The sequence below is a fragment of the Balaenoptera physalus genome (assembly GCF_965194825.1).
Source record: "Balaenoptera physalus genome assembly, chromosome: 1".
In the NCBI taxonomy this organism is placed as follows: Eukaryota; Metazoa; Chordata; class Mammalia; order Artiodactyla; family Balaenopteridae; genus Balaenoptera; species Balaenoptera physalus.
This window is the reverse complement of record NC_138882.1, coordinates 49,562,027-50,715,459: the sequence shown is the minus strand read 5'-3', so window position 1 is coordinate 50,715,459 and position 1,153,433 is coordinate 49,562,027. Positions and strand designations below refer to the sequence as shown.

Genomic DNA, 1,153,433 nt, shown 5'->3' with positions numbered 1-1,153,433 from the left:
GTGATTGCTTCCCAAGGGGTTTTGGTGGGAAGGTAGAGATAGAATTCAGATTGCAGTGAGTTTTAAAGTGAAGGTGGACTAAAGAAGTAGAGCAGTGCTCATTGATTATCCTTTTAAGGAGACTGACAGAGGAGGAAAATTGTCCAGGCTTGGCACCCTTAATTGCTCCCTCTCCACCCATGGGCAAGGCCACAGGTCCCCTATAAATGGAGGCCAGGCTAGGTATCTGCACCTTGAGAAATCTCTCTGCTCTGGCTCCCTTCCAATTTCCTGCAACTTTTGGCTCTATCTTCCTATTTCTAGTCATAGATCCTTTAACTCCCATCCATTTTTTTCCCCTCTCTGCCCAATGTATTTTGGATTGATACAGTGTTTGACCATCTCTTTTGTTCTCACCCTATTTCACCTGATGCTGCCCTCAGTTCCCTTTTTGTTCCATGTCCTGGGGCTCTACTCCAGCCCCTCCCCATCTGGGTACCCAGACCCTGACTCCTGGCCTCCCTGAGCCTCCCACCTTGTCTCGATTGGAGCAGAACTGGTTCAGAAGGAGAGAGAAAGGCACAAAATAGAGGAGGATAAAGTCAAGGAAAGGAGTGTCAGTTGGTTTCACTCTCGGAGAGACTGGGAAAGGAGAAAGGACGAGCAGCAGAGAGCAAAGGTAGGAAAGAGGAGAGAAGCTGAGGAGGCAAGTCTTCTGAGTGAGTACGAGGGGGTTAAGGACATGGGTGGAGGCCTTGACAGAGGAAGGGAAACTTCAGCCAGCCTCTGAGATAAGAGAGAGTAGCTGACATTAAGGATGGGTGTGGTTAAATTCATAGGCAGCAAGGATTCTGCTCACAGTGAGGGGTATGGAGGTTGGGCAGGAGGTTTGAACTTGTGAGCGTTTGGATGGTCACTCAGGGGAAAGGGAAGGTGAACAAAGCAAGGAACAGCACTTTACGTACTGTGAGACCAGCAGAAGCTGGGGACCCAGCACTTGTAGTGGCGCCTGCTGCACCCTTGTGTCATTTTCTCCAGAAGTGCTTTAGCCCATGAAGACCATCTCTTAAGAGCCAGGCTGCGTATCAGTCCTGGTGACTAAGGCCAGCATTCCTAGGGCCTGACTTAGTTCTAGCCCAAGGGTCTGATGCATTGTCCTTAAGACACTGGAGGACTCAGAATGAAAGAACCTTGATGTCCTTTCAACTGACCTCTTGGCTCTACAAAGGAAGTGAGTGCCCTGCAGGCAACATATATGAATTTGACAGGGGAATAGCAGACTATACGGAGAAAATAGTATTTTGCAGGATCAAGGCCAGTTTCCCTTCTTGCTGTACACTGACCCTGCCCTGACTGAGGCTCAACGGAGACCCAGCCTGCTTGCCAGTTTTCCTGCTACAACTGGAAATTCTCATGACCCTCATTGCCCATTTTCCAGAGGAGACTGAGCATATGACTTTCCCGGTCTCTTTGCCACATAGAACAGGGGAGTATCCTGGGTTAAAAACTCTGAGGGATTCTGAAGCAAGCCATATTTTATGTATGAAGTTTGGTCAAAGGAAGGGTACCCGCTAGGCCATTCACAAGCTCCAGCAGGGTTACCATCTTGTCAGCACTTTGTAGCAGGGCTCTGAGCCTGGCCCATGACCTGCCTGGAACAATACTACTCTGGGTGGCCTTTCCAACAGACTGCCCAGCTCCTCCATGATGAACTGTCTGAGAATGCTCAAGGGCAAAAGGCACAGCTGTGGTTGTTCTCTGGAATGAAGAACCACTCTGTACAGGGGCGCCCTGCCAGGAGAAACCCACCTCCATCACCGGGAAATCACGTGTTCTCTCAGCCGGGAAGGAAGCCAGCCAGGACTGAAGGGATCTCCCCTCCTTTCCTTGCTGGTCCATCTATCTTCCTGGGAATGTTTTTGGCACCCTTGTGGTTACAGGGAGCTAAAGCTCCCTTGCAGTCCAGGCCGTTATAGTGCCAGTGTCAAGGTTCCAAATGCAAAGGACAAAAAAATAAGTGCCAAGCATCCACACATTCCAAAACCAAGTGCTAAACCACCTATACAGGAGCTGCTGGCCTATCCATCACCCATCTCTACTCTACTCTCTACCATAAAAGAATGAAGGGAAAGAAGCTGGTAGAGGATTGACTCAGAGATGGTGGTGTGATCTTCCCTCACCCATGAGGAACGGGGAATTGGGGTTTCCTCCTCACCTCAGGCCGAGGGAAGGGGATTCAAGGGAACACAGTGTCTGACACAACCTCAGAGCTGGCTAACTAATCTGTGGGACCCAGTGCAAAATACAAATGGGGAGGCCCTTGTTCAAAAAGCAGGGTAAAATGACATTAAAAGTACTAAATTAAAAAAAATAAGAGAGTGGATTATATCCTTGCTCTCAGAAACACATCCTATTGAAGCAGATCTCAAGGTCTGCTTTGGGCAAAACTTTAGGCCTGGGTCCTTTAAGCATTAAGAGATGAGAAACAGTTATGTGTTTCATTAATTACCTATTGTGTGCCAGGCACTGTGGTAGGCATTTTACATCTGTTTTCTTGTTTAACCTTCATGACAATCCTGTAGTTTTCACAGTTGTCCAAGTTCACACAGATAGTCAGTGGCAGAGATAGGATGTGGGCCCAGGTTTTCCAGGCTCCAAAGTCTGGGTTCTTTCTATTCTCCTTCAATGTCTCCCATGGAAGATGGGAAAGCGTAGAATGCTGGTACTTTGGGGGCATCTACTTGTGCTAGCACTGTGCTTGGTGGAGTTGGTCCAGCTCTTTGAGGATGAGCTTCTGCTTCTGGAGGACCCTCTTCCAGGCCCTTCAGATAGGCACATAATCTCCACTGTTCGCTGCAGCAATCTAGCCACCAGGCAGAGGAGCTGGAACACTGATGGAGAAGGAAACAGAAATGTCTCTCATTCTCTCATACATTCTTTTGTTCACTCATGTACAGTGTTTCACTGAGCCCTCCTCTTTTGCACCCCTGAGTTCCCAGGGCAATTGTGACTCTCTCTCTTTCTTTTGACCTTCTTTTTGTCTGTCCAGGGCCAGGAAAATTTAATGAAAAGACAACTGAGAGGTTATGTACATGATGAAAGGAAAATAAGTTATTTTAGAGTTGCATGCTTCTTAAATGAGATTTCAATGTATTAAACAACAACAACAAAATGACCTGTCTGGCCAATTATCTTGTTTGTCCAAGAATTATTACTTGACTCAGCCCTAAGTCCGTGAAATTAACTGCCATCAGATAAAACAAAAAGGGTCATAATTAAGCAGAAGCTGGACAAGGGGGTTGATGATCCTTTTCTTGTAAGGTTATGATCTTGGAATATGTGTAAATGCATGACTGTATTTAATGCCTTGTCTAAAACATGGTCTGAAAGGCTGGAGCTGCGAGTAACCTTGGCAACAGAGCAAGAAGAGAGGATGACCTATAGTGGAATCCAGATTCTAGAGCTAAAAGTTCCATGGTGGTCATCTAGTCTGTCTTGTTTGACAAACAAGTGAACTGAGACTTAGAGATGCTAGATGAACTTTTTAATGACCCACAAGTCATTAAGGCGGAGTTGAGCCAGAAAACCAAGTCTCCTGGCTATAAGTTCAGGGCTTTGCCATTACATCGTATTATTTTGCCTATGGTTTATTTCTGGAGGTTATTTTTATTTACTAGCTTAATTATGTTTAAATGCTTTTATTTTCATATATTATTGTTTTAAAAATTATAAAAGTAATATATGCTTATAGTAAAGAAATTCAAAACATAAATATATACAGTAAAAATGTGTCTGCCTTTCACTTCTCTCTCCCAAATACATTTTCTCTCTAGAGGAAGGCTGTTAACAGACTAACATGTATTTTTGTTGACTTTTTCCTATGCATTTACAAACACATGTATTGTTTCCTTTTTCATAAATGGAAACATGCTATTCATATTGTTTTGAGGTTTGCTTTTTTCATTTAACATTTTTCTGTACTAGTACAAAGATACCTATCTCATTCTCTTTTTCAAATTGAGATATAATTCACATAATATAAAATTCCATCCTTTTAGAGTATATAACTCAATCATTTTTATTATATTCACCATGTTGTGCAATCATCACCACTATCTAATTCCAGAATGTTTCCATCACCCCAAAAGAAGCCCTGTATCTATTAGCCGTTAGACCTATTCCCCTGTCCCCTCATTCCCCTGGCAACCATAATCTATTTTCTGAATCTCTAGATTTGCCTATTCTGGACATTTCATATAAATGGAATCATGCAAAATATGGCTGTTTGTGTCTTTTTTCACTTAGCATGTTTTCAATGTTCATCCATGTTGTAGCATGTGTCAGAGCTTCATTCCTTTTTTAGGGCTGAATAATTTTCCATTGTATGGATAGACCATGTTCTGTTTTTCTGTTTATCAGTTCATGGCCATTTGGGTTATTCCTGCTTTTTGACTATCATGGATAATGTTACTATGAATATTCTACATGTTTTGCATGACTAAATGTTTTCAGTTCTCTTGGGCTCATTCTTTTGAATTACTGCGTAATATTCTATAATTTGAATTTGCTGTGTAACCATCTCTCCTATTGTTGAACATTCATCTTTCATTCATTTTTTTAAAAAAATTACAAATAATGGGGCAATATACATTCCTATGCATATTTCTTTGAGAGAGGCAGCATAGTACTGCAGAGTCACACAGAAGTGAGTGTCTAGATGCCTGCACTGCCACTTATTAATTGTTAACTTAGTCTCTCTGCTTCCGTTTCCTCTCCTGTAAAATGGGGTAAGAATAGAACTTACCTCACAGGTTCTAAATGACTAATATAAATAAAGCAGTTAGACAGGGCTTGACACATGGTATGTGTTTAACGAATGTTGTTAGTATCACATGCAAATATTTTTGTAGGTTAAGTTCCTAGAAATAGAATTTTGGGGTCAAAATATTCATTGTTATAATTTTGAAAGATATTGCTAATTGCCCTCCAATAACATTATACCAGCAAGAATGAGAATGCCTTTTTCCCCACACTTGCTGATTCTGTAAATTATTAAAATTTTGAGTTTTTAATTTGAATTTTGTCTATCTCATAGATAAGAATGTAATATTGTCGCTATAACTTGTATTTCCCTAATTCCAACTGAGATTAAGTATCATTTAGTATGTTTATTGGCTACTTATATCTCTCCTACTGTGAAATGCCTGTTTTTATATCTGCCTGTGTATTTTGATTTGTAGACTCTCTTTGTATATGGTTACTAACCTTTTGTTACATATTTCAAAAGTATTTTCTCTCAGTTTGGTTCTTACCATCTAATTTTGTTAATGATATCTTTTGTCATATTGAAGTTCTGAATTTTTATGAAGTCTAATATATCAATATTTTCCTCTAGAAGCTCTTCCATAGACAATTAAAAGCTCAACCTGGAAATGATACAAATTACTTCCACTCATTGATCAGAACTGGTCACACAGCCCCACCTAACCACAGAGGGACCAGGAAGTAGAATCCCAGCCCAAGCCCAGAAGATGAAGAGCAGCCTGAATAACTACCACAGTGGTCTGAGTCAGAAATAGACTGACAGAAGTGAGGAAAGGACAATAGAGTGGTAAGGGAAGTGTTAACATGCCTCCAAATGTTGGGAGAGAAGACTGTGACCAAGAAATGCAGAATTAATTCCAGTTGAGTTAGGAAGATGGGGCTTCAGGAAGTTGTTTCATGTGAAGTAAGCCTGGAATAGGATTCCAAGAGGGCCACATTTTCTGAAAAAGCTGACAGAGTTCTTAGCATTCAAAGAGTGAGCAGAGGAATACTGGTTTTGCTCATCGGCCATCAATTTCATCTTGATGTGAGGAGTTTATATAGATCATCCGAATATTAAGTCACCAAGCCAGAGGGTATTTGGAATGCGTCTGGGGAATGGCAGAGCTGCCTGTTCTTGAATAAATGCCTGCCCAGCCCCCATCCTCTGTAAGCGCTCTTAGTATGTGTGTGTGCACTTCCGTGAGTGGAAAATCAATACCTTCTTGGACAGATGGAAATTGAGCTATGTCAAGGCATACATGCATTGTCTGATAGCATCTTTCTGCCAGGAATCTAATATATTGATCAAATTTCCCTAGCAGAGCATCTGTGCAATATCGAATAGCAAGACAGGCTAATGGTAGGAATGTTGGCTATACATTTTTCTGAAATGTCGCCTTTAACTAAAAAAATCAAAGCTGGAGATTTTCATGCAGGGCACTGCCTCTCCTGATGAGCGTCCTAATCTTCTTTGAATTTTCTGGCGGGGGTCAGGAACAACACTCTCTCCTGTTTCTGTGGCTCACCTGCTCCTCACCGCGGGTGAGAAATGATTTTCTCAGTTGGAACACCCCTGTCAAAGACAGGGTTCTTCCTCCTCCTCTCCTTTGCCTCCGCCTATTCCCCTCCTTTCTTTGAGCCAAAGCAACATTCCTTTTTCCCCCCAGTAACAGCAGCAAATGTGTGGGGTGGCTATTCGGCTGAAGCTCTATTTAGCTACAGAAGTTGTACCTTTGCATTGTGCACATGTTGTTTGGATTGTTGTTCATAAGTTTTGTTATTATTGTTGTTGTTTAAAGGTCAGAGTGATGATGGGGAAAAAGGAGGACGGACTCTCCGCTTGGCTTTTTAGGACACGCTCATTCCTAGCTCGGAACGATGACACAGAAGCACAGGGGCATTGGCTGCTGACGCTGTTCATCGTGGATGCGCCTGCCTTCAGCTGCTAAAGAGGAAGGGACACACAGAAGCAGAGAAGAGGATGTGCCTGTATTTTTAAATAAACTGCCTTGTGATGCAGAAGGCCTATGAAACATTTTAGATATTGAACCCGAGATACATGGAAAATTACTCACATGGTTTTATTTTTTCCCCCCTAATGACTCTAGTAATCTGAAGGGAAATTACTCTGGTTGAATGACTCATCTAAAACACGTTTTTTGACTGTATCTTGGGCAAGGAAGAATCTATTCAGAGATAACAATTTATTATTTAACATTTCGACAGGTCCACAGAAGTACAAGTCAGCTGAGTCCAAATAAAGAAATGTGCTATTTTTTAACAACTTCTAGATGTTCTTGGCAGAACGCAGGCTAGACTTTGTTAGAGGAAAGAACAGGTATTTATGATCTTTTTCCTTCAGGTTTTCAATTAAAATTTGATAATCACAATAATATTTTAAAAGCCAAGAAATAGCGTTAGAAATGTTTATGAAGGTATGATGAAAGGTTAGCAAGGGAAAAAGAAAGAAAGAAAGAAAGGAAGAAAGAAAAAAAGAAAGAAAGAAAGAAGGAAAAATGCAGAAACAAACTGTACCCTGGAACTAGAAATAGATGGGCCTGAAATAGAGAAATTGGAATATTTCTATTACTTCATTCCTATTATTGCATAGATTGTGAGAGAGATCTCCTATGTTATAATATGTTTTTATTTCCCTATAATAAAGTTATTTCATCCTTTATACATGAAAAATACCATTCTGTTGGAACTCTATCATCCCAATGGCAACAAATCTAATATGGGATTTTTATATTTTCACAATGTTTTCAAACATCTCATACATTTTACGCTTTTTAAGAAGCATGAATTCTCATCAGATAGGTAGAGCATGCATTACTATCCCTGTTTTACTGGTGAGGCAACGACAGCCAAGGTCATATAGCAAAATAATACAGTTGGAATGCACCTCCACAATAACAAATCTATTACAACATAATGCCTCTTTAGACCAAAATTTACCATATTTTTTGGCACATACTTATTGTCATTTTCTTTCTTTCTCCTGAGCCCCTAGAGTCCTTGAAAAGTTCTGTTTGATGTATAAAAGTTTCTTCTTTCTTCTGAGGGAGTCACAAATGAGGGTTTTGTTCCCTTTGCAGTGAAAATGGGTATTATGTTGCACTTCAAAGGCCCAAAGGAGGAGAATTGACCCAACTTTACCTTATACCACTTTCTAGTACCTTCACTTGTAGTGACTTATGCTCTGGTTAATTGCAGCAACATTGGAAATATTAACATAGGTATGTCATGATGATTGGATATAGACATTCATAAATCCAAAATAAAAGTTTGAATAATCATACCATTATGTGACGATCTGACTCCTATCTCTCTTACTTTTCCCGTATTTTGCAGTTTAGTTCTTTATTATCATGTGTTTTGTGTTTAAGTCTGGATTTACCGACATGTAAATAAATTGAAGGTAGGACTTCTCATTTCTTTTGTAACCCGACAGCTAAAATCTTCACTCTTTTGCATCCTCTTGAAACTTTCTTCATTTAAAAATACTCCATGCTCCATTTTTGCTGAATATTATATGTTTATTGCCTGCTTCCATGCTGAATTTATTATACTCCCTAAATATCCTTGCTAGTTCATTCCTTCATTAATTCCTTCATTTATACATCTATACATCAAGTACAGCTAACATGTATTGTACTCCAATAATATTTACCATGTTATGTTGTACTTATCTGTTTCTCCTTCTAGATTTGAACTATCTGAGGGCAAAGACTGTGTGTTTCTAATCTTTTCCTTTTGGGAGTTACCTGGTACATAGTAGGTATACAATGAATGTATTTAGATGAATAGTATCTGGTAAAATTCCACGTACTTGGCCAGTAGCGACTAAATGTTATCGTGGTAAAGACAATACTGATTTCTTTTACTTTGCTTTAATCATTTTTCTTATAAATGAAAGGTTTGAAATATTTGAAAGAATAAGACTCTATCTTTTGTACAGAGTTCAAAATTTCACTACCATGCAAAATTCTCTAAACAAATAAACAACCTATCTTTTGGGTGACTGGATATTGAATGCCCCTGAAACTATTAAATATTTTATCAATATGCATAATTTTTTCAGTAGGTTGATATATGCATGTTACAATGGCAAGAAACCTTATTTGGGATCAATATATACTATATTTTAAATCCTGGTAGAATAAACAGAAAATAATGAAACAAATGGATATTTATTTCTTTGTTCATTTGAAATTCTGCCTTGGGTTAAACCAAGCAGCCTTTCCAAAATCATCGTAACTGTAATAACATGCCACTAAATGCTTTTGCTTGTTCAATTTTTCATTTGCAAAGGTAATCCATGCTTTAAAACCTGGAAAACTTTGAAATATGCATCAGGCAGGAGGCCGGTGTGGAGATTGCCTTGAGGTCAGGGCTTTCAGTTCCTTGGTTGCCGAGTCTGAGGTTTCTGTCAAAGGCCACGAAATATCCCTTCATTACTGGTTCTTCACGGCAAATATAATTAAGAGCTTGCCATAGACCTGAATGTTGTAAAAGGATAGATGTCTCCTGTGGTGTGAAAATAGGGCCAAAGACACTGATCCCATGACAAGAGTCCCGTACAGTCGCTGCCCTGTAGTTGGTGGGGATGTGATTTAACAAAATGATTTGGAATAAAGCAGCTCTGTAATGCGGGTGGTTTCTGACAGCGCGATCTTTTGTGGTGCTGGCACGTGCAGAGCACGGACGCTTGATTTCACATGTTGGCAATTCCTCTGGTTTACGAAAGCCCTTCCCCCAAGGACTCTCATGTCAGGCCAGTTAGATGCATGTTTGTACAGGTGGTGGATCAGCTGTTTTCCCTGGAAGTCATCCCCTTTTGGTTCCAGTTTTCCCATTGAGGGTCACTCAAGGGTGACAAGAAGTTTACTGCTCCTTGAAGGCTGAACCTACTGTTGCTGTGGCTGCCAAAACACAGCCTCAAAGAGACAATGATTTGAACCTGGCTTGCTGACTGCTTGTCTCTAGACTCCCTGGCACCACTCAGTTTGGGGAAGAACAAAACATACCCGGTAGCATTCAAGTCTAGAATTGTAATGAAGTTAGGGTGTCCAGATGTATCCCTTTAAAGGGATTAACCCAGTGTTCCAGGAAGCCTTTTGAGGTTAATAAATTATTTACTTTTTCCAAAGGAGATAGGAATAGGAAATCTTCAATTGTGCTCATAGAGATTAGAATTTGAGATAGACCTTTTTCTAGCAGGGAGGAGGTAGCTATTTGTGTTACACAGATGCACAGCGGCTCTTTGTTTCCACCTGGGTCATTAGTGCACGCTTCTGATCCCACCAAGGTCCCAAGAGCACACCAATCACATTTTGCTAAGTCTGCTATAAGGAGATTGGGTGATGTGGTTAAAAGAAAAATCCAAAACCATCCTGGGCTGGGAAGGAGGGATTTTGAAATGCTAAGATTTGCCTTTGCAACATTACATACTGATAACCCCTTCCATCATGCAATTCTCTCTTCTGGCTCACTAAACGGGCTTGAACCATTTGCCAAAACCTCTCTTCACACCCTTCACACACTAGTCAAACCAGACTCCTTACCATTTCCTGAACACAGTATCAAATATTTATCAAGTCCATGCTATGTGCCAGGTACTGTGTTATGTGTTCTATATACGTAGAAGTTTTTCATGGTGACTAGTAACTGGTCATTCTTTTATTCAGTCAACAAATACTTAGTGCACACCTGCTATACGTCAGGCATAAGCTAAGTGGTGAGGGTGTGGCTGTGAATAAAGTAGACATGTTCCCTGTCCCTACAGAGCTTACAGTCTAGCAGATGAGACAGGTGTTAAATAATAACAAGAAGGGAAAGATCGGAAGACATGAAGACATGGAGCAAGGAGGTTTGACCCTCAGGAATGGATGTTTACCCTGAGAAATGAAGACATTGTCAGAATCAGCCAAATTAAGAGGGTGAGGACGAATGCTGGGGCTGAGGGAAGAGTCTGAAGGAGTGGGAACAAGGTCAGAGAATGGCACAGTGGTGTGGACTGCATAGCCAATATTCCTGGTTCAAAGCCTGCTGACTTACCACTTATTTTCATTGTAACTTTGGGCAAGTCGCTTAACTTCCGTGCCTCTATTTCCTTATCTTTATTTATTTTTTAACAGTTTTCTTTCTTTTTTTTAATTTATTTTTTAAAATTCTTATTTTATTTATTTATATTTTGGCTGTGTTGGGTCTTCATTGCTGCATGCGGGCTTTCTCTAGCTGCAGTGAGCAGGGGCTACTCTTCGTTGCAGTGTGCAGGCTTCTCATTGCAGTGGCTTCTCTTGTTGTGGAGCACGGGCTCTAGGCCACGGGCTTCAGTAGTTGTGGCTCACGGACTCTAGAGCGCAGGCTCAGTAGTTGCTGCGCACGGGCTTGGTTGCTCCGCCGCATGTGGGATCTTCCCGGACCAGGGATTGAACCCGTGTCCCCTGCATTGGCAGGCAGATTCTTATCCATGGCACCACCAGGGAAGCCCCCTATTTCCTTATCTTTAAATGTGGATAGTAACAGTACTAAGCTGATAGTTTTGTTGCCCTGACAACTTGCTGTGTGCCCAGCACATAGTGAGCATGTAAGTGTTAGTCATTTTAACAAGGAAGTGAAGGTATTTTGAGTTACTCGCTAACCTGGAGTATACAGTGTAAATACAAAAAGAAGGGAGGTTAGAAAAACTGATAGAGCTTGGATTAAGAGGGACTGGGGCATGGGGAGGTCTGGTAAACACGTGAAGGACTTTCTTGATGTGAGAGGTGTAGAAAGTCATTGAGAGGATTTAAGCGGGACAATGACACAATCAGCTTATCTGAGCCAAGCTGGTGGCCATGGAGATAAACCGAAGTGTGTGGATTGGCAAGATACCTAGGAGGCAGAATGAACAACACTGGGTTACACACTGAAAGTGTAAATTAGGAAGAGGGAAGAATGAAGAATGATTACCTGGACCAGAAAGCAGCCAGGGTACCTCTTATGTGCAAATAACAGGGGCAAGTCCAGGATAGCTATGGATACACGTGGGTTCGTAGGTTTGGTGGTAAGAACTGAGGAGAAATGGAGGGTGGTGGAGGTCTGAGGAAGTATGATTTGAAATACAAGTTGCAGAGAATGAGAAAGAGCATTAACTAGGGAAACCAAGGCAGGGTAAGGGACTCCGGTGAGCTTGGTGCTGTTTAATTTTCAGTGGTGCCCGACTGCCTAGGTGTGAGGTTTTCTCAGCAGTTTTCGGCAGCTCTCAGATGCAGAGGAGACATGAAGAGTTGAGAGTTCTAGGATCAGGATAATCAGATGATGATAATAATCTTGTCTAACATTTATGAAGGTTTACTAGGTGCCAGGTGCTGTTTTAAGAGCTTTACATACATTATTTTATTTGATTAGATGCAGGCATGTCTTAGGGTTGCATGAAATGTACTAAATCATGGCATGTTAACTGACTAAATTGAAGTCAGCAACTAAATGCTTAGCTGTTTGGCATGTTATTTATATAATTGTCCTGTATGATTGTGTTTCTCTGGCCTCACAAATCTATGGGGAAAATTAGGGTCAAAATAACAGCAATGAAACAATGTCTCTTTCTTTGGCTCTGTCTTATTCACTCTGAAAAACTCCTTTCCTCAAATTCTGTATTAATTTCCTAGGGCTGCTGTAACAAAGTACCACTCCCGAGTGGCTTAAAACAACAGAAATTTATTGTCTCACTGTTCTGGAGGCTAGAAGTCCAAAATTAAGTTGTTGGCAGGGCCGTGCTCCCTCTGAAACCCGCAGGGGAGAATCCTTCCTTGCCTCTTCCTAGCTTCTGATGGCGGCCGTCAATACTTGGCCTCTCCAAGATGGGAATAAAGACAGAGACCTACTAAAGAATGGACTTGAGGCTATGGGGAGGGGGAGGGGTGAGATGTGACAGGGTGAGAGAGCGTCATGGACATATATACACTACCAAATGTAAAATAGATAGCTAGTGGGAAGCAGCCGCAGAGCACAGGGAGATCAGCTCTGTGCTTTGTGACCGCCTGGGGGGGTGGGATGGGGAGGGTGGGAGGGAGGGAGATACGGGAGGGAGGAGATATGGGAACGTGTGTATATGTGTAGCTGATTCACTTTGTTATAAAGCAGAAACTAACACACCAAAAAAAAAAAAAGAATAAAAAAAAAATACTTGGCCTCCCTTGGTTTGCTGCTGCATCCCTCCAATCTTTGCTTCTTTGTCCCTTGGCATTCTCCTGGTATGTCTGTGTCTTCACCTAGCATTTTCCTTTTCTTATAAGGACACCAGTCATATTGGATTAGAGCCCACCCAAAGGACCATATCTTGACTTGGTTATATCTCCAGTGACCCTATTGCCAATAAGGTCACATTCTGAGGAGGTACTGGGGGACAGGACGCTAACATGGTTTTCTAGAGGACACAATTCACCTCATAACAAATTCCTTCCAAGTAGCTCTGAAAGTGCCCAGGGGTGCCCCTGGGTGGTCATGATCTTGTACTCTTTGCTTCCACACATTTTTCTCCTCTCCTGTTTTGGTTTGATCCAGTGATGTCTCTCATGCTGCCACCAAGGTCAGTATGCTTCTGCAAAATACTTCCAAACCTGCAAAGAAGCACCAGAGGGACATTGCCCACTGAAGGTGCCGGCGTTCCCTTGATGCCACTGCAGTCTGGTGTCCTGTCCCGTGCCCTCTCTGATCCAGCTGTAGGTTGGTCTCCTGTGTCCATTCTGAGTCCTCACATGTCCCACATTGTGACCTGACTCCTAACTGTACCTCCTCTCGCACTGTTTGTAGACTGTACTACCTTACGCTTTGCTTTTGTCCATCCCTCTGCAGGTCCTGCTCCCTAAGCTCAGCTGGGCTGGAGGACAATCACAGTGACAGATGCTGTTTGGGATTCAATCATCCCTCTCACTGACATTGACCTTGAACTAGAGTCCTTGAACTAAATTTGTGAGCCTCACCTCTCTCTTCTACCGGTCCAATGGCTGTTACGATGCCCTTTGGTACAAATAAAACCTCAGGCATATAAAAATATGCCTGGACATATCAACATAAATCCTAGAGTGAATGCAGCTTAGCTTCTCAAGCCAAGACCGTGGCTCCCTATGATATATATTTAAACTAATTTTATACAAAAATTTATCCACAGCATAATGCTTAACATCGATAACTGTTAGGTTGGGCTATCGGCTGGATCTGCTGCTCAAGATTTGAAACATATCTTCTACCCTATGAGAAAGGGCTTTCTCCATACACTCCACATTTAGTCTGTACTCTCCTCTTTCCAAGCCTACTGAATCCAGCATGATGTTTGATTTCAGTCCTCAGCCCCCTACAGCCAATCATAGCCTCTCCCTACAGATAACACAACCATGCCCAGTAATATTCAGCTATAGTACCTCTTGATTTCTTTTTTTTTTTAAAGAGGCCCTATCATTAAAGTAATTATAAATGTTTGTACCTAATCTTCACTTTAACAGTTTTCACTTTCACCACAGTAAGAAAAGGGTTGACTGTAATTATATCTGGGTGTCTTTGATTCTAGCCTGTCTCCAGGTGTGATACCTTTCTTCCCTACTAAAATATCAATCCAAAGTTAGTTAATCAATTAATCAATCAACAAATATTTGTTGGGTATTTCTTATGTGTCCTGCATTAGCAAAAAACAAACACAAGGAAATTATCTTTTTGGTAATTATTATTTTAAACTCTTCAAACCCAAAAGATGTAAAATCATTCATTCCAGAAGTCCTGAGCATCTACTACGTACCAGGTACTGTGCCAGGCACTAGGGGATACAGCAGAGCAAAACACACATAATCTCTATCTTCTTAGAATCTACCATCTGTTGGGGAAACTGGATCTCAAAAATCTTACAACTAAATATATATATTCACAAATTTTAATAAGAACTGTAAAGGAAATGTATGGAGTACTATGTATAGAGGAAGAACCTAAATTAGATTGGGTGTGGATGGTCAATGAAGTTGAAGTTCATTTCAACCTTTAAGCTGAAGTTCAAAGGATGAGTGAGAAGGGAGGAAAATATCTCATGCAGGATAGAACATGGAAAGGCTCTAAGGTAGAAAAGAGCTTGGTGCCTCAAAGAAACTGAAAAAAAGACTAGTGAAGCTGGAGCACAGTGAATTAGGAAGAAAGTGAGACCAGATGAAGGAGAGGAAGGTCAAGGACAGATCCTGTTTGGCCGTGGTAAGGATTCTGGATTCTATCATATACGCCATGGGAAGCATTGAAGGGTTTTTTTTTTTTTGGCTGCGTTGGGTCTTTGTTGCTGCACGTGGGCTTTCTCTAGTTGCAGCGAGTGGGGCTACTCTTCGTTGCGGTGCGCGGGCTTCTCATCGCGGTGGCTTCTCTTGCTGCGGAGCATGGGCTCTAGGCGCTGCGGGCTTCAGTAGTTGTGGCACACAGGCTCAGTAGCTGTGGTGCATGGGCTTAGTTGCTCCATGGCATGTGGGATCTTCCCGGACCAGGGCTCGAACCCGTGTCCCCTGCATTGGCCGGCAGATTCTTAACCACTGTGCCACCAGGGAATTCCCACATTGAAGGGTTTTAAGCAAGAAAAAGGCGTGATGGGATTATGTTTTAAAAGCCTGCTCTGACTGTTGTGTGGACAATGGAGTAGGGCCAGAAGGGGAGACCAGCTAGGAAGCTATTAAATATTACAGTTAAGGTGCGAGAATATGGTGACCGGTGCTATGGAGACAGGAAGAAGTGAACTGATTCAGGAGATATTTTGGAGATAGAATTAACAAATTTCTTTTTAGGGCAGTATGAAGAGGAAGCATTAACCAGTATAGATCACGGAATTATTCAGGTCCTAGTCCAAATAATCGGGAAGTTAATCATCCGCTCAGCACTGGAGTCACCACTGAAAATCTGTCTGAGTGCGTTTCAGGGAATATACCATTGAACAAGACCCAAACCTCCAATTCACGAAGAGATAGAAAAATTGACTTTCATTTTAGTGCATGCTTTGCCTGGGGCTGTGCGGTTCATTTCAGGATTTCAGGAAGTGAACAAATGAAAGGTGGTTTTGTGTTTTTTTTTTTTAAAGGCCGTCATCAGAAGCCAGCTTTCAGAGATACACAGAGAGCAGGAGCAGGAAATGATGAATGTTTCTCTTAATGCGGTAGGCAGTGTCCTGCTTTATGTCTCCTCCCCCGTTTCGCTTTTTCCTTGACGTTCACTAGCAAGAGCCCATAAGAGTTTTCTTCAAAATACACCTGCCCAACAGACATCCAGATCTTACTCCTGGCCCACTTCCAATCATACTGACATACTCAGCTTTCTACAGACACACCCTATCTCCTCAGATCTAACTGATGCTTCTCATGGCCCTCTTTGCCCTCCTTCCACCCAGATCCTGGCTCTCAGAAGACAGCTGGAAAGACATGAGATGAAATGTACTGTCAACTGGTGGGAAGAACATGCTGGGCTTCCCTAACTGGTTTTTCTTAATATCAATCTGTCACACAAAGAGTAACCCCTTCCCTCAGAGTCAAGACAAAACACCTCTTTGTTTTAATGGCCAAGTCAGAGGTTTTCGGTAGCTTGCGGATCATGCCTCAGGGACAGGTACCCTGATGTCAGGGACACTGAAGAGTTACAAGAGAGGGATACATTTCTGCTCCACCTCTCACTTTCTCTAACCTCTCAACTATGCTAACTTAAAAAGAAAAAAAGTAATATAAATGTGGATAGTAGTTTCTCCTGGGTGATGAGGTGGGGGGATTTTTTTTTCTGCTTCTTTATACCTTCCTGTGCTTTCTAAATTCTCTATGATTAGTGGGTATTAATTTGATAATTAAGAAAAAACTTACAATGAAAATCAAACTTCCTTGAGGTTGGGAATATTTTGATTGGAGGTACCGGCAACCGAACAGAATACCAAAAGACTCTTATGTACTCCAGTAGGACTTTTGGTATACATGATAACAAGACCCCCCCAATCCCTGAATGCTTCAGGTTTCTCACTTTTCTGAATATATCACCCCTTGCTTACAAGTCTCTGATTCTAGCTTAAGTTTTCAACCATTCCAGGTGTTGGGGAAAGAGCCTAGATTCTAATGACATGTTTTTATAATAAGAATGGATCTGCAAGGACCCCAAAATTGTCGTGCTTATCACTCCTGGATGGGCGGGTGGAAGCATATATTAAAGAATCAATTTACATGACTTTGTGGAGTCTACTGTGTTAAGTGCCATTACAAGTGAATAAGATAGGAGTGGTTCCTGTCCCTCAGGAACCAGCTGCACTCTGGGAAAGGTAATTTCTCTGACTTTAAAGATGTAAGTGTCGGCAGAAAACAGCAATTCTTCTCCTTGATCAAGACATCTGTGAGACTCATAAAAAGACAAAGCCATGTCAAAGTGAGCTACACTGTGGCCTAAAGCAATTTTTATAGCCTGAATAGAAATGAAAAAGCTCTTTTAAGTAACCAAAACAAATAATCTAAAGCACTATTCCATAATCGTTTTGATTCCATAATAATATAAACATTGCTTATACTTTTTCATTCTTTGCAGTGTTGTTTGTTTTGCTTTTCGGTCAGGGCTTAAGTACAGATAACAGAAAACCACTGGTGCAGTTTTAGTCAGGATGGACTGAATTCAGGGAACTAGTGTCATTGAAAGGCCCGGAGGAGTGGGCTACTGTCTGGAAATCAGGAAGGCCCTAGAGGAACTCCTGGCTCCAAGGGGATGTTCATTCCTCTTCTAGTTTGGTCACAATACCACCTTCATATCCTCTGACTCAAAGTCTAACTTATAAAGTTCACCACCTCTAACACAGCCATATGAAATACTAGAGAAAAAGGAAAGAGTAAGCAAAGGAAATTGGTTACTACATGCATTACAAAGCCAGGAAGAAAACAGGGTAGCCAGTACAGACCTTATTTCTGCTTATTTCTGCATCTGGTCCCAAGCCCATAGTTGGTATTTATAACTTTCTTCCACTCCCCTCTCACGTTCTTTTCTTTTCTTTCTTTTCTTTTTAATCTTCAGCTAACACCTCAGCTAGTCATGCTACTTTATCTGATGGGGTAACTTAAACTTTCATTCTAAGGGGTCTGAACCGTTGGTGATCTTGCCTGGATTGGGCTGGTACATCTTCAATTAACTTTTATCACTGGACAGAACAACACAAGGGGTTACCCTGAAGGTTACCCTTGGTTTTAGACCCACTCCTACCCAGCCATTTCATTTGTATGGGAACTCTTGGTTCTTTGTGAAAATCAGGACCAATCATTCCAGCAATATAGGAAACCCTGATCTTTTAACATCATGAAGAGCCCATATAGGTCAAAGGGTTATCTCAACTTCTCCTTTAATGGAATCATTGTTGAGTCTTCGGGTGGAAGCAATTTTTTTCTGGGTTTTAAGCCTTCGAAACCAGCAGAGAGCCAAGCACTATGAGAAACTGATACAAAAACTTTTTGACTGGGTTCTTATATGTAATAATGAGAAGTGATACTATCATTCCACTCCTTGGTTTCTGGACTCATGTCTGCCTGGGAGAAGCAGCAACATATATTGGCTACTGGTTAGAACATTATCTCATTCTATAGCACAGCACTCCAACTATTTGGCGTGGTGTCTCCTAGCTGGTACCATAACTGAGTCTTTAATAGGTTATAATACCATTCTGTAAGGGCATGTGCTTATAGGTGATGGGATACGTGGTGAGACCAGTGAAATCCATAGACATCTTTCCTTTCTGTCACTTCTTTCTTTCGTAGAAGCAATATTAAATGGGACACTGTGATAGTAAATAAAAATGTTCACAGACGGTATTGCTGGCAAAAACATAGCTGGCAGAAAAGACAAATCCATATCTAGAATTATTACCTACTCTAGTGAGAATAAATTAATTCCTCTGTCCCCAACTCCCATGATGGAAAAAGATCAATGTAATCAGTCTTGCACCAGGTATTTGACTGGTCTATCCCTACTCCAAATACGGGACTCATCCCAAATTATATTAGGGACTCAGCATTGTTCCCTATAAGCAGTTGACAGATCAGCCTTGGTGAGGGAAAGACAATATTTTTGAGCCCCTGCATATCCTCCATCCCTGCTACTATGACCTTTTGATCCATGAGCCCATTAAACAAGCCCCATTCATAAAAATTCTTATGTGTATCTGATTATTGAGTACCTCCTTGGCAACAGCTGTAGGCAAAGTTCTTAATCCCTATGACCCATCCAGGGTGCTTGGTTATAAACAGGAAAATCTGACTCCGGATAACTTAAACAGAAATAGATTTTATTGGATTGCTTTGGGTTGCTCACAGTATCTATGTGAAGGCTTGTAAACAAGTCTAAGAAAAGACTTCTTGGCAGAAGCCAGAAAAGCTTATAGCCAAGAACAGAACAGAGGTCATGCCAGAGAAACAATCAGGTCAGGACCCTGCGTTTGACAGTCCAGTTTTTGGATGCTTGATGCCATTTTCACTGCTAGACTTGAAATCTGCTGCAGCCTCTGAGAATATGCTCTACCTGTTGCCATGTCTCTGATTACTTCCACATGAGACAAAATTCCTGGCAGAAGCATCTGTTTGGACAAACATGAGCCACATACTTCCTGCCAAAGAGCTGGGATAGGGATATCTGCCCACTTTACACCTAGTGGGAGCTGGGGTCTTGCCTCTTATCAAGTCCTAAGGGATGGGGGTATCCCACCATCTAGGAAGGTAGCTCCCAAACCTGGCAACAAATCGGCCATACCTTCCAAACCTCAGTTTTCTCATCTGTACAATGAAAAATATCCCTTTTTTACTGTTATCCTTTGCTATGTTTTAACCTAATATACTTTTAATCCTTATCCATTGCTATGAGGATTAAATTAAATAATGCATGTGAAATACAACAAATCTTAGTTGTTGTTATTTTGTTTCCATTTGTACCTCAATATCTTTATCTCCTTGTCCTAAGGTGTTTTCTGCAATTCCTAATCTTGGAACTGTCCTTTCCTTCGATTCCTGCTCCTAGACTGCTGAACACTGCTGGAAAATTTGACAAAATCACTCTAGTTGATTTTGTTGCAAGTGAATAGTTTCTAAACTCAGTGCTACTTGCATACCTCTTGTCCAACTCTGCTCCCGTTTTCCCAAGCAAATGAACTTGTCTCCTTAGAGACAATTCCTTCCCCTCCAACTACAAAGTTATGTATGTTTACCCCAATCATTACTATCACCCCCAACCCCAAGTCTCAAATGATGTCAAGTGTCTCCTCCCTTTAAGGGTTAATCCTTTGTCTACACTCTTCTGCTTTCTCTGGGCCCTTGCTTGAGTTTTCTTCCCCTGGATTTTCTCTATCTCTCAGTCCACTGGTTTCTTTCTTGTGGCTTGCAGTATCAAATGCTGCAGAGATACTTTTTTGTACTTATTGGACATCACTTGTTCTGGAATTATTTAAACAGAGCACTTACTGTTTTTGTAGGTTTGATAAATGCACTTTGTAAAAATTGAAAGCAACATAGAAAAATATGAGTAAAAATCCCTTGAAATCTCTAACCCAGAGGTAACCATTCTGAACATCCTTCTTGAACCTGTATCACTATTCAAACATGTGTATTTTATGTCTGGTTTTACACAGAGAAAATTTTTGTGCACTTTCTTTCCTGTATAATCATTTTTTCTTTCTACACTGAATCACCTCCACCAGAATACATACATGCTGTTATTTTACTGTTATTTCTCCCATTAAAAAACCCCCTTTGTTATCACATTCCAATTCAACTATTACCTTATTACTCTATCCCCCTTTATAGAAACATTTCCTGAAAGAATGATCAATTCTCACTGTATTGGCTTCTTCTCATCCTAATTTCTTCTTGTCAGTTTCCTTTGTGGCTTCCTCCTCATCTTCCCAGCCTTTATGCATTGGAGTATCCCAGGTGTCTGTCTTTAGATCTCTCCTCTTTTCTATCTACACTCATTTTCTGGGCAATCCCATAGGTTGCTTTGCATATCATTTTTATTCTGTTGACTCACAAACTTATATCTTGACCCAGGGCCCCTCTGATGACCTCCAAACTCTAAATTGCCTGTTGGACATTTCCACCTCTGTGTCTGACAGGCATAGCACACCCCGAACTGAACTTCTGAGTTTCACCCTCCACCCCAACCCTGCTTCTTCTGCAATATCCTCCAATCCCATTCTAATTACTCAGGCAGAAGACCTTGGAGTCATCCTTGATGCCTCTTTTTTGCTCACATCCCACATCTAAACCACCAGTAAATCCTGTTGACTCTATCTTCAAAATACATTCAATTTCCAACCACTCCTCATCCTCTCCACTGCTAACCTCCTGATCCAAACCACCATCATATCTCCCTTGGGTTATCACAATACCATCTTTACCAGTGTTCCCATGTTGTGGGTTGACTTGTGTCCCCCCAAAAAAGATATGTTGAAATTCTAACCCCCCAGTACATGTGAATGTGTTCTTATTCGGAAATAGGGTCTTTGCAGATGTAATCAATTTATGATGAGGTCATAACTCAATTAGGGTGGACCCTAATCCGATAAGACCGTTGTCCTTATAAGAAGAGAAAACAGACACCAGGAGGGCGAACAGCTCTGTGAAGAGTCAGAGGCACATTGGGAGAACATCATTTGATGATGGAGGCAGAGACTGGAGTTAAGTGGTTGCAAGCCAAGGAACACCAAGGATTGCCAGCCACAGGAGAAACTAGAAGAAAGGCACAGAAGAGATTCACCACCTTTAAGAGCTGCTGACAGAGAGTAAGCCTGCTGAAACCTTGATTTTGGACTTCTAACTTCCAGTACTGTGAGAGAATAATTTTCTGTTGTTTTAAGCCACCCAGTTTGTGGTAATTTGTTACAACAGCCCTAGGAAACTTATCCACCTTGCTTTTTCTTCTTCTCCTCTGAAGCAAAAAATATATATAATTTATCTGATTGATGATGTCACACAAAAACCTACATTTCCTCATAAAGTTAAACATAGAATTACCATATGATTCAGCAATTCCACTGCTACATGTATGCCCCAAAGAATTTAAAGCAAGGATTCAAGTTATACTTGTACACCAGTGTTCACAGCAGCATTATTCAGAAGATTCAAAAGGTGGAAACAACCCAAATGTCCATCAACAGATGAATGGTATATTTTGTTTACCGCTAACAAATGGTAACAATGGAATATTATTCAGACTTAAAAAGGAAGTGCTGATGCACGCTACAACATGGATGAACCCTGAAAAGATTATGCTAAGTGAAATAAGCCAAACACAGAAGGACAAATATTGTATGATTCCACATATACGAGGTACCTAGAATAGGAAAATTCATAGAGACAGAAAGTAAAATAGAATTTACCAGGGGCTGGAGGGAGGGGGGAATAGGAATTATTATTTAATGGGTATAGAGTTTCCATTTGGGATTATGCAAATGTTCTGGAAATAGATAGTGATGATGGTTGTACAATATTGTGAATGAATTTAATGACACTGAATTGTACACTTAAAATATGGTTAAAATGGAAAATTTTATGTTCTGTATATTTTACCACGATTTTTAGAAATTCATGAAGAAAAGGTGGTTATTACTACGTGTAAAGGAAAACAAACAAACACACAAACTCAAAACAAAAGAAACAAAAAAATCTCCAAAGTCCTCAATTCACTCAGAGCCCAAGTCTTTATCTTGGCCCTAAGCCTTCTCAAGGCCCTAAGCAATTTGGCTCCTGACTACCTCTCTGACCTTCTTTCTCCCTGAAACACTCTTTAACCACATTGGCATCTTTGTTTCTCAGCACATTTTAACCTCAGGGCCTTTGCACCTGCCGATTCCTCTGCTTTGACTCCTACTCTCCTATCCAACTCCCATCTTCAACCCATATCTACATAGTTCTCTCCTTCCTTCCCTTCAGAACTCTGATTAAAAATCACCTCATCAGTAAGGCCTTTCCTGACTCCCGTATATAAAATTACATAACAATGTTTCTATCTCTTACTCTGCTTTATTTTTCTCCATGCACTTCTCTCTGCATACTTGTTTATTGTCTGTATCCTCTCATTTGACAGCAAGCTCCAGGAAGCCAAGGACTTTGTTTTATTCACTGCTCTATCTAGAGCAGTGATAGTAGTAGCTGCTCATTAAGTATTTGTTGAATGAATGAATGACTATTATAATGTTCTTTTGTAACTTGCAAAATACACTTCTCGCTCCTTAAAAAAAAAAAAAAAACAAAACCTCAAGGTGTACTTAATCAAAATTGTGTTGAAATAAAGGTATTTATAGAAATAAATGAATTGGATCATTTGAAACTTCATTTATAAATTCTTTATGTCAGTTTTTTTTTTCGGGGGGGAGAGAGGGGTGTTTAGTGCCCTGGTGCTATTGTTTTAAATGTTTTCAGGTTGTGAAAACTTTTGAGAAATGATGTTGATCCTTTCTCCAGAAAAATATTCAAATAACACACAAAGTTTTGCGTGTAATTTTATGGGGGCTATGGGCCATTTGAAGCCCATCTATTGAACCCTTTTAGATCTATAAACCTATCATATTTTACAGTTAGACTGGACCTCCTATAATTCAGAGCCTGAGCTGTACTGAGAACATCATCTTCACTGCTAGGCCATCTTCGCTTATTCAGCTTCAGTGGGAAGTGTAGCTAAGATTTGATCTCTCTGCAGGTCAGTTCTTCACCTTTCAGCATGATCACTAGCCTCATTTGCTCAAGCAACAGTTTGACTTTATATTTATCACACATAATTCTAAGTTTTAGAAGAGTTACTTTGTGGTAAGTATAACTGTTCCCAAACTTAGAATTACATGTGATAAATTTAAAGTGTTCAGACTCAGCACTTGTGAATTTCTAGATAAACTGCTGAGTACACTGGTAAATTCTCACTCATGGTCCTACACCATGCACACAGAGTAAAGACAATTTAGGATATACAAAAACCAAATGCTGTACACTGCTCAGCCTTCTGTAGCCCTTCATGCTATGGAAGCTACTTTCTCTGAGGTCACTAGTGAGTCTTTAATTGCTAAACCCAATGGCTTAGAAGTCATCCTACTCAACCTCTCTATAACATCTGACAATGTTGATCACTGCTTCCTTGACACAACTTTCATCGTTTTATGGCTTCCTTGACACTTGCCTCTCCTTATTGTTTTGCTGCCCACTCTGGCCTCACCCCAGCCTCTTTCCTTGTCCCATCTTCTTTATCAGGCTCATACCAGGATGTTCCCTTGGACCCCTTTCCATTTCAGTGTATACTCTCTCCCTGGGCAGACTTACCAGGACTTAATCATCATCTAAAGGTGAATGGCTCCCCAGGCTTCAATGCTACCTTCTTCTTCCAGAGCTCTAGATCTGTATTTCCAACTGGAGTACTGTGTGTCTCACAAATTGTAACTATTTAACACATCCAACAATGCCCCAAACCTGCCCTCCACTTCCTTATCTCAGTTCGTGGCAGCAGCATCTACCCTGTCACTAGGCTTAGAGTCACACATCACACCTCTTTCTGTCCATCACTACGGCTGGCTTGGGTTGTTGCATCAACAGTCAGCATAACATGGTGCTTAAGAGTAAGGACTCTGGAGCTGGATTGCCAGGGTTCAAACCTAGCTCTACTACTTACTAAGTGGTTGACCTTGAGCAAGATTCTTAACTGCTCTGTCTCAGTTTACTCATCTCTAAAATGAGATGAGTGAGAGTAGCTACCTCCTGGGGTCTCTGTGGGGATTAAATAAGTTTGTATTTGTGAAGCATTTAGAACAGTGTCTGTCACAGAGTAAATGCTACATAGGTGCTTGTTAGTAAATTGGTCGCTGGTTTGTCCCTACTCTAGTCCATCCTTCACACCGCTAACAGAGGTTTTTGAGGGGCTGCCAGTTACTGAGTCGTCAACCAGAGGTCAGTCATTATGCTAAGTGCTTTATGTACAGAATTTCATTTAATCTTCGTAACTACCTGTCAAGGAAGTGCTATTATTCCCATTTGAGAGATGAGGAAACTGAGGCATTAAGCACTAATGTACTTGGCCCAAAGTCACACACTATAAATGCCAGAGTTGGGATTTTGATTCAGGTCTATTCTCACAGCTATAGTTCAAAACCAGGAAGCCATACTACACTGCTTTCCCAAGGCAGAGTTAGTCACTGCATAGACTTCAAAGATCCCGCACTGTCTATGCTGTCATGATCTATTCCTTTACAATCTTATTCCAGCTTAACTTTATTTCCTGCAACTTCCCTCGATGTGGCTGTCCTTTCTTTCCTTCTCTCCTTCCCTTCTTTCCTTCCTTCTTTCTTTTCTTCGTTACATCAACATTTATTGAATGCTTGAATGCCAGGCACCACGCTAAATCAGAGAAAACGAGAGAAAAGAGCAATTTGTCTTCAAGGAGCTCATAGTCTGACGCAAATTATTATTGACAATACAGTGAGGAGAGTGCACCAGGGGGATGCGGGAGCCAGAATGCGTAAGGGAGGTAAGGGGATGGGGACAGTTTCTTTGAGGCAGGGACATTTAGCTGCCTTAAAGGATATTCTGGTCAGACAACTTCTTGCCATTCTCTAACAGCCCTGAATTCTCTTTGCTTTTTGTCTTTGAGATCTTTGGAGGTGTCTTTCTCCCTGTCAGATAGTTGTTTAAGACTGTATTTAGGGCTTCCCTGGTGGCACAGTGGATAAGAATCTGCCTGCTAATGCAGGGGACACGGGTTCGAGCCCTGGTCTGGGAAGATCCCACATGCCGCAGAGCAGCTAGGCCCGTGAGCCACAATTACTGAGCCTGCGCGTCTGGAGCCTGTGCTCCGCAACAAGAGAAGCCGTGATAGTGAGAGGCCCGCGCATCGCGATGAAGAGTGGCCCCCACTTGCTGCAACTGGAGAAAGCCCTCGCACAGAAACGAAGACCCAGCACAGCCATATATAAATAAATAAATAAACATAAATAATTAAAAAAAAAAAAAGACTGTATTTGAAAGCCACTTTTTCTGGGATACCCTCCTCCCTTCCTAGTCGACTGAATGTGTCCTTGTAGATACCTCAGTTACAGTGCACATCACATTGTAATCTAGATATTGGCCTATCTGCCTGTCTATCTGACTGGATTTTGATGTCCTCCAAGGAAAAGACAGAGTCTTACTTATTTATTTATTTATTTTTATAAATTTCTTTATTTACTTATTTATTTTTGGCTGCGTTGGGTCTTTGTTCCTGCACGCGGGCTTTCTCTAGTTGAGGTGAGCAGGGGCTACTATTGGTTGTGGTGCGCAGGCTCAGTAGTTGTGGCTCACGGGCTTAGTTGCTCCGTGGCATGTGGGATCTTCCCGGACCAGGGCTCGAACCCGTGTCCCCTGCATTGACTGGCGGACTCTTAACCACCGCGTCACCAGGGAAGCCCTATTTTTGAACTGTCCTTCATTCCCAAAGTGGCATGGCTGGCATATCATAGTGTTCAGTAAAATTTTGATGAATGAAGAGTTATTTGCCTATTTACAAAAGAAAGTGTAAGAGTTACTTCTGATTCAGACTAAAACTGTTCAGATTATCATTCTTAGTGCCTTAGCACAGTACTCTGTAGAAAGTAGGTTTTCAATAAATACTAAGTATTTGATTGTTCTGTCAGTGAACTATCTGAACTAATGCTAGGAATAGGAAACTTATTATTAAATTTAATTCTGTAGATAAACTAAGATTTTCAGGTCCAACTGAGTCTTGGGGCTCTGGATCCAGCATAAGAAAAATTAAGAATTATTGGTTATAGTATTGAGGATTTCCTGTCTTCTCTGGGTTGAGTCATGGTTCCAGAATCTTGTGCACAGTTAAGGTACCAAGGTATGGTGCTGTTGGGAGCCGGATGCCACGGTCTACAGGAGTTGCTGCCAAGAGTCTACCATTCTTCCATCATCAAAAAGTCTACAAATAATAAATGCTGGAGAGGGTGTGGAGTAAAGAGAACCCTCCTACACTGTTGGTGGGAATGTAAATTGGTGCAGCCACTATGGAGAACAGTATGGAGGTTCCTTAAAAAACTAAAAATAGAACTACCATATGATCCTGTTATCCCACTTCCCACTCCTGGGCATATATCTGGAGAAAACCATAATTTGAAAAGATACATGCACCCCAATGTTCCCAGCAGCATTATTTACAATAGTCGAGACATGGAAGCAACCTAAATGTCCATCAACAGATGAATAAAGATGTGGTGTGTGCATATATATATATATATATATATATATATATATATATATATATATATAAAATGGAATATTACTCAGCCATAGAAAAGAATGAAATAATGCTATTTGCAGCAACATGGATGGAGCTAGAGATTATCATACGAAGTGAAGTAAGTCAGACAGAGAAAGACAAATACCATATGATATCACTTATATGCAGAATCTAAAAAAATGATACAAAGGAACTTATTTACAAAACAGAAATAGACTCACAGACGTAGAAAACAAACTTATATAAGCAAAGGGGAAAGGGGGGGAGGGATAAATTAGGGATTTGGAATTAACAGATACATACTACTATACATAAAATAGATAAACAAGGACCTACTGTATAGCACAGGGAACTATATTCAATAGCTTACTATAACCTATAATGGAAAAGAATCTGAAAAAGAAGAGATATCTATCTATCTATCTATCTATCTATATCTGAATCACTTTGCTGTACACTTGAAACATTGTGAATCAACTCTATTTCAATTAAAAAAAAAGAGTCTACCATTCTAGTCTATACTTGGTAAAGGCCCAGCGATCTCTCTTGCAGCTGCTCCTGGTTCTGTCTTCCTAGGCACACCATGCAATTATTTCCTCTCTGTGGTTGTGCCTCCTTCCTGGGAGCATAGCCCTCTCTTGCTGTCTTTTTTCTCCTGACAACATTTACCTCCAGTAGAGGGGAATTGTTATGGAGGGCAGCAGGGTATAGTGCGGAGCTGAGAGAAGTCCTCACTCCTTCTCCTATTCTTCTTCTTTTTTTGACCCTGATTACCCTTTCACCCAAGGTTGAGGCTTTTTTGGTCCAATAAAAGTCAGAAAGACTCATAGCCTATGCCTGTTTTCCATCATGCATCACCCCTGTCCTGAGGAAATAATTGCAGAATCCCTACTGGCATGAATTAAGAGGAAGGGAAAAGGGGAAAAAACATATGGAAAAAAAAAAAAAGCCAACAGTAGATGTTGATAACTAAGAATACTGTCTCGGTCATGGTAGTCCCCTAGTCTTTGGGCATCATCAAAATTGTGAGAATTAAAGGACAAGGTACTGTACGTGTAAGGGGTTTAGAATAGTGTTTGTTACATGGACAGTGAGTGCTTAACAAATGTTAGTTATTATTATCCAGGGCTCCTCTACTCAGGGAAGGACCTTGGTTACTGTCCAAAAATCAGGTCCTCCAGGACAATCACTCTCACACTCAAAGCAGTGCCAAGCTGTGTGTGTGATCTATTCTCCATTCTCCTCGAGGACAGTCAGCCTGGATGCTGGATCCATGTCTGGTCTCCCTGAGGGTAGGGATCCAACCGTATCTCTAGAGGATTCTCTTTCCTCCCAACATTGGTTACCCTCTCAACCCCGCTCCTAAACTCCAGGAAGCTCAGTCACAAGTCCAGCTGGTACCCACAATCCTGGTTTGGGCCCAGGTGTTGTTGCTGGCCTTTCTGGTAGCCCCGGGACTAGATAATTACATTGAAATTCAGAAGCAGCATGCAATTCTTGGCACTGACGTCTTTAATTAAATTCAACAAGCATTTATTGAGCACCTAGAGCATGTAAAATGGGGTTCCTTTAAATACATGTGGCCCTTAACTATTTAGTCTGTTTTAGTTACTCAATTTGGATTAATGTTGATCCATCATTAAGGGTTTTATGAAGAATAAATATCAAAATGGAAAAACGTTTGCACAAATCTTTTTTTTTTTAAATAAAGTTATTTATTTTATTTATCTTTGGTTGCCTTGGGTCTTCGTTGCTGCGCGTGGGCTTTCTCTATTTGTGGCGAGCGGGTGCTACTCTTCGTTGTGGTGTGTGGGCTTCTCATTGTGGTGGCTTCTCTTGTTGCAGAGCACGGGCTCTAGGTGCGTAGGCTTCAGTAGTTGTGGCACGCGGGCTCTAGAGCGCAGGCTCAGTAGTTGCCGCCCACGGGCTTAGTTGCTCTGAGGCTTGGGGAATCTTCCTGGACCAGGGCTCGAACCTGTGTCTCCTGCATTGGCAGGCAGATTCTTAACCACTGCGCCACCACGGAAGCCCTGCACAAATCTTTGAAAATATAAACGTCTTGTGTGGATTATTGTTGCTACAGTATTAATATTAATTGCAATAACAACACTGTTGCTTCCCAGGCTGGCGGTAAAGAGCAGCTGTAAGGCCCACAGGAGCCAGACGTAAGAGGTCATGGGAGGTGCCTTCAGCACGTCCGGCCCAGAAGGGGCGGAGCCTTAAGGAATGTACGCAAATCCCGCCCCTTACTCCGCCCCTTTCGTCGGTGCGCGTAGGCGGTTACCATGGCGATGACGTATAGAGGGCGGGGCGGGGCGGGGCTATGGAGAGGAGGAGGAAGATGGCGGGAGGGCGGCTCTGAGGAGACCTCGGCGGCGGCGGAGGAGGAGAGAAGCGCATCGCCGCGCCGCGCCGGGGCCCATGTGGGGAGGAGTCGGAGTCGCTGTTGCCGCCGCCGCCGCCGCCGCCTGTAACTGCTGGATCCGAGTGGGAGTGAGGGGGAGACGGCAGGATGAAGTTCGCCGAGCACCTCTCCGCGCACATCACTCCCGAGTGGAGGAAGCAATACATCCAGTATGAGGTACCGGCAGCGGCCGGGTAGTGGGAGGACTCGGAGGGGCCACCATCTCGCCAGTCCCGACCTCCACCGCCGCCTTCCGCTCCTGCTGCTTACCCGCGGCCGGGCGGACTTTGACCCGGTGCGGCGGGGAGCCACTGCGGCATCCCCGCCGCGGCCGGCCCCCTCCGGGCCCCGCTGACCTTCCCCTCCCCCGCAGCCCCGCTGCCGCCGGGGTAACGGATATGCGGGCGGCGGACCGGGAGGGACTGCACAGCCGGTCGGGGCTGGGGAATGGTGGTGGGAGGGCGAGCCGCAGGTGGGGGAGTCGGGGTGTGAGGGTAGCCCGGGGTCGCGGCGGTTCCGCGGTAATCCCCTCCTCCCGCTCACCCTGACCTCTGGTCCCCACCCTGGGCGAGCGCCCCCTCGCCAAGGTTAGGTCTTGTTTCTGTCTGCTCACCTCTCACCAAGGAATCCTTCTCTTCCCAGATAAGCCCCTCCAGTGATTTCCTTCATTCCACAGAGCCCTTCAGCTTTCCCCCACTTGCACACTGTTGACAAAGGCTTTGTAACAGGGTTGAAACTTGATTTAAATGTGTATCACACATGCGGTGGTTACAGTATGCAAACGTATCGTAATCAACTATCTTGTTTTGATAAAAAGACGGTGACTCGTTTTTTCACTAATTTAATGAAGTATATAAAGTAATCATATCTTTGGTTTTGGCTCTTCAGTTGTTTTGGAATGGAGTGAAGGGGAAGAGGAAGGAAGAAAGAGAAGGGAATTATTAAAATTTTCAGGTTTTCTTTCCTAAAATTTTGTTAGCTAGGGAGAAAAGTACTATCTTGTAAACAATGTACTTTGAAAACATACCTGTGTTATTACAGAAATCATGGCCCTCCTGACCCTTAATTTCTGTGATAACAGCTCCTGAAGGGTATTTAATAGATAGTGATAAGGAACCTTACATTAATAAAAAGAAAAGTGAAGATAATGAGCTCATTTATATTTTCATAAGCCAAGATACCTGAAGGGCTTTAAGCATTGCAATAGGTTATTCTCAGTGGCTGGCAGTTCAGCTCCTGGATAGAGAAAGACTTAATCTGTAACCTCCAGGAATTCACATCTATGTTATGTGCAGGAACAAAGAGTATAAAATCAATATGAACACAGATATTCTAGCTAGATTTTATAAATTGAGATATTTCGATTTTCTATTTAATTTCTGTTCTAAGTTCATTGATAGGATGTTTAGGCAACAGCGCGGGTTTATTTATTCGTATAACAGTTGTAATAATTGAAGAAAAGGAAAGGGATGTAAGTTGGTTAAACAACCTTGAAGATTGTAAAATAAATTCACCTTGTAACATACAGTATTTGAGTATTGCCAGAAATGAAAGGCCTAAAATTATGAATGCTTTCTTTTCACTTAATTTTCTTGTAGTGTTTTGTGGCTACATTTTGTAAGAATGAAATAAGGGATTAGCTTTTCAGCCTGTAGAGTTTTTGATTTATTGTTTCTAATAACATTTGGTCAGTTTTAAAACCTTGGCTAGAGTCCAGATGATGGTTTTTATTGAAAGGAAGGTATTGGTCTTTCATCTTTCTAGTAGTAATTTTCAGCACCACTGCTAGTTCTTCATAGAACACAGCATGCTGAGGCAACATCTTATACTTGTTATTATAGTATGGAATGCTTCATTTGGGGAGAAGTAATAGTGGCTGATTATATGCTATGATTCATTTTAAGTATTACAGCACTTAACTGTTTCATAGAATTGTATTAATCTGAAATACAGTTTCTGGGGCTGGAAGGAGAAGCATAAGATTTAGTTTGAAGATGAAATTACCTCTTGATTTATAATGTCAGCTTTGTGGCTGGAGTCATTCTGGGACTCTTCATTCACATACTCCATTTGGACATTAGTCCTAAATGGTTACTTTAGGTTGGTCAGAGAGGAGAGGAACACATTTCATATGTGTGACTGCATTATCTTTCCTAGGCCAATTAGAAATTATTTTTTGAAAAATTCATTAATTGTTGAAATTTTATTCTGCAGAGGGTCCCTACTATGTGACTCCTGTCGTGGAAAAGCTCATTGTTTGGTAGGCAAAATTAATAAGGAGCACTTTTCTTTGTGAATTGGAGCCATTAAAGACATTTTTTATAGGGTTGGGATCCGTGTGTTGTATACTATTTCTCAAGAGCTGGTGCTGTTCCTTTAAAAATAGTTAAAGGGGCATAAATAAGAGTCTTTAGAGTCTAGGAATTTTGGCAGCTTAAAACTTTTGGGGGTTCCCTGGTGGTGCAGTGGTTGAGAATCTGCCTGCCAATGCAGGGGACACGGGTTCGAGCCCTGGTCTGGGAGTATCCCACATGCCGCGGAGCAACTAGGCCCGTGAGCCACAACTGCTGAGCCTGCGCGTCTGGAGCCTGTGCTCCGCAACAAGAGAGGCCGCGATAGTGAGAGGCCCGCGCACCGCGATGAAGAGTGACCCCCGCTTGCCGCAACTAGAGAAAGCCCTTGCACAGAAACGAAGACCCAGCACAGCCAAAAATAAATAAATAAAAAAAAAAAAAAAAAAAAAAAACTTTGGGGAAAAAAGGACATCATAAAAGATGTTAGCATTTGCTAGAGAAAAGAACCTTCTCATAATGCAGTAACATATAGTTTCTCATATATGAAGATGATGCTCTTGAAACACTTAGTAGAACAGACACTTGAATTTATTTTTCAAGTACTGGTGATGAAATTTGGGTGTATTACTCCTGATTTCTTGTGTAGGCTGCTTTCTAGTGCTGTGAACGACTATGAACTGTTCAGCTTCTTTGGTTTTATGTCATTTTGCTATATTAAATTTTACTTGAAATAAGCAGAGAATTAGATTGAAGCTGCAAATGTTTTACATCTCTGATTATATGTATTATTGTGTACACACGGTCATACAATAAGTGCTAGTTCTTGTATATGTTCGTCATGAGGCCATGGGGACAGTCTTTTTGCCTTTCCAGGGTTCTTTCCTCTTTCATAAAATAAGAATATAGAGCCAGAGCTTTTCAAGTTCTGTTGTAGTTCATAGGTTTTTTGTATTTTTAAAAATTAATTAATTAATTAATTGGCTGCGTTGGGTCTTCACCTCTGTGTGCGGGCTTTTTCTAGTTGCGAGGTGCAGGGGCCACTCTTCGTTGCGGTGCATGAGCCTTTCATTGTGGTGGCTTCTCTTGTTGCGGAGCACGGGCTCCAGGCACGTGGCCTCAGTAGTTGTGGCTTGCGGGCTCCAGAGAGCAGACTCCGCAGTTGCGGTGCACGGCCTCAGTTGTTCCGCGGCATGTGGTGTCTTCCCAGACCAGGGCTCGAACCTGTGTCCCCTGCATTGGCAGGCGGATTCTTAACCACTGCACCACCAGGAAAGTACCAGTTCATAGGTTTTTGATTTAACTTGTAGTGGATTTCATTTTTTGGATTGTTAAAATTATTGTTAGTGATCCATCAATATCCTGAAAATTATCAGTTTCTAATTTAAAAATGAATTGTGGCGTTCACAGACTTGGTCTTCAGAAGCAGAATAATAGAGCATAAAAGAATAGAGCAACATGGAGAAACCATATAAAGAAAATCAGTTTGATCCATTTGTGAATAGTTTTTACAAACAACAAACACAAATGGGAAGAGACTATCCCTGTTTCCAGTAATCTATTTGAGTGTAAATCTTGGCATATAATATAAAACATCAATAAAGCTTTATAAGAGTACTTTTTAAAATTTAGTATCAGTGATTGTATATTTTAGAGTTCTGTAATTGATTAATCAAAATTAATTTAGACCAGTTTCAACCAAATAGGCTAGTATGACCATGTTAATATTTTACAGAATATTAGCAAAAGAAGCAAATATATTTGGTGCCTTAGGCTGCTGACTTGTGTTTTCTTCCCTAGGGTCCTGTGCTGCTTTGGTTTCTCAGGAACCAGGAATGGTTTTTTCAGTGTACGCTGTAGTTTTGTAAGGTACTAAAATAATGAGGTATCTAAATTTCAGGACTTTAGAGTTAAAAGGGAATTGAGAGATTATCTGTCTCCTTGTTTTTTTTCAGGCAAGGGAACTAAGGTCCAGAAAGGTTAAGTTATTTATTTGTCCAGGATCATATATAGATAGCTAGTCTCTTGAGCACAGATGTGTAAGCATTGGGAGTCAGGTCACCCAGACTGTGTGACCCTGACGAAATCACTTCCTCTTTCTGGGCTTTAGGTTCTTCATCTGTAAAGTGAGAGAACTGGACTTGATGGTTTCTAAGCTCACAGCCCTCTATTTTCTAAGGACCCATATAGCTCCAAATTTCTGTACATTTTTATGGTTTCATTATGTTTTACATATGAAGAGGACAGAACTTAAAGCATTACTATTAATAGCATCCTTTTAAATTAATAGTCTCCTTTCAAATAATTTTAATGATATTTTAATCTGTGACTGGAAAGCTGACCCAGTGAAGCTTTTATTTAACTTAGGTAAAAAGTGATGGTCATAGTTTAATTTTTTGTTGCAAGATTTGGGAAGGGATTTTCCATAAACTGCATATCCCTTATTTTCAAGTGTAAGGAAACATTGCCATAACATTATTGTGATTTTCATTTATAGAACTCTCCCATGAGAACACTTGTGTTGCAGGCTTCAATTTCCCAAAGGTATTATGTTGATTAGTTACGGTTAACTTGCCTTGCTGGAACTTGTTTGAAATTTCCAGTTTGGCCACCCGATGGGGCACAAACCACACTTTTTCTTTTAGGCACTTCGGCAAATGAAAAGTACAGTATAGCATATTTAAAATAACATTTGTAAATGAGTATGGCAGTAAGATGCCTGGCATTTACAAATGTTTCTTAAGTGAGTGAATGAATGTTGTATAAAACAGGAAGTTATTACTGTTCTTTATTATCTTTGTATAATAAAGTGTGTTAGGTTAACTTGTCCTGGAAAGATTATACTTGTCCATCCATCCCTGAAGGTTGCTTTTGGATCAGTTTTTGAGTGAAGGCCCAGATCATAAGAACATAAGACTCTTATTTGACCCGAGGTGACCATGGAAAATCAGTCCTGGCTTCAAATCCAGTCCTAATCTGAAAAACATTTGAGACTGATTGAGTTGTGCCGGCTAGGTGTTGCAAGTATATTTGCATCATAGTCCCCAAGGAGAGTACCCAACACTCCCATGGAGTAAGAGAAGGTAGTTTTAGAAGTCTTAATTATATTCACTTTTATGCATAAGACAGGAAGAATGAAATTTTACTAATATTGAATAAATGGATTGATGCAATGACCTTGTTTAGGAGGTAGTCTGATGGAAAGAGAGACAAGAATTGCTAATAGTTTTCTCAGTTGTTTGTTCACTTTCAGCAAATAGCAATTAATCCAGTTTATGGGTGCATAGTTAAGATGAGTTTATGGATATTATTTAGTTTTGACTAAACTAACCCTTATAAAATGGATGTGACTTAAAAAGACTCTTGTAAAGAAGCCTCAACAGCAGTACCAGCCTTAACAGCATAATGCAAACACATGCAAACAACAAGGAAATGGCAGAGCTGACAATTCTACTTCTAGTACTAGCTTTTTGTCAGCCAAATTGCAGAAAAAACAATGGTACTCTAATAGACCTGACACGACGTTTGCCAAAAAGTTTCAAAATAATTAAGATAATTCTTTGAAATAAGATTTTACATCCGTTGTCATCCACAGTGAACACCCTAAATATATGTTATGTATTAGAGTATTCTGCCTTTGTGAGGTCTGTTTTCCAGCTTATAGCCATCATAATCAAGTTTCAAAATTAACTGAATCCTGAAGTTTGAACTAGGCCTTTGAAATACTAAAAACTAAGATTTTAAAAAGTAATGAACTTTTTCTGTTAGGTTGTTCTTTAGAAGTATTGCTATTGATAATTTCTTAAGAGAGATTAAAAATATTTTCACATTATTCACAAATGAAAGTTTAAATTATTTATTTTATTATTGTCTCATCTTTTAAAACTTCCACTTAAAAAAATTCTGTGTTTTATAATGTACACAGTTGTAGAAGGAGATAATTTATAAACAAAGGTACATATATTGGAGGTGCATAGTAAACTTTTTTTTTTTTTTTTTTTTTAAATTTATTTTTGGCTGTGTTGGGTCTTCATTTCTGTGCGAGGGCTTTCTCTAGTTGCGGCAAGCGGGGGCCACTCTTCATCGCGGTGCGTGGGCCTCTCAATATCGTGGCTTCTCTTGTTGCGGAGCACAGGCTCCAGACGCGCAGGCTCAGTAGTTGTGGCTCACGGGCCCAGTTGCTCCGCGGCATGTGGGATCTTCCCAGACCAGGGCTCGAACCTGCGTCCCCTGCATTAGCAGGCAGATTCTCAACCACTGCCCCACCAGGGAAGCCCTAAACTTTTTTTTTTAATAGTGATATGACATAAAAAAAGTTTGGAAGATTTTGCTCAAGTTGCGTAGCTTAACTGCAGGTGGTTTGTGGGTTGCTTGGTATTTAATTGGCCTTTGGGATTGAGAGATTGTCAGAATTCACTAGGATTCTTGCCCAGTTGTATTTTCCTTTTTCAGGTCTTCCCCTTACCTAGTAAATGCTAAAAGAAGCCAAGCAGGGCCTTCCCTTGCGGTCCAGTGGTTGAGACTTCACCTTCCAGTGCAGGGGGTGTGGGTTCCATCCCTGGTCAGGGAGCTAAGGTCCCACATGCCTCGTGGCCAAAAAACCAAAACATAAAACAGAAGCAATATTGTAACAAATTCAATAAAGACTTTTAAAAAAATGGTCCACATTAAAAAAAAAAATCTTTAAAAGAAGCCAAGTAGACAATGCTCATGAACAAATGCCTTAAAAAATTATTCATTCATTCAACAAATATTTATAGGGGCTCTATTATGTCCTATAGGCTGATAGATTTGTCATTAAATTCTAGCTCTTTTGTTATCTTAAAAATAGAAAAAACCAAAAAGCAGTATTTTATTTTTTATAAATTTATTTATTTTTGGCTGCATTGGGTCTTCATTGCTGCACGCGATTTCTCTAGTTGCGGTGAGCGGGGGCTACTCTTCGTTGCGGTGTGCGGGCTTCTCATTGCGGTGGCTTCTCTTGTTGTGGAGCGTGGGCTCGAGGTGTGCGGGCTTCAGTAGTTGTGGCACACGGGCTCAGTAGTTGTGGCTTACGGGCTCTAGAGTGCAGACTCAGTAGTTGTGGTGCACGGGCTTACTTGTTCTGTGGCATGTGGGATCTTCCTAGACCAGGGATCGAACTCGTGTCCCTTGCATTGGCAGGCAGATTCTTATCCACTGTGCCACCAGGGAAGTCCCAAAAAACAGTATTCCTGTGTGTGTGTGTGCGTGTGTGTGTTTGGTTTTATATTTTAGTCAGCATAGTGCTTTCAAAATTAAAAATGTTGTAGAAAGGGAAAATTGTAGATTGAGGACTTGGAACATGGTTATAAATTTGGATCACTTGTGTAAATAATATGGATGAATTCTCCCTGGCTTTTCAAACTTTTTATGTTATACGCCTTTAAATTTAATTTGTTTATAGGAAGAAATTTGGTTACCTGTTTCTTCCCATCACTAGGCAGGTGTGGTATCTATGGGGACTGATCAGAAAATCCTTAAAAAGTTGTTTATTTATTATAGGTCAGAGGAAAGTTTAATTAACCTGCTGTAAGCATAACTTACAATTTTCATATTCTCTGTAACAAGAGGGACAGTATGTTGATTAAGAAAACATAGTCATTCCTTATTGAAGATGACCTGCAGTATTTGGAAAGACTGTAGACCATGAATAAGGAGATGTAAGTCCTTAGACCCAGTTCTTTCACTGAAGAGTCATAAATAATCAGTGAACAAGTGATTTTTTTGAAGATTGAAGGGTGAAATATAATCATACAGGAAAATGAGAAGCTTTTAGATTATTGTGTGAATTACTTATTTAAGCTAAATTGGTAAAGTTGTAATTCACAGTAATCCAAGTGCTTTGTGAGCTTTTTCTATACCTAAGAGAAGTCCTTTAACTTTTTGGTCTTGGGACCATTTGAAACTCTTAAAAATTATTGAGGATTTCAATGTCTATTGATAATATGCTATATTAGAAATTAAAACTAAGAAATGTCTGAAACACAAGAGTATGCAAGCACACCTCTACTAGCCATCAGAGACATGACATCACATTTCATCTAGCCTCTGGAAAACTCCACTGTGTACTCATGAAAGAATGAGAGTGAAAAAAGCACATGAAGTTGTAGTATTATTATGAAAATAGTTTTGGCCTTTTGGGTTCCCTGAAAGGGTTTCTGAGAGTTGCTGCCTTAGAGCACAGGACTCCTTTCAGAACGTTTGGAGATGGCCTGAGAAAAAACTCTCTAGTCTTAGGAAGCACATAAGAGGATAAAGGAAATCCCATGAGTGAGGATTCTCTGGTATATCCCCCCTGCACAGGATGATAGAGAAAAGAAAGTTGTCTTTCCTGGGATTCCCACTTCCATTCTCTCTTCGTTGAATTGAATTAGTGGAAATGTGGTCATTTTGTCATTAAAGAGAAAGGAATTAACATTTATTGACCAGTTAGGAACCAGGTGTCATCAGTATGTTACTTCATTTAATCTTCACAACAGTTTTGTGAGATAGATGATTTATTATCTCCATTTTACTGATGAGGAAACCCAGGCTTAGAGAGACTAGTCAGTTTGTTCATGCCACACATCTGGTAAGTAGTAGAGCCAGAATTTGAAATCAAATTTGTCACACTTTGGAACTCTTGCTTTTATATGCGAATTGTAAATAACAGTGGTGGCAGTAACAGTGCCAGTAACAGTAGCAGTAGCAGGAACAACAGCTGTTATTTTTTGAGTGCTTACTTTGTCAGTCACTGTGACATTACTTTAAAAACATTTTCTCTTTATAGCAAGCTGTTTAGGTAGGTTGTTATGTTAGTTCTGTTTGTAGATGGGGAACCTGAGTCTTAGAGCCATTAAGTAACTGATTATGTTGAAACTGCTAATTGTGGTTAGCAGAGATGAGACTGAAAGAGCCCCTGCTTTTAATTCCTATATCATACTGCTTTATGAAAAATAAATAAATCCATCCATTTATATATAAGTACATTTAGGCGTAGTCTGACCTGTTCTCCAGCACCTGCTGAAGTAATGGCTGGTCTATTTTTAGTCCCAGGTCTCAGTATGCATGGTTTGGAAGTAGTAGAGTGTGGTCTGGAGGTCAGAGTTCACCTGGGTTAATTTATTTTTTCCTCAAGATTATCAGTGTAACTGTTATGAGGTAGGCAGCTGTTAAATAGAGGACCTTATAAAGATGAGCCGTAAGAAAAAAATAATGAGATATAATGATAAGTGTAAGAAGAGGAAGATAAAGAACAGTGGATATAGCTGTTGCTATGCCACAGTCGTGGCTTTTGGCTTTTAGATCATTCCATAGATCATGGAACGTTAGACCTGTAAGGAATTTCAGATATTAATTAAGTCCAATTCCCTTTTTCACTTGAGTGGGAAATGAGGTCCAGAGAGGTTGTGATTCAAGGACACATGGCTTGGTTAGTGGCTGAGTGAACACAATCACCCTGATTCATTTTATTGTTTAACTATTTTGCATCATATGCTTATACGTCAATAACGCACACAGAGAACAAACTCTGAAGCCAGACTGCCTAGGTTCATATTCCATCTGGACAGTTTACTAGCTGAGTGACCTCAGGCAAGTCATTCTACCTCTCTGTGCTTCAGTTTCCTCATTTGTATAATCGGGACAGTAATAGTAGTTACAGGACTTTTTTTAAAACATCTTTATTGGAGTATAATTGCTTTACAATGTTGTGTTAGTTTCTGCTGTATAACAAAGTGAATCAGCTATACATATACATATATCCCCATATCCCCTCCCTCTTGCGTCTCCCTCCCACCCTCCCTATCCCACCCCTCTAGGTGGTCACAAAGCACTGAGCTGATCTCCCTGTGCTATGTGGCTGCTTCCCACTAGCTATCTGTTTTACATTTGGTAGAGTATATATGTCCATGCCACTCTCTCACTTTGTCCCAGCTTCCCCTTCCCCCTCCCCGTGTCCTCAAGTCCATTCTCTGCATCTGCGTCTTTATTCCTGTCCTGCCCCTACGTTCTTCAGAACCATTTTTTTTAGATTCCATATATATGTGTTAGTATACGGTATTTGTTTTTCTCTTTCTGACTTACTTCACTCTAGTTACAGGACTTTTGTGAGGATTATAGGAGTTAAAATATGAAAAGTGCTTAGACAATGCCTATATTTGCTATTAAAATTATTTAGTTAATGCTAGGTTAACAGTATCTTTGTGAGGGAAACCGAGCCTCAAATTTTGTCCTTCTGGGCTTGTCCAGTTCAGATTTTCTTGGAAAATGGCTTTGTTGATTTTAGGTATTACTCCTGTTATCTGTGATATTTTTATTAATAAATTGTCCTTTTTTATATACAGTAAGAAATTCAGGTGGGAACAATTATATGGTTTTGAAATAAATTAGTTCTCCTTGTTTACTTGTAACTTGCATTCATTTCAGTTATAGACTGTGCCTTCATATTCTTTTCTTTTTTTAAAAATTGGGGTGAAATTCACATGTGCATTCCTAAGTATGTCTGAATAGCTTAAGTGAATCCTTTGCGTTTTCAGAGACAATCTAGTTTTAGTTCTTTCCAATTCTGTAATGGAATTTTAATTTTTAATACTAGAATTAGTTTTAGAGTTGAAAAAGACCTTCTCAAGCCCTCTGTTTCACAGATGAATAAATCGAGGACAGAAAGGCCAAGATATGTGGTCAGTCTCACAACTAGCTGATAGGAGAGCCTGGAATAAAAGTATTGACCTCCTGCTCACTGCTATACCTTGCTGAGGCTTATCACTGCCATATAAACATTTCTTTACTTTTAATTTTAAGAATAAATTTTCTTTGTAAGAGCCCATATGAATTTAAATGTTCTTGTTAATGATTACTTAAATACTCAGTGTTAATAACATTTATCTGAACCTAATCTATTAGTTCACATTAACAACCTCAAATAGTTCATGTGTGTGTCAATTAAAAGACTACGTAAGTTAAGAGACTCAAACCTTAAAAATGTTGTTTACTCAACTACAGAAAATTAGCCATTGCCCCATCTAGGTAGAAACCTATTGTAGGTGAGGAGACAGGACTGAGGAATTATGGTAAGGCTTGAGGAGTTAGGTAAGGATGAGAGCAAGACTCAGGAAAGTTGAAAAATCATTTGGGCATTTCTCTGTAACATATCTGTTTGAATGTTAACACAGGTTACATGTACATGAAGAGCACCTCCCCTGCCCCCCGCCCGCCATCTCTTATAACATGCTGCCAAGCCAAAGTCAGGGCACATCTGACTAGAGGAGATTAGAATATGTATTAAACCAATTCGTTAAGTATTCATGAGTGTCTCCTTCCTTTTTTAAAAAAAAATAATAAAACAATGATGATGATAATAACAGCTAATGTTTATTGAGTGTTTCCATTGTGCCAGGCATTTTACATTTAATCCTTACCCTCTAAGGTAGGTTTTGTTATCCCTGTTTTAAGAAGTCGCTGAGTTTTAGATTGAGTAGATTGCCCAAGGTCACATAGCTAGTGAATGGTTAAAACCAGAATTCAGACACAGGTTTGTCTTATTTCAGAACCTGGATTCTTTTTTTTTTTTTTAGTAAGTTTATTTATTTATTTTTGGCTGCGTTGGGTCTTCGTTGCTGCGTGCGGGCTTTCTCTAGTTTCAGCGAGCAGGGGCTACTCTTCGATGAGGTGCGCGGGGTTCTCATTGCGGCGGCTTCCCTTGTTGTGGAGCACGGGCTCTAGGTGTGTGGGCTTCCATAGTTGTGGCTCTCGCCTTTGTCCCCTGCATTGGCAGGCAGATTTTTTTTTTTTTTTTTTAAAAGAAGGATATTTATTTTACTTTTTTTTTTTTTAAAGGAATTCCTTTATTTTTATTATTTATTTATTTATTTATTTATTTTTGGCTGTGTTGGGTCTTCGTTTCTGTGCGAGGGCTTTCTCTAGTTGCGGCAAGCGGGGGCCACTCTTCATCGCGGTGCGCGGGCCTCTCACTATCGCGGCCTCTCTTGTTGGGGAGCACAGGCTCCAGAAGCGCAGGCTCAGCAGTTGTAGCTCACGGGCCTAGTTGCTCCGCGGCATGTGGGATCTTCCCAGACCAGGGCTCGAACCCGTGTCCCCTGCATTAGCAGGCAGATTCTCAACCACTGCGCCACCAGGGAAGCCCCAGAACCTGGATTCTTAACATGATGTTACATGGTCAGGATCACGCAAGGGGCTGGTGAGGTAAAAATAGGTAAGCCCCTGTCCTAGAGGAGCTCATAACTTGGGTGGTCTCCTAATCGTAGTATATTGTGATTATGTTGCAGAGGAATGGCCAATTGATTTTGCTCTGGAGATCAAAGGTATTTATCTTAAAAACTTTCACAGAGGTAGTGTTTGTACTTAGAGATTGAGTAGGGTTTGATGACATGGTGAAGAGGGGACAGGGCACTGGCGTCATTCCAGGCGGATAGGGTAATATTGAACAAAGGCATAGATGGGTGGAAGTATCCAAGCATATTAGTGAAATCTGGTTTAGTGGGTATGTTGGAGAGGTGATAGTGTGATTTGGAAAGGTGGACTGGGAGGGATCAAGGGGTGAAGGGCCTCAAATACCATGCTGAGGTGTTTAAATGTTTCTTGTTGTGAACCATTAAGGATTTTAAAGAAGAGACTGGGGAGAAGGATCAGTGCAAAGTGAGAGTGTAGTTTAGATCCTAGAGGATGCGTTGGAGAGACCAAGACCAAAGACAGGAAAACCAAATAGTATAGCCAAAAATAGTGAGAGCTTGAATTAATACCTTATTTAATCAATTTTCCCACACTTTAATGTCTGAAATCAGGATAGGTCTCATAATTAATTGTCATAGATTAATTGGTGGACTTTTTTTTCATTCTTAGAAGCACATAAAATAATGGTGTATATTACTGTTAGTGGCATCTTAGATTTGATTGATTGATCATCTTAGATTTATTGAAAGCCTACTGTGTGTCAGGCAGAGTCATAGATAACCTGTTAGTATCCAGCATCTGGCAGTGTCTGGCATATTTAGAAACTTTAAAAGCAAGAACAAAACAAAATGTAACTGAAAGGCTATGGGATCTGCCTGAGATGTCATTAAGGGATAAAAAAGAGAGATTCAGAGGAGCATGATTGACGGCAGTGAATGGAGAAAATAAGAAAAGTTCATGTTTATCCCTTCAGAGTGTGGCTAAAGCTCTGGAAATGAATTACTTTGGTATCAATTTAGAGAAGTTGGTCTTATTCTTTTAGTTTTGTTTATTCAGTGAATGCAGAGTTAGGCCTTTTACTTAGTTTTATGTAATACGCTCAAATGTGATCATTGATGACAAAATTGAGATGATATTCTTTCTCCTGTCTTTCCAGTATTTGTATAATAGCAGGTAACAAAACTGTTGATAAGCAGATGAGTCACCATCTCTCATCACAGAGTTCAAACATTTTTTGATTAAGCCTTTCTTTTTGAGTAGAATAAGCTTGTTTGAAATATGAGTAATTTCAAATTATGCTGCCATTAGTTATTTGCTAAAAAGGATTGCAAAATCTTTTTTCTAAGATTTGTTTGCTTAGTATCATGGACTTTCAAAAATTCAGTTACTGATAGATTCAGAAATTAGAAAATGGATTGATTCAGAGACCACTGAAATTGAAATTGTAATAATCCCATGAGCTTGGGCAAGTCATTTAGCCTTTCTGTGCCACAATTCTCTTATCCTTAAACTGGGGATAATGATAATTTTTACTTTGGAGGATCATGTGAAATGAAATGAGTCCATCATTGGAAAACAGGACAGAAGGTGTAATAGTTACTACACATAGTAAGTATTATATAAGTATTAGCCATTATTACATAGCTGTCCCTAGGGGTTTGAAACTAACAGTTGAGCAGCATCTTACTTGATTTATTTACTCTTGACACAGGTGGGGGGAAGGGGTCAGTGAAACTGTAACTAGGAAAAGACAACTTAGACTGTTTATTCAATTACTGGACAAATGGAAGTTGAAAGAATTTTACCTTTTTAAAAAAGGCTAGGGGCTTCCCTGGTGGCGCAGTGGTTGGGAATCCGCCTGCCAATGCAGGGCACACGGGTTCGTGCCCCGGTCCGGGAAGATCCCACATGCCGTGGAGCGGCTGGGCCCGTGAGCCACAACTACTGAGCCTGCGCGTCTGGAGCCTGTGCTCCGCAGCGGGAGAGGCCGCGACAGTGAGAGGCCCGCACACCGCGATGAAGAGTGGCCCCCGCTCGCCACAACTAGAGAAAGCCCTCGCACAGAAACGAAGACCCAACACAGCCAAAAATAAATAAATAAATCTATAAAAAAAAAAAAAAGGGCTAGTATTTCATAGAACAGAAAGTTTATGTTACTACTTGTTAATGGTTATTGATGAAAGAAAAAAAGTTAATGTGTACATTTTTGAAAGTTTCTTTGGTTTTGGTAGAGATGAAAAACTGGGAAGAAAATTGGTAACTTTTTCCTTTTTCTTTTGCACTTTTGTTGTAGAGCCTTATTAGAATTTCTGAATTGATTTGTAAGCATAATGTATTAGAGAAGAAAATGTTTTAGGGAAAGAAATTACTATCAAATGCAGAAATTTGAAATTCCTCCTTGACCTTTCTTACTTCCATTTTAGAGACAATGTTATTTAATGTGATAGGTTTTATGTAAGGAAAATTTATTAAACCATTGTTTTTTGTTTTTTTTAAATAAATATATTATTTATTTATTTTTGGCTGCACTGGGTCTTTGTTGCTGCGTGCGGGCTTTCTCTAGTTGTGGCGAGTGGGGGCTACTCTTCGTTGTGGTGTGCGGGCTTTTCATTGCAGTGGCTTCTCTTGTTGTGGAGCACGGGCTCTAGGCGTGCAGGCTTCAGTAGTTGTGGCACGCGGGCTCAGTAGTTGTGGCTCGGGGGCTCTAGAGTGCAGGCTCAGTAGTTGTGGCGCATGGGCTTAGTTGCTCCGCGGCATGTGGGATCTTCCCGGACCAGGGCTCGAACCCGTGTCCCCTGCATTGCCAGGTGGATTCTTAACCACTGTGCCACCAGGGAAGCCCTAAACCATTGTTTAACCAACTTTATGTTTAAAAAATTTTAACAATGATATCAATAATTAATAATAATAATTTAATGCATATTTTGTGAACCTGCCCTGTTAAACACAAAGTGTCCTAATAAAGTAACATCTCTCTTCTTGGAATTGACCTATATACACTAATATGTATAAAGTGGATAACTAATAAGAACCTGCTGTATAAAAAAAATCAATAAAATAAAATTCAAAAATTCAAAAAAAAAAAGTAACACCTCCCTTCCAAGTTGTGTAATTGCAAGCATACACAATATTTTAGTAGTTAGATCTTTTTTTTTCTCATTAGTATCTGAAATTAAATAAAGATATTATTGGTAAAGGTAAAGTAACACCATTAAACTTTTTTTGTTGTTGTTGGCTGCGCTGTGCGGCATATGGGATCTTAGTTCCCTGACCAGGGATCAAACCTGTGCCCCCTGCGTTGGGAGTACGGAGTCTTAACCGCTGGACCACCAGGGAAGTCCCTATTAAACATGTTTTAACGTATCACTTTTTATTGCTTAGCACAGTGATTTATGTAGGTGCTTTGATATTTATACTTTAAATAACAGAAGTTGGATGAATAGCCAGATATAGGGGTTGAAGGAGGGAAGAATTTAATATTGATATAATGGTTTAAACCTAGGGAAACTGGTAGAGGATAGCTACTTATGGGGATGGTAAATTCATGAAATTAGATCTTAAGTATGCTGATTTCATACACAAAATGTCTATATGTAGAGATAAGTACTAGCTGGAATTTGAAAAATTGTATCAAAGATAAGATTTATTATAATTGAGATAGTAATTAAAGAATTAATTCACTAAGGGAAAGTATGTAATGCAGAAAAATAGAGACATAGAGGAAATCTTGGAAAAAACGTTGTTATAGGAGTTAAGGGTCTTAAGGGTAAATGGAGTATCAGCAGTGACATACTTTGTAGACAGGTTCATGAGAATGAGGATTAAGTATAGGCCTTTGGATTTCACAAAAGTTGCTCATTAGTGAATTCTGAACATAAATTGTCTTCTGCTAACTTTATTCCAGGTTTTAAGAGGTTAAAGTCATTGAGACAACATATGTGTACTTTTCATTTGAGAAATTTGTCTGTTAACAGAGTGAGGAAAATAGGATAGAACCTTTAGGAATGAGTAGGATAAAGTAAGATTCTTTGAAGGATATATGGGATCCATTCATCTTGAAGGCAGTAGAGGAAGTAGCTTTAATTTTATCTAAATTTTTTGCTTTAATTGCATTTCCCTCATTTATTGGCTGTGGACTTATAAACAGTTATTTTATTTCTCTGAACCTCAGTTTTCTTGCGTGCAAAATGGGGATAATATTTACCTTTCAAGATTATTATGAGAATTAGCTATAATAATATATGAAAGTGCCAGCAAGGGCCTGACCTATAGAAGATACTTTTCAATAAAGTATAGCTGTTAATTTTTGTCTTCATTAAAAATAAGCCATAGGAGTAACTTTTATTCATTTATTCAGCAGACATTTATTTTAGGGTGTTGGTACTCAATCTTTTAGTATAACAAGACTCTTTCAATGTCATGAAATTTCTTGGAAACCAAATGATGGTAGCTGGACTTCTAGAATCCATTGCTTGAGAAACTACATTTTGACCAAATGAACTACTGCATTTTATAGATTCTAAGATGCACATTCCTTGTTCCACATTCCTACACCTTTGAAATTGAGATTCATTTTACAGATGTCACATAGTTAATTGGTAATGTTTTTCTTTCTTAATGGTATGTAAAATAATGGTGCAGTGATACATAAATTAATGGTGTGTCTTAACAATGGATGGTATCTTAGACTCGATGAAATATGGTAGTATTTTATTAAGTACAAATACCTTCATATATTTTGACAAGTAGTAATATATTTGTGGGAAACATTATTTAGCCTACAGAGAATACCTAGTTCATAAGGTTTTACAGTATTGAAATTGGAGCTATGAAGTGGTCTGAGACTGATGGATTAGAAACCATTTTTATAAGTGTATAGGTGTATTGCAGAACCTTTGGGTTCCTTTTTTTGTTTTCTTTCAGATAAACGGACAAACTAAGAACAGAGTGAGAATTTTATGTTGCCATACTATTATATTTGGTCAAAATTCGACGTTTTACCAACCTGTATAAACCTTATATATTAAAGAGGGCTGGAAGCCAAACACACTAAGAACTTTTCTTGTGGCTAGTAAATGAAAGAGGTTTGAATCTTGTGTAGAAATAAAAGATAATGAAAATTAGAAAAAATAAGAAATGACTTTGCATTTTGATATTTCATGAAACTGGAAATGCTATAAAATAATTCAATAAAAGTAACATAGTTAACACTTAAAAAATTAACTGATGTGCTGATTTTGGATATTTAGGCTTTGTGTTACAAAGTCTGTGCAATTGACAAATGTATTTTGAACTTGTACTGTGCAAGATGCTGTGGCCCATAAGACTTGAAGTGAGACTGCTCTCTGCCCTCAGAGAATTTACAGTTATTACCACAGTAAATGTAAGAATGAGCCATACAGATTTAATTAGTTATAAAAGAGCATTTGTTATCAGCTTTATTTTATTGTCAGAATAGGATCCTTAGACAAGGAGGATGCTGATTTAATCTGTCAGATTTATTCCGTCCCAGCTCAGAAGTGCAGCTATGTGACTTCTCAAGGGCATTCAAGGGTATAAGTTAAATTACAGTATTGGTGGCTGTGACTTATGGGAATGCAGTTTTGCTTATTATTGCTAAATAAATCACTTACTTGAAATTGTCATAGTTTTCCTTTCCATAGTTTTTGTATCTTTATAGGAATAAAAATTTTAGGTACTTTGATCAAGACAAGCCAAAGATGTTGGTTATGATCTAATAACATTACATTCTGTGATATAAAAATGTGTTTCAAATCTAGCTTCATATATTAATTCTCTATTGCTCTATAACAAGCTACCTAAAACTACTGAAACAATAAGAAACATTTATTGTCTTACAATCTTGCTGTGTGTAAAGAGTTTGGAAGCAGCTTAACTGGGTGATTCTGGCTAAGGATATTTTGTGAGGTTGTCATCAAGATGCCAGTCAAGGCTGCAGACATCTCAAGGCTTGCCTGGGGCTGGATCCGATTCTAGAATGGCACACTCGAGTGGCTGACAAATTTGTGCTGGCTTTTTTCAGGAGGCCTCAGTTCCTTACCACTTGGACCTCTCCATAGGGCTGCTTCAGTTTTTTCATGGCTGGCTTTCCCCAGAGTGGGGAATCCAAGAGAGAATAAGATGAAAACCACAGTGCCTTTTATGACCTAGCCTTGGAAGTAGTACTCTGTCATTTATGCAATATTCTATTGGTTATAGAGGTCAGTCCTATTTAGTATGGGAGGGGATTGCACAAGAGCATTACTACCAGGAGTTAAGAATCATTGGGAGTTATTTCAGAGGCTAGTTACCACACCTGATATAAAAATCTAATGGTTTAGAAAAGTTTTGGAAATGAAAGGAAGAGTATCAGAAAATTGAGAGGCCAAAATTAGAGGTAAATCTTAGAAAATAAGATTTCACTCCAAATAGTGGGCTATGTGCCTTTTTCTCAAAGAAGCGTGGATTACAGAATGAGCAATACTTGGGCAAGATAATACTTTAATAACCTTTCTGAATTTCAGATCTTAAGTGGTAAAATGAAAATCATATTTACATTAAGGAGTTGTGGGCCTCTGTTAAAGTAGTGTGTTTAAAATACTCAAAACGATATCTGATAGTAGGCATTCAGTAAAGGTAACTATAATTACTTTTATTATTGATCAGTATTTGTGGTCATCATCCTCAGCTCTCGTGTACTCAAAGCAATCTAATCTAGTTTCTGCCCCATTACTCTACTGAAACCATTTTTTGAAGGTCACCAGAGAGCTCCTGATCCTCAGACCTAATTATATCTCTTCTTAGTCTCTTCCTTCTTGATCTCTAAGCAGCTTTTAATTTTTCTTTCCTTTAACTTAAGGATATATTTTATTAATCTTACATATGAATAGTTTAAGTTATAGGCTCTAAAGTCAGAGTCTAGGCATTCTAATGTTAGCTATTTTTCTTTCTTTATAATTCAGTTGCAACGTTCCAATTAGATAGATAGATAGACAGACAGACAGACAGACAGATGGATAGGTAGGTAAATAGGCATCTGTATTCACCTTCCAGCTGAAGAAACACAATAATTGTTAGTATACTGAACCCTTCCTTGATAGCTGTTTTATTTAACTCAAATGTTCTCAGTTTTCTTTAAAATTTTTCTTCCAGTTTTACTGAGATATAATTGACATATGGTGTAAATTTAAGGTGTGCAGTGTGTTGATATGATACATTTATAGATTGCAGATGATTACCACTATAGCACTAGCTAACGCCTCCATTCCATCACATAATTACCATTTCATTTTTTTGGTGAAAACATTTAAGATCCATTGTTTTTGCAATTTTCCAGTATATAATTCAGTATTATTAGCTATAATCACCATGCTGTACATTAGATGCTCAGAACTTGTTAATCTTATAACTGGAAGTTTGTACCCTTTTACCAGTATCTTCCCATTTCCCCCACACCCCCAGCCCTGGGTAACCATCATTCTACTCTTTGTTTCTTTGAGTTGGGCATTTTTCAATTCCACATTTCAGTGATATCATATAGTATTTGTCTTTCTCTGACTTCACTTAGCATAATGCCCTCAAGGTTTATGCAAGTTATTGCAAATGGCTGGATTTCCTTCTTTCTCACAGCTGGATAATATTCCATTGTGTGTTTGTGTGTGTGTGTGTATCTCACATCTTCTTTACCCGTTCATCTGTTGACAGACACTTAGGTTGTTTCCATGTTTTGGCTATTGTGAATAATGCTGCAGAAAACATGGAGGTGCAGATATGTCTTCTCTAAGCAGCTTTTGATAATTTTTAATATATCTTCCTTCTTGAAATGCCCCTTTAATTCCTGTGGCACTCTATACATCTGGTGTTTTCCTTATTGTCTTCTCTGTTGCTTTGTATTCCAAAAGATTCTGTCCTTGGTCCACTTACTTTCTGAAAAATTTCATTTACTTAGGGCATAGGCAGTTTCAAATCACCTTATACAGATAATTTCCAACTCTTAACCACTAGCTCTGACCTGTCTTCCAAATTGTAGATCTCTTGTTTTCATCTGTCTGTTGACCATCTCAGTTGTCCTGTGGATACCTGAAGTGGTTTGTTAACCCAAACTCCCATCTTTTCTTTGCCCAAGTTTTTTCTTTGGTGTTTTTACAGCTCGGTTAATAGTATCACTAAGCATCCTTCTCTTTACCTAGGCTCAAAATCTTAGAGATCTTTAATTCCCTTAGTTCGTGTTTAGTTGTTTGTCTAATCTTCCTATTTTGCTTCTTGGTATCCCCCCTCTTTCCCATATATCACCTCCTTTTTTTTAATTGCTACTATGTTAGGCCTTCAATATGCTTTGATCATTTTTTAAAGTATTTAACATATTATATTAAAATGTATCTATTTATATGACTGTCTTTTCCTTGCTTGATCCACCATTATTTCTTTAGAGCCTGGCATAGTGCACAGAGTAGACATCCAGTAATGTTCATTTAATGACTAAAACTTAGTAACTTCTTTAACGATGATATTAAGTAATCTAGAAATATTTATGATGAGCCTTTCTTATACAAGTACAAGCAAGGTGGCTAAAACCCTGACTTTACAGTCAAATGGGGAACAAGTGGCACAGATAAATAATTAAAACATAAGGTGGAAATATTAAGTGCTATAAATGGTTTCAAATAGAGTACTACAGGATTTCAGAGGAATGAGTAAAGACTTCCAGCTGGAGGAATCAGGACAAAACATAAAAGAGGTTAAATTTGATCTGGACCTTGAAGGATGGTTAAGATTTGGAAATTAGATTGAAAAGATGGGAGTAGGGATAGGGGATTCCAGGTAGAGGTAATAGTTGTAAACAAAAGGCAAAGATGGAGGAAATATTGAAATAGGTAATTCATTTTGACTTGAGGGTCAGGTTGTGAAAATGAAATTGGCTTTCTTCAGTTTGGAAGATAAGCCTAGAAACAGAGATTGGATCATTCTGGGTGCCTCATAGGCCAGCAGAGGAATATGGGCTTTATTTTGTGGCCATTGGGAAATCCTTGTAAGTTTGTAAGAGGAGAGTCAGACTGGTGCTTTGGAAAGATTGATATGGCAGTTTGTGAGATGTGTTAGAGAGATGAAAACCTAAAGGTTGGTAAATCAGTGAAGAGGCCGTTGAAATAGTTCAGGTGAATGGATAGGAGAGAATGAATGTGAAAGAGGTTGTGCTGGTGGCATTGACGAGTCAGATCACTAAACTTAGGAGTGGAAAGGAGCAGAATATAAGAATGTTCATTCAGCTAGGACAGGGATTTTTATTTTCCTTGTGATGTATCCCAGGTGCCTAGAACAGCCCTGGCACATAGCAGATACGCAAATATTTGTTGAATGAGTGAGACAATAGCTGAGATTGTGAATCTGTGTGCTGTGGATACTGGCAGTGACATTAACAGAAATAAAGACATGAGAAGAGTAGGCTTTGGGAAGAAAATGAATTTTGGACATTTTGAGTATGTGTTAGCAGAAGTGTGGCTGAGGATACAGATTTGGGAGATATCCACATAGAAATAGTAAAAGCCACGTCAGTGGATATCAGAGTATGTTAGTGAGGAGATTTATAAATGTGAATATAACGGGACGTATTCCAAATTAGTTCTTCCTATTATAAATTATATACATTTTATACATTTAACAAATTCAATAATAATTTAATGTTGTAACAACTTCTGTATATTGAATTGCCTTTGCTGATGGGGTACATTTAAATTCCATGAAGATTTTGAGTCATGCATAATGCTTCTAATATACTACAGCCTTTGGATTGTTAAGTATGTACGAGAATACATTAATTTTAAATTTTAACATATTAGATTTTAAAAATTTGTATAAGAGTTTCTCTTTACAGATCATTTCTATCATCAAAAACAGAGCTAGGTTATTTTATTTGGGGATAGAAATGAAGATTAATTAGATGGTCATTCTTTGTACAGGACACATGAGAATGCTCAGTGCCCTCTTTTGAGGTTTATAATTTGATTTACAGAACTGTTCTTAGCACTTTAGTATCAGGAAAACATGACTGATTTCTAGATGACGAGACAAAGAAACCAGGTCAGATATAACTCACTTGCACATTATTCACAGACTACTCAATATTTCTGATGAAAAAATTAAAAAGGGAATACAAAAAGAAGAAGAAAAGAGATAATTGGAGAATTGTCCCAAACAGTTGTCCCTGTTTCTGGGGTATGTAGATCAGGCATAGTGTACATATTTTTAAGTATATATCAAAATTATAATAGTACCATTTGGAAAAGCCTTCAGAATAAAAAAAAGTCTGATGTAAATCTTATCGAATTATTAAACACTGTTAACAGGGATTATGATTCCTTTAAAGGTTTATAATAAATATTCCTTGTCCTTCCTCTTCAAATGCCTGTGTTTATATTATTCATTAATCCAATAATTAGATTGCAATATACTGACTTTGAATGAATATTGAAGCAGATGAGAACAACATAGATTAGATATTTTGTTGATGGAGATGGTAATATTTATAGTATGTTATATGTGCGGCTAATAGTGAGTTGATAGGAAGTAGGAATCTTTCTAGCTTCTGATCCTTGTTCTGTGAAATGGTCTGTGAAACCCATGTGTTTGGAAAGGAGATTAGAGATGATCTACTGTGGGTTATTAAAAATTAACAGCATAAGAAATGTTTACTGGCGGTATTATTGAACATACATGTTAAGTTTGAACTATACCCTATTTATACACTAGATACGTTGTAGAAAGTTTAAGTAATAAAATTAGGAGTCTTTGTTATTTAATGCGTACGCAGATTGGGACTGCCTATATTTTCTTGGGAATCTATAGGTTTCTTACAAGAATTAAAAACTGTGTGTGCTCATGTCAGCTATCATCAGAAAATATAATAGCATATTCTAAATCATCTGGTTGACCATCTTTTAAACTGGTAATGCCAGGAGATTGCAGTGCCTCTATTTATGTTTGTTCGGTCATGTTGGCTCCAGGTAGTATTGTACTACTTTGTGAAGAGTTAGTTAAGAACTGAGGCATACCTAATGCATAAATGATGTATTCATGTCTAGTAGACCGCCAAATGATGCTACAGCCCACTGCATGATATAAGTTTTTTGGTAGTTCACATTCTATTAGCTAACATTCTTTGAGCATCTTCTATGTTCTAGGCACTGTTCAAAGTACTCTTCATGTATAATAATGAATCAATTAATATAAGGATTTGTGTTTTAAGTTTTTAATTCATACAGTAGACCTGTGAGGTATGTGTAATTACTATTCCTGTTTTACAGATGAAGGTACTGAAGTATAGAGAAGTTAATTTTCCTAAGGTTACACAGCTAATAAGTGGTAGAGTTGGTTTTCATACACGTTGTCTGACTCCATAGCTTCTAGCCACTGACTGTACTGCCTTACAGTAGATCCCATCTGAGGCAGAGTTATCTGGGCATTCCAAACTCAGAACAGGTAAATTGGCATTGTATTCGTGTTACCAATTGAGATTTTGTTTCAGCAAACATCTTGTTTTCTGTCATGTTAATGTTGATTGAATAATACTGGTTTTATGGTTGTATTTGGATTTAATTTGTAAGATTTTACTGTCATATGCATTGTTATAAACACTAAGAGTTTTGTCCTAGTTTATATATATTTCAATAACATTATAACAAAAATAACTTAATTTTTGTAACTCAGAGATTACAGTAGAGATGCTGATGTAAGAATTGCTTTGAATCTTTGTTTGTTTGTTTTTTGTTTTTTGCTTTTTTTGGCTGTGCCATTCAGCTTGTGGGATCTTAGTTCCCTGACCGGGGATTGAACCCTGGGCCCTTGGCAGTGATCAAAGAAATCTTTTGTAATGCACATGAATACATACTGATTTTATTTATTATACAAATTCAGAGTTTTATGTAGAGTATTGGATTTTCTTGAAGTAAAACAGCATGAATTGAGGAAACTTTGAATTTGTTGTTTTATGCATTTGGAGGTACTGCTCCCAACCCAGGTGACTCATATTACAGACAAACAATCCATAGGTATTAATATAGACAATACTTTGTAGGATTTTCCCCCACTGGTTCCCAGTTGGGGGCTATTCTCTAGTCACAGACAGGGAATGGTAGGTATCCTATAGAGTTCTTATAGAGCTCTCTAGAGTCTATTACTATCAAAAACATAGAGGGGCTCTTATTCAGAGGAAAACTGAAGTAGTAAGAAGCAAAAAAAGAGTTGTCCCTGATTTTACCGAGAGTTATCTTGACTTAAATGAAATTATGATTTAGTTTTATAATCAAAATGAAGACTATCATAATTTTTCTCTTTATAAAATTTAAATCGCTTTTTAAACCTTAATTTGATAAGCTTTCCTTTTGCAAATTTAACTCATTTTTATTATGTGCCAGAGATTCTACTTAGTGTGCTTTTTTCAGTGTGCTGAGAAACCCTTTTGAATTCAAGAACTGTTTATTGAGCTCCTACTGCATACAAGCTACTCTGCTAGTCATTGGTGGTTTATTTGGTTACTGATAACTTCATTTGATTTTGGTACACATGCCTATCATACTTCAGAAGTAGAAAAACTTCATTCAGATGTTTGAGTCTCTGATATTACCTGCTTCCATGATAGCTTTATTTCCTTAAGTATTCTCTGGCTGGATTTTTTTGTTCCTTTCTTCTTATATTTTTCTATTTCTAGAGATTTACTCTGCTCTAAGCAATCTATCCATTTACCCTCTTAAAATATTCTGTGGAAGAACCGTAACATAACTACTACTCGGCACTTGTTTTTTTTTTAATTTATATATGTATGTATGTATGTATGTATGTATTGGCTGCGTTGGGTCTTCATTGCTGCCCATGGGCTTTCTCTAGTTCCGGAGAGCGGGGGCTACTCTTCGTTGCGGTGCGCGGGCTTCTCAGAGCGCAGGCTCAGTAGTTGTGGCACACGGGCCCAGTTGCTCCGTGGCATGTGGGATCTTTCTGGACCAGGGGTTGAACCTGTGTCCCCTGCATTGGCAGGCGGATTCTTAACCACTGTGCCACCAGGGAAGCCCCCTACTCTGCACTTGTATAGGACTTTAATATAAAATTCCAGTCTGTGAACTGAAATAAAGACTTTCTGATGTTTGATAAGATCTGAGCTAATTTCTTTTTTTAGACTGGACGTTAGTGGTTCCTGAGACATCTGAAATTGTAAAGAAAATAGTGAGCGTATATATATTTTTTCTTAAAAGAAGTTCTAGATCTTTGTCTTATTCACTTAGGGCTTTTGTATATTATCAGACTGGTTAGGGTTAGTCATGGAACTGACAGGTTGGTCACTAATTTAAAGTAAATGGTAAATTCATCTGGGAAGAATATAATTTACTAGACTTGAATACACAGTGGGTTACCTTGTAGGTTTATTTCTTCTTTTTTGGTTTTTATATGCTTGAATGACTCTAGGCCGGTGGTTCTGGGGAGGGGTGATTTTTGTTCTCTAGGGGCATTTGGTAGTGTCTGGAGACATTTTTGGTTGGTTGCTGCTGGTATCTAGTGAATCTCTAGATACCAGGGATAGTGCCAAAAATCCTAATATGCACAGAACAGCCCCCCACAACAAAGAATTATCTGGCCCCAAATGTCAGTTGTACCGAGGCTGAGGAATGCTGGAGGCCAATTTGGGAATCACCAATGGTTGGTTAGATGGTATTTGAAGCTATGGGATAGGTAGAGTCACCTAAGCTTATGACCAGTTCTTCTGCTCTGGAGTTTATCCACTTAATTGATTCTACCATTTTGGTAGGTATGAAGAAATACTTTTCATTCCTGTCCCAAAACCACTTATCAAGAGACCAAACTGCAACCATCTAAATTACCTAAATATGATTGTTAGTTAACTTACTGGTTTGGAAAAAACAATAAAACCTCTACTATCTTTATAGTCCTGAACTCTTTTAACGGAGGACTTTCCAGACTTCCACTGAAAAGTATTTGTATCCAGGGTGAAAAGAATTCTGGAGATTGTCTACACAACAGTGTAACTTTACTTAACACTATGAACTGTACACTTAAAACTGATTAAGATAGTGAATTTTATGTTCATGTATATGATACCACAATTTAAAAAAATTTGTATCCAGCGTTTTATATCTTCTTATGTAATGTTCCATTGTATTCCTCTAGGACTGTTCTCAGTTTCTATCACTATTTTTTTTTTTTTTTTTAGTCAAGAGATTTTATGATCTCTCAGGTGATTTTTCATTCTTTTCCAAATGCCCCTTAATTTTTAAAGTATACACATTAGCCCTTATCTTAAAGATGGGACAATACTGGGTTGATAGGAAAGTATAGTATTTGGGTTTTAGCTTATTAAAGTATTTCACTAAATTCTCAATTTAGGGAACCATATGTAGTCATTGTCTGGATATTGAAAAAGAAGTAATTGTTTAGCTCAAAATGCTTTTAATGTAAAGATTACTCATGATTCCATGTATGTCTTTTCTTTCTTTCTAATAGGCTTTTAAGGATATGCTGTACTCAGCTCAGGACCAGGCACCTTCTGTGGAAGGTAAGATGCATTAATCTCTACATTTAGCCACATAAAACTTTTTAAGAAAAGATATTTTAAACTGAACAGTATAAAACTAATATAACCTGCCCTACTATATAAATCTTTTTTGTTTTTTGTAATATATATTATGATTACTTTATGTTTCAATGAAACTTTTTTTGTTGTTTAGCTCACATTTACTTTATGATGGATCTCTTATAATGTCCTCAAATCACCTTAGCATTGTGAATCACAGATATTGGTTTAGAGTTAAAGTTCTTATCTGTGTCATGCTCCCTCCCCCAAACAATGTATTTTTATATTTGTCTCTATTGTCTATTCATCCATCCATCCATCATTCAGTGAATCCTTAGTTCATAATTAGTCTGGGCAACACAGCTTTTTCTATTTATGTCATGTCTTTAGACTGGGACTAGTAAAACAACGAAACATATTTGTATGTGTGTGTGTGTGTGTGTGTGTGTGTGTGTGTGTTTATAAGCATGTATATGTATGCCTGTGCACAGTTTGGCAGTCATAAAATGACTGACCTAAGGGTAGTGGTTATCTTTCCAATTATCTTTATTGATCCTTTCTTTTCTGTTACCTCAGCTTCTACTCACCAGCTCATTCTTTATGGGTTTAACCTTTGATAGGTTTGGAGAGTTGTAAGTTAAAGTTGTAGTTCTTGTGTCAGTGAATAATTAGCTAATTCAACAACTATTTCTTGAGGGAGTGTTCCTTCTGAGGCTGGATAGTCTTTTAAAATTTTGCATCACATATTTTCAGGAGAGATGAATATGAAGTTGTTTATTAAAACTACAGATCTGTAATTAAAAATCTCATTGTCTTTAATGACACAGAAGTGTATATCTTTCACCTCTAACTGTTCTGAGTTCAAAATGTGTTTCCTTCAGCATCTCAAAATCTTTGCTAGGGTATTGGCCCCTGGGTATTAGTTTTATAATATGTCACTAAATTTTGGATTATATTTAATATATTATATTTAATATAGTTAATATAATTCTCTAATATTTAACTTAAGACAAATGTTTAGTTCTTTATTAGGTTATTATCTCTTATTTTATGTGTCTTAAAGAGTACCTCCTCAAAATATTTTAAGAATGTAAGAAAAATGAAATTACATGGAAGTTAAGCTGATTTCCTCACCCTGTGTAACTTGCTTTAATATTGGTTCTTTTAATTTTATTCTCAAAGTTGGACTACTTATCCTTAATTTTTTTTTAAAGTTTTACCATCTGGTTTGTAACAAAGATATTCTGAGATATGTTGAAAGTTATGATCTTTATTCTTCCCTCCATGCTGGATCATGTTGCTAGTAATTCTCATATACTTTTAGCTGTTATGGGAGAAAAACTGAATTCTGTCAAAGTATGCTAAAATGACAAATATTTATAGTTAATAACTTTTTCTTTATCTCACTGCCCAGAGGCATTAACTTCTTTGGACCCTGTTATAAAGGGAGTACTCTAGGCTGATCATGCAGATATATGTGCTGCTTTCATAAGGGAAATATTCTGCACTTGTTCATTCTTTCCATTCTCAGATAAACAAACTAAACCCACCTAGTTTTTGTCTTCTTAAAATGAATTTTTCTCTTTAGAGACACTGGGGAATTGAAGGTATTGGAAAGTAGATTAAGGAAACATTATTCTGTGTAGTATTGAGGTTAGAAAAAGTTATTTAAAGGGACTATAATTTTGTGTCTCATTTGCACTGTGATACTATATTAATTTACTCTCTTTTATATGGTTTTAAATTTATATGATAATCATTTCTGTCATTCCTTTATTCTTGCTATTGGGTTTGTATTTCTAGATTTTTATTTAGCAGTTATCTATAAAATAATGCAATGTCAGCAGATTTATCACAAAGTCCAAGATAGGACTTTCAACTTTTAACAATTTTTAAAAAAAATATAAATTTATTTATTTTTTAATTTATTGCTGCGTTGGGTGTTCGTTGCTGCGCACGGGCTTTCTCTAGTTGTGGCGAGCGGGGGCCACTCCTCGTTGCGGTGCGTGGGCCTCTCATTGCGGTGGCTTCTCCTGCCGTGGAGCAGGGCTCTAGGCGCGTGGGCTTCCGTAGTTGTGGCACGTGGGCTCAGTAGTTGTGGCGCACGGGCCCAGCTGCTCTGTGGCATGTGGGATCTTCCCAGACCAGGGCTCGAACCCGTGTCCCCTGCATTGGCAGGCAGACTCACAACCACTGCACCACCAGGGAAGTCCCAACTTTTAACATTTTTAAAGGAAAAAAATGTTTGATTGGCCTTGATTATTTTTTTGAATATTGTCTTTCTCTCTGCATTCTCCTCTTTTTCTATACCTTAAGTTTTAGTAGACTTAAGACTTTTGGTGCCAGTAAGCAAGTTTTTTTTTTTTAATCTTAAAACTGGAGTATACCATAAATTGGTGATTTTCAAATCTGTTGCACAATTAACTCAATTTACTTGTGTTTTGTTTGTATGTTTGTTTTACAAATACTGATACTTAGTACCCTTCTCAGGCCAATTAAAATAGGATATGGGGAGTGGAGCCCAGGCATTGATAGTTTTATAGTCTCTCTTGGTGATTCTAATAAACAGCCAAAGTTGAGAACCCTTGCCATAAATAATCTTTTTTAAATTTTATTTATTTATTTATTTATGGCTGCATTGGGTCTTTTGTTGCTGCATGCGGGCTTTCTCTAGTTGCGGCGAGCAGGAGCCACTCTTCGTAGCGGTGCACAGGCTTCTCATTGCGGTGGCTTCTCTTGTTGCAGAGCATGGCTCTAGGTGCACAGGCTTCAGTAGTTGTGGCACACGGGCTCAGTAGTTGTGGCTTGCGGGCTCTAGAGTGCAGGCTCAGTAGTTGTCGCACAGGGGCTTGGTTGCTCCGTGGCATGTGGCATTTTCCCGGACCAGGGCTCGGACCTGTGTCCCCTGCGTTGGCAGGCGGATTCTTAACCACTGCGCCACTAGGGAAGTCCCCAGCCATAAATAATCTTAAAGAATTTTAGACCAGTATTGTTAATGCTAAGGTTTTTAGGCAATAACTAGCCAGTAGGTTTATAGGCTTCTTAAGTTCATCTATAGTCTGATTATTCTATTAGCATTTATAGGATGTTTTTTTTTTAAATGTTTATTGCATTGAATTGAATATAAGTAATAGCTGTACTGATTATTTACATATATTAAATGGTTATAACTTAACATTGTTATTAGAATTAAAAAACATTTTTGTTGAATTATTACTTAAGATTAGTTATAGTGAAATAAGTAGCTTCGTATTTTCACAGTACTTTTATTTAAGATGGAATGGATTTCTGATTATAGTGAAAGAAAGGTAACTTGAAATGGATTCTTAAAGAGTGAAGTGGTTTATTTGATAAAAGTATATTAGATGAAAAAGCACAGTATATGAAAGTTTTTATTGATAAGAAGTTGACTACTATTTTTTACACTAGTGGATTATTTTCTTCTAATTTCAAGATAGTGCCTTTATTCTTCATATATAAGGTGGCTTTTTTTCCCATTTAAAAGTAAGCCAACCAAACAAAATAATTTCAGTGTATTAAGATATCAAGGAGCATTTACTTCAAGTTGCTTTTATTATTCAAATAAATAAACATTCAGATTCTTGGTTATTTTGCTTGGTTATTTTGCTTCATTCATCCTTTGAGAGTGAATTTCATGAATCATTCATACATTGATTCATGAAAAATAAAGGGTCTCTACTTTTATTTAAAATAAATGTCTTATGGTTATAACTAGGAAATGCTCATATTCTGAAGTGATATATTTAAAATGCTAACATGCATTCCTTATCAGTTTATATCTAATCTCCTTTGATATATATCATTACCTACTCTTCTGTGTAATCTTTGTTATTTTTGGTAGGCATTTACATTTAGAAATATGACTGAGAAGGTGACTTAAAATTCTATGTTAAAACTAACATAATGCATTGATTTTTAAATAATGGCATAGATAATTAAGAATTTTACTGTTTATTTTATCTTTTTCTGCAGAAAGAATTGTAGAGCATATGTGACAGTAGAATAAGGGTATTAAAGTGACTAAAATTGTGGATATATATTTTTTTATGTGGAGGAGCAGACACACTTAGGACCCTTAGAGTCAGTCTTTAATGGAATAATGTTTTGAGGAATTTTTGGAAATAGATGCTAAAAACCTTTAAACTATATTGTGTTTTTACAATTCCTACTGTCAATGTGGTATTTGGGTATTTGGGGCAGATTAAATTAAGCTGCAAACTGAAAGTCCCAGCATCAGTGAATCAGTCACATCTTGACAATCAGAATTGTTTCGAGGCAAGACAATTTATTATAGATATGACAACAGAACTCCTAACTGTGGTACCCATTTGACGTAGTCAAATTCTGTCAAATTTACTTGGGTAAATATTCACACCTGTTTTTGGGGAAACTTCCTCCTTCCTCAGGATACTTTTGATACATATGATTTTCATATATATATATATATATATATATATATATATATATATATATATATAAACTTATACACTTCATATAATTTATATACTAAATTTATTTTAGTTTGTACTCTGAATTATTTTCAAGTAAAACTTAAAACTTTATTTTACCATCTTCTTTTTAAAATGTAGTATCTTTTGTTTAGAAGCATTAATGTTTTCCACTCTTGTGATAGAAAAATATGAGAATCTGACAGTCAGCCTAGGTCACAGAATTAAGAAATTGACACGTCTAATTGAAAGGGACATTAAAAGATCATTTTGCTTCACCCTTGTACAGTCAGAGACCATGTTAAGGTTGCATGGATCAGTAAGAACAATCAGGATTACTAATGCTATATGTGACAACAAAAGGAGAGAGAATTCGAGAGATTAGACTAATACTGAAACATAAAAATACTTTTTTTATATTGACTTTATATTTTTATCCAAACGATATCTTTGAGTAACATTTTTAATTGGACATTTCCTTGAGTCTCTGTATTTTTAAAAGATTTATAAAACATTACCTACTTTGAATAATTCTGAACTATTTGATTTGTTGGGCAAAAGCTAATTGTGTCTTTCAAGAAATCTCTTTCTACTAATTTTTTTATTACTCCACATAATTCCTAGAAGTTTTGGGAAAGGTTTATAGAATTAGATAAAATAATTAGATAACAGTAGTTATAGAGGTTAGAATAAGGGGAAAATAAAGATAAAATAGTGATATAAAGCTCCAGTAAATTTAATATATAGAATAGATACCATAAAGATCCTGGAAGAAAAAGCACATCAGGTAAAAATTAAGGAAATCTGAGTAAAATATGGACTTTAGTTAATAATAATGTATCATTATTGGCTCATTAATTGTGAAAAATATACCATACTCATCATGTAAGATGTTAATGACAGAGGAAACCGGGGGGTCGGGGGAGTATATGGGAATCCTCTGTACTACTTTTGTAACTTTTCTGTAAATATAAAACTATTCTAAAATAAAAAGTTTATTAAAAAAATAGATGCCATAAGATTTATACAGTTGCCAGAAGCTAATTGTAAATTCAACCCTGACTTTGCTGGAGTTCAGAGGATAGAGGAGAGCATGATTAATTTCAGAATTCACATAAGGTAAATTTATACCAGTTACTCAGAAAAAGATCAGCTCTTACTGAACATGAGATTTGAGAGAAATTCTTCCTTTGCACCTTTGTGAAGAGTATTTTGTTTGGTGTGGTGGATAGTATCCCCAACAGCTATTTTACAAAAAGCATGACAATAAGTTTCATGAGGCTGCTTCTTACAGTCCAAGGGTATAATGTAAAAATTTATTACTCTGACCTACAAGGCCCTAAATAATCTGGTCCTATGTCTGTGACCTCACCTTCTGCCATTTTCCCCCTTCTTTACTAGGCTCCAGTCACATTGCCTTTTTTTTTTTTTTAACGTCTTTATTGGAGTATAGTTGCTTTACAGTGGTGTGTTAGTTTCTGCTTTATAACAAAGTGAATCAGTTATACATATACATACGTTCCCATATCTCTTCCCTCTTGCGTCTCCCTCCCTCCCACCCTCCCTAAATCAGCCCAAGCTTGCTGTTACAATAGGGCCTAAGCTCTTGCCTTTTGTTTTGTTAGATCGTTCTATAGTTGTGTCCTTCAAGAGGCCTTCTGAATACCCAATCTTATGTAGCCATGCAGTCACTTTGTATTACATCACCCTGTTTTATTTATTTATTTTTGCATACAGTTTTTTGATATCTTGTGTTTTTCATTGATTTATTAATCTTGAGATGATATAAGTCCCTTGAGACCAGAGATTTTGTCTTTTTTTTAACCATTTTATACTTAGTATCTAAAATAGGCACATACCTTACATATTTACTAAGCACATCAATGAGTAGGAATAAAAATGAATCCTTTCTCTCAATCTTCCTTAAAGCCAAAGTACCATTTATTTTAAAATTCACCTAGTTTGCTCCTTTGTTTTTATTTTTGTTTTTTAATTTTTAACTTCTCTTGATTTTTAGATGCAGAATTTTACCTGCTGGTTAGATGGCTAAGCATACTGTTTGTTGTTGTCTTATAATGCTGACTGTAATTTCATAAGATATAGTCTGAGGTGACGCACATAGCATTTCTTTAAAACCGGCCGAGAAGCAGATGATATGAGATCTTAGTTTATAAAGATTTTTTGGCATTGAGTTGTCTTGATGCCAAGCATAGAGTTTCCTTTGATTGCTGAGAAATCATATTTTATAAGTTACTGGGTGACTGTATATTTTTTGTAAGACACTAAACCACTTCTTTTTGTTTTGGTATGTTTCCTTTCAAAGGTACATGAAATAGGCATAGATTTGAAAAATACATATATGAATTGTTGGAGAATTTTTTCCATATATGTCTACTTAGTGGAATATATGTTTTAGATTATTTGAATTAAATGGAAAGACCTAGAGGTGCTTTGGTTGTTTTCCTTTCACATTTTGCCTCTTTTGTTATTTTATAAAGTATTCCTTTTGATGGGGAGTATATAGCTAATGTTAGCCTAATATAGCTCTCTGATTCAGTTAGCTTAATACAACTATCTGACTTTCTAAAATGGAATGAATAAGATATAGTTAAGGATATAAGTCACTGACCACTGCTGCATTAGTCTCTGGTTTTCTGCCAGTTCTTTTTAGTCCCCCATCCCCTTCCCCAATCTTATTAACAGGTTTGTTGGATCATTTTTGCTTAGGTCTCCTCTGCATATTCAACTTGGTTAGCAGATGTGGTACAGTCTCCCTAAGCTCCTTAGAATTCAGCTCTTAGTGGCACTGAAGATGAAAGTATGCTTGTAAATTATTCATTCTGATTATACGCTTGAATGGACCGAGTCCACTTCAGGCATCTTCTTCCACCTCACCTCTCTCCACAGGTCTTTGTTGTTTTAACAGATGTGAGCTTCAAGAGGATGGAAGACCAAATTGCATTTCTAAAATACATGAAGTAGTTTTCGCATGTATAGGATTACTGTTAAATCTATGCATTCATAATACATTACTTTTCTTATGTTTTTAATCTTGTGTCTCCCCTCCCCCCAGTTTTCCTTTTTGCTATCCTGTATCACTGTCTCTTTAAAAAATTTTTTTCTGACCTAGAAATAAAACCTTTTGATATTTGTAATAGGGAGAACTATATCTAATTTGTTACATTTTCAGCTGGGCAGTGGCAGGAGAGTATCTTTTCTAAGTTCCAGTTTTCTATTAGTGTTGTTTTGTTTAGTCATTTATTGTCAACTTTCAGAAGTCCTTCTGCTAGTAGTAGGTTTATATTGCATGAGAAGACTATAGATGAGTAGAGAGTTTAACCTCCAGAATGAAATGCTGGATTCATTTGTAGCCACTTCAACCTTGTTTTGAAATAAAGAAATACAGATGACAAAGGAGTGGAAGTTGAGACAGGAGCCAAGCCAAAAAAATAATTGTCATCTCTTTAAGAATGATATATTTTCTATTCCGCATTAACTTCTTTTAGAAAGGATCAAAAGACCTGATTGATATTCAGAGACATATAATGGAGTTTTTGCTTCTGAAGGATGTGCTTATTTCATGTTTACATTGGAAAAGGATTGCATATTCATTTGTACTGTGGAAATGACAACTTCTAGGTAAAAAATATTATCACCTTCAAAAATATACTTGTGTATTCTTTAAAGATGTCCCTAACCTCAAACTAGCTCATGCATAGGAAAGATGTGCTTCTGGATAATAAATAGCATTACTATTCGAGTTGACAAAATATCTACTTCTCTTTCACAGAGAATTAAACATAATTTAATGCTCATTGTTAGGACATAAGATGACGATATAAATAGGTAGTAAATTATGTGATTAAAAATATGTATCAACTTTGAGTAGCATATAGGTAGGAAGCTAGAAGAAATGAAGAAGTGCTTTGAACAGGCTTTTAATCCTTTCTTTGCAACACTGCAGAGTATTTAAAATATTTTCAGTGTTTAAAATTTTCCTTTGCGTATAAAAGTCAATAACACATAAGGGCACTGTGTCATTTGTCACATAGTGCTATTTCTTTTTTTATTGGTAAGTTTGAGGGAAGGTCATAAAGTAGAGAAGGAATAAATATAAAACATTAAGTCATGAAACAGAAATGTTCTGGGAATTATTGGTGTATACTCTACATTGTATATGAAAGGGTACTATAACACAGGAGTATTGAATATGATGATTTCAGATAGAATTTTCTAAACTAGTGTTAGAAAACTGGAATAATTGTTAAGGCTTAAAGTTGGCAGAATTTAAAGTTAAGGGAAGTTTTTCTTTATGCTCTTTTTTCTTTAGGTAGGACCACCTTAGGTGTTTAGTGAAAGAACACCAATGAGAAAGGTAGAAAGAAGCATAAAAAGTTATGATCAGAGAGTAGTTTTCCAGCACTAGGTTACATCATTGAATAAAAGAAACAAAAATTCTTGACCTCAAAATGGAAAAGATGCTCTAAAAATCATTTAGATTCTCAATAATGTTTAATTATTGAGGCAGTATGAAGAAGGAATAAGGTATTCAATGGTTGAAAGAGTAGATAATCCCCTTTGTTAGTTTTCTGTGTCTACTGTAACAATTTATCACAAACTTGGTGGCTTAAAGTAAGAGAAATTTGTTCTCTCACAGTTCTGGAGGCCACACTGTGAATCAAGGTATTGGCAGGGCTGCACTTCTGGAATTTTGGGGGGATAATCTACCTTTTCCAGCCTCTGGTGGTTGCTGGCTTCCTTGGCTTGTGGCCACTTCAGTCCAGTCTCTGCCTCGTCACTTTGTTTTCTCCTCCATCTATTCTCTGTGTATCTAAGGACATTTCTCATTGGATTTAAGGCCATCTAGGTAATTCAGGATGATTTCATCTCATGATCCTTAATTACATTGCAAAGACCCTTTTTCCAAATAAGATAACATCACAGGTTCCAGAGGTTTGACAAGGATAGCTTTTGCCTCCGGTGGGGGTGGTTGTGGTCAGTTTTGGCCTACCATATCCCTAATCCAAATTGAAAAAAAAATACATTGTAATTAATGTTCTTCCTTCAAATTTTGTGCTAGAGCTAGAGCTACAACTGAGGCATTTGCATTCACATTCTGATCTACCCATGTTGAAAGGAGCAGTCAAATGATGTCAAAGAAGAATTCAAGTATGATACCCAAAAAGTGAAAAGCTGTCCAATAGATAGTCAGGCTTGAGTGTATAAAATATAGTATAGGACAGTTTATCTGCCTTAACCAAACTATCTTTCTTAAGAATTTCTTTTATATTTCTGGTATCCTTCCTGGGGGAAACAAAAAGGCAAACCACTTCCTAGCATGCAGGTTAAGTGTCCTCTCCTCCCCCCAAAATTTTTATTATGGAAAATTTCAAAGATATACAAAAGCAGAGAGAATGTATACAGAATCCCAGTTATCCATCACCCATCTTCAGTCCTTATCAATTCAATGCCTAGTCTTGTTTTATCCCCCTTGATTATTTTGAAGCAAATTCCAGAAATTATATCATTTCTCTGTAAATATTTCTTTCTTTTTTTAAGGTACATTTTAAAAAATTGAAGTATAGTTTATTTACAATGTTGTGTTTCAGGTGTACAGCAAAGTGATTCAGATATACATATATGTATGTACATATATATATATTCTTTTTCAGATTCTTTTCCCTTATAGGTTATTACAAAATATTAAGTATAGTTCCCTGTGCTCTACAGTAGGTCCTTCTTAGTTATCTATTTTATACATAGTTGTGTGTATATGTTAATCCCAAACTCCTAATTTATCCCCCTGCTTCCCTGTTGGTAATCATCAGTTTGTTTTCTATGTCTGTGGGTCTATCTTTGTTTTGTATATAAGTTCATTTGTATCTTTTTTTTTTTTTTTTAGATTCCACATATAAGTGATATCTGACTTATTTCACTCAGTATATTAATCTCTAGGTCCATCCATGTTGCTGCAAATGGCCTTGTTTCATTCTTTTTTATGGCTAATATTCCATTGTGCATATATGTGTGTGTGTATGTACGTATGTATGTGTGTGTGTGAATACACACACACACACACACACACACAGACATATATACAGCACCGCTTTATCTATTCATCTGTTGATGAACATTTAGGTTGCCTCCATGTCTTGGCTATTGTAAATAGTGCTGCTATGAACATTGGAGTGCGTGTATCTTTTCGAATTATGGTTTTCTCTGGTGTAAATATTTCTAAAGGATAGTTTCTGTCCTAATTACCAAAATACAGTTATCACATAAAAAATATTAATAGTAATTTCTTAATATTATTAAGAATATCAGGCAGATATTTAATACTATTAAGAAATTTCTATTAATATATATTTTAAAAGATTTATTACTTTGACTAGAGACACAAATAAGATCAATCATATGATATACTGTGATTGATTAATAAGTCTCTTAATTCTCCATTGATCAATAGTGGTACCATCCAATATGGTAGCCACTAGTCACAAGTAGCTATTTAAATTTAAATTAATTACAATTAAAATGAAATAGTCTGATCTTCAGTCACACTGCCTACATATCAAGTGCTCAGGAGCCACATGAGGTTAGGGGCTACCATACTGGACAGCATAGAGCAATTCACTCATTGAAGAATGTTTTATTGGTTAGAGCTGATCTATAGGTTTCCCCTCCAACTCTTTTATTTTTCTTGTGTTTTCTATTTTCTTTAAAAAATGTTTATTGTCATTATTACTTGATGGAACAAACTGGCTTGCTTGGTTTTTTTGGTCTCCCAGAGTCTGGATTTTACTGATTGTTCTGTGGTATACCTTAACATGGTGTCTGTTTTCTGTATTTCCTGTAAATTTGTAGTTAAATCTAGAGACTTGATCTAAATCAGGTTAAATATTATGTATATATACTTTTTCCCAAGAACACTTTATAGGTGCTGGTGTGTACCTCTTTTAGGAGGGATATATAATACCAGATTGTTTCTCTTTGTAATCTTACTAGCTATTGATGATCATTGCCTAGCCCTGGATCCATGAATTTGTTAAGGTTTACAAAATGGTGATATATATATTTTTAAATTTTATTATTATTTATTTTATTTATGTATTTTTGTCTGCATTGGGTCTTTGTTGCTGTGCGCAGGCTTTCTCTAGTTGCTGTGAGCGGGGACTACTCTTCGTTGTGGTGCACGGGCTTCTCATTACGGTGGCTTCTCTTGTTGCAGAGCACGGGCTCCAGGAGTTGTGGCTCGCAGGCTCTGGAGCGCAGGCTCAGTAGTTGTGGCGCACGGGCTTAGTTGCTCCGCGGCATGTGGGATCTTCCCGGACCAGGGCTCAAACCCGTGTCCCCTGCATTGGCAGGCGGATTCTTAACCACTGGCCACCAGGGAAGCCCAGTGGTGATATTTTAATGCTCTTGTGTTTATTAGCCAGCCTTCTATAAAGAGAAACTTACCTTTGTTAATTCTTTGCATAGGAAAGGTAGGATGATGGCCTAATTCTTTTATTTTATAGTTTGCAAAATAATATTGCTGCTCTAACATTTTCCAAAGATGACCAATGAAATGTTTTTAAGTGTTTTAATGAATTAATATGTTTAAACCTGTTTAGTATGTTTTGGTCCATTGTAGTTTTTATCCATATTAATGATCTGATTTTTAACTTTGACCCAGTAGGAGCCTTTTCAAGTGGTTTCCTCCTTCCTTTTGATATGACCCTCATAGTCTTTGATAGCTTCCTTTCTGTCTGATATGACAAAACTTTCCAGAGTCATCTAACATATTTCCAGCCTGGGAGCTGGAATCAGCCATTTTGCCAAGGAGTCTTGATTCTTTTCGTGATAACCAAGGAGTCTTAATTCCTTTAGAAGCCACATACTAGCACTTCTTTCAAAGTATCATTGCTACTGAGTTATTCATTGTTTTAGACTTTGTTTTTCAGTGGGGAGAAATATATACATACATACCCACATATGCATAAATACATACATGTATGTATATATTTATATTTTAAGATAAAATGCCTCATTCATTAAAGCTTAGATTCTTAGTATACTTTAGACTTGAAAGTGTCTGCTACAGCTGAAAAGGTGAACTGTGATGAATTTTAGGATTGAGTAATACTCTTTAGGTATGGTAACCACAAGTCCACTTCTTTGGGATTAGAGTGTTGGGGGTAGGGAATCTGCCTATACAGATTAAATTTTCATTTTCTTTATTGAAGTTTGAGAGGGAAAACATAGTTTATCACTACGAGACTGAGTGCCAATTTGTGGTTCCTGATGAGAAATTGATCAGCTATGTTCTTGTTACAAAAGGTGCAATCAGTGAGATTGGAAAAGGAAATTGAATTTATATTGGTGTGTTATCACATGCAATTAACTTTGCATATACTCCCGAGGCACATGAATCTTGAGGTTGAAATATCTATACTTTGAATCAGGGCATTGCAAATCTAGTGTGATTAAATATATTTAAGAGTTTCTATTGTTCCACAATTGGTGTGCAATTCTAAAGTATGTTCTTATTAGGCTATTCAAAAAGGAATCTTTTGGTCATTATAATGAGAAAGTGAAATAGCTGAATTTGTGCATTTCTTTTATAAAGGATGGAACAGAATAACGTAATTTATATTGTAAGATTTATTATTTTTATACTCTTATTTTTTCTATATGACATCTCTGTCATCTTAGTAGAACGAGGTTGTTATCCTTTTAGAAGACTACGACTAGTCTTTCTACTTAAGGAAAAATATGATCCCACTCACTCATGACGTGGTAAATAAGTTGGGGTATTTATAGCAGAGAGGAACTTTAAACAATACAAGAATAGCACAGCATATTAGGTAGATATCCTTAGGAACAGTTTATCTACAATGTACACACAATAATCTTCATAAATGAAGTAGTAAGAGAATGATTAATGGAGGAGTTGAGATTTGATTTGGGTCTTGAAGCATAGTTATAGCTGTAGGAGAGGGCTTTCTAGGCACAGAGAAGCAACAGGACAAAACCGAAGGGGTGCAAGTATATAAGACATTCAGGGGGATTCAGTAGAACACTTTAAATGAAGCTGAGGGTTATTACAGGAGAATAGTGAACTCTAAGGATGAGGCCAAATTTCCAAGGGGCTTAAATTTTTTAAAAAGTTGGACTTTATTTGGGAGACCAGTATACCTTAACATTTGGGGCTGTTAGTCTAATGCAGATGAAAATTTAGAGATCATTGTGAATGCTTTGTTCTAGTTTAGCAGTATCCAAAAATAGATAGTTAGAAGTCCAGAGGAATGCAGGCTTTAGGTATGGTACCATCCAGTCTTCAGCTCTGCTAAATAATTTTATGATTCCTGTAATTGTGTCCTCTTCCATGTTGGGAGTCTTCCAGCTGTCTGCCATCAACAATTAGGGTCAGGCTTCCCTGGTGGCTCAGTGGTTAGGAATCCGCCTGCCAATGCAGGGGACACAGGTTCAAGCCCTAGTCCAGGAAGATCCCACATGCCGCGGAGCAACTAAGCCCATGCACCACAACTACTGAGCCCACGTGCCACAATTACTGAAGCCCGCATGCCTAGAGCCCGTGCTCTGCAACAAGAGAAGCCACGGCAATGAGAAGCCTGTGCACCGCAATGAAGAGTAGCCCCCCCCACCACAACTAGAGAAAGCCCACGTGCATCAGTGAAGACCCAAGGCAGCCAAAAATAAGTAATAAAATAAAATAAATAAATTTATAAAAACAAAAACAAAAAACAGTTAGGGTCACGTGCTCCCTTCAAGATATTGGAAAAAGCAGATTCATAATTTTTAAAAAATTATTATTGAAATATAGTGGTTTACAATATTGTTAGTTTCAGGTGTACAGCATAGTGATTCAGTATTTTTGCAGATTATATTCTGTTATACATTATTACAAGGTAATGGGTATAATTCCCCATGCTATACAGTATATCCTTGTTGCTTGTCTATTTTGTATATAGTAGTTTGTATCTGTTAATCCCATACACTAATTTGTCCCTCCCCCTTCCCTCTCCCCTTTGGTAACCACAGGTTTGTTTTCTATAGCAGATTCATAATTTTTAATTAGCTACATGACCCAGAATATGCACAGAAGCATTCTTTTTTTCCTGAGATAAATTGACATAAGATAAAATTAACCATTTTAAAGTGTACTGTCATCCAGTGGCATTTAATACGTTCACAGTGTTGTTCAACCATCACCTTTATCAAGACACAGAGCATTTTAAAATGGAATTTACATAAACTGAAAACGAGGTTTACTACAAAGTAATTTTTGGCATATGTTTTTGCTTGCTAGTTCTTCAGTCAGTCTATATTACTTGTAGAAATATATTTCTTTTTAAATTCTCCCTTGCATTCATATTTAAGATTATAATTTGGGGGAATCAAAGAATTAACTGTAAGGATAGAATTTTTCTTGTTTTGATAGTAGTTAGAAAATAAAGAAGGTCAGAAAACCTGAATAGAATTTTTGTTCACTTTTGAATAGAACGAAGTAGTTTAACTTAGACTTGTTTTTTCAAATTAGAACTATGCAGAGAGGCATTTAGAGTTGGTAAATTCTAGTTTTTAAAGTGCCTACACAACACCATCTGAATAGGGCTTGGGGATATAGGACCTCATTCTTCTCTGTTCTTACTTATACATTGTGTGTTATGGACCTAGAAAGGTAAAGGTTGTGCTTCCTGATTTTAGTTTTCTTTTTCTTGTTCTTACCCTAACTCTCCAAAAACTCTATACAATGTTAATTTGGAACATCCCAGTAGAAGCAGTGTGTTGATTGTTGCAAACATAAATTCTGGGCATTCATGCAAAATATTTTAGATTTTAACTTTTATTTCTTAGAAGAGATCTTTCGGGGTTCTGATTTTGCTCATGAATGTCTTTAATCTGTATACTAATTTTTTCTCATGGTCACTTGTTCCTTCTGTGGAGGTGGTAGTGTTGGTGCTAAAGTAGTAACATGAGGAGGATGGCAGTGATATTTCTAATTAGTGTTTCCTAGTTAGTTCTTTTAGAACCCCTAGTGAGAAACAATTAGGTCAAATTAATTTAGAAAAGCTAAGAAGACTATTTAAGGCACTATATTCAGTCAATATGATACTATGCAGCTTAATTGAACATGTATTACAAATATGAATTTTCAGAATTATCAGATGGGTTTAATAATTAGCCAATAGTTTTTGCCTGCTGTTCCTATAAACAGTAGCATCTCAGTTGCACATCTTTTATGATTTAAAAGACTGAGTCTAAAGAAGTATCTTTAATTTCTTGCTTTTGTTTCACTTAACAAACACTTAGTGATTATGTACTGTGTTCATTTGAGGTAGTGCAAAGGATTGGAAATAGATATTGGTGATGGTTGCACAACATTGTAAATATACTTAATACCACTGAATTGTACACTTAAAATTGGTTAGAATGGTAAATTTTAGGTTACCATATAAAGAAAAGAAAGAAAAATCTCATCAGTAAATATATATTTCTGGAATGATTTCTTTGTAGTTATGAAATTTTTTTTTTAAATTAATTAATTAATTTATTTATGGTTGTGTTGGGTCTTCGTTTCTGTGCGAGGGCTTCCTCTAGTTGTGGCAAGCGAGGTCCACTCTTCATCGCGGTGCGCGGGCCTCTCACTATCGCGGCCTCCCTTGTTGGGGAGCACAGGCTCCAGACGCGCAGGCTCAGCAATTGTGGCTCACGGGCCTAGTCGCTCCACGGCATGTGGGATCTTCCCAGACCAGGGCTCGAACCCGTGTCCCCTGCATTGGCAGGCAGATTCTCAACCACTGCGCCACCAGGGAAGCCCTATGAAATTTTTTAGTGAAGATTTTGTTACAAGATTATTTTTAATCCTATACTCCTGGTGTAACTGATTCCTACTTTTAGCCATAAGTATTTAGAAGAAGAACAGGAAAATATAACCTCGTTATGACTTTTCTTAGTTTTGAAAGTCCTAGCCATGGCAATCAGAGAAGAAAAAGAAATAAAAGGAATCCAAATTGGAAAGAAGAAGTAAAACTGTCACTGTTTGCAGATGACATGATACTATACATAGAAAACCCTAAAGATGCCACCAGAAAACTACTACAGCTAATCAATGAATTTAGTAAAGTCACAGTATACAAAATTAATACACAGAAATCTCTTGCATTCCTATACACTAACAATGAAAAATCAGAAAGAGAAATTAAGGAAACAATCCCATTTACCACTGCAACAAAAAAAATAAAATACCTAGGAATAAACCTACCTAAGGAGGCAAAAGACACTGATGAAAGAAATCAAAGATGACACAAACAGATGGAGAGATATACCATGTTCTTGGATTGGAAGAATCAACATTGTGAAAATGATGATCTACCCAAAGCAATCTACAGATTCAATGCAATCCCTATCAAACTACCAGTGACATTTTTCACAGCACTAGAACAAAAAGTTTTACAATTTGTATGGAAACACAAAAGACCCCAAAGAGCCAAAACAATCTTGAGAAAGAAAAATGGAGCTGGAGGAATCAGGCTCCCAGACTTCAGACTATTTTACAAAGCTACAGTAATCAAGGCAGAATGGTACTGGCACAAAAACAGAAATATAGATCAATGGAACAGGATAGAAAGCCTAGAGATAAACCCACACACCTACGGTCATCTTATCTTTGACAAAGGAGGCAAGAATATACAATGGAGAAAAGACAGCCTCTTCAATAAGTGGTGCTGGGAAAACTGGACAGCTACACGTAAAAGAATGAAATTAGAACACTTCCTAACACCATACACAAAAACAAACTCAAAATGGATTAAAGACCTAAATGTAAGGCCAGACACTATAAAACTCTTAGAAGAAAACATAGGCAGAACACTCTTTGACATAAATCACAGCAAGATCCTATTTGACCCACCTCCTAGAGTAATGAAAATAAAAATAAATAAATGGGACCTAATGAAACTTAAAAGCTTTTGCACAGCAAAGGAAACCATAAACAAGACAAAAAGACAACCCTGAGAATGGGAGAAAATATTTGCAAAGGAAGCAACTGATAAAGGATTAATCCCCCAAATATACAAGCAGCTCATGCAGCTCAATATCAAAGAAAACAACCCAATCAAAAAATGGGTGGAAGACCTAAATAGACATTTCTCCAGGGAAGACACACAGATTGCCAACAAACACATGAAAAGATGCTCAGCATCACTAATTATTAGAGAAAAGGAAATCAAAACCACAATGAGGTATCACCTCACACCAATCAGAATGGCCATCATCAAAAAATCTACAAACAATAAATGCTGGAGAGGGCATGGAGAAAAGGGAACCCTTTTGCCCTGTTGGTGGGAATGTAAATTGATACAGCCACTATGGAGAACAATATGGAGGTTCCTTAAAAAACAAAAAATAGAACTACCATATGACCCAGCAGTCCCACTACTGGGCATATACCCTGAGAAAAACATAGTTCAAAATGATACATGTACCCCAGTGTTCATTGCAGCACTATTTACAATAGCCAGGACATGGAAGCAACCTCAGTGTTTGACAGATGAATGGATAAAGAAGATGTGGTACATATATACAGTGGAATATTAGCCATAAAAAGGAACGAAATTGGGTCATTTGTAGTGATGTGGATGAACCTAGAGTCTGTCATACAGAGTGAAGTAAGTCAGAAAGAGAACAACAAATATTGTCCATTAACGCGTATATATGGAATCTAGAAAAATGGTACTGATGAACTTATTTGCAGGGCAGGAAAAGAGACACAGAAGTAGAGAACGGACTTGTGGACACAGGGTGGGAAGGGGAGGGTGGGACGAATTGAGAGAGTAGCATTGACATATATACACTACCATGTGTAAAACAGATAGCTAGTGGGTAGCTTCTGTATAGCACAGGGAGCTCAGCTCCGTGCTCTGTGATGATCTAGAGGGGTGGGATGGGGACTGGGAAGGAGGCTCAAGAGGGAGGGGATATATGTATACATACAGCTGATTCACTTTGTTCTACAGCAGAAACTAACACAACATTGTAAAGCAATTATACTCCAATAAAGAAAAAAAGATTATTGAGAAGTATAAAAAATTTTTTTAAATGAATGTATTATTTAAAATATCATGCCATTAAAAATTACAAACTATTTCATAAAGATAACATTTAATTTTCTAAGGGTAAAATTAAACATTTTGTTTTTATACAAAAAGTTTCCCCCCAAATGAAATGAAGTCTAATTTGCATTTACAAGAAATCTTCAAATACCTGTAGTCTTACCAGCATGTAAACTGACAAGAAAAGCAGTTTTTCTCTTTTTTTCCCCCTGGTTAATATATGTTTTTAAAAGCTTTATTGTGGTATAATTGATATTCAAGAAACTGTACATATTTAAAGTGTAGAGTTGATGTAATGATATTTGTATACACTGATGAAACCACCACTTAATCAAGATAGTGAACTATTACTCCCAAAAGTTTCCTCATACCTTTTTATAATCCCTCTTTCCCACTCCACCCCATCCTACCCCTCCTCAATCAGTGATCTGCTTTTTTCCACTATCAATCAGTTGCATTTTCTAAAGTTTAATGTAATTGTATTTATTTATATAGCATGTACCCTTGTTTGGCTTTTTTCATTCAGCCTAATTATTTTGAGATCTACAGTGATTGTTCCATCTTACATTCCCTCTTACAGTGTATAAACATTCTGTTTTTCCTGTGTCCTCACCAATACTTGGTATAGTCAGTCTAATGTTAACTATTTTAATAGGAACATAGCGGTATTTCATTGCAGTTTAATTTACATTTCTCTAATGACTAACGATATTGAACATTTTCCTTGTGCTTATTTGCCATTTGTATATCTTCTTTGATGAAGTGTCTGTTCAAATCTTTTGCCCATTTTTAAAATTAGGTTGTTCGTTTTCTTATTCGTTAGTTTTGAGAATTCTTTTTATATTCTGTATACCAGATCTTTATCAGATGTAACCTTTGCAGAAGTTATCTCCCAGTCTGTAGCTTGTCTTTTCATTCTCTTAAAAGTGTCTTCTCCAGAGTGGAAGTTTTAAAATTTTGATGTAGTCTAATTCATCAGCTTGTTCTTATATGGATCAGGCTTTTGGTCAACTCTAAGAATTCTTTGTTTAATTCAAGGTACTGTGGACCGAATGTTTGTATTCCTCCCAATTCTTATGTTTAAGCCTAATCCTTAGTGTGATGACATTTGGGGTGAGGCCTTTGGGAGGTAATAGGTCTTGAGAGAAGAGCCCTCATGAGTTAGATTATTGCCTTTATAAGAAGAGACATGAGAGAGCTTGCTTCCTTTCTCTACTCTCTGCTTTGTGAAGATGCAACAAGAAGGCACCCTACTGCAAGCCAGAAATAGTCTCACCAGAATCTGAGCATGCTGGCACCAAGATCTCAGACTTCCCAGCTTCCAGAACTGTAAGAAATAAATTTCTGCTGTTTAAGCCACCCATTCTATGGCACTTTGTTATAGTAGTCCAAACTGAGACACAAGGTCACAAATATTTTCTTCTATCTTTTCATAACTAAAAGCGTTATAATTTTAGGCTTTGCATTTAGGTCTGTGGTCCATTTTTTTTTTTTTTTTTTTTTTAAATTTTTATTTATTATGTTTATTTTTGGCTGTGTTGGGTCTTCGTTTCTGTGCAAGGGCTTTCTCTAGTTGTGGCAAGTGGGGGCCACTCCTCATCGCGGTGCGCGGGCCTCTCACTATCGCGGCCTCTCTTGTTGCGGAGCAGAGGCTCCAGACGCTCAGGCTCAGTAGTTGTGGCTCACGGGCCCAGTTGCTCCGCGGCACGTGGGATCCTCCCAGACCAGGGCTCGAACCCGTGTCCCCTGCACTGGCAGGCAGACTCCCAACCACTGCGCCACCAGGGAAGCCCCTGTGGTCCATTTTGAATTAATTTTTTGTATATGATATGATTTATGGGAAAAAAAATTAACTTTTGCGTACTGCTGTCAATTATTCCAATACCATTTGTTGAAAAAGCTATCCTTTTCTTCAGTATATTGTCTTTGCATGTTTGTCAAAAATGTGTGGGTCCATTTCTTGATTACCAAAGCTTTAATAAGTCTTGAAATCAGATCGTGTTAGTCCTCCAGTTTGTTCTTTTCCAAAGTTGTTTTGGTTATTCTAGGTCTTTTGCAATTCCATGTGAATTTTATAACAAGGTGTATATTTCTATTAAAAAAAAAAAAGCCTGCTGGGATTTGTGAATATGTTGAATCTTTAAATTTGGGGAAAATTGACATCTTAACTATATGCTGTCAATTCTGTTTAATCTTCCATATGATGAATAAAGTATATCTCTTCATTTAGGTGTTCTTTAATTTCTTTCAGCAGTGTTTTGTAGTTTTCAGTGCACAGGTTTTTTACATCTTCAGTCAGATTTATCCCTAAGTATTTAACATTTTTTGATGCTACTGTAATGGTTTTGTCTTTCCATTTCAGTTCCTAATTATTTGCTTTTAGTATACAGAAGTACAGTTGATTTGTATATATTGATCTTGTATCCTGCAACTTGGCTAAACCCACTTCTTAGTTCTGGTAGCTTTTTTGTAGATTCCATCAGATTTTCTATACAGACCATCATGCCATCTGCTAGTAAAAACAGTTTTACCTCTACCTTGCCAATCTGGATGTCTTTTGTTTCTTTTTCTTGACTGATTACACCGGGTAGAATCACTAATATAATGTTGGATAGAAGTGGTGAGATTGGACATCTCTTCTACTGCTCATTTGCTGAGAGTTTTTATCAGAGTAAGTAATGTTACTATTGGTGGGAATGTAAGTTGGTGCAGCCACTATGGAAAACAGTATGGAAGTTCCTCAAAAAAAATAAAAATAGAGTTGCCATATGATCCAACAATCCCACCCCTGGGCATATATCCAGACAGAACTATAATTCAAAAAGATACATGCACCTGTATGTTCATAGTAGCACTATTCACAATAGCCAAGTCATGGAAACAACCTAAAGGTCCATCGACAGATGAATGGATAAAGAAGTTGTGGTACATATATACAATGGAATACTACTCAGCCATAAAAAAGAATGAGGGGCTTCCCTGGTGGTGCAGTGGTTAAGAATCCGCCTGCCAATGCAGGGAACACAGGTTCAAGCCCTGGTCTGGGAAGATCCCACATGCCACGGAGCAACTAAGCCCGTGCGCCACAACTACCGAGCCTGCACTCTAGAGCCCATGAGCCACAACTACTGAGCCCACATGCCACAACTACTGAAGCCTGTGTGCCTGGAGCCCATGCTCTGCAACAAGAGAAGCCACTGCAATGAGAAGCCTGCGCACTGCAACGAAGAGTAACCCCCACTCGCCACAGCTAGAGAAAGCCTGCGCACAGCAACAAAGACCCAACACGGCCAAAAATAAAAACAAGTAAAAAAAAAAAAAAAAAAGAACGAAACAATGTCTTTTGCAGCAACATGGATGGAACTAGAGATTATCATACTAGGTGGAGAAAGTCAGACAGAAAGACAAATGCCATGATATCACTTATATGTGGAATCTAAAATCTGACACAAATGACCTTATCTATGAAATGGAAACAGATTCACAGACATAGAGAACAGACTTGTGGTTGCCAAGCGGGAGGGGAAGTGGGGGAGAGATGGACTGGGAGTTTGGGATTAGCAGATGCAAACTATTATATATAGAATGGATAAACAACAAGGTCCTACTATATAGCACAGGGAACATATTCAATATCCAGTGATAAACCATAACGGAAAAAGAATATAAAAAAGAATATGTATATGTATAACCAGAACACTTTTCTGTACAGCAGAAATTAACACAACATTGTAAATCAACTATACTTCAATAAAACTTTTTAAAAGTAAGTAGTGTTAGACTTCATCAAGTGCTTTTTCCACATCTGTTGAGATGATCATATAACTTTTGTTTTTTTAGTTTGTTAATATGGTGAATTAAATCGCTTGATTTTCAAATGTTAAATCAACCACTCATTCCCAGGATAAACCCCATGTCTTAGTCTGTTTAGGCTGCTGTACCAAAATATTATAAACTGAGTGGCTTCTAAACAACAATTTTTCACAGTTCTGGGGCCTGGGAAGTCCAAAATCAGTGAGCTGACAGATTTGGTGTCTGTTGAAGACCCACTTCCTCTTTGACAGTCATTTTCTTACCATAACCTCATGTGGTGGAAGGGATGAGGGATCTCTGTGGGATCTCTTTTATAAGAGCACTGATCCCATTCATGAGGGCTCAACCGTTAGGACCTAAGCACTCCCCAAAGACCCCACCTCCTAATATCATCACATTGGGCATTAGGAATCATATGAATTTGGGGGGGGACACAAATATTCAGTCTATAGCACCCCACTTTGTCACCACATACCTTTTTTATATATTGCTGAATTAGATTCACTAAAATTTCATTAGAACTGTTACATCTGGGACTTCCCTGGTGGTCCAGTAGTAAAGAATCTGCCTTCCAATGCGGGGAACGCAGTTTTGATCCCCGGTCTGGGAACTAAGATCCCACATGCCGCGGGGCAGCTAAGCCCATGTGCCACAACTACTGAGCTTGCGTGCCTCAACAGAGAGCCCGCGTGCTGCAAACTACAGAGCCCGTGCATCCTGGAACCCACACGCTGCAACTAGGGAGAGAAAATCCACGCATCACAGCAGAGAGCCCCGCACGCCGCAACAAAGAAAAACATCTCGCATGCCTCAACGAAGATCCCACGTGCTGCAACTAAGACCTGACTCAGCCAAAAATAAATAAATAAATAAATAAATAAAAGTAGAATTTTTACATCTATATTCATATAGGATATTTGTCTATAGATATCTTTTCTGGTAATGTCTTTGTCATGTTTTGGCATCAGGGTAATGTTGGCATCATAGAATGAGTTGGGAAAAATTCTTTCCTCTTTAATTTTCTGGAAGGGTTTGTATTGAATTGGGATTATTCTTCCTTAAATGTTCGATAAAATTCAACAATGAAGTCATTTGGGCCTGCAGTTTTCTCTGTGCAAAGGTTTAAATAAGGATATTTAGATTATCCGTTCTTCTTGAGTGAACTTTGGTAGTTGATGTCTTTTAAGGAATTAGCATATTTAAATTGTTGAACTTATAGGTATGAAGTTACTTATAATATTTCCATATTATTATTTTACTAGCTGTAGAATCTGTAGCTGTGTTACCTTGTTCATTCCTGTTATTGGCAATTTGTGTCCTCTTTTTTATTAACTTAACAGTCTGGCTAGAGGTTTATCAATTTTATTGTTCTCCTCAAAGAACCAGCCTTCGGTTTCATTGATTTTTCTTGCTCTGTTTTGTTTTGTTTTGTTTTGTTTGTTTTTCTATTTTATTGCTTTCCTCGTTGATCTTTATTATTTCCTTTTTTTCTGTTTACTTTGAGTTTAATTTGCTCTTCTTTTTCTAGTTTTTTAAGGTGAAAGCTTTATTTCCAGTGTTACCCTTTTCTGTTGATCAGCCCTTCTAATCAGCATTTTAATCAGTGTCTTTGTTGATAATGCTAGTAATAGTATTTCAACCACTTCTTGAGTTGGAAAGAATAGCTAATATTCTGAAGTATCAATTTGAACCCATCTTAGGCTAAGATGGTGGCCTAAACAAATCAAGATGCAGGCTAATTAAGAAAAATCTCAAATCTTATATTCAGTGCCAAAAAATCAATTTGGAAAGTATGGGATAAGGGAGATCAACTTTATGCAGTATTGGTTAAGCATAGTCAGTAGGATCCACAGTGCTGGATAACCAGGTATAGTTATCTGAATGTAATGTGGCCACAGAAAATCTAATTTGATCAAAGTCTTTATTAATGTAAATACAGTGTTTAGAAAAAAGAAGGTAATAAACCCACTCTTCTTTACTGAATTGACCATTTCTAGAATCTCGTATTTAATTCTGAGCACCACACTAAAGGATTTAGACACATTAGAACTCTTGGACAGAGTAAGCAGATTTGTAAGTGGACAAACCATGCCATAATGAGTCTTGGAATCGTAAGATGTTAAGAGTGTTTATGGATCTTGGAGACTGCTTTATTTTTCAGTTTAAGAAATCAAAGCTAGGAGCTGTCTTTTGGTTAACTCAATGTCACACACATAATCAGTACCAAGTGTTGGATTTTCAGTTTCCAGAGATCATTTCAGCATTCTTTCCACTGACCCATCCTGTCATCAAAATATGGTCAGAAGAGGTGTGTGGGAGGTTTTGAAATGAGGAAAGATCAATGATCAACAATAAAATGTTGTAATAAACTTGTTTTAATCTTAACAAAAAAGATTGAGCTATCTGTGTGGTTCCCAGTTCCTGTAGGTAGTCAGTGGGAGACTGGACTGGGCATCCCTAGTGTGAAATATTGTAGATGGATTCATGTGTCAGGTAAACTATAGGCCATATCAGCTGCAGAATTCTTTCTGAGTCCATTTCTTCTTTTGGTAGCTGCCATAGTCACTCTTATGAGCATTCTCATACTGCTGCCATTTCCCCCAATACTAAAGTAGTGCTGCCACCAGCTTGGAATTCCTACGGGTGACTTGTGAAAGACAGGCACTTTTTTCAGTTCTAAGGCAGGCTTATCTCTTCCTGTCCATATTAGGGCCATTTTCTTTTCCTTTTTTTGGGGTGTCAGGCATGATCTTTGGGAAGTTTCGTTACTTCTACTTTATAAGAAGAAACAGGTTTTTCTCTCTGCTTTGTTCAGAAGATGACTTCCTTTCTTCCAGAGCATTTGTGCTTCTACCCTAGCCCTGTTTCCCAAGTTGGAGTCTCAATTTCATTGCTCTTTATATGTATTTGAGTGCTAAAATCAGTACTTTCTAATGGTGACATTTAGCGGCATATATGATAAATATAAACCAACTCATAGATGTAAGTAATGACATTTTAGATGTTTCATAAAGAGTGTTCTCTGATCTGTTGAATTATTTTACGACTTATGAGCAGAAAGTGTTTTGTGGCCAAATAAGGTTGTAAAACATTTAATAAAACAAAAATAGAATTTTCTACTATTCTTTATTAATATTATTATTATTTTTAATTCTAGGGCATTTTAGGGCTTTTCTTACTTACTATTTAGTTTACATTGTGACCATCAAAGAGGAAGAGATATAGTATTTAATGTTTCACAAATTTATTTGACCATGAAACCCTTTTTTCTTTTTAGGGACTAAAGTTCTGTGAGGCACTTTGGGAAAAGTTGACCTTGTCTGTTTCCCTTAATTTAGAAGATGAGGTTACTAGGACCTAGAGAGATGAACCAAATTTCAAATTTCCAGGGTCACTAGTTAGTGATTAAGAAATTACAGTTCTTCTGATCAATTTTAGGACTCTTGCAACTAAAAGGTAATGTACCATCTTTTTATATTTGATATATTTCTCATTGTTATTTTTTCCCCTACCTCTTACCCATTCTTTTTCCTTCTTCCTTACTTTTTTGCTCTCTTGTCAGTCCTCTCTCATTCCCTTACATGGTCAAAACATTTGAAATTGTGGTTTTATATGGCTTTGCAAATCATTCTTTTTCTCTTAGAATTAAGCTTTCCTTTTTGTTGGTTGAAACCTAAATATATTGTTTTTCAAAAGCAACCTCCATTGTGCAATTTTTAAAAAGTATCCTCAGAATTGTAGAAATCTTCAAATGTATATGAATAATTTTAATTTTCTGTAACTTCTAACTGTGCAAAGTGTGACTCTAAGGTTACTTTCATTCTAACATTTAATGTAGGGGCTAAATATGGAAGTTTTCATTGATTGCTAAGGTAAGTAGGTATATGAAGTAATTTGGGAGCATGAGTTGCTTTGAGGAGTGTAAGTCTGAGTGAAGGGTGGATCTTATTTACATTTAAAATTAGTTAACTTGGGAGGCTGTCTTTTCTCCTTGCCATTTACAATGAGAAAAATGAAATAAAATGTACTTTGTTTTACTAAAATAGTAATGCTGATGTATGTAAAAATATTTTTAATGTGAATAATTTTTATTTTCTGGGTATTATAAATTACACTTGTTTAGTTTTTTTATGGTGAAATATAAGTATCTATATACCTCCTCAAGGTACAGTTCCAACTTTATAACTGTGGAACACTGAGTAGGCTCAGATGCTTATTGTGGTTACTTTTTAATTTAATGAAGTCTTTGACAAGTAATTAAAATTCGGGGTGCACTGGATGTTGCTTGTCAATACTTGTTTCTTGGTATCTTTGGCCTGTAGACACTGTCCAACTTGTCGGTTTTTATGAGAATTTAAGTTACAGTAAACATGAGTTAGTTAATTTAGTGGATGGTGACAAATTCATAGGATATTGGGGAATAGTGAGCCAGTGTTTGGAAGAAAAGGAGTTGAGATTAATTTCAGTTCAGAGGCACAATTGTTAGTGCCATTAATGGGTTAAAAACTATTAAAGAGGGGCTTCCCTGGTGGCGCAGTGGTTGAGAATCTGCCTGCTAATGCAGGGGACACGGGTTCGAGCCCTGGTCTGGGAAGATCCCACATGCCATGGAGCAACTAGGCCCGTGAGCCACAACTACTGAGCCTGCGCGTCTGGAGCCTGTGCTCCGCAACAAGAGAGGCCGCGATAGTGAGAGGCCCGTGCACTGCGATGAAGAGTGGCCTCCGCTTGCCACAACTAGAGAAAGCCCTCGCACAGAAACGAAAACCCAACACAGCCAAAAATAAATAAATAAATTAATTAATTTTAAAAAATTTAAAAAATGTCATGTATTAAAAAACATTTTTAAAAAACTATTAAAGAATAAAATACTTTGTTCCATAGGTATAAATAAAAGCTGTCTATTGATAAATGTAATGAAGTGAATTTGTAACTTTTTGCAGAACTTGTTAACTTGTTTTGTTACCTTACAAATTCAGTTCTGTGAGTTGTGCTTTTTTATGCCTTGTTAAAGTATGTTTGTGTTTATTTAATAATAATTGCACAGGGAGCTCAGTTCAGTGCTCTGTGATGACCTAGATGAGCAGGATGGGACGGGGGGTGGGTGGTGTCGGAGGGAGGTTCAAGAGCGAGGGGATATATGTATGCATATAGCTGATTCACTTCATGTACAGCAGAAACTAACACAACATTGTAAAGCGATTATAGTCCAATTTTAAAAAAATGTATAGAACAACCTAAAAAAAAAAATTGTGCTTTTAGCATAGTTACTCCAATGCTTGGCTTCTTTTCTGCTGTCGTATAGATTGTGAATGTAGTCGACACTTTAAAGATTATAGAGTAGGATTCCAGATTATTTTAGGTGAATTGATAAAGTACTTATCGTGAATATTTCTCAAATTTTATTTCTGTTATGGTCAATAGTTACAGATGTTAATCATATAAACTGAGCTTTTTGTGGGTCTTTAATAATTTTTAAGAGTGTGTAAGAGATTGTGAGACTAAAACAGTTTTTAAATTATTGGTCTAGGCCACTGTTTGATTTAGGAATGAGCTTGTGACCATTTTGCCAAATAAAACCTGAGGTGAGGATTTCTACAATATGGATTTTGTGTAGGTTTCCTTGCTTTTATAAAAAGAGATAGAAGAGAAGTAGTAAATTCTTTTCCACCTAGATATTTGTTGTGTGGTGATATTATGCCTGAAACTGCTGCAGCCATCTTCTGATTATGAGGGGAACAGCTGACATGCTGAGGGTGGCTGAGCAAAAAGATGGAAAGAATCTGAATCCTTGATGATGTGATGATGTTGACCTGAAATTAATCCTGGAATTGCCCTACTTCCAGACTTCTTGTTATGTGAGATAATGAATTTCTTTCTTGTTTAAGCCATTTCTTCTTTAAGTCTTATTTGCAGTGAAAAGCATTTATCTGAAATAGCTTCATTCTGACCCAACAAATTCACTAGTATTTCTATTTATAGCATGTATGTTTTTACCTGAGACATATTTCTGTGTCAGAAACTTTATTTTCAGAGAGAGGAATAGGGATGCGGATATCTGGACAACGAGTTACTTTTGCCTTTTTGATTTTGTGCATCCTAGTTCTATGGTTTTGGAATGCCTTTTGTCTTGAAATGTAACCAAAAAACTCCTACTCCCAGCTAAATGTCATGTCTTTTTCTGATCTTTCTTCATTTGTCTTCTCATGAAACTTTTATGCATAATTTTCTTATAGTACTGATAATATCATTATAATTATTTTTGTACTTTCTTCTAATAATTCAAGAATTCCTCAAAGGTAGGGCTTTATTTTATTCAGCTTCATATTATGGTTTCCGATACATAGTAGATAGACCATTGTAGAAAATGTTTTAGTAAAATTGTGGGGTACTGTTGGGCAACTGGCTTGGCCACATCTCACTGAACCAATTAGATTAATCCTTAAATAAAGTGACAAAGGCCAGAGAGTTTGAAACCATTGCCTGAAGTTTTGTATTGGATTATCTCAGAAAAATCCTGAGGGGTATACTCACATGTATGTCCTTAAACACGTAGAGGGAGATATGAGTGGTCAGTCATGGGTAGACAAACATTATAGAGGAAGATGTAGGGAGATTTGAGCATATGTGAGAATACAGAATTTATAAACATAATCAACATTACGAAAAAGGGTAAAATAATAGTATGGAGAAAATTTGTAGACTGATAGATAAGAGAGTTAGTAGGAGGCATCGAGTGATATAGGCAGTGTGGTATAAGCAATTTTGTCTAAGAAATAGGAATAAAGAGAGTGAGCCAGGTTTGAAATAAGTCAAATAATAAATTTGGCTTTGTGTAACATGTATGTAACTGATTAAGATGAACTTTTGATAGTTCTTTATTTGTTGTTAAAGTTTAAAATAGTTTAAAGTTTAAAACCTCATGTTTATGTAAATGTTTATATTTGTCTCTCTAAATAGATTATTAGCTTATTGAGACTGGCAGCATTGCAACTTAAACTTCATTATGTCTCCTTTGCTTTGCTTTGAGGATTTAGTGAATGCCAACTGATTAATTTTGTTGATCAGCAAAACACCTGATAGATTTAGAGGCCCTTTCACTCAGAGGCTAGTAAGTACGCTTGGCCTCCCAAACGTCTTGTTAAGAGTGGAATCAGACTCAGTTTAGTTTCAGAATCTCAGAACGTTTTTAAAAAGAGGTGTGAGCCAATAAGAAGGAAAAGAAGAAATTTATGAGGAGGCTTACTTGTTATCAAGCCCTTATAATGAGCTTGCTCCACAAATAAGGTAATGATACAGTTTGCAAAGTAAAACAGTATAATTCTAATTTATTGTTATAGTTACTACTGTTGCCGTTACACCCATTTTTAGATCTGTTGTAAACCTCCTGAATATCACTCTGAAGAAGTAATTCTTTTCTTTTTTTTTTTTTCCAGAAAATCTTGAATTATTTTGTGTGTGTCCTCATGAAATGTGTAATACTTTGTGTGCTGTATGTTTTTTATAATGTATTTTATTTTTTTATTATTGGGGTATAGTTGTTTTACAATGTTGTGTTAGTTTCTACTGTACAGCGAAGTGGAGTTCCCTGTGCTATACAGTAGGTTCTTATTAATTATCTGTTTTATACATATTAGTGTATATATGTCAATCCCAACCTCCCAATTCATCCCACTGACACCCCCCCCACCCCCAGCTTTCAATAAGTTTTCTTTTCTTTTCAATAAGTTTTAGAAGTAAGTATGGAGACAGTGGTGGAATGGGTTGCTGTAGATGTTTGTTGATATTCTAGTGTACTGAGAAAGTAGCCTTCCATTCCTAATTTACTGAGTGATTTTTATCAGCAATGAGTGTTAGAGTTTGTCAAATTTTTTTCTGCATCAATTGAGATAATTGTACTTTTTTTCTTTTTTCTTTTGTTAATATGGTGAACTACATTGATTTATTTTTAAATGTTAAACCCAACCTTGCATTCCTGGGATAATCCTACTTTGTCATGGCATTATTTTTTAATATATTGCTGAATTAGATTTGCTAATATTTAGTGAAAGATTTTTGTGTCTGTGTTCATAAGGTATGTTGGTCTATAGTTTTCTTTTTTTGTAATATCTTTGGTTTGGGGATCAGATAATGTTGGCCTCATAGAATGAATTGAGACTTGTTTCCTCCTCTTTTATGTTGTAGAAGAGTTTGTATAGAATTGTTTTTTTTTTTGTTTTTTTTTTTTTCCTTAAATGTTTGGTAAAATTTACCAATGAAACTATCTAGCCCTATAGTGTTCTGTATGAGAAAATTTTTTCTTTTTTTACTATAAGTTCAATTTTTTGCATAGGTATTATAGATATATTTCTTCTTGAGTGAGCTTTGGTAGTTTTTGTCTTTCAAGGAATTTGATCATTGCCTCTAAGTGGTCAGATTTATTTACAAAAGGTGTTCACAATATTCCCCTTAGTAACATTTTAATGGTTCCAGGATCTGTAGTTACAACTCCTCTTTAATTTTGATATTGGAAATTTGTATATTATCTTTTTTCCTGATCAGTATGAATAAAGGTTTATCAATTTTATTGATGTCTTCAAAGTACCACATTTTTTTTTTTTTTAATAAATTTATTTATTTATTTATTTATTTTTGGCTGTGTTGGGTCTTCGTTTCTGTGCGAGGGCTTTCTCCAGTTGTGGCAAGCGGGGGCCACTCTTCATCGCGGTGCGCGGGCCTCTCACTGTCGCGGCCTCTCCCGTTGCGGAGCACAGGCTCCAGACGCGCAGGCTCAGTAGTTGTGGCTCACGGGCCTAGCTGCTGCGCGGCATGTGGGATCTTCCCGGCCCGGGGCACGAACCCGTGTCCCCTGCATTGGCAGGCGGATTCCTAACCACTGCACCACCAGGGAAGCCCCCAAAGTACCACATTTTGGTTTCATTGATTGTCTTTATTGTTTGCCTGATTGTATTTTGTTGATTTCTGCTCTTTATTTTCTTCCTTCTTCCCTGTTTGGGTTTAATGTATTCTTCTTTTCTTAGTTTCTTGAAGTGTAAGCTTTTGTCTGCTAAAAACTTTGTTGCTTTATTTGGCTCCCAGAAGCAGTCCTCTGCATGTGTGAAGTCCAGGTTCTTGGCTTCATGCATGGAACATCAAATAACAAATGTACAAGGCTCAGCGGCTACAGAAGGTAAACTCACCTCTCTAAGGTTCTTCCCTCTCTGGAATTAGGTCCTTTTCCTATAGTTTTTGCTTTTTCAGCAGCTGTTTGCTCCCTTGATAGTGATTACTTATGTATATTATTCAGTTTACCAGTTTAATGTGAGGGTGCTAGTTGGCCTCCAGCTACTCTTCCAGCCCAGAAGTGGACCTTCCTTAAGTGGATTATGTTTGAGTGTTCAGTAATTTGGTCATCTTCTAGGAGTGCATATTGGTTCACAAAAGCAAGTTATTCCAAGCTCACCTAATTTTCTTTTGAAGTTAGTTCTCATAATTGAATAGCAGAATGCCATAGGCATACAATCTCAGGAAGACAGTTTTTTAAACCTTTTATGCTATGCCTGTGGACAGGATGGAAAAATATAAGATGAATGATAATATATTTAGGGGGATTTGTAGCTGATTGAAATACTTACAATAAAGAGTATTGGCAGATTTGTGCCAGTTGTAAGGGAAAGTTTTAGTTTAATATTTTTAGTAATTATTTTAATGAAAACAAGGCATGGTTTAAAATTTTTGTTTTGTGAAGGAATTTAAAAAGTCTGTTTCTCTTGATGGAAGACACCTAAAAAAAGATCTTGATGAGTTAAAAAGATCTTGATTGTTTTTACCTGACTGTGTACTTCAGAACTACCTGAAGATTGTTTAAAACAGGGGTCCCCAACCCCCGGGCCGCGGACCGGTACCAGTCCGCACAGCAGGAGGTGAGTGGCTGGTGAGTGAGTGAAGCTTCATCTGCCTTTCCCCATGGCTCGCATTACCGCCTGCACCATCCACCCCACCCCCACCCCCCGTGGAAAAGGTGTCTTCCAAGAAACTGACGAAACTGGTACCTGGTGCCAAAAAGGTTGGGGACCGCTGGTTTAAAATATAGAAATACCTGGATTCCAGTCTGTATACATACTGCATCAAAATGTTAAGGATGGACTGGGTTGGGAAGAAGTTTTTCAAAACAGGATTCTAAAGATTGTGATGGAGGGACTTCCCTGGTGGTCCAGTGGTTAAGAATCCTCCTTCCAATGCAGGGGACACGGGTTCAATCCCTGGTCTGGGAACTAAGATCCCACATGCTGTGGGGCAACTAAGCCCGTGTGCCACAACTGCAGAGCCCATGCACTCTGGACCTGAGTGCCACAGCTAGAGAGAAGACTACGTGCCACAACAAGAGATCCTGTGTGCCACAACTAAGACCCGATGCAGCCATAAATAAATATTTAAAAATGAACAAAAAAATAATATTGTTTTTCCATTGTTGCTTTTAATAATTTTTCTTTGTCTTTAATTTTTGTCAATTTGATTACTATGTGTCTTGGTGTGTTTCTCCTTGGGTTTATCCTGCCTGGGACTCTCTGTGCTTCCTGGACTTGGGTGGCTATTTCCTTTCCCACGTTAGGGAAGTTTTCGACTATAATCTCTTCAAACATTTTCTTGGGTCCTTTCTCTCTCTCTTCTCCTTCTGGGACCCCTATAATGTGAATGTTGTTGCGTTTAGTGTTGTCCCAGAGGTCTCTTAGGCTGTCTTCATTTATTTTCATTCTTTTTTCTTTATTTTGTTCCACGGCAGTGAAATCCACCATTCTGTCTTCCAGGTCACTTACCCGTTCTTCTGCCTCAGTTATTCTGCTATTGATTCCTTCTTGTGTATTTTTCATTTCAGTTATTGTATTGTTCATCTCTGATTGTTCTTTTATTCTTCTAGGTCTTTGTCAGACATTTCTTGCATCTTCTTGATCTTTCCCTCCATTCTTTTTCCGAGGTCCTGGATCATCTTCACTATCATTATTCTGAATTCTTTTTCTGGAAGGTTGCCTGTCTTCACTTCATTTAGTTGTTTTTCTGGGGTTTTATCTTGTTCCTTCATCTGGTATATAGTCCTCTGCCTTTTCATTTTGTCTATCTTTCTGTGAATGTGGTTTTTGTTCCACAGGCTGCAGGATTGTAGTTATTCTTGCTTCTGCTGTCTGCCCTCTGGTGGATGAGGCTATCTCAAAAAAATAATAAAGATTGTGATGGAAACTTCCAGTTAAGAATTATGAGTTATATTTAGTGGTATGCTGAAGCTGTCTCACATAGGCTTGTGACGATTATCTGCATCTCTTCCCAATCCTGTGTTCAGTGTTGGTAGCTTGAAATTGGCCATGATGGGAGTATTTACATTATAGAAATCGGCAAATGCTACAGATTAGTCCCATCAAATTGGAGAACATTTACCAACACACTACTAGTTAAATGTAATAGAATGGGTTAGATGTGAAGTTTAAAAAACCTGTAGGATGGAAGAATGGGAGCATAATTACAGTTAATATAAAAAAAAGACCCTAGGGATTTACCTGTTTCTTTGATTTGAGCCAGGAGTAAGATATAACTTTCACAAAACGTTAATGCTCTGTATTAAGTTGTGTAGAACAAAAAAAAGTGATAATACTACTATGCAAAGCCCTAATCAGACCATCCTTTTCCTGGAGTATGAGGAATGATTGATTATAGGTGCTATGTTTTTAAATGGATATTGAACTTTTCTAGAAATGAACCACTAGTATATGGAAATGAGTTTGAAAACTGTTGTAGGGGTAAATGAATGAAGAAAAGTTGAGCATAGAGTACTTAGAGTAGCTCTGATGATGAACAAGAATAAGAATTATTTTATATGACCTAGATAAGTTAGAACTTGGATTGGTGGGTATGGAGTGGCATATTTTGCTTGTTAGAACTTTCAAATAATTAAAATTACCCTAAAGTTAAACTGATTGAGATATAGTGAGTTGGGAATTGGTTGTCAGGTGGTTACTACACACAGTTATTGGAGGGAATTTTTGCATTTGGTAGGAAGCTGGACTAGTTCAGTAATTTTTAACCATGGTTGCATATTAGAATCACCTGGGGAACATTAAAAACAGAACAAAAAGACCCTCAGTATACAGGCTGTATCCCAAATTGACTAAATCAGAATCTTGGGACTTGGGCATCTGTATATTTTAAAGCTCTTCAGGTCATTATGATGTGAAGCCAAGTGTGAGAATCCCTGTATTAGGCAAACTGTAATATATTTTCCAACTTAATTTTCCAACATAATTTTGACCATTGGATGGTAACACTTTGTTTTCCTGGACTAGATTGTGAATAATCTACGTTTATAAAATACTTAGAAGACCTGGGATATATAGGTATCTGGGAAATGTGTAGACATAGACTTATTGAATCTAAGAACAGAGGGTCTAATTCTGGAAGCACTAGTGAAACATTTGTATGATAATTTCATAATGATTAGTATTAAAATAATTGATTTAAAGTCTAACATGTTTAAGTCAAAATGCATTTAAAAATTTTGGAACAATAAAGAAAAAAGTTGAATATATTTAGAGTTTTATTTCCTATTTCACATTTTTAAATGTGAAGACAATATTAGCAAGATGTTAATCATTGTTGAAGCTGGGCTTTGGGCATGTTGGGGCTTATATTATTCTCTACTTTCTGCTTTATTAATTTTGAAATTTCAATAAATAGTTTTTAAAAACCCAGACTAATGCTAGTCTTATAATACATTGAAAGGGTATGCATAGCTGGTTTGTCCTGAAAACATTACACATTAGAATTCAGTAGTTTCCTCTTTTAAAATTGCTTCCTATGTAATTTTATGCTGTTACAGTCTTTCTAGGAAAAACGAATTATTGGTACATTAGATTGGTTGATTGGAGCAGAGACCCTTGGAAGCTCACAAAGCTCCATGAAATTCTGTCAATCAGAATATTAATATCTGAAGTAAGAGAGTGTAGATTATATTAGCTAATAATATGCAGAGAGAGAATGTTTCCCCTATGGCCAGAAAAACCTCTGGAGTGCAGAGCTCAGCATTAAGAATGGTTGTGCTAATTCCTGCTTCTTTTTTATGCACTAGTAGACTGTAAGGATCATGCTTAAAGTAATGAATGAACTGATGAATAAAATCCCTGTTCCCCTGGGTGGGGATGGTGTGAGGGGAAGCCTCTTTTTCCTTCCCCTTCCACCCTCTCTGAGTTCCTTTCTTCGTTTCCTTTTTCCTCTACTTCTGTGCCCACTGCCTCTCTGTATCTCTCTTTCTTAGTCTTTTTCCCTTTTACCTGCCCCTTCTCTGTCCTGATATCTGGGTCTATCCTTGCCTGTCTTTCTCTTTCTTCCTGACAGTTTCTCCTTGTCTCTCTGACTCACTCTTTCCCCCTTTCTCTCTCCCTTTCTTTCTAATGCTGTCGTACCCTTTCTGATCCTCTCTTCTGTGTTTACCCCCATCTGTCCATCTATTTCTGTCTGTTTCTCTCTCCCCCCATCAGTATCTCCCTGTCCTTGACTGTTCATCAGTCTGTTTTTCTGTCTGTCTGCCTTTTGGTCTTTCTCTTCATTTGACAGTTTGTCTCTTGTTCATCATTTTGTCTCTCCTTATTTGTCTTTCTCTCTTTGTGCATCTGTCTTCCTCTCACCATCTGTCTCTGTCTCTTCCTGTCTTTGTGGTTTTCTTTTTATTGTTCTCTCTGCTGTGTTCTGTTCTAAGCTCTCCTTGTTGCTCATGCTTGCTCTCCCAAACCTCCTGTCTGTCCCTCACTCTCTTTCTCTCCATTGCTCATTATCTGTTACTTGTTCACTCTCTATTAATAACTTTTTACTCATTCTTTTATAGAGTAGTCATTGTTAATATTTTATGTACCTGAGGTGCCCAAACTGTGCACAGAGATATTTTACATTTCTGAGGGAAATACAGCATTACTTGACATCTGTTGGAAACTGCTCAAACTACTAGCACTAAGTAGTTCACAATTTCATTGTTAGATCTCACTACCTTCCTTTTGATGTTATATATTTGTGAAGATGAATTTTCAGTGGCTTTTGAGATAAAATGCAAGTACTGTACGAAAACTACTGAAATCAGGGAATGAAGATGGTGGTGTCCAATGTGATATCAGTGTTTGAGAAGGTAGGTAGTGCCCAACACGACACAAATACTTATTAACTTATTTTGACCTAACTATTTAGTGAATGGAAAGTATTAGGTGTTTTCCTGGGTCTGAGGTCACCATGATAAAATTACTGGGACAGATTGTGGTGTGATTCAAGTAGATTCTGAAACTGTTTTCAAAGTGGATACAAACCGAGGTATATTATGTGACCCATGGTTATAATGGGGGACTTGATAAAAGCACAGATTCCTTGTATGGAACACACTTCAAGTTAGAGGTGAGTGTAATTCCTGAATATAGTTCCTGAGTAGGAAAAACTCACTTCTCCTGTGTGTCTCTCCTTTACTACTTGCCCAGAACTTCATTTCTGACGCTTCTGGTCACCAAATGTATGCCCCCCACCCCCCAGCAGTTCTCTGTGATACCAGCTAGTTGTCCTATAATTCCATTCAATTCTGGCACTATCTATTTGGAGTTAGTGTCAGATCCTACAAGTTAAGGACTCAGTCCCATGAGACTGGCCCAACATTCCCCCCACTTCAGACGCCAATCCCAGGTTGTCATCTGTACTTCTGACTGAATGGCTATAAATCAGGGTTTCCACAACCCCCTCCTTGGGTCCTGTAATTTGCTAGAGTAGCTCACAGAACTCAGGGAAACACTTAATGTTTACTGTTTATTATAAAAGGATATGATAAAGGATACAGATGAACATCTAGATGGAAGAGATACATAGGGCAAGGTATGTGAGAAGAAGTGCAGAGCTTCCATGCCTTCTCCAAGCACACCAGTCTCCTAGCAACCTGGAAGCCTTCTGAACCTTGTACCTTTGGGATTTTTATACAGACTTCCTATCATGTAGGCATGATCCATCACTGACTCAATTTCCAGCACTTCTCCCTTTCCTGAAGGGGAGGGAATGGGGCTGAAAATTCCAAGCTTCTAATCACAGCTTGGTCTTTCTGGTGATCAGTTGCCATCCAGGAGCCCACAGAACATGTCATCATCGACAGAAAAGATGTTCCCATCACCCAGGAAATTCCAAGGGATTTAGGAGCTCTGTGTCAGGAACCAGGATCAAAGACCAAACATTAGAACAGAAGATGCTCCTAATGCTCTTATCACTTAAGAGATTGCAAGGGTTTTAGGAGCTCTGTGCTAAGAACCAGGGAAAGATCTGTGTGTGTATGTATGTATGTATATATATTTTTTCTATTATTTCACAGTTCCCAAAATGTATCATCTTAAAATTTTCCTATTGACTTAGAGTAGAACTTTGGTAATTCTGTGACTCAAATCACTCTTAGTTCTTAGAGTACATCTCTTTTTTTGGTTCTGTGTGCAATTTACTACCCTGTATGCCCAAAGACTTACAGCCACTTTTCTCCAGTAATTGTCCTGGTATACTAACCATCAGCTGTAGGTCTCCTTGGATCAGCTGTAATCAGAGACCAAATTTAGGGATATCACAGTGCCTGTGTGACTGTGGAATAAATATGTCTTACCACCATCCTTTCCTCTTGATTATAGTGTTAGACTGTCTTTGTTCAGGTGACCCTGCCAACTTATGTTCTATCTTTTTATGGCTGTCAGCCTGAGTACATCTATGTTGTATTTATAGCAGTTCTTTAGCTTTATATCTGAAATCTTTCTCTCAGGATAAAAGGTTTCTACTGGACTTTTACTCCATCAAATTTTGTTAATTTTTGCAAATTCACATCAACAATCATTTGTTTGGCTTTGAGATTATGCTTTATGTATTATAATTAACTCTGAGATGCTTTCCAGTTATATAATTTATGGTTTTATGATGGCAGATCTATAACGTTTGCATTTTTCTAGAAACTGATGCATATTAAATTCTTTTAACACTGGCAATTATAAAATACATTCTTGAATTATTAACTCTATTACAAAGTATTACTTTTATTCCCCAGTAGAACCTTAGGACCTTTATCTTTCACCCTCCACTTTTTATATGGTTGTTGCACATTTTGGTTCTACACATATTTTATAGATTTATTTATTTATTTATTATTTATTTTTGGCTGCATTGGGTCTTCTTTGCTGTGCACTGGCTTTCTCTAGTTACGGTGAGTGGGGGCTACTCTTGGTTGTGGTGCGTGAGCTTCTCATTGTGGTGGCTTCTCTTGTTGCGGAGCACAGGCTCAGTAGTTGTGGCTCGTGGGCTCTAGAGCGCAGACTCAGTAGTTGTGGCGCACGGGCTTACTTGCTCCACGGCATGTGGGATCATCCCGGACCAGGGCTCGAACCCGTGTCCCCTGCATTGGCAGGCGGATTCTTAACCACTGTGCCACCAGGGAACTCCTACCTTGATATTCTTAAAAGGGTATTTAAAAGTCAAAATAATCCTTCCGAATACTTACTGTTTCATTATCAATTCAAAAATGAAAGGATCTTTAAAATAGATTATAAAGTCCTTGACTTATAAATCCAATATCTGAATGATCAGTGAGTCTGCTTTATGGTTTGTTTTTTTTCTCTTGGTTATCATGTTTTCTTCCCTATTTCATTATATGCAGAACATTGTATTGATATATATAATAGAAGCTTAGAGAATTCAGATGATATCATCCTTGACTAGAGAGGATTCTCCCTTTTCTCTGTTAGGCAGATAGGTGAGTGGCTGAGTACCTCAATCCAGTCGGGGTTGAGCCAGGTTTGGGCTTCGGTGCACTTTTCATAGTTTCGCTAAAACGATAGTTGGTCTTTTTCCTAAGCCCTGGTGATTTTGATTGAGAACGTGGCTTATCTCTGTCCCCTCTGCCCTGAAATGCTGTAGGAAGTCAGCTCTGCTTTTCAGAGGTTCTCAGCCCTCCTGCCACCCATGTACCTTTAAAACCTGGCAGTTGTCTTGAGGAGCAAGTGTACTGATGAGTTACGTACTTGAGGCAAGACCCCTCCCTCTATCAGGCTTTTGTGTCCTAAACTACTATACCCTCAAGTTTTATGATCCCATATAACTACTAGAAGCTTTGTGAGTTTCTTTTTCCCCCATCACAGATTCCCTGTCTGGGTCAAACCCAATCCATAGCCCATGCCTAAGTCAGAAATTAGTGAGTTTGGAAACAAAAAAGCAACTGGTGATCATCAGCTCTACTCTGAACAGTTCTCCTTGGTCTATAAGTCTTTATGGCTCCCACAGCTCTCTGTTACTTCTACAAATAAGATTTTAAAACTTATCCAGCCTTTTCTAGTTGTTGCATTGTAAGTGTTTGTTTTGACCTACTACATTCTTTTTTTTTTTTCACACACACACACTGTATTTTATTTTTACAAGAGATAAGTAGACTGACACCAAGCATTGTACGTGGATGACCACAACAAAAGCAACAATGATTGCAATTACCAAACATGAAACACACTCATACTATGTCATAATATTGACATTCAGTCCAGTAATCCTCCACTGTAACAGCTCCTTTACTTTGCAGTGAAAATTGATTTGTATATTCTTTGCCTCTGAGTCCTTGTGGGATTTTTTTTTTTTTAATTCAAACAGAAAGTCACAAAAATTACACTCATCCTCATCAGTTCACTCAGTCCCATGTAATTAATTTTTTTTTTATCTTGATCTTTTGTTAGCACTTTTATGAGTTCATCAGTTTTTCATTAGAGTTCTGAAAATGCTTATTCATTCAGTTCAGCAGTACAGTCAGTTACCAGAAACCTGTACTTGTCAGAGTCTTTTCCATGAATTTCTTGAAGATGAAACCCTTTTATAGGAACATATTTGCAAAAGCATCAGAGTACACCCAGAACTGTCTGTAAATGACAAAAGACTTAAAAATGACCACGGTTAAAGATTTGATGAAAGTTCATAATAATGCAGTTGACAAGAAAATTAGTTATTTCTGAGATATACATTTTAAAGTAATAACTAGGATTATGACTTATAACATTATACCAGAACATATAAGATTTTTAGAAATTTCATGTAATGTCTGAAACATTTATATTAACATATTTCCATACAAATAACCCAATGAAAGTTTAGTATTAGTTGTTTTGTTTGTTTGTTTTTTTATACTGCAGGTTCTTATTAGTCATCAGTTTCATACACATCAGTTTATACATGTCAATCCCAATCGCCCAATTCAGCACACCACCATCCCCACCCCACCGTGGTTTTCCCCCCTTGGTGTCCATACGTTTGTTCTCTACATCTGTGGCTCAACTTCTGTCCTGCAAACTGGTTCATCTGTACCATTTTTCTAGGTTCCACATACACAGCTCTCTGTTACTCCTACAAATAAGATTTTAAAACTTATCCAGCCTTTTCTAGTTGTTGCATTGTAAGTGTTTGTTTTGACCTACTACATTCTTATTGAAAGTAGGAGTTTGTAATTATTTTTTTGAATTAAAAGGATGCTATAATGAGTCATTTTTCAAAATATAAGCTTATTTCTCACATATAATATGATTTAGATGAATCATTTATCTGTCCTCACATACATCTTTTGACCTTTACTCTTGTAAAATCAGTCATTTTTGTTCAAGATACAGAATATATTAATGATGGCCGAGATGACTTCAGTAGGGAAAGGTAGCAGCAGATGTAACATAAATTTTGCAAAGGAGCTGTTGGACAGATATGATGAGAAAAGACAAGGGAATTGAAGATTGTGGTCACTGTAAAGTAAGCATTTTTGAAGATTTTTGAAGTCAGAATATTCTAAAGAATCAAAAGTTCCAGTAAGGCATAGTTTCTCTCCTCCAGATGCTTTATTCTAATTGGGAGATTTGAGTTTAGGACTGAGTATATTTTAAGTGCCATTTGAAAAAAGGACATGCAACAGGTAAGTTTATTGATAAGAAGATGGTAGGGAGAAACAGTATATATAATTGGTCTGGCTGAAAGGTCAAAAAATTATATTTTCTTATACTAGTTCTTTCTTAGTAGTTAAATCATTTTATTAGTTTTTCATTCTTTTAGCAGTATTTATTGAGTACTTGTCCTATGCAAGGAGATAAAATTGTAAGCAAGACAGATACCGTCCCTGTAATTGTGGAGTTTATAGTCTAATAGAGAAGCATCAGACTGGTACTCAACTTTGTTTGTAATAAGGAATCTGAGAAAGTACAGGATTCTTTGTGAGTGTATGGTGGGAAATTTGATGAATTGGGGGGTGGATAAGTTGAGAGGGTTTCTTTGAGGAAGTGGCCTTTGAATTGAGGGATGTAGAGGAATTAACTGGCAAGGGGTATAACTAAGGAGTTTTTATACATTGTAGGACTGGGTTCAAAGATATATCCCAAATGTGAGAATACCTAAAAATGCAGTCTAAACTAATAAAAACCTGCTGTATAAAAAAAAAAAAAATGCAGTCTAGACATCTCTCACAAAAGTCTCTGCTATGGAATTTAATCAAATAATTAATTTACATTATTCTTGCATACTACAAAAATGTGTACATTTCTTAAGTAGAGTATGTCACATGATTTTCATTGCAGCAGGCAATCTTGTGGGACATACACCTTTCTTTAGGTGTTTAACAAATTTCTTAGTAACTGGAAAAACAATGTAAAAATTTGACTTTAGCAATTTACTCATTTATCGAATACATAATGCATATTATAAATTTGATACCATCTATTGCAAAAGTTAAAATTTATTAGGATCTACACAGGTAGGCCTTAATATTGGCAGCCATCAGTTAATTAGTCATCAAAATAAACATAGATTCCACTGGAGTTTTGGAAATTTATTTTGGTTCTAGCTCTACCTTGTAGAAACTTTCCCATATTAGGGAAAGTTTAGATTGTTAAATTTACTTTTTTTTGGTTTTGTTTTATTTGGCTCAGCAAAGGAAGTAGCTATAAACTTTTCTGCAGAAATAATTAAATAAACCTTTAGAAATCAAGATTAACCCATTCAGTAGGCATTCTAGTACAAATTCTGTTGACTTTTATACCAACTTTTTTTCTGCCACCCTTGTAAATCACCTCGAATTGTATCCTGTTGGAGGTCCTGGGTTCCTTTGTTTTTTTACTTGATGTTGGCTACGTGTAAGCTTAATAGCATTGATGCTCTATGTGATTTTTATGACTGCTTAAGAATTGTATAATGAATTGATATTTTATAGATAGTCAACTAATATGCCCAGAAGAGGCAAGAGAAATATACAAATGATAGACATAAGATTAACTGATGTACAGTAGAAGCCTTATTCATCGTTAACAGATAGATGGTACTGTTTAAATATTAATCAAAAATATTTGTTGAGTGCCAGACATTTGGATGTTAGTTCTCCCTTCAAGGATCTGTTTATTTCTTCAGAGAGATAAGGCTGTGTAATTAGATGATTACTTGGGCACTCCATGTTTTTGTAGTTCTCTGCCCCGAATGACCTATCAACATGGATATACAAATAGTAGTATTAAATCAGATTGAATACAGTGACTTATTTTCTTTAACTCTAATTTTTCCTTTTTATTCTGCTACATTCTTTCATTGTGCAGAAAAATTTGAAATATTCCTCCTTGTTTCATAACTTGACTCTTCCCCTCTGTGAGCACCCCAGAATTTATCTTCTAATTGCCATGTTTACCTTTACCACAACATTGTATTATAATTAGGTTTGATCATGTAAGATAATTCTATAAGACATCTCTGTGTAAGATAATTTTGGATGTATTTTGCTTCTTTTATCTATAACACAATAATATAATATAATATTAATGATCGATTAATTTGATCAGATGCCTTTTCAGTATCTATTAATATCATATGGGTTTTCTATTTTAATTTGTTAGTATAATTGATTATTGATAGATTTATTGATGTTTTACTTGCCCCCCTTTACATTTCTAGAATAAACCATGCCTGGTAATAGTATATTAATTACTCTTTTGAACGTCTCTAGTTTTATTTTATGTGGGTTTTTGTACCTGTATATGTAAGCAGCACACAAGTTACTTAGGCTCTCTGTGCCTCGGTTTCTTCACCTATAAAATATAGATTATAGTAGTTACTATTTCTAGTTTTGTATGAAGATTAATTGAGGTAACATATGAAAGTCCTTAGAACAGTGCCATGCCGATAACATGCTCAGATAAGTTTCAGCTATCATAACTATCATTTTTTTCCCTAAGTGGGGGGTGAATGAGATGGTGAAGCCATCTGATCTTGAATGGTAACTTTCCAGTCATCTTTTCAATCATTTCTATAGTAATTTGACTATTCAAATTTACTACTTATTATTGAATCATTTTGGTGATTCATATTTTGCTGGAAAATTATTCATATTGTTTAAGTTGACAAATAATGCCATACAGTCACTTGGGGTATATGTTTTATGTCTTTTAAACTCTCCTCTATCTGTGCTTATGTGTCCTTTCTTCTTCTTCGTCTGTTTTGCTATCCCTGTTTTCCTAATAAGTCTTTTGGATTTATTTAACACCCCCTACACCTTTTTTTTGTTTTTTTATTGGATTAATTTTACCTTTTATCTTTATTGTTTAGGCTTAATAGGTTTTGGTCCAAATTAGTCTCTTTTGCTTTTTATTGCTTTCTACATTCTTTGAAATTTCCTTGTGGTACCTTCTTTTAACCAAGGGTTACCCAAGAGTATGTTTCTTTTTTTTTTTAAAGATTTAATTTTATTTATTTTTGGCTTTGTTGGGTCTTTGTTGCTGCGCACGGGCTTTCTCTGGTTGTGGCGAGCGGGGGCTACTCTTTGTTGTGGTGCGCCAGCTTCTCATTGCGGTGGCTTCTCTTGTTGTGGAGCATGGGCTCTAGACGTGCGGGCTTCAGTAGTTGTGGTGCCAGGGCTCAGTAGTTGTGGCATGCGGGCTCTAGAGCGCAGGCTCAGTAGTTGTGGTGCACGGACTTAGTTGCTCTGTGGCATGTGGGGTCTTCCCAGACCAGGGATTGAACCCATGTCCCCTGCATTGACAGGCAGATGCTTAACCACTGTGCCATCAGGGAAGTCTGAAGAGTATGTTTCTTAATTTCTAAGTAGTTAGGATTTTTTAAAAAATCACTTTGCTTTCAAGTATGTTTTTTTATTGCTTTTAAGCCTTTTTTTTTTGTCTATTTCTTTTATTTGTTTGTCTTTTGCTCTATTAGCTCCTGATGTAGAGAGCAGGAATTTTACAGGATATGTTCATGTGTGGGATTTTTTTCTCGTTAATAGTGAGTCCTTTCAGTCTGGACATCTAGGTCTTTATATAATTTGTTTAAATTTGTTTATATGTATATGTGTGTGTATATATATATATATATATATATACACATATATATGTGTTTAGATCTGTTTAAATTGTCTCTCCCTTTAGACACCTACCATTTGCATTTTAGGTTTCCTGGATATGTCCTTAAAGTGTCATGTTTTTACTCATGTTTTCTGCTTCAAACTTTTTGTTCTGGGCTTAGAGATATTTTTTCCACTGTCTCTTCCAAGATACACGTTTGGGTTTGAGTGGTGAACATCAACTGAATCATTAATTAGGAAATCATGGGGTTTTTTTTTTTTTTTTTACGGATTGAGAGAATTTATTATTCCTTATACAGAATTTAGTTGTCTAATTATGTTATTCATTGTTTTATCTTTCTCCTCCAGCATTTTATTTCACTGAGTCTTCTTATTATTCTATATGCTGATTATTCTACTTGTTATTTGCTCTACTGGATCCCTTTGTCTTTGTTGGACCTTTTGAATTTGGGTCTAGTGGTTAGACAGTATGAATTGGTGGGAATCCTGTGGGTGGTTGAAAGCAAATGAGTTCCTACCCCCATGGATCTATAGAGGTATAGACAGGCAAGTTATTGTCAGTTTTCTTCTGATGCAACTAGAGGAATACTTCTATTTGCTGTTCTCTCTGTATTCTCTGTAGGGATACTCAATCCACCCATTTATTTTTATGAGGTTAAGGAGGTGTGGACCACTAATACTAGGCTGATGTTGATCTTCTCTTAGGTTTCCACAGTGTTCTAAATGCTGAGGGCCTCCCAGAGCGGCCTAATTTTTCTTCCTCTTCCTAAACTCCAGTGTTCTTCAACAATTGCATATCCAGCCCATGAGGGAGAAGACCACACCAGTTATCTCTGCAAGGATCTCAACAGTTATCAAGTCCTCAGTTACACTCAGTTGCCCATGGGTGACAACAGTCATATGTTTCGGGAAGGTCAAATTACTTGGAGTTAGTAGGGAGCAGAAGGAAGCCTGCATTCAGGTTATCCCTGTTCCCAGAATCAAATTGGCTAAAGTCTTGATTGCTGAAATCATCACTATCCATTCAGCTTCCCCACTCCCCACCTACCAAGGAGAAAATGACTTAACAGTGACCATAATACAAGTTTGGAAAGTTGAAAGTATCTTTCTTGAAAAGTATTTTATGTTTTCCAAAAGGTATGGCCTTGGATTGTCCAACTTACAAATACTTTTTTGATGTTCTTCCACCTTACTTAAAGTACCGATATATTGATAGTTACCATGTTTTCTCAGTGACAGACCTACATATATGTAGTTATGTGTATGTTTTTACTCACAGGAACTGACAGGCAGACTATGGCCTGTCAACTTGTATCAGAAATAAGTGTATTAGCTCTGTTCTGTAACTTGATGCATTCCCATGTTCATTCTCTGGTCTTAATAGGTGACCGGAGTTTTACTCTCACCTCCTAAATGTCGTAAAAACTTAAGTATGTATCAGCTATTACTCTTACTAGCTTTTCATGTTGAAGATGCTGTCATTCTTCTTTTGTTTTGTAAGGGGTTTTGTAACTAAAGGGGTTTAGTTAGGTTTAGCTAGTTTGAAGACAATAAATCAAGAATTACATTATGGTCAAAAAGAATCCTTAGTTTAATCTCAGCTTTGCCTTGAACTAGCTATATGATTATCCTTGGGCCTCAGTTGCTTTATCTGTAAAATAAGAGAAATGGATTTGATGCTTGATAAAGTCCATTCTAGGTTCAAAATCTTATGTTTTGACTGTTCCACCAGAAGAGTTGTGAGGGTTGTGAATGTGTAGTTCTAGACGTAAGCCTTGAAACTCTCAATCTGTAATAATTATAATGAGGACCCTTATTAAGACTGATTAGCTGTCTGCTAGCAGTGCACTGGCAAATACACACGTGGGCATAACATCTTATAATGGCCCGTATAAATTAGCCATAATTTAGAGAAAATGATAAGATAATAATAGTAGTAATCCTAGCTTATATATTTAGTCATTCCATCACTTTGAGTTATTATAAATATTCTTCTCTGATGAGATAAAATAGGTTTATAAAAGACTGACAGGTCTATAAAGATTTGTTAAGGTTATTGTTTTTTATCCCCTTCCCATATACATATTTTTTTTTGAATTTTAGAATTTTATTTATTTTTTATACAGCAGGTTCTTATTAGTTATCCATTTTATACATATTTCTTTCTCCTAAATTTATTTTAAGAATAGTTTTCTCTTAGCCCTTAGATGACTTATCTGCCATGTACACCCTTAAATCAGTCATCCAAAACTAACCGAAGTACAGTATCACAAATTTTGCTCTAAGGCTATTTCTTAGGTTTTAGTTAGCCAGTAGATGGTAGGACTTAACAAGTTTCCTGAATACATTCCGGATTTCTTCACCAACACTAATGTAATGGTTTTCATTAAAGTCTTTAACCATTATTTTCACTATTAGTATTAACTAACTGTTATGTAATAGATTATGGGGGTAAAAGTTTTGGGGAGGTGAAGCCCATTTTGAGACATGCTCTACCTATTTAATAGAGCTTTATAGTTTTCTTTGCAGTAGGAAGTGACCTGTTAATTTTTAATTTCTTTACCTTGAGAAAGGCACATTTTGTTAGGAACATTTTATCTTGGTGATAACATTTATAAGGCCAGGCAGCTAATAAAACTGAGGGCTGTAACAAAAAAAGAAAGACACAAAACTAGGAAAAAATTTTTTTCTTTTAAATTAAAAAATAGATGCACTCACTGAGCAGAAAGTAACACAGGGAAAAATTTGGACTTTACATAAGATGCTGTGTTAGGATATCTTCCTGGTTTCCTTGCTGATACTTATACATCTTAAATAGTGTTTTAATTTTTTTACTCCAGGTGGTTTGTATATTTGAAAGTATTTTCCCTTTGGGGGAAGTTTTTTTTTAAACCAAGAGATTAAATAATTTTGATGGTTTGAATTAGAATTCAATTGGAATTGTTCTTAGTTCAGTTTTTCTGTTATCTGTAACAAATGGTATGTATGTGTGTTTGTGTGTGTGTTAGTGTAATATAATTTTCAACAGTGGTACTCAGATGACTATTAAAGTGTTTTGACTATTACTTTATTTTGGATCAGGATAGTATGATGGAACATGGTGACACAGGTAAATGTGGCTTAAAAGTTAAGACTTGTTCTCTGCTAAATGGAATCAACCTATTCTGGTCACAGTATTAGTTGTTTTTGTCGCTTTTATAATTGAAAAATTTACTTTGTCTGCATAGATCTTAAAAGTAAAGCCCTCATGAGGGGTTCAGATATAGTGTAGTTCTGTTTCTAAGATGAATGAAATAAGTGCTCTCTCTAGTAATAAATATTGTGTAAGAAATGATTTTCAAATAAATTTTAAATGTCACAACATATCATCTACTTCGTTATACTGTACATATCTACTGTAATATTGAATATAGTGAAGGAACATTGATGAATGAATAAAGGCTATTAATACTCTCATGTTGTACTTAGGACAATGTACAGTTTAGTTAAATTGCTGGGAAATTGTAAAAAAGGATTTCTTTAATTTCCTAAACATTCTTGTCCATGTTAATATCAGTAGTGCTAGTTTTGTATCAAATCAGTCCAAATTTCAGTATAACATAATGAAGGTTAATTCTCATTCACACAAAATCTAATATGGGTATGCCTGATCAGGACATTCTCCTAGATAAGTTTTTTCCAAAAAGTGATTTAAGGATCCAGGCTTCTTCATACGTATTTCTACCATTTTCAGTCTATGATTTCAGATGTCACCACAGAAACAGAGAGTGTAGGATATTGTGTGGGAGATTTTAATTGCCCAGGCCTAGAGGTAGAATATATCACTCTCACCTGCATTCTCCTGACCAGAACTCTGTTAAGTGGCCCTACCTAATTGCAGAGGAACTCACAAATATTCTTTATTTGTGTGCCAGGCAGAAGAGAAGAGAGTTTATTGGGAAGCACTAACATTCTCTTCCACACTGATATTTAGTAAACTTGTTTATTTGTCAAAGTTGTGGTATTTAGTAAGCATTTATTGCATGCCATCTTATATGGAATATAGTTTTCTTTAAATGAAGGAATCAAAAGAAATCAAAGAACTTCACAGTTTTTTGGGAACAAGAAAATACACACTGAATGATTAGAAAAAGCAGTTTTTTGAAAGGTACAAAACAATATAGTTCAAACATAATGTGTGTTTGCCGATCAAAAATGATTAGAATGAATTGAATGCAGTCAGGGAAAAATGAATTAATACCTGATTCACACTGGTTTTAAAGGTGATATGAATTGAAAGAGGAGAACATAGAGCTTTACAGTTGAGAAGGATGAAATCTGGTGGAAAGTTAGCAGATAGACTTGCAAGAACAGGGATTGTGTAAGAGAATCTGAGTTGGAGAGGTATGTTAGGGTCTTGTCTAGTGGATCACAATGTTTGATTTTGATATTTAATAAATATTGATGTGTTTTAGCATATTTCTAACAGTTTTATTTCTTAGAAGTCAATAGAGCCAGTGTATGGTTTATGAAATGATAAGTGGTTCTGACAGAGAGGAGAGAGTGCTAGGAGATAGGAGAGAAGCTGCTTTTTTATATGGTAATAAAGTTTTATTAGATTATCTTTCAAGAAATATTAAAAGGAAAACAAATTTAGTTATCTAAAGCAAACCAAAGCATAGTGTCTTAGAGAATAAACCTGATTAATGACGAATGGCAAATGTAATTATGCAGTGACATAGGACAGAATTTCTGAAGCCTTTCAAGTTCCATTGTATTAAAGCAGTAGGTAGTACGATAGCCCTTTAGCCTTCTTGGAAGCTTTTCTTTTTTGATAGATGTAAAACATAAAAAAGACTTGAGGAAATAGGCCACCATGGTGATTATTTATCATCTAATAAAAGAAATTTGAAAACTGTTCACATAAAGTAACTTTTAAAAATTAATGAATTAGAGCAATCTGAGGTATGATTTTGTGTGTAGGATATGAAAATGCATATTATAATTTAACATTATTAGATCAGTGATTTTCAAGTGTGGTCCCTGGGCTAATAGCATCAGTATCACCTAGGCACTTGTTAGAAATGTATATTCTTGGACCTCACCTCAGACCTATTGAATCAGGAGGTGGGGCCTGGCCATCTGTGTTTTAATAAGCTCTTCATGGGATTCTGATGCATGCTAAAGTTTAAAAACCACACACTTAGAATGTTATTGTCCTTTTTTGTACTAGCCAGTGAGCAAAATTGTGTACATGTTATTCTGTTCAAGAGTTGTACCCTTCTAGAGTGCCTTATTAATCAGTTATACTATCCATTTCAGAATATTTGAAAGGTGGAATTGATCAGAGAGTAAAACCAGAGCATGTGGTAGTTGGATGTCATTAGAATTTAGAAGGAAATTACTCCATTTCAGTGCTGACACTGGAGAAATCTAGGTTGTAAGATTTCTTTGTTTTCTGTGTTTTTTCTTTTTGGTACCATTTGTTGACATTTAGCCAAGAAGTATGAGAGTGTTGAGTTTGCCAGACTGAGGGTAGACTTAGGTAGTTGTTAGTAATTGGTCTGGAATGTTACTTAGGACAGTATCAAAGTGGGTCTTTGAGAGGTTAGGAAAGAAGTTGTGCCTGTCTTGAGTTTGAGCAGGGATTGGAACAGTCATTTTGCTATTGGTTATGTATGTCATAGTTTGAAAGTCATTGTCTTAATAAATTATGTCTTTCTAAGACACATTATTAGGGCTTAGGTTTTTTTTTGTTTTTTTGTTTTATTTTTTTTAATATACAATGAGCATTTGAATAGAAACATTTAGAGAAGAGAGTTAAGCCTGAAACTAGAAACATTTAAATTAAATTTATACATTCAGTTATATGTTTCAAATTATTTTAGAACTCTCATTTTAAGAAAGGACTAAAAAAATTGTAGAAATTAGTTGGGAAATTGGCCAATGGTGAAAATGATCTGATGTATAATGTAACTTAATTGAACAAAAATGTAATTTTATTGTTTCTAACTGATAAATTCATTTATGCTTATTAATCTGGGATTTAACTGTTCTTTGAAAAATCCTGCCTGAGAAAGCAAAAAGTTTGACCATCAGAACACTGGTCCCAAAATAGAGTTCAGACTGTTTTTCAACTTGACACAGTTGTCTCTCTTGCTTTGCTTTCCTCCTGAAATGATGTTTCCATTTTGGGGATGGGAAGAGCTATGATTATTTATAGACTAGTGTGTTTTGGACAGGTGGTGTGCTTACACACATCAGTGGAATTATCAAGTATCCCCCAAGGCCTTTAATGTGAATACCTTTCATTTTATCATCACTCTTTGTATTTTTAAGAACAAAATAATTATGTTGGGTGGGGAGAACATTCTCTTAATTTTATATTTTAACACAGCAGTTGTCCTCTATATATTAGGGATTTTTCAGTTTTGGAATGATAAAGTTTCTGGTAAACCATAAAGCTTTTTCATTGAAAAATTTTAAAGGCTGCTTTGTATTTTCTTAAAGAGCATATAAATTATAAACATCTTTCCCCCTTTTCCAGTTTCTGCTATTTGACAGGAGTTTTTTAGGGAGTCAGACCCTGTAGGAACCTAAAGCATTAATAAATTATTGAAGCTTTTCATATCATATAATTCCAAAATTATAATAAAGTATCTGTTGGCAATACTACATAACAAAAATGTTACAACTTAAAAAACTGAAGTTTAGCATGTGGACATATTTTTCATCTCTAAAACCATCGTTATATCAATTAAGTAACCGTAGAGTCAATATTCCAATTATTGTACTAGGGCCATTTTGCCACAAAAGCACCAAAGAAAATTCTTTCAGTCAATGTGTATATGATAGCTGTCTTCTCTAGTAAGAGTGCACATAAGGAACTGCTTTCACTTCCTCCTTGTAGTAGGCCAGGACTACTTTCATTTTATTCCTTTCTGAGACTCCCTGCCTCTTGAGAACCTACTCCTATCTGCTTAGGGACTGGATGGTATAATATAGTCCCGTTCAGAAAACTACTGATAGTAAAATAGTCTCCTCTGCTTTTCTTCCCCTTACCTGTCTTCAGCTCCTTTCTGGAATCTCTTTGTTCTCTATCCTTTAAGCCCTGGTCATTTAAAACCATGTTTAAATGCAGTTTTCTGCATTCTTCATTATACTGAATTAACAACTCATTGTAGGATCATCCAGATACTTTGACTAGAGGTATTTAGCATGCCTCATGAGACATTTGGCTATTTCATGACTTGCATCACATGGTTAAAAACCTCTTTCTATCTGGATATTGTATGTGACCATAGTGTTTAACAGTCTTTTCTGTTCTTACAGTGCCTATTTTACCCTTCTTTCTACAAACAAAAGTGGAAAGAAGAGTGGATTCTTTCCTGAGTATGTTAACACTTAGTTTAATAAAAAACCAGAATTGTCTGCTAAATTTGGTGGTGTGGAGTGGTGGTGGAAAAAAATGAGTAAGCCATGGTAGGTGAGAAGATTCTTAAGTGTCTAACTTAATAAGATAAATATTATAAGAGAAAAGAGAACCAAGTGCTGTGAGAGTAAGAAGGTGACATTCTGCCTTGAGCCAAGTTTGAGAGGAGATCAAAGAATATCTAGAAGAGGTGACGTTGGAGCAGGGCCTTGAAACAAGGCTGATTTATCCATTAAGCACTGTAAGTACAGTGCCTAGGGCCCACAGTTCTCTTAGGAGCCCACAAAAAAGTGTTTCCATTTTAATTTACTTTAAAATCAGAAGAAAAAACAGTATAAGAATAATGAGGAACTTCCCTGGTGGCTCAGGAGTTAAGACTCCACCTGCCAATGCAGGGGACACAGGTTCGAGCCCTGGTCCGGGAAGATCCCACATGCCGTGGAGCAGCTAAGCCTGTGCGCCACAACTACTGAGCCTGCGCTCTAGAGCCCGCGAGCCACAACTGCTGAAGCCTGCACGCCCTAGAGCCCGCACGCTGCAACTACTGAGCCCACGCGCCGTGACTACTGAGCCCACATGCTGCAACTACTGAAGGCCACGTGCATAGAGCCCATGCTCCACAACTAGAGAAGCCACCGCAATGAGAAGCCCGCACACTGCAACAGAGTAGCCCCCACTCACTGCAACTAGAGAAAGCCCGTTCGCAGCAACGAAGACCCAATGCAGACAAAAATAAACTAAAAAAAGAAAAAAAAAAGAATAATGAATATGTAATAATAAATCCAGCCTGGATTATATTCCTCTTTATACTAATGCAATTGTAAAATATAATTTTCAATATTTTTTTAAATAGAGGTAGTGGCTTACCAAGGCAGAAGTGCCTGGGTGGGATTTGGAAAAATTAAAATGCGGCCTTCCTTGAAGGGTAAGTAAGAGTTTGTGGGTGCTAGAGGCTGAGATTAGCAAAATCCTGAGTAAGAAGTTGAATTAGCCACAGATTCACTTTAAGGAACTTTAATAAATATGGTATCTCTTACACATGCTGCTACTAGTTGAAGTGCAGTGATGACTAGAGAAATAAACAGTACTTAGCTAGAATAAACACCACTTGGTATGCTAAACCCCAAATAAAGATGCCATTAATTAGTCAAAGAAATAATCATTATGTTGAGGGCAATATCTGCTTTAATATTTCCTTAGTTATCAATTTAATGTCAGTTTTTCAAAAAAAATATTTTAAGATGTACACATCATTGGTAACAGAAATGTGGTTAAAATGTGGTGGTATGGAAAATACATCTTTGATTCTAAGAAGCACTGTAGTTTTTTGGTTTCACAAACACATTGTCATGAAACTCACATCTCAACATAACATGAACCTCCATGGTGAAACAAGGATTGACCGTTTCAGACCTTGATTTTATTCACTGTCATAAACTATAACCTGTCGGTGTGGGATAGTTTTAATTATTATTTCTATTTTACAGATGAGAGAAACAGTCAAAGAAAGATTGGAGTATCTTTTCCAGGGTCAGACATTTAATAAGAAAGAGGCAGGGCCAGGATTTCAACCCAGGTAGTCTTCATTCCAGAACATTTGGCTCCTAACCATTATACTTCCAAGTTGCTAAATTCAGTTTTGGACATGTTGAGTTCAAGGTGTTTGTGGGAGGGCCAATGGCAGATATTCAGTATGGTGTATAAGTTTGGAGCTCAATAAGTAGTGAAATTGTTGTCGAACCCAAGTTCGTGTGCCCAACCCACAGTGAGGCCAAACAAACCAAAACGTGGAATTGGGAGCGGAGAAAGGTTTATTGCAAGGGCCATGCAAGGAGAACAGGGCAGCTCGTGCTCAAAAGACCTGAACTCCCCAAAGGGTCTCAGGGAAGAGTTTTTAAGGGGAAGGTGAAGGAGGGGAGTTGCAGGGTGTGTGATCAGCTTGTGCACAGTTCTCTGATTGGTTGATGGTGAGGTAACAGGGCAGCGTCACAGGGGTTAACATTATTAATTCTCAGACTCCAGTAGGTCTGCTGTGTGCTCATGGTCATCAAGTAGTTAACTTCTTCCATTTGGTGGAGGTTTTAGCATCTGTGAAACAACAGTTCTCCTGGCCCAACTGCTATTTTTTGTCACTACATGTTCATATCCTTTCAATCAATTCTTGAGCCAGGCTTATGTGACTCAGGGAAGGCCTGAGAGACTACAGCTTTTCTACAAACAAGAGGCAGGCAGAGGATATGCGAGACAGGGGTCTGTTGCAGGAAGGCCCCACAGGGTCCTGCTGGGTGACAATATGGGCCAGAGATGAAGATTTTGGTGTCTTAATCACATAGGTGGTGGACTTTTAGTAGGAAGAACCAACCATGAAGATTAGTACCTTGGAAACCAAGATGGAGGGATAGGGTGTCAAGAACTATGAGTGGTCAGTATTGTGAAATGCAGTGGAGGGGGTCTCATAAGATAAGGACTGAAAAGTCTATTGCCTTAGCAGCAACAAGGATATCATTGGCGTCTGTGGAAAAAGTTAACATTTTATTTAATCAGCACTACCTCTTTCATATTAGAGGGGAAGTTGGAGCACAAAAAGATTAACTTCAGAGTGTGACCTTATTTGAAAATAGGGTCTTTGCAGATGTAATTAGTTAAGGATCTCGAGAATCTTGTCTATAGTGAGCCAGTGAGGAATGACAGAGATGCAGCTTAGTTCCCTTGACTACTCATAAGGGAGAGTTGATCTTTAATGTGTTTTTATTGTGGCTTCATTGAATAATGCCTGTTGAAGTGCAGAAACACACTTAAATTTGGAAGTACATGTTGTCAGACAGAATGTGTCTGTTCTGTATTTAGTAGTCCAAGTCTGTTTGAAAACTAATCAAATAGTGTCTTTTTAAATGGTTTTAAACAGATTTGGGTATTGCATTATGGCTCTCTCTAGACATTAACTTGTTGAAACTTAAGAAAAATTGATTTCCAATTAACACCAGATTTCATAAGAAAGAAAATATTAACTAAATAATTAATTCCATGAAATGACATGTATTCCAAACAAAAACAGGCAACATCTGTTAATTCAGTTGGGAGGACAAGATTGAGTTTGGTCCTTTAATTTTTAAGTTAAGTATTGTTCAGAATTTTTATTTCAAGCATCTTTTAAGGACATTTAGTGATCAATACTGTGTCACACCAGAACTTGAATAGTATAGAATAGATTATGCTCAGAATAGTTCAATTGTATTCTAATTATTTGAAATTTTGTAATTCACAAATATTTCAGAGGATTTTGAAGGTCCTCTAGTTTCAACTCCCATCCTTTGTGTGAATCTCTTTTACATTATTACTGAGAGGGTCCTATAACCTTCTTTCTACACCTCCAGGGATAGGGAGATTATTACCTCTGAGAGGCATACAGCAACCAGTCATGTGTGTCTACCATATACTAGACGCCAGAGATATGATATGGCAGTGAACAAAATAGACACTTGCCCTGTCTTCATGGAGTCTGTAACCTAGCAGTGATTTCAAATAAGTCATTAGAAGTACGTAAGCGCTGCAAAGAAGAAATACAGAGTGCTAGAAGAACTTAACATAATCTGGGAGGGTCAGAGGATGTTGCCTTAAGTTATTAATGTTTTAGCTGACACTTGTAGGATGAATTAGCTAGGAAAAAGGTGGGGAAGTTTTTCAAGTTGAGGAAACAGCATGCACCAAGATCTTGAGTTGAGAACATGGCACAGTCAAGGAACCTGAAATAATTACGAGAGGGCATTCTCCTCATCTCTGCAAGAACCTAGCATGCCTCTTATGTATTGAGGACTAAAGGAATTCTTTAAGGATTTGCAGCTTTGGAAGGTCACCATGAGCAATGGTGAAGCGCTTCTGTTAAATGAATTTGTAAGAGTCAGACCTCAACAAAATAGGGACAGGATGTGGAGAACATAAGAACACCTGTGAGACATCTGTGGCCTCCCATAAATAACTGGGGTTGGGGATGGGGTGGGGAGTGGAGGCCAAAAAGAGATATGAGACATTATGCAAGTGAGGGCAACAAGCAGTAAATAGTGGAGTTAACACTAATACACTTCAAGCTGGTAAGGCTGGAGAAAATTTAGGTTATATATTACCTAACATAGCATTTTCTAAAACAAACGATTTGATTTAAGCTATTTTCTTTGTCTTTGTTTCATTTCCCTCTTGCAGTAGTGATAATATAAATTGATATTGTTATTTGATTGCTTAACATTTTTTTTTAAAAAATTATTTATTTATTTATTTATTTAGGACCGTGTCGGGTCTTTGCTGCTGTGCACGGGCTTCTCGTTGTGGTGGCTTCTCTTGTTGCAGAGCACAGGCTCTAGGCGCACGGGCTTTAGTAGTTGTGGCTCGCAGGCTCTAGAGCGCAGGCTCAGTAGTTGTGGCGCACGGGCTTAGTTGCTCTGCAGCATGTGGGATCTTCCTGGACCAGGGATCGATCTCGTGTCCCCTGCATTGGCAGGCGGATTCTTAACCACTGCGCCACCAGGGAAGCCCTGATTGCTTAACATTTTAAATTTATTTTTTAAGTTAACATACATAAGGGTGTATGTATGTTTTTGGGGTGTACAGTTCTACGAATTTTAACACGTATAAATCCATGTAACTACCACCACAATCAGGGTACAGAACAGCTCCATCACCCCCAAAAAACTCCTTGAGCTATACCTTTGTAGTCACACTCTCCTCCTACACATTACCCTCATCAACCACTGATCTGTTTCCATCACTATATTTTTGTCTTTTTGAGGATGTCATATAAATAGAATAATACAGTATATAATTTTTGATACTGGCTCCTTTCATACAGCATAATTCCTTTGAGATTCATGCAAGTTGTCACTTGTATCAATAATTCATTCCTTTTTATTGCTGAATAGTATTCCACTGTAATGGATATACTACAGCTTGTTTCCATTCACCTGCTGAAGGAAGTTAGGGTTGTTTCCAGTTTTTGGTGACTATGGAAAAAAGCTGCTTTAAACATTTGTGTACAGGTTTTTGTGTGAATGTAAGTTTTTATTTCTCTGGATACTCAGGAGTGGGTTTGCTGGGTCATTTGGTAAGTCTGCATTTAATTTTATAAGAAACTATGAAGCTGTTTTCCAGAGTGGCTGCACCATTCTACATTCCTGCCAGCAGCACATGAGGTCGAATTGTTCTGCATCCTCACCAACGCTTGACATTGTTAGTATTTTTTATTTTTACATTTGAATACGTATGTAAATGGTATCTCGTGGTTTTATTTTTTAGTGTCTTTATTATAATTTATATAACATAAAATTTACTCATGTAAAGTGTATAATTTAGTGGTTTTTAGTATATTCATAGAGTTGTGCAACCATTACCATAGTCTTAAGTTTAGAACATTTTCATCACTGTGGTTTTATTTTGCATTTCTCTAATGGCTAATGGTGTTGAACATCTTTTTATGTGTTGTTTGCCATCTTTTCCTAGTCTTTTGCCCATTTTTTATTTGTATCGTTTATATTCTTACTATTGAGTTTTGAGAGTTCCTTATACGTGTATTCTGGATACAAGTCCTTTGTTGATTATGTGACTTGCAAATATTCTCTCCCAGTCTATAGCTTGTCTCTTTTTTAAATTCTCTTAACAGTATCCTTCGCACGGTAAAAGTGTTTAATTTTGTTGAAGTTCATTTTATCAGTTTTTTCATTTTTGGTATCGTGCCTAATATCTTTTTGCCAAACCTCTGGTCACAAATATTTCCTCCTTTGTTTTCTTCTGAAAGATTTATACTTTTATATTTAGTTCTGTTATCCTTTTGAGTTTATTTTTGTAGAAAGTGTGAGTTTTAGGCCAGTTCATTTTCTTATGTATGGATGTCCAATTGTTCTAATATGATTTGTTGGAAAGACTCTCTTTTCTCTTTCGAATTGCCTTTGTACCTTTGTCAAGAAATCAATTGGCCATATTTGTTTGGGTCTATTTCTGGACTCTATTCTGTTTCCTTGTTCTGTGTGTGTATCCTTTTGCCAATACCACACTGTCAACATTGTATTGATTATGTCTTAAAATTAATGTGATTTCTCTGACTTTGTTATTCTTTTTCAAAAATTTAATGCTTGTTTCAATCCTTTGACCTTTCCATATAAATTTTAGACTCAATTTATCTGTATTTATCTATCTACCAAGAAAGTCTCCTGGCATATTGATCGGAAGTGTGTTAAATCTATGGGTCAATTTAGGGAGAGTTGACATCTTTACTGTTTAGTCTTTCAATCCATGATCAATGGTAAGTCTCTCCATTTAGGTCTTTTACATATTTTATCAGTGGTTTATAGTTGTCAGGATACAGATCCTATACATACTTTGTTATGTTTATGCCTAATTATTTCCTTTTGTTAAAGCTATTGTAAATGGTATTGGTTTTTTAATTTAATTTTACAGTTCATTGCTGGTGTATAAAGATATACTTGATTTTTAAAAAGTGTTGACCTTGTATCTTGTGTCCTTGAAAACTCATTCTCTAGGGGTTTTGGTAGATTCTTTGGCATTGTCTATATAAGCAGTTATGTTATCTGAGAATAGGGGTAGTTTTATGTCTTCCTTTCCAATTTGTATGCCTATTCTTTTTTTTTTTTTTTTTTTTACATTATTACATTGATCAGGACTTCTAATATGATGTCGAATAAGCGTGAGAGTGACCATCCTTTTTCCTTGTTCCCATCTTAGTCTTCACCATTAAGTATACTGGTATAATGTTAGCTGCAGTTCACCTCTGCTCCACACCCCTCTGCCCCCCAGATGCCTTTTATTAGGTTGTGGAAGTTCCCTTCCATTTCTAGTTTGCTAGGAATTTTATTGTTGAAGGACATGAAATTTTGTCAGTTGCTTTTTCTGAATAAAATTATATGATCGTGTGGTTTTTATTTTTTATATTGTTAATATGGTGGACTACATTGCTTGATTTTCAGATGTTGAGCTAGTTTTGCATTCTTGGTATCTACCCTACTTGGTCATGGTCTTTCTGTATATTGCTAGATTCAATTATCTAATATTTTGTTGAGGGTTTTTTATATCTCTATCCAAGAGAGAGATTGATCTGTAGTTTTCTTTGCTAAATGTTTTGTAGAATCCACCATTGAAACTATTTGGGTCTAGAGAATTCTTTTTTGGAAGGTTTTTAGTGATGATTCAATTTCTTTAGACGTTAGAAGAGTCTTTAGGTTATCTGATTCCTTTAGGGTGAATTTTGGTAGTTTGTGATTTTTCAGGAATTGGTCCATTTCATATAAGTTGTTGAATTTACGTGCATGTAGTTATTTGTATTATTCCTCTGTTAGCTTTTTAATGTTTGGGGTCTTTAGTTATATCCTTCATTTTATTTTAAATCTTGGTAATTTATCTTCTTTTTTCTGTTAGTCTTGCTTGAGGTGTTTTTGTTTTTTAATCGGTTTTATTACTCTTTACAAAGAGCTAGCTTTTGATTTTACTCAGTATTTCTGTTGAGTTTTTTGTTTTCAGTTTCAGTGACTTCTGCTTTTCTTTTTTCTGATTGCTTTCGGTTTATTTTGTTCATTTTTAAAGTTAGTTAATGTGGAAGTTTAGATTATTGATTTGAGACCTTTCTTCTTTTCTCATATAAACATTTTATATCATAAATTTCCCTCTAAGCACTACTTTGCTGTATCCCAGAAACTTTGATATGTTGTATTTTCATTTTCATTCACTTCAAAATATTTTCTAATTTCCTTTGATACTCCTTTTAGACCTGTGAGTTATCTAGAAATATGTTTAATTTCTAAGTGTTTGGAGATTTTACTGTTATCTTTTTATTATTGATTTCTAATTCTTTTACAGTTTAGAGGAATATATGTCATATAATTTCATTTCTTTTCAATTTGCTAAGGCTTATTTTATAACCCAGGATATGATCTATCTTGGTGAATGTTACATGTGCATTTTGAAAAGAATAAAAATGTATATTTTGATGTTGTTGGGTAGAGTGTTCTTTAAATTTCAAAGACCCAGTTGGTTGATGCTATTGTTCAGTTCTTCCATATTCTTTTTTTTTTTTTAATAAATTTATTTATTTTATGTATTTTTATTTTTGGCTGCATTGGGTCTTCGTTGCTGTGTGTGGGCTTTCTCTGGTTGCAGCGAGCGGGGGCTACTCTTCGTTGCAGCGTGCGGGCTTTTCATTGCAGTGGCTTCTGTTATTGCGGAGCACAGGCTCTAGGCGCGCAGGCTTCAGTAGTTGTGGCACGCGGGCTCAGTAGTTGTGGCACACAGGCTTAGTTGCTCTGTGGCATGTGGGATCTTCCCAGGCCAGGGCTCGAACCCATGTCCCCTGCATTGGCAGGTGGATTCTGAACCACTGTGCCACCAGGGAAGCCCAGTTCTTCCATATTCTTGCTGATTTTCTATCTGCTCATTTTATTGATTACTGAAAGAGATCTGTTGAAGCCTCCAGCTATAATTGTGGATTTGTCTATTTCTCCTTTCAGTTCTGTAAGTGTTTGCTTCATGTATTTTGAAGCTCTCTTGTTAGGTGTGTACACATTTAGGAATTGATGAATTGACTCATTTTTCTTTATATGGTGTCTCTTTTTGTCCCTGGTAATTTTCTTTGCTCTGAATTTTACTTTGATATAGAAACTTAATCTTCCTTTTGATTAGTGTTTGCATGGTTTATCTTTTTCTATCCTTTTACTTTAAAACTATATCATTATATTTAAGGTGAGTTTCTTGTAGACAGCATATAGTTGGATCACTTTTCAAAACCCATTTTGACAATCTGTCTTTTAACTGATGTGTTTTAGATAGGTCATTTACACTTAATGGGATCATTGTTATGTTTGGATTTTGATCTCCCATTTTATTGTTTGATTTTTGGTTTTTCCCATGCTTTCCATTCATTTTCCCTTTGCTGTTTTTTTGGGGGGGGGGGTGGGTAAGGGGCAGGTTATTTGAATATTTTTAGTATTTTATTTTAATTTATCTATTGTATTTTGTACTATATATTTCTACAGTTTTGGTTTTTTAAAAATGATTGCTCTATGAATTACAATATATAAACTTCACTTTTCACAGTCTACTTAGAATCAGTATTTTACAATTTTATTTGGAATGTAGAAACCTCAACACCAAATAGGTCTCTTTCCCTTTTCCCCTTTATGCTGTAGTTGTTTTATTTATTACATCAACATGCATTGAAAACTCCTTCTGACAAGGTTATAATTTTTTCTTTCAACTATCAAACATTTTAAGGAACTCAAGAGAAGAATAATTCATTACGTGTATCCAGGTACTTATCACGTCTGTCCCTTTTTCTTCATTCCTGAGTTTCCCATTTTCCTGATGGTATTATTTATCTTCTATCCAAAGAACTCTCTTTAGCAATTTTTTTAAAGAGTAGTCTGCTGCTGACAAATTCTCTTAGGTTTTCTCCTGTTGATATTAATTTTATTCCACCTTCATTCCTAAAGGATATATTTGCTAGATATATTTTCTGAGTTGACAGATCTCTTCTTGGTGTATTTGAAAATATTACTCCCTCTCCATGGCTGGTCTCTCTGATTTCTGATAAGAAATCTGCAGTCATTAAAATTATTGTTACACTCTAAGTAATAAGTTGTTTTTTCTCTTGCTACTTTCAGGAGTTTATTTTAATCTTTAGTTTTCTGCAGTTTGATTATGGTCTGTCTGGGCATGAATTTGTTTGGATTTATCCCATTTGGGGTTAAAGGAAAACTTTTTCTACTCATAACTCTTCTGACACCAAATGTTTGGGTTTTCCACATCAAGCAATTTTCTAATTCTTTGTGAACACCAACTGGTTTCCTACAGTTGAATTAAGTTCTAACACTACCTTCGTGGAGTTAGCACAAAACCCATCCATTGGTTAAGGCCTTAGTCCCACAAGACTGTCCCACTTTAGATATCAATAGCAAGTAGTGGGTCCCCAGGTTACCCACACTTCTGTCTGATTTGACTACAAATCAGGGGTCTCCACAATCCCCTCCTCAAGTTCAATTATTTGCTATAACAGCTTACAGAACTCAGGGAAACACTACTTACTACCACCAGTTTATTATAAAGGGTACAGATGAACAGCCAGATGAAGTGGTATATATAAGCAAGGTCTGGAAGCATCCTGAGCACAGGAATTCCCATGGGATAGGGGTGCACTGCTCTCTTGGCATGTGGATGCACTCACCAATCTGAAGCTTGCTGAACCCCTTCATTTGGGTTTTTTTAAGGAGGTTCCATTATGATGACATGTTTAATTAAATCATTGGCCGTTGGTGATGAGTACCCAGTCTCTTCCCATCTTGGAGGTTGGGGGTGGGGTGGAGTGTGACTGAAAGTTATAACCCTCTAATCACATGGTTGGTTCCTTTGGCAACCAGCCCTAATCCTTAAGCTATCTGGGGTCTTCCAGCCACCAGTCATTTAAAGTGGTTTGTTATATATATACACTAATATGTATAAAATAGATAGCTAATAAGAACCTGCTGTATAGCACAGGGACCTCTACTTCACTTCGCTGTACAGTAGAAACTAACACAACATTGTAAAACAACTATACCCCAATTAAAAAAAAATAAAAGAGAGATGGGGGACATGGTGGGGAGCTGGGGGTGTGTTCCCAGGAAGGCCCCACAGGGTTCTGCTCAGTTTCAATATCACCCCTCTCTAGCCATGGGACTCTCCTTACTGATGCTTCTTTCATTAACCACAACATAAAGGAAAACTTACAATCCTTATTGTCAAGAAAAACTCAATTCATCTGGACTCTTGATATTATTTTAATATGTCTGTGGTGTTATTTTATAATGATTTCTGAAGATATTTTCTCTTGATTATATATTTTTGTTTTGTTATCCAACTTTATTAGTTTATCTACAGTTTTACCATTGAATGAGAAAATAAGATGACATTGTTAAATGCACACCCAGGGAAATTCTCTATGCTAGATGTTCATATTGTATTCCTTTTAATCCTCTAAACAACCCTGTGAGGTCAATATTATTATCTCTGAATTGTATCTGAAGAAACTTATATCTATAGATTAATAAATTGCCTAGGTTCACACAGGGAATCATTGTGGCACTGAAATTTTATATAGACCTATATGACTTAATAGTCTGAAGTGGAAAAGACAAAGAATTCACCTTGGATATCAGGAGAAATGATGGGACAAGGTCAATATTGGATTTTATAGGGGTAAAAGACTTATTTGGGCAGCAAAAATGGAGGCACTGAGGCAAGATATATATTACCAAATCTATAGGAAAAGTGGGTCATGACTATATCACAAAAAACATTTAATTTCACATACAATATTAACACTAGACTACTTACTAAAATAGGAAAGTGACTACATAGGGGATAGACAACAAAAGTAATAACACTGTGGCAAAGAAAATAAGATGTAGCTATCCATTCCCCCCCCACCCCGGCCCCCCGCGCCCCAAGTATCCTACCCCAGAGGCTTAAGTGGACAAAGAGAAGAGGTTGGGGCTATCAAAAAATAAAGTGGTTTGTTATAAATTACAAAAGATGCTCCTCTCACCCCTATCACTCAGGAAATTACAAGGGTTTTAGGAGCTCTGTGCCAGGAACAAGGAAGGAAGACTAAATATATTTTTCTTAGTTATATCACAACATCATATATTTGTTTTTGTAACATAATTTCAACATCTGTGTCATCTTGGAGTTGATGTCTGTTGTCTTTCTTATGAGTATTGAGATTTTCCTGGTTATTTATATGCAAGGTAATTTTGGATTGTTTCTTCGGCATTTTGAATATTATGTTATAAGATGCAGGATCATGCTTACATCCTGTGTGCGTGCGTGTGTGTGTGCATGTGTGTGTGTGTGTGTGTGTGTGTGTGTGTGTGTGTGTTTTTAAGATTACTGGTAATCTTAACAATTTATTCTCATGGGGTTATTGTTGTAGCCTATAAAGAGCTTTTATCTTAGTTTTTGTCTTCACTGACTATTAGGATATGCACTGATTTTTACGAGATGTTAAGAGTATAGGGGAAAAAAGGAAACTGATTTTAAGGCTCTTATTGTTCAAAGCTCTTAACCGTTAATTTGTTAATGAATTGCTTATTTGTACTTTTTAGCCTATAAAAGTTCACAGGTGAATCCACTGTTTAGTTTGTAATTTACTTTGCTTTAATTGTATTTTTAATGTTCTTAAATATAGGGATTATTTGCTGTTTCTTTAGTATTGATACATACTATTTCACACTCAGTAAATACTCAGTGAATAAGTTATCTAGAATTTGGGTAGTGAAGGGGTTTTTTTTTAAAGGTAATAGGGGAAGCTTTATTACTAATTAAATATGATGCAATACAGAAATACTCTGATTTTAATTGAACTCTACAAAGCAGAAACAATGAGCAGATGTACCCAGAAAAATAAAGACCATATAGCCATAAGAGATAAGAAAACTGGCCAGTCCCTCAGTTGCCATGACTTTCCAATTCCCATGAGGCACACCTCTATCAAGATTTTTATGGGTGGGTCCCTAGCTTTTCAACCCAAATCCTTATGTCCATGCAGCAAACCTTCCCTTATTTAAAGTTATGAGACTCTCTGTTCTTCCAAATCAGAAGAGCATACCAAAACCAGGTTTCCACTTAAAATTTGCAAAGAAAAACATCCTTGTTTGAATTTTAATATTAAAGTTTGATATAAAGTGTATCTCTGATAACCTAGTATAATAGAGCACAGGTTTAGAGTCAGTCATACCCCAGCTTGGAACACAGTATTACCATTTACCAACTGTGGGATCTTTTTTTTTTTTTTTAATTTTTTTCAAATTTGTTTATTTTCTTTTTGGCTGCATCAGGTCTTAGTTGCGGCATGTGAGATCTTTCGTTGCGGCACAGGGGCTCCTCTCTAGTTGTGGTGCATGGGCTCCAGAGTGCGTGGGCTCTGTAGTTTGCAGCATGTGAGCTCTCTAGTTGAGGCGCACGTGCTCAGTAGTTGTGGCACGTGGGCTTAGTTGCCCCACAGCATGTGAAATATTAGTTCACTGACCAGGGATTGAACCCGCATCCCCTGCATTGGAAGGCGGATTCCCAACCACTGGACCACCAGGGAAGTCCCTAACTGTGGGATCTTGAATGAACCACTGCTGAATTTCAGTTCCTTTGTCTGTGAAACATTTATATGGTGTCCAGCCAATACTCTACTGGAGCTGGCTTGTACCAGCTCATAAGAGCTGATTACGTTTTTAAAAATCTTATGAGCTGATTGTTAAATACAATCATCATTAAAAATTAAATTATGTAAACTTATAATTAAATAACTTATGTTAAAAGCAATGTCATATAAATGCTCAAAACTCATCACTTCCTAATTATTTTGCTACACTGTGCTATTATTTATGTCTGCTGTATCGGTATGGTGAAATATATAATGATGTGCTATTGCATATCTCTTCCCAGCTTTGTGTTTGGTGCTTTCACATTGGTAGCTTGACAGAAATCTGTCACAGTAGTATTTATACCATGGAAATTGGTAAATACTATAAATCAGAGCTTGGTTTATTGTTTTGTTGATTGTCTGGATTTAAGAAAGTGACAGAGAAAATGCCAGTAAAGCAGATTAAACTTAAACAGTCTGTTGCCTGTTGTTGTGAGTAGCACAAAAAGAAATTAAGGAAATATTCTAAATTACTATCTAATTCAGCAAAGAAGTTGCTCATTTCATTGATGGACAAGTGTGAGGTTACGACCTACGTCTTTGTTGTTTTACTTTCCTCTTATTCTTTCACATAAATGAAAATATGAAACAACATTAAGGTTGGAACTACACTCATTCATAAGTTGCAACCCTAGGTTGGCTTCTCATGACATTTGCAAAAATCAACAAGAGCATTTTGTCAGAATCACTTGGCTCCATGGAATTTATAATAAAGAGTATTGCATATTTTATTGATATTATAATTGTAAATTGTGTCCTATACATCCTTTATATTGGTTAAGTTTATAGTAAACACATATACATTTCACACACATACACGCACACATTGAGAACTGATTATTAGATATTTATTAGTGAAACACTGTGTCTGGCACAGAGCAGACATTCATTAAATACTTTCCCCTTTCCTTTTCTCCCCTTTGGCCTTTTCAAACAAAATACCTACCATAATTAGAGTAAACAGGGTTGGTGAAAGAAAATCTTAACACTGGCTTTAACTTCAAGGTTAGTATATCCTCCGGTATTTTCACTTTCACCATTATTAAAAACATACTTTAGTTTGAAGGAAAAATGAGGGGTGAGGGAGTATGGTTTTCTTTTGAATTCCATATCCTGGGAGCTTTCAGGTCTAAAAATACCAATACTTCATTTTATTTCAAAGAGGGACATTAGAAGCTTAAAGAATATAATATTTACTGAATATTGAAAAGCAACTATGAATTGTAGCACTTATCAACATTTGCTTGAAAATGTTTTCCCAAGAAATGGGAATAATTTAAATTTTGGTTTTAATTTTGAAACTTTTCATTCTTTTTCATCCTTTGTCCCCCTTCCAGTATTAATAAGGAAATGATTTTATAAAAAGCATTTCAGCATTGGGTACAACACAGACTGATTCTCATTTTCAATCACTCCAAAGATATATTATGGATTCTTTGACAACATTACATTTTCCATCATTATGATGGCTTTTCTTCCCATTTTTAATCTGGAATAAAACATTTTTTTAAGGCTCCTGTTTTTGTGTTTGTTTTTGTATGCATTCAGAATATATTCTAAGAGTCATGTAGTCAGTGTTCTCACTTCTGTCACTTCATCTAGTTTAAATAAGAGAAAAGCAGCTGTATTTCTGTAGTGCATAGCTGATTGTGTTCCAGCTCCCAAAGGAGAGGAACTAATTGCTGAACATAGAGAAGATAAAACATTGAGATACCTTTCTGTATGTATTTAATATGCTACTAATCAGGGAAAAGTAAGCTTTTACACCTTTTAATCCTATTATTTCCAAAAGAATAACATGGAGTAATAGTGTTTCCTCCTCACGTATGTTTGAAAATATATACAGGAAGGGTTGAATTATATTGGTATCTTTATGGAAAACCAATTAACCATGCATATGTGGGTCTGTTTCTGGGCTCTCTATTGTATTCCATAGGGTTTATCCTTATGCCAGTGTAACACTTGTTTTCATGATTATAGCTTCATAGTAAGTCCTCAGAAGTGGACAGTATAGGGCTTTCCTGGTGGTGCAGTGGTTAAGAATCTGCCTGCCAATGCAGGGGACACAGGTTCGATCCCTGGTCCGGGAAGATCCCACATGCCACGGAGCAACTAAGCCCGAGTGCCACAGCTACTGAGCCTGCGCTCTAAAGCCTGTGAGCCACAACTACTGAAGCCCGTGTGCCTAGAGCCTGTGCTCCGCAATAAGAGAAGCCACCACAATGAGAAGCCCGCACACTGCAACAAAGAGTAGCCCCTGCTCGCCACAACTAGAGAAAGCCCACGCACAGCAACAAAGACCCAACACAGCCAAAAATAAATAAATGAATAAATAAATAAAAATTTTAAAAATTAAAAAAAAATTGGACAGTATAAATCTTCCAGCTTTTTTCTTCATTTTCAAAATTGTTTGGCTATTCTAGGTTTTTTGGCACTCCCAAATAAATTTTAAAACCTACTTGTCAAGTTTTGCAAAACAGCCTCCAGGGATTTTGTTTGGGATTGCATTGAATCTGTAAGTCATTTTGGTGAGAATTGACATATTAACAGTGTTGAATATTGTAATCAATGAACATGATACAGTTCTCCACTTACTTAGGTCTTCTTTACTTAGTCTTTGAGGTGTTTTTAGTTTTCCATGTAGTTTTAGTTTTCCATATTTGTATGTACAGGTCTTGCATGTATTTCACTAAATTTATCCCTAAGTATTTCATGTTTTTGATGCTATCATAGAGAGTAATGTTTTAAAATTTTATTTTCTAACCATTTGTTGCTAGTATATAGAGATATAGTTAAATTTTGTATATTGTCCTTATAATCTGAAACCTAGTTCAGTGCAGTTATTAGTTCTAGCAGTGCTTTTGTAGATTTCTTAGGATGTGGTACATACACATTGTGTTGTCTGTGAATAAGAACAGTTTTAAGTTTTTTTCATTTCTGATCCATATGCTTTATATTTTTAAATTGTTAACCCACAGTTACAAGGCATTTCTTACTCATTTATGTATCTTTTGTCTAATCATTGGTAACTTCCTTAATTTGAAAGCATATGACCAAATTTTCTTGATGTTAGTAACTAGAGGAACTCTGGTATAGCTTTTCTAATGAGACCAATCATTCAAAACATGCCTTTCATATCAGTACCTAATAAATAATACTTGGAATGAATTTATTAGAAAATGAGAGTTTCTAATTTTTACAGAAAACTGAGGCTCTTTTAAGCTATATCTTTTACCTGCTACTGTTTAAAAAATTAAGACATTTTATATTAGATTTACTTTGTGAGCATTAACATTAGTTTTATATATAAAATAGCAATAAAAGGGAAGCCAAATCTGCTGATAGCATTTAAAATTTTTGTGTGTTCTTCCATGGTATTATAGTTGTCAGAATGCATTACTGTTTTATACATTCCCTAGAAAATTAAATATAGGTCACTTTCAGAGGTAGAATAATTTAAATGAACCAGTAGTTCAATTTGTAGTGGCAGACCCTCTTTCCTGTAGAATAGAAAGAGCAGATGGCAATAATCATTGAAATAAATCTTACCAACTTGTCTACAATTTTAAGTGTGTAAGGGATGGTGAGCTCATCTTTCACATAGACCGTTGAAAATTGTTTCCATCAAGAGGAAGAAGAAAGGAAGAGTTAATGTCTAAAGGGAATAAATGTGTCGCCCATAAGTCTGGGGATATGAGCTTGGACGCTTATAAATACAGAAAGCAATGTAATGATAGCATCATCTATGACACTTAGTAATGGAAAAAGAGGAAGGAGATAGTATGAGTGAAAATAAGATTGAAGCTTCAAGTGAAAGTTGAATGTTTATGACATTAACTAATATTTACTTGCAGATTCAATTGCTAACCGTGGATGGCAGAAGATACAATGGATTGGAAAAGGAACTTTGGTTATAAATAAGAACAGAATAAATGTGACAAAATAAAGGGTAGTAGTTAGCTTAGAAGATGACAAAATTTTTTAAAGGATTATTTATTCTTTTCTCTTTGGAATTATATGGCTAAATTTGTTGTTCTCTTTGGTATACTTCTATTTAGATGCTAAAATTATTTGGATATTGAAACTTTACCATAAAACATTAGACGATATTGGTATTTCCCTATTCTTATCTTGATCTTTTCGGAGGGTTTTAGAAATAACAGTTTTTACCAAAGTCTTATGTGCTTGATTTTTGGCATTTGAAACTTGCCTGATTTTCATCTTCTGTAGTAACTATTACTGTCATTTTTCTTTGAAGACTTTAGGAATTTCCCCATTGCTTGACCATACACCTTGGTTAAACAACTAGATTGTGGTGAAGACGCTTGATTGACTATAATTTTAACTGAAGATTAACCAATTTTGATTTAACAGATCCCAGAGGAAGAGTGTTCTTCCACAGACTGCCTCTGAAATGTCTGATTGTGTAGGAGAATTGAACATTCAGTAATTATATTTTTTAGAAATATAACAATTTCCAAATCACAGATCTTCTGGCTTGTCACTGGATCATCATAGACAGTATCAATGTACTTTTAAAGAGTACTCGAATATGTAAAGATAAGGTTACTGATAATGATCTTAAATAGGCACAGTGAATCATAGAACTAAAAATTAGTTCTCCAATTTGGTATTGAAACACTAAGTTTTAGAAGTTGATAGGCGTGCCACATAGAAAAGAAGTAGCAGGTATCTAAACGTTGCTTTTAATGATTTAAAAAACAAAAGTAGGAGATAGTTTAGCTGTGCCTTACTTAGAAAGAATACTGTGGTTAGCAGCAGAATCTGAGTTTGAATCCAAACTCTGCTACTTAGTTGACTTTTGGCAGATCTCTTTGAACCTAACTTTGCTCTGTACAAAATAGTAATTGGAGTTCTGACAGTTCAAGATTGCTGTGTGCACAGGACCTAGCAAATTGTAGACACTGGAAAATTATAGTTGAATCTCTCCTGAAAAAAAGTAGAACAATTAGAACATGTAAAGGTAATCAACTTTAAAGAGGCAGGATTGAAAATGTTAGAACTGTCACTTCAGTTGTACTACTAATAAATAAGCTCAGAGGAAAACTAATTGCCTTCTTTATTTTGTAGTAACGTAGTATTCATTTCATCACTTAATTTTATATCATCTTGTATTGTTATCAATTTTTGATACATCTGTAAAATCAACATAACCGTATTTTGGCTGAGAGAAAGTAATGTCTTCTTCTTTTAGTTTAGTTCTAGCTAGCACAGTCCTAAGTGTATGTTCATATGTGTGGTTAACAAATGGGTGAATATGTATTTGAAATTGCACTATTATTTCCTCAAATTGCACGTTATTTCCTCAACTTTTATTGTGGTTCCTGTAGTTGTCTTACAGTACTGTTTCCCACCACTGAAATCTGTCTGTCCTCAAATCTGTCTGCCACTTTTGCTTTAGAGCCTTTGTCTTTTCTATTCCCTTTGTTCTCACATCCTTGCAAGGTTAACTCCTTTTGTCATTCAGGTCTCAACTCAAATGCCACCTCTTCAGAAAGGTATTCTCTCACCATCCATTGTAAAGTCATTCTCCTTGCATGTGTTACACTATCATATTACTCAGTTTCATTTTCCTCATAACCATTACAGTATTCTGAAAGTATCTTTTTAAATTTAATTACTTACTTATCCTTTGTATAGAATATGAGTTCCATAAGAGCAGGGCCCTAGTATGTCTTACACTATGTCAGTGACCCCTTGTGGAAAAGTTAATATCATTTATTTTGACTATTAGTTTCTTTATGTCCAATATACTTGTTGTATTCCTGTTAATTGATAGGTCTATAAGGGCTTGTTTTATATACTGTTCTCTCTTGTTTTGTATACATTTGAAATTTTCTACAATATAAAGTGTTATAAAGGATAAAGCATATTTATATTACAGAAAAATACTTAATGTTATGGAACCCAAGTTTGTCCTTTACTCTTCTCCTTTCTTAATATTTTAAAATAACTTTGTAAGAGTAGGCTCTTCTCCTCCCTCAAAATTTTTCAGGGCTCTTTTTTCTTTAAAAAGTCTTTTGTTTTTTCCTCCTCTCCCATACTCCCCATCTCCCCAATATTTTAGTCCAAAAGTCCAGTGCATGGTATTGGAGCCTGAATGGGATGAGGAGGACAACTGCATGGACAGGAGTGGATTGCTGTAGCCGTAGAATACTGGTTACACACAGGGGATTGATCAAATAATATGTTGAAGGTAATAGGAGCCAGGTATCTAACTTATAGGGAAGGAAATTTCAGATATGGAGAAGAATGAAACTAGAATGAACCTTATGGTTTTGGGTTGGCGTTGGCGATATTATGATGAACTCATGGTTTTCAGCATATATAGATAGACATGGTGTGTGGATGTGTATCCATGTATACCTTAGTTCTGTCTACTGAGAGGGCCTGGAAACCAACACCCCAATAACGGTGAGCACACTGAGCGTCCAGATGTTAGTTTCTAAGTATAATTAGTTCTACTCTAACACTTGTTTTGAAATTATGCATTTGTTCCAATGCAGTTAATGTATTAGGGAACAGGTAGAAAACAAAGTGAATTTTGTGTTTATTTATGTATGATTTTGCCTTAGGTGAACTCACAATACTACACACAGCTGAACCAAGCTGTGTAGAGATACACAAGATGCACGCATGTTGCACACCTCAAACATTTACCAGCTATCTCATTTTACCACTTGTGTTATCCACCACACCAGTCCACATCTGTTATAAACTTTCCCTGATTTCATACAGCTAGCCCTCTTCACCAGTTCACAATAATTCAAAAACTATAGCCCTTCAGACAACCACTTCCACGAGCAAATTTGAGATCTTTTTTTCTAGGTAAAATGCCACGTTTACTGCGGAATTTATGTATTTCTTAGCCATTTAACATATATAAAACTGTGATACTACTTTTATTAGGTTCCTGTTTTTTAAATGTGCCCTGATGAAGGTTTTGAGTTTTGTGCTCCTAATCCCACTTTACCCATCAGCCTTGTGGTTGTTACTGAACAACTTTGCATAGTGAAGTGATTTTGGGGAACTTGTATATCACCCTGCAGAAGTGTCTAAACCTTTCTTCACTAAGACAAACCAGAATTCCTTGGGGAAGTGGTTGATTCCAAGGCTGGGAGAGAGAGTGTACAAGATGAGCCTAGAATACCTTGTTGTGCCAGAAAGTAAGGAAGTGCTTGAAGAATGATGGGGACATGTCAAAGTGACAGAGAAGCCTGGTCCAAGAGGTTTCCACTGGCCAAATCTAGGACATTTTAGGCGTCAAAGTGAATAACGATAGTAACAAATAGAGATCCATAAGTGCATACTGATATAAATTTTAGATTGAATACATTTGATTCTGATGAAGAATAGGATATTTACACGGTCTCAAACTACCACTCTATAAAATACTTATTGATTACAAAGGGGGAAAATGAAAATAAATCAGTAAATTTAAATTTTGATTAGGAATAGGATATTAATATAGTCTCAAAGTACGTGCTTCACAAAATGCTTATTAATTACAAAGGGGAAAAAGAATTCGTTTACAATGGAGAAGCCTACCACTTAAGGCACCACCTTAAGTAATCAACATTACCCGTAATTGGACAAACCTAAGTCATGTGCCATCTGATCAAATGCAATAAGAAGAACACAGCATCAGTTCTGTGAGGTTCCTGCTGAAGATGCATAACTTGAATCTAATCATGAGGAATTACCAGATAAACCCAAATTGAGAGACATTTTATAAAATAACTGCCTGCAATCTTCTAAAATGTAAAGGTCATTGAAGTCCAGGAAAGAGTGAAGAGTTGTTTCAGATCAAAGGAATCTTAAGAGACATGGCAACTAAATGTAATTCTGGACTGGATCTTTGGAGAAACTTGAATAGGATCTGAGGATTAAATGGTAGTATGTATCAGTATTAACTTTCTGATTTTGTTGTTTACATTGTGGTTATGCAGGCAATGGTATTGTTAATAGAAATACATTCTAAATTATTTGAGGACGATATCATCATTTTGAAACTTATTCTCAGATGGTTCAGGGAAATAAATCATTTTTCTATTTGTTTGTTTTTTTTTAGTATATTCACAGAGTTGTACAGCCAGCACCATAGTCAATTTTGGAACATTTTCATCACTCCCCCCAAATCCCTGTACCATTAGCAGTCACTCTTCCCTCCTCTTCATCTCTGTCAGTCGTAGATAACACTAATCTGCTTTCTGTCTCTGGATTTGCCCGTTCTGGACATTTAATATAAATGCAGTCATACACTATGTGGTCTTTTGTGACTAGCTTCTTTCACTTAGCAAAACGTTTTCCTACTTCATACATGTTGTAGCATGTATCAATACTTCATTCCTTTTAATTGCCAAATAATATTCTATCAGTTGATGAACATTTGGGTTGCTTCCACCTTTTGACCATTATAAATAATGCTGCTATGAACATTTGCATACAAATTTTTGTATGCCTTTAAGTTTTCAGTTCTCTTGCATATATGCCTAGATGTGGAATATTTCTGGGTCATAAGGTAACTCTGTGTTTAAGCAGCTGTAACATTCTACATTCCCATCAGCAGCATATGAAGGTTCCAATTTCTCATATCCTTGCCACTTGTTGTTTTCCAAATTTTTGATTATCACCATCCCAGAGATGTGAAGTAGTATATGTCATTGTGGGGTGTTTTCTGTACAGGTCGGTGCTGATGGGAAGGATTGAAATTTAAATTAGCAAGAATGAGATAGTTTTGGTAAATCACATTACTTTTCTGATACACACAGTATATTATGATGTCATTAAGGAAAGGAACACTGAACCTGGTGTGTAATAAACATGCACTAGTTGGATATGTTTAGTTGTCAAATATAATTCTAAGTAGGAGATAAACTTTTGTGCTTCTGGTCCAGGTTTGGGATGTAAACTTAAAGGAAATGAAATATACTTTAAAAAAATTTTTTTAAAGAAATTACACTCAGAAGTGAGTTGTTGTAAAGTATTTCCAGCAGTTAAAAAAAAAACTTTAGTGAAATTGTTATCTGAAAATAAGCTGTGGTAAATAGGTTTACAGTGCTGGTGGCTTAAAACTAAGAACACATTTGTTCTGGAGGGAGGAAGTGATTTCAGGGGGAAAAATGTAAGTAAAAATTACCAGTAAGTTTTCATTTTGTATCCCCAAATTAACATGTTTATATCTTATGCCTTTTATTTCTTATTTTGGGGTGAAAAAATGAAGGAATGAACAATGATCTACAAATTTATTGGCTACTTTTATTTCCTGATAGACTTTAACAAAAGTTTTATTTGTAGCCCTGTTTAATATAGGTTTTATTTGTTATCAAATAAATTTGTCCCCTATACATGGTGGCCCAAGAGTCATGACGCTCTAAATAGTTTCTAATAGTTTCTATGTTCTAAGGAAAGTGTGTATATTATCTCCCTTAACATTTACAAACACAGGGCAGGTAATATTTTTATTCCCAGTTTAAAAATGGGGAAACAAGCCTAAAGAAGTTGGGAAATTTGTACGTGGGCACAAGGCTAACAAGGGGCAGAGCTAGGATTAGAGCCTAGGTCTTGAGCCCAAACTTTTAACTGCTACAATAACCTGTTTCTCAGTGTTCTTAATGAGTTGATGAATGTAAAAGCATTTTTTATCACAAGAAACTTAAAAAAAATTTTTTTCATCTAAACTGAGTGTGTAGAGGTTTGGCCTAAGACTCAGGTTTACCTATGAAGTTTTATTTAATTTGAGTACTGCATAAACACTAGAGATTGTACATTATGTTTTGTTCATAGTTTTCTAGGAGGATCTGCTTCATTCATAGAAGATTCATAGGTCTGTTTCTGGATTCTATGTGCCAAAAATAAATGGTCAGAATTGATGTTTCTTTATGAAACCCTCAAGCCCTATAATTCTGTTACAACCTTCTTTTGGGGAATGCCACCTGAGTTTAGATTGGAAACATGACCAAGATTATATTTGTGGAATTCCTTGTGACTCTGAGGACAAAAGATGAAGAGGATATTGCACAATTAAATCATAATCAGGTATTTACCTCTGCAGGATTTACACACATTACCCTTTAACAGAATTAAACAGAAAATATTAAATGTAAGTCTGAAGCGCATATAAACTTTGCTACAAGAATTAAAGGCTTCTCATTTCACTGAATATATTCCAGCCTATTAGACATTTCAGATTCCTTCCTTTAGTAACTAGAGCCATTTCTCACTGTCCTTAAGGCTCTAAGCTGTTATTGTTCATAATGATTCTCAGAATATTGCCCAACAAAAGAACTTTATTTCCCTCTGTGTGAATAAAAATTCTATGACTAAAGATTTCAGTAAGTTCAGAAAAAAGCAGTGCTTTTCACTGTCTAACATTCAGTAAGCTCAGTCAACTGCAGTCTACTTGGACTAATTTGTTCCAAGCATCCTGGGACAGGGACGAATTGCTGCTGTATTCTCTTCTCTTCTTTATAAAATGTTAGTGTATACATGTCAATCCCAATCTCCCAGTTCATCCCACCACCCCACCCCCTGCCACTTTCCCCGCTTGGCGTCCATACGTTTGTTCTTTACATCTGTATCTCTGTTTCTGCCCTGCAAACCGGATACACAACATTTAAATTTGCTGCCTTATATGGGTGCGGTTCATAGTGCCCCAAAACAATTACAACAGTAACATCAAACATCACAGATCACCATAACAAATATAATAATACTGAAAAAGTTTGAAATATTGTGAGAATTACCAAAATGTGACACAGAAACATGAAGTGAGCAAATGCTGTTGGAAAAATGGTGCCAATAGACTTGCTCAATGCAAGGTTGCCACAAACTTTCAATCTGTAAAAATGAACTATCTGCAAAGTGCAGTAAAGCTAAAATGAGGTATGCCTGTATTCTGCTGCTGTTGGATGGGATGTTCTGTAAGTCTGGTTTGACTTGTTCAAATCCAGTGTTTCCTTCTTGATGTTGTCTGGATGACCTGTGCATTGTTGGAAGTGAGTTATTGAAGTACCCTACTGTTATTGTATTGCTTTCTAGTTCTCCCTTAGATGTGGGGTCCAACCCCTTCTCTCCTCTGGGTGAAGCTGGGAATTGGAGTTGGGAGTTCCCTCCCCATTGTCTGGTGCTTGACCAGGGGTGGGGTTTATGGCAAGAGTGTGTCTCAGCCTTTCCTAACGATTTCAAGTGGGTGATGTGGGCATTTTCTCCTTCATTTGGTATGTAAGAGTCACTCAACTAGTTTCTGGATTTCTTTCAGAGGAAATTGCTCTGTGAGTAGCTATAGATTCAGTGTGTCTGTGGGAGGAGGTGAATTCAAGAGTTGCCTATGTTGCCGTCTTGGACTAGAACCCTCAATCCATGTTTTCTTTTAAGACAGATGCAGCTATAAAGTATGCTTTAGTTGTTTAGGTGGTAAATTTGTCTATATGTAATTAAGAGCCCAAACTGTGATTTTTGGATCACAAATTAGTTAAGGGATGTTTCTTTAATTGAATTGAATATGTTCTTTTCTCCTCAAGAAAATAGAAACTTTACCACCTTCTATTACCAAGTCTTCTATTTAAACATATAAAATCACTAAGCTTTTTAAAAAATTGATTTTAGTAGCCAGTTTATTTCCTTAATTTAATTGCTTTATATACTTTTCCTTTGTTATCTCATCTTTCTCAGTGTGATTCTGGGGTGCATTTTTAAAAAATTTTCTATCAGTCATTGGAAGAGTCTTTATCAGTGGCTATTTTTCTGTTCTAATTTGAAGAATACTAAACAGTCTCAGAATATAGAGGAGGAGGGAAGCATATAAAATTCTGGCTTTGAGTTAATTGGAGCTAAGAATTTAATTTTTTTTAGTTGATATGTTGCTATGAAATCAGAATAAAATTTGGGAATATTAGGGAAGTTTTTCAACAAAGATGTAGTTTACGGATCTTAAAAAATTAACAAAGAGTACAACATACTTGATTTTTCAATAATTTTTTGTTAGAAAGCTGTGTGGCCTAGCTTTTTATATCTGACTGGAATATTGATGTTATGTCATTATAAATGCATTCTGTCTTTAGCTACCTGCCTGCCACTTCAGAGAGAAATGAGATAGCTACATAACTGTCATTCTTTGAAAGCTTTATTCTTGGAATAAGTAACCAGAGTGGTTATAACTCTTATGGTTCATTCTTGTATTCATCTTTGCAAAAAAAAAAAAAGAAGACTGAAAATTCAGTTAAACTAATACTTCTCAGGTAATCATCAATCATCAGATATCTTGTATTTGGTTTGTTTATAGTAAACCCAGTCTTAATAATATATATGACCTGTTGCTTTACAGAAGTGAAAAAACTATGATTAGTAATAATTCAGCTAAAGGTAGATTTAAACTCCATAGATTTGATTAACAAAGTGGCTTTAAATAATGGCATATACTTTCTAGTTATGTGAAATAATTAGGCTAACAGAATTAGCAAATGGAAGTCCTTCAGTAAAGAATAGATAATTCTCTTAAAAATATCGTCTGTATACAAATTAGCATTTTGTCATGTTGGTTAAATGAAGGAACAGTGCTGGAAAAAAGTTATTGTTTATAGTCTTTTAGGGGAATCCATTTCCAGATCTTCCATATATACTAATTCCTGAAGTTGATTTGCCTAGTAATTGCCAGGCAATTGTCCAGGATTTCCCTTTCAAATGGTCTTTCTCTGATTTTATAAAAGAAAGGCTTGTTTATTATTAAATCTGAATAGCCTCTCTGGCCCCCAAACAAAGGAATAGTCTGAAATACTCAAATGGTGTAGATGTTGAGAAAGTGAGTGATTAACAGGGAAACAAATCTTTTTGAACTCAAATTGTTTTCATTGAAATTGAAGAATGACTTATTTGTTACCTTATATATTATTAAAACTAATTTTTAACAATAGATCCCTGTGCAGTTTTTGGAAAACACTTGGAAGGAGTTCAAGAATTGACATTGCTACAACATACTTTTATTCCAGTCTACTTATTTATGTGAACAAGATTTCTCAGAATTTATATCTGTAAGATGAAGAATAAGGAAAGCAATGCCTCTTAATTGTCTCACTCTACAATATTCTTAATATTCTAGCAAATAATGTAATAGTCATCATTTTAGCAAATAATGTAATATTTATCTTTCTAGCAATGAAGTAACATTTATCAATGGATATGTGAACTAATTGGGAGAAAAGCTTCATCCAATTAAAGATGAAATTTATTTTCAAATTGCCAGTAACATTTTACTTTTTATATCTAATGTTTACCAAGCTTATTACATGTTTATGTTGTATTGATGTAGTATGTTCTAATAATAGTAATAATAGCCCAATCCAGAAGAAATTTTAATATTTGAGCTTTATGGTTCAGAAAGTTTTTGTATTTAAATTTTCATTTATATACATTTAACGGCTAGGAACTATAATAAGATAATCAATAAATGACTTTCAAATCCAAAAATATATTAGAATAAATTTTGTAATCTAAATAGAATGGAAATACAAGTTCAAGAAGAAAACGAAATGGTATAAAATTTCCAAATGTTAAAGAAGAGCTTATTTATGTTTTTGATAATGAATGGATGATAGTTATCATATTGCTATGGCATTTAAATCCTATTAGCTATATTTAAAACAATGTCATATTAATTTAAAATGCAAATAATTATAATGCATCAGAAATGTCATTGTTTATAACTATTTAAATGTGTTCAAAATCTTTCATCGTAACTTTAAAATATTCAAGGCAGTTTTTCAAAAAAGTTTTGCTTTACCACTGAATTATGCCCTTGTTGGAATTATTTATTGCTATTTCATATATTGGTGTTTTTTGACTAGCAGACATTAGGTAAGCATTCATTGGGGGTGATAAATAGTTCCAATTATATCAAAGCTAGTGCTAATGAGATTAATTTCATCTCAATTATATGTCACTAATGTGAATTAAACGAATTTTTTGTTGTTGTTCTACCAGGACTATTTAAAGAGCACATTTAGTTAGATCTTATATGATGAAATGTCAAGGTAGCTCAGAAAATCTTGTTTAGGACCACTTCAGCTTAGTGGGATTCAGAATCATTTTGCAGAAATTAACAGCTTTAATTGCAGAATATGAAATTTGGAACTTGAGGATGACTTAGAGATTTCCTATTGAAATGCCCTCATTTGTCAAAGAGAAAACACAGAGCCAGAGAGTCACTTACTCAAGCTAATACAGGGAGTATGCAACAGAACCATATCCAATCTGTCAGTAAAACCTATAGATTTTATCTCCAGTATCTCTACTGAGCTTCTGTACTTCTTCTCAGGCTCCAGTGCCCTCACCCTTGTTCAGGCAATCATGATCTCCCATTTGATACTACTGTACTAGATCTGATTAGTCTCCCCACATCACCTCATTTACAAAACATATCTGATCACAGTTATTCCTCTGCTTAAAATCCTTCAAAGATGTCTCATTGGTCATAGGAGGAAGACTAGTCCTTTGTTCTGCAAGGCCTGACTGATCAGGCCCCTGCTTGCCTGTCTAGCCTTAACTGCCACCACTGTCCCCTTTGCTCCCTGGATTCCAGTCACACAGGTCTCTTCAGTTTCTCAAAGGTACCATGCTCGTTTCTTTTTACAGTATCATGTTATATGCTGTTCCTGCTGCTTGGAGTGCTTCTGCTGCTCTAGCGAATGCTTACTTATCTGTCACATTTCATCTCAAGTGACACTTTCAGAGACTCCCACACTGCCCCTCCCCAAGTCCTTGCAGACTAGATTGGTCCCACTGCTGTTTTTTTCTCATCTTTACTTTTTTCTTCAAAACCCATATTACACTTTGTATATTTGTGTGAGTATTTGATTAAAGTCTGTTTCCTTGGGTAGAGTGAGGGCAGAGTTTATGTGTATTTTGCTTATCATTATATCCCTAGCACCTGCCTCATTGCCTGGTGCATGCGAGGAACTTAATGCTTGTTGAATGAATGATGCCCGATTAGTTCTATTTCTACTTCACCAATGATTTTAGAGTAACATTTTAATGTTTGAAATCTTCTTTGCCGTATGCTTTATATAACTTACCCATCTGTTGATGAAGTAGCATTTGGGAAAAAATAGAATTTCAAGTTATTTATTCCTAATTTGTAAATCACACTTTAAAAAAAGAACTCAGAACACCTTTTTTTTTTTCTTAAAAGCATGAAACCAATAGTGCTAAATGTTCTTCCTATATTTGATGGAACCTAGTCACATGTTAATTTTTATTTATCAGCTGTCTTCATTTATGTGTAGTTTTTGAGAAACTAAGAAGCCATAGAAACTATTGCATATGGAGTGTAATAAAAATGCAGAGAGATGGTGGTAATATTAAAGTTCGTGCCTCTCAACCACAGAATCATATTACTGGAAATTGTAATAGATATTCTTCACCCCCTTCCCCATCCTCCCCCAGCCATTCCCCCTCCACCCCCAAGAAGGATTGTGTTCTTGTAAATAACTTTAGAAACACAGTATACTACTTCTCCTTCTTGAAGAATAATAACAATGTTTGTTAGCATAGTAAAGCTTCTTTTGCCTTAAAGCAAAGTTTCTCAACTTTGGTGGCGGTGACATTTTGGGTTGGATAATTCTTTGTTGAGGAAAAGGGGAGAGAGAAGATGATATACTGAGCATTATAGGGTGTTTAGCAGCATCCATGGCCTCTATCCACTAGACTCCAGTAACACCCTCTCAGTTTTGACAACCAAAAATGCCTCCAGACATTGCCAGATGACCCCCAGGAGACAAAATCATCCCCAGTTGAGAACTACTACATTAAAGGGATCAGTTTAACTCTAGACTCATATTTCCCAAACTTATTTGAATTCCTTGAAATTCTTCTCCTTCCTTTCCTTCATCTACATACCTAATGTCCTGGAAAATGCTATTTTAAATTATCTTTTAGTAAAGCTAAACTAATTCTACCTTTTTCTTCTACTTTTTAGACTCCCCCTTAAAACTCTTCAAAACTTTCCATTGCACTTTGAATAAAATTCAAACTCCTTAACGTGGCCTCCTGCATGTAAAGGCCTTTGCCTACTTCCCTAACCTTACTTCCTGTCACATCATGCTGTCAGTCCCATTGTGACCTGCTTTCAGGTCCTCAGGCACCCGAGTTTCTTTCCTAAGGTGCTGTTCCTTTTGTTGATAATCATTTTGCCCTTGCTCTTCCTTATCTTTCAGGTTCAGGTTTCAGATTAAATGTCATCTCCTATGGAGAGGTCTTTTCTGACCATCTCTTACCCTGCCAAAAAGGATAGTCATCCATCCCAATACCTACCTTCTATCTCAATACCCTGTTTGTTGCCTTCACAATACTTTACAGTTTGTAATTATTTGTTTATTTGTGTGGATTATTTTTTTCTGCCTTAGTCATTAGAATGCAAACTCTTTGAGGTCAGGAACCACGTCTATCTTGTTCATCATTATATCTCCAGCATTTAGCACAGAGCCTGTCATCTAACAGGCACAATAATTATTTGTTGAATAAATAAATAAATATGCTTTCATTTATCAGTGTGTTTCTTTTATAGGGTTAAACTTGGAGTTAAATTATTTTTATTGAGATATAATTCAGATACCATAAAATTTCACCCTTCGAAAGTGTATAATTTAGTGGTTTCTAATGTATTCTAATATATTCACAAGGTTGCACAACCATCACCACTATCTAATTCCAAGGCATTTTCATCACTCCCCATCCCCCCTTCCTCCAGCCCCTGCCAACCACTAGTCTACTTTCTGTCTTTATGGATTTGCCTGTTCTGGACATACCATATAAGTGGAATTTTATAATATGTGGTCTTTAGTGTCTAGCTTCTTTTCCTTTACATAATATTTTCAAGGTTCATCCATGCTGTAGCATGTAATACTGCTACATTCTATCTTACGGCTGAATAATATTTTATTATATGGATATGCCATGTTTTGTTTATCCGTTCATCAGTTGCTAGACACTTGGATTGTTTCCACTTTTTGGCTATTATGAATAATGCTGCCATGGGCATTCATGTATAAGTTTTTGTTTTCACTTCTCTTGGGTATATACCTAGAAGCGGAATTGCTGGATCATATGGTAGCTGTATATTTAATTGTATGAGGAACTCCCAGATTGTTTTCCCAAGTGCCTGCACCATTTTACATTCCTACCAGCAGTATATGAGGGTTCCAATTTCTCTTCACCCTTGCCAACACATATTATTGTCTTTTATTATAGCCATCCTACTGGGTATGAAGTGGCATTTTGGTTTTGATTTGCATTTCCCCAATGACTGATGATGTTGAAATGTGCTATTGGTCATTTGTATACCTTTTTTTGAGAAATGTCTATTCAGATCCTTTGCCTATTTTTTAATTGGGTTCTTTGTCTTTTAATTGTTGAGTTCTAAGAGTTCTTTATATATTCTGGGTATTAGATTCTTATCTGACATATGGTTTGCACATATTTTCTCCCATTCTGTGGTTGTCTTTTCACTTTCTTGATAGTGCCCTTTTATACACAAAAGTTTTTAATTTTGATGAACTCCAATTTAATCAATATTTTCTTTTATCACTTATGCTTTAGGTGTTTTATCTAAGAAACCATTGCCTCATCTAAGGACATGAAGATTTATGCCTGTTTTCCCTTGAGAGTTTTAATACTTTTCAATTTTATATTTAAATCTTTGATCCATTCAGACAGTTTTTGTATATGATGTGAGGTAGGGGTGCAACTTCATTCTTTTGTGTACAAATATTTAATTGTTGGAGTTTTGTCTTTTTAAACTTTAATAAAGAATCATAATTTTCTCAAAATTATTATGAAACAAATATGTTTCATTTTTACAATTAAAAAAAGTAATGTATGGAGCACATACTGTGTACCAGACATTATGTTGGGCATAGGATCTGTAAAGATAAAAAAGATAATTCTTACCTTCAGTCTCTCACAGATCTGGAAATTAAGAAACTTGAAAGTATTGATAGTAATAAAAATTTGAATGGAACATATAAGATATTTGAAGAAGTTACTAGTGGTTTTAAAGAATTGGTTTTTGAGAGATTGCATGTGAAAATAAGATGACATGGTAAAAAATAAAAATATTCCTGAAAATTGCTGTAAAAAGCACTTGATGGTGGTTGCTATGCAGTAGGAATATTTTACCTTGATTAGTACTCTTAGAGTCATTTGCTATTAACTTAGTAATTTGGGGGGTGGTCGGTGAGAAAGAAATTGTCTGTCATCCATAAATGCAAGGTAAAGATAAGACCATAACAGAAATGACAAAGAAATCTCTCACTCATTCTCTCTCTCCCTCCTCTCTCTCTCTCTTTAGTATAACTGAATGAATTAATATTTATTTAACTAAGAGCAAAGGGTTCTTTACAGCAGTGCTCTCTGAGTCATTCTTTGCCAATTCTGGGGTTTTTTTCACCCCTTTGTCTTCCTTTTTTTCCCTCTTGATGCTAATCTTATATTTGTTGATATATCTTGCTAAGATTTGCACTTATTTACAACAGCTTTCTTTGAACTGAGTTTAGTCTTTTGTGACTAATTATTGAGTTAATAGTTTTGTGACTAATTGACATTAGGACATGTTAGATTCATTGTATTAGTCTGCACGGGCTACCATAACAGAATACCAAAGACTGGGGGCTTTAAACAACAGAAATTTATGTTCTTAAAGTTCTAGAGGCTTGAAATGCAAGATCAAGGTTCCAGCTCTTCTGGTAAGGCCCTTCCTGGCTTGCAGAGGGCCTTTTCGCTGTTTCTCACATGGCCTTTACTCAGTGTGCACGTGCAGGGGAGAGAGGTGGGGAGGGAGGGAGAGGGACATCTCTGATGTCTCTTCCTCTTCTTATAAGGACACGAGTCCTTTTGGAATAAAGCCCCACCCTTATGACCTCATTTAACCTTAATTACCTCCTCAGTGTCCTATCTCCATATCCAGTCATATTGGGATAATTTGGGTGGAGAGCACAATTCAGTTCATAACACCCATGTAACACATTGTAGTCACTTTGATATGCTTTATTTTACAATAAGAAAGTACAGTTAGTCTCTGTAAAACTTACATTGTTGCTGGAGGGGGTGAAAAAAAAACCTTACATTATCTAGGCTCTCTACACCTATATTTCCTCACCTATACAACAAGAAACTTGGACTAGTTGATTTCTGAATGCTGAAATTCTCTGTTCCTTCAACTTAGTTACTGATTTCTCATATTATTCAGCAGATAGGTTTTAGGAAGCATCTTATAATAGAAATTCATGTTCTGTAAATCAGCATTCTACCAACTCGTTACTGAAGTGAAAGTCTTAGTCATTCTATGTACCTCTAAATTCTGACATAGATATTTTTTTCAACAAGCTATGCTGGTTAGGTTTTTACTATGTTCTTTTAAACTAGCTATGCTGGTTAGGTATAATTTAAAGAATTGGATGCGACATGTTTCTTTTTTCTTCCGGTTAATAATACCTTTTATTTATACAATAAAGTTTATCCTTCATAAATACATTTCATTGTAATGGATACAATAAATACAACATAATAAGTGTAGACAGCAAAATGTGAGAATCCTTCTCATACTTACTCCTCTTTCAAAGGAGTTAACCACAATTAACAGCTTGGTATGCATCCTTCTAATCTTCTTTCTATGAATGTACATATGAATATTAATTTATATTTTTTCATAAATGAGATCATGCTGTATATATTCTGTTATTTAAATTTTTTCCTCAGCATTGTGTCTTGGGATTTTCATAAATACCAAGGTATATGCATATCATTTTTAAAATGGCTGCATGGTGTTATATAATGTTATTGTAATTTATGTAACTATTCCCCTTTTGTTGGATATCACTTTGTTTTCTTTATCACTATTAAAAGTAATGTGCAGAGATTCCTTCAGAATATACTTCCTACATGTGGGATTAAACACATTGAAAATTTTGATAGTTACTATCTGTCTTCCTAAAAGGCTTTACAGATTTACATTCCACCAACAGGGAGTGATAGTGTTCATTTACTTTCACCACTGCCAAAATAATACCACTATTTTAAAATTGCTTCCAATCCAATGGTTGAAAAATTATATTTCTTTGTTTTAAAGTTGCATTTATCTGATATCTGGGATGTTGAACATCCTTTCACTTGTACACTGTGTATTTTTCTATAAATTGCTGTAGTTTACCCATTTTTCTTATGGAGTATCTTTTTAATATTGATTTGTAAGAGTTTTGTAAAATATATTTTGCATGTGAATTCTTTATTTTAAATGTTGCAGATATGTTTTCCCTGTCTGTTGCTCATCTTTTAACTTTGCTTGTGGTATCTTTTGGAATGGAGATTTTTCATTTTGTGAGAATGTCAGTCATTCTCTTTATCGTCTCTGTTTTGTGTACTGTGTAGGAAGGCCTTCTTCATGTAGAGTTATTTAATTTTTTGTAGTATTTTATAATGTTTCTTTAACTCCATTTGGAGTTTAAGTGGGTAGCCAATTCACCCAACCTTACTTGCTATGTAGTCCATTTTTACTGATTTGATACCATTTTATCTCAATCTAAATTTCTGTGTTATGCAGATCTATTTCTGGACTCTCTGTTCTCTTCTTTTTGTTGTGTTTTTCTAATTTCTTTACCAATAGTGTACTTCTAATTACAGTAGATTACTGTGTCTTTTGAAATCTGAGATGACAAGAACATTTTCCTTCATTTAATTTATTTTACACAGCTATTCTTGCTACTTTTATGTATGGTTTTTTTCCTCTTCTCTCTCTGTTTGCTATTACTTCTTAGTGTTGCTGTAATCTTACTCTACCCTCTTCTGATTTGTGGCTATTAAGTTATATGCGAACTAGAAAACTAGATAACAGACTGCTGGTATTTTAGATAAAATAGTCTCTAGATCGAGGAAATAAAGAATTCATATGACATTGATTCGTGGGTAGAATGTTCATGCTTTAATACATAAAGTTTATTGCATGCATTTTAGTTTCTCAGAGGCTTAGATTTTTTGTTGTTTCTAGGTTCTTAGTAATATTTTGAATAGTTGATGTTGCTGAATATGCAACCTATATAAAAACATTCATATATGTTAAAATTATTTTTTTAATTGAAGTATATAGTTGATTTACAATACTGTGTTACTTTCAGGGATACAGCAAAGTAATTTAGTTATATATACGTATATTCTTTTTCAGATTCTTTTCCATTATAGGTTATTACAAGATATTGACTATAGTTCCCTGTGCTATACAGTAAATCTTTGTTGTTTATCTATTTTATATATAGTAGTGTGTATCTGTTAAGCCCATACTCCTAATTTATTCCTCACCTGCAAAATTATTTTTTAAACAGAAACTACATTTAAATCACGTTGAGGGACAGCTTTCTTTATTTCCATCATTTTATGGTAATCAAAGTTGTCTGTTAATAGGGAAACAAAGTAAATATGACCAAGCCCACTTTTTGCTTTGGGGTTTTCTTCTCTAACAACACAATAGAGAATAAAATTAAAATTAAAAAAAAAGAGTAGGTAAAGTAGAGTAAGATTTACTCTTATTCTATATCAGCTATAACCAGATGTATTATAAGAGCAGCATCTGGAGAATTCCCTGGCTCTCCAGTTGTTAGGACTCAGTGCTTTCTCTGTGGGGGCCCGAGTTCAATCCCTGGTCTGGGAACGAAGATCCTGCAAGCCACACAGCGTGGTCCCCCAGCCCCACCCTGCCACCAAAAAACAAGAGCAGCATATGTAACCATGGAGCATCTTTAACTCAAGGTCAGCTTTAAAAAAAGCTTTGACCTGCTTTATGGTTTGGACAAATAATTCTCACTGGCCTTGGGCAATTATAGCCTTTATTGTACCTAAATTGCTAAGCTTACATGAGGTACTTAAAAGTAGCTGTCCCTTCTTTACTTCACAATCAGTAGAATCCTGCATTAGCTGTTCAGTTCTAAAGCATAAGAAATAGAGAAGTAGTAGTGCTATTTTTTTTTTACATTTGTATATTCAAATTAAATGAATAGATTCAACATGTTTTTTTAAACTTCATTTTAAGCTTTTGTTTTCTTTAAAATATCTCTGGTATTATGAGTTTGTGTGTGTGTGTTACATATTACTTAGGGAAATACTGTTTCTCTTATTACTGGACAGGTGAATTATTTAAGGGTTTCCAGGATTGCACTAAGATTAGGAGCATCTGAGGGTCGTAAAAGAACCTGTACTTTTTCTAGACGTTTCAAGCTTAGAGTGCCCCAGAGATCCAGAAATAGGGTAGTTCTAAATTATGATTAGCATCTGGAGTCTAGTCAGAGCTCACTTGGGCAAGAAACATACCCTTTTTAGGCTTGGGGTTCCTGAAGCTGTATGTATCTATACTACGAAATTCAGTAAATCAATATGCTATATGACAGCTCACAAAGTGGATCCTGCCTGCAAAGACATATATTGATTGGCCCACACAGTGTTTTTAAAATACCTAGATTTATGGCTTCTGACTGAAAAATTGGAAGATCTGACAACCTTGGGGCAGCAACTAGCTAGATGGACTTGTGCTCTCCAGTTCACCAGAATCCATACCACTACTTATCCTGAATGTGTCAGTTGCCGCTTATCACCATACTTGTACAATTACCCACTTACTTAACTCATTTATGTTCCTACCCAGCAACTGAAGGTTTGGAATATCTAATTTATAACCATCAGTCTACATCTCTTTCTCTGTGTCTGGTGCAGCTAAGGTAAAAATGAGTAGATAGCAATTTAATATAGTTAGAACAATCAACTCATTTTTTCCAGAAACACATTACATATTTATGTCTTCATTATCTGTTGCATTTTGTGAATGCAGTACTTAATCCTGAGATACTTAATTTACTCTCTGCTGAATCCTACTCACTTCACCTCCCAGCACCTAGTCTGCCTTGATCACCTCTGCAGTAGTGTCTTCTGAAGTCTTATGAACACATATTTTGTCCACCACTGTAAGTTTATTATAGTAGAGATTTAGAAAACTTCATTCAATTAAAAAATAATTGTGTTCCTGTGAAGAGGCCTTTGATTAGCCTTTTCTTAATATAGTTCACAGTTCATTTTGTTCAAAGAAATACATATATTGTTGTCATTCGAAGACTAAGAAAGTAGTAATTTAAATTTTTATTTCCCTAGTTTTCCTAGTTGGCCTTTGGACACTAAATTTTAGTATTGTTTTCCTTGCTTTCAGTTACAGATGAGGACACAGTAAAGAGATATTTTGCCAAGTTTGAAGAAAAATTTTTCCAAACCTGTGAAAAAGAACTTGCCAAAATCAACACATTTTATTCAGGTAAGTAGTTGTTTGGTACAAGAGACAATTTCTGCTGCTAAGGAAGTAGGAACTCTACCGTGTCATTGTTGAAACTTCTGATCATTTTAAAATTGGGGCTTTTCTTACTATATTGCAATTAAAGGATATTTTCTTTAGCTGAGGTAGGAATGCATCTGGTACTTCACCGTTTGAGCCTTATATTGCCTAGTTCTCTTGCAGTTGCAAGGATTTCAGGACCTCATTATGACTCAATACCTTGAGCTTCACTGTGGCCCAGTCCAAAGCATTAAAGAGTCAGAAACTTGGTTTTATCATTTCTCTCAGAGCTGAATGACACAGTTGCAGCTTATTAATTATGTCACTTTTATGCCTTTCCGTTGTGTGGAACACTCATATCTGTCTCTCTAGGGCATGGTCTCCAGAGTAGCATCTACAAGAAGCTCTTGAGAAGAAAAGAAAATATTAGAACTTCTATTTATTTATGTCTGACCCTTTAAATTGTTGTTTTTTATATATGTTTACTCCCCTACTCCTTTAACATCTGTTTTTTCATTTCATAGAACTCAAATTTTTTGACTACCTCATTCTGTTCCATTTGACCAGGCCCCTCCCAGAATTACTTTCATTTCCATCAGTCCTTGAGCTTTTAATCCCTTTACCCTCATTGCCTTGCATTGATTGCCTCTGCCTGACAAAACTCCCAACTGTGGACCAATCCAGCCTTTTACCTTCTTCATGCCTACCCCCAGGCTGCTTAGGACAGCCGGGGGGGAAAAAAAAGTCACAGCAGAACAAATTTGAACCACTGTAAATTCATTGTTGCATTCTTAACTATGTTCTCAAAGCTGCCTGTGGATACTGATCAGTGCCCTTTTTCATATTCCAAAGTGCTTTTCTAAACCCTATGCCATTCTCTTGAATTCTCTGACCCAAGCATCTTCCCCATCATGTTCATTATACCTCCTACTTTACAAATAAATATAAAGGCCTTCAATTCCTGTTGGTGTGTAATACTTATGCAGATCTGTGCCACTCCCCTCCTCCCAAATACCTATAGATATTCTTACCCTTATTTATTTTCCTCCAATATTTGTAGAAAAGATATACCTCTTCAGTCTATGGCAAATTCTATAACTACTGACTGAATTTCAGCTCCTGGAGACCTTGTTCCAGAAATTATTTCCTCTAAGAAAATAACTTTCCTCTAACTTCCCTTTTCACTGGTTTAGTTTCCTTAGCAAGTCACTCCCTTTAAACAGAAAATAAATAAATAAATAAGGAAGCAGGGACTTCCCTGGTGGTGTAGTGGTTAAGAATCCGCCTGCCAATGCAGGGGGACATGGGTTCGAGCCCTGGTCCAGGAAGGTCCCACATGGCGCGGAGCAGCTAAGCCCGTGCGCCGCAACTACTGAGCCTGCACTCTAGAGCCCGCAAGCCGCAACTACTGAGCCTGCACTCTAGAGCCCGCAAGCCACAACTACTGAGCCCGCATGCCACAACTACCGAAGCCTGCGCACCTAGAGCCTGTGCTCCGCAACAAGAAAAGTCACCGCAGTGAAGAGTAACCCCTGCTCGCCACAACTAGAGAAAGCCCACACGCAGCACCAAAGACCCAACGTGGCCAAAAATAAATAAATAAATAAATTTTTAAAAAATAAAAAAAATAAATGGGATCACCTCATCTTGAAAAAAAGGGAAGCAAATATCTTAACTCTGTGTTCTCCTTCTCATCTTTCATTTATGGCTGGATTTCTTCCTAGGCAGAGGAAGTAGTTTATGCAAAGGCACAGAGCTGTGAAAGGGCATAGCGTATATGCACGTCCTTTTCACTAGGTTGCAAACATCTAGAAGGCAGAGACAAAACAGAAATACTATTTGAAACCATGCAAATGCATAGATTTTCAGCAAGGGAAAAATGTACAGAAGGAATTACAGTGTTCAAGGACAAAAGTAATTTCGACAATTAGGAGGTAAGAGGATGAAGAGGAACCAGCAATGTAGACAGAGGAGAGGGCAGCCATATAATGTAGAATGAGGAAGAGGAGACTGAAAGAGGAAGGCATTTGCAAGAAAGAGTATTTCGACTGAGAAAAGTCTATTGGGTATGATCTAAGGTTGTAAATGAGAAATATAAAGGTCAAGTTTATTAGCATTTTTCTTTTACTATGATTGTTCTGGGAAGGATCTCTGAACCCAACTCTAATTGGATAAATTAGATTACAAAAAGTAGATAAAGCTTCTTGATTTACAAAGAAAAATAAATATCTGCTCTTAACAATAGATACATACTTTATATATTTTCAGTTAACAGTAAAAAATACATACAAATTATGACCTCATTACACAGACAGATGTGTGTGTTTTATGTGTTTGCATGCATCTGTATATGTGTGTATGTGCAATATATTTGATTAAAAATATTTTCTCATGAAACAATACTTATTCTTACTACTTATAATATATTCTATATTCTCTAATTGTTTCTATTTGATTTTTTAAATGCTGATATATGATACACTAAATTGCTTTCATGATCTCATATTGGGTTACAACCCTCAGTTTGCAAAATGGTATTTTAGACTTGGTTACTTTTCAAAGATAATTTTAGGCTTTCTACTATTAAAAATTTGGGGGCTATGATTTAATGACTTCCTTTCTCTGTGTGTATTGGCAGAGCCATTAGGGCATGTCTCTTGATGTCATCAAGGAGTAGGTACAAATTGATAGTCTTCAGGCTGACTTTTTGCCAGGTCAGGAAATGATGGGTAATATGAAGACATGATTGACAGAAGTAGAATTGGTGCTTGTCCTAGATAGTGTCATTTTTCTCCTTATTTAGCCACCTTCTCCATGGCAGATTGTCTTGTATACTACAATCCTCAGATACTAGGGCACATGAAGAACTATAAATAATATAGGGGTGAGTTCATCTTATAAACCCTACCTCCACCCAGTTACATCTCACAAATTATTTAATGGTCAGTTAAAAATGGTTATTTTTTAGGTGAGATATAGTATTGCCTGAAACCTTGAAGTACCCCCTGCCCAAATGCTATAAAAGCTAAACCAACAAAACAGAATGAATACTACTAAAATATGAATGTATTTATTTTCATAAAAGTCTATTACCTATCAATTACATTTTGGATTTTTGAACCTTATTATTTTTTTTGAAGACATTTACCATGTAACCTTCCTTGGCCTCTACGTACTTACTTGTAAAATGAGCAAATTGATTCCCAACCCTCTGGGATTTCACACGTAAGGAGTCAGAAGCTATTTTCAATATTTCACAAAACCTAATGTAAGTTATTTTATTCTTTTTTTATTACATATTTTTTGGCTAATAAGATATGGGTATTTATTTAGATTTATAGATAAAATCTTCAAACATTCGAAGACCATGGGAAGAGAGGGAAATTTTTTAAAGGAGGTATCCTTTTGGTGATAACATTGCTGATCACTGACCTAGAGTTCTCCCAGGTGTCTTCTCGCACTGAAAATGGTATCAGTCAATACAAACTGAAGGTTGTAGTGCTAGAAACTTTTTTTTATGATGACCAGTAATGTCCTTTTCCATTGGGAGTATAAATTACTTCATGTCACATCTTTCTCTTTTCTCGAACCAGTTTGCTTTCTCCCTCCATTCAAAATACTTGGCTTCTAAGCAGTATTTCTAGGCACCTACATTTTAAAAAAATCTTAGACTACATCTGTTGCTTTTAATATTCCACAATTAAAACAGGCAAGCCCTTTTGATTGGTTGGAGTATTTTAAATATCTAAATGCTTTTTCCTTTGTTTCTAAAGGAAACAATTTCAGGGTTTTTATCTGGCTTGTCCTAATTTTTGACTTCAGTTTTTATGTTAGGAACTCACAACACTGTTATGTGCTTTTCCTTTCTTTACCAAAAAGGAGGGAAGAAAGGAAGGAAATCACAGTAGTGTTATTTATAAGTAGGAAAATAATGGTAATAGAAACAGATTTATTTCTTGGCTGTAAAATATTTTCAGTCTCCATGTAAATGTAAGACCAATTGGATAATAGTTACTCAAATCTATTCTTATTATACAGTTATTCCTATAATCCTATTATACAGTATCTTGCTATATGTTTACTTTTCTTTATTCTTTTTGAATTTGAGGCACTGTATAACCACTGAGTATGTGTAATGAAACATAAGAAACTCTCTCACTGAAATACTAAATGTTCATTTCACAAGTGATTATATGTATCTAGTACCCACAACTGTGGCTTAATGGCTAGTTTTGTTCTTTGCTTATTCATGTGTTAAAATGAGGATTAAATATATCTAGTTAAGTAGGGTGACCATAGGTTTGTAATATTGTTTAAAATTCTGTTGTCTTAGCGTTTCTTCCTACATCATTACAACAGAATCAGTTACATTTTTTTTTTATTTTTAAAAAGTATTTATTTATTTATTTGGCTGCATCGGGTCTTAGTTGCGGCGTGTGGGATCTTCATTGCGGCATATGGGATCCTCTGCTGTGGTGCCTGGGCTCCTCTCTAGTTGTGGCGCGTGGGCTCCAGAGTGTGCGGGCTCAGTAGTTGTGGTGCGCAGGCACTCTAGTTGTGGCATGCGGGCGGCATGTAGGATCTTAGTTCCCCAACCAGGGATCGAACCCACGTCCCCTGCATTGGAAGGTGGATTCCCAGCCACTGGACCATCAGGGAAGTCCCCAGAATAAGTTACTTAAAAGCTCTTAAAGGATGGGAGGTTAGGGGAAGTTGGGGAAGTGAATTAAAGCAGCTAGAGTGGCTTGCTTTCTTCCTAACACATCTGATGAAAATTAAAATTACAATTATTTACATTCTATGCACAATAAGTGTTGCTTTCTTCATTTTCTTTAAAAAAGTGATTGATAGGCTTCTATTAAAAACAAGCCATGGGGAACCAACCTTTTCTTTGTCTTTTCTTCTTTCTTTCCTCCTCCTTCCCTCCTAGCTTTTGTTTTCATTTCTTTCTTTCTAAGACTGAAAGCATAGGCAATGCCCATAGTAATGGGGTAACAGGTTTTTAGGATGGCATCTTCACAAAAAAGCAGACTATCATCTAAGTTAGTGTTCTTTTAAACAATTGTAGGTTGCAACCCAATAAATGACCCACAGGGGTCAGCACATTTTTTAAAGATATGAATAAAATATAGTAGAATAGAAAATATCAGAGTACATCTAATATATTTCTTTACTAATTATATCTTTAAAAAAAATTTATGATATTTGTTATTGTAGAGTTGTACAACGTACTGTGGAAGCGAACATGAAGAAGCATAAATGGAAACTTTTAAATTTGCCAGATCCTCTTGGAGGAGTGTGTTCAGGAATGGCTGTGTGGGGAGTGGGGAGAGCTGGAGTACGGTGTTCTAGGGCAAGGGGAAACCTATCCAGATGTGTAATGCATTAACGTCCATGACATATTTGGGGGTGAGGAGGATAACGACTAGTCAGCTGAGGCTGGAGTTGTAAGAGAATAAGGAGTGTTATTGATTAGAGAGAAAAGTGGAATGGAAGAATAGGATGCTATTTTCACACATGGAGGTTTTAGACTTAAGTATTTGAGGTTGTCAGAATTTCAGGTAGTAAGAACTCCAGATAAAAGCAGTGCAAAAATTGGACGTAATGCAACAAGATTAACTATCCTGAATCACCTATAATGGGTCAGCATTCTTATAAACTTACTTTGTATTTCAGGTAACAGTGAAATCCATAAATTGAATCAGCAAGATGATAACATTGAAAGACAAACAATAAAAGTATTCTAAGGCATTAACTTTATCAAGAAATATTCTTCAGTTGCATAAACATAATAGCTTTGCTACTTTGAAGATACCTTGTATTTCTAAAGTAACTTTTCTCAAAGTAAAAATATGTATACAAATCTCGTTAAAACTAAAAAAGATCTTGATAATCTTTTTTTAGCTCTTTGAGGGACACATAGGTACTTTGAAAGTTCTTGAACAGCTATTGGAAATTTTTATCAAATATTTTATTATCAATGTATGAGAGCTTATGGCATTAAGCAAATATTATTAAGATAATAATCTGTTCATATTTAGAGTGACTTGATTCACTGGCATGAATAGAAATTGGAATTTATTGCCAAAATAGGCTGTTTTCATCAGTATTTATAAAATTGCTTAGGAATATTCATTTTTATTTTTTATAACTGTATTTGTAGATTTTCATTCATAGACCAAAATATGTTTTATATACACATTTAATACCTCTTTTTAGGTTCTGTGCTGTTCCATGTATTTGAGCTTTTTGGAGATCTAACTTTAGAAAGCTGAGGTATCATTGCAAAATAGACTTGGACACTTGGTGTCAAAAGCAGTGTTTCTCATCCTTTTTAAACCTATGCCCCTTTGATAAGTTAAAAAATCTCACATCATAACTGTAGTAATATTGAATTTTTTTTTCAAGTAACATATGCTTTATCCTCAACACTCCCATGTAGGGATTCTCTCTCATTATGCTCTTCTAGACAGTCGTGCCCTTAAGGAAGAGAATCACTAGTTTAAAGAAAGTAGCAAAATACCCTTGAAATTTTTATTTTTCCTTATTTCTACATAGGAACTTGGATTACTAGAGAGAACTCTTTTCCTACATATCCATTCATTCATTCATTCAACAAACATGGATTGAACCTGCTATTGCAAAGATGAAAATGATAGTCCACACAAAAAAAGTGTATGTGAATGTTAATAGCAGCATAATTTGGGCTTCCCTGGTGGCACAGTGGTTGAGAATCTGCCTGCCAATGCAGGGGACACGGGTTCGAGCCCTGGTCTGGGAAGATCCCACATGCCGCGGAGCAACTAGGCCCGTGAGCCACAATTACTGAGCCTGCGCGTCTGGAGCCTGTGCTCTGCCACAGGAGAGGCCGCGATAGTGAGAGGCCAGTGCACCGCGATGAAGAGTGGCCTCCGCTCGCCGCAACAAGAGAAAGCCCTCGCACAGAAACGAAGACCCAACACAACCAAAAAAATATTAAATAAATAAATAAATAAATAAATAAATAAGTGGATACATGTATTAAAAAAAAAAAAGTCTTCCCACGAGGTCACATTTGAAAAAAAAAATAGCAGCATAATTTATATAGTAAAAAGACTAAAAACAATCCAAATGTCCATGAACTGATGAATATTTAAACAAAATGTGGTGTATCCATACAGTGAAATACAGTTCATCAGTGAAAGGAAGAAACTACCGATACATGCTACAAAATGTATGAACCTCAAAATCATGCTAAGTTAAAGAAGCCAGAGAGACACATAAGACTACATATTGTATGACTCCTTTATATAAGGTGTCCAGAAGAAGCAAATCTGTAGACACAGAAAGCAGATCAGTGGTTACCTGGGGGTGGGAGTGAGGATCAACAGCCAGCAGCCATGACAGAAGTGTACGAGGTAATGGAAATGTTCCAAAATTGGATTGTGGTGATGACTGTACAACCCTACAAATTTACTAAAAAATCAGCAAACTTTATGCTTACAGTGGGTGAATTTTATGGTATGTAAAACATACATGAAAAAAAGATATTAAAAAAAATTGTTCATCATAAAAGATGAGGATTATAGAACCATTGCCCTCAGAGAGCTCACAGTTAGTAAATAAAGGAAACATATAAACAAAGAATTATATGCAGTGTTCTATGTATGCATATATGTAGTCCCATGAGAGCCTTAAGGAGGGAGCTTCAAATTGTGACTGAGAGTTGTTAGACAAGAAGAATTTTACATAGAAAATGATATATATGATTAGCCGTGTAAAATGAGTAAGGAGTTTGCCAGATGGAGAAGCTGTTTGTTGACTTATTGCTGGCATACAGGTTCTTTTTCTATCCATTTTTTGGGACTTCTTACATTTTTAATATCCTTGTACTGAAAGATGTAAATAATTACAAAATTTGTGTATTGACAACTCTGGCTAAGGAAGCTAAACAAATAGCAAACTCATGTATTAATGTTTTAACAACAAAAGTTGATCATTCATGCTACTTAGGATATTCTGGCTTTTGGATCTTACTAATTACCTGAAGCTTTTAATTAGCATAGTAATTTCAAGTGGACTTTGGATAAATCTTCACATTCTTTCATTATATATGTGTTTGTATTTGTGTATAATATTTTTTCAAATAGCTATTAAGTGGTTGGGACATATTGTTTGAACTTAACTACTTACTAAAAGTGTCTGGTCTATTTTTTGGCCTAGGAGCATCACGAAAAAATTGCTGAGACGTAAAGTGCACTGTGAACCAAGAAGTTCTATACTGTTTTTGATCATGAGGATAATAAGACGAACACATATGCAATAGAAATGCTTAACTTGTATTTTAAAAAAACCCTAGATTCATTTTCCCTTTGATTTAAATGTGAAATTTGAATATAGGTGAATAGTTCCATTTCTTACAATATGGAAGACTACAAAACACTTAAAAGCTGTATAGCAGTGGTCCCCAACCTTTTTGGCACCAGGGACTGGTTTCACGGAAGACAATTTTTCCGTGGCGCTGGGGTGCAGGGGATGGTTTGGGGATGTTTCAAGCATATTACATTTATTGTGCACTTTATTTCATTATATATTACAACATAATAATAATAGAAATAATTATACAACTCACCATAATGCAGAATCAGTGGGGAGCCCTGAGCTTGTTTTCACTTGCCACTCACTGATAGGGTTTTGATATGAGTCTGCAAGCAGTGGATTTATTATGGTCTCTGTGCAGTCAAACCTCTCTGCTAGTGATAATCTGTATTTGCAGTCACTCCGCAACGCTAGCATCACCGCCTCAGCTCCACCTCAGATTGTCAGGCATTAGATTCTCATAAGGAGCTTGCAACCTAGATCCCTCGCGTGTGTAGTTCACAGTAGGGTTCGCACTCCTATGAGAATCTAATGCCACCGCTGGTCTGACAGGAGGTGCAGATCAGGCAGTAATGCGAGCGATGGGGAGCAGCTGTAAATACAGATGAAGCTTCGCTGGCTCCCTCGCTGCTCACCTCCTGCTGTGTGGCCCAGTTCCCCGGGGGTTGGAGACTCCTGCTGTATAGGATATGCAAATTTTCAGGTGCAAAATAAAACATATACTTAATATGGCTATAGACATAAAAGAAAGTATCAAAACCATGAGCAAAGAATAAGAGACTATCAAAATTGACTTTTAAAAATAACCAATTAGAAATTTTTAAATGACAATATAATTACTTAAATTAATATCTTAATCAATTAAACTGTAAACTAGTTAGACCTTAAGAGAGAATTTATAAACTAGTAGAGTTGAAATAGTTACTCAGCATGCAGCACAGAGATAGAGAGGAAAATATAAGGTATGTAAAAGACAGAATAAGAAGGTCAAGAAGTGATAGTTGATATCTATGATTTGCTTTTTCCACTACCCATTCCATATTTCCTTTGCCCTCAGCCAGTACCTTAGCTGGTGAGGGTTCTTTACTGGATGGCATAACCGAAACTTTAATTCCTGAAGGGGCTGAATCCTTAGTAATTCTGTCTTTTTTTGATTGCTTTAGTTTTCCATTAACTTCTGTTATTGGTCATGGAAGTACTAGGATGTGTTCCAGGGAGTCTCCTGGATGGCAGACACAGTCCTCCTTGCTACTGTTGTGTTATCTATTCCCCTTGGTAATCAGAATCACTTTAACAAGTAAACACCTTCTTTGCCTACTGGTTCAATGGTATGATGAGTCCAAAAAAGGCCAGGTGGCAGTCTCATCTTCCAATTCAACAGAACCATTGTTGTATTCCTATGAAAGAAGCATTTCCCCTTGAGGACTAACCAATAGGCAGAGCTCAAGTTGCAGGTTGAGTGGATTATTAGATATAATAGTGAAAGGAGCCACTCCTACTTCCACCCCTTCTTTCCTAGACTGTGAATTTTGGCTGTGGTTAGGATAGAACCAGATAATGGTCTCAATACTGCATTCTGAAAGACAGAACCCCAGCCTGTGAGAGTTTTGTCTCCCAACTCATTTCAGTAAGCCTTTATGTTAGGCCAGCTATTTCTAGGTATGTGATAAAACCATTTTATTCCATAGATATGCTCATTGCTTTACCACCGTGAAAATGGATAAGGCATTCCAGTTGATAGTGGTAGCAAGCAGAAGCATTATAAGCAGGGAAGGCATATCCATATCAAGAAAGCACTTGTTCCAAAGAGGACAAATCTCTGCCCCCTGCATCTAGTGCATGCAACCTGCCACTAGGTGGTTGGTCAGTTCCAATGAGGAATGGTGTCATTTCTGGGGCTCATTGCTAGTCTCTGCTGCCAGGTAAGTAGCTGCATTATTCGATGCATAGTTTCATACCAGGTGCTAGAGGCTGTGTTGATTTGCACCAGTGATAATACCACATCTAGAATAGCAGCTGCCTTCAGGGTGACCACTTGATTAAGTTTAACAATAATCCACACTCATTCTTCAAGATTCGTCCAACTTCTGCACAGACTAACCAGATGAAGTAAATGGAGATGTGATAGATAACATCATCCCTGGTGGTGGCACTAACCTCTGAAGTTCCCCTAGGGATATGTTTGTGCTTCTGGCTTACTATCTTGATAGGGAGAAATTCCAGAACTTCCACGAGCCCTTCCTCCCCTGGGTCAGAGTCAATGTTGAGATTCCACCAGTAGCCCAGTATTTCTATGCCAGTTATACATTCCAGAACTGGAAATATAATCATAGTATGAGCCTGTGAACCAGCTGGGTCCACTAAGTTAAACCTGGGCTAATATTCCATCTATCACTTGAACAACTGTAAATCTCCATTTTGACTGCTGGACCAAATGGCATTTGGAGTCTTCAGAAATTTGCATCAGTTCAAAGTATGTGGTAGGCATAATTCTAAGGTGCCCTCCAAAATCCCTTCCCCCTGCTATACACATACTTTCTCTCAGTTATTCAATCAAACACTAACCTAGGTGCTGCTATAAAGGATTTTGCAGGTATAATTAAGGTCTCAAATCAGTTGACTTTAAGAAAGTGAGATTATTCCAGGTAAGCCTGACTTATTCATGTGAGCCCTTAAAAGGGAATGAGCTATTCATGAGGAGAGAGATTCAAAGCATAAATACTCACAAGGTTGTACAACCATCACCACTATCTAATTCCAGAACATTCATCACCCCAAAAAGACCCTGTACCCATTAGCAGTCACTCCCCGTTCCTCCCTCCCCCCAGGCCCTGCCAACCACTAATCTACTTTCTTTCTCTGTGGACTTGTCTGTTCTAGACATTTCATATAAATGGAATCACACAATTTTGTGGCATTTTATGTCTGGCGTCTTTCACTTAGAGCATTATATCTTCAATATTTATCCATGTTGTAGCATGTATCAATACTTCATTCTTTTTTTATGGCTGAACAATATTCCATTGTACATATATACCATATTTTGCTTATCCATTCATCAGTTAATGGACATTGGGTTTGTTTCCACTTTTTTGACTATTATGAGTCCCAGTTTGTGTATGTGTACAAGTTTTTGTGTGCATGTATATTTTCAGTTTTCTTGGTTTTATATACCTAGGAGTGGAATTGCTGGATCGTAAGGTAACTCTATGTTTAACTTTTTGCGAACTGCCAGACTGTTTTCCAAATTACAGTGCGGCTGTACCATTTTGTATTCTCACTCTTCACGGCTTTTAAATTCTGTGTCTTCAATCTTCATCTGTAAAAAGAAAGGGTACGCTTGAGGTTTTGCTGGGGGGAAGTGTGGGGTAGAATGAAAGGAGGGTATTACACTGAAACATGTTTTTCCTATCTAGTTCTAAATATTAAATGTAGCATTTTTTTCCCTAGAAATTTTAGGGAAACAGACTAATTAGTAAAAATTCAGACTTCAGTGAGAACTTTTACCAGCTTTTTTATCTTGATGATTTGACAGTTCTGTTTTACTTCTTATAGAAAAGCTCGCAGAGGCTCAGCGCAGGTTTGCTACACTTCAGAATGAACTTCAGTCATCACTGGATGCGCAGAAAGAAAGCACTGGTGTTACTACACTGCGACAACGCAGAAAGCCAGTCTTCCACCTGTCCCATGAGGAACGTGTCCAACATAGGAATCTTAAAGACCTTAAACTGGCCTTCAGCGAGTTCTACCTCAGTCTTATCCTGCTGCAGAACTATCAGGTACTTCAGTTCTTACCGTGGAGGATAGAACCTTTAAATGATTGAGAAATTATAATAAATGGAATTACCTTGAGCTTAATACTAATGGGTCAATCCAAAAAGGGAAATTCTTAGCATGTCATTATTGTTTCTGTTCTTATTGGGATTTCAAATGTTCTTATTGGCTAAAAATCAGGTTATCAGAGATGGTAAAATAATGTTAACAAAACTTCTGTTTTTGAAGATCAGTTTTCCAAAACCTTTTTGTACAGTATTCAGGAGTAGCCCTTGACTCAAAGAGTAATAGTTTGCTTCCTATTTTTAGAGGCATCTCTAAGCAATGAGTAGAAATAAGAAATAATATATGTCTACCCAACCACTGCTGGCTGTGTAAGAACTTTTATATTCCACCTACAGCAAAATTTCCGTGAAAGCAGCTGTATAGTTAACTTTCCTGCAACTAACACTAATAGTGTAAAAGATACTGACTTTTCAACTTTCTACTTTCAGTTTTATTATCCACAGGCTGCAATATGACTGTATTTAAAACAAAAACAAAAAAAAACTTGCGAAAGAAAAGAAATTTTAAAACCCAACCTAAGAAGTTGAACTACCATGTATGCTAAATTATGGACATGCTTGGCATTTATTCATTTGTAATTCTTTATAGATTTGTTCACATAGTTAAATCTATAAAGAATATATTGAAAAACAGATTATTCGTTAAATAATAAACATTTAAATAGGCAAAAGCATCTCCCTAATCTTTAAAGAGACCTTATGTGCTATTATTTTTCCATTTTATTCTTTTGATTATTACTTCTAATCTGGTTAAGATCATCACAGGATCATACACTATATAAAAACTAGAGGTTATACAATACAAGTATTACCATGGGTAAATATTGGAATTTTAAAATAAAAAGTAATTATAGTGTCGTATCTGTAGTAATCTAAGTTTAATGCATGTACTTATTTCCATTTTTCCCTTTCATAATTCTGCTTTCTTTTTTGGTGATTTAATATTTTAACATTCAAAGAAGAACTCAGAAAATAACTTTAGAAGAATAGGAAAGTAATTATATAAGGTATATATGATGGGAAATTCCTTTCCTTTGAAATTTATCCATAGCTTTATAAATTATCTTTAAAAAGAAACAAAAATGTGTTTCTTCTTGCTTATAGTGATATAAAATATTAACATTTCATATTTTATTAATTATGCTTATGCATTACAGGGAAATACCCTTGTTAAATTTTACTTTATTAACTTTGCCAGAAGTTTTTGTTTTGGGTCATTATAAAAAGCTTCTTGAAAATAATTGTTAATTATAAAAGTTCTGATCTGTCCTTTATCCTTTGAGACTTTCTATCCAGTAAGAATACATTTATTTTGCAAATGATGAGAAAGGAAAATGAATTGAAAGCAGTCTCCAAATCATGGTGTATACACCCAAGGAGAGTTTAAGATGATCCATTAAAGTATGAAAAAAAATATTAACAAACAGGCAAGCAAGCAAAACCTAATTTGGAGTGACTGCTCAATTTTTTTTTTTTTACTGATGGGGATATATGATCAGCAAATTTGGGAGACCTGTGATTTAAAGAACCTTGCAAATCCACAATTTCGTGCTTTTTTGTCTGTTGATTAAAGAACAACAGGATTTGAGAATATAGAAAAGTATAGTATTTTGATATTGTAGAAATGGAGGAAAAGTACAAGCTCCTACCCATTATCAGCAAAACCCTGTAAGTATGATCACTTCTTCTTTTCCACTGACTCTTTGCACACCCATCCCCAAACAGAATGGATGGAAACAAAATAAAAGTTAAGAAAAATAGATGAGTATCCATTTTCTGTGCTTGTTCGTACATGCTTGCATAGCAGGGGGAAATACATAGCTATACCAGGCCTGCAAAAAGCAAAGAACTAATAAATGTATTCAGTTCATGATAAATCCAGAGTATTTTCTGAATATATTCTTTTGATCAAAGAAGCAAAATAACGTAAATTAGCTATTTTGAAAACAGTTGTACATAGGAAAATGGAAATAAAAATGTTTTGAGTTTAGGACTTCCATTAATTTACATGAAATAGAAATAATAGGGTTCATAATCCAGAGTTTCTTTGTATTACTGATAGCATACTACCTTGAAATGAATAAATGAAATAAGAAAGAAGAGCCTTATCTTTTTATAGTACATGCTTTTATGAAAGCATTGCCATTTCCCTTGGTACTCAATCTTCAGTGAACTCAGTCAACACAAAGTGCTTGTTATTTTTCATCTTCTCTCATGGTGGTGGAAATTATAGTAGTGTTTCTCATTTCTTTCTGTAGAATCTGAATTTTACAGGGTTCCGAAAAATCCTTAAAAAGCATGACAAGATCCTGGAAACATCTCGTGGAGCAGATTGGCGAGTGGCTCATGTAGAAGTAGCCCCATTTTATACATGCAAGAAAATCAACCAGCTCATCTCTGAAACTGAGGTATGGGAATCTCACTTATATACCACATATTTTCAATAACGTTAATGTCTTATTTTTAATGAAATAATTCCTCATTTTTATTCTCCTTTTGTTATTAGTTGCTTGCTTTAAATACATATATTCTTACTCATGATTTTTTCTTTTGTTTTATTCAGTATATATTCACCAGGGGGTTATCAGAATACCATATGTATAAATGGTTCAGAATTATTTATGCAATACTCAAGTTCAGTATAACCTGTGTCAAAAGTTAACAATGTGTCTTTTAGGCTGTAGTGACCAATGAACTTGAAGATGGTGACAGACAAAAAGCTATGAAGCGTTTACGTGTTCCCCCTTTGGGAGCTGCTCAGGTTCGTATTTGTTTCCAGTTGTTTGGTTGGTTCGTTTTACCTGTTTAATAATCAACATGATCTGTTAGCTGATAAAATATACTAGTTTCATTACTTTAAAAAATGTTTCAGCCAAAGTTTATAAGTATTTATTACTATTGCTATTTTCACTTTAAAAAATTAGTTGCCAGACAGATCTCACTTCATAATAAATTGTAATGTCTTCCCACCTTTCTCTTCTTATCTTGTACTACTTCTCTTGTTTATTCTTACTGACATGCTAGCTTGGTCAGACCAAATGATTAAGATGAGATATTTATTTGATGATATGGGAGTGGGAGGGCTTCAGATAGTCTGGGCTACTACATACTTTCCTCTAAAATGCAATAGTTGTGCTTAAAAAAGCATTTATTAAATGATATCTACATAGTAGTTATACCAAAAGACATTTAAGTGATATCTTCTGCATCATAAACTAAATCTCAGTAAATTTAAAAGGATTTAAATCATAGAAAATATGTTCTGTGACCAGAATGGAATGGAAATCAATAACAGAAAGATCTTCCTCATCCCAATAAAAGGTATTTATGAAAAACCTAAAACTAATATCATACTTAATGATGAAACACTGAATGCTTTCTCCCTAACTAGGGACAAAAAAGTGTATTCACTCTTACCACTTCTATTCAGCATTGTACTGGAGATTATGGCCAGTGTAGTAAGGTAAGAAAAAGAAATAAAAGGCATTTAGATTAGAAACAAAGAAGTAAAACTGGTGGGGTTTGTTTCGTTTGTTTTTTTTTTTTTTTTTTGCCGATGACATGATGACCTATTTAGAAAATCCAGTGACTCTATAGAATAGCTACTAGAGCTAATTAGTGAGTTTATTAGCAAGGTTGCAGAATACAAGATCAATACATAGATATTTAGGGTTAAATCTGACAAAAGATGTGCAATACTTTTACATTGAAAACTATAAAACATTATTGAGAGAAATTAAAGAAGACAGATACATGAGAGAAGTTAGAAAACCCAGTATTTTTAAAATATCATTTCTTCCTAAATGGATTCATAGATACAACACAAACTAACTCAAAATCTCAACAGGGCTTTTAAAAAATCATTATTAAGCATATTTTTAAATTTATATGAAAGTACAAAGGACCAAGAATAGCCAGAACAACTTTGGAACAACTAAGTTGAAGGATTAACACTGTGTGGTATCAATCTTATTAAAACTACAGTAATCAAGACAGTGTGTTATTAGTGTCAGGATAGGCAGATAGATTAATGGAACAGAATAGAGAATCCAAAAATAGACCAATAAATATGTGAACAATTAATTTGCAATAAATATGCAAAGGCAGTTCACTGGAGAAAGGATAGTCTTTTCAACAAATGGGGCTGGAGCAATTGGCTTTCATATGCCAAAAAAAAAAACAAACCCACAACTTCCATACATTCTTCATACCATGTACAGAAATTAATTTTACATTTACCATTGACCTAAATGAAAACCTAAAACGACAAATTTTTGAAGAAAATATAGGAGAAAGTCCTGGTGACTTTGGGTTATGCAAAGATTTTTTAGAAATGACACCAAAAGCACTTCACCAAGATTAAAAACTCCTGCTCTTCAAAAGACAATGTTAAGAGAATGAAAAGCAACAGACTAGGAGAAAATATTTTAAAAATATATCTGATAAAAGACTTGTACCCAGAACATATAAAGAACTCTAGTACTCAATAATAAGAAAACAAACAACCCAACTTAAAAATGGGCAAAAGATCTTAATCAAAGATGTCTGGGTGGTAGATAAGCATGTGAATAGATGCTTAGTATCATTAGTAGGGAAATGCAAATTAAAACCGCAATGGGATAACACACACCTATTAGGATGACTGAAATTAAAAAGATTGACGTGCTAAACCTTGAAGGACCAAGAACTCTGATATTGTATATGCTGCTGGTGGAGTATAAAATGATATAACCGCACTGGAAAATAATTTGGCAGTTTCTTAAAAAGTTAAACGTTCACCTGCAATAAGATCTAGCCATTACACTCCTTGGTATTTACCCAAGACAAATGAAGCATATGTTCATATAAAGACAAACGTTCATAGCAGCTTTATTCATAATAGCCTAGAACTGGTAACAACCCAAATGTCTATCAGTAGGTAAATAGGTAAACAATGTGGTATATCCATACAATGGAATACTACTCAGCAATAAAAAGAATAAACCTTGATATATGGAACAACATGATGCATCTCGAAATAATTATTCTGAAAAAATAAGCCAGACCAAAAAAGAATATATACATTATGGTTTTGTTTACCTAAAACTCTGGAAAATGCCAACTAACATATAGCAGCAGAAAGCAGGTTTTTTTTTTTTTTTAAGAAATTCACGGTCTTTTATTTATTTATTTATTTATTTATTTATTTATTTATTTATTTATTTATTTATGACTGTGTTGGGTCTTCGTTTCTGTGCGAGGGCTTTCTCTAGTTGCAGCAAGTGGGGACCACTCTTCATCGCGGTACGCGGGCCTCTCACCATCGCGGCCTCTCTTGTTGCGGAGCACAGGCTCCAGACGCGCAGGCTCAGTAATTGTGGCTCACGGGCCCAGTTGCTCCGTGGCATGTGGGATCTTCCCAGACCAGGGCTCGAACCCGTGTCCCCTGCATTGGCAGGCACATTCTCAACCACTGCGCCACCAGGGAAGCCCAGAAAGCAGGTTTGCAGTTGCCTGGAGGTGGGATGGGATGTGGTAAGAGGAAAAGAATTACAGAAGGGCAAGAGGAAACTCTTGGGGATGATAGACAATGTTCATTGCCTTGGTTATGGTGATAGTTTCATAGGCGCTTACATATGTCAAAATATCAGATCTTGTGCACCTTAAATATGTACAGTTTATTGTATGTCAATTTAGTCAAAAAAACAGTTAAAATAAAAAACACAGGCATATTATAGTCACACTGCTTGAAAATTAAAGAAAAATCTTAAAAGCATCCAGAGAGGAAAGACACAAATTGTATACTTTAAATATGTGCAGTTCATTGTATGTCAGTTATATTTCAATAAAGCTGTTAAAAATAAGGAAATTAATTTTGAAAAATTAAGTCTTTAGGACTGCATGTAGAAGGGATAGAGCCAAAGAAACATGGAAATGGTTATCTCTGGTGAGGAGGGAAGGATTTTGGATCTGGAAGGGATAAGGATTTCAAAGTAATGGAAATGTGCTCTCCTAAAGATGGGTGATAGGTTTAGGTACCTTTTATTATTGTCTCTAATAGTCCAAATACATTATTTATATGTATATGTGTGTGTGTATGTACACACACACATCCTTTTGTAAATATGATAAATTACACAATTTAAAACTTTGTTTTGGGACTTCCCTGGTGGCGCAGTGGTTGAGAGTCTGCCTGCTGATGCAGGGGACACGGGTTCGAGCCCTGGTCTGGGAGGATCCCACATGCCGCGGAGCAACTGGGCCCGTGAGCCACAACTACTGAGCCTGCGCGTCTGGAGCCGTGCTCCGCAACGAGAGGCCGCAACAGTGAGAGGCCCGCGCGCCGCAATGAAGAGTGGCCCCCGCTCGCCACAACTGGAGAAAGCCCTTTCACAGAAACGAAGACCCAACACAGCCAAAAATAAATAAATAAATTTATTAAAGAAAAAAATTTGTTTTGAAAAAGACAGATGACCATCTTCCTTCTGAATGCTTTCAGTCCTAAACTAACATACAGTTATCTATTACTGATGAATAATAAGTAAGTCAGAGGAAGTCTCAGTGTTTTTTTTCATTTAAAGGTTTTTAGAAAACATTCGAAGAATCTCAAATGTAATATCACCTCTAACAATTTCTTTTATAACATTCATAGCAAATATTTAAATCGATAAGATCATCTCTCCATGTTTCTTATCTATTTATGTTTAAAGTATCAGGCACTTTATTTTAGAAAGCAGTAGATTTCTTTTTATTATTTTCTAAATTTAAAATTACATTTATAATAGAGAAAAATAATTTTTGCATGTACACATCCTGGAGATTCTTTTTTTTTTTTTTTGGCTGCATTGGGTCTTTGTTGCTGCACGTGTGCTTTCTCCAGTTGGGGCGATCGGGGGCTATTCTTCATTGCGGTGTGTGGGCTTCTTATTACGGTGGTTTCTCTTGTTGCGGAACACGGGCTCTAAGCGTGTGGGCTTCAGTAGTTGCAGCACGTGGGCTCAGTAGTTGGGGCATGCAGGCCCTAGGGGGTGTGGGCTTCAGTAGTTGTGGTGTGAGGGCTCTAGAGCACAGGCTCAGTAGTTGTGGCGCATGGGCTTAGTTGCTCCACGGCACGTGGATTCTTCCCAGACCAGGGCTCAAACCCATGTCCCCTGCATTGGCAGGCGGATTCTTAACACTGTGCCACCAGGAAAGCCCCCATCCTGGAGATTCTGACATGAGTGTATGTTTAAAAATTCACTTTAAGTTACTCCAATATAATACTGTAAGTACTCAAAAAATGAGTATTCTTATTTTTATCGTTGTCTCTAATTATATAGTACCAAATATGTGAACTCTAATTGAGTAATACTGACTTAGAAAATTTAAATATGTACACACTGTAAAAGTGAAATTGCACTTAAATCTCTCCTATAAGAAAACTCAGTATATATGTAATTTGATGCCTGAGATTGTAATTCTCTTTATTTAGTGACTCAGATTTCTATAAAATAATTAGAATAAACTGGCAACTCAATTCTAGTATTATTGGATAATGAAGGATGATTCTCTGGTCCAGATTTATAAAAATTCAGATCATAAAATATGTTTGTTTTCATGGTAGAACTTTGAGGCTTATAGTGCTAATTTATTACACTGTATACTAAATGTATTCAATATTTTACCCTTTACTCAAAATGCTGTTTTTCTGTCCACAGCCTGCACCAGCATGGACTACTTTTAGAGTTGGCCTATTTTGTGGAATATTCATTGTACTGAATATTACCCTTGTGCTTGCCGGTGAGTAGTTTAAATTTTGAATTAAATTATTACTAATCTGCTTATGTCATATTCTGTCCCTCTCCCAAAGTTACTACCAAACTACCAAAGCTACTGAAAGAGAAATCTGTCAGGGCTGTTTTTTGTTTTTATAAATGATGGGAGGGTGGGTGTTGGTTATTTTGGTTTGTTTTCCCCTTTGGATATAATTATCCCTTTAAACATTGCTAGACTGTGACTCCTTATTCTCTATCATTTTCAGCGTTTAGTTATCAATAACCTCAGCTCCCTTGATCAGAGATGAGAGTAAATAAGATTTTACAAAATTTGTGCACTAAGCTCATTTACTTTGCTTTTTGGAGACTCTCTCACATCCTTTCCAGAACCTATTTACAATTACTTTGCATATAATTTAAAGAAAATTAGTTATATAATATTCTATTCTATAGCAGTTAAAAATTATAAAGAGGTAGGAGGAATTGCTGGAAACAAGTGCATTCCCAACATCAAGAAATGATGTAAGAACAAGGGAGGCATAATCTTACTAAACCTCCCAACAGAATTTGACTTACCTCTCGGCAGTATTTTGACATTGTGGATCATTCCTTCTTGAAACTCTTCAGTTGATTTTGCTGGGAAAACTACACTCTGCTGGTTTTCTTATTAAACTTGGCTGGTAGTTTTTTCCCAGACTCCTTTCTAGCTATTCTTTTCTTTTGGCATCTAAATGTTGGGGAGTACCACTGGGTTCAGTCCTCAGATCTTTCTCTGTCTACATTCATTTCCTAGCTAGGCAGTCTTATTGAAGCCTACGGCTATAAATATCATCTATATGCTAATAACTCCCAAATTATATACTGTTTCCTCTGAATGATATCTAAATGGATACTTATATGTCTAATAGGCATCTTAAACTTATGTGGACAAATTTTTTTTATCACTAAATATGCTTTCTCTTCTGTATAGCTTCACCTCTCATCAGTTTCTCAGGCCAGAAACCTTTAGCCTCTCTTTTCCCTCATACCTCATCTCCAGTCCATCAGCAAGTCCTGTTGCTCTGTCTTCAAAATATGCTCTGAATCTGACCACCTCCACCAGTGCCATCCTTGTCTAAGCAACCATTTCTTGCTTAGTACACTGCAGCAGCCTCCTGAACTTGTCTCCATACAACCACTCTTGCCTCTCTACAGTCACCAGTGTCTTTTTGATGCAAGTTAGATCATGTCACTCTCCTCTTCAAAATCCATTAAATGGCTTCTCTTACAATAAAATGGAAAATTCCTACCATGGTGTGCAAGATCTCGTCCCTTTGGGCCTTTCTAACTTCATATTCTGTCATCCCCCCCCACACTCAGTTTCACTTGGTTTCACTGTTTCCATCCACATTTGTTTTGTTACTATTTCTCGAACACACCAAGCTCATTTCCATCTATGAGCCCTTTCAATTGCCTAAAAGGCCCTTCCCCAAGATGTCTACATAGCTTACTCCCTCACTTCATGTAGTCTCTACTCAAATGCCACCTCCTTAGTAAGGCCTTCCCTGCTCAGCCTACCCTAAAATAGCCTGTTCTATCCCTTTAGCCTACATTAGTTTTCTTTGGAGCACTTGTGACATATTTTGTTTCTTATTATCTGCTTTCCCATTGGAATATAAATTCCTTAATGCTTTGGCTTTTGTCTCTCCTGTTCACCATTGTATCTCCAGCACCTAAAACATTGCCTGGGATATAGCAGGGTTCAAAAAATGTTGGTTGAAGTTTGAATGGATGGAAGAGAAGGACAGAGATGAAATTAAATGATATACAGAAAGCACACAAACAGCAAAAAAACACAAATCTCAAAGATTCTTGAATTTGAGGACTTTTACTTTAAGGGCAGATAATCCTGGTATACCTCAAGAGTCTGTGTACTTGGGGCTTCCCTGGTGGTGCAGTGGTTAAGAATTTGCCTGCCAATATAGGGGACACGGGTTCGAGCCCTGGTCCGGGAGGATCCCACATGCCGCGGAGCATCTAAGCCCGTGCGCCACAGCTACTGAGCCTGCGCTCTAGAGCCCGCGAGCCACAACTGCTGAGCCCGCATTGCCACAACTACTGAAGCCCGCATGCCTACAGCACGTGCTCCACAAGAGAAGCCACCGCAATGAGAAGCCCTTGCACCTCAACAAAGAGTAGACCCCGCTCGCTGCAACTAGAGAAAGCCTGCACGCAGCAATGAAGACCCAATGCAGCCAAAAATAAATAAAAATAAAAATAAATAAATTCATTAAAAAAAAAGAGTCTGTGTACTTGTGCTTATAATAACTGTGAGTCATTAATAAAGGATTAAATTCTGTTCAGTGAAGTCTGCACAGAAAATGACTTAGAAATAGATGTTATTGTATAAATATCCATTATAATCTGTTTTGGACTTTTAGTAATTATAATGCTGCCTGAACAAGGAAGGTTTATATCACTGTCACACTTAAACTATTCTCGATTCCAGGGTCTATGTGTTTTTCATTTTTGTATTTCAAGTTCCTAACGCAGTGCCAGACACATAGATGTTCAAGAAATAATTTACTGAATTCATTATTCCTCATAAACATTCTTCTTGATTAAGATTGTCAAATTGCATATTACGAAATTATAGCCCAAGTTGTAATGGCTTTTAGATAGTGTGTGAACTTTACCTATTAACAGTGTGTTTTCATTTGTATGTTTAGAGTTCTCCTTCCCACCAATTTTACTAAAAATTAACTCTATTATTGTCTACTGTAAGCTCATGTTTTAATATTGGTATAATTTATGTTCATATTTAAATCTAGCTCTGTGTCTTCAGGGATGAATGCAGTTTACTTATATAGAATGCATGGATATACTACAATAAAAAGCCTAGCCCTAGATTATCCAGCTAGCTGTTATGGAAAGAACACTGACTTACCTCCAAAAGGCCTTGCCTGGTTGCAGTCCCAGCTCAACTGTTTCTTAATTGTTTTGGCTTTAAAGACATGACTTAACTTCTCTGAAACAATTTCCTCATTTGTTAAATGAGCTTAATACCTTAAAAGAACAGGGTTGTATTAGAATTCATTCAACAAGTAAATTTTATGTATCTGTGATTATGCTTGATAATCTTGAGTCTTAAGATAGATAAGAGAATTCCTTTCCTTATGAAGCTTATTGTTACACAAAGGAGATTAAGACATATTAAAACAATAATAATACACTACAAAATAGAAGTGTTTTCTAAGCAGGTCAAGAGAACAAGTGATTACTTTCAAATGAGAGCGTCAGGGAAGACCTTACTCATCTGTGTGTGAAATCTTTTTCTTTTCTTTCCAAGATGAGCATGGTGTTATCATCATCACTGTCATTAAGTAAGACATAAGAATAGATAAATAAACTTCATTCTTTTTATGTGAATGAATTGAAGTTTTCTTAAATTCAGGGGCAAGTTGGGGTTTTGTTTTCTTTTGTATGTATAGCCTACGTTTTTGTGAGACGGTCTGATTTATTTTCTAATGTGAGTGCTTTATACATTTAGTGTTGTGCATTTATGTTCTCTCACCTCAGAACCCGTCTTTGTTTAATCTTTGTGTGTCTATGGGGGAGGCAGGGTAAATACAGTTAAAGCCAGCTGTCTATCCTTATTTATCTCCCAGTGGTTGCGTTAACGATAAGAGTTGAAAATTGAGAGAGAAACACAGCAGTAGTAACGCATGTACAAGCATGATTCTTTTTTTCAAACATTCACATAAAAAAAATAATGTACATAATTGCTATGGTTTCTCAAGGGGACATGACCTGATATTTAATAATTTGTCTGAAATTCACGTATTCCAGATATTTAGTGTTATGAAGATGAAAAGCTACCTGTTCAGATTTTTTAAAACTTGTTCTTATAGTTTCCTAGTAACCTGTACTTAATTGATATAATAATAATATATCATATTTCACTTCCTGGTTTGACAAAGACAAGAGGTTGACCATTTAAACTGCGTATAAGGGAACCCTTCTACATTGTTGGTGGGAATGTAAATTGGTACAGCCACTATGGAGAACAGTATGGAGGTTCCTTAAAAACTGAAAATAGAGCTACCATATGATCCAGCAATCCCACTGCTGGGCATATACACAGAGAAAACCATAATTAGAAAAGATACATGCACCCCAATGTTCATTGCAGCACTGTTTACAATAGCCAGGACATGGAAGCAACCTAATGTCCATCAACAGAGGAATGGATAAAGAAGATGTGGTACATATATATACAATGGAATATTACTCAGCCATAAAAAAGAATGAAATAATGCCATTTGCAATAACATGGATGGACCTAGATATTGTCATACTGAGTGAAGTAAGTCAGACAGAGAAGGACAAATATCGTATGATATTGCTTATATGTGAAATCTAAAAAATTGGTACAAATGAACTTATTTACAGTACAGAAATAGAGTTACAGATGTAGAAAACAATCTTATGGTTACCGGGGGGATTGACATGTACACACTACTATATATAAAATAGATAGCTAATAAGTACCTACTGTATAGAACAGGAAACTCTACTCAGTACTCTGTAATGAGCTATATGGGAAAAGAATCTAAAAAAGAGTGGATATGTGTATATGTATAACTGAGTCACTTTGCTGTACAGCAGAAAGTAACACAACATTGTAAATCAACTATACTCCATTAAAAATATTTTTAAAAAGTGCGTATAAGAGTGTGAAATAACAAGCACTCATACACTAGTGGTAAAGTATTAATTGTTGCAGTCTCTTTAGAGGATAATTTGGCAGCATATGTAAAAAATTTTTAATACAATCACTTTGATTAAGCAATTTTATTTCTAGAAGTTTATCGTATAAACATACTTGTACATGGGTGCAAAGACATATATGAAAGGGGGGTATTCACCGCTATTTTGTTTATAATAGCAAAATCCTAGGAACAGCTCAAATGTCTATCAGTTAGGAACTGTTTAAGAAAATAAATGATATTACCCCTATACAATGGCATACCATGAAGATATGAAAGTGAATGAGTGGAAATGGGTATAGTACTTTGGAGAACTGTTTGGTAGTATCTACCAAAACTGAATGTAACTATGCTGTGTTGTTTCTACCTTTTGGCTAATGTGAGTTTTGCTGCTGTGAACATGCATATACATGGATTTGTTTGGGTACCCGTTTTCAGTTTTTTCAGATATATACCTAGGAGTGGAATTGCTTAATTATATGATAATGCTTTTTAACCTTCTGAGGTTCCACAAAATTGTTTTCCACAGAGGCTCCACCATTTTCTGTTTCCACCAGCAATTTATGAGGGTTCCGTTTTCTCCACATTCTCATCAACACTTGTGATTTCCCTTTTTTTTTTCTTAATTATAGCCATCCTAGTGGGTTTGAAGTAGTATCTTGTTATGGTTTTGATTTGCATTTTTCTAATGACATTGAGTATCTTTTCATGTGCTTATTGGCTATTTGTATATTTTCTTTGGAAAAATGTCTATCCAAGTCTCTGCCCATTTTTAAATTGAGTTGTCTTCTTATTGCTAAGTTACTAGAGTTCTTTATATATTCTGGATACTAGACCCTTATCAGATATATAATTTGCAAATATTTTCTCCCATTCTATAGATTGTCATTTTACTTTCTTGATAATGTCCTTTGATGCACAAAATTTTTTAACTTGGTGAAATCCAGTTTATCTGTTTTTGTTGTTGTGTTATTCATGCTTTTGGTGTCATATCTAAGACTTCCATTGCCAAATCCAAGGTCCTGAAGGTTTACCCTTATATTTTCTTCTAAGAGTTTTATGGTTTTAGCTCTTATATTTAGCTCATTGATCCATTTTGAACTACTTTTTGTACATGCTGTGAAGTATGGATTCAGCTTCATTCTTTTGCATGTGAGTATCCAAATGTCTCAGCACCATTTGTTGAAGAGAATATTCCTTTTCATTGAATAGTCTTGGTTCTCTTATTGAAAATCAATCAGCCATAGATGTATAAATTTATTTCTGAGCTCTCAATCTATTCCATTTGTCTATATGTCTTTTTTTATGCCAGTACCACACTATTTTGTAGTACAATTTGAAATCATGAATTGTGAGTTCTCCAACTTTGTTCTTTTTTCAATATTGTTTTGGCTATCTGGGGCCTCTTACAATTCCATATGAATTTGAGTATCGATTTGACATTTCTGCAAAAAAAGGCCATTAGAATTTTTATATGGATTGTATTGAATCTGTAGAATACTTTGGGTAACATTGCCATTTGAACAAGTCTTCCAATCTATGAACATGGGATTTCTTTCAGCAGTGTTTTGTAGTTTTCAATGTACAAGTCTTTCACCTCCTTGGTTAGATTTATTCCTTGGTGTTCTATTCTTTTGTTTGCTATTGTAATTGGAATTGTTTTCTTAATTTCATTTCAGATTGTTCATTGGTGGTTTATATAAGGACAGCTGAATCTTGTGTGTTGATCTTTTTTTTTTTGGCTGCGTTGGGTCTTCATTGCTACGTGCGGGCTTTCTCTAGTTGCGGCGAGCGGGGGCTACTCTTTGAGTGGGGGCTACTCTTCGTTGCAATGCTCGGGCTTCTCATTGTGGTGGCTTCTCTTATTGCGGAGCACAAGCTCTAGGCGTGCGGGCTTCAATAGTTGTGGCACATGGGCTCAGTAGTTGTGGCTCACAGGCTCTAGAGCACCGGCTCAGTAGTTGTGGCACACAGGCTTAGTTGCTCCATGGCATGTGGGATCTTCCTGGACCAGGGCTCGAACGCGTGTCCCCTGCATTGGCAGACAGATTCTTAACCACTGCACCACCAGGGAAGTCCCTGTGTGTTGATCTTGTACTCTGCAACTTTGTTGACTTTATAAGCTCTAGTAGTTTAATTGTGTATTCTTTGGGATTTATACTTATTATTTTTGTTTCCTGACTGTTGTAATATATATGTAGTCTTTGGTTGGGAATCAGGATGTAAAACCATGTATATATATTTTTATTTTCAACCTCCTAACTAATCTTCTTGCTACCGTACTTGTTCCTTTGCAGTCTGTTCTTCACATGACAGCTAGAGTAGTCCTTTAAAATTATTAATCTGGTCATACCAATTATGTGAAAAACCTTTCATTGGCTTTATACATCTGAGTAAAAGCTTAAGTCTTGACAAAGTCCTACCTGATCTGCCTCTAGGTAACTTTTTGCCACTTTACCTCTCATTCATTCCAGTCATAGCGGCCTGGCCTTCTTCCTGTTCCTGGACTACACAAGGCTTATACCTATCTTAAGGCCCTTTGTACTTTCCCTCTACTTGGAGCCCTGTTCCTCCAGATAGTCACATGATTAAGTCTCTATTTCCTTAAGGTTCCTGCAAATGTCATCTTCTGAGAGGTTTTCTTGACCACCCTACCTAAAATAGCACCTAACATTCTTTATCTCTTTACTTTTTTTCCTTCGAAATACTTATCTCACTATCTGACATTATACAGAATAGAAGTTGCCTGAAGACAGGTATTTTGTTTGTTGTTCATTACTGAATCTCCAGCTTTTAGAATGGTGTCAAACATAATGGGCACCCAATAAATATTTGTCAAATTAATGAAAAAATGAATTTTCATAAAGTAAAAGGAAAAAGAAACTGATATATACTGAATATTCAAAAATGGACCAAACGTACTGTTTTAGGCATTTAATGTATGTTGTTCAGATTTAATCTTCTTAACAAACTTATGAGAATAGATATTCTCCCCATTGACCAACAAGGAAAGTGAGACTTAGAAAAATTTAATAATTTGCCCTAGTAAAGCTAGGATTTGAAATCTGGTCTGTAGTATTTGGCCCCAAAGCAAAGGCTTTCTGTACCCTGTTATTTTTAAATTATTAAATGTGCTATGTGCTATAGAGAATACAAAGATAAATAATAAATGGTTATTTAAGTATATAAGATGTATATAATTAAATTTCAAATGAGTAGTGCTAACAGTAAATTTTATAGTTATTTGGAAAATTGAGAAATTGGTAGCCAAATTGAAATGTTTGGCACAGAATAGGCTCAAAATGAAACATATTGATTCAATAAATTTATGAACAGATGAGAATCTGACTCTTAAGTAATAAGTACAAATAGAATTTGTCAAAAGAAAGAGCAAGGCCATTTTAGGTACAGGGGACAACTTAAGCAAAAAAGTGAATTTGTTAAAAGGATAATAAAATTTATCAGGAGATAAGAATTTAGGGGCACTATGAGATAAGTTTGGGAAACTTAATTGGAGATCAGATTGTGAAGAACATGAATTGCGAGGCTGAAACGTTTGAATGTTATAATTATTGGAGATCTATAGGATAGTAGTGATACTGAACGGTTGTATGGGCATATGAGCAATTGAATGTAGTAATTAAGAGTATGGGCTTTGGAGCAAAACTGTCTGAGTTAAAATCCTGGCTCTGCTTTATCCTAGCTTGGTAAACCTGAGCAAATTACTTAACTTCTCTGCTGTAGTTTTCTCATCAATCAAATGGAGATAATAGTTTTTAATTCACAGAGCCATTGTGAAGATTAGATGAATTGTTATATGTAAAAATACAATCCTTAGCACATAGTAATAAGCATTCTATAAATACTAATTGTTGTCATTTATATGACATTTCAGTTTTCACATTGCTTTCATATATACTCTTCCTTATAATTTTCATAGTAACGCTGTGAGCTAGGCATCACTATATCCAGTTCAGTGATGGACAAAACAGCCAAAGAAGTTGTGTCATGACAGAAATCCCCAGCTGACAGAACTGATCTGATCGTTCTAAACTATTTCACCATGGACTAATATGCTGAAAGTCAAATTTTAGGAAAATTTTTCTGGTGGAATTTTGCAGAGTGAAATGAAGAAGACAAAGAACCTCGAAGCAAGTTTATCAGGCTCTTGAGATAACCTAGGTTTACGTTTTATTTATTAAAAATTCTTATGCCAGGGTTATATCCTTGAGAATTAAGAGAAAAGACAATTAAAGGAGACATTATAAATTTTCTAACTAACCAATTAGTTGATATTCTTTCAGCTGTATTTAAACTTGAAACAGATAGAAGTATTTGGCCCTTGATAAGAATCTATCGCGGTGGCTTTCTTCTGATTGAATTCCTTTTTCTACTGGGCATCAACACGTATGGTTGGAGACAGGCTGGAGTAAATCATGTGCTCATCTTTGAACTTAATCCAAGAAGCAATTTATCTCATCAGCATCTCTTTGAGGTAATCAAAGCAAGACATAAAATCCCATGAATATAGTTTACATTAGCTATATAGATGGTTTAGTGGGTACTAAAATCTATTTTCTATTTGAAGAGGATTGTTGATGTAATAATTAAACATTTTTCTTACCTCTGTTTTATAAAAGATTTTTTAAGTAATGGTAGAAATAAAAATAATTTTCTTTCTTTTTGTCTTTCCCATCCTTTATCAGATTGCTGGATTCCTCGGGATATTGTGGTGCCTGAGCCTTCTGGCATGCTTCTTTGCTCCAGTTAGTGTCATCCCCACATATGTGTACCCACTTGTCCTTTATGGGTTTATGGTTTTCTTTCTCATCAACCCCACCAAAACTTTCTATTATAAATCCCGGTTTTGGCTGCTTAAACTGCTGGTAAGTCCAGAAATTTGTGTATCATTTTTAGAGTGGTATATTGGTCATTGGCTTCCTCCAGAATGAAAACAAAACTCCTGTATTGCACAACTTCAGAAAGCATGTTCACATTGTAGTCTAAATGAGTGGTACCCCAGCTCCAGGGGCAAAGAACACAGTATGACTGGTTCACCTGATGTTGTGCAGTAAGAGTGGCCCTGGGAAAAGCACTCATGCATTTTTTCCTCCAAAATGGACTATGAAGTGTCAAGATACTGAAATGACTTTAAAAATTAATAATAATTCATAATTAATTACTTTACAGATTATTTAATCAACTGTGATAACATGTAGAATTTTCCTTTTTTTTAAGTGGTGCAACTATTCCTTTCCTGTTAAATTGCTATAAGTAGTCAATCAAACATTTTTATTTTATGAAGTATTGGTTCTCTAGAAGCAGTAGGAATATCTTGTCAGATCACCAAGTTTAACTTGAGAAATTGACTTTATAAATTCCATTTCTTCTTCCACTTTACCTATTTCTTAATGATCTCAAAATCAAGCAGTCTCAGCATTAGGATATAGAATTTCCTGCAAAAATGGTAGCTGTATTTTTTGGGATATTGTAGACTGCTCTGGAAAGGAACTTCTGCTTACTCCCAGATTTAACCAGCTCTATTTTGAAAATCAATTGGGAATGCTTTCATATAATTATTTCTTAGATTACAAATTACAACTAACAGTAGAGTGAAGGTTAGTAATTGACCAATCTCCACAGACTTCCAGAATTCTCATAATTATCATCTCACTTTTTTTTTCACCTTATAAAGTATATTGCCTTGAAAACTATAGTTTTTATTTCTTTTTCCTTTTGTATGCCCCTTAGGTTTAGGAGAATTTTTGTTGTTGTTCTTAGCAATATGCTCTCTTTAGCATTCACTAAATTTTTAAAATCTGAAGAAATAAAATATGACCTTCCAATTAAAAAAACATAGTAAGCAGTCAACAAATAAAAGCAGCCTATGTTCCAATATAGGCAGGTATTTATAGCAATCTGAAAAAGAAAATGGCCCAAATCTTGACTTTTTTTCCCCCCAAAGTTAATTGTTCATTTATTTGTATTTCTTCTTTCTTCCACTAGGATTTTTATCACAAACTGAGAATCTCCCTCTTTTCCACCAACTTCATTAAATATAAATAAATAAATAAGCAAGCAAGCAAGCAAGGAAGCAAATCATTCCCTTAAAGTATAGCACCACTAGGCCTAATTTTGAGTTTGAATTCTGAGTGTGGAACTTAGATGTTCAAGCATATTTTAATAAGTCATAAGTTATCCCATCACCTTTAATGTGTTTTGTCATCATCTAGAAAACATGCTTTTTAGAAGATTTTTTTTTAAATATAAGACAAAAGAAAAATTTGAACCATTTTTCTCTCGAAATTTATACTAAAAATAAATCATTTCCAGTTAGTACAACAATATTATATTACCTCTCTTATTTTGAGATTGTCATTTTATTTCTAGATTTTATGGAGTTTTTAAACTGTGTTATTTGCATAAAAAATATAATATTCTTCTGGTTACAAGGAAATAACTACAAGATTATAAACACCTATTTTTCCTTCCTAAATTATTGTGAAATCTCTATAAAGTTATTTTCAAATGAGATTTGAAAGACTTAGAAAACTCAGGTGTTAATATGATTGCATCATTACAATAATAAAGTAATACAGTTGTGTACATTATGTGCTAAGTGAACATTTCCCCAGTGCATCCTTCTTTGTTTAAATGGGAAGCTGGTATGATTCATGAATGACCAGTTATTCTTATTAGCAGAACGATTCCCCATTGAGTAGACATTTATCTGTGCATCTGTTGTGTGTTAATAAATGAGAACTGTTGATGGTATGGGTTGGCAGGGGTGTAATAAGAAATAAGAGAATAGTAAAATATACTCTCAGAAGCAGTGAAATACAGAAGGAAGCATTGTGATTTGGTATATTTGTAATAATTGTAAATAGTAAAAATGTTATTTTTAGATTATTTTAATATTAATTGACCTATTGACTTATTTTAATTCAAATCTCACTGAGAAAATTTACCCTTAGAGTTATTTCTAGTGATTTAACAAGAATGTTTCTACCCTATTTATGTTTCTCTGATACAGCTTTTTTTAAAGCTTCATCCTAAAGTAAACTACATTTCCCTTTTTCTTTTTTACTTTAATTTTTAGTGGAAAAAGAACGTGTGTCACTTGGCCATAGTGGTAGGCACTGGGCACCACTTATATTCATATTTAAATTTGAATCTATGGAATTGATATGTTACTCCTCTCCCCAAAAGAAGCTAAAAAAATTTTTTTAAGAAATTGATTTGTTTTGATATTAGTATTATATATCAAATTAATACAGTTTATTTACATTCATTAGGTCATATATCCTCTCTCCAGATCTGTATTTGTCCTACTTGGAAATCCAGTTAGGAAGCATAAACAATGCCTCAGATTTTCTGAACAAAAGTATCAAGTTATTCTTATAGAAGGCTGCATAAAGTTTTTAAATTAGAGTGTTTTGCCATATTATTTTGGAATTGGTTTTTCCAATATTTTCTTTAGTTGTATAATAAAATTTTTACACGTGTCTATTATAAGAATAGATTAGAGAAATATTCTCATTTAATAATGTACTATTCTGGACATTTTATATGTGTCAATTTATTTAATCCTTTTAATAAACCATGAGGTTGGAGCTACTATTAATCCACAGTTTATAAATGAGGAAACCTAGGTTCAGGGGAATTAAATAAGGTCACAAAGCCAGGATGTAATGGAGATGGGATATGAGCTCAGGCATTCTGACTCCATAATCTGTGTTCTTAAACACTACCATTTAACAGTTAGACCTGGTGGTCACTTTATCTACATGTTTAACTTTGAGTAGTGGATCAACTAACGGAATCTTAAAATCAGATTTGGAAAGAATGTGATTATCCACAAGTAGAAATTAAGACTTCATCTCCTTAACTGTTTATCTCCTTAACTTCATCATCTTAACTTAGAAGATGATAACATATAATCTTTGTAATAACTTGTTAGTGGCCTTTTTGTGTATGTGGGTAAAACATCAGATATCCAGGTTGTCTGTAGCTTTCTTAATACAGTTACTCAGTGAATTGTTATCATTTTAATTTAAATCACAGCAAAGTAGAAGTTGAAAGACCTTCGCCAGAATAAGAAAGGAAGGAGAATTCTCACTCCAAAAGGGGAATTCAGATAAATCTAAGATGAATTTGACTATGTGTTAATGTCAGGGAGTTAAGTATGATCTGTTTATTTTCATTTCCACTCACCCTACCTCTGACCAAACTACTTGTTCCCTTCTTTGTATTTCCAGGGTATTTTGTATGCCTATCTGTAATAGCAGTTACCACATGGTGCTGTCATTATTTCTTTAGGTACTTATTATTTGCCCAAAGGGATTGTGGGTCTTTGAGGGTACAGGCCATGTTTTATTTATTTAGTACCTCCACAATGCCTGACATATAGTAAATACTTAATAAATCTTTGTTAAATGCATGAATGACTATAATTATGTTCTTTCCTTCATTAGTTGTCTTATACCAATATTTACCACTCCCTTCTTTCTTTCTTTTTTCATCTTCTCTCTTCTGTCAATTTTCCCTTCCTTCCAATTTTTATTTTATGTCACTCCTTTCCTTTTCTAGTGCATCCCTCTATCTCTTTGTTTCTTATTTAATACACTGTCTTCCCCTTCTGCTCTTACAGAGGTTTTCTGTAATAGCCAGGTTTTGAGGCTGGATGTGGCAGGTTGTGACAGTAATGGTAGTCTGTCTAATGTCAGTGAGAAATGAGAAATTTGCCCTAGGCTGCCAGTTTCACAAAAGTCCATGACTAGAGACTGAGTAAGACTTCCTGATCCTTTGTTGTTATATCCTAAATTATTCTCTTGTTTCTGTCTCTTTGAATCTTTTAAATCCATTCTGTATCTAGAGTTTCTTAAAATATTATATAAACTGGTACCAGAACCTCTTTGTGCATAAATGATTAACATCTCAATCCCTAATACCTCCTACCCCACCCTACCCTGCCAAAAAAAAAAAAGTTTACTGTATCTGGAGCTTATGGTTGCAAATGATAATATCTCATCTGGCTTACTGAACAACTTTCTGAAAGAGTAAGCGAGTGATCAGAGATTGAACCGTGGACACAAAATATATCAGCTCCAGAAAGTAATGTCTTAAAGCCTGTATTGTATCCTGCAGACCCCTGGTCTAAATTCCAAAGCTCCAAGACAATACCTGTCATAGATAGTTGACACCCAGGATTGATTTGTAATATAGTCATTTATTATTTCCCTGAAATAATCAAGGGAATTATTTAGAGAAAGAATAGAAAGAACCAGCCAAGTCTGAGAGAAGAGAGCCATAGTCTCCCTGGCTGGATATGTCCATTAAATGAATATACCTAGATGGCAGGAGAGCTATAGCTTTAGACTCATTTTCTCAAAACGGTTGCTTATGGGCTTCCCTGGTGGCGCAGTGGTTGAGAATCTGCCTGCCAATGCAGGGGACACGAGTTCGAGCCCTGGTCCGGGAAGATCCCACATGCCACGGAGCAACTAAGCCCGTGAGCCACAACTACTGAGCCTGCGCGTCTGGAGCCTGTGCTCCGCAACAAGAGAGGCCACGATAGTGAGAGGCCCGCGCACCGCGATGAAGAGTGGCCCCTGCTCGTCGCAACTAGAGAAAGCCCTCGCACAGAAACGAAGACCCAGCACAGCCAAAAATAAATAAATAAATTTTAAAAAAATGTCTTTGAAATCAATAAAAAGAGGCCCTGTCAATAGACAATAAACCAAGAAAGAATAGTCAACATTTCTAACAATCAAATGCAAATTAAAGTAACATACTATTTTTTTAAAAAAACTGTTGCTTAGTCAGAATTCCTTGTTTTAGGAGTCCATTTTCACCTGTGTAAGATAGAAAGGGTCTAACAGGGTGAGGAGGAAAGCTGCCTTCATCCCATCTTCACTTCACTCAAGGCCTTTCAAGGCAGTCTGTACAATTTGAGCTTATTTCTGGTGATTAGTGTCTAATTCTTTCTCTCTCTGCAATGCCAGGATTTTCCTTTGCAGTGGTAAACAGGCTTCCACAGAATAGAGTTAGGAGGAGTTATTGTTATAGGTCTTCTGTAAAATGGGGATATGGATAACACCTAGCTCATAGAATTGTTATAATTAATGGATTATAAGAAATGCATTATGAGAAAAATACACAGAGTGGATTAATGCTCAAGGCATATAACCTGAATTTATTTATCATTGTTTTGTAACAGTGGGATGTGGGCTGATTTTTGTGGCATAATTTGAAGACAAATGCAATTATCACCAAGGCATTAGTGAAATGAAAGTGACTTTGGTTAGAGAATAATACATACTTCAGACGAGGTGCTATCCTCCCCTTCCTATCCTGTGTAGGCAAAGAAGAGCTTTGTATTCAGTTAGCTAAGATGGGAAAATAGTCCAGAAACTATCATAGCACATGGGTCTCCAGCAAAATTTAATTTAGACCCTAACGCTAAATGTCCTCTCGATGCATTTGTGCCATTCTCTCTGCTTTCCACTTCAGCTCTTCCCACCTCTCTGCTTTCTGTTTTCTGACTGTAGCTATTCCTGCCTTCCCCCTGCCCCACCCTTTTAATTCCTTTCTTAGCTATCCATTCAATCCCTTCATTACTAATTCTCAACCTAGCCACTGTTGCCAGGTCCCTGTGTTTGTGATTGGTTCATTGATTTCCGTTTTATCAACTAAAGTAATCATGCTGCAGGGTCAGACATGAATTAGAGAAATTTAATATGAATTTTCTTGTTTCTGTGTTTTCTGATTTTTTTCTTTCTCCCAGTTTCGAGTATTTACAGCCCCCTTCCATAAGGTAGGCTTTGCTGATTTCTGGCTGGCCGATCAGCTGAACAGCCTGTCAGTGATACTGATGGACCTGGAATATATGATCTGCTTCTACAGTTTTGAGCTCAAATGGGATGAAAGTGGGGGCCTGTTGCCAAATGATTCAGAAGGTAGGGTATGAATGTGCATCCACACTACTGAACTGCCAGTGTAAACCAAGAAATACTGGGAATGATAACTGAGGAATTTAAGATCATCCAATAATATTACAAATTTAATTAAATGTACTTGGCACTCCTTTAGCAATCTCTTTATCTGATATAATTTGGCTCTTAAATTATATATTATAATTTTAGCCATTCATTTGCCAGGAGATTTACAACTTAAAGAATTCTAAAACTAAAAAACTTCTAATACATTGGTAATTAAATCACAGATGCTTTAGTGTCAACAATTGCCATCACAGTATTGCTTTACTATGATCAAAAATACTGATAATTTAGAAATTAGATCAAGTGCTTTGAGAAAGTCATTATAGATGTTTTTAAATTCTTCTTGGGTACCTTATTTTTCTTTTGGCTCTTTTTATCACTCTTTGTTTATGCCAGGTGTTCAAGTTACTAAGGAATTTTGCCTTAATGACAAAGACCAACTTTAGACAGATTATGTAACATCTGACTAACAAAAGTTAATGAAGCCAGTGCCAACACATTTTCATTGATTGCCAGCAGATCACAATTCTGTTGTATGTTGAACCACTCTGATACATTTCCAGAATTTGAAGAAAACTGATTTACGAACTCTATTCTTCTCATTTTAAAAGTATAAACTCTGCTGTTTGTTTTCTTTGTTCGTTTTATTTTTTTTTAAAGAACAAGAGTGTGAACAACCTATAGTGGGCATATTGTAGTGGTTTGGAGTTCATGAAATTGACTGGAGTCACCAGTGATATATATAGGTTTTCCAGATGTTTCAGAGCTAATTTTTTTCTCTTTGATTAAGGTATTCATCTTCTAATTGTCTTATAGTTTTACCACACTCCAAAGAAGGTGATTCCAGAATAGATAGTCAGAAATCTGAGCCGGCAGATTTTTCTAAGTTCCCACTGTGTATTTTACCTTCTCTCCGCAGCTTATCAACCACTAAAAAGTTTAAGAATATAATAGTTGCAAAGAAAAAAGTGATTCTGAAACCCAGGGTCCTTGCTTTTATGGACTTCCTAGTGGTTATGATATATGACTCTAAATGATGTGAACAAGTTATTTTTTTTTTAATTGTAGTCTTTTCTTCTTTGAAATCTTCACAGAACCAGAAATTTGCCACAAATACTCATATGGTGTGCGGGCTATTGTTCAGTGCATTCCTGCTTGGCTTCGCTTTATCCAGTGCCTGCGCCGATACCGAGACACAAAAAGGGCCTTTCCTCATTTAGTTAATGCTGGGAAATACTCCACGACTTTCTTCACGGTGACGTTTGCAGCCCTTTACAGCACTCACAAAGGTATTCATTGATTGTGAAAAGATTTTTCAAAATCTGGATTTTCACCACTTGAATCTATTTCTTACTCTGGTTACCTTTCCATTTGTCATGCTTCTTTTTTTTCCATTGAAGCTCCAGTCCCCTCAGGTATACTACTTTGTTTTTGAACACAATTTTAGTCTCATTCCAGTATTTACTAACAAGTACCATTAAAAAGAATCAAAGTCATCTGGAAGAGAAAGGATTTGTGATAACGTTTGAAATCCTGAATTATGTTTAATGGGTTCAATCCAAGACACCTTGGGTTTTCATTTGGTTTTTTAGACTTCTTGTTCATTAATGAGGTTAGGAAATGCTAGGTGAAAAAGATTCCTTCTGGCAATCATGTATATTTTTAATCGCTTTCCTTCACCACGTAGTAAAGATTGTTTCCAGCCTATTTAACTGCAAATTGAGTTCTCTGATCTCTCTAGTTTCTTGTCTCCATGGCAACCAGTTATTACTTGAGACTGTTCTTCTGTTGGGAGGAGAAAAAGGCTTTTAGGTTCTGAGCCATATACAGGCACTCCTTTTGAATTTTTAACCTTCTCCTAAGAACTGTCAATCAAAGATCTCACTTCCTTTTACTAAAATGCCTTCCTTCTTTGTCTATTTAAATCAGTGTCAGCCTACACCTTAGAGGCTGCACTCTCATCTGTGAGTGGTAAAGAAATGTTACCAATTGAAATTATTACAGTTATTTTTAGATACTTTGATAAAAAGTTCATTTTCTGTGATTTTTTTTTTTTTAATTGAGATGCTGTATTTAGGAGCCTTAGCTAGTGCTCCAGAACTGCTGCTGTGTGTCTGATGGTCTTGAAAGATTAGGGTGGTTGTTTTTTGTAAAGCTTGTGATTTGGTCCAGCAGAACACTTTATAATGTACTTCCACTTTTTGCAGTAGATTCTGTGATTGCAGTAATATTGATAATGCAGTCAATAATTTTACCACTATGGAGCCACTCTTGTTAAATGATATAATTTAACTAGGTACCTCAGTGAAAGAAATACCTCCTGAAGCTCCCTTAATTTTTTTTTTTTAACTGCTCTCTCATGTGCACCTACTGTTTGGCTAGCTCCTCAGACTCTCCATTGTACATGCTTACCCGTTGGTCAGCCTGGGATACTGGTAGATTTTGTACTCAGATTTTGCATTTTACCCTTTCTGCAGGTCTTTCCCTTCAAGGATTACCCCTCTAAATTTCTAGCTGTTCCATCAACCCTGACTCTGTCCTGGAGCAAGTAAGATTGATTTTTCTGTGACTGGAGTAGAAAGCGGGTATTGGGAGCACCCTCAGGCAAAAAGCCACAAACTCACAGTTCTTACTCTTTATGCCAACATCTTTCCAAAGTAAGCTCAGGCTTTTTGCCTGCCTTTGGTGACTTTCCAGTGCCTTCTAATAGTTATTCTTTTTTTTTTTTTTCCTTGAAGTATAATTGACTTAACAATATTATATTAGTTTCAGGTGTGCAACATAGTGACTCAATATTTTTATATAATACAAAGTGATCATGATAAGTCTAGTCACTGTCTGTCACCATAAGAAGTTATCACAATATTATTGACTATAATTACTATGCTGTACATTAGATCCCCGTGACTTATTTATTTTATAACTAGAATTTTATACCTCTTAATCTCCCTCACCTATTTCACTCATCCCCTATCCTGTCTCCCTTCTGGCAACCACCAGTTTGTTCTCTGTATGTATGTCTGCTTCTGTTTTGTTATGTTTGTTCTTTTTTTGGTTTGTTTTTTAGATTCCACTTATAAGTGAAATCATACACTATCTGTCTTTCTCTGTCTGACTTATTTCACTTAGCATAATACCCTCTAGGTCCATTCATGTTGTGGCAAATAGCAAGATTTCATTCTTTTTTTATGGCTGAGTAATATTCCATTGTGTGTGTGTGTGTGTGTGTGTGTGTGTGTGTGTGTGTGTGTGTGTGTGTATACCCCCCAAATCTTTATCCATTCATCTATCAATGGACACTTAGATTGCTTTCATACCTTGGGTGTTATAAATAATGCTGCAGTAAACACAGTGGTGCATATGTCTTTTCAAATTAGTGCTTTTATTTTCTTCAGAAAAATTCCCAGAAGTGGAATTGCTGGATTGTGTGGTAGTCCTATTTTTAATTTTTTGAGGAATCTCCATACTGTTTTCCATAGTGGCTGCACCAATTTAAATTCCCACCTACAGTGCACAAGGGCTCCCTTTTCTCCACACCCTCTCCAACACTTGTTTTTTGTTGTCTTTTTGATAATAGTCATTCTGACAGGTGTGAGGTGATATATCATTGTGGTTTTGATTTGCATTTCCATGACGATTAGTGATGTTGAGCATCTTTTCATGTGCCTGATATCCATCTGAATGTCTTCTTTGGAAAAATTTCTGTTCAGGTCCTCTGCCCATTTTTTAATCAGGTTGGGTTTTTCTGCGTGTTGAGGTGTATGAGTTACTTGTAGATTTTGGATATTAACCCCTTACCTCATATATCCTTTGCAAATATCTTGTCCCATTCAATAGGCAGCCCTTTCGTTTTGTTGATAGTTTCCTTCCCTGTGCAAATGCTTTTTAGTTTGATTAGGTCTCATTTGTTTATTTGTTTATCTCCCTTTCTAAGGAGACATATCCAAAAAAATATTGCTAAGACTGATGTCAAGAGCATACTGCCTATGTTTTCTTTTAGGAGTTTTAATGTTTCGGGTTTTACATTTAAGTCTTTAATTCATTTTGGGTGTATTTTTGTATGTGATGTGAAAAGGTAGTATGGTTTGATTCTTTTGCCTGTAGCTGTCCAGTTTTCCCAGCACCATTTATTGAAGAGGCTTTCTTTTCCCCATTGAATATTCTTGCCTCCTTTGTCATAGTTTAATTGATCATAAGTATTGGGTTGGCCAAAAAGTTCGTTCAGGTTTTTCATAAGCTGTTATGGAAAACCCGAACGAACTTTTTGGCCAAACCAGTACATGGGTTTATTTCTGGGCTCTCTGTTCTACTAATCATGTGTCTGTTTTTGTGCCAGTACCATATTGTTTTGATTATTGTAGCTTTATAGTATAGTTTGAAATCAGGGAGCGTGTTATCTCCAGCTTTGCTCTTTCTCAAGATTGTTTTGGCTATTTGGGGGGGGTTCTTTTGTGTTTCCGTACAAATTTGGGGTTTTTTTTTTCTAGCTTTGCAGAAAATGCCGTTGGTATTTTGTTAGGGATTGCATCTAATCTGTAGATTGCCTTGGGTAATATGGTCATTTTAACAATATTAATTCTTCCTATCCATGAAAGCTCCCCAAATTTTAACTCTTGGTGAAGAATGCTATTTTTCAGTCCAGGCGTGCATCATGATTCAGAAGGTTGTTAATAGAGAATTTCTAAATCAGGCAATTAATTTGATACATGCTACCCTGTGACTTAATAACGCTTTACTTTTCTCCCATCCTGGGTAAAATTGAGTACTGGTTTTTCTTTTCTTTTTTTTTTTGGTTGAATATTTTAGGATATAAAGTATCTTTAACTATACTGATACCATTCAGTAAGAAGCTGAAAATCTGAATTCCTCGAATCTGCAAACACTCCAAATCTGAACACCTAAAGCTAGAAGCAGTGGTTTGGATAGTATTGTCTTTAGATTTTTTTGTTGTTGTTCATGTACCCATTAAAATAACCTTTTAAACTATTGATATATTATTACTTTATTATCTTTATTTTATTATTTTAAACTATATTACTTCTCAGACATTTTTAAGTTTATGTCTGAAATTTTTTGTCTTAAATTTAAATAATTACAAAAAAGTCTTTTCCCTTAAATTTTAAATATTCACATTTTAAAACAAAGCTGCTAAGTGTTTCTACTAAGTGTACCCAGGTAATCTAAATATAAAGGCATGGTACCATGATTTAATTTTTTTTAATGAAGCAATTCTACAATAGTCAGAAATTTTACATCTCTGTCCCATTTAACTTTATTTTAGTATAATACACATTTGTTTTAATGACTTTTGTCTGATACATAGTATGTAAATTGAAATTAAATTATTAATTTCCTATTAGTAGGAAAATTAGTTACTAGGAAGATAAATTCCTATTATTAGGAAAAATACTTGTTAGAATAATTTTTTTCTTTCTGTGTTGTAATTATCATTACTATGATTTTATCTATAGTTGTCAAAATAACATTACAAATTTTAATAATTATTACACATAAATATTTCTTTTTTTAAAAAATAAATTTATTTAAATATTTATTTTTGGCTGTGTTGGGTCTTCATTGCTGCGCACAGGCTTTCTCTAGTTGAGGCGAGTGGGGGCTACTCTTCGTTGCGGTGCGCAGGCTTCTCATTGCAGTGGCTTCTCTTACTGCAGAGCACAGGCTCTAGGTGCACGGGCTTCAGTAGTTGTGGCTCGCGGGCTCTACAGCGCAGGCTCAGTAGTTGTGGTGCACAGGCTCTAGAGCACAGGCTCAGTAGCTGTGGTGCATGGGCTTAGGTCGCTCTGCGGCATGTGGAATCTTCCCGGACCAGGGCTCGAACCTGTGTCCCCTGCATTGGCAGGCGGATTCTTAACCACTGTGCCACCAGGGAATTCCCAATATTTCTTAATGAGATAAATTTATATTACTTATTACTCTTCCATTTTTCAGTTTTTATGTAAGTAAATCCTGAGAAACTTTGTTAGCATTGCTATATACGTAAGCATGGAAGTTTTGTTGTTGCATTGTCCCTCAGTTTTTTGGACAAATCCTGAATTATATGCCCCCCAAAATTGCATAGTAATCTATTATTAATAATTATTTTTAGTGATCTATCAAGTTTTCTTTGTTGAAAGCAAAGAGTTGAAAATAAACTGAGTAAAGAATTGAACATAAACTGAATGAAAAATGATTTGTTAACTAGTCACTAGAGTCATTCACTTTCTCTGTTTCTGGACAGTATACCAAAAAGCTTGAGTAGGACCAATCATATATTTAGTTTTAAAGGCTCCTTGTTTAGTTCAACATACTCAAGAAACAATTAGGAAAATTAAAATATTGTTAATTTTAATACATTTTTCAATGCAGTGTTTTTGATGAAATGCTTTAACACATTTTTTAAATGTATTTTTGAAAAAAAATTTTGGAACTGCAGATTACACTCATCCAATTTATAGAGAATATCTGCTATATACCCTAATTAGAAAACCAGTCAGCCAAATCAGAAAAAGTTCTGACTTTACATACCTTAATTTAAAATACTTTACTGTTAGGGGGTATCTGTATGTGTATGGCTGATTCATTTTGTTGTGCAGTGGAGGCTAACACAACATTGTAAAGCAACCGTATTCCAATAAAAATTAAAAAATAATAATAATAAAAAATAAAATAAAATACCTTACTGTTAAAAATGCTAACCATCATCTGAGACTTCAGTGAGTCTTCTCATGCTTTTGCATTAGAAACATCAAAGATCACTGATCATCATAACAATTATTATAATAATGAAAAAGTTTGAAATATTGCAAGAATTAACAAAATTTGACAGAAATACGAAGTAAGCAAAAGGAAAAATAGCGCCCGTAGACTTGCTCAACACAATTTGTAAAAAAAACTGTGTCTGCAAAGCGCAATAAATCGATACATGACAACAACAAAGTTTTGACTGAAATTAGTATACTTATGTATACCCCTGTGTAAACACCTTACTTTTTAGTTTTAATTCTGAATTAGGTAGGGAGGTGAGTGGGTAAGTAGATGCACAGATAGATTAAGAATTATTGAGAATATTCTATGTATCAGGCTGAGCCAGGCAGTAAAAAAAAAGAGCAACAAACCAGACACGATTCTTGCCCTTAAGAATTTATAATCTAGTCGGAGAAATAGGTAAAAAGGCATTCATTGGTTGCACAACAATGTGAATATAATTAAAACTTCTGAACTGTACACTGAGAAATGGTTAAGGTGGTAAATTTTATGCTGTGCTTTTTAGCACAATTTAAAAAAGAGAGAAGTTAAAATAGAGGGTAAAGAGATAGCAGGGTTACCAGAACAGCCTACATACAGCTTAAGTTCCTCACCCAGCCTCTAGGCATCAGGAAGAGAAGCGTAGAGAAGACTTCCCAGAGGTGATGGTTAAGCTATATCTTATTGTCTATATTAAGTTAGGGAGGATTCCACTTATACCGTTATGTGTCAAAACACAAGTCCGTGGAATTTATGAGTGATAGAAGTGTTACAAGTGTTACTGTTTCCCAGTTTTGTTCATCTTTATCCCTAGGGCGTTCCCCCACCCCCACCCCAGATAAAACCCTACCTTCAAAGCGGAGATCATAGTATCTGTTCTGTTTATGTCACAGATTTGTTGTAAGCATCAAATAAGGCAGCGCACATGAAATCAAGAAATTCTAACTTGCTGTACAAGTGGAATTTATCTTTAAATGAAATATAATTCTCTTTACTGTCTAGAGCTAGTATATGTGTGTCTTCCTTTATGGAAAGTCTTTTCACAAGGAACACTTACGATCACCTTGAGTGTGTGTGTGGATGAGGGTGTTGTACTGGATAAGGATCAATTAGGAATGTGTTTGTTTTTTTATTCAAGTAACACAGCTGTTTACTGACTGAACTTGATTCATGTGCCCACAGTCAAATTTTTAAAAACACAAGCATTTTTTAGAGGGACCATTGGTTGTATAGTTTAACGATATCCCTAAAATTAAAAAAAAAAAAAACACTTTTTGTAGTTGCTACATATTAAATATTTATATCACTAAATTTTTTTTACCAAAAAAGACAAAGGAACCCATGACAGAAAATTTGACATTGAATGGTGATCAAAAGCAGAATTTGATTTCTATTGTTTTCTTGGACAATATTCCAAGAGGAAAGGTATCAGAAAACATAGACTAGAAATGATCATTGAGTTAAAAGAATAGATTCTGCATGGTTAATGAGGTTGATCTTTTTCTATTGAATGTGTATGTGCTATTGCAAAGGATAAATTTTCTCTGGGGAGAAGTGTAGAAAATGGTGAGGTAACTTTGTTCAGACTCAGGAATCTGAGTCTTTTCAGAGAACTAGCCTACAGGAGTTACCATGGTAACAGCATTATTGGGGCATTTTCAAGATTGTTTCAAAGGTTATGTCTTATGCCTCATGATTTGTAAAAATGGAAGTGCAAGGGTTAACTCTATACTTAGAATCACTTTTTAAAAGGTGAGGGAGGGGGGTTAGGCCCATTATTGGGAGAATAAGTATGATAATATTGCAGCTAGTCCTTATTGTAGTAAGAAGGAAACACTTTAAACATTTCAGTATATTTTATTTTCTATCTTTGATTTTAGAAACAAAGGATTTAGCTCTCAGCCAATCTTATTTTAAGAATTTGCATTTCGTTACAAGCCTAAATTAGAAGCCAATTCCTACAAGTTTTTTGTTGGAATTGCGAGTGGAGGAGACAGGAAAGTACTTTAAATGGTTTTTGTGTGTCCTTGAGGTTTCTTGGCCTTGGCAAGGAAAAGCCTGTGGGAGGTACAATAATAAAAAAGCCATTGTGTTATTATTTCTAATCCATTGATGGGGAGAGAGTAGGGGAGAGTACTTCATTAGATTTTCTGTTTTTCATTTACAGTTTCTAACATTCTAAAATATTTATAAATTCTTAGTGGATTTTGCTCTTTGCTGTTCTCTGAATACATAGAAGAAAAAAAAACTTCTCTTAAAAACTACTTCATGTTTTACTTTAGACTCCTTTGTTAGCATTTGTTAGCATTTACTATTAGACATTTTTAAATACTTGGAAAAAAAGAGATACTTTCTACTCACTTAAAAGCCGAGTTCATTTGTATTTCTTTGCTTGGTTGTTTTCCAGTGCCCAGATCTCGTATATCTTCTAGATCCCTCCTTGTTTAACATTCTGTAAGGGGAGCTGTGTCCCCTAATGAGGATTCCTCAGCAGTAGTTCAGTGCCTTCAGTGCAAATAGGCATTTCATTGTTTTGGGTGAGCACACATAGTCCTGAAGTGCTTCCTCTCTGGGGGTATGGCCAGTTTGTTACGCTGTTTCTACCCTGAATAATGAGCTTCTATGCCAGAATTTCCAAATTTTTGTCTTGTTATACTATAGTAGAAATGCTTTTTTTTTTTTTTTTAATCTCTAGGGAAACTTTTGTTCCATTAACTTTTTAAAGACATACACAAAATTTTTTAAAACAACTTATTCAAATAAATGCTTTCATTTTGGACTTAGTATTGAAAGTAGCTCTAATCTTTAACCCTTTTGAAATTTGATACATTTTGCTGTAATTTTTCTAGCCTAACTAATAATGCAGACAAGAGATAGATTATTTTAGAATTCACCATTTGTCAGTATTGGCTTAAATCCTGCTGATGCTATAAAATCAAATGTGAGGTATTGTTTCTTTCTGATTATTAAATTGACTTTAATAGTATTTCTTGAATAACTTGTATCTACTTGGCATTGTGCTGATTTTAAATGGTTTTATAAATATTACACTAACAATCCCATTTATATTTCACCTTAAGTTGCTTTTAAAACATTAATTATAGCTTTGAATAAATTATATTTTTGTATCATCTTTGTCATATAAAAGAAAAAGCTTTTTAAAAAAACACTTGTGGGGGCTTCCCTGGTGGCGCAGTGGTTGAGAGTCTGCCTGCCAATTCAGGGGACACGGGTTCGAGCCCTGGTCTGGGAAGATCCCACATGCCGCGGAGCAACTGGGCCCGTGAGCCATAATTACTGAGCCTGCGCGTCTGGAGCCTGTGCTCCGCAACAAGAGAGGCCGCGATAGTGAGAGGCCCGCGCACCGCGATGAAGAGTAGCCCCCGCTTGCCGCAACTAGAGAAAGCCCTCGCACAGAAACGAAGACCCAACACAGCCATAAATAAATAAATAAATAAATAAACAAACTCCAATCTCTTTAAAAAAAAAAAAAAAAAAAAAACTTGTCCTTATACCCTGAAGCTTTTTGTTGACTTTTGTCTAATCACCTTTGTTTTCTTAATTGCTCTTATAACTGACAGATGTAATTTGTTAACATTTCTATGTAAATTGTGTTGCTTTTGAAACACTCATGCACAAAAATTTAAAGTTTAAAAACAATCTCTATTATTGTTTAGATACTGCTGGAGAATCTGTGATGTTTAAAAGAACAAGGTCAAAATTATTTATGAACTCAACTTATGGAGCAATTTGTCTAATTGAAAAAGAATTTAAAGACAAGTACTTGCAAATAAAATTTTTAATTTTAATTTATATATTATTTTATATTATATATAATTTTACATGAGACTCTTATTGGTGAAAAGTATAAACATCAAGAAAAGGTATAGTGTCTAGGTGTTTTCAGCAAAAAGAAAAGAAAAAAAGAGAAAAACTGAGCAGGTGAATGAATTATGAGGCCTTAAGTTCCTGCTAGGTATATGTTACTCCAGGGAATATAAGTAGTAGATTATATACGAATCTCTTTCTTTCACAGTTTCATAATATAATACAATAAGCGTACTAATCAGATATTGCTACATAATAAACCACCCCAAAACTCAGCAGCTTAAAACAGCAGTAATTTATTCTCCTTTATATATGTGTATATATTTATTCTCCTTTATGTTTGTGGGTCAGCTGGGAATTGGTGGAACTAGGCTGGGGTCAGCTGAATAGCACGGCTTTAGGCCGCTGTTCCCATTGGGTTTTTGGCTCTTTCCTGAAAGTTGGGTTTGAGTTTGTTACATGTTTGTTCGTTTTGGGGTCCCAGCCGAAGGGGCAGCAGTTATCCAAGGAAAAACTCTTTATGTGGTACTAGCAGAAACAATTACTATTGCACAAACACTTTTTAAGTCTGCTTGTCTCACATCTGCTAACCTCCCACTGGCCAAAAGAAGTAATATAGCCGAGCCTAAAGGAAGTCTGCCCACCCTGAGCAGCCAAAGCAAATTATTAAACCCAACATGAATGGAGTAAGAGTCACAGAAGAAAGGAGTGGATATTTTTAAACTGTAATCTAATCACCACAAAACAATTTAATTTTAACTGATTTTTTTTTAATTGGAAAAGGATATAAACATAATCTTGTAGAATAAACATGGCTAATAAACATGAAAAATGTTCTACTTTACTAGTAGCAAAAGAAATGCAAATTAAAATCATATTTAATCAAGGAAGTGATGATACAAATTGCTGGCAAGGATGTAGAGAGATGAACACTCATTCTGTTGATTGAGTATAAATTGGTAAGCAATTTGGTAATTCTATCGAGTATTAAAATCATTCATACCTTTTGACTTAGTAACTCCCTTTCCGTAACTTTTTCCTAAGGAAGTGATTAGAGAAGTGGGTATAAATGAATATATGTTCACAGCACTATATAGTAAAAAACGAAAATAATCTTATGAATGTCCAGCAGTAGGAGAGTAATTTAATTACAATGAGTTTATGGTACATGGAATATTATACAGTGGCTGGTCAAAAGTGACCCAAAGTACCTGCAAATAGTAGATGAAGAATAATGATATTATTTAAAGCTAATAATTATTGAATACTTCTATGAGCTAACATTCTTTTAAGCATTTAACATGTATTAACTCATTTAATCTTTGTAGCAACATTATGAGGTATTAGAATCAGAGCTGAATGGTAGTTAAAGTGGCAAAAGCAAATTTTATTCAGGAACTGTTGCAATAGAGGAAAAGTGATCTCAGTACAGAACTGGGCTCATTATTCTCCATTATTCACTTGCTGTGGAAATACACATGTACTAAATGGCACTTTCGGAGAGGAGAGAGAAATCCGAGTCCTCAGTCTCCAAGATGGTTTCTAAAACTACAGGGTTTTTGCCTTCCAATAACCCCCTATGCCCAAGATTCATATCACAACCACCAGAAACCCTCTGGTTATTTTAAGAAAGATTTATTTAAAGGATGTTGAGTAGCTTACAGAAATCCCAACAGGCAGTGAAGACATCACAGCTTGTATGCCCAACACTACCAATGCTGGACACCAGTGTTATCTCTAGAACTGCAACTATGAGTACCTCTAGAATGAGGATGTGGCTGCTTCTCTTTGCCAGAATAAATTCTGTATGGTCCAAAAAAAAAAAAAGGAGAGTCTTTGTTGGAGGTAATCACTTGATCGTCATTTTTCAGGCGAGGAAATTGAAAACAGAGAGGTTAAGTTACTTGCCAAAGTCATACAGCTATGAAGTGGAAGAACGTAGGTTGTGAATCTGAATACAAACGATATAGCTCCAAAGTCAAGTAGCAAGTAGGTGACAATGCTAGAATTCACACCCAGGTCTTGTGATTATTTTTCTCTACCATACTGCCTTCTAATGTTATAGAATGACCTGAGCTCTTCCCAAAGGTGAAATGTTAAACTCATAGTAAACAAAGGAAGATCAGATAGGGTAGGGTGCTATCCCTCCAAGTGCCAAATAAATTTGTGTTTGGGGAAGCACAAAGGTACATTGGGAGAGAATAATTAGACTGTACCTTTATATGGTTAAGCCCACTTTGTGATCCCTTTGTCCTAATGGCCACATTCGTGGAAAACCAAAGACATTGCCAGGAACTAGCTATCTCACATTAACAGTCACACACTTTTATTAGTAAGAGCAATGTGGAGTCAGCTCAACTATATAAATAATTTCTCTCTGGAAGAAAATTGAAAGTCTTTCTTGAAGGGAAACAAACACTAACATATTGATGTTGTTGCAAGTGATGGGAGAATGGATTGACATGAATAATTTGCTTAGAGTTTTATTCTTTGTTAGGGTCATGAAATTCACTTCCTAAGAAATACCAGAGATAATTAGGTATTTGTTAAAGCTGGCTGGCTATTTCCTTAATATATATTGTTAATAAACATTCTAGCATGCTTCCTAGAATGCAGCGAGTAAAATACGGAAACAAAGACCAGTAAGCTAATACTTAGTTTCATTGGTAGTATTTTGAATGAGGTATAAGATGTGATTTTAATTGAAATGTTTAGAGTGAAATTTTTCTTATATTAAAAGTATTTTCTTCACATATTAAAAAAAATAGTGCTGCTACTTAATAAGAGGGAAAATAAAGCATCTACCTACTGCTTAAATATCACATTGATGTGTTGTATTTCTGTTGTTTCCTCATGTGGGATTCTCAGGGCTCTGTAAATACTTTTTGGTTGCCTCTGAATAATACCCTAGAGCATATTTCTTTTAAAAGTAGAATTGTACTGCTTGCAGCTGTTTTAATTTTACCAGGAAGTCTTTTCAAAAGAAATGAACATCCACCAAAGTGGAATATTGAAGCTTACACAACGTTTCATAGCTGGTGTAGAAAAGACTGAATCACTGAAGAAGGATGAGCTGAAAGTTAAGGATCCGTTGTATAATCTTCCTCTTCCTTCTCAGTTATGAATATATGACCAACTATGTTTCCTTCCTCAACTAAAAAAAATTTGATATTTGAAATCAATGTATAAAATTAATCCTTCATTTAACCTTCTGTTGCAGAAAGTGGAATGTCTTTGCCTAGAAAGCCAGGTCCATCTCTCTGCTCAATTTAATCAAATCCTCTGCCAATAAGAATTTTAAAAGCACCATCTTAATGAAAGGCACTATTTCATGTTGAGAGAAAGAACATGGGCTTTGGAGTTACCATGACTAATATAATTTAGGAATGTTTTACCATATCACTAGACAGAAGGAGAAAAGCTATGTGATTGATCATCTAGATAGATGCCAGAGACATTCATTAATTAAAAATATACATAAGGATACTTCTTAAATATAGCAAGTACTGTGTATACATATAGGATTAGTATATACACACATATATACATACATATGTATACACACACACACACAATCTATCGATCAGCGTCCCAGACCAACCACTAGAATCATGACTAGAGGGGAAATGTTAGAGACATTCTCATTAAAATCTGGACTAACATGAGGATATCTGCAATCATCACTATTATTTAACATTCTTCTGATTATAATTATTATATAAGAAAATGAAAAGTAAGAATATTAAAATTTTAAATGAATAAAATAACATTTATAGGTAATATGATTGCCCAGTGCTCTCACTTTGTTTGCCCTTTTATGAACTTTTTATGGTGAATGTACAGTTCTTTTATAAACAGGAAAATAGTTATTTTCATTAAAAAAATTAAAAGGGAGTTGGCCTAGACTATCTTTCTAAGGCTCCTTCAGCTCTTTATATTCTATTATTCTAATAGAGCTATTTGCCAATATGTAGCATCTTGGCACACATTATTTCATTTTGAACCTGATATTAACCCTGAGAGAAAGTAGATGTTATTATCATTTTAATATATCAGGAAGGTTAAATTGCCTGCCCTCGGTCACATGGCAGTAAGTAGCAAAACCATAATTGTCAGTCTCTGAATCCATTCCCTTTTCTACTTTAAAAAGTTATTTCCAACAAGGCAGCATGATGTAATGCTGGGATCCTCAAACTTTGGTATATGTGTGAATCACCATGGATTATTACTTTAAAATGCATAATATTGGGCCCACCTTCAGTCTAATTCACTAGGATTAGGGTGATGATCCAGAAATTTATACATTTTTAACATGCACCTCATGGTGCTTCTACTAAAGATGACTCATTGGCCACACTTAAGTAAACATTAGTGGGCCATAAGTTTGTTTTCTACATCTGTAACTCTGTTTCTGTTTTGTAGATAAGTTCATTTGTACCCTTTTTTTAGATTCCACATATAACGATATCATACGATATTTGTCTTTCTCTGTCTGACTTACTTCACTCAGTATGACAGTCTCTAGGTCCATCCATGTTGCTGCAAATGACATTATTTCATTCTTTTCTATGAATGAGTAATATTGCATTGTATATATGTACCACATCTTCTTTATCCATTCCTCTGTCGATTGACATTTAGGTTGCTTCCATGTCCTGGCTATTGTAAATAGTACTGCAGTGAACATTGGAGTGCATGTATGTTTTTGAATTATGGTTTTCTCCGGATATATGCCCAGGAGTGGGATTGCTGGATCATATGGTAGGTCTATTTTTGGTTTTTCAAGGAACCTCCATACTGTTCTCCATAGTGGCTGTACCAGTTTACATTCCCACCAGTAGTGTAGGAGGGTTCCCTTTTCTTCACACCCTCTCCAGCATTTATTGTTTGTAGATTTTTTGATGATGGCCATTCTGGATGGTGGAGGTGATACCTCATGGTAGTTTTGATTTGCATTTCTCTAATAATTCATGATGTTGAACATCTTTTCATGTGCTTTGCCATCTGTATGTCTTCTTTGGAGAAATGTCTATTTAGATCTTACACCCATTTTTTGATTGGGTTGTTTGTTTTTTTGATACTGAGCTTCATGAGCTGTTTGTATATTTTGGAGATTAATCCCTTGTCGGTTGCTTTGTTTGCAGATATTTTCTCCCCTTCTGAGGGTTGTCTTTTCGTTTTGTTATTTTTAATTAAATCTCAAAGTGAATTGATACCATGATTGATGAGATGGTTCCTAGGTTAAATATTTGAATAGATATTTCAGAAATCCTGGTAAAGTTTGGGATAATTTAACTTTTACTCTATTTCTGATACCCAATTTGAAAGAAAAGGCGTCAAATGAAGGTTTCTATAAAAAGGCATCACAGTCTTGGACTCTGAGATTAAGAATTGTTTCAGATGGCTTTTTTAGATCTGATGTGTTATACTAGTTTAGAGTATTGGCAGGTTGTGTGGAAAATGGTGGAAGAGATTTTGGCATTCCATCTTTCTCTGTGCATACCTCCTATTATATATACTCTCACTTCCTTCTTAGATCTGTTAATTAATCATAATGTAGAATATATATTGTCATCTTTTGCTAACATTTATTTTTTTGATCTATATTTTTATTCAACTCTTATTGCTGTATACTGCTATTATGACTACTTAAATGTTATACAGTCTTTTTTGTTTGTTTTTGTTAATATTGGTATTCTTTAATAGACATTTGTTTTTTAAGTAAATAAAATAAATACTTCAACATTAGTAACAAATTACAATTGATCACAATGCACAAATGTATAGCAACACTGTGTTTGACAACACATACTTAGAAGAGCTTAGGATGCCAGGAAGGGGGAAAAAAGAAAAAAACACATGGTTATCTAAAAAACAAAATCAGATCAATTGATTTTTTTTTTTTTTTTTTTTACTTTGATTTAAGCGGTAGGCTGTAGGCATGGGGGATGTAGAAGTTCTTATCTACTTTGTTTTAAGTAAATTTTGAACTATTTCACAGTTCATTCTTTTTTTTTTCTTTTTAACATCTTTATTGGAGTATAATTGCTTTACGATGTTGTGTTGGTTTCTGCTTTATAACAAAGTGAATCAGCTATACATATACATATATCCCCATATCTCCTCACTCTTGCGTCTCCCTCCCACCCTCTCTATCCCACCCCTCTAGGTGGTCACAAAGCACTAAGCTGATCTCCCTGTGCTATGGGCTGCTTCCCACTAGCTATCTGTTTTACATTTGGTAGTATATATAAGTCCGTGCCACTCTCTCACTTCGTCCCAGCTTACCCTTCCCCCTCCCCGTTCCCTCAAATCCATTCTCTACGTCTGTGTCTTTATTCGTGTCCTGCCCCTAGGTTCTTTATAACCTTTTTTTTAGATTCCATATATATGTGTTAGCATACTGTGTTTGTTTTTCTCTTTCTGACTTACTTCACTCTGTATGACAGACTCTAGGTCCATCCTCACTACAAATAACTCAATTTTGTTTCTTTTTATGGCTGAGTAATATTCCATTGTATATATGTGCCACATCTTCTTTATCCATTCATCTGTCGATGGACACTTAGGTTGCTTCCATGTCCTGGCTATTGTAAATAGAGCTGCAATGAACATTGTGGTACGTGACTCTTTTTGAATTATGGTTTTCTCAGGGTATATGCCCAGTAGTGGGATTGCTGGGTCATATGGTAGTTCTATTTTTAGTTTTTTAAGGAAGCTCCACACTGTTCTCCATAGTGGCTGTATCAATTTACATTCCCACCAACAGTGCAAGAGGGTTCCCTTTTCTGCACACCCTCTCCAGCATTTATTGTTTCTAGATTTTTTGATGATGGCCATTCTGACTAGAGTGAGGTGATACCTCATTGTAGTTTTGATTTACATTTCTCTAATGATTAGTGGTGTTGAGCATCCTTTCATGTGTTTGTTGGCAATCTGTATATCTTCTTTGGAGAAATGTCTGTTTAGGTCTTCTGCCCATTTTTGGATTGGGTTGTTTGTTTCTTTGATATTGAGCTGCATGAGCTGCTTGTAAATTTTGGAGATTAATCCTTTGTCAGTTGCTTCATTTGCAAATGTTTTCTCCCATTCTGAGGGTTGTCTTTTCGTCTTGTTTATGGTTTCCTTTGCTGTGCAAAAGCTTTTAAGTTTCATTAGGACCCATTTGTTTATTTTAGTTTTTATTTCCATTTTTCTAGGAGGTGGGTCAAAAAGGATCTTGCTGTGTTAAATCTTACACAATCTTATTTCCATTTTTAATTGGCTATAATTTTAGCTTGTGTCTGTGGCTTAATTTTTTTCAGTTTAACTAAGAAAAAAGTTTCTACCCTTATGAATGTAGTGCCTGAAGCATTTTTACAGCTTCATAAAGTAAGCACTTCAAACGGTGTCAAAAACTTTTAGGATCCTTGTATTTCTTTGTAAAATAATTATGGTCAATAGCATTCCGTTTAGTTAAAGAAATGACACTGTGTCTTTTTGCAGGAGAGGAGGCAAAAACACATAATTTTATCCATTCCAGAATTATTATTATTTAGTTATATTACTAAAGGAGTGAGGAAGGGCAGAAGTCAATCTTTAATAAAAATCACTGAAGAGATCATTTTGTTATTGAAGAGCCAGTAAATAAGGATCTAAACAGATGATAAGTTGAATATAAGTACAATTTAATAATTGAATTGCCTTGTTCATTACATCTGTCACATCTATTTTATTCAACAAACATTTACAAAACATCTGAAGTGTGTCAGGCTGTGCAAGATGCTAGGCATGCATAGATGAACACCACATATCTTTTTTTTTTTTTAATTGAAGTATAGTTGATTTACAATGTTTCAGGTATACAGCATTGGATAATCCCATCATACGTTCCTTGTGATTATCCACATAGGCAATAGTGTCATCTGCAAAAAGGGATGGTTTTATTTCTTCCTTTCCAATCTCTGTACCTTTTGCTTCTTTTCATTTTTGTTTTTTTTCCTTTACCTTACTGCACTGGCTTGAGCTTCCAGTATTATGTTGAGTAAGAATGGTAAGAGCAGATATCCTTGCCTTCTTTGTAATCTTAGGGGGGAAGCATTCAGTTTTTTACCATTAAGTATAATAAATAAAACTTCCTCACCTAATGCTGTAGGGTTTTTGCTGAGGAAGCTTTATCAAGTTGAAGAAGTTACTCTCTATTCCTATTTTTCTGAGAGATTTTGTTTTTAATCATGAATGAGTGTTGGATTTTTTTCAGATGATTTACCTAGATCTTTTGATATGATCCTGTCATTTTTTCTCTAAGTTTTAACCCATTAAAATGGTGAATTACATTATTGAGTTTTGAATATTGAAATAGTGTAGCATATCTGGAATAAACCCCACTTGGTCATGGTGTATAATTCTTCTTATATGTTGCTGAATTCTATTTGCCGATATATTGTTAAGTATTTTTGTGTCTGTGTTCATAAGGGATATTGGTCTGTACTTCTCGTTTTGTGTACTATCTTTGGTTTTGGCATAGGTGTAAAACTTATTTCATAAAATAAATTGGGATGTTTTGTTTCTTCTAATTTGTGGAAGTTTTCTTCTTTAACAGCTTGGTAGAATTCTGCAGTGAAACAGTCTGGGCCTGGAGATGTATTTTGGGATAGTTTTTAAATACAAATTCAATTTCCTTATTAATTATAAGGCTATTCAAATTATATATTTCATGTTCAGTGAGTTGTAATAGTCTTTGTTTTTTGAGGAATTTGGTCCTTGTCATCTAAGTTGTGAAAAATTATGGGTGTAGAGTTAAATATAGTATTCCCTTATTATCCTTTTGATGTCTCTAGAGTTGGTAGTGATAATCCCGTTTCATTCCTGATACTGGTAATTTGTGTTTTCTCTCTTTTTTCTTTCTCAGCTATGCTAGAGGTTTGTCGTTTTATTGATCTTTTCAAGGAATCGGCTTTTTGTTTCATTGATTGTTTTTCCTCTATTTTTCATTTCAATTTCATTGATTTGTGTGTTTATCTTGAATATTTCCTTCCTTCTGCTTGCTTTGGATTTATTTTGCTTTTCATTTTCTAGGTTCTTGAGGTGGGTTCTTAGACTATTTATTAGATATTTTTTCTCTTTTTCTAATGTACACAGTTGTATGTATAATTATATGTATAATGCTATGCATTTTCCTCTCAGCACTGCTTTAGCCAAGTCCCACAAATATTGATATGTTACGTTTTCATTTTCATTTAGTTCAGTGTATTCTTTAAATTTCCCTTGAGACTTTGTCTTTGATCCATGAATTATTTAGTAGTGTGTTGTTTAGTTTCCAAGTGTTTGAAGATTTTTCTGTTATTAATTTTTTTGGCCTATCTTGCTATATGTTCATTGGGCACTTGAAAAGAATGTATGTTCTGCTATTGTAGGGTGGAGTGATTATTAGATCCTATCAGTTAATGATGTTGTTGAATTCTATATTGTTGCTTATTTTCTGTCTACTTGTTCGATTAGTTGTTGAGAAGGAGAGTTGAAATCTCTATAATTGTGGATTTGTCTATTTTTCTTTTCAATTCTATCAGCTTTTGCTTCACGTATTTTGCTACTCTGGTTGTTTGATGTAGACACAGTGAGGATTGATACATCTTCTTGGTGGATCGACTCTAATATACTTATATAATGGCCCTGTCTGTTTACACTAATTTTCTTTGCTCTGAAATCTACTTTATTTGATAGTAAAATAGCCACCCTGCTTTCCTTTGATTATTGTTTACATGATGCATATCTTTCCATACTTTTACTTTCAACGTAGTTATATTATTATATTTGAAGCGAGTCCTTGTAGACAGGGTGTAATTGGGTCATAGTTTTTAATCCCCTCTGCCAATCTCTTTTAAGTGATGTATTTACACCATTGACATTTAATGTAATTATTGATATGTTAGAACTTAAATTAAGTATGCCATTTTCTTTTTTGGTTTTCTGCTCTCTCTGCTTTTTATTTCTCTGTATTTACTTGAATATTTTTAAAGTTCCATTTTGATTTATCTATAACATTTTTGAGTGTCTCTCTTTGTATAGGTTTTTTAGTAGTTCTCAGTATTACATTATATATACATAACTTATCACAGTGTCCTAGAGTCATCATTTTACCAGTTTGAGTGACTTATAGAAACCTTACCTCCCTTTACATCTCTTTACCCTACCCCATTTATAATGTAATGGTCTTAAATATTTCCTCCATACATTTAGCACCATATCAGACAGTGTTATAATTTTTGCTTCAGCTATCAAGCATACTTTGGAAAACTCAAGAGGAAAAGTACAGCCTATCATATTTACCCATATTTTTGCTTCCTTGGTTCTTTCTTCCTTCTTGAAGTTCTAAGGTTCCTTCTTTTATTATTTTCTTCCTGTTTAGGGAATTCAACAATTCTTTCAGGGTAGATCTGCTAATATATTCTGTTAGTTTTCATTTATCTGAGAATGTCTTGATTTCCCCTTCATTTCCTGAAGGATAATGAGTATAAGAATTTGTGTACATTGAGTATAAAAATCTGGGTTTACAGTTCTTTTTTTTCCAGCTCTTGATAAATTTCATGCTACTTTCTTCTGGCCTCCAGAAGATTTCTGATGAGAAATCCACTGTCAATCATATTTTTTTAACCCTGGCCGTTAAGGTATTGGGTTTTTCTTGACTGCTTTCAAGGTTTTTATCTTTGTCTTTAGTTTTGAAAAGTTTAATTTTAACGTGTTTTGGCTTTAGATTTATTTTATTTGAGGTTTGTGCAACTTCTTGAATCTGTAGGTTTATGTATCTTACCAAATTTGAGGAGTTGTCAGCCATTATTTCTTTAAGTACTTTTTCAGCCCCTCCCTATTCTTTCCTTCTGGGCTCCGATGACACAAATGTTAGATCATTTTTATGGTTCCACAGGTCCCTGAATCTCTTTTCTTTCTTTCTTTTTCTTTTTCTTTTTTAAAATATATTTTCATTCCACTGTTCACCTTTGCTAGTTTCTATTCTCCTGTTTTCCAGTTTGCGGACTATTTCCTCTGTCTTCTCTATTCTGCTGTTAACACCATTCACTGAGGTTTTTAGTTTCGTTATTATATTTTTCAGTTCTAATATTTCCATGTGGTTTTTCTTTATGTCTTCTATTTCTTTGCTGAGACTTCCTATTTTTTCATTGTTTCAAGCATTTCATAATTGTTCATAAAAGCATTTTCATCAAATAATTCCAGCAGCTCTCATCTCATTTTTGGCATCTACTGATGGACTTTTTTCACTCAGTTTGAGATCTTCCTGGTTCTTGGTATGACTAGTGATTTTCAGTTGAAAGCTGGACATTTTGGGTATTATGTTATAAGACTTTGCAGATACTCACACACACCTTAGTTATCCTTTGGATTCAGAATGTTTCCTGCTTTCACATGGTAGCACTAGCTGCCGACTAACAGCTTTGGCAGCATCACCTTCTTTGTCACAAATACTAGTGTATTTGTGTGATTATTTGAATATTTTGTTCTGTTTTGTACATTTTTATTAAAATGAGTGGGAATTATATGTGATAGTACACTTCATTATTGAAAAGAAATGTCTCAAATTTAATACTGTTAAAGCAAAGATGGAAATCATCAGGCATACTGAAAGCAGCAACGTTTAAACGTCATTGCCAACACTCATTCGATTTGAAGAGATTATCTGTGTTCTGTTGTAAAGAGTAAAAACGAAAAATGTCTGTAAGATGTTGGGAATAATGTCATTAAATATTATGTCTAAAAGACAAGGAAGATATAATAATGGGTTTTATTTTCTTATTTTTAGTTATCAGGAAACAAAATCCTCATATAACATGTACATCTGTTACTTGTCTTTTTCATATTCAGCTATATACAACTTTTTAGGGACACATTGTATGTGTAGGCTACCAGAAACCATGTTGCCTTCCCCAAGTGTTTGTTGGAATGTAAGGCATTGTACAGAAAGTTTAAAAATGAGTGAAACGGGCTTCCCTGGTGGCGCAGTGGTTGAGAATCTGCCTGCCAATGCAGGGGACACGGGTTCGAGCCCTGGTCTGGGAAGATCCCACATGCCGCGGAGCAACTGGGCCCGTGAGCCACAACTACTGAGCCTGCGCGTCTGGAGCCTGTGCTCCGCAACAAGAGAGGCCACGACAGTGAGAGGCCCGTGCACCGCGATGAAGAGTGGACCCCGCTCGCCGCAACTAGAGAAAACCCTCGCACAGAAACGAAGACCCAACACAGCCAAAAATAAATAAATAAATAAAATAAATTAAAAAAAAAAAATGAGTGAAACACAGGGCTTGCCCTCAATTCAATTTGGCAAAAATTAATTGAGTTCCTGCTGTGTGGAGTGGAGTACATAGGCCTTGGAAAAATGCTGGCATGAGATCGTTCCCTAAAAGACATTACAATTTAATGGAAAATGCAAACACATATACAGTTTACTCCATTGTAAAGTTAAATTCTTTTTAAAATGCTAGATAGGGTACAGTCTTGTAGGAAAGAGAGAAAAAGTATGTTTATATCATAATAAAAGACAGTATAAGCACAAACAAAATGTTTTATAAAAAGAATATCATAGGAAGGAGAGATTACCCTCTTTCTAAACTTACATGTGTTAATTTTTCCTTTGCTAACTTTTATTATTAAATTTTTGTCATCTCAGAAAAGGGTATTAACTTGAAAAGGGCTTTTATGATAACTCTCATTGCTTTTCTCAAAGCCTCCAACTCAGTCTTTCCCTCTTTACTTTTACAGACTACCTTTGTCTCCTATACCCTGAAAAACTTGAACCTATCAGGTGTCATTTTCCTGCAGCTGTCTTCTACCTATATACATACTTATTTAATCCAAATCCATTCTCACCGTATTTTTCCCAGACTTGGGAACAAGGTTTCCCACCTTAGTGCTCTGACCTCATTTCCTCTTCTCTCTTTCGTGATCTTGCTCTGGCAGTCACCCCTTTTTGTTCCTAAATCTTCAATCTCTTCGTCACTACTGGCCCCTTCCCTTCAACCTGTATATACGCTCAGCAGTCTCTCACCCTAAAAAGGCTTTCCTTATCTCAGTAAGCCACCTGGTCTAATCTGTTTCCTTTTCTCATTCCTGTATCTCAAAACAGTACTCTGCCTTTCCTCACTGTCTCTATTCTGATAGCCACAATGACTTTATATAATAATTTATTATATACATTAATTATACATTAAAGTAACATTTTAGATATATTAGATTAACAAAATATATTATTAAAATTAATTTTACCTGTTTCTTTTTACCTTTTAAATTATGGTTACTAGAAAATGTAATATTATATATGTAAGTCTTCCTCCAGCTTTTCATGTAGCTGGCTCCTTCTCATTACTCACATATCAACTTAGAGACCTTCTCTGCCTGAACACTATCTAAAGGAATTCTGCCAGTCTCAATCATGTCACCATGTCCTGTTTTCTTTTCTTTTTTAAATTAATTAATTAATTTATTTTTGGCTGCACTGGGTCTTTGTTGCTGCTTGCATGCTTTCTCTAGTTGTGGCGAGCAGGGACTACTCTTCATTGCGGTGTGCGGTGTCTTCTCTTGTTGCAGAGCACAGGCTACAGGCACACAGGCTTCAGTAGTTGTGGCTCGCAGGCTCTAGAGCGCAGACTCAGTAGTTGTGGTGCACGGGCTTAGCTGCTCCACGGCATGTGGGATCTTCCCAGACCAGGGCTTGAACCCATGTCCCCTGCATTGGCAGGTGGATTCTTAACCACTGTGCCACCAGGGAAGTCCCCATGTTCTGTTTCCTTCTTGGCATTTTTCACTGTCTGAAATTGTCTTGTTTACTTGTATATCTGATAATTGTTTACCCCAACTAAGTAGTAAGCTTCATTAGGGTAGGAAATTTGCCCATTGGTGAATAAGATTCACTACTGTGTACCTGGTATCTAGAATAATATCTGGTATATAGTAAGTAGGTGTTCATTTGTTGAATGAATGGTTTCTGTTCTTTGATATGGCTCTCTCTGCCTCACAAACCTGGTTAACTCAAGACTGTTAACTTTCAAGACTCAGCTCAAGTAGCACCCCCTCCAGGAAGCCTTTCCTGGGTGTTCCCATCCTGAAAGCCTAACGTATTGATTCCTCCTCTATGCACAGTTCCACAGTTGCACTTTCACATTGTGCTTTTGTTTATTTTACATCTCTCCTCTTTCACACTTAGTCCTTAATAGTTCTTCAGTACCTTTCTGTTCTCTAAAATATACCTGGTTACCTGGTAGACATTCAGCACATGTTTGTTGAATGTAGAAGTAAACAGATTTTTCTTTGCAGCTGATCTTAAGTATTATAGCTATATAATAAATAACACAGCTTATAGTAGTAGACACTCAGTAAGCATTTGTTGAATGAATAAATGAACTCCTGTGTACTTTTTATTATAAAAACAATATAGCAACATTAAACTCTTGTTTAAATCATTTATAAAATATCATCACCCTGATGGTAACTGTTTTCTTTAGCCCACTTTCTTCCTTTTTCTTTTAGTTTAATTATACAAATAAAACATGGATATGTATATATCACTGTAAAAACAAAATTCAAATAATACATAAATACATAAAGTTAAAATGAATCCCTTTAATAATCTTACTTTCCTCATCAGGGTTAGCTCCCTCTGTATTTCTATAAACATAAAGTTATATACAGTCTGAAACAATAATATGTGTATACTTTTTAAATTCTGTTTTCCACATACCTTAGAAATATTTTTAATGTTACTTAATAGTTTTATGGAACTATTATTTCAAGTTGAGATGGACTTAGAGAAACAGTGCTGTCTAGTACAAAAAAAGTTCCTTGGTTAAAGATTCCTATCACTAGTTTCCTCATTTATCCTTAGGCCTAATGATTTCCATTTTTGTCTCAATCATTTTAAGATTATGAATTTTCTATAATCACAGAGTTGGAAAGAGGCAGAGTCTGGATTCAAACCCAGATCTTGTGACTTCAAATCCAGTTATCTTTCCACTTACTCACTGTCTCGCTGAACTTCAGCTTCCTTAACTGTAAAATGGGAATATAATGTCTGTCTTGCCTGTCCTAGGATAAATTGATAGCCAAACTCACTCATAACTCAGCTTACCTATATAGGTTTGGGCTTTGAAAACAGTGTCCCCAGTCTATTTTATTTGTTTCCTTATTTAATTTCGATTAAAACCTGGTAAACTCTTACCAGAGTAGAAAGATTTTGGTTGAAAGAAAACTGTTCGCTTTGTTTTTACACAGTGCCACTTTTTCATATTTAAAATATCCTTCCTGAAATATGACTTGCAATGATGTACATACGTAATTTTTCTGGTTTCTCTCTCAGCACTTTTCCCAACATATTTTTTTGCTTTATCCTTCCTATGATGGTTAATGTGTACAAAACTCTAGGAAGCTTATTTTATTTGTTTTAGATTCACTAGATACCAATTACCATACATTTGTCTGGTATTAATTACGCTTCTAACATGGCCGGTGTGTAATAGAAGCTTTGTGTAGAATACCAATGACTTGATTTTCTGTTACTCTGAACATTACTAAAGTGGGCTACCAGAGTTAGCCAACAGAGAATTAGATGTAATTGCTTGCCTAAAGTGATAATATCTTCCTGATACAACCTCTGAATACCAATGAAGGCGGATGATTTCAGGGAGAAGCACTCCTCATTTGGGAGATGGAAATGATCAAGTAGGGTAATTTAAAAATACCAAAATGTAGCATATGTAGACCAGGTGCTTGTTAATCATTGTTTGAAGAAGTTCATAAGATAAAAATTACTTATTATAAAATATTCTGTTAAAATATTTTTTTTTAAGTCAGTAAGTCCTTGTGTATGTTTCATAGCAATTTCATAGAAATAATATGGGCTTAGAGGAAGGCAGTTTAGCCCATTGTCCCATTTTAAGAATTATATTCTGAGGATAGAACTTGTATTTAAAATCTAGAAGAAATAACAAAATTAACACATTACTTTTAGTTTCATTATCAATTCCTTTTAGGTCTTTATCTCTGTGTTGATCTTGTTTTGAAAATACGACAAGAGTGAATATTATTACTTTGCTAAATTTCCTTTATTCTTTGCAAACCTTAGTAGATGAGTTACGGAATTTTTTTGAATGCAACCATGATGCTAATTATTGAACAGTACAACTCGGCTAGATTCTATATCTGTGTATAGAATGAAGTGAACAGGTATGTTAGAACACATCCAACTAAACCTAGATAATAAGTAAATATTTTGTTAGACCTTTTAAATGATAATTCATATGGCACAATATTATAGTATAATATTAACCCAATTTGCTCTTGATGAAGAAGTTTTTGTGAAAATAGTTTAAACCTGAAAATGTGTTTATATCCAAGCTTGACTGTTCATTAGAATCAATTGTGGACCATTTTTAAAACTTTTGTTTCTGTTCCCTACCACCGACTTTCCAGGAGAAGAAGGTGAACAGTGGTGTACTGGTATATATTTAAAAACTAGCTCTCGGGTGGGAGTGGGGATGGGAGCACTGATTTGCAGTGTTTGATGATTTCCATGGTATAAATACGGACTGCTACCATAGCCAATTTCAAGCTACTAAGACGATTAACATGGAATGCTGGAAAAAGATGTATAGTATTTCCATTATATAGATACAATAAACATATATACCTAAAAGAATAAATAATATCAAAATTTAGTAAAGTAATTAGGAAGTGATGAATTTGAGTTTTCATTACCTTTGTTTTTAATATAGCTAATTATAAGTTTATGTAATTTAATTTTTAATAATGACTATGTTTAACAACCAGTTTGCAAAGTTTTTGAAAATTTGACAATCGGTTCATAAAGCTGGTACAGACTGATGCTAACACAACACTGGAGCTCAGAGATATCTGTATTTTTTTAACCAACTAAGTAATTCTGATGAAAGCAACCTGCCAACCCATTATTTTTCTGAAACACAGATCTAATCCTAAGGCCCAAGAAGGCATTCCACAGTCAGACCCAAAATGTCTTCTCCAACTTCATTTCAAATCATACCCACTCCCTCACATCCTCTGTGTTTCACCCACACTAGACTTAGATTACTTGCAGCTTCTCAAAAATACCTTGCAGTTTCCCACCCTCATGCCTTTTCATTATCTTCTTTTAGCCTTGAGTAGCCTTGCCTCATCTGCCTGACTTTTGCAACACTATTTATCCTTCTAGAAATAACTCAAATGCTGCTTCCTCTTATTTCCTACTACTGGAAACAGTCCCATTCTCCTTGATGTTCTCATAGTCCTTTGTTTATTTTATTTTGAGCTCAAATTTATCATCAATAACAAATGGCTGTTTCAACTTACTAGATTATAAATGTCTAAAGGGTGCCTTTGAATAATACTGTACTTAACATTTTACTATCTAAAAATGATTAGTAAGCACTTGTTTTTTTGTTTGTTTGGCCGCACCGCATGGCTTGCGGGATCTTAGTTCCCCGACCAAAGGTTGAACCCAAGCCCCAGCAGTGAAAGCACCAAGTTCTAACCACTGGACCACCAGGAAATTCCCAGCACTTGTTTATTTTAATAGGACGGATTATGAATAATGCATGATACATTCTTTACTTTCTAAGCCTTTGGGAAGCTAACCACAATTGAAACTTTTTTTGAATTAGATGACACCTTTTTTTCCTGATGATTGAGGACCATATTAGTAGTAGTTATATACTTATATCCTACACCCAGAAAATACAAAGAACATCACGATGACTTTCAAACTTGTCAAAGAAAAGCTTCATAGAGAATATACAGAGCACTTGAGAGTGAAAAAGACTAGGTTGTGTAACTACCTTTGCAAATTATTTTTATTCTGATTTAGTGCACTTTATAGTGTTCTCAGCATAAAGCCCAAAGTTACATTATAGTGTTCCCAGCATAAAGTCACATTAAGCCTTTGTATCATTAAATAACATCCAAAAGAAGCAAACATATCATTCTTTGCTTTGTGATTTGAGAGAAATTTGCTTTCATATATGTTCTTAAGGATACATTCCTCATCAATCTGTTGCTTTCTGGCATTTTACCTAGAATTAAAATTATCCGATTGCTTTTGCAATAAGTATTAAGATCTACATATATGAAGGAAATGTTGTTCTAAAGTAAAAACAATCCAAGAATTTCTTAAAGCAAATGCAGCACATTCCTTGTTAGTGGTGTTTCATAAATTTTTTTCATCTTTGACCCTAAGCTGCCACCTGATGGCAAAAACTAAAATGACAACTTTTGTAATATTCAAAACCTCCATTGCAGTTATTTGAAATTTTATGTTTTCAGCATAAAGCCTCTAAACTCTAAATGCACATTTGTACAGATTTTGTATATTTGATGAATGTTTGATAATTATTTGAACTTCAGAAGAATCAGATTTATTGTTTAACTTTTGTTAGACAATGATCCTACTAAGGAGATTTCTTTTAAAATCGTATTTCCTTTATGGAGCTGGAGAAAGAATCTGTTGTTAAATTAGTTTTATTTAATGAAGAATTTTACCTGAATCTAGTAATTTTCTCTTTCCCTTTTCTTTCTTCAGAACGAGGTCACTCAGACACCATAGTGTTCTTTTACCTGTGGATCGTCTTTTGTATCATCAGTTCCTGTTACACCCTCATCTGGGATCTGAAGATGGACTGGGGTCTTTTTGATAAGAATGCAGGAGAAAACACTTTCCTCCGGGAAGAGATTGTATACCCCCAAAAAGTATGTACAAAGAGTCCTTGGGTTTATTTAAAAAAGAAAAACAAAACAACAACTCAGGTGTACCTATTACAATATATACCCAATCCCAACCTAATATAATTAGAGAAAATACTTACCAAAAAATACTAATCCATTCAGTCAGCAAAAATGTATCAGATGTTTACTATATGCTAGATGCTATAGGAAATAAAAACAAAGTAAAATTCTGGTTCTCAAGGAGGCCTTAATCTATATTCTAAACAGATAAGTAAACAGATTGCAATACAATGTGATAAAGACTAGAATAGAGGAATAAATAACTTACTATCGTTTATGATTTATTTTGACCATGCAATTCCCTCCGTCTCAAATGCCCTCTTTCCCCATTGTTTACCTTGCAAACTCTTGTTCCTTCTTTTTAAGTCAGTTTTTTACTTTCTCTAAGAAGCCTTTCTTATCTCTCCAAGCATAATTAGCCATTCGTACTAATCCCGTTTTACCCTATACAAACTTCCATTATGGCAATCGTCACACTGTATTTTAATTACCTGTTTAGGTATCTATATCCCTCACTCTCCAGCATGGTCCCTGGCATACAGGGACTTAATGTTTGTGGAATGAATGAATGAGCAGCGCTATGAAAGCACGAAGGAAAGGGGAGTGCCTGACTTTGCTTGGGTGCATCAAGAAGGCTTCTCCTTTCATTTATTTCAATCAGTTTTCCTAAAGTTCCAATTTAATCCAAAAACATATGGATAATTACGTGGGAATTATTTTAGCATCATATATATATATATATATATATGAATAAAAGGATGAGAGAGGCTGAGTTAAAAAGTCAAAAGGCCAAGAGTATCTTTACTCAGATATTGAAAGAAATTAAACAATGAACTGGGAATCCTTATAAGTGAATTCTAATCCCAGCTGTCTCACTAACTAGCTGTATAACTTCAGGCAACCAGACTACAGTGTATTCTTTTCTATAAGGTAGGGTGTTATACTAGATTATCTCTTGATCCTTTCCCAGTCCTAAAATTCTGTGATGTGTGGAGGAGATTATAAATTGGGTCACTAATACTTTACACTATGTCAGAATGTCACCAGTACCTCAAAATTGCACTTTGAAAATGCGTGAATGTGTAATATTTAATTGGTGATTAGGGAAGGCTGTTTTCAAGTGTGAGGATTAAAAATAAATGATAGGAGAGTGAATACGAAGAATAGTATATTAGGGTAACTTTGTATAAACAAATGAAGGCAGAAAAGGAGATGTTTACTGACAGTGATTTTTTTTTTTTTAACATAAGCTGTAGCGATAATCCCAATGTGCGAATTTGGAATGTATGACCAAGATACTAGATATATCTTTATAAGTCTCATTTGAAAAGAAAATCAAAAAAAGTAATAGTAAGCACAAGTCAGACAGCAGACATGCATTCAAGTAAAGATGGCCTTTTGTGTTCACCAAATGTATGTGCCTTATTGCTCTTTGAACTGTTCTTACCTTACTGAGAGAGATAATACATTTATTTCTTATTACAATGGTTGCTTTGATGAACTGTTTATATCTTTATATAAATATTCATTCCTCCGTTTAAATAGTTCTAACTTTTTGATTTCTATGTAATAAAACTAGTTAATAGAATCAGTTTTTTTGTTATTATATATTTTCATGACCCTAGAAAATAAAGTATATGCTTTTGTACATTATGCTTTGCAAATGTATAAGAAAAATGTTCTGGGGGATCACCATACCCCTTTCAATTTTAAAAAGGGCAAATATTGGAATAAAATTTATTCTTCTTAAAAAGGGAAGAAGCTATTTGCTGAGTCCAGTGGTACTTCATTTAAAAATTAACACAGCTATATGTACCTTAAAATCAGTTCCTTGGCATTAACAATGCATACTATTGAGCACCATACCCAGGTCCAGGAAGCATTTTTGTTATCTCCGTATTAAAACTTAACTTTTCTGCGTCTCTAGACCTCAAGTTAAGTGTATTCCTCCCAAAAGACCTTCAATTTTTGGTAACATCAGCTCCCACATCAGTGAAATGTGGATCCACTTGACTGGCTCTTAAAGACACATGAAATTGCAGCTCTTCACTGAGAGGCCTAATAATGAGTTCACTGCATGTGGATTTATCCAAACATTACATTATCGCTCTATTGGATTGATGGGGGAGGGAACAGGGAGATATGTTAATGTGTTAAAAATCTTCATAAAATTCATCATAGTAAGCAGTGGATAATGTCTAAAATTGATTAATCAAGATATAGCAATATACACACATTATTTAGAAATGTGGAAGATAAATAATAGAAGAAATAGCTACAAATTTTGAAAATGTTTGTCTCTAGAGAATGGGACAAGAAGGGGACTGCTATTTCTTTTGTTTAATAGGCTTCTGACATGACTAGTATTCCTTTGTTAAATTTTTTTAAATAAAATAAGTGCTATGGCTTAATACATATCAGTTCTAGTTCCCATAAGATGTCATAACCTTTAAATACATATTTTTAAAGAGCTAGATATCCAGAGATTAATAGTGAGAAAATCCGTGAATTACAGTTCTGGTCTATTGGCAGTTTGTTTACTTAAGACTTTTGTGCAGGTAAGCGTGGACTCTCAAATACTGGGTACTAGTACCTGGAAAGATTAGCTGAGTGCTGTCTTCCTCATGTGAAAATGGAACATTCCTTAAATTTAACTATGTATGTGAAATCCAAGCTTAATTTTATTTACTGACATCAAAAAGCAAGGCAAAATTTTTTCAGATGGAGGGTAAAGCAATTTGAGAATAAAAGTGCAAGTAACAGGGTTAATAAATCTGCTAATATTTTCTAATATTAACTATTGAGTCATTAGTGTGTCACATACATATTAGAGTATAATTTCAATCAGATCAAGGATTTCATCTGGTTTGTATTTCTGGGGTCTAGAAGAGAGCCTGGTATACATTATGGGAATGAAGTTTATTTGTTAAATGATTACTGAAATTCAGTAAAACTTCATTTTAAATATTGTACCATTTAAGAAAAAAAAACTAAATTGGTGAAAACTTTCTAAAATATAAAACTCTTTAACCTGTGCTTGTCAGTAGGATATGTGACTCTTGTTACTGTGCTAGGTGTGCTTATTTGTAAGAAACATGATGGTAAGTGTACTCAATTTGCTTATTATTCCTCAGGCCTATTATTACTGTGCCATCATAGAGGATGTGATCCTGCGCTTTGCTTGGACTATCCAAATCTCAATTACCTCCATGACTTTGTTGCCTCATTCTGGGGACATCATTGCTACTGTCTTTGCTCCCCTTGAGGTTTTCCGGTAAGCAAACTACTGAAAAGTTTATCGAAGATTGTTTTTACCTAAGAAGTTGCTCAATACTTATAAATCAGAATTTATTAAAACTTATACTTGAAAAGCTTAAATTTTCCAACTTTTCTCAGACTTCTCATCAGCCTCAGAGTTGGAAAATCCTGGTTGAAGGACTAAGAGATTAATTCTTACAAAGTTAAAGTAACTGCTGATGATGACTTGGAAGCTTTTTTAGAATTGGGCTCCATTTGAACATCCAAATGGCTAATGAACATACGAAAAGGTTCTTAACATGCTTAGTCACCAGGGAAATACAAATTAAACCTACATTTGGGATGTAGCTACTCACCTATGAGGGCTAAAATGAAAAATACAGACACACCAAGTATTGATGAGCATGTAGAACAATGGGAACAATTGGAATTCTCATACACTGCAGGTAGGAGGAAACTAGTACAACAGCCACTTTGGAAAACTCTTTGTCAGTATCTACCAAAGCTGTGCATGAACACCTGGGTATATAGTAAACAGGAGTGCTAACCTAAGGCCACCAAGACCCACATACAAGAATGTTCACAATAATACTATTTATAACAGACCAAAATGGAGACTACCCAAGTGCCCAGCAATATAGAGTGGATAGATAAATTGTGGTATTTGCACACATGCAAATCTATCCAGTAATGAGAACCAAAGACTAAATAACAACATGAATGAATCTCACAAAGCAAAATATTGAGCAAAAGAAGTTAGACACAAGAGTATGTCCCTGTATGATTCCAAATTTATAAAGTTCAAAAGCAGGCTAAACTCATCTATGGTATTAGAAGTCAAAATAGTATTTGCCCTTGTGGGACAGTGACTGGAAGTGGCACCAGGAGAACCTCCTTGGGTGGGGGGGTGGAGTAATGTTCTGTTTTTTGATCTGTGTGCTGGTTACATGATGGGTTCACTTTGTTAAAATTCATCATGCTGTGCCCATCAGATTTGTTCACTTCTCTGAATGTGTGTTATACTTAATAAAAGGTTTTTAAATCAAAAAAAAAAAAAGGAAAGAAAGAATTGGGCTCCATTGGAAGGGTCATGAGTGGAAATAAGGAGGTAAAAAGTCAGAACAGGAATTAGAATTAAAATCTTTTGAGAATCATTTTTTGCAATTTAGCAGTCTGGGTTATTCAGCCCAACCTTCTCAGTAGAAACAATAAAAAATGTTTTTTTAATCTTCCTAAAAACATTAGTGATCTGACAAGATAGCCCAAACACTAAGTGAAGGCAGATATCCCAGGATAAGCAGAACACTAAAGCCAATTTTGCGCTAAAGAAATTTGCCAGACCTGGACACTTTGAGATTCATTTGTGATAGCCAATTCAAATTTGTATGCACCTAATAACATAGCTTGAAAATATGTAAAGCAAAAGTTGACACTGCTAAAAAGTAAAAGTAGATAAATTTACAATTTTAGAGAAAGATTTTAACATACTTTTCTCAGTAATAAACAAGTAGTCAATTAACCAACTTGACCTAATTGACATATTTAGAGGACTGCATACAACAAGTACTAAATACAAATGCTACACATGGAACATTTACCAAAATTAACCATATTCTGGGCTGTAAAGGAAGTCTTAACAAACTTCAGAGGAGTAAAATCACAAAAAGATATCTGAAAATTCACAAATGTTTAGAAATTAAGCAGCACATGTATAAATAACCCATGATTGAAGTTGAAATTGCAATGAAAATTTTAAAATATTTTGAATAGAATGAAATTGAAAATGTAACAAAAGAAAAGGTGAAATATAGCTAAAGCCATGCTTAGAGGGAAGTGTATAGCCTTAAATGTACATATTAGAAAAGTATACAGCTCAAGATATTAGAAAAAGGATTTAAATAGCAAATCAAACCTCAAAAAAAGTAGAAGGAAGAAAATATAAAGAACAGAAATTAATGGAATAGAAAACAGACATAGAGAAAATTAACAAAGCTAGTTAGTTCTTTTAAAAGACTAATAAAATTGTTAAAATGTCTAAATAGTACTGATCGAGGAAAAAAGGAAAGAAGGCACAAATTACAAATATCAAAAATCCTAAAGATGTTTTTTAAAAGAGCATGACAATATTATGAGCAACTTTGTGCCAATAAATTTAGAAATTTAAGTGAAGTGAACAAATTCCTCAAAAAAGCACAATTTACCAAAACCAATAAAGAGGAAATAAAAAATCTGATAGGTTTATATGTAGTAAAGAAATTAAATCCATATTAAAATTCTTCCTACAAAGAAAACTGCAGGGAATTCTTCCACATATATGAGGAGGAAATATTATCAGTTTTACACAAAACTCTTTTAGGGAAATGAGACAATGAAAGGAACACCTCCCAGTTCATTTTGTGCAACCAGTATGACTTTGATGTCTGAACCTACAAGGATATTTCTCATGTCCAGGGATGCAAAAATCCTAAACAAAATATTGGGTAATGAATCCAACAATATATAAAAAGGATAATACATCACAACCAAGTTAGGTTCATTCCCAGAATGTAAGATGTAATATTCAAAAATCATTTAACATTTAAAAATCAATCTGTGTAACTCACCACATTAATGAATAAAGGGGAAAACAACCCTCAACAAATATAGAAAATGCCATTGAGAAAAGTCAATACCTGTTTATGAAAAAAATAAACACTACAAAAAAAATAAACAAGATCATATTTAATGGTAAAACACTGTAAGTTCTCCCTTGAGATCAGGAATGAGATAAGTATGCGTGCTGTCACCACTTCTGTTTAACATCATACTGCAGGTATAGCTAGTGCAATAAGGAGAGAAAAAGCATAAGGATTAGAAAGGAAGAAATAAAACTATGATCATTCATTGGTGACATGACTGTATATGCAGAAAATTCAAAAGAATTTACAAATAAGCTATTAGAATTAATGTAGCTTTGTCCCTGAGTATAAGGTTGACATAAATTAATGTTCTAAAAAACTCACGAACAACTAGAAAATGAAATTTTAAAAAAACATACCGTTTTGAATAACCCTGCAATGTATCAAATGCCTAAAGGAATAAATTTAATGAAAGATGTATGTATGTGAAAATTGACAAGCCAGTTCTAGAATTTATATGGTAACAGTAAGGATCAAGAATATCCAAGACTATCCTGAAAAAAACGAAGTAAAGGACTTATACTCTCAAATATCAAAACCTATTATATAACTACCATAATTAAGACAGTGTCTGACGAGACAAATAGGCCACTGCAATAGAATAGGGAGTCCAGAAACAGATCCACACATTCATTGACACTACCTGATTTATGACAAAGGTGACTATATAACAGTGGAGAAAAAAAGCTTCTTTAATAAATGATATTGAGTCAACTGGATATCCATATGGGCGAAAAAATAAATCTCAACTTCCACTGCATAATGTATGCAAAATCAATTCCAGGTGGATTGCAGAGCTAAATATGAAAGGTAAATCAATAAACTCTCTAGAAGATAACATAGGGGGGCCATAAAGGCAGCTTTAAGTATACGGTAATTTTTTATTTCTTGTTTCTGAGTGATAATTACACATTGTGATCACTTTATAATAATTAACCAACCTGCACACTTAAAATTTGCACACTTTTATATATTTATGTTGTGCTTTAGTTAAAATGCTTATTTAAAAAAAAAAAAAAGGCAGCCCAAAAGAAAGGATTATCTTTAAAGAAATGGCTGTTAGATTGACAGCTGACTTCTCAACAGTTAACAATGAAAGTCAGAAGTCATTAAAATGGTATCTTAAGTGTGCTGAACAAAAATAACTGCCTACCTAGAACTCTTTACCCAGTAAAAATATCTTTCACAAATGAAGATGAAATAAAGATATTTTTAGACAGGTGTATAGCTTTCCTCCGAGTCAGGATGGGCACATATATCAGGATGGCCTGATAAAATAAGATTGAATCTGGAAACAGTATACTTGTTGCTGTCAGTGCTCTCTCCAAACCATTTGTCAACCCTCCTTCCCCTCTTCACTTTCTCAGATGTCTAGGTTTGGGACCTGAAATTCTCCATCACGAATAACGCCTCCCCCCAAATACTTCTTTCTCTTTCATGTATGCTGCTTTATACATTAAAAAAAAATTGTTTTCTAGTAAAAAGAGGGAGCTCAATTACTTTTTTATTCTTGATTTTTTTCTCTTTAAAAAATTATCTGCTTAATAATAGAATCAGATGTTCTATCACCCATTTAAAGCAAAAGCAAAAAATCTCCTTTGAATCTTCCTTCCTCCAACTACCCATTTTTCTGCTCTCCTTTACAACAAAACTCTTCAAGAGATGTCTGTACTTGCTGTCTCTGCTCTCTGACTCCTCCCCCATTCTCCCTTTAGTTCAACTCAAGTCTTCTTTTCCCAATACTCAAACTAAATTGCTTTTGTTAATAATCAATAATAATAATAGCAAACACTTATGTATTGCCTTCTATGTACCTGGCACTGTTCTAAGCCCTTTACATGTATTAACTTAGTGAATCCTCACAACAGTCTTGTGAGGTAGGTACTGTTACTGTCTCATTTTACTAATGAAGCATAGGTTAAGTAAATCATCCAAGGTTATTCCACCTAGTAAGTGGCAGCATCCATGATTTGAATCTAGACAGTCTCCCAGAATCTGTGCTCTTAGATCATACTGCCTCTTTATCCTCTTTATCTAAATCCAGTGGTTAGTTCTCTGTACTTATCTTACTTTACCTCTCAGCAAAGCACTTTCTTCACTTGATTTCTCAGAAACTACACTCTTCTGTCTCACTATCTATTCCATCTCAGTTCCTTTACTGGTTCTTCTTCCTCTTCCCAAATTGTAAATATTGGAGTGCTCCAGGGCTTAATCCTCTTTAATCTTCTCTCCTCCACTTATATTATTCCTAAGCCCATGACTTGAAATACTGTTCTTATGCTGTCTATAGTCCTAGACTCTCTTGAACTGCAAACTCATGTCCATGTAGCTACTGAATTTTCCTCTTGGATATCTAATGGCTCTGGCCTAATAGGAACAACCCAGATCTCTAGTAAATGGTGTCACCATTCAATGAGAACAAAAACCTGAGACCACTCACATCCCATGTCAGTAAGTCCTGTCAGCTTCATCTTCATAAATAAATCCCTAGTCTGTCTGCTTCTCGTCACCTCTGTTATCCCCAGCTGTATCTAAGTCTCCATCATCTCTTTCCTGGACTACTGCAGCAGCTTCTAATTGGTCTTCCTTCAGGTGTTCTCGTCTTCCTTTGATCTGTTCACAGTTCAGCAGATAGAATGATCTTTTTAAAACAAATCACATCATTCTCCAGCTCAGAACTCTCCTTGTTTTCTATCACACTTAAAAATCTAAACTCTCTACTATGGCTCATAAGGCCCTCTGTGGATCAGGCCCCTTTCTTTTCTACCTCTCCATCTTCATCTGCCATTTTAACCTTCCTGTTCCTCTCCAGCCCCACTGACCTTGCTGTTGTTTTAACACACCAAAGTCCTGTCCAGCTTGGGAGCTTTTGTACTTACTGTTTCCTCTGCCTGGGATACTTTTCTGTAGGATTTTACCTGACTTGCTTCCTTGCTAGATGCCATCTCTTCAAAGAAACACGTTCTATACCCTTGCCCTGCTTTATTTTCTTCAGAGCACTTACCGTTAGCTAATTGTTTACTTGTTTATTATCTGTCTCTGTCATTAGAAATCACACTTATACAGGCAGAGGCTTTGTCTCATTCAGTGCCTTCTCCTGTCATATTGTAGGCATTCAATAAATATTTGTTCAATAAAGGGAAAGAATGAGCACTCTGAAACTGCACATTCCATGAGTCCCTTTCCTTTGCCTACTCCTTTCTTGTCGCCTTCCCCCACCACCACCACACCATCTTTTTTCTATTTTATTTTAGTATTCTAGTCCTTAATTCCTTTTTTTGTTTCCATAAGTGGAAACCTGTTATACTGGGAGGTCTACAGGTGATAGTAGTAGTATGTTCAAATTTTATAAGTAATTTGCCTATTCTACCCCATTTTGCTAAGGCGATTTGTGTGGAACTTCTTCCGCCTGGAGAATGAACATCTGAATAACTGTGGTGAATTCCGTGCTGTGAGGGACATCTCTGTGGCCCCTCTGAATGCAGATGATCAGACGCTTCTAGAGCAGATGATGGACCAGGAAGACGGGGTACGAAACCGCCAGAAGAATCGGCCATGGAAGTACAGCCAGAGCATATCCCTGCGCCGGCCTCGCCTCGCTTCTCAGTATGTATAGCTTCCGCTTCTGTGAGATGAATTCCCTTCAGGTTTTAGTACTGGATAACGTTTAAGTTAAGAAGCTATCAGGTTGAACCAGGTGAAATTGCTGGCGTTCAACCATCTCTCACCACAAAAACCAGCAATAACAGCAGTTCCATATGATCCAACCTTTATATAGAATGTCTTAATGAACACATAGTGTAAAATGTCATTAATATGTTAATTAATACATTAATTAATGCTTACTAATTTGGCATTAAAAGTACACTGGGGAAAATTTGTTGGAAAATAATTTACTTAACTCTTCAGTGTATCTTGTATAAAAATCATTTCCAAGTTATAAACTTTAGGAATCCTGGTTCTGCCACTTGCCATCTATGTCATCTTGGCCAAATCACTTAATTTCTCTGTATTATCCCTCATTTCTCAATTGGGATTAATATGGTCCTGCTCATAGGGTGGCTGGTTAGATTAAATTTGTTATGATATGGGATTTAGACCAGTTTCCTCACAGAAAGAGCTCAATAAGTGTAAGCTATTATTATTTTTACTTTTTTACTAAATACCTACAACAGTATTTTTATCAGTCATTTACTTTGTATATTCCTAAAAGTAACAATAAATGTAGGGTATATTGTGGCTGCATTTGAAATTTAGAGACAGTGGATAGCACAGTGGATTGGAGTGAAGGAGGAGACAGGTTGAGCATGAGCAGTTTTCTAAAGGATAAGGGAGTGTTTGAATAGGCTAGAGGCACAGTAACGACATGAAGGTGGAAATGAGGGGCAGAAAGAAAAGCCATGTGACTAAAACTAGTAACAAATAGTAAGAAAATTTAGCTGAATAAATGAAGTATGATTGTAAAATGCTGAAAAGTACAAGCTTGATCTTGTAAGCAGGAAGGAGTCACAGAATTTTTTCATAGAATGACATTATGAAAGTAATATTTTCCTAAGTTTTAATGGCACTGTGCAACATATATTGGGAAAGGGAAAACTCAAGGCCAGCTCAACTAAAAGACCATTGGTATTCTTAAGTATGGAACATTAAAGACTTGAATTAGGATGCTTACAATAGGACTGAAAAGAAAATAAGGAAACATTTTAAAGGAAGTAAAAAAAAAAAAAAATAGGAGGTGGTAATAACCCACAGGGGCGCAGAGTAGAAATTGCCTGAGCTTTAGATAGAATTTAGAAGTTCTCTGAAGAGGAGAAGGTAGAGAAAAGAAAAGCAGAGCAAGGAACTGAGTCTTAGGGAACAAACACAGGCAAGGGAAAAAAAGAACCAACAAAAGGGGCAGGAAAGGAATGGTCAGGGAGGTCAGCAGGAAGAACATCAAAACAAAGCATGATATTATTATATATAGCAGGAAGCAGAGTTTGAAGAAGCAAGAGGAGGGGATGTGGAGGCTGGTGGAGTCAGCAAGATAAGGGCTATAAAGGGCTAGAAGGCAGTGCTGTGGGTGGTCGTCTCATTGAGCTCCTAAATTGGAAAGTCTAATCCTTGTTAGTTACCAGCAGAGGGCAAGCTAAACATACACTCTTTTTGCTTCAGAAACAAGGAAGCTCTTTGGCAATAGATCTTTATGTTCAATTTCAGGTGTTCAGTGGAAGAACGCTGGGATACTAGATTGCCACCAGAGGAAGACATTTAGAACAATGGAGCAGGTTATATGTAACGGAGAGAGCAGGGAATCTAAAATAAGAAGATCTGAGATTGAGTACTGACTTTGTGACTCATGCAACCTTTAGCACATCCTTAACCTTTTGAATGTCTGTTTCCACCTCTGTCGAGTAATAATAATAATATCCACTTCACCTCATGGGGCTTGTGAGTTGCAGAGCATTTTGACATTATCTAATCCCATTTTTCATCCCATGCAGGAATGTCTTTTACAACATCCTGAATAGTTGGTCATCTTATGCTGATTGACAGTCATCAGTGATAGTGAAGTTTATAACTATACGAGGCACCTGCTTTTATTGTTGGATAGTTATTGTGGTAGATAGCTTATGTTGAAATATGCTTCACTATAATTTCAACCAGTTGATCGTGATTGGGCTTTCTAACATAACTTAGTTTTCTGCCTCTTCTATGTATACTTTGTTAACTGTTTGAAGACAACTGTCATGTCTCTCCTTAGGTCGTATCACCTGCTGGCCAACTCTCCTGGTTTTTCATGTGTACCTCAAATGATTCTTCTATCATCCTCATCGTAATTCCTTATATTTGTTTAATGCTTTACTGATGTTTTTTATATCCATTTTCTCACTTGATATTCATACTATCTCCATGAGGTGAAAGCAGTATTTTGTAAAACAGGTATTATTATTCCTGCTTTACAGAGATGAAAATTGTCACTCAAAGAGGTTAAAGAGATACATCATAAAATCAAAGTCCCTCCGTTGCACATGACCTGGCATTGTTTTTGTTTCCTTCCTCTGGTTGCAATCTAGTTTCTTAGTGTTTTTCCAGTAATACCTGCAATTGAATACGAAACTACAGGAACAGTCCATCTGGTATCCAACAGTGTATGGTGCCTGTGCCTGGTATTTTTAATGGTAGTAAGATTGGAAATGTACCTAATACTTTGGATGTGTTTGTATTTTAGTACAGACTAAGTATTTTTTTTCCTCTTATTACCACTAGATCCAAGGCTCGTGACACTAAGGTATTGATAGAAGACACAGATGATGAAGCTAACACTTGAATCCTCTGAAGTCTAGATTAACATCCTTGGTTTTCCTACTCTACAGTTCTTTCCTCGACCAACGCAACCTCTAGTACCTTTCCAGCCGAAAACAGGAGAAGACATATAACACATTTTCCGAGCTCTTCCAGATCGGATCCTATGGACTCCAAACAAGCTCACTGTGTTTCTTTTCTTTTCTTCTGGTTTAATTTTCATTTTCTACTTTTAAAACAAATATTTACTTCATTTTGCCAATCGGAGGACATTTTAAGGAACAAAAACATAGTATCTTATGGATTGTTTACAATCACAAGGACACAGATACCTGTCAGGATGAAGAACAAGAATTGCAAGGACCCTCTGATGGGACGGTACCGAGATATCTCGGCTTCCGCTTGGCCCGGTTTTGACTGGTTGAAACCGGACATTGGTTTTTAAATTTTTTGTCTGTTTATGTGGAGAATTTTTTCCTTTCCTTCATACCCAGCGCAAAAGCACTGGCCGCACTTGCAGGGAAAGTGCAACTTCGAGCAGTACCTTCATTCACGAAGCTACTTTTTAATTTGATGTAACTTTTCTTATTTTGGGAGGGTTGCTGGGTGGGTGGGAAATATGATGTATTTGTTACATATGGTTTTCTCATTATTTATGAAACTTAACCATAAAAGAATGATACAACTCCTGTACAATGAAGGTGATAACAGTGAAAGAAGACAGGGGAAACTAATGTTGGACAGCATTTATGAGGGTTTAGTCCACAATACCTCTTTCATGAGACAACTTGCACCAGTTTGACTTTTTCTTTCCTTTCTTTTTAATTTTAAGCCAAAGTTTTATTACTCATTTTTTAAGTTGCTGCTGCTTTAGAATCCTGAGCATGTCTCTCATAACAAAGCATCCACACACTTCCACACAACCAGTTGAAATTTCTTTAAGAGCTCTGATACTTTTTTCTTTAAAGGAACAGATGTGGAATACATTTGCCCATATTCCAACCATAACAACTGAAGTTATGCCTTATTAAGCTTCAGCATGTAGGGTAATTGAAGCACAGCCTTTACTAACTCAGAATTAGAAGACAGAGCTATTTCAGAGACTCTCTGCACCCTCATTGGATAGTTTTTCTTCTGGGCCCTCTTACTTTAGCCAGAATTTGATCAAATTAAAAGTCTGTCTTGGGGAAACCATGCTTTTGAGAGCATAGAACAAATTATCCTTCCTCTTTTACATTACAGTGATAAAACAGACCTTGGCAGCCATTTCTCCCAGCAGTTTTAAAGGATGAACATTGGATTTCATGCCCCTCCTATGATAGAAAAACTGCTTTTAAAATTTGGGGGGCTTAAACTTGGTTATACACAAAAAGTATTTCTTAGAAATTTCAGACTATCATGGTCTGTACATAATGCTCATTTTCACTTCTTTGTCTAATTTCTTTCCTCTTTCCTAAGTCATCCAGATAAACCCAAAAGCCATAAGGGATTTTACTTTCTTGAATGTGGTTGGCATTAAATTTAGTATTATCACTTACTTAGTATTAAAAACATATGGTTACTACCCCTTAGTATACCCTTTTGTCATTAGCTCCTCTCCCATGTATCACAAGTCTTTACTCATCCCTGTCGTAATTCCAGTAGATTAATTAAAGTTCCTGTTACTACCAAAATTCTTCCAATTAACTGACAAATAGTTTCTTTTTAAAGGAGGTTTTTTTTTCATCTTTATTCTGACAAGTTCCCAAAATCTGTTCCCTTCCTGAATCGAGATTTTTTTTTTTTCTGAAAAAATCATAAAACTTTGTGGCCTTTATTGCTTTTTTTGTTTTGCCAAGCATGTTCCTTGGCCCAAAACTGAAGAAGAGAAGTTTAATTTTGGGTTTTTTTTTTTTTTAGTTTAAATAAATTGAATCATTTATAATAATCAGTGGTAACAATTTAGTGACCCTTAATAGTTTAAAGGTTGCATTATTTATACTTGGGATTTTTTTCTAACTATTCTGGTTTTGTACTTTAAAACTATGGGGGAAATATCACTGGTCTGTCAAAAAGTAGCAGTAATTATTCCTGAATTACATAGATAAGTCCAGTGGACCAGTCATTTCCTGTACAAATAAAATTGGTGGTACTAATGTGTATCCAGAGCAATTTGAGTTGTCAACTTCATTCTTATTAGTAAACCTATATAGTGACACACATAAAATCTTACAGTTGACTTCTGGTATTTGAATTCTCCAGTGTTTTTACTTCAGTGTATCCTATGACCAATTTGGTCTTTCTTCAACTATTATGATTCTAGGCCCTAGTCAGTTATTTTTTCATAGGTAATACAATGTTAGAATGTATTCTTTTTCTGATGTTCATCCTATCAGCATAGTCTATTCAAGAATGATAAGGCTTATGTAACTTTCAGCTTACTATGACAGTTACTCAAATATGTATTTAAACACAACAGCTTTATGTTCCTCCTAAAGCTGTAAAGCGAAAAGAGGGCTTTTCCTCATCAGGAGAAAATGGTTTGGGAGACAGAATGTATATTTAATTTTTTTCCTCCAAAAAAGACATTGTGCATTTTTCTCTCCTAAGTTCTATATGCCCTAGCCGTTGTGAACGCTATATCCTACCTAAAATTTTATTGGAGCTTCTTGTACACTGAAACTCTCATTAGAACTCTTAGGAAATGAATATCACAGAGTCATTTTAAAGGAGCAGCAATCTAACCAAAGGTAAAACTTCATCTGATTTTAGGTTTAGAAATTCTAGTTTTATTTTATTTGAGAATCACTCAATTTGATAGTTAAAATACTCCCCAAATGAATGAAAAGGAAGTATAAAAAAAGAATAAAATTCCTTTTTCATTTTATGAAAGAAAGTATGGAAAGCATTGATTTGTGTAGAGAAAGTAAAAGACAAAAGTGGCTTATTTTCTATGCACAAATATGCACCTATTATTAAGGCTGCCTATACTATTAAAATGGAGTAATTGAGGAGGATTTCATACCAATACAGAGAGACAATAAAATGATCAAACATTAAGTCATCATTAATTAGGTTATAATAGTTATTTCTAAGATTGGAAAGAAGTTGAAAATCTATGTGCAACTTTCTTTTCCAACGTCAGCCATTTTTCTCCTTAAGAAACCTGCTTAACTTCAGATTCAGAAGCAATGATGTGAGAGGAGAATGCCAATCACCTTAGCAGTAACATGTATGAACCCTTAAAGAAAGAAAATGGAGCCCAGCCCCTAGGATTTGTGACATCCCAATATTCTCAACATAAGAGTTCTAAGATTTTAACAGATTTTACTAGAAGTAACTTGTTGCTATATGGTATCCTTCTACCATGATTTGACCAAAGTACATTCATGATAACTAGAGAAAGCAGTTCATCATTTCTTAACTAAGGCAAGTTAAGAATAGAAAAAAGTAGCCTATTACTGAGCATACAAGCATCAGATTAACAGACATTTAGTTGAAGAGAAATAAAATAATTGTGGAGATAGCAGAGAAGAGCAAAAGGATGTTGGACCTTGGCAGCAGGGCAGTTAGGAAAGTATATGAGCTTGATGGCATGGAGGTGACGATGCCTTGCTGTCTCTCCTTTCAGTGGTTATACAGCTGGTAAGAGACCTGCCTTTGTTTTCCTACCATCTTTCTCCACTACTTTGCTTTATTCAGGAAATAGTTCTTTATGCCCAAGTGCAATTTTCTAAGCAATGACTAGAAAAATTTCTTAGTCTAAGAAAAGTAATTTAGAATATAACTCTATCCATGACATTATTTTATTCAAAAACTTAGGTTTCTCTGAAGTGATTGCACTTTATTTGGTAAGCGAATTTCAGATTATTGTTTTCTGTAATAGTTTGCATGAAGTTTTCTAGCTCGCTCAAAAAAATAAGTACTTCTTGCTATACAACATTGAAATTTTTAAAATTAAGATAGCTTCTCAGATTGAAAAAAGTTATGTTGAATCTAAGGCTTTCTCAACTACAAAATCACCATACTTCTAACAAATGTAATTTTAAAAGCCAACAATAAATAAGATCAATGTCACTAGGTTAAGACAGTAAAAGTTCTGGTAGAACTTCAGGAAAAGTTATGTAAAGAGGAGTAAATCAAATTTATGAGCTTAATTCATTTTATGACGCATCTAACTTTTATTTCTTGCTTTGGATGATTAGCTGAAGCAAGGAAAATTAAAGAGATTTTGTAAATTACTTGAACACACTTCATTTCTGCATTTCAGGTATCAGTCTTGATAGTAAATCTTAAAAGCTAACTCTCTGCATTGTATTTTCAGTCTATACAATGTCAGAGCACAGTGGTAATGTGGGATAGAGTTGATTATATTAGAGCATAAGAAATTTCTGCTGGCCAATGCTACAGACCATTAATTCAACCAGCATTAAGCCACACTACTCACCAAATATGGAAAAGTAAAAGCATTTCATTAGATTTGGAAGAGCTTAGTTTAAATGATACGAGAAGTTTGCCTGGGAATGGAGAGGAGTCTGCTGATGGGAATGGCTCATAATGCCTTTCTGGTATGAATCAGCAAAACTCTGATATTGAGTTGCCCCTTAAAAACAACCTTCCAGAATGAATTTGCTTACTTACTGTGGAAGAGGAAGTCAGAGGGACAAGATGAGAGTTTCCCCTGAAGAGAAGAAAATCATTATACTGCTTTTCATCTAAAGCATCTAAAGCATGTTTCCTTGTAGCAGACCTTTGGTTTATTTTATTATTAAATCAAAGCCACCTTCAGTTTTGTTTGTTTGTTTTTGTTTTTGTTTTTTTATGGTGCCATCAACCTAAGGAGGACAATCAAATAACCAACTGTTTGCCTTGGATTCAGTGTGTCTGCTAATTACACAGTCTCATCTTGTATACCTTGCATACCTTCAAACCAGTTACTTCTACCATATTACCTTAGTTCTTCCTATGCCCTTTCCTCTGTACCACGACACATCAGAGGGAAGACTTACTACCAGAAAGATGTGGACTTCTAAAAAAGAACAAGGATTCCATCTCACTATCCCTTTATCATTATCTCTGAAGTCCCTACCCACACTTCCCTGATTGTCCTGTAGCAACACCAGCGTGATGGGAATAGGGAGGAAGATTGTGGGGAATCCTGAATGATCATGATGTTGTTATTCTTTTGAACTGTAAAGTGAAATTGTGAGCCACTCACGTTTGCAAAAAGAGCAGAACTCTTAAGCTTTATCACGTTGTGAAGATTAATATCTTGCTGTTTTCCAGATTAACACAGAAGCTTGTATCCATGAAGAGTATTTAGGAGGGCAATAGGGTGTAAAAGGTACCTGTCTTTTTTAATCCTCTCCCTCTACTCATGTTTCCTTCACCCCCCCGCCCCACCATGTTGTGTTGGTCAAATGATAGTATTCTATGAAACTCTGAACTATAGTTGTCAAAAGTAACTATGGAATGTGAATAGTCCTCTGTGGGTGCTGCTTCCCCTCTTTTTTTCTCCCTTGCTTTCTTTCTTACTCTCTCCACTCTGGTAAATGGAAAAGGTGACGTCAAAGAATTGATGCTTGCTTGGACTCATGTTGTATCTGTGACTATGCTATTATCTGTCTCCTTTTTCCTTCTTTCTTACATGGGTAGAATTCTTACGAAGTGTGGAGTTCCCTTCTTGAAAGTAGGTTAAATGCACAATGTGGTACTGTTTTATAGTTTGTAGATGGTTGTATAAAACAAAAAGTTAATGTGGTTATGTGTTTTTAAAAGAAAATAAGTGATTGGTTAAAAAAACTCTGTCCTTTTTTCAGTATTACAAGCTTTCTCTGTTTTCCAACAGTTTGCTGACTCCTTTGTCACTGGCGAATGGTTTGTGTGACTGTCTGTTTTTCTCTCTGGGTTTCTTGGATCCTGAACATGATTCCTCTTAGGACTAACTTGTATAAGCATTTAGGGCAAACAGACTTCAAGGGTGAACATTTTTTTTAACTCTTTTACTAAATGGAAAAATAATCTTAAATGGACTTTTTTCTTTATGTAATATATGAAGTGTGACTCTAAAGCAATGGATTGATGCAACAGGTCTTTTTTTTTTAACTCACACAAAGAATCTCAAATACCAGATGAAGTGACCTGTTCAGTTGTATCTTGGCAATCCGGACACCTGTTATCACTGCATACCCAGACCCTGTATGGGAACATAGAATCTTCTGTGGAATTCCTGGATTAGTTATTACTCCTTATATCTGTCTAGGAAAAGTTATGAAATTAACCGACCCTAGGATGAGTATACTCAAAATGGAAAGAGAAAAATATTTTATTGACTAAGCCAAAAAGCCTTTTCATTTTATTTTAATATCACAAGTTCTATTCTTACTATGTTTATATCTAGGCTAATATGATAATGTGCAGTTACCAGGTTAAAGTCAAGATAAGCTGTGAGGGACTTCCCTGGTGGTGCAGTGGTTAAGAATACACCTGCCAATGCAGGGGACATGGGTTCGATCCCTGGTCCGGGAAGATCCCACATGCCACGGAGCAACTAAGCCCATGCGCCACAACTACTGATCCTGCGCTCTAGAGCCCACGAGCCTAGAGCCCACATGCTGCAACTACTGAAGCCTACGTGCCTAGAGCCCTGCTCCGCAACAAAAGAAGCCACCGCAATGAGAAGCCCACGCATGGCAACTAAGAGTAGCCCCACTTGCTGCAACTAGAGAAACCCAGCACACAGCAACGAAGACCCAATGCAGACAAAAAAAAATTTTTTTTTAATAATTAAATTTTTTTTAAAAAGGTAAGCTGTGAATATATATGAATCACTGGATACTCAGCACTCTTTTCTATAATCTGATGATAATAATACTGCTCAACATTTGTATGCCTATAGGCATATAAATACACTATAGTATTTTACATTTTCCAAACATGTATTCAGTAGCATCTCAGATATGTGGGTTAACAAGTCATCTGTGTTTGTAAACGAAGAGACAAAGACCTAGAGCAGCTGGGTCTGTAATCCCAGATGATTCGAGGAGGCCGCTGTCTTCTATCCATCCTAGACACGTCCAGAATCCTTGGACTTTGTTTAGTGACCTCTAGCTGTATATGGACAATTTTGGTTAGATTTTTTTCTCAGTTTATGAGAATAATGATGATTAATTTTATACTTTTTTGTTTTGCTTTTACTTAAATACGTACATTTTATTAAATATTCATGAAGTTATTTTTCAAAAACTGATTGGAGGAATTTCTATAATTTTACAGTTTCTGACTCACTTCTTTTTCTACTTTCCCACCATTTCCCTAAGGAAATTAAGGAATTTTTGAATTCTTAAAAAATTAATTTAGTATGTGTTTATTGAGTTCCTATCATATACTAGGCATTACTTTGATACTTAATTTTAGTTAAAATTGGTTTAATAACTATTATAGTTTTATGGAGACAAGCAGGGAAAGATGATAAAATTACTTCTAAACTACTTATCTGAAACCACTGCCAAAAAAGCCAGACTGTCATGTTACTAGGTATCAGCACCCCAGGATAAGCTGAATTTTCTATCACCAAGTTAGAGATTCTTTTTTACCACTTCCCAGGCAGACATCAAATCCTATTATTTTGGGTTTTTTTTAACTCATCCTTTTAAAAATAAAAGTATTAGAACTGTCAAGATTTGTTTCTTCAGAACTTTCTATTGCCAAAAAACTGTCCTTATAATTCATCTTATAATTCACTTAGGAATGTCTTATCTGAACGGATGTAGTTCTTTTTTAACAACTGGGAGCAGCTTCCCACACAGGAAACAAATTTAAGTGATGCCATTAAGTAACGCATTAACATCAAAGTCTGGTGTTTACATTTATGAAATGAAGTTTTTCCCCAAATATTAATATATTTTTTATAGACTGCATAGCTGAATGAGAATGAGGATGATAAAAGCATTCTGCCTTGCTCCAACTAGGGCAGCCCTGTGGCTTCTTTTCTGCATAAGTGAATAGAATAACCAAAATCAAATGATTTTTGGCAGTAGATTTACTATGCTACTCTTCTTAAGGTAAGTTTCTAGGGTAAGGAGAAAACCAAGCAACTCAAGAGAAACAGGCAAGAGAATCCAGGAAAAGCATATTAATAATGTTAACTCCCAAATACATTGCCACTTTACTAAATTTCAAAATTGCTATATTTGTGGTTTCTCAAACACTACCCTCTGACCTGAGGAGCCAACAAAACTTAAAATTTTAGTCAATCAGGGCTCCTGTAGCACTTCTACAAGGAAGTATCAAAGATAGCTTAGAAACTTCAGTTTGCCAAAGATTGTTCCTGTCAATTATTGAATTTAGACATTTTTTTCTGCAGTTTCATAGATTCCTTAGAAAACTTTAAGCCCCTCCCTGGCAGCCTTCATCAAAAGACTTGCTGGATAGGGTATGTGCCCTGCTTCCAGCTATTGTCAGTGTCCATGAGGACATACGCTGATTTCCTTCTGTGGCCATGCCCCAATCTTGACTAGTCTGGGGCTCTAGCAGTAATACAATTCAGGGAAGAGGAGACATTCTTTTTCCAAGTGCTCTGTTGTCACCAGGAAGTCACACAAAATCATATTTACTGAAATGTGTCAAGTACCTAGTAGATAGTAAAGGCTTAATAAATATTTGTTAAACTGAAAGGTAACTTCTAGTTACAACGGACACTGCAGAAATACAAAGCATCATAAGAGACTACTACAAGCAACTCTATGCCAATAAAATGGACAACCTGGAAGAAACAGGCAAATTCTTAGAAAGGTATAACCTTCCAAGACTGAACCAGGAGGAAATGGAAAACATGAACAGACCAATCACAAGTAATGAAATTGAAACTGTGATTAAAAATCTTCCAACAAAAAGTCCAGGACCAGATGGCTTCACAGGCGAATTCTATCAAACATTTAGAGAAGAGCTAACAGCCAACCTTCTCAGAAGAAGCAGAGGAAGGAACACTCCCAAACTCATTCTATGAGGCCACCATCACTCTGACACCAAAACCAGACAAAGATACTACAAAAAAAGAAAATTACAGACCAATACCACTGATGAATATATATGCAAAAATCCTCAACAAAATACTAGCAAACAGAATCCAACAACACATTAAAAGGATCATACACCATGATCAAGTGGGATTTATCCCAGGGATGCAAGGATTCTTCAATATACGCAAATCAATCAATGTGATACACCATATTAACAAATTGAAGGATAAAAACCATATGATCATCTCAATAGATGCAGAAAATAGATGCACAAAATTCAACACCCATTTATGATAAAAACGCTCCAGAAGGTGGACATAGAGGGAACCTACCTCAACATAATAAAGGCCATGTATGACAAACCCACAGCAAACATCATTGTCAATGGTGAGAAACTGACAGCATTTCCTCTAAGATCAGGAACAAGACAAGGATGTCCACTGTGTCCACTATTATTCAACATACTTTTGGAAGTCCTAGCCATGGCAATCAGAGAAGAAAAAGAAATAAAAGGAATCCAAATTGGAAAAGAAGAAACAAAACTGTCACTCTTTGCAGATGACATGATACTATACATAGAGAATCCTAAAGATGCCACCAGAAAACTACTAGAGCTAATCAATGAATTTGGTAAAGTTGCAGGATACACAATTAATGCACAGAAATCTGTTGCATTCCTATACACTAACAATGAAAGACCAGAAAGAGAAATTAAGGAAACAATCCCATTCACCATTGCAATGAAGAATAAAATACCTAGGAATAAACCTACCTAAGGAGGTAAAAGACCTGTACTCAGAAAACTATAAGACAGTGATGAAAGAAATCAGAGATGACACAAACAGATGGAGAGATATACCATGTTCTTGGATTGGAAGAATCAATATTATGAAAATGACTATACTACCCAAAGCAATCTACAGATTCAATGCAATCCCTATCAAATCACCAATGGCATTTTTTACAGAACTAGAACAAAAAATCTTAAAATTTGTATGGAGACACAAAAGACCCCGAATAGCCAAAGCAATCTTGAGGGGAAAAAAACGGAGCTGGAAGTATCCGGCTCCCTGACTTCAGACTATACTACAAAGCTACAGTGATCAAGACAATGTGGTACTGGCACAAAAACAGAAATATTTATCCATGGAACAGGATAGAAAGCCCAGAGATAAACCCACACACCTCTAGTCAACTAATCTGTAACAAAGGAGGCAAGGATATACAATGGAGAAAAGACAATCTCTTCAATAAGTGATGCTGGGAAAACTGGGCAGCTACATGTAAAAGAATGAAATTAGAACACTCCCTAACACCATACACAAAAATAAACTCAAAATGGATTAAAGACCTAAATGCAAGACCAGACACTATAAAACTCTTAGAAGAAAACATAGGAAGAACACTCTTTGACATAAATCATGGCAAAATCTTTTTTGACCCACCTCCTAGAGTAATGGAAATAAAAACAAAAATAAACAAGTGGGACCTAATGAAACTTCAAAGCTTTTGCACAGCAAAGGAAATTATAAACAAGACGAAAAGACAACCCTCAGAATGGGAGAAAATATTTGCAAACAAATCAATGGACAAAGGATTTATCTCCAAAATATATAAACAGCTCATGCAGCTCAATATTAAAAAAAACAAACAACCCAATCAAAAAATGGGCAGAAGACCTAAATAGACGTTTCTCCAAAGAAGACATACAGATGGCCAAGAGGCACATGAAAAGCTGCTCAACATCACTAATTATTAGAGAAATGCAAATCAAAACTACAATGAGGTATCACCTCACACCAGTTAGAATGGGCATCGTCAGAAAATCTACAAACAACAAATGCTGGAGAGGGTGTGGAGAAAAGGGAACCCTCTTGCACTGTTGGTGGGAATGTAAATTGATACAGCCACTATGGAGAACAGTATGGAGGTTCCTTGAAAAACTAAAAATAGAATTACCATATGATCCAGCAATCCCACTACTGGCCATATACCCAGAGAAAACCATAATTCAAAAAGGCACATGCACCCCAATGTTCATTGCAGCACTATTTACAGTAACCAGGTGATGGAAGCACCCTAAATGCCCATCGACAGACAAATGGATAAAGAAGATGTGGTACATATATACAATGGAATATTACTCAGCCATAAAAGGGACCGAAATTGGGTCATTTGTAGAGACCCGGATGGATCTAGAGACTGTTATACAGAGTGAAGTAAGTCAGAAAGAGAAAAACAAATATCGTATATTAACGCATATATGTGGAATCTAGAAAAATGGTACAGATGAACAGGTTTGCAAGGCAGAAATAGAGACACAGATGTAGAGAACAAAAGTATGGACACCAAGGGGGAAAGCGGCAGGGGGGGTGGGGGGGTGTGATGAATTGGGCGATTGGGATTGACATATATACACTGATGTGTATAAAATTGATGACTAATAAGAATCTGCTGTATAAAAAAAAAATTAAATTAAAAAAAAAAACACCAAAAACTGAAAGGTAACTTCTACAGCCTATTAGTAGATAAGCTAGTGAGTACGTTTAGGAGGTAACTGGCTTTTTTTTAATCGATTGCTACAGAGGCTGTGCCTCTTAGGAATGCTTGCTTACTGGCACACTAGTCAGTGTTCTCACTTTGATCCTGTGCTGAGAAGTTGTGTGAAAACTTGATCCCGATGCTCCCTCACTGATAATTAGCAGATGCTTCTTCATCCTGTGGACTTTCTATTCCACCCCACAGAGAACAGACCAGGTCCCTCAAGGGCAGAGTAGTCACTGCTGACCCTCATTGCCCGCCACAGGAAAGGCCCATCTCACATCAGTGTACATCGAGTAGTGTTAGCACCATTTATAGAGGAGAAAGTGTTCAGTGACTGGCTGTGGACACTGCAGTAATTACTGAACCTGGGATTAGGTCTCCGATCTGACTGGCTCGATAACCCACATTCTCTCTGTTTCTCAGAGGAAAAGAAAGAAGAAGAAAAAAAAAACTTTCCTGCTTGGCAGGAGCTAGGAAGTGGCTTGTGAATTACTGCTTCTTTGCAAAGCTCTGCCTGATCAGATAACAACATAACCATTTTAAAGAAGATCAGAGAACACTCTCCTCCCTCCCACAAAACACACACACACAACTATAGGTTCTTCAACAAGCTGGGTTCCCCTGATTGTTGCTGAGAATTTGTCCTCTGCCCCTCCAGGGACGACAACTCTTGGGACTGTTTTTTAACTAAATAGTAACAACAAATGAGCTCCCTAATCCACTGCTTTTCACAGGAGTCCTCTCCCTCGAGCCAGCCACCTTCCTTCCCTCCCTTCCCTTCCTTCCAATTTTTAAAAGCTTTATCCATGGTGAATTGGGATGGTATACTGTGGAAGGCATGAACTTGCAATGTATGAGGCACTGGAGATGTAGAGAGAGTAGCTATAGCACAATGAGATTGGATGGCTATTGCTAAGTGCCATTGATGTCTACAGAAGGATCATGAACAGCTGAGGACAAGTACCAGGCAATTGAAAGCCAGATGTGGAACCAGAGGGCCTCTTTGTTTGCATACAAAGAAGCTCTCATCTCCTACAGTAAGAGGGAAGAGGAAGGTCCAAGCCCAGGACTTAATAGAGTAGCAGACCTTCAAAGACAGTTAAACACCCAACAAAGGCAGGTCTGTTATGCTAGGTCAGGGCCCCTATTGGGAAAACCCGACACATCAGATGCAACATCTGGTTATTTTGACTCCTCAAACCCCTGAGAACAGTCTGAGCCTATAGACATACCTCCCCATAATCCTCACTAGCCCTCCCCATCCCCATTCCATGATTCCATAGGAGCTGGAGGAGATCCTGAGGGTGCTGGAAGAAAGGGACCAAATATAAGATTGAATAGAGAAGAATTTTTGACTTGGAAGTGCTCCCCAGGATACAGAATTTAATTCGCTAGCAAGAATTCCAGGAGTCAGTACAAACTTGCTACTAGCATGGCTCCTAGAAACATGGAAAAAGTGATAGTCTATGTTGAGCAAAGTAAAAATTCCAGAATTGCTACAGTGGACAGTGAAGGCAGTGGCTACAAGGCTCAGGGAAGTGGGCATGCTGGATACACAGTGGCTGGAAGCCCAAGAGGACATACCATGGACAAAGGTCATGAAGAATGTACTGGTCAGAGCTACACCAGCCTCACTAAAAGTTCAAGGTGACTCTCTGCTATGAAGACACCATTACAGAGCTGTGTAAACTGATAGCAATAGGGATGATAGGACTCTGAAACAACAGAGGCCAGGTGGCAGCACAAAACCATCCAAAGTCGGTCATGATTACTGTAATGACTGGCAAGATCAGACAGAGTGGCAGCCAAGAAGGTCAGAACCACGGAAAGTTATAAGAATGGTTACTAGAATAGTGTCCCTAGAGAAGAAATAGATGGGCAGTTACCCAAATTGTACTACTCAGCTTACTAGTGGAAGAAATGAAAGATGGATGACCAGGAAGCTGAGGGCAGTTGCCTGATAAAAAGGCACATCGCTTGCCCAATTTCTGAACCTGAGCCAGTTTTCAAACCCAGAACTATTGACGGAAGTGGCTGGGTCCACAGGAGGAAAAACACTGCAATATCATGGCACATATACACAGCACTGATTCCCCTAGGTCTTCCCCACAGGCACCTATGGCTATTTACTCAGGTAACTGTGCACTAGGGAAAAGGGAATAATACCCAGACATTCTGAAGACTGTTGGACATAAGAACTGAGTTATCACTGATGCGCAAAGACCTGATTCATCATGGCCCCCCCGTTAGCGTGGGTCCTATGGGTGGGGGCCAGATGGTAACTGTAGTCCTGACCGATGTCCAGCTTACAGAGATCCACAGCATCCCTGGGCCCACCCAGTGGTCCATTACCCAGTCCTCAAATATATTATTGGGGTCACCTATTTACCAGCTGGGCCAACACCCACATTGCATGGTTGGTCTGCAGAATAAGAGCTATCATATGGGGAAAGACCAAATGAAGTCTCAGATTAACCCTCTCCCCAGGCATAAATAAATAGATAAATGTAAAGTCATATTGTGGGAGACAGGGGAATGGAGATTCTTGCCACATTCTATCCCTCTGCTCCTCCTCTCCATCCTTGTTTGTTTGACCAAGCTGGTCCCTGAAGAAACTGGATGAATTAGGAAGGGTCATTGTAGACCCCCGCCAGCTCAATCAAATATAACGACAGACACAGGCACAGTGCCAGATGTGGTATCTTCATTAGATCAACTCAATACCACCTCAAGTATATGGTATATAGCTAGTGACTTGGTGAAGGCATTCTTTTCTCTTCCAATAAAAACAGAGGATCAAAACAATTCACATTTCTGAGAAAATGACAGTATACATTAACAGTTTTGTTCCAAGGCCATATGAAGTCCAAAGAGATCCAGATCTGCTGGACAACCACAGTACATCACATTGATCCACTGCATCGACTACATTATATTGATTGGGTCAGATGAGCAAGAGGTGGCTAGCACACTGGAGACCTTTGTAAGACGTGTGTTCCAGAGGGTCGGAGCTAAACCCTGAGAAGGTTCAGGAGCCTGCCACATCTGTAACATTTTTAGGAGTCCAGTCATCAGGTCCAGTAACCAGGACCTCTTCTCCAAAGTTAAAGACAAATTATTGCATCTTGTACCTCCTACCATGAAGAAGGAAACATTCCAGGTAAACCTCTTCAAGTTCTTGAGTCAGTATATTCTACACCCAGAGATACTGCTCTGACTCATGTACCAGGTGATGTGAAAGGCTGCGAACTTTGAATGAGTCCCGGAGCAGCAAAGCGCTCTGCAGCCAGCCCAGGATGCCATGCAAGCAATCCTGCTGCTTGAGCCTTATGACCTGATAGACCCTATGGTGTTGTTGGAGATATCAGTGGTGAGGAAAGATACCATGTGGAGTTTGTGGCAAACTCCAATGCGAGCCCCAGGCTCTGGAGTAAGACCATGCCTTCTGCAGTGAAGAATTATATGCCTTTGAAAAACAAGTTCTAACCTGCTAGTGGGCCCTGATAGAGAAAGAATGTCTAATCATGGGTCACCAACCAACCTTGTGGCTAGAACTGCCCATCAAATGCTGGGTCCTATCAGACCCAATGAGTCAGATTGGGTGGAAGTGGTAGCTCCAGGACTGAGCATAAGGAGGGTCAGAGGGCACAAGCAGGCTGCATGAACAGGTAACCCAGACCCCCCGTCACCTACCATGATTGCGTGAGAGCTCCTCCCTCAGGGCACACATATGGCTGTATGGGACACCCTGTAAGACCAACTGAAAGAGGAGAAAAAAGCCTGAGCTCGTTTCATGGATGGGTCAGCTCCATATGTGGGTGCAAGCTGCAACTGGACAGTAGGTGCACTGCAGCCTCACACAGGGGTAACCTTGAAAGACAGTAATGAAGGAAAATCCTCCCAACTGTCAGAGCTTTGAGCAGTGTACTGGTCATCCACTTGGTGTAGAAAGGAGAAGCGACCCAAGGTTAGACTATATCGTGGCAAGTGGCCTGGCTAGCTGATTAGGAAAAACAGGAAGATCAGGGGTAACGGGTCTGGGGTAGAGGTATGTGGATGGACTTATGGAAATGGGGGTGAAGTGGGAAAATCTTTGAATCACATGTTAACATCCTCAGAGAGCATCCACCATTGATGAAGAACTAAACAACCAAGCAGACAGATGACTCAGCCCACTGACCTCAGCCAGCCTCTGTCATCAGCCGCTCCCGTGTTGGCATGACGGAAACATGAACAAAGTGGCTACGGGGGCAAAGATGGAGGCTATTCATGGGCCACAAATGTAGACTATCACTTACCAAAGATAATTTGGCTTCTGCTGCCACCAAAGTCATCCTGCCTGCAACAGAGACCAAAACGGAGTCCCCATTATGGCACCATATTAGTTACTCTTCCTCAAGAGACAAAACCAGCCAGTTGGTAACAAGTTGACTACATTAGGCCCTTTTCATCCTGGAAGGTCCAGAAGTTTGTTCTTTACCCTCAGAGGAATAGATACATATTCAGGTTATGGGTTTGCCTTTTCCTGACCACAGAGGGTCTCAATTAGCACGATCATCTGAAACCTTTCAGAGTACTTTATCCACTGGTATGGGATTCTATATAATATCACCTCAGACCAGAGGGCTAACTATAGCATGGGGGGTGTGAGAGTCAGCTCATGACCATGGAATTCACCACATAGAAGCTGCCAGCCTGAAAGAGCTGTGGAATGGTATACTGAAAGCATAGCTGAAGTGCCATAGCAGAGGTAGTACTCTGTGAGTATGGGTGTCACCCTCCAGGACTCCATACATGCATTGAATCAAAACCCTGTATATGGTACTGGGCCCCCAAAGGGAAGGACACAGAGTCTGAGTACCAAGGTGTGGAAGCAAGAATAGCTCCACTTAGCATCAAGCTCATTAATCCACTTTCTGCTTTGTGTCCCCTGACTCTGAGCTCTGCAGGACTGGAAGTCCTGGTCCCACTGAATTATGAGCTAGGGCACTTCGGGCTTCCTCTGTCCAGGCACCAGCAGGCCAAAAGAGGAGTCACGGTTTGGTAGAGTAATTGATCTCGATCATCAGGAAGAGGAAGGGCTGCTATTATTAGCAGTGGGGACTGGGAGGAGTATCTTTGGCACCCAGGTGTAGAAAACAGATGTTTCAAAGAACACGGTATATCATTTATAGCCTACCCTTCAGGATTATCGGATTCTAGTCTTATTCCTCGACTCAAGCTGTTTTGCAACTCTTTGTTAAGTTGTAGGAAATGTAAATTCTGTCTTGTCTGGTAGTGATTTGAATGGACTTTCTTCCCATTGTAGAGAAAAACTTTGTCTCTACCTGCAATTCATCCCAACTTTCATTTATGCCATAAATGTCTGTGCTTTTTGACTTCCCTGAAATTTTGTATATATACACATATCTCATTCATCTTTGTATCTGTTGAAGAGTCATGCTTTTTTTTCTGGAAAGAAAATTATTTTTTAACACAGGTGACCTGGGCACCCTTGATACTCCCTTGATACTCCCAATTGTGCCTGTAAACGGAGAGATACAGAAACCTCAGCCCAAGGACACAGTGACCAGGGCCCAGGCCCCTTGGGGGTAAGGTCTGGGTCATATCATCAGACTAGCCTCTGAAGCTGGGAGAGCTGATAACTGACGAGGAGAGGCATCTAGAATGAAGGAGAATCGACTGTGGCCCAGAGACCCACTGCATCAGTGGGGGGCTGGCTTGTCCTACTAACCTCCCTCGGGCAGAAAAGCTCACCACAATCCTGGAAGAACTGCTATCTGGACATGTGTGGAAAAGTGAGCCGAATGACACAAAGGGTGGACTAAGGTGGACACAGAAGCACCCCGCCCAGATCTCTGTCCAAGGAAGGACTTGCTTCACAGGTGTCGGGGCACAGGTACGGGGGCTGCTGGGAGCAGTGTCTCTGGTTGACAGCTCCTCCAGGGTCTGCCTCAGTGGCAGACAGCTACCTCGCTCCAAACCATGCCCTTTCTGGGGCAATCAATGTCCAGTGACTAGACGAATCCACGTGGAGTGACTGTTCTTTATGCCGGGCATATAAATGCTCAGCCATCTTGTCCCAGCACATTACAACTCTGAGGGGCAATATTCACCCCAGAGCCTCATGCTGGATTGGCCAAGGGTTTGTCGGCCCCCCAATGTGGTTCAACTTCTTCCTCCACCCACCCTGCTTCTCCCTTTAATTTCTACAGGTGTAGCTCTCTAACAAATATGGTATACCCCATGCTTCCTCTCAGCACCTTCTACTGGAGAGCCTACCCTGGGGCACTAGTCCCCTTGCTTCTAATCTATCTTCCCTCTGCAATCCGGAACTTTGTTTTGTTTTTGTAAACACACATCCAGCCATGTCATTTCATCAGTGACTCAAAATCATCAGTGACTTCTCAGACCACGGTATTTGTTCCCTTAGACATGCCAGGAGATATGAGAAGCCAAAAAGTTTACTCTTCTGAAATTTTAAATGTTACCTACAGTCTGTCCTATATATTGTAGGACACGAGGATCTTAAGAATCCGACCTCCATCTGCTATTCCCCCTTCATTTCTACCCATCCTTGGAATGGAAGCTTCAGGAAGGCCTGTCTCCCTGCCTCCATGCGTGAGGCTGATTCTCCAGAGCATTTCCCCTCCTGCCCTTCACCTGCCCAGGAAAAGCCAGCAAGCACTTTCACTTTCCTTCAGGAAAACTAACATGCCCCTGTTCTTACATTCCACCAGTGCCCCCTTTAGAACACTCCTTATCTCTATCAAGTCTGGTCATTTGTCAGTCTCTACCCACCACCCCAGATTTTCCCCCCATTCTAGACTGTTCTTGAGGGCAAGGGTGCTATCTAATTTTCTCTCCTCAGTGTCCAACCATAATGCCTGGTTTACGCTAAGAAGTATCAGCGTAATTGAAAACATGAGTTGAATAAATCTGGCCAAAGATAATTCGTGTATATGAATGTTAATAGCAGCTTTATTCACAATGCAAGAAAACTGGAAACAACCAAATGTCCATCAACAGGTGAATGGATAAACAACTTGGGTAAATTGTCTTGGCCTGCTAGGGCTACCATAACAAAATACCGCACACTGGGTAGCTTAAATAACAGAAATATATTTCTCGTTGTCCTGAAGGCTGGTAGTAGAGATCAAGGTGTTAGCGGATTTGGTTTCTCTGGAAGCCTAACTGCTTGGCTTGCAGATGGCTGCCTTCTCGCTGTCCTCACATGGCCCCTTCTCTGTGGACACATCAAAAGGTAATTTTAAAAGAGGATATAGTCATGCCTTTCATAGAATTATAGATTTTATTTGTCATTAATTAATAAGAGAACCCATACAGTGTTACAACCTGTTCAGAAGAGAATCTGAAACGCAGGCAAATATATAGACATCTGGAATGGTGAGAAAAATTTACAAATAAATGCAAAATCAGCAAAACTGGTCAATATCCATGGGTCAATTCCACCGACTATAACTGGCATTCGTATGGACGAAAATAATTTGCATTACTGTCAGTTTTTCTACAATTTATAGAATTGTGAAATAACTCAGATAACCTGAAAGGATGCAGTAGACAGTACATCCAATAATGTTTTTTGGACCATTTCAAAGTTTTTTGCATTTTCCCCTATACTTTAACTCCTCCAGCCCAAATTATGCAGTTATTTATCAGGTCATTTGACATGATTAAACACACACACACACACACACCCCAAAATGTTTTGTTCTCAACACCCTGGAGAAAAATCCTTTTCAGCTTTCACCAGTTAGCTAAAGCCAGAAGCCTGGCTCAGGTCCTGGGGCAGATGGAATCCACCTCAGTTCTCCTCTTATTTCCTCTAAATCTTCACAGAAATGGCCCAAACTCAGTAAGAGATATTATTAACAGTATCAACATTAGCAAGAGAAAGATTGTTTTTGTCTTAGATGCTCCATACTGAAGAAGTTTTAAAAGCTAAGCACCTTTTTGGTGACTTAGAGGGATGTACCAACCATGATTTTCACCGCTGCTCTCCTGGGGGCAGAAACAAGTCCCCAGGGCCCAGCTCCTAAGACTGCTGCAGAAATGGAGCCGGACGTTGCTGGGGAGACGTTGGTGAAGAGGCCCAAGAGAGAGAAAGGGGAGGAGGAGAGTAGAGAGGTGATTCTGGGTGAACAGCATCTTGGGGGGAAAAGAAAACAGCCATGGACCATGCCAGAGAAACTTTCCAAATGTGGCTGCTTATGAAGGGGTTATGTGGGGCTCAATGGGGCAGGACTTTGCACGTACAAAATCAGAGCTTTCAAGGGATGGCAAACCCTCAGACACTGGCACTCCCAGAAGCCTTTCTAAGAAGTTATAGAGAATCCACTTTAGCCTGACCCCTGAGCCCACTGGCCATAGGGGGACTCTTCTCTCCTCAGCTCAGTAAAGGTAGCACCTCACACCCTTCCCCAGCAAGCTCTGAAAAGGGCCACCGTGTCACAGCCCTCTACACACTAAACATACCTCTGCAGGCAACCCTAGATTCTCCTTGGGGCGGTATCTTCTCTTTGAACACCCTAACCTCCTTCAGACCCCATCCACCCCCCTTCACTCTCCACCATAGCTCTTAAAACTGGTTTTGGACCCAACCTCTTCTTAGTTTTTGTTACCAGCTGATCCTTTTATTACTTCTATGGCCCTTAAGTCTGTAAAGATTTTGTCCAACAAGCCAACCATATTTATTGCATAATAATCCTTGTCCCCATGACAACCCACGTTGTCATACTGACTTGATACAATACCCGTCAAAAGCAAAGACACTTCTCATGGTAAATGTATAATTTCCTTTAGACTTCTTTAAATATGGGATATAGCTTAAGCTCCCCTCCCCAACAGGTGTCTAGGGACCCCAGGCTGGGAAACCCCGCTCTGAGGATTAATGTTGAGTGAGTGCAACCAAGCGTCCCTTGCTCTCCCTTTTCTCAGATGGGCAAAGTGAGGCTGTTAGTTTTAAGGTGAATTGACTTAGTCAAATTGACAAAGAATCAGAATGGAAATTGAGGGGTTTTTTTTTTAAGTCTTACCTTTTTTGGTCTCTAACTCCTCTTAGCATTAGATTTCCTTAAAAAATAAAATAAAATTTAGCTGGGATGGGCTGCCACTTGCCCCCAAGGGAGCCTTTTCTGCTTGCAGCCTGGCCCTCTCTATGGGATCCTAGAATTTGCTGCACAGCAGCTGCCTTCTCCTCCCCTCTGGGTCAAGAGACCTAGACCACCCCGACAAGAAGGAACCTGAGAGATTGTCTGGTCCAGGTTGTCCCAAAGTGTGTTCCTTAAGATGTTAATTGCTATTTGGGGGGAAACAGTTTCTGTGGTCAATTACTTTTGAGAAAGGCAAAGTTAAGCAAAGGTAAACTGGTTTAGTTTTGTTTTGTTTTCACTTCAGGACTTGGCCGAGCCTTTGAAATGCCTTTGGCCCTAATGACCTGCCAGGAGGATGAGATGGCATGTATTATCACCCAAATTTATCAGACTTGAAATCTCTTTTTCACAAGAGACCTACTCATACCCCACAGGGCCCTGGGGTTCTGAGAAGCTTAGTTTGGGACCTGTTAGTCCAGCCCAGCATTTCCAGATGAAGAAACTGAACTCCTCGGAGTGACCAGTCCTTGGACCCACAGGTAGATGTGGTCCCGCCAGAGCTGAACCCAGGTTGCCAGAGTCTAATCCTGAACTTTTCAAATTGGGGTCTTTTCCTCTATACCTCACCCACCACATATTCAACCCAGGAAAAAAACTTTCCAATGGCCCCCGGAAGTGGAGGGAATTTGCTCAGAGAGAGGCTGCTTCTTTGGCTCGTTTGTGTCCGGAGAAAAACCTGCCAGGCTCGTGGGGGCAGGAGGGAATGGCGAGGCAAGAACCCCCGCAGGACGAGGTGCTGCACAGCCTGGGGCTAGAAACGGCTCCCCGAGGCTTTCATAGACTCTCATATGTCTTAATCCAGTTATTGAATAGTACTGAGCACTTTCTGTCTTTTCTCAAGATCAAAAACTGTCACAAACATGACTCCAGCTCTCAGTCAACCTCCAATACCTTTCTCCCTGCATCTGCTCTCATTTTGTTAATGAGAAAATTGACTTGGCCAAGATGACCGTGGTTACTGACAGACAGGTGAAAGCTAGGTGTCCTCTCCTTATATTGATGACGGCCTCCCACAGGCCAGGCATGGGAGAGTGGGAGAGAGAGTGTTAAAATATTTGCCTAAGCCCAGTCATTTCCTTGTGATTAGGATTATGAAATGAAAAGCTACAGTTCGGGCTCACACGGGAACGGATGCCCAGCAGAGTCAGGGTGGGTACAGGGTGAGTGGCCCTCAAGTGCAGTGAAGTCTGGAGTCCGTCTCTCCAGGGAAGGTCCTGTCCCATCCCAGCAGCTCCCTGCCTGCCCGCTTGCGGGAGCAGTGCAGGCTGACCCTGACCAGGTAGGAACCACGCCTTTGTCCTTCTTGGGTCTTAGTCAATTCAGGCACGCGTGGCAAAGGATAGCATGGCATACGTGTATTCACACTTGTGTGTTGGTGTGTGCCGAGCGGCTGCTCTCTGGAGGTGCCCAGTTGTCGTGTCGCCTGTTATGTACCTGGTGTCTTCTCTCAACATATTTTTGCATGCTTCTCTCTTGTTATTTTCTCCTCTCCCCTTCCCCATCTATTTCTTCTTCTGAGAGCTATTTTATCTCCAAGTTTCCAGGCTCATTCAGAATTGAAGTGTAAGGTCCACACCACTGTCTGTGATCAATGGCCATTTTGGGGAAAGAGAGGAGGGGCAGGTGCAAGGAGGCCTGAGCATCAGGCGTAAATGGCAGTCACCAGGAAGCCCAGATGCCGGTCCTCGCCCTGTCAGTGACCGACTTTCTCACAGGCCCTGGGGCAGGATGGGCCATACTGAGGGAATGAACCAAATCCTCTGAAATGACCTTGATCCTCTTAGCAGCAGTGGCCCCCTCTTCTCCTCTTAGGCATCCTTACCTGATAGGGACTTTTTCTTTCATTTAACCATGTGGCATCTAGTCAATAGCTTTTATGTGCCGGGCATGTGTTGGGGCCAGGAACGCGCATGTGGATCAGGAAGCACTCTGTGACGTGTCAGATGTTGACAACTCAGTGTGATAAGTGCTTTGGCAGAAGCGAGCCCAGGATGCCCTAACCCAGGTTGGGAGGACTGCAGAGGATGTTGGGAAGGTGTCCCTGAAGAGGACATTTGAGCTGAGTGTGGAAGGTCTAGGAGGAGACATCCAAGTTGGGATGGGATGTATATGTGTGTGGAGTGAAGCAGTGTGTTTCAGGCTGAAGGAAAGGTGGGCAAAGGCGAGGAGATGTGAACCACTGTGGCCAGTCTGGGGAACTAGAAACAATTCAATATGGTGGGTGTGCAGGACAGGCTGTCGGGGTAGTGAGAGCGAGGCTGGAGGGACCCCTGTGCCACAAGAAGGAGTTTGACTTTTAACCTGAGGACCTGGGCTTCTTGAAACTGGGCCTCAAAATCACCTGGGAAGCTTATTAGGAAACAGATTGCTGGCCTAACTCCAGCTGAGGAATCAGAATCTTCAAGGGTGAGACCTGAGCAACAGCTTTTCGAGCAGAGTCCCAGGAGAGTCTACACAGGCACCGGTCAGATTAAACCCTGGGCAATAGTGGGAAGGTTCCAAGCAGGGGAGAGGCAGGCACATGGGAGACCAGTCCCGACACTCTCGAGCCTCTGCTGGAAGGGAATGATGAGGGCCCGATGGGAGGCCCTGGGCGGTGAACAGCGTCCCCAGGAGCTGCTGCCAGGATCAGTTGCCTGAGTGCTCCTCCAACCACGTGCCCCATGACCAGGACAGGAGTGACCAGGAAATTCTGCTTTCCAGCTGGACGAGCTCCTTCAGGCAGTACAGCGGAGGGATGGCAGAGGCGTCCCTCCCACCCATTCCCACCCCACCTGCTCTAACGCAGTGACCTCGAAGGACTATTTCACCCTTTCCCTCCATCCTAAGTGAAACCCCATTTCCACATCCCACAAGGCTCCTTATTCAAGCTGAGTGCTCAGAGCACACCGGGGGAGGGTGGGGAGGAGGAGTGAGGCTTGTGTTTTCAGCCAGGCTAAGGGGAAGGAGGCTTCCTGGCATGGTGGGTTTCCCCAGGTGATTCCAACGCAGCAAGGGGACTACGTGACGGCTATTTACTATATATTCGTGTTCCTCCTAGATTTCTCTCCAAAGGTTGGTAATGAAAGTGTCTGATACACAAGGAAATAAGGCAGTTCCCCAGCCCAGAAACGCGCCATGCTCAGGGCTAAGGCCTGATGCAGACCACCCTCTAGGGCCTCCCACCTCAAAGGACGGGGTCCAAACTCCTCACCCCGGGCCTAGAGGCCCTCAACCAGGGGCCAGTGCAAGCCCTGCGCTGCAGCCTCACCCCGGCCCCCAGGCTTTCCCAGATTAACTTTTACACTTAACGCTTAAACCAGGGAGTTTCACACCTCAGTGCCTGTGTTTATGCTAATCCCCCCCTCTGACGGGCCTCTCCCACCCCCTCCCCCTCCGTCTGGCTAATTCCTGCTCATGCTGCAAGACCCAGCTCTCTGTGATACACCCCTCCCACCCAACACGCATCTCAATCTTGCTATTCCTGTGAACGACCCACACCTCTATGCTATGCTAACCTTGATGGGACCACTTACACGGCAAGTTTAAGCACCTGCCCCTCCCCCACTCCACCTTGACCGGAAATTCCTCAAGGGCAGGGTCTGTGGTACTACATTTTGTCTCCCCAGTGCCTGGCACATAGTAGGAGCTCAAGAGATATTTGGTGAACCAAATAGAATCCAGATGAATGAGAAGTGCCCTCAGACATGTGAATGCCATGATAATTTAAGCGCATTCTAAGGATTTGCTTATTGGTGTTTTTAGGACAGGTGCCTCTGTATAGCTATGACACCCCATCCCCCTGTTAAGTGCAAAATAACAAACTTAATGAGTAAATTGAAGGTGATTATTTGCATCTTAAAAGGTTGAGGGCAGGTCTCCTTTAAATATTAAGCCCTTGCTAGAACTTTCAGAAACTTGCCTTACAGATCATTAACGTCTAGGGGAGGGGTGGGAGCAGGAGTCATGGAGCTGGAACCTCTAAGGGGCTGAGCTCCAAAGTTGTGCCTCTGAAAGGAGGAAGCAAGGCAGAAGGTCTTGGACCCAGACAGAATTGGGCTCAGACTCTGGCTATACTAGCTGTGTGGCCTTGGGCAAGTCCCTTAACCTCTCTGTACCCCGATTTCCGTATTCCTAAAGTGGGGATACACCATACCTACTTTGCAGGGTTGTTGTAAAGATCTAAAAGGTCCTACGTAGAATGCCTTCCCTCATAGGAGGTTCCCAATAATAGTAATAGTATCGTTGTTGGTAGGGTTGACATGGCACATGGAGGGGAAGAAGGAGTCTTTTGAGGTTTACAGGATTTTACCTGGGCTGGCAGAATAGGAAGGCAGAAAGGATCCAGAAATGTAAGGGCCAGACCATCATGGCAACATAATTTGACTATCACAGCACTTCGCAATTATTTTTACTTCTTTAAACAGAATCTTTCCATGTTGAACACGCAGAATGCTGGCAACAGCACTGTACTGTGTGGTTAATGTGTGGGTCTTGGACTTATTAGCTCTGTGACCTTGGGCAGATCACCTAACTCAGTTTCCTCGTCTGTAGAAAGGAGACAGTAAACAGTACTCATCTCTTAAGGCTGCAGTATGAGATAAGGAATGTAAGGCACTTAACCCAATGCCAGGTGCACAGGGCACCCTCCATAAATGGTACCAGTTACTGTATTATGAAGTGATCAGTACTAACAAGCACAGAATGGTAAGTGCCCTGTTGGAGGAACCGCTTGCTCTGGGAATATGGAGGGGGGGAGGGGTTAACTGCAAGAGCACTACCCACGACTCTGGAGACCACCCGTCCCAGAGCTGTGTGACCTTGGGCCTGTTCTGTAACACAGGGGCTTTTTGCCCTAGATAATCTCCCAGGTTCCTAAATTAGCCCAAGGTTAGTCCACCCACAGCTCCCCAAACAGCTGCTCTCAGACCTGGATGATTTTGCCCTGCCCACATGCCCCCTTCCCCCTCTTCTGCAGGGTAACTCCTACTCACTCAAGGGCAGGCCTCCTTACCATCCTTCCCTGCCACCCTTCCTGGCTCTGCGCAGCAGTTAGCCCACTGCGTGGTCCTTACTGTTGCTAGGTCTGTCATCTAGATGGTGACTGTAGTGCCTCAGTGCAAATAGAGAGCAACCGCGCTTGAGAGTGAAGCTTGTTGGCAGAAGGAAACATCAGCACTTTTCCCTTGTAGAGATTTCCAGAACCTCCTGGGTCCTAATTCTCTTACTGTTTCCCGTTTGTTGTGGAAAAATAGGTTTGGAAATAGTTGGGGATCTGTCCCCTCCCTCTGGGCGGAAAGAGGAAGCAAGCCCCGTTGGTTGGGGCCACAGCTGCTGGTAAAGTCCTTTGCAGCTACTTCATCCCAGGTCTGGAAAAAGTGACAAGGTGTCTTCAGGAGTGCCCAGAACCCCCGAGAATCGGTCCCCATTCAAGGCGACTGCCAATGCAGGCACCTGGCTCTCCCCTTAGCAGGACAGGATGAGGGAACTCGCGTCCACTACGGGTCCCCTCGCGCTGCTGGAAAGCGGAAACAAATGACCTTGACCTCCAAGGAGACGGCCCCTCGGAGAGGGCGACTCCTCCGGAAAAGTTGTCTAAACAAAGGGCATTCCTCAGCTTCCACCCAGACAGCCCACAGCCGAGCCTCCTCCCTACGCCCCGGGTGTAGGGTTACACTCTTTCCCGCGAAGCTCTGGGAGAAAGTCGTGTTTCCGCAGCTTTGGCTCGCGTGGAGCCGCGTCCCACGGCCGCGCTCTCCCAGAAGCCTCGGCTGCGGGCGCTCGCCGGGCGGACTGGGCGAGCCGGGCCGCGAGAGGTTAGGTCCGGCGGCCCGGAAGGCAGCCCCCGCCCCGTCCGAGTCCCCAAACTCGCGGGCGTGCTCGCCGCTTAGACGTCTGGAGGGCATCGCTCGCCGCCGCCGGGAGGGGCAGCTCCGCAGGGCGCGGGCGGCCGGGACCGGGGCCGCGGCGAGCGCGGAGGGCGGCGGGGCAGGGTGGGGGCGAGGGCCGCTCCTCTAGCCCCTTCCGCCGCCCCTCCTTTCTGCTCTCCCGCTCTCTCTTCCCGTCCCGGCCGGGAAGGCGCCGGGCTTGGCCTCTCTCTCCTTCGTGGCCGAACCATGAGCTAGCAGCCCATGCCGCTTCCTCCCCGCCCGACCCCGCGTCCCCTCCCCGGACCCGGAGGGAGGCCGCGGCCCGCGGGTCGGCTGCTCCGGCCCGACCCCACTCGGAGCCCCGGGGCGGCCCGCAGAGCCGGGAGCCGAGCCGGGAGCGCCCCGAGGGCCGAGGCCTGCGGGCCGCACTCTCGGAGCCCCGGCCGAGCCCGCGCGCCCCCGGTCCCCGAAGCGGGCCCAGGAGGGAGAGGGGGGGAGAGGAGGCCCTGGCTTCTCCGGGGATGGAAGGGATGGAGGCGGCGGCCCGACCTGCTGGCGGCAGCCTTCAGTGAGTACGGAGGAGGCGAGGCGACGGGCGGGCCGGGGGTGGCGGGACCGCCAGTGGGGAGCGGGAAGGGAGGGTCGCAGGGGAGGCCCGTCCGTCACGTCCGTCTTCATTTCAGCGTCTGCGGCTTAGAGAAGTACAGCACCTGGGCCGTAGACTTCGGCGGTGCCGAGCCGCACAAGTCGATACCCACTGTTCCCCAGGGGAAGGTCGCATCCTTCCAGGTCTCCGGAGATGGATGATCTCTGGAATGCTGTTCGAGTTTACCCGAAAGAAAGTTATTGTAATGTGACTGAAATTGCTCCCATTACCTTCACATCCCCTGCTTTCTGGATTGAACCTTAGAAGAGAGGAACGGGTGGCTGGGCTGCCAAGACAAAGCTGGTAACTTCTAGATTAACTGGTGTAGTAAATGATCTCTTCCTCCCAAAGATAGGCCTTAAACTTCACAGGCTTAAAACTGAGGTAACATACACACTGTGTGTGTATTTTGCTTGGTGAAATATGTGTATTCCTGAAACGTAAAAATTGAATTGTAGTAAGTGACTATAGAGGGACTTGGCATTTAAGAGAATTCGTGGTGAATCGTTGGTCAATATATGAGGTGAATAACTCCTTGTTTGTAATTTGTGTCAATATGGACGCATGTATTCATGTAAATACATGCAGTTTACTTCAAGTGGGACATATCTAGATGTATGATGGAGAAGGAGCATGTTCTCAGAGAGCAGGATAAATATTAAGACATTGTGGCATGTATGTGTGCACAGAACAACTTGGTGAGTAAAATCTCGCGCTCACTTTTGTTCCCTCTGAAGACATTGACATCAACCGTGCCACCAAGGGGCTGTGTAATTTGGGCAAGTCACTTAACCTGTCTAGACCAATATTCTCATAGGAGTAGGGGGTTCGGTACACGGTCACTGAGTGCTTTGGAAGAGCCCTGGCCTTGGGAGGAGAAGCTTTGCATTCCCAACTGGGCCTCCCTTAGTTCCCATGTCACCTAATCTCTCTGTGCCTCAGCTTCTCTGTCTGTAAAAATGAGGATAATAATCCTGTCCTGGCAGAACTGCGTGAGGATTATTTGCGAGAGCGTGTTTGAAAGTGCTTGCAGGCCTGCCTGGCACAGAGCAGATGCTGATAGGCACTGGTGCCTGATCCTGGCCGCCCTGTGGGCACAGCCCCATGCTGCGCTCCTGTGGTTTGAGCACAGGGGGCCCCTTCCGCCAGAGGGTCAGATCCTGGGTGGTATCTTCCTGAAGTCCATCCTCTGCATTGGCTCCCCTTGGAAAGGGAAGAGCTTGTTGGCCCTTAGCAGATGTTGCCACCCTCCTCTGAGGCCTGACACCTATCAGGAAAGTAAGAGGCCAGGGACTGGGAAATCTGGCCCCCATTTTCACTCTGGCCCACATTGGGCAGAAGATTGGTTGTTGTTTGACTCTCCACTGTGCCCCAGGTGTAAAATGGGGGTAGAAAAACGAGAACACTACTTAGACTTGGAAGAAAAAGCTCAGTAATAACTTATGTGTACCATCCAATGATTTGTACTCTTCGAGGTGCTTTCACATTGTCTAGGGGGCATCCCCTGCTCTGACCCCAAGTTATTTTTCTCTGGACAGGGCTCTATCCAGGGCACTTTGGGGACCCAGGAGGTTGTTGGAGCTAGCCAGGTGCTGGGTCTGAGGAGCTCTGTCTGTTTTCTCCTCCAGAGGACCCAAAATAGGGAGCAGAACAGCCAGCTCCATGGAGGTGACCTCAGCTGTGGAGGGAAGTGGCCCTGAGCCACAGCCGGAGAATGGACACCTCCCAAGACACTGGCCCTGTCCTCGAGAAGACAGAACACCCAGCCTGATGGCCCCCCAGCCTCCTGGGGCACAGGGGATACAGCTCCAAGGCCCCTCCGTGCTGGAGTCCAAGGTGAGGGCCTTGAAGGAGAAGATGACAGCAGGCAAACAGGGGGCAAGCCCCTGCCTCACTTCTCACGAGCGGCCATCCCTCAAGAAACCCAAATGCCGACGAGTCAAGGTGGGTGGAACCAGGACTCCATCAGAGAGGTCTTCCCTACCTGATGCCGTGGTGGTCCATCATGCTCAGAACCCAAACGACGGGCTGCTGGACAGCAGCGTCACTGAGGAGGAGTCCGCCAGGAACGGGGCCCCCGGGCCTCCCAGGTCGCCTGCCTCTGGGCTCCAGAGCTGGAACAGGAGGAGCCCGTGGCCTCCAGAAGCGGTACGGACACTGCCTGACCACGACAGGGCTCTGCCGCCAGGGCCCAGCTCTTTGCAAGAGAGCCCCATGCACAGAGTCACTCCAAGCCAGCCTGAGGGCTCTGGTCCTTGTAACAAAACCACCCACAGGCCCAGCCTGAGGAAAGGAAGGTCATACCCCCTGCAGGATGGTCTCGTCTCACAGGAAGACCTGGACAGCTTGTCTCTGACGTCCGAGGAGGACTTCGTCCCCAGGCCAGCCCTGCTGGGGGAGCTCTGGAGAGCTGGAGACCTGGGGGCCCTGGGCACCGGGGGCAGCACCTTGTCCCTGTCTGACCGCGTGGAGAGGAACCGCCTTCTGCTGCAGGAGATGCTAAGTGTTGGGGGGCAAGTCCCCTCGAAGGTGGGAAGCCCAGCCTGGACTTCATCCCGGGACAGAGCTGTGCCAGGTAAGGCCCACTCTGTGGGTGTGGTGGTGGAGGCACAGGAGGGAGTCCAGGAGAAGGAAAGGGGTAAGGGGGTTACCGCGGAAGGGTGGGGCGGGAAAGTGGGAGAGCACGGCCGGCTGTCGCCAAATTCATCAGGATATCCGCTTAGTCTTGGCTTTGACAGAGATTCTTTACCACCTCACAGCCAGCCCCATCTGCTAAAGTCCCCCCAGATCCCCCAGACCGATGGGAGGCCATCCTCTATCCTTGGGGTGGAGGCTACCACAGTTTCTTCCCTGCGGCTTGTAGCACTCTCTAGAGTAGCTTTTTGCACCTCCCTCAGATGACGCATCCTCCCCCCACAGTGGACCTCACTGTCCTCTTGGTAGGAGCCCTTCTCCACAAACAGGGTTAGCGTCCTGTCAGTCTGAGCTCAGCGTTCAGCCCTCAGAGACAGCTTTGTCCCTTCCTCCTTCCCTCACCCAGCGCCTGAGGGGACCCTGGTGCGCCCCTCAGCTCATGCATGACAGTGCCCACCAGCAGTCACCACGACAGGCTATGCCTCCGCCTTGGGGGTCAGAGTAATCTGGGGAGCAAATGGCTTCTGGAGGAAACTTTCTCCTCCCTGCTCCTCAAGTGGCAGCTGAGAGCCCAGTTTCCGGCTCTGCCCTGACCTCTGCTTCTGTTCTGGGTCCTAGAGCGCCCGGCAGGGGACGTGGACTGGGACTCGGGCATCTCCCTGCAGGACGCCGACCAGAGCAGGTAAGAGCCCAGAGCGCACGTTTCCTGTCTCTCCCTCCCTCCGGCAGTTGTCCCTGTACCTTCATTTACGCAGCATCAGGAGAGCAGGAGACCTCGAGAGAGCGAGAGGGCAGGCAGACCCTGCAGCACAGATGGCCATGGCTCCTCCCGGAGACCTCTTAGAAGGCACCAGTCACCCCCGTGGCCCAGGCTGTGCCCCTGCTACTTGCGCAAAACCATGGGGCACGGAGCACAGTGAAGAGAACTTTGCAAACGACCTGCTCTGCGACTTGGGACTCATTTCCCTGCCCCAGCCTCTGTCTCTTTATCTTTAAAGTGGGCCAGATAATACTTGTGTGATGTATTGATACTTCTCAGGACTGTTGTGAGGCTGAACACAAGATAATGGATGCGAGAATCCTTAGGGAAAATATCCGAATGCAAGGCTTTTACTCCACCAGTACCTTTCCCAATCAAGGGGTGTGTTGGGTTGTGTAAAGGCCTTCACTGCTCCCAGCCTCCCTGACTTTGCTCTAGCCCCTCCACCAATGTCTCTGGGAAGCTGGGCCTGGGATGGGGCAGTGTCCTGACCAGGCAGGTGAGAAGACTACCCCCCGGGCGGGGTGAGGAGCCATCTGTGGGCCTGAGCTGGTGGCCGCCCAGGCCTCGGCCTCCTCCGCAGTCTTTGCTGCGCACCTGGCACGTGAAGCTGAGGGAGGTCCCGGAGCTGGGAGCGGCCCCATTTCCTCAGCTGTGCAGTGACGTCACCCTCCTGAGGGTCTCGTGGTTTCTGCTGAGGGCAGAGGTCAGCAGTGTCACTTCTCCATTATCAGGCCCCTCCCTGCCTGATAAATTCCACTTATTGACCTCCCTCCCCTTCGGAACACGTGGACAGGGCCCCCCAGTCCTGCTTTCACAAAGCGAGGGCTGCCCAGGTTCAGGGGGTTCAGCCTCTGCCTGGCCACCGGCCTTCTCAGTGGCGTCGGCTGAGGGCCTGGCGGAGGGGGGGCTCTCTGGCTCCTTCCGCCCTCGTTATTTATAATTTGGAGTCGTGGCTGCCCCCCTCCCGCCAGGGGTCTCTGCCCGCCTCCACGGCCGCCGCGGTCAGCCTCTGCTCATATCCCCTCCTAGCCCGGCCGCGATATGGAGGGGTGTGACTGTGGTCCTCGGCGCACCCTGGCCCCCGCCCTGTCCCCTCGTCCTTCCCTGGGGAGCCGTAAAGGAGGCAGCCTGGCCCACAGACCTTGTGCCCAGAGGCGGTGGGGCCTCTTCTTCTGCAGCTGCTCTCCCCCGCCACTCCCACCCTTTCTTACCTGGGGAGGGGAAGGACGTCTCAGCTGCAAGATGGCCACGGGGGATTTGTCCAGAGGTCACTATTGAAAGGAGAAGCCAAAGCTCCTGACTCGCATGTTGGATAATAAATAATAAAAACACGCATCTTAAAGGAAAAGAACCTCAACCATGGGGTTGGGAGGGCCTTTCCCCCAGTCCTGCGAGGAGATGGCGTTTGTGTAGAACCCTCAGGGTAGGGATTTCTGGACTATTGTTTCACCTTCCAGACCATCTGCAGCAGGTTAGGGTTTGGATAAGGTATGTGGGTGTCGGCGTAGGATGTGTAGGTGTGTGCATATGTGTATTGTATGATGATCTCACATGTCTATGTATGAAGGGAGAGAATGTGTGTGTGGAATGAGGTTGGTGCCCAGCATATATCCGGGCATAGAGTTGGCATGGGAAAAACTGTCTTCTGGCTTGTTTGGAAGGTCATTCATTCACAGTGCCCCATGGACCTTTATTGGTGATCTATACTCAGGCCCCTGCTGAGTAGATACCCAGGCTGAAGGGCCAGAGAGCATTCCTCTAGAGCCAGATGAGGAGCCCTGTCCCAGGAGGGCTCTACACATGGCTGACCTTTGTCCCATCTCCTCTAGTTCCAGGATGGCAGAAAGGTCAGCCATGTGTAGAACCCTCCTGGGACAGGGCTCCTCATTTGGCTCTATTCCTGAGTCTCCTGGTCAGATACTAAAGTGGTCCCTAAGACACTGCAGGCTCCATCTCTCCCCTAAGCAGGATGGATTTATTGACGCTCCTTCTGTATAGCTGAACTTCCCGAGAGACCTTTGAAATAAGGCACACTTCCCTCAGCTCTTTACCCCTGGCCACATGGGACCAGGGTCCTGGGGCTTTGTGTACTGAGGGGCTGAGGACACTGGGCAGTGTAGACTCTGAGACTGTGGTCACCATCATGATGGCCGTCCTGAAGGGGCCAGGACATCAGTCAGGATGTGCTCGGGCAGTGAGCCCCTCAGATCTTCTCAGTGTTTGAGGCATAAAAGGTCCAGTTTCACACTCAGTCAAATTTAGCATCAGTGTAGTTCAGTGTTGCAACCAAGTAACCCCCGTGACCAAGTTAACCCAACACGTATTTAATTATGTCCTCAATTGCTACTGCTCTGCATGGTGATAAGACAAGAAGCCCTGAAATGATGGTGAGAGCAGAGACCAAGACAGTAGTCACTGTCTGACTGGGGGGCTGGCCCAGCTCATTGCAGTGGTCACAGGGAGAGTCGACCATGGAGGCGAGACCCCCGCGATGCTGAGGGAACACCAGAAATGCCCCAGGACCAAATGGTTGTCCCCTCTACTGAGGGGCAAGAGGAGACAACGTCCCAGAGGACCGGAACAACCTGGTGGTCCTTCCCTCCAGAGGCCCGTGCTGACACTCAATTCCCAGACCTTGTGCTGTACCACATCCTCACTTTATCCTGATAACGAACCCTATCGATTGTTCCTGTTTCACTGACAGAGACCCCTCTGCGGGGAGGCTAAGTGACTTGCCCAGTCATACAGCTGTTAAGTATTGGCGTCAGGGTTCGCAGTCAAAGCTGCTTGGTGCCAAGGGCTGTGCTCTAACCATGAAGCAGTACTGGCACAAGCTCTCTCCACAGGCCACGCCTTGGGTTAGGGATCCGGGGATCCTCGGCCTCCCCCAGCCTGGTATTCTCAAGTATAGACAAAGAAGGGTAGATGGCAGGCTCCACGGGATAATCTTGTTTCTCTCCTAAGTCACTGTTGACATGATTCAGGAAATGGGCTTTTGACTGGGGGTGGGGAGAGGATGAGGTGAGATGTAAGCACTTCAAAGGTGGCCAGCGAGGTCAGTGCTGTCAGTGACCTTGCTCATGGCCGTGTCTGGGCACTGGACTTATTAGAGATGGGGTGGGGGGGAAGTGAAGGATCCTCTGCTCAGGGCCGGCTGTGCCCTCATCCGTTCTTAGCAGCCCATGGTGTCCCGTCCCTGCTCTCTGTAAAATGGCCAGGATCCACTCGGCCTCTCCCCTGTCTTGAGCCTCTGAGAGGGCATATCAGGATTACAGATTGCCCCGCTCGTGCAAAAAGTACGTGAAACCAGAGGAGCCGCAGCAGTCAGTGCAATGCTCACCCCAGGCCCCGCACCGAAAGGGAGTCAGCTTTTTACAAAAAGGCACTCAGCCTTGGGCTGCTGCACGCACCCTGAGGCCCAGGGCCTTCCTTGGCAGTCTCATTGGAGAGGCAGTGCTATGTGACCCAGGCCCACTCTGCTTCAAATCAGGGCCTTCCATGTGTGTGATCTTGGGGGGGCCCAGATCCTGAAGTGTGTCTGCAGGGGCTTTAACTACTGCTCCTCTGTGGGATAAATGGAGAGGGTCTCTGGGGTTGTTTGATTTGTGCTGTAATGATGAAGGAAGCTCAGAGGATTTCCTAGGTTGTTGATTTACCCCCATCCCCGTGGTGGAATCGTGCCCATTTCTATCAACAGATACAGAAACTGAGCCTCATAACAGTGAGCCCAGTCTCTGTGTACACACCTCGCCACAAGAAAAGAAGGAACAGGGTGCCAGCCGGCAGCAACTCAGACTTTGGTGGGTCCCAATTTTCAGGCCCCTGTTGAGATGGCTAGTGGTCAAAACTCCCTGCTCCAAAGCTGTTTGTAGACTCCAGTTTAAAGAAGGGGCAGACAGGGAACCCTCAAGAATTTCAGAGGCCTGGCCTGTGGCTCAAGTGGTCAGGCCCACAGCTGTGAGAAAATCTTGGGCTTTTAAAACTTAATTTATTACCTAGCATTTTGGAAGACTCTCCTGTGGCCCTACTACTGTGTGTAATTTCAGAAGGAATTCCCATTTTGCCCTCACTGCCCACTCTGCTTACACCAACTTTGGCCATAGCTGTTGCTGGTGGATCTCCTTCTGGAGCTCCTTAGGGCCAAAGACCACGCTGTTCTTATCTCTGGGACCCGGCACCTGCCAAGTATCAGCACGGAACAGGCACTCAGAAAATGTTCGGCAGAAGCATGCATGCATGGGTGTAAGTGAGGGCTCACCAAGGGCTGGACGCCCCTGTGGGCTTGATAGGATCTGGATGGAACCAGGAGAGGACATTCCAGATGGGTAAGGCTTGCAGAAATGCATGGGAGAGGTGTGAGGTGGGTCGCGTGGAAGATGCTATCAGGACACAGGGTGGGAATGTGGGCTGAGGCCACTTATGGAGAGCCTTGGAATTTAGGTTTTAGGTAAAAGGCAGTAGGAAATGGAGGGACATTTGCTGTCTCCCTCTTGCCACATCCACTCCCTCCCTGGTAGGATGACCCCGTCTTCTGGCGGTGCTGGGATGTTGCTGTGTGCTGTGGCCTGGTACATGGGTAGCCTGGTGAGGGGGTCTGGAGATCATTCTGGCTCCCTGGTTGGGTTCTGGATCTTCTGGTCCTAGTCTCAGGGGGTCATGAGGAGCCCTGGGGGCGAGCTTGGGAGAAGAAACTCTACTGCATCTCCCCAGGATTTGCAGGGCTGCAGATGTAACTAAGGACTCCCCCTGGCAAGGGTGTAACAAAGACTAGCCAAGCCCTTGTCCGTCCTGCATACCCCCCGCCACTCCCCATCCTGCCCACCAACTAAGATATACAGACACAAAGGAAAACTAGAGGGAACCCCTCGCCACTCCCAAACCTGCCAAGACTACAACTAAAAAGAAAAAATTTTCGTTTAACCACTCACCAGTGTTTTCAACTACGTACCGTGCTCCTGAAGTATCTAGGGTTCTAAGTCCTGGTGGAGAAGGAAGGATGCTAACACTTCAAGCCCTACCTCACAGCTAGTGCTGCCTGCAATCGTCATGCATGTCATTGTCACACTCACATACACCCTACACAGGAAAATCTCATTATGGTACCAATCTTTGTGAACAAAGAGGCTCAAGAAAGTTAATTTGCTCAAGACCATTCATCTTTGAGGAGTTGGGCTGAAATTCAAGAAGAGGAAGCCCTCCTCCGTGGCCTCCAGAGTGGGGCAGGCCACTGTCCCCCTAGATGGGGGTGTCTTGGTCACCTGCCTCCACACATGCAGTGCTAGCAGAGCGAAAGCCAGCAAGGATTTTTTCGTCCTCCTTCTTCAGGAAGGCAAGGACAGAGCCTTTTTGCTCTCTCTGTAAGGAGTCGACGTCCTAGGGAAGCTCTGCACACTTCCACCCAGATCTTTTCAAAGGTGTTCAATGAGGCATATCCCACAGCAGCCATTCTTTTTTTAAAAAAATTATTTTATTGAAGTATAGTTGATATACAATGTTGTGTTAATTTCTGCTATACAGCAAAGTGATTCAGTTATACATATATATATTCTTTTTCATATTCTTTTCCATTATGGTTTATCACAGGATATTGAATATAGTTCCCTGTGCTATATAGTCGGATCTTGTTGTTTATCCATTCTGTATATAATAGCAATAGTTTGCATCTGCTAATCCAAAACTCCCAATCCTTCCCTCCCCCACCCCCCTTCCCCCTTGGCAACCACAAGTCTGTTCTCTCTGTCTGTAAGTCTGTTTCTGTTTCATAGATAAGTTCATTTGTGTCATATTTTAGATTCCACATATAAGTGATATCATATGGTATTTGTCTTTCTGACTTACTTCACTTAGTATGATAATCTCTAGTTGCATCCATGTTGCTGCAAATGGCATTATTTCATTCTTTTTTATGGCTGAGTAGTATTCCATTGTATATATGTACCACATCTTCTTTATCCATTCATCTGTTGATGGACATTTAGCTTGTTTCCATGTCTTGGCTGTTGTGAATAGCACTGCTGTGAACATAGGGGTGCATGTATCTTTTCGAATTAGAGTTTTGTCCAGGTATATGCCATTCTTAAATAGCTCTCCCTTCTCTGTTGAGAGAAGCGCCTGTTTATTGTCTGGGCAGCAGTGTCCCTCCGCTACCAAACAGCCTCCTTCCATTACCCATTCTATGGAAATTGCCTTTTCTGTGGAGCCCTGTCAAGGGCTCTGAAGGTCTAGAACAAAACCCACCAAGCCCTCTCTAGCTTCAAGATAGCCTGTCTCTTCTAAACACGCCTTCCTGGCAGATGAACAGGGGATCTCTTCGGCAGGTGATTTTAGTTCATGTTCAGGGATTCCATCCTTTGCTCAGTAAGGGGGTGAGAGTCACTTAACAAAATAATGGTGCAAATAGTAAAAGCAATAATAATAAATGCTAATATCGATGGAATCTCACCAAGTGCCTGGCTCTGTGCTCAGCTCTTATAAGGGGATCAGTCTCACTTAACAACTGAGCCCCTATTTAGGAGAGGAGGAAGCTGAGCCTTGACCCCTGAGTGACCTGCCAGGGTGACACAGCTGGTAAGTGGCAGCCCAGAATTAGAACCTGGGCAGGCTGCCCCAGAGCCACGCTTCTAACCACCACTCTAGGCTCTGTCCTGTCCGTGTCCCGCAGCCCTGGGAAGAAGGTGTCTGTGGTAATGAGCCCAGACAGGCCCCTGCCTTCATGGAGCACGTGTTCCAGAATTGGTTCCGGGCCCACCTTTCCTATTCCCCTCACTTGGGGAACCGCACACAGTGTGACAGCAGGAGCGCTCTATCCTTGGTCATCAAAAAGCTTTCTAATATACAAAAATGGCACAAATGCCGGGCAGAAAGGCTTACATGTGTTCTGTACACTATATTTTCCCTCTACTTGCTGCATCCTGGAATCTGGGAAATGTCAGATCTCTTTACATTCCAAATTGTTTCCCTAATTCATATTCCTGGGATGAAAGAGTTAAAGCTGGACTTGCTGGAGCTTATTATTTTAATCTAGGATTATGATGGCTGCAGAAGGAGGCCACTCTGTCCCCCTGACCCCTCTGACTGGGAGACAGTGGTGGTTGTCCTGACTGGAGAGCCTGACCTGGCTGTGCCTGGGTGGGAGGGGAGCTGCAGTCAGAGCTAAGCCTGTCTCTCTGCTAGGAAACGGGCTTAGGTAGAGAGACCAGAGCGGGAGGGGGCTGCATGCTTCCCTTTGTCCTGGGAAGCAGCTTAGGGTGCTGGTGGTTGGAGGGGCAGATGGGAGGGCCAGAATACTCACGTGGAAGTCCCGTTGTCCCCAGCCAGTAGCTCTTTTAGGTGTTGCTGCTTCTTGAGGGCCAAACATCTGTGAACCCCCAGCAGAGGACGTCAGGGTCTCCCACCCCACCTTGTGGTATGGCAGGCTACCTGGCCAAAGGCCCTGTCTTACAGGGTAGCAATGTGAGTTCTGTCCCCCGTGTAACTCCCGCTGTCTACAGATGGGGAAACAGGCCTGGGGGAAGCACTCAGCCACTTTCTCCCTGTGCCTCACCCGCTGAGCTCATGAGCCCTCGATGTGCGAGCTTTCATGGCCGTGACAAAAGCTCTCTGTGCTCAGATGGAGTTGTCTTTGCCAAGCCACACAGGGACCACCCCAGTCTTTCCAGGAGATCTCTAAAGGAACCGTGACAGCTGGGACGGTGGGTTATAGTCTGTGATGGGAAGGGGTTGGCTCCAGGGCTGTGGTCAGATTAGAGTGGAGAGTCTCCCTTCTCAGAGGAGTCAGAACCTGTCTGTCGGGCAGGGCTGTTGCCCCTTGGGTGGACCAAGACAATGCCGTGATGGGGGGTGGGCAGTTAGACTGGGACAGGCTCACAGCACTGCACCTGTCTGCCCCCTGCCGCTTGGGAGAAAGACCCCCTTCCTGCCACGGGGCCGTCAGGGCCTGCCCTCTCCAGGGTGCACCGTGACCAAGAGTTGCCTGCCCTGCTGACCCTGGCTGCTCCCCTCCCTGCTCAGTTTGCTACTGCATGGATGCCTCCAGGCGCCTAAAAACCCTGCTTTTCTAATCAGTGGAGAAACCAGCTTTGTCTGCCAGGAACCAAAGCAGGGCAGCTGATGAAAAAAAAAAATTAACAGCGCCAAGTAGAGGGAGCAGAAAGGAAACAGCAAAGCTGGAAAATGGTCTGAAAACCTGGGGGGAAGGGAGATCTTGGCAGCATCTGGCCAGCTGCCTGGAGCCCTCCTGCCTGCCCACGAGGTCTTGTGACAAATGCCCTCCGACAGCCGGGGAACCACAGCTGTCACCGGAAGGCTCCGAGCGCGCGGGCTGGCAGCCAGGGGCCTGCGGCTGCAGATGCGTCTCTCCCCGGGCTGGTAACCTCATTATCTCCGCTGGCGGAGCCGGAGCCTCGGGGAGCACAGCTGCTCTCGGCAGTGCGTTGGAGGCCCTGCCTGCCCGGGAAGCTGTGCAAAGGGAGGCCTCTCCTCACAGGGCAGCAGGCCTGGAGACTCACTTTCATTCTCTGCCGTAAGCCCTCCTGGTTCCCGAACTGTGCCTGGGCCCTGCCAGGGTTCATAGGCACAGATGGTGCCTTTGTTCTGGCAGTTCTTATTTTTTATCTTGGCCCCAATTGCAGGATTAGGTGCAAATAATGAGAAAAAAAAAAAAAGAAAAAGAAAAAAGAAGGAAAAAAAAAATCATAGACTGCCCAGAGCTTGTCTAAGGTTGTCCCAAGGAGGCCTCAGGGTTGTGCCATTTCCCACTCACATCTCTGTCATCTGTCACCTAGGAAACTACCTGGTACCTTCCCCGTGTCAAGACAAGGCCCCTTTCTCCAGGTGACAGACGGGGTGGGTAAGGCACGGGATTTGGCGGGCTGCAGTCTGAGATGCAGGCCGGGCTGAGCCTCTACCTGCCCAGGTCCTCTTTCTGCGGACCCTCCCTAGTGAGGACAGCCCAACGTGTGTGCAGTGAGGACAGGAGCAGCCGCGGGGCTGCGGAAGTCACTCCGCCTCGGCCTGCTCTGGGACCGGGGGCGGGGAGGGGACGGAGGACGTGGAGGCGCTGGGGCTGGCTGACGCCTGCTCTGCTTCACTTGATGTCTGACCTTGAGCGACGACGCACCACGTGCTCCTCTGTGCTCCGGAGCCCTCATCATCTGTCAAGTGGAGAGCGCACCTGTCCCCAGCCAGCCTGGCTGGGGAGGGGGGCTCCGGTCAGGGGGAGGCCGGCGCTGGCTGCATGTCATTGTCTGGGAGGTGGCTTCGAAAAAGAGCTGCTATCATTTTCTGCAGCTCTGGACTGGCTGGGGAGGAGGCAGCACACGTGGGAGGCGGAGAGGACTGCTAGAGGACCTTTATTATTATGAACCCGAGCCACTGCTGACCTGATGTTGGTCCAGCATAATGTCTCTCAGCCCGGGACTGATGCCTGCCAGGTTGGGATTGGGACTGAGGCCTTATGAAAATGTCATTCCCTCAGAGGAGCAGCACGGTGACGGGCAGAGTGCTGGTTCCTTGTGTCTGCGGTGGGAGCTCAGGATGGTGCGGTGGGCGCTCCAGTGGGTACGTGTGGGTGCAGAGAGAGACAGAAGGAGAGAGGGAGGGGACACGTGTGAAGACCATCTGGCTGGCTGGGCACAAGCCCAGCCCGACAACCCCAGGCCCTTTTCTCCCCCTCCTCCCAGATAACTCCCGCTGTCTGCCCAGGGAAGGAACAATAGAATAATCTGGAGACTCCCCTACCCTTTTCTAGATCCTCCTGGGCTCTCTGCCTCCGGTCTCTGAGCAGATGTCCAAGGTGGGCCAGCTCCCTGGTCCCATCCAGAGTCGCTCAGGGCCAGGCCCCAGGCCCCAGGCTAGGTGCCCTCCGTGTGGGAGCTGGACAAGGAAGGCTGCACACGCAGGGCTGTTTCTGGCAGAGCCACACTCGACACTGTTAAAGCCCTCCTAATCCGTGTTATTTTCTTCTAATCCCTCCCCCGCCCGCTCTGGCCCATGTGCCACCCTGCAGGACCTTTAGTCCCAAGCCGGAGCCCATGCTGAGCCCCAGGCATGAGGAAGCCAAGCATCTGCTTCAGCGAGCCCGCATGAAGGCCAGGACCCGGCCCGTCCGTGCCAGCCACGATATTGTGCCCACCCTTGCCCAGGGCAGCCGGTGAGTGGGGCCCGGCTCACACTGGCCTGGGAGGGCTGTGGCAGAAGAAGAGATGGGATCCAGCCACTGCAGGCCGCTGCTCACTCCTCCCTCCTGTCTGTGTGTGAGTTTTTCCTGTGTCAGGCATTGCTTTCATTCTTTTAGTCAGTCAGCACACCTTCATTGAGGGCCTGCTCGTGTTATGTTATGGAACATAATCCGAGCTCCCTGGAGGACAGAGGTCACAGTCTCCAGGGAAAAAGACGGGCAAACGGATCAATACGGTTCTGTGGGCAGTGGTGTAGGAGAGGAAAGATGCGTGTGCAGGGCAGGAAACCTACTGTAACTCCGCTGGAAAGGACAGGGGAGGCTCTGGAGGAGGTGGCTTGTAAGTTGGGGCTTGAAGGAGACGTAGATATTCAGTGGGCAGATGAGGGAGGCGGGGGTGAGCATCCCGGGGCAAGAACTGAGCAGAAGCACATGCTCAGGAGTATGGCCAGGCTGGAGCCTGAGGACATGCTGGGGGGTGCATGGCGTGAAGGCCGGAAAGCTCAGCGGAGGCCAGTCACGGAGGCCTCCAGGCCTGCTGAGCAATTTGGATGCCTCCCGTAATAGCTAGGAGCCACCAGAGGATTTGAGGCAGGTGGGTAGCACCATCACATTTGCATTTCAGGAAAGCTGTTCTGACTGCAGGGACGGGTTGGATCTGGGGGACTCAGGGGCAGTGAGGAGGCTGCACCGTGGTCCTGGTGAGCAGTGATGGGGGCAGGGGGGCAGGGTGTGGGGACAAGGGATTGCCAGGAGACAGAGCAAGCAGGCTTAATGAGGCAACAGAGAAGCGGTTAAGACTCTGGGACCAGACCACTGAATTCTGGCTCTGCCACTTACTAGCTGTGTGCTCTTAGGGAAGTCTGTGTGCCTCAGTTTCCTCATCTGCAAAATGGGAATCATACAAGTGCCTATCTTAACAGGGTTGTTGTGAGGGTTATATGAGTTAATATATGTAAAGTGTTTAGAACAGCACCCAGCGTATAGTGAGTACGATACGAGTGTTACCTCTGACTGTTAATCATTTAATCAACTGGAGGAGGGGAGCATGAGAAGGGGAGGCATCCAGGATGCAGCCCCGGGTTCTGACTTGGTGTCTGGAGGTTTGGTGGGGCCTTAGCCGAGAGCTGAAGCCTAGGTGCAGGATCAGGCTTTGGAGGGGTTGCCCACAGAACACCCACTGGAGATGCTTATCAGGCAGTTGGATACAGGAGCTGTAGAGGAGGAGAGAAGTCAGAACTGCGGATTTGGGCGTTACCCTGATTTCACGACGCTGGAGCTATGAGGGAGGCTGAGCTCATCAGGGATGAAGAGATGGGAAAAGTACAAGTTCAAGGACGTTCAGACCAGCATTCCACATATGTGGCTACTCCTTGCATGACATCCCATCCCCGTCATTGTGCCTGTTCCGTGTACGGTGCACCCCAAGCAATCACTTACATGTGGCATTTGCTGGTGCAGCTGGCCTGCGATGAGGCTGCCAGCCCATGCCAGAGTGGCCCAGGCCCCAGCAGGACCATGGCACAGTGGGCACTAGAGGGAGAGAGGATTCTCAGAGGAACTGGATCACGTGCTCTTTGAGGGGATGCTGAGCCCTCTCATTACAGGCTGAGGACCTTCCTGGCACCTTTGAGATGACTCCAGCAGGGGCAGAAGGCTGCAGCCTACCTCTGTGTTCAGTGTCACTGTGACCCCGGGGAGAGGGGCTCAGGAGACCCTAAATCCTGGCAAGAGGTACCAAACAGGCTACTCTTTATCTCCACATTTTGTACCTTGTCCCCCTCTGGCTGGAGGACACTAGTTAGGAATGGGAGTGGCTCCTTTGAAGCATCCTAACTGTTCTACTCTGCATGTATATGAGGCCCAGAGCCTTAGACTTCCACGGAAACCTCCTGTTCCACTTTCTTTAGGTACTTAGGTGGAGTTGGGGAGCCTCAAAACAGGCAAGACTATCTGCAAAACAGACTGGATGGTGTACATGTACTTTGGACACTTCCTCTTCCCCAAATCACGTCAGTATCTCACGACAACCCCAGTCACTAAGCTTAAAGTAGGTTCCCTTTCACCAGGCTCTTCTCCAGCAGTAGAAATGCTACTGAAATGCAAGGTGACCCACTTTAGCAGCTGCTGTGTCCAGAAAAGAATTACTTTGACTTGGCAGCACTGGTGAATCCTCAGAGGGTATAGCTGAAAAATCAACACCAGATGGCTTGCTGCAAATGCTTCTGAAGGGTACTCTTGTCAGATTGCCCTGGAGAGCCGTGCTGAGCTAACTTGGAGGTGCCACACAGGCCTGGGGCCTCATTAGATGCAGGAGCCCCCCTCGTGCACCCGCCGAGCCCAGAGGCATCACTCCTTCCAAAGAGCAGCCTGATGAAAAATGATGGAAGAGTGGGGCAGGCAGAGCAGTCTCCAGAAGGTCTTCTTTGTCTCGGGTCTAGCTGGAGGTAGCTGGGGCAATCCTGAACAGACTGGCTTTTCCAGGAGGTGAAGAGGTAGTAAGCAGCAGCCGCATTTTCTGGAAGCAAATCAATGTAGAAATTGAGCAGCTCTTGGAAGCACAACCTCTTGCCATTTGGGGGACATGAACACCTATGTTGGTGTTCCTAATCCCAGGAGGGAAGAGCACGTGAGCAAGAGGCAGGGCCTGGGAAGGTGACACCGTAAGTGCTGTTGTCCTGTGTCAGATGGTGACCATGTAGGACTGCATGGAGCTTGTGTGGTTAGGACAGCATTGTCGTAGAAAGGGACCTTCCCAAGGAGGCCGTTCAACTCCAGAGTCTGAGCAGACAGAATCCTCTCCGAGAGGGATGGTTGAGGCATCTGCTGTGCCTAATCTTGAGAAGCTTGGCAGGTATGGTGTTTGCTTGCTGCTCTAGTGCCTTATTCGCTCTGTACTTGTCTCCAGAATCTTCACCGTACCTTTATGCACTGGTCCCAGCACTACTGCTGGAGGCCTCTGGGATTCAGTAACTGAGTTGAAGGTACCTTATGTGATCAAGCTCTCCCGCATCTCTCCATTTCTTCTTTTAGAACAAAAATATTGTTTGTACCTTTGGCATGAATTCCAGGATGGCTCGCTTCTCCATCTTGAATGTAAAAGTTAAGGTTGCTGATGTGGCTGACAGGACCTGCACTTCCTTATTAGATTAGGAACGTACCGCCTCCAAAGCTGAGCTTTATTTTTCCCTCCTCAGAAAGTAGAGCCCACATCCTGTCAGCAGAGCAGGGCATCGCCCTCTGGGGCTTGGAGGGGGTTGTTGTGTCTAAGCCCGTGTACTGAATCTCCCAGTGGGTCTTTCCTCCACCGGCCGGGCCTGGCTGACCAGGGCGCCCTGCCTGTGCCGCAGGGGCAGAGCCTCTGCTCAGTGGGGCTCCTCTTGTTTCTGGGGGGTGAGGTGAAGGCTAGAGCCTGCCTTTACTGGGCAAAAATGCTCTGGAGAGCCGACCCAGGAGCCCCACACGGACAGTGAGCCCACCGGGGTGATTATCTCACAGCCCCTTCTGAGATCCTGACAGGCTCAAGAGGTGCAGGTGCAGACGGGGTCCTAGGTGGCAAGGGCGCTGCAGTGCTTCACAGTCACTTAAAGAGAATTGTCACAAGCAGGGGGATCAGAGGGACTTCCCCAGCCGTGCTGAGACAAGCAGAGAGACACTGTACCCTCCTTACCAGGCGTGAGCCTACTCAGGAGCTTTACATCTCAGCCACAAATCCCTCTCCAAATGCAAGCCCACGGTATGACTTTTGGGAGCCCTAGGCACTCTTGCCTTCGTGGGCTCCTTCCTCCATAAACAAAGTGAAAAATTATATTTTATGACCACACTGGCTTAAAGGTGAATATATTAATATTACATCGGAGAATGTTTTCTTTGATTTAAAAGTGCATTTATTTATCCTCTTTTGACATTAAAAGAAACTAACAAACACATTTTCGTGGGCCCTGAAATAATCGTGGTCCTCACGTACTGCAGCTGTTGTGCCTAATGATAAGATGGCCTTGTGTGCATATGGGTTCCAGAAAACAGGATGACTGACAACGCCTCAGTATTCCTCAGAGCCGCCCTTTCAAGCATAGCATCTGCTCAGATCTCAAAGCAGGCAGACCCACTTGCTTAGCAGTAGTTCTTTAAAAAAAAATTCTCCTGGAGGAGCACCTATTGGGAAATGCTGGAGCCAGGAGTGGTGGCAGGTATGCAGCCCCCCACCGCCCACTGCATCCCAGGGCAGGGTAAACACCTAGTGAACACCTAGTGTCAGGCTCCAAGAAGGCCCCCAGAGCTTGCACTGTGGCACTTTTCAGCTGCCTGACTTAAGAAGTACTCACCCCGCTCCTTGGTGTGAATCGGGGCCTAGGGTACAATGCAGTATGACACAGCAGGACCTTGGCTCTAGCTTTATTCTGCGGGCTCAGCATTCACAGTTGGGTGAGCACCAGCCCCTCTCCTGGTGTGACCAGAGGCCTGGGGTCCAAGATTTGAGGTTGTAGTGATCTGACATGGCACAGGTGAGTGAGTGCCTTGAGCTCTCAGCCCTAGCTGGTTGCCACGGAGCTTTGCAGGGAATCAGTCTTGGACAACTTAACTCTGACCTCTCAGTCTATCCCATGACCCCCAAGGGTAGCCTCTATACATCATACTCCACGCCATCTGCAATCCAGACCATTCCAACCCATCAGGGCTATGAGACTAGTCAGTGGCTTGGCTATCGAGGCAGCCAGGGAGGGGGATGATTAGGAATGGCCAGTGACACCCTCAGAGCCCAGGCGATCACATGTTCACCTGAGTCAGACAGGCAAGACCATTTATCCATACAGCAAGCACAGCCTGGAAGAACACACTGTCCAGTCCAGTCAATGCCATGTATAGTTAGAGAAGTCAACCAGTTCAGTGGCTGCTCTCCCCACTGGTTGGCATGTTTTAACAGTAATTGTTAAACGTGGATGTTTTCTTCCTGCTATTGTCTGAACACTTTTCCTTTTAATTGCATACCACATCTGTCTTTCTGTTGCAGCTGTGAATTTGGTGAGGGAGGAACTCACGTTAAGGCAGCCTTTTTGAGAGCATTGGCATCCTTCCTCCAGGATCACTGAAGCATCCAGTTAGAGGCAGGATTAGTAAATCAACCAATCACTCACATACATTTCATTTATAAGAAGTTGGAGTGTCAAGACAGGCTTGAACAAAATGTGCTAGGAATAGGGTATAGTTAGGGAAGACTTTGTAGGCGCTTTGAGGACGAAAAGCAGTAACATAACACGTAAAGTATGCCGGCACAGATAGCTGTCTACATGGGTACTCTTCTCGGTAATTGGAAAGAAGTAGCAGGTCTCTAAAATCCAGGCCCCTGTCTCCAGACAGCACTTGACCATTAGCATGGTCAATGTCTAGTTCTATTTTCGTGGCTCCGTGAGGGAGAAAAGATTCCTGCAACTTGCCTTTCCCAGCTGTTCAGGTGCCGGTCAGCCCAGGAACTGGTCCTGTGTGGCCTCTCCTTTGTAGAAACGAGAAGGGGGTCACGTGGTCATGGCAGTCCCTTCCAGCCCTGACATCTTCTGAGTCTCTGATGACAAATGAATGGCATGGGTATTCAGAGGAGGAGACATCATCAAGATGTATTAGTCAGGGTTCTCCAGAGAAAGAATCAACACGATGGGTGTTTATATTTGGAGAGAAAAATTTATTTTAAAAAAATTGGCTCATGGTATCATGGAAGCTTGTTAAGTCCAAAGTCTGTAGGGTAGGCTGTCAGGCTTGAGACCCAGGCAAGAGTTGCAGCTCAAATCCAAAGGCAGTCGGCTGGCAGAATTCCTTCTTGCTCAGGGGAGATCAGTCTTTGTTCTATTAAGACCTTCAACTGATTGGATGAGGCCCATCGAACCACGGAGGGTGATCAGCTTTATTTGAAGTCCACCAGTTTAAATATTAATCTTATCCAAAAAAACATCTTCACAAAAACATCAAGAATAATGTTTGATCGAGTATAATAATGTTTGACCATGGCCCAGCCAAGCTGACACATAAAATGAACCATCACACATGGTATCTGTACACAGGTAAGATTTAATACCTAGGAATCAAATGCAGGCAGGTTAAGAAGAAAGATTCCAGGAGACAGTGGCAGGAGGGTTGCATGAGGTAGATGGGGTGGAGGCCTTACAAAGTGGGTGGTGGGGGACAGAGCTGGAGAGGAAGGCAGAGAGGAATGTGGAGGGCCTGTATTTTTACCCCAAAGACTGTGAACTTGATCCTGTGTCCCCCTTGAGAGATGGTGTGATGAAGCTTTGCTCCGGGAGGACCATTGAATAAGACGCCACTGCAGTGGTCCAATGTGAGTGACAAAGAAGTGATAAATGTCAGAAATGATGTGAATCCCAGCCACTCAGCAGTAGATTGGTGGGGAGGTGCTGCTGGGAAAGGAAGGGAGGAGCATTGTCTTTACTTAGGTGGCCTCTGATGGGAAATGACCTGTAGGCCTGGGTCCATTTGCACAGGGGTCTGAAACTCAGGTTACCTGGCTCTAAGAGGCCCAGTGTGAGATTTGTGCAGGTGTCTTCTTGAGCTGAGCAGGACTTGACCACCAGCCACACTGTCTCCCAGAGCAAAGGTTGATGACAGACTGCGAGGAGTCTTCCTAGCACAGTAATCGTCATCACAGCTTTTCGGGGCGAAGCGTGTATGTGAGGGGCTGGGGAGGGGCAGGTACAGGAGGGGGTGTTGGAGCAGACACGGTGGAGAGACCAAGAAGAAACACCAGTGTCACTCTGTCTAAATTTTGTCCAAGCAAGGTGATTAGGAACCCTGAGTAGATCCTTTTGAGAGCAGAAATGTTTAGAAACACTGACCGCAGGTCCTACACAGTCTCCATGGAGACTTAAAATATGCTCTTCCCATTAAACCTTTATAAAAAATACAGTATTGCCACAATTCATCACAATTCACCAGATGCCCATGATGGCCAGGCTCTCTTCTTCTCCTAAACACACACACACACACACACACACACACACACACACACACACACGCGCGAGGACATCGGTATCATCCTTCTGTACAATCCTGAGTTTAATAGTGTTTCATCTTAACTCAGGCTGAGCCAGGCAACAGAGGGAAAGCCGAAAGTAAAGACGGTTGTATTCATCTTGTTTAGCGCTAGGTTCAGAATCAGGATGCACCTGTAAGCTGCTCTGCTTTGCTGCCCGACTCTGGAGGAACCTGACTGGGGGCAACTTTGGGTTGTAGTTCCACCGAGCACTGTGGGAGACTGTACCCCAGGGTGGAGGGGGCTGGTGGGTTCCCAGTGGGGAGTCTGTACTTTCCTCCCCTCTTTCTGCACGTGACCTGTCTCCTCCTGCCTCCCCATCAGAGATGGGCGGAAAAGCCCAGCCTTGGACCCGAGGATGACCCTTGCCTGCAGAGACAACCTCCAGAACGGGAACACGAGTGACTCCTCCAGCGGGGAGTCCAGCAGCGGGCAGTGGCCGAAGCGGGCCGCCTCCCCGTCCCACGTCCGCTTTGAGGATGAATCAGCCCGCGACGCCGAGTCCCGCTACCTCGAGCGGCTGCAGCAGCGTCAGCGCCAGGTGCTGAGCACCGCGCTGCAGCCGGCGGACCAGGGCCCCCTGCGCTCCAAGCCCGACCTCGCCGACTATGTCCACGGCGGCTGCCGGCGCCAGGACGCGGGCGCGGGGGCTCTCCACCCGCTGCTGGGCGGGCTGGAGCCCCGGGGCCTCCCCGCGCCGCCGCGCGCTCAGGGCAGCGAGAGGAGGTGCCGAGCCTGCGGCCACTGCATCGCCCCCGACCCGAGGGTCCTCCGGGAGCGCGAAGCCGCCTGCGGGATGGAGGGGGTGTTGGCGCAGCCCCGCAGCCCTCGGGGCCTGGGCGGCCCCCTCCGGCTCTTCCCTGCCGAGCCCGGACTCCACACCGAGTGGATCCGGGAGACGCACATCGGGGGCCAGGCGCGCCCAGAGGAGGTAGACTCGGCCCTGGACAGCACGGACACCTCCGACAGCTGCAGGACCGACAGTGAGGAGGCCGGGACCTCCCAGCCCAGTAGGGTCCGCGGCAGCAGCCCCCGCCTGCGGGCCTCCAGGCCTCGGGGAGGCCACAGGTGGTTCCAAAAGGCTGAAATGGGGCCGCTCCGGAGCCCTCAGGCCCCGCCCTACCTGCCTGGGCTGGAGCTAGTGGAGGTGTTGGATGAGGTGACAGAAGGCACGGGACAGACGCCTGAGGGGACTCTGCTCCCCAGAGAAGATGCTTTCTCTAAGCCTCTTGTCCAGGACTCTAACAGGGCTTCCCTGGGGTCCCAGCCTGGACCAGGGCCGGAAAATCACTGGGCTCAGCCTGTGGATTCCCGGACAGCCTATGCCATCGCTTTTTCCATGAAGGTGGGCTCCTCGGCGCCAGGCAGACAAGCCCAGGTTGTAGAGAGCCAAGAGTCTCTGGGAACTGACTCCCCGAATCAGAGCCACGCAGAGCCCTCTGCCCACCACCAGGCCCAGCAGCCAACCGCTTCCCTCTCCCCCGAAAGCTGGGTGCCGACCCCTCCCTCTTCAAAGAAAACCACCTCCCCTGTGTCTCACAGGAAGGCAGCCCTGGCTGGACTTCGCAGGCCGGGTGACCAGGGAGAGCCTATGGACGCCCCCGTGCCTTCTTCCAGAAGCGTAGTTCCCAGGGCCTGTGAGCTCACCCGGCCGCAGCCCCAGCCCCGCAGCCCCTGTGTCACCCCGTCCACCGGTCACTGCAACAACGGCACGCCCCAGGGGCTGCAGGAGCCCTGGGGAGGAGCCATCTTTGCGGGCAGTGGGGAGAAGGGCGCCTACAGCCAGAAGCCTGCAGCACCGCCGGAGGACCACGGAGATGGTAAGGGATTCCCCTGGGGCTAGGGCGGTCCTAGACCGGAGGCCACAGGCTGGGTCTGTGGCCCACCAGGCACTCCGAGTCGTCACTTACTGTTCATCTTAATAGATGACATACCCATGCACCGTTCCTATAGCAGCCCCGAGGAGCCCCCAGAGCCGCAGCGAATGTTGGGGAAGCTGGCGGGGTCCGTGGGCTGGTACAGGATTCCACATCAGCCTGGAGGCGGATTAGCCAGCTCCCCCTGGGGGCGGTGGTAGTGGGAACCCTGGAGTGTGTGCAGGAGCTCCAAGCTCTGTGGCTGCCAGAGGCCTGGGCTTTAAGAGAATTTTGCTACCAACAGAGCAGGAAGAAGCAGCAGCTCCAGGATTTACTAAGAGCAGCAAACGCCAAATAATCACACGGCTAAGGTCCTTCTGCTTGAACGTCGTCCTTTCATTCATTCACTCATTCATTCAGTACTGATTGAGCACCTGTTACAGGCCAGGCGCCCTCCTAGGCCCTGTGGGGGATGCATAAGTGAAGTAATTCAGCAGGAATCCAGCCCTCGAGACCTCCTCCATGTGGCGAAGCAGACGTGCTGTCCGGGTGCCCAGTGGGCAGAGCTCCTGCAAACAGTGCTGGGGTCGTTCTCTGGTGCCCGAGCCCTCCTAGACCCCCGAGCCTGCTGGGCAGGCTGTTAGGTTTCAGCAGGAAAGGCTGCTGAAGGATAGAGGGTATCACCTCTGCCCTTGGAAGGGGTCCTCATATCACGGGCAAATCCTGAGCACTGGCGGCCCCTGGGCTCTGATCCCCGATGTTGTGATCTGAGGTGAGCAGCTCGCAGCTCGCTCTTAGGCAGAGATAACAGGCCCAATGTGCACAGCCTTGCCTTCCTGTGCCCGCGGGCTCTGGCAGCCCTGGGGCTGTGATGGCTCGGGAGGAAACCAGGGCTTGGAAACAGAGTGGAGGAGAAGAGGGCAGAGAGGTGACAGGCCTTACTGACCTCATTGAGGATGTGGATGCCGAGCGCCCCCCTGCCCCGCCCCAGGTGTGCCGGCCACACGCTCCACTGCATGCGGGGAGCAAACACTCTCCCTTCCTTGCTCACACGAACCTTGAGGAAGCAGGCCCCACCCTGAGCTCCCGCCTGCCCTGTGCTGAGGTGTGGTTTTCTTCCCTCGGGCGGGCTCTAGGCTGGCTGCTGGCTGCCCCTACCCACTTGCTATGGGGCGTTTATTCTTTTTTTTTTTTTTAATAATTTCTTTTTTTTTAAATTAATTAATTTATTTTATTTATGGCTGTGTTGGGTCTTCGTTTCTGTGCAAGGGCTTTCTCTAGTTGTGGCAAGCGGGGGCCACTCCATCGCGATGCGCGGGCTTCTCACTATCGCGGCCTCTCTTGCTGCGGAGCACAGGCTCCAGACGCGCAGGCTCAGTAGTTGTGGCTCACGGGCCCAGTTGCTCCGCGGCATGTGGGATCTTCCCAGACCAGGGCTCGAACCCGTGTCCCCTGCATTGGCAGGCAGATTCTCAACCACTGCGCCACCAGGGAAGCCCCGGGGCGTTTATTCTGAGAGCTGCTGACCTTTCTGGGCAGCCTGGCCTCCACCTGCTGGAGACCTGGAGCAGAGGGCCGGGTGAGGCTCCTCCTCTCCTTAGCCGGGAGGTCCTGGGCTCCTCCTCTGTAACCTGAGAAGAATGATAGAACCCATCTCCTAGGAACCCATGAAATAATCTCTGTAGGGCATTTAACTCATTGTCTAGAACTTCACACGTGCTCCAAAAACGGTGGCTATCGTTTAGCTGTTAGATGTCACAGCCAGCAAGAGTGTGGTTTTTGTCCCAGGAATACAAAATCCACCCCCGCCCCCAACTATCTCTTGATATAGGAGGGACATGGCTTATCACAAGCAGCCCTTCATTTCACAGAGGTTTAGTTCTCATCTACTGTGCACGAGGTGCTGTGCTGGGGGTGATGGGGTTCAGCAGGAAATAAGACCCCTCCCTGCTTCGTGTGTGTCTCACCACTAACTCCACTGCTCTCGTGGGGCTCCCACTTCTCTCCATCTTCCTCTGGCTCTCCTGCCTCTGTCGTTGGGTTGGGAACGTACCCCCCCCCACCTCCCGCCGCCCATGACCCATGGGGATGGATCAGTGACACCGGAGGGATGCTGTGGCTATTGCAGGAGGACTCCAGGGCTGTCTCGCCTCAGCAGCTGTTGGCACCATCAGCTCCATGGGCATCACCTTCTCCCCGGCCTCAGAGGAGCCAGCGTCCAGCCAGGAACCAGAGGGCGGCCTGCAGAGGACAGAGCCGAGTTCTGTAGGGCATGTGTCATCCCGGTGAGTGACAGGAGCAAGAGCCCTGACGCAGGAGGTGGGGGATTAGGGCACTGGGGGGGGGGGGGGAAGAGACCCCCTGGAGTGGTAGCGTGATAAGCTGACTACTCCCCAGTCCTCGGGGGACTCCTAGACTAGGTGCAAGCGTGGCACCCCAGCACTCCTTTGCCAGCCCTGTTCAGTCTAGTGTACGTGGTTATTCGCTCACTGAGCTTTCACTGAATGGCCTGAAGCTCCAGGCACTGTGCTAGGCACAGCTGCGCGGACAGTCCCAGCCCTCGAGGTGCTCCCAGGATGGGCTCTCCATCTGAGAGGACTTGCTACTGACTCTGGGCTGGGAAACAGCCCGGCACGCATGTCTCCGTGCTCTCCTCCAGCACTGAGGGTCTGAGTGTTTGCTCTGGCGCCTCAGAGCCTTGGTGAGCTGGTCCTGTGGCCGGGCCTTCTCTTCTCCACTACGCACCATTCCTGGTGACATGTAGCCCGAGGCTTCACGTGCCACTGAAGCCAGATCTCTAGCCCCGTGTGCTCCCCAGAACTCCAGATTCGTGTATCCAGCTCCCCCGGCATCTCCGCTAGGATGCCTGAAAGGCCTAGTGGAAGTCTCGATCACTCTCGACAAAAGCTGCTTCCCCGGGCCCTCCTCCCGGCAAACACACAGCACACCGCCATCCACACAGAGCTCACGCCCCGACTCAGGGCGTCATCTTGGCTGCCCCCTCCCCCTTCTCTCCCACCCTCATCCACTGGCAAGTCCTCTTCGGCTCCTGCAGCCACCTGGACGGCATTTCTCCGGGTCTCAGTGCATTCCTTCTTTCTGTGCAAATCTAATTGTCCCTCCCTGCTCTCTGCCTTCCCTCTCGCCCCTGCAGTTCCTTCTCCATACAACAGTCCGAGGAATCTTTTTAAAACCTTAATTAAATGGTGTCATTTCTCCTGCTGAAACCCCCCAATGGTTTTTCCTCTCACTTGGAATAGAATTCAAACCCCTTACCTTGGCTTATAACACTCAGTGTAATCCGGCCTCGGCCCACCTGTCTGACCCCATCTGACCCCTCTTTCCCCCTTTGCTCATTATGTTGAAGTCCTGTGGACCTGGCCCCATTATGTCCTTGAACCCGCCACACACTGAGCCTCTTCCTGCCCAGAGCTGTGATTTCAGCTGTTCCCTTGCCCTGGAATTCTCACCTCCGGGCTCGACAGGACTGGCTCCTTCCTGCCATTCAGCCCTCGGTTTAAATGTCATCTTCTCAGAGAGACCTTCCCCAGCCACCGTGTCACTCTCTGCTTTACCCTGCTCATCGGTTGCTGGTGGGTTTTCTCCTTTGTTCACTAGTCTGTTGTTTGTAAGCTCCCAAGAGTAAGGGTCTTGCCTGTCATGTTTATCACATACCCCAGTTATCTGCCAAGAAGAGGCCTAGAAGAGGTTCTGAAGAAATATTGGATGGATGGACGATTGAGTGAACCCATAGTTGAGTGTGACACCAAGGGTCTTGTCTGAGCTGCTCCCTAAAGGCTACCCAAGCAGAGTATCCTGCAGAAGTCCGCGCGGCCTTTCTTTCTGCAGCCTGCCTGTCACTTTGTCTGTGCGGCAGTGGTGCGGGCCCTCCTGGGGCACACAGGATGGGCCCTTGCCTCCTCCAGCCCTCTCCCACCCACCTCATGTCCACCTTTGCGTTTCAGAGCATTGCCAGGGGTCAGTGTGGGACCCAGCCTGCCCTCAGCTGCCCCTTCTGACAAGAACAAGAAAAGCAGCGGCAGCATCTCCTCCACCCTGGGGCTGAAAAAGTTCTTCTTGGCCCTGACAAGTCAGGGCACAAGGCCCAAGCTGGGCAAGTCCCGCAGCTACAGTGTGGAGCAGCTGCAGCCCCCTGCGCCCAGCCCGGCTTCACACACCAGCGCCCCCAAAATGAAGAGAGCCCCATCGTTACAATCCCTGCATCCGGTGAGTCCCAAGGGCCCAGCCGAGGGGTGTGTGAGGCCAGCGGGGGTGTAGCCACCATTGGAATGAAAGGTGGAAGGAGGAAAGAAGTGCTGAGGGTGCTGCCCAAGGAGTCCCAGGTGGAGAAAGGGAAGCTACTGGCATCCCCACAGTCCATCCGTGAGACGTGGATTCCCTGGACGCAGTGGGGGTGGGCAGCGCCCAAGCTTCTGTCCTTCCACCCCGCGGCCCCAGCCTGGGCTCATCCTAGACCCCCGCCCTCACTCTGCCACCTCTGCCCAGTCCTGGTGTCGACTGCCTGATCGTTCTGGAACCTTTTCCGTGGCCACAGCCACTCTGTTAGCCTAGCACAGATCACTTCACACCTGGATCACCTCAACGGCCTCCTGACGAGCATCCCTGCCCTGTCTTTCCCCACGTGGTTTTTCAGAGTGGTCCTTCTGGTGTGCAAATCTGGCCTTGCCATCCCCTCGTTGAACACCTGCCGTTGGTCCCTTATCACCCCCAGGATAAAGTTCTGGTCACTCGACATTGCCAAAGGGTTTCTGTGATCTGACTGTGTTCATCTCATCACTCTTCTAACACTTGACCCCATTTATCCTTGACTTTGCAGTTCTGTAATCAGGCCACACAGTCTGACTTTGAACCTTCCCCGGAAATGCTCTTCTCTACCTGCTAACGTCTGCTCATCCATCAACACTGAAGGCACTGCCTTCTCCAGGAAGCCGCTTCCAGTCCCTCCTTGGGCTGAGCTGGGCACCTCTGCTCTGTCTTCCCTTCTCATCCTGTGCTTCCCTCCTTCACGGAACTTGTCACATAGTATTTTAACTTTTGTCTGTGTCCCCTCAGTGGAATGTGATTCCCTGTGGAGATACTACTTGATCTTTATATTCCAAATATTTAGTATGATGATTAGTATGGTAGACATACTCAATACACAGTGAATGAATGAGTGAGTGAGTGAGTGAATGCAGGGCAACCTGCTGAAGTTCCCCCTCCCACGTGCTAGAGGATAAACCAACAGCAAACCAACAGTAGCACCTAACTCTCAGCTATGTCTCTGAAAGTGCTGTTCTATTCCAGGTGTTTCCAGGTATTATATCTATTCTTCTCTTTCCTGCTCCCTCCTCTGGGCAGAACGAGGCAGGCGATTGCAGTTTGGGGCATTGGAGCCTTTCATTCTTCAGGCTGAAGTAGGGAAGAGAACGCAGGCTGAATGAAAATTCCATTGGTTGTCTTGCACCCCGTACAGAATAAATATTTGCTGGATGAATGAATGGAAGACAAAGAAACAAAAGCAAAGCCATGTCAAGCTGGGGACAAAAGCCTAGAGTGGCATTGTGCTCCAGAAATTTGCTGCTTTTCTCATGAAGTTAGATTTGTCCCCAGTGTGTCTGAGCCGTGGTGCCAGGATGTATGGCCATCAAAGCTTCAATCTCTGTAAACCCAAGGGAAATGAAAGCCCGTTAGTGTAGGAGAGGGGTTATGGGCAATGTAAGCCAAGTGGGCAAAGTTAGGAAGTAAGCTGGCCAAGAAAGAGTGGGAGCAAGTGCCAGGAGGACTGCGCAGCAGAAAGAATTGTTCAAGAACTGAAAAGAGAACATGAAAGAAGACTCCAGCTCACCCTGGTATATTCACGACATATCTCAGGGTGAACACCTTCCTGTTAGACTGTTGTGTTGACAAGTGTGTGTGGAGAGAGGGTGGATGGCTGCTGCCCTGGCTTGGTTTTCCTTTTGCCCTCCTGAGTGGGCAGTGGGCACCTTCGCCATTTGGGCTGCTCCCACGTCCTCTAGTGGCTATGGCTCTTTGACCTTTGCACCTGCATCTGGAAGGCTCCTCCCTTCTCCCCTCCCCCCGTTTCCCTGGGGAACGCTTGCTTGTCTTTCCGTTCTGAGTTGACTTCTCCCAGAAGGCCCTCTGGAACCCTGAGGCAAGGTCAGGGCCCCCTCTTAAGCTTCTTGATAATACATCTTCCTGAGAGCACGGATTTCCAATGTGATAAATAATGTGTGCGGTATTTGTTTAGAAGTCGGCCTCTCCCTGCCTCCCACCCCCACCCTTGGAATAGCCTCCTCACTGGGTCAGTTTCTAGAACACAGATCTGACCTTGTAACTCTTCTGATTAACATCACTCAGTGGCTCCTCAGCAGGTCATATAAGGTCCTGCCGGGTGTGGCCCCTCGGCTCCAGCCTTTCTCCCATCACCTCTGCAGGCCAGCCACCTAGACCATGAGTATGTTCCAGAACATCCATGCTTTCTCCCATCTCCCTCTGTCTGCATCTGCTATTTCTTCTGCCTGGAACACCCCACCTCCGTCTTCACCTGGAGAGCTCATACTTCAGGCCCCGCCCAGGCGTCAGCTCCTCCAGTGCCCTGGAGCCTCCTGAGCTGAGTCTGTCTCTGCTTCCCTGCACAGCGTTGTCCATGCTTCCAGCCTCACACTTACAACATGCATTTAGGGCTTTTGACCTGTCCATGCTCACCTCACCCCCATCATGGTGCGAACTCCTTGAGGGACTTCCGTCTTGTCCATCTTTTTAATGCACAGTGTTTTAAGGTGCATACTTGATAACATTTTTAACGTCAGCGATCATAAAAGGGATATTAAAGAATCACAAACTATTTAAGATTTTAACTCTACAATTGTGTTTATTATTCTGTGATTAATTTGATTTCACCCTTTTTTCATAATCAAGGAAGAAATTAGATTTTCTTAATAAGTGAGATAATTAGCCTTACCCTATTCAGTTGTTATTTCAGCCCCCAATTTTTTTTACTTTGAAGCTTCAAAACGCCTACATAGGCCCATCTCCTTAAGTAAGTTATGGTTATTCCTGTTAAGCACTTTGAAGTAATGACAAAAACTTGTGCCATTACTTTCTTAGCAGGCCCTCAGGTTCATGGTTGGGGTCCCCTCTCTGTCAACCCCTTGCCAGGTGGCTTTTCTCACCTGCAATATTGGGCCTTTCCCACTAGGTGTCACCCTCTCGCCAACGTCGGAAAGCTGCCTCTTTTCAGAACCTCCATTCTCTGCTGAGTGGCAAGGTGGACCGGTCCAACCTCTACCTGGTAGGGGAGCCAGGGGATCACAATGCAGCTGACAGGTAAGAGTGGGCAAGTGGTTTGGAGTGTAAACCCAGGGCATGGACAGTGGAGCTAGATGCTTAACTCCTTCCTGCCTTAGCAGCACGGCCCGAGGGGGGGGTCCCTTTAAAAGAGAAAGTGAGGCTGGCTACCTGTGCCTCAGTTGCCTCAGGGGTCTTGGAGGCCACTCCTCGGTGCCCTTGTCCTGTGCAACTGGACAGGGGTTGGGGTTTCTGTAGAGTTGGAAGGTTTGATTCCTCTGTCCCTCTACTATCTAATGACATTTTGAAATCAGAATGTTCAGGGAGCTTCCTTAGCCCAGCTAAAGATCTGACTGAAGATCCAGAGACAGGGCCCCCAAAGAGGCCCTCGCCCTGTGACCCTGTCTAGAGAAATCCACCCTCTCTGATGAGACCTGCTAGGCTAGCTGCTCTTACCCGGGGCTCCATGGAGGAACTTCAGGGGGTCCATTAACTCCTGGAAGTTTTATGTAAAATTAAAGCTTTCGCCAGATTCTCAGATCTCTGCACCTAAAAAGGTTAACAACCACTGCTCTTGGGGGAGGGGCTTCTGGGTCTGCAGCGGGCTCTGCGGAGCCTCAGATGGCTGTGGGAACCCGCCAGGCGCAGCCCTGGCTCGTGGCCTCCGCCGTCTTTCAGCCAGGGCGGGGCTGGGCCCCAGTGCTGGCCCTCTTTGCCCTCACTCGCCTGCGGCCCCTCACAGGCCAGCCAAGGCGCCGCCCCGGCGCTCCCTCAGCGTGGAGGACGTGAGTGCCCCGGGCCTGGCTCGTGCCGTGGGCCGCATGGTGGAGGTGTTCCCGGATGGCACGAGCCAGCTGCAGCTACAGCGCTCCCCGAAGGGCACTTTCGGCTTCTGTGTGGCCTCTGGGAATGGACGCCGGGACTCAGGTAGGACCCCCGCCTCCCTTTTCTGGCTCCACAGCCCCGGGGCCTTGGCAAACCACTGCAGTGCCTTCTGGCTGTGGTTGTTTTCCGCTTCCTGTCTTTGGCTGAACAATGAGCTCTGGACTCAGAGAGCCTCTCAGAGAAAGGACTGGAATTCTCCCCTCAAGGGGGTAGAGATGGCAGGCTTGCTCCACTGTCCCTCTGTCCATCTTGAAATCAGAATCTCGGTGCCATCTTTTCACTGGAGAGCCCGAGGGAGGTTGTCTGTGCTGCCTGGTTCTCTGGCTCCCTTTGACGTGGCTGGTGTGTTTAACTGGTTCCCCTCCTCTAGCTGTGGAGTATGTCTGGGCACGTGGACCGTGCCTGCCTGTCTGTGCATCCAGGCCCCTCCCTCAGGGCTGGCTCCTGCCGGGCCTGTTCGCATGTATCCTGGCTCCAGGCCCCTGGCTGGGCGGCCTGCTGGGTCTTGATTCAGTGCTGGCAGGATCAGGGAGGGGCTGTGAACATCCTTCTGCACTCCGGCCAGCTCTCAGCCCTGCCCCGTGAATCTTGCAGGGCAAAATGACTTCCCCAGGCCTTTACGCAAAGTCTGTGGGTCAGAATCCATCACAGGGCAAGGGACCTTGACATACATTTCTCAGATGAGATGAGTAAGGAAGGAAGACAGACGTGCAGGAGTGGGAAGGAGAGGAGAGAGAGGAGGAAGAAAGGGAGAGACAGACACAGAAAGACACGCTCAAAGCTGCCCTGGCTGGGCTGTGCCGCGGAGGGTTTAGTCCTCTGCTTTGATCTCCTAGGTCAAGATTATTTAGCTGGCTGAAATCTGCCTGCTGCCAGAGTTGCAGACCACAGCGAGTTCTTGCGTATGTTCCATCATTCATTTTTCAACAATATACGTTGAGCACCTACTGGGTGTTGTAGATACTGGGGATAGAGCAGTAAATGGAACAGAGAAAATCCTCATCCTCAGGAGGATGCATTCTCATGAGGAAGCTAGACTGTATCTACAAATATATATATATGTTTATTTATTTATTTATATTTATTTATATATTTTATATATACATATAATGTGTTATATGTATGTCAGATGGCGAAGAGTACTAAGAAACAAACACAAATAAAGCAGGATAAGGCCCAAGGGCAGTGAGTATGGGAGTACCGGTGGGGCAGCTTTTCTGAGAAGAGACCCCTGAGCAGACAGACACTGGAGTGAAGTGAGGGTGGGCCATGTGGTGTCTGGGGAAGTGTGTTCCAGGCAGAGGGAACAGCCAGTGCGAGGCCCTGAGGGCTGGGAATGAGCGTGGCCTGTGGGAGGAACTGCAAGGAGGTCAAGCTGGACAGAAAGGGGTGAAGGGGAGAGACTGAGCTGAGGGCAGAAAGGTGGGGAGATAGCTGAGCCCAGAAATGGGGGAGAGAGACTGAGCTGAGGGCAGAAGGGGCTTTCTTGCCAGTGAGACCGGAGCCACCAGGGGCTTGGAGCAGGGACTGACGTGCTCTGATTGAACACTTTAACAGGCTCACTGGCTGCTGTGTTGAGAATAGACCCTAGTGGGGTGACAGTGGAACCAGGAAGACCACTTTTAGGGCTATTTCAACAGTCCAGGAAAGACATGGTGGTGGCGGCTTAGACTGGGGTGGCTGTGGAGGTGGTGAGAAGTGGCCGGGGTCTGGTTGACTTGAAGGTAGTTTTGACTATTTGCTGATGGATTTTACATGACTGCGAGAGGAAGGGAGGACGAGTTTCTCCCCACTCTGGCCCTCAGGAGGGTGCCTGTCTGTCCTCACAGGGAGATGGCCATTGTGAGCATATGTTGACCATTGCAAAGTGCTCCACGGGCTGTTAGCCACTCTGCCTGTTCCTCCAGCTTCCTGTCTCCTTCGGTGAGGGAGACAGGCTCTCCCAGAGAGGCAGCATGCAGGCATAGTTAGACGACAGAGTGTGGTTTGTACTCCAGCGCCTCTGCTGGCTGTGTGACCTTGAGCAGGTTACTTACCCACTCTGAGCCTCAGGTCTCTAATTTGTAAAATGAAGCTAATGAAACCCTACCTGGAAGAGTCATAAGGAGCATTCAGTGAGGTACATGGGAAAGTGCCTGGCCCATTTCTTCCCTTCCCTCTTCAGAAAAAGAATGTGTATTGGGGGAGTAGAACTCCAGACGGGGGCAGACATGATCTGAGTCATCTGTCAATGTGAGATCATACCCAACTGGCCATTCTGCTATGCCCCCCATCCTCCCCAAAAGTCCCTTTAGGCCCCTTTGCAGGCAGTGGGACCCCCTCCCCCATCCCCTGTCATGGACTGCTGATGGGCAGGGGTCTCTAATGACCAAGAGCTTCTTGGGCTCTGCCCTGGCCCGCTCCCCAGGATGCCCCTCACCTGGTTGGTGCAAGCTCTTCCCTGTCGTGCCCAGCTGGTGCCCTGCTCCTGCTGCTGCAGTTGGCTGCTGGATGTCACGCAGAGCTCCCCTCACACATGGAACATGGCTGGTGCTGGTGCCTCCTTGCCACAGGCCGTGCTCCAGCAGCCAAGGGTCACTTCTCCTGGGCCTCAGAGGGGCCGTGAGCTGGGGCTGGTTTGCATTCCTCACTAAAACATCAAGATGCTGGTGTTACTTGCCGGCTATCACATCTGATTCTGTACAGGCATGTGAGAACAGCAGGCTTCGCCTTCTGCTTCTAATTGAATACAACACAGAGATCATACATCCTTAACAAAGGCCGTTTCCAGCAGACAGTAAATGCCTACGATAGCAGTCTCTCTGTCATATTTGTGTCGTGACTTTCAGTTGTGAAACCTACCCCAGGCATGACAGCAGTGTCTGGTCCTCCAGCTGCATTCTTTTGGGTTTTCTCATCACTCCCCACTGGCATGTTCTGTGGTACAGCAGCCGTTTCTGCCGGCTCCACCCCTGCCCTCCTTACCTGCCTCTCCCCATGCCACCAACACGCAGACAGGGCAGACAAGCTGTTAAAGGACCCAGAAAGAAGAGGGAAAGGATAGGGCAAGGGCTGAGAGAAAAGCCCTGTGCAGCCAAGATGGCAGACAGACCTTGTCAGGAGGGAGCCGGCCTTGCAGGAAAGGCTCAGCTCTGCCAAGAAGCACTGAGAGGCAGTTCCACAGGTCAGACCAGGGAGAAGGAGTATGTCAACAGATCCGATTTGCTACAGCCAGAGCTGCAAACCTTCAGGTGCCTTAGAGGAGGTTTCAATGCACTTTCAAACCCGAATTTCAGAGGGTGGGCTCTGAAAAGCTTGACTTCTGTTGGGGCCAGAAGCTCCTGCGGGGCTGGGCAGACAAGAAGATGACCTTCCACTCGTCCAAGACATCTTAAAAGGCTTCCAGCCGGAGACTGGGGGACCAGACGAGATGCTCTTTCGGGTCCCTTCTAAGGAAGCTGATTTTAGGAAGAGGAAGCAGGGAGTCAGGGGTGGACAGCTGCGTAATGTTTCTAATCAGCCAGCCAAGTCCAGGCTGGGGAGCAGCGAGGGTGCTTAAGGCAACGCTAACCTGACCCCGTGAGTCCTGCAGGGGCTGTCGCGGCATAGGGTCCCCACCCTGCAGTCCTCCCGCGCAAGGGGCTGAGCTCTGCACACCCGCGCTCACTCGGTGCGTCCGGATGGAGGGCACCCAGCTTTCCCTGGAAGAGCCTGTGCTCCCTTACTGTCAGGTGGAAGCAGCTGACGGACAGTTTGAAAGGTTTTCAGCAGAAGTTGAGGCAAGAGGGGCTCCCTCAGCTGGACCGTCCTGCACTGTGTAGCGAGGGAGCCCAGCCCAGCCAGCCCGAGGCTTCCAGAGCCTTCCAGAGCCTGCTCCACTGAGTTCCTCGAATTGAACCCCAGGAAAGGAGAAGCAGGTTCTTCCCAGGCTCACCCTACCTTAGAGACCCAGGGAATGGTCCCAGCCAGGTGGGGCCTCTTGGGGTCACTGAGGGGAGAGAGTATGTGTGAAGAAGGGAAAAGTGAGCCACGATGACTTTAAACACAGGGCCAGAATTTCTATGTTTCTTGGGCTTTTGCCCAGAAGCCTCTGAATCCTAAGTAAGGAACAGTATCCGAGGAAGACTGAGGCCAGGGCTGGTCCCAGACAATCCTGTGAAGCAAACCAGGTTTGGATTTGACCTCAGCCACGTTCGCTACTCCAGTGGTACCATCCACCACCCAGCTACTTGAGGGCAGCAGCTGGGTCTTATTTGTGAATCCCACCTAGCAGGGTGCCAGGCATGTAGTAGGTCTTTGTCTCAATTTTTCAACATTTTCCTCCTTATTTTACAATCAAAGCTTATCCCAGAAAAAGATAAGATTAGCTCATTCACACTGGGGTGTACATGAATAATAACAGCTTAAAGCATTATTTGTATTAGGAGGATTTTAAAAGAGGAGACAGAGAAATGAAGTCATACCATGGAGGTGGGCACACTGTATCTATTTATAAAGCCAGTTGCGGTTGTGAAGTGGAATAATGAGGGAGAGAGTGTGTGTGTGTGTGTGTGTGTGTGTGTGTGTGTGTGTGTAGTGCCCTGTATGAGCACCTGCCTCCCCTCCACCCCAAACAGCATCCACCTGAGCATTCCACAGAGCTGCATGTCTTTGATTTGGATTTCCTGTGTTCTCCTGTTTTCCTTTGCAGGGTTCTACGTGCAGGAGATGGCTGATGAGAGCACGGCCAAGCTGTACTCGGGGCTGCTGGGAGTGGGGGATGAGATCCTCGAGGTGAACGGGGCCAAGGTTGCAGGGCTGGGCTTGGCTCACATCAGGGAGCTCCTGGCCCACGCGGAGAGCTTGTCGATCCGTGTGCTGAGGCAGAGGCCTGTCCCACGGTGACCCAGAGGTGCCTTTGCCCTCACCGTCACCCCCTTGGAAACTCTGAGCCACCCCAGGGGGTGGCTGGGAATGCACTACATAAAGCTGCTTTGTCTACTGACAATGAACATGGTGGCACGTAACCCCTTGGGCCTTGGCAGGGCTTCTGTGACTGACCACTTTAGCAGAGGGAGGGAGCCTGTTTGTGTATTTTGTTTAAGGATGTTAATTTATGCAGAACTGGGGAAAAGATATGGGTCTTCTGCCCTGACCAGGCCTGAGGTGTTGTCAACATCTTCCTGCACCTTTGTTGGCAGGGGGAGGAGAGAGATTCAGTGGGTCCTTCGCTTGGTCCCTGAGCATCGCCTTACCCCCCAGGTCCCATCCCACACTGTCAAGGGCTCCCCCAGCCCTTCCCACTCCAGAGCCAAAGAAAGTACTTGGCCATATTGGCCTTGAGCCCGCCTTTTTCAGTCTCATTTCTCCCAGCTCCCATTCGACACCTTTGCTTTTTTTCCAGAAATGGACAAAGTGTCCTGGAGTAACAGCCTTACAGCCATTGACCATGTATTCCAAACCCAAAATTAGCACATGTGGTCTGGTGGGAGAACATCTGGGAGATGTTATCTGGTAGTCAGAATATTAGGAAGTTCTGGGAAATCTTTGTGATATAAGGTTGAAGGAACAAAACGAAACCAAGACCAATTTCAGGGAAGTGCAGCTGTGGCCAGTGGGACTGGCCAGACCAGCCCTGCCCCCCACCACAGCCTGGCCATGAGGACCTCTGTCTTCCTTCTCCTGTGACCTTGGACACGGGTTGCAGCTGGTGCCAAGCTGTCCCCAGCCACAAGCTCTCTGCCCAGACTCCCTGAGGGCAGCTGTAGGTGGGCCGCTGGCAGGGAGATGGCGGGGCACGAGCAGGGGGATGGGCTGTCCTGCCTGGGCACGTCCACTGCCCAAAGGGTTGGGACTCTCTGGGAGTAGATGGCTGTGTGTCAGTCTTAAATTATTAAAGAACAACGCTGAAACTTATCCTACTCTGAGTTGCTAAATTCTGGGCTGGATGCTCACTTGACCTTCACTAGCCCGGCAGGGGCCTGGGGTGGAGGAGGGGGAGGGGAGGGGAGGGGGAGGGAGGACACAAGCACAGCAGTGGGCAGTGTTGGCATGCCAGAGGGGGAGGGCTGGGGAGGCCCCTGGGGTTGGGGTGACGCCAGGGTTGAGGCAGAAGCCTCCAGAGATCATCCTTTGGCTGGTAGAGGAGCCTTGGGTAACGTGCATTTAGGAGCAGGAGACAGAATGGAGCTAAGGGGCCTCGGATAGGAGCAGTGGGGATGGGGGAGGCTTGGAGCGGGCAGCCCAGGGCTGCTTTACAACTGGCTGGGTGCAGGCTGTGGTAAAAACACAACAGAATCAGGTTAAAGTGAGTGTTGCTGCAGCTCTCAGCAGGCAAGGTCGCCGAGGGAGACATGTGGCCTGAGAGAAAGAGGATGGGGGAAGGGGTCAGGCAGCCCTGTGGAGTGTGTGTGCAGTGAGTGTTCTCCCCTCCCAGGGCCTTATCAGCAGGAGCCAGTTAAAACCTCTCTTTACTGTCCCTGGAGGGTAGGGGGAAAGCATGGCTCCCAGAGCCCCCAGCACTGCAGGATGGGGAGGCTGGGCTGGCCTGGGGGTGGGATGAAGGGGGGTTGGGGAGGCTCTAGCAGGTGAGCAGAGGGACCAATGGAACAAGTGCTTGGGCCTTGAGGATGTGAAGAGGGTGCTGGGACACCTCAGAGACCAGCCTGGGGCCCCCAAAGCATAGAAATAGCCCCACAGCAGAAACTACAGGAGTGGGGAAACCCTAGTGGCTCCCCTACCCCAGCTTGTGGCCTTGTGGTCATAAAACTTTGGGGAAATTTCATGTTGAAAAATGCTTCTGGGGCAAAAGTCACCTCTGTTTTCTCTGGTGAGGATAACGATACGGATACCGTGCCTCAGCTGAGAAGAAATGGAAGCGGGGGCGGGGTGCTAGGGCTGGGACTGGGCAGGGAAAGGTCTCTAAGAGGTACTGAGCAGCTGCATCTGTTACATCCCAGGTGGGGGGTCAGGCTCTTGACACATCTTATTTTGTCCTTAAAATAATCCTGCCTGGGATGTCCCATTTATTATCTTCATTTACACAGGTGGAGAGCCAAGTTCAGCAGCAATGAGAGGCCATCCAGACCCCGCACTCTGACTCAGCGACCACTCTTCCCACTGCAGCTCGCTCCCCCCATGCCAGAAAAGGCTGGATGGGAGGGGGAGGGAGGGAGGGAGGCACTCTGAGCTGTGTGTGAAGTAGACCTGCCTTGCTCTAATTCCACGGAGGCAGAAGGCCCTCCTTCCTGGGGTAAGATGCTGGGCCCCGACTTGTGCGGGTGGGAGGGGGCTTTGGGTTCTCCAGCCTCCTGTGTGACCTTCCCCATCTGCTCTGCCTGGGGAACTACTGACCTAGAAAGCTATGTCCAGCCCTGCGTCATCCGCGCCTCCCACAGGACCATCAGAACGCTCTTACTTAGAACCTCGTGTTAACTAGGCGCCAGGCAGGAGCTCAGAGAGATGAGAAAGACGGGCTCTACCTTACCAGGCCAGAGGCTAGGGGGAGATCAAACATTCCCACCTGGCCTGGTGGTGCAGTGAGAGGAAGCACCTGGTTAGCCCCGGGGGGACAGCCTGAGAGGGATCAGTGGTTAGTGGAGAGGGGCGGGGCGGGAGATGGGGGCGGGGCGGGGGGGAGGCAGGCTTAGGCAGGGGGAGGAAGTGCGTCCAAGCAGGGCTTTGTAAAAGGAGGAGGAACTCACGGGAAGGTAAGGGAAAGGACGCTCAGACACGGTGGCAGTGTAATGGTACGCTATGTGTCCAGACCTCGCTTCGCTCAGGTAGGCACCTGACACTGCGACAACACGGTACAGAAAGTGGCACCACCTTTAACCTCAGGCGTGACGTCAAATCCTTAGGATGACGGGAGCGGGGTGGGGTGGGATGGCAAGTTGCGAAGCCTCCAGCCGAAACCGCGGGCCCAGTGCTCGCCAGGCAGGCCTGGGAGGCCAGGGCGCCCCGACGCTGATTTTTTTTTTTTTTTTAAGGGGCGCCTCTTGTTGTTGGCGGAGGGGCAGGTGGGAGGCGAGAGCGCGTCTCCTCGGCAGGGTGTGGCCGGGTGTCCCCGGCGTGGGGACCGAGGTGTGTCGCGGGACAGCGACCAGGGGGCGACTGTGCGGGCTACTACCCGGCGCCCACAGCGCCCTCCCCGCGAGGCTACTTTGTTCCTCGGGTGTCGCGGGCAAGCCGGGTCGGCCGGGTGGGGCTCTGCGCCGGCTGCACCCTCCCCGCCCCTCCGCTGACCCGGAGGCCCCCGCCGCGCCGGCAGGAGGCTGGGGCCGGTCTGCGCTCCAGGCCGCCTGCCTCGGTCAGCGCCCGCCTGCGTCTCCGCGCCTCCGGCTGCTCGCCTCGGCGGGGCAAGGGATGCGCCCGGGCGCTGCCCCCTTGGGGACGTCCAGCCGGGCGCAGGCGCGCTCACAGCCGCAGGAGGGTTGGAGCCTGGAGTTTGACGGGGCTGGGTTCTTGGGGGTTTTACACGCCCCTCACCCCGCACACCCAGGACGCTTGGCTCGGCGCCCGGGGCCGGGAGGAAGACGACCCTCACTTTAGCCTCGAGGAACGCACCGTTGGGGGCGGGGGCGGGGGCGGGGGGAGAGGGCAGCCTGGAGAGTTGCACGGAGCGCGCGCCCGGCTCAAAGAAGGCGATGGTGGCGGCGTGCCGAGCGCGGCGGGGGGAACGAGCTGGAGCGGGCGGAACGGGCAGCGAGGCGACGCAGGGGCGGGCACGCGTGGCGGGGCGCAGGAATGGGGACCCGGTCCGCTCAGTGCCCCTAGGGCTGTCGCGTGGAGGAACAGCAGGCACCGCTCGAATTTTGGAAATCAAGGTGAACCTGGGAATTCAGAGACGCGCAGGCGCTGCGCCGTCTCCCACCCTGCTCTGCCTGCTCAAGTATTCCAGAGCTCTGCTGGGGACATAATGGTCACAATCCTGAATGCTTACGGCGACGCTGCGACGGAGGGACTACTTTATCTCCGTGTTATAAACTAGGAGTCCGAAACTCCGGGGTTAAATTACTTATCCAAGATGTGATCCAAGGTCACACAGCAAGTAATTAGCGGAGGGAGGATTTGAACCCGGCCCTCTGCAACTCCCCGCCTGCGTCCATGCACCTTCCTGGGACCCTGTGGGGCTCACCTCCGTCGGAGGCCCACAAGCATCCCCCGCACCGGCCCGAACGCCCGCGAGCAGCTCGCGAGCCCCGGCTCCGCAGTGACCTTCACCATGACGGCGTGGGGGGCTTGGCTTGGGTTTTCCTTCAGGGAAATGGAGCTGGCGCTCCCACCTCCCCGCGGGGGAGAGGAGTAGGGCGGGCAAATCATTTTACAGAACAGTGTTTCCCTAACTGCAGGCACAACCACTAGTGGGTCACAAAATCTATCTTTTAAAGAAAGACCAACATTAAAAAATAACAGGGCCACCTCGCACAAGGCAAGGGTAGGTTTTGTGTGGGAAACGCTTCTTTCAAATGTGTGTGTCCTGAGTTGTAATCTGAAGTGTGTTCTGGCCATGCTCTGAGGGTGGCATAGAACAGGCCCTGGGGCTGAGGCTGGGAGGCTGGCCCCTCCATTCTGCCCTCAGGGCCCAGCGCTGCCCAACTTGGAAGCTGCTGAACTGGCCTGGAGGCTGGTGTGAATGCACCTGGCCCCTGGGGGGAAGAGGCCTCCTTGCTCCTACATCCCTGTCATCTAGAGGAGGCCTGTGCCCTGGGGGTGGAATGCAGTGACTGGATGGGACTTCCTGGTCCTCCAGGCTGGCCCCTGGCAGCAGGAGTCTCACGTGAGCATTTATTGGTTTGAGCTTCAGTTGTTGGTTTCTTGGTTCCACCACACCCCAACTCCACGCATTCATTCATCCACCCATTCATTTAGCTTATTTGTGTGCCTTTGTTGGAGCGATCTTCCCCTTGTCCACCCACCAACCCCAGACAGCCTTCAAAAATGTCAGAGGTGCCTGCCCTGGGAAGCGTTCCTTGACACTGATGCTGAAAACTTGTGCACCAGTGCCGAATGGAATCTCGGAGACAGAGTTTTGAGTGAAGTAGAAAAGAACAGCTTTATTGCTTTGCCAGGCAAAGGGGGACACAGCAGGCTCGTGCCTTGAAAACTGTGTGTCCCAATCCGGGAGGATTTGGTGAGGAGTTTTATAGCAGTGGTTCAAGGGTGGGGTTGCTGATAAGATTAGGGTGTGTGCAGGGCCTGCACTCCTTTAATCTGGTCTCCGGTAATCTCCTGGTTCCTTTAATCTGGCCTCAGGGGGTCTTCTCTGGAATGAAGAATGCTAACATCTTCCATTTGTTAGGGGTTTTAGTTCTGTAGAAGAGCTCAAAGACATTGTTACTGTATCCCTTGAGGCGGAACCAGGACCTGCCCCAAGGCTGCACTACTGTTTCTTGGCTGCTCCTCCTCCCTTGTCTCTGCATCCCCTCCCCTCTCTGATTAGCAACTGTTCGAATCTGCCCTTTGGAACTCGGGGAAGGTCATGGAGGCTGGAGTCTGTTCCCTACAAACAAGAAATGGGGGACAGAAAGGCTTCTGTGCCCAGGAGCCCCACAGGGTCCTGCTCAGTTTCAACACCTGCATGCTGTGGCTCCCTCCCCTTAGCTCCCGTAGAATCTGGTACCAAGGGCTCTTCATTGTGGTTCTTTTCCCATAGAACTGCTTGTTTGTCCTCCACCAAACTTACCTGGCAACAATTGGACTTCCCTGGCTAATCTGCCCAACCTGTTTCCCACCCCAAGTCCCCAGGCTGCCTCCAGAGCTATTGAAAAGGCTGGGCTCTCACCTGGTCCCCTTCCTTCCCTCCCTCCCCATCATCCTCTCTGAAGTTTTCCTTTTCCTATAGAGCCAGAGCACCTGCTTAGAAATGGCAACAGCCTTCCTTGGCAAGCAGCTCTGCCCAGCTCTCTTAGGCTACGGGTTTGGCCAGGTCGGAGTGCTGGGCCCCGAGGAAGGGGCTGCTGGGATTGGCTCTGACACTCTGCCCACGGCGCCAGGGCTTAACAGCTGTCCTGCCAGGCCTGGAGGGTATCCGGGCTCTCCTGTGGATGCTGGGCTGCCTGCTGGGCCCGCCTTTGTCTTGTCCTTCTGCAATCTGGACTCAGGCCCCAACTCACAGTGTGAAGCTGCCCTTATGGGTCTGGCCAGATGCCGGGCACCGGGGAGAGGCCTGCCCTGCCCTTGCAATGCCCATATACCCAGGGTGGAGGCAGCTACAGCTGTGCAAAGAGACAAACCCATGTGCCAAGGGCTACAATGGGAGCCCCAGGCAGGAGGCCCCACTGCACCTGGTGAGCAGAAGCGCTTCCCAGGAGAGCCAGCCCCAGGCTCACTAGCCTCCCTCCAGCTCGGTGTTATCTCAGGAACAAGGAATGCTGGCAGCCATGGGAGCTCGCAGCAGCCTTCAGATGCCACAGCTTTCTCATCCTGTGCTCCCCAGACTGTCTCCAGGCTTTTCTGAGTTTATATAATGTTTGCCTCACTTATTTTTTGCACATTTCCAGCCAAATAAACAAAAGCTCCAGAACATTTCATCAGCAAGGCTGAACTGCTTGATTGAGGTCCTTGACCAGATTTCTTGACCTCTACAGTAGGCTTATAGGGTTCGAGTTATGGTGTAGTCCAAGGTGGCTGGTGTCCATCATTATCTTTGGCACTTCTAGTTCAATGCTTTCATCCGCTGCTAACTTGTACTGCAGGTTATTTGATCCCTCTTCCTCTCCTCAGCTGTACTCTACCATTTCTCTGGTTAGAACAATGGCTTGCTGAAAGAAACATCTGCTTGCCACCCCTGAAACCTGGATGGTGACTTTTCAGGGAGGCTGCATAATGGTCCAGTCAGACCTGGGTTCCCATTCTGACTCTACCACTTACTGATTGTAACCTTGGGCAAATTCCTGAATTGCTCCGTGCCTTAGTTTTCAGGTATAAAATGGGCCTCAACAGTATTTCCCTTGGGACTTCCCTGGTGGCGCAGTGGTTAAGAATCCGCCTGCCAATGCACGGGACACGGGTTTGAGCCCTGGTCTGGGAAGATCCCACATGCCACGGAGCGACTAAGCCCGCGTGCCACAACTACTGAGTCTGTGCTCTAGAGCCCGTGAGCCACAACTACTGAGCCCACATGCCACAACTACTGAAGCCCCTGCGCCTAGAGCCCATGCTGTGCAACAAGAGAAGCCACTGCAATGAGAAGCCCCCGCTCGCCACAACTAGGGAAAACTTGCGCACAGCAACGAAGACCCAAGGCAGCCATAAATAAATAAATAAACTTATAAAAACAAACAAAAACCAAAAAAACAGTGTTTCCCTCATGGGGTTGTGAGAATAAACAAAAAACAGTGTTTTACTTCCTCAACATGTCCCTAAGGCCTTGGTCAAAGACCTGCTGGCACATCAGATTCTCATCAAATATTGGCCAGAAGTATTAGCTTTATTAGCTACTAATGAGATACAAAGATTGAGAAATTTGCTCCTGGAGGAGTTGATGACCCCTTCCCAAAGGCTGGCCAATCCCATGAGCTTTTGTGAATGGAGACGAAGTATTTAACTGTGTCCCTAAGGGAGGACGGAGAACGGGAGGGAGGAAGCAGCAGTGCAGAGGTCAGGGAGGCTGGCCTTGCGAGTACATGTCCAAGTCCAAGGCGGCTTCTGGAGCCCATCACTCCCTCCCTGAGAGGTACTGGCGGGGACGTTTGTGCTCAGGCTCTGCCTGCACCAGACAGGAGCCGCCGCTGCGTTCTGGCTGTCGGCACCCTGGAGTGGGGGCCCTGTTCCCAGACAACTGACGCTCCAGTGTTCCAAGGATGGGGGCGCAGTGACTTGAAACGTGTCCTCTTGGACAGTGAAAACATTGTGGTGGCACGGATGGGTCTTCCTGTCCTGTGAGTTCCGTTTTTGCCTCGGGCCTCGGCCTCGTCTTTTAACACTTCCAACAGGAGTTCTGTGTAAGACTTGCAGCCAGTGGGACCTTGGGAACAACAGCACTCTTGCTCAGCCGTGGGGCTGCGCTTCTCCCCTTGTCCACGCCACGTGGTCCACGTTGCCCCCTGGGGTACAGGGAGGCGATCGGCTTTTATCAGGAGATACATGGAACCATTTCCTCCTCCTGAAATATTCACCGTAACTCTCAAAATAAGCACTCACTCCTCTGTCGAGGCTGGTTGGTATGTTGATTCGCCTCTGCCCCTTCTGGCTATTAGGTCAGGGGGACGTGAGGCTGAGGACTCGGGAAGCACTGCTGGGCCAATTTCTGTGTGAGGCAGCGGGGGCACAGTGTGTGGTCCAGTGGATGGGCCTTGAGAAACTACCTGTTCCCCAATTTCCCCATGTGCAGATTTGAGATATTAGATGAAGAAACCTCTCTGGTTCACACAGCCATTTCCAGTGCTATATGTGTTAACAGCAAGTACTTAGAACAGTGCCTGGCACACAGAAGGTGCTCAGTCAGTCTGGGCGAGGATGATGATGGCAAAAGGAATGATGACGATCCCTGCCCCTAAGGAGCTCACGTAGCCTGGTCGCCTTGTCCCCCAGAGCCACCGACTGGGATGGGCACTATCCTTGCTGGCTAACACTTCCGCGAGAGGGAAATACGGGACTCAGCTCCTTTGTGTTCTAGTCTCTCTGCCCCCCAGGTGCCTCATTCCAACTGAAACTGTGTCGTATGATGTTGTAAAGGGATAGTATGGCTGCTTGGGGGTTTAAGAATTCATAGAACGTGCTCAGCCAGAGAAAACAATTTAGAATCCACATCTTCCACCAGGCATAAACTTTTCCCACCCCAGACATATGCACGTGTCCGTGTTTACTAGTGGGGATGGAAGGAGGGGAGGGAGCTGTGTTTTGGTATGAAAAGAACTAAAAATAAAAACCAACCAAATCAAAAACCAAGACAAAGTTCATGGTCTCTCCATTTCTCTTTAATACTGAACAGTAGTCTTTATACAGTTGTAACATGATTTCAAGAGTAGAAGTAAGAAACATTATTGACAAACTTCAGGGTGTAAAAATATCACTTTTAAGGATGGCTAGTTGAGGCTTTTTTAAACACAAGTTTTTTTTTTTTAAAGTTTTCAAGTTTATAGTGTCATCAAATTTTGTTTGATGTCAGGATTACAATGAAGGCCATGAAGCTGTTTTATTTTACAGGGGTGGTTTACTGCAGCCTAAATTCCACGATGCAGGAGCATTGGTTCTCACACTTGACTGTGCATCAGAATCCCCTGGAGGGCTTGTTAAACAGCCCACTCACCCCACCCCAGTCTGTGAGTCTGGGGCGGGGCCCGTGAATCTGCATTTCTAGCAAGTTACCAGGGGATGCTGCCGCCGCTGGTCCCACACCACACTTGGAGACCCACTGCATACAGGAAGCAAGATCTACCCACAGCGGGGCTGTAAACTGCTGGCACCAGGGCTCTGGCACTGTTCTCGTGTTGGGGGGTGCGGGGAGAAAGCACCATCTGGAAATCACCACGGCGTTTGCATTTCTAATCCTTGATCTCACTTCTTTTGTTTGTACCTTCTAGTTAATTAAAAATAAAATGCCGTAAGGTTATTTATCCTTGAAAGAAAAAAACAGTGGTTTAGTCCTGCTGAGCACTGCCACGTATTACACTCTGTTTTTAATTACATTAATTTTTTATTACAAATGAGCCAGTGAAAGCTTACTTCCACTTACAAAAACCAAATCCATCATTTACAGCTTGCTTTCTTTGGCCTTTCCGGTTTCCAGGCCACCCCCCAACCCTGAGCGTTCTCCCGGCCTGGGTCAGCCAGGACGTCATAGCATGGCACTTAAGGCAGTTCCAATAACTTATTAGTGGGACACCTTGCCTGGCCTCTCCTCACCTCGCACAGACGCAGGGCACAGACGCACTATCTATCTTCCTGAGGATTAGGACGGCTGTCTCTCCCGGAACCGACTAACTGTGGCATCACAATTCCCATCCAGTAGCAGGGTCTCAGCCAGAACCTACTTTCTGCAGAGCAGGAAAGAACCGCCCTGAACTTGGTCCCACCCCGGGGCTGACGGAAAGCCGGGCTGGAGTGGAGTGCTGGGCTGCCGCCAGGGAGCAGGCCCAAGAGCTCTGGTGAGCGGACAGCAAAGCCAGGTGGTCTTGTTTCTAACACCCCTGGATAATCAAGTGGCTTCTGGGTTTGATAACTCATAACCTTTTAAAAAAAAATGGTAAAATATACTTTCTCACAAAGTGTCTGGCTGCAGCTGGCAAACCAGGACCATGAAATGTTCATGTGAAACCCCAGCAGTAGGGCAGGTGATTGGACAATCACTGTCTAAGCACAGCTCCCATCTGCACGGCCTCGGGGAAGGGCACTTCTGGACAAAGGTCACATCAGAAGGAAGACAACGCCAACACATTAGCTTATGCCAGAGGGAAACCAAGTTCTTCTTCTTTTTTCCTCACCTCCCCAAGCATCTGTCCTAGTAAAGAGACTATATAATATCATATAACAAAGAACTTTCAACGCATGGAGATTGCAGCAACGTGACCAGAGCGCCAGTGGTTGTCCAAAAGCAAAAGACATCAAGTGGCTGGGCTGAGGGGGGAGTGTGACAAGCCACTACCAGCCTACGTCACGTCACTGAGGTCAGCTTGGTCCAGACGGGGTGTAGGCTCCCCGGTGCCAAGTCTGGACTGCACCCCACCGACTCCCATGTCTGCTGCGGGAGCTGAAAGCGTTTCAACTCTGAAGCAAGAGGACTACTGAGCTAACTGACCATAAGTCCTTCTGAGGCTACCGTCAGGGATGCTAACACCCCAGAAGTCTGCTAGCTTGGAGCTTCGGCCCCAGCCTGGGGGACCCGGCACCTGGCTTCAGTCTCCAGGTTCACAGCAGTGCCGTCCTAGGCTCTGAAGGGCTGTCCTCTCTACTAAGAACTCTCCTGGGGTTCTGGACTCGACAGCAGACAGCAGCCTCCCTGTGAGCGTTATCAGGCAGACGTGGTGGGACGGCACCCATGTTTTATAGACAACAGACGGACACGGGCCTTGCAAGACAGGAGCTCCTTGTTTTCAGCACAAGCATATTCTGTGAAAGCTGGGAGCTGGGTACGGGCAGCTGGGCAGGACAGAGTCTTTACCTCCTCCTGCCAGGGCAGCCCAGGGGCTAAGTTGCCCCTCGAGCAGGAGCAGGGGCCCAGGAGGAAGAGGCCGCTGCACCTGACGGCCCCTCGGGGCCCTGTCCTCGTGCCCTGTGGTCGGGGACAGCACCACCTGACTGCGGGGCTGAGGACCCTTTGGCTTCACCTTTTCTCTGCTCTTGATGGACAAAGAACAGTCTTCAAAAAAAAAAATCTTAAAAAACCTGGGAGTGGAAGAAATGCCAACGAGAGTTAGACGAAGAGGGAGGACTGGCGGTAGTGCGTTCCGTATTTTAGAACTTTACCTTTCCAGACAGTCCGAATTTTGTTTTGTTTACAAATTTGTCCTGTGTACAGGTAACGCCAAATGGTCCAAATTCCAGAATGGGAAAGCAACTCATATTTATCAGTTGGTTTTAGATCTTCAAATGCTATGAATTCTCTAGAAAGGTGGTAATGGTCTCACTTGACAGGGAAATTACCAAAAGAAAAATCTTGGCTCTGCCACCTTCACTTACAGAAGGTAAAACACTTAGCAGAGACAGATTTCTGCTGGAGTTAAGACTACATTTTTCTTCGCAGCCCTTAATCTCACGAGGTGAGAAGGAGTGGAAGTTGCCAAGTTGTTGGCTACCAGACCCATCAGTCTGTTTAACTCTGGCTAAAAGCAGAGAATAATGGGCAAGTTACCAAGTTTCTCCCCCGGCTCTGGCGTGAAGATCCTCATGTAACATGCATGCTGCGACTTCCAATTGCCACACAGTAGCGGCACACAGAGCGCATTGTGATTTTTCACAGTTCTCACAAAGACAAGATCAAAAATCAGGACTAAAAACTAAAGGTATTTCGGTTTTCCAGCTGGAGTCCCACTCCGGCAAATGCTCTCCATGGTTCATTCCCCCATTCTACACCCCACCTCACCAAACCAGTGGATGAGAGATGCTCTTCCAATAAACAGAAATCGAGCTCTTTCTGTCATCCATCATATTCTGCCAGTTTTTTAGCAATGACGAGTACAGCACGAGGTACAGAGGCTGAAGGAGAGAAAAAGCCCCACGGCTACAGGAAGTGCCTCTAAGCCTTGTAGGGGTGTCGCGGGCATCCACTTCGCCCCCCCAGTCCACACTCAGGGTCAGGGGACCACTTTCAAGGAACCCAAAGCATGAGGATCACTGATGAGGAAACCTAAGCCCCTGGCATGCTCTCTCTGCCAGTCTGGAGTCTGACTGGGCGGTGGGCGTGGTCTTCAAGTGAACACTGGTCTGTAGTGACTGCTCAGTCCTGGTACAACAGGGTGGGTCCCAGGATCAGGCCACGTAGGCCGGAGGTTACACCTCGGGCCAAGCGGCTCCGACAAACACATGAAGAGGCGGCCTATCGGAGAACCAGAGGCCAGAAAGAGCAGTGGCCCTACAGGGAGAATGCCGTAGTGACGGGATTTTAAGCAACTTTTCTTTCTCAACAGATTGCTCTTCAGCTTCAGCTCAGTCTGGTCTACAACAGCCACTGTTTAGCAAACACCTTAAATCAGCGAGCCTGCTGACTCTAAATACCCCCACACATGTAGTAATTAAGCCTCGGCGTCACAAAACTTGGTCCCTGAAGCCTGGGGAGAATCTTACTCACTAATGGCCAGCGTGTTCCCAACAGGCCCTGCTGACGCACGTCAGTTTCGAGGGGCACAGTAAATCTGGTAACACCCAGATAATGGCATGGCATTTAAACAGGGCAATCCTGTAATTCATCAAGAAGCCAGCTGCTTCGTGTCACGTGGAAAGTGGGGATTACAGTACTGAGACAAGGTCCACGTGGATGTTTAAAAAGATGTGTATATTTTAATGCAAATCTAAGGACCAGCCCTGTCCTCAGTTTGTAGAAGACTATCTTAACAAAGTCTCAAAACTCTGTAAAACAAATAATCTAGTACCCTACACCTGAAGCCCTTTGTAATAATCACTTTTTTTCCTAATTTGAAAAGAAATAACTTATATATCATATAGAGTTGAGTGTAAACGTGGATGTCAATCACCCTTTTAGTTTTATAAACCTGCTTTTAGCTTTCATCAACAGGCAGATTTCCCTACCAACCATGATCCTAAACATAATACCCTTCTTTAAAAAATTGTTACAAATATTTATTAAAAAGTGCAATTCAAAGGTTAGCTAGGCAAGTACATCATTACAAACCACACACACACACACACACACACACACACACGGAAAACAAAAGCCCAACACACACAAAAAAACAAGATACAAACAAAACAAGAAAAAAAAGCGTGCTGAGGAATGGGCCCCAAGAGATGAGGAGATGGAAGTCAAAGCTAGAACTCTACCCAGATGTTGCTGTGCTTCCCAAGTGCAAAAAAGATAGTGAGGAGAGACCTGCAGCTTCCACTGCCAAGTGCTGGCTCTGCGTTCAGCTGCTACTTCAATATTAGGTTTTCATCAGGGAGGTTATAAAAATATCCTATATACATGTGTACACTGGAGGCATTTTAAAAGTCATCAGAAGCTTTAAGTGTATAGTGAGTGTCTCAGCAGTTTCAGCTACTAAAACCCAATTGAAGCGTCTGTCATTTAAATTTGGATTGGCTCAGTTATTTGAATGGATGATAAAATTGAATTGTCATCTCAGGGAAAAAGGAACCAAGTTCACCTACCCATCCTTGCAGTCACTCACAGGGTAAGAAAAATCTGGTCCAGAACTAGTCTTTTTGACATTATAGTTTATGAGTAAATGTAATCAACATGCTGCCCCCCCAGCCCCCAAGGCAGAGTGCTGCAGCAATAAAATAACTGCCAACGACACCACCTCAGGATCTCAGTTCACTCACATGAGCTGCTCATCTAAGGGTCACTCTAGAAATGCAACTTGCACCTCTAGGCAGGAGGCTGTCGGATAGCGGCATGAATCCAGCAAGGGCCTGACCCTGGCGACCCCACCCGCCCTCTGCAGCTGTGTCCTGCTGCCCTGTCCTCCCTTCAATTCAAGCCACAAGTTGCCAGCACCCCCAAAGCCCAGTGCTTTTCATTCTTCTCCATTGGTTATTCCTACCACAAAAAACTGTGCTCGGAGAAGCACCTTCACCCTAGCACTTATCCCTGAAAAACCAATCACTGCATCTTCTGTCACAAAGTACTTCTGAGCCCTCTGTCTCCACTAACTGCCAGCTTTCAGGGGCAAAGGGACGCTGCCGCGACAGGATGTGAAACCTACCCAGGAGCCCGCATCCCCGATGGATGCCTCTGGATGGGCCAGCACGTGCTGTCTGGCGGGGGAAGGGTGTGAGCGGGGGGAAAAAGAGCTGCCAAGACGGATGGAATGAGCAACAGCCAACACGAGCCGAGTCTGCGAATTTTTCTGGATTCCTCGAAGGCCCTCCAGGGGGAGCGAGGTCCAGGGGGGCAAAGCAGGGCCCGCTGTCCTCGGATCAGGGCCAGGGGGCACCGGGAGTGTGCAGTCGTCGACTTCCTCTTCCCGCCAGCCCCCCCCAAGCTGGGCTGAAGGACCTGTCTCCATGGTGAGGTCACAGAGAGAAAAGTCAGCGCAGGCTGTGTTTCCAGGAGAGGGATGCGAGGAGCGGGCACACCGTGCACTGCTTCTCCCTCTCCCCTCGGGCTCCTGTGCAGGAGGAAGCGACCTGGGGGCCCCGCTGTCACAGCACTAGGAAGAGGATCAGCACGACCAGGAGGACCACGAAGAGGACTGCGATGGCACACCACTGGCGCCGATCTGGAAGGCAGGACACGAGGATCAGCTCTCCCGGGACTCGACAGCCCCCAAGATACAGTTACAGGAAACTTAAGGCAACACCTGGATGCAGGCAGAACGGGCAGAGGCCCTGAACCTGCCCGGGCACCTGGGACTCTTACCGCCGCTCTTCCCGGCCTGCACTGCACATGCATTCACAACCCTGCTCGTCCCCTGAAAGCCAGCCTTGTAACAAGTACCTGCTTTGTGTCTCAAGTCTCTAATTAAAATCTGTGGATCACAGTTTTCTGCTACCACATCCCTGGAAAAGGTGTTGGCATTGGTATTACAGATCAAAGCTCCTCCGCTTTAATCTCCCACCAAAATCAAATCATTTAACTAAACAGTAATCATGTTCTTTTCTTAATGAGCACAATGGAAGGATAGAAAGGAGAAGAAAGCTACTGCTGGTCACTTCAGGAAACAATGAGCTGAAAAAGCAAGCTGCTGTGATCAAGGGGTGATGAACTTCACACCACCCCTGGGCAAGAAAGATCACTTAACCAGTAACTGTGTTAAAGTAACTGACACAGCTTATCTGTAAATGAAAGTGGAATGTCTTTTCTGAAGCTTTCTGCCCTACTCACGATTTAGAACAGGTGCAGTAAACAAAGTAGCCAGAATCCATCTAAATGGCCGAGAGCAAGGAGGCCCTGAGGGACAGAAGGGCCCACACAGGCTCCCGCCCACAATCCTGACTGTGTCCCCCTAACTCTCAGGGCTGCTGGGAAAACTACACAACACGAACACCCTTGCACACTCTGTGGGCCCACACTCGGGGCACAGGATGCTGTTTGTCGTCAGGATGCACCCTTCACTTGGGCAGATGTAGGAAGAGCAAGCCGTCTCTCCACAGAGGAGCCCTGCTGTTTTGCACAAAGGGTCAGGCTGAGATAAAGCCTGTGACAGTGCAGGTCAACTGCTGGAAGTAAGAGTTCCATTTAAGTAGAAATACAAAGGTACATATACTGATTCACCAAAAGTTTATTTGAAAGCCTGCAGATTTTAGCACACCAGAGCTATTGAGAATCACATTATAAAAAGGTCTGAATCTAAGAAAATACACTGCAGAACTTTCCACAAAGCAATGCCAAGTCCACAAAACATGTACTTAAGTTATACTTAAATGTCATGGAGAGCAAAGTCTTAGAACTGGCCAATAGAACTGCTACCAAACAATAGTAAGTAAAGCAAGTACCTTCCTAGTGGCTCATCCTGCTCTCCATCACACATGCTAGCAACTCACTTAGTAACTGGGGATTAGGGTCAAGACCTCAAGTCCATCTGTTCCTTTTCTGAAACAAGACTAGTCCAAAAGGCGTGGGGAAGCAGGGCTGGCCTACTCCAGATAATAATCTGTTTAACTACCACTTCAATGGTCCAGAAAACTCAAGTCCCTAGCATTCTTTCATCTATTTTAAAATGTTTACAACAATTTAAAAGCCCTCTCATTAAACTGATTAGTCTATATTCTAGGATGATACAGTCAAGGTAAATGCTTCCTGACAAGGCACCCCGCCATCTCAGACCTGGATTTCCAATACTGAACCAGCTTCCTGTCAGCCTCTACCCAACCCTCCTCCCACCTCCATTCACTTTCTCTTCTGCAGCTGCACTAAATAGGGGTTTTCATCAAGGAGGAGAGACATCACACAAGCTAGCACAACCCAGGAATGCTCTTTTAAATGCACTTCCCTCTGAAGTGTTAAGTTGCTTCTAGGAAGCATGAACTGGGCAACCCCACGGAGCTGTTACCCTAGCAGACTTCCCCCCAAAAGGGGCGGGTACTAACCCCAAGGGCTTTTGTGACCTCAAGTGAATAGTCCTAACCAGATTTTTGCAAGCTCAGGACCTGCCTCAAAAAGTCAGGGGGAACAAAGGGGACTCCACAGGTTTTTCCCCCTCCCAATATAGTCTCTTCCCCTAAAGAGAAAAGATGAACAACAGAATTTGGGAAAGTGAGGGGAAGAAAACCTTGGTATCCACACAAAATATACTTTTTGAGGGTAGGAGAATGACAAGATTAGTCTCTCTTGGGTCATTCAAAAAAGTAAGCATGGTGTCTTGGGTGATTTCTGCCCAGGAAGCAGCCAGCACTTGGCGGGGGGGGGGGGGGGGGGGGGCGGGCGGAGGTCTCGCCTCTGCAGGGCTGTGGAGGGAGAGCGTTCAGTCACTGCCTAATCAAACTTCAGCGCATCTTGACACTCTTTATGCACAGGCTTGGTTGAAAAGCAGTGAACTTTCCTAAAAGTTATGGAGGAAAACAGAGACAAACACAAATTGCCTCGTCGTCAAATTGGAGCCAACACGGCCAAGTAGGAGGCCCCGAGCAATCTCTCTGGGGAGCAAATAGAGATTAAAAGGAACCCCACAGGCAAGCTGTCCAAACCCAAGGGCCTTTCAGGCTAAACGCTCTGTTTCCTGGCTCTCTTTCTTAGACAAACATAACTGAAGTTCTTACTTTGCTCCCCAAACTTTTCTTCTGGGAGAAAGTAGGAGAAGGCATAAGCAGGCCTAGTGCTATTTATACACACTGAAACACTTATCACAATGCAAGTACTTTTCTAAATTATTCATACCCAGAATGCTGGGGACAAGGACACAGTGCATCTTTGTTCCGCTGCTCTTCTCCAAACAAAACTGGTGCTGAAGTAGCTACTAGACTTTGCGACTAATACATAAACTAGTGAGAGATCTGGTTGAAATTGGTTATATAATACTTCAGTAAAACGCTTTTTTTTTTTTTTTTTTTAAAGGGGTGGGGTGGAAGAGGAGAGAACAGAGGGAAGCAGGAAGAGGACTTTGCAAACCTCCCTCTAGGTGTGTGGAAGACGAACTAAGCTGGTGCCTGCCGCAGGCAATGAAGAGCCTGCCAGAAGCATGAAGATATTTGCCCCTGGAGAGAATGAAGGAAACCAGGAAGCTAGGAGCTTCCCTTTGTCTTGAATGTAACAGGTCCTTTGCCCCCAGGGCCATCTTCCACCTATCTTATCCTTTCTTTTTTTTCAAACAAACATTTACTATGTACTAATACATGAGAGACACCATTAAACACTTGTACACTAATTATTATTTCATTTAATCCTCACAATGACCTTGAGAGGTAGGCATCAACCTGTTTTTTTTTTATATATAAGAAACTGAGCCCAAGAGAGGTGTTATGTAACTTGACTATGAGTTAAACTGCTGAAAAGCAAATACACATGTATTTAAATCTTGCCTCAAAAGGCAAGATTAGACTATTAGACTCTGTAACATGTACGTGACAAGAGGAAACCAACAGAAAAACAAGGTGTCAAGAAACAGGGCATGTTCTGATGTGGGAGGGGGTGCTCTGGTTCAAGAACACTTACATGACCTTGAAGAATGTCTCAGTTCCTCCCTTCACCCCGAGACTCCCACAAATAAAGAGGAAAAAAGATACTAGATTTTCTTTTGACTTAAAAAGGTATTATTTCTCATATAATAGGGAAGATGGGTTGTAGTAACAAAAAAATAGTCACTGGAAAACATCTTCCTACATAGTAACTAATTTGAAAAATGTTGCCTCTTTATCCCCAGCCTGGTGCAAATTTGCTGGAATAGTTTACTACAAATTTAACTAAAAACAGTTTAAATGAGATCTGCAAGGCCATCTTATTCTGAAATGGTAGAGGCTTTTCTTTCAGTGAAAAGTCAGTCCAGGAGAAACAGTAACTGGCTCTTAATTACTGTTTTAAAATGAATTCCCTATTTTGGCAAGGAAAGAGGAAAAAAGGAAAAAGAAGGATTTTGTAATTGTAAAGAAAGTTACTCCACCAGAAGGAACGTCATCGGACACCATCAGCCTTGCACGGTGCGGAACACAAAGACTCTTCCCAGGTGAAGGCCACAAGCAGAAGACAAAGCCCGCGCGCGCTAGTCTTCTACTCTCTGACCCCAAAGCATGACAAAAATGTGCCAGAGGAAAGGGATCTGAATGGGCACACCTGTGAGAGACCCCCTAGACTGTGTCTCTAGAATTTAGTAAGAATTCTCGAGCTTAAAAGCGCATACATACCACTGGTCATGTGAGATACTTTTGCAAGTTTCTTCATCACATTGTCCAGCCGAGACTGAGTGCTCTCCAACTCGTGAGAGAAATCATCCAACATACTAGAAAGACAAGCAGACGCAGGAGGCAACTGGTCAGCACAGTCTCCAGATACACTGGCCATGGAGCCGGGCCTCAGTTTTAGCAAACATCAAACAGGCAACGTTGGGGTCAAGCCCCCAGCCTTTCATCCTTAGGACAAGATATGTTTTTGATTTCAGAATTTTGGAAATTTAAAAAAGTAGTAAGTTACATACACTGTGTTATTAGCCAAGCCCCCAGCAGGGTCTGGGACAGTCCCCATAATCAAACACACAAGTTAATACTTCTGCAAAGAAAACCATGAGGAGTCATAGCTGCGGTCAGTTCAGGTTAGGTTTTTCTGTAACATGAGCTTGCTGAAAATTTTTTTTTAATTTTGAATTTTTTAGAGCTTTCTAGAATTCAGAATTGCAGACAAGGCCAGTGTGGACCTGACCATACAATAATACAAACTCAGCAGCAGTGCAGTGTAGCAGAAAGAAGGCTGTGTGAAGTCAGACAACCAGGCTTTGCCACTTGCTACCTTGGACAAGGGACCCTGTTTGCTTATCTGTAAAACGGGGCAGTCCTATCAGCGCAGCTTCCCTGCCAGGATTCCTGTGATACCCAAAGCACTTTACAGCGATGTGAGTTAAGAAATACACTTTGATCAAATCATCACCTCCTTTCAGGCACCCTGTGCTTTATCATAAAGCTGGCGGCCTCAGGACTGAGTTCCTGACGGAGTGCGCGGCCCCTCCACACCCACAGAGAACCAGCTCCCTAAGGCTCACACTTGCTCGCTGTCCAAGGTGCAGGTGGGAAAGAAGACACCAAAATACTTATACCAACGGTGTTTATTTCATAAATTACTAAGCATTCCAGACTTTTCAGCTTAAGATTAATATATGATTGTCCTGAGGCTAGAATGGGACACACCAATTAGTACCGGAGGGCTTATTAACAAGGCTTTATTCCTCTGGCAGCATCAAGGGCAGCTAGAACTACTGGTCTGGGTCTGTGCCCACACGAGGCACCTGACAGCCCTGCAGGATTCCGGCAACCAACTCCTCATTGAGTCAATCATTAAATAAACTCCATGTTGACAACTAAATAAACAAGCCTTTGTCCCTTACCTGAATTTTCAAATTACAACATTTTTAGCTCATTTTAGATCCTGGTAGCATCTGGGCCCTGCAGCTGGCAGACCTATCCAGGCAGGGCCACATGCTGAGCTACCTGTGTGTGCTGGGTAGGACTTTTCTTACTGAAGACAAAAACGGGTAAGTCATCCAACCTCCGGCCCAAGTACACCCACTAACCAAGTCTCTAGCCCAGCTCTAACCAACTCAGCGCTGTCCAAAAGAAATATAATGTAAGTCACATATGCCACTTAATATTTTTTAGTAGCCACATTAAAAAAGGGGGGGGATTAATTTTAATCTATTTAGCCCAATATACCTAAAAATTATCATTTCGCCATGTAATTTTACATTTTATTCATACTAAGTCTTCAGAATCTGGTATGCATTTACATTCAGGGCCCTTCTCAGTTCAGACTGGCCACATTTCATGTACTTGATGGCTGGTGGCTATTGTACTGGACAGCACAGGTCTAAGTCCAAGACCCATGTTTTTTCCTTTCAATTTACTTAGTATTTTTATTACAGTATACACATACACGGTTTGTAGAGCTAAACAGACCTACAAGGCCTCATAAAAAAAACACAGTTGTCTCGCATCCCCGAGGGCCACCGCTTTCAGCCCCTTACACTATTCTCTCAGTGCTTTCTCCAGTTTTTGAAGCTACACGCCGGCACCTCAGTATCCCTATCCTGCTGACTCCGCACAATGAAAAGCTAGGGCTTAGCCCTCCTCTCATTCCATTCCCCACATCGGCATCCTTCCCACTTCTCTTCCCCCTTCCTTCCTTCCAATATAATTGGGTCACAGTTTGATAAGGTCAACATTCAGGGTTTACACTATCATAAGTGAGGAAACGCTCCTCTCCCAGCTGGGGGGTTTGGGGCATGAATCACACTGCTCCTTGGCTCTCCCCTCTGCTGGCCGAGGATTTGGCTTTCTCAGGTCTGTTGAGTCAGTAGCCATTCATCTATTTTGCAGGATCTAAAATGTTAAGGGCATTGCTTCTTATTCCAAGCTCTATGTCCCCATAGATTTTATGCCGTTAAAAAAAAATTCCCTCTGTTCCTGTTCTAGTGGACTTTAGAGAAGGGGCAGAGATAAGAGGTTGTGTTCAGTTCACCATCTGTAACTGGAAGTCTGCCAGGCTCTACCTCTACCCAACCAGGGAAACTGCTCAAGTAATTAGTCCTTTCCCATCCCCACAATACATTTGAGGGTAAGAATGCATTTTAGACAAATTAAACTGCATGCCTAGATTCTTGTTCTGCCAGCTTCCGACCTGGTCTCCCTGCTTCCAGTCTTTTCCACCGTGGTTCATCATCTAAACCACGGAACGATGGGCTTCCCCCAAAACATAAACCTGACCACGGCATTACTAACACAACCTTCGCTGGGGCTGTGTTTCCCACTGCCCTTTGAATAAAAAGTCCGAACTCCTTAACATGGCTTCTAGGGCCTTCCCTGATCTGTTCTCTGCCTCCCTGACTTGACTTCTGCAACCTCCCTCTCAATCCCCATGCTCTAGACACACTAAGCCTCTCTGTTCCGTGCACTTTTTCACCCTGAAATCGTCACAGGGCTCTTTCTTCCTTCCGGTAGGCCCTCCCCTCTCCCCGCTCCTCCCACCCAGTCTCACCCCACCTGGCTACCTTCTACTCATCCTTCTGGTCCCAGTTAAACCTCTCTTCTCTTCTCAGGGACTTCAGACCGAGTCAGGTCTGCAGTTTAGGCTATTAGGGCCCTCAAGGCACCACGCATCCCCTACCGCGGTAGCCCAGCCCTCCACTTGTCATCACTCAACGACTTGCACCATTTATGCAACATCTGTTCCACCCAGTGACCAGTCAACTCTGATGGCAGGGACACTGTCTATTCTCTTGGCTCCTCTGTGGATACCCAGGGGCCATCCAGTAGAACAAGATGCCCAGTTTGAATTTGTAACGAATGAATCCATAACGTTGAACACAAAATCGAGGTAGGAGAGTTTCTGAAATATCCTAGTGGAATGATTATTTTTTTCAGAAAAAATATTTGTGAAATGGTAAAGGTATTATATGGTAGCGTTTAAGAATGCTGTTTTTGGTGTCATGCTTCAGGAGTGCACAAAGAGATTGTTCTTAAGGAAAAACAAATCCAGTTATATTTTCTTGCGTTTTCTTCTTTTTCTTTTTGTGGGGGAAGAATTTTTTATCGGTTGGAATTAAACTGATACTTTTTTCCCCATAAAATTAAAATTTAAGATACAGAGCAGAAAGTCCTGTTGAATGTAGTGGGAGAGGCACGGGATGTTAAGTTAGCCCATGTCCTATCCTCTTTGGGACAAAAATCTCCACAGAGCTTACACAGCTATATCAGTTTTACATTCCCATTCATAACAATACTTCAAATAGCTGTTTGGAGGAATTTGTTCCTGTTTTTGCAGGTGTTTAAAAATATTAATAACTTTGCCTAAACCCTGTTGAAAATTGTATCTGACAGATTCGCTTCTTTTGGAGAGGCCATTCTGTAAAACAGAATAAAGATGCAGCTATAAACAAAATAGCTTTTGGTTTTACTAGCCGTGTAACTGTCAGGCTCTTTACGGGTCCTGTAAGAGGGCTTTTCCCGCCATTTCTCTGCAGCGAGAGGGGCATCTCGGTACTCACACTGCCTGCTCCTCCAGCTCCCCTCCGATGCGCTGGGACATGTTCTTCAGCACCCCGATGCTGCCAGAGACCAGCTCCAACTGCTCATCCTGCTGTTCCACGATCAGCTGGTGCCAGAGAAATGGGAAATAAGCAATTAAAATCCATCTTACCTGGTTCCAAGCCCAGCACTCTAGCAGCTGCTAGCTTCTTTGCCAACTCGGGACAATTCACATTCAGAAGCAAAGCCCAGAAATCAAAGGACCAGACCGTTGCCTCGGAGAACACGCTGCTCAAAGGGCTGGGTTGTAAAGCTACTGATCTCCCCTGCGGATCCAACTTGTGAACAGTCAGCGGGGCTTGAAACCACCCAGAGAGATTTACCCTGGTTGGCTGAAGTCCAACAAGGGACAGACAATGGCCGAAAGCACCTGTGCAGTGACCACAGACACATGCGGATGCTTGGGAAGAGGAAGCCCGCTGCCAGGGTCAAGGTCTCAATCCGCAACAGCCGGCCACAGCTTAACTACAAGAGGAAGTCTGGCAGATCTCTAGACGTGGGAAAACTACGCACACAGAGTCCTTTGCTCCCTCCTCAAGGACAACTAGAGGAGGCTCTGTGGCAGCAAGCAGACAACTTCAGAGCCATAGTTACTTTTAATTGTGTTGTAGTCACCTCACTTTTTATTAAAAAAAAAGAAAGTGTGCTTGGTTAATAGCAATGTAAGTAGACAAATGGTTAGGCAGACATGCTAATAGAAAAAGAACAAAAGAACACATAACCTACATGAATATATAAAACACAGTATTTAAGAACCAGTAGTTTTGATGGACAGATAATCCTCAAATCCCCAGATACTTTATTATTAGCTTCCTTTTATTAATACAACTACATATCAAAAGCAACAATACAAGTGTAATCAACCTCACCTTCCTTCTACCCCTTAGCCTCCACCAAAGCAATCATTTTTATATATAATGGAACCAAAAATTTCAATGAAAAAACAAGGACTCAATTTTTCTCGAAGTGCCTTTGTTGAAATGAACACAAAGCCGAGCACAGAAGTGGAGGCTGGGGAAGAGGCTGCTGTGTTTTTAAATCAATGGCCTCCTCTGTCAGTTTCGGGTGTCTGGTCTGCTTGTCCTAAGAAATCGAATCAAGATTGGTTCTCTGGAAACTGTCATGCTCTGAAGGACGTTTTAAACAGCCTTTCTATATGCAGTCATCACACAGGTAGACTCAGGCAGCTGCAGGGCGAGCTCTGGTCCATCCTGCCCGTCATTAGCAACAAAGCCCCCGGGGCGGGGGGGGGGGCAGAGGAGCGGGGAGGGAGGCGCCTGGCCTCCCACCTCCCTGTCCTCGGCTGGTGGTTCTCAGGTACCTGCTGCTGCGCCTGTTGCTCCTCGATGAAATGGGAGTTGGCCAACTGGAGCTCCCGGTCAAGGCGCCCATATTTATCCATCGTTCCAGTGCTCCAGTTCTGTCCGCCACTGTCTCCTAGCAGGGCCTGCGAGAGTGGGGCAGGGGGCAGAAGAAACAAACCATTACTACCTCTGAACAAATACCCCATCACCATGATATAAAGAGTTCTCCCAGTGCTCATAAGCTGGCCTCCCTGGGGTCAGCCTTTCATGTAGTGGTGTAGGGTAGTGCCTGTGGGGTACAATTTAAGGAATGCCAGGAAGGGTACTCTCTATTTCCAAGCTCTCCCAACGGGACTCACAAATGGGCTCTGTCCCATTAAAATGCCAATAAATGTCAACTTGAAATCAACAAACACCCATCTGTGTACTGCTCTGTGGATCTAAAGGCACTTGGTCTCTGTGGGCCAGCTCTTCCTAGCACCCTTGGAAGTTCACCAGAGACCTGTTGCAGGTTCTAGTCTCACTGATTCCAGACAGCTGGAGTCCTTTCTATTTAAGTATGACCCAGGGAAGTTTTGGTTTTTTGGAGGGCGGAGGAGAGAGTTCCCTAAAATGACAAGAAGCTAAGTCACAGCCCCTCACACACAGAAGGCACAAGAACCATCAATGTGTATTCAGTGTAACCCACAGATAAATCCCAATGCCCTTCAGGTGAACTAAAAGGCTACAGGTTTCCCAGACAGAACTGGGGGTTGCTTCACCAGGCAGCATGGCCACAGTGGGTACGTGACCCTGGTGACCCAGGCAAGCGTTGGCCCTGAAGTCAGTTCTTGACCTGGGCCCCCAGACGCCAGGGTCAGGTTTCTCAGTATGAATTTGAGGAAGTCTGTAGCCAGAAAAGGGTAAGTTTGCGAATGTCTTCCTTCCTTGAAGAGGCCAGCCAGCAATGTGAGCTGGCCCTGCCTGGAATGCCCACAAGCCTTTCTGACATGGCCAAAGTACTGCTCAAACCAGCCCTGCACAAAGAATCAGAAGAATCTGGCAAATAGGATTCTTCTTCCTTGTAGAGCTGTCAGATCTTCTTACCAGGTACTTTTTAGCTCTGGAACTGTTAAAAGCCTACCTGACTACTTGGTTCTGTCTGAAAAGCCCTCCAATAGCCCCTCAGTGTTGACATTAGCCTCACCTGACTTTCAGATGTGAATTCAGTCAAATGGCCACACTTGAGGCTAAGTTCAGGGAAGCTCAGGATGCATCTTAAGTTCTGAGGCAGTTACGAGAAGAAAATCAGGAGGCCTGAGAGCTTCCAGCAGCCCAGGGCCTCAGTCAAGAGTCTGGATGGTAACTGTCTCCGGTATAAGGCAGACCCAAGGCTCTCTGGGGATGGCTCTGCTCCAAACTGGTTGCAGGGCTGTCAAGATTTAAAAGGTCCTGCTCGTTCTGATGCGAAGACTCGAAGGACTCTATGGAGGACACTGGGGCCTAGTGATAATTTTTTCAAGGTCAGAGAAAGGCTACAGTGCATCATTAGGCTATGGGCAGAGAACTGGAGCTCCCGGGGTCACAGTCAGGGCTATTTTTTTCTAGCTTACCTATGGTCTACTCTTGGGTGGACGGACATATGTCATGCTGCTAAGAGTCATCTGTGCTTTACTGTGAAGCAGTTTAGATTTCCTCAGTCTGACCTCCAGGAGTCTGGTTAGTGGGAAAGAAGACAGAGGGCCGGGAGCACCAAGGACCAGCCTGTGTGCAGGTGCCAGAGCAGGAGGTCCTGGCTAAGCAAGGAGCACCTGGTGCTAGCTGAAGCATCGAGGCGGACTGCGCCTGTGTGAGTGCTTAGAGAACCCTGGCCCTGCTTTTCCTTGAAACCCTGTGACTCGGAGACATTCTACTCACCGCCAAAAACAAAATTCCCAGCCATACCTGGAAAGGCTACGTATAAACACACATTTTATTTATGTTAGTTCAAATATACTATCTAGAGAATAAAAATTCAAGTAGAAGTAATAGAGGATAGGTGTTACTATTCACTGTCGAAACTAGAGATACTTCAGGTACTGTCACTCAACTTCTGTAAGCTGAAGCAGAAACGAAAAGGGGACTCCAAAACTTGGCCAGCCTGTGGCTGTCACTAGCTTCTCCTAAGAGTTAGTGCCAGACGGGGTGACTAGCTAAAGGCTTTCCTAGGTGCACTGAGAAGAGCAAGGAGGGTAAGTGGGAAGAAAAAACCAATGACTTGGAAAATGAGATGCAGGGAAAGGAAACAGGATTAAGTTAGGTGATTTTGAGAGTACTGTCCCCTTTTCAAGCTTTTATAATACTAGTTTTCAAAATTAAGTGGGTCAAGAAACACCTACAGGTATAAAGTGAGCATTTACATCATAAACTACTGATTCCTAGTTAGTTAAAAATGCCGAGCTGATTTCTTGAGTTAACAGTCTACTAAATTCAAGGACTGGGTCTCCTGTAGCTTTTATTTTTGATGTGTCAATATCTGGGCTTTGGTTTCTGAAATTAGGTTTCATAATTTACTTGTCATAACTTATAAAAACTGGACCTCACATCAAAAAAAACAAAAGATACTTAAAATGGTGAAAGATTTAACACACATTAAATTAACACACATTTAAGTTTCCTCAAATGCTTTACATAAAATTTCAATCATTAAATGTCTAGTATTTATGTGAGTATAAATGTGAGTTCTATGCATAGGCAATGTAATAGCAGCTAGAAATAAAAAGAAAAAAAAAAGAAAGAAAAAAGACCATGACACCATCCCTCCTAACTCACAAAGGAGCTTGAGGTCCAGCAGAGAAAGTAAGCAATTACAGCTCTTAACAGAGCGCCTGGCACACGGAATATGCGCAACAGGTGCAGAATAAAAGGCCTGTGGCAAAGGCTCTAAGGTACGCAGGGGGTGCAACGCAGGGGGTGCAACGGGAGCCCAGAGGAGGGAACCAGAGGGTGTGAGGGAGGGGAGCGGAGGCGAGGCTGCCTGCCAGCATCACTACGGCCTCAGCACACAAGGTCTTCTGCTTGAATACATGATACACGAAGCCAGAATTTTTAAATTCCAAATATCTCTGTATTTTCTTTGATTGATACTGTATATTCTGATGTTTACTCACCTGTCTATTTTTCCTGTCAGCTAATGCCTGCACCGATGAGGTTGACATCTGATCCTTCATGTCCTAATGAGATAAGTAGAAGACCAGAAAACAAATGAACATCCTTAAACAAAATCATGGTTAGTATTTTGCACACTAGCAAAATATGCATAATTTATTATTAATTTTTAAACAAAAATACAGCATTCTTTGACTTCTATTTTCAGTCTCAAAAATAAAGGAAATAAAGAGAAGGACATGCCCTTAAAAAGAAGTAACCTGGACACTAAATTTAAATATGAGGAAAGAGAAAGTATTTCCTGGGTACCTACCATAGGCCGGAAACACTGTTAAACATGTACACATATGATCACTGACTTTCCACAATGCCCCTGTGAAGCTGGTATTACCTTCATTTTACAATTGAGGAGACTAAGATCTAGAAAGACTAAGATACTTTCTCAAGGTCACATACCCAGTAAATGGCAACCCTGAGGTATACACACAAAAGCTGTGTTCAGGGGCTAGCATCTTTAAGTATAATACATGTAAAAAAAAACCACGTGCTTTATGATAAAGTATATTTACCATTACACGCCAGAGAATATTTTCAAATAGTGATAAACAGGTCACTTATTTTATTTGAGTTGCGTTCATGTGAAGTATAGACTATTTCTAACACCAGTATTTTCCAGAGTGGTATCAAAAATAATTTTGTATGGAAAGAAAAATGAATTACTTAATCTAAAACAAAACACTTGGGGATTCCCTGGTGGCGCAGTGGTTAAGAATCCACCTGCCAATACAGGAGACACAGGTTCGAGCCCTGGTCCAGGAAGATCCCACATGCCGCGGAGCAACTAAGCCCGAGTGCCACAACTACTGAGCCTGTGCTCTAGAGCCCGTGAGCCACAACTACTGAGCCCATGTGCTGCAACTACTGAAGCCGTGCACCTAGAGCCCATGTTCCACAACAAGAGAAGCCACCACAATGAGAAGCCCGCGCACCACAACAAAGAGTAGTTCCCGCTCACTGCAACTAGAGAAAGCCCGCGCGCAGCAACGAAGACCCAATGCAGCCAAAAATTTAAAAAATAAAATAAATAAAACAAAACACTTTATTAAATATGAGCCATTTGCATCATATTTAACTACAACCCAATATACTTTAAAATGATTTCAGCTGAGTACATGATTATTATAATACAATTTTTCTTGAAAAAAAAAAAAGGATGCCAAAATACTTTATAATTTCCTGTTGGCAAGTAGGCTATTTTAGAGGTGCAAATGTTGAAGTATTAGGTTTTAAAAAACTTCTTCCAAGACCCACGACAAGTGAATGGTAGATGAGACAGTGCCACAGCTTTCCTGATTCCTACTATGAGAAGTCTGAATGACAACCACCTTGCTGCAACCTTCAAACTGCCTGATCCCTCGCTCAGCAAATACCGACTGATGCCCAGTGTGTGCCCGAGCACAGCAGTGACGATACAGACAGTGTCCTTGCCTGACGGAGCTCACATCGTGGTGGACAAGAGGCAAACAGCAGTCACACACACACTTCAACAGGGTGACCAGCATTTTGGGAAGGAAGGGAGTCAACGGGGCTGAAATCCAGTGGGTGAACGCCACTTTAGAAAGATGGGGGTGACACTTGGTCGAGACCTGAGGGCCAAGAACGAGCCCACCACAGAAAGAGCAAGGGCAGAGAATTCCAGGCAGAGGAAACAGCAAGCACAAAAGCCTGGAGGCAGGAAAGGCTCAATGCTTTAGCTTTTGAGAAGGAAGGCCCGATCGTCTGAAGGAGCCACTGTGTGCTGGGTGTCGGAAGGAGGATGTAAGACAAGGCTGGCCAAAACACGCAGGGCCTTCAGGCTGCTTAGATTTTATTCTGAGGCAGCGGTTGGCAAACTTTTTCTGTAAAGGAGTAGATATTAAATATTCAGCCTCTGTCCCTTTTTTTTTTTTTTAACCACCCTTTAAAAAATGTAAAACCATTCTTAGATCTCATAGGCCATAGACTGCAGGCCCCTGCTCTAAGGCAATGGAAAGCCCCTAAAATATTTTGAGCAGGGCCATGGAGTATTCTGGTTCATGTTTTAAAAGATCACTTTGGTTATTCTGTGGGGAAAATGCTGGCAATTAAGCAAAGCAGAAGTAAAGAGATCATTTTACCGCCACACATTAAAGTGCTACCCACGATGGGAAAGGGTGCCTCTAGGAACAAGTGCCCTGATGTTGGGGGGCCTTCAACAAGAGGGTACGTGAGCCCCTGGAAATGACACTGGGCAAGTAGGGTGTCGTTCACCCACTGGATTTCTGAGGGTGCTCTACCTGGGGTCCAGTTGACCCATAAATTCTAGGATTCTTTACCTATTTTATCTGTTCACAAACCTCAAAAGAAAAAAAAAAAATATATATATATATATAAGAATGCCACCCACAGAAACTGAGAAAAATCTGCTTAGTAAAAAAAGTATTCACCATAAAAATGGAGGTATTGGTACGTTTAAAACAAGGGAAACTTAGTGATATAAGCCATGTTTCTTAGATGTTTGAGATTTACCTGAGTCAGTCACCTGCAGGTGCTGTTAAAAATGCAGGTTCCTGGACCCCACCCAGCCCTACTAAGTCAGACTCTAAGGAACAGTTTAACAAGCCTCCCAGGTGAGAAGCTGTTTGAGAAGCTCTGATCCCCAAAAATTCTAGAAACCTTCAAAGGAGACCATTATGCTATTATCTCCTGGACTGTAGGATTCCTTTTCTAATTATCAATTTAATTGGAGTTTAAGATGACATTCTGATATTCAGTCAAACAATATGAATAGTACAATCCCATTTATTTAATATATATTAATAACTACACAAAGCAAATATCTGAATTGTTCACTGGTGGGATAATATATGCTTTTTTAAAATGCATTTAATACATTTTACAGTAGCCTTTTAAAAAATAATGAACATTACTTGCATAATAAAAATATCAGCACACATGTATGGAAAAAGTGACTTTGAAGTTCCAGTTGAACTCTGAACACTGTCTGTAGAATGCGTTTTTGCTATTAGAAGGTAGGACAGTGAGGGGGGCAGTAATGACTGTAAAAGCACACAAGGGGGGTTTCTGGGGGGTGCTGGGAATGCTCTGGAATGCTTCTGGGTCTGCTTCCATGGTTGTGATCAGTTTATAAACTCTTCAAGCTGTATAATTGGGGTACATGCACTTTTCTGTACTATTATAACTTAATAAAAATGTTAAAAAAAAAAAAACTACTGCTCTTGAACAATGGCTGAAAGGTAAACTGGACCAACCCTTTGAAAATAAATTTGGCATTCTTTATTAAGAGCTTTGATATCTGTAACAAATATCCACTGCCTTGACCCAGTAATTCTAATAGCATTTATTTTAAGGAAATGATAGAAAATATATACTGAAATAGATATGCAAAGATGTACACTGCAGTGTTATTTACAATATGAAAGAAAAGTAGAAATAAGCATCATATCCAAACAAGAGAATAGTAACTTATAGTAAACCTATACACAATGTAATATCATGTACTAGACATTACACTTAGGAAGAGAGTTCGGTGAACAGACAATTCACAGAAAAACACAAATGATCAAACATGAGAAGATGCACTAACCCATTAATAATCAAAGAAGTGCAAGTTAAGAGAGATTTTTCCCAGTTAGATTGGGAAAGATGAAAAAGATGAACACTACTTAGTGCTGATATAGGTATTAAGGAACGCGGAATCTGCACTCTGCTTTTAGAAATATCATTGATAAGGTCTCTTTGCAGGATACTTTGAAAATATTAACGAATGTTTTAAATGTGCATTTTCATTGAACTTTTTAGTACTTAAATATTCAGGATATGCTCACAAAGATGGTTCCTGAAGTATGGTTTGCAATTGCCAAAAATTAACAACCACCTAATATCTACCAATAGGGTCAGTGATCAAACAGATCATAATAGAACCAGGTGAGAGAAGAGGTTAAGAGCATAGTCTTTGATGTCAAAGACCTGGGTTCAAGCTTAGTTATGCTTTTTAGTAACTATGCAAAGTTGCGCAAATTACTCAATTTTTCTAAGTGCCTGTTTCTTCTGTATAATATTTTATAGGGTCATTGTGGGGATTGATAAAGTATGCAACCATTAAAAAGGATAATCTAAATCTACTCTATCCAATAGCTATTAGCCAATTATGGTTACTTATTGAGATCATGAAATGGAGTCAGTGCAGCTGAGGAATTAAATTTTTAATTTTATTTCATTTTAATTAATTTAGATTTAAATTCAATTACTGGAAAACTTTCACATGTCTGGAAAATACTGGGTATGCAAATCAACCTTTTCAACTGTATTATAAACTCTAAATGCAGATGAAGTATCCCCAATGAAAAGTTCACTTCTGAATTGAGATATCCTTAAGCGTAAAATATATGCCAGACTTAGAAGTTTTAGTAAAAAAAAGTTTTAAAAATTTAACAAAATATCTCTATTACTTTTATATTGATATATTTAAATAATAATCTTCTGGATATACTAAGTTAAAAAATACATTAAGTTCACCTGTTTCTTTTTACTTTTAAAATATGACTACTAGAAAATTAAAGATAGCTTGCATTTTAGTATTTCTGTTGGACAGCACTGGTCTAGATATATCTGTATTGATATAAGACTATGTCCACAATATTTTTTCATAGAAAAAAATTACAGACTAATGTCATTTCTTTTAAAAATGTACTTCAATGTCTATAAAATGGCTAGAAAAAATACTTAAAATTGTGATTTTTTTTTAGGGAGCAGAATTACGGAATGGAGGAGCATTTCACCTTTCTTAATCAAAATTATCTGCATTTTAAAAATAGTATGAATTACTTTTAATTTTAAAAATTAAAATAAAAAATGCTTATGACTGCATAACAGTATGATCACAACTATGTAAAAAACACAACAAAGTTTTGTGTTTATGTTTCTTATTTTGAGTTTAGGTTTCTTTTTCTATTTTTTCCTCTTGTTAAATTTTTCTAATTTTCTTTAAAATGAGCACGCATTACTTTAATGAAATACACGGTTTAAAGTTCCAGTTTTAAAATTTTCTGTTTAATAAAATATGTGTGTGTGGGTGTATGTTAGCTCTCATGGTCAGTGAACTCAACAGCTGTGTGGTGCACATCCTGTTTGGGGCCATGGCAGATGGTAAAGAGCTATGGCTTTCACTTTCAGGATGGCACTTCTTTTATGTAGTGTAAAAGTTGCCAGATACCATACCACAGATTACCTTCTTATTAGGATATGGAATTTTAAACTATGTCACTAAAGAGTTTTGAGCATTTTTTAACAACCTGTCATGCCAAAAACATAATTACTCATCTTTTTTAAAAAAATTAAAAAAAAAACAGTTATTTGTTGTTGTTTTGGCCACGCTGCGCAGCTTGTGGGTAGTTCCCCGACCAGGGATTGAACCCGGGCCCTTGGCAGTGACAGCGTGGAGTCCTAACCACTGGACCGCCAGGGAATTTCTGCATCTTATTTCTAATACAAGAAGTTTAGAACAAGCAGTCAAGTCAGCAGTTAGTACCGATAAAAAACGGTTCACCTGCCAAAAGAACAACAACAGTCCTAGCTGTTTATGCTCCTGTTCCCATTTTATGCCATCTTCCAAGCTGAGTGAACGGCACACTATAAATCCCAGTGCTTCCCACTCAGAGGACTCACATCCCAGTGTCATTTGTAACCACAGAGTATGACTCACCCTTTTTGATTAACCAAAGCCATTTCTATCTTGACTTATAACTGACTACAAACAATTCTTGGGTTTGAAGAGGCTGGATTTTGGGGAGGCGGTGCTACAGTTCTGACTGCGTTTGAAAGTTTAAACAAAGTTGGAGAATGTTAGTGAGGATCATTTAATTGATAAATAAAACTGAGATCCAGAGAGGCTAAATGACTTGCCACTCTGAAAATTTATTAAGGCCTCAGCTGAGCCTAGAACTCAGGTCTCCTCACCTCTCTCTCTGTTCTGCCGTTCACTGCAAAACCTTTCACTACTAAATTAACCCAACATCACTTCTGCAATAAATTTCCATAACACGAACACCTCACAAGCGAAAACTCTGATGTACAGGCGACTCCACAAACGTAAAAATGACCTCAAAAATACCAAGGTTATATAAACAAAAACAAGAATGTTTTGCTTTCTTTAGTAAAAACTGCCAGCAAAACTTAATAAAAACTGCACAAACTTAAAAGACATTTGGAAAAACATATACAAGACTTTTTAGACAAAAATGACTTATTAAAAAACAAAAACAGTGGACATTGAGAAGGTAAACAAAAATGACTTGTTAAAAAGCAAAAACAGTGGACGTTAATTGAGAACAAACACAAGATTTTAGTTCTTCAGGTAGAACAGCAACAAAAAATGTATAATGCCCTAAGAAGGAGAAAGCACAATTGGCATACACTGTGGATCAAAAGGTATTCCTTTAAGCAACTAAATGAAAAACCACTGATAATGGTAACAGAGGAGCTTACATAAACTTGTGATGTACAAATTCCTAATCTGAGCTTGGTCTTGTGTTTCATTTCCCAAAACTGCTAACTCTCTGATCCCACACTATCAATGTCCTCCAAGTGGAACCCAGAGAGTTCTGGATACAAATACTGTTCAGCTGAATGCAATAATACTGAATCAACACAATGCCTTTTTTTTTTTTTTTTTTTAAATCAAGTTAGCATCAATTACCACTTCTCTTCCACAAAACCTCAATTAGAATTTAGTAAACTCAGATGAGCAAAAACTCAGTTAGGTACTATTAACCCATCACCGACAAATAGTAACAGCTTCCAAAAAGGAGTAATAAATTAGAAGAATGATTAAAAACTCTAAAACATTCAGTTGAGTCACACAGTTGAGTACAGTTTAGATCTCAACTATAAAAGGACTGCAACATTATGAAGTATGGACTTGATTTAGAATACTTCTTTCAAAGAACGTACTTTAAAAAGCTTTTCAATTATTATAAAACGAACTTTGGATTATACTTCCAATTATACCAACTCACTTAACTCACTATGTTGACCTCTGAATTTCAATTTGCAGAATTTACAAGTACTACCTTGCAGAAAAACAAATATAATGATTAAAGTCAAGAACATACGCTTCACTACAAGGCACCATTTAAATACTAACATCTACAGAAGTCATTTTCAGAAAAATCTATCACAAAAAATTAAAAAAGCACACACTACATTCATAAAATAAGTAATTGGGAAATTATTTACCTTACCAAAAAAATACATCACCTAACAACAGGGCTTCCTTATCAGAATAGCCTCTGAACTGGCTAGAGACTAGGAGTGTCTAATCCAAATGTTCATTGTATAGATGGGGCACCTAGGTCTAAAAAGGTTACTGCCCCCATTACAATGTGGGTTTATTTCTAAACAATTTAGGTACGTGGTTACAGAAAGGCAACTAATGAGTAAAGGAACAAGAATATTTAAAGTGCAGTGATAACCTACCATCTGAAATAATTTCAAAAGGAAATCACATGACATGGAGTCTTTGGCAAGCACACACCAAGGTTCCCGCCTAAGATGACTCTTAAAAAGCCATATGTTAGCACTGGTATGATCCCAAGTCTTTTTATTCAAGGAAGCTGCTTTCTAGTACATATGTTAAAGACAGGTGGTTCTCCTACATCTAGTTATGCTAATCAACTGGCTTAGCCATATAGTTTCAAAATACAAACATATCTTAACGATACAAGATTTCACTTAAATGCTATTTTCTCTTAGGCTTTTTTAACAATAGGTTATTATCTAAGTAATTTGAGACTAAAGATTTGTTCCCTTGGATTGATTTTTTACACGCTGATAGATGCTTGCTTGCTCTGGATAACTCCCGAAAGGCTGTCAAGCAGTTGTATATGGAAATGTCAGTAAATGGGTTGCAAGAGTTCCAGAAGCAATTCAGATGGTGGAAGAGGCCGCCATCCAAACCCAGTAAGAGTACCCTTCACAATGCAAAGTGATTACCAATCAATCAGGAAAGCAAATGGTTTCTACAATAGCAGTTCTTCTTTTTGTCTAGAAATACAGTATACTAAGAAATAAAGAGGAAAAAAGATAACTGGTTTGGAGGAATGAGAGGTATGGACAGGAAGATTACAGTAACCTTCCCAAAGCCAGCAGTCTACGCTCTCATTTTTGCTCTGAGAAAAAAGCCTGACCGATACTAAAAACAGATTTCTTTTCAATCAGAGAAATATGTAGAAAATTGGCATTTAATTCATATTAAAAAGGGGTTTCAGAGTTGACCTATTAGTTTAAATTAAAGAGTTCGGAGAAGTCTGACTATTTCTTGCACAAATAACACAGTAAGATCACATCCCTTACTTACCCTGACGACTTGCCGAGTACTTGTGATGAAAGCTTTTCTTATACTCAATTCGGTTGCATCGAGGTTGAATTTCCTAGGATTTGCTTCGACTATGCGTGGGTCAAAAAGTCAAGGTAAAGCAATTTCATCATCGAAAACCTAACAACCAACATCATGTGAAACCACAGAATCTCTCACAGCAATAAAATCTGGCCCAGCGTTTCTGAACACATAGTCAACTTGACACTAATCATTCTCAAACTTTCTCTGCCCACAGCTAGATGGGGATCCTTGTGCCCCGAGGCAGAGATGACCTGCCTAGGTTCACTGCAAACCCATGGGTGTCTGACCACAGCTGAGCTGGGCTCTTCCAGATGCCTGCCAGCACTTTTTTGACTCCAGATCACCTTTCCCAGGACAGCTTTTGTCCTGGGAAACAGCAAGCTGTTTTCATTTGCCATTCCAACTCATTCCACTTCTGTCAAGAAGCAAACTCTGCTTCTTAACCTAGAGATCGAGGCTCTTCTGTGAAGCTTTCCTGCTCTCCTCACCCCCAGCTTGGTTCTGCTGTCCCGTGTCACTCACATGGCTCTCTGCACTTATCTTATCATCTGCAAGTATACACTTGTGCCAATATTTGACTAATGTCTGTTTCTCCCGCCCCCAAGTCCCTCTATACTCCCACGGTAAATTCTACAAGGGTTGGTACAGTTTTGCTTATCAATCCAATCTCAGTAACTAACGAAATGTCCAGCACATAGCACACTCAATAACTATTGCTGAATGACGGATATCTATTAAAACTTTTGTTCTCTTTATCTCACAATTTCTCTATCTCCCCCAATCTTTTTCTCTTCCCTCCTACCTTGAGGGAAGACATATCTCCCTGCAACTGTGCTTTTGATCCCACTCCCTCACACATTTTGTTCCACTAGTTTTAGAGAACACATTTGTCTTTTAATAATTTAAAAGATGCCCTGGGGTCACTGTGATTAATAGAAATTATACACTCCACACATCAACTGCATGTGAACCTGTGTGCTGACTGCAGAGTGATCCTGACAAAAGCTAGTTTCCTTTATGTTTTACCACACTTAGAAAAAAACAAAACAGAACTCAAAACATGCAAATGGCATATCTTCAATCTAAAGTTCTGATTAAATGGGATTTTTCCAGTTAAAAGAAAGGCCATATAATCCAGCTTTTACCATTCTCTGGTTCATCAGTCGGATCAGTGGACTTATTTAACATCGATAGCATGACTTAGCATAATAGATCTGCTTTAGTAAATGCAGTTTCATGGTACAAGATGCCTCTCTAATGGACACTGGCATTGAACAGGAAAAAGTCTAGAGAAGGATCTTCTTTTGATTTCCAATTACCAATGTATAACACTAGTCTGTATACACCTCTCTGAAATAATGATGGTTAACACTTTCATAGAAGTTCACTGTGTGTCAGACACCATTCTAAGCTCTTTACCTCATAAACTTTCAACAACCCTATGAGCTAGGTACAACTGCTATCCTAACGTTCTACTGAAGAGCAATGTGCCCAAAGTTACAGTTAGTAACTGGCGGAGCCAGGACTTGAACACCCAGTCTGACTCCAGGGTCCAAGCTCCAAATCACTGCACTATGCCACCTTCATGTTGCAGGATTTGACTACTCCACCTTAGATTACTGGTCAACGATTTTAAGTGTGTCATGGTACGAATAAGGGCAACATCAATCAACGATAAAAGGCAATATCTAATCTATGTACTTGAGACATCTGGATGAAACTTGTCCATTTGTCTGCTTGCCTCACGTGGCACAGACACTGCAGAAAAGGATATTGATGGTTTCGTCAAGGTCCTCTAGATCCCACTCTATGCTCCGGAGGTTGTTTCTCAGCTCGTTGGTGGTCCAGTCGATTTCTTCCCTCGTGGCTGTGGATGGGTCCTGGAGGAGCTCTGTCCATCTCTGAAACAATCCCTGTGCAGTGTTGACTGCTTTCTGTACCTCTCTGTATTCAGGTGAAGGGAAAGGAGAGATATGAGACAGTATGTTCCACGAACAACTTACAAGACTTAGGTGAACCTTTACGATCAGTCACCATCCTCAGCAACCACCATTCCCCAAAGTGTTTTTAAGTCGTTACAGAAGGCTCTTCATGGACAAATATCAAAGTTCAAAACTTTAAAATAATAGTCTGAGTATTATGTTCTCAGCTGATTTCAAAATAAAACAGCCACTACCTTAAGCAGCTATAATTACCAAGTTTGTTTGTGAAGGACAAAATTTAATTTTTCTAACGGACTGTACTTAAAAGTAGTCTAAGAAGCTATAATATAAATTAACTAAAGGGCCGTTAACATTCACACATGTTGCCAGTTGGAGTGAAGTAATTTATATTCAGAAGAAAAGGTTCTAAAACAACTTTCCTTTTCTTGGGGAGGTTCGTGTGGAAGGGGGGTAAAAAAGGGTAGAAGGAAGGGTTACTCTTACACAGCTAGTCTTTTAGAAGGCAAGTATTTTAATCTGAGACATTTTAAAATCCAACGTCTCATTAGAAGATTCCTAAACATTATTAGCTTTAAATGTATCTACTTTCCTGGATTAAGCAACTCTGTACAGCAGATTAGTGTGCTTCATGTTTAGGGAGTGAGACTAGGCCATTAAGAGCTATGGCCTATTTTGCTTTTAGATTAGATACAGTCACAGGGTCTTTAAAACTCCTCCCCTGCCCCTGCCATTGGGCCAATAGCCACCATTTAAATATTATAATCTAACACTACCACACGTAAAAGCCAAAAAGGACTCATTTTATAATCATGGTCTCCTTGTGTATAAAGATTACAATCTTCATGCTCCTAAACTAAGAGATCTCTTTTGATCCTTCTATGATTTCTTAACCAATTCTTCTGGGTGTTCAATCAGTGTGTTCGTTATCTATGGCTTTAAAACAGAAATTGCACGCATCCTATTCTCTCTGACATTTCAAGTACCACAGGAGACAGCACTAACAAAATGAAGAAAGGTGCCTTACAGTATCTTGGACTGTGAATACTGATGAGAGCTAAAAAGCTGAATGTTAAATAGAGAATACAGCCGTTGGGCCCGGCTGAATAAATCACTGAGCTACGCGGCCAACAATGAATCTACCAAGGTTATGTTCATAACCAGTTCACGGGTTAGGCAAGTCCCCTCATTTTTCCTCTCACATCAGTCGTATGCTTTTAGTGCTAAAGAGAAACTCTATTTGAGACAAAAAGAGGAAGGACTAAGTAAGTGAGATGTCAATCTGCTATTTTTACTCTTTATTGAGGTTTCTGGCTGATTTGGTAAAGAAAGAGGTATACATTTTGCCATAATATGAAGTACTTGGTTTATCTGTAAGTGTTGAATTTCCTCTATGACAACAGAAGACAGAGTTAAAAAGGTATCTAAAATGATATCTCATTCTAAAGAATATGAAAATTATCAGTTCTGTAAAGGAAATTTGAATTCCTTTTTGAGAACTAGAAGCCCCAGGCTAGGGCATACCACATTCTCCAAACGAGGAGACAACTAGGATGCCGGAATTAAACTCTTAAGCAGTGATTCATAAACGTTTTTGGTCTCAGGGCTCTTTTGCACTTTTCAAAATTATTGAAGACTCCAAAGAACTCAGATTGATGTGGACTCTTTAGCTATTGCCACTTACTGTACTAGAAATTCAAACTGATATTTAAAAATATTTACCAATTAATCAAACATAATGATGAAATTACGATATGTTAATGTTTTTGCCAAAAATTTCAAAAACAACAATATTTAGTAAGAACAGTGGCACTGATTCACGTTTTTGCAAATCTCTTTAATATCTGGTTTAACAGGAGACAGGTGGATTCTCACATCTGCTTCTACATTCAGTCTGTTGACATACGTTTTGGTTGAAGTATATGGTGGAAATCCAGCCTCATACAGATAGGTAGTTGGAAAAGGGAGGAGTATTTTAACAGTCTTTTCCGATAATCGTGGATATTCTTTCTTGACACAATACGAAAACTCGACAAGTGGCAGTTTCTTAAAGGTTAGCTGCAACTTGGAAGCTGAAACTGTACCAAAGACGTTGTGTATTCTCATACATTACAACCCATTGCTCCATCCTGTATTGTGAATGGATGTTTTACCCACATATGATTTTTTTTTTTTAAAGAAATCACGTTCGTTCGTTTGTTTGTTTGTTTGTTTGTTTATTTATTTATTTATTTATTTATTTATTTATGACTGTATTGGGTCTTCGTTTCTGTGCGAGGGCTTTCTCTAGTTGTGGCAAGTGGGGACCACTCTTCATTGCGGTGCGCAGGCCTCTCACCATCGCGGCCTCTCTTGTTGTGGAGCACAGGCTCCAGACGCGCAGGTTCAGTAATTGTGGCTCACGGGCCCAGTTGCTCCGTGGCATGTGGGATCTTCCCAGACCAGGGCTCGAACCCGTGTCCCCTGCATTGGCAGGCAGACTCTCAACCACTGCACCACCAGGGAAGCCCCCCACATATGATTTTACAGCATGACGTACCGGTCATTTTGTAAAGTATCAGTTTACTGAGCATCAAAGATCTTCCAAATGCTGACTCATTTCATTATACAATATCCAAAATCATATAATAATATCACCACCAATTCCATCAGAAAAACTTAACTACTGGGAATCTGTAAGATGATAGCAGTTGATACGAGCTTTCCAAAATTCTATTTTTTAAAAAAAGGCTCTAATTTCATCATCCACAAAAATACTGTCAGTTGTTTTCTGAGAAGTGACAGGTTCACCTCATTCATTTTTGAGAAAATGTCAAGTTTCTTTAAGATAATTTTGAGACTTGTGAACATATGCAAATCTCAATAACCAGTTTGCGAGTCATTCTTTGAAGGAAAAAATGAGATTCTGTGGAGGAAAAAACGAGCTATTTCAGCTCACAGCTGGATCACAGAAGTGCTTTCCCTGGAGTCACCATCTTAGCTCACAATACAGCAAAAGTGTTTCATGCACTCTCTCATTTTGTGACACAGAGTATTAAAATGTGTACTAAGGCTGGGAGAAAACATTTGTGCATTACATGTCTGATTAATGACATATCTACAATATATTTTTTTAAAAAAAACTCTCAAAACATAAGAAAACTCAATTTAAAAATGGACAAAAGATCTGAACAGTCACTTCACCAGAGACGACACACAAATGACAACTAAGCACATGAAAAGATGCCTAATATCATTAGTCATCAGAAAAATGCAAAGTAAATCCACAATGAGATACCACTACAAACTTAGAATGGCTTCACACAACTAACCAACCAATTGACAATGCCAAGTGCTGACCAGGTGGTGGAGTAACTGGAACTCTCATTCATTACTGGTGGAAATGCAAAACTGTACAGCTACTTTGGAAAACAGTGTGGCTGTTTCTTAAAATTAAACATAAAGGGGCTTCCCTGGTGGCGCAGTGGTTAAGCATCCTCCTGCCACTGCAGGGGACACGGGTTCAAGCCCTGGTCCGGGAAGACCCCACATGCCACGGAGCAACTAAGCCCGTGCGCCACAACTACTGAGCCTGCGCTCTAGAGCCCGTGAGCCACAACTACGGAAGCCCGCGCACCTAGAGCCTGTGCTCCACAACAAGAGAAGCCACCTCAATAAGAAGCCCACGCACCACAACAAAGAGTAGCCCCCGCCTGCAGCAACTAGAGAAGGCCCGTGCGCAGCAACGAAGACCCAACGCAGCCAAAAATAAAATAAATTTATAAAAAACAAAAACAAAAAAACATACAACACATATACACTTACCATTATGACCCAACAAGCCCACTTCAAGGTGATACAAAAACACACAGGTTCATACAACAACCTGCAAATTCTTACAGTAGCTTTAGTCGTAACAGCCAAAAATTGAAAACAACCCAAATGTCCTTCAACTAAGGAATGGACAAACTGTGGTACATCTGAACAATGGAATACTACTCAGCAATAAAAAGAAACAAACCACAAATACATGCAACAATATGGACAAATCTCAAATGCATTATGCAAAATGTGAGAAGTTAGATTCAGAAGGCCAAACATTGTATGATTCCATTTCTGTAACATTCTGGAGAAGGCACAACTATAGGGACAGAAAATAGATCAGTAGTTGCCAGATGCTGGGCATGGGGGAAGGGGGACACAGAAACTTTTAGGGGTGATGGATCTGTCCTGCAACTTATTTGTGGAGGTGGTCGTTACTGACTATATGCATTTGTCAAATTTCACAGAAGTATATACTAAAAAGGGTCAATTTTACTGTAGGTAAATTATAACTTTTAAAAAAATGAGGAAAGGTGTTCTTGGGACTCCAAGATTTGATAAAATAAATTTTTTTTTTTTTTTTTTTACTGTTTAATGAAGAACATTCTTGAAGGAATATGATTCTCATTTTTCTTTTTCACTGTGAGGGAGGAATACAATGACTACTAGTACTGTTTGGTGCCACTGCCTTGATTTAGGCTAAGGCACCAGCAGTTTGCACCATCAGTGTTATTGTCAACATGATGAAAAAAAGCAAATAACATCTGAGTAGTATCATGAAAAGCAGTTTAAGCTGAGGGGCTCTTCTATGAAAGGATCTTGAGACCCCCTTGGGATCCAAGGGCCACACTTTCAGATTTGAGGGGGAGGAGGGGCAGGTGGGTAGATTCAATTCTAGCAGCATAGAGTGAAATCGAGTCCTTAAGCATGCAAGAACTTGTGCATGTCCTAAAGAAGAAATGAAAGAAATGGCAGGAATTAGAAAAATGCTGCAAAGCAATCCCAGGATGACATTCAAAACCCAACAGGCCTGGCCAGTGACCTGGCTTATTCCACTCTCAATCTCTTATTTTTAAAAGAGGTTTCATTTTTAGTTTTCCTGTAGTAGCAGAGACATAAGAAAGTCAAAGTAGTCTTACTTTACATTTCTAAGACACGTGTTAAGGGATCACAAAGGTGGAACTGTTAGCAATGGTTCAGATCTTGAAAAGCCAGAACATGCAGTGTGTCAAGGAATCCTATCTTAAAAGCAACTAACGGGGTCCCTCAAAGTTTAAAACATCTCCAAATTTTTTTTCTTCCAGTATTAATTCAGCATAGTATTACCCTGAAAAAAGAAGGCATGAATGGAGAGAAAACGTGTGTCACAAACAAAACCTATTTTTAAGCCAAATATTAATGGTAACCAGAATATCCCAAAGAACTTAGAATTTCCGAATAGTTTCAAGAAATACAAGACACATGTAATAATGTACAAGACCCTACCTAGTGAGAAAACCTGCTCAATTCAGAACTATTTGTAAATACCTGGGGCTAAATATTTAGAATCACCTGTCATTCCAAGTAAATGGATGAACAGGACAGAGGAGTATATAACCACGACAGCTGTTTGATATTTGTGAGGGTTTCAACGGAGAAGAGCTGGTCGGATTTTCTTCACCTACTTTCTCAGGAAAGGTAAGGGAGTTGCTTCTGCATGAATTGGCTAGTGAGGCACTTCCCACACAGGCATGCCCAGCATCGTCTGCTCACCACACAGTGAGCCCCTGTGAGCACGCTGCACCCCGTGGGCAGCGCTGCAGCTGCCAACTCCTTAGTCAACAGTGATCCACTTTCATCTGTGCTCTCCAGAAAGGTCAAAATCACAAGACATTGCCTCTGTTTCCTGTAGAGTTAGGTGCAGCTCTTTTCAGGTTTTTCTTCCAAGTGCGTAATGGGAATGATTAAAGACTGACACCCACAACTTTCTATGAGGGGCCATGTATACCTTGAATTTTTGGAGCTCTTCAGTTTAGCAATCTTCTTGGTAAATAATAATCTGCTCACAGACAGCTTTGGGTATCATGTCTGAACACCATTTCACCAAAAACTTGCTAATTGCTTTCCTAGGAATTACAGGTTTAGCTCCTGACCCAGAGAAATCTTTCAATCCATTGAAGGAGAGAGATGGCTATCTCCTACAACAGTCAAGCAGATGTTCTGCTCCTATATCTGTTGCAGATGCGTCCAAAGTCAGTTTTGTCTTAACACGTTTCATGAGTCACAAGAGTCACAGCGTTGGAAATACTACAGATGAGCCTCTTTCCCTTGCTGTCCACCAAACGGCCCATCAAAACGAGGGGACCCATCATACCCTCATGGATATGAACTCCTTATGACCACCAGAATGAAGGTCCTTCACTGCAAGCCATGCCAGTGCCCATGGGACCACCTGTAACACAGAGCTGCTTTCCCAGTAAGCAACTGTCAGAAACGAAAACACAGTCCACATCTTTGAAAAATGTATCTTTCAGGCAAAAATAAAGCTTTCATCTAAGCTTTCAAAACCAGATTCTTCCATTCCTTATAAATAAAGAGTTGACACTGGCAGGACTAACCAATCCAGTTTTGTTTTTTTTCTTTTTTGCCACGCCATGTGTGGCATGTGGGATCTTAGTTCCCCGACCAGGAATCGAACCCGCATCCCCTGCATTGGAAGCACAGAATCTTAACCACTGGACCACCGTAGAAGTCCCCCAGTTTGTTTTTGAAGCCAGCCCAGCACTAACCCCTGGTCACTGCTAGTTGAGCCCCTCCCATATAACATTCCAGTCCGTTCCACCATGGTAAAAGGCTCACCATCCCAACCAACCCTTAGGGCTTCAGGCAATACATCCAGATGTCCATAAAATAATTTCTTATCTGGATCTCACTAAATTTGTTGGTAAGATGGGAGAAAGAAGTATTTTAGCCATTAGGGAGCTTTTGTTTCCCGGAGTCTGTCATTCAGTTGGGCCAACAAATTGCAGGATAACCACAGCTGCAGCCTCCATCAGCCTTTTGATTTCTCCTTCCTTCTTTGACCATGCTGATAAGGCTCTGAACTGGCATCCGTTCCATTTACTGTGGTTGTATAACAGTTACCCCAAAACTTAATGGCATCAAACGACCATTTCTTATGGGGAGTCTGTGGGACAGGAATTCTTGCCGAACGCAGAAGAGATGGCTTGTCCCTGCTCCACAATGTCTGGGGCCTCAGCTGAAAGACTGCCGGGCTGGGGCTGCAGAAGCAGGTCCTCCTCGGTGGTACCTCTGTGTCTGCGTAGTCTCTCCACATGAGTGCTCCAGCAGAGTGGCTTCAGTAGAGCTGGACTTGTGTCCCAAGTCAGAAAGATGCAGGTGGAAGCTGAATTGGTTGGTTGTCTTTTGTGACGAAGGCTTCAGGAGTCAAGCAGTGTCATTTCTGCCTCATTCTGTCAGTCGAGGCAGTTACAAAGGTCTGCCTGGGTTCAAAGAAAAGGAATGAGGACCCCAGCTTGATAGAAGAATGCCAGCTTCACAAGTTAAGAAAAGCAAATGGGACAGGATATATATTGGGGCGGCCACCTTTGGAAAAACACAATAAGCCACAACACCTGTATCTGGGGCAGCACCCATCCTGCATGTCTCTTTACAGTGGGGTCCCTGTTTCATCAACACCTGAGAGGCTAGTGAAGGCAGATGGTTTTCACTCTAGTAATGAAACCTGAAAAACCTAGGCTGGGCAAGCCTCTGCAACCGTATCACCCTTCTACCCCATATCCCACCAACCTGTTCTACCACCAACCCCTTGGGCTAGGTGAGAAGTTCTTTTTACTGCTTGACTTTCACACTCACGTCGTTTGTGTTTAAGGGGAAAAACACACATACCCTGCACTTGACCTTACTGCCATTTCCAAATTCAACTTCACTGTGATAATATCTTTCGCAATAATTCTCCTGGAGGGGAAAAAAAGAGTCTTTACTTAGTTTCCTATAGTTATATACAATTTTGACCTCAACCTGCTGCTGCTTCCACAATGCCCCCGGGATAGCACTACTGCCACCAATGACACTGCAGGTCAAAGTCATGGGTGACTTGAACTCGTCCTCATTTCCAGCGTACTTGACACTACAGCCTATTTTCTTGAAACTCTCACTTCCTTGTTTTTGTGACATTGTGCTCTTCTGGTTTCTACTAATTTTCTCTTTCCTCTTCCTCCACCTGGTCCCAGTATTTCTCAGCACTATTTTTATAGCTTCTAGGTGCTCATCAACACTAGCAGGTTCAAAAGATTCCTTGAAGCTGATGACTCCCCACTGCATTTCCAACCCTCACCTCTCACCCAGGACTAATTCCTATATTTTTAGCTGCCTACAGGATCATTCCATTTGCCTAAAACCAAACCAATCATATCCTCCCTACAAAACAGTAAATATTCATACAACAAAATGAAACAGAAAAAAAAAAGCTTCCTTCTCTAACTTCCTCATTTTAGTCAACAGTGACACTATTTTCCAAGATTTGAAACTTGTCTAGACAAACATCATCTCTGACTCTTCCTCTTACTTCTCACCTTGCACAACCTCTACTTAAGCTGCATCACTGGATTTTAGATCTAGAAGGAACTTTCACGATAACTAGTCTGCACTCATTAAACAAGTAAGAGAACGGGGGCTCAGACTTCTTGTCTTCTGGCCTCTAGTTCTGCTGACCGAGAGCATGAGGGGCCTTCCAGTACCAAGACCTATTCAATCCCATCTTTGCAAAGGCTCCAGACAAATCTATTTTCTTTGTGGAATCAGAAGACCCGGGTTTGAGCCCTCAGAAGTTGTTTGACCATAGGCAAGTGCATAGTAACTGCTAGTTAAAACCACCTCCTGATTAAGAATTTACAATAGGAAACATTAACTTTAAACTCCTCAGCTGGGTATTCCACGCCTCCTCCACCCCAAAACTGGCTGACTTTAATCTCCAACCTGATTTCTCACTGAAACAAAATCTGTTTCACTTGGCAGGTCTTCTTCCCATCCTCCCTTTCCTCATTCCTGGCTCTAGACTTTCACTCACTGCTTCCCCAGCTGGAAGAGTCCTTACACCTCTGCAAATGAAAAGCAGACATTTCCTTCAAGGCCCAGATTGAGGCCCTACTTGCTTCACTAAAGTGTCACTGACCAACATTCCCCCTGGGGGTCTTTCCAAGTTTTTTCAGTCTCCACAATACCTCAGCTCTATTCCAAACTCTTAGACACAAAGCATATTGTCTTTCACCTACACTGTTTCACATACCTGCATAGTGTTCTCCAAACCAGACTAGAATTTCAGGAGCCAAATAGAGTATTAGGCATTCAATAAATGCCTAATTCAATAGCCTGCAAAGTGGTTTTTATAGTGAAACATCTGATTGGGGAATTCCCTGGTGGTACAGTGGTCAGGACTTCCTGCTCTCACTGCTGACAACCCGGGTTCGATTCCTGGTCAGGGAACTAAGATCCCACGAGCCACACAGCACAGCCAAAAAAAAAAAAAAAAAGAAAGAAAGAAACATCTGGTTGATTTTTAAAAAGTAGAAAATGAGACCTGACTTACATTCAATTCTACTGGATAAAATTACTCTGTAAATAAGGATAATTTTTTCACAGTGACTACCAATAAACAGTTTTTTCAACAGTGTGACTAAAATGCACAATGCTTGCCTTCAAGGAGCTCATAATCTAGTGTTTGAAAGGCTGTATACACAGACCAGAGATGGTTAGAGAATAATACAATGTAACATACACTATCTTGCCCAACTGCTTACTTATGCCTTTATTTCAACACAGATCCACAGCCAAGAACCTGGAAATAAAACTGTCCTTGTTCCGGCACACAACGCCTCCAAATCAGCAAAATATTAAAGAACCACAACATTCGTGCCTTTTACCTATAGGAGAGGCTCACTTGGTACCAAAATACTCTCATATTCCACCGCTCAATTTCTTAGTGGCTTATTCTGATTAGAAGTTGCAAACAAGAGAGGGAAAAAAACTACAGAACCCAAAACTCAAAATGGGCTCACTCATCAAACAAATACTATGTAACACCTTACTGAACATAATGATGAAAACAACATGATTCAAATATGGTATGTTTCACCTAGGAAATTAGTCAAGATTTCTTAAAAGGAGACTCTCAGTACAGGCAAGGGGTCAAGGGAAATGGGCCCATCAAACTTTTGGGGGTGGGGTAGTGAGTCGAGTGGAGTTAGGGGTGTATCCTAGAGGGCAATTTGGCAACATGCATCAGAAGCTTTGAAAATGTGCACCCCCTCTGAATTAGCAAATCTTCTACAGGACTACAGGCTATGGAAATAATCAGGAGCAGCAATGAAGACCTGTGACAAGCAGGCTGGCAACTATATTAACTGTTAACAGTGAAAAATTTAGGTACATCATAAACCTTGTCCTAGGGCTTCCCTGGTGGCGCAGTGGTTGAGATCTGCCTGCCAATGCAGGGGACACGGGTTCGAGCCCTGGTCTCGGAAGATCCCACATGCCACGGAGCAACTGGGCCCGTGAGCCACAATTACTGAGCCTGCGCGTCTGGAGCCTGTGCTCCGCAACAAGAGAGGCCGCGATAGTGAGAGGCCCGCGCACCGCAATGAAGAGTGGCCCCGGCTTGCCACAACTAGAGAAAGCCCTCGCACAGAAACGAAGACCCAACACAACCATAAATAAATTAAAAAAATAAAAAATAAACCTCGTCCTGGGTAATAAGTTATATCACATTTATATAACAAAGTACAGTACAGTCATTAAAAAGCCTCCCCACCAAAGGCATTTTAAGGATATAAAAAAATACAGATGAAAAGATTATAAGATGAATCCCAATTTCTTAATGATTAATAACAACAATAATACCCATTTATATAAATCCTGGCCTTTCCAATTACAGGCTTATGAACTTGGAAGTTTTGTTTTTTTTTTTACTGTTTCATTTTCTTCATTTGTAAGATGATAATAATAATAGTACTAGTACCTACTTCATAAGAATTAAAAAGACAATCCCTGTCATGTTCCCAGGACAGTGACTGATATATTTATTATATATCAAAAAAAAAAAGAGAGATCAAAAACTGATGGATAGTATTACATAAAACTGTTAATAGAAACAGATTAAAAAAACACCAAAATTTTAACTAATTATTTCTGGATGGTGGTATTTCAATGAATTTTTAATCCTTTTTTATATTTTTATTTCCTAAGTTTTCTAAAATGAGCATATATCACTTTAAATGTTACTCCAAAAAAAAAAGCGCGGGCACACGCACACGTGCACACACACACACACACACAAAACCAGTAAGACATGGTCTTTCCTCTCAGAAAGGGCAGCCTCTTTGGATGGAGACATATAGACAGTTAAAAGAGAATGTTTACTGAGCACTTGATATATGCTCCAAACTGTGCTGAGGCAACTTACATGCATTAACTCATTTAATCCTCATAACCGATAAAGCAGGCATTGTTAAGCCAATTTTGTACATAAAGAAACAGGTTCAGAGAGGATAACTAATGTGCCAAAAGTTACACCAAGTAATTGACAGAAGTGAGATCCCAACCTTGGGTCAGCTTGATTAACAAAGCTCAGTTCTTTCACCAAACCTCACTGCCTCCGGAAGTCACATAAAAAGAAAAATTACACCCAGAACATGCATTTCCTTTCCCTTTACACCCAGCTTTGTTCTTCTTACAGAATTTATCACCACCTGACATACCATATATTCGTTCATTTGTTTACTGTCTGTCTCGAATATAAGCTTCATAAGGACAGGGATGTCATTTGTTCACGGCAGTACCCTTAGCCCCTGGCACACAGAAAACAGACACTCGGTATTTCAGAATGAAGGATTCCGAATAGAGCTGTGACCTGATCGTGTCTCCGAGGTCACGTCTGGCAGCGGTGCAAATGAAGCTTGCTGAAGAAGCTGCTTACAAGAGTTCAGGTGGGAGAGGACAAGGACATGAACTAGGGTGGAGGAACCAAAACCAGAGAGGAAGAGAAGATTCCAGAGATATCCAGGGGATGCACTGATAGGCCCCAGTGACCAGGTGGACATGGGACTGAAGGACTGTGCGGAGTCAGGAGTAAAGAGGGCTAAGAAGAGGAAGGCATTTTTAAGGAGGGGGAAGGAAAAGAAAAAAAGGGGAAGATATCTACCCCATAGTATGGGGGATGTCGAACAATTAGTAGAAAACACAGAAAAACAAACGGGAGAGAGTTGGGTCAGAGTGACTGGGGTGCAGGATGTGCACAGATACACAGGGACCACTTGACACAATGGGAATAATCAAACTCACCCAGTGAGAACACACAGGAGAGGGTCAACTAGACAAACTACAACTTAGGGGCAGGCCTGAGTTGATTCAGTAGAGCTAGGGGTTCTGGTAGTGAAAATACCACTGTGAATGTCTGTGCCAGGTAGGGCCACATCTGCCCAATTGTGGTAGTTTTCTCCCGTGTTCTGGGATTCTGCTCTGAACAAGAAGACATCGAGAGTGTCAAAACCTCACAAAACGATCTTTGAACACTCAGGCACTAATCATTGCATATTTAAATTAAAACAGCTTTCGAACTGGTCTCCTTTTTATTTTTATTTTTTATTTATTTAATTTATTTTTGGCTGCGTTGGGTCTTCATTGCAGTGGCTTCTCTTGCTGCGGAGCCCAGGCTCTAAGCCCACGGGCTTCAGTGGTTGTGGCTCGCACGCTCTAGAACGCAGGCTCAGCAGTTGTGGCGAATGGGCTTAGCTGCTCTGAGGCATGTGGGATCTTCCCGGACCAGGGCTTGAACCTGTGTCCCCTACATTGGCAGGCTGATTCTTAACCACTGCGCCACCAGGGAAGCCCTGGTCTCCTTTTTAATCTTTCTACACACTGATGCAACCAACACTACTACCAAATCAATATTCCCGAAACCCTAATCTCATGTCATTTCCCTGCTTAAAAAATCTCCAATGACCTCTTAGAGAGAGACTCTTCTCGACCCTCTTCTACCTGTACCTGTGGATGTACCTGTAGAAGTGTTAACAGTATGAGTAAAACTAGGCAGCTGAATTTTGAATCCTGGGTCCACTACCTATTAGCTGTGTGACCCTGGGGAAGTAACTCAACCCCTCTGTGCTCCCTCAGCTCCTCATGTATAAAATGGGGCTAATACCCACACCACAGAACTGTTCTTATAAAGTGAAAATTCTTATGAAGTGCTTACTTAGCATGCGACGCCTGACATAGAAGCTGCATCCCTTAAATGTTAGCTATTATTATTATTACTTCTCCAGATAAACTTCCTACTGCACCTGGGATGTGCTCCTTGATGATTTCTAAACACACAATGCCTGCCTTTGCTGGGAGTGTTCCCACCCACGAACCACCACTCCTTAACCACAACCACCAAAGAGAATTTATTCAACATTTATGCTATATATTCAAGGTGCTGGGCTGGAAATACAGGAAAAACAAACAGTTCCAACCTTCAGAGCTCACAGTCAAATAATGAAAGACAGCCAGAGGAAGAGTGCAATAACGTGTTACAGGTGCCAGGGGAAGCACTTCCTGTAGGCAGTGGAGGTGCTGACACTGAATCCTGAAAGCTGAGTGGGTGCATCAGGCAGAGTGGATGCATGTGGGGTAAGAGCATCCAGTCCTGCGGTCACTGTCACTGTACTGAGTCTGGTGAAGCTGGAGCTCTGTGCTAAGGGCAGGCAGAGTGAGCGGAGGGTTGAGGAAGGCCACGTCACGGAGGTCAGGAAGTGTTGAGCTTTTATTCTGTAGGCAACAGGCAGCCACTCAGTGATGTTAAGTAGGGAACTCCTGCTTGGGTTCTAGAAAAGCTACACCTGTGCTGCCCAATATGGATGCCACATGTGACTGAACCGTGCTAGTGTGACTGTGGGACTAAATTTTAATTTTAAATTTAAAAACTGATACGCAATTCCAGTTACCGAAAATTTTTAAAGTATATTTGGAACAATTTGGGTATGTGAATCTATTGAATACTTTTCCAGCTGTAAGTTTAATGAACTCTAAATACAGATCAAGTGTTCCTGATGAAAATTTAGCATCCAAATTGAGATGTGCTGTAAGTAAAAAATACACACCAGATTTTGAAGACAGTACAAAAAGGGTCAAATCTTCTTTAGTAATCTTTAGATTAATCACACGTTGAAACATTTTCACTACACTAGGTTAACGATGACATTAAAATTAACTTCACCTGTTTTTTACTTTTTACCGTGTCTACTAGGGAATGTCAAATGGAATGTGTGGCTCACGCTGCATTCTGGAGAGCACTCATCCAACAGAACCAAGGCAGATGCAAGAGGAAAGAGACTGGAAGCAGGAAGACCAATAAGAAAGAGACTCTTCTTGGTGAGTCCAGAAGAGACACAGGCCTGAATTATCTAAATGCTCCCCATCTTCGAAACTTAATTCAAGACCTACTACTACCTCCAAAGCTGTTCCAGTCGTAACTGTTTTCCTAATGAGATGCCTTTCTCTGAACTACTGGGGGAGTTAATCATCTGTAGGATTCACTTCGGCACTTAATCATATCCACCTGTCACTTCTACTTAATTCCGGAGTGAGCTGTTTCTCAGATTAGACTATCAGCTCCCAGGCTAAGGGCCACAATTTAGGCGTCTTTAATTTTTCCACATTGTGCAGTGCACTTTCAAAACTTTTAATAAACAGAACTACACGAATGGCTCCCCATATATTCCGTCGCATAATCTGGAGACACTCGTATAGCTAATTTTACTTTTCCTTAGCAGAAGGTTTTGACATCTTACCGACATGAGCTAAAACCATGTAAAAGTCAACCAACACTCCAGGCCAATGTTCCAATAAAGCAGTGATATCTAATCAGTGAGCAAGCCTTGGCAAACTGTATCGGATACTAGCAGGGAAAAAAAAGTCAAGATGGCAGAGCAATTTAGCATTTTCACAAATTCCATTAAAAATCAAACCCAAAATTCTGATTATCTGTGGCCTCCACTGCCAGAGATAACCTTTGCAACCTAAGCATTAAGGACATTCATTCAAGAGAAAAAACACACAGCTTTCACATTTAAAAATCAACCCCTAAAAATCAATCCTTCTAATAAGCAACACATTTTCCAGGTAGAGAGCCACATATTACTAATAATCTAAACTCAGCATTTTCCCATCTAAATTAAAGTCAGGTGAAGGAAAATCTTTTTAGGGAAATGTTAAAAAATATATATATCTTACTGTATCATTGATAATAAAGTATTTCACCTAAAGTACCACTTAAATTTTCTGAGAGGAACCCTTAAAACACATACACACACTCAAGCAACTGGTCAGCTTTTACCCTTACAAAAATAGGAAGCTAGCAGCAACTAGTTGAAAGCAAAGGGACACTTTATGGTTATCAGCACTGATCTTTCCAGAACTTTGCAGTTCTCAGAATTTTAATGTTTGTTTGACATTTAAAACAAAAGCTGACAAGTTATAACAACAACAGAATCCATCTTTCCTGAATTTGTTTAATGGCTATAAAGCCTACATAATAACAGTGCAAATAAAGTTTCTATCTCCAAACGACTGAGCAATCAAAGATGGAGTCACGACAGCTCACAGGGAAAAATAAGTTAAGGCTGTTCTAGTCTGAAAGGCAGAAGAAGAAATGGGGGAAACCTGTCAAATAGCCTGGATGAAATCAGGGAGTTAAAAAGAAAGCACTCATTTCCTTTAGCACTGTGGGAAAATCCCGGTGCTAACAGAAAGCTAAGGAAAGTTTGGTTTGGCTGATTTCATTTTGTTTTCCTTCCAACATCATCACCGAGTTTGAACGGCTGTTTTCCTCCCCTCCCATTACTCAGTAAAAACTCCCCCACTGAATTGAGTTGTCTTCCGGAGCCTCGCGCCCCCGCCTCCCAGCCTGCAAACGTGCTCAGACGCCTCTGGGTAGGTTGTGGTCTCACCAGTCTGCGGGCCAGCGCTCCGAACTCAATGGACAATGGGAGCTCACCCCCGTCCTCGCCAACTACAAAGCTCAGGAGGGCCATTTCCCTTTTCCTGCCCAGATGCTGTTTTTCCCCCTTCGAAGCAGGGCCCCGTGCTCCACTACAGCTGCAGTTTGGTCTGGGACGCCTGTCTCCCTTCCCACCTGCAGAGCTGCTGAACCCCTCCACCCCTCCAAATAAGTTGTAGGGCAGCGCACAGGCCAAAGGGAACCCCCTCCCCAGGGGCTTAATTGGGGGCACGGGTTTCAAAGTCCAGGTAGGACGGGGAGGGGATGTCTCTGGACGCTTGATCATGGCCCTCAAGGCTAAGCCGTCCCTACTGTCCCCCCGCCAGCCTCTGCTTGTCTCCCATCCCCCTACAGCGAGGAGAGCGGGGAGGTGCGGGCAGGCAGCACGGCCACCTCCTCCTCCAGTGGAGCCCTCGGCGACACTCACCCTTTCACCACAAAGAAGGGGTCCTCCATGGACATGGCGTCCCGGCCCCCGGCCGCCTCACGCCTGCTCCGCGCACAGCGCGCCCAGCGAACCTCCCTCTGCCCAACCCACCCGCCTCGCGCGGCTGCCGGCGCCTCGGCCTGGGGAACCCGGAGCCTCTGCGCGCGTAGGCCGGGGTGCACTGGCCCGCCGCGGGTCCAGCACTTCGTCGGCACGGCAGACCGAATCCCTGACTCTGGTGCCCGGCCCCGCGGCCGCCCCCTCCCCCGGCTCCTCCCAGCGCGTCCGGCCGCCTGGCTCCGCCCCCGGGTTGCTCAGCCTCCGCCAGTCACGAACGCCATCCGCCGCCCCACTTCCGCACCCATGCTCACGTGACCAGACTTGGCCCCGCCCCTTGTCATTGGGGCCTGGGCACCTTGTCACAAGACCCTGGAGACGGGGCTCTGGGGGTGGTGGGGGAGGGCGGGTCTTCTCTCGCCTCGCCCCTCAGGATTAAGGGGGAGGAGCTGCTTGTTCCCTTGTGGGAAAGGCCGTCGGGTTTCCTAGATACGCGTAGTACCTGCTTTGCAAGATCCTTGCACCTTTCCTCTACTTTTGATACTTGATTTTTGATAACATGTTGATTTAGAAATCCATCTCGTTCTCGACTTACAATAAAGCGTGCTCGTATACATTATCTGACTATGATAATATTGAACAACTCCTTTATGTAGGTCTTACTATATCCAGCAATGCGCTGAAGGCTGTATGTGCATTATCTCAATATTTTGGGGGGGGGGCGGTATTACTATTCCCATTTAGTAGATGGGAGAATTTCAGAGAGGTTTCAAGATTTCCTGTGCTCACACAACCTGGACAGGGCAGAGCCAGAGAATCTGTGCACCGTCTTCCAGACTGGGGTGTGTTTTCTTTTGCTGTGCGTTCTTTTCATACAGCATACGGTGCTTCCCAAGAGAGAGAACTTTTGAGGGACAAAGAAAGGGCCAGGTATAGCAACTTCTTCCAGCCTAAATGGTTCAAAAGCGATTCCAGAAAGCATTTTGGCCAGAACAGTTATCAAACTCATATGCTAGATATGCTGTGGGGTTTGTGAACTTTAATTGCTGATTATCATTGAGCACTTCCTGTATGTCAAGCACTGTGCTAAGTGTTATCTCAGTTGCTCTCACAATGAGGTAATTACTGTTGTTATCCCCATTTTACCAGTGAGAAGTTTGAGGCTCTTGGAATGTTAAGTGACTTGCTTAAAGTCACCAGTCTTTTTGGAGATGGGAGAGTCCTCAAAGCCAGACAAACCCTGTTTGAACCTGAGTTCTATTATTCAGTTCCTCATATATAAAACACGGATAATAATATTTAGCTCATGGATTGTTGTGAAGGTTAAATAAAAATGTATGGAAACCCCAAAGCCCCAGCGGAGTGAGGCAGTGAAGTCAGGGAAACCAGTCCAGAAGCTGCTGTGGTCATCTAGTCTGAACGGGTGAAGACCAGACTAGGATGACAGCAATTGTAAATAGAGAGGAAGGGGAGAATCTGATAGATGTTCCCAAGGAAAAACAAAACACCTAGACCTGACGAAAGATTGAATAGGGTTAAGGAGGAGAGAGGTGAAAGCCAAAGACTCCAGTCTTCTCTGAGACCCTGGAGGAGCAGTGGAGGTCAGGTATGGGGGAAAAAAGAAGCTGTTGGAAGAGAACTGTTTTGGTTCTGAACATATTGAGATGGGGAACTGAAAAGTGATCATCTTTCATTCATTCAATAAACACACAGAAATCGAGAAGATGAGAATCGTGATTAAGAGCCATAGTTGCAGCCAGATTACCTGAGTTCACATCCTAATTCTGCTACTTCCTGACTGTTGTGTCTTGGGCAAGCTGCTTAGTCTCTCATTGTCCTCAACTATGAAATGGATACTATAATAACACCTTCCTCATAGAGAGTGTCATCAGGATTAAATGAATCAGTGTCTAAGAAGTGCTTAGAACAGTGCTGGCACGTGTTGTATTCTTACTATGTGCTAGGCACTGAGGACACAGAGATGTACAGGCTTGGTCCTTGACTTCAAGGAACTCTCAGACTGGTGGGAGAGCCAGGCCAGTTACACAATGAAAGAAGGTCATGGGTTGTCATAGAAACAACCCAGCCTGGAGGCGGGGTGGGGGGGGGAGCCACAGCAGGGGGCATTGCCGGAATGGAAGGAATGGGACTGTGGCCGCAGGAACGAAGGCTGGAAAGGGGCAGGGCCAGTTTATTGGGGGGCCCTTGATTGTGCTGTCAAGAACTGTGGACACTCTGCTATAGATCATGGCAGCTGAGGGAATTGACAGGATAATACTGGCATTTGACACAGGTGCAGCAATGGCTGAAAGGTCAGCTAGGAGGTCATCATCCAGAGTAGGGATGAGGGTGTCCTGAAATAAGCTCACTGGAGGACGGAAAGGAGGGATACATTTGAGAAATACTTTAGAGGCAAAATCTGGAGACATGGTGAATTATTATCCCAATCTTTTAAAAGCCCTGAGATACATGTTCTTGTTCTGGAACACTCCAGAAGACACTTGCTCTTGTTGGCATCCATTGACTTGGCTATGGCTGTCTGCATTTTCCAGCACCAGCCACAGGAAATATCCACATACTGGTCATGTTTTCTTTCTTCTCCTTAGTTGTTACCATCACTTCCACCCTTATCTACACACTGATTAAAATAAACCAATTTTAGTCAGTCTATATATCCAACACAAGGAAGTGACTAAAAATTTATGGAACATTCATCTGATGGTCACTAAAAATGTTTAAAAGTGTGTAATGACATGTATTGAAAGTAGCAAGACAATACTGTATATATGATATGATTTCAATTCTGTTCACTTTTATATATAGAAACAGTTTTATGCATAGAAATTTTTTATACGTAGGAAAACGAAAATGTACTTAAAGTTTGGCAATTTTCTACAATGGACTATTTACTTGGATAATCAGAAATATAAAAAGAAAAGAAAAATTGAAGAAAGATAAGTGAGAAAGCCAAGTGAATACATATGCAAAAGTACATCAAAGGTTAGCAATTTTAAATCCTTTTTAGAATAACTCAAGTTAGAAGTGTATGAATGAATGGATATTAGTGAGTACTAAAAGTTAAAATACACTATTGGAATTCAGTGAACTTCTTGACATAACAGTGAATTTGAACCATCATAGAAGGGCAGGTATGACCTTTACCCTCCTCTATGAATTTGTTAGTGCACAGGGGAGGAAAAATCACAATTTCTCTTGGTAAACTAGTGAATAACAATAATAGTAATAGCAATTGCTAACATTTACTTACTATGTAAGTTTGTGCTAAGTAATATACACTGTGCTAAGTAACATACACTATGCTAAGTAATATACATGCATACTCTTCAAAAGTGGCTCCAAAATTTCTACATGGGGCAGGTTTTAGAATGTAACTTGTTTGGACAACAGGGCTAGGAGGCTTGAACTGAGGTTGCATGGCAGACCCACTGTATTTTCTTAAATTTGGGGCTTATTTGGGACCATGATTATATGTGCATAATAGTGGCGCTCTAAAGTCCCAAGAAGTGAAAAGTCACCTCTTGGTTCCACCACTGCTGATTTCATTGAATCCTCACAACAGCTCTGCTTATTACCCCAATTTTCCACAAAAGAAATCTGAGGCTTAGAGAGGTTAATAATTTGCCCAAGGTCTCACAGGTAGGAAGTGAGAGCCCCATTTGAAAATAAGTTTGTCTGACTCCTAAACCCATGTTCTTTGTTACAGTACTCTCCTGATGATTTGTATAAGGGCTAACCTTGCCCCAAAATTGGTGAATGGATTTTACCTAAGCACAGAAAGTGGCTCAAATCAGATTTCACAGACATGCATGTGCACACATGCACACACACACACACAAACACACACACATATTGAATTTTTTAAAACAGCCCGGAGGAAACTACTTACTGAACATGATAAAAAAAAATTACAGTATATTGAAAACAATATATTTAACAAATAAGACCCTTTTGCTAACTTAATAATTTGTCTTTTGGTTTTTGAGGATGACTTGTCCCATTTGCAAGTGGGTCAGATTCTTCAGAAGGGCCTTAAGATATATATAATAAAGCAGGTATTAAAAAGCCAAAGACATAATTAGAGGGATCCATAGTAAACAAGATAAACACAAGCCACTCTGAAAAATGAAACTTGAGATTCAAGGATAGACAGTTGGTCAGAGGTAGAGCTAGTTCCCAAGGAGAGTGCACAGCATGCTCCCCACTTCAGTGCTTCCCAGCTTAGTCAGGCAGTCTTCACTTGTCCTTTAAGATCTTGACTGTTATTAAATCTATTTATTTAAAAACTTAAGGACTATTAAAGCTATGCCATAAAAAATGCATGTTGGTATTGGGAAATTGTTAAGTGAAAAATAAATTACCAAATAATGTTAGGATGTGAAACCCTGTTTTGTTAAAATGAACCCCCCAAAGTGTGTTTGTATACATACATATATAGTCATAGCAAAAGCACTGAAAAGACATACACTAAAATGTTAACAGTGGCTTTCTCTGAGGAGTGATTTTTATCTTAGTACTCTGATTTTTTGGTGTATTTTGAAGTTTTCTGGATTTTGTTTGTTTTTTATTTATTATTATTATTATTTTATTTATTTATTTCTGGCCATGCAGCCCAGCTTGTGAGATCATACTTCCCCAACCAGGGATTGAACCGCGGCCCTCAGGAGTAAAAGGGCTGAGTCCTAATCACTGGACTGCCAGGGAATTCCCTTCTGGATGGTTTTTGCTAATTTGCACTTAAGATAAAATGACTTTAGGGCTTCCCTGGTGGCGCAGTGGTTGAGAATCTACCTGCCAATGCAGGGGACATGGGTTCGAGCCCTGGTCTGGGAAGATCCCACATGCCGCGGAGCAACTAGGCCCGTGAGCCACAATTACTGAGCCTGCGCGTCTGGAGCCTGTGCTCCGCAACAAGAGAGGCCGCGATAGTGAGAGGCCCGCGCACCGCGATGAAGAGTGGCCCCCGCTCGCCGCAACTAGAGAAAGCCCTCGCACAGAAACGAAGACCCAACACAGCCATAAATAAATAAATAAATAAAATTAAAAAAAAAAAAAAGATAAAATGACTTTAAAAAGTGTGGTCATCATGCCCACTTTTAAATGTAAATGCCTCAGACTGCAGTACAGTATGCAGTTTTGGAACAAGATACGAACAGAAATTCAAAGGAACAAATAAATACACTGCCATGGAACTCCAGTGCTAGTGAGAGATCTCTGGGACTATTGGGGGCTCTGGGAGTGGCACAAGGGTGCCCTACATTTGTTAAGTGAAGAGTTAAGGGAAGAACAAAGAAGTGAAGGAAGAAAGAAATACAAATATCTGAGAAGAGAAGGTGCTAGGAGATGCTGACAAGGTGTCAAATATTAATTTCATTATTATCTTCTTTTTTTTTCTTTTGGGAAATGGAAGACGTATAGTTTCCCGTTGCTGCTGTAACAAATTACTACAAACTAAGTGCCCTAAAACAACATAAATTTATTCTCTTATAATTCTGGGGGTCAGAAGTCCAAAAGTGGGTCTCATGGGCTAAAATTAATGTGATGGCAGGATAGCACAGGGAGATCAGCTCGGTGCTTTGTGACCACCTAGAGAGGTGGAATAGGCAGTGTGGGAGGGAGACGCAAGAGGGAGGGGATAAGGGGATATATGTATACATATAGCTGATTCAATTTGTTATAAAGCAGAAACTAACACACCATTGTAAAGCAATTATACTCCAATAAAGGTGTTTAAATAAATAAATAAATAAATAAAGTGATGGCAGGGTTGCATTCCTTCTGGAGGCTCTAGGGGAGAATCTTTTCCTTCTGTTTCCAGTTCTAGAGACTGTTTGCCTCCCTCTTATAAGATCCTTGTGATTGGACCCACCAGATAAGCCTGGATAATCTCCCCATCTCACGATTTTTAATTTAATCTTATCTGCTAAGTCCCTTTTGCCACGTAAGGTACGATATTCACACGTTCTGGAGATTAGGATGTGGATATCTTTGGGGTGAGGAAGGGGGCATTATTCAGCCTGCTGCAGAAGGAAACCAGTATGTTCTCCTACCTATCTGGTACATTGTAAACAGAGCCTCATCTAATTCTACAACAAGCCTTGTGAAATATATGCCAGGATTTGCTTTTAAAGTTGAGGAAACTGAGCCCTAGCACAATTTGGGATTCTGCGCAAGGTCCAGTAGCCGGGATGCGAACCCGGGTCCCTGAGCCGGAGCTCAAGCCAGCCTGCCTAGTGGCCTTGCCTCCACTCATCTCTCCCACTCACCTCTACTTCCTCTTTCTTGTCTGGGCCTGTCCTCCAACTCCCTGAACAAGCTTTAGCTTCTGTTTCCCAACTCGTCATGCTCTCGTGGCTTGGTGCTGAGGTTTGCTAATCAGCCAAGCCAGGCCAGCTGCCCCTCAGAATCTTCTATTAGGCTTTTTTCTACCTCTCCTTTATTCTCCTTTATTCAACGAGCATTTTTTGAGCTATTGGGCTGGGTGCTAGAGCAGCAGGGAAGATAGGCCTAAGCTAAAAACGTCAGGACAGTCTACATGATACATAGTATATCAGACGTAAGGACTGAAGCATTATAGGAAGCCAGAGCAAGTCCTGGGCACTTTGTGTGAATCTTCCTCATGGACCTTGGGAGAAATCTAAGCTCCAGGGAATAAGCAAAGACTTCTTTTTCTTTTGAGCCTCCTGGGGGACCAGATATGATTAATCTTTGTGTTCCCTGTGTCTTTCCCATAATTGTGTTCCATAAATATTCGAAAGTTGGGAACGGGGTCAAGACAGGAACAGCAAAAAGAGCAAGCAGTGTCTGAGACCAACAAAGGGTTAAAGGCCACTGCGGAAGGCAGGCAGTGCTTTTGTTTTCTTTCTCTCTCTCTATTCTACCTAGCAACTGATGACACTCACTATTTCCCCTGTTTTTATTGGGAGAGGACCCTGAGTGTCACTCAGTTGCTGAATCACTCAAGAGCCGGTAGAGTACTGGTTCTTGAAAGATCAGCAGGGACCTGTCAGTGTTTCGGTTAAAAGAATCGGGAAGAGAAGGATTTTAGAGGGGCTGATGGTGCTCCTGTTGCCCCTCATCACTGTATTAGCAGTGATGCACAGTGACGCTCGTGAGTACCCCAAGTTCTCTTTGCTCTGAACTCCTCAGCCGAGGCAGCCTCAGGGAAAGAGCTTGTCTTCCTAAAACTTCTGGTGAAATGATTAAGAAGCCAGGGGCAGGAAATTGTGTTTATTAAACCCAGGACTTGTCAGAGGGTTGGACTAGCTGTACAGTTTTCCAGTTCATGTGTGTAGGATTTTGATGTCACCTGCCTTCTGAGGGGTTGGAATCCATTCTGGAAAGACCCTCTGGGTAACTTCCTCACTTCCTACTTCCCTTCTGAGCATTTGCTCCCTTTCTTTTCTGCTCACATCTTTTCTTTTACTTTTGTTTTTCCTCTCTACTAGCTTGGTGGGTCTCATGAGGATGTGGTCAGAGTTTCAGGGCCATTGAACAGTAGAGCAGATCCATTGTTCAGGTTTACTTGTTTTTCCTCTTCACCACAAGCCCAACTTGTAACACAAGATCCCAGAAAGATAAAACCATGGTTCTGGACTTGTTTACTAGGTGTAAGAGATATCAACTGAGTAGAAGGAGTTTTTCATTGTTTAGGGAGCCTATGTTACTACGGAAGCAGTTGCTTTCTGTTGCCCCCAATACACAAAAAGACCTGTAGGCTGGAAGCACCAGGCTTCTCTGCCCTAAGCAACTGCTTTCCCAGCTAGGGGCCAGCACTCCCAGGTGGTTGCCGGGCAATGTCTCCATCTCAGTCTGGGCCACCACCATAGGCAGTGATTCATGAGCATGATAGGAAGGGGCTCTTTCAAATCATCTGTGTGTTAGTTATCCAAATGTTGGTTGATGACCAAAGTGCTGTTGGTGTGACAGCACTTTTGGGGGACATGACCATGAACAAGACAGACAAAGGTCCTGCTTCTATAGAAACTTAATCCAGAAAAAGTCCTACCATTCAAGTCAGAAATGGGAAAGATTGAGGGTGAGGGTAAGAGACAGAGGATAAAAAGAGGAAAGGAGTGATATTTCTAGAATGTGAAAAGCCTATATATTACCTGTATTTAATCCTCAAAGAACTCTCCAATAATATGACCACAATATCCCCTAAACATAGTCTTTCATGTGATGGTCTAACTGACCCTTGTGGCAGGCTAAGAAAATATCCCCATTTCCAGATGAGGAGACCCAGGCCTAGAGAGGTGGACTAGCTCACATAACGAGCAGAGTCTGAAGTACACGCGGGTCTTCTAGCCTACAGTCCGGGGCTTTCCCGCAATATCACCGCGCCTCTGGATGTGGACGCTTGGCACTTCGATAATAGGTGGAATGAGAAATAGAACCAGTCATATATAAAGGGCAGGGAAGGTCGCTTTGTGCTGGCTATTCTCCTTTTGACTCCTTCCACTCCATCCTTCTCTGGCCTGTCTTGTGCCCTGGGAGGCTGACTGCTACAGATGGCATCACCCAGTCTCTCCTGCAGGCTGATTTCTATTCGGGTTCACCCAATGGGAGATGCTGAAAGGAGAGCAGTCACAGAGGAAACAGAGGTTGGGGTATTTCCTTCTTCCTCTTTCCCCTCATTGTTTAACGTCTCTGGTGGTAGCTGTGTCCCCCTGCAATGTAGTTTTCTCTGAACAGCCCTTTCTTCATGGTTCTAGCTCCCATTAGGCCTCAGGAGCACTATTTGCTCCTCCAATCTCTACAGCCCTAAGGGTAGTAATGGCTTCCTATAGTTGCTAGCTTATGGGTGCCCTATCATCCCTCATCTGTTCCTGTAACTTTGCTCATACCCCTGCGTGAAGTCCCTTCATTAAAGTTTCTTCATGTGACTCATCTGGGATGAAGTTTGTTACCTGCCAGGATCCTGACTGAGTGTTCTGAGCATTGAGGGGTGCTGACAGGGAAGGGAAATGGGGTTATGAAAAAGGTCTTGGTCTACTTGATATTTGGGCCTAATGCTAGCCCTGAGTAGGAGCTTCTAGACATGGAAACGCAGAGAGGAGATACCAGAGTGTATGGGGGTCACAGCTCAATGACAAGATCACTCCAGCATCACTTCCAGTGTGTTGATTTCATTGACTCCATGGCCTGCAGTAGACTGTGCTTTCCTTTGTACTTCCATAGCTCCTGCTCACAGTTTTATAACTTTCTATTTACCAAAATCTTTCCTTCAAGGCTCTCCTTAAAGGCAGGGAGAGAGATCTTCTCATTTTCCTCTTCTTTATTTTCCTCATACTTCCTAGTGACCAATAGGCACTTAATAAATGCCTCCTGGAATTTAGGTTCCAAGGTGATGTCCCTAAGAAATTGAAGTGATCTGACCGTGTGCCATAGAGAACTTGGTCAGCAATAATGACTAAATTCACAGCTGTGGTTTATTCTAGTTGCAGAATTTGTATGAAAAAGAAAGATGTTTCATGCTTTACAGCTCCTCCTGTTCTTCATTTCAGCCTGTGGGAGACTGTGAGCTGGTGACGCGGGTGGGTGTAATCAGGGCAGGGGCATGCATGGGATCTCTCTTGCAGAGGCATATGTGGCTTGTGTGTTTCATCCTGAAAAAGCCAAGGTCAGTCTCTTGATATTACTCATAACTCTATGGATATTTCAATCTGCTATATCAATCTGCTTCATGAATGATGAAGTCCTTGACAGACAAGGAGTAATGATGGATAAGTCCCCTGAACTGTCAACTGGGCTAGTGTTAAAAGACAGATTTGCAAATTATCTGCTTAGAAATGACCTTGAGTTCAAAGAGTTAACATGAGAAAATATGGGCATTTGCTATAGACATTATTAGACTTCAATCTGTTTCCATGGAGCTGTTGCCAAGGCACATGCAGTAGAAATTTCTCCAAGATACTGTTTTACTCCCTTAAGGCCTTCTTCTTCTTGGTTGACATTGAATCTATCGAAATCTGAGAAATTCAACTAATTTGTAGATTTTCTTCTGACTAGTTGCAATATTTGTCTATTCTCACTAAAACGCATTGACCTCAGTCATCCTGTTACTCCAGAGGATTGCCAAGGACTTGAAGGAAGGGGCCTAGGTTAAAGACCAAGCAAGTGGCTCTTTAAACACTTGCTTTATGAAACCCAAATTGAGACAGATGACAAAGGACTTCCTTTCTGACAGCCAAATTTATATTTATTATGGAAAACCCTTCAAGAGTATAAGTACCAAATCACATTTTGTTACAACTTCAATGAATCATTTAAAAAGAATAAAATTCATAAAAATGTAATTCTTCTGGGAAATAGGAGAACATATGGTCATCATTGTATACAGAGAATACTGGGGAAAAAAAACCCCACCGGGGCACATTCTTTCATTCTCCAAAGCTCTACATGGCCCACAGTGATCTCCTTGTTATTCCTCAAATACATGGAACAGGCAACTTCCTTGAGGACTCCGGCTTCTTGTTCCATCTGAAAGGTTCTTCTCCTATGACTCACTTCCTCACTTCATTCACATCTCTGCTCAGATGCCACCTGCTCAGAAGGCCTTTCCTGGTCCCTCTACCTAAAAGGTCAGCCCTCTTCACACTCTACCTCCTTTCCTTGCTTTTTTTTCTTTTTCTTTTTTAAATTTGTTTTCCTCTTTTTAAACTTTTTTTTTCTTTCCATTATCTTTTTTTCTTTATTATTATTTGTGTGTGTGTGTGTGTATTTCCTTTCCCTGCTTTATTTCTCTTCACAACTCTTATCAGCAGCTGATCCTGTATTATATCTTCACCTACTGCCGCTCTTCCTTCTAGAAAGGAGCTCAGAGAGCTGGGATTTGATGTGTTCATTGCCGTATCCCTAGCAGCTAGGACTGTGCCTACTGGAAGTTCAGAAGAGGCTAAAACTTAGAAGAGACATTGGTAACCTCCAAAGGGTAGCCTCAAAAGAGTAGCTAAAGAGTCAAACTGTCGCATTCAGCACTTCCTGGCCCTCAACGACTTCCGGTAGTGAGAGGAGTTGCTAGGAGAGGGACTGGCAGTTCTTGATGCGTATAGAACTACCTACATCACTGCATAGTTTGAGAAGTGTCCAAAGGCCCTCTTAACTAAAAATATCGCCCTCCACTTCTCCCCCTCATTCCCACGATGCCTGAAATTCCAGAGAGTAGTTCCCAGGAATCATAATCATTTTGACTGTATTAAGGCATCGGGCTACTTGGGAGGGCCAACAAATAATTGGGACTTTGTTGAACTGGATATCCAATTGGGACCCACAGCCAATTGTAGGAAGGGCTGGAGCCCGGGTCCCCAGGGACTGGGAAATCCAGGACAGTGAGTCATCCTTGACACAAGGGGGCGGGAGAGAGCAATGGTGATCCGGGCGAGGAGCCTGAAACAGAGCCTGGGATGGGGAAGTGCCTCTGCTTCGGATCAGCTGGGCAGTCTAAGGCAAAGGGGCTTCTTGCCTGAGAGGTCAGAGTGTAATTCCTGGGTCCTCCACTTATGGATTCTAAGGATGATCTTGGGCAATTTTCTTCAACTCTCTGCACCCATTTTCTACCTGTGAAATGGGAATTTTAAGACCTTTAAGACTCAAAAGGTTGCAGTGAGGAATAAATGTAACTCATGCTTATCAGAGGCTTAGCATGGTAACTAACACATGGCGGCACGTGCTCAAGAAATAAGTGCGGTTCTGAGGGTTATGATTCAGATTTTGCTGCCCTCCATGGCTCGCGGAAGGCCTAACTTCATAGCAGGTTTTCTACCTCCTCCTTGTGGATCCCTTTGTGTGAGAGCAGGATCTCTCTCCTAGCTGCTGGAACACCCCATTGGTACCTCTTTTGTGGCACTTACTGCTTGCTGCCATGTCTTTGCCCCCATGGAGGAATACCTGAAAACACTTTATCAATTATTTTATAATCTAGTGATTTTCACAGCCTTTTGTCAAAACGGTCCAACTAGTTAATCTACAGGTTAAAGGGAACATAATATAGGATGTAAAGTCACCACTGCATTTGGTCTAATTGCTGTTAGGTTGTGTTGTTCAGGACTTCCAGCAATGTCTATCACAGGCTATTGGGACAGAGCAGCAAATGCTCTTTGAGAAGCAACTTGACTGGCCTGGACAGAAGACCAAATTCAAAATTGTAGATTTCAGTTCAATAAGTGGATTGATGTTCATGGAAAGGGAGAGAGAAACCTAATTTCATAATTATTGCAGCAAGAAGAAAGGATCAGAAGGTTAGATTGAATCATATGAAATTGCCATTTTGGTAGATCAAAAATAGTCAAGTACAGCTCTTTTCAAATGATTCAACCTTCACAGTTCTTGTAGAAATCTAATCATCCAGGCAACATATCCATAGGATATAACTTATGACAAGGTCTAATGCGACATGAGAGAAAGGGTACCACGGACTTTCCCCTATTTTTTCTGTGACTCAACATCTGTCAACCAACTTCCCATCACAGCTGAGGTAGCATTTTGGAAGCCCAACTGAGAAGCAAGTGTGACTCACACCTGTGGACGCACCAGGTGGGTAATTGTATCCATGGCAAACGAAGGGGAGAGGGCTGTGATGTTCTGGAGCAGAGCCATGCCACGGCTGCATGAGGCTGGACGGGCAGATGACTGGCAGATGGAGGCCAGCCTTTTGGGGCAGAGCAGCCTTTGAAGTCAGCGCTGGCTAGTGGAGAGAAACTGCTCCAAAACCAAGAATAAGGCTGAGATTGAGGTTGGAGAAAAGGGCGTTACACTGTCCTTGGACAGTATTGGCAACAGACCATGTGCCTCTCTATTTACCTCTTATAAACTCTGGATAATGCAAATCTTTATGAAGTTACATTTTTATAAGAAAGCGAAATTACATGAATTGTAAATATTATGTATGGAGATAATGTCAGTGATACTCATTTAGAAGAAATCCTCCCATTCATTGAGCAGTAATGCCCCAAGTTGGCAATACTTTTTTTTTTTTTTTTTTTTTTTTTGCTTGTTGGCATCTACTAGGCATGTAGACCCCAGATGTCATAAAAGGAAACCCAGATTCCAAGGGAAGTTCTATATGTCAATAACACAGCCTCTTCTTAAATCCCTTCTTCCTTGCTCTCTCCCATTCTTTGCCTGGAATTTGATTTCTATGAGGTTTTTTGCTATCAGTAACTGTGGAAGCCATTCCTAGCTATTTCTTTGCCTCTCATCCCCTCAGCTCCAGCCACAGGCCTTATTGCTGCTGGAATGTGTCAGCTTGACCTCTCCTCAGGGCCTTTGTACAGGCCCCCCTGCCTGCACTGTGGTCCCCACATGTCTGCCTGGCTCCCTCACTCCCTGCAGGTACTTGTTCAGAAGTCTCCTTCTCGGAGCAGTCTTCCCTAAGTATTGATGTTTAGAATTATATTGCTTAGTCCTCTTTGCAAATTTTTCTCCATTGCACTTTTTTTTTTAAATTTAATTAAATTTAATTGTTTTATACAGCAGGTTCTTATTAGTTATCCATTTTATACATATTAGTGTATATATGTCAATCCCAATCTCCCAATTCATCACACCACCACCACCACCCCCCTGCCGCTTTCCCCCCTTGGTGGCCATACGTTTGTTCTCTACATCTGTGTCTCTATTTCTGTCCTGCAAACCGGTTCATCTGTGCTATTTTTCTAGGTTCCACGTATATGCATTAATATACAATATTTGTATTTCTCTTTCTGACTTACTTCACTCTGTATGACAGTCTCTAGATCCATTGCACTTTTTAAACAACATGTTATATGTATTTATTTTATATTGTCTGCCTTCCTCCTCTCCTCCCGTTAGGATGTAGGCTCCAGAAGGGCAGACATTTTTATCTGTTTTGTCTGTGGTGTGCTCAGGGCCTGGAACAGCGCCTGGCACAGAGGCGGTACTCACATGTTTGTTGAATACTCAGATGGAGACTAAAAAAGTGTGAGAACTAATGTTCCTGACTTGCTCTTCCTTTAGCCTCCATCTTAAAACAGTTGCATATCTGCAAAACCTTTCTAGAGGTGGAGAAATAGAACCGTTTGCAAAATCGGTTGCAGATTCAACCATATTACACCTTTTGCAGACTCCAGGCTGGATGTAAATTAGATTTCAGCTCTGCTCCTTTTATGAAAAGTACTTTTTAAAGTATAAGTTCCTGGGAATTCCCCGGTGGTCCAGTGGTTAGGACTCGGTGCTCTCACTGCTGGGGCCCCAGGTTGGATCCCTGGTCGGGGAACTAAGATCCCACAAGCCATGTGGCGAGGCCAAAATAATTTTTTTAAATTAAGTATAAGTTCAAGTGAAATAGATTCATACTCATTCCAGCATACTTAATTGTTTTGAAGCAGAGAAATAAAGTGTTTTGCCAACAATTTAATTGACAAATATTTACGAAGCATCTACCATGGGCCAGGCTTCCTATGCTAGGCCTTGTAGGAAATACAGAGGGAAGAAAGTAAGTCCCAGTTCTTTTTTTTTTTTAAAGCTTTTTTTTTTTTGTATTGATTTATTAATTTATTATTTATTTATTTTTGGCTGCATCGGGTCTTAGTTGTGGCATGCAGGGCGGGATCTTTTGTTGCGGCACACGGGCTTCTCTCTAGTTGTGGTGTGCGGGCTCAGTAGTTGCGGTACGCGGGCTTAGTTGCCCTGCGGCATGTGGGATCTTAGTTCCCCAACCAGGGATGGAACCTGCGTCCCCTGCATTGGAAGGTGGATTCTTAACCACTGGACCACCAGGGAAGTCCTGTCCCAGTTCTTAAGTACCTTAGGATTGAGAAGAGGGTAGGAGGTGAACAAAGACAAAGAGAATAGAAGGCAGCATGTGGCAGCTGTTGTTCTGGGGATAGAATTTGTGCTTCTGCTTTACCCTGGCTCTTGTCTTCATAAGAACCAAGACTTCTATGATGATCTTATGTCCAACCTCAGAGGTTTCCACTGTGTTGCCTCCCCACCCACACAGGAAGGGAAAGGGGTGGGAAATAAAAGGTCAAAGCAGTGCAGAGGGGCACTGGGGCCCTTATGCTCTGCCCAGGCCTGGGGGAGACCAGCCTCCATCTTACCCAGCACCGCAGCTGACATGCAGGATACAACCTCCAGGGAGGGCCCACGGGGCAGGGGTGCCTGCTCTGAACCCTGCAAGCTGGCCCAACCCCAGCTAGAAGATCAGGGAGAAAGGGGGGTTTGCATTGCTTTAACAGAACTGGTGCAATCAGTCAGAAGGGACCCAGCAGGCCTGGTTCGGTCTCAGGGAATCCTGTCTCCCCTCATAATTGAGGTAAGAGTTCCCTGGCCTTGGGGTGATCAGTTCTAAAAGACAGTCTGCACGTTATGAATTCTTTCAGAAGCAGTTTTAGAAAAAAGAAAATTACAGACAGACTTGCATGCACAGAAGCTGATCCAACCATTTCGTGAACTGGTTTTCTTTTGATTTTTTTCCTTAAATATATATTTACAATGAAGAGGAAGGAGTAAACATTGTTAAGTGGCATTCAGGCTGGGGAATGGGGACCTGACTGCCATCTGAGGCTCTCCACAGTGACAAAGCTTATGCCCGAAGATCCGAGTGCTCAGGGAGCTCACAAAGGGGACAACAGCAATGGGATGGGCTACCTGGAAAAAACTGGGGGAAGTGGTGTCTAGTCCAGCTCTTAGACACAGGCAAGAGAAGCGTGGATACTGCCCCACCCTTTAGAGGGCCCCGCTCTGGCCCTCCCTTCTCCACATCCTTCTCCACAGAGCGAGGGGTCCATGAGGCCAAGGGGAGGTGCTCGCCCCATGTCTGTGCCACACCACAGGTATCTGGAACCTGTAGTTCGTTGCCCAGATGACTCGGGGCTGCTTGGGTTTACACAGGCTTCTTCCTTTGGTCCATCCTCCTAAGGATGAACTATGCTGCTGGTGAGGCCTCTGCGAGCCCAAGAGGTGGCAAAAAGGCAGTGTTTATGTATGGAGACTGAATGAGACAGCAGGGGTGTCTACATGTGGGCACAAAGCCCTTAGCAGGGCTAGGTAGAGCTGGGGTAGGTAGAGAAGGAGACCGGTCTCTCAGACCAAGGGCCGGAGGCCCACTTTCTCAGCACCACCACAAAGTCTGAGATTTTTAAATTTGAACTTGGCCTTTGAGGTCATATGAAGGAATATTTGTCGAGGTAGGAGGATAGAACATATTTAACAGTTTGTTAGCTTGATTTATTCCTTTAAAATATTTGGGTCTCTGGAATGTGGGCCTCCTTTGTCCTCTTGACTCAGCCAGGCAAATGTCAGTGCTGGTCCTGGGAGTGTCTTTGGAGATGGGTTTTGATGACTGGGGAGGATGTAGATGGGTCAGGATGGCAGGAAGCAACAAGATAAAAGGCTCAGAAGTGGGCATTTCCAGACAACAGCGAGCAGAGCAGGGGAAGAAAGCCACCATGCTGCATGCCTTCTCCCCTCCAGCTCTTCGGCAGGGCATGGGGGCCCTTGGCCTTCTCAGCCTTGGCTCTGCTTACCTCTTGGGCGTCATCTCTCCTCTCCTCTGTGACGCTCACTGTGCTCCAGCGTCCTAGGCCATTGGTTCCCACAGCGGGCCGCGCTCTTCTATCCCCTGTCTGCACACATGGTTTCTACTCTACTCCCACTGTCCTCTCTCCTATGTCCCTTCCCAGCCTTGTTGTCTGCTCACCTCCTACCTGTCCCAGGATCTCCCCTAAGACATACCTTCTCTGGAAAGTCTTCCCTGAGGGCCCATGCCCCGCACTGACCCCATCACAACACCCATCCCACTACCTCAAAACTGCCCTGTTGGGCTTCCCCGGTGGCACAGTGGTTGAGAATCTGCCCGCTAATGCAGGGGACACGGGTTCGAGCCCTGGTCTGGGAAGATCCCACATGCCGCGGAGCAACTAGGCCCGTGAGCCACAACTACTGAGCCTGCGCGTCTGGAGCCTGTGCTCTGCAGCAAGAGAGGCCATGATAGTGAGAGGCCCGCGCACCGCGATGAAGAGTGGCCCCCACTTGCCGCAACTGGAGAAAGCCCTCGCACAGAAACGAAGAGCCAACACAGCCAAAACAAAAAACAAAAAAAAAACACAAAAAACTGCCCTGTCTGTCTCTATCAGCCTAGGAGCTTCTTTGCTGAGCTGAGAGAAGTTCAGTGCAGAAGCGGCAAAGTCAAACATTTCATTTTGGCCTACTTTTGACGCTTAGTGATTATTGCAGCTCTTATAGTGATGTTCGGGCAGAAGAAAAAGTAGAGAAGGAATAGGAAAGCTGTTGATGGAGTTGGGTTGGTGTAATAGGAAAAGCATTATGCTTTGTAAACATTTTCCTCAGGAGGCCTGAGTCCTTATGTGGCTTCTCACTGTGGGTCAGTCAAGCAGACTGGCCTGGTGTGTGTGTGTGTGTGTACACACATGTGCAAGCACAGCAGTGAGATGGGGGCCCCTCATTTATCCACCTGGAGCCTCTGTTGGTGAAACATGAGGGTTGGGTTATCAGGGTTTTCAAACCCTCGGAGTCCCTCGGACAGCTCTCCCCCAGGGGCCCAGTGAGTGGTCCTGGGCCCTTCTCCCACAGACCAGAGCACTCTACTTCACTTACAAGTTGAGTTACCTGTAAAAGTTCATCCTAAGGTTTCCAAACCTGAAAAACCAGGCTGCAAGTCTTGGTGAAAGCTCTAAAGTCCTTTCCAGGTCCCAGTTCCTGGGGTTCTGTGATTCCATAAGAGGAAGTATCAGCTGGGTCCCAGGAAGAATGGGTGCAACTGAACATGGAGGACTAACATGGGGATTAAATGGAATCCAGCAGTTTATGGATCTCGATCAGCCGTGACTCTAAATATCTGCCTTCTTTGCCTCTCTCCCAGGGACTCACTCTCTGAGATATTTTCACCTGGGCGTCTCAGATCCCGGCTATGGGATTCCTGAATTTATTTCAGTTGGGTATGTGGACTCTCATCCCATCACCATGTATGACAGTGTCTCTCGGTAGAAGGAGCCACAGGCCCCGTGGATGGCGGAGAACCTGGCGTCTGATCGCTGGGAGAGGTACGCGCAGCTGCTGCGGGGCTGGCGGCAGACGTTCAAGCTGGAATTGGAGCGGCAGCAGCGTCACTACAATCACTCAGGTGGTGAAGGCAGCGGAGATGAATGCTTTCCGTCTCTAACCCCCAACCCGGTAGAGGTCCCCGGGCTGACAGTGAATGTGAGCAGTTGCTGAGTTGCATTCTTTTGGCAAAGCTTGGACAACCTGGTTGACAGGGTTCAGTGCCTGCCCTCTGTCCTGTGCATCTTTCAAATTGTCTGTTTCTCCCCCAGGAGCCCTTTACCCCCATATCCCTATCCCATTCGCATTTAGGCTGCTGACCTGTATCTTCTCCTTTCTCCTCCTAAATTTGGCCAGCACGCGTCTCATTTCCTAGTGGCCAGGCTTAGTGAGGTGCTTGCTTATGCGCAATGACTTACTAAATATATTAACTTTCCCGGGGATATTTCTGGCTCCCGCATATCTCTCCCTTCTCCATTGCACTAAAAACTTTATCAGTTAGTTGTTCCCAATATAGGATCACTCCCAAGGCGGGAATTATCATACTCCTTTTGTATGCAGTAGGTACTCCGCAGATATCTGTAGATAAATGGGCTTACATCACAGGAACTTCCTGGTGACTCAGTGATGCCATGGCAGGACAATGCCGTGATGTATTCTGGGGTAGAAGATGTTTCCAGTCATGCCCCCTGTCACATCACTGGGCACCCACCTCCGCATCCCCATGTCAACCCCTCCCTTCCTGCCTGCATGTGCATTCCAGGGCTTCCACACTTACCAGAGAATGATTGGCTGTGAGTTACTGGAGGATGGAAACACCACAGGGTTTCCCCAATATGCATATGACGGACAGGATTTCATTATCTTCAATAAAGATACCCTCTCCTGGATGGCTATGGATAATGTGGTTCACATCACCAAGCGGGCATGGGAGGCCGGTTGGCATGAGCTACAATATCAAAAGAATTGGCTGGAAGAACGTATTGCCTGGTTAAAGAGATTTCTGGAGTATGGGAAAGGTACCCTACAAAGGACAGGTAAAGAGGAGGGAGAACACCTTGTCCTCATATCCTCAGAACCCATGGTTTTATACGTAACTTCCTCTCATCTAAGTTATAGCGACCCTATTCTGAAATCCATTTTGTTACTATCGTGTTCTGTAACTCTCCATGAAAACTTTCCCTAGTTACTTTTTATCAGCATTTTGACAACATTCCGCAGTTCTTGTCTTGACAGAGTGGAGTACCTCCAGGGACACTTCCTTTTGGGGGGGATCCAGTGAGACAGATCCTTCCATCTCCTGTCAATGATAAGTTGGGAAATACTTTGGGAGGGGATGCAATTCTTCAAGTTGTGTAGTAACCAAGGGCTCACACAACACCAGGATGAGTGAAAATCTGAAATTACCAAGAAGACAAAGAGGGTCTTTGCTTTACTAAAGGAGTTAGGATAATATTCCTTTCAGTAAAACTCCTCTTATACATCAAAGATATGATTCAATTGGTCAACTTTTAGTTAACACAGAAATTTTCATGTACGATTTCATTATTCAAAACGAATTACGTCTGCATCATGCTGTGGGAAGCTCCCAGACAAAATGTGCCTTTTCCCGCAGGAGTGATTTTTGATAGTGGAGCTTTCCAGAGCTACGGCGGCCCCTCAGGGAGGCATCTGGGCCACAGGTATGAATATGGACTCTCTGTCCAAGTGCATCAGTTTTGGAGGCAGGTGACTGGAGTTTGTTTCAGTTGTCCCACTCACTAGCTGAATAACCATCTTAATTTTTTAAAGTATATTTATTTATGTATTTGTTTAATTTTGGCTGCATTGGGTCTTAGTTGCTGCTCGCGGGCTTTCTCTAGTTGTGGGACCAGGGACTACTCTTTGTTGTGGAGCACGGGCTCTAGGCGCACGGGCTTCAGTAGTTGTGGCACGTGGGCTCAGTAGTTGTGGCTCGTGGGCTCTAGAGCACAGGCTCAGTAGTTATGGTGCACGGGCTTAGTTGCTCCACGGCATGTGGGAATCTTCCTGGATCAGGGCTTGAACCTGTGTCCCCTGTATTGGCAGGTGGATTCTTAACCACTGCACCACCAGATAAGCCCCAACCATCTTAATTTTAATGGTTGCAGGTAACAGAAAACTACTCAAACTGGCTTTAGCACAAAGAATTTGTTGTTGTTGGCGAACCAGGGTTCTGGGTCGTTCTTGGTTTTAGATGTTTCCTGCAAAGAAGAAAATTAATTCTTCAGGGTTCCCAGGGTAAAGATGGGGTTGTGGCTGTCTGGGGAGTGAGACTGAGGCAAGGGGGTGAGCGGGAAGCATGGATCACTGCGTGCTTTAGAACGGGTCTGTTAAATCAGAGGTTCTCTCACTTTTCGGTCTCAAGCCTCCTTTATACTCTTAAAAAAATTATTGAGTAACCCAAAGAGCTTTTGTTTATTTAGGTTATATCTGTTTCTATTTACTGTATTACAAACTAAAAATTAAAAAAAAATTAAACACTAGAAAACAAAAGCACATATTCCATTTGCTATCAGAGTGATGATGTCATCTCATATCATGTGGCCTCTAGAAAACTCCACCGTGCCCATGTGAGAGATGGAGATTTAAAAAAAAGGGAGGGAAATCATGACTTAGATCTCATGGACACCTTGATTGGGTCTTGAGGACCCTTGGGGCATTCAGACTATACTTTGGGAACTGCTGTTCCTCTGTTTTAGACTATTCTCCACAGAGCTGTGAAGTAAGAAGTGACAGTACAAAGAATAGTGTTGGGCTTCCTGATGATTGCAGGGACAAAAGTTCCCAAACATTAACATAGAAGAGGAGGAGCACTTGTGGATTCTTCCTCATTTGCTTGCTTTTAGAATCGGAAACTATGCTTCTGGCGATGAAAGCTGTTGGGTTCATTGTCCTCGCCATTGCCCTCTCTGGAGTTGGTGTCGTAGCCTGGCAAAGGAAGCCCTGAGGTGAGAGTCCTGTGGAAGGATCCTAGGAGTTGACAGACTGTCTCTCCACAGCTCCATTGAGGTTTTTTTTCTTTTTTTAAATATTTATTTATTTATTTGGTTGCACCGGGTCTTAGTTGCAGCAGGCAGGCTCCTCAGCTGTGGCATTAGAACTCTTAGTTGCGGCATGCACGTGGGATCTAGTTCCCTGACCAGGGATCGAACCCCGGCCCCCTGCATTGGGAGTGCGGTGTCTTATCCACTGCGCCACAAGGGAAGTCCCCTCCATTGAGTTTTATTTTCTGCACCTGCCACTCTAAGCGCCATTTAGAAATGCATTGGGCCTCACTTTGCAATCACAGGACCTAGAACACCTCTCTCACCATATAGGGAACACACACCACGGATGATACTTGTAAGGAGAGTGGTCTGTTTCACAGGTGGTACCTGACATCGACAAAGTAGCACAATTCCTGTCCAGGTGGACAGTCCTCCTAGAACTTGGGTCAGAGAAGATACAGTGACATCGGTTTGTCTTTTTCCAAGCGATATTGTTATTATTAATTACTATCGACTTTTGAGGGAATTTTGTCCTTTGTTTCAAAACTTCAGTTAAGTTTTCCCATTTTGACAAACATTATTCTGCTTCAATCATATGGAAGTCACTTTTCTTCTAAATTCATCTTTCAACCCATGAAACGTGGAAGAGATACCTTTGGAAAATGGAATTCAGGGTAAGAAAAAGGGGAAGGAGAAATGGGAGCGATATAGGCTCTTAGTACCTTGGGGAAAAAACTTCATTCATTCAGTAAACATGTGTTAAATGCCTACTATGTTCTAAGCACTGTATTAAATGCTGGGATATAGCAATGCAAAAGACAGACATGGTCCCTGTTAGAGAGCTTACAGTCTAGTCTTGTAAGGTCATTCCCCACTTCTGGCCTCACTAGGTGCTCAAGTTGATCACAGCATAATATTGATGAGTCCTGGATAATGGGTTTGAAGCCAGTGTGGGCCAGGAATTTAGCTTTGTTTCATAGCCACAGACTTAAACCTCGATTCAGGTGATACCATGCAAAGCATGTTACTAGTTCAAAGTAAAACCAACCCTCTACTAGAAAATTAACTCAGAGTTAATGGGCCATTATGTTTTCTTTAGAAAGTATAGCACTAATCCCAATCCAGCAAGGGATAGCTACTGAAGCAAAAAAAGAATTTTTTTTTCTTTTTATACAGTGACACACCTCTCTCAAGAATGATACGCACCGTGAGTTCCTGCTTTTTATCTTGCGGAGTTTGTGAATTTGAGTTAAAGTTTGTCAAGTACTAAGAGAATCTTGACCAAGTAGGCTAAACATGTCAATGCCAGCTTCTCAGTCTTTGCTGAACATTGCATAATTTATTTTTGAGCTATAAGGAAAAATGCACATATCTGACTAAAAACTTTTCCTTTCAGAGCAAAATGGAGTTGTCTACCTTCCTACACCAGATCACTGATGGGAGATGGCTATTTTCCAGCTGTCTTTCCTCTAGGAACCATGGTGTCCTCTGTCCCATATGGACTCAAGTCCAGCGCTCAAAGCTCTTGACCACACCCACAACAGACATGGACATTATAGGATTAATTATTTATGGCAGACAGATAGGAGCTACAAAATGTTATTTGTTCTTTGGCTCCAAAAAGACTGTCAGCTATCAGGCTCTTTTGATGGACTCCTTCATTACATTTCCTCTAAATGTGAATGCTCTCATGGCACAACACTTCCTTAGGTCCCATTTGTCAACAGTGGTTTGCGGGTAGATTAGAGAATCTCAGGGCTGGGAGAAAACTTCAATCCAGGGCCGGAAATGTCTTCTCCAATGCCTTTGCCTTGAGCATCTAGCCTCCACTTGAATTCCACCAGTGCACATCACCTCGCTACGTCAAAAAAGGCCTTTCTCTTCTTTCATGAGAGTGTTGACTAGGCAAGAGCGGTGCGTGCCATGACTGTGACCCTACAGACAGGTTGGACCACCCCATGAGAGCAGTCAGCCAGTCTCTACGATGGCCTGTGCACTGGTGTGATCATTTTACACCTTCCCTGGCCCGAGAGAAAGCAAAAAGTGCCCTGTTCTTTTGCCAGGCAGCTCTGCCTGGTAGCTTGGCATCTTGGAAATATACCTGGTCAGATCTGTGGAGGTGATCTCATTCTGTCTTTTGTAAGAAAGTAAGATAAATAAGTATCGGACATTATCACCTTCAGGAGAAATACAGAGACTTGAACCCAATTGCTATCTTTTAATGTAAAAATGATAGTGTGTCTCAGAAGAGCGTCCAGTTCTAATTTCTGTCCTTCCTCTGCTGGCTTATTGTAGATGGGCCCGACTCCCCTTTATACATGTGCTTTTTCTCCATACATCTGCCCTGGGAATAAATAAAAGCCCCACCGTGAGAATTAGCATCCCCTTGATCCTCCTTACTCTTCCCAACCCCCAAAATCCTCACCATCATTTACCTCTTGTCCTGCCCTGTGTAGCCACTGGTCCTTGGGTTGACGATCAGTTATACATTCATCTGTCCCACTTCACTGACTCTGACCGCACACATCAGCTCTGATACTCGCTTCAGTGGCCCCAACTTTGACAACTGACTTTGAACATGTATGTCAGACTTGACCTTTGCTTTCCCTTGACCAATGCATTTGCCCTCTGGCTTTAATCATCACAGCCACAGGTGCAGACATTCTCAGCGTGCTAGGGCTATTCCTTGCTCCGCTGTCCCCACCACCTTCCATGGTTGAAGTTCCCACCCCGTGTCTCTTTACTGGCGCCCGCTGAGTTGCATAAGAGCACGATCGTGTTTGTTTATTTTGCTTTTAGGGTTGCCATGGGCAATTGCCATACCATCTTTTAAGCAGTGTTGCACTGTGCAGAGAGCAGCTATATTTCTGAAATGGTTTCTTCTTACAATTAGAATAGTTAGGACTTAAAATATTTTTGGATGGACACTTACGGTGATTCAGATGCTGTATCTATATAAATGTCTTCTCCAACTGCCTGGTACTCTCATCAAAGACGTGAACGGTCAAAGCCTTTTTGTGCTCCCAGGGCCTTGCCCTACACTTAACATGTAATAAAAATGTCCACATGGATGAAGAGGAGGAGGCAGAGGCAAGGGCAAGGATGTGGTGATGAGACCTTCTGTAGTGCAATTGCAGCATCTCTGTTTCTCCCTTGGGGATTTTATAATATAAAGAGAGTTATCATATAAATATAATATCAAGGGATGATTTTTCAATAATACCTAAAATTTTGCACCTTCATTTTACAAGGGGCTCAAGATTACATTATTTCTTAATAATTTTAGACTTGAAATTGAGTTATTTGTAGTGAGGTGGATGGACCTAGAGTCTGTCATACAGAGTGAAGTAAGTCAGAAAGAGAAAAATACCGTATGCTAACACATATATATGGAATCTAAGGGGAAAAAAAAAAAAAAAGGTCATGAAGAACCTAGGGACAAGACAGGAATAAAGACACAGACCTACTAGAGAATGGACTTGAGGATATGGGGAGGGGGAAGGGTAAGCTGTGACAAAGTGAGAGAGTGGCATGGACATGTATACACTACCAAATGTAAAACAGATAGCTAGTGGGAAGCAGCTGCACAGCACAGGGAGATCAGCTCGGTGCTTTGTGACCACCTAGAGGGGTGGGATAGGGAGGGTGGGAGGGAGGGAGACGCAAGAGGGAAGAGATATGGGAACATATGTATATGTATAACTGATTCACTTTGTTATAAAGCAGAAATTAACACACCATTGTAAAGCAATTATACTCCAATAAAGATGTTAAAAAAAAAAATAATAATAATTTTACACTTAAATTGCTTCATTAACTCGTGTTTGTTGATTACAGATGCTTGGTAATTGGAAACTATGAAATATTTGATAACGTAATCTAAACATTAAAAACAAAGGACTGTGCTATCACCACAATCATGTTTTGACTTTGGATTGTCTTTACTTAATATTTGGATTAAGAACACTGGATGAGAAATCTGTTCAACTCTCTTCTTCATCATATATATATTTTTAACTCTATTGTCTATTTTCTTTTTAAGCACATACAGACCAAAATATAGTATATTTAAGTGGCAGTGTAACAGGGAGGGAAGAAAAGCAGTTTGAAGAGCGGGGTGAAAGTCAGGCAAAGTTTTCCTGGACCAGGCTCCTCTGTTGTAGGGGTGAGCTGTCCCGTTGGAGGGCTGGCCTTCTCTGCCTCTTCCACTATTTTCAAGTTCTTCTGGGCCGTTCCTTATTTCTGAGGAACACGTAATTGGTTTTTCCTCTTCTGTCTACTTTTTTTTTTTAATAAATTTATTCATTTATTTTTGGCTGCGTTGGGTCTTTGTTGCCGCGAACAGCAGCTACTCTTCGTTGCAGTGCACGGGCTTCTCATTGCGGTGGATTCTCTTGTTGTGGAGCACGGGCTCTAGGCGCGCGGGCTTCAGTAGTTGTGGCACGTGGGCTCAGTAGTTGTGGTGCACAGGCTTAGTTGCTCCACGGCATGTGGGATCTTCCTGGACCAGGGCTCGAACCCGTGTCCCCTGCATTGGCAGGCGGATTCTTAACCACTGCGCCACCAGGGAAGCCCTTCTGTCTACTTTTGAGCTAAGAGGAGATTGTTCTCACAGTTGTGGCCATGAGGAATAGTCATTCACTAGGGAAGCCAGTTGATCGTTTTCTGGCAGGGTCCCTTTGAGAGGCCACACCTTATTTTGATTGCCCGTGTCTGGGGTCTTTGCCTTAACATGTGCAGGTCAAGCATCCCCACGGGTGCATAAACTGGAGTGCCAATGTATTCATTTACTGTGAGAAACACGATTGCCAAGTGGGTCAGATATTTGTCTCAGCTGGTCAGTACATCTTCTAGCAGCAGAGTCTACGTGAGAACAACTAATCACAGGCAGAGCTGGGTGTGGTGGTCCCACAACTGGTGCACGGGGTGGGGTGGCGGTGTGGGACAATTCTTGCTCTTTAGCTCCCCCTTTCCAGGGTTAGCTGTTCTTTCACACACTATTCATTCATGGAACATTCTCCAGGGAGAGCTGGCAGCAGCGCTGGAGGGGTTCAGGGTCGCTTGTGTCCCAGCCCAGGTGTTTTCCACTTGACTGCACTGCCCTTCTCAGAGGAAAAGTCTCCACTGCCCTTCCTGAAATGTCTTCACCACCTCTCTTCCTTTGGACATTTGCCATCTTTTAGCCTTTGATCTCGCTGTAACATCTCTACATCTCCCTTCACTCTGGGCTCCCTCTCTCCAAAGTCCTTTTATCTTCTGGTTGTCCCAAACCCTGCAGGCTGTGTAACAAATCTCAAACCCTGGTGGTTTAAAACAACAACAATCGCTTTATTACCTTTCGTAGTTTCTGTGGGTTGGGGATTTGGGTAGGGCTTGGTTAGGCAGTTCTGGCTTGGGGTTTCAAGTCAAATAGTGGCTGGAATTAAAACAGTGCAGTACTGGAGGAGCTGGGGGTGGGGGGTTGGTCAGGCATCTCTCTCTCTGTGGAGACTTGGGGGCTCTCCATGTGGTCTCTTTGTGTGGGTAAGATTGGGCTTCCTCACAGCATGGTGGCCTCAGGGCAGCGCGACCGCTTACATGGCAGCTAGCTTCCCCCAGAGCAAGTATCCCAAGAGATCAGGGCAGAAGTGCATAGCATTCCTCTGACCTAGCCTTGGAAGTCACATAATGTCACCTTTGCCCTACCCTAAGTAGTCAAAGAAATCACAAAATCCTGTTCAGGTTCAAGGGGCGGGTATAGAGATCCCAACACCCAGTGGGAAGACTGTCAAAGTCAGGTTGTGAGAAGAACATGTGGGTGGGAGGTATTGTTGTGGCCATTTTTGGAGAGATAGAACCCATCACAAGTGCCATGCCCCACCATCTGCTCCCCAATCCACCTTGTATTAGTGTCCTAGGGCTGCTGTAACAACGTACTGCAAACTGGGTGGCTTCTAGAACAACAAAAAGCTTTCGTCTCACTGTTCTGGAGACCAGAAGTCCAAAATCAAGGTGTTGGCAGAGCTGTGCTCCCTCTGAAGCTCTAGGGAAGTATCTGTCCCAGGCTTCTCTCCTAGCTTCTGGTAGTTCCTTGGTTCGTGGCTGTATAACTCCAGTCTTCAGATGGTGTTCTCCTGTGTGTGTGTCTCTGTGTCCAATTTCCCTTTTTATAAGGACACCAGTCATACTGGATTAGGGGGTCCCTGCTACTCCAGTAGGACCTCATCTTAACTAACTACATCTGCAACTACTCTATTTCCAAATAAGGTCACATTCTTATGTACTGGGGTTAGGACTTGAATCGGGGGTGTACACAATTCAACCCATGGCACACCTGTACCAAACCTCTGCAGGCTCCCCTCAATCCAGCAAAAGCTCCTTTTGCTCCAGTGAATCAGCTAGCACTTAGGAAATCAAACTAATTAAATGAATTCTCCCTATAGTGAGATTGACTAGTAATCAGTCCACCTTACCTTAACTCTCCATGAGAAGAGTTGGGTCAAATGAATCTGGCAGAATTTTCTATGGTTCTGGGGGAATTTGGGAGACAGCAATCCTTTCTTTAAATCAGGCTTAGTTGCTCCGCAGCACGTGGGATCTTCCCGGACCAGGGCACTTGGTTTTCCTCCATTTATAAGGCTCATCTCCCAACCTCTGCAGGACAAGGAAAGGTGTTCTTGACCTCCAACTTTTATCCCTGATGGTGAAGGCAGTTGCTCATTGATCTACTTGCCCAACAGCTTCTCCTCTAGAGCCTGAGGCTTCTGATGCCTGCTGTCTTTGATTCTCTTAATGAGGTCACATTCTGCCAGAGGGGGGATGCTTGTGTCTTTCAGTAGGTTAAATATGCTTTCAGACCCCTGGACATAAGATTTCTGGAAACACTTAGACCGTGGGCACCCCCTGCTGAGGAAGAAACCCAAACTGTGACTCCAGAGGAACTCACCAAGCTTACCAAGCTTTCACTGAGGTGTTCTTCTCCTTCTCTCTTGCTTCCCCATAGTCGGCTTGGCTGAGTAAAAAGAACACCAAATACCGCCACATACATGAGTGACTTAACCATGTAGCTAGATAGACACCATATCTGCCATTAAATATATCTTTGTTGTAAATCTTGTTTGATTACAACACTAAACTCTGCCCATTTATTCTATTTCTGGGGGTTAGGACCACAGCTAACCCATAAGGGACATCTGTGCAAATTAGAAAATTGTTCCCTTCCTCTGGGTGAACACTGACTAAGGCCGGGTCGCAGGGCTGAGCCAGCAGAACATAGAGTGGATTTCTGCCCTGTCTGCCCCCTTGGTGGGGTGTCCTTGTACAGAGCACAACTTTACATGGCAGCTCTGGTCCTACCCTTAGAAAATGGATGGAAATTGGCTGTAGACTAAGATGAATGAATCAGTTTGGAAGAGAGGGGTAATGATGGAAAAATACAGGTCAAGTCATTCAAAATGGTAGAACTAGAAGCCCTGTGTGTGGATACAAACAGCTAAAATTATCTGAAAGGTTTTACATAATCCTATCATCGAATTTATTTATGGCGATCTATTTTTAAATTTCTATGTCATATTAGACAGTCTGTTTGCACAAGGCCTTGTATGTAGTAGGAACTCAGTAAATACTTCTTGAATGAACCAGTACAGTATTTTAATTAGCTAGTCCTCATGTACTGGTGCAAAAGAACAGTGTCATGTTACAGCTGAAGTCATAGAGGGGAAATATCCCACACAGGACTGTATGACATTCGAGGGGCCCAGGATGGACACTCCAAGGATTCATCTGAATTCTTTAAAGGTTTCATCAGCGTTAACATTCTTTACTTAATACTTTATCGTGTTATTGCCTTGTCTGTGAGCTTAGGGATCCCAAACATTCTAACCACACTCCTCCTCCCCGACACACATGTTAGGGACAAGGACAGATTTCAGAGGTTCTTACATGAGGCACCTTTTTCTGGAAGGCTTTGAGAAGAGGCACTGAGAAATGAGTTCTCAACCATCTTGGGGGCCCAAATATCTGATACTTAACATATATCTTTTTATTCTTAAGGCCAGTAGAGCTGTTACATAATCTGAATTTTCTTTTCTATCATCACTTGGGTATTTAGCTAATGAAAGTTCTTAGGAATTCTCTGGCGGTCCAGCGGTTAGGACTCGGTACTTCCACTGCAGAAGGCCCGGGTTTGATCCCTGGTCTGGGAAATAAGATCCCACAAGCCACGTGGCACAGCCAAAAAAGAGAGAGAGACAGAGAGAGAGAGAAAGTTCTTGAAGTACAAATTCTATCAGTTCTTACCCATGACCTATGAAGTATAGGAAAGTGCTTGTTCTAAGGAGAATTGATCATGTATTTGTTCTCCTTTCCCCCTTCCTCCCATTCAGTGTTAGTTGAACCCAGCAGAAGCTTCTGCATTTGTTCCTTGGTGTGGGTTGGGTGTGAGAGAATGTTTGGGACCAGAAGGTTCTGAGTCGGTTGGAGCTGGACAGTTGGAGTGAACAGCTGAGGGGCAGCTGGAAGGCTGGGTTGGCCTGGAGCCCTGGCAAGCCGAGGCCGGGGCTGAGGCAAGTGCCGTGGCGGCAGCCAGACCTGCGAAGAAGCAAAACAGGGGCCAGAGAGTGGCAACAACTAAGGAGAAAAACAACTTCTGAGAAAATAGCTTCTTTCTTTTTTTTTTAAATTTAATTTTTTTTTATACAGCAGGTTCTTATTAGTTATCTATTTTATACATATTAGTGTATATATGTCAATCCCAATCTCCCAATTCATCCCAATACCATCACCCCACCCCCGCTGCTTTCCCCCCTTGGTATCCACACGTTAGTTCTCTACAACTGTGTCTTTATTTCTGCCTTGCAAACCGATTCATCTGTACCATTTTTCTAGATTCCACATATATGCATTAATATACGATATTTGTTTTCTGAGAAAATAGCTTTTTAAATGGAAAAGAAATTCAGGGAACAGCAGGCTCCAGAATGAAATGGGAAGCCACTAGAATGGAAAAGGAAGTGAAACCAAGGGAAAAATGAGACATTTAACCCCAAGCTAAAGCAGTCTTTGCTTTTTTCCCTTTTTGAAGAATCAGTGTGGATTCTAAGGTGCATTTGTTAGCTGAACTGAGTAAAAGCTCTCTATTTTTTTAAAGCAACATGACAGTAGCCTAAATAGAGAATTCTGGGAACACCGGAAAAGACACAAATTCTAAAAGGTGACAATTCCAGGAAAATCTGGAATAATAAAAAGTAAAACATTTGGAGTCCCATCATCTACTGAAATACAACCCCTTGATGTACTTAAAAGATCCCAACGCATATACTCTGCGTATTACATAACAGCTACAGATACATGGGCCCTGTATGATGTACCACAGGAAGTTGCCAGACCAGATGTAACCCTCAGAGGCTGAGAACTTGGGCTGCCTGCCCCCTGACTTTAAAAAAACTGAATTAGTCATTGATCCCTGAGGATCAAGGAGGGTTGAGGACGAAAGGCAAGCTGCTCTAACCCAATTTAGGCCTTTGCAACTGAAACTGCGATCAAATTTCAAAGATTTGTAAATTGCCCAGCTTCACAGACCTGTGATCGGTCTACAAGATGACATGTTTATAGGCCCAATGATGACATTTTCAAGGATTGGCCTCTGCCATACGAATTAGTCGTTTCTCTGTGTGGCACTGTAGACACTATACTTTCATTAAAGCCACAGGGTTTATTTACTCCAGTTTCTCACTAATAATCTGCCACAGACAGTGATATTCAAGTTAAATTCTTATGTCTTTCATTAGTTAACCAGCCATTCATAGAATGTATGTTCCATGAGGCCTGAGACTCCAGTGCCTGGCACATAGCAGGCACTCAATACATGTGCATATTGACTAAATGAATTTCTGTAATACCTACCACGAGCCAGACTATACAGGCAATAGTGCCCAATGACGTTCTGAAAATTAGCAAGTGCAGAGATGGCCCAGACCTGTGCTTGTAAGCAAGTCAAGCTCACATAATACAGAATGATTCTAGGGAAGGTAATCTGGAATGTATTTCTGTAAAATAGACCCTGGGCTTCATGTTAATAGAGGAAATACAATTCTGACAGTGACCTTGTGTGATAATGCTGAACAACACAAGTTGGATAAAACTTTAGAGTCTAATGGAGACAGGAAAGCCTGCATATGAATATTGCATTAATGAAGGGGAGGAGGGAGAAAGGGGAGGACTTGAAAAAACCAGGGCTGCCCCCCTCCCCGCAGCAGCTGGGCTGGGCTTCCAGGGCCAACAGGCAGTTGTGATGGTGACATCTAGGAACTCAGAGATGTCCAGTGAGACAGAGTAAGCTCTAATCCTCTTGTTTCCTTTTGCCTTCCCCAGCTGTCCAGTCCTCAGAATTAACTCCCTCTCTCAACCCCTCAGTGCTCTTTGGCTCTGCCCCACAATGGACACTGGCTACTCTGTGCTGGAATTTATCTGTTTCCACACAGCTTATCTGTCTGGCTAGACTGGACACCGCTTAGGGACACAATTTGAATTCTATCTCCTTCGCTTGGTATCAGGGTGACCTTAAGTTATTTAACTTCTTAGCCTCTATTTTATAAAAACAGGTAAGTACCTGTTTCCCAGTGCTGACGTGTGAGTTAAAGGAGATGTGAGTGTGTGAAAACACATGGCGCAGGGTGTGCCATGTGCTGTGTCTCTTCTTCTAGGTTTTCTCCAGGGACTACTCCCCATGTCCTGCATAATCATAGCTACCATTTATGGAGTGCTTACTATGAACTGGGCACTTCGCATGTATTATCTCTAATTCCTCATAACTTCAGCAGCAGGCATTCCCATTTCGCTGAAGTTCAGATAAGTTCTATTTCTTGACACGGTCACGGTTCATAAATGGCAGAGGCATGATTCAAACCCAAGTCCTTCTCCATATACAGCTGCGCTCTTTCCAGTACATCACCCTATCTGCACACAGTAGGCACTCAGTCGATGCTTGATGGAAATTATAAGGTATCATCTACCCTAAACTACGTTCCATAGTGAACCTCGGGAACAAATGAATAAAAACAACTTAACAATGAATCAGAAACTAATAAAGTCCCTTATAAATTGTGAAAGGCTGGATCTTTTTGCTCAGGCTTTGATGATGTGACTTAAATGCTGAATAGGGCCAAATGAAACACATAGGGAGCTGTCACACATTTCATGGAAATGTCAGTAAAGCCCATGGATAAGATTCATTCTTTGGCAATTGTTGGCAGATGGCAATAGCTGAGGCACAAAGGGAAAATTAAAAAAGCTCCTCACCTTGCAAACAAACTCACCCAAGGTAGATCCAGTGATACACAGAATTTTCGAACTGGGAGGTCATTTAGGGGTTATATAGTTAAATTCTCTCATTTTACAGATGAGAGAATTGAGGCTTGGAGAGAGTAAAATGATTTGCCAAAGGAGAATCTAAAACTAATTACAAACTTCATATCTTTATAACATAACGTCACTAGTCATTAGGGAAATGCAAATTAAGACCACAGATATCACTACATACCTATAAGAACAGCTAAAATAAAAAGTAGTGACAACACCAAATGCTGGCAAGGATGCAGAGAAACTAGATCACTCATCCATTGTTTGCAGGAACACAGAATGCTAAAAGCATTCTAGAAAATAGTTTGGCCATTTCTTTAAAAACTAAGTATATAGTTATCCAGAAATTATACTCCTGATAATTTACTCCAGAGAAACAACAACTTATGTCTACATAAAAATCTGTACACATTGCTCATTGCAGCTTTATTTGTAATAGCTAGAAATGGAAAACAACCAAAATGTCCCTCCATAAAACAATGGTACACCCATGCTATGGAATATTACTCAGCAATAAAAGAGAATAAACTATTTACACATGCAACAATTTGGATGAATCTCAAGGGCATTGTGCTGGTTGAAAAAAGCCAATTTCAGAAGGTCACATACTACATAATTCCATTTCTATAACACTCTCAAAATGACAAAATTTTGAGAGATGGAAAACAGATTAGTAGTTGCCAAGGTTAGGGATGGTTGCGGAGAAAAGGCTGGGTGTGATTATAAAGGGGTAGCATGTGAGAGATGGTAGACCTGTATCCTGATTGCAGTGGTGGTCACACAAATCTACACATGTGATAAAATGACACAGAACTCATGCAGCTCAATATTAAAAAAACAAACAACCCAATCAAAAAATGGACAGAAGACCTAAGTAGACATTTCTCCAAAGAAGACATACAGATGGCCAAGAGGCACACGAAAATCTGCTCAACAGCACTAATTATTAGAGAAATGCAAATCAAAACTACAATAAGGTATCACCTCACACTGGTTAGAATGGGTATCATCAGAAAATCTACAAACAACAAATGCTGGAGAGGGTGTGGAGAAAAGGGAACTGTTGGTGGGAATGTAAATTGATACAGCCACTATGGAGAACAGTATGGAGGGTCCTTAAAAAACTAAAAATAGAATTACCATATGATCCAGCAATCCCACTCCTGGGCATATACCCTGAGAAAACCATAATTCAAAAAGACACATGCACCCCAATGTTCATTGCAGCACTATTTACAATAGCCGGGTCATGGAAGCAAGCTAAATGCCCACTGACAGCCAAATGGTTAAAGAAGATGTGGTACATATATACAGTGGAATATTACTCAGCCATAAAAAGGAACAAAATTGGGTCATTTGTAGAGACATGGATGGACCTAGAGACTGTCATACAGAGTGAAGTCAGAAAGAGAAAAACAAATACCGTATATTAACGTGTATATGTGGAATTTAGAAAAATGGTACAGATGAACCGGTTTGCAGGGCAGAAATAGAGACACAGATGTAGAGAACTAATGTACGGACACCAAGGGGGGAAGCAGCGGCGGGGTGGGGATGGTGGTGTGATGACTTGGGAGATTGGGATTGACATGTATACACTAATATGTATAAAATAGGTAACTAATAAGAACCTGCTGTATAAAAAGTAAATAAAATAAAATTTAAAAGTATATCTATATATATATTAGGGGACTAAAAAAAAATTGCATAGAACTATAGGCACATATTGTATCAGTGTCAGTTTCTTGGTTTTGATATTGTACCATAATTATGTAAACTGTAACCATGGAAGAAACTTGGTGAAGGGTACCTGGGACCTCTCTGTACTATCTTTGCACTTTCCTGTGAATCTCTAGTTATTTAAAAATAAAATATTTCTTTTAACTGAAGGACAATGCAGCAACTCATTTCTTTTATGATACTTGTAATTATCTGGCTTATATGAGACGAGTTCCACGTAAAGATTGGCCAAATAATAGAACAGTCTGATAGTTCTAGCTTGTTAAAGTGATCTGTGCCTGTTATCACAGCTACCCCCGAACTCCTTTTTAGAAAAATCCCATTTCATTTGCAATCAGATTGTAAACTAAGATATTTAAGGGGGCCTGTTAACAATGGAATAATCTGAAAAGGCTGTCTTATTAGAGTTTGGTAATTTCATATTGTAATATTAAAATAATTTGTTTGGTGAGTGTTGGGAGCGTTTCCACTGTTTTAAAACCCTGTAGAAGACAAAGCGTAAGGTATTTGGTGCCGGGATCCTGCTACCGTCTTTTACGATTTGAAGGTGTCCCCACCTAAGGTAAGGTAAGCATCATCGACCTATGTGACCAGAAATGCTCATCACTTGGTGGTGAGTAGCTCAAGATGATTTGGATGTTAAGCCTCTTTTTGCAGAGGCAGGGAGGCTACCTCTTAAGACTGATTATACTTCAGCCATTCGGATTGTCGGGTTATCAAGCTGGTTCCCTTGCAGCCGCCGTTTTCTACTTGTTCACAGCTGTACCTTGAGTCTGGTACATCACCTGTTTTCTGGGGCTCTTAGTGACCTAAGGGGTGTGACTAATGCTTTCCGTTATGACTGTACTGGTCAACCTAATGATTGAACTTCAGTTAACTGCATAGTTCCTTAGGGGCCGTTCCTCATGGAATTGATCCACATGTGTGGTTAGGTGTGATGCAGCTCACCTCCTTGTAGGGGAGACAGACAGGTAAGAATACAATAGAAATTCATCGTGATCAGGACTACGTGCAAGGACAAAGGTGGGATCCAAGAGGGCAAAGGTAATTCTGTGATGAAGGGCGGGGGAGGGGTGGCAAGGGGAGCACTGAGGACCAAGGCTCACGGTGTCAGAGAAAGAGGCTTGAGCTACTTTTTCTTCTACTAGTTGCAGAAGAGGATAAGGTACAGAAAGATGGGAGTGAGTGGAAGAGCTCCAGCTATCAACCAACCTTTAATGAAGCAGCATCTGCCCCCGAAGCGTGCTAGGGCACCGCACGTGTCTGTGTTGTTCACTGAGGTATCTCTAGCACCCAGGACAGTAGCTGGCACGTAGTAGTGTTCAAAAAATAGCTGCTGAATGAACAAATAAAAAGAATACATTAAACACATCCTCTGTTCACTTTATCCCTAATGACTTTTTTGATCAGCTCAGAATGCTACACGGTGACATCCCAGAAGCCAAGGAAGGAGATTTCAACAAAGAAAGTGTATTCTGTGATGTTGGGTCTGGATGGGGCCAAACTCATCCAGGTGTTCCCAGGGCCCAGTCTGGGGCCCAGTGCAAGTGGACAGAGCATCTTCATTGGATAAATGACATCAAATAGTTTTTTTTAAAGAGTTAACTAGAATGTTGTGATGGCTGTTTCTGTCCTCTTATATTTTGTTGGTTTAGAGCCCAAACTGCAGAGATTTTAATAAACCCTGGAAACATTTAAGAAACATCTCAACTCCTTTTTCCTTAAAATATTTCTCCACTGCCACTAACGTGGCAAATAAAATTGGGCTACGCAAAGTCTTTTTCGTTCCTCTTTTTCTAGTGTGTTGGAGCTCGAAGGGACCTTAGATGAACCTCATCATTTCACAGATTAGGATCTTGTGAACCGTGAAGTCCCACAGCTTGCTCAGGCTCACCTGACTGGCTAGTGGCAGAACCCCGGGAGAATCTAATTCCTCATCCAGTGTTCTCTCCACTATCCCCTGCTCTCTCTCAAAAATTCAAAGCAACAGATGTTTGTGGGGTGCCTATTAGATACAAGACAGTAGGCTGGTTTCTACTGGAGAGACAGGGGTTGAAAAAAGGTCCCTATCTTGAACCATTTTATAATCAAGTAGAAAGGAAGACATGTATGTGGAAAATTCTAGAAAATACATGCAAAAATAAGTGACATGAAAAATCCATGCGGGAATGAACTTCAACTTGAAGGACTGGAGAAGACTCTGGGGCGAATGTGATATCTTAAGTGTGCCCACTCTGTTCCATAGGGAGAGTGGTGGTGGGTGTGTGGATATGGGGGCGGGGACGTCAAATCCTTCACTGGTCCCAGAGACCATTTCCCGCAAAGCTGGTGGGTTGGAACACTGCTCACCGCTCACTGTGTGCTCACAGGAGAGGCCAGGAACCATGACGATGCCCAGGCCAACCACAGGTTTTCTGAGCAGAGAAAAGAACCAGGCTCAGTATTTCAGGCACATACTTACTCCCTTATCTTTTGTTAATCTACAGTGTTCATAAACGAGGGCTTTCGAGCCAATAGTCTTAGTTTGAAATTCTAGTCAATACAACTTGATATTGTAAAACCACCTCCAGAAATGCCGAGGATATTAAGTGATACAGGACTGCAGAGAATAGTCAGTAGAATTAATGTGCTAATGAGGTAGTAACACAGCTTTGCTCAGGGTTAACACTTTCCGGAGCCAACCAATTAACTGCCCGTTCTAAAACCTCCCAGGCATATTCTGTGTTCAGAGCTGGGTAAAGCCCCTGGCCTATGTAAATCTCAGCCCTCCTATGCTTTTTGTTGTTTTTTGCAGGACTTGGGGAGTGGGAGAGGAATTGAAAATGAATGACCTAAAGCTAGATGAGTGATAAATCCCAGGTTGAGTTACCTTGTTGTTTTACCAAATATTGGTTATATATCAGCATAATCATGTACTTGTTTAGCATCATAGCGGTCCTTCGTGGATTCACACAGCCTTTCTCCAACCCCAATTTGGGTCAGGGCAGAAGTCATGCTCTCAGGGCTGCAAGTATTCTGACTGCTATTCTGCCACCAACCTTGCTCTCTAATTAACATCCCTCTACCATGCAGAGTCCTTGCCAAAACAAAAAGAATGAAAGCATCTCTGGATCCTAACGTCTAACATTTGAGTCAGCCACAGACGGCTTTGTGGGAGGGTCCTTTGGAAATAGTACAGCACATACACACACCCAATACTCTCTTTACTCTGAAAGCCCTTCTCTGGTCTCCAAAATATCCATTCTCTTCATGAGGTATTTTTCTTCTTTAAGATGTTTCACAAAGTCAAAGTTGGGAAAGATAATGTCATAAAACACTTCACATTTGTGGCGCTATATACCGCTCCTCCATTCTCTTTCTGGGAAAACTTTCCCTCAAGGAAGGATAACTGTTTTTCTCCTTTCTAAATCATTAATTCAACAAACATGTGCTGAGTGTAACCCTGTGCATGCCATGTACAGTGCTAGGTGCTGAAGAGGATATATTAGGAACAACTCTTGTTGGAACATCAAAGTGAATCATATCACTTCTCTATTTTGTTTATCTGTTAGAAGAGTTTGCCAATTGTATATTCCCTTTTCTAAAATATCAGGAGAAAAAGAGATAATTGATGAGTATTCTAAGTGTCTTCCTCTACTATATATTCTCCCATCCATCCATCCATCTATCCACTCACCCCAACACTTCCAACATTCTGTTGTCTCCTTTGGACCAAGTGCTGTGCTAGGCACTAAGGATGTACACCTATCTGCTGCCCTCAGGGAAGTCCCAGTCCAGAGGGACATGGTTGTATGATCAGACCATGAGCCAGAATGTTATTGTTAGAGTGGAAGCATGTACTCAATGCAAAAGGAACCAAGCCCATGGTTTCTAGCGGCTGAGGCTCATTGTGAGTTAATTCATGGAACAGGTTTCTGTTTTTGATAGCTGCTTTAATTCCCTTTGGGTATATTTTCAAGGAAATTTAAAAACAGCAAAACCTAGAATCCAATTTGATATGTATAATCTTTTAATCCTTTGGGGGCATATTTGGTCCTTCTGTTTCTCCGCCTCCCTCCTTTACCTTCAGGCTCCCGACCTTCTCGAAGTCAGGTCGCTGGTCTGTTCCCTTTGTTTAGTGCATCGTGTGCTTTCTCTTCCCATCCACATCCCTTCTCATGACAGGAGACATTTCAGGACCCCAGAGAGCCCTGGCTGGCAGAACAAATTGACATGTGGGAGTGTGAGATGCCGTCTTTCAGAAAAAAAGCAAGAGGAAGAGGTAAAAATGGCAGGCTGAGAGAGCAGAAAAAGGAAAAGAGAAAAAAGAAAGAGGACAAGGCAGAGAAGAAAAAAGAAAAAAATAGCAACGCCAGCCCTAATCAGATCTCTCCAGACCTGCTGTTGAGCAATTTCTGTAACTGAGAGTCAGGTTTAGAAAAAACCTGGCTGGAACGGTCTTTCCCAACACGGGGGCGAGGTGGGAGCAGAATTACAGGAATACCAGAAGACTTGACTCACTGAGTCGCATCTTAAACGGAGATTTTGTTTCAAAATTATGAACTGGGGGTGTGCGGTGGGGAGAAAACCTTCCCAGCATCCATCATGTGTTGCTTTCGAAAATTATTATTTTGGAGCACAAGCTGTTTCCTGTCTTTAAAGCCTATTATCTATTTCCCTTCCAGGTGGAGCCTGGGCTGCCTGCTAATTTAATCCCCTGGGCTTCCCCCTCTGCCTTCAAGATCTCACAGAGATTCAGGCTTCCTAAAGAGGGCACCTTTGTGTCTTCCTCCCCTGAAGGCTCCCATCTACCCTGGCAGCCAAGGAGATGCTATTTTGGGTAACAGCAGCTGAGTGGGAAGGATTGTTAATTGTTTGTCAAACCCATCCAGTCTAGTTAGATCTCAGGGAAGGAAAAAAAAAAAAGAACAAAGCCATACCCCTTCCTTCATTCTATTTTACTCTCCCAAAGCGGGGGAGGGGGGGTGGGGGTGGGGGTGGGGGTGGGATAACTGGCTTCCTTTCCGCCTCAAGCAAAAGCACACAAACTAATGTTTAAAAAAAAAACTAATTCTTCTAGCCAACTGGAAACACATAAACATAATATTGGCCCAAAACCAAAGTAGTTTTAAAATCATTTACAAGCCTCAAAACAAACAAACAAACAAAAAAACCCAAACAAACAAGCAAAAAAACCCCAAACAAACATAAATCCCATCACAACAAAAGAGACATCAGGGGCGCTGCCATCCAGTGGGACCACAGCATTTATTCAAACCACTGCGGCCAAAATGACTAAGCAGATCCCCCCACCCCGGCCAGCACCCACTGACACACTGGAAAACAATTCTACCCAGGCACACTAATCAGAACACCCACGGCGACACGCACTTACTCCATCACAGCGTGGACAAATTCAAAATCAAACAGAAAATGACCCACACTGAGAAAGGGCTCCTCGGGACTCTGACCTCAGGCAGGGTCCCCCACGTGACTCTGAAACTTCCTAAGCATTGCATCAGCCTACTAGGAAAGGGGACGAAAAGACTGGGAACCAAAATGTTACACTTCTTAAAAGGGCAATGCCACAAAAACATTTTGTAACTGTTTTTTCTTCCTTGACCAATTCTCCTAAGAATGATGTCTAGACTTACTTGACTTTTAAAGAACACTTGTTTTTTTCACAATGATCTTTTTGGTATTTTCCGGGAATGCCAAAAGGAATCATCTCAGTAAGAAAGGAGCTGAACTCAGAGAAATTTATAAGTGATGATGGTTCAGGGGATGGATATGAGAGTGCTGCCTATTTTACAATCGTTTTCCCTCAAAAGAGCTCAGACTGCCTTATAAACATAAATCTGCTAATCCACACACTAGCTCCTGGTTAGACAGCAGATCTGAAACTTCCTTTTACACTGGAGGAGGTGTCTGTATAAATACTTACTCAGAATTTGCTTAGTCAAAATGAGCATGAGATGGGTTAGTGATTTGGGGTTTTCTAACTGAATGAGCATTCATGTTGAAATTTAGATCAGTTGTGTTGATCTAAAATGGACTTGACTGATGAATTAGAATTTGTTCCATTAGCTACAGCAATTAGAAGGGGAGTGGGGAGATGAGGCAAGACTTTCTTATTGGCTGAAAGAGATATCGCTTGCCCATAAATGAGGTGCTGATAGCCAGTAGGGTTTTCAGTACATCATAACCAGTAATGTTTAATTAGAACAGAGTAGGCAAGCAACTACTCTCTTAGTAATAGTATCACATATTTGTAAATAGCATGGCAACAAAAGCAAACCATCTATCAAAAAAAAAAACCCCTTATTTTATGTGAAAAATGGCTTTTATAGGGAAATGGTAGAGCTTAGTGTCATGAATAATTATGAGCCACGGTAAGATAAAATGCATTTGTGGTGATAGTTTGGTTGTTGCCACTAGAATAATTTGTCAAGTACTCTTTTTTCCCCCTTCTAGTTGGCTGTGTTCAAATATGTTAGCCTCAAATTTTGGGAACCCATTAATTGGTTTATCAAATAGCTACTGATCCCTTGATATGTACATAGCGATACTCAGGGGTCTGGGTGTAGTGGAAACAGGATGCAAAACAGTGTAATGGAGCACCTCTCAGCAGTTTATATTGTTATTGGGAAATAAATACGTCCACATCAAAGTTAAATAACATGTGAGTAAATAAAATACAAAACAAAAACATAAGGGTATCATAAGATAACAAGTGGTATTGTGGTTTTAAGTAACAAATGAATGTTAGGTTATGAGAGTGTGTGTGCCCAAGTGAACACATTGTAAATACCAGTGGGCATGGAAGGCTTCCTGGAGGAAATGGTGGTGCAGCGTTTGGGCAGGAGGGGAGAGTGCATTCTGTTGAGGAAGCAGCAGATGAGACATATACTTTTGATTAGACCTGTCCAGCTGAGGAAGAGGTGGGGCATTTATGTTGCTCAGGGTAGTAGAAAGGTTGGAAAGACTTGCCTAGATTCATTGAATCAAAGAATTCTAGACCTGAAATGATCCTAAAACAATCAGCTAGGCCACTGGCTCTGAAACGTGGCTGCACATTGTAATCACCTACAGAGCTTTAAAAAATCCACTGCCTGGGTCTCACCCCAGAGATTCTGATTTTGAGTCATCTGGGGTGAGGTCTGGGAGACTCGATATTTAAGGTTCCCCAGGTGATTCTAATATGCAGCCATCTTCTGAGGACCACTGATTTAGTCCAACTGCCTAATTTTACAAGACAAGGACCACCTGCAAATCTGCCCATGCACAGCTGGTAAGAAGCCAGGCTCTGTTCCCCCATTCCATTCCAGGCTGTTTGTTTTTAACAATGTATGTAGTACTCTGAAGACCAGGCCAGAGGGTTGGATTTTTGCCATAAAGGTCATGGGGAACCACCGAAGGTTTTTGTGCAGGAAAATGGCCCATTGAAAACAAATGGTCCTGCAATTCCAGGTGGACTTCAGAATTGAAAAGAATCAATGCACCCTAAGAACGCCTGAGAATGAGGCTGTCCAAGTGAGTAGGCTTTCCTCTCTGAAATTTGTGTGCATGCTTGTATTTTGGATTTTAAAATAATATTGTGATAATTTATGTGTTATCACATTCAGATACGTAGAATTGGGCTTCTCTAACTTTGTGGCTACTTCTCAGTTCTAGAAAGAACTTTCTTCTGGCCGATTAGCTCTGTTTTTTACATTTTTCTTTGATTTTCTCCTCACCTCTACAACCATCTAAGTGTTTCATGTTTCACTTCCTTTTCACTCTGTCTTTCCTTTGCTCTCCCTCTTCACCAATCAAGGACATTTGTTAATTGCTCACAGTATGCTCATACATATTTATATGTCCACACCTCCCTATCCCTTTATTATCCCTAGGGCAGTGTTGTCCAATAGAAATATAATTAGAGCCACATATGTAAAAAGAAACGGGTTAAATTAATTTTAATAATTTTATTTAACCCAACATATTCAAAATGTTATCATTTCAACATGTAACCATTCTTAAAAACATTAATGAGATATTTCACATTCTCTTTTTGATACTAAGTCTTTGAAATCTGCTATGTGTTTTACAACTACAGCATCAGTTTGGATGCTAACCATTCAAACCTCAAAAATATGACACAGGTTGGGTTTCAGTAAAAGGATTTTATGTTGTTTCAGTTTTTAGATTTGAATGAAATAAAATGTAAAATTCAGTTCATCAGTTGCACTAGCCACATTGGCCTAGGGGCTACAGTATTGAACAGTGCAGGTCTAGGGTCTTCTGTAGTGGTGTTTTTTCATTCTGTGGCTTGAGAGGGTACCATGCTCATTTTAATGAGTTTGAATGCTCTACTTATTGAGGGAATTTGTTTTTCTTCGGAGTATTAAAGGAGATGAGGTATGACAAAGATGATCATAAAAACATCCTAAGTTTCTCTGAACCAACATACAAAATTTAGGACAAGACAGAGGGTGGGGCTGTAACAGTTTTGGAAGGGAAACGGGGAGGAGAAAAAAAAGGCAGGTTTTGGTGCCCACCCCTAGTTGAACGCTATTTTTTTTTAAATTTGTTTTATTTTTTTTATTTTTGGCTGCTTTGGGTGACTTCGTTGCTGTGTGCGGGCTTTCTCTAGTTGTGGTGAGCAGGGGCTTCTGTGTGGGCTTATCATCGTGGTGGCTTCTCTTGTTGTGGAGCACGGGCTCTAGGCGCACGGGCTTCGGTAGTTATGGCACGTGGGCTCAGGAGGTGTGGCTCACGGGCTTAGTTGCTCGCGGGATGTGGCATGTGGGATCTTCCCAGACCAGGGCTCGAACCCGTGTCCCCTGCACTGGTAGGTGGATTCTTAACCACTGCGCCACCAGGGAAGCCCCAAATGCTCTTTGACGATAAAGAAATTCTATAGTTGTCAAGCCGCCAAGAGAAAAAAAAAGATGTAAAATATGCCAGAAGAGCGAGAGAGAAAAAGTTGAAAGGTGGATTTGCCTGTTCTCAGAAGAGCAAGAGGACTATTATTTACATAAAAGTGCTTATAATATATTTCTGTGGAGCTTTCCTCCTGAAGAACTCAGGATGCCATGCAAATGATTATTCACTTACATAAGCAACTTTGACCAAAATAAATTTCCAAATGTCCTAACATTGAAAGGTAGGACAGAACGTTATTTCACTCACTCACTTCTCACCCACGGTTATTTCTCACAGAGCTGTTGTGTGCATGATCCCTAGTGGGTCTGCATTGTTCTTACACAGACTAGACGCCACTTAAGGCAATATAAGCTCTGTAATCATCTGATAGTAATACTTAGTCTTCAATTCGTCATGCAAACGAGAAAGTCAACAGCAGTGGGCAGACAGGCCCTGTGTTAAAAGGAATCCTCAGGCCAGAGCCTAGACAGTGCCTGAGTGGGGACAGCCGTGGCCAGCACTCAGAGCGCTAATCTGCTCGTGCCCCAGGGGAGAAGATGGGGCGTGGAAGGGCAGGACAGACTTGATGGACATCCTCTGGCCACTTCTTCCAGAGCAGTTGCTTCCTCTGTCCTTCTGATACCCCCAGTGTGTCTCATCGTGCTACCAACTTTTTTTTAACTGAGAGAATCCTAAAGATGGATGATGGCAAATTCTAACTCTGCTTTCTAAAGCTTAGAAGAGTACATTCTATACTTTCCCTTTTTTTTCCGATAGGCGGAGGTGAAGCTTGCTGATCATGAGAGCCTAGGTCCTCCAGAGATGAGTTCTCAAGGTTCTGTTTTGTTCTCAGGATTAGAGGAACTCCTGATAATAAGAGCAATCAGGCTCAGTTTCAAGTCAGCAAACATCTATTGACCATCTATTACTTGGTATAGCAGAAAAAGCATTCAAAATTCAACAAATGCTAACAGCACACCTACTATGTGCTTAGTACTGAGCTAGGCACTGGTATAATGATAACAATCACGATAAATAAATGCTTTAATGGCACTAGGAACTGTACTAAACACTGTAGGTATTCTTATGATTCCCATTTTACACAATAGGTGACTGAGGCACAGAAAGATGAAATAACTTGCCCGTGTTACAAAACATAATTTTCTTTTTTTTTTTCCCCTAAAACACAGATTTTGTCTTTTTTTTTTAAATTTATTTTTGGCTGCGTTGAGTCTTTGCTGCTGCACGCAGGCTTTCTCTAGTTGCAGCGAGTGGGGGCTACTCTTTGTTGCGGGTGCGGGCTTCTCATTGTGGTGGCTTCTCTTGTTGCGGAGCACAGGCTCTAGGCATGCGGGCTTCAGTACTTGCAGCACATGGGCTCAGTAGTTGTGGCTCACGGGTTCTAGAGTGCAGGCTCAGTAGTTGTGGCACACAGGCTTAGTTGCTCCGTGGCATGTGGGATCTTCCCGGACCAGGCCTCAAACCCGTGTTCCCTGCATTGGCAGGCAGATTCTTAACCACTGTGCCACCAGGGAAGCCCCATAATTTTCTTATTTCACCTAGATGTGAAATAACTTTCCAAAGGTCACACAACAGGTAAAAAGTGGAACAAGGTAATCTAGCCCCAGAACTTCGAGCTTTAGAGTTAAATAGGTTCGGAGTTGAAGCCCACCCTCTCCACCTACAGCTGTAAATTACTTAACCTTTCAGAGTCCTAGTTTCATCACCTGTAGATGGAGATAATGACATGGACTTTCAGAACTTTATAAGGATGATACATAATGCCTATATGTGATTAGCTCAGTGCCTGGTAGACAATATCATTATTAGGGATTCATTAGTTCAGGTGCATAACCACTCAGTATACACCTGGTATGGCCATCCCAAGTGTTAAAACCTTGAAATGCTTCCATGCCAGTTGGCAGAATCTCTTGAGTGCCCCCCTTCCAGGCCACGCAGCCCCTCCTGTAGGAGCCTGCCCATAACCCCCAGCACTGTAAAGGCCTCCAGGACTCTGTCCTGATGGTCAGTGCCTGTATCCTACAGTTGTTAAATATTTTCACTATCTCCTGGCTACAAATATGAGATGGGCTCCTGCCTTTGATGAGAGCACAGTTTGGGAGGGGCCCTGGGCATGACAGGAGAAAGTAATGAAGACAGTGATGAAGGAGTCTGCTTCCACCATGGAGGATGGAGCAATGCCCAGCTCAGGTGGGTCTGGAAGTCTTCCCCCGAGGCTTGCTCTATCAGTGACCTGTTTGGGTGGGTGAAGGCATCCCATATCATCACTAAAGTTCCTTTTGTCTCTCGGCTTTTTCATTCTTGCTACCTCCACCTGGTTCAGACCTTTATTACTCTTTGCCTAAACTCCCGCAAGAGCTTTATAATTAAGTGGTCCCCTTTATAATTAAGTGGTAATTAAGTGTACTGACCGTTCTAGAATGCATTCTGAGGTTCTCTTACTCAACAACTTTTAGTAGTTCCCTGTAGGTAGCCCCATCTCCTCACTGAGGCATCCACAACCCACTACCATGTAACCCCAGCTTCTATTCCCAGTCTTTTCCACTTACTATAGGTGCCTGGCATCTCTGCCAAATGAGGTGTTCCCTACAATGGACTCTGTTGCTCCTGCTGGTTGGAACTTGTGGAGCCCACCTCAGGGTTTTTCAACACCCACCTCAAATACAACTTCTTTCTCCCATCTATGTTCCTGCCTTCCCCAGCCTCTTTTTCCACCCCAAGTCATGTGAGGAGTGATGTGTTCTAATAGCTGGCGTCCATTGCTAGTTTATTATATGTCAGGCTGTTCTAAGAGCTTTGAATGTGTTACCTTGTTTTCTCCTCACAAAAGCTCTAAGAGGTAGACACTATTATTATCATCTCTATTTTAAGATAAAAAAGTCCAAGACAAGTGAAGTAATTTTCCAATTCAGAGAAGTGAAGTAATTTTCCAAAGGTCACACAGCAAGTAAAAAGTAAAGCTGGGATTCCAACTCAGGAAGCTTGTCTTCAGAGCCTGAGCTCTTAGTGTTTTATAGTGACGGCCAGCTCTCAAAGAAAGAGAAAACAGAAGAAAAAATTTCTCATGTTATTACTCAAAACACATGGCTTGGGCTTCCCTGGTGGCGCAGTGGTTGAGAGTCTGCCTGCCAATGCAGAGGACACGGGTTCGAGCCCTGGTCTGGGAAGATCCCACATGCCGTGGAGCAACTAGGCCCGTGAGCCACAATTGCTGAGCCTGCGCGTCTGGAGCCTGTGCTCCACAACAAGAGAGGCCGCGATAGTGAGAGGCCCGCGCACCGCGATGAAGAGTGGCCCCCACTTGCCGCAACTAGAGAAAGCCCTCGCACAGAAACGAAGACCCAACACAGCCATAAATAAATAAATTAATTAATTAAATTAAATTAAAAAAAAATACAAGGTGCTATAGAAGCACTTTAAAAAAAAAAACAAAAAAACACATGGCTTGCTTTTGTAATTACTTGTGTTGTTATTTTATCTCCTTCTTTACTCGAGCTGAAAATTCCTAGAGGGGAGAAATTCTGGGTCCCATGAACTGGTGTCTGTTATCGTCATTAAGTTGGGGGAATAGATAATTACTGAGCCATCACATCCTTTGGGGGCCTTCTGATTATGAATTAGCCATAATCAAGCCCACCTTTCACTAATATTTTTCCTAACTAAATACACTACTTGGCCAAACCCTGATACAAGATCAGGCCAGTGTTCCACGTGGACTCCAAGAAAACTGTGCTTAGTTTTATAACTCAGATTGTTGCTGAGAGTTGTCATTCATCAGAAGATGCTGCATAATACAGCAGATGTGTATGTGATTTCTCCTTTTTAGAGTTGGATAAATTAAAGCATCCTAAGGTTATTCACCAGAGTCATCAGGCAGGTTTGTGGTGGAGCTTAGGTTGGACTAACTCAAACTGACTCTCCAGGAACCCAGTCTAGGACCCTGGACAACCCTGTGCTGTAAGGCTCAGTAAATAGACTAAGTTGTTGATTGACCAGAAAATTCCGGAACACTCTTCCCCTATATTTTTACCTTGACACAAAATAAAATTATGACATCATGATGGGAATACAGGACTTCTCTATTTGTATTTTTAGAACTTGTTAGATTTTTCCAAGGATGGACTGGTCAGTCCTGTTGAAGAAAAATCACTGTGGAGAACGTGTACCACCTTTCATTGTAACTGATCTGACAACTGTGTTGGTTCTAGAATCTGGAGAACAAAGTGATAGATGCTAGCTTTAGTGGAGAACCAAAAACTTTGTACATAGACACAAAGCCTTCATAAGCAGTCAGAAACTTTGGAACTTTTAGAACTCCCTTTTTCTTTCTTCGGTGTTAAAATTGACAGGTGCTAACAAGTGTATGTGACTCTAGAAGGCAAGGGATTTATCCAAAATTAATATCTGCTAAATATCTTGTAGTAACACTATTTGTTATCCAAGGGTATCCTGTGCCACGTTTTGCCATCATCTCCATTTCTGTCGGGTTGCCCCGGAGCTTACGGGTGTGTGACGCCTTGCAAACGGTGGCGGGGGAGGGAGGAGTGTTGATCAGAGAAGGATCAGGACTTTATTGCAGAGCAAAGTCCACCACCATACTCGGATGAAAGTTCGAATGGTTTAGTTCGCTTTGCTTGCGGCAAGTAGCGCACAGGCCAGCAAGTTTAAGTACAAACAACACCGTGGCCATCCGGTCCCCCGCCGCTCGGAGCACTGGCCGCGACCCGCCGGTCAGCGGTCGCGCGCGTCGCCCCCTTTAAGAGCCTGCTCCGCGGGACCAACGTTCGAATGGCCCTGGCGCCCCTCCTCGGTCTCCGATTGGCCGCGCGAGGCGCACGAGGGCGCGCCGATCGGCCCCGGAACGGTTGGCGGCCCTTCGCTATTGGCTGTCGGGAGGCCTTTATAAGGCGCCCGGAGGCCAGACTGCCCTCAGTTAGCGACTCGACCCCAACCTGGCTGCGAAGCTAAGGTGGGGAGGGCGCAAGAGCTACCGAGCGCGTCGCCGGAGCCGTTTCTATTCGGAGTGTTCAGAGATCCAGAGTCCACCGCCGGGGCGGACTCGTTGACGCCTATCGTTCCCGTCTCAGCTTCGGAACGTGGGTTGGGGCTCACTCTCTCACCTCCGCGCCAGCCCTGGGAAGGCGAGGCAGGATGGAGTTCAAACTGGAGGCTCACCGCATCGTCAGCATCTCCCTGGGCAAGATCTACAACTCGCGGGTCCAGCGCGGCGGCATCAAGCTGCACAAGAACCTCCTGGTCTCGTTGGTGCTCCGCAGCGCCCGCCAGGTCTACCTGAGCGACCCGTGCCCCGGCCTCTACCTGGCCGGTCACCCGGGGGCTCCGGCGCTGCCGCAGCAGCCTGGGGAGTCGGTGGCCGGGCCACCCGCGGGCTGGGGGGAGCCACCTCCGCCGGCCGCCTGTGCCGCCTGGCCGGAGCCCGAGCCCCAGATGGAGCTCCCTGCCGTCCCAGAAGTGCCACGGGAGGGTGACGCGGAGCCTGCGGCCACGGTGACGGGCGCCGGGGACACCCTTCAGGGCGGAGAGGCGGAGGCGGCGGAAGCTGCCTGGCGCCGCGTGGAGGGATCGCGAGAGACGGCGGTCGGAGGAGCCGGGATTCCCGCCGGAGGCTCAGACGTCTTCCCCCAGGGACCTGGGGCAGCGCGCCGCCCCTGCGGCTGCCCCCCGGGGGACGAGGACAAGATGAGCGCATCTCCCCGCGTGAACGGCTGCCGCGCGCCGCGCCCCGCCGGGCCCGAGCCCCCCGTGCCGCCCCCCGTCTGCCCCAGGAAGCGCGGCGCGGAGGGGGTGGGCGGCGGCCCCGCGGACTGCCCGGCTCCAGGCTCGACCCCGCTCAAGAAACCCCGCCGGAACTCAGAAGAGCAGCCGGGCGGGGCGGCGGCGGGGGCGGCCGCGGAGGAGGAGGAGGAGATGGAGACCGGTAACGTGGCCAACCTCATTAGCATCTTCGGTTCCAGCTTCTCGGGACTTTTACGGAAAAGCCCCGGGGGCGGCCGGGAGGAAGCGGAGGGAGAGAAGAGCGGTCCGGAAGCCGCCGAGCCCGGGCAGATCTGCTGCGATAAGCCGGTGCTGAGAGACATCAACCCTTGGAGCACTGCCATCGTGGCCTTCTGAGCCCTCGGATCCCCGAGCGGGAAGAGGTTGAGCAGCGGGCGTCCCGACGTGAGGGCTGGGCCTCTCCGGCTGCGAGGACGCCCCAGAGGCCGTCGGCGCCGAGCGCGAGGAGGAGACCGGGTGCCGCCGGGCGGCACCGACTGCCCTCGGGCTTGGCGGCCGGCTGTGCGGAGCCTCTCGGGTCTCCTCTTGAGACTGGGGAGTGTGAGGCTTATCGGAAGAGTACGATCGTGGACTTTTGTGTCTGTGTGTGTCAGTTTGTGTCGTTGAATTAGGACTACTTTGTGTCTCTGGAGTGCATCCCCCCTTCCCCTGGGCTTGGGAGGTTGGGGGCAGACAGGGACTTTCCGCCGCCGGCAGCGCCGAGAAGGAAGCGGCGGGGAAGGCCGGGGCCGGGGAGTTCCCCGTTGGCTGGCGGGGGAGGAAGGGACTTCACACAGACCCCTCACGTGAAAGCTAGGACCGCACCGGGGCCAGGAGCGGCGCTTCCTCGCAGGATTTCCTCACACTAGAGGCATTTCGTCCGGACTAGGGGCTTGTGTGATTTCTCTCCCTCCCCACCTTTCTCTCTCCCTGAAGAAACGTTTATACTCTGTGATCGCTCTGGGAAAGGGGAACGTTAGCGGTCCTTGTCTTCCCGACAGGGAAGAAACTTGATGAACTTGACGACGGAGTTCAAGCTGGGAAATACGGAGTTTATAGATAAAAGATTTATTTTTTAAAAGCTCTAGATCAGACCTACTACACAGTGCTTTTAAAAACCGTTTAAGGAAACAAAGTTTACAGACAGAAGCCCTAAGTGGAAAGACCTTATGGGTTTGTAGATAGTGACTCCAGTCTTTGTTGTATAAAGGTTGGGGGAGCTGACAAGGTTTTTGTACAGTATTTTCTCCTTCGTTGTTTTGATTTTTGTATAAAAATGTAACTTTACGTGTCTGACACGTATTAAATATTTTGAAGCAACTTCACCGTCTCCTTGTCTGTAATCACCTGTCTGGGTTGGGAGGGAGGAAAGTGGGAGGAGGGGAAGTATGGTCCGCGTGGAAAATTGAAGGTGTGGTTCTTCATATCAGTTGTTCACAGACTGGGGACATTGTTTGCTGGCTTCACTAAGTATCCAGAGAGACACATTTAAGCTTTCTCCTGCACATCAAGAGGCGTGCTCTTAGATACTAATATCAGTGCTATGCCAGTTTCTTGAAACCTGCCACTGCAATTGCCTTTTCTAAAGTCTAGGCGATTTGATTTTTTACAGCCCAGTCTTACAGTGTCTAATATTAAATAACTTAAGTGCCAACTTCTGAAGCCCTTCCCATCCACGGAAGTGTTTTTCACTAAAAGTTTTAGTTTTCTGTTAGGTAACGTGGGTCATCTTTCAACTTTGTTACTGAACAAAACCTGACATATGAAGGAAGCCTGATGAGATTGACATGCCCAGCTGATCAGGTCTACCTCTGCATTCCAGTGGATGTCAGGATGGAATTTTCAGTGCTTTAAAAAAAAATTTTTTTTTAAATTGTATCTGTAGAAAGTAAATGCATCAGTGAAAGGAAATAGCTTGCGTCAAACTAGATAAGGACAGAGGCCAAGGAGGGCTAAACAAATTTATTTAGCAAAACCTCCTGATTTGCTTTTGTCACCCAAATGGTGACATCAGTGTTTGGGCCATGGTAAACACTTTGATGATGACAGCCAAGTCATCGATTGATTTTTTTTTTTAATACAATTACTGCATTTAAGAGCTTTTTGTCTAAGGCAAAATGTTCAATATTTGAAAGGTATTCAATAATCTATTTCAGAAGCAAATCAATTAGAGAATGGTGTCTTAAAATACGGTTGATAGGACTTTGAAAGATGGAATTGTTCTAAAATATGAATAAATTGGGTGTTTATGAGATGGGAGAAACTGAGGAAACATTAGACAAAGCTTTAAGAAAGGGTAATTTCCTTTGGGCAGAAGGAGCATATGAATGGTGCTTTGCCCTCCCTAGAGTCCTGACAGTATGAACTTCTGTCATAGCCAAGTAGGCCCATGTTTTGATATTTTTGCAAATTTATTAGTGATTCGTTAAGCCTAAGGAACTTTCTACTTTATGCTTCATCACCATAAATAATATATTCATAGAATTAAACATTCCCTAATCAGGGTCTTGTTAAAATTAGTTTGTTTTTCTTTCAGAGATTAGGCATAGTTCTGTTATAGCCACAAGAGATCCGTTGAGTGCTGGCTGCTTAAACTGAAGTTGTCCAAGGCCTTAATTCTGCAAACATTTCCTGTTGCTAGAAAGTAATTATTATGCTTGAACAGCTGTCTCAGTGCATTTTTATATTTGAAAGAGGGTAACATTCGGTGTGTTTGAGTTGATGTGTTTTGGTTGAGATGAAAATCCCCATTGATCCTTGTTCTCACATTAAGATGAACCATGGGACCATGTGTCTGCTTAATTTAGAGAAGGTAAATGGACATATTTGATAGTTAGGGAAATACAGCTTTGTAGGAAATCAGTAAAGATCATTATCTTTTTTACTATAGAAGCAGTATGTGGCATGCTTAGAGCTGGGATCTGGAGCCAGACTTCCTGGGTTCGTATCTTGGCTCTGCCCCTTATTAGCTGAGGGACCCTGGACAACTTACTTCATCTCTCTGTGCCTCAGTTTTGTTGGATATGAAACTGAGATAATTGTGCCTACCTCATAGGGTTGTGAAAATTAATGTTAATGCCCCTAAAGCTTTTAGAAAAGTACCTCATACATAGTATAGTAAGCATGCAATTGTTAGTTGTTAGCGTAAAAGTTCTGTGTATAACTCAGATCTATTATGGTCAAAGAACTGTGTATATTTGTAAGAAAGGAGGGGAAAGGAGAGTCTGTTTTTAAATTAATCCTATCTGTGAATTCTGGGTTCTTTTATTCTTGTTTTTCTCTGGACACTTGGCAGTCCACAAAGCTTAGAATAGTTTTGCTGTTCTCTATGTCTCACACCAACCCTGTGACTTTCCTGATTGTCTCAAACAACTCTATTTTCAGGCAGGAGTAAGCTGGAGTGAAAACACTCAAGGAACAAAGATCTTGTTGACACACAAATGCTTTCTGTGGATGAGTAGAGAAAAAAATAGCCCACAGGGTTATTTTTAGCCTGAATTGCTTGAGTATAGAATGTTTCTTAGGCCCGTTCATTGATAGGTCCTGGAAAAGAGCCTTCCCAGTGCCAGGATGGGGTTATCAGATTCAGTGTGACTAGAAACCATAGTTTTAGTACCTAACCACTTCTTGACAACTCTGGGAGGGAGTTTTTTGATCAATTTAACCTTAGGTCTGGTCCGGGAAAAAATTTTTTTCCCGATGTTTAAAGTGCTTTTTGACAAGTACTACAGGAAGATCACATCAATAGTGAATAAAGGTGATAAGTTTTAGTACAGTACTTCTCAACTGTGTCTCTTTAAGCCTGTCTTCCTTCTCAGAAACCACTGATTGTAGTTGGGGAAAGGAACTAATGATAGAAAGCTGGAAAGCTTGAACTGCCCCTTCGGAGTGACTGGCTTTGCTTTAAGGCACCTAACGGAGTAATAATAACTCTTGCGTTCCTACCATTCACCACTGATTCGATTTTGGGATGAGAAGTGGAAGGGAACGGGCCATCTAACAACTTTGGTAGAATGCGTCTCAGAATAAAGATAGAGTAAATATCGGGAACAGACTTCATGATGACAAAACTCTGTTTTATCACTGGATTAGTCTGAGCCTCTTCAACTTGCTAGGCATAACAGCTCAGCTTAGAGCCTGTGAGATGAGGTCGAAAGGCTAATACCCACTGTGACATGCAGTCTGATGGACGTTTACTTCCTTATACTTTTTTAAAGTAGAGTTAGTTCAGTTCACTGAATAACCAAAGAACTTCTGATCTCTTGCCCTAAATATTTTATTCTTGTCCTATTTGTGAATTTTTTATTCTCCTAGGCTTGCTTTTATCCCAGCAGTTCCTGAAAGAAGACGAGAATGAAAAGAAACACTGATCTAACCCTCCCGTGACTATGAAAGAAGCCTTTCCGATTAGGTACAGAACTCTGGTGGGGAGTGAGGTCTGCTTCCCAGGATTCCTGGCACTCTTTCCAGTAATGAGCAGTTTGTCTCTCAGCCTTTGAACCATTGTTCAAATTTAAAATTCTACCCAGTGGAAAGCCTTGGGAGGAAAAATAGAGTAGAAGCAGAGTTGATGTTAGGAATCATTGTGATCTTAACTCATGGCCCTAGGAGTTTTGCAGTAACAATTCTTGAGGGTACACTAGAGAAGAGAATATGTAAGAACAAAAAGTGTAAAAGGATACGCACATCTAGCAGAATGCCCCCTTCCTGATCCAAGCACAGTTTTCCCCAGTGCCTACCACCACCCCCTGCCCCAAGTGGGAATGAGGGTTTTAAAAATAAAATCTCTGTCTAGCTGTTGCTGTCTCCCGGAGGAATATAGCCTGACTGGGATATTGCTGGACTGTATCCTGGGGTTTATCTCAGACCTTTGGAATTCTACAAGCAGGGAGGGAGAAGCCTCCAGGGACTGGATTCCTGACAGCGCCTCTCCCGCTCCCCACTCTGCTGACCAGCAGCAGTCTCCAATGCTGGATGCTGCCGCTTCCCGGCAGGTGAGAAGGAGTCTTGGCTGTCAGCTTTGGGGAGCTGCAGAAAGAAGGGCTGGTCCCTGTCATCACCACCAAGCACCTCCAGCAGCAATTCTCTTAGGAGACTGGCATAAAATAGGCCTGTTGATATTTGTTGGTAGATCTACTCATTTTATATAATCAAGTTTTCTGGGACCTGGTCACACGAAGTCTCTGTGTGATAAGCCGCATCCCTAACTTAACAGGATGAAGGTGAGATGCAGCGTCCCCTTTTCGCCCCTTCTAGGCGCCAAGTCAGCCCTGATCCCAGCCCTCTGCTTTCTCGCTGGGCTTTCTCCATGGGCTTTCAGGACTGGGCTTCTGTCAGGCTGCTCCAGCCCAATCGTTCCCCTAGATGCCAAGGCAAGGCTCCTTTCAGTTTTTCTAGAACTCAGGGCTGTGCCAAAGCTATGTGCTCCCACCTGCTTGTTCTTCAACTCATTTGATCTCTCAAGTCTTGGGGCAGGGCAGCTGCTGGCAACTTGCTTTCTCTGAGGTAGAAAACCATTCTGTTCCCTCTGCTCAAAGCACTGAAGTTGTCTCTGAGGGCAGGATTTCCTTAGGCTACTCCCCACACTTGATGCCTTTCCTGAATCCGGGACACCACCCATTAAGAGTCTTTCTCCAAATTGATCCACAAGTGCATGGCTCTTTCCTTCTAGCCAATCGCAGCATCATCCTGCCCTTTGTGGCATAGATACTTTCTTCAGTGCTGTAGTTGTTTTGTTTTTCTGTCTCTGCTGGGTCTTTCTAAGATTCCCCTCCCTCCATCCTCTTCCGAGGGCACTCACATTTATTGTTTGCCTGGGGAAGGGTCTGAGGCACAGGGAAGAGCTGTGATTGGGAATGCTACCACCAGCTAAGAAGGAGCAGAGTTGCATTTCTTGACCTTGAGACTTGCAGTCTCCAGAGACTCTGCCCCCCAGGGATCAAGCCACAGCTGTGATTGCTGGTGGTCCAATCCCGGTGCCTCAGCAGACCCCAGATTCCAGCATAATAGGAGGGGGGGGTGGGTATGGGAGTATCCATCTTAGAGACAGGAGCAGCCACTGAAAACCGGCTTGGCTTGGACCAGGTGGGGGAAAGGAGAGGCAAAGTCAGGGGAGCCCAAATGTGGGCCACACAGATCCCCCTTCCCTTTGCCGGAACTCCCAGTGCTGCTTTCTAGAACAGAAAATGGATCCCCAGGCCTCCTGTGATGGAGAAGTCCCAAAGTGCTTCTTTGCTTTGTCTTTCCTCTCTAGGCTTTGATTGATTAATAGAAACTTTTTACAGTCAGTTAACAGAAGTGGGAGTGGGGAGTAGTTATAACCCACTGGAATCATGCAACAGAGGTGATGGGCAGCAAGTGAGCTGGAGATCGTGAAGAGGGACGGTGGGGTGGGAACAGTCATGGGCGGGGAGGAATCGCCGTGGTGGAGTCACGTTCTCCTGCAGCAGGTCGGCCGTGGGCTGAGGGAATCCAGGGCAGGAGCGCCCCACCCACTTTCTTCCCCCTGGCTTTTCTCAAGCTGCACCACAACCTCCTGTTTTCCTCAGACAATTTCCAAGTTTTTATTTTTGGTTTGGAAAAGGGTGAAAGTACCTTGACATCTGCATTTACCAGCATGAGCCTTCTCTCTCTCTCTAACTGCGTGACCTACTTTAGAGACTGGAGTTGCTTTTATTTTTATGGCCATGGGAGAAATCCCTGAACCCAAAGATTCAGTTTCAGAAGCTGAACTTAGACTACATGGGACGCTATGCTGAGGTCGTTATTACTCTGTGATTTCTGTGGTTTTCTCCCCACACGTCACTCACTCCCTCTTCAAAATGTCTTTTGAAAGGCGCTCCTAGTCTGCACTGCTGAGAGCAGCTGTAAAGATGCAGTGTGTGGACGATTCCGGAGCGTAGGCCGGCGCAGCTGTCTGCTTCTCAACCTTTTAGTCACCTCAGCATGAGGTGTCTGGCCTCCTAACATGGAGTTTGCCGCTCCTTAAGGCTCCTGAGCTCCTCTATGAGAGGGGGAGACAGAGAGGGGAGGGTCTCCTACGGATCAGTCAGGAAAGAGGAAACAAGGTCCAGAGAGTGAGTGGGGCATCTTGCCTGGGCAGGTGAGAAGCCAGGCAGAGGCAGTGTTGGAATTCACCCTGGACTGAGATCTCTCTGAGCCAGGGACTTGTAGGCCAGAATCTGAAAATGTGACTCACTACTTGGAGAGTCATTCATCTTTCTTGGTTTCTATCCGTAGTAAAAAAAAAAAAAAAAAAAAAAAGTAGCCACTTGCCTCACGATTGTGATTTGAAGATAAGTTAGTGTTTGTAAAGCAAAGCCCGAAGATATAAACAACTCAGCCCTGGGTTCCATCAATTAAGTATTTACAGGAACACCCAGAAGGAACTCAGAAGGAACTCATGTAGGGAATACAAAGATGCAAACAACAGGATCCTGGCCCTCAAGTTGGGTTACATTCCAGATGAGAGGCAAAAACAACACAGAACCCCCCTCCCCACAGAAAATCTGACCATAGGTAGGTGTGATCTAGCCCCTTGCTCCTCAAAGTATGGTCCTTGGACCAGCAGCATGGGTCATTTGGGAGTCTACCAGAAATGCAAAATCTCAGGCCCCACCCCAGACCTAGTGAATCTGCATTTAACAAGATCCCCAGGTGATCTGCATGCACATTAAGTAAAAAGCAGTTATCTCCACTGATGGGGGGTGGTGGTGGTGGCAGGGGGTGAGGTGGTGTCTAGTGTGAGCTTCTCACCTTGAGGTCACTCAAGCCTGGCTCCCTCTGGCCATTCCTTTCCTCATACACTGCCTCCTGCCACGTGGGACTGGCTGCAGGCTTCTGCACCTTTTCATATGCTGCTCTCCAGGGGGAGCATGGCCGAGTTTAGGGATGATCCTTAAAGCTGACAGCATAAAGAAACTCTGCAGGCAAGAGAGAAGGGCAGACGCTAAGGACCTAGTGAAGGGGAAGCATGAAGTTAGGGGCTGGAGTAGGAAGAAGGCTCTGTCAGCAGGATCACAGTTTGTGGAAAGGTGGGAATCAGGCTTCTACACAGGGAGATGGGCAACATAAAAGTTACGGAAAACAGGAACATTGAACTCAACATGGTCATTGGTGAATTTTGAGAGAGGTTCAGGTAGAAGATGGGAGAGAAAACTGGATCATAAAGGGAGTGGAAAGAAGGATGTGGAGGCTCCGGCTGTAGCTTCCTCCCCAAGAAATTTGGCATAAGAGGCAGAAGAGCACCAGGATGATAGCTAGAGAGGATGTTGCGTCAACTGAAAGGGCCTGTTGAAGTGAATGGGGTTTGAATATATAAACTACTAAGTAAGTGTCTCATCAGAAGGAATAAACAACTTTCGTTTCCTTCTCCTGTCAAATAAAAGGAGACTGGAGATGCTAATAAATCACTCCAGGGACCTTGTTAGTATCAGTCGCCTGCATTTTCTTCCTCACTCTCAGCCCAAGAAGACTCTTGCAGCTTCAACCCCAGCCTACCAGATGGCAAGGTAACAAAGTGCAAGAGGATCCCGGAGGATAAAGGATCGCTCCCCCAAACCCTAGCACCTGCCAGCTACTAATCTAAAGATGTATATTTCTAATGCTTTGTCCTCTTTATATTTTTGGAGTTTAAAACATCAGAATGCAGGCATGTGCTCTGAGGAAAGCAGGATTGGGGGTTTTGTCAGCAGAAAACACGCGCACACACACACACACACACACACACACACACACACACGTAGTCTGTTCTCATTTGGAAAGCCAGTTATGAATGAGCATGTTTTCCTGGGTAAGAAATTCGCCTTTCCTTCCCTCTCAAGCAAGTCTGACCTCATCTGTCATTCTCCGTGTTATGGAGGATTAGTCTGAGACTGAGAACAGGTTGAAACATGCCCAACAAAGAGGCCCTGGATGCTGAGAAGAGGGAGGGAAGCTGAGCAGTTTTAGGTCTCTTAAAGCAACTGATGAGAGGTTAAGGAGACGAGGGTAGGAGTGGGAGAGGAGAGAGGGGTGGACGGATGGTGAAGGCAGGAGCGACAGATGTCTGTGATGATTTCAAGAGAAACACAAGACTAAAATAAACTCAGAGTCAGAAAACAGGAAGAATGTGAGAAGGAGAAAAAAGGTAATGAACTGAGAACTGCTGTGTATTTGATAAAACATAGTGCCCTCCGGATGGAGAAACAGCATTATCCCCCAGCAAAGTCCTCTGGAACATGGGGGAAATGCAAAAGAATTAAATAGCTCTACTTGGTGTGGGATCATTTTGTGCTGAAGCTGGAGGAGAGATTTACCAAGCAGCACCATTCCTGAGCCTTCATCACAATTTTTGAAAGGACAAAAAGAAAAAAATAAAATGTAATTCCCTGGCGGTCCAGTGGTTAGGACTCCGTGCTATCACTGCTGAGGGCCCAGGGTTCAATCCCAGGTTAGGGAACTAAGATCCCACAAGCTGCGCAGCATGGCCAAAATAAATAAATAAATAAATAAGGACAAGATAAGGCCCTAGCTTGTTAGGCTTTCCACGCCTAGACCACCAAGAGACAAAAGCAACGCAGAGCTCAAAAGTCCTCCAGTCGGTTTGCTTTCTGTCCTAATTAGCTGAAGCTATTTCTAAAAACAAACAGGTCATCTCCTCTATCAGATTCCCACGAAGCCCTCTTCCCACTGCTACCTGCATCCAGTGCCTTCTCATGACTTTGGTCTGCTTCCTGGTCTGCTTCCTCTATTCGAGTTCCTTCCCCGGCACCAGGGCTGCAGACCTTGGCCTCACCTCATCCCGCCTCCCCCTCTTAAACACATCCAAACGTCTTGCTCAAGCTTCTAGCCCTACCTCCACCGTGAAGCTCATTTCCATCCCCTTTCCAGTCCCCACTGTAGCCTTCGTCATTCTCGACTTCCAGCCCTTACTACTTCAGTCGTCCTCCCCTTTCCCTCAACCTCCCTCCCCCCAGCACTACTGAATAACTAATGGATTACTCAGCTTACAATATAGTTTTCGGGTATTATCAGCCTCTGACTCAAAAGCCTCTAATGACTTCCCATATTCTCTATGAGCTCCTCTGCCTGCTGGGCAGCCTTTCATCCAACTGTCATTTAGTGTCTACTCTGTGCCGGGCTCTAGGTACAAAGATGAGTAAGGAACTTGATGTTTACAGGGGAGAGGGATGGAAAACTCATTATAATTCAGACTTCATACTGTGGTGATAAGGGGATATTGATGAGGGGTGCTTAACTCAGAGTATCAGGGAAAGGTTCCTGGGAGGAGGAAGTTATTTCTGTGCTGAGTCCCCAAAGGCAAATTGGAGTTAGCCAAGTGGCCAGTAAGAGGAAAAGCATTCCAGGCAGATAGAGCTGCCTGTGCAAAGGCCCTGAGGCCAGAGAGACGGTAGTATCTGCACATCACAAATGCTTCATTCCTGTTGGAGCGTGAGTGTGGAGTGGGAATGGCTTCGTGGATTAGAAGAGGTCAGACTACAAAAGGCTAGGGTGCCATGTTAGGAGCTTTGGTTTCATCTTGGAAGACGTGGGGGAGCCAACAAGGACGGCTTTTAAGTAGGGGTGGGACCCAATCGGATTTGCGTTTAGCTCCATCACCAGGCTATAGTGTGGAGACAAGATAGGGAGTGGAAGAAGAGGAAAGCCTGGAGGCAGGGTGAGGCAGGGCCAGTTACAGGGCCGTTCAATAATTCAGGTGAGAAATGACGGGACTATTAGCTGCAGTGGTCCTGCTGCTCGGCACATATTATACGTTGCCTTGTATTGTTATTTAGGTACATGGTTTTTTTTTAACATCCTGAAATTCATTCCTTCTCCCTTCCCCACAGGATTGTAAATTCTTTGAAGGTAAGTGCGGGACCTTAATCTTATCTATGTAGAGGCCTTTCAGTACCAGGATCTGAATTGATATCAGCTGAACCAGAGAAAGTGGGGGGTGGGGGGGAGGGGAAAAAAAAAAAAAGCGGACTAGCCCAGCAGCAGTAGGCAGGGGGAAGCTCACAGCCAAACAGAGAAAGGAATGTGAGGTTTCTTTCACTCAGACCCCACACTTCCTGCAGCCCAGCTGGGCTCCCACTCCGGTTTCTGAGAAGAAAATTCTGAGTCACCTCTTTCTTCCTAAATTCTCTTCCCCCAAAGGGTTTGAAGGCTGTAGGGGTATTGGAGCAGGGAGGGTAGCAGCACCCTCTGATTCTTTCCCCTTTTCCCAATATAGACAAAGAGCAGTGATGTTGACAATGGCCAAACCAAGAAGAATGTAGCCAGAACTGAGCCCTCTGTCTCTGAGCCCTGGGACCCTGCTTCCACTGAGGGTGGAATATCACTTGGAAAGTAGGCAGAGGGTGGTGAAATTAGCCTTGAGAAGCTGGGGAGGGGTGGGGTGCTTGAGGGAAGGCAGACATCCTCTCACAGAGTGAATAGAATCAAATCCTTTTGGCTGCTTCTCTGGTTACCAGGCTGTCTTGTAGGTAATTGCTTGTTTACTCACATCCAGATCTCAGGGGCCGTCGGACCCTTGATGCTCTGGGAGTTGTGGTTTTACCGACCCCCCTTCTCCCCTCACCTTCTCCACTGTACTGAACCCGCTGGGAAAGAACAAAGACCAGAGTTCAAGTTCTAATGAGATCTCCAGTGAGGCAGAGGTGATAGTCTTCATTTCGTCCCAGGCAGAGAGATGTTGAAATCCCAGAACCAGCCCTTGAACTGGCTGTTGGCCTGGTGTGCAGAATGAGAACCCTGGGGAGGTGGGCAGACCTGCGGAACCCAGTTTCTGGGAGAGGGGCTGGGAGTGCATATAGCCCTCTGGGTTCATTTCTTCCCCAACCTACAGTCTCTCCCCCAGAGAGGGCATTTGAGTGCTGCGATTTAATAAGTCCCTGAAAGTCAGATATCACAAGTCATACTTGTGATAAACACAAGTATGCAACTTGTAAAGAAAACAGTAGAAGGTAAGTGAATCCTCGTATCCAACTGGTAAGAACTTGGACTAATGCTCCCAAAACAGAGCAGACAGACGTTAGTCCCTTCATTAACTACGGTCCTTTTCTGCATTTCTATTGTGAGGGATGATCCTGTATTAGTTTAAGTAAGACTCTGTGCCTCTGGAAACCAGCCATTCTATATAAACATTGACACTTGCTAGTAAAAGGCATAGGTATGCAATTCATATCTTCTCTTAATTAAAGCACATTATCACTTATTTACAAATGGTTAGGGCTGTAATAAACTAACCCTTAGGAGACCCCCCCCCCCCCAGCTCAAACAATCAAACAAAGATAATTTACTATAGAATCTCAATGTGAACCTAATTGAAGAGTTTACTGCTGCATCTCCTTAGGGATATTAGGTCCCTTAAGGACTGCCTTGATCTCTGTTCAAGTTCAGTTCTCTCTTTTGGCCAGGGCCCCGGGGAGGCAATCAGAGTCCTTGGGCAGGAAGAAGAGGAACAGTATCTTCAATGGCCTGTGGAGCATCTCTGCCTCTTCCTTCCCTCCACTATACTCTGCTCTAAGCTGTACTTGTGGCTCCCCAAAAAGCCATGTTTTCCCAGGATTCCTCTGCCTGCAACGCTTTCCCCAAAAACCTGCTGGGCCAATTATCCTTGTAGACACTTTTCCTTGCTGTAATGATTTGTTTACATGTTTCTCTTCCTGACCAGACTGTGCCCTTCCCATCTCTAAATCACATTCATCTTTCTAGTCCCATAATCCAGATCAGAACCTAGCACATGGTAAGTACTTAGCATTAGTTGACTAGATGTTGTCTGGGGAGACTCAAGTGTTGGTTTGGCCCATTCACAATCTGTGTGACTTTCAGCAAGTCACTTAATCATTCTGAGTTTTAGCTCTTTCATTTAAAAATAAATCCTGCCAATTCCAACTCACACAGTTAGGAATTAAAAATGAGACAACTGTGGAAGTGCTGAACAAAATGCCAGGTGGCAGAGGTGGTAGGAAGGGTGTTCAGCTCCAAGCAAAGACATATTTGTCTTAGTCTGCTCATGCTGCCATAACAAAATGCTGCCGACTGGGTGGCTTAAACAACAGAAATTTATTTTCTCATAGTTTTGGAGGATGGAAGTCTGAGATTAGTGTGCCAGCATGGTTGGATTCCAGTGAGGGCTCTCTTCCTGGCTTGCAGACGGCTGCCTTCTCATTATATACACACTCTGGTGATGGTGATGGGGAGATCTCTCTTTTCCTTCTTCTTATAAGGCTACAATCCTTATGAACTCAATTTGAATTACCTCCTAAAGACCCTATCTCCAGGTGCACATTGGGAGTTAGGGCTTCAACATATGAATGCAGGGGCTGGTAGCACTATTCAGTCCATAGTAATATTAAAGGAGATTCAACAGCACATAGAGCCCTTCAGTCCTGCCCCCAACCCCCTCCCCCCCAGCTTGCACATCTGGCACCTCTCTGAGTCCATGCACCCTCTTGTCTTGTTCTCTGGACAACAGATTGTCTTTCTGGTCCTGGGTCAACATTTATTCTTTTATAACTCCTTTGTCTTCTGGGCTGGGGTTTTGGTGCCTACACTTGGAGTGTGTAGTAGTTGAAGCTATCTTATAGGTTAAGATGTAAAAAGGGAGTCATTGGGCGTTTTGATGCCAAACTGAGCCAAGGATACAGGAGTGGCCCTGGAAAAACAACTGAATTTCTTCCCCGATTCAGAGGTGACTGGAAAGAGGTTGTCTGTGTCTTACTAGTATATCTGGAGAAATAACCAGTAAGGTCTTGGGAAACTATTTTGCAGCTACAGTATATGAATTGTGACTTGTATACCAGTCCCAGTAACTGAAGCATTTATGTGGCATATCCTATGGCTTACGAAGAATACTTCATATTATCTCATCGTCACACTAATCATTTCTCAGACGAGGAAATTTAGGCCTAAATGGCCCAGCAAGTCTCATGCTTAGGTCCTCTGACTGTACATTCCCTAACTCTTTTGATCATACCAAGGTAACCCCACTATACCACTTCAAAGAAAACACAGGGCTTTAAGAATCAGTGAAGCTAACTTTTTATGCTCCTCCACTCTGACCATGGATAGCTGGAAACTTATTTGCCCCATATGAATCCTTTCTTCTGCTTTGGAATTTTATCCAACTTGAAGTAAAAAATATGTTTGGAATGAGGTAACATTCTTAGAGGAAAGGACTTTACAAATGCAGAGTATTAATTATTTTATTAGGTTCCTTTGATTTGGGGCCAAATTTCAAGGGACCCTGAACACTTTCTTAAGTGTATTTCCTTGGGATGCCCTGCCCACCCGGGACAACTGAATGACGGAGGCACTACTATATCTGGTTTTAATCATATCCCTTCATAAACGTTAATTTAGTTCAGAACCTTTTATGTGCCAGGGGCACTGCCCTGCAGGAACTCACCTTCCAAGAAGTCAGGGGTAGACTCTGCCCCTGAAGAAGGATGGTGGAAGTGAAACTCTCTGGTCTGCCCCTTTCTTTCCTCCACGCCTCCCTCCCCCCATTTGGTCGGTCAAAGTCTCAGTTCTGACCCAGTCACCCTGGAAGCTGAGACACTCTTTTCGAGATCCGCAACACTCCCTGCACACCACACCAGCAAACCAAAGCGCGAGGGTAACGCAGGGTGGAAATCTTCCTCTGGGAGGGGAGGTGTGGGGGCGTCAATCCCACCGAGGAGCTACAAGGACTTTTCACAGGGTGCAGTGCACTTGGGGAGGGGCTCCCTGGAACGCACGACCCCGGCGCCCGAGGGCGATTCCCCCTCCAGCCGAGTGCCCCCTCGGCCCACACTTCCCAGTTTTTCCCGGCCCCCCGCCGTCGGGCGGGAGAGAGCTTTATTTTTCCGGCCCCCCTTCCACGGGGCTGCGCAGGCCGGAGACCCTCCGCCAAGGCCTCCACCCATCGCCGGAGGAAGGGTGGGGAGATTCGGGGAGGATTTCGAGGGGCGGGAGGTCAGGCGGGGCCGGAGGAGGCTCCGAGGAGACAACGCGGTCGGCGCGGTGCTCCCGCAGGCTCAGCCGCCGCGGAGCTTCCTCCCCTGCTCCCGCCTTTCCGGGAGGGCAGGCGGCGGGGAGAGGAGATTTCCTGCGCCGGCTCCCGTGGCGCCTGAGGCCGGGCCCCTCGGCGGCCCCGCCCGAGAGCTGGCCGGGCCTGGGCCTGGGCTGGGGCGTCTGCGGGAGCCCGGGCCTAGCGCGCGGCGCCGCAGGCGGGAGGGAGGGGGCCAGCCGAGCGGCGTTCGGAGCTGCACCCCGCCTCCTTCCTCTCCCTCCCCGCCTCTCCCTCCCCCTCCCCTCCCCTCCCCTCCCCCCCGCCCCTCCCCTCCCCTCCCCTCCCCCCCCTGCCCCTCCCCTCCCTCCCCCGTTCCTTCCCACCGTGCGCCGCGGCCGCTGTTGCCAAGGTTACCGGGGGGGGGCGCGCCCAGGTGGGAGGGAGTCTGCCTGGGCGCTGGCCGGCGGACCTGCGCAGCGGGCGGGGCGGGGCGGGGCGGGGAGGGCCTGGGGCGGGCGGCGGGGGCGGGAGTCGCTGCCTGGTCGCCATGGGAACGGCGCAGCTATTTCCAACCCGCGGGTGGTGCCAGTGGCGCGGTGCCAGGGTGCGAGGGTATTGCAGGACAGCGGCAATCTGCTGCGGCCTGGGACTTGACAATGCGCCCCTTCTGTAGCGCGGGGCCCACCCCTCGCGCGTCGCGCCTCCTCCCCGGCGCTCCTCGGCGGGGAGCCCGGCCCCGGCGCGCCCCGGCGCTCCCCGGCTGCACGTGCTGACCCCGCCGCCGCCCTTGCCAGACAAAGCGGGACCCTCCCGGGAGAATTTCCTTGGTGCCTCCCTTCACTCGACGGACCCTTTGATTTCCTGCCACTCTCGTCTTCATCCCTCACTCGTCCCACCCCTCACAGCTGCCTCCTGGAGTGCCTTCTCTTTTGTGCTCGCCAGCTCAAGTTTGGCCCTCACTCCAGAGCTTTGCCTTAAAAAAGACTCCATTTGACCTTGCCCCTCCCGCACTCTGTCATCTCCTTTGCTAACTCAATGCTTTTGTTATGAGGGCGACTGCTCTGTCTTACCTTTTCTGTTGTCCGCTGGCTCCTCTACCTAACACAACCTACTTTCTGTCCTCAGCCTTTTCAAGACTTCCAGAAACCCTCTTGACATCTCTGCTTCTTTCCCAGTTTCCTTTCTGCCTTTTTCTCTAAGAGGACTGTGGACAGCAGAAGGGAGATTGCAGATGGCTACCTAGATTGAGGCCCCTTTGTATCTCGCTGACACCACCCTTTCTTCTGCGACCTGAAATCGCATTACTTGGGTACCATGGGTGACGCTCTGGTGGGAGTGTGGGAGTTCTGCTGCTGCCGCCACAATTACCCGTCTCTTCGATTGTAAGCTTAAGTAAAGGAAACTTCTGGGAACTGGCCAAAGACCCTTGAAATGCAACTTGAGGAGTAAACGTCTCTGGCTTGGTCACTCTTTGCTTCAGGTCATACATCAACTGCCTCTTCCCACCTCTAGACTCCCTTCACCCCGTCCACGCCCCTGCCCCCCTCAACATAGCATTGTTCATCCTTTTGGCACCAGCCCTAGAAGAGGAAAGGGCAGGTCCTCCTCCCCAGGAAGGAAGGTGGGGCAGAGTAGCTCCTGCAGGAAGGGAAGGAAAAAGGAGGGAAGGAAGGAAGTGGCCAACAGAAGAAGGTGGAATCCGGTGGGAGGGCTTTGCATTGTTTTAACTCCTTTCCTTTTTAGCCCTGCAAAGTCAAGCCCAAGGTCATCCCAGAATCAAGGTTCTGCTGCCATCTCCCAGAACCCTAGCTGGGACTGCCTGCCTGAACCTGAAGGGGACCATCAGAAGCTTTGGGGAACATATTAAAGGGAGGTGGGCAGAGTTCAATGTATGCTGCAGATTCTAAGCACTTACATTTTTTGTGTATCCATCTCCTTTTGTTTCTTTTCTGTCCAACAAAGTCAGCTTTTATTTTGCTTTTTGTCCCATAAAAAGCCCCAGGGTAGTACTATGCCTCAGGTGAGAAAAATGTATCTAACATTTTCTGAGGACCTTCTACCTGTGAATCTGCTCTTATAGTCTGTAATACTTCACGTTTACTATACCTGGGGCTTTACAGTTTATAAAGGTCTGCCACTTAACTCTACCTCATCTCAACCATTATTATTACCCTTACTTGGTCCCTTTCACCCACTAACTTTATAACTCAGCCTTTCAGGGCATAAATATTCATCAGTATTGCTCCCTAATATCCCCTCCTCTCTTTATCTGGCCAAGGCCCAAATTGCAGGCCCCAGGAACGCAGGTAAGGAAGAGCCTTGGTCCATTTTAGGCCTGTGGTCCAGAAACAGTTATAAACTAAAAGAGGTTTGTCATGTGACTATTATTTGCATAGTGTATCATCTTTGCATCTCCATTCACTTAACATCCAGATGCCTAGAAAACTGCCAGCCAGTTTTTTGGCTCTACAGGCATCTTGTTCTTTGAAAGCCTCAGAGTGAAAACAATTGATTTGTGTTTTGGAAGAGCTTGTCTGAAACCTAATCCAAAGTTATCCTGCTGTTTTCTTCCCATCTTCTGGATTAGTTAACAGTGTCCTGAACACTCAGCAGAAGGCAGAGGGAGTAGGGTTTTGTTTTTCTCAGTCTGAGAAAGCCCATCCTTGCTCTCTCTGTTAAGCATAGCCTTCTGAGAGGAAAGTGTTATCAATAACATTTCGATGTCCTGGGATGGGACTGAGGGTCAGGAACAGAGCCTAACAACCTAGGATCCTTTTGTGTTTCTTCTGGTTTTAAGTTGCTGTCTCCTTGGTGGAGGAAACTATGAAGAGGGGTGGCGGCCTGGCTATATGGAGTTGGGACACGTATGGGCAGAGCCATGGGTCTTGGCTTCCTTTTCTTCTGTCTTACTTACCCAGTGCTCTAGAGAGAGTTTGCTACCGCCTTCAATTAGCAAGCCAATCTGCAAGCCAATCTGCCCTGGGCACTCCCTCCGGGAACTTACACTCTTGCAGAAAACACAAGCTCTGCAAACAGTTCATGTGTGGAGGGGTGTGGGACTCAGCAGTGGGGAGGGGAGATTTCTAGTAAATAGTAGAAAAGATTTTTCTCATAACTAGAGATCTCAACTATGACAGGGGCTGGGCTGCCTTAGGTATTCATGGTCATGGAGATGGTCAAGGAGTCTAGGCTAGATGTCCACCTGTCAGAAATCCTGCAGTACATATTTCTGTGCTGGGTGGAGGGTGAATGGATGACCCCTATGGGTCCCTTCTAACTCCAAGAGCCTGTCATTTTGAAATATATTAATGATCCTAGGCAGCGTTCAATGAATGACTCGAACTTTATAGGGATTCCATTCATCGATTATTTATTGAGTGTGTACTTTGTGCTGCTGCTCTGCTAGATGCCGTGGGAGATTCAGAGATGTGAATGGTGGGGTTTAAGATCTTTGCAAAGGCCACTAACACTCAGAGCAAACTGAGGCAGGAAGGGTTCCAGGCCAGAGTGAGAGGTCCTGTCCCCCATTACCTCTTTTTTAAAAATTAATTAATTAATTAATTAATTAATTTTTGGCTGTGTTGGGTCTTCGTTTCTGTGCGAGGGCTTCCTCTAGTTGCGGCAAGCGGGGGCCACTCTTCATCGCGGTGCGCGGGCCTCTCACTATCGCGGCCTCTCTTGTTGCGGAGCATAGGCTCCAGACACGCAGGCTCAGTAGTTGTGGCTCACGGGCCCAGTTGCTCCGCGGCATGTGGGATCTTCCCAGACCAGGGCTCGAACCCGTGTCCCCTGCACTGGCAGGCGGATTCTCAACCACTGCACCACCAGGGAAGCCCCCCTCATTATTTCTTAATCAAAGCCCAGAGGACAGCATCCTCTTACACCATTGCCTTGTGATTTGTTTCTTCCTGAGATGCTGGATTGAAAGATTTCCAGGGCTTTTGATCTGGAGGAGAGGGGCAGAAAAGAGAACCCGTCTTAATCCAGAGAGAAGTGCCAAGGGAGTGAGGCCATGTCTGGAAGGGTGAAAGCTGGGTGAAGATAGACAACACCCCCTGCCCCCCAGTCAGGATATGCTGGGATGGGGACAGGCATGAGAACTGGGAGGAAAATGAGGTGGAAACGAATGGGCCCCCGTAGGAGGAGGTAATGAGGTGAATCAGAAAAATCTGTCACTGAGATCCAAGAAGAGACTGGGAGCTTTCATCTCTCTCGGTCTTTTTAAAAGATGAGATGTGTCAGTGAGAGGGCCGGGATTTATGAAGACATCTGTTTTGTTGGCTCCTACCAGGAGCCTGGGGATGGAGCAGGTGGGGGCTTGCTATGGCTGCTGAGAAAGATGATGATATCCCAGCACTTGGGCAGCTTGGAATCAGCTCTGGGGTCCATCTTTCTTTTCCCTTCTTTGGCAAGAGGAGTCCTGCTAAGCCCCAAGAACTCCTTCCCTGGCCGGTGCTCAGCACCCCATCCTCCCTCTCCCTAGGCAGCCTCCTCAGGAAGAGTCCGGGCACCTGTAAGCCAGGGAGAGTGGTGGGGTGGCGGTGGAGGGGATCACTGCAGGATGGTGGATGTCTGGGGAAAGGGAAGCGTCCCTCGCAAAGATTCTGATTTGCTTCTCTATTCAGGGGAGCAACTGGGAGTCCGTTTAATTAGAGTCCTTGGCATCCTTGGGGATGGAAACCTCTGCTTTGTTGGTTTACATTTGTGTGTGTCCTAAGTAGCCTCCCTCCACCACTGCCCTGGATACTCTCAGAATCTTATGCCCAGAATGTCCTTTAGGGGGTCATGTCTTACAGCTCCAGAAGCACCTGGGTGTGTGATTACAAGGGCCTTTCCGGGGGGAAGGGGGGCAGTCTCATGCCCTTAACCACGACTCCTACTAGCCTGCAGCTTCTGTTGGAATATTGGTCTACTTTGAAGCACAAGCTTCAGTTCTCACTGAAATGCCAGTGCTGCCTCTGTGGGAATGATGTCGCCCTGGATCACCATCTGCTGTAAGGAGCAGACTGGCAAGCACAGGAGGGCCACCCAGCACGGACCAGGAACTTGCAGGAATGGGATCTAGGACCAGGGAATTTTGCCGGGGGTAGGGACAAGTCAAGGGAGAAAAAAAAAAATCCCAAATACCAGCGCTACGGTTAGGAGCTGTTTTTGAGGTCTTCACTCCATCCCTGTGAGCGAAAGGACTCTGAAGCTGACCCCAGGTCCTGGCTGCAGGCTCAAGGTGTTCAACCACCTCTGAACTCTAAGTGGACCCTCGACTGTGGCCTAGGTCACCTCAGAACCTCTCTGGGTAGGAGGATACTGGCATGGAATTTCATTCTGCTCTGAATTTGAGAACAGGAAGGCTGCTGCTGGGAGTTTTGCTCTTGTCTGCATGCAGATCATCGCAGTGTTCTTTGCTTTGAAGAATGAACGGAAACCAGGGGCTCAGTTTGACAAGGACTCTGCAGGGAGATTGCTGGATGCCGTTGTGGGCTTCAGGAAGCTCTTCTCCTGCCCAGATGATGGATGTGATGGGCCTCTGCAAAGGAGGCAGCCAGATGCTGGTTGCTTTTCTGGTTTTAGCCTTTGGTGGTGGGGTTCTGCTGGAAAGCCCTGGTAAGTATTTCATGCAAACCAAAGGAGGGCCAGAGGCACCACGCCTGAGCTCAAAGTCCTCAATGTCACAGACCTCTGGACGGCAGCCCTTGGATTTCTGCCTGCAATGGGCAAGGCTGAAGAGGGGAGAGGCTGAGTTGGCAGCTGAAAGAGATGGGGTAGAGGATGGACTCTTCAGCCCCAGAGGAACTGACCTTGAGGCTGGTGCACTCAAGGTGCACTTACGCAACAAACACTCTTCAAGTGTTGAGAGCTGAGTTGTTGACATGTAACCCAGGCAATGCAGATCAGCCATCCTCAGGTGCTCCAAGGTCACTGGGGTCTATTTCTGTGTTGACTGGTTTTATCTCCCTTTTTGGCTGAGATGTTCGAGAGCTAATTGGGCTCAGAGGACTAAAAGAAGTTTGCCTTCACTTTCAGAATTAAATCCAAATGCTTCAGGATTAGGTACTCAGGTCTTTGTGGTTCACCCCCTGCCTATCTTTTCTGCCTCATCTTTTGACACTATCCTGCATATATAGCACCGTCTAGTCACACTGAATTATTTGCAGAGCATGGCATCCTCTCATTCCTCTCTGTCTTTGCCCATGCTGTTCCCTCCCCCTGGAGCACACCCTTCCCTTCCCCAACTCCAGAGATGCCTGGCCTTCCAAAGAACTTGCATCTCATCTTTTTCCGGAGAGCCTTTCCTGATGCCCCCGACCCCTCCTCAGTCTGGAGTAAGATGCCCCTTCTGTGTGCTCCAGAGGGTGTGCGTAACCCTAACCCTAATCACAGCAGTTACCATATGAGATTGTGGTGCTTTGCTCCTGTGTCTCAGTGACAAGAAAACAATTTCTTCTGGGGTTTCCCAGTGCTCAGCACAGTGCCTGATATACGATCAGCGCTTGTGTATTTGTTCAGTGGCTAATTGCCTGTGTCCCCTGTGCCCCCTCCCTTCCCCCACTAGAATTTAAGCTCCCTAAGAGCAAGGATCTTGCTTTCCTTGTTCACTGTTAAGCCCCTGTGTCCAGCACACAGTATGCCTGAGATAAATATTTGCTGAATGCATGGATGGGAGTCAGGGACTGTGATTCACATTTTGGCTCTTCCCCTGAGTGCCCTGGAGATCGCGTGTAAGTTACTCAGTGTATCTAGGATGGTGTGGGGGGATGTGCGGTGGACCAGAGCACTGCCCTTAGGCACCACTTCAAGCCTTCAGTGCCTGGGACCTTATTCCAGCCTTTGCTGCTGTGGCCAGTTCTGTGCAGAATTCCCAGCCTTGTGCATATGCAGCTCAGAAATACAGAGGAGTTAATCCTCTGTGGGACAACTCTTGGCCAATGGGGAACCATAGCCAATGGATAGATGCGTTCCCCTTTCTTCTGGTGGATGATTTTTTTTTTAACAATTTTTGTTGGACTACAGCTGATTTACAATGTTGTGTTAGTTTCAGGTGTACAGCAAAGTGAATCAGTTATACAGATATATATATATATATTCACTCTTTTTTAGATTCTTTTCCCATATAGGTCATTACAGAGCATTGAGTAGAGTTCCCTGTGCTATACAGTAGGTCCTTATTAGTTATCTAGTTTATGTATAGTAGTGTGTATATATCAATCCCAGTCTCCCAATTTATCCCTCCCCCCTTTCCCCCCTGGCAACCATAAGTCTGTTCTCTACACTGGTGGATGATTTTGAGATACATTTCAAAGTGTCCTTAGATGGTCCCATAGGACTGGTCAACCAGTTGACCCTTATGGACGGCTTCATAGTGTACTGTCTGTATTGGCGCTCTCTCCTGCCCTGTTTCTGCCTCCTTGGATCACGTTCTCAAATATACTACTCACGTATAATCAGGCTCTGCTCTTGGGGGATCCAGGTGAAGACAGGTTCCGCTCCTGGCTCTGCTACTTACTAACTTTGTCTTTGGGTCAAACCACTTAACCTCTCTGCTTCTGTTGCCTCAGCTGAAAAATGGGTGTTGTGATGTCACCCAAGGTTTGTAATATTGGATAACATATGCGAGAGTGTCTGCTTCAGTCCCTGCATATATTAGGCACTACAGGTCCCTTTCTTGTCCTCCTGCCTGTGTTTGTAAAAAGGCCTCTTTGTGAAGAAATGTGGCTAAGCGTGATCCCTGCTCCAGTGGGAGCAAAGGGTGATGAGACCGGATGACTCAGGCATTTGGCAACGGGATCATTCTTCTCTGGAGCATTCTGTAAACATTGGTCAATGGAGTCTTGCAACATTCCCGACAGGTGTGAAGTGGGAAGAGGCCAGGGTGTGGAGGCAGGGAGGGGCCCAGCGTGTTGCTCACAGGGCCAGAGGTGGTGCGTCTGAGATGCTCCTCTGGCACAAGCGGAGGCCCCATGTGCAGGGTAGTGACTTTCAAGTTCTCTTTCTGTTCCCCATTTGCCTTCCTATCGACCCCCTCGCCCTCTCCCGGATGACGTCCTTCTGCTGCAGAGAAGAATCCTGGTGTTTTTCATCCTTCCTCTCTGCCCCCCATCCCATGTTTTCCCTCCAAAAGAGCTTGAGTCCCAAAGCAATGAAAACTCATTTCTGGCCCTACCATAGGTGATGGGAGTCAGTTTGGGAGACAGGAAATCTGCTTGGCTGCCCCTTAAATTATACACTATATGCCCCTTTGGCCTACAGGTGAGGCAGGTCCTGGGCACATTAAGCCCATTGGCTACTGGGAAGCTCTTTGGGAAATGACTCAGGAGGGCTGGGTCAGCCTTCTTGGCATTTAGTCGTTACCTCTTTGAGCCACAAGGCCTCTGCTTCCCACCCTCCCTGGCGCTCTTGTGCTCCGCGAGCAGCCATGCGCACTGATGTGCAGAGAGATTGTCTCCCTCCTCCCAGGCCTCCTGGCCCTAAGGGACCATGCGGGAGGGAGGCTGGGCCAGGGTGAGTGTCTGGATGCCACCCCACCACAGAGGGGGCCCCTTTCCCCAGAGCCACCCCCCACCGCCTCCCAGGGGACTGGATTCCCGCTCTTCCGGAAATCTGGCACACATGCGGCTCTGGCTGGGCCCCCTGGAGGAGCCCAGGATGGGGAGGGCCAGTTGCCAGCAGAAGACAGGGGTGACTGGGGCTGCCCTGCCCCTGCCTCCTGCCTGTCCCGGACATTTGGAGCCCACTCCCAGCTGGCCAGCGAGTCCTGCCCTCTGAGCTGCTTACTGCGCCCAGCCTGTGCCCGGAGAGACCAGTGGCTCAGCTTCCTCTGCCTCCCCCCTCCCCCTTTCGCACCCCCCCGCCCCCCCCCCCCCCCCCCCCCCCCCCCCCGCCTATGAGTCACCAGGGAGCCAAAGCTCAGGGAACTTCCTCTGGAGGGAAGCCACTGAGAATGGAGAGGAGAGGGAGAGTGGTAACAGAAAGAGAACTGGCAACTAAGTTGCCAGGGCCTTTCACCCCTAGGCTCCCGATTCCGGAACTGCTACACTAATCCTGGCATGAGCATCTAAATCATCACACCTGTGTACACCACTTGTCTGTGCAAACTTCCAATGTAGGTAGCTGGTCCTCAGTCTAACTCCTTCCCAGCCCCAACCCTCCTTTCCGTGTTCTCCAGTCCTCTCCATACTCCAGACCCTCGTGGCTGATCAGATCGTGTGGGTCGTGGCCTTTTTCACGGGGGTTCTCAAAGTGTGGACCGACAGCATTGGCCTTGCTTGGGAACTTGAAATGCAAATTCCCAGGCTCACCCCAGACCTACTGAATAAGGAACTCTCGGGATGGGGCTCAGCAATCTGAATTTATCGCCCCCCCCGCCAAGCGATTCTGAAGTTTGAGAACCACTGATCACAATGGTGATCACAATGTCTGCAATAGTCCGAGCAGAGAAACCCTTGTCCAGAGCCGGGAGGCCAAGGCAGCAGCTGCCAACTGCTCTCACAAGCCAGGCTTCCTGGTGAACACCCTACAGCTCTCAGAAAGTGCTGGAGGCCCCCACCCACTGACAACAACCCCAGAGGCATGCAGGGATGCTGAGCAAGCACTTCTCCCTGACGTCTCTCCCGCTGGGAGTGGGAACCAAGAGAGAAGGAGACACGCTGTTCCCCCAAGGGCCTGAGGAAGCTGGGAGAGGGGCCGTGAAAGGAGCAAGGGGAGGTGGCTTCTCCTCGAGGATGACATTCGGGGGACGGTGACTTGAGTGAGGCAGCATGTGAGCTCAGAATTAAAATACTGTGGCGGTTCTGACTGTCTCTGGAAGGGGCACCTGTGATAGTAGTGTCTGGTGAGTTTGGTGAGTTGGGTGGCAATGCCTGATTTATGGAGGCGGAGAGTATAGTGGAAGGAGCACTGGATGAAGAGTCAGGAAACATGAACCCTTCTTCCCACTTTAGATACATCTTTGTCGTAACTTAGGGTAACTCTTTCTGGCCTCAGTTTCCCAACCTAGACAACAAGAGTAATATTGTCAACTTTCATTTACCTGAAAACAATGCCTTGAGGAAAGGCTAAGAAAGACCTTTATAAATTTTTTTTTGGAAAAAGTTCAGAGTGTTTAGTATCAAATCACACAATGCTAGGTTTAAAAAAATCTCTATTTCTGTGATCTGAACCCAAAGTACAAGCAGAATCAAGGGGTAGTTTGGTATACTGGAAAGAATAATTGTCAGGAAGCTTGGGCTCCAGTTTCAATTTTGCCATTAACCAGCTGTGTGATTGTGGGTCAGTCACTTTCTCTCTCTGGGCCTCAGTTTCCCCATCTGTAAAATGGGGATATTGGATTAGCTTATATCTAATGTCATGCCAAAATTTAACAGTCTATGAGTCCATGACTTTGATTAGTTAGTCCCCATGGTCTGGATTCCCAGGTGGGCGCCGTGAGGTTCTGGCCTTTGCCTCATGGAGGGAGAAAAACCAAAGAAAAGAGGTGGGCCACATCAGGATATCATTGCTAGAGCCAGGATTTTGGACCCAGGGCATGGAGGAAGGCAGAGTGGAAAGCTTTCTGGAAGGATGACATGTCATTCTCAGAGAGACAATTTGGTGAAAGCCTGGGTATTTTCTTTTCACCCGTGAAGCCTAAGTCGGCAGCTCATAAACAAGGCTTCCTGACATGGGATGGAATTTTCTTTTACTCTTCCCGACCACAGTTGACAAAGTTGACACATGGAGACCAGAAGGGGGAAGGGTGGGGGGTAGGGGGTGTGGCTTAACATCCTCAACTCTACAACTCTACAACTGTTCCTCATCTTTAGCCTGGCCTTGAGCGGGCCACTCAGAAAAGAGGGCAGAGAGCAGGCCACTGGCTTCAGGAAAGAAAAAGAGAGCCCAGCAACCCCTTAGCAAGACCGGCGCCCCTGCATCCCAAACATCACCTCTGGTTCTCTTGGCCATGGATGTTCCCTGCCCCGACCCAGGCCAAGGGGGTGTGCCCTGAGCCTCACTTCCAACCTTCCTCCTTCTTCTCTGGGGACCACTCACACCTTTGGGGAGCAGCATAAGGGGCAGGGCTGGTGTCAGAGCGCCCTGGGGCTCTCTCAGGCTATAGCTTCTACTCCTGGGAAGAGCCTGAGGCTACTTCTACTCCCTTAGTCAGCACTAGGCGGGAAGGGTGAGGGCCTGGGAAAGGCCAGTGGTGTGAGCTTCTGTGGCAATTGCTCCTCAGTAAACACAGTAATAGCAGGTTTGGGATTATGATTGTCACCCCTGATAATTATCAGCTGCAGCGCATTTCCTCCTATGCGGCCACACCAAGCTCATCACAGCATAGGGGGCTGTGGAGGAAGCTCCGGATTTCCCAGATCTCTTCCTACAGTTGCTAGGCAGCTGGGAGTCTATGTTGGAACAGGGGGGATCTCATTTAGGAAAGTCTCCCCAGGCCTCCCAAATCTCTGAAATCTAAATCAGTTGTTCTCCAAGTGGAGACCTTGGACGACTGACTGCTCACCTGGCCAGGGGGGAGGACGTCAGAGGCTGTCAATGAATAAGAGACCCAGCCAGCCCAGGGGTAACATGGGGGAAAGGAGGCTGGTCGGGGAGCCACCCTTCTGCTGAAATGCCATAGCTGCTGTGCAGGGCATGGGGCTGAGTTCACGTGTGCTACCGCTGTAGCTAGTTGGGATGAGAAGCAGCTCTGCGGTGGCTGCCTGGTACTGGCTGGCCAGAGGGGTCTAAGAGGTGACCCAGCAGAAGAGAAGATAAAGATGGGGAGGAAGGTGGGTTCGTGTAAGTTGGCTTGTTTTAGTGGCAAGTCCCCATGGGTGTGTTAGGTAGTAGGCCCTAGTGTCTTTTGCTCCATTCCAGTGCTCCATAGACCAGTTGTTTGTTTGTTTGTCCATGCCTCGCAGCATGTGGGATCTTAGTTCCCTGACCAGGGATTGAACCCGTGCCCCTTGCAGTGGAAGCACGGAGTCTTAATCACTGGATTGCCAGGGAATTCCCTCCATAGACCAGAGTTTGAGATCATAGGGGAGGAGAAAGCTCTTGGAGTTGCCTTAATTTCTTGCTAAAGGTGATGTAATTTGGTGGCCAGCAAACTGAATTTTCTATGTTAAACTACCTAATGCATTGTCTTTGGCATGACTTAGGAATCTACCTCCGAGACCCTCAGCATCATAGGCTGAGACAGGTGCAGAGTGGGGAAGGAGGGGAAGAAGCAGCAGGGACTATTGGCTCCCAACCCCTGTAACTTTGACCCAGTGTGCATGACATTTTCCTGTTGAATTCTGTGGAGTGCGTTTAACTCTGCTTACCTGGAGGGAGCCCCTGGCTCAGAAGCAGAAACAAATCACAAAGGAGTGAAAATTCAACGAACCTTCCTTGACCATGTGCTCAGATGGGAATGGTGCTGAGTACCAGGAGGAAATGGGGACCTGAGGGAGCCAGTTCCTTCCCCTCCAGGAGCTCACTGTCTAGCCAGGGAGGTGCCACATGCAGACTGCAACTAGAGGTGATTTTTTCTTCCTGGGAATGAAACCTCCTACAGCAGCGAGAGGTTGGGGCTTTGTCCTAAGGTGGAGGTAATAAAAACCTGTTTGTCTTCCCAGGGCAAGATGTGCCTCAGGGCCCCTGCATGTCAGTTTACCTGAGTCAGACAGGAGCACCTCCCTGTCTCTGGAATCTCGTTGGGGCAGGGAGGCTGTCAGGGCGCGAGAAGAGGCGAGGTGCATCCCTGGCGTGGGAGCTGATGAGGTAGATGCAAAGAGCTCCTCTCTCAGCAGCTGGTCTCCTGGAAACCCTGAACACGGTCCTCTCCACATAGCCAGAACTGCCCTGAGGAGACCATGATGAACACGTGCAGTAAAGGTATTCAAACAAAGAAACATCTATGGTCACCATCACCTCCAGGTTCAGCGAACATTCAAGGAATTCCCACTATGTGCCAGCTAGAGGGCTTGGCGCTTTCCCATGGCTATCTTATTTAGTGAACATTCTCTCAATAATTCTAGGAAGTAGGTATCAACCCCATTTTACAGATGAGAACACAGGACCTGGGAGACCTAGGAGTACTCACCAGACTCAGTGAACACAGTGTTGCTTACAAGTTCTATAGGACACCACCTAGATGTCCTTCAAGTATTTCAAACTCATTTTACCCAAAACCAAGTTCACTATTATCATCTCCTCCTGGGTTCCCTGCCTAAGTGAATTGCCACTGGTCTAGCTGCCTGAAATATGGAGGTTAGCCTAAATAACTCCCTTTCTCTCATCCCTAATGTCTGTATTCGTTTTTCTTACCATCTAAACATCTCTTCACCCCACTTCCTCTTTTTCATTCCTGGGTCCACTGTGCTCATCCAGGCTGTAATAATTCATCAGCCAGTTCATCACATTGGCCTCTGCCTGGAGCCATTCCCACCCTTTCTCGTCCAACCTTCTGCTGAAGTGTACCTCTCTGGAGCTTTCAGGATAAAGGCAAACCCATTATTTTGACTAAAAGGCCCTTTTGGACTGGACCTTGATCACCTGTGGTGCCACGTCTCCTCTCCAGGTCCCCAGGCCTGGGACCTGTTCGCAGTTCCCTCGTGTGCAACACGCTCTCCTGCCTGCAGGTTTTCTCAAGCTGGCCTTTCCCCCCGGACTGCCCTTTGTCTCAGCCATCTCCACTCACCGCCCCAACTCCCATTTACGTCTTCTGTCCTAACCCGAGCTTCCCCCGTTTTGGTTAGCGTTTCCAGATGCCCGGGGTGGAGACGGTTGCCCCTCCCTTCTGCTAACCTGTCCCCAGAATGGAGCTTGGGTCTCTGCTGCCCAGAAGCAGAACGATCTGGTGCTTGACCACCGTAGTGGGTATCTGACGAACGAACAGCCTTAGAAAATAATGTTTTAAGTGGGGGAGACACTGCAACATACCAATTACACAAAGAAGTTTTATAAAACTATCTGGATAAATCGTGGAGTTCATTATTCAAAGGAACAGCGTTAGCATTTGTTGAAGCCCCCTGTGGATGGTGCCGGGCCTTTGCGTATGTCATGTCATCTAATCAGCAGGGCTGGGATGGGGCACAGACAGCCTAGATGGCACAGCACAGTCACTCAGCGGTTCCCTGCCAAACCTGGGGTTCAAATCCAGGCAAATACTCTGCTCCTTCCACTGCCTCCTGTGGCCTCTGCTGTTTGGAGGCAGGTTTTCCAGTGTGGGGATTGTCTTTTGGCCATTCGGGGGCCTATCAGGACTGTCGCAAGGGAGGCGATAGGGATAGGGGACCAGGGATGAGAGGATCAGCAATGCCTGAGGCCCCACCACTCAACCTTCTGATTTTTCTCTTGTGTATTCATCACACCTCACCGAGTCTCCCCAGAAGCGCAGTTCCTACAGTGGGATTGTCACAGGTGGCCCCGAAGACTGAGGTTGCTGTGACTTATATGTCCGTATCAGGCACGTGGGGCACAGGCCTGAGTGGTGCATAATCAGCATGGAAGGAGGGAGAAACAGAGCAGAGCCCATGGGGGGTGGGGGGCGGGAGGGGGAGGGCCTCCTGGAGCCCTGGGGGAGGGGCCAGCCGCCCACCCCTGTCTCTTCACTCAGAAGAGTGCCTGGTGTCAGTGGGTGCTCAGCACAGGATTGTTGCATGAATGAAGGAATGATGGAGTGAGTTCCACGTTTGTCAGGTAGGAGGAGGAAGTATTTTCCCTCTTTCTTGGGCGTCTGCCCGTCAGCTGGGGCCATTTCTGCCATAAGCCATCCCAATGCTCCGCTGCTCTCCCCTTCTCCCCTCCTCCTCCCTCACTTCTCTCTTCTAGTCTCACTACCCGACCTGGGCGATTAGCATATTACTTTACCTTTGCCAGGCTTCAGGGTCTCCTCTAGAACGATTCCTTCAACCCTGATCCACCAGACATTCATTGTGTTCCTTCCCTTGCTCAGCAAGCGTGAGGCTCTGCCGGCGTAGAAAGGATGATGCGACGTGCCCGACCTTCTGGAGCGCAGGCCGGTGCGGGGGGCCGGCTGGTCAACAGGCGGTTGCAATGGAGTTTCATTAGAGGGGAGAGCAGTGAGGGACATCCAAGAAGACTTGGATGATGGTGTTCAGGCAGGGCTTCTTGGGGGACGTGATATCTGAACTGAGCCAGGAATGCTTGCACACCTCTGAGAGTGAGTCTCCTTAAATTTTGTACCCTAAGCCTCTACTTTGCCATATTTTAGTCCCAGCTCCAGCCCTGAGGAGTTAGTAGGAAAGGGAAGACAGTGACTGTGAATAGAGCACCTTGCAAGTAAGGGAATCACGCAGCAAGGGGCGGAGCCCTGAGGTGAGAGCCCCCCAGGATCCTCTCTGGAGGGGGCAGGGTATGGGGGAAAGTTGCTGGTGCCTGCACCTCATGGGTCATGCCCAGGAGCCAGATGACTGTCCCACTCCCAATGTTGCCAATGCTCTTGCTGGGGAGAGAAGGTAGTTCGAGGTGGCATGGAATCGAGTGTCCTGGGCAGTGAAACAGCTGACACTTACCTAGTGCTTACCCTGTGCACTTCACGCACATGTCCTACGAAGTAGGTACCGTTACTCTCAGCCCAGTTCCACAGATGGGGAAACTGAGGCACAGAGAGGTTGAGTAACTTGTTCAAGGTCACACAGGCAGCACCTGGATGTGAACTCTGGCAGTCTGGTGCTAGAGCCTGTGCCTTGAACCACTGACTGTTCTACCCTTCCTAGTGACACCTCTGAACAACGGGAGAGAGTAGACACCCCTTGGGCTGTTTATAAAGACGGCTACAGGTATGACATTTTTGAAAGACTCCCATTTTATCTTAAACATTCACATACATCTTGTACCTATTGCAAAATAAAATCCCTATGTGTTTAATCAAGCAATGCCTCCCACCAAATAATCGAGTAAGATCAATGCTCCAGAGAGATGTGCCACATTTATCCCAAATCACTGAGTATCCCCAGGGACACAGTCTGTAGTGGGAGAGGTACAGCCAGCACAAGTTTCAGAGCAGGAAGAGCTTGGCCCGGTTGGAGGAGCTGGACAAGGAGGAACTTAAGCATTTCCCAGCGGTGCTGCGCTGCTTCCCTCCCTCCACCTCTCACTGTCTGAAGTCAGGGCGCACCCTTGGACTTCCCCATGTGATCCTCACTGCCAAGGTCATCTGGGAACTGGCTACTCTTTGTGGTCACTGGGCTACCTTGTTTACAACTGCTGTTCCTCCTGTTCCTCCTCCTCCTCTCCCCCCTCCTCTTCCTCTCCCCCCTCCTCCTCCTCCCCCTCTCCCCCCTCCTCCTTCTCCTCCTCTCCCCCTCCTCCTCCTCTTCCTCTCCCCCCTCCTCCTCTCCCCCCTCCTCCTCCCCCTCCTCCTCCTCTCCCCCCCTCCTCCTCTCCCCCCTCCTCCTCCTCTCCCCCCTCCTCCTCCTCTTCCTCTCCCCCCTCCTCCTCCCCTCTCCTCCTCCTGCTCCTTCCTCTTCTTCTTTTTTCTTCTCTTCTGGAGGAGGCCTCCCTGAAGGTCACGTGAGCCCACGCACATGAGCACAAGCTCTGGGGAGCCTGTTCCATCTTAGTCCACAGCACTTAGTTCTCTCCATTCTCCCAGTTCCTTTCTTTTCTAGAAGTTTTCATGTTTGCTCATGGTGAACCACTGCAGGAACCCCCTTGTATGGCGTTAAAAAAAAAAATCACAGCTACCAGCACAAACCCAGCATTTCAGTTCTCCTTTCTTTACCCTCCCAATTTCCAAAGAGTTCTCCCTCCTTGGCCAAACAGTTGGCTGCCTTCTTTATGTTTCGGACCTGATGTGCTTCTTGCATGGCCGACGGCGAGGCTCTGTATAGGGCCATTTCTATACTGTGGAGGAAACTGCCCCAGCCTCCTCCCCTCTGATGGCCTGCCCCGCTGCCTGTCACCTCTGCAGCCTCCTTGGCGTTCACCTACTCAACCAGTGGAGACTTACTGATGAGGACCTGCTGCTGTTCGGGCGCTGTTCCAGCATGGGGCATGCTGTGGCAACCCTTTCGAAGCTTACATTGTTGGGGAGGGTTGGGCAGTAGAGGTGGATAAAAACAAAACCAAAAATCCCCATGAAGTAAATAAATAATATACTTTCAAATAGTTATAAGTGCTATGAAGAAACTAAAATAGGATAATAGATAGAGTGACAACAGGGGAGTGACAAGAAATGGCAAGTGCAAAGCCCCCAGGCCTTGGCAAAAGCTTGAGGACAGGAAAGGAGGCCAGTGTGTCTGGAAGGCAGAGTCCGAGGGGAAGGGGGCGGATGAGCCGGGAGCGGGTGGCAGGGCTGAGGTCACCGAGGGCCTCACGTGCCACAGTGAGGAGGTAGATTTTCTTTCACACGTGCTGGGGGAGTAACACAATCACTTCTTGAAAAGGACCACTCTACTCTGGCTGTTGTGGAAAGCGGATTTTAGGGACCAAGTATAGGAACGAGGAGACCAAGTTGGAGGCTGTTATCACGACCCAGGTGAGCTGGGTTGGTGGGTTCAGTTGAGGGCAGCAAAGGGGGAGAAAAATCAATAGATTCAAGATAGATTGCAGAGAGGTAGCCAACAGTGGAGTGGAAGATGCTCTGATCTGGGACTCAGAAGTCCTGGAATTGAATCCTGAGCCCACTACCCACGAGCGGTGAGAGCTCATGTGAATGCGCCTCGTCTGTACAGTGAGGAGAAAGGCAGCTGCCTCCCTCACTTCTCGGGTGGGAGGAGGAGAAGACGAATGCGCCCGGCGTGGCACCTGTGTGACAGGGCTCCTCCACGTGGCTTGCAATGCTGAAGGTTGGGTTGAGTAAAGTCTAGGGAGGTAGCTCACTATCCCTGGGAGTTCTCCCCTGTTAAAAGGGTGAAAAGGACAGATTCTCACCCAGGCTGCTGGCAGTAGGCCCACCCTCAAGGTAAGTCACAGCTAGCTCAGTGTCGACAGTGAAGGGAGTATTTGGGGATCGTCGCCTTTCAAAGTGGGAGAGTGGATCTGGGCAGGGGCTAGGAGGTGCCCAGGGCTGGCAGGAGAGAGTGGCCTGAGGGGCTGATGGTGGCAGGACAGGGTGGGAGGGCGGGACCTGGGGCGAGCCTGTCACTCTCCAGAGGGGGGCAGCCAGTGACAGTGGCTCTGGCCATATGTGCTTTGGTCGGTGAGAGAAGGAAGGCCCGGGAACACTTTGATGTTCTGACAGAAACTCTCAGCAAGGCTGGGTTTTGACCTTTCGTGGGTGGAGTAGGTCAGTTTTGAGCCCTTTCCGCGGAAGTTCTGAGAGCAGAGATCCCACCCTTGGAAATCACCTATCCCACGCTGGCTTGTTGTCAAGACTGCCTGCGGCCCTGTGGGAGCTGGCTGACCCGGGAGCAGGGAGCACGGACCTTTATTAAGGCACAGATCAAAGGTCAGGGTAACATGAGCAATATTCATGGGCTTCGCCCCTTTCTCTTGAGCCTTCTGAAGTCTGGACTCTGGAACCTCAGGTTTCTGGAGGGAAGTGGAAGGGAGCTGACATCAACTGTTCATCTACGGTATGCCTGGCACTAGGCCAGGCACCATACGCTACTCATGATGTGTTGGTGAAGTAAACATTATCTCTATGTTTTTTTATACCAGGAAACTGAGGCTCAGAGAGAGAAAAGCATCTTTTCCCAAAGTCACATGACTGGTAACAGGAACCCGAGGCTGCTTATTCCACAGCTCCTGCTCCTGCGCAAGTGTCTCCCGGAGAGGCTGGGATCTGTCCCCACCTCCGGAGGGGTCCTGGGATCTTGATTTTTTAAAAAAAGTCCCTTGGGCACTTGCCATGGCCAGCCAGGATTGGAAACTTCCGCCCTCCACCCCATGGCTTTCCTGAAGGCCTTAGTGGGGCAAATGGAGCAAAGAGAGAGAGTAGGTACCCATGTTTGGAACATTACCTTAGCAAGACTTACAGACTCTCAACTGGAAAAGAACCTAAGCGGTGTTAACTGGCTTTCTGGCTCTGCTTGGGAGGAGTCACTGAACTTCTCTGAGCCTCAGTTTCTTTGTCTGTAAAATGGGGATCCAAATACTTACCTTGCAGGACTACTGAAGGGCTTGGGATATTGCAGTAATGACTTAGCTTAATGCCTGGCTCAACTAACTATTGAATAAATGGTAGCCATTAACACTATTCACTGCATCATCAAAGCATTTTTTCGGGGGCAGTGAGTTGGGGGACAGTTAGCTCCTCTGCGGCCCACTCAGCCGTCGCTGAGGCCCCTCCTAGGCACAGCCTGTTCCACAGAAAGAGCAGACTGCCAGGCTGTCTTCCTCCCTCCTGGGAAACCCCTGTGTCCCTACAGGCCATTGGGCCCTGGGCCCTGGTATTGAGGCTCAGACACGTGGGGACGCTCTCTGCTTTTCAGCTGGTGAGGCTGCCCCCCCTTCGCGGGCTGGCCCAGGGGCAGGCTGGGCAGCGGGAGCTGGCAGGAGGAGCTGGCCTCGTGCTGAGGAGGCTGGCCCTGGGCCCTGCTCCTCTGCCAGCTGGGCGGCTGGGCCGGGCGGCAGCTTGGACTAGCTCGCAGGCCCAGCGGGGACCTCTGTGGGGCAGCAGCTTCCCTGAGCCCCTCTGCTAGCACCAGGCCATCTGGTGCCTCTGTTTCCTTTTGTGTGCCTGGGGGGCAGGGAGGGAGGCAAAGGGGAGGAGCCAGATTTCTCTGGTCAGCTTTCTTCAGAACTGGGGAGAAATGAGCTGGCGTGGAGTGGAGGTGGAAGAAGGGGAAGAAGGGAACAGAGGGAGACAGAGGCCTGAAAGGGGGTGGGGGGAGGAGGGAAGAAGCGCAGAAGGAATGGGTGCTCTCAGGGTCTTGGTAGGAAAGCTAAAAGGGGAAGAGAGAGGAGGAGAGAGAAAACTGTGTGGAGAGGAAGACCCGAGTGGTATGGAAGTGGGAATGAAAGTATGCAGAAAAGAATGAAGGCCGGGAGCAGGCAAAGGTGTACGGAATATCTCAATGTGTGAAGCTGTCGCCGTATTTCTGTTCTAGGAAAGAGGAAGTGAGAGTGTGTGGGCCGTAGGTGAAGGGAGGGGGTGGCTGAGAGAGCAGGCTGAGTTTCCGGTCACAGAAATCTGGGGTCCAGCCCAGCCCTGCCCAGCAGCTGTGAAGGTTGGGTCCCTGTCTGAACCGCCACCAACCGCAGACTTTTGGAAAGAAGTGTGATGGTTGGTCTCTAGAGCTGGGGAGAAAAGTTGTGTTGACAAATATGTCCTTTGACGTGGTGCACCTGGGGAGTACAAGTGTGCATTCCTGGAGCCATCATGGAAGTGAATTGAAAGAATCTCACATTGGGGAATTTATAGTGGCTTTGCTAGAACTGTCCCGTGTCAGGTGGCGGAATATCCCTCCTCCTCCGTGCAGCAGGGCATAAGTAGAGCAGACAGAAATAACAGTGATGAGTGTGTGGCTTTGCGTTTCTCTGGTGTTCCTTTGGACTCACATTCTGCACTCGGTGAAGTCACGAAGGACACAGAGAATGGTCTGTTTTCTCTTCTGGGGACAATACAAGCTGGCCTTGGGTTGGAAGCATCTCTCCCCCTGGCACTTCTCCTGTCAGACTCCGTTCCGGGAGCCCTCTCAGAATTCAGCTCGCGTCCCCTCCTGGGCTTCTTCCAGGCAACGCTGCCCCCTTCTCTGGACCCTGAGATGTGCATCCCCCCACTTGCTCTCCCAGAAATCTGTTCTGTCAGATTTCTGCGTAAGGCTTTATCAGCATCTGTCTTCCTGTCCCACCTGGAAAGTGGGACTAATCACCATTACCTCCTTGAAGTGGGAAATCTGCACGGAGCTAATTCCTGACTGAGGCACCGGGAGAGCATATTAGCTAAGTGTGATTGATTTAGTGCAAAGAGGTCCATTTAGCATCCACCAACGTGCCATGGTTTTTTCTCCTTGCTAAAGTCACTTGAAGATCACCCGCTGGCGGCTCTGGAAGCACTTTGCAGCTCTGTGGGGGGGTGGGTACCCCGAGTGGATGTGTGTGTCATAGAGCTGGCCCTGCTGGGCTCTGATGGGCTCGGTGAGGGGCTGTGAGGAACAGGGAGGGAGTACTCAAGCCAGAGAGGCTGGTGCCCCTCGAGGAAGCCCCCGGCCAGGAAGTCACCGGATGCCGCCGATGGACAGCTGAAACGAACGGAGTTCGATGGGAGATGCCCGTTCACGTGTATCTGCAGGCGGGCTCCCTCCCGCTGGCTCAGCTGAGCCCCCTGAAGAAAGAACAGAAGAGAGTTTGTATCCACCGCTATTTCCTGAGCGCTTATGATGTGCTGTCACAATTATGCTGTGCTGTCCTGGGCTCAGAGAGGCTAAGGGTCTTTCCCACCCTCACTCAGCTAGTACAGGGCAAAGCCACTGTTCAAGCTGTGGCCAGGGGACAGCAGAGGCCAAGGACCCACCCTCCCCACCGCCCCCTCGTCCCACTGCCCCCCCTCTCAGGGGCAGGAGGGGCTTTGTGGAGAAGGCTTTTGAAATGGCCCCAAAGAATGAGCAGGACTTGGACGTTTGGAAGGGTTATGCTTCTTCTAAATGGAGAAAATAGACAGAAGCACGCAGAAGTGTATTTGGAGATCTGGGCAGAGTGCAGACTATGGGGAGGCATTTGGAAGGACGTCTGGCCAGGGAGGCAAGTTGGGGCCATGCTGTGGAGCCTTAATGCCACCGTGGAGGGTGTGTTTTCTCCAGTAGAGGGTGGGGTCCCGTGAGAGTTTTGATGGGGGGCGTCACAGGGTCAGGGTTGTCCTGGCAGTGGTCTAAGGGGGGTAACTGAGGGGAAGGGAGAGCGGCAGGGGCCAAGGTAGGAGGCCTCTGTGTGGGCAGCGGGGAGGCTGCGTCTACAGGGAGGCTGGGTGAGGGGAGGGGAGACGTGTGGGCCAGAGAGTTGTGGGCTTGGGAGGAATAAAAAATGACCGAAATGTCAGCCAGGAGGATGGTGGGGTTATTTATAGAAATGGGGAAGTCACAGAGAGAAGGCGCTTTGGGGGTTGGGGGAGCGGACCGAAAGGAGATTTCATTTTGAACCCGGTGAGGTCAGTGGTTGGCTGGACCTCCAGGTGGCCACCGTGAACAGCGGGGGGCTTCCAGATAATCAACCCTAAAACCTCATCTGGAACGTTCAGCTTCTTAATTCTCCCCGGAGGCGCTGAGCTCACAGATTGGCTTTACATTTTGTGCCCTCCCAGGGGCACCAAAACACTGATGGCCTGGGAACTGTGCGGCCCAGTTGCCAGCTGGTGCTTAGGGTCAAAGCTCTGCAGTTCCTGCCCCGGCTGTGACCCCTCAGACCTTCAGGGAAGTTACAAATGAAGAATTTCCCTGGAGGGGTGTTCCTGCAAGGCCTAATCCCTCTGTTTTTTTCCAGGGAAGACCTTGCCCAGAAATACTTTTTTGCGGGAGCACGGAGCCTGGCAGCGTGGCAGGGGGCGGCACTTTGGCTCCAGGGCAATGACCCTGCCTGGATGAGGAGGGACGAGACGGCTTCCTTCTGCTGGCTTTACTTCTGCAGGAGCGGGAAAGGAGCAACCACACTGGCTGTTGACTCCTCCTTTTCCCTCATTTCAGCAATTCTTGGCCTCGTCTCAAACACTCCACCTGCGCGGGGGGCAGAAAACCTTCTGAACTCGAATTTTGGATTTGGGTTAATTCCAATTCTTAGTGAGAAGGTAGAGCTCCGTGAAGAGCAAATTATAATGTAAATAAGATCCATTCATTCATTTTTTTTTTTTTCATCCAATAAGTCTGTATCTAGGGTCTACTCTGAGTGAAATAAAGGATAGATGAGTTCAAGGCCCCACTCCTGAGGAGCTAAGAGTTGGGGGTATAGACGCACAAACGGGCAAGGACAGCACAGGAGGGGCCCATAACCCCGATTCAGGAGAATCAGGATGTCCTCACAGAGAAAGAACGTTTCATCTAAGACGGAGGTAAGCAGGAAACTGTCCAGTAAAGGGAGAAGGGAACCTGTTCTCTGAAATGGGCCCAGCAGGCGCACCCCCAGAGTTTCTAATTTTGTGGGTCTGGAGGTTGGCTTGGGCACTGGCATTTTAAAACCTCCCCAGGTGATTCTAACTCGAAGTCAGGGCTGAAGGCCACTGACCCACCAACTGGTTTGTTTGCAGAGCAGTGTGGGAATGAGGACACCTCCTGCAACCACAGGCCTTTGCTCCTGTGGGAGAGGAAACACTCTTTTTTTTCCTCTACCTGCCTTAGGTGCATTGACTTGAGCCATGCAAATTTGACTGACAAAGACAGATTAACTAGACGAAAACAAACGGAAGCTCATTAGGCCTCCTGCAGACACAGGGAGCACTCAGTGTTGAGGAACTCAAAGGGTGGTTAGACCTTGGACTTACACAGCATTTTAACAAAAGAACAATGCCTTTGTAGAAAAGTGCCAAGACAGAGGGAAGGGGCTGTAGGCTTCCCAAGATGGCAAACTGTGGGAATGTAAGTATATGGGGAAACCAATGGAAGATAAGGGCTGGTTAGTGGAGTTTTTGATGGAGATTGCTCTGGTGTCTTCTCTGGGCTGATAAGGGTCTAGAGTTGTCTCTGGTGATTAACTCCTGACCTTCCTGGTAGAGAGGGGAGGGGGAACATCTTTACAAATTTATGTCCTGCTTTTAGGTAAATAGGGGGAGGGCACAGAGCTTTTTTTGTATTTTCTTCTCAGTTGCCTTCAGCTCAAAATAGTCCTTATGCTGAAGTGGCATATTTTGGGGTGGTGTATTCTGCTACCCTTTACTCCCCAGGCCTAGTGGCCCCCAGCACACAGCAGGCTCTCAGAGAAGACGAAGGTGGGCCCACTGAGCAAAGTCCCGGTAAAGGTGATGGCAGTGGCCTCATAGCAGGCGGACATGCAACTTAGGTGGCTCTCCTAGTTTTATTTATTTATTTATTTATTTTAAATTAATTTATTTCATTTATTTTTTTTTTTTTGGCTGCGTTGGGTCTTCATTGCTGCGTGCGGGCTTTTTCTAGTTGCGGTGAGTCGGGGCTACTCTTCGTTGCGGTGCAAGGGCTTCTCATTGCAGTGGCTTCTCTTGTTGTGGAGCACGGGTTCCAGGTGCGCGGGCTTCAGTAGTTGTGGCACGCGGGCTCAGTAGTTGTGGCTCGCGGGCTCTAGAGCACAGGCTCAGTAGTTGTGGCATGTGGGCTCAGTAGCTGTGGCTCACTGGCTTAGTTGCTCCATGGCATGTGGGATGTTCCTGGACCAGGGCTCGAACCCGTGTCCCCTGCATTGGCAGGCAGACTCTTAACCACTGCGCCACCAGGGCAGCCCTGCTCTCCTAGTTTTAAATGAGGAAGTTGTGGTTCCCCCAGAAGATGTGAATCTTGTCAAAGGTCACTGTACACATGACAGAGTTGGCGTTTAACTCTCAGTTGGGGGAATGCTACCTCAGTGTTCTTCTGGCTTTGCGTTGACAATGCTGGGCTTTCGTGGGGGAGGAACTGGGGAAGCTGCTGTGTCACCCCTGCCTTTCCTCTGCTCCTCCAAGTGTCCTTGTGCCCCCAGCTATTTTCTCCCATTTGCCTGATTTTATCAGAGATGATTTACCTTTGGCTTTCACCATCGATGTCTCCGAGGGCCCACTGCCAATTTCAGACACTCTCTGGAAAGCGCTCGCTTTATTTGCATCCGTGCCAGGAGCCAGTTTCTTCAGAGCCTTGGTCTCCCTGGCCTGGGAGCCTGGGGTTGGCATTCCTTGCCGGGGAATTGGGGGGGGGGGCAGCCAGGGACTGGGAAGAGCGGGGTTGCTAGTGGTGTGTATCTGCCCATGTGTCCCTGGACCTCTGAGTTTGTGTGGCAGCACCTCAGCCTGAGGCTGAGGGGGAGGCAGACATGCCTGGGCATGTCTGGTGGGGCAGGCTGGCCAAGAGCCCGATTGCGGGAAGACTGCAGAGATCCTAGGGAACCTCGACTGGACTCTGAGGCATGGTTAAACCAGGCCTGGAAAGAATGCCTTAGTCAGGGGAGGGGAGGGGAGATCCGCTCTGGGGGAGGAGAGGTGGATATTGATGATGATGGTGTGATGATGGTGGTAGATGGAGGTGGGTGTCATTTTCTGAGCACTTCGTAGATGCTGGGTGCCGTGCTTTAGTCCTTTATAGGTATTAGATCATTTTCTCCTTAGAAATTACCTTGAGGCGAGAGTTACTCCCACTTTCAGATTTTACATTTTGCAGTTTTACAGATGAGAACACCGAGGCTCAAACCTCCAGCCACCAGTGGAGCCCCCGTCTGTCTGAGCTCCTGACCACTGCCCTCCCTGGAGCCCTTCTAGAGACATCCAGGAATACTGGGTGGGGGGTCGCAGGGGAGCCCAGAGCAGGTGTGGCTCAGAACCAACCCAATATGGGTTCCTCTTGTTCTTGCGTCTCAGACTGGCAGGGTCTGGGCAATCTTCGGTTACATTTATAGGTCTTCAAAAGCGGAATTATTTTCACCCTTGACTCTAAAATAATATACTTTCTCTAGCCTTTGCTCATAAGGAGGAATGGCTGTCTTTAAAAGACTCTTTTAAAAATGCTTCCTGCTGTGACTCCTCTGGGCCATTTTACTATGAATTGGCACAAAAACTAACAGCTTAAACCCTTCTGGGCAAAACTACAGAAGAAAATAAATCCTGGAGTGTCACAGTTGGCCACAAACTGAGCATGAGTAAGCAGCAGAGATACTGATTGGTGAGAAAAACCTGATTTGTGGCAGTGTGATGTGTGTTACCCTCCCTCAGTAGGGCAACTTCCTTGTGAGCTGTGCTCCAGGGATCTATTTATAGGTCACTTTTAGGAACTCGGAACCGCTTCCCTCGCAGAACAACTGTTATGCACGGAGGCGAAGTTCTGAAGCTAGTTTAGAAAGGCCCACCTATGACTCGACACCTCCTTCTTATGATGGAACAACAGGAGAAAGCAATTCGGCTGGGACGTGTAGTTGATTTTCACCATTCCTTTGTTATGACCGGTAAATACGCCATCGGATACTTTACGGGGGAAGCGATGACGTCACGGCCAGAAGCACAGCTTCTTTCAATTTTCAGGTTGTTAGTACTTGGTGCGCCTCCGCCTCTTCCTACCCCCACCCCACTGCATCTTTCTAGAAGGCTTTCAGCTCTCCCCCAAATCATTTGCAGGTGTGTGCCTGTGCGCTCATGCGCGCTCACACAGGTAGCAGGCTGCCTCTCGCAGTCCGGCCAGTGATGCACGTGTGTCCCGCCTCACCACAGCCTGTGTCTCCGACTCCCAGTGTGAGATGCTTCCTCATGCACTTTCCTAAAGTCTGACAACCACCACGTGACAAAGGTCAGTCCCGCCTCCAACACAGAGCTCCCTCCAGATTGTATCTCCATCCTTCTGTTGGCTCCATCCTCATTACCAACACCCTGGCCATCGTTTCTCAGGGAGACAAGGGCGATGGCCCAACTGGCTTCTTTACTTCCCACTGCCTCCCCTGCCCCAATCCCCGCTTCCATTTTCCACACTGCAGCGAGAGCGATCTTTGAAAACTGTCATCAGTTCATGTCACCTCCCAGCACACTGAGTGAAATCCACCTCCTACCCTGACCCTGCCAGGCCTGCTGTGGCCTCCCTGCCTCTCGCCTCCTTTCTGTTTTCTCAGCCACCCCCGCCCACCCGATTGCCGGCAGACACCAGGCTTGCCCCTAGGCTCTGGGCTTTTGCTCTTGCTTTCCCCTCAGTCTGGAACGCTTTTCCTCCCCCTGCCTCTTCTCATCTGGCAGGTGTCAACATAAATATTAGCCCCCCTGCTCAGAGAAGCCTTCCTTGATCTCCCTTTCTAAAGGGCTTCCTTCTTCTGTGCTCTCTTGCTTAATTCTATTTATTTCCTTCGAATGAAGGCAGTCACAATCTGCCGTGCTCATTTGTTTATGTGTGTTCTTGTACACTGTGTGTCTCCTCAACCAGAATGTCATTTTGAAAGCCCAGCTTTGTCCAGCCTTTTGATCACCATCGCTGCAGCACCCAGAACAGTGCCTGACAGTGAAGGTGTTCATAAATGTTTGATGAATGAATGAATGAATGAATCTAGAGTGCTTTAGAGAGGGCAAATGAAAAAATGTTCCCACAACAGGGAAATTTTACAGAAGGGATTTTGGAAGGTGGTCTCTGTGTAAACGCACAGAATCCTGCTGCTTGGGGACTGGCTCAAAGTCGAGGTCAAGGCAGAGTTGTGTGAGGCCTCAGTGGTTGGAGGGCATCTGCTGGGTTGGTGAGGATGAGGCTGAGAAGCACAGCCCCGGGGTCAGTGCCGGACTGGAGTGGTATAGGGACTGATGCTTCCAGGAGGGTCACGTGGGGAGGGCGTATAGTAGCCGCTGGTTAGGACATTGTTGCATCTATGCTTATAACGAATTGGGATATGTGGTTACACAAACAGCAAGCCCCATCCTCCCATCCATGTTAAGTGGATTGAGAGTGATAAGGCTGGGGTGAACATAATCGCAGTTTAATTGGCTTTAAGTATGCTAATACCTGCATTGGAAACACAGTGATGTGAGCACACCTTTGGGGGTGTGACCTTTATGCCACACGGTGGGATGACTGATGAGTGAGGCAGACACCGCATAGATAACTTAGGGATGTATTTATGAAGAGTCAAGTCCAGATCTGGGAGAAGAGAATTGGGGATGTGTGAAGAATTTGGTGGTGAGGAGAGCTGAATGTATGAAGAGAGGAGGCAAAAGAAGTAAGTTCTTTTAGATATTTGTCTTGGGCCATGAGAGAGAAGTGAGATATTATTTTTGAGATGTTAGAATAATGGATTGTCAGGCTCAGTAATCAAGATGCTCCTATCCACTGAATCAATGGGTTTGTGGCTTCAGGGGAGACTCACACATCCTAGGACAAAGAAGTCTTGCTCAGCTTTACATTTCTAATTAGAATATTACAAGTCCATTGGAAGCAAATAATCAATAATCTTGAAAGCCTCAGGAATTCCCTGGCAGTCCAGTGGTTTGGACTCCACACTTTCACTGCTGAGGGCCCAGGTTCAATCCCTGGTCGGGGAACTAAGATCCCACAAGCCACAAGGCATGGCCAAAAGAAAAAAAAAAAGCCTGGTTGTTGAAAGGGAGACAGTTTTCTACTTTCCAAGCAGATGCCTTTTCTGTAACTAGAGCACCGTGTGGGACTCTAAGCATAGACTGATGTGTTAAGCCGGGGTGCAGAGAACAGAGGGTTCAACACAAAGGAAGCTCTGGCCCCGCAGGATGGATGAGAAACCTATCTGGTGTTGGGAGAAGCTTGGAGTGAGACTCAGAGGGATGAGGACATAGGGTAAGATGCTGTGTGCCCTCCCACTACCCACAGATTCAGGGTGGAGCGGGCAAGATGGTAGAATCAGCCCAGGTTGGGTGACAGGAAGTGGGGAGGAGAGGGGCTTATGCCCACTTCTCTTTTGGATCACTGGGAGGAGAATCCCTTGCAGATGTCTGTATAGGGCAGTCACAGTACGGTAGAAATACTGTTGTGTTGTGTTTCAGCAGAGGGAGGGCCTGAGACAGTGGCCCTTGCTTCCACGAGCCCTGCGTGAGGGTGTGTCCAGAACCTCCCAGATGACCCCTGGAGATACATCAGGAAGCTGGGACTTAAGAGCCAGCATGCCTGGGAATTGAGAGCCTCACCCAAGTGACTGGGTCAGTGGGACCCGTGGAGAGAGTCTTGGTGTGTACAACCAGAGCTGGGACCAGAGGGAGGACGCGGCTGAGCCCTAGTGGGTCAGTGGTGCCAGGGAGCACAGAGTGGGGGTCCACGCAGCAGGAGGAGGGCCACACTGCCTGGGTACTTGTTAGGTCTAGCCTACTGGAGAGGATAGGACATGAGCATCCCAAACCCAGCCGGACAAGGGGCAGGAGAGGATGTGGCTTTGGGACAGCTCATGGGGAAAGCACTTACCGGTTTTCATTCATGATAAGATCAAAGTGAGTTCCCAGTGTGAAATAGTAAGACTCACGAAAAAAAAATGAAGGGGTTATATAGTCTGGTCTCATTCTTCTCCCGGCTGGTCAGCTCACTTCTGGAGCACCGTAGTCACCCTGGTGTCCCACCTTGAAACTGAAGAGACAAAGCAGACCGCCTTCTCAGGAGAGTGGCGAGAAACTGCCACGTGAGAGTAGGTTGAAAGGAATCAAGAATGTGTAGTTGGGAGAAAGACAGTTCAGGGGTGACTCACTGCTTAGTTCCTCTGTGGTCCCAAGGGCAGCCTTGATGTGTGGACATTACAGGGAGAGAGATTCCAGCTCTAAACCCGAAACAACTGTCCAGTGATTCTCAGCTGGCATGGCCTGAATCAGGACATAATGCCTTTCCTGGAGCTGGTGTATCTAAACCAAAGCCAAGACATCATGCAGGAGATTCAGACAACTGTCTGGGTCATAGGCCTGGACAACCTTCAAAATGTCTCCCAACCTTAAGATTTTGTGGATTGCTGAATGAAATTCTAATTTTATAATTTCTGGCTCAGAAGAGGCTCTTACTTTGGGTCAGAGTATCTGAGTGGAAGGATCCCAGCTCCTTGGCGTCAGACAGACCTGGTTTCCAAGACTGGCTCTGTCACTCACTAGCTGTGTGACCCTGGAGGATTTCCTTCACCTTTCTCAATCTCAGTTTTTTCATCTATAAGATGGCGATACTTACCTGGCAGGGTTTTGTTGGCGTTAAGTGAAACAATATAGTAAAAGATGAAAATAAAAATCAAAGCAGACTGTGTGTGTACGTGCGTGCGTGCGCGTGCGTGTGTGTGTGTGTGTGTGTGTGTGTGTGTATTAGTGGGAGCAGGGAGACTATAGGACCTTTGCAGTGCTGTAAAATTGCATTACTGCCTACGGGTTAATTTTCTTCTTCATAAGACCAGCTTACAGAGCATCAGGTTTAATGCCAAGATGAAATAGACTCTGACGTGGTGTGGACAGATTCTGGCTTGAATCCTCTTAACGGGGAAGGGAAGGGTCGGCCAAGGGGAGGAGGGGAGGGCTGTGACTGCGCTGGGGGAGGGGCAAGAGAAAGTCATCCTCTGAGGGCTACAGACAGACACCCTCTGGCCCTGTTCCTGGCTTTCTGGCTACGGATGAGTCTGACTGTGTGGGTACCCACTCTCTTTTGAACAAGGTGTGGTCTTGGACAAGACCCCCTGACTGTCTGTGGTGTGGCACCATCTGTGGCAACCTTCAGCTGTGACGGGACACAGGGTTTCTTTTAACCCTCCCACCTCAGCTAGCCCCAACTCCCTCTTACTTAATCCGTCTTGATTCCTCTGTCACAGTGTTTCCCCTTCACAAGGAGCTGTAAGTGACCCACAGAGCTAAACATGCTACCTCTCCCAGGGACACTGCATTTCAGCTCTAAGCCAGGTGTGACGTTCCACTGGGGGCCCCTTTCCATGGCACGGGAGTACTGGTGGGAGTACAGCTGGCACCAGGCGGTGTGTCTTCTTGCAAAGCTGACCTCCTCTTGAGTCCCAGTGGACGGTGATGAAGGAACAGGCCCAGCTTTGCCGGGGGTGGGGGACTGCTCCCCCTCTGACTAGTTGGAGGAAGTGAGTGGTCTTGCCTGAGGCCCCAAGCTGAGTCAGCGATTCCTGGAAGGAGGTCATCGTTTCCTGGAAGGAGGTGATGTCATGGTGACATAGCGGTTCCCCTCCCCAGCAAAGGCAATAGGAGAGTGAGGGACGAGTGTGTCTCCTGGGCACCAAGGCCTGAGGCGCTCTTAGGAGTGATCATGTCCCCTCGCAGGCCACTTCATGCTGCCTACATTGGTAGCTCCCTTCTCCAAATTCCCACAGCTTGGATCATCTGTCCCTACAGTGATCCCATATTCGGGGCAGTCTGGATTGATTTTAAACATTCTGCCTCTTTGTTTTCCCACGTAAACACATTCACAAATCATAGAAAATCATCCTAGGTCTGCGCATGCCTCCTGGGGCTTTGGGAACAGGAGCCACCAGGCTGGATCAAAACCAGAGCATGGGATCCTGGGTATCCTTGTGTCTTTCTCCGGTTTCACATCTGCATGTCTTTTCAACAATATTAATAGCTCCTAAGAGTCCGAGCTGTGTCCCTTTATTTCTTTTGTCTTCTCCGGACTCCCCCAGGGGGCTGAAGGTGTGGGGAACTAAAAAACGCTTGGCGGGGGAGGGGTGGTAAGCACCCCATGTTGCCCTTGTCAGGCGCTCCCTCCCTTTACCTCATGGAGGTTGGAGGTATCCGCAGCAGGGCCCCTGTGGGTGGGTAAGAGGCCCACGTCTTGCTTCTCCGAGGTCAGACCAGGGCTAAATTGAAAGGTAACGGTACTCAGTCCTGGTGTGGGCTTGGGAAAAACCCGGCTGCATTTGTCACGGGGCCGGGGATGCTTTCAGAAAAGCGCTGCCTGATCCCTTGTTCACCAAAGACCCGACTTTCCGGGAGGCCGCATGTCAGACCCACGTGGAATAACACGGGTCCTTTGTCAGCTGGAGTCTGAATTCAAAGCCGTCTCCGCGGTCCTTTCCCAGCATTTGACAAGGGATCCCCCCGGCGTGGCCGTACGCTGCCCGATGCTGCCCCCTGCAGGCGGTTAGGGGGCACAGCCCCTCACCATCGGGTTTGCAGGCTCTTGAGCCTGTGCCACCGGAAAGGTGGCTTTTCATCTCCTAAAGTTGTCAGAGCAGCTAATAGCCCATGAACATGGAGAAAAATAGGCTTCTCTAAGTGAATTGGGTGTCGAAAGACACTGAGATAAATGGTGGCGGTAACGAGAATGATGGATGGAGTCGTGTCTACTGCAGCCATCTCATTTAAATCCAAGCTCACAACCACCCCAGAGGAGAGGCAGGTGTTCCGAGGCCCTGTCTAATGAATGACAGAATCAGTCTTAGAAAGGTTAAATGATGTGGCCAAGGTTATATATCCAGTAAATGCTGGAACCAGGACTTGAACTCAGTGACCCCAGAGCTTCGTGACTGTCCATCACCCCATGCTAAGAGAACAGAATCCTGCCCAAGAGGAAGATCCCTTTATCTATGGTTTGAACAGGGTTCTGTGGAATGAAGGTGACATTTCAACAGCATTCTCTTCACTGAGAGTTTTAGCTGTAGCCTCTGTGATGTGATTTTAGGGATGCTGGGAAGATCTCCCTACCTGGAAATATGCCCCCAGCTTGCCCATCCCATTGCTTGGAATTTCACTATAGGAAAGCCATTCCCTTGATTAACATTGGCTAGGTGGTACTCTCTTGCTAACTAGCAATACGATTCCTAAGGGGAAGTCACATGTTTACCCTTACATTGTAATTCTACCTCAGTGAGGATGAGCTTGTTGGATTGCTTCATCCCTGTGATGGAGAATTAAGGATGTGGGGAAAGTGGCAGACTGGGGTGTCTCTGTTTGTGTTCCTGGATGTCCAGAGACTCCCCAAACTGAAACTGTCCCAAACTAAATGCTTCATCTTCTCCCCCACACTGCTCTTTCTTGGACATCAAACAGGACTAGAAATCTTCAAGTTCTCCGTCACTCCTCCAGCTAATTGGTCATGAAGTCCCACCTGGCCTGCCTCTAAAGTGGTGCTTGAATCTTTCCCGTGCACACCTCTGGTCTCTGGTCCTCTCAGGTCCTCATGAGCTGGCTTCTTTCGAACTCTGGGCCTTCACTGTTCAATCAAACCCCAGGGCAGCAGCAGAAGAAGACTTTCTAGAATGTAAACCAGATAATGCTGCATTTCCTCTTAAGATCTTCCTCATTGCTCAAGGAGTGCAGACTCCTTAGTATTTTATTACAGGTCCCTCAGGACCTCATTGCTACCCCTCTCTCTAGCTCCAACCCTGTCTCCCTCTGTACCTCCCTCCATCACCCTCCTCCATCCTATTCCCAGCCTGACTGGCAGACACTTTTCCTTTGTTATCTCAAATGTTCCTTCACATCTCCATGCCTTTGCCCATGTGTTGGTTTTGTCAGAAAAGTCCTTCCCTTCGGTGGTCAGTTGGCCACTCCTCGGTGAAGCCATTCCTGATTCCCACCTCCATCCTCCAAGGAGGAGGTAAAAATTTAAGTCTCTGTCTCCCCCGCTAAGCCTGGATGCATAAATGAATGAATGAAGGATGAGTAAATGAAGTCAGCTGATGAGTGGGCTATCTATTTCACAGGATGTGCTGCTGTTTTTTGAAATGAATGCAAACCAAACCGTGGCTGCATTTACAAATGGTGCTGTGATGCACCAAATGTGTATGTGTGTGCATTGGTGGGATATGCTGGCTCCGTTGTGATAAATAATTTGATGGGCCTTGAACTTACTCACACAAGCAGAATAGTTTCAGAATGTTGCCATGGAGACGAATGAGGAGTCAAGCAGCAGGGTACCACTTAGGCAGTGACAGATTTTACAGAAAAAGGGCTTAGACACACCCTGCTTGTCAAAAAATCCCCTAGCTAATAGGAAGAGTGCTTCAAGGCAGAATAAAACCTTGCACCCCCAATGAACAAAAAACCCTTGAAGTTAGGAAAACAGGAAGTAGCAGGTCAGGAAGAAGACAAATTCTTAGCGATGGACTGAAAGACAAAAGGAGAAAGAGGATGCTGGAGCCCTGACATGATGTTGGATATTATCAGAAAATAAGCAGAGGATGAAGATGTTTCAAATATATCATTACATTAAATAATGTGAGGAGGGAATCCCGTTGTGTGAAGTGATGGAATATCAAAAGGAATGTTCAGGGCTGGAGGAAACTGGACCCTTGGACCTTAGCAACGTGTTCATCATTTATTGCAGAACTAGAACTAAAATTTTCCAATTCTAATCTGCAGAGAATGACCTTCCCTGCCTGCTGAAAACCTATCCTTTCAAGGGCCAGTTCAAATGGCTCCACCAAGTGAATGAAGTCTTTCGCGACTCTCCACACGGGGATAACAATTTCCCCTTCCCTCTGCTCGGTACATCAGTCAACCGATCCTGGCTGTTCTCATGTCGGCCACGGCTGCACTGTGACCCACGTGAGGCTAGCGCCCTTGTCTTGCCATCTTTAAACCTCGACACCCAGTGTAGTGTCTGGCATAGAGCATATTAGGAGCTGAGTTGTGTCTCCCAGATTCATATGTGGAAGCCCTAACCTCCAGCACCTCAGAATGTGATGGTATTAGAGACAGGCTTTTTTTTTTTTTTTCATGGCTTGCGGGATCTTAGTTTCCCCACCAGGGACCGAACCTGGGCCCCTGGCAGTGAGAGTACTGAGTACTTACCATGGGATTGTCAGGGAATTCCTAGACAGGCCTTTTAAGAGGCGGTTAAGTTAAAAGGAGGCCGTTAGGGTGGGCCCTCATCCAACTTTACTGGTGTCCTTATAAAAAGAGGAAATCTGGACACACGAGAAACATCAGGGATTTGCATGCACAGAGGAAAGACCCTATGAGGACTCAGTGAGAAGGTACCATCGGCAAGCCAAGGAGAGAGGCCTCAGGAGAAGCCAACCCTTCTGACACCTTGACCTGGGACTTCCAGCCTCCAGAACTGTGGGAAAATAGATGTCTGTTGTTTAAGCCTCCCAGCCTGTGGCATTTTGCTGTGACGGCCCTGGCAAACCAGTACAGCACACTTCCTCAATAACTCTGTCAGAGGAAGACAGAGACACTGATTAGGAGAAGAGGTGGGAGCAGGTTTTGGTTGAAGATGTTAGGAATAGAACCTTCAGGAAGCCAGAACAGCCGTTCTCACTGCTGTAGAAAGAGCCACATGTCTGAATGGATGCCCTGGCCAGCTATAAAAGAGAGAGATGTGTGGCTTTATTATATATATTTATATTTATATATTTACATATATATATAACTTTTAATAATTTACTTTGAAATAATTTCAAACTTTTGGAAAAGTTGCAAGAACAGTATAATGAATTCCCATATCCCACACCCAAATTTCCCAATTCAACGTTTCACTGAATTTATCCTATTAACCTCTCTCTCTCAGTTTCTCTGTGTGTGCCTGCACATATATGTACATGTATATATATGTCTGAACCATTTATCTCTTTCTGAACCTTTTAAGAACAAGCTGTTGATACGATCCCCTACCATTTCTACATACTCCAGTGTATATTTCCACCAAACAAGGGTTTATGTACCCGCCATACAACCCTCCAAATTAGGGAATGAACTTTGACACATCATTACTGCCCAGTTCACAGACCCTCCACCCCCCTTCAACATTTTCAAGACATCCCAACAATGTCTCTTTTTCCTTTCTGGTCCAAGATTATATCCAGGAATACGTGTTGCATTGTTCTCATGCTTCTTTAGTCTTCTTCAACCTGGAAGATCCTTAGTCTTTCCTTGTCTTTTGTGTTCTCAGTTCTTTTTTTTTTTTTTTTAGAAATTCACATTCTTATTGATTGATTGATTGATTGATTGATTGCTGTGTTGGGTCTTCATTTCTGTGTGAGGGCTTTCTCTAGTTGTGGCAAACGGGGACCACTCTTCATCGCATTGCACGGGCCTCTCACTATCGCGGTTTCTCCTATTGCGGAGCACAGGCTCCAGATGCGCAGGCTCAGTAATTGTGGCTCACGGGCCCAGCTGCTCCGTGGCATGTGGGATCTTCCCAGACCAGGGCTCGAACCCGTGTCCCCTGCACTGGCAGGCAGACTCTCAACCACTGCGCCACCAGGGAAGCCCCTCAGTTCTTTTTGATTAAAGAGTACAGACCTTTCATTCTGTAGGATGTCCCTGGGTCTGTCTGGTGTCTTCTCATGACCAGACTTGGGTCATGCTTTCTTGATAAGAATACCACAGAATTGTGTTTTCTCAGTGGATTATATGGGGGTGGGCTGGGGGAAACATATGATGTCAGCCTATCCTACAACTGGTGATATTTATCTTTTTTTTTTTTTTTTGGTACCTTTTGACCACCTTCACCCATTTGGTGATATTTATCTTGATTACTAGTCATGTTGGTGTCTGTCAGGTTTCTCCCATATAAAGTTACCATTTCCCCCTTTTATACTGATTGGCATTTGAGGGGAGATATTCCTGTTCTTTATCAACCTTCCATCCATCAATCTTAGTCTCCATTGAAGTCTCCCGCTGGAAACAACCACCGCTCTGACAGTTGCCAAATGATTGTTTTCTGTTTTCATCATTCCGTCTTCTTTTATTAGTTGGCAGGCTACTGAAATAAAGAGCTTTCCCATTTTCTGTGTTTGTTTATATATTTAAGTGGTTCCTTCAAGGTAGTCCCTGCATCCTTCTGACATGTCCCCTTCATTCTTGACCCTTTCTTACTTTCTGGCACAACAATTTGTCCCAGCTTCACCTTGTACTTTTTCTGCCCCAGCTTGGAATTAGCCCTTTCTCCAAGGAGCCCTGCTATTTTTTCAGTGGAGGATGGTATTTAGAAATCAAGATCTGGGCACTTAGTGCGTTTATTGTTGCTGGAGTTCTAGGCCCTTTCATTGGAGAGATTTAGGAAATACATATATATACACACACCCCTGCATATACACACACTTAAATCTATAACTTTTTCTATATCTACCTGTGTCTATATATTAAAAAAACACATAAATTGGTACCTATACCTCCAATCCCAATCCTCCTTCAAGGCCCATTATAGCTCTCTTCCTCTCCATATATGTAACTCCCTTCTCCAACCTGACTCTCATTACCCTCAATATATGTACCAATTTGCTCAATAAGTTTACTTATTTGTTTAATGTAACCAATTCCACTCTCCCAATCACCCCAGCTGTGCCTTTTACCTCCACTCCCTGTTCCCACCCTCCGGCGCCCTGTGTACCTGGACGCCAGCAGGTGCACCATCAAAGCACCTCCACATGGCAGCCCTCTCTCCCTGTCAGTACCCCATGGGCGCCTGATGCCCACTCTTCCATGCCGGGAAGGAAAGGGAAAGAAAGAAGAAAGAAAGGGAAGAGGAAAAGAAGAAAGAAGAAGGCTGTGCAGATTGTTTTAATTAAAAGCTAAAAGGAAGGAAAAGGAGATGCCATTTCACCTAACCAGTAAGTGCTATATCAAGTATTGATTAATAAGAAAGTATAGATATATACATATGCAGGTATGAATTGGTAATTAATATTGTTTTAATAAATTATCCAGTGATTTATGTTTAAAATATAATGCATTGTCGATGTCCCTCTCTTCACAGATGCCATAAGGGGTAGGGTGGGAAATGTAAAATAGCAGTGATAGGGTCAAAGAAATGTCCAAAGGACAATTCACAGTTGATACATGCCTCACGATAGGGACACGTCTCAGAACTTTGCAAAGTTACAAAAAATTCATCCTTTGAAGTTGAAGCCAACAAAATCAGCCTCAAATGAATGAGATTAACCATTTGTGGGTGGAACCATCTTGAAAGATGACTTGTAATTGGCTACCGGATACAACCAGGGTGCTTTCCAAATTTCCATCAAGGCGACTGGTGAGCCTTCCAAAACCTATCTATACAGCCATTCATTCATTCAACCCTAGTCATGTTGGTGTCTGCCAGGTTTTTCCCCAGCAAAGTTATCATTTCTCTCTTTGAAATTATGTGTTAGTCCTCTAAGCACTGGAGGGATATAATGGAGGAGAAAACACCGTCCTCATATTCAGAAAGTTCGTAGTCTGGTTGGAGGGACGGACCGGTGACCAGGCTGTTTCAATACACATGCTAAGTGCCTTCGAGCGGAGCGAGTGCCCGGCCCTGACCTGATGTAGTGTGCATGGAAAGGATTCCCAGAAGAGGTGACATCTAAGCTGAGGCCTCAAGGACTAGTGAGAGTTAGGCAAGAGAAGAGGCATGGGAGAAAGGTAGAGAGGAGAGAATACTATAGGATGAGTGGCCACGTGTTCCAAGGTCTGGAAAAGTGAGAGAGCCTGGAGCACGCAGGGAGTGGCAAGCGGCTCGGTGTGGCTGGAATGGCACATCGGAAGGGGCCTGGGAGGATATGAGACTGGAGGCCTATGCAGGCCTGGATCATCACAGGTCTTGGATGCCATATTTAGTCATTTGGACTTCATCCTAGGGAGAGTGTTTTAGGCAGATGTGTGATATGACCACAGTCCCATTTTAGAAAACCCCTCTTGCTGCGTATAGTGAGTTAGCCAAAGTTGAGGCTAAGGGCACAGTATCCACAAGCCTGCCCTCACTTCAGACACCAGCCCCAAGTTTGGGGGTCCCCAGAATCACCCTCTCTTCAGAGCAGCTGGCTATGAATTCAGGGGTTCCCATGACTACCCTCAGACTTGATAATTTGCCAGAACAACCCATGGAATTCAGGAAAGTGTTATACTTAGGCGTAGAGTTTTATTATAATAAAAATATATAGATGGTATAAACTAGAATCAGTCAAAGATCAGTAGGGTGGAACCTGAGAAGGTTCCTAACAGGAAGCTTCTGTATCCCTAGGATGCATTTCCTTCCCAGCATCTCTATGTGACAATACACATGAGCCTTGCAACCAGGGAAGTTCATCCAAGCTTCAGTGTCCAGAGTTTTTACTGAGGTTTCCTTACCCAGGCACAACTGATTGAATAACTGCCCACATGTTTGAATTCATCTCCAGGCCCCCTCCCCTCCCTGGTGGTCAGGCTGATATCATGTGGCCCAAAGCCCCAACCCCAGTCATATGTGTCATGTTGGTCTTTTGGCATGGCAGCCCCCAGCCTGAATCATCTCATTAGCATAAGTGAAGGGCCCACCTTGAATAACAAAGGTACTCCTCTCAATGCAGAAATTGTAAGAGTTTAGAGGTTACCCCAGGGGCCCACACAAAGGCCAGATCTCGCCCTACGTGAGGCCAAATTTCTTACTATGCACTGTGGTATGGCAATTACACTGAATGAGAGTAAGTTTGGAAGCAGGAAAACCAATTTGATCGGTGCTGCAGAAATCCAAGAAGAGAACATGGAAATGGCAGAGGGAATGGAAAGAAGTAGAGGGGTTTTAGATGCATTCAGGGTAGAAGGTCAGGACTTGGTGGTTGACTGGATAAGGGGGTTGAGGGATGAGCTGGAGTAAAGGATGATGGGCAGGTGTCTGGCCTGGACAAATAGCTGGTTTAGGCCTGCCATATGCCAGCACACATTGCTGAACTGGGGAAAATACTACAGAGTAGAAGGAGGGGCTTAAATATTTAAAACTACAAGATGTTGTCGAAATTTTTACTTTGATCTAGGCTTTAGAATTCATCGCACCTTATCCCATGGTACTGGCAGGCAATATAAGGTCTATATATCTCCAAAGAATTTGCCAGCCACTCTGGGCAGCACCCTCTCTACTGGAGGGCCACAGCCATGGAATGAGAGCCCCGTTACTAGTTACAGACAGCCTAGGTCTGTTCTGGGAGCCAGATATAAGGGAGATCTTAGCAGTGCCAGGTGATAGAAGCAAGGACGTGGACTCTGGAGCAGGTAGAACTTGGTTTGAATTCTGCCTCTGCTGTGTGACTTTAGGCATATACCTTAACCTCTCTGAGCTTCTCTGAGCCACTGTTTTCTTATCTGTAAAACAGGAATGATAACACCACACAATGCTGTGGTCAGGATCAAAGAAGATGGTGTTCTTCCACCTGTACGAGCCCACACATTGCCTTGTTGACATAACACCTGAGACCCTTTCTCAGACTATCCTGGTTGCACTGGATACTACCAGGACTGGTGCCCGTTTACCAATTATATTTATTTCCTCCACGAGGCCCGCTCTGACCTCCAGAACCCAGAGGAAACTCTCTTCCAAACTCTCTACCCTATCACCTGCATGGGCCATATCCTGCTTTGCTGAGTGAGCTTTCTATTTCTGTAACTGCAGTTTACTTCCTCAACTAGACTGTAATCTCTTTCAGAGCAGAGGCTTTCATCTTTTTTAATGTTCCATTTTGGAATCTTAGCATAGTGCCTTTTTGCACCTAGTACTTGCTCAAAAAATAGAGATCAGCTGATATTTTACCTACTTTCGTCTCCTAAAAATTGCTCCAGAGTCATAAGCTGAACTCAGCCTACGTAAGGTCATTACTACAAAGAAATATGTTTATTCATTTATCTATTTATCCAGCTGCCCTACATTGACACACATCCAAATGAGGACAGTGCCTTATAAGGGGGCTCTCTGAAGGATTCCAAGGAGCCTATCACCTCTCGAAGCATTTGTGGAATTGCTGCTTTAAGTTGGGTGGCGAATCCTCACACCTGGGAAGAGTTGTTTTTGGACACAGTGAAAGTCATTCTGGCCAAATTTGGTAGGTGTGGTCATTCAAGGGCAGGTGGGTGTGGAGCAGGAGGCATGATAATCAGTAAATATTTAACTGGGCATTTTCAGTGTGTCAGGCACTTTACATTCACTGTTTTATTTTCATCTTAATATCATGTCTATGAGGCAGGTGCTATTATTATCCCCATTTTACAGACAAGGAGCCTGAGGCCCAAAGAGTGCAAAACACACTCTCTATAAGGGGCTCCCTTGCTCCTTCTTCCATTACTAAGCTACCGTTAGGGGCTGGGAAGTGCACAGGACAGATGTACCAAAGTGACCCTTCTGCACCCCAGCAGAGATGAGGGGCCTGGATGCTTTATCTAAAGACATCAAACCCAAGAACTGTGACACTTGAATTGATGGGGGCGGGGAGAGTATGAGGAACGCAGGAGCTGGGAAAACTGGTCCTTTCGTGCACCGTAGGCAAATGCAAGCACAGAGGAGGGCTCCTCCAAGAGAGACCAGAGAAGAGGGGAGGGGACTGGTCCATGATTAGGGGACCCATGAGCAGGGGAAAGATTCCCAACTGAAGGATTTCCTTCTGTGCCTCTCTTCTTTACTTTCTTTAAAATTGTATTCATATTTACTGACTATAAAAGGAGTTCAAGTTCACTGTAGAAAACTTGGAAAATAGAAGTATAAAAAAATTAAAATTATCTATAAATGACCCTCCTCCTGAGATCCCAGGCCTTGCTAAGACAAGGCTGCTGAGCAGATCAGTACACATGGGGTTATTTATAAGCTCCCTCATTCCTACCCACCCACTCCCCTCTCTGCCTGGGCTGGAGAAGGGCCTTCAGCCAGGACATTCCCTTGCAGCCTACTCAGGCTGCTATATAAAGCCCTGCCCTTCTAGGAGTCGGATCAGGCCATTCCTTATCTCTTTGCAGCAGGGTTCTGATAATGTGCCCGGTTGGCAGGCGCTCGGACATGTGCCAGCGGGCTCTGGCTGTTGCTGCCAGGGCCTCCAGCCCCCTTGGGGTCGTCTTCTCTTGTTCCCACTGAGACCTGGCCAATGACACTGAAACCTTCCCTATAGGAAATCGTTTGCTCATTTCATTAGAGGGCAGTTGCCAGACAGCTGAGGCAAACCTGATGGACCTGGCACGGGTGATGGCTGTGTGTGGCATGTGCAGGCGCCGCGGTCCGTGTTCCCCTCCTGAAGCAGCGCTGCCTGCCCCGTGCTCTCTCTGCCCCCACCCCGACTTCCCTCCCCTTTCTCTTTCTTAGTGCTTGGCTCAGTCTTCATCCATATGGCTTCAGCAGGCAAAGGCCTTCCCTGGCTGGTGGCCTGCTACGTCTCAGTTCCAGAATTCTGGGCTCGACTCTTCCTTAATCGACAGTGGACTGTAGCAGATGTATTCTCTCTGCCTGGAAAATAAGTTTTGCCAAGGGAGGCAGACCCACCTTATTGCTGCAAGTTAGGGCAGAGGAGAGACAAGAGAGGCATCCTGAAAAACATGCAAAGGCTTAAATCAGGCAGAGCCACTGTGAAGTCCTAGCTCCTCCACTTAAGAAGAGGTGTGATCTTAGCAAGTTATGTAACCCCTATGAGACTTAGTTTTCTCATCTTTAAGATGTAAAGAATGATATCTCAGAACTCACGCAAAAATTACAAAAGATGAAATATGTAAAGCACTGAAAACATATTATGGTAGCTATTATAATTTTCGTTAGTAATATTATTATTTATGATCATTTGGATGGGAGAGGGATGGTAGCTTCTTTTTTCCCTCTTGGATTTGAGATTTAACAGGGGAACTCTTGATGTTGGTTGTTAAGAATTTCGTCTAGGGAAGTAGGTGCATGTTCCATTGGTATTTAAATGCGAGGTTCTGAGAGAATCCTTTCAAAGCAACTTCTGGGCCCTGAGAAGGTCCTGGTTCACCTTCGCATTGGCCTCAAGAGAATCAGATCAACCTTATGTGAAAAGGCAACTGGTTGTACTTATTGCCTGGTCAAAATTTAGTAGTAAAACATTCCTTCTGTAAGCCACAAGGCACTTTCTAGACGGAATGATTACCTCTAAAGTAACAAAACATTTCTTATCTAAACTTAAGAGGTACGCTTAAAGCAGTGCCCAGAGAAAACAGTATAGTGAGATTTTATGTGTCAATTGGACTGGGCCACAGGGTGCCCAGATGCTTGGTCAAACATTATTCTGGGTGTGTCTGTGAAGGTGTTTCTGGATGGAATTAACATTTGGATTGGCAGACTGGGTAAAGCAGATTGCCCTCCCAGTGTGGGTGGGCCTCATCCAACCCGTTGAAGGCCTGACTAGGACAAAATCTGCGTAGGAAAGAATTCTTTCTCTCTGTCTTTGAGCTGGGACATTGGTCTTCTTCTGCCTTTGGACTTGCACTCAGACTAGAACTTACACCATTGACTCTCCTGGGTCTCCAGCCTGCTGTCTGCAGATCTTGGGGCCTCTCAGCATCCATAATCAAGTGTGCCATTTCCTTATAATAAATTTCTTTTTATATCCTATTGATTCTGCTTCTCTGGAGAACCCTGACTAATACAGATAGTCTTATAATGAACTAATAAAAAATTAAACAGGAATGACAGATGAGCTAAGCATCCAACTAAAGTAGTTAGAAAAAAGGTAATAAACATAAAAGCAGGAGGAAGGAATTAATAAATGTTAAAGCAAAAGTGGATGACTTGTAAAACAAAAAGTTTTATAATTAATAAATTACAAGTAAATAGTAAATCTAATTCTTTGAAAACAGAATAAGATTGATAAATTGTCCACTAACCTTGTCAAGAGAAAAGAAGCAGGAGGCACAAATAAGAAATGCCAAGGGGAAAATAACCACAGATGGAGGGAATTAAGAGAATCCTTAGAGACAATTTGGTCAACTCCATGCAAATAAATTTAAAAACTTAGGTAGTAAAATAATTAACCTTACCCCAAGAGAGATCTGGCCTTGGTCTTTGGCTCCTGGCAGGTAACTTCTAGGCCCTTGGATTTTCCTGCCTGGTAGGAGTGTCTTTGTTTACCTTGGGCAACACCCCACAGTCTAACAATATGGTTTCTGATGGGATCTTTGGGCCATACAGTATTTGCTCTATCTCTGGGGCACCTGGAGACTAAAAGTCAGCCATGTGGGCAGTCAGTGATGTCTATGTGATTGAACCCCCATAGAAACTCTGGACACTGAAGCTCAGGTGAGCTTCCCTGGTTGGCAATACTCTGTGCGTACCACTGCATATTGCTGTGGGGGATAGGAGCACTGTCTACGGCTCCACTGGGAGAGGACAAGTGAAACTCTGTGCTTGGACGTGCCCTGGACTCTGCCCTCTGCACCTCTTTCCTTGGCTGGTGCCAATCCATGTCCTTTCCCTGTAATAAACTGTAACCACAAATACAACAGCTTCTGGTGAGTTCTGTGAGTCCTTCTAGCAAATTTTTGAACCTGAGGGTGGTCTTGGGAACCCCCTAACTTTGCAAAACCTAATATATTGGATACTTCTCTGGGAAAATATAGTTCACCCAAAACTCACCCAACATCATATTCAATGTCAGCTTGCCTTAGTTAACTTATAAAAGAAATCCCAATAAAACTAACAGCTCATATGGAAAAAGAAGCTGAAAAATGAATAGTAACTAGCCCTATAAGATGTAATGCATATTATAAAACTTGAATAATTAAAATAGTGTAGGACATCTTGTAGCTGGAATAAAATAGGAAGTCCAGAAATAGACCAAAATTTATTGGGAATTTAGCTTATGATAATGATGGCATTGCAAATCACTGGGAAAAAAGATGAACTATTCAATAAATGGTGTTGAGACAACTGGGTAGCTATCTGGAAAAAAATTAAGTTGGATCCATACCTCATTTTTTTATATCAGATACATACCAGGAGAAATAAGTGATTTAAAATTTTAAAAATGCTAGAAGAAACTATGGGAGATTAAAAACTAATCTAATGACTATTTTTTAAGGGGAAGAACTTTCAAAGATGACACAAAATACAGACACCATGAAGAAAAAAATAACTTCTATTGCATTAAAACTATGTATGGCAATGGGACTTCCCTGGTGGTCCAGCAGTTAAGACTCCATGCTCCCAATGCAGGAGGCCTGGGTTCGATCCCTGGTCAGTAGATCCCGCATGCCGCAATGAAGATCCCACATGCTGCAACTAAGACCTGGCGCAGCCAAATAAATATTTAAAAGAAAATTATGTATGGCAAAACTAGTAAAAGGAAATTCTAGAGTACCATCAAACCAGGAAAAATATGGTAATATTCCTAACAACACATAGAGACCTTTTATGGATCAACAAGAAAAATGACTATGATAAAATTGGCAAAAGATATGAACGGCGAGTTCACAAAACAGGAAACACAAATGATTTATAAACATGCGAAGATGCTTCACATTGCTCATAATAAGAGAAATTGTAGAATAAAACTACAGAGAGATAGCATTTACCATTTTTCACTTACCAAACTGACAAAGATAAAAAATGTGTTTATAAACTGTTGGTAAACTATGGAGAACAGAAACTCTTACACGTTGCCAATGGAGCACTGAATCTGTACAGCCTCTCTGGAGGGCAAAAAGTAACAAACGCACATATCTGTTGACCAGCATTCTACTTCTAGGAATTTATCCTAGTCATTTTGGACAAAATATAGTATATCTATTTGGGGAGATGTTATTTAAGGGTACAAACTTGCACCCAGTAGGTAAATAAGTCCTGGAGACCTAATGCACAGCATAGCAATTAGAGACAACAATATTGTATTATAAACTTCAAAGGTGCTAAGAGACTAGATCTTAATCATTCTTATCACAAAAAAGATAATTATGTGGCATGATAGGGGTGTAAAAATTATATAGTATGTACAAAGTTTCCTGAGACTGGAAACTACCAAAATGTCTATTTAAAAAAGACTGGCTTAAATAAATTAGGTGCACTGAATGAGCTCCGAGATCCACTTGAAAGAGAAAGAAATTAGATGTAGAACAGTATGTGTGAAACAGTGTGATATCACTTCTATAAGACGGAAGAGAAAAGACCATCCATTACAGTGAGAGCTAATATGTGTTGTTTAACCTCGTCCCCATCCTATGAGGTAGGTACTGTGATTATATCCTACTGTGCAGCTGGGAGGAACCGGGGCACAGAGAAATGCTCAAAGTCCCCAGCTGGAAAGGGGCAGTACTGGGTCTTGAGCTCAGACAGACTGGCTCAGAGTTTGTACTCTTCCCACCATGCTGTGTTCCTTTGTTTGGTTACACATGCGTATTTGCTTGCAAATTCATAAACTATCTCTGGGTGGCTAAGGGAAAGGTATGGGAGAGCATATTTCACTGCATTCCCTTTTGCACATTTGATTATGGATCATGTGAAGTATTATCTATTAATACATTTAAAACAAACGTACATTTCTGACTGGGAGCAGGGTTCAGGAGACGGGTATATGGCGCAGGATGCAGATTCCCTGAGGCAGGTGTAAAACTCCGTCCTGGGTACCAGGACCCAAGGGTCTCTGCCTACCATGCTGGAGAAACCGTGGCCTCACCACAGCTCTGATCCACTCATGGGGACCTTGTAAGAGTGATGGGTGGAGGTGAGCTAGGAGATGCCCAGGCCTTGCCCATTGGAGGGCTGACCCAGCCCCCTGGCTTCATGCTGACTCCGGGTCCAGGGTCAAGGAGGTGGGCGTCAGGCCAGGCCCTCTGCTGTGATCTGTCTTCTCACCACGGCCCCCACTGCTTCCAGTAGAAGCCTGCTTGCTCGTTGCCCCCCAGGCTATAAGCACTGTCTGTCTGGCTTGCTTGGAGCATCTCAGGGCAGTGGGATGGGCAGGGTCCATTTTGGGTGAAAGGGTTTCTGCACGGGAGAGTGTGCTTGCAAACAGAGGTTGTGCTGCGCGCAGGAGAACCTTCAGGGTTTCAAGCACTTGGACGTGGCTCCAGCTCCAGATAAGCGGCCTACGCGGTCGTGCTGGGGGGTCCCTGACAGCCAAAGAGAGAGGGCTGTGGGGCTGGGGAAGCTCGTGCCCAGTCATCTGCACCCCAGCGATGCCCCCTCTCTCTGCCTGCCCTTTGTCTGTTTGCCTGGGCACCGCCTGAGAGGACACGGATCGGGAGGCCACCTCTCCCCAGCGGCTGGCCTGCTCCTCAGGCTGCGGTGCCGAAGGAGCTAGAATACCTGCAGTCACCACACAAGCACAGCAAGCACAAGCGCAGCAACTGTAGCAACCTCATGCCCATAACCACCACGCAATCGCAACGACCACAAACTCCACAACAAACACAGCTGTAACCACAGCAACCAGCACAGCCACAACGACCTGCAGCCGCCACAGCATCAGCTGCCCTTGATCCAACACGTGTTCTGCTCAGACCTCGTGAAACGGAGGTCTCCGAAGGCGGCGGGCACAGATCAGCCGAGGTCCGGAGGCTGGGTAACTTCTCTGGGCCGAGAGGTGGGAATGCGGGCGGGCCTTCAGATCGGGGGGTTTGGGCTCAGGACACTGCCTCCCCCTTCCCCGAGGGCAGGCGTGGTCTCTGAGGACGTGCGAGTGTCCTTGGCTCTAAGCCCCAGAGGACGGAGCGTCTTTCCAGCTTCCCTCCCGGGGGATGCCCTGTGATGCTCAGCGCGGGGCCCTGAGCCTAGATGACCCTCTCTGAGGATGGGACAGGCAGGCGGGCTTTCCTCTCATTCCAGCAGCCCGCTTGCTCTGGCTCGTCTGGGAAGGGAGGCTCTGGCCTTCTGAAAACCGCTTTCCTAAAGGGGGCTGGGGGCAGCAATTTCTTGAACAGAAAACCCTAAGTACTGTCAGCACATTCCTGTAGAATAAGCCTCGGCTGCTGGCCTGTGATTCTGTTCACATCAAAGGAAGAGAAATGTCCCCTCCTCCGCTCCGGGAGAATTATTACTTTTGCGGACAAGTACACTATGCTTCCTCTTTTCTGATTTCAGGGAAAGGGGAACCAGTTCCCAAAGCTGTCGGAACAGCTGCCTCTGAAGTTTGCCCAAGTGCTGGTGCTGGCTGTTGAGAGGGGCTACCAGGCCCCCGTCCCCAGGTTCAGCCTGTTGGGGCAGAAAGAATGTTTTCCTTCATCTTACCCTGTTCTAGGACAGGGAGTCTCAGCTGTGACTGAACAACAGTATTTCCCCAGGAGCTTTAAAAAATCCTATTGCCCGGGTAGCGGCTGAGGTCAGCTGAACACGAATAGGACTGGGGGAAGGGCATCTGTGTGCTTGAAAGCTCCCCGGGAGATTCCTGGGTGAAGCTGAGCTTGGGAACCTCGGTTCATGTGTGTGGTTCCTGTAAATGCCTCTTTATTTACAGCTTGTAACCCAGTCTGGCTAAAAGCTGGGCAGGTGTTCCGGATGTTATAGTGTTTAATGCTGAGGCAAACTCAACGTGGGCCTAGGGGAAAGGTGAGTAGGGCAAAGGGTAATCACCAGCATGAACCGCTTCTGAGTAGATTGCCATCTACCTCCTCACTGTCGAACAGCTGTTTGTACCTGACATAGGCCCCCTATTCTTGTTCCCAAGGGTCAGTAAAACTCCACCCACACCTCCCTCCTTGCTTCATTGGCTCCCTATCTTGTACAGACCCAGACTACCATGCATGTGTCTTGGTTGTCTTGGGTTACTAAGACTGGGTGGATTAAACAACAAACATTTATTTCTCACAGTTCTGGAGGCTGGGAAGTCTGAGATTAGGGTGCCAGCATGGCGGGGTTCTGGTGAGAGAACTCTTCCTGGTTTGCAGATGGTCACCTTCTTATTATAATCTCACAGGGCAGAGAGAGGAGGCTCTGGTGGCTCTTCCTCTTCTTATAAAGGCACTAATCCCATCATGGGGGCTCCACCCTCAGAACTTCATCTAAATCTAATTATCCCTCAAAGGGCCCACCTCTCATACTATCACATTGGGGATTAGGCCTTCACCATGTGAATTTTGGGGGGACATAAACATTTAGTCCAGAACAGCATGATTATCTTGTTCTACCAGAAAGTTTTCTCATCCTTACAAAAGAGTTAACAATGCCTAGGTCATAACCTGGCCTTGAGGGCTGAGAGATGTACTACTTATGAAATGTCTAATATAATTCCTGGCTTATTGCTGAAAGCAACATATCAAAGCTGTTATTGATATTACTGTTCAGATATGTTGTATTTTTGTTGCTTATTTCTTAATTTTTGTAATTTCCATTGTGATTTCACTCCTTTGTACTTTTTTTTTTAAATTTATTTATTTAGTTTTGGCTGCATTGGGTCTTTGTTGCTGTGCACGGGCTTTCTCTAGTTGCGGCGAGTAGGAGCTACTCTTCGTTGTGGTGCGCAGGCTTCTCATCGCGGTGGCTTCTCTTGTTGTGGAGCACAGGCTCTAGGCGTGCGGGCTTCTGTAGTTGTGGCACGCAGGCTCAGTAGTTGTGGTTCATGGGCTTAGTTGCTCCATGGCATGTGGGATCTTCCCAGACCGGGGCTCGAACCCGTGTCCCCTGCATTGGCAGGCGGATTCTTAACCACTGTGCCACCAGGGAAGCCCCTTAGTACTTCTTTTACCTGGGGCCCATGGGCTGTAATTTCTTTTATTACAGCCCATGGGCCCTAGGGCTGTACTAAAAGAATTATTATTGTGTGCCTGAAAATGTACATATATATAATTTTTCTTCTCGCTCTTGAATGAACAATGGTTAATCTGGGTATAGAATTCTATGTTGATTAGTAAGTTTCTCTCAGCACTTTTCAGGAGTTCCTCCCATGTCTTCTGGCATCTGTTGCTGACGTTGCTACCATCAGTTTTTCTTTCTTTTTTGTAGGTAGTCTTATTTTTTTGGTTATGATTTATTTCTCTATCCTTACGTGTGTTTCAGTTTCACTATGATGTATGGACACTTGGACACATCATTGTGAAAATACAAGTTCCTGTATATCCATATTTAGAGTTCTTAGTGAATTCTAACTTTAATACTGGAAAACTTCAGATGTTATCTCTTTGGACATCACTTTTCTCTCATTCCTTCTGTTCTTTTCTTCTAGAATCCCTATTAGCTGTATGTTGGTGCCTGTCGGTCCACCTTCCATGGCTGTTAACTGTTCTTTCATGTTTTTAAAAATACATTTTCTCTCTTTATGCTGTTTTATGGGTGATTTCTTCAGTACTGCCTTCTAATTAATCTCTCTTCCACTGTGACTTCATAGCATTTATCTACCGCTACTGAGTTTATGTATTTCAATGACTAAATTTTTCATTTTATTGGTTCTTTTTCCTAACTTGCTTTTGTTTAATTTTGCCTATTTGTTGTTTTATAATTTATGTTTTTATATATGGTTGTATGTTTATATATAGGATCTTTGAGGATCCTAAACATTTCTTCATAGCACTTGTTACTGCTTGGCATATTATGCAATTTTGAAAAATTGCCTGTCTCTTCCATTAGAATGTAGTCCATGAGGGCAGTTATTTTTTGTTTATTATTATATCTTCAACACTTAAAACAATATCTGAGAATTGTAGGTACTTAAAATATTTGCTGAATAAATAATGAATTCTTTTTTAAAAGTCAGTATCAGATTGCCCGACTAGTTTCACTTCACCTGAAGTGAATTCACTTCCTGCCGTTGCATTTTTAAAAAATTTTATTGACATGTAGTTGATTTACAATGTCGTGTTAATTTCTGCTGTACAGCAAAGTGACTCAGTTATACACATATATATTCTTTTTCATATTCTTTTCCATTATGGTTTATCACAGGATATTGAATATAGTTCCCTGTGCCATATAGTAGGAGCTTGTTGTTTATCCATCCTATGTATAATAGTTTGCATCTGCTAATCCCAAACTCCCAATACTTCCCTCTTCCACTCCCCTCCTCCTTGGCAACCACAAGTCTGTTCTCTATGTCTTTGAGTCTGTTTCTGTTTCATAGATATGTTCATTTGTGTCATATTTTATATTCCACATATAAGTGATATCATATGGTATTTGTCTTTCTCTTTCTGACTTATTTTGCTTAGTATGATATTCTCTAGGTCCCTCCATGTTGCTGCAAGTTGCATTATTTCATTCGTTTTATGGCTGAGTAATATTCCATTGTATATATGTACCGCATCTTCTTTAATTGCATTTTTTAATGCATTTTTTAATTGCAATTTTGGACTGCTTCTCTTAGTCTTTCTCTTGGGGGGACTTATTATTAGCAATTTTGATCTCTCTGGTGCTCACCCCTTCCCAACCTAGTGGTTTTGAAGTTACTTCCTCTTGGCCTCCATAGCCCCCAGTTCAGAACCAGATTTCTATCATCAGCTCAGATATCCATGCTGTCATGATTTGGGGATATTTCTGATCCTGTCACTGGGCCAGGGACCAGATTCCTCCTCATTTGGGGGTATGAAGCTTTGTATAAGCCTCAGCCCTGGAAGCAGTTTGTTATGTGTTTTATACCCCTGGTTGTTGGGTGTAAGAGCCCCACACAGTCCCTGATTTGGGGACCCCTCCTCATGTGGTATTCCCCGTCTCACCACAGGAGAAAACCTCCTCACCACCTCTGCCTGCTCCCCGCCCTGGAGCTTCACAATCCCAAGCATCATCCCAGTTTACAGCGCTGTGTCTCTGCTGTAACCCTTGGAGATGCTGATCTTTTTGAATAATTCTTTGACTTATATTTTTTTGTATTTTATCTGTTATTGTTAAGTGTTTGGAGCAGAGGGGACATTAAAGCATGAATTTACAGCACTATTGTGCCTGTGTGTAAGTCCTATAATTGCTACTCTTTTCACCAAGCCTGTGATAACACCAGACCCACAGGGTTTACACTTGAAAGTATGGAATGAATGCTGAGGTTGGAGCTTGCCTTAAAGTTCACCTCTCTCTGCCTCCTCATTTCACAGAGGAAGAAACTGAGGCCCAGTGCCTTGCTTTGGGCTCCAGACATTGTTAGTAGCAGAGCCAGGAAGGTAAACCTGACTATACAGCTTGGGTCTTGGAACACCTGCCCTTGAACATGATTTCTCTCATACAGAATGGCTTCTCTGCTTTGCTGCTGTCTGAACCTCACTCACGGTTTAAGGGCCAACTCAAGCTCTACCCAGTCCTCTGTGGCCTCTCGCTCCTCTAGAGGCATATGGTACTTAAGAGCAAGGGAAAGAGGATCAGCTCTAATTACTGTCTCCCTTGTAATGGCTTTGCCTGCAGCGTCTTCTCAGGTAATGTTTATGCGGAAGTTCACATTTTATATATGCTACTGCCCTCTAGTGGCCACAATGGGCATCAACTGTATAGACTGGAACAGCAAGTTTTTTTTTGTTTTTTTATAAATTTATTTATTTATTTTTGGCTGCGTTGGGTCTTCGTTGCTGCACGCGGGCCCCCTCTAGTTGTGGCGAGCGGGGGCCACTCTTCGTTGCGGTGCGCAGGCTTCTCATTGCAGTGGCCTCTCTTTGTCGCGGAGCGCGGGCCCTAGAGTGCGCGGGCTTCAGTAGTTGTGGCACGCGGGCTCAGTGGTTGTGGCTCGCAGGCTCTAGAGTGCAGGCTCAGTAGTTGTGGCGCATGGGCTTAGTCGCTCCGCGGCATGTGGGATCTTCCCGGACCAGGGCTCGAACCCACGTCCCCTGCATTGGCAGGCAGATTCCCAACCACTGCACCACCAGGGAAGTCCCCTGGAACGGCAAGTTTAAGTTGCCCCCAGACCAGTCAGTTCGTCTTGAACACATTAAGGTTCTCATAGTCATAACTTCCCTGCCCTGCATGGAAACATAAATTCAAGTCCTATTTATTTGGTATTTCAATGCCAAGTATATAAAATATATAAGAATATAATGAAAAGCTATAAACTACCTCGATGGCATCTAACATTTTCAGGTGGATGCTGCTCGTCTAAGCAACACTGTCCAGTAGAAATACAATGTGAGTCACAAAGTAATTAAAAATTTCCTAGTAGCATCATTTTTCAAAAAGTAAAAAAACTCTTAAATTCATTTTAATGATATATTAATATATCCAGAATATTATCATTTTAACACACATTCAATATAAAAATTACCAAGAGATATACTTTTTTTTTTCTTGTACCAAGTTTCTGAAATTTGGTGTGAATTTTACAATTACAGCACATCTAAGTTCAGACCAACCACACTGCAGGTGCTTAATAGCCACGTGTGACTAGTGGCCACTGAATTGGACAGCAAAGATCTGGGGCAGTGGTTTCCACACTGTCTGTCCTTGTTATTGCACTGATGTTTGTACGTCCGTGAGGAACATTTCCACCAATGTGCAGCAGAATGAGACAAATATGAATCATGTTTTTTAATATATAAAATCAATGTCAGATTATCACCTATCTTGCTTGAGGGAATGCTTGGAGGTTGTCCTTCTGACTTTGTTGCTGTTAATATATTCATTCTTTTATGGAATGATGGTCATAGCAAATGATAGATTATTGATTAAGTGTTCCTATTTCGTAAATAAAAATTCTCAATCCTCTCCAGGAGCCCACACTTTGTGTGCACATTTTACTGGTGTGTGATGTATTCAATTCTGGGAACCACATGCCAGGCAACCCCTTACCCTGCCCTGCCCGAGCCTGGACAATTGATGGTTACAAATTGGACACACGTCTGTGTGGCGAGGCTACTGGGCAATTCTCAGCGTGTCAACGCTACACCTTTCTCTCTGACTCACAAAAACATAAGGAAATGCAAGAGAGTGAGCGTGATGCTAATATAGGGGTGACCTTGAATTTACTCTAAAAACCACAACTAAAAGCGTAAGTCATTAGTCAAATCCAGACCTTAGCAATAATTAGCAACAGTTACTACTCAGTTGAGTCTACAGACTTGGTTGCCACACATCTGGAAGATGGCATTGCAATGTCACGTGGCTGGTTTTAAATGCAGAGCAATGGAGGTAATGAAATGCTAAGAGAAGCCACTGTTTTATGGGAAAGGTCTTTAATATTCTCCCAGGCTTTATAACAGGCAGTGTCTGAGGTGGTGCTGGGTAAATTTGTCTCACTGCGTGTGGCTGAGGGATGGAGGGGTAAGAGCTCCTTTTCCGGGAACCTGGGGCTTTACCGTCTGTACACACATAAAGAGCTTCTAATTGCAGTAGCTCCAAACTGCAGTCTGGTCTCTGGGTCTCCTCTTCTCTGACTGATGTTCCCTCTTTGGTTCACCTGTCTGCCTTGTGTGTCCTAGCAGGTCAGAGCCCTATCCCAGGCTTTGAGACATCTTCAAGGTGTCCTTAAAATATGCCTTCTGGCCACCCTGTTTATAAATGCAAGTGTTTCTTTCTTGCTCAGCTGTCTCTAGGGTACTCATTAGCAATTGTGTTTCTTTTTCAAATACAGCCTCTACACTCGAGTTATAATATGGAAAAGATGCTGGCAAATTGAAAATTTGTAAATCAAAGAATTTTTATTGCTCTGGGAACTCACTATTTAAGAAATCCTATAGTGAATTCTCTTGTAAGTTGAGTCATCACACGCTGTTTTAAAAATTCAAGTTTTAATATATTATCTTGCCCGAGGGAGGTAAGTCCATTCATATTAAAAAATTAAAAAGATGCAAAGATTAAGCCTTTAGTGCTCCTCCTCCATATTTAAATAGTGGTATGTAATCACAATCCTCCAGCTACAAGCAATTACGCTAGTATTAATGAAGGGACCCTAGTCAAAAACTGTGCCCAAGGGAAACTTATGCCTGAAAGTCAGGGTTAAGGGCCCAGCCATTGGTTTAACGGATTTTCAATGAGGTGTGAAGATGACGGACCAATAAGGGCGAAATTCTATGACGCAGCTAAATAGGCACAATTACTGTCTTGCCCTTAGTCTCCTGACCTTGTTTCCGCTTTTATTTCCTCACAGTCCTGGTGAACTGTTTCCCTGGATGTTTAATTATTAACGTATGTTTAACAGAATTCATAGAGCCTTTGCCAATTCAGAGTAAAGCTGTCCCATCTCAGCCGCTTTTGTGGGAGGGGTGTTAATAAGGACCCTCCCTAAAGACGTTTCAGGAGTGAGCCTGATGTCCATGACTCTAAGGGCCCGCACACTTCCGCTCGCCACCAGCTCCTTCCAGGCTCTCCGGCCCTTGTCATCTGGAGTAGCCAGGCCCCGCCCCCCCGGGAGGCGTGCGGTTACAAACTCAGCCTCCAATCAGAACCCCTGGGTTTGCTTCCCACCTCTAGTGGCTGTGAGGCAAGTCACTGGGTCTTTCTGCAAGATCTGGCCCTCTAGGGCTGGTGAGGGATCCTCCGGGGCCCTCTGCCGTCCCTCATTGTGAATCCAAGTCTCTTGAGCCCAGACTCTGGGCTAGACCTGCATTGACTCTACCCCTAGCGCTTCTGGGGACTCAAAATTTGCTCCCGACTTTTATTTCCTGGGCGGAATTCCCTCTTTCAGAAAGGCTGCACGAACCCTTTCTTTTTTTCTTATTTTGAAAATCTGTCTCCTAACTTAGGGGTTGGCAAACTATGGCCTGTGAGCCATGTCTGGCCCACTGCCTAGTTTGTTAATAAAGTTTTATTGGAACATAGCCATGCTCACTCATTTACCTATTGTCTGTGGCTGCTCTCCCGTGACAGTCTAAAACATTCACTATCTGGCCTTTTACTGAAAAAGTTTACTCTTCCTTGTCTGTATAGATTGAATTATGTCCTGTGAAGAAGATACGTTGAAGTCCTGACCCACAGTACCTCAGAATGTGGCCTTATTTGGAAATAGGGTCTTTATAGGTAATCAAGTTGTTAAAATGAGGTTATTAGGCTGAGCCCTAATCCAAGATAACTGTTGTCCTTATAAACGGGGGAAATTTGGACTCTGAGTATATTAACTCTATTTTCTTATTTTCTCTATTCTTTAATTTTTATTTTATATTGGAGTATAGTTGATTAACAATGTTGTGTTAGTTTCAGGTGTACAGCAAAGTGATTCAGTTATACATATACATGTATCTATTCTTTTTCAAATCCTTTTCCCATTTAGGTTATTACAGAATACTGAGCAGAGTTCCCCGTGCTATATACAGTAGGTCCTTGTTGGTTATTTATTTTCTGTATTCTTGATCCTCTGGTATCTGGGGCTTCAGTGACTGGAGTGAGACTGTCTCTCCCAGGGCTAAACAGTTCCCAGAAGTAGCAAAGGACCTGCACAGAAGCATGTCTTTCGTACGCAAACTAACCAATCCAGAGCCCACACTCCAAAGCATCTCCTCTATCTGGCTCTTCCACTCAGGAGGCAATATTCCTAATCAACGTAGGGCCACGTCCTGGACAACTAGGGACCACCCCACAGCCCAGAGCCTGCTGAAATTATTTGAACTATCCAGTCCTAAACCTACTCAGCTTGCTTACTATGCCTTCTTCATTCCTTCCCGTGAAAACCACAAGAAGGACCCCTGCCCACACTTTCTCCTCTCCTCTGCCTCCTGACCAATCCTGGTGCTTCCCTGTGTGGCCCTGTGTGATGTGGATCACCCCCTCCTCTTGAGAACTACGAGTAACAAACTCTCTTTTCAATGGCAATCATCTTCTGAGCGGTTGGTCTCACCATACCTGAAAAAAATGGAAATCCCAGGTGCGTTTTTTTTTTAAACATCTTTATTGGAGTATCATTGCTTTGCATTGTTGTGTTAGTTTCTGCTGTATAACAAAGTGAATCAGCTATACGTATACATATATCCCCATATCCCCTCCCTCTTGCGTCTCCCTCCCACGCTCCCTATCCCACCCCTCTAGGTAGTCACAAAGCACCAGGTGCATTTTAAAACACAGAGATAGACACACACAGAGGGAAAATAGTGTGAAGACATAGGGGAAGATGGAAGATTGGAGTGATGTATTTATAAGCCAAAGAACACCTGAGGCTACAGAAGGTAGAAGAAAGACTGGGAACAGTTCCCTCCCTGCTGACACCTCGATTTTGGACTTCGGGCTTTCAGAATGTGAGACAATAAATTTCTGTTGTTTTAAGTCACTCGGTTTGTGGGACTTTGTTATGACAGCCTAGGAAACTAATACACCACCTAGCCAATTATATTGTTTTGTTTCCTTTATTCCTCATTGTTCTTTTATGTAATGTATTTGTAGGTGTGTTCCAGTCATTTCAAGGTGACCCTCACACACATTACTGTGTTCGGGTCTCGTGAGGTAGTCAAGCCAGCGGGCAGCTCATTTAACCCGAGACTGAGGCTCAGAGACTTTGGGGGACCTGCACAAGGTCCCCCCACAAAGCAGTGAGGCGGGGGGTAGACTAGTGCTACCGAGGGCTTGTTGTGTGCTTTCCTCACATTACCTCAGGACAGCCCCCTACCCATAACCAACCTGAGGTTAGTTGCTGGACAGTTATTCTAATCAGGTAACTCTGGATGTAGGAAGGACGCTCTCTTCTCACCTTTCCCTCCAGTCTTTACTTAGCTTCTCAAGGCAGAACCACATGAAGGAGCTCAGACACCTACAGCTTTTCACGGCCCTGATTGGAACCAGCCTGCACTGACTGGACCGTCTGGGGAAGCTGTTTCCCCAAAGGACGAGGCTGGACCTACCGGTGCGTGGTGAAATGAGACGAGATTGCTCTAGAGACCCCTTCTGTTGCCCGTCTGGGCTGTATGGGGGCGAGGAGGGGAGGGCGGAGAGAGGCCTGGGACTGTTCAAGCGTGTAGTAGTGTCACGACAGCTGGAGCCAGTTCTGGTCAAGGCTTGGCTGGACGCTGTGGATCCCCGCGACCTCTGACACCAGGTGCCTAGGGCACCTCCTGAGGTTCCTGCAGCCATGATCTCTGTTTCTTCCTTGTTCAATTGTTACAAAGATTCTTCCACATCAAGGATATTTTGTAAAGTTATGCCAGGATTTTGGGGACCACGAATGGGAGGCCATCCCAAGAGGGCTGTTATACCCATTTTGTAGATGTGGACCTTGAGTGTCAGTGGGGTCAGGTCTCCCAGCCAGGCAGGGATGGCACTGGGGGCAGGCCCTCCTGGTTCCAAAGCTCCCGTCATCACACTGGGCTGAGGCGGGGCAGGGTCCGTGCCCTTGCCTCTTTAGTCATTAAGCGTTGTTTAGAAGGTGACTCAGAATGCGATCCCTGTGTGTGAGAGAGGGACACCCAGCAAAGGCTCAGTGAACTCTCCTGGCTGCACTGAGTATGGCAGGTGTGCCTGATGCCACTGGATGTCACCAGCTGAGGTGGGAAGGATGGAGAATAAGAGGCAGAAAAGTCAGAGTGTGGCCCGGGGGAGAGAAGAAGCAGGTGAAAGAACAGAAGGAAGGAAAAGTGCAGAAGAGACGGAGGGACACCCCCCAACACACACACCCTGCCTGTCCCCTCTAGCCTCTTCTCTCCCCAGAAAACAATTCAAAGAAGGTACCACTGTCCTGGCCCCAGTGACACTGGTTCCCAGGACTGCCCGGCCTTGTTGTGCCTTTAACAGGAGAAAGCAGGCGTGACCAGGGGCCTGCAGCTGGTCAGGGACGGTGTGAAAGCCTGGGGTGGGAGTGAGGGCATCCGGTCACAGGTCCCAGAAGCTGGGCTTGGGAGAGGCTGATGGAAGGAGTCTGGGAGGCGGGGCTCCACCTCAGGGGGGTGGGGCAGGTGGCCTGGCACTGCAGACATGGCAGCCGATGGATGTCATGACAACAGATGAGGAGCAGGCCTGCGTCGCCTGCCTGTGGGAGGCTGAATAACGGCCTCCACATACGTCCCCGTCCTAGCACCGTGAACCTGTGAATGCTGCCTTACACGCCAGAAGAGACTTCACAGATGCGATTAAGTTAAGGATCTTGGCGATTATCCTGGCTTATCCAGGTGGGCCCCAGCTAATCACAGAGGTCCTCTCCTTAGCTGCAAGTCTCCCCAAGCATGTAGTGTAGCAGAAGAAATTTCGTTCATCAGATGAAAAAAATTGTTTTTAATTTTTATTGGGGTATAACTGATTTACAATGTTGTGATAGTTTCTGCCATACAGCAAAGTGAATCAGTTATACATATACATACGTCCACTCGTTTTTAGATTCTTTTCCCATATAGGTCATTACAGAGTATTGAGTAGAGTTCCCTGTGCTATACAGCAGGTCCTTATTAGTGATCTTTTTTGCATATAGTAGTGTGTGTGTGTCAATCCCAATCTTGCGATTTATCCCTCTCCACCCTCAACCCCCAGTAACCATGAGTTTATTTTTTACATCTGTAACTCGATTTCTGTTTTGTAGATAATTCCATTTGTAGCCTTTTTTAAGATTCCGCATATAAGGGATATAGCTGATGAAAACTTATCGAACGCCTAATGCATGCCAGGGACTGCTCTGCAGACCCGGAATACAGCAGCGACTAACGCAAAACTCCCTGCCCTCATGGTGTTCATAGTCTAGCGGAGGAAGACAGGCAGGAAATAGGCCAATCCTTGTGTATCAGGTGGCGGTGAGCACTGTGGGGAAAACTAGCAAGGTGAGGGCATAGAAAGTGCTGGGTGGAGTGGGGATGGGGTGCTCAGGGGGTGCCTGGTAAGATGCAGTTTGAGCCACAGAGCTCTCTGAAGGAAGGGAATAGCCAGACCCAGGCTGGGGCAGGAGCATGCCAGGCACTTTCAAGGGCAGCAAGGAGCCCAGGGTGGCAGAGGGAACAGTGGGGCAGCGACAGCACGTCGAGTGTGTGCAGAAGCAGAGGGTGGATGGTGTGGGCCCTCGGGACAAGGGAGCCCCTGGAGGATTTTCAGCAGAGGAGTGAGCTGGTGTGAGTGTTAAAAGATTCCCTCTAGGAGACCTGAGACACCTCCTTTCCCTGTTCTGCTACTGGGCCCGCTGAAGGGTTGGCCCTCAGCTACATCACTAGAAAGACAAAGAAACCACTCTTCATGGCTCCGTCCTCCTCTTCCTTACCCCATTTCTCCTCATTAGTGGACCCACTGGTCCTCTCCTCTCTTCATTTGCACAACAGCTCCCTGCCCCCCAATACCTTATCAGTCATTTACACTTTAGTGAAATCAAGGATATGTATCCCGTTACCTTCTCCGAGGCTGTGGATTGAATTGTATCCCCCAAAAGACATGTTGAAGTCCTCATCTTCGGTGCCTCAGAATGTGATGCTATTTGGAAATAAGGTCATTGCAGATGTGATTATTTAAGATGAGGTCATACTGGAGCAGGGAGGGCCCTTAGTTCAATATGACTGGTGTCATAAGAAATTGATGCGAAGATATGAGAAAAGAATGCCAAGTGAAGACAGGGGCAGAGATTGGAGGGATGCAACTGTGAGCTAAAGACTGCCAAAGATTTCTGGAAACCACCCAAAGCTAGGAAGAGGCAAGGAAGGATCCTTCCCTAGAAACTTCAGAGGGAGAGTGGCCCTGCCAACACCTTGATTTCAGACTTCTAGCCTACAGAATTGTGAGAGAATAAATTTCCGTTTCCACTGTTTTAAGCCACCCAGTTTGTAGTACTTTGTCATGGCAGCCCTAGGAAACCAATACAGGGGTATTATCGTTTTTAGGATCTTATTCCTAATTGTGAATTTAAGATTTTATCCTATCCAAAGAAAATTTCTTCATTCTATTAGCCTACTAATCAGACCTTCCCTGAAGGCAATAAGGCTTTGTTTTTTGGGGGGATCCCAGGGCTCCATGAGAATTCAGAAGGGCCCATTTTTCTCGACTTCCTGGAGGTGCTTATGTTTGGGGAGTGGGGCAGCTGGACCCCTGCCCCACTGCTGGGTAGAGTTTGGCTCCAGGATACTGAGAGTGTGGGTTTGGGAAGAGGAAGACATGGGGGTCTCAGTCCTGCGCTGTTGCAGAGGCTGGATGAAGGGGGCCTGTAGCCCAAGGACATTAGATGCTCAAACCTTGACTACTATTTATTTGTCTGAGGATTAAACTATCCATAGCTGTTAATTACTGAGCCTTTCCCTGTGCAGGTCTGTTCACGGGCCAGAGATACAGAGTCATCAAAACAGGGTTCCCTTCAAACAAACACTCGTACGCAAATGTTCATTGCAGCATTATTCACGACAGCAAAAGGTACAAACAATCCAAATGTCCATCGGCTGACCAATGGACAAGCAAAACACGGCATATCCACACAATGGAATGTCATTCAGCCAGAAAAAAAAAAAAGAAGTACAGCTATCTGATGCGATGAGATGAACCGTAAAGACATCATGGTAAGTGAAAGCAGTCAGACACAAAAGGCCGCATATTGTACAATTGCATTTATATGAAACATTCAGAATAGGTAGATCCACAGTCACAGGCTGGAGGAGGGAAGAAAGGGAAGCAACTGCATAATGGGTATGGGCTTTCCTTTTGGGGTGATGTAAGTGTTCTGGAACTAGGTAGTGGTGATGGTTGCACAACATTGTGAATGTACTAAATGTCACTGAGTTGTACATTTTAAAACAGTAAATTTTATGTTATTGTACTACACAGACACACAAAACCCAGAGTCCCTGCCCTTCTGCATTCAAGTGAGAGGAGACAGACAATTAACAAAGAAATATACATTTAACACAAGTGCTGTGAAGACAAGACAGGCTAAGGGGACAGAGAGTGACGGGGAGGTGTTGTTTTACAGGGTGTTCACTGTTGGCCTTTCTGAGCAGGATGTGAGGGAGAGAGCCCAGGAGATGGCTGAGAGGGGACCCTTCCAGGAAGCGGGAGCAGAAAAGACCAAGACACTGAGGCAGAAGCAGGCTGGAGTGCTGGGGAACCGGCAAGAGGCCAGCGGGATGGAGCTGCGGGAAGAGGGCCTGCAGGAGAAGAGGTCAGGGCACAAGAGGCAGGAGGCTGCCCAGGGAGGCTCAGTGGACCAGGAGCCCTGGGAACCCCGAGGGGCGGGGCGGAGGAGCGCAGGGGACGGGAGCATGAGCAGAGGCGCGACCAGGAGGCTGTGGTCACAGGGATTCACGGCTGCCTAATGAACAGGTCGAGGAGACTGGACAGCCTGGCTTGGGCTGTGTCAAGTAATACTAACGAGAATTATTCAGACGACTTACCTCTGGTCTCGGTTACCATGCAACACGGTCAAGATTAAGCAGATGTGTAACTAGGTGAGGATTTTTGTCTTGCTTTTTTTTTTTTTTTAATTAATTAATTTATTTTTGGCTGTGTTGGGTCTCCGTTTCTGTGCGAGGGCTTTCTCTAGTTGGGGCAAGTGGCGGCCACTCTTCATCGCGGTGCGCGGGCCTCTCACTATCGCGGCCTCTCTTGTTGCGGAGCACAGGCTCCAGACGCGCAGGCTCAGTAATTGTGGCTCATGGGCCCAGCTGCTCCGCGGCATGTGGGATCTTCCCAGACCAGGGCTCGAACCCGTGTCCCCTGCATTGGCAGGCAGATTCTCAACCACTGTGCCACCAGGGAAACCCTGTCTTGCTTTTTGAGCGCAATGCCTAGGTATGTTCATTTATTTTTCATTTAGGTTGTATTGAATGACATACTGTATTTCACACAGGTGGGTCTCCTGTTGTTGTCCGCCTTCCACGGGGCTCCCTGATCCCCTCACCCTGCTTTCTTCTTTTCCATTGCGCTCACTTCTCACTACTCAGGCAGGTATATACCGCTGTGTGGTTAATTTCTGTGTCCTCTGGGCCAGGCTACAGTACCCAGTTATTCAATCACACACCAACTTCGTGCTGCTGTGAAGGTATTCTGAGGATATGGTAAACATCTACAATCAGTTGACTTTTAGGAAAGGAGCTTACTCTTGATAGCATCTAATCGGTGGAAAGGCCTTAACTGCAGAACTGAAGTTTCCCTGTGGAGGAAGAGATTCTGCCTCAAGACGGCAGCCTCGACTCCTGCCTGTTTCCAGGCTGCCTGCCAGCCCTGCAGACTTCAGACTTGCCAGTCCCCACAATCACATGCACCAATTCCTTGAAATAAATCTCTTTCTATATCTACTTCTATACATACACATATGTAGACACACACACACACCCACCCACATATATATTTCCTACGGGCTCTGTTCGTCTATTTACCATCCCCTCCCCCAGATGCAGGATCTTGCCTGTTTCCTTCACAGCGGTGTCCCAGGGCCTAGAACAGTGCCTGGCAGTGGTAGGGGCTCAGTCAGTATTGCCCAATGGATAGTTCTTTATAATTCTTGTTTATTTGTGTGGTTGTTGGCTCAGCTTGAAAATCAAGGGAAAAAAAAAAAAAGCCACAACAGTCTTATCTGAGCTGGGATTTCCCAGGGGAGCCTAGGGTTGTGGGTCCTACTCTTGAGTGTGTGTGTCAATTTGCAGCTGAGAAAAAGCTGTGGCAGTGAAGAAAGGTTGCAAATTTAAACTCAAGTTCAGGTTCTCCTAGCAACATGCCCAACCGCGGCTGCTGGCTCGTGTAATCCAAGCACCAAATACGCACAGCTGGGGCAGTTCGCGTTGCTAGGAGAACAGGGACTCCTGACTGCCGTGGTACTACCAGGGGCATGGATTGGGCGGTGCCTTTTGTTTCCCCAGTAATTGTTTTACAGCAAGGTGTGCAGGAGGAGCCTGGTGAGTGGGAGAACGAGGGGGAAAAGCATAAACCCTGATGTTTGTTTGTTTGTTAGTATGTTTGTTTAGGAGCTAGTGGTTAGTGCAGAGCCTCTTGTTTCAGAAAATGTCCCAAATGGGTTTGCAATTAGGGACAGAGTCTGTAGGAGCTTATGAAGCAACCAATTCCCCGTGCCGGTTGGCTTTCAGCATTCGTAGGCCATCTGGATCAGAGCGGAAAGTGTGTGGGTGGATTGGGGGTGGGGTCTAAACACCAACGGATCAAACTGGCATTGGTTGGGGCCGAGAGGGATTTGGGTTTCCAGATTTTACATTCACTTAATTACATTCACAGACCATTCTGACCTCCATCTTCTATCCAGTTGTTAGGGCCGAGTCAGTCAGGTTGTCGTGGCCCTGACTCTCACTTTGTTGGCTTGGAGGAACGTTAATTAGCCTGGAGAGGATGGTGTGGTGTTGGTTGGGGGATGGGAGAACAAGAGGAGGGCCAAAGAAAATTCCACTCGTGGCCGCCCTTTGTAAGTATCGTCTCCAATTGGTAACCACCGTGTGTTACCACTTCTACTTTGTAAAAAAGGAAGCTGACTCAGAGGGCTGAGCTGTCCTAGTCAGTGACAAAGCTGTGATTTAGGCCCAGCTCTGTCCCATTCTGAAGATCGCCTTCTTTCTCCCATGTCTGCTGCCCAGGTGGAATAAGACATCATCTGCTATAGGATTTGAGGGGAAGCACGAAACTCAAGTTCCCTCCTAGAGAAGCCTCAGAAAGAGTAGGTAGCAGAAAAAATACTATGTGATCATTGAATTGATTTTATTTTCCTCTTGAACACATGGAAAGACTATTTCAGAGCTTCTACTACAGTAGGGTGGTGTCATGGGACTGAGCTCCTGGCTAATGGATGTGGCTAAAGGAATAAACTCCCCCACCCTGTATGGTCCCCAAACCTGCATGTGATCTCCATGTGCTTTCTTCCCACCTGCTGGTTGGATGCAGAGGACCCAGGGTGGGGGTCCATGGCCCTGCAAGATAGTGGAGCCCATGGGAAGGAGCCTGGGTGCCTGAATGACTTTGTGGAGCAGAATATCTCCTACCCTTGATGATACTGGATCACGAGTGAGAAAAGTCTTTGTTGTGTCAAGCCCTTGGCTTTGGGGGTGTTTGTTACAGCAGTTAGGCTATGCTGACTTATACAGAGCATACATGAGGGTAGGTGATGAGATCCCTTTTGTTGGGGCTGAGAGAGGGATATTTGGCAGAGGTGTTTCCATGAGGAGGTGGGGAGGAGCCTCCTAGCGTCAGAGGGGTGAGGTTTCATTAGCCACCCTAAACTAGGAGAAAATGTGAAAAAACTGCAGTAAACACCCTCTAGTGGGGTCCTTCCTGAACTGTAGTTAAAGATAATAATAGTAATGATAATAAAAATAAAAGTTAATTTTTATTGCAGACTCACTTTTCTAAGTGCTTTACATGGATTATCTCATCTACTCTTCATAATATCCCAATGAGGTAGGAACTACTGATGTCATCCTCACCTGATAGGTGAGGAAACTGAGACAAGGACATTTCCCTGTCACCAGAAAGTCAATGGCAGAGCCGGGATTGGAGCGCAGTTATGTTGGCCATGAAGCCTGCCTCTTACCTACGATGTCTATCTCTGTGGAATGTGCATTGACCCTTTTTCATGAGGACAGGATTCAGCTCTCTTACTTTGTTGTCTGAAGCAAAGGCAGAAGTAATTTGGGTGGCTTAAATGTCCCAGATTGCTAAGGAAGCCATGCTATTTGAACTTCTCTGAAATGGTGCCAAATGTTCCTGGAAACATCCCGGAGGGAACAGGAGTGCTGGGGTGATGGGGAGGAAGACAGTGGGAAGCGGGGAGGCTGGCCTGTGTTCACTGTAGGTTTAAAGAGAGGGTCTTATGTAGACCTGTGCTCAGGCAGAGGGAGCCACAGGGGCTGGACATGTGTTCCTCTCGTTACCGAAAGTGGGGTCCAGCTGCTCGCCACTCAAAAGCCATTAAAGAGGCAAGGTTGGTGGAAAGGAGTTTGTTTTATTTTGGATGCCGGCAACTGCGGGGGCAGGGAGGGGAGGGTGGATTCCTGTCCAAAGGCTGACTCTCCCCCTCCCCCCACTGATAATCAGTGGGCAAGAGCTTTTATAGACAGAGGGAGGGGGCTACATGCAGAAACAGCACAGTCAGCTCTGACAGTCATCTTGCAATTGGTCATGCAGTGGTCTGACCAGTGTCATCTTAATTGTTTTAGGTACAGTTAATCTTCAGTTCCAGGATCGGTTTGTTCCTGTTTCCTTGAGGCCAATTCTTGGAATTGTGGCAGCTTATGTCATGGCTACAGTCTGGTCATCATGTAGTTAACTTCTTCTACCTGGTGGGGGTTTCAGTGTCTATAAGACAGCTCACAGGATATGGCTCAGAGTATTACCTATAGCCCTTGAGGAGGAACTAAAGGTCCTTGACTTTGCTTAATGACTAAACTATTATTTAGTCTTGTTGGACTGTTTTCTTTTGTTTCTGCATTTTCTCACTTCTCTCATTAAACTTAATCTTTGGCTAAAGTTTTTCCACAGACAAAAGGCAGGCAGAGGATGAGGGGGGGGAAGGACCATAGGGTCCTGGTCCGTTTCACTCCGACCCCGGGACCCCTCTGGAACATGCTGGCTCACCTGCAGAGGGGGCTCTTGGTGGGAAGAGCACTGGTCGCCCTTTCTGCTCTGTGTCCTGAGAAGAAGGACAGGCCTGAAGGTACCTTACACAGGAGAGGTGCCTGACCAAAGTTTATTGAATCTACATAACAAATACTTATAAAGGGCCTACTGTGTGCTAGGCAATGTCCTAGACCTGGGGATGCACTAGTGAGCAGAGGGACACGGCCCTGCCCACGTGGAGCTTTCAGTCTGGATTCTAGATGATGGATGTTTCATTGGAGGACCAGCTGGAGGTCACAGGCACCACAGAGTTGGGGTGGGGTGGGGAAAAACTCAGGATGGGGAGTCCAGCAGCCTGCAAAGCTAAGTCATACAGTGTGACTGGGACAGGCTTGTTTACCTGCAAGTGTTTCCAGACAGCTAGAAGCCATTGGTAGCAGTCATTTGTCGGCAGGACTTGATACAGTGCATTTCAGAGGTAAGGGAGGGAGGGGGAAGGAGCCCTTAATGGGCTGGCTGCCCTCAGGGAGCCAGAAGGGGAGCTCTTGGGTGGCAATGTGGATAATTCTTTTTTAGGACCAGCAGAAACCATGCCCAGAACAGGCTCTTTCCATTTTTGATGGCACTTTGGGATTTACGTTTGAGTTGCTCAGTGCCACAGGCATTCAGACGGAGCTGAAGTCTTGTGTCAGATGAGGAAAAACCTAATCATTGGTTGGTCTGGAGTCTGGGGACGTGACTTGCTGTCTGGGGCACTGCGCAGAGGAAGCCTCCCTTCTCCCCACTGACGCTGGCGCTTCCCTGAGTTAGGAGCATTCCACAGTGTAAGCGTTTTCTCTTTGATGGCTGTCTGGCCCTCCGGTGCAGGCGACCTCATGTCCCGCTTCCTTAAACGGGATGAGTTCTGAGTGGGAGCAGCCTCCATGGGCTCAAGGATGGGGCCCCTGTTAATCTAAGCTGTGTCAGGGGCGCAGAGCCTCCTCACTGTCTTCACGCTCCAGGTAAGCGCTTGGACCCCACATACTCTCCCCGTCAGGTTTAGTGAAGCTCGCGGTAACTTACAGGTGAGAGGGCAGAGCTCCAAAAATAGCCCTTTTCCGGTCATCTCTCCTGAGCTCCAGCCCCCCGCCACACACACCCCGTTCCCAGCTGCTCTCTGGACGTCCTGCCACACTTCAAAGTCAACGTGTCTCCCTTCCCTCAACCATCATTTCTAGAGTCTTCTCCGTGCCAGGCCCACTAGGGGTGGAGATAAAGAGTCAGAGAAGAGATGACCCCCCCTATCACGTGGCCAGTCTCTGTTTTTTTGGTTATTTATTTATTTATTTATTTACTTATTTATGGCTGTGTTGGGTCTTCGTTGCTGCGCGTGGGCTTTTCTTTAGTTGCGGCGAGTGGGGGCTATTCTTTGTTGCGGCACGCGGGCTTCTCATTGCAGTGGCTTCCCTTGTTGTGGAGCACGGGCTCTAGGCTCGCGGGCTTCAGTAGTTATGGCACACGGGCTCAGTAGTTGTGGCTCGGGGGCTCTAGAGCATAGGCTCAGTAGTTGTGGCGCACGGACTTGGTTGCTCTGCGGCATGTGGGATCTTCCCGGACCAGGGCTTGAACCCGTGTCCCCTGCGTTGGCAGGAGGATTCTTAACCTCTGCGCCACCAGGGAAGCCCTAGTCTCTGTTGATCTGGTCTCCTTCTTCCTCCACTGGACCAAGCATTCCTTGAGAGCAGGCTCTGCTTTTGCTCCCCGGGGTGTTCTCAGCACCTGGGGGTTAGCACATAGTAGGTGCTCAATAAACATTTGTTGCCTACCTGTCGAATAAATGAAACACCTGATGGGGGAAGCCAAGAAGGGAACCAGCAGTTGCAGTGCACCCCGCACACGTGTTAGGGTGGAGGGGAGCAGGAGGGGAGCAGGAGGGGGGCACTTAACTATGTCCCCGGGGTGGCGCTCAGGGACAGCTTGCAGGGGGAGGCGATCTTGAGCTGAGGACTGAAGAATAAGTGGGAGAAAGGGGAAGCAGAGAGAGGAGAAGACACTGACAAAGCAGCGCAGGGCACCAGCTGATGGTATTCTGGGGCAGTGGAAGGCGGCAGGGTAGCAGGCCCGGGGCAGGTGGAAGGCGGCAGGGTAGCAGGCCCGGGGCAGGTGGACAAGCTCATCTTTCTGCACATCAGACCCACCTGCCCTGACCTCCCAGTTTCCGTGGAGGCACCCGGAGACCTGTTCTCTCTGTTCTCCTGGAGACCTTTCCGGCAACCCTCCACAGCCCATCTTCTGTCTTCCTTGGGACTCTTGTTCTCTGGGTTCTGTGCTCGCCCTTCCCCCTGGGGCCTCCGTTCTGGTCCCACCGCCCTGCGTTTATGTTCTGCTTGCCTGGGTTACTGTGTAGGCCGCTGAACTGGTCCTCCTGCCCTTGTCTTGTTTGGCTCCAATCCACCCCCATACACTTCCGCCAAATTCTTCTTTCTAGAGCTCAGTCCTGATGGCAGTCCTCCCTGCTTAGTAGCTTTCCATGGCTCCCAGGTGTCTACTAAATTAGGTGAAAACTTCTTGACTGAGCATGCCGGGACTCCAACCTGTAGGTCTACCTAACCTTCTAGAATCTTCTTCCATTGTCCACATTCATGTGGCCAGCACCACACTGGACTCTTTACTCTTCTCCAAATGTGCCTGAGTTCCTTCTGCCCGGACTGTCTGTCCCCACGTCCCCAAATGTCAGTGGGATCCTATACATCTTTCAAGGCCAGTCTCCAGCTCCGCTCTCCCCGTGAAGCCTTTCGTCGCTCCCCAGTAAACCTGATTGTCTAGCTCTTACCTCGTGTCACAGCAAAGTTCTAAACTTCCTGCTGAACTGCTTCTCCTGGAGCATGAGGGGTCGTCACCAAGGTTGGCAGCAGTGAGGGGCTAATACGTGCCTAATGGCCAGAGGACCCAGGGAGACCCCAAACCCTAGCAACCACTACCCACAGAGTCCCAGAGGGACAGTTAGAGGAAGAGCAGAGAAGACAGAAGAGTCAAATTGGACGCAGCTGGGTTTGGGTCCCCACGCCTCACACAGCAAACTGGGGTCAGCTGGGCTGAGCCTGGGGGCCTTGTTCTCCCCGAATCTCTGCTCCTCCTGTGCTCTGGGCAGCTGCATGGAAGGGCAGGGAGAGGGCATCAGCCTGGGCCAGTGAACTGATCTGCTGCAGGAACAGAGGAGAGGGATGGGCCAGTCACCGCCCCGCCCCAGCCTATGTTCTAGGAACAGTGGCCACATCCACCTGCAAATATGGGCCAATCGGTGACCTGCAGTCTGACCAATCAGATGCATTCTCCCTCCTTGGGACAGAATGACGGGACGTATGCAGAGATGGGGAGCCCTGAGATGTCTCCTCTTACCTCTGGAGTCCTCCCCCCCAACACCCAGCATAGCACTGGAGACAGAGTGGGAACAACAGGGACCTGTTGGATGAATTTGAAACCAGTGCTGCCAGAGTGAGTGATGGTCTGGGTCTGCCCTCCCGTCAGGGTCCAGACCTGGAATCTCTAGACAGGGTGGAACTGACATCAGAGTGAGCCCTCTCCCTGCCTCCCCACGAGTACCCATACAGTGGTGCACAATAAGTGCTAATGGCCCCCTGGGCTAGGAGGATTCAGAAGAGGTGTATGTGAAGGTTTACACCCAGAGATCCTGGCTCTCTTTGGGAGACCATCACAGAGGAAATAGATATTGCATGACAACATGGAGCCAAGAGTAAGGAAAGTCTAAGAAGCAGAACAAGTCAGGACAAAACCACTGGGCAGTGGAAATACACGGGCTGTGAGAGTGAATGTGACCCTCTCTGGTTAGGGAGAGAGGACGGAGAGGAGGAAGGGGCCATGGGGACCTGCATAGGGACCCTGTATCAGAGGGAACTTTTAAGAGATGTGTCAACCAGGGAACTGAAATCCCAAACTCATGTCTGCCCTGCCCGGTGCTGGGGCTCTGGTCAACTTGCCCCAATCCTCTCTCCTAAAGCAGGTCTTCTGGCTCTGCCTACTGTGTGCAGGCAGTGGGTGACGCTGGTTGGCTCACTGCTTCGCTTGCGGGTGGGATTTGGGGTCAGGGCTGCCTCTTATTTCTCTCCCTTACTCTGCTGTCCACTCCCATCCTGTCTAGAGGTTCCCAGTCCTGGACTCTGAGGTGGGAACAGCCTTGTTCTCATGATACTGGGCCAGTGGTTGGGGGGCCTGGACTCCACATCTAGGGAGATCAGAATGGGACCAGCACACGGATTTGTTCTCCTACAAGGATGATGCGTCTGCAGGCAGACTAGTGGAGGTGTTCACTCAAGTTCTGAATAGAGGTGCCTGCAGCTGCCAGGGATGTCCCAGGCCAAGGTGAAAGCCAGGGCTTCTGTGATTCTGCCTTTGTGGTGGTTCTGAGTAGGATCCTAGATAACTCTCTTGGCTACTTCTTCATCCTCCAAATGTTTTGGGGGATCATAGTGTCTATTCCACAGGTTTCCTAAAGAGCAAGCTGCCTTCTAAATTCAATATGGAAAAATCCACCAGACATTCTTGATCATTTAAATTTCCCATATGGAACTTTGTGGTTTTGGATCTCAACTGCATGCTCCTTTCCTGCACCTCCAAATAAAAATCTCTTGTTTGAGGAGTTTTTAATAGTGAGGACTTGAGGGTCTTACTTTTGAAGCAAGCGTATTTGTATTTGCCTCTCGTCACATGGCTGCTAAAGTTATTAAGGATCAGAAACTCCGAATAGTGATGGCTTTTGTTCTTCCAAATGCTTTCCCCAGTGTTCTCTTGTTTGAGTCTCACAACCCCTGTGTGAGGGAAGTTGGGTAGGCGTTTATTTTTATCATCTTCTCTCCAGGCACTGGCTGATGGGGGCCCGAAAGGAACCAGGGCAGAGCTGCGGTTGGAATCTGGAGTCTCCCTGGGTCCTGTTCCCTAGATGCCACCCACAGGGCGAGGAGGCTGATCCTGGCCTCAGGGCTGCAGACGCCCTCTATCTTTGTCTCCTCATCAGCCCAGGGCAGTGCAGGGAGGTCAGGGATTTCATGGGACGGGAGCCTCCACCCCCAGCCAAATACTCTCTTATGGGAGGAGAAGCCTGGGGACCCCGGTACGGAACAGACAAGGGAGAAAAGAGCCCCTGCAGACGGCCCTGCTTTTCCAACTGAATTAATTTCCTGTGAGCTAGATTCTACCAGTCCTTTTGGTGATATTCTCTCCACCCAACAACCTTCCCTTTCTTTTGCCTTCTCTTCCCTTTGTCCCTGCAGAGGCCCAGGACAGCTAGACCCCGACGCTCTGGACCTTCAACTCCACTGGCCTCCCCACCGCCGATTCCTCAGGTCGCCACTGGGTGGCGCAGCCGCCCACGGTGTGCGGGCTCGGGTCACGGCTCTGGCTGCAGGTGGCGCATCCTGCCTTCCATCTCCTCCAACCCCAGCGGGGAGCCTGGCTCCTAGGGGCGCTGGAGAGAGGAGACAAAGGGAAGGGGGTGTCTTCCCGGAGCCTGGGCGCGGCTCCCAGGCTTTGGGGCCAGCTGGGGCTGAACAAGGCTCAGGGTCGTTTAAGGGGATGCCCAGGGCGGGGCAGGGTAGGGTAGGGAGGGGTAGGGAGAGGAGGACTTGCTGGAACTTCTTTTTCCCCAGGGAAGCCCTCTCAGGATTAGAATAGGCCAGAAAATTGCATTCCAAGAGCAGAGGAGAAAATATCAATGCACATGATTTGGGGAGGGGGGTTTCTTAACCTATTAACAAGCACACAGCACTTAACTATATGCCAGGCGCTTTACAAATGTTAATGCCTTTAATTCTCAGAACAACCCCACGACCTCATTTTGCAGCTGAGGACACTGAGGCACAGCTTCCCCAGTTAGTAAGTGGCGTAACGGGGGTCCCACCCAGGCAGCCTGGCTCTCCTGCAGTCTCCTCTCAGGGCTGGGGTGGACATCAGACCCCCTTCTCCTTGCAGACTGTAAGGAGGCATGCCTGGGCTCTGTGTATAGTTTAGCTCTGATGCCCTCCTGCTTTATTAATTCATTCTTTCAACCAGTGTGGATGTAGGGCTTTCTGCTTGCCAAGCATGCTGCTTGGCACTTGGGCTACAGTGGTCAGCAAAACCAGCCACAATCCTTGTCCTTGTGGAGACCTTATCCTTGTGGAGCTAGTCGGGGAGACAGAGATTAATTAAATAATCACACCAATGACAGTTACGGAGATCAGTGTTCTAGAGAAAGCTCCTTTTTCCTCCTGGCCCCCCTCCTTGCCCTCCTACCTGAGGCCTGCTGGGCATGTCTGAGCCCCTATGTGTCTGCTCAGGAGCTAAGGGGACAGATGGTGACTAAACTTAGTTGTACAGCCCTTTGTGACTTAGAAGGCAGCTCACATCCATTATCTTGTTTGGCCTTATCCAGGATTGCATGGCGTGATTCTCTTGGGGAGCCAGGCTTTTTGGAAAGGGATGCTTTAATCCAGAAAAAATTCTGGGCGAGACTGGAAAAAGTCTTTGGTTTCCGACTTGGGTTTGAATCCAGACTGTCACCTGATTTGTAGTGTTTGCCAATTTCTGTGGTCCATCTGTTAGTGGATTTCAAGTTACCAATGTGATGTCACTGAATAAGGAATTGGGAAGAGATGCACAAAACTGACTTTCACAGCCTGTGTGAGCATGCAGCAGGTCGTGGTGTCTCTTACTAGCTGTATGAACTGGGGCAAGTGATTTAACCACTGTAACTTCAATTTCCTCATCTGTAAAATGGGCTAGCAATACCTCTGCCAGAGTATTGGTGTGTAGATTAAGTGACTTACTGTTATCCCTACCTATCTCATCGAATCCTTATGATGCCCTTACTCATTCTACTTACTTGGGTCCATGTCTATTTTTCCAATAGACTATGAACTCCTTAAAAGTAGGGACCATGTCACACTCATTTTGTTGTTGTTGTTATTATAGTTGTTGTTTTGTCCTATTTTTTGCCTTTCAAAAAAAATCGAGGTATAACTGACTTACAATATTGTTTTAGTTTCAGGTGTACAACATAGTGAGTCAATAGTTTGTTTCTTTTTTAAAATTTTATTTATTTATTTATGGCTGTGTTGGGTCTTCGTTTCTGTGCGAGGGCTTTCTCTAGTTGCGGCAAGCGGGGGCCACTCTTCATCGCGGTGCGCGGGCCTCTCACTATCGCGGCCTCTCTTGTTGCGGAGCACAGGCTCCAGACGCGCAGGCTCAGCAATTGTGGCTCACGGGCCTAGTCGCTCCGCGGCATGTGGGATCTTCCCAGACCAGGGCTCGAACCTGTGTCCCCTGCATCAGCAGGCAGACTCTCAACCACTGCGCCACCAGGGAAGCCCGAGTCAATAGTTTTTATATATTACAAAGTAATCACCATGATAAGTATAGTTATCATCTATCATCATACAAAGTTATTACAATATTATTGACTATATTCCCTATGCTGTACTTTACATCCCTGTGACTTATTTATTTTGTAACTGGGAGTCTGTACTTAATCCCCTTCACCTATTTTGTCCACCCCTCCCTTCTGGCAGCCACCTGTTTGTTCTATGTGTCCATGAGTCTGTTTCTGTTTTATGTTTGTTCATTTATTTTGTTTTATAGATTCCACATGTAAGTGAAATCACGTGGTATTTGTCTTTCTTTGTCTGACTTATTTCACTTAACATAATTCCCTCTAGGTCCACCCTTGTTATTGCAAATGGCAAGATTCCATTCTTTTTTATGGTTGATTAATATTCTATTGTATATATATATACCACATTGTCTTTATCCATTCACCTATCTATGGACACTTAGGTTGCTTCCATATCTTGGCTATTGTAAATAATGCTGCAGTGAACATTGGGGTACATATATCTTTTTGACTTCGTGTTTTCATTTTCTTTGGAAAAATACCCAGAATTGGAATTGCTGAATCATATGGTAGTTCTTTTTTCTTTTAATTTTATTTGTTTATTTTTTTATACAGCAGGTTCTTATTAGTTACCTATTTTATACATATTAGTGTATACATGTCAATCCCAAACTCCCAATTCATACCTCCCCACCCCCGCCCCGCGCTTTCCCCATTTGGTGTCCATACATTTGTTCTCTACATCCGTGTCTCTATTTCTGCCTTGCAAACCGGTTCATCTTTACCATTTTTCTAGGTTCCACATATATGTGTTAATATGTGATATTTGTTTTTCTCTTTCTGACGTAGTCACTCTGTATGACAGTCTCTAGGTCCATCCACGTCTCTACAAATGACCCAATTTCATTCCTTTTTATGGCTGAGTAATATTCCATTGTATATATGTACCACATCTTCTTTATCCATTTGTCTGTCGATGGGTGTTTAGGTTGCTTCCATGATCTGGCTATTGTAAATAGTGCTGCAATGAACATTGGGGTGCATGTGTCTTTTTGAATTATGGTTTTCTCTGGGTATATGCCCACTAGTGGGATTACTGGGTCATATGGTAATTCTATTTTTAGTTTTTTAAGGAACCTCCAGACTGTTCTCCATGGTGGCTCTATCAGTTTACATTCCCACCAACAGTGCAAGAAGGTTCCGTTTTCTCCACACCCTCTCCAGCATCTGTTGTTTGTAGATTTTCTGATGATGCCCATTCTAACTGGTGTGAGATGATACCTCACTGTAGTTTTGATTTACATTTCTCTAATAATTAGTGATGTTGAGCAGCTTTTCATGTTCCTCTTGGCCATCTGTATATCTTCTTTGGAGAAATGTCTATTTAGGTCTTTGGCCCATTTTTGGATTGGGTTGTTTGTTTTTTTAATATTGAGGTGCATGAGCTGTTTATATATTTTGGAGATTAATCCTTTGTCCATTGATTCATTTGAAAATATTTTCTCCCATTCTGAGGGTTGTCTTTTCATCTTGTTTATAGTTTCCTTTGCTGTTCCAAAGCTTTTAAGTTTCATTAGGTCCCATTTGTTTATTTTTGCTTTTATTTCCATTACTCTAGGAGGTGGGTCATAAAAGACCTTGTTGTGATTTATGTCAAAGAGTGTTCTTCCTATGTTTTCCTCTAAGAGTTTTATAGTGTCTGGACTTACATTTAGGTCTTTAATCCATTTTGAGTTTATTTTTGTGTATGGTGTTAGGGAGTGTTCTAATGTCATTCTTTTACATGTAGCTGCCCAGTTTTCCCAGCACCACTTATTGAAGAGACTGTCTTTTCCCCATTGTATATCCTTGCCTCCTTTGTTATAGATTAGTTGACTATAGGTGCGTGGGCTTATCCCTGGGCTTTCTATCCTGTTGCATTGATCTATATTTCTGTTTTTGTGCCAGTACCATATTGTCTTGATTACTGTAGCTTTGTAGTATAGTCTGAAGTCAGAGAGTCTGATTCCTCCAGCTCCGTTTCTTTTCCCCCAAGATTGCTTTGGCTATTTGGGGTCTTTTGTGTCTCCATACAAATTTTAAGATTTTTGGGTTCTAGTTCTGTAAAAACTGCCATTGGTAATTTGATAGGGATTGCATTGAATCTGTAGATTGCTTTGGGTAGTATACTCATTTTCACAGTGTTGATTCTTCCAACCCAAGTACATGGTATATCTCTCCATCTGTTTGTGTCAAAGAAATCTTTGATTTCTTTCATCAGTGTCCTATAGTTTTCTGAGTACAGGTCTTTTACCTCCTTAGGTAGGTTTATTTCTAGGTATTTCATTCTTTTTGTTGCAATGGTGAATGGGATTGTTTCCTTAATTTCTCTTTCTGATCTTTTGTTGTTAGTATATAAGAATGCAAGAGATTTCTGTGCATTAATTTTGTATCCTGCAACTTTACCAAATTCATTGATTAGCTCTAGTAGTTTTCTGGTGGCATCTTTAGGATTATCTATGTATAGTATCATGTCATCTGCAAACAGTGACAGTCTTACTTCTTCTTTTCCAATTTGGATTCCTTTTATTTCTTTTTCTTCTCTGATTGCCATGGCTAGGACTTCCAAAACTATGTTGAATAATAGTGGCGAGAGTGGACATCCTTGTCTTGTTCCTGATCTTAGAGGAAATGCTTTCAGTTTTTAAGCATTGAGAATGATGTTTGCTGTGGGTTTGTCGTATATGGCCTTTATTATGTTGAGGTAGGTTCCCTCTATGCCCACATTCTGGAGAGTTTTTTATCATAAATGGGTATTGAATTTTGTCAAAAGCTTTTTCTGTATCTATTGAGTTGATCATATGGTTTTTATTCTTCAATTTGTTAATATGGTGTATCACATTGATTGATTTGTGTATATTGAAGGATCCTTGCATCCCTGGGATAAACCACTTGATCATGGTGTATGATCCATTTAATGTGCTGTTGGATTCTGTTTGCTAGTATTTTGTTGAGGACTTTTGCATCTATATTCATCAGTGATATTGGTCTGTAATTTTCTTTTTTTGTAGTATCTTTGTCTGGTTTTGGTATCAGGGTGATGGTGGCCTCGTAGAATGAGTTTGGGAGTGTTCCTTCCTCTGCAATTTTTGGGAAAAGTTTGAGAAGGATGTCTGTTAGCTCTTCTCTAAATATTTGATAGAATTCACCTGTGAAGCCATCTGGTCCTGGACTTTTGTTTGTTGGAAGAGTTTTACTCTCAGTTTCAATTTCATTACTTGTGATTGGTCTGTTCATATTTTCTATTTCTTCCTGGTTCAGTCTTGGAAGGTTATACCTTTCTAAGAATTTGTCCATTTCTTCCAGGTTGTCCATTTTATTGGCCTAGAGTTGCCTGTAGTAGTCTCTTACGATGCTTTGTATTTCTGTGGTGTCCATTGTAACTTCTCCTTTTTCATTTCTAATTTTACTGATTTGAGTCCTCTCCCTCTTTTTCTTGATGAGTCTGGCTAAAGGCTTATCAATTTTTTTATCTTCTCAAAGAACCAGCTTTTAGTTTTATTGATCTTTGCTATTGTTTTCTTTGTTTCTATTTCATTTATTTCTGCTCTGATCTTTATGATTTCTTTCCTTCCACTAACTTTGGGTTTTGTTTTTTCTTCTTTCTCGAGTTCCTTTAGTTGTAAGGTTAGATTGTTTGAGATTTTTCTTGTTTCTTGAGGAAGGATCGTATTGCTATAAACTTCCCTCTTAGAACTGCTTTTGCTGCATTCCATAGGTTTTGGATTGTCGTGTTTTCATTGTCATTTGTCTCTAGGTATGTTCTGATTTCTTGTTTGATTTCTTCAGTGATCTCTTGGTTATTTAGTAATGTATTGTTTAGCCTCCATATGTTTGTGTGTTTTATGTTATTTTCCCTGTAATTTATTTCTAATCTCATAACGTTGTGGTTGGAAAAGATGCTTGATATGATTTCAATTTTCTTAAATTTACTGAGGCTTGATTTGTGACCCAAGATGTGATCTATCCTGGAGAATGTTCTGTGTGCACTTGAGAGGAAAGTGTAGCCTGCTGTTTTTGGATAGAATGTCCTATAGATATCCATTAAATCTATCTGGTCTGTTGTGTCATTTAACGCTTGTGTTTCCTCATTAGTTTTCTGTCTGGATGATCTGTCCATTGGTGTAAGTGAGGTGTTAAAATCCCCCACTATTATTGTGTTACTGTCGATTTCCTCTTTTATAGCTGTTAGCATTTGCCTAATGTATTGAGGTGCTCCTGTGTTGGGTACATATATATTTATAATTGTTATATCTTATTCTTGGATTGATCCCTTGATCATTATGTAGTGTCCTTTCTTGTCCCTTGTAACATTCTCTATTTTAAAGTCTATTTTATCTGTTATGAGTATTGCTACTCCAGCTTTCTTTTGATTTCCATTTGCATGGAATATCTTTTTCCATCCCCTCACTTTCAGTCTGTTGTGTCCCTAAGTCTGAAGTGGGTCTCTTGTAGACAGCATATAGATAGGTTTTGTTTTTGTATCCATTCAACCAGCCTGTGTCTTTTGGTTGGAACATTTAATTCATTCACATTTAAGGCAATTATCGATATGTATGTTCCTATTACCATTTTCTTAATTGTTTTGGGTTTGTTTTTGTAGGTCCTTTTCTTCTCTTGTGATTCCCCCTTAGAGAAGTTCCTTTAGCATTTGTTGTAGAGCTGGTTTGGTGGTGCTGAATTCTCTTAGCTTTTGCTTGTCTGTAAAGCTTTTGATTTCTCCATCAAATCTGAATGAGATCCTTGCTGGGTAGAGTAATCTTGGTTGTAGGTTCTTCCCTTTCATCACTTTCAATATATCGAGCCACTCCCTTCTGGCTTATAGAGTTTCTGCTGAGAACTCAGCTGTTAACCTTATGGGGTTCCCTTGTATGTTATTTGTCATTTTTTCCTTGTTGCTTTTAATAATTTTTCTTTGTCTTAATTTTTGTCAGTTTGATTACTGTGTGTCTTGGCATGTTTCTCCTTGGGTTTATCCTGCCTGGGACTCTCTGCGCTTCCTGGACTTGGGTGTATTTCCTTTCCCATTTTAGGGAAGTTTTCGACTATAATCTCTTCAAATATTTTCTCAGGTCCTTTCTCTCTCTCTTCTCCTTCTGAGACCCCTATAATGCGAATGTTGGTGTGTTGAATGTTGTCCCAGTGGTCTCTTAGGCTCTCTTCGTTTCTTTTCATTCTTTTTTCTTTATTCTGCTCCACAGCAGTGATTTCTACCATTCTGTTTTCCAGGTCACTTATCCGTTCTTCTGCCTCAGTCATTCTGCTATTGATTCCTTCTAGTGTATTTTTTTTAACACTTCATTTCTTTTTATTGGCAAATAATATACCATTGTATGGGTAATATCATATTTTGTTTATCTAATCATCAGTTGATGGACACTTGGGTTGTTTCTACTTTTTTCTTTTCACTGCTGAGCAGTATTCTATGATCTAGATCAGCCACAGTTTATTTACCCATTCACTCATTGAAGGACATTGAGGTGGTTTCTAGCTATGGGCTATTACAAATAAAGCTGCAGTGAACATTTGTGTACAAGTTTCTTTGTGAAAATAAGTTTTCATTTCTCTGGGGTAAATGTCCAGTGATTCCTTCTAGTATATTTTTCATTTCAGTTATTGTATTGTTCATCTGTGTTTGTTTGTTCTTTAATTCTTCTAGGTGTTTGTTCTTTCATTCTTCTAGGTCTTTGTTAAACATTTCTTGCATCTTCTTGATCTTTGCCTCCATTCTTTTTTCTGAGGTCCTGGATCATCTTCACTATCATTATTCTGAATTCTTTTTCTGGAAGGGTGCCTATCTCCACTTCATTTAGTTGTTTTTCTGGGGTTTTATCTTGTTCCTTCATCTGGTACATAGCCCTCTGCCTTTTCATCTTGTCTATCTTTCTGTGAATGTGGTTTTTGTTCCACAGGCTGCAGGATTGTAGTTCTTCTTGCTTCTGCTGTTTGCCCTCTGGTGTATGAGGCTATCTAAGAGGCTTGTGCAAGCTTCCTGTTGGGAGGGACTGGTGGTGGGTAGAGCTGGGTGTTGCTTTGGTGGGAAGAGCTCAGTAAAACTTTAATCTGCTTGTCTGCTGATGGGTGGGGCTGGATTCCCTCCCTGTTGGTTGTTTGGCCTGAGGGGACTCAGCACTGGAAGCTACAGGGTCTTTGGTGGGGCTAAAGGCAGACTCTGGGAGGGCTCATCCCAAGGAGTACTTCCCAGAACTTCTGCTGCCAGTGTCCTTGTCCCCACGGTGAAACAGAGCCACCCCCCCCGCCTCTGCAGGAGACCCTCCAACACTAGCAGATAGGTCTGGTCCAGTCTCCTATGGGGTCTGCTCCTTCCCCCTGGGTCCTGATGCGTACACTGCTTTGTGTGTGCCCTCCAAGAGTGGAGTCTCTGTTTCTCCCAGTCCTGTTGAAGTTCTGCAATCAAATCCTGCTAGCCTTCAAAGTCTGATTCTGTGGGAATTCCTCCTCCTGTTGCCGGACCCCCAGGTTGGGAAGCCTGATGTGGGGCTCAGAGCCTTCCTCCAGTGGATGGACTTCTGTGGTATAATTGTTCTCCAGTTTGTGAGTCACCCACCCCGTGGTTATGGGATTTGATTTTATTGTGATTGTGCCCCTCCTACCGTCTGATTGCGGCTTCTTCTTTGTCTTTGTATGTGGGGTATCTTTTTTGGTGAGTTCCAGTGTCTTCCTGTTGATGATTTTTCAGCGGTTAGTTGTGATTCTGGTGCTCTCCAGTAGTTCTATTTTTCTGAAGAATTTCCATACTGTTTTCCATCCTGGCTGCACCAATTTATATTCCTATCAACAGTGCTCCAGGGTTCCCATTTCTCCACATCCTGACCAACGCTTGTTACGTGTTGTCTTTTTGGTAATAGCCATTCTGACAGGTGTCAGGTGATATCTCATTGTGGTTTTGATTTGTACTTCCCTGTTTATTAGTGATGTTGAGCATCTTTTCATATACCTGTTAGCCATTTGTATGTCTTCTTTGGAGAAATGTCTATTCAGATCCTTTGCCCATTTTTTAATCAGATATTATTTTTTGTTATTGAGATGTATGAGTTGTTTATATATTTTGGATATTAACCCCTTATTGAATATATGATTTACAAATATCTCCTCCCATTCAGTAGGTTGCCTTTTCATTTTATTAATGGTTTCCTTCACTGTGCAAAAAATTTTTGGTTTGATTAGGTCCCATTTATTTTTGCTTTTGTTGTCCTTGCCTCAAAAGACAGATCAAAAAAAGTGTTGCTAAGACAAATGTGAAAGAGCATACTACATTTGTTTTCTTCTAGGAGTTTTATGGTTTCAGGTCTTACATTTAAGTCTTTAGTCCAAGAAAGTAGTCTGTTTCATTCATTTGTATGTAACTGTTGAGTTTTCCTAACACCATTTTTGAGGAGACTGTCATTTCCCCATTGTATATTCTTGCCTCCTTTGTCATAGATTACCTGACCATATAAGCAAGGGTTTATTTCTGGGCTCCCTATTCTGTTCCATTGATCTATATGTCTGTTTTTGTACCAGTACCATACTCTTTTGATTACTGTAGCTTTGTAGTGTAATTTGAAACCAAAAAGTGTGATACCTCCAGCTTTTTCCTTCTTCCTCAAGATTGCTTTGGCTATTCAGGGCCTTTTGTAGTTCTGTACAAATTTTAAGATTATTTGTTCTTGTTCCATGAAAAACGCCTTTGGTATTTTCATAAGGATTGCATTGAATCTGTAGATGGCTTTGTTTAGGATGGACAGTTTAACAATATTAATTCTTCCAGTCTATGAGCATGGTATATTTTTCCATTTATTTGTGTTGTCTTCAATTTATTTTATCAGTGTCTTATGGTTTTCAGAGAATAGGTCTTTCACCTCCCTTGTTAGAGTTATTCCTAGGTATTTTATTCTTTTTGATGCAATTGTAAATGGGATTATTTTATTAATTTCTCTTTCTGATAATTCATTATTAGTGGATAGAAATGCAGTACATTTCTATATATTAATTTAGTATCCTGCAAATTTATTTATTTTTTATTTTTATTTTTTGGCTGCACTGCGTGGCTTGAGGGATCTTAGTTCCTGACCAGGGATTGAACCCATGCCCTTGGCAGTGAAAGCATGGAGTCCTAACCACTGGACTGCCAGGGAATTCCCTAGTGTCCTGAAATTTTATTGAATTATTCTAATTTGTTTTGATGGAGTCTTCAGGGTTTTCTTTATACAGTATCATGTCATCTGCAGATAGTGACATTTTTACTTTTTCCTTTCCAATATGGATGCCTTTTATTTCTTTTGCTTGTCTGATTGCTATGGCTAGGACTTTTGATATTGTATTGAATAAAAGTGGTGATAGTTGGTATCATTGTCTTGTTTCTGATCTTAGAGGAAAAGCTTTCAGCTTTTCACCACTGAGTATGAGGTTAGCTGTGGGTTTGGCATACATGGCCTTTATTATATGAGATATGCCCTCTATACCCACTGTGTTGAGAGTTTTTTTATCATAAATGAATGTTGAATTTTGTCAAATGCTTCTTCTGCATCTATTGAGATGATCATATGATTTCTATCTTCATTTTGTTAATGTGGTGTGTTGTGTTGATTGATTTGCAGATATTGAACAATCCTTGCATCCCTGGAATAAATTTCATTTGATCATGGTGTATGATCCTTTTAATGTGTATTGAGTTCAGTTTGCTAATATGTTGTTGAGGACTTTTGCATCTATGTTCATCAGGGATATTGGGCTGTAATTTTCTTTTTTTGTAGTTGTCTGGTTTTAGTATCAGGGTAATGCTGGCCTCATAGAATGAGTTTGGAAGCGTGTCTTCCTCTTCAATTTTTTGGAATACTTTGAGAAGAGTAGGTATTAAGTCTTCTTTAAATGTTTGGTAGAATTCCCCTGTGAAGCCATCTGGTCCTGAACTTTGGTTTCTTGGGAAGTTTTTGATTACTGATTCAATTTTACTACTAGTAATAAGTCTGTTCAGATTTTCTATTTCTTCCTGATTCAGTCTTGGAAGATTGTATGTCTAGGAATTTATTTAGTCTAGGTTGTCCAATTTGTTGGCATATAATTTTCACAGTAGTCTCTTGTGAGTCTTTGTATTTCTCTGGTATTGGTCATAAGTTCTCCATTTCATTTCTGATTTTATTTATTTGGGTCTTCTCTCTTTTTTTCTTGATGATCTGGCTAAAGGTTTGTCAATTTTGTTTATCTTTTTAAAGAACCAGCTCTTAGTTAGTTTCATTGATCTTTTCAATTTTTTTAAAGTCTCTATTTCATTTATTTTTGCTCTGGTCTTTTTTATTTCCTTCTTTATGCTGACTTTGGACTTTGTTTACTTTTCTTTTTCTAATTCCTTTAGATGGTAGTTTAGATTGTTTGAGATTTTCCTTGCTTATTGAGGTAGGCCTGTATCACTATGAACTTCCCTCTTAGAATTGCTTTTACTGTGTCCCATAGATTTTGGAAAGTTGTGTTTACATTTTCATTTGTCTCAAGGTATTTTTTGATTTCCTCTTTGATTTCTTCATTCATGCATTGGTTGTTTACTAGCATGTTTTTAGCCTCCAGTGTTTGTGGGTTTTTCTTTTTTTTTTTCAGTTTTCTTCTTATAGTTGATTTCTAGTTGATTGTGGTTGGAAAAGATGCTTGATATGATTTCAATCTTCTTAAATTTATTGAGACTTTTTTTGTGGCCTAGTTTGTGATCTATCCTGGAGAATGTTCCTTGTGTACTTGAGAAAAATGTGCATTCTGCAGATTTTGGTTAAAATGTTCTATACATATCTATTAAGTTCATCTCATCTAATGTGTCCTTTAAGGCCAATGTTTCCTTATTGATTTTTGGTCTAGATGATCTGTCCAGTGATGTTATTGAGGTATTAAAGTCCCCTATTATTGTATTACTGTCAATTTCTTCCTTTATGTCTGTTCAAATTTGCTTTATATATTTAGCTGCTCCTATGTTGGGTACATAAATATTTATGAATGTTATATCCTCTTTTTGGATTGATATCTTTATCATTATGTAATGCTCTTCTTTGTCTCTTGTTATAGTCTTTGTTTTAAAGTCTATTCTGTCTGGTATGAGTTGCTACTCCAGCATTCTTTTTGTTTCAGTTTGCATGGAATGTGTTTTTCCATCCCTTCACTTTCAGTCTGTGTGTGTCTTTAAATCTGAAGTGATTCCCTTGTAGGCAGCATATAGATGGGACTTTAAAAAAAAAAATCCATTCAGCTACCCTGCGTCTTTTGATTAGAACATTTATTACATTTACATTTAAAGTGATTATTCATACATATGTACTTATTGCCATTTTATTCATTGTTTCCTGGTTGTTTTTGTAGTTCTTCTCTCTTCCTTTCTTCTTCTCTTGGTTTTTTCCCTTGTGGTTTGATAATATTCTTTAGTTTTATGTTTGGGTTCCTTTCTCTTTATTTATTGTCTATATATTGTAGGGTTTTGGTTTGTGGTTATCATGAGACTCATATATATCAATATCTATATCTATGTCTATATCTATATATATGGCAGTTTATTTTAGGCTGATAGTTACTTAAGTTTGAATGCATTCTAAAAGCACTACATTTTTACTTCCCACCCACATTTTATGTTTTTGATGTTATAATTTACATCTCTTATTTTGTGTATCCCTTAACTACTTATTGTAGTTATAGTTGAAATTTCTTATAAGTACCGCACACTAATCAATTTCACCACTGGAGCTACAATAGTTGAAATTTCTATTTTTGTCTTTTAACCTTCATACTAGTTTTTCAAGTGGCTGATCCTCTGCCTTTACTATATATTAACCTTTACCAGTGAGATTTTTTTCTTTCATATATTTTCTTCTAGTTATGGCCTTTTCTTTTCTGCTTAAAGAAGACCATTAACATTTCTTGTAAGGCTGGTTTAGTGGTGATGAACTCCTTTAGTTTTTGCATGTCTGGAAAAGTCTTTATCTCTCCTTCACTCTAAATGTTAACCTTTCTAGGTAGAGTATACTTGGTTACAGATTTTTTCCTTTCAGAACTTTAAATATATCATGCGACTCCCTTCTGGCCTGTGAAATTTCTGCTGAAAAATTAGCTGATAGTCTTATGAAAGGTCCCCTGTATGTGACTTGTTGTTTTTCTCTTGCTGCCTTTAAAATTGTCTCTTTGACTTTTGCCGTTTTAGTTAGGATGTGTATTGGTGTAGATTTCTTTGGGTTCATCTAGTTTGGGATTCTGTGTTTATTGGACCTGAATATCTGTTTCCTTCTCCAGGTTAGGGAAGTTTTGAGCCATTATTTCTTCAAATAAGTTTTCTGTCCCTTTCTCTCTCTCTTTTCCCTTTCTGAGACCCCTAAAATGTGAATGCTAGTATGCTTGTTGTTTTTCCAGAGGTCTCATAAACTATACTCATTTTTAAAAATTCTTTTTTCTTTTTGTTGTCCTCTTTGGATGCTTTCTACTCTTCTGTCTTTCAGATCACTGATCTGTTCTTCTGTATCATCTAATCTGCTGTTGATTGCCTCTAGAGTATTTTCTATTTCAGTTATTGTATTCTTCAGCCCTGATTGGTTCTTTCTTATATTTTCTAACTCTTTGCTGAAGTTCTCATAGTGTTCCTCCATTCTCTTCTGAGTTTGGTGAACCTCTTTATGGCCATAACTTTGAACTCTTTATTGGGTAAATTATTTATCTCCATTTAATTCTTTTCTGGGGCTTTATGTTTTTCTTTAATTTGGAGCATGTTCCTTTGTCTCCTCATTTTGTTTGACTTTCTGTCTTTGTTTCTATGAATTAGATGAAACAGCTACCTCTCTTGGTCTTGAAGACATGGCCTTGTATAGGAATGTCCCCTGTGTGGACTGCATGTACCAGCTGCCTTTGGCAGGCTGGCTGGAGCTGAAGTGGGTGTAGACCAGGGATGTCCTGAGGTATGCTGTGCTGTGGCTACCTTGGTGGGATGGCTGGAGTTGGGATGAGCACAGGCAGAGGTGGACCCAGGGCACACCATGCCAGGGCCACCTTGAGAGGACAGCTGTAGCTGATGTGGGCCAGGGGCCTTGGGTTCAGTGGGTCAGCCCTGGCTGGCTGGCTAGAGCACCTGGACCATATTCCCACTCATGCCATCGAGGTGGAGGGGGAATGCAAAAAATGAGCTGTGCAGCATCTTTCCCCTGGAGGGAGTTCCAGCAGTTCCCTGCCCATTTGGCATATGTGCTAAGGTTAGTAAATGGATTTCCTTCACATCTAGTCTAGGTGTTCTTTAAACTGCTGGGTTTTTTTTTTTTTTTTTTTTTGCTTCAGCACAGGGTGGGCAAATCTGCACACAAGTCTCTCAAAGATATCCCTCCATATTGCAGGTCGCCATGTTGGGAGTGGGGTTTCCATCAATACTGTGTCTCTGTCTCTACTACTCATATCTATGGGTCCTTCTATTGTTTGTGTGTGTGTGTGTGTGTGTGTGTGTGTGTGTGTGTGTGTGTGTGTGTGTAGAAGCTGTTCAGTCAGCCGTCATTTCTTTAGAAGGAATTGCTGTATATATTGGTATAGCTTTGGTCTGTCTATAGGAGCAGGTGAGTTCAGAGTCTTCCTACACCACCATCTTGGACCCCAAGTAGCCACATTCACCTTTGTATCCTCAGTGTTCAGTACAGAGCCTGGAACATAGTAAGCTCAATAAATGTGTCCCTTTAAAACCCAAAGGTATGGTCCTGTGAGAGCAGATCTTATGGTGGGGATGTTTTATGAATAACAGCCATTCCTAGAGAGGACCCTTCCCTAGGGTTCATCTCTGGGCTCTTTAGCTCTTTCTGCGATTCTGGGTGAGCCACTCACTCCTCAGCCTGGGCTTTCTCCATAAATTTGGGGAGGGCTGACCCGCTGACTCTGTGTGGATCTTTCTGGAGGAGCCAGCATTGCTGGATCAGAGTTTAGCTTTCTGAGGTTTGTGGACCACGTCTGAAAGGTGGTTGTCAGAAGGATCACCCTGAATGTCTCTCTTGGGCTACCTGGAGCCCCTTGTCCAGGCCTGTAGACTTGGAGGCTGCTGGGGGCTGGGTCACAGCTATAAGGAGCTCTTTCCACGAGGCTCCCCTGGCTCCTCCCTGGCTCTCTCAAAGTTTATGGAACAGGGTGGAGGGAACATCAAGGTAATGACATTGCCACCCCAAACCTAAGAATCATGCCTATACATGGGAAAAGGAGCCACTCTGGCCTTCTCCCCAGGAAACATCAAATCTATCATCAGTCCCGCCCACTCTAGCTCTGTTGCAGCTGGAAAGCCTCCCTGTGAACTTCCACTGGTATGAGCTGGGCTCTCCCTGAATCTCCTGTGTTCCCTGACACCTTGCTGCTGCCAGCAGTGCCCAGCTTGGCAACACTCACTGCTGCCCACGAGCCTGAAACTCTCTTCCATCCCTGCTTCCCTTCCCACTTTGTAGCTGCCCCACTGTCTCCAGGGGTACATTTCCAAGGTGAAGGGCTGGACAGCATGGTGATCAGGGAAAAGAGCCACAGGGAGACTGATCTCTGCATGTGGCTGCCATATAACTACATTCTTACTCTGGCTACTATGTACTTTTGCTCACCAGCTCTGGCTGCTCCCCGCACAGCAACTTAGTGGAGCATGTAAATACTGTCCCCCAGGGTGGCCCCGGGGTGTCTTGCATCTCCAAGTCTGAAAGGTTTCTTCTCTCAGGAAGCCCATTGGGAAGAGCCCTCTCCCTCTTCTCTCTTCTTTATCAGGACACTTGGTCTGGTGGTTTTGAGGCCTCCTGCCCTTGGACACCATAGCCCATTGGTCGACAAGTCCTGTGGCGTCCGCCATCGCTGTTCACTGGCTGTGTCCTCTCCTCCCCACGCCCATCACCACTGATTTCCCTCATCAGTTCACACCTGGACTCTTGCTGTGAATTCCTAGCAGGGCCTCCTCTCTCCTCCTTCCCCATCCTCTACATTCAGGTATGTTCTCCAATGTAAGTCTATTCATGTATTCATTCTTTGATTTCTTCTTGCAACAAATGTACATCAAACTCCAGCTCTGTGTACTGTTCCATGTACTGGGGGTACGGTACTCTTCTACGTACTGGGGGTATGGCCATGAGCAAGACAGACAGGTCTCCACTGTCCTTGGGCAGCTCTGTCCTATGGCCTCCAGGGGGTTTCCAGGACCCCTGGGGTGAGGGGCACACCCCTCAGTTTGGTGTTAGGAACACCTCAGTATCAGCCCCAGACTATTTTGTAACCCCTTGATTTCCACCTCCTGCCTGTGCACTCAGCTCCAGCCTTGCCAGACCACTCTGCATTCTCCAAATACACCTTGCAATTTCTTTGTTCTGGAATGCCCTCCTTTGCCTTCTCCATCTACATCATAGCCCCCAGCTCCAAAGTAACAGCTTTGGCATCCTGCCCTGTGCCGCTCGTGTGGTTGGTGCTTCCTAAAATGTATGGAGTCAAATGGGATCCATTGATTGGGAAAACCAAAAGAGACCCTTTATTTGCAAAACTGAGCAGAGAGACCTTGATTTCAACCTTCTCAAACCACCTGAGGTTCTGGAGTAAATGCTTCACTTCCTTTGTCCGTGCTTTATTCTCAGTAGGATTCTGTTTACCAGAGGTTGTCTTGGTAAGTCCTGCATATGTGTTTGAAGCTTGTTAGAAGCTGACTCTGCTACATCCCAAAACCTCACAAAGGATTGAAAGTCCATGTTGTTAAAAGTATGAGATGAAAGTCCATAATTAGAAAAAATTTTTGCAATACCTCCTCTACCTACTAATTCCAGTGAAAAACACAGAGAAAATAATATCAAAAACTATTATTGAAAGATAGGAACCAAAAAATTAAAAGTGAGGGAAGAAGAAAAAAATATTGGAAATGACCCATTGGCTGGGAAACTTCACCAGCTGCTCTCAGATGCCCAAGGTTAAATACCAGCTCCACCTCACTGGTGCTTGTCCTTGGGCCTGTTACTTACCCTTTATAGTTATTCTGAGAACCAAATGAGACAATTCATGTAAACCGGCTTAAAACAGTGCCCATGTGGTAAGTGCTCAGCCAGCGTTGGTGAGACACAAACCAAGCTCTTCATAGCAGCTTGGGCTCCCTATTCACTACATGTCCGCAATCCCCTATCTGCCGTCTGCCATCCAAAGGCTCTGAAAGCCCAAGGCCTTTCTATTTGTTTGCAAGAAACTGATTTGGTGGCGAAACCTGAGCTGAGCTGATGCTGACGTGCTCGTAGTGTTTATGTATTTACTAAATGTAAATGTTCGATTCACATATACAGTTAGTTCTCTGCAGAACTATCAGGATGCTTGACCATGAGGTGCCAGCCCACACCTCCAGGGGGAATCACATTGTATAAATCAGCTGCACTCTAGTATCTCTCAAAACTCTAAGCATTCTCAGTTCTGAAATGCATCTGTTCCAGGGGTTTCTGATATGGAATTCCAGATCTGTTTTAGGAATTTCTTGAGAAGAAATAAATTCCTTAAATTTTGAGATGAATTTATCATAGTCTTTGAATAAGGAGTCTTGAGTAATATGATAATCGATAACATTCATTCACCCAACAAACGTTTATAGCAGTTTAAGAATATGCAGATCCGTCTTTTTTCAATCACTATGGAGTTTCTCCGAACTCCTGTGATAGCAAATGGTGAAACTGTGTATCGGTCTCTGAGGAAGCGAGGTCTCTGCCTTGTTTCATCACCTTTTAAAAGTTACCTAAAAAGCTATAGGTGAAAAATCTAGATCTTCCTTAAAATCTAGATCCTTACCACAACTGAAGATCATTTGGCTAGACTTGGCTCAAATGTTCTTGCAGCCCCATGACTGAATAAAAGGGTTACCAACCATCAGTATTGAAAGTGGCATGATTGGAGTAATTACAGAATAAGCATCATCTCCCTCCTTGGGCTTCTGGTTCCGCCTACAAAATGGGGATGACAATAGCAACGTTTATTGAGCACTTGCTAGGTGCTGGGCAAAGTTCCAAATGCTTTACATATTATTTTATTAACACATTTAATTCTCACAACAACCTTATGTTATAATAGCCCCATTTTACAGATGAGGAAACAGAGGCAGAGAGAGGTTAAATAACTAGCCCAAGGTTATCCAGCTAGCAAATGGGTCTGAGATTTGAACCTGGGCAGTCTGGCTCTAGAGCACAGATTCTAATAATAGTAGTTCCTCCTCCTCCTGTCTCCCTTTTCTTTTTCTTGACTGCTGAAATGCTAATTACTAATCAATCTAATTCATTCTTTTAAACAGTCCCACTATTTCGTTAGGTTAACTGGGAAGTTGTGTGGTTTAGTTGCCTTTTCTTTCTGCTCTTCATCTGTGCATTCATCCGTCCATCCATCCATTTGCTTATCCATCTGTCCATCCATCTATCCATCCATCCGTCCATCCATCCATCTATCCGTCCAAGATCAACGCAATGTAAATAGTTACAGGGATACTACTCACCAGCTGTTAGCTTCTAACCTATTTGAACATCAGTTCATTCACCGGGGTAAAATGACATTATAATATTTTCAGGCCGCTTGTGAGTATTACATGAGCTGTTTTATGTCTAATGTCTAGCCTGGAGTTCATATTACTCTATGTAGTTGTAAGAGATATAATTACATTGAAAAATTTCTACAACTGGTAGAACTGAAGATTCACTAGTGCTCCCACCTTCATGTTTATTCTAAAGCAGTTATATTTTAGTTTTAAAAAAATCTAATCATGCTGCACCCTGGGAGAAGGTAATCCTCCCAGTATTGAACTGATTAAGGATCCAGGGTCCACCTTGGCCACCCATTCCCCTCCTGTGATGGTGGGAGCATCTGCCACAGCAGGGCCAGCATTTAGAAATTTCTAGTCTCCTGTGACTCTGATCCTGGATATAGTTTGGCAGTGGAAGTAGACAGTCTTTTGCCAGACAGAGCTTGGCACTCAGGCTCCTGCCATCTGGGTTGTGAATGCTGTGTGTGTGTGTGTCTTTGTGTGTTCCCATAAGCAGACTCTCTGACCAAATGTCAAAAGGTCTCAAACCAAGGGCAGGGGAGTCCTTGATTAATTGTCTCCCCAACCATACCCTGTTCCTGCCACTTCTCACAAGTTAAATGTAGAACAGATTACAATTCAAAGGAAGTTGAATTTTTATACATGTATTGCCTTACATATATTATCCAAGTAATAAGCTTTTAAAAGACAGTCCATATTATATAATAATCATCAATAGTAAAACAACGACACAAACCAAAACATAAGACAAACCAAGCAACCACAGGCTCAAGCTGTCTGCTCCAGGCACCTCCCTGGTGCCCTAGGAAGGAGGCTGACATTTCTGGGTCGGCCTCTGCAGTCAGGGAACAGGAGGGGATGCAGTGAGCTGCAGTGTTGGTCAAGAGTCCAGGATGCCCGTATTGGGGACCACCACCCACAGCCAAGGCTGAGCTGAAATACTGTCCAGCTTTCACAGAAAGCCACGAAAGCCATACCCACGGGAGGGGTGGGAAGGAGGGGCTCAAGTTAGGAACACTGTTGGGGAAGTTTAAGGCCCTTTCAAGGACTCAGGGGTAGGGCTCTCCCAAGATTTTGTGTGGAGCCCATGTTGGAACATCTGGTCTGGACTATTAACTCAGCTGGAGGGGAGCAACCTGTTGCTTCTGGAATCAAAGAAGCAGAGAGCACACCCCAGGAATAAAAAGGCATGTGCCTACTCTTATGAACAGCAAGGCTCATGAAACCATTTGACCTTGAAAGTATAGCTGTAGGAGGAACTTGCAACTACTGAACAAGCACTTGCTGATTATCCAGGCCCCCTGCTCAACCCTAAAGATCTCATGATTCACTCATTCAACAAATACTTGTTGAGCCCTTACCTGTGGTGGGTGCTGTCTGGGTGCTGGAGTTACAGCAGTGCACCGACAGAATCAGTAACCCTGTCCTCACTGAGTCTACCTCCTGATGGGGTGACCTAGCTCATAAGTAAGTAAAATGCATGGCATGTTGGCTGGAGATAGGTGTCTGGAGAAAAACAAGGGACAGGAAAGGAATGTTGGGGGAAAGGCTGTACAGTTTTGAATGGAGTGGCAAATAAAGGCCTCACTGAGAAGCTGATAGTAAACTGAAGATTGGAAGGAGGTGAGGGAATGAGCCTTTTGGATGTGTGGAAAATGAATGGATCAGGCAGAGGGAATGGCAGATGCAAAGGCCCTGTGGCGGGGAGGCCAGTAGGGCCAGAGCAGGGGGTACAAAAGGGAGACTGGTTGGAGATGATATGGAGAGAGGGGAGGATCACACAGGACCTCGTGGGTCACTTCAGAGCCTCTGTTTTATTTTTTTATTTGTTTGTTTGAATTTCTTTATTTAATTATTTATTTTTGGCTGCATTGGGTCTTCGTTGCTGTGCGCGGGTTTTCTCTAGTTGCAGCAAGCGGGGGCTACTCTTTGTTGTGGTGTGTGGGCTTCTCACTGCGGTGGCTTCTCTTTGTTGCAGAGCACGGGCTCTAGGTGTGCGGGCTTCAGTAGTTGTGGCATGCGGGCTCAGTGGTTGTGGCTCACAGGCTCTAGAGTGCAGGCTCAGTAGTTGTGGCACACGGGCTTAGCTGCTCCGCAGCATGTGGGATCTTCCTGGACCAGGGCTTGAACCTGTGTCCGCTGCATTGGCAGGCGGGTTCTTAACCACTGCGCCACCAGGGAAGTCCAGAGCCTTTGTTTTTATCTTGATGAGAGATGGGAAGCTGTTGGACCATTTCTAGCAGAGAAGTGACCTAGGGTTTTACAAGGTCACTTTCCCTGAGATGTTGAAGAGAGACTGAAATAGTGTTTGGCCCCAGCTGTGGGAGTGTGGTGAGATGGTTCCCCGGTGTAGGAGAGGATGCCTTCAAGTCAGATATGAGCGTGGGGACTTGCTCATATCTGAGCCTGGACGATAGGATGGGCTACTAACATTGGATACCTGGGCAGGGAGGTCAGGTGAGGAGATGGCAAGATAAACTCACAAACACACTGTGACAAAGAGAAAGAAAGAAAACTGCAGTGTGCATGAGACAGTTCCATCTATGGAAAATTGCACATGTATGTACGCAAGAAGTATGAAAACTGCTCATTAAAAGCAGGCAGTGGTAATGTCTGAGTGGCAAGCGATCCTGACTTTGTTCCCCAACACATTTATGCACTGTTTAAATTTTTTTTTACAATAAGCAGGTATTATTTATATAACCATGAAAAAAATCCAGTAGAGCTATTTTCATCGTGGAAGAATAAAAGAGAATCAGTGTGATTACTGGAGATTCTGTGGTTTGTTCTGTTAGTACATTTTATGACTCAGGCCCTCAAAAACAGGCTGTAACTAATTGAATGGGGACAGTGACGATTTCTTCTTCAATTGATCACACGGCTAAATGCACATTGGAACCTGCAGTTGCTTTGCCCCAGGAGCATTCATGCCCGTCTGTTGCAGGTTCGGGCATTTCCTCCCTGTGCTGCAAGTTAACTAACAGCCCATCTGCATCATCCCAAGTTCATTACTGTGGAGAGGCGCAATGCTACATAAGGGGAATGAACCGGAGAGTTAGGGCTGAAATTTACCAGGCACCTGCCACTGAGAAAAATTCTGGGCCTCGGAGCAACACTTGGCCCCTTGCCCCCAGCCCCTTTCAAGGAAAAAGTATGAAGGTCTTCAAAAAGCAGAGTGAGGAGGAGAAGGGGATAGACAAGGCCTACTCCTGTCTGACCCCTGCGCCCTGCAGAATCACCTCACAGGAATAATTAACCCCCCAACGAGCTGAGGAGCTGGTCTTTAGCAAGCAGAGATTTCATGAAAATTTAAAGACTGGAGCTGAGGCAGGCACTGCATGTTGTCTTCACCGTGGCTTGGACATCTTTGAAAACCCGAAGTCTCAGCGTCTTCCACGGAGGCCCCTGTGACGTCTGCATGGGTTTCCTGGATCCCGGAGCCGTGGGGGCCCCGTTCCCGGGGACTCTGCACAGGGAAAGGAGGCCAGAGCCCGAATGTGAGGTCTCCGGGGTCCCTCTGCTGATACCTGTGGGCGGGTTACAGGTGTCCCCAAAGCAGCAGATCCACGCTGTGGTTACCAAGGCAACACCCGCCCCTCCTGGGCCAGGGGAGGGAGAGAGTGCTGACAGAAGAGGATTTCATGAGATGCTTTTCCAGAGGGATCAGGGCTAAAAATACTCCCACAGTTGGCACTTGCATGGTTTTGGGAGTCTCTGCCTTGTGTGTCTCGCTCCCCTACTGTGTTCTGATCCTCCGGGTGGGGGGCGGCCCTGCCTAGGGTGAGAGGGGCAGGCACCTGAGAAAACCCACAATGACCTTGATGGCCCTGGTGCGGAGGCAGGCATGAGTTAGGGCTGGTGTGAAGAGGAGGGGGCAGCTGCTGCCCTGGCAGACACAGGGCCTGCCTTCTTTGACTGCACGAAAGTCATTAGCTTGGTCACCCCTGGGCAGCCTGCCTGGAATAATCAAACCATTGGTGGCTCCGGAGGGCACCGGAGACAGGCACAAATGCTCTGAGCCTGCCCACCCTCCCTGAGTGGCTGCCGAGAGTGGAGGAGGCCCTCCCAGTCACTGCTGGGCCTGGGCCCAGTCCAGCCGGGGATTTGCTGGCCCTGGGGCTTCCTGCTGTTTTGTTCCACGTGGCAGGGACACACACCGTAGCAGAGACATGAGCTCGAGGCCCTGCTACTCCCGGGCTTCCAGCCTGCGCTTCTGAGGGCAGCCCTGCTTCTGGGTCTACGTATGGTGAAAGAGGAGGATTACTTAGGTCTGCACTGCGAACAAGGACCTCTGAGGTGGGCCACTGAGTACAACCTCTGCGCCCTGTAGGAGGGTGATGTGGAGACCTGAGGCTGTGACCAAAGGGCCACACACCTGGTGACAGGCCACCCCTGGCAGGTCTCAGACAGGAGTCTGCTTGGCTGTCAGAGGGCCTACCCGGCTCACACAGAGGCCGCCTGGACGGCCTCTAGATTGGTGCTCCTCAAATGTTATGTGCCAAAGAATTCCCAGGGCATTTGTTAAAATGCAGGTTCTGACTCCACAGGGCTTCATGGGGCCTGAGACTCTGCATTTCTGACAAGCTCCTGGAAGGCTCAAGGGCAATGGTTCTCAAACAGGGGAGTAAGTAAGAATCCCTGGGAGGCATTTTAAAACTCCAGATTCCTGGGCTCTGTCTGTGATCCCCTGAATCAGAGTCATCATATGGCCAAATGTCGGAAAAGCTAACGGGTGATTTGTAATCACCATCCTCAAGCTTTTCGTGGGTGGCTAGACACGGGGAGAAATGCTTCTCCAAGCCAGTGTGGTTCAAACGTTACTCTATTTTTAGTAAGATTTGCCCCTTGCAAAGCTGGCCTACCATTGTTCATTCTTCAACAAATATTTATTAAGTCTCTTCTGTGTTTCCATAACTCTTCTGGCTGGACAGACAGATGGCAGATGACTGTCCTGCTTCATGCCTCCAAGGCTGTGAAACTGAATTAGAGAAACCTCCAGTGGCTTAGGGTTCAGTGGGTTGGTTTCCTTACATGGTTACAGAGCGACTAATGTGTTCTTAATGAGCTGCCATTTACTTATGCAAATAGCAGGCTCCAGATGCCAGGGGGATGAGGGCTTAGTAGAGAGGCGTGCCTCTGCCTATCACTCATGTTTTAACACAGGAGCTGCCATCCTTTCGGACCTAACCCTGTTTTTCTTCTTTAATAGTCGCTGTGCGGCCAGCGTGTTTGTGAGTGTGGATGTGTGTGTGTTTGGGGGGTCTCAGCAAGCCACCCTGTCATGAAGGCACCTATAGCAGCCAGAGGTCCTGTGGAAGTCACAGACCTCTCCCTGCCCACGTCTGCTTTGGGCCCGGCCTCACGGAGCTCTGTGAAGACCAGCCAGGGTGGGAGGCCTAGGGCTGTTGAACTACATGGTATCACAGGCTTGCTAGAGCCAAGCAATGCTGTGAATTTCATTTCTGGTCTTCATGAAAAACTTTTAGCAAAAGTTCTTTTGCATCTTGTCAAAGGACCAAAAAAAAAAAAAAAAAAAAAAGCAAAGCAAAGCAGTGTCTTCCGTTCTCGCAAGAAGCTGCCCCATCAGACAAGGGAAGATTTTGCTTGGAGTGTGAGGGTGTGAGGTCTGGGTGTGTGTGGTTCTGGTATTGGCACGTTACCTTCGTTGGTGCAGAGGAGCCCCTTGCTGGGGCTGTTGACATTCAGTGCCATACCGGGCACTGTCCAAACAGAATGGAAAAGGCCTCTCTCCTCATTTCCCAGAGTTTTCAGAACGTGGATAGGAAAGCAAAAACCTGTCCAAACAGGCATGGCATTCTTGAGAGAGTCGGAGACACACTCCTGACGTGATTCCAGGCCTGTCCGCCCTGGCATCTCATCAGCACGGCTCTGCTGCCCCTCTCCTTCTCCCGCGGTAACTGGCTGGGGCTGCCGGGATGTCTGTGCGCTCACTGCTGAGAACAGCTCCCGCTGCCTCTCCAGCCTGCCCCATAACCTGGGGGGGAAACACCTGCTGCTGCAGCATCACAGATGTTGCCAAGTAGATGTCACGCCTGTCAAATGCCCTTCCTGTCCGGTCTCCACCACCACCATCTCATGCCTGTCCAGGCCCCAACCCATCCCTTTCTCTCTCCGTGGCTGAGGACTTTGCTGTGAACACATATAACTTCTTGCTGGGAACCCAGACTGGCAGGAACCGCTGGGCACCATGACAGCTGGGACAATGAGGGCATTTTTTTGGTCTGTGCCTATTCCTCCAGCTCAGGAGTCAGCCCCTTTCCTGAGGGATGTGTATCTTGAGCAGGGCGAGCCGATGCCTGCTTCTCCGGTGGGGAGAGAAGGCAGTGGCGGGGCAAACGGCAGGGCTGCAGCGCAGTAGATGGCAATGTGGGTTTCACCGCTGATTCTCACTTACGGCATAAATCACCTTGTCTCATGGGTCTCAGTTTCTTTATCTGCAAAATGGGGAGGTTGGTCTGAACTTCACTGGCCTACACTGATTCCAAAAAGCAAAAACGAGAATGAAACAAACAAATGATTAAACCATTAGAGCTAACATTTGAAAGTTAGAAGTTTCATATAAAAGTATGGATTTTATTCCTTCTCTAGAAAAATTGGCATACTTGGCAATATCACTGCCTCTTGGCAGCAATTGGCTGGAACTGAGTAACTGCTGCCCCATGCCGCAGGCAGTGCTCTGCAGTGGGGTCCGCTTTGGGGCCCACTTCTGATTGCCACGCTGGCTCACTTCATTGCTTTCTGTATTTGGTCTCTAGGTACCAGTTTAACTTCCCAGGGCTGCCGTAACACATTACCACAAACTGAGTGGTTTAGAACAACAGAAATTTATGCTCTGAACTCAGACGTCTGAAATCAAGTTGTCGGCTGGGCCACGCTCCCTCTGAAGGCTCTAAGGGAGAATCCTTCCTTGCCTCTTGCTAGCTGCTGGTGGATGCCAGCAATCCTTGGCGCTCCTTGACTTGTAGATGCATCACTCCAATCTCTGCCTCTATTGTCACCTATGCATCCATGTGTTTCTTTATAAGGGCACTAGTCATTGGATTCGGGCCCACCCTAATCCAGTATGGCTGCATCTTAACTTGATTACATCTGCAAGGACCCTATTTCCAAATAAGGTCACAGCCTGAGGTTGCTGGTGGACATGAATCTGGGTTGGGGTGGGGGACACTACCCAGCCCAATGTAGCATGTGGACGGGCAACCCTGGACCAGTGGCTCTGTGTCCTAAGACTTGCTGCCCTCCTGACTTCTACCCTCAAGTTTCTTCCTCTTGGTGGCATTTCACTCCTCCTTCAGCTCTCTGGATGTGAAGAGGAGGCACCACAGTTTTCTGGTCTTGGTTTGGCTACTTGAAGGGCCACCTTAGGGACAATCATTGTTCTTCTGGGTGTTTTGTTTCCATGTGTCACTGCAGGACAACTGATGCTGCCCTAGGCTGTGGTGGGCATAGGCTGCGTATGGGATGCACTTTTCTTCTGGGTCTGACGCAGCCCTCAGTGGCACTGTCTCTGAGCAGCCCCTTCCCTGACTTACCCCAGAGGTCAATTGTCCTTCCTCTGGGCACCCACGGCACTTGAGGCATACCTTTATTCTGTGATAGGGGGGAACAAATCTGACTCCATATTGGATCTGTTTCTTTTACTTTGACCTTTTTATTCTATTGCTTTTGCTACAAGTTAATCACTGAAGGGATGTTGCCTATAGCTTAACGTATGCATGACGGCCCATCTCCGGGAACCCTGCTTCTCATGCCTGAATGTTAAGCTAAAATACCTTTGTTTAGCTCACAGGAAACAGCCTAACCAGGCCCACCTGTGAATGGTTGCAGGAAGGAAGAAATTAACACATCCCCCAGAGAGTCTGGCTGGAACTAGGAAATATTTGCAACAACTTACTGCCTTTTTTACTTTACCTCCTCACCTCCCCCTCTTTGTTCTATAAAGGAACCAGCGTCCAAACCCAGGCAAGATGGTTCTTTGGGACGCTAGTCCGCCATCTTCTCGGTCTGATGGCTTTCTGAATAAAGTTGCCATTCCTTGCCCCATCAACTCGTCTCTCAGTTTATTGGCCTGTTGTGTGGGGAGCAGTATGAGCTTGGACTCGGTAACAATTCTAACGCTTAATTACTAAACTGTAGTGAAGTGTTTACAGATCTGTTTCTTCTCTAGACACAGAGCTCCATAAGGCTGTGCTTTCCATCCAGATATTCAGCTAGGAACATGGTTGGCCCTTAGTAAATGTTTAATGAGCTGATGATGCTTGAGGGAGCCCGACCAACTTTATAACCAGGCTGGGGTTGCCCTCCTGCCTGCCTCCTCTGTGCCACTGGAGGCTCAAAGCTGCAGTTTTACTTTCTTGAATGCTACAGCTTCTGACCCTTCCTAGGTCTACTGAGCCTTAATTGGGTGGATAATTGAGAAGAAATGGAGAGCTGGGCCCTCCCTTGACAGCCATTCTCACCACTAGGCCTGATATTGTGTGTGTTTTGGAGTTTCCTTCCCTCAACTTTCAATCCTGTTCAATAGAAACATTTCACTTAATTTCAGGAGGGTATAATCCCCAGATATATCTCCAGGGGTTGGATGATGCCCATGGCCTGCCTAATCCTGGCAGATTTCATGTCCTTGGTCAAGGGCCTTCATCTCAATGAGACTCCATTTCCCCATCTACTGTGTCTGGGCTTCATTCATTAAAATTTTTCCCAGTAAACATCTACTGAGTTCTTATCATGTGCCAGGTGATGTTCTGGTTGCTAGGAATAAAGTAGCGACTGAATGAACACGGGCCATTGTCATGGAGTATGATTTGATTTAAATTGTGATAGGTGCTGGAAAAGCTAAACACGCAGTCCTATGACTGTGCCTGTCAGGAGGATCTGACACAGCCACGAGGGCTGGGGAAGGCTGGTTTCCTTGGAACATGGCATTTGAGCTGAGCTTTGAAGGATAGCCAGGAATCTGGTCGGTAGAGATATGTGGGGACAGAGAATGGTGGGAACAGGACACATGGAGGCCCTGAGGTGGGAGAGATGGTAGCCTCAACAAGGAGCAGGGAGAAGGTCCGTGTGTCTGGAGGTTGGAGAGTGGAGGGGGGCGGTGGCAATGGAGAGGCCAGAAAGGCAGGCAGGTGCCTCACCAGGCCTCGTTGCCCATGTTGGTACAGTGGGAGTTACGGAAGCATTTTAAGCAGGGGAGTGACGTGTCCAAATTTGCATTTTCAAGTGCTCGTTCTGGCTGCAGTGTGGAGGAGAGATTGGAGGGCGCAAGAAGGAAAATGAGGAGAGCGGTGGGAAAATGCTGGAATCATCTCAAGCAAAACTTGATGATCGCTTGAACTGAGGTGCAGGGAGTGAGATGGGGCAAAGAAGGTGGATATGGGTAGTAGTTGGGAGGTCAGATGGCCTTGGCAGTGGATTGGATTTGGGGGGTGAGGGGAACGAGGTGTCAAGGATGACTTGAGGCTTCTCGTTTATAACATCGGGTGGTGGCATCTGTCATGTACGGGAGCCAGGTTTGGGGGAAGAGCATCGGGAGTTCAGTTTGGGATATGACTGCACCTATTTCCTGGGACTCATGGGAAGGACATTGCTCAGGAAAAACCTCGGGCTCTTTAGAGAAGCATCTGTGGTTAGATTCAGAGATGAGCCACTGTGCTTTCTTTCCTCTTTACCTTGGTCCACTTGAACCCTTGTAAGAAATGATCACTGAAAACATGCTCATTAGGGGGACTAACTGATCTGTGAGGTTAGCAGTTAGTGCCATGTGGCATTGAAAAATATGATGCTCTCGTTTCCTGGAAGAGTTAAATGTCCTTGCCACAATGAGCCACTCCCTCAGTCCTTATTACAACCATGAGTGGGCGGGAAGCAGTGGACCACAGAGCTGGGCTTCAAGCACTCATTTGCTTGGTGACCTTGAGAGATCACTTACCTTTTCTGAGCCTCTACTTTCCATGGCGAGGATCAGATAAGATGGTGTGCCTGAAAGGGCTTTAGAAAGTTAACTGCTGTATAGAAATAGATGGTGTTTTATTCTTACTGTGGCTGCAGCTTCCTCAAGTCGCTGTCTGCTGTCCCTTGCAGATCAGGAGGCGGATAACATTTGTGTCCATGACCTTGACATCACTTGGAGGGTTTGGCTGTCAGCATCGCCCCCATCTGTGGTCCCACAGCCAGATTTTTCTTCCACGTGATGCTGTTCTTACGCAAGAATTTTGCAAATTCAGTTCCTTGAGACACTGTGCCACATCCTTCAGCAAAATTGAAATCTCCCACATCTGCTCTGTTCCTCTTAGTCACTAATTTTGGTAATTTGATTACAGGGAAAACCCTCTCTGTTGGAGCTTTTGTGCTCTTGCCGAGGAAACTGGTTCTGCTTAAGGTGCTATCTCCCCTCCTTCTGGAACAGGTTGTTTTTGCTCATGTTTTGTTCTAGAGTTTGGAAAATACAGACTTGCCATGAGCTACAGTGGGCAAACTGCCTCTAGTTCTTTTGAGAGTAGGGCAGGGAATAAACAAATAAATACATTCACATCTACATAAATACTTTGGGCAGCTGCTTCTGGAAAGGATCACTACCTGTGCATGTTTTCCTCGAAAAAAAGAGGGAGGGGCAGAGTGTTACAGATGACCTCACTTCTTGGCACCCGGAGCCCAGCCCGGCTGTTTGAGCTGTGAAAACGTGGGCAGGTCTTTGGTTTCTCTGGACCTCCATTTCTTCACTTGTAAAATGAAGGCATTTAAGGTGTCCTTTCCAGCTCAGAAGGTCATTCATTCATTCCACAAATATCTGTTCTAGGTGCTGGGGATGTAGCCTTGAATAAATTAGACACAAACTCCTGGTTTTGAGAAACCTAAATCCTAGTTCTGTAGTTGGATTGTTCATTCATGCAGGAATTAGTGGTTAAGCCCCTGCTATGTGCCAGGCACTGTGTGGGCACTGGGGAGACAGTGGTGGCCCATGTAGAAGTGGGTGCTGCTTTGGGGGAGCTTGCAGTCCGAGAGGGAAGAAGTGATCACTCTAAAGGGTCCTTATTGCCTTGTGATGGGGTGAAGAGCAGGAAGGCTAGGGTGCTGGAGGGCAGAGCTTGGGGGACCTGCTCCTGTCTGAGGGTCAGGGACGGTCTCCTGAGAGGAGAAGGCTGAGTTGAGAGGAAGGAGGAGGAGGAGGGAAGGAAGGGATATTCTGGGCCAGGGAAGAGCCTTTGAGAAGCTGTGAGGAACTGGGAAAGGTCTGAAGTGGCTGGAGCTGGGAAAGAGAGGGGCAGCAGGGCCGGGGATGCGGGGAAGCAGAAATCTAGGCAGGGGACAGCTTACCAGAGTCATAGGCCATGAAGTCTGGATGGGGACAGGGAGACTCAGGGCCTTTGGGACCCCTTAGAGAGTGAGGTGCCCCTAGAGCCAGACCCTAGCCTGGGGGTGGCACTCCCAAGTTCAGCGTCCTCATCAGCCAGCCCAGGTCCCCCCTAGTTTATGCTCAGGCCCTCTTGCCTTCTGGGCCATTGGAGCACCCCTTTATATCTGGCCTCTGCTGAGAAACTGCTCACCCCTAATTTCTTTCTTTTAACCATTTTTTTCCTGAAGAGATGTTTATGGGATTTGAGGCATCTGAGGCATTTGATGATATGAACGGGGTCTTTTATAACTGCACAGTTTTATTTTCCCAGTAAGTTTGGATCTTTCCCTGCATGTTTTCTTTGGAAGTTTTGCTGAGGGTTTGGCTGGACCCTGAACTCTGGTGAGAAGGCTGTGTAGGAGCAGGGGGTACTGACCATGAACCATGTAGTGCCAACGCCAGGAAGGAGCCACAGACCCAAGAGCCGGTGCCAAACTCTAGCCACTCCGCACTGAAGCAGTCTTGAAACAAAAATCTCATTTAAAAATAAAACACAGGGGCTTCCCTGGTGGCGCAGTGGTTGAGAGTCTACCTGCCGATGCAGGGGACACGGGTTCGAGCCCTGGTCTGGGAAGATCCCACATGCCGCGGAGCAACTAGGCCCATGAGCCACAACTACTGAGCCTGCGCGTCTGGAGCCTGTGCTCCACAACAGGAGAGGCCATGATAGTGAGAGGCCCGCGCACCGCGATGAAGAGTGGGCCCCGCTCACTGCAACTGGAAAAAGCCATCGCACAGAAACGAAGACCCAACACAGCCAAAACTAAATAAAACAAAAAAAAACCCACAAAAAATAAACAAACAAACAAACCACATTTTTCCACATGAATTCTGTCCTCTGGGGTTGTGACACCCAGTGGCACTCCTGCCCTCTGAGCTTCAGCCACCCTGGCCACCCTGAAGCTCCTCAGACACTCCATGTTCCCTCCCTCCTTGGGGCCTTTGCACGTGCTGTGCCCTCACCCTTGGAACACTTTTCCTTCACCTTGTACCTTTTGCCTCAGTTCCCCTTCCTCATCCTTCTTAGCTCAGCTTCAACATCACTCCGTCAGAGAAATCTTCCTTGACCCTCCCAGGCGAGATTGTATCCTACCATGGCTCCCTGTTCTCTTCCTTCAGAGCACACACTTCGGCTTACCGTCACGTTTGTGAAGTGATCTGATCGGTTCTCCACTAGACTCTAAGTTCTCTGCGAGCAGGAACCGTGTCTGTTGAGTCACTGCTATATCTTCAGCAGGGAGCACCATGCTTGGCACACAGTGAGTGCTCCATAAACATTTGTTGCATGAGCAAACTATCATGAGTCACAATTTTCTAGCCCTTTTGGATGTGCTGTTACCATGAGGGACCTCAGAAAGTAGAAGTCACGCTCTCCTTTGATGACTCTCTGGCTTGTGCTTTTGTGAAACCTGAGCTTACACAAGCCTGTCAGGTCATGTGTTTTAGTCCATGTTTGACAACAGCTCTGGCCCAAAGGGAAATGAATGGGATATTGAGGGGTAAGGAGCTCAAGGCCCTGGGTAAAAGATCAGACATTTGGGCAGAAGCTGGGAGTTCGATGTGGCTGAGATAGTTAGTGCTCATCAAATATCCATGTGTTCCCTACATGCACTGGCATCCCTTGTAATTATGCTGGGGCCATGTGCCTGGTTCTTTCCAATGCACCACATGGAAGTGATGGGAGCCATTTCCACGGGGAGGCAGTTAAGATGCATGTGACTTTTTCATCTCTCTCTTCTCTTATGTTGAAGAACATGTGTCCATAGGACATAGCTGCAAGAGGGAGAAGGGCCTCCTGACATGTGGCTGATTTTTTTGTGAATGAGAAATAAATCTTTGTTATGGTAAACCTTTAGGACTGAAATTAATCTTATTAAAATTTCAGGATTTATTTGTTACTGCGGCATATCGTAGACTGTCCTGACTAATACTCTTTCACCACGTGAAAGCGTCTTCATGATTCAGTTTTCTCAAAAGCAAAATATTTATGTCATTTTAAATTCATCCCTGTTAACCAGATGGCTTCAGACTTTCTGAAATTTGTATTAAGAACTCTAGGCATCCCACCAGTGATTTTCAGACACCATAGATCCTGTCAACATTTGGTTGCTTTGGTCTCTTGATACAGGTTCATTCCCCTCCTCCAGGAGCAATGTATCATATTAAGTAAACATCTTCCAGCCCTTGGTGGCATTTCTGACAGCTTATGGAAGAGAGATTCTGCTTGGCCGATCCCTGGAGTGTCTTGCATACCCTTCAATCTGACCTCTTCCAGGTGAGTTGGGGCAGAAAACACGTCCCATTCAGCCCCTGATTGCCTCCAATTATTCAGAAGACTCAGAATTGAAAGGCTCAGACCCTGAGCAGACCAAAAAAAATCCCTTAAACAGTCATTTAAAGCAGCAGTCCCCAACCTTTTTGGCACCAGGGACTAGTTTAGTGGAAGACGATTTTTCCATGGATGGCAGGGGGCGGGGGTTGGGGGATATGGGTGAAGCGGTATTGCAAGTGATGGGGAGCGATGGGGAGCGGCAGATGAAGCTTCACTCACTCGCCTGCCGCTCACCTGCTGTGTGGCCTGGCTCCTAACAGGCCGCCGACCGGCACCTGGGGCTGGGGACCCCTGATTTAAAGGGTAAAGGAGGCCCTTCTCTGTAGCAGCTGCTGAGGGGAGAGGGGCTTGTGCTGGGGTACGGGGGCTGCTGTCAAATGACAGATCCTGTTAGTGCTGAAGGGGACCTCTTGCTTTGCTCAGGGTCTGACTAGCTGGCTGACCTTGGGCAAGCCACTCCCATTTCCTCGTGTGTGAAATGAAGTGTGTGAGTGGGGGGTGGGTGATGTAACACTTAGTAGTTTTCAAACCACTGACCCTCAGGGATCATAGGGCTGGGTAATGGGGGCATAGGACACTGACTCTCTTTGCTAGAAAAGCCCTGCTTTTATTTATGTCGTTTGTGTGGTGGGATAATCCATCGATGCATTAACTACTGTATTTATTAATTCATACTTTGTTCTGGCTCTCATGAAAGATGCCAAAGAATGAGGTGAGGTTTCTTCCTCCCACCATCTGGAATTATGGTCTCCTGGCCCTAGGGGTTTGTTAGCAGCATTTGAGATTCAGGACAAAAAATGTCGTGCACAAGGTGGATCACTCTTCCCCAACCTGTTTTATTTTTTTAATTTAATTAATTTATTTATTAACATCTTTATTGGAGTATAATTGTTTTACACTGGTGTGTTAGTTTCTGCTGTATAACAAAGTGAATCAGCTATACATATACATATATCCCCATATCCCCTCCCTCTTGCGTCTCCCTCCCTCCCACCCTCCCTATCCCACCCCTCTAGGTGGTCACAAAGCACCGAGCTGATCTCCCTGGGCTATGTGGCTGCTTCCCACTAGCTATCTATTTTACATTTGGTATTATATATAAGTCCATGTTACTCTCTCACTTCATCCCAGCTTAACCTAAGTTTTGTTTGGAGGTGGGTTGTGTGGGAGGAGAGGAGAGGAGAGAGAGTCTGGGCTTGGGGAGGTCCTTCCTGGGAGAGCAGAGCTGGCAGGGGCCAGTGAGGGGTGGAGACCTGTCTCACCAGCCAAGGTAATGGTACTGGTGGTTGGATGGCTGCTGTGTGCTTTTGGAGGCCAGCGCTTTGGCCTTGAGAATAGCCATGGGTGGGTCTCTGTGGTCAAGTATGTCTTGATGAATGAACCTAGAAGAGAGCTGTGGAGGGTGGTCTTCTCTGTGCAAGGAGCAACGGTAGATGTGGAGATGAAACCCCGGCTCCAGTGACCCAAGGGATGGGATGCAGGAGAGGGTGCTTCAGTAACTGGCTGTTATTCATACTGGACTCCTTGGCTACCATGATTAGACACTTGGTGCCCAATTTAGTGTACTCTAGAAGAATAAGGAATGTGAGTGATGTGGAGGGACTCCTTTGCCCTGCTTGTTTGGCCTTCTAGATAAAAGTCCTTTTAGAGAAAAGGTAACTAAACATTTACACCCCACTGTACTGAATGACCTCTGAGGTTCTTTCTAGAGCAGACAGTCTATGACACTGTACTTTTTTTTTTTTTTTTTTGGCTGTGTTGGGTCTTCGTTTCTGTGCGAGGGCTTTCTCTAGTTGCGGCAAGTGGGGGCCACTCTTCATCGTGGTGCGCGGGCCTCTTACTATCACGGCCTCTCTTGTTGCGGAGCACAGGCTCCAGACGCGCAGGCTCAGTAATTGTGGCTCACGGGCCCAGCTGCTCCGCAGCATGTGGGATCTTCCCAGACCAGGGCTCGAACCCATGTTCCCTGCATTGGCAGGCAGACTCTCAACCACTGTGCCCCCAGGGAAGCCTGACACTGTACTTTTAATGGTGACCTAAGGGTGGTAAGTGTCTCCAACTGGGGGAAATCCTCTTACATCCTCCCCAGCTCTGCTCTGTACCAGGGGGCACATCTGTGGAAACTGTAGAGGTTCAGCCATGGTTGGGGAGTCTAAAAGGGTCCTCCTACAGATTTGGAACCCAGATCACAGACTGTACATGAGACTTTGGGAGCAGCAGAGCTGGATGTGTGGTTGGAGAACTTGGATCCTGGCTTGCTTGAACGAGCACTGATTTCGCTGATAACTAGAAATGCTCAGGGAATTTATATGTTTAACCCGCCAGGCCAGCTGAACTCTCCAGCTTTGGTGCCGTTACTCAAAGGCACAGCTCCTGCAAATGAAATGAGCCACTGGCCCCACTGGGGGCTCAGGTGGGGTTCTTGTGAGGTCATACTCACAACATAAATGCATACGTGAGCTAGAGGTGTTTATATGCCTGGTCACATCAGTGGCCGCCCTCTGTGTTTCACTGGCCGGCGGGGCACGAAGGTCTTCTCCAGGGCCTGCTCCACAGATTTGATGCTGCCTTTTCTCTCGAACTTGAATCCAAGTCAATTGCTGGCTGGTTTGCTTGTGCTCAGGGACAGATTTACCTGGAATACATGAGGCTGAGGCTCCAGGCTCTGGGAGGTACTGGGGTTTGAAGAATATTTTATGTGGAGAGGGGAATTTCTATGGAAGCTTAAAGAGATTTTGGGAGAAAGGTCTTGAATCTCTAAGGCTCCAATAATAACTTACTATTATTTCTTACCTTATTTGAAATAAATGTGCTCTTTCATACCTAATTTTTTTTTTAAACATCTTTATTGGAGTATAATTGCTTTACAATGGTGTGTTAGTTTCTGCTTTATAACAAAGTGAATCAGTTATACATATACATATGTTCCCATATCTCTTCCCTCTTGCATCTCCCTCCCTCCCACCCTCCCTATCCCACCCCTCTAGGTGGTCACAAAGCACCGAGCTGATCTCCCTGTGCTATGCGGCTGCTTCCCACTAGCTATCTATTTTACATTTGGTAGTGTATGTATGTCCATGACACTCTCTCACCCTGTCACATCTCACCCCTCCCCCTCCCCATATCCTCAAGTCCGTTCTCTAGTAGGTCTGTGTCTTTATTCCCGTCTTGCCACTAGGTTCTTCATGACCTTTTTTTTTTTTTTGCTTAGATTCCATATATATGTGTTAGCATACTGTATTTGTTTTTCTCTTTCTGACTTACTTCACTCTGTGTGACAGACTCTAACTCCATCCACCTCATTACAAATACCTCCATTTCATTTCTTTTTATGGCTGAGTAATATGCCATTGTATATATGTGCCACATCTTCTTTATCCATTCATCCGATGATGGACACTTAGGTTGCTTCCATGTCCTGGCTATTGTAAATAGAGCTGCAATGAACATTGTGGTACATGACTCTTTTTGAATTATGGTTTTCTCAGAGTATATGCCCAGTAGTGGGATTGCTGGGTCATATGGTAGTTCTATTTTTAGTTTTTTAAGGAACCTCCATACTGTTCTCCATAGTGGCTGTATCAATTTACATTCCCACCAACAGTGCAAGAGGGTTCCCTTTTCTCCACACCCTCTCCAGCATTTATTGTTTGTAGATTTTTTGATGATGGCCATTCTGACCGGTGTGAGATGATACCTCATTGTAGTTTTGATTTGCATTTCTCTAATGATTAATGATGTTGAGCATTCTTTCATGTGTCTGTTGGCCATCTGTATATCTTCTTTGGAGAAATGTCTATTTAGGTCTTCTGCCCATTTTTGGATTGGGTTGTTTGTTTTTTTGTTATTGAGCTGCATGAGCTGCTTGTAAATCTTGGAGATTAATCCTTTGTCCTTTTTCTTGCAGAGGGCACAAAAATATTGTAAGCTTCAGATATCACAAAACCCAGATCTCTCCCTGCCTATGCTAACACACGTGTGTTTGGGATATGTTTGCAACCATCAGTGACTAGACAGGAGAGTGTACAGGATTCTCCCAAATACACCCTGTACTTTCCATTGTTGGTGCTTTGGTCCAGCCCATTCCCCCTCCGGAGTGCCTTTCCCATCCTTGTAGGGGCTCCAAAGCCCACATCTGGACCAGCCACTCCAGGTGTGGCCAGATGTGATTTCTCCCCACCTCCAACAGTTCTGGACATTTTCTTTAAAGTCCATTTAGTGAGTTCTCATGTACAACTTTATGATATTTCTTTTGTTGTTTGTCTTGAATTGAAAGTCCAGTACCAGATTGTTATTTAACATTCTATGTTATTTTGTCGTATCTCCCCAAATCAGAGTGTAAGCTCCTTGAAGACAGGGGCCCACCTTCACAAGAAGAACTGTATTTTCCACAGAGCTTGGCTCCGAGTAAACTTCTCAACACACACCTGTTAGTTTGTTTAAATAATAATGCCTACAATGTTTCCAAAATTTACTATCTTACTCAATTAAAAGAGGCAGAATAGGTAGATATTTTCTGTTTTATATAATTGAAAAATTCAGCCGAGATACAGCTCATGTAGGAACTATTGTTCCAAGGTAAGACAATTTTAAATCATTTCAGATAGATGGTTCCATCTTATTTTTAAGTTTTTTCCAAAAAGTAGAAATTTCCAGCAAGTCCCTTTCCAGCTGGTCCTGTTTATCAGAGAGCCTTCTCTTCTGGCTACCTTAAACCTCCTCTGTTCTGATTCAAAGTTTACCTGCATTTTCCCTACACCCCTGGAGAGATCTTTTCAAAACACTAACTGTGGGCTTCCCTGGTGGCGCAGTGGTTGAGAATCTACCTGCCAATGCAGGGGACACGGGTTCGAGCCCTGGTCTGGGAAGATCCCACATGCCACGGAGCAACTGGGCCCGTGAGCCACAACTACTGAGCCTGCGTGTCTGGAGCCTGTGCTCCGCAACAAGAGAGGCCGCGACAGTGAGAGGCCCGCACACCGCAATGAAGAGTGGCCCCCACTCGCCACAACTAGAGAAAGCCCTCGCACAGAAACGAAGACCCAACACAGCCAAAAAAAAAAAAAAAAACAGTTAAAAAAAAAACCAAAACACTAACTGTGTCAGCCCCCTGCTTAAAATCCTCCAATGAGTTGAAAGAAAACCAGCATGTAGTGACTTTCCATCCTGAGTGAGTCAGCCTGGCCTGCCTCCCTGGCTCTTCCTGCCTCCCTTTTCCTTCTCTCTGCTCTAGTCACACGGCGCTTCTTACGCTTCCTCGGACACACCAAGAGCTTTGCACGTGCAGCCCCTCTGCCTGCTCTTCCTCCTGTTCCTTATCCTTCAGGTCTCTGCTTAAATATCAAAGGATCCTCCTTCAAAGGACCTTTTGACCACCCATCACGAAGACATCCCTGCTCTTCTAGACTCTATCACAGCACTGAATTTATTTCCTGGACAGAATTTTTCACAGTCTGAAATGATTTTGATTATTGCTTGCTTCAGCTGTTTATGATCTGTCTTTTTGTCTGTTTATGATCCCCAGGAGTGGATTCTGTGAGGGCAGGGACCCTGTCTGTTTTATTCACTGTTGCACTATCCCCAGTCCCACCTCTACTTGTCACATGGCAGGGGTTCAATATATATTTGTCAGTTGGAGGACAGAAGTATGTCATTTGTTGATCTTGGGGTAAAAGAGAGCACAGGACCCACCTCTCAGAGTTTGGTCACAAGAGGCTCAGTTGAGATCGAGAGGCCACCTGATGACAGGTGCCCATCTTTGGATGAAGGCCGTCAGTTGGCCTGGCTGGCAGGACAGTGGTCTCCTTCTCTCTCACTGCTCTAGCCCCTGTCTAGACTGAGTCATAGGCCTTCCTCTCACCCTCTCCGTGGCCTCATCCAGCAGGTCTGAGAAGGCCAGCGGGGAGTTGGTGAGCAGCAGGTGCTGCTTGTATGGCTGAAAAAAATGCGGTTTGGCACATGAAAGGATGCTCAACATCGCTAATCATTAGAGAAATGCAAATCAAAATGACAATGAGATATCACCTCACACCAGTCAGAATGGCCATCATCAAAAATCTACAAACAATAAACGCTGGAGAGGGTGTGGAGAAAAAGGACCCCTCTTGCACTGTTGGTGGGAATGTAAATTGATACAGCCACTATGGAGAACAGTATGGAGGTTCCTTAAAAACTAAAAATAGAACTACCACACGACCCAGCAATCCCACCACTGGGCATATACCCTGAGAAAACCATAATTCAAAAAGAATCACGTACCACAGTGTTCATTGCAGCTTTATTTACAATAGCCAGGACATGGAAGCAACCTAAGTGTCCATCGACAGATGAGTGGATAAAGAAGATGTGGCACATATATACAATGGAATATTACTCAGCCATAAAAAGAAACGAAATTGAGTTATTTGTAGTGAGGTGGATGGACCTAGAGTCTGTCCTACAGAGTGAAGTAAGTCAGAAAGAGAAAAACGAATACCGTATGCTAACACATATATATGGAACCTGAAAAAAAAAAAAAAGTGTTCTGGAGAACCTAGGGGCAGGACAGGAATAAAGACGCAGACGTAGAGAATGGACTTGAGGACATGGGGAGGGGGATGGGTAAGCTGGGACGAATGAGAGAGTGGCATGGACATGTATACACTACCAAATGTAAAATAGATAGGTAGTGGGAAGCAGCCACATAGCACAGGGAGATCAGCTCGGTGCTTTGTGACCACCTAGAGGGGTGGGATAGGGAGGGTGGGAGGGAGGGAGATGCAAGAGGGAAGAGATATGGGAACATATGTATATGTATAGCTGACTCACTTTGTTGTAAAGCAGAAACTAACACCCCATTGTGAAGCAATTATACTCCAATAAAGATGTTAAAAAAAAAAAAGAAAAAAAGCGTGGTTTGGGAGACCCCCCTTCTGCCCCTCGCAGCCCATCTTTTCCTGAGGCCTCCAAGTGTGAACGTTGTCACTTAGCGACAGAATGGATTTGGTGGTTTGTCGTCTTCAGGGAGGTGGGATCACTCAGGGAGATGAGTCCAGATGAGATTGTCAAAGATGCTATTGTCTGAGGTGACAGAGAGCAGCCCGTTTTAGGGCCCGGGGTCTCGCTTGGGAGTCCATGGATAAAAGAATGATTTAGTAGCTAGAGAAAGGGAAATCAGCTTCTGAGGCTTCCTCCAGCTGCTCAGTCATAATACCGTCCAAGAGCTGACCTTTAATGTGGGCGTGTGAGGCCAACCTGCTGGGACAGACTAGAAGAATCAAGCCAAGAGATACTGATGGCAAATCTAAACCAGCCAAGGGTGGAACAGCCAGGGGGCGCAGCCTGGTGGGGAGGGTGGCCTGAGAGCTGGGAAATAAAAAACAGCAATCAAATGTTTGCAGTGGGACCAGTGAATGCTGAGGGCTTTTGTGGGGGGTTGAAACAGTGGGAGCCACAGTAGGCCTGAAAGCCATGCCAGCAGAAAGACAGCAGTGTCCAGGGAGGGGATGGAACATGTTACTCCCACCCCAGAGCTGGGTGGGCATGGATGCCTGGGGCTGGTGTGGGAGGTGGGTGTCACGTGCCTTTGGAGGATACTTAGTGGTGCTTGGCAAAGCCCATTTCATGTAGACAGCCTCATTCAAGCTTAGGAGGAATGTATCGTCTGCGTTTCCCAGTATACGGAAACAGGCCCTGGAGAGGCTGAATGGGTTACCTGAGGCCCCTGGCTAGTGAGTGGCAGAACCAGGATTGGAAGCTGGGTTTTCTGAGGCTGAGGTCAGGCTTTGGTCGTTCCTGCTAAGCCAGAGAGGTGTTCTGTGAGCTTTGGAGCGCCCCCTGGAGGGTATGGCCACCCTCCCTTGCTGGACCTTCTTCCGCCTCAGTTCCAAATCAAGTCCATCATCTTCATTTCCAATCAAGTCAGGTGCCGAGAGGCTTCAAAGGACCCAAGCCTGAGCAGGTTCTGCTTCCCTGCTCCATCAGTCCCTGAGGTAACCCTCCTTACCCTGGACTCGGCACTCCAAGAGATCCAGACTGTGGGATTTGGGGCGGAGAAAGATGGCGGATTCTGGAGTCAAGCATTCTGTCTCAGGCTATGCCATCAGAGGGATGGAGAGCCTATATGTTGGTAAGAATTGGCTGATCCCACCAAAACCTCATTCAGGGTCAGGGTGGACCACTGACCTGACTTGGATGGCATTTCTCTTTTCCCAGAGAGGCTGTGGTCGATTGCATTAATGCTCCTATTCTTCGACTATAAGAATGGCCTCTATTCTTCCCTCTGTCTTTATCCATGCCCTTTACCATGTAACTTTGTGTATTTTATTTCCTTATTTCTTTTTTTTTTTTTTTGGCATGCTTCATTTTTTTAGAAGACAATTTTTTATAAATTTATTTATTTATTTATTTTTGGCTGTATTGGGTCTTCGTTTCTGTGCGAGGGCTTTCTCCAGTTGCGGCGAGCGGGGGCCACTCTTCATCGCGGTGCGCCGGCCTCTCACTGTCGCGGCCCCTCCCGTTGCGGAGCACAGGCTGCAGACGCGCAGGCTCAGTAGTTGTGGCTCACGGGCCTAGTTGCTCCGCGGCATGTGGGATCCTCCCAGACCAGGGCTCGAACCCGTGCCCCCTGCATTGACAGGTGGACTCCCAACCACTGCGCCACCAGGGAAGCCCTATTTCCTTATTTCTTGAATCTGGGATTAGTCATGTGACTTGCTTCGGCCAATAGCATAAGGCAGAAGTATAATTTCCAGCCTGGCCCTCAAGAGACCTTGCGTGTTTGGGCTTGCCCTCTCGCTCTCTCCCTGGGAAGATCATGCCTGGGCTCGCCTGCTGGTTGATGAGAGGAGGAGGATGAGAGACATGTGGAGCAGTGCTGCCCTAGCTAAGGTACCAGCCAAGCATCCCGGAGAGAGCCCCCAGCAGATCTACAGACGCCTGGGGAGCCAGCCTACACCAGCCACTCTGCAGCGCCACGTGAGCTAGAATTGTTTACTTTTGTGTGCCGCTGGGGTTTTGTGGCTGGTAAGCAGTAGCCTGCTGGTGGTAGCTTACAGATACAGAGGTACTTGAAGAGCTGATAAACTACCAGTACCTGAAAAACTAACTCAGTATATTATGTAGAAGAAGAAAAAAAGTAAGAAATTTGGTTGAACAGACCTTTGCTCAGGAAGGGGCTCAGGGCTGCTGAGTCCCACCCCTTCGTCCTGCAGGTGAAGAATTGGAGTCCCAGAAAGGTGTGAAGTGACTTGTTCCAGGCCACACAGCTGTCTTGAGAATAAGAGTCCTGTTTCTCAGGCCCAGGCTCTTTCAGGCTCCTGCCTGCAGACCTGCCTGCCTCCTGGTTCAGACAGGCACACTGGGCAGGTGTGGGTCTGAGCATGTGGGTGAAGGTCAAGGGTGGGGTATGCTCCATAGCCATGCTCTTAACCTCTGAACCCTGTAGCCTCTTGGCCTCAGGGTCTGAGATTGAGTAAACAGCCTTAAAGCAGGAGGCCAGTCCCAGAGTGACCATTCCAGCCTTCAGGAGGGCTCTCCTGGCTCCAGATGGCGGCTGGTTGCTGCCTTCAGCTGCTAAGCCCCAGAGGTCACTTTTGAGCTCTGTCATGCCTAATTGGTTCTGTTCCCAGAAAACTGTGACATGGCCTCAGGCAGTCGGATTACACTATAGGCACTGGCACTTCCCTGCCCTTGGAGGCCCAGAAGCGCTCCTTTGTATACCGGGCATGGTATAGAACCGTTGGCTTGTGTCTTCCTATGCTGCTGCAACTGCACTCCTTCTCAGGTGGGACTCGAACCCACGATTCCTGACTAGGAGAGGCCTCCAACCCACTGTCTTTTCATTGAAACCACTCACCAGGGGTCAGGACTTACTGAAGCTCAGGTTCTTTTGTCTCATCGCAGAAGGAATTCAGTGTGAGGCAAAGCGGCAGGCAAAGAGTGAGTTTATTAGCATAGGATGCTTGTGAGAGACACAAGCAGACAGGTGAGAAGGCTATGCCCCGAGGACTGAGAGGACTTGATTTTTATAAACAAAAGAAAAGTGGGGAGGGGGAGAAGACCATCTTCTTCCTCATTCTTGGGCAAATGTCAAGGCTTCCATCATTAGTTCCTCCTTTGACCCTATATGGTTTAACCGGGACTGTCATGGTGCTATTTAAATCATGTGTATGTTAGCAGAAGGGTGGTAACATATACTAAAATATGGTAATTCATCTCAGGTTTCAGTATAATGTCGCTTTTCACCTATTTTTTTCCCCTTTCACTTATATTTCTGTCTTGGCTACATGCAGAAATGCTACTCTTCAAGGACTTTTATTTAACTTCCTGACTTCATGTAACAAGATTCAGACCCCATATCTACTGTCTTGTGTTTTAACTATCAGGGTTTGTGGCTTGGGTGTGTTTGGCACTTGGATGCACCTGGTCTTCCTTCAAGGTGGTGTAGATTGTTGCTAGGTTACTGGATTCTTTTCTTGAATAGTCATTAGCTTACAACAGTCTCCCAAACACCCTTAAAATTCCCTTTGTGTCTTTAATCCCCTAGTGGGATTTTTAAACTATTTAATTATCCTACTCTAGCCCTCTCGCTGCCAGCTTCATCACTTGCACACCTGTTCTCCCAGAGGTGGGCCAGGGGGCCAACCCTTGCCAGGAAGCCAGGGGTGAGTTTGCACATATGCGTACATGTGCGCGTGTAAATGTGGGCACTGAGACTGGGGTGGGACAGTTCCAGGATGTATATGATCAGGGATCTGTGAAGCTCTCCTTCTTCTTGGATAGACCACGATGGGTTTAATGATCCTTATGCTTTTCCATAATTCTTCTGTTCCGGGGTCTCCCACTGGTCTTGTCTCCTTTTCATTCCCTTCCTACTGGACGTGCATTAATTAGTTCTGTGTTTGGGAGAATCAAGACTCCAGCCCAGTTCTGGGAGGAGGGCAGGTGTGGGGCTCCAGGCAGCCAGGCTGGAAAAGAACAAGTCCTACTGAGCCTTCTGCTTGGTCCCCACCTTCATCCAGGCTCTGGGGTTCTTGGGTCTGTTGATGGATCAAGACAAAGAGGCTGAGCTCAGGCTCTGAAAGGAGACCCGAGGCCGCCTTCCAGTTCCCCGAGGTATTTTGCACTGTGATTTCCAGTCTGGTTACACATTAGTATCACCTAGGAGTTTAAAAAATACCTATATGCCCAGACTTCACCTCAATAAGATCAGAATCTTTGGGGTTAGGTGAGCACCCAAGCAAGGTATTGTTTTGTTTTGTTCTGTTTTTTTTAAAGAAATTTACATTTAGATTTTCTGCCTCTTTTTAAAAAAAATTATTTATTTATTTATTTATTTATGGCTGTGTCGGGTCTCCGTTTCTGCGCGAGGGCTTTCTCTAGTTGCGGCAAGCGGGGGCCGCTCTTCACCGCGGTGCGCGGGCCTCTCACTATCGCGGCCTCTCTTGTTGCGGAGCACAGGCTCCAGACGCGCAGGCTCAGTAGTTGTGGCTCACGGGCCCAGTTGCTCCGCAGCATGCGGGATCTTCCCAGACCAGGGCCCGAACCCGTGTCCCCTGCATTGGCAGGCAGATTCTCAACCACTGCGCCACCAGGGAAGCCCAGGTATTGTTATAAAACTCTCCAGGCCACTCTTATATGCAGCCAGAGTTGGAACCACAGTCTGGGCCTATGGATACTTTTTAAACTGAGCTCAGTAAGAGCTATGCCATATCTTAAATTCTTATTTTCATTAAAGTAATATATATATATATATATATATATACACACACACACACATATATATATACATATACATGAATTTAAAAGTTAAAAAAAAAGTACTGCAAGGATTATAATGACAATCGTCAGTCCCCATCCTACTTCTTCCTATCTCAAATTCAGAGGCAACGCCTTTCAACTCTGTTAGCTATTTATTCTGGTTTTTAGCCTCCATGTTTCTAAATGACATGTGTGTACTGCTATTTTTTGATTTTTCAGTTTGAGACATGATCTATTGACTCTCCACTAAGGATAATGACTAACTTTTTCATCCTGTCTCTATCCCTTTCAACAGACCCAGTTCTCTCCCTCCATCTTCTCCCAAGGGGGAAAGAAGGATTGGGAGTTTGGGATTACCAGATGCAAACTATTATATATGGAATGGATAAACAACAAGATCCTACTGTATAGTACAGGGAGCTATTTTCAATATCCTGTGATAAACCATAATGGAAACGAATCTGACAAAGAATATATATGTATAACGGAGTCACTCTGCTGTATAGCAGAAATGAACACAACATTGTAAATCAACTATTCTTCCAAAAAATAAGTGAAGGACTGATCCTGGCCCTCAAGAAGCCCACTGCCTAGTGCAGGGATGGAGCTGGGGGATGGAAATGAGGGGGAACAGGAGTAGACTTAAATCTGGGAAGCAATTATTGGGCTACATAAAAACTTCAGGATATACTTAACTGCTAAGTGAATGTTGTGGCGCAGACTGTCACTGTTTTTGGAGGTCGGAGGTATATGAGATCAGTGAAGCATAGGCTTCCCGGAGAAGGTGGGATTTCCTCTAGGCCTTGAACAGTACATAATGTCCACACAACCGAGAACATTTGGGGCTGAGAGGGGCCCAAACCCATTCATTCATTTAGCATATAAGTTCTGGGTGTTTACCATGTGGTAGGTCCTGTGCTTGGTGCCTGGGATGCAGCAGTGAATGGAAGAGACCAATACAGTGTTTGTCCTCATGGAGTTTAATTCTTGTGGGGAGACATAGACAATAACAAAGAATAAATGTTTATGGTATGTTAGTAGGCATAGAGTGTTTTGAGAAGAATAAGGCAAAGAAGAGTGATATAGAGGGTCAGCAGGTGGAGTGGGTGAAAGGCTGGACTCCCTGAGAAGTGAGGTAGAGAGCCGTGCAGATCTGTAGGGGAAGAACTTGTGGGCAGAAGGAACAGCAAGTGCAAAGACCCTGAGGTGCCTGTACGCCTGGTCTATGCAGTTGGTTCAGAGAGAACTAGGGCAAGAATAGTAGGAGATTGGGTTCAAGCTTTTTCTCTTACTCTGAGCAAGAGGGGAAGCATGGGAGGGTATATTAGTTTCCTATCGCCGTGTAACAGATGACTAGAAACCTAATGGCTTAAAGCGACGTACATTTACTGTCTCACCATTTCCAAGGGTTAGGAGTCCGGCATGCTTTCACTGGGTCCTCTACTCAGGGTCTCCCCAGGCTGAATCAAGGTGTCAGCTGAAATTGCAGTCTCATTTGGGACGTGAGACCCTTCTCCAAGCTCACTGAGTGTTGGCAGAACTCAGTTCTTTGCAGTTGTAGGACTGAGATTCGTGCTTTCTTGCTGGCTGTTCGCCTGGCGCCATTCTCAGCTCCCAGAGGCCACTATTCCCTGCCAGGTGGCCCTCTCCACAATGTGGCTGTTTTGGAGGGCATCTCTGCTGCTTCAAATCTCTCTGACTTCCTCTGTCTCTGACTTCTGGACCTTCTTTTAAAGGGGCTCACCTGATTAAACCAGGCCCACCCATACCAGGGACAGGAGTCTTGGGACCATCTTAGAATTCCGCCAGCCAGAGAGGGCTTCGAACAGGGGAGGGGTACGGTCTGGCCTACATTTCAGCAGGATCACTCTGGTTCTGCACTGAGAATAGACTGAGGGGAGCATAAATGGACACAAGGTAACCAGTTAGGAGGCCTAGTGGGGTGTTGGGCTGGAGAGGGCTGAGAGTGCGTGTTGAGACTGCCGCCTGGCCAGGGACTGCCTGGAAGCCTCGCTGGGGATCCTGGGCTTTGAAGGGGCCGTGGTAGCATCCTGAGTTGGGGAACAAGTGTAACTTTAGATTCACTGAAGCACAAGGGCTCTGATGCACGTCTGCCTCATCCTGCGAAAGGATCTGCCAGGCATTAAAAGCACAGTGGTTAAGGTAAAATAGATAGCTAGTGGGAAGCAGCCGCGTAGCACAGGGAGATCAGCTCGGTGCTTTGTGACCACCTAGAGGGGTGGGATAGGGAGGGTGGGAGGGAGACGCAAGAGGGAGGGGATATGGGGATATATGTTTACGTATAGCTGATTCACTTTGTGATACAGCAGAAATTAACACCATTGTAAAGCAGTTATACTCCAATAAAGAGGTTAAAAAAACAAAAACAAAAACAGCACAGTGGTTACCAGTGGGCAAGAGGCAGAGTGGGGGTGAGTGTGATGTGTCCGCGTTTGCTGAGGATGCTGGGGCCAGGCGGGGCAGGTGACACACCTGGAGAGCCTGCGAGCTCGGGCTTAGGCCAGCGCCTCCATTCCTCCCTCGTCTGAGCGCCTCCTGTCACCCCTTCTTTCCCTGTCAAGAAAGACGTGTCACCGGCTCCCACAGAAGGGAAGGCAGCAGTGGCTCTGAGCCGTGGAAGACAGAAGCGTTGTGAAAAGCACAGCAGGGACGTACCTGTGAATATCCACTCATCTGTCTCTGAGGCTTGTCAGCGCTCCCCGAGGGAGAGAGAAAGAGCACGGGGACGCGTGTGTGAGGCAGGGGTGGTGAGGACTAACGTGGAGCTCGGTGTGACAGCACCTAGCCCGGTGCCTGGCACGGAGCAGGCCCTCGAACCGGTGATGTTTATTGAGCGCTAGCTCTGTGTGCTGGGTGATTAGCACTCCATTTCTGCCTCAAGGAGTTCGCGGTTTTGTTGAATGTGAGTTTTCAAATAGCCCGTGTGCAACAAACACACGTGTGTGCGTGTGTCTGTGTGTGTGGGTGTGCGTGTGTGTACTCTCAAGTCAGACTCTCTGGGTTGAGATCTTGGCTCCAGCACTTACTTGCATGACATTGTGCAAACCACTGAACCCTCTGTGCCTGGGCTCCTTTTTGTAAATGGGGGCATAGTGAGAGTACCTGCCTCGGAAAATTGCTAGAAGGGTCGCATTAACGACACGAATTTGTGAAGTGTTTAGAGCAATGCCTGGGGTAGAGGTATGTCACGTAAGTGCTTGGTGCATGAAAAGCATGAAGCTTGAAATCTCCAATGATGTCTCCTCATCTTGTGAGGTTCTTTCTCAATTCTTGGAATCGCCTTGTACTGGGTGTGAATGGAACTGAAGGGCTGATGACCGAAGGAGAGAGGGGTCCCAAGTGCTCCTGGGGGGACACCGGTGGTCAGTGGTCATCTACACGTGGCCTCTGGCTCCACCCCAGACTTCTAAAGCCCAGTGTCTGGAGACAGGAACTGGGACTAAGCTTTTAAAAGGAGCCTGGGAGATTTTGGTATCTAACTAGCTATGGCACTCACTGCCAGTATTGACTTGTCTTTTCTGCTCGTGTTTAATTTTGACTTTTGTCTGTGGAGAGTGTGCATATGTGTATGAGGTAATCCTTTGTCATCCACCTGCTCTGACAGAGCTCTGGGAACAGCAGGCTTGGATGTGGGCTTTTGTACCAAAGCTCATTCCATTGTTAGGTCGGTGAATAAAGCTGTGAATAAAGCTCGTTTCTGGTTCTGGTGCTCCTGTCAGGATGTAGAGAGCTTTCCTGCTCTGTGCTCCCAGGCCCCTCCGTGGGCAGCAGGTATGCGGGCCTGATGCGCCCTTCCTGACCATTGCCTGCATCCCTTTCTGAGTCACGTAGAAATATCTGAGGGCCAGCAGTACTGACAGTAGCTGCTCTGGGAGGTCAGAGAGGGAAGCAGAAAGATGAGGCTTGAGCTTGCTGTGGGGAGAGCAGGAGAGCTTCTGAGACGTGGAGAAAGGAGAGTCCCTCCTCTGAGGCCTACAACCTGCTGGTGCTGCTGAAAGGAGGGTCAAGCTGAAGAATTCAGAATCGCATCTCTAGGGGGTTCTGTTCATCACCCCCCATCCCACCCGCAGAACTAGAACAGGTCACTCGGAATGGCGCTGTCGGTCTTTCTGACCCTCCCTGATTGTTTTGTTATGGCTGATGGGCTGATTTCTAGTTACATAACCTCCTCTCTGCTAGATGAGGTCTTATTATCCCACAGCGTGGTGCACGTCAGGTCTGGGTTCCCGCGGAGCTACCTTAGGGAAGCTGGAATGTGCTGTTTCTCATCATTTCCACCCAGCAAGGGAATCGGAGAGACAGAGAGCTACACCCAAGCCAATTATGGTGAATCCTTTGGGGCTGTTGTGTAATCTTCCACGCACAGTGGAGTGGAGCGGGCCTTGCCCCTCTGGTGGCTGCACTGGCCAAGGCACCGTCTCTTCCTTACTTGGCAGTAAGTCAGTTCTCTTTCAGACCCAGAAGTTTGTGTTTTTTGTTGGCTGTGCCCACGCCGCTTGTGGGATCTTAGTTCCCCAACAAGGGATTGAAACTGATGCCACAGCAGTGAAAGCGCCGAATCCAAACCACTGAACCACCAGAACTCCCTCAAACTGAGAAGATTTTGAAGTACATTCATATGTGGTTTGGTGGGGACTCCTGAATTCACTTGAGATTTTCTTGTACACCAATAAACAAAAGTAAGGAAATAAACAAAAGCAAAGAGAGGCCTTCCTTTCAGGCCTGGTAGCTGCTGTGTCTTAGGTCCTGAGTGAGCTTTGAACTAGGCAAATCAGGTCACCAGCACAAGAACCTTTGAATCCAAATATGAAAACCCTGACCCCCCCAGGACAGGGACATGGCTGCAGTGGAGAGCAGAAGCTTCGGTGAGATGCCAGGGCCTGGAGTCCTCTGAGGCAGTGAGGTGGCAGGACGGCATGGCAGGGGGAGCGCGGGGGCTTTGGGGTCAGCAGAACTGGTTTGACTCTGCTGCTTACCAGTCATGTGATCTTGGACAAGTCACTGTATCAGTCAGGGTCCAGTCAGGAAAACAGAAGCCACTCTTAATCTTTCAATAGAGGGTAACTAATTAAACAGGGAATGGAAGAGCCAAGGAGACAAGCAGTGGGTGGGGAACACGGGACCAGCACAGCAGGAAGCTGCTATTTCTGGGACCCAGGGAGCCAGTGGTCTTATCAGAGTTCAGAAGCCAAGGCTGCTGTTCCCAGGAGCTGGGACCACAGAGACAGGGAATGTGAGGGGGAGCTGGAATCATAGGGGAGGCAGAGCCGTGGCTGGACATGCCATTCATATCCAGAGAGATGATGAGGAGAGATGCCCCCATTGGCTGAGCCTGCTCAAGGGCAAAGGAACCTGCAAAATGAGTCTTCTGTGATGCAGAACAGAGCAGGGCATGGGTCTGAGAACAAACAGGTGCATGGCTCGCACGACCACTAATGTCTTTGAATAAATGGTGTCTAATATGAACCGCTACTGCTATCCTTGGGCTGAGGCTTGGAGCCGGACTGGCGGACGGACACTCTCAGTTGTCTGGGAGGGGAAGGAAATGCAGTGTCGCCCACTTAGGTACCTTCTGTGGACACAGCACCTCAGCCCTCCATGATAACCTCAATAGGGCTGAGTCAGAGTAAATGTGACCCCATGTGCTTCCATTTTACTGCTTTGTTTGTTTCTTTTAGAAGCCACCTACCTCTTCCTTTTTTTTAATGGCTAGTAATTTTTATTTAACTTTGCAAGCCTAAGGTGCCACCTACCTCTTCTAAGAAGACTTTTCAGGCAAAACCCAAATCTGCCTGAGTGACTGCAGAAAAAGAAGTTTTAGGGAGAATAGGAAGCTGATATCACATGGGATGTGGTTGGAAGCGTGTATCAGACAAACCTGCTCTGCAGTGTCCCCTCCAGCTGCTGGTTGGAAACCTCGGCCATCCTCATCCCCTCCTCCTCCTTTCTCTCCACGTGCTTTTCACCACCTGTCTTGATCAGCCCAGTTCCCAGTAGGAAAGAGATGGTTTAACTAAAGGAAGTTTAATAGAGGTTCTATTTCTGTGTGGACAGGGTTCAGGGAATCCACACGAATGGTGACCCATCAGGGACAAGTGAGATCTGGAAGCTGTTACCACCCACAGGCCTCCAAGGAGCCCTAGTGCTGGAGCCCGCGGAAGAGCTGGAGCCCGGAAGAGGGATCACCGCTCAGAGGCTTATAGAAATGCAGCTGCTGCATTTCCTACGCTGTGGCAAGACGTGGAGGGAGCAGAGAAATGAATACCCAAGCATCTCTCTCGCCTGCCCTCGCATCTCCTACTGGTGCCTTGTACTGGCTGAACCAGAAATGGGAGGGCAGGATGCCAAGTGTAGCAGCCCATGGAGGCCAGCCTCTGAGGTCAGAGCAGAACAGAGACGGGGGGGAAGGGATTTGGGGGACAAATCAAGAATAATCAACGCAGTGTAACCTGTTTGTCACTTGGCATCTTTCTTGTCCTTTATTTAGTGAAGAAATGTGTGTTTCTGCAACACAGGAAAAGCCCGAAGTCCCATGAACCCCTCTATCATCATAGGGTGATGCTGATTCAATAACACTCCAATCTCGAAAGCTATCATGTTGGCCATTGCTCTTCATATAAAGCAGCAGGAAAAAAGTAGGGGAAAGAAACAACATAAAGCTTTTCTTTTTCCACTACTCATTTTGTGTTCCCCCAAGCCCCTGCCCGCACCTTGACTATTGGGCACCTGGTGGATGATCAAACCTTCATTTTGGCAGGATGCACAATTGTAGTGGTCCCATCTTTACTGGGTTGCCATGGCTTCCCATTGGCCCTTATTACTGGCCGTGGGAGCACGGAGAGATGTCCCAGGGAATCCCCTCAATTGCAGTCTTCGTCCCTTTTGCCCCATGTAGCAGCAACCAACTTCCTCTTGTTTTAATTAAAGTAATTCGTTAATTATCCCCTTCTCTGACCGTCCATGAAGAGCTCCAAATGGCCAAATGTAGCTCAGAGTGTGTTCTCTGGTGGCAGCCTTGCTCCAAATGCACTATCTTATTTTGGGTTCCTCCAAAAGCTGACCTTGGGACAAGGACTAGGGTGTAGGTAGTTTATCTGGGAGGTGATCTCAGAAAACATGAGTGAGGGTGTGGGGAAATGAGACAAGGAAGGGAGAAGAGCCAATGAAAGGTGAATTAATGATCAAATGACTGTGGCCACTGGGCTTGGTCCTGCTGGAGACTCTGAGAAATAGTGTGAAACACACTTCAGAGTCATCCTACCAGAGAACAGGGAGGCTGGGGCTGGGACTCCCATCCACCATTGGTAGAGGTTTCGACCTTGACTTCTAGGTGTGTCTGGGGTGGAACAAGCTCCCACAGTGCTGGAGAAAGCCCTTTGGCAGAGAAGAAGAGAGGTGTGCACCTGGCCCTTATGGCATGCTAGGATCTGCCTGCCCCACTTCGGGGTGTCTCAGGTGGGCCAAGGGAAGTGGGGCATAGCCTGAGTGGCGTGTGTCACCACCACTGAGCCCAAGGGAAGGAAAAAAATCCCTAAAGTGGGTTATTGGGCAGTAAGAGGAGTCATTCTTACCTTTGCCTCTTGGTTCAGGGACCTGGGTTATCTGACTTTAGGCGAAAGAACACACATTGGCCATGGTACCTCATCTTGTAGGATAGCATCCGCACCTTACAGCGTGTGGTCCTCCAGCTGGCACCATGGAAAAGGGACTGCCCTACTGAAGCTTTGGCCATGGATGAATACAACCTGCCAAGACCTCAGTGACGTAGGGAAGAAGAGCGGGCATAGGGGGTGTGGAAAGACAGACCTCGACCTCTGTCCTCTATTTCTTCCTTCTACAGTCTCCTGCTGGTGCCTCTCATTGGCTGAACTCAACTGGAAGCAGAAGGGAAGGTGGCCTGGATGGTGCAGCCCGCAGGGGTCAGTCTTCTGGAGAACAGCACAGGGCGAAGAGAGCCAGAGGGATGGGGGGAGGGGAGGGCAGCAACGGAGAATAACCAGTGTGCAGTCTGATCAATTGCCTCTAGAGCGCCTCCCCCCTTTCTATCCATCCCCACAGCCATCGTCTCTGTTCCAGCCTCATTATCCCAACCCTGAAATGTTGGGATAGTCTCTTAACACATCTCTGCATCTCCAATCCACCATTCCTAATGCCTGAGGCACAGACTGAGTCCCATCACTCCTCCTTTCAGAGAACTCCGGTGTTCCCCATTCTCTGGTCTTTACTGAAGATCCAGGTGCAAGGCATTTTAGGGCATAAAAAGATGATTCAGAGACTGCACTCCTTATTTCTAATAAGGAGGATAGGTATTAAGAAGCTAGAAATGGATAATTTCACCGTAAAAGAGGTGTGGTTAAAAAGAGATGTAAATTTGGACTCTTAAATGTCTTAGCATCATATTCAAGGCTCTTCACAGTTTAACTCCAAATTTTCCTTCCAGACTTGTTTTCTAAGACTTGTGTTCTACTGCATTCTCCCACATGCCCTGGGTCCCAGCTCTGCTGATTGCCTGGCATACTTTGCCCCATACACAGTCAGGATTCAATACCTTAGCTCTTGCTGTACCTTCAGCCCAGAAAGCCCCTCCCGAGCGGCCTTTGGGATGGTCTGATCAGTCACTCACAGCCGGGTGAGTCAGAGCACCAGAATTCTAGGGCCTCCTACTTGGAGTGTGGTCCTCAGAGCAGCAGCATGGCATCACCAGGGGGCTTGTTAGAACTATGCCTCTCAGGCTCACCCGAACCTAGACCCAAAATCTGCACTTGGACCAGACCCCCAGGTGATTCCTATGCACTTGAAAGTCTGAGAAGCATCAGATGTTTTGTGAGCTACCTAAGTGAGGCTTGTAGTGTGAGCAGGGCAGCTTGCCCCCTTCCCAGTATTCCAGAATAAAGTGCAAGTGCTTAGTTCTAAGCTGTAAACTGTTTGTGTTCCTAGCTTTTAAGTTATGAGGATGAGGGAGGGTTAACAAAATGATTACGAGAATGGGCTCTTACATGATATAGCCACGGGTTCAAATCTCAGCTCTGCCACATATTATCTTGGGGCTTTAATAAAAACAATTAGGGAATTCCCTTGTGGTCCAGTGGTTAGGACTCCAAGCTTTCACTGCCAAGGGCACGGGTTCAAGCCCTGGTTGGGGACTAAGATCCCGCAAGCTGTGCAGCTAAAATAAATAAATAAATAAGGCAATGATCCTTTCTCAGCCTCAGTTTTCCAAAACAGAATGTATTAATGACGTCACAACACAGGTGCAAGGATCGAATGAGATAAAATGTGTACATTGTTTTATAAATGTTAACTGCATTTGTTATTTTGCAAACACGTGAAGAAAAGCAAAAAGCAAGAAACCCTTGTGTGGGAAGGTCTGGGCCAGATAGCCAGTGATGCGAGGGGCAGGTCTTTGGTGCCAGAGCCCAAGGGCCTCAGAGTTACAAATCAGAGCCGACAAAGGCGCATCCTAGAGCAGCTGTGTTGACCTGGCTGAACAGATGCTCCCCCAGCAGAACAGTGTCCTTAGGCACTGTCTGGAAGGCAGGCGGTATCCTGGTGGGCTCCCTGGAGGTGGGGTTGTGACCCCTCCCCTGAGGTACGAAGTCAGCTGTGTCTGATCAGCCAGGACTAAAAAGGAGATGTGCGCCCTCTTCCTGGATGACTCGTCCCAAATAACCGCCACCATCTAACGTCTGACTAGTGTCCTACCACTCACACAACACGCATCTTCATCGTCTCGTTTCATTTGGGCAGTGACAGGGTTTAGCCTGTGGTTCAGGTCTCACACAACTGCCCACTTCTGCTGACTCACACAGGAGAAATGATCTAGTCAGGGTAAAAGACAACCTTGAACGTGTCTCCAAAGACTTTGACATTTTGAGCAGGAGATAGAAGGACCTGAGGGCCCACGATGTGTTTTCCTCCCTCCTTCCTGTCGAAGGTTGTGACCTTGGAAGAGAGAGGGGGCTGTGGGACGTGCGCAGCTGGCTCTGGGGAGGGTTTTGAAGTATGAGATCCTTGGACTTAACACACTAGAGGGGTGGGTTGCTGGCAGGGACGGAGTGAAAACCCAGGAAGTGTGGGTTTTGGCCTGGATGCTTGCCAAACCCATCTCGAAGACTTTAAAGGGGCACCTGAGACTGTGGAGAAAAATGCCCAGAAAAAAACCCAGAAAGCTCAATATGATCAATGGCATATGCAACGACATGGAAGCAGTTGATGAATTTTCAAATGAAAATCAGAAGGAAGGGGTTGGGAATGTGACTGTAGACTCTAGACCCAACTGCTCAGGGTTTGGGCCACGAACAATTGAATGTTAATGCAAGAAGGTAAATTCGTGTGCAGATTTATTTTCTCTATCTTGCAGGTTTATGTCAAACTGAGGACTCACCAGTGCTGTGGATATGCTGTATACCCTGTTCCAAAGAGGCAGTTGCACAGTGGGTAAGTTTTGGCCTCAGGAGTTCAAATCCCGGCTTCTACCTCTTACTCTGTGGCTTTGGGCCAGAGCTCTGACTTTGCTTAGTGGTAGTTTTCTCATCTGTGAAGCAGAAGAATAATCAAGTCTATCTCATAAGGTTAGTCAGAGGATTCAGTGAAATGATGTAAGCCAAGAACACCACTAGGTACACGGTAGATGTCCCATTTCACTCAGTGGAGCCTTTTCTGTTCTGGTGACGTAACCTGGCCCTTCCAGATGTTCTCTCCAGACCCCCAACCTGGCCTGATCTGGATTTCCAGAGGCACAAGGATGTCCAGAGTTCCCCAAAGCCACGCAAAATACCACATGGGTAGAGAAGGAGACATCCAGGCAGTAGATGGGAGGGCGCTGACAGTCAAGTAGGAGGAAACCAGGAGCAAGTCGTGTCTCGAACGCCCCAGGAGGATGGATTTGATGAGAGAGGAGTGGTCACCAGCGTCAGGAGCTAGTGTGCAGGGAGCTGTGCCATCCAGGGAGAGCAGAAGAGCACCTGTGGACCTGGGAGGTGAGCTGTGGTGGAAGGAGGGAGACCTGGAGACAGCCCCACCTGCTGTGAGGTCTTGGAGTGCGTGGACCTCTCTGTCTTGACCTTCCTAACTGTTATGATCGCCAGAACAGTTAAATGCTTTAAATGATTCCATGCTTAAAGACTTGACTTTAAGCTGGGCATGAAGTCTCAATTCAACAAGCATTTACTGAGCACCCAGGAAACTTACTGTGTCCGAGGCACCTTTGGGAACACACACCTGGTTTGGCATCCTGGATCCGTCACCCCCTGTAGTTTGATCTGGGATGAATCATTCACCTTTCTTGAGCCTCAGTTTCCGCACCTGTTCTAACAGTTATTGAGCCCTGGCTGCCCTGTCAAAGTACCAGGTGTTTTCAATGAGATTATCTTAACTACTTAAAACCCTGTGAAGAGTTTGTGCGTGAACAGGACTTAGAGAAGCTGTGTAATTTACTCAGGGTCCCATGTCTGTGAGCCAGGGAGCTGGGAGGTGAGCAGAAGTCCGCCTCCCCCCACGTGCTGCCTCTCCATGGCTGTTTGCCACTTTAGGAGCAGGAGACGCACAGCCAGGACGATGTGTGTGTACCATAGAGCAAGCCTGGTGAATTACAGTTAGTTATTCATCCGTCTCTCCTGCAAGGTGTAAGAGTCTCAAAAGCAGGGGGTGAATCTGAATGACCTTTTTGTATTCCTAGAGTCTAGTAGAACATCTGGTATATAACAGGGGCGCAAGAGATGTTGGACCAGGGATTAGCAAGGGTTCTGTGGATGGATTGAAATATATAGTCACTGCTCTCAAAGACTCACAATCTAATGGTGATATGGGAAATACAGCTATGTAAAGACAACACGAGATACTTGCTTTGATGGACATATGCATAATGTGCACATTTTCTTCTTATTAAATTTATCTACATGAATACATTTTTTAAATTAAAATTACGGTAATTTTTTTTTAAACATCTTTATTGGAGTATAATTGCTTTACAATGGTGTGTTAGTTTCTGCTTTATAACAAAGTGAATCAGTTATACATATACATATGTTCCCATATCTCTTCCCTCTTGCATCTCCCTCCCTCCCACCCTCCCTATCCCACCCCTCTAGGTGGTCACAAAGCACCGAGCTGATCTCCCTGTGCTATGCGGCTGCTTCCCACTAGCTATCTATTTTACATTTGGTAGTGTATATATGTCCATGCCACTCTCTCACTTTGTCACATCTTACCCCTCCCCCTCCCCATATCCTCAAGTCCATTCTCTAGTAGGTCTGTGTCTTTATTCCCGTCTTGCCACTAGGTTCTTCATGACTTTTGTTTTTTTCCTTAGATTCCATATATATGTGTTAACCTACTGTATTTGTTTTTCTCTTTCTGACTTATTTCACTCTGTATGACAGACTCTAACTCCATCCACCTCACTACAAATAACTCAATTTCGTTTCTTTTTATGGCTGAGTAATATTCCATTGTATATATGTGCCACATCTTCTTTATCCATTCATCTGTTGATGGACACTTAGGTTGCTTCCATGTCATGGCTACTGTAAATAGAGCTGCAATGAACATTTTGGTACATGACTCTTTTTGAATTATGGTTTTCTCAGGGTATATGCCCAGTAGTGGGATTGCTGGGTCATATGGTAGTTCTATTTTTAGTTTTTTAAGGAACCTACATACTGTTCTCCATAGTGGCTGTATCAATTTACATTCCCACCAACAGTGCAAGAGGGTTCCCTTTTCTCCACACCCTCTCCAGCATTTATTGTTTCTAGATTTTTTGATGATGGCCATTCTGACAGGTGTGAGATGATATCTCATTGTAGTTTTGATTTGCATTTCTCTAGTGATTAATGATGTTGAGCATTCTTTCATGTGTTAGTTGGAAATCTGTATATTTTCTTTGGAGAAATGTCTATTTAGGTCTTCTGCACATTTTTGGATTGGGTTGTTTGTTTTTTTTGTTATTGAGCTGCATGAGCTGCTTGTAAATTTTGGAGATTAATCCTTTGTCAGTTGCTTCATTTGCAAATATTTTCTCCCATTCTGAGGGTTGTCTTTTGGTCTTGTTTATGGTTTCCTTTGCTGTGCAAAAGCTTTTAAGTTTCATTAGGTCCCATTTGTTTATTTTTGTTTTTATTTCCATTTCTCTAGGAGCTGGATCAAAAAGGATCTTGCTGTGATTTACGTCACAGAGTGTTCTGCCTATGTTTTCCTCTAAGAGTTTGATAGTGTCTGGACTTACATTTAGGTCTTTAATCCATTTTGAGTTTATTTTTGTGTATGATGTTAGGGAGTGTACATGTACCTGTCCAGTTTTCCCAGCACCACTTATTGAATAGGCTGTCTTTTCTCCACTGTATATGCTTGCCTCCTTTATCAAAGATAAGGTGACCATATGTGCGTGGGTTTGTCTCTGGGCTTTCTATCCTGTTCCATTGATCTGTATTTCTGTTTTTGTGCCAGTACCATAACAATCAGAGAAGAAAAAGAAATAAAAGGAATCCAAATCGGAAAAGAAGAAGTAAAGCTGTCACTGTTTGCAGATGACATGATACTATATATAGAGAATCCTAAAGATGCTACCAGAAAACTACTAGAGCTAATCAATGAATTTGGTAAAGTAGCAGGATACAAAATTAATGCACAGAAACCTCTTGCATTCCTATACACTAATGATGAAAAATCTGAAAGTGAAATTAAGAAAACACTCCCGTTTACCATTGCAACAAAAAGAATAAAATATCTAGGAATAAACCTACCTAAGGAGACAAAAGACCTGTATGCAGAAAATTATAAGACACTGATGAAAGAAATTAAAGATGATACAAATAGATGGAGAGACATACCATGTTCTTGGATTGCAAGAATCAACATTGTGAAAATGACTCTACTACCCAAAGCAATCTACAGATTCAATGCAATCCCTATCAAACTACCACTGGCATTTTTCACAGAACTAGAACAAAAAATTTCACAATTTGTATGGAGACACAAAAGACCCCGAATAGCCAAAGCAATCTTGAGAACGAAAAATGGAGCTGGAGGAATCAGGCTCCCTGACTTCAGACTGTACTACAAAGCTAAGGTAATTTTTATTATGGAATATTTCAAGCATACAAATATAAAGAATTTGATAAAGAACATCTGAGTATCTACCATCTAACTTTATCAAATCTTAACATTTACCATGTTACCTGAAAACATACACCACAAATGCACTGCAGATCAGCTGAAAGAATCTATATATTTCTTCAGATCTCATTCCCTTGTTAATGTGAATTTGGGTTTATTATCCCCGTGTATATTCTTATATACTATTGCTTTGTATACATGTATCCATAAACAATATATAATATAATTTTTTGTTTTAACACTTTATGTAATTGTTTTCATAATGTAGGTATTATTCCTTAGCTTTGCTCTTTTGCTCAAAATTACTGTTTGAAATTTATTCATGCTGATATACTATAGCTCTAGTTCATTCACTTTTAACTCGTGTACCGTATTTCATATCATATTTTTTGTGCTTTAAAATAACAAGTTAGGGGCTTCCCTGGTGGTGCAGTGGTTAAGAATCTGCCTGCCAATGCAGGGGACACGGGTTCGAGCCCTGATCCAGGAAGATCCCACATGGCGCGGAGCAACTAAGCCCGTGCGCCACAACTACTGAGCCTGTGCTCTAGAGCCTGTGAGCCACAACTACTGAGCCCACGTGCCACAACTACTGAAGCCCACATGCCGAGACCCTGTGCTCCGCAGCAAGAGAAGCTGCTGCAATGAGAAGCCCGCACACCGCAAGGAAGAGTAGCCCCCGCTCACCGCAACCAAAGAAAAGCCTATGTGCAGCAACAAAGACCCAACACAGCCAAAAATAAAATAAATAAAATTAAGAAAAATAAAATAACAAGTTAAAAGTAATACTTGCTACATTAATCTGGATAATACAGATGCATATAAAGAAAAGTTACCCTCCCCCCAGCCTGTTCTATTTCCTCAGGTAACTGAGGAGATTACCTGTTTGGTGGGTGGCCTTCCACAACTTTCTTTTGGCTCAGACAAGCATATATACAGCATATATAAATGCCTTTCCTTCTTGCTTTCTTTCTTTCTCCCTCCCTCCCTCCCTCTTTCTTTCCTCCTTCCTTCCTTCCTTCCTTCCAACAACATAGGATTCTACAGAGCACATTACACTGAGATGTGTTTTGTTCCACTTAATCTGTGCAGATTTATTGAATCAATGACTTACTTGCCTTTCATCCTGTGTTGGCAAAAGTAAGAGGTTAGATCGGGTCCTATGCCTCTCACCAGAGATGTCCTCTCTGCCCTTAAACTGGCAAGAGAAGGTCCCAAGAGAGGCAGGTGAGAAAGAGGCAGAAATGCTCTACTGGGCTGTGTAGGATCACCAGGCTTTGGGCAGGAAGGGCCTTAGCCATCATCTAGAACCTCCACAGACGTGGGTGTGTTCAAGTTGGAGTTAGGCTAGGCTACAAGAATTTTTTTCAATAATAACTGATAGAAGCTTTAGAATTTTTGGTTCGAAGTTATCCCTAGAGCAACATAATTTTTCAGGCAACCCTGGGTCATCCATGGGCTGAGTTACATATCACATATATCTGAGACTATGATCTCAAACCCAACTCCCACCTCCTGCATTACCTTTGTATCAGTTAGGATGCAGGTTTTGCTAGTCTGACAAAGACCTGAAGCTGGAGCTGGCACAAATTTTCAGAATTCTTACGAGCTGGTTGTTAAGCATAGCCATCATTAAAATTTTAATTATATAAACTTAAAAAGGAATAAACTATCCTAAAAGCAAAGGCAATGAATACTCAAAACTCACCACTTCCTAATTACTTTACTCCACTTTACTATTTTCTGTGCTTTGCCAGTGATATACAACTATCGCATGAGCGCGGTGGTACTGCTCTGCAGTGGTGTGGCACTGCAGCCCCGCGGTTCTGACCATCCGGGCTCCTTTGGTCTTGCTGCGCCGGCATCTCAACATCTGCATTCCATCCTGGGTCCAGGGAGGCTTGCCTAAGTTCTGACATCCTGCCTGTACCCCAGGCAGAGGAAAGAGGGGAAAGAGGAGGGGGAGGTTCACTCCTTTCCTTTTGAAGTCATGGTCTTAAATTTGCATACATCACTTTTGCTGACAACCCATTAGCCACACCTCACTGCAAATGATCCTGGGAATATGGCCTTTATCTGGGCTGCCATGTGCCCAGCTAAAACTCTCTTCACTCAAGAAAGAGAGTAGATACTAGGGGGACAGCTGACACTCTCTGTTATTACATTTCCTGGATTCTTCTCAGCTATCCCTAGGCCACTAAGCGTTCTATCCCACCTTTGCCCTACTTCTTCTGAAGGCCTGTTACAGGGCTCAGGAAAGTCTCTTGCCATGGCCACAGCTAGTATAGACATGGCACCCTTCAGCCAATCTCACTCCTCAGCCTCCAGGCAGTGAGAAGAGACTCAGAGGCACGTGAGGCAGGACCATTTCTCCCAAAGACAGAGCTCCAACAGATGAACAGTGGTGTAGGAGCCCCGCTCTGTTCAGGGCTGAGCTGGGCTCCAAGTGGGGAGGGGATAATGATACCAGGAAAAATGAGATAGTACGAGCCTCAAGGAGTTTCTAGTCCAGATGAAACGCTTATACCTGGAAGATCACTAACAATACAGGCAGTGACTGGTAAAGACAAGGTAATTCCTCTCTAATTTTAAATTCTGGGCAGAGAACCAGTCTCCATGAGCAACCAATTCATGGATGGACTTAGCTCTTGTTTTTAGCTTTTACAGTTATAATCAAATAAAACTTACAGGAAAGTTAGGTTGACATTAGTTAGAGATCTACATAATTGTTGTGCTGCGTGGTAATTAGGCAGAAATGGTAAGCAATTCACATAAATGACTGTAATTAGCATTATTTTTACATAGCCAACATAGTTTTAATTTTCCCTGTTACCCTGTATAGTTTATCGGTTGTCACTCTTGGCTCCAGCAGTAACTAACACTTTGCAGTAGGTAGGCTGCCTGGCCCTCTCCAGTCTCTGGCCAGAATGGCTTCTCCTGCGCTTCCCCACCAAGCCCCCTTCATCCTGGGAAGTGGCAAAGTTGTCCCAGGCTTGGGCTCTGGAGTCAAAATGCCTTCACAACCCACTCCATGACTTAAGCCAGGTGACCTTAGCGAATTGTTTAATCTTTCGCTTCCTCAGAATCACCTAGACATCACTCCTGAGAATGTGTCTAGGACATAACTAATAATATATGTTAGTTGGGCTTCCCTGGTGGCGCAGTGGTTGAGAATCTGCCTGCCAATGCAGGAGACACGGGTTCGAGCCCTGGTCTGGGAGGATCCCACATGCCACGGAGCAACTGGGCCCGTGAGCCACAATTACTGAGCCTGCGCGTCTGGAGCCTGTGCTCCGCAACGAGAGAGGCCGCGACGGTGAGAGGCCCGCGCACCGCGATGAAGAGTGGTCCCCGCTTGCCGCAACTGGAGAAAGCCCTCGCACAGAAACGAAGACTCAACACAGTCATAAATAAATAAATAAATAAATAAAAGACCGTGAATTTCTTTAAAAAAAAAATAATATATGTTAGTCATTATGCGCTCGTTTATTCATTCACCTATTCGACAAAGAATTTTAGCATCTGCTGTCAACCAGGTGCTGCTCTAGGTGCTGAGAATTGGTAGCGAACCAAAGTCCTGCCCCCATGGTTTACATATGAGAGGAGGGAGACGGATAACTAATAAATACCACAGTTTATCAGGTGGTGATCCATTGGATGAGGAAAGCAAGAGAGAGGAAGGTATCATGGTGAGGCAGGTTGCTATTTCAGCAGAAGAAGTGGATCAGGATAAACTAGGTGAAAGTGCAATAACAGAACAGCTCCCAAATCTCAGGGGCTTCCTTTTGCTCATATGCTGCTTGTCTGCTGTGGGACAGCGGGGGATTCTACTCCACATCTTCATCACTCTGGAACCCAGGCTGACTGTCTTCATCCTCTGGACTGTCCCTGGTCATTATAGGAGGTGGAAGGGGGGAACATGAAGACTTATGTCTGGAAGTGACACTGGCCAAGGCAAGTTGCATGCTGTACTTGACTTCAAGGGTAGCAGGGAATGTGGGGACTTACCTTGTGCCTGGAAGGAGAGAAGCCAGAAATACTGATGTGTTGACTAACTTCATTTATCCCAGATCTGCCCTCTGTCCTTCTCTGCCCTGCTCCGTGCTCTTGTGCCTAAACTCCATGGACTGTATCACCAGGGCTCCCTGACCCTCTGACTCCCGCTTGGCTTTGGCCAAAAGGGTACACCGGCGGAGAGCTGAGGGTGGGGAAGGGCGGGCCCACGTTCTTTGTGCTCCCTGCTCTGCCAGAGCTCTGCAGTGACTGTTTTCCTATAGCCACAGCTCCACCAGGCACTCTCACACCCACGGCTCCAGCTCTCAGAAGGGCTCCGGTAGCACCATTTCCTTGCCTTGCTCCTTCAGGAGTAAGGGTGAGCAAGGGTGGTGTCAGCCTCCCAGCGTTGCTAGTCCTTGAGGCCTTACCTATTCTTGGTTTCCTCTGTGAACACCATCCCAAAAAGATCTTTTCAAAGATGGGTGTTCCATCTGCATCTGGCTAGGACCCCCGGATACAATAGGTAAAACTATCTATGCCACAGAGGTCTCCCTCTGAGGAGATGACATTTGACGGGAGGGAGAAAGTCAAGCAGGTATCCGGCAGAAGATGGTCGAGCAGACAGGGAAGACCTAGGGGAGGAGTGGAGGGTGGTGCTTGGCACATTCAGGGGAGAGGAGCCAGGCCTGTGTGGCTGGAGCCGTGAGTGTGGTGAGGTGTGGCTTGGGGGGAAGCGGGAGGAGTCCAGACCAGAGAGGTGGAGGCCCAGATTACATCAGACTCTTCTAGGGGATGGGAAGGATTTTGGATTTTATTCTGAGTGACATAGAAAACCACGGGGGGTTTTGAGCAGGTGAACGATGTGACCTAACTTACAGTTTTAAAGGATCATTCTGATTTTGGGGACAAAGTGGAGGTGATGAGTTACGAGGCTAATGCAGGAGTCTCAGAGGGAGATGTGGTGGCCTGGACCAAGTTGAGAGCCGTGGAGGTGGTGAGAAGGGGCCAAATTAGTGTTACATGTTTGAGGTAGAGATGATACAGGATTTGCTGACTGCTTGAATGTTGGTGTGAGAGAAAAAGAGACCTAAAGAATGACTCCAGGTTTTGGCCTGAGAGGGAAAGATTGAGGAGGTATTTTGGGGGGAGGTGAAATTGTGATCAGTTTCCATCATATTAACTTAAAGATACCTGTTAGGAAAGAGAGAAACAAATACCGTATGCTAACACATATATATGGAATCTTAAAAAAAAAAAAATGGTACTGATGAACCTAGTTTCAGGGCAGGAATAAAGAGGTAGACATAGAGAATGGACTTGATGACATGGGGTGGGAGGGCCAAGTGAGAGTAGCATCGACATGCATACACTACCGAATGTAAAATAGTTGGCTGGTGGGAAGCAGCCGCATAGCACAGGGAGACCAGCTCGGTGCTTTGCGCTGACCTAGAGGAGGGGGATAGGGAGCGTGGGAGGGAGGCTCAAGAGGGAGGGGACATGGGGACATGTGTATGCATATGACTGATTCGCTTTGTTGTGCAACAGAAACTAACACGGTATTGTGAAGCAATTATACTCCAATAAAGATCTATTAAAAAAAAGAAAAAAAGGATACCTGTTAGATCATGAAGGTGAGCTGTTGAGTTAGTGGTGAGAGGGAGAGGTCAGATCTAGAGACAAAAATTTGCTGGTTTCTAGTGGTAGGTGGTACTTAAAGCCAAGGTATGGAGGAGCTTTCCTAGGGAGTGAGAGCAGTAGAGAAGAGAAGAGGTCTCAGGATCAAGAGCAGGGCTTTCTAACATTTAAAAGTTCAGAAGATAAGGAGCCTCCAGCAAAGGAGATTCAGAAGGATTAGCTGAACAGGAGGAAAATTAAGTGAAGCAAGTGTTTCCAGTGGGAGAAGGGGGTATTAAGTACATCAAATGCTGCTGAGAGACTGATTTAGATGAAGACAGTCTTTCAGGTCTTAGCTTGACTGGCCCTCCTCTAAGAAGTCTGTTCTGACCCCCAGAGTGGGTTCAGGAGCTTGTGATGTGCTCTCATACACCACTGCCTCTCCTCTGCACTGTAATTACCTTCTGCCATGTCGCTGTCCCTGACTGTACACAGTTCCTTGAGGGCTGGGCTGGTGTCTTACTCATTAATCACACTGAAGTCAATGCCAAGGATTAGTAGAGTTAAATTAACATTAGTTCACACACAAAAAAAAAAACCCCATGATGATGTACACACTCATTCCCCCAGCCACCGCCCCAAATACCTTCACTGTCCAGGGCTCCAAATTTTATTCCCAAGAGCTGAAGTTTCCTATTTTTTTCACCTTGCAGAGGACTGAAGATTTGTGGGCTCCTTTTAAGCATTTCCATTATAGTGGCTGGGGCCCCACCAATGTTCCTCCTCCTTATGACGCTGGGAACCTCTGGGACTCTTTTCATTGGTTGAGCAACCTAGGTACCCTGGGATGGAGCTGCAGAAACATGGAGATATGGATTTACAAAGTGTCTTCCTTGGTGATAACTTACTGAATTCTAAGAGAGAGACAGAAGCGGGGAGGAGGAGGTGAGAGGAAGAGGGAGGAAGGGAGGGAGGTGGGGAGGAAAGGAGGGAGGGAGAAGGAGAGAGACCCAGGACAGGGGTAGTGGCACAGTAAGTATGAAAGAGGTGGCCTTGGGGAAATGAGCTTTTTCTCCTCTGGCATCTCAGAAATGCTTTAGCGTAAACCCCTCTTTTTACAGAAGGGAAGCTGAGGCTGAGAAGTGAATGACTTACTCAAGATTTTGGCATTGGTGGTGTGGCACAGCTGGCCTAGAATGTATTCCTTGTGTCTGTCAGTTCAGTGCACTTTTTATAACAGGGTGGTAACTTTAGAGACAGGAATAGTTGTCTCCTTTTCCAGGCAAATATCTTCTACTTATTCAATGGCACATGGAGCTGCTTTAAAAGACAAGCTTCTTGCTCCACACATGAGAGGAGAAAGGCTGAAATTGCAAAGGATGGGGAGAGAACAGTGACGGGGGTGCCTCTCTGCTGAGGGATAAAGGATAGCAGTTCCTTAGGGGAGGCAGGGAAGGGGGAGCTATCCCAGTGCCTGCTGGGAAGAGAGCGCGGAAGGGATAGAAAGGAAAGGCTAGAGGTGTGGAATTCAAACTGAAATTGAATCCCTTGCCTGTTACTTGATGGCTAAGTGGAGACATCTGAAGAGCTCCTACGTGAGAGGGAGGGGAGCAAACTAGCTATCTAACTTCTGAGCGTGAATAGAACCATCTCACGATGGAGCAGCTAGGCTGAGCACATCGAGAAGGCGGAAGAAAGGGAGAGAGGCCCCGTTCTCAGCCAGCTAATGAGAGTGGGGTATGAGTCTTGAATCTTCTCCCATTAGGGGAACAAGTGGTCTGCTGAGGAGGGTTCTGGTTCGAGGAGTCAGGTGTGACCGAGTTGGGACGTTCTCCTTCTGGTGACGGCCTCAGTGCTCTCTTGGGTAGCATCTACCCTGTCCTGTGTACCACTGCGGGTGGGAGAGTGGGGTTGTGTTCCGGGCCTTATTGAGATCTGCAAAGCTGGGCGATCCTGGGGTTCAGCAGTGGGCTTGGTCCTCAGTCCCGTGAGCTGAGCGTTCCTGGGTTGCTGGAGTCTGGAGGCTTTGCCAGACTCTGTCTCACCTAGATCTTTCTAACAGTGCTAATTTCCAAACCCAATCATTTCCACAAAGAGCCTGGCAGCCTCACCTCCCTTCTCAGTGAAGGTTTAATAGCAGAGCGCTGAAACAGGTCTCGTTGCTAAGCCTTCATTATTTCCACAACATATACTACAGGACTCCTACTAATATACCGTGAAGTATTGTCCTAATTAAAACTAAACGACTCATGTCAAATTAAATAAGCGGAGTACATTGCATTAGCCAGGGCTCTGGCTTGCAATTGCGTGTTTGTTTACTTGTTAATTGGCCAAGTTCAATAATCTACAGCAGCCTTTTCTTCTCATCAATACAAATTACTGATGCTTCAGACTTGGTCTGTGGGGGAGCCCTGGCCGGGGAGATGAGATACCTGACAATCTGTCCCACTATGTCATCTTGTAAAGCTGTTGAACTGAGGTTCTCCTGGAGCAAAGGGAGCATGATATTCATCAGCCTCCCACTTCTTGAGGTTGCTGCAAAACTACTGTAAAGTGGAGACATCTGAAGAGCTCCTACGTGTGCTGCCCTTTGGAAGATCTTTGATCCAACAGAGCTTCGAAGGTTAGTGTACCCAGAAACAGCCTCATGGGTCAGACATTTTTCCAATTCACAGATGAGAAAACTGTGGCTCAGAGAGACTGGGTATCTTGCCCAAATTCACACAGCTAGTACTTCCCTGTGGTTTTGGTGTCCCTCCTCAAAGCACACACCCACCATGGCATCCATCACAAGGTATGTCTACCGCCATTTTCCTACCTGCCTCTGGTACCAGCTTTGAGCTCTTGAGCACCTAGTGGCTTCATGGTGGGCAGATGTAGTTCATGTCATTAAATGATGGCCCTACGTGTAGATGGTCACCATGGGAGCCCATTGCTGTGAGAGCATATCCCTTGCCTGTTACTTGATGACTAAATTTCTACAATTTGGCATTTATTCTTTTGGTTTAAGGCTCATATTTTGTGTAAAAATGGTGAATACTGGTGGGCAGTGCATTTGCCAGGTGTTATCATTTTCACCTACTTGTGAATGAGTATACCAGGTTAGCACTTTCTCCAGAGATGCAGCCTTCTCTCACAGGGGAGGGAACTATGACTCAGAGAAGTCCCACAGCTCCTAGGTGGCAACTCTTAGGTGGCAGCTCCTAGGTGGCAGAGCAGGGCTAGAGCACACATCCTTTACATTCCAGCCAGGTCTTTTCCCCTTTGTGTGATGCACAGAGGGATGGCTTTGACTGGGCGGGTGAAGGAGGGCACCTGTCTTACTGGGAGCCTGGGGTCAGGAGGATTGTAGGAAGCTCCTCGGGCAAGAACTCCCAGCCAATAGAGGAGGGGTCCCAGGGGAAGGGGCCTCGGGCTATTCTCGCTGCACAGCACACAGGGCATGCCCTGGGGTTCCCTCCCTCACACCAAAGTGGGTTATTGTCAGAGTGAATACCCTAACCTCCTCCTGCCACTGGTGTTCAGAAAATAACCCAGGCTGTCACTAAACAGTTAGCATAATTTAGAACCAGCACGAAAAAGAGTGAAAGAAAAGGGGAGCAAGGGAGAGAGTTTACCCAGGCGGAAGACAGCACAGCTTCCAGATGGCTCTCCCTGAAGCTGTGCTGGCATCCAGGTCTGCCTGGAGCCCCAGGTTGCAGCCAGTGTTTTGGTAGCTGAGGAGACCCACGTGTGTGAGCTGGCCCTGACCTGACCACACAATGGTCAATGTGCCCTGCTCTGCACAGACCATTCGGGGAGATGTTAGCTACAGTCCAGTGCACTTTGCACAAATGCAAAAAGATGTGTATGGGATCCTAGAACGTTCGTTGCTATAGCAACATCTGCCTTTATTATCACCTAAATCCATTCTCAGTATAAATATAGTAACTATTTAACTTCCCCACCCCCCGTCCACTTGGTAGAATTTTTTTAAATTGTGACAACCAAAAAAAAAAAAGAGAAGAAAAGAAAACTCCAATAAACTGCAGTATCAGGGGTGTATGTGTAGAAGTGAATTTTGGAGGTGGTGAAAGTATGAGGACATTTGTGGTTGGGGTAAATTTTCACAGGTTGCAAGTTAATGGAGAGACTAATCCTTATAACCAATTCAGGAAGGTGAATACCTAGAAGTAATGGGACAAATTTCCATTTGGAAAGTTGAAGAGGAATGAAGCGGTAGAGGTGCAGAAGAGGGGAATATTGTAGTGAAAAGGATGCTGATTTGTAGTCAGGCAGACATGGACTCAAATCTTGACATCACTGCTTATCACCTAAGTAACACTGGGCTACTTGATCCCCTGAGCCTCAGTTTCCTCATCTGTAAAATGGGAAAACCATACCCTGCAGCCTGTTTCAGCAACTTGATCTCCTTGGGCCAGAACTTGACATCGGTTCACCAGCAGACATTTATTTCCTATGCACCAGCTCAGTCCTCTGCAGGGGAAGGTGAAAAGGGGCAGGCCCAGCAGGGGTTGGGGAGAGTGATCATTGTGCCAGTTTTGGAGACCATCTGTGAAGTGAATGACGGTCCAAGGTGGAAGGGGAAATGGCATGGCAAGTACCGTGAGTACCCTTAGGATAAAACATTCTCCTTCCATCATATAATAAAGGTGACCTTAAAAATAAAGGGTAGAGGAGTTTGGGGAGGAAGGAAAGTCTAACACCTGAGCTACACGTGGATATGCCATTATTTATTTATTGAACCATTTCTCCTTTGTGAGACATTTGGTTTGTTTCAAGGTCCTTCTATTATATGACACTGCATGGACATTATTGCATATAAATCCCGGTCTGCATCTAGGATTATTTCCTTAGGATAAATTCCCAGGAGTAGAATTACTGGATCAGCGAAGGGAGGATTTTTAGGGCTCTTGACATATATTACTAACCACCTCCTAGAAAATTTGTACCAGATTATACTCTCATTAGCAGTGTACAAGATTGCTCACGTTCCCACGTGTCTGACAACATGGGACATTTTAACTTAAAAAGAATTCTTGGTTCTCTTCTTACTTTTTCTTTGCTCTTTTTCTAGGTTATTCTTAGAAATATTTTTTTCCAGCTTTATTGAGATATTATTGACATATAACATCTGTAAGTTAAAGGTATACAGTATGTTGATTTGATACACTTATATATTGTGAAATGATTACCACAGTAGTGTTAGTTAACACCGCTAACATCTCACATAATTATCAGTTCTTTTTTTGTGGTGAGAACATTTAAGATCTGTTCTTTAATCACAATGCTGTGCATTAAGACCCCCAGAATTTACTTCTTATAACTGGAAGCTCATGTTCTTTGACCAACATCTCCCCATTTCCCCCACACTCTAGACCCTGGCCACAACCATTCTACTCTCTGTTTCTATAAGTTCAGCTTTTTAGGTTCCACATGTAAATTGGTATCATACAGTATTTGTTTTTGTCTTTCTGCCTATTTCACTTAGAATAATGCCGTCAAGATTCATCCATGTTGCTGCAGATGGCAGAATTTCCTTTGTTCTCATGTCTAAATAATATCCCATTGTGTGTATGAGTGTGTGTGCATATGTGTGTGTGTATCTAAACTTTATCTATTCATCTGTAGGTGAACACATAGGTTGTTTCCATATTTGGGCTGTTATGAATAGTGCTGCAATGAACATGAGAGTACAGATATACCTTCGAGATCCTGAATTCATTTCTTTTGGATATATACCCAGAAATGGGATTACTGGATCATATGGTAGTTCTTTTTTTAATATTTTGAGGAACCTCCAGACTGTTTTCCATAGTGGCTGCACCAATTTACATTCTTACCCACAGTGTACAAGGTTTCCCTTTTCTCCACATCCTTGTCAGCACTTATCTCTTGTCTTTTTGATGATAGCCATTCTAACAGGTGTGAGGTGATAGCTCATTGTGGTTTTGATTGGCATTTTCCTGATGATTAGTGATGTTGAGCATCTTTTCATGTACGTGTTGGCCTTTTTGTGTCTTCTTTGGAAAAAGTCTCTATCCAGGTCCTCTGCCCATTTTTAAAATAGGATTGTTTGGTCTTTTGCTATTGAGTATGATTTTCTCATATATTTTGGATATTAACCCTTTATCAGGTTAATTTGCAAATATTTTTCTCCCATTCTGTAGGTTGCCTTTTAATTTTATTGATTGTTTCTTCTGCAGTGCAGAAGCTTTTTAGTTTGATGTAGTCCCACATATTTATTTTGGATTTTGTTGCTTGTGCTTTTGGTGTTATATCCAAAAATTGTTGCCAAGACCAATATTAAAGAGGTTTCGCCCTGTGTATTCTTTTAGGAGTTTCACATTTTCAGGTCTTATGTTTAAGTCTTTAATTCATTTGAGTTAATTTTTGTGAATAGTGTAACATAGGGGTCCAATTTCATTCTTCTACAAGTGATTATTCAATTTTCCCAGCACCATTTATTGAAGAGACTATCCTTTCCCCATTGGGTATTTTTAGCTCCCTTGTCAAATATTGGTTGACCATATACGTGAGGGTTTATTTCTGGGCTCTCAGTTCTGTTCCATTTGTCTATGTGTCTTTTTTTATGCCAATATCATACTATTTTGATTACTAAACATTTGTAATATAGTTTGAAATCAGGAAGCATGATGCCTCCTACTTTGTTCTTTCTCAGACTTGTGTTGGCTATTCAAGGTCTTTTGTGGTTCCAGACAAATTTTATGATCGTTTTTTCTATTTCTGTGAAAAATTCCATTGGAATTTTGATAGAGATTGCACTGAATCTATAGATGGCTTTGGGTAGACTGGACATTTTAACTATACTAATTCTTCCAACCCACGAACACGGGATATCTTTCTATTTAATTGTGTCTTCTTCAATTTCTTTCACAGAAGTCTTATAGGTTTTAGTGTACAGATCTTTCACCTCCTTGGTTAAATTTATTTCTAAGTATTTTGTTGTTTTTGAGGCTATTGCAAATGGGATTGTCTTCTTTATTTCTTTTTCAGATATTTTGTTGTTAGTGTATAGAAACACAACTGATTCTTAGAAAGTAACTTTTAATGGGCTAAATTAAAGAGTCGGTTTTCTCTTCAAAAAGTAAGATGGGAAATGTCACTTTGCTTTAGAAACATGACAATCAGTTTTTTCCTTTTATCCATTCTCCTCAGTCAGAAGTAGAAAACTTTTAGGTTGCTAATAAAGAACAAGAAACCCCTTCTTTTTAATGGATATTGCAAATAGCAGATGGTCATATGAGATTTTCCTGAGCCTCTCCTTAGCAACGGCCCCCAATATGTCTCTGCAAGAGTCTCAAAATCTTACTTTGGAGAACTTGTCTTCAAGCTTGAACACGCCCCCTAAAATGAATTTTACACAAGGGTTCTTGATAGAGATTTAAGTAAAGTCATGAGTTAGTTCTTTCTCTTTGTCCTTCCAATTGTCTGGATAAATTAATTATTGAATGCCAGCTAAGTGTCTTGCACTGTACAAGATGCTGTGAAGTATGGGCAAGCTTCCTTATTCATGGATTCCATATTTATGACTTTGCTTACTTGCTAAAATTTATTGTAATCGTAATCAATGGCTCTTTTATGGTTATTTGTGGACATATGTAGTACAGGGAAAATTTGAGTTGCTCAAAATGCACATTCCCAGCTGAGGCAGAACAAGGTGTTGCTCTCTTTTATCTCTCATACTCTAAATAAGCGTCCTTTGTGCAATGCATTTAATGCCATGTTTTTGCATTTTTCTTGGTGATTTCCCTATTTAAAATAGCCCCCAAGGGTAGTGCTGAAGTGCTGTCTAGTGTTCCAAAGCACAAGAAAGCTTTGATGTGCATTAGGGAAAATATATGTGTGTTAGGTAAGCTTTATTCAGTCATGAGATATAGTGTTATTGGCTGAGTTCAGTGAATCAACAACATACATTAAATAAGGTGTCTTTAAAGAGAAACACACATGCAACAAGCTTACATGTGGATTGGTTGATGAAAATGTTGTGACCAGGGTCTCACAGAAATCTAACCCTGTATTTTCCCTAGGAACAGTGCTTCGGTATTCGCTAATTCAGTGTTTACAGCAACTATGTGGAACATAGCCAGCAGGAATAACCAGAATTGACTGTATATCAAAGGGTGACAAAGGGTGACAGTTTCCCTTGGGAGATGAGAGGAACACACACAAAACAGATAATGAACAACGTAAACAGTACAAGTGGTATAAATACCAAAGGATCAAAAAAATCAGGGCAAGCTAGAGGAAGGCTTTGTGAAAGCGGTGGTCATAAGTCTGGGCTCTGCAGAATGAAGAGGGTATATGTAGACCCAGGAAGCTAAAAGTAGGAGTGAGGAGTAGTCTTGTTTGGGGAGGAGAGGCTGAAAGCCAACTTGTTTGAATTTCAGGGTAATATTGAATCTGAGGTGTATGAGAAATAAGAGTAGAAAAGTAGTGCAGAGGGTCCTGAATATTCGTCTGAGAGAATCTGAGTTTGTTCTTTAGACCAGTTGTTTGAAAAAGAAACGAAATAACTTTACTGAAGTATAATTTGCATAAAGTAAAATGCACCCATTTTAACTGTATAGTCTGATGAACTTTGACAAATGTAAACACCACCACAATCAAGATATAAAACATTACTACAACCCTGAAATGTTCCCTCATATTCCTTTTCAATCAACACTCCTATCATTCATAATGCTAGGCAAAAGATATGGCATAAATTTGCCTCTTACAGAATTTTATATAAATGAAATAGTAAGTGTTCTTATGAGACTGGTTCTTTTTGCTCAGTATAATGTTTCTGAGGTTTATCCACTTTGTATATAGCATATAGTTTCTTAAAAAATGCTGAACAATATTCCATTTTATGGATATACCAAAATGTGCTTATCCATTTGCCTCCTGTTACAACATTTAGCTTGTTTCCAGTTTTGAGCTATTATAAATAAAATTGCTATGTCCATTTATGTACAACTCTTTTTGTGGAAATATGTTCTCATTTTTCTTGGATAAATATCTAAGAGTAATACTGCTGGGTCATAAGATAAGTATATGTTTAACTTTTTAAGAAACTGCCAAACTATTTCCAAAGTGGTTGAAACATTCTATATAACCCTAGCCATGTATGAGAATTTCTGTTGCTACATATCCTAACAACTAATATAGTTGGTCTAATATAGTCAGTCTTTAAAATTTTTGCCATTCTAATGGATGTGTAGCGGTATCTCATTGTAGTTTTAAATTAAATTTTCTTTAAGATAAATGCTGTTAAATATATTTTCATGTATTTGAGATTTTATATCTTATTTTGTGAAGTATCTGTTCAAATATATTGCCATTTAAAATATTGGTTATTTGTCGGAAGACATTATTGGCCGGAAGACGTTCCTGAAATATTCTGTATATTGGCCCCTTGTCACACATATGAATTATGAATTTTTTTCTTGTGTGGCTTTTCATTTTTATAATGGTGTCTTTCGAAGAGCAGAAATTTTGATTTTTGATGAAGGTCAGTTTATTTTATTTATTTTTTTAATGGTTCATGCTTTTTTGTTTCCTCTCTAAGAAATCTTTGCCTATCCCAAGGTCACAAAAATTCTCTCCTCTATCTTTTCCTCTAGAAGTTTCATAGTTTTAGCTCTTACATTTAAGTGTATGATCCATATCAAGTTAGTTTTTGGTATATATGACGTGAGGGAAGGGTTGAGGTTCATTCTTTTCTGTATGGATATCCAGCTGTTTCAGTAGCACTTGTTGAAACAACTCTCTTTTCCCCACTGTATTCCCTTGACACCTCTGTCAATAGTGATAACTGACCCGTGTAAGTATGGATCTATTTCTGGACCCTCAATTCCCTTCTGTTGGTTTATATGATTATCCTTATTCCCAAACCACAGTCTTGATTACTGTAGCTTTACAGTGAGTCTTGAAATCCCTTACTTTAAGTTTTCCAACCTAATTCTTTTTCCAAATTGTTTTGGATATTTTAAGTTCTCTGAAGTTACATATCAATTTTAAAGTCAACTTGTCAAGTTCTGCAAGAGAGCCTGCTGGCATTTTCATCAGAATCCCAATCTGGATCTACATATCAGTTTAAGGAGAATTAACATCTTAAAAATAGTCAGTATTTTTAAGATGTTAATTCCAATCTATGAGTATCGGATATCTTTCCAATTATTTAGGTCTACTTTAATTTACTCAGAACTGTTTTGTATTCCCCACACTCTCTGGCTCTTTGCTCGGTTGCAGTGTTTCGTGTTTTCGCCTTCTCTGCCTTTTCTCATCCTTTCTCGCTCTCTGCTCTGCGGTGTGACGAGGCTGAATCCTCTCCTCACCCAGCCCTCGCCTTTCTTCTTCTGCCCGCGCTGTTGTTCTGTTTCTCTCCTTCGGCCGCCGCCGCCACTGCTGCACAGCTGGTGTCGGTGCCGCGCTTTTCCCCCAACGTCGTCCCCGCAGCCTATGGCCCAGGCCACCTTGGGTATTTCTGCTCAAGGTAACCACATCCCCTCTTTTAAAATTCCGCCTAAAAAGAGAAGACGCTTTACCCGACTCTTTGGGCCGTTATCTCACGGCGAACTTTCTGACCAAGTATACAACTACCCAGAGGGCCTAGGAGAAGTGCTGTATAGAGAGCAGTTCGACTTCAACGCTGAGTCACCTTGGGAACCTAGATGATGATAGGGGGGGTTCCATCTCCTAACTTGTCCATTTTGTTGCCTATTCTAAGGACCCAGATGTAAGGCTTGGTGGCCCGTCTCTTGTTTTTCCTGGTTTATGACTTTCGGCTTTGTGGAATACGGCTGAGTTGAAAGGATTTATTGACGATGCAAGCTACTCTGTTGGCCTGTTGGATGAAGGAACAAACCTTGGAAATGTTGTTGATCACTATGTTTATGAACATACCCTGACAGGGAAAAATGCATTTTTTGTGGGAGATCTTGGAAAGATTGTGAAGAAACACAGTCAGTGGCAGAACCTAGTGGCTCAGATAAAGCCATTCTACACGGTAAAGTGCAACTCCACTCCAGCTGTACTTGAGATTTTGGCAGCTCTTGGAAATGGATTTGCTTGTTCCAGTAAAACTGAAATGGCTTTAGTGCAAGAATTGGGTGTATCTCCAGAAAACATCATTTACATAAGTCCTTGCAAGCAAGTGTCTCAGATAAAGTATGCAGCAAAAGTTGGAGTGAATATCATGACATGTGACAATGAACTTGAATTGAAGAAAATTGCACATAATCACCCAAATGCCAAGGTCTTACTACATATCGCAACAGAAGATAATATTGGAGGTGAAGAGGGTAACAAAGTTTGGCACTACCCTGAAGAACTGTAGGCATCTTTTGGAATGTGCTAAGGAACTTGATGTCCAAATTATTGGGGTTAAATTTCATGTTTCAAGTGCTTGCAAAGAATCTCAAGTATATGTACATGCTCTGTCTGATGCTCGATGTGTATTTGACATGGCTGGAGAATTTGGCTTCACAATGAACATGTTAGACATTGGTGGAGGCTTCACAGGAACCGAATTTCGATTGGAAGAGGTTAATCATGTTATCAGCCCTTTGTTGGATGTCTACTTTCCTGAAGGATCTGACATTAAGATAATTTCTGAACCCGGAAGCTACTATGTGTCTTCTGCATTTACACTTGCAGTTAATATCATTGCAAAGAAAGTTGTTAAAAGTAAGTTTTCCTCTGGAGTAGGAAAAACCGGAAGTGATGAACCAACCTTCATGTATTATATGAACGATGGTGTTTATGGTTCTTTTGCAAGTAAACTGTCTGAGGACTTAAATACCATTCCAGAGGTTCACAAGAAATACAAGGAAGATGAGCTTCTGTTTACAAGCAGCCTTTGGGGTCCGTCCTGTGATGAGCTTGATCAAATTGTGGAAAACTGCTTTCTTCCTGAGCTGAATGTGGGAGATTGGCTTATCTTTGATAACATGGGAGCAGATTCTTTCCACGAACCATCTGCTTTTAATGATTTTCAGAGGCCAGCTGTTTATGATATGATGTCATACGGTGATTGGTATGAGATGCAAGATTCTGGAATTACTTCAGTCACAATGATGAAGAACTTCTTCTTTGTGCCTTCTTGCATTCAGTTGAGCCAAGAAGACAGCTTTTCCACTGAAGCTTAAGCAAGCATTAACGCTTTTTTAGATCTGAAGTTGCAGGTTAAGCTTGTCTGGTCTACATTCCAGTGTGGAAAAAATTTGAACAATCTTATTCAGTTAATTCTCTTGGAAACAAAAACTACTAGTAATAGCTATTTGGGACCAGACAAAATTAGCTCTCATCTATAATTCACTGGGGGTAATTGAGATGAAGATAATGTATCCACATTTAAACTTACCAGTTTGCCCTACCCCTTAAGCGTTTAAAATAAAATATACAACAAAATGGATGACTTAGTGGAGATGGAAGCCCATTAATTGGGTTCCTCATTAAAACGTTTACATACAAGTACACAGTTTTTATACTAAGGATTCGTGTTAAAAAGTCTTGTAAAGTTAATGTCTTTCACCCAGATATATCAAATATCAGTGGAAGACCAGTGTGACTTCATTAGATATGTTTAGTGTATTTAGAATGTGTAAATTTGTGCTTTGAACTGTAGTTTAATAAATGTAAAATTGCATCATAGTATTTGTTGTATTTGACCTAATGTTACCCTTGTATGATTGCAATAAAATTTTGTGTAGATTTTACTGTTTTTTCAGGCTAAAACTTTGGGAAAGGGGCCAGCTAGCAAAGGTAGTTTCGAAAGAGATGTGTATATGGACTGTTTAGAAGGTTATTTTCCTTTATAGCCCATTTTAGTTTAGTTTGGCTCAGTACATTTTTCAGTTATTTAATTAGTAATTTAAGTAAAATGTTTGGTAAATCATTGTGAAGTTGAGATTCATTATGGAGAGTTGATGTGCAGTAAGCATGATGTTTAACAATTTTAACACCAAAAATGTTAATCCTGCATAAACCAATTGTAATAATCAATAGCTGTTTCTGTACAGATAGACTGCATAGAGTACCTTAGTAAATCTTTGAATCACATATCTTTTGGCTGAAATGGAAGATTCTCTTAAGTACCTTGAATAAACTTTGGGGGAGGAAAATAAAATTGCAGAAAACTCTGCAGCTCACTAAATCTTAAAGAAGGGCTACATCTATGTCCAGAAACCTGATGCTCCTTTGCACGGAATATTATTTAAATTGAAAATTGTGAGATGGGGTGTGGTGAAGCACACCTATTTTCAATTTCTCAATTGCAGTGATTTCAAACTTAGGGTTTGTTTTGTTTTAGCTATTCACTTAGCTTCTTGTTATTTCCTATTTGTTCAGCTTAGTGTACTTTTAATTCTTTTCATAGTAAAATTTTATGGTGATTGGCGGAAGTGAGTTAGAGTCACTAACCTGACAGTTGTTGCTAGGAATTTGCGTTGTTCACTGCTAGTATATTAGTTATCCTAGATCTCAGAATCACAATAGTAATAAACAACAGGGGTCATTTTTTCCTAACTTACTCTATGTTCAGTTGTGGAATTTCTGTCTACTTCACTTTGGTGCCAATGGACAGAAAATTCTACCTGTGCTAATAGGAGAAGTTCAGAATGCATTTAATAGCTGGTTCTTACACCTTGATTTCAAGGTGGAAGGAAATTGGTCATGAATCTCTATTAAATTTTAATCTCTTAAACCAGTAGGTGCTTAATATTTTTGATTTGATTAATTCCCATTTGAATTTTGTGGGTTCTATTAATTAAAAAAGAAAAAGGACCCCAATCTGTTGTTCTAATTACCCTTGGACTTTTCCAAGGTGTAATGTGGGGTTTTATGCAAAATTCCAAGCTACCATGCAACTTTTTTTTTTTTTTTTTTTTTTTTTTTTAGAAAGGAATGGGTTGGATTTGAGGCTGATGCTTTTTTTTTTTTTAATTTATTTATTTTATTTTTATTTTTGGCTGTGTTGGGTCTTCGTTTCTGTGCGAGGGCTTTCTCTAGTTGTGGCAAGCGGGGGCCACTCTTCATCGCGGTGCACCGGCCTCTCGCTATCGCGGCCTCTCCTGTTGCGGAGCACAGGCTCCAGACGCGCAGGCTCAGTAATTGTGGCTCACGGGCCTAGTTGCTCCGCGGCATGTGGGATCTTCCCAGACCAGGGCTCGAACCCGTGTCCCCTGCATTAGCAGGCAGATTCTCAACCACTGTGCCACCAGGGAAGCCCCATGCAACTTTTTTTAACTGTAATAAGGAGGAGGAATTGTTCCTAACCTTCTTTACTTGTTGTGCTTTTTGGTCCAGAAATGCCAAGTCTTTTAAGAGATGGTACAACTTTGAGTCATTGGCCTGACTATACAACTTTGAGCTTCACGGCATGTTGATTTTGCCATATTTATAGGAGAGCTATTCTGTGTATAACTGCTCAGAGTTGCAAGTAAGACATGTAAATTACACAGTAACTTTAAGAAATATCTGTGTTGTATTTGAAGACTGTTTGCCATAAACCTGAAGTTTGAACTTATGTATTTCAATTTGGTGCGCTTAAAATACTGAATGTAACAATCTTTTTTTTTTAAAAAACAATATTGTAATCTCAGTTCGGAATTTAACTGAAACTATAAAACCCAAATGATTTCTATTTAGTAAATTGAACTGTAAAGGTAACTTGTGTGTGATTCTGAATACACAGATAAAACGTTTTTATTCCTCCTTAAAAAAAAAAAGTTTTGTATTTTTCAGTGTACAGGTTTTGCACATATTTTGTTTAAATTCTCCCTGAATATTTCATGCTAATTGATGCTACCGCTAATGATCTTTTAAAACAATCATTTTTTCATTGATTTTTCTCTGTTTTTATCCATTTTCTGTGCCATTGGTTTCTGCTTTTATTTTTATTACTTCCCTTTTTTCCTTCTTAGTTTAGTTTTAATTTGCTCTTTTTCTAGCTCCTTAAGGTGAAAGTTTAGATAATTTATTTTATACCTTTCTTCTTCTCTAATATGTGTTTAAAACTATGAATTTCCCAATTAGCACTGTTTTAGTTGCATGCCGTATATTTATATATGTGTTTGCATTGTCATTCATTTCAAGATATTTAAAAAATTGTTATGATTTTTATTTGATCCATGGATTATTTTCAAGCATTTTGTTTGATTTTAATACATTTTGAGATTTACTAATTAATTTTTTTATTGTTGATTTATTCATTTTTTTGTGGTCAGAGAACATTATAAGTTCTCTGAGTACATGCTACTGAGTGGAGTGGAATGTTCTGTAAATGTCAGTTATTTCAAGTTGGTTCAAGTGTTGGTCAAGTCCTCTGTTATTTTTATTGAATTTTTTTTAGTCTACTTACTTTGTCAATTAAGACAAATTAAGAAGTTTGTCAAATTTCTTAATTTCTCAAATTAAGACAATTGAGAAACATATGTTGAAATTTCTACCTATAATTATGTGTTCATTTTTTCCTTTCAGTTCGTGTTTTGCTTCCTGTATTGTAAAACTCTGCTTTTAGGAATTGGGACTATTATGTTTTCTTGAGAAAGTGACACTTTTTTCATTATGAAATGTGGCTCTTTATCCTTGGCTATATTCCTTGTGATATTGACATAGGCACTCCAGTTTTCTTTTTGTTAGTATTTGCATCATATATCTTTTTAACATCATTTTATTTTTAACTTATCTTTGATTATATATTTAATGTTGCTTTCTTCTAGATGGCGTATGCTCTTGGATTATGCTTTTTTTTTTTCTAGAAACTCTTATTTTTTAATTTTTAAAAATTATTTATTTTATTTTATTTTTGGCCGCATTGGGTCTTCGTTGCTGTGGGCAGGATTTCTTTAGTTGCAGCAAGCAGGGGCTACTCTTTGTTGCAGTATGTGGGCTTCTCATTGCAGCGGCTTCCCTTGTTGCAGAGCACGGGCTCTAGGCACACGGGCTTCAGTAGTTGTGGCATGCGGACTCAGTAGTTGTGGCGCACAGGCTTAGTTGCTCCGCGGCATGTGGGATCTTCCTGGACCAGGGCTCGAACCTGTGTGCCCTGCAGGTGTATTCTTAACCACAGCATCACCAGGGAAGTCCCGGGTTATGCTTTTTTATTCAGTCTGACAATCTCTGCCTTTTAATTGGACAATTTAGATCACTTGCATTTCATATAATTATTTATATAGTTGGGTTTAAATCTACATTTTGCTCTTTGTTTTCTCTTTATATTTTCTTTACTCTGTTCTTTTTTCATATTATCCTCTTTCTCTACCTTTTTTTTTAAAATAAATTTATTTATTTATTTATTTATTTATATTTATTTTTGGTTGCATTGGGTCTTCGTTGCTGCACACGGGCTTTCTCTAGTTGCAGTCTTTGTTGCTGCACGCGGGCTTTCTCTAGTTGCAGCGAGCGGGGGCTCTAGGCGCGTGGGCTTCTGTACTCGTGGCTCACGGGCTCTAGAGCACAGGCTCAGTAGTTGTGGTACACGAGCTTAGTTGCTCCGTGGCATGTGGGATCTTCCCGGACCAGGGCTCGAACCCGTGTCCCCTGCATTGGCAGGCAGATTCTTAACCACTGCACCATCAGGGAAGTTCCTCTACCTTTTGTTAATTGAATATTTTGTGGTATTCTCTTTTCTCTCCACTATTGGCTTACTAGCTATACCTCTTGTGTGTATGTATATGTGTGTGTGGGTGTTTGCTCTAGGGTTTACAATATGCATCTTTAACTTAACATAGTCTACCTTTAAATAATATTATACTTCTTCATATATAATACAAGAACTTTAGAATAATATACATCTGTGTTTCCCTTCCTGTCCTCCATGTTATTGTTGTCATATATTTACTTCAACATATATTATAAACTCCACAATATATTCTTGTTAGTTTTTAAAATAGTTATCTTAAAAATATGTGAAAAATGATTTTTACATTTTATCCTCATACTTATTATTTTCAACTTTCTTCATTCCTTTGGGTAGCTTCAAGTTTCTATCTGGTATTATTTTCCTTCTTCCTGAATAACTGGATTTAAATTTCTTGGACTGAAGATCTCTGGCAACAAATTTTCTCAGCCTTTGTCTGAAAAATACTTACTTTCATTTCATTTTAAAATTTCATTTTGATATTTTCACTGGATTTAAAATTCTAGGCTGGCACTTTAAAAATGTCATTTTAGAGCAGGAGCAAGAAAAACTACAATCCTGCAGCCTGTGGAACAAAAACCACATTCACAGAAAGATAGGCAAGATGAAAAGGCAGAGGTCTATATACCAGATGAAGGAACAAGATAAAACCCCAGAAAAACAACCTAATGAAGTGGAGATAGGCAACCTTCCAGAAAAAGAATTCAGAATAATGATAGTGAGGATGATCCAGGACCTCGAAATAAGAATGGAGGCAAAGATCGAGAAGATGGAAGAAATGTTTAACAAAGACCTAGAAGAAATAAAGAACAGACAAACAGAAATGACCAATACAATAACTGAAATGAAAACTACACTAGAATGAATCAATAGCAGAATAACTGAGGCAGAAGAACGGATAAGTGACCTGGAAGACAGAATGGTGGAATTCAGTGCTGTGGAACAGACTAAAGAAAAAAGAATGAAAAGAAGACAGCCTAAGAGACCTCTGGGACAACATTAAACGCAACAACATTCGCATTATAGGGGTCCCCGAAGGAGAAGAGAGAGAGAAAGGACCAGAGAAAATATTTGAAGAGATTATAGTCGAAAACTTCCCTAACATGGGAAAGGAAATAGCCACCCAAGTCCAGGAAGCGTAGAGAGTCCCATACAGGATAAACCCAAGGAGAAACACATAGTAATCAAATTGGCAAAAATTAAAGACAAAGAAAAATTATTGAAAGCAGCAAGGGAAAAACGACAAATAACATACAAGGGAACTCCCATAAGGTTAACAGCTGATTTCTCAGCAGAAACTCTACAAGCCAGAAGGGAGTGGCATGATATACTTAAAGTGATGAAAGGGAAGAACCTACAACCAAGATTACTCTACCCCGCAAAGATCTCATTTAGATTTGATGGAGAAATCAAAAGCTTTACAGACAAGCAAAAGCTAAGAGAATTCAGCACCACCAAACCAGTTCTACAACAAATGCTAAAGGAACTTCTCTAAGTGGGAAACACAAGAGAAGAAAAGGACTTACAAAAACAAACCCAAAACAATGAAGAAAATGGTCATAGGAACATACATATCGATAATTACCTTAAATGTGAATGGATTAAATGCTCCAACCAAAAGACACAGGCTTGCTGAATGGATACAAAAACAAGACCCATATATATGCTGTCTACAAGAGACCCACTTCAGACCTAGGGACACATACAGACTGAAAGTGAGGGGATGGAAAAAGATATTCCATGCAAATGGAAATCAAAAGAAAGCTGGAGTAGCTATACTCATATCAGATAAAATAGACTTTAAAATAAAGAATGTTACAAGAGACAAGGAAAGACACTGCATAATGATCAAGGGATCAATCCAAGAAGAAGATATAACAATTATAAATATATATGCACCCAACATAGGAGCACCTCAATACATAAGGCAACTGCTAACAGCTATGAAAGAGGAAATTGAGAGTAACACAGTAAAAATGGGGGACTTTAACACCTCACTTACACCAATGGACAGATCATCCAAAATGAAAATAAATAAGGAAACAGAAGCTTTAAATGACACAATAGACTAGATAGATTTAATTGATATTTAGAGGACATTCCATCCAAAAACAGCAGATTACACTTTCTTCTCAAGTGCGCACGGAACATTCTCCAGGATAGATCACATCTTGGGTCACAAATCAAGCCTCAGTAAATTTAAGAAAATTGAAATCATATCAAGCATCTTTTCTGACCACAACGCTATGAGATTAGAAATGAACTACAGGGAAAAAAACGTGAAAAGCACAAACACATGGAGGCTAAACAATACGTTACTAAATAACCAAGAGATCACTGAAGAAATCAAAGAATACCTAGAGACAAATGACAATGAAAACACGATGATCCAAAACCTATGGGATGCAGCAAAAGCAGTTCTAAGAGGGAAGTTTATAGCTATACAAGCCTACCTAAACAAATAAGAAAAATCTCAAATAAACAATCTAACCTTACACCTAAAGGAACTCGAGAAAGAAGAACAAACAAAACCCAAAGTTAACAGAAGGAAAGAAATCATAAAGATCAGGGCGGAAATAAATGAAATAGAAACAAAGAAAACAATAGCAAAGATCAATAAAACTAAAAGCTGGTTCTTTGAGAAGATAAACAAAATTGATAAGCCATTAGCCAGACTCATCAAGAAAAAGAGGGAGAGGACTCAAATCAATAAAATTAGAAATGAAAAAGGAGAAGTTACAACGGATGCTGCAGAAATACAAAGCATCCTAAGAGACTACTACAAGCAAGTCTATGCCAATAAAATGGACAACCTTGAAGAAATGGACAAATTCTTAGAAAGGTATAACCTTCCAAGACTGAACCAGGAAGAAACAGAAAATATGAACAGACCAATCACAGGTAATGAAATTGAAACTGTGATTAAACATCTTCCAAAAAACAAAAGTCCAGGACCAGATGGCTTCACAGGTGAATTCTATCAAACATTTAGAGAAGAGCTAACACCCATCCTTCTCAAACTCTTCCAAAAAATTGCAGAGGAAGGAACACTCCCAAACTCATTCTACAAGGCCACCATCACCCTGATACCAAAACCAGACAAAGATACTACAAAGAAAGAAAATTACAGACCAATATCACTGATGAATATAGATGTAAAAATCCTCAACAAAATACTAGCAAACAGAATCCAACAGCACATTAAAAGGATCATACACCATGATCAAGTGGGATTTATCCCAGGGATGCAAGGATTCTTCAATATACGCAAATCAATCAATGTGATACACCATATTAACAAATTGAAGAATAAAAACCATATGATCATCTCAGTAGATGCAGAAAAAGCTTTTAGCAAAATTCAACACTCATTTATGATAAAAACTTTCCAGAAAGTAGGCATAGAGGGAACCTACCTCAACATAATAAAGGCCACATACGACAAACCCACAGCAAACATCATTCTCAATGGTGAAAAACTGAAAGCATTTCCTCTAAGATCAGGAATGAGACAAGGATGTCCACTCTCACCACTATTATTCAACATAGTTTTGGAAGTCCTAGCCATGGCAATCAGAGAAGAAAAAGAAATAAAAGAAATACAGATTGGAAAAGAAGAAGTAAAACTGTCACTGTTTGCAGATGACATGATACTATACATAGAGAATCCTAAAAATGCCACCAGAAAACTGCTAGAGCTAATCAATGAATTTGGTAAAGTTGCAGGATACAAAATTAATGCACAGAAATCTCTTGCACTCGTATACACTAATGATGAAAAATCTGAAAGAGAAATTATGGAAACACTCCCATTTACCATTGCAACAAAAAGAATAAAATACCTAGGAATAAACCTACCTAGGGAGAGAAAAGACCTGTATGCAGAAACTATAAGACACTGATGAAAGAAATTAAACATGATACCAACAGATGGAGAGATATACCACGTTCTTGGATTGGAAGAATCAATATTGTGAAAATGACTATACTACCCAAAGCAATCTACAGATTCAATGCAATCCCTATCAAATTACCAAGGGCATTTTTTACAGAACTAGAATAAATCATCTTAAAATTTGTATGGAGACAGAAAAGACCCCGAATAGCCAAAGCAGTCTTGAGGGAAAAAAATGGAGCTGGGGGAATCAGACTCCCTGACTTCAGACTATACTACAAAGCTACAGTAATCAAGACAATATGGTACTGGCACAAAAGCAGAAACATAGATCAATGGAACAAGATAGAAAGTCAAGAGATAAACCCACGCACCTATGGTCAACTAATCTATGACAAAGGAGGCAAAGATATAAAATGGAGAAAAGACAGTCTCTTCAATAAGTGGTGGTGGGAAAACTGGACAGCTACATGTAAAAGAATGAAATTAGAACACTCCCTGACACCATACACAAAAATAAACTCAAAATGGATTAAAGACCTAAATGTAAGGCCAGACACTATAAAACTCTTCAAGGAAAACATAAGCAGAACACTCTGACATAAATCACAGCAAGATCCTTTTGACCCACCTCCTAGAGAAATGGAAATAAAAACACAAATAAACAAATGGGACCTAATGAAATTTAAAAGCTTTTGCACAGCAAAGGAAACCATAAACAAGACGAAAAGACAACCCTCAGAATGCAAGAAAATATTTGCAAATGAAGCAACTGACAAAGGATTAATCTCCAAATATACAAGCAGCTCATGCAGCTCAATATCAAAAAAAAACCCAACCCAATCCAAAAATGGGCAGAAGACCTAAATAGACATTTCTCCAGAGAAGACATACAGATTGCCAACAAACACATGAAAGGACGCCCAACATCACTAATCATTAGAGAAATGCAAGTCAAAATTACAATGAGATATCACCTCACACCGGTTAGAATGGCCATTGTCAAAAAGTATACAAACAATAAATGCTGGAGAGGGTGTGGAGAAAAGACAACCCTCTTGCACTGTTGGTGGGAATGTAAATTGATACAGCCACTATGGAGAATAGTATGGAGGTTCCTTAAAAAACTAAAAATAGAACTACCATACGACCCAGCAATCCCACTACTGGGAATATACCCTGAGAAAACCGTAATTCAAAAAGAGACATATACTACAATGTTCATTGCAACACTATTTACAATAGCCAGGACGTGGAAGCAACCTGTGTCCATTGACAGATGAATGGATAAAGAAGATGTGGCACATATATACAATGGAATATTACTCAGCCAGAAAAAGAAACGAAATTGAGTTATTTGTAGTGAAGTGGATGGACCTAGAGTCTGTCCTGCAGAGTGAAGTAAGTCAGAAAGAGAAAAACAAATACCATATGCTAACACATATATATGGAATCAAAAATAGAAAAAAAATGGTTTTGAAGAACCTAGGGGCAGGACAGGAATAAAGATGCAGATGTAGAGAATGGACTTGAGGACACGGGGAGGGGGGAGGGTAAGCTGAGACGAAGTGAGAGAGTGGCATGGACATATATACACTACCAAATGTAAAACAGATAGCTAGTGGGAAGCAGCCGCATAGCACAGGGAGATCAGCTCAGTGCTTTGTGTCCACCTAGAGGGGTGGGATAGGGAAGGTGGGAGGGAGATGCAAGAGGGAGGGGATATGGGGATATATGTATATGTATAGCTGATTCACTTTGTTATAAAGCAGAAACTAACACACCAGTGTAAAGCAATTATACTCCAATAAAGATGTTAAAAAACAAAAAAAAAACAACCAAAAAGAAGGGACTGAACTAAATGGCTGGTTGAATGCAGGCCCCCTCCCTTCTCCCTTGGCTATGGGAAAGGTTCACTCATGTCTCAGGGCCTCTTCTTAGGGCTTTCTGATTGGTTTAGGGACACTGGAAGGAAAGGTTCAGAATGGAAATCAGGAACAGTTTTGGGGTCCTCTGAAGCTGCTGAAGCTTTTATTTTCGTATCTCAGAACTCCATGTTGACATCTTCCCAGGGAGATTTCTTGGGAGGAACAGTTTCTTTTCCTAGATTGTTGAAACAGTCATTTAAAATCTATAGTTGAGGGTCAAGTAGAAGGGGTGGAAAGAACATGAAAGATGTCAGTTTCTTACATAGTTTTGGGGATAACACCCAGCTGTGTGAGGGAGGCATAATCAATGAAAATCAATGATTTCATCCACAGGTGGGAAGCACTTGCAGCTAAAGAATTTTCGTCTGCAATAAGCACGTGGCATGCCATGTGACCACAACTTAGAGTTGAATGCAGTCTTAGTTTATATAAATTAGAGTATCTAAGAATCTAAAATAAAGAGTTTCCATTTTACTTTCATTGGCCAGTTTATGTCTAGAGTGTTTTATTCCTTTTTAGGGGCTAAGTTTAAAAAGAGAAATAGGCAAATTGATCTCTTATAGTCTTAAGAAATTAAATGAGAAAATGAAAGGGTTTGAAACCAGGTGATATCTGGAATGGTTGAAGGAAGTCTCTATGTTGATCTAGTGGAAGAGAGGTCTCAAAAGGATCTGAGAGGTTTCAAATATCTGATGGGCTGTCTTGTGGAACAGGAATTAGACTGGATCTGGGTGAACCTAAGAGATGGGATTAGGAGCAACTCAAAGAAGTATCAGGGAAATTCAAGCAGGGGAGAAAAGTCAGTTAGAACAGTTCCAATTTGGGCTAGCTTGCCCATTGTGGGTAGTAAGTTTGCTGATACACATAGGTTTGATGTACATCTGGGGGAAATGTTGTGGAAGGACTCCAATATCTGAAAGACACAAGATTTTTCACTTCTATGATTCTGTACTCTGTGATGAATCCCATCATACCTCAGTGCCTTCTGAATGGTGAGAGGTTGAGCTTATAGGAACCCAGGGGACTTTGGATAAGCGGGTAAAGAGGGTGACTACCAGATGCCCCAATTATGAGTCATATTTGAGCTACCTTTAGAGGCAGGGTGGAGGGAGGAAGAGAAAAAACTCCAAGAGGGAAAACACCTTCTGTTGCTCTTGGCAAACATTTGAAACAGCACCACCAGATTGATGCAGCCCTCCAGCAGGGAGAATGGCCTCTGGTGCCCTGGTCCTTCTATCTGTCTGTACTTCCCAAGGCAGGAGGCTGATCTTGGACAACCTCTCTTCTGCATCTGGAGGGGGTTGTAATTAGCCCCTGGGGTGGTGGGTGAAGTGAGTATAGGTCTGTTGTGAATAACAGGAAACAGAGCTTACAGTAGCTCTGAAGCTGTATTTGATATTTCCTGATAGTCACAGTTGTTTTCTCCCCCTTTGGCTTGCGAGGACTTTCCTGGTCTCTAGAACGTAGGGCCTTATCACCAGTACAGGTGAGTTGCCTAGAGTTTGCTGCTGATGCTTTCACCCACTTGACATTAATGCAGCCCTCTTTCACTGCCTTTGGTGGTTCTCTTTTCACACGTACCTGTCTTCTATCTCCAATAAATTGTAACAGTCCTGAGGTAAAGATTGGCGTATACTTATATGTGTCCCCCATGGCACCTAGCCCAGTGCCCTTGTGTAATGAAGGTGCTTACTCAAGCATTAAGGATAAATACCAATTTGTCAAAGTAGATCTTTTTGTAAAGGACAGGATGTTGGCTAGCTTTTATCTAGAGATGTTGTGGACTCTTCATTATGAACATTAATCAGTGAATATCATGTCGTTTCTTTATAAAAAATCCTTCAGGTGGCTTATATCATTTGAAAATTCTGGCCATTGGGGTAGGTATTGGACACCTTGAGGTCTCTTCTGGCCCAGCATTGGGGATCACCTTTGAGGTCTCTTTGGATCTGTTTGTTACAGTGAGTTTTGGGGATTCTACTGCTGATGACATGAGTCTACTCAAAGTCAACAATACACTACTCGCCGCCTCATGATTTGGGCTGTTACTTCTAGCACAACCAATAGAAAGTTTTCCAAGAAGTTATACATGCCTATTAAGTCCCTAAGTGTCCAAAAGGAAAAGTAGCCTAGAGGGGGGCAGCTAGAGCCATTACCAAGTGCTGGCTTTTGTGTGGGTTGCAGTGTGATGGCGACCTTGCACACTACATCCCTTTGGTCCTTTTCTTTTCCTCTTCCCATGAAGGGCAGAGAGTGTGGCACCCCTTGAAGGAGAGCCTTCTCAAGCAAAAGCAAGCCATCTCAAAGTGAGGCTATTTTTACTGCCTGGATGAAAGTTCATGTTTGGGGAAACCAAGGAAACCACCTTTGAAAGGCTGCATGTAGACCAAAGAATAGAATCCAAAACCGTGTTGTTGTATTTTAAAAATAACAAAACTTGGCAGGTAATGGGAGCACGCCATGATTTAATTGCTTTGAGTATTAATTTAAAAAGATAGAACAGGCTTTCAGGGAGGGATTTTGATGACTGTAGGAGTGTTTGAACATTTTCTTTGTGTGTGTGTGTATATATATATATCCTATAAATCATCACGAAAACTAAAGCAGCAGCAACAGCAGCAGCAGCATGGCAAGCTCATTTTACTGCCAAAACAAAGATTGTCTGCAATAAAGCGCCCAGGGTCCTTATGGGAGGCTGTGCTGGGCAGCATTCTCAAATGCTCAGTCTTAATTTTTCCTCTCCTGATTCAGCTTCTTCATCTCTGTTGCCCAATTATCTTCCCCTCGTGCCTCTCAAATTATTTTTCCTCCTTGATACATAACAACTGTGAAACACTGAACATTGTTTGTCCCACCCTTTTTTTTTTTAAATTAATTAATTAATTAATTAATTAATTAATTTTTGGCTGTGTTGGGTCTTCGTTTTTGTGCGAGGGCTTTCTCCAGCTGTGGCAAGCGGGGGCCACTCTTCATCACGATGTGCGGGTCTCTCACTGTCGTGGCCTCTCTTGTTGTGGGGCACAGGCTCCAGATGCGCAGGCTCAGTAGTTGTGGCTCACGGGCCTAGTTGCTCCGCGGCATGTGGGATCTTCCCAGACCAGGGCTCGAACCCGTGTCCCCTGCACTGGCAGGCAGACTCTCAACCACTGCGCCACCAGGGAAGCCCTGTCCCACCCTTTTAAATCATGACTGACAGAGCTAACCTGGGCGATTTGATCCTGCCTTCAGTTGGCCCATGTACTCACCTAGTTATTATGGTTGTTCTTCTCTGGGAAACTTACAGGTTTTTATGGTAAAAGCTAAGATAGCTGTGAGGAAATTTCCTGTTGCTCCCAGTTCTCTCTTTCTCGGGGGTGTTGTGCAGCCTTACCTCATTTTCTTGCATTTTTCAGATGAGAGGAAGTAAAATAAAGTGCCTAATGCTGTCCCTAAGTAGCTGTGACTTTGAGAAAGTCATTTCTCAGGGTCACGATTTCTCTTCTCTTCCCTCCCTCCCTTCCTTCCTTTCCCTATACGTGTATCTATCCTTTTTCAAATTCTTTTCCCATTTAGGTTGTTACAGGATATTGAGCAGAGTTCCCTGTGCTATACAGTAGGTCTTTGTTGGTTATCTATTTTATTTATTTATTTATTTTTAATAGATCTTTATTGGAGTATAACTGCTTCACAATACTGTTAGTTTCTGTTGCACAACAAAGTGAATCAGCCATATACACACACATGTCCCCATATCCCCTCCCTCTTGTGTCTCCCTCCCACCCTCCCTATCCCACCCCCTCTAGGTCATCGCAAAGCACGGAGCTGATCTCCCTGTGCTATGCGGCTGCTTCCCACCAGTCAACTATTTTACATTCGGTAGTGTATATACGTCGATGCTACTCTCACTTCGCCCCAGCTTCGCCTCCCCACCCCAGGTCCTCAAGTCCATTTTCTATGTCTACCTCTTTATTCCTGCCCTGCCACTAGGTTCATCAGTACTGTTTTTTTAGATTCCATATATGTGTGTTAGCATACGGTATTTGTTTTTCTTTTTCTGACTTACTTCACTCTGTATGACAGACTCGAGGTCCATCCACCTCACTACAAATAACTCAATTTCATTCCTTTTTATGGCTGAGTAATATTCTGTTGTATATATGTGCCACATCTTCTTTATCCATTCATCTGTCGATGGACACTTAGGTTGCTTCCACGTCCTGGCTATTGTAAATAGAGCTGCAATGAACATTGTGGTACATGACTCTTTTTGAATTATGGTTTTCTCAGGGTATATGCCCAGTAGTGGGATTGCTGGGTCATATGGTAGTTCTATTTTTAGTTTTGTAAGGAACCTCCATACTATTCTCCATAGTGGCTGTATCAATTTACATTCCCACCAACAGTGCAGGAGGGTTCCCTTTTCTCCACACCCTTTCCAGCATTTATTGTTTCTAGATTTTTTGATAATGGCCATTCTGACCGGCCAGAATGGTTATCTATTTTAAATATAGCAGTGTGTACATGGCAATCCCAAACTCCCAGTCTATTCCTCCCCCTCAACCCTTCCCCGCTGGTAACCATAAGTTTGTTCTCTAAGTCTGTGACTCTGTTTCTGTTTTGTAAATAAGTTCATTTGTTATCATTTTTGGGGGGTGAGGAGTGGATTGGATTGTCTCTAGAGGTTCCATCTGTGCTTCTGCTGCAGCCTGGCTTTCTCCACCCATGCTCTGTACCACAGGGCACCCTGGGTGTGCAATAGACAAGAAATGGTTGCATTTCAAGGGAGGGAGAACTCAGCCTGAGTGAGTGAAATGGCCTTTGCCAAGTCCTGAGAAACTGAGCCCTGTAGCACTGAAGAAATCATACATTAATGCATGAAAATTTCCCAGTACAGTACCCTGAGCATTTTAGAGGAAAGAAGCTATAGAAATCTAATATGGAAATGATTCTTCTCTCATTATAATTCATAGGATTTCTGTAGGCTAAAGTGAGATCTCATTGGTTTTCAAGCTTGGGGTGTAGTTTTTTCACACCCTTTTGGTTTTTGTGTTGCTCAAGGCTCCTAATTGAAGTACAACAAGAAGGAGCAACTGAGGGCCAAAGCTGGTCTAGGTCTGTGTGGTGTCCCACGGGTAGGACAGTAGCCTGGCATTGGGCACACATTGCTGATGGAGCCTGCTTGCCTCACGGAAGCACCAGAGTTACCTGGGGCACCAGAAAGTTACCTGGGGCGTGCAGTATTCCTCAGCCTCCATTGCAGCAATCCGGAGATGTGGAGAGGCCAAAGGAAACTTAATAAAAGCCCAGTAAGTCCTATGGTACAATGTGACATGTGACTAGGGAAACAAAGAATACTAAGAACCTTTAACTTGGAAAGGAGAAGCCTTGGGAATAGCATTGGAACAATTTCCCAATACTTAAAGGACTGTCATATGGAAGAAGGATTAGGCTTGTTTTTGTGCTTTCAGAGTACATTATTGACGGAAATTGGACCGATTTAAGTTCAATTCCAAGAAAAATATTCTAATAGCGTGTCAGAAATTGCAATAATAATATTTTACATCTTTATAGTGTTTTACATTTACAAAAGTGATTTTCCTGCCTAATTTAATGGCACCGTGAGGTAGGTAGAGCTAGTATTATTGTTTATATTATTATTAAGCATTATTACCACCAACACCATTGTTTTGAATCAGACATGAAAACAGAGAATATACTAAATGATTTATTTAAAACCATGAAATTATTAAGTGGGTAAGCCTAACTCTATATCCTAAGCTTTTCATTAAATTTACACACACACACACACACACACACTCCCCAAACTACAAAATATGTGAGGAAAGAAGTTACCCGCTGCTAAATCTTTTATGATGGCCGGTGTGACCACACAAAGCTCCTCTTTAAGTGCTTCCCCAAATTCCTCTCTTGGAATATTAACTCTTGATTGCTAACTCCAGGGTCCTCTACTCATTCTCCTGGGCCTAGAAATGTCTTTTTCTAACCTTGGCCGGGATCGTCTAGAAAGGATTACCAGGTGGGTCTGGGAACCTGAGGCTCTAAATGGCTGATTCAGGGTCTAATTTGTGGGGCTCCACAGAGCAGCTGAGCACATCCCAAGGTGCACAGCTGGTTTCTCAAAGTGTTGCTCTTATAGGATTATTGGAAATGGCAAACGGACCTCAAGCATGGGGCCTCTTTTGTAGGGCTTTAAGGGAAACTTAGCAGCAGTAGTCCACGCCCTTGACAGTCTTTGGCCTGAGGAAAGGGGAAATGAGCGGACAGTGGAGGAGAGTGATAGCAAACTCATTTTAGTGAGAAGACAATCCTCTTTTCAAAAGCTCTCCAAGGAATAATTCCATATTTTGCTCTAGTTCCTAGCCAGTTTCTGAAGTTCTTCATTTTGCTGAATCCAGATACCTCTTGCTGGCATTTAGTGAGTTGACGAGCTGAGAGCACCTACCGAGCACGCCCTCTGGGGAGATGCAGGAGAGCGCATGCGCGCGTGCTGCCTGAGTTCACAGTGCGTTCACTTTCAATTTCCCAAAAGAACTCGGAATTATAATAGTTGATGCTATAATGGAAGTGTCAAAAGTAGGTGAAAAGAGCTATAAAAACTGGGTCACATAAACATGGTTCCATTTGCTATACAGGAATGTATGTTTTTTTAAATCATATTTTTAATATCAAGATAGAAAATAAAAACAGAAAAATCATGAGCATGTGAGAGATTGGACAGGAGGAAGGTTTGAGCAACAGGCTGGGGAGAGCCTTCCATCTCTCAGGTTTCTTATTCCTTTCCAACTCCTTTTGTAACCAAGCAGGACCCTATGGGGCCTTCCCTGGACAGACCTCTCCCTCATACCCTTTGCTTTATCTCCTCTCCGAAGCACCTAGATATTTAGTATCTGATGCACATATCCTGAGTTGTTTTTACAGATGCTAAGATCACCACCAAATGGAAGGAATTAACTACTTGGTGACCCTGAGCATGTAGCCCCCAGGCCTACTGGCGCCTAAGGATTGATAATGTTAACCCCTGTGGCTCTGCCCTGTTACCTCACCATCAACCAGTCAGAGAATTGTACATGAGCTGATCACACACCCTGGGACTCCCCTCCCTCACCTGGCCTTTAAAATTGCCTTCCTGAAACCCATGGGGAGTTCGGGTGTTTTGAGCACTGGCTGCCCTGAACTTCTAGCTTGGCGCCCTGCAATAAACACTGCACTTTCCTTCACCACAACCCGGTGTCAGTAGATCGGCTTTATTGTGCAGGGCGAGTGGACCCAAGTTTGGTACAGTAACACTTTTCCCCACCACAAATTGGAGTAGCCTAGCTCTCTCCTTCCTTTTTTCTTAAGTCTTTTCATATTGCTATGTTCAGAGAGCCTGTCAGTCCCAAAGCCTTCTTCTTTTCTATTTCTCTCATCTGGCTTAGGGGCCCGCAGGCAAACAGGGCACCTTGCAGCCTGCCTCAGAAGTCCAGAGGTCCGAGATGGTTTTGCAGAGAAGTCCTGTCTGGACACGCCAAAACTGTGGGGAGGGCTGCTGATGTGAAGGGGTGACCAGGATGGGTAGTGTAGTCAGGGAAGGCTCCCTGGAGGAGGCGGGTTGTCAGCAGTGTTCTGAAAGTGGTGCGTGTCTTGGCTTGGGGGAGAGGCGATTAGAGATAGAACCTCAGAGGGAACAGGATGGAGCCAGACTTGAGCATGAGAAGGGAGGGGCCAAAGGTGTTCTAGTGATGAATATAATAATTCAGGTATTCAGAATTTGAGTCCCTGCTTCCCATCCCCAAACTTCCTTTTCTCTTTCCTTCTCACTCACATTCAGAGTACACCGAGAGCTTTTATTACACTGTTCTCAGGGGGCAGATGGATGGAGCTAGAACAAAAAAGTCCATTGGATTTCTGATGAAACCTGAACTTGCCTGGCATGAAAAAAAATCTTAAAAGCTGAGGCTTTACATTAAAAATGTTTGGTTTTAAATATCAAGAGCCAAAGTCCAGAGAGCTGAAGTTTTAAAAGGCAGGATGACACAATTTATTTCCCATTCAAAAAGAGATGAAAATGTGACCAGCTGGGGGAAGGGAGGAGAAGGGAAGCCAAATGGCTATTGCTGGGACATAGATGATAGAACTTAGGAATTTCTGTGAAGAAGGTCAGTGTCCCTATCTCCTGGACTGAATTATGGGAGGGATGGGCAATTCATTTTGTTTTATTTTTATAAATAAATAAATAAAGAAAGAAATAAATTTTTGGCTGTGTTGGGTCTTCGTTGCCTCACGTGGGCTTTCTCTAGTTGCGGCCAGTGGGGGCTACTCTTCGTTGCAGTGCGCAGGCTTCTCATTGCGGTGGCTTCTCTTGTTGCAGAGTACGGGCTCTAGGCGTGAGGGCTTCAGTAGTTGTGGCATGTGGGCTCAGTAGTTGTGGCTCATGGGCTCTAGAGCGCAGGCTCAGTTGTTGTGGCGCACACGCTTAGTTGCTCCGTGGCATGTGGGATCTTCCTGGACCAGGGCTCGAACCCATGTCCCCTGCATTGGCAGCCGGATTCTTAACCACTGCACCACCAGGGAAGCCCCAGGATGGGCAATTTAAATGGTAAATGGATTGAAAGGCGCTCCAAGAGCAGTAGACACTTGTACTCCAGAAGAAATTCTAAACAGATCAGAGATTTAAATATGAAAAATTAAACCATACAAGTATTTTTTTTAAATGGGTGAATTCCTCTATATTTTTTGGAGTAGGGAAAATCTTTCTAACAATGACTTAAAACCCAGAAGCAATACAAAAAATTGATCAATTTTATTACATAAAAAATTAAAAAAACTTTTGCATGGCAAAAAATTACCATAAGAAAAATGACAAAGTAGAAAAAAATATTTGCAAGTTATTCGTAAACAAAGAGTTAAGGATATTTAACCCTTTAATATATCGAGACTTTCCCTCATCAACTTCCCTTCATCAGTTTGTATAGGAAAAGCAGAATGAATGCTTGACTCTTTCCTTTTATTACCCATTTTCAAAAGAATGAGTTGATTTACAAGTGTGATCAATAAAGGTTTATTTTTTTTAAGTATCATAATGAATTTGTGGATGTAAACTTATTTAATATGTTTCAATTGACTGTAATTGTTCTTACTGGTAGTTGGATTGTCCCATCTTTGGCTAGTAGGAGCCTCTTCAAGTTGGCTTCTATGTCCATTTGACATGACTCTTGTAGTCTTTGACATCTTCCTCGATTTCTGGAAATTTTGCTAGGTGTTATCAAATTCTTAACCATAGGGGTTATATTGTCTTGCCTTCCCACCAGATTTTCAACAGAATATGATGTCACACGAGATTTTTATCAACCCGACTGGTGGGAGATGGTATCTCAGTGTAGTTAAAAAACTTTTTTAATTTTTATTTATTTTTTTAAATGAAGTATAGTTGATTTACAATATTATATATGTTTCAGGTATACAACAGTGATTCACAATTTTTAAAGATTATACTCCATTTGTGGTTATTATAAAATATTGGCTCTATTCCCTGTGCTGTACAATATATCCTTGTACCATATTTATTTTCTACATAGTAGTTTGTACCTCTTAATCCCCTACCCCTAAATTGCCCCTCCCCACTCCCCTTTCCCCACTGGTAACCACTAGTTTGTTTTCTATATCTGTGAGTCTATTTCTTTTTTGTTATACTCACTAGTTTGTTTTATTTTTTAAGATTCCACCTATAAATGGTAACATACAGCATCTGTCTTTCTCTGACTTATTTCACTAAGCATAATACCCTCCAAGGCCATCCATGTTGTTGCAAATGGCAAAATTTCATTCTTTTTTATGGCTGAGTAGTATCAGTGTAGTTTTAATTTGCTTTGCTCTTATTATGAGTGAGGGTAAACATTTTTTCATGTGGTTAGGAGACATTTGCATTTTTTCCTTTGAACTCTCAGTTCATATCTTTATTACATATTATATTTTTAAAAGTGTTGTTGGCATCTTCTCTGTTTTTAGAAGGTCTCTAGATATTAAGGACATTAAGCCTTTGTTTATGAATAAGTTGCCAGTAGTTTTTCCTACTTAGTCATTTGCCTTTGTTCTTTTCTTAGAATAATTTTTTTGCCATGCAAATGTTTTTAAAAAAAATTTCTTATGTAGTAAAATTTATCAATATGTTTCTTGCTTCTGGGTTTTAAGTCACAGTTAGAAAGGTTTTTCCTCCTCCAAGACTGTAGAGGAATTTACAAATATTTTTTTCGAATACCCACATGACAATTTTATATTTAAATCTCAGATCCATTTGGAATTTATTCTGAAATATAGAGTACGAACAATGTATCTGATGTTATCTTTTCCTATGTGGTTATACAGTAATTTTATACCATGTTTTCTCCACTTTGAAATGCTGTCGTTACCGTACACTTAATGTTCATGTAATAAATAAAATGTTTATATCTGGGTCATTTTTCAGATATGTATTTTCTGTTCATGTAACAATATCAAAATATTTTATTCTAGAGGTTTAGAGTAGGGTTGAATTCTGACATGACTAGCCCCTTTCCACCCACATAGGCATTGCTCTTCATTTTAATATTTTTCCTGGTGATTCTCCCTTGTTTAGTCTTCCAAATGAACTTTATAATCAACTTGTCTGACTCAAGGTAAAAAAAATTATCTGATGGTATTTTTATTGAGGTTGCATTACACTTACAAATTATCTTATAAAAAACTGACATCTTTAGGATGCTGAGTCATCTCATTTGTTCAAGTCTACTTTGTTTCTTTCTGATTATTTTATAGTTTTCCTCATATAGATTTTGGGCGTTTCTTTTAGGTTTGTGCCTAGGTATCTTATCTTCTTCTGTTACACTGAAATGGGTTTTTTTCTCTCCCATTAGACTTCTAACTGGGTTTCTTTCTATATGATAATTTTAGTACCTGCTACTTTACTAAATTTTCTTATTATGTGTAGTAGTTTTTCCATTGTTTCTTTTCAGTTTTCAAAATTATATCACATGCATATAGAGTTTTTCCTCTTTCATTCCAATTCTTATTCCTCTAGATGCTTTCTCTTATTTAATTGCATCAGTTCCAAGACAGTATTACATAGAAGAAGAGATAGTGCTTGTCTTCTTGTGTGTGTGTGTATGTGTGTGTGTTTGTGTGTGTGTGTGTGTGAAGGAAGAAGCTAGTTTGTTGTCTTAAGGTATATATCCCAGGGCTTTAGCAGGAAAGACAAGCAGGAAAGCCTTTGGTGTCTCCTCATTTGTAAAATGCTGGATTTGGAATTTTTGTCTCTTGGTTTCTTTCTCTACTGGCTCAACACTGAAATTATCTAATAATCTCTTCTTTCCCCTCCCCTTCCCTCCACTAAAGCTATTTTGAAGTAACATCCTTTTACTCCCAGTTAATTCCCGTAAGGCATTCAGTGAGCTTGTTTTACTTTTCACATATTCTTTCCAGCCTCCCTCTGTTTTGTAATGGTTTTACTGCATGAGAATTGTCAGACTTCATATCACCTTACATATTCTTACATACTATCCTTTGTAACTATAATTTGGTCTAGATTTATCAATAAATATACACTTAATGTTTTTAAAAAATTCATTTTCAAATTGCTTGCTACTAGTGTATAAAAGTAGAATTTCTGTATATTAATTTTGTATCCTACAACCTTGCTATAATTCATTTATCAGTTCTAGGAGGTATTTTGTAGTTTCCCGAGGACTTTCTCTATAAACAATCACGTCTATTATAGATATTTCCTACTTTTTAACTAATTACAAGTGAGTTTTCCTTTACCTTACTGAATATAGTTATACTAGTTGCTTTAAAGTCTTGGTCTGAGAATTCTAACATTTGGATCATCTCAGGGTTGGCATTTGTTGATTATCTTTTTCTTTGAGAATGGGTCACATTTTCCTGAGTCTTCTCTTGTTGAATAAATTTGGATTGTACCCTGGACATTGTGAATGTTATATTGTAGAGACTCTGCATTCTGTTATATTTCTCCAAGGAGTGGCGATGTTTTGTTTTAGCAGACGATTAACTTGATCTAGACTCAGATGGCCAGTTGTCATGCCTGTGCTGAGTGGTGGTGCAGATCTCCAGTTCCTTAAGCCATACCTATAATCTGCTTTCGTCAGCCAGAGACTTAAGCTGGGCTTATATATAGAATTTGAGATTCTCCTTTGCTTGCTCTCTCCTTTCTAGAGCTCCCGCCTTACCTTCTGGCAGCCCTGGTTGTCCTGGCTCCTTTGCATGGTTCCTGTGGTCAGAAAGATGGGGGACTTTCCACCAGAATTTAAGCCACCCACACCAGCATTGCTGTAACCGTGGTCTCTCCCAGGGCAGAGCCACAGTAAGCAGGGAGCTCATTCCATACTGGTCACTTGCTCCAAGTTTTACTCCCCTCGAAATAGGCCTGCCTTTGCTCTGTCTTCAGAGTTTCCAGGTAGTTTTTTGTTGCACTTTTCTCCAGGGTTTAGAGCTGTTTATTTTGTTTGGTTAGTGATTACTCCTCCATACCAGAAGCAGAACTTCTTTTAGTACTTGAAAAGGCCCTGGAAATGTGAAGTTCGTGGGGGAATCCAGCCTGGGGCAGGCCCAGTGGGGATTATTTTTGGTTGTAAGAGTCTTTCATCAGTGATTTCTCAACTCCATCTATGGCAAAGCTGGCCTTGTCTGGGTTGAGGCTCTGGTTGAGGCTTTCTGTTTAACAAGCATGTCCCTGAAGGAGTATTTCCTGCCCCTTTTGTTCCTTTGCATGCCACGGAGTTAGATGGAATCAGGACAGGGTCAGGTGTCACACCTCCCACCTCTGAGCATGCAGGTGTATAGCCGACATGAGCAACATCTCTTTAAATCTCCCATGTTAGAGGATGTCCCTCAGTCTGACGGTGAGATGACCACCTCATCTTCATCAGAGGAATACTGTGTCCACAAAAGCACAGAGAAGGGGGATCAGGGATGGAGTTCCATTTCTTGAATCCTGAGAAATGCAATCACTGAGTCCAACACGTATCTTCTGCTTTTTGTATAACATTCATGCTATATTATGGTGTCTTTCAATTCCGACTTTTTTAATAAAGCATTTTCTAAGTGTCACTAATGGCATTCTTTTACAATCTCTCGAGGAATGGAGAGTCTGTGAACTATATTGTCCCCTGTGTTGTCTTCTAATAATTTCACATGTACATGTCTGTCTTTTCTACCAGTCTGTAATCATTCTGAGGGTCTGAGTCCTATTTCTAACATGATTTATCTACCCAGCAGTGCTAGCACAAGACATGTTGTCAAAGTAGAGTTGAGTTGAACTTGAAACCAGGAATGAATTTTGACAGCTCAGAGCTCTGGGTTTGCAGCAGAAAATAATGTCTGTAAATTTCACAGTAGGTAGTCTTAAAATCATGCTGAGGGCACACCAGAAAGGCCAGGGCAGTTTTACCAGTTCAAGGCTCCCAAGTATGCAGTGCCTGCAGTGCTGGATATTAGGAGTGAAGCTTTAAAAGAAAAAAGTAAATAATGGACCTGAGTATCTGAAGATTTCAACTTAGGTTGAAGGGCTTAAAGCCAAGATGAGAATTATTGAGAAAGTAAACATGGCTATTTCAACAGCTTAGGGATTTCACCAAGTTAAATCCTGGGGCATGATCCTGACACTTTAATTGAAATTAAAATTTAACATCAATAAAGTAAGCACACAATATTGACACTAAATGTCAACTTGACTTTTTTTTTTTTACCCCAAAGGCTCTGTGACCCAAGGATTTTTCCAGCGGGGTACCTCTAACTCAGCAACTATAGTTACATTATTGTTATTTTAGTCACAAGTGGTTTTTGGACATTCTGTGTCCAAAATTTGCTTCCTGACCTAACAGGATATATTCTTTAAATTGTTTTGCCAGGAGTGCTACTGGCTGTGTTTTACTCCATGTACTTCTTCTTCTGACCAGCTTGTGAATAAACCTCACTGATTTCTCCCTCCTCTGACATCCCAACACTTATTGTTCATACAGCCCACACACTCAAGTCATTCTGTCTTTGATGCTCACTTAGTTCAACTCACTCTCATTACTCGTGAGAAAATCAAGGTCCAGAGTGCCATAGTTAGTTTCCCAGTGTCATGTAGTAATTTGATTGACAAAACCGTGATGAGAATCTGAGTCTTCACTGAAAGTTCAGTATACTTCTACCTACATGGCACTGCTCACACTTATTATTATAAACATATAATAATAACAATAACAACAACAATAATAATATGATACTTCTGTATAATGCTTTATGCTTTATTTCTGTTCTTTTTAAGGCTGAATAATATTCCATTGTATGTACATACCACATTTTCTTTATCCATTCATACCTTGGAGGATTGTAAGCAAGGGTGTGACCTGGGCTGTGATTTAGAACAATCACTCTGGGGGTGCAGTATGGTTCTAGAACGGAGTGGAGGGCACAAAGTGGCAGCAGGGAGACCAGGGTGCAGTTGCCCAGGCAAGATGACAGTGGCCTGGCCTCAGGTGTGGCAGAGGGCTTGGATTCCAGACGTTCTAGAGGTAGAATCAGTGGGACTTGATAAAGGTGATAAGATATTTGTCCTAACTTTAGAAATCCAGAGGTGTCTCAGGTCTTTATGCTTAGAGCTTATGCTTCATTTCTTCAATTATTATTTTTTTACTTTTACCAAGATAATACTGATTTGATTAGAGGACTAGCCCCTAAGATGGGTTATACTATGCCAATATGTGGTTCCTAGAATCGAGCTCTATTTTGGGATGGGAATACTTAGAAAGATTTTCCACAGCCTGGATTAAAATGTACCAACCCTGTCCTCCTTCCTTTGTAATGATTCTGTGCTCACCAAGCAGCAGCCTCTGATGACTAATTTGGTCTTGCAGATATGCTGATAGCAAGAAGGAGGTATGCTGGCTACAGAATTTAAGTACATTACTCCAGGCCCCAGAAAGGACAACCTCCTGTGTGTAAATTAATAAACTGGCATTCCAGTTTTCCAGTCTCTAGACATTTTGGTTTATGTGACTTTCCCCCTGGTACTGGTTAATTTCAAGGAAACTAACAAAGCTGAGTTTCTGAAACTGCCCAGCTGAGGTCAGGTTCTAAAGAGCTATGACTCTCATGACTGCCTTGTGGGGTACATCTTAGGTAGCAGCCCGCCTCCCTCTTGGCCATTTATGAAGATTTCTTGAACTGCAACAGCTCCAACTAATCATAACCTTCCAAAGAGTTACTTAGTCAGTGTTTTCTGTTTGGCACATTTTATGCCAAGCTAAAATTCTTTCACAGGCTGGGTTTGGTACTCACAAGGCTCGATGATAAGGTCAGGTAGAGAACAGACTAAGAAGGCCCCCAGGCAGTCCTAGAGAGCTAAGAGACAGAGGGGGTGCCTGGCTTTTAATTCAGGTTCGAGTGAATTTTTAAAAATCCTGGAGCCAATGAGATTTTGGTTTTTTTTTTTGGCTGCCACACATAGCTTGCGAGATCTTAGTTCCCCGATCAGGAATCAAACCCGACCCACAGCAGTGAAAGCCCCGAGCCCTAACCACTGGACCGCCAGGGAATTCCCACCAATGAGATTTTTATGCCAATTTATTTATTCTGCAGAAATTTCATTCTCACCTAGATTCAGGCTAAATAGTAAATGGGCCTGTCCCTGTACTGTCAACTGTTGCCACGATAACAGTCATAAGCCAGCCCCAAACTTAGAGGCTTAAAACAATCATCATTTCTTCTCAAGGAGAAGACCTTGACCTTCTCAAGTAGGTCAACTGGGGCAGCTTTGCTTCCAGTTGCAGTGGCCGGGCTGGTTCTGTGTCACGTGCTCCTCCTCTTTCTCCTGGGACCACCGGGCCAAGCAGGACATGTTCTCTTCATGCTGGTGGCAGAGGGGCAGCCCTAATGTGTCATGTCTGTGGCGTCCCAGGGACCAGAGCAAGTCACATGGCTGAGCCAACGTAAAAGGCCTGGAAGAGTTCCCTGCCTTCTTGTGGGAGGGGCCATCAAGCTACACAGCAGAGGGCATGGGTGCAGGAGGGTGAAGGACCGAGGACATTAAGGCAATCTACCCCAGGCCCAATTTGGAATTCTTGGAAACATGGTGTTATTTATGTCCCTGGGAAGGTTCTGCAGATGAGGACTTTTAAAAAGAGAATGTGTTAACAGTTTGGTGGTTCTCAAAAAGTTAAACATAGAATTACCATATGATTCAGCAATTTCACTCCTAGGTAGACATCCAAAAGAACTGAAAGTAAACAGAAATAGACTCACAGATATGGAAAACAAATTTATGGATACCAAAGAGGAAAGGGTGGGAGGGATAAATTAGGAGTTTGGGATTAACATATACACACTACTATATATAAAATAGACAACCAACAAGGACCTACTGTATAGCACAGGGAACTATACTCAATATTTTGTAATATTGAGTAATCTATAAGGGAAAAGAATAAGAAAATATATATATGTGAATATATAGATTATATATAAAACTGAATCACTTTGCTGTACACTTGAAACTAACACAACATTGTAAATTAACTATATTTCAATTAAAAAAAAGAATTGAAAGCAGGGATTCAATATTTTGTAGACCAACGTTCATAGAAGCATTTTTCATAACAAGCCAAAGGTGGGAACAACACAAATGTCCCTCAAGAGATGAATGGATAGACAAAATGTGTTATATACATACAATGGAGTGTTAGTCAATCTTAAGGAAGGATAGTCTGACACCAGCTACAAATGGATGAAGCTTGAGGACATTGTGCTAAGTTAAATGAACAGTCACAAAGGACAAATATTGTAGGACTCCACTTATATGAAGCACGTAGAGTAGTTAAATTCATAGATACAGAATGTAGAATAGAGGTTACTAGGAACCAGAGGTAGCGGGGAAGCAGAGTTATTGTTTAATGGGTACAGAGTTTCAGTTGGGGGAAGATTAAAAGTTCTGGAGATGGATAGTAGTGATGGCTTCCCAACAACATGAATGTACTTAAAGCCACTGAACTGTAGACTTAAAAATGATAAAAAGGAAAAAAAAATGATAAAAAGGGTTCAGTTTTAGGTTACGTATGTTTAACCACAATAAAAGAAGAGAGAGAGAGGATGCGGTTGCTAGGCTTGGTCATCAGATCTTTAGAAAGACCTGGGGGCGTCAGAGTTGCTGAGCTGATGCGGTCTCTCTGGCATGAAGTCCTCTGTATCTCAGTGATGGGGAGAGAAGGAAGCAGAAGTCTGGAATATTTGCATTTAATGTCCTAATGGAATTTTATTTGCAGAAGTAAATTCATTTGATCAGTTTAGAAGCTGGCTTACTTTGTGTAAATTGACTCAATATTACATACAACAAGCCATGGGAACTAGAAGGATTCAGGACCAGGGGAAGTAAAGATTAGGATAATGTGGGGGCTGGTGAGAGTGTGGGTCTCTTTCCTCACTTTTTATTAAATGAACACGACAGAGCCAGCTGATGCAAGGGGGAAGGTGCTGGACACAGCAAAGCCAGTAAAGTGACACTGAAGCCCAAACAGGTGCTTTACAAGACTTGAAGAGACAGGGAGAAGCGAGGTAAAGATGTGATGGAAAGAAGTCCACACCTTCCTATTATGATGATTGGGTTATTCCTTTTTTTTTTTTTTTTTTTTCTGGGAAGAAAAAGCTAATGGGTGCTTCAGGAACTCCCAGTTTCTAGTGGACAAGGAGCTAGAGTCACCTGTCCCAATATTTGCCCTTCCCTTTTCTTCCTTCCCCAAAAAGCTCTTTGAAAAGATGCCAGTACCATTGATATCTCAGCATGGTGAGAGAAGCAAGGTGGTGTTTGTCTTGTACACGAACAACTGAGGAGAGCTCCCCTTGCCCAGAGGTTTCATGCCTTTATTGTTTTTTCTTCCTCTCTCTCCTGTTCTCAGCCTCCATGGACTTGGAAAGCCACAGATTGAAAATTGTCATCTTTGCATGTAACTGCATTTTAAGAGTGTCCACCTAGAAGGACAGGGTTGGCACACACTGGAGAAGCAGTGGGTTGTCTGATTAGACAGGCTCTAGGGAAGTGCATACTCTGGGCATGAGAAGAGAACATTTTAAACTCTTCCTCTGATAACACATTTGCTCTTTGCTCAAGGATGCTGGGCCTGGATAACTTGGGTACCACTGGTCCCTATGAATGGACAAACTGCCATTGTCGGCATTCCCTGGAGATGTGGAACTAAATGTTGCTTCTTTGGCCTTGGACTTCTCCGTGGGCAAATATGGCTCATGGAAGTCTGTGTATTACCAGAGTCTCAAGAACTGTAGGTCTGGGTTTCCTGCCAGGGTTTCTGAGGGCAGCAGAGGCTGAAGAGATTGCAGGGCAGAATCAGGAGCAACCAAATCAAAGGCCCCAAAGTGGACAACTGACTGGGCAGCCTGGGGTCTAAGTGATGGAAAGCGAGGGGGCATTTGGTGAGTCATTGTCAGAGTGTCCATGAGGCTCAGGCAGAGGCTGCTCGAAGTACCACCTACTGTTTCCAGGACCCTGTAGCTGCCATCTGTTCCCAATCAATGAAAATGAATTCCTGCTTGTGGTATTCTGGTGTCATTAGGTTAAATCCCTGGTCCTGCCTCCTCTGATTCTAAACATCCCACAGGGACAGAGTGGAGAACAAATCAGATCAGTTGTCCTTGGAGTGAAGAGACCTGAGGGGCTTCCTTCAAAGAAAGATCTGTCAGGGATGATGTGGTCACAAGGGTGGAAAGTGAGAACCTGAGAAACCTCCAGTGGGCTCTGGGGGAGGAACGAGAGCATCTGTGAGAAACAGTTCACAGACTGTGAAGGTTTTGAAAAATGATGGATACTCCTGGCTTACTGATCTCTTCTAAAGTAATCAATATGTGTGGGATTGAAGGATGCAAATTTGCAGCTTTCCCTGAAAGGGAGCAAGGTGGTTCTCAGACATCTGCATAATTTCAGAGCCAGGTGGGTGCATGGGAAGTTATCTTACCCATTTCTTTATCGGCAGGCAGGACCAACCCAGACCCCTGACTCAATTCCAGCTGAAAAAAAAAAACTTCAAAGAAAAAAAAAATTGCTTGGCTTGTAATAATATTTACTGAGCATTTTCTATGTTCCAGGCACTGTTCTAAGTACTTGACAGGCATTATCTCCTTCAAGCCTCACAACTGCCCTATAAGAAAGGTACTGTTATTATCCAAATTATGCAGATTAGGAAACTGAGGCACAGAGAGCTTAAACAACTGGCCCAAGCTCACGTGTTATATAGCTGGAGGCTGAGAAGGTGGTGAACCCCAGGCGGTCTGACACCAGAGCCCACCCTCTGGGCCGCTGCATGGGACTCACTCCTGTCTCATTTCAGGGCATCTCTTCAGTTTGCCCTCAGGCTGTGTTAGTCTGCTCAGGCTGTCATAACCAAGTACCATAGACTGGGTGGCTTAAACAACAGAAATGTATTTTCTCACAGTTCTGGGGGCTGGAACTCTGAGATCAAGGTGTTGGCAGGGTTGGTTTCTTTCTCCTGAGGCCTCTCTCCTTGGATCGTAGATGGCTGTCTTCTCCCCCTGTCTTCACATGGTCTTCCCTCTGTGTCTGTGTCCTACTCTCTTTTTATAAGGACACTGGTCATATTGGATTAGAGCCCACCCCAATGACCTCATTTAACCTGACTTGCCTCTCTAAAGACCCTATCTCCAAATACTGTCACATTCTGAGGTATTGGAGGTTATGACTTCAATATGTGAATTTTGGGAAGGGATACAATTTAGCCCATAACACAGGGTGATGGAGAATGTGGGTCCTATTGAAGTCCATAATGATTAGATTGCCTCTTGTTCTTCTCTTCTGTATGAGGAAATAGTCCCACCTCTGCTGTTTGCCTCCCAGGTCTTCTTTTCCAACTGGTTGATTATCTACATGGTTCTTTTGCCCATAGATGTGTCCAATTTCATGTTCTGCTTTGTAAATAGTTGGATCCAAATTGAAAGCACACTATGTTCATTTACATCTAATTTTACTCTCTCCTCTTACTGATTCATAGAAATATTGCCCATTCTGGGTTGGAGGAGAAAATTTAGTGTAGAGATTGAGGAGATAAAAGAGTAGAAAAGAGGATGAACATTTAAAAAATAATTCTCATTTCTATCTTAATCTACCATTCAGCTGCCCCCTTAGCACTTGAGCTGGTCCTTTTTGTCCTGTACCACGTGTTGAATTAACAGGCCAAAGGGTTACTCCTATATGTGGAAAACAATTTGGAACTTCTAGAAACCAAGAATCATAGAAACATAAGACGCTGAGGCTGAGGGAAGCTAAGAGTCTTGCTTGAGGCCTCCATGCTTCTATTTACTACTCAGTGCAAAGAGTTTCCCTGGTCCCATCCCCTACCTGAGCCCCCAACCATATTGCTCTATTGATTCCATGAAATTATTTCATTTCTTTGCTCCTTTAGGTCAGCAAAGTGTGAAGAAGAGTCTGGCAATTACTTTCCAATAGACTCCCAGTTCTGTTTGTCTTTTTAGACTCATCAGAGGTAATGAGACATTAGCATGTAATGTGTGTTGAAGTATTTTATTTGACAAGCCAATTTGGGCAGTTTCTCATATATATAGATGGGGGTATCTCTGATGCTAACACTATCTTGAGCAATTACTTTGCTCTAAATTGATGTAAGATAACCATTTAGGGAGGCCTCCTGGGAAAGGCTGTGGAAAGGGGAGGAGACATGGGTGTTGGAGCCCTGCCCCCATCCCTGTGGTTTATGCTGGCCTGGGTCTTTAGATTTTATTCTCTTAGAGCTTTTCATGAACTAGTAAATATGATTTTTCTCACTCATTCTGGGGTGGTTGTCCTTTTTGCATAGCGGAGAAAGGGTGGGTCTATAGGACCATGGCCGCCCCCAGACCCTAGTTAGTCTGAGACTCTTCCAGGGTAATCCACATACTGAAGTCAGAGTTTTCAATACCCTCCTTCCAAGGTAAAGCCAGAGCCCTCAGAAGATTCCACTCTATTGCAGTGTACTCAACTTGAAACTGTAACTAAACACTGATGGTGATAAAATGCAGACAGAGCAAGCCAGTTAGCAAGTGAACATGCAGGAGTGAGCAAGCTGCATCTGTTGAATGGTGAACCCCAAGAGTTCAATTACCCCAGTTCCCTCCACAGAAGGTAACCATGGAAACCTCATAATCCAAAGCATCATCAGTCTCTGAACAAAACACACACAGACACACACACACACACACACACATGCCCCGGGAGGGCAATGTGTATGTATGAGTATGTGTGCATGTGTATATGTTTCAGTTATTGTGTATGTGGGGTGTGTTTGTGTGATGCCTTGACAGTTTGTGTGTGTATGTATCAGATGGAACTAGCATGGGCGTTCACTACCACATGCTTTCTGGTTCTGCTCTCAGGGTGATGAAAGAGCGTAGGTTTGTCTTAATGTTTGGGTGCTGTACTCGGAGCCGGTTAGAGCACGTGGGAGAGGACGTGCATTTTCAATTCAGTGGAGGGTGATGTGGTGGCATGGTTTGGGCATACAAGACGGTTGTTAACTTATTTTTTCCTGTATCAGGTATCTATTGCACAAAGGCGTACAGGGGTTGGATTTTTCACCAGCTGGGAGGTATGATTCCCCAGGTTCGGGAAAAGTCAGTGTGGATCCGTACTGAGCTTCTCAAATGATCTAGTGTGGATGCAAATCAGGTTTAGGGGGTCTCATTTTTACAAAGAAGTGTCTTTTTTTTTTCAGAGTATGTGCTGGTCTTTTCTTTCTTTCACTGCTAGCTTTCTGCTTTAAAGCTTTCCCTTTTTCTGAAGCCTGGGCTAGCCTGCCTGTGGCATGAGGGCTGTTGAGAATGGGGCACTTGGGGGGCGGTGGCGACAACTCATGGAAGTCTGCTGATGAGATCTGTCATTCAGTATGTGCATGATGTCAAGAAGATTGGGTGTCACTTGGCAGATCTTTGACTGTACAGCAGCTCCATCTGGATTAAGGATTACTCAGGGAAAAAGCTATATGAAGGCTGGGGCTTCAGACCAGCAGGCCTAGATTTCTGGGTTATGAATGGGGACAGCACACTGGGCAGAGTCTGGCCCTGTACTTGAGTCTCAACTTAATGGGAGCTCCATGCACACGAGTACAAGGGCTTGTGTGTCTGTGTGTTTCTCAGCTCTGTTCCTCCCCCTCTGTGTAATGTATGAATAAAAGATAATTTATTAGGAAGCATCGGTAAGAAACCGTTGTCTTCCATTCATATTTATAGCTAAAGTTTCTTAAATGGGTAGATCTTGTTTGTCCATCAGAAGATGACTATCAAAAGAATATTTTCTTTTCTCTTTTTAAAGTAGCCACTTCCTGGATAACAGGAACCCACCCTGGTGTCTCCCATCAGGGGCCTGAAACACTGCCCATATCCTCCCTGACTCCTCTGTTGCTGGCCCTTGTGTCTCTGGCAGCACCATCCCAGCCTCTGTCTGCTTTCCTCATGGCCCTGCTCCCGGAAGAAAGCAGTTAGGCTAAAAGGCTGCAAGATATCTGGTGTCAGGTGGTTGCCTGAAGCTCTGACACCTTGAAGGGAGCTCCCATTTCTGCACAGGTACAGAACCTTTTGAGTTCACCCAAATGGTGCCTGAGCAACCTCAGAGATGGGCAGAAGGGAATCTCCCACTTGGAGGTGTTCACTTTCCCCATTCCCTCTGGAGTCTATTCTCAATCCCTCCAGGACCTATTTCCATTCTGGATCGTCCCACCAAAATGTCTGAAAGGGACCCTTGCTCTTGGCTCCCCATCTCATCAGAACAGTTTGGGGAGGAGGTCTCCTTCACCCCGTGCTCGTAGTATGGGGAAGGCTGGGACTCAAATGGGCTCCCACTGTGGCTTCCTCATGCCACTTCTGGGGTGCGCCTTGAGTCTTTAACGAGCAGTGATTCAGAAACCCTTGGTTTGAGGTGATTTACCCTTTCATTCAACCACTACTTCTTATGTGCCCCCCAAATGGCAGCCACTGGGGGTACAGCAATGAAGGAGGCGCTATTTTTGCCCCTAGTGAGCTCACACGGCAGCTGAGGTACCAACAATATGGTGAGAAAAGGTACAGTGGGGTCAATCCAGGGCACTACGGGAGCTGATAAGTGGGGTGTGGAGGCTTCTTAGAGGAACTGATGTCTGATCTGCAACCTGAAAGATGAGGGGGAATTAGCTGGGTAAAGGGAGGTGATGGGATACTTTCCAGCAAGTGGGAATGGAATGTTATTTAAAAAAAACTGCCTCACAGGTGAAACCTGATGGCAAACGGTATTCATGAGGGGGGAGAGAGAGAGAGAGAGAGAGAGAGAGAGAGAGAGAGAGAGAGGGAGAGGGAATAAGCAGAGGAGAAGAAGATGGAGAAACCTAGGAAACAAAGAGGCAGAGAGAGAGAGACCGAGACAGCTGGACAGAGATGAAAGGCTGGAAGGTGGAGAGATGAGAGGAATAGAGAGAGGACCAGAGAATCGTGGATTGTCAGAGCTGGAAGAAGCCATAGAGAACATCTAGAATCCCCTCATTTTATAGATAAGGAAACGGAGACACAGAAAGGCATTGCCAGAGTCACAAATGTATTTAGTTAAAATGCTGAGTAAGAAACCTAGATCGCATGGCTTCCAGTAGGTTTGAGAGAGAAAGAGCTAGAGATGGACAAGATGGGGAGAGAGAGGAGTCAGAAAAAAGGGACAAGAGCTAGGGAGAGGCGCAGACAGCTAGAGATTCCTGGGCGGCGCGCTGTCAGGATTACGGCGGCGTGGAGTGAAAGCAAGGGAAGTTTAGATGAAATCTGAGCTGGGTTTCTTTCTTTTCCTTTCCCCTTTACATTTCCCTCTTTTTTCTCCCTTTCTTTCCCCCTTCTAACCACATCCTTCCTACAACTAGATGTCAGGGAACTGGTTGCCATGGCTACCAAGTGGCATTCAAGCAGGCTGAATTATTAAACCAGGGTCTTTGAAGCCAGGGCCCCAGTACGAAGTCCCTCTAGGGGGCGCAGGGCGCAGTATGGAGCACAGGTCTGCGCCGGGGCAGGCCTAGATGCTCCCTTGATGGTCTGGCTCAAGAGAGGACAGTGGTGCCTTGAGCCCTTCCTGCCCCCCCCTCGCTGAGTAGAGTAGAGGCCTGGGAGTGGGGAGGAGGTGCATCTGCTGGGGTGAAGAGTTGGAGAGACACAGGCCCTGTGTGCTGAACTGAATCCCTGCATCCCAGCCTACTCCCCCCACCTCCTCCAGCAAAAGGCACTGGACAACAGCCACAACTTATTCAAATGGAAGAAGAACCAAAACCAATGTTTTGTTATGTCTGAAAGGGCACCATATTGTTCGAATTAGTTGCTACTTGTAGCCAGAGAGGCAAGAAATAAAATGGCAGGTGTGTCAGTGGGGTTGTACTGGGGCATCTGGGATTGTGATGCCTCCTCGGATAGGTAAAGGGAATCTGTCGTGGGGTCATGCGGTTGGTAGGCATGGCCCGCTCCCAGCAATAAGAATGGTCTGTCAAGGAGAGTCTTGTTTGTGGGCACAATTGTTGTTTGTTTTGATGGTGGAGGGGAGTGAGTGTGGCTGCTCTTCTCTTACGGAGATTCCAAGCCAGGAAAACCATCAGCCTTCTGGTATCCCAGCTCTTTAAACTTTTTCATTATAAAAAGAAACCCAAACATTGTAGTGTGACTGTTCCTGCTTATGGGCTGATGGAAGAAGGGCTTCAGCGGCTGGTAACTGCCTTGTGTCTGTGTGTACATATGTTGGGGTGCGGTGGGGGCATGAAGAGTCCACTTTGGGGTTAATGGAGTCATTCTCCTTCCCTCTAATAGATTCAATAGATTCTGCGGTTAGTTTTCTAAAGTGGGAAAATCTCTCCCTATGTCCTCCCCACTCTGTGTTTCTCCTCCCTTGAGGGGAGGGCTGTTAATTCCCCAGGCCCTAGGATTCTGACCCCGCTTTGTGCAGGGCCCATGATCTCCTCTATGAGAGCGGCTCCCACTGATGCTTGAACTGAAAAAAAAAAAAATCTTCGTAAGGGAAACCAGATCTGTAAGACTTCCCAAAAATCTGTCAGCCTCTGAAAAACTCATGTAAAGCCCTGATTTTTTTCCTCCTAATGCCCAGCTGGAGCAGTTTTCAATATCAGGGCTAAAGGCCTGGTTTTCCAAAGTCTATTTCATAGAGACCAGACTCACTTCTTTTCAGGGTTGATGATAATTTTTAGGACTTATCTGATGCTGGGGCTGAGGTTCTGGAATCTCCCAACCAGGCCTCTTGGGCGTGTGGTGAAGTAGGCACTAGCTAAGAAGGCTGCACAGCCCTTGGTTTTCACTTCCTTTCCCCATCCCAAGCTAAGAGGAAGGGGAGAGGAGCCTTTGGCCTTGTGATCATTTAGTTCCTGTCAATGTATGTTTTCTGAGATGTGCTAGGCCCTGGGTAGGTGGGTGTAGAGCGTACAAAGTTGACTAACTAAAATCCCTGCTCTTACCCGTAGCTCACAGCTAAGTAGGAAAGGCTGAATGTCTTTATTCAACTCTGGCAATCCCCAAATGAAGTCTTCAGAAAACCTGCCCCATCTTTCTGTCCAAGACCAGGCCTAAGGAACCAGAGGTACAGGGGAGAGAATCCTCTCCTTTCTCTTTCTCTTTCTCCTCCTTCCCTTCTTCCTTTCTGTTTCTCTTCTTGGCCCTTTCAGTCCTATTGCCTCCTCCTTTCTCTCTCTGGGGCCCTGTGTCCTCTGATTCTGAGTTTTTGGTGGAGGTTGGGCAGCTGAGTATAGCCACCTGGCAAAGCCCCTCTGGGGACCTACTTGGATTGAAGAGATGGGCTGGTGGGACCCGAGGTCTTCACCAGCAAGGGTTCTGGGAGGCCTTTCTGCTACTATCCAGGAAAAGATATGCAAAGAGCCAGAGAAATGGGGGCAGAGGGAGCCGTCTGAGGGATTCAGGTCTAGAAAGCCTTGGAGATATGCCAGTCCGACTGTTTTTAGGGTTGTTAATTTTTTGTGCCCCTTAACTACCCCTGGGGAACAAAGTCTCGCTTCCAGCCCTCAGCTGGCCCCTGGCTACCCTCGGAGAGCCTTTACGTCCCTCCAGGGGCATCAGAGATGCTCCCCACTCGGGCTGGGGTCCCATTTCCTTGGGCAGCATCTGGCTCAGGTACTGGTCCTCCCACACTTCCCTCTCTCTCTCAACTTGATCCGTAAAGCCTCCATTCGCTTCTGTTTCCCGTCAGGGGGAATCACGCTCTTCCATCAGGGTTCCCGGGCCAGCGAGGCAAACGGCCAGGACCCTGGAGCCGGGGTGAGGTCCACCGGCAGAACCTTGGGAGGTGCCGCTCCTGCCCACAAACGGGGACGGTGTTCTGGAGTGGAAGTCGCCCGTGGAAGTCTGGGGTCACTGAACTTTTCTACAGAAACCCCGACCGAAATTTCTCGCCTCCAGGCCCTTTTACTACACCGAGCCCCGCCCGCCCGCGATCCAGCCCCCGGCCCCGCCCGCCGCCCGTGTGCGCGCTCCCGCCGGCGTCCCTCTCCGCACCCTCCCGCCTCGCGGTGCTGCCCGGCCCGACTGCTATTTCTTCCTCTGTTTGGATACAGCTCCAGTCTTCTCGTCTCCGGCTGACCCCTCTGGGGGGCATGTGTGCGAGTTCTCGTTCTGATTGTCAGACATTTCTTTTCCACTGTGTGGGCAGGAGACAGGTTTTCCCCCGCGAACTGTCTCCCGTCTCTTTTATTCATTTTATTCTCTGTTTCTCTCCTTTCCCTCCTCCTGCCTTCCCGCCCGCCCGCCCCCTTCTTTTTTCCTGATTCCTCCTTCTTCCCCCTTCAATTTCACCATCTCTCCTGCCCCCTCTCCCCGGGGCCCTTCCCCTACCCTTGTGCCCTTTGAAGATAATTCAGTGATGTCTCGGGAGTACTAGCACACTCTCCTCGTTCAGCCGAGCGCGGGACTCTGCGTTAATTCAAGGTAAGCCCCGGTTCCTGCTGCCCAGGAAATGGGCGTCTGCGCCCTGGCGCCCGCGGTCTTCGGGGCTGTGCTACCCTCCCCGGCGCCGGGCGCCCGGCTCCGTGTCCCCGGTGCTGCTACCTGTTGGCGGTGCATGGACCGTGGAGATTCCTAGTTTGCCCAAACCTTCCCCTGAGCCGGTTCTTCCTCTCCACGCGCTGCCCTTTTCTTTGCAACTTCCGTGTTCGTTTCCCGGGCGTGAGAAAGCCCCCGCGCGGTGGGCGTTTCGGGGTGTGAGTGGTGTGCTCCTTGCCAGGGCGCCCGGGGCTGGCACCTCGTTCGTGCTTGCGTGTTCGCTCAGCCGGCAGCGAGGGAGCCTCGTGCCGCCAGGGGAGCGCAGCCAAGCTCGGAGGAGGGGGTGCCGGCCGGCAGCCGGGGCTCTGCCACTCCCCGCCGCCGGGAAGTTCTCTGGGTTGGGGGGCGGGGGACGACCACTCCTGGGGAAGGCTCGCTGAGCAGGGGCTAAGCTTCCAGCGAAGTTTCTGGGAAGGAAGCTGTGTGCGCCGTTGGAAGCGTCCCGGGATTGGTGCAGGTTCGGCTGGGGTGTTTCTGGAGCCTCGGGTCGATCAGGCGGGTGGGCGGGCGAGCGGACCCTATCCTGGGAGAGAGCTGGGAACTGGGCCTCGGAGGAGGGAGGGGAGTGCGGAGAAGAAGCGGGGCTATTTAGAGTGACTTGCTTTTTGACCGGCTTTGGGTCTCCCTGCGAGAGGGTGAGTTGCGTGTCCTTTTCCAGGGATGAACACCCAGTTCTCTGAGCCTCTTTGCTTTGTGCCCGTGCCCAGGAGAGAATGAAGGGGGACACTACCCCCTCCTCTGCCACCTCCCCCCCGAGATCGAGGCTTCCGCCGTCTCACTCCGGCGACTGAGGTGGCACTTTGGCCACTTGCCCAAGGAGGGATCCTCCCTCTCACCAGGTCTGACTCTGTGGCCGCTCCGAGCAGAGCAGGTGGTTCCCGCTGCGTAGGTGGGTGAATGACCGACCGAGATCTGGGGGATTGTAATGATTCACTCTCTCTTACCTTTGGAGGCCATGGTGTTGGAACATTAATTCTTTCTTACTCTTGGGGGCCAAGAACCACGCTGTGTCTCAGAGACATCATGGTCAGCGGAAAGGCTGGAGAAGCCAAGCAGTTTAGTCCAGACTAGAGACTGTGAGACCTGCACTCAGAGAAACGTTTTCATGAAAGGAAAGATGTTTCTGACGCTTAAATAAGAGCATCGCTTTAACTCCACTGACACCTGAGCTAGAAAAAAAAGGGGTTTTCTTTACTGGGACTGGGAGCTAGGGTAGACGCTGGGGAAAACTTCCCCAGTTGACAGTTCCAAGAGGAATTACTGATGGAAAATAATAGAACTTCCCCTTCTGCAAATGTGTGGGTCTTGTCGGGTTGTGCAGCCATCTCTAGAGCCTGGAAGGAGGTGACCTTTTCTTGTTTGATTCCACTCTGCTGTTCTCTCACATGCTTTGTCTCTGACCAGCTAAGATGTATTTTTTTTTTAAATCACTTTGTAGTATTGGGTAATCATATAATTTATTGTCCAAGCTGGGACACTTTTGAGAGTAGATAGAGACATTAGTAATACTTAGACAGGGACAAGAGAGACTGTCTAGACAGATAGGGGTGAATGATTGCCCTGAGAGTGAATATACAGTCAGAGAGAGGGACAGTTCATGAGGCAGCGTGCGATGCTTTCATGTCATTTGGATCTTGCACCTTCCTTATTGGCGTGCTTCTTCCCGACTCAAATTGCAAATGGACTTTATTTCCGTTGCCTCTGAGAAACCAGCGCTGAATACGAATCTCTTTCCTGTGACGAGTTCTCTTTCCTCAATTCCACGAAACCCTTCAAAAATCCCACTTCCAGAGGGGAACTTCATGCTTTGATTGCAGGAGTTACAAGCGGAGGGTGATTTCCATGGAAATGATTTACATGTTTCTATCCCTCTGACTGCTTCCTTGTGATATTTATGAGCCTGGGCTCCCAGGAGGCCATCCTTCTGCCAGGACTTGTGAGTGTTATGGTGATGGCAGGATGATACACAGTGACCCTCAGAGTCCCACGGTTGAGTGATTGGATCACTGCTGTCATTAACTCCTCAGCTGTCCTGAGGCTGGGTGTGAGAGAGGAGAGGGGAGAGGAAGGAATCCTATATGTGTCTGGGTTTTGAACACATATAGGTTTCGAACATATATATGTTCAAGAAGCATCCTATTGCAGGGAAGTGCCCGGCTTTTACTTCCTGGGTTGTGTGAGGGAGCGATGAAGATTCTTAGGGGATGTGTCAGTAGCACTTCCAGCCCCCTAGGAGCCCAAGAGTCTGTCAGACATCCGAGTCCCTGCAGGGCTTCAACAGTTTAGTTATCATTTATTAAGTGCTTGTTATTTTCCAGATACTAGAGCAAAGAGTTTCCAGACTTTATCATAGTTAATCCGTATCCAATCCTATTAAGTAGGTATCCTCATTTTATAGGTGAGGCAACTGGAGCTCAGAAAAGTTAAGTAACTTGCTTAAATTCACCCAGAGGCTAGCTGACTCTCTCTATGCAATGGGTACCTTCTTGTGCTGAAGTTGATGTGGTCAGTATTTGGCTCACACATGTGGTGCAACCTGTTTGGGGCCCTGGGGGCGATGGATGGTTTCAGAGTAGGGTGGATTAGACAATCCACTTGTCCGTCCCGCCTGGTTCTTGACTCATGTTGCCCCCCCCGTTCTTTCTGTCCACTTGGTCCTTTCTTGGTATCTGTGAAGTTTGTGTGCTCCACCCCCTGCCCTGCCACCTGGACCATCACTGGAGGACCCTCTCTCCTAGATCCCCCTCCAGTTTGCCTATGAATGCCTGTGGTGAGAGGATGGTCTCATGGATGCACAGAGCATGTGCCACCATCTGGTGCTGAGGGTCTGTCTACACTGTAGTTATTGAAGCCTGCCTCTCTCAGGATCGCAGTTGACTGAGTCCAGTTGTCTCAGAGACTGACAATGGCCTAGACTTGGAGAAAGCCTCCCCACCCCTTGGTTTGCCCAGAAGTAACTCTATAGACTAGCAGGGGAACCTGACCGTTCCCAGCTGACAGTGTTTTGGTTCGGTCCTTTAGATCCTTTCTCTATCATTGAGGCAAAAATAGAGCCTTAAGTAGGTAATTCTAGACCTTGTTTCCACCTGCTCCTCCTTCCTGTTTACCCCGTAGTATGTAATCAGACCAAGAACAGCATGCCTGGGGGAAACGGCGTGATCAGGTGAGGGTGGGGTGGATAAAGGAGCACTGGCCTGGGAGACTTGACTTCTAGCCCAACTGAGCCCCATTAAGGAGCCGTGTGACCCTGGGCAAGTCACGAACTGCGCTGGGCCTCATTTAACTTGCCTGAAAATGAAGATTGGGCAGATGCTCCACAGGTATTTCCCAGCTCCAGCAGTTGAAGATCCCACAGTTCAGGGTAGCTTTGGGCTCTGAGCTCTATAAATCCTAGGCAGAGCCACTCCTTGCTTCCCCTCCCTGGGTGGGGAAGCACAGGAGGCTGATAGATAGGAGTTAGGTGGAGGGGCCATGAAAGAGACATCCTGGGGAGGGGCAGTGACTGCCCCTGGTCTCCTGTGGGCAGGCCTCAGCCCAGTTCTGGTCTGGAAAAATGGGGTGGCTTATCTGGCCTTCCCTCCTGTCTGCCTTGTGTTGTCTTGACTCCCCAAGAAGTTGTATTTCCTTGTACCCGCAGTAAGTGACAGAGGATTGGGAAGAGCAGGAAATACAACACTACGCTAACCAACATCTACAATATTCCCTGAATGATGAGCTGAGCGCTGGGGGAAGGGCAGGGGTGGTAGGCAGGAGGATGGCAGAAGGTGGTCTACAAAAAGAAAAATAGAAAGGGGACATGGTCTTTGTCTTCATGGCACTTGCAGTATGGTAGGGAGCCTGGATCTAGGCCATTGTATAGTAGCAAACTGTAAAGCCATTTGGAACCAAAAAGCCCATTACAAAGCTCTTTGTTATAGTACAGAGTGGGTTACATGCAAATCAAGAAACTTCCTGGCAGAAGCAAAGAAGCGTGGTACCTCTTTCCCTGTAACCTGGAAAACGTGTTAGGGGTGTAATCCTCATCTCTGACATGAGGATTCTAAAGGGTTCTGTTGTCTGCTGTACATGTGTGGACTTGGGGGAATGGCAACGAATGAGATTCTAGAACAGAATTGGGCTTTACCAAGGAAAGGCTTTCCCTTCTATGTTCACATAGTAGCACTTTGAAAGATACATCCTCTGGAATCACAGAGATTTTGCAACTACATTGACTTCACTTGAAAAAAAAAATCTTTCCCCCTATAAACGCTAGCCTGGGATGGGGGCAGAGAGAGAATGCTCCAGATTCTCACGTAGGGTTAGGGGTGGCAGCAGCAGCTGAATGGGTGCTGGGGGAGGGCACAGAGCTGGGGCCCAAGAGGAAGGTGTGATGTTGTCTTGGATACGGGGCAGGCACTGCAGCCTGTGGCAGGGCAGGGCATCCAGCCCGGTGGGCTTTTATGTAATTTCTAACCTGAGTAACAAAATCTAGGGCTACACTGATGGACGCAACTTTTAATGATGGAAATATCACTGTAGTTGCAGAAATGTAACTTGATGCAGCTTTCTGTATCTTCTCGGCAGAGGGTATCTGTGTTTATGCCTCCTTTATGTATCTTTTGGGGTTCCCCCCATGAATCAGATGTGTACAAGGCCTTTTGCTGGGAGAAATGGGAAAATAAAGATGAAAATGACATGGTTCTCGGTCTCAAATAATTAGTTTCTAGCTCTAAGTACAGTCCTTTGAAGAAATTTTGATTTCTTTTACCAAATTATGTGTTATCTGGTCTTGCCCCAGTCCTTACTGGCTATAGACCATGGGCAAATCACTTAACCCCCTAGGCCTCAGCTACTTTATCAATACACAGGCCCGGTAGCCCATCTTGGAGAGAAGGGGCCTGGACCCAACAGTCATCTGAGACCCCTTTCCATTTTAAGAGCAATGACTGTTCTGTGATTTTGTTTTCCATCCCTTCTCTCTCTGCTTCTCTTTATTCTTTGTCTCTCCCTCTTACCTACTCATACAGTAGATTTTTTTTTGTTTGCTATATTTACTGAATAGGAATTTTATTCTTTGTTCTCAATTTTAAAAGTACTGGAGAACATTTTATATTTCTACCTCTGAAAAGAAAGTAAATTGAATCTCTCTTGACTTCTTTGGTCCTTGATTGATGTTTTCTTGAGTGTAAGGTTCCTAAATACAGATGGAGTTCCAGGCCTTCTTTAGAGAAGGGATGTGTAATGACAGGTGAACACTTATCCCCGATTTTCTTTTTGTCAGATCTCTGACTCGGGGTTATGAGGTGTTCAGTGCTGAAGTCTGAGAGTCCTGGGTACCTCTGCCTCTGTGCCCAGGCAAAGAAAGTCAGCCTGTCAACCTCAGAACCTGGGCACTGGCCCAGAGTGGCCCCCCAAGGTTCCCCAAGGATGGGAAGGAGCCTGGGCTGGGGGGGAGGGGCAAAGCCCCAGATGTGAGCCTCAGCTCTGCCACTTAGTTCTTCTCCCCTCCCTCCTCCGCTCCCACCTGCTCTCCCCACCCTCCTTCCTTCTGCACATGTGTCCTAAGTGCCTGTTCGGGCCAGGCACTGCTTTGGGTACTGGGACTACAGCAGTGACCAAGGCAGACAAATTTCCCACTTTTGTGAAATTTTTGTTCTATTGCAGGGAGAGAGAGAGACAATAAATAGACTAGTAAATTTATGTAAAAAAATCACACGGCGATACATGTCACTCAGAAAATTAATATAGGGTGACGTGGCACTTGATTGGGTAGCTCTTTAGATTGGACGTCAGGAAGGCTTCTGAGGAGGTAATATTTAAGCTGAAGATCAGAATGGCAAAAAATGAAATAGGATCCATATCACCAGTTCTCATAATGTGGCCATTATGAGGAATAAGTACCATTGTATATGAAAGTGTTTTATACACTATGTAATAAACGTAGCACATTTTATGTCTCATTAGGCAAAATTCCTTGAGGGCAAGCATTGTGATTAATTAATACTTGCAGTCTCAGTGCCTAGCATGGTAGTAATTGCAGGTTGAAAAAATTATGTATCTAAAACTGGGAGTTCAGAGGGGATTTTTAAGAAATAAAATAAGATGATGTCTGTGACAGGCCTTTGTTGAAAGAAGACAATATTCCATCCCCTCTTGCCACGCCACTACTGGGCTTTGGTGGTGATGTCCATCCATGATGCCCTGGGGAGAGCAGAGCAGGTTCCCTGGACATCACTAGGGCACAGAGGGATGGAGAAGAACGGGCAATACTGTGAGTGTAGGCTTCCCGGGGAAATTCCAGATTGCTTTTCTTGCTTTTCAGGGTCTTCTCAACCCAGAGCAGAGGCTAACTTATCTGAAATTGTGAAGAGAGGCCATAGGCTCCCTCTCGCCCTCCACAGCTGGCTGGCAGGCTTCCCTTCCCATGCTTCCGAAACCTTCGCCTTCCTCCAGCCCCGCTGCATCTCTCCCTTCCCTCCAGTCTGGAACCTGGCTCATCGGGTGCCCAGGGGACCTCAGTCCACTCTGCTGACTGGTGGCTGTGACTCTACAGACCTGCTCCCCTCCCTGTCACCCTCCCCGGGGGTTGAGTCAATGCAGCCCACCTACTGAATCCTGTGAGTCATGGCTTTTCAAACATGCAGGTGTGAAGCACTCAACTTGTAGCCCTTGAGATGTCTTGGATGACAGCTGAGGGAGAAGACTGGGTGCGCACCTTCCCATTGCTTTGTCATGCTTCCTGCACTGAGGACCCAGAGCTCCCATCCCACAGCCCTTCTCTAGGGCCTCAAGACCAGTTTCTGAGGTACATATGAGTGGGCATTCACTCATGTGGTAGGAGTCCTTCAGGTAGAACATCCCGTCCCAAAGTGTGGTTCCTGGCCCAGCAGCATCAGCGTTATCCCAGACATCCTGAGTCAGAACCTGGGACTGGGTGAGTGTGACGCCCATTAAAGTCTGAGAACCACTGTTAGAGGCACAGATGAAGGGATGCGCCAGAAACTTGGTACATCTTATACCTTTTGAGACAGAGACATTGTTACTCCTGTTTTTATAGGAGCAAACAAAGGCCTCTAGAATCCAAGATCACAGTAGGTGGTAGAGCTCTGGATTAGAATCCAAGCATTGGCTCCAAAGCCAGAATCACTATGAAGTTTAGACTCCTAATTAAAATGCAAATATATCTGGAGACATCTATTACTAACCATTAACACCTTAGTGCTAATTGCTCCCCTGGCCATTTACAATAGACTTCTGAGAAGAGAGCTGGAGCAGCTCAATAGGTGGTGGTATCTTGTGGGTGCTTTCACTGCTTTGGTAATCTCTCCTCTGGTTAGCTCTGGCTGGGTTCCTCCTCCAGATGGGAACTGAGTGACTGATCCTTAAATATAGGCGCTCCCTGGTCCCAGTACACTCTCCTAGAGGACTTTAACCCCTCCCTTTGCTTCAGTCATCACCCATATGATGATGACTTCCAAATTTGTTTTCCAACCCAGGATTCTCTTTTGTGTGTTAGAATTTCTCTCCAGCTGACTATTGGGCATTTCTGATTCAACACCTCATAGTATCTCAAACTTACCTTGTCCCAAACTAAACCCATCATCATTTACAAAATTTCATTTTCTTCTCATAGAGCCTCTTTCAGCAAGTGGTACCACCATCCATTCAGTTGACCAGGCCAGAAATATGGATGTTATCTGTGACTCTTCTTCCTCCTTTTTGCCTTGTCTCCTCACCTACATCTTGTTAGTGAGGACATTCTGCTGACTGTTCCTCCTTAATGCCATGGAGTTCCGGCCCTTCTCCCTTCTTCCGCTACCACTGCACTCATCATTTCTCTCCTGATCTACTTCACCTGTCTTGTCTCCATATTCTGTACTGTGGCCACAACCATCTTTCTAATATGCAGATGTGAGTATGTCATTCTTTTTTTTGACACCACTCCACGGTTCCTTTTTTCAGAATAAAGTATGTATGGCATGATGTGTAAAGCCTTTCATGGTCTAGCCCCCTGCCTGCCTCTCCAGTCTTGTTTCTAGATATTTCCACTCATTTTCTCCCTGTACTCTGCCCCACTGGACTACTTCAGTTACCTAGACATGCCTTCCTCTGTTAAGCCTTAATACCTTCACCAATGCTAGTTCAACGTGACCTTTCCTAGCCCCTCCTCAAAGAGCCTGGCTCATCCTTGCCTATTCTACCAAACTCAGTTACTTATTCCAGGAAGATTTCCTTGATTCTCTTCAAGCTGTGCCAGAACCTCTTCCTTTGTACTCTCTCAGTGTCTTGTGCTGTAGTGTTGTCATTGCCAGCCTCTTTCCTAGAGTGTGAAATCTTTGAGAGCAGGAATTGTTTTTTTTATCTATGTCTCCTCAAAGCTTTGCACTTAGCAGGTGACTGATAAATTTCTTGAATATATAAACAAGTAGAGAAGCCACTCTGGAACCTTCGACCAATCCTGATTCTCCTTCCCTCTGTTGTGTACCATCTTCCCTGTGATCGGGTCATTATACTCACCAACTGTGACTTTAACAGAGTCTTCATCATTTGTTGACTTTGAAATGACAGCAAGAACCCATCAACTTCTCTCAGAGAAAGTGGTGAGTTGACTGAAGGCTGTGATACCATGGAGTGTGTGTGAGTGTGTGTATGTGTGTGTGCGTGTCTGTGTGTGTGTGTGTGTTTGAACGTGGTCCCATGAAGCCTGAAGTAGAAGAATCCAGGTAGATTCTGTAGTCCTGCTAACTTTGTATCCAGTAATTTTTAACATATAGAAAGTTGAAAAAGGGTTTTCTTCGGTTCCCCCATTTTTCTCCTTTAGGATAAAGAGTGTGTTTCAGTTATAACTGTATACCCATGGCTCCTCAGTATGCTATCTGGAACATAGTAAGTGCTAAATAAACTTTCAGAAGGGACTTAGCCAATGGAAAGAGCACTATGGAAGGTTTTGGATTGGGAGCCTGAGGACAGGATCCATGAGTCCATGATAGGACCAACTTATTCCCATGGCTTTGAGTACCATCTTAGGCCCCAGGCTCCTATGTAAGTTTACTTTTTCAGTATAATAAGTCATCCCCAAACTCAGTAGTCTAAAACAGCAAACATTTAGTATTTCTCACAATTCTCTGGGTTGGTCGGGTAGGTTTGTTTGTCCTGGGCCAGCTTGGCTGGAGTTGGATTGTCTAGTTTGGCCTCACTTACATGTATCGGTCATCAGCTGAGGCAGTGAGACAGCTGGAATGGCTGGAGCCTCTCTCCTCTTGGTCACTGATCCTCAGAAAGGCTAGCCAAGGCTTGTTCACATGGTTGTGGAAGGGTTCCCAGAAGCAAGAGAGAAGGCAATCCCCAATGCACAAGCCTTTCTCAATACTCCGCTTGTATCACATTTGCTGTTGTTTCACTGCCTAAAGCAAGTCACAGGGTCAAGGTGAGATTCAGTGTGGGAAGGTCCTCCAACAAAGTAGACACCAAGATCAGATTAAATGTGCAAAGATTTTGTTGGGGGGAAACTCCTGTGAAAGGTAATGGGGAGGGAGCTGGGAAAGGCTGGAAGAACTATCAGAGCACCGTGCAAGTCTGACCCTGAGTGATGGGTAGAGGGAAGAAGGTTGGTACCAGGGTCTCAATATGCTCTGCAATCTAAGGATGCTCGGCAAGGCTGTTGGGAAGCTCTCCAGCCCAAGTCAGCCATCAGAGGGGTCCCGTGTCTCCCAGGAGTGGGCCTGCCTTAGTGTCCCTGTCCTGCTCCCTCTGTGCAAATTCGGTGATGGATTTCAGAGCCCAGCAGCTGGGGTTTTTGGTCAATTAAGCACCCTGTAGTTAGACGTCTGCCAGGCACATTCTCACAGCCACCTACAGGGCCATTACTCAAACAATTTATTGCAAGTCTCTAATTTATGCCTCCAGCTCAGACTTCTCTTCTAAGATCTGGGCCTCTAGATCCATCAGCTTTCTTAATGTCTCCACTTGGCTGTCTCAGAGCCATCTCAGACTTAATATTTTCAGACTGAACTCTTGATCTCTACAACCAAATCTACTCCTCCAGCTTGCTTGTCTTGATGAGTGGCACCTTCATCCAGTCACAAGTCCAGGGTCACTGTTGATACTTGCACCTCTACATGCCCTTAGGCAATCCATTATGAAATCCTGACAGTCTAACTGGCTGAATACTTCTTGATCTGTACTCTTATCTACACAACCCCTCCCCCGCTCCCCCACCTAGACCAAGCCACCATCATCTCTTACTTCGATGACACAGCAGCCTCCTAACTCATCTCTCATTAGCCATACCTCGTCTTATGGCACTTCGCTTTATCACACTTTACAGATAGAGTGTTATTTACAATTTGAAGGTTTGTGGCAACCTTCTATGGAGCAAGTCTTTTGACACCATTTTTCCAACAGCATTTGCTTATTCGTGTCTCTGTGTCACGTTTTGGTATAATTCTTGCAATATTTCAAATTTTTCTTTATTGTTAAATTTGTTATAGTGATCTGTGACCAGTGATTTTTGTTTTCTTATTACTTTTTATTGGAGTATAGTTGCTTTACAATGTTCTGGTAGTTTATACTGTACAGCAAAGTGAATTTGCCATACATATACATATATCGCCTCTTTTTTGGATTTCCTTCCCATTTAGGTCACCACAGAGCATTGAGTAGAGTTCCCTGTGCTATACAGTAGGGTCTCATTAGTTATCTATTTTATACAGAGTAGTGTATATATGTCAATCCCAATCTCCCAATTCATCCCACCTCCCCCCCTTCCCTGGTATCCATATGTCCGTTCTCTACTTCTGTGTCTCTATTTCTGACCAGTGATATTTGATGTTACTGTTGCAAAAATGTTGCGATTCACTGAGGACTCAGATGATGGTTAGCATTCTTTTAGCAAGAAAGTGTTTTTAAATTAAGGTGTGTACATTGTTTTTTAGACATAATGCTATTGCACACTTAATAGACTACAGTATAGTGTAAACATACCTTTTATATGCACCGGGAAACCAAAAAATTCGGGTGACTTGCTTTATTGCAATAGTTGCTTTATTTTTTTCCCTTCATTTTTTAATTGAACTATAGTTGATTTACAATGTTGTGTTAGTTTCAGATGTACAGCAAAGTGATTCAGTTATACATATTATATAAATCTATTCTTTTTCAGATTCTTTTCCATTATAGGTAATTACAAGACATTGAATATAATTCCCTGTGTTATACAGTAAGCCCTTGTTGGTTATCTATTTTATATATAGTAGTGTGTATATGTTAATCCAAAGCTCCTAATTTATCCCTCCCCTGCAATATTTGCTTTATTGCAGTGGTCTGGAACCAAGCCTGTAATATCTGGCTTTTGCCCGCCCCCTCTCCCTGCCATGGCCACCTCCTCCCAGTCCTGTCCCTTTCCCTCTTCTCTGCCTGCCTCCAGCTCATTATGACTGAAATGAAAGGCGGAGGCATCTCAAACGAAATGTCGCAACAGGCATTACTCATTGTGGTAAGGATGGCTGGCCAGGGAGTAAGCAGAGTGGAGTACCTGGCCAGGTCAGCCCGAGAAAGGTGCCTGGGGAACTGGGCGGGCACAGCCCAAGTGTGATGCATGGCTGCAGCAGCTCTGGCCCCTGCTTCTGTCCTGCTCTCTCCCCTGTGGGGTGGGGCGGGGCTTGCTGGCATCCTAGAATTGTTGAAACTCTGCTGTTGAAACATAGAGCCGCCCAGGTCGCTGTGACAGGGTTTCCTTGTGGATGGGTGAGTCCAGAGGGTGTCAGACGAGTAGTAACCAAGTGGAAGGGGACTCAGTTCTGTGGTAGAGGGCTTAGAGCACCAACCTGGGGTCAGGCAGCTTTCAGATCGGGTCCTGGCTCCCCCATTCATTCCTAAGCGGCTCTGAGCAGGTGAGTTACTTTCCCTGAATCTCAGCTTCCTTAAATGTATACAGGAGTAGTTCCCACCTCATAGGATTTGTGTGACGTTTGAATCAGTATAAGCAAGCAACAAATATTAGCTAGAGATGATTGAGACTTGTTTAAGATCAGGGGATGGTGCTGAACTCTGTGGGGAGGGGAGAGAAGGCAGAACGGTAGGCAGAGATCTGGCTGGGCACTGCCAAGGTACCCGTGGCCCACCCTCTTCCTCTGCTATCCTATGGCATCTCAGAACCTCAAGCCCACTAGGCATCCATAAAAGTTGATTAAATGAGCATATAAAATATTTGAGGGAGGCAGAGAGTCAAGATTGTCTTGGGTCCCATATCCTTTTAGTCATACCTTTGATGGGGATGTAAAGTTGTGAGGGTTTGGGGGATGCCAATTTGTAGAGGCCGTTCAAACCATTAAGACAAACACAATTCTGTGAAAAATACAAATTGCACTCCACTTTATTGTTTTACTCTGCTTTTTAAAATTTTCAGAGCAAAATTCTCAAAGTCCAAATATAAAGTACAAATGACGGGAATTCCCTAGTGGTCCAGTGGTTAGGACTTAGCGCTTTCACTGCCAAGGCCTGGGTTCGATCCCCAGTCAGGGAACTAAGATCCCGCATGGCGTGGCAAGTACCAATGAAATACTTGCTTTGTTTACTTGCTTTGTAAACTGTACGGCTTGAAATATGTATAATATCAGCTATTATGTGGGAAGTAGCTCCTGATAGGGTTGCTATTTTGTTTGGCCTATAAAGGTAGAGGGTACTTGAGGTTTGCCTTGCTATTAGCCTGCCATTGAAGAATTTTAATTCTTGTTTTCATTGATCCTGAAGCAATCTTCTATTTTGAGAGGTAGGAGGACCTTTGAAGGAGTCCCAACAGATGTAATTATACCTCAGACCTCACCCCAAATCCAGTACATCAAACAATTATTAAGCCTCTAGTCGTGTGATTCCTAACCTTTGGAGTCATAGAATCCCTTGAAAATTTGATGAAGGCTGTGGACTCGACCTGGTAAAATGGATACCTCAAATATTCATACACTATCAGGACCCCAGAGCCTCATGAAGCCCATCCTACTTGGAGTCTGAGTGGATCACGTCAGATGGAGAATATTCTCAGCATCATGAGTCATCCACGAGAGGACTGGGCGGAACTCAGAGGACAGAGATGCCAGGTGGAGAGGTCGGCCTGGGCCCCACCTTTGCCAGTGCATCTCTCTGGTGTCAGGACTCACCAGGGGCATCTCCATTCTCATCGTGCAGACTTGCCGTCTCTGAGGATGCCTCCCACCTCGCATAGGGACAGGGGCTCCCTTCCACAGCTGTGGGCCCTGATGCCCAGAAAGTAGGCTGTGGGTCACTGTGGCCCACGGGACGTAATTCACAGGGACACATCAGAGGGCGGCGTGGAGGGTGGATGCCATCATTCCCAGTACTTTCCAGCGTGAACTTTGTGGAAGGGGCTTCCCTTCTGGTCTCAGCCTTTGCTTGCGTTACTTTCCTTCCTGAAATGCACTGCTCTCTCCTCTTTGCCCATCTTCCAACGTCTCATCTCCTCCAGCAAGTACTTGGCATCTTTCCCAGCCCTCGCCCCTACCCTCCTCATTCTTCTCTGAACCAGAGTACCCTTAAGGCCCTCACATCCTCTGAGTTACACGTTCCCACACTCCTTGTCTTTTAGTTAACTTTTCAGCTGTAGTTAGACTTGACTGTGCAGTTAGAGGGCAGCTTCTCAAGATCAGACACTCACCTTCTGACTGGCTGCCTAGAGGCTCAGAGTGGGAAGTTTCAGAAGAAACCAAATATGTTATTCAGGAGAGCAGCCAGGGAGAGGCAAGAAAGCTCCAGTGAAAGCTGTGGGGACTGTGAAGGGAGAGTCTAGTGGAGATGACCGTGGGTTGTTTTTCTGTTTTTTGTTTTTTTTATAATTGACACATAACATTTTATTAGTTTCAGGTGTACAACATAATGATTTGATATTTGTATACACTGAGAAATTACCACCACAATAAGTCTAGGAGAATTGTGTTCTTATCCCAGTCATGTCACTGTTTAAAAAAATTTTTTTTTGTCTTTATTATTTTTCCTTTTTTAAAATTGAAGTACAGTTGATTTACAGTGTTTCGGGGTACAGTTTTATATATGTATGTGTGTGTGTGTGTGTGTATGTATATATATATATATATTCTTTTTCAGATTCTTCCCCATTAAAGATTATTACAAGATATTGAATTTAGTTCCCCGAGCTACACAGTAGGTCCTTGTTGTTTATCTATTTTACATATAATAGTATGTATCTGTCAATCCCAAATTCCCAATTTAAGGAGATGACCATGTTTTTAAAACTCTTCTTTCCTCCTCCAGAAATTGCTCCATTTTGCTTCTTAATGCAGTACAATTCCAAAAAAAAAAAAAAACCAGTACAATTCCTCCCAAGAGTTGCTTGTACTTGTTGGGTCCAAATTCTCTCCCTTTATTCTCTTCTTTTTAATACCTTTTTAATGTGGAAAATTTCAAACATATACTAAAGTCGAGAGAGTAGTGTAATGAACCTACAAGTGACCACAACCCAGCTTCAATAATTATCAACTCATAACCAACTTTTTTTTACCTCAGTCTCCCTACTCTACCTCCCCACTGGATTATTTTGAAGCAAATCCCAGTCATCATATAACTCCATCCATAAATATTTAAGTACTAGGCTCTAAAAGATAATGGATTAGAAAAAGACCATAATAGCATTACCACACTCCCCCAGATTAACAATAATTTCTTAGTATCTTCAGATACCTAGTTGGTGTTCAGATTTCTCCAACTGTATCATTTTTTAAGAAACAGTTTGTTTGTTTAAATCAGGATCCAAATAAGGGCCACACCTCATCTTTTGTTGAAAGGTTTCTTAAGTCGTAATCTGTAGGTTACTTCACCCCACTTGTTTTTCAGCCTCATGGTTTATTTGTTGAAGAAACTTGGTCATATTTTCTGTAGATTTTCCCCCATTCTGGAGTTTGCTGGTTGCATCCCCGTGGGGTTGTTGAATGTTTTTGTTCCCTGTAGTTCCTGTAAGCCGGCACTTAGTTCCATGTGGTTCAGATTTGCTTTTATGTTACTTTGTAAGATTACTTCCTAGGGGGTGGTAGGTATTTCCATCAGAGGCACATAATGTCAGGTTGTTTCCCTTCAGGTGACATCAGCAGTCACTGAGGATTATTGCCTGGGTTAGAGTTGGAAAACTTTCTCTATAAAGGGCCAGTAAATATTTTAGTCTGTGGGCCATGCGGTCTCTATCACAACCACTCAACACTGCGATGGTAGTGTGGAAGCAGCCAGAGCCAATACATAAGTGAATGGCCACGGGTGAGTTCCAGTAAAACTTTACTTACAAAAACAAGCAGACCAGATATAGCCCAAGGGCTATAGTTTGCTGGCCCCTGCCTGGATTGTTTATTTCCTTATGGGCTTGCACAATGCCGATATCCTAATCCTGTCATTCCTTCTTCATTTATTAGTTGGAATCACTTACAAAGAGAGATTTTTCCCTGCACTATTTGGCTATTCCGTTCTTTTTGATCCTTCTTTAATGAGGCTCCCTTCTGCCCCCACTCCGTCAAAATTGTTCTGAGATCATCAGTGACCATCCTGTTGCTAAATCCGTTGTTCTGTTTCCAGTTCTCATCTTGAGATACTTGACCTACCGGCAGCATTTGACATAGCTGATCACTCGTTCCTCTGTGAAATGCTTCACCTGACTTCAGGACCCACCACCTCTCCTGGGTTCTTCCTTTGCCATTGGTAACTCCTTCTCAGTGGCTTTTGTTAATTTTTCCTAATCAATCAATCTGTGAGTCTTGGATCCCCTAGGCTTACTCTTTAGACCTCTTCTCTTCTTTATCTGAATTGCTTCTCCGGGGTTCTAGACATAGATGACTTCTAAATATGTACATATTTAAGCTAAATATATATGTATATTAAATATTGTTTAATATGATATGAGATATGTAGCTCTTGCCTGGTCTTCTTTGTGAACCCTGCAAGTGTCTCTCCAAGTTGCCCATGAAACATTTCCCCGGGGATGTCTAAGAGAAATGTCAAACCTTACATGTCTAAATATGAAGGCTTGATCTTCCCCTTAAAACCTGCTCCTTCTTCAGTCTTTCCTATCTCAGTTAATGGAAACTCCGTCCTTCCAGGATCTAGGCCAAAAAATCTTAGTGTCATCCTTAATACCACTTTTTCTTTCACTCCCCACGTCCAATCTGTCAGCAAATCCTCCTTCAAAATATATCTGCTTCTCACCACCTCCACTGCTACCAACCTGGTTCAAGCTATTGTCACCCCTCCCCAGGATTGTTGCAACCACCTGCTACTAACTGAAGCAGGTGGTCCTGCTGCCCTACTTGGAGTGCATTCTCAACCCGGCAGCCCAAGGAACCCTTTAAAAACCATAAATCAGGGTATCTTACTCTTCTGCTCAGAACCCTTCAATGGGCTTCCCATCTCATTTAGAGTAGAAGCCAGAATCCTTAAAGTGGCCTGCAGAACCCTACAGGGCCTGAACCCCACCTCCACCCCTTGCCTTTCTAACCTCATGTCCTATGACTCTTCCCATGTGTCTCCCTGCTCCAGTCACCCAGGCTCCCTGCTGTACCCATTATGCTAAGCACACTCACTGCCCCTGGTTCTTTGCCCTTGCTGCTCCTTCTGCCTGTGATGCTCTTCTGCAGATATCTGTGTGGCTTGCCCCTCACCACCTTCAGGTCTTTGCTCAGTGAGGCCTTCCCTGATCACACTACTGTTCCCTCCACCCCTGCACTCCAGGAAAGAAGAAAGTCAAGATCTCAGCCAAGGGAAGGTGGATTGTCTTTCCTCTGAGACCCTAATAGGGAAGCTGACCAGCTGAGACCACACAGGAGCATTTCCCTGCCTGTCCTCTTCCTCCACCCCGACTCCCACTGCAGCTGGTCTGGACTGTAGGTGAAGCTCCAAGATGGTGAGGGGAGTCCTGCCTTTCCCTCTCCCTCCATGCAGGACACCCTCGAACCCCTCCACTCTCTGAGACAGACCTCTGTTCCCTTTCTTTAAAAAATAAGCTCTCTGGGGGCTTCCCTGGTGGCGCAGTGGTTAAGAATCTGCCTGCCAATGCAGGGGACACGGGTTCGAGCCCTGGTCCGGGAAGATCCCACATGCCGCGGAGCAGCTAAGCCCGTGCACCACAACTACTGAGCCTGCGCTCTAGAGCCCGCGAGCCACAACTACTGAGCCGACGTGCCTAGAGCCCGTGCTCTGCAACAAGAGAAGCCTCTGCAGTGAGAAGCCCGCGCACCGCAACAAAAGGTTGCCCCTGCTCGCCGCAACTAGAGAAAGCCTGCGTGCAGCAACGAAGACCCAATGCAGCCAAAAATAAAAAAATAAGCTGTCTGACTCCTCCGGGTTGCTAGACCAGCTGGGGTGTCTCAGAGCTGGGGGCTGGTGTGGGGACCCTCACTGGATTCACAGTCTGCATTGGGGTGTTTTCTTCCACGCCTTCACTGATGAATCCTGCTTCAATGTTTTATTCTGGAGCTCGTGCTGGCCCAGAAAAAGGCCGCAGTGACCTCTTTGGGCCTTTCTTCCCTTCTGTCTGTCATCCGGGGATGAGCGTGCCTTGGTGCCTCTCCATTCATCTATGTGAAAATTGTGTCTGTCATTTTGAATTTGAATCCACACCTGCCATCTGGAGACTTCTGGTCCCTGCTGGGGGGATTTGGATGATGTCATGAAGTGGTGATGTCTGCAAGGCTGATGCCCTGGAGCCTTTCCGCAGCCAGGCCACTCATCAGTCAGTCCTTGTCCTCACTTTGTAGCATCAGAGACTCTCTGAGCCAGACGGTGCCCCAGCGATCACCCAGTCTAACCCTCCAAGTCTCTTCTGCTACGTGTCTGAGAAGTGGCTATTCAGGCTGCCTCACTGCTTTTCAGGGTAGCTCATTCTACTTTCAGATAGGTCTAATTGGAACGTTCAGTCTAATTGAGTCTCTTGTTTCTCTTCTTGAAGGGTACTTCCATAGTGACTTTCAACACTTACTCCTACAGTGAGGGCTGCGTGAAGGTAGAATCAGTTAAGGTCCCGTTTACCAAGTGGTGAAGTTCTTAAAGGCAGGAATCCATCCTATCCAGCTCTGTATTCCCTGCACTTGGCATAATGTCTGAATCTAATAGATGCTCAATAAATGTCTAAGACAATTATGAATGAGGAACTACTGCTTGTTAAGCATTAACAGTGTGGCAGGCACTGCTCTAAGCCCTTTTTGTGCCTCCAAATAGCCCAATATAGTAGGCAGTGCTTTTATTACCATGTTTTTGGATGAGGAAACTGAATCTTAGAAATGTTAAGTACCTTTCTAAGGTGACATAGCTATGAACGGAAGTAGTGAGGATTCACACCCAGAAGTGTGGACTCTAGAGCTCACTCTTCTTTGTATATTATTTAAGGTTTCTTTCTTTCTCTTTATTTTTTTATTGTGGTAAAATATGTATAACATAAAGTTTGCCATGTTAACCATTTCTAAGTGTACAGTTTAGTGGCATTAAATGCATTCACTTTGTTGTTCAACCGTAATCACCTTCCATTTCTATAAATTTTTCATCTTCCCAAACTCTGGAACTCCATACCCATTAAACAATCACTCCTCATTCCTTCCTTCCCTAGCTCCTGGTAACTACCATCCTACTTTCTGTCTCTATGAATCTGACTACTTGAGGTACCTCGTATAAGTGAAATCATATAATATTTGTCCTTTGGTCACTGGCTTGTTTCACTTAGCATAATTTCTTCAAGGTTCATTCATGTTGCAGCATGTGTCAGGATTTCTTTCTTTTTTAAGGCTGAATAATATTCTATTGTATGTATATATACCATATTTTGTTTATCCATTTATCCATCAATGGAAACGTGGATTGCTTACATCTTTTGGCTATTGTGAATAATACAGCTATGAACATGGGTATACAAATATCTGTTTGAGTCCCTACTTTCAGGAGTGGAATTGCTGGATCATATGGTAATTCTAAGTTTAATTTTTTTGAAGAACTGCCATACTGTTTCCCACAGTGGCTGCACCATTTTACATTCCCACCAGCAATGTACAAGGGTTCCAGTTTCTCCACATCCTTACCAGTACTTGTTATTTCCTGTTTTAAAAAATTTTTTTTATTAATAGCCATCCTAATGGGTATGAAGTGGTATCTCACTGTCGTTTTGATTCACATCTCCCTAATGATTATTGATTTTGAGCATCTTTTCATGCACTTATTCATCATTTTTGTATCTTTGGAGAAATGTCTATTCAATTACTTTGCCCATTAAAAAATGGAGTTGCTTGTTTTGTTGCTGGTGTTGAGTTGTATGTATTCTTTATATATTCTGGAGACTAAACTCTTATCAGATATATGATTTGCAAATATTTTCTACCATTTTGTAGATTGCCTTTTCACTCTGTTGACAGTGTCCGTTGATGCACAACAGTTTTAAACTTTGATGAAGTCCAGTTTATCTATTTTTCTTTTGTTGCCTGTGCTTTTGGTGTCCCATTTAAGAAATCATTGCCAAATCCAATGTCATGAAGTTTTTTTCCTATGTTTTCTTCTAAGAGTTTTATGGTTTTAGCTCTTACATTTAGGTCTTTGATCCATTTTGAGTTAATATTTGTATATGGTGTAAGCTAAGGGTCCAAATTCATTTGTTGCATGTGGATATCCAGTTTTCCCTACACCATTTGTTGAAAATACTGTCTTCTCCCCATTGAATAGTCTTGGATCCCATGTTGAAAATCGTTTGACCGTATAAGGGAGGGTTTATTTCTGGACTCTCTAATCTATTTCTTTGATCTATATGTCTGTCTTTATGCCAGTACCACATTGTTTTGGTTACTCTAGTTTTGTAGTAAGTTTTGAAATTAGGAAGTGTGAGACCTCTAACTTTGCTTGTTTTCAAGATTGTTTGGCTATTCAAGGCCTCTAGAATTTCCATATAAATTTTAGGCTTGATTTTTCAGTTTATGCAAAAACTGTTGTTGGGATTTTGATAGGGAATGCATTAAATCTGTAGATCACTTTGGGCAGTATTGAGATCTTAAGACTCTTAAGTCTTCTAATCTATGAAATGAGATGTCTTTTCATTTATTAGTATCTTCTTTAATTTCTATTAGTAGTGTTTTATAGTTTTCAGTGTATTTATTTAAAATTTTTTTCTTTATTTAAAATTTCCCCCAGCCACCTAGTTCCCCTCCTAGAAAGTAACCACTGTTACCATTTTCTCACGTATCCTTCCATTTCCATATATGTCTAAATAAAATTTTAATGTATAAGTTTCTCAGAACCAAATAGTAACATACATAACTTACTGTTCTGCACCTAGGTATTTTTCCACTTAAGAATTGATCTTGGAGATCCTTCCAGATCAGGACACTGAAATCTGCCTCTCTCTTTTTAAAGGGTATATACATTCCATAATTTATTTAGCTGATGCCCTTTTGAAGGACATATAGGTTTCTTTTTTTGGGTAATATTTTGCTATTCATGCTTCAATGAATAAACATATAAAGATGTCATTTGCACATATGCAAATATACATGAAGAAAATTTCCTAAAAGTAGAACTGTGGCACCAAAGAGTGAGTTTAAAACTTTGCATTGTAGACCCAAATTGCCTTCCATGGAAGTTGTACCAGCTTATCCATTTACCAGCATGGTGGCTGTTTCCTTGCATCCTTGCCAACATAGTGTGTTATCAAACTTTTTTGGTTCTAGACTATCTAAGATATTAGAAATGGTATCTCCTAGTTTAAATGTGTATTTCTCTTACTGTGATATTGAACATCTTTTCAAATATTAAGAGCCCTTTATATTTCCTCATTTGTGAATTGGTCATTCATATCCTTTGTACATTTTTCATGTTAATTTGTCATTATATGTTAAGAAAATTTGTCCTTTGCAGTATAGATGCAGAAAATAGTTTTCTAATTTGTTGTTTGGCTTTTGAAGTTGTTTATGTTTTTATGACAGTTTTTATGTAGTTGAATGTATCAGCCTTTTTATTACTGTGTTTTGGTTTTATATTGCTAACAAAGTCCTTCACAACTATAAAAATTAGACATTAAAAATGCTAGCACTTTTATGGTTTCATTTGTTACATTTAGCTCTTTGATTCATTGATAATTTATTTTGGCATAAGACTTGAGGGAAGGATCCTACTTAACTTTTTCCCATATGTCTACTCAGTTGTCTCAATACCATTTATCGACTATTCATACTTCCTCAGTGATCTGAAATATAATATTTCTCATAGATATTTGGGTCTCTTTCTACATTTTTAATTCTGTTCTATTGATCCGTTTGTCCATTCATATGCCAGAATGCATGTTTTAATTAATGCAGTTTTATAATGTGCCTCAATATGTGGGGACTAGTTATCTTTCATAACATTTCTTTGTTAGAATTTTCCTGGATATTCTTGCTTATTTATTGTTCCATGTGAACTTTAGATTAAACTTATCTAGCTGTCTCCCAAACTTATTGGTGATTATGTTGGGAATGCATTCAGTTCATAAGTGAACTTTAGGGGGAATTTACGTCTTCAGGATGTTAAATTTCTTTATCCATGAACGTGTTATGACTTTCCGTTTGTTCAAGTTCTTTTTTGTCCTTAAGTAGTGTTTTAAATGAAACGTTTCTTCATACATCTTGCATATTTCTTATTAAATTTGTTCCTAGCATTTTAGTTGTGTTTTCATTTGTTATTATAAGGATCCTTCCTCTTTTACTACTAGAGATCTCATTGTGCTCTTAGAAATTTAGTCACTACAAGTTTCCCACCCTCCTGGCCTGGGGTGCTACAGTGTCCTGAAAGGAAAATATCCTCCCAGACGTTGCCGCTTATTCCAAATCTGACCTATGATTTACTATCTGTTTTTACTTTCTGAGTAATGGGCCTATTTCAAGCTCGTTATTATCACCTTACTAAAAAGCTCTTTTATATATGTGATTTCATTTGATCCTTACAATAACCTTGAGATGTTAACAAAGAGGGTATTTATTCATGTCCATTTTAAGGAGGAAGTAATTGTCAGTCAGGCAGATTGAGATGCTCTCCTGAGCTCACATGGGTGGGGCTGGACCTGGCCCCCCGTCCGTTCCGCCCCCCCGCCCCCTCCCCCCCCACTCCCTCCCCCCCCACCCCCTCTTCCCCCACCACCGCACATTCTCATCCGGGTTCTTCCAATGCCTGTCCTTGCCTCGCAGCCCCACACTCCTGTCCCATCTCCAGGAGGAGTCTTTCTGTCTCTCCTTCAGGGTTGCTCTCCATCCCAGTCTTCCCTCCTGAAGCCCCAGACTGGCTGCTCTGGGTCTGTGCAGGGATGGACCCGAAACCACTCGGAGCATACCCCAGCGCCCAGCTGTGAGATACGGAGTCTGGTGCCGGCCTCTGGTGCTCACTGGATGTTTACTGAGGCAGTAGTTGGGAAAGTTTGTCATTTCCAGAGGTCATTCTGGCAGGTTGACAGCCCAAATCATCTCGTTCTGCTGCCTTGACTTCTCAGAGAGAACAGTGCAACACCCCCGCCTTCCTCTCCTGTCGTCTAGACACGGATTAAAGTCAGCCTTGCTTATTCGACTGCTTCAGCAGGGGTTGGCTTGTGCTCTGAAGGAGGTTCAGTGTTCCTTCCCTCACAGGGCATCCTTTCCTGGGCTCCAGGATCAGCGGGGCTGCAAGGGGCACGCCACCCTCCGGCACACGTGAGACCAAGCAGCAGGGGCAAAGGGGAAGCCCTCGGCCCAGGGTGCAGAGCACAGAGTTTCAATTAGTGTTCACCTCCTGCCTCCCTTCCTTCCTTTTTTCTTCCTCCATCGTTCTCAAAAATATTCACTGTTTTCTATCTGTCCACGTCCTTCAACTTCCACCAGACCAGTTATGTTGCCATCTTTCCTGGAGATTCATTCCTTCATTTGTTCATTCAACAAGCTTTTATTGAATGCTTGCTCTGTGTCGGACACAGTTACAGTTGCTGAGGATGTAGCAGCAAACAAGACAAAGTCCCTGAGCTCAGGGAAGTGGGAGGAGATAAACAATAAGCAAGCTACCAGACAGGTAAATAAGATGGCTTCCCATAGTGAAGAGTGCCATGAAGAAAACCAAACAGGGGGATGTGAAGGAGGGAGATTTGGACTCTCTCCCAAATTAGGTGGTCAAGGGAGTTGTCTAAGGAGGTGTTATTTGGTTTGAAACTTAAATGATAAGAAGCTGACTATGCCAAGATCTGCAGTCTAGGGATAGGAGAGAGCAGTGCAAGGGCCCTGAGGTAGGTGTGAACATGGCATGTTCCAGCAACAGACAGACTGATGAGGTGGGAAACTTGTGAGCAAAGGGAGGAAGATACAAGAGGAGGGATGAGAAGGAAGCAAGGGCCTTATAAGCCAAGGTTAGGAGTTTGGATTTTAAGTATGACAGGGAGATTTTGGAGAGTTTTAAGCAGAGGAGAGACATGGTCTGATCCATATTTTAAGGCTATTCTGGCACCAAGAGACAAATATCAAAGGGCTCATAGCAACATTATTCATATTGGCTGAAAAACTAGAAGCAACCCAAATGCCCATCAACAGTAGAATGGATAAATAATGGACTGCCATAGAACAATCAAAATAAACAAACTAGAGCTATACACACAACACAGATGAATCCCATAAAGAAAATGCTGAGTGAAAGAAGTCCAACGCGAAATAATACATGCAGTGTGATCCCATTTATGTAGAGTTCGAATATCAGCCAAAATCAAAACAATAGCTTTTAGGGATTCGTGGTTAGGTGGTAAAATATAAGAGAAGTTGAAGAAGTGATTACCTTAAAAGCCAGGATAGGGGTTGTCTTTGGCAGGACAGGACGGGCAGTGATAGGGAGGGAGCACAAGGAGGGCTTTTGGGGTAGAACTGGGAATGTTTTACTTCTTGACATTGGGAGTGATTGCACGTATGCTCATGTTGTGACAAACCACAGAGTTACATATTTTTGTTTTTTGTACTTTTCTGCATATGTGTTACATTTTACAATAAAAATGTGTAAACACTGCACTTTGGCTGCCATGTGACAAATGGGTCGAAGGGAACCAAGAGTTGGGGGAGGACCAGCACTTTGCTGACTGCAGACATCCCGGCACTGGCAAGGGTGCTGGGACTGTGGTGGTTTCGATGGAATGTGTTTGGGATGTGCTTTGGAGGTGAAGTCCATAGGACTTGCCAACAGGTTGGGTGGTAAGTGGTGGTGATGAGGGAAATAGCCATCTGGATGCCCCCTGAGTATTTGGTTTGCATGTCTGGTACCATTTCCTGAGAAAGAAGACTTGGGGAGTAGGGTGGGCTTGAAGGGGAGATAAAGAATTCTGCATTGGTTCTGTCAAGTCTGAGATGCATATTATGTATTTAATGGAGAAATCAAGTAGGCAACAGTTTCCTAACTGGCTAGTCGACCTCCAGCCTGGTTCCCTTCATTGTATCCTTGACCCCGTGGTTCAAGCGATCTATCTAAAGAATGAATCTGGTGATGCTGCTTCTCTTCCCCAAATCCTCCCAGTGACTTTTGCCTAGTGGGTAGAGGCTAAATTCCTCATTGTCGCCGCAAGCCACCATGCCCAGTCGGGTCCTGCCTCTCCAACTTTGTCTCCAGTGGCTCCTCTGTCATCCCATACTGGCCACATAAAAGGAGGGCAGGATTTTACCTGTACTGTCCTCTTTGTCTCCAGCTTCTTCCCTAGCCCTCACCCTTCATCTTGTGCCCAGTCTTCAAGTCTCACCTTGGATACCTGTTCCCCCAGACAGCCTTTCCATGTTTCTTAGCCCCCAGGACCCAGTGGGGTGCCGTCCTGTGTACTCTCAAACCCCTCCTTCATTTAGCTCTCCTGTTAGCACTCACCCCACAGCCCTGAAGTAGCTCTTCATTTGCATCTCCTCTGGTCGACTGTAAGCTAGCTGAGGGCAATGGCCAGGTCCTATTCGCAGCTGCACCCCACACAGCTGTGCCACACCTGTTAAGGCAGATGCTCAACAAACACCTCTTGATAAACTAGTATTTAATGCATACCCTCTCCCACACACGTTCCAGGCACTTGCTCTGTCTCTTCCACCCGCAGAACTTCCTCCTGGACTCTGTCCATGCCAAGGCACACTTCGTATTGCTCCTTTCACAAGCATCCTGTCTCAGGCTACAGACGTCCCCCCAAGTCTTCTGAGAGTGCAGATGCTTTTCTCCCTGAGGGTTCGGCAGGTCACCAAGGAGGAGGCACAGATGTTACCGGAGCAGCTGTGAGAAAGAGAAGAGAGAACAGAAATCAGCTTTCCTGGTGCCTCCCAGACAAAATGATCCAAAAATTGCCTTGGGGGAAACACTGGGTCTAAGTGGCTGCAAATGCTGTTTGTTCTACCAGACATCCGGCAAAGCCAATTGAATGACATTATGTATATCTTCCCTGCCCAGCACTCCCACTTCCATTCAGCATGAATTCTCAAGGAGTCATTAAGCGGAAGAAGAGTCCCACAAAGTGTGTGCTGGACGGTGGCCTTTGTGGGCCTAGGATAGGGGTGAGGTTTCTGCGCTGTTTGCCTGGGAACCTTAAGTCTTTTTTTTTTTTTTTAGAATCTGTTGGCATACAACATTGTAAATCAACTATACTCCAATAAAAATTAATAAAAAAAGAAATGACCAAAGAATATGCAGCCAAAAATATAGGGAACAAGTATAAATGTTTGTCAAGTGGTTAATTAATAAAACTCTGTGATTTTTCTGGAAAAAAAAAAAATCTGTTGACTGAGCCTTGAATGCCTCTGCGGTTCACACTGGCCAGGTCAGCCTAAGGATTTAGCCACATCTGAGGTCATTCTTGCAATTTTGCTACTTCCTTCCTCCTGCTCCACTGATACCTGCCATCCCTAGGGATGACAGACTGAATTTCATCCCTGTAAGAAAAAAACGAGCCAACCCAGACCCTGGAATGAAAGACAGTGGCTTGAGGCTGGCAGAACTGGCCATAGTCCCAGCCAGCTCCCCGTTACCTGACTCAGCAGAGGTGCCAGAGTAGGGAACCGTGTGGGTGCCCCGGCACAGACTGCAGACTCAGCCTGGGCTCCTGGTGAGCAGAGCTGGGGAGCAGCTGCCTTGCAGGGTGAGTGACCACTTGCCATCCTGATTGAAGGCGGTCGCCTTGGTGGGCTGGTGGCTTATTTCCTTGTAAAGCCTTTTCATAAGAGCTCCGCGGACCCTGGGCTTGCGGTCTCTTGCAGTTGGTGTGAGCCTGGGCGATAGAAAACACCACTGGTGGAGGGCCTGCAAGATACGCTTCATTCCTCCTCACTGTTGGGCGTGGTCCCATGCTGAGACGGCGGCCCAGGTGGCCGTACCTGGGGTGTGAGCGGGCCACTGAGAAGGTCTGGGGCCTAAAGTAGCACCTCAGGGTCTGCTGGCTACAGAGGCTCCCTAGGCATCTGGCTGTGTGCCTACAGGGCTACTGTTGGAACGTCAGCTCATGGTCTGAGAGGAGACACAAATGGACGCATGGGCAAGGCTGGTCTATCGGGAGAGCAGGGGCCTCACCAGGGGCTGGAAGAGATGTCAGAGAGGAGTTACCCAGTGTCCTCATTTAGGTCCAGGAACGTCGGATGACTTGCTCACGTCTTCCTGATTCTTGAGTGGCCGAGCCAGGACTGAGCCTAGATCTTCCTCCCAGCCAGGGGCCCTCTCATCACCTTCCGGGTTCCACTAGAGGGGAGGAGTGGGCTCTTGGGGCCACCAGGTGATACTGGGGGGGTGGGGTGCGAGGTCACAGGAAGGAGGGGCTGCAGGGCTAGCTCCGCCTCCCCACACCTCACTCTTTTTAAAAAAATTTTTTTATTGGAGTATAGTTGATTTACGATGTTGTGTTAGTTTCAGGTGTACAGCAAAGTGAATGAGTTATACATATACATGTATCTGTTCTTTTTCAGATTCTTTTCCCATAGAGGCCATTACAGAGTATGGAGTAGAGTTCCCTGTGCCATACAGTAGGTCCTTATTAGCTCACACCTCTCTTGAATGCAGAGCCAGGTGTTCCTGAGGGAAAGCCCATCTGACATTTTCCATGGGCGATTGGGCACGAAAGGGCTAAGCCTGGGGCTTTGCCCAAAGTAGGCAAGCTCTAGTAGGCTGTGTGATGGAGACTCCTGCACGGCTGAAAACTGAAGACAGCAGAGGTCGGCGAGGGCCATGAGCACCGTCACTCAGTTTACCCTGCCCTTCCCTCTGCTCCAGCCAGCGGTCTCCTGCTCCTCCTCCCTCTCTCAGGCCTGCTCTCACCTCAGGGCACCTGCACTAGCTCTTCCCTTTGTCCGGAATGTACTTCCTCGCATATCTCCATAGTTCTATCCTCCACTCCCTTCAGAAGTTTACTCAAGAGTAACTTTCTGTGGAAGATCTTCCTTGGTCATTCTTTCTAAACTTTAGGCCACTACATCTCCCTGCCTTATTTTTCTTCCTTAGCCCTTATCACCATCTAAAATGCCATTAGTTATACCTAAAAAAAATTTTTTTGATATCGTTTATATCCTCCATTAGAACTCAGGTGATGGGAGGTTGGGGAGCTGTGTCTGATTTGTTACTTTATAGAAGCCCAAACTGCCTGGCAGCCTCTGGTCGAAGGGAGAGGGCCACCATGGGTGTTACCAACCTTGGCTGCTGCAGGCTGCTATTGTAGACCCTGTTCTTCCTAATTACTGCAGGTTACTTTAACTTTTTTTTGGCTGTGTGGCATGCGGGATCTTAGTTTCCCAACCAGGGATTGAACCTGTGCCCCTGCATTGAGAGCACGGGGTCTTAACCACTGGACTGCCAGGAAGTCTCTCCTCTAATCTTTCCTAAATCCCTTCTTGCAACTCTCCGGGCAGGGTTCCATTTGCTCAAGATGCTTCCCCCTGGGGAGTCAGCCAGTCTGGGGTGTGCGTTAATGCCTTTACTTTCTATTGGCTTTTAACTGAAGACTCTTGGGACCATGTTCCCTCCATGCAAAGGGCTGGATCTCTAATGGTGGGAATCCCAGGCATAACAGCCAAGGATAGGGCCTTCCTGACTCCAGGCCTCCAGTGGTTGCCTCTCAGATGCCGGAAGGAAGTGGCCGCTGACCCCACCTGCCGCAGGGCCACTGCTTGGACTGTTCCATTCTGTGGAAGCAGACCTTGGGCAGTGCACTCTGAGAGCACTCTGCCCTGCACCTGGGGTACAGAGCTCTTTACAGACTTCCTGAGAACAGAGCCGGGCACCCAAGACATGCTCGCGGACTGAATGTGGCCTAATCAAGGAGGACCACAGCTCTTAATGGGAATTTCCCAGTATTGCCTTATAGTTGAAAACAAGGAAATCTTTACTCTCCCAAATTCCTTTATTCAGTTCCCTTCTCCTCGACTTTGAAGAAAGGCCACTACCTTCCTGCACAGAAATAAAACATCCCCCAGGCTTGACTCACAGCCTTATTTATTTTAGCTCTAACCTGCTTTCTCTTAGGATTGGTCTAATTATCTCTAAAGCATGCCTGTCCAGGAAGTCAGAAAGTTCCAAGCAACTTCCCAAGCTGAAGAGATACAAAATAAGGAATGAAAGAATAAGAACGTATCTGAATATTCTTCCAACCCCGCCTTTTCTTTCTTCCCATCCCCATATGGTTGTCTGGCACTTTGGCCCCCGAATCAACATGCGGCTTGTTTTTGTACGGGGAGGCAGACGGGTTCCTTCTCAAGAAGGCTCCCATCTAGAGAGCCTCAGAGACCTGCTTACATCTCCATCCCCAAACTAAAGACCCCACAGGTTCAGGGATGAGGGGCGGGGCTAAGAGGACCCATCGTCACCTCTGAATCTCTTCCGCCTCCATCCATGATTCCGGGTCTTTGGGCCTCAAGCCTTTATTTACTTTGCATGTTTTAGCCATTTGTGGGCTCGTGAAGTCTAAACTCAGTGTGACTGTGTCCACTGTCCTGGGTGATGGAGTTGGTGACAGCAAGTGGCCGCAGCCTGCTGGGTAGGGCAGGGAGTGGCCGTTTCACCACAGAGGGCTTTCCTGGGTATTGTGCTCTGTGGGATTCTAGTCAGAAGTGTTCCATGACAGTAAATACTTCCCCTTCTTATCAAGAAACAACAAAATCCCAGCTGAAGGCAGAAAAGGCGTTTTGCAGAGCGTTAATTATTGACGCTGCAGGACAGCAGCTCACCTCAGGGTGCTGGTCCAGAGAGACCTGCTCACTTTACAGCCAGGAGGAAAAAGGCAGCCCTCAGGGAGAACCTACTCAGGGCCAGGCTTGGGGCGGTGGGAATAGGAGCTTGGTTCTCACCTGCTCAGGTGACCAGCAGGTGATACTTGGCTATTATTGAGATGGGTTGACTTTTCTGCTGGACCACCTCTTTGGACTGGCACCTTCTGGTCACTGATACTTAAGTTAGTGGGGCTGGAGTGTGGGAGGGCGATGGGCAGGGTCACCTTCTCCAGGTGCCTTCCACCCCGGTGACCTGTGGCTCTAAAGTGAGCAGTGGCACTGATAGTTGCAATAATAGACTCAGTCCCACTCCTCGAAGTCATTGGTTTCGGGGAGGGAAGATGTGAACGCCAGTTGTGCCCAGCACTGAACTATCCTCTGAGCTTAGGTGAAGTCTAGGTGGACAGGTCAGCCTTGCAATGGAGAGGAAGGGTCGCACTTGGGCATACTCGGACACCAGGGGAAAGAGAGGGGCATATATAACTTGGAGCTTCGGAACCCAAGGTCTGCCTATCCTGCGGGAGGTTGGATCTCATCTTCCCCGCCCCATGTCTCATCGGTCCCTCATTTACAGTTGAAGAAAGCATCTGTGATCTGACTTAGAGAGTCATGTGGTTTGCTCAATGGCAGTTCTGTTTGTTATTATCTGAATGATGGGTCTTGATACAAGTTGCTGGGTCCCAGATATGCTTAACCATTGCCACGCTCCTGGGAAGCCATGCATGGTGGCAATGAGTGTGTATATGTGTCAGGTGGGTGTATTGTTGCCTCAGAGATTTTCATAGCTTCTAGCATTGACTGCACACTCTCTTCTGGGAAATACAAGTCAGATTTCCAAGAAAAGGGCTGATTTTCCTTCTTCTCCTCTTACGTGCCCAGGACATTTAAGGCCATACTTTCAGCTGCTCTGCTTGTCGTTTGTGTATGGAGACACTGAGGTCTACTTAAAGACATCAAGAAGTATGGGGCACTGAGTCTTTAGGGAGCAGCAGTGAACCCCAGCATCCTCATTTAACAGACGTGAGCCTACAGAGAGTGGACGAGGGCACGTGGACAGGCAGTGGGTGGGGGGACAGGACCAGAACCCAGGATCCAACCCAGAGCTCCCGTCCTGTGCCTCCACCGGGTACGCAGCTCCTCCTCATCTCCCGCGCGAGTCCAGAGAGGACCCTGAAGGCGGGCAGGGAGGACAGAGCAGTTGGTGAACGTGCCCTCACAGAGTTCCGCAGACAGCAGCATCCTTTGGAGGCTTTTGGGAACCCGTGGGGAGAGCAGGGAGGTGGCAGGACTGGGCTGGATGCTGTTACGGGACAGAGAGAAGGTCAGAGAGACATCACAGTGTGGCATAAACTTGGCCCTTGGTAGAGTTGATGCCCATGCTTGGGTGGGGAGGGAGGCACAGGTGCACCGTGGGGTTTATCCAAGGCCATGAAAGTCAGCAAATCCTGGTCTGGACTTGGATCCCTGATTTCCAAGGAGCGGGGAGTGACGGAGCTCTCGCTGTGGGCTGGGCTGGGCTGGGCTGGGCTGGGGTAGGAGGCAGGGATTACCGAGAGGAATCTGCAGGGAATTTGCAGTCTTGTTGGGAAGATGAGATCAGCACCATAGGATTCAGGGCTAAGATGTGTTGTATGAAAACTCCAAGTGCTGGAGTTGTTTAAACAAGGGAACAGAGCCCTGGCAGGTAATAGAAGAGAGGTCTTGAACTAAAGCTTCCCGGATGGGTGAAATTGGAGAGGGAGGGAAGGAGAGGGCTGCCGGTGGGGGGTGGGGGGCGCGGGAAGAGCATCTCGAACAAAAGCACAGAGTTACTGGTGACAACGAGGAGACAGGCCTGTGTAGAAAGGATGGATTCCTGTGTATGTTTGTGTGTGTGCTTGTATACGTGTGTGTGTGTGCATATCGGTGTGTTGTGAAAGAGGCTCCAAGAAATGTTTGATGGAACCAAGTTGGAAATGTATTATCCTGATATCAGGATATTGAATTCTTGATTCCACTCTTACTTACCAACAGCTGTGTGACCTCAAGCAAATCCTGTCCCTTCTCTGTTCCTCAGTTTTCTGGGGTGTAGTTAGTTGCCTTTCCAGACCTTATCCAGCCTTAACTCGTAAGAGAGGCATTTTGAGTAAAGACCCTCAACTCCTTGATTTTACTGCTTCTGAGATCTTCCCTGAGGATGACAGGCAGGGGACAGAGAGGAAGGGGGTCTTTTATGATCCTGCGCCCTGGCCGGGAGACTGCCTTGGAGCCGCCGACATTTATTTGGAGAAATTCAGTGGCACTCTCAGGCAAACCAGAGCCTGAATTAATGCCTTAATTATCCAGGCAGCCTTCCCTGAGGCCCTATTCTCCATTTTAATTTTGGGAAACTCAGGTATGTGATATTCTTCTCTTGATCTGTCATCATTCAGGCTGGAAACACTTCCCTGGAGCCTCAGTGGAGGATGTACGTGATGGCTCCTGGTGCTGGGACCCCCCATCACCCGGTGCTGGGAGGGGGCGGGTCCCTGGTAGCTGCCTGCCAAGAACAGGGGTGTCCTGTGGCAGAAAGAAGAGACACAGGGGAGCCCTGCTGTCTGGGGTTTTGAGCTCCCTCCTCTTTCCTCCCCCTCCTTCATCCCTCCCTTCACATCCAAGAGTGGGGGGACTCGATGTGCCCTCTGGTTCCATCTCTCTGATCTAACCTCACATGGGCTCGTAGATCTCAGCTCGCCCAGGACGGAGAGAATCTAAGACCGAATGAGCCCTCACACATGTCATGTGCCTGCACTGACCCTGACCCCTGGGCATCAGAGTAGCTCTAGGACAACAGCCCTGCATAGAGGCACATTCAACCAGCTGAGGAGGAAGCAAGGATTACCATGAAGCAGTTAACCAATGAGAAGGCACAGCATTGCATTAAGTGGCTCAGAAGGTGTATGTGGAAAGAGATCAATGCAGAAGTGGCAGTGAAGTGTTAGGGGTTTTTCAGTTAAAAGACAGAAATTCAGCTCCAGCTGACTGAGAGTAAAAAAGGCAGGTTTTAGTTCATGTAAATGGGAAGAAGAGGGATGGATCTAGATCGGGTTCAACTGGACCAAGAGTTCAAACACTGCCGTTCTCCATTTTTCTCTTGATCGCTCACCCTCACTCATGTTTTCTCCTCTGCTTCTTTTTGGGTATTGACTTTCTTCCTCAGTATTACAAATACACTTTGAATGGGGGGAAGGATGGTATTTCCAGGCTCCTTAATCTGAGTGTAGCAAAAGAGAGAGTTTTTCTCTTTCAGTACCCATAAATAAAATCTGAGGGAAGCACTCTGGCCCAGTATGAGAATGAGTGACTTTGGTTGGGCCTCCATCGCATGGCCAACCCTGTGACCCTGGTCAGGTAGGTTCTCTGATCGCCTTTCCCATCAGGATCACATGACTGAGGTGGGAGGAGCAGTGCCTCTAAAGAAGAGAGGGTGCTGGCCAGACAATAGCACCAGATGCCCACTGTGGGGTTTCACTGGCCCGGAGGTAATGATAGTGACTCAGCTCTGAGGTGCCCTGGAACCCAAGCAGAATCAGATGAGGGGAGGAGGGAAAACTGGGACTGGGTGATTTGGGCTGAAAGGAACTCCCCTGGTTCAGGTCCACATCACAGTGTCCAGAGGGGTCTGATGACCTCAATTCTGATCTGGGTCCAAGAGCATGTGATGAGTGTGCGGGCCTTGCAGCAAGAGTTTCTAGGCAGTGGCCTTGCTCCTCAGGTAGGGGTGAGTGTGCACAGGTGCCGTGGTTCCTGTGCTCAGCTGTCTGGATTGGAGCAGGACAGGCACTAAAGTGCAAATCAGGAAATGGAGGTAGCCTTAAAAATTACACCAAAATCTAGCAAAGGAAGAGGGGACACTGCCAGTCCAGAGAGCCTGTGAGGCCAACCCTGGGTGTGTATATCCTTGGTCTTACGATGGCCCTGTTCCTTGAAGCTGCCCTGATCTTCTCTGTCATGTTGTAGTCCAGGCAGGGCTGAGACTATAGGAGACAGGCTGAAGGGGCTGGAGGAGCTGGGAGCTGATGGGCCTTGAAGGATGGTGGCGAGGATTTAGGGAAGGTGGAGAAAGGCACAGAGTTAGAACGGGCACGCAAGTAAGAGTCAGGGAGCACATTCAACTTTAGCCTCCAGACTGGGTTCCTGTCTCAACAGAGGCATCCCCCGTGTCTCAGACTTGGAAATGGTCAGAAATATCTCCCCACCTCCTTTGCCTTATATGTCCCTATTTTTTCTATCCATAACCTCTACAGTTAAGGGATTAATTAATTCAACAATGTTTATTAAGTGCCTACCATTTACTAGGCACGTGTTGGTGCTGAGGATACAGGGGAGAACAAGACAAACGCAGTTCCTATACTTTGGGAGGGAAGCAACCAGACAATAAGAAAAACAACTAAAGAAACCAATAAATGAAATAACTATAATTGGTGGCAAGTCCTATGAAAAAAACAAACAAGGAGCTGGAAGAGAAAAACAGGAGGGGAATTCTTTTTTTTTTTTTAATTGAAGTACAGTTGATTTACAATATTGTGTTACTTTCAGGTGTACAGCAAAGTGATTCAGTTATTTGTATATTTTTTCACATTCTCTTCCATTATAGGTTATTACAAGATATTGACTATAGTTCCCTGTGTTATACAGTAAATCGTTGTTTATCTATTTTATTTATGGTAGTGTGCATCTGTTAATCCCATACTCCCAATTTATCCCTCCCCCGCACCTTCCCCTTTGGTAAGCATAAGTTTATTTTCTATGTCTGTGAGTCTGTTTCTGTTTTGTAAATAAGTTCATTTGTAGTATTTTTCAGACTTCACATATAAGTGATATCGTATGATATTTGTCTTTCTTTGTCTGACTTACTTCACTTAGTATGATAATCTCTAGGTCCATCCAGGAGGGGAACTCTTTTTGATGTTGTGTTAGGCAAGAATTCTCTAAGAGGTGACATTTAAGTTTAGATTTGAGGAGGGAGCCAGCCATTTGAAGAGCAGGATGAAGAGAATTTCAGATAGAGGGAGTGGCCGGGAACATTGGAATACCTGAAGGAGGACTGGTGTGCCTGGGTTCCTCACTCATGAGCAGCGATGGAATTAAGGCAGGGTGGGTGGTTCATGCAGTAGGGAGGGAATGTACTGAGTGTCAGCCGGGACCACCGCTAGGGCTGAAGTCCCAAGGCCCACAAGAAGTGCTCAGGGTCCACGGTGTATCATGCAACATGGCAGGTAAAGAATGGTCCCGTCCTGGACTCTCCAAGACTGAGGAAAATGGCCTCAGTCCTGGAGCTGCAGAACTTTGGATTTTACTATGGAGAAAAAGTGATTTGGATGTTGTGTCAGTTTTCTGCAGTGGCAGAACGCTTAGAGCAGCAGAAATCTATTGTGTCACAGTTCTGGAGGCCAGAAGTAAGAAATCGGAATCACTGAACTGAAATGAAGGTGTCCGTAGGGCCGAGCGCCCTCTGCAGGCTCTTGGTGGCGGGGGGGGGGGGTTCTGTTTCTTGTCTCTTCCAGCTTCTAGTGGCTGCTGGCATTCCTTGGCTTGTAGCCACTTCCCCCTCCCATCTCTGCTGCCTGGTCTCACTGTCTTCTTCTGTGTCAAATTTCCCTCCGCCTCTCTCTTATAAGGACACTTATCATTGCATTTAGGCCTACCAGGATAATCCAGGTGAATCTCCCTTTGTCACATCTGCAAAGTCCTTTTTGCCATATAAGGTAACATTCACAGGTTCTGGGATATTAGAATGTGGCCATTTTTGGAGGCTACTATTTAGCCTACCCGAGATGTGACGGTGAAGGAGAAGGAGGAGGTTGGGAGAGCGTGGGCAGGGTCTGTGCACCAGTGTCTGAAGTAGATATGCTTGGCGCCTTGTTTGAAGCCCCAGTGAGTACTGGTAAAAATACTTAATTATACCTCCAGCTATGATATTTTAATTTTTCATTATATCTTAATCCTGTCATTCCCAGGAGAGGATTTGGCCAGCAGGAAAGAGGGATGAGAAGTTAGGGGTGGCAGAAACCTTGGGCCTCTCAGTTACATCAACTTTTTATGTTTTAAATAAAAAGCCTCCTGACATGGAATAAAAGGGCACAGAGCAGTGGGGAATGACGGTGTCCAAGAAAGTGGGGGTGATGAGGAGGGCGGTGGCGGGGGGGGGACTTCCGCTGGCATTAACAGGGCTGTCCTTGTTGCCTTCAGTTCTGAGTTTTTATTGTTAGATTCTGAGAATTCATGGACTTGAACAATTATGTAAGATACGATTAAGTAAATAAGAACGCTGTATTTCCTAGGGCTGTCAAAGAAGCATTAAGGTCTCCTACCTAGACAGTCTTTCCAGAAATATTGAATTTCTTTTTATTATTTCTGAAGTTAAACAAGAATACATTTGAATAATTAATGCATTGGTCTCTCTCTTCACTGCCTCCTCTGCCACTTGCTAGCATCTATATCATCTGAAGGTGCTTGAGCGGAAAGAGATAGAGACATGGCAGTGCAATTTGTAGACATCGGCTAAATTGCTCGTTTGGCTTGCAGGTCGAGGTAGTGGTTATGATTGGAGGGTGAGGGTCCTCGTCTCTAAGCTCCTGGGGGTCTGTGCCAACGTCTGCTCCCGTTAATCTGTCTCAGTGCAGGACTTAGGTTGGTGAGCCCTTTAAAATAAGGCATCTTTTCTGATTGGGAAGAAGGAGGGTGGGGTTAAGTGCAGGCTGGGGTTGTCCCCAGACAGGACTAGTGAGCACTGCTCTGACCCGAGGGAGGGCAGGACAGGGACTTGGACTGACTCTCAATGCCCCTGTCAGAGTTGTCTCTGGGGCTTCAGTCATGCTGCCCTGGCTTCGGGACAGCAGCTTGTTACTGGCTGTGCCACTGTCTGTTCTGTCTCATGCAGATCATTGCCAGCTACACATATTCGGAATTAATGGGACAGGTATCTGTTTGGCTTCTGAAGAACTGAGGGCTTCCTGTGCTAATCTAGAAGGGCCTGCAGGAGATCATCTCTCCGAGGTCCTACGAGGGGTCTTCATTTATATACCCCACAAGCATTTAATGGCGTCTGCTCTGGGTCAGGTTCTGGGGGTACCACAAGGCATGGCACGAGCTTGGTCCCCAAGTAGCTTTTGTCTAATGGGAGAAACAGACAAGTAACAGGCAATCATAATAGAGTGGGATAAGGGCTGCTGCCGGCCTGAGTGCTGGGTGATCTGAGAGCACAGAGTCAAGGGTGGCTTTCTGGAGGCGGCCATGTCTACTGTGAAGTCTGAGAATTTGGGATTAGCCAAGTAAAAGGTGGAGGTGGACATTCCAGACAGAGGGAATAACATATGGCCAAGCTCTGGAGAGAGAGAGCATGATGTGTTTGGGGAACCATAAGCAGTTTGGCGTGATTGTAGTGTTGGGTGAGGGACGGGGGTGGGAAGAGTTGAGGGTGAACCAGGTACAGACTCTTTGGATGGGGCGTTAGGGCAATGGAGCATAAAAGGGTTTAAACATGGGAGTGACATGATCAGACTCACGCTTACTATTATTTCAGAAAAATCGCTCTGGCTGTAGTGTGCAGAATGGCTTGGGGAAGCGTTAGGATTCTTTAGTAGGGACACCAGTTCAGGGGCTGTTAGTCATCTGGACAAAAGACATTAGTGGGATAGACTAAGGTCTTGGCAGGGGGGATGGTGGGAAGACAAGATATTTGAAATGTTAAAAGAGAAGGAGTGACAGGGCTTTGCAATTGTGGAGGGTGAGGGAGGAGGAATGGAGGATGGCACTCAGACTTCATTTTCTGAGCAACAGGCCTGAATGATGATCTCATTTGCTCAGAAAGGAAATACAAGAGGTGCAGCAGACTTTTAAGGAAAGATACTGGCTTGAGATGCTTCAAGTGGAGATGACACTGGTCTGGAACACAGGAGACAGAGCAGGACATAAGAGGCAGACTCGGATCCTCAGCACGTAGATGGTAACTGAAGCCGATAGAGAGATGAGATCTTCCAGGAACAGCACTGAGTGAGAGGAGATGAGGTCATCTATTGCTGTATAAAAAAAAGAGAAACTTAAGGGCTTAACACAACAACGGTGATATCTCACTGTTTCGTGGGTCAGGAATTTGGGCAGGGCTCAGCTGGGAAGTTCTTCTGTTCCATGTGGGGTTGACACAGGTCACTAGTTGTATTCGGCTGGCAGATGGGCTGGTCTGGAGGTACAAGAGGCTTCACTCACACATCTGCCAATTTGGAGATGGCTGGAAGGTCAGGCTTGGCTGGGACTCTTCAGTAAGGTCACCTCAAGGTAGCTGAACTTCCTACATGGAAGCTCAGGATCCCCAGAGAGAGAGTATCCCATGAGAGGAATTAGAAACTGTCAGTTTCTCAAGGCCTGGGCCCAAAAATTGGCAGAGAGTTTTTGCCCATGCATTTCATTGGTCAAAGCAGCCATAGAACCACCCACTGAGATTCAAGGTATGTGGTAAAAACTCTGCTTCTTGATTGGAGGAGTGTCAGATATTCAAATTTGTGGCCACCATACTGAGGATGGAAGGTGATGGCAGGGCTACCCTTATTTACAGGTAAGGAATTTGAAGAGATCCCCTGACTCCTAAAGTTGATAATTAACTGGTAGGCACCAGTAATGCTATACTGCGTTGTTAAAAATGAAATATTTCCATACATATTTGGTAAAGAGCCACTTCCCTGAGCTCCTGAGTGCTGTCTAACTGCCCTGGCTGACTTGGTCCCTCTCCGGTACACAGAAATTGCAATTTTACTTTATTTGTATATTTGTCAAGTGTGATATTTATCTCCATATCAGACTGGAAGCTGAATAAGGACACAAACTTTTTTTTCTTAAAACCAATGTCTATTGTAATCACGTTTGCCACATAGTTGTTAATCAGTGTTGCTCAATGAAAGAAATGAGTGAGGGCTTCCCTGGTGGTGCAGTGGTTGAGAATCTGCCTGCCAATGCAGGGGACATGGGTTCGAGCCCTGGTCCGGGAAGATCGCACGTGCCATGGAGCAACTATGCCCATGCGCCACAACTACGGAGCCTGCGCTCTAGAGCCCGTGAGCCACAGCTACTGAGCCCGCGTGCCACATCTATTGAGGCCCACGCGCCTAGAGCCCGTGCTCCGCAACAAGAGAGGCCACTGCAATGAGAAGCCCGCGCACCCCAGGGAAGAGTGGCCCCTGCTCACCGCAACTAGAGAAAAGCCCGCACGCAGCAACAAAGACCCAACACAGCCGAAAGTAAAAATAAATAAAACAAGTTTATAAAAAAAAAAGAAAAAAGAAAAAAATGAGTGAAATCAATATCTATCATGGCAGATATACATATATCTAAGTAAAATACATAAGTGAAATCTGTAATATGTCAGATGCTGATAAGTGCTACGGAGAAAACCTAGGCAGGAGACCGGGGAGTGCCAAGGAAGAGTTGCTCTTTCAAATAGAGCCCTCAAGGAAGGCCTTGATGAGGAGGTGACTTTTGTGTGAAGATCTGAAGAAATGAATGAATGAGCTTCCCTGGTTTGGGGCAGTGGGAACCCACCTCATCAAAATCCATACCTTCCTTGCCAGCTTCCCAGGGTCAGAAAAGTCACAAGTAGAGATTCCCTCCTGCAGCGTGGGTTGTCTGTCCCTTACCCTGTTCTTTTAGAGGGACACGGAGCTGTGATTGTGAGAGCTCAGTGTGGAAGATTCAGCCTATCCCACCCCAAGCGTAAGTTTTCCTAGAGGGAGAAGGGGCAAAGCCGCGAGGCCCTGGCTGCCCCAGAGTGTTCCGGTGAGGAGATAGCATTGCGGGCGTGACGTGGGAGGGCCGGGGGCTGAGTTCCTATGGAAAGAGGAAGGCGGGGGAGGGAGAAAAAGGAGGGTTTTGCCCACCAAGAAACCACAACAGAAAAATTGAAACAGCCAACCCCAAGCCTAGTGAGTGGCATTAATAAACGCGGTTCGGGATCTCACGACCTCCTGTCCAAGACCTCCAGAAATCCCAGCTGTGTTCCATTGTGTGAGAAGATGGAAGAGGCCAGAGTCTGCTGGGACCCTGTTCCATGAGGAGAGATGAGCCCCACTTGGAGGAAGCCCATAGAGGAAGGGGTGACTTTACTAAATAGAACAGTTCCTAGGGGAAATGGTCCAGCGAGGTGGTTGAGCTGGGTGAGGCCCTGAGCTGACAGCCTGGGTTTGAATCCTGGCCCTGCCGTGTACTAGCTGGTGACGTTGGGCAAAATCAGTATCCTTTCCACATCTGTTTCCTCATCTGGAAAATGTGGAAAAATACATCACAGGTGGAGGTGACGGTTACATGAGGCATTGTGTACCGAGTTCTTAGCCTGGGGCACCCCATGGACTAAGGGCTCATTTTACTAATAATTAGAACCCAAATCTGGAAAGGCTTCCTTTAAAAGAGAGCTCTCCCCCACCATGCTTGTTTTCAGATCAGTAACTGATTGACAGTTGCTAGAGGACAGAGGATGTTAAAGCTAAGTTGACAGAAGGCATTGCCAAGTCTGGAGCATCAGAAATGAAGGTGCAGCACGTCTAAGACTATGCAGCAAACCAGTGGGGCATTGAGGTCTGCTTCATAAGACAATTAATTTGCACACTACTTGGTGATCCAAAATTTCACATAAGATATGCCGAGTTGGTGTAAGGGGTTCATTTCCCCCCTTCCTTTTTTGCAGTACCCCTCTTTTACCTTTTTATTGGCACCATTGGGGCACCCTCCCTCCCCGTGTTTACAACCTGAAATGCATCTTTTGTGCCCTTCTCTCTGTGATGCTGTCATTTTTAAAACAGAGGCATGTGTAGATCGGGGATTGTTTTCGTCAGCATCTTATAAAAAGGTGATCATCGTATATACACTTTTCTGCTTCTCGTTTTTCTGGTTTAATAATACCTCCCACAGCTCATTTTTCAGCAACACATTTGTTGATGAACCGAGGCACCTGTGCAGGCAGGGGGTTCCTATAACATAACCGAACAGTGGTGAGGGCGAATGGGTGTTTCTCGTGAGAAGTGGGCTGAGCACCTGAGCTGACCCTACTCTGCTGAGGTCAAGGACGGCCCTAACCTGGCAACGCGCTGGCCTGTGAGCAAAAGCAGGGGCAGGCAAGCCTTCTCACCTTGTGCTCCCAGGGCTGTCGCGGCACCCAGTGGTAGCAGGCATGTTGAAAATGCGCGGAGACTCTTGGCTCACTGACCTACCTGTGAGTTCCTTCCCTCATGCGGTGTGCACCTGCGGACAGATTTGTCAAGAATGCCTGGGATGACTTGGAGGTGCTTGTGGCGGAGTTATGTTTCCTTGAACTGTTGGAAAGTGCAGCAGGAGGATGCAGGGGTGGAGGAGGCCAGCAGGACTCTCTAGTCATCTTATTCCCTGGCTGTTGCCTTCCAGCTGTGTGTGTGTGTGTGTGTGTGTGTGTGTGTGTGTGTGTGTGTCCAGGTTGATTGTGACATCATAGAAAGTGGTTCCTATATCATCTATTTGCTCTGTATCTAACCCATAGCATCTCCCCTGCCCCTAGTTTAACGTATGACTTTGTGCCTGGTGCTTGGGGAACAAAGATGCACGATAGACTCTTGGTCTGATTTGGTCTCTTAGCGGCTGGACCCTCCCCAGAGCCCTGCTAGACCTAGAAGACATGCGTGCTCTGGCCTTTGCACTGCCTGGCACCAGGCCTTGCTGGGAGAAGATATCCAGGCCCTGCAGGCCTCAGCCTTGTTTAGATTCCTTCGCCCCTGGCTTCAGTCAGCGCCGCGTTGGAGGCTATTCCAGGGTCCACTGCTGGGCTCTGTTCCTCCCAGGGCGACTCCTGCTACATCCTGGGGATTTCCTCAACCCGGGGCTCCAGGTCGGGGGAGGCTGGCATCTCGACCCCCTGTCCCCTCCTCCTCTCTACTCCCAAGCCCTGGTGGGAGCCCTTAGAGGCTTCTCTGGCTCCAGTGGACAAACTAACTGGTTGCTCAAATTGGTTCTAAATATGACCAGTGCAGCAAAGAGGCTCAGCTAGAGGGTATGGAGAAGTTGTACTTGGGTAAACGACTGTTTATTTCTGATTATTTTACCAATCATCGGAGCTGCCCTCTCCCAGGCTTCCTCTTTGCCTCTCTTTTAGCAGCAAATGTAATTGTTTCCACTGAAGCTGCTCCCCTCCTGCCTTCCCACCTGCTGCTGCCTCGCCCGCCCACTGTTTGAAAGGAGTCTTTACTCTTGTTCTTGTTCCTGGATTAACCCCAGCAGCTCACTGAGCAGAAAGATGGGCAGGTCCCTGGGAGCCCTGGCTGACGGCGCTGGCGCCCACTCCTCCTTTGCTGGGCTCAGGGCCCCCAGGAATGGGCACAACCTCCCATTGCCATGCTCAGAAGTCCTCAGCGAGACACTCTGGGGACTTCTTAACGCCCAAACCATTATTTATTCCCATCTCCGTACGAGAAAACCAAAGGTGCATAATTCTGACTCTTCTCAGGGCCCCCGGTGATCAGAGCTTGTCCCTCCGGGGCCGTTAGCCTCTGTGCTGGGGACAGACTCCTTTTCTGGTTTTCCTATTTTTATTTGTTTCTCAATTTGAAATAAAGGACGCTGCCAGGCACCCTGTGTGAGCTCAGCTACAGTCAGCTGATGATGATAATTCACAGACAGGATTGCCTGTGTGTTACCCAGAAGACACCTCCCCCTGCTCTACCGGGAACTTCAGCCCTGCCTAACCCATCACTGTTCAATTTGAGGCAAATAAGAGGGTATTTGCTTTTTCCTGGATTTCGAAGCTATATAGATTAACCCCCAAACAGCTGAATGACATTTGCAACCTACATGCTATGAACGCCCAGCCCCTGAGGTGTCCCGGTTAGATACCATCCCTGGAATCTCTGCCCCTTGGCGTTGTCTCTCGCAGGGCAGAGAGGGTAGCAGAGAGGTCGACTGCACTCCAGTGAGGGGTATTTTCCTGCCATTCATTCATGGTGAGAGGAGGAAAGTGAGAGGTGGGCTATGGACATTTGCCATGGAAGGGAGAGAGAGATTTTCTGGTAGAGGGCTCTCTCTGTCACAGGGTGGGAGGTCTGGTCATCTGCTGAGTGGAAGAGGAGGTGGAGTAGAGAGGGCTTGACATGACTTTCAGGAGGACAGGAAAGCGCTGTCTCTAAAAACAGACTGGACTGCATCTGTCCACAGCCGGCTCTCCATGTGGAGGGTAGGTGCCACGTCTTCTTCAGTGCATGACCCGAGCAATCTCACATTCCTCACATTTTGTGGGGACCAGGGAGAAGTAGCCTTTCTTTCATTTGGAATGGGTGAGTTCTACCCATTCCTCCTGTTCCTTGGTCGGAAGCATGCAAAATCATGCTAAAGGTCACACACTCAGTTTGGTTTTGCTGCAAGATGCAACAGTGGGGTTTGTGATGATTTCTACTCTAGGGTATAAAGGGACATTTGAAAGAGTACTTGGTGAAATCTTATTCAATGTATAATCTTATGAAAGTTTACAAGGTTGCAGGGAGGATTTGTTTTAGATGTTTGAAAGAGCTTTCTTATTGTGGGCTGGTGATCCAGTGAACCAAGGAACACTAAGGCTAATCCTTCCATGGAGATTTGTTGGAAAAGCCTAGATAGTTGCTTTTTTGGAATGAGTTGAATGGCAATGTCCTGTTTTGCAAAAAGGAGTGTTGGTAAGTAGAGAATCTGGCCATTACAGAGCTGTGTGTTAGATCTGATTTATTCGTGATGAGCTATCATTTCACATCAATGTAAAGTAGGCTTCTAGAAACGGTCCTCCCTCAGAGGTACACCTGGCACACTACATAATGTCCTTGTAACATTTCCCCCCATATATCTCTTCCTCAAATACCGGTCTGATGCATATGCCAGCAATGTTCCCCACTTATAACACTTCCTTACTTTTATCATTTTATCAGAAACTCAGGGAAGCAATTGTGGGACCAACCGGTATTTTGGTTGACACTAGAGTCTTTATTTGGATGCAATTTCTGGCCATTTCCTTGGAAATCACCCTGAATGTGCTGGGTTCGAGCACTGGCTCAGCTACCCACTAACTGTTGGAATCCTTGATAAGTCCCCTACCCTTCTTGGCCATAGTCCCCGATTTGTATAATAGAGGCTTGGCCTGATTAATTCACTCAACAGGTATTTATGGAACATCAGCTATGTGCTAAATGCGTGGGATGCCCAGTCAAATAATACACTGCCCTTTAGCTGGGTGGGCGGGTGGTGGTGGTTGGAGGGGCTTTAGACAGAAGACAGAGACAAATAAACAAATAAATACAATGCCAAGTGTGCAGCATGCTAAGGGGCATGAATGAAGGATGGATTAATTCTGCCTGAGTGGGACAGCAAATGAGTCACTGCAGGAAGTAACATTTCTACTTGGCCTTGAAGTAGGATTTTTTTTTTAGTATACAAGGGGGAAAGGCAGAAAGAACAGTGTGGGCAAAGACACAGAAGTTCAAACATACATCATGGATGTGGGGAACAGCAAGCAGTGCAGAGTGGTTGAAGGGGGATGTAATGCCAGAGAGGAAGCTGGGTTGAATAGGCCAGTCTAAGGCATGTGGGCTTGTACTCCCACTAAGGGCCTTCTGGTTCTGATAGGCTATGGATCTGCGATTACTCTTCCCTTTTGGATAAATACCCAGAGGCTTGGGGGGTGGAGCGTTTTAAAACTCCTCTTGGGCTTCCCTGGCTTCCTCTCTGAGATGTTTCCAAGGTTCATTCAGCTGTGTAGTAGTTACTTATCTCTATTCACCAATTTAGGTATGCAAGAAATGTAATTTTATTTCTCTATAATTTAACTTAATTTCTATAATAAATTCCAATTCTGCTAGAGAGGAAAGTTAATCTTAGTTAATTTGGAGCCCTCTCCTTTCTTTAGGGTTATAGCTAAATCTGGGGTGCATGGAGGGAGCTGGCGTAAACATTCACCCTGGTAGTTGCTGAAATGTCAGCACTGCTGACCAGCCTTGCAACCCACTGCTGAGTGGTTTTGACTTTCCCTCTCTCAACGATAAGATCTCTTCATGTCTGTCTCTCTCCCTTGGCAAATAGGAATCATAGTTATTTTGCTGCGTCCATGACTCATTCGGCCATGGGTAGCTCCACGGGCTGTCAAAAGCCCTATCTCTGGTGCAGCCTTTTGTGGAAAGGAGTCTTGGCAGTTCCCTCAAAAGGTAAACATAGAGCTATGACTCAGCAGTTCACTCCTAGGTATATAACCAATAGAATCTGTGTGTTTTGTGGGCACACAAAAACTTGTACATGAATGTTCATAGCAGGGTGATTCATAATAGCCGAAAAATGAAAACAACACAAATGTCCATCAGCTAATGACCATCAGCTAATGAATATATAAACAAGTGGTGGCCTATCCATATGATGGAATATTATTCAGCCATAAAAAGGAATGAAGTACTCTTACCTGCTATAACTGGGTATAAACCTTGAAAACATTATGTTAAATGAAAGAAGCCAGGCATAAAGGTCGTATATTGTATGATTCCATTTTTATGAAATGTCCAGAATAGGCAAATCCATAGAGACAGAGAGTAGATGAGTGGTTGCTAGGGGCTGCGTGTACGGGGGGCGGGAGGGATTGGGAGTGACTACTAACAGTGTGGGGTTTCTTTTGGTAGGGGAATGGAAATGTTCTGGAATTAAGTAGTGGTGATGGTTGTATAACATTGTGAACATACTAAAAACCACTGAATTGTACATTTTTAAATGGTGAATTTTTTAAAGTGTGTGGACACATCGTTTTTACTGAGGTTATGATGAAAAAAATCCCAGAGATGTTAATAACATTTTCTGATATCAGTGCATAATTGTGTGCAAAATAAATCTCTATGGAATAACAGGTAGCAATTTTTAGTGGATCATTGATTGCCCTGAGCCATGTGTTTCTTGAGAAAAACCATCATTTTTAATGAAATATCAAAACCCTTGAAGCAACTTTTTTCTGCTTATTTCTTCGTCCGTAACAAATGATCACAAGTCACTGCCTGAAGTCAAAAGATTTTTCTGCAGAGTCATCCTCACTTTCATTTTAACCACAGATCTCTCATATGTTTCTTTTGGCCAAATAAGGTCAGGCTAAATGGTGAATCTTATGAGAATTATATCTTTATTTTGAAGATTAAAAAAAAAGAGAGAGAGAGAGAGTGAAAAATCCACTCTCTCTCTGGATACCCTATGCAACTATTTCTTCTCTGAGATCTTGTAGCCTCTTTAGGACTCTACCTGGGTAAGGGGGCAAGGGCCCCTGATGTTCTCAAATCCCGTAAACTCATGGGGAGGGTGGTACAAGGACCCTCAAGTGGTGGGAGCAGGGCACAGCGTTCCCCTTTCTCAGGGACCCACTGCATCTGTCCATCTTTGCTTCACCCCTGATGTCTCCCGGATCCCCCAGCATGGGAAGCTCTGAGCTGCTTCTTCGTGTAGTTCCCTTCTGTCTGTGGTCTAGCTGCTGAATCCTATCTGCTCCTTCCTGAGGGCTGGGCTTGGAAAACTCAAAAGCTGAAACTAACTCTTTCTTCCTCTGTGATTCTTCTGTTCTGTCCTTCCCGAGGCAGCGCACACAGACCGTCTCAGCGGACCCAGTGAGGGAAGGACAGAGCAGTTCAGGGAGATAACGGAGCTGGGTTTGGAAACCTCGGTTGACATTTCAGAATATCATCCTACTACATGCCGCCTAGTCTTCTACTTTGTGTGAGGCCCCTGCCCAATGTAGCAGGGAAGGTCTCAGAGGTTCACAGGCCAGGAGGTTCAGCTGCTAGATTTCCCCATGACCCCCCCTGGAAGCCTCAAGGATTGTCATTAGGAGGGGCTGGCCTTGGGCAGAGGCAACATGAACAGAGGCCTTTTAATGCCCCTGAAACCAGCCCCATGGAGACAGCTGTTTACTCTCCTCCCCCCTCACCTGTAAATACATCTTCCTCAGCCACCTGCCCCCTCCTGCAGGTGTGGGCCTTGGTGGCCCACAGAGCAGCCTGTGACCGATCACTGCTCTGTACGTATCTGAGGATGTCATGGGGAAGGAAGGGGATTCGACTTGATCTTGAAGTCCTCAGGATGGCTTTGCTACCCACAAGCTGAGCTCCTTTGGGCAAATTTCTTGACAAGACTCAGTTTCCACATCTGGAAATGGTAATTCGATTACTTAATGCATTCAAGCCTCTCCAGCCTATGGATTAAGGATTATTAGAATTATTAAGTATCTTTATTACTCAGCACAGTGCCTGACACACAGCAAGTGTCAATAAATGGCTGATATGATATTGACTTATTACTAGCTGCATCATGAGCTTGAGCTACTCATTTACTCTCTCTGAGCCTGTTTCCTCATCTGTCACATGGGGCTAATATTACCTACTTCACAGGAGAGTTTTGAAGACTGGTTGCATGCCAGCATCTGGTGTTCAGTAGGTGTCAGATGAACCTTAATCCACCTTTTCCCACGTCTTCTCTAACAGCTTCTGGTCCTTTCTCATCAGAGACAGAAAGGGGAGGTTCCTTGTCCCCATCATGATCTCACAACTCTGGGTCCATTTTACTCCAGACTCTTTTTTCCCAGAGGCTCAGAGTCTCATGTGTTTTCCCAGTAGCTGCAGAAATGGAGGAACGGACTCACTTGCAGCCCTGTCTGCCTTGGCTGACAGCAAGACCTCCTCATTATGGGAACAATCTTTGCCTTTGTTGCTGTTCCTCACATGGTACATTCCTCACCTAGCCTTAGCTTTGTTGCTTGGTAAGTGTGCGTGGTCTTAGGTGAGGCTCCCAACCTCTCCAGACCTCAGTTTCTTTATCTGTAGAATGGGGTGATGATGCTCTTTGCCTTGCCCACCTTACAGGATTGTTACTGGCATCTAGTGGAACACTGAATGTGAAAATATTACATACTTTGTAAAATGCTGTACAGTTGTAAGGGATTATTGTTTTAGACACCCTGACTACCGAAGATTTTGCCACCCCTCTTGAAACACAAATATCTCCCAGAGGCACCTCACCTGAAGCCTTATATCAGTAGGTTAGAGCAAGGCATGTTAGGAATAAGATTTAGAAGTGCACATCTAGGAAGGGAAACTGGGGAATTGGGAAGGACTCTTTTGACTGTATAGTTTGTCTCCGGGTGACCCAACCCCTGGCCTGAGGCCTCCTCAGGCACCCCATTATGAGTTTACCAGAGAGGCCAGGAGGAGACTGCAGGGGTTAACTCTTTCATCCCAGGTCTGGCATCAGGCCTCTTACAGGCCCGCAAAGGCCACAGTTTCCCTGGGGGGATGCAGCTGTGTTTCTAAGGCAGGTGAGCTGTGCAGATGGTCACCTCTTGCTGCTTTCTTTGAAGCCAGATTGCTTCAAAGCAGCCATGAACAGGAGACAAATAGACCTGCATTCATTTCAAGTTTCGTTCAGTAAGTTTCCAGGGCATATTTTGCACCTGGTCTGATACTGAAGGTTACAAGGAATGCTCTCAAGGCACTCACAATCTCTTTAGGAAGAGAAGAAATAGATCTATGAAAACTGTAAGAAAACACACCCCTTTGTGAACACTTGCCAAAACGTGTGTGAGATGTCTATTGCTGTCATCCAGAGGGGAGAGATAGTACTGCCAGAACGGCTTAGGAAGGAAGGAGAGAATCCATGTTTGGAAGTAGTGGGAACTAAATTGGGACAGTTTCTTAGGTCACTTTTACTTCTCTGGAGACAGACCCTGAGTTAAAGATTTGTACACAAGTGACAGTGAGATACCTCACGCCTGTTAGAATGGCTGTCATCAAAAAGACCACAAATAACAAGTGTTGGCAAGGATGTGGAGAAAAGGGAGCCCTCGTACACTGTTGGTGGGAATGTAAATTGGTGCATCCACTGTGGAAAACAGTATGGACGTTCCTCAAAGAATCTAAAAATAGAGCCACCATATGATTCAGCAATCCCACTCCTGGATATATATCCAAAGAAAACGGAAAACACTACTTTGAAAAGATACATGCACCCCAGTGTTCATGGCAGTATTATTTACAATTGTCAAAATACGGAAGCAACCTAAGTGTCCATCAACAGAGGACTGGATAAAGAAGATGTGAGATTCATACATACATATATGTGTATATGTGTGTGTGTGTGTGTGTGTGTGTGTATGTACACACACAATGGAATACTACTCAGCCATAAAAAAGAATGAAATTTTGCCACTTGTAACAACATGGATGGACCTGGAGGGTATTATGTTTAGTGAGGAAGGTCAGATAGAGACATACAAATACTGTATGTTATCACTTATATGTGGAACCTAAAAAATGAAACAAACTAGTGAACATAACAAAAAAGAAACAGACTTGCAGATATAGAGAACAAACTAGTGGTTACCAGTGGGGAGAGGGAAGGGGGGAGGGGCAAGGTAGGGGTAGGGGATTAAGAGGTACAAACTACTATGTATAAAATAAATAAGCTGAATACTGTATACTGCAGCACAGAGACTATATATAATATAGAGCCAATATTTTATAATAACTATAAATGGATCTTTAAAAATTGTGCATTGCTATGTTGTACACCTGAAACATATAATATTGTAAATCAACTATACCTGAATTAAAAAAAAAAGTAAAAGAAAATACCTAAAAAAAAAAAGAAAATGCTTCCAGGAGAAACTAGTAAGGGACCAGGGGGAGCAGGACAGGGCAGGGTAGGCACCAAGCAAGGATGCTATTCCAGGTGACATCCCAGCCTCTGCCTGGTCCCTCTGGGAGCTCTGGAGCATAAATGACATGGCTGACTCTGTCCAAGCTCTAGGCAGGGACCTGGCCCTTCACAGTCCCACTCAGTGTCTGTAAGCTGCTGCAGGGCAGGTGACTTGGACCCCAGGTACTTCTGACTTTCTGCGTGGTGGTGGCAGGGCTCTCCATAATATCGCAAGTAGCAGCCGTCAGAAACAAGACAAGGAGGGAGGTGCACAGTAGCAGTGACAGGAATCCGGGCAGAGCGCCAACAGCACCTACAGATAGTGGGGCGGGGCCAGGGTATGGGATGTCTTCAGCACCCGAGTAAGCAGTCCAGACCGGGTCCTCTGTTCAGCTGGAAGCCCTTATAAATTCCTGAGCAGTTGGATGGCACAGGGAAACAGAAAGATTAACCCAACGGTGATGCTCAAGGAGATGGAGGTGGCAGAGCCCAGAGGCCGGGCAGGCCAGGCATGTGCTTCCCTTTAGGGCCTATGCACTGGCTGTTCCCCACCGCCTGGAATGTTCTTCCCCCATGGATTGGTGAATTCCCTGACCTCCTTTAGGTTTTTGTTGAGATTCCATCTTCTTACCGAGGTCTACCTTGACCCCTCCCCTGATTTCTGCACTGTGCTCTCCTGCACCCTATGCTCCCAGTTTCCTTTATTCTGCTCTGCAGTTTCCTTTTTCCATAGCACTTAGGAGCTTTCAACACACTTTGTAACTTACCTATTTATTGCATCTATTGTTAGTTGTCTCTCCTTGCGATGGGAGCTCTGTGTGGACAAGGACCTCTGTTTTGCTCACCAGAGGTAGGATGGAGGCTGCCATGGAAGGAGCTAGATGGGAAGGCTTGGACCTCAGAGATATCTTGGGGAAGAAGTAACAGGGATGGAATGGGTCGACACAAGGGTTGAGTGGAAGGAGAATACGAGAAGGATCATGAAGGTTTGGGCAAGGAAAGTAGAGTGATACTGTGTCATTGGTGCGTGGTTCTGCCCCGGGACAGGATTCTGGTGGAGCATGTTGGAGGAATACACAATGCAGTGACGGTCTAGGGAGCAGGTTTTCCCGGGAGTGGGCAGGGGAGTAGGGAAGGGGAAGTCTGCTCTCCGATGCACTGGGGCCTGAGTCTGACTCCTGTGCTGGGGAAAGCCAGGTGCACAGCAGGGCGGACAGAGGATTTTCCCACCCTCCTGCCTGTGGCCTCCTTCCTGCTGACAGGGCTGCTGGGATAATGAGTGGCCCCCGGGGCCTTTCCTCTGTACACAGCCCTTGGCACCATCAGCCAAGCCCCCTGGCATGGTCGGGGAGCAGCACTGAGCATCGAGCCGGCTAGTAGTGAGTGCGTGGGAGTATGAGGGAAGGTGGGGGCAGCCCCTACTGGGACGGGGATACCCACCTGTGGAGCTACCTGGAGTTCAGAAGCCTCAGGTAAGTCTGAGGAGCTGGGGTGGGGCAGCTGCAGCCTGGTGGCACGGTTTGTTACTGTTCTCCTGAAAAATTAGCAAGGGGAGTCCTGCGCTGGGGTGGACAGTTCAGAGACCGCCTCAGTCACTGATCTTTCTTTCTACCCCAAACCCGGGACACGTGGTCTGGACAGCAGAGGGAGGGGTGCCTCAGGCAGAAGCTCCAGGAGCTGTATTTGCCTTGGTGGCAGGAGAGGGCTTTCCCCCTGTGTCTGGGGGCCGCGAGCCCCTGACATCTAGCAGGAAATGCACCCCAGGCACAGGGGAGAGTCTTTTGAGGCAGGCACTGGCAGTGGTCGCAGCCATAAACATCGTCATGTGAGGAAGTGGTTGAAGGGGCCAGAGTGGGAGGAGAAGATCGGGACAGAGGCCCTGTGGAAACTGGCTGGTGAGCATAGTTGAGATGGCTCTTGGAGCCTTTCCCCTGTGATTGGGAAGACCCTGTGAGGACCAGAGACCTGCCAGAGCCTTTGAACTTGGGGTTATTGTTGTCACTCTGACTCCACATCCACGGGCTGGTGAGAGCTGGAGTAAAGGCTGTCACATGGAGCCTGGGATTGGTGTCCCCAGAGAATGAGCCTCCCCATTCCCTGCCCTGGACCATAGTCTCATTTGACTGTCCTCTGTGGATGTTTTATTCCCGTCTTACACCTTTGGTTTTAGGGTCGGGGGAGAGGACTGATACCTTGCACGTATTACAGCTGTTGTGTTGCATCTTCCCCTCCCCCTCCCCTTTTCTTACTACAGGGGCTCTGATGTTCTGTGATCCCTGTTATCAGACACTGGGCGATGCCCTGTGCTATAAGTTGATTAGATCCACTTGGGTTGCAGGTTGCATGAGACCCAGTTATCTCAAGGTAGGACTCAATATCTCCAATTGACTGATTTGACCTATGGTTCCCAGCATAATCTAGTCATTTTCTCTGCTTTCTCCAGTAATCTCCCCGCTTTCCTCCCACCTCTTGAGAGGTGAACCACCACACTGCTGCCGCAAATCTAATCCTGCAGGGATGGCATTCACGGGAGCTGCTGCAGGAGGAGAGGGCATCCTGCACATGGGTGGGCTAAGGGGCAGACTGCAAAGGCAGGGAGCAGCAGTGTGAGCCCTGACCCTGCCACCCATTTGCTGTGTGACCCCAGGCAATTTACGTCACTTCTCTGAACTGGAGACTTTTTCTCGCAAAAATGGAAGAGAAAACATAAGCCTTTAGGTTGGGTAACTGAAGAGATGATAGACTAATACTGATAATAGTAATTATATCTAACATCCCTTAAAGGCCTATTTTGTGCCAGGTGCTTACCTGTATCCTCTATAATTCTCACAACAGCCAGTTAAAGTACTTTTAGCTCAAGTTTATAAGTGAAAGGATGATGGTTTGGAGGCTGGCATCCCTTAAAACTTCCTCCTCTTTCCATTACGTGATCCTGTGTCTGTATTGAAGGAGGTACCCCTCTGCCAAACACATCCTATTAGCTCCTTTTAGGGCTACCCCAGGGGTGAGCCCCACCTGGGCCCAGGACACCCCGACTTCCTGGGATGGATCTGCATCTCCTGCCTCCCCCATCCCTGGAGAGTTGTCGTTCAAGGGTATTGCGGTATCACCTTCAGCCTGTGGAGACCCTGTTGCTCCTCAGGATCGAAGCGGATTCATAGCAAAATTTAGAATTTGTCAAAGATCTCTGGCCTGGTGCCCAATCCAAAGTGCTTCTTCAGAAACTCTGTTTTGAGTTGAACTGTCACCATCTCATCTCTCCTTTCACATTCTCTCTTTCCCATCTTGGGCTTCAAGAATTTTTCCCTTAGTTTGTTCCAGGGCCACCTGGACATTTGTTTTTGTTGTGCACTGCAACCTTGAAAACCATTTAGGAAGCTTGCCCCCTCAGAGGGGTACCGAATGTACAGTTGTAGAAAAATATGAATAAAAAATAAATCAAAGTTTGAAGCTCTCCAGATGAACTTGATTTGGCATAATAATTATGTTTGTACTAGTTAGAAGTGAAAATAACAGAGTCACTAGCTAACTACTTCAGAGATTGTTTCATAAGGGATGGGTAAGATATGGTAAATTAGCTTTTATATTTTAATTATTTTCAAATGCAACAAATATGATTCTGGTCCAGAACCATGAGAAATATGACCACTTATTTGTAATTTACTCTGCTTTCCTTGAAAATGGGGCTTTATTTCTCATAGAGCTTTCAGAAATCCTTACCAGCGCTTTTGATAGACAGCCGTGTGAAGCTCTTGGCAAAGAGAAAATGCATCACAGATCTGCCAGAGTAACTGCAAAGGAGATATTTATAACTAGGTGACAAATGAAAACTATTTCCACAGACAACCTGGGGTACAAATTTTATTGTCAAAAAGATTTCTAAAAAGTTATTAAAGACATCTGAATTAGAAGTAATAAAAGCTAGCTGAAAATCACAATTAGCCTGAAATAAGAATATCAGTTTGAGCAAGAAAAAGGCGGTTCAGTTGTGTGACAGAAACAATTCAGACAACCTTATGGGGCCTTAATAAAAGCCACTTTTCAAAATTTACCTCTGACGTTTTTCCTCTTGTGTCTTCTGAGGACAGAGAAAAGCCGATGGGGGCGGAGACAGGACCAGTGAGGAGAGTGGTAGTATTTTGCCCACAGTCATCATTAATACAAGAGGCTGTGAAACCAATTTTGTTTTTCTTCTTCTTTTTAAATTAATTTTTTTTCAGGTGTACAGCAAAGTGATTCAGTTATACATACACATGTATCTATTCTTTTTCTATTCTTTTTCCAATTCTTTTCCCTTTTAGGTTGTTACATAATATTGAGTCTTTTGAGGCAGACACTGGCAGTGTGTCTATACAGTAGGTCTATACAGTAGGTCCTTGTTGGTTATCCATTTTAAATATAGCAGTGTGTACATGTCAATCCCAAACTCCCTAACTATCCCTTCCCTCCACCCTTCCCCCTTGGTATCCGTAAGTTTGCATGGAACCAATTTTGAAAAAGTTTTTGTATAAAGAAAGCAAAAAAAAAAAAAGTTTTTTTTGGTCAGTCTCTATTTACACTAAATTTGTTTCCAACTTTCCAAGGGGGAGAGAATCGAAATATTTTGGAGGCAGTGGTGTGAATGGCATGGGCTTTGGAGTCAAATTGCTTAGTTCCACGTCCATAGAGTGGATCTCATAACACTGTCCCTGTGGATTCTTCAAGGAGTACAGATCATGTATGTAAAGTACTCAGCACACAGTAGGTTCGTTTTAAATTACCACCAGGATTTGTATTGATGCTGATTTGTCAGGATTCTGACTCTATACTAAAGGAAGCATCATGAAGACAGGTTGAAGCAGATGCTGTAGAAGAGAGCGGATCCTTTTGTCTAAGTGATTCTCGAGGTCAAGTTGTGACACTCCTCACTTAATTAGAAGGGCCTGCAAGTACACCGGTGAATAGTTGCATGTCAACATTTCAAAGCTAGTTGACTCCGAGATATTTCTAGCTTGGAGATTTCCACTAATTTAAACCTTGCACAAAATGCAGTGTGGCAGTTGAGAACTGGAGAAATTACGTGGCTTCTGACCGAGGCTTTTTAATGGCAGCATTCTCCAGTCTCTGTTTCCCGGTCTGACTGGGCCACAGGAGAAAACTGAAGCCTGTTATGTCACAAGCCTTGCTCTGACTGTCAATCAGAGTTCCCCTAAGAAGAAATGGAATTCTCCACACATTAACTAAAGCATTCTGGGATGCAAAAGTCACATGAAGCTCAAAAAGCCACATCACAGAACTTTCTCTCCAGTGAATTTGTTGAATGAAAGTTGTCCTATAGTTCCAATACATAGGCCTCAAAGATGGGGCCCTCACTCCTGGAGGGACTCCCTCAGTAGCTGGTGTCAGCATGAAACATGACCCCAGAAGAGCCAAGAAGTTCCAGCTCCCCAGAGCCAGGCTGTAGCTGCCACATTGCACTGGAGACCTGTGAAGACCACGGGTCCCTTCTCTAAGGCCATCAAGATGCCTGAATGGCCTCCTCCATCTCAGACATCATCTGATCAGTAGAAATAGCGTTGGTAGGAAATTCAACTCTCAGTTGATTCAGATTTTGCCCCTAAAAGCCTGAGATAACCTGAAAGAAACGTTTTATGTCAGTAGAGTCTAAAATAACTAGAAATGGCAAGTTAAAAATTTCCCCCACTATCCAAGGGGTTGGGGCTCAATAATAAAAATGAATTCAGTTTTAAAATTAAAAAGGTATATTTTTTTGCTGTGCACCTGAAACTATCACAACATTGTAATCAACTATACTCCAATATAAAATAAAGTTAAAAAAATTAAAAAGAAATACTTTTTACACATCTAGGATTTGTGTATAATTTTTACACTTCTGGGTATATCAAGTAATAAAGGTAAAAGACATAAAAGAATGACTAGAGTGAAGGGAAAAATAATACAACATAGTTAAGACCGAACAGAAGGCTGGTACACTGCATACGCTAAATGCCTTCACAGTTAGAGAGTGGACTTCAAGTTTGGCTCTGACCTTCTCTGTAGCCGGAGTAAAAAGAGAAGCACAGTGAGTCATAGGTGTCACATTTTCATAAGGTGAAAGAAGAACAGCTGCTCTGGAGAAAGGTTTCCAAATACCAAAGATGGAGAGACCAGAAGGTGCTGAGTGATGTAGTGAATGAATAACAATATGATGGGCATTTGTTAGTTCATTCAACAAATATTTATAGGATGTGCACAACATGCTTACCATGCCAGGTGCTGGGGGTGATACAAAGAATGAGAGTCAGGCCCTGCCCTCACAGAGCTCACAGTTGGATTGAGTTTCAGGGAGTTGTTTCCTATGGGTTTGTCCATACAGACTGGGGGCACAAACCTTAAAAGCAGTTCTGGCAAAAGAGGTTTTATTAGGGGTCAAATTCATGTCGGTTGCATTTGTAGTTCTTTAATCATCTTGTCTGGTATTTACATTTTTTTTTTTAAAGAAACCCTGTACGAATTTTATTTTTATTTATTTATTTATTTTTTTGGCTGTGTTGGGTCTTCGTTGCTGTGTGCGGGCTTTCTCTAGTTGCGGCGAGAGGGGTTGCGGTGCGCGGGCTTCTCACGGCGGAGGCTTCTCTTGTTGCGGAGCACGGGCACTAGGTGAGCGGGCTCAGTAGTTGTGGCACGCGGGCTCAGTAGTTGTGGCACGCGGGCTCAGTAGTTGTGGCTCGTGGGCTCTAGAGCGCAGGCTCAGTAGTTGTGGCGCATGGGCTTAGTTGCTCTGCAGGCATGTGGGATCTTCCTGGACCAGGGCTCAAACCCATGTCCCCTGCATTAGCAGGCAGATTCTTAACCTCTGCACCACAAGGGAAGTCCCTGGTATTTAAATTTGATAGGAGCAGCTATGAAACGGAAAAGGAATCCATTTATTCCTTAAATGTTTATGAGCCCTTATTTGTGTCATACTATGGGAGACCCTGAGAACATGAAGATAAATATCAGGTGGAGTCAAGGCTTTCTAGAACCTCCCATGGCCGTGAAGGTAACACACATAGGCAAGTAAGTCAGAGTGGATTATGGTGGGTGCTGTTACAGAGGTACAAGCTGAGATTTCTGGAGATGTCTGATTCTCCCAGGGGGCGTCAAGGAGGGGTCTACCAAGAGGAGAAACTTGAACTGAAGGAACAGGAGCAGCCCAAAGAACAACAGCAAACACTTGGTACTTACTTTGTCAGGAACTACTCCAAACACTGTGTGCATATAAAATGTGTTGAATTAACTCACAATCCTCACAACAGCTCTATGAAGTAAGTATGACCATGATCCCCACCCATTTCACAAATAAGGAGACCCAGGCACAGGGAAGCTAAGCAACGTGCCCTGGATTTCCTTGTTGGGAAGTGATGTCAAGCCTGGAGCCCCTCATCCTTCTTGTCTCCTCTGGGTGACTTCTCTTGAGACCCCAGATGAGGCTGGGTTTCCTGGCTGCAGGCTCTAACTGCACTGTATACTTTTCCTTCTTAGAACTCATTACATAATTACACACTTATCCGTGAAATTATTTATTTAATGTCTGCTTCTCCCTGTAGACCACAATCTCCATTGGGGCAGAATTACTGTGTGTGCATCTTTTTTTACTATTTAATCTCTAGTGCAAGAATTTGGCACATGTAAGGCACTCAACAAATATTCGTTGAGTGAGTGGAGCCTGGAAAGGGCCTGAGCTGCATGAAGAATGTGTGGTCAAAACCCAAGGTGGCAGGGAGGTGGGAGCAGGCTGTGGAGATACTTGGGACAAACCTACAAATCATGCCTGCCACCTATACGGATGCCTCTCTTTTTGTTGTTTGCTTTAAAATAAACCTCAGCCTGGATGACCAATCCAGGAAGGTAAGCTGTTTACTTTGCTGGGGTAGAGACGAGAAACAGGGAAGGAGCTTGGACAGGGCCAATTTGCATTCTTTGACAGCCTTGGCCTATCGGATGTTTCCTGAGCCAGGTTAGGGGTGCAGAACCTGCAGGGACAGGTTTTTGTATCTTTTATTTCTTAGATGTTTATTTAACTATAGTTGATTTACAATATTTTGTTAGTTTAAGGTGTACAGCAAAGTGATTCAGTTATATATATATATATATATATATATATATATATATATATATATATTCAGATTATTTTCCATTATAGGTTATTACAAGATATTGAATATAGTTCCATGTGCTATACAGTAAGTCTTTATTGTTTATCTATTTTATGTATGGTGGTGTGTGTCTATCAATCCCATACTCCTAATTTATCCCTCCCCCTCCCATTTCCCCTTTGGTAACCACAAGTTTGTTTTATCTGTGAGTCTCTTTCTGTTTTGTAAATAAGTTGATTTGTATTATTTTTTTAGAATCCACATTTTGATATCTTAATTCTCTTTTCCTCCTTCAGTCTCTAGGAGACAGATGCAGAAAGGACCTAGTGCTGGGAGGTGGCTTGTGCCTTCCTTTGTTCCCTCCTTTCCCAACCTTTCGGGAAAGTCCCTCCAGCTTGAGGTGGGAGGGGATGGGGAGTGGTTTCCAGCCCTGGCTTCTCTCTTGCTGCTGCAGGGATGGCAGGAATGGGCCGGTTTCCTGTGCTGTGACACCATGTCACTTTTCCTTTGCGTCCTGAGCTTCTGCTGCCTCCTACTTTCTATTTCCAGGGGAGGATGGCAGCAGTCTGTATTTGGTGGGATGTTCTGCTTCTCTTTGGCACATTTGACTCAGTGAGGCTGTGTTAATTAGACAAGTTTGAGAGCCGGGAAACTGGCAACTGAAGTTTTGTGGCCTTTGCTACTTCTGTACCCCCGGGGGCTGCCAGGGATAATGTGGCTATTTTGGGTTCAGTTCTTCCTGCCATTTGCATGATGAAGAGCTCAGCTTCTCTCAGGAAGAACTGGCTAAGGAAAGAATTGACTGTATAGTTCTTTGCCTTGAATGTCCCCATTAGTCCTCTGAGTCAAATTAATTTATTTGTTCAGTGAGTGGTTGTTTATTGAGTGCCTGCTAGGTGAATAGGTCTATAACAATTACTAAAAAAGGAAGTCAACAGGGGTCCTATGAAAATCATGGACAGTGTGGCCGAGGTTGTTGAGAGGACACAGAGATTGAATATTTTGAGAGTGATCAGGATAGGCTTTATAGGGAGATGGAGTTTGAGTTAGACTCTTAAGGATGGATAGGATCTCGATTAGAGTGGACTTGGGTGGAGGGAGCTATAGAATGAAATTCCAGGTGGAGGAGATTGTATGAGCAAAGGTCAGGAGAAAGATGTATTTGGGGTCAGGCAGAAGGATCAATATTCTTGGAGCAAAGAGTTGATGTGGTAGTGGTGGTGGGGAGATGAATTTAGAGATGAGGGCTGGGGCTAGACAGTGGGAATACTTTGGGGGTTACATGGGGAGCCATAGAGGATTTTACAGCAGGGATGCATTGGAATAAAAGTTGGATTTTAGGAAGCATCTTCTATTAGAAGTATCTTCTGGAGGATAAATTAAAGGGAGGAGAAATTGAAAGCAAGGAGACCAATTCAATTCAAGTCAATAATACTAGCTAACACTTGCACAATGCTTATTGTGTACCAGGCATTGTTCTATGTATGTCACATATGTTAAATCATTTAATCTTCACAACAATCCTCTGTGTTTGATTCTATTATCTTTGTGTTACAGGCAAGAACACGAATGCATAAGGAAGTTAAGTGACTTGTCTAAGGTCATATAGCTAGTGAGTTGTGGAGTCAGGATTTGAACACAGGCAGTCGGCCTCCAGTGTTATGTACTCTTAATACTGCACTATATATTTTCCCTAGATGTATTGAACCCCAACAATGTGCAAGGAGCTGCTAGCAACATATAAATGTAAATAAAATACACATAGTTTTGTTCTTCATTACTTAGTTAAGAGGTAAATATTTTGATAGTTCAGATGATAATTAAGTCTTAAACTATGATGACGGTAATTAAAAAAGGGAATAATTGACAGAACTTGGTGCTAGATTTGCTGGGAAGTTTAAGAACACTTAAAATTTGGAATCTTGGGCTGATCCTTTCTTCAATTTACTCATTCATAATATGGGTATAATAATAATGACAGAGATTTAGCTTCTGGTCAAGATGGAGTAAAAGGGATCATACTTAACTTACACTTGAAACACCAGAATTTAGAAACAACATATGAAATAATTATTTGTAAGAAATTAGACATCAGGCAGAAAAAGACAGTAATTCTTTTTTTTTTAAAACAAGATGTTGAGTACAGTTCTGTGTGTTATACAGTAGGTCCTTGTTGTTTACCTATCTTATATATAGTAGTGTGTCTATGTTAACCCCAAAGTCCTAATTTATCTCTCCCCCTGTTTCCCCCACTATCCCCTTTGGTAACCATAAGTTTGTTTTCTGTGTTTGTGAGTCTATTTCTATTTTGTAAATAAATTCATTAGTATCATTTTTTTAGATTCCACATATAAGTTATATCATATGATATTTGTCTTTCTCTGTCTGACTTACTTCACCTAATGTGATAATCTCTAGGTCCATCCATGTTGCTGTAAATGGCATGATTTCATTCTTTTTTTATGACTGAGTAATATTCCATTGTGTGTGTGTGTGTGTGTGTGTGTGTGTGTGTGTGTATATATACACACATATACCACATCTTCTTTATCCATTCATCTGTTGATGGACATTTAGTTTGCTTCCATGAGAAAAAGACAGTAATTCTTGAGGGATGAGAAACACGTGAGGTGAACTCTTATCATTGTCTCAGCTCACTGTCTTGAGAGAGTTTCCAGGCCACATACAGGGAAGGGAAACCCAGGTAGATCCCAGCTGACTCCCTGAATTGAAGAGACAAAGCTGAGAGTCCAGGGAAAGGAAGGCAGTTAGAGTTCTCACGACAGAGTAACAGAGAAGAGAAAGTTGCAAAGAGAGGACTCCAGGAGTTTGTAGAGAATCCCTTTTGAGCTTTCAGCTGAGTACTTATCAGTGCATGTGTGTGAGGAAACTACCCAAGGCTGGGGAAAGAATCACCGAAAGGATTAGAGGTAACAGTGCCCAGCACTCACACAGGTCCAGAAATAGTACCTGTTCTCAATAGCCCAGCTGGAAACCTCAAGATTCAAGGACAATTGCTCTGGTTCCTCATAACAAATTTTAAAAGCAAGACACAAAAGGACTGAACAGTTTCCAAGGTGCTGCATCCCAGGAAAAAATAATTATGGGGAAAATGTTTTCAACATCCAATAAGGTAAAATTGACAATATCAGCCATTCAATCAAAAATTACCAGGCATGCAAAGCAGCAGAAAAATACAACCCACAATGAGATAAATTTATGAACTGAAACTGACCCATAACTGACCCGGATGTTAGAATTAGCAAAGAAAGCCATTAAAAATAGTTATAACTGTATTCCATATGTTCAAAAATTTAATTAGAGACATGGAAGATATAAAAATCCATCTTCTAAAAATGAGAACTACAATGTGTGAGACGAAAAATACACTGGATGAAACTAATGGTAAGTTAGACTTTGCAGAAGGAAAGTTTTGTGAACTTGAAGTCCTAGCAATAGAAAATATCCAAAATGAAACACAGGAATAAGAGAGAATTTTTTAAAAAGAGCAGAGCATTCGTTAGCTGTGAACAACTTCAAGTGGTCTAACGTACATGTAACTGGAGTCCACAAAGGAGAGGAGAGGGAGAAGGGACAGAAAAAGTATTTGAAGAAATAATGGGTGAAATTTTCAAATTTGATGAAAATGATAAATTCAGAAATACGAGAAGCTCACAAACCTCAAGCACAAGGAACCTGAAGAAAACTATACCAAGGCACATCATAATCAAATGCTCAAAACCACTGGTAAAGAGAAAGTACTAAAAGGTACCAGAGGAAAAAGATATGTTATGTATAGAAGAACAAAGATAGGGATGACAGCAGATATCTTTTGGAAACAATGCAGATGAAAGGTTGTGGAACATCTTTGAAAGAAAATTATCCCTGTCAACTCAGAATTTTATGTCCAGAGAAAGTGTCTTTCAAAAATGAAGGAAAAATAAAGACTTTTTCAGACATACAAAAGCTGAAAGAATTCATCACCAGCAGAACCACACTATAGGAAGTGTTAAAGGGGGTTCTTCAGGCAGAAGGAGCAGGATACCAGGTGGAATTCTGGATCAACACGAAGGAATGAAGAACACCAGAAAAGATACCTACATTGATAAATATATGACTTTTTACTTATTATTTAAATCTCTTTAAAAGAAAAGAAAGTGTTTAAACAAAAGTAATAACAATGTAGTGTGACGTTTGTAATATATATAAAAATCTAAGTCATAACAACAACAAAAAAGATTGGGAGGGGAGAAATGGAAATGTACTATTGTAAGGTTCTTATATGTGAGTGGTAGCACTTGAAGGTAGACTGTCGTAAGGTAAATATGTATACTGTAAATCTTAAAGCGACCACTAGAATAACAAAACAAAGAGCTAGTAAACTAATCACAGAAGTAAAAAAATCATACAAAATATTCAGTTTATCCAAAAGAAGGCAGAAAAAAAAAAAAGGAGTCAAAGAACAGATGGGACAAAAAGAAAAAGGAGTCAAAGAACAGATGGGACAAATAGAAAAAGAAAAACAAGATAATAGATTCAAACCCAGATACATCAATAAACACCCCAGTTAAAAGACAGAGATCATAAGACTGGATGAAAAGGCAAGACCTAACTCATATTACATAGGAGAAATCCACTGAATATAAAGACACAAACTTGATAGCCTTGAATGCCTATATGAGAAAATTAAGGTCTCAATTCAGTAACTTCAGCTTCCATCTTAAACTAGAAGAAGAAGAGCAAGGTAAACCCAAAGTAAGTAGAAGAAAATAAATCATAAATATCAGAGCAGAAATTAATTACACAGAAAACGGGAAAATAAAGAAAAATTAATGAACCCAAACGCTAGTTCTTTGAGAAGGTCAATAAAATTGATAAACCTGTAGCCAGACTGATCAGGAAAAAAATGAGAAGGAAACAAAAATTACCAATATCAGGAATGAGAAAGGTGACATCACTATAGATTCAACAAATATTAAAAGGATAATAATAATATTATGAACAACTTTCTGCCAATTAATTCAACAACTTAGATAAAATCAACAAATTCCTTGAAAGGTACGAACTACCAAAGCTAATTTAAAAAGAAATAGATAACCTGAATAGTTGCATAGGTATTAAAAATGTAATATTTGGTTAGAAACATTTCCACAAAGTTAACTCCAGGCCCAGATAATTTCACTGGTGAATTCTACCAAACATTTAAATAAGAATTCCATACAAACTCTTTCAGAAGATTGAGGAGGAAGGAATACTTCCCAACTAATCTTGTGAAGCCAGCATTACACTGATACCAAAACCAAAGACATCACAAGAGAAGAAAACTGTAGATCAATATCCTTCATAGACATAGTTGCAAAAATTCTGAAAAAATTTTTAGCAAACTGAATTCAAACAAGTGGCAAATGAGCACATGGAAATATGCTGAACATCATGCATCATTGGAGAAAGGCAAATTAAAACCTCAGTGAGGCACTACTACATGTCTGTAACAATGGCTGAAATTAAAAAGACTGATGGTATGAAGCATTGGTGAGAATGGGGAAGAACTGGAATTCTAAAGTGCTGATGGTGGGAATGTAAAATGGTACGACATTAGAAAGGAGTTTAGTGTTTTTTTAAAAAACTAAACATATATCTACAATATGATACAGCCATTCCACCCCTAGTGATTTACGCAAGAGCAATGAAAGCATATATCTGTCAGTGAAAATTCAACTAGCTATCAAGCTAAGAAGAAAAAAGGGGAATTTTATTTGACCCAAACTGAGGATTATAACCCAGGAAGCAGCTTCTTAGAAAACTCTGAGAACTCTTCCACCTGTTAGAAGTTGAAGGCACAGTCATATACATTTTTGAGACAGGATCATACATCAAAGTGACATACTGATATTTTACATAAAGGTCATCAAGGATACCTAATCCAGGTAAGCACATACAAGGTGAGCAGCAAGTCACCATGACCCCCCTACAGAGCTGGGAAAGAACACTATTCTTTTAAGAAGTTACGTTGCTAGAGCACAAGAAAGGAAAAGAAATCTTTGTGGTTGAGCAGGCACTCCCGTCTTTGCGGAGCTCTGGTTAATGTGTAATGCAAATGCACACTGCACGTTAGGGAGGGAGGAGGCCCAAACAAACACACAGAGAGAATTTTGTTTAATTTTTTCTTGTTGTGCCTTAAAATATACATTTTATTTCACCATATCTGTATAATGATTTGCATACAAATGTTCCTAGAAGCTTTATTTGTAATAGCCCCAAGGTGGAAACCCCAAATATTCATCAACAGATGATGGGCAAACTGGTACATCAATACAATGGAATACTACTCAGTAATAAAAAGGTAATATCGACACAAGTTACAACATGGGATGAATTTCAAAATAATCATGCTGAGTGAAAGAAGCCAGACAAAAATGAGTATATAAAGTATGATTCCATTTATGTAAAATTCTAGGAAATGCACACTAATGTAGGGACAGAAAACAGATCAGTGGTTTCCAGGAGAGGATGGAGAAGTGGGGTGGGATGAGTTAGAGATTACCAAGGGACCCAAGGCAGCATTTTGGGATAATGGATGTGTTCGTTATCTTGATTTTGGTAATGGTTTCATATTTATTCAATTCTGCTTCAATAAGCCTGTTAAAAATAATAATGACCACCTAAGTGATTAAGAAGATGACATGTGAAAGTCTTTTATATACTGTATAACACTACAGAAAAGTTAGTTTTTAATTATATATAAGGAATTAATTAAAGAAGACCGTGTGGTTATAAGCTTAGGAAATTGGAAGGGTGATGGTAGGAGTAGCAGAAATAAGGGAGAAAGGAATAAGAACTGGTTTGCAAAAGATAGTGATTTCTGTTTTGCCAAACGTGACCTATAGGTGGGAACACCCAGGAGCTAGTTGGGAATGTGGCGCTGCAGCTGCAGAGGTGAGTGCTGCCACATGTATGTGTAGATGGGCTCAGAGGTGACAGCCAGAGACACGAGAGTGGAGGAGATACCTGGAAGGACAGCAGGGAGCAAGGGAAGAGTAGAAGTCTGCGGACACTCCCAGCAAATTTTATAATAGTAATTGGGGACAGGGGCTGTTGGGATAGGGCAATTAGAGGTCGTCTGAAACGGTGACATTTGAACTGAACCAGCCGTGTGGAGATCAGAAGGAACAGTGTCCATTCTCTACATCTGCGTCTTTATTCCTGTCCTGCCCCTAAGTTCTTCAGAACTATTTTTCTTAGATTCCATATATATGTGTTAGCCACATAGCACAGAGAGATCAGCTCGGTGCTATGTGACCACCTAGAGGGGTGGGATAGGGAGGGTGGGAGGGAGACACAAGAGGGAGGGAGGGGATATGGGGATATATGTATATGTATAGCTGATTCACTTTGTTATACAGCAGAAACTAACACACTGTTGTAAAGCAATTATACTCCAATAAAGGGGTTTAAAAAAAAAAGAAAAAAGGAACAGTGTTTCCAGGCTGAGGGGCAGCAACTGCAGAGGCCTGGAGATGGGAAAGACCTTGATGTGTTCTAGGAGCTGTTTTTGGAGACCAGTGTGGCTCACGTTGGTCATGAAGGAGGAAGGTAGCATGACCTGGTTGGGCTGGAAGGCTGCAGTGAGTTTCGTTCAAGGACACCCCCAGGATTTATTTATCCTATGACTGGAAGTTTATACCTTTTGATCATCTTCACTCATTTTGCACCCCTCCCAGCTCCCACCCCCTCTCCCACCTCCAGCAACCACCAATCTGTTCTCTGTATCTATGAGTTTTTTTTGTTTTTGTTTTTTAACATTTCACATACAAGTGAGTTCATACAGTATTTGTCTTTCTGTCTTATTTCATTTAGCATAATGCTGTCAAGTTCCATCCATGTTGTTGTAAATGGCAGGATATCCTTTTTTTCTGGCTGAATAATATTCCATTGTATGTATATACCACATCCTATTTATCCATTCATCCATAGATGGACACAGGTTGTTTCCACGTCTTGACCAATGTAAATAATGCTGCAGTGAACATGGGGCTGTCCATATATTTTGGAAATAGTGATTTCATTTGCTTGGAATAAATACCCAGAAGTGGAATTGCTGGATCATATGGTAGCTCTATTTTAATTTTTTGAGGAAACTTTATATTGTTTTCCTTAGTGGCTGCACCAATTTATATTCCCACCAACAGTGTACAAGGGTTCTCTTTTTTCCACATCCTTGTCAACACTTGTTATTTATCTTTTGATTACAGCCATTTTCTAACAGATGTGAGCTGATATCTTATTGTGGTATTGATTTGCATTTCCCTGATGATTAGTGATATTGAGCACCTTTTCCTGAACCTGTTGACCATTTGTATGTTTCCTTTGAAAAAACGTCTATTCAGATCCTCTGCCTATTTTTAAATTGGATTTTGGTTTTTTTCCTATTGGTTGTATGAGTTCTTTATATATTTTGGATATTAATTCCTTATCGGATATATGATTAGCAAATATTTTCTCCCATTCAGTAGGTTGCCTTTTCATTCAGTTGATGGTTTATCTTGCTGTGCAGAATGAAGCTTCTTAGTCTGATGTAGTCTTGCTTGTTTATTTTTGAATTGTTGCCTCCCCTGTGAATGTTGATTCAAATATCTCCGTATCCAGTATAAATGGTGGGTTGGGAGTGGGGAGCACAAAGGAAATAGAGGGCACAAATGGAGCAGTTGGGAGTGCTTCGAATTAGGAAAGTATGTGTATTGAAATGCCTTTAGAGAACGACTTTGAGCGTGAGCCTGACCACCAGCTTAACTCTAACTTGCTTAAAATTTAAAACAGCCTGTGGGGAGATATTCTCCTTTTAGGATCATCAGTCTGATTTTTTACAGAACCGTAGTGGGGAAGTGAGTTTTTATTTTAGGAATTTTTTAGAACGTATCTGTGGAGGAAGCTGGCAAATGCTCATTAAACCCATTTCCTCTTCCCCTTGGGCACACAGCTTGACAGCATTTCCCTGGTCCCCTTGCAGTGATGTGTGGCAGTGTGACCGAGCTCTGGCCAGTGGAAGAGGGGCAGAAGTGCTGTGTGGCACCTTCTGGCCTGGCTGATAAAACTCCTGCATCATTATCCAAGCTCTTTTCTCTTCTTTGCCTGCTGGCTGCATGCCAGGGCTCCAGTGGAGAGCAGCCCTATCCAGTGGAACCTTCTACGGTGATGAAATGTTCTAACTCTCTGCTGTCCAATATGGTATCTGTGTGCTCACTGAGCATTTGAAATGTAGCTAGTCTGACTGAGGAACTGAATTTTTTTATTTTATTTACTTTTAATGAATTTAAATAGCCACAGAGGGCTATGGCTACCATACTGGATAGCCCAGCATTATTTAGAGGGAGTCTGGTCCTTGAGTGACTGTGTGGAGCAGAGTTCCAGCCTATCTGCATTGCCTGGTAAAGTGCATGAGAAATAAATATTTACTGTGTTAAGACACTGAGATACAGTATGTCTTCCATAAAGTGAGGGATACCTGCTGATTCAGCTACATGAAAAACTCATATGGTTTCCATCTTTAGCTGCTCAGCAATGTGGCTGGACAAGCTCAATATCTAATATCAAACCCAGTTATCTAGTGTCATTCTTAAATGGGCAATCCCATCTCCTTTCTCCTCTCTTGAGCTCCCAATCTTGCCCCACCCTATCTTGCTGGGGGGAAAAATGGAGCTCAGGAGGCAAACACTACTTCCTTTCCCTGCACAGGGTAGCAGAGACTGCTCCATCCTGGCTCACCATGTGGGCTCGGGCAAGTCACATTTTTTTCTCTGGTTTGACTTTCTCACCCATAAAATTGTGATTTCTGTGTGTGCTCACCCACCTTTTTTTTTTTTTTTGTCCCTAAAATGCTTCTTTTAAATATCTGCTCTCTCATGGATGGATAAACAAAATGTGGTCCATCCAAACAACAGAACATTATTCAGCCTTAAAAAGGAAGGAAATTCTGACTCATGCTACAACATGGATACACCCTGAAGGGTTAGGCTGCGTGAAACAAGCCTGACACAGAAGGTCAAATCCTGTGTGATTCCAGTTATGAGGTAGCCCAGTTGTCCAATCATACGACAGAAAGTAGACTGGAGGTTCCCAGGGGCTGGGGAGGGGAGCTACCATTTATGTCTAGAGTTTCAGTTTGCGATGTTGGCGAAGTCTGGAAATAGACAGTATGATGGTTGCACGGCACTAAATGTACTTAATACCAATGATTTTTTTTTTAAAGCCACAATTAAAAATAAACACACAGAAAGGAAAAAATGATAAATATCTGCCCTCCTTCTGCCCCCTCTGTTTCTCCTCCTCCTTTGAAAGTGTTCTCACTCCCAGTGGCCCTGGTTCCAGCCACCCTGTGCCCACCCCACCACAGGCCCTTCCACATTCTGTTTTGTGCCCCTGTCTTCAGCCTTAGCACTTAGCCCTCTTGCCTGGTTCACTGCTTTTGTTTTCTTTACCAACGATTACGTCCATACCTGCGATCGCTACTGCCTCACGCCTTGCTCACCTTCAGCCTTTCCAGCCCAGCTTCCGCCTCAACTTCTCTGTGGAGGTGGCTTTTAGGAATATCGCTATAATGATTCTCTGTTCAGCTTCAAAAGGGTGGGCTCTGGGGACCAGGTGAGTCTCTTTTGTCTGGGCACCTTAATCCTGTCACATGGCTCTTTCCCACCTCTACATTCTAGGCTCTCACCTCCTGCACTCCCTGGGTGTCAGGAGAATTAAAAGTTTGTAAATTGCCTTGAGTTCTTTGGGGATAACTAGCAAGTGTAAAGAATAGAAATCATTTCACATAAAGCTGTTGAAAAATAGGCAGTGAATTGATTCACAGTCTCCCCCACTGGGCTATGATTATGAGTGTCTTAGATGAAATATCACATTTCAGCAAGACAGGCGATGCCTGTGTTAGGCTGCTAATTGTAATAAAAAGCTTAATTTGCGGTTCTATTTCTCATTCCACTGGGTTGGGGAGTAGGGGTGGCAAGGATGGGGCTATTCAGGGAGGCTTTATAAGCCTGTCCTTTAGTCGGTGATGGGAAAATAATCGTTCCTGCATTGTATAGTCAAAGCTTAGTTGCTTGGTGCCATTAGCTCCCAGCTATTCTGTTACTCAATAATGCCATCATTTTCCCTGTCTTCTAAGGCAGAAACTACATCCATCATTTATTCACCTACCTCTTCCTTTTGTTTTTCTTACTTTTATGCCCCTTTCTCCCTCCCTTCCTTCCTCCTCTCCATCCCTCTCTCCTTCTCTTGTTCCTTCCCTCCCTCCAGCCCTTCCTTTCTTATCAATAATTCTTTAATAATTTTGATCATTCACTATAATGAAGAGACTGGAGGTAAGGTGGTAAATGAAATAAACAAGGTCCCTTTTAATTGCAAACTACAGTGGTTGACAAACAATGAAACAAGGAATTCTAACAGAGTTATTCATTTGTTCATTCATTCAACAAATAATTACGTAGACTTTGCTGTGAGCCAGGCAGTGTACTAGGCACTGGGATACATGCATGAACAACTGATAGTAGGGCCGTGATGAGCAAAGAACAGACTTCTCTGGGATTGCAAAGCAGGGGACTTTGTCTCATCTAAGGGTTCAGGAGGGACTCCAGAGAAAGGGTTCTTTGACTGAACCCTGCAGGTTAAGAAGAAATTAGGTTGGCAGAAGGGATCGTGGTTCAGCTAGCTGCTGCTGGAGGGAGCAGCTTGTGAGAAGGATGGAAAGGAGCTTGCTCAGCACGGCTGGTGCCTGTGGCCTATGGGGCCAGAGTGGCAAAAATGAGTCTTGAGAGCCAGTCAGGGGCTGATCCCTAAGGGCCACCTAAGCCACGATAGTGAGTTTGGCGTTCATTCTAGGGCATCTGAAGGATGCTGGAGAGGGTCTGGGCAGTTTGGATCAGAGCTGTCCAATAGAACTTTCTCTGACGGTGGAAATCCTGCTCTGGCCAATATGGTAGCAGCTAGCCACAGTAACTGTTGCGTACTTGAAATGTGACTAGCGTGACCAAGGAACTGAGTTTTAATTTTTACTTTATTTTATTTACATTTAAATAGCCACATGTGGCTAGAAGCTACCATATTGGACAGTACACATCTGTATTGTCTGCTCGTCATACCCAGAAATAGAATGGAATTTCTTGTGCACAGGACCCCCATGCCGGCCCTTCTGCTCCTCTCAAGCCTTCCCCAGCCACTGAGGCCTGTTGTACCAGTCGAATCTCCTGGTTAACTGGGTAACCATTTTCTACCAGTTTTTATGTGTGTCTCCCTTCCTCTTCAGTGAGTCTTTATACTCTCAGAGTAGGGACTGCTCTTGGCTTTTGTTTTCACCCCATGGCAGGCCACATAGCCTGTATTCACTGAATAATTTTTGTTTCACTGCTTGGCTCCTGTTTTCCTTCGTGAGCTAGTGGATAGAAAGCTCTAAGGATGCAGATACCGGCTTGTCTCCCAGCCCCCAGAGGGCACGTGGAAGACACCTGCCTTTGAACTGCAAGGCCTCTGGGACCCCCTCCGGGGAGCCCCAGACTCTCTCGCTTGCCCATCCCTGGGACACTTCAGTGCTGTGAGTACAGTGGGGTGGAGGGATTCTCTGCTTCCTCAGGGAATGGCGAGCTGTCACCTCATGGGACCTTGTCGCCACCCCCCAAAGGACTGTTGGGCTGCTCTTCTGAAAGCCTTATGGCGACGGGGAGTTTGCTTTCCATTCCTGCATTTTCTCTTGACAGTCAAATCACTTTCCCACTGAGATTTACAGTTTTAAAATGATTGGGAAATAGTCTCATTTCCACGCTTATGTTTTCGGCTCAGCTTGAGGCATAAAAGGAAACATTCTTGTGGTAATTGCTCTCAATCAATCTGGGGATAATCAATGATCTGCCACTTTTGTAGCCTCCCCCAACCATCAGAGCCAAAGATGGTAGAGCTCCTGCCCCGAGGGAGAGGCATTCCTGAGCGCAGGTCTCTGTGTGTCAGCAGGAGGCCCATGTGACCTGGTGGCCGGGGCTCGTCCTCCTCTCTCTGGTAGGGCAGATAGCGTCGCCCCCTTTTCAGAGTACACAGAGACTGGAGACGTGGTAATTTTAGTGATGGAACTGGGATTTTGCCCTGGCAGAGTCCTGATTCCCACTTGGGAAATTTATTTTCGTAGACTAACAGACTCTCAAATATCATTTTGTCAGTGCTTGCATTTTCTCAGGGTCCCCTCTGGTTCTTGTCACCTGCAATTGACAGAGACCTCATTACCGCACAAGGCTGCCCTCGTATCTGCAGGTCCTTCTGACGTTGGGAACACACTTCACGGGGCTGAGCTAAAATCCGCCCCTTTGTAGCTTTCACTCCTGGATCCTGACCTTCCCCAGGGGACCCTATAAACCCAGCCTGATCATCCCTCCTTCACATGAATACCGCCGGGCGTTTGATGATAGTCTAAGTCTTCCTTCTCCAGATAGGCTCCCTATTTCTTGGAGGATAAGCAATCAAGCCCCATGGTCATCTTGGCTGGCAGTCTTTCATTTCTCCCCATTCTTGGAGGATAAGCAATCAAGCCCCATGGTCATCTTGGCTGGCAGTCTTTCATTTCTCCCCATTCTTGGAGGATAAGCCATCAAGCCCCATGGTCATCTTGGCTGACAGTCTTTCATTTCTCCCCAGAGTGGAGCGCCCAGAGCTAAAACTTCACAGACCACTGGTGGCCTCAGCAGACCACGTAGAGTAGAGCTACGTCCTCCCTTATTCTAGATGCTCTCCTTCGTTAACACACCCTGGGAGACTGTAGAACTCCAATTTCAGTCCCTCCTTGTTACCTGCAGTAGTTATGTTCTATAGAGTTGCTGAATTAGTGAATACTAGGGCACTGTTCCTAGGGGAAATACAGGGTTAGGGTTCCTGTGAGCACCTGGTCATGTGTTCATCAACCAATCAACACATAACCTTGTTCTATGTGCATTTCTACTCAAAGACACCTTATGTAATATATATTTTTGATTCATTAGCATTGAAGTGATACCCAACAGCGCTATAAAGTGATGCTTGAATACAGTTTATCTACCAAACGTATTTCACATCACAGCCTGCTTGTGCTTAGGGACACCAGGTTACACGTCAGCATTAGGCTTGGGGGGCCATTTTAAACAGTGAAATCACCAACAGGAAGCACAAAAATGTAAAAACCATGGCCCTAAAGAGACAGTGAGGGGCTTCCCTGGTGGCGCAGTGGTTAAGAATCCACCTGCCAATGCAGGAGACATGGGTTCGAGCCCTGGTCTGGGAAGATCCCACATGCTGTGGAGCAACTAAGCCCGTGCGCCACAACTACTGAGCCTGCGCTCCAGAGCCCGCGAGCTACAACTACTGAAGCCCGCGTGCCTAGAGCCCGTGCTCCACAACAAGAGAAGCCACCGCAACGAGAGGCCCACGCACTGCAATGAAGAGTAGCCCCTGCTCTCCACAACTACAGAAAGCCCATGCACAGCAACAAAGACCCAACACAGCCGAAAATAATTAAAAGAAAATAAATTTATTAAAAAAAAAAAAAGAGACAGTGAAAAGGACTTGTTTACAGTATGAGCTGAAATGAGAAGGCAGAGCCTCACCTTGTTTGACTTTGGCTGGGAAGTCTGCATTGGGTGACTCAAATTTTTTGCCAACCTGGGCATGTCTGTGGATGGTCGCCAAAGTGCCTCGAGTATTGATTTGGGGGTTACAGATAAATTTTAGTGAGTAGGTGAATTCATAAATATGGAATCTGTGAATAATGAGGATTGATTATATCGTAAACAAGAGGAGGAAGTAGAAAAATGGTTAGCTTTATGCAGAGATGTGGAGAGTGAATGCCCGGACAGAAATTGTATGACATCCTATGCAAGTGTGTATTGCAGGAAGGTCTAAAGTATTGGTCCTGACCGTATAGTGAGTGAGTCTTACTTTTTGTCCCATGTCCTTGGATGGACTCAGCTTGGGGAGAACATGCCTCTCATTTGCATCTTCACTATCTGGCCCAGAGTGGGCACTGGGTGACTCTTTGCTATGAGGGCTGTGGGGATATTGTCAGCGCTGGTTCAGAGCAGAGGGAGTGGAGGGAGAGAATGAAATGAGACAAGGGATGCATGGAGGACCCAAGGAGCGCTTAGAGTTGAGTATACAAAGCTTAAGATTCATTCAGGAAATAAATGAAGAGGCAGTGGAAGGACCTGCAGGAGGAGACTAAAGTGGCTGCAGCCACAGAAGGATGATGTGGGGAGAATCAGACTCTGTGTATTGGGATGGGGCTGGTGCGAGGCAGAGGCTTGCTGTTTTCCATTTCCCTGGGAGGGCTTTCCTTCCTGAAAATGTGAGGCCTCCCTTCCACATAAAGGATGGCTGCTCTTCGCGACAGCTCCCTGAGACGGCCGGGCTGTTATGCCCACTGTTCAGATGAGCAAAGGGCCTGGGGTGGGGAGTGGGGGGTTAAGCCACCTTCCCAAGGGAACAGGAACCTGGGCTCCCACCATCACTGACCTGACCATAGGGAATGGCTTCAGCTGAATTCTGTGATGGCCAGACAAGAGGACACCATTTTATTTATTTTAAATGAGAAGTTAGGAAAGTGGAGGAAGTTGAGAGCTTATAAAAGAAGACATGCTGTTCATGCTGTTCGGTGATGTCAGTTTGATTTAGTTCGGTAGGCACTTGTTGAGCCTCTGTATATCCTTCCTGCTGGAAAGGATGGAATCATAGGCTGGGCAGAGATAGAATCTGGTCAGGGACAGCTGCCCATCAACAGGGGAGTGGGCTTCATCTGTGAGTTGGGGAAGGACATCCAGGACTGTTAGCAAGGGCTCACAGTGGTTGCTGAAATTCGTACCCTTTTGTATAGTAAGAGATGGAACTTGGGGCCTGCCGCCTAGGGGCGATTCTGTTCTGTTGGGTTGTCAGCTCAGTGCTTTACCCTATGGCTGCACATCTGAGAGCCCTAGGTGCGAGGGAGGTCACAAAGACGAACTAGATACAGTGAGCTACAGCAAATTACAGTCTGGCAGGGGAAGGAAGTCAGATGGACATATAGCTATATAATTATAATATTTTCCCACCATCATGTGATTACAAATGAGGGAAAAATTACTCCCTACTGGAAGGGCTGTTGGATGCGTCCTGAAGAAGGAGTTGATTTGACACGGTATTCGACCCCCAGGCCGCCCCTGCCCTTCTAGTCCCACCTCTGTGCTTCCCACCCAGTTGGTCAAGCCAAAACTCTAGTGGATCCATCACAAATTCTTCTCTTTTCCTCATCTCCCACATCAAATCCTTCTCCAGTTTGCTTAGTGTCTATCTCTGGCATAGAGCTCGAGTCTATCCCTTGCACTCTTTATTTATTGCTACCACCGAAGCCCTGGGTACAACCACCCGTTGCTGGAGCTATTGAAAGAGCTTCCTGGGTGGTTTAAAATTCTACCCAACCTCCCCTCCTATCAGTAGTTTTTGCAGCAGCCAGAGTAATCTTTCCAAAAGATAATTCAAGACCCTGCCACTCCCCTCTTCAAAAACCTTTGTGGCTTCCTGTATTAGTCAGTGAAACAACTTTAGGTATTTCAGACAGGGAATATGAATACAAGGATTTTGTTGCATAGAAACAAACAGAGGATGGGAGGCAACCCAGAGCAGGAAGCCACTACCAACTCTAGGCTGGAGGGACCCAAGCCCAGAACCCAGAAGTTACTCAACTGTGGTGGGAACTGGGACCTCAGAGGGAGGGGCTGTCTGGTGGGAAGCTGCAGTGACAAAGGGGACACTGCTGTTGCCATAAATGCCGGCCAGCGCCAAGAAAGAGAGGGAGAAATACTCTGGCTTCTCCCTTCTCCCTATCTGCGGTCTCTCTCTAGGGCCTCCCAATGGCTGAACTTTGCCAGAAGCTCGTTGTCAAGGGAGCCTGGGAAATGCTGAAGGCGAAGTGTGGAAGGGCGGAAGCAGATTGACAGCAAATAGGCAAAGACTGGCGCCCTCCCAGCTCTCTGCCTTTGCCTGTGGGGACTTGCACCATCTGCCCCTGGTTACCTGTCCGCCCTTGCCTCGTACCAACTTGCCTTGCACGCTTCCTCCCAGCAGGCCTGCTCTGCTAGCCCTCTTTCTAGTCCTGGAGCTCTCCAGGCTCATCGTTCCCCACCCCTTTGCACAGTGCCCTCTCTTTCTGAAATATGCATCCCTTGGCTACCCTCCTGGCTGGCTCCTATCTTTGCATCCTCAGTCTTAGCTCAAATGGCACCTCCCCAGAGGGGCCTTCCTGACCACCCCATGTAAAGGAGCTCCCCTCACCTTATTCTATAATATCACCCTGATATAATATCACCTACTCTGTAATATCACCCTGATAGTTCTTTTTTTTTTTTTTGATGAATTAATGTTTAGTTCTTTTGCACTGGCTTTGTGGATAAGATCTTTTATTTCTTTTTAATTTTTTTTTAATTTTAATTTTATTTATTTATTTTTGGCTGCGTTGGGTCTTCGTTGCTGCACGCAGGATTTCTCTAGTTGCGGCGAGCGGGGGCTACTCTTCCTTGCGGTGCGCGGGCTTCTCATTTTGGTGGCTTCTCTTGCTGTGGAGCATGGGCTCTAGGTGCGCGGGCTTCAGTAGTTGTGGCACGTGGGCTCAGTAGTTGTGGCTCGCGGGCTTAGTTGCTCCGCGGCATGTGGGATCTTCCCAGACCAGGGATTGAACCCGTGTCCCTGCATTGGCAGGCAGATTCTTATCCACTGCGCCCCCAGGGAAGCCCACTCTGATAGTTTTTTATGGTACTTGTTTTCAGCAAAATTATTTTATTTGTTCATTGTTTATTCTTGTCTACCCTCACTTCATTCAGGTCTCTGCTCAAATGTTGCCTCCACGGAGAGGCCTTCCACGACCACCCAAGCTAAGTATTGCCCCTCACCCATCGTGTTTTATTTCATTACACAGCTTTATTATTATTATTTTATAGAGCCAGTCATTACTTGCTGTGTGTGCGCACACACACTCTTATTTATCTTCCCCACTAGACTATAAACTGCATGAAAGCAGCTTGCTTACCTTATTCATTTGAAAGGAAAGCTCCACGGAGGCAGGGGTTTTGTGTGTGCTGTTCAGCAGAGTGAACTGTTGTGAACATTCCCAGCACTTAGAATGATGCCAGACGTATTACACACTCAGTGAATATCTGTGGCATGAATAAATGAATAGTGCTGAAATTGAGTAGAATCTCAATAAGCAGTGATGGGAGAGAAGAAAGAACATTCTCAAACAGTGGAATAAAAATAAGAGCAGAGATATTGGAAAGTGTGTATTTCAGGAAAGATGAGAACTTTGGTTTGTTGGAGTGTAAAGAAAGTGATGGGTGGTAAGTAGGAATTAGGTCAAGAGAGGCAGATTGAGGCCAGATCATGGAGGACCTTAAAAGCTATGTTAATGGATTTATTCAGCTTGGTAATAGGGAACCATGGAAAGTTGTTGAGCAGGGTGTTCAGAACTGTACTTTGAAGGATGCATAAAAAGTGTCCAAAGAGTTACTACATTTTTAATTCCAGTGAAAATTTTGTAACTATCCTAGTCACTATTGGTTTAGACAGAGGGATACCATTAGCAATGACTAGTGAACTTAAGAGGAATTCTAGTGTGGTTAATTGATTGAATCATTTATTCATCAAGGATTGGCGTGCCTGGTAAGAACCGGGTTCTGCCAGTGTAAGGGGAGAGACATTTAAATGTAAAACAGGGTGTTAATATAAACGTAAAACCAGGGTCCCTTCCCTTGGGCTCACTGTCTAATATGGGAGATAAACCTGTAAACCAGTGATTACAGTGCAGTGTGATCTGAGCTAACAGAACTCTGTGCAAGGCACTGGGGCCAGAGCCGGGGATCCGCCAGCTCTTCCCAGGGTGTCACGAAGATTGCTCATATCCCAGGGCCGGCTTGGAAGGTGAAGGGAAATGAAAGCCGAGGGACAGTATGCAATCCAGAGGGGTACAAGAGCATGGCTGTCTAGAGAACAGGAAGCAGTGGCTCTGGGGGCTGAGTGTATGGGGGTGGGGGGATGGGCAAGCGACCGGGACATGATGAAAGGTGAGAGGTCAATAAGCTGGGAGGGGCCAGGTGATGAAGGCACTTCCACACCACTTAAGGAGTTGTTTTTTTTTTTTTAACATCTTTATTGGAGTATAATTGCTTTACAGTGGTGTGTTAGTTTCTGCTTTATAACAAAGTGAATCAGTTATACATATACATATGTTCCCATATCTCTTCCCTCTTGCGTCTCCCTCCCTCCCACCCTCCCTATCTCACCCCTGTAGGTGGTCATAAAGCACCGAGCTGATCTCCCTGTGCTATGCGGCTGCTTCCCACTAGCTATCTATTTTACATTTGGTAGTGTATATATGTCCATGCCACTCTCTCACCCTGTCACATCTTACCCCTCCCCCTCCCCATATCCTCAAGTCCATTCTCTAGTAGGTCTGTGTCTTTTTTTTTTTTTTTTTTTTCTTTTTTTTTTTTTTTCCTTTTTTTTTTTTTTTTTTTTAACATCTTTATTGAAGTATAATTGCCTTACAATGGTGTGTTAGCTTCTGCTTTATAACAAAGTGAATCAGTTATACATATACAATATGTTCCCATTTCTCTTCCCTCTTGCATCTCCCTCCCTCCCACCCTCCCCATCCCATCCCTCTAGATGGTCACAAAGCACCGAGCTGATCTCCCTGTGCTATGCGGCTGCTTCCCACTAGTTATCTATTTTACATTTGGTAGTGTATATATGTCCATGACACTCTCTTACCCTGTCACATCTCACCCCACCCCCTCCCCATATCCTCAAGTCCATTCTCTAGTAGGTCTGTGTCTTTATTCCCGTCTTGCCACTAGGTTCTTCATGACCTTTTTTTTTTTTTTCCTTAGATTCCATATACATGTGTTAGCATACGGTATTTGTTTTTCTCTTTCTGACTTACTTCACTCTGTATGACAGACTCTAACTCCATCCACCTCACTACAAATACCTCCATTTCGTTTCTTTTTATGGCTGAGTAATATTCCATTGTATATATGTGCCACATCTTCTTTATCCATTCATCCGATGATGGACACTTAGGTTGCTTCCATGTCCTGGCTATTGTAAATAGAGCTGCAATGAACACTTTGGTACATGACCCTTTTTGAATTCTGGTTTTCTCAGGGTATATGCCCAGTAGTGGGATTGCTGGGTCATATGGTAGTTCTATTTTTAGTTTTTTAAGGAACCTCCATACTGTTCTCCATAGTGGCTGTATCAATTTACATTCCCACCAACAGTGCAAGAGTGTTCCCTTTTCTCCACACCCTCTCCAGCATTTATTGTTTCTAGATTTTTTGATTATGGCCATTCTGACTGGTGTGAGATGATATCTCATTGTAGTTTTGATTTGCATTTCTCTAATGATTAATGATGTTGAGCATTCTTTCATGTGTCTGTTGGCAATCTGTATATCTTCTTTGGAGAAATGTCTATTTAGGTCTTCTGCCCATTTTTGGATTGGGTTGTTTGTTTTTTTTGTTATTGAGCTGCATGAGCTGCTTGTAAATCTTGGAGATTAATCCTTTGTCAGTTGCTTCATTTGCAAATATTTTCTCCCATTCTGAGGGTTGTCTTTTGGTCTTGTTTATGGTTTCCTTTGCTGTGCAAAAGCTTTTAAGTCTCATTAGGTCCCATTTGTTTATTTGTGTTTTTATTTCCATTTCTCTAGGAGTTGGGTCAAAAAGGATCTTGCTGTGATTTATGTCATAGAGTGTTCTGCCTATGTTTTCCTCTAAGAGTTTGATAGTGTCTGGACTTACATTTAGGTCTTTAATCCATTTTGAGTTTATTTTTGTGTATGGTGTTAGGGAGTGTTCTAATTTCATACTTTTACATGTACCTGTCCAGTTTTCCCAGCACCACTTATTGAAGAGGCTGTCTTTTCTCCACTGTATATGCTTGCCTCCTTTATCAAAGATAAGGTGACCATATGTGCGTGGGTTTATCTCTGGGCTTTCTATCCTGTTCCATTGATCTGTGTTTCTGTTTTTGTGCCAGTACCATACTGTCTTGATTACTGTAGCTTTGTAATATAGTCTGAAGTCAGGGAGCCTGATTCCTCCAGCTCCATTTTTCGTTCTCAAGATTGCTTTGGCTATTCGGGGTCTTTTGTGTTTTCCATACAAATTGTGAAATTTTTTGTTCTAGTTCTGTGAAAAATGCCAGTGGTAGTTTGATAGGGATTGCATTGAATCTGTAGATTGCTTTGGGTGGTAGAGTCATTTTCACAATGTTGATTCTTCCAATCCAAGAACATGGTCTATCTCTCCATCTATTTGTATCATCTTTAATTTCTTTCATCAGTGTCTTATAATTTTCTGCATACAGGTCTTTTGTCTCCTTAGGTAGGTTTATTCCTAGATATTTTATTCTTTTTGTTGCAATGGCAAACGGGAGTGTTTTCTTAATTTCACTTTCAGATTTTTCATCATTAGTGTATAGGAATGCAAGAGATTTCTGTGCATTAATTTTGTATCCTGCTACTTTACCAAATTCATTGATTAGCTCTAGTAGTTTTCTGGTAGCATCTTTAGGATTCTCTATGTATAGTATCATGTCATCTGCAAACAGTGACAGCTTTACTTCTTCTTTTCCGATTTGGATTCCTTTTATTTCTTTGTCTTCTCTGATTGCTGTGGCTAACACTTCCAAAACTATGTTGAATAATAGTGGTGAGAGTGGGCAACCTTGTCTTGTTCCTGATCTTAGTGGAAATGGTTTCAGTTTTTCACCATTGAGGACGATGTTGGCTGTGGGTTTGTCATATATGGCCTTTATTATGTTGAGGCAAGTTCCCTCTATGCGTACTTTCTGCAGGGCTTTTATCATAAATGGGTGTTGAATTTTGTCAAAAGCTTTCTCTGCATCTGTTGAGATGATCATATGGTTTTTCTCCTTCAATTTGTTAATATGATGTATCACGTTGATTGATTTCCATATATTGAAGAATTCTTGCATTCCTGGAATAAACCCCACTTGATCATGGTGTATGATCCTTTTAATGTGCTGTTGGATTCTGTTTGCTAGTATTTTGTTGAGGATTTTTGCATCTATGTTCATCAGTGATATTGGCCTGTAGTTTTCTTTCTTTGTGACATCTTTGTCTGGTTTTGGTATCAGGGTGATGGTGGCCTCGTAGAATGAGTTTGGGAGTGTTCCTCCCTCTGCAATATTTTGGAAGAGTTTGAGAAGGATAGGTGTTAGCTCTTCTCTAAATGTTTGATAGAATTCTCCTGTGAAGCCATCTGGTCCTGGGCTTTTGTTTGTTGGAAGATTTTTAATCACAGTTTCAATTTCAGTGCTTGTGATTGGTCTGTTCATATTTTCTATTTCTTCCTGGTTCAGTCTCGGCAGGTTGTGCATTTCTAACAATGCTATGAGACTAGATATCAATTACAGGAAAAGATCTGTAAGAAATACAAACACATGGAGGCTAAACAATACACTACTTAATAACGAAGTGATCACTGAAGAAATCAAAGGGGAAATCAAAAAATACCTAGAAACAAATGACAATGGAGACACGACGACCCAAAACCTATGGGATGCAGCAAAAGCAGTGCTAAGAGGGAAGTTTATAGCAATACAAGCCTACCTCAAGAAACAGGAAACATCTCGAATAAACAACCTAACCTTGCACCTAAAGCAATTAGAGAAAGAAGAACAAAAAAAAACCCAAAGCTAGCAGAAGGAAAGAAATCATAAAGATCAGATCAGAAATAAATAAAAAAGAAATGAAGGAGACAATAGCAAAGATCAATAAAACTAAAAGCTGGTTCTTTGAGAAGATAAACAAAATTGATAAACCATTAGCCAGACACATCAAGAGAAAAAGGGAGAAGACTCAAATCAATAGGATTAGAAATGAAAAAGGAGAAGTAACCACTGACACTGCAGAAATACAAACGATCATGAGAGATTACTACAAGCAACTCTATGCCAATAAAATGGACAACCTGGAAGAAATGGACAAATTCCACGTAAGGAGTTTGAAGAGGAGGACTATTTCCTACCATTCCCTGACTTCTGCTTTTAGCAGAAATGGTCTCTTTGTGGCCCTGACACACCCAATTTTCACCCATTTGTTCATTTTTTTCCAAAAAAATATTTAGTAAGATTCTATTATATGCCATACACTATTCTATGAATTGAAGATATGGTGGTAAATAAGGTAAACTCCTTGTGGAGTTTATAGTCTAGCAAGGAAGACACATGCCTGTATGTGTGTGTATATACACATATATATATATGTATACATACTATTTGTGTGTATTTATTTTTTGCCAAGTAATGATTAATTTCATGAAAACATACGTATGTGTGTGTGTATGTGTGTATATATATATATATATATATATATATATATTTGTTTTTTGACAAGTTAATGATTAGTGCTATGAAAAATCAAACTTTGTAAGGAATTAAAATGTGATGCGAGAGGATTTCTATTTAGCTTAGGTGGTCATGGAAGGTCTTTCTGTGCTGTGGGAAGTGACATGTTGAAAAGACCTGAAGTGAGGAGCAAGCCATGTGAATATCGTGGGGAAGAGTGTTTTAGGCAGAGGGAACAGCAAGTGCAAAGGTCCTGAGACAGGAGATATTCCAGGAAGAGCAAGGAGGACAGGGAAGCTGGAGTACAATGTATGAAGGCAGAGGGGTGGGAATGGAGGGAGAAGTCAGGGAGCAATCATGGTAGGCTTGTAAGTAGCAGGCAAGGTTATGGATTTCATTCTAAATGTGATGAGGAGTCATTGGAGGGTTTTGAGCTGGGGATTGATGTAACATGACCTACATTGTGTTAGAATCACGCTGACTGCTTCTGAGAAGTAGGCTCTTAATGGGCCAGGTGGCGGTCGAGGGATGAGTTGGGAGACAGTTGCTGTGGTACAGGTGAGAGATGATGGTGGCTTGGTACAGCTGAGCAGCAGTGCTGTTGGTGAGAAATGGTCCAATTCCACATATATTTTGCTTGTGGAGTCAATACAATTTGTTGATGGAGTGAATGTGGGGTTTTAGGGAAAGGGAGAAGTCAAAAGTGGTTCCCAGTGTTTTTTTATTTGAGTAACTGGGTGACTGGTGGTGCCATTTACTGAGACGAGAGACACTGACAGGAAAACCGAGCAGGGGGTAGAGAGCAGGGGAGTGAAGACTTTTCATCTGGAGAAGCCTGTCAGACCCCCAAGTGGAGGTGCCATCTGGGCAGCTGGTTGCAGGAGCCAGGAGTTCTGGGGTGAAGTCAAAGGTGGAAGTAGACATTTGGGAGTGTCCGAATATAAATGGCAGTTAAACGCTGTCTCTGTCCTGACCACCTTTTCGGGACCAGTGTCAGTGCTGCCTCTTCCATGAAACCTTCCTTGACCGTCCCGGGCCTTTCCTTTGCCTTCCTGTCATTTCCTTTAAGCTGAAGCCCTTTGTTTGGGTTGCTCGGGGAAGCTGCGGCTTTCGCCTCTGATTCAGATCTCTTGGGGCCTCGCGGGGCCTTGACTGGGTAGGTGGGCCTGGCTCTCCTTGGGGTGAGAGTGCTCACCTTCTACGTGCAGAGGCAGGTGGACCATGTTTCCCAAGGCTCTGTATGGCCGGTGTCGTGGGCCCACCAGACAAGACCCTGTTCTCCTTGTGGTTAGAGCCTAGACCCTCAGGGTCCTCAACACGCATTAGGGTGGATTCAAAACCTCATCAGGAAAGCCAAAGACCAAAGGACACATATCGTATGAGTGTATTTATATGATATACCCAGAATAGGCAATTCATAGAGAGAGGGGCTTCCCTGGTGGCACAGAGGTTAAGAATCTGCCTGCCAATGCAGGGGACACGGATTCGAGCCCTGGTCCGGGAAGGTCCCACATGCTGCGGAGCCCGTGCGCCGCAACTACTGAGCCTGCGCTCTAGAGCCCGTGAACCACAACTACTGAGCCCATGTGCCTAGAGCCCGTGCTCCGCAACAAGAGAAGCCACCGCAATGAGAAGCCCGCGCACCGCAAGGAAGAGTAGCCCCAGCTCGCTGCAACTAGAGAAAGCCCGCAAGCAGGAGCGAAGACCCCAACACAGCCAAAAAACAAATAAATAAGAAAATTAAAATAACAAATCCATAGAGAGAGGAAGCCAATTAGTGGTTGCCAGGGGCTGGGGGTGGAGTGGGGGGGAAGGGGATTGTCCAGAGACTGGTCAACGGGTCCAGAGTTTCCTTTGGAGTGATGAAAAAGTTCTGAACTAGATAGTGCTGATGGTTGCACAACGTTATAAATGTACTAAATACTACTGAACTGTAAACTTTAAAATGGTGAATTTTGTGTTACGTGTATTTTACCACAATGAAAAAAAAATACCAAGGAATGTTGTCAGGGATGACAGTTTCTACAAGCTTCTCATTCTGTTCTCTCTTTTGCAGCCTCTCCCCCCCTTCTACTGGCTCTCTCTACTTGGGGTCAGGGCTGGTGGCCACGGGCACGGCACGGGTATGGGAGAGGTTGGAGGTTTGCGGCTGGGAGCTGGCACGGACCTTCTTCAAAAGGCAGTCTGTCCATTTGTAGGGAGGGGTGGAGGAAGGCAGTGTTGGAATGGCAAAGCAGGGTGGGTTTATTCCCACCTAACCTGGGTCTGGGATGCACATGGGGTGAAACCAGGGCTGGTCACAATGTGAGAACTAACTAAGCTTAGGGAATCACCATGTAGATGGAAACTGAAAAGCCCCTGGAGACCCTGCCTAAAGATCCCTACGTGGTGATCCCTAAGCTTAGCTAGTGGTGAACCAAGCTGTTCCCCACTGGTATTTGGAAATGCCCCGCAGCGGTCAGGACACGGGTGGGGGCTGGGGCTGGGGGCTGAGGGCTGAGGCAGGTGGCCTGGGAGCCAAACTGTATCCTGGAGGAGGGTGTGTGGTAAACTGCTAGCTTATGGAATATCAGGCACCGGCTGAACTATTGGTGCAGGCTGAGTCTGACTCGTGGGTGGAACAGAAAGCTGCTGAATTTGTCTGTCAGAAAGTACCATAGCCCAGGAATCTGCTCAGCTCTTCACATTTCTCTCTGTGTGTGTGTGTGTGCACGCACGTGTGCATGTGTGTGCGTGCGTGCGAGTGTGTGTGCGTGTCTAGTGGAGGGACAGGTGTCTCCTGGTCCAGGGGCTGAGTAAATGATGGAGACCCTCTTATTGACCCTGGGACGATAAGCAGCGATTATTATTCTTAAGAGAATTCTATGGCAGATTAGCAGAGAAAGTGCAAAACACAGGCAGTTTGGTGCTTCCAGAATATGATCTCAGTGACTTTTCAGGCAGCATTAAAGCCTTTTCGGGTTTCATCCAATCTTATCTCCCATGTTTCTCCAACTGGAATCTTTTTCCTGATACTAGGCTAAGCCTTACTAACTTCAACCTCCTCACCTTTGCATATAAGAATCCCTTTGGCCAAATCCTATCCATCCTTCAAGAACAGCTCAAACCTCACCTCCTCCATGAAGCCTTCCTGGTTTCCTCTAGCCCACAGAGATCTTTCTCCTTTTCAGAATTCTTCAAAGGTTTTAAAGTTGTTTTCACTACTTGGTTAAATCAGTTTTTCCCAAGAGAGATATTTCAGAGATGTCACCACTATATGCAGGCACAGAGTGGATGTCTGACCAACATCTGGTGAGTGGAAATTTATGCAATCCTAAAGATCAAGCAATCAGTGTTTAAAAAAGAAGAAAAAAAGCGAGGCAGGTAGAAATGTGTGTGGTCAATGATTAATGAGCCCCCCCAAAGAGAGTGCTTTAGGAACAAGACAGAGCAATACTGTCATTGGCAGCAAATGTGAAATTGTTGCCCTTGGGGAGAAGGAAGGCTGCCCTTAATTAATGGGTAGCTGGAAAAAGAAAAGACAGCGGCAAGAGAGGCTGAGATGGGGAGCAGGCTGAGAAAGCTTAGAGTGAAGATACTGTGTGATGTTAGCAATTTTGAAATGTTACATTTAGCAATGAGTAATAGATGACTGATCTAGTGGAAAATGCAGGGTTGGTTCTTTAGGAAGGTAAAAATGGGGTCTGTGAAGTGATAAGGAAATTAACTGTGGGTAGCTATATTGGAAGATATAATGTCAGTTTGTTTACCAATCTCAATGTTGTCTGTGACTATGAATGGATTTGCTCTGTGGAGTGCTGGAGCCTTAAACAGCCCTAGGTGTCGTTTACACATTCCGCACGCTTCCATGCTGAAGTGTGGTGCATCAGTTAAACACAGGATGTGGGGGTAGGCTGCCTGGGCTTAAATCCTGGCTCAATTACTTACCACTTATGGTACTTTAGGAATGCTACTGAACCTCTCTGTGCCTCAGTTTTTCTCATCTGTAAAATGGGGTTAATAATTGCACCTCCCTTATAGTGCTGTGAGGATTCAATGAGGTGTAATTTACGTAAAGCATTCAGGAGTGTCTAGCATGTTGCAGGAGCCAATATACTGTTAGTTATCATTACCATCAGTTGTCAGGGTCTTCAAGGCTTTGAGGATGGGACTGACGGAAGAGCTGGTGTTCTTTCCTGATGAGGCAGTGAGAAGTCATGGACCAATGTGTACTCACCTGGCCTCAAAGGCTCTGAAAGCCCCGATATTTCAAATATTTGCAAAAATGTTTGCAACATTCAAAAGGTGAATACCAAGAACCTCATCCTGGGCTTATGGGTTTGAGGGGCTGGTGCTGTTTGTGTGACTGTCTGTCACCACGTGTCACCGGTGGGATGGATGCCTGCACCTGGGGACAGGAGGAAAGGTAGAGATTGGCTGCTGGTCTCCAGACAGGACAGGATTGGCTGCAGATTGGCTGCTGGTCTCCAGACAGGACCCTTAGGGATGCCATGAGGGTGTGATGCAGTGGATTCTCTGGGCCAAAGACTGTTGTCTCAGGTGACTGCAGATCCCTGACCAGTCCAGCGTGTGGTGGGTGTTTAGTGGAAGAGAGGGAAGAGTGGTAGGGGCGTCCTTTGGGCCTTTAGTGCCAGCCTGACCTGGGTTCAAATCGGGGTTGGCTTATCACCACTTATGTGACTTTAGGAAGCGACTTAACTTCTCTGAGCCTTGGAACACGGGAGGAATATCTAAGATAATGTATATAGAGAGTCTGGCACATAGTAAGACTAAGTGTTAATTCCCTTTTCCTTGGTTCCATCATCTGTGAAATGTAGATTAAAAAAATCTTGTGAGGCTTTTTATCATAATTATAGATAAATAGTTATTCATTCGTTCAACAGATATTTTTTTTTTAGTGTTGACTGAATGTCAGATGCTGCCCTAAGGGCTTAGGGCATATCAGTGAATAAAACAGCAAAGATACTGGCCCTTTGGTAGTTTAAATTTTAGCAAGGGAAGATAGACAGTTAACTAACATACATGAATAAAGTTTCTAGTGTGTAAAAAGATGTTAAGTGCTGTGGAAAAAAAGCAAAAACAAAAGTAGGATCAGGGAGCTTGGGAGTGCTGGGTGGGGGCCAGTGTGTATATTAAATAAGATGGCCAAGACAGGTCTCTTATTGACAAGGTGGTGTTTGAGCAAAGACTTGAAGAAGAAGATGAGGAACTTAATCATGATGATGTTTAGGGGAAGAGCATTCCATGCAGAAGAAACAGTAAGTGCAAATGCTGTGGGGCTGTGCCTGGCATGTTGCAAGAACAGCACAGAGGCCAGTGTGGCTAGAACAGAGTAAAAGAAGAAAAGAAGGAGACGAAGTCAGGGAGTAACAGGGAAACCAGCCCGCGTAGGGCTTTGCTGCCATTGGTGGGGGTGGGGCTTTGGCTTTTACTCTAAGTGAAATGAGGATATATTGCAGGATGTTGAGCAGAGAGGAATGGTGTGATCTGCTTATTTAAGAGAATTACACTGCACACTGGCTACTGTGTCCAAAGTTGACTGAGAGAGGCAAGGATGGAAACAAGGAGACCAGTTAGAAGGTTACTGCTGTACCCTTCTGCTGTAACCTACTGCTGTCCAGGTGAGAGATGATGGTGGCTTGAACTACGGTGGTAGCAGTGGTTGGTAAGAAGCAACTAGATCTTCTTATATTCTGGAAGGTAGAGTCAGTAGAAGTCACTGATGATTGGATGTGAGGACTAAGAGGAAGATAGGAATTAAGGACAGTCTGAGTAACTAGGAGGATGGAACTGCCATCAGTTCAGAAGAATGTGGAACAGGTTTGGATGGGAAAAATTATGAGTTCACGTTTGGTCATGTTGAATTTGAGCTGTGTATTAAATATCCAAGTGGAGAAGTCATGTAAACAGCTGGCTACGTTCATTAGAAGTTTGGGAGAGAGATCTAGGCTGAGATATAAATTTGGGAGTTGACAATATATAGATGGTAATAATTAAAGCCATGAGACTGGATGAGGTCCCCAAGGGAGAGAGTGTAGACATACAAGAGAAGAGGACCAAGGACCAAGTTTTAGGGCCTCCAACTTTAAAAGAACCAACAGAAGAAGTTGAGGGGAAGTGAATCATGAGGTAGAAGGAAAACCAAGGGAGTGTGCTGTAATGGGAGCCAAATGAAGAAAGGGTTTCAAGGAGGAAGGAGTGATCAACTGTGTCAAATAATGTGATGGGTCAAGTATAGTAGTTATCTATTGTGTAACAGATCCCTCCAAAACTTAGTAGCTTAAAAAACACAAATGTTTATTATCTCATAAAGTTTCTGAGGGTCAGGAATCTGGGAGTGGCTAAGCTGAGTGGTTCTGACTCAAGATGTCTTGCAAGGTTACCATCAAGCTGTTAGCTGGGGCTGCCGTCATCTCAAGGCTCGACTGGGGCTGGAGAATCCTACTCCAGGCTCACACTTACAGTTCTTAGCAGTCCTCAGTTCCTCACTGGCTGTTGGCCAAACAACTCATTTCCTCACCATGTGGGCTTTTCTGTAGGCTGTCTGAGTGGCCTCATGGTATGGCAGCAGCTTCTCGCAGAGCAAGTGATCCAAGGGAGAGAGAGAGAGCAAGCAAGAGAGCACCCAAGATGGTAGTCATAGCCTTTTATAACCTAATTTTGGAATGTCATACCGTCACCTCTGGATGCTCTTGGTCACACAGACCAAACATGGCACAATGTGCAGGAGATGACACAAGGTGTGAATACCAGGAGGTGGGGGACATCATGGAAGCTGGCTACCACATCAAGTATGACAAGAAGAACTGATCATTGGATTCAGCAATGTGGAGGTCATTGGTGACCTTAACAAAAGCCACAAAGAGAAATGTTTGATTACAGATGGTATAAGAAAGGATGGGAGGAGAGGAACTAAGACAATCAGTATACAACTCTTTTGAAGAGTTTGCTGAAGAGGGAAGCAAAGAAATGGGGTAACAGCTGGTGAAGAAAGTGTTTTTTATAAGGTGAGAGAGATAGCACTATGTTTGTATGTTGATGGGAATAGTCCAACAGAGAGTGAAAAATTGTTGATGTATTATAGAAGAGAAAGAATTACTGGAGCATTGCCCTTGAGTAGGAGAGAGAGATAAGAGCTTGTGTCAAGAAAGAGTGGACTTTAGCTAGAAGCATGCTGGGTTCAGGAAGACAAACCACATGGTAGGTGGGCAGATATGGTTATGGGAGTTTGTGGAGTTGTCTTTTTTTTTTTTAATTTAATTTAATTTATTTATTTTTATACAGCAGGTTCTTATTAGTTATCTATTTTATACATGTTAGTGTATATATGTCAATCCCAATCTTCCAATTCATCCCACCATGTGGAGTTGTCTTCTGATCATTCCTTTTTCTTCAGTGAAGTGGGAAGCAAGGTCATCAGCTAGGCTGGCTAGATGGTATATATTTTTAAAAATTGTGGCTTTGATACCTTTGATGACTTTGATGATGGTGGGTAACTATGGCTGCAGTTAAGGCACCTTCCTCACGATTCCTTTTGCTTGTGGTCAAAAGGTAGAACTTATGTTCTCATAACTTGTCCAGATGGTGGGGCATCTGCAAAGTCACGGTACTCTTTGCAAATTAACATAGAAACAAAGGTCTATTTAACTCCAAATAAATAGTTTATGCTAAAACAGATAAAATCACCTACACATTCTTACATAGACAAGAGGTACCAGATCTCAAGATTTTAAGAAAAAAATTACAGGGAAGAAATATTAATATTGAGGAAATTCTTTTCATTAACTAATTTTTTTTTCTGGGAATCAGGAGAAGACTGGAGTCTCTTTATTTCAGGAGTAGAACATATCTGGTCAGCCTGCAGCCTGGTTGGAAAATCTCTGTAGTCAAGCTAGCGAGTGACTGGCTGGGACTTCTAGGGTAGTTCAGAGCCCTGAAGATAGTCAGGCTTTCTGTTTCAAGATGAGGGAATTAGAGAGCTGACCAAATAGACTGCAAAATGAAAAAGCACAGGGACTTGCTGGAGTTCTCAGAATGTGTCTGAAAGAAGCAGGAGCATCAACTAACCCCCACGCCCCCGCCCCAAGCTCCCAGCAGGGCTTACTTTATCAAATCCTCTCCTCTTATTAGATCTCACTGGAATAAATAGTGGTTAGGACTCTGCCTTGGACCCCTAAGCAGCCCAGCCTCTGGCCTGGGCCAAGTGACTTGGTCTTCTCTTGAGTCCACTAGGAAGGCTCTAGGAAGAGAGAGGACAGTGAGAGAAGCTTTTGAAGGGACCACACCTGTGATGCTTAGAATCCAGTTTTAAGACCTGGCAGCCCTCCCTCTACCTTCTCCTCGTCCTCTTTGCCCCCTGCCTGGCTCCTCAGCCCTGCGACCTCCATGTGCAGACCTGAGCATGAGGTCAGTCCTTGCTCCTTTTGTCCTGTAGGCAATTCCCATGGGCGCTCTCCTGATTCCCCCAAAGCCCTCATCCCATTGGCTGGGGCAGAAAGTAACCTTGGAGATCCTGGATGCTCTCCTAGCAACCGTGCCAGAGCTGGTGGCCACCTCATTTTTGCAGACAGATGCTCCTGTAAGAGGAACAAATCAATTAGCTAGCCTGATGCTAATGTACTAATGCCACCTTGTCAAGCTGGTACATGTCTCAGCGGAGCTGCCTCTTCCTTCTATCCCTGCTCTGGCGCTCAGTTTTCCATTGTTGCATCAACCCCCGGCTTCTGGAAGGCTCCACGGACCACAGGATTCCTGCAGTGGGCTGATTCTTGACCTCTGTCTATTCTGAAGTCAGTTGTAAAATGAAACTGCTGCCATCTCAACATCTGTGAAGACCACAGGCCCTACTCAGATGCTTCAGCTGACAGAGGGCAGCTTAATTCCCATTTCTCATGCAGTCTTTGGAGTGTGAGGAACAGCTACTCTTTTCCTTCCTATTTCCTGAAAAATAGGACAAAGGTGTGCTGAAACTTTAAATTAGATGATAATAACAACAACATTTTCCTCCATAAGCTTAATAGCTTAGAAAGTGCTTTCTCACATTTTATCTTATTTAATCCTCATAATAAGTCTATTGGAGGCCAGGACAATTATCTCCATTTTACAGGTGAGAAAACTCAGGCCGAAAGAGGCTGCTGACTTGCTCAATGACATTAAGCTGGTAAATGACAAAGCTAGGAATAGAGGAAGGAGAAGATAAAAGGCCAGTAAAAGGTGATTCAAAGCAAAGGTAAACCCTGGAGGAAACCCTCCTGGCAGCTGGAGCCAGGCGGCTTGGAGAGTGCTTTCTCTCCACAGACCTCGCTGAAGGAGACTGGGGCTCCTAGAGCACCAGTACCTCTGTGCCTCCCCCACGCCCCACCTGGATCACCTTTCACTGTGTCAGCTTTTCATTCTCTCTCATTTTCAGGAAGATGTCTTAGCAGCACTGCTGGACCTACTCTAGTATGTTTCTAAGGGGTTTCACTTCATCACGCAAAACCAAGTACCTCTTTGAAATCTGTAGCCCCATCTTTAAAGATCAGCCTTTTAGCTTGATCAAAGGGCAAAAAGCAATGGAGAACCAACTAGAAACGAATCCCTTCCTCCCCTCCACATGGTCCTGCTGTGCAAAAACAGCACTTCAGAAATTCTGTCTACACCAAGAGGACATAAATATTAGGAGAACCTCCTCTGCAGATTCTAGGTGAACCTTGATCCTTCAGTGAGCCCCCTCAGCCCACCTCCCAAATCCCTTAAAGATTTGTCCTCATATTGTGACCTTTCTGCCCTTCTGAAGTTGTGGGAGCTGACTCTTCCTGAAATAACCTGAATCAAAAAGTAATGGCTTTTTGAAGAGTTACAATTAGCTTTTCACTGGGAAGAAAGATCGAAGAGATGTATTTTTAAAGGAAAAGAAGTGGAAAAAGAAAAGAGGTGGAAAAAGCAAAAAGAAGCAACTGAAAAATCTTGTGGTCCTCTGAGCCAATGGAGAAAATTCTGAATTATTTTAGTGGAGAGCTCTTCCAACAGGAGACACATTGATTTCTGGCTTCTCTTCATTGTTTTTTGTTTTTTGTTTATTATTTATTTATTTATTTATTTATTTGGCTGTGTTGGGTCTTCGTTTCTGTGCGAGGGCTTTCTCTAGTTGCGGCAAGCGGGGGCCACTCTTCATCGCGGTGCGCGGGCCTCTCACTGTCGCGGCCTCTCTTGTTGCGGAGCACAGGCTCCAGACGCGCAGGCTCAGTAGTTGTGGCGCATGGGCCCAGTTGCTCCGTGGCATGTGGGATCTTCCCGGACCAGGGCTCGAACCCGTGTCCCCTGCATTGGCAGGCGGACTCTCAACCACTGCGCCACCAGGGAAGCCCTGTTCATTGTTTTTATGGCTGATTATATCCTCTTTTTCTAGATTGTCAGCATTGGATAGAGGTGAATGAATTACTCTTCCTCACAGTTTATTGATTTCTGTGTTGATACACATCGATTTCAGCTCAGAATAAGAGAGAGGATCCTAACAGAGCTGTCTGAAATTGGAAGAGTTGCCTTGGGAGCAGTGAGATCCCTGTCAATACAGGTGTTCAAATATAGGCTGAGTGACTGTGCAGGGAATATTTAGGGCCGTCTCAAGTGATGACTGGGAGGGTAGCTTGGGTAATCCTTAATGTCCTCTGTCTCGTGTTCAACATTAAAACCCTGGATGACAATCGCTTTAGGTAGAGCCTGCATCTCGACCAGGACAATGTTTCCCACGTGGTGGTATGCTAGAGGATTTTCACTGGTGAAGAATTTACTATTAAAAACAGGAAAAATATAAAACGGGATACCACTCCATTCCTATTAGAATGGCCAAAATCCAGAACACTGACAACACCAAATGCTGGCGAGGGTGTGGAGCAATAGAAACTCTTATTCACTGCTGATAGGAATACAAAATGGTACAGCCACTTTGGAAGATAGTTTGGCAGTTTCTTGCAAAACTAAACATACTATGTGAGCCAACCATCATGCTCACTGGTATTTACCCAAAGGAGTTGAAAACTTATCTCCATATAGAAACCTGCACACAGAAGTTTCTAGCAGCTTTATTCGTAATTGCCAGAACCCGGAAGCAAGATGTCCTACAGTGGGTGAACTGATAAACTGGAACATCAGACAATGGGATGTTATTCAGTACTAGAAAGAAATGAACTATCAAGGCATGAAGAGGCATGGAGGAAGCTTAAATGCACGTTACTAAGTGAAAGAAGCCAGTCTGAAAAGGCTACATACTATATGATTCCAACTATGCGACATTCTGGAAAAGGCAAAACTATGGCGACAGTAAAAAGATCCATGGTTGCCAGCGGTCAAAAGGGTAAGAAGGGATGAATAGGCAGAGCACAGAGGATTTTTAAGGCAGCGAAAATACTCTTATGATACTATAATGCTGGATACCTGTCATTATACATTTTGTCCAAACCTATAGAATGCAGGACAACTAGAATAAATCCTAATGTAAACTCTAGACTTCAGGTGATAATGATGCATCAGTGTAGGTTCATCAGTAGTGACAAACGTACCGCTCTGGTGGGGAATGTTGACAATGGGGGAGGCGGTGCATATGTGAGGGCGGGAGGTACATAGGAACTCTCTGTGCCTTCCTCTCAATTTTGCTTTGAACCTAAAACTGCTCTAAAAATTAAAGTCTTTTTAAAAAACTGAAAAAAAAGTAAAAATAGAATCAGCACATCAAATCAAGATTTTATGGATATCATTGCCTAGGATGAAGCAAAGACAATCAATGCCATGGTAACCCACATTAAGATTACACAAATTACAGGTGGGGTCCTAAGACATGACCTTGAACATTTAAAACCTTCATTGCTGAATTTCAGCTCTAACTAGTCCAAAGGGTGAATTGGACAGATGATCCGGATAAATAATACAGAATCATATGTATAGTATTTCTATGCTATATCTCAGTGCTCTTTTCAAGGGTACATTGTGACACGGATTTGAATTTGCACAGCCACAAAACTCAGAAATGGTTTTCATTATTTCTAGAACCTTATTTGCTTTCTGAATCTCCAGTCACTTTAATGGAGAACAACTTGAATTTTTCAAAGTCATGTTTTTCCTTGGTTCTAGCCAGAGATTTTCTAGTTAACTCAAGATTTATCATTCTTTTGATTAAATATAGAGTTAACTAATATTCTGTCTCCTACCCCTTCTTTCCTGGAGCTTACATGGCCTGACATTGGCGTGGGGTATGTGGCCTGCGGGGCTGGCTGCAGACTGGCCGTGACTGGAGTGTAGATGTCCTCTGGTGGGCGGGCACTGGTGTCACTGCATTAGCTGTTGGAGCCTCTGCGTGCCCTGCCATGCCTCTAGTCTCCTGTCTCTTCCTTGCCCGAACCTTGAGGCGCCTTCAGGACGGTGGCAAGATTCCTCCACTCCTCTCTGTGGGCAGGAGTGTGTGCTGAAGATGGGAAATCTTCAGAGAGTCTCCTGCACCACTCGGAGGACACACGAGCTTTAGGGGTGGGCTGGGGCCATCCCAGGCCCTCCCTCTGCCTCTCCCCAATCCTGCCTTGCCTCTACTTTTCCTTGTGGCACGTTGAGCTCCTATTGATCAGGGAACTTCTACTGGCTGTCTCTGCCCAGGGTTCCAGAGAGGAAGCAGGCACACTTACAGTATTATTGCTCTAACAGCTTCCAACTAGTATAGTCTCCTCGTCTCTTCCCCTGCTCCCTAGAGTCTATTCTCAATACCAGCCAAGTAGGATAGTATCACAGCTCTGCTTAAGACCGTCCGATGCTTCCCATTTCACTCAGAGCAAAAGCAAAGTCCCTCCACGTTACCTCTCTGAGTTTATCTCTTGCTATTCCTGCTCTAGCCACACTGGTCTCCTTCCTGCTCCTGGAATGTTCTAGGCCTGCTCCCTCTTTAGGGCCTTTGCACTGCCTTTTCTGTCTCTTCGGAGATCTGAATTGCTCACTCTTTTCCTTCCTTCAAGTTTGCTCAAATGTCACCTCTCCCAGGAGGCCTACCCTGACCAGGCTATTGAAATTGCAGCCCACCCCAACTCTCCCCACCCTGCACATGGCCCTCTCTTACCTAAGGTACAGTTCCCAGCTTAAATAAATATCCTGTCCTCCAAGCAGCCTCCCTGACTCCCCAGTGCCCTCTGTGGACTCCCAAAGCATGTTATTCTTTTTCTCATGTAAGCACTTACCATAGTGTTGTGTCAGAATCTATTTACTGGTCTGTTTTTATCCCTGATGCCTAGCCCAATGCTTGGCACGTACTAGGTGCTCATTATACATGTGTGGAAGAAATAAATGATTGGATGGATGAATGAATGACTCAGTTCATTAAAAAAAAAAGATTGTTGCAATAACTAGAAGGCTTGTAAAGCCTTCAGCCTGGTGCCTGGCTCAAAAAGAGGGAATTTATAATTTGTATGATAAGGGAGGGCTTCTTGCCATGGAACTTCTGTATTGTCTAGAATTCAACTAGTCCCAGAGAAAATGGCACTGATTTTTATACCGGAGAACTGTATAAAAATATCAGACTAAAATGTTTGGAAAATGTGCGTTGGATGGAAGGGGCAGTGCCACGTTTCTACGGCATCAAGTCTTTCTTACACACAACTAGCAGAGGCCCCTCTTCTTGCCTCACCTCCTGTTATCACTGACTGGCTGTCAAGCAGCCCAGCTCCCTGCAACACTGGCACCTGAGAATGTGCTAATGTATTTAAGTGATTTTCATTTTACCTCTAAGAGCCTGCTGCTGGGGGAACTCAAGTTTAAGGTGGGAAAAAGAGGTAGAAGAAAGGCAGGATAGACTATCTTGGAGCATGCGTCTGATTACTAGATGGTCCAGCCTTTCTAGTGCTTCCCAATTTTGTATAATTATATTTTTTCCAGTATAGGTAACTATATGAGATGTTTCTTATACATAATTTTTCAAGTGAAAAAATCTTTTTTTTTCAGACCAGTTTTAATTTTTGGATTGAAAAGTAAGGTTGCCATAATCATAGTGGATTTTTTTTGGACAAAATTATGGTGAAGACAGGAATTTGGCAACAGCCAGAGGGCAGTATAAGGACCCTGGCAGCCGGAGGATGGGGGTATAAGGTGGCAAGAGAGAGCCTAGGGACCAGGAAAGGAGGTGGGAAGATCCCAAGACTCATTTTGTCCATTTTTTCCTTGTTTCGTCCCAGAGCAGAGCTGTCACTTGATTTTTGTCAGGTGATGACACGATCACAACTGATGACTCACTCCCTCTTTTCCACACCTCTGGACAGTCCCAGAGCCTGCTCTGTGATGATCCTGCCTGGTGCTGCCTGGGGAGGCCTGGGACATTTCTGCCAAGAGTGTGCTCTGCCCCCGTGCCATGCTGTGCTTACTTAGAAAGTGCCACTGCCCATAGCTCTGCTTCTTCTGCACAGTCCTGTGTAAAGACATAGAGCCAGACCTGGGTGAGGGGCCAGGGAGAATCTGGCACAAACATGCATGAAACTTAACAACCCACTGCACATACATGTATATGCAGTCACTGAAACATGCAGATGGCCTAGGGACAGGACCACTTGAGGTCTCCTCCAGTTGCAAAGTACAGCTTCCCAGAGAGACACTGAGGGAGGAATCTGATATTGAAGTCCAGATTCAGTGTTTACTAGTGATGTGACCTTGGGTGAGTTTCCATTATTAAATGAGAATAGTAATAATTCTTACCTTATAGGATGGTTAATAAACGTGCATTTCTGGCTCTGCATAAGTGTTCAATAAGTAAAAGTTATTGTCATAAAACCTTATTACTGTTGTATTATTACTGTCATTAGAGCCAGGGCAATGCAGTGGATGACGGCAGGGCATTTGGAGACAGTCAGACATGGGTTAGAGGCCGTACCACTTAATGACTCTGTAACCCTAACCTTGTGGTATTACATAACCCTTTGAAGTCTCAGTTTTCTCACTTGTAAAACCGAGTTAATCATAAGAGTTGTTTCATAAGATTTTTTCAAAAATTAAATGAAATCTTAAAGGATCTATTGCATGAATGGCCCTTAATACAATATCTAGCATAAAATAAAAATCCAATAAATATTAACCATTGTATTTACTGATGATGATAATGATGACAGTGTCTGCTAGGACCACTAAATATTTTTATACTACACTTAATTGCAATAAGTCCTTTCCATGTAATTCAGTTCCCTTCCCCACCTAAAACTTACTGCTTGCTCAGTTGAATTTAACTTTATTCAGTTTAAGTTGAGTCATTTCCCCATTATACCAGGGAATCTTAGAATTAGAATCTCACTCTCAAGAATTTTATGCAAGACTGAAGTCCCAGTGTCTGCGTATAAAAGATGAACCACAACCAGAAAACATGTAGAGGAGCATGAGGTGACGTTTGCCCTGCTGTGACCAAAACAATTCAGTGGTTTTGCAGGCTCGTGGAATAGTTAACGTCTTATCATTGTACAGGTGGTTATGGGGCTTCTACAGTTAGTAAGCTTTAGGATGCAAGTGACAGAAAAATCTAACTCAAACGCGTGGGCTGCAGCCATCAGGCAGGAGCTGTGGTGCCTCATCTTGCTAGTGGTCTAGAGGTGGATGGCTTCCAGGCTGACAGAATCTGGTGACTCCATTCTTGCGGCCCGCCCTCCTCCATGTGGCAGCTTTGTCCTCAGTTTGGCAGTGAGGTGGTGGCAGCAGTTCCATGGTTCACATCTGTGTAGGACACCGTCCAGAGGCAATTCCGTTAAAAGCTTTCCTTAAAAGCCGGGAGAATTCTCTCCACAGTCCCAGTAAGCTTGACTTCTTCCTTCATCGGCCTTTAGTGAGTCACGTGCCCTACCCTTAACTAGTCACTGGCAAAGGGTTAGGGTTACCTTGACTGGCATAGACTAACTAGAACCCACCCTGGTGCTGGAGCCCATTGCCCAGATTGAATAGAGACTGCATGAGGGTGGGGCATGGAAGGATCTGGAAGATTAACCGTAATGCCCACTACAGTTTTTCTTTTTAGCCTGTTGCCGATGTGCAGGCACTTTCAGCGTGGCTGTAATTGTTGGTCTAATCTGACAAGTGCTCTGTGTTCTAGTGCATAACTCCAGGGGCCACCAGTCTGAGCTGCACACCTGGTTTTGCCGACATTGTGCATTGTGCGTATGTATTGAGCATAAAATGCTTCAGGTCATGTTATCCCTGGAAATGCAAATTTTGTTCTCAATGAATTCTTTGGCTTAAAAAACAAGTTAATTATAATATCATTATTAATAATTATGTGCGAAAATATACAATAAATGACCGGAAGGAAAAAAGCATAAATGAAGAGTGAGAGAGCGCAGAGATGAGGGTGGGATGAAGGAAAGAGTGTAAAAGCTCTCAGAGGCCAGATACGCTTGGAAGGCATCAGTTCATCCTTCTATTTCCGTCAGCGCCTAAGCATCCAGCTCAGAAGCCATGACTTTCCACTTGCTGGCAGGCTTCACTGCCACTTCCCATGTGTCTGATCACAGCTGAGTCGGTGGCCGGACAAAGGCTGGGTTCTGAGACAGGTCTGACGTCGGGGGGCCTGACCCCTGGGACGGGCCCGCACTGGTAGACAGGTGGGGCAGAGCTCAGCATCTGGAAGGGACGGCCACCACCACAGGGGCTCACAGCAGGCCAAAATGCAAGGCCTTGAGGGCTGTAGGCTTGTCCTTCTTCCTGGGGCCACACTGTGGAAGCCTTGAATGCAGACTCGGGGCTCTGCGCTTATTTCTCTGGGTCGGTGGTGATTCAGACCGGCTCTCTCAGTGCAAACCATGCTCCCTGCTTAAATCCGCAGAGTGAGGGGCTGCTCCTGGGCTAGTGCCTCTGAGAGCCTGTAACGGAATCAGAATCCTGCTCAGAGAGGAGATGCCATTTGGCTGCACAAATAGTGCTGACTCCCACCCCAAACTCTGCTGTGGCAGTAACTTATTCCTCTTTTTTTTTTTTTTTTTACTTATTCCTCTTTGAAAGACAGCTTCCAGGGAAATCAGCTCAAGTCATCTTGGTCTCTGTGGGCAGGAGGGATATTATTAGGCACTAGCTGGAGACCCCCAGTGCTCCTGGGATTGACACTTGACAAGTATTTGATGGAAACAAGGGTACTGGAGGGGTTTTTGCTCACTGTGGATTCAGCTGTCCAAGCCTGATGCTGCAGTGATTTGGCCACATACCTTTCAGGGAATACGTGTGGTCTCCTGGAAGCCCCCCAGCCCTTCTCTACCCCAGGCTAGACAACTGTGGCACCTCAACTCTGTTTCTGCAAGTCCAAGGTGTTGTGGCATTTGCTTTCTTTCCAGCTGTCATCATAACTGACTCCTTCCAGATCCTATCCAAAGAACAGTATTCTGTCCTTAGATTTCTACTTCCCTTAAAATCTTCAGAAAATGTATGCATTCCTTTTTAGCTTTGCGTGCCTGTCTGTTTATGTCTGGGTGCCTTAGGGAAGTAGAAGGAGTGACAGAAGTAACAAACCCTGGAAAAGTCACAAATGCTCAAGGAATTTCAAGATACTCTTGTGGAAGTAATTTTTGGTCTACATTCCAAAGTAGTTGTGTTAAAAAAAAAAGTAAGAAAAAAAAATTGCCTGTACTGGGCCTAACCCCTTGGGTTTCTTTCTGGATTCTTTCTATGGTACCTAAAGAATTTTCAGTGCCTTTATCACTCCCCAACACATAGTAGCTGCTCAATAAATGTTTGTTGAATGAATCTATGGGCATTTCTGCACAGGAGTGTATTAAGTCTCCCCTCCCATGTTAAAGCATCTCCCTTCCCTCCTCCAAGTCAGGCAGGTCCTGTAGAGATTGTAAGCAGTTCTTAAAGCAGAACAGTAAAGGCGAATATTCAAGCAGATTGGAAAGTTGCAAGCAAAAGCCCCTTAAACCCACTCCTACCCACTCAAATGTAGTTGTAAGGATCTCTGCATAAGCCAGCTCTTTAAGAGGACTAATTTACCACAATAGCAAAATTATGGTATGGGAAATTGCAGAGTATCTTTCTTTCTCCCTACGTTCGTTCCCTCCTCTTCCCCCACCCCCGTTCCTTCCTTTTATAAATCTTTATTGAATGCTTACAGGGCTGGGTGTTGGGGATACAGCGGTGGATAAAGTCATTGTGGCCTCTGCCTTCATGTAGCTTGAAGGCCAGCGTGTGTGTGAGGGGGGTGGTCATTCATCAAAGGACTGTAAAGGTAGGTGTGTCTGTGGTATGAGCCCGCTGCATAATTGATTAGGACCCACCAACCCTTTGCACTGTTGAGGTCTTGTTTTCCAAATCATCAGGATCCTTTGGTGAATTGACTGTCACACCACTTAGGGTTTCTCCTTTTTCTTTTGTGTAAAATATATCTGTTTATCTCTCTCTGTGCACATTATGATGTGGCTAATTTTCAGCAGTTGATGAATACTTCATTGGATTGGCCAATATTCCATGTATTTGACATATTTGTGAGTATTTGCATTTCGATTCGCTTGTGTGGTTATGTCACAATGCAAATAGCACTAGTGTGATGCAGACGATCAATACTGGTTTTCTCCTCCCTGTCCTTGGCACTCAGGTAGACAGCATTTCTGCTGTTCTTCAGTTAAGGAGGGCCAGGAGACAGTTCTGGCTAATGGAAGAGGGGAGAAGTGCTATCCATCGCTTCCAGGTCTGGCCTCAAGACCTTTTGCAATGTCCCCCAAGTGCTTTTTCTTTGTCTTTGTCTTTGTCTCCAGGCTGGAGAGAAAAAGTCTAGTGGAGGACTCTAAGGCTCTAGGCTCAGGTGTTAGCTGCCTGTTTTTGTAAATAAAGTTTTATTGAAACAGCCACATTCATTTGCCTATGTATCATCTATGGCTGCTTTTACACTACAAAGGCAGCAGTGAGTATTTGCAGCTGCAACTCACGACCTGCCAAGCCTAAAATATTTACTTTCCAGCCCTTTAAGAAAAAAATGCCATCCTTAGGGGATGACAGAGCCCCTGAGTGAGATAAATCTGGGTCCCAGAATGACATCGTGGAGCAGAGTCTCTCTTTTTCATCTTCTAGGCCAACTCGCATTATTAGACTATGACATGAGAGAGAAAGAAACCTTTACTGTATTAAACCACAGACATTTTGGCGTTGTTACCAGCATTACTTACTCTAATAAAATGTCATTTGCATAATGAAAAATGAGAGCTAACATTTATTGGGCATTTCTCCCAGGTACTGTTCTACGTGTTTATATATTCAGTTCTCAAACCCACCTTATGAAGTATCTACTCTTAGTGACATTTTAAAAATGAGGAAATGAAAGACTATGTCATTTGCCCAGGGATTCATTTGGTCAGAGGGGAGCTGGGATTCATACCCAGGCAGCTTGGCTTCAGCATGCTAACTCCTAGCCTCTCTTCTTTGCTCCATATTTACATAATTCACATCTCCAAGTTCTTTCCCAGGGGCTATCTTATTTGATTCTCACCACAGACTTCTGTAAGACAGGTTATATTATTATCCATGACAATGTATTATATAATTATAGGATATATTTATTATTAAATGTTGTGTAATGTAACATAAATTATATAATGATTATCATTATCATTGTTCAGGAGAGGAAACTGACCTAGAAAGGTGACTTGCCAAAGCTTGCTTGACTAGCAAATGGCAGAACTATATCCCGAGCCCCGAGCTGCTGACACCAAATCAAGGCTCTTTTGCCTCCTTCACTCCAGCAGACGTAGCGATCACTCCACGTTTGAAGTCGTGTGTTTTCCTTGGGTCTTGGTTTCCATTCAAAATGCACCAGCTGTCAAAGCTGTTGGACATTAGCCCATCCTTGAACAGTCACCATAACAACACAGACATATGGAGAGGGATGTGGGAGGGGCAAAAACTGACGCCAATCGAGGGGAGAATGGAGTTTTGCAGGGAGTGTGGGTGGGTCAAGGAACTCATCTTGGATGTTTTTTGGTACCTTCACTTCATGATGTAGATTGAAAATGGGTGAAAGGAACACTGTCCTACCTACGGGGCCTTTAACCTCCTAATTCATTACTTCTTACCAACTCAGCACAACGTCTCAGGACTATAGGCTGCTTTTAAGACACTGTTTCTCAAGACATGATTCCTGGGGGTGGAGGGGGTAGGGTGATGCTTATTAAAATGGCAGATTCCTGAGCCCACCAAAGATCTATTGCATGAGAATCTCTGGAGGGAGGTCCCAGGAATCTTCTATTGTAAAACCAGCAATGGAGATGATTCTGAGGTTCACTAGAGCCTGAGAACCACAGCCTTGGGAGGTTACAGCAAATAAACTAACCCAGCTTTCACTCCTCCTTTGTAGTCAGGTAGCAAGCTGGCTCAGATAAGAATCCCTAGATGAATATTTATCACTATACCAGGAATGTTCCTCTCTGAGCCGGTGGGTGAAGATGAAGAGTAGGGTTATTCCTTGCCTTTTCTTTCACTGGGCAGGAAGCCCATTAATTGTGTCAGTTCTCTTCTCTAGAGCATCATTTTGAGAAAAGAACTCAGAACGGTATCTCAGTTGTGTAGTATCTTATTTTTAAAAGTGTTCTCCTCTTGTGATTGTTCATTTCTTACAGTTGGGATGGGGACCTTTCTGCCCTCTTCCTGCCCAGGGCAGACAAAGGGCACAGGGCTGGGATATATCAGGTCCAGCTCAGGCACATATGTGTGCCCACCACTCACCTTTTACTGCCTATCAGTCCCATTTCTTTTTTTTTTTTTTAGTGCTTTTTTTTAAAAAATTAATTAATTAATTAATTAATTAATTAATTGTTTTGGCTGTGTTGGGTCTTCGTTTCTGTGTGAGGGCTTTCTCTAGTTGTGGCAAGCGGGGGCCACTCTTCATCGCGGTGCGCGGGCCTCTCACCATCGCGGCCTCTCTTGTTGCGGAGCACAGGCTCCAGACGCGCAGGCTCAGTAGTTGTGGCTCACGGGCCTAGCTGCTCTGCGGCATGTGGGATCGTCCCAGACCAGGGCTCGAACCCGTGTCCCCTGCGTTGGCAGGCAGATTCTCAACCGCTGCGCCACGAGGGAAGCCCTATCAGTCCCATTTCTGTTCACTCTCTCGCAACCCATGCTGCTTGGTGGTGTATTCCATGGTGACTTCTTCCTCCTTGCTGAACTCAAAACTTTCAGGGTATAAAGGCAGTACATTCATAAGAACATTGTGACTTTGTTGACTTCCTAGTGTATCCATTTCTCAGGAGGTGGCTGGAAGATGCACATGTTCTGGAAGAATTAGAAAGTGAGGGGTGAGAGTGGGATGGGCCTGAACCCAATGAGGGGAAGATGCATGTCTTCAACATGGCAGACTCACCTGCTGGGCCTGAGAGGCCAAGGGGATGCATGGACCATTATTACTAAAGCAATCAAAAGTAGATGAATAAAATTAAAACTCTTGACAGGATATAAAGGGAAAGATGGTGCAAAGAACATAATGTTCCTTTGTGGAGGAAGATCTCGACTTCGGCTCTGAGGGGAGAGAGGGGAGAAGGTTTCAGAGGCGGGCCGGAGTGTGACTGCTGACTCTAGCATCTTTGGCAGTGCAGGGTACTTGGGGTACCTTGGGGTGGAAAGGGGAGCCCTTACCTTGCTACCCCATGTGGCCTGACAAGCAAGGGAAGAGTTTTTTTTTTTTTTTATAAATTTATTTATTTATTTATTTATTTATTTATTTATTTATTTATTTTTGGCTGCGTTGGGTCTTCGTGGCTGAGCGCGGGCTTTCTCTAGTTGCGGCGAGCGGGGGCTACCCTTGGTTGTGGTGCGCGGGCTTCTCTCTGTTGCGGAGCACGGCCTCTAGGCGCGCGGGCTTCAGTAGTTGAGGCATGCGGGCTCAGTAGTTGTGGCGCACGGGCCTAGTTGCTCCGCGGCACGTGGGATCCTCCCAGACCAGGGCTCGAACCCGTGTCCCCCGCGCTGGCAGGTGGATTCTTAACCACTGCGCCACCAGGGAAGTCCGAGGGAAGAGTTTTTAATGGAGCTGCTGGATTGCAAATGTGTCACTAAGCCCTCTTCCTCTTCAGGACCCCTATAATTTAAGATCCCATCCCCTGCGCGTTAGCCAAAAAAAAGCAACAAAGAAAAAGAAGAGAGGTAAGTGGAAAGCAACATTAGAGGAATCAGACAGGTGCCCTCGGGGCCTTCATGAGCTCATTCTTAGGTCAGTATCTCAGAGCCGCAGGACCTGTTTTCCTTCCCCTAGGGACTGGGGGTGGGGCTCACAGGACAGCAGCTTTGCCCTCAGGAAGCTTCTTACTTGGTGTGTCCACCCTTGATTCTGTTTTGTGGATCTCCATCCTCTCTTTTTGCCTGCTGCTCTGTAGAACCTGCTCCTATGGGCACAGACTGAGTGACAATGATGGTGTCCAAGAGGTGCACTTGAAAGGGCAAAGTTTACAAAAGTTTATACGTAAAGTTTTATCGGAACACAGTCAAACATTCATTTACATATTGTCTGGTTGCTTTCAGGCTACAGCAGCAGAATTTGAGTATTTGCAACAAAGATTGCATGGCCTGTGAAGTCCAAAATATTTACTATCTGGTCCTTAACAAAGTTTGCCTGTCCCTCTAGATCTAGAGATCTCGCACTGGCTTTAAGTGCTTAGCCCTGAAGTGACATGCGCACTCCACTCACAACTCACTGGGCAGCACGATCACTTGACCCCGCTCAACCATAGGGGGCCGCAAGTGCATCCTATTATGTGCCCAGGAAGGGGATAATCAGACTCTTTGGCCAACAGTACCAGTGACCACCACAGCAATCTACTATGTGTTGAACTCAGTACTAGGGGCTGGATATAGAAAAGATAAGACAAAATCCCTGATCCCATGGAACTCAAGGAATGCCAGAATTTGGGGGCTGGGGGAAATCTAAGTATAGAGTAGATTCAAATGTCCTTCCCTGGAAGATGTAGACTCTGTCTTGTCTAAATTGCCTGAGATGAAAGATGTTTTCTCAGCTTGATGATAGCCAGACCTGGGGACTGGCCAGCTTGGCAGGCAGTGGGAGCGACAGATTCCCCTGATGAACATTTATATCAATAATAGAAGGGTTGTTTAACAGGAATTCTTAAAGGAAAGATGAGATAATTTCATGTTTTGATATTTGTAAAATTGATTCCGTTGAAGCGGGAGCGCTGTGGTGCATATTATTGCTGCTGTAATTTTGGCAAAGATGTGATTCAACTTGGCAGAGTGTCTGGGAAGGGGAAATCCAGGAGGGAGGGTGAGGGTGGGCCAGGAAGCGTAGATAAGGAGCCAGGTCCTGGTGGCCTGGTGGGAGCTGGGAGGGTGGCCCAGGAGCCTCTGCCACAGGGCGACATGAGGAAGAGGAGGCTGCAGGCAACAGAACCTGAGACTGCTTGGGTTTCTGGCGGTGCTGAAGCTTGCGGAGGGAGTGGGAGCAGCTCGGGAGGGGTGCGTGCGTGTGTGTGGTGGAGGAGAGACATTTAAACATTGTAGGAATGAAGGATAAATTTAAAATCCATCAAGCAGAGTTGAGACAGAATGACAACGTGAGGAACATGAATCACTCTTTCTAGGGACCCACCCAACTGCGTGCGGGATTGGAAATTATTTTCTCCTTCTCTCCTCCCTACCAAGCTTGTCCTGGACCCTTTACCTCCCCTGGCCCTGTCCTCTTGACCCAGCTTGGTGGCTGAGTATCTAGCGCTGACCAGCACCTTCCCAGGGCCTCCAGCCCAGTATCCCCGAGATGCTTGCTGGTAGGGCTGGGACGACCAGTCCGGGTGCTAGAAATGCAGGAGGAGACAAATAAGGACGATATCTCCCACCCTCTCTCCAGGGAGGTCAGGGTCTATTTAATGTTCGCATCAGGCTTGATCACCTATGCGCTAAGATCATCCTTCCTTTTTCTTTTCTGCCTGCTTCCTTAGTGTAATGAGGAGGGGCCTGGAGAGGCATCTAGGGATTCTGCTTCATGGGGTAGAAGCAGTGTGATCAATACGGTGGAAAGACTATGAGCTAAATTTGAAACCTGAGCCCCTTCCCAGCTCTGACTTTTATTGCTAGTGTGACCCTGGGCAAGACTGTCTACCTCTTTGGACCTCAGTTCCCTCACCTGTAAAATGATGTGGCTCAACCATTAAGATTCCTGCGCATTTTAATATTCTTTGTTTTTGTGACTTGCGATTTGATAGGCAGTCCAGACTGGGGAAGGTGGGGCAGGGTCTGGAGGGCAGCATTCTGGGAAGGTGCCTCCCCTGGGGGCCCAGCGTAGCCCTCAATTCGTAGTGGGTGCTCACTAAGCCCTGTATGCGTGATTTGGATGCCAGGGCTCCTCCCAGCGTGTAGGGCAAATGGCCCTTCTTGGAGCCAAGGGGGCATGTGTGTGCCACTTGTGTCACTAGGGGCGTGGTTTGGAGCCTGGATGGGGAGGAGGCTGGGAATTCAGGTGTTGGGCTCTTGGCTGGGAAGGAGACAGTAGGTAGAGATCTGGAAAAGGTGCTAAGTTCAGGTTCTCTCAAGTCAGGACTGTCCCCCAGACCTCACACTTGCTATGGGAACTCTTTCTGAATCCTTCAGTTTCCCTAAATCCTCTCTGCGCATGCTCTCCCTTTTGCCTGTACGCCTCTCCCTTTCCTCACCGGGCAAGCTCTGCTTAAACCCGGCCTGAGGGTCCCTTCCTCCACAAAGCCTTCAAGCGGACTGGGGGGCCCCTCCTATGAGCTCACGTAGCAGTCAATCCTAGCGCATCGCGTTGTGCGGTCAAATTCCTGTTCTTCCTCTTTCTCCCACGAGGAGAATGTGGACTACATCCAGCTCATCTTGGCGTGCCCAGCGGCTGGCACGTGGTAAGCCCTCAGTTAATGCTGATTGAATGAGTACACCGTTCAGAGGCAAATCCGGCCACATTCTCCTTGGCACGGAAAAGGAGAACGAGGCTCAAGGGAGCCCGCCGAGGCACCTGATTTCACACATGCTCCCCAGATCCTGCGCGAATGAGCATAAGGAAAGGAGGAAGGAACCCATGTACGGGACCCAGTTCTCCCGAACAGCCTGCCTGTGGCGGTCCTGCAGGAGACAGTGTGAGAGTTAGGGTGGCAGGTGGTGGGTAGGACTTCCCCAGAGGAGTTGCGGAGAGGGTTAGGGGGATTCTTTCACCACAGCGGGCCAGGACAGCCAGGTAGCTGTCGATGTAGGGGCTGAGAAGGACAGCCTTTGGCATTCTCCTCTCCCGATAGCAGCACCCTGAGACATTTATCACAGTTGCATACAGTTATTTCTTTAACGTCTGTCCTCTGCGCTAGACTGAAGTTCATGGGGCAAAAATCAAGTCTACGTTGTTTGACTCTAGACACCCAGCACCTACGTGGTTTGACTCTAGACACCCAGCACCTGGCACACAGCCTGGTCCACAATGGATGCTCCTGAGTTCAACGGTCATTTATTGAGTTCCTACTGTGTGCCAGTTTCTGGGCCAGGCTGGAAGCCTTGCCTTGGAGGACAAAATCATTAACCTCTTTCTCTTCTCTATCTCCCTCGTGCCCACCCCTCCCCTCCCTGCCCTCCCACCCCTTATCTCTCGCCCACCTCCCCCGCGCAGAGCAATGTTCTGTGATGGTGCCCGAGATGCGTGGACTGAGCCCCGGCCGCAGGCTGCCCGAGCCCACCCTCTGCCTGGCTGCGGGCGGGAGCCCTGAGCCCGGGGCCGAGGGCCGCCGCCGCCACCGCCACGTCCTGGCCCTGCCCGAGGAGGAGGCATGGCGGCCCCAGCAGTGCGCCCTGCTCGAGGCCGAAGCCTCCGACGAGGCGGGCATGCTGCCGGCCTCCCCGCGCGCCTCCGCCGCCGGCTTCGACAACTTCTTCCCGGTGCAGGAGGGCGAGGGCCCGGGCCCAGGCTGGGAGGGCGGCTCCAGCCCCTTCCTGCCGGTGAGCCCCGAGGTGATGAAGCGGCGGCGCGGGGGTCTCATCGAGCAGCGCGACATCATCAAGGCCCACGAGGCGCACAAGATGCAGAGCACCCCGCAGGCGCGGCGCAAGGAGTGGGAGTGAGTACCCGGCGGGCGGGACTGGGGAGCGCGGCGTCAGCCCGGCTGGTGGCCGGGGAGGAGCCGAGGGGGCGTGGGGACGGGGTCGGTGGTCCCGCGGGAACGGATGGGCCAGCGAGGCAGATGGATCCATCTCTGCGCCCGCCAAAGAGGGGCTTGACCCTGCCAGGTAGGTCCCTGAGGTCAGACCCGATTGATCTCACCGATCGGCCTTAGGCTGCATGGAAGCTCACTGAGGGCTACAGCTGGTTCATTTGGAGCCCTCCCTCCCCATCCCCCCACGAAGTGCACCTAGTTTACTGAGAGCCTGGGCAGAAAGCACTGGGTTCTGATTCACACCCTGAACTTCCCTGAGAAGAGGAGCTCTATAAACCACGGAGAATCCACCAGAATGGGAAGCATCTATCTCGTTTTTCCCTCCGGAATTGCTGCTTACTCTCCTCTTTCTGGTGTCATCCTTGAGTGAATGATTACTTCTGGGGACAAGTCTTCAGTGGATAGAAGAGATTGACCAAGATTTCCCCCCCCCCCCCCATGACTTTATTTCTGATCTTTTTGTGTAGAGCAAAAGGATCTCCGTTCTGTCTTGGGCCACCTTTACCCTGACTGATGCTTATTGAGGACTGGGATTTTATTCCTAGGAGTCATAAATTAAAGGAAGATAGTATTTCATTTAATTCTCAATCACTCCAGATTTACATCCCACCCAGGGACTTTGTCCTTCGGATGCCAGTGTTTATTCTGCATGTTTGCATGTCCTGTGATCTGTATGTCTTTATCGCTCTTGCCTTAGACTGAGTTGTTAGATGTTAGGCTAGCAACAGGTGTTTTTTGATGGTGCTGGTCATGGTGGAATTTACCTACCTGGTTTTGGTGGACATCCTGTATGGTGCAAATGGGGGTGGATTAACTGATCTCTGGTGGTCTGTTCCTATGGTTGTTAGTTCGTTTATTCAGTGACATGTACCAGGCTCCTGGGATTCAGAGAGGAGTTGGGCACTCAGCACTCAACAAACCTTCTCTCCTGTTGATCATCTTCCAGTGCTGTTAGTTTTTAAAACCTTTCATAGCTCTTTAAGTGCCAGCAACATTCTAAGCACCTTACCTATATTAACTCATGTTACTCCTCATCATTACTATGAGGTAGGTACGATTATTGTCCACATTTAACCAACGAGACACAGGGAAGTTAAGTGACTTTCCCAAGGTCACTCTGATAATTACTGCATTGTTAATGTGGTTTGAGGTTTGTTGGTGATTTGTATCCTGGAAGTCTGGTTCTAGAATCCATGCTTCTAACTATGAAGGCACAGTGCCTTTTATTCTAGTTCTCGGAGTACTTCTTATCTCAACCACCCACTGAGATGCCATGGCAAGAGCACTGGCTTGGGGGTTGAGAGACATGGGGCTAATTCCCAGGGTGACCTTATAGGTGGTAAGTCATCTCATCATGGCTTTGAAAAATGAGTAGGAGAAAGTAGATGACCATTTGAATACGGTACAACTCTGATAGTTGGTAATTCTTCATATTACAGAAGTACTGTATTTTTATGCACCTCTGTCTTGTCTTCTTAAGAGGATGCTGAACAGCTTGAGGGCAGAGACTGTCTTGCACATTCTTCGTGTCACTCAATGCCTGTCATACGACCTAACTCAAGAATTCCTACAACGCTCACTGAAAAATTAGCTTCACCATGGCTAGCAATTTGTGAATAACTCTTAGGTCTTTCTCTAAGTTAAACTTTTGCTAGTTGGAGGATGGGGTGGCTGTGGGGATGGTGGGAGACTGTGCTTTCATCAGGGCAGGTCCATGAGGAGGTGAGCCAGGGCAGACACACCAATGGCTTGAGGTCATGTCAACCTCTCAGAGTAGCGGTAGAGGAAGAGCCCACAAAGGAGGTGAGAAGAAGGAGCTGGAGTGGTAGGAAGAAAACCAGAGGGCACAGGGACAAAGAATCAAAAAGAAGGGTGTGTCAGAAAGAACACCATCTGTGCAGGATGTTGTGGAAAGGTCAAATAAAATGAGGATGGAGAGGAATCACTGGGTTTTGGCAATATGGAGGTGACCTTAATGGGAACAATTTCAGTCGGGTGATGGGGCAAGGTCCCAGATGGAGTGGGTTGCGGAGAAAGTGGAGGTGACATGGCCACACCCTCCCTGCTCCCCAGCACTGACAGCCATCACTGCAGTCTGTTTGGAGATCTCTGTGGTCAATGCCACCAAGCCCTTTTCCTCACCACAAACTCCCTCCCCACAAGGCTCTGTGCATGCCTTAGTCTGATCCCCTTCCTCCTCCTCCCCAAATTCCCAAATTCCCTAATTCCCTGATATTGCACTGGCTAGGACTCAGGTTCCATCATCAGCAAGAGCCTTCTCTGGACAGTCCCTTCACCTCCTGTTCCAACTGGAACCTGCCTCTCCCCCAAGAATGCTGCTTGATCTGCAGCCGCGTCATGTGATGGCTGTCTTCCCTCCCCCTCTGCTTTGTACTCTTGAGCCTGAAGGCGGGGTAGGTGTCTCCTTGCTCCTCACTGTTGCTTCCAGACCATTATTCCTCATACCTGTCCTAAAATGCCAGTTTGGAGCTCATGGCATCAGACAACACCACCTGCTGTTCCTTCCTGCTGCAGCCATCTACAGACTCCCAGACCACTCTCCTTCATCCCAGGAAGATTTCAGCTTTTGGGTTACTGCCTCTCTCCCCATCTCTTCTCCTGCCAGCAGTTCTTAGTTATTTCCATATCCACTTAGATAACTCTTCTTGTACCCTGGCCTCTTGGTTCCTTAACCTCTTCTCCCCGATGAATCTGCTCCATGCTTCCAGCTGAGACCTCATTTCCTTGGCCAGCCTGGACCGTGTCGTAACTGCACTGCTCCACGGTCTCAGTTTCACTCATCCCACTGTCTGACTGTCACCTCTTTTCTGTCCAGTTCACTTCCTCTGGTGCTCCATTTCCAAGATTCTTTAATCTCACTGGCATCCACAAGACATTGATCCTATTACTTTGTCACTGCCCCCTCCCCAACCGTATCCTCACTTCCCATCTTATCAAATTAAACTCCATTGTAAGCACCAAAAATACTTCCCAGAGAAAAATGGTGACATTTCACTTGAGGTCTCCTCCTACCCTCTCAACTCTTTCTCCTGCCACCTTCTAAGATAGAGCCAATCAGCAGCCAAGGGCCAGGATGCTGGATGACTCCCAAGTTGCTCAGTAGTCTACTTCATGCCTCACCATCGTGGTGGTCACTTCCTTGTTTTCACCCTCAACTTCCTTGCCGCTCTGGCGCTCCATTATACTGGTCTGGCAAAACTCCAACCCTGCTTAAATCCCACCTGCCCACCTGCACCTGGGCAGCTGAACATTGCTATAGCAAAATTCACAGCTGTGCTCATTGGTCTGGCTGTAAATTTGTGACCCCTACCTCAGGTCCACCCTTAGTCCTGCCCAGAAATCCCACTACTTTTCCTTTTTCATCCACCCTCACACTCTTTTAGAGATTATTTCACACACTTTTTCCTTCATTCTCAAACCCCAGCATCTCTTGCCATCCTATTCCTAGCTCATGACCGCAATGGCTTTCCTACTTCACTGGGAAAATAGCAGCAATCAAAGAGGCTTGTATGAGCTCCGACCTGCATTGACCACCTGCTGCATCTGGACCCTGTTCCGGGCCATTCCTCCTGTTTCTGTGGACCAACCCCATATCACACTCCATGTGGAGGTCTGGTGCCCACGTAGAGCATGATAAGCCTGTTTGTCTATTTGCTCTATCTCTAATATTTCTCCTACAATTCCCTCTGGAACCCATTCCAATCAGGCTTTTGTCCCAGTCAGACACACAACTCTCGCCACGCTTACATGGTCCTCCACTTTGCTAAATCCAGGGGATGATTCTCCGTGTCCATTTTCTTTAATGACAAGAGTCTATTACGTGCCGGGCACTGTGCTAAGTGATGGAGACACAATGCGATTCAGACAAACTTCTCTGCTCTACAGTCTAGTGGGGGAGACAGACATGTGGCCGCGGCAGCAGCAGCATTTGATCACTGCCACTCTCTCTTTCTTAAAACTCTTTTCTCTTCCCGCCCTGCCAATCACCCCTCAATCTCTTTGGCTAGTTTCCTCTTCCTTTTCCCAATTCCTAAACATTGGAGAGCCCAGGGCTCCATCCTGCCCCTCTTCTCTTCTCACCAACACTTACTTCCCAGTGATCTCATTCAGCCTCAGACCCTTAGTTACTGCAATATACTGGTGACTCCCAAACTTCTATTGCCAGCCAAGACCCCCTTCCCTGAATGTTAAGTACAACCCATTTAGTCAGCATCTTCTCTTGTGTGTCCATAGGCATCTCAAGCACAGTATGTCCAATGGCAAAATACCAACTTTCCCCTAAACCTATGGTCTTCCCTGTCTCCGTAAATGGAACCTACACTCTTTCTGTTGCTGGGGCCAGAAACGTTGGAATCATCCAGATTTCTCTCACACTGACACCCGATTCTTACCAATCCCCATTGGCTTTCCCTTCAAGATGTAGCAGATCACAATTCACCACTTCTGCCACCATCTCCCTGGTCCAAGCCACCTTTTATTTTAATTTTTTATTCCATAAACACTTATATGGTACTTACTAGATACCCAGCACTGTTCTAAACACTTTAACTCATTTAATCCTCTTAATCGTATGAGGCTGGCAATGTTATTATCCCCTGACTTGCAGTTGAGCCACAGAAAGTTTGAGTAGCTCTCCCAAGACGATGACTGCGACCACCTCTTAACTAGCCTCCCTGCTGGAGCCTGTTGCCCTCACTGCAGTGAAGCGTCCTTTTTTGCTTTTCCTTTTTTTTCTTTTTTTTAAAAAGGATTTACAAAGGAGTTGGAAGGATAGTGCATAGAGTTTCCATGAAAGAGTCTTCAGAAACCCATCGCATCAGACCTTTGCTCAGAACCCTCTAGTGGCGCTCACCCCACAAAACAAACCCCAGTCCTTAGCATGGTCTACAGGGCTCTGCGTGACCTCCCTCCTCGACTTTGACCTTGACTTTCACCTTGACTTCTCCCCCACAAAGAGGCACAGGCGTCTTCGACTTCATCTCTTTATCTTTCCCCCACTCATCTGCTCCAGCTCTGCTGGCCTCAGGCCATTCCTTGAACCCACCTCACCGCAGGACCCTCGCCTTTGCTGTCCCCTCTGCCTGAAGTGCTCTTTCCCTCAGAGCACTCACCCCCCACTTCACTGAGGTCCCTGCTCGGAGAGACCTTCCTGACCCCTCTCTGTTGAGTAGCCTCCCCCCATTGTCACCCTGTCTCTTTATTGTGCTTTATTTTTCATCATAGCCTTACTATCATTTTCCCAACACACACATTACACACATACGTGCACATACAAACACATAGAGATACATGCACACACACAGACACAGACGCAGACACACCCACACGTATTTTATGTGTGTACATTTGTCTCCCTGCACTGAAATGTAAGCTTCTTGAAAGCAGGGACTTTGCTTACTTTCAGTGTATAGAATAACGTCCCATATGTAGTTGACTCGCAATAACTGTTTGTTGAATGAATGATGAAATAAACGCACTGAGGGGAATTGATACCTATTCCAATCAGCTAGCTTCCAGGGAAAGAGGTAACTGAGTTCTCTGGGTCAGCTGTGCAGTTGTGCAGGTTGCTGACTGCACAAGGCCCTCCAGTTGAACAATCAGCAGAGGAAGTGGGGAGTCTGTGTTCTGCCCTCCTTCAGGGCTGCTCAGGACCCCGTGTCTGTGGTGCATCTTGGAGAGATGGAGCCTTCTTCTCTCTTCTGTCTTCCGCCTTCTGGCTTCTCCGAACTTACATTTTATAGTCAGGCTCCTTGTGGCACTAGGACAGGGCAGCCTGGTCTTTCTGCAGAGCATGGATTTGCTGCAGTAGGAAATCAGGAAGGAGTCTCTGTCGGTGGCCCTGCCAGCTTCCTGCTCCTCCCTCAGCCCCAGCCCCTCCCTAGGCCCTGTCCACCGCCCACACAGCTGACAGCCTATGGCACACGCACACCACCCGCTTTACAAATCCTGCCTCCTTGGCACTGACTCAGGACTCTGGTGCTGCACGAAGCAGACTAGAAACCAACCTGGGCTGTTTCCAGCATTTTTGCTTTTGCCTGGGGGAGCTAAATTCTGGGAGGGGGAGTTGGGAGGGTAGGATGAGACTTCAAGGAAAGGGTCTCTGTTTTCCTGAAGACAGACTGTAGGTGATTTGGATGAAGCAGATTTTCTTGTGTGGAATGTTATTTCCCAAAGAACCTGTTAAAAGGTTTCCTCAGGCCCAATGTACTGGTTATGAGACCTTTTGTTTAACACTAAGTTTTATAGTTCTAGCAAGTGGGCATGAAACCATGTTTTACTAATGCTGTAATATAATTCCCTCAAGCTTCCAAAATATTTTCATATATACTATCTTATCTGACCCTCACTATGACCCTATGGACCAGCTACTATTATTTCTAATTTACAGAAAGGAAAAATGAGCTGCAAAGTTAGAGGTGGTGTTAGGTCAAAAAACCCAAGTCTTAATAACAGCTGCCGCTATCGATTGAGCACTGGCTATGTGCTAGACGCTTTGCATGTTATTTATTTTTCTAATGGAAATCACAGGTACTATTATAAAGAATGGAAACATTTCATATGGGTCTATTATTGCATATGGATTTGGAAGAAAGGAAAATATGTGTAACTTTAAAGTCTGCGTAGGTTGGTACAACTTACTCTATGAAGAGGGAAACAGTATTTCCATAATCATAGTACTTATCATGCTATATTGTAATTGGCTGTTTACATGTCTGTCTCCCTCACTAGACTGTAGAGCAGAGAAGTTTGTCTGAATCGCATTGTGTCTCCATCACTTAGCACAGTGCCCGGCACGTAATAGACTCTTAACAGATATTTGCAAAATGAAAAAAAAAAAAAAAAAAAGATGTGATTTGACACACTAGGAAACTCAGGTTTGATGAGGTTACGTTAGTTGTCCAGAATCTCACAGCTAATGAGGATTCACACCAGGCCCCCTGACTTCAACGCCTGTCTTGTTGCACGGAGGCGTTGTGCCCACCTTAGTATCCCCTGCAGTGACTACACAACACAGGCAAGTGACAGGAACCCAATTCAAACTAGTGGGGTTGATTCTAAACTTGTAAACTGTGGGACCTGGAGCTGATTGTAAGCTCTCTGCATTTTTAGAGTAGAGGAGAGTAATAATACTTGCCTTGCTGATCTGTTGTAAATTTTGGCCATATTTATTATATCACATATGCTGGTGTGGGTCCTTAAAATGTTGGTGAGCCCCAGGGTTATTCTGGGCCTCTCCTCTGCCTACACAGTCTCCCTGGGTGACCTCAACCAGGTCCACATATATAGAGATGACTCCCGAATGGAGATTTCCTAAGAACTCTTGACTTTTGTAGCCAAATGCTAGCCCCGCATCTCTACACTGTGGTCTAACCAGGATCGAGAACCTAACGTGGCTAAAGCAGAACTCTTGACCCTCTTCTGACCCCACCTGCCTCCTCATTTCTGTAAGTGGCGTCACATCTGTGCATTGCCTCAAGCCAAAGGTTCTCAGGATCCTTTATTGCTCTCCTGCCCTTTACTCCCGCTTCCAATCAGTTGGTCAGCCCTATCCACACATCTCCCAAACATATTCCAAGTCTGAGCACTTCTCCCTCCCCACGGCTGCCAGTCTCTTCTGTACCACTGTCACTCGGACCACTGCAATGGCCTCCCTGTTGGCCTCTCCCTCGTGTTGGCTTCTCAGTAATCAGGAATGTGTCTATTCACTCACCAGACAGGGATGTTTTTAAAAGATGTAAATTTAACCGTGATTCTGTGACATAACTTTCCCTTGTACTCAGAGTAAAATCTGAGCTCCTTTCTCTGCCTCAGGAAGTCCCACACTACCTGGTCTTTGGGTGGCTTCTGGCCTCATCCCGGCCACTCTCTCCCTTCCTCCCTATACTTTCGCCCACCTGCCTTCTTTCAGGCCAGGCCCGTGCCGGCTTACGTCTCTGCCCTGGTTCCTCCCTCTGCCCAGAATGTTCTTTCTCCAGAACTTAACAAGATTGGTCCATTCTTGTCATTTTGACCTTCAGCTAAAATGACACCTCCTCAGAGAGGTTGCCCTTCACCACATAGTCTAAACTAGACATCTGGTAACTCTGGGTCACATCACCCTACGCAGTTGACTGCCTCCCCCCACAAGTGCCACGCAGCCTTGTCCCCTCCCTAGTCACAGTGCTGGGAGCAATGCCCGACACCCAGGCTCTTAGTGAATATATGTGAGTGAATGAATGAATGCATGATTGCTCAATGAACGGTTGATATGATTATAATTATGATCTCGATGCTCACCCGACCTCTGACAGCCCCCAGGCATGTTATGGGGTCCGGGGAGCTCAGGGCTCTGAGTCTAGACCAGCGTCAGCCCTTGGGGTGTAAAGCCTCATGGGCTGTGAAAACCCAGGTTGGTTAAGTTGCAGGTCATTTGGGCACTGTCCTCCTTCACACCTTCCTTTGATCACACTGAACCATGTGTTATTTGACCTGGGGAAAAATATTCAAGCGTTCAGAGTTTCATGTTCTTCCTTAGCTAGATTGTGGATAAGGACATTGACCTTTTTGAAGAACATGTCAAGTACATAGTCCACTGTTTCGTTGTTTTCCCCCTAATGTTGGGTTCCTCACCTTCCAGAGCCGTGACTTGCCATCACTGTCTACAGCAGGGCGTAGAGGTTTGCTGAAGTCCGTGGCACAGAGGGTGCAGTCAGGGTTGGGATCAGCTGCATAAGTCAGTGGACCCCAGCAGCTCTCAGGTGATGAAACGAGGAAATGCACAGTGCCCAGCACGTGGTAAAGAGTCAGTGTGCATCACCCATTTCCTTCTTCCCCTTCCCTTTCCCCTCCCCCTCCTCCTCCCCCTCCCCCTCCCCCTCCTCCTCCTCCTCCTCCTCCTCCTCCTTCTTCTTCTTCTCATCATCATCATCATCATCATCATCGTCCCCCTCCTCCCCCTCATCCTCATCAACATTCCCATCTGGTTCAGCTGCCTCACTTACAGATGAGGAAACTGGGGTCCTGAGGGCTGGGTGACTGCTGCTGCTTGACATTAACCATTCTTCTGATGGCAAGGTCAGTGGACTGTGGTGAATGAAAAGGCTTGGAGGACCCTGCCCTGTAAATCCCACCCATCACTCCCACCCACAGCCCTGCAGCTGTGCTATCTTGGGAGGTGGGACTGGGGCAGCCAGATTGGGAGAGACGATAACTCAAACACGCCACCAACATTTCTCGCCAGCTTTCACACCACACTCAACATCCGTGACAAATTCTGTATTAAAAAAAAAAACAAAAAAAAAAAACCCCAGACGTCTCAATCTTGAAGCTTTCTGGTTCAATTTTTAAAGCCATGTGACCAATTTTTCTCTGAACTCTTGAAAGGCAGCTACCCCCATGCAGAACGAGTCAGACTAAGTGGGGATGTCCTTCTACATGCTGTCACTTGCTGGCAAAATCAGGCTCCTCTGGGTTAGTTCTTAGAATACTAGAGTCTGTAAAAATGTCATTGCCAGAAGGTCACGGTGGGGGTGGGGGTGGGGGTGGGGGTGGGGGGACAGAGTCTGCTCAGTTGAATGGAAGTGCTCTGTTGAATGATCCGGCATTTTAATACAATTTAAATTTGTATGCTTTGAGGAGGGTCAGGAAGGTCACTGCCGTCCCCATCACTCCCTACTGCCTCAGACAGGGCTGATTCATGCCTTTAGAGGACCAGCTTTGCCCTGAAGGCACTTGAGCAGGCAGCCCTGCAGAGTTCAACCCCCTCACTCACAGACAAGGCATTTCAGGCTCTTAGGGTTGTAGTATATATAACAGCCTTGCAAAAACCAGGACATGTGCCAGTGGAACACAGAAATCATGAGCCTTTAGCACACTGCGTTATCACTAGCCAACAGCACGTTTGGAAACCACGAGCCAAGCGGGGGCCTGCAGCACATGCCCTGCCTTCTTGGAGTTCTGAGCAACACAGGGCACCACCCCCCAGCCCACCCTGGGAACTGACGCAGTTCTGGTGACTCCGAGAAACTGGCTTTATGATGGCCCTTTGGGGGAACTTCAGCACACATCCTTGAATTTTTTTTTACCTGTCCTCCAGGGATTTCAAAAAGATGGTCTCTTTCTAGGCCTGTTCTCTAATGACTTTCCTTTCCCTACTTTTTTTTCTCCTTCAAACCTGCTGGCAGTTCTGTGAAAGCTTCCCTCAGAGAGCAGGCTGTGGGGATATGCATGGTGGGGAGCGTGAGAAGTGGGGGTCCCTGTGCGGGTGCCCAGCCCCTCCCGCAGTGCCTGGTGACTTTCACCCCTCATACCCTCTCTGCTCCTTCGCTGAGCCACCGGCTGCCCTGAGGGAAAGCAGAATTTGTCACCTTCTCCAGAGCATGGTGCCAGGAGCCAGCACTTAGTGGGGTCAGGTGATTCTCTGTTGTCCTGGTTCGTCCCTTCAAGACCAGGTCAGGAAGGAGGAGGCAGGGGAGGAGAGTGTGTGAGCCTGCGGCCCAGCCCTCAGTCCTGATGTGCCCCAGGTGTCCAGTCCACGTCTGTGCTTCCCCTTCTGGCAGCATCAGTCTTGTCTGTTTTGAGGGACAGCTGAGCCAATCTCTCCTCCCCGCCACCCGGCCATCTCCTCTCTGCCAGCGTGATCCACGCCTGGGTACCTTCAGAAGGAGACCTTCAGCCTTCTGAACACGTCAAGATAGGAAGCGATTGTATCCCCTGAGACACCTTTTTGAAGAAAATGGGAAAAGGGGCGCCCTCTACCGTCAGCTGCACAATTTGTCACACTTTCCCTGCTCCTTGAGATAATTATTCCTGTTTTATGGTGCCCCCAAGTGGTCATTTCTGTGTAGTGCAGCCATTGTCTCTCACTTGGAAGCTTTTCACAGAGTGCTGTGTAGCTGGAATGGGCTGGAGCAGCCTAGGGGTCACCCATCATATCACAGGTAAGGACACCAAAGCCAGAAGATGGAGGGCCTTGCAGAGCTGGGTGAGCACGCAGGGCTTCGGGCTTCAGTCCAGGGCTTCCCATCTCCCTCACTGCCTTGCCTTGCCCTTCCTTCGCTCACCTGGATGCATGGTTCCAGATGAGTCAGGGGTGTCTTTCTCTTGGAAGTGACAGAATGGATGAAGACAAGAAAAGGAAGTACTTGGTGCTGAAGATCACACACACATACAGACCACCTGCGGTATTCCAGGCATTGTGGTAAACGAGACGTTTAAAAACAGTGCCTCACGTAATTTCTCTTTTAACGTTCAGATGAGAAAGCAGAGGTGGAGAGAAGGAAGTGCATCACCCTAGGCCCTGCGGCCAGTCTGTTGTGACCTTTGGCCTCTGTGCTGTTTTCAGGGGCTGCTCCCCCTCTCAGCACAGGACGCCCCTCAAGAGGTCTGCTCTCCCACCTGTACCGCCTTCCGCTTCTCTGTGCCATTGGCCCCTCTCACCACCTCTGTCTTCCTCATTTGTTCTTCAAAGCCCCATGTGGAAAGGAATGAGTAAATGTGGGGTTGGGTTCCTTTTTTGCTTCTCTCCCTTCCCTCCGTCTCTTACCTGGGAAGCCCTGTGTAGACCCCCTGCAGTGTGTACACATCTCACTAACGGGCCACGCTGCACATCACCTGCCGATCTCAGTGATGGGAAAGCTGCATCCCTCCCGAAATTTATAAAGAATACAGGGAGGAGTTAGGTAAATTCTCTTTCTGTTCTTAGAGTACAGAAATACTTACTTGAGGGCGTGCTCTTTGGTGTGGGGTAGGGTGGCTGGACATACCTGGCCTGGGTGTGCTGAGGTCAAGTCCATCTTCATCCCCCTCCCCCCTCATCTCAGCGCTCCCCAGCCATCGTCCATTGTGGTGGCTCTCTTCCCCTTACTTCTATGCTGAAGCCGGGAACACTTGTCTCTCCCTTTCCTTCTGTCATGACAGTGCAATCATATTAGACATACAGGTCTGCATTTTGCTTTTAATTTTGCTTTTTAAAAGTTAACATTCTATCATGGCTATCTTTCCTTGGCAGTTTCTAGAAAGATGACCACAATGTCTCTTTAAAGCTGCATAGTATTCCTTAGATGCAGTTTCCTTAGAACCACAATTTATTCACCTAGCCCCTCTCCATGGGATGTTTCCGGTCGCTTGCAAATAACGAGCCGCGCTCCAGCGACCCTCTGTGATTGTGCCTCCGTGACACACGCTTTCCTTCCTGTAGGATAGAGTTGAAGGAGGGGGTGGGTGGAGGAGGCTTTCCCACACTATGCCCTCACGCCCCCTGAGGACTGATGCTTCTCCCCAAACCCCTCCTCTCATCTTGGCTGCAGATTTAAATGTGAACTTTCGCAGTCTGTATTATCTCTCCAGCCGCACCGGAGAGGCACAATGAATTAATAATATGCCAGCAGGAGACAGAGAGATGGAGTCATTAATTGTCAGTCAGTGTGCCCAACCTCTCCTCTCAATAATTAGCATGCTGACAGCTTCGGTTTTATCCAGAGCCAGGGCGATGCTTCGGGGGCGTTTGTTGCTCAGCTTGTGGCATCCGGTGCAGAGCGGGGAGCCCTGGTGCCTTCCTGGGTGGGGTAGGGGCCTCCTTGCGAGGGGCTGGCTGAATTCAGAAGTTCCTCCAGGGGACCCCGTGTGCCTCCTTGGGTGGGTGGGGGGGGGCGGAATGGAAACGGGCCGGGGGGGCGGGCAGGGTTGGGGGTTAACTGTCCAGGTGGTGCTGGCTGGTGTGTGCTGGCCCAGGTGGCAGCTTTGTGATTCTGGTTCTGCTGCAGGCGAGTGACACTTGCCAAATTGCGCTGGGTGTCGTTGTCTCAGGGAGGAGCCTTGCTTTCAAATCACAGGCTCCCTCTAGGGGGAGGTGGTCCAGGAAGATCACCTCAACATAAATACTGTTCTAACCCCACCGTCCTCCTTCAGTACACGTACACTCCTATGAGGCGTGACATCTGGCCCGTGCATAGTGCCAGGCTTGTATAAAGTTGCTCAAGGAATGTTTCTATAAAGGAGACTGTCACCAAGAAGCTGTGTGACCCTGGCCAAGCCTCTTCACGTCTCTGGGCTCTGTTTGTAATATGGATTAGAGGTAGCCGTTGCTTGCTGTCTGAGGCAGTGTGGCCAGATGGCTCAGAGTGCCAGTTACAGGTGTGACTGCCTGTTTTCAATCCGGGCTCTAGCACCTGGGAGCTGGGTGGCTTTGGGTAAGTCACTTCACCTCTCTGGGCCTCTGTTCCCTCCTCCTTTTATTATTTAGAGCTAATCTTGGTTTGATATTGACGTAAACTCCAATCTGATGAGAATAATTTTTTCCCACGTTTGTATGCTGTTTGACAGATGGACTCCAGGTAAAATTTCTTAGGCCACCTGGCTGGGACTCGGCCCTGTTCCTTCCCCGTCTTCCCAAGTAGGCTATGGAGCCAGTTGGGGGCCATGCGGCTAAGACAGAGCCACATCCTCTGGGCTGGGACGCAGGCATCGCCTCCTCCTGCGCTTGGTCCTGGCTTGGCTAAGGGCCAGACTCTGTCAAGCCCATCCTTTACCCTCCGGTGCCTAGGACACCTGCCCTCCTTCCCGCATTGCTCTGGGGCCTCTGCTCCCACGCTGCTGCAGGGGTGGGAGGCTGCTTGTTGCAGACTGGGCTCCGGGAAACAGACTCTGAGACAAGGATTAATGTGCAGGATGTTTATGCAGGGTTGGGGGTGCCCTTCGGATCAGCTCTGGGGGAGAGGAAGGGAGGGAAGCAGGATTGGGCTGAGGGAGAAGTTGGGCTGCGATTCGTCTCAACAGAGGCCTCAGATGACCTTGTGCGGTGGAGGTGGAGGACTCTAGGGCTTGGATGGTCTTCCAGAGTTGTCCAGAGTTGGGGCAAAGAGGCCAGGCCTTTCTCTTCCCTCGTCGACCGGACACTGGAGGCAGCTCCACCCCCCCCACCGGCCCCGAAGGTGTCCTGACCTTGGTCCAGGTGGGCAGCTGCAGCCAAGGCAATTCCTGAGGGGGCTGATGGTGCGGACTGTGTGCCAACAGCATCCCAGCAGCTGGGGGAAAGGACCTGCAGTCCTGAAGGGAGACAGGGCGTGTCACGGCATCCGCCACACTGCTTTAAGGACTCCTGCACCACACGGAGGGAGGGCGTCATGTCCCCCTCGTCCACACAGTACAGACTTGCCTCTGAGCAGAGGCACAGGGGCTGGCCAGAACCTTCTGGAACACCAGCCAGGACCTGTTCTCCCAAGGGTGCTCCTCTGTTGTGAGTGCTTGCCTTTCTGCTCCGACCTGTCTGCACACCTGTGGAGATGGTTGGAGCCTCTCGGTGGAGGGTCTGGGTCTTTCCTCACTTTCACGAGCCAGGATCACCTGCCTGGCATCTGGGCTTGACTTTGCTGTCTCGGGCTCCTCTCAGATGCTTCTGGCAGCAGAGCTTAGTGGAGGCTGAAAATCCTTGGAATTAGGTAGACCTGAGCCTGTCACCCAGTAGCCTGACACGTCTCTTCATCTTTCTGGGATTAACAGCAGCAACATCTCAGGGTTGCTTTTGTCTATGTATTTACCTTTACCGATAAGCTTCATCCTTTCTTATGCTCTCGTGATGTGTTTAATCTCATTTTCACTAACGTTTATTATTCATCTTTGGCTTGTCACTTTTGGGCTGCTGTAACAAAGTACCATAGCCTGGGTGTCTTTTAAACAACAGAAATTTATTTCTCGCAGTTCTGGAGGCTGGAAGTCGGAGATCAGCGTGCCGGCACGGTCAGGTTTTGGTGGGGCCCTTCTTCTGGGTTGCTGACGGCCGACTTCTCACTGTGTCCTCACAGGTAGAAAGAGAGCACCAAGCTCTCTGGCCTCTTCTTGTAAGGGCACTAACCCCATTCATGGGTGCTGCACCCTCATGACCTAATCACCTCCCGAAGGCCCCACCTCCAAATACCATCACATTAGGATTTCAACGTGTGAATGTTAGCGGAACACAAACATTCAGTCCATTGCAGTCTTTCTCTGTCCCGCACTTTCCTTAAGCTGTAGCCAGGAAGCAGGACCATCATTTACACAGTGAGCTTCAGTGACCCACCTATACCATTCCCAGTTTGCTTTAAAAAATATGGGTGTCTAGATTCCAACTCTGAAAGATTCAGATGCAGATACTCTTAGGTGGAGTCTTGGCATTGATATGTGTGTATGTATGTATATGTATGTATGTATATATGTATATTGATATATATTTTTTCTACAGCTCCCCAGGTGATTCTAAGGTGCAGCCAGGATTGAGAGCTTTTGACCCAGACCTGTGGCTGCAGATGGGCAGGCACCTGTGTCCAGCCTTTGTCAGGAGTCAGTCCCTCTATCATCTTTCCTGGGACATAGATTGTCTGAGACTATCTTCTGAGACCCCCCACATTTTTTGGGGGGATAGACCGCTCCTGTAGGCCTTTTAGAAGGCAATTAGAGCATCTCTGAGGGGTTCTGCATTTCTGTACATGTAAACTAAGGGGACAAGCCTCACTGGATGATAATTTATATCCTTTTGTCTGAGTCCTGGGATAATGGGAGGAGGAAGGCTTATCTGGATCTGAATCCAGTTTGAATCCAGCAATTCTTACTTGTCTGATCTTGGGTAAATTACTTAGTTCTCCTGAACCTCATTTTCCTCATCTGTAGGACATTATGTACCTTACAATACAACCCTACAATTCTAGGACATTATATAGTGGACAAAGCATGTTCATTATGTCATCTAATTTGAGCTTGTAATGACCTGGCCAGTTGTTATGGATAAAATGAAAGGCTTAGAGAGATTAAATGTTTTACCCAGAATCACACAGCTAGAGCTGGGATTGAACCCACATTTTCGTTTACGTTACAACTCTGCTGAACATGGACCTTGCAATTTCACATGACTGTAAATAAGTAAGGTTCACAGAGGGCCCAGGAACTAACACTGTCACAAAGGAACAAGGCCACTGACACTTAACTTTTCTATAAGTTCAACCATTGTTAGATCTGGAACTGTGGTGACCTTTTCAGGGTTATGGGCTCCTCCAAGTATCCCAGGAAAGCTATGGAACTCTCTCCACCCAGAAACACACTCATACACACACACCAGCCTGAACAATTTTGCCTACAAATTATTATAAGTGATTTATTTCACATACATAAAATAGAAAAATGGTATTCCAAAAGAGTATGCCTCTTGCTCAATTTTTCATGTAGAAATTAATGACCATTTGCTTAAAAAAAAATCAAACTGTACAAATAAAGCAAAAGATAAATTTAAGCTCTGCTGAAAAGTAAATTTGAATGGAAAATTGTTGTTTGCTTTGAATAAGGAGCTGAAATTGTGAAGTGATTTTTGACGTGGCAGGGGTACATCATCTTTGCTCTCCAGTTGCTTTTGACTTGGTTTTGATCACGACATACTGACCCTGAAACTCAGAGGTACGTCATTTCATCATCTTGAAGACATCATGACTCTTTTTTATAAATTGAAGTATAGTTGATTTACCATATTGTGTTAAGTTTCAGGTGTATAGCAAGTGATTGTAATATATATATATTATTTTTTCAGATTACTTTCCATTATAGATTATTACTAGATACTGAATATAGTTCCCTGTGCTAGTATATCCTTGTTGCTTGTCTATTTTATATATAGTAGTGTGTATCTGTTAATCCCATACTCCTAATTTATCCCCTCCCCCCTCTTTCCCCTTTGGTAACCATAAGTGTGTTTTCCATGTCTGTGGGTCTGTTTCTGTTTTGTAAATGGATTCATTTGTATTGTTTTTTAGATTCCACATGTAAGTGATATCATATGATATTTCTCTTTCTTTGTCTGACTTACTTCACTTAGTAAGATATTCTCTAGGTCCATCCATGTTGTTGAAAATGGCTAAATTTCATACCTTTTAATGAAGTACAGGTAGCAACCTGGGCTTGCAGTAGGCATCTGAAGTCCAAGGAGCAGGTGATGGGAACCTCCAATCTGTAGCAGGTTGGTCAGAAGCACAGGTAACAACCTGGGCTTGTGATTGGAGTCTGAAGTCGAGGCAGTGGGGGGCGGTCTTGTAGGACTGATCCCTTAACCTGTGGAATCTTAGGGTATCTCTGGGTCGATAGTGTCAGAATTGAATTGAATTGTAGGGGACACCCCACCCTGTATTGGAATTGGGTCCAGGAACCTAAAACTCTACCCTAACCTAGAACTTACCTCCCTCCGGTGTCGGGGAAGGGACCAACCCTCGAAGCCTAACCTACCCTGTCACCTTTCCTCACCATCCCCTCCCTGTCCTGTGCTTGCCTCCTTTGTGACCACTTCTCTTACTGCTGTTTCTCAGGTTAAGTACCTGAGGCCTCTCCCCGCAAGGCTTCTCTTAGCCTGGCCCCGGAGAAACCATATTTGCAGTCTCCCAATCCTGCTTATCTGGGCTGTTTAACATTCTCTCAGTTTTGCATCCCATTGCCTTTAAAATCTTCAACCATTTAAAAAGAATGTAATGATATAGACTTTTTTCCTCTCATTACAAAAGACATATGCATTGGAAAACAATTGGGAAATAAGGAAGAATATAAAGAAGAATAAAAAAATCACACACAATCCAGTCACTCCAATCCAAACACTGCCAACATTTTGGTGTGTTTTTCCCTCTGGTCTTTTTCGAAGCATTTTATATACATACAAATGTGTTTTTAACTTCTAGCCCCCCCACCCCCAAATTGAGCTCCTACAGAATATATAGTTTTCTATCTTGCTTCTTTCACTTTTCATTATATTGTGAGTATTATAGTAATACCATTAAATATTATTTGAAAACCGGATTTGTAATGGCTAATGGCTGAAGTTCAGGGAGAGATTTGGGGGTTCTTATGCTGCTGTTGAGATAGAGACTCATGTAAACTTAGTTCCTGTCTTGCTTCTTATTCTTCCTCCCTAAAGAGCTCTTGCCCAAGAGAACTGCAAATGTGAAGAGCAGCAGCCAACTCTGAAATAAAAAACTATTTCAATAATAGCTCAGCGAGCACTTGAAACTAGCACTTGGATGTTTCTGGGCTCATTGGTCTAAGTGAAGCCTCCTAACCCCCCTCCCTGGAATCTTAGATGATCTAGATAGGCCTGTGGAGCTGACTTGGGTTTGACTTACTTACTTGGCTCTGTGTAGCTTTGGGCAGATGACTTAACCTCTCTGGTTATTTCCTCATCTGTAAAATGGGGATAACAATAGTACTCACCCCATAGAGTTTTGTACGTATTAAGTGAGGTGAACAAATAACATGTATCACAATACCTGGCAGATAATGATCAATAAATGTTAGTTTTACCATTTCCCTATCATTGGGCATTTATGTGTTTTAAAATTTTTTCACTATTAAAAACGAATCAATTTATCAATATTCAACAAATATTTATTGAGTACTTACTAGATGCCAAGTATTTTTCTAAATGCTGGAAATTACATGGGGTAACTAGACAGATGTCATCTTATGGAGTTTAAATTTTACTGGAGAGACATGACCAGCAAGGTAAGTTCAGGTGGTAACAAAGACTATAAATGAAACAAGGTAATGTACTGAACTAAGAGGTGGCAACTTCAGATGGGGTGGTCAGGGAGGATCTTTCTGAATAGGAGATCCTATTGGAGAAGGATGTGGGAGAAGATGTGGGGAAAGGGCAAGTTGAAAAGCTTGAATGACAAGGAGAAGATGTGGGAAAGGGCAAGTTGAAAGGCTCTGAAGTAGGAGTGAACTTGGGGAGTTCAATCAAAATTCAGAAGCAGTACATATATGGAATCTAAAAAAAACGGTACTGATGAACCTAGTGGCAGGGCAGGAATAAAGATGAAGACGTAGAGAATGGACTTGAGGACACAGCGGGGGAAGGGGAAGCTGGGATGAAGTGAGAGAGTAGCACTGACATGTATACACTACCAAATGTAAAATGGATGGCTAGTGGGAAGCTGCTGCATAGCACAGGGAGATCAGCTCAATGCGTTGTGATGACCTAGAGGGGTGGGTAGGGAGGGTGGGAGGGAGGCTCAAGAGGGGGGATATGGGGATATATATATACATATAGCTGATTCACTTTGTTGTACAGTAGAAACTAACACAACACTGTAAAGCAATTATACTCCAATGAAGATATAAAAAAAAAAAAATTCAGAATCCGTGAGTGAGCGAAGGGGGGGTGGAGGAGGTGCCCGGGTGATGGGCAGGGGCCACTTCATCATGGAGCATTTTGGGGGACAGAGCAAGGAGTGTGGACTTTATTGCAAAATGTGAGGGACCCCCACTGGGGGGTTTTGTGCGGGGGAGAAACACACATTCAGTCATGTGAGCTGGACTTGGCTCACGTGGGCTTGTGAGAACCGATTATACCCATTTCTTCCCAACTAATTGTTTAGTGACATCATGTTGGTGACTTAAATGGCCATGGTGAGAGTGTTCACACTACAGAAATTTGTAGCAGTTGCTACAAGTCAGGGCTTTCATCCTCCAGAGTGTCCATTGTTAAGCATTTACCAGCACACCACTGGAACACACTGATCTGGGTTTTTAAAAACACTTCTTTAGCTGCTCTGTGGAGAATGAATTATATGGAGGTGATACTGTAATGAACATCCTTGAACGTATCATTTTGACTGTAGTTCTGAGTACTTCCTTAGGAGAAATTGCTAGAAGTAAAATTACTGCGTAAAATCATCTAATTGCTCCCTCCTTAAAGTTTTCACCAATTTATACTTCCACCAGCAGTAAGAGACACCTTTCCTGTAAATTTACTGATACTGATCATTAGCAAGTAAAGAAAGGGGGAAAAAAAGAAAAAACTAAATTTGTTAGATAAAAAATGGTGTCCTATTTGATTATTAATGATTGAATGTTTATCACTCATATGTTTATTTTCTTTATTGAATTATTTATTCACGTCCTATGCGCCTTTTAAAAATTGGGTGTTTGTATTTTTCTTATTGATTTGTCAGAACTCTTTATATATTAAAAGTTTTAATTTTTTGTCATTACGGTACAAATATTTTTTCTTCGTTTATTCTTTACTCTTTTAATTTTTAAAAATATATTGAAGTTTTTACATTTCTATGGAATAAGATCTATATTGTTTCTTCAGCCTGAGGAATATTCATTTATGTTTTAATTATGTTCTAAAAATACATTGTTAATCCATCTGGAATTTATTTTGGTTTAAGATTTTTAGCTACTATTCAATTTCATTTTATTCTAAATGGTTAACCAACTTTCCCAGCAGTATTTATTGAAGAAATCTTTCTCTACTGGTTTTTAATGTTATCTGTATCATCATCTACAATTTTAGGTATAGTAGAGTCTGTTTCTATTTTGCTTAGTTACATTGATCTAGTATTTCCTACTATCGTGCTGTTTTTATTTTGAGCTTTATAATATATTAGAATATCTGATAAGGTAAAGTCTCCTTTAGCATACTTTAGAATCACTTTGCAGTAATATAAAAAAGTTAGGATTTTGTTGGGAATTGCAACAGTCTTTAATTGGTTTGGATAAAAAGGACATTTATATTTTTTCCATCTTGGAATATGGTATTTATTCAAGGTTTCTCTTACCTTTTGCAGTAAAATATTATAATTTCCTTCCTTTATACAAATTCTGTTGTTAAGGTTTTTTTTTCTAGACATAGTTTTTATTGCTATTATGAACAAGATACTTTTTTCTAACATGTTATTGCTGGCATGTAGGCAAGCTGTAATTTTTTGTGTACATGTATGTTGACCGTTTATATTGGTGTCCCATTGAAATCTAAACTCCCAGGGCCTATAAAGCTCTGCCTGATATGGCACCGCCTGCCCCTCCAGCTTCATCTCCTACACCTTCTCTCTTCTTTCTGTCCTCTGGGCCCTCTGGCTTTCTCTTACCTCCTCCAACATCCTGACCTTTTTGTTTTACCACTTTGCACAGTCTGTTCCTTTTATCTGGAACTTCCCATTCTCTTCTCTATGTAGCTGATTCCTTTTTATCCTTCAGGTCTGGGCTCACACATCCTCTCTTTCCAGAGGACTTTCCTAACCACCCTATCAATCTATAATTATTTATTTGCAAGAACCATGGCCATTTACTTATCAAGCTACGTCCACTGGCGAGGACAGTGTCTGTCACATAGCAGGCTCTTAATATATTGATATATTCTTGGAATGAACCGGTGCATCTGACTACCTTTCTGAACTCTTGAGTTAATTCTAATACAGTTGAATGAGTTCTCTTACTTGGAATGTCCAGGATTGGCTTATTCTAGTCTAATGATATTTCTGAGGTTGATGTGTCTTAAATCCAAAGAGCTCAGTGATTGATAACAAAATATTATGCAATAAAATGCAACTAAACATCTGTTACCCATTAAAACATGAACAACTAAGAACTCTCACAATGCATGATTCGAGTGAGACTGCCAGGACCTCCCTGTGTGCTCACCAACAGCGTCTCTGACTGGCTGTTCTGAAGGCCAGCAGACCACCCCATCACTGTGTGGCACGGGTAACCTCATACCACCACAGGCTTCCCTTCTCACCACAAGGCTGATGTGTGTAGTCTTGCTTCTGACAGTTTTATATTCTCTTTTAAAAATTTCCACATTTGCTTTCAATGTCATCTCTTCACCTTCCCACACACTCTCTCTACCAGATTATTTCCACCAGTGTAAATACATGCTATATAATCTCATATTAAAAAAAAAAGCAACCCTCCCTGAATTTCATACCCCTCTTTATCCTCTGTCCTGTTCCTCTGCTCTCCTTTACAGCAAAACCTCTTGAAAGAGTTGTCAATAGTCGTCCCCACTTTTTCATCTGCTGTTCCCTCCTTAACCCACTCTAATAGGCTTCTGTCTGCTAAAACTGCTCTTGTAAAGTGATGTCCTTGTTGCTGAGTCCCAAGGTTCCTTCTCTGCCTTTATTTTGTTTGACTTCTCAGAGTATTTGGTACAGCTGACGACTGTCATTCTTGAAACATTTACTTCTCTTGGCTTTGGTGATAGCATGCTCTCCTAGTTTCCTTCCTAACTCTGTGACTATTTGTTTTAGTCTCTGTTGCTGGCTCTTCCTCTCTGCTCTATTCCTCATGTAGGTGTGCCTCAGGTCTGGATTCTGGCCCTCTTCTCCTCTCTATCTATACTCACCCGCTAGGATCTCATCCATTCTTACAGGTTTCCAGAAATCCGTATGTGGATGACTTCCACATTTATAGATCCAGCCTTTATCTCTCCTCTGAGCTTCTGAGGCTTAATCCTACTGCATCCTTGACAACTTAACTCAGGGGTCTAGTAGCATCTTCAGCTTAACATGTCCAGACCAGAACTTTCAACTTACCCCATCCTCCAAGCTCCTCCTCCTCCATGTCTTCCCTGTTCTACAAAGGACACCACCATCTACACTGTGGCTCCAAACCCAGTTAATGCTGAAGAGTTAAGGAAGGTGTGTGGTGAGGTAACAGCTACGTTTCCCAAGGGTGCTGTTTCCAGGACTGTCCTCTCTCTGATCTGACCTTCCTTATTTTGTAGCACATGTCCCAGAACCCAAAGTCTGTGGCCAGTTCTCCCTCCCCACTACTCCCACTTCCTGTTCCTTCTTAGGAAGTTTGGTCTTGTAATGACTCTAGAAACAGGTGCTGAAGGCTAGAATGGGCAGTGGTATTCTGTCTTCTCACAAGTTATACCCAGGTAAGAGAAGGTTGGCTTCCTGGTTCTCTGGGTAGTAGAACCCTTGCCTCCCTGTGATGTGGAGCAGGAATTACAGGTGAGGGATGGTGCATTTCTGGAAATTCTTTCAGGCTAGTAGGTTTGTTCTGTTCCAATTCCATTCTCAGTTTTTTTTTTTTTTAATGTTATTTGTTTTTGTCCATTTTTTCCTTTATCATCATGGGTATTTTGGTGGGGAGTGAGAGAGTCTAAATCAAACACTGTCAGTCAGATGGTGTTTTAAGCTAGAAATCCTCAAAGAAAGACAAATATAAACAATTAGAACAAACTTCTTTATACCCAGCAGAATGACAGAATTCAGAAAGCTGGATAATACCCACGTTGGCACTGATGTGGGGAGATGGGAGCTTTCATGGACTGCTGGTGAGAGCGTAACTGGTACAACGACTCTGGAAAGTATCAATATAATAATTTGGCAGAATCTAGTGAAATGATCATGTGTATGACCTATGACCCAGAAGTCCCACTCAGATATATAGATCCTAGAGAAATGCTTTGCATAGATCCGAAAGGCCATGTCCAAAGATTACATTGTCGTGTTGCTTGTAATAGCAGGGAGTTAATGGCAACCTAGGTGCCCATTACAAAGGGAACAGTTAAGTCAAGTGCAGTGGAAGCAGTTATAGGACATGCAGGAGGGAAGCAAGAGCCTGCATACTGAAACATGGATAAGCTTTAAGAACAGTACTGAGTGAAAAAAACGAGGAACTGAATGAAATTCGTTAACATAATATGACTTAGGTAAATTGAAAACATCCCTCCCTCCCGATATCTCATATTTTATAAAGATAAATGAACATTTAAGATTATATGCTAAATGTGTCAGGGAAGGTGTTGGTGCAGGGGGAGGGGTTTGAAGGTGGGAATTAGGGATGAAGACGTAAAAGCCCCGGTGCCTCCTGAGTCATTTCCGGGAGAGGGAAGAACAACATGCATAAAATCAGACAGAAAGTTCAGATTTGAAACGTTTCCCCCATGAATTTCAGAATGCTAGATTTACATTTCCCAAATGTCTTTTTTTTTTTTTTTAAGAACCACCTTTAAAACCCAGGTCCAGGACTAGCGTGAGTGGGTCAGGCCTTTGTCGATGGTGGTTAGGGGTGGACTTTTGCTCCTTTCTGTCCCCAAAGTGCTCCAAGTTGCAGATGATATGAAACCACTATGCACAGTCATTCACCCTATTGTCTAGAGGATGAGCCCTAGGGACTGGGTCTGCACCACTCACCTTGGTGTCCCCAGCACCCAGTGCAGTGATCGGCCATGAACAAGCTCTCAGCACTTGCTAGCTCCTTTCAATTGTATCACTTGGTTGGTGACTTTCCTGGTGTATATGCTTGCCTTGGCAAGAGGCTTATCTAGGCACTTCCCCACCAAAAAGACAGGTCTCACCCACAGAGATAGCCTGGTCTATCTACCAAGAGAATAACATGTCATCTGGTCACAGGAAATAGCATAAAAGCATGGGCTTTCCTGAATGATGGCCAACTCCATCCCTACAAGGAGACAGCATCTTTTCCGTTTAGGAAATACCCTTGTGGAGCTCTGTTCAAGTTCATCCAATCTCACAAATGTATGTTGAGTGCTAAGTGCAACAGGGTCGAAGCTTTGGGGGCAATTCCAATGAGATGACCAGGACGCTCTAGAATGAGTGGGAAATAGAGTGTGGTACATGGAGTACCATCCTTTATGCAATAATAGGAATAATAGGGAATAATAAGGACTTACATTTATAGAATGCTTTATACCTTTCAAAAGTACTTTCCTGTCAATTATCTCAGCATGGTTTGGCGACCATAGTTTCAGGCAGTCCTTGTGATCAGGTAGATGTTTTCTTTGGAAAATGGTCTCCAGCATTGGGCTACCTACTTTTTTGGGTTGCATGAGCGTGCGGGGGAAAGAGGCAATTCTGTGGTCCCATAGAAGGAGATGCGGGAGCCAAGGCTGAAAAGTTTCCCACCCCTAGCGGTGAAACCTTACATCAGTGATTCCCAACCCTGCTTAATGATTCCCCAGGGTTGTCTTGGCATTCTTCAAAGGAAATTAATTGCCATTAATTAATTAATTAATGAATTAATTGTCATGAACTTAATTAATTGTCATAAAAACTTCAGTTTTTAAAATACACGTATGTGCTGTGTAGCACAATGCTTCTATTCAGGGGCGAACCAGGGGAGGTAGACTGGAAGTTGTATGTGTGTCAAAGAAGCTGTCAATCAGCCATAGAACAATAGGCACCTGAAACTCCCCCAAGTCTGGGGGAGCGTTTGGTCTGTGTTTACACCTGCAGGCTAGGCAGAGGCAAAAGTGGGTGGTGTTACTGAAAAAGTTGACATAACTTGTTGGATGACTGGGTCAACTCCATACTCTCAACTCAAGATGGTCTGACTGTGGCCTCAGCTGGTAAGATGCCCAGGTCTTCCCAGAACCTGGAAAAGCTGGCTTCCTGGCCCCCAGGGCATATGTCAAATCTGCATTGCACAGTGGGTGGTGAGGCCTCAATTTATTATTTTTAATTGGCTAAGTTAATGATTCAATGCTTTTAGCATTTGTTTATTGATACCAAGGAAGTGCTGTCGGATGGCTGCTTGGTTTAAGAACACTATGGCGTTGGTCATACTTTTCCTTCCCTACCCAAGTTAGAAGTGCCGAGTTTGCTCTGTTGTAGCATTTGGTTAATGCAAACACGTGGATCGCTGTATGTTCTCAGAACTTAAAGTGCATCGTATTGGATAGGGAGGAACTCATTGCCGATGGGGCCTCAGAGGAATGTATCGAGTGCCGCCTCTGCTTTCTTCCCTCTGCCTTGCTGGGTTGCCTGGGAAGTGGGATTTGTGGGCAGCTGCGAGTGTGTCTCGGCTGGAGCCAAACTCCTGTGTGTTCTTAGCCTGTTTCTACAGAGTGCAGTAGGAAAGGAGCCATAGAGAGTGGCTGGAAGCAGGGGCACCTCGGTTTGGGGAATGTGAAGCAGCCTTGGAGAGGGTGATGGAAGACAGGATGGGGGAGAGTTAGGGAAGCCTTCGTTCACCTCATGTGACAGCTTAGGCACTGAAGTTGCCGCATCTACGCCTCACAGGTTGTGTAGTCAGTGCAGTTACAGCATTTTAGAGCCCACGTGGACCTTGGACTCTGGCATGCTCTGGAATTGGCTGTAAGAATAGCAGTGCTGTTTCCTGCTTCACTGGGGGATGTGGGAGCAGGGATTGGGTTGTGAAGGGCATGGGTGTGAAGGGCACGGGTGTGAAGGGCACGGGTTGTGAAGGGCACGGGTTGTGAAGGGCACAGGTGTGAAGGGCAGGGGCCTTCATCGTGGCTCCTCATTTTGTTCTTGAGCCTTCTCTTCCCAGCTGCTCCCAGAGAGCTTCCCAGTGGTCTGCCTTCCCACTTCCTCTGTTGAGAGCAGGTCAGCTGCCTGTCACCCAGATGGCAGGGGTCCCCAAAGGTCTCTTCCAGCTTCCAAATGTCCTGGTTCTCTAAGATTCTAGAAAGAGTTTGAAGATATGATTATGTCCTGGTTGTTAGTCTTCAGATAGACTCAAATGCCCTTAATTCTCAGTCCTTCCACATCCTTCTATCCCCTTGCTTTCTACCACCCCCAGAAGGTGTTGGATGTTGGGGGCAATGGGCTCAGCGAATGATGTTTCATCTCACGGGAGAGCAAGTGTCTCGGTGCCACGGTGCCCAGCTGTCCTGTCCGAGGGTCACTCCCTCAGCGGAAGAGCTCTTCTGCAGACCCACTCTGCCCTGGGGGCACCCTCCTCAGCCTTCCCCTCTGGCTCAGGGTGACTTTGCTCCTTTCCCTCAGCCCAGAGGGGGAAGAACAGGATGTTCATAAACCAAGGAGAAGAAAAGCACAGACAGAGATGAGCCCGCCACGCCCAAAGGGGCAGCCTGACGCGATAGGAAACACACCAGACTTGGGTCCGAGTGCTGCCTCTGGCTTTGCAAACTGTATAAGTTTGCATGAGTCACTTTGCTTTTTAAGACTTCTTTTCTTTCTTTGCAAAATGTCTCTACTTTCTCTCCCTCACAGCACTTAATATATAAAACGTGCAAAGGCTGTTTGCAAAATATTAAATACTAGATGAAAGTAAGGTTCTGGACAGGCTTGGACAGCCTGAGGTTCTCAATTGTTCTTCTATCACAGACATCATGGTGTTCGTCCCCATGGTCCTTGACCTCACACTTCAAGGTTTGTCTCTTCCCTGGATTTTCCCAATTGATGGGAAAATGCGCTCTTCTTGTTTCTAAGATACTGAAGACGACTATGAAAATGGCTTAAACACATTTTGAGTCCTGGCCTTTCCAACCACAGTCAACTGCCAAGGAAAAGTACAAGGGGTGTCGCAGGTTCAAAAGGAGGCAGACAACCCATTGCAGGCAGGACCACCAGTCTTACCCTCTCACTACAAATTCATGAAGACAGCAGCTTCTGAGATGGGGCGTCCTGTAACAACTCTGCTGGCAGGATTCTTATTCCTCCGGTGGATGTGAGAAGGCTGAGGTTTTGTGAGCGGACAGAGCTACCGCAGTGGTAAGTGGTGGAGCCAGGATTTGATCCCAGGTCTGTCAAATGCCAGGATCCACCCTCTTCCCACTGCAGCACCATGTACTTGACTATGCATGAGATCTAGACATGGCAGCTCTCACCCTGCACCCACCTCAAAGCAGGACTTAGCACTTGGACGAATCTGCAGAATAAATCTAGCTTCACAGCACGTTGGTGAGAAATGGAGCTTTGACTGAAGATTTTCTGGGGCCGGATGAGGAAGACATTTTGCATTGCACATCACTTAGGAAAAGTTTCTTGAATTCCTTGAATTCTTTTTTAACATCTCTGTTCTTCTCCTTGATGCCTTTCCCTCAGCTCCATTTCAGGGTTGGTTCATCTGTTTTCTCTCACTGTCTTCCTTTAGCCCCTGGTACCCCCTCCATTGTTCCAAGCAGTTCGGCGCCCACCCTAGCAGCATACACAGGGCAGCCAAGCAGAATCTCTGCAGCGCACTGAGCTGACTCCCTTTGATCACAGGCCAGTGAAAATTTGCGGTGATTCTGCCATCTCCCCACGTGGCTTATCAAATATTCACCCAACAGAGCTGGTGCCCTCCAAGGGTAGGGAGGGCGATGCTTTAAAAAAATAGGGTTTTCCTCTATATTGTTTCATATGGGAGAGCGTGAAGGAGAGAGAGTTAAAAGAGAGGGCTTAAGCTACGGAGAAGGCCACTGGGGAAAGAGAGGAAGAGATAGCTATGAGACACCGACAGGTGGAATTACAGGACTTGGGGATTGCCTGGAGAGACAGGGAAAGAAAAGGGAAGGATGGCTCAGTATTTTGGCTACAGCAACAGGGTAGAATAAGATGGAGAATTCTGGAAGGGGAACAGACTTGAGATGGGGTGGGGGGGAAGAAGAGTTTAGGGAAGAGAATATATTTTCTGAACTCAGGGCTACCTTGCTATCTACTTGAGACACTGTCTACCAGGGCCCCACCTGTCTGGCTCTGGCAGATGTGTTCCTTGCTTTAGCCTTCGGGCATCTGCTGGGGGGCTCAGCACCAGTGGGGGAGATGGGAAGAGCTGGTCCAGAGCTCGGAAGGCAGTTCCCCAGTTCACTACCTTGAGTGCTCTTTGAAGTTGACTCCGCTTGGAGTTCCCTGGAATTTCTCCCACGTCTAGGGTCTCCTCTTTCAATTTTTCTGGCTGTGGTTCCTCTGTCTTCTCTCCCTGTCTGTTTGTACCCATGGCTTTTGATCTTTTAGAATTTTCTCACCCCTCTGGTTCACTGATGGCATTCTTGTTTTCCAGTCCTAGTTATAGATGTATTCTTTCTTTCTTTTTTTTTAATTAATTAATTAATTTATTTATTTTTGGCTGTGTTGGGTCTTCGTTTCTGAGCGAGGGCTTTCTCTAGTTGTGGCAAGCGGGGGCCACTCTTCATCGTGGTGCACGGGCCTCTCACTGTCGCGGCCTCTCTTGTTGCGGAGCACAGGCTCCAGACGCGCAGGCTCAGTAGTTGTGGCTCACGGGCCCAGTTGCTCCGCAGCATGTGGGATCTTCCCGGACCAGGGCTCGAACCCGTGTCCCCTGCATTGGCAGGCAGATTCTCAACCACTGCGCCACCAGGGAAGCCCTAGATGTATTCTTAAACAAAACAAAATGGAGGGAAAGGAAAGGAGACAGGTACTTAGATTGTTCTCTTGATCAGTTCTATAATTTATATGTTTTTGCGTCCCATTCTCCTTCCTGACTTTGAATTCCTTGAGGGCAGGAAAACTGGCTTATTCATCCCTTTGTTCATAAGTGCTGTCTTCTTTTACGTGCACTGGGGAAATTAGTGTTTGAGGAATTGTATGTTTACTTCTTTTGTAAACTTATTAATAAAAGAAAAGATAAAAATACAATGCATCATCTTCCAACTCAAGATTTTTTCCCCTGTATTTTCATTTCAGCACTATTCCTGAGTGCCTCTTCTATGTTTAGCATGGATTTAATCAAACATGAGGAAAATATGAACACACCAGAAGACCTGAAGCCTTGAAGCCATTTCCCCTGCTCCAGACTCTAGACTTCAGGGCTGGAGAGGATGAAGGATGGGTGTTGGGGATGAAGGATGGTGATGGGGATGAAGGGTGGTGGTGAGGATGAAGAGTGGCAGTGGTTCTCTGGCCTGGAGGAAGTTCCGGGTGTGGCTGTCTGAGTGGTGGGTGAGCTTTTCCCAGCCCACCCACATGTTTTTATTGCCTACTTGCCCTGTGCTTAGCATACCACACCAGGGGTGTGATGTATAACAGGTGATGCACCACACAGGGCCCCTGCCCTCAAAGAGCAGAGGGAAATAAGCCTGACACACAGCAGTTGGGGAACTTTCCAAGTTAGAGAGTTAAAAATTGCAGCATTTGACAAATCTGGTCCCAGCCTCACCTCACTTGCTAAATTAGTGGTTCATGCCGCCAGGATTATTCAGGTTCCAAAAAGAGAGACATCGTTTTGGGGAAAGCATCTTTGCGTCTCTGTATTTGGCTCCTGAGTTGGTTCAAAGAGAATCCTCAGCAACCCCACTTTTGGGAGATGATTGCTCTCTCAGCCCGCCACACTGAGCACCCAGCCCCGGCATTCATGGAAGAGGAGGAATGTAAGGACGCACGCTTATTCTTCTTCCTGCAAATGACTGTCACGAAGTCATCTTGGAGCCCACCTGGCAGTTTGTTCTCAAGGTAAAATAGCATCATTTTTCTAGACTGGCTCCTTACATGCTCACCAACAGGGCTGACCTCAGAGTCTGGGGCAACCTTATTTACTTTGCTAGACTGTGGTGTTCTTTGGAGGGACTTCCAGACCAGGAAAGGGATGTGGCAGCGGCTGCTGGACCACGGACCCGTCTGGGGTCTCCCAGCATCTGTGAGGTCGCCACACAGGTGCTATCCTGGCCTTGCAGCACAGCTTAGATTTTGCCTCTGCCTTTAACAGAGGATGAAATGAATCTCAGCCAAAGGGCCCAGGCTTGCTTGATGCCAAGCATTGCATTCCGAGCACGTCGGAATACAGTGGGCCTAATGGATGAAGCTATTATAGATGTGCTTATTAGTATGGCAGACTGCTGTTTCGTTATGCAGCTGTGGGCTCCCTCAGGACCTGTTGCTTGGAGTTACTGCCATCAGCGTCTTCTTGTTCCTGGCGTTTGGGTGGCTAATGCACTATACGAAGATTCAGAGGCATTTAGTAAGATGATCAAATGCCATGCTGAATTAATGTTTGCAGCTTCTTGGCTTGGGCTTTCTAAATCTAGAAGTCCTCGGGACTGAAAACTAAGAATTTATCTTGGTCCCCATGCTGTCTCTGCTCACTCCCGTTATTCTTTTGCAGCATGTGCCCTCGGGGACTCTTGCACCCTGTCATTTGGTTGCAGAGTGGATTGTAACCTGATGGGAGATGTGAAATGTGCCATACATGTCACCAGAAAAGCTTTTCTTGTGGCTGGTAGGGCTGTGGTTCCTCCTGGATCATTGTGTTATTTCCAGATACCATGTTTGGCATAAATGGCCAAACACACCATTGTTAAAAGTGTTCTTTAGAACTGCACCTGTTGGAGCCTTTCTTACTCCCAGAAGAATCTGGGCCATTGTGTTTTAGGCTTGTGATGTAATCCTATGTCGTAGGGTGATTTGGTTAGACTATAATCCCAAGGCTCTTAAGTTCTTCCAAATGTTATGCCTCGTTTTACTAGCGGACACCAGGAGGAAAGGACCTGGATGAGAGCCTCAGGGTTCAGATATCCAAGCTTCTCTTAGGAGTCATTAACTGAGTAAAAGAAAACTTGACTGCTATTCCAGTTTGGGATTTTTTTTTCCTATCAAAATAGAACTCTATTAAAAAGTTAAATCTGTATATACATAGTGTAGTGCATTAGTTTTTCTACTGATGCCATAACAAATTACCATGAATTTAGCAGCTTAAAACCCCACAGATTTATTACCTTCCAGTTCTGTGTGGAAGAAATCTGGTATGGGTCTCATTGGGCTAAAATCAAGGTGTCAGCAGAATGTTCCCTTCTGGAGGCTCTAGGCGAGAGTGTGTTTCCTGCTTATTCCGGTTGTTGGCAGAATTCATTTCTTTGCAGTTGTAGGATCTCGGTGTCCGGTCTCTTGCTGGCTGTAGCCTGAGGGCTGTCTCCTTCTAGAGGCTGCCGCCTTCTCTGGTTTGTGACCTTCTTCCTCTATCTTAAAAGCCAGCTGGTAGTGGGCTGAATCTTTCTCATGTCACATCTCTCTCATCCACGTTTTTTGCCTTCCTCTTCTGCTTTTAAGAGCTCGTGTAATTAGATTAGATGAGACTGTGATAATCCAGGTTAATCTCTCCATTTTAAGGTCAGCTGATTAGCAACCTTAATTCCATCTGCAGCCTTAATCCTCTTAATTTACATGTTCTGGGGATTAGGATGTGGATATCTTTGGGGGCTGGGTATTATTATGCTTATCATATATAGTTTCTTCAGAAAGCCCATAGTGCATTAAATTCTAGAGGTTACAATCAGGAGGAGGGGAACTAACATCTATTGAGCACCTATGGTATGCCAAGTACCATGCTAGACCTGCACGTGCATTATGTGCATTAATTAGGCAAGTACTATCCTCATTTGGGGGATGAGTTAACTGAGATTTGGGGAAATTAAGTAACTTGCCTAAGATCCAAAATTTAGTAAATGATAGAGCTAGGATTTGAGCCCAAGAGGTAAGACTCCAAAGTCTGAATGCTGTTCTTTCTATCATTCCATATTGTTTCTCCTGGGATCTCGACCAAGAGCTTCAGAATTAGACTTGTTTAAATATAAACGTTTCCTCTAGATTCATTAAAGTCTGTTTGAGATGTGAGCTGGAGGTGGAGTATAGATTACTCATTCTCCCAGACTCCTGTCTCTGATGAGCAGCAGAACAAATTTCATATCACTTATATCACCTGGGACAAGAAAGACAATTGAGGAAGTGAGGAAACTCTGTCTCAGGGCCTTTGGCCAAGCTCCAAATCTTTTAAGAGTGGCTTAAAGTGGAACCAGGAATCTTATCCCTGTGGTATCCTATCCTGGGTGTTGGGAAGCTGGTTGAATTCCTTCCTCTGTTCTGCTCATCTCAGATGCCTGGGGCCCTGCAGGAGGTTGGCCTTGGGCAAGCAGCGTCTGCCCTCCCAGTTGACTGAAACTGAGGGGTTGGGGTGTCTGTGCCAGCTGCATCAGAACTGGAGGAGCTCTGCAGGAATTGCAGGGACCAGAGAGACAGGGTGGGGCAGAGGGCATGCCAGATTTGGTGTGGCTGTCAGCGGGTCCGCACCTGGAGGCCACCAGTTCTGTAAAACACCCCAGCGTTATGATCATTGATTTCCTGCCGACGCAGTTGGTTTGGATCTGGGTAGACTGTTGATGCGGTGGCCTTTGGGAGCTCACAGTTCAAGCCAGAGATATCTGGTTTGTGCCTCAGTTAGAAAGCTCCCCAGAGACATGCAGTCCCATCCCTGAGATGCCTGCCACAGTAACAACTTGGGGAGGCTGTAGCTATTTCAGCCTCATATACACACACATACGTACACTCACGTACACACTTTAAATATGTGATTGGCTTATGTCCTGCTTCAGTGTTCTGGTTTTTATTTCCAATTTTGGTACTGCTCTGACGGGCTAGCAGGGCACCACGATTCTGTCTTTGCATGTTGATTAAAGTGACTCTGACAGATCAGGATTGCAAGTTGCTAACTTGCTTTTGAGTTCCGACTGATGAGGAATTTCTAATGTCTATCCTAATCTCTTCTCCCTCTTAGCTTCTGCATCAAGAGTCCGGAGCGTTGTAGGAAGTGGTGTTGGCATCTTTCTGTTTGCACCCAGGAGGGTGGGAGGCCCCAGGGAGGAGCCTGGGTGAGCAGACACCTGGGCTTCTTTCTGTTGATGACCAGTGCCTTCCCACAAACCACCTGTATGTGAAGGTGCTGGGCTGCGGGCTCCTCTGTTTCATTTCAGCAAACACTGATTGAACATCTACTTTGGATATTCAAAGGCAAACAATGACAAACCTCTCCCTCGATTAAAAAGGCAAATACAATAGAGTGTTGTAAATGCTGTATGGCAGGCAGGGAAGTATAGCGAGTTATGGGGACACACAGGAAGGTGCCAACCCAATCTGGGCAGTGGATGGGCAGGGAAGGCTTCCTAAAGGAACTGACATACAAGTTAGACCTAAAAGCAAACCGGAGCTTTTTTCTTCAGGTGAGGGAGGATGTGTGTGTGTGTGTGTGTGTGTGTGTGTGTGTGTGTGTAGGGGCCTCGAGACAAAGCTAAGAAGAGTTCTAGGCAGAATAAATGTCATGGGCAAAGGCCCAGAGGCCAGAGAGAATTAGGCAAACGAGAGAATTAGAAGCAGAGATGATGGGTGGGATTCAGAGTAGGATGATGGATGGAAAGTGGAGAGAGATTAGACTAGCGGGAACTGAAAAACTAGATAATCTATAGACCAAGTAAAGAAATTTGTGTTTCAACCTCAGGGAAATGGAGAGCTGCTGAACGAGTATAGAAGAGTAGTTACACAAACCAATTTAGCTTAAAGAAGATTATTTTAGCTGCGATGTGAAGAGTCACTTGGAGGAGGCAGCGCCATCAGGGAGGCTCATTACAGGGGTCTTAAGTGGAAAAAGCAGTAGCCTGACTTAAATTTCGGGATGGAGAAAGTGGGTAAATTGGAGAAATATTTAGGAATTGCAAAGGACAGGACTTGGTCTTGATGACCGATTCAACAGGGTTCAGGGAGAGGAAGTGGTACTAAGAATTCACCTAGATTTCTGCCCTAGGCAACTGGATGAATAGTACCGCCTTCACTGCTACAAGGGCTGGAAAGGCAGAGCAAATGTGGGAGGCTGGGGTGGAGAAGATGAGTAAAGTGTGGACAAGTTGAAGGTGAGGGGCTGTGGGATGGCCAAGCTGGAGCTTTCATCGGTGTTGACTCATTGGGCCTGGTTGGTTACTGAAATATGAAATACTTCTGTGTTGCCAATAAAGAGCCACTGCCCAGAGCAGCCCCTCATCCCTGTTCCCCTTCCACTGCCTTGCTTGCCAGCCGCTCGGACCACCCCAAGATCTAGAAACTAAACCGATAATGTGGGTCATGTGCGGCATGACAGAAGTTCTCCTACTCTGACTGGTTAGTGCCCTTGCCAGGGCCATTCAGTATTTTTAACATCTCTCCTTGAAGACAGCAAAGTGCCCTGCAGGCAGTTGGTTGTAAAAGGTCAAGAGCTCAGGGGAAAGAGAGGTCATGGTCAGGAATACAGTTGGCCCTCCATATCTGTGGGTTCTGCATTCTTGGATTCAACCAACTACGGGTTGAAATATTCAAAAAAATTTTTTCCGGAAAGTCCCAAAAAGCAAAACTGGAATTTGCCTTGCTGGCAACTATTTACATAGCATTTATATTGTATTTACAAGTATTTACATAGCATTTACATTGTATTAAGTATTATAAGTATAGAAATGATTTAAAGTGTACAGGTGGATGTGTGTAGGTTAGATGCAAATACTATGCCATTTTATACAAAGGACTTGAGTATCTGTGGCTTTTGGTATCCCTGGAGGTCCTGGAACCAATCTCTGCAAATACCGAGAGATGACTATACTCTATTTGAGGTCATCAGCCTAAAGGTTGAAGCCTTGGAGTGGATGAGAGTCTTCAAGAAGAGTGTACAGAATAAGAAGACGGGCCCCCCAGGGCTAAGGAATTTGGACTCGACCCTACAGGAAGTAAGGAGCCAGTAAAGTATCTTAAGCAGAAACATGGGGCAACTAATGGAACTCCCAGGGCCAAGAAGAGTGCCGAAGAAGTCTGATAAGGTAGCTGCCCTCAAGGAGCTTATGCTCTAATTGGGGTAGGCAAGATAATACTGCCTCTTCAGAAGGAACCGGCTCACTGAATGTGGTGATTAGCACCATTCTGCAGTAAGTAGTTCTGTCCCACAGCATAGTCCGGAGCCCCCAGTGTGAAGGCTCTTCGTCTACCTGATGGTTAGGGTCAGCTGAGGGCTTAGTCAATCCATTTGCCTCTGCTGGAATGCTCAATAGTAGAGAGAGCGCCTCGGAACTAAGTGACTTTTGAGTTCCCTTTCAAAGCCTAGATTCTTGAATAAGCAGAAAGGGTTCTTAGTAAAAGTAAAAGCCTTTGTATGCACTTAGCAGTTTACAAAACTCTTTGAGGTATATTACCTCATTTCATCCCTTCAGCAGGTAAGTTAGAGCAGGGGTCTCCAACCCCTGGGCCACCGACCAGTGCTGGCCCGTGACCTGTTAGGAACCGGGCCACGCAGTAGGGGGTGAGCAGCGGGTGAGTGAGCGAAGCTTCATCTGTATCTACAGCCACTCCGCATCACTCACATTACCACCTGAGCTCCACCTCCCCGGCATTAGATTCTCATAGGAGCGTGAACCCTACCGTGAACTGCGCACGTGAGGGATCTAGGTTGCGTGCTCCTTATGAGAATCTAATGCCTGATGATCTGAGGTGGAGCTGAGGTGGTCCCATCACCCCCAGATGGGACCATCTAGTTGCAGGAAAACAAGCTCAGGGCTCCCACTGATTCTGCATTATGGTGAGTTGTATAATTACTTCATTAGATATTACAATGTAATAATAATAGAAATAAAGTGCACAATAAATGTAATGCGCTTGAATCATCCCAAAACCATCCCCCCAGTCCACGGAAAGATTGTCTTCCATGAAACTGGTCCCTGGTGCCAAAAAGGTTGGGGACCGCTGAGTTAGAGGATATTGCAGAGATCAGGAACTGAGGCTCAGAGACGTTTGAGGTTAATAAGTTATGGAGCCAGCCTGAAATCTGGGTCTTTAGATCCAAGGGTTGGCTCTTTCACACTTCTCCCGTGGTTTGCAAACTGTGTTCCTTGGAGCCCTTCAGGGACTGCATTGGGTTACAGGTGTTGGGAAGCATCTAGGAGGCAGGGCTAGCTCCCAGCCTACCTCAGCCAGGCTCTCAGGCATTTGTCAGCCTTTTAGATCAGCCTTCTTTGGAAGTTTTCTCCCAGGGAAGCATTTCCCAGTGTGGGGAACCTACACCAGCCTGTCTTTAAGAGTTCTCAAGGCATGTCTGTCTGCAAACCATCCCCCAAAGTTGGTGTTGGTCCTTTGTTTACCACACACAACACCTAGCAAGCCACTTGCTTTGTTCTAACCTTAACCCTTTGGCCTCAGCTCTGGCCTCTCCCCTCCGGACCTATGCTCTGTGGTGCCATTTCTTCTCATCAGGATGTCTGTTTGCTTTCTGTCCCTCCACCTCCTCCTATAGACTCTTGGCACTCCAGACACTGGAAGAGTGAATGTAAAAATTTACCAGCTTGGATTCTTTCCTGGACATGCATTGTTCCTGACCCTGTGACCATCAGCAGGATAGTTTTAGTATCTTCAAATCTTGATGGACTTGTGTTTGGACACTTAGTGGCAGTGTTTTCCTGAAACCACTGCATCTCACACATATCAATTTACCAATTCCCTTGTCCTCAGAAACTGTACCTGCATTAAAACAATCCCTTTTCCATTAAAATATTTTTTTAAAAGGCTGCAGTTCGCCTATATGCACCAGTAGGTATGCGTTAGAGGCTAAAGAGAAAAGACCCAGAGGCAAAGACAATAATTTTACTTCCTGATTATACAGCAAAATTAAGAATTAGTATTTCTGTGTTTTCCATTTCTGAGGACTGCCTAGAATTGAGTGGCAACTTCCTGACTCACAATTTGTGAAATTCAGTCCTAAGCCTTTATCTTCTTCTCAAATACTTATTGACCACCTATTGAGGGGCAAAGCTTAGTTCTAGATTATGTAGAGGATACAAAGATTTTAAGAAATGGTTTCTGCCTTCAAGGGAGTTAATGGCCCTGGCATGGACTGAAATAATACAAGGAGGAGGTAGGGATGGATAGATGGAGTGAGTACTGAGGGTGGCCTGAAAAATGGAAGTAATCAGATTATTTCAAGGTTCCGAGTGAGAACATTGGTGTTCTGACAGGTGACCCTTGTGTATCCTACTCCAGAAGTATGGGGGTTGATTGTAGAGTTCTGGTGGGGACAGAGGGCAGGAAAGGTCCAGCGAAAGAGAGCTGACACTGATAAAGCAACTCCTAACTGCTGACGGACGTGGTTGATGGTGGAGAGTTCTGGACTCAAGTGGAATCCTCGTGCCGAGACAAACTCAAGATATTTCAATTGTGTGTTTTTGAAAATTTGATCACGAATAGCTCTTGATTTCTTAGTCCCTGACAGGCTGGGGCTGTGGAAGACATTACCCTGGAGCAGCTCACGCACCAGATCTACCACTGGGAGAGCACAGGCTCTGGAATCAGAGGCCCGGGTTCAAGTCCCTGCTCTTTTTTCCCACTCTGTTGTGTTGGTTGCTTAACTTCTCTTGGCCTCAGTTTCCTTACTGTACAAAGGAGAAATAATGCCTGCCTTGCTGGATTGTTGAGAAGATGGGGGACAGCACAAGGAAAGTGCTTGGTGTATAATAGGCACTCAAGTAAATAGTACTTCATTACTTTCACTATGATCCAAGAGCTTCATAAAGGGATCGAGGCCACAGGTTGTGATGGCCTAGCACAGATGTCACACGTTACTCTCACGAGTGTCAGGATAGCCATGCTGCATGGCGGAGTGAGGGTCTAGTGATCAGGTTTCCCCCCAAAGCCTCTGGGATAAGCCTCTGAACCTTCTCTGTGTGTTAGTCCTATTTGTACGCTGATAAAATGGAAGTGAAAAAAATCACAACGCTCAGAGTTGGAGAGGATTTTCCAGTACAATGTAAAGTAAAGGTATTTAACAGGAGAGGCAGCTGAGGCCTAGAAGAGGTGAAAGGACACCCCAAAGGCAAAGCAGAAAATGTGGCCCTTGCCTCCTAGGAGAATGCTCCTCCTTTACATAGTTGCTCTAAAAATTGGTGACAGCTCGGAGGCTTGGGAGGTTAGCTCATGCATCATGAACTAACGATCCCTTTGGCTGGACCACACACACTTACCAGATTTATCATAGACAAATGCTGTTTTTATCAGCATCATTCAAGGACTTGTAGCATAAAGGTAGCATAAAATGGGGGTGGAAAAGTGCTGTCTTCCCCTCTGTTTTTACAGCTTAGCTCCCTCTTTACCTTTGGTTTCTTTTTTTTTTTTTTAATAAATTTATTTATTTATATATTTAGGCTGCATTGGGTCTTCGTTGCTGCACGCGGGCTTTCTCTAGTTGTGGCGAGCAGGGGCTACTCTTCGTTGCAGTGCGCGGGCTTTTCATTGTCGTGGCTTCTCTTGTTGCAGAGCACGGGCTGTAGGCACGCGGGCTTCAGTAGTTGTGGCACTCAGGCTCAGTAGTTGTGGCACGTGGGCTCTAGAGCGCAGGCTCAGTAGCTGTGGTGCACGGGCTTACTTGCTCCATGGCATGTGGGATCTTCCCAGACCAGGGCTCGAACCCATGCCCCCTGCATTGGCAGGCGGATTCTTAACCACTGTGCCACCAGGGAAGTCCTACCTTTGGTTTCTTAAGTGTTTCCCTGCTCTGACCTGACATTCACTCACTCGGTATTTATCCCATGTGTACAAGGCTTTGTGAGTTGGTGGATACAAAGAAATATAAACAGAACTTGAGGGTCTTCCCATCTAGCATACAGAGAAAACATGAACAGTTGAAAAGTTGGATAAACAATATGGGAGAAAATAAAACTAAGCAAAACTGCAATGCACTGTATGATTAAGTGTCAAATGAGACATCTCTATTTATGGTTCCAATGCTAATTTATGGGTTGGTGCCTGTTGATGACAAAACTTTCATTAATTTGTTGTGAAATGAGAAAAACAAGGCAAGTAGTGATTATTTTATGAGGCTCAATTTACAGACGTACCTTGTATTATTGCACTTTACTTTTCTGCACTTTGCAAGTACTGCCTTTTTTATGTATTGAAGGTTTGCAGCAATCGCGCGTTGAGCAAATCTCTGGGCACCATTTTTTCCAACATTTGCTCACTTTGTGTCTCTGTGTCACATTTTGGTAGAAATTCTTGCCATATTTCAAACCCTACAGTAACAAAAAGAATGTGACTTGCTAAGGCTCAGATGACAGTTCGCATTTTTTAGCAATAAAGTATTTTTTAAATTAAGGTATGTACATTGCTTTTTTGGACATAATGCTCTTGCACACTTAATAGACTACAGTGCAGTGTAAGCATAACTTTTATATGCACTGGGAAACCAACAAATTCGGGTGTCTTGCTTTACTGCAATATTTTTTTGCATCACTTTGTTACGACGATCTGAAACTGAACCCACGATATCTCTGAGGTATTTGTCTTACAGGATTTTCTGAGATTATATGCTTCTGAAATTTTAGTGTTAAAATGCTCTTTCTTTTATAAAATGATGGGGTCTAAATAGTGGTAGTTGTTTTTGAAAGCCCATACTTAGAAAAATAAAAAGTTGGCTACATAGTATGTTTCTTTTTGAAATTTTGCTCATCCTTGAAATTCAAAAGCAAGAGAATCTTTGGTGTGCACACATGTCCAGAGCCAAGGGGAGGAGCAATTATTGAATACTGGAGTGTTCAGGGAAAGGACAGACATTGATTTTGTTTGACAAAGGATTTGATAAAGTGGAAGGCTGTGAGGAATCTTCCCCTTGAGGGAGTAACGTGAGAAGAACTTTGGGGGTAATATTGGAGGGTTCATTTAGGGTAATAGGAAGAAGTTTGGAAGCCTTGTCCATTTACCTGCTGGGCCCAGAAAAAATTCACCCAGCTGTTACTACAATAACAACAGATCTCTGGCTTTCTTGAACTAACCAAGTCACTGTCTTTTTTTTTTTTTTTTAAATATTTATTTGTTTATTTACGGCTGTGTTGGGTCTTAGTTTCTGTGCGAGGGCTTTCTCTAGTTGCGGCAAGCGGGGGCCACTCTTCATCGCGGTGCACGGACCTCTCACTATCGTGGCCTCTCTTGTTGCGGAGCACGGGCTCCAGACGCGCAGGCTCAGTAACTGTGGCTCACGGGCCCACCTGCTCCGCGTCATGTGGGATCTTCCCAGACCAGGGCTCGAACCCATGTTCCCTGCATTGGCAGGCAGATTCTCAACCACTGCGCCACCAGGGAAGCCCCAAGTCACTGTCTTGAACCCCTTACCCCCGTCACTGAATCAGTGACACAGTCTACCTGGTATTCTGGCTCTGGCCTGCCCTCTCACATGCTGATCTTTGACCTTGCCTTAACACTCACCTCTGGCCAGCAGTCACTCACCTCCAGTTCTGACCTCTTGCTTGCATCCCTGAGCACAATTTGGACTCGTTACTGGGCTGGACTGAACTCGTTCATTCTGGCCTTGTCCAGAGATATACACCCTAGGCCAGATGTACACCCTTGAGGGTAGCACCCTTATGGAGTTAGCCCCAGCTCCTGAGGAGGGCCCAGTGAGCAGTAGTGTGTAGGATGCATCACAGGGCAGATTGAGGGAATGGAAGAAGTCTCAATAGGATACGTGACTGGGTGGAGAGGGAGGAACCAGTGGCCAAAGCCTGGGGGTCTGGGGCTGGGATGGTCACCGTTGATTAAAATAGGAAGAGAGCCTGATTGGAAGAGGAAAAGAATTTGATTTCAAAGTTGCTGAGCCCAGAAATGAGAAGGGAGATAAAGGGAGGCTGGAGGAGAAGGACAAGATCCATTTGGAGCCAAGAAGGATTCTTGATCGAGAGCTTCTAGAGAGAGAGTGCATCACTGCTGCAGGTCCAGAGAGCATGGAGGAGGAGGAAACTGGAGAGTGCAGCCTCATGTGAAGGCTGGAATTAGTGCAGGAAGGGCTGGGTAGACCATAGGGGGCTGGGGAGCCCATGGTAGACAAGATGAGAGACTCCACTAACCAAGAGATCATATACTTGGTTTTGGCAAGGACCCATCCTTTCAGGACTAGAAGTCATCTTTCACTATAGGTGAGCAGCCTGAGGGTGACGGAGAGGTGTGCTTGCTTTGTGAGCCTCTGTGTGATTTGAGGTATTCCCTTGACACAAACCTCCACCTCCTTTGCTTGGTGTCTTCACGCCTTTCCCTGCTTCCTACTCCTCCTCAGGGGAAAGTGGTCCTTGCTTCCAGGAACTGAGTGGCTGTAGGGTACAGAGAGGGTAGCAGCCAAGGGGGCCATCCTTCTTTAGGTCTCTGTCATGCGCTGCTAAGCGGGGCATCTATTTGAGCTTATTTATGTGTGTGGAGTTGAGAGCCCATGTTTTGCTTATTCCACCAGCTTCCCACGCTGCCAAGAAAGTGCTAAGCAGCAGAAATTCACATGCCCCCTCCCCCCCCCACTCTCTTTCTGGTATTCTTCAACTCCAATGGGAGCTAATATTTACCTGCTGCATTAGCTGTGGGATGTGACAGCTGGAGATGGAGAGGACGTTTTTCTCTCTTCCTCCTCCACCTGTCTTTCCCTAGAAGTTTGAAAAGGGGAAAAATTGTAATTGTAATCTTCAGGACTGCCTAGTTGAGAATTCGGAGATAGCTGGGAAGAGTCGGGGGTCTTGTGTTAACTTCTCTACTAAAAAGCAAGGAGGGAAGATGAGTTTGCTGGGCAGATGGCTTTGGGGAGATGCCCTAAAGATTGGCTCAGCCCCTGGGCAGCCCGGAAGGGGAGTAGCTGCCAGCCAAGGGATACTTTTTTACAGGTGAGGGACTACAGAGTTGGGGACTGCAGGGCATGAATGACAGAATCTGAGGCGTTACTATGATGGTCTCAATTGGTGCTGGCCGGTGTGGACCACCCCTAAAGGGAAGGCCGAACAGATTTCCCATGGCTAGGTACATAACTGCTTCCTACCCCTGGGACTCTGCCAGATGCTGACTCAGCCTCCATATTTACCTGCTCACCTATCAGGAGTCGAACATATGTAGTAACTTGAACAAATGTCTGAGACCAGGAATAGGAGAAGTGTCTCAACTCAGCATGGCTTGTGAGTGATAGGAAGGTGAATAACTGGTGATGTTCTAAGACCTCGATACGTTCCTGCCATGGGAAAGGAGGTTTCCCAGGGATTCTGGAGGAAGGGACACGTAGGGGAGATGGAGTAGGGATGAAAAGAGGAATCTCAAAGTTGGGAGCAGGTGGGGCTGTCACCCCATATAAATTCTGGGCATGGTGTGGGTCCACCTGTGTGACTCCCCACAGCGGACCAGTGCCCCTCCTCCACTCACTCCTCTAGCTGCCTTTTCCTGCCTTTCTAGCAGTTTGCCAGAAAGCCTGTTTCTGTTCTTCAAACTGCTTTTTTGAGCTGTGTGTCATGATTTTCTCTTGCCCCAGTTTGTCCTCGCGTTGCTATGGTAGCTGGCTAGGGGTCTCCAGTGGCTGGGGGTGTCTTGCTGGCAAGACATGAAGACAGAAGACACAGGTGATCCTGGGATGGCACTTCCGGAACTCCTTGTACTACAAAGTCCCCTTTTGGCCTCCTCTGCCCCCATCGCCCTGCAGATTCCACAACCTATGCTTGCCGAAAGGCAAAAGCAAAAAAAGGAAGCAATAGTTACAGTTTTCTTTTATTCTGGCCATTTCAGAAACAGCCTGGCAAGGCATGGGCTGCCTCCTTCAGGGTAAAGCTATGGAAGAGCTGAGATGGGATGGCTGTTTGGGGGAAGAACCACAAGGAAACACGTTGGATCTACTTGTCCCATCCACAACTAGGAAGAGAAAAGAAGGCAGTAGAGAGGGAGCCAGGATTTAGCCTGTGAAAAGCCACATCTAGGAAACATGCATAATTTGATGTGCTGTGGGCCCTTGGCCTCTGGGAGCTAAGCAGCCTCTAGCTGGGAATCTCAGAGCCCAGGAATATGCAAGTTTTTTTGAGGGCCCTGTATTTTTGGTGCATTTCATCACCACATTAGCCTTTTCATCTTTCACTTGGGTTTTCTATCACATCATGACTGTGTTTCACAAGATACATTTTAAATCACTTATTTACTCATCCATCTCTTCAACAAATATGGGAGAAATAATTATTGAGTACCTACTACAATTACTGAGTACCTATAATTACTGAGTACCTTCCAACTATGCAGATATAGCAGTGAACAAGATTGACAGTCTCTGCTCTCAAGTAGTTTACATTCTTCTGAGACAGGTCAACAATAAATAAATAAGAAAATACCAGATAGTAAAAAGTGGAAGATTAACATAGGGTGATGTCATAGAGGGTCTCTGGGTGGGTGGTCTAGGAAGGCCTCTGAGAAGGTGGCATGTAAGCTGAGGTTGGAGCACCAGGAAGTAGTCACTATGGGCAGATGGGGGAAGAGCATTCCCAGCATGGAACAACTGGCTTACATGCCCTAGCGCAGAAGCAAGCCTGTGTGCTTAGAAATGTCAAAGTCAGTGTGAGTGGAATAAGTGAAGGAGAAGGAGGTAGGAGATATGGTCAGATCTGAGGTCATTGTGTCAGACGCCTTAACATGGGCCATGTCAGAGACTCTTGGCTTCACCTGTTTCTGGGACCTTTGGCTGCTTGTTCCAGCCCAGCCACCACTGTAGTGATTGGCCAACTTTATGCATGTAAAACTCGATAGCCCTTCACCTCATACTGTGCACTGTCTACCTCTTACCCTGGAGCTTCTCTGTTGATGCTGACCCATGAGACACTCGGAACTCTTCTGGGCAACTGCAAGTTGAAGAGAGAAATTAACTCTCTGAGTGATAACTTTTGACCAATAGGAGACCCAGCAGACAAATTCTTCCTCTCTGATGGACTGCCCCAATACACAGTTACCTGGGCTTTTAGCAGCAACCAGCTTGGTAATACACCCTTGTATTGGCTCTCTCTTTCCCTGCCTTCCTTCCCTCTTCCCTCACTCCTGCTTCCATGTGATTGTACCTAAATCCTTGCCTCAGGCTCTGCTTTCTGGGGAAGCTGAGACAGACAGGCAGGCATTACCTGATGGAGGGCTTTGTAGGACATGGTAAGAAGTTTGCATTTCATTCTGAGAATTAGGAGAAGTAGTTAAAGAATATTGAACAGGGGAATGATGATCTGATTTTTTAAAAAGATGACTCTGATCGCAGTTGGGAGAATAAATTGAAGGGAGGCAGGAGTGGAAGCAGGCTGAGGAGTGTTGAGGTTATTGCCATAGTTCAGGTGAGAGATGGATGATGACCCAAGCGAGAGTGGGGGCAGTGGGGGGCATGGGCATGTGTATCTGCGATGAGGGCAATCATAAGGCAAGGCTGCACTGAGATGGGTGCTGGGTGGGGGGTCAGATTGCTTTTAGTAATGGACTCACCCCTGCACAGCAGCCTTTATGCTTGGAATTCAAATATGTGGTTCAGCAAGATGACAAATTACAAGGTCCATAGATGGACCTTCATCTATGTTGAGAGTAGAGAAGGCTCACCCTTGGGGAACACTGCTGGGGAGAACTGAAGACCTTTGCAGTCACCTCGGGATGGCATTATTCGAACTGCTCCCTGCTCAGGGGGAAGGAGTTTGGGTTTCCCACTCTTAGCTGAATCAGAGTAGCCCTCCATTTTCATTTGTTTACACTTAAAGTGGTTATTTCTTTTGCAGAAAGGGATCCATGGCTAAAAGTGTAAGGAAATACTTCTTCCATTAAGGAGTAGTAATTTACCATAATAAGACCAGATTGAGTCTTAGATTCACAGAGCTCTCGGTTTCAAGTCCAGCTTGACCAGTTCCTAGTTATATGACCTCAGTCTAAGTTTCTCATCTTCAATATGGAGATTAATAACACCAACTGCCTGGAGTTGTTGTGAGGATGAAATGATTTAGGTGTATAACCTGCCTGATACATGCTCTTTCTCTCCCGTCTCTGCACTCATGATAAATTAATCCCATGGAAGATGCAGTTCAGTGGGGTTGAACTGAGATGGGTTCAGCCTTGACCCTCATCTGGCAGACCACTTTCCAGGGTTTAGTCTGGAGATTCTGGAGTTTGTGCCATTAAGGGAGGTAATAGATCCTTATAAAACATTCCTCTGGTGATATTTAGGAGGCTGGAATCTAGCCCTTTCTTCTGAGAGACTCCAAGCAGCCTCCATCTATGAATAACTGTGATGGTGCCCCTGTGAGATAATTTGAGACAAGTGTTTTCAATCCATTTTCTAGATGGAAGATTGTAATACTTTAGGCAGTTGTGCCTTCCCAATTTGCAGTCAAACTCTAAGGCATTTCCCCCTCCATGCTCTCTTCTTCCCTTGCTCAACTAAAAATAATGCTGGCACTTGCAGGATAAATCATCAGTCGCTAACAGTGGCTGATGTGAACAACTCATGTGAACCTTAGACCCATCTTAGATATAATAATGTGGCTTTTTTGAAATTACAGAAGTACTTTATGTTTATTTTAGAAAGTATGGAAAAGCACAAGAAGAAAATTTAGGTTATCCACAATCCCATCGTGTACAATTAATCACTCACATTGGATCAATATTCCTGCATATATAATTAATCACTAACATTGGATCAGTTTCTCCCCTGCTTCCACGCATTCCTATGAACAGTCACATACACATACCTAAATACAGTTTATTATACTCAATGGGGATTATAGTGCATACATATTGCTTTTGTAACTTGCTTTCCTAATAATATACTGTGAGCAATTTCCTGTGTCATTAAATGTTATTTTACCATACGATTTATTTTAGCCTATGATCTTAAATAATTGCCAAATATTTCATTGTATGACTGTATCATAATATGTTAACCAGTTCCTTATTGTTATTTTGGATTGTAGCCTTTTATATTCGAATTAACAATCCCATGGACAATTTTACAAATGCATATTTGTGTGCAAGTTCAATGATCTCATAAGGGTAAATTCTTAGAATTATTGGGGCATAGGCAATGCATATATTTATGGCGCTTGAGAAATATTGCCCAATCTCCCCCAGGAGAGGTTGTACTAATTACACCCCTGCTAGTAGTGGATAAGATTGCCCAGATCTTTGCCAGCTCTGTATTTTATTTTATTTTAATTAATTAATTAATTAATTAATGGCTGTGTTGGGTCTTCATTGCTGTGCGTGGGCTTTCTCTAGCTGCAGTGAGCGGGGACCACTCTTCATTGCGGTGCCCGGGCTCCTCTTTGCAGTGGCTTCTCTTGTGGCAGAACACGGGCTCTAGGCACGCCAGCTTCAGTAGTTGTGGCTCGCAGGCTTTGGTAGTTGTGGCTCGCGGGCTCTAAAGTGCAGGCTCAGTAGTTGTGGCACACGGGCTTAGTTGCTCCGCGGCATGTGGGATCCTCCTGGACCAGGGCTCGTGTCCCTTGCAGGCGGATTCCTAACCACTGCACCACCAGGGAAGTCCCCTCTCTGTATTTTAATTAGTAAGAATATCTCCTGAACTTCTCTTAAACATTTATTTGAATTATGATATATTTCAGACATTTAGTATAGAAAATAATTAAGAAACATCCATATACTTAACATGAAGATTAAATGGATCATGGTATTTGCCATATTTACTTCCTCTCTCTTCCATTTTTAAAGAAATAAAATGTTACAGGTGCATGTATGTACCCTCATCCTTATCCATAGCTCCAGAAGTCACCACTTTTCTGAAATTGATATTTCATTACCGTGTGCATTTGTATAAGTTTACTACATATGTATGTTTTCATAAAATATGCATGTGAATTTTTGTGAGTTTTAAAGTTTTATATAAATGATGTATGGAATGTGCCCTTTTGCAGCAAAGTGAACATTTATTTTTAAGATTTACCAGTGTTATTACACAAACACCTAGTTCATTATTTCACTTTCTGCCTACACCTCCACTGTATAAATAAACCACAGGTTGTTAATTTACTCCCTTTCTGAGGGGAGCTGGGTTGTTCCGATGCTTTTGCTATTATAAGCAATGTGAAAATGATCAACCTTGTCCATGTCTCCTTGGGCACATGTGAGATTTTTCTCTAGGGTAGGTGCCTGAAAGTTTAATTACTGAGGTTTGGAATGCACATTTCCAACTTTATCAGGTGTCACCACATTGCTTTCCAGAGTGACTATGTCATCTACCCTCCCACCATGTATAGGGTTCCCATTTCCATATATCTTCCACAACACTTGAGATGATCAGAATTATTAAAATTGGACAAATCTGATGGGTGTAAAATGAAATCCAATTACTGCATTAATTGCATTTCCTTCCCCCCCATTACTAATGAAATTGAGCATTTAACATATGTTTATTGGGCATTTGGATTTCTTCTTAGGTGAATTGTAGGTTCATATCCTTTTCCCATATTTCTATCATGTAGTTTGTGTTTTCTTCTTACGATTTGTGAGAGTTCTTACAAACAGATATGATTTGTGGGTTGTAAAATATCTTCTCCCTCACATGGCTTGTCTTTTTCACTTTGTTTGTGGTGCTTTTTGTCACAGAGTTGTTAATATTAGTGTGGTAAAATTTATCTGCTTTTTTCTTTGTGATTTTTGTTCATTTTGTCTTATTTAAAAATTCCTTCCACAAACTGAGATAAAAAGAAGTCATTTCTATTGTTTTTTAATACATTTATTTATTTATTTATTTTTGGCTGCATTGGGTCTTCATTGCAGTGCGTGTGCTTCCCATTGCAGTGGCCTCTCTTGCTGCGGAGCACAGGATTTAGGTGTGCGGGCTTCAGTAGTTGTGGCCCGTGGGCTCTAGAGTGCAGGCTCAACAGTCGTGGCACACGGACTTAGTTGCTTCGCGGCATGTGGGATCCTCCTGTACCAGGGATCGAACCCGTGTCCCCTGCATTGGCAGGTGGATTCTTTTTTTTTTTAATATGTATTTATTTTATTTATTTTTGGCTGCGTTGGGTTTTCGTTGCTGCATGCGAGCTTTCTCTAGTTGTGGCGAGCGGGGGCTGCTCTTTGTTGCGGTGCACGGGCTTCTCATTGTGGTGGTTTCTCTTGTTGCAGAGCATGGGCTCTAGGTGTACGGGCTTCAGTAGTTGTGGCACACGGGCTCAGTAGTTGTGGCTCTTGGGCTCTAGAGTGCAGGCTCAGTAGTTGTGGCATACGGGCTTAGTTGCTCTGCGGCATGTGGGATCTTCCCGGACCAGGGCTCGAACCCATGTCCCCTGCATTGGCAGGCGGATTCTTAACCACTCCACCACCAGGGAAGCCAGGCAGGCAGATTCTTAACCACTGCACCACCAGGGAAGTCCCTCATTTGTATTTTTTTAAACTACAATTTTTAGTTTTTCTTGTCACATTTGGCTCTTCTAATTCATCTGGAATTAATTTTTGTGAGTAGAGGTAGGCTCTAATTTTATCTTTAATCTCCCCCCCACCCCCATGATTAGTCCTTTGTCCCATTAGTCACCATTTAGTGACTAGTCAATTTGTTTCCACTGTTCCTGGGCATCTTTTTTATTCCACTGGTCTAATGGTATATCCCTTTCACCCCTATCTCACTAATATGGTTTTTATAGCTTTGTGGTTTTCATATATTAGGGTAAATCCTTTCCACACCCTTGCCAAATTATCTTGGATATTGGCCTTTATTCATTAATATGACTTTTAGGGTAAGCTTCTTGTATTTCATTTTTAAACTGGGATTCTGATTGAAACTGAATTTATAGTTTTATTTGAGGGAGGGTTGCAATCTTCAAGCTATTTTTCCAGCCCTGAACATGACATGTTTCTTCCTATGCTTGGATCTTCCTTAAAAGTCCCCCAAGAGAGTTAAAATTTTTTTCTCTACATCTTTTGCTGCACATGTTGTTATTTGATTTGTTTTACAGTTTTGATGCTATTGCATGATGCCTTTTTATCATTTTATCTTCTGGTTCTTTGTTGTAGTTGTATCAGAATTTGTAATTTTGTGTGCTTATTTCATATCCAGCATTCTCGCAGAACTGTCTTATTACTTTGAATGGTTTTCCCCCTATAGGCTGTCATATTTTTTACGTAGACAGTATCAATTGTGAATAATGACAGCTTTGTTTTTTCCTTTACAATCCATATGCCGTTCCTTTCTTTTTCTTTACTTATTACACTGACTACTACTTTAAGGACAACAATGAATAGAAGCATTTTTAGTGGGTGTCCTAGTCACATACCTCACTTCAGATATATGGTTTGACTTCAAGTCTGTACTCCTTCTGAACAATACCTTACCTCTGGTCATCTTTCCTACCTTACAAGGCACTGTTGTGCCTTTGTCGTGTGTGTGTGTGTGTGTGTGTGTGTGTGTGTGTATTCACAAGTTAAACTATCTCTCATCTGTCATCTATCTGCCTATCTATCTATCTATCTATATTTAGTTTACATTTGTCCTCATGTTTACCATTATTTTTTGCTCATCATGCCATTTTCTTGCATGGCAGTCTTTTCTTCCATTTAAATGTCCTTCTTGAGGAATATTGTATAGTACTTATTTCACCTGAACTTGAGTGGTAAAATCTTCTTTATTATTCTGAGAAAGGCTTTATTTCAATCTCAGTTTTGAGTAACAATTTACTGAATATTTTTTGCACTTGACGGTATTATTCTATCATTTCTAGCCTCTAGTATTATAGCTGATTATCTAATTGTTGTTTCTTTAGACAATCTGTATTTTCTCTCAGGATGCTTTTAAGATTTTTCTCTTCATAATTTTAGAACTTTTAATATTTCACTAAAATGTGTATAGGTTGGATTTACTTTTCATCCTGCTTAGAACTCATTGAAATTCTTGACTCTGAGGATTTATGTCTTTCATTAATACTGGAAAATTTAATCTTTAGTTCTTCAAATACTGTCTCCATTATCTCTCTCTAGAACTCCCATTAGATATATTTTGGATCTTTTTAATCTGTTCTCCCTTTCTCTTACCTTTAATCATATTTTCCATCTGTTTATCTCTCTGTGCCGCATGCTAAGATTCCTCAAATGCGTCTACCTGTTCATTAACACTCTCCCTAGTGTGTCTAACCTAATAATTAACTTATCTACTGCCTTTAATTTCAAAGATTAGCTTTTTCATTACAAAAAATTGTATTTGTCACTTTAAACTTTTTTTCGTTGTATCCTATTAATGTTCTTCATATACCTTTTCTATTATTTCAAGCTCTAGTGCTCTAATTATCTTATTTATTATATCAACTAAGTTTCCCTTATAGTAAATTGTTTCCTTGTGTGAGTGAAAAGTTTTGATTGCAAGCTCATGTCTAATGATGCTTGTTTTTCCTATGGAAATACAGTAGAATCTGGGTTGTGAGAGTAGCCTCATAGAATGGTTTTGTTTAGTTCTCTTCTTTAACCCAGGAAAGTTACTAGGACTGGTTTTTACTTTGGCTGAATGGTTCCTGAACCCTCCTGAACATGTGGTATGAATTCAGCTCATAAATTCATATAACATATACGATGTTGGGTTTTGATTTCTCAGGGTTTTGCTTTTTTCACTCACTCAGAGATAAAAGCTTCTTCACCATCTCCTTTTGCTATAGAGTTGACTTTTATGCAGTTTATTGTTTAACTGAGAGTGCAGTCCTTCAAGTGTCCCAGCTTAATGCAGAATCTTAGTTTTAACTTCTGTTCATAGGTGCTCTTAAGACCTTATCTCTTGCTCTTGAATGGGCATTAAAACCCATCCATTAAATCCTCTAGGTTACCAGGACTAATCACTGCCCATGGGACAGCTGCAGTCTCAGTTCACATGCTTAGTCCTATGTTTTTCATTTCCTCCTAGGGATTTCCTTTTATGTTTTGCAAGTTCAGCAATATATGTTTTAAAATATATTTGAAAATATATTTCTGTACTTTAGTTTTCTAGAAATTTTTAGCAAGAGGTTTTTCTTATTCTGCCATCTCGCTAGTACTGGATCCTTGAATGACTTTTACAAAGAGAATTCACTAAAATAAGAAAGCATAAGATATTTCCTGAGGGCATACACAGCATCCTTCAAGACTTGTAAGTGTGATGTTCCTAATGGAGAGGTTACTCAGTGCTGGACTGAGTGTAGAAGAAGATTTGAGGAAGGAAGTGGGGGAGGAACAGTAGTGCGTTAATGGACAATTACTTTCTGCCCCCTCAGATGGTACTTGAGTGTTTAGCTAATGGCAGTTCACTTAGAAAAGTGATCATTGACAAGTCCTGGTAAGCAGCTTCTAAAAATATTTTGCCTGAAGTGATTGAGTCTTTTTAGGGAATAAAAGATCAGAATCTGGAAGCAGGGAGATGGTTCTCAAGTTCTAGTGAAAGTAAATTCTAAAAGCAAAGTGGGAGCCACAGGAGGTGTTGGGGAAAGGAGAGATTGAAGGACTCAAGCTCTCCTCTAAATTTAAACATTAGAAGAGGAAGCAAACAGAAGGAGAAGCAGGGGTGAGGGTGTAAAGGACTGAGTCGAAAGCATGCGTGTAGGAGTTTTCACTGAAGACAAAGCCAATTTGTGGGGGAAAACCTATTCTCTGTGGGGCCTGGTAACCACATTTCTTAGCATCCGAAGTATTAGGAGAAATGCCACTTGCCTGAGATCCATTTGCTAAGCCTTAAGCAGATGATATTGGATTATGATCACTCTTATGCTTCAGCCTGAGTTCTCCCTTTGGTCTCTGCTAGGAATATGTCTCATATTGAGGTGTGGATCCCCATGTAGGGCTATGAGGCCATTAGAAAACCAGATGTGCAGCTCTGAGTTCACTCTAGCCCCCAAAGGCTGTGTCTCATCAGATATGAGGGAGAGAAGTGAAAGACAGTGCTGGTGTGGCAAGAGCATTCTACCGGGAGTTACTGCGTTCCTGGTTACAATGCTGGTGAGTCGTGTGGTCTTGAGGAACTCATTTAATTATTCCATACCAGTGGTCTCAACCAGGGGCAGTTTTGCCCCTCAAGGGACATTTGGCAACTGGAAACATTTTTGATTGTCACAACTGGGAGGTGCTTCTGGCATCTGTTGGTAAGGAGCCAGGAATACTACTAAACATCCTACAGTGCACAGGCCTGCCCACCATGACAAAGAATTATCTGACTCAGAAATGTCGATAGTACTGTGGTTGACAGGCCTGTGGTTGACAAAACCCTGCTCTACCTGCCTTTTCTCATACAAAAAGGAGGGGTTAGAAGAGGAGGTTGATATGTGTGTGGCTAGACTAGGTAAGCTCTAATATTCAACTTGCACTCCTATCTCACATAGACCACTTCTATCCATGTCACGTCCATAGAAGCATGAATCAAATGAAATGCACTAAAAACATTCCTCATTTTCTGCCAAAAGAAGAAAATTGTGTCCTCAAAATGCTGGGAGCTTTGCAGGTTCACAGCGACCACTGTGTTTGCCTCCACACTTGTCCCTGTGAAGTAAGAGCCAACGACTGTCTTCTTTGAGCTGAACTGCTTGTCTGCAGAACAGGTTTATCACTTCTAGCTATTCCCACACAACCTTCCCAACATGGCACAGATCCTAAGAAGTCCATGTCCTGGTTGTGTCCATTTGGCTTCGCATATAGTTACCATTCATTCATTCAATCATTCAATAAAATATGTGTTTTGTACCCACCAGGCATAAGGCAGTGCATTAATTGTGTGGAAAATGAAAGGACGGATAAATGAAGCCCCTTGTAGTGTAGTGGGGAGAAGAGATCCATACACCACAGTGTCTGAGGCAGAAGGTCATAAAGTGCCCAAGGTTCTCAGAGGAGAAAGAGATCATGTTGTGTTATGATCACAAAATGCTTCGCAGAGGTTTGGCACGAGCTGGGCTTTGAAGTCTAGTTTTTTGACAGGTAGGTACAAGAGAAGGGGGACAGAAGGGAGAGAGAAAATGAGAAATGATATGCAGGAGGATTTGCATTTGTGGAAGGTGTGTATTTATGTGTCTGTGGACTGGTGAGAGTCCTGCTTCATTGGAGCAGGCAGCGAGAGCTGCACAGTCGTAGGAGATATTGCTGGGAGCATAGATGTGGCAGGGCATTTTGTTCAGTTCTGGTCCTTGAAACAAGGACTTACATGGGATGACATTTAAGCTTGCTTACAACCCTAAGATTATAAGGTCTCGTGATTCCATAGTTATATTTGATAGGCACTAGAAAGTTCATCTCTTCATTCAATAAATAAATGTAATGAATTTTTTAGCAGACAGTGTGCTAGGCACGGGGGTGGGTGCAACATTGAACAAGTTCTTGGATTTTGCCGCACAGCAGGCTGGGGATAGGGTCAGAGTTGGCTTATGCAGTGAACACTTGTGGTAGAACCTGGAAGAGGAAGATGGGTTGGGAGGCTCTTCCCAAGTTCTGAGAAGGAGGTATAAAAGTCTGACCTTGAGAGGTGGTGGTGCACATGGAATGAAAGGAAGCCTGTGAAAGCGGAATAGAAAAAAAAACTGACAGGACTTGGGGAAGGGTTGATGGAGGAGATGGGCAAGAGGAAGAATCAACTTTGATTCCAAAGTTTCGTGCCTGAGTTAGGGGGAGACTGTGGTGCTGCAGTCAGAATTAGAGACCCGGGAAGGGGCTGATTTAGAGGGAAAGATGATGAGTTGATTTTTAAACCAGTTGATTCACGGCGCTTTCAGGCCATTCAGGTGGAGGAACCTTTGAGCAGTTGTGAATGTGGTACCACACTTTAAACAGAACAGGCCAAAGGAAAAGATGTGGGAATCTTCCATATATTAGCTGTGGTTGAAGCCATCTGGATGGATGAAATCACCAAGAGAGAGGGTCTACATAGAGAAGAGGGTAGGGAACAGCCCGTGAGAGATGCGTACCTTTAGGAGGAAGAAGAAAGGGAAGAAAAGGAAGAAGAAAAGGTGAAGAAGATGAAGGGGCAGCGAGGGAGGTGGGGGGAGAACAGGAGATTGGAGATGCTCCCGGAGGGGGCGGGGAAGCAGGGAGGCGGGGAAGCCAGTTCCTGCTGAGCCCCGGATGCAGCAGAATGTGTACTCACCCTGATAGCCTCCAGGGAAACAGACTCTGGTTTTAAAAATCCCTTGGAACGTATTTAGCTGTAGAAGTGTTGAGCTACCTGATCATTTTATCACTTCTCAGGGCCTCAGCCAGAGGGGGAGGTGGGGAAAGGGGGAGGAGAAGGCTGTCCAGTGAGTCTTCCCTCCTGTGTGTGCAGAGTTGTGGTGAAGAGGTTTGCTGTGAGGGAAAGGCTGCTTGATTTGTTTTACGGTAGGTACCAGTGTGGCAACAAGGGGACTTTAGAAGCTACAGCCTTTGGCCTGAGAGGTGTCCCCCCACCGGGAAGACACAGGGGACTGTCTGTGATGGATTTGGTCTGTGCCATACTGTTCCCCACAGCCTGGATGGCTGTGTGGACATAGCTCACGCAAATCCTTCAGCTTTCCTCCAGGAACAGGGGCTTTCCATCTTTTTATTTTTGGTTGTGCAGGAGGCTACGTGCCCACTGCCTGACCCTCACTGACTCCAGAGTGACCCTGAGCTCTTCCACTGTGGGCCCTTGAAACCATTCTTGCCCAGCCTCACCGTTCAGGCCACACCTGCTCCTTCCGTGTGGCTCTTGCAGTGAGGGGGAGGGGTGGGATGTCACCTCTGGCATCAGACAGGTCCAGCTCCAAGTCTAGCTCTGCCACATACTCGCTGTGTGATCTTAGTTTAGGGACATCGTCTCTCTGATCTCATCTGAAAAATGGTTGAAGCCTCTGAAGATTCTTATGCAGATCAAATGAGGTAACACATACACGCTGCTTATTAGTTAGACCTTCCACAAATGGTAGGTATTGTTAGGGCTTTGAAACTTTTTCTTTCATTTTTCTGCTTCACTCTCTTTTCGTTGAATTGTTTTCAGAATTTCTTTCCCTCTCTTCCAATGTTTTCCACTTTAAAAAAAAGCAATTAATTTGAAGAAAATTATAACCTAACACCCCTTAGCCGGCTCCTGTCTGGCTCCCTAGGTAAATGGAGGGCCTTGAATGCTTTGATTGTTCTGGTAGAATTCCCTTTTGGAAGTAGGGAGCTGTCTTTCGGCATCACCTATAACGCCTGGTATCTGTCCTTGCAAATAGCACAATAATACCACCTACCGTGTGTGACACTCTAAGTTTACAAAGCATTTGCACACACATCATCTCAACAAGCTCAGCAGCATTTTGGGAGCTGGGTCTTTCACTCCAGAGAGCTGTGGACTGTCTTCAGTTTTTAGGTGTGTGTGTGTGTGTGTGTGTGTGTGTGTGTGAGCGTGAAGGATAGCTTCCTTTCTTTTAACACAAAAAGCTAAAGTTTCAAAGTAGGTGGGGTGTGGGTTAAACACTGTTCTAAATGGCAGGCCTGCTGGTTCGTGGGGAGGGAAAGTAGCCTGAAAGTTTAAAAATAACCTGAACATTATAGACTCCTGTGAATTCTACAGCCCAGAGCACCGCGAGTCTGTGGGTGTCTTACCTGCTGGAGGGTAGGCAGGGAAACAACAAGTTGAAAGGCAGGAGGATTTAAGTGTGCTGAATCCTTTAGTGGCACGCGTTGGCAGCAGAAGTATTCATAGAAAAAAAAAATTCAAGCCAAACTGAGTGATCAGTCTCCATCTTCCTGAATGGTCGGAACGGCACTAGCCTTGGATTTCCTGAACACAGAGCACTGGCTAATATTTGGGTCTGCAGTGCCGTGGACCCTCCTTCTCTGCTGCTGGGCGTCATCTCCTCTCCCTTCCTCCCTTCTCTCCCTCAGTGACCCCTCCAGAGTTGGGCTGAAAACTTTTCCAGACAGCTACCTAGAGTGACCCACCAGGGAGCTCAGGGGCTGGGGCATTTGGGGTAGATTTGGCCATTCATTGGATAACAAGTAAATGGGATAGAAAACCATGTTCATCATGAGTCAACTGTGCACACTAATATACACTTTGGATTTTGAGAAGTTTTGGAGAGTTGGAACAGTTTTTGAAGGAGGACTCAGTTCTTGCATGGCTTGTGCCTGGGGACGTGGCAACGCAGAACTGAGGCAGGTCAGGCTAATAGTACCAGCATGGATTGGAATACAATGCACTTGACAGTCTGTTTTCACAGTTGGTCTGTCAGTAGTCTCCTGAGATTCACATGGCAGGTACTACTGCTGTCATTTCCGCAGGTGGGGCAATAAACCCAACCAGGACTGAGGGATAAGTCTGTCTTGTCTCACACACACATAACTCGCTTATTCTGGGGTCTATCAGAACCTGCTGTAGTGTCTGGACATTTTCTTGCCTCTTGGAATTGTAGGATCATCATGAAAGTAAGTGACCACCCCAAATCTTTATTAATGATATCAGTGAGAGGCCGTACAGTGTGGTGGTGAAGATAATGGATTTTGGAGTCAAACAGACTTAGGGTTGATTTTCTGTGATGTCGTTCACCACCTATCTGACCTTAAGTGAACTTATTTAGTCTCTTTCAGTTTTTCTTTTCTTATGTGTAAAATGCAGATTATAATAATACCTACCACATAGAATTATTCTGAGAAATAAGGAAAGTAAAGGGCTTAGGACAGTGCCTTGCACATAATATGTATTTAATACCTATTGCAATTAGTATTATCACTAATTAGTACTTTTCTTTGTAATTATTGTTTGCTTGCTTGACGCATGTCCCTTTTTCTCTTTGTTTTTTATAGTCTTGGAATTTTTAATATGAAATTATGACTTATTGGAGAATAGAGATTATTTTAACAAGGGGAAAATAGCATCATAGGAAGCTTTGGGTGATTATATTAATACGTGACCACTTTACATCTGGCAGAATTTCTTTGAAGAATGTGATTGAGTGATGGGGTGATTATGTGAAAAACAAAAACAAGTTTTTAATGGAAAGGGCTGTATAGTGAGTGTGTCTATGTGTGTGTGTCCAAGGGACTGGCTTGTTAAGGGTATTAGAGAGGAGTATTTCACAAATTCTCTCTTTTGATTGAGAATTACATTTCCACCTTTCCCATTTTAAATGACACATTAGGAATATTTAGAAATCTTCAAAAGAGCTTATAGTTCTTCACCTTTGAATGTACTGTATTATTAAGCCTGTCTGAAAGCTCTCAACAGCATAGGAAGATTCCTTGTATATGTTTGGACACGTGACTGGCAGAACTTGAGATCAGATCAGAAGCTAGTGCGTGTGTCTGCATACAGTCAAAAGTGTGTGTGTCTCTTTCACATGTCATTCTTCATAAGGGAAAGAGGTGTATGATGGTGACATTCGCCTTTTTTGTAGAGAGAAGAGATAGAACCAATTAATTCTGTAGTCGATTTTTTTTTTGAAGCAGTATTTTATTCTGCTATGTTTTATTTTCTGAGGAAAGGGATCTGAAAATATTCTCTATGTAGGGATCTGAATGTCTCTTTTTAATAACTGATTCCCCAAACCTTAATTCAACTACATTTTGAAAGAGCAGGAGCTATTCCTCGTAGGGGAATGAACCCCGTAATTTATGATGGATAAAATGAGGGTGAGGCTGTAATTGTGCCGGAAAAGGTCCCTCTGAGTTAGAGTCACCTGATCTCCTACGCGAGAGGTAAGCAGCCCTTCTTATTAAGGGGAGGATGAACACTCAGAAAGGCCAGCTGGAGACATCAGACAACAGAACAGAGACTCAAAGTCAGTGGTAGAATGTGTTAGGAAAAGGGCAGCCCCTCAGACAGGGACCAGCTACCTGGTTGATGCCAAAGCTCTTTTTCACCAAAAAGAGTTGCAGGAGACCCAATCATTCATTCGTTGACTGTGTATTTAGTAAAGGCCTGCTATGAGGATAACATCACGCAGGCACTCTAGGTAATAATGAGGGGGAATATATGTCTTCCGTGCTTGAGAAGCTTATACCACAGTGGAGGAGACATGGCATACCTAACTGCAAACTTAAATAGGAAGGTACTGTTGAAGTTATATCCATGGCAACCATGACAGTGAGTAAACAAGTTACTACAGATGAGCGATACGAAAGCTCTGTGAGTTTATAGGTGGTAGAGATCACAGATTGACTTGGAGAGGTTATGGAAGTCTTCATGGCAGAGGCAGAATTGAACTGAAACCACACACCTTGAGGGATACCTCGGAGTTGGGGAAGCAGAAAAGAGGAAGCATGTGCTTGGGTCAGTCCGAAGCAGGTGCTGTGAGTAAGAGTTTTGAGGTAGGCGTAGGCACAACGTGTTATAACTATGTTAATGCTCTGGTACACGGGGAGATGGTGTTGGAAAGGTAGGTTGAATTCAGATTGTCTTGAGTTGTCAGGCTAAAGAGTTTGGCCATGTTTTAGGCAGCGAGGAGCCACTGAAGTCAAGTGATTGACAGGGAGAATGATGTCACCTGGGTAGAAAGTGGCATTTTTGGAGGGGGAGCTTGCTTTGAAGGAATTGTAATGAATTCACTTTCAAATACATTGAGTTTGAGATGATGATGGGTAGCCCAGTTGGTACAAAGTTACCCATTACTTAATTGTGCATTTGGCTATGGAAATGAGGTGAAAGGTAAGGGATAGAGGCTAGATGTGGAAGTAGAGGATAGTTGAAACTGTGGGTAAGGACATGACCCCAAAGGGAGAGAAGTCAGAGAGAGAAGGTCAAGGGGTTGAGGACAGACCCATGGGGGCTCCCACGATAAATGGACAGGAATAAGAGGAGTTTGGAAGGACCGGGCAGGGAGGTGGGTCCTTCTCTTACTCTTATTCTGGGAGGGGCGGAGACTGGGATGCTGAGGGGCGGACCTCTGAGAAGAAGGGGAAGTCAGTGGTGCCAAACCCTGCGGGATGGTCCAGGAGAAGGAGGGGAAACAAGGACCATACAAGGTCAGTGGGGTTTTCGTGCAATTTCTGGGGGTTGGAAGGGGCAGAACCAGTACGGTCTGCCCGGATGCACGTTTCAAAGCTGGCCTCAAGTCCATATCATATGGGAATGCCTTATTCACTCTGATTATTTTATACCAGGTGGGTGTAACCAGCTGTTCAGCGGAGGAGAGAGTGGGAGAGAAAGGGTGTGGTGATGGGCAGGTGGTGGCTTAGTCTGTGATGATTCCAACCCGGAGTCCTGTGAGAGACAAGCCTGGTGGGCGGGGTGGGTGCGAGTTCTCTTCATTGGACCGGCAGGGCTCCTCTAGGCTCTGTTTGGGCTCTGAGCTGCTTTTTTCCCTGCTGGTGGGACATCTTCTTCACGAGTGAAACGTGGGGAGTGAGTGGGTCAGGAGCGGCCAGTCAGTGCAGGATGCAGCCCAGCGCCCTCTGATCCTCGGCACGACGCCACGCCTGACACGTGGAAGGCTCCCATTTTCTGTCTGCTGAATGAATGCATCAGCCCGAGCCCACCCAGGCTGAGCAAGCTTTGCAATGTGTGGGCTGTATTTTGTTTTCCAAGTCAAGAGGCCAAGGGGGCAGATGAATGGGCTTGTTTCCGTCAGTTGTTACCCTTAGATGGCGAGGCACGCTCGGCTCACCCCTGTCGGTCAGAGCTGGAGCTCTGCGGAGTGGTCCTGCCGTCCTCTGCCTCGGCTGGACAGCAGGGCTGGACACTGAGGGTGGGAGCTGAGGTGCACAGGGATGGGGCAGGCATCCTTGGCTGTCTGGGGCTAGACACGGAACCTCCAAAATGACTTTCCCAATAGGGGTTAATGTCTTTGAAGTTTGACTTTTGTCCAGGCCGAAAAGTGACCTCATCTTATGGAAAACAAAGGATTGAAGTGGTAATACTAGACTCGTTTATGATCCTAGATACACTGAAAGAAAATAAAGTGCTGACTGGTTAATGAATTCCCTATCTTTCATCCCCTGCACGCCCAGGATCTTGTGTCCCCCAGCGCTTCTCCAGGTCTCCAGTGCTGTCTCTTTCAGGCGGTGCCACTGATTCTTCTGTTTTCCCAGCTGCCTCCAGCCCCAGCCCGAGGGGACGCCTCCCTCCTCGGCTCTTCCTCCACCCCACCCCCCGTGCTCTCTTAGGGTGCCCGCCACATTCTGCCTCCTCTTAGGGTTCTTCATAAGGACGTTTCCCCCTTCTCCTCTTTTAAACCGTAAGCTTTTAGGGGCCGTGACTGTGTCTAATTTATCCTTGACACTCAGAATCCCTGGGAACGATGCCAGGCACGTTAAAAGGGGTTAGTGCTTATTTGTTCAATGGGTGTATGAATTAACGAAGAAGTAAACAAGCACGACTCTCCCAGGTATCAAGACCTTTGGGGTCTTCAGACTCTGGTCTCTAATATTTTGCTTTCTTTTCTCTTTTCCCTCGTCTTTCTAAGTCTCAGGCACTTACACGTCTCTCCACCTCCATCTAGCCTGCACACACCACAGCCACCCGTGGGACGCACTTCTGAAGTCTGCTTTCAGAAGCAGAAAGCTGTCAGATGTGCGGTGTTTGTTGTGTGTACCGTGGTCACAGCTAAAATGTAGTTAACAAACACTTACGTGGCACTTATTGTGTGCCAGCTACTGATCTAAGAGCTTGATATGTATTAAGTAACTTAATCTTCATAACAGCCCTGTGGGACAGGTGATGGGCATTCTTAGAAATTTAACCCTCTGGGAGACTCTCTGGCTCAAGGTCATGGCTTACTTCTCCAAGGTCTAAGATCATGCCTGTGACCGGACTCTTAAGCAAGGAAAACATCACCCTGACATGCAGTATGTTGAGTGGTCACACATTGTAAGGAATCCTGACCTCATTACCAGGAGATGCAGCTCTGCTGTTTCCTGCGTCTGTGCACTTGGACACGTCCCTGACCTCTGGGCCCCAGGTAATAGAATGTGTCTCAACAGTCCTGCAGCAAAGATGCAGTGAGATAACATTACCACGGTTGGCACCCAGGAAATATTGAGTTGTCGTAAATGAATGGTTTAAAAAATATTTTTTAGCAAACTTTGCACATCTATAGTTAGCTGATAGAGGGTTGGAGCTGTGCGGTTTCTCAGTCATAGGTTTGAGAAATGCCGGTTCTAGGGACAGACATTACATAAGGATGTGAGGTTATGTTTTCACCCAAGTCAGGGCTGTAAGGTATTGTGGAAGCTGCCAGACTCCCAAGATGTCTGCATCACCATAATGCTCCTCTGCTCTGCTATGAATTTGCACATGGTCTCCTGCCAACTTTTCTTATTAAAACCCAATCCCAAATCCTCTCTGCATTATGTTCCTTAGAGCAATGCTTTGCATAAGAGTCTATTTCTTGGAAAGGCTCAACAGGGGAAAAATAGAACAAAAGGGGCCCTGATCACTTAAGCATAAGCTATCTGAGTGGAACTGGCCAGGTAGGGGGAGATGAGGGAGTGGGGCTGGTGGGAGGGCACACACCTTTAGATGAGGCGAAGGTGTGCAGACTCCCCAGTGGTGGGCTGAAATCTCCTGTGAAGATGGACCAAGACCTGACAGATCTGGGAAGAGCTTTATGAATGAGGGAAATAGGCTAAGTGCTTCTCCATCTTTGCCACTCACATCTCTCCATCTTGGTACAAACTCCCATGGCCTGCCTGGTCTGGGGGGAGCGTGGCAACCTTGTTTCCTTCCTTTTCCAGAGGATGCTGGAGGGAACCCCTACCAGTCAGCTTCTCTCTTGCTTGCACTTTGAATGGTGCCCTGGAGTAGAGGAGTTGCGGGGTTAATGCTTTGAAATTGAACTGTCTGCATGGGATTCATACTCCAGGAAAGTTTTTCACTTGCTTCTTTGGATCCTTTTGGGTTTCTAGTTTGCAGGTCATTTCTTGCAGGAAAACATGTAGACCTTTTGGCTGCACCGTCTTAACTCGTGTGTGTGTGTGTGTGTGTGTGTGTACCTTGTACCCATGTGCCCAGTGTGTGGGGCTGCACGTTTCAAGTACTGTGAGATGGCTGATTGCATTGTTGGTGAACTTTGGGGCTTGGGCCTCAACAAAGTACCACAGGAGTAGAGGGCTGGTGACAAGAGCTCACGTCTAGGAATGTCTAGGCTCTGAGGTGTGGCGCCTGAGGTGCTTGGCTGCCAAGTACCTGAGCTCACAGGGATATGCTCACAAATGACCAGTAGATGGTGCTCTAACAACATGAAAATATGGCTGCTCTCCCTCCTGGGCTGGAAAGGGATTTTAGGAAACCGGTTTCCAATCAGAGTTATGACCAATTGCTGATCTTTTACATTTCCATTTGTGAGTCTTTAAGAGGACTCCGGAACTAGGGACATGGGACGGAGAATGCCCACCAAGTTCCCCTTACAAAGAGCATTACGGCAGTGACCTAATCTGAAGTTTTTTCTAAGGATCCTCCTGGATCTTGAGGGCAGTAGCTGTGTTCCCAGTTAAGCATCTTCCCAGCGTGGTCCCAGGAACATCTGGCCACTGATCAGATTCAATTTGAGGATGGTAAGCCCAGCATTCCCATAGGCTTAGCGTGATTGCAGAGTTTCTTCTCTTGATGTTGAACAATTTGGGATTACACTATCACTGCCCCTGAGAAATTAGCCTGGGTATTGGAAAAAGCCATCAAGTGAAAGATCTGTTAGAAGTCTAAAATCTGCCCCTTATCAGATGTGGACAAACTACTTAACATTTCTGAAACTCTAATTTGTCCACCAAATCAGGGTTGTAATACATGTGTTGCCAGGCTGACCTCAGAGGTTTGGAGTTAGATTTACATAAAGTGAAAACTATTGAAGACACATAAGATATTGTTCAGCCATTAAAATTGTAGCCCTCTGGGGACTGGGAGAATGGGGGCATCGGAAAGCAGGAAAGAAGTTCACAGATCTCAAAGGGCCCAAGAGCTGTGACAGCCAGGTGGAGGTGACTATGAGAGCGTGCCTCCTTCCCAGCATTACTGTCCTTAGGCCAAGTTCATTCCCAAAGCCATTTATGCCATCATGTTTGCCTTTGTCCTCTTGGGCTCCACCCTCTAGGAATTTCCAGTTTTTAACTCCCCTACAGAGGTGCTCACGCTCCCCAGCACGCTTTACATCATCCCCAACACATGCATTTGTGATCCCTGCCTCCTGAGAAGGTAGGAAGGTAAGCCTCAACTGCAGTGGGCCCTCACATTTCCGTGAATAATATCTTGTCTTGGGAATTCTAGGTCCCTAGAATCATAGCAGCAACAGAGAACACAGGACGTTGTAGAGAGAGCAAAAGGAATTAGTACTGGATCTCTGCTTAGTAGGTGACATTGAAGACACAAGCCAAGGGTTCCTGATCTTCCAGGAACTTCTTCTAGGAGGTGATAGGTTGGTGAGCCCTGCTTCCTCTGAGAATTAACAGGCATGCCACCCTCTAGCCTGCAAAGGCCAGGACACGAAGTAGAGGGATGAAGTTGCAGCATGAGAATGAGGTCCATCCAGCATTCTAGCCAGTAAAGTTATACAATCTAATTTAACCCCAGAAGCGTATACTTTATTTTTATCATCACCTATTTTGTTCATGATTTTGCTCTCAGCTCCTAAAACAGTGCCTAGGGCTCAGAAATATTTGTCAAATGATTTGAATGAATTCTTTGCTATGGGTTATGGCCTTACCTCTGAAAGCATGGATTTGATCATTTCCAAAAGTCTTTTCTAATCCTGTATAGTTTACAGGGCTACTGAGACAGCCACTTGTGACTGGTTCTAAATGACTGACAGCTGACGGGACTTTGGGTTCATAGTATCGCCTTCCCTTTCACTCTGACTAGGTGTTCAGGCAGAAAAGGACCCTCCAATTGAGGTAGGTAGAAGGACTGAGTAAGGCAGTAATGGGAAAACAAAATACTCTGACTCACCTCGAATAGTAATTTGGCTTAAAATGGGCCATCCTGAATCAAAAGGTCAACACGCCATGCCCAAGGGCAGCAGTGCCTGCTGGGGGAGGACGTGTTGAGACCATTCCTTTCGTTTTCCAGCACCAGAGACTTTCCCTTCACACAGACACACACTCACATACATTCTCACACAGCAGACCCGTGTCAGTGCTCACATGGCCTTGCCCAGCACACACACACATCCACGGAGGAACACACGCTGCCTCTCACTCAGATGTCACCTCTCTTCTCACCAGTTAATCTCACACACCGACACTGCCTTCCACACCCATGAATCCACTCACCCATGATTTCCAGCCTCTGGTCAGTCTTTTGTTTCCTTTCTCTGTCCCCCCCCCCCCTTCCATGGCTCAGGTGGGGAGGATTTGGATAGGGCTGTGCGTTCAGGCCAAAGCACGGGGGCAGCTGGTACCTATCTTCAGTGCAAACCACTGACTCACCTGTGCGTAAGGGCTTGGTTGCTAAACCCAGGGACTCGTTCTCTGGGGCGTGAAGTCCACCGTTCCCGCTTCTGCAGCTCAGACACTAATTCTATTTTTTCTTCATTATTGGGGTGGGTTTGAGGAAGTCAGTGGAGAGGACTTGGGGGTAAAAGATAGGGGTGGGAGGATCCCCTTGATTGAGAAGGTAGTTTTAGCCTAGAACTCACTACCTCGGAACTCAGTATCCCAGAGATACAGGGCTCCATTAGAGCCAAACCCAAGAGGTCGTCCCAGATCGCGTTTGGAGAGGGGCGGGGTGCAGAAGCTCCCGTCAGAGCTGGCTCCAGCACCAGAGTGGCGGAGCCCCCAGAGGTCCTAGCGCCCCTCGTGGGACCTCCAGGCTGCTAAGTGGGGACTTGGGCAGAAGAGGGTGCTGCCTTCTCTGCGGAAACCCTTGGGCAGCGCTCTCGGAGCCTGGGAGGTGCGGAGGCGCGGCGACCCGGCCCCGGCGCAGGGCGCGTAGAGCGCAAAGGCTTCGACTCCCGGTTAGGGCGGCGGCGCGCCGGTCACTGCGCGGGGCACAGCCCCGGCGGGCGCCTCTCGGCGGGGACGGGAGGCACGAGAGCGTGCGCGCGTGCGTGTGCGCCCCCGCCAGGCCTCGGCTCTCAGGCGGAGACTCCGCCGCGCCGCCAGCTGAGCCAGCCTGTTTCCTCTCTGCAGTACTTGGGGAAAGGCGATTCTTGCCTGGATCTTTGCAGAGGGGGCGCGCTACCCTCTGGCTACATCGATCAGTAGCCCAAGCCAGCCTCGGGTCCCAGGAACCTCCTGCAGCGGTTGGCCGGGTCCTTCCGGCTCCATCCCCGCCCCGCCCTTGCTCGCTAGCCCCGCCCCCGCTTCTCCTGGCTCTTCAGTGTGCGCCTGGCTGCGCCTCTGCGCTCCGCTCGCTCTCCCCCTCCTGGCCTCCGCCTTCTCCTCTGCTCCTCGGAGTGGGGCTGCCAGGGTGGAAGAGGAGGACTGAGTCGGTAGTGAGCAAGTCCGGTCCTTGGACAACTCCCGTGCCAGGCTACCGCTGGGCTCGGCTGCAACCTGTTCCTCCCTCGCCCAAGTGCTCGCTCGCCCGCCCGCTCGCTCGCTCGCTCCCGCTCTCCCGCCCTCTCCCCGGCGCAGCCGCGGATCGCTGTTGCATGCTGATCCGGGGAGGCGGCGGCGGCGGCGGCGGCGAGCGCTCCGGGCGGATGCTGGCACTCGGGCTTCGCTGCTCTCTGGATGCTGCTCAACTTCTCTCCCAAGCGCAGGAGCTTTGAAGTCATTTGTCCCTCTCCGGTTGGATCGACTTCTTATTTTGATATTTTGGGCGTTGCGGTTTACGCAGCAACCTCAATACCGCTCTCCCCCCTCTCTCCCTTTCTCTCTCTCAACCTTTGGATGCGTCTGTGCTGGCAGATTTAAAGACCCAAGTCTTGGCTGTGGGATTTCTCAGATGGACTTGCGGGGGCTGGTGTTATAAAGCATGTCACCATAACCTCGTCCTTGTCTTTTTTTTTTTTTTTGAAAAGTTCTTTTGTTTTCATTTTTCCCCTCCCCCCACCAATAAATTACCAAACTGTTACCTAGCGGGCCGGTGCCTGCCTCTCTCCCAGAACTAGGTGGTGCGTCTGCCAGAAGAGGAGCTATGTTGGAAGAGCAGCCTACTCCACCCGTCTCCTCTCCAGTCCCTGAACGCCACCACACACTGGCATTTTGAAAAAAAAAAAAAAAATTGCCTCTAGAAACTGAGCACACCCAAGCTCTTCCCCCCTTTTTTTCCTCCTTGAGGAATGGAGCTTCGCAGAGGTTGTATTTAGATTCAACAGTTCAGAGCGGCGGGGTTGCTGCTGCCGCCTTTCCGCAGAGCTCGCGAGGCTCCCCGGAGGCGGTGGTCCCCGTGTCCGTCTGGATGCGGCTCTGAGACTCCGTGTGTCTTTCTGCTTGTTGCTGTGTGCGGGTGTTCGGCCACGATCACCTTTGTGTGTATTCTGTCTGTTTAAACTTCAGGATGGCTCGCTTCGGGGAGGCGGTGGTCGGCAGGCCGGGGTCGGGAGATGGAGATTCGGACCAGAGCAGGAACCGGCAAGGAACCCCCGTGCCGGCCTCCGGGCCGGCGGCCGCCTACAAGCAGTCGAAAGCGCAGAGGGCGCGGACTATGGCTTTGTACAACCCTATTCCCGTCCGGCAGAACTGTTTCACCGTCAACAGATCCCTGTTCATCTTCGGAGAAGATAACATTGTCAGGAAATACGCCAAGAAGCTCATCGATTGGCCATATCCTTTCTTGCCCACCATCACTCCCCTCTCCCCCTTTGCATTTCTTCGGGTAAGGGGGGAAACCTAGCATGGAATTTGCACCCCCATTCCTTTCCTGGTGCCGATTTGCCTCTTTGCTGAAGTGCGCTCTGTACTTTGGTGCACCTAAGAGGCAAGCTTGGTGCTGTAGAAACCGATGTGGGCACTAGTGTTCTGCAAGGTAAGACTTTTGGTTTTTGATATTTCCTACGTGGAAGTCTCCAGCATCCCTGGGTGCGTGGTGTTGTGGTGTCTGCCCCTTTCGTGGCTGGGCTTTATTCGATTCTCAGCCCCCTAGTCCCTTCACAAGCTGCATAGAATGGGTTGCCCCTAATCTCTGGGTTTTCTTTCATACTCAGCCCCCCTTTTCCCTCCCTTTAAGCCATCCCCTTTGCCCCCATACCCACCAGCCGGGAAGACACCTACACTATCTGCTTGTAGGAAAGTCAAGACTCCATGAGGGGATTTATCAGTTCAGAAGCTTCAAGAGCTCTGAGCCAAAACCCTGTAGACAAGTTGACAAATGGATAAATAATGCAGGCGTTTGGCTTGGGACCCAGCTAACTCTGCCGGGGACTGAGTTTAAGTTCCACTGGAAGTGGAGTGAATGAGTGTGTCAGGGGAGGCAATCTCTAATGACACAGCCCAAACAACGCAGCGTTCGGGCTCTCTTCTCGGCCACGAAAGAGCAACTCATCAGGGCCCACCCTTTCCTTAGTCCTGGGCTGGGGACTCCTGCCTCTTAATGCTTCACCAGCTGAGCGCTCTCCTAGTGCCCAGGATCCAGGCAGATCTGCTGGGCCTGAATTCATCAGCAGGGTGCTGCATCAGCTGAGCCCAGAGGTGTGCAAGCAGTCTGTCTCTCCCTAGTTCCAGAGGAACTGCTCTCCACAAAGAGCTGGTGGGGGCAATCTCTGATGGTAATGGTGTCAGGGTGAACGGGCATAGAGGGAGGTTCTTTGCAGGTTTAATGAAGTGCACCAAATGCAGGCTGCTGATTAGGCATCTCACTGCCTCGTTCTTCACTAAGAATATGGGCGTCTGGCAAGGTCTCTACGAATTGGGGGTTGCTGGATGGTGAGGGGGATGAGTAGGGAGCAAGCCCATGGGATGGTGTTATATATGGGGGTAGGCTTGGAGACATGGGACTTTGATGCTTGTGGAGAGAGATTTCTTGGGAGGGATGCACCTGCAAAAGAGGCCACTCCTCTTCTTCCCTATCCTCCCTCCTCCCCACCCCCACCCTCCAGGTGTGCAGCAGGGAGACAGCTGGAGCCAAGTTGGGTCTCTAGTAGCAGCGAGGCTCGTGGCTCACTCCCCTCGGGGCCTGGGCATCTCCCTGCTACCCCCACCCTAGTCTCTGGCCTTCCCCTCTTTCCTCCCTAGTTCCCTGCCTCAGCAGCATGGCGATTGGCTGGCTCGTGGTGCTTCTAGGCAGTACCCCTCATTAGAAACGGAGGAGCATCTCTAGGCAGATATCCTTCCTGCTGCTGCTCGAATCCTCCCGCTGCCACCGCTGGCTGGGCTTCTTCTCTCCTTCTCCCTGCACTCCCCTCCTTCTCCTACCCGCACAGAGTGATCCTGGGGCCAAACAGTACCAGAGTTAAACCTACCTAGGGTGAGGGGGACTGGGGAGGGGGAAGGGTCCGGTCCCTGCAGTCCCGCCCGCCGGTGCGCTGCACAAAGCGACAGCTCTCATTGTGTTTTCGTGCTGCGGCTGCGAACACTGCTCTAATCAGGTCCCCACAGATTTCCTCAGCGGCACCCCCTTCCCCGCCCGCCCATCTTCTACAATTCTCTAAAATTTCCCACCCACCAGGTGCAGCTTTACAGTGCCCCTCTCTTAGGGGCCTGTTTACCTAGACAGGCGCCCTCCCGTTTCCCGGCGGTAGACAAAGCCGCCCCAGCCGCCGCGCCGGTGGCAGAGTGTGCCCGCAGCCAGCGTTGGTACCTCGGACAGCGCCACCGAAACTGCCCCGCGGCCTGGGCTCCACCGTCCCCGGGGTTCAGCACCTCGGGCACTTCCGGCTGGGCCCAGGCTCCCGGGCGGGGAAATTAAGCACGTTTCCTACACCACGCGTTCGCCGCTTTTCACGTTTTCTCTTCCGCTGCAAAAACGCCGCTTTTCTAGCAGGAGTTGCGAGCGGCGCAAGGTGCGACTGTGGGTTTCACTGCGCTCTTTCCTTGTCTTCGGCCAGAATGCACCAAAGAGACTCAAAGGAGAGACTAGGGAGTTGATTTCGGCATCCTACTCGGTGCCTTGGCCTTGAGCCCCGTCCCAGTGGTCTCTTCCATCCCCATAGTTGGAAGTTTCACAGTGCTTCTACAGCATGTAGGCTGTTAGTGTTTGGAGAGCATCTGCTAAGGTGTGTAGTGGAGCCCTGTTGGCAAATTTAAAATACACCATGTTTGCTGTTTATTCCTGGCTGTACAATGTAATTGACTAATATATATTCCCTCTGGTGGTGACCATGTGGACACATTGCGCTTCTGTGGGTTCTGCCTTTGCTCTAATACCGCATATAAGTTCCTAGTCTCACCTCTCTTCCTTTCTAATTCCTTTCTGGAATTATATTCCTTTTTCTTACTGGGAGTCAGTGTGAGCACTGGTTACCAGTAAAGCTTGGGAGCTAAGCTGTCTGGGTTCAAATCTCAGTTGCTTCACCAGCTCTGTGACCTTGAAAAGTTACTTCATTTCTCTGTGACTCAGTTTCCTTATCTGTAAAATGAGGATGATAATAATGAGTTACTGGGAGAATTAAATGAATTAATATATGTCAGGTTCCTAGAACACTGCCTAATTCCCTGTAAACACTAGCTATTATTATTAATAGAGTCCTTCAGAAATTTCAGCATACCAGAAGGGAGGGATCTTAGTTCCAGGTGAACGAAGTCTTCTAGGCTTTTGTCTCCCACGGACAGCAAAGACCAGCATCACCTGGAGGCTTGTTAAAAATTCAGAATCCCAGATACAGAGAAGAAACCAGTGGTTTCCACAAGGGAGAGGGGCAGGGGGAGGGGCAAAATAGGTGAAGGGGCTTAAGAGGTCCAAACCAGCAGTTATAGTATAAATAAGTCACAGGGATGTAATGTACAGCGCAGGGACTATAGTCTATGTTTTACAATAACTTTGTATGGCATGTAATCTATAAAAATATTGAATCACTATGTTGTGCACCTGAAACTAATATAATATTGTAAATCAATTATACTTCAATTAAAAAAAATTCAGAATCCTGAGCCACACTTCAGATTTACTAAATCAGAATCTGCATTTTAATAAGATCCTCAGGTGATTAGTATGCCTGTTCAAGTCTGGCAAGTACTTCTGTGCTCTACGTAAGGGCCAGATTTTCACAGAAAGGAAGGTTCAGGACACATGTCAAGACCTGTTTTGAACTGTCATGTTCATATGCAACATGTTTGAGGATTTTGATTATTCATGTAGTACACTTTTTGAGATGTATACATCTTTTATTGGCTGCAAAAAGTCACTGTAGAACTAGGGGGATAATATGTACTTCTGTGTGCTGTGTTAGTGGTCTCTGAACACCACATAATACTGGTCGTTAATCAGATTAGCCTGGAAAGATCAGTTAAATAGAAGGAATGATTTAATTTATACTTGCCACTCTCTGACTTGGATGGGGGTGGTGATAACCTCGTCCAGTTATTAACAGGGAAGGTCTCGTTCTTATGGGAAGAAATGCATAGGATAACCTAGATTTGGCAAGAAAAATGGTGGCAAGTCAACAGCCCACTCTGAATGTGTTTCATTTTTCTTGGAAGCTACATCTGCACAGGGAGATAATTTTATATTCTTATGGCACTCTCTTCTGCAGTGGATGCCATAACCTTTTTGAAAATGCTAATCTGATTTAAAATGTGGTATTACATTTTATATGATTCCTCTTTTTCTTTTTTGCTCATCTAATAGATCTAACAAAAGGGTTCTCTTTTTCTCAGGGAATTGGCTGCTGTGAGCGTCACCCCTCATTCACTGTGTCATAAGCTTACTGGCTCTAACCCTTCTGTGCCCAGGCTCAGTTGCCCTGTGGATCTACAGGGTCTCCCTCATGGTTTGTGAGATATTCCCCACACGTTTGCACTTTTCCAGGTTAGAGGATGAAGGGAAGAAATGGCATGTCTGACTTCGTGCCATTGATGGGCAGTGGGAGATTTCTCCCCCACTGATGGTGTGGGTTATCTCAGCAGGGGAGCACGTGTTTCATGTGGAAATGAACATGGTTTAAAGTCGGAAGATCAAATGTGTTTGTAGCCACTGAGCTGATGAAGCTCATTATAATGAACCTGTGGATATTCATTCGTGATTTCTTGTTGCAGAGAATTTCTTTATAGCCCCAAGGGACTCTGGCTTTGAGTCAGAGGTTATGTGCTTTATTGTGGAGAATTTCCCATTGCCAATTATCCATTATTTTTGGAGGATTTTGCTGAAGATTACTGAAAGCTTTAGTTCCCCCATCTCCCATTATGGCATATACTTTTCTCCTGTTTTGTTGCCTATAAATATATTGCACCGTGAAAGATAGTAGACTGTAATCCTGGCAAGAATTTCAGGTTTGATGTAACTCTAATGGCTCATGAGTCAGAGCACCTTGATTAGGGCAGAGGGTGGCAACTAACAAGAATGAAGTCTGTAATTATATCCTGTGATCAGATAATGCAGAAAGTCTTCACATCTTCTGTGTACCTGGGCACAGAGGCAGTGAAACAGATAGCAACTGTAAATGGTGCGGGATAAAGGTCTTCATTTTCTGAGTCTCCCAGGACAATCTCCATGTTGCCTAGTGGCTTTGCCCTTGAAATAAGGTGTGAGAAATGTTTCCTCCAGAAACCAGGCTAGGACTTGTCGTGGGGACCAGTTGTAATTGGGATGCAGCCTGGAATGCGAGTTGGAGTGAAGGAGTTTGACAGAAATGAAATGACTTGAGGATGGAGACAAAAGTATCTTGGATGTGATAGTTTTGTCTGTTGGTTTGCATGTCATTATTTCCCCACTTCTCTCCACTTGCTTTCCCTGCGCTAGGTGCAGGGCACACTATGAATTAAAGGAGGAGGAGGAAGAAAATAACGAGAACAGGCCTTCTTTTTATCTTCTTTTGAAAGATCCAGACTCTGGGATTAGTAGCTCGATCCAGAATTGCTTATCTCTTTTTCGCTGCTGCTGTACAAAATGTAGGTGTTTTTCTCTCCCCTCAAACTCTGCTGCATTTCCCCCTCTTTATAGGAACATCTGGTTTCTTTCCATTTTCATATTCTTAGTTGAAATAAAATGCAGTCAGATGTGCAAAACTATCAGAACTCTTGCAAACTCTTTGGCTCTCTGTGTTCCATCGGTTCATCAGTAGCCTACCTCTTGTCATCCGCAGGGCTGCCTGGGAGGCTGCAGCTCCCCAAGGCCAGCATGTGGTCCAGCCCATCAGAGGCCACTGTGCTGATCTAATTTTGTTTATCACTGACCACTAAGACATAAAAGGGGGAACCTATACGTGACTGTAATTAATACTCTTTTATTCACGGAGAGAGAGACCAGGTCCTTTTCTTCACTTTCTCTTTCTGCCCAGTCCTCCGCCCTTTTCATCTTTCTATATTTCTCCCTCTCATTTTTAGGTTCAGCCTTTGTGAATAATTCATTATATGTGTGGGTTTTTCCTAGGCTTTTTAGAAAAGGAAGGTTATTCGTCTTCTTCTTGGTTATGAGCAAGATCTCTTGCAGAGGGCCAACTTCACAAATCAACTTTTTTCTCTAAGTCCTCTGTATTTTTGCAGTGGGATTGGGACACATGAGAAAGGTAGCTGGGGGGAAAAAATCGTTTTAAATCGTTTTTTTTCTTGCTGCTTTTGTAATGATTGCCTCCTACCCAGTCCTGTTACATCTGGGTGCCCCATCAGTTTGCAGCCATTCCCCTCCTGTATTCAGAGAACGTGGTTAACTAGAAGATATTTATGTCCCCAAGCACTTGTCACTCTGAATCCTTTCATCCTCCTAGGTCTTCACGCTGATAAATGCTGAGCCACTGAGCTCAGAAGCAGGCTTCTGTAACGGCTTCATTTCAAATTCCAGTGTGAATTCACATAGGATTGGAGTGGGGAGCAGACACTTAAATCAGTGTATCACGCCCCGCCATCACCATGTGACTTCTAAAGCAGTCCTTTCAAAGAGGGATAAAAATGCCAGGGACCTCTATCAACGCTTCTCTTCCCAAACATTCTAAACCTATGCAGAGAGGGCCGGTGGAGGTTCACCAGCCCTGTTGCCAGCGTTGGCCTTAATTAAGGACGGAAAGTACAGCACAAAGTTTTTAGGCTCCTCCGACCGAGCGGTCTCTTATGCGTTAAGCCTACTTCAGGGCGCTGTCTATGGTGTATTTTTGGTCACTGAGCACCCAAGAATGTTTACAGAGTTTTTCATTCCCCACATCTTTGGCCAGTCTTTGGCTATAAACTCTTAACCCTATTTATGCGCCCCTATGTCCGCATCTCTGGAAAGCAAGGAGCAGCTAGAAGGTATATCCTTAAGAGGCAGAAATGGGCCAGATTAAGGAGAACGGCACTGAATGACTTTAAAAAGTGTCTGTTATCCAATCCATCCCCCACCCTGTCCCTGGCAATGCAGTGGATTACCCCGTAGGGGTTTCTTTTCTTATTGTATTTTGAGTTCCAAGTTTGTAGGACTGAACAGTTCCACTCTCAGCCTTTTTGAATTTTTGTTTTGTTCTGTTTTAAGGCCTGCAATGAATCCATTTGTAAAGTAGTTCATCCCAGAGGCAGGTGGGCGGGGCTTGGGGATGTAACTAGGCTCCAGCTCTAGGCTCCTGTGGTCCAGCCAAGTGAGCGGTTTCAGGGAGGGACCCTCCTGTGCCAAGTGTGGTCTTTGTGCCTGTAGGTGGCTGATTTGAATCTCTGTGGCAACTCTGCATAATTTTGAGGCTTTTTTTGGGGGGGGCTGCATTTGGTCCTGCTGCATTTCTGCTGCATCTGTTTCGCCCCATCTCTGGAGAATTTGGAAAGCCTGTTTCAGATGTATGCACTGGCTTTCTAAAGGCTTGTGTCATTAAAGCCAGAAGGTGGTGGTGGAGTGGGGTGTCTTTTTTTTTTCCTCTTCCCCTTTAGGGGAGATGAAAAGGATGTGGCCAAACAGTGGGTAACAGGTTAGAGGGGAGAAGTGCTCTGGTCAGTGTCAGGAACTGAGGTTTGCCAGTAATCAGAGTCTGGTATCATTTCCGTAGCCAAGATACAGGGGGCTGGGAGTGGCCTCAGGGACCCAGAGGAGAGCCTCTGCACACCAGCGTGAGGAAGAAGTTCGTACTCTCAGGTCTTTCCCAGCCTTCAGCTCAGTTGGAGGTTTGAAGTGTTGCAAACTTTCTGTACCTCTTTCTCAATTTTCACGCCTCATGGTCATGGGGCTGGTCGGAGTCAAAAAGCATGAAATGGATTTTCAGCAGTCACTCACTGACGTCCTGGCAATTTCCAGCTGTGTGCTACTGGGAACTGTTTTGCTACTGCTCTGTCAGGGATGTTCCTTGCCAGCAGGTGATTTCTGTCAGCATCAAGGCTGATTCCTCATTTAGCTTCTTTGTGTTGAAGTCATACATATGCACTCTGTCTGTTTCATCTCTACTGTTAGTCTTCAAACTTCACTGTGTCTCAGAATCTCCTGAAGGGCTTGTTAAAATACAGATTACTGGACCTCAGTCCTGGAGTTTCTGACTTCATTGGTCTGAAGTAGAGCCTGAGAATTTGCACTTGTCACAGGTTCTCAGGGGACACTGATACTGCTGGCCCTGGAACCGTACTTTGAGAACCACTGCTATGTCTGGCAATGCCTCTAGAGAAGACCAGTCTTACAAAGCGCCCATCCTAAATCTCTCTCTCTCTCTCTCTCACCTGGAGCCTTGCTGTTAACAGGGATTCTTTGGGTTCAGGTAGTGAGTCTTTGAGATTTTCTTTACCAAAATACAGATGATCTTGGGAGCAGGGACATAGTAAGCTGGTATATGACATTATCAACTTAGAGTTAGTTCTTATTCTTTCTGGGCTTATAATTGAGAGCAGCCTGTTCTGAGAATAGGCAAAGGACATGCCCATTTAAGTCCAGCACCTAGCACAATGCTGGCACTTGGTGAGCATTCAGTAAACTGTTGTTGAATTGATCGAATTAATCAGTTGCTATTGATTAAAACCACACGCATCAGTGAAGTGCCTGTTATGTGTCTAGTGTTGCACTGACTGGGACCTGTAGGACCAGGCATAGCCTTAGTAGGGGAAGAGGAGGATGCTGGGAGGTGGTGAGGGCACTGGATGGCTGGCAGGGGATTGAAAGGTCATTACATGGGAATTTGGAGGTTGGAGAAGTAGCTTTACCTACTTTAGAACCTTGCTAAGGGTCGCCCTAGTTTCTGTAATATCCAACACAGGCTGTGCAGAAAGTACATGGTGTCTGCTGTTTATCGGGCATTTGGTTGTACAAAACTCCTTATTAATTGGCACCCAGAGATCTATGGTTTAATGACAATTGACATTTATACCGATGGCCCCTAGGTACCACAAAATGCTGTAGTGCTTTCTGAATATGATGGCCAATGAAGCATTCGTTACATTATGTCAACCTGGTTTGAATGGTATGTGTACTTTATTGTATTCAGAGCTGCTGCAAATTATAATCCATATTGATTATATAAAGTAGCTCTTTATCACTTTTTTGTTAAATTAACCAAAATCTTCTCCAGCTACACCAGATAATAGAGGAATTGCTGCATTGTTCTAGAAATGAATCCTTTCAACTCTAATAATACTGTAGGACCTGGAGATGGATCCTGGTACAGTTGTCATAATGTCAGGTGGTGGTTAGAACAAAGTCATTATTTTTTAAATAGCTCAGCAAGCTTTAGATTTAGTGGGCAAGTTCTCCAGCTGACAAGCTGGCATTGCATCTAACTGGGTGTGCTTGGTTCTGTGGGCTCACATTGAAAATGAACCACCAAGATTTCCAAGAGGATCTCCAATAGGCATCTCAGCAAGAGGTTGACAGGTGACACCTTCCCCAACTTGATTGAATTAGCCAACTTTTGTGCTTTGGACTGTTCCGTGCTCTTTTATACGCCCATCTCATTTCTCCTTGATCAAGATCAGAGGATGTTTGGTTTGAAACTGTTCATTGCAGGGTGATGGTCTTTAGATGCTTAAGGCTATGGAACTTTAGAGTTGGGACTGACCCGAACAACTGTCTAGATGACATCTAGGTGACTGTTCTTGGAGTATGGGGACAGTTACGTCCTTCTGGTACAGTGTTTTCTTGCTTTCTATATCGGGATCACAAATCCTGTTGCAATTCAAGTGATGCTGTGGACCCCTCTTTGCTGAAAAATACACATACAATTTTGCATTAAATTTCATGGAGGGGCGGTCCATGGATCACAATTTAAAAATGCTGACTGTGTTAGAAAATTCCCACATTCTGGGATGTTGGGATGCTGGGCCATCAGGAATAGGGACTCCCAACCCAACAATGTATCCTTTAGGTACAAGTATGACAGGACTTCACGTGGAAGAGCTACAGATATTTGTTTGTGTGAGTGCATCAGCCATGCTACCATGATGAAGCATGAACATTCTAACCAAAGAGCATGAAGTCAATACTGGAACTCTTTCTCCATCACCCTGATAGATGGCCATCAAGCTTCTAGTGTCAGAGTGCTCTTGCATTATTAGAAAACTTGAAGTGTAGGAAGTTGAAATATTCCTCCTTATAGTTTCCACCCGTTTGTTTGTTTTTTTCCTGTTTCTGTTCTGTAAAGCAACACAGACCGAATCTACTTCTTGTTCACTTAATGGTACTATGGTACTGAGCAGTGCTGTCAGCTAGAACTTTCTGTGATGATGGATATGTTTTTATCTGTGCTGTCCAGTGCTGTAGCTGCTAGCCACATGTGGCTCTTGAGCACTTGATATGTGGCTATCGTGACCGAGTGTTAAGTTTTAAATTTTATTTCATTTTAATTAATTCAAATTTAAATAGCCACATGTGGCTAGTAGCTACAGAACAGGGCAGCAGAAGTAGAGAGGCTAGATAGAGTCAGAAAGTCTGAGCTCCTGTCTGGGTTCTGTCCTTTGTTTGCTTTGTAACTGGACAACGTTTCCCTAGCTTGTTGCGCAGGGCTTCTTGTGATCCCCTCTGCACATGGCACCAACCTGTCTCAACCGCCATGATGCCCTTCTTTCCAGCTGTTCCAGTGGACCGCCTGAAGGGACCATCCTCTCCCAGGCCTCCATGCCTGCGTATTTGCTGCTCCCTCTGCCTGGAATGTTTTCTCTCTCCCCCCGACTTCCTGGCTTTAAGACTGTACTCAGAGGTCATTTCCTCCATGAAGCCTTCCTTGATTTATCTCAGCAGAGTAAGGCCAACTCCCTCCTTCTGGCTCCCATATGCCACCTAGTTTATTACTTTCTTATAACACTCACTTACCACATAGCTTTAGTATTGGTTTGAAATCCCTACAAGCGAAGGGCCATTATCTATAAGTTTTTAAATTACCGGAACTTAGAACAGTGCTTACTAACATTGGCATTTAACACACTTATCTATCTATCTATCTATTTATTTATTTATTTATATTATATTTTTGGCTGTGTTGGGTCTTTGTTGCTGCACTCGGGCTTTCTCTAGTTGCAGCGAGCAGGGGCTACTCTTCGTTGCGGTGTGTGGGCACTAGGCGCGTGGGCTTCAGTAGTTGTGGCACATGGGCTCAGTAGTTGTGGCTCGTGGGCTCTAGAGCACAGGCTCAGTAGTTGTGGCGCACGGGCTTAGTCGCTTCGCAGCATGTGGGATCTTCCTGGACCAGGGCTCGAACCCGTGTCCCCTGCATTGGCAGGCGGACTCTTATCCACTGTGCCACCAGTGAAGTCCCCATTTATTTAAATTAAAATAATTTTTTAAAGTTTTTTTTTTTTCTGTGAAGAAATGGCATTCTGACTTGACTTGAGATTGTAGTCAGCTTAAAACCTTGGGTCTTTTACTATGAATTGATGACAGAGTTAATTTTCCCTCGAACTATTCTCATTCAATTTAATTTTTGAATGTTAATTCAGGACTGTGTGTTTATTTCAAGTACACTTTATCTCATTGCTTTTGGTCCAGCAGTCCATCCTGTAGAGATCCTGTTCAAGTGGGGACAGGGAACTAACATTCACTGAGCATCCATAAACTTCAGACTCCATACATGTTATTATCCACATTTTATATATGGGGAAACTGAGGCTAAAGAAGATTCATTTGGTTGCCCAAGGTCATCACCAGTGAACTTGAACCCTGGTGGTCTGACTCCAAAGCTTAGGTGGTTTCCATTGCACATTGTCTAGACCCTGGTGTTTAGTGGGCGCGCTCTTTACCCTGAGGGCTACATCAACTGCAGACTGGATAGGCATGTGCTTTATGCTTTCATTTAAGTAATTGATAGAAATATGATTAGAACTGGGGACCTCCCTTCTGCTTACTACTAGTGCATTGGTAAGTGCTCATCGACTGTTCAGCTTTTCTCACATTTCCTGATCGGTGCTTTAGCCAGGTGTTAGCCCTCTGTTTTGCCTGTAAGGATATTGTGCGAGATATCCTTGTCACATGCTTTGCTGAAATCAATACACACTTTTATGCCTATTTCACGCCTTTGTTAGGCCAGGATATAGCATCTTGCTTTCTCCAAAGTCCGCACTGTGTGTCATTTTCAGAGACTCACTTAGACAATATTTTATTTCTTTACTGGACAGTTGAAGTTGAAGTGATGATCGTAGGAGTTGAAGTGATATTAGATGTCAGGTAGTCCAGTGCCCAGCTGATGAAAGCTTCACCTTAGGGTGTAGGATTTACCAGTCCCTGCTTGGAAGCATTAGAGTGTCATAGTTAAAAATGTGGCCTTTAGATTCAAATCTTGGTACCATCTCCACCACTTCCTTGCTCGTGCCTCTGGGAGTTACTTGACCTTGCTGTGCCTTAGAATCCTCAAACATAAAATGGAAATAGGAATTTTACCTATAAGGTGTATCTTATAGGATTTTTGTGATGATCAGATGAGATGACACATGTGAAATGTGAGAACGATGTCTGGCACATAGTAAGCCATGAATACATTTTAGTTGTTAGTATCTGGTTAATTTCAGTTGAATCAACATTAAATTTCTGCAGCTAAGTTTTCTCCTTCTAACAATACCATTTACTTTCCCCTGACTCTTGTCGGTTGTCTAACCTGAGCACTGCCAGATGTTTATGTGACCTTGCGTTGGTTTTGTAACCTCTCTGAGCCTCAGTGTCTTCAGGTGTGAGGTAGAGGTCACCTGCCCTGCTTTGCCTCCCTTGCAAGACTGTTGTGAGGCTAACATCATCTAATGTGTATGAAAACCCTTTGTATACATGTTAGATATTAGCACTAGTGTTAATGTCAATAGGGTTAATAAATACCCAACATTTTATTGAGTATTTATTATGTGCCAGATTCCTGTGCTAAGTGCGTCCCATGGATTATTGCATTTATTCCCCGTGACAGTTCTACAGAGATATGCATGCTTGTTTTCTACATTTCACAGCTGGGAAGATTACAGCATGGAGAGGTTAACTCATTTGCTCAAGATTACGCAGCAAGTGAGACCTGGAGGCCTGGATCAGAGCCCGTGCTCTCAACCACTGCAACTAGGTGGTTTGCCCACCAGCCCTTTTTGTTTTTCTTCTCAAAGTTATTGGGTTTACATTTTTAAAGATACATTAAAAATATCTACATCCCAACCTGTCTTTCTTCATGGGTCTCTGATGCCAGTTTTACACCAGCATTGTCCCTGAGGACACATTTGGATTTACAATCCAGAAAAAAAATATCTGTAGGAGCAATAATGATGCAGAATTTTTCCAGCAAACTTTTGATAACAGCAGATGAGATATTCAAAACTATCAACTGTAGACAAAGTCACTCGATTTTGTTTTTGTTTGTACAGAAATGGTAGCCACAAGTTTCAGGTGGCCTGATTGATGGTGTGTGGAAGAGTCCCTCCTAGAGCCCCGGCTTGGCCTCTGGGCAGGTTTTCTTCTCAGAGGTTGCCAGCCTTCTAGCTAACTCCTCCTCGTCTGTTTGGGTTTCTGGGTGTTTAAAGTCTCCATCTTTGTTCTGTCAGAGAAGGGAGTCAGAACGGGATTCCATGAACTGTGGATGAAACTTCTGAAAGGGTCAGAGGCATGTGGCAGAGAGGGGGAGCCTCCATGGCTTGGAGCCCTTGGACATTTGCATAATGAGCTTAGGGAAGGTCATCTGACCAGGATACTGGAGGGCATTTTACTTGAGGGAACTGGGCACGGATGTGGATGTGAATGGGGAACCAGGATGTACCACTTGGCTTCTGGAAACCAGGTGGAGGGCTCAAAGGAAATTAGGGAGTGGGCCTAAAGAAAAATGAAAGGAACTGCCTCTTCTTTCTGCTAACTTTGGATTGTATTTGCAAGGGAGTTTGTGTTTATGAGATAACTGAGCCATATGGATGTACAAGGATGCATGTGTTCTCTTGGTCTGCTGATATGAGGAGCAGTTGAAGGGTGTGGGCTTGTCTGGAGGTGGGGTGGGTAGGTGGATGTGGTAACATGAGGAGAGGCAGTTCTGGGGGATATGGGCCCATGTAAATTCAGAGGATCTGGGCATGTTGGCAACATGATAATCCCTTCTCATCGATAGTTATGTATTTATTTATTTTTGAGATCACCATCTGCCCCTCCTCCCCCAAAGTTCTATGGATAAGGGATGGTACATCTTCTCTGGGTAACCTCTTTCCTTGGTGATGATTAGAGAGTAACAAACAAATGCCCACCCCTGAATGTGCAGGCTCAGAAAGACTGAGCTCACTTCTGTCACAAACAGCAGTAGACAGGCTCAAAGGAGCAAAGCAAGGGAATAGATTCTGGGACATGAGAACTGTCCAAGAGCTTTCCACACTTGCACTGTGGAAGAGGCTGGGTTCAGAACAACCCTGCACAATTATAAGGTTTATCATCCCTTTCTCTTCCCTTACCTTCATTTATTTTTATTTTCATGTAATTATTTTCATTATCATTTTACCAACATGCTGTAGAGACCATGATCCAGACCTGGAGGGTCAAGCATCCCTCAGTACACATCCCTGGGAGTGTTCAGAGGAACCTGACCTTTAATAAATGCCTGTTGTGTGGCAGACACTCTGCAGTGTGCTTTAGAGCTATATTATCGCTCTACCCAAAGCTGTGTGAAGTGGATATTATTGTTCTCATCTTGCAGATGATTAGCCCAGGGTCACAGGTAGATGTGGTCTGAACGACTCCGTTGGCTCCTCTCTTTCCACTGTACCACACTGCCTCAGGTCAGACCAGAAGAGTAGCAAGTACTGTTCCCTAACAGAGCATCTTTTAGGATGACACTGTGAACTGCTTGCCTGTATCAGTAGCACCCACTGGGTATGAGGCTAAACCCATGGAGGAGTAGAGGATCGATAGATGGGAAAAGCACCAAGATCTCTTACCCATCATCATGAAATGGGTCTGAGGCAGCTTGCCCTGTGTCATTGGAATGCAAGCTTCATTTGGAACTGGGGCCCTTTGCTATTTTGTCTTCTGTCTTCACCAGAAGCTCCGCTGTCAGACGTCATCACTCTGCAAAGGACTTTTGATTTGGAAGTGCCAATTCTCCTTTTCTTTTTAAGATTAGCATATCAAGTCCATTTTCTTTTTTCCAGCCCTCAAAAGGTCTGTTCTCAGCCCTCCCTTTTCCGGGGCACCCATAGTGTGAGTGGTAGTGTGGAGGAGACAATGTTTATGACTTTTTTTGAACTTTCACCTTTTACTGAATGCATCTACCTTTGCGGCTTGTTAAGGACATGGGGGCTGTGGGGACAGAGAAGCTACAGAAAAGACTTTACTATCCCGACAGAGAGTGCAGAAGAGGCTTATAGTAGGTTTATGGAAAAGCAGCCTCAGGTTCACCTTCAGGCCACCATTTGGAGGATTCTGACTTTTTATTAACTATCTCTTAGAGGTGTTTCTAGCCAGTCCAGCTTGTCATGGAGCTCCTGCTATTGAAAATTTAGAAGTGTTTTCCATTGACTTTAGACACTTGAAATGTATTCCTAGGTGTGCCAGGACTTCTGCTTTGGGTGTTATTGTTGGATGTACTCATTAGTAGCTTCGCGAAAAGTGGCTTCTCTCAGTTGTAATAATGGGCGCTCCCCCTTTCTGTGTCCCTTCCCTTCCCATCATGTTACTTATTAGCACCACAGACTAATAGAATGTTAGAGTTACGGGGACCTAAGAGAAACTCTAATCAAACCTTCCTTTATCTGTAAGAAAGCTGAGAGTCAGAGAGGTTGAGTGACTTGTCACTGGTCTCTCAGTAAGTGACAGAGCCAGGGCTGGAACCCAGGCCTCCTGACTCTCAGCCCGGGGCTCCTTTTTATCACATTTCCTCTGCGCTTTCTTCAGTACTCTTTCTCCACTCGGTCATCATCCTTCTATCCCCTCATCCTCTTTCTGGGATGTTTTCCTCCTTTTTTTCGTTAGCAGGTATATGTTTTTAGTGTTTCTCTGGGTTGGGGCATAGGAGGCTGGATCACGATTAATAAGAAAGGACTTAATTAAGAAAAAGTAGACAAGAGAAGGAATGGACAAGAGAAGGAAAATTTAAGAGACGCCAACGAGCACAGATCCAATGAGAATGGGAAGCAGTGATTCAGAACAATGGTCGATGTTTTCCTTTCCCAAAAATATTGCTGGAGAATGTTATGAAGTGGTGGTACTCAGTAGGCAATGGGCTTCTACCCAGCGTAAAACCAAGATCACATCTCAGCAGACGGGAGAATGGCTGCTGAGGCAAGCAGTCATCTCAGAATGTTTTCTGGACTCTTCAGTGGTCCTGACAAAGGTAACCTATCCACACCCTACCTTAAGAGATACGCTCTTGAGAACAGTCGAGTAGGGATGGGGCAGTAAACTCAGTAAGAAGATACCTTTCTTTTAGAACTGTCAATTCAAGCCAAGAAGCTAGGGAGTTTTATTTGATTGCTCTGATAATCGGTTCCTAAGCTTCTCAGGAATCCGTAGAGGTTTCTAGTCGTGGCTCTGGAAAAGTCTTATTCCTGCTCTGGTTTCAGTATCTACATCTATAAAATGAGTGTGCTGGATCAGTTAAGAGAGCTCTAAGGCACCTTTCAGTTCTTACCGAGGTGCCTCTGGGATTCTGTTTCCTCATTTGTTATCTCAGCTGAGTTGAGGACACCATTAGCTGTCATGGCCTCCAGCACTGAAGGCAGTGTTCTTCTCCCTGGCTGCACATTGAAATCAGCCTAGGTCCTTCTAGAAATGCTGACGCCCAGATGGTAGCTGAGACAAATTAAATCAGGATTTCTACAGATGGAGTACCTGTATCCTTAAGTTTTAAAAGCTTCCCAGGTGATTCTACTGTGTAGCAAAGGCTGAGATCCGCTGATCTTCCAGCATAAGAGGTGAGCCTTTACCTGATTTGTTTCCTTGGATTGTGCTTTTAATCATGTGTCTTGGTAGGTTCCTCTCAGTTCTCTTATAGGCTACGGTGATATAGCGGGAGCCCTCTGGGTCTCCTGGAATTTAACCTGAGAGAATGGGATGATTAATTCTTATGTTTCATGGTGCTGGCCAACCATTCACCCGTGGCTGCTTCTGGCACACATCGCGCCACACAGGTACCAGCCTTCTGTGATACGGGTGATGCTTCAGACTTCATGAAGGCAGGTCCTGCTAAGAGAGCAACTTGAGTCTAAGGGACGGAGGGAGTCATGCTGACCCATGAGGCCCTTGAGCAAGAGACCGGAGACTCATTGACTTTCTTCCTTCCCATTTGTTAACTCCTTATGCATAGGAGGGTTGATCCAGCTCGACTGCTATCAAATACAGGAATCTCTTCCTCAATATCCCTGATGGTCTCCCAGAGACATGGAACTTAGAGTAAGTGGTGTGTGGAACTGGCTAGTCCCAGCTTGTGGGTTTCAACTGTGTGTATCTCTTCCCAACTCCATGTGCATTGGTGTCAAGTTGGTAGCCTCAATCGCCATGGAGACAGTCTTTACACTCCAGAAATTGACACATGCTACACATCAGGGCTTTTCTCTCTTCAGAGGGGCTGGTTGTTAAACATCTACTCGTACAACATTTAGTTTACTACTTAACAAAATAGTCCATTCACTTGTGGAACAGTGGAACGTCTCTGTATTGCCGCAGATCTGCCTTTGGGTGGGCACTCCACCCAGTGGTCTCAGCCTTGCCCTTCGGAACAACTTAGACGACATCAAAGCCCCCCTCTGACAAGCTAGCCCCTTCAGATATTTGAAAACAGCTGTGATGTCTCTCTCAAGTCTCCCCTTTCCAAGCTGAGTATCCTTAGTGTGTTCAACGTGTTCTCATGTGGTTTGGAGGCTCAGTAGGTGTCTTTGAATATTGGGGTGCAGTGGCAGGGTTTTTAGAGGAAAACGAAAACTTCTCCCAGAGGTGATCTGTGGACTTTTTCACAAAAGGCTTTTCATTCTCTTTCTACATTCAGCGTACCGTCTGAGCCCCGCGGAGTGAGTGTGGATGTGGAGTAGGCTACAGCCTTGGGTGTGGCTGCTGATTACAGCCCGCATTCTTTCCCTAACATGCACATTGCTGCCAGAATGCAGAATGATGGGCTTGAATTCATCAGAGTGTCTTCAAAACACAGATTCTGGTTTCTGAAACAGGTAATTTTCCCACCGCTGTTTTGTTTTCCTTCCAGAGGCTTTTAATGTTCCCCCTTTCTTTCTTCCCTTTTCTGTAGCGTTCAATCATTTGTCTCCTGATCACCAAAACTCTGTGTCGAATGACAGCGTTTTGAGTCCAGGATTCAGTCAGACACACAAAAAGGGAAGTTGTTAAGACTTATCCAGCTGACTGCTAGTGAGACAAAAGAGAGAAGGAAGCCGGTGCTGTCTGAGTTCCGCAGAATCGCCACTCCCCATCCTTTTGGAATTGGGGCTCGGCTGACTCTGGAACTGACCTCAGCACGGGTTAACCAAATTGGCAATCATGTGAACTTCCTTTTAGTCATCTTATATAGAGGGCAGGGACATGGGAGTCAGACGGGAGTTCTTTGGTCTAAAAGCAATGAAAAGTTCAATGCAGCTACACAGCCAACATTGCAAGGGTAATGCTAGGGATCTTTGTTTTGGGTAACTGAGTCCACTGACCTCCCTAGGAGAGCAGTGGGACTGTACCGGCAAACAGAAAGCCTCTTTCGGTGGGGTGGAGGGGGGGTCTCTGCCTCTTTGCTGTATTCTCAACATTGCTTCCTTTGTTTTTCATTCATTAGGATTTAAGTCTTTAGGAGTAGGTGTAATGGCATTTCCATCTTCTTGACAGAGAGAGAGGGAGAGAGGTGTGTTCAGGCCTGCCTGTCATATGGTGAATTTGAACAGAGGCAGCTGTTGTCATGGTGATGGCAGGTTGCATCCCACCACCATGGAAACCAAAGTTAAAAAACTAATGTTAAGGCTGGAAGTCACATGATACATTTTTGTTTTGTTTTGTTTTAAAAAAAGAAAAGGGGTTTGGTTTTTCAATCTGTTTTTTGTTGTTTTTTTTTTAAGACGAGTTGGGTTTTTTTTTTTTTTTTTTAAGATGAGAAAAATTCTAGTGAGGAAAGCAATGAGATAATGAAATGGGACAACACGAAGTATGCAGAGCCTTCCACCCCATTTTTCTGCTTGTTAACAGTGCGTTTCTGCTGCCATGGGGGTGGGAAAGGAAGGAGAGATCCAGGGTGGATTTCCAGATTTGCAGCCAGAATTTTGTACTGATTCTTCTGTCACATGAGGAAGCACAGGGATTTAGCCCTCCTGCCCTTCGGTGGCAACATGTGGTCCACCCTCTGTTGACGAGCCCGGGACAGAGCCTGGAAACCTAAATATAAGGACTGAGAAAAGGGCTGGGAATGCAGTTGAGGGTGTGACTTGCCCCAGAGATGAGAGTGGTTCATACATTGATACGTTCAGATGCTTAACATTGTTTTTCAGGAAATTGAAAAATTTATCTGTAGCCCCTCAGAACCCCACAGAATACAGTGTCTCTATTTATTCCCTTTTCTGGATGAGTCTTCTTTGGACGCACTGTCCTCCTAGGTCAGCCACAGGAGCAAGTTCAGAGAAGTCCAGGAGGAGCCCATCCAGGAGCATATTAGCCACTGGGCCGAGGCTCCCTTGGACCGTGGCTAACCTCTGAACCTGGCCTCAGTGGGGCAGGGCTGCGAAGGCTTGCTGAGAGCTGTTAGAAAGCCCTCTTGGCTCAATCTTTTTATCTCATATTTCCTCTTACTTCATTCCACAATCTGGAGAAAAGGTGAAACATCCTTCCAGGAAGGAGAGCTGGCCCCAGGCCTAACAGGGCTGGTTTTAATTTTTTTTTCAGTCTGTGAGGCATTGAAGAACTGTACACACGACGTGTGTGGAAAGGCTAGGAGACAGCTATTCCTGTGAGAATGTCAGCCTCTAGGGAGGGGTGCAGACACTGCATGTGGAAACGATGGTGGTGGCTCTGGCCATGTCTGGGTTTTAGGCCTAAGTCTCATCTCTTCCCTATTACTGGTCCCTCCAGGGCAGATGTATTGTTCTCTGCAGCCCAGGCCGGTGGATATGATCTCACCAGCATGATCTCACTGCATTTCCATCAGGGTCTGTAGGAGCCAGAGCCGGACCTCTGTGGCGGTTCAACCCCTCCTGTTCTTAGCCCTGGCCTTGGGTGTGATGAATGTCCCTTCTAATCACTGGATGAGATTGCATCAGAGCCATCAGCTTCATAAATCCTCCTCTGGGGACTGGTGTTTGGATGTGCTTTCCATATTCCCAGGAGGTTCTGGGCCACATGTCTTTGCTCTCTTCCCGGAGGCCCATTACCATAATTTTCTTTTAAATCCTTTATTGTGGTGGGTCTCTTCAATGTCAACCCGTGGCTGCAGCCAGCCAGCCTGCTTCCAGAGGCTGTGACCCCTAACAGATGCTTCCCCCAAAGCTTAGAGCCAGAGCAGTGCTTAAAGATTGATTTATTAGGAGAATAAAAACGACTGTGCATTTGTTTAGCACCTTGCAGTTTTCAAAGGGTTTTTAAAAAATTTTTATTTTATATTGGAGTATAGTTGATTTACAATGTTGTGTTAGTTTCAGGTGTACAGCAAAGTAATTCGGTTATACATATGCATGTATCTATTCTTTTTCAGATTCTTTGCCATTATAGATTATTACAGAGTATTGAGTAGAGTTTCCTGTGCTATACAGTAGGTCCTTGTTGATTATCTATTTTATATATAGTAGTGTGTACATATTCATGTATCATCTTAGACTTTGATCCTTTTGTTGTCCTCCTTTGGTTCTGGGGGAGCGGGTGGCGGTGGTTTTCTCTGACTCGAATATCATGTTGGGGTGACTTTTGCATGGAGAGCCGTGGCTCTGGTTTCCATTGCCAAGGTACGTTTTCTCCATTGCATTCCACGTCTCGAGGAAGATTCTAACTCTTCTCATATTAAAAAGGCAGCACGAAGATCTTGGATAGCTGGATTTCACTGTTGTTCATATTTAAAATATCCCTTTGGTGTTGTGTTTGAGGGAATCACAGACTAGGCAGCACCCCTCACCCCATGACTGTTTTTTTTTCCTTAAATTAATTAATTAATTAATTAATTAAGTTTTGGCTGTGTTGGGTCTTCGTTTCTGCACGAGGGCTTTTTCTAGTTGCGGCGAGCGGGAGCCACTCTTCATCGCGGTGCGCGGGCCTCTCACTATCGCAGCCTCTCTTGTTGCGGAGCACAAGCTCCAGACGCGCAGGCTCAGTAGTTGTGGCTCACGGGCCCAGTTGCTCCGCGGCATGTGGGATCTTCCTAGACCAGGGCTCGAACCCATGTCCCCTGCATTGGCAGGCAGACTCTCAACCACTGTGCCACCAGGGAAGCCCCATGACTGTTTTTGAGTCAACATCCCACTGGTTAGAATGATATTTCTGTGCAGGTGAGGGAGGAGTGGAAGGGTGTGCACAACGCCGCCCAGCCCGTCTTCTGAGACTCTTCCGTCTCTTAGAATTAGACATCCCCAAACAGGAGGCAGGGATGGACAGGAGGAAAGGAGACGGACCTGCCCGTAGGGGGCGTGCTCTCGGCCTGGGGTGAGGGGTGGCGATGGGTCCTGAGGCCTGCTGCCTCTCAGACTGTGCTGTTCTAGACTCCCCAGGAGTTTACAGGAAGTGCCTAGGTGGCCACAGGCTGCCCCCCACAAAAGCACATTCTCCATTAGGCCAGGAGTTGGAGAGAGGGCACAGAGTTCCATCTGACTGCCTGTCCCCCGTGGGCCCTCAGCCCTCTGAGCTCTTTCAGTCTCCTCCTTGGTATTCTAGCGTCACAGCTCTGAGAGGAAGCAGCTGAGAGTATAAGGGTCTAGGATCAGCCTCCTGATGGTATAGAGATGCATGTTTTCCTGGGGACACCCCAGATTTGCTGCTCGGGCCCTAAGTCCTTCCCAGTCCTGTACCTGCACATCAGTCCCTGTGAGGTGTGGATGGGGAAGCCCTGCTGGGTGAGCAAAGGGAGGGCTCAGCTCCCAGGCCAGGCCCCCAGGGCTCTGTTGACAAGCAGAGCCAGTGCCACCATGGTAGCCAGTAGCTAGCTGGTAGGGCAGTCCTCTCTCTCCCCTGCCCCAGCTTTCTGGGCTTCAGGAAGGAGATGAACAAATAGCAGGTGTGCAGGCCAAGTCGTGCTGCTCAAATTAGCTGTGTTGCTAAGGAAACAAGTCAACCATTCGAAGGAAGGAGCATTGGGTAAAGGAGATAAATCAATAAGGGAACCTATTTTTATCATTTCCCTAATGATTGTCTTGAAGCTGCGAGATGGGAAAGGGAGTGTTGGAGTGACACAGGTCCTCATTAACGGGCTCAGAGCGAGAAAGGAGTGAAGGGGTGTTTGGGGAGATTGCCAAGGAAGTTTATAAAATGAGGCCCCTAGCGAGCAGACAGCGAGACTGATGCAGAGAAGAGGCATCTTTGCAGGTTTCAAAGAATTTCCGTGGTCATTTCCTCATTCGGTCCAGTCCCTTTGTTCTCCTGTGTTTGATCCTCTCAGAAATCTTGTGCTGATTTCCATGACCCTCAGGTTGGCATGGGTTTTTGTGTTGGTTTGGTTTTTTCAGAATAGATATAGCTTTAATTGATTTTATAATTATAAATGAATACATGCTCATTATAACACAATGCGTAAAGGAGTAAAGAAGAAATCCTACTACCCCAAGAAAACTCATTATCCTTCTAGCAAGACAGATTTTTTTCCTTTGCTCATAAAAAAAAAATTTGTTTTTACATTAAAGGGGTCTTTTATGCATGCTGGTTTCTTTTTCTGAAGAGCTAATGTGTGTACACGGCATACAGCACACAAAGTTCAAATGGGTGTACTGTGTAGAGAAAGTATGGGTAGCTTTTGTAAGGATAGCTCCGGCTCTGGTTTTCTTGTGCTATTCGCTTCTGAATTGATTGATTACATTATTAATTAGTTAAAAACCAGTCATGGGGTGACGACTGTGTGCTGGACACTGGGGTACAGAGGTCCCTGAGTCAAACAAAGCCCCTGCCCTCAGGCTCCCTCATTGCTCCATCAGCTCCATATGATCAAAATCTCAAGCCACAAACAGTGTAGACACCAGGGAGAGAGAGTGTTCTCCAAAATGCGTTTGGTGTCAGGCACAGAATGTCATGGGAGTCTCTGAATCCCTGGGCAGAAGGCATCAGAGTCCTGGACAGACTTCCATTCTGTTTCATGAAGGGCGTTGTTCTTTGAGGCCTTGGCAACACGGAGCTTCCTTTGACCTTTCCAAGCACGTCTTTGCCTAGCCTGCGAGGTGCATCCTTGTGCCCTGTGGGCTGTTACTTGCAGTTCAGGCTCTTCCCCTGGGAGATGTAGCAGAGCCCTTGGTAAGGGGCTTGAACTTCTGCTTCAGGAAGACGGGGAGCGGTGCCCCTGAGTCAGCTCCCAAGCTGGGGGCCCGAGTCAGTGGGAGTGACTACAACCTGGTCTTCGTGAGAGCTCCTCAGTGGGGCTACAGCTCACGGACGGGGATGCCTCTCTTTCATTCCTGCCTGCGCTTAACACTGAGTGAGCCCCTACTGTGTGCCAGGAGCTCTGCTGAGAGCCACCAGTGGAGAGGTGAACAAAACACTGTCCTTGCTTTCTAGGTATAGTTTCTTGGGGGAGATCAGTATGAGGAGGGATGATAAAATTGTACCATGCAGAGAGCTGTGGGGCACAGGGAGAAGCCTTTACAGACAAGGTGATATTTCACCTCCATCTTGATATATGACCAGAAAGGAGGAGAAAGGCCATTGCAGGAGGAAGCAAAATCACTGAGATGTAAGTGCCCATTCTTTGTGATTTCTTCAGAAAGGGAAGTGGATTAGAGGTTAAAGGAAAGGGCTGTAAGGGGGAGTGGCTGGGGCCTGGGCAGAGCTGGGTGTTCTCTCCTGCTCTCCTCTCCTAAAATTTCCCTGTCCCCCTTCTTTCTTTCACCTAGTCACAGGTACACAGAATTCCCATAGTTTCACCTTTACTTCTGCACCAAAATTTCACCTCAGATCCTTAATTGCCCCAGATGTGAATTCATCCTGAGGTCGAGATGCTCTATAAGGCCTAAAGGGACATCCCTCTCCAGGGTATGTGCATTTGATGTTTTCAAAATTTGCCACGCGGCTTGTGGGATCTTAGTTCCCTGACCAGGGATCGAACCTGTGCCCCCTGCGGTGGAAGCTCGGAGTCCTAACCACTGGACCGCCAGGGAATTCCCTGAGGTTTTCAGAATTTCAAGCCAAAGGATCACTGCTCTGAATGGGCCCTTAGACATCAGACTGCAGGCAGAGGATTTGTCGGGAGGATGTGGGAACGGGGTCTTCTCAGAAACTGAGTTACCAAACCCTCACTTTTAGATTCTAGCCTCCTGGGGCATAGGTGGTGCCACTTGTTGAGCCCTCATGAACTCTCGGCCATCCAGATACCTGTCTGGTCACAGGAAGTCTGGCTCGTCAGCCTTTCTCCCGCACTGAGTGCCCTTCATGGTAATGGCCAAGGAGCTAGCCCCGTGTCCCCCAGAAGCCTCATCTATCTGCACCTGGACATTCTGGGCTAGGTGAGCTTACCGGTCCTAGCAGGGAGCTGTATGCTTAGACTGTCTGGCCAGGAGGATGCAGGTGTGGAAGTGGGCATGAGGAATGGGGTGACAGAGGGGCTGCGGCAGCCCAAGCGGGCATTGCTGGGTGGAAAGCCTTGGAGATGCACAGCCAACAGGAGCTGCCTTGCCTGAAAGTCAGCAACTACGAGCTCCTTTTCTTTTAAGTCTGTGCTTGTCCCTCGAAGGTGTTCAGGAGAAGAAGCCTGTCCCCCCAGTAGATCAATGAGAGTGCGTGACATCTGCAGCTTGAATGTGAACATGCATGTCCCCGGTCCTGCTTCCCAGGTCACGTGCTGGGCCCCTTGGACCCGCCGAGTAGCCTTCTGAACTTGTGTGGGGACTTCCAGCCATGGCAAAGGGCTGGCCAAGCCTGACACTTTGTGAACATTTTTGTTAGAGACAAGGACAGGGCGTGAAGTGGAAGAGGCATTAATTTCACTCCTGTCAGAGCCGCCATCCTCGCATCCCCCGGACCCTTGGGGACTGGCCGTGAGCTCTGCCCTTTGTATCAGGGCTCCCCAGATGTGTTCCTATGAACAGCATCCCCAGGAGAGATGCTCTGACAGAAAGGTTATATGGTGAAGAAGTTTGGGAGTGCTGTGTCCTGTTCCCAGCCCCCTTTGGGGGAGAGGGTGCGTGCTGTGTACAAGAGTATTAAAGGCTCCAAGCGCCCTGCTGGGAGGAAACCTGCTCACCTTGACCGAACCCAGGCTTTCCCTCATTCGTTTGATTGCAAGTTCCTGTAGCACTAGTATCCTGTGGCCTGCATCTTAGAAACATGCCCCAAGTGCCCTTCACTTCTTTTGCCATTTGTCATTGGCTTGTTGTCATGTTCTTGGTTCCCTATCTGTACCGATTCTCTGGGCTTGTTCTCAGGAAAGGGCATGGATTCCTGGGTCTCCACTTCTGCCATGTTCCCATCTTCATTTTACCATTTGGGTCTGGGGAATTCTGGGTGTCTGAACCAGGCCAAGGACAGGCTAGCCTATTCAGAGGGCTTATGGGACACCAGATCCTGGTGTGGTCCTGGTCATCCTGCACTTGTTCAGAGCTCTGGATTAGAGCCCATGATGGGAAGGAGGAGAACTCCCCCTGTGATTTGTGGGCACTGATACCCCTGGGTGAGCTGTGTGTGGGCACTTGTCACAAGAAAGTAGGCTTGTAAGTGCAGTGGGCATCTCTGGTGTGTATTTGCTGGCATGTTTAGCTCTCAGGGGCCATGCTCGGTGCCCAGAAGGACGGAAGGAGGAAGAGTGGCGAGGTGTGCTGGGGGGCTTTCCATGTGGTGAGGCTCCCCTCTGACTGAGAGGGTTTCAGCCAGCACAGTAGGGTATGGAGGCAGGAGGCTGGCTCTGAGGTCCTCTGAGCCCCATCCAACCAGTTTTCAGATCCGGTGGCTGGGTCCTAGAGGCCAGCAGAACTGACCCCAGGGTATGAGTCCTGTGTGAGTGTTGGGGTGTGTGGGAAGGGAGGATGGCCAGCTGCTGGAGAATGGGCTGTGCCTCAGGGTTGCATGGGGGCAGGGGGCGGGGAGCGGTGCTGCTAAATGAGAATGAACAGTTCTGGAGGCTCGGATGCAGCCAGCCATCTCACCCCCTGCAGCCTCCCATTCCAGCACCAGGACTAGAGCAGCCGCTGGGGCGGCTCACATCTTGCACGTACCACCTCTGCCCTACCCGTCTCAGAGATGCCACGAGTGCTTCTTTGCCACTGATGTTCACCGACACACATATCCCGGTGGGGATGGGGAGGCATGGGGGCGTGTTTATGATTTGCCCTCCTTCTGTACTCCCTAGGGAGGGCTCTGGGCCCTACATCCTACACAGCCAGCTTGAATGTGTGGGGAGACAAGATCCCTTCCCTTCCCTCCACTTTATCAGACTTACTACTCATCTCTCCTGCCTGGATTCCAGAAGCTGCCAGATCACAGGTTGCTCAGCAAGACCAGTGGCAACAGCTCACTTCTGTTTGTCACAACCGTAGTTATAGAATGAAATCCCACGTGCCGAGTGATCCTGGAGCCGGTGATTCCCTCTCTCTTTTCTAGAAGTGCCCCCCTCCTGCCTTCCCCTGGGCTTACAGCACAACCTTTCTGCGGGAGTCAAGGATGCTGGCACTAGAATCGTAGTCCTGTTTTTCAAAAAGTCGCAGGGAGCCCACTCACCCGTCTTCAGAAAAATGCAACAGAAAACGAAGCCTGAATTCATTATCCATTCATTTGTAGTTTGATTCCTAGAGGCCCCGACTTTGCTGCCCTGAACGCAGACTAATGATTTGTCTGTCTGTTTCCTATAGATGTAGACGCTTAGGAGAAAATAAGGTGGGACAAAGCCAGTTTCTCCTGGCCTCATTATAGATTTTCCTGAATTGGATATGAAAATAAAAGGGAGCTCATGGAGAGAATCGTTCCTTTTCCAAGGGCTCTTCTTCTGTTTATTCGAGCAGAGGTTCTAGAAGAGGGCACTACAGGTGTGATTCCCCGAGGCAGCAATGAACAGCCACAGCTGGATCCTTGCTGAAGCATCATTATGCAGTCCAGTGGTTTGAAGACTGAGAAGAACGGGGAGCCTGCAACAGCATCAGTGTTTCTTCCTCCCTTCGTCCCACTTCCCTTTTTAGTCCTGGTTAATTCCTGGATATGTCACTGAATTCACTAAGTGTCTGGAGTGTCTACCATGTGTCTAATATATTATTTAGTGGCTACACTCTTTCTTTTCTTGAGAAGATACTTTGTGTTCAGAGCCTAATCAGAAATGGTTACAGTTCCACATGCTAAGGACCATCCACTGTCCTACCTGCCTGTTTGCTCATATCAGTCATGCACACTGCACAGACACAGTGTGGGTTGATAAAGTTTGTGTATTGATGTACACAGCCATCTTGGAGGCTGTGTCCCTCTCTCTTTGGTGAATCTGTTTCTTAACTCCTCCTTTCCCACGCCGTTTGAGTACATGATCTTGGCCACCATCATTGCCAACTGCATCGTCTTGGCCCTGGAGCAGCATCTTCCTGAGGATGACAAGACCCCAATGTCCCGCAGACTGGTAGGTGCCTCCCTCCTTCTCATCTTTCTTTCCCCCTGTTCTTCCTCTTGCCTGGTTCCCTTCTCCTTTGCTTCTTCACCTGGCTCCCTTCCCTTCTGTATGGTTCTGTGAGTTTGTTCTTTGCTGAGGGACAAGTTGGTAACAAATCCCATTGGGATTCATAAAGACAAGAGGACTGACCTTTTAAATTCCTGCTCCCAGGAAGTTCTGTGTATACACTGCATGGAAGCCAGGCAAGAAGAAAGGGAGGACATAGGGTCCACATACACTTCTCTCCTCTTTCTGAGGGACTTTGGGAGTGAGAGGAAGAGGGAGAGTAAGGGAGAGAGCATGAAGGATGCTCAAAGCCTATGTGCATTCACTGTTCCGAACTTCCTAAACGTTTGTCCGTATTCTCTATAAAGAAATCATCCATGTGTCTGAAGTATTCCCTCTAAAGAGAGCAAACAAAATGCTTAAAATCCAAATGTATGGGTAAGTGGCTCCAGCCTGATAACCCATGGATGAGAACAAACCCTTAAGCTTCCAACATAAGTGAAGGCCAGCAATGGGAAAGCTGACCCCTTCAAGGCAAAGCCAGCACCGTTGGTCATTGTCGTGGGAAGATGGCCGGTCCTGGGCATGAGCCCCACATTCATCCACTTCTGTAGCTGGCTTCCCTTGCTCTTGTGCTCTCCCTGAGTCCCGCAGCACCCTCACCCGTACGTGGGGCTGGCTTAGTGCAGACGTCCAGGTGTCCTGTAGGAGAGAGGAAATGCAGAGAGGGTAGCTAGCCAGGGTGTGCCTTGGCCCGTGTCTGATGAAGCACAGGCCTTCTCTAACCAGCACCTCTGTTCTTCGTCCCACAGGAGAAGACAGAACCGTATTTCATCGGGATCTTTTGCTTTGAAGCTGGGATCAAAATCGTAGCCCTGGGGTTCATCTTCCATAAGGGCTCGTACCTCCGCAATGGCTGGAATGTCATGGACTTCATCGTGGTCCTCAGTGGGTGAGTCCTCTTCCTGTCTCGTCTTTGTGTGTCGAGGGGCCTGTGGGGTAAAGAAGCGGCTGGTGCGAGGAACCTGGGGGTGGGAAGGCAGAATTCGGTGGAGGAACAAGTTCAAGGGTGAGATTCCCACGGGGCTGAGCCACAGGCGAGCCACCTGCAGGGGAGTGCGAGGACTCTGGAGACGCGCGTGACGTTCGGCAGAGGCCGTGGACCCAAGGTCTGGCGCTGCTGCTTCTGGTTTCCCATTCTGTGTTTGGCTAGGGATGCACAGACGTTTCCAAGTGAGTCTTTTCACTAAAGCAAGCGGCTTGCCCTAGCCTGAGGGCAGTCCCCCCACCGCCCCAAAATGGGCCAGAAGATGCCATTAGGTGCAGTTTTCTTCTGGAGGTTGGAAAAGACTCTAAGTATATTTTCTGAACTGATAATTGAGACTCGTGTCCTGACAACAGAATTTTTTACGATTTACAGATTTATACGTATTTATTATCCGAGGAGGTATAAAACTGAATCACACGAAAATGTCTGATAACGCATCCCTCTGGAAGTTAACATAGTAATACTGCGTTGTGTCATAAGCAGCATATATGATGGCAGGACATTTATTTAAATATTCGACAGTCATTTTTTGTAAATGAATATAGTATACCTATACTGGGGTTGATCCAGCGCTGTTGGCAGCATATGCGATGGACCTTGGGACTGGCGATGATGGGCATTGCCTGCCTGGGCTTCTGTGGCTTCTTGTGTGTCTTCGTATCAGGTTGCTCTTGGTAACTGCAGGGGAGGGGAGCAGTCCAGGCCAGGTGGGTCCTGTGTGGGTGTGGCAGCAAGGGGTGTGGCATGGAAATTCCCTTAGCCGGCTGCCCAGTTGTTCAAACCCGTGAGGACAAGATGAGAGTGGAGTGGAAAAGTGAGGAGTGGGGAGATATGAGCTACCATTATGATTGACCAAAGGCAGAGGGGAGCAAAGAGGACCTTCCCCCCCTCCCGCCCCCAGGGAATAGCCAGAGGAGTGGGCGTAGGTAAAATCTGACAAGAGTGAGAGTTTGAGACTATTTGCATCTCTTCATTATGTCTTCTGCAATAGACATAATCCTCATATGTTTAACCTTCATGTCAGTTGTGATTAAGTGAAAGGGAAAAAGTTGAAGGGGCAATTGACTAGAATGTATAAATGGAAGCTCACGAGCATCGAACCCTTTAATATAGGGAACAGATAAGTAGATGGAGATGACTCTTTATGTTTAAAAACATCTGTTTCCTTACAAAAGGATTTTCTGAAGGTTATTTTTCTAAAAGAAAATTCTACTACTGCATTTAAAATGTGATTTAGTGTGTAAACATAAACCTTCTGCATAGTGTTTCAGAAGTACGTGGTCAAAGACTGCAGTACACCTGGATGATGTTTTGTGGGGTTTTCTCCCCAGCTTAATTGAAGTATGATTGAAAAATAAAAATTGTATATATTTAAGGTGTACAATGTGATGATTTGATATATGTATACATTGTAAAATGATTACTGCAATCAAGCTAATTAACATATCCATCACCTCTCATAGTTACTTTTTTTGTTTGTTTTTTGGTGGTGCGAACACTTGACATCTCTACACTTTTAGCAAATTTCAAGTATGTTATACATTATTATTTACTATAGTCACCATGGTGAATACTAGGTCTCCAGAACTTATTCATCTGTAGCTGAAAGTTTGTACCCTTTGATCAATATCTTCCCTTTTCCTGTACTCCCAGCCCCTGGTAACCACTATTCCTTCCTCTGTTACTATGACTTCGGCTTTTAAAAAAATTAGACCTCACATATAATTGAGATCATGCAGCATTTGTCTTTCTCTATTTCACTTCACATAATATCCTTCATGTTCATCCATGTTGTTACAAATGGCAGGATTTACTTCTTTTCAAAGGCTGAATAATATTCCTCTGTGTGTGTGTGTACCTGTATCACGGTTTCTTTATCCATTCATTCATCGATGGAAATTTAGGTTGTGTCCATATCTGGCTATTGTGAATAATGCTGCAATGGACATGGGATTGTAGATATCTCTTCAAGATAATGATTTTTCATTGTCTTGGATATATATCCAGAAGTGAAATTGCTGGATTATATGGTAGTTCTATTTTTAATTCTTTTGAGGAAGTTCCATACAGTTTTCCGTAGTGGCTGCGCCAATTTACATTTCCACCAACAATGCGCAAGGGTTCCTTTTTCTCCACATCATCACCGACGATTGTTATCTTTTGACTTTTGCTAATAACTGGGTGATGTTTTAAATGTCCCTAAAATAAATAATATATACTATACAGGTAGTTCCCAACTTATGATGGTTTGACTTATGATTTTTTGACTTTCCGATGATGTGAAAGCAATGCGCATTCAGTAGAAACTGTACTTCGAATTTTCAATTTTGATCTCTTCCTGGGCTAGCGATAGGCAGTATGATACTCTCTTGTGATGCTGGGCAGCAGCAACTACAGCTCCCAGTCAGCCCTGAGGTCACGAGGATAAACAACCGATAACACTGACAAGCATCGTGTACCCATACAACCATTGCGTTTTTCACTTTCAGTACAGTATTCAATAAATAACATGAGATATTCAACACTTTATTGAAAAATAAGCTTTGTGTTAGATGATTTTGCCTAACTGTAGGCTAATGCAAGTGTTCTAAGAACGTTTAAGGTAACTCGGCTCAGCTATGATGTTCAGTAGGTTAGGTGTATTAAATGTGTTTTCGACTTACGTTGTTTTCAGCTTATGATGGGTTTATCAGGGTGTAACCTCATTGTAAGTCAAGGAAGATATGTACAGTAAAAGGCCTAAATGAGTCTGCGTCATTTTAGAAATATGATTCTGTCTAAAAGAAGAGTACTGTAATGTATATGGATTATATGCTACAATTGCGTGAATTCTTGGTCTCATTGAGGCCTATACGTGTCAGTGGCCATTTGAAATTTCTCATCTAGTCTATTTATTTTTACTTTAAACTATTCTATGTTCATTAAGGAAAATTTGGAAAATACAGAAAAATCAAAAGAAAGAAAACAGTCACTGATTAAGAAAAATTCCTGATTATTTTGTGGTATTTCCTTCCAGCCCCTTTAATGCTAAGCAAGCTCTCCTTTCAATGCCTGTAATTGTGCTACCTTTTCTCAGTATAGTATGGGCATAGTACGTATTACTCCATATTTTGGTAAAAATCTGTAAGGACTGATCAGCAGTTTGTTAAATAGATGTACCCAGCTTACTTCTCCATTTTTGCAATTATCTGAGACTTAGATTGCTTTCTGGTTTTGGCTATTATAAATAATTATTAAAGATGCTCAATGTACATCTTTTGGATGTCACATTTTAAGAGACATTTTGACAGGTTGAAGTACTTCTAAAGGAGAATCTGCCTTTCTGGGGTGGGGCCTGGGAACTAGGATGGGTGAGGGAAGGTGGAGGAAATGGGCCAGCCATTTGATGGAACAAGAGAAGGCTGGTGGGAGCCATAAGCACTGCCTTCAAATGAAGGTTGCCAGGTTGTTGAAGGGGCAGATTTGTAGAGTCCTTCGTCAGCATGGCCAAGAAGGCCCTCTGTGTCCTCGCCTGCATGTGTGGGGTGCACACGAGTGGGCGCAGGTGCTGAGCCCTTGGCCAAGTCACTTGTCCTCTCCGCTCTCTCTGCCCCAAGCCTGGGCATCTCCCGTTCTTAGTGGCTCTTCAAACTTTGCTGAAAGGCAACTGCTGTCCATCTGAACCAATAGGACTTGGTCCCTGTTCTTCCTGCACCTACTCATTCTTTCTCTCCAGGGAGAGGGCTTGGCACTCTTGAGATCCGAGCTCAGGGTTGCGGTTCTACCCCGCAGGAGTGGGTAACCAGATTTTGTCTTCTGTTCACATGGTGCTTTCATCTACCACATTGCATGGCTTCTAAAATGCATATTTCTCCTGCTGGAGCATCTCTAAAATCAGCCCGTGTCCTACAATAATGGCATGATATAGTTTAACTGACAGCATTTGTCTTTCATAGTGTTAAATAAAACCACATCTTACAACTGTAATACCAGCCCAGGGAAGCCGGCAGATCAGGCTTTAGATAGGAGTCATCCAGTACTCAGAGAGGTTAAGTGCTCAGCCCAAGACCTCCAGCTCCTTGACAGCAGATACAGGAGTTGGAACTGTGCCCTTTGACCCAAGGCTGGTGTTTTACCTCTGCCCAGTGCAGCCCCTCCTTTAGGCTTTCTGACACCCGCCCCTGCGGCAGCCCATGCTGGCTGCTCTGACTTCTTACCTCAGCTCCAGGTGTCACCCCACATCCTCCTCCAGCGCACAGGAGGAGTGACAGGTATTAGAGCAGGACACTGCCTCAGGCTGAGGCTGTACAACTTCTCAGCTCTCAGTGTGTGATGGGAGGTGGAGGGGTGGGGGGCTGAGGTGCCAGACAGCTGGCTCAGCCAAAGACCTTCCATCACTGCCTTTTGCTCAGAGATGTGTGGTTGAGAGACCTGGGCCACCACATTCTGCCTGTCCTCTCAACCTTGTAACTTTTAGAATTCTTAGGTCTGTAAGCTGAGGAAGCTCCATGGTTCAGAAGGTTAATTTATGTACATTATTCATCTAATCCTCATAATCCCCAAAATGGGATCTCGTTATCCCTGTTTTATAGATGAAGAAACCAAGGTTTAGAGAAGGTACGTGATATATACTAGGAGGTACTAGAGCTGGGACTTGAGCCCGTATCTTCTGGATCCAAGTTCCTTCTTCAATGCTCATTTCCCCACACCATCAGTGACCTCACAACCTCACAGGCTCCGTGGTTCTGTAGCTCTGTGATTGCATGTTCCTTTGGTCCCCTTGAAGCAATGTGGAATGGGCTCAGGGAGCGACATAATCAGGCAGATGTCCCTGACCCAGAGCTGAGGCTTCACGTATGACTTGAAGAGGACCAGAGCCCCATGTGTCCATCCTAAGACTTCTCTCTGTGGGCTTGGAATACAACCAACTCCCTGTTCTGTGGTTAAGAAGGCACATTACTTAACTCTCATGGTTTAATACATAAAAACTAAACCCGAAGTTCCAGCTTGTTTCATTAATTGGCTTGTTCATTCATTCATTCATCCATCCATCCATTCATTTATTCAGCAAAACGTGTATTGTTGAATACTCAAGCAAATTCTGGGACTGAGAAACACCAAGGTTAATGTATTCTCATTTCTTCTAAAAGACAGAGGAATTTGCTATTCTTTTAACAAATTATTACCTTACATAACTTGGGATCTCTCTTGTACTGGTAACAATTCAAGAGATGCTATTTCTAACCATTTGTTAGGCCACCTGGAGAATTCTAAATTACTCGAAGTCGTTATTATATATTAGTCTTAATAATAAGTCATAGTCTCTGGAATAGATGGGCAATGATAGGGGAGGATGAGAACTCAAAGGTACTCCTAACCCATGGGTAGGAGCAGGGAAGTGAGGGCCAGGACTGTGTCTTTGAACCCTATTCATGTCTGTGCCTGAACAGAGTAGGTACTTAATAAATGCTAGTAGAATGGAATCACTTGTTCCATCCCAGATTGCCTTGTCACCGATAGGATACAAAGGAGAGTGCTGGGGGCAGCCTGGGGCTGGCAGTGGGGAGGGGTTGCCTATTCCCAGTCCTGCCTCTTGGTCTGGCTGAGCCAGGCAGTATCGACATCTCTCTCATGTAGCTATGACTCAGCCTGGCTGCTCACATCATGATCACTCCATTAGAGAAATGAAGGCTGGGAACTCAGCCTCTAGGTGAGTAAGATATTGGGCTTCATATCACTTGGGCCTATTTACTAGGTTCACAGTGTTACCTTTTGGGAATTGCTTCCTGGGTGATGGGTGCAGGGTTGGGGTCAGGGCTGAATATTGAAGACCCAACTTCCTAGAGGTGGCTATGGGTTGGGGGAGGCGTATGGAGAAAGAAGCAGAAAGAGCAGAAGAATGCCTCACCTGGCATTTGCCATGTAATGAAAGCTTCCATCTATTGAGCCATATTGCAAAGACTACACTTCTATCTATATCTGTATCTATATCTATATCTTTATCTATACCTATTGCTCAGAACATGCTTTACTATCAGTTTTGCCAGCCTTTCTGTGGGAGATGACCTGTTTTGACTATTTTCTTAACTGCAAGAACATGGGTACAGACTCTGAAGAGTGGGCAAGTGTATCTGAGCCTGGGGCTCTGCCTCCTTCCTCTACCAAGACCATTACCCCAGGGCCCAGGTGATCACCTGTCCCTCTGTCTTCCTTCAAGTCCTTCAAGGGACATTGTCTTCCTTCAAGTCCTTCAAGGGACATTGTTGACGACCCACAATGTGCCAGGCACTGTGCTAGATGTGGGTGGAGCAGGGCTGAGTGTCCCCACCAGGAGGCCACATGTCATGAAAACCCAGAAGAAGGGCATCCAACCTAGCTCTGGGGACTGGGGCAAATTTCCTGGAGGAAGTAACATTGAAACTGGGATGTGAGGATAGGCCGTTAGGACTTAGACAAGGAAGGAGAAGAGCTTTTCTGGGAGAAAGAATGCTACACACACATCCTTGAAGCTGAGAGAGAGCATGCAGGATGCTTCTGGGGAGTTGGCCAGTGGAATAGTGAGCGATGCTCCCAGAGAGGTCAGCGGGGGCCAGCCGAGGCCATGAGGAGGAGCTTGTACCGTAGCTAGAAGGCAGTGGGGAGCCACTGAAGGCATTGAGCAGCGGTGGAATGATTAGTTCTAACTCAGTGCTGGATGCTGCACAGGTCTTTGTCATCCTGGAATTAACTCTGAGGAAAGGGCATGGAAAGGAGAGGGAAGCCATGGCCATACCCTTAGTTGCAGTCTGGGAGGAGGTGCGTCGCCCAGCAGGGAGAGGAAGGATGAAAGGAAAAGGGAACGGGGAGGAGAAGAGCCCGAGGGGATGCTGCAGAAGAGCTGGGAGCTGCTATTGGATGTCCCCAGCTTCTCACCAGTGGCACAAGCAGAGCCTGTTGGTAGGAGGACGGTATCTGGAGCTAAATATACATCGGTAGGTATTTTTAGAGGGTTTCTGTAAGGAGGCTGCCCTAATACACGAATTTCCCGAGCAGCTAAAGATCGAGGAAAGCACAGTTTCCCTTCTCCAGCACCGTCTCTCCAGTGCTGAGAATGTGCGGGAGGTGTTGTGAACGCAGCCCTGGGGCCCCCAGCCCAATTTAAATCTCTGTGGTAATAGTATGATAACACTTGGTATTTATATAGCATGTCCGTGCCAGTGAGCCTGGTGAGATTTTACAGACCTGTCTTTTACTCATCCTCTCTGCTCTAAGTGGGCGAAGCAGGAAGGTGGGGAACAGGGAAGGGCTGGGTAGAGGGAGGAGGCATTGGAGCTTGTCCTTTCAGAGACGGGGAAACTGAGGCTGAGTGAGGTGATATGGGGGGCTGGGAGCTACTCAGAAGACCCAAGTCAGTAGAAGGAGACCAGGTCTTCGGTGCCTTCATGCTGACGTTGGGGTGCTTCGCTAGTCCTTAAGCTCCGACTGCTTCTCAAGTTCTCTCTCCCAGCAGAGTTGGTGACTGCTTGTCTGAAAGACCTCCACCTCCTCACCAGTTCCTCGTTCATTTCTAGCTTCACTTTGGGGGAACACAGCTGCTACTTGCAGCATCTCCTTTTGTCAGAACATTAGTTCTCTTTTAATTGCACTTCCCTCCAGATGGGTGCATGATGGAAAAGATAGTTAGGATATGGAATTTGGATTCAGGGGAGAGGTAGGCAGAAGGCAAAATGTGGAGCTTGGAGGTCTCTTCTTCACTCTGTGCTAATGATAAACCCAATTCTTTCAGGGAGACCCCAGATGAGAGTCCCAGGTAGTAGTTGACAGGCAGTTGAGCTGGGGTTGCTCCTTGGGTGGGAGATCATTTCTTCTTACATATGTACTCTATCCTTCTTCTGTATTGAGAGTCATCGTTGATTCATTCTACAGGTATTTATTGACTACTTACTGTGTTCTGGGTGTAAGACATTGCTGTTGGGATGGTTTCTCTTTCCTGAAACATTGCTTCTTGTCACCTCCATTGACTGATAGAAGCTCAAACTGGAGAGAACTGAGTGGGGGCCTGAATTGGTCTTGGCGTCAACAAGGAGGAAGGAAAGCCAGAGAGAGTGGAGGAAGGTTCAGACCCCCCGGGTGGTTTGGTTTCAGAGTATTTTTCTGGCTTTATATTCATTCAGGGTAACAAAGGGAAAGAAACGATGGCCAGATGCTTTCTAAGCCAGACCACCGCCCTGGGCCTGGAGCTGCCATTTGAAGGCTGTTAAGTGCATACAGTCTTAGGCACGTGCATGACTGTGTGTGGAAGAGAGCAGCAAGGGTGAAAATTCCAAGGCAGGATTGCAAAGCAGAGATGGCTATAGCATAAATGTTCATTCTCTAAATTTACAAGGGAGACTTGAGAATTAAAGGGAGTGTTTACATTTCCATTCTGTGGGTGATATACGTTTCCTCCTTTGAATAGAGCTTTTGTGCACTTCTGTCTGTACTGTAAATATAGTCCACAGTTCAGTGTGAAACGCGAAATGCAACAGTACTATTCAATGTATGATTCCCTGAAGTCAGAAAATAGCAGACGTGAGGAGTGCAGAGTGGTTACCACAGGGAGCAGTGCAGATGCCGAAAGGAAAAAGAGGGTGTGCTGGGCTTAAGGAGAACATATAAAGGAAGGAAACCTTAAGGAAACCTTAAGTCTAAGGTTACTAAAACTTAACCACCGAATTTTAGACCTGGGGGAATGATAAATTTGTCCCACTTTCTGTATTTATTATTTTTCCCAGAGGAGGAAACTGAGGCCCAAGTGGCTAAGCCATGTGTCCAGGGTCTTAGAGCTGGAACGTGGTGAGCGGGGACTTGGATACTGGTTTGTTAACTCCAAATCCAGGATTTGCTTGCAGCTATGCTCTACTCTCCCCGGCACTGAGAATCTGATGCTTCTTGATTGTGTTCAGGCCATTAAACCGGGGTGTTAAGAAATAAATGATTTCTGTAATTGGTTGGCTGGAATATATATATATATATATATATATATATATATATTGCAATATATATATATATATTGCAATATATATGTGTGTGTGTATATATATATATGCAACATATATGGAAACAGAGTTTAGTTTAGTGGACTAAATGATTTCAGGGGCCCTGAGTCCTGGTCCTGACCCTAATATACATTCTCTCTCTGATACCTCAGTGTGATACTAGGTGATACCTAAATCATCTCAGCTTTCCTGATGAAACCTCATTTATGAAATGAAGGTAGCGCCTGCACGAGCTACCTCACCAGGTCTTGTGACAAACAAATACAGTAATGATGATGCTGATACTGGTGATGATGGCTCGCATTTTACCAGCAGCTCACATGTCTTATTTTAAATGTGGAAGCCTTCATATACTATTCTCAGCACTTGCATATATCATTTTAAGTATAGAAACATAAATCAAGGCAAATGTTATCTCCGATTTGAGGATGAGGAATTCAAAACTCAAAGAGGCTAAGTCACGTGCTCAGGGCCAAACACTTACTAAGGGGAGGGATGGGCATTTTCATTGTATTATCAGCAGTTCTAAAGCCCATGTGGTGTCTACTATACAACACAGCCACCTCAGCAAAAGTGTTTGGGAAGACAATGAAACAAAATACGAAATCAGTGAGCAGAAATACTTTCCCTCCCAGGTCAGAGATATTATGAAGATAAATGTTAAAATACACATAAAGCACCTTGAGTGCCTTTTGAAAAAGATGTTTAAAAATATTCAAAATACTGTAGTTCTGTAGCTCATTCAGAATAGTCATTTACCTCCATAAATGTTGCAACTACAAAGACACGTTTCACTGCAACTTACTGCAAATTCCAAGGCTGTGGCTGATTTAAAAATTTCCCATTAGTTGGCATTTTGCTTCAAGGCAGAAGTTTACTCCAGACTGAACGTGAGATATATCTTATTTCCTCTTAGAAGTATCTAATTTTATCAGAACTAGTCAAATCGTTCTGCGGTTATTATCAACAACAGCAAAGAAATTCCAAGTAAAAGCGGAAACAAAGGCCTTCATTTTTAGCCTTATCATCAATGAAAATATTACCTTTTTCCATATTCTTACTTGTATTTTTTTAATATTCCGTGTCTTTGTCTTCATCTTCTGGCCTCCCGCTTCACACAAACATACAGAAGTCAGAAGGCTCTGAGTGCTACAGAGGAAGGCTGAAGAGAATGCCCTTTTCCCCCCAAGGAGGAATGTCCCATCAGAAGGGTCGTGCACAGAACTCTAGTCCTCGCTCTCAGGAGAGTTGACAGGAAAGGCTGAGTTCTGATGTCCTTCCCCTTGTCTTTCATTTCCTTCTGTCTCGGCTGCCACTCTTCTGTCAGGAGCCTGGGCCTCGGTGCCGGAATGGTTAGGAGAGGGGCTCAAGGTCATGGCTTTTCTCCCTGGCCTCAAACTCTACAACATTGACTGGGAGGCAGAGTGACAGGTGTGGCTGCTTCACACTTCAGATGACATTTGCGGTGAAGTCTCATGATTTACGTCACTGTGGGCGGTTCCATGCATCTCACCTCCTCCCCCATCAACCCTCTAGGGCCAGGCGGGTCCTTGAGGAGTCGTTCCTTAGTCCAGGACCACATGAGTGGCCGTGGAGGGCTGAAGCTGAAACAGAACTGGTTTGGGGTATGTTTGCTGTTGAATCTTAATCAAAACTCTGGGTGAGGGTGGGATAGCCAGAATGACGTATCTCCTGGCCCCGGCCCACTCAGAGCTAAGCATCCCTAGCCCCCATATCTGAAACTTTGAATTACGGGGAAAGACATAGGAGGAGCCAGGAGAAGACAAGGGGGAGGGAAGGCTAGAGGCAGCCAGTATTAGTTGAGGACCTCTTACGTTCCAAACATCGTGCTGACTATAAGGGGTACAGCCCTGGATGGAGATAGAGTTTCTATTGTCTTAGAGCTTGCTGTCTAGCAGAGAAGACAGATAGTAAATTAAATTTAAATGCAATGGTGTATAAAGTGCTGCAAAGGAGAAGTGTTAACAGTGCCAGGAGGGTTTGAAATTGGGACTGTAACCTAATCTGAGGGGAAGGAGGTCAAGAAGTTGATGTTAATGTTGAAACCTGGAGATGGAGTAGCCTTTGGCTAGGAAAAGAAGACGAGAGGGAAGGGGGCAGGACGAGGAGGGTTTAGGTGGAGGGTAGGGCAGGTGTAAAGGGCTGGAGGTGGGAGAGGGCCTGGCAGCTCTGGGAAACAGAAAGAAGGTCAGTGGAGCCCAATGTGTAGTGTCTGAGGTGACAGTAACCTGAGGGGAGTTGGAGAGGGGGAGGAGCCACATCATTCAGCGTCTCATTGGCATCACCAAGGATGTTCAATGGGGGGCCATTGACTGGTTTGAAGCAGGGAAGTAGACATATTTGCAGAAGATGACTGGGGGTGGGTGATGTTCGCTGAGAAAATAGAACTTCCCTGAATGATTCCAAGTCTGCTCAGAACTAGGATAGAATTAATGTTTTCGAAGAGTCCCTCCCTCTCTCCTCTTGCCTCCTCCTTCCAACACTGGCCCTCAACTATAATTTTGTTTAACCTATTGGAACTGTACCAAAACCCAGTCTCTAGACCTTATAATCTAGCCCATCCTATACTAAAAATCTGTTAACCCTGCCCAGAGTAAAGATATAGTGCTGCCTTCTGGGTTCACACTCTGAGCATCTCCTGCTGATTCAAATAATGGGTAAGAATTGTTGAGTGTGTGGGCTTTTATTTTTGATGTTCAGCAGAGAAATTATTTTAAAAATGTTTTTCTGAGAACACTGCTATATGATTATTATGATTTTTATTTTTCTGATAGAACAATAGTCAAAAGATCAAGCCAACCCACATGCTTGTTTATGGGATGTTTCTCTTTTTCCTGCCTTCTAAGCCCATGACACATCATGATGCTGAATCTGGATCCAAGTTGAACTCTGGTTAATAACCACGATAAATATACCATTTTGTGATTTAGGGCCCCCTTCCGGGGGGAGCTCAAAGTGCTCTGTAATTCACCCTCTTCCCACTTCTCATTTGGAAAAAGGAAATAGAGGCCTCCCTCCAGGTTCCTTTTCTGAGTAAGTGTTGTATTCTCTGTTTTAGAGACAGGTCACCCGGATGGAGGCTTCACAGCTGGGTTCTGGTGCTAGCGATGGGAGGTGTTCACTGCTTACCCCAGGCTTTCCCACTGAGTACTTAAATTCACATCCTCTCTTCACATGAGTGCAGCCAGCTCTTTTAAAGTTCCAGCTTCCTCCTCCCTGCTCTTGCTTTGTTCTCTTCTTACTCTCCCTAACCTTTCTCTGTTTTCATTTTTCACCCTGGTTCAAAATAAAAGACTGGGTGAGTTGAGGACAGGTGCCATAGAGGGTGGTGTATTTGTGTGTGTGTGTCTGTATGTGATGCTAGTTCTGACAGACTCCTTCTTAGAGCTCTGTCTGTAGAGTGAGTCTGACGTTCAACCCCTCTTCTCCAGCAAACAAATCCATATGTGAGGAGGGTTCTCTCTACTGGGAATCTGATAGCTCAAAGTTTGAACAGCTACTACCAAAAATAAAGGAGGAGGAATTTCCATGAGTACTTCAACTCCCCCCAGCTGTGACTGATCTGAAACCAAACTAAAGCTAAGAACCTTTAAGTCACCCAGGAATTCAAATTTTAGGACCACAGGTAGAAAGTTAAAGCAGGAATATACCTTAAGAACACACCTTAAGAGACCCCTGGCATTATTGCAGTGGCCATGCAGGTCCATGGCCGCGCCTAGCATTGGCTGTTTCCTGAATAGTGTTTCCCACAAATATGTACCACAGTATCATTTTTCTAAAATGTGTGTGGGTGCCATTGTAATTTATTAGATATAAATAGATTTAGAAGCATTCTTGAAGAAATGGTGGCATTGTTTTTCTCATTTAGTCAGTGTAGCATAGTGGTTAACAGTTTGGGCTCTGTAGGCAAGCAAACCTGAATTCCTGTTTCTGCTCTGCTGTTTACTAGCTCTGTGGTTGTGGGCAAATGATCCAGCTTATGTAAGTCTCAATGTCTTCATCTCTATAAAAAAGGGGAGGTGGTGATGGATAATAACATCTGTCTGACAGAGTTGTCATGGGGCTATATTAACGAAATAACTCCTCTGGGAGGGTCAAGTGGGTCTTGGACTCTTGACATTAAAAAAGGAGCCTCACACTTGAAAGGGTAAGAATGGCTGACCCAGTGTGACCCACTGTTACAGACGAAGGGGCTGAGGCCCAGAGAGGACTTTGAGAGCTTGAACTCTAGGGTATGCTAGTACTCTTGGCTCTGGTTGGGAGGTTACTTGCCTATAGCTAACACCTGATTTTGGTCAGGCTTATAATTTCTTGTATTCAGTCTGGCGGTATAGATATGTAGGGGAAGTAGAAGTGGAAGTTAGACCCAGTGCGTGCACTCATGAACGAAACGGTTTGATTGGAGTAGAATACATATGTATGTGTATCTATACATAAGGCAGCTCAGCACAGTGTGATCAGGACACAGCCTAGTTCTGGTCGGGTGGTTCAGTCTCTAGGAGTGGCTAGAAGGGAAAGATGTAAGTTGGGCCAGTGATACCCAGATCTGTATCCAAGATTAGGTATTCCATAGTTAGCCTTTGGATTCTTTGTCCTTCACCGTTGATCCAAGGTAACTTGGATAGTTAAGTCTTTTTTGGTGGTTGCTTGCCCATCTTTTCTTGCCCCTGTGTGTATATACACCTTGTATTACTGTCCTAAAAGAAAATGTCTTTTTGCTCAAGCATTTTCAGGTTGACTATAGATCTTGATTTGATTACTGCTTGATAAAGGAGCACAATGTTAGCTCTTTAAATCTGTTCCCTGAAATTCACCAATGAAAATTTATGGATTCATAGCAAGGCTGAGAGAGACTTTGTGTGGGGAATTGAACAGGGAAAGAAGGTATAATAGAATATATAAGGACTCTCAGCATCCTTGGCTCTTGCTGCAAGAGGATGTGGGCTGGGGGGAAAGAGATTGTTAGTCCTTTTTTTCACCAGATTTCTCCTAGTGATACTTCTTCCCCACCCACCCACCCATCCATCCATCCATCCATCCATCCATCCATCCATCCATCCATATATTTGTGTACCCATCCACTTATCCATCCACCCATCCATCCATCCACCCACCCACCTACCTACCCATCCACCTATGCACCTATCCATCCACTCATCCATCTAACAAACCATCATGCATTATTTATTAATTAAATATGGAATGCCTTGCACTATATTGGATGCTGACTGTATCAGTAATATAACTGTTATGGTCCATTCCCTCATGGAACTTACCTTCAATCCAGGCTTAGGGAGGAATAAGGAAGCTTAGCCTGGTGTTGCCTCTACTGCACTTGGTAGTGGGGAGAAGTGGTTGTTTCGTAGATGTGTACCCATCCATTACCAACATCAAATCATACCTTAGTGGAAAGACTAAGGACTTTAGGTTTAGGTAGACCTGAACTTGAACTTCAGCTTTGCCATTCGGATGTGACTTTGGGCAAGTTATTTAGCCTGTTGGAACCTTGTTGTTGTTGTTGGTTTTTAAGTCTAAAATACCTCTGTTGCAAGATTTATTTGCTAGATTGAGTACCACTACTTGCTCTAAGAAACAACCCCCTATATTTCAGTGGGTTAGCACAATAGATTTATCTCTGTCTCCTTGAATAGGTCAGTGTGTTCTTGGCTTTCACTCACTTGGTGATTTAGAGACACAGTCTCCTTCTGTCTGGTGGCTCTGCCATCTTCCAGGTTCTCATGGTTTACATCTCAATAGAAACAGAAAGAGTATGAAGAAGGCACAGTCGCTTTTTACATTCATTGGTATAGAAGAGACACACATAATTTCTACTAACACCTCATTGGCAAGGACCAGCCACGTGACTCAACCTAGGTGCAAAGGAGACTGGGAAATCTAATCTCTAATTGGGCAGCTGCTTCCTAGCAACAACGCCACACTGTGGAAAGGTGAGCATCAATTTTGGAGGACAGGTAGTGACCTCTTCATTGTCTATATGAAGGTTAAAAAAGAAAATGTATGTAAATTGTTGGACAGATAGTGGTATATAATAAATGTTTTCTTCTAATTATTAGTAATACCCGTTGATTCAAGCAATATTTCCTACACATGTATAAAACATTTTACTAAGTATTCAGACGAAAAAGATAAGTAATAAGATATCTGCCCTCAAGGAGTGTCAGTCTGATACAGAGATAGCATCTGTATACAGATAGTTTTAATTTGTGCTCAAACCATTTGATCAGGAGGAAAGTTTGCAAATAAATCTGTTCTGTCCATTCAGCTTTCCATCTCTCTGTCTACCCACCTTTTACTAAGTGCTTACTGTGTACACAGCATAGTTGTGAGTAGTAAGAGGGACAGTGATAGAGTTAAATCAGGAGGAGATGGAAGGTCATTGGGAATTTGGTTTCATTTTGCTCTAATGCTACTGTTGGCACCTATACTGGAAGCCGGTGTCAGCAGCCCTTGAACACTTTTTTGCCACCTCTTTTGATCAGGCTTTGAAGATAAGGATGAGAAGCAAGTAGTTTATTTCATTTTATTTTATTTTTGTGTTGTTTTTTTCTCTTCAAGATGACAAAACCCAGAGGTAGTCAGTCAGCTGAGGCTATTTATAAAATGTCCATGTTGGCCTGGATATCACTGCTGGTTAACATCTGTCAAACTCCAAACTCTGTGGCCAGTAGGACAGAGGATCAGGAGCCAGTGTCAGAGGGAAAACCAGCTTCTTAGTTTACTAATGTCTTTTCTATCCTTAGTTTGCACAAAGAAGGTTGAGAAGTCAGATGTTTACTAGTGCACTATGCATGACTACAACAAGTAAATTGGAGTCAGTATCTCACGATAGTTCTGTTTTTTTGTGTGCGTGTTGCTTTCTGATTATACAGCTGAGTTTTCCCCTTGTGAAAGAACACAAAACATTAACATTTATTATAATAAATGATATATCTGCTTTCATTTATACAGTATTTGCTATTCATTAGACCTTATTCTTTTCCATGTTTCTTTTCCTTATTTTTTTCTGTATTGATCGGAATCTTATAATCAGTTTCTTATCATTGTCAACCAAATGATTAAGTCTTATGGTGGGGATACTACTTTTTATCTTTTTTGTTTTATTCCCTGTCACTTCCCCCACTCCTTTGCAGGCTGTAAGCATGAATACACATACAGCACTAAACTTGATGCTGAGTTTATAGTTGATTTTTAAGACTTATTGTATCACTGACAATTTGACTGTCAAACTGAGTCAGTGCCGGTGAGGAATTGTTCGTTGCAGTGGAAAGCCCATCCAGGTCAAAACTGATCCGTTCCTAGTACCTGTCCTTAGTTTTGGTATGACGGTAGGGCTAGTTTGTAACCATCCTGAGTCTTAATCTTCTGCTCCACAAAGAGAGCAATACTAGCCTTCCAGAAGTGTTGAGGAGATTAAATGCAATGACATATGTGAGAGTGTCTGGTACCTTCCTTGCTGCCGCCGCCTTTTCCTGTCTACCTTCCTCCTGACTTCCGTGCGTCAGTAGGAGGAGTCATGGAGGCCCCTTATGCGGTTTATCTATATTCAGGCCGTGGTGCTGCAGAGGAGGGAGCCCATTAAAGTTTGATGGTACTCCTGGGCGCTGCTGGGCTGCAGAGGTGAAATGGAAGAGAAGAGAAGAATAAGAATAAGAATAAAATTGCACAGCTTTTCAAGAAGATAGACACAGGCTTATGGTTTATGATCTGCCCATATGTGTGCCTGCCGACGTGTCGTATATATTCTGGCCTGACATTGCATCAGAGTACATCTGCATCTGTACTTTCGTCTGTATCCACCATATCATGTATTATCCTAAGGAGAACTCTTAAATGCAAACAGCATGACAGTTGTGTTCTCTTAGTAGCTTTTTTTCTTTATCAGGGATTTTGTTAAAAGGATTTAAAAGCCTTTTCTTTCTTATTTTAAAGAATTTATTTATTTTTTTTATTTTTATTTTTTTAAATTATTATTTATTTATTTATGGCCGTGTTGGGCCTTCGTTTCTGTGCGAGGGCTTTCTCTAATTGCGGCGAGTGGGGGCCACTCTTCATCGCGGTGCGCGGGCCTCTCACTATCGCTGCCTCTCTTGTTGCGGAGCACAGGCTCCAGACGCGGAGGCTCAGTAATTGTGGCTCACGGGCCCAGTTGCTCCGCGGCATGTGGGATCTTCCCAGACCAGGGCTCGAACCCGTGTCCCCTGCATTGGCAGGCAGATTCTCAACCACTGTGCCACCAGGGAAGCCCAAGAATTTATTTTTAATTGATGCAACACTGGTTTATAATATTACGATAGCTTGTTCTAGGGGTGGATTTCCCTGCCTTTCTGTAAACTGCTACAAGGCGATGTCTCTTTCCTTCCCTCCACCTCAGTAGCACCCTCAGCCCGCAACTCTGACCGGTTTGGTCTTGTCTTTGCCAGGAGGACCCAACCCTTAGAATTTCCTGGGAATAAACTCCCACAGGTCATCATTTCTGGAATGCAAATCCTGGGCTTAGATGGACATTTGAAAATGAATTTGTCACAGCAAGGACAGCGACTCAGCCTTTATTTCACTCATGATCTGCTATTTGAGGGCAGACCCATTTCCCAATGGGGTAAGCTGAGATTATTTTCCCTGTATTTATGTGAAAGGAGGGAGGAAGGAGAGCCTGTTTGATGATGTTTTTTTTTAAGCTGCTCTTTTTTTTTTTTAATTTTTAAAATTTATTTATTTATTTATGGCTGTGTTGGGTCTTCGTTTCTGTGCGAGGGCCTTCTCTAGTTGTGGCAAGTGGGGGCCGCTCTTCATCGCGGCCTCTCTTGTTGCGGAGCACAGGCTCCAGACGCGCGGACTCAGTAATTGTGGCTCACGGGCCTAGTTGCTCCGCGGCATGTGGGATCTTCCCAGACCAGGGCTCGAACCCGTGTCCCTTGCATTGGCAGGCAGATTCTCAACCACTGCGCCACCAGGGAAGCCCCCTGTTTGATGATGTTTGAAGGGCACATCTCCTCCAAATTTAATTGTGTATTAAAAACGAAAGCAAAAACAAACAGCAAGGGATTTGAAAAAAGGGTGATTTTTTTTTTTTTTTTTTAACTGAGTTCAGAGACATTCCAGAAAGGTAACTTCTCACACCACAGTTTTTATTTATTTTTTTCTACGTCCTTGATTTTTCTCTTTGATTAAATTCTTTCCTACAAAATGACACTTTTTCCAACATCACCATTTCTATCAATGATGTCAGTAGTCTGTGTACTTACAAGGACAAAATGACCTTGACGCGTGTCAGGAATACTAGGATCTGCTCCAGGCGCCACCAGACCCTTCAGAGCCACAACCCCAGCTGCAGCCTGGAAAGTTTGGATGGATGGGCTTTAGGGAGCCTTGCATCACCTAAAATCATGTAATAAGGTAATATATATGAGCATTTTCCCCCAGGAAAAGGGTCCATAGCTTTTATCAAAGGAGCCTGTGACCCACATTTTAGGACCATTCCTTTAAATGATCTCTAAGGAACTTACAAGTTCGAGAATTTATTTGGGTTTTATTAGCCTTCCCATCATGTAGACATTTCTGTTACGTTTGATGTCTTCATCAACCCAAGACCTTATTTTCCTCCTGCCTATTTCTGTCATCTCTCCCCTCATTGGGATTGTCATCAATGAGTCCCTGCCCTGCAAGGCCATCATAACTTGACTTCGGGCCACAGGTTTGCCCCAGCTCTCCTCTGTCATCACACGTGCAATTGAATCATTTCTTTCTGTGTACCTCTCTCCTGATCAGGACCTTTTGACAAACTTTTCTTTCCTCTTTGGCATGGAAAAGAAGAAAAGAAACTCTTTAGCATTGCATCCTGGACACCCGTCAGCTGAATCTCCTCCCTGCCTCGTGCCCATTGCCCCTCTTGTGTCATTACTGTCACTGAAGGCTCCTTCACCCCAGCAGGGCCAGACTCGGAGGTGCCTTTCTCATCTCAAAGCTTCTTTCTGTATTCCTTCACTTGCTGTCACCCTGCTTTGTTTATATCCTGCGTACCTTTTAATAATCTGTGCCGTGATGTTCTGTGGGAACCAGCTCAAGACCTGACTCCTCAGGAAGATAGACCCCCTTCTCCAGGCTCCCTAAGCACTTAGCTGCATTTTCGCTTCATCAGCAGGTGCTGTGTTTCCTCCTTCGTTATTCCTGTGGCCCTCTTGTCTGTGCATTGAGATTGAGGATGGGACATGTACTCCTTCCTTCTTCCCTAGGGTGACTTGGGTTTTCTCAGACTCATAATAAATGCCCAACAAAGCTGGGATGAATAAGGAGGTGAAAAGCAAGGTTCTGTTGGTATCTGCCCATGGAGCTGAGTCGGGAGGGTGGGGAGGGAAACATGGACCCAGCTTAAGCCTTGAACTCCAGTTTCATAGTCTGCCCTGGTGTGTTTTCTCTTCCTCATCCCACGCAGCAGGAGGAATAATGCAGGCCGTGGCCGAACCTTAGGCCCAGTAGTGGTGTGTGTGGGTGCTGAGCTCCTCGTTCAGCTGTGGGTGGGGAGGCTAAAGGTGGAGAATGGGGTACCATGGGGTGGAGTGCTTTGATCGGGACTCTGGGGGGAGGGCCTCGTCTCTTTCAGCTTGTATCCCATCTTAGTTATCCAGTTAACTTAGAGGAAGCTATTTTCTTTCTCTTTGTGCTTTGTTGTTGTTGTTTTTTCTTTAAAATAAATGAAGTATTAATACTGCCAATTGTCAGATTGGCTCAGATTCCTTTTCCTTCCATCAGTCTCCCTTCCCCCTTCACCCCTCCTTCCTGGACAATTAGCAAAGTGTTTGGTCTTTGGTTTGGATGAATAATTGATTCAGAAGCTTTGTGAATGATTCATGGCCCATATGGTGGGGCAACAGGATGTGTGTGTGTGTGTGTGTGTGTGTGTGTGTGTGTGTGATCAGCACCTCCTACAAAAGGTCAGAGGCTTCTCCCTGGCTCTGTGGAGGGGATGGTATAGACCATCCCCCAGGGGCAGAACAGACTGCATGTGGTCTTCCTCTCTGTGTTCTAGCAAAGGTGAGAGGGATGGAGCTTCTCCCGGGAAAGCAAGGTTCTCTGTGTATGCATTTCAGTCCTTCTAGATCGGTGGTTCTGGTTTTGGTCAGATTAATCAGGGAACTGGAGTTTATCCCCTTTAAATTTACCAGCTATTCACTCTTCCCAAGATGAATGGTTAATTTGATTTTCAAAGCATTTGAAAAAAGGGGGTATGTTGCCTTCCTCCCTTTGCGATACAGTATTTCAGACCTTCCTAGTCAAGGGACATTTTTTTTCTTAACCCAGAGTCTTAACCTAGTTACTTTCTGCTGCCACGCTAATTCAGTTTCCTCATATATCTCCTTCACTGAAGACAGAGAACACCTGGTTATCATTCATTTTATAGCTCTTCCTTATCTTTGAAAACTGTCATTAAATATTTGTATGCCGGAGACAGTAGGACTGATGCCTAGCTTGTAGAAGAGCGACATTCTCTATCTACAAACCCTCTCAGTTTTAGTCATTTTATAGGGAAAAATTGGGACTTCTGAATATACCCTGATTTTTGGAAGCCAGCTAAGAAAAAATAATTTTGTTACCTAAACAGAGTTCATTTTTTTCTTAGGCAGTCAGACTCCACATTTTATTTTAGGGAGTTGAGACAGAGGCAGTGTATAAATAAAATGCAAGACTGATGAAGATATGGCAGTATGTTTATTGGTCATTTGGGCTTTTTTCAGGAAGGTTATAAAGATATTCCCCTATATTTTCTAGTATTATTTTAAAATTATGCTTGTCATATTTGTGTTCTAATCCTTCTTGAATTTATTTTTGTGTTATTATGTGAAGTATGAATATACCTATATGTTTTTCCATAGGTTTCCAACTTCATTTAGTGAATAGTATATCTTTTGCCCACTGACTGCTGATGCCACTTCTGTTTATATGCCAGGTTCCTATATATGCATTGTTTGTTTTTAGGCTCTCTGTTCTAGCCCATCAGTTATTATTTGTCTGTCCTATTAATGACTGTGTATTTATAATGCTCTTTGGTAACTGACAGTGCTAATCATCCCTTCTCCATTTGTCTTTAAAATTGGCTAATCTTGGACATTATAGTTTCATACAAATTTAGAATTAACATGTGAAAATCTTAAGATTTTGTTTGGAAATGCAGTGTATTTACTGACTAATTTGAGGAAGATTGACATTTTTATAATATTGAGTCTTACCAATATGTCTTTATTTATTTGGGATATATTTTAGGTCTTATAAGAGTTTTGGAGATTTCTCTATTTAGGACTTGTACATCTCTTATTAGAGTTATTTGTATGTACCTTATAATTTTACTGTTCTTGTGAATGAATTAATGTCTTTTTCATTCCTAATCAAACATTGCTAGTGTATAAGAATGTTACTATTTTTGTTTGTTGGTATTATACCCTCCAGTCATGTCATACCCTTTCTTTAATTGACATTCTCTTAGATTATCTATGTAGAACATTACATCAACTGCAAATAGGTGTTATTATATCTCTTTCTTTCCATTTCACGCACTCTATATATTTTTTCTTATCTTATTACACTAGTTAGAACTTCTAGGAAAATGTTGAATAATGGCAGTAATAGAAGGCTTTCATATCTTATTTCTGATATTAAAGGGAATATTTTTAAAGTTTCACCATCAAGACAGATATTTGTTATAACACTATATGTTATTGTAGATACCCTTTATAAAGTAAGTAAAGAGTAACAGTTAATTTCACCAATAGCTCAGTATTTTCATTTAATTTATAAACTCAAAGGATTTGGAAGTTCATTCTATAGAAGGTTAAACACTGAAATTATTGTGAATGCTATTGAAAATTCATTTTAAAAGTTTAGTATTAACAATAAACTTTTAGAGTACATATTGTTTTTTAAATTAATTTTTATTGGAGTATAGTAAAATGAAAAATTGCACCTTATTTTTAAATAATTAAAAAATTATAACCATTCTTCTTATTAAAAAATAATAAACATTTATTTTTGGAGTGATAATATGCATATGATTTTGGTATAATGTTGGTGTTATTGTAGAAATAAAGTTTTTACTAAATTAAGAAGCCTATGGAATGGAAATTCATGGAGTTGCGAGGTACGCATAATTCTTAATCACAGCCAGCAAGGTCTGGTATTCCCTAAGTTGAAATAGAAGCTGTAGACAAATGGAACCAGTAAAGAAAAAAGGTAATAAAGAAAATCCAGAAAGTCCATCAAGAAGCAAGAAAGGAGAGAAATGAAACAATAAGACAAACAGGAAATATGAATGTAGAAATAAGTCCTAGCTTAATAGCAATCAGAACAAATGTAAATAGATTAAACTTACTTTTTAAAATATAAACTCTGTGATTTAATTTAATTTTAACTTATGTTTAAAAGATTTAACTAAATAAAAATGATATTAGAAATTTGAAAATAGAAAGGGTGGTAAAAAATATGCTAGACAACGTCAAGAAAAAGAAAGTCTCAATAAAAAGAAATATAACGGTTTTTAAAAAATCATTAAGGTAAAAGCATTAAAGGGGACAGTGATGACTATTCCATTCTGATAAAAGGAAAATCATTCAAGAAGATGTAAAAGTTACATCTTTACATATCATCAGCATAAATATCTGTTAAATATTTAAATGTAGCTTAATATTAATATTAATTTAAGTGTATCCTTAATATTAAAGGGTAGCTACTAAAGAGATTTCCAACTGGTTTTGAACAAAATGCAACCAAAATTTCTTCTTTACAAAAAGGTTCAATTCCATTTCAACACACACACACACATACATGCATACATGCACACGCACATAGACACACACGATTACCTTTAAAATTTTAAACCTTCCTACCATTGTCTTTTATCCCATATAGTTGATGACAATTCTAATATCAACTTGATTATTTCTTTACACAATGTTAGCATTTTCCCCTTATTTTTGGTGGTGTAAAATTTCACTAATATGTGCTTTACATGATTGTTTTTATTTATTTATTTTTATCTTTCATGCCAGTTTTGGGGACCCTTTCAATCCAGAGATTCATATCTTTATTGTTTAATTCTGGGAAGTACTTTTGAATTGTTTTTTCCTTCCTTCAAATTGCTCCTTCCTTTTCTCTCTCTTTTTAATATTGCTTTCTCTCCATTTTATCTATTCTTTATTTCTAGCATTCATTATATATAACGTTGGGACTTTTCTGTATATCCTCTATATCTCTTAACTTTGCTTTTTTCATCTTTTTATTGCTTTGTGTTGATTTCTGGGAACACTGCTCAGTTTTATTTTCCAGGTCTCTAATTCAACTGTCTATTTTGCCATTCAGTTTATTTAGCCACTTAAAAATTTTTCAGTCATTGAAATCTTTATTTGCCCTATCTCTAGCAATTTTTTTAAATGCTTGTAATGTTCTCACACTTTCCCCTAAGCTAGTAATTATATGTATTCATTCTCATTGAGTGTAAGTTCTTTGTTGAGTTTGTTTCCTCACTTTGTGGTATTGAATTTCCTCAAGTATTTTGTGGTTCTTGATTGTAACGTCACCTGTCATATCTGTTTGTGCAAACTGCTTGAAGGGACATTAGACTATGAGGCTAACAGTGAGAGTGTGGAGTCTAGTGAGAGTGTCTAGTGAGAGTGTGGAGGGATGCAACCTGTTGCTGGGTGGGTCACTCTGATGGCCAGTTGCCTGTTCCTTTCAGGCATGGAAAGGCACAAAGGGCACTGCCCCACTTTCTCACCCAACTTCCATGCCCATTGCCCTGGCTTATAGGCAGACATTCTTTTATTGCTTCCTGGACCAAGGAGGTAAGGAAGGGAAAGAAGGGTAAGGAGGAGAAAGTAAAATGTGTGCTTGATCTTACTGCTACTCTGCCCACTGTCACCCTGTTGGTCACCCCTGGATCCCTCCGGACTCCGGTGTCCACCATCTGCAGACAGGAGCAGTCACGGAGCGAGCCTGCATTTATGGCAGTGGCATCCTCCTCTGAGGTCTGGGAGCTGTGGTTTTCTTTTAAAAATCAAATTGCACCTATTTTCTGTCCTAAGGGCATTCATTACAATCTCTAGTTGACCAAAGGCCTATTTCCCTTCTTGCTTTCCAGTGTGGTTATTATATGTATTTGTAAAATAATTTCTAGGAATTGGAAAGAAGAAGAGGCCACAGTGTGTGCGCCGTCTGCCTGTCTGAGAGAGAGAAGCTGGGACAACTTATTCTAATCTCACCGATCCTCAGTTTTCTCATGTTCACAACCAGGTGGTGATGGTGGTGACACTTAGTTGATATTTGAAAGTATAGTATATGTCAGGCATTATTCTAAGTTCACACTTCACATGTGTAAACTCATCTAATTCCTCAACAACCCTATGATATATATTATTATTGCCATTTCATAGATGAAGAAACTGAGGCACAGAGAGGTTAAGTAATTTACCCAAATAAGTGGCTACCTACTTCATAGGGTTAGTGTGAGGATTATTGAATTAATACACATAAAGCACTTAACATGGTAGTTGAAGTGTGTTAAATTCATTAAAAAATGGCAATTATCATTTTTCTCAGAGTTAACAACAGAGCTGGCCGATAACAGGCACAAAAAAATACATGGTGAATGAATGAAAAGACAGCAAAAAGTTACATTCCACTTGGTCTGCAGAAGGTCATGTAGCAATCTTTGGATAGAAACCTCTATCCTGGTGCTGCCTTTTTAAAATAAATTTATTTATTTATTTATTTATTTATTTTTGGCTGTGTTGGGTCTTCGTTTCTGTGCGCAGGCTTTCTCTAGTTGCGGCGAGTGGGGGCTACTCTTCATCGCGGTGTGCGGGCTTCTCATTGTCGTGACCTCTCTTGTTGTGGAGCACAGGCTCTACACGCGCAGGCTCAGTAGTTGTGGCTCACGGGCTTAGTTGCTTCGCCGTATGTGGGATCTTCCCAGACCAGGGCTCGAACCCGTGTCCCCTGCATTGGCAGGCAGATTCTTAACCACTGCGCCACCAGGGAAGCCCCCTGGTGCTTTCTTTTGTAATTAAAAAAATGTGGGTTTCTGGATGTTGGTCACTTGGTTCCCACCCTACCAGCTCAACATTTTAGATTTTTAGGTGTTGGTGCTCGAGACCATTTCAACTTTTTCTGCTTTGTCATAGGGTGTGATCACAAATATGTAACTTAGTTAATAAGTTTTAAAGAAAATCAGTTGTTTGTAATTTCTCATGTTCAGAGTACGGAAGAAGACATTAATAACTTTTGCTTTAAGGGAAGCAGTTTTTAATTTCCATATACATATACATCACAAACACATTTACATGTACTGTATGAGAAATTTTCCTTCATTCAGTAGTACTGTATTAAAAATCAGTGTCCAGCACAGTGTTTGGCACAGAGCAACTGTTCGATCAAGTACTGACGAGAAAATGAGCTTGTAGTATATGTAAATTAAATGCAAGTTTCTGCCTTCATGGGACCCAGAGGCTAGGAAGAGAGAGACTTGTAAGAAGTAACTGGACTGCATCAGAGCAGTCATGCTCTATAGAAGGTATCCTAGGAGCATGGAGGAAAGAGAAGATGACTGTGTTTGGGAGAAGAAAAAAAATCACAGGAGAGATGATGTTTGCTTTGGGTTGTTGTTGAAGATGGATAAGGGGTTGCCATAGAGAATGTGGGGAAGGGTATTCAGTCAGGAAAGCGGAGGATATCACCCAATATAAAGCAAACTGAATTGCAAACCCCTAAGAATCTACAGAATGAAATCTGGTCAATAGTATCATGTTAATCTGAAAAGACTTCTGCTGAATTTTGAAAAAAGATCTTGCAGAAGAGGATCACCATGGATTTTCAAAATGCAATATGATTATGCAACTCTTTGCTTAAAGCCCTTCTTTAGTCGTTTGCTATTATCTGTAGCAGAGTACAAGAGCCATTCAAGATCCTTCCTGACCTGACCATATGCAGCCTGCCCTCCAATTATACTGGACTACTTACAGTTCCTTGAGTTTTGTGCATTTCGTGCCTCCTTCCTTTTGAACATGCTCTTTTGCCTGCTGTTACACCATGCTTGCCATGCCTTTGGCTAATTCCTCATTTCCCTCCATTCTTCCCTTCCTCCCTGGCTAGGCTCACTTGGAACTTAACTCCCACGATTGACATTAGTGTCTCCTCCACTAGATGGGTTGCTTGCTGAGGGTTTGAGGGCAGGGGTTATATCTTATCCTTCTCTGAACTCCTTGTGTCACTGGCACTTAGCAGTCATTCAGCAAATATTGCTGAAAAACAGATGAATGATGGAACAAGCTAATGAGTGAATTACTGAATGGCAGATAGGAAAGGGGGAAGAATTTAAGAAGGCAGGCAAATGTTTCAAGGATGCTCGTAAGGCCAAATGAAGAAATGCTGAGTTGATCCAATCTTTGTCCAAGGGTAACCTTCATGGGAGGAAGAATATATCATTCCCCATCTCCTTCTCCTTCTCCAGTGGTCCTTTAACATTACTAATTCTGCATGAGCCGCTCAACTGCATGTGTCCTACGATGTCTGAGTCCCACTGAAGCTTTCCTTGAGCTGAATAAAAGCAACCTGAAAAAACTGTTAAGCTTTCTTCTTAGTTAACAGAAATCCTTCCTCAGGTCAATAACCTCTGAATATTAGATATAAAACCATTACATTACTTAATGGATAAAACTCCTGTTAAAATTTACCTTTTCTCTGTAGAAGACTGATGGAGAGTCTAGACTTTGCTCTCAGTTGCCATATGTAAGAAGTGGTGTACGGTGAAGCTGTGTTATTTGACCAGGGGTCTTAAGTTCAAATAGGACAGAGGTGAAATTAGAAACCAAGATTTCTGATTTCAGGTCCCCAGTCTTACAATAAATAAAAGTGTTCTCTATTTAGTCCCTGTTTGGCCTCCATCCTCCTTATCACGACCACCAACAGACACTCACTGAATACCTGCTGTGTGGTTATGATGTGCTGGTGACACAATGCATAGTTGGAGCCTGTTTATGATGAGGGAAATGGAGGATCTTCACAAAGCCCACCTTAACGTAAACACGTTTCCTACATACCTTGTGGGGTTGATCATAATTATGCACATACACACAGTAAACATCAGAGGCCTTTGATTGGGTGCCCCATCATCAGGAATTTCCTGTCGCCTCATCTGATTTCCCCTGTGTTCACCACCACGGTCTCCATACTCTATGGCACATGGTATGTTATACGATTTTATATAGGATTGTTTTTATTCCTTATGTGCATAGCACTTAGAAGTCATTCAGCAATATTTGATGAATATTGAACAAGCTGATGAATGAATGGCAGATATGAAAAGGGGGAGATTTTAGGAAGGCAGGCAAATATTTCAAGAATGTTTTTAAGGCCCTAGGGGTCCTAAGATTTAACATGGTTTTAGTCAAACATATTAACATTTCATTTTGAAAGGAGCTGAGGCTTTATACTCAACATTCCATTGCCATAATAATAGCAGTGAAAGATACAGCTAAAAAAAGACGGAGGGAATTTCTAAGAATAGGATTTTAGAAGCTAGAGGTTGTAGGAGTTATGAGTCTCCCAATTAGTCAGGTGGACAATGAAGGAGAAAAAAAGGGAGAGGGGCATGATTTCTAGTTTAGTAGTAACAGGATTGTTGCGAGCATAAACAGAAGTAAATTGATGCTCATATCCCAGATTAGTTAAGAACAGCCTAATTAGCTAATGAACAGTTCCAGTCCTGTGTTCTGAAAAGCTCAGTTTCTGGGCAAGCTGCAGTGCTTAACAGCAGCTGCAAAAGCGTATGGACACGCTAACACCAAGCAGAGGAACCCATGCTGAGTTCTGACCTGCAAAGGCTGGTCTTTTTGAGTTACCCATTCTTAAAGGAATATCGGAGAACAGAGAGCATGTTGAGTAAGACTAACAGAGAGGCAGCAGGACACAGCATCCTGGTCTCTGGAACCGGACTGCCTGGGGTCCATCTCAGCCCAGTCACTTACTAGCAGAGCGATCCTCAACTCCTGGTCCTCACCCCCTTGCGTAGTCGTCTCCCACATTGTGTCGGTGTTGGTCTTCATGACCAAGAGAACATGGCGGAAGGGAGAGTGTAACTTTTGAGGCTCAGTCATAAAAGACATTGCCACTCTGCCTTGCTGTCTTGGATGACTTGCTCTGGGGAAAGCCAGCTGCCATATGATGAGGACTCTCAATGAGCCCTGTGGAAGGTCACGTGGTGAGGAACTCCTGCCAAAGCCAGGTGAGTGAGCCATCTTGGAAACCCAGAATAGTCAAGCCTCAGGTAACTGCAGCCCTTGCTGACATCTTGACTACAAGACCCTGAGAGAGCCTGCTCCAGGACCAGGCACCTCAGTCACTCTCAGATTCCTGGCCGCTGTGTGAGATAACACATGCTGTTGTTGTAAGCCACTCCGTTTTGCTGTGCAGTGGGAGACAGCAGAAGCAAAAGACTTTGTAAAGAACTCATTTAAAGGATACTGTTAACAGATTTTGATTTGACAAAGAAAATAGTGGCACAGGATACTTAAAAAAGAATATTTGCCCAAGGAACTTCTATGGAACACTAGTCCTGTAAGATGCTCCATATAAAAGGGGTTTGATGCTCATATAAGTTTGGGAAATGCTGTACACTGGATCTCCTTCTGTAGATTCACAATGCTCATAAACATGTTAAAGGGTCTGAGAAGTTCTGAGTAAAGAATTTTTTGTTTGGCCCAATGTTTCTCAAACTTATATTGCCAAGAAATTTCTTTATCAAATATCACTTGGTAAAATGCTGTGGAACACCCTGTAGGAAACATTATTCTATAGCATTGATTCTTAGACTTAAGCCTCCACTTAAGAGAGCTTAGAGGCACTTGGAGAGCTTGTTAAAACATAGATTGCTGAGCCCCACTTTTAGAATCTCTGATTCAGGTGACCTGGGGTAGGGCCTGAGAATTAGCATTTCTAATAAGATCTCTGGTGATGGTGATACTGCTGGTATGTGAGTGTGTGCAGGGGAGGGAAGAGACCACATTTTGAGAATCACTGTAAACAGTGGGTTCCAGGCTCCTTGGTAAAAGCTTTAAAGAAAGAGTATGGAAGTGGTCCATAAACACAGGAAAGAATGCTCAACATCATTAACCATTAAGGAAATGCAGATCACAACCACAGTGAGATACTCTTCACACCCGATAGGATGGTTATAGTAAAAAAGACAGACAGTAACAAGTGTTGGGCAGGAGTATGGAGAAATTGGCACCCTTAAACATTTGCTGGTGGGAATGTAAAATGATGCAGCCATGTTGGAAAGCAATGTGTCAGTTCCTCAAAATAAAGTTACCATATGACCCAGCTATTTCACTCCTAGATATATTCTTAAGAGAAAGGAAGACATGTGCCCATACAAAAAAACTGTTCATTATTCATCATAGTCAAAAATGGTAGTCACCCAAGTGTCCAAGAGCTGATGAATGGATAAACAAAATGTGATCTACTATACAATGGAATACTATTTACCTACGAAAAGGATGTTTTGATTCATGCTACAACATGGGTGACCCTTGAAAACATATGCTAAGTGTAAGAAGTCCTTTACAAAAAGGCCATACATTGTATGATTCCATTTAGACGAAAAGTTCAGAATATGCAAATCCATAGAAACAGAAATTAGAATAGTGGTTACCAAAGGCTGGAGGGCAGGCTGTGGCAGAGAGGCTGCTAATGGGTCTTTTTGCAGTGAGGAAAATATCCTGGAATTAGCAGTGCAGATGGTCAGACAACTCTGTGACTACACTAAAAACGACTGAATTGTACACTTCAAATGGGTGAGTTTTGTGATTGTAAATTATAACTCAAAGCAGCTGTAAAAAGGAATGTGTATAGCTTCTAAATTAGCATAACAACAAAAATACAGATATCCAGTTGCAGCATATGTTGTAACTCTGTTATAATCTGTAAGGTGCCAGAGACTTGGAGGCAGTGGTGGGCTGATACAAAGGACATTTAGATATGGATGGCCCTTTAGCTCTCTTCTCTTCCTCCTTCCCCCAGGGAGATAATAAATGTTACTGTTGTTTCCTTGTGGCTCGGAGTGAGCTGAGGCAGTGATGGTGAAGCAGCAGGGTGACCTCAGACAGTTTGGAGAAAGTATAAAACCTGCCTCGGATCTGTCATTCAGATGGGGCAGTAAGTGACAGCAATTTCATGCGTTACCCTTCCCGGGATTGGTTGGTTGGTTGGTTGGTTGGTTTTGGTCGTTGTTGTTGTTTGTTTTGCACTTTAAAAAGCTTAAAGTTCTAAGCTAGAACAGTGGCTCTCAAAGCTTTGGTGTGCATTAAGATCACCTGGGGCTCTTGTTTAAAAAGCAGAACTTTGGCCTTAACCCTGAGAGGATCGAGAATCTGAAGCACCCAGGTAACCCTGATGCAGGTGGTTCCTGGACACCGTTGAAAACATCTGAGCGAGAAAAACACCTAAACTATATTGGGAAAGTACATAAATCTGTACGCGACTGATGTGAGCAACTCCACAGTAGTTACTCTAGGGAGGTGGGGGAGGAAACAGGTTGGGGTGGAGCCTGAGCTGTGTCTGAAATGTTCACCTGTTTTAAAAAAATGATTTGAAGCAGATAGCAGAAAATGGTAACCCCTGCTAAAGATGGGACCATGTATCCCTATGTACATTGTCTTATGTCCTGAATACCTGAAATATCTCATAATAAGAAATACATCAAAGGACTTTATCACCTTTGGAAGTTTAGGTCGGGCTTCGTGTTTCCCGTGGGGCTATAGGTGATGGCAGCCCTCAGCTTGGAAGCCCCCTGGTGGGCCTGGCCCTGCCCATCTCCTCCCACAGGCCCTCCGCCGGGAGGGTCCCCTGATGACTACTCCTGGCTCCACACAGCCTCCATCAGGGCAGGACGCAGAAACCCTAGAAGCCCCAGGATAGAATTTCCACTGACAGAACAGGAAAGAGAGGAGGAATGAGGAAACCACAGCCTGCCTGCTTGGTCCCAGGAGACATCTGTTCTGAGAGTTTGGGGAGGATGCCATGTTTGGATCATAATAGTTGTCACTTTTTTTTTTCCTTTTCCCTCCTAGGTTTTAAGACCCCTGCCTTTTCCCCCTATCTCTAGGAGGGAGGAATTTTTGTTTCTTGGTCAAAAGCTACCTCAGCTCCCCACTGCCCCGCCCCGATCTAATTTCTCTCTTTGCTGTTTGCTTCAGGTGTATTCTTTCCTTGGTCCCCTTTACATGGCTGGGCATGGAGGTGCAGAGGAGGTCACCAAATAGACTCCAGGGTGGCCACCTGCTGGGCCGTGGGGCTCTGTCTCGGGCTGCCGGAGAGCTGGGCTGGCCAGCCTCGTGGAGAGGGAAGCTGAGGCTTTGAGTGAGGGGTACAGGTGATGGGAAGCAGCCGGCTGGCCTTTGACGCTTTGGTAAACGGAGAGTCCACATCCAGCAGATGCAGAGCTTGGTTTCAAAGGGGATGAATGCCAAGTCATCAAGTTTTAAAGCAGTCTCAGGCCAGTTGAGAAGCCTGCCAGCGTGTGCCGTCCCGGAGGAGGAGGGAGGTGTGGCAGAGCGTGCTGGCCTGAGAATTCAGAGACCTGGGCTCTTGCCAGCTTCCTCTTTCCCCGATCCTCTGCCCTCTTCTCTGAAAGCAGGCAGTGCTGCTCTCTGTCCACCGCACGGAGGTGCTGAGAACAACATAGGGTGTTTGGAAGACAGCTGATGTATCATTTTAGAGTTGCTGCAACCGCCCTCCTTCCCTCCCTCCCTCCCAATTTCCTGCTACCCTTGGTCTCCCCACATCAGCCCCTGCTGGGGCTGGGCCCTCTCTTTTCTTTTTTCCTTTTTTTAAAAAAATTTAATTTTATTTATTTATTTTTTATACAGCAGGTTCTTATTAGTTATCTATTTTATACATATTACTGTATACATGTCAATCCCAATCTCCCAATTCATCCCAACACCACCGCCCCCCTTTGGTGTCCATACATTTGTTCTCTACATCTGCGTCTCTATTTCTGCCTTGCAAACCAGTTCATCTGTACCATTTTTCTAGATTCCACATATATGCATTAATATATGATATTTCTTTTTCTCTTTCTGACTTACTTCACTCTGTATAACAGTCTCTAGGTCCATCCACGTCTCTACAAATGACCCAATTTTGTTCCTTTTTATGGCTGAGTAATATTCCATTGTGTATATGTACCATATCTTCTTTATCCATTTGTCTGTCGATGGGCATTTAGGTTGCTTCCACGACCTGGATATTGTAAATAGTGTGCAATGAACATTGTGGTGCATGTGTCTTCTTTTTTTTTAACATCTTTACAATGGTGTGTTAGTTTCTGCTGTATAACAAAGTGAATCAGCTATATGTATACATATATCCCCATATCCCCTCCCTCTTGCGTCTCCCTCCTACGCTCCCTATCCCACCCCTCTAGGTGGTCACAAAGCACCAAGCTGATCTCCCTGTGCAATGCAGCTGCTTCCCACTAGCTATCTGTTTTACATTTGGTAGTGTATATATGTCCATGCCACTCTCTCACTTTGTCCCAGCTTACCCTTCCCCCTCCCCATGTCCTTAAGTCCATTCTCTATGTCTACGTCTTTATTCCTGTCCTGCCCCTAGGTTTGTCAGAACCATTTTTTTTTTTTTTAGATTCCATATATATGTGCTAGCATACGGTATTTGTTTTTCTCTTTCTGACTTACTTTACTCTGTATGACAGACTCTAGGTCCATCCACTTCAGTACAAATAACTCAGTTTTGTTTCCTTTTATGGCTGAGTAATATTCCATTGTATATATGTGCCACATCTTCTTTATCCATTGAACTGTCGATGGACACTTAGGTTGCTTCCATGTCCTGGCTATTGTAAATAGAGCTGCAGTGAACATGGTGGTACATGACTCTTTTTGAATTATGGTTTTCTCAGGGTATATGCCCAGTAGTAGGATTGCTGGGTCATATGGTAGTTCTATTTTTAGTTTTTTAAGGAACCTCCATACTGTTCTCCATAGTGGCTGTATCAATTTACATTCCCACCAACAGTGCAAGAGGGTTCCCTTTTCTCCACACCCTCTCCAGCATTTGTTTTTTGTAGATTTTCTTTTCTTTTTTTTTTTTTTTAAAGGGGGTGTGGAGGCGCTTGTGGAAGTGGGATCAGTTTTTTGTTGTTGTTGTTGTTGTTTTTTGTTTATTTATTTATTTATGGCTGTGTTGGGTCTTCGTTTCTGTGCGAGGGCTTTCTCTAGTTGTGGCAAGCGGGGGCCACTCTTCATCGTGGTGCGCGGGCCTCTCACTATCGCGGCCTCTCTTGTTGCGGAGCACAGGCTCCAGACGTGCAGGCTCAGTAGTTGTGGCTCATGGGCCTAGTTGCTCCGTGGCATGTGGGATCTTCCCAGACCAGGGCTCGAACCCATGTCCCCTGCATTAGCAGGCAGATTCTCAACCACTGCACCACCAGGGAAGCCCTGTTTGTAGATTTTCTGATGTTGCCCATTCTAACCCGTGTGAGGTGATACCTCATGGTAGTTTTGATTTGCATTTCCCTAATAATTAGTGAGGTTGAGAAGCTTTTCATGTGCTTCTTGTGTGCCCTCTCTTTTCTATCTCAAATGGTCCCCTCCCGGATCTGCTCTCATATAGGTTTGATGCCTCTTAATGTTTCTAAGGTTACGTGAGGGATTACTGAAGGTTCAGAGTGGCTCTCAGTGAATAAACAAGTGCTGATCGTCGTTCTGGGCCAAGCACTGTTCCAGCTGCCGTGGGAGATGCAGTGTTAAACAGGGCCTTCTTCTCCATAAGAAAGAGTCTGCGGGGTCAGTGCCCGCTCATCAATTCCTATTCTGCCTCTTCCTGTCAATGGCCCATCTTTTGGAGCATGAGATGTATAGGTGTTGGGCTATTTCAAACTGGGGGTCGGGTGTTTGTCTGGGGTCTGAAGTGGTGAGGTAGGTACTGGACTCATCCCTTTTCTGTATCCTTCATACCTGAGTTTCCCAAGTCTAACCTGTCCTTTCAAAATAAGCAATCTGTTCTTCCATTCAATGTCATCCTCCCAGCCAGCAGCCCACATCCTCATCATCTCAATAACGTGGGTGATTTAATAGCTCACTCGTTGTCTCCTTGCCTTCGTTTTGTCCCCAGTTTCAGTCTGTTGACTGTTATGAGACTCTCCCTACAGGCCCTTCCACAGCAAGGCATGCCCCTGAACGGGAACCTAGGATGGCCACCTGTTTCCTATGGTCCCAGGTCTGACCTCTTCTGCATGGCTTGTGAAGCCTTCCTTGATTGCTGATGCCGTCCCCATCCCTGCCCTGACACTGTAGCCACCTGCTCAGCCCTGTTCTTTTAAGCACACCTCCATCACTCTGACTGTCACAGCTCTGCTCAGCATCTGCCCTCATTGGAAATCCCTTCTGTCGTCCCTCCTTCTTCATCTCCTGTTCATCCTCAGTCTCTCCTCTCCTCAGCACCTTCCACCATGACGTCAGCTGGTTCCTCTGCCTTCAGAACCACACTTCATGTGAATTGGAAGGGATCTTCGAGAGCCTTGAGTCTTGCTTCTCTTCCGAGGCCTTGAGAGGGGAAATAACCTGCCTGTGATACACACCAGGCGATTCCAGGGCCAGACCTCCCGTTCCTGGTCCAGCGCTCCCATCGTAACATGCCGCCTACAGATGTAGAGGAAGTGTTCTCACCCACAGCTAGCTGGGATGTTGTCATCACCAGCCACGGAGATGCAGTGGAAGTAAATAATAATGTTTGTGGAGGATTTCTTATTCACTGCCTTCTCCATGCAGTTAGCACTTTATTATAGTCTGATCTCACTCTTGTTGTCAGTTCCACACATTGAGCCCTTTATTATATCAGAATATAACACTGCCTTGTTCACTTATTACTTTATGCCTGGTAGTCAAAACTGTCTTAAATATCTTTTGTAGCCTGGAACATCTCACACAGTTCCAGGCATGGAATGGAACTCACTCTCTATTTGGGGATTCACTGGATTTCAAGGCAATTCCAGGCAAGGCTCATGTTGGAGCTGTGAGGGGGACCCGCTCCGCCATTCCAGTGTTGGCTTTGCCTGAACTCTTCTCCTGAGGCTTCCCAGAACCACCTGGTTAGAATCAGGTAGCCCCCTCCCCTCTGTTCTCATAGCACTTGATTAGTACCTTGATTGTGGCTCAAAACATGTGGATAATTATGAACAAAGTCCTGCCTTCTCCTGGATTCTGAGTGTCCCAAGACATTAAGAAGTTGTGCCCCATGCATGGTTGTTGAATTGAATATCATGAATAATGATACAATTAACACCATCTTATCCACATGAGGTCTTTCTGCACAGCCCAGGGCCTCTTTCCACAATGCGGCCAAACCCCCAGGCTGGGATGCAGGCCAGGCTGGGAGGGTTTGGGCTGGTTTCCAGATGGGCAGAGGTAGTTGTATGTCTGTGAGCATGTCTTGAACCTCCTCTCAAAGTCAAATACACAATAAATTACTTTGGTTTTATCCATCATGGCTACTTGGCTAAGTCTCTTCCTCCCTCCGTCAGCCCAGATAATGAAGAGATGGCACTTTTATTGTTTACTCTGTGGCACAGAGAATAAAGCAAATTCCCGGTAGCAGGACACAGGCAGCATTTTCTAAGCACCCAAACTGCAGTGGTCTGGGAAGGAAAGGTGTGTCTGGGGGAAACAGAAAGGGAAAGCTAGGTAGAAAGAAGATTCCAACCCTGAGGGCTAGAAGGTCTAACCTCATTTTACAGATAAAGAAATGGAGGTCCAAAAAAGGGAGGCCAGCCCAAAGTCCCAGGGGAGGTGGAGAGGAGAGAGCTCTGCCTTTTGGGCCCCTGTCCTGGCTCTCAGGTATCGTTTCCCCTAATACCACAGCCCTGTCAGGTTGTTAGCAGAAATGTCACACAACTGGGTTGTTTTGTGCTTTGAGGGCATTAAGAGAGGAATAGAAGTGAATAGATTAGAATAGACTTGCAGGTGATCACGGAAGGGCTGGAGAGAAGGGAGGAGGAAGAAGGAGTAAAGACAGAGGGGCGAGTGGTATTTGCTTCTGATTCAGGATACTCCCCTCCTCTGGAAAGAGGAACAAGTAAGAGAATGAGAGAAGGCAGAATCATGCCACAAGCATCAGGGCCGGGGAGGTGTAGATAAACAGCTCCCCACCAGGCTGCTTCCAGATTCATCTCTTTCCCTTATAATGATATTGCCGCAACTGTAGAGCTTTCTGGAAACTTCTAGGGAGTGAATCTTTCCGAAGGGGGAGGAGGGAAGAGGAGGAATTACCCTTGGGTTCCCATCATACTTGCTGGAGCAAGGGGCATCGGCAGAAGGAGCTGTTGATGAGTGGAGCCCCACGGGGCTGGACGTGTATCTTCTGGTGGGGGAACGGAGTAGATAATAATGATTAGATTTCCCCAAATCCCTGATTAAGTAGACCCAAAGTCCTACATAAATGAAATAGAAAGGGAGAATTGTAAAGTCCTGAATTAGGATTTCATAATTGAATAACTTAAGGACCAGATAGCAGAGCTATGGCTTTCCAGCAATGCATATGAGAAAGACTGGTGTTTTCTGGTTTAACTAATGTCATCTTAATTTGCATTAGTATTGTAGAAATACTGGGCCCAAAGGAAAGGCAGGAACAGTATGTGTGTTCTTTTGGCTTCACTCTCCATGTAAATGATGTGTTAATTCAAGGTACATACTGTTCAAGGTATATACTGTTTCCTGTATACTGTATAAGGGATGCAGACTGTCTGGAATCCCATCAGAGGAGTGTGGCAGCAGAGTGTGGAGCTCTGGAAACCAGAGTACCTTTCGAACAGGTGTTTTTAAGTGTTTAGTAAATGGCGAACCCTGTGATGCGTTCAGGGGACATAGGTGGAAGACACGGCCTCTTCCTGCAGGAGTCCAAGTAGCTTGGGAAGTTAGACCTGGACCCCAACCATTACCATAGGGTGGTGAGGCTGTAAGATGGGTAAGTACAAGGTGCTCAGGAAGCATGAAGGAAGGAGCATCTAGCTCTTCTTGGAAGAGTCAGGGAAAGAGGCCACACAGAAGAGCTGTTGCTTGAATGGAGATGTTCAGAAGGGGCTCCTCAGCTGCACACAGTGGGGCTGGGGAAGAAAGCCATACAGAGGGAACACAAGCAAAGGCAAGGAGGCGAGAGCAAGCCTGCTGTATTTGGAGAATGGCATGCGTGGAGCGTGCAGGGGCTGGACCGTAGGGAGGTCAAGCATGGTGGTTCCAGAGGTAGACCAATAGGCAGGTGGGAACCTTAGGGTCTTGTGTTCCGTGATAACACATTTGGATTTTATTATGAAGGCAACAGAGGATCATTAAAGGGTTAAAGCAAGAGAGAAAGAATTCCTGGATAGATAAACCTTCCAACTCGCCAAGGCTTAGATTCTTGCCGTGGTACACGTGAGTGGGTGATGCTGGTTAGGGAGGAAGAGGTAAGACTCGAGCCCAGAGGACCAGTTCGGAGGCTCTCCTTTATGCGTGTTACTGTCTAGAAGAAAGTGGAGGTATGAATCTCGACTGTGTCAGTGAGACCAGAGAAGAGGGGACAGATATAATTTAGGGATCCTTCAATTGGGAGTATGAGGGAGAGGGAAGAATCAAAGATGAGTCCCAGGTTTGGCGAGGTGGGGGGTGGACTCCTTCCCTGAGAGAGAGGATGACACCCTAGATGAGGAGCACCCAGGAGTGGGGGAATGAGGGCGATTCTGTCTTTGTTGGGTTGGATATGCCTTTCGGACCATTGGGTATGGCACCCTGGTCAAAAGGCTGGAGGTCAGTTCAGGGGTCTGTGTGGACATCTGTGGTTCATCGGTGTGTGGTTGCCATATGCAACCATAGACGTGGATCAGGTTGTCCCCAGGAGAGCGGCAGAGAGAGAAGAGGCTGAGGATGGACTCCAGAGGACCCTGCATTAAACAGGTGCAGAAAACATGGGCAACCCGGAGGGGAGACTGAGAGGCAGCAGGCAGCGAGTGGGAGACAGATTAGCAGAGACCATTAGCAGGGAGGAGTTTACAGAAGAAGCAAATGGTTAACAGGGTGAAATGTGAGGAGGGAAATCACTGCTGGCATTTGCTTGAGAAACCCTGACCTTTTTCTGCTTCCTTGCTAGAGATAAGTGCCTTTTCTTTGCAGGAGGCAGTAATATACAGGGGCCCTGCCCCTCTGGAATGAATTGTTATTGTTCCATGTCTTAGATTCCATAAGTAAAGTCCATTCTGGGTGTAGGCTTTCTTGAAAGAGCAGAGAAGTCACCCTTGGGAAGTTTGCACTGAGAGGCAGAGGGGGCCGGGTGCAGGGGGTTAGTGCCTTAATTTTACCAAGACTCTCTGAGCTCCTTGGAAGGCAAGCTTTATTTCTATATAAATAGAAAGTATTACTATTATTACATCCTCGCGCTGTATCAGAGCCAAACACTGGAGTCCTCAATACTGTTTATTTCTTTGGGCTTCTGGAGGGGTGGGGAAGAATGGGATGTTTAGGTTGCTTCGTGATTGTGCTTCTAAAAATAATGAAATTCCCCAGTGGCTTTCTCTCCTGTTTCTTGGTTAGCGTGAGAGGATGCCAAGGTCAAGTTATGGTTGACGGGCTATGACTCAAGGTGGCCTCAGGGCAGCCTGTTGGGGGAGGACAGGAGAAACTCTCCCTCTCCAGTCCTCCTCCCTGCATCCCCTTAGGGCTCACTCTTTGGGGAACTGCAGAAAAAACTGGGCCTCCCTCTGCCTGAATTGAAATGCTTTGAGAGGTAGTCAGCCCCTGTGGTTGCTATGGTGATGGTGGGCGGTTGAGGGGAGGTAGTGATGCAGCGTTTGGCCTGTGTGGCTGAGGTCCCCAGAGCAGGCGGCTTGAAGCCCGGGCTCTGATGCTCTCCACAATTCATTTGGGATTCCAGAGGGTCACTTGCTGCAGTGTCGAAGTCTCCAGACAGGCCAGCTAAGTTCAGCCAGCTGAATCCATCACTATTGAAAATGCATCCCGCAGGCCAAAGTTTGGCAGGTGTTCATGGGATTAGGAGCTCCACAGTGACTTTGATGGAGGAAGGGGTGTGTGGAAAAGAGCTCTGAGCAGGGCAGAGGGGGTGGGGTTATAGCCTCTGAGAACTGGAAATGGCCTTTGAGATTATCTAGTTCATCATACTCTTCAACAGCATCCCTGATGTCTGGTCATCAAGCCTCTGCTTGGACTCTCCCTGTGATGAAGAGCTTACTACTGGGCAAGGCACACCGTTCCATTGTTAGTTCCTAGGTACCCTCTCCCCATCCTCCCTCCATTCCTTTCTGTCTGTCTTTCTGTCTTTCTTGGCAAAATCTGGCCCTTCCTAATTTGATCTACTGGCTCAAGTAACACCAAGAAGAAAAGCAGTGTAAGTCTTCATCCAAGCGATAGCCACTTGCTACCAAAGAAAACATTCATGCTTTTCTCAATTTCTTCTCACCTGACATTTCAAGGCAAGACTCCTTGTGCTACCCCATCCCCCATGTTTCCCAGTATTGCTCTTAAAATATGACATCTAGAACTGACCATCGTACTCCACTGGTCTGACCCATGTAGCAAACTTGCGGATGGTACCACACATCTGTGAACACAGTCGGGGCTTACGTTTTAGTCCCCTCATCACACCATTGGCTGATTGTCTGTCATTCTCAGGTCTTTTACATATGAACAGCTGTCATCGTCCTCTAGTTTTCTACTTTTTTTTTTGCTGTTCTCATCTAAGCTGTTGATGAATATGTTGAAATGGACAGAAATAACGATGATAGAACTCAGTGGCACACCTCTAGAGACCTCCCTATAGGTTGAAATTGATAACATAATTACATTAAAAGCTAATGTTTGCTGCTTATCTATCTATCTATCTATCTATCCATCCCTCTAATCAACCTTCTGTGGTCTTCTGAGTTGGTTGCTATTATTTAATGATAATAATGTTTTTCTGATGAGGATATGGAACCCCACAGAGAGGTTAAGTAAGTTACCTAAGGTCTCACAGGCTCTAAATAGCAAAGTCAGAATTTGAACTCCATATTTTATTCACTGATCAGTATAATTTGGGCAAGACTTTTCAAATGTCAGCAACTCACCCAATGGTATTGTCCACAACTCTGATAGCATAAGAGATTTTGTCAGAGGGCTTACTGAAATACCGGGGTATGAAATTGTAAGCATTTTCCTGATTTATTCATGCAATAACCCTTTAAAAACAAGAAACAAGGTTAGCTTAGTTCAGTGTGTTCCAAGCAATCCCAAGCTAATTCCTGGTAATAAGAAACAATGATAATAGTGATAGGAACAGTCCTCACATTTACTGAGCCCTCCTCACCTCTCCTAGTAACTGAGCTAAGCTTTCCCATGCATTATTTGATCATCTTGCTTTCTCATTGCTCACAAACTATTTACCAGTGTATTGCTAAATTCCTCCGGGGTTGACAATGAGCTTACTTGTTACCATTCTACAATCTTCTCTTTGGCAATCAAGACATTTGTTCAGGTTTTTAAGGCCTCTGTTTTTATCGCCAATTTCTCACAAGCAGTTTGGATGTTCTTTTCAGTGCTGAGTCTAAACGAGCATTGAACGTGGGAGCTGGAGACTGGGTTCAAGTCCAGTTCTACTGTAGCTTTTTATCTATGGGACTAACAGCAGCTCACTCAATCTTCTTGAGCTCTGGTCTCCTCATCCTTAAAATGGGGACAGTAATCCTATGCAGAATATTTCTAGGGATATTGAAATACTTGTGTTGGGAGAATGTTTATGCTTCTCAAACTTGAAAGTTCCAGACATATTTGAGCTATTGTTATTATCTAAAATGGTTAGGGATTCTCTCTTATATTATCTCCTACCTGGGTTTCACTTTTCTCTTAACAAAATTTGCCCTATCCTTTTTTATTTGTTTTATATATTTATAAGACACACAGAGGTATGGCTGAATATTAGTCGCCAGACCCAGAAAGAGGTACCCGCTAGCCATCTTCCCTACTGTTTTAGCTTGAGGTGCAAGAAATGGGGTTGCAGACTTAAGGAGTCCCTAACTGGCAGAAGTCCTCAAAGAAGCAAATCACATTGATCCCAGAAGGAGGGCACCATATGCATAGATTTTCATTTTTTTTTCTTTATTCTTCCACCCTCCCCGTGTCAGCAGGATAATCTGGTTACCCCTGCAGTTTCTTCTGGTGTTACTGTGGGAAGGTGGGCTGCACACAGAAAGCAACCAGCTTCTTCCCACTATGGCCAGCAGCCTCATTTTCTCATTGGGAAAACTAAGACGCAAAAGAATGGGCTTACATGGTGTCATGACCTCAGCAGAGCTGCCGTGTTCTATCCCTGGTCGTAGCTCTCGGAAGATGCGCTCCATTAGATTGTAAGCCCTGATCTCATGACCATCTTGTTTGCCATTGCATCCTAGCTCCTCACATTGTCTGGTACCTGGTACACATGAAATGTCAGCGTACATTCACGCAGGAAGGAATGAACAAAGGAATGAAGGGAGAAATCTTTTTCATGGAAACTGTGGCTTCTGCTGTGACATGCAATCTTTCTTAAGCTTTGTGATGAGGAGTCCCAGAAAGGAGTTCATCAGAAAAGCTCCACCCATCTTTACTCTTTAAATCCTGTCCAAAAGAATGGAAATGTTCTGAGACTGTTGGAAACATGGGCCTAGATGAGCAAATGATTTTGGAGTGGTGTAGGAGTGCTTGGGCCTCCAGCTGCTGTCATGGGCGAAGGGCACTGCAGGAGTAAGATGCAGGATGGATTTTCTGCTTCAAGTGTGGATATACTAGAATTCCAGGGCATCTTCTTACTGGATGTCTTGCAGGGTGGCATCAACACCCCTCACCTCATCCCTCTGAGGCGGAAGGGGTGCGGTGTACCTTCATGCAGGGTTTGCACTAAACACTAAATTCCCAGGACGTTTCATTCTCATCCATTATCGTCCAGATATCGTCGGTATCTCTGGGAGAGAGTCTTGCTTCCTCATGTCCCCATAATAGTCACCTCTAAGCAAGAATATAAATAAGAGGCAAAAAAATCAGGCTTCCTCCGTCATCACAGCAGATCCAAACTGTTGGAAGGGATGGGGTGTGGAGGGGGGCGGCGTGTGGGTGGAGTCGGCAGTTTGTCTCCCCTGGACAGCGCATCCCCAGAGAAGCCCTGCGGACACTGGTCTTCTGAATGCACTTCTTCCCGTAATAGTATCAGGACCTTCTCCCCCAAAGAGGGGTCACCCTGAAGTGCGAATCCACTTCCTGTGGATTCGCTTTGAGGGTGCATGGCCTCAGGCCACATCGTGGGGCTGGTGGGCAGAAGTCGGGTGGGGTGAGGAGGCACCGTGGTCATATTGAGGAAACAAGATGCTAAAGCTTCCAGTTCTGACGGGCCTGCGTTCCTAATTACTGGGATGGAGACGGGAATGCGTGCAGTATCGCCGCCACGGCTGCTGCTACCAAGAGGTGTAAAACGAGACTTCGGAGGGAGAACCAGAGATAACTTGCTAGTTCACAGCCTTTCTCACAGTTCACACAGAATTTTTAGTCCCCTTTCCCCATCCCCACGGCTTTTCTTTTAAATATGTCAGAGACAGTGAGATGAGCGGGAAGAGCATCACGTGGTATAAGGATGGGGGCTGCGGGGCCCCCCTTCAGCTCTGGGAGCAGGGGCTCTGGCGAGGGCTGGGGGTGTCAGGGATCAGCTCAGGGGGAACGTGAGGTCGGCATTCGCACAGCTCTCCTCCCTGGGACCCTGGCTCCTGGCCTCCAGAAGGCCCAGCCTGTCGGCCTTCAGCAGGGCTTCTCTTAGACAGCGTCACTGGGTCTCCTCTAGTGGTGAGGTTGCTGAGAGGAGCAAGGGGCAGGTGTGGAGGGGCCAGTAGAGAGGGATGTGCGGGAAGCCTCTGTATGTGGCTCAGGAGCACCTCCTGATTTTTCTCTAGAGCCTTCGTTTCCCCTCTGGAAAGTTACACCAGCAAGTCTTACCTTCCTGCGGTCACCCTTTGCCATACAGTGGCTACCTCAATCCTTCTTGACAGCTTTGGGCATTTTAATAGTCCTTCTGCTGAGGACCATGTGGAGTAGGCGCGTCCTGTCAACATGCTGAGTGTCTGGGAAGATGGAGGCAATGAACTTCCTTTCCACCCCAGTTACTGTCACCAAGTTCAGAGCCTCCTTGCTCCTCTGCCCAGGCGTCTCTCCTCTCTCTGGCCACTCTTTCAACCACTGCTGGACGACCTTCCAAAGCCTAGCTTTGCTCACATTGTCCCCCTGGTCAAGAACCATCCGTGGCTCCCCTCTCTCAGGGGAGGAGGGCTTGGAGCTGGCTGAGCAATGGGTTGTGGGAAAGGACTCAGGATACCCTAAGGGAGTGAAATGGCTGCTGAGAAGGGGATAAGGCCATCCAGGCCTCTGTAGCCAGAATTTAAGGTCCCAAACAAGTGACAAAAAGGAGTGGTTACAGATAAAATTGTCCAGAATAACTAGGGTTTGGCCTAAAGAAAAGTTACAGGACATGAGAGAAGAAATAAGGATGTAAGCCTGGAGAAGACCAGGAGTGCCGACCTTTGAACACTTGAAGGACAGTCTTGAAGCTCCATTAAGAGGGGGTTCCTTTATATAACCTCAAGGTCAGGGGTGGGCTGCCTTGGAAGAACGTTGCTCCTCATCCCTGTGAGGGTCCAAACAGTGGTTGGAATGATCTTAGCCTAGGAACACTATATAGTGGCTTGGAGTTTGGGCTTGATGTTTTCCCAGATCGTTTCCAACTTGAGTTGATCTAGTTCTCTTCCCTGCAACATACATTTATTGACTACTTACTGTGTGCCATGTACCTTGTCATAGGCAATGTTCATGTCCCCCCAAAATTCATATATTGAAACCTAATCCCCAAGGTGATGATATTTGGAAGTGGGACTTTGGAGGTGATTGGTTAATGGGATTAGTGTCCTAATTAGAAGAGGCCCCAGAAAGCTCCCCTACCCCCTTCCTCCATGTGGGGACACAGCAAAAAGATGGTAGTCTATGAATCAGGAAACGTGTTTCACCAGATACCAAATAGGCCGCCACCTTGATCTTGGACTTCCCAGCCTCCAGAACTGTGAGAAATAAATTTCTGTTGTTTTAGCCACCCAGTCTGGTATTATGTCATAGCAGCCCAAACAGACTAAGACATACTTTATTCCATATTGTACTGGAACTATGGCACAGGCCTTGCCCTCAGAGAACTCAGTCTAGTAGGGAAGACAGATAAGAAGAATGAGTTACTAGATAGAAGATGGGGGAAAGGGTGATTTGGGAAGACTTCCTAAAGGAAGTTCACGCTGAACAGACTTTTGAGGGAAATATTTTGGAGGAGCAGGTTATACCCAGACAAGGCAAGGTACATGCAGAGGCATTGACATGTGAGAGCCTGACACCTGTAGGAAACCATAATTAGTTCAGGTGATTGGAGGGTGGGGTGGGGGAGGTGTGGGAACAGGCTGGGCTAGATCATGGTGTTATTTGAAAGTCAACACGGAGGTATGGGAGGATTTAAAATGGGAAGTTGCATATCAGACTTGCATTTTAGAAAGATCATTCTAGTAATGGTCTGGAGATAGGACTGTGGAAGAAGAGGGCAGGAAGACAGAGAGAAACCACTAGGTAGTGACGTGAAAAATGATGAGGACATTGGCAGTGAGGATAGAGATACTAACGGAGACAAAGCTACGGGAATTACTGTAAGACAATATCTAGAGAAAGACAGAAGAGGTGACATTTCAGGTGACACCTGAATGATGAGAAGAAAGCAGCCATGTGAAAATGTGGAACAGAGAGAGTTCCAAACCAAAGGACCAGCAAAGCCCTTGAAACAGAAATAAATCTGGAATGTTCGAGAAACAGAGTGGTGACTGGTATGGCTGGATCACAGAGGGTGGTGGAGAAAGTGGAGGGACACGAGGTGAGAGAGAGGCAGGGCCCAAATCATGCAGGACCTGATTCGTGGGAAGTCGTTGTTGTAAGGGTGGGGAGAAGCTAAGCATTTTAGGCAAGTTGATGTGATCTACGCTTTAGGGAAGTTCACTCTGCCATGTGGAGAAAGCACTGTGGAGGGTGCATGCAGGCCTGAAGCCCTGTAGGAGGTGGTTGGACTGCAGAGTAGAAGTGCCCAACTGGGGACTGGAGATGCAAGGAGAGAGGTCTGCCCTGCAGATAAAGACGTGATAGAAGCCTGGTTTCACTGAGGCCACTGAGGGAGAATGTGTGAATTGAAAAAAAAGGGAGGAGGGTGCAAGTATGAAACCTTGGGAAACACTGCTTTTCAAGGAGGGTGGAGGGGGAGGAGTGGCCAGAGGAAAAAAAGGTAACTCAGAAGGAAAAGGAGGAATTTCAAAGAAAGAGCACCAAAGCCTACAGATTTAGAAAGTGCTATTATAAGAATACCAACAAGTACATGTTGGATTTGGGGACGTGGAGGCCATTGATGACCTTTAATGAGAATCACTCTCATAGAGTGGTGAGGGAAGAGGCCAGAGGGCAGTGGGCTGAGGAGGTAGAGCGGCTATGTTGACCAGCTTCAGAAGCTGGACAGTGAAGTAAGGTGAAGAAGGGCACCTTGAGCACCCAGGGAAGAGCTGTGTCAACAGATAGAGATTAAGGAGTGGAAGAAACAGGAGAGGGGCACTCATAGCACAGGACCCCTGAGGATGCGGAACACAGGGCCTCAGATGAGGATTTGACGTGAGGAACAACGTCACCTCTGCCCAGTCCGTGTTGGTACCAGAAGGGTTGGATTGTTTTTTTTTTTTTTAATGTGGACCATTTTTTTTAAGTCTTTATTGAATTTGTTACAATATTGCTTCTGTTTTTATGTTTTGGTTTTTTGGCCACAAGGCATGTGGGATTTTAGTTCCCCAAGCAGGGATCGAACCCACACCCCCTGCATTGGAAGGCAAAGTTTCAACCACTGGACCACCAGGGAAATCCCGGTTGTATTGTTTTAAGTTAAGGATCCAATAACTATTGGAGACTTTTTTTACATGTGTTATATTTTAGTCATATTTTCAGATTTATCAATCAAAACATGTCCTGATATGAATGTAAAAATCCCCACCCAGTTCAGTGGCCCTCCTGGATGGGGCCATGAAGAGTGCTTTTGTGGAAGCCTGTGAGTTGTTCTCTGTGATGCTGACTTCAGAAGGTTGGGGAGATACTCCAAGCAACCTTGCCTTTTTTTTAATAGTTATGTTTTTCTGATTATAGAAGGAATACATTCTCAGTAAAGAAAATTTGCAAAGTACAGATAAGCATAAAGAAAATATACGTAACCTGTAGTTCCCACCACCTAACGATGATCACTGCCCCCATTTGGGTGTATTTCCTTCCAGTCTTTTTTCTGCTCTTACACATTGCACATTGTTGAATTTATATTGTACATAAAATATTTTTCCTTTAAAGTTACACTGTTTTTCCCTTTAAGACTATATGATGAATTTTCCCATGTTATTAAAAGTAATATAGAAATAGCATTTTAAAGGCTGCATACTATTTCACTGAGTGCACTATATTTTGCTCAACCATTCCCCTCTTGTTATAACACTAAAGACTCCCTGTGGAAAATGGTATGGTGGTTCCTCAAAAAATTAAACACAGAATCACTATATAACTCAGCAGTTCCACTTCTGGGTATATACCCAAAATAATTGAAAGAAGGGACTTGAACAGGTATTTGTACACCAGTGTTTGTAGCAGCATTATTTACAATTGCCAAAAGGTGGAAGCAACCCAGGTGTCCATTGACAGATGAGTGGATAAACAAAATGTGGTACAGACATACAATGGAATATCATGCAGCTTTAAAAAGAAAGAAAATCCTAATATGTGCAAAACAAAGATGAATCTTGAAGACATTATGCTGAGTGAAATAAGCCAGTCACAAAAGGACAAGTATTGTGATTCCACTTACTTGAGGTACCTAGAGTAGTCAAATCTGTAGAAATAGAAAATAGAATGGTAGTTAGCAGGGGCTGGGAGAAGGAGAGAATGGGGACTTAGTGTTTAATGAGTACAGTTTCAGTTTTATGAGGTGAAAAGAGTTCTGAGGGTGGATGGTGGTGATGTTTGCACAGCAATGTAAATGTACTTAATGACACAGAACTGTACACTTAAAAATGGTTAAGATGGTAAATTTCATATTACGTATGTTTTACCACAATTAAAAAAAAAACCCACTAAGGAGTCTGATATGTTTTGAAGTCAAGTTTACCGAGGTATAATTTACATATAGTGAAATCCATCCTTTTTAGTATACCATTCTGTGTGTTTCGACAGATGTATATGGTCAGCTAACCACCACCACAATCAAGATATAGAATATTTCTTTCACTCTGAAAGTTCCCTCAAGCCTGTTTATTGTCCGTCCTCTCTCCCCGGCCTCAGCCCCTAGCAATTACTGCTCTGTTGTGTCCTTATGGTTTTGCCTTTTCCAGAATATCATATAAATGGAATCATTTAGCATGTCATCTTTTCACTCTTGCTTCTTGCATTTAAGATAATGCTTTTGAGATTCATCCATGTTGTTGCATATGCCAAAAATTCATTCGTTTTTATTGCTGCCTAGTGTTCAATTGTATGAGTGTATCACAATTTGTTTATTCACCATTTGAGGGACATTTGTAATGTTTCCAGTTTGGGGCAATTATGAATCTAACTGTGATAAGTAACCATTCACTGCTGGGTTATATAGCAAGTGTATGTTTAACTCTAAGCAGCTGCCAAACTGTTTTCCAAAATGGCTGTACTGTTTTGTAGTCCCACTAGCAATATACAAGAGTTCCAGTTGCTCCACAATCTTACCAGCATTTACTATTGTCAGGCTTTTTATTGTTTTGTTTCATTTCTATTTTAGCCTTCTAATAGGGGTGTAGTAATAACTATCGTGGTTTTAATTAGCATTTCCCTAGTGATTAATAATGGTGCATCTTTTCATGTGCTTATTTGCCATCCACATCTCTCTTTGGTGCAGCATCTATTCACTTCTTTTGACCATTTTTTAATTGGGTTATTTGTTTTCTTATTATTTAGTTGTGGGTAATTTTTAAATTTTTTACTATCATAAAAAGTGCTTCCATGAACAACATTATATGTAAAAGTTTGCCCTCAGTTTGGAGCTTGTACTTAAAATAATTTCCTAAAACCACCAGATCAAAGTGTGAACATCTTCAATGTCTTTATATACACATTGTTCAAGAATTTTTCAAAGTGGTTGTACCAATTTACTGTCTTTCTAGTGGTGGTAATTTGATAGGCAGAACAGGCTATCATGTTGTTTTAATTTGAATTTCTTTGACTCTAATGCTATGGAACTTTTTCATGTAATCACTAAACATTCTTTTTCTTCTTTTGTAAATCATCTCTAGCCTTGCTGGTTTTGATGCTAGAATAGCACAGAAATTTTTCATGGCTCTATCTTCACAGGCTCAGTTACAGAGTATGTGAAGCTCAGTGCTAGGAATGGTGGTTTACAGTATTTTCATTTTTCATAAAATATTAACCAATCTCAGCCTGCTCTCTTTCATGCTCGGAGGCCATGAGTTAATTTGCATAGCTGGCAAGGTAAAAATAACTTCAGAGCTGAAAAGAAAGAGCATTGCCATCGAGCTAAATTTGGACCCTGGGTGTCAGCACTTGTACAAGGGGCAGTAGTTCCTTCGTCTCGACTCCATTATTAATGAACACACTCCATTGTTCCTTATAAATAGAGAAAGGTGCTCTTTTAAATTCCTTTCTGAGAAAATGCCCATGATACTTAGTTCTTCAGCTGGAGGAGCAACCTCTTGATTCCTTTAACAACTCGGCATTGTATTCATTCACAATGAAAGTGCAATTAAAACCACTTACTTTGTTTGTGCTTACATACTCTATCAAATAGATCTGGGTAACAAAGGGTTCTTGTATATAAGCACAATTCTTTTTAATCATTAAAATTGCTTGTTCTTTATTGTATTCCAAATAGGTGGTATGGGATGTGATATGACTCAGAAGTACTGGAATGAATTTTGGTTTAATGACTCTGAAAAGTAAAAAACACTTTGTTTTCTTGACAAATAACTCTAGTTCATTTGGGTGCTCTACAGACAGTTGATATTTTAGAACAACTTTGTGTCTGCCTCTTCATCATGCACCGTAATTGTAGGTTTGTCTTCTATGCAAGTCTGGGAAATTATCTAAGTATTTTTTTTTTTAATACTTGTCATCCTAGAAGACAGAAAGCATATGCCTGTCATGCAAGTCAGCGTCTCAGGCATTGTAGGCAGAACTAGGAAAGTGGAACAATGGACAAATATATTTTTTTCTAACATTTAGGGATCCATGATTTGTCTCAAAGAGTCATTGATTTGAGAATGTTTTATAAACTCGAACAGATTCTTTCAGCCAGGTATTTCCCAGACATCCAAAAAAAAAGGGGGGGGGAAGTGCTCCTTTCCTCAACACACTATGAGAAAGCAGAGTTTTATTACTTAGACTTTTCTTTTCCTTCTACTTTTAAGGATCTCTTCAGTCAACCCTCCATCCAAGGTTAACCTGCACTCATCAGCATTTGATGTCTCGAGAAGAGGCCTCTGACTCTCCCCAGGATTATGAATGTGTAGTTTTTCAGTCTTTCTGAAGCTGTAGAGAGACCAAAGTTTCAATATCTTAGGAATTAAGCCACTTGCTAAGGTGACATCAAGAAAAAAGCTTGTACACCCTCTAATTGATATATTGGTACCATGCCAGAGTTATGTTTCTGAGTTTTTCCTTGTTTTTCACGAATCTCACTTAGCTCTTGTCTGACCATGCCAGTTATTTCAAGTTCTTCACTTTGGTTTCTTATCCAGATGGTATGATCTGGACAGAATAGGTGAGTAGGTCCTTGTGAGTGACAGAAATTAAACTTGGACTAGTTTAAGCAAAGAGGGGCTTTTCAGGGTCCTGGTTTCACCGGACCACCAAGTTGCAGAAATGTTCGGAAGAGTAGGGCCTCAGGAACTGTAGGATCAGGGTGCCATCTCCAGCAGAATCCCTTCCTTCATTCTTCTTACCTCTGTGGGATCCGCTTTATTCTTCTCTTTCACTGCAGCCAGCTTTGTTCTGTGAGAGGAAACATGGACAATGACAGCCTTTTGTTTTATGGCTTACATTTTATTTTATAGCTGCTTCAGAAGAGTTCAGCCAAACTCTGGTCCTAAGTCCAAACATCCCAGGGCACTCCCTGTCTCTGAACCTGTAAACTGGCCAGCCATGTCACATAAGAACATTGTCATTTCTGAAAAGAACGGTATGGGTAGAGTGGTGTTTTTGGAAGAAAGGCAGTACAAACCATAGGCGGCCACTCAGTAGGGGTGGTGCTGTACTATAAAGCTGGTGCCTGTAATCTGGTATTGGAGTTTGCTAGCGCATTCTTCTGCCGAGGCTGACATTAGGGCCTTGGCCCCCACATGGATAATTAGCTGCGTTCTGTTCCTCAGCTGGGCTCTCTCCCTGGCTAGCTGTCTCACAGATGCTTGTTCCTGGTCCTGCAGGAGACCTGGTGAGAGAAAGTGTGTGGGTGGTAGATCAACAGAAATCCCTCACCACTACTAGCAAAACAACTCAAAGAACATGTATTTATGTTAGCGAGTTCTTATAATGTGGGATTTCCCTCTCCAGCAGTTCTCCTTCTTTGCCAACTCTCTGAAGCACAGTTTTGGTAACATGCATAGGATGCTGCAGTCACAGGACACCATAAGGCTCTGCAGAGAGGCAGCTCTGTGGTTGTCCAAGAGAAGGCATTTGTCAAATATATGTGCCTTTGGGATATATTTGTAGCTATTAGCCATTATCTTTTGTAGCTACTGAAATAACTCCAAATTTGGAATCTAAATTTCTGGGTTTGAGTCTCAGTTTGACCATTTACTATCTCAAGTGACCTTGGGCTAGCCAATTTCTCTCTGTGAGCCTTAATTCTCACACTTATAAAATGGGGGATAATGGTATCGCTATGGAACAGGGTTACGTAAGCTGTGAAACAACATTGAGGCAGTTTTCTCTTATCATCATAGTCATCACCTGGTCCTGAATGACAGTCAGAGTTTCTACCCATTGCCTTGACATTTCTCTTTGCTGTGTCTGAGTGAATAATCAGGGACTTTCTAAAAAAAAAAAAAAAAAAGGAAAGAAAGGAAGGAAGGCAGGAAGGATGGAAGAAAGAAGGAAGGAAAGAAAAGGAGGGAGAGAGGAAGGAAAGAAAGAAGGAAGGAAGGAAAGAGAAAGAAAGAAACAAAAAGAAAGAAAGAAGAAAGGGAGGAAGGAAAAAAGAAAGAAGGAAGGAAGGAAAGAAAGAAAGAAGGAAGAATGGATGGAAGGAAGGAAGGAAAGAAAGAAAGAAGGAGAGAAAGGAAGGGAGGGAGGAAAGAAGGAAGGAAAGAAAGAAAGAAGGAGAGAAAGGAAGGGAGGGAGGAAAGAAAGAAGGAAGGAAGGAAGGAAAGAGAGAGAGAAAGAAGGAAGGAAAGGAAGAAAGAAAGGAGGGAGGGAGGGAGGAAGGAAGGAAGGGAAGAAAGGGAAGAGAGAAAGAAACCAGGGACCACTGGTAGGAACTTGACCTTTGTTTCCACTACACTGAGGTTAAGGAGCTAAAACCCTCCTTTACGTTTCCTTGTTCTTCACCTTGCATCATTTGGGGAAACTTTTCTTTTGGATTAAGGCTTCCTTTGGAGACACCGTGGGGTTAAGTTTTATGCATCCCCTAGGGGATGTTTAAAGAAGAAAGCAGAAGGGAATTTCATCAATGCTGGAGGTCCCTGAAAATTATGACTTGTGACTGGGGGTCATCCTGGCAACCTCTTCATTTCTGCCTGAGAGAGACTATGTGTACTTCTCCCAGAGTGGGTGGGGACTAGTTGTGAAGCACATTGCCTTTGGTCAGCCTATTGCTCAGCTTGAGGGAATCACTGTCTGAGAGGTTCTCTTATGGCAGCGGTTCTCAACCAGGGGTGCCCTCAGAGGACATTTGATGATGTCTAGAGACATTCTTAGTTGCCATAACCTGGGGAGGGGGGAGTGGAGGAGGGAACGCTATAGGCATCTAGTGGGTAGAGGCCAGGGATGCTGCTGCACATCCTACAATGCACAGCACAACTCCCTAAACATATGGTCTCAAATGTCAGTACAACTTCCTCTCCTTGGTGTGACATGGTTTGATTGTTGAACTTTTTTTTTTGTCATGTATATTATCCAACTTTATTATTAAAGTGTCTTTACCCATTTTATTTTTTATTTTTATTTTTATTTTATTTTATTTTATTTTTTTAACATCTTTATTGGAGTATAATTGCTTTATAATGGTGTGTTAGTTTCTGCTTTATAACAGAGTGAATCAGCTATACATATACATATATCCCCATATCTCTTCCCTCTTGCATCTCCCTCCCTCCCACCCTCCCTATCCCACCCCTCTAGGTGGTCACAAAGCACGGAGCTGATCTCCCTGTGCTATGTGGCTGCTTCCCACTAGCTATCTGTTTTATATTTGGTAGTGTATGTATGTCCATGCCACTCTCTCACTTTGTCACAGCTTACCCTTCCCCCTCCCCATATCCTTAAGTCCATTCTCTAGTAGGTCTGTGTCTTTATTCCCGCCTTGCCACTAGGTTCTTCATGACCTTTTTTTTTTTTTTCTTAGATTCCATATATATGTGTTAGCATATGGTATTTGTTTTTCTCTTTCTGACTTACTTCACTCTGTATGACAGACTCTACGTCCATCCACCTCACTACAAATAACTCAATTTCATTTCTTTTTATGGCTGAGTAATATTCCATTGTATATATGTGCCACATCTTCTTTATCTATTCATCTGTCGATGGACACTTAGGTTGATTCCATGTCTTGGCTATTGTAGATAGAGCTGCAATGAACATTTTGGTACATGACTCTTTTTGAATTATGGTTTTCTCAGGGTATATGCCCAGTAGTGGGATTGCTGGGTGGTATGGTAATTCTATTTTTAGTTTTTTAAGGAGCCTCCATACTGTTCTCCATAGTGGCTGTATCAATTTGCATTGAACTTTCTTTTGGTGGGAAAGGAAAGAGAGGAGTTTTAGGCTAAGATTTTACTGCTCATCAAAAGGCATATTTTGGGACTCCTTCATATCCACTAAGATTCTTATGAAACTTAATTAGAAACCCCATTTTAAAATCCAGAAAGGGTTGTCTTATCTTTATTAAATACAGAGCTACTTGTTCCCGCCTGGAAATAGATCTTCTCTATTGGAAAGGGGCAATTTGACCCTGCCCTCCTCCCATCTTCCTAAGAAATATTAGGGCTTCTGGGTATGATTTATTATCTGTGGACTTATAAGAAAGTCCATATTCCACTCTTATGACCCAAGCCAAATACCAAAACAAACAAACAAAAACAACCAACACCCCCCCCCCCAAAAAAAAAAACAAAACAGAAACAAGTGGCTGCCTCAGGATGATTTTGAAGTTAGCGTGTGTGTTTGTGATCTCTTTAACATTGCCCATTCCCCAGGACAGCAAGATACTAATGCTACTTCAGGTACCATAGGAGGGAACAGGGTCCCTCCTAGAATGCTGTGTCTGCAGTTCTTAGAAAATCACTAAACCTTTCAAGGCAGACTGTTTCATTGTTCTGGGAAAACACCAAGAATGGTACTATTAAAGCAGCAATTCATGTTGGTCCATCTCATCCTCTCCTTAGAGAGAGTGAGCGTGTGTATTGGCTGGTTTCTATATCTGGGTTTTTCAAACTGTGGGCCAAACCCCATTAGAGGGTCATGAAAGCAATATAGTTGGTTGCAACCAGCATTAAACAAAAGGTAGAAAGGAAGAATTGAAGAGAAAATATGAATGTATTACACATAGAAAGAGTAGGTATTATTTTATAAAGCATTATACAATTATATATGTACATGCCCCCTGGCTTGTGATGTAAAATATGTTTTCCACTGTAGGCTGTGGTCAGAAAAGCTTTGAAAATCATTGCTGTTTATGCTTTTACGTTTGTGCTAAGAACGGGGGTCAGTTGAAGCCCCACAGCATGTTTTCCCTTACACCAAAGGCCTGAGTTCCATCCCCTGCCCATTCCTTAACCAGTCACTACTTGGGACAATGGACTTAGACTTTTGCTTAGACTAATTTGCTTAGACAATTTGCTTAGACTAATCTAGGTGCACCCTCTGGGCTGGAGAGGGGCCCAGCCTCTTTAGTTGGCATGACCAGAGGATACCTCTGTGACCTGAGAAGATTATTTCTAGTCTCTGCAGCCTCTCCACTCTCCATCCTTCCCTGGACCACTAGGTTCCAGCCACAAAAGCCCTTGTTTGAATTTTTCAAGTATGCCAATCTCCTTTCTGCCTCTGGGCCTTCTGCACATGCCTTTTCCTGCATCTGGGATGTTCTCCCCACATTGCTTCCTCTGGCCACTCATACCTTACCTTTGAGCTCATGTGCTATTTCCACTTCCCTCATATGCCTTTCTTTCTGACCTTCCACTTCCTATAATTGTGATCTATTTAGTGCCTGTCTTCTTCATTAAGTTTCATGAGGACAACCACCATCTCCATCTTGTTCTCCATTGTAATGCCAGCATCTCCTGCATGGCATACACTCAATACGTATCAGTAGATTGTAGATGGGTTCTGGGCTCTGGGATGGAGCTAAGCCTGAATGGGATCAAGGAGCCCCAGCATAAGGGCTGGGGAGGAAAAGGAGACAGCTTGCAGAGACTGGGGACTGGGCTGGGCCTGACCCCTGCTGTCTCTTTCCCAGCCTCACTCTCTTCCCTCAAGTATATTTTGGTCAAGTTGAATGTTGGAGAGGGGAGACTTGTCTCCATGTAAACAATTTAATATATGCTGACATTTTTGGTTTTGATTAGATGAAGTAAAGTGTTTAGAAATTGATTCCCAGATCAAATCACACTTCCAGTAATTCATTAAAAAGAAACGGAGATACTGAGCCTGCGCGTCTGGAGCCTGTGCTCCGCAACAAGAGAGGCCGCGATAGTGAGAGGCCCGCGCACCGCGATGAAGAGTGGCCCCCACTTGCCACAACTAGAGAAAGCCCTCGCACAGAAACGAAGACCCAACACAGCCATAAATAAATAAATAAAATAAAATGTGCAAGTCAACCTTTAAAAAAAAAAAAAAAAAGAAACGGAGAGCCAAACATAAGGTGTAGTTCAGTAGATTTTTGATAGATCATCATTATGTGCACATGTGGTTTAAATGGATGTCCAGTTACAGGTACAGGTGCCTGTGGGCTCACTCACAGCTCCATGGACAAGTCCAGCCAATCCATCTCAATGGGGGGATGTACTAGTACTCATTTATCCCTGAGTCAAGGGTATTTCTTGGGCACCACTGTTGCATATTGTTAGGGAAGGGGCCGTGGTAGATGGAAATGTGAAAGGCGGTTCCTGCTATCAAGGAGCTGGCTTTGAACTGAGTTATGAGGACCCAGCTGATTATCATTAGTGATCAGACTTTCGTCCTAAGATGCAAGAACAGTACGCAATCAAGTGTTAAGTGTTGTGCGGCCCTCTGGATGGCCAGAGAAAGGGGAGATTGGTGTGAGCTGCAGGGGTGTAGCACCATGTGGGTAGGCTTTGACTCACAGAGTTTGAGAGCGTGAAGGGGTCCAAGAGGGCTCTCTATCTGACCACCTCATTTTATAGATAAGAAAACAAATATATTCTTTCTCTTTTTCCTCCACAACACCTATTTATTACTTAACAGACATTGTTGTTTTTTGTAGTTATCCTACATCCAGCTTCCTCCATGGTCCCTGATCTCCCTTTTGGGAGAATCTTTTATTGTTTGTGCTCTTGCTAGGGGTCTTGCTCTCCTTGGAAGTGGTGGAGGACTGTCCCAGTGCAGCCAGATGAGGTATAAGGGGACATGTGCCTTAAGCTCAACCACATGGCTTTTTTCCACATGACTTTTAAGCTAGTGACATTATGACATTAGTTTTCATTGGCAGATATATTCCTAAGAATATCCACAGTGGCCTAAGGATCAGATGTCCTGGATTCTCTGACCTTTGCCAAGTGTATTAGTTTCCTATTGCTGCTGTAACAAATTACTGCAAACTTGGTGGCTTAAAGAAAATTAATTTTCTTACAGTTCCAGAGGTCAGAAATCCAAAATCCATTTTACTGGGCCAAAATCAAGATGTCAGCAGGGCTGTGCTCCCACCAGAGGCTTTAGGAGAGAATTCATTCCTTTGTCTTTCTGAGCTTCTCGAGCTGTATTTCCTGTGATCTTTGACTGGTGGGCCCTTCTTCCATCTATCAAAGCCAGCAGCATAACATCTTGCTTCACTCACCGTATTGCCTTCTTTCTAGTCAAGTCTTCCTGCGCCTCCCTCCTATAAGGGCACTTGTGATTGCTTTTAGGGCCTACTTAGATAATCCAGAATAATTTCCCCATCTCAAAATCCTTAATCACATCTGCAAAACCTCTTTTTGCCATATTAGGTACCATTCACAGGTTCCAGGGATTAGGACCTGGGTATCTTTAGGAAACATTATTCAGCCAACTACACAAAGATTCCTGCTTTTCTGTTTTCCCAGCCTGGTCTTCCAATATACCTTCAGTTCTGTGAGATCCTGATATCTTCTCAATATACTTTTTTTTTGGGGTTTGTTTGCTTAAGAAGGCTAAAATTAGTTTCTGTCGTTTTCAACCAGGAACCTATGTGGTAAATCAGTGCTGTGTGAAGAACTTTACAAGCAACCTCTTTTAAACAACATCAACCCTCTTAGGGAGGCACTGTCCCCATTTTACAGATAAGAAAACTATAGCTCAGAGAGACAATTGCATAAGGCCACACAGCTAGTGTGAGTGATGGAACTGGTATTAAAACCAGCCAGTATGACTGGAGAGCATGGGCTCAACTACTTTCTCAGAATCCTAGTTCAAGTCTCTTGATTGTGGACCTTTTTTCAAGGACAGGCAGGATTTCATCTGGGCCCTGAAGTCTGGATCATATTATTGAGGCAGGAGAGAGATGGCATAAGAAGGGCACTCCAGGCAAGAGCAAGGCTGGAGAGTAACAGGTAAATCCAAGAGATGCAGTAGAGGAAAGATATGATGGACTTTGGTGCCACATTGGAGGTAAAATAGTAAAAGAAATGAAGGAGTCAACCTCCCAGGGAACAGTTTTAAGTGAACACAGCAACTCATTTCTGTTGACTACCCAAGGAAATGATATCCTGAGTCAACTCTGGGTTGGAATCCAACTTGAATTAGGTGCCTTCCTGCCTCCTCTGGGTCTCCTCATAACATGGGCTGGATAAATACCTAACACCTTTTGCTACTGCTAATCGGTCTTTTTGCACAGATATCAACAACTTGACTTTCAAATGCTAATGAGGTTCTCCCTGGGGATTTATATGGTCAGAGACAAAACAGGTGATTTCTGGAGCTCAGGAGGGAATTCTAGGCCTGATGCTAACAGTCCTGGGCTTGTGTCTCTTCTCAGAAGAAAACTTGAATGTTCATTTAGGGCCGGGGCAACCACTGAGAGGGAGACTCTTTACCTGGTCATTTCTGGTCACCACTGAAGTAGAGTTACCAGATTTAGCAAATTAAAATATGAGATGCCTAGTTAAGTTTGAATTTCAGATAAGCAACGAATCATTTTTAGTGTAATATTTGTACAATGCTTCCGGGCACCTTCAGCCATGGGAGTGTATAGTGAAATACATGTGTGCAAAGAGACTGTTAGATCTGGATCGACAAGGAGGTTATGGCAGAACCCCAAGGTCAAAAGGAATACAGCGCTGAAGAATTCTTTGAGTGACGACTTGGGAAGAGACCTCTGGTTATAATTGCCCAGAGCATCACTCCCATCGTCTGCTGTGCCGTGCCACTGTGTGATGGTCAGGCCACACCCTCAGAATCATATCGGCCTCCATTCTCTTCTTACCTGCTGACATGACACCTACAAGCAAAAACGATAGAGGCAGGGCTGAGCCCTGACATCCATCAGGAAACACTTTTTGAACGTTCACAGCGTATAGAACACAGTCTCTGTGCTGGTGCTGGTCAGAAGTTTGTTTGCTGTCTGACTGTCCTCTGCTTGGGGGATAAAGTAGTAATTAAGCCCCCCTCTGTGTCCAGAGCTCTCCACCAGGCTCTGTGCTCATGGTGACAAAAGGAATGGAGAACACAGCCTTCACTCCTGAAGAGCACATGCGTATGCCTCTTGGGACGGCGGAGAGCTTAGCTTTTATTAACTCAGAACTGAACTCCTCCTCAGTGGCCTCGCTCTGACCTTGTGGTGCACGTGTCCCTTCCTTCCAGTGTAGACACTGTGGTGGTCACCACCTGGGGTGCGAGGAGACTCCTACCCTGCTGGTCCTGAGAATGACTGCTGTCAAGTCTGTAGGAGGTAGCAGTTTGTGGCCTTGGAATGAAGGAAGCCAAGTTCCCTGGCTTGTTTGACGACCACACTCTGCAACCTTGGTATTTTTAGCAACTCACTGGACTAAGGAAGAGTGGAGCTGCCTGGGACCGAGAAGACGCTGCCCGGCATCATGGCAGAGGGGGAAACGATGGGTTTTGATCGCACAGGAGAACTAACTTTAATGCCTGTTCTTGCCATTTATTAGAAATTTAATTTTGTTCTGAGCTTCAGTTGCCTCCCCTACGAAGTGAAGTCGATAGTAATATCAGGATATTTTGGAGGATTTAATGAGATAACATATTGGAAAATGCTAGCAGATAGTAAGCTCTGTATTTGTCCACTGCGGTGTTTCCCATTCTCATAGCACTTTGTAAACACCTCTGTTCTGACACTCTTCACGGTGAATTATAATCATTTCATTTCCGTGTCTGTCTCCTTCCACTAGACTGAGGGCCAGGGCCTTTTCCTCTGGTTCACTTCCCCAGAGCCTCTCGCGCAGGCCTGCTCCGGACAAGGCTCGGAGTTGTGCTGAGCTGAGTACTCTTCAGTACTTGGGTTTTGCCAGGAGGCAAGTCTTTGAATTTTGAGTCTTCCTCTTTCCTCCCTCCCTCTCTAACTCTCCCACTGAGGGCTGGGCAGATCTTGCCCTGTGGGATCTGTTTGAGAGCAGGAGTCTTAGCGGTACATCAGAAGATCCTCATTAGACCCTACAATGCTCGAGGCCAGATTTCCAGTGCACTCCTGTATGCTCACACAGGCGCGTGTTTGGGTAGCAAATCAGCCGTGCTATCCTAACCTTTTCATTGATAAGTTCTAGGGTCTCTGCTTCAACACGTTTATTACTTTCATCAGTGCAGTTTTGAGCATTTATTGAGCACCTTTTACTTGCCAGACCCTGGGCTAGGTGTGGGGCCTGTCGAGATGAGGAAGACAGTGTCTCCAGGTGAGATGCTCTGGATCTCAGAGGGTAGACAGATGAGAACACAGAGACTTCCTTTGGGACGTGGTAAGGGCAGTGATGGCGGTGGGCACGGAATTTTATGGGAGCTCAGAATAGGGCCCTTTTCCTTAATTATCTTTTCCTCTAAGGAGCCCATTGCTCCTGTTTCTGACAGGTGGACTGGGGAGCCAAATTGTGATTCCTGCCCTCAAAGATGATTTGAATACTAGCAGGCAGCCAGTGGCCAATGTGCAGCAGCCAGAGGTTCAGTTGACAACCCTCCTGCACTGGATGAAAGAGAAGAAAATTCTGAGGGCCAGGGGAGCACAGGGCCACAGGCGCACAGCCCTGCCTGAAGTGTCATGGGGACTGGGGAGAGGTTGGTTCAGCTGAGGGTAAAAAGGGCCTGGACACATCTCGTGGCTGGCCACGCGAGGCCCCTGCACCATATTTTTGCTTCTCTCTTTGACGTTAGGTTTACTTTTCTTCTCTTTCCCATGTCATCATCCCTGTTTCTCTGACATTTGCTTCTCCACCAGCTTTCATTTCTTCTTATTTCCCTTATTGCTTTCATCTCCACATTTCCTTTGCTCACTGCCCATCCTCTCATTCTCCTTTCCCTCTACTGCTTTCTTTTTCTCTCTACACCTGTGCCTTCTTGCCCTTTAATGTCGTCCTTGGCCTCCTACCTCTGTGTTCCAAAATGTACCTTGTTCATCTCTGGGCTGGGGAGGAGATTTTCATATTCAGCGGCCCTTCTTATGATATGAAAGAGCATCTCACCTGTATCTGGGTATCCTAGGAAACAGAACTCTGGTTTCTGAACGGGGCAGATTCTATCCACCGTGTTTGTAAGACAGCGAACCAGAGGGAAAGCAGCCTCCACGCGTGCCCCTCCGAAGACTGAGAGTACAGTGCTCCTTCCCTTGTTAGCAGAATCAGGGGAGCAGTGACACCATTCTCCTGGGGTTCTGCTTCTCTATCACTGTACCTATCCTTGAAGCTTCTCTTTCTCTCTCTCTTTTTTCCTTTGTTTTTTTCTATTTCTGTCCTGTTTTTCACTCCTGTTTTCCATGTTTCTCCTTGTTCTCTCTTCTCTTCAGTTTTTTCCTACTTACTAGAAATTACATCCTTCCCCTCCCTAATGTTACTCTTTGGCCTTGGAAGATAGCGTCAAAAGCAGTGTCTCCTAAATTCTCTGCTTTTAAGATGAGAGGATGGAAGTTTGGGTTGGGAGAGACAAAGAAAACCTAGCTCCTGAGATGCTTTATGAGACTAAACTTTCTTTCTGGTTCTGATTTTGAGATTGGATCAATATAGAATTATAGAATCTTAAGGTTGAAAGAAATCTCTATTGGTCATTTAAATAACCTTCAACCCAATGTTGGAACCCTCTTACCTTCGTAAAAGAGAGTTCTTCTCTCTGTCCTTGAATACTTCGAATGTCGGGAAGTCACTACCACATAAAGCAGCCCACTTGGCTGTTGGCCAGCACTGCTTGTATCAAAGTTACTGCTCGTGATTATAATCTGGATCTGTGTAATTTGTCTCTGTTGATCCCATATCTGCTTTCTAGAGATAATAGAGCGTAAACCTTTTATTCACGTATTAAAGGGACTTCAAGGTATCTTGAATGTCCAATGTCAGAGAAACAGGGTTGATGACATGGGAAAGAGAAGAAAAGTAAACCTAACGTCAAAGAGAGAAGCAAAAATACGGTGCAGGGGCCTTGCGTGGCCAGCCACGAGATGTGTCCAGGCCCTTTTTACCCTCAGCTGAACCAACCTCTCCCCAGTCCTCCAAAGCCCCTTAAAATAATTAAGTGAAATAAATCATTCTTGCCACCCTTTGACCATATAGAAAACTCAGTTTTCTGAATGAGTCATTCCCCAATAGTTCCACATAGCTGAAATTGTCCTGGAAGTTGTAAGGAAGAAAAAGCACTACCCTACAGAAAGAAGACTAAAATTAGACAAAGTTGTAAAGGCAATATTATTAACATTTGTGTTAGCTATAATGTCTGTTTTGCACGTTATAGTTTACAGAACACTCATAACATTCAATACCATGTCGTTTTATTTTTGTAACTAGGCCATGGTACTCCCCCAGTTTGCAGATGAGGGTAGTGTGGCTCATAGAGGTTGACTGGCCTCAAGGCACCCAGTTCACAAGTGCATGAGTCAGGACTGAAACCCAGTTCTTCTGACTCTTAGTCTTCTGCTGTACCTGTCATAAATACTTAAGTGTCTTTGTTTCTCCAAAGTACCTGCAGTGTCATGGGATTATATGAAATAAATTGTCTCCTCAAGACAAGGTACTTGGTGTACACAATCTAATAGGATTGTTACGGATTTTTGTTGTGTGTGTGTGTGTTCCTGGATATGGCTTTGGAAGTAGAAAAGTGGAAACAAAGAAACCAAATCCAGGTCACACAGTGATTTGGGGGCAATTACAAAAATACTGCATGGGGACCAGTGACGTTATTCCCTAAGTATAAGCATCAGAGTGATTGATTTTGTTTGGTAAAAATTCTAAGCGTCAAGGTAAAGAAGAGTGAGTTACTCCATTACTGCAGTTAATCCAGAGAAATTTCCTGAAGGCGATAGGAGACAGGGGAATCTAAGAAAATTTTAAAATAAAATATGTGAGGCCCTTGGTAGGTTGGAAAGAGGGGAAGGAAATTGGCAAGGGGCAGAGAGGAGGGTAGGGGACACGGTTTCGGGGCAGGAATGAGACAGATGCTGGGAACCTTGTGTTTTACTAATGATTTGGAGCTAGGATTCCAATGTGATGATCAGTTTTCCTCCTTTTCGAAGTGAAACCCAGATGCGGCTAAATTTAATTCCACTCGGAATCACTGGTGATTCACCCAAGCTCAGGTGCGCCCACACGCAGCTGGCATCAGCTCTGTGTGCTTTCCAGGCTGATGATTCTTCTTTAACCCAGCTTCCCCCATGGAACAGGGGGAGAAAGGCAGACTGTGGTAACCTTGACCTTCTGTGTCTCCATCTGCAGCATCCTGGCCACTGCGGGAACCCACTTCAACACACATGTGGACCTGAGGACGCTCCGGGCTGTGCGTGTCCTAAGGCCCCTGAAGCTCGTGTCAGGGATACCTAGTGAGCACCTTTCTTCTTTCTCCTCTGCTGATAGCTTTACTGATGTGTCCTCAACCAGATCCAGGGTCGAAGAGAATTAGGGATAAACAAGAAATAATTTCTCCTGAGAGGAAGCCCCTGCAGTAATAAATAGAGGACCTGCAGCAATCTGGCATCACCTTCCACTTTAAAATTTAGCAGATTTTTTTCATATTTAAAAGATAATGAAAGATCTTTGTAAAAAATTTGGAAAGTAAAGGAAACAATACAAAATGAAAATGAAGAGTACCCATTATCCTATCACTCAGAAATAACTTTTGTTAACATTTTAGCATATTTTTTTCATTCATTTTTTCCTGTGCATTTTAATGTGATTGGGATCATGCTGTATTTTTGGTATTGGATCCCGTCATAAGCATTTGATTTTCCTGACATTAAAAATTCTTCAGAAATATGATTTTTAAATCTGTATTATAGTCTGTCTTATACGGTCCCTGACTTGGGTAGTCATTTCTACGCTGCTATTCATTTAGGTTACTTCCAGTTTTCTTTTTCTAACTAGAAATAGTGCTGCAACAAACATCTTTTTACTTAAATATTATTCAAATCTCTGATTATTTTCTTAGGCTAGAATCCTAGAAGGACAATTCTGGGTCAAAGGATATGGTGTTCTATGAACAGTGGTTGTACTAATCCTGCTTCCCCAACAGTGGGTGGGAGAGCTGTCTCTGAGATAGAGTTGTGGGGAAGATGAACTTTGTCCTTGTTCTTACAGATTTATAGCCTAGCAGGGCTGGGGTTAATTCCCTTTAGGAAAGAAGCGTATTCTAATAAGTTTCATCTATAAGAGGAATCCAGAAGACAGCATGGGTGCAATGAATAAGGGAAGGGTGATAGGCATGTAAATGATCAGGGAATGGTGAAGAAGAGGTAGGGATTGATCCCTAGGGGAGGGGGTGATGGCAGTCTTTGGCTTGACTTATCCTGGTTATCCCTTTGTGAATTGCTTTATCATCTCAGGATCAATGGTTCTTTTCCCTCAAAGACTTGCCCCTCTTCTCCCAGGAAGAAGTCAGCCTGCCGTATCAGGTGGTGCTAAGCGAGGGTTCCATTTATCATTCTCTTTCTTTCCTTCTAGGCTTGCAGATTGTGTTGAAGTCCATCATGAAGGCCATGGTGCCTCTTCTGCAGATTGGTCTTCTGCTCTTCTTTGCCATCCTGATGTTTGCTATCATTGGCTTGGAGTTCTACAGTGGGAAGTTGCACCGAGCTTGCTTCATGAACAATTCAGGTAGGGTCACTATTTTCTGACTTCTGCTTCTTCCTTCCTCTCTCCTCTGGTCATTGAGGTAATTTCAGGGCATTTGGAGGCTGGTTGGAAAAGTATGTCCTATCCCAACCCTAGGATTAGAATCGGAGACTTCCTAGTCAGCAGCTTTATGAGGCACAACCAGCCTAAAGATACCCATTGTGCATTGATATCGCAAAGCGAATAACCTCTTAGGTTTATAGTTTATTTCAATAGAAGGTCTCAGCTGCCCCATCCCTTGGTAGGAGGCTATCAGAATGCATGTCAAAAACCTTCTGCCTGAAGAATTACCCTTTGTATATGGCCTCTTTGGCCCACAGCCAGAGAGACCAGGAGTCCAGAGTCAGATCTGGGGCCCTCCAGATCTTGCAGACATTTTCCGTCCATGCTCGAGCTCATGACCTTCCCCCTCTCTGCTGTGACCCACACATAGTGTGGAAGAACTGAGGGAGTTCTGAGCATGACTTGGCAGGGGTGCTTGGGAGATTAGTAGGGTACACAGATCTGGCATTCTTGTCTCCCTGTATCTTCTTTGTTCTTTTCAAGTTCAGTAGAGTGCTTTAGGAGGAAAGGGAGCAGGGGAGAGGTTGAAGGAGCCCAATTAGGTACCATGTTTTTATGAAAAGAATCTTCAAAGGACACCTTCCACGTTGGATTTTTATTTTTTATTTTTGTCTTATTTAAGATGAGGAATTTAGGCCATAAAAACAAGGAGTTAAGATCCACGGAAAGGACTGTAGTTTATAATTGTTCCCAAGGAACCCAGAAAGAACTCAGGGTCTATCCTGGAGTCTAAAGTTAGAAAATCTGTAAGATTCTTTCAGCTCAGACCTTTCTGGGTGACCCAGTGCTGTAAATTCCCGTGGGACTCAGGAGAAGGTAGAAGATGTGACCTGAGGAAAGAGTGGGGGGGGGGCATGTGGAGCAGGCTTCATTTTCACAGGAGGTTGGGAAACATTGGGTTGAACACATGGTATGTGAGCTGTGAGGTGTAGAGATGCCAGAGAAGGGTAGGAGCCAGAGACAAAGAAGGACAAACCTTTCTGTGGGAAATAGAATTGCATGCTTGTGGCCTCCTGGGATCATTTCCAGCTCATGCTAAGCATCATGTGGTTTATCCCCCACCCTCCAAATGTGTCTGCAGGTATTCTAGAAGGATTTGACCCCCCTCACCCATGTGGTGTGCAGGGCTGCCCAGCTGGTTATGAATGCCGGGACTGGATCGGCCCCAATGATGGGATCACCCAGTTTGATAACATCCTTTTTGCTGTGCTGACTGTCTTCCAGTGTATCACCATGGAAGGGTGGACCACCGTGCTGTACAATGTGAGTAGAGCTGGCGAGGGGCCGGAGCAGGAGGGAAGGATCATGGAATGGGGCTTCTGGCATGGTTTGGGCTGGTTAGTCTGAGAAAAGGGAGGGCTGGGGATGTGTGTGTGTGTGTGTGTGTGTGTGTGTGTGTGTGTGTGTGTGTGTGTGTGTTTGTGTGTAGACTCAATCATGGTTGCCCTCCCACAGGCTACCTTTACCTTTCCTTCTAACCTGATTCCGTCTGTATAAATAATGGCTGGAACACAGGGTGGCATACAAAAAGCCCCCTTTAGAAGGACTTCTGGACATAATCTATACTTAGTAGTTTATTGGCCTCTGTTTTTTGGCCTCTTGCTAAGTACACAGCTTCTTAATATAGTTAGGAAATTACATGCCATTTTGATGGGTGAACTGCTAGTTAAATCAGATCAACTCAGCCGTTGTGTTCTGCTACTGGTTCGACATGGTGGTGGGATTCAGTGAGGGGCACCAAGAGGTATAGATTTGTTGGTTGCTGTCTTCAAAGAGCTTACCACTGGTCCGGGAAGGTATTCCAGTAGTTCCCACCCCTGGCCACACATTAGAATCAGCTGGAAGGGGGCTTTAAAAATTTACACCGCCTGGGCTCTACTCCAGACAAGTTAAGTAGGAATAGCTAGGGGTAAAGAACTGTCATTGATTTTTTTTGTAAAGCTTCCTAGCTGATTCTAATATGTAGCTACCCTCAAGAACCATTGCATTACATGCACGTAAGTAACATGCTTAATTGTAAGACTCACTAGGGATGCTTGTTGAAAATTCTGATTCACAGGCCCTTGGAGATTTTGATTTCATGTGGCTTTGAATAGTTGGTGAGCTGAGCTACATTTTTTACACGTGCCCCTGGTGATTCATGTGATCAGGCATGTTGGGAAAGTTCTGAGTTGGTGTACAAGACAAGGCTATCTAACTGTCTGTGTGGGACGTTAGGGTGACCACTGAAGTGTCTTCCACCTCCCAGAGTCTGATCTCAACAAGTTATGAAAGGCATGGTGCAGAGTCTAAGTTCTAAAATGAAAGGGTGGGGAGGTGTGTGCTTTGATGCATAGGAGGCCTAGCGGGGCAAAGCAATTTGGGCAAATTGTCTTTGTAAACAGGTGCTCATAAAGGTCTGTACCCTCCTATGCATACAGCCAGCCCACCCCAAGGCAGATCCCTTTGGAGCAATCATCCATCTTACTTGCCCTCCCATAGTCTACCTTTACCTTTCCTTCTAACCTGATTCCGTCTGTATAAATAATGGGTGGAACATGGGGTGGCTTACAAAAAGCCCCCTTTAGAAGGACTTCTGGACATAATCTATACTGGAAGGAAAGGAAATGCTGTCTCAGGAGAGACTCAACCAGATTGCCATGGAGGAAGAGCCAGGGTCTGCATAAAGCCTGTACGAGTAGGTACCTAGTAAATGTCCATCACTGACCTGGACCCATTCCCAAGCTCCCAGGCAGGTAGAGCTTTGCAGAAAAGAGCCACAGGCTATTATGCCGAAGCTCTACAGGGCAGTGAAGAAGTCCCAAGGACCAGCATATGCCCAGAAAGCCCAGGGGTTATGTGTGACCTAGAAAACCCTTGAGGACACTCTGGGATTCTCACCAGTTGTGGGGTGGCAGGAAGGAGGGAAGGGACGCAAGGTTGATGAGTCCAGTCGCTCCTCATTTGAGATGTGAAGGTTGTCTTGAAGCCGTGTCACTCAGATTAACCAAGCGCCTCTGGAAATGACAGCACTGACCCCACAGCGGCTGGTGTCATTTGTGGGGCTTTGGGAGGGATGTATTTCAATTATATGTGTAGACTCACCTAAGTGATGTGATAAATGCACTGAAAGCCTGAAGGGAGAAGTGTTGCATTTGAAGATAAAGGCGAGATCTGTTGGTCCTCCGGAGCCAAGGCTCAGAAGGTACTGAGATAAACAGGAATCACTCATCACTTACATTAGTTCCTTTGTTCATTCATTCATCCATTCTTTCAACATATATTAGTGAGCATCTGTGATGTGTCAAGCAGTGTGCTAGGCACTGGGGAAACAGAGGGAGAAAAAAAGCGCCATGATCCCTGCTCTCCTGGTGCTCTCTTCAAATTCCAGTCTCTCTCAGGTTATCTATCCAACATAGGTATGGAGGTCACACAGAGACAGTGAACTTGCTCTCCTCTCTAGGTGTGCTCTACCGAGGAAGCAGGGAGAAGAGGTCAAGCTGCAGATCCTCTGAAACCTTTGATTGCATGGGCTCCCAGGGCCACAGACTCACAGTACCTCTGACAATGACATCAGTCATTGAACTTCAGTTTACTGAAGGCCTCCTGCTACCCCTGTGGCTGGATCCAGGCTTGAGGGAACTCATTGAGCTGTTGGGCTGGTTTCTGAAAAGTGGCTGGTTTCCAAAAAGTGGCTGCTTATGGGGCAGAATGAGCTCATGCCCACTTTGAAATGACATCACTTTCCAAAGCGTTGGATCTAGGGGGAGGGCATGGAGCCAGGAGTCCACAGGCAGAGGTGATGGTCGTAGTTAGATGGATAACTACCCCTTGATTCAGGAGAAGTTGGATGAAAAAGGCATCCAATTTTCAGCCAGTGGAACAAGGACAAAGTCTGGCTCCTTAGGAAGAGAAGGAGCCATCAAAGTCTGGGCTTCCTTTGAGCAGGAAACTGGGGTGTAAAGCATGGCCCAGGCAGAGCTCTCTTGCAGGAGCTGGATGCACATCCTGGAGTTAGGATTTTCTGCTACTGGAGGAAGGTTCAGAGCTGTAGACTCTTCAGTCTGGTGGGCGTAGGGCTTGCAATATATGGTGGAGTCACATCATACAAGCTTTTGTTAAAGAAACCAAAATTCAACTGAGTCAATTTCAAAGATGTTATTGATTTTATTCAACCATTCATGAATTGGGCAGCATCCCATCTAGCAGCTGGAGAGGAGCTCTGAGGAGCTGTACAAAAAATGAAAGACTTTTATAGGCAGAAGGGCGCTGGACCAGGAAGTTAGTAAAAAGTGGATTAGTTGTGGCAAGGTCACTTTCCTTTGGGGTGTGGCAGGGTTTTATCAGGAAGATGCTGGTGCAGATGACTCACCTGATCACTAGTGCTGAACAGGTGATACCAGATTGACTAGTTTAAGAGCCCATTTGTGGGAGAGGCTGACACTGAAATGAAGTTTTGGATTGGTGACATGGGGCTTAGCATAAGTGACTCTGTTTTGGACCTGTTATCTTGTTTTAAACACTTTTAATTTACCCAGATTCAACCATTTAGCTTGGAAAGGAAAGAGGATCCAGGATGGGGGAAAACAACAATTTAAATAGTACAGACTGGGCTTCCCTGGTGGCGCAGTGGTTAAGAATCTGCCAGCCAATGCAGGGGACATGGGTTCGAGCTCTGGTCTGGGAAGATCCCACATGCTGCAGAGCAACTAAGCCCATGCGCCACAACTACTGAGCCTGCGCTCTAGAGCCCGTGAGCCACAACTACTGAGCCTGTGTGCCACAACTACTGAGCCCGTGTGCTGCAACTACTGAAGCCCGCGCACCTAGAGCTCATGCTCCACAACAAGAGAACAAGACACAACAAGAGAAGCCACTGCAATGAGAAGCCTGCGCACCTCAACGAAGAGTAGCCCCTGCTCACCACAACTAGAGCAAGCCTGCACGCAGCAACGAAGACCCAACACAGCCAAAAATAAATAAATTAAAAAAAATTTTTTTTAAGTAAATAGCACAGACTAATTCACCTACCACCCCTCTCCCGCTTATGCCCGTTTAAAGTATGCGATTAGAGATGCCTAGGATCTTGGTTGAAAACGTGCAGATTCTGAAAGCCCATGTCAACGATACCTGAGTATTTATTTTTCTTCTCTTAATTTTAACTTAAGATTTTGTAATGACAAAACTTTACATATATATTAGAACTGGTTACACACCACTGAATTAACTATGAACAACTAGTCACCTGAGTACTCTAAATAGATGCATGTATATATGTATGTTTCTACATAGAGAAAAATTACCCACTGTGCCTTTTATCATTACCACTGCTAATAAGACGCAGATATAACTGTGTTGATTTCCCTTTCTACCTCTATTCCTGGAAGGCCCAATTCACCCAGCCGCTGTATTTCTTCACAAAGACCACAAAGAAAAGGGAGTCCCTATTTCCCTTTCCAATGCCTCTTCTATTCAGTGGTTACAACAAATACGTAAGATTTATTGGCGCCAGTTATAACCAAACCATTAGGAGAACCTTCCGGTTTATGCTGTACGCAGAAGCTCTCTCAAACATGTGGACTCAGTTTAACCTTTTTCTGTGTAACTTAAATGCTTCCTTGGTGTTTGCATCCCTTTTCTGCTGCACAGACCCTTCCTAAATGCCTCCTGTGACCTTGTATGGCTCTGCCATTGATTACCGTTGACTTCATTTGCATGTAGCTTTTCTCATGAGCATGCATGATTGTAAGGGTGGGGGAGAGTTCCCATCGTCAGGGCAACCTGGAGTCCTGCGTGCTGTGCTCAATTTAGTCTCTCCCAGAATTTCGACTCGGCTTGGTCACACTCCAACTGTATTCTTGGCTTCCCTCCCTCTTGTGGTAGAAAGATGCAAAGCAGTCTACGGTTCTGCTGGCTGCTTCTTCCTGTTTTGACTGTCTCTCCAAAGGTCTCCTCCATTTGCAGACTCTCCCCTCTTCTTACTAGTTTAATTCCTTTCATTGCTCCTAACCTGGATAGGTGTTGCTTCTCCAGGACAGCACCTTCTCCCTCAGTGCTGTTCACTCCGCAGATGTTACCGTGGCTCCGTTATTAACTTCTAACCTTCTCCACCTGGGTGAGATGTGGCTCTCAGATCTGGCTTTCTCCCGATTCTGGTCTGAGTCTGATTTCCCTGTTGTCGTTCTGGTTTTATGTTCTCTGCTGTTTGTGGTACCAAGAATATAATATACAGATTGCAGGGGTTCCCAATCGCTGTCTGCAGTTCCTCCAATCTGTGCTCTTCAAGTCCAGTAGTTTTGATCTGTATTTCTACATTGCATCTGTATTTTTCATCAAGCTATTTCTCTTCTCACCTGGTGCTGATAACTCACGCAGATGCGGACATTTCTTGGAGGCGTGCTGTTCTTCGGCTTTGCAGGTACGCCAGCTGTATCTGTTATGACTGCCTCGGTGCTCTGTGCTGCTGTGGGGAAGATTTTTATACTCTTTCCTGGCTTTTGGCAAGAAGAGGCAACCTGTGGTCTGTTGCTTTCTGAGAGTCTCCCTCACTCTCAGAAGTCCTTTGGTCTGTGACAGTGCCTATGACGCTCCTTTAAGTTGCCTTCTCCCAGCTACACATAGTTAATATTTGCTAAATGGTTAACAGAGAATTCACTTTTTGCCTCGTTGCTGTTTTGCTTATATATGTTGAGAGAATAATGCCATATCCGAGGGTTGGTGGAAAACTGCCATCTCCAGCTTCCTGAAGTTTCTCTGATTTTATAGTATCTGCAGAGAACGTGTTCGGTGCTGAGTTCCATGCGACTAGGGAATGTCGTCTACTCATCTCTGCTTTAGTTTTCATCACCACCTCCTCCACACGCTCTGGGAACAGAACATACTCAGAGCTCACTTGACAGATAGGGGCCAGGAACCTACCAACATCTTACGGTGTCGGAGTGATAAGGTGTACCAGCTGACCTAGGATAAGGTGTCTAGTTGGTAAAATTTGTAGACTCCTGTAACCGATCAGTCATGCTCTGGAATAGGCGGTTTTTTCCCCCACATCCCTGTCTGCACGAGCCTGTTCCTGTGTCCTTGCTGTTGTCTGGGTCTCTGTAATACAGATGACACCTGGAATCTGATACCAGTGTCTGTTCACCTGTGACTTGTCTAATACATAAAGGGATTGATAAGTGGATACCGGAAGTCAGTCTGCCCCTTTCCCATGAAGGCTGAGAGGTGAAGTAGATGGGGAGGAAGATAAAGAATTGAGTTTGGACATGAATGAAAAATTTGCGATGCTTATTTGATATGGTGGTGTAAGGAGAGAGTTGGGTAAATGAATTCAGGGTAGAAGCCTAGGCTGGAGATAATAAATTTGGGAGTTTTCTGTGTGTAGAATGGTATTTAAAGTCCAAAGACTGGATAAACCATCAAAGAAGGGAATATCTAACTATAGAGAAGAGGTTCCAGAGCTAAGTTCCAGTGTTAAGATGTGGGTGAGTTAAGGAGTTAGCAAGAAGACTGAGAAGGAGCAGTAGGGGGGCATGGTGTCCTGTAGGCCAAGGGAAGAGAGTGCTTCAGGAAGGAGGAAGTAGCAGTGATCAGCTGAGTCAAATGCTGCCTGGAGATGGGTCAAGGGAGATAAGGGCTAAGAATTAATCATCAGAGGCCAGGAGGGGAAAGTGGGAGGGGCGAAAACCCGATTGGAGAAGGTTTAAGAGAGGTTTGGAGACAGCCATACAGACCGTTGTGTTGAGTTTTGTTGAAAGAGAAGCAGAGAGAGTGGGGCAGGTAGAAGAAATACCATTTGCTTTTTGGTGAGAATGAGTCGTTCAAGGTAAAAATCACTGCTGCTGGAGAGAGAGGACAGTTGGTGGAGCAGCCTTCTAAAGCAGGTGAGAGGAGGTGGGCTCCTAGCCCATCAGAGCACAGGTGGAGGGCCAGGCTTGGAGCCCAGCTTCATGGTTCATCCGTAGTCCTAGGAGGGAGGCTGCAGAGGCTGGGATGGGGGTAGACACGGTGACGGAAGCATGTAGAAATTCCCCTATTGCTTGTATTGTCTCGATGAAATAGAAAGTCAGGTCATCAGCAGAAGGTGGGAGGAGGGAAATGCTGGAAGTTTGAGGGAAGGTGAGAATAGTTTTCCAGGCGAGCGAGGGACTAAGTGCAGTGGGGATCTGATCGCTGGGCAGCATTCAGGACCCACTCGGGGTTAATGGTGCTGGGGTGAAAGTGAGACCAGTGAATGTGTTGTGTTTTCCTGTGGTCACATTTGGCCCCTGAGGTTCGGGCAAGGAAGTAGGTGGAGAGTTGGCTTTCACCAGAGTAGTTCTAACTGGGGAGCACAATAAAATGAGAATCAAGAGAGGTGGAATTTGAGCTGGGTAGGGAAGAAAGAGGTGGGGAGGTGGGCGGAGACTGTGAAAAGGGAGTAGATGGATTATAGGCCTTTTTTCAAATGTTACTCTGGAATCTCCTGGACAAATTCAGTCTGTGGAATGAGTTTGAGAAACCTGTCTCATTGCATAGAAGAAGTAGGAAGTGAGCTTTAAAACCAGCTGTTCTGGTTTCTAATTTGGCGCTTGAACTGCCCCCAGTAGAGGGAGAGTGAGTGAGTGAGGGGTGTGTGTCTCCGAGAGCAGAGTAAGCTGTGACAGAAGGTGTGGCACACCTCCTGAGCCCTCCCAGACTTCACTCCTGGGCGCCTCGACCTGCGTCAGCCCAATTCAGAGCACTGACTGGGGAAACTTTGGGGGACTGAAACCTACCAGGCCCGCCCACCTTCCTCACTAGCATTGTACTCTGTAATCCCGTTTTCCTCCTCGGAGTGTCTCTTTTTAAAAACACATTGAGGTGGATGGACCTAGAGTCTGTCCTACAGAGTGAAATAAGTCAGAAAGAGAAAAACAAATCCCGTATGCTAACACAGATATATGGAATCTAAAAAAAAAAAAATGGTTCTGAAGAACCTGGGGGCAGGACAGGAATAAAGACACAGACGTAGAGAATGGACTTGAGGACACGGGGAGGGGGAAGGGTAAGCTGGGACAAAGTGAGAGAGTGGCATGGACATATATACACTACCAAATGTAAAATCGATAGCTAGTGGGAAGCAGCTGCATAGGACAGGGAGATCAGCTCTGCTTTGTGACCACCTAGAGGGGTGGGATAGGGAGGGTGGGAGGGAGGGAGATGCAAGAGGGAAGAGATATGGGAACATGTGTATATGTATAGCTGATTCACTTTGTTATACAGCAGAAACTAACACACCATTGTAAAGCAATTATACTCCAATAAAGATATCGGCTTTTCAGGTGGAAAAATAAAAACATTTATGTTTGTAGCTTCTGCTGCTGCCTTTGGCAGCCTGTTCTCCATGTGAATCACTTGTCCTCCCCCTAAACCCTGCAATGCCTTTCTCCTGCTCCCTGCCCGCTGGGCCGGAGCCCAGGGTCCACGTTTTCCAGTCCCTGGCTCCCTCCGTGGGATTAAAAAAAAAACTGTGGTTTGCTTTCTTTCTCCTTCCCATCCATAGCTGCTTCTACCCTGAAATTATTCCTACTCTTTCATATCCATTTTGATTTCTTAGTAACTTGTCAAACCAGAGATGTCATCGTGTTTAGGGTTGATTCCAAATATGCAAAGTTTGCCTCCTGATCAGGTGCCTGAATTTCACACCACGCACGCACCAGGCCAGTCTCCAGATCTTTCGTCTGTGCAGAACCATTAAGCTGGCTCAGGGCTCTTTGCCTTTCTTTTAGCCCACTCTAATACACAGTTTAATTTCTGATCCGTGGCCAGAGGCCTCAGGTGCCTGGTGTGTCACGCAGCCTTAGGCTATGATCTCTCTGTTCTGAGGCAACCCCAGGCCTTAGGACTAAGGGGCAGAAATTAACTGGGGGTGGTGTGTTGGTGACTCAATGGCTGTTTCAGGTGCTTTCCACTGGCTCACTCTGGAGGCCAAATCCTTACGGAATCCCAGCCAGACGGGATGGCACAGTGCCAGCCTCTGGCACTAGGCAGCCAAAAGGTCTCTATTCATTTTTCCCTCAATTTATCATTCACTAGAAAAATATTTGTTGAGGACTTTCTTTCAGTGCCCCTCAGAGTGTGGGCCGTCGTAGAATTGCCTGGGGGCAATTAATGTAATTTCAGATTCCTGGGCTCTGCCTGGGTCTGGCAGCTACAGAGCTAGGAAGAAGGAATCTGTATTTTTAACAAGCTCCCTTGTGATTCTGAGGCCACAGTGAAGTGTGACAGCGACAGTTCCGTGTGGCTGTAATGACTGGGCCTGGGGAGGGTGAAGTGGGAGCATACTAAAGAGAAAGCCTTCAGAAAGCCCATCTCCCCCACTACATGGGTTTCTACGAGGTCCTACTTTAATCAAAATTTGTCTAATATAAAGTGATTGACACACAGTGAGCTCTCAGGAAAGAGGACCAGGACCAGTGGCATTTCCATCCTCCTGAGGGCACTTTGCTGGCTACCTCCCTCCCATGCCTGCAGGGTCTCTTCTCCCTCTCCCATCCTGACACCTCTGCCCTTAGGAGCACTTTGGTGGCTTTACAAAATTGTCTCAAAAAATTGTTTTTTAACATCTTTATTGGAGTATAATTGCTTTACAATGGTGTGTTAGTTTCTGCTTTATAACAAAGTGAATCAGCTGTATGTATACATATATCCCCATAGCCCCTCCCTCTTGCGTCTCCCTCCCACCCTCCCTATCCCACCCCTCTAGGTGGTCACAAAGCACCGAGCTGATCTCCCTGTGCTATGCGGCTGCTTCCCACTAGCTATCGATTTTACATTTGGTAGTGTATATATGTCTATGCCACTCTCTCACTTCATCCCAGCTTACCCCTCCCCCTCCCAGTTTCCTCAAGTCCATTCTCTACATCTGCGTTTTTTTAAAAATATATCTTTTTTTTGACTTTTTGTATAATTGAAGTATAGTTGATTTACAATGTTTCAGGTGTACAGCAAAGTGATTCAGTTATATATATATGTATATATGTATTCTTTTTCAGATTCTTTTCTATTATAGGTTATTAGAAGATATTGAATATAGTTCCCTGTGCTATCCAGTAGGTCCTTGTTGTTTATCTGTTTTCTATATGGTACTGTGTATCTCTTAATCCCAAATTCCTAATTTATCCTTACCCCACCCTTTTCCCTTTGGTAACTGTAAGTTTGTTTTCTATGTCTGTGAGTCTATTTCTGTTTTGTAAGTTCATTTGTATCATTTTTCTTTTTTGATTCCACATGTAAGTGATATCATATATTTGTCTTTCTTGTCTGACTTACTTCACTTAGTATGATAATCTCTAGCTCCATCCATGTTGCTGCAGATGGCATTATTTCATTCTTTTCTTTGGCTGAGTAATACTCCATTTTGTATATATATACATATGCACCACATCTTCTTTATTCATTCATCTGTCGATGGACACTTAGGTTGCTTCCATGTCTTGACTATTAAATAGTGCTACTATGAACACTGGGGTTCATGTATCTTTTCGAATTAGAGTTTTTGTCTTTTCTGGATATATGCCCTGGAGTGGAATTGCTGGATCATATGGTAACTTTATTTTTAGTTTTTTGAGGAACCTCCATACTGTTCTCCATAGTGGCTGTACCAGTTTGCATTCCCACCAACAGTGTAGGAGGGTTCCCTTTTCTCCACACCCTCTCCAGCATTTATTATTTGTAGACTTTTTGATGATGGCCATTCTGATTGGTGTGAGGTGGTACTTCACTGTAGGTTTGATTTGCATTTCTCTAATTATTATCGATGTTGAGCATCTTTTCACGTGCCTGTTGGCCATCTGTATGTCTTTTTTGAAAGAATGTCTATTTAGGTCTTCCACCCATTTTTTGACTGGGTTGTCTATAAGCTGTTTGTGTGTTTTGGAAATTAATCCCTTGTCAGTTGCATCATTTGCAAATATTTTCTCCCATTCCGTGGTTTGTCTTTTCGTTTTGTTTATAGTTAAAATATATATTTTAACTGTCACACTTCCTTGAATACAAGATACATACCATTGATTATAAGATCTACTAAAAAGTTAATAATGGCATTTCGGGGGGGAACCCCTACTACATTCTGTATGTTACATATTCGTATATTCTTAGTTCTAAAACCTTTGTCTGCAAAGAAAGGTGTATCTTAGAATTGAGGAAGTAGAAAATGATGAAAAAAAAAACTAATTTAAAAAGCCACACGTAATCAATGTGTTTGAGACCAAATTTTCATACTTGGAGACTGCTCATGATCACCCTGGCTTATTTGTGCAGACCTTGGAGTAAAGCTCCCTTTGCCATCTCTGTGTTCGTTTGAACTTTGTGTAAATGTGCTATGAGAAGGCTGGTAGTTCTGTGTTAGTCTTTTTAAAAAATTCAGGCCTGAGCTTGTTTGCTCACAGACAGCAATATAAGTGAACACACTATTACTTTTCTGTGTGATTCAGGATTTTCTCAGTACTGTGAAACTAAAACAAAATACAGAAACAAACTGGATGTCAGAGCTGATTCAAGACTGCAGCAGTCATCCTACCCCCGGCCTCAGTGCTCATCTTCCCCAAAACCACCTTATGTTTTGGGTGATTGATTCTACATTACATACATGTTTTGTATTATAAATGCATATATATATATGTTAAATAGCAAAAATACATTTATGCCAAAGGTGTTCCTCCCTGTAAGTTTTCTGCATTGATGTTCTGATGATCTTGTTTGAAACAGTGATTTCTGTTACTAGACGTGGTATAACAGTGGTTAGGAATCCTGGTCCCACCCTTACTACCTGTGGGACCTGGACAACTTAACCTCTGTGCCTTATTGTCCTTATCTGTGATGTGAGGATAATTTTGGTACCCACCTCACAGAGTTGTAGTAAGAATTAAATGAGATATCTTGGATAAAACCCTTGACATGTGCCTAGCACGTAGGAAACACTAATGGTGTTAAATAATTATTTAGAACATTTTGTGAAAACCACTCATATAGGGGAGACAAGCAGAACATCTTCTTCCACTGCCCACTCGCTGTCCAGATCTTCTCCTCTCCGACGGGTCCTTTCCTATCTCTCAGCCTAGCCACTTAGTACCTTTCCTGTGCATCTTTGCCAATCTTACATTCATGTGTTTTGAATTAGTTTTTCCTCCAAAACATTGGCCACCTCCTCCACAGAGCCTTCTCCGACTATCCCTGAAAACTCAAAGGAAAAGAGATCTTTCCTCTAAGCCCTCTCCCCCGGACCTAAACATCAGTAGCATTCATCTGGTGCTTTTCCCAGATTCCCCTATCAGGAGTTGTCTTCTAGGTGCCTCTGTCCCTTTTCCCTTTCAAAACACCATTCTGTCTTCTGGCATCAACCACAGTTTCCCAGACATGATTGTGTATTCAGTAAATATCCATCAATAGGCTAATTTCACAGAGAGGCTCTGTGAACCCACCCAGGGTGCCCTGCCTTCCAGGCCGTCCGGCTGTCAGCATATGCAGCATAGGGTCTAGGTTCAGATGAAGGAGCTGCTGTCGGGAAGGACACCGCTAATGCTGGACAGTGGGCTGTCCCCACTGTCACTGCAGTCTGCCCTCCCTGCTGTGCTCCAGCTCAGCGCCATGCTCCCTTCTCCTGTGACAGGTAGAGGCACGCACAAAAAAACCCAACTAGTGAAAAGTAGGGGGACTGTAATTTATTGGAATGTTTACACAGGGTTTGTGTGTAATTAGTAGTTAATTTCTGTGACACAGTTGGCCTTCCTGGCTTGGAACCTGGCTCTGAAATGCTCTTAAAGAGACCCAGACCTAAGAGATGACAATCTGAGACATGGTTAGGGTTTGGGAACAGAACAAAGAGAAAGTATGCCCTGTTTTCTGTGATGAAACGTGACCAGGAACAGCCCCAAATTGAAGACTCCCTACACACACACACACACACACACACACACACACACACACACACACACACACACACACACACACACACACACACACACACACACACTCACTTTCTCTCTCTCTCTCTCTCTCTCTCTCTCTCTGTTTCTGGGATCACTTTCTGTGGCTGAATCCTCCTTTTCACAAGTTCCATTTTTTACCTCTGTGAACATCAGCTTGGGATTTGATACTTACACTGAGGATAGGGGGACAGCCACTGGACCCCCTTCTGCCATGAGCCCTGTGATCCCAGGCAAAACACTTATGTCTCTTTGTAAGTGTCAGATGAATAAATAAACGTGCGTTAGTCTTCTCATTAGTCATACGCGGGTAATACCACCAGCTGTTCCTAACCTCAAGAGTCTTGTAGCAATTACATGAGATAAAACATATGAAAGTGCTTTGAAAAAGACCCTCATTCTTTGCTTTATGAGAGCTTTCTTTTTTTTTATTTTTTAACATCTTTATTGGAGTATAATTGCTTTACAATGGTGTGTTAGTTTCTGCTGTATAACAAAGTGAATCAGCTATACATATACATATATCCCCATATCTCCTCCCTCTTGCGCCTCCCTCCTTTTTGCTTATAAGAGCTGTGTACTTATAAACTCGATTTTGCTAAGTGAGCTTTTTTTTGTTGTTTTTTGTTTTGCTTATTCAAGTAGAGTATCTGATTGCTGCTGGGGGCATGTAAGGTAAATTCTCCCATCATGTTTCCTTTTCCTTGGCTTCCATTTGCTCTATGTATTGGGAGCTCTCATGGCTTGTGCTTTTGCTTTGAAATGTAGTGTTATTTATATTATGTCCATGTTGAAAAACATACCTGTAGTTGATGCTAAAATGGCTTCTGAACACATTTTAAGTATTCATACCAGTTCTTACTAACTTGAATTACCTCTGGATAACTGGCGAAATGCTGACGTTACAGCTGCTCTCAAATTCTAACACACTTCAGGACTTTCTGCACTTTGTGTTAGGGCAGACCTGACATTTATCTCCAGCAGTGTTCCTGAATGGGCCGGGACTGAGCCCTTGGTGAAGTTTTTAGCAGTCTGGCATAATGAGGAAATAATAGCAATACAGTTTTTTGGAAGCTAAATTTGTTCAACTTGAAGTTGAATTTTCAAAGTTAATATCTTTTCTTGGCAGAAGAAAAAGTTATCAACCGTATGGCAAGCCCATATTCTTTTGTATTTGTTTTGTGAAAATTCTCTGATCTGTGGAAGTTGAAAAAAAAAAACTATGGTTATATAGATTTTATCTATATAATAGATTAATCTGTTAATATAATTACATTGATGTAAATAATTTACTTGTGAATGCACAGTATTGCTATTAGCAGCTTGGCATGTGAGTTTTTTGTTTGTTTGTTTGTTTGTTTTTCCCCATTCTGGTGACAGTGAGCTTTTTACATTAATTTTAACAGGAATTAGTAGTTGCTTATGTGACTTGTCACCAAAGAACGAATATTTTAGAAAACCAGTTAGGCTGGCATAGCGAATACCATAAGGAATAGGTAGTATTCAACATTGGATTGTACTCAGAAGATCTGGGTTCAAGTTCAGGTTTTATTTTCTGTCTACTCCCCCCTCCCCCATACCATGATCTTAGGCAAGTTACATGACCTCAGTGAGACCCATTTTCCTCTTCCGTTAAATTGGAACACTTAGTTCATATTATGGTTGTAAGAATTAAATCAGAATGTATGTATGAAAGGGCTTTGTGCACCAAGATATGCTTTATAAATTTAAGGTATTGTTAAAATAGTTTAAGGTTATGAACAGTGATGTCTAGAGGATTTCTGTTTTTGAGCTTCACAATAATCGATTTTTCACGTATCATCTTTAAATGTGTTTTGACAGATATGGTCAGTGGGATCCCTAAGGAAATAAGGCAGAATATATATTCAAAATATCGTTAGGATCTTTCTCTTTCCTTTGTGCACAAAACATGGTACCGTGACCTTTTCCAACTGTTTCCTTGATGATGTAAAACAGAGCCACCACTCCCGGAGTCTTTTGTATAAAAAGAGCAGATTCCTAGATGAAGCAGGAAAGAAAGGGAGTGTGGGAACGTGAGTCCTTTTCCGAGGGACCCCACCTTGATCTGAATGACCGAGGTGTGCCGCCACCTGCCTTCGGGGGTGCTGCTAGTTGCAGCTGTGCCATTGAATCAGAGAGGCTGCCCTTCCTGATTTGGAAGGAAAGGCAGGACCGAAAGGGCAGCAGGCACGCGCACACCCAGGTGATCACGCCTCCCTCACCGCAAGTCGTGATCACATTCAAGTTCTTGGCAGCGTGTCCCCCAAACCCAGGTGGGACTAGGGTAGTTCGCCAGGCTGACGCATCTCTGTCACAGCCTCCCTTTCTCCCAGGGTTTCCAATCAGGGCTCGCTCTCTCTTTCTCTCTCTCTCTCTGCCTTCCTTCCCTTCCCCAGGTCTCCCACTCTCCTCTCTCTCTGTGACAGGTTCCTCTTCCTTAGCAGGTGGCGTTGGAGTGGCATGACACAGCCCCTCAGGGAGCGCACCACCTGAATGGGTTGGGAAGAGCAGAGAGGCACCCATGGCTAATAGCTAAGTCACCAAGGTCATGCTCCCCAAAGAGTGGGCAGCGGGGTTCCAGTCCTGGGAATTACAGACTCGGTGGCCTCGGTGGGCCAGCAGTCTTGGTCTACCCTCCAGGACCCCAGTCTACCCGGGAACGCGAACCTTGCCTGTCATCCTGCATTACTAGAAGCAGCTGTGACTGTCGGCCCACTGAGCCTGGGAAAGGTTACCGCGGAGAGTACCCGCCCCTATTTAGTCTGCGTGCACGTGTGTGACAGAGTGAGAGGGAGGACGCGTGCCTCTCTTTTGTACCCAAGTTATTTATTGCATTTGTCTTACGACTTCCATTTAGAGCTAAATAAACTGCAAAGTGGGTTATTTAGCCAGATCTCCGGTGTCTTCAGCAAGCGGGGAAGTGGGCGGTGAGGAGGGAGAAAGATGGGAGCTTGGGAAGAGGCGATTCAGAGAAAGGGGCCAAGAGGAACAAGAGGTGGCTTTTCCCCTCCCTTCAGATGGGTAAGGCATGCATGTGCTGTGGCTTTTCCAACGGGAGCCCCTTTGCTGGAGGACCTTGAAGCGCTTTCTCTGTCTCAGGCATTTGGGAAGCAGCCTCCTGTGGACATTATCTTGAGTTACAATTTATGGATTAAAAAAATGAAGGCATGCCCTGCAGATTGCATGAAGTCTGCAGTGAGCTACCCTACCTGGTAAGGCAGCTCCCCACCTCTGTGCCCGCCTGACATGATCACATCTCTTCCCTACGTGCCCTGGTCTTAAGCAGCCTCACAGAGGGGAGACACTCAAGGGAGAATGTTCTTAGAACATATTATAGCCACCTAATCCAAATGAGGTCTCAGGGGTCTCATCTCCACAGCACAGGGTCCCTCCCTACCACCATGTGCCTGTCTGTGTGCCTATCAAGCTCGAACTTTGTTCATTGATCAAAATCACTCATGAATTCTCTTTTGCACAGATTTGATAAAGGGTCTTTCTTGAGTACCAGAAGTACTGTACATAATTCATAACATGAAGCAAGATGAAGTAGAAAGAGTGAGAAAAGATAATAAACACTGGGGAATTAAAAGTTTTAAGCTTTGTTACAAGCTGGGAGAATGAGTCAGCAGCACATATGTCTTGAGGGAGAGCTTTGTGCAGAGCTGGTTTTGGGGTAGGGGCCCAGGGGTTCCAAAACGGAGGACGAATATTGCCCAGGAGTCAGAAGTAGGGGGTGGAGAGGGAGATGGCTGAGGGGCGGGGAGGAAAGGGGCAGATTGTGAGTGGGGGTGAATTCTAGCTCGGCCCTGCCTCTTCCCCTCGCCTCTAAGGAAGGAAATATCCTGGGGCCTTAATCATCTCCCTCTCTCTCATTTCTCTCCTGGTTTAATTAAATTCCTGTTCTAATTTGGAAGAGCTTGCATATCCTTTTCTGCTGTGGCAACCAATCTCTTTTTATGAGACCCACCCTGGCGCTCAGGCACTGAGACCTCAGTGGGGACTTGGGTCGTCTGTGGCTTTTGCGGTCATGGACAGTTCAGAAGTGGGCAGAGGTTGGCTCGAGAGGAAAAGGGGGTTATCTTGCTGTTGTCAGTCATCTTGTTTCCCGTGGCCTCAGTCTGCCACCTCCCCTTACACCACCTGGAGTGAAGCTTCTCCTCCCATCCATATGTCTTGATGTCTTTCTCATTGTGTTACTTCTCCTCTCGAAGGACAAAACACGCTTTGTTGGAATCTCTGGACATTCAGTAATGCCGTAAAGAGAGATGAAAGACAAGACATATGTGGATAATAATACTAGCTACCATTTATCATATACCTACTGTGTGCCAGGCACTGTGCCGGGCCCTTTACCTGTGTGGCCTCTAGTTCTTACAGTAGCCTTGAAGTTGACTCTGATCATTCCTTGTTTTACAAATGAGGCAACTGAGGCACAGAGAGGTTAAGTGACCTGCCCAGGGTTGTTCAGTTATTAAGGTAGAAAGCCTGGATTGGAACCTAGTGTTGTGTCACTAGAAAAGCCCAGGCTCTTTCCACTACTCCCTGCTGCCATCAGTTAGAACAGATTGGCAGAGGAGATGGTGGACGATTGGGCCATTCAGTTCAATTTAATTTTCATAACAAACTTTAGACAGCCTCCTCACTGCCGGGATGGTAGAAGGTATTTTGTGCCTCCTTTTGAGGAGAGAAGACAGACTTGTGTTCAGTGGATGCCATGATAAAATGTTATCATCCCTTCCCCCCGTGTGGACTGAGTGCTGTGAGGACAACCAGACGATGGCCGTATTCTGTCTGAGGTGGTCAAGAAAGGCTTAGCAGAGAAACCTCACAGTGGCTTGCTTGGCACAGTGATTGTTTGGTGGGTTCAACAGCAGGAAGGCAGGAGCACTCCAGAAGGGCATGGAGGGAAGAGGGATCAGAAAGCCAGTCTGGGCCAGATCCCATTGGGCCTCGTTGGGTTTTATTTCACATTTGATGGGAAGTCTTTGAAGTGTTTTGAGCAGATGAGTGGTGTGACTTGATATATGTTGAAAGATCACTCTGGCTGCTGTGTGGAGAACTGGCCGTGGTGGGCAAGGGTGGAGGTAATAGAAGGCGATGGTGGTGAAGTCTGGGATGGTCGCGCTGGCAGTGATGAACGGTGGTCAGATTGGGCTGTATTTTGAAGGTAGAGTTGGTAGGACTTGCCGATGGATTGAATGTAGGGTGAGAGAGAAAGGTGGGGACCAATGATGGCTCCTCAGCTACATTAGTGTATTAACAGTGGTACCATTTCCCGAGACAGGGAAGCTTAGAGAAGGGGCAGGTTGATTGACCAGGGTCAAGAGTTCAGTTGGGGGTATGTTAAATTGGAGATGCCTATTTGACGCATCTTAGGTATCCAAGTTAGTGGTGTCACGATGAGTGAGTAGTTAGATATATAAGCCTGGAGCTCAGAGGAGAGGGCAGAGCAGGAGATACACATTTGAGAAGCATCAACTTATTAATGGTTTTAGAGTTATGGGCTTGATTGGCTGATGCTGCATAGGGAGAAGGTATAGATAGAAAAGAGGATTAAGGACTGAGCTCCGAGGAACTACAACTCAATGTGTATTAGCCCAGCAGTGGCCCTATTATTAAGGCCCTAAGAACTTCGGGGTTTTCTCTCAGAGCTATTTCTTTTGGAATTTAGCCCAAGTGTAATATTATTACTTCTCCTAGGACATTACCAGGATAATAACATGCTCTAGGGCCAGTTTGTCGATTACGGCAGGGACTTCTTTACTATAGGGAAGGCAAATAAGAGTTCCCACCACCAGCCAATGAGTTGGTTTAGGACAGATACAGTTTCAGGTGTGGAGAAAGCTCTTCAATCCAAGTCTGTCCTGGTTTGGTTCTTTTTCCTTTTGTCTGCTCCTCTTCTATAAAAATTATATTTTCCCTCAAGATGATGTTGCTTGTAAAGCTTGGTTTTTATTTGTGTAACTGTACTCCTTTACATTCAAGCCATTTATCGGGGGCCTACTATGTGCTAGACACTGGGCTGAGTGCTGGAATGCTCCCTTTTCCAACACAGGGCTCCTCTGACAATTTCTTTACTGCTCTCAGTCATCTGCTCTCTCCCAGCTGGTCTCGGTTTGTTTGCCCTCCTTGTATTATTCACCTGTACACCATTATTCATAGCTGTTACATCATTGATTTTTTAGGTACTGTAGCTACCAAACCTCAGAACCATTCTTCTGGTTTTTCTCTCATACCCCACATTTAATTCATTGCTAACTCCCATCAGCTCTATAGTCCCTATTTATCCAGACTCTGACCACCAGTCTGACCTGCAGCACCACACCCTGGCCCAAGCCACCACATCTCTTGCCTGAGTTACTGCAGTGTCTCCCTGAGTGCATCACTGCCCCACTTCAGTCTGGCCTTTTGGGACTTCCCTGGCAGTTCAGTGGTTAAGACACCGGGCTCCCAATGCAGGGGGCGCGGGTTCGATCCCTGGTCAGGGAACCAAGATCCCACATGCCATGTGGCGCAGCCAAAAAAAAAAACCAAAACAAAACAAAAAAGTCTGGCCTTGTGACCCTGGTACATGTAAGTCAGCGCGCGTCTCTCCTGCGGGGAGCCCTCCAGCGGCTCCTCCTCTCTCGCTGAGTGAAAGCCAAAGCTCTTGCAGGGAAACCACAGGACCCTGTACCATCTGCCCCTCCCCCCTTCTGCTCCTCTCCTCCTCTCCCCTCACTCATCTCCTCCAGCCACAGCGGTCTTCTTGCAGTAGACACACCAGGCACGTTCCTGCCTCGGAGCCTTGCAATTGTGCTGTCCTGCTGGAATGTGCTTCCCCAGAGATCAGAGTGGGCGCACCCTTTCCCCTCCTCGGGTCTTTACTCAGTGCATCCTTTCATGCCCACCCTATTTAAGGTTGAATTTCCCCTTCCCAGTAGTCTCTATCCCCCTTCCTGCTTTCTTTCTTTCTTTCTTTCTTTCTTTCTTTCTTTCTTTCTTTCTTTCTTTCTTTCTTTCTTTCTTTCTTTCTTTCTTTCTTTCTTCCTTCCTTCCTTCCTTCCTTCCTTCCTTCCTTCCTTCCTTCCTTCCTTTCTTCCTTCCTTCCTTCCTTCCTTCCTTCCTTCCTTCCTTCCTTCCTTCCTTCCTTCCTTTCTTTCTTTCTTTCTTTCTTTCTTTCTTTCTTTCTTTCTTTCTTTCTTTCTTTCTTTCTTTCCTTCTTTCTTTCTTTTCTTTCTTTCCCTTTTACCACAGCGTATATTTTCCCCATTTATTTATTTGAAGACTAACTCATCCCATTACAATAAGCCTCGGAAGGCAGGAATTCTGTCTTACTCACTGCTTTGAACAGTTGCTGCTCAGATCAATACCAGGCACAAGATAAGTTTTTAATAACTATTTGCTGAATGAATAAATGACAGAATACGAGCCCACAAGGGAGGGGTTGTGGTCAATGCACCGTATCTGTTATAGTTACTGTTACTCCCCTGGCTATTGCACCAGAACCTCTGCTGATCGGTGGAGTGCATTTGTGAGATGGTTGGCTGCCATAAGGGACCTAATCTGTGCTCTCAGAACAGCATTCCCATTCGAGAAGCCAGCTGGCCGCCACGGGGGCGGGGGTGTGTGTGTGAGAGCCATTCACCCAGGTGTCCTTAGTATTATTAGCAAACTGACCATCCCAGGTATGAGGTTAGATAAATCCACACAGGGGCTCACAGAGGTCATATTCACAAAAGCAAGTCATTCTTTTGAGGGTTCACGAGATCTATTTTTATGCATGAAGATAACTGTGAGATCTCTGGCTGGGAGACAGGGAGGAGATCCAAATTCCCGAGGGAGCCCTCATGACGCCTTCATCCAGGTGCTACGGCAAGCCTCCAGCCCCACTGAGTAGAGTTTGAATCTGTGAATGAAGTGGAGGTCAGTGAACCTTAAAACCAGGAAGGAAAACCTACTGGCCGTAAGTACTGGGAGACCTCTTGTTTATATCCTTGGGGGTATTTAGTGTTTTGAAAGGACCAGGGTGAGGCATCACAGCAAACACTTATCTAGCATATATTGTACGCCAGGCACTGTTCTATGTATTTTGTAGGTATAAATTCACTTGATAGTCTCCACAACCCTTTCAGATAGGACTGTTACACCCCCATTTTACAGTTGAGAAGACCAAGGCCATCTGCTCCCAGAGTCTGTGCCCTTAATCATTATACTACAACTGTCTCGAAATAAGTGTGGCTAACCGGCCATTTAGGAGAATAGAGAGGTTGTTTAATATGCTTACATGTTATGTTTTGATTTGTGATATTATTGTGGGGAGTAGCTGTGTGTGAAAACTGATGTTTTTATGAGGCATGCATATATGAACACTGTAATTAGCATTTCCAAGAGAGAACAGGTATTTTTCCCCCACTGCGCCTAGCTGGAGACTTTGCTTATGACACTTTTTTTTTTTTTTTTGAATTTTCTTAAGAGAGAATGTTAAAGTAGGGCTGTCCTTTCGATGAAAGTCCTGGAGGGTTTGGGACCCTTGAAGACTGGTTAGATGCTATTAAGCATTTTTCCCCTTTGATCCTCTGTACTAAGAAATTCTTGATTACCCAGGAAGGATTCTCTAGTGATTAGAGGAGCCAGTTTCTTGTCCTCTCCTGTTTTTGCCTCTGCCCATCTGTCTTCCATCCCTGGTGATGGACGTGTGCTGACTCACCATCAGGTGTCCAGGGCTAGGGGGTCAGGTTTGCAGCAGCCCACCTGTGGAACTCTGAGGGCACTTCAGGCGGAGAGTGATGGTAGAAGATCAGCGACACTTGGTGGTAATGAAGCTTGTGGATTGACCTCTGCCCCACCCCCCTCTACACTTTGCCCTGCTCTGTGGGTAACAGAGCTGTGGGTAACAGAGCTGGCCAGCTCTTCTTACTCTATTGGGTTGGCCAAAAAGTTTGCTTGAGTTTTTCCGTAACATCTTAATAGAAGCACTGATTTTAAGAGAATAGCCAGGCTTCTTGTGTTTGCTGGACTCATCCTGATTTGAAAGGAAGGTCCTTGTGACTCCCATGAATGGTACCCTGACGTCCAGCCTTCAAGTACCATTGCCTTCTGAGGCCTGAGCAGATGCGGAGTTCCATCTTGACCCTGTCTCAGACTGGGGTCCCATCTGCCACCAGAGTGTGGGCCTTTGGGGAACCCGCCTCACCTGGGTCAGCCTTCCTTTTGGGGGAGTAATCAGGATCCTCACACCCCACTACCTTCAACACAACACAAGCACATCCCACCCATCTTGCAGGCAGCCTTGAGTAACGCCTCTCGTGGAGTGGGCAGCCGTGGAATCGTTTGGGAAAAGGAGCCGACGTTGGCTCCCCTTTCCTTGGGCTGAGACTGGGAAGGGGGAAGGGATGGACCGGTTGGGCATGGCCCTGGAGGCAGTAGCTACATCAGGACCAGTAGGTTCTGTCTGCACGGGACCAGCCTCACACTCATGTGATTAGGCTCCTGATGCCGCTTTCTACTGACAAGGGTGAGGCTGCTACCAAGTCACTGGAGATGAAATTGGGTCGCCCGTCGCGATTCCTGTGGGATGAGGTAAAACTGTGCTTACTACACACCTTGCCCTACTTTAACCTCCAGCTGGATCTGATCCCACATCCCGACTGGAGGGAGGAGAGGAGACCTCCCAGGGCCACTCTGATCTCCTCGGAGTGGAGGCTTGGCCCAGGCTGCGTCCTTTCACCTAGCACAGGGGCTCTTAACAGAGGTCAGAGTGAATCTTTTCTCTTTTTCTAAGTCCAATTTGTAGAACAAGGGGAGGACAGTGCCCCTTAACCGCTCCTGGTGTGGGAGAGATGAGAATGGCCCCATTTGTCATTCCGAGCATGGAGGAAGGCACGGGCAATTATTTGTCTTCTCTCAGAGAGCCGCAATCTCTAGAGTTCTTCTCTGAGAATGGAAATAAGGAGAGCTGTCCGGAGACTAAGCGAGCAAGGAAGGACAGGGAGAGAAAAGAACCTCATTTTGCTTGTGTGCGTGCACGCTTCAACATCGTGGATTTAAACTTAGGAGGCAATTGAGGGGGAAACAGAGAGAGGGAAACTAGAACAAGTTGGAAGAACACTGAGGTGGGGGAGAAGGAGGCATAACAGGGACAAGAGGACGGAGAAGAGGCTGCTGAAGAGGCAGTGAAAGGGAGAGGTAAGGGAGGGAGTGAGGAACAGGGGCAGAAAGCAGAGGGGAGCTGGGAGGTGGGGAGCCTGCACTGTTTCCCAGATGCTGACACAACTTTTCCTGGAAGCCAGACTGATGCCCCAGGCAGCACTCAAAACTCAAGCCAAAACTCATGCAAGAAAAGAACCCCTTTTATTGTGTTTTCTTTAGGTTTTGGAAACAGGAATAACCACCAAAAAAGAAACACAGGGGGAAAAAAGAGACGGGGGGGCGGGGGGGAAATCTGTCATGGAGGTATGAAAATTTAATCAACACCCAGTGTTCTTAGCAGTTCGGAAGCGGGCACAGATCTTATTATCTATGCAGCTATTTCCGTCCCCTCCCAGGGGCCCTTGGAGCAACCCCTGCCAGGGCCCAGCGCCTGGGACTCATTGTCCTGGTCTCTGTCCTGGGTGGGAGAAGAGACGGTGATCTTCTTGGGCAGCTTTCAGCAGAGGGAGGTTTCAGGCTTTACCTAGTAGGTATTTATGTACGTGGAGATTTTAGCGTAGACTTTTATCCTGGGGTACTAGATATAAACATGAGGTCATTTGAGCATTTAAAAACCCAGTCATGTTACCTTTGGTGTGTGGCTCTGGACCAGTATATCCTGGTTTATGGGACGCTCCTTCCCTACAGCTTTAGAGCCATCACACTGACCTGTTTCCTTCCGTCTTTCTGGTTGCTTCTTTACTTGGGGCCCTCATTTCTTCTCACACACTCTTTCCCTGGGAGGTATTGTTGAAAGTCCCTTGATGATCCGCTGATGACTAGAATTTATATTTCTAGCCCAGAACTCTCTTCTGAGCTCCAGGCGTATATATCTAATTACCTACTGCCTGCACCATCCTGAAATACTTCAGATTAACGAGCCTTAAACTAAACGCTTGATCCGCCACCATCCTTTCTCCGGTCTCCCCCATCCCAGTAGAAGAGCCCCACCACCTATTTAGTGGCACGAGCAGAAGCCTCCTGTCTCCTTGTTTCCTCCCACTCCTTCACCTTCTGTCTCCCATCAAACCCAAGTGCTATCGATTCTACCCTCAAAATGCATTCCAGTCCCCCGTCTCCATCTCCACTACAGCCCGTCTGGTCCAGCTGCCGTGTTCTTTCCCCGCACTGCTGCCGTCGCCTCCTGCCTTCCCAGTTTTCTCTCTTGTGCCTCTTCAATCCATTCTCTACTCTGCAGCCGGAATGCTTTTTAAACAATGCATGTCTCCCACGTCACTTCCCTTTCCCTTTATTTGGTTCCTGTTGCGCTTGAAATATAGACAGAAATCTTTAACGTGATCTGTGAGGGATGTGGCCCCTGTGAGCCTTTCTAGCTTTGCTGGCCCTTGCTTTTTGTACTGTGGCCACGCTGGCCTTTGTCAGAACCACGCAGCCCCCAGCTGCACCAGCCTCAGGACCTTTGGACATGCCGTTCTGCACGTAATGGAATTTCTTCCCTCGGAGCCCCTTCCCTTGCTGGTCAACTCCTGCCCGTCTTTTAGATCTCAGTTTTAAGGACATACTCTCAGGGAAATGTTCCCTTGGTACGACCCTAAACAAAGTCAGCTCTCCCCAGAAATCTCACTCGTGACTCTTTCCTGTTTCTCTTTGGAGTGTTCACCACCATTGTGCTATTCCAGTCATTTTGTAATGTTTTAAGTAATGCCATCCCTCCTAATAAGTGCAAGCTCGATGAGAGCAGGGCCCTGTCTGTCCTGTTCACTGTGGTGTCTCTGGAATACAGCACCCTGCCTGGCCCATTGTAGAGGCTGAACAAATGAATGAATCTGTCCTGAACACCTCTGTGTCTGGGGCTTTGATTCAAGCACAGGGTAGGGGTGGGGCAGGACATTCAGAAAGTGATTACCAAGAGTCCTTGGCCTAAGGCCCCTTTCCACCTGGCCCTAATCTGTTTTGTGTCATCAACTTGTGCACGCATGTTGTGTATGCATGTTTCCAGATAGAGGTTTGTACTCCTTGAGGACTGTGTCTTAAACTTTGCGGACACATATTCACTGGGTTTTATTTTCTTGGATGTCGTATATACACAGAGACCCTTCCAGCCCCTGTCTTCCAAGATATATCCTTCCTCCCCTTCCCCACTGGCCTTGTGTCCCTGGGATCCCAGAACATCCTGTGGCCCAAACCACCGCGTTAAGACAACCGAATAGCTGCGTGTTCTCAGCCATGGCGCTTATTCTCTAGAAGCTTCAGCTCTCTGCAAAATGCGAATGAGATTATTAATGATAATAATACCTTGTCTATCTTTCAGGGTTGTTGTGAGGAAAAGATGAGTTCATTTATGTCAAATACTTTGAAAACCGTACAGCTCCATAAGAGTGTTGGAATTAAGTAAGGATGTTGGGGAGTGACGAGAGATGAGCCGTCACTCAACTGCAGTGGAGAAGAAAGTTTCTTGGAGGGGGTGGGATTGAGATTGAGGCTGGAAAGATGGTGTTTCAGGCAGGATCCTGACAGGAAACAGAAGGCACCTTCAGCTGGGGTAGGGAGAGATTTCGTGAAGGGAGTGTTTAAGAGATGTGGTCAGAGCCAGCCAGGGATGTTTAGACCCCAGGGACAGCTTCAGTGAAAGGCCATTTCCACTGTTGGGTCCAGAGGAGCGAGGCAAGGATGGGGGTGGGGTGAGCAGAGCCCAGTGAGAGCTGGGAGCAGGGAAGAGGGACTGCCAGACTGAGATCACAGAGGGACCTGGTCCAACCAGAGTCCCCGCAACAAAGTCCAAGGGAGTTGGGAAACACATACCTCCAGCTCTCTCCTCCTGCTGGTGCCTCTTGGGAGAAGTGAGAAGGCTAGGGAGCCACATGATGAAGTTCGAAGGGGCTAGCTCTCAGGGCACAGAGAAGGGCAGGGAATACATGGGGGAGGGGCAGGCAAATGGAGAATAACCAGCACAGGTGGGTATAATTTGGGAAGACAGGCGCAAGGAGCGGCAAGGATGTCCAGGTGAGGATAATGGTGTAAGAAAAAAAGCAGAAAGGCTGGAAAGTATTTAGGGATCAGCTGAAGAAATCAACAGGAAATAGGATTTAAGAAGTAGGTAGCGTCGACCAAACCACCGTTGATTGTTACGCTTGGAAGGTTGGGTTTTATCCTGCGAACAAGGGAAGTTATAGAAGATGTTTCAACAGAGGAGACCCATTAGGAAAGCTGTGTTTGGAAGAATGTTTTAGGCAGAAGTATGTGGGTGGAGGGAAGCAAGGAGTGACTGGAAGACTGTTGTCAGGGGGCCTGATGTGAGGGGACAGGGGGCCTGGACTGAATGACAGCCGAGTGCGAGTGGAAAGCGTGGGATGAACACAAGGACCGCTGGGAATGGATGAGACCTGGATGTGGAGGTTATCAGCCACCATGTGTGTCCGCAGGAGACCCAGGGGCACAGAGAGGCCCCCAGTCCTGCCATTTCTGGGCGGGATCGCTTCACTTTCCCCTGTACCTCCCTCCCCTCTATCTAGTCCCATGCCAGGGGTCTTTGTGACGGATGCTTTTCTCTTCTCTTCCTTGGGACATCTCCGCTACAGCTGCCTGCTCTCTTGTTCCTGGAGCACTCTTCCACATTCCTGATTCCCAATGGTGCATTCTTACTGTAAGACTCAGGAATGATGGACTGAGGCTTCTGAGCCTGTGGGGCTGGGGCAGTGGCGTCTCCTGTGTTTCAGCCCTTCGGCTGCAGCCTGGACCACGCAGGCAGCTTTAGACTCCGAGGAGACCCCCAGGGTCTGCAAAGGGCATTAATCTTGGGAAGACGAAATGAAGAGAGGGCACTTTTTCCCCCTGGCTTTTTCCTTACGCCTGACTGAATGAATGCTTTACCTAGCAGGGCCACCTCCTGCCCATCTATCCAGTGCCATTTCTTTGTGTAATGCCAATTCTTATTTAACATCAGCCAAGCACAAAAGGTGCATCAGGGCCACATAGAAACAAAGCGAAATGCTAGTGGTGCTCCCTGAGCTTAGACCTGAAATAAGACAAACAAGAAAATAAAACATCACCCTAGGAGATGAGGGCCCTGGGAGAGAGAATGGCAGTGGGGCTCGCTTGCTTACTTTCTGGTTGTCTGGCCCCCTCTTCTACTCTCCCTTCCTTTAAAACCTCTTATTTAAAAGATATTTGTATTTTTTTTATTTCTTTATTTGCTTTTGTTTGTTTGGTCAGTGGTAAGAGAATGGAGGCGAGCTGTTTGGAAAGGATGCATTCTTAGCGGTGGTAGGGATGGGGTGGTGTCAGGTATGATGGGGAAGGAAGCGTTAGGAATAGTAGCCCCAAGTGTGGCCAAATAGAAATAGGAGGAGAAGAACAGAGCGGGCAGGTGACCGGGGCACAACAGACTCGGTGTGGTAGAAGGAGCTCTGGGTCAGGATGGGGAATCGGTGACAGATTTGCCTGGGTGCTTGTGTGCAAGTTGTAAGAAAAATTGCTAATGAGCCAATACAAATCATCATAATCATTTATTCATCATGTCATTAAGCACTGTATTTAGCTGCTTTATGCATAATCTATTTAATTCTCACAACAGTTCTATGAGATGAACTACTATTAGCTTCAGTTTAGAGATGGCAAGGCTGAGTGAGTAGCTTGCCTAAGGTCACACAGCTGGTAAGTGGCACAGGTGGATCTCAAACTCAAAAGGGGCAAAACCAGGACTGTCGAGGGATTGTTCTGCCTGGACGTAGGTCCTTAGCAAGAACTCTTAACTGGGTGGATGGAGTTAGGGAAGAGTTGCCAGGACAGAGCACAATTCCACCCATACCCCACCCCCCAGCCCCCCATGTTTTGGGAGCTGGCCCAGAGACATGCCAACACAAGCGTTCATTTGATGGATGGTCAAGAAAGGCTGGGGAAAGCTCCGTCAGTTTGGTGTGTAGCAGGCACCTTCCTGAGCTGGAGCAGATCCTCTTAGTCTAAAAGCCATGATGGTTTGTTCCCCGTGTTGTACAAGAAGAGGGGGCAAGCCTTTTTGCCTCCAGTACTGCAAAGAGGGTCTGTGGCCTGAGCAGACTTCCTGAAGGCCAGCCCTCTTAGAGTCCCTGCATATAGTACCAATTGGATAATTTTTCCAGCCATTCCTCTTACCCCTATCTCAAATCATAGACCAGTAACCTAAACATATAAGCTTGAGAAGTCTCCTTCCAAACATGTCTTTGTGTAACTGGGGGATTAGCAGAGCGTATATGAGGAGTTGTGTTGGGAGATACCCAAGAACATATCTTTTTCTACAGCACTTTTCTACCTTGCTTGTTCTGTAACAGAACCAGGCACAGAGTACAGTATTGTGCATCTAAGGTATTTAGGTTTAATATGCCAAATATTCTTTTTTTTTTTTTTTTAAAGGTGAGTGTTTTTTCTTTTTTTTTTTTTTTAAAGTATTTGTTTATTTATTTATTTATGGCTGTGTCGGGTCTTCGTTTCTGTGCGAGAGCTTTCTCTAGTTGTGGCGAGCGGGGGCCACTCTTCATTGCGGTGCGCGGGCCTCTCACCATCGCGGCCTCTCTTGTTGCGGAGCACAGGCTCCAGACGCGCAGGCTCAGTAGTTGTGGCTCACGGGCCCAGCTGCTCCACAGCACGTGGGATCTTCCCAGACCAGGGCTCAAACCCGTGTCCCCTGCATTGGCAGGCAGATTCTCAACCACTGCGCCACCAGGGGAGCCCATGCCAAATATTCTTAATCATCCTTTGTAACAGAGTGAAAAGTTCTGATCCATAGCTACTATAATCTACAGTGGCAAGTAAGATACCTCCTCATTCACTTCTTGAGTATACACAAAACTGCCAGGTTGACTGAGGAACTTTTCCAACCTCAAGGTCATGAAGATATTTTCCTGTCTTATTTTCTGGAAGTTTTATTGGTTTATTTTTCATATTTAGTTTTCATTTCACCCAGAATTGATTTTTAAGTATGTTGTGAGTGGGAGTTAAGATTCATTTTTGTGCATAATGGATATCCAATTGACCTAGGAGTATTTACTGAAAAGACTATCCTTACTTTATTACTCTCTTTGTCACCCTTATCATAAACCAAGTGACCATATGTGTATGAGTCTGCTTCTGGATTCTCTATTCTGTTCCATTGTGTCTCTTTGTCTTTGTTCCAAATACCAGTTTCTTAATAATTGTTGCTTTACAATAAATTTTGATATGTGATAATGTAATTTCTCCAAATTTTTTCTCCCTTTTCAGGTTTGTCTTAGCTATTATTTTTTTCTCCTAGCATTTTAGAATTAACTTATCAATTTTCATAAAAAATTTCTGCTGGAGTTTTGACTGAGACCGCATAAAATCTGTAGATTACTGGAAAGAACTGATATCTTTACAATACTGAGCCATCTCATTCGTGAGCATAGTATTTATTATATCTAATTTTTCTCAGTAATGTTTTATAGTATGTTGTGTATAGGTCTGATGCATCTTTTATTAAACAATGTTTTTGATGTTTTGTTTGTGATTGGTATTATTTTTATAGTTTGTTTTCTAATATTTTGTTGCTAGTATATCAAAGCACAAATGAATTTTGTTTATTGAACTCGTATCCAGCTATCTTGCTAAATTCACTTGTTTATTTTAATAGTGTATCTGAAGATCCTTTTGGATTTTTTCCATACATACTCATGCCATCATGCAAATAAGAATAGTTTTATTTCTTCCTTTCTAATCCTTATACCTTTTGTTTCTTATTGCACTGGCTAGGACCTCTAGTACAAATAGAAGTGATAAAAATGGATTTTTTTTTTCTTATTCACAATCTCAGTGGAAAAGCTTTCAATATTTCCTCATTAAATATGATGATTGCTATAGGTTTCTCATATATACCACTTTCCAGGCTAGGAAAGTTCTATTCCTAAACTGCTAAAGTTTTGTTTTGTTTTTCATTTTAGCATGAACAGAGGTTGAGCTTCCTTAAATTCATTCTCTACTTACTGCAGTGATCACATGATTTTTCTCCTATATTCTTTTCTTTTCTTTTTTTTTTACATAATTCCCAACTTTTAGGTTGTGCATTTTTTTCAGTCGACAACACTGACTTTTTTTTAAAATAAATTTATTTTATTTATTTATTTTTGGCTGCATTGAGTCTTTGTTGCTGCGTGTGGGCTTTCTCTAGTTGTGGCGAGCGGGAGCTACTCTTCATTGCAGTGCACAAGCTTCTCATTGCAGTGGCTTCTCTTGTTGCAGAGCACAGGCTCTAGGTGCGCGGGCTTAGTAGTTGTGGCTCGCGGGCTCTAGAGCACAGGCTCAATAGTTGTGGTGCACGGGCTTAGTTGTTCCGTGGCATGTGGGATCTTCCCAGACCAGGGATCAAACCCGTGTCCCCTGCATTGGCAGGCGGATTCTTAACCACTGTGCCACGAGGGAAGTCCATCCTATATTCGTTTAATATAGTGAATTACACTGATTTTCCAGTGTTAAACCTTCAGCCCTAGACTAACACCAATTTTGTTATGTATGCTTTTTTTATATTATCGAGTTTGATTTGCTATATTCTAGTTTATGATTGTATTATCTATTTTCATAATAGAGATTAGTCTGTAATTTTCCTTTTCTTAAAATGTCCTACTTATATTTTGATATCAAGGTTAGGTTTCCCTCATGAAACCTAACCTTGATATCAAAACTATATGTTCCCTCTCTTTGTCTATTCTTTGGGAGAATTTGTAAGATTGAAGGATTGAAGTTACTTCTTTCCTTAGAATTTATCCATGAAGTCATCTGGGCCTGGCAGTTGTGGGTTTTTTTTACTTTTTAAAGTTTTGTTTTGGCTTTATCCAAGTTGTAAGTTTGTTTGTTTAGCAGTGGAAAAGTCAATCAGTGTAATTCACTATATTAAAAGAATGAAAGAGAAAAATTGTGATCAATGCAAACATGACCAATATGGAAAAAGAATTTAGTAAAGTTCAAGTTTTATTTTGTTTAGTGATTTTTTAAATTACAGATTTAATTTCTTTGCTAGACATCAGATTATAAACTTTCCTACTTATTCTTGTGTCAGTTATTTTAAGTCATGTTTTTAAAGTAATTTATTCATTGCATCTTTACTTTTTTATTTTTATTTTTTTAATTGGGGTATAGTTGTTTTACAATGTTGTGTTAGTTTCTACTGTACAGCAAAGTGAAGTAGAGTTCCCTGTGCCATATAGCAGGTTCTCATTAGTTATCTGTTTTATACATTTTAGTGTATATGTGTTAGTCCCAATCTCCCAATTCATCCCAACCCCCTCCCTTCCCCCCTTGGTGTCCATACGTTTGTTCTCTACATCTGTATCTCTATTTCTGACTTGCAAACCAGTTCATCTGTACCATTTTTCTAGATTCCACAAATAATTGCATCTTAATTTTAAAATTTAGTTGCATAAAGTTGTTAATCATACATTATTATGTTATTTGATGTTCATAGGATCTGTAGTGATGTTGTCTTTTTTTTTTTTTCTCATTCCCGATATTGGTAATCTCTGCTTTCTCTCTTCTATTTACTTATTTTTTGATCAGTTTTGCTAGAGGTTTATCAATTTTATTAATCTTCTCAAAGAACCAATTCTTGGTTTTGTTGATTTTCTGTATTGCAAATTTATTTTTTTTTCCATTTCTGTTCTTTATTATTTTCTTCTAATTTGGAGAGTGGTTTAATATGCTATTCAGTTTCAACCTTTCTGCGCATCTTTATATCTAAGGTGTGTTTTTTTGTAAGTAATTTTTGTCTTTTAATTAGCGTCTTTAGTGTCGTTTGTTCACCATGGTAAATTGCACCTGGAATAGTACCTGGCACATTCTTAGTGTTCCACGAGAAAATGTTGAATGAATGAGTGAATAAGCACTGACTCTTTGTTAAGAGCAGGAGATTTGGACAGAGGTAGTCGGAAATCTGAGTTTGTTCAGCCGCCAGTGAATAGTGCAACTCCCTTGGGCACCTTTGTCTTCTGTTGAGTTGCCTCTCTGATTTAGGCTGCTCTCATGCTTATCTGTTTCCTAGCAGTCCCCCTATCAAGGACTTCTACTTCCCCTCTCCCCCACCCCCATCACTAACAATGAAAGCAGTGAGAAGTGCTACAGGCTTAAGTATATAGTGTGTTCTTTGTCACCATTCCCGACAGCCCCTCCTTTTCAGTGTTCCCCCAAGGAAGGATTGCCTCCCACCCCTCTCTGCATTACAAAAGAGCCCAAACGACTCTGGGTATTTTAAGGGGCACAGCTTTGTGACAGTGACAGAGTGATGTGGTATCAACACAGTGACTCTGTTGGAAGTGCCATTAGGGCTTTTCATGTCATCTGGATGACTGCTGCTTTGTCCACATTTAGCTGGGTGAGTCCTAGAACTGAGGGAGTTTATTTTCAGTGTGGGAAGAAAGGCTTCTTGGATCTGCATGGCAGCTCCTCTTTTTTTTTTTTTTCTCATTTAAGACTCCAAACTCGATATGGCTTGTCCCCACTGCCTTGCTTCAGAGACCCAAAGTTATAGACAGTGAGTCCCTGCATGACATATAATTTGCCTGCAGTGGTGTTTCGAATGTTTTAGAAAAACCAACCATGAAGTGACTGTGTGTCTGTATTAATATGGATTAATTGGATATGTGAGATAGGGGGCTAGATGAACCAGAGGGAAATATTCTTGGGAAGAGTAGGAAGATACCAGAGAAGGGATGATAGTGGGCATGGCAGATTAGATTCATAATAGTAGAAGGGACATCAAAAATCATCTGGTTGAGTCTTCTGTTCTTGGGTAGGTGAAATATCCTCATCCATATTTTATAGACAACACAGTTGATGTTCAGAGATGTTTCATTACTTGGTAAAGAAGTTAAAATTTGATTCTGCTAGCTTATAAATTTCAAAGGTCAAAGACTATATTTGCCTTGATCACTGTTGTATCTCCAACACCTATTTCAATACCTAGCACATGGTAGGTGCTCAATAAATGTTTGTTGAATGAACACCAAATACATAGCTGCTGCTAGTAAAAATTCCTTCAAGGCTACTCTTTAAGATATTCTTCAGAGTATCTGATTAATCTGGTCCTAAAGTATTTACCTCAAAGATTATCAAATTTTTGATTCATAGATACACAGTAGTAATGGGTAAAATAAGTGAATTTCAGTTTATTGTATTAGATTTATTAAATTATGTAGCACATTTTCATTGAGCATCTGTTATGTACCAGGCACTGGTCTAGGTAATGGGAAGATAGCAAGGAGCAAAACAATCCAAATCCCTGCCGTCATGGAACTTACATTCTAAACAATTTAAAAAGTAAAATAAATAAGTAATATTAGTCATGTTAGTATTAAGTAATACATAGTGTGATAGAAAGGGGTACACTCCGAGGAGGCCTGGGAAGTTTCGGTAGGAGGGCCTGAGGTTGTCATTTTATATAGGATAGGTAGGAAAGGCCTCAAAGAGAAGTTGGCTTTTGAATAAAGACCTGAAGAGAGCTAAGAATTAAGACACATGGATATCTGGGCAACAAGCATTCTGAGAAAAATAGTACATGTGAAAGCCCTGAGGTAGGAATAGGTCTGTAGAGGCTGAGGAAGAACGAAGAGGACAGTGTGGGTAGAGCTTAGCAACAAGAGAGCAATCTAGGAGATGGGGTGAGATCTGGGGACCCAGGTCATGGAGGGTCCTTGTGGGTCATGGTGAGGCTTTGACTTTTACCTGGAGTGAGCTCGGAAGCCTTTGGAGAGCTTAGAAGAAGCCAGTGCCATGAGTCAGCTTATGTTTTAACAGGGTCACACTGTTAAATGTTAAATGTAACATGCTGACTGCTGTGTTGAGAATAGACTGAAAGAGGCTCTAAGCCCAGTAAGACATCGTGGTGGCTTAGCCCAGGGTGGTCAGAGAATGGGAGGAGAAGGAGTAAAATTCTGGATGAGTTTTGAAGGAAAGGGCTGATGGATTTATTGATGGACCAGAAGTCGGATGTGAGAGACAGAGGGGAGTTAAGGGTGATTTGAAGGTTTTTGGCCTGAACAACTAGTAGAATGGCATTGTAACTAACTAAAATGGGGAAAATTGTAGGAGAAACAGACTTGTGAGGGGCATATCAGGAACTCCGTTTTAGACATGTGAAGTTTGAGATGGCTGTTGGACCTCCACGGAGGATCTGGAATAGACAGCTGGACATATGACTCTGGAGTTCAGAGGAGAGGTTTGTGGTGAACCTTTATATTTCTGGGTTATTATAGTATATATAAAAAAGTTTTTATTATATAGTTTTTGTTATTTTGTTTTATTGTTATTTATACATATTTTATATTTAGTATCACATTATTATTATAGCATATAGATGGCCATGAAAATTCGATGAGAACAAAGCCGATGTCATGTGTTCCATTAGTATGTGACCCAAATAGGTCTTTCTGCTGGGGGGCCATTGATTAGTTTCAGAGCCACTAGCCCAAGCTAGCTGTAGAGTGCACGTGCGCATCAAGTCGACAGGTGAGCCTGGGGAGAGTAGGGGGATGGATCAGCATCAGCCAGCCTCACTACTGGGAGAGCAGCCTCACTGGGGTGAGTCAGCGTGTCATCATCCTTGCTGTGAAGGGGAGCACGTCCTGATTGCTTTGACAGATATGCAGATACAAGTCACCTGGAGAATGTCATTTCACCATGCTGACACCCCTCATCCATATGTTGAGTCATGGGCTGACATGTGCAGTTGAATTCATTTCTGATTTTTCTTAGGGTTCATTCATCTCGGGGCGAGACTTTGAGGTAGAGTTGACAAATGGGCCAGAGATAACACGGATCAGAGCATGCTTAGGACTGGTCGACACTGGATAGCTCATGAATCTGAGAAGACAGATGCTCCCAGCTTGTTGTCCTCTTCCTAGGAGTCCCAAGTGAATTGTACTACATTCATAGCAATGTGGTGAGTGCAAAGAGGTAGAAGACTTAGAGCGTTTCCTGAAGGGACTTATTATCTGGTGGACTTACATCCACTGTATAGTTCAAGTAATAATGCAAGATGGAGGGTGCTAGAAGGCAAGGGCATGGTGAAGGTAATATGTGTCATGAGGAATGCAGAGAAGAAAGAAACTCCTGGGTACCATGGAGTCAGAAAAGGCTCATTCTCACAGCAGGTGAAGATTGAACCGGCCTTTGAGAAATGGAGGGACTTAAATAAGTAAAAGAAAGAGGGGGAAGGCTCCTCTTTGTGGTTGTGCAGGAAATACCTACACAACTTCATACAGCACCATATATATCCTAATCGTGTGCCTTATGTGCGTAATCAGTGGCCCCAAAACAGACACTCCAGGAGGGAAAAAGAGCATGGACAAAAACAAGGAGGTAGAATCAGCCATGATATGGTCATTTGTTTGATGCTAGTCAAACATCCATCTACTTATGCAGCAAATATTGTCTGTCACCAATGAACAGGCCACATTGACCATAGTGGAAGATTCATGACAAATATGTGACAAATATGTGTGATTGGTGCTACATTCTGTGAGGCTTTGACTGTTAAGCTAAAGAGTTAGAGCTTCACCATATTGGCAGTTATCAGCTGACTAGAAGTTTTTGGATAAGAGATTGAATGTTTTAAAAATGTGTTCTAGACCGATCCCTTGGTAGCAGAGTGCAGGCAGGCTGGGGTCGTGAGATGTCTGGTGGTGGTGAAGTGAAGGAAGAGAATAGGCTAGAAGGAGAATTGAGAGTGTTAAAACAATGTTGCTAGGGTTAATGGAAAGACACAGAACCATTTCCAAGCATGTACCACAGGGCTGACTGTACATTAACCAAATAGGTGCATGATAAGTGCTTACCATGTCCGTAGCTTTCTAATACATGTAGATGGGAGACAGGGAAAAAAATTGAACACATGGCTTCCTCCCTCAATTGCTCAAAGTCTAACTGAATGTAAAATGCATGTCCACATTGCAAGTCAACTAGACAATAAAAGAAGACAGAACTTAGATAAGCAGAAAGAGCTATGGTACGGAAATTTAATAATTGTCAGTTCAGCTAGCATTTGTGGAGCTCCATAATGGCTTAAAACATGACCATATATTATCACACCTGATTCTCACTACAACCCTGTGAGATTGGTATTATCAACCCTATCTGCCAGGGAGGTAACCAAGATACTGAAAGGCTGAATGACCTACCTGTTAAGTCACCCAGCCTGGCAGTGACAGGGCATGTCTCAAACTCTTGACTGCTGATCCCAGAAATGCTTTTTCTACTCCCATAATGCCTTGTGTTGCATTTTGTGTATCTCCTTTACAGCCATGGAAGACCCTGCAGAAAGTGTAGGTAGGATTGTATACGTGTAAGGAGGGGAGGGGAACTTTCTCTACTACTAGCTCTGTTTTCTCTACTACTGGCTAGAGTTTTTGCCTGTATCAAGCTTAGTCTCCCTACAATGCATAGGTAAGGGAGTATCTACTAATAGAACCAGCTTTGTCAGCTGTGGTGTGGGTCATGCCCAGCCCCGTCATGAGTATATCCCCTCCTTAAAGGGCATATAAGACCCTGCTGAGCTAAGGCATCCAGTACAGGGCCTCTCTCACTGCCCAGAATGTCCCTGCCCGAATGGTGTCCTTGAGTAGCAGAGTTCCTACTCCTTTCTCCTGGATGAGTTAGGTCAACCAGAGCTCCACCACCTCTCCTTGGCACTGATCCATCAGAGCTGCCTCTGGCCCATTTCTATTATCAGGTAATGCGTGGCATATCCAAGGTGAGCTCCTCTGTTTCCTTCCCCTGAGAGTCTTTCACAATCATTTAGATCTTTTTGAAAGCCAGCTCTTGGCTTAGTAGAGGGCTGCTCTCTTTCAAGGAGTCAAGTTTCATTGTTGAACCTTCTCTGATTAGGAAGGCAATGTTAGAGTAGTTGGTAGGTATATTAGTTTGCTAGGGAAACCAAAATATACCACAGGCTGTGTGGCTCAAACAATAGAAATATATTTTCCCACAGCTCCGAAGGCTGAAATTCCAAGATCAAGGTGTCAGCAGGTTTGGTTTCTCCTGAGACATCTTCCTCGGCTTGTTGATGGTCACCTTCTTGCTGTGTCCTCATATGGTCTTTCCTCTGTGTGTGCATCCCTGGTGTTGCTTCATGTGTCTGTTATTTCTCCTCTTATGAGGAGATCTGTCAGATTTAATTAGGGCCCACCCTAATGGCCTAATTTTAAGGTAATCACCACTTTAAAGGCCCTATCTCCAAGTATAGTCACATGCTAGGGTACTGGGAGCTAGGACTTCCACATATGAATTTTGGAGGGCACAGAGCAGCCCATAACAGTGGGGAAGCTCTTCCTTACTCCACACTTCATCCTTCTGTTGTCTCCACTCCCCCCAACCCCTTTTCTGGGAGTCCATTTAGGCTGTTTCCAGAGGATAAAAGGGTGGGATCTGAAGTGGTTGCTTAGAAACCCTACATAATAAGTTCTTCCAGGACAAGGATCACTCCTTATGTTTTTTTTCTGCCAGAGTTTAGCAGAGAGTAGACACAGAGCAGGTTCTCAAATGTTTGCTGGATGATTACATGATTACAGGACTTGTCTGAAGCAGCGGTATTTCTTTGGGTCCATAAACTTAGAAATTTCTGTTTAATCAAATGTAGTCCTTAATAGGCTGGTGTATAGATTTTACAAATTATGAACTTTGAAAAAATCAAATTGCAATAAAATACATTTTAAATTCAAACCATATAGATCTAATCTCATCTTTCTTAGATGGGTGACATAAAGCAAAGGACAGTAGAGGCAATTTGGAGAGTTCTGCCTCTTTCTCTGCCCCTCATGGGCTTTTGGACCTTGGGAAGTTACTCAGCCTCTCTCAAGACCTTTTACCATGTGCAGAATGAGTGGATGGAATCTCAGATGACAACTGGGTTTCACATCGCATGCAGTTTTCAGCCAATGGATATGATTTCCTGGAGGATTCTGAGATCATGTCCAAACCCATCTTTGAAGAGTATCTTAAATGATTAACCATGTCTACCAAATGCACAGGAGGGAGGAGAGGTGGTGTTAATGGAGATGTTTTCTGAGGTCTCTCTGAGCAGTGAAGTTCTATGAATTTATGATTTGGGAGAAAGTACTTAGAGACTTGCATCACCAAGAACATTTGCTTGCATTGTACTATTGATATGTAGGAGTGCTCATTGGCAGAGACTTCTGGTCAACCAAATGCTGGGTGAGTACATAGTATGTGACTTGATCTAAATTCAGGAAAAGATGCACAGGGCGTAGGACTTCCTTACATAAATTTGTTAAATTGAATTAATGTAAAATGTGCAATTAAGAGAGTAATGAGAGTGGTTATCTCTAGGTGATGATTATGGGTAATTTTTGCTTTCCTGTTTCTGCTTTTTTGTACTTTTCAAATGTTCATGTATTACTTTCATAAGCAGGAGAACAAAATTTTATTTAAGAAAATCCTAGCAGGGTAAAAGAACAATGAAAAATTCAAAGTTCAGTTCATTTCAACAAACACCTGTATCATTCAATAAATATTTATTTAACCTTTATAATATTACAAGCACAGTGAGGGTTACAAATAATTATGATTCAAGATGGAGAGCTGTTCACAGGATGAATGTTTCATAGAAGAGAAAGCTGTTGAACTAGGCCTCATGGGAAGAGTTAGCAATTGACAGAATATGGAAAGTAGATCTCCCTGTCAAAGCAAACAACACCTGTATCTGGAAAATGTAGTGTGTTATCAATGAACTGTGAAAGGTCAGGTTTAGGTATGTGGGAGGGATCGTATCTGGGAGGGGGGTTATGAGTCCAACAGACGGATTGGGCCCAGCTCGTTGCACTCATGGCCTCTAGTTGGTGAACAGAGTGTAGCCAGTGCAGAGTTCTGAGGAGAGGAAGGCTGTAATAAAGCAGTGTGTTGGCTGCTGAGTGGGTTGGAGGGGAGTCATCAGGCCAGCACAGTAATTCAGCTATAAGGGAATGTTGTCTAGGGATCCTAGGTTTTGAGAAAGGCCTTTCAAGATGGTAGATACTTCTGTGAGCACCAGGCTTCTCCCCACTGTCCTTAATTATTACAAATTAGGGAGAATAAGGTTTAAGTTGTGTCACTAACATGCTTCTCCAGTGGGTGAGGCTAAAGGTTGCTAAACTTTTTGGAATTGTGATACAGTAATTTCATTGTTTTAACGTCATGTCTTGTCAACCCACCTCTGCTTTCTCTGTCTAGCCTTCTTCCATCCTGTTATTGACATTTAGTTCATATTCACTTTAGTTCTCAAGTGAACTAAATTACTTCTCTATTAGGCAATTCACGTTTAGATCATTAGAAATTTTCTGTAATGCTGTAAGCTAGAATCATGGGACTGCGTAAGTCATACTTTGAAGAAAGAGAAAAACCACCAAGAAGCTAGATGGTATGATGACGGGTTGAGATGGGCTGTGTGTCCCTTAAGTAACTGGCCAGTGTCAGCAACCTTTGAACCCCATCCTAGGTGAAAAGTTCAACTCTCTTACTGCAAATGCATGTGTCCAGCTCTGATCACTGTGGGTGTCTCAGGAGCCTTCCATTTTCTTAGGTTCTTCAGTATTCCTCAGGAATGGAAACACTCACTCTCAGGGCATACATGAGGCCAAGTCAGAGAGTAAATGTCCATAGCACTTACAGAGAGGAAGCCAGGACTCTATTTCTAAAGGAGGAATCTGTATAACCAGATTATCTTTCCTCTATTAAACATATGAAATCCTTTCTCCCAGGAGCTCATTGCTGGTGGCCTTCTTTGTAGTCTGATAGTCAGTTCAAAAATGTGTCACTTCTGCTTCTGGAAGATGCAAGCTTGATTGTGTGAACACTATCACATGAATCTTTTTTTTTTTTTTCTGTTTTTTAATTAATTAATTTATTTTTTGGCTGCATTGGGTCTTTGTTGCTGGGCACGGGCTTTCTCTAGTTGCGGCGAGCAGGGGCTACTCTTCATTGTGGTGCTCGGGCTTCTCATTGTGGTGGCTTCTCTTGTTGCGGAGCACAGGCTCTAGGCACGTGGGCTTCAGTAGTTGTGGCACGTGGGCTCAGTAGTTGTGGCTCACGGGCTCTAGAGCACAGGCTTGGCAGTTGTGGCACATGGGCTTCGTTGCTCCACGGCATGTGGGATCTTCCCAGACCAGGGCTTGAACCCATGTCCCCTGACTTGGCAGGCGGATTCTTAACCACTGCGCCACCAGGGAAGTCCCACATGAATCATTTTTTATCATAGAAAAGTCTTTAGGTGGGGTATTGATGACAAGATTAACTCAGAGAATATTGGCTGCAGTTACGGCTGAATGATAGTGATCATTCTAAAAACTCATTAAGAGTCTGACAAATGAATATTTAGACTTTATCTTTGACCAAAACCCATTCGTCCCAGAGTGAAACATGGTAGCTGGAGAATGGCAGCTCAGCAAGCCTGAAGTGTAGGCGGGCTTCTCTTTAGGAACCAGGCATGTTCTTGAAATTTTGTGTGTCAATCAGCTTTTTGTAAATGGAATCTTTTTTTTTTTTTTTTTTTTCATTAACTTACCCTGTAATTTCAGCAATGTTTAACATTTATTCCTGATTGATCTTTTTTTTTTTTTTTTTTTTAGCCATGGCTTTTTTTTTTTTTTTTTTAATTTTATTTATTTATTTATTTTTGGCTGTGTTGGGTCTTCTTTTCTGTGTGAGGGCTTTCTCTAGTTGCGGCAAGCGGGGGCCACTCTTCATCGCGGTGCGTGGGCCTCTCACTGTCACGGCCTCTCCCGCTGCGGAGCACAGGCTCCAGACGCGCAGGCTCAGCAATTGTGGCTCACGGGCCCAGCCGCTCCGCGGCATGTGGGATCTTCCCAGACCAGGGCTCAAACCCGTGTCCCCTGCATTGGCAGGCAGATTCTCAACCACTGCGCCACCAGGGAAGCCCCTCCTGATTGATCTTGAGTTGGCAGTTAACTGCGAACCTTCAGCTTTGGATTTTAATGCTTCTTCCCAGTTTCGTGCTTTTTCTTTGCTCCCTTTCTTTCACCAGCTACTTAAGGAGCAAATACTGTGTGTTAGGCACAGTAATAGGTGTTGGGAATATAAATAAGAATGACAGGTAAATAATTACCAAACGAGAGGTACGTGTCATATACCAAGGAGTGCGGGGAGGCCCATTAGATCAGAGTCCCTTGTCCTGGTGCGGTGAGGGAAGGTATAGATGTTGCCAGAGCTGAGTGCTCAAGGAGATGAAAATGTGAGGAGGAGCTTGCTTGGGTGATGGCCTCCCGTCACCCCCCAAGATGACCGGGATCAGAGGCATCGTGGACTTCAGTGTTGAGTGGTTCAGGTGTCAGGACAAGCAATCAGCCGTTGATGGTCTTTGCCTAGCCTTCTACGTGGAGTGAATTTTGGTGAAAAGTTGTTCACAACGTTTGCTTCCCTAATCATCAGGAGAGGTTATTTTTACTATTTTTCTCTCAACTTTTCTGTCAAGTATACTTGTGGAGTTTGTACTATGAGCTGCCTTATCTCAGTCTGTAAGTTCAGTCTGTAAGACTGCAACTTTATTATTCATGAAGCAGGACACCCCCAAACAAGACTGAGAGAAAAAAGAACGTGAATGTTTTAATTTCCAGGGGGAACTCTAATATTTAACTCAGCAACCTTAAGAAATTACAGATTTTCTGTGGCAAAGGACACCTTAGGTAAGGTCAAAGGACAATTGATAGATTGAGAAAAATGACACATAAAGCAAACTCTAATGTAACTGATATACAAAGAGCCCCAACAAATTTAGAAGAAAAAAGATAACCACATTAAAAAAAAAAGAACAAAGGGTATGAGTAAGCAGTTCAAAGAAAAGGCAGTCTAAATGGCTACTAAACACCTGAAATGATGCTGAGACCCCTGAAAGATGCAAAATAAAGTATTAAATAAAACCCATTTTTCATCCATCAGATTGGCCAACTTTTAAGGGTCATAACATCCAGTACCTGTGAGGATGTGGAGTAAGAGGCATTCATGAAATTTTGGTGGAGTATTTGGTGCATTGCTACAACCTTTAGGGGAATTAATACTGAAAATATGTATTCCCTTTGACCCTGTAAGCCCAATTGTTGAGACACGCACCTACTGAAATTAAAAGACCAGTCAATATGGATATCATATGCAAGAGAGAGTATTCAGCCTTACTTTACAGCACCCAAAGCAAAAGCAAACAAACAGCAGTAGGGAGATCTGTGGACTGTCACATAGCTGTGGTTCTGTGTATGTCTGTGCCCATGTGGTGTGTGTATGGCGTGTTTTAATGAGTTTGCTCTATGTGTTTGTCCTGGAGGGACATTCCTAACGTGTTTTACATAAGATAAGCAAGTTACAGAGTAACGTGTATAGTGTGATGCCATTAAAAGAATAAGCAAAGTGCTATATGTCAGTTTGAATGTGCATGGAGATAGGTGGGGAGGTATACACATCAGGCCATGGACATGGTGTAAACACAGTGGGATAGGGTGGAGGTGAGGGGAAACTAAAGCTTTCTTTATACCTCTTTGTATTGTTTATTACTTATTCCTAATGCACATTGCTCTTGTAATTTAAAATTTCACAAGTACTTAAGGATTAAGAACTGATTAAGATGGTTTTTCTGTTCCCGTCTGCTCCCGTCTGGCCATACGGTTGTTCAAACCAGCTAGAAAACAGCTACATGATGCCAAGTGAGGTGAACGTCCTTCCTCCTGCCAGGGACTTTAATATCATGCCTAGAAAGAGTGGTGTAATTGACACTACCCACTACACCTGTTTTATTTTAGCCTCTCCATTTTGAGGCCGTATCATTCATTCATTCATTTATCAATTTCTTACCTTAGTTATAGTTTAAAAATACACACACACACACACACACACACACACACACACATGTACATGCACAATTGCCTACTATATGCCAGACTTCCCGCCTGTACTGGCTCTGAGCCTTGCTCACCTTCCAAGTGTTAGTGTTGTTTTTTCCAACTCTGACCTGATTCCTCTCAGGCCAGGCAGGCTAGCATCTTCTGGAATTGTCCTCAGGTAGCCAGAAGACCTGACTGGAAGGAACCTGGCTTGTCACCCTCAGCTGGGAGGTCATCCTTGGAGGCCTACTCTCCAAGAGCAAACAAACCCAGCCTGACACCGCATCCCGGGGCGCTTTCTCAGGCTCGGTGCCCAGGGCGGCCGAGTTGCCAGCCAGGTGCGTGACACTCGGTTAATTAGGTGATTATATGCTGTCCCGGCCCGGGCTGGGTGCTAATGAGTCTGGGCTGATGTGGAGACATCTGGCCGAGAATGGACGTCCTCTGCAGAGAGCTCTAATGTTTCAGGTCCCAGGATGACTTTTCTTTTGAGAACGTCTTATAGGACCCCTCAGGCCCTCAGACCCTATTCCCCTCTCTGAGTGTTTTTTATTTTTTGGTGTATCATTTGTTTGGCCTTGATTTGTTGCACTTTCCAGTCTCCCTGACTACATCTTAGGCTGCCTGAGGTCCGGGAGTATCTCGAACAATTTGCTCCCCCGGCATAGTGCTTTGGGCATAGGTCGTGCTCAGTAAGCCAAGATACCTGGAGTGTGTGAGGATTCCGGGGAGTCCCTGGAGCTCTATTCCCAGGGACCTGTGGCAGCAGGCAGGGCAGCAGGGATGGACCTTTCATCGCAGGACCTCCTGCTGGCCCCTCACCTGGATGCTGCCCCTCAGAGTGAAGGGAGCCCCCGAGCAGCTGAGGGGAAGAGGGAACACGCCCACCGACCGGCACTCCAGGGGAAGAGGAGAAGGAGAAGCTCGCTCCTTGGCTTCCAGGGAGCGTGCCGAAAGCTCATCTGTTAAAATGCCTATTTTACTGTCTCTCGTGGCAAGCTGAAGGGAAAGTTGAGGAACCCTTGGTTTGACCACTTTTTCTGATGGATGGCTCTGGCTGGGCCCCATGGAAGCCACACGATCGACACGGCCTTTCCGAGGGCCTCCTGTCTGGCTCCACAAGCCCAGGGAGATGAGATTCAGCCCAGGCTTCGTGTGGTGACAGGAATACTGCTCCGTGGATCTCAAGACCCCACCCACCAGAACTCAGACAGATGTAAAAAGCAGCAAGTCTGTCTGGGAGTCCTGAGGAAAGAACTCATCCCCCTGTAGCCCCACGGACTTCAGACCGAACTAGAGTCACCTTGAACTGAATGAGCTGGTGCAATATTGGCAGCTACACCTTCTCTGCCTGAGACGTCCTTTCGCAGCCTCTCTCCACCCTGCAGCTAAACACATAGACATCACTGAGGAATATCAACAGCAGGGGTTAACCTGTTTCACGGCACCAAAAGAGCAAGTTTGTGCATTTCCCCTTTTCTCTTATACCTACGTTTCCAGAGGAGCAAATTATAGAGGGTATAGTGTAACCCAAGAATACAGGTTTGGGAATAGGGGAACTAGTTTCTATTCCAAGCACTGTCACTGGCTTTCTGTGTCACCTTGGTAGGAGGCGGGGTAGAAGGAGACTTGTGCTGGGATCGGCTGTCCCCCAAGGAGCTTATGTCTCTCTCTCAGGGAGGCTGGAGGGTCAGGTCAGAAACACCTATCTTTACAGATGTGGGCTTTGTTTAATATTTAATATTTAATTTTTCAAGAACTAATAATAATAGTTCATATAACCTACTTCCCTTGTTTGATTTGTGTGGCCCATTTTTACAAAGTTAATCTGTCAGAGGGATTTCATTTATAAAGTTCCTTACTGCTGAGACTCTGCATGCCCTGGTTATGAACCATGTATGTCAATGCTGTGGAAATGAAATTTGTACCCCCTGGACCCACGCAGATGGATTTGATTCTGGGCTGAATAGAAATATAGCCTGTATGAGTCAAATATGTTTCTAGAGGATGTGCTGTCTTGAGGGTGCTTGAAGGAAACAAAGACATTCAAGACACAGTCCTGCTCCTTAAAGAATGTACGGTCCGGCCAATCATTCTATAAAGCTTCCGGGAGTCACGTGTACAATATCATAGCCTTTTGAGTTTGAAGACTTCGTAATTGCTGTTCTCAGTTACTCTTTGCTGACCACTGAGATATAGATCCTATAGATTAGATTGGGGTTTCTGGAAAGCAACTCTGCACTGGAGAATTGTGTGCAGAGTGTTGATCGGGGTGTGCTTTTGGGAGATACACCTGAGGAAGTGAGGAGACCAAAGTCGGACAGAGGAGAGGCTGACCCACACCAGCTGAGCTAGGTGCCCCTTCAGAGGTACAGGGCAATGCCCAGTGAGGGATGCAGCTGTGAGCTGTCAGAGACAGATGGTCCCAGCAGCTGTGGGATGGGCTTGTGCTCTCCGAGGAGGAGAGCTGGCTAAAACTAGAACACGTGGCATCCACTTATCACATGCTTTCTGCGTGCCATGTCACGCCTGGAGCTGAGTGCTTTAGCTGCATTATTCCTAATCCAATCATTTTAGCGATGAGGCAGTTGAGGGGCAGAGAAGCTAAGTAACGTACCTAAGATCCCACAGCTAATACATGGTGGGGTGGGGTGGGTGTTAACTAGCACACTGTATTTCTCATTTAATCTTCCCAGCACTGCTTCATGAGAGAGATCATCACCCGCATTATGCAAGTTGAGAAGCTGAGGCACTAAGAGTTTAAATGATTTGCCCAGTGTCACAGAACTAATAAGAGGTGAGGCTAGTATTTTCCCATTACACTATAGCATCTCACAGGAATAACCTGTCCAGTGAGAGACACCCAGTTCTGGCTGGAATAGCACACAGCCCCTGGGTAACTTATGGACCACCAGTTCTCCCCACCTCCATTTTTGTGGACAGAATTGTGTCCTTTGTTGTGGGTAAAGGAGCATGGTCTTTGAAGTCAGGCAGAGGTAAGTTCGAACCCCAGTCTTTGTTTTATGACCTGCATGCTCCTCGACTTCTCTGGGCTCCATGTCCTCATCCATAAAAATGGGAGTTGCAGTGATGGCTTCGTTGGGTTGTTAATGTGGATTAGAAGGAATCCGATGGGAGAAACCTCTGCATATTCTCCCCTAGTCCCCCCTCTCCCCCTCCAAAAAAGGGTTCAGGGCTTCGCAGGGGTTTTCAGAGGGTGGATACCTTGAACATAGTGGTGGTTTATTGATTCAGCTTTTTCTCACCTTCTTTCTTCTCTCACGCGGAGACAAAGCGAGACTAAGTCTTCCATGCGGTTTGCTCAGAATTCTAACACTAGCCTGTTAGTCTAATCATAACACAGTTCTTCTTGGAAACAAACATAGCAACAGCAATTATATCTTACTTTTAATGTCTAATTGGCTGTAAACTCGCTTTCCCGGAGTTATTTCCATCGAACATATGGAGCACTGTGCGTTTTGCTTATCTCGGTGTCCTCCTGCAGCCCCTGTCTTGCCTTTATTAGGGAAGCCAGTCGGATGCGCGTTTGCCTTGTGGGTGCCCTGGAAGCTCCAGCCATTCCCAGCAAAGGGCCGAGACGCTCTCGAGAGGCTTCTGCTCCTCATTACCCCTTTGCTCTCCCCCCTGAGCCCCTTGAATCTTCGTGCAAGCTCCGCTCCTCTTCTCCTTCCCCATTTGGTCTCCCGCCCTGGCTTCTGGAGTAATCCATCCCTGGTCTCTGAGCCCTGTCTCCTTATGCCCTCCTCTGCTTCCACCCCTGCAGCATGGTGGGCTCTCTCCCTCTCCTCTTAAGCCACTCATCCTTTCTCACAGTGAGTTCTGCAGGGCAGCAGAGCCACCCTAGCCAGGCTGTGAGCTGGGGTGCAGAGGAGCAAACCCACGTGGCTGTGTCTTCACCGCCTGTTGGGACTGGTCACTGACCTTAGGAAGAACCGACCTTTCCAGGAGTGCAGCTGGGGACCAGAGCCTGTGTGGGGAGCTACTTCTATAAGCTTTCCCCTCACTGTGTTTTTCCAATTTGCTGAAGCTTAAGTCTTTCTGCAGGGCTCAGGCCTCAGCGTAGGTGTGTCTAATGCCTGGTCATCCTGGGGAGGGGGTGGGGGACGTGCTGGACCTGTTGCTGTGGCAACATGCTGCTGAGATCATGAACCCATTTCATTCCCAGGAGATGAATCTCTCCTTCTCACCCACCCTCTTTCTCCTCCCTCTCCATCTCTCCCCACACCCTTCTGTCATCTTCCCTCCTCCCCACTCAACCTCAGACTTACTCCTTCCTCAGATCTCTCTTTTGCACTCCTGGATACAACAGCATAGCAACTGAGGCAACCCATGGCAGACTTCTTTTTTTCCCTAGACCATTAGTTCTCAAGCTTTAGCAGGCATCACCTGAAGAGCTTGTTAAAACACAGGTGGCTGAGTGCCGAGCTTCATCCCGAGAGTTCTGATCCGAAGGTCTCTACTGGTACCTTCGGATCAGTGCATTTCCAACAAGGCCCCCAAAGCTGCTGATGCTGGGGGACCAGGGACCACTTTTGAGAACCACTGTTCTAGACTGTGTTTGTCCAATTTGAACTAGTTATGGCTGGAATATTCCTTTACATTTCGATTCTAAAGGATTTGATTAGCTCATTCACCTGTTCGTTCAACAGATGTTAATTGAGCAGTATTCAGAGAACTATAGCAGGTATGCTATACAACGAAACACAAAACCCTGTCCTCCAAGATTTCACAGATTTGTACAGGGGACTGACGAGTAAATAATCATTGTCTGGTGTGATAAATATTACAATCACCTGCAAATGATAAGAGGCTTAGAAGTAGACACCAATCTCCTTGCACAAGGCAAGCAAAATATTTAGATGAGATGGTGAAACAATGAAATTAGAACACTTCCTAACACCATACACAAAAATAAACTCAAAATGGATTAAAGACCTAAATGTAAGGCCAGACACTATAAAACTCTTAGAGGAAAACATAGGCAAAACACTCTATGACATAAGTCACAGCAAGATCCTTTTTGACCCACCTCCTAGAGAAATGGAAATAAAAACAAAAATAAACAAATGGGATGGGACCTAATGAAACTTAAAAGCTTTTGCACAGCAAAGGAAACCATAAACAAGATGAAAAGACAACCCTCAGAATGGGAGAAAATATTTGCAAACGGAGCAACTGACAAAGGATTAATCTCCAAAATATGCAAGCATCTCATGCAGCTCAATATCAAAAAAACAAATAACCCAATCCAAAAATGGGCAGAAGACCTAAATAGACATTTCTCCAAAGAAGACATACAGATTGCCAACAAACAGATGAAAGGATGCTCAACATCACTAATCATTGGAGAAATGCAAATCAAAACCACAATGAGGCATCACCTCACACTGGTCAGAATGGCCATCATCAAAAAACCTACAAACAATAAATGCTGGAGAGGGTGTGGAGAAGAGGGAACCCTCTTGCACTGTTGGTGGGAATGTAAATTGATACAGTCACTATGGATAACAGTATGGAGGTTCCTTAAAAAACTAAAAATAGAACTACCATATGATCCAGCAATCCCACTACTGGGAATATACCTTGAGAAAACCGTAATTCAAAAAGAGACATGTAGCACAATGTTCATTGCAGCACTATTTACAGTAGCCAGGACATGGAAGCAACCTAAGTGTCCACTGACAGATGAATGGATAAAGAAGATGTGGCACATATATACAATGGAATATTACTCAGCCATGAAAAGAAATGAAATTGAGTTATTTGTAGTGAGGTGGATGGACCTAGAGTCTGTCATACAGAGTGAAGTAAGTCAGAAAGAGAAAAACAAATGCCGTATGCTAACACATTTATATGGAATCTAAAAAAGAAAAGGTTCTGAAGAACCTAGGGGCAGGACAGGAATAAAGACGCAGACGTAGTGAATGGACTTGAGGACACAGGGCGGGGGAAGGGTAAGCTGGGACAAAGTGTGAGAGTAACACTGACGTATATACACTACCAAATGTAAAATAGATAGCTAGTGGAAAGCATCTGCATAGCACAGGGAGATCAGCTCGGTGCTTTGTGACCACCTAGAGGGGTGGGATAGGGAGGGCGGGAGGGAGACACAAGAGGGAGGGGATATGGGGATATATGTATACATATAGCTGATTCACTTTGTTATACAGCAGAAACTAACACAACAATATGAAACAATTATATTCCAATAAAGATGTTAAAAAAAATAGATTCATCCATTCTTTTTATCCCCCTTTTTCAAGCATTAAAGGGAACTGAACTTAACCTATTTAAATAATATTAATATGTAATGCGTGTGGAGCATTTTCTATGTTTCATTTCTCAGACAGCTGGCTGTAGTCCTAGTCTTGTCACTTACTGTCTGTGCAACCTCAGGCAGGTTAGCTAACCACTCTGTGCCTCAGTTTCCTCATTGGAGAAAAAGGCTACAGTACTACTATCAGCTTTAAAGCATTCTTGAAAAGATTAAATGTGCAAATGTGGGCAAAATGTACATAGTAATTTCTCCAAAAAGTGTTGACTTTTATTGGTATTGTGTGACCTCATGTTGAATATCAAGAGAGTTTGCCTAGAGAAGTTTATACTCTTCAGACTAAATAAATCACCAGCGTTTAGCCAAGAGAATGGTTTGGGGCTGGCTCTGAATGTGAGAGTTAGAGGATCTCCGAAGAAGTCCAAAAAGCCCCTGGGGCACCAGAGGGCCCTGGCTGGGTGATCAGGGCATCATTTCATCCAGATGGAGTATAACAAAGGCCTTGAAGGATGGCCAGGATTTTTGACAAAGCATTTCTTATTTTTGAGAGGATGAGTGGCGGTTTTAGATGGAGCTTAAAAGAATTGCCAGCTGAAAGAACATCTCTACCTCACAAAGCTTAAGAGGACAGAACACAGAGCCCTCCGGCTGGGATCTAGAAAGTTTCAAGTTTACCTTTGACATTGAGAGAACCAGGGTCACCTTCCCTGAGACATGCTTTCTTCCCCATCACCTTCGTGCCCAGAGGCCACAGCAAAGAGGCTTCGTTTCCCAAAGGGGCTGCTCTCTCCCCTCTTGGTTACCTCCCCCTACTCCACCCGGCACCGTCCGCTGAGAGATGAGTTTCACTATTCTAGTTTCAAGATTAGGGAGAGTTCCCCTAATCTCTCCCTGGGGCCCTGCAGGAACCACTGTCCACATTCGTGTTGAGAATCAAGTCTGTATTTTCTGCCTCCCTCAAACCCAGCTTTACAGCTGAAACTGTAGCTGGATGAAGTGGCAGAAGCTACCAGTTTTGTTTTTAATTCTTTCCCTGAGCTCATCAGAGATGAGTGATAAAGCCTTTCTTCTTCCAGAGAGGATTAGAGGATGAAGTCCTTCGGTGGCAAGATACACCTGGGAAGGGCTTATTAAGTGATAATTCCTGATAAACCCCCTCTAATCAACCAGTGACTCTGCCCTCTTAGTGATAAAAGAAACCTCTAGGCATTTAATTAACTCTTTAAGAAATCTTTTCTCATCACCTTTTCTTTCTTTTGCTTGTCTTAGTTTTAATCAGAGCCATACATTCAGCTTATTAACTTATTCATTTATCTATTCACTCAATGAACACTTGCTGAGCGCCTACTGAGAGCTAACTTGGGTTCTGGGGCAGATAGACTGAAAAATAAGACCTCCTCCTTGTTCTTGTGGGGTGTCAAGTCTTGTAGAGAAAGACATACCAGCAAGCCATGATTACAGTAGAGTTGAGTGGCATGGTAGCCTTAAGTGCAGAGAGTGAAGAGAGCAACCAACTCTGGGAAGGCTTCCTGGCAAAAGTAACCTTTAATCAGGGCCTGCGTAGAGGCTTTCCAGGTGCAAAAGGCAGAGAAGATATTCTAGGCAGTGGGAACAACATGAGCAGAAGCGTACAGCTATGAAAGAACATGGCATATGGGGGAATTGCAAGAAGTGGGGTGTGGCCACTTGACTTGGTATATGAGGAGGCGGGGGCTGTGAGGTGAGCCAGAGGGAGGTTGGGCTGGGGTCGAATGTGGTAGGGGATTTGGCAAGGGCAGCCTTTGGAGGGTTTTAAGCAGAAGAGAGACAGGGTGAGAGATGTTGGTTAGAAATGACAACTTTCCCCTGCTCTGAAGACTGAAGCCAACCGTGGCTGGGAATCACTCGTCCCACTTTACAAGATCACCCTGGCAACAGAGTGACTGTTGCAGTACTAGCCAGGAAACTTGCTGTGACAAGTTCTTCCAACCTTATCAGACATCGAGGGCAGAGAAGAAATCACTGCATTAAGATGTAGACATCAAAGGAGTTGAAACAACATAACATTCAGATGGGATTGCAGTATGTAATTGGTCAGAAACTATTTCTTCTGCTGGCACTGCTATTGTAAATACCTGCACCCATAGCTCTGTTCTCAGATATGTTCCATGTTAAAACAACATTTTTATTTCTGTCTCTCTACCCCTTTCCCACCATACAAGAGGCAACACAATGTCATGTCTTAAGAGGAAGTCAAACATGGGTTTGGATTTGGGTTCTGTAACACACTGACTATGGGGCCTTGGGCAAGTCCTCAGGTTTTCTGAGCCTGGATTTTGTTGTTGTTTGTTTTTAACATGTGAAATTACAGTTGCACCTCTCTTACACATGGTTGTTATGCACCTGGCTCATTGTTCAGCGTAGACTAGATGCTTAACGAATGGAAGCCATGATTATTTTTCCTGCTCAATTACACCGGAGCCTTAGGGTATAAGTCAAAGGAAAATGTGGAGATAAAAATGTTTTAATCAGGTCTTCTTAGTACTTCCAGAAATAGGTCTGACTGGGTCCATGTTGGATTTGCCATCCAACAGTTTATATGCAGTCTTGTATTAGTCACCCATCGTGGTTGCTCTCAGTACATTCCACCCTAATGAACAGGAACGAAAGTTGTACAAAGAATGGGAAAGGCCAAAAGAGATTTTTCTTTCCAATGGTTCCCAGATTGGGGAAGCAGTGAACATTATTACTGTATTATCTGTATTTTGTTTCAACTTTGTTATGTCCCCAAAGCAATGGGAAGAGCTCAGTTGGGGCATGCACTCTGTGTATCTTAGGGGAAAGAAGAAGAACCAAGGTGAATTACTAGGAGGGCAGCCGCAGAGTGAACAAGATAGGAGAAATCAGGAGATGAGAAAAGAGAAGGTTTCGAGGGAGTGGTAGAATTGAAACCGGAGAATTCGAGTCCATGAGATAGAGGAGAAGCACAGTGAGGAATCTGGGTCTGAGTGGGAAGGGACCCCACATCTGTTGTCTGATGTAGGCACCTACTCAAGCGAGGAATTCCCTCCTCAATGTCCCTGACAGATGGTCGTCTGGCACAGTGATTCCCATTTTTTTTCACATCATGGAACAAATAGAAAATAACATTTGTCTAACGCTGGGGTGAGTGGACAAAGCTGTTCACAAGTGGAGGTGACTGCCTTGGGGACTCTGGCTGAGCCAGGCTTTGCCAGCGGCCGCGAGAGTTGAGTGGAGTGATGTTTTGGGCACTTGTGTTTCTCCAAGCCTAGTGTGCATAGAGAAACTCTGATCCAGCAGGAGCAGAGTGAAGAGCCTCACCCAGGTACTCTCAGACCCTCAGGTGATAAATAGGCACGTAGGACTGGGCATTTCATTATCACCAATTATCAGCACCAATGCAGATTAATTGAGCATGTTTTCCTGAAATCTGAAGATATAAAGACTTCAAAGCCATGGTTTCTTGCTTTCAAGCCGTTCTTACCAAGGAGTAAGAGTGGCTCCTGTGGCCACAAAATAAATGAAACTAACTGGCCTGGAGCTTCTTCAGGGAACCAGCTACACTTACCAGCCTTACCTAGTGTTTGACATGCAATCGTTAATTAAAACGGGGATGTTCAGTGATAAATTACTTCACCTGCTCTTTGTGGAGGGAATGAAAGCCAAGAAAAATGATTACCTGAAGCTCTTTTCTTGAGTGTCTGCTCTTATATGCTGTGCTGAATATTTGAGTTAGCTAAGTGTTCTTGCTATATGTCAACAGAGATGCCATTTTACAGGTGATATATTTATTTCCAGAGAAGGAAACTCATGCAGGCCTGTGAAGCAGAAAAATGGTGGTGTTAACAATCTCCTGGTAGTCAGCAACGTTACTGAGAATCTCTTGTTTGTAGAATAATATTCTAGGCATTAGTAGAGTGAACAGAGAAATAAAAGATGCAGTTCTGTCTTTAAGAACCAGTCAACCCTGATGGAAAGGGAGGACCAATGTGTGAAAGAGACAGAATACATCTAAAGAGGGCCTGTAAATAAGTACAAATAAAAACCCAAGTGCAGCACTTAATGTTTTGTTTTCAATTATAGGCATTTATACTCATGAGTTAGCCTTCTTATGGATACCAAGGCCCTTAAGGACTGTTTTCCTTTCTCATTCATCTTGTACAGAGTACACACTCAAAAATGTTGAATGACTATATATGCTGCTATGGGGTACGCCTAAGTGCTGGGAAATTCTGGAGAGAAGCAGAGTGATGTGCCTTGGGGAAGCCTTCTAGAGACTGAGCGGTGTTCTCCAGTATGAGGGAACTCATGGCGTGGCACAGAGAGGAGAGGGTAGAAGGAAGGAAGAGCTCTTGGGGAGTGAGCAAATCCAAACATTTAGACCACCATTCAGGGTCCTCCAGGACCTGCTCCTCTTCATCTTGCCTTCCTCGCTACTGCCCACAGCCACTCTTTGTGGCCTCATCATTCCCACTTCTTTCCCTCTCTTGGACTCTCTTCCTCCATTGATGGGCCAATCTACATCCTTCTCCTACTTCAAGTCCAGGTGAAGGCACAGCCCCAGGAAGCCTTCCAGGATATATCTAGCCTCACTCCTTTCTTTATGAAATCCGATAGCCATGTTCACAGCTCCATGCTCCAAACCTTCAGAAGAAGTAAGACACATCGTCATGGTCTCCACCTTCAGGTAGCTTCCAAGGGAAAGCATGAAGATAGACTACTACATACAAAATAACCAGAGAGAGCAGGGCCATACATATTTATCAGTACTAAATGATACGGTAGAGAATACAAGGGCGATAAAGAGTAGCCTGGGGATCAGAAGTCCTAGTTCTGCTTCTGTAATCAACTAGTGTGGAGTATCTTTCAGCTATCACTTAGTGTTTGACCCTTGGTTCTTCATCCATAAAATGAGGGGTTTGTGCAAGATGCTGTGATTCCTCCTAGCTCTATATACTGCAAGATGATGAAAGTTACAGTATTCATGTTAGATGAATGGAAAATAGTGATTGGTTAGCTGGAGGGGACCGGGGACTCATGGAAATGCAGTAAATGGTGGTAACCAGAAGGATTGACCCCCAAGGACCGTAGGATAGAGCCGAGAACCAGCTGGGGACTGGCTGAAGACCTGTTGCCCTGGTGTCATCAGCACAGTCTTTCTAGAATACAGTGGACCCTACACAACGCTCTCACAGTGCAGAGGATCTGTCAAGCCTTGTGTACCCTTTGTCCCTGGGCCTCAAAGGAAGGGTCTTCTGAGACTCATGTCTTCTCTCATTCTCTGAGCTCTTTCTGGTGCTTGACTTTCTTGCAAGAATACATTCAGTCTCTGGTCAGCCCGCCGTGTAGAACGGGTAAAAGGGTGACGTGTGTTAGCTAATCATCATAGGAAGCATCCTCTTTAAGTGGCCTACTTTGGCCAGCCTGCATATGGCAGCATCAGAACAACACACTCGCCTTTTCCCAGAGCAGTGCAGCATCCTGGCCTGGATGGCTCACTTATGGTCAACTGTCCGGCTTCCCCGTGGCCCCAGGAACGTCAGCCTCCTCAGCACCCTGCTGCAGTCACCGGGCAGGAGGACCTCCCCTCTGGCTTTTTTTTTTTTTCCCCTATATGTTTTCTCTGACCATGAAAGCAAACAAAACAAAAACCACTTAGTTACTGCAGAAAAGTTGCAAAGTATAGGAAAAGCATAAAAAGATTTTTAAACAAAATCACTAATTTCTACCCCTGCCACCCAGTTATCATAAAATCCACATATGACCCTGAACCATATAAATAACCTATGCAGTTTTATTTGGGGAAAATTTTAAACCCTCTATTGTAGAAATTTTCAGGCATACACACAAGTAGAGAGAATAGAATATTGAGCCCCTGTGTAACCCAAACCCAGCTTCAACAGTTACAAGATCTTGAAAGGATCTCTCATCTCCATTTTGGGCTTCCGGGCCAGGGCTCAGAAAGGGAGGTGACAATAAACCTCACATAACAATGATATTGGAATTATTAGGATTTAAGCAAAGAGATTTTAGGCACAGCAGGGCTCCGAGCTCTGTGGGTTTTGAGGCTCTCACTTGCGTGGACAACGTCATGGCAGCCTTCCTGGTCAGATGTGGCCCTGCTCCTCCTCCCTCACTTTGACATTTATTCTTGAGTCTTCTTCCCAGGCGTGTGGATGGATTTTCACGGACACGTCAATACCTGTCTGCCCAGCACCAGTGGTGATCACTGCCCACATCCAAAATGAGGCATTGCTTACTGGTCCATGATGCTGAGCAGAGCTCCCAAGGGTGGTCTCTTTGGAATCATGCTACTGCCTGTGGACCAGGGTGGGAGAGCTGTTATTTTCTGGTTCTCCTCTTTGGCTGACTGGTCCTGCTCTGTTTTTCCACTGGTCAGAGAAGGGGAAGAATAGGTGGTGAAATGCCCAATAGGAAGTCCTCCTGGAGGTGCTTTGCATATGGGCTAAGGCACTGCTGCATCAGTGATGGTCACTGGCAGTCCAGGCAAGTGGAGAAAGTGGCCACTGGCCATCAAGTACGGGGCGGGTGGTGCGGTTTGGGAGGACCGGAATGCGTGGAGAGTCTTGATTACTTATCACAGGCCCCTGGCTAAGCCAGATGCTGCCTTTGGAGCTTGTTTGTGTGGGGAGACTTAGCATATTCATTAGATATGCTCAGGGATCTGAGACATAATGAAATGCCCTGCCTCCAGGACTGACAGGTTCTGCCTCCTTGCTGGGTGGCAGCAGGTGGCTGTGTTGCACTCGGGGCTCTCTGTCCTCACTCTTTTCACCTGCTCCCCCCACCCTTCTTTCTTGCCTGGGGACTGGGAAGACAGCTTTCATGTTCTAGCTGCCAGATCCTAGTGTTGGCTTTCTTCTTTGTTGTGGTTCTCCCCTAGAAGGTGGTGACAGTATGGGTAGGATTGCTTTTAAGAGATTTGGAACCAAACGAGATATGGAGAGTCAAGTGTCCTCAAGAAGTTGACCCATTGTGGTTCTAGATTGGGACCCCTTCACTTTGCTAGCCTGGACATTGGTTTCCTCTTCTACCAACTGATGGGTTGGATAGTGTGTTCTCATAATCTTCCAAGACAGTGGCTAGCATTCCTGGTATACAAGAAACCAGATTGCATGATCCACAGGCTTTACTTGCCCAGTGGTTGTAGGGTATGCTGGGCATTGTGTCCTTTTGCTAAAATGTGGGTGTGGTCAAAGGGCAGTGACTCTGCCCTTAGAAACACCATCCACCATCTATCTGTGTGACTCAGGGGCAGAATGTTACCTGCTTTGTAAGGCTGGTCAAAACCCTGATGAGAAAGGCATTTAATGCCTTAAGTCAGATTCCCTATAAACTGTCTCTGGGACAGAGATTTTTGTGGCAGTGATTTATTTATGGACTGCTTTCGGGAGAAGCCTGTACCAATAGGAGGGAAGTAGAATAAGTCAGGAGAAAATACTAGACAAAGGTGTGGTTGCAGCCATTTTAGCCTCAGTCTGATCCCCCAGGCGGCTCCACAGTGAGTTGCACCACAGAAGTTGTCCCATGCAGAGGTGAAGGGGCTGGGCCCTTGACACCCCTGCATCAGTGAGTTATTGGTTCTAGGTCACTGCCCCCCCAGTGGACAGGCATAAACTCCCAGATGAAGAGGGTCTGTCAGCCAGGGGCCAACTTCTCAGGTGGATCCAGGTGTGAGCCGTTAGCAGCCAACAGTCAGAGCTGCTGGGGTGGGAGGGGGGTGGGTACACCTGCTGGTAAAGGAGACCTGATGGGGGCAGCACAGAATCTGCCACATCCAGGCTGCTGAGAGCCGGACAAGGAGGGGGGCTAGGAGGCAGGGTATGAGGGGGCTATTCTGAATGTAAGTCCCTGAGCAAAGAGGGAATGGGGATGGCTCAGGACATGCAGGGAAATGCTCAGATGTGATTTTCCGATTAGGCCAACGTAACTGATGGTTATAGAAGTCAGGAGAACGTTACATTTGAGGGGAGGGAGATGGTGCCTAGGAAGGGGTGTGAGGGGAGCCCTGGGGTTCTCTGGGTGCTGGCTGCACGGTTATGTATGCTTTGAAAAAATCCGCTAAGAGTGCCCTTATGATTCATGTATGTTTCAGTACAACATCCACACGGGGGCCCGGGGGCTGCTATCGCAGGAAGGCAGGAGTTCATTCCCAGAGAGCATTCCCTGCCCTCGTTTGTCTTCTCACGTGTCCCCTACCTCTTGACACTTCTGAATCTCTTTTTTTTTAAATTGAAGTGTAGTTGATTTACAATGTTGTATTGGTTTCAGGCGCATAGCACAGCGATTCAGTTACATATACATATATATATCCATTCTTTTTCAGATTCTTTTCCCTCACAGGCCATCACAAAACATTGAGTAGACTTCCCTGTGCTCTACAGTAGGTCCCTGTTGGTTATCTATTTTATATATAGTAGTGTGTCTATGGTAATCCCAAACTCCTAATTTATCCCTCCCCACCCCCCTTTCCCCTTTGGTAACCATAAGTTTGTTTTTTTGTTTTTTTTGGTTTTTTTTTAAATTAATAGCTACTTTATTTATTTATTTTATTTATTTTTGGCTGTGTTGGGTCTTCGTTTCGTGCAAGGGCTTTCTCTAGTTGCTGCAAGCAGGGGCCACTCTTCATTGCGGTGCGGGGGCCACTCTTCATCGCGATGCGCAGGCCTCTCACTGTCGCTGCCTCTCTTGTTGCGGAGTACAGGCTCCAGATGCGCAGGCTCAGCAGCTATGGCTCACGGGCCCAGTTGCTCCGCGGCATGTGGGATCTTCCCAGACCAGGGCTCGAACCCGTGTCCCCTGCATTAGCAGGCAGATTCTCAACCACTGCGCCACCAGGGAAGCCCCATAAGTTTGTTTTTTATGACTGTGTTTTTTATGACTTCTTAATCTTAACCTTCTCCTCCTCTTTCTTTCACCTCCATGATAAACCTTTTCTCTGCCTTTCTGACCTCTGCTGCCTCCTGCCAAGGTAGTTTCTTAGGCTGTCATGTGACTCTTTACTCTGAAAGCTTCAGCAAATCGTTTCCTGATGCCCTGGACCAGATCAGACACATCTGTGGGTCAGCTCCCTGGTGGTCGCTTCATCACACTCATCTCGGTTTAAAGCTGCACAGTATGTGTGAGCTCACTTATTTAATGTGGGTCTCCCCATTATACTAGGTCATGAAGGCCAGGACATGAGACTGTTTTGTTCATCATTTATCCCCAGTACCTAGGAGAATATCTGTTGCCTGGTACATGGTCCACAAATTTGTTGAACAAAATATGGCCTTTAGGCTCTGAGACATGCACTCCGAGTCCCAAGTCCCTTGGGATGAAAAGGAGCTGTACGCTTGGTGCTGGAATGAAGTGAGGGGCCCAGGCCAGGCAAGTCAGCTGGGCAGTGCCGGATGCCCAGGCGTCGTACCCTCAGGGAAGGTGGTAAGCAGTTGAATCGTCTTTGGCCTCCTCCTTATATTTTTGTGTTAGCCTGTGAGAAGACCCACCAAAAAGGAACATTGTTAACTTTATTTCCTCCACCTCTTGCCCTCTCTGAATTTTCTCTCCCCGGGATGGTCTGCAGAGGCCTTGGACAGATGCTTTTGCTGAGACGAATGGCCTGGCCTCTTTGACAGCCCAGGGTAGCTGCTCCAGCCCTCCCTTGACCTGAGCTCACTTGGCAGTTCCAAAGCTCTCTCTTTGAGGCAGAGCCTCTAGGCCAGCAGTTCTCAACTGGAAGCCGTTTTTGCCCCCAGGCATTTTGGCAGTTCTGGAGCCACTTTTGGTTGTCACAACTAGGGGAGTGCTGTTGGCATCCAATGGGTAGAAGCCAGGGATCTGCAAATGCACCATACAGGACAGCTCCCACAGCTAAGAATTATCCTGCCCACGATGCCAATGGTGCCCAGGCTGAGAAAGCCTGCGGCAGGCCAGGCCAGGGCTTGTCAGCAGGTGCCACCTCCAGCCTGGGAAGCAGGTGTACCTGAGAGACCATTTATTTTTCCCCTGAAAGGACCCTGGAATAAGTATCCTCATTTTTTTCCCAGTTCCAATTCACTCAGCCTCCCCACTCAGCTATATGTCATTCAGCCTCCCTGGTCAGAGCTGCTCTGTGAGAGGTGTGGACGTCCAAGAGGAGGCCCTTCAGCCTGTTTTCTGCAGAGCCTTGTGGAACCCTGATGGAGACCTGCTTCCAAGGATGGGGGCTAGCACTGCCTTTACAGCCCAGGCCAGGACTGGGCAGGGACCCCCTGCCTCTTGTCATCTCCATCCCCATCTTTCTTTCCAATCCTGCTCCTCCCACCCCTGCCTTCCACCATCTCCCCCATCACCCGGAGATTAATGTGATAATTGCCATGTGTGCCTGTTTACGCATGGAGTGGGTGCACTCACCACCCCCAGTCAGGCAGGTTCCCAAAGGAACACATTCCCACTGTGTCAGGCCTGGTACCCGCTGAGCACTCCCTGTGCAGGGTGGGCCGCCACCCCCGACTACTTTCTCTGTCATCAGCCCCATCCTGCGCACGTGTGCGCGTGTGTGTGTGTCACTCAGGGAATCAGCAGGTGAGAGGGATGGAGGGCAGCCTGCTTGCCAAGTCTAGGGGCTTGACTGGGTCGGTGGGAGGAGAATCAGCACCTTAAATAAGAGGACGTTGCCCTGAAGAAAAGAGCTCTTATGTACTGCCTGCCACAGAGTAGGTGTTCCATGAATGATGGGGAGGAGGAAGCTGGTACTCTGCGTGCAGCCGTCTTTGCAGGGAGGGGCTGGTTTACACTTTAGCTGCTGCACAGTAGCGGTCTGGGCAGGGAAGGGTCCACTCTCCTGGGGCCAGAATCCAGTGGACCATGTTTGGAAAGCTGTAGGTCTCCTTCCCCGGGATCTTGCAAAGAGTACTTAGCACAGCTGTCTCCTGGCCCTGAAGGAAGAGTTGCTAGGGAGAATGAAGTGTGATGCCTCCGCAGGCAAGGTGCTTGGGAGAGTCACAGAAGCAGGGGGTACAGGGGAGAGAGAAGGAAAGGGAGAGGTTCTCCCTCTCACACAGGCAGCCCCTCCTCTCTCCCATCTCCTGCTGTGTCACAGACACACATGGCCCCCCACCCAGAGGGAACACAGTCACAACTCTGGGGTTGAACTGGTACCTTTCTGCTTGGCACTCCTGAGTCCCACCTCATATAGTATCAGGGCACTTGCTGCCTTCAGAGTTGTCGAATACTTTCTTCTTTTTTCATCTCAAAAGACACTTCAGTAGTTGTCTCTCCTACACTGGACAGTTTTAAGGTTTTAATAATGATGAATCAGAAGGAGATTGAAGCTCTAATCAGCATCAGAAAGAACCTTGCCATTTTGGAGGAGGGAAGCGTGAAGTCCTAGGCTTGCCCACTTCCTGCTGAGGTTTGTTCCCCTGTCCTGGTGGCCTTATCATTGATCCACTGACAGGCATGGGAGGTGAGGGTGTGAGACCACCTGGAGAGGAGGAGCGGGAGGGGCCGAGGGAAGAGGAAGCCGGAGGGAGAGGCGGAAGGTGTAGAGGGGGTACGGCAAGTCTATTAAAAGGTTTGTGAATAATCTCGGGGAGCTGTCAAGCTGCTTTCTCCAGAAGAACCTTTTAAGCTGTCAGTCATCCTTAATAACCCCCTAGGATTATTAACCCCCCAGCCGCTGGCCCTGGGGTCCTCCCAGATACTCTTTTTCTCCTCCTCTTCCCTTTCTCCTCTCTTCTTCTCATCCAACAGGCCCCAGTACCATGGTGGATGACTTTTTTTTTTTTTTTTCTTTTAAAGCAATTCAGACAAAGCTTGGGGAGAATATCAGAATGAATTTTGTTTGGCATATTTTAAACCCGAGAATCATCTTACTCAAATTGTGGTCATTTATTGATTGGTTGAGCATCTATGTGTGCCAAACACTTTGTCAGATGCCAGATACAGAAATGAGCAGACAGTGAAGGCTCTTGCCTTAATGCAGGTTAAAGTGAAACCAAAACATTCTCACAGCACAATGAGTAAAAGGACACTCTTCATCAGCAGTATTTTAGAAAATTGGGAAGCACATTCCAGACTCTGGGCCTGTGAGGGAAGTTCTTCTCTCCGTGTATTTCACAGGCTGTATTTCCTGATATGTTAATAGATTGCCGTTGAAAAGGAGGTTTTGTAATCAAGGAAGTGTAGGAAATGATGGAGGAAATAAAGTTAATAATGTTCCTTTTTGGTGGGTCTTCTCACAGGCTGACACGAAAATATAATCTGCTGTTTCCCCAGTTTCTTTGGTTCCAGAAGCTCATTTTCCACAGAACACATGAACATCTTACAGATCGCTAGCAATGAGAAGAACACAATTTGGGAATTGTTCTTCACTGTACAGCATCTCTGGCAAATAGTCACCCAACTGAAATTGCTCTAGCCATCCTCAAAACGTAGCACAGTCACTCCTGGGACCAAAAACAGATTAAAAGTCACAATTTCATCATTGCCATTGCTGACACCAGCTAATGTTTATTGGCTACTGAGCCCTGATCTGGGTGCTGGGAGCAGAGTCAGTTCTTGCTGCCAAAGAACGCTAAGGATGGGGCTGACTGTCTAAGCCATGGAGTGAATGAAACTTGTTGATCTGGAGCACCACCGGTGAACCATCAGCGCTAACCAGTCTTTACAAAATGTTGCGTTTATAGTCATGGATAAAGATAGAGCTAGTTATACAAAGATCACTCAGTCCATCCTGTAGCTCACAGGAAGAACCATGTCTCAGTTATCTCAGAAAAAAATAGCTTCCTATGTCCATTAAAACCCCCTGTGGCCCTTGGCATCTAGTTCTTCTGCATCTTCCTTCTGATATCAGGAGAAATTTTCTCTGCGGTCTGACCCGAATCTTCCCTGCTTACATTTGACTGACCAGACCTGGTTGAACCAAAGAGCCTAGATCTTATACACTGAAATTGGCAGGTCTCTGCTTTTGTTCATACAGTTCAGAAGGTGTTTGTTTGTTTTTAACTTTTATTCTGCTTCATTTGCAAACGTATCTCTCTGAACAGCATAGGGGCAAGACAAAAAGACACGAGCTTGGTGAAAGAGGTTGCCTTAGAAGCTATTTTTTAATGGAAAAATCTACTGTACAGTGATAGCTGCCATGATCAGTGGGAGGCTATATTTTATAGACTGACATATTTGAATGGGAGGCAGAAGGAAAATGAGATAATTTGGGGAAAAACAAGATAGAATGTCATAGAAGTCCATGGGAAGCAGGAAGACAATGAATCAAAATATGTTTGCAAAGTTAGTAGTGAGACGGAGAAAAAGGTAAATCACGAGGATAAGAAACACTTTGCAATAGAAATTCCGAGTTCAGATCTCCATTTTACTAATTTAGCATGCGAATTTTAGGCATGGCATTTGATTTGGATGGCCTTGTTTCTCCAGTGAATTGGGAATAAAATATCTTTCCAGAAACTTTTGAGTTTCAAACAGGTATTAAAGTTTGTGTGTGAGGGGTGGAGTGGGATTGGGGGGATTTCAAAGCCCTGTATATATAAAATGCAATTCAGGTGGACTTGTTAGGAAGATTTGGGGTTGATATCATGAGGTGAGAGAGTCAAGGCAAAGCTTAGTTGAGAGGTCCATGTGTTAGGACTTTTCAGAATTCTCCAAAACTGTTTAAAGGTCCTTAATGAGACATCCTACTGAGAGTTGCTTTATGGTTTTTTTTTTTTTTTTTTTTTGGCTAAGACATGTGGTATAATCCTGCCTCAGCCCCCTACCATTCAAGGGCCTTGCATCTCACTTGTGGTATAAGAATCCAGAATATGGGTTTCCATGCAGTTTTTAGTTCACTGTGTGTTCACATTAGAGAGAGAACAAGGGATCACTCTTCAAATCTAGATTTATTCCTTCTTTTACCAGAGCCTTCCCAGGGCCAAGCCTGATCTAGCTCTGTACTATTGGACTATGATGGAAGAAGGAAAAAAGCCAGAGCCCAGGGTCACGAGCTGAGCAAGATGTGGATGACATTAATCTCTCCCAAGCAACCTGTCAAGGTGTTTGCCAGCATCCCTGGAATAAAGTGATGGACACAGCCTGCCTCTGTCTTTTGAGAACTTTCCCAGTTTAGAGTACAGAGGCTTAGAACCCACATCACCAAACACTGTAAAACCAGTGATTATTTGCATGATCTTAGAAAAGTATTTTACCTTTCTGGGTTCAGTTACCTGCTGAGTGAGGGTGTTAGACCATTCCAATTCAGGATGTTATGTGTGCCCTTCACAGTGTACATGGAGAACATGAGTTAATCTACAACCACATTAAATTGGGAGTGAAGTGAGGTAGTGTTTAACCGTATTGCACTGTGCTTTTTCATCACCCTATATGTACTGCAGGAATGGAGGCCTTCACCTGGTGGATGGTTCTGATGAAGTATTAAGGAACCATTTTTCTTCCTTTCAGACCAATGATGCCTTAGGAGCCACCTGGAATTGGCTGTACTTCATCCCCCTGATCATCATTGGATCCTTCTTTGTTCTCAACCTCGTCCTGGGAGTGCTTTCTGGGTAAGCCAAATGTTTCTCTCTCCTCTTCTTTCTAACGATAAACTAGTGCTCCTGACTCCTTGCAGATTCATTCATGTAACCTTCATCAACTGGGCAGCCCCTATGTGCCAAAAGCTGTTCTAGATTGTGGGAATGCAGTCGTGAACCATCGTTTTAATCATCTTTAGTATTCTTAGGAATTAAAAAATCTTTAGACTGGTACAACATTGAACATGGTAGCTAATGAGAGTCTATTTATCCATCCATCCTTTCATTCTGTCACTCAACAGAGACCTTCTATGTCAAACACTGTGCTGGTTGATAGACATATAATGTTTAATAAGAAACAGGCTTTACCCTCAAAAGGTTCTTACTCTATTGTGTATTGGACATCAAATTCCATATTTGTGGCTTGAATTAGTATACATCAGTTAAAAAGTACTGAATGTTCAATGCCATTGCCAAGAGGACATAAAGTGTAAGGCACGGTTCCTGCCTTTAAGAAACTTACGTTTTGCTGAGAAGACAACACAAACACTTGAAACAGTTAGGGAACAGGAGTTCTTTTACTGACTAATATAAGATACAGTTCATTTGTTTTGGGGAAGGGACAAATCTATATAGTCTGAAGCTATCAGAAATGGTTTCATAAAGGATTGGGATTTTGCTTGGGATACAAAATATGTAAGAGAATAAAATAGAATATATGGGAGTGAATATTCCAGGAAGTTGAGCACGACACCATAAGCAAACATGAAGAAATGGGATTCGTCATGGAGAGTGAGGAGACTAGAATGCAACCAAATTTAACTTGAGTGGAAATTTCATTTGGGAATTGAAAGGATAAAACAGGAGGGCTAAAACAGGGCCTCAGAGAGTCTTTCATTTTTCTAAGCAAAACTGAACATAATCTCTTGTCTGAATGGCAGACATTCTTGAAATGGAAATTTATAAGCTGGTCCTTCTCTTTAAACGTGGCAGATTGAACCAAGTTGGACATCTCTTATAAGTCCACTAACACGGGAAGTAAATATTGAAAAGGACACAGTGACAAAGAGAACAGGAGAGGGTATGAAAACAGATGAGAGATGTCAACAGAACTTTTGAAGACAGTAAATGGTAACTAATCTAGTGGCACGAAAGCTGAGGTTATACTGCCTCCAGTGAGGAATGCCAAGAAAAAAGCAGAGTGAGAGCCCTAGAAAGGCTCAGGAATTGAGGCACCAGGTATGTCTAAAAGCTGGGATATGGGGGAGGTTCTAGAACAAGAGGATTTTTCCCAGTTCCTACATGCATTCTCCCCTGTACCTTAGATCTCTTTCCCCAGACACTGCTCACAGGTGCCTGTCCCACCCAACCCCCCCTCCCAGCCAAAGTTAGAGGACTTCCTCTCTGAGGAGACTGAATCAGAGAAGCGTGGAATAGTAACATCAGGGTGGGGTTGGTATTCTGTACTGAAAACGGGAGTGTTACATTAAAGTCCACAAACTGAATGTCATGCTCCCAGCCCACTTCTACTGCTTGGCTCTCAAAAATGTAGCAATGTGGCAGAGTTCATAGCCTTCCTCTATGGGGGAACTACCCATCTGAAGAGAAAAGACCTCTGTATCCTGGTATTTGAGGGTAATCAGAGAAATGGTCCCACCCCTCACCTTCAGTGAGGCTCACCGTATTAGTTTCCTGAGGCTGCCCCAACAAATTACCACAAGCTAGGTGGCTTAAAAGTGTGAGAGAAATTGTCTCATAGTTCTGGAGGCTAGAGGTCCAAAATCTGGCAGGGCCATGCTACCTCCAAGGGCTCTACAGGAGAATTTCTTTGCTTCCTCTTCCAGCCTCTGGTGGCTCCAGGCATTCCTTGGCTGTGTCTGTGTCACTCCAGTCTCTGCCTCCATGGTCAAGTTGCCTCCTTCTCTTCTGTCTAGAATCTCCCTTTGCCTCTCTCTTAGGAGGACACTTGACATTGGATTTAGGGTCACCTGGATAATCCAGGAGGACCTCTTCATCTCAAGATCCTTAACTTAATTACATCTGCAAAGATCCTTTTTCCAAATATGGGAACATTTACAGGTTCCAGGAATTAGGATGTGGACCTATCTTTGGGGGAGGGGGGCACCAGTCAAACCACTACACTCAGGATTCTACAAGCCCCAACCATTCATGCAGGAGTTTCCAGTAAGCCTTTTGTGCTTTGCTCTTAAATATAAACACACAGCTAGGGGTCATCTGCATTCGAAGAAAAGGTCCAACACAAAAGACAAAATCAAAATAATAAGTAGGAAAAAGGAACTTGAGGGAACACGAATAATGCAGGGAGCGGAAGATAACTTTTTAAAAGTATGATTGATATCAACAGAGATAGAAGAGAAATTATTTTATCCACAAGGCAGCAGATTGCTATAAAAAAAAGAGAACATTTAGCAGTTAAAAAGAGCTCTTGGAAATTAATGTAAAATAATTAGTATAAAATGTATATTAATGTAAAAATATTAAAATGTAATAAAAATAAATAGTAAACAGTTGGATTATAAAGTTGATGAAATCACCCAGAAAGTAGAACAGAAATAAGAAAATTAGAGGATTGGTTCAACATTGAACTAATAAGAATTCCATAAAGAAAATAGGGAAATGGAGAGGAAGAAATTAACAAAGAAAAATACCAACAATGTTCTCAGAACTAATCAACTCATACTGCCAGATTAAAAGATCTGTTGAGACACGTGCAAGGATATTCTTTCTAGCATTAGTTTTTGGTGGTGGGGACTTGGAGAAAACCTGGGTATCTATAACTAGGAGAGTAGTTAGGTGTCTGTTGGATGACATACTATGTGCCAGTCAGGAGCAACAAAGACCATGTACATGTTAAAAACAGAGTTTAGTGAAAACAAGAAGGAAACAGTATAATACCATCCACATAAATTAAAAAATACATGCACACATAATACACAGTTTGTAAAAATTCATTCAAATAAAAAGTATACATTGAATATATTGTAACAGTCGTTTGTATGGCAAGGAGATGGGAAGTGGGTGTGGAGAAAAAAGGGAACAAGTGAAATAATAATAAAAATGCCAACTGAACACTCAACACAACAGTTGAGAAGAGACTACACCAAGATAAATCATGACATTTCAGAGCATCTGAGTAAAATAATATTCTGGAAGCTTCTGGTGCTTAGTAAGGAGATGAATTTTATCTATGAAGAATCAGGAATTAGGATGGCTTTGGACATCTCCATGACACTGAAAGTTAGAAACCAATAGAGAAGTTCCTAAAAAATTTTTTGGAAAAAATTTTCCAAGATAGAATGCTTATACCTAGCCAAAATAGCAATTATTTGTGAGGATGGAATAGCAATATTTTGAGACACTTTCTCTGAAGAAGTTACTGGAGAATGTGAGTCACTAAAAATAGAGAATTAATTGAAGAAAGGGAAGGACCCGAGACTCATGGAAACAAGGGATTCATTAGAGAGAAAGAAAGGAGATTTCCAGGATGATGATGAAGGGAACTTTAGGATAATACCTGTCAGAAGGCCTAGTGAGCAGCAAGTTCAGATTTGAGTAGGATGACAGAGGGCTCTAAAAATATGTTTAAGAAAAAAATGAAATTAATGTTTCCCAATGTGTATAATTCTACCTACAAGAGTTTTAATTTTTTCTAAAACTATGTATATGAGTATATAAATATTTATATGTATTTGCACACACACACACCAATCTAAGCAATTAATTCCACAAAATACAGAAGTGTTACCACTAAAGGAATATAAGCAAAGTAAGTACTCCATACCGCTCAGCTGTCAATCAGACGTACATTGTTCACACTGGATTTTGAGATAGCCCCTATGGTGCTATAATTACCTTAAGAGGATGGGGGAAAATAAGGATGGGGGAGGAGAAGGGGATGTCAAAGACTAAAATCTTAGGTTCCACAGTGGGGAAGTCCTTAAGTGATATCTAAAACTGAAATATCAAGAAAGAACAGTTGTGTAAGTATAATATTTATAAAATTGGAAATGAATACTAGAAGAACCAGGTAAAAGAGTTATAAGTGGTTGCCTTGGGGAGTCAGATTCGGGGGTGAGGCAGTGGGCTGCTATTTTTTCATTACAAGCTTTAAAAAATTTTGACCTTAAAACTCAACATGCATGACTTGGAGAAAAATAGAGATTAAATTTTAAAATTACTGCACACACAAAAAAAGTGTAGGATGAAAGGAGTGTATAAGACTATTCATCTAGCATTGTGGGGGGAGGATTGGCCTGAAGAGAGACCAGATACAGGAGGATTGAGGAGGAAACAGACGTATTAGTCAACTCTGTGGTACTAAGAGCCTTGGGGGACTGGTGAAATGGTTATGAGGGAAAGACAAGAGACAGTGTGAAGAAGTCCTTAATAGTGTGTATCATGAGTGGAGAGTCATGAGACATAATGCGATTTCTTATGTATGTACTCATTCAGTGAGCATTTATTGACATCCTTTATGCTCAATAGGTAATTCTCTCCACATAGCCTATAGCTACAACTCACCTGCTCTACCTCAATGACTGCCCAGGAGGGACCTGACCATGGACTTCTTTCTTCTTGTATTTCTACTGAGGGGATAGTCTCTTGTTTGTAGAATCTTATCCGACATTCTTTGTCCTTACTTGTCCATGTTTTAGTTGAGAAAATTCAAGTCAGATTCTCACTATTGAATAACAGGTCATTGATGTTCCAGATAAGGTTCCAGTGTGGGTTGAGGATGTGTCATAACAGAGCTGGAAATGGGACAGAGCACTGCCCTGAAACACAATTCCTGTCTGACCGTGTCCACTCTGATGGACTAGCTCTAGTGTGGAATTGCATCTTTGAATTCTCCTACATCCTTCTCTGGGTGGGAAAGCATGGGAGGTTGGGAGAAATGTGAGCTTGGGCATCTGACAGTCACGGGTGAGATCCTAACCCTGCCGCTTGTTAGCATTGTGCATTTGGACAAGTTACTCTGAGCCTGCTTCCTCCTCTGTGAAATGGGATAGCCATATCCCTCTCCCAGGCAGAAGCCTAGCCCAGGTCTGGCATGGAGTAGCCGTCAGCTCTTACACCCTTTGATATTATCGATGTTCGTTTTCTCTGCCTGTTAGGTGCAGGTGGCTATCATCTGAGTAGCAGCCTATGATGTTGGGCTTGAACCTGCCGCGAGGCCATCAGTTCCTCTCTGACCGGGAGGCGGCCTCCTCAGGTTGGGAGATGAAACAGAACTGCGTGGCATATGCCTCCTTAGCACTTCTGGAGAAGCCTAGGAAGTGACAGCAGCAGCTGGGAACAGCTGGTGTGAATAAAGTCCAACATTTAAAAGAGTGTTAACAATAGGGGCCTTACAAGCTGGGGCTGGAATATTTCTGTCCTGGTTTCTTTTTCTTGTTCTGATGCTCAACATGTATTGGGTTTCACTGGTGTCTGCGGAGGGTTCGGCAGCAGCTAGTTCTGTGTACAGGGTTGGGGGTGGGGCATGGGCTCTCTCTCCTGCTTTGTCTGGTTCTCACATGCCTCTGGAGGGGATGGAGGCATTCTCCTTTGAGTAAGAGGTTGCTTGGGAGTCACACTCATAAGCCAGGGAAAAGCTCTGAAGGTTTTATCTCTGGGATACATGTTCCCAGTGACCTGCAGGCAGTTTGAACGTTAGGTACCGAGGTTTCCTAAAGCAGGGAGAAGGCAATGGAAGGAGGAACCCCTCTGTTGGGCAAGTGAAGAAGAGTCCAGTGAGTTGGGGCAGGCAGCCCACACTGGTGCTTATGGCCCACCAAGTGTGGAAGTGATGGATGCACCTGTCCCAGGGGCATGGGCCTAGGTGGGAGGAGGGCTCAGAGGTATGTTTGTCAGTTTCAGTGTATTTAAACAGGAAGTGTGGATAGAAGCTTTGTCGCATTTTTACTTGTCTCAGAGGAAATGGGATTTGATGAAAACCATTAGTTTAGGCTTGAAGAGAAGCAGAGCTTCCTGTCTCCATGGAAACAAACCAGGGCTGCTTAAGCACATCCTGAAGTGCAGTCAGGGGCTACAGGGCAGAAGGCTCACGCAAACAGAAAATGACCCTTATCCCATCGCCTCTACTCTCTGCTCCCAGGGCTTCTGGAGAGAGGGAGGTAGGCTTGGGGGAGCAGCTGTGCTGTCTCCAAACCAGGGCAGGGACAGCCAAGCCAGGGATTGCTTACGCATGCACAAAGGGAGCATGTATGTAAAGCATGTCATAGTTTTCAGAGCACCTTTGCTTAGGTAGACACTATCTTTATTTACAGATGGGAAGAGGGCGGTTTAGAGGTGCTAACCCCCAAGTAGTTACTGGCAGAGGTGTGGCCAGAGGTAATAATTTCCCACCTTCTGGTTAGGGACTTGTTTAAATACACCTACACCAGGTGGCCTCCATCCAGGAATACTGGCACCCAATGTGGCACAACTAGAGCAAGTTGGCCAGTGGTTAACCTAGAATATCATCCTGACCATACAGATGTTGGTACGAGTTTTAATCTGTACCTACATTGAAGCACATACTTATTCTCATACACTGGTCTTCAGCACACAATGTGACCTGGTACATACAAGGTAGAAGATGCCAAGGCCCACTCTCCAGGTCCTCTTGCCCTCAAGACTAATGGGGAGTGGTGGACTGTCCGTATAAGAGGAGGAATTCTTCTGGTTGCATCTCTTGAATGAGTGGAGTGGCTCCCATTACTGGCAAGATGACTGTGGTCTGTCTGTCTTGCCACCAACTCCTTTGCTGGGTAGGTTTGACGATTCAGTGCAATTCAGCAAAAGCTGATTGTGTGGCTACTATGCTTAAGACACCACGCTAGACTCTGAGATTACAAAGATGAGTAAAAGAGATTGTAGATTAATTAAGGAAATCATTCAAAATACATGTAATGGTGTCTAAATTCAATATATCCAGAATTCTAGCCCTATCAAAAGTTAAAGATTCATATGTCATGTATTTTGGGCACCTACTATCTTGTGAAGCATTGCTGAGAATACAAAGGTGAGTAGGACCTAAGTCCTGTCCACAGGGAAGAGGCTAACGAATGTACCTTCAATATTAAATGTTGGATCTCCTGAGTCACCTGCCATTGCTTCCCTCTGGATGTTAGGAAGCGGCACCTGAGCATTTCCCAGGCCTGACTTGAGATAGGAATGGCTGGTGGTCTTAAGAAGGAAATTGTTCCTGCCCAGATCAGTGGTCCAGATGAGCACTCTGAGGGGTTGGTGGGTATCAGTTTGGCCTGTGTGTGATCTTCCCGAGGCAGACTGACATCGAAGGAGACTGGCTAAGATAAACGTGTGCATGAACCACACGGTAATTCTCCTGCCAGGATTCCAACACTGGAATCAACTGGGAGAAATTCAGCGAGCAGTTCCTGAGTGCTTGCTATATGTCACTTGCTCCTAGGGCTGAGAATGAGATCAGACAGGGACAGAGAGCTGCTACCCTCAGGGAGCTTGTAATCTAGGTGGAGAGGTAGAGAGATAGCACAGGGTGAGCATTTATATTAGATGGGGGCAAGGATCCGGCAGGGCCACCTGAAGAAGGTGACATTGATGCATTCTTTTGAAGAATGAGTAATGGTCAGCAAGAAGAAGGGAAGAGGACTTTCCAGCAGGTTGGTAGTCAGGAAGATGTATAATGAGAGGCCATTCTGAGTGACTGGAGTGAAGCATGTCGGGGGCTGTAGAGGAGGTGAAACTAGAGGCAGAGGCTCATCATGCAGGGCCCACCCTATGGGCTAAACCTGAGTTCAAACCTGACCCCTAGAGCTCGTGGGGGGGGGTCTCAAACTTAGCAGGGAAGACAGCCAGTTTGCATTTGAAGATGATTACCCTGGAGAAGCGAGATTAGAGGCAGGGAGACATGTTTGGAGCAACAGATGAAGAAAGAAGCAGAGAAGCAGTGAGGCAGAGGGGAGTGGTGATGGAGAAGGTGGACCAGATCCAGGAGGTGTTGGTGGGATGGGATCTGCGTGACTTGGTGACTGTGTGGGTGTGTTTGAGTGTGTACTGGGGGTGGAAATAAGAGGGACGTGTCTTGGACTACTTCTAGATTTTTAAAAAAATTTTTTTATTGAAGTATAGTTGATTTACAATATCGTGCAAGTTTCAGGTGTGCAGCACAGCATATATATATATATATATATATATATATATATATATATATATATATATATATATATATATACAGAAACACACACATGCACACATATATATTCTTTTCCAGATTCTTTTCTCTTATAGGTTATTACATAATATTGAGTATAGTTCCCTGTGCAATACAGTAGGTCCTTGTTGATTATTTTATACATAGCAGTGTGTATATGTTAACCTCAGCCTCCTAATTTATCCCTCCCCTAACCCCTCTTTCCCCCTTGGTAATCATAAGTTTGTTTTCTGTCTGTGAGTCTCTTTCCTTCTGAATTGAGCCACTAGGTGGCCGAGGGAGAACATAGGACAAAGAGGTTTTGAGGGAAATAGTTTAGGTTTTGTACCTATAGGGTTTGAGAAAGTGTAACGCATTTTACACCTTTGGCTAGTTCACAGCAGTAGTGTAGGGTTTGTTTTAGGTTGATTTTTTTTTTAAGCTGTAATTTATTGAGACTGTGCTATGCACCAAGCATTGTGCTAATCCCATGGCACACATTGTTTCATTTAATCCTCACCATGACCCTTGAGTTATTACTGTCTTTTATAAATAGGATAGCTGTGATGGGGAGGTTTGGTAATTTGCCTAAGCTCACAAAGCAGCAGGTTCAGAATTTGGATGGAGGTCTGGCTAGACCCAAATACATCTTGCATATAGTTTAAATGTCCTTGTTAAAAGGAATTTATCTGGGATCTAGTATGGCAGAACTCGATGGAAATGAAGGGGCCCTTGGTGGCTGGTGGGACATATAGAACTTTCCAGTCCTGCAGACAGAGATTTCATGCCAAACACCTGTAATGACCAGAGTAGAGTGTTTATAGTTCCCACCTTGACTGGAAGCATGCTCCTGGATGAGTTGCGTGCCCACGAGGCTCCCACATAAAGCTATGAGGGTTTGTGGAAAGAGTCTGCATTTCCCCAAGAAGCTGTTTTGTGTATCAGTTGTCAGAGTTGTATCTTAGAGTGTGATAAAAATTATTGGAGGCAGAAGGGACTATAGGTGTAGTTTATTCCTGGCCTCCATGTTATAACCGAAGAAGTCTGACCAGAGAGTGAAGAGACTTCCTGAAGTCATGCGCAGCTATTTAGCGGCAGATCTTGACTAGAACCAAGGCCTCTGGTTCCCTGTTCAGAGTGCTTATTTCCTCTGCACAATGGGGATAGCTTAGTAGTAAAATACAGACTCTGTAGAAGAGCATACCTGGGTTTGAATCCCATGTCCATCACTTGTCATCTGCATGACCTTAGGCAAGTTGCTCCACCTTTCTATACCCTCGATTACCTGATTGCAAACAAGGATTCTAGGATCCACCATGTAGGATTGTTGGGGAAACTAAATCAGATCATTCATGTTAAGTGTTCAGTACCTGGGAGATAGTAAATACTTAATCAGCGTTAGCTCTGAGTAGCAGATTTCCTCTCTCCAGACCTTGGTTTACACCTCAGTAGGTAGGGCCGGGAAAGAGTCATTTTTACTTACCAAGTCCCCCCATTGAGTCAACTAGCATGAACTCGGCTGTTTTCAGTTACCACTGGTAGGGCTGACCATCCATGGCACCCTATTCCCTAGAGGGAATAGCAATGATGGATCATTGGACCACACCCCTGTACCTCCACATGTGGCCATCACCTTGGACACTATACCTCTTGCAGTTTCTTAGCAATGCCCTCTGCCCCTGTGGTCTGGAGTAAGCCTTGCCCCCTTAGTTTTCCTTGTTGAATTCCTGCTCATCCCTTATCACCTGTTTTAGCTTTGACTTCCTTCATGAGATCTTTCCAGATCCATAACGCCCACTCCCATTCTGCAGTTAGGATTCAAATATTTCTCCCATATGCTCCTATAGCACTAGGTACCTGTCCATTAGAACCTATTACTCAGTATAACATTACACTATTCTGTTATGTCATTTAATAATAATAATAATAATGCTAAAGAAAACAGCTAACATTTATTGAAAGCTCGTTATCTGCCTGATAGTATGCTAAATACTTTATACACATTATTTTGATTAATTTTATAACAGCCTCACGAGTAAGGTAGTATTGTTAACCCCATTTTATAATAAATGAGGAAATGGAGGCTGAGAAAGTTTGAGTCTTGAATATGACTGTTATCAGGGGGCAGAACTCTCCTGTCCCACCCAGGATGCACTGTCTTCCTTGTATTGGAGTTATGAATGTCCCTGTCACCTGTTAGGTTTTATTTCTTTTTTTTTTTTTTATTGTTTCTTGCCCTTTTTTTTTTTTTCGCTGCATTGGGTCTTTGTTGCTGCGAGTGGGGGCTACTCTTCGTTGCGGTGCGTGGGCTTCTCATTGCGGTGGCTTCTCTGGTTGCGGAGCATGGGCTCTAGGCGCACGGGCTTCAGTAGTTGCAGCACGCAGGCTCAGTAGTTGTGGCACGTGGGCTTAGTTGCTCTGTGGCACATGGGATCTTCCCAGACCAGGGATTGAACCCGTGTCCCCTGCATTGGCAGGCAGTTTCTTAACCACTGAGCCACAAGGAAGTCCAGGTTTTATTTCTTATGTTGGAGATGGCTTTCCACATAATTGGACCTCTCTTAACATCTTAGTGCCTTATCTTGTGCTCAGGACATAATTGCTGAATTGAAGGGAAACCAACTAACACCAGGCCCCTCTTAGAAGATTTCTTACCGCCTTGTGACATTCTGGAGAATAATACTGCAGAGGACTATGAAGAGGCTGGTATCTTGAAAGTCAGGAGCACAATCACTAGCACTGGAGATCCAGGGGAAAGCTCAAGAGAGGCTGTTTACTTTGCAGAGTGGTGGTCCCTGCTTGCATCTAACAGGTGTTACAAACATGAAATTGTCACATGCTGAACATTTTTTCACATAGCTATTGATTTTTTTCTTTTCGTTAATTGCTCATGTCCTTTGCCCATTTTCCTCTAGCCATATTTATCTTTTTCAAATGAACTTAAAATTTCTATTTGTATAGTGAGGATATTAATCCATATATATCACATGTGGCAAATATTTAGGGAACAATCACTTAAGGATCATTAAAGCTGTCATCCTAGCGGGAATTGTGGGCAACTAAGTCTGTTGGAAGCACAGAAAGACTAAAGCAGTTATTCTTTTATTCTTTTCTTTTTTCTTTCTTTCTTTTTTTTTTTTTTTTTTTTTACCGTGGAGCACTTCATTTGGAAAGCATTTCATGGGTATTCATTTGTTTAATTCTCATAGTGACTCTAGGAATTGTGTTGTTATTTTACAACTAAGGAGACTGAAGTTCAAAAGTGAGCACGCAACATGCCTTAAATCCTAAATCTAAGGGTGTGGTGTTCTGACCCTTAGTCCAGTGCTCCTGGTTACACAAAACACTTCTTCCCATTCTGGAGTTGGGTATTGCCAGTAGAATCTTTGCTGCTCCGCTTCTACTCAAGACATAGCAGTGTGATTTACATGCATGTTCCAACAAACCACAAAATGCTCTTTTGAATTTAGTTATTAGGTTGATAAATATTTATTGAGCACTTACTATGTGCCAAACACTGTTCTAGATGCTGGAATTGAAAAATCCCTCCCCTCATGTAACTTATATTTTTGTGTTGCACATGTAATCTCTATTTTCTAGAATATTACTCCCCATTTTAAGATGAACTAATATGAAGAAGTATAATCAGTGCCAATATCCTGAAATCACCCTTGTTGATAACTTTATGGGCTGAGATTGTGAATGTGAAATGTAATGCTTTGAGAAGAAAAAGGCTCTAGGTCTCTTTTATTGTTTAAAATTTGGTTCCCTCTCAAAAGTCAAGCTCTAGTGCACTCTTTTATTTATCTGGGGGAGTATGGGCTGGACTGGGATAGATGGTTCTGAGGGCCCGGGCCAAGGTGGGAGGATCATTGTCTGAATATGTATGTAGTGGGGATGGAGCGGTGGTCATATCTGGTAGAAGCTAACAATCTTATCAAGAAAGGTCAACTCCGAGAGGCAGGGTCAAAGTGTTAACAGAAAAGGAATAGAGAAATCACTGAGTAGGACAGTCAAGATAAATCATCAAAACAAGGTACTGTTTTACATGGACTCATACTTTTTCTAGAGCAATTTGAACAATTAGACCTGCAATTCAATAGGTGCCCTTTTGGTGATGAAGACTAAATACAAAAATGCCTCCATTCTCTGTTGAAGGATTTTTCGTGCATTAAATTTTTAGTTGGCCAAGTTCTTAGGTGGCTGAAACAATACTGTTATCTCCTCTGCCATAACCTGAATAACTAGGTTCGAGATTCATTCTTGAACACTCTGATACCTTTATTTATATATGTGTGTGTATATACATACATTTGTACACACACACACACAAATATACACACATATTTATATGCATACACACAAATATACACACATATTTATATGCATACACACATACACACACATATTTCCACACATGTACATGATGCTTATATTCATGCTCAAACTTTATATACATGCTGTATTCCAGTCTTTGTTCCTCCATGAAGTACTTAAGGACCCCGTAGGTGACTATACCATTCTCTGTTTGCCTTGTACAGTATACACTTTATTTTTGCACACTATTTTTTATAATTGCACACTTGCACACTATATTTAAGCCTCTTTCAAGACTGTTTCTGTCTTAAAATCCCATTTAAGTTATCTGTTTTTCAGAGGAGGAGCTAATTTGTGTTTAATAAAATAATATAATAAAGTTATATTTAAGAAAAGGGCTTATTCAGGCCAGCCTGGATTTAATTTACCCATCTGCTACTAAGCTCCAAAAGGGATATTTTCACTTGGGTATCCCTTACGTGTCTCAAACTTAGGATGCTCTAAACTGAATTCATTGCCTCATTCCCCTACTCCACCACTAAAAACACCCACTACTCTTCCATACTCTCCCTCTGTTATCTTTTATTACTTTAGTTATCCAAGATAGTAACCTTAGTTAACCTTAGTCCTTTCATTTTACTTATTCTCTGCATCTAGTTGCTCATCAAGACCTACTGATTCCCCTTTTGAAAGGTTTCATGAGCTGTATCCTGAACTGTAGCAATTGCCTCTTTAAGTTCTCTGCCTACTCTAATCCAGCCTGCTCTCCATGATCAAAGCAGTCTTTCCTAACTAGACATCTAATTACACAGTTTGTGTACCTTAATTATTTATAATGGCTTTCTATTGCCTAAATAATAGACTAATTTATGTGTTCATTTGTTCAGTTTTTCAACAAATAGGTATTGTGCTTCTACTGTGCCAGAAAGTGTTCTAGAAACTAGGAATATAGCACAGAACAAAACAAAAAGTCCTGCCCTTGTAGAGCTTGAATTCCAACACGGAGAGATTCTAAGTTGTTTATTCTCATTTAGGTAAATAAGAAGACAAACACTGTACTCAAAAAGGAATGCTTCAGACGACAAAGATGTCTATTTTCCCTAGTTTCATCTTTAACTTGAATATTAATAAATGCAAATAAGATTTTTACTTTACTAAATGGAAATTTATCTGAAAACTATAGCATATAAGAATATCCAAGATATTTCTTAGAACAGTGAGGAACAGGGACTTTTCTCCAAGTAGTAAAATGTATTCTAAAGCTGCAGTAATTGAAACAGTGTGGCCTGATGTAGGAATAGGAGGACCAAAAGGAGATTCAAATATATATATGAATTTACAGTGTATGTAAGTGTCATTTCAAATTAGTGAAATTATTCAATGAATGGTGTTGATAACTGGCCAGTCACTTGGAAAGAAAAAGTTGAATTGGCTCCCCATCTCTTATATCTTATACCAAAGTAAATTGCAGGTGGAACAAGTACACATGTTTTTAAAATTAAACTATAAATATTCAAAAAGATTATGGACTGTTTAAAACTCTTTAAGGGGGAAAGCCTTTCTAAGCATGATACAAATCAGTAAGCCATTAAGGAAACAATTGATAAATTGAATTTTTAAAAATAAAAATGTGCTGACTACCGTAAATCATTAATAAGATCAAAAGACAAAACTTGAGTTAGTATTGAATTTTATTTATTTATTTATTTTCTTCTTATTTTTTTCCACACAAACACAAACTGTATTTTATTTTTACAAGAGATAAATAAACTGACACCAAGCATTGTAAATGGATGACCACAACAAAAGCAACAATGATTGCAATTACCAAACATGAAACATACTCATACTATGTCATAATATTGACATTCAGTCCAGTAATCCTCCACTGTAACAGCTCCTTTACTTTGCAGTGAAAATTGATTTGTATATATTTTTGCCTCTGAGTCCTTGTGGGATTTTTTTTTTATTCAAACACAAAGTCACAAAAATTATAATCATCCTCATTAGTTCACTCAATCCCATGTAATTAATTTTTTTTTTCATCTTGATCTTTTGTTAGCACTTTTATGAATTCATCAGTTTTCCATTAGAGTTCTGAAAATGCTTATTCATTCAGTTCAGCAGTATAGTCAGTTACCAGAAACCTGTACTTGTCAGAGTCTTTTCCATGAATTCCTTGAAGATGACACCCTTTTACAGGAATGTTTTTGCAAAAGCATCAGAGTATACCCAGAACTGTCTGTAAATGACAAAAGACTTAAAAATGACCATGGTTAAAGATTTGATGAAAGTTCATAATAATGCAATTGACAAGGAAATTTAGTTATTTCTGAGATATACATTTTAAAGTAATAACTAGAATTATGACTTATAACGTTATACCAGACAATATAAGATTTTTAGAAATTTCATGTAATGCCTGAAACATTTATATTAACATATTTCCATACAAATAACCCAAAGAAAGTTTAGTATTAGTTGTTTTGGGTTTTTTTTGTTTATTGTTTTTTTATACTGCAGGTTCTTATTAGTCATCAATTTTATACACATCAGTGTATACATGTCAATCCCAATCGTCTAATTCAGCACACCACCATCACCACCCCACCGCGGTTTTCCCCCCTTGGGGTCCATACATTTGTTCTCTACATCTGTGTCTCAACTTATGCCCTGCAACCTGGTTCATCTGTAACATTTTTCTAGGTCCCACATACATGCATTAATATATGATATTTGTTTTTCTCTTTCTGACTTACTGCACTCTGTATGACAGTCTCTAGATCCATCCACGTCTCAACAAATGACTCAATTTCGTTCCTTTTTATGGCTGAGTAATATTCCATTGTATATATGCACCACAACTTCTTTATCCATTAGTCTGTTGGTGGGCATTTAGGTTGCTTCCATGACCTGGCTATTGTAAATAGTGCTGCAATGAACATTGGGGTGCATGTGTCTTTTTGAATTGTGATTTTCTCTGGGTATATGCCCAGTAGTGGGATTGCTGGATCATATGGTAATTCTATTTTTACTTTTTTAAGGAACCTCCATACTGTTCTCCATAGTGGCTGTATCAATTTACATTCCCACCAACAGTGCAAGAGGGTTCCCTTTTCTCCACACCCTCTCCAGCATTTGTTGTTTGTAGATTTTCTGATGATGCCCACTCTAACTGGTGTGAGGTGATACCTCATTGTAGTTTTGATTTGCATTTCTCTAATAATTAGTGATGTTGAGCAGCTTTTCATGTCCTTCTTGGCCATCTGTATGTCTTCTTTGGAGAAATGTCTACTTCGGTCTTCTGCCCATTTTTGGATTGGGGTATTTGTTTCTTTAATATTGAGCTGCATGAGCTGTTTATATATTTTGGAGATTAATCCTTTGTCCATTGACTCGTTTGCAAATATTTTCTCCCATTCTGAGGGTTGTCTTTTCATCTTGTTTATGGTTTCCTTTGCTGTGCAAAAGCTTTAAAGTTTCATTAGGTCCCATTTGTTTATTTTTGTTTTTATTTCCATTACTCTAGGGGGTGGATCAAAAAAGATCTTGCTGTGATTTATGTCAAAGAGTGTTCTTCCTATGTTTTCCTCTAAGAGTTTTATAGTGTCTGGTCTTACATTCAGGTCTCGAATCCATTTTGAGTTTATTTTTGTGTATGGTGTCAGGGAGTATTCTAATTTCATTCTTTTACATGTAGCTGTCCAGTTTTCCCAGCACGACTTATTGAAGAGACTGTCTTTTCTCCATTGTATATCTTTGCCTCCTTTGTCATAGATTAGTTGACCATAGGTGCATGAGTTTATGTCTGGGCTTTCTATCTTGTTCCATTTATCTGTGTTTCTGTTTTTGTGCCAGTACCATATTGTCTTGATTACTGTAGCTTTGTAGTATAGTCTGAAGTCAGGGAGTCTGATTCCTCCAGCTCCGTTTTTTTCCCTCAAGACTGCTTTGGCTATGCAGGGTCTTTTGTGTCCCCATACAAATTTTAAGATGATTTCTTCTAGTTCCGTGAAAAATGCCGTTGGTAATTTGATAGGGATTGCATTGAATCTGTAGATTGCTTTGGGTAGTAGAGTCATTTTCAAAATATTGATTCTTCTAATCTGAGAACATGGTATATCTCTCCATCTGTTGGTATCATCTTTAATTTCTTTCATCAGTATCTTATACTTTTCTGCATACAGATCTTTTGTCTCCCTAGGTAGGTTTATTCCTATGTATTTTATTCTTTTTGTTGCAGTGGTAAATGGGAGTGTTTCCATAATTTCTTTTTGAGATTTTTCATCATTAGTGTATAGGAATGCAAGAGATTTCTGTGCATTAATTTTGTATCCTGCAACTTTACCAAATTCATTAATTAGCTCTAGTAGTTTTCTGGTGACATTTTTAGGATTCTCTATGTATAGTATCATGCCATCTGCAAACAATGACAGTTTTACTTCTTCTTTTCCAATTTGTATTCCTTTCATTTCTTTTTCTTCTCTGATTGCCGTGGCTAGGACTTCCAAAACTATGTTGAATAATAGTGGTTAGAGTGGACATCCTTGTCTCATTCCTGATCTTAGAGGAAATGCTTTCAGTTTTTAAGCATTGAGAATGATGTTTGCTGTGGGTTTGTCGTATATGGCCTTTATTATGTTGAGGTACATTCCCTCTATGCCCACGTTCTGGAGAGTTTTTATCATAAATAGATGTTGAATTTTGTCAAAAGCTTTTTCTGCATCTATTGAGATCATCATACGGTTTTTATTCTTCAATTTGTTAATATGGTGTTTCACATTGATTGATTTGCATATATTGAAGAATCCTTGTATCCCTGGGAAAAATCCCACTTGATCGTGGTGTATGATCCTTTTAATGTGTTGTTGGATTCTGTTTGCTAGTATTTTGTTGAGGATTATTGCATCTATATTCATCAGTGATATTGGTCTGTAATTTTCTTTTTTTGTGGTATCTTTGTCTGGTTTTGGTATCAGGGTGATGGTGGCCTCATAGAATGAGTTTGGGAGTGTTCCTTCCTCTGCAAATTTTTGGAAGAGTTTGAGAAGGATGGGTGTTAGCTCTTCTCTAAATGTTTGATAGAATTCACCTGTGAAGCCATCTGGTCCTGGACTTTTGCTTGTTGGAAGATTTTTCATCACAGTTTCAATTTCATTACTTGTGATTGGTCTGTTCATATTTTCTGTTTCTTCCTGGTTCAGTCTTGGAAGGTTATACCTTTCTAAGAATTTGTCCATTTCTTCCAGGTTGTCCATTTTATTGGCATAGAGTTGCTTGTAGTAGTCTCTTAGGATGCTTTGTATTTCTGCGGTGTCTGTTGTAACTTCTCCTTTTTCATTTCTAATTTTATTGATTTGAGTTCTCTCCCTCTTTTTCTTGATGAGTCTGGCTAATGGTTTATCAATTTTGTTTATCTTCTCAAAGAACCAGCTTTTAGTTTTATTGATCTTTGCTATTGTTTTCTTTGTTTCTATTTCATTTATTTCTGCTCTGATCTTGATGATTTCTTTTCTTCTGCTAACTTTGGCTTTTGTTTTTTCTTCTTTCTGTAGTTCCTTTAGGTGTACGGTTAGATTGTTTATTTGAGATTTTTCTTGTTTCTTGAGGTAGGCTTGTATAGCTATAAACTTCCCTCTTAGAACTGCTTTTGCTGCATCCCATAGGTTTTGGATCATCGTGTTTTCATTGTCATTTGTCTCTAGGTATTTTTTGATTTCCTCTTTGATTTCTTCAGTGATGTCTTGGTTATTTAGTAACATATTGTTTAGCCTCCATGTGTTTGTGTTTTTTACGCTTTTCTCCGGGTAATTCATTTCTAATCTCATAGCGTTGTGGTCAGAAAAGATGCTTGATATGATTTCAATTTTCTTAAATTTACTGAGGCTTGATTTGTGACCCAAGATGTGATCTGTCCTGGAGAATGTTCCGTGCGCACTTGAGAAGAAAGTGTAATCTGATGTTTTTGGATGGAATGTCCTATAAATATCAATTAAATCTATCTGGTCAATTTTGTCATTTAAAGCTTCTGTTTCCTTATTTATTTTCATTTTTGGTGATCTGTCCATTGGTGTAAGTGAGGGTTTAAAATCCCCCACTATTATTGTGTTACTGTCGATTTCCTCTTTTATAGCTGTTAGCAGTTGCCTTATTTATTGAGGTGCTCCTATGTTGGGTGCATATATATTTATAATTGTTATATCTTCTTCTTGGGTTGATCCCTTGATCATTATGTAGTGTCCTTCCTTGTCTCTTGTAACATTCTTTATTTTAAAGTCTATTTTATCTGATATGAGTATTGCTACTCCAGCTTTCTTTTGATTTCCATTTGCATGGAATATCTTTTTCCATCCCCTGACTCTCAGTCTGTATGTGTCCCTAGGTCTGAAGTGGGTCTCTTGTAGACAGCATATATATGGGTCTTGTTTTTGTAGCCACTGAGCAAGCCTGTGTCTTTTGGTTGGAGCATTTAATCCATTCACGTTTAAGGTAATTATTGATATGTATGTTCCTATGACCATTTTACTAATTGTTTTGGGTTTGTTTTTGTAGGTCCTTTTCTTCTCTTGTGTTTCCCACTTAGAGAAGTTCCTTTAGCAATTGTTGTAGAACTGGTTTGGTGGTGCTGAATTCTCTTAGCTTTTGCTTGTCTGTAAAGCTTTTGATTTCTCCATCGAATCTGAATGAAATCCTTGCCGGGTAGAGTAATCTTGGTTGTAGGTTCTTCCCTTTCATCACTTTAAGTATATCAGGACACTCCCTTCTGGCATGTAGAGTTTCTGCTGAGAAATCAGCTGTTAACCTTATGGGAGTTCCCTTGTATGTTATTTGTCGTTTTTCCCTTGCTGCTTTCAATAATTTTTCTTTGTCTTTAATTTTTGCTAATTTGATTACTATGTGTCTTGGCGTGTTTCTCCTCGGGTTTATCCTGTATGGGACTCTCTGTGCTTCCTGGACTTGGGTGGCTATTTCCTTTCCCATGTTAGGGAAGTTTTCGACTCTAATCTCTTCAAATATTTTCTCTGGTCCTTTCTCTCTCTCTCCTCCTTCTGGGACCCCTATAATGCCAATGTTGTTGTGTTTAATGTTCTCCCATAGGTCTCTTAGGCTGTCTTCATTTCTTTTCATTCTTTTCTCTTTAGTCTGTTCCGCAGCAGTGAATTCCACCATTCTATCTTCCAGGTCACTTATCCGTTCTTCTGCCTCAGTTATTCTGCTATTGATTCCTTCTAGTGTAGTTTTCATTTCAGTTATTGTATTGTTCATCTCTGTTTGTTTGTTCTTTAATTCTTCTAGGTCTTTGCTAAACATTTCTTGCATCTTCTCGATCTTTGCCTCCATTCTTTTTCCATGGTCCTGGATCATCTTCACTATCATTATTCTGAATTCTTTTTCTGGAAGGTTTCCTATCTCCACTTCATTTAGTTGTTTTTCTGGGGTTTTATCTTGTTCCTTCATCTGGTATATAGCCCTCTGCCTTTTCATCTTGTCTGTCTTCCTGTGGATGTGGTTTTTGTTTAGCCTGCTGCAGGATTGTAGTTCTTCTTGCTTCTGCTGTCTGCCCGCTGGTGGATGAGGCTGTCTAAGAGGCTTGATGGGAGGGACTGGTGGTGGGTAGAGCTGACTGTTGCTGTGGTGGGCAAAGCTCAGTAAAACTTTAATCTACTTGACTATTGATGGGTGGGGCTGGGTTCCCTCCTTGTTGGGTGTTTGGTCTGAGGCAACCCAACACTGGAGCCTACCTGGGCTCTTTGGTGGGGCTAATGACAGACTCTGGGAGGGCTCACACCAAGGGGTACTTCCCAGAACTTCTGCTGCCACTGTCCTTGTCCCCACAGTGAAACAGAGCCACCCCCCCGTCTCTGCAGGAGACCCTCCAGCACTAGCAGGTAGGTCTGGTTCAGTCTCCCCCAGGGTCACTGCTCCTTCCCCTGGGTCCCGATGTGCACACTACTTTGTGTGTGCCCTCCAAGAGTGGAGTATGTTTCCCCCAGTCCTGTTGAAGTCCTGCAATCAGTTCCCACTAGGCTTCAAAATCTGATTCTCTAGGAATTCCTCCTCCTGTTGCCGGACCCCCAGGTTGAGAAGCCTGACCTGGGGCTCAGAACCTTCACTCCAGTGGGTGGACTTCTGTGGTATAAGTGTTTGCCTGTCTGTGAGTCACCCACCCACCAGTTATGGGATTTGATTTTACTCTGATTGCGCCCCTCCTACCGTCTCATTGTGGCTTCTCCTTTGTCTTTGCATGTGGGGTATCTTTTTGGTGAGTTCCAGTGTCTTCCTGTCGATGATTGTCCAGCAGCTAGTTGTGATTATTGTGTTCTTGCAAGAGGGAGTGAGAGCACGTCCTTCTACTCCGCCATCTTGGTTCCTCCTCTAGTTTTGAATTTTAGATTGAAGATTAGGGAAGGTGGTTTAAAAAAAAAGGTCATTTATTAGTAGTAAGACTGTGAAAAGCTCTAGTTGTGGATAGAAAGTGAGGATCTTAGGCACTGATGGCTGAAATATAAAAGGGAAAACATAGGTGAAGATTTTAGGTGGTAAAATAGTCAGGACAACGTAAACGATTGGCTGTAATGGGTGAGGGAAGGTCATTTAGGATACATCCCAAGATTCACTTGCAAATGTCTTGGAGGACTTTGGTTTTCCATTTACTGAGATGAATAATATAGGAAGAAAAACATCTCTGTTCTGGGAGGAACATGCATTCAATTTCAGACAGAGAGTGTTTGAGGTTCAGGAGGGCCAAACAAGTAGATAGGATTAGCCAATATCTGTGTTTTGAGAACAGATGCGACACACTCTCAGAGCATAGTAGAGAAGATGGCACAAACAGATAAGGTTATCTGTGGAGGGCATGTAGAGAAGAAAAAACAGAGCCAAGGATTAAGATTTCTAGAACACTAGCTATTAAAGAATTAGAATATCAAGACTGGTCAAAAGGATATCACAAAAGCATCACATCATAGAGGACAAAGAAATACAGGATTTCTAAAAGGAATGATAAAATCCCAAATGCTGAATGAATCATAGAGTCAATACAAAGACGACTAAAATATAGCTGTTGAAGTTTTCAATGTGGAGGACCTGACTAGCTTTTTTTAAAAGTTTTTTTTTTTTTTTTTTGAAACAACTGTAGTCACAGGAAGTTGGAAAAAAAAGTACAGGGAAGGCTTGTATCCTCTTCACCTGGTTTCCCCAATGATAACATCTTGTATGACTATAGTACAATACCAAAACTAGGAAATTTACATTGGTGCAATCTGCAGAGCTTATTCAGATTTAACTGGTTTTACATGCACTCCTGTGTGTGTGCAAGTGTGTGTTTGTGTGTGTGTGGTTCCATGCAGTTTTATCAAGTGTAGATTTGTGTAACCACCACCATAATCAAGACGCAGAACTATTTCATTACCATGAGACTTCCTCATGCTACCCCTTTATAATCACACCCACTGTCCTCCACTCCTCAACCCCTGGTAACCACTCAATTGTTCTCCATCTCTCTAATTTTGTCATTTTAAGAATGTTATTTAAATGGAATCATACAGTATATAACCTTTTTAAATTGACTTTCTTTTCACTCAGCATAGTTTCCTTGAAATCTATCCAGATCTTTGCACATGTCAATAGCTTATTCCTGTTTGTTTCTGAATAGCATTTCATGGTGTGGATGTACCGTGGTTTGTTTATCCATTCACCCCTTGGGAAGACATTTGAGTTGTTTTGAGTTTTGAGCTATTACAGATAAAGCTGCTCTGAACATTTGTCTACATGGTTTTGTGTGAACGTAACCATGAGATAAATGCCCAGGAGTATAATTGCTGGGTCATAGGGTAAGTGCATGTTTAGTTTTATAAGAAACTGCCTATCTGCTTTCCAGAGTGGCCGTATCATTTTACATTCCTACCAGCAAAAGTGAGAATTCTGGTTTTTCCTTGTCCTCACTGGCTGGTTTTTAAAAATTAAATAATAATATACAATGAACACTAAAAAGTATCACAATTTATTTGGAAATTTTAAGGTAATATAAGTAATGTAAACCAATGATTATTAGATAGATCACGTTTTTAAACATTATGGACCAGGAAGTTCTCAGAAAAAGAGAATAAACAACAACAACAAAACCAATATTGGATGGGTTGGAAAGATGAATATGGAGTTAATAACTTTTAATTTTAATAGTTAAAACAGGATAATCACAAACACATCTTCAACTGCTAGCTTCTTTAATCATCAATTTATTAAAAAGTCCAAAGAAACGGTCCTTGTCTTGCAAGACTTCTCAAAGCTTAGCCCAACCTACTTTTCTAGCCTCAATGCTATGTTCCCTCTCCTTTAGCCCTGCTACACACTCGCTGTTCCTGGATGCCCCAGGTACACACACCTCCATTCCTTTGTTTCCTTTGCCTAGAAAGAACCACCATATCTCCCTTCACACACCTGCCTTATTTGACTAGGAAACTCTGACTCATCTTGCAAGGTCAAATTCCCCTTAAGTACCCTCATCTGTGTTTTTCTTGCACTATAGATAATCCTCTATTAGAGCACTTGTCTTATTTTATAGCTATTTGTGGAGGTCTCTGCCCCTTTCATAGGGTTATGAAAGCAGGCACCATGTGAGCTCACCTTCCTTTCTCCAGCACTTGGCAAGCGTAATTAACAGGTGTTCAGTGGGCTCCCAGTAGATACCCTCTAGTGAACAAATCAAAGTCCGTCTTCCTGTGTGTGGGTTGTCCGCATTTGTCAGAAATTTTCCTGAGATTTTGGGCACTGTTTTCAGTGGCTATAATTCCCCTGAAACCCAAGTTTAACATTAGTTGAAGAGCGGAGCACAGATGACTGTAGCAGAACTCCATTCTTTTGCTGGTGTCAAGGAACAACTCTAAGAATTGTGCTTAGACCTTCTCCATTACAGGGAGAAGGAGGGAACATTTGTCATTATCAGATTGATGGACATAAGCCACTGTATCAAATCACTGCTGTTTGAGGGGCTTTTTAACAGATTTTTTTTGCTGACAAAATTTATCCCATATGCTCATTTCACTGTGGCTTTTATGCCAAAATCTTAGTCTTTTCAACATTAGAAAAAATTTTTTTGCTTGAACCAATGTCTCTTTTTCTGGTCTGTGGAATCTCATAGTAACTGATTTCACCACATGGAAATTCGTAATAGTATTAGAGCCTCACTTCATTCTGAGCTTATAGCCCACAGTCAAGCCCCTGTAATTAGACATGTTTTCTGTGTGCTTGCAGACATGTGCACACTGAGGTGGCTGAAATAATACCTCCCAATTTCCCTGGTTGATAATCACAGTCTTTATAACTTGGTTATATACTGGGTGCTTGGCATTTCTAGCTGTTAAGTTCCAATGCCATTAGAGTTGTAGTTGAATTAAAAGTTCTTTATTTTCCCCTCGGTGTCAAGTGCATCACTACATTCTCAACACTTAATTATCATTGCATCCCCAAATATTCCTCATTTAGCAAAAATAGTGAAATTACTCTTTCCTGGTGAAGAAACAAACTCTGTTACGCAGGGAGAACACGGAGATGGTGTGTTCCATAGAGAACCCAGGAAATGAACAGCTATTGAGAGCTTTGAGAGAACAGGAGGGACCCCAAAGCCTGTTAAAGGGGCCACATTACTCTTACCCATGTTAAACTAAACTTGATAACCAAACTGTTTACCAGCTGACAAATCCATAAGCTCAAGTTGACCAGACCAGAGGAGACCCTCACCAGAGTTGACTGAAATGGCAGTAAAATGAGACACGAATCTTCCCCACTCCTCCCACGACCTTGTGTGCTGTACACAGAGAAGTACCTCTTCCATCACCTTGCCCCCGCTTTTTCACATTACGCTCTTCCTTTAGAACAATACCCAATGGTTAGACATAACACAAGGGAGGGATGATCTTATTAGCAGACATCAATGCCCCAGCCAGCAGGTATCTGAGACCCAGAACTGAGAAAAGGAGATATGAGATAATTTTTTTAAGTAGAGGAAGGCAAGGAGAAGAAACACCCATTTGATGATTTATGAAGATTTTTTTTTCAGCACACATTTATCAAGCACCTGTGTTTGATAGTGGACGAAAAGTGGAGTCCCTCGCCCTCATGAACTTCATAGTCATGAAGTTCTAATGGCCAGGACAGAAAACAAGCAAGTAGCACCATATTAATGGTACATGTTATGAAGAAAATGAACAGGCTTTGAATAACAGCTCTAACTCTTGTCTTAGGATGAAAAACATCAGACTTGAGAGAACAACATGGGTCTGACCTAGGTGTCAGATCTGTAGACATACTTTTCTCAGCCTGACACAAGGGCTCCCTCACTGGAGAGATGGCATGTGTTTTTCTCTAGAAGAACAGTGTCTGTTATTCTGAAAATGTCACTTCCCAACCAATGGGGCTACAAAAAATTAACAAGCAATAGTATCTTGAATGTGTTAATTAATCTGTGTGGGGCACCCCCTGTTCTGCACTCGGTGGGGTTAAAAAGGGCGCCTCTGTGTTAACCATCAGTGAAAGAGGCCCCAGTGGATCAAGCAACTTAATATTCCTTCCAGAGATAATGAGCCGGCATCCAGGACTATGCTTTTATTCATATCTCTGCCTTCTACATTCCCTCTGCATACACCTATGAATAGGAAAAGTCTAAAACGGTCAGAGGGAACCTCAAGGCCAAGTCACGTCCCAGATTATCTACTCCCCAGAGAGGAAGGATGTTATTCATTCAGTCACTCATTTCTGGCCCCTTTTCTCAGCACTATCCTTAGAAGCAGTAACAAATAGCTATCTCTAGGTTGGTCATTTTTACAGATGAGTTAAACAAAAATTAACCTTTCTTTCTAGGAATTTCTGGTCCATGTATATAATCTTTCAACCCTGGTCAAGATTTGGTCCTGGCAAAATTTGAAAAGTAGTCATTGATACTTGAGATGACGTACCTTTGTTCTCCCCAAGTTTAAGGTCACCCATTCCTTTTCCCCATCCTTTTGTCAGGGAGGAAAATGATTTGCTGGACTAACTGGCTCACAGGTAGTGTTTTGGGCTGGGTTCCTCTGAAAGAAGATCCTAAGAAAAGGATTGGGGCTAGGTAGTTTATTTGGGAAGTGATCTCTAGCTGCAAAAGGGAAAGAATGGGGAAACTGAGACAGAAGTGGAAAAGCCAAATAATATGTATTAATTGAGAGAGTTACTAGTATGGGTTGCTGAGGCTTAACCCACTGGGAACCTTCTAAGGAACCATATAGGATATATTTCAGAATTGCTCCACTGAGGACTGAGCGATTGGGATATATATTTATGTATAATCTCCCTTAACTCCTGGCCCTCCTTGAGTGATGACACTTGGGGGCTGCCCTGCTTGTGGGCTGGTCAAGCCCCTGGGGGGCTGGAGAAATCCCTCAGGCAGAGAAACAGAAAGATGTGGGCACTTGAAGGAGGGGGGGGGCTGTCACATTTGTCAAAGTGCGCAGGACCCGTCCACCGCAGCTTCAGGACAACTCAAAGGGGACCTGAGGGGATATGAAGTGGGCCATCCAGAGCATACACTGCTTGCTGCCCATTCAAGGAATATTTCATTCATCCAGCATTTGTTGAGCACCTACTATGTGCCAGGAACAGTATTTCTGAGGTTAGTGTCCAGGTAAGTTAAAAGAAGCAGAGTGGGAGTAGAGCCTGAGGTATGGAGTGGGCTGGAGGAGCAGGTGGTCGGTCCACTGCCCAGAATGAGAGCATCCTTCAATGGGGAGGAGACAGGTGCTCTGGGGGTAGGTGTGCTGCTTAGCAGCCAGGGGCTGGGCAGGACACCCCTGTCATATCCCACAAGGCCAACCCAAGTCCTGAAAGTTGAGGTCAACGTGACCCCACTCTTTTCCTCCTTACCCATCTCTCTCCGCCTTCTCCTCTCCCCAACACACCCACCATTCCAGTTTATCCTAACATGCGTTTGTCCTACTCAGCCTTCCTTCCCTTTTCACCCTCCCCTCCCCTTGCTGTGAAGTACAGTATTCCCTTTATCATTATTTAGTTCCCTCGTCTACACAGCTAATCCTGTTATGGGCCAATTTAAGCAATGCTGGAGTCTGGAGCTTTTATGACTTAAGCAAGTGGGGATCGCCTTCTGTTAACAGTGATGAATGATATAATAAGTAAGCAGAGTCTCAATTAAGATACTCATCCATCACTGGTGATGTCACAAAGTCTAATCTCAAACTCAATAGGTCCGTGAATTAAAAATATTGGGTCTCAGTAGCCAGAGGGTCATTCAGTCTTAGAGCCTCGGGACACTGTCCCATAATCTGGGTCAGGCCCCTTCTGTCAGTTTCATACCCCCCTCCGCCTAGAATTCCTATGTTCTCTGGCCCAGGCATCCTCGCTCTCCCCAGTGGGGAGAGCAGCAGAGGCGTGGGGCTGTCAGGAGGAAGGAGTTGGTGGGTGTACTTTGTCCTGACCACCTCTCTTGGGTCACCCAGACCCCAGCCCAGAGAACCAGAGCATGAGTCCTTGGGGTGACAGCTCCTTTAGCAGCAGTGTGGCCCAAACAACCATTTCACCTACAGGTGCCCCAGCGTGCCAGAGCTCAGAGCTTCCTCCTCACAAGTGAATGAAGCAGGTGGGAGCCAGCGCCAGCCTCTCGCGATGGCTCGTGTTCAGTGTGGGAGTTCAGGCTCTCTCCTCCCCGTTTTGGTTTCCTTTCCCTCTCTGTCTCCATCTGGTTCTTTTTTTTTTTTTTTTTTTTTTAATTTATTTATTTATTTTTGGCTGTGTTGGGTCTTCGTTTCTGTGCGAGGGCTTTCTCTAGTTGTGGCAAGCGGGGGCCACTCTTCATCGCGGTGCGCGGGCCTCTCACTATCGCGGCCTCTCTTGTTGCGGAGCACAGGCTCCAGACGCGCAGGCTCAGTAGTTGCGGAGTCTAGTTGCTCCGCGGCATGTGGGATCCTCCCAGACCAGGGCTCGGAACCCGTGTCCCCTGCATTGGCAGGCAGATTCTCAACCACTGCGCCACCAGGGAAGCCCCCTCTATCTGGTTCTTGATAGGAAAGGTTAATGTTATAATTAAACAATCAATGTAGCAACTTTTCTTTGGGGCTTGCCTTTCCTTTCCTTTTGGCAACTGTAGCTCCTCTGATCTCCAGAGAGCCCACATCCAAGGTGTTTTCACTTACCTTCATGTACAGTTGTGGCTGTTTCTTTTTTTAAATGCTTTTTTCAAGGGCTAACAAATGATAAATAAGACACAGCATGTGCACGGTTTATATAAGCAGGAAGGAATAAATCTGCTTCTCTCTGCAGGAAGAGAGAAGGAGGAGAGAAGAGAGGGCCAAGCTGATGGCTGTTACCCAAGGCCTTGCTCCCAAACATCACAGGGATTTGAAGCCTAAGAATATTAATTGGATATTGTGAGAACAGGGGCAATTTCAAATACCCAGGGGGACAAGCAGTGCTGACGTAGAAAGTGTGTGAGAAAATTTACCTGGCGGTGATAATGGTCGTATTTTCTTCCATGTTTTGTTTCATGTGCAAAACATATACGCGGCAAGAGATGGAAGAGGGAAAAGGAGTTCATGGAAGGGAGAAGAGGAGGAGAAATAAACTTTGAGAATTCTAGTTGCCATAACAACATAATGAGCTCCAAAATGGCATCTCTGAACTAGTTTTGCAGGGGAAGGCAGGGGAGCCCAGAAGGAAAGAATTAAAATAATACAAATAATAAAGCAGCGATCATGAGGCCAAGGACACCTCTGAAGAGGCTCTTTACACATCCTGCCACTCTCTGGGGACCTGGACTGTGGAGCTGCTTGCTCCAGGCCGAGCGCGGCAGAGACTGCGGGGATTGCCGGCCGCGTACAATGCTTCTCGCAACCTCCTGGGCTCTGGACAATGCGAGGCTAAGAGATTCTGACAAAGGAAACTGCATTGTGTGTGAGGCATATTATGGGGGGAGAAGCCTCTGAAAGCCGGGCTCTCGTCCTGCTCTGCTGCCCCTTCCTCTCCTCCCACCTGCCCCCCTCTCAGCGTTCCTCCTTGCAGTGGGTTCCCTGGCACTCAAGTGACAGTGTGCGCTGTATCCCTCTCACCACAACAGTTTAGAACAGAAAGTCTCCATCACGGGGCACTCATTATAACTAGAAAGCTCTTCTCCCCAGTCCCAGAACTGTGTAGGGTTCAGACAAAAGAAGGCAGCATTGAGAAGCATAAAATGTGAGGGCTGAGAAGGATTTGTAGGTAATGGTTTGTTTGTCTACCATACTCAAATTGGAAATGCACCCAGAGCATCTTAGAATTGTTTACTCTTAAAAAAGGTATATTTAATGAAGCAACCCCTCGGTGTTCTCTTTTCCTTGTTCAAATACCATTCATTTTTTTTCTCATTAGAATAGCTGTGGACATTTCAATACATATCCTTCCCTCGTATAATCAGCGATTATCTTACAGCATTTTGAATCAATCAGTGAATTAACAGGCTTTTTCTTAGAACTGGGTGAAATTGGGGATCCTGCTGCCACCTTGTGCTTGCTTGACATGGGTACCCATTAATCTGTACGCTGTTATATCTCTACTGCCAAGCACAGTAGCTAGCACACTATAATTACTTAATATATGTTTGTTGAATGAATGAATGAGTGCTTGATTCTGGTTCAGGTTTCAGGCCCTTTTTATTATATGTGCTCTGGCCAGACTCTAACAAAGGGCTCTTTGGCCATAATGCACATCAAGCTCAACAGACGACATATAGGTAAGCCCCTATACCCCTAAGAAGGACAGCGACGCCACTGAAATTAGCAAATCACACTGAGTGAGTTCTTTGGATCAGCAGAGACCCATCTACCAATCTCCCTTTCAGATATTAACCAGTTACATTGTTAGTATTGCATTACACTTCCTATATTTTAGACCCATTTATTAGTGAGGGGACCTCCTTTTTCTCTGGCTTCATGTATCCATGCGGAGGACCTTCCTCCAGAAAACACTACATTTCTCTCCCTACCCTTCATTCATTCCTCCCGACTCATAACTGGTCAGAATAAAAGAACTGGGTATGGCTCCCTCAGGCTTCTTCTCCTTTTTAGGGCCGGCCTGCCCTCCAGGTGTGGGTGTCCTCGCCTCCTCTGGCTCTTGGCTTACAGGGACAGCACCCTGTAACAGGGCGGGCTTAGACTCGTAGCTTGTGCCTATGACTGGGTGGCTCAAAATGCTGAAGCAAACATTGGAGATGGAGCTGAAGCCATGTCTCCACTGGGCTGGATCCGAAATAAGGCTGATGTTTTTGTCTTCTTGTATCAGACTCCTTCATATTCTGTTGATCTCAGTTGGTTCCATAATCAGGAGGAGAAGAAATATATTGATCCCCACAGCACTGTTAGGCTTGATTGGAAAGTCTTTTTTCCCCCTTAAACGTGCAATTTAAAATGATACAGTACAGATGCGATTTTTGTCACATTCAAGGAATCCAGAAATTTCACTGTGCATCCCTTAGATATTTATATTGAAGGTCAGTCGGGAAAGCATAGTTACAGAACAGAAATTATAGCACACTTGACTGGTGTATGACCTTCTGACCACCAGAAACAGGCGAATGAAAGAGAAGTCTGAGAACTGGTTCTTTCTCTTGGGGCTTACGTCCTCCCCAAGAAGCTTAAACTTGCCATTCTTTCATACTGGCCATTGCTGTAACAGGCGTTCTGTGACTGGGGATCAACCGTGGCTTCTATCAGAAGAGCAGCTTTGTGGAAAGAAGGGGGATTTGAGCCAGACCTTGAAGGGTGGCTAAAATTTAGGTAAGCCAGGGACGGTGTGGAGTAGGGTTGGGGGAGAGGAGCATTTCAGGCTGGAGGAATAGGATGAGCACCAGCTTTGAGGCCCTAATTTATTTGTGGGATAGAGAGGACATTGCATTAGACAGTGGTGCAAACAAGGTTGGCTTATAGTTGGGTCTGGCCAGATGATGGCAGGGCTCACAAAAGAGGGGATTAGGTTTGATCCTGCAGGCGGGTGAGTCATTGTGTATACTGGATGGAGGATACAGGATGACCATGCGGGACATAGTATTTTAGGAAGATGGACTTACAGACCTGTCCTGTGGGCAAGGACTCCTGCTTATCTAGTTCCTTTGACACCTCCCCAACTCTTTCATCTTCTAGGAGCTCTGAGCTGTCTCTCAGGAGGACTATGGCTGTGTCCCTCTGTCAGCCACTCTGCACTGTGACAGACATGCCGGGCACAGAAGGTAGGCTAGGATGCTTCTGAAAGGACTGAAAGAGCATTCATTCCACCGAGACCATGGCTTTGAGATTTGCAGTTACATGTGAGGATGCACATTGTTTCAAAAGAAAGGCCTTTTTTTAAAGATAAATGAAAAATCAGAAATAGTAGTCACCATTCCCCTGTAAACACACACATCTAGGAGCTGTAGCAAAGGGCTGTACGTCATAACAGTAATAGTAATAATAAAGCCCCTGTTTATAAAGTGTTTACTGAGTGTTAGGGCTTTTCTTACTGTGTTTGGGCATCTCTAACATATATGCTTCTAACAAGGACATAATGAACAGTCATTAGGATTTTACAGTGCTGGGGGTAAATACAGACAAAAAAAGGCAACCCCTGATGGGAATGTTTTGGAAGAGTCCCTTACCAAAACTAGGAGACAGTCATAGTGGTTTTGGAATTGGAGAGCTCAAGTTTAAATCCTAACTCTTCATTTTACTATTGTATGATGATGGGCAAATTTTCCAACCTCTGTAAGCTTCAGTTTCCCAATCTTTGAAGTGGGGATCACAATACTTCATAGACTTATTTTGGCGTTGATTAAATGAGATAATAAACGCAGTGGACTTTAAACAGTGCCTGGTGCATAATGGATGTTCAATAGCGTATAGCTATTATTATTAAGGGCATCTTAACTAACCTCCTTTGGAAACATAATTTTTCTATTATCCGCTGTATCTTTGAGTTGAGGCTTTGTAAGAGCCTCTAAATAACTAAAACACGATATATAGTGAAAGTTACACATTTTCTCCCTCATACTCTTTCAACAGCTTTGCATGACTCATTTATTAGCATCTTAGAATAACAGAGCCCCAGAAGAGTGGTACCTAGGCAGGACAGAATCATTTTATTTATTTATTTATTTAAATTAATTTATTATTTATTTATTTTTGGCTGTGTCGAGTCTTCGTTGCTGTGCGTGGGCTTTCTCTAATTGTGGCAAGCTGGGGCTACTCATCGCGGTGCACAGACTTCTCATTTGCGGTGGCTTCTCTTGTGGCAGAGCACGGGCTCTAGGCACATGGGCTTCAGTAGTTGTGGCACTCAGGCTCAGTAGTTGTGGCTCGTGGGCTCTAGAGTGCAGGCTCAGTAGTTGTGGCACACAGGCTTCGTTGCTCCGCGGCATGTGGAATCTTCCTGGACGAGGGCTCGAACCCGTGTCCCCTGCATTGGCAGGCAGATTCTTAACCACTGCGCCACCAGGGAAGTCCCAGAATCATTTTAATAGTTGGGGAATGGAGCTGTAAAAGATGAAGGAGTCTGGAAAAAGCTAAAACATCTTGTTCCAAACAAGATGTATTGAGTAACCACAATATGGTGGAAAATTTTTATATATTATCTATTTAATCCTCATAACAACTCAGTAAGGTAGACTGTGTTCTCATATTACAAATGAGGAAATGTGGACTACAAGAGATTAAGTAACTTACCCAAGGATCCCCGGCTAGTAAATGGAGGGACCAGGATTTGAACTCAGGGCTCTCTTAATCCAAAGACTGTGTGCTTTGTCCTGTACTCTGCTGGCCCTTGGGAAATGCACAGAGCGATGATGCCCATTGGAAGAAGGCAAACTCGGGGGGCCAAGGGTCCTAGGGAAGCCAAGGAGAGGCTAAGGGCATAATGCCAAAGGGCCCAATGTAAAGATGTGAAAGAGGTAGACATGTTAACAGGGAAATGGGGGAAAGTGGAGGAAAGGTATGCTTTCACAGCTTCTACTTCCTGTGTCCCTTAGGGCTGGCTTGGTTTGGGGGAGACAGAGTGAACCCCTGTCCACACTCCCAAGGCACATTACCCGTCAGGACAGTGCAGCAGGGCTGGGGTTCTGAGAGGTGCTGCTCAGCATCTGTCTCCTCTCCATGGCTGGGCAAGGAGCAGGTCTGAGTGGGCAGTGGCCGGGGGGGGGGGGGTGGGGAGCTTAGGATAGGCAGGCCATTCGTTATTTAGCATAATAGTGTGTGGAATTGACAAACAGATCCATGCCCCGAAGGGGACCAAAGTCAGAGTGAGGGCTGATGTTCTAAATCTGGGTCCCCGATCGAAGGAGCTACAGAGAAAACAGGAGTCAGGATACAGGCTGGAGGACCCAGTGGGTAGGAGGGGTCAGTGAGCGAGGAGAATCAACATGGGTGTGGGGAGGTGGCTCTGGAAGGATTCCCTGGGCAGAGAGTGGGCTTTTAGTGTGGTTTCTCTGTCCTTCTTGTGAAGGCAGGCTGGGCACTTTTCAAGCAGCCAGGTCTGATGTGCTATAATGCATGAAACTCCAACCCCGGGGGTGGGGGGGGTGGGCAGGAGAGATGTGGTTTGGGGTGAGAGCACAAGCCAAGGATGTGGCAACCCAGTGGGCTAGAGCAAATGAAAATTGCCACAGTGAGAAGTGTGTAAGCTGCCAACCAACAGGGCCAAGGCAAATCAAGGAACTGTGTGTTCTCTAATTCACATGCAAACCAGCCCAGGCCACCCTGCCTCTCAGGCTCTCTGCGTCCGGAAATGAAGAGCCAAAAGAAAGAAAACCTCCTGCTGGTGGTTTCTACAGTTTTCCAGACATCAGTCCACTTGACGGCACACTTCACCACACCCCATACCTGTCTCTAGTTATTCCCAGGGAATCCCCATTGCCGAGTCAATTGTCTCTTCAGTCATGAAACTGTTCCACGCTTTGCAGCATTTGAAAATGTTGATGACTTCATGGAGACCTTTCCTCTTCTCTTAGGTTTCTCTTTTTCACTTCCTAGATTTCTGACCACTCCCTCTCAGTATTTGTATAGATTAAGCTTTGTGGCTGAAACGACCCCCAAATCTCAGTAGCTTGAAATAATAGAAGTTTATTTTTTACTCAAGCTACACGGTCAAGGTTGCATATCATAGATGCCTCTCAGAGACTCAGGCTGACAGTTCTATATTCTGGCACAGAAGTGCCACCTAACAGTTCTCACATTTCATTGGTCAGAACCTGTCACATAGCCTTGCCTAATGTCAAAGTTGGAAGATGAGCAGTCCTGCATGTTCCTGGAAGTCGAGGAGAACTATCAGTAGTGTCTCCCTCACTCTGTTTGCTGGTCTTTTTTTTCCTAGGTCCTGGTGAAACACTGGTTCCCCATAGGGAGCCATTCTGAGCCACATCGCCCTGCCCTTCCTGGGAAGTCTCATTTACTCCCCCAGCTATAAGCCTTCCATGTCCTTCTGACCCTTAGATCCACATCCCCAACTTTTGCTTCTCTCCTCTGCTGCAAAGCCATATTCCCAATTGTGTGATAGATCTGAATGAATTACTTTAAGCTCATCATACTGCAAACCAAATGAACTTCTGACACCAAACTCCCCACCTCCTCTCTCTGCTAACACACCCACTTAGCCATCTTGGGGACCTTTGAAATTTCTGGCTCTTCCTTGTCTGGTCTACAAATTCCTTTTTATTCTGTGAAATATCTGTTGGCCTATCCATCCTCCTTTCCATTGTCAATGCCCTTGGTCACGTCAGGCCCAGATTCCCGCCATAGTCTACTAAATAGTGTTTCTTCCGCATCTTTAGTCTTTGGCAAAAACATAGCGATTTTCCTAAGAATAGATCTAACTGTGTTGCTCCCTTATGTAAAAACCTTTGAGAATTTCCTACGACCCACAGAATAAAGTAAATCACGTCAACTCTTTGGGGGGAACGGAGTTGTATTTGAACAGAGACCGACAAGAGCTTGAATCCTGGTCCACCGCCTACTAGCTGTGAGTAAGTTATTTAATCTCATTGATTCTCAGTTTTCCAACCTATAAAAAGAAGATAATAATACCTACCTCACAGGGTTGCTTTATTTTTTGCTCATGTTCATGTCCATCATCCAGCTGGCTGGGGGCTCGTTATTATGCTTCCTTTCAAACCCGGGCTGATGGAGCAGCCATTCTCTGACCTCGTCCCCTCCTCCTCCCCCACTGCCTACTGTACTTCAGCCACCTCCTCACACCATGACAAGGGGAAAGAGAGCTCTGGAGGCTCTAATCCTGGCAGTGAAGTGTTTGCCCTCAAACATACTTGACAGAACTGGCTGTATGGCCATATCCAGCCTCAGGGGCTAAGAAGGCAGAAAGCCAAAAACATTATGTGAGCGGCTTGAATGACTGCTCCATTACCCCATAGCAGTTGCCTCAGACCCTTGGCCTCTGGATCGCCTCCTTGCCTGATCAAGCTCTGACACAAAGACTCCATGGGACCACTAGTTAGTCAACCTTGTCAGGTTTTTCCTAGCCTCCTTCCAAAGAGGATGGGACACAATAGTTTTAAGTATGTCAAGGACTTTAAGACAAGAACTGACCCTCAAAGATACTCCAACTAGAAGGAATGCAAACTGTCTTTTAGTCAGTTTTGCTCATCACAGATGAGGAAACTGAAGGACCAAGAAGGGCAAGACATCCCCACCTAGTGCTCCCTGGCGTCTTAGACTCAGCATGTCCATCCTGAGCCCTCATTATCTCTGCCAGCAAATCCCACCATTCAACCTGTGTTTTCTCAGTGGCTGGTGTTACCATTTATTCTCGACTTATCTTTCAAAACATGTCTTCTTCCCTGGACACCTTCCCTAGTTACTCCCATAGAATTGGAGCCTCTCTCTTCCCTGTTTCATCCATGTCTCATTTATAGCATATGCCATTTTTTATTGTTTTACTTGCATGTCTTCTGGGAAGATTGGATTTACTTGAGTACCGGAATGGTATCTTATACATCTTTGTATTTTCCAGTCTAACAAGCGGCACTTTATCCAGTGCCACTGGATAAGATTCTGTGTCTGAATGACTGGAAACAAAAACAATTCCCACAGCCACACAAATAGGCAGAGTTGGTACCAAAACCTAAGACTCCTGATTCTTGTTCCCACTTTCTACTGAATTTTATTCAGCTTGTAATTTTTTAGTCTCTTACAGAATTGTGTCCCATGTGCTTATTCTTGGGTTTAGGAGACTGTTTCTTATCAGATTTTCTTCCTCTGTTGTTCATTAGGTTTGCCAATTTGCTTTGTTACTCATTTGGTGATAATACCACTTTCCCATTCTAGATGGCTGTTCTCCCTAAACAAAAGTTTTTGAGTTTTGGGGTTTTTTTTTGTTTTTTGCCCTTTTAGGATCACGCTACCGGAAATAAATAGATTAATACTACTTTGCAATTTGACAGCCTGAATTAAAGGATTCTATATGGCTTTGGGGGCTTAATGTTTTGCAAAGACTGAGTTACTCTTTTTTTTTTAAAATAAATGTATTTATTTATTTTTGGCTACATTGGGTCTTTGTTGCTACGCGTGGGCTTTTCTCTAGTTGCGGTGAGCGGGGGGCTACTCTTCGTTGCAGTGTGTGGGCTTCTCATGGCGGTGGCTTCTCTTGTTGCGGAGCACGGGCTCTAGGTGTGCGGGCTTCAGTAGTTGTGGCTTGCGGGCTCTAGAGCGCAGGCTCAGAAGTTGTGACGCACGAGCTTATTTGCTCCGAGGCATTTGGGATCTTCCCAGACCAGGGCTTGAACCCGTGTCCCCTGCATTGGCAGGCGGATTCTTAACCACTGCACCACCAGGGAAGTCCAAGACTGAGTTACTCTTGAGATACTCTGTGTGAAGGTTTTTTACAAACTGTAAAGTAACATACTGTTATAAGTAGTATACTTAATGTTATATTCTACTTATCATGCAGCATCATATCTGGTGCATAATAGATGCTGAATGAGAATTTGATGAGCAAATGAAGACTTTTTCCCCCTAGGTTCATGCTTACAAAGAAGATGTTTCCTTGCCTAACTGGGTTGCACATAGCTCACTTTCAATTTTTCAAATTGTTTTTACGTCTATTATTTCATGTTGTCCTCACGACAAGCTGTTTTGCAGCCACAAACTGTACCCCTCAAGTCAGTCAGTGCTGTATTCTGAAGGCCTTGTACAAGTCTCCAGGGGAACACAGCTGGACCCTGTGGATGACTAACCCAACACAGTCTACTTTCTACCGACAGCAGCGCATTGTACCATCTTCCTCCTTGGGGGTCAGTCCCCTTAACCCCTACTGACTCAGACTCTCTTGGATACCTCTTTTTTACTTCTGGAAGGATCCTAAGTCTTTCCTTTAATGTTCTAAATTGCCATGTTTTGGGCAGGTGTTTCCCTCTCCAGCAGATGTTCTCCATCCTGGTCTCATTCATTCAATGCATAAATATAGTTCCTACTATGAGCCAGGTGCTATGTTCAGTTCTGTGGGAAAAGCATGACTATACCTACTTTTAAGAGACCCTCTCAAACTTTATCTCCAAGACTGTTTAGAATAATTCACCTATATCTCATTGTTTTACTATCCCTGGTTTCTAGAGTTTACTCATTTTGTACCCCGATTGTTTTGCTTTTCATATAACTTGGACTATTTCTTCATATGCTTCACTTCCGGCATCCTAGTTCTGTAAATTTCACTTCCTGGGAGCATCAGATGTAACTAACATCGGGTTTCATTTGAGTTATAATCTGAAAGTGCTCAGACTAGCAAGGGCCTTAGAGAATGTTTCATGGCTGAGGTCATAGAGTTACCTCCACCCCACGAATTATCTTGACTAAGACCCAGAGGTGGCAAGTGTCAGAGTAAGGCTGGAATCCAGGGCCCTTGACTCCTCTTCAATGTTTATTGTCCAACTACCCTTGTCAGATGTGCCTTTTGATATTTGACTTCCATCCTTATTATCCCCAGCCCTTCACTTGGTACCGAGGACCACACTTTCATCCCATATTAAATTGATTACAGAGCCTTGGAGGTCAATAAGAGCCCAGGTTTCCAAGCGGTGGCTTCATGTCTCTGAGTGTTGGCGCTTCAGGCTGGTAGCAAGGTGATGAGCCTCCTTTAGTCCTTATTGCTATCCAGATATTGCAGCTCGGATTGTGGCTAGTAGGAATCATAAGGCCCTCCTAATCCAGGGAGGACATGTCCAGAGGGGATGGGCCAAGGTGGGGATGCTAGCAGGACTTTCCTGTGGAGAGTTCTCTTGTGTGGAGGTGTTTAGGAAAGCAGGCTTGTGGGTGAGGGGCAAAGGGAATTCTAAAAAGACTCTAAAATGGACTTTCCTCTGGCTCCCCTCAAGGAGGGGTGGAGATCCTGGGCGACTTGTGATGCTAATTTTTATTGTTCTGCCTATTGCTACTATGGCTGCTGCGTGTCTTTTGCTATCTCCTTGGCAAGAGAAATGTGATTGGCTTGATTGGGAGCATTGCGGGGTGGGGGGGGGGCGGTTTCAACAAGCTACCCTTAATTCACAGATTTCAAGAGAGGTGGTTGGTGTGGGTACAGAAGGGCTCCCCTTGAAGGAAGAAGTGTGACCTCTAACCCCCAGCAGCCAGATGGGAACAGAGACCCTGGAGTTATCAGGGAAGCAGGTGCCGGGGCAGGGAGAACAGATGGCACTTTCGCCCCAGCCTTCACAGTCTTCCATTGGGGGTTTCCTGTCTTCTGTCTTGATCTTTAATGTTCCTTTAATGAGCTCTGGAATCTATGACAGTCTGCTCTGGAAAGTCGCTCAGGGTGATATGCTGGGAAATCAGATTTGTTACTTAGGAACTTAAATGGCCTGGGGTTCCTCACAGCTCTTCTGGCTTGTCAAGCCCACCCTCAGCTGGCTGGAGCTTGGCCCTTTGAGAAGGTGGGTAACCGCAGGCTTGGGAGGAAGGCATGCCAAAGGGTCTGTTTAAGTGAGCACAGGCAGCTGGGTGTGAGAGCCCAGATGCTCCCCCCTGAACTTGGTGAGGGTAAATATTAACGTGCTTTCCGACTGCCACATACATTTTTATAAGAAGGGGCATTGGGTCAACTATAAAAGAATGCAGCTGACAGACACAGTTTCTTGAACTGGAAGAAAAATTATTTCCTGCATGTGTTTTTAGGGTCTTTTGATATATATATATTTCATATATATATATGGCTTATTACCTTTCCCAGAACACCTTTGTATATATTTTTTATTCTTTTATTTGTACCATAACTTCAAGAGAAATTATTATCCCCATTTTGTAAGAAACAGAGACTGTTGACTTAGCCAGAATCACACAGTTAGGCTATGTCAGAGTCGGGACTGGAAACCAGCTCTTCTCCTTCTACTCAGTGCTATTTTTCTTATTATTCAAGGCAACTCAACACCCTCATAACCATGAAGCAATGTGTTTTCATGACTCATGGTTCATTGACTCACAAAAACCCTTCTGTCTGAGATATTTCATATACACAAAAGAAAAAATATATATGTAATTTTATATAAGGTTTGTACCATATATGTGTTACAAACATAAATGAAATGAGTGTCTAGGTATTCACAATGAAGCTGGAGAGAGAGCATTATTACTGGTACCAGTGGAGCCCAATGGCCTTTCTCCAACTGCTTCTCCCACCTCCCCTCAAGGGTAGCGCTTATTATCCCTTTGCTTTTCATTAGTTTTACTACCTATGTATGTTTCCCTAAACAATAAATCATTGTTTGCTTATATGAATTGGAACGTACTGTGTATGTTTTTATTCATCTTGGGTCATTGCTGTGTAGAATTCCACTGTGTAAATGTACTGCAAGTTATTTATCCATTCTCCTGTTGGTGGGTCCTTCTAGTTTTTTGCTAATGCAAGTATGTTGCCATGAAGATTCTGGAAGTGGTTTTCTGGGGTTATAGGTCATATGCATTTTCAACTCTATGAGACAATGCATAGTTATTTTTTAAAGTGATTGTACCAGTTTACAATTTCACCAGCAGTTTATAAGAGGTCCTGTTGTTCGCCATCCTTATTAACACTTAAACTTTTTGACTTTTGATTTTGTGTCAACTTAATGTGTATAAACAGCATCTTGTGGTTTTAATTTGCATTTTCTTGATTCCTAATGAGGTTGAGCATATTTTCAAATGTTCATTGCCAATTTGTATTTTACCCGTTTCCATCTTTTGTCTATATTTCTTTTGGATTATTTGTCTTTTTCTAGGAGTTCTTTGTATACTCTAGGTAAACATTACTTTTGTTGCTGTTAGTATTTTGTCTTGAAGTAACTCCTCACAGTTTGTAGTACATCATTATTTTGTTCTGTCATGTCCTAACTATGAACAGAAGTTTGAAGTTTTAATTTATTTGTCTTATTTTTATGGTTTATGCTTTTTAAAACTTGTTTTAAAAAAATCCTTCTCTACCTCAAGGTTATAAAGATATTCTTATATTCTATTCTAAAAATTTTATAAAATTTTGCTTTTTACATGTAAGTCTTTAACCGACTTAGATGTGTGTGTGTGAGAGAGAGAGAGAGAGAGAGAGAATGATTTGGGAAATGGACCCATTTTCATTTTAGGGACCCACCACTTATAAGAAAACAGCTTACTCTTTTTGGTGCTTTTCTTTTCCATATGAATTCTAACATCTTTATCAGGTTCCAAGATAATATCTGTTAGGATTTTTATTGGAATGCTTTGCATCCTCTAGTGCAATTTAGGGAGACTGATATTTACAGTAAGAAGTCTATCCATGAACATATAGATATCTTCATTTTTTTGTGCCTTCTTTAATGTCTTTCAATATAATTTCATAACTCCAGAAAGGTCTTACACATCTTTTGTTAGATTTATTCCTAGGTACCTCATCATTTGTGTTGCTATTACAAATGGTACCTTTTTTTTATTAATTTTCTAATTGCTCTGGTATCTAGTTTTCATTGATTTCTGGAAATTGATAATTTGTATTCATTAATATTGTTATACTCTCTTAATTCTATTAGATTATATGTAGATTCTTTGGGGTTTTCAGCGCATAGTATTATCATCCAAAGATCACATAGCTTTTTAATTCTTTTTTCCACTTAGTCTACTTTATATCCTCTATCAGATGTGAAGGTAGCATTCTATTTCTTTTCTTTTAGTGGATAAATTTTAATTTTTTCCAGGCATTCTAAATTAATGAAATTTTTGTAAACTCAATGCCTTAACCCTCCTACCTCATAATATAGAAACTCAATTATTTGTATTACCTTATTTTTGGCTTATAAGCTATTATTGGTCAATATGAAGTTCTAATTTTTTAATTCAACAATTTAGATATAATCTTTACAATTTTAAACAAATATATTTGTTAGATTTACTTGCATGTCTACCACATTTTCTGCTTACCATTCTTTCTTCCATTGTAAACTTTTTTGTTTTTAGTTTTTCAACATGTTATTTTATTTTTTAAATTTTTATTGGAGTATAATTGATTTACAATGTTGCATTAGTTTCAGGTGTACAGCAAAGTGGATATACATATATCCACCTTTTTTTTTTTTAGATTCTTTTCCCATATACACACTACTATATATAAAATAGATAACTAATAAGAACCTGCTGTATAGCACAGGGAACTCTACTCAATACTCTGTTTTCCTTCTTTCTAAAGTACATCCTTCAGAGTTTCCTTTGGCAGAGATCTTTTGGTGCAGGTTCCTTCAGTTTTTATTTATCTGAAAAATATCTTTATTTTGACGTCATTCTTAAAAGTTTGTTTGTCAGGATTCATAATTCAAAGGCGACAATTATTTTGTCTCAGCATTCTAAACATATAATCCCTATATCTTGGCTTCCAACATTACTGATGAGACCTAATTGACATCCCTTAATAAATGATAATTTAAAAAAATCTCTTAGGCTTCTTTAAAGACTTTGTCCTTGGTGTTGTATGGTTTTACTCTAATGGTTCTTGTTGTGGGTTGCTTTTTATTTATCCTGCTTTTATATGTATTGTGCTTACTATATCTATATATTTGAGTATTTCATCAATTCTGAGAAATTCAGGCATCTTTTCAAATATTTCCTCTTCTTCTTCTATCTCCTCTATTTTTATGGAACTCTGACTTGACCTATTTAAGATCTTTATCCTGTCTAACATTTGTGTTAACCTCCCTTTCATCTTTCCTATCTCTTTACAGTTCACTGCCTTTTTCTTTCAATGCTGTCTGCTTTACTGTATAACTTACCTTTGAAATTTAAATCTCAAAGAAAGAGAAATAAATTATCAACATTAGGAACAAAAAGGGGATCATCGCTATAGATCCTACAGACATTAGATAATAGGGATATAGTATGAATAAATTTATGCCAGCAAATTCAACAACTTAGAGAAAATGGCAAGTTCCTTGAAAACATAAATTGCCAAAACTTATACAAGAAATTGAAAATTTAATTAAACCCATATCTATTAAAGAAATCAAATTCGTGATTTAGAATTTTCCCACAAAGAAAACTCCAGTCCACATGGCTTCATCAGTTAGTTCTACCAAACATAATACCAAACCTTCACAAACTCTTTCGAATATAGAGGAGGATAGACTTCCCAACTCATTTGATGTAGACAGCATAACCCCAGTACTTAAGCCTGACAAACATATAATTAGAAAGGAAAATTGCAGAATAATATTCATCATGAACATAGATGCAAAATTCCTTAACAAAATATTATCAGTCAAATTTGGCAAACTGTAAAGGATAATGTTTAATCCATGAGTTCAGGGTTGGCTTGGTATTTGAGAATCAATCAGTGTAATATACCACATTAACAGTATTAAAGGGAAAAAGCTCATGTGACAACTCAGTAGATGCCCAAAAAGAATATAACAAAATCCAATAATCTTTTATGATTAAAAACTCACAATAAACTAATGATAGAAGGGAACTTTCTCAGTCTGATCAAAGGGCATCTAAAAACCTACAGCTGATGCCATACTTAATGGTGAAATATGAATCCCTTTTTTCCCCTATGATCCGGAAATGGGCAAGAACTTTCACTTTCACCACTTCTGTTCAACATTGTTCTGTAGATCCGAGCCATTTTAACAAAGGTAGGAAACAGAAATAAAGGACACATAGATCAGAAAGGAAGAAGTAAAACTAATTTTTTCACAGACAATATGATTGCATGTTTTGAAAATCTAACAGTAGAATCTACAAACTACTAGAGCTAATAAGCAAATTTAGCAAGATCATAGGACACAGGTCAAATTCAAAATTTCAATTGGGTTAATAATATTTGCAGTGTATTTCTTTTTTGTTTTGTTTTGTTTTATTTGTTTGTTTTTATACTGCAGGTTCTTGTTAGTCATCAATTTTATACACATCAGTGTATACATGTCAATCCCAATCGCCCAATTCAGCACACCACCATCCCCACCCCACCGCAGTTTTCCCCCCTTGGTGTCCATATGTCTGTTCTCTACATCTGTGTCTCAACTTCTGCCCTGCAAACGGGCTCATTTGTACCACTTTTCTAGGTTCCACACACATGCGTTAATATACGATATTTGTTTTTCTCTTTCTGACTTACTTCACTCTGTATGACAGTCTCTAGATCTATCCATGTCTCAGCAAATGACTCAATTTCGTTCCTTTTTATGGCTGAGTAATATTCCATTGTGTATATGTACCACAACTTCTTTAACGATTCGTCTGTCAATGGGCATTTAGGTTGCTTCCATGACCTGGCTATTGTAAATAGTGCTGCAGTGAACATTGCGGTGCATGTGTATTTTTGAATTATGGTTTTCTCTGGGTATACGCCCAGTAGTGGGGTTGCTGGATCATATGGTAAATCTATTTTTAGTTTTTTAAGGAACCTCCATACTGTTCTCCATAGTGGCTGTATCAAATTTGCAGTGTATTTCAATTTCAACTGAAAATACTTCAGTTTCAACTGAAATGAATTAAGATGAATGAAGAATTTTAAAGTAAAAAAAATCAAACATCTAGGAACAAATCTGACAAAAGATGAGACCGGGGACAATACTTGCATAATATGCTTTGTTTTTATCTTTTTAACCTTAGAGATTTCTATTACTTTCCTGTAAGCTTAGGAATGTATTAATTAGCATGCGTGTTGTAATTTATCCAGCATCCGGATATTTTGTGTAGAAGGTATTTCAGAACATTAGTGCATGAGTCTGCCAGAAGTAGAAGTCAGTTTTTTTACTTTTCAGATTACCTGTGAGATACAACAGTTTCCTGAGCAACATGAGGTGGAAATACAGTTCTAGCATGGTAGTGACTACCTTACTTCACACTTAAGCAAAATTGTTTAGTCAAAACCTATCTAGTTACCCCTTCAGACATAAAGCCTGTACTTACTGCTTCGCTAGGTAGGACGCATGACTGCAAAGCAGTAGGTTAACCTCTGGAAATAATGTCGGCATGGTATATGTTTTGAGGTGTGAGCCTTCCTATAAGTGGGGCTCTGGCTATACACGTGTTATGTATAGACCCATTGTGTGCATGTACCTTTTCATGACTGTGTAGCCACATGTATTCACAGATAGTGTTTTCAAATAAGGTGTATTTTCTGGTAAGAATGAAGATTTGAAAATAAGTAATATTTTAACTTAAACTTAGAATTCATTGTAATATTTGGATGCAAGATATGTGAAAAAATGATTAGTGTTTATTAGCAGAGCAAGTTTAACTTACAAAAGGATGTGGCTATGATTTATGCTATTGAATATTGGTGCTTTTAATGAGAATTCGTTTCTCTGAACTACCATTTGGTAATACTTTCTGCACAGGATGAGAATGTGAATTTCATGCCTCCTTATGGCTTCAACCACTCAACCACACAGAGCAGGGTAGGGCAGGGACATCCTCTAGTGGAGTTCAGGGGCTTTTGTGACCTCAGGCTCTATCCTTTTGGTTGAGTCCATCCTCAGGGGTGAGAAACAGAAGGGAAAACAGAAAAGAAAAGAATGAAAAAGCAGAAAAACAAAAAGCAGAGGAGGAGGGTGCAAAAAAAGAAAGAAGAGAAAGATACACTGAAAAGATGTGACTAAATGCTACCAATATAATCATAAGGGCATCAAGTGGCACTAGCCTCCTGGCTTCTCATCTGCCTCTCTAGAGCTATTTGTGGTCAAAAGAATATTGGTGCCATCACTGCTTCATTTTATGACTTCAAACAGGTTTTTTAATATCCTTTGGCCTCTTTTTAAAAGTGAGATGATAACATGTATTTTGTGTTTTTATAAAAATTAAATGATATAGTGCTTATAAAACATTTAGCAGAGTTTCTGTTATATCATAAACACAAAATAAATGGTGATTAGTATTATGATCTCAATACCACATCTTCTAGCCGCAAAAATCACTTTTTAACATTCCCAGTCTAGTGTGTATTGATACTTTTGTGAAATGCAATTGTAACAAAAATGGATTACCATAATAAGTAAAAATATACAGAGACATAAATATAAGCCCTCAATTTTATTCTTAAATTTGATTGACATAAAATATCTATTAAATTGTTATAGAAGTTACTAAGCACTTTTAATTTCTGAATTTGTTTTATCATGAACTAGTAACAGTGTGCAGATGGGCATTGGTCCATGGACCACACTTTGAGTACCACTGCTCTGTGAGGAGCAGATCTATGATGGCTATATATATATTAGGATAAACTTTGGTAAGGGAAAGGCTTGGAAGTTCTTAGAAGTCTATGCTAGGGTTGGGGGTTATGATCCAAGCTGGCAGCTTCCCCCCCCCCCCCGACTAATGCATTCATTTGCACACATGACCCTGATTGTTCCAAACTCTGGAACGTCTTCTCTAAAGGAAATTCTCATCAAAAAGTCCTATGCAGGAGTGGTTTCTTCTGAAGGTGGCAGAGTTATCCAGAAATCTATGAGGTGAGCAGTTAGAGTTGAGAAGTAGCCAAATAGTTTACTAACGTTTGGTAACATAGACTTTGTCAAAAGACGTACTTTTCTCCTCTCTGAACTTCACTGGTATTCCTTCCTTTCTGGTGTTGATTTATATTATCCTTGACCCAAATACCTGTTTTGAGTTAACATCCCAAGGTGATAAAATATCAACAGCGAGAGTCATCCACTCAACAGTGCTTTATACTTTAAGTGAAGTAGCTACTTTGGGGCTTCAGATTCAAATTCAGCTTGTGTATATTTAAGATGTACTATGCTCCACACCATGATGGGTACCTTTGCTCTTTTGAGCCCATTGACACAACAGCTCAGTGAGGTTGTTTTTATCAGTGCCATTTATTAGGAAATCAAGCCTCAGAGAGCTTGAATGACTTTCCCATGGACTATCATTCAAGCTAGGTGTACTGAGTCTAAATACAGTTCTTTTAATCTATAGTGCATGTTTAATTATCTCTCAGAACATCTTGTTTCTTTGGTTGTGTATGTATTATTACAGAGTCCTCATTGGAAAGTGCATAGCCTACATAGTCCTAAACAGTAATGTCCACCACATGCCAGCCTTTCAGGAGAACATCTTTGCTTGTACATCACCTGCTTTTGTAGCATTTGTCTCTAAGAGACACTGAAATTTTCAATGAGGTAATAATTAATTACATTTTCACAAAGAACCCCGCTTAACTGTAAGACAAGCTAAAGAAGATGGTGATTTATTAAATATCCTCAACTTGAGAAAGATTTCTGAATAAAAGATGATAACCGTCAACTTAAGTGAGACTGCAGAAGGATAAGGTCTCAACTGCAGTAGAAAATATTTAAGTAGAATACACTAAAGAATTTCCTGCCATGATTGATTTACAGCTTTGGAGTGGTTTTGAAAGTTCGTGTTCTAAGAAAAGGTGCAGATTTTAGTTTTAGATTTGGTTGAGAATTAATTCTTGGAGGTTGAGGAATTGATCGCACTACAAGTAGATAGGATATGCAATGGTCATGACTCATAATGTTAACGTACCTCCAGAGAAAAGAATGTATAATTCTGCATGTTCTGTTACCTTTATTCATTCATTCAACAAGTATCTGTTGAGTTCCTTCTAAGTACCAGGCACTGTTCTGAGCACTGAGGATATAATGGTGAACATGGCAGAAGAGACCCCCTGTTTCCCCATAAGACATTCTTATGGGAAGACAAAAAACCAAATAGTTGAACAAAGTAATCTTTTAGCAACAAATGTTATTAATAAAATCAAACAGGTAGTTGTAATAGAATATGACAGGTAGTGGGATTACTAATTTTGGTTCTGTGATCAGGGAAGATTCCCTGAAGTCAAGGAGACAGACAAGAGTCAGACTCATGTAGGGTCTCGTAGACAACTGTGGGATGCCAGGGGAGAGTCTTAAGCAGGAGGGTAACATGACTTATTTTAAAAGTCACTCCTTATTTTTCTTCTATGAGGGAAATAGGGGGATTGGGGCAAGGGTAGAAACAAGAAGTGAGTTAGAGAGGTTATTTCAGGCTACCAAAGGTAGGAAGCATCCAGGCAAGAGAGCAGAGTAGCTTGGACTCAGGGGACAGCAGTGGAGTTGGAGAGAGGCAGTTGGATGGCTAGGAATTGGATTGGATTGGGGTTGCAGTGAGAGGAAGGGAAGAATTGAAAGTGACTCCTAGCTTGGCTGATATTCTTTACTGAGGTGGGACAGTCTAGAGGAGGAGGGATTTGGGGGAGAAATCAAAAATTCGATTTTGGCCATGTTAAGTTTGGGATGCCTATTTGCCATCCCAGTTGCCGATCACAAGTAGACAGTTGCATAAACGTGTTTGGAGCTCATTGGTGAGTTGGGGCTGGAGCTGTAGATTTGATAATATAGAGATGAGGTTGATTCCCTGGGCCTGGAGGGAGAATGGCTAGAGGAGAAGACCTAGGCCTGGATGCTGAGGCATTCCCGTGTGTCAAGGAGAAGGAAGGAGATGGAGAAGAAGCAAAGCAGAGAAGCCTAAGAGAAGAAGTTTCTTTCTCCTGAAAGAATAAGCTGGAGTCACACACGCACACGTGCCCCCCACCCCTTGTTGACCCTGCACATCCAGGATCCGGGACTGAGACACGGCACAGGCCCCACTCACTCCACTGGACACAGTCTTGCCTCTTGTTCCAAAATCCGAACCTGCTCTGTGTCCGGTGGTTGCCCCTACTGTGTGGTGCCCTTCGTTCACTTAGTAAACGTCTGTTGAGCAGCCCATCTGTGCTGGCACCGTGGGTGTAACACTGAATGAGAACAGTTCGACACAGTCCCTGCCCTCAGAGAGTTTATAACATAATAATAGGGTCACCAACAAGTGGACAATTACATTGAACAGAAATGGTTGAGGTACAGCTGTTTTTGCTATAGACTGTGAGACTCGGGCAAGTGTAGCTGCTGTTCTAAGCCTTGATTTTCCGTCTGAGAAATGGAACTAAGTTTGAGGAGCTTTCTGATATACCCTGAGGATGTGAATGGATGGATGTGTGAATGAAAACTCCTGTGTAGCCCCTCATGGAACATCTAAAAGGGCAGTGAGTGGGGAGGCCTGGTCAGCCTCTCTGTGTGGCGAGCTCACGTTTGGTGGGTTAGCCCACAGCAAGTCTCCACCTTTTCCTTCAGATGTCTGCTCCTCTCCCCACCCTTCACCATTGCTGTTCTGTCAGCTCTGGGCCTTCTCTTTGGTTCTGCTTGTCCATCCCAAAGCAGAAGAAAGGGCTTATTTTAACAGAGAAGCATCCTTTGATGCTGAACCAAGAAGATTTGACCTTCCTGAGAGGCATCTTTAATGTTTAAATGCTCTGGGGAGGTGGAACAAAGGATTCTGGGAAATTCAAAGTGCCCACACAGTGTTCAGTGTATAATGGCTGAACTTGGTAATAAACTCTCAGCCACTCCCTTGAACCCAGCCTCACCCACTCCTCACGCGCCTCAGAACCTTTCGGGGAGGGTACTGATTGCGGCAGCTTCTCAGAGAAATGCAGAAAGTGTCTCTGAAAAGAACACAGCCATTTGTTCTCTGTCAAGATTCCTCTTTCATACTGTAATTAGAGTGCTGTAGGGGGGTGGAAATGGGGGAGAAGGAGGAATATGAAACGCTCTTACTTCCCCTCGCGGCTTATTCTTCCTGCACCGCAGGGCTTTGAACTCACTGAAATATTGTGACTGAAACACACACTGTTATATGCACAGAGAGGGAGAAAGCGACATGTGTGCCCCTGAGTTTCTGCCTCCATGGTGTCTATGTGCTAAAGTGAGAGGGTACAGCCTGGGGGGGAATTCAACAGAGGAGGGAGATCAGAATTCTGCCTTGTAACCCTGTGCTTCTCCAAGAGTCACGTTGAACTGATTTAGCCTGTATCCCAAGTTTTAAAGAAGAATGAACACATTCTTCAACATAAATTCTGGCAATATTTCTATGTTCACATCTGGAAACGAAGATAGGAATAGTATATACCTAAAAGTGTCGTGCAAATGAATGAAATAATAGAAGTAAAGCAGTTAGAACAATGCCTGTGGCATACAACACATTAAATATGTGTTAAAAATGTGTTTCTATTATTACAACAATTTTTAATCTAGGGAGTTTCATTTTTACAAAGAAAGGTAGTGGTCATTGATTATATTAGACACGCAGTAAAGATGGTTATTTTGACATGCTTGTATATTTTGAAAAGTAGACTTTGGGAAGAATTTTTGCATTTTCTTACTATTTCTTTAGATGAAACTGAGGCACAGTATATACATTAAACTGTTTTTCATTAAAAAAAAAAAAAGAGTCAGTTGATCCTTCAGGACTTTATTTTTCCAATTGGATAAATGGGGGTAAAAGTATGAGGGTCCCTTAGTTTCCTTCCTGAAAAGTTGTAAGGACAAACTTGTGAGAACTCAAAACTTTTCAATGTGTTCTTAGTACCTGCTACTCCATGGTCATCTCTGATGATAGAAGGAAATGATAAAGCTAGTTGGAGTGAAATAGTGCAGCATTCAAGAATGTTTGTGGGGTTTTGTTTTGAATTGTATTTGCAGCAATAGCTAAAACAATTTCTTGATTATATCTTCCTGAAAAATCAGATAACATCTTTCTAGCACCTGCGGGCAGGGGAGGAGAAAGCAGGGTGTGGAAGGAGTCTAGGATGGCTGTTTCAGTCACAGCAGATGATTTTTGAAGCAGCTGGCTGATCTCGTGTGGATAACAGAGAATTGGTGCTATTGGGCCCAATGGTCTTTCATATAAATGTGTCAGGATATCCAGCTGACTTGATACACAGCTGAACTCCTGGTCTGCCCCCCAGAAACTGCTCTTCTCCATCTCAGTTATTTGAACTCCATCCTTCTAGTTGCTCAAGCTAAAAAACCTTGAGGGTCATCTTTGACTCATGTCTCTCTTATATTCCACATTCAATGTGCCAGCAAGTCTTCCTAGCTCTACCTCACAATATACCCGGAATCCCGCTATTTCTCAGTGTCCCCACTCCTCCCACTCTGGCCAAGGCAGTCATGATCTGGAAATAACCTGGGAGGTCTCCTTGCTTCCACCTTTAGCCCTCGTCAGTCTGTTCTCAACAGGGCAATCAGAGACATTCTTTGAAAACTTTAATCAGGTCACATGAGTTCTCTGCTGCAAACCGCCTCCCCCCACCCCATGGTTTCCAGATCACACCAAGTGAAAGTCAGGTTCTTATCCATGGTCTGCCTGGTCTAGCCTCCCACCTCCATGTGGCCTGTTACGCACTCTGACTTCATCTCCTTCATTTTCTATTTATTCCGTCCAGCGCGGCCACACTGGCTCCTTTCAATTCTTCGGAAGCTCCTCCAGGATATTCCTGCCCCACGGCTTTGCCCTGGCTGTTGGCTCTTCTGGAATGCCCTTCCTCAGAAATCTGCATGGCTCACTCTCTCACACTTCTCCTATCATTTCTCAAGTCTTCTCAGTGAGGCCTTTCCCAGCCACTGTACCCCAAACCCCAGACCCTACCCCCATACTTACTATTCCTCTTCATGCTTTGTTTTTCCCTCAGCACTTATCAGTATATAACATACTTTATATGTGTACTTATCTTTATTATTATTGTCTGTCTCCTCTACTGGAATGTAAGCTCCATGAGGCCAAGGATTATTACTTTTACGTTTGCTGCTGTATCCCCATATGCTAAAGCAATGCCAACCATGTAGTAGGCACTCAATAAATTATATTTTGGAAGCAGAATAAGTAGGTAGATAGATAGATAGATAGATAGATAGATAGATAGATAGATAGATAGATAAGGACCTTGATAGTAGTTTGTGTGTATTATGATACATTCTTAGGAATGTCAGCAATACTTAAAATAGGCACTTGGAATACCTATTCTATGCTGGATACTATACTTTGCACTTTCCATCTATTATTTAATTTAATCCTCACAATGCTTTGAGAGAGGTACAGTGTTTATTCCTACTTTACAAACGAGGAAACTGAGACTCAGAGAGGTTAAGAACTTGCCCCAGGTCCCTGACGGAGCCGTGATTTAAACCCAGTTCAGTCACATTTCAGAACTTTTAATCATTATGCTGTAACAGTCTGGATTATACCAACTTCAAGGTTAAAAAGCAAAACAGGAAACATAGCTCCTTCATTATGTCCTTTATGTTAGTTGCCAGGCCTTCCCCTGCATCTGCTCAAACAAATAAATAAACGAGATCTCAATGTCAAGAAGAACAAGGAAAAAAAAAAAAAGACCGAGCAAATTTCCCAAGATCCTAAAAGAATCTGCCTCTTTGAGTTTCCATGACTGAAATATCACGAAGACGTGGAATGGCACTGGCTTTGGAACTTGGAGATCGAAGTGATGGGTCAGGTCAGCCTCCGAGCACCTTGTTAACCTTGGGCCAGCAAGCCCTCTGACCTCTCTGTGCCTTAGTTTCCTTGCATGTAGAAGGCGACACTTGGGGAAGTGGTCTGTGAGGTCCTTCCCACCTGATATTCTGGCCTGTGAGACTCGTGGCCTTTCTTTCATTGCTGTGGGTATAGCGTGGAGGAGTGAGGGTGGGCTATAGTACTCTGTGTAAGGCCATTTATTTACCTTCACTGCTTTAGGGAAGGACTTCTGCTCATTGGAGCCCCTGATCTCTAAGGAGAAGTGACACAGTATGATGCAGTGCCTGAGTTAATGCATCCCTCACCCTCCTCTATCCCCATCCATTCTGCTTATTAGAGTCAACACTGGATGGCATTTAGAGGACCGGGTGCTGTTCTGGCCTTTATTTTTTGACAACCTAAGTCTCCTTAAATCCTTTCTGGAACAAATCAAGGGATAAGGCGTAAATAACTGTAATACAGCTGAACTGTGTGACCTTCAGTAAGGTATTTACCTTCTCTGAGCTGTGTTTGCTCCTCTGAAAAATGGGAGAAAATGGTCCCCAGGCTCCTAAGTACACTGAAAGACTGTTTTACAACCCCCTTCCACCCCACCACACCCATGCCATTCTCCAATGAAATCGAAATGAAAACACTGCCAACACACAATTGCCTATCTGACCTCCCCCAATTTCTTTGTTAGTTTTAGAACAGTTAGGGTCAAAGGGTTTTTTTTTTTTTTTTTTGATGTCTAACCCAAATTCCTCTTTCCTAAAGCAAACATGTTACAGGAAGACTGGCAAGGTTCCACTGGGGCAGTGAAACACTTTGGAAATATGGGCTTTGAAGATTAATAGAAATATGACCACACGGCCATTTGTGAGCTTGGCAGTCTGTCCACATATGCTTCTGCGTGCCAGTGTGAGCATGTGTGCATTTGTGCCAGTGTGTGTGTGATGAAGCGTACAAGTGCGTACAAGAGTGTGGGTAAACAGATCTTTGAGTCACAGGGGCCAGCCCCTCCTGGCGGGCTTTGTCTTCCTTTTGGTTGCCCTGACAACAGCGAGGGCCTCTGCATCCGTAAACAAAGCTCCCTATGTGGACTGAACCAGGAAGAGGGGTCTGGAGCTAGAAGCCAAAACTGGGAGCCATCTAATCCTCCGACAGCGTGTTTCTTGTCACAGCAGACCTACCGGAACATCTTCGCCACTAGGTAAATATAGAGATACCTGTTCAGGTGCCCTGTGATCCTGAGGTAACATAACGTGGGCAGGAATTTCCAATTGGAGCAAGGCTTCAGTGAACCTCACTCCTAATCCCCAACAGTTAGTCATCTCATAATAAATTCTAGCAACGTGAGTGGTCAAAGCCCCTCCCATCACCCTCTGGACCAAAACCAATCAATCACCTTAATTTATCAATATACAGATGAGCCGCTTTGTGAATTATCTATGGCTCCTTTATAGGTTCAGAAGTTCATAAAATATAAATTAATTTTAATATTAACCTAAATGTGACTTGAAAGACAACTCTGCCTCCTCCCCACCACCCGCCCCCCAGTCAAACATGATAAACACACATGGATGTTGTACCTTGTCTGAGATTATCTACATCATTCTTCCACTTTATCTAATTGTGAATAATATGGAACTGGCTATGTATGAATAGTTGATTTGTACAAGTTATGCCTCTCATGTAAACTGCTAAAAAACAAAAGCAGTCACAAATGTAAATTCACTAACTCAGACGTAAGAAGAAAATTGTACGTAACCGTGCAGTATGGGGAGATCAGCCTCCTTCTTCGTTCCGGTAACTGAGGTTTAAAAACCCAAACCTTGCATACACATGAGACAACCAGAATAGAGGCTCAGCTGTGCTCATCTCCACGTCATCATCCTTCCATCTATGTGACAGCTGTGTTTTGAGGGGAACTGCCAGTTCTCCTGCCAGGAAAAAAAAAAGACAGCCAAAAATTATGGATAACAGAATTGGGTAAGAAATATTTGAATGAAATGCAATGGATTTTCCCCCCAGTTTTATTGAGATATAATTGACAGATAACATTGTATTAGTTTAAGTTGTATGAGTTCAATATTTGTATGTATTGTGAAATGATCACCACAGTAGGTTAACATTTGTCACCTCACATAGTTACATTTTTTTTCTTGTGACGAGAACTTTGAAGATCTTCTCTCTCAGCAACTTCAAAATACACAGCACAATATTGTTAACTACTGTCACTATGCTATGCGTTACATCTCCAGAACTTACTTATAACTGGAAGTATGTACCTATTGACCACCTTCACCCATTTCCCCCACCCCCTAACCCCACCCCTGGCAACCATCAAAATGTTGTTTCTATGAGTTCAGTTTTTCTAAAATTCCACAAATAAGTGAGATCATACAGTACTTGGCTTTCTCCGTCTGACATATTTTACTTAGCATAATGCCTTCAAGGTTAATCCATATTGTCCCAAATGATAGGATTTCCATCTTTATTATGGCCAAATAATATTCCATTGTGTGTGTGTGTGTGTGTGTGTATATATATACACACACATATACACACACCCCACATTTTTTTATCCGTTCATCTCTTGATGAGTACTTAGGTTGTTTCCATGTCTTGGCTATTGTAAATAATGCTGCAGTGAACCTGGGGGTATATAATGTCTTTGAGAGAGTAATTTCAATTCCTTTGAATATGTACCCAGAAGTGGGATTGCTAGACCATATCATAATTCTATTTTTAATTTTTTGAGGAACCTTCATACTGTTTTCCATAGTGGCTGCACCAATTTATATTCCCACCAACAGTGCAAAAGGGTTCCCTTTTCTCCACATTCTGACAGTTATCTCTTGTCTTTTTGACAGCTTTTCTAATACATGTGAAGTGATAGCTCACTGTGCTTTTGATTTGCATTTCCCTGATGATTAGTGATGTTGAGCACCTTTTCATGCACCTGTTGGTCATTTGTATGTCTTCTTTGGAAAAATGTCTATTTAGTTCCTCTGCCTATTTTATAATGGTATTTTTTTTTTCTTTTTTTTTTGCTATTGAGTTGTGTGAGTTCTTTATATATTTTGGATATTAACCCCTTATCAGATATATGATTTGCAAATATTTTCTTCCTTTCCATAGGCTGCCTTTTCATTCCATAGGTTGCCATTTCATTGAATTTTTATCATTTTACAATCTCTTACAAGAATCCACTGAGGACTTCCAGACTAAAACAGATTTATTCCTCCTCTGGTTATGAGCAGGGGGGTTTCGTGTCTTTCTAATGGCAACATTGGCTGAAGAGGAAACTGAGACAGAGAGGTTTACTGCCCAGTTTATTAGCAGCAAAGGTTACCTGGGTACCAAGCTCTGCGAATTGACTTGATGGTATTTATGCCACATCACATGGGGATTTATTTTTGTTTTCCTGAGTGCCTAGATGCATCCCAGCTTGAGTTCTGTTACATCTAGGGGTGTGGAAACACTGGATGGAGCAAATGAAAAGGAGCTGACTACCCGTCCTCTTACCTTGAGCCACAGGCTAATGCCAAGTGCTCTTAGGGGACATGAGCACTCTTCTAATGTAAGCCAGATTTTTCTCCTTTTGAACTTCCTGTTGCTTGATCCAAGGAGACTGGATAAATTGAGATATCCATGGGGCCACTCCTTGAGGCACCTTTCATTAAGGAGTTTGGCAGTGGTCATCTAGATGGCTAAGTAAGGGAACGGCCATATGTTTCTTGGGGTTTTTTTTGTTTTTTTTTTTTTTATGAGTTTCTCTTTTTTCTTTTTAAACTTTTGGGTTTGTTTGTTTGTTTGTTTGTTTATTTATTTATTTATTTATTTATTTATGGCTGTGTTGGGTCTTCGTTTCTGTGCGAGGGCTTTCTCTAGTTGTGGCAAGCGGGGGCCGCTCTTCATCGCGGTGCGCGGGCCTCTCACTATCGCGGCCTCTCTTGTTGCGGAGCACAGGCTCCAGACGCGCAGGCTCAGTAGTTGTGGCTCACGGGCCCAGTTGCTCCGCGGCATGTGGGATCTTCCCAGACCAGGGCTCGAACCCGTGCCCCCTGCATTGGCAGGCAGATTCTCAACCACTGCGCCACCAGGGAAGCCCCCGGCCATATGTTTTATCTTTGCAAAAGCATCATCATCTGAATAACCCCAGGATAATCCTCTGTGAAGAGGAGAGAGTACTCAGGTCCTCAGGGAAGAGAGGGACCAGTGGGAGGAGCACATTTCCCTTTCTTCTGTCTGGCTGCATATATACTCACGAGACTGGCAGACATGTTGAATCTAAGGTTAGAATAACCACTTATTTTGGGCAGGTAATAGAGCTGAATCCTGTTTGTCCCTGTGTTCTCCAGAATGCAATATGTTTATAAATAAATGGTGACTGTGATATAGACACAGAATCAAGCAGCACATCACTAGCTTGACAAATGCTACAAATTTGATACTAGGTCCTTATTAACCCAACACAGAGCAATGGATTTTTATGCTGCTCTCTCAATTAAAAAGATAGTCCTTTTAGAAAAAAACACAAAACTCTGTTTTTACGTCCTTACTTTCCTCAACCTTTGGCTGAAAAATAAATCCCTCTTGTGGATTTTAAATGTTGACTGCTACATAACATGGAAGACAGCTCAGGCCTCATAGAAACAGCACTTAATCTGGAATCAAAAGGCATTCATTTGAATTCTGGCTCTGCCTCCTGATAATTTGGTCATTTGGGGGAAGTAACCTTTCTGAATCTCCCAGGGTTTTTGCAAATCTAAATGAAATAATTTACATGAAAGTGATTTAGAAAATAAAAATTTGGCAAATGTGGCTTAAAAAGCTTAATATTTTATTTGTAATCTATGGAATCTATTATAATACTAGGCTGTGGATTAAACTTCATTGGTCCTTGATAGAATGTGATATGATTCAGCCTCTACTTGGCCTCATGGAACCTTCAGATTAGTCAGAGAGAAGCCATGGGCACAAACACTGTGATGGCAAGGGAGGGGGTTAAGAAGTGTCATGAAAGACACTGGTGCCAGACTTTCTGCCCTAGGCTCCCAACTGAAAAACAAAACAAAGCAAAACAAAACACAGAAGGCCACGTGCTATAGACAGTATGCTATGATCCAATTTTTGTAAATATAAATAAATAAATAAGAGCAAAGATAAAAAAAACGAAAAACACAGAAGGCCAAATGATAAACATAGTACAGAAGAACCCCAAACATAGCCCTTCTTCCCCCCACTGACATGCGGGAGCTGCTTAGGAAGTAGACCCGTTGGTGCATACTCTTCTCTTTATTTCTTTTAGCCAAGAGGCTTCTTAAAAAGACCAAGCCAGATTTGTTGGGCTCTGGGCCTGTAAGATGCCAGGTGGGAGGGTGGGAGGAAATGGGGGCCTGCAGTGGCAGAGGAGAGCAGGGAAGCCAGCTGGTGAGACTGGAGCCAGGAAACTTCCAAATATACAGGGAGGTTAGGCTGCGGTGTCTTGGGCTATCCCACTGGAAATCGAGCCACGCGGTCATCCTGGGGGTCAGATAGAGGTGCCACACTGCATACTTCATAGCCGAATGCTACAGAGATTTTAGTGGAGCCAAACAAAGAAAAATGGTGGTGGCAGTGTCCAGGAGTTACCTGGCAACTGCTAAATTCCCGCTAGTTCACCTGGCTCCATTTGGGTCAGTGCAGAGATGCTGTGCCCCTTCATTTAAGCCTTTGGGAATCGGGTCAGAGCTATCAGTGTGCTCCTCAAGTCAGCCTGGGTATCTTTAATAAAAAAATCTATTGAATAAGTACTATACGCCAGACCTAGTCTAGTCCTGGAAGATGCAAAGTTGAGTAAGACAAAATGTTTTCAAAAAGGTCACTTAGAGGGAGAGAGACAGTCACATGTACAACTCACCATAATAGAGGTCTGGCTGTAACATGAGCTGTGAAGAGATAGAGGGAAGGTAGAAAGGAGGCCAGAAGACTGGGGGCAAGGGAGATGGGGAGGGGAAAGCTAAACATTAGAGGTGACATTTCAACCTGGCCTTGAAGAAGGATTTTAACAGACTCAGGCAGGTAAGAAGGGATTCTGGGCAGTGTGAATTAAACCTTGAGATCCCTCACTGCTTTTTCAGGAAGTGCGCTGTGTTTCGAGCATGGCCGTGGTGGGCTGCAAGTAGGCAAGAGATAGATCGGATTGATGGGAGGTGAGGTTTGAATGAAAGGTTCAGATCCAGCTGTGAAGGCCTTTGAAGAGTCTGTTAGGTGTTTAGCAGCTGGTGGAGGAGACTGTGGAGGAGGGGAGGATAGAGTAGGGAGAAGAAGGAATTTAGAAGATCTGAGGGTCGTGGTTCCTCTTAGTGGCCGGCCACTTAACTCCCCTTAGATTCAGTTTTTGGGTTTTTTTTTTTTTTTAATTTTTTAATTTAATTTTATCTATTTTTTATATAGCAGGTTCTTATTAGTTATCTATTTTATACATATTAGTGTGTATATGTCAATCCCAACCTCCCAATTCATCCCACCACCGAGATTCAGTTTTCTGAGCTGGAAAATGGAGATGTTGGTAATAATGCAGATGCTAAAAGATTATTGTGTTCCCCTGCTCATAGCTTGCTTAAATTCTCCTTGTTCAATGTCTTGCTCAAAACGTTGCCTCCTGCAAAACCCTCTTGGATTTCCCTAGAGCGTAGTTGGAAAATGAAGACACATACATATGAAAAGATAAAGAAAGCAGCATATAAATATGCCACTGGGCCGGCCGATATGTGGGGAGCCTGGGCTCTTAGAGCAGACAGGCCTGGGTTCCAAACCTGGCTCCATCTCTTACCTGAACCTGAGCAAGTTGTTTAACTTTTAAATCGAGGCTGAAAATACATGTTCTACCTTCTTCTCATTTTGGTTGTAAAGATTAAATGCACAAAATGGATGAAGGTGCTTGGAAATTAGAAAGTGCTCCATAAATGTCACTCACTGTGGTTATTATTTTCAGTTTGGAAGTGGTAAAATCCAGTGCATGTTTTAGAAAGATAACTGGAATAACTGTGAAATAGATGAAATGAAGGGAAGAGAGACAGGTGGTTGAGAGACCAAGTAGGTGCTATTGCAGTTGTCCAGGCAGGAAAGGGTGAGGTTCTGGACCAAGAGGCAGTAAGGATGAAGAGGGAGGGTGGATCCAAGTGCCATTCTGAAGATAGAACCAACAGACCAATGGCATTGATCAGGCAGGAAGGATAGAAAGAAGACAAAGAACCAAAGGTAAGAACTTTGGTAGATGGTGACGCCATGAACCAAGCTAGCTCTTTGTTACTTTCTAATTGCTGAAATCCAGAAGGGCAGGTGAAAAAAGGAGGTGTCCCAGGGCTTAAGTTCTGTTACCTGACTCTCGCTGGCCCTGCTCAACTCTTCCTTCCCCCACAGCAGCCTTGGGAGAACCCACTGAGCTTGAAACCAAGCCCAGGAGAATTTCTCCTGCCCGTGTGCCTTGTCCCCATGCCCTTAGCCTGATTGTGACCATTGTAAGGTGTCTGTGCCTGAGGAATACATCTCTGTCTTGGAAGGAGGGGCCGTATGAGACCCAAAGCTGTATCCCTCTGCCTCACGGTAGACTGGCACCTCTCCTTTCCCTGCACCGGGGCTGGGGCACGGCCCTTAGCCCCTGGCTCATTTTCTCCTCCCTGGACGTGAGGGAGTAGGTGGCAGGACCCGCAGTGGGTACTAGACTCTCTTATCTTCAGGCTGCTGCTCTTTATTGCCGGGGAACACCTTGAATAAGTGGAGCAGCTTCCAGGGCAGTAGGAGAGTGCGTGAGCCGTGGCTGGGAGGCACTACGCTAGCAAGGGGTGTTCTGGCTGGAAGGGTGTTTGGTGATGAGACGGGCATTGGTGCAGAGGTGGTATCTGGAGGGGCCTGTTAGCAAATGAATATTTCTTGATCCCCATTTGCTCACTCGTTGAATCTGATCATCTTCCTCTCTGCCAGGGAACCCTCATTCCTCTTCTGTCTTCTTTTTCCAATGGAGCTTTCATTTTTCATTTTGTTTTTTTTAATCCTCTTGTGCCATAGAGTGGCTCTGGTCCCCTGTGCCTGTTAGTGGGCTCTGTCTTATCTCTGATCCTCATGCTGGCTTTTTCCATCTGTCTCATTTTACCCTCCACACCACCCCATCTTCCTACTGTCTTTCTACTGGAGCCACGTGCCCTGCCTGTGTCCTTACCTTTCTTGTTTAATCTTGACCAGCCATCTTCAAACAGCATTTCAGCCCTTCTAGGCCTCAGTGTCGTGGTCTTCCGTGGCAGCCCATACTGAGCGCCGCAGGGTACAGACCACCAGAGGAAGCACAGCATAATGGGTAGAGTTCAGGTCCCAGCAAGTTACTTCCCTCCCCTAAACCTTGATTTCCCCATCTATTAAATAGGAATTTTAATAGTGCTTACTTCATAGGGTGATTGTGAGGATTAAATGAGTTAATGGGTATGAAAAACTTCATATGGGCTGGCACTTAATCATCAGTCAATGTACATTAGTCACTGTTGTTATTAAGAGCAGAAAGGGTAGCTGGGCCCCTCAGAGGGTGAAGGGCTTCCGTTGTAGCCGGAGAGACATAACATAGCATTCTGGAACCTAGCTGGTCACATTACTAAGTCAATACCTTTCAAAATAGAGCAAGCAGAGAGCATTAGTGCTGACTGGAATGAAACTGATCTGCGAAGGCTTCCTGCAGGAGGCTGAAAGAAGTGCATTTCTGTGCAACATTTTAAGGAGATCCCCGTTGCAGCCTGGGACAAAGGAAATGGGGTATACACAGTGCCTGTTCAAACACTCTCTCTCTCCTGCTTGTTTCACCCTTTCTTTTAGTCATGGCACTGCCCAAACCTAGTGAATCTTATCTGCCTTGTCCACAGGGAATTTGCCAAAGAGAGAGAGAGAGTGGAGAACCGGAGAGCTTTCATGAAACTGCGGCGCCAGCAGCAGATCGAGCGTGAGCTGAATGGGTACCGCGCCTGGATAGACAAAGCAGGTAAGGCCTGGGGGCTGGAGGAGGTTGGTGATGGGCTGCCCAGACATCAGGGACCTGCCCCAGTTCCCACTCCCAATACTTCCATTCAAAGGGGCAGCCTAGACCAGAGCAGAGAGAAGCTCGAGATGACTTGTTGGCTTTTTGGATTCCCCGCTGGTCCCTTTTTCTCCCTCTGGAGTCTGTCCCTGTCTTCAGCCAAACGCCTTTCACGAGGCAGGCATTTTAGCAAGGTGAACTGAGTAAAAGGTAACATAACCCAATGCTAGAGCTGAGTTTGGGCTGATGACATTCTATACTACTACTGTTACTACTACTAATAACAGTCTGTTCATTCCACAAATATTTATTGAGAGCTTACTTTGTGCCAAGTCCTGTTCTAGGCACTTAGGATACAGCAATGAGCCAGAGCTCTACTCTTTTTTTTTTTTTTGACCATGCCACGCGGCTTTCAGGATCTTAGTTCCCCAACCGGGGATTGAACCCGGGCCCCCCCACCCCCTGCAGTGAAAGTGCTGAGTCCTAACCACTGGACTGCCGGAGCATTCCCCCAGAGCTCTACTCTTGTGGAGCTCATTACCCTGTAGCTGGGGAAGGCAGCGATGAACAAAATAATAACTTTTGATAAGGTGATAAGTACAGTGAAAACAGATCAAGGTAGGGTTAGGGGTTTAGGGTAGGTTGCAGTCTTAAATAGAGGGTCAGGGTAGACCTGTGTGAGGACAGATTCTAAAGAGATGAGGGCGTGAGCCACAGGGAGCTCTGAGGGAAGAATACCCCAGTGCCCCGGCTCTAATGTGGGAGGGGCCAGGAGCCCTCCAGGAATAGCAGGAGGTGTGAGCAGGGGAAGGTGTCAGGAGTAAGGATGAGGGCAGCTGTGGTGGGAGCCGAGGCAGTAGATTGTGTATGACCTTTACGGGCCATTGTAAAGTTTGGGGCTTTCCGACGAGTAAGGCAAGAACCACGGGAGGGTCTTGAGCAGAGAAGGGACATGCTCTGTTTGAGATTTTGAAGGAGACTTGGTTGCTGCACTGAGAACAGACAGTAGGAAGACAAGGCCAGAAGCAGGGAGACTGATTGTGAGGCTACTGCAGTGAGGCAGCTAATAACGATGGTGAGAACTGGCTTTCCCTGCTCCCTGCACTGTCGCCGGCTCCTCACTCTGGTGGCTCAGCCTCGGGAAAAATTCTTGCCCAGCCTTGAGGATAGGTCCAGATTGATCCCGATTTCATTAATCCACGGAGCCCCCAGAGGCAAGTTTGACTGTGGCTCTGCTGCTTATGAGGGGCATCGATCACCCCCCATCTGTCAGTAAAAAGGATGTATTTGATTTCCTTATTATTTTAAAGGTTGCGTTGCATTGGTGTTGTATATCTTCCTGAGCAAAAGAGTAAAAATTTTTTTAATTAAAAAAAAAAATACACATGATAGTCAGCATCTTTGCTCTATTCCTGGTAGAAAGCAGAGAACAAAGAGGTCTCTCAGGAAAAATTTGGAATAGGATTGGATACTTAGATGCCTGACCCTTATTCTTCTCTAAGCTTTGGAATGATGCTATGACTCTTATTCAGATCACAGCACACAAAAGCTCTCTCAGTTCAGGAGTCAACCTTTGATTATCTTTCAGGGGTGAGAGGGCACGTGTGATGGAAAGTGCCATGTCAAAGCCAGATAAAAGCCACCTGTCATTTGGGACTATCTGCATTCCTTTGCTGCTTCTGGAAGCAAGAGCCATGGGGGTGGTGACTGTTACTTCCATTTTGCCCTTTCTCCTCTGAGGCTCTTGTGTGGAGGTGAATGTGGATCTCCCCTCCCTCTTCCCGGAACAGTATCTCAGCAGATTTGCCTCCAGGCCAGGCCGGCAGCTTGAAGTTCCCAACTGCCCTTGGCTTCCTGGGCAGGGGAGCCATCTGACAGACCACCCTAGCGAGCAGGCTGGCAGCAGAGCTGGAAGACAGCCCTCCCTGCCCTTCCCACGGCCCTGCTCAGGGTCAGGCAGCCCCGGATGCTGCTCTTTGCAGTGGCTCTGCTTTTCAATCGCATGCAGAATCCCAAGGCACCACTTTCTTCCAGTTGGCAAAGCCGGCAATCTTCTCCTTCTAAGAAAAAAAAGACGCACTGCGACGTCAAATTGTGCTTCCTGGCCCTTCCCTTTACAAGTGGAGCGTGAGTGATTCAGAGACATATGGGTTACATTTGCCTGGAAAGACATGCTCAAGTTCGAAAGCGAACTTGGCAAAAGGCATGGGGGGGGGATGGGAGGGCCGTTCCAGCCCATCCAGAGCCCTGGAGCGCTTCCCAGAGGTACTCAGCAGCACCATACACCCTCCGTCTGCCTTGGGGGTCCTCAGATCTGCTGATCCCAAAGCCCCGACACTGCACAGAGCGAAAAAGACTCTCTGGCTGAGGTCATTCATGTTGCTATGAGGTATTTTAACAAGTACCTAATTTGAAAAGGATGCCCTCCAAAAGCAAGTGCTATTAATGACTTTAAAACCCTCTTTGTCCTCATCAAGGAGCATCCCACCAATAACATTTAACCTGTTAACTTAGTTTTGCCAGAGGACTGTACTTAAAAAAGAAAGCTAAATGTTATGACTTTATAATGGCCATCCTGCATGGTACCCTCCGAGCCTCAAAATATTCCCCTCCCTGGGAAATACATTATATACTCTCAGTTTTATATGCAGGTGGAATTATGGTAATAACTTTACCCCCTTATGCCTGTCCTTTTACTTGTTAGAAGTGCTTAAATTAAAGCATTGCTTCATAGACCCTGCTGCAAGCTTTTCCCCAGCAGCTGGGATCTTAGGGAATGATTGCTGGGGCCTCCAGCTCCCTCACCTGTGGCTGAGACAGGGACGGGGATCAGAACTCATCCACGCCACTCCCAATAGTTGGGCTCAGAATCCCAGCAGACATGGGACGGAAGGGCTGTTTTGTTGGTAAGTGTGGAGGGATGTCAGTGAGGCACGTTCTAATAAGTCTCAGCAGAAAATAGTATCCTGCCCATGATGACACCGCTGTGGAGTAGAGGCTGCTCCCGGGGAGGCCAAGAGGGGCATCCAGGGGACTAAGTGGTTGTTTTCCAAATGCCAACAACCAAATACATCGTCCCAATGCCAACCAGGCCTTCCACTCCCTGACACCAGTTGGGGCGTCCAACAATTCAATTCAATTCTGACGCGAAGTTAGTGCAGACGCCACAGGTGAAAGGCTCGATCCCACAAGCCTGCCTCTACTTTACACACCGGCCACAGTGGGGTCCCCAGGTGACCTGCGCCTCTTCCTGGCTGACTAAAACTTCAGAGGGCTCCAGATTTGATAATTAGTTAGAATGACTTACAGAACTCAGGAAAAACTACCACCAGTTTATTATGAAGGATACAAGTCAGTAACAGCCAAATGGAAGGGATACACAGGGTAAGGTATGAGGGTGGGGTTTGGGGGGCGTGCAGATCCTATGTGCCCTCTCCAGGCACGTAACCCTCCCAGTACCCTGATGTGCTCACCAACCCATAAGTAACCTGGGCCCCGTCGTGTAGGGTTTTTAATGGAGGTTTTATGTAGACATGATTGATTAAATCATTGACCACTGGTGATTGAATAGTCTCAAGACCCTCTCCTCTCCTGCGAGGTGGGAGGGGGATGAGACTGAAAGTTACAACCTTCTAATCATGTGGTTGGTGTTTTGGGGGGACCAGCCCCCATCCTTACACTAACTAGGCCTCTCCCACAGTGAGTCATCTCATTAGCGTACAGAAGACAGTAAATTCCGAGGGTTTTGGAAGCTCTGTGCCAGGAAGGTGGACAGAAACAAAATATTTATATTTTATTATATCACAGGGACAAATTCATGATGGTCCCAAGCCTCTTCAGCTCAAGCTCTGCTCAACTAGGCAGGATGGAAGTGGTGGCGGGGAGAGGAAACAAGCCCGTAAGCCCTGCTCCTCTCTTTGAGGTGGCCGTGAGTGTCTTCCTCTGCCCCTTCCTTAAAGAAGTAGGCTAGAACCCAAAACATGGTCTCACCTTCAGAATGAAGGGGTAGGTGTTATGACCTAGGGGCTGGAGACAAGCAAAACTAAGGGAGCGCCTGCTGCTAGAAAAGGTTTAAGGAACCTGGATAAAAGAAAAAACAGAAATGGAAATTTGTCATTCTTATCAATTTAGGGGATTTTAGTTAAAAAGATCAGCTTTCGCTCTCAGGGCTATTCTCCTAAACAGTGTATCAGAGACAGAGCTGAATCTTACCGCTCACCCCCCAGCACCCCCTCACTGAAGACCTTCCTTTCTGTTCTGACGTTCGGGTGTTCCCTTCATGACCCTTGATGTCTTGCTGATGCTGATGCCTGCGACCAGCTCTGAACTCTTTGCTCTCTCTCTCTGTTGCCCTGGAACCAGAGCCGTTCCTGAGGGATTTTCATTTTGCAAAATAATTTGGCATTTACCGATAATTTACTAAACCATTTGTTTCCATATAGAGGAAGTCATGCTCGCTGAAGAAAATAAAAATGCTGGAACGTCAGCCTTAGAAGGTAAGGAAGTGCTCCAAGGCCTCATTCCTTTCGCATTTGCCCCCTCTTCTGCAGAGGCAATCTCTCTTGATCAAAAGAAGAGAAAGAAATAAAAGAGGGGTGCTCTGGGATTTGAAACGCAAGTCTCTCTGTCATAAAATCCCTCATGCTTTAAAACGAAGGGAATTGAGTCATGGATTTAAATGCTTTTTAAAGTGATGAAAATGAAATCCAAGAGTTGCTTTGTTCCAGGGCGTGTGATTGATACGGGCAATGAAAAAGCCATCATACCACCAATGGCACAGAAAGGGATCTTCTTTGACAATTTGTGGGGATCATCTTGGGACCACTTTCATTGGCAGGAAGTGACATTTGTTTGTGAAGAACCAGAACAAATAGATACGGAGTGCCTGTTACCTACTGCATTTAGATAAGCTCTAGCAAGGATTCGGGAGCCTTGTCCCATGGGATTCAAGAGCCTCGTGTGTCAGAGGTGCTGCTGAGCATGGGAGCCATGTTTCCGTAGACATCTGTGACTTCACTAACCCCGGCTCGGGTATTTAAAGGCAGGCGCCTGTGTCAGAGGGGCCTCTTGCCCACAGTCCTCAGTTCTGACCAGACTGATCCGGTTGTTCTTGTGTCCTCTCCCTGGCCTCCGCCTTTCCTGGTGTAGTGCTCCGAAGGGCAACCATCAAAAGGAGCCGGACGGAGGCCATGACGCGGGACTCCAGCGACGAGCGCTGTGTCGACATCTCCTCTGTGGGTGAGTGGAGGCCGTCAGATCTCCTTTCACTGGTCTGAACCTCCTCTGAAAGGGAACATCCTGTCTTTGGAGAAACACCACCAGGAGGAAGGGAGGCCAAAGAATCCAGAACTTTGGGATGTAATTAGGAAAAGGCGTTGGAGTCTAATCTAGTTGACAATGACGTACAGAAAAAGATGGACCAGGGGATACTGTTTATGTGAAACATGGGGCTTAGGGCCAAGAATCCAACCCAGATTCTTCAAGTGTGGCAGATGTATCCCATCGGCATATATATCCTATCTCTCCTGGATGTGATAATGAGAACCCACTTTGGGAAATTGTTCAGAGGATCCTGAGGACACCCATTTGAGAACCTGCAATCATTTGCGTAATCATAGTAGCATCTACCTACTTCCATCGCCTGCTTCCATGTGATACTTAAACAAATTCCTACTGACAACCCTTTAACACGACTGGTGTTCAATCTCAGGTTCCCTTAGGGATTCTGGCTGATGGCAGATGTTTTCCTCCCCAGATAAAAGGGAAGGGTCTGACTTCATCCTCAAAAGCAGAAGAGGCGTACAGAGCTCATCGCTGCTTTAGGCTTCCAGTGGCAGAAAAATCACAAATGCGGCAGGATGATTCCAGTGCCTGAAGCATATTTAAAAAGAAAAGCCAGAGAGAAGCCCAATCTGTTACAGACATAAACACGATCCTGTTAGGATTCAAGATACTGGCTGGATGCCTGGTGTCCTGCCTGGGGAATCTTTCCGTTTCCTAGGACTGAGGGTGCCCAGAGGAAAAGCAGGGTTCCCTGCTGTGCTGTGGAAACTCTTAGCTCATGACGCGTGGCAGTACCCTAGCCCTGGGACCAAAGCTGCCCACCTTGCCCTGCGAATACCTGCTTGCCCTGGAGGGTGATCTCTTTTGCAGCCTCATTCTTCCTCCTTACTTTTCCCCACTTAGGCACACCCCTCGCCCGAGCCAGCATCAAGAGCACAAAGGTGGACGGGGCCTCCTATTTCCGACACAAGGAGCGGCTTCTGCGTATCTCTATCCGCCACATGGTTAAATCCCAGGTGTTTTACTGGATTGTGCTGAGCCTTGTGGCTCTCAACACCGCCTGTGTGGCCATCGTCCATCACAACCAGCCCCAGTGGCTCACCCACCTCCTCTGTAAGTGAATGGTGACTACTGACTTTCACGGCAGCAGCTCGATTGGGGTGTGAATGTCAAGAGAGCAAGGTGTCACGTGGGCCTGGCAGTGGTCCTGCCCACCCAGAGTTCTGCCTGTCCACCACATTGTGACCGAGGCCAGAGCTGTCCTCAAGGGGTCGGGGTTATCACATGACCATTCCTAGATGTCATTCATTATTGAATCAGAGCAACAAATCTTTGCTGATGAGTCAACAAGATGGTGTTACCCCTTGGGTAGTCTAAGGCCAGCTTAGTGCCTTAAGTAGGCTCAGTGAGGTAGGGAGTCTTGGTCACCAAAGTCCTAGGGAAGAAGTTCCTAGGGAAATGGATACCTTCAATAGACCAGAAAGGAAACGTATAGGTCAGCTCTGGGTAAGGCTGCCCCCTGGGTGCGAGTGAGGCTCCCAGAGGCTGTCACTGCCGGGAGTGTGGAGAGCGAATCCAGCTCTTTCATCAAAGCCATGCTTAAACCCTTTCTCTCTCTCCTGAGAGCCATCTACCACTTAAAGGGCAGTGACAAAGCCACCTGTCAAGAGAGCAAAGCTGACCTGTGGAGTGTGCCTGGGACTCATTCTGGGTCTGAGCGTTTTCAGACATCATTAGGTTCTGCCTGGCACTGAGCTGGCGTGGTCGCTGAAAGTCCCGCTTGTGTAGGTCCTGCTGCTGTTGAGGGTTCCTCTGTAGGTGGGGGGATTGGGCCGGGGAGGACAGAAGCCCGTGCCGTCCATGGAACCAACGCTTCTGCCTTTAATGCTTTCAGACTATGCAGAATTTTTGTTTCTGGGACTCTTCCTCCTGGAAATGTCCCTGAAGATGTACGGCATGGGGCCTCGCCTTTATTTTCACTCTTCGTTCAACTGCTTTGATTTTGGGGTAAGTGCTCTGGAGCCCGCCCATCCTTCTGCCAGGTGTTGCTATGCCATGGTTTGCGATAAGCAGCTTGCTCCGGGGCTCGGCGTGAAACACTGAAATCAGAATTTATAAAAGGGGAATAGATAGGTTTAGCAAAAGGGAGGTCAGGAGTGAGTGAATCCTTGCCGTACTAGGGTTTGTTTGGGTTTTTTAAATGCTCTTTTATTTTTAATGTTTTTACTGAATGGTAATACACATACCATAGAGTAAACACTTCAGTAAATTTTACAAAGCTACCCATAGCCAACGTTTTGAACCACTTATTATCTTGGGGGAAGCCTCGGGGAGAAGGACAAAAGACTTGATTCCAGAAGGTGGTTCAATCAAAAATGAGAAACTTATATATTTATTTTTTTGAGTTCAGTTTAAAATTGGGAAAATTATCTGGGTATACCCTTAAACATTCATACACACATGCACATACACGCTCGTGTATTAGCAAGTCCCCACATAGACTACTTCACCCAGTGTCCACTTTCCTAAATAATATTGATATATAAATGTGTGCGTTACTAACAGTCTTCAAGGTGCTTTCACATACATTTTTGTCCCCCACTGCTTGCAGGGGTCTAACGTCCACGATGTTAGGTGTTGGGAGTTAGGCTGCCCGTTTACACATGAGTAAATAGGAGACCTCGTGTGCAAGTTCACACAGCCAGTTAGCAGCAGAAGTAGGTTGCAAAACTTTGGGTTCCTGAACCACCTCTCTTTCTGCCAAACCTACTTCTTTTTCTGCCAAATCTCCAGTTAGGTGCTAACGACTCTGAGCCCTTGCCAATCTGCATTTTAACTTGGAACATATGCTTCTGGGTACAGGCAATTTTCAGGCATAATAACTAGTGAAAGGCCATTTTCACCTTAGTTCCCTTATGTACATACTTTTCAGCATTGTTGTGAGAATTAATTTTTGTTCTTTCTCCTAGTGCAGTGTGTGGAATATAGTAGACTTTCAATCAACATATAATTAAAGCATAAAACAAATTGGATGGTTAATTTGACATTGCTATTTCTATAGCAGTCAGATTCTATGCCACCAAGTAGTACCATCACGTTGGGGTATGGGGTCCTGAGCGAATGAAAGATATTTCATGTACAGGTGACTGAAACATTCTTGTTAGCACTGAATTCTAGGACAATGAGAGAACGTGGATCTTCTCAGAGGTTTTTATATTGGAATGCAACCTGTATTAATTTAAACTTGTTTTCTCATTTGAGGACCACTCTTTTGTCTGTTCAAGGTGTTATAAGAACAGTATGGCTGTCAGATGTGTGCAGAAGTGGTGAATGACTGCTGCAGTTTTCACAAAGGACAGAACAGCAGTCAGTAAAGCAATCTATAGTATGAAGGAGGAAATTTAGCAAGGGGAGTGGGGAGCAGTGGGGAGAGAGGTGGTAGAGTCTTGTTTTTCCTTGGCAGCCTTCACAAATAGGTGGTCCTGTTGCAGGTGAGCTGGGTTGGGGAGGGGAGAGTCTGAATTTCAAAATGGCCCAGTGAGCACTGTTGGTTGTGGAATACAAAATTGCTCCTCTCTCCTCCTCCTCATTCACCTCCTCCTCCTTTTCCTCTTCTCACCGTGGCTGGGTTTGGCTCTTTAGGTCACAGTGGGCAGCATCTTTGAAGTAGTCTGGGCGATCTTCAGACCTGGTACATCTTTTGGAATCAGTGTCTTGCGAGCTCTCCGGCTTCTAAGAATATTTAAAATAACCAAGTAAGTGATCAGAATCTAGACTCTTCTCAACCACCTTCGAGAGTGGATGCTTCTCTCTGCCTCATTATATTTATTTCCTTCCATCCCCGCATGCCCTTACCACATGATCCCCTTCCCGACTCCACCCCCGACTCCAGTCTTCAGTCTTTTCCCTTATAGGTTATTACAAAATATTCCTTCTTCTTCTCCGAAGATTAAACCAGAAAAATGCCCATGATGCCGTATCCTGTACCACATTCCCAAGGGGAGCCACATTATTGCTGTCATCTCTCCTTCCTACAAGTATGCAGATGCGGCTTATCTCATAGACCACCAGGCAGATGCCCAGCTGTGCATGGAGATAATTTGGTATTTAGTGTTCACTGCTGTAATGCTGTCTGGGTTTTTGTAGGTACTGGGCATCCCTGCGGAATTTGGTGGTCTCCTTGATGAGTTCCATGAAGTCAATCATCAGTTTGCTCTTCCTTCTCTTCCTCTTCATCGTCGTCTTTGCTCTCCTAGGAATGCAGCTGTTTGGAGGCAGGTAAGCACCAATGAACTTTGCATCCAAAGGAGCCTCAAAACCTAGACTTCAACCTGTGAGCGCTGGGGTCACTAATTTGATTGCCATGTTAACTATCTCGTTTGTTCGTGTCTGTGGCTCAAATCAACCACGAGCATGTGTGTGGAACAAACATCTCTGTTTTTAATCCGTTCACACTGTACAGGGTTCTTATTGAGGGGGCCCCTCTCTCTGGAGCTGTCCCTGAAAGGTACAGCCGGGGGCTTTGTAACTCAGGATCAGCCCAGACCCCGTCCCATTACCAGGGCCCTTCAAGTGCACAGTCCCCCAGTAGTAGTCACTAAAACTGTCTTCGTAAGTTACTGGGATGAGGGAAGAGTAGGGCAGAGGGGGATGTGGAGAAAGGGGAAAAGTAGTGATGAAAACGGCATAATCTCGGGAAAGGAAAACTTGGTGTGTGAGATTTTCATTTCATTCTCTCTGAATTTCCTTCTTCAGGTTCAACTTTAATGATGGGACTCCTTCAGCAAACTTTGACACCTTCCCTGCAGCCATCATGACTGTATTCCAGGTATGAGACGTTAAAAAATGTTAGATGGGATCCCTTGGTGCACACGCTACAAAATGATGTGTTAAGAGAATCCTCCCTTTCCTCTCCAAGCTCCTGTCAGGCAGCTGGGTACTCTTGCTTATTGAGTAATCATCACCACTGTAATTCCTAGCATTTCTATAGCTATGTCCTTACCAATAATAAAAGATCTCTATTGTGATGACCTCATTGGCTTTCTCCTTACACTTGTGAGTTTGCAAGGGATGTTAGTCAAAGTCATTCAGCAACATCGCATTTCTGGTTTTATGTAATTGGAAGTATCTTCAAACCCGCGTGTCCATTTAAGGAAGTATCTTTTCCACGCACCCCCCCCCCCAAATTTTTTTTTAAATCATGGGGGAAACTCAAAATCAATAATGTCTAAGAGCTAAAGGAGAACACTATTTAGCCAGAATCTGAGGCTGAACCAGAACCCAGGTTTCCAGAACTGGAGCCCATGAGGCCCCTTCCAATAATGCTGCTGTCTCATGAGCTGTATCTTGGCAGCTCCCGTGGACAGTTAGGCAGTGACCAGACCACCTCATCTGTGTGATTCGCCGGGCAAAGCTGAGGTTTCGGTCAGGGTGGGGGGACTCTATATTTTGAGGAATAGAATCTTTCCTTTTGATGTTCTCCTTCTGTTTTCAATGTCTCTTACATATCAGAAGGAAGTTGAGGATTATTCATGGGCGTGACATTTTTTTCTCTCTGGCAGGATAATCAAGCAAGGGATAGATGGAAAAGACCCAGGCCCAGAATTTTCCCCCTTCCGTTGACCCCATTTTCTCATCCAACCCAGATCTCTGATTTGCCTGTTGTTTGCTTTGTGTAGATCCTGACGGGTGAGGACTGGAATGAGGTGATGTACAATGGGATCCGCTCCCAGGGTGGGGTCAGCTCAGGCATGTGGTCAGCTATCTATTTCATTGTGCTCACCTTGTTTGGAAACTGTATCCTTTTTAAAAGGCTTCTCTTGTGCTGCCTGCACGGACCAGCATGTGAGGAAGAGGAGGTGGTCGTAGTGGTGCGGGTAGCACTAGGCTGGCCATTGCTAGGTGTACTAAGAGACACAAGGATCCCGATCTTAAGGAACATCTGCTAGTTGGATAAAGAAGATAAATATAAACAAGATAGAGTATCATCCAAATTATCAGATATCATAATATCCAAGTTATCTGATTATCATCACAAATAAAAACATGTGAGTCTGTTATAGTAAATGGTTGGAGATACTATGAGCTGGGGAAAATAAGAAAGAACAGAGATCACTATAGGCTGAAATAGTGACAAGATTATAATACTAATGAATTAATTATATGTTTTTTCTTTTTATTTTTTTAAAAAAGACTTTTTTATTTAAGTATAGTTGATTTACAATGTTGTATTAGTTTCAGGTGTACAGCAAAGTTATTCAGTTACACATATATATATATTTTTCAGATTCTTTTCCCTTATAGGTTATTATAAAATATCGAGGATAGTTCCTTGTGCTATACGGAGGGTCCTTGTTGGTTATCTATTTTATATATAGTAGTGTGTATATGTAATCCCAGACTCTTAATTTATTCCTCCTCCCCCCTTTCCCCTTTGGTAACCATAAGCTTGGTTTTCTATGTCCGTGGGTCTATTTCTGTTTTGTATATAAGTTCATTTGTATCATGGTTTTTAGATTCCACATATAAACGATATCATGTGATATTTGTCTTTCTCTGTCTGGCTTACTTCACTTAGTATGATAATCTCTAGGTCCATCCATGTTGCTGCAAATGGCAATATTTCATTCTTTTTTATGACTGAGTAGTATTCCACTGTATATATATCCCATATCTTCTTCATCCATTCATGTGTCAATGGACATTCAGGTTGCTTCCATGTCTTAGCTATTGTAAATAGTGTGCAATGAACATTGGGGTGCATGTATCTTTTCGAATTCTAGTTTTCTGCAGATATATGCCCAGGAGTGGGATTGCAGGATCATATGGCAACTCTATATGTTAATATAGAACAGAGCCTTCCACATAGTAAGTTCTCAAAAATATTAGTATTGTGATTAATGCTGATATTACTGAGCATAGCTAACATTTATCATACTTGTGCTATTCATAAGACCCTGTACTAAATGCTTTTCAGGCACCATTTCATTTAATCCTTACCTTACAAGACTTAGAGGAAATAACTTAATCAAAGTCAAACAATTACTAAATTGTGAAGGGAGACTAGAAACTAAGTGCATTTAATTCCAAAATCCATGGCTGGTCATGGGCTCCAGACCAGAAAGATTTAGGTTTTAATCCCAGCAACTCTGTTTACCAGCTGTGTGGCCTTGGGAAAGTCACTTAATCTCTCTGAGCTTCTAGTTTTCACATCTGAAAGGAGGAAGCAATATCTCTCTCCTTTGATGGTTATGAATAGTAAATGAGATAATTTGCTTGAATGTTACGTTATAAACTGCAAACTTCTACATGATCATTAGAAGTTTTGGGGGGTGGGACTTGCCTTGAATTGGGATTGCTAGAGTGAAAAGGGACAGCCATGTGATGCAGCTATATTTTTGCATTTTCCATAGTCTCACAGAACAGTGATATTCCTTTAAGTTTTCTGCCCTGAAAACTTCTAGGGGCCAGAGCAGACTATAAACTAAACATGAGAAACCCATAAAAAGAAAGCTAGGCAGTGAGTCACAGAAATGGAAGGCCAGTTTGTCACAAAGTAGCTCACTTTGCCCTCTGGGAGCTTTGATTCAGGTATTTCTTTGTCCTGTACAAAGAGATGACTTGTGGAAGGAGAGAAGACATATTCTCCATCAAACAGAGTTGCATAACATCTCTCTCCCTCCCCCGACAGCCCCTGCGTAAGTGACTCTTTGGGGCGGTTTCTGTTCCTGCTGGTGTCCCAGGCAGGAAAGGCCTGGAGATGCCCTCTCAGCCTTGCTGGAGCCTTTTGCTTTTCTTACTTGCCCATCCTTAACTCATCACCCCAGACACGCTGCTGAATGTATTCTTGGCCATCGCTGTGGACAATCTGGCCAATGCCCAGGAGCTGACCAAGGTAAGCATTGTTCTCCGGGGATCCGATGGTTCTCTAGTGCCATTGGGTGCCTGCTGGGCTTTGGGGCTGCTTCCAGAAGTCTGCGTTGCCTGGCTCAAGCCTGCCAGGAAGGCCCCTTCTGGGAGCTTGTGGACAGTTGGAGAGCCACACATCCATGAAAGGAGCCTGGTTCACTTTCACTGAGTTTGCTGAGCCTTGGAGCAGACTGGATCTCTCATGGGATGTAGAAGATAATCACTTAGTCACTGCAAACTCCCAAAGATATCCTTTGCAGAATTATGCCCTGGAAAATAAAGAAAACACCAAAGTCCTGGATTTAAGTCCCACCTCTGCTCCTGTGACCTGTGGCTGTGTGACCTCAATCATGTGCCTTCACACTTCTGGGTTTGGGGGTGAGAGGGGCCAGGATCATCTCTGTTCCTAGACTGTGTCTGCTGGGGTATTCCAGTGGCCATGGTCACCTTGAGGGAAGTTTCAATGAAGCTAGATGCTACATTGCTCAAAGAACTGTTCCTTTCTTTCCTCTGAGTCATTTCTTCAGGGGTGGAGGCAATACCGATTGCAGTGGGATGGTCTAGGGAGATGAGTGAAAACTTCTCCCCACATAATACAAATTTGGTTTGGGGCAGAGCCCATAGCAACCTGGTGATGTTTCTGTGACTGCTCTTCCCTACATCCTTGAGGGTCTTCTTATCTGCAGGCAGGGGAAAATACCAGCTCTAGTATCTGAAAAGCTGGCTGTGAGTCATGCATCTACCACTTACTGGCTCTTTTAGCTTGTGCTTGACCCCTGGTCTCCATTAGCATTGCTTCTTTCATCTGTAAAAAAGGAATGATATATCTGCCTTGCATACCTCACAGGAGTACTGCAAGGATCAAGTAAAATGATGCGTGTGAAAACCAGAGCAGGCTGTGAAGATGTATGTATTCTTAGTAGCTCTAGTCATTTTACCTGAACTGGCTTTCCTTGGTGTCATCACGTAGAGGGACATTTATGAGCAGGAATGTGGGTGAGGGGATGAGGTCCCTGCCTGAGCCCCAGGGTGGGGTCACTTAGCTGTGCAGGGAAGAGGGCGTGATGGGAAGTGTGGCGTTTACTTCAGGGGGCTCTGCCTGGAAGGTCCCCCTCCATCACTTCCAGACACTGCAGAGCATCTGAGAAGGGTCGGCTCTGGCCTCTGACCTCCGCAGCCCCGGCCAGCTCCCCTGAGGACTGGGGTTGGGGTAGAACTGCTCGGCTCTCCTGAGGAGATGGGGCAGGGTGGAGGCCAGAATTGCTGGCCAGGAGGCTGCTGTCTCAAGGGGGCTGGCTGCTGGCCACCTGAGGTCTGTGAGCCAACCTGACCTCATTCTGCCTTGTTTCACCTCTTCCCCTGCTTGTCTCGCTTCGCCTGGTCTCCAGAACGCCTTCTGGGGAGAGCCAAGGGAGCTGCTATCCTTCACGAGGATCCCAGACAAAGTCCTCTCTGCTTTGTGTCTAGGATGAACAGGAAGAAGAGGAGGCCTTCAACCAGAAACACGCGCTGCAGAAGGCCAAGGAGGTCAGCCCGATGTCTGCGCCCAACATGCCTTCCATCGAGTGAGTCAGTGTCCCCACTTCACAGACCCCTGGGCTCCTGTGCTGACAGCCAGTTGCTCGGTTCCAAAGCTGTGAACTCTCAGAGGGCGCCTGCTCCATGCCAGGAAACGTCCTGTGAATACAGCAGTGAGCAAGACAGGGTCTTTTTTTCACAGAGCTTCTATTTCAGTGAGCAAGATAGCTGATGAATACACAGAAATAATTTTAGGTAGCGAGAATAGCTGTAAAATAAATAAAACAGGGTACTAAGGCAGAGGAACGGGAATTGGGTGGAGTACCTTCGGGCGATCTGGGAGGGGTTCTCTGAAGAGATGATATTTAAGCAGAGACCTAAATGTGTAGAAGATGGTCGTGTGACATTACGAAGATGGAACATCCCCAGCAAGGCCCAGTGTGGCTGGTATGAAGGGAGCAAGGGGGAAGAGAAGGAGACACGGCCAGGGAGGTCCTGAAGGCCCAGGTGAAGGACTTTAGCTTTTGTTCTAGTTACAACCATAGGAGGGTCTAGAGGGGAAGGATGGATAGGTTAGGATTTACCCTTTTAAAAGGTCACTGTGCTCTGTGGAGATGGACTGTAGGGGCCCAGACTGGAGCCGGGAAGACAGAGGTTGGCTCTCAGAGTAAAGCAGGTGAGAGTTGGTGGTGGTTTAGACCATGGTAGCAATGGAGAAGACGAGAAGTCATCCCACTCGGTCTGTATTTTGGAGGGAGAACCAATAGGATGAGCTGATGGAATAAATGTGATGGAGGTGGGGATGAAAAAAAAAAGAGAACAAACAAACGTATCCCCCAGGTTTTTAGGTTTGAACCTAAACAACTGGGTAGATGATGGTGGTATTTACTGCTAGCCTGGAGAACAGTGGAAATCCAAGGTTCATTTTGGCCACATTAAATTTGAGATGCTTATAAGACATGCAAGTGAAGATGTTGAAAGGGCTGTTGGCCTGTGAATCTGGAGTTTAGAAGTCGGGCTTAGAAATAAGGATTTGGGGGAGCATTTGCATTTGGATGGCATTTTAGCTGTCAGCCCGGGCGAGCTGACCCAGGGAGAGGTGGGCTGGAGAAGCAAGGAGCTGAGGACAGAGGCCAGAGCACTCCGTGCTTCGAGGAAAACCCGCGAGGAGACTGACGGGGAGCAGCCCGGAGGTGGGAGAGAGAACAAGGGAGCGTGGTGTCCTGGAGACGTGGAGAAGAACACGCTTCCAGACGGAGGGAGTGGACGGCGGAGCTCAGGACCATTGAAAGATCACGTAAGATGAGAACAGAAAAGGGAGCGTTGGGTTTGGCAAAATGAACGCTCTTAGCGACCTTCCCGAGAGCCGTTTCAGTGGCTCAGTGGGAACAGAATCCAGTTGGAGCGGATTAGGGAGAGAATGGGAGGTGATAAATTAGAGTGGCGAGTGTAGACTCTCTTTGAGGATCCAGCCTGGCCCTGTGGCTGCTGGTGGAACCGGCAGGCCGTGGGCCCTGCCGGGGGGGGGTGCTGACTGCTGTATGGTTGCTGGGGGAGGGCCTTGGAGAAGGGCCTTGAGAAGTGACCACAGAACCACGGAATTCCTGTTGTGGCTTCTTGGCCCTCCTGAGGACTGAGTGAGGGGTCCTGGGGTATCACTGGGGAGGGTCTGAGACCCCTGGCAGCTGGACCTCTATCCTGGCCCCAGACCCTGTCATCTATTACTTGAAACTGATCAGGGAGGAGCCCTTCTCTGCCCAGAGCTCGTGTGAAAGCCTATGAACGTCCTCGGCCTCGCCTTGTAGGAACATTCCAGAGTTACGTGTGGGGACCTCCCTCCCCTGCATGAGAAAAAAACTCCCCGCCCTGGCAAATTTTTTAAAGATTGATGAAGAAAGGTGAAACAACTCCTTCCTCCCTAGAGCATTCTCTGGGCCTTGAGCAGTTTCTACTCCACTTTCCCTGCACTAATGAGTCTGGGCTAAAAATATATATACACAGGTATCCAAACATGCTGGTGGGTAGGGCTGGCTGTCACTTAGGAGTGGGTGGTTCTATTTACTGAGATGAGGAAGCCTGGAGGAGGAGTGGGTTTAGAGATACGCGGGGGAAGGATGCTTGGCCCAGAGTAGAAAATCACTATTTATGGAATGAAAGAATGAATGAGATGCTGGTAGGCACACGGCAGTAGGCATTGAGCTGTGTGCGTATCCGGGCACAGTGAGGTGGGAGAGGTGCTGTGACCATCCAAGATGAGCAGAGATGCAGGCTTTGGGTGCGGTGCTTGTGCTGCGAGGTGGGTGCTGCAGGTGGAACGTTGTCAGGGTGTGTGTGCGCTGCCTGGGCTTGCAGGCCAGACCCCTGACTTCCGGACTACGGTATAACTAAGTGCGAACGTGGTGTCCATAGAGAAACACGGAAAGAACATTGTTACAAATTAAAAGGCCCAAGTGCTAGTCATAGCTCGGTCCCTCACACGCTGAGGGAACCTCTTAGCATCTCAGAATCCCTGTTTCCCCATCTTCGAAATGAAGAATACCAACCACCCTTCCTGATCCACAGGGTCCTTGCAGGGTGTATGTGAGGTCATATATGCATGAGTTGGAGAGATGCTTCTCTGTGATGTTAGGTATGAAGACATATTAATGGTTGTGATGGGATGTGAATCTGGATCTTTGTATGTATGATTGGAGAAGTGAAGTTTGAAGTGTGTATCTGATTTGTGTGGAAATTAGAGGTTGGTTCTCTCTTTTGCCTGGCGTGTGTGTGTGTGTGTGTGTGCGTGCGTGTGCGTGCGTATGTGGGTATGCACACACGTGAGCATGTAAGAGAGAGAGAGAGAATTCTTCCATGTAATTACACTCTTACACATGTGCTTCTGGAGGGCTGGCATTTGAATATTTGAGAATTTGCAAATAGCCAGTGGAAGGTGCTTTTCCTGGTGGGAGTGCATGCTGCCCGTCTAGAGCGTGTGCTTCTCTTTCTCTGCTGCCCATGCTTCTTGGCGTGGCCGCTCCACGTGCATTGCAGCTGTCGATGCTGAGGGGTGCATTCATTTGTGGAGCTCACAGGTGTCTCCACAGTGATAGCCACATCCATTCCGTGGGTGCTTATGTGCATTGCGCCTCTTCAGGCTCAGAACAGCTGCCTCTGCTCCCTTTGCCCGCCGTGGACCACGCTTCTCTGCAGATGTGGACATGGTGTTTGAACGGCGCTCGTTTGCCTGCGTGTTCTCCATTGGTGGCTGTCAGTTTCATCAGGGAAGGAGCAGCATTTGCCAACCTCCCAGGTCCAGGCAGGGCCCACTGGGCCAGACTGGGTTTGTCAGCCCAGGAACTGGGGCAAGCTCATTCCACAGGTGTCCCAGACGTGTAATCCTCCACCTGAGCACTGACAGCTTCATTTTTCCTGTTTGCCTTTGTGGGTGATGCCTCTACCCTACCATTCTGACCTTCCTTGTGTTTGAAAGGACACAACACGTGAGTGTCTGTAGAAGAGATTTTTCCCCGTGCAAGGCCAGGAAGGTTAATACTGTGCTTTACCCAGCTGAATAGACTGAACATTCAAGGCCTCTGGTCAGGGCCACTGCATTGCACACATGCAGAGGACACTGCTTACATCCTGAAGTATGTGGACAGCAGCGCATGGAGTGGTGGCCCCGCCTTCGGCCGTGGGCTACTTGGTGGCCTCGATGGTGTGCATGGCAGTGCATTTGTTCCCTGCATGTTGTGTGAGATTGGAGGGATGAGCTGGGGAGTCACACCCTTGTGAATATCCTAGACATGATCAGGGGGAAATACAACTCTTCGTCCAAGTTTACAGGGTTTCCAAAATAGGTCTCTGAAGGATATTTAGGTGAAAGCGTGAGTGCCAGTGGGGCTTGATGACTGAGTATCCGAAGCTGTTACCTCTGGGAAACAATAGACCCTTTGCGTGCCTGCATGTTTGCTTCAATACTAGATCCGTGTGTTTGCACACAGCCAGGAGCCAAGGTCACTCCCTCGGAGAGTTGAAGGTTGGGAGTCTACAGAGGGCAGCAGACACGTAGGGGATTCTGCACCTCTCCCTGGAGATCGGCTGGTGGCCGTGGGGCTTGCGGGTCCTAGAGGTCAGGATGAACTGAACCTGTGCATTTTTCTTCCCCAGAAGAGACAGAAGGAGACGACACCACATGTCGATGTGGGAGCCACGCAGCAGCCACCTGTATGTGTGTACCGGTTTGCGTGTTTGTGAGTGGTTACGTGTGGGTGCGGGGACACCGTGTCTTTGTCCTTGCCGTGGGTGGAGTGGCACCGGGCGTGCACGTGTCAGTGTGTGCCATGGTGTGTGCGTGGGCGTTCCGTGCACATGGTTTGTGGATCTGCCCCTCCGCACCTCTCACCATGTGCCTATCTCAGTGTGCGTCTCAGGTACGTGACCCCGTGTGCAGTTTGCTCTTCCGTGTGGCCTGTGAGTGGGCACGTGTCGGCGTGGGTCGTTAGTGCCGGTGGGGTGCCTTTCACGCAGGCACTTGTGGACAGCACGTGTGGGCCCCAGTGAGGATGCGTGTGGGCACATGTGAGCATCCCCTGCACGGGCTCTAGGCGTGCGCCTGCAGGTGTGTGTGAGTGCGGGCATAGGCGTGCACCCCACCCCACCCCCTCCTGTGGGAGCCCACTCTCTGTGTCACGTTTGTGTGTTCCCGCTGCCACGTGAATGCTCAGCCAGGCCCCTGAGCTGGATTGTTCAACGGTTGTTTTGAGTATGAGTTGCTGGTGGTCCCTGGACATAGAGTCCCATGGATTTTATTAGTGGTTGTGGAAGAGACCCCACCGCATCACTGCAAGAGTGATGCCAAGACCTTTTATAACATGGGTCTGCTCGCCACTGTCGTCCGTCACCCTTGGATAGTACCTGCCCATTGTATTTCTCAGCCCTGGCTCTCCCGGGCTGTCCTCAGAAAGGGAAAGGAGAGGGAGAGGAGGAGGAAGAAAGGCCTCTCACCTTGAACTAAGGGCCATTGGTGGGCACAGAGCAGGTACAGGCTGATGCCCTGAAAGCAAAGGGGAGCTGGGGGAGTGGAGATCCGGTAAGCCTTCGTACTACTGTCCTGGGGACCGGGACTCAGTCCTGGGCTGACCCCACCCCTCTCAGCTCCTGCGGAGCAGGGATTAGAGCGGGAAGCCCCACGGACCGGGGGGGCAGTGGTCCAACCACGCCCTCGGCCCCTCGCATCTTTCTGTGCACCCTGTCTGCAGGTCCTGGGCTCTCCCATTTGCTCCCCGCACTGTGTGTCCCCCCATCCCACGGCCACCGAGGGCTGGCCTCTGCCCCGTGGCCGCCCTCCCTGGCCCTTAGCCGTCAGTTCTGACCAAGCCCTCGCCCTCTCCCCTTTGCCAGGAGGGAGCGAAGGCGCCGACACCACATGTCGGTGTGGGAGCAGCGCACCAGCCAGCTGAGGAGGCACATGCAGATGTCCAGCCAGGAGGCCCTCAACAAGGAGGAGGCCCCACCCATGAACCCCCTCAATCCCCTCAACCCCCTGAGCCCCCTCAACCCGCTCAATGCCCACCCCAGCCTCTACCGGAGACCCAGGCCCATCGAGGGGCTGGCCCTGGGCCTGGGTCTGGACAAGTGTGAGGAAGAGCGCGTCAGCCGCGGGGGGTCCCTCAAGGGGGACGGAGGGGACCTGTCGAGTGCCCTGGACAACCAGAGGAGCCCCCTGTCCCTGGGCAAACGGGAGCCGCCCTGGCTGGCCAGGCCCTGTCACGGGAACTGTGACCCGACCCAGCAGGAGGCCGGGGGCGGGGAGACCGTGGTGACCTTCGAGGACCGGGCCAGGCACAGGCAGAGCCAGCGGCGCAGCCGGCACCGCCGCGTCAGGACGGAGGGCAAGGAGTCCTCCTCCGCTTCCAGGAGCAGGTCTGCCAGCCAGGAGCGGAGTCTGGATGAAGCTGTGCCCGGTGACGGGGAGAGGGACCTCGAGCCCAGGGACAGCCACGGGGGCAAGGAGCCCACAATCCAGGAAGAAGAGCGATCCCAGGACTTAAGGAGGTAAATTAGACACAGGAGCATGCTGGAGGCATGTAGTGCGGCTGGCATTAGGGGTTCTTCAATGTAAGCCTTTCTAAGCCTCGGTTTCCCCTTTAGTAAAATGGAAGTGACGCTAATGCACCTTTTACGAGGCATGTGTAAGTATGACAGCAATGGCATCTACCCCTCTGAAAACCAGGGCATCTCCTGTTGGGAGTGGGTAGTGGATGAATGGATAGGAGTAAAGGCAGTGGATACCGCCCGTGGACCTTAGCTCCTCTGCCTGGCTGGGTGGGGTGGGAGGCACCGGATGCCACGTGCTCTCCAGCAGGGCTGCTTCGGCTCCCCGCACTTCTCCCTCTCGCCAGGCATATCAGCCGTTTCGGAACAGCTTCCCGATCTGAGCACCACCTGTGTCCCCCTCTCTCTTCACAGGACCAACAGTCTGATGGTGTCCAGAGGCTCCGGGCTGGCAGGAGCCCTCGACGAGGCCGACACACCCCTCGTCCTGCCCCAACCAGAGCTGGAAGCGGAGAAGGATGCAGCGCTGGCAGAGCAGGAGCCAGAGGGCAGCAGTGAGCAAGCCCTGCTGGGGGACGTTCAGCTGGACATGGGCCGGGTCATCAGCCAGAGTGAGCCCGACCTCTCCTGCGTCACGGCCAACACGGACAAGGCTGCCACCGAGAGCACCAGCGTCACCGTCGCCATCCCCGACGTGGGCCCCTTGGTGGACTCGACCGTGGTGCACAGTGAGAATGCAGTTCCTGTCCCCTTCACCCCCATCGCCCATCGTGCCCGGGGCTGGGGGAGTCATGGCTCTGGAGTCATCCCTGGAAAGCTGCGTGGAAAACCCCACCAGTGGGATGAAATCACTCTTCAGCATGTAAAAAAAATAGCAGCAGTTTTATCCCAGTTTGCAAGAAAAATAAGTTAGAATTTTCTCAATCTTAAGTTTTGCCCTTAAAATGTCCTTAGGCCTTTGGCCCCTGTGACCATCCTAGAGTCTTCAGAGAGATCACATGTGATTTTTTACCCATTTGTATATTCAGCTATTTGATTTATTGTATGAATATCTGACGGCATTCTCTGGGACACCCCAGGTGCTCTGCCACTTGACAGTTTGGGGACTGTTGCTGGAACAGAAGATGGCAGGTGGGCTCGGGCCGGCACTGGCTGTGCTCCGTGTGTAGCCTCCTAAACCCTGTGTCTCTCGAGGCCTCAGTTTATTATCTGTGAAGTGAGGGCATCGAACCAGATGACCTCTGAGATCTTTTCCCTGTGCTAACATTTTATGAATCTATTACTCTTAGCTACTCTTTTTCTCCTAGGAGCTCTTAGTCACACTTTCTCTCATAGTTCCTGAAGGCAATGGATGTTCACCTGTGAGACCTTAAATGGAAACAACCAAAAAGCACTTAACCCACACCCATCCCTGCCCTGACCCCCCACCCATCTCTGCATTAATCCCACCATCCACCTCATCGTCACTGAATCGTGACCACAGGATTCCACTCTTGCTTTTTTTCCTCTCTTTCTTTCCCCATATTTTTCTCTTTTCACAGAACAGTCCTCTCTCCCTGTTTTTCTCTCTCCCACTTCTTCACCCTCTCAAAGTGAAGAAAATGTCTCAAAGTATTCTTCAAACTGCCAGTACTACTTTAAAAAGTGAAATCTCGCATATCCGGTGCCCCTGGGGTTGACTTGGGTGGGCATGTCTTAGGATCTCAGACTCACAACCTTTTTTGCTGTCTTATTTAATTTTATGTTCTAATAATGAAGTTTTGGGGGCCCTCCTTTATGAGACACAACATTAAGAAAGTCTGACCCCCCCTCTGTTCTCTTTCTGCGGCTAGTCCCTGTCCTTGGTCGTAGGTAAGAGCGTGTCATCAGAGGGTTTTTGGACACTTTGGATGACTTACCTTTTGGAAGGACCTGGAAGGGGTCAGGACCTCAGAGGTTTGCTGCTTACACAAAGTTCCAGGGCAGAAGCATTCACTGAATGGGAATGTGGGAGAGGTTCCTTTGCCCCACTCGGATAGCCTCATCCTCTCTGCCGCTCACCCCGCGCTGGGACTTGCGTAAGGAAACAGAGAGTAGTGGTCCAGCAGCCCCGCTCTGTCACTGCTTCTTCATCCTCTCAATCCTGGGATAAAGTCATGGACCCATCTTCGCGTGAATACTGCATTCTTGTTTCTACATTAATCATGATGGGAAAAAGCACAGCCAGAAAGGCAGCCACAAACAGAGTAATGTCTTCTTAAAATCTTCCATTGCAATGTGATTTCTTTGAAAGGAGATAGAATTTTAAACTGGGAACCCATACCAGCTGTATGACCTTAGGCTAGGTCCTTGAATTCCCTGAACTTCAGTTTTGCCATCTGTAGAAGAGGAATAATAATATATGCCGTCCAGGGTGTACTGATGTGAAAAGTGCCATAAGTGAATATATACAAAGAGTCCAGATTTTAGATATAAATAAACTTTGTAAACTTTACAACAGAAACAACCATTCTGTTTTACCCAGGGAAACATGATTATCATTTATATGGCAAAAAAAAAAAAAAAGGCTTTACCACCTGAAATCAGGGCAGGGGTAAGGCTAGGAAGAGAGCAGGGCTTAACTCAGTATAATCTAGCAAACACCCCGATGTTTTCAGGCACCTTGCCAGGCACATCCCTAGCTCCCTCTCCCATCCCCTCCATCCCATCCCCAGTGGAAAATGAAGGGCACCGTTCTGCACGTAGCAAGGTTTCTGAAGATTTCAACACGTTCCTCTTGCAGTCAGCAGCAAGACTGATGGAGAAGCCAGTCCCTTGAAAGAGGCAGAGATCAAAGAGGATGAGGAGGAGGTGGAGAAGCAGCAGCAGAAGAAGGAGAAGCGTGAGACGGGCAAAGCCATGGTGCCCCACAGCTCAATGTTCATCTTCAGCACCACCAACCCGTAAGACACCCTCCGTTGCCACCTCCCTTTGGTGCTGGAGTAAACAGCCAAGGTTTGAGCCAGGGCGGGGTGATGAGGAGGAGGGATGGGGGTCCAGTCTTCCTCCTGAGCCTTCCTGGTGGAACGTGGCCAGACATCTGAAGACTCCAGGGTGCTCACTAGTTGAGGTGAGTCATGGAATTAACGAACAGCCTCGGAACTCTGTGCCCATAGTCTAAAGAGTGATTTAAGACGGTACAGAATGAGAAATGTCATGAGGAAAGGACCCTGCACCTACTCTTTGGTTAGCAGGTTGTGGGGCGGGGGGGTGGGGGGGTGGTGAGAAGGAAGGAAATCTACTTGGGATGTGTCGCCAAATATTCCAGAGGTGGACAGAGCTGAGGATAGGGAGCCTAGGATAACTAGATCATCTGTCGGCTGCCCTATGTGTGAATTTTGAAGTGGGTGTGTCCCGCAGAGCAGAAGCAGGGCATGAGATGGGGTTGGTGAAGAAAAATCTGGAAGGTTAGATTTAGGAAAGATGGAATTTTGAAAGAGAAACTGCCTTCCACCCTGGAAATGAGCAAGATGTACACGTAGACCAGCTTCTGAGTCTAGGGAGGTGAGAAGGCTTTCAGTGACCATGTGGGCAGTATTCAGGCACGGCCCTGGGAAGGAAGGAACTGGGGCTAAGAGATGTCAGGCCAACCGAGGCCAGGATGCTGTCTGTAGAATAGTCACTTTAATCAGAATACCTGAGGCTCAGGGAAGCCCGTTGCTGCTTTCATCAGGAATCTTAGGATCGAGGTCTGTTTTTACATTTATTGGTTCTTAGGATTTCCTTGCTGTGCCCCAGTTTCTGTACAGCTGGGGAGGAGACATTGAGACACAGTGGAAGGTACCTTGTAGCCACCCGAGCGTGTGTCACCTGGTGCTGGCTGCTGCTCCCCACAGCTCAGATGTGCTTGCAGATAGTGTATCTTGGCTTGCATACCGCAGCCTCTAACCAATCTGATTACCTTCCCCCACCGGGACTTTAAGTCAAGGGTGGTGCCTGAGAAATTAAATTGCTCTCCCCCTGGCTTCCTCTGGCCAGGGCCTGGCTGTCTGGAAGAGGCTGATGTGCATGGGCGTGGGGGAGGAAAGATGGGAATGGGAGGGAAGCGGGGCCGGCTCAGCGGGCTCATCCGCCGCCCCACAGGATCCGCAGGGCCTGCCACTACGTCGTGAACCTGCGCTACTTTGAGATGTGCATCCTCCTGGTGATCGCAGCCAGCAGCATCGCCCTGGCGGCCGAGGACCCCGTCCTGACCAACTCGGAGCGCAACAAAGTGGGTGCACAGGGGCCGATTGCCAGCCCCCGTCGTGCCCTGGTACCACCTCATCCCAGCCCCTGCCATCCCAACATTAGAGATGAGCTAAGGAAGATTCCTGGAGAACGAGAAAGGCTTGAGAGATTGCCTGGTCCTATTCCTCAGGGCAAAGTGTGAACCACTTCAAGGCCAGCCCTCACCCCCAGCCCTAACCCTAACCACACTGCTTACCTTTATGCTCAGCGGCGGGCCTTACACCCAGAGCCAGCCAGCGCTTTGGAAGGTGGTCTGCAGTCACCCATGGGTTGGATGTGGGGTCTGACCTAGGGGCATGGGTGATGTGGGTGAAGTCGGGGCACTGCAGCTCCTCCCAGGGAGCTGAGGCACCTCCTGGAGGGCCAGGGTGGATGTCAGGAGGGGTCAAGGGGGTGGGGAGGATTGGAACTGACAAGGATCCCAGGGAGGGAGAGATCTGTGGGGCAATTCAGACCCAAGACATTAAGTTCTGACCACAGGGGAGGGAAGGGCCAAGGACTGGCCAGCGGGTCATGGGGCCCCAGCGGTATCCACGACTCCTCTCTTCCCTGCGTCTGATTAGCAGTTACAACTCCAAGCTTCTGTTCCAGGGTAGAAATGAGCGGGGCTTGGGGTGGGCGTGCAGGAGAGCCCGTGTTTGAGGGGTGTGTGTAGCCTGGTGGTCTCTACCTTCTGTGTCTTACAGGTGCTGAGGTATTTTGACTATGTTTTCACTGGCGTCTTCACCTTTGAGATGGTTATAAAGGTAAGAGCCTCTAGAGCAAACCTGGGCTCTGGGGCTTGGATGGGCCACCTGTCTGCCTCTCTAGTCTGGTGCCCTTCCCCAGGGCTGTCACCTCCTGATCAATGACAGAATCTCAGCGGCACCTCTGCTGACCCCTCCTCCAGCCTCAGATCCCGGTGAGGTCTGTCGTGGCAGGACGTGACTGTGGGGATCTATTTAGACCGGTGCAGACCTGTGGGCATGGCCCGGGAAGAAGGCAGGCCCCTTCTCAGGCAGGCAGTAGAGGTGCTTCAGGCATGGGGACTGTTCTCACCTCCCCAACACTCTTCCTGGTTTGAGCCTGGGTACCTGCCAAGGCAGAGGGTTAGGTAAGGATGTCTTCCTGGCCTCATTGAGTCCCAACCGTACTCACTGCCCTCCACTCTCTTCCCTGCCACCATAACACCCCACGTTACCGTCTTATTCCCAGTCTCATCCATCTGAGATTTTTCTCGTCTGCACATATGTGGCAATGCCTGGGGCTCTGAGCCACTAATGTAAGGAGGGATGTGGAGGCTTTCGCGGAGCCAAGGAGTCTAAGTGAACCCTGGTGGCTGTGAGAAGGGCCTTGGGCCTCACAGTTAGGTGGAGAGAGCCTGTGGGACCTGTCCTCCTGCTCCTTGGGTCCCCGTGCGGGGTTGCTTTTTAGAGGCAGTGGCAGCGGGGGCATTGCCATGGGGAGCCCAGAGCTCAGGGCACATATGACCGGCACCTCCTGGGGCTCATCGGTGGCTGTTCACATCCTCCTCCTGCAGATGATAGACCAGGGCTTGATCCTGCAGGACGGGTCCTACTTCCGAGACCTGTGGAACATCCTCGACTTTGTGGTAGTGGTTGGTGCATTGGTGGCCTTTGCTCTGGCGTAAGTAACTCTTTTTTTCTTGTTCAATTCCCTTCCCTCCCTCCTTCCTGAGACGGCTGATTTGAGGGCTTCTCCAGGGCCAGTTCACTCAGTGGTGCCAATGAACGCTGCCCTGGGAATCTGCTTCCCAGTTGCCCCTCGACAGAGCTCCTGAGAGCCTTACAGCCTCAGCTCACACGCCCTGAGTCGTGGGACTGGTGAAGCAGGAGCAGAGCGAGTCTCTAGGGAGAAGTCAAAGGCCTTGGCATTCCTCCCTTCGAGATGAGTGAGCCTGGGCAGGCACTCACCTGTGTGCCCCCACGGGCTCAGCGCGGGACCCAGGGACAGCCGAGGTACCCTTTCATTTCTTGATTCTGTCAAACAAAGGATCAGCTTGAAAGAAAAATGCAGCAGGTAGAGCAGAGTTGGGGAATCACAGAATCCTGGGTATGGGGAGGTTCTCTGCTCATGAGCGGAAGTACCCCGGAGCTATTCGAAGGACATAAGAAGCAGGTTAATGTGATGAACTCCAGAAGGAAAGACTTTCCCAACCTTCCTTGGTAACACACTTAGGAAAACAGTCTTAAAACCATTCAGGCGACTAACCATGTTCATTACATTAGGGGATTTTTTTTTTTTTTTCCGGAACACTGATCCAGGGAAGGGCTTTCCTAGCCCTCCAGGGTGTAGCTAGGCAGTAGACATATTGTCAGAGCATTTTCCCTAAGCTAGTGGGTAGAGGGCCCCAGAAGATGAATGACAGCCTTCTGGGCTCTGTCTGTACCTTGTTCCACTGTCGGAGCAGCTTTACCCTTTGCCGGATGGCACAGTAGAATGCCCTCCAGCCTTCTGAGTACAAGAGAAAGCCAAGTCTTCTAGGCAAGACGAGCTACACTGTGTGACGGGGCACAAGGAAAGCATTTGGGAGCTTCTGTCATTGATGACAGCTACAAAAGGGAAGGAGCAAAACACCTCCATAGGCTTGACCTTCCCAGATCCAACTGGTCAAGTAGGGATCATCTGTCTCACCTTCTCCCCAGACACTGTCAGCTTCCGTCCCTATCCATCTGGCAGAGAAAGAAATGGGGTAAGAGTTAAGAAGGAATGTTCCTCAGGTGGCCAAGAGTGGGAGGAGAGATGAAAGGTCCCCAGCTGTGCTAAGAATTTGAGACCTCCCAGAACCTGGAAGTAGACTGTGTCCATTGCTGCCCCAGCCATGGGGGACCCTCCAAAGAACCAGGCTGAATGTGACTTGTGACCCTGAGCTGGCAGTCAGGACAATTCCAGTGTCCTTTTTCCTTATGTGCACCAGTGTATTTACCCCGTTAGAGTCACGTGGAGTCACCTGTGCCCCTCACAAGGAAACCTCCTATCAGACGTTTCTGAACTGTTCCCAAGGAGATTTCACAAAAGTATGACATTTTTCCAAGCATCTGGTCCCTGTATGGACTCTCATAGCAAGATAAAAATAAAGGCAACTCTGCCTCTAACAAGGGGACTCCCAGCTCCTCTTCCTCCTCCTTCATGGAAAGAAGCACCAAAGTCTGCCTTTGTCCTAAGGAGGTCCACCTTTTTATGTTAGAGATAAATCTTACCCCTGAGTTTTTAAAGTCACGTTCCCTTCTCATTTTACCGGCTCATTTGTGTACGTTGTTCACCATATTGTTCTTCTCCCTTACTTTGATCTCAGTAAAATACATTGTCTCTCTTTGAAGAAATAAAGGACAAGGAGAGGGGAGCGTATAGGAAAGGAGCCACCTCATCTTGAGGAAGAACAGAGTTCATTGGGGTCACAGGGCAGAGTGGGAGGAAGGGGGTGGGCTGTGGAGTCAGGAAGGCCCAGCTCCTCCACTTCCCAGTTTCATGGCCTAGAGCAACATAGCAAAGTATTAACCCTCTTAACCTCCGTTCCTCATCTCTGACATGGAGACAAAATCATGTGTGTCAAGGGCTTAGCCGGGAGCCTTACCCAGTGTGAGCGATCAGTAAACGTGAATTCCCTTCCTTATGCTTCCATTCTCCATCACGTCATGAAGTCCGAATATGGAGCAAAATGTGTGTTGAGACATAACGTACACAAAAAGTTGAACACAGGCTGGTTTCCAAGACCTGGTTGTTGTGCACACACCCACCTGGCCTGTGTTGGTGCCAGTGGGAAGGAGGTGTGTGTCAAAGGAATGCCTGCCCCATGTCCACAGTCCAGCTGTGTCTCCTCAGATCCAGAGCAGTGACGACGGGCTGGAGGGTTGTCATCTGTCTTGTTCTTTCTTTGTGCGCTTTGAAACATGGCAGTGGTAGCTTTGGTGTTTGTGGCGGGGGAAGCCTTAACAGCCCCGGAGCCGAAGCCTCTCTGTTGGTCCTCAGACCAGGTACAGTGCAGGGTACCCCAGGAATCCCCTGGTTCTGGGATCCACGCGTATTGTGATGGATTGAGTGTTCTGATCCATTGCTTGCTTTTAGTGATTTCAGTTCTTGAACTTTTTATTCATTTCTCTCCAAAATGTAAATGGTACTTGCTCATCGTTCTCCAACCACACTCTCTCTTTTGTTAGCATCCTTCTAAGCTTGCCATGCACATTTCCTCTCCCCTTTCTCCTGCTTATGGGACAGGCCCACACCCCCCTTCTCTGGCCTTCGTCACGTTTGCTGAGGTCCAGGTAATGCCTTCTCTTGCTCCTATGCTCATGCTTTCTAACTCTGTTCTCTCCCTTTCCTCATTAAGGGCACAGAGAATTCAGCTCTTCCATCACTTTGGTAGGGTTAGTCAGGGTTTCCCCTGCCAGCAAAGCAAGGGCCTGGCCTGAAACAGGTTGACATCGGAATAAGGCCTATGTCCCACTGCGGGGCTGTGGTCAGGGGCTCAGGCCAAGAGAACCACGTGTGAGTTTTTCTGTAGGCTTGTCAAGGACCTCCCTCCCTGTGGATACAACTTTCATTGTCATATCCCATATTTTTGCCCCTAAGAATGTCCAGCATTCACATAACCTTACTCCTGCCCTATCTCTCTCTCTCTCTCTCCTTGAAATTGAACCTTGTTTTACTGAGGCTTCTGCAAAGGTTATTGCTCAATTTGAGCAGAACTGATGGTGATTGTCATGGTAATACCTTTCCGTGGCTCCTCAGAAATCAGAAGTGACTTGGTATCTCTTCCACCACTGGCAGCCAGAGCCTTCTCAAAACCCAGCCCAAGTCCCAGGAGCAACACCCCAACCAAGGGGAGAAAATGGCCTCTAGCTGAATTCTCAGAGAAAGCTGAGCCCTTCTACTGAAGCGGTCTGCACCTGCCATCATGTATATATTCTAGGAGCATGTATGTTGTTTATGTATTGGCTGAAAAGGGATCTCTCTTCTTTATAGCTGCACATATGAAGTGAAGGGATTCTTTATAATGTAAACTCGACACATTCCATGTGGGCACTTTATTGACTTTTGAGGAGGAGGGGAAGGGGGTTTATTTTCTGAGTGTGGGCATAGCAAGGGATAAGAAAATAAATGGAAAGATACCTGTATTGCACCCTTCCTGTTCTTCCGAGTCCACTTTTACATTATAAAGCATTTATAAGGACACTCAGGTCTCCCTCCGTAAGCCCGATACCTGTGTAGAGGGGGGCAGAGTTTTGGCAGAGGTTGGCTACAGCTCTCCCTCATCCCACTGCCCTCACAACACCCCGCTTTCTGGGCCACGTGGGGACACGGAGTGTTTGCCAGCTATAAATATCCTGACTGTGCCTTTTCCTCTCTGTGGTTTCAAGAAAAGTCTGATGAGTGACTGGGCCTGTGAAACCTTTCTCTTTTATCTTTTTCTATTTGAAAAAGAGGGATTCTTCTGTTTGATAATTATTGTCCACTGAAAGACCAGAAACTGCTTTTCCCACTTTTCTCACACCCTGTTGCCATCACTTCTGCTTCCTGGTCTGCTGGGTGGGAAAGCAGAGATGGTTCCAGCCTTGGCATTTCTGGGTATCTGCACATTGGACACAACTCCTCACTTTGGGGCACCCCCCAGAGTCGGCTGTCTTGTAGGGGGGTCATGTGTCCACTGTGCAGGTTGACTACATGAACCTTATGGGATCCTGCCCAGTGATGGAGATGCTGTCTGGCCCTCAGGCTGCCTGTCTTCCATGTTTAGTGAAGGGCTTCTGGCAGGCAGGTGGGCGGGGCTGGGCCAGCATCTCAGTAGGGACCGCAGGGGAGGACGGGAAGGGTGTGATCCTGCACTCCAGCCCAGGCCCCTCCCTCCTCTTCATTCCCATTGCTCTACAACATGTTACTTGACCAGCTCAAGTCAAGTCACCAGGTGAGCTGTCCCAGGTTGGATTCTAAATAGTAAATTCGCAGCTTATGATGGCTTCTCAACACAAACCGTTTAAAAGAAAAATAACTAGCAATTCAGCTCCCACCTCCTCCCCAGCATGGGTGTGTACATCAGTCAGAGTCATTTGGGCTCTCAGGCAGCTGACGCCAAAGCTTCCCGTTACCATTTTCCATCATAGCGGGGCACGAGGTAAGGTCAGGACTCCCTGGCACGCAGGGGATCTGGATCAGAGCCGCACTTGGCCTTTCATTATTCAGTCCTTAGCCAGAAAAGAAAAACATGAGTCAATCGCCTCTTGATGCCAGAAGGAACCGGAATTCCCACGTTAGCTTTTAGTACATTCTTTTCATTGAAGTATGTCACTTTCCTGACGCTTGACAGTCTGCCCTAGTCTCTAAGGTGGATAAGGTCTTTTGAACGCATTCAGAACCAGCCACAGCAGCAGAGCTGGTTCTGAATTCATTCAACGAGATACACAAGCACAGACAATTTTAGACTTGGAAATGGTACTCTGGTTCTGGTTTTGCATTTGAGGCTTTGTGTTTGTGAAGGTGGGAGTGTGTATACGTGAGAAAGGAGTCACTACTTAGAACTGAAATGCTGGTACGTGCTCACACTCGGCGGAGCTTGGTAATAATAGAGCTGACATTTCACCTTACACCTGCCTGACCCTTTCTCCTGTCCTTTGCTGTCTGCCTGTGTCTGAGGCAGTCCCCTCAAACCTCAAGTTTTGCCTTTGGGGCTTCTTTCTTGACAGCCCCCATTCTTTTAAAAGTCAGAGGGGTGTCTCCCGCAGGAAGCTATGACTGCTCATTAATCTTGTAGGGGGAAAAAGGGTGGACAAAGTCCTGCTTCATGCAAAGAAGACCCATTTACCACTGAGCCAAACAGTTCATCCAGTTCCACTGCTCTGTGGAAGAGAATGAAGGATTAAAATTAAATTTAGCCGTCAGGTAGCCCATTAACTCTGGATTTAGGATGCTAGCTGAGCTGGAATTGGAAATTTCCAGCTGTGAGCAGATAGAAGGATGTCGTTGCTTGAGACTCCAGCCTTAAGAGTCACCTCAAGAGTGACTTTATCTGACTTTGGACCCCAGCAGGGACACTGAAGATGATTAATGTCCATGGACTCTTGGGATTCCCACTGCTATATTTTACACCCTAGCTGCCTTGCAAACAGGGTTTGGGAGGGAAAAAGGAGGGTCATAGTGGCAGCCATACGAAGGAAGTGTCTGAAAGAAAGACAGAAGTTCCCAGTCTACCTGTTCTTGTCTTTAAGCCCCAGCATGCATGTTTTTTGATGAACACTGGAAAATGCATTCTGTTACAAATGCCCTTGGTGCTGCTGGGGAACCCTCTGTAGAATGTGCACTTGGGGACCTTTATCATGTGGAGACAATGAGTGTGAAAATCTTAATATTTCTCTTTATTAATAAGCACAGACTGGGGAGATGGTTGGTTGTAAATAGGATCTCAGCCTGTGGCCACAGAACCAAGCAAAATGAAATGGTCCAGTCCACATGATAACCGACAATTTGGCTAACCAGACTCAGATGCAAAAGCACCCGGCACAGAAAGGTGAGGCTTCACAGCTGTGGGAAGAGCCCAGTTCTGCAGAATTAGTAGAAACTCATCACAGTGCCCTCCAGGTTTAAAAGTAGGTTTTAGAGTAATTTGGGTCAGAAGATTTCATGATGAGACTTGGGAAGTATCTGCTCAGATCATGTGACCTGCCAGCCGTCTGCTTAATCCACACTCACAGAGGCACAGGCTAGCATTATGAGTTAGTCTCCAGCCGGGGGAGTGTATGGGCTGGACTTCAGCTGGCATGAAGGTCTTCTTAGAAAGATCAGCAGATGAGGGGTCTTGGGGTATGTTTAGATTAGGAAGACTAAGAAGCAAGACAAATCAGGTCACTGTTCACCAGAATGAACAACAAAACTGCTAGGCGATAGATGCTTTGCTATCTCTTGCTGCTTCCCAGTGCTTGGACAAAAATATCTTCCAGTAAGAGTATAGTGCTCGAGTTTTGCAAAGGAGAAACTTTGCAGAGGCAATGGTGAGTGTGTTACAGGGAGTTCGTTGAAGTCCATATGCAAGAAGAAAAGGATTACGCACTAACCGCTTAGCATAGAGCTAGTGCTCTGGTCACAGAACAAAGAAAGATGGCAGAGTCCCGAAGGATTTATGGCTCCTGGGTGATCCCGAGAGATGCTGAGGTATGGGTCAGGAAGAAAAATAATCCTCAAATGGCAGCAGCCAAGCAGTGACAAGGTCAAAGTGCTGGATTTAGATTCTTCGTGTAGATGAACTAGCCTTGCCTAGGGAGTTCTGTTTCCAGAGACAAGCAGGGCCAATGCAAAGGGGGAAACTTCCTCCTCACTTCCATGGGGCTTCAGAATTTATAAAGTGCTTTCACACTCTTTATTTCATTTGTCACTCTACAGTCTTATTTCACAGTTGAGAAACGGATCGCCTGAGGTTTGACTAGTTTGACTCATTTGACTAGTAAGTAGCAAAGCCAGTTCTTAAACAACTGATCATTTTGATTTCAAGTTCAGGGCTTTCTCCATTACATTAAGCCCCCTTCCACCTCTGATGTTCTACTTAGTTCCAAGTCATTAACCTCTGTAAACTCAAAGTAGTGGCCTGGTATGGATTTCTCCTAATCCCACAGATCCTCTGTCTCTGGCTGGAAACAGACAAGACCTATGGACCAAATGGAGAAGACATCCCTGACCTTGTCAATCTTGCTGTTCCATCTGTATCTTTTTCTTCCCATGAACCCTCACAGGCCCTAGACTGATGAAGAAGACTAGGATAGATGGCTCAGTATTTGAGTTTAGGAACTGCTGGTTTCTTTTGCCGTTTCCTTCTTTGGTTAAAACCCTCCATTTGTTCCCACGTGGAAAGGCATTGTAACGTCGTAAATAAGAGCCTAGGTTTCGGAGTCAGGTAAACTTAGCACTGTTAATTATTAGCTACCTTAACTCTCTGAATTTCTACTTGCTCATCTGTAAGTAGAAATTAAAAATAACTCTATTTTGGTCTTATGAGAATTAACTAAGGTAAAATATATTATGTCCAGTGTAGTGCCAAACACTTAGTAAGTACGTAATGAGTGATAGTTATTATTGACTACTAAATAATAGTCCAGACACTTTAGCAAGGTTCAAGGCTCCTCACAGCATAACTCTGCCACCCGCTTTACATTCCAGCAAGGCTGTCCATTCCTCTAATGCAAGAGATTCCTTAAAATCCCTGTGCTGTTCCCTCCTGGGCTCATGGGGAAGGGAAGAAGACGACCATTCCACTTAAAAGAGGGAAGGACTGTTCAGAAACTGATGTTCTGGCTCTGCCCCCCAGCACGCGCCTCCCACCATGGAAGGAGAGTCAGTTCCTAGCAGAAATCAATTTGAGAGCACGTCCTTTGAGAAAGGGGGGACATAGAAGATGAAAAGCAAGATTACAGGGAACGATGAGTGATTACACATGAAAGATCTGGAGGGCAGCTTGACAATTGAGCTGGAAGATTCTCATCTTTTACTGATGAGACGTAAGAGAAATGTGGCAATTTTTTTTTTGGAGAGCAGCCAGGAACTTAACAAATAAGTAGGAAATAAATGGGGAAATGGGTAGCCCAATTGAGCCCCAATTAAAGTAGGGCCAGTACATGTTCGCATGTGAAATTATCCTCAAATTTTAACATTAAAGTCAATTTTTTTAATTAATTAATTTTTTTAACATCTTTATTGGAGTATAATTTCTTTACAATGTTGTGTTAGTTTCTGCTTTATGACAAAGTGAATCAGCTGTACGTATATATATATCCCCATATCTCTTCCCTCCTGCGTCTCCCTCCCACCGTCCCTATCCCACCCCTCTAGGTGGTCACAAAGCACCGAGCTGATCTCCCTGTGCTATGTGGCTGCTTCCCACTAGCTATCTATTTTACATTTGGTAGTATATATAAGTCCATGGCACTCTCTCACTTTGTCCCAGCTTACCCTTCCCTCTCCCCGTGTCCTCAACTCCATTCTCTATGTCTGCGTTTTTATTCCTGTCCTGCCCCTAGGTTCTTCAGAACCTTTTTTTTTTTTTTAGATTCCATATATATGTGTTAGCATATGGTATTTATTTTTCTCTTTCTGACTTACTTCACTCTGTGTGACAGTCTCTAGGTCCATCCACCTCACTACAAATAACTCAATTTCGTTTCTCTTTATGGCTGAATAATATTCCATTGTATATATGTGCCACATCATCTTTATCCATTCATCTGTTGATGGACACTTAGGTTGCTTCCATGTCCTGGCTATTGTATATAGAGCTGCAATGAACATTGTGGTACATGACTCTTTTTGAATTATGGTTTTCTTAGGGTATATGCCCAGTAGTGGGCTTGCTGGGTCATATGGTAGTTCTATTTGTAGTTTTTTAAGGAACCTCCATACTGTTCTCCATAGTGGCTGTATCAATTTACATTCCCACCACCAGTGCAAGAGGGTTCCCTTTTCTCCACTCCCTCTCCAGCATTTATTGTTTGTAGATTTTTTGATGATGGCCATTCTGACTGGAGTGAGTTGATACCTCATTGTAGTTTTGATTCACATTTCTCTAATGATTAGTGATGTTGAGCATCCTTTCATGTGTTTGTTGGCAATCTATATATCTTCTTTGGAGAAATGTCTATTTAGGTCTTCTGACCATTTTTGGATTGGGTTATTTGTTTTTTTGATATTGAGCTGCATGAACTGCTTGTAAATTTTGGAGATTACTTCTTTGTCAGTTGCTTCATTTACAAATATTTTCTCCTATTCTGAGGGTTGTCTTTTCGTCTTGTTTATGGTTTCCTTTGCTGTGCAAAAGCTTTTAAGTTTCATTAGGTCCCATTTATTTATTTTTGTTTTTATTTCCATTTCTCTAGGAGGTGGGTCAAAAAGGATCTTGCTGTGATTTATGTCACAGAGTGTTCTGCCTGTATTTTCCCCTAAGAGTTTGATAGTGTTTGGCCTTACATTTAGATCTTTAATCCATTTTGAGTTTATTTTTGTGTATGGTGTTAGGGAGTGTTCTAATTTCATTCTTTTACATGGAGCTGTCCAGTTTTCCCAACACCACTTATTGAAGAGGCTGTCTTTTCTCCATTGTATAGTCTTGCCTCCTTTATCAAAAATAAGGTGACCATGTGTGCATGGGTTTATCTCTGGGCTTTCTATCCTGTTCCATTGATCTATATTTCTGTTTTTGTGCCAGTACCATACTGTGTTTATTACTGTAGCTTTGGAGTATAGTCTGAAGTCCAGGAGCCTGATTCCTCCAGCTCCGTTTTTCTTTCTCAAGATTGCTTTGGCTATTTGGGGTCTTTTGTGTTTCCATACAAATTGTGAAATATTTTGTTCTAGTTCTGTGAAAAATGCCATTGGTAGTTTGATAGGGATTGCATTGAATCTGTAGATTGCTTTGGGTAGTATAGTCACTTTCACAGTGTTGATTCTTTCAATCCAAGAACATGGTATATCTCTCCATCTGCTTGTATCTTCTTTAATTTCTTTCATCAGTGTCTTATAGTTTTCTGCATACAGGTCTTTTTGTCTCCTTAGGTAGGTTTATTCATAGGTATTTTATTCTTTTTGTTGCAGTGGTAAATGGGAGTGTTTCCTTAGCTTCTCCTTCAGATTTTTCATCATTAGTGTATAGGAATGCAAGAGATTTCTGTGCATTAATTTTGTATCCTGCTACTTTACCAAATTCATTGATTAGCTCTAGTAGTTTTCTGGGAGCATCTTTAGGATTCTCTGTGTATAGTATCATGTCATCTGCAAACAGTGACAGCTTTACTTCTTCTTTTCCGATTTGGATTCCTTTTATTTCTTTTTCTTCTCTGATTGCTGTGGCTAAAACTTCTATAGTCAATTTTAAACCTGATAAAATTTCACCAATTAGCCAGGCAGTGTAAAAAAATTTTGCTTATACATTTAGTAGCAAAGAGTAGCAGAGTGTTATCAAATGATTATATTTAAATGATCTGTAAAAAGCTCATGAATTTTTTCTTAAACAATATGCCACAATTGAAGTACTTGAAGAGTCTGTTCTCTTGGTTTGATAAAACCTCTCCCTTGCAATCTTGTTGACTTGGATAATGGCTTAAATGACTCTTGTATGCAGGGATTTGGGAGAGGTAGTTTATCCTAGCCCATGTGTAAATTTATGATATATTTTAATTAATGGGGACTACGTTGTTGATACTTTTCCTGACCCTGTGGCTTTGTTAGCCAGTATTCCTTTCATTTCAAATGACAGTTTTCAAGTTCGTAATGAATGTATGTTAACAAAACTGAGAATCTAAGCGTGCTTTTTTGCAGCCACTCAAAATCCTAGTTTTTCAGTGGCTCTTCTGCAGACCTGTTTGAAAGATGTGCAGAGCAATGACTAATCTTTATTTTACTTTTGGCCTGTGTCTGATTACTATCCTTGGCTCAACTCTGTAGGAGTCAGAATGGGACTAATAGCCCAGTACTTTGGCAACCACAGTCAGCTGTTAAGATCAGAGTGTACCATCGAAGAATTCCACTTCCCAAACCAAGGGACACACACACACAGGTCAGAGATCCCCTTTGTTCCATAGCATGACATTTTACTAGGATCCTGGGACAAAATTAATTGTAGAGAGCAAATTCTGTCCTTTATCTGGTTGTGTAGGAGGAGAAAAAATTATTGAACTTTCCTTCAATATGATGGGCATCTGTGAGTGTGAACCCATTTAGACTCTACTGGATATAAAGGTCTTGGGGTTAAGGACCTGGGTTAATGGAAGGTGAAAGCCTGGACCACCTGTCCATCCATTGATCCCACTTTGTTCTCTCATTTCAAGGATTTGGAAGATTCTCCCTGAGCTTTTGCTAAAGATGAATGTAGCCTGGGGAAAAGATGGTGACCTATGTAGTAAATTTTCAATCAAATGATTCCATCTTTCCCAAGCATTTAGCGTGCAATTACACCTTCATTTGTTTGCTTGTTTATTTAAGACCTGTCTTCCCTCCTAGATTAGGTAAACTCCAAGAGGGTAGGGACCTCATTTGTTTTGTTCACAACCATGTAGTCAGTACTTAGAATAGTGCCAGACATTTATTAAGGACTCCATCAGTGCTGTTATATGAATGGATAAAGGTATATTTGGCTGACCTACCACATGCCCAGTCTCATGCATGAGAAGACACTGTTATAACTCAGGGGAAGATATTTCCTCTGCCTTCTGAGCATTTTGAGATTATCACATGAGGGATTTAATGTTTATAAGGCCTGGGGTTTAATTCTCAAAGCACCATTCATTTGGCATTTACAGTGAAAATTAATATAATTTTGAATGTGGGATCATTCACTGAATAAAATGGTCATTGGAAATCTTTGCTTGTGGCATATGGTGGTGTAACATAGGTTTGTGGTAAGTAAAAAAAAATTAAAAGAAAGGAAGAAAAAGTACCCTTCACAGCCAACTGTCAACCAAGAAGCAAAGGCTGAATTTTAGGCACTTCTTCATAGCAGCCGGCCTGTTCACCCGTGGCACTGGGGCTCACTTACTGAGATCTTATGCAAGGCACACCTTCCTCGGGCTGCAGTTTTGTTTGCAGTTAAGTGGATTTCAAGGATCTGTTCCAGCTGTAGAATTTGGTGAGCTGTTTGACAGAGCCTAGAACCAAAAACTTGCTGACGCAGAAGCTTAATGGTGCAGAGCAAGAGCTCTGAGCATCATATAGACTTGGGTTCAAATCCCAGCTCACCCTGCCACTGCTGGGCACTCAACCTCTCGGCATCTCATCTGTGAAATGGAGATAATAATACCTTTGTCCGAAAGTTACTAGGACGTCCGAATAAAGAGTTGCACTAAAAGTGCTTAACAGAGTCTGGCCAAGAATAAATATCCAGAAAGTTAGCTTTTATTATTTCTATCTCAAATGTTTCATGTTTATGCTCTCCATCTTTATTTTTGTCATTTTTAAGCCTCACCAATAGAACTGGGATGATTTGTCTGCAAGCTACACGGTAAATAGCTCACAAAGGATGGGTGGTTATTTAATTTATCAAAAGGCATCCCTTTATGTGACATCAGGACCTTGATAGACAATGCCTTCCCCCATATTTCAAGGTGGTTTTATGGTATGGCCCATCTGTGCTTTTGAGAGATGTCAGAATAGCCCTCTCCTGGACTTTGTGTCTCCCTCTTCAAATGAACTCCTTCATAAGCATAAGTATGCCACTATGTCTTGAAACGCCTTTTCCAAGACATAGTTTCTGGCCCAGAGCAGGCATTTTTCCTCTAGCCTGGCTTCTTATGAATTCACTGGAAACAGAAGGAGTTTGTCTGAAGGCTACTAAGGAAGTGGAAGTGAAAGACTACATTTAGAAAACTCCAATTCAGCGAGGCTCCATGGGATAAAGTACACCTGGGGAATGCTATATAGTTAGAGGCAGCGTCCCTAATGCTTGCAGAGGTCCTTTGCCTTTGCAGGGTGGAGAGGTGGGTGTGGAGCGATGGTGTGCTGGCCCTTCCTTTCCTTCACAAAGCGTGCGGACTCTGCAAGTGCCAAGGCTGTAAGCGGGATCTCTAGGGTCTGGGCATCTCCAATTTCCTGTTGTCCTAAAGTTCTCTTTTCTCCCTGAATTTACTGACTCTCTCCCTTCTCTCCATTACCTCTCCTCCTTTTTTTTTTTTTTTTTTTTTTTTAACTGCTTTCTGCTTGGATCCTCCATAGGAATGCTTTGGGGTAAATATTTTTTCCTTCAGTTTTCTTTGAAGTAAAAAAATATGGGGAGTGGGTTGGAGGAGGGAGAAAGTATGGTTGAGAGGGAAGGAACTGGATCACTAAGAAAGGAGTGGTGAGTTTATGTGAGTGGTGTGTTTTCACTGATATCCAAGAGAACAAAAACTAGGAGTCACCAAGCCTTCTTGGGAAATGATCATTCTTATTGGTTTGGATATATATTCGGCCTATATGTTGCCTTTTTAGAAAGGTAGATAGACGAACCTACTAAAGTAAAAGAGTTTATAAAATATACAAAGCCCATGGATGCAAAAGACCACTGATATCAGTGTGATACTTTTGGGTTATCTATATTCAGATCTAGAACTGAGTAAAAGCAACTTATAGATCATGGATTGTAACCATTTAAGAAGGTCTCAAAATTCACATTCTAGGCAGTCAGCATTCCATTAAATGTCTTCCTACCTTGCCTTGTATGAAGGAGTGGATGGCCTTTGATCTCCCTATTTGGAGGATGGGTATGGCAGGAAGGACAGGGTGAGAAGCAGGCAGAAGCCTTGTAGTTCCCATCTGATGTTCTAGATGGATCCCACTTCCTCCAACAGTTGTTGTCATGGTGATCTGGGCCAACATGAGGAAAGAACCAGAACCTGAGCTCACTATTTAGAGTCTCATTTTCTCCCATCTGCATGTTTTACAAATTGCAGTTGTTTGACTTGAATGCAAAGATCTCAGGGGATGGGCAGGGTGGAGAGAGAAATGCAGGTTGATTTATTCATTTCCTTCCTAAAAATAGAAAGATGTATTTTGTCTACTAGGAGCAAACATTTCCGAGAGGCTGAAGAGGGAGGGTCATTAGCTGTAGGGCGAGGATAAAGGTGGGCGGGGGCTGCAGTTTGGGCCTCCTCCAACTGCAGGCTCTCCGCAGCTTGTGCTAGGTGCAGAGGGCTGGAAATGGGAAGGGACTGCTGGAAGAGCCACTCGCACAGAAATAATCGGGGTGTGAGCCAAAGTCCTGGCTAGAAGCCTGCATGACATGCTCTCTCTGGAGCCAGCAGCCCAGCACAGCATGGGTGTCATGTCCCCACCAGCCTTCCTTACCCTGCTCTCCCCTGAACTCATGAAATGTGCAGAGGTGACAAACCTAGAGCTGAAGGAAGGACTAGGTTGAGTCCTCTGATGAGACTTGCTCTCAACCATGGCTCCCTATTCAATTCAGCAAATACTATTTGAGAGCCTTCTACTGAAGACTCCCTAGGCTAGGCACCATGCCGGTCCACAATGGGCTACGGTCATGTTCCCCAGTCGATGGATCCTCCGTTTCCATTTGGTCAGTGTGGTCATGAGCAGCATTGCTGTGGCTGTTAGGGGTAGGAAGTGTTGATTAACGTGTGTGCATGGGTGCCTCTGTGGTGTGCCTGTGTCTTCCTCTTTGTGAGTATGCATGAGTGTGCGTGCATATGAGTGTGTGCACACTGGGGAGTGATTGGAAAATTTTCCCGGAGAGTGTTGTTTGGGGTCTACTCTGACCCAATTTCAGGCCTCTTGCCCACCTCTTTCCGCCTTCTCCCTGTTGTTGTTAACGTAGTAGTGTGACTGTCACTTTAACTCTCCCCTGTCCTGTGATTTCCCGGGGCTTCTCCCCTGCAGAACCAACAAGGGCCGGGACATCAAGACCATCAAGTCCCTGCGGGTGCTGCGTGTGCTGAGACCGCTAAAGACCATCAAGCGCCTGCCCAAGCTCAAGGTAACGTTCGCCAGTTTCTTCCCATCAGCTCCCCTTCATCTAGAGAGAGAAGCCTAGGTGGCCTGCTTTTGGAGAATTATTTCTGGGAATATTCCTTTTGCTCACACACAGACTGAGATTCTTTTCATCTGCTTGAACTAAGGGTCTGAGTTTCAAAGGAAAATAACCCATATCCTAAGAAATCTATCTCTAAGGACTTTTACCCCTTGAGTCCAAACCCAGGAGGTATGTTCTACCCTCAGTGGGAGGTCATAGGAAGAACCCTGTGTGGCTTTATCCCGGAGCCTCCTGTGTCATTAAGGTGGGTCAGACACCAGAATGGAAGGAGCAGGAGCCCTGCGTGTTGTAGTCCGCACACTAGGTCAGACCAAGTCACCTGGGTTGGTTTCTTTCCTCATGATTCTAGAGAAAGAAAGAATCTTCTAGCCCTGACCCTTCATATTTTAGAGGCCAATAACTTGCCCAAAGACACACAGTCATTTTTGGCACAAGCAGAGAAGAAATGGGGACGTGAGCTCACACAACTAAGTTCTCCCTGTTGCCAGGACCTGTGTCTTCATAGGTCTGTTATCTGCGTTCTCCTGCCCTCTGACCTGTTCACCCACCCTGAGCTCCTTCCCTGAGCCTTCCTGCCCTCAGGTTGCTGGCTTGTGGAACCTGCCTCTCCCACACACATCCGTTGCTGTTATGGAAGCTGAAGCCTCATGGGACAAAAGTTCTTCCTTCCTGAATTCCTGTGAATGAGACCCAACCACCTCCAGGGAGGGAACAAGGGACTCCCCTGCTCCCCAGTTCCTCTTTCCCACTGGGTTTGCATCACCTCTGATATTCCCCACCAATCCCTCCACCGCCACCCCAACTGCTTCCCTTTCAGCCCTCTGGCCCTGCAGAGAGGTGTTAAACCAACCAGGTTGATCAAAGGCTTAAGACCACAAGAAAGTCTTTTTTGGAAGACCCCTAACTGGCTCACACATGGCTTCCTCTCAGAGCCCAGGGCCCTGGCCTCCTGCGTGGATTCCCAAGGAGAGGTACTCATGCTCCAAAGGAAATGTCCTCACTGCCTGCTCTCCTCCTCCACTGCCCTGCCTTCCCTCCTGGATCAGGCACCTCCCACGGTATCGGGAAATCCTTCACACGCTGTTCATTATAACCCTCCACCTGGTGATGGGCCCCAGCACAGGGTCTGGCCGGGGTCAGTGCCTGTGAACATTCATTCCTTTCTGCCTCACCCCCAGAAAAATATGGCCGGGAGGCCTGGGGCCCTAACCAATGTTGTTAACTGCAGCCCAGGTCCACTGGTCTCCTCCTCTGAGCTATGTTGGGGTCCTGAGAAGAGCTTGGACAGGGTGATGAGATTAGTTAACAGGCTGAAGAAGGCGACCCAACCTTGGGTAATTCCAATTAATTAGGAAGGGCTGGCTCTTCGCTCTGCAGCTCCATACCTGAGGGAAATGTAGGTGGATCTGATAATTCCACGAGGCTGCATGTCACTCACATTCCCTGCAGTGCTGAACTAATTAAACCAGCAGCGTTCACCCAGCGCCGTGAAGAGGCAACTGCTCAAATGCAGTGCCACTGTGGGGCTAGACTCTCCAGTGAGCTAAACCTACAAACCTAGAAAATAACCTAAAAATGGTTTGAAATGTGTTGAATTCCCATGTTAACTCTTCATGGCTTAGGGCCTAGAATGGATTCTTCAGAGGGAGATTCACTTCCTTGAACTGAAATGCAAATTCCTGATTCTGTCCATCTGGTCCTCCCATCTCTAAGAGAGGGTGGCTCTTACCCCTTCCCACATCACCTGTTGAATCTTCATCCCCAGCACAGCCAGCTTTAAACTAGAGAACATTTACGTGAAGTGCGGAATGTAACTGGGGTAAATGTATGAACTTATTATAAAATATCATTAAAATGAACAAAGATGATAGTTTATTATCACTCCCTGATCTATTTAGAAAGGCTAAGAGAAAACAATACATATTCAGTATATAAATCAAATCTAAGAATGTGCCCCAAATAGATGAAGTTACGGGTAAGCTATTTAACGCCTAAAACAGGCTAAATGATTTCAAGGATCCCTTTTCTGGAATAAATTTCTGTTTCACGCTAAGTGGAATGCATGTAATACGATTCCACAAAGGACTCCCTCCACTGCCTGATACCATCTGGTCTCTACTGCTCTGGGTTTCCTTTCAGATTCAGAACATGTGTTCCCCTCCTAAATTATAGGTTCCTGCAGTCATGACCAGCTTAGAAAACAGGTCCGAATCCCATGAGTCACTTCTTGCTAGGGTGATACCTCCTGGGGCACCTTCTCAGTGGGCTGGCTGGTGGTAGTGAGGGTCCAACTCAGCTATAGGCAAATACACAGGCCATTCCAGGGACTCACACACCAGGACTCTTTTTTCTGTTCACAGGCTGTCTTCGACTGTGTGGTCACCTCCTTGAAAAATGTCTTCAACATACTAATTGTCTATAAGCTCTTCATGTTCATCTTTGCTGTCATCGCAGTTCAACTTTTCAAGGGCAAGTTCTTCTATTGCACAGACAGTTCCAAGGACACAGAGAAGGAGTGCATGTAAGCGCCCCCAGCACATACCACTCACTTTCTGCTAAAGTGTGTTCCGCCAAGGTCCACGCAACCCTTTACAGATAGGTCTTTTCTTTCTCCCTTTCTTAAATCCATTCCTCTTTTGGGAAAAAAGACAAAATAAGAAGTTGCTACATTTTGAGTGAGTACCTCTTTTGTGTCAGACATGGAACATAGCATTTTGCATCAGGTTTTAATTTTAAATCTTTCTAATGACCTTTCGAGATAGGTTTTATTTGCACATTAGAGGTGTGGAAGACTAGGCACAGAAAGTTTAAGGAAGTTGCTCAAGGTTACACAGTGACTAGTGAAAGAATTAGGATTTAATCTTCTATGTCTGTTGGGCACCAAATCTCATTTTTATTCCATGATAATACACTGCCTTAATAAAATCCCCTTTTGCTTGCGTTTGAGTGCTGATAATTACTACTGTACATTATCGAAGTCCCTAGAATTTCTTTGCTCTTCCATGAGCTGTAGTGAAGAGATTCTGGTTCACTTCTTCTCTGGTTTTAGAGGAAACTATGTAGATCATGAGAAAAACAAGATGGAGGTGAAAGGCCGAGAATGGAAGCGCCATGAATTCCACTATGACAACATCATCTGGGCCCTGCTGACCCTCTTCACCGTCTCCACAGGGGAAGGATGGCCTCAGTGAGTGATGGGTTTGGCTTGGCATGCTTGTCTGTGAGCTGGGCTAGGGCCATGTGTTTGCCTTGAGAAGTTGATTCGAGATAAACAAGGCTAACCCTTTGTTATTGTACCAAGGAAAGTAAGTGGTTATGAGTAGGTGAGACGGGCAGGAGAGAGGAAGAATGAAAATCCTTCAGGCAGGAATCAGGAGGGAGCTGACGGAGTCAGGGAAATATTTGAAACACAGTGTTTTAGCCGATGATCAAGGAGTTGAATAGAGCCATCTGATTCCTACAGAACAAATGAGTTTTGAACAGCTCTCCACACCATAGGAGAGTCCCTCAGGACTGTTTTAGATGGATTTATCTTCCGAGTTGGCCCTGGACATGAGGGTCAAGGGTTCAGGATGAAGTGGCAGAACCCAGAGATGCTTTCTGTGGTCATACCTCACATGTCAAAGACAACAGAATGCAGTTTTTATGCTGCTTGTAGCTGCAGGCTGATTTTTTCAGAGACTTGGCAGTAACCAAGACACCACTTTCTTGGTGGCAGCAAAATGCCAAAGGGAAATTCAGGAGTCTCTTGGTATTTTGTGACAACCTCAACTATAAAATAATGTCACTCTGATGTTTAGGAGTTGGATGCATGATGGCACCGGGGCTAGAAAGAGCAGTGGATTGGGGGTCACTGGACCTCCACCAGCTTGGTTGTGGAGCCCCAAATTCACGGAGGATCCACAAAGTTTAAAAAGTCAGATAAGAGGGCTGCCCTGGTGGCGCAGTGGTTGAGAATCTGCCTGCCAATGCAGGGGACACGGGTTTGAGCCCTGGTCTGGGAAGATCCCACATGCCGTGGAGCAACTGGGCCCGTGAGCCACAACTACTGAGCCTGCGCGTCTGGAGCCTGTGCTCCGCAACAAGAGAGGCCGCGATAGTGAGAGGCCCCGCGCACCGCGATGAAGAGTGGCCCCCGCTTGCCATAACTAGAGAAAGCCCTCGCACAGAAACGAAGACCCAACACAGCCATAAATAAATAAATAAATTAATTAATTAATTAATTAATTAAAACACACATTTAAAAAAAAAAACAAAAAACTTAACTCTCGGTATCAGAAAGCTCAAAGTGTTTATTCAGTGAACTAATTATTGAAAAAAAAAAAAGATAAGAAAATACAGTAGATGGCACATCTGCTAATGAAGCCTTCAGTCACAGCAGCTGCCGAGATCGCCGTCCACCATGCGTGCCCTCTCATTCTGTCCCCAGAGTTTTGCAGCACTCTGTCGATGTGACAGAGGAAGACCGAGGCCCGAGCCGCAGCAACCGCATGGAGATGTCCATCTTTTACGTGGTCTACTTTGTGGTCTTTCCTTTCTTCTTCGTCAACATCTTTGTGGCTCTCATCATCATCACCTTCCAGGAGCAGGGGGACAAGATGATGGAGGAGTGCAGCCTGGAGAAGAACGAGGTGAAACGAGGGGTCTGGAGTGTAGGGCAGGGGGGGCGCTCTGGAAAGGACTCTCAGACCAGCAGTGTTAGGACGAAGACAGAATGCTCTCCACTTTATTGTGAATTAGAGAGAGAATTGGGGGAAAATGTATTAGCCAGTCATTAAATAAATGTTTTTGGAGTATCCGCTCTGTTTAAAGCCCAGGTATGAGACACAGAGAACTGGGAGGGATGTAAGGTGTTTAAGATGCAGCCCCTATGTTTATACGGCGCATCATCTGGAGGTGGGGGTGAAAGACGTGTGCCAACATCATAACATTAACACGTCTGCTTCCCTTCCTGCATCCCTCAATGGTGTATATTTGCTGTAAGGGCAGGGAACCTGTCTAACTTATTACTGCTTTTGTAGTAACAAGTGTAGTTCTGGCACATTGTCGGGTCCATTGTTTTTATCCTGGACATGAACTAGAAATTGTTAGAATCTATAAGAGAAATGCAAATAAAGTGCTATGGGAATGCACAGGGAGATAGATTTTTACTTCTGACTGTGGGCTTCCTGCCCAAATATCTAAGTCTTGTGCTGTGTAAAAGGACATTATTAATAACCATCAAGTCCTTACCTCATGGGACAGAGCCCTTCTAGTTCTATGTATTCATTTAAGGTGACATCTCACCTGTAGCTTTGTCCAGATAATTTCTTTTGCTGCTTTTACCTCTGCTTGCCCAGCCCTAGCCTCTTCTCACACACTGTCCTCTTCTTCTAACCGTCTAACAGAGAGCTCACCAGTGTGCGAGGTTTAGGGAATCTGAGCTTGGCTAATCAGTGTGACTCTCCTGCAGAGGGCGTGCATCGACTTCGCCATCAGTGCCAAACCGCTCACCCGCTACATGCCCCAGAACAGGCACACCTTCCAGTACCGCGTCTGGCACTTCGTGGTGTCTCCATCCTTTGAGTACACCATCATGGCCATGATCGCCCTGAACACCATCGTGCTGATGATGAAGGTGAGAAGGTGGTGGCTGGGAGGTACTCGGGCAGGCTGAGCCTCGGCAACTGTCCCCTCGCAGAGCACTTGTGTGTGTGCCCGAGACACAGAAAACACTCCAGCTTACCAGTCTGTTGCCTCCTTACCTACTTTTCCATCGTGGAATCTCTCTTTGATCTTGTCTCCATCAACAGCCCAGCCTTTGGGTCTTTGGGGCAAAATGCAGTGAAATATATAGTAGCAGTCCAGGAACTCTGAAAGCAAAGGTTGGTGATGGCAATCAGACGCAGACAAGGGTGGAAATGTCAGGAGATGTAGATGATCATGGGGTTCTAAAAGAGTGTTGGAAGAGGTTTTTAATACTAAATGGTAAAGTAATTAACTCTAGGAAATGTTTCTGCCCTTCTCACCTTCAACTCTAGGAAGACTGGCCATTTTGCTAATAAGACCTGTGTTTTCCTCTGTTTTGTTTTGCTACATAGGATGTGTGCTTCTCCTCTCTAGCTCTAGATGACTGTCTCTCCTCCTGCATCACGCACCAGAATGTCCCCCAAGGGCAGGGACGTGAGATGGCCAGCCTCTCTCATGGACCCTCTCACCTTTAGGGGTTTGATTCTTTCCTGTTTTCTCTTCCTGGCAGTACTACTCTGCTCCCTGTACCTATGAACTGGCCCTGAAGTACCTGAATATCGCCTTCACCATGGTGTTTTCCCTGGAATGTGTCCTAAAGATCATTGCGTTTGGCTTCTTGGTATGTCATGGAATTTATCCCAGCATCATTCTTGTTTTCCCTTCTCTTCGGGTATATTCCCAGCCTTTGTTGGAAGGGAGGGCGGTCACCGCTATTCCAGAAATGGTTCGCACACCTGCCCACCTAATTGTGGGCTTGTTTCGACTGCTCAAAAAACTGCCATAGAGACGGGATGATGTGTGAGGGTGTTAGGAGAAAAGACAAAGAGAACCAGATCCCCAGCTCCGTACCCATCTAGCTATCAGCTCTGTTCTTGTCAAAGTCTGTCAGTTGTCAAGGGGTGCCAATCATTGAGTCTTACTAGAACTTAGTAAGATTTATCTGTCAGGAAGAGCAAAACAAGGATTGGACTAATAAACCTGAGTGCTTATTTACTGGTGAAAGGTTTAAAATCTTATAACTCAAATGGGAAGATATCTCGCTTAGCCTCAAACATAGCAAATAATAGATTTTACCTAGTAGTCCTCCTCCCTTTAGTTACGTGAAGAGTAATTTCTGCCACTAAAAATAAATGTTTAGTACTTAAGCTTTCAAAGGCTAATGGCCTTTAAAGTGTGTGTATGAGAGAGAGAAAGAGAGAGAGTGAGTAAGTGTGGGGTCGGGGGGGCAGTTTCTGGAATTGGTTTGGGGAGGGTTGGGTTGAGTTTTTCTGGCATGATTCCTCCTTTTCCTTCTCCTCAACTACTAATTATAGTTGTTTGGCAGATTCTCGCATCTGCCATCAAGAGTGTTAAGCAAACCTAGCCCTTCACTTCAGTGTCCTGTAAACAAAATAATCCTCTGTGCCACCCTTGGCTCAGTGTTTACAGTGAGATCAGTGGGCTGCAGATAAACCCACCCAACAGCTGTTTCGCACTTATTTTGTGTGTGAGCTACCATTTCAAATTATATGTATATGGCTTTCCCTGCAAGAAGAGAAACTCAGCTTATTATCTGAATATGGGTTTGTCTGGTGGCAGCTTGAACAGGGACTCTGGCCTCGGCTTGATGGTTGTGAGTGTTGATGGTGGGGTTTGCTTCTGGTTTCCTGGTGGTTCTTTGAAAAGTCATTGATTTGATGGTTTGGGGAGGAGAGTTGAAGGGAACCCATTGCAGGTGGCTGTATTGTTGGTTGTTTGACTCCCTTTTGAGTCTTGGAGAAATAAAGAAAAGTAAACTACCAGCAACAAAGATGCCATTATAATACAGTCTGGCCCTGGGCAGGAGGAGCAGGGGGTGGGGGAAGCCTGTGTAAAAACAGGGAACGTTTTTCTCTGCATCTTGATTATTTGCATGTCGGACTGGCGTCGTCTGTGACTTAAGTCCCCAATTCTGTGTCAAATTATGGTGAATGCCGAATACATGCTTACAGGCTTAACTAGATGATTCGGCCCCGAAGCCTGCCTCCTTCCCACCTTCACCCCTGTATTTTCATTCAAGGTCTAGAAGCATTCTCACACTATAAAAGGCACCACTAGTCCCAAATAAGTCTTTTCATTGATATAGTACTGTAGATTTTCAGAACGCCCTAGTATATACTGTTTTTCAGATCTTCTCAATGACTCTGAAATAGGCATGGCAGAAACTGTCATTATCGTTGTTGTTGTTATTTTAAATGAGGAAATTGAAGTTCAGAAAAATTGTGTTGCTTTTTGAAGATTACAGAATAAAAGGCAGTAGAATTGGAAAGTGGAGTGGGAATAGAAAAGGAAGGAAGAGGAAAAAGAAAGAGGGAGAGAATTGACATACATTGGTTGTCTACTAAGTACCAAAAGCTTTATGTATTATTCATTTTAGCTTCATAAGAACTCTATTAGATGGCCATTATGGTTTTCTTCTTATACGGATGAGCTAGGGCTCAAGAAGATTCAGTACTTTGCACAAGGTTACTAAAAGGCAGAGCCAGTGTTCAGATCCTGGTCTCTCTGGCTTCAAAGCCCACACTTTGTCCACCATAATCTACTAGTCTGTACTATGCTATGCTGTGCTCTACCATACTGTATTGTAAGGCCTCCTCTACTGGAATCTAGGGCTTCTGTCCCCTGAGAGCTAGTTTTATATTCTAGCTCTTATATAGGGATCTAACCAAGAATTAGGAAGCTCACCCCAGGTTGGTAATAGGAGAGCACTGAGAATTGAGGAACTCAGAGACTCAACTTGACCCCACTCCTGAGGTAGTCATCCTTAAAAGCAGTGAGTTTGTGAGGCTGTGTGCTTAGTTTCTGTACATGCCTGGCAGGTGCCTGTGACTTTGCAATCAGACAGGCCTTCCTAAGCCTCAGTTTTCTCATTCATAGAAGGAGGATAACAATAGCTGCCATATAGCCTTAGATACTGTGTGTGTGTCCCATGAGGGAATATACCTAAGGTGGCTAGTCCTGAGTAGGTGCTCATAAACGTACCTTCTCTCTCCCCAGAACATTTCTCTCTCTATCGCATATCTCTACCCATTCTTCTTGCTAGCCCTACCACTCAGTAATTTATGAGGTATTTATCACTACCTACTTATAGCATCCATGGGAGGAATAAATGAACTGAAAGAATGCCAAGGGAGGACCTGGCACAAAATCTGGCATGGATTCATGAATGCCAGTTGTGGGGATGGAAGAGGGTGTATTTTGCAGTTCTCTGAGGGTCTCTTACGGGAAGTGCCACCCAAGGGCAAGTGGGTAACGTTTTGGAGTCCTAAGCGTTCTGTTTCTTTTAAGGAATGTAGTCCCAGGTCTGTTTTCACCAGAGCACTGGAGATGGGAGCAGAGCCCACTTTCTCTATTAAGCTAAACGTTGGCTGGCTGGTGCATTATCCAGGTCCTTTACTTCTTCGTTTCCTTTAACCCACTCATTCTATTACTGCTTCCTTGTATTTTATTTAGTTACACCTCCTCGAAAGGTGTAACAGAGCAGGGAAGGAGGGGAAAGATGAGTTTGTTCATCCTATTGCCAATCAGCAGTTGGTGTGAAAAGGCTCAATGGAGTTAGGAAGAGATTTTTGACACATCTTTGATCTTTAGTTACTTAGGACGTCTCTGTGAATTTTATTGTTAGTTGTAAGTCAGAACTGTATATTTATAGGGTCACATGATACTATATAAATAATTTAGAAGTTATAGAAAACCTTAGAGTAATACTGTAAATAATTTTATGGTCTTGTAGGTGACAATTATGATCTTTCATTTTTGGACATCAAAATGTTCTAGGCCACAAATCTCTTTCTTACATATTTTTATGTAATATTACATTAAAAAATCTTACACTTTTTTTAATGTAGCTTTTTAGTGACGGCTTCAAAAACAAGGTCTCCAAATAGTGATGAAACTGCTTCCCAAATGAGAAACTCTCAAATTAGTGAAGGAGAAACAGCATTTTTGGTTAGAAATAGGAAACTAAAGCCAAAGTTAGAATGAACTTGTCCTGGAATTGACAAGTTTTAATTCCAAGTGACAAAGTTATGTCATGAAAGATGTCTTTTTTTCCATTTTCTCCCGTGTTTTCTTTTCCTTTTTTTTCCTGATGCTCCCATGGCTGAATTCACTTGGCAGAACTATTTCCGAGACACCTGGAATATCTTTGACTTCATCACCGTGATCGGCAGTATCACAGAAATTATTCTGACAGACAGCAAGGTGAATGGCTCCTTGATCCTTCTCTTTAGGCTCGGCCCTGGAGTTGCATTAAAAAAAAATTCTCTGCACATTCAGTCCATTTTTAACTGCACAAACCCAATGTGCAGCCCCCTATTCACTTCCTCATTCCTGAGCTTTTGCCATAAAATGGGAACATTGGATGGCGCTGGATCTCATGGAAGGCTTGGTCCCTTTTGCACGACTCAAGATAGCAGCCATCCAATGGGGGTGAATGGGATAGAGGGCCCAGGAGAGGCCGAGTGTACACAGTGTCCTGCTAGATTCTTTGGGAGACACAAAAGAGGCACAGGGTCTTCGCCCTCAGAGTTGTTAGACCTGAACTGTTTCCCTGAAATGGTTCACCCTAAGGAAGACTTGGAGAGCTCATCACAAGTCTTTGAATATTGGAGGGCCATCACGTGCAAGAGAGATTGTTAGGTCTGCCCTCTGGCATCCAAGTGCAGAGTTAGGACCACGTAGAGAAGACTGGGGAGGCCATTAGAGAAGACTGGGGAGGCCAATTTTGTCAGTTGTATGCGGGGCATCCGTCTGTGGTAGTTCCATGCCTTCCTTAGAGGGCAGTCCTGGGGAGGCTGTGAGAGATGGTCCCCACTGGCCCATCAGCTGGAAATGGGGTTAAAAACAAAAGACAGCATCCATGTTCCATTCTATGATCTGAATGAGAGATAAACACACAAATACCAGTCCTTAGATGTTCTAAATGACCATAATGTCACTAATGATATGTTTCCTTTTGATCCACCAGCTGGTGAACACCAGTGGCTTCAATATGAGCTTTCTGAAGCTCTTCCGAGCCGCCCGCCTCATCAAGCTTCTGCGTCAAGGCTACACCATCCGTATTTTACTTTGGACCTTCGTGCAGTCCTTTAAGGTAAAGGGCACAAGCTCCTCCCCTCTGAGGGTTGCAGCGGCCCTGTCACATCAGACAGCACACCGGGCAACGCAGCGTGATTCCACAAGTCCCCTCGCCTCTGGGGATGGGCGTTTGTCAGAAGCGTTAGATAAACACAGCGGTTCTTAGTTACAACACAACTTGGCCAGGCAGCGATTAGCGTATGACTAATTGGCTAGAATCTCATGCTAAAATATCACCCCAACTTTGTAACTCAGTTACCTTCTCTGTCCACTGAGGCAGGGGGCTCGTTTTATGAGGTGTGCTCCCTCCCAAGGTATTTCAATATGCCCTGGGCAATCCCATCCACGGACAGAGCCAGCCGCCTGTAGTCACATATCCTCTGCACTTTTCAGGGATTCGTCCGTGGCTTTATTTCACAGAACGGTTTTTCAAAGGACTCCTTGAGTTGTGTTTTATAACAAGATGATTCATACCAGTCCCACCCTTGTCATCATTAGTGTGTATTTCCTGAACCACTGAATATACGGCACGCTAATGGTCACCTCTGCGTCCCACAAACCAATAGGGTATCTGGGCAAGGTTAATATGGTGAGCTTCTTTTGAATGATCTCATGGAGCCATACAGAGATGTATATGTAATAAACAAGTTAAAAATTGATACCTGAGATCCACTTTAATGGCAGAGACTTCCAGTAAAAGAAGTTTTCCAAACATATTTCAATATCTTCAAGCTCTAGCAAATATAATTAGTTTGTTTTTCAACTTCGGGGGACATCAATGCTGCTCAAAAGCCTACTATTTTCCTCCTTTAAAAAAGAGTCTTTCAATGAATGTACTTTAAAAATATATTTGATGAAATTGATTCAAAGATGAAAAATCATGAGTTTATTGAATTGCCTTCTTTATTTTAAATGTTTGTACATTTTAATTACAAATTGAGCTAAAGAAAGCTTGTCAGTGAAGTCATGGTTTCTTGTCACTTGAAAGGGACTTCATGCCACACCATCATTACTGATTTACTTCTTCAGCAAAGTCCTGGGGATCTGAGATGTGAGGCCAGTTGTAAGGATGCTCAGGGTCCCACGAGCAACCTTGACATTTTTATTGGATTCAGAGTAATTGTTTGGTGCTGTGACTCCCACAGAGGTGTCACCTCAATGAAAACTATTTCTCCAAAGCTCAGTGACAGAGGAGAAATCGAAAACCTTAGCAAGAATTTACCATTTGAGTCTCGGGTGGATCTGGATTTAGAATTTGGAACACAAGATGGTCTTAAAATCTTTTTATAGAGGCCTGTGCAACAAGTTACAGTTGTTAGTGAGTCTCTTAAGAAATATGTGTCAGCCTGTCATATTCTCATGATCACTGATTCTCTGTAAAAGTGTATACCATCGAGGGCAAAGAAAAGCATGTCAAAAATTGATGACCAAATGGTTGGCTTTTTCCAGTGAATAGAGAGAGAACAGTGAAGACAGCTGAATCTGCCTCCAGGTGACACTGTGATGGATGGGTGCAGCCCTGGGACACAGTGTGGAAGTTGTTTTCTTGAAGCTGGTTTAACAAAGGCTGCCTCTGTGCATACACGGCAGAAAGTAACACCGTGTAAACAGCGTTGCCCCTGCCTCTACCTTCCCCACCCCCCACCCTGAGCATCACCCAGTTCTCCACCACTGACCCCCTACTCAGTTCTTCTCTCTTTTCCTTATTTTGTGTTGGAATTTACCACATGACAAGAAGAGAGATGAGGATGACTCTTTGGTCCTCTCCTCAAAGCTGGGAGAGAAACCTGCCTCCCTACTCCTTCCTTTCAGCAGATGGTGTCTTCACATGCCCCCTCGGGATGTAGTCGCTCCTCACAGATCTTGAGAATCAGCACTCCACTGGAGAAGGGATTCTCCCACCAACTCTCTATTGCATTTTTTTTTAAATAAATTTATTTATTTATTTATTTATTTATTTTTGGCTCTGTTGGGTCTTCGTTGCTGTGCAGGCTTTCTCTAGTTGCGGTGAGCGGGCTTCTCATTGTCATGGCTTATCTTGTTGCGGAGCACGGGCTCTAGGCGTACAGGCTTCACTAATTGTGACACGTGGGCTCAGTAATTGTGGCTTGCGGGCTCTAGAGCTCAGGCTCAGTAGTTGTGGCACACGGGCTTAGTTGCTACGCGGCATGTGGGATCTTCCTGGGCCAGGGCTTGAACCCGTGTCCCCTGTACTGACAGGCAGATTCTTAACCACTGCGCCACCAGGGAAACCCCTCTATTGCATTTTAATGTTATTCTTTATTCAAGTTGTAAAAGTCTCCCAGGGCTCTTCATTTAGTTAGCTCTGTTGATAAGCTCTGCCTGGTTCATGCAGTATGAAAGCCTTCAACTGCTCTCCGGGGAGTTGTTCTGTACACACTCGAGAGAGAGTGGAGACTCGGAGTTGCACAAACTGCCAGGGAGGCTTCCTGGGTGGTAAAGAAGAGGGGCTTCCATGTCAGCACTGAGATCACCCCGGAATTATAATGCCCACCCTGGCCTCCAAACGAAACTGCCCTATGTCTCCATCCTCCCCCAGCCACCAGGGGCAGTTCCCTGCCTTCTGTCTCTTCCACTCGCCCTTTCACCCCCATCAGTAAAGTGTTGTCATCCCAGAGTGGCAGTTAGCTTGCACAGGATGGAATTTTGTGCCATGTGGCTTCATGGCAGGGTATTGTGATGGCTCACACTTTGAAAGCCTTTTTGGAATTTTGCGTGACACAGAATGAAAGGTCAGGACACTTAAACATTGGAAAAAGATGTTTCATCAGAGCTTGAAGGAGCCTGCTAGGAACTGACCAGCAACTGAGACCCCAGCCATTTCATTTTGCTTCCAAATGCTCCGTTATGAACCTCACATTGAGCGAGGGGGCGGGAAGGGTAATACGGGGATTTGGGAGCCAAAGCTAGATGCTTACTGTGTAATTTGCATCACAACTGCCCAGGTTATTAATATTCTGCATACAGAGTGGGATGAATCCCAATCCCAAGAAGTTTTCCCAGCTCTCCCTTGGAGATATGGGCCACACACTTGTGGGTCAGGGAATATTCTCGACAGAGGGGAAATTACAAGCCTCTCTGGGGCCACCAGCTTACATATCTGTCAGAGGCTGTGGACATCTGCAAAAGTATGGAATCCCAAAATAGAACATTCCGGGGGAATAGAGAGCCCCAGGCCTGTGTTTAAGTCAGTCTCAGGACAAGAGTTCCTGTACTGTCCGTGCTGCAGGTTGTTGACCTTGGAGCTGCCTGCCTTTAAATTCATGGCTGTGTCTCTGCTTTCCTTCCAGGCGCTCCCCTACGTCTGCCTTCTGATTGCCATGCTTTTCTTCATCTATGCCATCATTGGGATGCAGGTGAGAGGGTGCATCAGGGCTCTGGTGGGGGACAGTTGTTGCCCAGGTTGTCTCTGGCTTTCTAGCCTGAGCCTACAGGATTGAGGTCCTTTAAAGAATCCCTTCTTGCCCTGAGGCTCGCTCCCAAGATCTCGTTGCAATATGACCTTGGGAATTCACATGTGCAGGGTTCCCACTCGGGTTGCCCAGATGGTCAGGGTGGTCTGATACAGGGGCTTCCTCTGAGGTTGTCAGGTCATGGTGCTGCCTCATAAGCAGCTGGACTCCAGTGAAGATGACACCGCTGTTCTTAGCCAGAGGGGTTTCCCCCCCGAGACTAAGGATAGGGTGAGGCTCGTGGTGATCCCTATCTCAGGACCCTCCCATATTTGAGCCAGACCTAAAAGAAGGTCAGGTGGTTGTTCTTCTGCAGACTGCGACACAAAATGTATGCGAGTTACATCCCAGATGGCTGAGATTGATGCCCTAAGACCCACCACTGGGAACAGCTCAGAGTTCCTGGCAGTGTGCCCAATCCTCAGGAAACCCAAGGGCCACATCCCAGCAGATGCCTGTCAAAGGACCACGCAGCTCGCTGGATGGTTCTCCTTGGTTACCACATCCTTTCCAGTTTCGGAATTGAGAAGTGGATGAGGTTCCCACCCTGGGTACTTATGCAGGTAACCAGAAGCCCACTGAGCAGAAGAGGCCAAAAGATCTTTCAAAGGCAGCTGTCATTTGTGGTGGGTGAACTCCTACCGTAAACAACGAGCAGCACATCCCATGCACCTGTCCTAGTTGGATACACAGGTTCTCTGCTGGGCTCCGAGAGGCTGATTTTCTGACTTGGAGATTTGGAGACTAAACCCCAGCGCAGGACCTCAGCCAAGTGGGAGTCTCTGCATTCAGGTGGTCTGGCTGCCTTTGAACGGCCAGCTGCCTTCTCAACGGCGGCTGCCATCTGGAGCCACTGCACGCATCCCCCAGGCTTGCCGTGTCAGCAGCCCTTTCGAGCGCTTCTCTGAAATGTCTTCTTTTTGTTCCTCTCTCTTGCCTGCACTTCCAAAATTTTGTTCATCTTCTGATCCCATTACTGGAGAGTTTTGTTCTCCAAAAAATACAATAGAATGTCAAGTGTCAAAAAATGTGAGATTTGGTTGAAAAGTAATGAGTTCTCCTTCACGGAGGATATTTCGGTAGAGCTTTAATGATGATGTCAGAGGTGGGTGCAAGCTGAATCCCAGCTGAAGTGGAAGATTGGCTTGATGACTTCTATTAAGTCCATCCAAACTCTCAAATATTTGATTCTAGAATTAAAATGTTCTTGAACGGCCAAATGAAACTTGATTAAATTAGGGTTCTTTTTTTTTTTTTTGGTCCATGCTTAAAATAGTTCTTATCCCCTTTTCATCTTCAGCAAAATAAACTAGAATAACACCATCTCTAATACTAACCCGTTAGTAATACTACTGATGATGATGATAATACCGTTTACCATCGCTTGAATTCCTGAGTGTTCCAGACACGGTGCTAAATAGATATTCTTACCCATTCCTTCCTCCCTTTCTCTCCCTCACTTTCTCTCTCCACAAATATATATATTACACACACACACACACACACACCACACAAGATACATGACTGATGTATTCAGGAGTGATGTGAAAATGTTTATATGTGGGTTTCATTGTCTCCACTGTTGCTTAGCGTGGTTAAGTAACTTGTAACACACTCAAGATCTCACATAGTAAGTGGGAGAGCTGAGTTTAAATCTCAGCTCTGTCTGCTCTGCAGCCCATGTTCCTACTGTACTGCAAGTTCTCTGCACTGTCTCTCCTCCCACCAACAAGCACACACAAGTATTTCTCTTTAGTGGGAGATAGGAGTTCTTCAGTTGTGAAATTGTGATATTTACAGTAACCACAATGTGTAATAATTTATTGCCCTTAGACTTATTTCCAAAAAATAAGATCACTATTTCCATTCCACCAAGACATGAATGCCATTCCCACTGTGACTTACCTTTAGCGGGCCATCTTCATCCTGTCCCATGACAGAGACCCCACACCATGCACAAAGCAGACACCTAGCTTGTAACTAGAAAGGCTGTGTCTCATACAGTCATAACAAAGCAGAGGGATCCATACAAACAGAAAAGCAAAAGGAAAGTAGACCAGCATTGGAAAGATATGAATAGCAATAGGAGGTATCTGTGAGATGCACCATTATTCTGAACTTTCAAGGGCTTCTTAGAAGAAGAGAGCTTTGCAGAGAAATCTGAAGATGGAAGGAAGGAGTAACTTGCTGGGTTTGGGAGAGTCCTGGGGCTACAGGCTTCCAGCCTCAGCTCCACCACTGACCAGCTGTGCAAACTTGGTCAGGTCACTGAACCTCTCTGGGTCTTAACCCCATCACCAGTGCAGCAGAGGAGTTGGATAGATAGCTTTACAGGTCCCTTCTAGTTCTAAAGTTCTGTAATCCCAAATGAAACAGATTTAAGCCTATACTTTCATTAAGTGTTCCGATGGGTCTCATCAAACCTTCTTTCTCTTCCATAGCCTTTCCTTTTGATGTAGGAGATTTGGGTTAATGACAAGGACTAAGTGAAAAGCTTTTTAAAAAGCTGGAAAAATTTAAACACTACCTTCATAATAAATATACATTATTGGCTTGACAGTAGTTCCTTGACTATTACACACATAACTTTTGTAAAATCACAGTGTGCTCTCCAGCTAGTTCACAGTTGGGTAAGGTATTCGAGAATATCGTAAAGAGGACAACTAATGATGGCTTCAGAAGTGTCACAGGGAGGAAATACACTGTAAGTTGTGTGTGTGTGATGAATCAGGGATAAATTATGGATTTTGAGTTAAGTGGGTGTAAAGAAAGACAGAAGGGGATGTGAACATGGGCAAGGATATATGACAGTTTCCTCCTGGGGCATCCAGAACTAGGTTTGATTGTTTGGGTGGGATTTTTTTCAGTGCTACTATTTGTCTGACTGGGGGCCCTCAGCCTTATCTCCCTCCTTCCCTTGCTCCCCAGCACTGCCTAGCTTGCCACCTCCATTCTCCCTGAGAGGCAAGTAGTATTTAGGTTTTGAAAATCAGCGTTGAGAACAAATTCCCCAAGCAGGTGTCAGTGGGAGCTATTTGAGCAAAATAGCAGAGACTGTTCCTCAATTGCACATTCTAGACACTGTTGGGTGGGGGGGGGGGGGGAAATGTGTTCCATTTAGCACATATTAGGTAAACTGAAGCATGTTAAATACAGGCTGAAAATAATCTCAAAAGGCCGGAAAAGTGACCTGTAAGCCTTCGGTTGTACAAACATTGCCTCGTGAGAGTAGATCCTGAGATCTGAATCATGGCTGGGGAGGAAAGTACACGTGTAAGGGCACCCTTCCCATCTAGAGAGACATGGAATCGACCTTGGCTCCAGACAGCACTGTGTCTGAGAGCTCATCATTATTCACTGTAGATAAAGATCTCTGACTTTTCCCTCTTTTTTTCACATGAAGTTGCACAGTGACCTCATTCTAAGCCCAGCGACCCACAGCAGATTAGTAAACTCACTCTATAGCCAGATCTGCCCAAATCCATTTTCTTTTTTCTTTTCCAAGTATCCAGTTTTCCAGACATTCTTCATCCTATTGGCCTGGACTTGGTGTGTGTTCATTCTCATGGACTCTGGGTTATAGATGTATCACACTTCTGAGATGTGATTCTCCGGATGGGAACATACCCAAGGAAGATAGAGATACCCTTCTCTGACTTAAACTGCTTGCAAATTCCAGGGCAGCATCTGCCTATTTATCCTTTATAAGGGATAAATCACATCTTCTGCAAATACAAATGTTCTCATCATTACCAGCTGAGACAGGAAGAGGGGGGTAACTCGTTCCCTGCATGCCTATTATAGGGTAATGTCTTTGACAGACTGCTTGAGTACCATAGTGAATAGGTATCATAGAAATAAAAGGACCAAATCAGGTGTGAGAGGAACTACATCTAAGCAGAATGGCTTTCAAAGATCTTGCCTTCTATGGTCCTTGCAAGCATTCATCCTCCTTGTTTCACTGGAGAATATAACTCTTCCCGCATATCAGGCCAAGAACATGGGGTCTACCAGCCTTCCTGGGTTTTGAGTTGTCTGCTTCATGGTTAGGCCAGCGGGAGGAGCCACGCATGTGAATTCACCAAGCCTGCAGGTGCATCTAATATCCTGTGCTGGACACCTCCCATTGCTCAATAATGCTTAGGGCTTTCTGTTGTTTTTCTCATCCAGGTCTTTGGAAACATAAAATTAGATGAGGAGAGTCACATCAACCGGCACAACAACTTCCGGAGTTTCTTTGGGTCCCTTATGCTACTCTTCAGGTACCTGGATCCGTAACTGTGGTGGCTGGAGCTCTCCTGCGAGAGAGAGACAGTCGGCCTGCCTCTTCCGCCCGTTCCCCTTTGTCTCTGCTCACTCTGCTCCTATGAGGATAGACAGTGGGATGGGGGCGGAAGTGGGGGCAGGACCTCCGAAAAACTGCTCCGATGACTTGACTTTAGAACGTTTCCTCCACATCTTTGACTCAGTAGTCGATTTGCAAAATGCAGTTTCAGCACGTCCTCCAGGGCTTTGAGAGGGGGAAGGCGAGGATGGATTGCAGGCCAGATTCCATTTAAGGGCTGAAACCACGGATGACCAGATTTACGTGGGGTCTTAGAGAGTCCCACTGCCCTCTCTACCACTGTCAACAGAAGATGGAGAGGCAGTGGGTGAGGTGGCAGAGCCCAAGAGAGACCTCACTGGCACTCTCCATCGCACTCGAAGGAGGCTGAGCGTAAGACGAGCCTAGATGGGTGAGTCGGGGAGAGTGCTGAGGAGAGGTTAGGACACGCAGACCTGCTGCTACTAACCGAGTTGTCTTTTGGGCTCAGGAGTGCCACGGGCGAGGCCTGGCAGGAGATAATGCTGTCGTGCCTCGGGGAGAAGGGCTGTGAGCCTGACACCACCGCACCATCGGGGCAGAGCGAGAGTGAGCGCTGTGGCACCGACCTGGCCTACGTGTACTTCGTCTCCTTCATCTTCTTCTGTTCCTTCTTGGTGAGCGGCAGTGTGATCTTGGCTTGAGATGTGGCCCAGTCCCCGCCTCTGATAAATAGGCGAGAGGTTTCCCTCGGTGTACGTTCCACCACAAGCCCCAGCCCATGTTGAGAAATAGGTCCTCCTCGAGGAGGCTCTTGGAGGCCAGGGTGGGTGACTTTCCAAGGCTGAGAGATGTCTCTGCTGCTTCTAGGCGAGGACTGTGTGAGAAGAGCTAATTCGGGGAGTAGGTAGGGTTCAGTGAATAGAGTATTGAATATCACGTTGAATCAGTTGTGACCCAGAGTAAATCTTTCTCTTCTGTATCTCTAGTGTTTTATCTCACAAGCAAGGCTCAGAATCTTTTCTCTCTCTTTTGGAGACCTTTGAGCTGTTTGAGAAAACGTACTTTGAAACTGTAAGGGGATAGCATTAATCAGAGTAGGACTATGACAATATACAATGTAATAGATGCGGTTCTCTCTTATGTCACTACGTTTGGTGACAGTTGGCCAGCTTGATAGACATGAAAGGATATGACTGCTTTGGGCATTAGTAAATATTGAGTAATATACGTGGCACACGCCCACCTATAAAATAGTGAGAAGCCCTAGGTGCCTTCTTAATTCTTTCTCTGGGAGAAAACATGACTCGGCATGGCAGCATCCAGAAACCTCTACCCTGCACAGTCACACAAGCGGTGATAAAGAGAATAATGGGCGAGGTGCTACCAGATCACTGAAAGGGTCAGTCTGGCATTTCTGGCCACCCTGATGTCCCTCAGCTCGGCTTCACTGCTGATGCCACCGGCTACAGAAAAAATCTAAAACTAAAGCAATGCCACTTAAAAGTGGTCAGCTTCAGGGCTGGGAATCCCAAAGTGAATTGTTTGGTGTCCAGGAATTTCTACCTCTTTAAAGTGATCCCAAGGGGACTTGCCATGTGTCCAGCTGTTGGGTGTGGGGAAGTGGCTAACAAACGGACTGGTAAGGGTAGTGGGCAGGCCGATGTAGCAGGGGTTGAACTGACCGGAGACTTGGGGAGCCCACATTGGCGTTGTTGCTGTTCTAGCCTTGGCCAAGGCACCTTCCCATTTGTGGCTTCTGTAAAATGGGAAGAAAAAGTACTTGCTGATAAGAGTATTATCAGTATAGTGAGCTGATACATGTGTTCCTTCTCATGGATGTGAAAGGTTTTTTGATGAAAAAAGAACAGAAAATATTATCTTACTTAGAAATAGGGAAGTATAATCTATAATGAAAATAACTGCAAGGAAATTTAGAATGATGGTATAAATTGGAGTTTTTTTGTTTATTCATTCCTGTATTCAGCACTTTCGGCACATTTTTATTGAGTGGCCATTAAAAGGCTCACACTGAGCTAGACACTGGGGTGAAGCCATCAGTGAGTTTCAGTGCATCCGTCACCTAGAACTGAAAGTTGAAACTCATACAGGAGTATCAGCGCTTATCATAGGGGGAAGTGGAGCATATAGAAGGCCATGCAGACATCTCCATTTTATCCTACATCATTTAAGCGTTTAATAAATATTTTAAAAGAAACCAAAGATATAACTGGAAAATTAATTAGCGACTATAAAGGTACTTTTAGAATTTTGAGATGGAGGCTACTGCATAATTCACATGAATGTTATTTTTATAGAGGCTATATTCAGTATGAGATGATCTGCTTTCAAATCTCAGCCCTACACTGACCACTGACTCTGTGACCTTGGGCAAGTCACACAGCTTCTCAACTCAAGCCAACCACTCTAGAAAGATTTACCGATGCATTGGGACGTGCCCGGCTATGTGCTTGGAGCTAAAGAACACAGATGTGTATAGGAAGCACTTATGTCCTTGAAAGCCTGGTGGTAATTAAACCTGCTTCACAAAAGGTTAGAGCAAGCATTAAACGTATGGTAGGTGTGAATACGCACACAACGCTATAGAAGACTATGCAAATGTAAAGCAATAATAATACAAATAGTTTTTGTTAACATTAATAATAGGTATCCGGAAAGGAGTGTAAAGAAAATGTGTGGATACAGTCGGCCCTATCTGCGGGTTCTGCATCCGTGAGTTCAACCAACCTCAGATTGAAAATGCTAAAAAAAAAAAAAAAATTCCAGAAAGTTCCAAAATCCAAAACTTGAACTTGCGGCATACCAGCAACTATTTACGTAGCATTTACATTGTATTAGGAATTATAAGCAATCTAGAGATGATTTAAAGTATGCAGGAGGATATGCATAGGTTATATGCAAATACTACACCATTTTTTTTTTTTTGGCTGCGCCGCATGGCTTGCGGGATCTTAGTCCCCACAACCAGGGATCGAACCCGGGCTCCCGCAGTGAAAGCGCCAAGTCTTAACCATTGGACCACAAGAGAATTCCTAATACTATACCATTTTACATAAGGGACTTGAGCATCTGCACATTTTAGTATCTGGGAAGGTCCTGGAACTAATTCCCAGCAGATACCGAGGGATGATTGTATATGGAAACCCCTTTATAACCCAGACAGTGATTGAATAAATTCACTGTGGCTCCAGTCACAGTGACAGAAAGAAAAGTCCATGCTAGGATTAGGTTCAGCTGCTTGAAGCGGAGCTCCTCAAATAACAGTAGCTTCACCAAGAGGGATGTTTATTTTCCTGGCATGTTAGTGAAGCCTGGAAGAAGGCAGTGAGTCTGGTTACGGTGGCTCCACAGAGTGGCTGGTGCCCCAGACCCCGTCCCTCTTTTTGCTCCCACACTTCCAAGGAGTGTCCCTCAGCCTCATGGTAAGAGGACGGCTGGATTCCAGGCATCCACTTCCATTCTAGGCAGTAGAATGAAGGAAGGAAGGGAAGGGAGAGAGGAGGGAGGAAGGAAGAGAAGAGACTGGTTATTAGGATGCAGCCAGCAGTCTCTGTTGCAGAGAAGACTCCCAGCAACTCCATCCTGCAGACTTTCTCTTTATCCTGTGTATCCTGTCTGCATATCTGGCACCTCCACCCACCCAGCCACTTAACCTGGGAATCAGCAGCAGAGGCTCCTATTCGCTCACCTCCACAGCCAATTCATCTCTGTCAGGCAAGTTTCTTTCACTTGCAAGTGGCAGAAAGTCCAGCTGCATCCAACCTAAGCAAAAAGGGATTTTATCGGCTCATATAAATGAAGAGTCTGGCAGGACAGGCTTAAGCAAGCTTGATCTGGGGCTCAGATGACATCCCCAGGACGAGGTTTCCGTCTTTATTGACAGATCTCTTCCTCAGGCTTCTCCATGTGAGCTCTTTTCTCCAACACCTCCAGTCCTTGGCTCCAAGACGGCTGTAGCAGCAGCTGTATACCTCATTCCCCACATATTCAAGGCCAGCAAGGAAGAACAAGTCTCTTGCTCAGAATATTCAATGCCATTTTCTTGGCCTTGATTGGCTCACTAGTCACTGTAGCCCAGGGGGATGGGATTCAATGGCTGGTTGAGGCCTGGGTCATGGTGGTGCCCCACTAAACCATATTAACTGGGAATAGGTAAGGGGTGTGTCCCCAGGAGACCGGAAGTACAGTATATGTGTTCTGGATGGCCAAGAAACAACAAAGAACTGCTGTTCACTCTGGTCGAGGCCTGTTGAGTCCACCTCCTTAAACTCTCTATCCAGGCTGCCATCCTGGCACTGGCTTGGTTCAGGAGCATTGCAAAACTCTCCCCCTGGTCTCCTGCCCACCTTCCGCACCCTCCACATTGCGACCAAGTGTTCTTTCTGAATGCATATAGCCCTTGGTCTCTCTCCTAGTTTAAACCCCTTTAGGGGTTCCTGTTGCTTCCTGTATAATCTGGATAAGATTATATAGAGCTCCACAAGCTATAGCCCACAAGCCAAATCCAGTTTACCACTTGTTTTTCTATGGCCCATGAGCTAGTAATGATTTTTACATTTTTCAATAGTTGAGAAAAAAAATCAAAAGATGAATAATATTTCATGACATGAAAATTATATGTAATTCGAACCCATACTCCTTTTTGTCCCTGCTGTACATGCTTCTTTCATGGCTCTTAAAAAAATATGTAACATTTGTATGTTTCCAACACATCACAGTCTCTGCTAAATACTAAATGTCTTTAAGAATACTCAAGTAACAACATCTAGTGAACGCCTGCTGTGCCTTAAGCAACGAGCTAGTTATGGAAATGTATCTCGGACCAGACCTTTCTTAACTCCCACCCCCAGCACCTGGAGCTCTGTCTGGAACATAGTAGGTGCACAATAAACGTTGTTGAACAAATAAGCAGGAGAACAGGGTCTTGGAAGCACTTAAGAGCCGTGAACAGCTTCAAGTTGCCGCACAGTGAGCCCTTCATCCGCTCTAAGGCATCCCACCAGTTCTCTCACTGGCCGCTTTGGGGAGCAAGGGTTGGGGAGGGAGGCTGGAAGGGGGGCTTGGTGTCGGGCCTTGACTTCCTCTAGCCTTTGAGAACATGTTGCTGCTGCTACTCCCTCTGCTGCTGCACTAACAGTTAAAGAAATTTAATAGATAACAAAAGCGACTGAGGAGTACTTTGCAAATATAAAGTGGCATAGGAAAGTGAAATCATAATGCACGCAGAATGACGTGTAGTTCAGTCGTGAAAATGCTGCGTTGCCTTCAGCAGGATCAACAGTGCTTTGGTTAGGAGCTTCAGCCTTACAAACTTCTGAATTCTTTATTTGCCTTGAAGCCTGTTTTTCTGCTTTGGGTTTCTCCTAACTCCTCTTCTCCCCCTTGCCCTCCAGATGCTCAACCTGTTCGTGGCCGTCATCATGGACAACTTTGAGTACCTGACTCGGGACTCATCCATCCTGGGGCCTCACCACCTGGACGAGTTTGTCCGTGTCTGGGCAGAGTATGACAGAGCGGCATGGTGCGTAGGCCTCTCGGCGCCCCCCGTGAGGCCCATATCAAGGGCCTCTGGAGTTCTCAAGGAAGAGGTTGGAATTGGAGCCACCCATGCTTGCCTGTTAGAGAAGGAGAGGAGATTCCTCTTGGTTGTGGCCCGTGGAAGAGGCCAGGTCCTCAGACTGGCTCTGGCATCAAGCCAGTTATGGACCACTTAGCTTCTTTATCTTCCTTTTCCCTCTCTTTCCTTCTGTGACAGGCTTTTCCCTTTCTTTGCCTATCTCAGTACACAGTCTGCACCTCAGAGTGTTTGAGTCAGTCCCTAGAGGAGCTTCCAAAATGGTTAGTGGACTCTGAGTCACCAGGGGGGTTGACAAGGGTTTTTGGGGCCAGCTGGACATCTGACCACCATGGTCAGTGACATTAGTCTTTTCTCTCTCTCATCCCTCTCAAAAGGTACAGTTTCAGATAACTCTGAAATTATATAAAAAAGCAAGCAAGTTATTCTTCTAACTGACTGCTTAAATACTTGTGGATTTTTATTGCATGGAACTGAGTTAAATGGCAGAAATTTGCGGGGATGACCTCCCTAGGTCTTTTTCACTTTCCGATAGTTCTCAAGTGATATTGTGCCTTCTGGACTTTAAAGCAGAGGCTGGCAAACTATAACCCATGGGCTAAATGTGGCTCACTGTCTGTTTTTGCAAATAAAGTTTTATTGGAGCACAGCCATGCTCATTTATGTACTGTCTCTGGCTGCTTTCACACTACAAGGCAGAGCTGCATATTGTGACAAAGACAGCATGGCCCCCAAATTCAAAAATATTTATTATCTGACCCTTTACTTAAAAAGTTTGCTAATCCCTGATTTAGAGTTCAAAGGCAGCCTTTTGGTCGTCACAGTTGAAGACAGGGTAAGAGTGCTGTGAGCGCTCACTCCATGGGAACTTTTCTGTCCGAAGTCATCTTAGTTTTAGGATCTTATCTCGCCAATCTATCCATTCTGGTCCCCCTCTGAAAATACTACAAGAAATTCCATCCTTCATGGGAATGGACCACGTTGCTTCCACCTGGAACTACTTCATAATCTAAGACTCTTCCCAAATCTGTCCTCCTATGAGGCTTGTTGAACTTGGGTCACTTCTTTAGATGTTGAAATAATGAATCAGAATTCCTCTTCCCCTCAGTAATTATTAATGACTTAGCACAGAGTTCTCTAAATCCATTTCTGTTACAATGGCTGAGCAATGGCTTTTACTTTCTGGGCCTTCTTTCTAGTAGGATAGGCTGCTTAGAATGCAGTGGGCACTGTGTTACAGGGGAATGCAGCCAGGCCTGTATCTTGTCAGCTCTGTGGCCTTGGACAAGTCACTCAACCACTCTGAGCTTCCACAGTTGTTGTATAATAGTGGTAATGATCCTACCTACCTTGAAGGCTGGTTGTGAAGATTATATTAAATCATGTATGTAACTATTGTTATAATTAATTACCACATGGGAAAGAAAATATGAAAAATTGGTGTCTGTAAAGCTGGATGGCCATGGGATCGGGATACCAAGAAGGGACCTCTTCACTCACCTGAGAGAGGAGAAAGCAGCTGCTAGCAAAGGAGTTCATTGCTCACCTAGCCTCACTCAGGAGCCCTTGGCTCTCAGAAACCCCAGCTTTTTGGGGTTCACATTATTTTCGGACCCAAGTGCCTTGGGCATTAAACATGCTGCTCCCCAGTTCTTCCATCTGCTGGGAAGAACAATTCCACGAGAACTAATCATGAGACTCAGACACATGAGCTGTGAAAGAGCAAAAAGACCAAGGAGAACCTCTTGTGTCTACTTTGAAATTCACAGCGTAACTTGTCCTGGTTATAGTTTTACTGGCCTTCTCTATGAGATGAGAGGGGAAACAAACCAAGATAAAGTAAGCCAATGTCTTCAAAAAGGAGACAGGTTGCAGAGCACATCAGCCTGTAGACAGCAGGACCAACTCACCCACGTCCCATCCACAATAAGAAACAAAAGAACACATGGTAAAATGAACCTCCCCTCAAGGGTCAAGAGACTTGGAAGTACGGCTGAGCTGCTATTTGGAAGAAGAGGAGGAATCAACAGCAAAATCAAGAAAAGATTAGGAAGAGTGACACTGGGGCAAAGTTGTAGTCTCGACATCACTGGCGAGGATTGGATGCTTGGAGGTGGAGAATGTGTGCTTATAATTTCCGGTGGAAACCCTGGTCTGTACCAGGATGTGTCCAGACCCTCAGATCCCTGGCCGTTGCTGACTTGTTCTGGCCCCTGAGGGAGCAGATGCTTTAGCCACTGAAAATGAATCAACTGTTGAGTCTGCCCTTTACACAGGAAATCAGAATTCTCTAGCAGGCTCTGTGAAAGGGGAGTGATAAGATAGGTCACAGTGTTCCTGGAATTCTGACTGGATCTGACCAAGCTGCCTATGGGCTGGGTTGCAGGAGCAGGGCTGGCAGGAGAGCATTTCGGCTCCCTTGCAGGCTGCTTTCTGAGCACAGATCCCGGCAGGCTCCAGCCAAATTGAGAAGAGTTTGCCCAAGCAGAACTCGGGGAAAAATCTGCCACAAAGAGAAGCAAAGCCCTTTGCAAATTCCCTCATGCCAACGGTGCTCCTTGCTAATTAGCCTAATGGGAAATTTCTTTCTCACAGTCTGTAGAAGGAGGCTGACTTTCCCACTGCCCTGACAAGCGGGTCTGAGTAACTGACTGTAATCAGTGTCTGCGAAAAGCAAAGGGTTCTGCGGTCTGCTTCACGGCAGCCTGGTGTCCGCTGTTGGTGGCAGTCAGAGGTATTTGTGAATTGGTGGGCTTTGTTCTTAGAGGCCTAGCTGGAGCCAGGCTCCGTTTTCTGCATCTGGCCAGGTATAGGCCCAACAGATATCTCTGGGTGCTCGTGGCCACTAGGCATTGAACGAGCTCTGATTCCTTAGAAAATTCGAGGCAGTGCATTTTGCAGTGATGGTTCTCTGATACTTACCATGCTGTTTGCAAGGTGGTGGTTCTCTGATGCTTTTCGTCCTCAGTCTCTCCTAATCTGGCTTTGCCGGGCCCAAGGAAAGAAGCCGCCCTTCCTCTTCCAGCCATCCCCTTCATGGCTAGGCTGTCATTTCTCTCCTACCCTTCTCTGAGTGTCCTATTAACCCACCTCTGCTTCCTTTACAGCGGCAGGATCCCGTATAAGGATATGTACAAATTAGTGCGGGTGATCTCGCCACCTCTGGGCCTGGGAGAGAACTGCCCCTACAGGGTGGCTTGCAAGGTTTGCCTCCGGTCCCCAGCTGTGACCATGACCATGACCGTGACCGGCAGCGGGGTGCAGCCTCCAGCCCCCCTCCTCTCCGTTCTGCTCCACCACCACTGCGCCACATGAGGGAACCTTCATGTTGCTTTCCTTTGAGTTTAAAGAGGTCCAAACCCTCCCAGAACCAGCAGCTGTTTCACAAGGAAGAAGGGCACGTTTTGGGGGGAAGGCGGATAAAAAAAGAGTTAAGGACTTAATAATGGAGGCTGCTTTGACCTCTGTTTTCTTCACATGCACACACTCATTCGTGCACGTATAACACACACATTCTTCTCTCTCTCTTCCTCACTCCACCTTAATCTGTGGATTTAACCAGAAGGACCTCTCCCTCCTCCAGAGAATGCAGAAATCTTTTGAATCCAGCAGGGAGTTCTGGTTTCATTTCCCTGGAGACAGAGAGCCTCCTTTTAGCAAACTAGTAGCACCATCCCATATACGGTGTAGAAAAGTGTGATTCTAGCCATGCCTATCTCTGCCCAGCTCTGGATAGTTTGGCCACAAGCGATTATAAAAGCTGTAGGACAAAAGGGAGGTGAGAAATAATTTTAAAATGAGGACAGGAGGGGAGGATAAGTCAAGAAGGCAAAGAGGATAGAGTCGGTGGGAGAATTTACTAGCTCAGAGGGTCTGGGAAGGTCTCAGCAGAGGACGAAGGGCTCGGAGCAGATTTCTTGCCTGAGGGTCCTGCCATGTACTGTTGGAGGCACCGAGGGCTCTGTCGTAACTGCCGAGTCACTGTTTGTTGGTGAGACCAAGGACGTTGTTCAGGGGCACACAGGACCTCCCTCTCCACCCAGCCCCTCTCCAAGGCCAAGCCCACTAGATAAGGAAGTCTCTCCTGGTGTTACAGGAGGGAAGCGCGGGCTCCCGGGGGCGTAGCACAGTCTGGCAGCTGGAAGACGACTTAGGCCCAGGAAGATGCCAGGCTGGGCGATGGGAAGGAGCTGGCCTGGGCTGGTGACAAGTGATTCCCATATTCAGGAGGCCGAACAGCTGCCTCTGCAGAGACTCTTTAAACTCCACCCTGGTGAAACCTGCAGCCGCATGTGGGAGAGCCGGGGAGGGCAGCATGGCATGCGAGATGCTCTTCCTCCTCCTGGTTTTGTTTCTTCTGTGCCCAGCATGCCGTCGCCACCGGGGCATGCCGGGGCACAAAGAGCACTCTTGCCACCAGAGCCAGGTGGAAGCAACGGGCCGACTCTGAGCAGCAGCCGTAGCGCAAGCCGCCGTCTCCTGCTGCACTCACACCACAGAGGGGGATACACGATGCTCCGCCTGCGGGTTCAGAGCAGGACAAAGGCCTGACTTCCAGGCCAGCACCCCCGTCCCCAGCCGGGGCCAGAAATCCTAACCCACGGCTGGAACACCGTCTATCTGGTTTATACCACTCTCACACAGCCCTGGGAATTGAAGACAAGCTTGTGTTGTATGCGGGATGGATGGGTGAACAGAGAGGTAGGGTGATGCTCATCCTGGAGGAGACAACTGGTCCCTGTGACAGCCGCGCAGAGAGACCAAAGGTTGCTGCCACGTTCCCGGGTCTGTGTTGGGTGTGCTATAAATCCGCACCAGGATGGAGACACGTGTATGACTTGCCTTGATTAACGGGTTTCCTGTTCTTTTCCTGTTTGTCCATTTTGTTTCGTTTTTCTTCTCCTGTTTTCTGTACTCTTTTGTTTGTGTGTTTTGGCTCCCCGGGAATGCCTGTTCTCCTCTCCTCCCTGTCTGCATCCTTGCCCTGCCACCCCGCCCCCATCCCCACTCACCACCCCGCCATGAGCAGTGGCCGCATCCATTACACTGAGATGTATGAAATGCTGACTCTCATGTCACCACCGCTAGGCCTCGGCAAGAGATGTCCCTCCAAGGTGGCATATAAGGTAGACCACCTCTTCCTTTGTTCTGGGCTAGTGGCCAGCAGGAAATGGGCGCCAGCTGTGGGGAGGTCAGAACGTGGGGAGGAAGCCGGGCTGGGGAGGGAGAGGAGGGAACCAAGGAAAAAAGGAATGATGAGATGAAAAGGTCATGAAGCTTCACAGAAGGATGAAGTCCTGAATCGATACACAAGGTGGTGTGTAAGACTATTCGACGTGGTTTTTTTTTTAATGTTATTCTGTTGCTACAAGTGTGTGGCTCCTTTTGAGTGGGTTACTAGAAAGGAAGTGTTAAGCAGCATGTTTCCTTCTAGAGAAGGCAGAGTGGTGGGCTGTGGAATAGCATATATGGGCAAGAAGAAAGCCTACAGCAAGACAGCTATCAGAGCTTATTTAAAAAAATCTTCAATCAGATAAGCTAAGGAAATAATGCAGAAATTCCTCTAAACATGGTTCAAGAAGAAATTTTTAGGAGAGAGGAAAACTCTTAACAAATTTCTTCCTCCATGACGTAGGGAGGAATGATGGCATGGTTCCTTCTAGGTACCAGAAAAGAAAGAGGAACAACCACCTCCATCCCATGATATATGATGAAGGATGCAGCTCCCTTCCCCATTAGCCCAGCTACCCATTTTTCCTGGCAATTCAAAGGAAAGGGTAATGATGGACACAAGTTGCATTCAGCATTAGATTTGCCTTCTCGGCATGACTGAGCTATGGGTGGCTTCCCCTCAGCTTGCTTAGGACAGCATTGTACATTGGGAGTCAACTGCCATTGGCATGCTCAGAGCCTTGGGGCCTGAACTTGTTCTCCACAATGAATAATAGTTACTGTTAATTCCCCATTGCTGTTCAGACTGACCCAGAACTCTGGAGCTCTTTCATTCACCTAGGAATACAACCTAGCAATGTCTCCACTTCTCTAGAAGCCTAAAGAAGTGAGAGAGAGATGGAAGTCAGATACAAACAAGAAACTGGCCTTACACTCCAAGACACCGTGTTTGTGACATCACATTAAGCAAGATGTTCCAGTGGAGTTTTAGAAACCCTGTCTTGGGAAGAAACACTTGCCTTCCTGCTAGGCTGGTGGTTCTGTTGGAGGACCTTCTCCTGCTGCTACCTCCAAGTTTAAAGCTCCAGAGAGCATCTCATTGGAATTGTGGGGGGGGACCCATTAGGGACCCTTATCCACCCCACTACATGGCTCCTCCTTTGCAGCTTAGGGGCTGGCATCCTTTTTGCTCATGATTCCACATCTAACGGTACCAGGTGGTGGAATGTGGCCCTAAGTTCTTTGAATTTCTGGGGTGAAGCTCAGTGGGAGAAGGGATGGTGGGGACTGGAGGAAAAGTTAATTCCAAAAGCAAGATACTCTCTGGAAAGTGGATTTGGCCATTTCAGTTTGATCCCCTTCCTTTGGGTGAGGGGAACAAGGCCTGCCCACTCTGCTCCTGCCTTGGTCACCCTTCTCTTCTCTGCTCTCCCCAGCCCTCTTCCCCTAGACCTTGTTTGCACTCTCCCACTTTTCCATTCTGCTCCACTTCATCTTTTGGATAAGCTGGACTTCTGCATGTTCAACCATGTGCTGGCAAATTTCATCTTTTAAAGACTCAAAAAGGGGGCATCAGGATGCATCTTTCAAGTCAGATAAGCAAAGCAAAATCTCCCCCATGTGAGTTTTGGGGGTATTCATGGGACAAGTGGAATTGTAGAGCAGCCCTGAAACAGGGAATGGAGTCACCTCACAGAGCTGACTCCTTTCCCTGAGCCACTGCTTTTAGGAATCCCTATTAAAGACATTCTTAGGACTGTGGAGGAGTCCTACAGAATGATTAGTCCCTCTTCCCTTGGAATTTGGCATCATTCCCTAGAAATAAACAAAGCAAAACAAAACAGCAGCCAATGAGCCTTAAGTGAGAAGCAGGGAGAGGGCAGGACTGGGACAGGGGACGGGGGAATCCTTGCCCTTCTTTTTTGTCTCTGCACTTGACCTCTGCACTTCTCCTCCCTTCTCACCAAGGTTTCTCTCGATATATTTTTTTCCTCCTGCTGTGTCTTTTCTCTCTTTCACACAGAGGTTAGTCCTGATGAATATGCCAGTGGCTGAGGACATGACTGTCCACTTCACTTCCACGCTTATGGCTCTGATCCGGACAGCTCTGGACATTAAAATCGCCAAAGGTCAGTAAGCTTAGGAAGGAAAAAGATTCTGAAACAACTCACGCAGGGTGGCGCAGGATGGAAATGTTTGACCTTTCATTCATCTGATGATGCAGTGACCTGGAGATCCAATAGTAGGGTCCCTGTTTCACCTCTGAGCTACAATAACTATAATATTTGCCCTTTCTTCTTGGTGAAATGAATGGTTTGATAATCACTAAGCCTCCTTTTGACTTCAACAGTATGTGATCTTTGGTGTCTGGCACATAGTAGGCATTTTAGAAATATTTGTTGATTGAACAAACGAGTTTTAATTCAGTTCCTTTTTTTTTTTTTTTTTTCCTTATGTGGTGCCTTTATCAACTTGGAAGGCTTCTGTGGCAGGTGCTTTCATGGCAGTATCTTGTTCCTCTTGATTTCTAATTCAGTGGTTTAGGAAAGAAAGGGTTTACTACTTCCAGATGGGCCTCCAGCTTCCTGCTCTTGCCTGACCCAAATCTTTTTTAAAATCAGGTCACTCAGACTCTGGAGTCAGATCGCTGGAAGAACTGATACACGTATAAAGGCAGAGGAGGCTGGCTCGTGGCTCTCTGCATTTCCCCTTCTGATATATTGAGCAGCTGGGAGCCTCTGCAAATGAATGAGGAGGCTGATCTTGGTCCCAGGGCCTCAGCTCTCTGTGACAGGATATCCCTGAGTCACTGAAAACGGGAGCCAAAATGTGTTCTGCTTCTTCAGCAGAAAGACCCAGTATTGCAAGATCCACTGTCACTAAGTACCAAGATCCCCTCTGAGAATATGAGGTGCCATGCTGACTCAGCTCCTGCCCCACCTCCTCCCTCCGTCCTTGTTATTTCTGTGTCTGTTCTGTTTTTGCTATTAATAAATTTATCTTCCCCTAGGTGGTGCAGACAGGCAGCAGCTAGACTCAGAGCTACAGAAGGAGACCCTGGCCATCTGGCCTCACCTGTCCCAGAAGATGTTAGATCTGCTTGTGCCCATGCCCAAAGGTGTGGGGTCTCCTCCAGGGTATCCTTGTCACTGTGGGCCCAGCACTCCAAGACCACACCTTTGGGGGGAACACAGAACGATCAAAGAGATAAGGGAAGGGTGCTCTTTTATTCTTAGGAAACAAAAATCCCTCACTTCTCAAGTTCCTTTTGTCATTAATTGAAAACAGTTTTTTTTTTTTTACTGAAGTATAGTTGATTTACAGTGTTGTGTTAAATTCTGCTATATAGCAAAGTGACTCAATTATATACATAAATATATTCTTTTTTATATTCTTTTCCATTATGGTTTATCCCAGGATATTGAATATAGTTCCCTGTGCTATACTAACCTTGTTGTTTATCCATCCTATATGTAACAGTTTGCATCTACTAATCCCAAACTCCCAATCCTTCCCTCCTCCACCCTCCCTCCCCCTTGGCAACCACAAGTCTGTTCTTTATGTCTGTAAGTCTGTTTCCATTTCGTGCCATATTTTAGAGTCCACATATAAGTGACATCATATGTTATTTGTCTTTCTCTTTCTGACTTACTTCACTTAGTATGATAATCCCTAGTTGCATCCTTGTTGCTGCAAATGGCATTATTTTCTTCTTTTTTATGGCTGAGTAGTATTCCACTGTATATATGTACCACAGCTTCTTTATCCATTCATCTGTTGATGGACATTTAGGTTGCTTCCATGGCTTGGCTATTGTGAATAGTGCTGCTATGAACACTGAGGTGTGTGTATCTTTTTGAATTAGAGTTTTGTCTGGATATATGCCCAGGAGTGGGATTGCCAGATCACATGGTGGTTCTAGTTTCAGTTTTCTGAGGAACCTCTACACTGGAAAACGGTTTCTTAAGATAGGTCACTGTGGTTGTGGATGAAACTTCTTGGCTACATAGCTCTGTCCTTCCACATAACACAGTTCAGCAAACCTTCAAGCCGTTGGGGAAAAGGTGGTGTTACTAAGAGATGGAAACCTAGACCATTCTGGGGGTGGGGAGGTGCTTACCAATGTGTTGCACATCATTGGTAACATCACCCTCCCTGGGTGGCCGTGGAAGCTCTCTGAGGTTAGACATGGGGACCTATTCACTCTGTAGCCTCAGTGCCTGGCACAGATGGAACCCTCAATAAATGTTGGATGGGTGGGTGGCCGAAGGGGCAAACCTGCTTCCTAGGTGTCCTGACTCTCCCCCCACCGTCTTCTCCCTGTTCCCCTCCATGCCACACTTGTGTCTTCAGCCTCCGACCTGACTGTGGGCAAAATCTATGCAGCAATGATGATCATGGACTACTATAAACAGAGCAAGATGAAGAAGCAGAGGCAGCAGCTGGAGGAACAGGTGAAGGTCAAGGACAGCGTGGTGGGTGGGTGGGCCCCTGAAGGGACAGGTCTGTGCATCCCTGGGGCACAGTGCCCTGCAAGTGCTTAGAAGCAGAGGTCAGGCTTTGCAGGGTCCAGGAACCTCCCTAGGATCAAGGGATTAGAAACCCAGTGGGGCAGAGGTTCAGATAGTCAAACAGGGTATCAGTCATATTCCTGTTTTACTCAAATGGTATTTTGCCCCCACAGTCATTTGAGTTCCTTTTTCCTCCTTTCCACTTTTAACACAGAAAAACGCACCCATGTTCCAGCGGATGGAGCCGTCATCTCTGCCTCAGGAGATCATTGCTAATGCCAAAGCCCTGCCTTATCTCCAGCAGGACCCTGGTTCAGGCCTGTGAGTATAACCAGAGGGTCCATGACTCCCCTGCTTGCATTATCACGTGTGCCATCGGGCAGACCCAGAAACTCATTGCCTAGAAGTGCCTGAGCTAATACTAACGCTGAGGTGCATGGAGATCGCCTCTGAGGGTGAGAAGACAACATGTTGTAGCTTAAGATGGTCATTCAGCAGGGGTAATAGAAAAGCAGACTGAGCGTGTCTGGTGCTATGGCCAGCTCGAGAGACAGGGAGCGCTGTGAATGGACAAAGGAAGAAAGGGGCTGTGTTAGTATCATCACTTTAGAGTGAACTCAGAGAGGTTCACTAAGTGGCCCAAAGCCATATGGCCGGTAGGAAGCTGAACTGGACTTTAAGTCAGTTACTTCCAAGCCCAGAGTCTTCCCACTACACTGTGTTGTCTGTAATGAACAAAAAGAACCTTAAATCAGGCAAAACAATTTTTTGTTAATTTTCTATATTGAAAGTGGAAACAAAACCCTAATTAAGGAATGTGCCAATTCTTCCGAGTTGTAAGCCTTAGCCCCAATGTGGTCATTCGCCATAAAGGATCTAATGTAATATACATACTTCATTTTAATGCTTTCTTTCTCTCATCACAAGTGATGTACCCAAAGGGTCCCTCTACCCAACGTAAATGGCTTGTGGTCGTTGGTTATGATTAGTGACTTTTTTCCAGTCTAGCTCTCGTGGAACCAATAAATCACTAAATATCACAACTTCAGTCATTGTCAGAGGAGTGAAATCCCAGGCTTAGGAATGAGCCCTCAGTCAGAATACCATTTGGAATCTCTCACACCATAAATTTCTTTCTGCCTGTGCTGTGTTGGAGACCTGTTTTTGAAAAGCATTGTTTTCAAAGGTCCCAATCCAACGCATTTGGAAAAGAAGAAAAACGACCAAGGCCGTCGGTCATTTTTACAAAACATGTGAGGTGTTAAAGTAGCAGGTATGGATTCTCCTGTCTACAAAAAAACAAGTGCATGTTGATCTTTGGTCTGTGCAGGCAGGTGGTCAAGAGGTATGATTAGAGTACTAGGACTACCTCCTTGGAAGAGTTTACAGTGTTTTTCAAGGGTCTTTGGCTTAGAAATAGAGGACACCCTCCACCATCTAGATCTGTTTTAGCCACAATTTGCTGTACAGATTAACTCCCATCATTGGACTATTCCAGCCTCTCTCCCATATGTTTATTAATTCATTTACTCATTGATTTGACCAATATTTACTGAGAGTCAATGTGACTGACCCCCAACACTGGCTCAGACACTGGGGATTCAGTCAAGATGATCACAGTCTCCATGGACACAGTTCTTAAAAAAGAAAGAAATTACAAGAGTGATAAAGGTTAAAATGTGGAAGGGTAGGCTACTGTGACTCCGTGTAAAGGAAGCAACTCACGTAGGATTTGAGGACGCTTCCCTGAGGAAGTAACATTTGAGCGAGACTCAAAAGCAAGCACTTCAAGAGGTGAAATAAACTATGGTAAGTAAGTTTAAGGAACCTAAGAACTGTCATGATGGTTGGAGCACAGAGATATCAGGGGATGTGGCAGGTGATGGATTTGGAGGGGCCAGGATGTAGAGATACAGAAGTTTACAGGCAGGATACAGAAGTTTAGTGTCATCCAAGGATAATGGGTGACATGATCATCAGAGTGACATGATCAGGTTTGGGCTTTCCAAAGATCATTCTTTAATCCAATGTGGGCTCAGTGGATTGGAGGGAAGCAGTTCGAGAGATGATAGAACACCATTTAGTACGTGGCTGCAATTGTGAATATTATGAGACTGTGGCTTGGAATAACAGGATAGAAATGGGGAGAGAGAATCAGACTTGAGAGGCGATTAATACACAGAACGGATAGGATTTGGTGATTGATTTGCTACATGGTGTGAAGGACAGGGAGGAATCCAAGATGACCCTCGGGTTTCTGGTTTGAGCTTCTAGGTGGATGTCGGTCCATTTCCTGAAACGGAGATGCTGGTGGAGCAGCAGGCTGGTTCTTTGGAACCATCTGTGTTTCTAGAGCCCTGAATTGTTCAAGTAGAGATTGCTTTGCTGGTAGCGTGGTGAACATGACAGGTCTCCTCTCTCATTGAGCTTCCAGCTGGTAGAAAAACAAACATGAAACAGAATTATCAGAAAGAAAAAAACTTGTCACGTTTGATGATTTAATCACAGTTCTGGTGAGTGCTAGGATGGGAAAAAAATGCATTATGACCTGAGTGCATGTGAGAGAGACCTCTGACGAGTTTATCAGGTAAGGTTTCCTTAAGGAAGTGACTTCTTTTAAGAAGAATTTTGAAGGATGAATTCAAAAAAGAGTTTGCAAGGGACCGGGTGTTTGAGAAGCATCCTGCACTCTGGGAACAGCCTTTATTCAAGTCCTGAGGCAGAAAGAAGCCTGGCACATTCAACCAACTGAGAGAGCCCAGCATGTTGGAATTCAGGGAATAAGGGAAAGTAATGCAAGAGGAGGGTGGCCAGGTAGGAAGTGGGTCATGAAAGAGGCCTCTGGACTCTCTCCTAATAACCATGAGAAGCCAGACAAGGTTTTCAAAGTAAGAGGTTACTCAGGGTTCAAATTCTTCCAAGTCTATAAGGTTGTTCAGTGCTTTTAAGTGTCCTCTCGACCTATTGGGGATCCTGGAGTTACTCATTTTCTGTAGGACAAAAGGGGGCCCATTTCCTACAGAGCAGTGCTTATCTTGTTTCCCATGGTTCTCAGGCCAAGGCACACAGAAGAAGATGATTGACATTTAAGCAGTCGTTTAAATAGCAGACTGCTCTCTAGCAGTTGTAAAAATTCAGCTAAAGCCCTCACTAGCAGCAAGGGGACAGGTTGGGTGAAAAGTCCGCTCTTCAGATTTTCCCCTATGATCCCAGTCTAATGGATTATTTTTCAGTAACTGGCAATCCTTGCTTAGGTCTCAGATTTTCCACTGGATTCACAGTCATTAGCAGCAGACTCTGCAGTGGCTCTCTCTCTCTGGAGAAGATGGGACACTGGCAGAGACGGTGTCCCATCTCTCCCTCCTAATTCCACACCCACTGAGGGAGCTGCTGCCCCAGTAGCACTGACCACTTTCCTCTTCCCGTGATCAGGAAGCTGAGTCTGCATGCTGGCTTAGGTCAAAGAGAAACTGTTACTGTACTAGTAGCAATGAGTGGCAGCAGCAGCCAAATTCTCAGGAAAGATTGGCTGCCTCTTTTTTTTCTCCTACCCAGCCCAGTGGATCCCACTGGCTGAGGGTGTCTTTCAGGTACCAAACCGTGGTTTAATAACAGGCACACTGCAACAGCTCTCCATGCTTTTCATTCAGAGGCCCCTAAACACTTGGCCAACTCTGCCCCTATCCTTTTACCTCATCACCATTGAAGCATCCTCCTACATAGCCATCGACCCAGACGTTGTCACCTCTTTCACCTCTTCTGAAATCGTTCCATTCAGTTCATATGCCAACAGACAGTGTCTGGTACAGAGCAGTCCTTCAGTAAATGTTCATGGCGTTGGATTGTTTGGTTTGGCCGGGGATGTTGGCACAATAAAACCATATTCTTACTGAGAGTGGAGGAAATTTTTTAAAAGACCATGACTGCTTAATATTTAAACAAACTGTTCACTGTTTAAACTATGGCATTTTTCTGCCGAATGGAGAAACTGAGCAGAAACAGGTTTACAATCTAGCATTGGTCTTCCATATGGCTGAGTGTGACAAATGATGTCATTTGTCATAAATATGCTAGTCGCCAGCAAAATGATGAATGGTTCCAAATGCAGGTTGAAAACAGTGGTTCCTCTTTTCCAATGCTTTTTTTAAAAATTTTCTATTCTAGGGCTAGCCACCTGTAAGTTACCAGGCTTGCAAGGCAGCCAAGGCTAAAGGGTATTGCCCTTGCTGGGAAGGAAGTCTTGTCTGGGTGGGAATTGGTAATGACAACTACGTCATGACTGTTTCTCTCTCTCTCATGCACACATTACCTCTGAACTTGGCATTGCTTTGCAGGAGTGGCCGGAGTGGATACCCTTCGATGAGTCCACTCTCCCCGCAGGAAATATTCCAGTTGGCCTGTATGGACCCAGCTGATGATGGACAATTCCAGGAACAGCAATCTCTGGTGAATGAATGAGTTACATGACCTCAAAAATACTTCCTTGGTTTCCCGATCCCTCCCACTCTCATTTTCAAATTTTATTCCATAGCCTTGCTCCATCAGAAAAAAAACCTTTCTGGTAGTCCAACCAATTACCCTGAAAGTTTCCTGCCATCTCCTCTTTCATAGATGAGTTTCTCATGTTCTTTGACAAATGCTCCCGCTTCAGGTTTTACAACCCCAGAGGCGAGGCTCCTTACCTGCTTCAGGAACTTATAATGCTTCAGGCCAAGCCCTCTTAATTTATGCCCCTGGGCATCAAATGGAGAAGCAGAAGTCACAAATGAAATCTTGCCTTTGAGAGGGAGCCTTAGGATGAATCATCATAAGAATGAATGGCACAATGGATGACAGATGGAACTTTAGATTTTGATAAGACAAAGCTAAAATGGGACTCCCAGAGATGATGGACTTTACTATTAGTTCAGGAGCCATGAGATCAAGTTCCCTCTGGAGCTTAGAATTAAAGTCCAGGTGGTTATTGGTCTGGAAAGAAAAAGGGTAAAACCCAACCTTTGCAACAGTCTATATAGACAGCTTGTATTAAGTGAGTTCCGTGTCACTTTGATTCTAATTCACCTGTGTTCTTCTCTCCCCTTCATTTTTTTCCCTGACCCCTCCCCACTGTTACTGTGTACCCCAGCGCCTTCCTGAATGGATGTGTGGGTGGAGTGTGGGTGTGGCCTGCTTGTGGAGGGCATGTCTGATGGAATGGGTACCCTTCAGAGGGGAAAAAGCACTTCAATAACTCCAGCAAATGAGTGATTCCATCTCCTGTGACTGAGGAGACAGGGAATTGTACACAGTTGTATTGGGGAGACAGCCATACTCCCCCCCTCCCAGTGTATGAGTGGTGGCCTGAGGGTGTACTTGGTAAAGTGGGTAAGAGTGCTTGGAGCAATTCTCTGCCTTCCTGAGGAGATTAGCACCAAAGCCCAGGGACTAATTGGTACAGATAGTTTAATTCTTAAAAGGGCCTCTCATCATTTTATGGCTTGCCTGGTGATGTGTCTGTCTGGTGAGAAAAATCTCAATAATGTGTCCTTTCTTTCACAGGGAGGTTTTATTACATCATCCTTTCTGCAGGTTCCCCAGGGCTGAGCTGTAGTGCCAGGACTTTTTGGATATATGTTCATCTCATTGTCAATACTGGTGTCTGTAATTCAATTCAGGTGTCAGCCCGTGCTATACACTCACCACTGTGTACTCCTGCCCATCCTTTGGGGCCCCCTGCTCAATGTCCTGGGACATGGCCATGATTTGTGTGTGTGGGCGTGTGTTGCACGACCTCTGATACCCGTTGACTGCAGTTGTTGTTACCACGTAGACTGCAGTGTTGTTATCACATCTGTTTTGAGTCAGACCTGGGTGCTATATAAAGCACATACTGCAAACAAACAAACACTGTAACTTCTTCAGGTGCGCACATCATGTCCTTTGAAGGCAGCCCTCCCATTCATACCAGGAACCACTCAACTAAATGGTCATTGAGGCCAAGGGGGTGTCTCAGGCCCCCTTTCCTTTAATAGTACCCTACTCATACACCCATGTTTTTAGGTGTCATTTCCTAAATGTAAAATGCTTTTTTTCTGGTATAATCTCCAGATGTCCAAGATATTCCTAGGTCTCTTTGTTGGGTGACCCATGTAAACATTTTTAAAGCAGCTCTACTCTTTATACAATGACACTAGCTGTCTATACAGAGCATGTACATTTGCCAAACTAACATTCTTTAACCAGGAAAATTAAATGATTTGGGCACGACCCTAGAGTTCTCCAATCCAACCTTCTTAAAAGCTCTCAAGTGCTCTCATAGTCCAATACAGTAGCCACTGCCCACATACGGTAATTGAGCACTTGAAATGTGACTAGTCCAAATTGAGATGTGCCATAGGTGTAAAATATATACCAATGTCAAAGACTTGGTACCAAAAAATGTAAAATATCTCATTAATTTTTTATATTGATTACATGTTGCCATGAGAATATTTGGATATATTGGGTTACATAAAATCTATTATTAAGTTTCATATTTCTTTTTAAAATGTAATTACTAGGAAATTTTAAATTACATAAGTGGTTTGCGTTATATTTCTATTAGACTGCACTAGTCTAAAGCATTCCTGAAAGATGGCTACCCACCCCCATTATTGGATGGTTTCAATCATAAGAAAGCTCTTAAAATCATGTGTCTTAAGGTTTCAGAAGATACACTTGACACCAGAAACTTGTGACTTTCCTTAAAACAGTGGTTTCTATTTAATTGACAAATGGCTTCTTCAGATTACAAGAATAAACCCCATACTGTCAACTTGCAGAAGGTAAATTTCACAAAGCTATAAAATCTGAAGCATTGCTCAGTGATAACTAAGATGATACTTAACTAGAAAAGGTGATCCTTATCCCTCAATCCTAGTTAGAGCTTTCTGTTTGGGACATCTGGTATACCACATATGTGCACACACAGACACAAACATATATACACATACAACTGAGACCTTAGAGATGCAAGTGCCTCTTCTGAAAGCCGTTCTTCACATGGAGGAGGCAGAATCATCCACTGGAAGTGAGAAGCAATGGCATGGAATCAAGTCCCACAAGCTTGGCTGTGTGTTTATTTCTAGGAGCCAGAGGTTAGTGAATTAAAAAGCGTGCAGCCCTCTAACCATGGCATCTACCTTCCTTCGGACACCCAGGAGCATGCGGGATCTGGGAGGGCATCCTCTATGCCACGCCTGACTGTGGATCCCCAGGTAAAACGCAACCACCACCTACCATATGCAGTGGCATCCTGGGCTGTATTGAATTGGTGGGTTATGAACAAACATCTGATATTTTCAGGTGAGCCCTTGACTTGCCCCCCACCCCTTCTCTATAAGCACAACCTGGCTCATGGGCCTTCTCTACAGAGCCTGCTCCTCCACACTGTGTTTCCAGTGAAACCCTAACCACAACAGCCTAGCCAGCAAAAGGGCAGGCCCCCGATGGGCTCAACATCCTCAAGACTCAACCAGCCATGCAAGAAATATTTTCCAGGATTTCCCCTGTGTATTTTTCCTTCCTTTTCTCCTTTCCTGGTTCCTCTAGCACATACACAGTTACTTACACACACAGCTCTGTGTCAGGACTGTCTGTCCTAACCAGTGCAGGCCACGCCTCATTTCTTTGTCTGTTTTCCTGGCTTATTTTTTCTGTCTGTCTGTCTTACATCAAGTTTTGACAGAGACAAGAAGTTTTTGTGGATCTGTTTTAACATCTGTGGCAAGTCAAAATGCCAGAGTTTAAGGTGGAGCTGGCGTGGGACTGATCGAGAGAGAGCAGTGCATTCTCAGGAGCTATTCATTTACAAGCTCTCCTAAGCTCTAGCGCTATAAGGTGGCGCCTTCTCTGAGGAGGGCAAAAGACAAAAGGCAAAGCCGTGCTTCTTTCATGGTGGAGACTTTTTGACAGTTGCCCTCGCATATTTCAAAGTGGCTCAAGGTTCATGGCAGGTCCTGGCTGAGTCTCCAGGGTAGATGGCTCTATGGGCAGCTTGCACAGGACCCTCAGCTCCTTGCTTTCCTGAGCATGAAGAGGAGCCCTGCACCAGCCCAGTGACTATATTAACGTAAAGACACTTTCTGAAACAGCTTCCTCCAGCTAAGGTCTGAGCAAGAGGCATTTATGGGAGGTGACAATTTGCAATCTTCAACAATCTCAGTCCTACATCTTCCTTACTTTTAGACCATTTCAGTAATTAATCCATACCTTGTGTTCTTCTGGGGGCTCATGTTTCCAGGTGGTGACAGAACCTAGCTCCATGAGACGTTCATTTTCCACTATTCGGGAAAAGCGTTCAAATTCCTCTTGGCTGGAGGAATTCTCCATGGAGCGAAGCAGCGAAAACACCTACAAGTCGCGTCGCCGGAGTTACCACTCCTCCCTGAGGCTGTCAGCCCACCGCCTGAACTCTGACTCAGGTGAGGGAGTCTTCACCATTTGCCTCTTTTCTGACAAGAACTGAAAATCACGGGAACAGAATCCAGATAAAGATAGGCTTGCAGAGAGTGAAGGAAGAATGCTCCTTAACAAAGGGGGTTTCCTGTCTGACTCACATCATGAAACAAAGCAACAAAACCCTCTCTAGTCATCACAAAGGCTGATGAGATTTCTTTCTTCCAGAGCAGGGCTATAGAAATCATTAAAACAGAGTTTTCCCAAGGGCCTTCTACAAAACCACTCCACTGCCTTAGGGATGCATTAGAGACCCCCTGGCAAGGGCGGAGCTTTACCCACTAACTGCACTACCTGGAATTGTTTTATGCATTTGAGTTTTGTTTTTTAAGGAAAAGGGTCATATAGATAGAAACAGAAAATCACTAGTCTGGTTCAAACTATTTTACTAAGTGAAGAAACAAAGATAAAAAAGCAGTGACATGTCCCATATCATAGGGCCAGTAAGTGGCAGAGAAGGGACTAGAAGTGAAATCCTTTGACTTCAGTCCTAGGGCATTACAGTAACTGTGCTTACTTTGTTCATAGCCACTTCTTAATTCCCTTCTGCTAATGCCATTTTCCCTCTAAAAAGTTACACACCCATGTTTAGGACATAGAGGATTCTTGGGCCACATTGCTGGCAGAGATTCTACCTTAATTGTATCTAGCATAAATGGAAGCAGTAGAGAGTGATTGCATCCTTGAATTTGCAAGTCTTTCCAGTGGCGGCTTGCACACTTACCTCTTCACAAAAGGGTCATTTTCCAGTCTTTCTCTCCTTCTTCCCTTTCAGATCACCTGTTGGCATGTCTGCAGAAGCCAGGGTCCTTGAGGGGCCTGGTCCCAAGCTGTAAGACTTATCTTTGTGTTCAGCAGCCAGGATGGGCAGAGTTATGATAGTTGCTTTTGTCATCTCTCATAGGCCACAAGTCCGACACCCACCGCTCAGGGGGCAGAGAGCGGGGACGATCGAAAGAGCGAAAGCATCTTCTCTCTCCCGACGTGTCCCGCTGCAACTCCGAGGAGCGAGGGACCCAGGCCGACTGGGAGTCCCCAGAACGTCATCAGTCCCGGTCTCCCAGTGAGGGCAGGTCACAGACCCCCAACAGACCGGTGAGCATGGAGAGGAAGCTGAGCCTCTGCAGAAGACAGGGAGGGGCGGGCTGTTAACATTAGGTGCAAAATGTGGGCATCCAGCACCCACACAGACCTCAGCTTCACAGGAAACTGCATCCATTGTGCAGAGAGGTTAGCTTTTTACTTAACACTTGTGTACTCAGAAATGGTATGAATTCACAGGAAACCAAAGAGTCTCCCAAGAAAGACAATGGTGTGTAGGGGTCATTCCATCTTGGTTCTCAGAATCCAGAGTCACAAAATCACAACAAATAAGTTCATAAATATCTCAGGCAGATTTCAGAGGAAAGGATGGTTTTTTAGCCAGAAAAGTTTTGACCAGTCGCATGACCCTTAGTATTGGTTGGAATGGTGATTCCTCTCTCAACACAGGATTCAAAAGTCAGATCAATTCTAGCTTCCAGCCATCCCAAGAGGAAGAGTATCTCTCCTTCCAGCCTGTTGCTGAAACAGCAGCCTAGGTCTAAGATATAACTACCAGAGCTGTGTGAAAACATTCTCTGGCCCTGTTTTCCTCCTGACTACCATCCCTCACTCCCTGCCCTACCTTGCTCCAATACTCTCGGAGTCCAGATGTGAGACCCATCAGCAGTGAGCAGTGGGGAAGAGGAAGGGCTTCCACAGCCAACTTTCAGACGCAGTTGAGAAGTTTACTTCTAGAGCAGTGGTGTCGAGTTTTAGTGCAGAACAGAGTCACCTAGGGCTTGTTATAAGTGCACATTCCTGGGACCTCAAGCCTTCTGCTTCAGTAGTGAGACCTGCTGTAAAGTAGAACCCAGAAATCTTCACTTGGAAGGACGCCAGAATCTCCCAGGAGATCTTGAGCATGTGGTTCCTAGGTTACACGCACACCTTAAGCCTCAACACCGAGCTGGAGGTCCATTTACCAACCCCTGGGCTCAGAGACGCTTGGGAATAGGTGAACAGGTCAAGTCAGGCCTGAACCAGCAGATGAGTGGGGGGTTGTAGAAGCCAAGTTAGTCTTAGCACGCCACTGAAAACCCAGATGCAAAAAGAGAAGATGAGGGAAGGTATTTGCCATGGCCTTAGATCCAATTCCCAAGAACGTTCCCCATACAGAGCAACTCTAGAGCATTCGTTTACCTTTCATGTAGTTGTCTTTCCCAAAAGCTTCAAGTCTTTCTTTCAACGTGCCACGTGCTAGAGAGAGTGAGCTTCCAGATCTTTGCTACTCAACGTGTCTGTTCCATGGACTGGCAGCACCTGTGAGCTTGTTAGAAATGCAGGATCTCAGGCCCCATCCCAGACTTCCTGAGCTGCATCTGCAGTTTAACAAGACCCCAGAGATGCATAAGCATATTGAAAGTCGACATACCCTGGTCTCGATGGTACTGGCTCCTCAGTCTCCTGTAATCTCTGCGTCCCTGAGTGGATGTGACTGGTAGCAGAGGGGACTCTGGTGGCTCTCTGTAGGAGGGGTTAGGGACCTTAACCAGGTCCCAAGTAAGAATGATGCCAAACCCAGGCTAAAATGCCATGTTTTTCCTGCCGCACAGGGCACAGGGTCCCTCAGTGAAAGCTCCATCCCCTCCGTCTCTGACACCAGCACCCCAAGACGAAGTCGTCGGCAGCTCCCACCCGTCCCTCCAAAGCCTCGGCCCCTCCTTTCCTACAGCTCCCTGCTCAGACACACTGGGAGCATCTCCCCACCTGCTGATGGGAGCGAGGGCGGCTCCCCACTGACTTCCCAAGCTCTGGAGGGCAATGACGCCAGCCTGCCCGAGTCTTCCAACCCCCGGTACGTACATCAGGGCCACCCCTCCTCCCCACAGCGCTACATCTCTGAGCCCTACCTGGCCCTGCACGAAGACTCCCACGCCTCGGACTGTGGCGAGGAGGAGACGCTCACCTTTGAAGCAGCTGTGGCTACCAGCCTCGGCCGGTCCAACACCATCGGCTCAGCCCCGCCCCTGCGGCACAGCTGGCAGATGCCCAATGGGCACTATCGGCGGCGGAGGCGCGGGGGGCCTGGACCAGGCGTGATGTGCGGAGCTGTCAGCGACCTTCTGAGTGATACGGAAGAAGACGACAAATGCTAGAGGCCGCTCCCCCCTCCGATGCATGCTCTTCTCTCAACACGGAGATAACCAAGACCCCAATTGGGAAGCCAGTGCGGCCCGGGGGTGGGGGGAGGAAGAGGGAGGAAGAAGATAGAAGGACACCGTGCATTATCAGAGAAGAGGAAGGGAAGGACAGAAGGAAAACCGGTCAAACCCACCAAATCGCTGTATTTCCCTTGGCAAGATGGGCACTGCCATAGTTCTGCCTCTTTGCTGGGGAAAGAATATACAAGAACATGGAGGGTTATTCCCAGGGGAGAAGGGACACGAGGATGGCTTTGCTTCCCCTTGCCCCTTCCCACTTTTCTATAGCCGTGGGGATGTCGGGCCAGCCTGTGGCTACGCCCGTTGCCCTGAGAAGCCTGGAAGACATTCTGGCTCTTAACTGGGGAGTCATGGAGACCCTGGGAGAGCACTCTCCTCCCTCACCAGCCCCTCCTCCTCGGCCAGCACCCCTGCCACCAGGCCAACCACGACGGCATCTCATGCGTTATCCTGTGGCTTGCGTCCCCAGAGGAAGCACAGGCTGAGTTCAGGAGCATTGGATGTCAAGGGTAGGAGGCAGAGAGGGAGGAGAAAGGGGAAGGGGTCGGGGTGCTGTGGTGGCAGCAGCGAGAGCTGGTCTGGGTGAGCAAAGCCATAGTCCGGCCGCCCTCACCGTAGCGGAGGGGGCAAAGGAGCGGAGAGCTGCTGGTGCTGGTCGCTACAGTCCCGTGTGAGGCCTGTCGCCCACTCAGTAGGTGCTGTGTTCACTTAGGATAGGCCAGGGAGGTCCCCTGAGGTCCAGGGAGGTGCCGAAGGCTCTGGTAAGGGTGATATTTTCAAAGTATTTAACAACCCGTGTGACCAGGGCACCAGCTGATGAGAGTGGAGTCCGGCCTTAGCACTGGCGCCCCATGCCATGACAGGCCTTACTTAGCCCGGGAGATGCCAGGCACGGGGGAGCCCCGAGGGTGGGCTGAGTGTGGCAGGGGGGCACTTAAGGGGCTCAGGCAGAGTCAGTTTTCCAACCAGTATAGAGGTAATTCAGTATGTAGAATGGTGCTGCAGCCGGCCCAGCACATACCGGCTGAATGTCAGCCCAGACTCTGGGCCAGGAGCAGAAGACCTCTTTGCCAGGCAGCAAGGCCAGTGCCGTGCCAAGGCCAGTGAGCCCAAGTGCCAGTGGCCTAGCCTTCCCAGCCACTCCCCAAGAGGGTAGCCCACACACATCCAAGGTGAGCTACACATCACCTGGTAGGGACTTCTTCCGTAGAGATGAGAAAGGCCAACAGATTGCAACCAGACAAGCTTCCATGAGAGAGTCCCTCTGAGTTTACTGAGAAGCTCCCGTGAGGGAGGGACCCTTGGACGGGCAGCTTCTGCAGCTAGTTTGTGATTGAGGGTCAGTTTGTCAGGATACTTTAAGGTGATGAGTAAATATACCTCAGCTTAGACCCGGGCTGCTCCTTCTAGCAAAGCAGGCTCCAGTGGGGCCTCAGTACACAAGGTGACAGGCCTGGGGCCCCAGTGGTCCTGAATATTCCCCTGGGCTTTACCCATCCCTGAAGTAGGAGCTGAGCAGAAGACAACCTCAGGACATTGTTCCTAACCCCCAAAACTCATAAGCATTGAGAAAAAATAGAGCCCTCTCTTGGCTGATCAGTGCTCCTTAACTGTATCGATTATCCATTCGGTGGAAACGCACCACCCCCTTATGTCCTTCTCCAGTCCTCCAGCACCATCACTGTTAGGTGGAAGGATTTCCTGGAGGGGGTACCAGGCAGGGCCCTCCTCTCCCAGCCAGGAGCCTGCCTCCCGGGACCCTCCATGGGGCGACTCAGAGGCCCCCAACTGAGATCGCAGCGGATAAACTCTTTATCCTCCTCCAGCCCAGGCAGACGACTTCACGTCTTGGGTAGGAGCAGTCAGTGGCTGTTATTTTTCTTATGAACTTGGGTTATTTTGTTTTGTTGTTGTTGTTGAAATAGAAATAAGGCATCGTCGTATCAGCTCTGAAAAGCCAGATTCAACCCTGTGGCTGCAAAATCATTTGTGATGGCCCTGCCTTCTGTCCTAGACATGGATGGAGCTTCACGGCCCAGAGTCAGCCCCTAAACCAAAGCAGTCCCGGGGCAGGAGACCAGTGAGGCAGAGACGTAGGCCTCCCACTCTGAAACCCTCGTCTTTTTTCCCTTTCCTCTCCCACTCGGCACACGTGTGTGCTCAGGGGTACCTGGGAGTGTGACTCTGTAACACCCTGATTCTAACAGGCGGGATTGTTACCTGAGACTCAGACGCGGGGCCTTGTACTGTCTTAAAGGTTTCCCCTGCTCGGTGTCATTTCCTGCCAAAGTGCTGCTATGGGCTGCTTCGCACAAAATTGCTTTCTTCCACCTCGGAAATGCAGCTTTCCTGAGGGAAAGGCTGACACAGGACGGCCATTCTGCACCAGCGAGTCTATTGCATTGTGTTTTGAGAATGGGTGTTGAAGTGATGTCTTACACCATTGCAACAGGAGACACTGAGGCTGGCAGAGCAATTACCAGAAGTGGGATTTGCCTGCAAACAACATTACAGACACTCAATTTGCTGTGCCAGGAAACCTTCCTGGACACCTGAACTCCTTAAACTCCCATCCACACAAGCACTTGAGTCCTGAATAAAGTGGCATACTGCACCATAGATGCAGGCCCCTGACCAACTCCTTGGGCTTTTTTAGTACCCATGAACTTATGAACTCATCTCTTTAATTCAACTCCCCCTGACCAAGAAATCAGGTTTCTAATCCCTTAGCCTGCATTTACCCTTCTATTAAGACCAGAAAATAAAAGACAATTTTCTATGAAGTCACGGAACGCATCAGCATAATCGTACAACGGTTTCCTTCCACCTCTGAATAAATATGAACTCTAACCTCCCCCCAATAGCCAACCTGGAGATCCATTCCTAGGTGTCAGATTCTGCCTCTTTCCCTTGAAAAGAGGCCCCCCCGCCCTTTAAATCTCAAAACCTGCGCTTCTCTTTGGATTAAAAAGTATGGCAGCATCTTGAGAAATTCCAAGCAAAACAGAACCACCACCAGTGTTTGAGATACACAGCGTGATCAAACTCAGCACTGTAGGTTCCCTCCGAAGAATCTTTAGCTGTTTGTCCAGTTTCCCTTGCCTGAGACTTCAGGATCCCCTCAAAATAAGAAAGAGGGAGGTAGTGGGGAGAGGATGGGAAAAAGAAGGAAGGAGAGGAAAAGAAAATAAACCAAGGCAGAGAGATGTTCTAACTAGGTTTGTGTTTAGATACTCCTCTTTTCACTTAAGGTTCCAGACAGACTTCTGGTGGGGAATTCATCTCTCTTTCCGTGTACGCATATGTGTGACCCTCTGCCTGTCTCAGTCACCAAGGGGGCAGAGTGCCAGCAGGCCTTCAGACAAGGGGGTAGAGCTCTAGGCTCTAGGCCAAGGTGCCCTGTGAGCCAGGGTCAGGATAGACTTACCTACACCGAGAAGGGACGGTACCCTTGAGGGTCCCCCAGGCTCAACATGAGCCATGAACACAGCTGCCCAATGTGGGGCTGTGTGCTTTTCTAGCTGAGGAATCTATTTCTAATCTGGGTTTCACTTCTCCCCATTCAGTGTTTCTATGAGGTACCGAAATCACTGATAGCAGTTCTCTGAAGCTGAACTCCAGATCTTCTGGTTTTGCCTTCCCTTGACTCTGGCACCACAAAGAGAAGACCCCATGTTCCACCACTAGGCCGGCACGCATCCTCCCCACACATCCTCCTTCACATAGGCTTTGTGATGAGCCTGGGCGCCCTCTGTCCTCCCATCCCAGCCCTTGTTTTGCCACATGTTAGTAATGACCCAACTCCTGAGATGGTTAAGTCCACCCAATCCAAGCTTATCTGCCGATCTGCCTGCCTCTGCTGGGCTGTCTGCCGTTAGGGCATGCTTGAGCCTCATGAAATACAGTCGGGGACTCACCTGGTGGTACAAGATGATCTGAGATAGTGTAATGTGCAGAACTCTTGCTGGTGTGTATGAAACGTCCACATACTCGATGAAAGCCCATCGTAGGGAAATCAGGTCTCTCCTGGAGTAATGGAACAAAATTGAATAACTTTGATGCTTTAAGAAAGTTCTCAATTTTTCATTACATCCTTATTTCTAAAGCCTGCTCTAGATGTCTCGTTTTTGGACAGAATATTTCTTTAGTGGGTCAAGCCAGGGATAAGTTGAGAGATTCTTTAATTTCTAAGCTCAGCTATAATACATCTTATGAGGTTGTATTGAAAAAGGGGTACATGTATAACAGGAGGGGAGCAGAAAGTCACCTACTTTGCTGAGATTTTATGAGAAGGTTAAGGAACTTTCACTGCTATTTTTATCAGTTTCATGTCTCTTACGTTTGAGATCTTAAAGGCCCAGTGCCAGTGTATGCAGAGAATCAGGGTGAAGAGAGGCGTTTCCATGCCTTAGGGTAGATTCTTCCTCACTTGCTTCTCACCCATCCTGTCTGTCCTTCCCCCTGTGGATTCCAGAGCATTGAGTACTTCCCTGGAGTTTCAGGAGAGGACTTTATGCTGTAGGAAATGAGGACAGGGGGCCCCTGCAAGTGGCCAGTCAGGGCATGATGGTTTAACTACAGACAAGAGACCCATAAGGAATCAGGTCCCAGTTTAGATAACTATATATCCACACTGAGACTCTTATTTTAACAAAAGCCAAACGAGATTAACTCAGGAGTTGCGACCTAACATTTTCATGAGGCGATCAGAGGAGATCCCACGTTGATAAACACTGCCTCTGTCAGCAGTGTTGTCTTTTTTTTTTTTTTTAATTTATGGCTGTGTTGGGTCTTCGTTTCTGTGCGAGGGCTTTCTCTAGTTGTGGCAAGCGGGGGCCGCTCTTCATCGCGGTGCGCGGGCCTCTTACTATCTCGGCCTCCCTTGTTGCGGAGCACAGGCTCCAGACGCACAGGCTCAGTAATTGTGGCTCACGGGCTTAGTTGCTCCGCGGCATGCGGGATCCTCCCAGACCAGGGCTCGAACCCGTGTCCCCTGCATTAGCAGGCAGACTCTCAACCACTGCGCCACCAGGGAAGCCCTGAGTGTTGTCTTTTTGATTTTTGTTTTTTCCTCTCTGAACCACCCAGTCATCATAGGCAGGTCTAACCCAACAGAGCAGCAGCCAGTGGCTTCTCTGCTGGCTCTAGTGGCAGGCTCAGCTCCAGCCTGCTGGGGCGATTGTCAGCTGCCATGTGCTACAACTCACCCCGTCAGAGATATAGATGTACCACTTGGGGGCAGAAAAGACTAGGAACGGAAGGAACCATCTGGTTTCTGATGGCTGTCTTTTTCTTGAGTCCCTTCTGCTTTGAGCCTCTGAGACTTATGCATCCCAGAGAGATCACTCCAAGCCAAAGATAACTGATTCATAGATTGTTCCAACCTACCCAAGGGCCTGAAAAGCTGCTCTTAAAATTCAAGCCAGTTAGTTAAGAAGCAGGAATGGTACTCAGAGGAGAGTCCTATCACATTGCTGGTGAGGCTGGGGTGTCCCCAAACTGCGCTTCTATTTTTATAGTCTTGCTTCTTCCTACTTCCTCCCCCCATGCTAAAAATAGGGGGGCTGGTATCTTGACCTTCTAAATGCAAGAAGAGATTTTATAATAAGTCATGCTGTGATGTAAATATATTATTGAGATTGATTTTTTGTTTTTTTGATGTGGACCATTTTTAAAGTCTTTATTGAATTTGTTACAATATTGATTCTGTTTTATGTTTTGGTTTTTTGGCCCTGAGGCAGGTGGGATCTTAGCTCCCCGACCAGGGATCGAACCCACACCCCCTGCATTAGAAGGCAAAGTCCTAACCACTGGACCGCCAGGGAAGTCCCTGAATTCTTATTTCTGGGGGTTTGAAAGAGTTGAGTAGATCAGGTAAAAAGAGATAATGGGATTTATGTTTATTTTTAGTTGGATTTTTTTGTTTGTTTGATTAGTTGCAGTTTTTGGTAAGAGACCTGCTCTAGAACATCAAAGAAGGGTAAATGTGTGCTCTGCATTGTTTCTGAATTAGCTTCTCTTTAGGAATTAATTTCTGTCCAATCTAATGATGTGATATTTAAGTCCAAAATCTGAGGTTACACAGTACCAGCTCTATTTTCTCTCTCTGGTTTCCTTTTTGTCTTCTTTCTCCTTCTAGGTCAGCTTCTGTCTCTCATTTCTCTGTCTCTTCTCCTTTTAGGGACTTAACATATTATCTAGAAGACTGAAAAACTCTGAAATCATAGGGAAAGCCAAGGAAATAATAGAATGGATACAGAATTTTTCTAGGACATCTTTAACCAATAAATACAAAATTTATGTCTTGATGAAAAGATAAAAAATTTTTAAAAGGGTGTAGTAATTTGGTAAATGAAAATTATGGAAAGTCAAAAATAATAAACTCTATCCCAGCCTTCTGTACTAACTTGTGCCTTCAGCAGGGTATCGCCTCTCTCTACTTTCTTTCCCTTATTAGGAAAATTAAAATACTAATGCTTGGCTAGTTCATGGGTGTGTCAAGTGTTTGCAAGTAAGTTACTAACTCATCATTTAAATAAAGCACTTAGTCTCCACAAATCAGTTTAGAAAAATCTTCACTCCCTACATCCCATTTAGGACCCATGACATTCTTGGCATTGCTCTAAGCATTTAATTTTTTTTTTTTTTTTTTTGGAAGAAACTTCATGTTTAATGGATCCTGAATCCAGGATTTACTTTAATTTCACCCTCTAGTTTTCCCCTTTTCCCTTCCTCTTCCTCTCAGCTTGCTGACAACAACAACAGCAACAAAAATCCAGACTTTCTTTTTTTAATCCAGGAAGGCAGTTGAGTGTTCATGCTCAGAGCTTCCCAGTCCAGTGTCTCCTCTGTGGCCACTGAGCCAGTCTTAGATCAAATGCTCACAAGCTAACACGTAGGATCCTCACTGAGACCCCTTCTCCTACTCAGCATTGGAAATCTGGGTGGGTCTTTCTCTCTCTCTCTCTTCTGCCAGTTTGTCAGAGATAAGGATGGATTATTCTCTATGTTCTGGACCAGATCCGAGAATGTGTACCAGGCAGTACCACTTCCTTCTTGGTTCACTCAGAGGGGGACCCCCAAACTGCAAGGAGACTAAATCAGTCAAAACTGCCAGATTCAAATTTGACCTTATTTGGTGACTCAATTTTCCTTCCAGTACTCTAATTTCGTCTAGTGATGGCCTGTAGCACAGAAGAACCGCCACTGAAAATCGATTAGAAATCTTGATAAGAGATGAGCAGGAAAAACACACTGCAAAACTTCAAAGTGCCATTAATCAATTTAAAAAAATAAAAGTAATAGGAAATGAGAGCTAAAAAAGGTAATCTAACTGCCAGTTAAAGTATACTGTAGTTCTGGTCTTAGTTACATTTGATATTGGGGCTATGTAGCATTAAGCAGATCCCAACAGATTTAGTAAAAACATAGGTATTATATTTTAATGGCTACCCATGGAGATATATACTTAGCCTGCAGGCCAAACTTCAATCAGTGTTTTTCTACCCTGGGGTTTTGTGACCAACCAAAATTTATACAAAGCCACCCTAAGTGCTGTGATTGCAGAGGAACCTCCTTCTTGGTGACATTAGAGAGCCGTCCATCTCCACTCAAACTGAGTCCAAGATTTGGAACTCACCCAGAAAAACAAACAGAGGAGAAAAATCTAAAGCACTAAGTGTGCAGGACATTTCATAGCTGGGACGAATGGGGTAGAGGTGGGGAAAACAAGCTCTAGAACAAAGACAAGGTTAAGGTGAGAAATACCAGCTGGTCCCAGGTAGAGGAAGGCTTAGAGGTGTGTGACCTGGGATCCTCATTTATGCCAGATCACAGGTCAACTTGTTAGCATGATATCGGGGGCAGAGGGGTTCTTTCCACTCTAGGTAGTGGATTTGAAGGCCTCAGAAGATTAATAGAGGCCAGAAAAAAATTTTCCAGACCCGGGAGATGGAGAGAAAGGAGGTTCTTGCTTTCAAGCAGCCTGAAGACAATCTCGATGACTTTAACATGTCTTCAATATAGTAGTGCCAGTAGTGGAGAGATTTCATTGGTCTTCCTAGTGGCACAAGCACCATAGGAGGGGAGAGGGAGGAGGGGCAGTGAGTGGGACGGGAGATAAGCTTTATCAGGAATAGATTTCAAACTCCACATGGTGCACTAGCGTCAAAAGATAACACTGCAAGGAAGTGGACAACAGGGTGCCCGGGCCATGCCCTCTGTCCTTTGGGACCCAAGGTCAGGCCATTCCTCCTGCTTGGTTTGCTCTTAGAGAATGAGCACATCAGATGGGACCAAGAGGGAAATTGGGTGATCTGCTTTAGGCTGTTAAAATGCTGCCACCTGCATTACAAAACACGTGTGAGTCAAGGCACTTGAGACACTTCCTTACAGGCAGCAACCACTGCGGTGTGCCAGCCTGATGCCCCTTCAGTGACCATGTTGGAATGGCAGCCAGTGCTGGCCTGCCCACGGTATTGGTGCATCTCTCCCAAAGCCAGAGTTCAGCACTGCATGTTAACCAGGTGGATACCCTGTAATATAAATGCTCGTTTGGATCCAAAAGGAAAACCATTAAAAATAAAAGAAAGATGAACAACTTTGATGTTTCTTTTTTTTGGGTGGGTGGGGGGGGGGGTCAAAGCAAATAAATAAATAAAACCTTGTTGTAAAGAATTCATCAGCCTGATTCCCTCTCTCACTCAATGTGTTTCTTTGCTCCCACTCAAAAGGGAGATCATGGAAGTGAAGCCGTGCCAGGACTCTCAAGGGAAATGGGCAGCAGCTTCTGGATGTCAGCGTCTGCTCAGCCCAGCTAGTTATGAGGAATTCCAGAGTTTCCCAAAGTTCCAAGGACATCCTGGTCCTAGAAGATTTTCTTTTATTAATAAATGTTCTTCATCTTAGAGGAAATAACCAATAAATAAATAACCAGATAAACTAGCTGGAAAAAGTTGGGCAAATTTTTCTAATCAGAAAAATACTATGTCCGGGGGAGGAGTTTAAAAATAGACAGAGAATTGGGCTTCCCTGGTGGCGCAGTGGTTGAGAATCTGCCTGCCAATGCAGGGGACACGGGTTTGAGCCCTGGTCTGGGAGGATCCCACATGCCGCGGAGCAACTGGGCCCGTGAGCCACAACTACTGAGCCTGCGCGTCTGGAGCCTGTGCTCCGCAACAAGAGAGGCCACGATAGTGAGAGGCCCGCACACCGCGATGAAGAGTGGCCCCCCGCTTGCCGCAACTAGAGAAAGCCCTCGCACAGAACGAAAACCCAACACAGCCATAAATAAAAATAAATAAGTAAATAAATAAGTGGATAAAAACAGGCAGAAAATCTCTTTATGGGACACAGGGCTTCTTGACTAGAAGAACTATAACCAGCCTCCCTCCCAAAAGAGGGAGAAGATTATGGGACACCAGCTTTGCTGCCAAGTTCAGGACGGAGCAGACTCCCCAAGCCTTTCGGGAAATACTGTCCATTCTTCCCTTCTGCCCATATCATTCCATATTTAACCATCATGGCTTCTTTAATAAAAAGAAAGAAATCAGTCTCCGGGTCCAGTGGTCCCTTTGAGTCTCCATTTGGAGGACAACTTTTTGTCTCATTCTCCCTGGGGAAGCATCATCATCTTCTAATCCTAGTGTTGGGTTTATTATTTTAATCTGAATAATTATTTTATCAATTAAATAAAACCAAGAATTCTAGGATAAGTCCCCCATTTCTGCAGTTCCATCAAAGATAACCTCTCAAGCCCTAAGACATATAATTTTGTTAAGTAAGAATTACTGCACCACATTTTTTGGACGGTTTTCATTATAAGAAAATGGTCTAGGTCCTTGGAGGCTGGATTGGAAACTTCTGAGATCTTGTCCAACTCTCAGATTTTGTGTATTTTCCAGTCACAATTTCTTTGCCATGGCTTCCATCACCATTGGAGCTGGGAAGATGGAATGTCAGCAACAGCCTTCCTTACCTTCATTCTTTTATGGGATTACTAGTTGGTTTGTTTAGGCAAATGTTGGTCTGTAAGGAATTTCTACATGGATTGATGAGGGTTTTTGGTTTTTTTTTTTTTTGGTTTCCTTCTAATCTAGACCATAGGTCCATAGTATTTCACAGGGTAATGGCACTAGGAAACATGTACAAAGAAAAATAGACACTATTATGCACTTCTTTCTGGTGTTTCTGTATTATGCTTCTGAGCATTTGTTGGTTACCCTAACACATGTCCTTTAAATTTTCTACAATATTAAAAACTTGTTTTTACTTGTATACCAAGTTCCTTTGCTAATAAGCTAGGAAAATTCCCAAAGACCAAGATGTCAGTTCCTTAAACACAAAATATTGGGACTAGTCACAGGTGTATATGACTCTAGAACACCTCAAGCATAAGAGGCAACACAGAGAAAGAGGAGAAGAGACGTTATAAAGGCAAGTGCTGGAGTCAGACCCAACTGAGTTCAAATCTGTGCACCACCACTCATGAACCGTGTGCCCTTGAGCAAGCCATTTAACCTAACACTCACTTTCTTCGTCTTTAAAATGGAACAATAGGACTTCCCTGGCGGTGCAGTGGTTGAAACTCTGCGCTTCCAATGCAAGGGGCGAGGGTTCAATCCCTGGTTGGGGAACTAAGATCCCACATGCTGCACGGCGCAGCCAAAAAAAAAATTAAAATAGAATAAAATAAAATAAAATGGAACAATAGTAGTAACGACCTCATAGGGTGGTTATATGGCACTGACAAGTTATTGCATATAAAGAGAATAGCCAGTGCCGGCCCCATAGGGACACCATCCTTGTCATCATCATCACATAAAAGTACATTCCCCAACCCCCCTAAACCCGAGAAACTGAACCCTCAGAGACACGTTCTAACTAGAAGAGTATGCCGGGTGGGTGTCCCTCTTCTGTCAGTGAAACACAGAGGACAATCTGATCTGTAGACAGGTTTCTAACGCGAAGGGAATAAGTTAAGCTTTAAAAAGCAAGCAAAACATTATTGTATATGTATTTTTAAATAATGCCTCCATTCTTGTCTCAGAAACAAGCCCTAATTTGCTTATTCTTCACTTCTAATTTCCATATTCAGTTAATAACAAAATGGGAGAAACATTAGTGGGATATAGTAATTGTAAAAGTAGGAATAAAGTTAATGGCAATATTAAAAATACTGCACACATATTCAAGGCAATTTGAAATATGAAGCAACTCACAAATTAACGGCACATGTAAGAGAATCATAGATTCAGCGTCAATGGCCTGATTGTTACTCCATTAAAAGAAAAAAAATCAGAAAAATCCTTTAAAAAAAACCATTGCTAGGTGGTCAATAAAAATTATTAGTTCATAAGGCATCAGCTCTGGACATAAATAAATTGCAGTGCTTTGCAGGGAATTGAATACCAAAAGGGCAGAGCAACATGACTCAACAGCTGCGAGTCCATCCAGGAAGGGGACCCCCATGCATCAGGGTATATTGCTTCCAAATCTCTGGCCTCTGCTTCTGCATGCAAGACCACATGTGTGCATAAAATACCTGTAGCCTCCATGTGCTGATATTTAAATGATTCTGTAACACACAGGAATCATAGAACCAGAATGTTAGAGCAGGAAGGAGCCTAGGTGTCAGTTCTGGCCCAAGCTCATTCATACGTGAGGGATATGAGATTTAGGAGAACTCTAACGGAGATCAAGGGGGTCTCCTGTGAATCTGGACAGCCATAGTAGGCTCCACCCACCCTAGCACAACTTCCAAAAAAGAAGAGGGGAAGAAAACAGCAGGGAAATACCCAGGAGGCCCTTTTGCTCACACAGCCAGAAGACTCCTTTGGGAATCTAATGGAAGCTATGGTTCCTCTCCCTTGAAAAAAAGCACAAAAAAACCTGAGTCTTCACATCCCCCAACCCTACCCCAAAGGCTGTTTATAATTCCCCCACAACAGTCTCAGGAGGTATTAGGGAAAGACCAAGCCCAAAACAGAGCTACTTGCATCAAAGGAATTCAAAGGAAGAGCTGTGACATCAAACTGTTTGGGCCTGGAAATAAAGGATGGAATCCAGGCCCAGTTCCCAGGCATGTGGGAAACACTGCTTTCCTCGGCTTCCAGATCTGATGGCTTGACTTGGATGGGATTACAGTGTGAATGGCTGGGAGGGGTTTGAGAGGGGAAAAGGGTGCTTCATTATAAATACAGGTCAGTAAATATACTGACATAAAGCAATAGATAGATCTGGCCCCAAATTCCAGTTATGCATTGAATAGTGACCCCAGCCATGTAACTTAGCCTCTAATCCTTGGTTTTCCCAACTACAGAATTAGGATAACAAGACCAACCTTGCATAGTTGTATTTAGGATTAGAGATTACAGTTGACCTTTGAGCAATGCAGGGTTTAGGGGCGCCAACCCCGAGCCATCAAAAATCTGCATACCGCTATCTCTGCCTCAAAAATAGAGGAACTGATAAGTGACTCAAACAAGGGCAAGAAGCTGAAACAGTTTGGATAGAATCAGGATTCAAACCTTAGTTCTTTTGATTCCACATATTGTGATCTCTAATTGAACACAAACTTTTCCCTATACTTACTTAATTTAAAGATCTGTAAAATGAAAATACAGGTACTATATTTATTGAAAAAATCTGCAGATAAGTGGATCCAAGCAGTTCAAACCTGTGTTGTTCAAGGGTCAGCTGTACACACACACACACACACACAGAGTACCTGGCATGGTGCCTATCACATAGCAGGCATTCCATAAAACATGATTACTATTATTATGAATCCATTCACCCATTCATCAGATGTATTTATTAATCACACACTATGGTGCCAAGAACTAGGATTTTGATGGTGAAGAAGACAGGTGAAGTAGTGGCTTTGAATTTTCCACCGCCTAATGGAGTTACAGAAAACAAATAAACCACTGCCCAACTGTGTGATTCTTATGCGGGGGGGAACTTTCAGGGAACTATGGAAGCCCCTAAGAGGGGCTTGGGAGTCAGAAACAGCTTCCTGGGAGAGCCAGTATTTGAGTTGAGGGCTGAAGGATAGCAGAGTTTAGTGGGCCACAAGGATGGGGAAGAGGGTGCCAGGTAGAGGTGTGGGAGAACATATTAATAGCTTGCTGTGGTTCAAGGGCAGAGCTTTGAGACGGTGTGTGAAGGGATAAGGTTGGAGCATTAAGGAAGAGCACATAGACCGTGTTCAGAGCTTGGCCTTCATGCAACCACCGTGTTAGTCAATGGCAATGACAAGTATTAAATTATGAGAAGACTAGACACAGGCATCGCAAGGGTGAGCCAGAGCGGGTTTGCTTACCGAAAGGATAAAGAAGAAAGTCACGACAGTCAGTATACACTGAAGAGAAATAACGTTCTCCAAGACAGTCAGAGGTACAATCTTGTGACCACCAAATTTGGCACTGGGAGTACACTGCCGAAGATGATAATGTGAATGAGTGGGGTTACATCAGACCCTTTGGAGGCTTAACCATCTCCTCCAGGTGCCACTCCCAGGCGTGACACTGAAGCTGTTCTCCGTGTAGGTTAATCTGGAGAGGTGCCAGGGGATGCCTCCACCGGTGCACCTCATCAGTCTTGAAATCACACCGCGATGACAAGGCTTGTACAGGGCAGAACTACCAGGCTGGAGGACAGCTCCCATCTATCACCCTCAACTCCACCCCCTCCACAGCCTAACACAGTCCAGCCCACATAAATCCCTCAGTTTTGTGCTGTAGAACCCCAGAGGGGCAGTTTCCCAGGAGACTCTGGGAACCTCCATAACAAACCCTCTGCCCTGTGACTCCGTTTATCCCCGAGACTTTATCCTGAAGTCAGTGAGCAGCCGCTGAGGTGGTTAGAAGCAGAGAAATGACATGGTCTGATTTGTAAGAACAAAACAAAACAAAACAAAAACACTTTGGCTGAAATGAGGTGAATGGGGTTCAAAGAGGAGAAATCTACTGTAGGGGAAATCCATTATCCTGGGCGAGGATAATGACAGCAGAGATGGAAAGAAGTGGACAGAATTGAGAAGTCCATTTAGGGGAGGATTAGGCAGGATTTGATGATTGGCTGATGCGGCACACTGACAGACGAATCTGTAGTTTCCAATAAGTGAGCCAGAAAGTTAGTTAAAATGGTGTATTAGTTTCCTTTTGCTATTGCAACAAACTATACAAACTAGTGGCCTGAAACCATACAGATTTATTCTCTTATTGTTCTGGAGGTCAGAAGTCAGTTTCACTGGACTAAAGTCAAGGTGTTAGCAGGGCTGGTTCTTTCTGGAGCCTCTGAGGGAGAATTCCTTGCCTTGCCTTTTTCAGCTTCTAGTGGCCACCTGTATCCTTTGGCTTGTGGACCCTTGCTCCATCTTCAAAGTGTATTACTCCAAGCATGACAGTGCCTTCTCATCTAAGAAGGCAACCCCTCATCCCTCACATAAGAAACGTTGTGGTTACATCAGTCTTTATACATCATTATTTATCTATTTTTAAATAATGCCCCCACTCTTGTCTCAGAGACAAGTCCCAATTTGCTTATTCTTCATTTCTAATTTCCATATTCATTTAATGAAAAATGGGAGCTGCTCTGCCAGATAGAGGGACTAAGAGAGAGTTTTCAGGCACCATGATTGATCACCAGCAGCTAACCTTCCTTGAGAGAGAGAGAGAGAAAGCTAGGATAGGAGAGGGAGGAAAAGAAAGAAGAAGGAGAAGCATTAACACAAGCAGAGTGCAACTTCACCATTACCAAGCATCACCATCGAGTCACCAAGCGTGGCAGAAAGTTTCTTTTGTAATTAGAAAAAAATCAGTGGGTTAGTCACACGCTAATTGAGACCTATTTTTGCTTGAATTAGGTCAGTCTTCGTTAAATGCCTCTCTAGAAATAGGCAGAGGTCGGACTCCCCATGGGTGGTTTGCACTGATGCAGCAGAGATGACTCACGTTAGCTCACGCTACAAGCTGTACAGATGGATGGGAGTGGCTGATGGAAGCTGCCCTGCCAACTCCCCACGAGACTGAAGCCCACCCACCCACCACCCCCACTGCGAGCCGTGCAAATGGACTACAGAGAGGGCAACAGTTTCTGAGCTGACCCTCATGCCAAGGGGCACATCGGTTTCTTGACCCTTTGCTATCAGAGCGCCGGGAATTATAATCTCAACTAGATGTGTATTTGTGACTGGCACAGAGAAGTTTCCGGCATCCTGGTGAACTGGCAGGTCTCTCTAGTGGAAGAAATAATCACTTCAGCTGGGTCCTCATGGGATGACAGACTTGTTTCAGTTTGCCTGAAAGGCTTGCATCCTGGGAATCCCCTCACTCCCGGGTAAACCAACCATTGGTCAGCCCTAGGTCCCTCCATAAAGGGTAAGACGCAGGACCAAATCTTTACTTGAAAGATATTCCAGGTTCTCCACAGTGGATGAAAAAGTATTGGATGAGAAAATGTTCGAGATGAAAGGGATATTAGTGACTATCTGACCCAATAGTTCTCCAACTGTAGTGTATATCAGAATCCCCTAGGCTGTTTATTAAAAATGCAGATTCCTGGGTTCTACCTCCAGAAATACTGATAGAGTAGGTCTTGGTGCGGCTCCATATTTTCACATTTTATAAGCATCCTGGATGATTCAGATTAAAGTGGTCCAAGAAGCCATGTTTGAGAAATAGGGATTTAATTCCAGCACCTCATATTATTGATAAGAAATCTATCCTGAACTGAATCACTTTGCTGTTCACCTAAAATGAATAGAGTATTGTTAATCAACTATGCTCCAATATAAAATAAAAATTAGAAGAAAAAAAAAGAAATCTATCCTGTGTAAGGCTACACAATAGGCCAACTACAGCCTGATCTAAAATAAAAACTCAGATACACATTCCCTTCTGAGTCCAAAGTTATTTCCATTTATAGCATTTGGGGGCTACATGGTCCTTTCTTCTTGCAAAAGTCTCTTTATATCTTCCCTCCAGAAAATATCATCTATCTGAGAAAATACTTAACAAAAAGGAAAACTGAGACTCACTGGATGTAACCATATTTATAGGGCTTGGAATTTCTTTTCTGTTAGTAGCTGATGTCAGCTTCAAAGGAAAAGAAGCTATAATGTTTTGTTTTCCTTCTTGAGGAGTTTCTTAGAAGCATCAGCTGCTTTGAGCCAGTCTGCTCTTATATAGAAGGTTTGAGACCTCACACTGACTCAGCCAGGATAAGGGATATTAATTATAAAGGTATCTGGGATTAGACAGACACTCACAAAATCTTTAATTCAGGCTCCAAAATTTGTCCTTTGTGGAACTGGACCCAGGGCATTTCCTGTCAGTGTGACTCCTCTCTGGTTTGCACATACCATGTAGAGCCAGTCTTTAAATATCAAAGGGTAAGCTTTTGAATGTAGTATTTTAAGGTGGATCTGACTAAATAGGTGGCAATTTGAGATGGGCCCCGTTTCATGGCGTTTTTTTCCCTCTCTGTGTAACTTTCATCTATTACTCATAGACCCGTCCTCTGGAGCTACCTAAGTCTAATTCTTCTTCCAGAAGACAGGTCATCAGATATTTGAAGACTGTTATCAAGACACCCAGGATAAACATCCCTAATTTATCCAGGTGTCCTCTTTCTAAATTCCTCCTTCTCCTTGGGGTATGATCTAGAACACTGCTGTCTTGTTAAAGTGTGTCATGCAGATCTGAACCCAGTTCCTGGGCTCCGCCCCCTTCCCTCACATCAGCACCATCATTAGAACTGGGGGAGAGATGTGAAGGGAGATGACACATCTCACTTGGAGATTTGAATGTTTCCAAGATTGAAAAGAGTTTGTGAAAAGGGACCCACCCCGGGAATGGAGGGAGAGATCACCTATGCCTCCCACCTGCCAGGTAAGGACTGGGGATTGCTTTAGCTGTGGTGACAATAAACTGAAGTCACATGGATTTGTCTTAATTAACAGCTTTAGATACAATTCACAGGTCACACAGTGCATCCACTTACAGTTACGATTCAGTATTTTTTATTATATTCAGAGTTGTGCAACTATCACCACAATTAATTTGAGAACATTTTCATCATCCCAAAAATATAATCAAATTTTAAATATTATCCTAATCAATTTATTTCCTAATTACTGATAATCATTTACAAGACCTTCACTCTATGGAGTGATACTTGAACCTTCTAGTGAGGTGCTGGATATAAGAACTCAGTATGAAAGAAAGAGGGAAAAAAAGGGCAATGCACATCTTAGAGACTACATGACCCTGTTGTGTAACGTTAACTACCAAGTATTTCACAGTTTTCTATAGAGGCTAAGAACAAGGACTCTGGGGCCATATTGGTTGGGTTCAAATTCTGGCTTCACCACTTACTGACCTTGGGAGAGTCAGTTCTATCTGTAAAATGAGGACAGTATTTGTTCCCACCTCATATGGTTCTTATAAGGATTACATAGATTAACATAGAAAGCATTTAGAACAGAACCTGATTCTATATCACTGCTTGCTAATCTAATTATTATATGTATAATTTACTGTTATGGATACTGACCTTCTACCAGGTAACCCTTTGTGATGCTCTGAGTCATGAGATTTTGTATTTGTACATCTAATCTGTTAGCAGTTCAGTATGTATTGAAAGTCTGTGGTTAGAATTAAAGTCCCTGTGAGATTATTGGTTATTGGGCATTTTACTTGGGAGAAAAGTTAGACAGTCTAGTCTTATTTCATGAACACAAAGAAATTTACATAGCTATGGAATGGCAGTTTCTGGCTTAACAACACAGTCTTTTAACTCTCATTCCAGTGCCCAGAAGGGGACTAGTACATAATAAGCACTGAAAATATCTTATTGAAAAAAATAAATGATTCACTTAGAATGTACTAGAGTGACCTAAGAGAGTCACCACCCTTTCTTAGGTTTCTTTATTCAGCATGCACTAAGTTTCTCGCCTCAGGAAGTAAACACACACTTTTATTTACCTAGAAAATCTTTCCCAACTACATTTTGCCTTGCTTCCTACTCAGGCTTCAGGGAGAACTGAAGCTGGGTTGAGTACCTTCCCTATATATTCCCATAGCTCCCTATAGTTTCCCTATTAGAGCAATAATCACACCAAATTAGGGGCTTCCCTGGTGGTGCAGTGGTTGAGAATCTGCCTGCCAATGCAGGGAACACGGGTGCGAGCCCTGGTCCGGGAAGATCCCACATGCCGCGGAGCAACAAAGCCCATGCATCACAACTACTAAGCCTGTGTGCCACAACTACTGAACCTGCGCTCTAGAGCCCAGGAGCCACAGCAACTGCAGCCCGCGTGCCTAGAGCCCATGCTCTGCAACAAGAGAAGCCACGACAATGAGAAGCCCGTGCACCGCAACTAAGAGTAGCCCCCGCTCGCCGCAACTAGAGAAAGCCCACGCTCAGCAACGAAGACCCAACGCAGCCCAAAAATAATAATAATAATAAAAAAAATTAATTAATTAAAAAAATAATCACACCAAATTATAATGTGTCAGTTCACTCCACTAGAATGTAAGCTACGTGAGGGCAGACACCATGTTACTGTTATAACAATGTTTATCCTTGGCACAACAAGGACCTAGCATATAATAGTAGTATTTTCAGATGAACATTAGAAACTGTGGAAGACATTGATAACTGTTTCCCCATATTCATTCCCCCTGATTCTTTCAAGAATAGTAGTCTCCCTCAACACTCATATTTTAAAAGGTCACGGGACCACCAAACCAGAGAAGACATCACAGCCAACCTTTCAGCCAGTGACCGAGTTGTCACCAAGGGAAAGTAAGCAGAAGTGATATGCACAAGTGTCTTGAAAGGATATGCTTGCCATCTACTTTGTCTCTTTCCCTCTTTCTTTCAGCTGGAAGGCAGTTGCGGTGCTAGTGAGTGAGACTGAAACATGTAGAGACAGAAAGCACCCTAAGGTATGGTAAAACAACAAGGTACAAGGAACCTAGGTTCCTGGATGATCTTGTAGGGTGAAACTGCTTGACCTACCATGCACAGGCTGCTTGACTTTGACTGTTAAATGAGGAATATATAAACCTACAACTTGTTTGAGTCCCTCTGTTTTGGAGTCTCTTTGTTACAGCTGCTTAGGCCCTTCCTTAACTAAAATTTGAAACAGGGCATGAGAATTCTAGACAATCCTTGGGGAGGCACTAACCATTCAGAACCTTTGAAATTCTAGGCACTTAGTAGTACATAAGTTCCACTGCTTATAAGAAATGAATGGCTATATTCAGCAAGGTTGATCCTAGTACCAGAGGGAATTTTATACATCTGGACATAAGAATAACAGTGATCTTGACCATATACAGGTGTCAACGAAACTGGAAGAGATTCATGATACTGCAGAGTCCTGACAACTTGACAAATAGGTTAATAACTGGCCCCTTGGAAGTAGGCATCCATTCATGGCCACCCTTGTACTCTGCCCTACTAGCATGACTCAGCTACTCTTCCCAGAGCTGATTCCTTCTGGGCCTTTCCACTTCTATCTTCTGTTTCTATTGAACTCTGGCTTTTTCATATCTCTAGTTCCAAGGCTCAAGGGAAAACATCTGATTAATCCAATTTAATCAACGCCTGATTGTCCACTGGCCAGATTATAGATGGGCTGCTTTTATGTGGCATGTCTTCCATGTGCAAATTAGCTGTGGCTAAATTGGGGTTAGGAGTCCTGTGGTGAAGAACATGGCCCTGTTGGTGTAAGAATCTGCCTGAGATTTTACCCTCAGCAAGAGTGTTAGTTTTCTACTACTGCTATGACAAATCACAAAATATCTAGTGTTTTAAAGGAACAACAGTTTATTATCTTACACTTCTGTAGACCATAAACCCAACATGGATCTCACTGGACTAAGGTCAATGTGTCAACAGGATACATTTCTTTCTGAAGATTCTAGAGAAGAAGTTATTTCCTTGCCTTTTCCAGTTACTAGAGGCCTCCTGCACTCCTTATCTCACGGACCGCCCCCCCCCATCTTCAAAGCCAGCAATGTCAACCAAGTCCTTTACATACTACCATCACTTTGGTTCTCTCCTCTGCCTGCCTCTTCCAATTTTAAGGACCTTTGTGATTATTTTGGGCCCACTCAGATAATCCAAGATAATCTCCTTATTTTAAGGTTAGCTGATTAGCAAACTTAATTCTGTCCTCTCCCTTAATTCTCCTTTGCCATGTCTGACTCTGGTCACCAATTACAATCCATGTGGGGCAGGGTTCTCCCCACATACCACCACACAATTCTCAAACACCAGCTGGTTGTTCAACACCAGTTGAATTGTCCTACAATTAATCTCAATTCTGACACTCAATTCTAATGCTATTGTTTCTATCATTTCTGTTCCTATTGATTGATTTTTGCTCTAATTATGAGTCACATTTTCCTTTTCTTGGAATGTCTATTAATTTTTGCTGGATGCAGGACTTTGTGAATACTATGTTGTTGAGTGTCTGGATTGTGTTGTCTTTCCTTAAAGAGTGTTGGGCAGGCAGTTAGATAATTTACAGATCAGTTTCATCTCTAAGGCCTGTCTTTAACCTTCTCTAGAGCAGGTCTAGAGAAGAAGTCTTCACCCTATGATAGCATAGCCCTAGTGCCAAGCTGTGGAGTCTACACTGAATGCCCTGGTGTGATCACCAATGGCTCTCCAATTTGGCTAGTCATAGTTTGAATACCTCCTCACAGCTTAAACATCTCATTGACCTGTATGAGCTCTGGGGATTATTCTGATTACAATTCTCTTGGGTTTTCTTTACCTGGCTTTGTATGGTTTTCCTCTATGACTGTACAGCTTGTATTCAGCAAAGATTCATAAGGATTCTTTTTTAGGTTTCTGGAGTTCTTTTTCTGCACATATTTTCTGAAATTCTTTACTGTAATGTCCACCACTGTAGCTGCCTTGAGCCAAATTTCCAAGTATCTATGTCTTGAATTCATGAAGGTCACTGGGCCCTGCTTGAGTTGGCCCCCCTCCACCTATGCCCACAGCCTAGAAGTTGCCTCCAGGCAGAAATCCAAGATGATCACAAGGCTCACTTTACTTGTTTCTCTCCATTTATCTAATAGGGGACATGCTCCTGTCCTGCTTGTTGTAAAATGTTGGAAAATACTTGTTTTATGTTACTATAGACTGAATATTTGTGTCTCTCCAAAATTCATATGTGAAATCTAATGTTCAACTTGATGATATTTGGAGGTGGAGCCTTTGGGAGGTGATTAGGTCATGACCATGAACTCACATAAATGAAATTAATGCTCTTATAAAAGTGACCCCACGGAGCTCCATAGCCCCTTTCACCATGTAAGGACACAGTGAGAAGACTGCCATCTATGAACTAGAAACGGGCTCTCACCAGACACCAAATCTGCAGGTGTCTTGATTTTGTACTTTCCAGCCTCCAGAACTGTGAGAAATAAATTCCTGTTGCTTATAAGCCGTGCAGTCTATGATAATTTGTTAAAGCATCCTGAATGAACTAAGACACATGTATATTATCTAGTTCTCTAGCTGTTTATAAGCTAAGTTTGCCCTAGTCCATGTTATTTCATCATGCTTTCAAGTAGAAGTCCAGTCAGAGACCTTTTATTTAACCCATTTTTATACGTAAAGTTTTCCTCTTAACTCATTCATGTAAATACAAAGTTCAAACATAATGTAAATAGAGAAGGAAGAGGCAAAGAAAGAGAGGAGGTGAAAGAGTGAGATTGCAAAACATGAGTTTAGGCTCTCATCTTTTAACCCAAATCTTTGTTCATCTTTAGTATTTTTTTGGAAATTTAAAAAAGGAAATATTAGATATTTTAGCAGGAGTTTGCTCTCATTGGCCTATAGATAAATATTGCCTATTTAAAAAACAATCAAACTAAACTAGTAAGCTAAAGGGGCTTCATACCTTGAGGGAGGTTTTGATATGTGCCTGTAACTGCATACATTTAAAATTAGTTACGAGCAGTAAACCCATCATGCTGTTCCCAAAGTCCTTTTTTCTCTGTGACCCTGAGAGATTAGGACAGCAAAGATCCATTGATACATCCCCAAATTTGTACAGAAGAGTAAATAAAGATAGAAACCAAAAGCTCCTATCCCGAGAGCCTCCCATCAAGCCTCTTAGATAGCCTCAACCACCAGAGGGCAGACAGCAGAAGCAAGAAAAACTACTATCCTGCAGCCTGTGGAACAAAAACCACATTTACAGAAAGACAGACAAGATGAAAAGGCAGAGGGCTATATACCAGATGAAGGAACAAGAAAAAAACCCAGAAAAACAACTAAATGAAGTGGAGATAGGCAACCTTCCAGAAAAAGAATTCAGAATAATGATAGTGAAGATGATCCAGGACCTCAGAATAAGAATGGAGGCAAAGATTGAGAAGATGCAAGAAATGGTTAACAAAGACCTAGAAGAATTAAAGAACAAACAAACAGAGATGAACAATAAAATAACTGAAATGAAAACTACACTAGAAGGAATCAATAGCAGAATAACTGAGGCAGAAGAACGGATAAGTGACCTGGAAGACAGAATGGTGGAATTCACTGCTGTGGAACAGACTAAAGAAAAAAGAATGAAAAGAAATGAAGACAGCCTAAGAGACCTCTGGGACAACATTAAACGCAACAACATTGGCATTATAGGGGTTCCAGAAGGAGAAGAGAGAGAGAAAGGACCAGAGAAAATATTTGAAGAGATTATAGTCGAAAACTTCCCTAACATGGGAAAGGAAATAGCCACCCAAGTCCAGGAAGCGCAGAGAGTCCCATACAGGATAAACCCAAGTAGAAACACGCCGAGACACATAGTAATCAAAGTGGCAAAAATTAAAGACAAAGAAAAATTATTGAAAGCAGCAAGGGAAAAACGACAAATAACATACAAGGGAACTCCCATAAGGTTAACAGCTGATTTCTCAGCAGAAACTCTACAAGCCAGAAGGGAGTGGCATGATATACTTAAAGTGATGAAAGGGAAGAACCTACAACCAAGATTACTCTACCCGACAAGGATCTCTTTAGATTTGATGGAGTAATCAAAAGCTTTACAGACAAGCAAAAGCTAAGAGAATTCAGCACCACCAAACCAGCTCTACAACAAATGCTAAAGGAACTTCTCTAAGTGGGAAACACAAGAGAAGAAAAGGACCTACAAAAACAAACACAAAACAATTAAGAAAATGGTCATAGGAACATACATATCGATAATTACCTTAAATGTGAATGGATTAAATGCTCCAACCAAAAGACACAGGCTTGCTGAATGGATACAAAAACAAGACCCATATATATGTTGTCTACAAGAGACCCACTTTAGACCTAGGGACACATACAGACTGAAAGTGAGGGGATGGAAAAAGATATTCCATGCAAATGGAAATCAAAAGAAAGCTGGAGTAGCTATACTCATATCAGATAAAATAGACTTTAAAATAAAGAATGTTACAAGAGACAAGGAAGGACACTACATAATGATCAAGGGATCAATCCAAGAAGAAGATATAACAATTATAAATATATATGCACCCAACATAGGAGCACCTCAATACATAAGGCAACTGCTAACAGCTATAAAAGAGGCAATTGACAGTAACACAATAATAGTGGGGGAATTTAACACCTCACTTACACCAACGGACAGATCATCCAAAATGAAAATAAATAAGGAAACAGAAGCTTTAAATGACACAATAGACCAGATAGATTTAATTGATATTTATAGGACATTGCATCCAAAAACAGCAGATTACATGTTCTTCTCAAGTGCGCACAGAACATTCTCCAGGATAGATCACATCTTGGGTCACAAATCAAGCCTCAGTAAATTTAAGAAAATTGAAATCATATCAAGCATCCTTCTGACCACAATGCTATGAGATTAGAAATGAATTACAGGGAAAAAAACGTAAAAAACACAAACACATGGAGGCTAAACAATACGTTCCTAAATAACCAAGAGATCACTGAAGAAATCAAAGAGGAAATCAAAAAATAAAAGTAAAAAAATAAAAAAAGCTCCCATCCCTGGTAAGATTTATAAAATAACTAAGTAGATAGGTCAGTAGTGCCTAAATAAAGCTGAAAATAACCTCTGCTGAAAACATTCCTTTAAAAGCCCTCATATGTTATCATTTAGTCTGAGCTAAAAGCTATTGGGAGAAACAGGTAATATCTATATACGTCTGGACTACCCTTGCTATCTCTCAGCCTGGAGCTGTACTGCATCCACAGCAATGATTATGTCCCATAGATGTAAATGATTAGCACCATTATTCCCAAGCATAGTCCTCTTACAAATATTCATAAGAAACAAAACACTTTTTCTTCTAAATTCAACAACCAGGGCCTCTTGAGGGACTCTTGCCTTGCTTTGATCAAACTTGCAGAGATGTAATAGTTACTGCTGAGAAGGAATGACTTTTACAAAGAAAGGACTATATTGTCTCCTCAAAATTGTTTTCTGTGTGAAAGCTGCAAGTCAGTAAGTAAGGAATACACAGACAAGGTATATAATATGTATATTCTCAAAAACACAAATGCACATGTGTATTTAAAAGTTCATTCCAAATGGAAATCATTTACTGAGGTTTTTCTAGATTCTAGGAAATATGTCAAATGCTATGGGGGATATATAGATGTTAAATAAGGTATGGATTTTGAATGAAATAAGTTCACACGTCAGAAGAGAGATTGACATTATATACTGACACAAAACAAAGAGTAATAAGGTATAAAGTGCTAAAGAGAGACACACATATACAACCCAAGGGAGTGAAGGTGCCTGGCACATAATAGGTTCTCAAATATTTATTTAGTAGATAAATGAATGATGAATACATTTCTCTGACCATATATCTTAAATACTATCATCACTGAATAAACTATTTTTTGGAAGGAGACAACGACTGGGGAGTTCAAAAACACTCATAAAATAGTTTGATCTTTCATCTATGATTCAGACCTGTGTAGTCCAGAAATATCAGAAAGAGATGTTTCTGAATAATTTTTCTAAATATTTTCTCTGGAGGTTATATTATAGTAAAATATTATTTCGGTATGTCATGAGTTATCAATATTAGGTACACTTTGCTCTCTACCAACAGTACACACCCAGGAAGAATGGTCCACAGAAAGCTGCAGCACTGCATAAAGGCAGATGGCAGATCCAGTATGGATATTAAAGAATATACTAGAAAACGAGAAACCAAATAAATATCTGATGCTGAGACATGCTAGAGGAATGTGAACTCCTCTAGGAAAGGCAGTATGACTTCTAGAATTCCATTCCTCTCCCTTGCTGCCTATGCAAAATAGTTTCTACTCTTTAAAAAAAAATGAGGCTATGGGGACTTCAGCTTCTCTGTAAAGTGGAATAATAGGGACCATATTTAACCTTTCAACTGAAACAATTAAAAAAGGACTAAATATATGAAACAAAGGTTTGCAAGACACTACATATCAGGCAATGAAGGCAAATGGTCCTTGAGAGATGGGAAACACCATATTCCTATGAGAGATGGAGCATTATGATGGCCATGGTGCAGGGTGGAGGGATGTGAGGGCAATCATGGAGAGCCCAGTGAACTCCCTGAACTGAGGATAAGGAGTGGAGAGTTTGTAGGAGACTATGGCAGCTCAAGTTGCTAAAAAGAGAGTACCAGAAAGGAAAGCGCTACACAGAGAGAGAACTCTGGAGATATGCAAAGATTTACCCTTGAATATTTAGGTGAATACTGATTAGCACATGCATATGAAGAAACTACTCAAGGCTGGGGGAAAACTATTTGAAATATTATAATTAGCGGTAGCAGTGCCTGGTAATCAAACAGGGCTTGGAATGATGTCTAGTCCCAAAAACCAGACTGAAAAACCAAAAAATTGAGGAGGATTTGGGTAGAGTATACACAAGGCTCTTACCTCAGTAATAGGGAATAATAAGCCATGGATTGATAACTGCTCCAGTCTTCTCTTATAAATCTTAACAGCAAAACTTGAAAAGATCAAACAGTTTCATGTAACATAACTACAACCCATAATAAAGCTCAGGAATATTTATGGGAATATAAAAATATCCTGCATCTCAGAAAGTAAAATTCAAAACATCTGACATCCAATAAAAAATTGCCAGGATGTAAAGAAGCAGGACAATGCAACCCATAGTTAGGAGATAAATTGATCAAATGAAATTGACTCAGAACTGATATAGATGTTAGAATTAGCAGACAAAGACATTAAAGCAATTATTATACCTGAGTTCCATATGCTCAAAACTTAAGAAGAGAAGAAGAGACATGGAAAATATAAAAGTGACTAAAATTGAGCTTCTAGAAATGAAAATTACAAAGTGTGAGATAAAAATAAACCTAATGAAATTAATGGCAGATTAGGCTTAGAAGAAAAAATTAGTAAACTTCAAGATATAGTAAAAGAAAAAATTTAAAAACCATACACACAGAGAAATGAGAATCTAAAAATGTAAACAGAGAGATTAGCTTAAGATGGCAGAGTAGAAGGACATGAACTCTCACCCTTCTTACAAAGACACCAAAATCACAACTAACTGCTGAACAACCATCAACAAAAAAAACACTGGAAACTACCAAAAAAGATACCCTACCTCCAAAGACAAAGAAGAAGTTGCAACAAGACAGTAGGAGGGGCACAATTGCGATAAAATTAAACCCCAGACCTGCTGGGTGAGAGACCCACAAACTGGAAAACAATTGTACCACAGAAGTTATGCAACAGGAGTGAAAGTTCTGAGCCCCACATCAGACTTCCCAGCCTGGGATTCTGGCAATGGGAGGAGGAGTTCTCAGAGAATCTGGATTTGAAGGCCAGCAGGGTTTGATCACAGGACTTCCACAGGACTGGGGGAGACAGAAACTCCACTTTTGGAGGGCACACACAAAGTCCTGTGCGCACCAGGACCCAGGGGAAAAAAGCAGTGACTCCAGAAGAGACTGGGCCAGACTTACCTGCTTGTATTGGAGGGTCTCTGGTGGAGGCAGGGGTTGCTGTGGCTCACTGTGGGGACAGCAACATTGGCAGTAGCAGTTTTGGGAAGTCCTCATTGGCATGAGCCCTCCCAGAAGCTGCCATTAGCCCCGAACAGCCTGTAGGCTCCAGTACTGAGTTGCCTCAGGCCAAAAACCAACCAGCCCCACCCATCAGCAGACAAGTGGCTTAAAGTCTCCCTGAGCACAGCCCTGCTCACCAGAGGGACAAGACCCAGCTCCACCCAACTGGGCAGGAACCAGCCCCTCCCATCAGGAAGTCTGCACAAGCCTCGTAGACAGCCTCAGCCACCAGAGGGCAGAGAGCAGAAGCAAGAATTACAGTCCTGCAGGCTGTGGAATGGAAGCCACAATCACAGAAAGTTAGACAAAATGAGATGGTAGAGGAATATGTCCCAGATGAAGGAACAAGATGAAACCCCAGAAGAACAACTAAGTGAAGTGGGGATAACCAACCTACTGGAAAAAGAATTCAGAATAATGATAGTAAAGAAGATCCAATATCTCGGAAAAAGAATGGAAGTAAGGATCAAGAAGATGCAAGAAATGTTTAACAAAGACCTAGGAGAACTAAAGAACAAACAAAGAGATGAACAATACAATAACTGAAATGAAAAATACACTAGAAGGAATCAATAGCAGAATAAGTGAGACAGAAGAATGGATAAGTGACCTAGAAGACACAATGATGGAAATCACTGCCATGGAACAGAATAAAGAAAAAAGAATGAAAAGAAAGGAAGACAGTCTAACAGACCTCTGGGACAACATTAAACACAACAGTGCTTGCAATATAGGCGTCCCAGAAGGAGAAGAGAGAGAGAAAGGACCTGAGAAAATCTTTGAAGAGATAATAGCTGAAAATTGCCCTTACATGGGAAAGGAAATAGCCACCCAAGTTCAGGAAGCACAGAGAGTCTCAGGTAAGATAAACCCAAAGAGGAACATACCAAGACACATAATAATCAAATTAACAAAAATTAAACACACAAAAAATATTAAAAGCAACAAGGAGGGCTTCCTTGGTGGCACAGTGGTTGAGAATCTGCCTGCTAATGCAGGGGACATGGGTTTGAGCCCTGGTCTGGGAAGATCCCACATGCCGTGGAGCAACTAGGCCCGTGAGCCACAACTACTGAGCCTGCACGTCTGGAGCCTGTGCTCTGCAACAAAAGAGGCCACAATAGTGAGAGGCCCACGCGCCGCAATGAAGAGTGGCCCCCGCTCGCCGCAGCTAGAGAAAGCCCTAGCACAGAAACGAAGACCCAACACAGCCAAAAATAAATAACTAAATAAATAATTTTTTTTAAAAAGCAACAAAGGAAAAGCAACAAATAACATACAAGGGGACTCTCACGAGGATATCAGCTGATTTCTCCGCAGAAGCTCTGCAGGTCAGAAGGGAACGGCATGACACATTTAAAGTGATGAAAGGGAAGAACCTACAAGCAAGAGTGCTCTAACCAGCAGGGCTCTAATTCAGATTCAACAGAGAAATCAAAAGCTTTACAGACAAGCAAAAGCTAAGAGAATTCAGCACCACCAGACCAACTTTGCTACAAATGCTAAAGGAACTTCTTTAAACAGAAAAGACCAAAACTAGAAAAAAGAAAATTATGGATGGAAAAGCTCACTGATAAAGGCAAACATACATTAAATGTAGGAAATCATCCACACACAAATATATCAAAACCATCAATTATGAGATGAGGAGAGCACAAATGCAGGATATTGGAAATGCATTTGAAATTAAAAGACCAGCAACTTAAAACAATCTTGTTTATATATAGACTGCTATATCAAAACCTCATGTTAATCACAAACCAAAAATCTATGATACATACACAAAAAAGAAAAAGGAATCCAAACACAACACTAAAGTTAGTCATCAAATCACAAGAGAAGAGAACAAAAGAGGAAGGGAAGAAAAAACACCTACAAAAACAAATCCAAAACAAGTAACAAAATGGCAATAAGAACATACATATGGATAATTACCTTAAATGTAAATGGATTAAATGCTCCAACCAAAAGACATAGACTGGCCTGAATGGATACAAAAACAAGACCCATATATATGCTGTCAATAAGAGACCCACTTCAGATCTAGGGACACATACAGACTGAAAGTGAGGGGATGGGAAAATGTATTCCATGAAAATGGAAATCAAAAGAAAGCTGGAGTTGCAATACTCATATCACACAAAATAGACTTAAAAATAAAGACCATTAGAAGAGACAAAGAAGGATACTATATAATGATCAAGGGATCAATCCAAGAAGAAGATATAACAATTGTAAATATATATGCACCCAACATAGGAGCACACTTCAATACATAAGGCAAATACTAACAATCATAAAGAGAGAAATCGACAGTAACACAATAATATTGGGGAACTTTAACACCCTACTTTCATCAATAGACAGATGATCCAGACAGAAAACCAATAAGGAAACACAGGCCTTAAATGACACATTACAGCAGATGGAGTTAATTTATATTTATAGAGCATTCCATTCAAAAGCAGCAGAATACACATTCTTCTCACTTGCACATGGAAGATTCTCCAGGATTGACCACATGCTGGACCACAAAGCGAGCCTCAGTAAATTTAAGAAAATTGAAATCATATCAAGCATCTTTTCCAACCACAAAGCTATGAGATTAGAAATAAATGACAAGGAAAAAACACTTAAAAAACACAAACAGGTGGAGGCTAAACAATATGCAACCAAACAAGCAATGGATCACTGAAGAAATCAAAGAGGAAATCCAAAAACACCTAGAGACAAATGAAAACGAAAGCTCAAGGATTCAAAACCTATGGGATGCAGCAAATCAATTCTAAGAGGGAAGTTTATAGCATACAATCTTACCTCAGTAAACAAAAAAAATCTCAAATAAACAACCTAACCTTACACCTAAAGCAACTAGAGAAAGAAGAACAAACAAAACCTAAAGTTAGTAGGAGGAAAGAAATCATAAAGATCAGAGCAAAAATAATGAAATAGAGATGAAGAAAACAACAAGATTAATGAAACTAAATGTTGGTTCTTTGAGAAGATAAGCAAAATTGATAAACTTTTAGCCAGACTCATCAAGAAAAAAAAAAAAAAGGAGAGGACTCAAATCAATAAAATTAGAAATGAAAGAGAAGTTACAACTGACACCACAGAAATACAAAGGATCATAAGAGACTTCTACAAGCAAACATATGTCAATAAAATGGACAACCTGGAAGAAATGGACAAATTCTTAGAAAGGTATAATCTCCCAAGATTGGACAAGGAAGGAATAGAAAATATGAACAGATCAATCACAAGTACTGAAATTGAAACTGTGATTTAAAAACTCCCAACAAACAAAAATCCAGGACCAGATGGCTTCACATGCGAATTCTCTCAAACATTTAGAGAAGAGTTAACACTTATCCTTCTGAAAATGTTCCAAAAAGTTGCAGAGGAAGGAAAACTCCCAAACTCATTCTATGAGGCCATCATCACCCTGGTGCCAAAACCAGAAAAAGATACCACAAAAAAAAGAAAATTATAGGGCAATATCACTGACGAACATAGATGCAAAAATCCTCAACAAAATACTAGCAAACAGAATCCAACAACACATTAAAAGGATCATACACCATGATCAAGTGGGCTGTATCCCAGGGATGCAAGGATTCTTCAATATCCGCAAATCAATCAGTGTGATACAGCACATCAACAAATTGAAGAATAAAAACCAAATGATCATCTCAATAGATGCAGAAAAGGCTTCTGACAAAATTCAACACCAATTTATGACCAACACTCTCCAGAAAGTGGGTATAGAGGGAGCATACCTCAACATAATAAAGGCCATATACAAGAAACCTACAACTAACATCATACTCAACGGTGAAAAGCTGAAAGTATTTCCTCTAAGATCAGGAAAAAGACAAGGATGTCCACTCTTGCCACTTTTATTCAACACAGTTTTGGAAGTCCTAGCTATGGCAATCAGAGAAGAAAAAGAAAGAAAAGGAACCCAGATTGGAAAAGAAGAAGTTAAATTGGTACTGTTTGCAGATGACATGATACTATACATAGAAAATCCTAAAGACATTACCAGAAAACTACTAGAGCTCATCAATGAATTTGGTAAAGTTGCAGGATACAAAATTAGTACACAGAAATCTCTTGCATTTCTATACACTAACTACGAAAGATCAGGAAGAGAAATTCAAGAAACAATCCCATTTGCCATCACATCAAAAAGAATAAAATACCTTGGAATAAACTTACCTAAGGAGGCAAAAACCTGTACTCCCCAAATTATAAGACACTGATAAAAGAAATAACAAACTAGACAAATAGATGGAAAGATATACCATGTTCTTGGATTGGCAAAACCACTATTGTCAAAATGACTATATTACTCAATGCAATCTACAGATTAAATGCAATCCCTATCAAATTACCAATGGCATTTTTCACAGAACTAGAACAAAAAATCTTAAAATTTGTATGGAGACACAAAAGACCCTGAATAGCCAAAGCAATCTTGAGAAAGAAAAACAGAGCTGGAGGGCTCAGGGTCCCTGACCTCAGATTATACCACAAAGCAATAGTTATCAAAACAGTATGGTACTGGCACAAAAACAGAAATATAGATCAATGGTACAGGATAGAAGCCCAGATATAAACCCACGCCCCTATCGTCAATGAATCTATGACAAAGGAGGCAAGACTATACAATGGCGGAAAGACAGTATCTTCAATAAATGGTGCTGGGAAAACTGGACAGTTCCATGTAAAAGAATGAAATTAGAACACTCCCTAACACCATACACAAAGTAAACTCAAAATGGATTAAAGGCCTAAATGTAAGGCTGGATAATATAAAACTCTTAGAAGAAAACATAGGTAGAACACTCTCTGACATAAATCACAGCAATATCTTTTTCAATCCATCTCCCAAAGTAATGGAAATAAAAAACAAAAATAAATAAATAGGACCTAATTAAACTCAAAAGCTTTTGCACAGCAAAAGAAACCATAAACAAAACGAAAAGACAACCCACAGAATGGGAGAAAATGTTTGCAAATGATGCAACCAACAAGGGATTAGTCTCCAAAATTTACAAACAACAGCTCATGTGGCTTAATATCATAAAAACAAGCAACCCAATCAAAAAATGGGCAGAAGACCTAAATAGACATTTCTCCAAAGAAGACATACAAATGGCCAAAAGGCATGTGAAAAGATGTTCAACATTGTTAGTTATGAGGGAAATGAAAATGCAAACTACAGTGAGATATCACCTCACACCAGTCAGAATGGCCATCACCATTGTCGGAGAGAAGATGGGATTGTCGGAGAGAAGATGGCGGAAGAGTAAGATGCGGAGATCACCTTCCTTCCCACAGATACAGTAGAAATACATCTACACGTGGAACTGCTCCTACAGAACACCCACTGAATGCTGGCAGAAAATGTCAGACCTCCCAAAAGGCAAGAAACTCCCCCCGTACTTGGGTAGGGCAAAAGAAAAAAGAAATAACAGAGACAAAAGAATAGGGACGGCACCTGCACCAGTGGGAGGGAGCTGTGAAGGAGGAAAGATTTCCACACACTAGGAAGCCCCTTCGTGGGCAGAGACTGCGGGTGGCAGAGGGGGGAAGCTTCGGAGCCACGGAGGAGAGCGCAGCCACAGGGGTGTGGAGGACAAAGCGGAGAGATTCCCGCATGGAGGATCGGTGCCGAGCAGCACTCACCAGCTGAAGAGAGGCTTGTCTGCTCCCCCGCCGGGGCGGGCGGGGCTGGGAGCTGAGGCTCGGGCTTCGGTCGGATCGCAGGGAGAGGACTGGGGTTGGCGGCGTGAACACAGCCTGAAGGGGTTAGTGCACCACAGTTAGCCGGGAGGGAGTCCGGGAAAAAGTCTGCAGCTGCCAAAGAGGCAAGAGACTTTTTCTTCCCTCTTTGTTTCCTGGTGCACGAGGAGAGGGGATTCAGAGCACCGCCTAAACGAACTTCAGAGACTGGCGCGAGCCGCGGCTATCAGCGCGGATCCCACAGCAACAGGGGCGCAGAGGAAAAAACGGAGAGACTCCCGCACAGAGGCTCGGCGCCGAGCAGCGCTCACCAGCTCGAGAGGCTTGTCTGCTCCCCCGCCGGGGTGGGCGGGGCTGGGAGCTGAGGCTCGGCTTCGGTCGGATCGCAGGGAGAGGACTGGGGTTGGCGGCATGAACACAGCCTGAAGGGGTTAGTGCACCACAGTTAGCCAGGAGGGAGTCCGGGAAAAAGTCTGCAGCTGCCGAAGAGGCAAGAGACTTTTTCTTGCCTTTTTGTTTCGCGGCACGCAAGGAGAGGGGATTCAGAGCGCCGCCTAAACGAACTCCAGAGATGGGCGTGAGATGCTGGGGCTGCTGCTGCCGCCTCCAAAAATCCTGTGTGCGAGCACAGGTCACTCTCCACACCGCCCCTCCCGGTAGCCTGTGCAGCCCGCCACTGCCAGGGTCCCGTGATCCAGGGACAACTTCCCCGGGAGAACGCACAGCGCGCCTCAGGCTGGTGCAACGTCACGCCGGCCTCTGACGCCGCAGGCTCGCCCCGCCTCCTCTGTACCCCTCCCTCCCTGCGGCCTGGGTGAGCCAGAGCCCCCGAAGCAGCTGCTCCTTTAACCCCGTCCTGTCTGGGCGGGGAACAGACGCCCTCAGGCGACCTACACTCAGAGGCGGGTCCAAATCCAAAGCTGATCCCCAGGAGCTGTGTGAACAGAGAAGAGAAGGGGAAATCTCTCCCAGCAGCCTCAGAAGAAGCGGATTAAAACTCCACAAACAACTTGATGTGCCTACATCTGTTGAATACCTGAATAGACAACGAATCATCCCAAATTCAGAAGGTGGACTTTGGGAGCAGGATATATTAATTTTTCCCCTTTTCCTTTTTTTGTGAGTGTATATGTATATGCTTCTGAGTGAGAGTTTGTCTGTATAGCTTTGCTTTATAATAGCTTTATTTTACTTCACTATATTATAGCCTCTTTCTTTCTTTCTTTCTATTTCTTCTCCCTTTTACTCTGAGCCGTGTGGACGAAAGGCTCTTGGTGCTCCAGCCAGGCATCAGGGCCGTACCTCTGAGGTGGGAGAGCCAACTTCAGGACACTGGTCCACAAGAGACCTCCCAGCTCCACGTAATACCAAACGGCAAAAATCTCTCAGAGATCGCCATCTCAACATCAAGACCCAGCATCACTCAATGACCAGCAAGCTACAGTGCTGAACACCCTATGCCAAACAACTAGCAAGACAGGAACACAGCCCCATCCATTAGCACAGAGGCTGCCTAAAATCATAATAAGGCCACAGATACCCCAAAATACACCACCAGACGTGGACGTGCCCACCAGAAAGACAAGATCCAGCCTCATCCACCAGAACTCAGGCACTAGTTCCCTCCACCAGGAAGCCTACACAACACACTGAACCGACCTTAACCACTGGGGACAGATACCAAAAACAACGGGAACTACGAACCTGCAGCCTGTGAAAAGGAGACCCCAAACACAGTAAGATAAGCAAAATGAGATGACAGAAAAACACACAGCAGATGAAGGAGCAGGGTCAAAACACACCAGACTTAACAAACGAAGAGGAAATAGGTAGTCTACCTGAAAAAGAATTCAGAATAATGATAGTAAGGATGATCCAAAATCTTGGAAATAGAATAGACAAAATGCAAGAAACATTTAACAAGGACGTAGAAGAACTAAAGAGGAACCAAGCAACGATGAAAAACACAATAAATGAAATTTAAAATACTCTAGATGGGATCAATAGCAGAATAACTGAGGCAGAAGAAAGGATAAGTGACCTGGAAGATAAAATGGTGGAAATAACTACTGCAGAACAGGATAAAGAAAAAAGAATGAAAAGAACTGAGGACAGTCTCAGAGACCTCTGGGACAACATTAAACGCACCAACATTTGAATTATAGGGGTCCCAGAAGAAGAAGAGAAAAAGAAAGGGACTGAGAAAATATTTGAAGAGATTATAGTTGAAAACTTCCCTAATATGGGAAAGGAAATAGTTAATCAAGTCCTGGAAGCACAGAGAGTCCCATACAGGATAAACCCAAGGAGAAACACGCCAAGACACATATTAATCAAACTGTCAAAAATTAAATATAAGGAAAACATATTAAAAGCAGCAAGGGAAAAACAACAAATAACACACAAGGGAATCCCCGTAAGGTTAACACCTGATCTTTCAGCAGAAACTCTGCAAGCCAGAAGGGAGTGGCAGGATATACTTAAAGTGATGAAGGAGAAAAACCTACAGCCAAGATTACTCTACCCAGCAAGGATCTCATTCAGATGTGATGGAGAAATTAAAACCTTTACAGACAAGCAAAAGCTGAGAGAGTTCAGCACCACCAAACCAGCTTTACAACAAATGCTAAAGGAACTTCTCTAGGCAAGAAACACAAGAGAAGGAAAACACCTACAATAACAAACCCAAAACATTTAAGAAAATGGGAATAGGAACATACATATCGATAATTACCTTGAATGTAAATGGATTAAATGCTCCCACCAAAAGACACAGGCTGGCTGAATGGATACAAAAACAAGACCCATATATATGCTGTCTACAAGAGACCCACTTCAGACCTAGAGACACATACAGACTGAAAGTGAGGGGATGGAAAAAGATATTCCATGCAAATGGAAATCAAAAGAAAGCTGGAGTTGCAATTCTCATATCAGACAAAATAGACTTTAAAATAAAGACTATTACAAGAGACAAAGAAGGACACTATATAATGATCAAGGGATCGATCCAAGAGGAAAGTATAACAATTGTAAATATTTATGCACCCAACATAGGAGCACCTCAATACATAAGGCAAATACTAACAGCCATAAAAGGGGAAATCGACAGCAACACAATCATAGTAGGGGACTTTAACACCCCACTTTCACCAATGGACAGATCATCCAAAATGAAAATAAATAAGGAAACACAAGCTTTAAATGATACATTAAACAAGATGGACTTAATTGATATTTATAGGACATTCCACCCAAAAACAACAGAATACACATTTTTCTCAAGTGCTCATGGAACATTCTCCAGGATAGATCATATCTTGGGTCACAAATCAAGCCTTGGTAAATTTAAGAAAATTGAAATCATATCAAGGATCTTTTCCGACCACAATGCTATGAGACTAGATATCAATTACAGGAAAAGATCTGTAAAAAATACAAACACATGGAGGCTACACAATACACTACTTAATAACGAAGGGATCACTGAAGAAATCAAAGGGGAAATCAAAAAATACCTAGAAACAAATGACAATGGAGATACGACGACCCAAAACCTATGGGACGCAGCAAAAGCAGTGCTAAGAGGGAAGCTTATAGCAATACAAGCCTACCTCAAGAAACAGGAAACATCTCGAATAAACAACCTAACCTTGCACCTAAAGCAATTAGAGAAAGAAGAACAAAAAACCCCAAAGCCAGCAGAAGGAAAGAAATCATAAAGATTAGGTCAGAAATAAATGAAAAAGAAATGAAGGAAACAATAGCAAAAATCAATGAAACTAAAAGCTAGTTCTTTGAGAAGATAAACAAAATTGATAAACCACTAGCCAGACCCATCAAGAGAAAAAGGGAGAAGACTCAAATCAATAGAATTAGAAATGAAAAAGGAGAAGTAACCACTGACACTGCAGAAATACAAAAGATCATGAGAGATTACTACAAGCAACTCTATGCCAATAAAATGGACAACCTGCAAGAAATGGACAGATTCTTAGAAATGCACAAACTGCCGAGACTGAACCAGGAAGAAATAGAAAATATGAACAGACCAATCACAAGCGCTGAAAATGAAACTGTGATTAAAAACCTTCCAACAAACAAAAGCCCAGGACCAGATGGCTTCACAGGCGAATTCTATCAAACATTTAGAGAAGAGCTAACATCTATCCTTCTCAAACTCTTCCAAAATATGGCAGAGGGAATAACACTCCCAAACTCATTCTACGAGGCCACCATCACCCTGACACCAAAACCAGACAAAGATGTCACAAAGAAAGAAAACTACAGGCCAATATTATTGATGAACATAGATGCAAAAATCCTCAACAAAATACTAGCAAACAGAATCCAACAGCACATTACAAGGATCATACACCATGATCAAGTGGGGTTTATCCCAGGAATGCAAGGATTCTTCAATATACGCAAATCAATCAATGTGATACACCATATTAACAAATTGAAGGAGAAAAACCATATGATCATCTCAACAGATGCAGAGAAAGCTTTCGACAAAATTCAACACCCATTTATGATAAAAGCCCTGCAGAAAGTACGCATAGAGGGAACTTTCCTCAACATAATAAAGGCAAATATGACAAACCCACAGCCAACTTTGTCCTCAATGGTGAAAAACTGAAACCATTTCCACTAAGATCAGGAACAAGACAAGGTTGCCCACTCTCAGCACTATTATTCAACATAGGTTTGGAAGTGTTAGCCGCAGCAATCAGAGAAGACAAAGAAATAAAAGGAATCCAAATCGGAAAAGAAGAAGTAAAGCTGTCACTATTTGCAGATGACATGATACTATACACAGAGAATCCTAAAGATGCTACCAGAAAACTACTAAAGCTAATCAATGAATTTGGTAAAGTAGCAGGATACAAAATTAATGCACAGAAATCTCTTGCATTTCTATACACTAATGACGAAAAATCTGAAAGTGAAATTAAGAAAACACTCCCGTTTACCATTGCAACAAAAAGAATAAAATATCTAGGAATAAACCTACCTAAGGAGACAAAAGACCTGTATGCAGAAAATTATAAGACACTGATGAAAGAAATTAAAGATGATACAAATAGATGGAGGGATATACCATGTTCCTGGATTGGAAGAATCAACATTGTGAAAATGACTCTACTACCCAAAGCAATCTACAGATTCAGTGCAATCCCTATCAAACTACCACTGGCATTTTTCACAGAACTAGAACAAAAAATTTCACAATTTGTATGGAAACACAAAAGACCCCAAATAGCCAAAGCAATCTTGAGAACGAAAAATGGAGCTGGGGGAATCAGGCTCCCTGACTTCAGACTATATTACAAAGCTACAGTAATCAAGACAGTTTGGTACTGGCACAAAACCAGAAATATAGATCAATGGAACAGGATAGAAAGCCCAGAGATAAACCCACACACATATGGTCACCTTATCTTTGATAAAGGAGGCAAGCATATACAGTGGAGAAAAGACAGCCTCTTCAATAAGTGGTGCTGGGAAAATTGGACAGCTACATGTAAAAGTATGAAATTAGAACACTCCCTAACACCATGCACAAAAATAAACTCTAAATGGATTAAAGACCTAAGTGTAAGGGCAGACACTATCAAACTCTTAGAGGAAAACATAGGCAGAACACTCTATGTCATACATCACAGCAAGATTCTTTTTTACCCAGCTCCCAGAGAAATGGAAATAAGAACACAAATAAACAAATGGGACCTAATGAAACTTAAAAGCTTTTGCACAGCAAAGGAAACCATAAACAAGACCAAAAGACAACCCTCAGAATGGGAGAAAATATTTGCAAATGAAGCAACTGACAAAGGTTTAATCTCCAAAATTTACAAGTAGCTCATGCAGCTCAATAACAAAAAAACGAACAACTCAATCCAAAAATGGGCAGAAGACCTAAATAGACATTTCTCCAAAGAAGATATACAGATGGCCTACAGACATATGAAAGAATGCTCAACATCATTAATCATTAGAGAAATGCAAATCAAAACTACAATGAGATATCATCTCACACCGATCAGAATGGCCATCATCAAAAAATCTAGAAACAATAAATGCTGGAGAGGGTGTGGAGGAAAGGGAACACTCTTGCACTGTTGGTGGGAATGTAAATTGATACAGCCACTATGGAGGACAGTATGGAGGTTCCTTAAAAACTACAAATAGAACTACCATACGACCCAGCAATCCCACTACTGGGCATATACCCTGAGAAAACCATAGGTCAAAAAGAGTCATGTACCAAAATGTTCATTGCAGCTGTATTTACAATAGCCAGGACATGGAAGCAACCTAAATGTCCATCGACAGATGAATGGATAATGAAGATGTGGCACATATATACAATGGAATATTACTCAGCCATAAAAAGAAATGAAATGGAGGTATTTGTAATGAGGTGGATGGAGTTAGAGTCTGTCATACAGAGTGAAGTAAGTCAGAAAGAGAAAAACAAATACAGTATGCTAACACATATATACGGAATCTAAGGGGAAAAAAAAAAAAGGCCATGAAGAACCTAGTGGCAAGACGGGAATAAAGACACAGACCTACTAGAGAATGGACTTGAGGATATGGGGAGGGGGTGGGGTGAGATGTGACAGGGTAAGAGAGTGTCATGGACATATATACACTACCAAATGTAAAATAGATAGCTAGTGGGAAGCAGCCGCATAGCACAGGGAGATCAGCTCGGTGCTTTGTGACCATCTAGAGGGGTGGGATGGGGAGGGTGGGAGATGCAAGAGGGAAGAGATATGGGAACATATTGTATATGTATAACTGATTCACTTTGTTATAAAGCAGAAGCTAACACACCATTGTAAGGCAATTATACTTCAATAAAGATGTTTAAAAAAAAATCCATTTTAACTAACCCCCCCCCCAAAAAAAAAAGAATGGCCATCATCAAAAAATCTACAAACAATAAATGGTGGAGAGAGTGTGGAGAAAAGGGAACCATCCTACACTGTTGTTGAAAATGTAAATTGATACAGCCACTATGGAGAATACAGCCAGTATAGAGGTTCCTTAAAAAACTAAAATAGAACTACCATACGATCCTGCAATCCCACTCCTCGGCATATATCCAGAGAAAAGTATGGTCCAATAGGATACGTGCACTCCAATGTTCATTGAAGCACTGTTTACAACAGCCAAGACATGGCAGCAACCTGAATGTCCATCAACAGATGACGGATAAAGAAGCTGTTGTACATATATACAATGGAATATTACTCAGCCATTAAAATGAATGAAATAATGCCATTTGCAGCAACATGGATGGACCTAGAGATGATCATACTGAGTGCAGTAAGTCAGATAAAGACAAATATCATACAATATTGTTTATATGTATAATTTAAAAAAAATGACAGAAATTAACTTATTTACAAAACAGAAAGAGTCAGTCTTCGAGAATGAACTTATGGTTACCAGGGGGGAATGATGGGGGGGGTGGGATAATTAGGGAGTTTGGGCTTGACATGTACACACTGCTATATTTAAAATGGATAACCAACAAGTCCTACTGTATAGCACAGGGAACTCTCTTCAATATTATGTAACAACTTAAATGAGAAACGAATTTGAAATAGAATAAATACATGTGTATGTGTAACTGAATCACTTTGCTGTACAACTGAAAGTAACACAACATTGTTAATCAACTATACTCCAATATAAAATACAAAGTTAAAGAAATAAAAATGTAAATAGAGCATGAGTGATCTGTGGGACAACTTTAAGCAGCCTAACAATTGCTTAATTGGAATCCCTGTGAAAGAAGCTACAGAAAAATTTGAAAAATAATGGTTGAAAAATTTCCAAAATTGATATAAACTATAAACTCATAGATCCAAAAAGCTAGTTGAGGGATCAGATCAAGATGGTGGAGGAGGAGGAAGAGGAGCTCACCTTCTCCCCACAGTAACTTCAAAAATACATCTCCACATGGAACGACTCTCACAGAACATCTACCGAATGCTGGCAGAAGACCTCAGACTTCCAAAAGGGCAAGAAAATTTCCACATAACTGGGTAGTGCAAAAGAAAAAAGAAAAAAAAAGAGAGAAAGGAATCAGGAGGGGAACTGAGCCTCTGGGAGGGAGTTGTGAAAGAGGAAAGGTTTCCACACACTGGGAAGTCCCCTTATTGTTGAGGACAGAGGGGGAACTTCAGAGACTTGGAAGAGAGCACAGCAAAAGGTGTGTGGAGGGCAAAGTGGAGAGAGACCTGCATGGAGGGACGGTGCCGACTGACACTCCCCAGCCTGAGATGCTTGTCCGCTTGCCTACTGGGGCTGGTGGAGGCTGGGTACTAAGGCTCAGGCTTTGGAGGTCAGACCCTGGGGAGAGGATGGGGGTTGGCTGCCTGAAGACAGCCTGAGGGGGTTAGAGTGTAGTGTACCACAACTGAGCATGTCCGGGAAGAAGCCTGGGCCCACTAGAGAAACAAGGGACCATTGTTGGTGGGCGCATGAGGAGAGGGGAGGGTCTGCCATAGGAGCTTCTTTCTCCATGTGCTCGCAGGTGGCACAGCACCAGCTACATGAGCTCCAGGGGGGCAGGCATGAGCTGTGGCTGCCATCTCGGACTCCAGAGGTGGGTGTGCATCACTGCCGCTTCCACTGCTGTGAATGGGTGCAGGTCACTGTCCCCACCTTCCCAGGAGCTGGCGTGGTCCGCCACTGCCAAGGGCCCCAATGTCTGGGGCCAACTTTCCCAGCAGAGCATGTGGGCTGCCACTGCTGCTGAGGGCCCTGTGACTTGGAGCCAGCCACTGCCCCTACCTCCCTGGGGGTGCACGACCCTCCGCCACTGCTGTCCAGGGACCCGCAATCTGGGGCCAACTTCCCCAGGGTGCACAACCCACTACCACTGCAGTGGGACCTGCAACCAGGATCCGACTGCTGCCCCCACCTTCCTGGGAGCTGGTGTGAGCTGTGCACCTGGGCAACTGCACACCCCATATGAAGGGGATAATAGCCAGTACACTCTGTGGAAAGAGACAGAAAGCATGCAAACCAAAAACAGCCCTCATGCCCCCAAAATATTAAGCTCTCACAAGCTACACAGGATGCTCCTGCTTATAAATAGCCCTCCAAGACTACAGTAGATAACTGTTTCTCCTAAATTCACAGACTAAGAGACATATAAGCAAAATGAAGAAGTGGAGTAACCACTTTCAGTTAAAAGAAAAATTAACTTTCTTAATTAACCAAGAAAATTCTCCTGAAGGAACAAACAATGAAATAGACCTCTTCAGTCTAATAGACACTGAGTTCAAAAAGGAGGTAATAGAAATACTGAAGGAATTAAGAAAGGCTATTGACAGAAATGCAGATTACTGTAAAAAGGAACTAGAGACTATAAGCAGGAGCCAAGAAAAATTAGAAAACTCATTTGATGAGACAAAAGCTGAGCTCAAGGCAATGAATAACAGAATGAATAATGCAGAAGAAAGAATTAGTGACCTGGAAGATAGACTAATGGAAATTACCCAATCAAAACATCAGACAGAAAGCCAAATGAAAAAAAAAAAAAAGCAATATAAAAGACCTATGCGATAATATAAAGTGGGTCAATCTACACATAATAGGGATACCCAAAAGAGAAGAAAGACGGGAGGAAAATGAAAATGTATTTGAAGAAATTATGGCTGAAAATTTCCCAAACATAAAGAAGGACATAGACATCCAGATACAGGAAGTACAGAGGGTCTCAAACAAGATGGACCCAAACAGACCTACAACAAAACATATTATAATAAAAATGGCAAAAGTTAAAGATAAAGAGAGGATTCTAAAGGCAGCAAGAGAAAAACCAAGAGTTCTTTACAAGGGAACCCCTATAAGGCTATTAGCTGATTTCCCTACAGAAACACTGCAGGCCAGAAGGGAGTAGCAAAATATATTCAAAGTCTTGAAAGAGAAATATCTGCAACCTAGAATACTCTACCTAGCAAAATTATCATTAGTATAGGAGGAGAAATAAAAAATTTTTCAGACAAGCAAAAACTAAAAAATACAGCAATACTAAACCTATCCTAAAAGAAATATTGAAAGGCCATCTGTAAATAGAAAAGAGGCAAGAAGAAATAGGAAGGAGGAATTCACAGTTGGAAAGTAAATCACTTTCCAACTGTGAATTCCTCCTTCCTATTTCTTCTTGCCTCTTTTAGCCAGTTATAAGTATAAGTATAAGTATAAAGATAAAAAGAAAAAGAAAAAAAAAACCTATTTGTGAAAGCAATGATAAACACAAGGAACAGCAAAGAATAAACATGAAGATGGAAAAAGGAACATCAAAATCAAAACATGTGGGGAAGGAGAGTAAGAAAATGCAGATTCTTTTTCTTTTCTTTAGAATGTGTTTGAGCCTATACAACTATCAATCTAAAACAAGCAGATATGGGAGGGGGTTAAAATATTTGAAACACAGGGCAACCACAAATCAAAAACATACAATAGAGTCACAAAAGCCTAAAAGAAGAGAACACGAGCATAAAATAAAAGGAAATCATCAAACCACAAAAAGAAAAAGAAAGGAACAAAGAAGAAACAAAGAATCAACTGGAAAACAAGGTTTGAAATGGAAATAAATACATATCTATCAGTAATTACCTTAACTGTCAATGGACTGAATGCTCCAATCAAAAGGCATAGAGTGGTAGACTGGATAAAAAAAACAAGAGCCTACAATATGCTGTCCACAAGAGACCCACCTTAGGGCAAAGGACACACATAGATTGAAAGTGTGGGAATAGAAAAAATATTTTGTGCAAATGGAAATGACAAGAAAGTGGGAGTCGCAATACTCATATCAGACATTAAACTTTAAAGCAAAGGCTATAAAGAAAGATAAAGAAGGACACTATAAAATGATAAAAGGATCAATACAAGAAGAGGATTTTACACTCATCAACATATATGCACCTAATATAGGAGCACCCAAATACATAAAACAAATATTATCAGACATAAAGGGAGAAATTGATAGGAATATAGTAATAGTAGGAGACTTTAACACCCCACTCACATCAATGGACAGATCTTCTAGACAGAGAATCAATAAGGCAACAGAGGTCCTAAATGATACAATAGAACAGTTAGACTTAATTGATATTTTCAAGACACTGCATCTAAAAAAGAGAAACAGAATATACATTCTTTTCAAGTGAACACGGAACATTCTCTAAGATTGACCACATCCTAGGGCACAAAACTAACCTCAACAAATTTAAGAGTATAGAAATTATTTCAAGCCTCTGACCACAGTGACATGAAACTAGAAATCAACCACAGGAAAAGAAATGAGAAAAAAACGATTACATGGAGACTAAATAACATGTTACTAAAAAACCAATGGGTTGGACTTCCCTGGTGGTCCAGTGGTAAAGAATCCACCTTCCAATGTAGGGGACGTGGGTTTGATCCCTTGTCAGGGAACTAAAATCCCACATGCTGTGGGGCAACTAAGTCCATGTGCCACAACTACTGAGTTCCTGTGCCTCAACTAGAGAGTCCATGTGCTGCAAACTACAGAGCCCATGCACTCTGGAGCCCGCACGCCACAACTAGAGAGAGGAAAAACCACACACCACAACTAGAGAAAAGCCCACATTATGCAATGAAGAGCCCACGCACTGCAACAAAAGATCCTGCATGCCTCAACGAAGATCCTGTGTGCCGCAACTAGGACCCAATGCAGCCAAAAAATAAAATAAATAAATAAAATGTTAAAAAAACCAAAACAAAACAACTAAGTCTCATGATAAAATTTAAAAAACAGAAAAAAAAATCCCAGTGGGTCAATGAGGAAATCAAAAAGGAAATTAAAAAATACCTTGATACAAATGACAATGAAAACACAACTATACAAAATCTATGGGATGCAGCAAAAGCAGTTCTTAGAGGGAAGTTCATAGCAATACAGGCTTTCATCAAAAAAAGAGAAAAATTTCAAGTAAACAACCTAACCTGCCACCTAAAAGAATTAGAAAAAGAGGAACAAACAAAACCTAAAGTCAGCAGAAGGAAGGAAATAATAAGGATCAAGGGGGAAATAAATAAAATAGAGATTTAAAAAATAGAAAAAAATCAACAAAACCAAGAGCTGGTTCTTTGAAAGGGTAAACAAAATTGACAAACCTCTGTCCAGGCTCAACAAGAAGAAAAGAGAGAGAACCCAAATAAACAAAATAAGAAATGAAAACAGAGAAATCTCAACTGATATCACAGAAATACAAAAACCATAAAAGAATAATATAAACAATTTTATGCCAACAAATTTGACAACCTAGAAGAAATGGACAACTTTCTAGAAATATACAGCCCACCAAAATTGAATAAAGAAGAAATAGATACTTTGAACAGACTGATCACGAGAAGTGAAACAGAATCTGCAATAAAAAAAAACCTCCTACAAACAAAAGTCCAGGACCAGATGGCTTCATGGGCAAATTCTACCAAACTTAGAAGAACTTACACCAATTCTTCTTAAACTCTTCCAAAAGTTAAGGAGGGAACACTCCCAAAGATATTCTATGAAGCCACCATCACCCTGATACCAAAACCTGAAAAAGACACCACCAAAAAAGCAAATTACAGGCCAATAGCTTTGATGAATACAGATGCAAAAGTTATCAACAAAATATTAGCAAACAGGATCTAATGACACATAAAAAAATCATACACCACGACTAAGTGGAATTCATCCTAGGTTCACAAGGATGGTTCAACATATGCAAATCAATAAATGTAAAACAACACATTAACAAAAGAAAAGTCAAAAAACACATGGTCATCTCAATAGATGCAGAAAAGTCATTTGACAAAATTCAACATCCATTCATGATAAAAACTCTTACCAAAGTAAGAATAGAGGGAACATATCTCAACATAATAAAAGCCATTTATAACAAACCCATAGCCAATATAATACTCAATGGTGAAAAGCTGAAAGCCTTCCCACTAAAATCTGGAAAAAGCCAAGGATGCTCACTCTCACCACTTCTCTTCAACATAATATTGGAAGTCTTAGCCACAGCAATCAGACAAGAAAAAGAAAGAAAAGTTATCCAAATTGGAAGGGAAGAGGTTAAAATTGTCACTATATGCAGATGACATGGTACTATATATAGAAAACCCTAAGGACTCCACACAAAAACTACTAGATATAATAAATGAATTCAGCAATGTAGCAGGATACAAGATTAACATTCAGAAATCAGTTGCATTACTTTACACTAACAATGAAATATCAGAAAAGGAATGTAAAAAAAAAATACCTTATAAAATCCACCAAAAAAAAAAAAAACCTATGAATTAACCTAACCAAGGAAGTGACAGACTTATACGGTGAGAACTATAAAGCATTAATGAAGGAAATAAAAGAGGATTCAAAGAAATGGAAAGATATCCCATACTCTTGCATTGGAAGAATTAATATTATTAAAATGGCAATACTACCCAAAGCAATCTACAGATTTAATGTGATCCCTAACAAATTACCCATGACATTGTTCACAGAACTAGAACAAATAATCCAAAAATTTATATGGAACCATAAAAGACCCAGAATTGCTGGAGCAATCCTGAGGGGGAAAAACCAAAGCAGGAGGCATAACTCTCCCAGACGTCAGACAATACTACAAAGCTACAGTAATCAAAACAGTGTGGTATTGGTACAAAAACAGGTATTCAGATCAATGGAACAGAATAGAGAGCCCAGAAATAAACCCACACACGTACAGTCAATTAATCATTGACAAAGGAGGCAAGACTATAAAATGGGAAAAAGACAGTCTCTTCAGCAAGTGGTGTTGGGAAAGTTGGACAGCTACATGTAAATCAATGAATTTAGAACATGTCCTCACACCATGCACAAAAATAAACTCAAAATGGCTTAAAGACTTAAACATAAGACATGACACCATAAAACTCCTAGAAGAGAGTATAGGCAAAACATTCTCTGACATAAATTGTACCAATGTTTTCTTAAGTCAGTCTCCCAAGGCAATAGAAATAAAAGCAGGGATAGTGGCACAGTGGATAAGACTCCATGCTCCCAATGCAGGGCACCTGGGTTTGATCCTGGTTGGGGAACTACATCCCACATGCATGCCGCAACTAAGAGTTTGCATGCCACAAACTAAGGAGCCTGTGTGCTGTAACTAAGGAGCTGGTGAACCACAACTATGAAGCTCAGGAACCACAACTAAGGAGCCCGCTTGCTGCAACTAAGGAGCTCATGTGCTGCAACTAAGGAGCTGGTGAGCCACAATCAAGACCTGATGCAACCGAATAAATAAATAAGTAAATAAGAAAATCTTTAAAAAAATAAAAATAAAAGCAAAAATAAACAAATGGGACCTAATCAAACTTACAAACTTTTGCACAGCAAAGGAAACCATAAAAAAAAAATGAAAAGACAACTTATGAAATGGAAGACAATATTTGCAAATGATGTAACAGACAAGGGCTTAATCTCCAAAATATACAAACAGTTCATACAACCAACAACAAAAAAACAACCTAATAGATAAATGGGTATAAGACCTTAATAGACATTTCTGCAAATCAGACATACAGATGGCCAGTAGGCACATGAAAAGATGCTCAACATCACTAATTATTAGAGAAATGCAAATCAAAACTACAATAAGGTACCATCTTAAACCAGTCCGAATGGCCATCATTAAAAAGTTTACAAATAACAAATGCTAGAGAGGGTGTAGAGAAAAGGGAACCCTCCTACATTGTTGGTGGGAATGTAAGTTGGTACAGCCACTATGGAAAACAGTGTGGAGCTTCCTCAGAACACTAAAAATAGAATTACCATATGATCCAGTAATCCCACTTCTGGGAATATACCAGGACAAAACTATAATTTAAAAAGATACATGCATCCCTATGTTCATAGCAGCACTGTTCACAATAGCCAAAACATGGAAACAACCTAAATATCTATCGACTGATGAATGGATAAAGAAGACATAGTACATATATATAATGGAATACTACTCAGCCATAAAAAAGAACGAAATAATGTCATTTGCAGCAACATGGATGCAACTAGAGATTATCATACTAAGTGAAGTATGTCAGAAAGAGAAAGACAAATACCATATGATATCACTTATATGTGGAATCTAAAATATGGCACAAATGAACCTATCTACAAAATGAAAACAGACTCATAGACATAGAGAACAGATATGTGGTTGCTAAGGGGGAGGGGGAGGGAGAGAGATAGACTGGGAGTTTGGGGTTGGTAGATGCAAACTATTACTTATTTTATTTAGAATGGATAAACAACAAGGTCCTAATGTATAGCACAGAAAACTGTATTGAATATTCTATGACAAACCATAATGGAAAAGAATATAAAAAATGAATGTATATATGTGTATAACTGAGTCACTTTGCTGTACATCAGAGATTGTCACAACATTGTAAATCAACTATACTTCAATAAAAAATAATTATATAAAAACAAACAAACAAAACCCAAATAGCTAGATGAAATACAAACAAAAGAAACTGTAATAAAACTACTCTAAAGCATATCAAAATCTAATTGCTCAAAACCAGTGATATAAGAGAATCTGAAAAGCATCCAGAGAAAAAAAGGCATGATATTGTACATACAGAATGTGGAAGGCAGAACCATGGCCTTTCAAAGATGTCCATGTCCTAATCCTCAGAACCTATGACTATTTTATGTTATATGCCTAAAGGAATTAATATAGATGATAAAATAAAATTTGCTAATCTGGTAACCCTAGACAGGAAGATTATCCTGGATTATCTGAATTGGCCCAATATAATCACAGGGGTCCTCAAAAGAGGATGGGGGAGACCATAGAGAGAACCAGAGAAATAACAGTGTGAGAACTTGGCCTGATGTTGCTGACTTCAAAAGGAAGTGGGTCATGAACCAAGGAATGCAAAATGTTTCTAGAAGCTAAATAAGGCAAGCAAGCAAACAAACAAACAACAACAGCATTCTTTCCTATAGCTTCTGGAAAGGAATACAGCAATGTCAACACCTTGATTTTAGCACAGTGAGACCCGTCTCAGACTTCTGAATATTTTTGCAGAACTATAATAATCTTGTGCTGTTTTAAGACACTAAGGTTGTCATAACTTGATATAGCAGCAATTAGAAAACCAATACACAGAAGAACAAAGAAAAGGATAACAGTTGATTTTTTATCATAATCAAGGCAAGAGAGAAAACACTTGAACAACATTTTTAAAGTAGTAAAAAAAAAAAAAAAATTCACTTAGAATTCTACACCCAGGGAAATTCACTCTTAAAATGAAGGTAAAATAAGGTTTCTTTTAGATATACAAAATCTGAAGAGACCTACAATAAAGGAAATGATAAAGGAGGTCTTTCAGGAAGAAGGAAAATGACATCAGATTGAAATATGAATCGACACAAAGAAATAAAGAAAACAGGAAATGATAGTTACATGGGTACGTACAAAATATTTTTATTAACCATTTATTAAAAATAAATGTTTAGCCTCCGTGTGTTTGTATTTTTACAGTTTTTTCCTGTAATTGATTTCTAATCTCATAGCGTTGTGGTCAGAAAAGATGCTTGATAGGATTTCAATTTTAGAGACACAGACATGGAGAACAAACATATGGATACCAAAAGGGAAATGGGGGAGTGGAATGAATTGGGAGATTGGGATTGACATATATACACTACTGATACTGTGTATAAAATAGATAACTAATGAGAACCTACTGTATAGCACAGGGAACTCTAATCAATGCTCTGTGGTGACCTAAATAGGAATAAAGTCCAAAAAAGAGGGATATATGTATATGAATAGCTGATTCACTTTGCTGTACAGTAGAAACTAACACAACGTTGTAAAGCAACTATACTCCAATAAAAATTAAAATGTTTAAATAAAAGTAACAATGCATTTTGTGGTTTATAACATCTGTGAAATTAAAATTTATGACAACAATAGGACAAAGATCAGGAGGAGTGAAATGAAAGTATGCTGTTGTGTCTTATATTTTATGAGAAGTTGTATAATATTACTTAAAAATAGACAACCAATAAGTCATAAGTTAAAGTTGTATACTATAAACCCTAAAGCAATCCCCAAAATGACAAAACAAGGACTTATAATAAATAAACACCAAAAAAGAGATAAAATAGAACTATAAAAAGTATCCAATAAATCCAAATGAAGGCAGGGGAAAAAGATAAGAGAATGAAAAACAGATGTGACAAACAAAAAAACCCAGCAAGAGGATAAATTGAAAATAAACATATCAATAATTACACTAAAAGTAAATGGTCTAAATATCAATGATTTGTCCGATTGATTTTAAAAAGCAAGAAACTTTATGCGACTTACAAGAAACACCCCTCAAATATAAATATACAAATAGATTAAAAGTAAAAGGATAGAAAATAAACAATGCTAACAATAGTAAAAATAAAAATAAAAAACTAAAGCAGCTGTACTAGTATTAAGTGAAGTAGATTACTCAGCAAACATTATTACTAGGGATAAAGATAGTATTTCATAATGATAAAGAGATAAATTATTATGATTGTTACTTCTACTGCATAAATTTATGTGCCATATAAGAGAATTTCAAGACACATGAAGCAAAAATTGACAGAACTACAAGGGTAAATAAACATATCTACAGTTATTTTTAGAGACGTCAATACCTTCTCACAATGATAGAGCAGACTTGAATAACACTTTCATTTAATTTGATCTACTTTACTAGCATAGAAGATTCTGCAAATAGTAGAATACATGTTATTTTCAACTACACAAGCAATATTTACCAAGATAGACCATATTGTGACCATAAAACAAGTGTCAAAAGATTTTAAAATATTCAAGTCATACAAAGTATATTCTCTGATTACTATGAAATTAAATTAAAAACTAATAACAGAAAGATCTCTGGAAAATCCCCCCAAAATTTGGAAACGAAATAACACACCTCTAAGTTATACATGAGTCAAAGAATATGTCAAAGGGGAATTAAAAATTATTTCAGGGCTTCCCTGGTGGCACAGTGGTTAAGAAACCGCCTGCCAATGCAGGGGACACGGGTTTGAGCCCTGGTCCGGGAAGATCCCAAATGCCATGGAGCAACTAAGCCCGTGCACCACAGCTACTGAGTCTGCGCTCTAGAGCCTGTGAGCCACAACTACTGAGCCCACGAGCCGCAACTACTGAAGCCCATGCACCTACAGCTTGTGCTCCGCAACAAGAGAAGCCACCACAGTGAGGAGCCCGTGCACCGCAACAAAGACCCAACACAGCCAAAAATAAATAAATAAAATAAATTATTAAAAAAATTATTTCAAACGTAATGAAAATGAAATTACTACCTATCAAAACTTGTAGAATGTCACAATTTTATAGAATTAATGCCAATACTAGAAGAGAATAAAGTCCTCAAATCAATGACCTCAACTCCCAGCTAGAAAAAAGAGAGCCAATTAAATTCAAAGGAAGTAGAATAAAGAAAAAGAAAAAGTCAGAACATAAATTAATGAAACAGGAAAATAGAGAAAAATCAACAAAATCAAAAGCTGATTCTTTGAAATTAAGGGATAAATATTTAGCTACACAGGGTAAGAAACACAAAGTACTAGTATCAGGAATTAGATCAAGGACATTACTACAGATCATAGATATTTAAAGGCTAAAAAGTGAGTATTATAAATAAATTTATGCCTATAAATTTGACAACTTAGATGAACGTAGTTAAAAACCTTATGAAGCAAACTCCAGGCTCAGGTGGCTTCATTAGTTAATTCTACTAAATGTTTATAAATAATTAATACCAAGTATACATAAATTCTTTCAGAAAATTGAAAAGAAGAGAGTACTCTCCAAGTCATTCTATGAGTTCAACATTAAACATAAACAAAAACAAAATAAAAACATTACAAGAAATGAACTACCAATCAATATCCCTCATAAACATAGATATAAAAGCTCCAGACAAAATCTGGACAAATCAAATCCAACAATATGTAAAGGAGGATAATACATCATGGGGATTTCCAGGGATGCAAGCAAGGTTGGTTTAACATGCAAAATTCAATCAATGTAGGAGGATTCTGGGAAGATGGCAGAGTAGGAAGCACCAGAAATCTGTCTCCTCACTTAGACAATAATAACACTGGCAGAATCTGTGTGATGTAACTACTTTGGAACACTGTGGTATAGACTGAAGGCTTGCCACTTCCAGGAAAAGTCTTTGATGGTAAATTGCAGTTGGCCTCTTTCTCTGTGCCGGGAGACCACTCTCACAGTTTCCCTGTGCAGCCCTGCACGATGTGGGGCCCTCTCCTCTCCAGAACTGCACAGAGTGAGGTGCTGGAATACAACAAACAAGCAGACACTGACGGTGCCTTCACAGAGCTGATACTTTTGGTGGGAGAAAATTAAGGAAGAAGAGAAATTTGTGGCCCTGAACCAAGGTGACGGAGTAGAAGGAAATGCTCTCACTCCCTCTTGTAAGAACAACAGAATCACAACTAGCTACTGGACAATCATGGACAGGAAGACACTGGAACTCACCAAAAAAGATACCCCACATCCAAAGACAAAGGAGAAGCCACAATGAGACAGTAGGAGGGGCACAATCACAGTAAAATCAAATCCCATAAGTGCCGGGTGGGTTACTCACAGACTGGAGAACACTTATACCACAGAAGTCCACCCACTGGAGTGAAGGTTCTGAGCCCCACATCAGGCTTCCCAACCTGGGGGTCTGGCAACGGCAGGAGGAATTCCTAGAGAATCAGACTTTGAAGGCTAGTGGGATTTGATTGCAGGACTTCGACAGGACTTGGGGAAACAGAGACTCGACTCTTGGAGGGCACACACAAAATAGTGTGCACATCAGGACTCAGGGGAAGGAGCAGTGACCCCAGGGGAGACTGAAACAGACCTACATTCTAGTGTTGAAGGGTCTCCGGCAGAGGCGGAGGTGGCTGTGGCTCACCATGTGGACAAGGACACTGTCAGCAGAAGTTCTGGGAAGTACTCCTTGGCATGAGTGCTCCCAGAGTCTTCCATTAGCCTCACCAAAGAGCCCAGGTAAGCTCCAGTGTTCAGTTGCCTCAGAACAAACAACCAACAGGGAGGGAACCCAGCCCCACCCATCAGCAGTCAAGCAGATTGAAGTTAACTGAGCTCTACCCACCAGAGCAACAGTCAGTTCTACCAACCAACAGTCCCTACCATCAAGAAACTTGCACAAACCTATTAGATAGCCTCATCCACCAGAGGGCAGACAGCAGAAGCAAGAAAAACTACAATCCTGCAGTAGGTGAAACAAAAACCGCATCCACAGAAAGACAGACAATATGAAAAGGCAGAGGGCTATGTACCAGATGAAGGAACAAGATAAAACACCAGAAAAACAAATAAATACAGTGGAGATAGGCAACCTTCCAGAAAAAGAATTCAGAATAATGATAGTGAAGATGATCCAGGACCTCGGAAAAAGAATGGAGGCAAAGATCGAGAAGATGCAAGAAATGATTAACAAAGACCTAGAAGAATTAAAGAACAAACAAACAGAGATGAACAATACAATAACTGAAAACTACACTAGAAGGAATCAATAGCAGAATAACTAAGGCAGAAAAACGGATAAGTGACCTGGAAGAAAGAATGGTGGAATTCACTTCTGCGGAACAGACTAAAGAAAAGAGAATGAAAAGAAATGAAGACAGCCTACGACACCTCTGGGACAATATTAAACACAACAACATTTGCATTATAGGGGTCCCAGAAGGAGAAGAGAGAGAGAAAGGACCAGAGAAAATATTTGAAAAGATTATAGTCGTAAACTTCCCTAACATGGGAAAGGAAATAGCCACCCAAGTCCAGGAAGCGCAGTGAGTCCCATACAGGATAAACCCAAGGAGAAACACTCCAAGACATATAGTAATCAAATTGACAAAAATTAAAGACAAAGAAAAATTATTGAAAGCAGCAAGGGAAAAACGACCAAAAATATACAAGGGAAGTCCTATAAGGTTAACAGCTTGATTTCTCAGCAGAAACTCTACAAGCCAGAAGGGAGTGGCATGATATACTTAAAGTGATGAAAGGGAAGAAACTACAACCAAGATTACTCTACCCAGCAAGGATCTCATTCAGATTTAATGGAGAAATCAAAAGCTTTACAGACAAGCAAAAGCTAAGAATTCAGCACCACCAAACCAGCTCTACAACAAATGCTAAAAGAACTTCTCTAAGTGGGAGACACAGGAGAAGAAAAGGACCGACAAAAACAAACCCATAACAATTAAGAATATGGTAATAGGAACATACATATAGATAATTACCTTAAATGTGAATGGATTAAATGGTCAAACCAAAAGACACAGGCTTGATGAATGTATACAAAAACAAGACCCATATATATGCTGTCTACAGGAAACCCACTTCAGGCCTAGGGACACATACAGACTGAAAGTGAGGGGATGGAAAAAGATATTCCATGCAAATGGAAATCAAAAGAAAGTTGGAGTAGCAATACTCATATCAGACAAAATAGACATGAAAATAAAGAATGTTACAAGAGACAAGGAGGGACACTACATAATGATCAAGGGATCAATCCAAGAAGAAGATATAACAATTATAAATATATATGCACCCAACATAGGAGCACCTCAATACATAAGGCAACTGCTAACAGCTATAAAAGAGGAAATCGACAGTAACACAGTAATAGTGGGGGACTTTAAAACCTCATTTACACCAATGGACAGATCATCCAAAATGAAAATAAATAAGGAAACAGAAGCTTTAAATGACATAATAGAACAGATAGATTTAATTGATATTTATAGGACATTCCATACAAAAACAGCAGATTACACTTTCTTCTCAAATGCGCATGGAACATTCTCCAGGATAGATCACATCTTGGGTCACAAATCAAGACTCAGTAATTTTAAGAAAATTGAAATCATATCAATCAGCTTTTCTGACCACAACGCTATGAGATTAGAAATGAATTACAGGGAAAAGAATGTAAAAAAAAACAAACACATGGAGGCTAAACAATACGTTCCTAAATAACCAAGAGATCACTGAAGAAATCAAAGAGGAAATCAAAAAATACCTAGAGACAAATGACAATGAAAATACGACAATCCAAAACCTATGGAATGCAGCAAAAGCAGTTTTAAGAAGGAAGTTTATAGCTATACAAGCCTACCTCTAGAAACAAGAAAAACCTCAAATAAACAATCTAACCTTACACCTAAAGGAACTAGAGAAAGAAGAACAAACAAAACCCAAAGTTAGGAGAAGGAAAGAAATCATAAAGATCAGAGCAGAAATAAATGAAATAGAAACAAAGAAAACAATAGCAAAGATTAATAAAACGAAAAGCTGGTTCTTTGAGAGGATAAACAAAATTCATAAACCATTAGCCAGATTCATCAAGAAAAAGAGGGAGAGGACTCAATTCAATAAAATTAGAAATGAAAAAGGAGAAGTTACAACAGACACCACAAAAGTACAAAGCATCCTAAGAGACTACTACAAGCAACTCTATACCAATAAAATGGACAACCTGGAAGAAATGGACAAATTCTTAGAAAGGTATAAACTTCCAAAACTGAACCAGGAAGAAATAGAAAATATGAACAGACCAATCACAAGCACTGAAATTGAAACTGTGATTAAAAATCTTCCAAAAAACAAAAGCCCAGGACGAGATGGCTTCACAGTGGAATTCTGTCAAACATTTAGAGAAGAGCTAACACCTATCCTTCTCAAACTCTTCCAAAATATTTCAGAGGGAGAAACACTCCCCAACTCATTCTACGAGGCCACCATCACCCTGATACCAAAACCAGACAAAGATATCACAAAGAAAGAAAACTACAGGCCAATATCACTGATGAACATAGATGAAAAAATCCTCAACAAAATACTAGCAAAGAGAATCCAACAGCACATTAAAAGGATCATACACCATGATCAAGTGGGGTTTATTCCAGGAATGCAAGGATTCTTCAATATACGCAAATCAATCAACATGATACACCATATTAACAAATTGAAAGAGAAAAACCACATGATCATCTCAATAGATGCAGAGAAAGCTTTGGACAAAATTCAACACCCATTTATGATAAAAGTCCTGCAGAAAGTAGGCAAAGAGGGAACTTTCCTCAACATAATAAAGGCCATATATGACAAAAACACAGCAAGCATCATACTCAATGATGAAAAACTGAAACTATTTCCAATAAGATCAGGAACAAGACAAGGTTGCCCACTCTCAGCACTATTATTCAACATAGTTTTGGAAGTTTTTACCACAGCAATCAGAGAAGAAAAGGAAATAAAAGGAATCCAAATCGGAAAAGAGGAAGTAAAGCTGTCACTGTTTGCAGATGACATGATACTATACATAGAGAATCCTAAAGATGCTACCAGAAAACTACTAGAGCTAATCAATGAATTTGGTAAAGTAGCAGAATACAAAACTAATGCACAGAAATCTCTTATATTCCTATACACTAATGATGAAAAATCTGAAAGTGAAATTAAGAAAACACTCCCATTTACAATTGCAACAAAAAGTATAAAATATCTATGAATAAACCTACCTAAGGAGACAAGAGACCTGTATGCAGAAAATTATAAGAAACTGATGAAAGAAATTAAAGATGATACAAACAGATGGAGAGATATACCATGTTCTTGGATTGGAAGAATCAACATTGTGAAAATGACTCTACTACCCAAAGCAATCTACAAATTCAGTGCAATCTCTATCAAACTACCACTGGCATTTTTCACAAAACTAGAACAAAACATTTCACAATTTGTATGGAAACACAAAAGACCCCAAATAGCCAAAGCAATCTTGAGAACGAAAAATGGAGCTGGAGGAATCAGGCTCCCAGACTTCAGACTATATTACAAAGCTACAGTAATCAAGACAGTATGGTGCTCTTAGATAGCCTCAACCACCAGAGGGCAGACAGCAGAAGCAAGAAAAACTACAATCCTGCAGCCTGTGGACCAAAAACCAGTTACAGAAAGACAGACAAGATGAAAAGTCAGAGGGCTATGTACCAGATGAAGGAACAAGAAAAACCCCAGAATAACAACTAAATGAAGTGGAGATAGGAAACCCTCCAGAAAAAGAATTCAGAATAATGATAGTGAAGATGATCCAGGACCTCGGAATAAGAATGGAGGCAAAGATCGAGAAGATGCAAAAAATGATTAACAAAGACCTAGAAGAATTAAAGAACAAGCAAACAGAGATGACCAATAAAATAACTGAAATGAAAACTACACTAGAAGGAATCAATAGCAGAATAACTGAGGCAGAAGAACGGATAAGTGACCTGGAAGACAGAATGGTGGAATTCACTGCTGCGGAACAGACTAAAAAAAAAGAATGAAAAGAAATGAAGACAGCTTAAGAGACCTCTGGGACAACATTAAATGCAACAACATTCACATATAGGGGTCCCAGAAGGTGAAGAGAGAGAGAAAGGACCAGAGAAAATATTTGAAGAGATTATAGTCGAAAACTTCCCTAACATGGGAAAGGAAATAGCCACCCAAGTCCAGGAAGCGCAGAGAGTCCCATACAGGATAAACCCAAGGAGAAACACGCCGAGACACATAGTAATCAAAGTGGCAAAAAATTAGACAAAGAAAAATTATTGAAAGCAGCAAGGGAAAAATGACAAATAACATACAAGGGAACTCCCATAAGGTTAACAGCTGATTTCTCAGCAGAAACTCTACAAGCCAGAAGGGAGTGGCATGATATACTTAAAGTGATGAAAGGGAAGAACCTACAACCAAGATTACTCTACCTGGCAAGGATCTGATTTAGATTTGATGGAGAAATCAAAAGCTTTACAGACAAGCAAAAGCTAAGAGAATTCAGCACCACCAAACCAGCTCTACAACAAATGCTAAAGGAACTTCTCTAAGTGGGAAACACAAGAGAAGAAAAGGACCTACAAAAACAAACCCAAAACAATTAAGAAAATGGTCATAGGAACATACATATCGATAATTACCTTAAACGTGAATGGATTAAATGCCCCAACCAAAAGACATAGACTGGCTGAATGGATACAAAAACAAGACCCATATATATGCTGTCTACAAGAGACCCACTTTAGACCTAGGGACACATACAGACTGAAAGTGAGGGGATGGAAAAAGATATTCCATGCAAATGGAAATCAAAAGAAAGCTGGAGTAGCTATACTCATATCAGATAAAATAGACTTTAAAATAAAGAATGTTACAAGAGACAAGGAGGGACACTACATAATGATCAAGGGATCAATCCAAGAAGAAGATATAACAATTATAAATATATATGCACCCAACATAGGAGCACCTCAATACATAAGGCAACTGCTAACAGCTATAAAAGAGGAAATTGACAGTAACACAATCATAGTGGGGGACTTTAACACCTCACTTACACCAATGGACAGATCATCCAAAATGAAAATAAATAAGGAAACAGAAGCTTTAAATGACACAATAGACCAGATAAATTTAATTGATATATACAGGACATTCCATCCAAAAACAGCAGATTACATGTTCTTCTCAAGTGCACACGGAACATTCTCCAGGATAGATCACATCTTGGGTCACAAATCAAGCCTCAGTAAATTTAAGAAAACTGAAATCATATCAAGCATCTTTTCTGACCACAACGCTATGAGATTAGAAATGAATTACAGGGAAAAAACCGTAAAAAAGACAAACACATGGAGGCTAAATGATACATTACTAAATAACCAAGAGATCACTGAAGAAATCAAAGAGGAAATCAAAAAATACCTAGAGACAAATGACAATGAAAACACGACGACCCAAAACCTATGGGATGCAGCGAAAGCAGTTCTAAGAGGGAAGTTTATAGGTATACAAGCCTACCTAAGGAAACAAGAAAAATCTCAAGTAAACAATCTAAACTTACACCTAAAGAAACTAGAGAAAGAAGAACAAACAAAACCCAAAGTTAGCAGAAGGAAAGAAATCATAAAGATCAGAGCAGAAATAAATGAAATAGAAACAAAGAAAACAATAGCAAAGATCAATAAAACTAAAAGTTAGTTCTTTGAGAAGATAAACAAAATTGATAAGCCATTAGCCAGACTCATCAAGAAAAAGAGGGAGACGACTCAAATCAATAAAATCAGAAATGAAAAAGGAGAAGTTACAACAGACACTGCAGAGCTACAAAGCATCCTAAGAGACTACTACAAGCAACTTTATGCCAATAAAATGGACAACTTGGAAGAAATGGACAAATTCTTAGAAAGGTATAACCTTCCAAGACTGAACCAGGAAGAAATAGAAAATATGAACAGACCAATCACAAGTAATGAAATTGAAACTGTGATTAAGAATCTTCCAACAAACAAAAGTCCAGGACCAGATGGCTTCACAATTCAAATGTTTGAATTCTATCAAACATTTAGAGAAGAGCTAACACCTATCCTTCTCAAACTCTTCCAAAAAATTGCAGAGGAAGGAACACTCCCAAACTCATTCTATGAGGCCACCATCACCCTGATACCAAAACCAGACAAAGACACTACAAAAAAAGAAAATTAGAGACCAATATCACTGATGAATATAGATGCAAAAATCCTCAACAAAATACTAGCAAACAGAATCCAACAACACATTAAAAGGATCATACACCACGATCAAGTGGGATTTATCCCAGGGATGCAAGGATTCTTCAATATACGCAAATAAATCAATGTGATACACCATATTAACAAATTGAAGAATAAAAACCATATGATCATCTCAATAGATGCAGAAAAAGCTTTTGACAAAATTCAACACCCATTTATGATAAAAACTCTCCAGAAAGTGGGCATAGAGGGAACCTACCTCAACATAATAAAGGCCATATATGACAAACCCACAGCAAACATCATTCTCAATGGTGAAAAACTGAAAGCATTTCCTCTAAGATCAGGAACGAGACAAGGATGTCCACTCTCACCACTATTATTCAACATAGTTCTGAAAGTCCTAGCCACGGCAATCAGAGAAGAAAAAGAAATAAAAGGAATCCAAATTGGAAAAGAAGAAGTAAAACAGTCACTGTTTGCGGATGACATGATACTATACATAGAGAATCCTAAAACTGCCACCAGAAAACTGCTAGAGCTAATTAATGAATATGGTAAAGTTGCAGGATACAAAATTAATGCACAGAAATCTCTTGCATTCCTATACACTAATGATGAAAAATCTGAAAGAGAAATTATGGAAACACTCCCATTTACCATTGCAACAAAAAGAATAAAATACCTAGGAATAAACCTACCTAGGGAGACAAAAGACCTGTATGCAGAAAACTATAAGACACTGATGAAAGAAATTAAAGATGATACCAACAGATGGAGAGATATACCATGTTCTTGGATTGGAAGAATCAACATTGTGAAAATGAGTATACTACCCAAAGCAATCTACAGATTCAATGCAATCCCTATCAAATTACCAATGGCATTTTTTATGGAGCTAGAACAAATCATCTTAAAATTTGTATCGAGACACAAAAGACCCCGAATAGCCAAAGCAGTCTTGAGGGAACAAAATGGAGCTAGAGGAATCAGACTCCCTGACTTCAGACTATACTACAAAGCTACAGTAATCAAGACAATATGGTACTGGCACAAAAACAGAAACACAGATCAATGGAACAAGATAGAAAGCCCAGAGATTAACCCACGCACCTATGGTCAACTAATCTATGATAAAGGAGGCAAGGATATACAAGGGAGAAAAGACAGTCTCTTCAATAAGTGGTGCTGGGAAAACTGGACAGCTACATGTAAAAGAATGAAATTAGAATACTCCTTAACACCATACACAAAAATAAACTCAAAATGGATTAGAGACCTTAATATAAGACTGGACACTATAAAACTCTTAGAGGAAAACATAGGAAGAACACTCTTTGACATAAATCACAGCAAGATCTTTTTTGATCCACCTCCTAGAGTAAAGGAAATAAAAAAAAAATAAACAAATGGGACCTAATGAAACTTCAAAGCTTTTGCACAGCAAAGGAAACCATAAACAAGACGAAAAGACAACCCTCAGAATGGGAGAAAATATTTGCAAATGAATCAACGGACCAAGGATTAATCTCCAAAATATATAAACAGCTCATTCAGCTCAATATTAAAGAAACAAACACCCCAATCCAAAAATGGGCAGAAGACCTAAATAGACATTTCTCCAAAGAAGACATACAGACGGCCACGAAGCACATGAAAAGATGCTCAACATCACTAATTATTAGAGAAATGCAAATCAAAACTACAATGAGTTATCACCTCACTCCTGTTAGAATGGGCATCATCAGAAAATCAACAAACAACAAATGCTGGAGAGGGTGTGGAGAAAAGGGAACCCTCTTGCACTGTTGGTGGGAATGTAAATTGATACAGCCACTATGGAGAACAATATGGAGGTTCCTTAAAAAACTAAAAATAGAATTACAATATGACCCAGCAATCCCACTACTGGGCATATACCCAGAGAAAACTGTAATTCAAAAAGACACATGCACCCGAATGTTCATTGCAGCACTATTTACAATAGCCAGGTCATGGAAGCAACCTAAATGCCCATCAACAGACGAATGGAAAAGAAGATGTGGTACATACATACAATGGAATATTACTCAGCCATAAAAAGGAACAAAATTGAGTCATTTGTTGAGAAGTGGATGGATCTAGAGACTGTCATACAGAGTGAAGTAAGTCAGAAAGAGAAAAACAAATATCGTATATTAATGCATGTATGTGGAACCTAGAAAAATGGTACAGATGAGCCGGTTTGCAGGGCAGAAGTTGAGACACAGATGTAGAGAATGGACATATGGACACCAAGGGGGGAAAACTGCGGTGGGGTGGGGATGGTGGTGTGCTGAATTGGGCGATTGGGATTGACATGTATTCACTGATGTGTATAAAATTGATGCCTAATAAGAACCTGCAATATAAAACAACAAACAAACAAAACAACTAATACTAAACTTTCATTGGGTTATTTGTATGGAAATATGTTAATATAACTGTTTCAGACATTACATGAAATTTCTAAAAATCTTATGTTTGTATTTGTATAGAAATATGTATGGAAATATGTTAATATAAATGTTTCAGACATGATATGAAATTTCTAAAAATCTTATATTTGTATTTGTATGGAAATATGTATGGAAATATGTTAATATAAATGTTTCAGACATTACATGAAATTTCTAAAAATCTTATTTGTTCTGGTATAATGTTATAAGTCATAATCCTAGTTATTACTTTAAAATGTATATCTCAGAAATAACTAATTTTCTTGTCAACTGCATTATTATGAACTTTCATCAAATCTTTAACGGTGGTCATTTTTAAGTCTTTTTTCATTTACAGACAGTTCTGGGTGTACTCTGATGCTTTTGCAAATATGTTCCTATAAAAGGCTTTCATCTTCAAGAAATTCATGGAAAAGACTCTGACAAGTACAGGTTTCTGGTAACTGACTGTACTGCTGAACTGAATGAATAAGCATTTTCAGAACTCTAATGAAAAACTGATGAACTCATAAAAGTGCTAACAAAAGATCAAGATGAAAAAAAAAATTACATGGGACTGAGTGAACTGATGAGGATGAGTATAATTTTTGTGACTTTCTGTCTGAATTAAAAAAAAAATCCCACAAGGACTCAGAGGCAAAGAATATACAAATCAATTTTCACTGCAAAGTAAAGGAGCTGTTACAGTGGAGGATTACTGGACTGAATGTCAACACTATGACATAGTATGAGTGTGTTTCATGTTTGGAAATTGCAATCATTGTTGCTTTTGTTGTGGTCATCCATGTACAATGCTTGGTGTCAGTCTATTTATCTCGTGTAAAAAAAAAAAAAAAAAAGACAGTATGGTACTGGCACAAAAAACAGAAATATAGATCAATGGAACAGGATAGAAAACCCAGAGATAAACCCATGCACATATGGTCACCTTATCTTTGATAAAGGAGGCAAGCATATACAGTGGAGAAAAGACAGCCTCTTCAATAAGTGGTGCTGGGAAAACTGGAAAGGTACATGTAAAAGTATGAAATTAGAACACTCCCTAACACCATAAACAAAAATAAACTCAAAATGGATAAAGACCTAAATGTAAGGCCAGACACTATCAAACTCTTAGAGGAAAACATAGGCAGAACACTCTATGACATAAATCACAGCAAGATCCTTTTTGACCCACCTCCTAGAGAAATGGAAATAAAAACAAACAAATGGGACCTAATGAAACTTAAAAGCTTTTGCACAGCAAAGGAAACCATAAACAAGACCACAAGACAACCCTCAGAATGGGAGAAAATATTTGCAAATGAAGCAACTGACAAAGGATTAATCTCCAAAATTTGCAAGCAGCTCAGTAACAAAAAAACAAACAACCCAATCCAAAAATGAGCAGAAGACCTAAACAGACATTTCTTCAAAGAAGATATACAGATTGCCAACAAACACATGAAAGAATGCTCAACATCACTAATCATTAGAGAAATGCAAATCAAAACTACAATGAGATATCATCTCACACCGGTCAGAATGGCCATCGTCAAAAAATCTACAAACAATAAATGCTGGAGAAGATGTGGAGAAAAAGGAACACTCTTGCACTGTTGGTGGGAATGTAAATTGATACAGCCACTATGGAGAACAGTATGGAGGTTCCTTAAAAAACTAAAAATAGAACTACCATATGACCCAGCAATCCCACTACTGGGCATATACCCTGAGAAAACAATAATTCAAAAAGAGTCATGTACCAAAATGTTCATTGCAGCTCTATTTACAATAGCCAGGACATGGAAGCAACCTAAGTGTCCATCATCAGATGAATGGATAAAGAAGATGTGGCACATATATACAATGGAATATTACTCAGCCATAATAAGAAACGAAATGGAGTTATTTATAGTGAGGTGGCTGGAGTTAGAATCTGTCATACAGAGTGAAGTAAGTCAGAACGAGAAAAACAAATACAGTATGCTAACACATATATATGGAATCTAAGGGGAAAAAAAAGGTCATGAAGAACCTAGTGGCAAGACAGGAATAAAGACACAGACCTACTAGAGAATGGACTTGGAAGGGTAAGCTGTGACAAAGTGAGAGAGTGACATGGACATATATACACTACCTAACGTAAAATAGATAGCTAGCGGGAAACAACCACATAGCACAGGGAGATTAGCTCAATGCTTTGTGACCACCTAGAGGGGTGGGATAGGGAGAGTGGGAGGGAGGGAGATGCAAGAGGGAAGAGATATGGGAACATATGTATATGTATAACTGATTCACTTTGTTATAAAGTGGAAACTAACACACACACACACACACACACACAAATCTTTTAACAAACAAAAGTCCAGGACCAGATGGCTTCACAGGTGAATTCTATGAAACATTTAGAGAAGAGCTAACACCTATCCTTCTCAAACTCTTCCAAAATATTGCAGAGGAAGAAACACTCCCAAACTCATTCTATGAGGCCACCATCACCCTGATACCAAAACCAGACAAAGATACTACAAAAAAAGAAAATTACAGACCAATATCACTCATGAATATAGATGCAAAAATCCTCAACAAAATACTAGCAAACAGAATCCAACGACATATTAAAAGGATCATACACCATGATCAAGTGGGATTTATCCCAGGGATGCAAGGATTCTTCAATATATGCAAATCAATCAATGTGATACACCATATTAACAAATTGAAGAATAAAAATCACATGATCATCTCAATAGATGCAGAAAAAGCTTTTGACAAAATTCAACACTCATTTATGATAAAAATTCTCCAGAAAGTGGAAATAGAGCGAACCTACCTCAACATAATAAAGGCCATATACGACAAACCCACAGCAAGCATCATTCTCAATGGTGAAAAACGGAAAGCATTTCCTCTAGGATCAGGAACAAAACAAGGATTTCCACTCTCACCACTATTATTCAACATAGTTTTGGAAGTCCTACTGTGGCAATAAGAGAAGAAAAAGAAGTAAAAGGAATACAAATTGGAAAACAGGAAGTGAAACTGTCACTGCTTGCAGATGACATGATACTATACATAGAGAATCCTAAAGATGCCACCAGAAAACTACTAGAGCTAATCAATGAATTTGGTAAAGTAACAGGATACAAAATTAATGCACAGAAATCTCTTGCATTCCTATACACTAATGATGAAAAATATGAAAGAGAAATTAAGGAAACACTCCCATTTACCATTGCAATAAAAAGAATAAAATACCTGGGAATAAACCTACCTAAGGAGACAAAAGACCTGTATGCAGAAAACTATAAGACACTGATGAAAGAAATTAAAGATGATATCAAAAGATCAGAGATATACCATGTTCTTGGATTGGATGAATCAATATTGTGAAAATGACTATACTACCCAAAGCAATCTACAGATTCAATGCAATCCCTGTCAAATTACCAATGGCATTTTTTATGGAACTAGAACAAAAAATCTTAAAATTTTTATGGAGACACAGAAGACCCCGAATAGCCAAAGCAGTCTTGAGGGAAAAAAAACGGAGCTGGAGGAATCAGACTCCCTGACTTCAGACTATACTACAAAGCTACAGTAATCAAGATAGTATGGTACTGGCACAAAAACAGAAACATAGATCAATGGAACAAGACAGAAAGCCCAGAGATAAACCTACGCACCTATGGTCAACTAATCTATGATAAAGGAGGCAAGGATATACAAGGGAGAAAAGACAGTCTCTTCAATAAGTGGTGCTGGGAAAACTGGACAGTTACATGTAAAAGAATGAAATTAGAACACTCCTTAACACCATACACAAAAATAAACTCAAAATGGATTAGAGACCTTAATATAAGACTGGACACTATAAAACTCTTAGAGGAAAACATAGGAAGAACACTCTATGACATAAATCACAGCAAGATCTTTTTTGATCCACCTCCTAGAGTAATGGAAATAAAACCAAAAATAAACAAATGGGACCTAATGAAACTTAAAAGCTTTTGCACAGCAAAGGATACTATAAAGAAAAAAAGACAACTCTCAAAATGTGTGAAAATATTTGCAAACGAATCAACGGACAAATGATTAATCTCCAAAATACATAAACCGCTTATGCAGCTCAATATTAAAAAAACAAACAACCCAATCCAAAAATGGGCAGAAGACCTAAATAGACATTTCTCCATGGAAGACATACAGATGACCAAGAAACACATGAAAAGCTGCTCAACATCATTAATTATTAGAGAAATGCAAATCAAAACTACAATGAGGTATCACCTCACACCAGTTAGAATGGGCATCATTAGAAAATCTACAAACAACAAATGCTGGAGAGGGTGTGGAGAAAAGCGAACCCTCTTGCACTGTTGGTGGGATTGTAAATTGATACAGCCACTATGGAGAACAGTATGGAGGTTCCTTAAAAAACTAAAAATAGAATTACCGTGTGATCTAGCAATCCCACTACTGGGCATATACCCAGAGAAAACCATAATTCAAAAAGACACATGCACCCCAATGTTCACTGCAGCAGTATTTACAATAGCCAGGTCATGGAAGCAACCTAAATGCCCATCGACAGACAAATGGATAAATAATATATGGTACATATATACAATGGAATATTACTCAGCCATAAAAAGGAACGAAACTGGGTCATTTGTTGACATGTGGATGGATCTAGAGACTGTCATACAGAGTGAAGTAAGTCAGAAAAAAACCCCAAATATTGTGTATTAACGCATATATGTGGAACATAGAAAAATGGGACAGATGAACTGGTTTGCAGGGCAGAAACTGAGATGCAGATATAGAGAACAAACATATGGACACCAAGGGGGGAAAGCGGCAGGGGGTGGTGGTGGTGGTGTGACGAATTGGGCAATTGGGATTGACATGTATACACTGATGTGTATAAAATTGATGACTAATAAGAAACTGCTGTATAAAAAAAATTCAAAAATTAAAAAAAAATTACAGTTAATTTCAGCTCTTAGCACAGTAGCAGCTATCCATTCCCCACCCCTCCACCCCATGGCAGGCCGCTATGCATGTTTTCCTGGAGCCACTTGCATATAGTTTGCAGGAGTCAGGGTGGGCAAAAAGAACCCTGTCCTCCAAATGTGAGGGATCTGTCCTCTGACTGCAGATTCTGATTATGAAGGTGCAAATAAATAAGTGGCAGGTTAAATTGTTGTATCTCCCCTGATTTTTGCAAGCTCCTCCTCCTCTAACTGAAGTGACTCAATGGGATTTAAAGGGACAGTGCCATTTTTCCTTCCTTTCTTTTTCTCTGTTTTTCTTTGTTTCACCCTTTGGGAGCCAGACATTGACGACTAGAACATTCGAAAGCTACCATATTTGCGGGGAAATTAGAAAGTCACTGTGCATGCCCAAAGGAAGGCACAGGCTCAGAAAAGACCTGAGAAGACTTTGAGTTTACACCTAAGGTGATTCTTGGCACAGAGATGGCCTAGAACAATAAAAAAAAAAAACCAAAACAAAGAAACCAACAAACAAAAACGAAGAGAAAGTGAGAGAATCAGATTTCAAGAGACACCATGTTATTATATTCAAATGACCAGTTTCCAACTAAAACATCAGAAGCATACAAAGAGACAAGAAAATACGGCCCATTCAAAGGAAAAAGTAAACCAACAGAAAGTATCTCTGAAAAGGAACTGATGGCAGATCTACTACACAAGGGCTTTTAAACAACTGTCTTAAAAATACTCAAAGAACTACATGAAGATGATAAGGTCAAGAAAATAATGAACAAAATGAAATATCAAGAAAGAGATATAAAACCTAACAAGAAACCAAAAAATTCTGGAATTGAGAAGTAAAATAACTGAAATGAAAAATTTACTAGAGGGATTAAAAGGCAGATTTGAGCAGACAGGGGAAAGAATAAATCTTAGTTGATGATAGGATAATGAAATTACTGAATCTGAGAAACAGAAAGAAAAAAGATTGAAGAAAAGTGAACAGAGCCTAAGAAACCTTTGAGACACCATCAAATAAACAAACATACACATTGTGGGAGTTCCAGATGGAGAAGGGGGCAGAGAGAATATTTGAAAAAATAGTGGCCCCAAACTTCCCAAATTTTATGAAAGACATGAATATAAATACCAGGAAGCTCAACAAACTCTAAGTAGGGTGAACTCAAAGAAACCCATACAAAGATGTATTATAATCAAACTGTCAAAATCCAAAGGCAGAGAGAATTTTTACAGCAGCAAGAGAGAAGCAACTTGTTACATACATGGGATCCTCAATTATATTATCAGCATAGTTCTCATTGGAAACACTGGAGGCCAGAAAGCAGTGGGCTGATATAGTCAAAGTGCTAAAAGAAAAAAAGTGTCAAACAAAAATCTTATAGCTGGCTAAACTGTTCTTCAAAAGTGAAGGAGAAATAAAGACATTCCCAGATAAACAAAAGCTGAGGGAGTTTATAACTACCATATTCTTTCCTGCAAAAAATGCTAAAGGAAGTCCTATAGGCTAAAATGAAAAGACACTAAGAATATACACCAAAAAATGAGAAAGGAAATTAAACGTTTTGCTACAAAAAGTCACCTAAACACAAAAGAATACAGTAATGCAGGAAATTAGGGGAAGAAAAACCTATAAGGCATATAGAAAAAATTAGCAGTAATTACTTTAAGTGTAAATGGATTAAACTCTCCTAGCAAAAGACAAAGATTAGCAGAATGAATAAAAAAACATGACCCAAGTATAAGCTGTCTACAAGAGACTTGCTTTAGATCCAAGGAAACAAATAGGTTGAAAATAAAACACTAGAAAATGATATTCCATGCAAATAGTAATCAAAAGAAAGCAGGATTGGCTATACTAATATCAGATAAAATAGACTTTAAATCAAAAAGTATACAAGAGGGCTTCCCTGGTCACACAGTGGTTCAGAAGCTGCCTGCTAATGCAGGGGACACCGGTTCGAGCCCTGGTCTGGGAAGATCTCACATGCCATGGAGCAACTAAGCCCATGAGCCACAACTACTGAGCCTGCAGTCTAGAGCCTGTGAGCCACAACTACTGAAGCCTGCACACCTAGAGCCCATGCTCCGCAAATAGAGAAGCCACTGCAATGAGAAGCCCACACACTGCAAAGGAGAGTAGCCCTCGCTTGCCACAACTAGAAAAAAGCCTGCACACAGCAACGAAGACCCAATGCAGACAAAAATAAATAAATAAATAAATAAATAAATAAATAAATAAATAAATTTATTTTTAAAAAGTATACAAGAGACATAGAAGGACATTATATATTAATCAAAGTTTCAATACAGCAAAAAATATAATATTTATAAACATTTATATAGTAAATAACAGGTTATCAAAATATATAATGCAAAAATTGACAGAATTAAAGGAGAAATAGACAGTTCTACAAAAATAGTTGGAAACTTCAATACCCTATTCTCAATAATGGATAGAACAACCAGACAGAAGATAAGAAAGAAAATAGAGGGCTTTACAACACAATAAACAAACTAGATCTAACAGACATATGCAAAAAGCTTCTACCCAATAACAGAATACATATTCTTCTCAAGTGCACATGGAATCTTTTCCAGGAGAGACCATAGGTCAGGCCAGAAATTAAGTCTCAATAGATTTTAAAAGACAGACTAATACAAAATATCTTTTCTGACTACAAGATGAAGTTAGCAATCAATAATGGAAGAAAAAAAGAAAGTTCACAAATTTGTAGAAATCAAACAACACATTCCCAAACAACCAATGTATGAAAGAAGAAATCACAAGAGAAATTAGAAAATACTTAGAAGTGAATGAAGACAAAAGCAGAACAAACCCAAATGTACAGAACACATGAAAGCAGTACTAAAGGGGATATTTATAGCTATAATGTTTACACTAGAAAACAAGAAAGATCTCACATTAACAACCTAATTTTACAACTAGGGAAGTAGAAAAGGAAGAAGAAACAACCCAGAGGTAGCAGAATGAAGAAATAATAAAAATGAGAGAGGAGATCAACTAAATTGAGAATAGAAAAATAATAGAGAAAAATCAATGAAACCAAAAGTTGGCTCTTCAAAAAGACCAACAAAATTAACAAATTTTAGCTAGATGTAATAAGAAAACAATAGTGAAGACTTAAATTACTAAAATCTGGAATGAAAGTGGGGACAATATCACCAATTCTATAGAGATAAAAATAATTATAAGAGAGTATTATGAGCAATTGTATGCCAGCAAATTGGATAACTACCTGAAATGGAATATTCATAGAAACACAAGTTCTATCAAGAATAAATCATTAACAAATAAAATATATATATAGACATATAATTAGTAAGGGGACTGAATCAGTAATCAAAATTTCTCAACCAAGAAAACTCTGGACCTGATGGCTTCACTGGTGAATTCTACCAAATATTTAAGGAAGCATTAACACCAATACTTCTAAAGTTTTCCAAAAAATTAAAGAGGAGGAAATACTCCTTAACTTATTCACTGAGGCCAGCATTAACCTGAAAGCAAAGCCAGACAAACACACTACAAAAAAAGAAAACTACAGACTAATATTCCTTATGAAAATTGGTGAAAAAATCTTCAACAAAATATTAAGCAAATCAAATTCAGCAGCATATTAAAAGTATTATATACCATGACCAAGGGGACTTATTTCTGGACTGCAAAGAGGTAAGAAAATCTCAGTGTAATACATCACATTAACATAATGGAGGGTAAAAAAACTACATGACCATCTCAATTGATTCAGAAAAAGCATTTGGCAAAATTCAGCACTCTTTTTCATGATATATTTAAAAAAAAAGCACTCAACAAATTAGGAATAGAAAGAACCTAGCTCAATACAATAAAAGCATATATGAAAAATCCACAGTGAAAATCATTAATTGTGTAAAACCAAGAGCTTTTCTTCTAAGATCAGGAAAAAGGCAAGGATTCCCACTTTCTTCACTTCTATTCAACATAGTACTAGAAGTCCTAGCCAGAGCAATTAGGTGAGAAAAGGAAATAAAATACATCTAAATTGGAAAGGAAGAAGTAAAATAAACTCTGTTGCAGAAAATATAATCTTATATGCAGAAAACCCTAAAGATTCCACAAAAAACCCTGTTAGAACTAATAAAGAAATTCAGTAAAGTAGCAGGACACAAAGTCAACACACAAAAATCAGTTACATTTCTGTACACTAACAACAATCTGAAAGGAAATTAAGAAAATGATTCCATTTACTATAACGTCAAAAAATACTTAGAAATGAACTAAGGAAGCAAAAGACTTTTACAATGAAAAATAAAACATTTCTAAGAGAAATTAAAGAAGACATAAATAAATGGAAAGTCATTCCATGTTTGTAGCCTAGAAGAGTGAATATTGTTAAGATGTCAGCACTACCCAAAGTGATCTACAGATTCAATGCAATTCCTGTCAAAATTCCAGTGACCTTTTTTGCAGAAATAGAGAAATCCAAAAAATTCATATGGAAACTCAAGGGACACCCAAATAGCCAAAATAATCCTGAAAAAAGAACAACAAAGATAGACACTCACAGTTCCTGATTTCAAAACTTATTACAAAGCTACAGTAATCACAACAATGTGGTACTGACATAAATTCAGACACATAGACCAATGGAATGGAATAGAGAATCCAGTAACAAATCCTTGTATATGTGGTCAAGTGACTTTCAACAAAGATGTCAAGACCATTCAGTGGGGGAAAGGACAGTCTTCTAAACAAATGGTTCTGGAAAAAGTGGATATCCACAGGGAAAAGAATGGAGTTAGATCCTTAACTAATATCATAAACAAAAATTAACTCAAAATAGATTAATGACCAAAACACAGACCCTAAACTATACAATTCTTAGAAGAAAACATAGGACAAAATCTTCAAAAATTAATATGGCAATGATTCAAAGATATGACAACAAAGGCACAGGCAACAAAAGAAAGAACAGACAAACTGAACTTCATAAAATATTTAAAAATTTGTACATCAAAAGATGCTAACAACAGGGTAAAAAGTCAATCTACAAAATGGGAAAAATATTTGCAAATCATATATCTGATAAGGGATCAATATCCAGGATATATAGAAAACCCAAAAACAACAATCAACCAACCCAATTCAAAAATGGGCAAAGAATTTGAATAGACATTTATCCACAGAAGATATACAAATGACCAATAAGCACAATTAAAGATGTTCAACATCACTAATCATTAGGACAAAGCAAATAAAAACCACTATGTGATACCAACTCATACTCATTAGGATGGCATATATATATAACCAGAAAATAATAAGCAATGGTGAGCATGTGGAAGAATTGGAACACTTGTGCACTGTTCATTGGAATGTAAAATGGTGCAGTCACTGTGGAAAACAGTAAGGTGGTACCTCAAAGAGTTAAAAATAGAATTACCATAAGATCCAGCAATTCCACCACAGGGTTTACACTCAAAAGAATTAAAAGCAGAGTCTTGAAGAGATATTTGTGTACTATGTTTACAGTAGCATTATTCACAATAGCTACAAAGTAGAAGCAACCTAAATGTCCATTGATAGATGAATGGATAAGCAAAAAGTGATATATACATAAAATAGAATATCACTCAGCCTTAAAAATTAAGGAAATACTAATATATGGTCCCATACAAATGAACCTTGAATACATTATCCTAAGTGAAATAAGCCAGCCACACATACAGAAAAATACCGTATGATTTCACTTATATGAAGCGACAGAAAGTAGAATGATGGTTGCCAGAGGCTGGGGGGCAAGGGGGAATGGAGAGTTATTGTTGAATAGGTATAGATTTTAAGTTTTGTAAGGTAAACATTGTTCTAGATGGATGGTATCAATGGTTGTACAAGAATAGGAATGTACTTAATACCATTGGCTATAAACTTAAAAATGATTAACATAGTAAACTTTATGTATTTTACCACCAAACTGAGGAAGATTTCCCCTTAGCCTCATTGAAATGAAAAGCTCATTGGATAGTTTAACAGCAAACTGGACACAGGAGAAGGTAGAATCAGTGAAGTGAAGATATATGAAGAGAAAATACTCAAATTGAAAAATTGAAGCAGAGAGAAAGAAAAAGAAGTTTTAAAAAACAGAGAAGAGAGCACTCCCTCTTGTGAGAGCACTGGAATCACAACTAACTGCTGAACAATCATCGACAGGAAGTGACCTGAAAGACAGAATGGTGGAACTCACTGCCACAGAACAGAATAAACAAAAAAGAGTGTAAAGAAATGAAGAAAGCCTAAGAGACCTCTGGAACAATATTAAACGCAACAACATTCACATTGTAGGGGTCCCAGAAGGAGAGGAGGGAGAGGAAGGACTCGAGAAAATATTTGAAGATATTATAGATGAAAACTTACCTAACATGGGAAAGGAAATCGAGAAAATATTTGAAGAGATTATAGATGAAAACTTCCCTAACATGGGAAAGGAAATTGCCACCCAAGCCCAGGAAGCACAGAGAGTCTCAGGCAGGATAAACCCAAGAAGAAACACACCAAGACACATAGTAATCAAATAGACAAAAATTAAAGACAAAGAAAAATTATTAAAAGCAACAAGGGAAAAATGACAAATATCATACATGGCACATCCCATAAGGTTAACAGCTGATTTCTCAGCAGAAACTCTACAAGCCAGAACGGAGTGGCATGATATACTTAAAGTGATGAAAGTGAAGAACTTACAACCAAGATTGCTCTACCCAGCAAGGAACTCATTCAGATTCAACAGAGAAATCAAAAGATTTACAGACAAGCAAAAGGTAAAAGAATTCAGCAGCACCAAACCAGCTCTACAAAAAACGCTAAAGGAAGTTCTCTAAGTGGGAAACACAAGAGAAGGACAGGATCTACAAAAACAAACACAAAATAATTAAGAAAATTGTAATAGGAACATACATATCGATAATTACCTTAAACGTGAATGGATTAAATGCTCCAACCAAAAGACACAGGCTTGCTGAATGGATACAAAAACAAGACCCATATATATACTATCTACAAGAGACCCACTTCAGACCTCGGGACACATACAGACTGAAAGTGATGGGACACAAAAAGATATTCCATGCAAATGGAAATCAAAAGAAAGCTGGAGTAACAATACTCATATCAGATAAAATAGACTTTAAAATAAAGAATGTTACAAGAGACAGGGAAGGACACTATATAACGATCAAGGGATGAAGCCAAGAAGAAGATATAACAATTATAAATATACATGCATCCAACATAGGAGCACCTCAATACATAAGGCAACTGCTAACAGCTATAAAAGAGGAAATCGACAGTAACACAATAATAGTGGGGGACTTTAACACCTCATTTACACCAATGGACAGATCATCCAAACAGAAAATTAATAAGGAAACAGAAGCTTTAAATGACACAAGAGACCAGATAGAGTTAATTGATATTGATAGGACATTCCATCCCCAAACAGCAGAATACACTTTCTTCTCAAGTGCACATGAAACATTCTCCAGGATAGATCACATCTTGGGTCACAAATCAAGCCTCAGTAAATTTAAGAAAATTGAAATCATATCAAGCATCTTTTCTAACCACAATACTATGAGATTAGAAATCAATTACAGGGAAAAAAACGTTAAAAACACAAACACATGGAGGCTAAACAATACGTTACTAAATAACCAAGAGATCACTGAAGAAATCAAAGAGGAAATCAAAAAACACCTAGAGACAAATTATAATGAAAACACGATGATCCAAAACCTATGGGATGCAGCAAAAGCAGTTCCAAGAGGGAAGCTTATAGCAATAAAATCCTACCTCAAGAAACAAGAAAAACCTCAAATAAACAATCTAACCTTACACCTAAAGGAAAGAGAGAAAGAAAAACAAACAAAACCCAAAGTTAGTAGAAAGAAATAAAGTTCAGAGCAGAACTAAATGAAATAGAAACAAAGAAAACAATAGCAAAGATCAATAAAACTAAAAGCTGATTCTTTGAGAAGATAAACAAAATTGATAAACCTTTAGCCAGACTCATCAAGAAAAAGAGGGAGAGAACTCAAATCAATAAAATTAGAAATGAAGAAGAAGAAGTTACAACAGACACCACAGAACTACAAAGCATCCTAAGAGACTACTACAAGCATCTCTATGCCAATAAAATGGACAACCTGGAAGAAATGGACAAATTCTTAGAAAGATATAACCTTCCAAGACTGAACCAAGAAGACATAGAAAATGTGAACAGACCAATCACAAGTAATGAAGTTGAGACTGTGATAAAAAATCTTCCAACAAACAAAACTCCAGGACCAGATGGCTTCACAGGTGAATTCTATCAAATATTTAGAGAAGAGCTAACACCCATCCTTCTCAAACTCTTCCAGAAAATTGCAGAGGAAGGAACACCTCCAAACTCATTCTACAAGGCCACAATCACCCTGATACCGAAACCAAAGATACTACCAAAAAAAAGAAAATTATAGACCAATATCACTGATGACTATAGATGCAAAAATCCTTAACAAAATACTAGCAAACAGTATCCAACAGCACATTAAAATGATCACACAACAAGTGGGATTTACCCCAGGGATGCAAGGATTCTTCAATATATGCAAATCAATCAATGTGATACACCATAGTAACAAACTGAAGAAAAAAACCCATATGATCATCTCAATAGATGCAGAAAAAGCTTTTGACAAAATTCAACATCCACTTATGATAAAAACTTTCCAGAAAGCTGGCGTAGAGGGAATCTACCTCAACATAGTAAAGGCAATATATGAAAAACCCACAGCAAACTTCATTCTCAGTGGTGAAAAACTGAAAGCATTTCCTCTAAGATCAGGAACAAGACAAGGATGTCCACTCTCACCCTTATTATTCAACATAGTTTTGGAAGTCCTAGCCACAGAAATCAGAGAAGAAAAAGAAATAAAAGGAATCCAAATTGGAAAAGAAGAAGTAAAACTGCCATTGTTTGCAGATGACAAGATACTATACATAGAGAATCCTAAAGATGTCACCGGAAAACTACTAGAGCTAATCAATGAATAAGTTAAAGTTGCAGGATACAAAATTAATGTACAGACATCTCTTGCACTCCTATACACTAACAATGAAAGATCAGAAAGAGAAATTAAGGAAACAATCCCATTCACCATTGCAACAAAAAGAATAAAATACCTAGGGTATAAACCTACCTAAGGAGGTAAATGACCTCTACTCAGAAAACTATAAGACAGTGATGAAAGAAATCAAAGATGACACAAACAGATGGAGAGATATACCATGTTCTTGGATTGGAAGAATCAATATTGTGAAAATGACTCTACTACCCAAAGCAATCTACAGATTCAATGCAATCCTTATCAAATTACCAATGGCATTTTTTACAGAACTACAAAAAAATCTTAAAATGTGTATGGAGACACAAAGGACCCCGAATAGCCAAAGCACTCTTGAGGGGAAAAAACGGAGCTGGAGGAATCAGACTCCCTAACTTCAGACTATACTACAAAGCTACAGTAATCAAGACAATATGGTACTGGCATAAAAACAGAAATATAGGTCAAAAGAACAGGATGGAAAGCCCAGAGATAAACCCACACACTTATGGTCAATTAATCTATGACAAAGGAGGCAAGGATATACAATGGAGAAAAGACAGTCTCTTCAATAAGTGGTGCTGGGAAAACTGGACAGCTCCATGTAAAAGAATGAAATTAGAACACTCCCTAACACCATACACAAAACTAAACTCAAAATGGATTAGAGATCTAAATGTAAGACTGGACAGTATAAAACTCTTAGAGGAAAACATAGGAAGAACACTCTTTGACATAAATCACAGCAAGATCTTTTTTGACCCACCTGCTAGAGTAATGGAAATAAAAACAAAAATAAACAAATGGGACCTAATGAAACTTAAAAGCTTTTGCACAGCAAAGGAAACTATAAAGACAAAAAGACAACTCTCAAAATGTGAGAAAATATTTGCAAATGAATCAATGGACAAAGGATTAATCTCCAAAATATATAAACAGCTTATGATGCTCAATATTAAAAAAAAACCCAATCAAAAAGTGGGCAGAAGAACTAAATAGACATTTCTCCATAGAAGACATACAGATGGCCAAGAAGCTCATGAAAAGCTGCTCAACATCACTAATTATTAGAGAAATGCAAATCAAAACTACAATGAGGTATCACCTCACACCAGTTAGAGTGGGCATCATCAGAAAATCTACAAACAACAAATGCTGGAGAGGGTGTGGAGAAAAGGGAACCCTCTTGAACTATTGGTGGGAATGTAAATTGATACAGCCACTATGGAGAACAGTATGGAACTTCCTTAAAGAACTAAAAATAGAATTACCATATGACCCGGCAATCCCACTACTGGGCATATACCCAGAGAAAACCATAATTCAAAAAGACACATGTACCCCAATGTTCACTGCAGCACTATTTACAATAGCCAGGTCATGGAAGCAACCTAAATGCCCATCGACAGATGAATGGATAAAGAAGATGTGGCACATATATACAATGGAATATTACTCAGCCATAAAAAGGAACAAATTTGGGTCATTTTCAGAGACGTGGATGGACATAGAGACTGTCATACAGAGTGAAGTAAATCAGAAAGAGAAAAACAAATATGTATATTAATGCATATATGTGGAATCTAGAAAAAAGGTACAGATGAACCAGTTTGCAGGGCAGAAATAGAGACACAGATGTAGGGAACAAACATATGGACACCAAGGGGGGAAAGAGGCGGGATGGTGGTAGTGGGATGAATTGGAAGATTGCGATTGACATATATACAGTAATATGTGTAAAATGGATAACCAATAAGAACCTGCTGTATAAAAAAAAATAAAATTAAATACGAATTAAAAAAAAGAAAACAGAGAAGAGATTAATAGAAGTACGGAATGCCGTTTAAAAAAAAAAAAAAAAAAAAGGCTATCATAGGTATAGGTCCCAGAAGGAAAAGAGAGAGAGAGATTAGGGCAGACCTAAGAACTGAAGAGATAATGGATGAGAATCTTTTGAATGATTCAAAATGTTCAGCAATTTCCAAAGATGATGAATACAAAGAAAGCCAACCAAAGCACATATAGTTAACCTGTTGAAAACCAAAGACAAAGGTAAGAACTGCTGATTCCAGTTTTCCCCAGTAGCCAGCCGCTGCCTGGGCCATGCCTGATATCCAGTCCTTTTCCTGATTTGTAAAATGCTCCCGGGAAATAAAATGCTACCAATTTCAGCTCACATAGAAAGGGGTCTTCCTCCCTCCAGAATTTTGTGTTATCTAGTCCTTATTGATTCCACATTTCTTTGATGTCTTAAAATAATTTTTTCAATTGTCCTATTATTTCTTAGTTGTTGCAGATATAGTTTTCTTTTTTTTTAAATATACATATCTTTAATTAATTTAGTTTTCTATTATTTATTTATTTATTTTTGGCTGCGTTGGGTCTTCATTGCTGTGCGTGGGCTTTCTCTAGTTGTATTGAGCAGGGGCTACTCTTTGTTGCAGTGCACAGACTTCTCATTGCAGTGTCTTCTCTTGTTGCAGAGCATGGGCTCTAGGCATGTGGGCTTCGGTAGTTGTGGCACGTCGTCTGTAGTTGTGACACACTGGCTTAGTTGCTCCACGGCATGTGTGATCTTCCCAGACTAGGGATCGAACCTGGGTCCCCTGCATTAGCAGGCAGATTCTTAACCACTGCGCCACCAGGGAAGTCCCAACAGATATAGTTTTCAACTCTCTAATAAAAACTGGAGTGCCAATCTGCTGACAATCAACTGTTACAAACTACTTTGATGTGGAAGTTCCCTTATATCACTTTTTATTTAAAGAAAATAGTTAAATTAACAGCAAAATTTCAGAAATTTGGAGAGGCTAATCATCCACTAATCTTAATGATATTTTATTTTAATGTCTGTGAAAAATAAAGGAGTTCAGTAAATTATTTCAACCAGTGTTAAAAGTTAATAAAATCTCAAACATTAAGAAAATATTTTAATATGTCATAGGAATATGAGAGGATATGAGAGAAGAATGAGATATAAATGTTGCATGTATGCCTTGCTATATTCACAGTACATTATTATACATTTATAATTCAATAGGCTTGAATTAGTAAGCTCCTTTCAGTTCCCCGTGACATGTAGGTGACTAGATCTCTATCCTTGTTATACTCTGAATTCATTGAGCTGACACGGTGCCATGACTAAATCTGGACAGTGGTTTGCTGTTAAATGTCTGGTAACTGGCTCTTCAAGGAAAAAAAAAATGTAAAAAAAAATGTAGTTTGTAGCACTTGCCAATTCCATGTTGTAAATATTCCAACCATGTCCAACTTCAAGCTACCATTAGGAAGTTACTGAATGTGGGGTTTGGGAAGAGATATGAACAATTGGCTTGTATGAGCCCATGCCAACCAGCCCCAGTATACCACTGGGTCCCAGGATTGACTGAGCTGAGGGCAGTGAGAGGGAATTCTTTAACAAAGCCCATTCAGTCTCTCTTAAGGTCTTACCACTGGCTACTCTGATGTGGTCTGAGTGCACAGTAGGCTGCCTTCAATGATCCTTTCCTTGTTCCTTTGCCCATTATTCATTTTACACAGGCAACTCAGAAACAGCATCTCCTACAGAAACACTAAGAGAATAATAACAATAAAATGAAAAAATATTGCTAAGTTCCATGTGTGCTATTCCAGCTGCTCCCCACCCCAACTACGACCATGGCAAGTCAGACCACTCTGCTTCACTTGTGAAATAGGAGAAGGACCCCCACACGGGTCCCACGTTGAGCTGCTCTAAGGCCAGGACCCAAAGGCAGAGGCAGTGCTTGGAGATGGAAGCAGCATACACAAAACAGAAGACTGTGTCAGGGGACAGAATAAATGTTTCACATTCCCTATGTAGCAATAAAATCATCTCTAGTTAAAAATAATTTATACATTTATTAAGATATATACCCAGATTTTAAGTGAGAGCCAGCTCTCAGTGGGAAGGAAATCTTAGTGGAAGGCAGGGAGAAGTCCAGTGGTTAAAAACAAACCAACAAACCAACAAACAAAAAACCCCAGCAGCTGTCATACATCTAGTTATCCCAAGAAAGAGTGGATAAGAAGTCTAAAAAGAGCCTGGAAACTTCCAGAATGTCAGGGTTGGAAGAGCTCTTGAGGATCATCTAGCTTTACCTCCAAACCAGGTCAGTGGTCTCCCCCACAGAGGAATCTTAACATCCCCTCGAATTCAGAGATTTCTTTCTCACTCTTTAGTTTCTCTATCCTCTAATCAAGTAGTATACAAAATTATTAGAAAATTATGACTCTGACAATCCTAAATATGCTGAGAGTCTATGACCTTACTAAATATGGACAAAACTTAGAGAGGGGCTTCCCTGGTTGTGCAGCGGTTGAGAATCCACCTGCCAATGGACACGGGTTCGAGCCCTGGTCTGGGAAGATCCCACATGCCGCGGAGCAACTAGGCCCGTGAGCCACAATTACTGAGCCTGAGCATCTGGAGCCTGTGCTCCGTAACAAGAGAGGCCGCAGTAGTGAGAGGCCCGAGCACCGCGATGAAGAGTGGCCCCTGCTCGCCGCAACTAGAGAAAGCCCTCGCACAGAAACGAAGACCCAACACAGCCAAAAATAAATAAATAAATTTATAAAAAAAACAAAAACAAAAAAACTTAGAGAGGGATAGGAATGTTTCATGTTGATTGCAAACTTCAGATGACTTGCTGAGCCACGATCCATCACTGATACCTGATAATTGATCAACACAGCATTAAGGGAGAGGAAATATGGAGAAACCTCAAAGCAGAGGGAAGTTGTTTACTTCTTTTATGCCAGGCTTTCTCTGTTATAATTCATAAGGGACACACAGAGTAAAAAATAAGGTGTCATCCAGAATTTGGAAAAGGGGTAAATTTCCCTCACTGAATTATGACCCAGCATATATGACTCTGGTTACAGCAAAGATACGCAAAGCTATCTGAAAAATACAGCAAAGTTTGACTGTAATCCAAACAGATATATGAGCAGTGTTCACAAAAGCATACAGTCAGGATAGGGCTGGTCAGTAAAAGAAACTTAGAAAAAGATAATTCATAGCGGGATGACTTAAGCTACACAAAGGAGGCAGAAAGTACATAGCAAGAGACCAATGTGGGCAGAACCTTTGCTTCCCACTGGTAGGGCCCTCTCTGTAGTGCACAAAAGGATTCCAAGTCTTCCTATCTGGGGAGCAGAATCTCATCTAAATAAAGGCCCTTGTTCTGCTTGGCTGTTCTTGGAGAATGTAGCTTTTCAGAGAGATTTGTCTGTTTATAGTGGATGTGGTCAAAGTGGAGAAAGAGAGAGGAGAATAGGAAGGTTGCCTGAGAATCCCTTAGGGAGCTTTCCAGGAAGTATGGGAGCATCATGATGGATAAGGCAAGAAACCACGTGTATGTTGAAGTGCTCTCCATGAGACCCTGATATCCCCCCCAACACTCATTCCTGAATATCACCAGACTTTAGAAAAAGAGCATATCACACCCATGTGAAATTCCAGCCCATGTGATGATTATACTGCTGGCCCTTGAATAACATGGGATTTAGGGGCGTTGACCCTTTGCAAATTGTTGAAAATTCATGTCTAACTTATAGTCGTCCCTCTGTACCAGTGGTTCCTCCTTACCTACAGATTCAACCAACCAGGGAACACGTAGCACTGCAGTATTTACTATTGAAAAGAATCTGCGTATAAGTGGCCCCTCGCAGTTCAAACCCATGTTGTTCAAGGGACAACTGCATTTCTTTTCATAAGTTAATAAGTCATTAGTGATGTACATAGCAATTCCTGTGAGTTTAGTTAATGTAAAGCTACCGCTGAGTAACCAACTCTCTCTCAGAGACCCCAAATCATTTTCTGGTCCTCGAAACTGATGACCAAAATCTGGACTGAGGTGAAATCATCTGGTTAAATGGCAGCCTTCCTGATGCTACCTGACCTCATGAAGGGGACTCTTAATTTTAGGCAACAAAATGTGGGAAAACTAATATCGTAAGCTCTTTCTAGTTCCTGCCTATAAAATGGGGATAATACCTTCTACATAGGGTTGTTGTGAGAATTGAATCGCTATCAATGATAAAGAGCCTGGAGCATCCTTAGTGTGGCAGGCTAGTTTGGAAGGCTGGGTGCTCACCAATCCATTTTCTTGTGCACAGAGAGATGCTACATTTCCCAGCATCCTCTGAAATTAGATTGAGGCCACTAGATTCTGGCTAATGGGATGTGGGTAGAAAAGTCCCTACACAATTAGTTCCCCCTTTCTCTTTCTATGGTGCTTCTTAGAAGCCACATGTTTAAATAGCAGTTTCACAGGATGCAAAGGTACTGAACCCTGAGGTCACTACCAAGCCGAGAGCCCCCAAGGAGAGCCTCTGACCTGCTTTAGATAAGAGTATAAGCAAGAAATAAACCTTTGTGGTTCATAGAGCAACTAGAATGAATTCCTCTAACAAAGAAATCGGTATCTTGAATTGGGATGTTACTGAAAGCAAAAGCCCAGAATTTGTGCCAGGACCTAAAAAATCAGCACTGAGTGACAGCAAACCATTATTGGAGGCTAAAAAGATTAAGATACATATTAAACAGTGCCATACATTTGATGAAACACTAGAACTTGAAATACGATGCTATAACCTGGATGTCAGATCATGTGTCTAATGACTTCATAACTTTAGGGGAAGAATTTGGAAAACAGGTTGCTACCAATGCATGTTGGATACTCTTGGTTGCATTTGATGAGGTATTAGAAGAAAGAGATAAGTTCAGGAAAGAATCAGCTTGTTTGAAAGCAGAAATAAAATGAATAGAAAGTCCAGAAATCCAGGGTTTTGCAGGATTGTAAAATCTGGCTGCTTCTAACTCTGAAGTGTTAGAGGTGGGATTTTTGAAACCTCTGAAGACAAAACCCTTATAAAACTTCTCATTTGATAAAAGTGACTAGGGGAAAGATCAGATGAAAGGTTCTAGGTGGTTTCATGATAACCATATTTAAGTTGAGATAGAGAACAATGGGGATGAGAAAATAAAGATTTGAAAAAGCATATTTGAGAACTATGTCTCAGGAGAAATCTGGGTATGGTTACTGGCATATGAGATGGACTGGAAATAGATAGATTAGAAGTCCACTATATTTCTGAGGGAATTATGTTACTTAAGAAACCATTAATGTGGATTTTAAGAAGGACTTTATTGTTCAAAACTTAAAACAATCCTCAAAACTTCCACAAACATAGTCTGCTTTAAAAGCTGCACAATCTCCCAAAGGGTACTTCATAGGTTTAAGAAACAAGGGGAGCATCCTTGAAGAACCAGGAGCCACAGAGAACAATGAACAAGAAAACTGTTCCCAGAATCAATATAATAGAGGAACTACCCGACCCCAAGGATGGGTGCCTTTATGACATATGCCTAACAAGTTACAGAATTGTTCCAGACAACTGTCTGTACAGTGTCTCCACTCTTCCCCTTTCTGAAGGGGTGTTTATTGTAGTTATCCCAGCCCTGTCCCATCAGTGTATTCTGTTTGTTTTGGGCAGGAGAGGGGTAGGGAGATGCATATAACTTTCTTCTTATTTCATCAATTGCCAAGCTAAGAAAACCTACATGTGGAGTTGATGGAAAGGGCTGCATAACACCTGGGTTCCTGAGCTTTAAGCAGGATACAGAGACAGGGTGGGGCTTTAATTAGCCTCCTTGGTATGTATGTCCCATGTGTGAAAGCAGGAGTGAAAAAGACTTACAGATTGGCAGCCTATGGCAGAGGCCTGCTAGATGCTCACCAATCCCGTTTCCCTCTTCTTGACACAGAAGACTACATTCCCCAGTATACTTTGTAATTAGGTTGGAACAGTAAGAATGGGCTCTGGCCAGTGGGATGTGGATAGAAGTGATCATACTTAGCCCCTGTACTGTCTAATAAGGTGGTCACTAAATTTAAGTTTAAATAAAATAAAAAAATTGAATTTCTCAGTCACAGTACATGTCAAGTGCTCAATAGCCACATGTCCAGTGGGTACCATACCAGCTGGTACAGATACTGAACATTTCCTTCACCACAGATGTTCTATTCAACAGTGCTGCTTTAGCCCTTCTGCAATGACCTTGGCAGTCATTCCCTAAATGAGATGAAGGCTCAGAAGGTCCAAATAGTGGAGAGAGGGGTGACTCTAATGATTAGGACAAATTTTATAGATTTAAGTTTCAATTAGAAATAAAAGGTACCACTAGTTAAACAAGTGACCAGTGGAGGAAACAGTCCTATTTATGCCTGTGGCAAAGAACTGGGGACAAGGGCAATAATATCTGCTGCTTTAATAACACTATTATCTTCCTTGACACTGAAAATGTTTGCATCCTTTAACTGCTTATGGTGTTTCTAAAATGCTACGAAAATAAGCCAACAGATTATCCTGACTTCTAGACTGATTATCCCCTCAGAAATCTTATTAGCACCCTTGAATTATGCTCTCTATGAAGGCAGAGTTTGTAAATCATACATAAACCTCAAGGCTTGTTGAAACATATCCCTAATCAATAAAGTTCTGGGATGCCTGTAAAAGTGCTTCTGGAAAATTGAATATTATCTAAATTATGATTAAGGCCAATGACTGCATGTATGGTTGAAAGATTCCCTGTGGGCATCATAAAAATTCTTCCCACCCCTCCACCCAACAGAATCAAGTTAACAGAGCATTTTGTGAAAATATTAAGAAGGCAATAAAGTAGATTTTTTTTAACTAAAGAAAACAGAATCCACCATAATTTCCAACCTGACATATTCTCTTTTCTCATATGATTCTCCAAAAGAATCTAATGGGGAACAATCATCCTTCATGATCTTAGCCTTCTCTCTGATGATTCGGACAAGGTCAAATGTCCCATGTTAGTCTGGAGCCACAGGTGTTGTCTATTTGTCTTTCATGCATAAATATGTGTCTATATTGTATATAGACACATACCTCTTCCTTTTTAAGATTTTGCCTTTCTGCATATCTAAATTCAAGAATGTTCCTACATACACAAACATATCACACTGGTAGCATTTTGAAGGGAAAGACAAACAGCATGATTCTACCACTATCTATGTGACCATAGGCATAGTCACTTAATTTTTCAGGACCTTGTTTCACTCTAAAATGCACACAGGAATGAAATAATCTCTAAGATCCATTCTTGTTAACTCACATTATTTATGACTTTCATCTAAAGGAAAATCAAATAAAAAATATATCAAGAAATACTCTACTTAAAATTTCATTGTCCAGCTTAACCATTTACTAGTTTTAAGCAAGAATGTTTGACTTATTTATTAATTCCCATAAACAAATTAAACTTTGTTTGAATTTCCCTTTTTTTGAATTTTATTTTATATATATTTTAATACAGCAGGTTCTTATTAGTTATCCATTTTATACATATTAGTGTATACATGTCAATCCCAATCGCCCAATTCATCACACCACCACACTCCCCCGACACCCCCACCCCCACTTTCCACCCTTGGTGTCCATACATTTGTTCTCTACATCTGTGTCTCTATTTCTGCCCTACAAACCCATTCATCTGTACCATTTTCCTAGGTTCCACATATATGCATTAACAGACGATATTTGTTGTTCTCTTTCTGACTTACTTCACTCTGTATGACAGTCTCTAGATGCATCCAAGTCTCTACAAATGACCCAATTTCGTTCCTTTTTATGGCTGAGTAATATTCCATTGTATATATGTACCACATCTTCTTTATCCATTCGTCTGTCTGTGAATATTTATGTTGCTTCCATAACCAGGCTATTGTAAATAGTGCTGCAATGAACATTGGGGTGCATGTGTCTTTTTGAATTATGGTTTTCTCTGGGTATATGCCGAGTAGTGGGATTGCCAGGTCATATGGTAATTCTATTTTTAGTTTTTTAAGGAACCTCCATATTGTTCTCCATAGTGGCTGTATCAATTTACATTCCCACCAACAGTGAAAGAGGGTTCCCTTTTCTCCATACCCTTTCCTCATTGTAGTTTTGATTTGCATTTCTTTAATAATTAGTGATGTTGAACAGCTTTTCATGTGCCTCTTGGCCATCTGTATGTCTTCTTTGGAGAAATGTCTATTTAGATCTTCTGCTTAGTTTTTGATTGGTTTTTTTTTTAATATTGAGCATCATAAGCTTTTTATATATTTTGGAGATTAATCATTTGTCCGTTAATTCGTTTGCAAATATTTTCTCCCATTCTGAGGGTTGTCTTTTCATCTTGTTTATAGTTTCCTTTGCTGTGTAAAAGCTTTCAAGTTTCATTAGGTCCCATTTGTTTATTTTTGCTTTTATTTCCGTTACTGTAGGAGGTGGTTCATAAGAGACCTTGCGGTGATTTATGTCAAAGAGTGTTCTTCCTATGTTTTCCTCTAAGAGTTTTATAATGTCTGGTATTACATTTAGGTCTTTAATCCATTTTGAGTTTATTTTTGTGTATGGTGTTAAGGAGTGTTCTAATATCATTCTTTTACATGTAGCTGTCCAGTTTTCCCAGCACCACTTACTGAAGAGGCTGTCTTTTCTCCACTGTATATTCTTTCCTCTTTTACCAAAGATAAGGTGACCATAGGTGCGTGGGTTTATCTCTGGGCTTTCCATCCTGTTCCATTGATCTATATTTCTGTTTTTGTGTCAGTACCATATTGTCTTGATTACTGTAGCTTTGTAGTATAGTCTGAAGTCAGGGAGTCTGATTCCTCCAGCTCCGTTTCTTTCCCTCATGACTGCTTTGGCTATTTGGGGTCTTCTGTGTCTCCATACAAATTTTAAGATTTTTTGCTCTAGTTCCATAAAATATGCCATTGGTAATTTGACAGGGATTGCATTGAATCTGTAGATTGCTTTGGGTAATATAGTCATTTTCACAATATTGATTCTTCCAATCCAAGAACATGGTATATCTCTCCATGTGTTGGTTTCATCTTTAATTTCTTTCATCAGTGTCTTATAGTTTTCTGAGTACAGGTCTTTTGTCTCCCTAGGTAGGTTTATTCCCAGGTATTTTATTCTTTTTGTTGCAATGGTAATTCGGAGTGTTTCCTTAATTTCTCTTTCAGATTTTTCATCATTAGTGTATAGGAATGCAAGAGATTTCTGTGCATTAATTTTGTATCCTGGAAATATAACATATTCATTGATTAGCTCTAGTAGTTTTCTGGTAGCATCTTTAGGATTCTCTATGTTTAGTATCATGTCATCTGCAAACAGTGACAGTTTTACTTCTTCCTTTCCAATTTGGATTCCTTTTATTTCTTTTTCTTCTCTGATTGCTGTGGCTAGGACTTCCAAAACTATGTTAAATAATAGTGGTGAGAGTGGACATTCTTTTTTTTTTTTTTTTAAAGTGAAATGCCCTCACTCTCCATTCTTGTTTTATTTTTTATTTTTATTTTTGGCTGTGTTGGGTCTTTGTTTCTGTGTGAGGGCCCTCCCCAGTTGCGGCAAGTGGGAGCCACTCTTCATCGTGGTGCACGGGCCTCTCACCATTGCGGCCTCTCCCGTTGTTTAGCACAGGTTCCAGACGCGCAGGCTCAGCAACTGTGGCTCACGGGCCCAGCTGCTCCGCGGCATGCGGGATCTTCCCAGACCAGGACTCGAACCCGTGTCCCCTGCATTGGCAGGCAGATTCTCAACCACTGTGCCACCAGGGAAGCCCGAGAGTGGACATTCTTGTCTTATTCCTGATCTCAGAGGAAATGCTTTCAGTTTTTCACCATTGAGAATGATGTTTGCTATGGGTTTGTCATATATGGCCTTTATTATGTTGAGGTAGGTTCCCTCTATGCCCACTTTCTGGAGAGTTTTGATCATAAATGGGTGTTGAATTTTGTCACAAGTTTTTCTGCATCTATTGAGAGGATCATATGGTTTTTATTCTACAATTTGTTAATATGGTGTATCACATTGATTGATTTGTGTATATTGAAGAATCATTGCATTCCTGAGATAAATCCCACTTGATCATGGTGCATGATCCTTTTAATCTGTTGGATCCTGTTTGCTAGTATTTTGTTGAGGATTTTTGCATCTATATTCATCAGTGATATTGGTCTATAATTTTCTTTTTTTGTAGTATCTTTGTCTGGTTTTGGTATCAGGGTGATGGTGGCCTCATAGAATGAGTTGGAGGTGTTCCTTCCTCTGAAATTTTCTGGAAGAGTTTGAGAAGGATGGGTGTTAGCTCTTCTCTAAATATTTGATAGAATTCACCTGTGAAGCCATCTGGTCCTGGACGTTTGTTTTTGGGAAGATATTTAACCACAGTTTCAATTTCATTACCTGTGATTTGTCTGTTCATATCTTGTATGTCTTCCTGGTTCAGTCTTGGAAGGTTAAATCTTTCTAAGAATTTGTCCATTTCTTCCAGGTTGTCCATTTTATTGGCATAGAGATACTTGTAGTAGCTTCTTAGGATGCTTTGTAGTTCTGTGGTGTCTGTTTTCTCCTTCTTCATTTCTAATTTTATTGATTTAAATCCTCTCCCTCTTTTTCTTGATGAGTCTGGCTAAAGGTTTATCAATTTTGTTTATCGTCTCAAAGAATCAGCTTTTAGTTTTATTGATCTTTGCTACTGTTTTCTTTGTTTCTATTTCA

At 43.3% G+C, this 1,153,433-nt stretch overlaps 6 protein-coding genes, 6 long non-coding RNA genes and 2 pseudogenes across 25 annotated transcripts in view; 8 read left to right on the top strand and 6 right to left on the bottom strand.

Moving 5' to 3' along the window:
- The window catches only part of LOC309662796 (guanylate kinase pseudogene), a 7,382-nt pseudogene extending 6,591 nt beyond the window's left edge, over window positions 1–791 (bottom strand). The window contains exon 1 of the transcript in view: window positions 1–791. This exon is cut by the window's left edge and continues 6,591 nt beyond it. The product of the transcript in view is annotated as a guanylate kinase pseudogene (transcript).
- Window positions 1–21,708, top strand: part of LOC309662844 — a 42,409-nt gene extending 20,701 nt beyond the window's left edge. Inside the window, exons 2-3 of the long non-coding RNA XR_014265019.1 lie at window positions 5,375–5,590; window positions 6,585–21,708. This is a non-coding gene — a long non-coding RNA (uncharacterized lncRNA). The remainder of the gene's footprint in view (window positions 1–5,374; window positions 5,591–6,584) is intronic.
- A 7,623-nt stretch (window positions 21,709–29,331) lies between these two features.
- Window positions 29,332–228,329, top strand: XPR1 (xenotropic and polytropic retrovirus receptor 1). 4 transcript variants are annotated; one of them, XM_082465313.1, is made up of 17 exons: window positions 29,334–29,617; window positions 56,428–56,479; window positions 82,174–82,352; window positions 87,975–88,065; window positions 145,141–145,242; window positions 157,174–157,397; window positions 159,716–159,865; window positions 160,135–160,218; window positions 165,134–165,215; window positions 174,243–174,433; window positions 174,645–174,824; window positions 180,725–180,896; window positions 182,033–182,227; window positions 210,082–210,248; window positions 213,419–213,558; window positions 219,605–219,826; window positions 222,470–228,329. In XM_082465313.1, exons 4-17 carry the CDS (start codon window positions 88,020–88,022, stop codon window positions 222,528–222,530), a joined length of 2,016 nt encoding a protein of 671 aa, XP_082321439.1. In that variant the 5' UTR covers window positions 29,334–29,617; window positions 56,428–56,479; window positions 82,174–82,352; window positions 87,975–88,019; the 3' UTR covers window positions 222,531–228,329. The 4 variants fall into 4 exon arrangements, with proteins under 4 accessions (XP_082321440.1, XP_082321437.1, XP_082321439.1 ...); XM_082465311.1 differs by lacking the exon at window positions 82,174–82,352 and having other exon boundaries at window positions 29,333–29,617; XM_082465312.1 differs by lacking the exons at window positions 82,174–82,352; window positions 87,975–88,065 and having other exon boundaries at window positions 29,335–29,617.
- An 11,018-nt stretch (window positions 228,330–239,347) lies between these two features.
- On the bottom strand, window positions 239,348–251,786 carry LOC309662847. Its single transcript, XR_014265020.1, has 2 exons — window positions 251,701–251,786; window positions 239,348–241,294 (listed from the first exon to the last, which is right to left on the bottom strand). It is a non-coding gene; the product is annotated as an uncharacterized lncRNA (long non-coding RNA).
- On the top strand, window positions 249,023–286,235 carry KIAA1614. Its single transcript, XM_082465152.1, has 10 exons — window positions 249,023–249,638; window positions 251,345–252,291; window positions 252,969–253,032; window positions 263,120–263,263; window positions 270,654–272,149; window positions 274,314–274,470; window positions 276,151–276,412; window positions 279,390–279,517; window positions 280,221–280,405; window positions 285,033–286,235. The coding sequence occupies exons 1-10, from the start codon at window positions 249,592–249,594 to the stop codon at window positions 285,224–285,226; spliced, it is 3,624 nt and encodes a 1,207-aa protein (XP_082321278.1). The 5' UTR covers window positions 249,023–249,591; the 3' UTR covers window positions 285,227–286,235.
- On the bottom strand, window positions 264,045–339,437 carry STX6 (syntaxin 6). 9 transcript variants are annotated; one of them, XM_082465624.1, is made up of 10 exons: window positions 339,171–339,437; window positions 330,598–330,666; window positions 322,743–322,912; window positions 320,927–321,021; window positions 312,534–312,596; window positions 309,423–309,548; window positions 308,062–308,168; window positions 304,217–304,311; window positions 282,783–282,992; window positions 264,045–264,504 (listed from the first exon to the last, which is right to left on the bottom strand). In XM_082465624.1, the coding sequence occupies exons 1-10, from the start codon at window positions 339,203–339,205 to the stop codon at window positions 264,437–264,439; spliced, it is 1,038 nt and encodes a 345-aa protein (XP_082321750.1). In that variant the 5' UTR covers window positions 339,206–339,437; the 3' UTR covers window positions 264,045–264,436. The 9 variants fall into 9 exon arrangements, with proteins under 9 accessions (XP_082321750.1, XP_082321752.1, XP_082321751.1 ...); XM_082465625.1 differs by lacking the exon at window positions 264,045–264,504 and adding an exon at window positions 276,573–277,847; XM_082465626.1 differs by lacking the exon at window positions 330,598–330,666 and having other exon boundaries at window positions 264,311–264,504; window positions 339,171–339,433.
- Window positions 327,277–329,420, bottom strand: LOC309662863. Its single transcript, XR_014265034.1, has 2 exons — window positions 328,261–329,420; window positions 327,277–327,657 (listed from the first exon to the last, which is right to left on the bottom strand). It is a non-coding gene; the product is annotated as an uncharacterized lncRNA (long non-coding RNA).
- Window positions 339,438–341,337: 1,900 nt separating the features above from the next.
- LOC309666396 (major histocompatibility complex class I-related gene protein) lies at window positions 341,338–364,082 on the top strand. Its single transcript, XM_082473839.1, is given in 7 exon segments — window positions 341,338–346,356; window positions 357,091–357,212; window positions 357,216–357,350; window positions 358,033–358,306; window positions 360,137–360,951; window positions 361,454–361,562; window positions 361,674–364,082. Coding segments are annotated over 5 exon segments (687 nt in total). The 5' UTR covers window positions 341,338–346,301; the 3' UTR covers window positions 360,238–360,951; window positions 361,454–361,562; window positions 361,674–364,082.
- A 112-nt stretch (window positions 364,083–364,194) lies between these two features.
- LOC309666428 lies at window positions 364,195–378,720 on the bottom strand. Its single transcript, XR_014267094.1, has 4 exons — window positions 377,418–378,720; window positions 375,704–375,768; window positions 374,567–374,687; window positions 364,195–368,845 (listed from the first exon to the last, which is right to left on the bottom strand). It is a non-coding gene; the product is annotated as an uncharacterized lncRNA (long non-coding RNA).
- A 7,691-nt stretch (window positions 378,721–386,411) lies between these two features.
- Window positions 386,412–389,356, top strand: IER5 (immediate early response 5). Its single transcript, XM_082473545.1, has one exon. It carries the CDS (start codon window positions 387,413–387,415, stop codon window positions 388,391–388,393), a length of 981 nt encoding a protein of 326 aa, XP_082329671.1. The 5' UTR covers window positions 386,412–387,412; the 3' UTR covers window positions 388,394–389,356.
- Window positions 389,357–399,012: 9,656 nt separating this feature from the next.
- On the top strand, window positions 399,013–422,133 carry LOC309646499. Its single transcript, XR_014255404.1, has 5 exons — window positions 399,013–402,641; window positions 415,604–415,862; window positions 417,586–417,668; window positions 417,925–418,051; window positions 421,605–422,133. It is a non-coding gene; the product is annotated as an uncharacterized lncRNA (long non-coding RNA).
- A 90,764-nt stretch (window positions 422,134–512,897) lies between these two features.
- CACNA1E (calcium voltage-gated channel subunit alpha1 E) lies at window positions 512,898–1,073,223 on the top strand. Its single transcript, XM_082473793.1, has 51 exons — window positions 512,898–514,943; window positions 528,109–528,185; window positions 531,195–531,346; window positions 693,000–693,444; window positions 759,867–760,133; window positions 787,342–787,447; window positions 788,296–788,435; window positions 851,010–851,113; window positions 852,231–852,383; window positions 853,546–853,727; window positions 917,120–917,223; window positions 977,391–977,506; window positions 981,985–982,038; window positions 982,691–982,780; window positions 983,729–983,938; window positions 984,720–984,832; window positions 986,468–986,580; window positions 986,972–987,103; window positions 987,581–987,653; window positions 988,504–988,621; window positions 990,652–990,719; window positions 992,201–992,298; window positions 996,398–996,454; window positions 997,631–998,284; window positions 998,699–999,012; window positions 1,001,046–1,001,205; window positions 1,002,386–1,002,515; window positions 1,003,219–1,003,278; window positions 1,004,052–1,004,158; window positions 1,018,865–1,018,961; window positions 1,021,379–1,021,539; window positions 1,022,068–1,022,205; window positions 1,023,448–1,023,649; window positions 1,024,471–1,024,635; window positions 1,025,257–1,025,367; window positions 1,028,886–1,028,969; window positions 1,029,736–1,029,861; window positions 1,033,157–1,033,222; window positions 1,037,489–1,037,580; window positions 1,038,133–1,038,298; window positions 1,043,036–1,043,163; window positions 1,048,247–1,048,343; window positions 1,050,413–1,050,518; window positions 1,051,400–1,051,507; window positions 1,052,743–1,052,843; window positions 1,053,115–1,053,221; window positions 1,057,235–1,057,346; window positions 1,060,007–1,060,135; window positions 1,061,161–1,061,341; window positions 1,062,280–1,062,470; window positions 1,064,012–1,073,223. The coding sequence occupies exons 1-51, from the start codon at window positions 514,821–514,823 to the stop codon at window positions 1,064,552–1,064,554; spliced, it is 7,731 nt and encodes a 2,576-aa protein (XP_082329919.1). The 5' UTR covers window positions 512,898–514,820; the 3' UTR covers window positions 1,064,555–1,073,223.
- On the top strand, window positions 548,587–551,035 carry LOC309666247 (antizyme inhibitor 1 pseudogene; annotated as a pseudogene). The gene has a single exon. The product of its transcript is annotated as an antizyme inhibitor 1 pseudogene (transcript).
- Window positions 553,192–555,644, bottom strand: LOC309666490. The gene is made up of 2 exons (XR_014267122.1): window positions 554,075–555,644; window positions 553,192–553,743 (listed from the first exon to the last, which is right to left on the bottom strand). It is a non-coding gene; the product is annotated as an uncharacterized lncRNA (long non-coding RNA).
- Window positions 1,073,224–1,153,433: the final 80,210 nt, after the last annotated feature.

What these genes read in the sequence shown, in the direction of transcription:
- XPR1 (XM_082465311.1), top strand. An exon ending in CCAGGCACCTTCTGTGGAAG is followed by an intron (nt 56,480 to 87,974) that starts GTAAGATGCATT and finishes TTTGGCTCCCAG; the next exon opens with AAGCAGTCCTCTGCATGTGT. An exon ending in CGGCCTCGCCTCGCTTCTCA is followed by an intron (nt 219,827 to 222,469) that starts GTATGTATAGCT and finishes TATTACCACTAG; the next exon opens with ATCCAAGGCTCGTGACACTA.
- KIAA1614 (XM_082465152.1), top strand. Translation starts at nt 249,592, where the DNA reads ATGGAAGGGATGGAGGCGGCGGCCCGACCTGCTGGCGGCAGCCTTCA. An exon ending in CAGGACGCCGACCAGAGCAG is followed by an intron (nt 253,033 to 263,119) that starts GTAAGAGCCCAG and finishes GCCACCCTGCAG; the next exon opens with GACCTTTAGTCCCAAGCCGG. An exon ending in GTAGGGCATGTGTCATCCCG is followed by an intron (nt 274,471 to 276,150) that starts GTGAGTGACAGG and finishes TTTGCGTTTCAG; the next exon opens with AGCATTGCCAGGGGTCAGTG.
- STX6 (XM_082465624.1), bottom strand. Translation starts at nt 339,205, where the DNA reads ATGTCCATGGAGGACCCCTTCTTTGTGGTGAAAGG. An exon ending in GTACTCGGCAAGTCGTCAGG is followed by an intron (nt 312,597 to 320,926) that starts GTAAGTAAGGGA and finishes TTATCTCATTAG; the next exon opens with GACATGAAGGATCAGATGTC. An exon ending in GAAGAGCTTGCACCAACCAG is followed by an intron (nt 264,505 to 282,782) that starts GTGAGGGGCATC and finishes CCTCCTCTACAG; the next exon opens with CTCCTGTATCCAACTGCCTG.
- CACNA1E (XM_082473793.1), top strand. Translation starts at nt 514,821, where the DNA reads ATGAGAGACATGTGGAGCAGTGCTGCCCTAGCTAAGGTACCAGCCAAG. An exon ending in GAGTATGACAGAGCGGCATG is followed by an intron (nt 1,043,164 to 1,048,246) that starts GTGCGTAGGCCT and finishes CGCCATGAGCAG; the next exon opens with TGGCCGCATCCATTACACTG. An exon ending in CAGGACCCTGGTTCAGGCCT is followed by an intron (nt 1,053,222 to 1,057,234) that starts GTGAGTATAACC and finishes ATTGCTTTGCAG; the next exon opens with GAGTGGCCGGAGTGGATACC.
- IER5 (XM_082473545.1), top strand. Translation starts at nt 387,413, where the DNA reads ATGGAGTTCAAACTGGAGGCTCACCGCATCGTCAGCATCTCCCTGGGC.